The 1,153,433-nt window shown below is 45.6% G+C and overlaps 4 protein-coding genes, 3 non-coding genes and 1 pseudogene across 12 annotated transcripts in view; 3 read left to right on the forward strand and 5 right to left on the reverse strand.

Annotated features, from left to right (window-relative positions):
* METAP2 (methionyl aminopeptidase 2) overlaps nucleotides 1-46,805 on the reverse strand; it is a 163,311-nt gene extending 116,506 nt beyond the window's left edge. Inside the window, exons 1-4 of the mRNA XM_085653380.1 lie at nucleotides 46,496-46,805; nucleotides 32,250-32,348; nucleotides 2,780-2,845; nucleotides 508-610 (exon numbers count right to left, since the gene is read on the reverse strand). Coding sequence (XP_085509506.1) covers nucleotides 508-610; nucleotides 2,780-2,845; nucleotides 32,250-32,348; nucleotides 46,496-46,646 — 419 coding nt within the window. The 5' untranslated portion in view covers nucleotides 46,647-46,805. The remainder of the gene's footprint in view (nucleotides 1-507; nucleotides 611-2,779; nucleotides 2,846-32,249; nucleotides 32,349-46,495) is intronic.
* A 66,587-nt stretch (nucleotides 46,806-113,392) lies between these two features.
* LOC146855554 (uncharacterized) lies at nucleotides 113,393-534,962 on the forward strand. Its single transcript, XM_085653381.1, has 20 exons — nucleotides 113,393-113,576; nucleotides 130,039-130,126; nucleotides 130,215-130,318; nucleotides 134,924-135,504; nucleotides 196,997-197,056; nucleotides 208,989-209,069; nucleotides 216,347-216,446; nucleotides 230,882-231,109; nucleotides 252,453-252,602; nucleotides 303,797-303,917; nucleotides 334,288-334,419; nucleotides 351,749-351,859; nucleotides 391,333-391,486; nucleotides 406,831-407,068; nucleotides 449,441-449,527; nucleotides 452,096-452,420; nucleotides 466,448-466,564; nucleotides 501,219-501,361; nucleotides 526,432-526,533; nucleotides 531,167-534,962. Exons 2-20 carry the CDS (start codon nucleotides 130,079-130,081, stop codon nucleotides 531,219-531,221), a joined length of 2,937 nt encoding a protein of 978 aa, XP_085509507.1. The 5' UTR covers nucleotides 113,393-113,576; nucleotides 130,039-130,078; the 3' UTR covers nucleotides 531,222-534,962.
* LOC146855555 (small nucleolar RNA SNORD2) lies at nucleotides 195,029-195,100 on the reverse strand. The gene has a single exon (XR_014959018.1). It is a non-coding gene; the product is annotated as a small nucleolar RNA SNORD2 (small nucleolar RNA).
* LOC146855556 (small nucleolar RNA SNORD2) lies at nucleotides 195,337-195,407 on the reverse strand. The gene has a single exon (XR_014959016.1). It is a non-coding gene; the product is annotated as a small nucleolar RNA SNORD2 (small nucleolar RNA).
* On the forward strand, nucleotides 416,240-421,375 carry LOC146855557 (serine/threonine-protein kinase Nek2 pseudogene; annotated as a pseudogene).
* A 2,153-nt stretch (nucleotides 534,963-537,115) lies between the features above and the next one.
* VEZT (vezatin, adherens junctions transmembrane protein) lies at nucleotides 537,116-759,464 on the reverse strand. Of its 5 annotated transcripts, none has more exons than XM_085653385.1 (12): nucleotides 759,292-759,464; nucleotides 664,212-664,346; nucleotides 652,622-652,711; nucleotides 642,711-642,889; nucleotides 633,374-633,655; nucleotides 615,841-615,978; nucleotides 610,419-610,566; nucleotides 601,477-601,808; nucleotides 598,907-599,100; nucleotides 591,686-591,786; nucleotides 547,605-547,812; nucleotides 537,116-538,269 (listed from the first exon to the last, which is right to left on the reverse strand). In XM_085653385.1, exons 1-12 carry the CDS (start codon nucleotides 759,325-759,327, stop codon nucleotides 537,689-537,691), a joined length of 2,424 nt encoding a protein of 807 aa, XP_085509511.1. In that variant the 5' UTR covers nucleotides 759,328-759,464; the 3' UTR covers nucleotides 537,116-537,688. The 5 variants fall into 5 exon arrangements, with proteins under 5 accessions (XP_085509511.1, XP_085509510.1, XP_085509509.1 ...); XM_085653384.1 differs by having other exon boundaries at nucleotides 615,841-615,990; XM_085653383.1 differs by lacking the exon at nucleotides 759,292-759,464 and adding an exon at nucleotides 759,186-759,278.
* LOC146855559 (U6atac minor spliceosomal RNA) lies at nucleotides 672,047-672,168 on the reverse strand. The gene has a single exon (XR_014959015.1). It is a non-coding gene; the product is annotated as a U6atac minor spliceosomal RNA (small nuclear RNA).
* Nucleotides 759,465-893,465: 134,001 nt separating the features above from the next.
* FGD6 (FYVE, RhoGEF and PH domain containing 6) lies at nucleotides 893,466-1,114,483 on the forward strand. Of its 2 annotated transcripts, none has more exons than XM_085653387.1 (21): nucleotides 893,466-893,692; nucleotides 931,309-933,727; nucleotides 1,021,838-1,021,976; nucleotides 1,026,082-1,026,149; nucleotides 1,026,250-1,026,280; nucleotides 1,037,650-1,037,801; nucleotides 1,038,590-1,038,746; nucleotides 1,040,621-1,040,708; nucleotides 1,089,463-1,089,513; nucleotides 1,089,979-1,090,037; nucleotides 1,090,341-1,090,412; nucleotides 1,091,885-1,091,953; nucleotides 1,092,685-1,092,768; nucleotides 1,094,470-1,094,549; nucleotides 1,096,007-1,096,109; nucleotides 1,100,289-1,100,435; nucleotides 1,100,838-1,100,940; nucleotides 1,101,774-1,101,901; nucleotides 1,106,232-1,106,360; nucleotides 1,108,050-1,108,198; nucleotides 1,112,370-1,114,483. In XM_085653387.1, the coding sequence occupies exons 1-21, from the start codon at nucleotides 893,683-893,685 to the stop codon at nucleotides 1,112,404-1,112,406; spliced, it is 4,275 nt and encodes a 1,424-aa protein (XP_085509513.1). In that variant the 5' UTR covers nucleotides 893,466-893,682; the 3' UTR covers nucleotides 1,112,407-1,114,483. The 2 variants fall into 2 exon arrangements, with proteins under 2 accessions (XP_085509513.1, XP_085509514.1); XM_085653388.1 differs by having other exon boundaries at nucleotides 893,501-894,030.
* Nucleotides 1,114,484-1,153,433: the final 38,950 nt, after the last annotated feature.

Genomic DNA, 1,153,433 nt, shown 5'->3' on the forward strand with positions numbered 1-1,153,433 from the left:
TGCAACTTATTTGTCCTTTTTTCCGTCCCTTTTATACTATGCACCTCAAAGTATCAGGTTCATACACTATTTTGTAAAATGCTTTAACATTATTATTCGATTATATCAATGATTTGAAAAAAGTCTAAATAAATAAGAGAAATACATTCACAGACAAGGAATATCCTAAGGACTGACAGTAGTATATCAGCAATCTAGAAGGTGCACATCAAGGTGACAAAATGTGGAGGAAGAGTATGGTTTTCAAACATTTGGTAAACACATGAGGAGGAACAGATTTTTACGAAATAGAAAAAGTGCTGGTAGTCAACTCTTGGAAAAGATGGGATACAAGGAGACATCACATTGTGCTTGAATGCAGGAGTGAATTGACAAACTATACAAACTCCTTGACCTTCGACCATAAAAAAAGTTATTAAATGTCATTTCCCAAACCTGCCTCATCTGATTTTCCTACCTGCATGAAAGTTATTTACTATATTTTCTGTCACAAAATTAACACTTTACCCGTCTTGTGTTGCCGGATACTCGGATTCCTGTCCTCTTGGAAAAATGCCACTGGGATATAGATCGCAAATAGGTACAGATGGGGGATCAGTCTGATTTTTTGCTGTGGAGTACAAAATAAGGAACTACTTATAGGAATAGTTACTATAGTATCTAACAAATTAATGAAAACAAACATTTGCATCGCTGAGCAAAAGAAAGCTATTTTTGTTTTCTTTTAAGAGCAAAAAAGACAACAAAGCACTTCTAAGCCAAACAGCAACTAAACTAGCTCCTGCAATATTAAGCTGTCACCATCATTTCCAACTATACTGGCCACACAAAGTAACCATGAAAATAAGACTAATTAAATAGACATTGATCGAACGCAGTATTTTTTTAAAACCAAATATTTTTTAGATTTCCAATTAAAACAAGTAACTAAATATTCCTCCTGCAATGAGAACTATGATACAGATCACACCCCTACCCAGCCCACCTTTCAAGTTAAATAGCGTTGCCACTACAAGTATTTTTGCTAAAAAGCAGCCATCATTGTTAGATATTTTACATTCTCACAACGCAGCTTCATGACTAATTTTCTCCTGGCCAGAGAGAAAGAAAGGACAAGAAGAGCTACTATATTGCCATTTAAATTGTATTCAAATTACCAGTTTACAAAACGAGCGGTGTAATGTGAAAACAGCACTGCTGTGGCTTCTCAGCAAGATCAATAAAATAATGTACGCTTTAAAAAATGGTTGATATACTGAAGAGGACATTTTTGCATAAGTGCCTGTACTGTTAATGAAAAGTATTCAATATACAAAATTACAAAATGTACAAAAATAGACAGCGCAGCCATGTGGGGGATTATCATAAGTAAATACCAGTGGTAATTAAGTACCAGTGCGGAGCACTAGAAAATTCCTACACAAATTAAGACCTTATTTAGCAGAGCTTACTTTTAGCCACATTTCTGTACAAGCACTGTAAATCCACCAGGCACTACGGTTTAAAATTGTAGTCAGACTCCGAACAAATAATTTGAATTTACAGTGGACTCTTACGGAAGGCTAGAAAAATTTCATATGACTCTCCAAAACCCCAATTTTGGCCATGACAAAAGCACATTAAAAATCCCAAAGAAAAAAAAAACAGATTGGTGGGACGAGATGTTAATGAAATAAAAATACCATGCTCAAAAAGGTAAGTTTGTCTTTTAATACAAATCAATTTAGCTGGAGGATTAAATGCATAACAGTTTTGAGTAATCTGGAAAATATCTGATACATTTCTGCGGTAAATCTAAGCAAGATTTAAAAGAAAAGTGGGGGAGCATTTTATGTAGACATTGGTGCCACTTTATTTACTGAACTACCAAAGACAAGCATGCACTCGGGAAGATACTACCAAGAAAACCTTGCATTGGTGTTTAACAGGCTCAATGATTTTTTTCTCTTTGCCTACTTTCAAAGAATCCTAGTGCGTATTCAATTATTTTTTTCTCAACCAGTAAGAGTCATGGTTGGGTCCTCAACGTGAGGAGACACAGGAGACTGCAGTAGAAAGATCCAAGCATCCAGGAACTCCTAAGTGCAATTAACTATTTTCAGTTGACAAGTAATAGTGTTTTCGTTCTATTTAGCAAGATTAACCTCTTCAGTGCCCATGACGAGATAGTCTTGTCATGGAGCACGGTTGCGCTGTGCCCATGACGAGACTATCTCGTCATGAACCCCGCCCGCTAATGTAACGCCTGGCACAGGGCGGGGAAAGGGCGTGGCACTGAAGGGGTTAAGTAATCAGAAAATTCTTAATGGAAAACAAAACAATCAATTTAGTTTGAGCAGTGACCCCTGCATCAGACGTGAACCCAACACAAATCAACACGATCAAAACTGCTTTCAAATTTAGCAGCCACATCTATCATTTTTTCCGACAATGTTAAAGGTAGAGCGGTAGGCAGTTGCTACAGCTCTATGGTACCTTATCGGATGCAAAAAAATACATGGTCTTTTGACTGGTGGGGTTTGAGAAGCATGCTTGAGCCACAGACGGCCCATTGTTCCCCTAAGACTACAACAGCACAGTGTATATACACTTGAACTCCACTTGATTATAGTAACTTTCTTCTTGTGGTATCAAAACTTAATAATAATTAGTACATTTATAGAGAATACATATTCCTCCTACAAGGATGGCGATGAAACATATTGCTCCAAAGAATAATTACTTGTCAGAATAGACAGGTATAATGAACTAGTTAAAGCTCTGTGGTCTTGGCACTTACAGCCTTTTTTCTTCTTTTTCTTTTTCTTCTTTTTTCCAGCTGCTCCATCGCCGTCTACTTCGCCCTCTAGTAAAATAGACATGATTAAGTTAGAAAAAACACTTTACTAAAAACGGTATCTAAATAAGAAATACCTTATTTGATTTATTTACATTTCAAAATACATCAGTAAATCTGCTTTGTTCCAGAGTTCACCGGCTCTACACAATGCAGCCTTATACAGTTTAATTTCAGAGTACCAAACAAAGAAATATCAACCATTAGATCCACCAACCAAATTCACACTGGCTCCCTACTGTTGATTCTATTGCACCACATCATCTTAAGATTCTCACTCTTAAAATGGCTATTTTCATAAGGCACTGAAGTACTTTTGGAGCTCTAGTACTTTTCACTAGCTACAATGAAGCATTTATAAACAAGCATAGGTAAAGCCAATAGGTCTCGCTTGTGATAAGGTGTACAGTGGCACAGAGTAGAGTGGCAGGCTGGCGTCCAGGGGAGGGGAGCGCAGCAGGCTGGCATCAAGGGGAGCGCAGCAGGCTGGCATCAAGGAGAGCGCAGCAGGCTGGCATCAAGGGGAGTGGAGTAGAGCGCAGCAGGCTGGCGCCCAGGGGAGAGGAGCAGAGCGCAGCAGGCTGGCGTCCAGGGGAGCGGAGCAGGCTGGCGTCCAAGTGAGCAGAGCCACAAAAACGAACAAATCCATTAAAATAAACCCTGACTAAGTGATGCACATCATTTAAAAAATGTGATCTGGCGGGGCGCCTGGCCCAAACGGCATCCCGCCTATGGTGTTTAAAGGGATGGCACAAAAATGGGCAAAAATCATGGCAACTTTATTTTGGGAGCATTCCTGAATCATGGGGGGGGGGCTCCCTCCTAGTCCCATTACACAACAAGCATTGGCATAGCCAATAGGTCTCGCTTTTGGGACCTTATAAGTATTTAGTTATGCAGCACAATATCCTTGGTGCAACAACATCAACTGTTGCATGGCTAAACACTTATAAGGTCCCAAAGGCGAGACCTATTGGTCTTTTTAAATGTAGTTACATTACAGACCCTTGAACAGGCTATGAGGATTCCTTTTATGGATATGTTTCAATGGAATCCATACAAATTTAGTTTTAATTAAGCCTGGGCAAAGCACTACGCTACGCTCGCGTAGTTTGCGAAGTTCGCGCTACTTCGCACTACGCTAACTGCACGTAGCACAGTGCGAACACGCGTAGCGTAGTGTTGCGTAGTGCTGCGGTCATTTTTTGCTTGCTCGCGGTCCTCAACGTCAAGTTGGCGACCGCGAGCAAGCAAAATGACATCCCGGCGAGACTTTTCTTGTTCGCGATCAGCAACATCAAGTTGGCGATCGCGAGCATGGAAAATAAACCTCCTGGCGAGATTCCCAACGCGAGGCGGTCAGGTTTCTCATTGCGAGTGGTTGCGTATGCTCGCGACCGCTCGCGATGAGAAAGTACCAGTTCGCGTTGAGAAAACTGCCGCTCGAGTAAAAATCTACTTGAGCAGCAGAAAACTACAGCTCGCACTGTGCAAGATGCCATTTTCAATGATTGCACAGTGCCGGTTGCTTGTCCGCACTATGCAATCATTGAAAACGACATCTGGCACAGTGCGAACAAGGTACTACGCAGTTCGCAAAGTGCTACGCGTAGTGCGAAGTGCACTTTGCGTAGCTTCGCAAAGTGCTACTTCGCGAACTACGCCCAGGGTTAGTTTAAATTATAGTTAAAAAAAATTATTGGTCTAAAAGCAATTTACCAAATGGATTCAATCCTACTTTGGTAATCGGCCTCGGGTGATATTTCAGATTTGGTATCGGGGAGGGACACAGGCTCAGGGAAATAAAGGGTCCCAGAGAAAAACGGAAGCACGGAAGACAGATGGGTGGAGAGAAAGACAGAGAGGGTGACAGAGTGAGAGAGAGAGGGGAACTGCAGGGACAAAGAGGGTTAGGAAAGGAGAGAGAATGAAATAGAGAGACTCAGAATTAGGGACACAGAAAAAGGTTAGGACGAGAGAGAAACAGAGAGCAAGAAAGAAATCCAGTGAGATTGAGAGGAGGGTGGGAGAGAGAGAAAGACAGAAAGAAACAGCGAGAGCGCACACAGAAGCACCTAAACAGGCGCTGGGCTTTCTCTATAGTCCACTACACATCTCGGTGTTTTTACTTTGAGAAGAGCACATGTAAAAGTGTTGCATTACAAATAAGCTAAAACACGACAACACACCGTGAAAGCAAACCAACATCTCATAACGGCTCATGCAATTTCTCTCAACGCACCCGGATTTTTACGACAAAAAGTGATTTTGTATGTGCAATCACAAGAAGCCAATAATATACACACCGACGCTGCAGAGGGGAGAGGCCAGGCGGGCCGCTTTATTAATCAGCTGCCATTGTGCCGTAAAAGCGAAAGATCGCGATCACTATGAAAGCGAAAGTGATCGCGATGACGAACTAAAGCAGCAGGGGGAGGGGCATGGTGTTGAAGGCTGGCGCAGGAAAGGCAGATGGCTGGGCGAGAAGGGATGGGGGAATGCGGGAAGCAGCTGTGCGCGTGCACGCCATCGTGCACGGACGCTTGTAGCCAGCAGAAAAATGTGGGTAGCACTTTTGAAACTCACCTACTAAATGTCTCGCCAGACCAGCGCATGCACTGGGTCAGGCGAGACCTAAAAAAGGGTCTCGATCCAACCCTGAAAACTATCGGATGATCACGCTTTTAAGAAGTAGAAGGGAAGTGCTATGCCAGTATACTATTACAAGAATTGACGGCTTGGGTAGAATATCGAAAATTGATCCCTTACACGCAAACAGGCTTTCCAAAGGGCTGCCACATCGAAGATAAATTGGTCTGTATGTCCCACTTGATTGAGGCCACGCTAGCAAAACAAGCATTTGCAATGCAATAGGTCTCGCATTAGGAAAGTTTGAGCTATTGGTATTGTAAATCCCAAATTTTGTATTTGTGTGTTGGTTTTGAAAATAGCTAAATTAACAACTTTGTCATTTACAATTCCAATAGTTTTAACTTTCGCACCAAATACATAGCACCGACAAACATTGACCGAAAACAACAAAAAAAATGCTTAGAATGCGTTTTGGAAAAGTTTTGTTCCTGTAACGTTTGTGACTTTTTAAAAAAAAAGTGAAAATGCACCTACTGACCTCGTACAAAATAGGGGGCAGTGTGTGAGGGGGCATTGTATGAGGGCAAAGTGTGTGTGTAAGGGTGCGGGCTGTGTGTGTGTGTGCGCGGGGTGTAAGGGTGCAGTGTGTGTGGCCTAAAGTAGTGTAAGTGGGTAATGTGTGAGGGTGCAGAGTGTATAGGGGCAGTGTGAGGGGGGTGCAGAGTGTGAGAGGGGGTGCGCAGAGTGTGAGAGGGGGTGCGCAGAGTGTGAGAGGGGGTGCGCAGAGTGTGAGAGGGGGTGCGCAGAGTGTGAGAGGGGGTGCGCAGAGTGTGAGAGGGGGTGCGCAGAGTGTGAGAGGGGGTGCGCAGAGTGTGAGAGGGGGTGCGCAGAGTGTGAGAGGGGGTGCGCAGAGTGTGAGAGGGGGTGCGCAGAGTGTGAGGGGGGGTGCGCAGAGTGTGAGGGGGGTGCGCAGAGTGTGAGGGGGTGCGCAGAGTGTGAGGGGGGTGCGCAGAGTGTGAGGGGGGTGCGCAGAGTGTGAGGGGGGGTGCGCAGAGTGTGAGGGGGGGTGCGCAGAGTGTGAGGGGGGGTGCGCAGAGTGTGAGGGGGGGTGCGCAGAGTGTGAGGGGGGGTGCGCAGAGTGTGAGGGGGGGTGCGCAGAGTGTGAGGGGGGTGCGCAGAGTGTGAGGGGGGGTGCGCAGAGTGTGAGGGGGGGTGCGCAGAGTGTGAGGGGGGTGCGCAGAGTGTGAGGGGGGGTGCGCAGAGTGTGAGGGGGGTGCGCAGAGTGTGAGGGGGGTGCGCAGAGTGTGAGGGGGGGTGCGCAGAGTGTGAGGGGGGTGCGCAGAGTGTGAGGGGGGTGCGCAGAGTGTGAGGGGGGTGCGCAGTGTGAGGGGGGTGCGCAGAGTGTGAGGGGGTGCGCAGAGTGTGAGGGGGTGCGCAGAGTGTGAGGGGGTGCGCAGAGTGTGAGGGGGTGCGCAGAGTGTGAGGGGGTGCGCAGAGTGTGAGGGGGTGCGCAGAGTGTGAGGGGGTGCGCAGAGTGTGAGGGGGTGCGCAGAGTGTGAGGGGGTGCGCAGAGTGTGAGGGGGTGCGCAGAGTGTGAGGGGGTGCGCAGAGTGTGAGGGGGTGCGCAGAGTGTGAGGGGGTGCGCAGAGTGTGAGGGGGTGCGCAGAGTGTGAGGGGGTGCGCAGAGTGTGAGGGGGCGCGCAGAGTGTGAGGGTGCGCGCAGAGTGTGAGGGTGCGCAGAGTGTGAGGGTGCGCAGAGTGTGAGGGTGCGCAGAGTGTGAGGGTGCGCAGAGTGTGAGGGGGTGCAGAGTGTGAGGGGGTGCAGAGTGTGAGGGGGTGCAGAGTGTGAGGGGGTGCAGAGTGTGAGGGGGGTGCAGAGTGTGAGGGGGGTGCAGAGTGTGAGGGGGGTGCAGAGTGTGAGGGGGTGCAGACTGAGGGGGCAGTGTGTGTGGTCTGTGTGAGAGTGGGGCAGTATGTGTGGTCTGTGTGAGAGGGGGCAGTGTGTGTGGTCTGTGTGAGAGGGGGGCAGTGTGTGTGGTCTGCGTGAGAGGGGGCAGTGTGTGAGCTGTGTACGAGGGGGGCAGTGTGTGCGGTCTGTGTGCGAGGGGCCAGTGTATGTGAAGGACCAGTGCAGACGACTTGCAAGGGCAGACCTCAAGACACAGCGAGGCGCAACAGAATAAAAGTGCTGTTAGTGGAGAGAGTGATCTTCATCAGAATGTAAGCAGGAAAGCAAAGAATGAAAGTCATACAAAAGCATACGGGTTTGGGTGCGTAAAGTAAAATAATGAAACACATTCAAAAGTAAATAAATATAAGAGATAAATGCAAAGCACAGTGGCAGGAGGTCAAGTAATAAGTCACACAGAGCCGAGATTCCGGAAAAGTTGCGAGAAAGAGAAAGCGGGGCGGAACTACACAGAAGGGGAGAGACGCGTGAGCGGAGAGGAGCCTGTGAGAACGCGCTGCGGAGATCAAAGAAAAGGTTTGCGACCATATGGAGAGTGAGGTGGTGTGCAGCCTGGTGAGCTGAATGCGTGTGGCAACAGAGGGAGAGCACGGCGCGCGCCACAACATTTTCAGACCGCAACGTCCACGTGAACTTTGTCCATTTGTTAAATAAAGTTAAACAAGAATTCTAATTGAAGCACAAAACACCTAGCACCAATAGACATAAACCGACGAAAAAACCCAAAAATCTACTGATGCGTTTTAGAAACGCTTTGATCCTGTAACGTTTTTGTTTCTGTTAAAATTTAGAAAGGGCACCTACTGACATCGTACGAACTAGGGGGCAGTGTTTAAGAGGGCAGTGTGTGTGGGGTAATTGTATGAGGGCACAGTGTGAGTGTGTAAGGGTGCATGCTGTGTGTGTGTGCGGGGTGTAAGGGTGCAGGGTGTGTGACCTAAAGTACTGTGAGTGGGTAATGTGTGAGCAGTGTGTCAAGGGGTCAGTGTGTGAGGAGGGGTCAGTGTGTGTGGTTTGTGTGAGAGGGGGCAGTGTGTGTGGTCTGTGTGAGAGGGGGGCAGTGTGTGTGGTCTGTGTGAGGGGGGCAGTGTTTGTGGTCTGTGTGAGGGGGCATTGTGTGTGGTCTGTGTGAGAGGGGGCAGTGTTGGTTAGTGACTTGTCAGTAAACTGTATTTCTATTTTCTTTAAAGGTTGTATTAGTATTGAAAAAAAATACACAATCTGACACTGGCTCACGTAAATGACTGCAGTGCCTTGGAAGTAAACTGTATTCTTATTTATTTGAAGGTGAGGGGGTGCAGAGTGTGAGGGGGCTAATGTGTGTAGGGCAGTGTGTGAGTTGGCATTTTGTGGGGTCTAATGTGTGTAGGGTAGTGTGTGAGGTGGCAGTTTGGGGGGTCTAATGTGTGTAGGGCATTGTGTGAGGCAAAACAGAATAAAAGTGCTGTTTGTAGAGAGACTGTTTTTTTGTTTGTTTTGCATGAGAATGTAAGCAGGAAACTCAGACAAAAGCATACGTGTTTGGATGCGTAAAGCAGAACACAGAGGCTGGAAATTATTGAAGACGAGGGCAGACAGCAAAACACAGAGGCGAGATAGGATAAAAGTGCTGTTTGTGGAGAGAGTTTTTTTTCGCATAAGAATGTAAGAAGGAAAGGAAACAATTAACGTGTTTGGGTGCGTAAAGTGAAATAAAAAAACATTCAAAGTAAATAAATATAATAGACGCATGCAAAACTCATAGGCACGAGGTCAAGTAGTCACTCACACAAAGTCCCAAAAAAAGAAAATGCGAGAAAGAGAAGGCGGGGCGGAACTACACGGAAGGGGAGAGACGCGTGGGCGGAGAGGAGCCTGTGAGAACGCGCGGCGGAGATCAAAGAAAAGGTGTGTGACCATATGGAGAGAGGGTGTGTGCAGTCTGGTGAGCTGAATGCGTGTGGCAACAGGGGGAGAGCGCGGTGCGCGCGCACGAACTGTCTGGTAGAAAATGGAAGCTGTAAAGAATGCGCGTGGTTGTGGCAGTTGTTGACAATGCGCGCGATTGTGTTCACATGAACTGCACGCAATCCGCAGCTAGGTAGACTTTTCGGACTGCTTACTATAATCTCGCCTACCCATCCCTGCGGGATAGAATAGGCGAGACCTAAAAAAGGGAGGGCTTTGTACATAGCATACATCATTTTCAAACAGCATTCGATAGTGTGGCCCTTCCGAAATTGTGGAAAAAACAAAAAAACTGGGGCATTGATCAAACAATATTAAAAACACTTATTGCCTTGTATTCAGAAACTTTGGTTAAGATAAGTGTTTCCTCTGGATGGTCTACAACTGAAAAAATAACAAGCATTGGCATAGCCAATAGGTCTCGCTTTTGGGACCTTATAAGTGTTTAGCCATGCAACAGTTGCATAACTAAATACTTATAAGGTCCCAAAAGCGAGACCTATTGGCTATGCCAAGCGGCCGCGAAAGTGAAAGTATTCGCGGTAAAGCGCGCGCCCGTGCACATGCACTGTAGCTCTAGGCTGGCCTGGTAGCACTTTTTGGAGCCCTCTCAATAAGTCTCACCAGACCAGCGCATGCGCTGGGTCAGGTGAGACCTAAAAATCTGACTTAGTGGTTTGCGTCATGCATGTACCACATTGCGTGGTGTGAACATAACGCAATGGTTTCATAAATATGCCCCATAGTGTCTAAAGTAGAAGTAAAATGTAGTAAGTGCTATTCAGCGATGCAACTGAACCCCTATCTTCATACTATGGAAAAAGTCCAGGGGATTCATTACTTACTCCTCAAGAAAGACAACGAAAACACCCTTAAACTGTACTTGCCATAACGGGGCTTTGATATGTTGGCAAAACCTGCCACCTGCTGGCGATATTTGCAAACTGCTATGTAAGGGATGGGATTACATAGGTTTATCGTTCATTGTTTGTAGTAGGACTTGTGTGCTTATCTACTGTTAAATTGTCCGACTTTGTACTGCTTTGTGTACTTATTAGACACAGAACCCCATAGAAATGAACGCTTTATATCCACCTACCTTTCAAAACTCTAACGACCTTAAGATGTATTACAAACAGGAGCTCCATTCTTCATGTCTCTGTTTACTGTTAGCAGTTTGTTCGGTGGCTGTTATTTGTGGTATGTCTGAGGTCTGCTGATTAGATGTCAGTGTTTGTGTAGTGCGTTATTCAAAGGTGTGGCCGCCGGGGCGTTTATAACTCGAAGTAGGAAGGTTTTTCGATTTTTCTTGATATAAATGGGGTTGTGCGGGACAGTATGGTCTGTGACCATCTGATGCATTTGAAGATCTTTTTCTTTAATAAGAAACGAAAGCTTAATATAGTCCCTGACGAAGCCAGTTTCCCCTTTCCCCCACATACAAGGTAGTCCTCAAAACGAGTGTGGGCAGCAGTCGTCCAAGACTAGCCTGCCTGCCCTTCATTACCTCTGTTAAACTGTGGTTTGAGCAGCCTTTGTGAAATTGGACAATCCATCAGCCATCTTTTCATATGATCTGCTTCAAATCCTTATGTAAAAAGCTAGAATGTTAATAATTAATTTGCAGCTAAATTAACAGGTCATTAAGCAAGCATTGCAATGCCACCCAGACTTGCTTTTAGAAAGCAATGCCAGGCCTACTGGCTTAGCTTATGCTTTTTGCCAGTACTGCTCCGCGTCGGGAAAAAGAAAATAAAAGTGTTCGTTTCTCAATGCTGAACAATAACAGAGAAAAATAAAAAGTGTAATTGTGTGTATGCAGCCGTGCGTCATGCCTCTGCAGTGGCCCAGCCAATGACGTACGAAGCAGCAGCCATGTTGTTTTATTAACTTACTATTCAAAGACGCAGAATGCCTCGCTTAGAGAGGTACATTAAAAAATGAGTACAATGTGTACAAAATTACCTGTTAAGGGAACAGCTGTGTAGCAAATTACCGCTTCCGGGCACTAAAAAGTAATTAAAACAAGCATTTGCAATGCAATAGGTCTCGCATTTGCGAGAGTTTAAGCTATTCGCATTGTAAATGACAACGCCTTTTATTTCTCTGTTTTGATAATTAACACATAAAGAGAATAAATTGTCATTTACAATGCCAATAGCTTAAACTCTTGTAAATGTGAGACCTATTTCATTTCCAAGAAGCGGCCGCCATTGTTCTGGGCTGCTTGGAAAGTGAAAGCGTGCTTGGCGTGATTAATGTTGCAGGAATGCAAGTTATGAGTGTAGTAGGAGAAACTCATTAAAGAAGATAGTGCTTACAGACTTAAGACATACTGTGTAACAACAGAAGTAAAAGGGCCAGTCCTCATGGGAGGTTACAAATGAAGACAAGGCGGTACTAAGGAGGGACTAACAAGCCTATTAACGAATCAGAAGCCAGCATTTACAAAGGACAATGATACAAGCCAATAATAAATATGGGCGGGGAGTCGTTGGAGCTTCAAATCCATAATTGTACACAGCATGCATTGCAGAGCAGCGCATAAGCTGCCCAGGCTCGACCTAACAACATCAATCAGCAGCCCAGCGAAAAAGGCACCAGTAGACTTCTGGTGACATGGCAGGCAGAGACCCACAGTCATTGCTATGGCACTAGAAAACAGGGTTGCTTAAGCCAGAAACACAATAGTCAGAGGTCAAATTAGGCCAGAACATGGAAGCATAAGGCCCATGTCACCTCACAGTGGGCTGGAACTAAACCTATATAACATACCTCAGAGCACAGGTTTGGCCCGAAGAAGATTTCTCTGTCGTTAAATTTGAAGGATCTTGGTACATGTAGCAACTGGATTATCGTAAGAAGGACTCCGTAATATTTAAGCCCTTTAGAAGCTGTAAGTTTAACGTGAAGGCTGTGGCTGTATTGCATATGATGGACTTGTTTTTAATAACTTATGTTTTTTGATCCTTGAACTTTAAAAGATTGGACTGTATAAGGAAAACATACGTGAACGACTAAAAGTGATTATGTAAAAGAGTTTATAAATGCGGACTATATGTCTTTGGAAAGTAACGAACAAAAAGTGTTTCAGGTATTTTTTCAATAACAGCCATTAAAAATGAAAAAATGATGAATGCTCTATAAATAGTGATTGTTGATGAATAGAGGTTGGCTCCCTACCAACAAATGACGTTGTGTTTCCTCATTAGAGACACAAGCTATATGATTAGCATTTGCAAAAATCATGGTAGTAAAACGATAATTAGCTTGCCAAAATGCATTTCTCTTTCGAACTCAAAGGCTGCACCAGTGTCACTCAGGTAAAGGACCAATGTGCCTGTACAGAAATGAGGATGGCCAATAATTGTACTTAAGTAGCCTATTGTTCAACCTGTACATAAAGCTTACAATTATATAGTTAAGAGCAGTACACCTCCTTGTTGCTTTAGTAATGATCCAAGCCTCTCCAATGAATGTACTCTACACTCATTTGGGAGAATGTGCGAATTGTGTCTCATCTCCCTCAATTGTGGCTCCTAGCTCCGGTACAGAGACATTTTGCTATCCTCTGTGGGTCGGTCTTAAACACTTGTTGTGTGCCCCAACTCACAGACCATCAAAGTTGGCTTGCACAAAACAGATTGTTGAAGTAAACCAAGATGGCCGTCATCAAGAGGCCCAGAACTCCAACTCCCACTTGAGGGGCAGGTGGTACAGTGCACTGCTATGGTCATGTAGGCAGGGTATCATTGGGCACTGGCTGACATCTCCACTGTTAAGAAAGTATAGTTTACTGACCTGTCACTCGTTTAGTGCTTTTACCTATCGCTAATAAAAATGAATGCATCTTGTAATTATTTCTTTGTCTTTCAACAAATTAAAGAAATAAGAAATTGGCTCCAAAGCGAAAACTCTGCCCACTTTCGTGATCTTCAACAGTTAATTTCCTGTTTTTTCCGACCATACCTAAATGCTTTGTTGAAACTGACTGGGTGAGTTTTGATTTACACATTGCTGCTTTGGTGGTGATGCTTGTCGGCTCCATACGATGGTGACCTTGTACTGGTAAAGGTGTATATGTTACTGGATCATCAACTGACATCGAGTTGGCGGGAAGGAAGCTATTTACAGGTCTTTTCTTCCCCCTTACTGTAGCATCCCTTTACATATATGATTCTGCAAGTGCAGCGTGGAACTGCAGTACATCACTCAGTAACACAGATTACTCAAGTGAATAGTAACATCTGGCTTAAGCTGTTGAGGGTAGTATGTTGAACTGTGCTGCCTCTGTGATATGTGCAACCCCCCCCTGAAACCATGTAACTGGTAGATGTGAAAAGAAAGTGTTCTGAGCCAAAGCTAGCATCTCCCCGGTAGGCAAGCAATGCCATCACACCACAGCCATTCAATGTTGCTTTTCATGTCTGTAATGTATACTGCGTGCAAAGTCAGCAATACGACTCTGCCGCCTCTGGCTCCCCCCTCCACTCTAGACACGCTCACCATCACTCTTTGGGACACACAACACGCCGAGTGACACAGCATCTTAAATGCACAGTTGTGAGCCTTCTCAAAAGACGCCAACCCACTAAAACAGCGTCACCCGCCAGTAGCAAGAAGAAAGGTAAGGCTGCGTGTGACTGTTGGTGTAATCACTTACGGGGCATAGATGACGGGTTCAGTCAAGCAGCCATGTGCAATGGTGAATTCGAATGTATCAGTACTGTCTTCAGATGCTGGCGTGGTAAATTATGGTGTATGCACAACGCATTTCTGGCACTGACTGACTGAAATGAGAGCAAATCGTATCTTTGGGCAGTACCGAATATCTCTTTGGCAGGTCTGCAATGTGTCATACAATATGCCGCCACAAGGTGGTGAAGAAGGGCAAAGCAAGATGCGTGCTTTATTTTCCCAAGCCTTAAACCAGCAATTACACTGGAGTTACCACTAGCCAGAGCAAACCTCATGTATACCGGTGGCACAGTAAGCCACTGTGGCACAACCTCCTTCAGTATCCCCATACAGCAAGCCCCTTGCCTTGCCATAAAAGCCTTGCACAAATAAATTAGGGGTGTGTGAAACTCATAAATTACTTTTGCTTAATTGTGGAAAATTTCGTTAAAATTATGCAAGACAAAAAATATTATAGGGAACATGCATTCTCGCCTCAAGCACTTTGCGCAAAAATGAAAAATAAAAAGCACAAAAAACGCAACGGATGTTAACAAGAGTCGTAAACATTCTGTCATTTTTGAGGAGGGATTTTTATTTGCGCAACCCCTATTTACACGAAATTGCGTGTAATTTGGCATAATTTCTCAGATTACACCGGTGTATTTGAAATTTCGGCCAGGCCTAAAATAAAACTGCTTCTCAAATGGCAAGTGCTTTTCACTAAAGCATCTTCTGCTATAACTGAGATTCAGCCATAAGGGTAAAGTTAGTGCTAGTGACTTCTCAGTCGTGGCTGTACCAAATTCGTAAAATTAAACCCAAACTGTAACTGGATGTGAAACGCTCCCATTACAGCTAATGTGGCATTAACAGCTATGCTTGGTATCGACCCTTCCTCAACTTTTGGCCGAGCTGTCAGTGTCTTTCTTGATTTCGCAAGGCACTGCATGGATTATAGTGATAACCACTATATTTTCTGGGGTGATGGGATGTATTTTGCATGCTCGGTGATTGCTTCTTAATTAAACAAGCATTGGCCGCGCGGCCCTGAAATCAGAAGTGATCGTGATAGCGAGGACTGCAGACGCGCTCTACGCGCGCAGCAGTGATCGCGCTGGGAGGCAGATGGCCGCGAAAGTGAAAGTGATGGCGTTGGCGATCAAGCGTGGCGAGCGATGCGCTTAATGAGCATGAGGAAGAAAGCCTCTGCTCGTAAGCGCGCGCCCGCGCACATGCACTGTAGCTCTAGGCCAGCGGTAGCATTTTTTGGAGCCCTCACAAAAGTCTTGCCAGACCAGCGCATGCGCTGGGTCAGGCGAGACCTAAAAACCAACAAGGGACTAAAGCAGGGATGTATACTGGTCCCGATGCTTTTTAACTTGTACTTGGCAGATTTACCAGAATGTTTGGTAGATGCTCGAGCTTTTCCCCCCAAACTTGCTGGAACTAAAATTCAATCAATGCACAACGCGGATAATAACACTGCTCCACCAAACCCTGGTGGGGCTCCAGCAGCTTCTGACTGCATTGACACTATATTGTCAAGCAAACAATTTGAAAATAAATACAGCAAAATCAAAGACGATGATCATCACTAGACAAATAATGAACAAGGGGAGGGGAAGAGGTGTGGCGCAGCGGCCAGGGCGACTGACGTTGGATGCTAGGGATCACGGTTCAATCCCCGTCACCAGTGGCAGGTCAGCTCAGCACCATGTGACTCTGGGCAATAGCTCACTTAATCTTCCAGAGGGCCCCCAGCGCCGGGATGCCTACAGGTAGCTGTGCGCTTTACAAATACTGGATTTACATTTTTTTTTTTTTAAGGGCTCAGGCATGTCAATGGAAAACCCATTGAGATAGTCCCGCATACAAGTATTTGGGAGTTTGAATTGATCATAAAGGAAGACAGGCTACTCATATCACCACAATGCAAGGGCTGGCACACTTGCTAGAAGGTAAGGAAATCCATGAGTACACCTGATCCAACTCCCTTAATTCGAGCAATGGGGGCAACATTTTTACCATCAGTGACCTATGGTGCAATAGCCTTTAAAGACAAAATGTCGACATGGGTAGACAGAGCTCAGTCAGCTTGCTTCCACAAAGTATTTTTTATACCATTTCTACCTCCCATGAGCAAATCCGTACGGAATTTAACTTGACATCTCAGAAGTGGCTATTAAAAGCTAGGTTTATAGCCTACTGCTTGAAAGCCAAAGAAGCCCAGGATTGTACGCTAAAGAGGTATATTTGGTCAATGATATATAACCAAGGGTCAAACTGGGACGAATTTCTAACACACTACATAGAAGCATTGGAAGCTCACGAAATATTGTCTGCCTCCATACCTGCAGCTGCAGCAGCTAAACTACTAACTAAACACTAATGGTGATGGCCTGTCCTTGAAATATCTGAGCCATGGCAGTTGGGCGTCAAATCTTTATAACAACGGGGGCTTGCCATACTACCAGTCATCTCCTTTAAAGGGAATAATGAAGCGCCAACTAATGAGACTACGGTTCGGATTAATTCCTCTGCTGGCATATAAGAAAGGCCGCAGGTGTAAGGAAGATATAGCCACACAGTGTCGACTCTGCAGGAAAGAGGAGGAAACACTAATTCATGTACTGTGTATCTGTGAGAAACTGCGCACCCTGAGAGTTTACTGGCTTCGCCCCATTTGGTGTCTAAACGTACAGACATGTCAAGAAGCTTCGGTAGAGTGTATGAAAGGTAACTCAGTGCAACTGGCCGCATGTTTTAAGAAATTCCTGACAGCTGTAAAATCCACGCCTTATTTTTCTCTCCTTTAAAGCTCATAAAATGGTGAACCAAATTTTTATTTTAACAGGATTATAAATTGCTATAAGTTTTTTATATAATGTTGGAAAAGTATGGGTCCTCAACTTGATTTTAACTAATCAATTACAATGATTTTAAGTAATTGTGCAATAAAACTCTCGCTCTAATCTCAATGTGTGGAACTCAACAGCATCACCTGTGTGCAGATGTTTCGATCATATTAAAGTATTTGTTTCCACCACACTTCAAATTACAAAATGTGTTCCATTTGTGAATTTTTCTAATTCTGATATATTATGCAATATTTGTGCAGTTAATTTACTGGCATTTAAATTTTGTTGTGTGCTGAGAAATTGCCGCATAAGCCCCTTTTAGTTCGAGCCTGGGCATACACTGGTCTGGGAGCCATGATGTATTGAAGTATGGAATAGAAAGTCCCGCCCACATTTGTCATTGTCCTTTGTAAATGCTGGCTTCTGATTCGTGAATAGGCTTGTTAGTCCCTCCTCAGTGCCGCCTGGTCTTCATTCATAACCTCCCTTGAGGACTGGCCTTTTTACTTCGGTTGTTACACAGCGAGTCTTTTTTTAGGTCTCGCCTGAGCCAGCGCATGTTCTGCACACTCTGGCGAGACATTTAGTGAGTGGGCTTTAAAAATCCAGACCACAGCTTTTTGGCTGGCATAGAGCGTGCGGTTACGCGCACAATGACGAGCGGAGGCGCCATCTGCCTTTCCTCTCTCGTCATGGTGCGCGCACACCACTCGCCAGACGTGCCTTTTTAAAAAAAAATATGTTTAACTTGCAGCGCGAGCGTATGCTTGTTTCATATGTCTACTGTTTGCCTGCTGCATATCTTGCTCTTCTGCCCTTGTGTCTACACCCTTCAGCATGTATCAGTGTCTGGATGTTTTTATCAGTATAATTGGCAGCCCGTTATCTGCCTTACAATGCCTGTCAGTCTGTCTCTGTTTATGTTTCACTATCTTCTTATCTTGCATATTTCGAACTCTTGCTGCTGCGGCTTTCTGATTCTCTCCTTTACCGTTCTATGTGTCACATTGTGTTAGTGATTGTTCCTTTCTCTCTTCTTCCTTCTCTCCTCTCAATTGACAGTTATCTGCCTGATCTCTCCCCGTTTGCCCTTCTCTGCCCTTTGTGTGCCTGTTTATTGCCTTCTTGGATGTATCTCTGTCTCTATACAGCATCGCTCTTGCGCAGCCCCCATTTTAGCCGGTGGAGGCCAAGAATATTGCTAAGTACATTATGTCAACAGACGCGAGGGAAGGCAATGAAGTTTGACAATTTACAGCTTTACCTTCGGTCAAGACTTGTCTTTTTCATGTCTTCCCAGGATGCTCCTCCGCATTCCAGCATCTGACTTCAAGCTTCAAAGTGACAGTTCTCCTTGTCCAATGCTTCTCCCCTGACAACCCAGACCCCCTGTGGCTCGCACCAGATGTGCTGCTGCAGACCCTCCACATGCCTCTCCTCACTGGCTGTAGGAAACTCTGCCCCATTCCCAGCAGCTTGTCAGAGGACCACAAAGTGTTCTGTGGTGCAGTGGGTTTACATCGCGTCTTTCCTGCTGACTCACGCACATCCTCTGAAGCACGTGCAGTTCTTCGCAGGCACCAGGATACCCTCACATTGACTTCTACCCCTTGGCTGTTCTCGATTTTCGAACTGTAGGTGATTGGGCATTAATTAACAGCCCTCAATTAAATGTATTCCACAGACTCGTTCTGAGAAAAAGGCGACTGATCAAAGTTGTGCAGATATGTTTCTTCTTGACCTGCTGTCAAAAGAATGACCACAAGCTTGCTCCAGTAAAATTCACAGACAACACAGGTACATGCGCAACACAAGCACTGTGGTGCTTTTAGCATGAGCAACAATTAAGGGTCGTCGGGGTGGCAGCTACTTCTCGTGGCTTACACTGTTACCCAGAGACGGCCTTGGGCGAGCTGGGCCCAGACCTGGGGCGGCATTAATCCGAGGGGCGTAGAAGGCAGCTGCCTGACTTCATGTCATGCAAACAGCAGCTTATTATTCCTCTCGGTCTCAATCAAGCCCCGTTAAAAACTTTTTAATCAGCTATTAATGTACTTCATCAGAATTGTTAGCACCCATCAACCCCTTGCCCTCCACACATTTTCCTCACACCTTCTGCCGTTACACCAAAATACCCCCTGCTCCCATAACAAACACCATGCTTTCTTTCTGCCCAGTGCACTATCCCAGTAAATCCAATTTTTCTGTTGCTACCCATCCCAATGTGTTACCCACGGACTCGGGGGCCCTGAACTGATCTGGGAAAACTTTAAATGACTTCCAGGATTTTTTTATAAGCAATAAAAAAGGTCACAATACTTATCTCACTCATCATTCTAGTACTATATATCTTCTCTGATTTTGCATTGCAACAAAAAGGCCAAATTCTACATTTTCAATCATGGTGAAATAGTTGAATGGCTAAAAATTACAAACAAAAGGGATCCTATCGAGACGCTTTGTGAATGTCCAGTGTGTCATTGTGGTCTCTCCCATTTTCCTGCGTGCCAAATTTGACTTATTCACAAATCACATTCTCCCTGATATGAAGAGATGTGTTCAATGTTTCGCTTAGATAACTGACAATTAATTTAATGCGTCATTTAATCTCTTACGTGACGCTTCGTCATTAGCGTGGATGAACTATTTTCCACTAAGTCCAAAATTGAAGGGAAAAAAACAGCACTGGCAAAACTGAAAGATTTGGGACTGGGAAAACATGCGATGGCTGTTATTTATTTGTTCTAAAAGCGCAGAAGTGACATGAATTACAAATGCCAATGCTTAAAGTTGCCGTGTGTATGCTGGCAAAATAAATCAGTAAACAATGATCCATCACAAACAATAAAATAAACTTTAGCACAGTCAATCCATGTGGTCTTGACAAGCTGTTCTGTTTTAGTTTATTTATTGTTTATTGAAAACATATGCCACAAAAATAAAAAGGAAAAAAGCCTGGCCATGTGGCCCACTCCACGCTGCACACAGCCTTCAGCTGCGTGTGGTGCGAGGTTGACTGTCTGCGGTTGTGGAAGGGTGACTTTGCATATAGTAACAAAATATTACTATACTTTTTTTTTTTTTTTTAAATACAAGAAATTCACTGAAAACCCAAAAGGTTTAAGTAACATTATTGTTAGGTGAGAATTTTAGTAACAAAGGTAACATTTAAAACAAGCATTGGCATAGCCAATAGGTCTCGCCTTTGTGACCTTATAAGTGTTTAGCCATGCAACGATTAATGTTGTTGCACCAAGTATATTGTGCTGCATAACTAAATACTTATAAGGCCCCAAAAGCGAGACCAATGCTTGTTTAGTCTGTAAGTACTATTTTCTTTAAGTAGTTTCTCCTTCTGCACGCACAACATGCTTTCCTGCAACATTCAGGGCGCCATGCGGGCTTTCACTTTCTAAGCAGCCCGGGACAATGGCAGATACTTCTTTGCATAAGTATCGCATTTACAAGAGTTTGAGCTATTGGCATTGTACATGACAATGCCTTTTATTTATGTGTTAATTATCCACGCATATAAATAAAAGGCATTGTCATTTACAATGTCAATAGCTTAAACTCCCAGGAATGTGAGACCTATTGAATTGCAAATGCTTGTTCACTTTACAGTCAGAGAAGGAAAAGTAAACACCCACCTCCATCGGAAGATAGAGCATAACATTTGGCCTCCGTCTTTGAATGCATAGCAAATGTGGCAAGATTAAAACAATATTTAAATGACTGTTTATTGCTCATGCACTTCGGAACTCCAGCATGGATATTTCAGGGGTGCTTCAGCACCCCTACTCCCCAGCTTCCAAGGCCTATGGCATGGGTGTGAAATGGAGGAAGAGGATTGTTTAAGTTACGCAGTTAGTAAAGAGCACTGAACGAATAAACAAGCTCCTCTACAGAAAATTGTTCCTCAAAGGCATGCTAGAGAGATGAATTGGGTAGTGGTGGCAAAGATAGGTAGAATCATTTAAGGAGAAAGATAGGAGTCAGGAAACATCTTTCAAGAAATTCAGGAGGCTTACGGATTCCTGAACTAGCTTTCAAAGGAGACAACTGATTAACATTTTATTTCCAAACACAAACTCTGGCCACCTGACTTGGTACGGTTCTGGTCTAAGCGCTTCTTTTTGCCCTTATACCAGCGATATGCATTGAAGACAATTTGTGGACACGGAGTCTGGCCAAAGTTGTGGAAGATGGGGGATGGACTACAACATGCACTACCTGGGTATAGCAAAATGATACTAAACAGACATATACAAATAAACCCACATTGGCATTAGCCTGGTGCACCACTACTTTCCACCTCACAGGTGGCGAATCATAAGCTCCCAAAAGATTTCCTTTTAGGATTAGTAAAGTGGTAGGGTCATTACCACAATACCCAGATTACAGCAGTAAATGCCATCCCCATAGAACAGGGATATCAGTTTTGGAAATCACGAACCAAGATTCTGATTTTGTTGACAGAGAGATGCAAACTGGTGGAAATAAGGTAACACGGTAAAATACAGAAGTGCATGCATTTGGGGTTGCGGTTCATCATGATCTTGATACCACACAAAAACTACCATGCAGAGGACACATTTAGAACTGATACTTCTTAGACTAGGTCACTAATATGAATGGTTTTTCGCATAGTTTGGGGATGGCCACGTTGTGTATGAATACCATACAGAGCAGTGATCAGCCAGACAACAAGCCTCAAACAATTGGATCATTCATATAAAATGTAAATATTAAAGAGCTGAGGATGGGGGTCTGGTGGGTAAGCTTGGAATTTAATTGCCATTAATTCTTAAAAACAAAGATCTCTCAAGACTGTTTCCACTCTTACCTAAATCTGTTTCACTCGGATAACGTTGGAATAAATGGAGGGTAAATGCAAGGTGACCAGGGACATCCTGAGAACAAGCATGGGCATAGCCAATAGGTCTCGCCTTTGGAACCTTATAAGTATTTAGTTATGCAGTACAATATCCTTGGTGCAACAACATCAAGTGTTGCATGTCTAAACACTTATAAGGTCCCAAAGGCAAGACCTACTGGCTAGGCCAATGCTTGTTCTAAAAGGCTTTGTAATTTGCTCACTGCTGGGTCCTGGTGGCCCACAACTCTTAAATTGCTTCACAATCTGTCAAGGTTGACATAGATGCTAGCAGCAGGGCTTGATCAAATCTCTGCTTTGCTTATATCTATCTCTAAAACAGGCACCATAGGACTTAATGAGGATGTGAAGCCACAAAGCCTATTTCAGAGGGCTTCGTGATAACTGTTGCGGAATCAAAGAAGACAAAGATGGTTTGACTTAAGGAGCCAGATATAACTCTGAATTTTACCAATAAAATAATTGATGAACAAAAAAAAGGAGCCATACATAGAATCTCCAGGAAGACAGACTATCCGGTGAGCTGAGTTCAAGAATGGAGGAGCTCAGAATTATAAACTGTAATAAGTGACAGAGAAGGAAATGAATGAAGAAGTCCTGAAGAATCCATAGAAATCCTGAAACAGTGGTCTGAACATGAGGAAAATCCAAACAATGGAGATTCTAGGATACTGGAGGCACAGGACCCACTGCTGAGAAGCAAGGGGAGAGGTCGTGAAGCTCCTTTTAGAGTGGCTGTCATCATAAAACACGCACGTCACCATTGGAAGACACTGTTTCCTGGTGTATGTCCAGATGAGAGCAAGACAGCATTTCACTGTCCTTGGCAGCCTTGTCCTGAGAAGAAACCTCCTCCTCCTGCTGAAAACCAAGTGGTTAGTCGATATTTGTAGTGGGTACTGTTATCGGGTGTTAGTAAACAACAAGGTAGGCACAGACATTGAATCTGAAATTTGTTCCAATAGGGACTCCTGATGAGAAAGCTGATTTTTTTATCGGTTATAGAAAGACGTGATCCTGACACTGGGTGTCCACTCATCTTGAAGATGTCAAGGCCATGGGAAGACTGGCGGTACCAATTGTCTCGTAAATGAAAATTGGGAGGTGACAGGGTGGCTGCAGCTGCGAGGAGTTGGAAGTTTCCAGGGAGATGGAGGCTCGAATCCAGTGCTTGATTTGTTAAAAACATAAGTGTGGGGCCTTTCTCAGAGGCCACTGCAGCTTGCACCACCCATTACACCTGCCAGCACTTCCAATGACAGGACCGACATAACTACTAACCATTGCACTCTTACATGTATGACAATTCAGACTATTTCAGGTCACTCAAAGCAATAAGAACGGAATGATCAGCAGGTATTATTCGTTTTTAATGTATATTAAGGTATTACAAACTGTTGTTGTGCTCATCTGAAAATTAGACAGACAGCGCCACCATGTGATGCACTGTAATTAGTGCCGGTGTTGACAATTGAGTGCTGGTGCTGAACACAGGAAACAACTGGCTCAAATTTAGTACTGGTCGAATCATAATATTACAAACAGATAAAGAGAGGGGCAGGCAGCCAGGCGTATGCGGGAGAATGGCAAGAATGAAGAGGAGTGCTGCCATCGAAAAGGAGTGGGAAAGGGAAGAGAAGATACAGATAAGACAGGGAGATTAGATATGCAACTAGTCATGGGAAGAGCCACTTCATAACAAAATACTGGAGAATTGGATGGCAGAGGGTGGTGGGCACGTAAATGGACAGGTGAGAGAGGCAATGGGTGAAGAAGATGTGAAAACCATTCAGGCCACAGGAACAGGAAGGCCTCCATCACAGGAGTGGGCAGAATAAGGGAAAGGACTACTGGTTTTGGGTGATTATGCCTAATAGGGTTCAACAAAAGTAGCAGGAAATGGCAAGAGAAAAAAGTGGGCTTCATAGAGCAAGCTATTGGGTGTGCAAAAGAAGAGGATAGTTGGGGAGAGAGAGAGAGAAGGTAAAAAAAGAGGGCATAAAGGAAGGAATCCCCAGTAGCCACCTGGGAGAGTGACCAAACTTCTGACTTTACATCCTGGGTTATAACCTCCGTTTTGGCACATCATAGTTCTTGGAAAAGCATGGTGTGCCGGGCTTAGTGGACTAGTGCAGCCCATGTAGGTGCCTCCGTTTGGCCTCATGGTCACAGGTTCGAATCCCTGCGGGACCTCAGAAGGCCTTTCGTTCAACTGAGGTCAATAAAATGAGTAACATTAGGTTGAGTAACAATAAATATCTGTCATTCAGCAGCTAAGATACGCTTGGGTGAACGTGCGCTTTACAAATACATATGTTATCTCCCTGTGCCACTGATTATAGATATGCCGCTGTAAAAATACCAAGTAAATTGGTGTTATGTAAAACACCAGCGAGGCAGTGTGCGGGCGCATTCAATTTTTTCACACCGGTTCCTCCCCTTATTTCTGTAATCTTGACTCCGGCACACCCTGGACCACAATCACATGCTATGTGCACGCGAGCGATTATCCTGCTACAAGGAAAAAGCATTTTGTAAAGAACAAACGAAGACCGCTCTATATGAAATTCCTAAAATGAAATAAACGTGCAACTAAACCAGAGAGTGGGGGGGGGGGGTCTCTTCTCTCTCTCTCTCTCTCTCTCTCAAAGTTGCTTAGCACCCAGTGAGACAGGAGAATGGAGGCAAGACAGCCTATAGGGGCCTGGAGGGCAGAGCACAGCAAAAGATTTTCCAGAGGGAGGGTGTGCTGATACGAGCCGGGGCTTCAGAAGGCCACAAGAACGAATGAGGCCTGCCATGGATGGGAAAGGAAGCAACAGCGCCTTCATTTTACGGGTGTTACCCTAATTTCTACAATATACACCCTCTTAAAAAGCAAAATTCCTCCATGATCTGTCTCAATGCGCTTTGGTGGGCTCACCCTGTTTGAGACCATCTGGCTGACAGCTATGCCGACGAGGCCACTCAGACAGCACGTGCCCTGCACAGACTGATAGATGGAGGGCAGGGGGGAACGTGCCTGTGTGCGCGCTCACGAATTTGCCTATACTTGCCTTGTTGCTGGGGGAAGGCAAGGAAACAAGTTATGCCACACGCAAGCAGCATCGCGATCGGCGGTCTTCACTTTTGAAGCACTGCACTCGTGCTTGTGACGGCATCCACCTTACAGTTCTACATCCCTCTATACACTTGTTCTCTGTCGTCCAGCAAATCCTTTAGCAAATCATAATCCGGATTTAAAAAGGGGCGGTGATGGCATGCTCACACCAGATCGTGCACGGTGCAGGTGGGAATGAACAATAACAATAAAAAACTAGCTGCTCTCGAACGCACGAGAGGTGCGCGCGCCATTGCGACCCATGTGTCTGGGCACGATAATTGAAACCACATGGCCTATTGGTGTCTATTACGCGCACCAAGGGCTTAATAGACACCAATAGGCCATGGGCGGAGCAATGCGCCCGCCTTAGGCCTATTGCGCGCTGGCTTTCAAAAAAGCACGCACGCAAAGGCCAATAACGTGCAACAGAAGGAAAGGCACACGCTCATGCGTGTGCCATTCCTAGGTCAGCTCCAAATCCCCGTTTTTCATCTACTAAATGTCTTTTGCAGTGCAATGCTAGTCGCGAGACCTAAAAATGAGGAATAATTATTATTGGCTGTAATCCGGTTCAGACGACGGCAATGAATTGGGAGAGCTGGTGAGTTTATAGTAAAATTAGTGCATGTTTAACGTTATAAAGAAGATAAGGTGAAGTGAGAGGGAAAAGGGAGGGTGGACAGGTTGTGGTAGGAAGTGCCTATGTGTTGACTAAGCGAGTAAAGCTATTGCTCATTCTATACTTTATCTAATGCTGGTGACCATCTGTGTTTTGTTGTTTGTCATTTGAAAGATACTAAAAAATAGTTTAAAAAACACTGTTTCAGGACTTACAACAAAGAAATTCTGGCCAAAATATGGCTATTATCGCAAATAAACATCCAAACATTAGCATGAAATAAGGACTTTCGGAAATAGCATGAGATGGTACAATGGCAACTTCCAAAAAAATGCTGGTATTGATCTGAGATTTCTCCCATCATGCTATATTTTTTAGAGCAAACTATTTTTCTACGAACTTTTCAAATATTACAAATATGCATTTCTAATAAAGCAAATGGAATTTTCTCAGCAGGCAATTTCACAGCTAAATATTCAATGTGCACAAAGGACACTTTAGTGGTGTGGGACTCTAGTGTTAATGGAACATATAATGCAAGATGGGGGGGGGGGGTGCAAAGTGAGTGTCCTTGGCTATCAGCCATACATTGGAATTCGACCTCTTTGCAAAGAAACATGCTTTTTATCATGGAATAATAATAATAAACATGTGACTTTTGAATATTGACATGCTTAGAAGTCACCACACATTGCATAAAATTATGGCCTTAAATTATGAATTAGAAAAATCGAAATTGGTGCCGTACAAAACTGTTTAAGTCAGAATTTGTTTAATTTTTCTTTTGTTGATAGCATTAGACAGCATTGTAAAAATATTCCAAAATGACTTCTTAGCATGAGGTGGACAGAGGACTTTTGTAAAAATTAATTACGACTAAGACTGTTCCAAATAGTTGAGAATTATTTCACAAAACGAGCCTAAGGTAAAATCTTTAAGTCTCATCACACAGTGACAACACCACCACGGTTTCTCATCCAGGAAAGTCGCTATCACAAGCGCAAGCAACATGAAGCATAAAACAGCAATAGCCCTCCTTCACACAGGAGAGCTAGTTGAAAATATTCATAAAGACCTAAAAAAAAAAAAAAGATATAGATATATATGATATAAAAAATAAAAGCATGCATATATGTGAGAAAGTGGGTTTCTGTTGCAGTAAACCCCCCCCCCCCCCCCACCCCCCCTTTTTAGGTCTCGGCTAGCGAAGGCTGCGCTTGCGCAGTCTCGCTCGCGAGATTTAATGACTTAGAGAAGAGGGGCTTGAACCCGCCCCTCTTCTCCATTGGCTGGCCTTTTAAATGCTGGCCAGCCATTGGAGAAGAGGTTTGTCACTCCGAACAGGCCCAGTCCTTTTCGGATTCGGGGGCGTGTTTTTTCGTTGCTTTTAGCTGGGCGTGTTTTTCTCTCCTCCAGCCAATGGCAAGAGGAGAGAAAAAGAAACACGCCCCCGAATCCGAAAACGCCACTGCGTTTCTCCGAGGCATTTCTGCTTCACCTCGGAGAAAGGCGGTGGTGTCCCGGCGTCCGGACGCATTTGTTAATTTCCAATACTTAGTTGCTCCCTCACCTGATCTCCTTGTTCGTAAAAAGACCGACTCTCTCCAGCTGCTCTAGCTTGGTCCTCGATTTGCTGCTGCACTACTTCAGCCATGCCGGGGTATTACTCTGTACACCAAAGGGCTTTTTTGTGAGTATCCCAATGGAGACAGGAAAACAGGAAGATGCTTCGCTGGTGTGTCGGCTCTGCACCGTGTGCGAGTTGCAGGGTGTGGTTTCTTGTATTTCCTTTGGTTGTTCTGCTCCGGGTGTGTCATACATGAAGTTTCCCTTGCATTCAATCTCTTTAGGGTGATTGACAGGCGTTGCTGGGCTCAGCCTGTAGAGGCGAGGTGACATTATAAGATATTAGGATTACGGTTATTAATGCACGGGTGTTTCTTGTGTCTTGTACAGCGCCTCGCATAGCACCGCACCTCTAGGCGCTCTCCACGGCTCGGGACGCGAGACCAGGTGACTGGCCCGATGCCCACGGGAAGCAGCGGAGACACGGATTCACTGCACAACCCGCACGTGGGTCACACTTTGCACATTTACACAACGTGTGTCCTTCTCGCCGCGCAGAACTGGATCTACAGTTACCAGGAAGGCAGCGTGCTGAAGGTGACACAACGTGTGACCCTGCACAAAAGTGAAATGCGCTGTACCCGAGCAACAGGGGGCATTACCCAAGCGGATCTCACCAGATGCAACAGCAGAGATATCTCTCAGACAGACGGCAGGAACAGAAGCGCCCACCCCAGGCTTAGATGGAGGCCTTGAGCAGTACAATTACCCCCAGGGTAACTGTGGAAATGGGGAGAGGATGTGGTCCGTCGGCTGCGCTGCCGACTTTGGTGCTGGAAACCAGGGTTCGAGCCTCGAGGTCGCGTCCACATCCTGTGATTCTGGGCAAATCACTTAATCTCCCGGTGCATGAATGTGTAATGTAAATACGCTGCTCATGTACAGCGCTCCAATACCTTCGGGTCGAGTTCGCGCTATATAAAAGATGCAAAATAAAATTTTTAAAAACACGGGTTTTTACGCCTAACAGGAGAGAGTGCAGAGATGTTCATAGACTCGCGCAGCAGAGCTATCCCTCACATTACACGGATTGCACACAACGGGACAGCGGAGCAATCCCTCGCATTACACGGATTGCACATAACTGAACAGCGGAGCTATCCCTCGCATTACACGGATTGCAGCGGCACGAGGGGGTGCGCGTGGCAGCAGGACAATACAGCTGCAGTGCAAAGGCCAATTAGACGCTCCACCCACATTGTTTTTCAAGGCCCAAGAGTTTGGCAAATTATCGGGGTAAATAAAATTACCAACCTGATTTCACCGTGTGAAAAAACACAAGGAATTAGACAGGGACCTTGGGAGGTTATATATTACAGGAAACAATGGTCCCTGAAAGCAGAAAGATAAGTAATACAATGAATATAGCCAAAGTTGGTACTATATTGCAGCCAGTGTCCAGCCGGACAGAGGCACCTTTAATAAGTTGAAATGTTTAACAATAATCCAGGGAATGCAAGTACAATCTTAGTGAGATACAAGCCTGTATCCTAAGACTTACATATCGTAAGGACAACATGTGAAAGACGTTCAGGCAATTTCAAGGATGTTTCCATCTGAAAAATATATAGAGTAGCGAAACATCTGGTACATATACTGTCACCTTCACAGTACGTTATATACAAAGAATAGAATGTGTAAGGTAGACAACTGTGTCGACGGCGTTTCGATCCATATCATTCCGTCATGAGCCACGATCGCCGTGTGCTCATGACGGAGTGGTTCCGTCATGCCGCGGCCGTTGGCGGCCGCTCCTCCCACGCTGCGCTGATTCCCCGCCTGTGCGGGCGATTAGCGCAGTGGGCGGAGTCATGACGGAACCACTCCGTCATGAGCACAGCTCAACCGTGGCTCATGATGGAGTGGCTCCGTCATGAGCACAGCGCCACCGCGCTGCTCCCCAACCCCCCCCCAGCGCTGCGGCGGGATGTTTAAAAAATAAAAACAAACAAAAAAAATGTCATGAGCAGTGACAATAGCTCTAACTTTAACAATGCCGAGCGCATTGCATTGTAAATGCTTGTTTGTGTTGTTGCCAGACTACTGATGCTCTTTGACTTGATGTGCTCTGGGGCCCTGCCAATCAGGACCCCAGGGACTGTGTTCTTTCCCCAAAACAAATCCCAATTGGCAACTCTGGCTACAGGTAGGTCCCTGGTAAATGGTACCCCATGTACCCAGGGCACTGTGACCAGAGAAAGCTTCTAAGGGCTGCAGCACCAATTGTGTCACCCTTAGGGGCCCTGTACCTTTTCACAAACACTGCCTTGCAGGTGCAGATCAAAAGTGAAGAGTCGACATGGCACACATCCCCGTGTGCCATGCTTACCAATCACTGCCCTGGCCTAGGTCAGTCACCCCTCTAGCTGGAAACACAATGCCAGTGGTGAGGACAAAGAGGCATGAGCCCTGTGCCCCTACGGTGTCTGAGTCCATTCTCAGACATTGTAAGTGCGTGTACCATTAAAGAGTATATGGTGCTGGGAGTTTGTCATTGCGAACTCCACAGTACCATGATGGATACACTGATGTCTGGGAAGTTTGGTATCAAACCTCCCAGCACATTGTACCCACACTGATGCCAGTGTGGGTTTCAATGTAAAACGCATGACAGAGGGCATTTTAGAAATGCCCCCTGAACTCGACCCACAACCAGTGTCCTGACTGAGTGGCTGCTTAGGCTGCCACCCACCAGACAGGTTGCTGGAGCACTGGGTCGAGAGCCATCCGCTCTAGAGGGCCTGCAACAATGCACATCCTGGGACGAGGTGCTAGGTCCCCTCCCCCAGGATTCTCCCGCCCACTTGTATTCAGCAACTGGTCCCCACTGGTTCTACCCCCCACTTTGGGTGGGAGAACCGGCGAGTAAAACAAGTGAGGAAGAGAGGTGTGCCCACCTCTGCCAACTCCACCCCTAAGGTGGGGGAGGCAAGGTGAAGCACAACCTAGAGTCCCCGCCATCTTGAGGATGGGGGACCCAGCCAACCAGGGACAGGCTCCTGCCGCCCTCCCACTGGAGAGTGGCAGAATAGGGGGTGTACCCACCCCAGGGAAAGGACCCATTGGTCCCTGCCCTTAACCTACCTGCAACGCCCCTAAATTTAGTATTCAGGGGCACCCTGAACCTTCCTTCCTCAGATCCAGCAACAACAAGAAAAAGATAAGAAGGACGAAAAGCTGTGCAGAGCTAACAAGGACGACGCCCACTGACTTGGCCCCAGCCCTACAGACCTGTCTCCCCTCGAACCTGCTCCCCCAAAACCCCGGCATGTCCAGCGGCCAGCAACCTCAAAAACCCCGGAGGACCTGCTTGCATTCACTTTCCAAGCTGTTTCTCCCGTGAACACTGGACGTGTTTGAACTACAGCTTCTGGTGCCAGCCAGAAACTGCGAATCCAGCCCACTCTGTACCCATCAAACTCGGCCCGAGTTTGTGTGGAAAAACACCACGAGGAGGCCCCCCCGGCGATCCTGACCAGATATCTGGTGACCCCTGACCTGCCTCAAGCCTGAGTTGGCCTAACGGTTAGGGCGCTCGAACTCGGACCTGGGGGAACTGGGTTTGAGTCTCGGTAACGACTTTAAAACATCCTGGGATTCTGGGCAAATCACTTAATCTTCCCGTGCCGAATAAAAAAAAAAAAAAAAGAAATTGAAACGAATGTGTGTCCTCATGTAACGTAACTGGTACTATGTAAAGCGCTCTGATACCTGATTGGATTCGGGTCAAGTTTGCGCTATATAAAACTCAGCTACGTCCCAAGGCACCACTGCACTCGACGCCCCACGGCCCGAGTGCCCAACCCAGCGGTGCCTAACCAACCCTCAACATCCCAAATTACCCCTCAAAGGGAAAGTGGCGGTCACTCCTGGAAGATCCTCGTCCCAGAGCCTGCAGGGTTTCTTTGTCCCGGAGAATCCCCATTGAAATCAACAGGGCACCCGACCTCAAAACAGTACCCTACACCCGGCAGCCATAGTGCCGCTGAGGGAGCTCCTTTGGTGCTAACCTGGTCCCCAACTTGCCCTGAGCTAAACCCTAGGAGCTTTGCTCCCACAACCCCGTGGCCTGCTTGCCAGCAGCCACCAACTGGAGTCCCCCTATCCTCCATAGGATAACATTGGGCCTCAACACTGTGCACCCGGCCGCCCGAGTGCCGCTGAGGGTGTAACAGTGCATCACGGACCCTGGGAGACCCGAGTCTAACCCCAGGACCCTAACTCAAAAGACCGATTACCTACCTGGAAACCGATAACCTCTTTTTCCTCATAGAGTAACATTGACACTTTTTCTCCGTGTCGACTTTTGAAAACTACAAATATTCCTTAAAAATCAGCTGAATAACCAAAACGCATTTTTCAACTGTTTTCAGGAAATGTCCCAGTGCTGAATCTAGGTATCAAGCACTGAGTAAGAAAAAGTATCGTTAACATAACTTACCTGCTAAGTGAATTTCCTCCTATTGTGTCAACTTTTGAAATGCAATAATATTCTTTAAAAATTGTACCTCTAACTAAAACGCATTTACTCACCTGTTCTCAGGATATGTCACAGGGCTGAATCTAGGATCCAACCCTGCTTTAGTAAAAGTAATCTGAAAAGTAACTAACTGCATTTTCCTTAAAAAGCTCATTTATTTGAATGTACTATACCTGCAATGAGGTGCAAACTGCTTACTTAAAACTGTAACCAAAACCAGTACAAGTTACACTGCAATTTTGAACTGTGTTCATACAAGTAGTTTACTACTGAAAAGTATTTTTATGCTTACCTGTACCAAGCTTGCTTGGTTCCAAAAATAAAACAGTATATTTTTTATACAAACAATTGGCCTAGAGTTCAGTTCTTGGGTGTGTTAATTCATTTGCTGACTGTTTACATCAAATGCTTAACACTGTCCTCTGATACTGCCTTACTGCTCGACCAAGCTACCACTTTAGAGAGTAAGGTTCTATCTAACGTTAACCTCTGCCAAACCTCTGAAGACCCTTGGACTCCATACACACTGTACCTCACTTTGGTGCGGTATATATAGAGTCAGTGCCTTACAATATAAAAATATGCACATGTTGTACAGCATGCTTCTCTTGGTTTTCAACAAAACATTTACTCAGCACTTGCCTTCATCATCGTCATCTTTTTCCTTATCCTCCAAGGCCTGCTTCTCCAGCTGTTTTGTCACATCATCAACCGTGCCGGCTCCCCCTTCTTTCTCTGCATCTGGTTAATTAAAAAAAACTTTTTTTAATTTTCTGTTTTAGTCAAAAAACAATTCACATTTCACAAAAAGAGTCTCCTAGGTTTGCAATGTGCAATTGTGTCCACAGCAGTATTTGTGTTCTTGAACAGATTTCCCAACCATCTGGGCTAACACATTTCTTTATTCTTAGTCGTGTAGGCAATGGGTCCAGAAATCCACTCGATTAGCTCCCTAATATCAGTATAAACAGTCCCTTACTAGAGAGCACTTCTATTTGGTTTCTGACACCCCTTCCCCTGTATTCCGTAAAGCTTGCTACTGCTAGTGGACCCTCTCAATGTGGTCTGCTATCAGAGGATATGACAACTTGTGTTTCATTGCAATCAATTCTCCCTGATCCTCCACTCGCCTTTCATCATTTCTTGTCAGCTTCATTGATCCCTCCTCAGCTACTGTCCATTCAATATACCACTCGCCGAGGCGCTTGTGGTCCGGGTGACCTTAGTCAACGTACTGCTTTGCGTGGTTTAACAAGCAATGACCCTAACACTTCAAATGTATTTACTGCGTTTTGGGACCCCCCCACCTACCCCTCAGAAGGCACTGTTTAATCATCAAGTGTGGCTATACCACCCACCCGTTATTGGGTGCAATCTGTTCATCACCCCTAGCCAAATTCTTTGGACTACTTGATAGGCCTATACCATATGGAAGTTTGCCTCTGCTGCCCTTCACCTCAGGTGTGCAGATCTCGCTCCACCTCCCAAATTTACAGGAGGGGGGGGGGGGGGGGGGAACGACAATAAAGTTCTATGAATGTAATTAAACTGGACTAACATGACCTGGGCATTGCTTGAGATTCTCTTAACTTGTGAATATGCAGCCTCCTACTCTTTATCTGTGAATGGATCTGGGCAGTCTGCCTCCCAATGGGTTCTGACTTAGAAGGCCACTACCGTTGTCAGCGTTCAGTACCCTACAAATTAGACACCAACACCCCTCATTGTGCTTAAGTCAACAGGGTTACTAGTGCAAAGTCCAACCTTAGAGGAAAAGGAGCGTGTCAAAATCAATCTGTAATTTTTCTTTCCAAGATTCCAAGAATAGTAATTTTCACTCCATAACTCCCCACTCGACTCGGAGTCTTGTGTTTCTTTTTTTGTATCCAAATTTTTATTTAATCAATGCTTTTCATCAGAAGCAGTCAGCGCAGCCCAGCCAACACGTTTCGTCCATAAGGAAATCATCAGGGCTCAAGATCACGATTAAGTCAAAAGGAGACTAGATGAGCTGTAGTCACGAGGTCTTGACGGACAAGTTGTGTGGATTTACAGCACAAGAACAATGAGAACAGGAGGCCATGCATTAACTTGAATTGTGCTGCACACTGACATACATAGCTGAAGAAAGAATAGTCTTCTGACTTGATCTTGAACCCCGATGATGTCCTTATGGACGAAACGCATTGGCTGGAGTGTGCCGACTGGTTCTGATGAAAAGCATTGATTGAATAAAAATTTGGATCCAAAAAAAGAAACACAAGACTCAGAAGTGACTATTTTTGAGGGGGGACTTATATGAGTTATGGAATGAAATTACTATTCTTGGAATCTATGAAAGAAAAATTACAGATTGATTTTGACACGCTTCTTTTCTTCCAAAGTTGTATTAACGTGGTCCAGGGGCAGTGGGACATCATAACGTTGAGCATTGAGGTGCGATAATAGAACTGTCTTGATTATACACCACTGCGTCCTTGTTCTGAGCCCACACTGCCAGTGTGTCTATTTTAGGGTTACTAGTGCGCCTGTCACCTGTGAGGCATCCAGCAACTTAGTCCACATCTCCTTCACTGCTTGTGTTCACTTAACTTATTGAGAATTGCCCAGATCTCACACCAAGGCTTTCCTGTGTTTCAGCAAATGTGAGGAAATTACATCGTGATAAAAGACCTCTTTGGTCCAACCTCCTGCCACTGCCAAATTTTTGCAGATCCACTCGAATGGTTGTAACCTCCATAGGTTTATACCTTACCGTTCTCTCTCTCTCTCTCATGTTCTTCCACCTGCAAAATTATGCAAGGGAATGGTGCTGGTACACTGCATCCTACTATGAGCAGTTCTCCAAGTGTGGCCTGTGTTCTCTACAGTAGCTGGCTCACTAAATTCACCTCAGTCTCTAACCGCATGTTAAAGCTGTGCAGCTATTTAATATACTTCAAAACCTTGAAAACCCAGGCTCTTTCTCCTCCCAAGCTGCAGTGTCTCCAATTTGAGCATGCTGCACTTCCCTGACCGTATAAGAGAGATAAGCAATGTGTCGAACTCCCTGGATGTCCTCACCAGCAGGGGCGACATCAAGTTCAGAATTGCAGGTAAGCATCTCAGCAGAAAGACCACTGCTGCAAGCGATACCTTCCCCGTAAGAGTGTTTCAGAATTGCACTGAACCTTTCAAGCCTGTCAATGTACACGTACGGTTTACCCACACTGTGTGAGAATTGTGTTTCCAGATATCTGAAAACGCTCTACTTTCCACTGTATCCTCACTTTCGGGTATTTGTCATACGAGATCTTAATGAGCCCCCCCCCCTTCCCTGTACCTTCCCTAGGAGGAACAATACCCTCTTATCTCTGCTGTTGTATAATCGGGGTACTATCCCAAATCGCACCAAAACAGTCACAAAGTGCTCTGACCTCGCAAGTATGTTAGTGTGTTGCATGAGTACATGTACACTGTGGGTGGTCAATCTTACGGTGATCCCCAAACCCTAATGTATTGCCCTCAGCATGCATTCAATGCAAACAATTGAGAAGAGAGAAGGCAACCTTGTCTTGTCTCCTCTCAAACAACCAATATTTTGTTATTACCAATCGCCTTTTCCACCTTGCCGTTGGCTCACTGCACAATAATTGCATCAAGCCAACAAAATCAATGACAAATCTCATCTTCTTGCAAACTCATAACATGTAAATCAACCCTTGTATTGAATGTTTTTTTCTATACCTAGCCGCAATGTATCAAGGTATCCAACACCTTCACCAAACTGTTTGAAAAGCCCATACTTAATATCTTTACAGTATGATCCGCATTCCGTCTAGCTCCTCTTCCAGGCCGATTTCGAAACCATTGTGATTACAGCGACCCTCAGTGTGGAAAATGTAGGAAGGTGGCTCTTTATATACTGGACCAAAAAACAAGGCACACTGTTTAAAGAGCCCAGGAAACCCTTATTGGTTTACAGAGGCAAACATTATAACACTAAATGCTCTCTTTTGTGGTAGTGTCGGCGAGCAGTTTAGGCTTATCAGAGGGTAGTGCTAAGCATTTGATGTACTTACAGCATCAATGAATGAGAGAGACTTAATAAATCAGACTAATTTAGAAAGATACATCATATTTTTATATATAGTTTGATACCAAGACCTTCGTTATCAAGTAAGTAATTTTACATTTATTAATTTTTACAGGTAAGCAAATAGTTCAATTCAGTGCCTCTTTACACAGCAATGCTTCAATGCTGAAGAAAAGGCATATGTTGCATACAGTTATTTGCAATCAGTTTCTGGAGGCCACCTTCGGGACTTAGGGTTGTAGGGGGCCAAGGTTCAAAGTACCACCAGCAGTTACTCATTACCTGCCCTGGGGCGACCGGGTGCAGAGGTGCTGGTCGAGTTGGTAGCTGTGTGTGCTATGCTGCTATGAAGAAGGGGGGTCACCTAGAAACAGGCTGCAGGGGGTGGGGGGGGGGGGGCAAATTGGGGACAAGTTCAGGAGCTCCCAATAGGGGGCTCGATTACAAGGGTCCGGGGGACAAGGTGGCACAGCCGGTTAATTGGTAGCCGGACTGGGGTGCTCAGTGTAGAATGGAAAGGTTGGCTTGGCTCTATGCGTCCTGGAGCCTTGCGGTTGTTGGTCTCACCGGTTGAGAGTGCAAAAATCAGGACTCCTGGGCCACTCTGGAAGTGGGTTTCTGTGGTGCCGATGTTCCTTGATGGCTGCTCGGTCTCAGTTCAGTGTGAGTCCAGATTGGATTCTCACAGGCTGTGCTTGGTGCCAGGGGTCCGGTACCCCCTGTATTGGCCCTGTGCAGCTCTGGTCGGTCCTGGTGTCCTCTCACTTGGTGGGGAGGCAGATCTGAGCTTCAGGAGCACAGGTTCCGCTCCCTGGATGGCTGCTGCATCAGGCTGGCCGGGTAGCGGCAACCTGGTAGATCAGACGTTTCAGTGCCTGCGGACTGCTCCTCTACTCCAATAGATTAGGTGGTCATTTGTGAGGGGCTGGCAGTCTCCTAGGGTTTTTGGGAGCTAGTTAGTTGCAGGACAAGTCCAGAGTGTCGAAACTGGTGCGGGGAGGCAAGGTTTGGGGCAAAAAGTCCATATCAAGTCTTCAGTTCTCTCTCCTCGCGTCTCTTCTTTGCCCTCTCATCATGATCCGTCGCATCTAAGCTCCTGGTGTCAGAGGTGCCATCTAAACACTCACTTTAGGTCTGTTACAGGGAGTGACAGGTAGTAGCCAACAGGCTACTTACCTTAAAGGTGTCTACACGCTCTATATGACCACTTTGTGTGGGAAGTAGACATAACCCTGACCTAGAGACCCTAATTCCGCCAAAACTAAGATGGTGGAATCCTAAAAGTCATGTTCACATAAGGTAGCCAACCTTAGGGGGTGGAACTAGTCTGAGAGGGGAACACGCCTAATAACTAGCTAATTTTCCCACGCCTGTCAGGGTGCCAATATTGGCCCAGGACAGGGGGCGGCATTGCCACTGTCCTGGAAAACCTTGTGTTGTGTATCAAAGGCGGCAGAGGCCTTTGGAGCCTCCTGACTGGATATGCTGATCGCTGAGCCATTCTCCTTGTAGTAGGTGACAACACCTCCGGCTGGAGCAAGCACAGTTTCTGTCCTCAGGGAGTGCAGGCTCTCACCTGCAGGGGGTCAGAAACCGGTCTGTGGTGGCAGGCTGGTGTACACCAGTCAGCCTGCAGACTAGGTTGAGTGAAGCCATTTTGTTGCTGGGTAATTCGTAAACACCAGTGTCCAGCACATGGTCTCAAAATGGCTTTTCTGTTCACTTGCAATATTTAAGAATCGACTTAGACATCGCAGGGGCATATCTGCTCATGCAGAGATGTCCACACATGTAATACAGTGCACCTTGCCTTAGGGCTGTAAGGCCTACTGCAGGGGTCACAACTATATTACATGTGGTACTAGAGGCATGGCATACAGGAGGTGTGCCATTCGTATCTTCACTTTTCTCTGCACCAAGGCACTTTTTCTGCACCAAGGCAAGCAACCTGCAATGGCAGTTTGCATGTTGGTGCCAAAGTGCCCCTCACAGTGGCACAATACATGCTGCAGCCCTTAGGGACCCTCTTTAGCCTCCTTGTCCTAGGTATCAGAGGTACCATTTACGAGGGACTTACAAGAGGTGCTAAAGGTATTGCCAATTGTGGAAACAGTTTTAGGGAAAGAGATCTGGCACTGCGGACCTGGGTAGCAGAAACCCAGTGCACTTCTGGCAAAACTGCATCAGATACAAGGCAAAAAGTGTGGGTGTCCATGTCAAAAAGGGGCACTTTCCAACATAAAATATTGTAGTATTTTGTGCCTCTAAAGACTTCAAGATGTCTGAGAGCATACTGTGTAATTTATGGTATAGGTCCACTTCGCAGCACCTGCCCCTACGAATGCCCTTTATTGTTGCCACCAGGTCCTCTTTGGCTAATGGGCCCCTCAGAAGTTTGGGCGGGTCAGCCCATTCCACAAAGACGTCAAGTAATTGAAAAACGTTATTAACAAGTAAGTGTACAGTGTGAATGGCCCAAAGGAATGCAGTACTTCCCACTTATGGTGCAAATGATTTTTCCATGAAAGAACCGTCAAAATTAAATTAAATACGGATGTTGGATTTTGAGATGAAGAAATAACACTAAATTGCCCACTATGCATGCTTGGTCTCGACTTGTGTAATACAGATATCGCCATGCAGACATCCAGAGGCTGCCTTACTTTAGACCGTTATCCTATTGAACACATTCTTTATATCATGAATTGATTTTGAATGACGTTCTAGAAATTTCAAGACAAAATTACACAAACAGATGCATGGTCTCTTACGCCCTGAAGAAGTCCCAAGTTGGACGAAACGCGTCGGCTGCTTTGGCTGTTCTTAAATGTCATTTTAACAAATGAATAATAAAGAAGATCAATTTGAAAAAGAAAATATCTCATGTACATGGACTAATTTGATATTATTTAAATTTGTGGATGTGGTGCGCCTTTTGCTGTTTATGTCTCATTTTGCCCCAGTATTTGGGGAGGTATTGTGTTAGCGGGTACTACTCAAGAGCGCACACACAGGGTGAATTTGAATTTGTCACCAACTAATACAAGGGGTAATTGATAATCCGGTGCTGTCCTAGAGGGTTACCGCTGACTTTGCTCCTCCTGCTGCCTTACTGATGTTGGCAAAGTCTCTAAAATTTAAAGGAGATAAAACATGAGTTGATTCTTTGTTGTTCGGTCTCCACATGGTCTTCTGGTTGCTGGCCTGATGAGCTAGGATAACCTGCTATTTCTGTTGATTAGGTTAAAAGTCTTGGGGTAATTTTCAATAGCAAGTTCTATTTTTAGACTCAAAACAAAACATGTTTTATTTTCTACACTTCCTGTGTAAGATTCTGCTTTTCCTGCCTTTGGAACAACATAGGACTATACAGGCAGTGATTACGTCCAGTATGGATTAATGCAACTCTTTAGATGCAAGTCTTCCCGCAACTCTTATGAACAGTCTTTAATTAACTCAGACAAATGATGCTAGACTTTTTTGGGGGAGGAAAATGTTTGTATTCATTCTCTACATACCATTTGATACTGCTGACCACAGGATCCCTTTGAAGAGTCAATGAGGGAGTATGTTATCTGGCATAGTTTTACAAACCATTGATTCTTCATTCTTAACGGAACCAGTAACTACAAATCTGAACAGAAGCATCAGTACAAAGACCAGCATGTGGTGTCCCACAGGGATTCTCATGCGCACCACTACTTTTCAACATTTACTTGCACTTGTTAGTACACATGCTAGACCATACTTGTCCAACATGAGGCCCATGGGCCATCATGGCACGCCCTAAAGCAACATTATGCTGCGCTTTTTCCACATAGAAGGATATGTGAGCTGCTTTGTAAAGTGTATAGTGAGAGACGCATATGCACACACAAAGCCAGACTGGGCAGCAGCATAGCACAGAATGATGATCAGCATAATGGACCATTTTTCGGAGCAAGCAGGTTTGTATAGGAAGTAAACCCTAGGTCATTGAAAAATTACCAGTTGTGTCTCCCCTTATATTTTGTCCATTTATCCTTCTACCATTGCTCAATCCGGTGTTGTTTTCTATAGACAACCAAGGATAGAGATAGATATATCCATCTAACATTACCTACTGGTGATGGCCAGTGGGTAGTTATAGTGAAGAGCAAAATTTATATAGGAAAAGCATTTTTTATTTTGCCAATATCTTTGGCGCTGCTTGGCGAATCTTCACAATGTTTTCAAAAATGTCCCCTTTTTAGGTCTCGCCTGGCTATCGCGTAAGCGATCGCTCAGCAAGACTTATGTAGGGGCTTCAGAAAATGCTCCCAAAGGCTTCCCAGGCGGATCGGGTGCCGGTTACGCGCACAACCACGCGCATTCCATTTGCCACCAGCTACTTCCTACGCGTGCGCCGCCTCACGCATTCAGAGAGATTTAGTAAGGGGCACAAGACCTTAGGAATGCGGTTTATGGCCAGTGCATGTGAGGCATTCAAGCGCGAAGCTGGCATCTGACTTGAAAGCAGCAGACTGCTTTCGCCAGCGCGCGCTCGGCCTCACTTCCTGCATCACCTCTAACAACAATTAACTTTCGTTATAACTCACACCCCATATGCTCGTTCCCTCCCACCCTTCCATTGATGTCCGCTTTCTTGTTGTTTACAAACCACGGCACACACTGCTGCACGCCGCACACTGCTGCATGCCGCACACTGCCGCCGCACTGCTGCACGCCGCACACTGCCACACGCCGCACACTGCCACACGCCGCACACTGCCACACGCCGCTGCACGCCACACACTGCTGCACGCTGCTGCATTACTCACTGCTGCATGCTGCACGACACTGCTGCACGCCGCACACTGCTGCACGCCAGTGCTGCATGCCTCACACTGCTACACGAAACACTGCCGCACGCCACACACTGCCGCACGCCACACCCTGCCGCACGCCACACCCTGCTTTTATGCGAGTTTATGCTACTGACATTGTAAATGACAATGCCTTTTATTTGTTTTAAAACCAAAACATAAATAAAAGGCATTGTAATTTTACAATGCCAATAGCTCAAACTCTTATAAATGCGAGACCTATTGCATTGCAAATGCTTGTTGGTTCAGCTGCGGTATTGAAAGTTTCAGGGTGATCTTTCAAGGGGGGATATGGGGGGGGGGGGGGGGGGGGGGGGAAGGGGAGTGGCTCGAGAAAAAAAAGAGGGTCCAAAAGGTCTATGGGGATTTTTCATTTTTTGAACAGGACTACAGCTTGAACCGCTGAACGATATTACACCAAATTTGGCAGAAAGCTAGATGTTGGTCCAGAAAGCATGCTTTTAGTGACCATGTCATGAGTTATGTAATATGTGAGGTCATAAGCAATGCATTCTGGAGGAGGGGGGCACAGGGGGGCACAAGTTATAGTTAGCTCAGCTAACTAGAACTGATGAATTTCACTGGGTTTGTACAAGTAAAACCTGAGTCTAACTATAACATCCCTGTAACCTTTGATTTTATTCAATTAATTTCTAAGGTTTTTTTATTCCATATCCGAACTATAACGTTGCTGTGACTTTTGTTTTTTTTCAGAGTATATATATATATATATATATATATATATATATATATATTTTCCAGCACAATCTTTCTTGATTTAGAGCCCTGGCCATCCATTTTGGAGATTACTTGCCAGTCTCAGGTGCAGTTCTTCTGCAGTCAGAATTAAGGCATATATCAGCAGTACAGACACATCTTGGCTGAGGGGATTCTCTGTCAGTAGCTCTACTATGCCCTCAGCCTTCTGTGTACCGTAATGAAGAATCCTAAGGTGGCATACAATAATTAGGATCTCTAATTGCCGGCCTTCCTAATTTTGGGGTGCAGTCATTAGAAAGGCAAGACCTACTAACTTTGTCAATGCTTGTTTCTATATATTCTTATTCCTGTTTAAAGCAATTAAATCAATCCTATTTCATGTGAAGTTTCTCACAATTTCACAACAAGCAACCCACGGATCAATGCTCTAAGCGTTTTAAGAAATTTATAAGCTTCATAATCTCAAGCGGAGTTGTAACCTACAATTATATGAACATCACATTTCTTAACACTTTTCACAAACAAACATGGCATTTTAAGAAATTTTAAGCAACAGCATGAGCTGACAGGACTCTTAGTTTGAATAGAAAATACAAATATAATAATAAAGGCAGGGCATCGGTCACCCAAAATAGATCAATGAGCCATTTTCCATTATGTGTTCATATCCTTATTTCACAAACAGATGGGGTCTCACTTATACTTCATCACGTTTTTTTTTCCAGTATTATCATTTTACAAAAATGACGACAACCAACGGTGTTCATTTAAATCCTTTACAGCAGCATTTTGTAACCAATCAGTCCACAAGTCCTTTCTTTGGTGTCTTTTCCAATTTGTATCACATTGATATTCTTTAATGAATAAATCAAATTATCTGTGGCACAAGTTGCATAATCCTATAACATAATTCCTATAAAATAATTATTTTCCCCAAAAAATGAATGTTCTAAATAGAGTCCTCTGCTGACACGGTTACAATTCTTGCACAGCGGACATTGAAACGTACCCATTTTTTATTTCAACACACTTTATTTCTTAGGAGTTGAAATATATTTCACCAACATACAAAGATGGTTTTCTTGTGAAAACGGTCAGTTTACTTCTACCAAAACGGATTAATGCTGAGCTGTTTTCAATGATTTCCCAGGGCTTGAACAATTTTAACCACTTTATTTGATTATCTTGTGTACAGTAAAATAGCCACATACAGGTCACATTCACATCTATAATGTCACTTTGACCATCAAATAACCTATCCTCACTAACACCACTTGCCACATTCATATGCACTCTCTGCCACTTACTGGCAACAGTTGTTAGCGCTGTTGAACAGTCTACATCTTGGGTGTCAAACATAGGCTTATGACAGACATTCAGATTGCACTCGGTTTTCTCCTGAAAACAAATTAAGTGTAGCACGTTGAAAAAAAGCCGAGTGGTTTGCATTAGAATCTGAAAATTCCTTCAGGAATTAGGAGTGGTTTCAAACTGGGCAGGGAAGGGGGACTTGTGGGACATAGGCTGATTTTTATAATGTATTCTTTAACGTTCCTAGGTCACCCCATCCCAAAAGGAAAAAGTTACCTTTACTCTTAGCCCAAAGGGGCTTTCCATTAAGAACTTGTGGATTTTGCTGCAATTTAGCGGTAGGACCGAAAACTAATTCGAGTGATTGGAATGCTGGCATCCTGTGCACAATATTCACTACATGCATCATGCCTCACATCCTTGCGACCCTCAACAGGTCTCTTCAGTTGGACAAAAGAGACAATCGGTGTGGTTTTTCAGACCAGTTGCAGAGGGTTCAGCATGAGGGTGATAATAGCATTTGGAATGGGAGCAACTGAGAAACCCTAATTTAGCTTTATCATACTCTGATGTACCGGTTCTTTCTCAATTGAACTTGTAGGTACATCTGCCACAGCAGAGAGTGAGACTAGAACAAATCAGGACTGAAACAAGAAAAAAAGTCAAAACATGCCTATACAATGAGGTTTTGTTGAATATCCGGGCAAAATGTCTCCATCAAGGCACATGCCCGGAAAATGCCACAGACAGTCTTAACTCTGGGAGAGTGTTCTAGGACACTGAATGGAGGTTGAGCTCCATAAAGAGCGTAGCAATGGATATATTTGTGAAATATTATAAAGGGATCGGAGATGTGATGGGCTTGAAACTCACTTATGCCAATGCTACTAAGGAAACAGTATTCACTACTGACAGTAGTTTTAGATCACAGAGTGCCATATGCCTAAACAGCTTGGGCATGACCCGCATGGGAACCCAATTATGGACCGCAGAGCTTGAGGGATGGCATAATGTAGGAGCTAGATGAATGAACTTCTAGGTGTCAGCAAGGCTGTGGTAAAGGATTCCCCAAGCCGTGCCTGGTGAGTCCAATAGAATGTCCTGTAGATATCTACATGCACGTCTATCTCAGTCATGTGACGTGAGAAGCATATTACGGAGTGAACGTGAAAGCATACTGATGTTCTTCACCAGTGTCTAGTGACAGAACCATGGGCATTTGTTCGTGTGGAGGATTTCCTGGAAGGCACAAGGATCTTCAAGGTTCCTAATAAGAGGCAAAGATATTGAAACATCAACACCCTGGGTTCCATGTATCCAGGTTGAGAGATTGTCAGGACGGATGTAGCACTCACCCTTCTCCATGGAGGAGGTCCATCTTCTGGAGGCAGACCTAGTTTTTCTGCAGAAGGTGGAATGAATAAGTAAGAAATCTGGGGAGGCCAGGCCAGTTGAAAGCCATCAGAATCAATACACAGCCAGGACTCTCCAGGATCATCTTGAGAACTCTCAGAATCCAAAGGTCAGGAGTAAGATATATAGAAACATCCCTATCAGTCCAATCTCGAACTGTCGCCAACCCATCAGGAGCCTGGTCACTTGCTGAACAAGAGGTGTACTAATCGCACTTGGAATTAACATGGATTGCAAACACAGAGGTGGGAGGTCAATCATAGCATCAAAGATGGGAAGGAGAACTTCTTGGAGGATCTCCTATTCGTGTGTGGAGTAGAAACAACTGCTGAGGCTGTCCAATCAGGTTTTGTCTGACCCCTACAGCATGAGAGACTAGCAGTAACATATCTTGTTGCAGAGCCCACTGCCAATTAGATAGCCAGCTAACATAGCTATTGAGAGTGTGTCTACCTTGTTACCTGATAAAGGTGGCCACCCTGGGGCTGTCTGTATAGACATTCACCAAACTGGATCACCGCACAGGTGAGAATGCCTTCAACTCAAGCAAAATTTGCTGTCAGAACCAACAAGTTTATGTAAAAGGGGAAATGTGCTTTGTTTCAAAAGGAACATATGAAGAGTTCCCAACAATAGACCCCCCCCAGCCTGTCCTCTGTAAGTCAGAGGTAACTGTAAACAAGGCATGCTGATGAGGCATCCCTCCAAGAAGTTGGAAGAAAGTCCACATTATTCCAATATTGGAACAGTGAGAGGTGGACTGCGAGGAGCATCAACTGCTCTTCTCACACCTAGTCCCACAGACCAGCTGTTAGAAACTGTTGCACAAACATACCTGTGGCACACTACAAAATGGCACATTTTGTTTTTGTCCCTGTTTATTCTGCCCCACACAAATATTAAAATTACAAAAAATCCACTGCACAATAAGCAAGCCTTAGTAACAGTTTTCCCCGACATACGTTTTAAATATTCTTTGCCACAGAATCCTACTTGCATAGAAAGCTCGCAATTGCAGCTTCCTCTGCATTTGTCACTTTGCTTATTGCAGTTCTAAAGGGCTTGCATAGCTAATCTTCCTGTAAGTGGTGGATTAAAGCTTCATCTTGCTTGCATGTACTTTTTGTGCTTGTTTTGCTCACAGCTGTCTTTCAGAAGATGGCAGCACAACTACTGACATTGTGTGGCTTCATCTGTTCGCCACACTGTATGTGTTCTCACACGTTCCGCTTCCTTGCGCCAGTAAAGTCGCTTGAACCAGGCGATGCTTGGCTGCATCCCATTTCTTCATTTACCATCACGTTCTCTACTGCCACTTCGCATCTACCCCCGAAGTTGTTCACAGCTCCTGCAGTAGTCTCCTATCACAATGCCATCAAAAAATGCAACCGTTTCACCTGTAACATGCTTCTTACAGTGGCAAATGCAAGTATAATGGATTGTCGGCAATGTAATGGAGATATGGCAGAAGAGAAAATAAAAGATGACTTTTTGGGAGACTCTTTAGTAACATCTATTGACAGGCTGCCTCAACGAGCTTAATGCTAGTCAGTGTAACCTGCAATGATCAGTGAGCCATACGATGTAATCCCAGTAAAGTCCAGTCAGCCTTCCATCCTTCCCAAAATGGTAAAATGAGTGCAGTTACACTGGGCAACAGTATAACAGACTACTTGCAGTGCTTAGAAACAGCTGAAATGCTGCCTAAAGCCATACATAATTAACGACTTTTAGTTATTTGGTCGAAATTGACTCACAAACTTCGGCCCCGTTCTACTGGCCACATTCACAAACCAAAGCAGCAAGTTTATACACACACACACACACACACACACTGGCAAAGTCAACAAACAGGTCAGGCGTTGATTTAGAGCTCTTTAGCTTTCTCAATTACTGTTTTGTCATGATTTTTGCAAAAGTTTATTGTTGACAAAGATGCTGGGCCCTTGCAACCAGCAAAAATAAAAAAAAATACTGGCAAAACTAAAAACATTTTTGGTGGTCTCAAAAAGCATACACTGCCATAGTGGTCCCTGGCATTTTAGGGAACTAACTGATTTGTGCGTGGCTGTAAAAGTGAAGTTAGCCAATGGCTGAAGTGGGCTGACCCCGTGACCAAAGTTGTGTACTGTAGCGGAAGAAAAATGTGAATGAAAAACAGACCAATGGATGTAGAGGGCCGGCAAAAATAAGAATTTTACACTAACCCTCATCACTTCTTCTAAGCCCCCCATCTCGAAGCCATCGCTCTTTTCCTATCCCCTTTCCCGGTGCTCTCGTTGCTCCTTCCTCTTCCAACTCCCACCTCTCACACCCTTCCTACTCAACAATTGTGAGACACTTACTTTTGTTTGTTTCTCCTCATGCCCCTGCTAGCCCATTCAGCGCCTGACTTGTCGGAACTACGTGAGCTACTTTTTAAATGTTTTATTCCTCTTCTTTCCTTCAACCATGATCTCACTCCTCCTACAACACCCCGCCTATCCTTACTGCTCTCTCCCACCTCCACTTATTTTACTCCTCACCCCCAGGAGCCTTGCTCTTCTTCTTCTTCCTCTTCTTCTTCTTGCCAGGCTCTTCTGACGTATCGGCCTCATCCTTGTCCTCTAGTTCCAACACTCCATTGAGGTGCGGAGGTTCTTCAAGCAGCGATTGCTGCTGTTTCACTGCCGCCATGTTCAAGAGAGAGAGACTAGAAATCTAACCGGAACACTGTGGTGCCTAAAACAACTCTATGATTCAGGGGGCCCGGGTTTCCGCTCTAACATCACTCTATGATTCGGCCATCACCAGTCAAGGGGGATGCCGGGACAGCTGCACACAACATTCCGGAGTACTCATCTATAAACATAGAAAACGGACTCGACCACTTTTTTCCACGGAGGGCTCCGTATAGAAACACATAAAAAATACCCAATTACATACAAATGACAGCATATTTTTAACTGCAGCTTTTGAGAACCCATTTCAAAATGAGCTTTAAGTTTTCGCGAATAACATTTTTGGTTTGACAATTACATTGGAATATAGAGGTAAAGTAGCTCAGATCGTAATAACCATTCACGTATTCTGAAGCTTTTAGGTAGTTAAAAACATATTTTCACAAACACTTCGTAAGCTCATAGTATTCGGTTCTCAGAAACTCATTCGGGTCACATTTTGAAAATGGCCGACAGACTGGAAGACCGTACTGTCTGGAAGGCTGGTTATTACTGTGCCTGAATAATAGATCAACGATGTAAACAAATTTAACCTCTTGACTGCTTGGGCTTATTTTAGCAAAATGTATCCATGCCAAATGTGTGTCCTTGTTTCCCAACATTCCAGGAATTCTAAAGGTTTCTATTTTATGTTGTTGCAGTTTTATGTAAATTCATTGCCGTCTGTATTTATCTGTAAAAATGAGCAGAAATGAAAAGCTGGGAGACTTAAATATAAAGAATGAAAAATGGGTATGAATAAACCTATCTGTTACTGAAATGTACACAAACTACTGAGTTTAGGGACCACGAATATTTGTACACCTCTGAATTTGCACTTACCTATATTATCTTGTGATTCAGAGGGCATTTTTCCCAAGGTCTTCTTCCCTGCACACTGGATTATATTTGGAAGCCACAAATGCAAAGAAATCTAATTGTTAGTGACAAATGTTCTACTATTCTGTGTTCCCACGTTTCCCAATAAAAATGGTACCCCACTTGTGTGTCCGGACCTAGCGCCTGCAACAAAAAAACAAGCATTTGCAATGCAATAGGTCTCGCATCTAGCTAGACCTATTGCATTGCAAATGGTAGGCATCACGGACAACGGGAGGGAAGGTGGGGGGATGGCACGACAAGGGGAGGAGTAAAGAAGGCACCAAAGCATGTCGTGCCTGCAGTAGGAGAACCTCATTAAGGAAAATAGTGCTCACAGTTTAAATAATACGTACAGTGTAACAACCAAAGTAAAGGGGCCAGTCACCATGGGAGGTGACAAATGAAGAAGAGGCGGTAATAAGGAGGGATTAGCATGCCAATTGACGAATCAAAAGCCAGCATTTAGGACTGACAATGACACAAGCCAATGGCAAATATGGGCGGAGAGTGGGCGAGGCTTCTATTCCCTACTACTCTACAATAAGTCTTGCAGAGCAGCGCATGCACGCTGACACTAGGCTCTACCACACCCAGAAACGCAACCTGAAGACATCACATTTCACCCAGAAAAATCATAGCTGGCAAGTTTTCGGATTGCTTATGTGTGACATTTTCAAGAATCATGTGCACTTATGAGTGACATTGCATTCCATTGTATTGTAATTGCATTTTTATAGCGCTGACTACCCCTGACGTGTAGTGCCAAATGTGTGACATTTTGAGTGACACTTTCTCACATGTGAAAATAAGGTCCATTTAAATAGATAAATATCTGAAAGTACCGCCTTCTGAGCAGTGAGAAGCCCTACAGAAGACCTAGAACCTGCTGTAAACCTTCTGAGATGGAGAGTCACTAACTCATTTTGCATTTCTAAAGTGATCTTACTGTAGTGATTTCTACCTAGTGATGACTGCTGCCTGATCACTTTTGGGGAGAACTGATCGGACCCTTATTCTGTAGTGACTACTATGGTATGCAGGACAAACCTCTCATTGGTTAGTGAGAAAAAGGTACATCACTAAGTCATCATTAGGGTTGAGACCTGACCAACATTTTACCAGAGTTTCGCCAGCATGGTGAGCATTTTTATGCCAATGCAGGTAAACAATGGGGAAAACCCTTCAGAATTCCTATTTTCCTTTTGAAATATAAACCTGCAGCTCCAAATACATCAACAATGTTTTTGAGTTGTCTAAAATTACCATAAATGAGTTTCAAAACAAGCCACCTCGGCAGAAGCACTATGTTTACAAAAACCTAAATAATACAGAATGACTCAGTATATTATTGAAACTGTACACTGTTACAAATGGCTGTTATTTTTCTTTGCGAAAAATAGTGTTCACTGATAGCCAAATATACCTCAAGCAGGCCATAAATATGAGTGTTTGGGGGCTGGACTGTCCCTCAAGCCAATTTTGCCTGCTGCGCCAGCGGTCATTTCTGATCTCGAATCAAGTCTGTAAAACATTAGATGATGGTATAGGAGGCAGGAATGGCTCAGCACACAGCTATAGTTATGTATAGTATGATAATCAACAATTATATGTGTCAGTAACAGATGGTAGTAAGTACATGAACAATAACATAATGTCTCCCAAAGGATTTACAACGGACTTCAGTTTCTTAATGATGTGATTTCCCTTTATTCTTTTTCCAAATTTTCTGATCTTTTTTTTAAAAGCACAGCACACCCTTTCAATGTCTCTCCTGACCCACTCACTGTCCGTGCAAGATGCATGACTCGTGGATCTTGAGCGGACAGTGAGTGGGTCAGGAGAGACATTGAAAGGGTCTTGGTCACCAAACCTTTGTTTACCTATTTTCGACAACATAATACAGTTGTACGTCTTCTTCAATACAGAGATTTATGATTATCAAACACTCGTCTATACAGTATTTTGTGTTACATTGGATTTTGCACGCACTGCTTTTGTTGAGCCTTGAAGAAGTCCCGTTGGGACGAAACGCGCCGCGTCGGCTATGAACTGTATGCTGTGCTTTTAAAAAAAAGATCAGAAAATTTGGGAGATATTATGTTATTGTTCATGTACTTACTACCATCTGTTACTGACGCATATAATTGTTGATTATCATACTATACATAACTATAGCTGTGTGCTGAGCCATTCCTGCCTCTTGTATTTTTGGCTTTGCCAAATAATGGGGACGTAAGGAGGCCACGCCCCTGGCTCTCTGCACCGCACTCTTGCAAAACAACTATCAAAAACTAGACTGACTGGTGCAGACCCCTAGTGCCCTGACCTTCTGTTCTTTGCTTTATTAGATGATGGTATGTAGCTTTGATTATAAGGTCACTCAGGACTGGTAGATCAGGTGCCAGTTCCCAGGAGCATTGCGTCTACAAAATTGTGTGTTGTGTAGGAACTGGATGAGTACCTCAAAGGGTCGGTTATACTAACATTTTGAGCTACAGATTAGGGAATTAAAGTCTTTACTAGGTTGTGTCTCTTACTTTTCCTTCTTCCCAATTGGATAGTTAGGCAGCCTGGCATTGGGTTTGCTTTCCAATTTAATGTTGGAAAATAAAATATGAATGTGTGCCAGTATAATGTAAATGGTACTCATGCAAAGTGCTCCAATATCTTTGGGGCAAGTTTGCGCTATATACAATTGCAAAAAAAATGTTACTCAGCAAATGTTTTTTCCTGATTCCTCTGCACTGGGCTGAGTGCTGCTAAGAGTGAAGGGTGGCCGGTGTCTCTAAAATTAGAGAGCTGAGAGGCTGTTACTATTGATACAATTTAATAACAGTAAAATAGTTTATAAAATTTGGCCAACTCGCAAACCATATTTTTACAACAATTTTAATCCATATTTGAGGAATTAAATGCTTTATTTGAGCATTCACCATGACCTAATACTGTGCCCGGAACATAAGTCAGTGCTTTTGTAATGGGTTCAAGGCACCTGACAACCTGCCTTGAGACTGTGAGTGTACTCCTGGCTCGGCCCACCCGCGCCATCCAGAAGAGAGAGACAGGAATAACTGGCAAAACCACGATGCATGGGGGCTAGTGCAGCAGCAGGGGGGCGGTCCAGAGTGCACAGCGATGTGATTGGAGGTGGCGGTATCATGGGCAAACATATACTACAGTGCTTCGCCCCGTGCACTGAGCTGCATTTTAACCACCATAGGTCCCACGCAGTGGCAGGCTAAGGGAAAAAAAGGTTGAATCCAGGCTTGACCATCCGCCTGAGCTTTTAAGTGTGGTGTGTGCACCCTATTGCCTGAAAAACCAAAGAATGCAAGTGTTGGCTGGGCCAAGCCCACGTGGATCCGGCAGCACCTGTTTTTGAGATTAAACATGGGAGATCATATCCACATGACTGTTTTTTTTCTTTCAGCTCACTGCAGGGGAAACAGTGTATGCAAAGACTTGGTCATCGTACAACAGTGGTGAGCGTTTACCGTGGCTAAGTAAATTTCCTGGGGCCCTGCAGGCAACAGCATGGCCAACGCCCAAAGCGCTTTTGTTGTTAATTATTCTGTAGCATCTCCTTGCATATTCATCGTAGGAGCTGAAAATGCATGAGTAATGCCTTTTAGTGAGGTGATGCGGGCCACCACACTAAAATGTGTTGGTCTAACCCCTGATGCATGGTATTTCACAGGGTTGGAAAATCAATGTTTTTCTTTTTTTAACAATGCTGGTACCTGTGGATTTTGGGTCCTAGCCACCACCTAGGGAAACCTACAGTACCCAGATACTTTTTTTAACTAAACACCAGGGGGAGTCCAGAGAGGTGTCACATATATGATTCTGAGAAGGTTGTCTTCCCTAGAAGCCATTGCAAAACTCAAAGTTTGGCTAGAAACACACATTTTCCACACATTTCTGTGAAGTAATGTTCCACAATCTGTGGGGATCCTCAAATGTCCTACCACTCAGCAGCCTGTCTCAGCATGTCTTGTGATAAAAAGTTTAGCCCTCTTGTGTGGGTGGGCTTAGCACCTGTGACAGGAATATGCCCAAAACACAACGTAGACAGATCAAATATTTCTACTCAAAACTGACCCTTTTTAACAATATTGCGGAATTTGGGTGCTAGCTCAGCTGGTACCCATGGAACTATCAATTCTCATCTCTGGTGAGACTTAATCTGGATTCCCCACTGGGATTGCTCAAAATTGATATTTTCTTAGCTGTAGTGAAATAAAGTCTTGATTTTCTATGGAGTGACTACCTATGTGGAATAGACTTGCCAAAAGCTTGCTTGATGGGGGTCGAGAAAGTGGGAGTCCTCTAGGAAGGAGCATAAGCATCTAGCAAAATGTGCTACTAGAACCTTTGCTAGGTATGGTAGTAAGGATGTGGGACAGTAGTTCTTCAGAACATGAGGGTCATCACCAGTTTTCTTTAATAATGTGACTAGTTTGTTCCTTTGCGCACACGCCTGAGGGACTAAATTGTGATAATTTTGTTCTCCCATTCCCTTTCCCTGTTTAAGGGAGGTTTGAATTTCTGTCTACGTTCAATGGACGGACATTTTGGTTCTGTCCTATAGATGCAATATTCATCAGTCCTTTTACAGTCAAGGTCTTTTCTCCCCCATCTCACTACAATTGACAATATGCTCATCGACAAACACGGTCCACACTCTGGCCCCAGTGGCTTCTAACACAGTTATCCCTTGGGACAATGTTACATGAAGTTCGCTGCCACTACTAATTTGATTACCTGGACTGTCAGAGGCATGAATTCACTACAAAATCACTATAAAGTGCATGAAGTGTTGCTAAGATGGCAAGAGCTAATAGTCGTCTGTGAGAAAGTGCCATCTTTCTTGCATGGTATGCCCCCACTGTTTGCTGAATTGCTGAATATACTTTGACTGAGTGTGCCCTGGACTCCTGCCAATCAGGTGCCCAGGGCCTATGTTCCTTTTCTAAAACCTAAAACCCATATTGGCAAACCCTGGCCACATGTCAGCCCCTGGTAAATGGTACCATAGGTACCCAGGGCCTTGTGACCAGGGAAGGCCTCTAAGGGCTGCAGCACTATTTATGCCACCCTTAGAGGCCCTGAACCCTAACACACACACACTGCCCTTGCAGGCTGAGTGTCTGGGTACAAGACAAAACAAAGAGTCAACATGGCACACATCCCTGTGTGCCATGCCCACAACCTACACTGCCCTGGCATACATCAGCCACCCCTCTAGCTGGGTGCCCTATGCCAGTGGTGTGGGCACAGGAGCATGCGACATGTGCCCCTACAGTACCCAGGTCCATTCCTGGGCACTGTAAGTACAGTGCTGCCATTTAAGAGTATATGGTGCTGGGAGCTCGTCAAACACGAACTCCACAGCACCATAATGGCAACACTAAAGACTGAGAAGTTTGGTATCAAACTTATCAGTACATTAAACCCGCACTGATGCCAGTGTGGAATTTAATGTTCAAAGCACTACAGAGGGCATCTTAGAGATGCCTCCTGAAACCTAACCTACAATACACGTCTTGTCTGAGAGGCTGCCTAGGCTGCCACACAGCAGACATGTTGCTGGACCCCTGGGTGGAGAGCCCCCGCTCTCCTGGGCCTGCAACAATGCACATGATGGGCGAGGTGCTAGGTCTCCTCCCCCAGGATGGGCAGGGGGAAGCTTCAAAGGCGTGCTGCCTTTGTGAGCTTCTCCAGGCCACTTGCTGTACTCAGCAACTGGCCCCCACCGGTTCTGACCCCCACTCTGGCTGGAAGACTGGCTGGAAACTCCAAGTAAGGACAGGGGATGTGCCAGCCCTGCCAACCCCGCCCCTCAGGTGGGGGAGGCGAGGTGAAGCACATCTCTGGGCTCTCGCCATCTTGAAGATGGGGAGCCCTACCCAATCAGTACTAGGCCACTGCCCCCTCCCACAGGAGAGTGGCAGGATAGGGGGTGTACCCACCCCAGAACAGAGACCTAGTTGTTCCTGCCCTCTACCTACCTGTAACGCCCATAAATTTAGTATTATTTAGGGGCACCCTAAACCTTCCTTCCTCAGATTCCAGATCCTAAACTAACAAAGAAGAACAAGAAGAGAGAAGACTTGCCGTGCAGCTGCTAAGAAGAGGAAGACACCAACTGCTTTGGCCCCAGCCCTACCGGCCTGTCGACCCTCGAACCTGCTCCTGCTAAATCCCGGCACCTCCTGCGGCCAGCAACCTCACAAACCCCGGAGTACCTGGCTACCTTATGAACTCTGAGCACCTGGGTCTCCCATGAACAGTGGCTCTGCTCAAAGCAAGTTTCCAACCCCTGGCATCAGCCCGGAACCGTGAACCCTGCACACTCTGCACCCGCCAAGCCTGGCCTGTGCCGGAGTGGACAAAGACCCCGAGGACATACCCCCGGTGACTGTGACCCCGAATCCGGCACCCAAGGACCCACCTCGACGCTCCTGACGACGCCTGCAACCTCAGAGCCAGGGACCCCCCAACCGCGATCAACAGAGGGTAAGATTTCCCGACATCAAAAGGCACCCCTGCACCCGGCACCCTGCGGCCCCCTGTGCCCGACTCCTGGGTACCTACCTATCCTCCAACTACCCAACTTACCTCTCAAAGTGGTGGTGGCACCTGAAGAATCTTCGTCCCCTAGCTTGCAGCCTTTGTTCGTCCTTGAGCTTTCCCATTGAAATCCATTGAGCGCCCGAAGGCTCAAAGGCACCCTGCACCCAGCCGCCCGACTGGCCCTGGCAGTGCAACTTCTACTCCTACCTACTTCCCCATTTGCCCTGAGCAAGTGACCAGGAGCTCAGCTCCCACAGCCGCGTGGCCTGCTAGTCAGCAGCCACCAACCAAGGCCTCCCTGCCTCCCATAGGATAACATTGGGCCTAACTCACTCTGCACCCGGCTGCCCCTGTGCCGCTGAGGGTGTAACAATTGTACTTACCTGACCCTTGGAGACCCCTGAGTCTGTGCCCAGAACCTTAACTTTGCCAGTCGAGTACTTACCAAAAAGCCTATAACTCACTTTTCTTCCATAGGGTAACATTGACTGGCTTCTTCTGAAATTTCTTCTGTGTGCAGTTTCTAAACTTTAAAATATTCACCTAAAATCAACCGAGTAACGAAAACGGAAATACTCACCTGCTATTAGGAGAGTTCCCAGTGCTGTATCTTGGTGCCCAGCACTGACACTGAAAAGTACTTACAACCGTACTTACCACTAACTCAATTTTCTCCCATAGGAAACCATTGACTGTTTTTCTGTGAAATGTCTTCTGTCGATTTTTGCAAACTACAAATATTCTTTAAAAACTCGTGCCAACTGTGAAAACGTAATTACTTATCTGTTTTAGATAGATGCCCCAGTACTGAGCCTAGGAGCCCAGCACTGGATTACAAATGCTTTGAGAACATACTTTAACCGTAACTTGAATTTTCTCCCATAGGAAACCATTGACTGTTTTTCTATGAAATTTCTTCTGTCGATTTTGCAAACTTATAAATATTCCTTAAAAATCGCCTGTGTAACTTAAACGTAGTTTCTCAACTGCTTACAGGTGGTACACTAGTGCTGGATCTAGGATCCAACACTGACCTAGGAAAAGTAACCATATCCCCACTTACCTGCTAAGTGAATTTCCTCCCATAGGATAACATTGGTAATTTGATTAGCAAAAGTTTCTAAGTGTCAACTTTAAAAAAAATCCCAACAGTAACTAAAACGAATTTACTCACTTGTTTCCAAGAACTGTCCCAGGACTGAATCTAGGATCCAGTCCTGGAGTTAGAAAAGTAATCATGAAAGTAATCAATTGCACATAACTTAAAATTCCCATTGCGCTCAATGTATTATTGTGTTTGAAATTGTGTTGCCTATTGTAACAAAACTGTATATATTATCTGCAAAAGTCAATTGCCTATTGCAAATTATTTAACTAAAGCATCTCATTCTGAGAAAGTTTATTTTGATACCTATTGTTGGTTCTAAAATAAAACAACCATATATTTTTTATACAAACCATTGGCCTAGAGTTCAGTTCTTGAGTGTGTGAGACCATTTGCTGACTGAGTGTGTACAACAAATGCTTTACACTGTTCTCTGATACTGCCTTACTGCTCGACCAAGCTACCACTTTAGAGAGTAAGGTTATATCTAACTTTAACCTCTGCCAAACCTCTGGGGACTGTGGACTCTGTACACACTGTACCTATTTGGGAACAGTATATACAGAGCCACTTTCTCACATTGGTGGATCAGCGGTGGGATACAAATTTGCAGTTGTTGGACTAATTGTTTACCATCTGATCACACCACAGAACTCTTAAAATTGACTTTAGAATTCTGATTGGTCTTTTCCAAAATACTAAAAGTCTTGTCAGGGTCTTGCTTAAGTCCCATTAGAATTTTAGAAAAATAAAAGTCACTATAGTCAAGGTAGAGGATTAGAGCTGTCAGGTTAGAATGACTCAAACAAACCCAGCTATTAGTGAAGATGATAACATGCAGGACCTGGCGGAGGAGCTCGACCTCACACCTTAATTACACTAGTCTTTCAAGGAATTGAGGTCCCTATGCAAACTTAAAACTTTACCAATGGGCCTGCATCCAACCAAACTAGAGCTCCAGGAGCTCTTGGCTGAGTATGCTAAGGACCACCCATCTGAACATGGTGTTGGCCAGTCAGATGAGGAAAGGGAAGAGGAGGAGGAGGATAATAGCCCCCTACACTATTCCCAGGGAGGAAAGGGCCCCCATACCCCATACCAAAGCTGGGCAAAAGGTTGGATCTAGAGTCCAGGCTCCTGGCTCTAGAAAAAGATATAAAAGCAATAATAAAAACAAGGATACTTCTGATCCTAAAATCCCCAAAGGGATTGTCCCTAAATTTGAGGAAGGTGATGCTATCACCAAATAGTTCACAGCCTTTGAGAGGGCTTGTGAAATAAGAAGAGTAAAGAAACCTCTCTGGGGGGCACTCCTGTGGGAACTGTTCTCTGGTAACTGCAGAGACAGGCTTCTGACCCTCTCTGGGCCAGATGCAGGATCCTATGACCTCATGAGGAAGACTCTGATTGAGGGATTTGGATTCACTACTGAGGAGTATAGAATTAGATTCAGGGGGGGCTCACAAAACCCAGACCCAGTCCTGGATTGACTTCGTAGACTTCTCAGTAAAGACACTGGATGGTTGGTTAGCTGGACATGGTGTGCATGATTTTACTGGATTGTACAATTTGTTCATGAAGGAACATATATTAAGTAACTGCACAAATGAAAAGTTGCATTAGCATTTGGTAGACCTAGGTCTAATTTCTCCCCAAGAATTGGGAAAGAAGGCAGACCACTGGGTCAAGACCAGGGTGACAAGGGAATAGAACTAGGGTAGAAGCTCTGAGGGATACAGGTGCCAGCGTCACTATGGTGAAGGCCACACTGGTTTCCCCTGAGCAACATTTGATTGGGAAAACTTACTCAGTCACCAATGCTGACAGTGTCGCCATGGCGACATTAGGCTGGGGGGGGGAGGGGTTATCGGCCTGAAACAGGTAGTGGTCTCTCCAAAGTCGCCTGCTGCATGTCTGCTGGTAAATGATCTGGAAACCTCAGCCTGACCTGAGGTTGAGCTAAAGGCCCATGCAGCCATGCTGGGCATCCCTGAATTGGTGTGTGTACAAACCAGACCACAGAGCAAGAGGAATGGTGAAAAAGTAGGTCTGGAGCCTGAAATAATGGCCCAACTAACCAAGAGAAAATGTAAGAAGACTGGGGAACCAGCTTGCTTCTGTACAGCAGAACACTCAGGACCCCTCTCCACAGGGAGAGGACTTGGATACCCCTGAGGGAATTGAGCCCATGGAGCTTGACCCTTACCAGGTTGAACTCTTGGGCCCAGGGGGACCCTCTAGGGAAGAGCTGTGCAAGGGTCAGCAAGACTGTCCCACTCTTGAAAGCCTGAGGCAGCAAGCTACTTCAGAAGCAAAGGGAGATGTCAGTGGTACCCACAGGGCTTATTGGGAAGAGGGATTACTGTAGGCTGAGGCAAGAGACCCCACTCCTGGAACCACCAGGAGGGTGGTAGTGCCACAGAAGTACAGGGAGTTCCTCCTAACTTTGGCTCATGACATCCCCCTAGCTGGACATCTGGGGCAATCCAAAACTTGGGAAAGGCTAGTTAGTCACTTTTACTGGCCCCAGATGCACCAAAAGGTGGAGGAGTTTGTCAGCTCCTGTGTTACCTGTCAAGCCAGTGGCAAGACAGGTGGCCACTGAAAGGTCCCCCTAATCTCACTTCCAGTGGTGGGGGTGCCCTTTGAAAGGATAGGTGTGTACATTGTGGGTCGACTTGAACCTCCCACAGCCTCAGGGAACAAATTCATTCTTGTAGTAGTGGATCATGCTACTAGGTACCCTGAAGCAATTCCATTTTGGACTACTACAGCTCCTGCAGTAGCCAAGGCCCTCCTGGGTGTTTTCACCAGGGTAGGGTTCCCTAAGGAGGTGGTTTCAGACAGAGGTTCCAACTTCATGTCTGCTTACCTGACACACTTGTGGAAGGAGTGTGGAGTGCAGTATAAGTTTATTACACCCTACCATCCACAGACCAATGGCCTTGTTGAGAGATTCAACAAGACATTGAAAGGCATGATCATGGGACTCCCTGAAAAACTCAAAAGGAGATGGGATGCCCTGTTGCCATGCCTGCTTTTCGCTTACAGAGAAGTGCCACAGAAGGGAGTAGGTTTCTCACTCTTTGAACTTCTGTTTGGTCATCCTGTGAGGGGACCACTTTGTCTTGTAAAAGAAGACTGGGAGAGGCCTCTCCAAGAGCCCAAACAAGACATAGTGGACTATGTGCTTGGCCTAAGGTCCAGAATGGCTGAGTACATGGAAAAAGCATCCATAAATCTAGAGGCCAGCCAGGAGCTACAGAAGCATTGGTACCACCAAAATGCTGCACTGATTGAATTTCAACCTGGGCAACAGGAGTGGGGTTTGGAGCCTGTGGCACCAAGGGCACTCCAAGATAGATGGAGTGGCCCTTACCCTATCCTAGAAAGAAAGAGTGAGGTCACCTACTCAGTTAACCTGGACACCCAAAAGAGTTATCCATGTGAACCGCCTTAAACTCTACAATGACAGGGCTGACATCACCATGCCGATGGTGACTGATGAGGGACAGGAAGCAGAGAATGAACCTCTCCCTGATCTCCTCTCCTACAGCCCACAAGATGGGTCAGTGGATGGTGTAGTCTTTTCAGACACCCTCTCTGCCCAACAGCAGACTGACTGCAAGCAAGTCTTGCAACAGTATGCTAGCCTCTTTTCCCTGACCCCTGGTCTGACAAACTGGTGTACCCATGGGGTGGACACTGGTGACAGTGCAACTGTCAAAAACAAGATCTATTGTCAGTCAGACCAAGTCAAGGAAAGCATCAATGCTGAAGTCAACCAGATGCTGGAGTTAGGGGTCATTGAACCCTCTGAGAGCCCCTGGGCTAGACCAGTGGTTCTGGTCCCCAAACCTCATCAACAGGGTGGAAAGAAAGAGATGGGGTTCTGTGTGGACTATAGAGGGCTCAACTCTGTCACCAAGACAGATGCTCACCCTATTCCAAGAGCAGATGAGCTGATAGATAAATTGGGGGCAGCCAAATTCCTCAGCACCTTTGACTTAACTGCAGGGTGCAGTACCTTTGACTTAACTGCAGGGAACTGGCAGATTGGCATGGCCCCAGGAGCAAAAGAGAAAACGGCATTCTCCACACCTGATGGGCATTATCAGTTTACTGTGATGCCTTTTGGGTTAAAGAATGCCCCCGCCACCTTCCAAAGGTTGGTGAACCATGTCCTGGCTGGGCTAGAATCCTTTAGTGCAGCTTATCTTGATGATATTGCTGTCTTTAGCTCCACCTGGCAGGATCACCTGATCCACCTTGGGAAGGCTTTAGAGGCTCTGCAAAATGCAGGCCTCACTATCAAGGCATCCAAATGCCAGATAGGGCCGGGCACTGTGGTATGCATGGGCCACCTTGTAGGTGGAGGCCAGGTACAACCCTTACAACCCAAGATCCAGGCCATCCAGGACTGGGTAGCTCCATCCACCCAGACCCTAGTCAGGGCATTCCTTGGCTTGACTGTGTACTACAGGAGGTTTGTGAAGGGATATGGGTCCATTGTGACTCCCCTCACAGAGCTCACCTCCAAGAAGATGCCCAAGAAGGTTCACTGGACAGTTAGTTACCAAAAGGCTTTTGACACCCTGAAAGAAGCATTGTGCTCAGCACAAATTCTAAAAGCTCCAGATTATGCCAAGCAGTTCATAGTGCAGACTGAAGTTTCTGAGCTAGGGATAGGAGTGGTCCTATCCCAGACCAATGATTAAAGCCAAGACCAACCTGTTGCTTTTATAAGCAGGAGGCTACTCCCCAGAGAGCAGCGTTGGAGTGCCATTGAGAGGGAGGCCTTTGCTGTGGTTTGGTCCCTGAAGAAGTTGAGGCCATACTTGTTTGGTACTCACTTCCTGGTTTGAACTGACCACAGACCTCTCAGATGGCTAATGCAGATGAAAGGGGAAAATCCAAAACTACTAAGGTGGTCCATCCCCCTACAGGGAATGGACTTTGAAGTGGAACATAGACCAGGGACTGCCAATGCCAACGCAGATGGACTTTCCAGGTTCTTCCACTTAGACAATGAAGACTCCATAGGGCAAGGTTAGTCTCCTCACCTTTCGTTTGGGGGGGGGGGGGGTTGTGTGAGAAAGTGCCATCTTTCTTGCATGGTATGCCCCCACTTTTTGCTGAATTGCTGAATGTACTTTGACTGAGTGTGCCCTGGACTCCTGCCAATCAGGTGCCCAGGGCCTATGTTCCGGCCCTAAAACCTAAAACCCAAATTGGCAAACCCTGGCCACATGTCAGCCCCTGGTAAATGGTACCATAGGTATCCAGGGGCTTGTGACCAGGGAAGGCCTCCACGGGTTACAGCACTATTTGTGCCACCCTTAGAGGCCCTGTACCCTAACACACACACTGCCCTTGCAGCAGGGGTTGCTGGTGACATTTGAAAGTGGCGTGGCGTAAAATGATTGCAAAGGAAGCAAACGAACGTGTGAGCAGTCGCCGGGGGGGGGTCACGCGCGGGGGGGTGGTGGGGGTCGCACGGGAGAAAAAGCAAACGAACGTGTGAGCAGTCGCGAGGGCGGGGGTCACGCGCGGGGGGGTCGCACGGGTGAATACAATGAAAATTAATAGGAAAACTTACCTGACCGCCTCTGCTCCTGGTCCGCGTTGGCGCCTCTGCCCTCTTCAAACTGGATGGAACAGCATGTCACATCAGCACTGCAGTGGCAACCCCTCAGCCAATCCTGGCGCTGCGGCAGCGCCAGGATTGGCTGAGGGCACAGCCTACTCCTCACCCGCTGCCTGCCCATTAGGAGACCGAAGGGCTCCTAATGGGCATGCACAAATCCGTGTAAAACACAAGTGCGCATGACTGGGCACGGGCTAAAAACGAGCTCACCATTCCCACTCATGCGCACTTGTGCTGCAGTGCTGCCTGGTCTGACAATGCATGTCAGTCAACATGACGCCGGACCGCACACGGTCCGATGTCATGCTGACTGACATGCATTGTCAGTTCTCCCCACCCTCGGCGTCTCTGAACTTAAGTAAACTAAGTTCAGAGACACCGAGGGAGCTTCGGGCGCGGGTGGGTGCGCGGGGGCGGGGGGGCAACGCCCCCATGCCCCAATGGACGCACCGCGCCTGCCTTGCAGGCTGAGTGTCTGGGTACAAGACAAAACAAAGAGTCGACATGGCACACATCCCTGTGTGCCATGCCCACAACCTACACTGCCCTGCCATACATCAGCCACACCTCTAGCTGGGTGCCCTATGCCAGTGGTGTGAGCACAGGAGCATGAGCCCTGTGCCCCTACAGTACCCAGGTCCATTTCTGGGCACTGTAAGTGCAGTGCTGCCATTTAAGAGTATATGGTGCTGGGGGCTCATCAAACATGAACTCCACAGCACCATAATGGCAACACTAAAGACTGAAAAGTTTGGTATCAAACTTCTCAGCACATTAAACCCGCACTGATGCCAGTGTGGGATTTAATGTTCAAAGCACTACAGAGGGCATCTTAGAGATGCTCCCTGAAACCTAACCTACAATCCACGTCTTGTCTGAGAGGCTGCCTAGGCTGCCACACAGCAGACATGTTGCTGGACCCCTGGGTGGACAGCCCCCCACTCTCCTGGGCCTGCAACAATGCACATCCTGGGCGAGGTGCTAGGTCTCCTCCCCCAGGATGGGCAGGAGGAAGCTTCAGAGGCATGACGCCTTGTGAACTTCTCCAGGCCACTTGCTGTTCTCAGCAACTGGCTCCCACCGGTTCTGACCCCCACTCTGGTGGGAAGACTGGCCGGAAACTCCAAGTAAGGACAGGGGATGCGCCAACCCTGCCAACTCCACCCCTCAGGTGGGGGAGGCGAGGTGAAGCACATCTCCGGGCTCTCCCCATCTTGAAGATGGGGAGCCCTACCCAATCAGGACTAGGCCACTGCCCCCCTCCCACAGGAGAGTGGCAGGATAGGGGGTGTACCCACCCCAGGACAGGGAACCAGTGGTCCCTGGCCTTCACCTACCTGCAGCTGCTAAGAAGAGGAAGACACCAACTGCTTTGGCCCCAGCCCTAAAGGCCTGTCGACCCTATAACCTGCTCCTGCTAAATCGCGGCACCTCCTACGGCCAGCAACCTCACAAACCCCAGAGGACCTGGCTACCTTGTGACTCTGAGCACCTGGGACTCCCATGAGCAGTGGCTCTGCTCAAAGCAAATTTCTAACCCCTGGCATCAGCCCGGAACCGCAAACCCTGCACACTCTGCACCCGCTAAGCCTGGCCTGTGCCGGAGTAGACCAAGACCCTGAGGACTGTCCCCTAGTGACTGTGATCACAAATCCGGCACCCAAGGACCCACCTCGATTCTCCTGACGATGCCTGCAGCCTCAGAACCAGGGACCCCCCCAACCGCGATCAACAGAGGGTAAGATTTCCCGACATCAAAAGGCACCCCTGCACCCGGCGCCCTGCGGCCCCCTGTGCCCGACTCCTGAGTACATACCTATCCTCCAACTACCCAACTTACCTCTCGAAATGGTGGTGGCACCTGAAGAATCTTCGTCCCCTAGCTTGCAGCCTTTGTTCGTCCTTGAGCTTTCCCATTGAAATTCATTGAGCGCCCGAAGGCTCAAAAGCACCCTGCACCCAGCCGCCCGAGTGGCCCTGGCAGTGCAACTTCTACTCCTACCTACTTCCCCATTTGCCCTGAGCAAGTGACCAGGAGCTCAGCTCCCACAGCCGCGTGGCCTGCTAGTCAGCAGCCACCAACCAAGGACCCCCTGTCTCCCATAGGATAACATTGGGCCTAACTCACTCTGCACCCGGGTGCCCCTGTGCCGCTGAGGGTGTAACAACTGTACTTACCTGACCCTTGGAGACCCCTGAGTCTATGCCCAGAACCTTAACTCTGCCAGTCGAGTACTTACCCAAAAGCCGATAACTCACTTTTCTTCCATAGGGTAACATTGACTGGCTTCTTCTGAAATTTCTTCTGTGTGGAGTTTCTAAACTTTAAAATATTCACCTAAAATCAACCGAGTAACGAAAACGGAAATACTCACCTGCTATTAGGAGAGTTCCCAGTGCTGGACCTTGGTGCCCAGCACTGACCCTGAAAAGTACTTACAACCGTACTTACCACTAACTCAATTTTCTCCCATAGGAAACCATTGACTGTTTTTCTGTGAAATGTCTTCTGTCGATTTTTGCAAACTACAAATATTTTTTAAAAATCGTGCCAACTGTGAAAACGTAATTACTTACCTGTTTTAGATAGATGCCCCAGTACTGAGCCTAGGAGCCCAGCACTGGATTACAAACGTTTTGAGAACATACTTTAACCGTAACTTGAATTTTCTCCCATAGGAAACCATTGACTGTTTTTTTATGAAATTTCTTCTGTCAATTTTGCAAACGTATAAATATTCCTTAAAAATCGCCTGTGTAACTTAAACGTAGTTTCTCAACTGCTTACAGGTGGTACACTAGTGCTGGAGCTAGGATCCAACACTGATCTAGGAAAAGTAACCATATCCCCACTTACCTGCTAAGTGAATTTCCTTCCATAGGATAACATTGGTAATTTGATTAGCAAAAGTTTCTAAGTGTCAACTTTAAAAACAATTCACAACAGTAACTGAAACGAATGTACTCACTTGTTTCCAAGAACTGTCCCAGGACTGAATCTAGGATCCAGTCCTGGAGTTAGAAAAGTAATCAATTGCACATAACTTAAAATTCCCATTGAGCTCAATGTATTATTGTGTTTGAAATTGTGTTGCCTATTGTAACAAACCTGTAACTATTATCTGCAAAAGTCAATTGCCTATTGCAAAGTATTTAACTAAAGCATCTCATTCTGAGAAAGTATATTTTGATACCTATTGTTGGTTCTAAAATAAAACAACCATATATTTTTTAAACAAACCATTGGCCTAGAGTTCAGTTCTTGAGTGTGTGAGACCATTTGCTGACTGAGTGTGTACAACAAATGCTTTACACTGTCCTCTGATACTGCCTTACTGCTCAACCAAGCTACCACTTTAGAGAGTAAAGTTATATCTAAATTTAACCTCTGCCAAACCTCTGGGGACTGTGGACTCTGTACATACTGTACCTATTTGGGAACAGTATATACAGAGCCACTTTCTCACATTGGTGGATCAGCGGTGGGATACAAACTTGCATTTTTTGGAATACTTGGTTACCATCTGATCACACCACAGAACTCTTAAAATTGCCTTTAGAATTCTGATTGGTCTTTTCCAAAATACTAAAAGTCTTGTCAGGGTCTTGCTTAAGTCCCATTAGAATTTTAGAAAAATAAAAGTCACTATAGTCAAGGTAGAGAATTAGAGCAGTCAGGTTAGAATGACTCAAACAAACCCAGCTATTAGTGAAGATAATAACATGCAGGACCTGGTGGAGGAGCTCGACCTCACACCTTAATTACACTAGTCTTTCAAGGAATTGAGGTCCCTATGCAAACTTAAAAATGTACCAATGGGCCTGCATCCAACCAAACTAGGGCTCCAGGAGCTCTTGGCTAAGTATGCTAAGGACCACCCATCTGAACATGGTGATGGCCAGTCAGATGAGGAAAGGGAAGAGGAGGAGGAGGATAATAACCCCCCTACACTATTCCCTAGGGAGGAAAGGGCCCCCATACCCCTGAATCCAAGAATAAGCGTCTGGGAACCTATAGTTCACACAGGTGAACCAGGTACCAGAGAGATCACTGGGGGACCCACCAGTAAAGAGGACAGCTTTTTAGCAAAGCTGGACAAAAGGTTGGATCTAGAGTGCAGGCTCCTGGCTCTAGAAAAAGAAAAGAGAGAGATGGGTTTAGCACCCATCAATGGTGGCAGCAATAATAAAAACAAGGATAGGCAGGAAACTTCTGATCCTAAAATCCCCAAAGGGATTGTACCTAAATTTGAGGAAGGTGATGATATCACCAAATAGTTCACAGCCTTTGAGAGGGCTTGTGAAATAGAAGAGTAAAGAAACCTCTCTGGGGGCACTCCTGTGGGAACTGTTCTCTGGTAACTGCAGAGACAGGCTTCTGACCCTCTCTGGGCCAGATGCAGGATCCTATGACCTCATGAGGAAGACTTTGATTGAGGGATTTGGATTCACTACTGAGGAGTATAGAATTAGATTCAGGGGGGCTCACAAAACCCAGACCCAGTCCTGGATTGACTTCGTAGACTTCTCAGTAAAGACACTGGATGGTTGGGTAGCTGGACATGGTGTGCATGATTCTACTGGATTGTATAATTTGTTCATGAAGGAACATATATTAAGTAACTGCACAAATGAAAAGTTGCATTAGCATTTGGTAGACCTAGGTCTAATTTCTCCCCAAGAATTGGGAAAGAAGGCAGACCACTGGGTCAAGACCAGGGTGACAAGGACAGCCACTGGGGGTAACCAGAAGAAGGTGGTCACAAAACCTCCCCAGGGGAAAGGTGGTGAGAATCCCCAAGATAAAAAGGTCTGAGTCTTACGAATGGCCCCAAAAACCTGTTCAGGGGGTGGGACCCAAACTACTCCCTATGTGCCCCAACCCTATAGGGGGAAGTACTTTGATCCCTTAAAGGCCTGGTGTAATAACTGTAAGAGGTCAGGACACCTAACTGTAGATAAATATTGCCCCCACAACAAAGCCCCTAAGGCACCCAGTACAGCTACTCCTGGGGCAGCAAGTTTACAGATGGGATCAGAAGTGTACCCTGATGTGAGAAAGTGGCTCTGTATATACTGTTCCTTAATAGGTACAGGGTGTACAGAGTCCACAGACCCCAAGGGTTTAACAGAGGTTAAAGTTAGATATAACCTTACTCTCCAAAGTGGTAGCCTGGTCGAGCAGTAAGGCAGTATCAGAGGACAGTGTAAAGCATTTGTTGTACACACTCTGTCAGCAAATAGTTCCACACACTCAATAACTGAACTCTAGGCCAATGGTTTGTATATAAAAAATATATGCTTGTTTTATTTTAGAAGCAACACTTGGAATTAAAATATACTTTCTCGACAGGAGATGTTTCATAAAAATACTTTTGTATATGCAATAGACTTTTTAGTAAACAGTTACAAGTAGTTGCAAAAAGCAACTCTATTTCTAAACACAATACATTGAGCTCAATGATAAATTCAAATTATATGCAACAGATTACTTTTTAGATTACTTTTGTAATTCCAGGCCTGGATCCTAGATCCAGTCCTGGGTCAGTTCTCAGAATCAGTTGTTGAAAGTCGACTTTGGTACAGTGATGATTTTTAACTAATATTTAGCTATTTTAAAAGTCAGCACTTAGAAAATATTTCAGAGCAAACAATCAATGATTCCCTAAGGAAGAAAAGTTAGGTTACGGGTACAGTAGGTTATCGTTACTTTTGTAATCCAGTACTGGGTGCCTAGACTCAGTACTGGGACCTTTATCCAAAACAGGTAAGCAATTACGTTTTCAGATGTTATACGATTTTTGAAGAATATTTACAAATTGCAGAAATCAACACTTCGAAGAAATTTCACAGAAAAACAGTCAATGGTTTCCTATGGAAGAAAAATGAGTTAAAGGTAAGTATAGTTGTGGGTACTTTTCAGAGTCAGTGCTGGGCACCAAGATCCAGCACTGGGAGATCACCTAAGAGCAGGTGAGTAAATTCGTTTTTGTCACTCGGCTGATTTTTGGTGATTATTTGAAGATTTGAAAAGTCCACACTTAGAAGAAATTTTAGGAAAAAGCCAGTCAATGTCACCCTATGAGGAAAATAGAGTTTGCGGTTTAAGGGTAAGTACTCGACTGGCAGAGTTGAGGTTCTGGGCACAGACACAGGGGTCTCCCAGGGTCAGGTAGGTATAGTTGTTTCACCCTCAGCGACTCTAGGGCGGCCGGGTGCAGAGAGAGTTAGGCCCAATGTTATCCTACGAGGGATAGGGGGGCCTGGTTTGGTGGCTGCTGTCTGGCAAGCCACGCGGCTGTGGGAGCTGGGCTCCTGGTCACTTACTCAGGGCAAGTGGGGAAGTAGGTTAGAGTAGAGTTTTCACGGCCAGGGCCACTCGGGCGGCTGGGTGCAGGGTGCTTTTGAGCCGTCGGGCGCTCAATTGATTTCTATGGGAAATCTCCGGTTTGGAAAAAGACTGCAGGCTCGGGGACGAGGACTCTTCAGGTGCCACCACCACTTCGAGAGGTAAGTTGGGTAGTTGGAGGATAGGTAGGTACCCCGGGATTGGACACAGAGGGCCGTGGGGCGCCGGGTGCAGGGGTGCCTTTTGGTGTCGGGAAATCTTACCCTCTGTGGATCGCGGTTGGGGTGGCACTCTGTTCTGAGGCTGCAGGCTTCTTCAGGATTGTCGAGGGGGGTCCTTGGGTGCCGGACTCGGGGTCACAGTCGCCGTGGGGTCGTCCTCGTGGGTTTAGTTCACTCCGGTACCGGCCAGGCTTGGCGGGTGCAGAGTGGGCTGGGATCGCGGTTCCGGGCTGCTGCCAGGGGTGAAAGGTAGGTTCTGAGTAGAGCCTCTACTCATGGGAGTCCCAGGGGATCAGAGTTCAAAGGTAGCCAGGTCCTCCGGGGTTTCTGAGGTTTCTGGCCACAAGAGATGCCGGGTTTGGAGCAGGAGCAGGTCCGAGGTCGACAGGCCGGTAGGGCTGGGGCCAAAGCAGTTGGTGTCTCCCTCTCCTTCGCAGCTGCAAGGCAGGGCAGGTCTTCTTTTCTTCTCGCTCTTCTTGTAGTTTCGGAATCTAGAATCTGGGGAAGGAAGGTTCAGGGTGCCCCTAAATACTAGATTTAGGGGCGTTACAGGTAGGTGAAGGCCAGGGACCAATGGGTCCTTGTCCTGGGGTGGGTACACCCCCTATCCTGCCTCTCTCCTGTGGGAGGGGGGCAGTAGCCTAATCCTGCTAGGGTAGGGCCTCCCATCTTCAAGATGGCGAGAGCCCAGAGATGTGTTTCACCTCGCCTCCCCCACCTGAGGGGTGGGGTGGGCAGGCTGGCCCATCCCCTGTCCTTGTATGGGGTTTCCGGCCAAGCTTCCCGCCAGAGTGGTGGGTTGCAGTGGCCTGGGGAAACTCCTAGAGGCGGCAGGCCCTTGAAGCTTCCCTTTGCTCATCCTGGGGGAGGAGATTTATCACCTCACCCAGGATGTGCATTGTTGCAGGCCCGGGAGAGCAGGGGCTCTCCCACCCAGGGGTCCAGCAGCCTGGGCAGCCTCAGAGCAGACGTGGATTGTAGGTTAGCTGTAAGGGGGCATCTTTAAGATGCCCTCTGGGGTGCTTGGTACATTAAATCCCACACTGGCATCAGTGTGGGTTTAATGTGCTGAGAAGTTTGATACCAAACTTCCCAGTCTTCAGTGTTGCCATTATGGTGCTGTGGAGCTCGTGTTTGACGACCTCTCAGCACCATGTACTCTTAAATGGCAGCACTGCACTTACAGTGCCCAGGAATGGACCTGGGTACTGTAGGGGCACAGGGCTCCTGCTCCTGTGCCCACACCATGGGCATAAGGCACCTAGCCAGAGGGGTGGCTGACATATGCCTTGGCAGTGTAGGTGATGGGCATGGCACTCAGAGATGTGTGACAACAAAGAAAGATGTGCAGTTCCTACAAAGTGGAAGGTCTGGGGGAGAAGGGTTATCCAAAACCAGACTCTCACCAATGGAATGTAAGTGCACAAGGGATGGGGGTCCCTTAAGGGTGGAACTGAAATCCTCACACACCCAGCAAGCTAGGTGTCATGCTTCATCATCTGGGTTTGCTCCTCGTCGGGTCGGCGGTGCAATACCCGACGGGCACCCATAAAGGGGCTCTTTACCGGAGATCTTTTGTTCCCTGCCGTTTGGTGCGTGCGTGTGAGGGCCCGTGCGTGTAGATGTGTGTGAGTGAGTAAAAAAGGTTGGTTAGTCTGAAATACGACTTTATTGACTCAGTAAACCACCTTATTAAAAAGCTTGAGTGGCGTTAAAGCTAAAGTGCTCACAAAGGGAGGAGTGGCTAGCTACGCTCTACTCTTCTGGTCAACATGTTTCGCGCCCAAATGGGTCAGGAGGATCCCATGGCGCTTCGTCAGGACCGGTGATACAATAGTGATATGTGCAAGAACTATCTACAGTGTGGTGTACTAGGGTGGGTGTAAATTGACTACCCACCCACTACTGGTTCCCCTATTTGTTTGTATTCTGATATCAAGGGGGTAACCTAATCCTAATATAAAAACCTTATCATCTGGTACATGGCGCATCGTCAAGGGGAGAAACACATTCGTTTCAGTTTGTAGTCCCCCTGGAGGTCCGTTAACCTGCCCACGTCGCCGAAACCGGAAGATGATGAGGCGACGTGGGCAGGTTAACGGACCTCCAGGGGGACTACAAACTGAAACGAATGTGTTTCTCCCCTTGACGACGCGCCATGTACCAGATGATGAGGTTTTTATATTAGGATTAGGTTACCCCCTTGATATCAGAATACAGACAAATAGGGGAACCAGTAGTGGGTGGGTAGTCAATTTACACCCACCCTAGTACACCACACTGTAGATAGTTCTTGCACATATCACTATTGTATCACCGGTCCTGACGAAGCGCCAAGGGATCCTCCTGACCCATTTGGGCGCGAAACATGTTGACCAGAAGAGTAGAGCGTAGCGAGCCACTCCTCCCTTTGTGAGCACTTTAGCTTTAACGCCACTCAACCTTTTTAATAAGGTGGTTTACTGAGTCAATAAAGTTGTATTTCAGACTAACCAACCTTTTTTACTCACTCACACACATCTACACGCACGGGCCCTCACACGCACGCACCAAACGGCAGGGAACAAAAGATCTCCGGTAAAGAGCCCCTTTATGGGTGCCCATCGGGTATTGCACCGCCGACCCGACGAGGAGCAAACCCAGATGATGAAGCATGACACCTAGCTTGCTGGGTGTGTGAGGGTTTCAGTTCCACCCTTAAGGGACCCCCATACCTTGTGCACTCACATTCCATTGGTGATAGTCTGGTTTTGGATAACCCTTCTCCCCCAGACCTTCCACTTTGTAGGAACTGCACATCTTTCTTTGTTGTCATAGCTTAGGGCCTATGTGCAGGACCTCAATAAAAATAGCCCACCCCTTTCTCTCCTCCCTTTTGTTGACACACAGAGATGTGTGCCATGTCGACTCTTCATTTTGTCCTGCACCCAGACACTCAGCCTGCAAAGGCAGTGTGTGTGTGTAAGGGTTCAGGGCCTCTAAGGGTGGCACAATGAGTGCTGCAGCCCTTATTGGCCATCCCTGGTCACAAGGACCTGGGTACCTAGGGTACCATTTACCAGGGGCTGACATGTGGCCAGGGTTTGCCAATTTGGAGTTTGTGTGTTTTAAGGAAGGAACATAGGCCCTGGGCACCTGATTGGCAGGAGTCCAGGGTACACTCAGTCAAAGTACATTCAGCAATTTAGCAAAAAGTGGGGGCATACCATGCAAGAAAAATGGCACTTTCTCACACAACCCCCCCCCCCCCAAACGAAAGGTGATGACACTAACCTTGTCCTATGGAGTCTTCATTGTCTGAGTGGAAGAACCTGGAAAGTCCATCTGCATTGGCATGGGCAGTCCCTGGTCTATGTTCCACTTCAAAGTCCATTCCCTGTAGCGAGATGGACCACCTTAATAGCTTTGGCTTTTCCCCTTTCATCTGCATTAGCCATCTGAGAGGTCTGTGGTCAGTTTGAACCAGGAAGTGAGTACCAAACAGGTATGGCCTCAACTTCTTCAGGGACCAAACCACAGCAAAGGCCTCCCTCTCAATGGCACTCCAACGCTGCTCTCTGGGGAGTAGCCTCCTGCTTATAAAAGCAACAGGTTGGTCTTGGCCTTCATCATTGGTCTGGGATAGGACCGCTTCTATCCCTAGCTCAGAGGCATCAGTCTGCACTATGAACTGCTTGCCATAATCTGGAGCATTTAGAATTGGTGCTGAGCACATTGCTTCTTTCAGGGTGTCAAAAGCCTTTTGGCAACTAACTGTCCAGTTCACTTTCTTGGGCATTTTCTTGGAGCTGAGTTCTGTGAGGGGGGTCACAATGGACCCATACCCCTTCACAAACCTCCTGTAGTTGTCAGGCTTCTCTGCTACGCTGGCGTTCGCTGCAACTGGGACGCTATTCGCGCCGCAACTGGGACGCTATTCGCGTCGCTAGGGAGGTGGTGGGTATGAGACTACAATACCCATCACCCCTAGCGAACGCGCGAGCGCACTTCTTGAGGCGTACAAAAGCCTCGCACACGGAAGAACCAGGGCTTGTCAATCAAGTCCCTACTGACGTACCTCGAGGTATCGGACCTCGCTCGACCTTTTCCCGTTAGTATCTTGCTGCGTGAGCCGTGACCAGGCTCATCCCCACGGATCCCGTACCAAACGACCTTCACGCTCGTAAGTGCCCCACACGAACCAGAGACAGCATGATACATATGTGGTGGTGCTTATCGCCTAGGATTACGGCCGCGCTCCTGCCCGTGTCCTCGAAGCGACTGGAGACCTGGCCAGTGTCTCTACGCTTCGTGAACTACAGATTCTTCACCTGTCCTCACCCTCGCTTGGCACCAGTCCTCACCCTCGCTTGGCACCTGTCCTCACCCTCGCTTGGAGCCGACTGAAAGGCTCGGAGAGCTCTTGGACGACGCGGCAGAAACCTCCTTGGTGCTGTTCCTGCGCTTGGAGCCGACTGAAAGGCTCGGAGAGCGTCCGCTCCTCATCTCCTGTGCCTACTGAGGCGTGAGTAACTCTGTTCCGAGAGCGACTGCCTGTGCGATACGGGGAACAACCTGTGTGAGTGTATTGGGGAAGTCACCCTTTCTGCCACTGGTGTCTTTACTTACCGTGTGGGTAGGGGTTCCTGTGTCTCATGCCTGTTCCTTCTCTCTCAACAGGAGTGGGGTTCCAGAGTGCAGGTCCCGTTAAGTCGCCACAGCCCTTCCCCAGTTATCCCCTTTCCCCGGGGGTGGTGTTGCTTATAGAGGGGTTCTAGCTTCCTCGTAGGTAATACTGTTCTCGGGGAGAGAGGACTCTAGCGTCGTGGATCGCCCCTGCTGTATCCGGCTTATAAGGTTAGTGAGCCAGGTTGCCCGCTGACAGATTGACAAGCCCACGGATAACTACAGCCCGGGCGATGGATACCACTAACGTCCTAGCCACTATGTTGGACACCGTGAACGCGCTTAGAGCGGAGGTGGACGCCTTTAGGGTGGAGAATCTTGAGCTTAAGAACGAGATGGGTACCATGCGAAGAGAGGTAGCCTGTCTGTCCCGTCACCCTCCCGCTGGAACAAAAGGGGGTTCTTATATTCGAGACTGGACCCTGCCTCCCCCAGTGAAATCCCAAACGCAAGTAGCGGAAGGGGGTACTCAGGCTTCAGGCGGGGGGTCACCAAGCCCTGGGGTCTTCCCGCATCACTCTTTCTCTACGCCTCTCCATTTCGGTTCTCCCCCGGTTCAGATTATTCAGCCCATGCAGCTGCCCCTTGCCCCTCCTGAAAGGTTCTTTGGGGATCTAAAGAAGTATGGCATCTTTATGGGTCAATGTAGGCTCCATTTCTTGTGCAAACCAACTGTCTTCCCAACGGACCAGGCAAAAACGGCTTTTGTCATGTCGTATTTAGGAGGTAATGCGGCTAGTTGGTCCTTCCCGTTGATCGAACGAGATGACCCTGTTCTGTACAACTTCCCCGCCTTTTGTATGGAAATGCGACGGCTGTTCGATCGCAAGGCGCATCAGTTGTCATTGGATAAAGAACTCCTTACCGTGAAACAGGGTTCGCAGGACCTGCTGACCTACATCACCTCCTTCAACAGACTCTTGGTAGAAACAGACTGGCCAATGGAAAAAAGAACATCCCTATTCTATCAAGGGTTGAGAAGCGAGCTCAAGGATGTTCTGGCCCAAGTGGTACACATGCCGGCCACTTGTGAAGAATTAATTGATTTAACCGTCCAATTGGATCACCGGCTTCTAGAGCGAAAAGGGGACAAGACCTGCAGCGACACCCGGTTCCTTCTCAGTCGGCCCGATCAGTTCCAGAGGAAAGGCCTTCCCAAGGGGATGGGACAGAGCCCATGCAGATCAGTGGCATCCGAGTCCCCCTGAGTCAAGTAGAAAGAGAAAAAAGGAGAACTCAGAAACTCTGCTTATATTGTGGCAAGCCGGGCCACTTCATCAAAGATTGCAGAAGCCGACCCAAGAACACAACCCCAGGAAGCCCTGGACCTAAGGCTGTGTCTGTAGTGGATTACACGACCGAGGACCAGGGAAACTGACGTGCCCGAATAAGACGAGGACCGCTTGTTTGAGGCCTAGACGCATTGAGGTCTTCCCTGCTGTAGCCAATCTATACAGCCCTCCGTCGCTCACATGAATGTGTGTGTCTTGTTGAACTTGCCTCATGACATATCTGTGGTTGTCCACGCCCTGCTGGATTCCGGGGCCACCGGTAATTTTATGGACCAACAGTACGCCAAGGAGTTAAGTATCCCTTTGGATCAAAAGGATACACCCGAGAAGGTGAAGGCAGTGGACGGCTCGGCTCTGACCTCGGGTCCAGTGTGTTATCACACGAAGCCCCTAGTAATGCAAATAGGGTTGAACCACTTCGAGCTGATACGATTTGACATAATCGATGCCCCCCATTTCAAGCTCATACTAGGAATGCCTTGGCTGACTCTCCATGATCCCTTAGTGAGATGGGCAGCACGCACTGTGACTTTAAATTCTTCTTTTTGCCAAGAAAACTGTACTGCAGAACAAGTCACCGCTTCGTCCCAGGGGGGAAGTCCAGCGGGGTTCCTTGCCAGCACATGCATCCCGCAACACGCAAGTCCAGTCACAGAGTTACCCAGCATATATGAAAGGTTTAGAACGGTCTTCGACACACAAGAAGCAAAAAGATTACCCCCACACAGGGACCATGATTGCGTCATAGAGCTATAATCAGGAGCCAGTATACCCTGCAGCAGAATCTACGCCCTTACCGAAGCCGAAACCTCGTACCTCCGGAACTACCTTGACGACATGCTTTCCACTGGTTTCATACGGCCTTCTTCCTCGCCTGCCTCCTCTCCGATCTTTTTCATTCCGAAGAAAGAAGGCGGATTAAGGGCCTGCATTGACTACAGGGCGATCAACAAGGTCACCGTAAAGAACAGATATCCCCTGCCATTGATCCCTGTTCTTTTAGACCAACTGAAAACCGCGAAAGTATTCACCAAACTGGACCTCAGGGGAGCCTATCATTTGGTGCGGGTACGCCGCGGCGATGAGTGGAAGACAGCCTTCCGGACCAAATTCGGCTTGTTCGAATACACGGTCATGCCCTTTGGCCTGTGCAACGCCCCCGCCGCGTTCCAGTACTTCATGAATGAAGTACTGAGGGGCCTCTTAGACGTATCGTGCATCGTGTACATAGATGACATCTTGGTGTACTCCGCATTCTTGGAAGAACATGTGAAGCACGTGGCGGCGGTGCTAGAGCGCCTACAAAAATACGCGCTGTACGCCAAACTGGAGAAGTGTTTGTTCCACGTTTCTGAAGTGGAATTTTTGGGTTACATCATCGGTCCCGACGGATTGGTTATGGATGATAAGAAAACGCAGGCTATCACCCAGTGGGAATCACCTACCCACGTGAAATCCCTACAAAGCTTCTTGGGCTTCGCGAATTTCTATCGCCGCTTTATAAAGAATTTTTCCGGTATTATACAATCGTTAACACTCCTCCTGAGGAAAGGAGCCTCCTTCGAGTGGACCGCCGCTGCGGAAATGGCCTTTCAGACCTTAAAGAACTGCTTCATGACAGCCCCCGTGCTTCGCCATCCGGACGCCACACGTCCGTTCGTGGTGGAAACCGACGCCTCCCAATATGCAATAGGGGGAATTCTATCACAGAGACACCCGGACATGGGACAGTTACATCCCGTTGCATTCCTTTCCAAGAAATTGGCTCCCTGTGAAGTAAACTACAGCATTATGGAGAAGGAGCTTCTGGCCATAAAAAGAGGGTGTAAAGAATGGCGACATCATTTACTCAGCGCCAGACACACCGTAGAGATCTATACGGATCATCGGAATCTCTTATTCCTAAAGACCGCCAGAGCCCTGACCCCGAGACAACTCCGTTGGTCGTTGTTTTTCTCCGATTACGACTTCGTAATCAAATATCGTCCAGGGCCACAAAATGGAAAGGCCGATGCTCTGTCCCGGCCCCAACCACCCTGCATTACGAGCCTTGTACCCGTTTCAGACACCCCCTTGATCCTAGACTCTGCAACATTCCCTGATGAACTGACGGCAGCCGCCACTACACCCGACTTCGTAGAAGAAGTACGAAACCAAACCTCAGCGACTGAGGAAGTAACTTGGGTAGCCAAAGACCCACTACACCGGTCCTCCATGCAGCGTCTATTATTCCAGGATACACGCTTGTATCTACCGACCCCTTCCCTACAACAACAAGTCTTGAGATGGGTTCACGATTCCACCTTGGGTGGACACCTGGGAGTACATAAAACCACAATAGCAATGAAGCGCCATTTCTGGTGGCCTACATTAACCCCAGATACAGCGGCCTACATCGCGGGGTGTGCCATTTGCACACAAGGGAAGCCTCAGCAGAAGCGACCTTGCGGTCTGCTCCACCCTATTCCAATCCCTCTAGCTCTGTGGCACACTCTGTCTATGGATTTTATAGTAGATATGCCTTCTAGTAGAGGAATGACTACCATCCTGGTCGTCATAGATCACTTGACGAAGGTGGGCCATTTTATTGCCATGGAGAAACTCCCCTCAGCAGCAGGCCTAGCCCAGCAGTTTTTACAACATATCGTAAGGAGTCATGGAATCCCAGCGGTTCTCATTACAGACAGAGGCACGCAGTTCACGTCGCGATTTTGGAAGGCTTTGTGTCAAGTCATGAAGGTGGATGCACGTCTCTCCACCAGCTACCACCCTCAAACAGATGGCAAGACGGAAAGACTGAACCAGACGCTAGAGCAATACCTCAGATGCTTTACGTTGCTCTACGAAGAAGAATGGAGTACGCTACTATGGATGGCTGAATTCGCCTACAATAATGCCGAACACTCCTCGCTGGGATGCTCCCCCTTCTTCTGTTTAACGGGATACCATCCAAACATGTTGCCCTTTGAATGGCCTGCACAAACCAAACACCCTTCTATCCAAGAACACCACTTGCACCTGAAAAAGGTATTACAGTCAGCAAAGAAACAACTGGAAACAGCCCAAGAAAGAGACAAACACTACGCGGACAAAAGAAGAACACCTGAGCTGGCCTACAAAGTAGGAGACAAAGTGTGGTTGGATACAAGACATCTACGCATAAAGGGGAACACGCGCCTGAAACCAAAATGCGTGGGCCCATACCCCATTGTCAAAGTGGTGAACTCTGTAGCTATGAAATTATCTCTCCCGCCCACGTGGAACATTCACCCAGTGTTTCACGTCTCTCTGCTGCGACCATGTCTCCCTCTCACTAGACTACCCCCAAAACCTCAGCCACTACTTGTAGATAGCGGGGAGGAGTACGAAGTCAAAGGGGTACTAGATTCCAGATACATCAGGGGCAGGCTGCACTACTTAATCGATTGGAAGGGGTATGGTCCCGAGGAGAGGTCCTGGGAACCTCTGGCCAATTTACATTGCCCTGCATTGCTTCGCCGCTTCCACGCGGCTCATCCTACAAAACCCAGGGGGCCGTCGAGACGCCGGCCCTAGTCGGGGGGTTCTGTCAGGCTTCTCTGCTATGCTGGCGTTCGCCGCAACTGGGACGCTATTCGCGCCGCAACTGGGACGCTATTCGCGTCGCTAGGGAGGTGGTGGGTATGAGACTACAATACCCATCACCCCTAGCGAACGCGCGAGCGCACTTCTTGAGGCGTACAAAAGCCTTGCACACGGAAGAACCAGGGCTTGTCAATCAAGTCCCTACTGACGTACCTCGAGGTAACGGACCTCGCTCGACCTTTTCCCGAGAGTATCTTGCTGCGTGAGCCGTGACCAGGCTCATCCCCACGGATCCCGTACCAAACGACCTTCACGCTCGTAAGTGCCCCACACGAACCAGAGACAGCGTGATACATATGTGGTTGTGCTTATCGCCTAGGATTACCGCCGCGCTCCTGCCCGTGTCCTCGAAGCGACTGGAGACCTGGCCAGTGTCTCTACGCTTCGTGAACTACAGATTCTTCACCTGTCCTCACCCTCGCTTGGCACCAGTCCTCACCCTCGCTTGGCACCTGTCCTCACCCTCGCTTGGAGCCGACTGAAAGGCTCGGAGAGCTCTTGGACGACGCGGCAGAAACCTCCTTGGTGCTGTTCCTGCGCTTGGAGCCGACTGAAAGGCTCGGAGAGCGTCCGCTCCTCATCTCCTGTGCCTACTGAGGCGTGAGTAACTCTGTTCCGAGAGCGACTGCCTGTGCGATACGGGGAACAACCTGTGTGAGTGTATTGGGGAAGTCACCCTTTCTGCCACTGGTGTCTTTACTTACCGTGTGGGTAGGGGTTACTGTGTCTCATGCCTGTTCCTTCTCTCTCAACAGGAGTGGTGTTCCAGAGTGCAGGTCCCGTTAAGTCGCCACAGCCCTTCCCCAGTTATCCCCTTTCCCCGGGGGTGGTGTTGCTTATAGAGGGGTTCTAGCTTCCTCGTAGGTAATACTGTTCTCGGGGAGAGAGGACTCTAGCGTCGTGGATCGCCCCTGCTGTATCTGGCTTATAAGGTTAGTGAGCCAGTTTGCCCGCTGACAGATTGACAAGCCCATGGATAACTACAGCCCGGGCGATGGATACCACTAACGTCCTAGCCACTATGTTGGACACCTTGAACGCGCTTAGAGCGGAGGTGGACGCCTTTAGGGTGGAGAATCTTGAGCTTAAGAACGAGATGGGTACCATGCGAAGAGAGGTAGCCTGTCTGTCCCGTCACCCTCCCGCTGGAACAAAAGGGGGTTCTTATATTCGAGACTGGACCCTGCCTCCCCCAGTGAAATCCCAAACGCAAGTAGCGGAAGGGGGTACTCAGGCTTCAGGCGGGGGGTCACCAAGCCCTGGGGTCTTCCCGCATCACTCTTTCTCTACGCCTCTCCATTCCGGTTCTCCCCCGGTTCAGATTATTCAGCCCATGCAGCTGCCCCTTGCCCCTCCTGAAAGGTTCTTTGGGGATCTAAAGAAGTATGGCATCTTTATGGGTCAATGTAGGCTCCATTTCTTGTGCAAACCAACTGTCTTCCCAACGGACCAGGCAAAAACGGCTTTTGTCATGTCGTATTTAGGAGGCAATGCGGCTAGTTGGTCCTTCCCGTTGATCGAACGAGATGACCCTGTTCTGTACAACTTCCCCGCCTTTTGTATGGAAATGCGACGGCTGTTCGATCGCAAGGCGCATCAGTTGTCATTGGATAAAGAACTCCTTACCCTGAAACAGGGTTCGCAGGACCTGCTGACCTACATCACCTCCTTCAACAGACTCTTGGTAGAAACAGACTGGCCAATGGAAAAAAGAACATCCCTATTCTATCAAGGGTTGAGAAGCGAGCTCAAGGATGTTCTGGCCCAAGTGGTACACATGCCGGCCACTTGGGAAGAATTAATTGATTTAACCATCCAATTAGATCACCGGCTTCTAGAGCGAAAAGGGGACAAGACCCGCAGCGACACCCGGTTCCTTCTCAGTCGGCCCGATCAGTTCCAGAGGAAAGGCCTTCCCAAGGGGATGGGACAGAGCCCATGCAGATCGGTGGCATCCGAGGCCCCCTGAGTCAAGTAGAAAGAGAAAAAAGGAGAACTCAGAAACTCTGCTTATATTGTGGCAAGCCGGGCCACTTCATCAAAGATTGCAGAAGCCGACCAAAGAACACAACCCCAGGAAGCCCTGGACCTAAGGCTGTGTCTGTAGTGGATTACACGACCGAGGACCAGGGAAACTGACATGCCCGAATAAGACGAGGACCGCTTGTTTGAGGCCTAGACGCATTGAGGTCTTCCCTGCTGTAGCCAATACTATACAGCCCTCCGTCGCTCATATGAATGTGTGTGTCTTGTTGAACTTGCCTCATGACATATCTGTGGTTGTCCACGCCCTGCTGGATTCCGGGGCCACCGGTAATTTTATGGACCAACAGTACGCCAAGGAGTTGAGTATCCCTTTGGATCAAAAGGATACACCTGAGAAGGTGAAGGCAGTGGACGGCTCGGCTCTGACCTCGGGTCCAGTGTGTTATCACACGAAGCCCCTAGTAATGCAAATAGGGTTGAACCACTTCGAGCTGATACGATTTGACCTAATCGATGCCCCCCATTTCAAGCTCATACTAGGAATGCCTTGGCTGACTCTCCATGATCCCTTAGTGAGATGGGCAGCACGCACTGTGACTTTAAATTCTTCTTTTTGCCAAGAAAACTGTACCGCAGAACAAGTCACCGCTTCGTCCCAGGGGGGAAGTCCAGCGGGGTTCCTAGCCAGCACATGCATCCCGCAACACGCAAGTCCAGTCACCGAGTTACCCAGCATATATGAAAGGTTTAGAACGGTCTTCGACACACAAGAAGCAAAAAGATTACTCCCACACAGGGACTATGATTGCGTCATAGAGCTAGAAGCAGGAGCCAGTATACCCTGCAGCAGAATCTACGCCCTTACCGAAGCCGAAACCTCGTACCTCCGGAACTACCTTGACGACATGCTTTCCACTGGTTTCATACGGCCTTCTTCCTCGCCTGCCTCCTCTCCGATCTTTTTCATTCCGAAGAAAGAAGGCGGATTAAGGGCCCGCATTGACTACAGGGCGATCAACAAGGTCACCGTAAAGAACAGATATTCCCTGCCATTGATCCCTGTTCTTTTAGACCAACTGAAAACCGCGAAAGTATTCACCAAACTGGACCTCAGGGGAGCCTATCATTTGGTGCGGGTACGCCGCGGCGATGAGTGGAAGACAGCCTTCCGGACCAAATTCGGCTTGTTCGAATACACGGTCATGCCCTTTGGCTTGTGCAACGCCCCCGCCGAGTTCCAGTACTTCATGGATGAAGTACTGAGGGGCCTCTTAGACGTATCGTGCATCGTGTACATAGATGACATCTTGGTGTACTCCGCATTTTTGGAAGAACATGTGAAGCACGTGGCGGCGGTGCTAGAGCGCCTACAAAAATACGCGCTGTACGCCAAACTGGAGAAGTGTTTGTTCCACGTTTCTGAAGTGGAATTTTTGGGTTACATCATCGGTCCCGACGGATTGGTTATGGATGATAAGAAAACGCAGGCTATCACCCAGTGGGAATCACCTACCCACGTGAAATCCCTACAAAGCTTCTTGGGCTTCGTGAATTTCTATTGCCGCTTTATAAAGAACTTTTCCGGTATTATACAACCGTTAACACTCCTCCTGAGGAAAGGAGCCTCCTCCGAGTGGACCGCCGCTGCGGAAATGGCCTTTCAGACCTTAAAGAACTGCTTCATGACAGCCCCCGTGCTTCGCCATCCGGACGCCACACGTCCGTTCGTGGTGGAAACCGACGCCTCCCAATATGCAATAGGGGGAATTCTATCACAGAGACACCCGGACACGGGACAGTTACATCCCGTTGCATTCTTTCCCAAGAAATTGGCTCCCTGTGAAGTAAACTACAGCATTATGGATAAGGAGCTTCCGGCCATAAAAAGAGGGTGTGAAGAGTGGCGACATCATTTACTCGGCGCCAGAAACACCGTAGAGATCTATACGGATCATCGGAATCTCTTATTCCTAAAGACCGCCAGAGCCCTGACCCCGAGACAACTCCGTTGGTCGTTGTTTTTCTCCGATTACGACTTCGTAATCAAATATCGTCCAGGGCCACAAAATGGAAAGGCCGATGCTCTGTCCCGGCCCCAACCACCCTGCATTACAATTCCTGTACCCGTTTCAGACACCCCCTTGATCCTAGACTCTGCAACATTCCCTGATGAACTGACGGCAGCCGCCACTACACCCGACTTCGTAGAAGAAGTACGAAACCAAACCTCAGCGACTGAGGAAGTAACTTGGGTAGCCAAAGACCCACTACACCGGTCCTCCATGCAGCGTCTATTATTCCAGGATAAACGCTTGTATCTACCGACCCCTTCCCTACAACAACAAGCCTTGAGATGGGTTCACGATTCCACCTTGGGTGGACACCTGGGAGTACATAAAACCACAATAGCAATGAAGCGCCATTTCTGGTGGCCTACATTAACCCCAGATACAGTGGCCTACATCGCGGGGTGTGCCATTTGCACGCAAGGGAAGCCTCAGCACAAGCGACCTTGCGGTCTGCTCCACCCTATTCCAATCCCTCCAGCTCGGTGGCACACTCTGTCTATGGATTTTATAGTAGATATGCCCTCTAGTAGAGGAATGACTACCATCCTGGTCGTCATAGATCACTTGACGAAGATGGGCCATTTTATTGCCATGGAGAAACTCCCCTCAGCAGCAGGCCTAGCCCAGCAGTTTTTACAACATATCGTAAGGAGTCATGGAATCCCAGCGGTTCTCATTACAGACAGAGGAACGCAGTTCACGTCGCGATTTTGGAAGGCTTTGTGTGAAGTCATGAAGGTGGATGCACGTCTCTCCACCAGCTACCACCCTCAAACAGATGGCAAGACGGAAAGACTGAACCAGACGTTAGAGCAATACCTCAGATGCTTTACGTTGCTCTACGAAGAAGAATGGAGTACGCTACTATGGATGGCTGAATTTGCCTACAATAATGCCGAACACTCCTTGCTGGGATGCTCCCCCTTCTTCTGTTTAACGGGATACCATCCAAACATGTTGCCCTTTGAATGGCCTGCACAAACCAAACACCCTTCTATCCAAGAACACCACTCGCACCTGAAAAAGGTATTACAGTCAGCAAAGAAACAACTGGAAACAGCCCAAGAAAGAGACAAACACTACGCGGACAAAAGAAGAACACCTGAGCCGGCCTACAAAGTAGGAGACAAAGTGTGGTTGGATACAAGACATCTACGCATAAAGGGGAACACGCGCCTGAAACCAAAATGCGTGGGCCCATACCCCATTGTCAAAGTGGTGAACTCTGTAGCTATGAAATTATCTCTCCCGCCCATGTGGAACATTCACCCAGTGTTTCACGTCTCTCTGCTGCGACCATGTCTCCCTCTCACTAGACTCCCCCCAAAACCTCAGCCACTACTTGTAGATAGCGGGGAGGAGTACGAAGTCAATGGGGTACTAGATTCTAGATACATCAGGGGCAGGCTGCACTACTTAATCGATTGGAAGGGGTATGGTCCCGAGGAGAGGTCCTGGGAACCTCTGGCCAATTTACATTGCCCTGCATTGCTTCGCCGCTTCCACGCGGCTCATCCTACAAAACCCAGGGGGCCGTCGAGACGCCGGCCCTAGTCGGGGGGTTCTGTCAGGCTTCTCTGCTATGCTGGCGTTCGCCGCAACTGGGACGCTATTCGCGCCGCAACTGGGACGCTATTTGCGTCGCTAGGGAGGTGGTGGGTATGAGACTACAATACCCATCACCCCTAGCGAACGCGCGAGCGCACTTCTTGAGGCGTACAAAAGCCTCGCACACGGAAGAACCAGGGCTTGTCAATCAAGTCCCTACTGACGTACCTCGAGGTAACGGACCTCGCTCGACCTTTTCCCGAGAGTATCTTGATGCGTGAGCCGTGACCAGGCTCATCCCCACGGATCCCGTACCAAACGACCTTCACGCTCGTAAGTGCCCCACACGAACCAGAGACAGTGTGATACATATGTGGTTGTGCTTATCGCCTAGGATTACCGCCGCGCTCCTGCCCGTGTCCTCGAAGCGACTGGAGACCTGGCCAGTGTCTCTACGCTTCGTGAACTACAGATTCTTCACCTGTCCTCACCCTCGCTTGGCACCTGTCCTCACCCTCGCTTGGCACCTGTCCTCACCCTCGCTTGGAGCCGACTGAAAGGCTCAGAGAGCTCTTGGACGACGCGGCAGAAACCTCCTTGGTGCTGTTCCTGCGCTTGGAGCCGACTGAAAGGCTCGGAGAGCGTCCGCTCCTCATCTCCTGTGCCTACCGAGGCGTGAGTAACTCTGTTCCGAGAGCGACTGCCTGTGCGATACGGGGAACAACCTGTGTGAGTGTATTGGGGAAGTCACCCTTTCTGCCACTGGTGTCTTTACTTACCGTGTGGGTAGGGGTTCCTGTGTCTCATGCCTGTTCCTTCTCTCTCAACAGGAGTGGGGTTCCAGAGTGCAGGTCCCGTTAAGTCGCCACAGCCCTTCCCCAGTTATCCCCTTTCCCCGGGGGTGGTGTTGCTTATAGAGGGGTTCTAGCTTCCTCGTAGGTAATACTGTTCTCGGGGAGAGAGGACACTAGCGTCGTGGATCGCCCCTGCTGTATCCGGCTTATAAGGTTAGTGAGCCAGGTTGCCCGCTGACAGTAGTATCCAGTCAAGCCAAGGAATGCCCTGACTTGGGTCTGGGTCGTTGGAGCTATCCAGTCCATGATGCCCTGGATCTTAGGTTGTAAGGGTTGTACCTGGCCTCCACCTACAAGGTGGCCCAGGTACACCACAGTGCCCTGCCCTATCTGGCATTTGGATGGCTTGATAGTGAGGCCTGCATTGTGCAGAGCCTCTAAAACTTTCCCAAGGTGGATCAGGTGATCCTGCCAGGTGGAGCTAAAGACAGCAATATCATCAAGATAAGCTGCACTAAAGGACTCCAGCCCAGCCAGGACATGGTTCACCAGCCTCTGGAAAGTGGCAGGGGCATTCTTTAACCCAAAGGGCATCACAGTAAACTGATAATGTCCATCAGGGGTGGAGAATGCTGTCTTTTCTTTTGCTCCTGGGGCCATGCCAATCTGCCAGTACCCTGCAGTTAAATCAAAGGTACTGGGGAATTGGGCAGCCCCTAATTTATCTATCAGTTCATCTGCTCTTGGGATAGGGTGAGCATCTGTCTTAGTGACAGAGTTGAGCCCTCTATAGTCCACACAGAACTTCATCTCTCTCTTTTCACCCTGTTGATGAGGTTTGGGGACTAGAACCACTGGGCTGGCCCAGGGGCTCTCAGAGGGTTCAATGACCCCTAACTCCAGCATCTTGCTGACCCCAGCTTTGATGCTCTCCTTGACTTGGTCTGACTGTCGATAGATTTTGTTTTTGACAGGTGTATTGTCACCAGTGTCCACATCATGGGTACACCAGTTTGTCAGACCAGGGGTCAGGGAGAAGAGGCTAGCATACTGCTGCAAGACTTGCTTGCAGTCAGTTTGCTGTTGGGCAGACAGGGTGTCTGAAAAGATCACACCATCTACTGACCCATCCTTTGGGCTGTAGGAGAGGAGGTCAGGGAGAGGTTCACTCTCTGCTTCCTGCTCCTCATCAGTCACCATCAGCATGGTGATGTCAGCCCTGTCATTGTAGAGCTTGAGGCGGTTCACATGGATGACCCTTTTGGGTGTCCTGCTAGTGCCCAGGTCAACTAGATAGGTGACCTCACTCTTTCTTTCTAGGATAGGGTAAGGGCCACTCCATTTATCTTGGAGAGCCCTTGGTGCCACTGGCTCCAAAACCCACACCTGTTGCCCAGGTTGAAATTCAACCAGTGCAGCTTTTTGGTCATACCAGTGCTTCTGGAGCTCCTGGCTGACCTCAAGGTTCTTGGATGCTTTTTCCATGTACTCATCCATTCTGGACCTTAGGCCAAGCACATAGTCCACTATGTCTTGTTTGGGTTCTTGAAGAGGCCTCTCCCAGCCCTCCTTTACAAGACAGAGTGGTCCCCTTACAGGATGACCAAACAGAAGTTCAAAGGGTGAGAAACCTACTCCCTTCTGTGGCACTTCTCTGTAAGCGAAAAGCAGGCATGGTAACAGGACATCCCATCTCCTTTTGAGTTTGTCAGGGAGCCCCATGATCATACCTTTCAATGTCTTGTTGAATCTCTCAACAAGGCCATTGGTTTGTGGGTGGTAGGGGGTAGTAAACTTATACTGCACCCCACACTCCTTCCACATGTGTGTTAGGTAAGCAGACATGAAGTTGGAACCTCTGTCTGAAACCACCTCCTTAGGAAAACCCACCCTGGTGAAGACACCCAGGAGGGCCTTGGCTACTGCAGGAGCTGTAGTAGTCCTAAGGGGAATTGCTTCAGGTTACCTAGTGGCATTATCCACTACCACTAGAATAAATTTGTTCCCTGAGGCTGTGGGTGGCTCAAGTGGACCCACAATGTCCACTCCTACCCTTTCAAAGGGGACCCCCACCACTGGTAGTGGGATGAGGGGGGGCTTTGGGTGGCCACCTGTCTTGCCACTGGCTTGACAGGTGACACAGGAGCTGACAAACTCCTTCACCTTTTGGTGCATCTGGGGCCAGTAGAAGTGACTCACTAGCCTTTCCCAAGTTTTGGATTGCCCCAGATGTCCAGCTAGGGGGATGTCATGACCCCAAGTTAGGAGGAACTCCCTGTACTTCTGTGGCACTACCACCCTCCTGGTGGCTCCAGGAGTGGGGTTTCTTGCCTCAGCATACAGTAATCCCTTTTCCCAATAAGCTCTGTGAGTACCACTGACATCTCCCCTTGCTTCTGAAACAGCTTGCTGCCTCAGGCTTTCAAGAGTGGGACAGTCTCGCTGACCCTGGCACAGCTCTTCCCTAGAGGGTCCCCCTGGGCCCAAGAGTTCAACCTGGTAAGGGTCAAGCTCTATGGACTCAGTTCCCTCAGGGGTATCCAAATCCTCTCTCTGGGGAGAGGGGTCCTGAATGGTTTGCTGTGTAGAAGCTGGTTCCCCAGTCTTCTTTCCTTTTCTCTTGGTTGGCTGGGCCATTATTTCAGGCTCCAGACCTACTTTTTCACCCTTCCTCTTGCTCTGTGCTCTGGTTTGCACACACATCAATTCAGGGATGCCCAGCATGGCTGCATGGGCCTTTAGTTCAACCTCAGCCCAGGCTGAGGTTTCCAGATCATTTCCAAGCAGACAGGCAGCTGGCAACTTTGGAGAGACCACTACCTGTTTCAGGCCAGTAACCCCCCCCCAGCCTAATGTTACCATGGCCATGGGATGACTAGTGGTGACACTGTCAGCGTTGGTGACTGGGTAAGACTTCCCAATCAAGTATTGCTCAGGGGAAACCAGTGTGTCTTTCACCATAGTGACACTGGCACCTGTATCCCTCAGAGCTTCTACCCTAGTTCCATTCACCCAGGGGTACTGTAAGTATTTCTTTAAGTTGGGTGGCCACACAGCTACAGTGGCAAACTCCACTTCTCCCAAGGAGACTAGACTTGCTTCAGTGTGTTCCCAGATTTGCTCAGGGTACACCTCTGATCCCATTTGTATGCTTGCTGCCCCAGGAGTAGCTGTACTGGGTGCCTTAGGGGCTTTGTTTTGGGGGCAAGCTACAGTTAGGTGTCCTTGCTTCTTGCAGGTATTACACCAGGCCTTTAAGGGATCAAAGTTCTTCCCCCTATATGGTTGGGGCACATAGGGAGTAGTTTGGGTCCCACCCACCTGATCAGGTTTTTGGGGCCCTTTGGAAGACTCAAACTTTTTATCTTGGGGATTCTCATCACCTTTCCCCTGGGGAGGTTTTGGGACCACTTTCTTTTGGTCACCCCCAGTGGTTGTCTTTGTCACCCTAGTCTTGACCCAGTGGTCTGCCTTCTTTCCCAATTCTTGGGGAGAAATTAGACCTAGGTCTACCAAATGCTGATGCAACTTTTCATTTGTGCAGTTACTCAAAATATGTTCCTTCATGAATAAATTGTACAATCCAGTACAATCCTGCACACCATGTCCAGCTAACCAACCATCCAATGTCTTCACTGAGAAATCTACAAAATCAATCCAGGACTGGGTCTGGGTTTTGTGAGCCCCCCTGAATCTAATTCTATACTCCTCAGTGGTGAATCCAAATCCTTCAATCAGAGCTTTCTTCATGAGGTCATAGGATCCTGCCTCTGGCCCAGAAAGGGTCAGAAGCCTGTCTCTGCAGTTACCAGAGAACAGTTCCCACAGGAGTGCCCCCCAGAGAGGTTTCTTTACTTTTCTGATATCACAAGCCCTCTCAAAGGCTGTGAACCATTTGGTGATATCATCACCTTCCTCAAATTTAGGGACAATCCCTTTGGGGATTTTAAGGTCAGAAGTTTCCTCCCTATCCTTATTTTAATATTGCTGCCACCATTGATGTGTGCTAAACCCATCTCTCTCCTTTCTTTTTCTAGAGCCAGGAGCCTGGACTCTAGCTCTAATCTTTTGGCCAGCCTCACAAGGCTGTCCTCTTCACTGGGGGGTCCCCCAGTGTTCTCTCTGGGACCAGAGCCACCTGTGTAGTCTCTAGGTGCTCAGATGCTAATCCTTGGATTGGAGGGTATGGTTGCCCTCTCCTCCCTAGGGAATAGCATGGGGGGTTGTTGTCAACCTCCTCTGCTTCTCTTTCCTCATCTGACTGGCCATCACCATGGTCAGATGGGTGGTCCTTAGCATACTCAGCCAAGAGCTCCTGGAGCTCTAGTTTGGTTGGATGCAGGCCCATTTGTAAATTTTTAAGTTTGCCTAAGGACCTCAATTCCTTGAAAGACAAGTGTAAGTAAGGAGTGAGGTCAAGCTCCTCCACCAGGTCCATGTTATTATTATCACTAATAGCTGGGTTTGTTTGAGACATTCTAACCTGACAGTTCTAACCCTCTACCCTGACTATAGTGACTTTTATTTTTCTAAAATTCTAATGGGACTTAAGCAAGGCCCTAGCAAAAGATTTAGTATGTTTGGAAAGACAAATCAGAATTCTAAAGGCAATTTTTAAGAGTTCTGTTGTGTGGTCAGATTGAAACCAAGTAGTCCAACAAATGCAAGTTTGTATCCCACCGCTGATCCACCAATGTGAGAAAGTGGCTCTGTATATACTGTTCCTTAATAGGTACAGGGTGTACAGAGTCCACAGACCCCAAGGGTTTAACAGAGGTTAAAGTTAGATATAACCTTACTCTCCAAAGTGGTAGCCTGGTCAAGCAGTTAGGCAGTATCAGAGGACAGTGTAAAGCATTTGTTGTACACACTCAGTCAGCAAATAGTTCCACACACTCAATAACTGAACTCTAGGCCAATGGTTTGTATATAAAAAATATATGCTTGTTTTATTTTAGAAGCAACACTTGGAATTAAAATATACTTTCTCGACAGGAGATGTTTCATAAAAATACTTTTGTATATGCAATAGACTTTTTAGTAAACAGTTACAAGTAGTTGCAATAAGCAACTCTATTTCTAAACACAATACATTGAGCTCAATGATAAATTCAAATTATATGCAACAGATTACTTTTTAGATTACTTTTGTAATTCCAGGCCTGGATCCTAGATCCAGTCCTGGGTCAGTTCTCAGAATCAGTTGTTGAAAGTCGACTTTGGTACAGTGATAATTTTTAACTAATATTTAGCTATTTTAAAAGTCAGCACTTAGAAAATATTTCAGAGCAAACAATCAATGATTCCCTAAGGAAGAAAAGTTAGGTTACAGGTACAGTAGGTTATCGTTACTTTTGAAATCCAGTACTGGGTGCCTAGACTCAGTACTGGGACCTTTATCCAAAACAGGTAAGCAATTACGTTTTCAGATGTTATACGATTTTTGAAGAATATTTACAAATTGCAGAAATCAACACTTCGAAGAAATTTCACAGAAAAACAGTCAATGGTTTCCTACGGAAGAAAAATGAGTTAAAGGTAAGTATAGTTGTGGGTACTTTTCAGAGTCAGTGCTGGGCAACAAGATCCAGCACTGGGAGATCACCTAAGAGCAGGTGAGTAAATTCGTTTTTGTCACTCGGCTGATTTTTGGTGATTATTTGAAGATTTGAAAAGTCCACACTTAGAAGAAATTTCAGGAAAAAGCCAGTCAATGTCACCCTATGAGGAAAATAGAGTTTGCGGTTTAAGGGTAAGTACTCGACTGGCAGAGTTGAGGTTCTGGGCACAGACTCAGGGGTCTCCCAGGGTCAGGTAGGTATAGTTGTTTCACCCTCAGCGACTCTAGGGCAGCCGGGTGCAGAGAGAGTTAGGCCCAATGTTATCCTATGAGGGATAGGGGGGCCTGGTTTGGTGGCTGCTGCCTGGCAAGCCACGCGGCTGTGGGATCTTGGCTCCTGGTCACTTACTCAGGGCAAGTGGGGAAGTAGGTTAGAGTAGAGTTTTCACGGCCAGGGCCACTCGGGCGGCTGGGTGCAGGGTGCTTTTGAGCCGTCGGGCGCTCAATTGATTTCTATGGGAAATCTCCGGTTTGGAAAAAGACTGCAGGCTCGGGGACGAGGACTCTTCAGGTGCCACCACCACTTCGAGAGGTAAGTTGGGTAGTTGGAGGATAGGTAGGTACCCCGGGATTTGACACAGAGGGCCGTGGGACGCCGGGTGCAGGGGTGCCTTTTGGTGTCGGGAAATCTTACCCTCTGTTGATCGCGGTTGGGGTGGCACTCTGTTCTGAGGCTGCAGGCTTCTTCAGCATTGTCGAGGGGGGTCCTTGGGTGCCGGACTCGGGGTCACAGTGGCCGTGGGGTCGTCCTCGTGGGTTTAGTTCACTCCGGCACCGGCCAGGCTTGGCGGGTGCAGAGTGGGCTTGGATCGCGGTTCCGGGCTGCTGCCAGGGGTGAAAGGTAGGTTCTGAGTAGAGCCTCTACTCATGGGAGTCCCAGGGGATCAGAGTTCAAAGGCAGCCAGGTCCTCTGGGGTTTCTGAGGTTTCTGGCAACAAGAGATGCCGGGTTTGGAGCAGGAGCAGGTCCGAGGTCGACAGGCCGGTAGGGCTGGGGCCAAAGCAGTTGGTGTCTCCCTCTCCTTCGCAGCTGCAGGGCAGGTCTTCTTTTCTTCTCGCTCTTCTTGTAGTTTCGGAATCTGGAATCTGGGGAAGGAAGGTTCAGGGTGCCCCTAAATACTAGATTTAGGGGCGTTACAGGTAGGTGAAGGCCAGGGACCAATGGGTCCTTGTTCTGGGGTGGGTACACCCCCTATCCTGCCTCTCTCCTGTGGGAGGGGGCAGTAGCCTAATCCTGATAGGGTAGGGCCTCCCGTCTTCAAGATGGCGAGAGCCCGGAGATGTGCTTCACCTCGCCTCCCCCACCTGAGGGGTGGGGTGGGCAGGCTGGCACATCCCCTGTCCTTGTATGGGGTTTCCGGCCAAGCTTCCCGCCAGAGTGGGGGGTTGCAGTGGCCTGGGGAAACTCCTACAGGCGGCAGGCCTTTGAAGCTTCCCTTTGCTCATCCTGGGGGAGGAGATTTATCACCTCACCCAGGATGTGCATTGTTGCAGGCCTGGGAGAGCAGGGGCTCTCCCACCCAGGGGTCCAGCAACGTGTCTGCTGTGTGGCAGCCTGGGCAGCCTCAGAGCAGACGTGGATTGTAGGTTAGCTGTAAGGGGGCATCTCTAAGATGCCCTCTGGGGTGCTTGGTACATTAAATCCCACACTGGCATCAGTGTGGGTTTAATGTGCTGAGAAGTTTGATACCAAACTTCCCAGTCTTCAGTGTTGCCATTATGGTGCTGTGGAGCTCGTGTTTGACGAGCTCTCAGCACCATGTACTCTTAAATGGCAGCACTGCACTTACAGTGCCCGGGAATGGACCTGGGTACTGTAGGGGCACAGGGCTCCTGCTCCTGTGCCCACACCATGGGCATAAGGCACCCAGCCAGAGGGGTGGCTGACATATGCCTTGGCAGTGTAGGTGATGGGCATGGCACACAGAGATGTGTGCCATCTCGACTCTTCATTTTGTCCTGCACCCAGACACTCAGCCTGCAAAGGCAGTGTGTGTGTGTAAGGGTACAGGGCCTCTAAGGGTGGCACAATGAGTGCTGCAGCCCTTTGGGGCCTTCCCTGGTCACAAGGCCCTGGGTACCTAGGGTACCATTTACCAGGGGCTGACATGTGGCCAGGGTTTGCCAATTTGGAGTTTGTGTGTTTTAAGGAAGGAACATAGGCCCTGGGCACCTGATTGGCAGGAGTCCAGGGTACACTCAGTCAAAGTACATTCAGCAATTTAGCAAAAAGTGGGGGCATACCATGCAAGAAAGATGGCACTTTCTCACACCTGAGCAAATCTGGGAACACACTGAGGCAAGTATAGTCTAACTGGGGGAAGTGGAGTTTGCCACTGTAGCTGTGTGACCACCCAACCTAAAGAAATATTCGCAGTACCCCTGGGTGAATGGAACTAGGGAAGAAGCTCTGAGGGATACAGGTGCCAGTGTCACTACGGTGAAGGCCACACTGGTTTCCCCTGAGCAACATTTGATTGGGAAAACCTACTCAGTCACCAATGCTGACAGTGTCACCATGGCCATGGTGACATTAGGCTTGGGCGGGGGGGGGGGGGGGTTGCTGGCCTGAAACAGGTAGTGGTCTCTCCAAAGTTACCTGCTGCATGTCTGCTGGGAAATGATCTGGAAACCTCAGCCTGGGCTGCGGTTGAGCTAAAGGCCCATGCAGCCATGCTGGGCATCCCTGAATTGGTGTGTGTACAAACCAGAGCACAGAGCACAGAGCAAGAGGAAGGGTGAAAAAGAAGGTCTGGAGCCTGAAATAATGGCCCAACCAACCAAGAGAAAATGTAAGAAGACTGGGGAACCAGCTTCTGTACAGCAGAACACTCAGGACCCCTCTCCACAGGGAGAGGACTTGGATACCCTTGAGGGAACTGAGCCCATGGAGCTTGACCCTTACCAGGTTGAACTCTTGGGCCCAGGGGGGCCCTCTAGGGAAGAGCTGTGCCAGGGTCAGCAAGACTGTCCCACTCTTGAAAGCCTGAGGAAGCAAGCTACTTCAGAAGCAAAGGGAGATGTCAGTGGTATCCACAGGGCTTATTGGAGCGAATTAATTCTGAGGCCAACCGATCGCCCCCGGCTTCGCCAGGCTTGACGCTGGGTGTATTTCCACCTATTTCTGCGCCCGCCTCTTTAGCACTTTTGGGCAACTTGAAATCGGGCTCGCCCCTGGACCCATGCCCTGCTAAAATTCAGGCGAAATTGGCCGAGGTGGTTAATCCATTGGCCAACCCGCTACTGAATCTCTCGCTGAGCCAGGGAGTGGTTCCGCAGGCTTGGAAGCAGGCAATGGTCATCCCGCTGCTCAAGAAGCCTGGTCTGGATCCAAAGGCCCCAGTCAACTACCGGCCTATCTCTCTGCTGCCGGCTCTCACGAAAGTTGTTGAAAAGCACGTGCAGACGGTGCTGTCCAATTTTCTAGAGTCGAATGAGATTCTGCATGCCACCCAGTCGGGTTTTCGCCCAAATCTCAGCACGGAGACTGCGCTCCTCGAGGTCTCAGAAACTATTAAAGGGGTTCTGGATACTGGGGGCAAAGCCATGCTGGTGATGCTGGACTTGTCGGCGGCTTTCGACACCGTCCCCCATGACGGTCTTCTCACAAGACTCTATGAGATTGGACTACGGGGGACGGTGTTCAGCTGGTTTTCCTCCTTTCTAGCGGGCCGCCGGCAAACTGCCTCTTACACCTCGGGGAGCCACCAGCTTACTAGCTTTTAGAAAGGACCTCAAAACCTGGTTGTTCACCCAGTAGGTCTCTTTTTGCTCGTTGTTTTCTTTCTGTCTGTGACACTTTCTCTTTTAATGTGTTATGTTAGTATACTGCAGCCTACCCTAAATAAAAGCGCCGGGACACTCTTTTTGAGTAGCCATGCGCTTTATAAAAGCCATTTTAACATAACATAACATAACATTACTGTATGCTGAGGCAAGAGACCCCACTCCTGGAACCACCAGGAGGGTGGTAGTGCCACAGAAGTACAGGGAGTTCCTCCTAACTTTGGCTCATGACATCCCCCTAGCTGGACATCTGGGGCAATCCAAAACTTGGGAAGGGCTAGTTAGTCACTTTTACTGGCCCCAGATGCACCAAAAGGTGAAGGAGTTTGTCATCTCCTGTGTTACCTGTCAAGCCAGCGGCAAGACAGGTGGCCACCCAAAGGCCCCCCTAATCCCACTTCCAGTAGTGGGGGAGCCCTTTGAAAGGATAGGTGTGGACATTGTGGGTCGACTTGAACCTCCCACAGCCTCAGGGATCATGCTACTAGGTACCCTGAAGCAATTCCATGTAGGACTTCTATAGCTCATGCAGTAGCCAAGGCCCTCCTGAGTGTCTTCACCAGGGTAGGGTTTCCTAACGAGGTGGTTTCAGACAGAGGTTCCAACTTCATGTCTGCTTACCTGACACACATGTGGAAGGAGTGTGGAGTGCAGTATAAGTTTACTACACCCTACCATCCACAGACCAATGGCCTTGTTGAGAGATTCAACAAGACATTGAAAGGCATGATCATGGGACTCCCTGAAAAACTCAAAAGGAGATGGGATGTCCTGTTGCCATGCCCGCTTTTCGCTTACAGAGAAGTGCCACAGAAGGGAGTAGGTTTCTCACTCTTTCTCAGCGCCTTGAGATCCTCACGGGTGAGTAGCGCGCTCTGTAAATGTCACTGATTGATTGATTGATTGATAGGAGCGGTCCTATCCCAGACCAATGATGAAAGCCAAGACCAACCTGTTGCTTTTATAATCAGGAGGCTACTCCCCAGAGAGCAGCGTTGGAGTGCCATTGAAAGGGAGGCCTTTGCTGTGGTTTGGTCCCTGAAGAAGTTGAGGCCATACTTGTTTGGTACTCACTTCCTGGTTCAAACTGACCACAGACCTCTCAGATAGCCAATGCAGATGAAAGGGAAAAATCCAAAACTACTAAGGTGGTCCATCCCCCTACAGGGAATGGACTTTGAAGTGGAACACAGACCAGGGACTGCCCATGCCAACGCATATGGACTTTCCAGGTTCTTCCACTTAGACAATGAAGACTCCATAGGGCAAGGTTAGTCTCATCACCTTTCGTTTGGGGGGGGGGGTTGTGTGAGAAAGTGCCATCTTTCTTGCATGGTATGCCCCCACTTTTTTCTGAATTGCTGAATGTACTTTGACTGAGTGTGCCCTGGACTCCTGCCAATCAGGTGCCCAGGGCCTATGTTCCTGGCGGAATCTGGCCTCGCCAGATTCCGCCGTGATGCCGCCTCTGGGAGTCGGGGTCCCTCAGGGCTCTATTTTGAGCCCGACCCTCTTTAATATCTTCATGACCCCTTTGGCGGCGTTGGCGGAGTCGTTTGGGGCCCGGATCGTATCTTATGCAGACGACACCCAGCTCCTCTTCTCGTGTAAGAGAGGAGGAGACTTTGATGGGGAGAGCATCCGGGATTGCCTTGGGGCTGTGTTTCAATGGTTTCAACTGAACAGCCTCAAGTGCAATTCCGATAAGTCCGAGGTACTTTTCTTTGGGTGTGACACGGAGCCAGACTGGCAGGCTTGGTGGCCTACCTATATGTTCCCCCCAACTTGTTCATCCCAAATGGCTAAGAACTTGGGGGTCAAGATGGACAAGGGGTTGACTATGAAGTCCCAGATCCTGGGGGTGTCGGGCACTTGCTTCGGCCTCCTTAGGATGTTACGGAGGTTTCTTCCCCTCTTATCGGAGGAGCACAGGAAGCTGACTGTGCAGGCCCTGATAGGCTCTAGGCTAGATTATTCAAACGTTCTGTACCTGGGCCTGCCAGAGTACCTGCTACAGCGGCTCTAAATTGTGCAGAATGCTGCGGCGAGAGCGATTTTTGGATTGAATAGACGCGTTAGTGCTGCGGGCTTGCTCCAGACCCTGCACTGGCTCCCAATCCGCAAGCGGATCACCTTTAAGGCTTTGACCCTGACATTCAAGGCCCTCCATGCGACGGGAGCTAAGTACCTCCAAAGGAGACTTGCCTTCTACCGACCGGCTCGCTCTCTGAGATCAGAATCCCTGTTTTTGGCGATCGTCCCGCGAGTGAAGAGAGTGCGCTTGGGAGGTCGCTCCTTTGGACTACTGGCGCCACAGCTGTGGAACTCTCTGCCTCTTACACTTCGGGGAGCCACCAGCTTACTAGCTTTTAGAAAGGACCTCAAAACCTGGTTGTTTACCCCGTAGGTCTCTTTTTGCTCGTTGTTTTCTTTCTGTCTGTGACACTTTCTCTTTTAATGTGTTATGTTAGTATACTGCAGCCTACCCTAAATAAAAGCGCCGGGACACTCTTTTTGAGTAGCCGTGCGCTTTATAAAAGCCATTTTAACATAACATAACATAACATTACTGTATGCTGAGGCAAGAGACCCCACTCCTGGAACCACCAGGAGGGTGGTAGTGCCACAGAAGTACAGGGAGTTCCTCCTAACTTTGGCTCATGACATCCCCCTAGCTGGACATCTGGGGCAATCCAAAACTTGGGAAGGGCTAGTTAGTCACTTTTACTGGCCCCAGATGCACCAAAAGGTGAAGGAGTTTGTCATCTCCTGTGTTACCTGTCAAGCCAGTGGCAAGACAGGTGGCCACCCAAAGGCCCCCCTAATCCCACTTCCAGTAGTGGGGGAGCCCTTTGAAAGGATAGGTGTGGACATTGTGGGTCGACTTGAACCTCCCACAGCCTCAGGGATCATGCTACTAGGTACCCTGAAGCAATTCCATGTAGGACTACTATAGCTCCTGCAGTAGCCAAGGCCCTCCTGGGTGTCTTCACCAGGGTAGGGTTTCCTAACGAGGTGGTTTCAGACAGAGGTTCCAACTTCATGTCTGCTTACCTGACACACATGTGGAAGGAGTGTGGAGTGCAGTATAAGTTTACTACACCCTACCATCCACAGACCAATGGCCTTGTTGAGAGATTCAACAAGACATTGAAAGGCATGATCATGGGACTCCCTGAAAAACTCAAAAGGAGATGGGATGTCCTGTTGCCATGCCCGCTTTTCGCTTACAGAGAAGTGCCACAGAAGGGAGTAGGTTTCTCACTCTTTCTCAGCGCCTTGAGATCCTCACGGGTGAGTAGCGCGCTCTGTAAATGTCACTGATTGATTGATTGATTGATAGGAGCGGTCCTATCCCAGACCAATGATGAAAGCCAAGACCAACCTGTTGCTTTTATAAGCAGGAGGCTACTCCCCAGAGAGCAGCGTTGGAGTGCCATTGAAAGGGAGGCCTTTGCTGTGGTTTGGTCCCTGAAGAAGTTGAGGCCATACTTGTTTGGTACTCACTTCCTGGTTCAAACTGACCACAGACCTCTCAGATAGCTAATGCAGATGAAAGGGAAAAATCCAAAACTACTAAGGTGGTCCATCCCCCTACAGGGAATGGACTTTGAAGTGGAACACAGACCAGGGACTGCCCATGCCAACGCATATGGACTTTCCAGGTTCTTCCACTTAGACAATGAAGACTTCATATGGCAAGGTTAGTCTCATCACCTTTCGTTTGGGGGGGGGGGGGTTGTGTGAGAAAGTGCCATCTTTCTTGCATGGTATGCCCCCACTTTTTTCTGAATTGCTGAATGTACTTTGACTGAGTGTGCCCTGGACTCCTGCCAATCAGGTGCCCAGGGCCTATGTTCCTTCCCTAAAACCTAATCCCTAATTGGCAAACCCTGGCCACATGTCAGCCTCTGGTAAATGGTACCATAGATATCCAGGGGCTTGTGACCAGGGAAGGCCTTTAAGGGCTGCAGCACTATTTATGCCACCCTTAGAGGCCCTGTACCCTAACACACACACTGCCCTTGCAGGCTGAGTGTCTGGGTACAAGACAAAACAAAGAGTTGACATGGCACACATCCCTGTGTGCCATGCCCACAACCTACACTGCCCTGGCATACATCAGCCACCCCTCTAGCTGGGTGCCCTATGCCAGTGGTGTGGGCACAGGAGCATGAGCCCTGTGCCCCTAGAGTACCCAGGTCCATTCCTGGGCACTGTAAGTGCAGTGCTGCCATTTAAGAGTATATGGTGCTGGGGGCTCGTCAAACACGAACTCCACAGCACCATAATGGCAACACTAAAGACTGAGAAGTTTGGTATCAAACTTCTCAGCATATTAAACCCGCACAGAGGCCAGTGTGGGATTTAATGTTCAAAGGACTACAGAGGGCATCTTAGAGATGCCCCCTGAAACCTAACCTACAATCCACGCCTTGTCTGACAGGCTGCCTAGGCTGCCACACAGCAGACATGTTGCTGGACCCCTGGGTGGACATCCCCCCGCTCTCCTGGGCCTGCAACAATGCACATCCTGGGCGAGGTGCTAGGTCTCCTCCCCCAGGATGGGCAGGGGGAAGCTTCAAAGGCATGCCGCCTTTGTGAGCTTCTCCAGGCCACTTGCTGTACTCAGCAACTGGCTCCCACCGGTTCTGACCCCCACTCTGGCGGGAAGACTGGTCGGAAACTTAGTATTTAGGGGCACCCTGAACCTTCCTTCCTCAGATTCCAGATCCTAAACTAGCAAAGAAGAACAAGAAGAAAGAAGACTTGCCGTGCAGCTGCTAAGAAGAGGAAGACACCAACTGCTTTGGCCCTAGCCCTAAAGACCTGTCGACCCTCGAAACTGCTAAATCCTGGCACCTCCTACGGCCAGCAACCTCACAAACCCCGGAGGACCTGGCTACCTTGTGACTCTGAGCACCTGGGACTCCCATGAGCAGTGGCTCTGCTCAAAGCAAGTTTCTAACCCCTGGCATCAGCCCGGAACTGCAAACCCTGCACACTCTGCACCCGCCAAGCCTGGCCTGTGCCGGAGTGGACCAAGACCCCGAGGACGTTCCCCCAGTGACTGTGACCCCGAATCCGGCACCCAAGGACCCACCTTGATGCTCCTGACGACGCCTGCAGCCTCAGAACCAGGGACCCCCCCAACCGCGATCAACAGAGGATAAGATTTCCCGACATCAAAAGGCACCCCTGCACCCGGCGCCCTGCGGCCCCCTGTGCCCGACTCCTGAGTACCTACCTATCCTCCAACTACCCAATTTACCTCTCGAAGTGGTGGTGGCACCTGAAGAATCTTCGTCCCCTAGCTTGCAGCCTTTGTTCGTCCTTGAGCTTTCCCATTGAAATCCATTGAGCGCCCGAAGGCTCAAAAGCACCCTGCACCCAGCCGCCCGAGTGGCCCTGGCAGTGCAACTTCTACTCCTACCTACTTCCCCATTTGCCCTGAGCAAGTGACCAGGAGCTCAGCTCCCACAGCCGCGTGGTCTGCTAGTCAGCAGCCACCAACCAAGGCCCCTCTGTCTCCCATAGGATAACATTAGGCCTAACTCACTCTGCACCCGGCTGCCCCTGTGCCGCTGAGGGTGTAACAACTGTACTTACCTGACCCTTGGAGACCCCTGAGTCTATGCCCAGAACCTTAACTCTGTCAGTCGAGTACTTACCCAAAAACGGATAACTCACTTTTCTTCCATAGGGTAACATTGACTGGCTTCTTCTGAAATTTCTTCTGTGTGGAGTTTCTAAACTTTAAAATATTCACCTAAAATCAACCGAGTAACGAAAACGGAAATACTCACCTGCTATTAGGAGAGTTCCCAGTGCTGGATCTTGGTGCCCAGCACTGACTCTGAAAAGTACTTACAAAGTTTTTAAGTGTCAACTTTTAAAATAGCTAAATATTGCTTAAAAATCACAACAGTAACTAAAACGAATTTACTCACTTGTTTCCAAGAACTGTCCCTGGACTGAATCTAGGATCCAGTCCTGGAGTTAGAAAAGTATTCCTGAAAGTAATCAATTGCACATAACTTAAAATTCCCAATGAGTTCAATGTATTATTATGTTTGAAATTGTGTTGCATATTGCAACAAAACTGTAACTATTATCTGCAAAAGTCAATTGCCTGTTACAAGTATTTAACTAAAGCATCTCATTCTGAGAAAGTATATTTTGATACCTATTGTTGGTTCTAAAATAAAACAACCATATATTTTTTATACAAGCCATTGTCCTAGAGTTCAGTTGTTGAGTGTGTGAGACCATTTGCTGACTGAGTGTGTACAACATATGCTTCACACTGTCCTCTGATACTGCCTTACTGCTCGACCAAGCTACCACTTTAGAGAGTAAGGTTAGATCTGCCAAACCTCTGGGGACTGGGGACTCTGTACACACAGTACCTATTTGGGAACAGTATATACAGAGCCACTTTCTCACATCGTCCCACAGGAGACACACTTGACAACTGGTGAGGGCTCCAGACTGAAAACGAAATGGCCAGGCCAGGTATTCGGCACATGGTTGTCTACCTACCCGAGGGGGCGGCTCTATACATACGAGTGGGTGTCCCTTTCCAAGTAGATCAATTTCAACTAGACCTGGATGGCCTGTTTCTGCTAGTCAAAGGCACACTCAATGGTCAACCCATGGATCTGGGCATCATATATGCCCCCACACATAGATCAGCTGCCCTTCTGGACCCAACTGACACCTCTTCTTGCTGACTGCCTGGGACCTCCATGGATTATTGGAGGGGATTTTATTTGTGTTCTGGAAGTGCACGAGATAGAATGATGGCCCGCCCCCACATTCCCCGGTTCTCCTCAACGCAGCACAACTCTGGCACTAGTTAACCCACTGTGACTTGGATGACGCATGGCACCTTGAACATTCTGCCCAACGTAACTATTCTTTTTATTCTCCACTCTACAAAATGCACTCATTAATGTACAGATTTGTTTGCCCCAGAGCCTTTCATATGACTGTAATTTCTGTGCATTACTGGCCTCGGCCGTTGTCAGACCACAATCCCTTGGTCATGAACATGACCTGGGGCAGGTTGCTGTCCCCCATTCCTACGTGTACACTGGAACCCACAATGTTGGAGGACATCGTCTTCCGCCAGACATTGTCTGAGCATATAGAAACCTTCTTCAATAAAATGCGGGGGCTTCCTCTTCCCCTTTCCTGGAGTGGGAGGCCTTCATGGTAGTGGCAAGGGGCTTATGTATTAAAACATCAGTGGGAGTATGAAGGGTGCTGTCTAGAGACATTGCAAATGCAGAATCCTCCCTAATCAATCTTGAGCAAGCCATATAGACCTCCCCTGGTAAACTGGAGGATTGAGCAAGTCTTTCTGATAAAAACAGAATTGCTCCGCTATCATGACTTCTCCAGCTACCTCACCTCAGTACATTATGAAGGAGATAAACCCAGCCATCTCTAAGCACAAATGGTAGTGCCTCGACCGGCCAGCTCCACCCCACTAACTATTACTCTATCAATGGGAGAGACTGCCCACACCTAGTCGGACATTAACGATGCCTTCTACACCTATTACAGGGCCAAAGCCCAACTGCCAATCACAGACCCTATGTTTAACATTTTTGTGGCTCCTATTCAACTTAAGCATTTGTCCTTGGAACTCGGAACGCTCTTGAACGCCCCCTCATGAACAAGATATTACATCAGTGCTAAAGATGGCTTACCAGCGGAATTTATACCCAATTTTCTCACGCCTTAGTGCCTCAACTGGCTAAATTGTATGAGACTGTCTTTATCACCGGCTCCTTTCCTTCGACCCTCACTGAAGCCTTAAGTTCCACACTAGGCCTGGGCGGTGAACTCTACTCCATTTGCAGAGTTTGCAGAGTTTCTGCACTTCGCGCTCGGTGGAGCACGCGGAGTTCTGAAAAACTCAGTTTGGTGCAGCGGAGAGGAGTTTTTCCCGCTCATGCGCACCAACGATAAATTGGCAAGCCAGAGCAAGGAAAATCCAATGCTAGACCACCTCCTAGCGAGATTTCTCAACATGGGCAGTCGCGTATCATTGAGACACCATCCGTTCGCGTTGAGGAAGCGGTTGCTCAAGTAGAAAATCTACTCGAGCGGCAAAAAGAAACAGCACCCTCTTGTGCTGCACATGGTCCCGCTCACTGCAACATTTCCAGCGGGGGACAAACATCCGGTGCTAAAAATCAGCGCGAACGGTGCCACCTAATGCACTCCTCCGCTTTGCGGAAATCCGCGTAGTGCAGGAGAGTGTTTTGGTCACTTCACGGAGTTCTGCACTCCGCGGACTCTGCCAAGCCTTATCACTGACATTTAATAGTGCTGGCGAAGTTTCTAAGCAGAGTTCTGAGCACCGGCTCTAATTCGTTTACAAATTAAGCACTGGCTAAACCGATTGTGCTAAATGTGTAAGTGATCGTAGAATCTGGACAGTAAACATAAGATTAGTTTGCTGATAGTTACATAGCACCACGCTATGTAGAATAAAGTGTAGTAACCAGCTAGGTGGACTGTGATCAGAATAAATACTATAAAGGGACATGCAGAGCTCCTCAAAGCTATTAGTTTACTGAAAATCATAAGCTGCACACCTCTCTCCCACACATCTTTATTCATCACACTGCTAAGTGCTGCGTCCCATAACACGATAATACCAACTATTTAGGAGCATAGTACTACACACGTGGCTAGAATTTGTCAGGCTTTGCCTCTCTTATCACACCATATTTTAGGAATATTTTAGGAATTTGTTGGATAGAATTTAGGAGTTTTAGGAGATTTTTATGTTGCAATGATTTTTCTGGAGACTTCACATTTTTAGGCATACAAACAATGCTTGCAATAACACCCGACCATAGTGTCCGGTAATGACCCCCACCCCATACCCTTAGTGTGGACATTAAAGCACTACAAACTACAGATCAGAATCTGTCAGGAAGGCCATGCCATAGCATGGTGACTGTGTTGTGTCCTAGGATATTTTTTAATATAAACAAGGTCCAGTAAAACGCACTCTATTCCAAATCTCTTTCTAAATATTATCACTCTCAAAAAGTGTTTTTCCATGTAATGTTCCTTTGATGGGAAGAGGAGGTTTCTGAGGTGGGAGTATCAGGCAAGTGACACTTCTCGGGCTCCCTCTGTGCGAGTCTTCAGGGAGAATCCCTCTTCATTACTACCTCCACCTGACCCCGGACTCTGCAACGCACTCCCTTACAGGCTTGATTATCCACTACTCCTCTCCAGTGCACCTTATCTCACAGCTGACCTTGGGCCCCAACCCCATATCAGGCACCATCGAGCTCCACTTTCATTTTTCCCGGTAAAAACATTAGTAAATTCACCTTAACGCAGTAATTGTTGATCACGCATGTGCTGCGTGTCTGGAGGCCCTTCTTTTTCATGTTAAACTAAACCATCTCAGTTCCGGCGTCTCTTTCAAATAATGTGTGAAGATCTGCAGGTCTGGGCATTCTGGCAAGATCGTAGGTCAGTCGTGTGTTGCTTCAATACTGGGGACAGCTGTGAGAATAAGGTGTCGGTCACACTTTGCTGATTGAAAGATACCGTATTCCGGGGAGCAGTGCATGCACAGGGGTTACATCACGTGGCCCTATCTATTATTGGCCCTTTCCATCAGAAACTCAGCATGCATTCAGCGTTTCCAGGAGCGGCTTTAGCGCTGTGGTGCCCGGTGAGACCATTTTTGGCCCCCCACCCCCATGACCTCCTCCTCCGATTCTTTCACTACCACCGGGCAAAAGTGACCCTCATCGCTCCAATCAGAAGTTAGTGCTAAACACAGCACATTTCCTGACGTCAGCACCCCCTTCCACGTGTCAGAGCCCAGTGCGGCTGCACCAGTCGCACTACCCTAAAGCCGGCCATGAGCGTCTCTATCCACATGATTACGACCAGAACTGGTGGTGGACAAGCCATGATGTACCAGCCCGACTTCCAGAAGTCCATGAATCGCCAATCACTTCTAAAGGAAATAATCGTCAAGTTATTTAAAAATCAGTAGGTTGCACGAGCAATGACCTGATGGGCCAAAGGGGGTGAAGTCATGGACATCAAACCTACGTGAGTTTTTGTAATTGAGAGACCTGTTAAATAAGTCAAGGCAGAACGACAGAGTTGATATATTTTTTATTTTGAACAAATTGATTCATCAATAGATTTGAACAGGACAGAAATAAGAAAAGAATCACATCAAGGAGCTTTCTAGCTACAAAGAGTGTGCACACATGGAATTATGAAAGAGGAATCTCTTTGGGTTAGTGTTTGGGGTAGTGATGTGCACTATATGGAAAAGCCTGTGGCATCCGTGGTGCCCGAGACTCATTACTGAGCAAGTGTCATTGTAAAGGAGCTGGAAGAAAACAAGTACTAGCAAAGCCAATAGGTCTTGCCTTTCAATGGTTTTACCTATCTTTTTAATTTGCCACTGTTTTCGCCGATGCTGTTCCACCTCAGCAAAAACAAAAATGCTTATTTGTTGACGCTGACCAGCATCAGCAAAAAGAAAAAGCTGTCTCAGGGTAAAGACATTTTTTTCGTAAGGGAAGAGAATGCAACCGGAAGGGATTGCAGTGGAGGAGAAAGTGGTGTGTTTCAAGTCAATGGTGAGATGGGAGTAACGTGTAGTGGGGAAGCAGGGGAGCAAAGGCAGGGGCTAGTGGAGGGGTTAAAAAAAAATACAGGGTCTAGTAAGTCATGGACGAATTGGGGGAATAACACGGACAGTATGGGATGGACAGTGATGTGAGGGAAAAGCTACACAAGGAGGAGAGAGCAAGAAAACATATATCCAGTTGAAAGGATGGTAAGAAAAATATGCTTCAGCGGAGGGATGAACACAAGAAGAAGGAAAGACATTGAGTAAGATGCACGCAAATGAAATTGACAAGAAAGCCAACCAAAGGTAAGCAATGGACTGACCCGGAGCTCACTGTAAATATTAGTATTGTTCTCAATTGGTCTTCCATAGCAGACAACTAAAAATGGGTTAAGGTGACCTTTCTGACATGCCTCATTGCTTGTGGTTTAGCAAGGGTATCATGGCCCCAGTGCAAGCAAAGAAAATAAGCTCCAGTATTGCCACTTAGGAAGTAAAAGGCAAATGGTGCAATGAAACTCTTCGTCCCCTGGGATCTGGTGCTGCTGCACCCGATGCACCAATGATACTATCTAGGCCCCATTTTGTGGATAGGGTTCTACCGCCCTGAAAATCTCGGCACCCCAAAAGTGAAAAACTAGGGGGAAAACGCTAGATATTTAGCAGGCACCAGGGTCAAATTTATAGTAGGCACTTCTTGACTTGTGATCAGCTCCACTTTGCCCCATGGCCCGACCATGTGACAGAGGTGTATGTCATTATTGTAGTATCACTAGGTACCCTGGCTATTCACACTATATAACAATCTTTTTTTTTTGTTTTTTTTGTTTTTTTTGTTTTTTAAAGAAACCTTTATTGGACTTCAAGGAGTTACAAACATGGGCCTACAACCCATTGGGCCGGCCGCTAGGTAGCATGAGACGTAGCATTCACCGTTATACAGATTGGTCAATCCGGGGAGCCCGTCAGTCCATCATCGCACCCAATGAAGGCAGAAGCGACAGTTGAATGACAATATTAGATACGGTTTCAGTTTTCAATTTAAAATTAAGAAACATTACACACAAACAAGGCAATAGACATTGTAAATAGCAGGACGCGCTCCCCAGGGTAGGGAACCAATGATCAGCGGCAGAGAAGGGAGGGGGGCACGGGAGTAGAGGAAAAAGCAAACTGTAACACACTCGTAACTTAACAGACGAGGAATGCTCGGCTAGGGGGACGAAGAGGCATCCAGTACCACAGCCAGTGGAGGGGCACAGATGTCTCCGCGATAAGCGTTCCACGGACCCCACACCCCAGTCCATTTCCGCGGCTTGCCTCTCGCTACATACACCGTCTTTTCTCTAAACATGCACCAATCCATATTCTCCTTCCACACCGAGACCGTGGGCGGCCTCTGGGAACCCCATAACTGGGCAATGTTACGTTTGGCCACCATATTTCCCAAAGTCGCCCACCGCGTCTGTGCCACATTATAATCGTTCGGCTCCCACACGTTCAGCAGGCATCTCCTAGCCTCTGGAAGCAGCGCAACGTGAGTGACTTCCTCCATTACCGCATGCACCCGACGCCAAAAGAGCGCCACCTCAGGGCATTCCCATATAACGTGAAGGAAAGTACCCAGCGAACCACAGCCACGCTTACACATCCCATCCACGGAGAGACCCATGCGCATCAGGCGGGGACCAGTGACGTACACTCTATGGAGTATCTTTAGTTGTACGAACCGAAGGCGGGCCGGAATTGCCACCTCCCGTGGGGAGGCTATTGCCGAGACCCAGTCCTCATCATCTAATTCCAAACCGTCAGCCACCCAGATCTCCCTCAAGCGGGTCAACAGATCCGCCCGATCGTTGGTAAGCTTTTTATAGATCAAGGAGATTGTGCTGTCAGGCACGTAGCCATCGAGCACCCTATCCTCCAGCGGGGAATTTTCCGGGATAGCGGTGGCATCAGGGAAAACCGAGCACAACGCATGACGGACCTGGGCATATCGGAAATACACCCTATCGTTTAGCTTATATTCCGCTTTCAGCATTTCAAACGTTTTAAACTCCCCTTTCACCCAGAGGTCACTCACCTTACATATGCCAATCATATCCCATTTCTCAAACCCTTTGGTTTTCCACAAACAGCCCAGCCTTTCCGAAGCATACAGTGGAGTTGCTCGAGTCAGGCGGTCCTTCCAACCCATCGCAGCATTAGCAGCATGCCACACCCGTACCGCTATCTTTGTTGGGCCTGTCAACTGCACACCAGGAGACTTCGAATAGAGTGCTCTATTATAGTCCCCCCCAGGCAATAGCATTTTATCCATCTCAAACGCCGGGTTCAGGGCCGGCCCGTACATCCCGTGGTTCACCGCCGCCAATTGGGACGCCCAATAATAACGCTTGATATCGGGGAGTGCGATACCTCCATCATACCAAGGGAGTGTCAATTTTGTGAGACCGATTCGGGGTCGCCCGTCCCAGAACAACCGCCTCTGCAGGCTCTCCACCTCACGGAAATAGCGGGCCGGAATGACGTTGAGTGTATTTTGCAGTGCATACAGGAATCGTGGCAGCGACATCATTTTAAACAACGCCGTGCGCCCGAGCGGCGAAAGCGGAAGCCGTCGCCACCTCGGGACGTCGGCCCTCAGTCGTTGGAGTGGGGGGAGTAAGTTCCGCTCATAACGGGCCACAGGGTCCAGAGTTATGAACACTCCCAGGTATGTAAACCCTGACAGCGCAATCTGGATAGGGCAGCCACGCGGAAGGAGAGGAGCGTCCCCAGAGAGAACATAGACGCATGACTTGGCCCAGTTAATGACCAGGCCGGAGTTGCGACCAAATGAGTTCAGAACATCGACCAGTACTATCAAAGACTGCCGGGGAGATGTGAGGTACAGGAGTATGTCGTCCGCATAAAGAGAAATGCGGTCTTCAAATTCAGGCGTCCACCTAATGCCGCGCAATGAGGGCTCCCATCGTAACCAGGCAGCCAGAGGTTCCAAGGCAAGCGCAAAAAGGAGGGGTGACAGTGGGCAACCCTGCCGCGTGCCTCTTCCCAACCCGAAGGGCGCCGACACTCTGCCATTCACAACTACCTGAGCCAACGGTTCCTCATACAGCAACCGCACACAACCGATAAACCCGGGGCCAAAACCAAATTTCGCAAGCGCCGCCCAAAGATATGGCCATTCTAGGGTATCGAACGCCATAGTGGCATCCAAGAACGCCAAAACGGCCGGTTCACGTATGTACTCCGCTCTGGCGAGCACTCCATGAAGACGCCTCAGGTTCAGGGCCGTATTACGGTGAGGTATGAAACCGGACTGGTCCGGCAGGATCAAGTGGCCGACGACCCCAACCAGACGGTTAGCTAAAACCTTAGCAAGAATTTTAGGCTCAGCATTTAATAAGGAGATGGGCCTGTAAGAAATACACCGATCCCGCGGCTTCCCCTCCTTGTGAATCACGACTATGGTAGCGAGACGCTGATCATAGGGGAGGGAGCCCACGTCACGTGCCTCAAGAAACATGTCACGGAGATGAGGCGCCATCTTGTCCGGGCGCAGTTTATAGAGTTCAATGGGAAGGCCATTGGGACCCATGGCCTTGCCAGAAGCGATCGAGCGAATGGCCAAAGCAATCTCGTCAGGCGACAACGTCGCATCCATCAGTGCCCTATCCGCCTCTGACAAAGACGGCAACACTATATCTCTCAGCAACAGATGAGAGTCATCCTCAAGATCATTCGAGACTGGGGAATATACGTCACGGAAATAAGTCGCAAAACATTCAACAATTTCCACAGAGTCAGTTACACGCACGCCATCCGCTCTCTCAATAACCGGCACCACTCGACTCGCTCTCTCCTTCTTGTCCAACCATGCAATCAATTTACCAGCCTTGTCCCCCACATCGTATAAGCGCCCCTGTTGCTCTCTACTCATCACTTTTGGCTGCGTCAGTAACCAACGCTCTATAGTCAAGCTGCTTAAGACTGAGAACATGCAACGTATCTTTCGTAACACCTAATTCCAGGTCCCCCTCCAACTTGGCTATGTCGTTTTCAAGGCGGACCACCTCTTCAGTCTTGCTTTTCTTGGAGTGGGAAATGAGAGAAAGAGCCTGCCCACGGAGCACTGTTTTGAAGGCTTCCCATAACGAGACAGCAGAGGACACTGACCCCACGTTTTCAGTGAAATAGCGGTCAATAGACTTGACCAGGTCCGCCCGGATTTTAGGATCACGCAGGTACCAGGGGTTTATCGGTGCCACCCTCCCCTCAGCCCCGTGGGTGACCTCAACGCGCAACAGTAGTGGGGAGTGATCGGAAATAACCCGGGCCAGATGTCTTACTTCTCTAATCATCACAGCTTGGGCCGCCGGCATAAGGACATAATCAAGTCTCGACAAACTCCCATGGGCTCCTGAGTGAAAAGTGTATTGCGCCTGCCCCGGGTGCATTAGCCTCCAGCAGTCTATCAGTCCGAGGGTATCTAGAAACTCACTCAGCCAGGCCTGTGCCCCCGGGAGATCCCTGGGAGGGTGACGATCCGCCCCGCCAGAGACGACAGAGTTAAAATCGCCCCCCACCACCAGAACCCCCCCCGGGAGTCCCAGGACCATTCGCCCCAAATCAGCGAAAGTTACGGTCTGTAATCCTGGTGGGACATAAACAGAAACGAGCGAGATGGTTCTGCCCTCCCATCGGCCTACAAGTGCCGCATACCGCCCTCTATCATCAAGGATCACATCGTCCACCTCCAACGGGAGAGAGGCTCTAATCAGGATGCCCACCCCGCGTGAGCCAGAAGTGAAACCATAGTGCGCAACGAGACGATATCCCCTCCTATTCATAGCATGGCAAGAATTCCCAATTAGATGCGTTTCCTGCAGAAAGACAATATCTGGCGACAGCCGTTTCAGAAACTGCAGCACTACTCCGCGTTTAATCCTATCCCCCAAGCCATTCACATTCCACGAGAGTACTCTCAATCCCCTACCCCCATCCCATCCCAGCGCACAACCCCCCCCCCCCCAGAGAACACGATCCCGACCACCAATCGTATGGCGTGACGTTGCCTTGTAGAACATTCAAACATTCCCCAACTCCCCCCCTCCCCCCGACCTTCCCGTTACAACTCCCCCCACCCTGCACCCCTGCGTGAGCCCATGTAGCCCCCCCAACTTGCAGTGTGTCTGTCGCCCTAACATTAACTACGCTACAAAAGAGACCCCAGAGGAGGAAAGAGCCTCACTGAGCACCCCACAACCCCCGGGCATTGAATAAAAACACCAAACCAAAATATGGAAGTGTCATCACAGTAGTCAGTCACCGGGAACCGAAAGTCTATTCCTGTCCATCCAAGCCCACTCCGTTCCCTTCGATCTGTCCCTCTCGACGTCGTTGCTGAGGCAGGGTATCAAGCCAATCTCCAACCTCCTCCGGCCGATCAAAGAAGTGCGTCCGATCCTCAAACTCAACACGCAACCTGGCCGGAAAGAGCATCGCATATTTCAGGTCCATGTCTCTCAGCCGCCGTTTGACACCCATGAACTCCTGTCGCTGCTTTTGGACCAATTGTGTGAAGTCCGGGTAGAAACTGATATGAGTGTTCTCGAACTTCGTCGGCCCACTCACCCTCGAGGCCTGCAGTATGGCATCCCTGTCCCTGAAATGAAAAATTCTGGCGATGATGGGCCGTGGGGGAGCGCCCGGTTTGGGCTTACCACCCGGAACTCTATGGGCCCGCTCAACCGCAAAGAATTTACTCAAGCCTTTGGGTGCGAGATGGTTGATCACAAGGTCTTCCACGAAGAGGTCAGCCGCAGGGACCTCCGATTTCTCCGGCACCCCGATTATGCGCACATTATTTCGCCGAGCCCTACTTTCAAAATCCTCCAGTCGACGGACAGACAAAGCAGTGGATGTCCGCAGATTACGGACCTCGGCTTGCAGGTCAGACACGTCCGTTACCAGACTCGACGTCGTCAGACCCAAGGATTTGACCTTTTCATTTGTTTGTGAAAGGTCCGCTCTGACTCGTTTAACGTCGATCAAAACCGCGTCCAATTTATGGGCCAATGTATCGAATTGCTGGCCGACCGCCACTTTCATCTCATCGACGGCACCCATGACGTCCTGCAATGTTAACTCCGTTGACGATCCCGGGCCATCCTTGAGTCTCTCCGGTGACTTATGAGGGCCACCAGGGGAACCTCTCGGCTGGGTAGAGCGATCCATGTTGTTAGCTTGAGTATGAGCTCCCCGCCTAGTCGTCTTGGATTTTTGCTTATCTCCGTCCGATCTAGCCGCCATTGTCTGATGTTCGCCAAGGGTGTCGGCCACCAACACGATGAGCAATCCCCGGAGAGCCAATCTAGGGAGCCTCGGTGATCCCGAAAGGTAGTCCAGGCTAATGTCCAAGAGCAGGCAGGATACCCAGTCGTCCCACCATAAATCTGTGCTGACAATCCAAGGCCCCTCAGTTTCAGCGAGGATACCCGAAACCGAAAGTGAAAGTAGGGGGTGCGCACCGGTCCAAGTCCCGCATGCCGTTGTTGTTCACTTTCTGCCCGGGCACCATGCCAACTTGAGTCCGGGGCAAGGTCCGGAGTAGGCCGCCAACTTGGAATCGATGCTATTCCGGTTCCCGATGTCCGATTCGAATTTGGACAACAGGTATCACCTCCACGTAGGTTCACCCGTAGAAGCCTGTCGATAGAATCAGGATGAATTCAGGATAGACGTGGGAAGTTGTGGAGGCCCTCGGGAGCCCTGTGCCTACGCAGCCATCTTGGTTGCGCGCTAGGCTCCTCCTCTATATAACGATCTTGATGACTAATGAACATGCATTTTTTCGATACAATCCTGCAATGAAAGCTACAGAGCATATCTAATTACTTAAGGTTAAGAAATGCTTGCAAACAAATCAGTGATCGTGGTCACTGACAGACTGTGATCAGTTCACTATGACATGGAGGGATTGCATTCCTTCCTAAACTGAGTTAGTATGTCACGAGTCTGTACCGTGTACGGTTCGTGATCCCATAACAGCCACGTTTCCTGGGTCCATGTGTAACTGGTTAGACCAGCCCTGGTTAGGTCTCGTCTAGCGACGCAGCGCAATGTGCTGCTCTCTATCGGTGAGATCTATTGTTGTCGACTTGAAGTCAGAAGCGGGACAGGACCTGTGCACGTGCGTACTGCAAGACATGAGCTGTGCACGCGTACGGCTCGCAGCGTTATTACAACTCCTGCTGGCACTACAAGCGTGCACATCTCCTGTCTGTGCGCGCCGCACTTACGTAAACACGTGTGGCCAGCGTGTAATTAAATCTACAATCCCCAGCTACCCTTGCATGCCCTCCAGTGTCAGCCAGCCATGCGTTGGAAGGGAGAACCAAAGGATTTCAATTGTGAACGCATTCGTGAACGCGTATTACGGCGTTAGATTAACTTGCAGGAGAAAAAACAAACAGACTCACGTTTTATTTTCTAAAAGCTTTCATGTCAATTGCAAGCAAACCTACCACACCCTGCACGTTCTAGCTCGCTAGAAGCATTCCGTATAGCTGCTTTTAAAAACCCTGTCCTTATCTCATCCCCCGCACGCTGCTGGTTGGGCCCGTACCTCAGTTGTTGCTCTGTTCACAGCCGGCAGCTCCACAATCTCCACAGCCCACTCACAGCTGCCTCTGCCTCACCTTCGTCTATGGCATGGTGGTGCAGCAGTCATCCCCTGCCAAGTCCCAGTTTGTGGCTAGGCTTCGCAATCGCGTCGCATCACCATTGCCCAGCGCGCCCGGACAGCCAATGTGCACGCTCACGGCGTGTCTTCTCTGGCCATCTCAGCGTGCCCGGACAGGCAATGTGCGCGTACAACTTGTGGCGTTTGACCACAGCGCGCGCATGGCACGCGTTCACTTCCCTCCCTCGCGCACAGCAGATGGAGCGGCCATAAGAGCAATGTCGTTTTACCTCCTTGCAGGAGCAGATTGTGACAAGCGATGTCCACGCTTCTGCTTTGTAGCAAGGGATCGGTTCTTCCTGCAGGTATGAATGCAAGCGTAACATATAGACTTGAACTTGCGATGTTGCCTTGTTTTCTCCAGCAGTGGCGTCGCCGGGACATTTCTATCCGCACACGGCGCTATTGGAGCAAGGTGATGTGCCAGTAACCATGGCTCTCTGCCATGGCATATTATTGGGTAGAGGAAGGCGCTAAAAAATCAGCATTTACCGAGCATGGATGACTGCACCACCTATATTTGTAAAGCGCACATTAACAAGCATGGGGGCACTTAAAAGAACTTCTCAATAGTTTACACGATGTCTCAACCAGAGTTATTATTTAAATTAGTCTAGTTGTTCAGTTTGTGGTGTTAGGCAAGCAAAATACTTTTGATTTAAAAGGGTGTGGGACAACTATCTTTCATGAAAAGGTTTGTTTTGCGCTGCACATCAGCTAAGTCACTTCAAAGTATTGGAACAGAAACAAAAAAAGCATTTGCAATGCAATGTATCTCGCATTTGTGAGAGTTTGAGCTATAGGCATTGTAAATGACAATGACTTTTATTTATGTGTTGGTTTTTAAAACATATAAATAAAAGGCATTGTCATTTACAATGCCAATAGCTCAAACTCTCGTAAATGCGAGACCTATTGCCTTGCAAATGCTTGTTTTTTCCCCCTTATAAATCTGGGAGTAGCTGTCTTATCTGACCCAGGATAAAACAGTGACAGGTGGCAGCTATGTGACCTTAGGGGGTCACAAACACCTAAAGCACTGCAGACCAAAGCAAAAGCAATGACAAACAATTGACAGTGCAGCTCATGACCCTCAAATGAAGGGGCAGTATTTCGAAGCGTCCAGAGTGTGTTTCCTGGCTCTGGCACGGCAAGCCCCTGTGCCCGAGAGTGGTCCTGGCCACCCGTCCTGTTGCTGCACGCGTGGCTCCTTCGTATTAATGTCACCTGATGACTACCTGTCAGGAAGGACGCCATATTTTAGTTTACTTCTCTTACTACGGAGTGAGGCCCATTGTAATCGAGGCATGGTGTCCAGTTTTTGCAAATTGATGTGAACAAGGACAACTTTTAGAACGCAGTGGGCTGTGAATGAAGGCACAGCACTGGAAAGTGGTGCCCCAGATGACATACATGTATCGGGTGGCTTTATTTAGTTACCATTGCCCTTCACTCCATCTTTTCATTCAAATATAGTCCTTCCCTCCCCACCCCATCGTCAACATCATGCACCTGACGGCCAATCACGGATCAGCATATCAGACCAAGGGACACACGAGTTACAGAGTGGATCTTAGTAGACTAGGGGGACCAGGGGTCCCGCATTTGCCGGGACAGACCCTGTTTTCCACCTGCTGTCCCCGCAGATTTCGGCAATTTTGGCTCATGTCCCAGTTTTTAGAGGACGTCGACTGAAAACAGTGAAAGACACTGTTTAGGTGTTCTAAAGCTGTGCTAGTTAGTAGCTGTTATAAATAATCAATTGATGATGGTTTTAAAAATTACATTTTGCTTATTTTCTTAGTGCCTCTTCTGTATTCCTGTGTTGATGAGAGCTGGCCTCTGCGCCTCTCAGTTAATGTAAAATTGCAAAATGTAGCGGTTTTTGGTTCTCAAGATCTGGTCCCCCTATAGTAGACAACCATCATTTGGAGAGCAAACGTTTTTAAATGTCTGTGTGCATGTTTCTACATATTCGTTACGTTCACTGTGCACCTCTGGTGGAGTTGCACTTAAGCAGAAAAATAATTGATTTAACTGAAAATATGCACGCGCCGACACTCCGTGATCTTAGGGGTCCTCGCCGGCGGTCACCTGCAGAAATCACAAACGAAAGAATACAAAATAGCCCAGCTTGCATTCGTGAGTGTCAGACAAAAAGGCAGCATTTCAAAGCCTGGGACGGGTAACCAGGCAACGAGGCTCGACCTCAAACTCCGAGCACAGAAACACTGGCGGCGACCGGCGCGTGAGAGAGGCTCTCAGCTCTCCGGCTGCGTGAGGAGACCGTCACTGGGGGGGCATTGCAGCGACCATTCCCACCACGGGACACAGGAAGAGCCTTTCCAGGTACCTGCTGTATGTACACTTCTGTATTTTCCGAGCGCCTCAAACAGAAATGCTCTACAGACATTGAACATGGGAACTGCACCGTGAATGACTCAGTGCAGTTTTCACAGAGCTCACAGGAAGACCATGCCCCATGTGAGCAGATCGTCCGGTTGTGAATCATGATTCGTGCATTCTGGGAAGTGTGGTCTTGCATGGATAACCCGCTCGCTATCCCATTTTCTCCAGTAGCTGAAGTTTAACGCTCGCGTTAGATTTGAGTGGTCTTCCGGGCCCGGTTGGTTACTCACTTGCATCGGGTTGTAATTGTACAACTGTTTGAGTATGGCCGGGCGGTGTTTGTCGTGCGTGGTTGGTATAGTGTGTGGTATAATGCAGCGTGCGTGATGGAAGAGTCTGTTTGTCGTACTTGGGATAGGCACCCGACAATCACGTCGTGACCTTTCACTGCATACCGACACAATTGTAGTTTTGCTTTTCACATCATGTATACATGTTTACTTACATTCTGAAGGATACCCTCGCCTTGCCGAACTCTTCCTTCCCCTGTGGGCCTCTGCCAAAGTTGGAGTCACCTAGGCATTTACCAATGGAATCATCATTTGTCTGTGACTTTCTTCTTCTGGTGATACCTGGGCCCTTCCATTCTGGACATAATAGTAATTACAAGGTCCAGTGGATTTATTTATTTGTTTATTTATATACAACTGTGGACATCACCCAAAGGTGTTGGAGAGCTTTATAATAAACAGGTTTCTTTACAAGAGATACAAAGTTACAACCAGCTGCTAGTTATTATCATTACAAGAGGCACATAGTATCTGGTCGCAACATACAGATAGTTTCTAGTTTCCATCATTCCAAAGGCACGGACTTACAGATTGTAAGAGGGGGTACGTATTGTATGTAATAGCAGCAATGCTAGATTAGGTGAGACAGGAGTAGTGCATTTAGTCTCAGTCTTGGGAGAGCAAATTATCTTGGTGGGGGGGGGGGTTTGGTCTAGGGGACAGCTGGGCAAAATGTCCTTGTAGGAGAAGCAGGGCACGAGTCAGGGGTACACGCGGATAAACGGCGCCCACCCACTATTTTCACCGGGTGGACACTGTCTCCCCTGCTAAGAAGTTGGGCCCCACAGAAATATGTTGAACTTGTCCAAGTGTCATTTTCAGACACCGGGACACGTTCAGCAGCTCCTGCACGTTGTCTGCTTTTCATTCTCAGCAGCAACGTGGGGGGCTTTTTTTACACCTCCAGCTGTGCGAAAGATAAAGGCAGAAGTTAAGGGGCCATCAAGCCTTCTTTTGATCGAGTATGGACGGGAGGAGGCCTGACAGGAGAGGAAACAGAAGCACACAGCTTCTTATCTCGTCACAGATAATTGAGAGATGCATGCTTTTTACTTTTTTCAGTCCCTGTATATAAGTGCATGCACTGTAAGAATGTCAGATGGTCTGTCCCAGTATTTACACAAATAACAATACAAATAGCACTATTTTATTTCTTTTATAGTGCTACTCATCCTAATGCAGAGTTTTCCAGTGAGGTCACTTCCTGTGATGCCATGTGGCATGCCACGCATCATGAAGTCATGCGCTGTGTTGGCACGTGTCATGATGTCACTTGCATACTGCCAAACTTGGTCAGTCTCGCCACTTCTTTTTATAGGACCTGCGCCCTGAGGAGAAGGGCTTTCAGCGCTGTTTTGAAGATCGACAATGAGGTAGTGGTGCGGAGTTTCGGGGACAAGAAGTTCCATATCCTAGTTGCACTACTCGAGAAAGATTGTGACCTGAGTTGTGCCTTTGTAAAGGTCGGAGGTTCTAACAACATTGCTTGAGCATTTCACAACAGTCTGGAGCCTCCTGAAAGCCTCAGTTTGTTTATTTGGTAGCGAGGAGTACATGTATGCAAGGTCTTCTGAGTGAAAAAGGCAGTCTTATGAATCGCCCTAGCTTCTATGGTGAGACAGAGAAGAGTGACAAGCATCAGTAAGATATGGTTGTTTCATTTCTCCCCATAGACGAAGCATGTTACTTAATGTAGAACTGAATTCAAAGGGGTGAGGTAGGTCTTGGGGAGACCTGTTAAAAGAGAATTACAATAGTCGATTCTGGAATGAACCAGTGGTTGAGCAAGATATTTCAGATCTTGTTCAGGAATATAGTGGCAGATTCCTAGTTGATATCGCGCACTCCTGGCCATGGTGCTGATTTGGGTTTGAAGGATAAACCTTTTATCCAGAGTGACTCCCAGAGATTTGGCACTGTCAACGATGATGGGTTTGCTGTTGAGTGAATCCTTCCAGGATTGTACAGACGGTGATGAGTTCGAAGAGGAAATGAGGAGCAATTCAGTTTTGGAAGGGTTCAGTTTTAGGTTGTGGGAATTCATCCGATCTTGAACTAAGTTTAAGGTGTTAGCAAGATGAGAGTTGCCATTTGTGGATGAGACCTTTAAGTAGAGCTGGGTGTCATCAGTATGATGGTAGAGGATCCCGACCTTTCTTAATAGAACTCCCAGAGGTTCGATATAGAGGTTGAACAGGGTAGGAGCATGGATAGAACCCTGTGGAACTTCTTGATCGGCGGCCTTTGGTAAAAGAGAGACAGTTGTCAATATTGATTCTCTGTGATCTTCCCATGAGGAAGGATTCATACCATTTTAGGCATTGTCGGTGTGGTCCTAACTAATTTTGTTTTAGTGTGTCTAAAAGCCTGCGATGATTTACTGTATCCAGTGGCGTCACACGGGTTGGTGTCACCCAGTGCGGGTAACTCATGGTGTCACTACCTCACGACTTACCGCATGGACCTCCTCCGCTCCGAGTCCGCCAGTGGACACAGTTGGCAAATAACGGGACCATACAGAAGCCTTAGTAACATTTGTAAATGTAGGTCCTATATTTACAAAATGTGCCTGTTAATAACAGTGTGATAATGACTCATTAATCAGGTTGTACAGTGGGCTACCTGCTAGTCAACAGTTTATTGGAATTTATAATATCATAGGTATGGTACTTTGTACTGGTGTGGTGTTCCCACTATCCAGCAACACGATATATCAGTGGTCGAAGTGGGGAAAAAAAAGTAGGGGAACTGTGGGCGGAGAATCAGAGGGCGGGAATAACCCAAGGATTGGATCAGTGGGCGGAGTTAGAGGTGTGGCCAGAATGCGCAAACATCCCCATTTTTTCTATTTGTTTGGTTTCACTGCCCAGTTATATCAACCAATGGATACACATGATTTAAGGTTATAATGAGTTATTGACAGTAAAATGTATTCACAAAGTGGGATATGCTTCTAATCACAGAATGTCCCCAAATACGATAAAATGTGGAAGCACAAGCCATTTGTCTCCAAGCCATGGAGTTTCTGTCATCAGCACTTCCCCCTCTTCCAAAACAGCAGTTCAAACATGAATGGCTAAAAATCCTAGTTTTCAAATGCTTTCTAAATAATAATGGCTCTGCCATATTTGCCTCATAATGCAAGATCTGCAGCATGATCTGACCATTTAAATTAATACATTGTTTGTAGCTCAAACGTATCAAAAGTTAATTAAAAATGTGACTTGTGTTGCTGCGGAGTAGATGACAGTTAATAGCTCACTGTTCTATGTTAGGATTTTAACTTATAAACTGCAAGTAACAAAAGGATCTCTCTGACAAAAGCAGTAGCCCACTGGCCTATTTACATTATGTGCACTTTGTGATATGCATGGTACATGTTCTTTGCAGCAGGTACACTAACCTTCTGAGCTACCTTTCCATGAGTCAAATCTTCCATTAGACAAAATTCCGATCTCTATCTAGGAAGATCATCATTAGGCTTTATTTCGATATGACAAATATCTTAAAAAGCAGTACAAGACATAAGAACAATAAAACAATAAAAGGAGCCAATACATAGAAAATAACCATACAATTCATACAACGCATGGCCCCAATAAGTTAGGTAAAAATACTTTAAAAAGCGAATTAAACAAGATACGAAAGCCTAACTGATCTAATGCGCCAAGCCCATCCTAGGAACTTGGCTAAACCGCAAGCAAAGAGAGGCCGAGGGTCGTTTTTCAGTATACGTAGGGCCTCCTTGTGATATCTTGTTCCAAGTTCTCTACAGAGTGGTTTAAGCCATCTGTTACGGGGAGCTACGTAGGCCGGACATACAAAGAACAAATGCGGGACTGACTCTATCCTGTCTTCACAGAACAGACAAGAAGAAATTGTTTGGGCCGGGGCCTTCCATCTAGAGGTTAGATCCCCGACGGGGAGTAGTCCTATCCTAAATTGGAAGTACAAAGCCCTGTCCCTACGCTTTGTAATAATATCCAGATATGGTTCACCAAAGGGCATGTCTTTTACCAAAAGGACATCCAAGGTGGTCCTGCACAAGTTAGCATTTCTACTCCTGCCATCAGCTACCCAACTCCAGTAAATTTTCTTCAGGACGGACTTTGGGGGAGCAGTTCTATTGTCCCAAGCATCACCAAGGCCCAAGTTGATAAGAAGACGCTTTACTTCCCTCAACCAATGGATCTTGGACCAGCCGGGTGACCCCAACACATCGGTTAGGCCATCTGCGTAGCTAGACATTTCTGGAACTCTCCAAATTCTCGCCCATAAAAGAAGGGGGCGAAGCCTAGCCTGATCACTAATTGATCGAGTACCCATGTCTAAAAGCAGTGGGAGGGTTGGGGTACTATAGGGGAGCCCCATTAAATCTTTGAAAAATTTGCTCTCTGAGCGGGATAACTGATCAGCCTTGTGTACCCCCCAGAGTTCGGCCCCATATAGTGCTGCATTAACACCCCTTGCCCTGTAGATGTCTAATAAGGGTGCAATAGGTTTTAGGGATGATGCACGTTGTTCCTTAAGAAGGACGCCCACCACCCTCTTGTGAGTCAGCAACATCTTTTGGAGGTGGCATTTCCAACTCATCGAATCACAGAGGCGAATGCCAAGGTAGTCGAACTCGGTGACCCTCTCGAGGGAGACAGAATCTAGGGTCGGTGAATTGGCTAACTTTTTCGGTGGGTTAAGAACCAGATACTTAGTTTTCTCTGTATTAATAACTAACCCCCTTGCATCACAGAAGGATTTGAAGTTAGTTAGCAGGCTCTGCAGGCCGACCGGGGTTTTAGAGATCAGGAGGGTATCATCTGCAAATAGGAGGGTAGGTATTCTACTGCCAGCCAGGGAAGGTGCGTCTGCTGAAACTTTCAGCAGATGCTCCACCACTCCATTTACATACAATGAAAACAGAGTGGGGGCTAGGACATATCCCTGGCGTACCCCTCTATTACAGGTATTCAAGCTGTTTTTTGTCCCTGATTACCCCACCTGATCTGTGCAAAGTTGTCGGCATGCAATTTTACCAAAATGTTTAGAAGGTATGGTGGGATGCCCAAGTCATTAAGCACACTCCAAAGTTGGCTACGTGGGACCAGGTCAAAGGCAGTCCGCAGATCTATAAAGGCAAGATACAGGCTGCCTTTGCCCAGTGCAACCACTTTCCAGTACAGCATCAAAAGACGGAAAGATTGCTCTATCGTCCCCATACCTGATCTAAATCCGGCCTGAAAGTCAGAGAGAATGCCTTTTTCCTCGACCCAGTGTAGTATCCTACCCAGAACCACTTTTCCCGCCACTTTCTGCGAGGAGTCTAAAAGGCTTATGGGTCGGTAATTAGCTGGGTCGGTCCGGCTCCCTTTTTTGAAAATTGGAACGACTTCAGCGCCTTTCCATGAGTCCGGGAAAGTTGCCCCATCAAAACTAGCGTTCAATAGGGCAGCAATGAGTTTTCCCCACTCCACCGGATTGATGCATAGCAAATCCCCTGGTATGCCATCCGGGCCTGCTGCTTTGTTGGGGACTAGACATTTAATCGCCCCTATCACTTCCTTAGCTGTGAACAGGTGCTCATCGTTAGGTTCACAGGATACTGAGGGGTACTGTTCTAGGGAACTTGGCCCCCTACCCGGGACCACTGTATAGAGCTGGGAAAAGTGGTCAAACCACGCGCCCTCTGGTATATTACATGTAATTAATGAGTTCACAGGTTTATCCCTAGCTCTTAGTAGGTCCCAAAAACCCTTCGAGTCCTTCCTTAGGCTAGCGGCCTTCAGGTCGTACCAAAACTGGTTCTCCCATTCTTGCCCCTTGCGACACTGAACAGGGCTCTATTCTTGGATTTCACCGCCTTAATTAGTTCCCTTTTAGCGTCTCGACAAGCAGGTGAGAACCACCCAGCATTACCCTGCGTGCCACCTCTTTTGTTAAGCTTTTTCCCCGCATTGTGGGCTAGAAACAATTCGCCTAAGGTGCACGTGGTTTGGGCAAACAGGGTAGAGACCTCCTGCGCACTGATAGAGGGAGAGTCTAAACGTGGAGGGATATTTGCCATTATAGAATTTATCTCCAAGATCTTTCCTTCTTTACCAACAATATTATTCCATTTCAGGCGCCTTCCACAATTAGAGGGACACACTTCGTGTGTAGTTCTCCACACGTGTGGAATTAGGGATGGGGAATGTCCCAGCCACAGAGGGGACAAGGACAGGGACAGCGGGTTGTGGTCACTGTCAATGGACGGCAAGACCGCCATGTCCAGCAAGTGAGGCCACAAACAATAGTTCAGCAGAATATAGTCAATCCGTGAGGAATGCCCTACTCTGTTGAACGAGTGGGCCCCCAATTGGTCTGAATTAGACCTACCATTGGTTGCTCTGAGGCAATGCTCCAACCAAAGGGCATTAAGATCGATGGCACTTTGATTCCATCTCCTGATTGGCGTTAATTGCAGCGATGGAATACCTCTCCTAACGTCATCATCTCTATTGCCCAACACATCGTCCACAGCAAGGGATTCGAACGTGCAGTTAAGGTCTCCAGCTAACATAACAAAGGAATCAGCTTTAACATTTCTTAGTTCCTCGTCAATGCCAGTTGATGGCAAAGTGGACGAACCGCCCCGTGCACCTCTGACATAGATGTTAAAAATTTTGAGCACTCTCCCTCCACATGATCCTCTCACTGTTAGTCTCTGGAGATCAGGAGACTTCATAGCTATAGATTTAATGGAGTACCGCAAGGAGATGCTTACCCAGATTATCAACCCTCCCGAGGGACGCCCCTTCCCTCCATTTGGACGTATGGCGGGGACAAAGTAGGTGGTGTAACCCATCTTGTGTTGTGGTTCCAGGCACCAAGTTTCCTGGAACAAGCAAATCCCAAACGATTCTATCAAAACATTCCAATCTGGTATGCCTATATTTCGAGCAAGGCCGGCTATATTCCAACCAACTACCTTCAATGGGACACTAACACCCCCTTCCTGCCCCATTGCTAATTCTCTTGCAAGAGGGGCACTGGCGGAGGTCATAGCCACCTCGGTGATTGACAACGCCACAGCCTCTATAGATAGAATGTCCCCCTCCAGTGACTCCCTACTAGGCAGAGACGGCTCAAGTGCTTCGGAGCAGGCCAACAATGTTTGCCCCCTAGAGGTAGTAGGTAAGGAAAGGGTACTAATGGGGGACCCCCCCGGCTCCACTCCAAATGTTAGGCTATCACTTGGTGTCTCCCCATGTACCTCGACATGCATCTCCCGTGTTGGGCAGATTGCATGTCAATAACTTTGCAAAAACCGACTGCGCGGCTGGCATGGGGTATTACCAAGTAAACTAGGTTGGGAGAGACTTCCGCAAGTCTGCCTGCCGCCTCTAGCCTCCCACATAAGGGGTCCAACTGACATTAATCACCAGAGTCATCATGACATTTTTATTGTTACCGAAAATTGCTGGAGGCCAGGAAGGAGGCAGCAAGAGCTTTTAAAACCATAATATACTTGCAAAAATGATGCCTCCACCTAAAGTCAGCACCTGGTGCGGTCACACCGGTTGCACCGCCCTAGAGCTGGCCCTTCTCAAGGGCCCTCCGATCTCAGTGACAGGGTCACTGTTGTTCTAGGGTGTGCCGCTTAATAGGCCTGCCCGCAAGACTGGAGGTGAACTTCAGTATGAATAGTGGTGGACAAGCCTTGAAGGTTAACCTACACTTGTCATGCTAGGGTCCACCTGCTGGTGCTACGACACCGGGGATTCTAATGTCTTGCGAAGCCTTCTAAGGTCTAGCATGAGATAGTGCTCTCTCAGGAGAGTGGTCTGGCGGACTGGTTATTAAGGCTGAACCTGGTTCCCCAGTTCCAAATTCAGCAGCTCTGGCCATAATGCCACATCCTCTCCCCCACTGAACACCATACTGCCCCACTGAGAAAAACTCAGACTGCCTTCAACTACAACCCAATTGTTGCCAGCTATAAACACCTGGATGCGGCTCAATATAAATTACGCACTGGGCAAGAGCAATATGTGGCCTACAAAAAAAAAGTGACAGCATCCTGGAAAAAGCAAACAATCATAGGGAATGAAAATTTTTGCAAACCATGTGAAATGTAAGCAGGAGCAACATGGTTACCTTAACGCTTTTACACTCACTGTTCAGAAATCAGTAAGTGCTTTTGCCTGAAAAGTTAAGGACATGACAACAGGGCCCTGAATGGGCCCATTTCAATGGCCATTGCTTATATCCTTACAAAACGTAAGCAGTATTGTAAAAAGAGACAACATCCCTAGATGCAGAGCATTAGTACACATTTTGTTTTTCAATCCTCACATTGCAGTACCTCCAGGATTGGTGCACTAGTTCCAAGCCTAGGGAAAACAAAGCCAAGACACCAAAAATAGCGCTTCACTGGCAAACTCTGTAAAAGTGGCGCTAATGTGTTTGGGTGTGAATAAAATCAATCTGGCCAGTTTGTTACCACTCTGTCTTACTTTATTTAGTTATTTATTTTTCATATTTTTAAACTTTTATTCCCGATGCTGCACTTTGGAATTAATTGTCAGAAAAATACGACATTGATTTCCAGCAAAAGTGATTTTCTTTTTTGGATCCATTTCACAGGGGAGCAAATAAAAGAAAGAGAGGAAAGAGAGTGAGAACCCCGTCTTGCAGTCACTGTTTTCAGTAAGAGAAGAACTGCCTCGCTAGCAGGCGAGAGTCCTCAGCATGTACACAGAGCTGCTGTGCCTGAAAGTCGTCTTTGCAGGCCTCCCGACAGCTCAGAAGATGGGCCCACAACTCGTAGAAGACGTCATCAGTGATCAGAGGCAGGCAACCTCGCTCCACACTGCCTCCACGCTCCGCCCTGCGCCCTGCTCAAGAAGTCCCAAAAGTCACTCACTCACAACAACACAGAGCACAGGCAGCATAACCGCTTGACCACCACCCATGATCATTAATCCATTGGTGCCGGAGAAACTCATCTGCTGTGTTGGTGGCAGACAGGGGGGATTAAGTCGGCGGCTAGTTTAGGAATAAAATTAAATTATGGTGGCCCAGAAACCGGTGGTCAAGACAGTGCCACTGCTCCTCGTCACTCGTGATGCTGCTGCAGGCCAGTCATGCGCACTTTTAGGGCCCAATGCGCATGCAGGAATGACACCAGCCGCCTGCACCTGGGCCTAGAGAGGCGCGCAGGCGCGGCCGAGGAGGAGACAGTGCGCACTGCGCACAGGCACCTCCTCCTCCTGAAAGGTTAGGTTGCTCTGCACACACCGGCCCTGTTGGTGTCACCCCATGTGAGGGTGTAACCCGGTGCAGTCCGCACCCCCCGCACCCCCATAGTGACGCCTCTGACTGTATCAAATGCTGCCGACAAGTTGAGAAGAATAAGAGGGCTGGAGATCCACAAGTCTAGGACTCAAATAGCATCATCGACAACCTGAAGTAGTACTGTTTCAGCACTGCTTCCTTGATGGAAGCCAGATTGGAATTTGTCCAGAAGGTTATTGTCTTTGATATGTTGAGTGAGTTCTTCATCTACACATCTTAAGAAAAGGTGACGCTTCCTATGTGCTTTCTTGTCTGTGGTTTGCCAAGTTTGTTATTGCCCATAATTCAAGCAAAGAAAACGAGCTGCAGTGTTCTAGTTTGGGAAGTAAAAGACAGCATAACTGGGGTACAGTGGACCCCCTTTCCCATGAGCTCTGGCGCCACTACGCCTGATGCACCAATGATAACCGCTAGGTGCTGCTTTGGCATAGGCTTACCTGGCCTAAGAATCTCACTCTGAATCACAGGAAGTGCAAGCCCATGACAAATTGGGAGCTTGGATGACAGATGGGCGTGCAGGGTCACTTTTTAGATCGAAGTCTACCAGACAGTGCAGCTGTCTGATTGCTAAGGACTTCTTGGGGACATTCTGAAAGCTGACCTAAGAATGCATTCCGACCATTACTTACCATTGACTTTGTGGTTTGTAACTCACATTAGCTTGCTTTCTTTTTGATGTCTTTATTTGTTTTAGGCTGTCTAGTATGTCTTTGTCCCTCCTGTGAAGCACAGCCTTTTTACTGTATTTTACCATAAGTGATCTCTTTCTGTAAACAGGCCTTTAAATTTTGTTCTTGTCATATTTTCTGTGCATTCAAAGACAGAGGTCAAATGTCAGGCTCTGTATTCCGAGGGAGCTTGGTGTTGACTTTTCTTTCTCTGACTTCGAAGTGAAAGGATTTATCTCACAATCTGGAGGTGTGGAAGGAAATGGTTTTTTTCTAGCACACAACAAAATGTAAATGTCTGTAATTGAACTGTGCAAATATTTCAGAATATATACAAATTAGCAAAGCATAAGTTAAGCACGTTTTTTGTAATTCTGAAGTGTGCTGAAAACAAAGATTTTGATACGTTCAAAACAAATCAGTATTCTAGGTGATGTCATTTCCACACATTATCTTTTGTGCACTGTATAATTGTATCAGTAAAACTGTATGTCTGTGAAAATGTAATTGTGATTTCAGTTGAAAATGTGTTGTCTGTAATGGCAGTGCCCTTCCATACCATGCCTACCCCACTCTACGCCACTCCACTCTAGGACACAGTAATCCACTCTGTGCAACTCTACACCCCTCCACTCTATGTGCATCACCCCATGCCACTCTAATCTATGCCACTCTATTCCACTCTACACCACGCCTTTTGAGGACACTCTACTTCATTCTGCGCCACAGCTCTCTATGACACTCTAGGTCCTTCCACTCTAGGTCCTTCCACTCTAGGTCCTTCCCCTCTAGTTCCTCCATTCTAGGCCACTCTACTCCACGCCACTCTATTCTATTCCACTCAATGCCACTCCACTCTACGCCACTCCACCCTACTCTTCTTCACTTCACTGTACGCCACTACACCACCCTACTCTACTGTACCCTACTTTACTCCACTCTATGCCACTCTACCCCATTCCACTCTATTCCACTCCATAACACTCCACTCTGACCCCTACATTATGACCCTTCACTCTACTCTCCACTCTACGACACTATACTCCCCTCCAGCCCCTCCACTCTACAACACTCTACTCCACTCTATGCCACTCCACTGTACTCCAAGACACTCCACTCTACTCCTCGAGATTACATAACACTCCACTCTGTGACACTCCATTCAACTACAATCCACTCTACAATACTCCTCTCTATCTAAGTCACTCCACAACCCTTCACTTTATGCTTCTCCTTAACATGTTACACCACTCACTCCACTCTACGCCACTCCACTACACTCCACTCCTCGCCATTCTCCTCTATGCCTCTAACATTTAGCCCTGCTGAACAGCAGCCACGCTGGTGCACAACATGACTAAAACACATTGCAAAGGCAAGACCTATAGTCTTTGCCAATGCTTGTTTCCTCAGACAGCACCACCATGCCCCTTTAAGAAACACCTCTCCATTGGCACATCGCATTCCCCTGCAGTCAACACTACTCCGCCTTTAAAAAAACCTTCCAGGCTTCCCTCCGTGTGACTGTCACAGCACCACAAGCATTTTATATGTTACAGATCCACACCTTTCAGAAAGTAGTCCAGGATTGGACTGAAAAGTAAATAATTATGTCGCAAATCCACTGACCATTCACAGTGACCTCACACCTGTTGAGAAATAGCCCAGACTCCACTTGACTTCTCGGCTTGCCCAGACTCGCCTGGCTTTTTCAGCCCGAGGGATACTCTGCCTGATTTGTATATCTACTTGCCTGTTACTGGCTCTGCTTCATCTATCCGGAGGTGAGAACCCCCACAGGCATCCCTGAGTGACAGGTGTCCAGTATGCCCCAGTCCTGGGCTTTTTAAAGGAATTGCTTGTATCCCGTAGGCCAGTCTGCTACTGGATGATATAAACTGTATCTTTTTGATTATAATTTTGTTCTCTGTATTTTGGAAGACATGTAGCACACAGCCCAGTATTCTGCTAAATCCAGAAAGCAGGGCATCTTTCTTCTGGTTTGAAGCTCTTTAGTGGTTCCATTCAGGGCCAGCTTTAGCACTGGTGGTGCCCAGTGTGACAATCTTTGTTGGCACCCATCCCTCTGTTGTATTCTATCTATTGCATATTTCTATGTTTGCTTTTACCCACTCAATGCCCTTCTAGTGGAATGCTTCTGCACTATGATGTACTACGGAATGTTGGGTGCTGGTTGAAGATAAGCCACAGTTATGATGGGGCTGAGCTGCCTGCTGGCTGCTCCTGGTGGGGCTTATTCCAGGATACTTAACATCTTACAATAAATCCTCTTGAAATACTTCAACCTGTCTGGACTACATTACTACATCTTTTTGGCGACGAGTTGATCTTACCTACGTGCTCAACCAAAGAAGTCAAGTTTCAAAAAGGCAACTAAAGATGCTGTTTCAAGAAGGTAACTAAATAGTCAAGTTTCAAGAAGGCAAGTTATTTTAAATCTACTTCAATTCATCTACACGTCAATTCAAGAACTCTATATTTCAAGAAGGCAAGATTTTCAACATTCATCAAACATCAAGCAAAGACTCTGGCTTCAGAGCCCCACCAGTGACCATCACACCGGTCGCCCTTACCTGTTCAAGCCAGATTCTGTTTCAACATTTCATCGACTCCTGTGTTTTCTCAACACTTTCAACGAAAATCTACATTATTTCAATCTCAAGTAATTGGTTCCAGCGCAAAACGAAATATAAATATACAAATAACTGTGCTTCACCAACTTTAATATCTACCATCCAAGAAATACAGTAAGGATTTGCCTAGATATTACAGAGTAAAGAAAGCTGTCTACAAAGTAACGCGATAATTAATTCAAGAACAGATGAAACTTGTTCAGATTATGTCTTTACGAAAAGATGTAAGTCATTATTCAAGCTCCTGCCATAAATGTATGAAGCTCAAAAAAATCATAGCCAGCCCAACTGATGCCATCCAGTGTTTCCGAGTTCTTGTTATGAAGAAAATCGGCAATTAAGAACTCTTGTACTCGATTTCATCCAATCTAACCGTGAGTCTATTGCTGGTGTGCCTGTATTTGTATGCGCGTACCCTGACTCACCGTTTGTCAGCGGAGGGATCCTTCTTTGATGCAGGCATTTTTAGACTGATGACGTTGTCGAACTTCCATGTGTCCCAGCGTAGTATCAACGCGTCATCGTCACTCAGCGTCTTTTTAGTTCCTTTATTCTCTAACTCTGGGAGGACTTTGAGGACGTCATTGCGCAAGTTTGCACAGCGTCAAGCAGCCATTTTGTGGTGGTGTTCCCATGGTTAGGGGAACACAACCGAGCGCTAGAAATACGTTCTTTGGAGGTCTGCTTTACACAACGGAGCTCAAGTAAAACGTTCATAGGAGGTCGGCTTTTTATTTAAGCCGCTGTGCATGCGGTTCTACCTTATGGCATCCAGTGCAGTGTTTTCTTGTGACGTCTCCCCTCCGTGGGATCGTCTTCTCAACAGTGAGGTTTTCGACTGCTCAGTGACAGTGAGTACCGACGCGCCGTCAGCCACCCGGCGGGACGCAAATAGCGTGCTGCCATTTTGAAGTTCTTCATGGTGTCCATTTCTTTTGCCAATCACACTACTTTGTTAATCACTATTTATGCGCTTGCATGGATGTGCAATGTGAGGCGTTTAGAACGCAGAACAGGTTCTGTCAACGGGACGACGTTGTAGACTCTACAAGGTTCATCGATGAAGGTGGCTATAGTGGACTGTGGGTACCAGTTCGTGTTACTTTGGTGAGTGGCGTTTTGTCTGCCTTTGGACATTATAGAAACATTCCTTCATTACAGGTGTTCCAATGACTCAAAAGGTGCACACTCTGCATATTTCTGTTGCCTACGAGGGAGTCATTGTCATCAAGTTTAATTTGTGTGATATACATTTCGACAAACATTACTATACTATTATTGTATTTTACCTTGTTTTATTTCATCTAGTGTCCACAAGTTTCGGTGTTGGAAATTTCAATTTATCTCTATGATAGTTGTTTGAACCTGGTTATGGGGTTATGCCCTTTCAAAATTTCAATTTTCAATTTCAATTTCAAATTTCAATCTACTGGCATGTACACTGTGATATTTAAACGCACGGTTTTACATCTTTCTGTTTTACAGGTTTGCAGGTTTTCAAAATTCAATTTCTCAATTTTTCTCTACTTTTCAATTTTGTGCATGGAAAGTTCCTTGTACAGAGTTTGCATGGTAAACGTTAACATGCGTGCAGCATTCTCTGTAGGGATTGCACATATCGATTTGTGTACTCAATTATCAATGTACAGTTTGCATAGTAAACATTTACATGCGTGCAGTATTCTCTGTAGGAATTGCACATATCAATTTATGTACTCAATTATCAAGGTATATGCATGCGTCCAGTATTTCTTGGTAAGAAATGTGTATCTATATCGATTTATCAATTTGCATGTATTCTAGTTGTAAAAGGTCAATATTTCAATGTTTTTCAATTTGTGACCTTTTGAGGTTGTCAATTTGGGTTGTTTCTTTTCAACTATTCAATGTTTTTCAATGTTTTCAAGGTTGTCGATTTGGGGTTTATCCCTCTCAAGGTTTCAATGGAATTTCTATCGAGCCGTGCTTTTTCAATGTGTTTCCATTTTATTAGGTTTTCTCTGTATGGGTTATATCTCTTTCAAATGTTCAATAATATTCAATTTAATTTTTTAATGCTGTTTTACAGGGCGGTGTGAAGGATCTTTTGTTTATTCCTCTGCCTCTCTGTTTGATATCTTTCTATTCTCTTTCTCGTTGTTTAATGAAGAAGGGAATAAGAGTACTTATTTGTGTTTCTACATTCTGGTGGTTTTCTCTTAGTCTTTCTATCTTCCTGTTCCTTTTGTGTATTCGTTGGAGAAGGGAAGAACAGTACCTATCCTTCCAGTCTAACTATTCCTTTTGTTCCTTTTATGTGTTGGTTTGATGATGGACTAATAGTGCCTATTTTTGTGTTTGTACTTTTCGGTTTATTTCTCAAGTCTTATTGTTCTATTTTCTGCATTTTATATTGCATTGTGTTCTCAGAGAAGGAATGTGTCTGATTTTTTTCTATCATTTCTTTTCTGTATTTTCTGCATGCTGTGCATTGGCTTCTGTCACATCTGTCTGGCCAGTAGGTGTGATAGAGGGTAATGATTGGTACGCTTTTTCCTTTGGGTGTTTCTATGTTTCTATGTTTAGTTTTTCTGTTGTGGAAGAAAAGGAGGTATGTTGTATTCTATCTATTGCATATTTCTATGTTTGCTTTTACCCACTCAATGCCCTTCTAGTGGAATGCTTCTGCACTATGATGTACTACGGAATGTTGGGTGCTGGTTGAAGATAAGCCACAGTTATGATGGGGCTGAGCTGCCTGCTGGCTGCTCCTGGTGGGGCTTATTCCAGGATACTTAACATCTTACAATAAATCCTCTTGAAATACTTCAACCTGTCTGGACTACATTACTACACCCTCCCAAAAACCTCCTCCACAAATTCCCTCTCTACCACGCTCCACCAGTGCTCCTCATCTCTCCATAGCCTCTTTCTCACATGCATTTCATGTGTTTTATAGCACTACTAATACCAGTGTAAGGTGTCAGAGAACTTTAGATCACACATACATAATACACCTTTTTCTCCCTACACAGACTTGCTGACACATACACACAGATAGTGGGATTGTGGGAAATTAGGCACAATGTTAGTGTTAAAAGCTACATGTACAGATTATTTTGTGCCAATTCCTGCCCCCACCCCAACTCCTCAATCCAAAATTATGTCATCAGTAGCTCTCCACAGACCCTCATTTAAAGACTGCTTAGGTTACTGTATAGTCAAACGGATAAACTAAACTATGTGATATGCTCACGGTCAGATCTTTTATCTGGTCTAATTTAAATGATTTTGGTTCTAGTTTACCAAAGGGCTTTACCTATTCAGTGTCTTTGGGGAAATGTGTTGATACATAAGGGCACTGGTTCATCAGAAAGCTGAATGAATGCCTTTCCTTCAGGTGTTCCCTATATTTCCTCCCATTGCCCAAATAAGGCACAACATAACTTGCTTAACATGCGATTCTAATATTGGTTGTTTTCAATTTCAGATTATCTAGTAGTTATTTGGGACTCAAAGATATTTACACAATGCATTCTGTTCTAATCAGCACGGGGCCCGTCTTTTTCTACGACCAGGTATTTATTTCAAACCAAAGCAAATATTGAAATGTCTTTTTCGAATGTACATTGATTCCTAATTAGAAATTTCTGTTTTATAATTCAGCCGAAAACGAAAGCAAGTAAACGAGCCAAGAAAATGCCGGAGGAGCTTCCTGCTGACGTGAAGTTCCTGAGCGTGAACCCTCGGATTGCCGGGTTTTTAAACAGGTGAGGGGGAGGAGGGTGGAAGTGTGGGGCGGGGCCGTCTGCTTTGGGTATGGAGTAGCCTGTGTACATTAGTGCAATCATCTACCTAGCACCGAAAATCTTAGATTGTCTTTCTATGAGTCTGTCCATTTTTCTTCCTAAACCCAAACTTGAGGCCTTATGCATGCATATACGTCAGTATGTCTCATGCAGTTGTCAGCAGGTAGGGGCACCCAACACTGTTTTTTGCTCGGGAGTCTGATTTGTGCATTGCTTGGTTTCTACTGGGAATGTACAACTGCAAACCCCAGACTACAAATTAAAACCCGGATTAGGTGTGCTACTCACACATGAAAGGGGAATGAAGGAGATCTCAGCTATAGACAGCAAGGCATTCTTTGTTTGCTGACTCCTAAAGTGGGCTTAGGACATGCCAAATAACCTTTTAGCGCTTGCAAACCGTTTTACTGTGGGAATCCAGAGGGTTTGCGACCGCTAAAACGTTCAGCTGTATGGCCTTGCATGCCACCTTCATTTTGCTGTTGAGTAGGCGCCTTGGCCTCACGGTGTGGCCCAGCATCCTGCTGGATGAAGTGAACACTTTTGTGGATAGCTGAGTGTTTTTGATACTGTGGGAGATGAGTACCTCTGGAACACTGCGCCCAACTTTTACACATTTACTTATTTATTTATAGTGTTTTATAAAGCATGAACATGACCAACATGGTATCGGAGCCCTGTACAAAGAGAGAGCTGATGAGGGTTGAAGTAGACTGAAGCACCTATCTCTTATGATACGCTGTACATAGAAGTAGAAGAGCAAGGCACAAGAACAATAGGATGAAATATAAATAGGGTGAATTACAGTATCAAAGAGTTCTTTTATGACACGTTTTTCTAGTGGTAAGGCTTTAACTTCCTTTTTGAAAAGCCTGAATGAAGCAATAATTCTCTGTGAGGGTGGTAAGGCATTCCATATTTTTGCAAAAGATCCGGCAGAAGTGTGCCCATGTGTTTTCCTTTTTTTAATCTGGCTGGTTCTAGTGTGAGGGATTTTGCACTTCTAGAAACCCTTCCACCTCCTGATAGCTTAATCCTATTCGCCATCTATTTAGGACCAGAATTGTATAGCGCTTTGTGTGTTATGCATGCAACCTTAAGTTAAATCATAGCTTCAACTAGGAGCCAGTTGAGGGCTCTTAGTGATGGGGAAATGCGATCATAAAGACGTACTGGTTAAAAGTATTGTCGCAGCATTTATTGTCGCTTTCATAGGGGCTCAGCTCGCTTTAGGTAGACCTATGAGGGGAAACGACCTTTACATCGCAGTGATTACACCACTATGCCATTACAACACAGTCGTTACAACGACCGCGTTGCTAGCACGCAATGCCATTACTACGCAAATCATTACATCGACTTGCAGTAGATGTCGCGCTAACATTAGGAATAGTATATTGTACTATTTCAACACCTTCCCTACTGTTGCGTAGGCTGGAGTTGTAATAGTAAATTATATATTTCTAATGTCAGCGCGCCATCTACTGCAAGTCGATATAATGACTTGCGGACTTGCGTAGTAATGGCATTGCGTGGTAACAACGCGGTCATTGTAATAACCGCGCTGTAATGCCACATGATGTAATGACTTGCGTAGTAGCGAGTTATAGCCACCTATGAGTGTGGCATTTCATAGTCCAGTGATGAGAGCATTAGAGATTGACCTGCCGTTTTGAGGTCCCCTAGCGGTAAAAAGAGCTTTAGCTTTCTTTGAAGGTTCAGCTGTAGGTCAGTGCTTCTGGTTGAAGCTTGTATGTGAGCTTGCATGTTTAGATTTGAGTCTAGTGTGATGCCTAGTGATTTTATGGAGTCACAGATGGTTGAGGTGCAGTTTAGTGATTTGAGGTTATGGGTTCATAGTTGAGGTTGTTGGGCTCTAAGGAGTGTACAGAAAAGAATGAATTTGTTTTTCAGCGAATTTAGTTTTAGAGGTTTGTGTGCAAGCCAGTCCTGTGTTTTCCTCAGGATATCATCCAATCTCCGGATATTCTTTTGAGCGGAGAGTTTGATGTAGAGTTGAGTATCATCAGCATACATGTGATACAAGATTTTCAATTGTTTAAGGATTTCTGTGAGTGGGTCCATGTATTGTTTGAAGTATGTTGGTGAAATTGTTGATCCTTGTGGGACGTCCCTGTCAATGTCTGCTACCTCAGGCTAGCGTGTTATCAATTTTACCTCTTTGTTGTTGGTTCTGCAAGAAGGAGGTGAACTAGTTAAGGATGGCTCCTGATAGGCCCATTCTGAAGACAGTATCAAACACCGCTGATAACTTTAAATGTGTTAGGAGACAGGATTCATTTTGGTCTAGTGATGTTTGTATATCATCTAGGATGTTTAGAATGGTGGCCTCAAAATTGTGTCCAGGCCTGAAACATGATTGGTGTCTGTCTAACAATTCAACATTTTTTATGTGTTTATGTAGCTGATTGTGTGTGCATTTGTCTACCAATTTATCTACGAAAGGCAGATTGGACACAGGTCCGAAGTTGTTTAAGTCTTTCTGGCAAGCGTCCATGTGTTTTTTAGTAGGAGAGATACTTTCCCCATCTTCAGGCATACTGGGAGGGATCCTTGTTGGAAAGATACGTTTACAATTTTCGTGCATAGGGGAGTGACAGATTGGTGGCTATCTTTCTGTAGGTGGGAGAGAATGGGATCATTAAAGTGCGTGGTAGGTTTAATTGACAGAATGGTTTCCTGAATTTCTCCCTCAGACAGAGATCTGAAACTGTTCCAGAAGGCTCCACTTTTCCTTGGGAGTGTTGGGGTGTGTTGATCAGTATTCTTGCTATGTGCTGTGAGAGCGGGGTTGATGGAGTCACTAGGTTGGGCACTATCTTGGCTAGGAATAGAGTTGTGTAGTTTAAAGCATTTGCATTGAATTTATCTTAGAATAACATCTTGAAGATGTGTTTGGTACTCTGAGGCTTTGTAAAATGTCTGAGGGAAGTTATTTAATGGGGAATGAAAAAGTGTTAATTTGTGAACAGTCAAGTCTCATAGTTCAATCTCCAGAGTCCGAATCCTAAATTCATCATAAAGATTGTCTTTCAGTGAAGACAATCGCACAAACAAAAGAATCAGAAAGTTATAGTCACAATCCTATCAAAGGAATGGACTTTTATCTTCAGTGTCTTTTCTTAAAGATAAATGGGTTCTCCTGTATCCCAACGGATGGATGCACTAAGGACAAATGGTTATTATCCCACTTTCCATTGAAGGAATGGCAAGCTCCCATAGACCAGTGCAGGGTCCTTTATCCTGTAAGGGAGAAGAGGAGCACTCAGTGATGACTCCAGTTCTCCAGCGGATGTGCACCATGGATCTGAATATACTGACACATACGGGTATGAAGGGCCCGCCCGCCCCCCCATACTCTCCTCTGTTCTGCCACTCTGTTGGTCGACAGCATGGTTGTCCTTAGCCTTGTTTTTTGGGTCTATAAGGATTGGTGAGTGGGAGGTCCACCCCTCTTGCAATAAAGTGGCTTCGCCGTCCTCTCTACTGTGTGTTTGGGCATGGTGTTTGGTGTCCTGATGCAGCCCCAAACATTATGTCGTATTCCTTTCAAATACCTTGTCTGAACTCAAACGCTAGTATATATGGGAAGCAAGGATTTCCTTGCGTGCTGCACACAGGTAAGGAAATGTGGGAAATTGAGGAAGATAGGCAGACGAACCTCATTTTTTTGTTTGAATCTTTTTATGACTTTTTTTATACATATAATGCATATTACAGTCATGCAGCAAATGTGTGATGCGTATGTTATACAATAGTAGCAATGAGTAGCACTAATGCAACACCCAAAAGATTAAATGATTATCATATATAATGAATACAATTTAAAGAAAAAGAAACAAAACAGAAGGGTGGTGGATAGGGGAAAACAACAACAGAGAAGCCAAGATAAGGACCAACGGGGGTTTGTTTCCTCCCCCTCATAGGAGGGGATCAACAGAGGGGTCCATGCCATAATTTGACACGAAAAAAAGGAAAAATGTGCATCAATACAGAGGAACAGTTTACAAGAGTAATGTGGCAACAGGTACTATAGTAGGGGGAATGCATTCAGGCAGGATGTCGGCGTTCTAGTCTTCCCTGTGCAGGGTGACACCTAGGCAGGCGACATAGTGACCACACCGTCATCCGCTCCACTCAATACGCATGCACAGACGTCACCCAAAGATTACACTGACACATTCGCCCAGCCCCGCGGCACGCCTGCCCAAACCAAACCCATTGGGGGCCTCCCCTCCCCGAGGCGCGGCCTCACGAGAGAGGCGGAGCAGGGGGGGGGGGGGGAGGCTCCGACGGGTGGCCACTAGAGGGCTGCCCTGCTGATGTCCCCCTGCGTGGGACGCGGGCAGCGGCACTCATATGTCACCAAAGCTTGGCAAGGCTAAGTTGTCCGGGATAAATAAGCTTTTATCATACATGTGCATGATACATTTCACCCCTCAATACAGATAACAACTGAAAGAATAACATCGTCCACTTAAAATGTTATATCATGTACAGGTGCTCTGAAACAAAGTGAAATGTTCATGTTCTCTGTTTTATCAGCCTTGGCAAAAGAAGAAAGTCTATCAGCGTAGGCGCAAACGTGGAAAAAGGTGAGGTGACGCAAGGGAAAGAGGATGGAGTGCGAAGGGAGAAATACTCAGTTCTTCCTGAAATAGTTAACTCTACCACCTTAAGGCATGCCGCTGAGGACTGTCACCCCAGGCCTGTTCCCGCGGCACCACTCATCCCAGGGGACGACGATCTGCAGATGAACCCCTTCGATGAGTATAAATACGCCGCGCCCTCCATCCTCTACGAACTGAGCAAGATGCTGCTTCTCTTTGCACGCTTCGAGCTGGTGTTCCCCCAGGGGCTAGTGAACGTGCTGAGCTACAGCTGGAGAGAGCTCACCGAGGGCACCGTGTACACCAAACGACACTGGCAGTCCTTGGCCTACCAAGGAGTCAAGCCAGGCATGCCCCAACTCTCAGAGGATGTCGAGGTCAAGCAGGCTGAGGTGGAGGCTCCTGAAAACACCGAGCACAGTAGGATTAAGAACAGGAAGAGCATGATGCCAGGAGAGGCTTCAAAGGATCGAGGGACTCAGGATGCTGCTCAGAGCAAGCCCGCTGGAAGCAAAAGTGAGTACCTAAGAAGATGTAAAGTATATTGAGAAACAGAACCTTTTTTGCATACTTGGTTATTTGGATTTTTGCACCTCCTAAAAACTAGAGCTATGCATGTGCCATTAAAGATATTACCGAATGTTAAAGGTACAATCGAACCATGTCAGTTCTTGATGAAACAGCAGCTTTTCTCTAAGTTTTATTGTCATATATATCCATTTACTCCATTTTGTTTCTGTTTATTGTATGTACTTGAGGGCGGATTGGATTTGTTTGAAGTATATACATGCATCCAAATGGTAGTACAGTCAGTCTCTAAAGACACAAGCCTTAACTGACTCTTTGGTTTCTTAAAATGCAAATCTTTCTGGTCATTTCATGCTTTTCATATTGTTGGCCTTAGGTTGAAATGCAATCATCTGATAAGTGTTTTTTTTTCTGATAACCTACTTTATTGGCATTTCGTAATCAAAAACAAGACAGTTATAGAAAACACTTGTAGCACTGTGATGTATTTGACAGTTCAGTATATATCCACTTATTATCTCCCTGGCAATAAATTTAAGATTGAATAAGAAAAAGTCTGATAAGTGGTGTCACAGCAAAGGTTAAGGGATGAACTCATAGAAAGTCACCCCCTTCCAATATATATATGTCCCCTCATGTTGATTCCACCCTGCTTCTGTAAACTCCACTTCTAGTGGAAGTCTTGCTATTATGGAAAGTTCACTCCCCACCCCAAGGCTGCCATTTTGAGGGAGTCTGCACCCTATCCTTAGGCTGTCATTTTGGGAGTCCACACCTTGTCCCATCTAGGCAGTTTTGGGAGACCCCGCCTGAATGTTTATTGACTAGCGAATTATCTATGAAGCTATGACTTTCTCAAACGTTCAGTGAACTTGCCAAATCCCATAGTGAATAGCCCTACAATTTAGTACCAGCAGATTATAAGAACCAACCTGCTTCATTCATTAATTCACTCATCTGTTTATTTCTGTGTGCTTGTAAACGCAGCAAATACGGTCTAAATGGCATAGAGTGTGGACTCCCCTAAAAATCAGCATCAAGCCCTCAATGGCAGCCTGGGGGCTCATTCCGACTTTCCAAAATGGTGCCATAGGACATCCATGGCAAGGGTTGTGAACAGAAGCAGTGAAGACATCTACTGAAAGAGGTGGGATACAGTATGGCCACTTGTCACTTTTGCTGTGACATTATTTGATGGACAATAACAATTCCCGGGCATTTTTCTGAATGTACTATCTGTCAACATGAATATTCCAAGATTGTTTTTTAAAATTGTTTATTGACCTTAGTATTTCCAGTTCTTTAGGTGTGCTATTCAAATGTCTTAGGGCCAGGCTAGAAAAGATCTTGTCTCTTTTTCACTAGCTTCAGTGAATGAACACAGAAATGCCTTGTCCATGCTGGCTTTTATTGCTTTTACATTAGCGCGGGGTGAGTCTGGCTGATGCACCCTTCTGGTCTCCCTAAATTTTGTAGGCCAACATGCATATTTTGTTTATTAGATATTGGGGTGCATCTCAGACAGCTGTTGCCTGCGCAGGTTTCTGTGCGTTCTTGATTAGGGGCCTTTCCGAGTTCTGAAACACCTACTGTACAGCCATTGCATTTAGCAGTTTGGTGACCCAGCGTTGAGTGTACTTGTATGACCCAAACAAGAGGCGAAAATAGCCTTTGCTTACTGAGATCTGCAGGGTGGCCAACCTCGGCCCAAGGCCTTTATGTATATGACAGGCAGACGGACTGAATGAAATTATAAAATGGACTTCACCTGCCTTTGCAAGGGAATGTCGCCATTTTGTGCCATGCCACTAGATATACCAGATCAAAGTCTATACTTGTTCCAACATGACTATTTATTTATTATTATTGTTTTGCATTAAAAAGACCAGGTCATGGCTGGAGCCTGTAAATGTTATGGCTATATCAGTATACATTGTCAGTGATTCTTAGGAAAATAGAATAACCGTTTGTGAGTCTTACACAGGGCTCAGCTCAAATGCTTCAGTGCAGTTTCATTGTTAACGTTCGCCATTTATGCATGGTCACAGACAGAGACAAAGTGAACAAAATACACAAGCAGCCTTGAATTATGTTCGGCTCATGCACAAATTAAAACATTTCCTGCCGGAACAGCTGACTCTGGAGCGCGAGGCTCACGGTTCGATCTGCTCAGCTCAGGATCATGTGACTCCCCGACGACCCCCAGCGCCTGGATACCCCTTGGGGGGATAAGGTTGTGCTCTACAAAAGTGGAATTATTATTATAAGTAGTTGCCAGTGCTACTCCATTGCCAAAGCTGTTCTTTCACACACATGAACTGGGTAGGATGCTGCTAATCCGCTCTGGCTTCACCGAATGCTTTGCTCCTTGCATCTGTCTGACTATCCACGGACCATGGAAATGTCAGTCACTTCACCACCATAGTGACCACACCGTCATCCGCTCCACTCAACACGCATGCACAGCCGTCACCCAAAGATTACACTGACACTTTCATTGTGGGTGAAGAACTGCTGCAGGTTTATTTCATACAACATAAGTATGACGATAAGTGGGTTATCTTACGGGCGATCCAGGGCAAGCAGCCCCTCGCTGCTCCGCCCGCCTGGCGAGCCAGCACGCACGGTGGGTCGATGCCCTGCAGTGCGGCACATATTTTCAGATCATCCTTTGGATCACGTGATCTGTCGCATACTCCCGCCCCTTTTGACGGGGGCGGAGCGTGTTGTGGCACACCCCCGGTTGGTCAGGCCCCCCAACCGCCCGAAGGACTAACGGGGCGCCGTCGCGGTCTTCACAGAACCTCCTTCGGCTCCCGGACCTTGGCTCGGGCACCCTTACTGTGCCGGACAGGGGTACCCTTACTGTACCGCCTGTCGCAGAGGTACCCTTACTGTACCCTTCTGCCTCCAGATCGCCCTGTAACTCCGCCACAGCTCTGGGGAGGCTCCCGTCGCTGCCAGAGCCCCCCCTTCCTCCCTTCGCTGTTATGGGTGCCCTGCCCCTGCGAGCTAGTTTTAGTGGGCTAGATTATGGAACCTGTTCTGTGACCCGCAAATAACATCCATAATTTGCAACTTTATTCAGAACACCAGTGCAGACTAACAACGGGGATTTCCACCAAAAGCGAATTGACGCAAGGATGTCTCTTGGCCCCACTACTGTTCAGCTTATACGTGACAGATGTTCCTAACTTCTTTGCGATGCAACTGCAGATCATCCTAACGTAATTGTGTGACGATCTAATTAGGGTCCTTTGTCGCTTAGAAGTGTGTTTCCAACAGCTACAGCACAATAAAGCAAGATGAAGGTAACGTGTGAGTGACTGCCTTCCCTACGTTTATCAACACAAGCTGACGTCACAGGTATCTAATGATGGGATGGGTGCTTAACAACTGTGAACATCAGACAGTAGGGGGGCAACAGCCTCTGTCTTTGTACTCACACCCAGCACACGGGCAATATATGCTCACTGTCCCTGGCTGCTTCATGACACTGTCTCTGAAAACTTAATGCCACCCTTGGCTAGTGACCGCATTCTTGGCAAGTGATTCGTTGAGACAATCTCACCTTCCTACAGCCCGCAATAAAATAGATAAAACTGCTAACTCTGCCGTATTCACCTTTACGGCCACGCTCCCTATTTTTGTTTCCTTTCACATTCCATTATTATCCTATTGTTTACTTCCAATGACCAATATCACAGCAACATCTCCTGGTTTTGGCCTCCCTACTGCCAATAATGACCTGGCATTCTCCGGATCCACCTTAACTAATCAGATAATACGAGTTCTATTGCATATTCTTGCAAATTAAGTTACATTACTTGGATGGTGGAGTCTTATTCCAGCCTTGTTCTTCAATCGTTCATATAAAATCAAAGTACGATAAATATTATGAATAGGAACAACAGACAGTATGGGGGCAACAGCCTCTGTCTTTGTACTCTCACCCAGCACACGGAAAACATATGCTCACTGTCCCCGGCCGCTGCATGTCATTGTCTCTGAATGGTTAATGCCACAACCTTAGCTGGTGACAGCATCATTGGCAAATGATTCGTTGGGACAATCTCACCTTCCTTTAGCATGCCAAGACAAATGAATGAAAAATCGACAAAAAACTGCTGACACTGCCGTATTTGCCTTTTCGGCCATTGACTCCCTACTTTTGCTTCCCTTCACAGTGAATTACTTTCCTATTGCTTACTGCAAATTGACCAATATCTCATCAACATCTCCTTGTTTTAGCCTTTCTGCTGCCAATAATGACCTAGCATTCTTGGGATCTATCGTAACTAACCAGATAATACAGGCTTAGTGAATATTTTTGCAAATTAAGTTACAGTAAATTAGGTGATGAAGTCTTATTCTAGCTTTGTTGTTCAATGGTTCATATAAACTCAAACTAAGATAAATATTATTGAAATATTTCGGTTCATTCCTACTTTTTAATTTACTTATAATTAAAGTTTATCACCTGAAAACGATACCCACAACCGCCCTGGCTAAAGCGCAGGGGATAGGTCTTATTGAGGCAACCCGGCCTGCTTTTGGTTGCAGGGGCTTGCCCCCCCAGTGTATATCTGGACCTGTTTCTATATGTTACCTTCAGCTGATCCTCCTGCAGGCCTAACCCTGGGCTTTGGTGACCGGCTCAGTGTGCTGATGGCTGGTGTTTGATCAAAAGCTTGATCAACCATAAAATTCTATGCCTGTGTAATATGTACCTTTCACGCACAGATAGTGCCAATAAATTGTAACATGGATTAACAAAAAAGGGGGGGCCAAGTACTCTTGGAGCTGAATAACAGATGGTTATTGCTCTCCAACTCAATGGTACTCATTTTATCCATCTCCGAATGATACCAGGCTGGAAGGACCCATAGGGATCAGAAAATGTGGCCATGAGGTCAAACCCAGGCCATTATAATCCCCTAGGCCACCAGGCCCCGACTCTACAATTTAGCACACTTATGGCACCCTTTGCTGTACACGTTGCACAAATGAAATCAGTATTTAAAGTGGGAGCGCTTAGCATAGAGCCAGCCTAACTACTTGAGGAACCTTGAACCCTGGAGAAAAATTCTTGTGACAAACCAGGTGAAATCCTTTTTTTTTTTTTTCCTACGCGGTAACCCCCACGTGGAAATCCTCTCTTCAGCAATGCAGGCGTCTACACGTAACTGGGATTCAACCCCCCCCCCCAAGCGATAAACTAACCTTTCAATGTACCTAGATGAGCTGCTAGCAAATGGGAACCAGACATTATGTAATAACCATAACGGTTGACCTTTGCGCTCAGAATAGCCACTACTGTGGTATGAAGAGCTACGTGCAAAGATTCATTCTTCGCGGCTGCCCACTGCTATGGTATGACAAGCTGCACTCAATACATTAGCATTCCTTATGGCAACTTGACTATTCACGAGGTGCACATAATACATCAATACTATTTCCCAACTACACCGCTCCTTACCAAAGGGCAGAAAGTTCATAAACAGCCCATTTCTTTCTGATCGTCCCAATGATGCGGCAGGTGATTACAACTATAATTAACGGACTGCTCTGACCTTTTCCGAAATTACTTTATGTTCCCCACTTCTAGCCACAACCCATTTGTTAGAAATGTTTTACGTTTTCATGATGCAAAATTGGCAGCTATATGACTTGCATTTTTTTTTTCATGCCCCTCACATATAGTGGTGGGTGCTCTACTTCGGGTTCAGCGCTGTTATCGTGGACGGTAATGACTACACTACTATGAAGACGCGTGGTTTAGGATGCATTATTTGCCAAGGAAACCGTGCAGCCAAAGGCACGTTTGTCACTTGCAGGAATCAACGGACCAAACGTTAGCCAGTGATGGATTTTGGAACTCACATATAAATTCGTATTCATGCTTCATCTGGTGCTGAGAAGATCGGACAGTGTTTTATCGTGTTCCCATCACAGAGTCAAGTAAGTGTGCCCGGCTGGTAGACCGTTTCATTTCGGTATTTAGTTGGGAAGAAAGGTTCATCATTTGCATCATTACAAACTATATAGTGTGCGAGAAGGCCGGGTGTATTCGAGGAAGTAAGCGTGAGTCTAATACGTGCCCACATCCTGGTTTCATCCTTCCTAACTAATACTGGGCGGCAGTGGTAAGACGTCTTTAGTTGCTGGCATTGGCACCTGGAACAGGGAAGGTACTGGTGAGGTCAGTTTGTTCTAGTGGTAAATAATGAATTGATTTGCTTAAAACGTGTCCGAGTGGTAATGGGGGGAGGGGGGGTGTTAAATTCGCTTATGGTATTTAATATTCGCGGTAGAAAGGGTATTTGCTGCAAATCACTAAACGCAGTGCTTGAATGTTAACAACTTACGCTATTGTGAATGTTAACGCATATTAAACTGGAAACCAGTATAAACGTGAAGTGTCTGCTCAGGTTACAGATTTCTATGTGTGGCAAGTTTCATAGCAGGGATGCATCATTAGACAATCGTGGCATGTTTTAAAAAACAGTAAAGCACCACCTCACTTCCACCTCTATCTCATACAAACTGATCATGTGAAGGTGGAAAGACACTGACGGCGGCCCACCCCATCAAGCACACGAGCGAGCTTCCCGAGCAGGAGCAAGCCCCCAATCTGCGGCTAAGCAAACAATGCACAGGAAACCAGTGCGCCATGGGCCCGAAGCGCTTTACATATCGCCGCATTTGCACTTACACTCATAGGCGAGGAGGAATATAGTTGCCCCTAACAATCTTTCGCCCCACATAGTTACAACATAACAGCATCAAACACACTCCGCTGCGCATTGTGCTTGCTGTGTGCGGAATGACTCAAGTGTTGTAGGACTCACGCGCGGTAAGCGGTGATGCCGGCCTTGGCGAAGTTGGCACCCTGTGCAACAATGTTCGTTGGCGCCCCCCCCCCAAAGCCGCCTCCACCACAGATTCTCTCCCTGTCCCCCTCTAACAGTGACCATGTCTTCATAACCACACTCTCAGATGCATTGAATTCGTTATATAGTGCCACTCTTCGCCGAGCCAATCAATCATATGCATGGGAAGCAATGTATAGGACTGTTCCCTGAGCCAAAGGACTCAAAGTGTAGGAGTCACATGTCATCCCTACTGGCAGGCAGTGTATTTTAAGGTTGCTTGGTGTGGAGAAGCACAAGCTCAGTCGATTTCTAGCCAAATTAACCCGTTGTGCAACATTATCAATGTTCTAATAATGTATCCTTAACGGCGTGTATGCAGCTCTAGGATGACCGTTCATTGCTCACAGTTGACTATTAGGGCTTTAAGATCTACGTTGCAAGTCCCAAAAGGATGCCTCTTTTGAACCCAGTAACCTGCTGGGCCATTTACGTCATACGCACTCTGTAATCTACTTGGCACACGTTCTTTGCAGCAGGCCTATTAACCCTCTGCCCTAACTGCACCGAGGTCAAAACCTCAACTATACAAAATCCGATTCTCAGAGCTGCGCCAACCAGCGAGCAACACTCTTTGACTGTTTAGCCAGTACCTCAACCGCCGTAAAACCCCTTGTGACCGAAATGTAAGCACCGATCGGCAGCCGTATCGCTGATAACGTGCTAAGTCATACCCAACGCTGGCGCTACCCATATCGAGCCGTGAGCCCCCAGGCCGCCCTGGCCGTAATACGCTGCCCCTCCGGCCAGTCCCGAGCCACTGAACTTGCAGGCAGGACCATCCTGCACTCCACCCTGGCCCAAACGACACAATTAACCATGTACACACCTGAGCGCCCTCCGTGAACTCCAACTGCGCTCCAGAAGGGCACAACACGTGGAATACCGTGGTTTCAATGACCGCAACATGTCGCGCTCTCCCACCGACGCCCTAAGCTCGCTCGTCAACCTCCCGGCCAAAACAACTGCCCCTAAATTGCGTGTCGGGGTCAATGGCCCCACCTGCCTCGCATTACCCGGTATCACCGATAGATAACTATCAACCGACCCGAGCGACCCTAGCGCCCTATTACAGTGGTGGCCAACAGCACGTTCCCCTCCTTGCGCACGTTGGCACCACCACAAATACCGTCCTAGGCTGCCGACCCGACAGCACCCCGCAACGTGTACGGCGCCCTCCATGGACTGGGAGCAACTCCTTAATGAGCGGTGCCAATATACCCTGTGTCTCCCGCCCTGCCTGCTGAGCTATCTTGTCTCCTAATACACTGCGGTGGGCGGTCAGCCCGCCTTGTAGTCCCGCACCGCCACTTTCACGACACCAAAGTGCCAAACGATCTCGCTTCAGGGCCCACATGGCTCGCGAGAGGGACAAACCACCCTGCTGCGCCGCGGAAGTTTCCCGCGCTAAAACAGCTACCAAATGGCAAAGAGCATCCTTAAAGACCGAAGTCCAACCAGCAACATTCAAAGAACTCGCAGCGTTTCAAACAGTCAGGGTAGACAACTGACCAGAGTCCCCCAAGGGCATTACAAATCCCGACCTACAAATGCCCAGGAGTACAACGCATCACATATATCCTAAACATAAGGCGCTTAACGATCGCCCCTAAGTAAACAACATTCTCTAAACAGGGTGCCCGGTATTTATCAGAGACCCCGACACGTGGAGGGAGAAGACGTTCTTGGCTATGCCAGTTTAGGAAAACATAAGCACTCCACTGCAATTGATATTTCCAATAGGTTCGAATCTGTGCTACTTTTCAATCAAAATGATGAGACCCCGAACGGAGCCGCCCCCTGTTAATTGGATCAGGGGCACATCTGCAAGATCCAGCGCCTAAATCCCCAACGCACTCTCGGCAATCGGCGAGATAAAACCCAGGGAGTGCCGGTACCACAACCATCACTTCCCCTTCGCGGTACGCTTCGTTAACTTTAACAAAGGATTACTTGTCGCCCAACGATCAGGTATTCATCATGTACAGGTTAAAGGATTACCGGGAAACTAGAGACTACCAATGCGTACCACGTCTAAGGCACGTCATTCCACTCTCCGAACCGAGCCGCCGCAGGGAAACAGGGGGGGGAGGAAGGCGCAAGGGGGCACCGTGTTACAGCTCCCCTTTGTCTTAACTTATTTAAACACACCTCCCCCGCCCCTGCTCACCACAAAGACCAAGGACCCCCAACCTTTACCTCCATGTGCTACAACGCACCACCACCGAAAGCATCTGAGCGGGGAATCCCACCGCAACTAAAGATCACCACGAGATGCTCTACTCCCGAGGCCCTGCTCTCTCCACTCTGCAAAGCTCACGATTCAGACCAGCTGTCCTACGACCATCGGCGGTCCCAGATCGTCAACAACACCGTTGCAAATAAAGCCGGACCCGACGACGACACACCGCAAGGCAAACGAGAGGACATCACGCGTGGCCAGGAGGAGCGGCGCAGGAAGCAGAGGAAGATCTGAGGGGGGTGAGGTGCCTAAAAAGGGGGTCTAGCCTCGCCCACCCTAGTGGCACGCCTCCCAAGACAAACCCATTGGGGGCCTCCCCTCCCCGAGGCGAGGTCTCACCAGCGAGGTGGAGCAGGGGGGGGGGGGGGGAGGCTCCGACTTGCGGCCACTAGAAGGCTGCCCTGCTGATGTCCCCCTGCGTGGGACGCGGGCAGCGGCACTCTTATAGAACAGCTCTGCTCCACTTTATGTCTATCTAAAGATAGGGAATTAGTGCATAATTACAGGGCACATGATTCCCAGCTTTCAACCTATCCTGCAAATAAGCCACCTCATTCTGGTTACCAAAGGTCACTGTCCGACTCGAGATCCAGAAATTGAAAAAGGACAAAAACTTGCAACAACCATTGCCCTGCTACACTCTCAGGCTCCAGCATGACCTTCCCATCACCAAGACTCTTCCCTCCTTCCTCTACTTTAGGAAAGAACTTAAGAGCCACGTGTTTCTGCAGTACCTTACTCCCCCTTTTCCTTTTTTTTGGAACCCTGTGATCTAACCGGCAGCCCATTCTGCCATCTCACCGGTGTTTGTATTGTTTGCTCACCACGCTTGACATAACCCCTCCTCATCTAGTCGAGCAAAGATCATCCTCAAGCCACTGCCTCAATTAATAAATTTGAATCAAGTGGGATTTTTCTCCCCCAGCATATTGATGGATGTTAGCTTAGATTTGCTCAATAATCAGTCCTAAAATAGGTTGTATTTGTCTTGCAGTCCTTCTCCCTCTACTCTCGTTGCTGTGTAGAGCACTTTCTTGGCTCCTCCATGGCCAGGTCTGTACTTTAAAACTAAAAAAAATAAAAAAATGTAAATAAGACCACTCGTGAAAAGGGGAGATTTGCAGTAAAACTTTTAACGGTCACCAAATGAAATCATCAAAGCAATTTCACAACCCCCCCCCCCCCCCCCCCCCCCCGCACACACTTCCTTGGTATCCCTCCCTGTATTCCCCTGACACGTTAATTTCAAGCTAATTTTGATGCTGGAAGCTCTCTCCCCCATGAGCTGGAGCAGGGTGACAAAGAATGCGTTTCATATCTTGAATCCTAATCAAGGAGTTGGACCGCTCTCATCCTAGAGAGTGTAAAGCAAAGATCTTCCAGTCGGGATATATGTGTAAGCAAAGGTTTTCAGAACTTGGACACTGGCCTCTCAGAATGAATAAGATCATGATTGAGCTTCTTGTTCATCAGCAGTTTCCAGTTTCGAAATCCATTGTGTTGGTGTTGCCTTTTTTAATGTGTGATTTTAAGTATCAAATAAATTGTACTTATTAATGATTTTCATGATGAATACAGTTGTAACCGAATAATTCACGTTATTCCACTTGAAACGATTTATATATAAGATTTAGAAGTGTGTTTATTAATATAGTTTAGTTATGCCACATTTTCATAGAGACACCATTTTTATAAGATGGATGCAACTTCTTGTGTTTTGTTCAACTAGCTCCTACTCATTCCCCCCTCCCAATCAATGACCCCTCTGCGTGTCTTCTCGCCCCACAGTATTTACGAGCACAGTACACTGTGACGTAGTTGGTTATTTTCCTTAGAGAGCATGTATTGTGAATGAGTTTTTCATTGTGTTCCTGATGTATCTTTCTGAAGGACACTTCCGCTGGAAGTTCCGATGCAGGTTTACTAGCCCACTAGCGGGTCTTTGTTTGAGAATCTTTCATACTGTATTTTACAATAGAATATAATCCAGACTACTGTTTCTGTGGAAGCTAATTCAAAATTCCTGAGAACAATAGAAATGGGTTGGAGTTATAATACTTTTAATGACGATCTCAATTCTGATTTGTCTTTATGTGCTATCGCTAGTCATGCCATGCCGATTCTGTAGTTTTGCTCTTTGATTATGTATACAATTGTAAAATGTGTAAAAGAAACTCGTGGTTTTGGTGTAAGTGTGGATACTGTCCCTTTCCTAGTAGACATGCTGTCAGTATTCCTTGAGAATATGACAAAACTTACTGAGACTTTTATTTTCCCCACGGGATTCTGTCTGATTATTGGGCGACTTCCTATTTCCATTAGGGGTCCTGTTTTTATGATGTTTTGCTGCTTATTGGACTTGATTTAATTTATGATTTCTGACCATGGACTCTGTACATGAGAGTTCGTGGCATTTTCCGTTTTGCTTATATTGATATTTTCTTAAATAAGGCTATTTAACTTTAACTCTAAAATGATCTAGAACTCCGTTATTAAGAAGTCCCAGTCACTATTTGATTTACTGTGCTAAATTTGTTGGACCTGATGTGGTGGAGGGTGGTGACTCTTATCACAAGATCAAGGGTACTGGAGACAAGCTGCCAGAGGTAAATATTGGGGTGACTGAAATATTGGGGTTCAATAAATATTGGGACTCAGGCTGCCACAATTTAGATGCAAAAAAAACAATTGATGGACAGAATGTAGAACAATGTCATACATTCACCCCAGTACAGAGATCTGGGCCAAAATCCATCGTTTTTTTGCTCACCATGCCATTCCAGTTTGAACCCAGGCATATGCAAATCAGTCTTGACCCTGTGCCTCATGGGAACAGTCCAGACCGAACTGCCAAGCCAGGTCCTCCCTGGACTGGAAACAAGCATCCTAGGACCGGTTTCTGGCATTTCAGCCGTCTTCACCCAGGCTTGCTTGATTTTCAGTGGCATGGAGAGCAAGGGACCCACGTCTGGGCATACCCTTTCCACTCGGGGTGACAAATGCAAAAAAAACAATTGATGGACAGAATGTAGAACAATGTCATACATTCACCCCAGTACAGAGATCTGGGCCAAAATCCATCGTTTTTTTGCTCACCATGCCGTTCCAGTTTGAACCCAGCCATATGCAAATCAGTCTTGACCCTGTGCCTCATGGGAACAGTCCAGACCGAACTGCCAAGCCAGGTCCTCCCTGGACTGGAAACAAGCATCCTAGGACCGGTTTCTGGCATTTCAGCCGTCTTCAGCCAGGCTTGCTTGATTTTCAGTGGCATGGAGAGCAAGGCACCCACGTCTGGGCATACCCTTTCCACTCGGGGTGACAAATGCAAAAAAAAAAAAAAAAATTGATGGACAGAATGTAGAACAATGTCATACATTCACCCCAGTACAGAGATCTGGGCCAAAATCCATCGTTATTTTGCTCACCATGCCGTTCCAGTTTGAACCCAGCCATATGCAAATCACTCTTGACCCTGTGCCTCATGGGAACAGTCCAGACCGAACTGCCAAGCCAGGTCCTCCCTGGACTGGAATCAAGCATCCTGGGACCGGTTTCTGGCTATCAGCCGTCATCAGCCAGGATAGCTTGACTCCAGTGGCGCAGTGAGCACGGGTCCCACGTCTGGGAATACCCATCCCACTTAGGGCGAAAAGCGTTACAACAAACAAATGATGGACGGAATGCTGACAATGCAGACATTCTCCCCCAGTCAAGAGATCTGGGTTAAATCCATCGTTCTTTTGCCCACTACGCCACCCCAGTTTAGACATGGCCATATGCAAATCAGTCTTGACCCTGTGCCTCATGGGAACAGTCCAGCCCGAACTGCCAAGCCATGTCTTCCCTGGACCGGAATCAAGCATCCTGGGACCGGTTTCTGGCTATCAGCCGTCATCAGCCAGGATAGCTTGACTCCAGTGGCGCAGTGAGCACGGGTCCCACGTCTGGGAATACCCATCCCACTTAGGGCGAAAAGCGTTACAACAAACAAATGATGGACGGAATGCTGACAATGCAGACATTCTCCCCCAGTCAAGAGATCTGGGTTAAATCCATCGTTCTTTTGCCCACTACGCCACCCCAGTTTAGACATGGCCATATGCAAATCAGTCTTGACCCTGTGCCTCATGGGAACAGTCCAGCCCGAACTGCCAAGACATGTCTTCCCTGGACCGGAATCAAGCATCCTGGGACCGGTTTCTGGCTATCAGCCGTCATCAGCCAGGATAGCTTGACTCCAGTGGCGCAGTGAGCACGGGTCCCACGTCTGGGAATACCCATCCCACTTAGGGCGAAAAGGGTTACAACAAACAAATGATGGACGGAATGCTGACAATGCAGACATTCTCCCCCAGTCAAGAGATCTGGGTTAAATCCATCGTTCTTTTGCCCACTACGCCACCCCAGTTTAGACATGGCCAGGTCCTCCCTGGACTGGAAACAAGCATCCTAGGACCGGTTTCTGGCATTTCAGCCGTCTTCAGCCAGGCTTGCTTGATTTTCAGTGGCATGGAGAGCAAGGGACCCACGTCTGGGCATACCCTTTCCACTCGGGGTGACAAATGCAAAAAAAACAATTGATGGACAGAATGTAGAACAATGTCATACATTCACCCCAGTACAGAGATCTGGGCCAAAATCCATCGTTTTTTTGCTCACCATGCCGTTCCAGTTTGAACCCAGCCATATGCAAATCAGTCTTGACCCTGTGCCTCATGGGAACAGTCCAGACCGTACTGCCAAGCCAGGTCCTCCCTGGACTGGAAACAAGCATCCTAGGACCGGTTTCTGGCATTTGTTTGTTGTAACGCTTTTCGCACTAAGTGGGATGGGTATTCCCAGATGTGGGACCCGTGCTCACTGCGCCACTGGAGTCAAGCTATCCTGGCTGATGACGGCTGATAGCCAGAAACCGGTCCCAGGATGCTTGATTCCGGTCCAGGGAAGACATGGCTTGGCAGTTCGGGCTGGACTGTTCCCATGAGGCACAGGGTCAAGACTGATTTGCATATGGCCATGTCTAAACTGGGGTGGCGTAGTGGGCAAAAGAACGATGGATTTAACCCAGATCTCTTGACTGGGGGAGAATGTCTGCATTGTCAGCATTCCGTCCATCATTTGTTTGTTGTAACGCTTTTCGCCCTAAGTGGGATGGGTATTCCCAGACGTGGGACCCGTGCTCACTGCGCCACTGGAGTCAAGCTATCCTGGCTGATGACGGCTGATAGCCAGAAACCGGTCCCAGGATGCTTGATTCCGGTCCAGGGAAGACATGGCTTGGCAGTTCGGGCTGGACTGTTCCCATGAGGCACAGGGTCAAGACTGATTTGCATATGGCCATGTCTAAACTGGGGTGGCGTAGTGGGCAAAAGAACGATGGATTTAACCCAGATCTCTTGACTGGGGGAGAATGTCTGCATTGTCAGCATTCCGTCCATCATTTGTTTGTTGTAACGCTTTTCGCCCTAAGTGGGATGGGTATTCCCAGACGTGGGACCCGTGCTCACTGCGCCACTGGAGTCAAGCTATCCTGGCTGATGACGGCTGATAGCCAGAAACCGGTCCCAGGATGCTTGATTCCGGTCCAGGGAAGACATGGCTTGGCAGTTCGGGCTGGACTGTTCCCATGAGGCACAGGGTCAAGACTGATTTGCATACGGCCATGTCTAAACTGGGGTGGCGTAGTGGGCAAAAGAACGATGGATTTAACCCAGATCTCTTGACTGGGGGAGAATGTCTGCATTGTCAGCATTCCGTCCATCGTTTGTTTGTTGTAACGCTTTTCGCCCTAAGTGGGATGGGTATTCCCAGACGTGGGACCCGTGCTCACTGCGCCACTGGAGTCAAGCTATCCTGGCTAATGACGGCTGATAGCCAGAAACCGGTCCCAGGATGCTTGATTCCGGTCCAGGGAAGACATGTCTTGGCAGTTCGGGCTGGACTGTTCCCATGAGGCACAGGGTCAAGACTGATTTGCATATGGCCATGTCTAAACTGGGGTGGCGTAGTGGGCAAAAGAACGATGGATTTAACCCAGATCTCTTGACTGGGGGAGAATGTCTGCATTGTCAGCATTCCGTCCATCATTTGTTTGTTGTAACGCTTTTCGCCCTAAGTGGGATGGGTATTCCCAGACGTGGGACCCGTGCTCACTGCGCCACTGGAGTCAAGCTATCCTGGCTGATGACGGCTGATAGCCAGAAACCGGTCCCAGGATGCTTGATTCCGGTCCAGGGAAGACATGGCTTGGCAGTTCGGGCTGGACTGTTCCCATGAGGCCCAGGGTCAAGACTGATTTGCATATGGCCATGTCTAAACTGGGGTGGCGTAGTGGGCAAAAGAACGATGGATTTAACCCAGATCTCTTGACTGGGGGAGAATGTCTGCATTGTCAGCATTCCGTCCATCATTTGTTTGTTGTAACGCTTTTCTCCCTAAGTGGGATGGGTATTCCCAGACGTGGGACCCGTGCTCACTGCGCCACTGGAGTCAAGCTATCCTGGCTGATGACGGCTGATAGCCAGAAACCGGTCCCAGGATGCTTGATTCCGGTCCAGGGAAGACATGGCTTGGCAGTTCGGGCTGGACTGTTCCCATGAGGCACAGGGTCAAGACTGATTTGCATATGGCCATGTCTAAACTGGGGTGGCGTAGTGGGCAAAAGAACGATGGATTTAACCCAGATCTCTTGACTGGGGGAGAATGTCTGCATTGTCAGCATTCCGTCCATCATTTGTTTGTTGTAACGCCACAATTTGGATAGCACAGGATTGTTGCATAAGAGCACCGCCTTTTTAGAAGGTTCCCCCAAAGTGTTTTCCCATGATTTCTGAGGTTTTTAATGTCCAGTCTGTGGAAAAAAGGAGTATTATTAGGGAGAATTGATTTTGTGAGTGTACATTCAAGTATGAGATCATGAGATATATTTCTGTTTCTGTTCTGAGTTGTTTGGTTATGCATCAAAGATTGTGGGTTCAATTGGTGGATTGAACACTGCTGTGCTGATGTATTCATATTTGTAAACACATTTGATGTTCTATTGGTTGGTTTGGTTATCAAATTATATTTATTATACGTGTCTGTAATTGTGGTGTGTAGAGCGAGGCATATTGATAAGATACTGAACTAGCAAATTTATTTTTCTAAGTTTTGTGTTCAATTTGAGTTGGTGTACTTTGCTCCCTAGCACAGAGCAAGCGCACTGGCTAGGGTAGATTTCCAAAGGATGGGAGTCTGCTTAGTGTGGATCGAAGTACTTTGTGGATCGTTTCCGTACTTGATTTGGTTTTCCGTGTTTAATTTAGAATTTTTGTTCTTCTTTCATGGTTTGTGATTTAATTATTTAATTTGTTTACTGACTTTTCCTTCCTTTAAAACGACAAGGGTTTATTCAGCTATTTGATTTTGAAGAGGTTTTGTAATTGTTTTCCTGTTTATGGATAACCCATGCTGTAATTGGTTGCTCATCCAGGGAGCCATTCCGGGATTGGTGATATGTCATCACAAAGCAGTGCTCTGATTGGTTGGTTGCTGACAAAGTCGCACTGTGATAAGTTGACCTTTGACAGAGCCGCACTATAAGTGGTTGTTATTTGCTAATTCATTTGCTGTCATTTTGAGTTCATTTTTGAGTTTGTTTTGAGCAGAAATAATGGGTAAATTTGTTAGTGGAGCCTATGGTTACACTGGTGCCTAGGGAGGGTCAGACAATGCCAGCAAAAGAAACACCAGTCTATGAGGTGATGAAGGAGACTGGGTAGTATACGTGCACCTCGATTTCAGATTGGAATAAATATACTGCACCTAATGAAGTTTTACAGTTTCCATTGGAGTGTACTTTTAATACCAGAAAACTATATTTCTTGAGGCAAAGTATGTAAGACATTAAGGCTATGCCCAGACCTAAACATTTTGAGGCACTTAATACATGGGATCATATGGTCAGAGAGAAAGAAAGCAGCAAAGCAGGTGAAGAGTTCATTCAGACATTGGTATAAGAATAAAAGGGATCATTATGAGAAAAGTTGGAGAGAGGAAATGATTGAATGTATAAAAACATTCCCTGCTATTCCCTGCTATAGTCACTGAGAAATGGCAACAGGATAAAGACAAAACAAAAGTGAAAGGCAAACCAGCAGATAAGTCTGATGATGATACATTTATAAGTGAGCTTTTGAGTTCTAGACCTCCTCCATATACAGACAGAGCTGCAGATGCAACTTCTACTACTGCGGGAGTGGACACAGATGCTCGGGGAGATAGTGTGGTGTAGCAAATTCCTACTTGGGTGGTACCCAGTGCACCAACAGAGTTGGCAATCACAGCAGTGCCTAGTATGAGTAGAGATGAACCATCTGAAATCCAGACTCAGACTGTTGCTCCTGAAAGGACAGTGGTGGTTGAGGAGCCTCCTTTGGTGAAATACTTTAGGCAATATGGATTTGAATAGACTATTGACTTATAATGCTGATGAAATGAGATATTTGATTAAGGAATCAGCCAGATAAGCAAATAAGTCACATGATAAATGTGAGAAATTAGCTGATGAATTAGCGGTTGATATCATCAGGATGAAAAATTAGAAACAAAATTATAAAAAGGATTTAACACATGATGAAATTAAGGAAATCAGCTTAATTACCCTAAGAGATTATATTAAAGATTTAATTGAAAAGACCCAAGATTGGAGTGATTTGAAGAAATACAGAGAAAGATGGAAGAAAGGGACAGCAAATAAAAATAGAATCAAAGGAGAGGTTTCACAAGTGAGTCGGACGTAGGAGCAGGAACGTTTTTGGAATTTGATTGAGGTTCCTGGAAGGAATCCTGTACCGAGAACTCAAGCTGATTTATATGCATTTACAGATCATATTCCAAAGTTGCGAGAAGATCCAGCAAAGTGGTATGATAAAGTACCCAAGTTTACACATATTTCTCAGATGCCGTGGAAGGATTTGAATTAATTGTTTGAGATTATGGTTCCTGGACAATTATAAATTGTCTTAAGATGTTGAGAACTTCAGAGGAGCCAAAGGAGTCAGTGCATTCTTTTTACGAGATGTAATGCATATTTATAAGAAATATAGTGGAGTCGAACATTCCGAGAAAGATTAGTGGGGCTAACGGTTTCCTATCTGCTTTCACAAATGGATTAAGGCCAGAAGATAGGAATCACATTCAACAGAGTGAGTTGTGCTGTTAGATAAATGGCATAGATGATATTTTGATATTAGCAAGAAATGGCAGTGATTAGTTTGAGACCTAGCAGAAAAAGCTCAAAGAAAAGCCGATGATTGCTCAGACATAGCAATTTGAGAAAGGGTCACAAAATCAAATGGGTTCAAATATGAATTTTATGCAAACTGCATGACTGGAATGAAGGGAATATATCAGGTGCCGTTGCAAAGTGGTGGTAGAGGTGATGAAATGGACGTGAGTCTTGAAATGATGAAAAAGAATAGAGCTTGTCACTTCTGTGGGAGGGTCAGCCATTGAAAGAGGAAGTGTCATCAGGATCCCAACAGGGTTCAGGGGAATGCAGAACAAAATTCACAGATACAGAGAGATAATATGATGGTTCCAAGTAGGCAGGATTTGGGGCTGGGTGTGCAGAGTCAGAAGTCATTTCGAATGTGGATGTCAGCAGCTCCAGTCATTCAGCAAAACATAAGATACAAGATGCCCGAAGTGCGGGGTACTAGCAGAATCCATTGATTTTGAGTGATTAGTTGTCAGGGAGTAATTCACAATGACGGTGCCTTAGGGGGGAAGAGGATTGCATGCTTGAAGCAGTTCTAGAGGCAGACCAGATTGGTACATATGTTGACAGAAAAGTCAATAGCGCTCCCGTCTCATTTGCAATTGATATATATTCTGTAGAAGTCTCAAACCTACCCGTCTCGAGAAGAGAAGTCTAAGTACTACAACTTCAGTAATATTCAAATTGTCAATTAGGTTACGTTACAGCAGATGTTCCAGTTAGAACCGGTCAGATGGAAAATAAACACCAACTTATTTTGTATGACTCAAGTTCTATGAACTTATTAGGAAGGGACATGCTTTGCAAAATGAATGGAGTGAATTATTGTACACCGGATGGTGTTGCAATAGAGACCCAAGATGAGGATTTGATGTTTAAAATAAATTTACCAGATTCCAGCATTGCGTTGTTTTTGGTTTTAACCAAAGAAGACCTACCTCTAGATTTAAGACATACTGTCAAAGATGAGGTATTGGATTTTTCTGGTAAAGAGATTGGATTGATTGAACAAATGAAACTAGTAAAAATAGAGATCAAACCTGATGCAGTATTTCTCAGAACAAGACAATACAGACTTACGAAAGAGGCAGTGGAAGGAATGAAGCCAACGATGAAAAAAAATTATTGAGCAGGGAATTCTGCGAGAGGTAGACGGTAGTCCTTGTAACTCTCCAGTGAAGGAAAAAGCTGAAGGGCAAGTGGAGAATCATACAAGATTTCCATACGTTTACTAGAATTGTTGTTCCATGTTGTCCAGCGGTACTGAAACCAGCACTGATTTTGTTTCAAATTCAATCAAAAGCAGAATGGTGTACAGTCATAGGCTTATGCCAAGTGCTCCCCTTGATACTTTTTCACGAGGAGTCACAATTCTTTTTTGTGTTCCAATTTTTTAATGATGTTCTCATGTGGTGTAGTATCCCACAAGGGTATACTGAAAGCCCTTCCATTTTCTCTCAAATACTGAAGAAAGATCTAGAGAATTTGAAGTTGCCATGCAATTCAATCTTGAATGTGACCAGTAGGTCATCAATATATTGCACTAAGACAAAAAAGGACTGTAAACTTGACATAATTGCCTTGTTAAATCACCTAGATAACATCATATTGAAAATTATGTGAGAAAAGTCTTCAAAGAATGCATTTCCTCAATTCTGAAATTGAGCCAGCCAAACTCCCGGGAGAGGTTTGGATGTTTCTTGGAATTGTTGGATACTATCGTCAGTGAATTCAAACTTTTCCCTGATTGCAAAGACTTTAGTAAGGTTAAAATGCAGTGATCCGGTGCCATTTGATTATGAATACATTAATGCATTTAAAAAACTGAAAAACAAATTGTGTCATGCACCCGCACTCGGAATGCCTAATAACAATTTAATGTTTTTCTGGTTTTGTCATGAGAGAAATAAAGGTGTGCTTTCGATTCTTACACAACAACATGGAGGGTTGATGTGCTTGGTGGAACGTCTTTCTTCTGTATTGGATACTATAGCAGTAAGTCTTGCAGGTTGTTTGAAATCAGTTGCAGTAGTTTGCTTAGCCATTGAACAAAATAGAGGAATAGTGATGGGCTATACTTTAAATGTCTATGTCCCACATTTGGTTGAGTTTCTCTTGGCAAGAACGAGAATCTAGCACCTGACACACAGTAGACTGAATCATTATGAGAAAATCACACTCACAGCAGAGAACATCTTTATTAGGAGGTGCAATGCCTTGAACCCAGAAACTCTGTTTCCTATTTCAGACGAGAATTGTGAAGACAGGTAGAAAGATGATGAAATTAATGGCGAATTGGACTATGATCATTGAGGTGACTGAGCTACGCACAAAAACAAGACCTGATATCAAAGAAATACCTTTGGAAATTGCTGATTTGACAATTTTTAAATAAACAATCAATCAGACAGCATTTGTAGAGCGCAACACTGTCACCCCTAGGGGTATCCGAGTGCTGTGTTTCCGTTGAAGAGGCAGGTCATGAGTCTGTTTCTGAAGTCTGCCAGTGAGGAGGCTGTACAGAGCTGGAGGGGAAGGTCATTCCAGGTCTTGCCAGTGATGTAGTAGCGGCCACCGCTGTGGCTGCAACAGATGCAGGAGGTGTGTGAAGGTAAGTGAAGAGGAGCGCTGGTGTTTAACCCCTTCGCTGCTAGGCCTTTTCCCCTCCTGTGCTAAGCCTTTTTTGGGCTATTTGGGGTAGTGCGCGCTTAGGCCCCTGTAACTTTTTGACCACATTAGGTATCCACGCCAAATTTGCGTCCTTTTCTTCCAACATCATGGGGATTCTAAAGGTACCCAGGGTTTGTGGATTCTCCTAGAGGGTTCCCAGAAATTAGTCAAAATACAGCAAAATTTAGTTTTTTTTGTGAAAAATCGGGAAAAGTGGCTGCAAATGAAAGCGTCTGGGTTTTTCTCTGCAAATGATATCAAAAAAGGGTTTGTGGGGCTGAAATCACAATGTTTTCAGCTTTTAGGGAATGACAGATTTTTGTCAGAAATCCAACATTTTTGACACAGTTTTGACATTTTTCTGGGACATACCCTATTTTTGCTATTTTTTGTGCGTTGAACCTCCTTCCAGATAATGGTAAAAATGGGTAGAAAAGCAATAATGGATCCTAGAAAGCTATACATTTTGGAAAAGTAGACAAAATTCTGAATTCAGCAAGGGGTCATTTGTGTAGATCCATCAAGGTTTCTTTATAGAAACTAACAGATAAATATAAGAAAAATTAAACATTTGTTGAAAAAAGCAGCCTTTTGAGTCAACGTTTTCACCTGTAACTTCTTCGAATTATGACATCTCTTTGAAAGCAATGTACCGTTACATCCGGTGGACCTTCCTGGTTGTGGGGATATATAAGACTTGTAGGTTCACCAAGAGCCCAACGAACCCAGAGTAAAAAACTGAGCAGCATTTTGTAATGGTTTTTTTTTTTGTCCGGGTATATAGCAATTATTGTGGGAAAATGTATACATGGAAAAATCGGTATGAAAGACACCTATGTATTTCTGAAATGGGAACAAATTACAGAGTTTAGAAACAGTGCATATTTGCACATTTTCGAAATTGGGAATACTCATACTTGCATGACAATTATTGGTCATTTTTCAAAATGACTTTTTTTTTACACAATGTCTTTCATTTGGAAGGGAGAAATGCATCAAAAATCAATAGGTAATAACAGTTGCTTTACAAATCTGAACTACCCTAAGTCTCCCGATAAAAATGGTACCTCACTTGTGTGGGTAGGCATAGTGCCCACCACAGGATGTGGCTCAAAACCTAAGGTGCACGCACCACATTTTCACACTGAAAATTTACACTTTTTTTGCGAAGAGTCTAGCTGTGGTTTTTGAACCCTAGCCCTGCCGGCACCTAGGGAAACCTAGCAAACCTATACATTTTTTAAAACTAGACACCCAGGGGAATCCAGGATGGGGTGACTTGACTGCCTCCCACCATGGTCTGTTACCCAGAATCCCTTGCAAACGTAAAAAAATGACAAAAAAACCACATTTTCCCCACATTTCTGGGATGGAAAGTTCTGGAATCTGCGTGGATCCACAAATTTCCACCCACCCCGCGTTCCCCAAAGTCCTACGAGAAAAATGGTACCTCACTTGTGCGGGTCGGCCTAGTGCCCGCGACAGGAAACGGCGCAAAACGCAACGTGGTCACACCTCAATTTTGCAGTGAAAAATGACCCTTTTTTGGCAAAGTGACTAGCTGTAGTTTTTGAACCCTAGCCCTGCCGGCACCTAGGGAAACCTAGCAAACCTATACATTTTTGAAAACTAGACACCCAGGGGAATCCAGGATGGGGTGACTTGACTGCCTCCCACCATGGTCTGTTACCCAGAATCCCTTGCAAACGTAAAAAAATGACAAAAAAACCACATTTTCCCCACATTTCTGGGATGGAAAGTTCTAGAATCTGCGTGGATCCACAAATTTCCACCCACCCCGCGTTCCCCAAAGTCCTACGAGAAAAATGGTACCTCACTTGTGCGGGTCGGCCTAGTGCCCGCGACAGGAAACGGCGCAAAACGCAACGTGGTCACACCTCAATTTTGCAGTGAAAAATGACCCTTTTTTGGCAAAGTGACTAGCTGTAGTTTTTGAACCCTAACCCTGCCGGCACCTAGGGAAACCCAGCAAACCTATACATTTTTTAAAACTAGACACCCAGGGGAATCCAGGATGGGGTGACTTGACTGCCTCCCACCATGGTCTGTTACCCAGAATCCCTTGCAAACGTAAAAAAATGACAAAAAAAACACATTTCCCCCACATTTCTGGGATGGAAAGTTCTGGAATCTGCGTGGATCCACAAATTTCCACCCACCCCGCGTTCCCCAAAGTCCTACGAGAAAAATGGTACTTTACTTGTGCGGGTCGGCCTAGTGCCCGCGACAGGAAACGGCGCAAAACGCAACGTGGTCACACCTCAATTTTGCAGTGAAAAATGACCCTTTTTTGGCAAAGTGACTAGCTGTAGTTTTTGAACCCTAGCCGTGCCGGCACCTAGGGAAACCTAGCAAACCTATACATGTTTGAAAACTAGACACCCAGGGGAATCCAGGATGGGGTGACTTGACTGCCTCCCACCATGGTCTGTTACCCAGAATCCCTTGCAAACGTAAAACAATGACAAAAAAAACACATTTTCCCCACATTTCTGGGATGGAAAGTTCTGGAATCTGCGTGGATCCACAAATTTCCACCCACCCCGCGTTCCCCAAAGTCCTACGAGAAAAATGGTACTTTACTTGTGCGGGTCGGCCTAGTGCCCGCGACAGGAAACGGCGCAAAACGCAACGTGGTCACACCTCAATTTTGCAGTGAAAAATGACCCTTTTTTGGCAAAGTGACTAGCTGTAGTTTTTGAACCCTAGCCCTGCCGACACCTAGGGAAACCTAGCAAACCTATACATTTTTGAAAACTAGACACCCAGGGGAATCCAGGATGGCGTGACTTGACTGCCTCCCACCATGGTCTGTTACCCAGAATCCCTTGCAAACGTAACAAAATGACAAAAAAAACACATTTTCCCACATTTCTGGGATGGAAAGTTCTGGAATCTGCGTGGATCCACAAATTTCCACCCACCCCGCGTTCCCCAAAGTCCTACGAGAAAAATGGTACCTCACTTGTGCGGGTCGGCCTAGTGCTCGCGACAGGAAACGGCGCAAAACGCAACGTGGTCACACCTCAATTTTGCAGTGAAAAATTACCCTTTTTTGGCAAAGTGACTAGCTGTAGTTTTTGAACCCTAGCTCTGCCGGCACCTAGGGAAACCTACCAAACCCATGCATTTCTGAAAACTAGACACACGGCGGCTTCCAGGGAGGTATGGCTTGCCTGGATCCCCCAACATTTCCTTACCCAGAATCCCCTGCAAACCTCAATTTTTGCTGAAAAAATCACTTTTTTCACACATTTTGGGGTGGGACAGTTATGGCATCACCGGGCTCACACAAATTTACCACCACCCAGCGTTCCCCCAGGTCTCCCGGTAAAAATGGTGCCTGACTTGTGTGGGAGGCCCAAGTACCCGCGGCAGGCAAGGGCCCAAAACGTAGTGATGCGACATCAAAATGGCCTATCGCAAAACCACCTGGTTTTGCAAGGGGGGTCACTTTGGTTTTTGACCCGGTGCTCAGCGGCCATCTGGGGAAACCTACCAAACCCATGCATTTCTGAAAACTAGACACCCGGCGGCCTCCAGGGAGGTATGGCTTGCGTGGCTCCCCCAACGTTTTCTTACCCAGAATCCCCTGCAAACCTCAATTTTTGCTGAAAAAATCACTTTTTTCACACATTTTGGGGTGGGAAAGTTGTGGCATCACCGGGCTCACACAAATTTACCACCACCCAGCGTTCCCCCAGGTCTCCCGGTAAAAATGGTGCCTCACTTGTGTGGGAGGCCCAAGTACCTGCGGCAGGCAAGGGCCCAAAACGTACTGAGGTGACATCAAAATGGCCTATCGCAAAACCACCTGGTTTTGCAAGGGGGGTCACTTTGGTTTTTGACCCGGTGCTCGGCGGCCATCTAGGGAAACCTACCAAACCCATGCATTTCTGAAAACTAGACACCCGGCGGCTTCCAGGGAGGTATGGCTTGCGTGGATCCCCCAACGTTTCCTTACCCAGAATCCCCTGCAAACCTCAATTTTAGCTGAAAAAATCACTTTTTTCACACATTTTGGGGTGGGAAAGTTGTGGCATCACCGGGCTCACACAAATTTACCACCACCCAGCGTTCCCCCAGGTCTCCCGGTAAAAATGGTGCCTCACTTGTGTGGGAGGCCCAAGTACCCGCGGCAGGCAAGGGCCCAAAACGTAGTGAGGTGACATCAAAATGGCCTATCGCAAAACCACCTGTTGTTGCAAGGGGGGTCTCTTTGGTTTTTGACCTGGTGCTCGGCGGCCATCTAGGGAAACCTACCAAACCCATGCATTTCTGAAAACTAGACACCCGGCGGCTTCCAGGGAGGTATGGCTTGCGTGGATCCCCCACCGTTTCCTTACCCAGAATCCCCTGCAAACCTCAATTTTAGCTGAAAAAATCACTTTTTTCACACATTTTGGGGTGGGAAAGTTGTGGCATCACGGGGCTCACACAAATTTACCACCACCCAGCGTTCCCCCAGGTCTCCCGGTAAAAATGGTGCCTCACTTGTGTGGGAGGCCCAAGTACCCGCGGCAGGCAAGGGCCCAAAACGTAGTGAGGCGACATCAAAATGGCCTATCGCAAAACCACCTGGTTTTGCAAGGGGGGTCACTTTGGTTTTTGACCCGGTGCTCGGCGGCCATCTAGGGAAACCTACCAAACACACGCATTTATGAAAACTAGACACCCGGCGGCTTCCAGGGAGGTATGGCTTGCGCGGATCCCCCAACGTTTCCTTACCCAGAATCCCCTGCAAACCTCAATTCTAGCTGAAAAAATAACTTTTTTCACACAGTTTGGGGTGGGAAAGTTGTGGCATCACCGGGCTCACAAAAATATACCACCACCCAGCATTCCCCCAGGTCTCCCGGTAAAAATGGTGCCTCACTTGTGTGAGAGGCCCAAGTACCCGCGGCAGGCAAGGGCCCAAAACGTAGTGAGGTGACATCAAAATGGCCTATCGCAAAACCACCTGGTGTTGCAAGGGGGGTCACTTTGGTTCTTGACCTGGTGCTCGGCGGCCATCTAGGGAAACCTACCAAACCCACGCATTTCTGAAAACTAGACACCCGGCGGCTTCCAGGGAGGTATGGCTTGCGTGGATCCCCCAACGTTTCCTTACCCAGAATCCCCTGCAAACCTCAATTTTAGCTGAAAAAATCACTTTTTTCACGCATTTTGGGGTGGGAAAGTTGTGGCATCACCGGGCTCACACAAATTTACCACCACCCAGCGTTCCCCCAGGTCTCCCGGTAAAAATGGTGCCTCACTTGTGTGGGAGGCCCAAGTACCCGCGGCAGGCAAGGGCCCAAAACGTAGTGAGGCGACATCAAAATGGCCTATCGCAAAACCACCTGGTTTTGCAAGGGGGGTCACTTTGGTTTTTGACCCGGTGCTCGGCGGCCATCTAGGGAAACCTACCAAACCCACGCATTTCTGAAAACTAGACACCCGGCGGCTTCCAGGGAGGTATGGCTTGCGTGGATCCCCCAACGTTTCCTTACCCAGAATCCCCTGCAAACCTCAATTTTTGCTGAAAAAATCACTTTTTTTTCACACATTTTGGGGTGGGAAAGTTGTGGCATCACCGGACTCACACAAATTTACCACCACCCAGCATTCCCCCAGGTCTCCCGGTAAAAATGGTGCCTCACTTGTGTGGGAGGCCCAAGTACCCGCGGCAGGCAAGGGCCCAAAACGTAGTGAGGTGACATCAAAATGGCCTATCGCAAAACCACCTGGTGTTGCAAGGGGGGTCTCTTTGGTTTTTGACCTGGTGCTCGGCGGCCATCTAGGGAAACTGAAGTGACCTGGTTCCATAGGTTGATGTGACACAGCAGACGTAGCCAGGATAGATCTTAAGCCTATTTATTAAGTTAGTAAAGTTCATAGAATAGCCCCACCAGGAGCAGCCTGCTAGCTGCTCAGTCCATCCTCTCAACTGTCTTACACCACCCCCACCTCCAACATTCCAGTCACGTCAACATTCCACATGGAACTCTCACACTGGCTGAGCAGCTAGTTAGAAGATACAGGAGAACAGTATTAACTTTACATGAAGATACTACAATATCTCCCTTCTTTACAATTGAAAATACAACACACAATACTAAAAGTTAAAGAAACTATACACAAAATATAAACAACAGATAAATAGTCCAAAGCCCAAGGGTAAGATGAATAATATATACCACGAAAGGGACCCAGACTATAAACAACAGAAAAAGAATAAGAAAAGGATGAAAAGATGAGAATAAACTATCACCATCCTCCTCTTATAATAAGCCAGAAAAGAAAACATTAAACTCATTCACTAACACCAACCTCCTCTTTTAATAAAACACGAAAAAAAAAACGGTAAATCCCAAACAGACATTGAGAAGACACCACAAAAGATACATATATAAAAACGCAGAGAATCACAATAGGAAACAACTACAATTACTCTAGAAATTGAAGAAACATACAGGAAGAATCCCTCCCAGAACAAATGTACAATGGGTGGATCTCACCCCTCACTAAAACGTAGGTGGGACTAACACCCCCTAAACTCTGAGTAAATGGGTCTAACACCCAAATATACTGAAAACAGAAATGGGACTAACACCCATTACAAATTACATAGGAGGGACTAACACCCCCTATACACAGAGTAACTGGGACTAACACCCATTACCAATAACGTAGGTGGGACAAACACCCCCTAAACACTAAGTATATGGGAATAACACCCATTACTTATTTAATAGGTGGGACTAACAACCCCTAAACACTAAATATATGGGACTAAATCCCATAAACAATTACGTAGGTGGGACTAATACCCCCTAAAAACTGAGTAAATAGGACTAACACCCATTACTACTGACATAGGTGGGACAATAACCCCCTATAAACTGCGCAAATAAGAGACATGGGACAATTGTATGTGTGGAATGCCATTTTTTGACACATAGCAATAACAAAACACACTGTAAATTCAACAATGTTAACATGTAGCTTTAACATAGCACACAGTAAACCTATAAATGTTCTTTTCCTTTTGAAATAAAACATTTTTGCGTTGAATCTTATAAAACTACACAAGAAACTTGTATTTCGAAAATGACAATGGTGTGCCTGTCACCGCGATAAGGAACAGGCGTTCAACAATCCGAAGAGACGTGCCACCAGAAAGTACCTCAAAGACTTGCCACCCGACAATGTTGCTGACTTCATGACAGAACATCCGCATATCTTCACATGACCCTGAGGAGAAAGTAAGAGTACATGCACTGCAGCTCGCAGACCGTTCAGAAGACGTGCAACAGTAAAACAGCCGGCACTAACGAGACATGTCCCTCAGCACAGCGCCATACCAAACTGAGTCAAAAGTTGCTGTCGTTTAACTCCTCCACCGATGACGGACTGTGTCATCCACCAAATCAGAGGCTACACATTAGGCACAGAAGCAGTATTGCAAAGTACTCACAGACAAACGGTCAGGACACCCAGCAGTCCCTCACATACGAAATAACTGTAATGGCTCACGCAGCTTGGTAGTATACATCTTGGCAGCTCCTCCAATGTTGCAGTTGCGGCCGGGCATCACGTGCAAGTCATACTGGAGGGCACTTTCAACCACCAATACACAGCATGCAGGAAGCCTGGATCCGCCAACTCCAAGATGGCGGGACGCACAGGAGACGCAAGCCGAGAGCCTCACGGCACGCTCCTGCTTCAAAACATCCTTTGGCAGCCTCGACGACCGTGAAGTTAGGAGACGTCATGGAAGGTTGATGAAAAGCCCCACGCGGCATGGTGGTTAAGGTGAGTTGCGCGAGCCAATATTAAATTTGAAAACATAGCGCAACAGTCATTTTTACTTGCCATGTAGTAGAAACCAACACCAAAAACAAATTTGAATATACACTTTCCTCACTGTGTAGTTCTCACACTGAAAGCAGGCAAAGTGCCCGAATTTCAAAAATTAAATCATCATACCCAGCGGTGCAACGCTGGCAGGAGCAACGTTAAAGATGTCACGAATCCAATCCCTCAGCAAAGGCAAAATATAACACCATAAAACAGACACAAATGAGCCTTACTGTCACTAGAAACGCTCCACTTCGCACTGGATACAAAAACTGAAGGCAGCAACAGGTTAACTTTCTCCCTGAAGCACTGTAGATATTTCACGTAGCATAAGATGTCTATTAAACATGTAAACAGCCTTAGTAACACATATCCAGGAGATGAAAGAAACAGCATCAATTTACCATGCTTCTTCAGATAAAAAAAAAATCCGCTTTCTGTGGCACAGTCGCTGTTTGATGCCCTGGAGATATTTGTTGTGGCACAAGACCATCTGAAAGATGTAGGTAGCCTTTCTTAACGTATGTAAAAATGTATAGGATACCAAGATGAAGACACAGCACGCCTTGGCTGAAATTACAAATATCGCCAGACCCCACTTCCGGTGACAGCTCCCAAACGCTCACCTCATGACCGTCAAGTGGTCCTCCACAGTCCAACACAAAGAGACAGCTAGCACTTCTCTTACGCGACTGTCACAGGGGCCAGCATCCTTCCAAAGACACCGATCTTGGTAGCGAAGACATCCAGCAAACGGCTCAGGGACACAACACCTCGAAGTAGACACAGGACTAAGGACTGAGGAAAGCCTCTGTGCTGCACTGGGGAACAACTTGCAGCTCCACTCCTCACTCCACCTGGCACACAGAGGTTTGGGCGACCGGTGTTGTGGTCACTGGTGGGGCTCACGTTGCCAGGTAGAATCGCCAAATGAGGAGTTTCTTTTCTTTAAGTCAAATTTCTTCAAGTCACTCCAATTTAGTTACACACCAGTCTGTTCAGGTTACACGCACGGTTTCTTTAATCCCATCCTCGTCGCCAATTGAAGTGACCTGGTTCCATAGGTTGATGTGACACAGCAGACATAGCCAGGATAGATCTTAAGCGTATTTATTAAGTTAGTAAAGTCCATAGAATAGCCCCACCAGGAGCAGCCTGCTAGCTTCTCAGCGCATCCTCTCAACTGTCTTACACCACCCCCACCTCCAACATTCCAGTCACGTCAACATTCCACATGGAACTCTCACACTGGCTGAGCAGCTAGTTAGAAGATACAGGAGAACAGTATTAACTGTACATGAAGATACTACAATACTACAGAAACCTACCAAACCCACGCATTTCTAAAAACTAGACACCCGGCGGCTTCCAGGGAGGTATGGCTTGCGTGGATCCCCCAACGTTTCCTTACCCAGAATCCCCTGCAAACCTCAATTTTAGCTGAAAAAATCACTTTTTTCACACATTTTGGGGTGGGAAAGTTGTGGCATCACCGGGCTCACACAAATTTACCACCACCCAGCGTTCCCCCAGGTCTCCCGGTAAAAATGGTGCCTCACTTGTGTGGGAGGCCCAAGTACCCGCGGCAGGCAAGGGCCCAAAACGTAGTGAGGCGACATCAAAATGGCCTACCCGCGGTACTTGGGCCTCCCACACAAGTGAGGCACCATTTTTACCGGGAGACCGGAGGGAACGCTGGGTGGTGGTAAATTTGTGTGAGCCCGGTGATGCCACAACTTTCCCACCCCAAAATGTGTGAAAAAAGTGATTTCTTTCAGCAAAAATTGAGGTTTGCAGGGGATTCTGGGTAAGGAAACGTTGGGGGATCCACGCAAGCCATACCTCCCTGGAAGCCGACGGGTGTCTAGTTTTCAGAAATGCATGGGTTTGGTAGGTTTCCCTAGATGGCCGCCGAGCACCGGGTCAAAAGCCAAAGTGACCCCCCTTGCAAAACCAGGTGGTTTTGCGATAGGCCAGTTTAATGTCACCTGACTACGTTTTGGGCCCTTGCCTGCCGCGGGTACTTGGGCCTCCCACACAAGTGAGGCACCATTTTTACCGGGAGACCTGGGGAAACGCTGGGTGGTGGTAAATTTGTGTGAGCCCGGTGATGCCACAACTTTCCCACCCCAAAATGTGTGAAAAAAGTGATTTTTTCAGCTAAAATTGAGGTTTGCAGGGGATTCTGGGTAAGGAAACGTTGGGGGATCCACGCAAGCCATACCTCCCTGGAAGCCGCCGGGTGTCTAGTTTTCAGAAATGTGTGGGTTTGGTAGGTTTCCCTAGATGGCCGCCGAGCACCGGGTCAAAAACCAAAGTGACCCCCCTTGCAAAACCAGGTGGTTTTGCGATAGGCCATTTTGATGTCATCTCACTACGTTTTGGGCCCTTGCCTGCCGCGGGTACTTGGGCCTCCCACACAAGTGAAGCACCATTTTTACCGGGAGACCTGGGGGAACACTGGGTGGTGGTAAATTTGTGTGAGCCCGGTGATGCCACAACTTTCCCACCCCAAAATGTGTGAAAAAAGTGATTTTTTCAGCTAAAATTGAGGTTTGCAGGGGATTCTGGATAAGGAAACGTTGGGGGATCCACACAAGCCATACCTCCCTGGAAGCCGCCGGGTGTCTAGTTTTCAGAAATGCGTGGGTTTGGTAGGTTTCCCTAGATGGCCACCGAGCACCGGGTCAAAAACCAAAGTGACCCCTTTTGCAAAACCAGGTGGTTTTGCGATAGGCCATTTTGATGTCGCCTCACTACGTTTTGGGCCCTTGGCTGCCGCGGGTACTTGGGCCTCCCACACAAGTGAGGCACCATTTTTACCGGGAGACCTGGGGGAACGCTGGGTGGTGGTAAATTTGTGTGAGACCGGTGATGCCACAACTTTCCCACCCCAAAATGTGTGAAAAAAGTGATCTTTTCAGCTAAAATTGAGGTTTGCAGGGGATTCTGGGTAAGGAAACGTTGGGGGATCCACGCAAGCCATACCTCCCTGGAAGCCGCCGGGTATCTAGTTTTCAGAAATGCATGGGTTTGGTAGGTTTCCCTAGATGGCCGCCGAGCACCGGGACCAAAACCAAAGTGACCCCCCTTGCAAAACCAGGTGATTTTGCGATAGGCCATTTTGATGTCACCTCACTACGTTTTGGGCCCTTGCCTGCCGCGGATACTTGGGCCTCCCACACAAGTGAGACACCATTTTTACCGGGAGACCTGGGGGAACGCTGGGTGGTGGTAAATTTGTGTGAGCCCGGTGATGCCACAACTTTCCCACCCCAAAATGTGTGAAAAAAGTGATTTTTTCAGCTAAAATTGAGGTTTGCAGGGGATTCTGGGTAAGGAAACGTTGGGGGATCCACGCAAGCCATACCTCCCTGGAAGCCGCCGGGTGTCTAGTTGTCAGAAATGCGTGGGTTTGGTAGGTTTCCCTAGATGGCCGCCAAGCACCGGGTCAAAAACCAAAGTGACCCCCCTTGCAAAACCAGGTGGTTTTGCGATAGGCCATTTTGATGTCATCTCACTACGTTTTGGGCCCTTGCCTGCCGCGGGTACTTGGGCCTCCCACACAAGTGAAGCACCATTTTTACCGGGAGACCTGGGGGAACGCTGGGTGGTGGTAAATTTGTGTGAGCCCGGTGATGCCACAACTTTCCCACTCCAAAATGTGTTGAAAAAGTGATTTTTTTCAGCTAAAATTGAGGTTTGCAGGGGATTCTGGGTAAGGAAACGTTGGGGGATCCACGCAAGCCATACCTCCCTGGAAGCCGCCGGGTGTCTAGTTTTCAGAAATGCATGGGTTTGGTAGGTTTCCCTAGATGGCCGCCGAGCACCGGGTCAAAAACCAAAGTGACCCCCCTTGCAAAACCAGGTGGTTTTGCGATAGGCCATTTTGATGTCACCTCACTACGTTTTGGGCCCTTGCCTGCCGCAGGTACTTGGGCCTCCCACACAAGTGAGGCACCATTTTTACCGGGAGACCTGGGGGAACGCTGGGTGATGGTAAATTTGTGTGAGCCCGGTGATGCCACAACTTTCCCACCCCAAAATGTGTGAAAAAAAGTGATTTTGTCAGCAAAAATTGAGGTTTGCAAGGGATTCTGGGTAAGGAAACGTTGGGGGATCCACGCAAGCCATACCTCCCTGGAAGCCGCCGGGTGTCTAGTTTTCAGAAATGCGTGGGTTTGGTAGGTTTCCCTAGATGGCCGCCGAGCACCGGGTCAAAAACCAAAGTGACCCCCCTTGCAAAACCAGGTGGTTTTGCGATAGGCCATTTTGATGTCGCCTCACTACGTTTTGGGCCCTTGCCTGCCGCGGGTACTTGGGCCTCCCACACAAGTGAGGCACCATTTTTACCGGGAGACCTGGGGGAACGCTGGGTGGTGGTAAATTTGTGTGAGCCCGGTGATGCCACAACTTTCCCACCCCAAAATGTGTGAAAAAAGTGATTTTTTCAGCTAAAATTGAGGTTTGCAGGGGATTCTGGGTAAGGAAACGTTGGGGGATCCACGCAAGCCATACCTCCCTGGAAGCCGCCGGGTGTCTAGTTTTCAGAAATGCATGGGTTTGGTAGGTTTCCCTAGATGGCCGCCGAGCACCGGGTCAAAAACCAAAGTGACCCCTTTTGCAAAACCAGGTGGTTTTGCGATTGGCCATTTTGATGTCGCCTCACTACGTTTTGGGCCCTTGCCTGCCGCGGGTACTTGGGCCTCCCACACAAGTGAGGCACCATTTTTACCGGGAGACCTGGGGAAACGCTGGGTGGTGGTAAATTTGTGTGAGCCCGGTGATGCCACAACTTTCCCACCCCAAAATGTGTGAAAAAAGTGATTTTTTCAGCTAAAATTGAGGTTTGCAGGGGATTCTGGGTAAGGAAACGTTGGGGGATCCATGCAAGCCATACCTCCCTGGAAGCCGACGGGTGTCTAGTTTTCAGAAATGCATGGGTTTGGTAGGTTTCCCTAGATGGCCGCCGAGCACCGGGTCAAAAGCCAAAGTGACCCCCCTTGCAAAACCAGGTGGTTTTGCGATAGGCCAGTTTAATGTCACCTGACTACGTTTTGGGCCCTTGCCTGCCGCGGGTACTTGGGCCTCCCACACAAGTGAGGCACCATTTTTACCGGGAGACCTGGGGAAACGCTGGGTGGTGGTAAATTTGTGTGAGCCCGGTGATGCAACAACTTTCCCACCCCAAAATGTGTGAAAAAAGTGATTTTTTCAGCTAAAATTGAGGTTTGCAGGGGATTCTGGGTAAGGAAACGTTGGGGGATCCACGCAAGCCATACCTCCCTGGAAGCCGCCGGGTGTCTAGTTTTCAGAAATGTGTGGGTTTGGTAGGTTTCCCTAGATGGCCGCCGAGCACCGGGTCAAAAACCAAAGTGACCCCCCTTGCAAAACCAGGTGGTTTTGCGATAGGCCATTTTGATGTCATCTCACTACGTTTTGGGCCCTTGCCTGCCGCGGGTACTTGGGCCTCCCACACAAGTGAAGCACCATTTTTACCGGGAGACCTGGGGGAACGCTGGGTGGTGGTAAATTTGTGTGAGCCCGGTGATGCCACAACTTTCCCACCCCAAAATGTGTGAAAAAAGTGATTTTTTCAGCTAAAATTGAGGTTTGCAGGGGATTCTGGATAAGGAAACGTTGGGGGATCCACACAAGCCATACCTCCCTGGAAGCCGCCGGGTGTCTAGTTTTCAGAAATGCGTGGGTTTGGTAGGTTTCCCTAGATGGCCACCGAGCACCGGGTCAAAAACCAAAGTGACCCCTTTTGCAAAACCAGGTGGTTTTGCGATAGGCCATTTTGATGTCGCCTCACTACGTTTTGGGCCCTTGCCTGCCGCGGGTACTTGGGCCTCCCACACAAGTGAGGCACCATTTTTACCGGGAGACCTGGGGGAACGCTGGGTGGTGGTAAATTTGTGTGAGCCCGGTGATGCCACAACTTTCCCACCCCAAAATGTGTGAAAAAAGTGATCTTTTCAGCTAAAATTGAGGTTTGCAGGGGATTCTGGGTAAGGAAACGTTGGGGGATCCACGCAAGCCATACCTCCCTGGAAGCCGCCGGGTATCTAGTTTTCAGAAATGCATGGGTTTGGTAGGTTTCCCTAGATGGCCGCCGAGCACCGGGACCAAAACCAAAGTGACCCCCCTTGCAAAACCAGGTGATTTTGCGATAGGCCATTTTGATGTCACCTCACTACGTTTTGGGCCCTTGCCTGCCGCGGATACTTGGGCCTCACACACAAGTGAGACACCATTTTTACCGGGAGACCTGTGGGAACGCTGGGTGGTGGTAAATTTGTGTGAACCCGGTGATGCCACAACTTTCCCACCCCAAAATGTGTGAAAAAAGTGATTTTTTCAGCTAAAATTGAGGTTTGCAGGGGATTCTGGGTAAGGAAACGTTGGGGGATCCACGCAAGCCATACCTCCCTGGAAGCCGCCGGGTGTCTAGTTTTCAGAAATGCGTGGGTTTGGTAGGTTTCCCTAGATGGCCGCCGAGCACCGGGTCAAAAACCAAAGTGACCCCCCTTGCAAAACCAGGTGGTTTTGCGATAGGCCATTTTGATGTCATCTCACTACGTTTTGGGCCCTTGCCTGCCGCGGGTACTTGGGCCTCCCACACAAGTGAAGCACCATTTTTACCGGGAGACCTGGGGGAACGCTGGGTGGTGGTAAATTTGTGTGAGCCCGGTGCTGCCACAACTTTCCCACCCCAAAATGTGTTGAAAAAGTGATTTTTTTCAGCTAAAATTGAGGTTTGCAGGGGATTCTGGGTAAGGAAACGTTGGGGGATCCACGCAAGCCATACCTCCCTGGAAGCCGCCGGGTGTCTAGTTTTCAGAAATGCATGGGTTTGGTAGGTTTCCCTAGATGGCCGCCGAGTACCGGGTCAAAAACCAAAGTGACCCCCCTTGCAAAACCGGGTGGTTTTGCGATAGGCCATTTTGATGTCACCTCACTACGTTTTGGGCCCTTGCCTGTCGCAGGTACTTAGGCCTCCCACACAAGTGAGGCACCATTTTTACCGGGAGACCTGGGGGAACGCTGGGTGATGGTAAATTTGTGTGAGCCCGGTGATGCCACAACTTTCCCACCCCAAAATGTGTGAAAAAAGTGATTTTTTCAGCAAAAATTGAGGTTTGCAAGGGATTCTGGGTAAGGAAACGTTGGGGGATCCACGCAAGCCATACCTCCCTGGAAGCCGCCGGGTGTCTAGTTTTCAGAAATGCGTGGGTTTGGTAGGTTTCCCTAGATGGCCGCCGAGCACCGGGTCAAAAACCAAAGTGACCCCCCTTGCAAAACCAGGTGGTTTTGCGATAGGCCATTTTGATGTCGCCTCACTACGTTTTGGGCCCTTGCCTCCCGCGGGTACTTGGGCCTCCCACACAAGTGAGGCACCATTTTTACCGGGAGACCTGGGGGAACGCTGGGTGGTGGTAAATTTGTGTGAGCCCGGTGATGCCACAACTTTCCCACCCCAAAATGTGTGAAAAAAGTGATTTTTTCAGCTAAAATTGAGGTTTGCAGGGGATTCTGGGTAAGGAAACGTTGGGGGATCCACGCAAGCCATACCTCCCTGGAAGCCGCCGGGTGTCTAGTTTTCAGAAATGCATGGGTTTGGTAGGTTTCCCTAGATGGCCGCCGAGCACCGGGTCAAAAACCAAAGTGACCCCTTTTGCAAAACCAGGTGGTTTTGCGATTGGCCAGTTTGATGTCGCCTCACTACGTTTTGGGCCCTTGCCTGCCGCGGGTACTTGGGCCTCCCACACAAGTGAGGCACCATTTTTACCGGGAGACCTGGGGAAACGCTGGGTGGTGGTAAATTTGTGTGAGCCCGGTGATGCCACAACTTTCCCACCCCAAAATGTGTGAAAAAAGTGATTTTTTCAGCTAAAATTGAGGTTTGCAGGGGATTCTGGGTAAGGAAACGTTGGGGGATCCATGCAAGCCATACCTCCCTGGAAGCCGCCGGGTGTCTAGTTTTCAGAAATATGTGGGTTTGGTAGGTTTCCCTAGATGGCCGCCGAGCACCGGGTCAAAAACCAAAGTGACCCCCCTTGCAAAACCAGGTGGTTTTCCGATAGGCCATTTTGATGTCACCTCACTACGTTTTGGGCCATTGCCTGCCGCGGGTACTTGGGCCTCCCACACAAGTGAGGCACCATGTTTACCGGGAGACCTGGGGGAACGCTGGGTGGTGGTAAATTTGTGTGAGCCCGGTGATGCCACAACTTTCCCACCCCAAAATGTGTGAAAAAAGTGATTTTTTCAGCTAAAATTGAGGTTTGCAGGGGATTCTGGGTAAGGAAACGTTGGGGGATCCACGCAAGCCATACCTCCCTGTAAGCCGCCGGGTGTCTAGTTTTCAGAAATGCATGGGTTTGGTAGGTTTCCCTAGATGGCCGCCGAGCACCGGGTCAAAAACCAAAGTGACCTCCTTTGCAAAACCAGATTAACTATTGTTCCTACAGCGTGAGAATTTTGGAGTAAAATTGCAAAGAAAATGTGGCAGACATTTTGAGGTTTGCAGGACATTGGGGATAAAAAAATTTTTTTGAATTCACAAGAGAGACATCACCATGAACTCCCATGGGTTTTAGACAATATCTACAGTTGGTGGGTTATTCTTACATGGAAAGTGTACCTTGGCAGAGAAACTAAAGACAAAGATTGCTGCACAACCATCTATTCCTCAAACACACACACATACTGGTTGGATTTGGCACGAGGGCGAGTCATGGTTCAGTGTATTAAATTTTATTAACTAGAGATTTTACAAAAATGAAATGCACTGTCAATAATTAAATTCACAAAAAACCAAACCAATGACTCGCAGCTCGTGAGCTGTAAAGCCACGTCAAGGCACCAACCACTTTACAGGCCATTCGCACCACCAGGTACAAAAGCAACACAGTACAAAATTCACCAAAAAGGGACAAGGTACACCCTGCTTCAGAAAGACAAATATTACTGCACAGCCATCTAATCCGCAAGCACACACACATACTGGTTGGATTTGGCACGAGGGTGAGTGATGGTTCAGTAGATACAATTGTATTACCAAGTGATTTCACTAAACATGAAATGCACTGGTAATAATTGAAAGGGCGAGAAACTGAACCATTGACTCACAGCTCGTGAGCTCTAAAGCCACGACAAGGCACCAACCTCTTTACAGGCCATTCATACACCTTTCATACGTGTGAGACATACAAAACCATTCACACCGCCAGCCGCGGGCCCATCACATAACAAAACTCACACCAGCACACAGCGCCATTCAAGGGCCCATCACTTTCACACGCCCACAATCCAGACACAGCAACTACACATGCTGATGGATTGCGTGGAGTGGCACTCAGCTAGCAGTGTGTGTAGTGACCAGCAGAAAGTCACTACTCACACACAGCCAGCCGAGCTCCAGTCCACACACACCGCTAGCAGAGCGCCAGTCCACACACACCGCTAGCAGAGCGCCAGTCCACGCACACCGCTAGCCAAGCGCCAGTCCAGGCACACCACCAGCCAAGCGCCAGTCCAGGCACACCGCCAGCCAATCGCCAGTCCAGGCACACCGGCAGCCAATCGCCAATCCACGCACACCGCCAGCCAAGCTCCAGTCCACTGACACATCCAGCCAAGCACCAGTCCGCACACACCACCAGTCCACGCACACCGCCAGCCAAGTACCAGTCCACACACACCGCCAGCCAAGCACCATTCCACGCACACCACCTGCCAAGCTCCAGTCCACGCACACCAACAGCCAAGCAACAGTCCGCACACACCACCAGCCAAGCACCAGTCCGCACACACCACCAGTCCACACACACCACCTGCCAAGTACCAGTCCACGCACACCGCCAGCCAAGCACCATTCCACGCACACTGCCAGCCAAGCTCCAGTCCACGCACACCACCAGCCACGCACCAGTCCACGTACACCGCCAATCCATGCACACCGCCAGTCCACGCTCACCGCCAGCCAAGCACCATTCCACGCACACCACCAACCAAGTGCCAGTCCACACACACCAACAGCCAAGCGCAAGCCTACACACACTGCCATCACATTTAGGATTTTTTTAGAAAAAAATAAAAACACAAACAAATCGCAAATAGATACAAATCTTCTAACAGAAAATCAGCAACTAAATACATTGCACTAACACCAACCTTGAAACAGAATCAAATTATCCAAAGAATACAGACCAGGCAGTTCACTTTACCACTCATGAATGCTCCCAATAATTCTTTCGCGTGTGGTACGCTCTAAAACAAGCAGGAAGACACAGTGCAGGATGAGAAGGACAGTCAGGGCAGTACCTACGACTCTCCTTCCGCGTACCTCTTCGCCAACAGACTCTACATCTCCTACTGGGAAAATCTTTTTTAGGGTGTGGGAGGAATGTGATCTGGAAAGTGGCGTTCTTTCAATCTAGCAACATCCTCCACCACTCCAACTCTAGGAACACTTGCCTGTTTCACTACAACAAGGCTGCCTATTACAGACTCCTGAAACTTAGCAAAAGTCATCTTTGACTCAGGGCAAGAATCCTGGAACACAACAAAAGCATTAAACATTGCCAAGTGGAAAAGATGGATAGCCAACTTCTTGTACCAAATGTAAGCCTTACGAAGAGCAGTGTAAGGTTCCAACCTCTGATCTACTCTGTCAACACCACCCATGTGCCTATTATAGTCTAAAATGCACACAGGTTTGCGCGCTTCAGCGACCTGACCCCAAACAGTCACAGGTGCAGTGCTTTCATCATGGATGGTAGTCAGCATGTAGACATCTCTCCTGTCTGAAAACTTCACAGCAAGAAGCTCCTGGCAACGCAACGCACTGCACTGTCCCCACACAAGCTTTTGACAAACAAGTTCTTTCGGGAAACCTTTACGGTTAGAGCGGATTGTGCCACAAGAAAAAGTGTCCACTTTGGCCAATTCCCTGAACAACCGCACACCAGTGTAGAAGTTATCTACATATAAATGGTGGCCTTTGTTGAAAAATCCTCTACCGAGTTCCCAAACAAGTTTCTCAGTTACTCCAAAAGTGGACGGACAACCAGGGAGGTTAATCCTAGATTCCTTACCGGTGTACACCCTGAAATTAGACACATGTCCAGTCCTACTGTCACACAGCATATACAGCTTTATTCCATAGCGTGCCCTCTTACTAGGAATGTATTGCCTAAAAACCAAGCGGCCCTTGAACAACACCAAAGACTCATCCACTGCAATTTCTTTCCCAGGGGCATAAATCTCAGAAAATCGATCCACAAAGTGATCAAGGACAGGCCTAATCTTAAAAAGACGGTCAAAATCAGGGTGATCTCGTGGCAACGCTAAACCATTATCAACAAAATGCATCATCCGAAGCAGAAGCAAATACATGTCACGACTCATGACTGCCGGAAAAATAGACGTTGCCATCAAGGGACTGCTAGACCAATATGAAGACATTGATGGCTTCCTTAGCAAGCCCATCAAAAAAGTTAAACCCAAGAACTTCTTCATCTCTTCAACATTTGTGGGAGTCCACCGGGTAGCTCTAGAGTAGGGCCTAAGTCTGGCACTGTTGTCCCTCAAAAACTGTTCGGCATACAAATTAGTCTGCTCAACAATCTCTGCCAAAAACACATCGTCCATAAACAACTGAAAAAAATTTACCGGCAAAATGTTTTCAGTATTCACTCTAGACCCTTGAACACCAGTAAACTCTGGCAATGCCGGCTGCACCATGCCAGGGGCAACCCAGAGATCATCACTTTCAAGGGGAAGCCTTGCAGCCCCAGCCTGCAGCCCAGATGCCTCTTGCCGCACTACACCAACGGGAAGCCTTGCAGCCCCAGGCTGCAGCCCAGATGCCTCTTGCCGCACTATCGGCACATCAGTCTCCTCCTCTAACACAGGCACTTCATCCGCACTAAGAGTATCTTCATCATCCGATGACTCCATACGGAGAGACAACTCACTGCCAGAATCGTCCCCTGCCTCCTCTCCCTCAGATGCAGAGTCAGTCTCTGAACCATGGTCAGAGGAAGACTCAAACAGCAAACCAACAACCTGCTGAGCAGTAATCCTGCGGCTAGCCATTATCCTTACTAAGATAGAAGACTGCACAAACAAGTCAACAGCAACCAACAATGTGCAAACCAAGTAAGTAAAGAAATGTGTACCTTTATCACAAAGATCAATGTACTCAAAAATTATACAATCCAATTACAAGAGACAGCTGCACTCACCAGAAACCAACTCTGCAGTGACACAGCAAAAACCAACGATATGCAACGAGAAAGAAGAAAAAAAAACAAATTACTCACAGGACAACAAAATGCACATCGAGCACCAATGCAAAAAGTTTTTGACACTCAAAAACCTAACATACTACTATTATTACACCATTTGCAAAAAAAAACAGGCAGAGAAATCAAACACATTTACATTGTACAAAAAAAAGTCTCTTACCAAACAAATCAAACAGCAGAACAAAACGGCAAACTGAAAATAGCAAAAGCCTTCACCTAGAACAAAAAAGTAAAAAAAAAAAACATTACAATTGCAATTCACAAAAAATATAACAATAAACATTATAACATGCTATGTCACTACCCAAATGGTCAATCGGGTTGTGTGCCAGGTGGGGCAGAAAACAGCAGGATAAAAAAGGCTACTCAGTCCCGGGGCGGGTGAGCCAAATACATATTATAAAAAATTGCACCCTGGAAGCGAGGGGTCACTTCTATTTTTATTTCAACTAATTCCCTGGTGTCTAGTGGGCTTTTCTGCCCCCCCTGGGAGCAGAAACAGCAAAAAAATTAAACCGATCTGCCCCCAGAGGGGGCAGAAAAGTCTTCAAAAAAAATTGGGGGCCCAGGAAGCGACCCTTGCCCAAGGGCTCGCTTCCTACAATAATAATCAGATCCCTGGTGTCTAGTGGGCTTTTCTGCCCCCCCTGGGAGCAGAAACGGCGAAAAAATAAAACCGATCAGCCCCCAGAGGGAGCAGAAAAGTCTTCAAATAAATTAGGGGCCCAGGAAGCGACCCTTGCCTAAGGGGTCACTTCCTACAATGATAATCAGATCCCTGGTGTCTAGTGGGCTTTTCTGCCCCCCCTGGGAGCAGAAACGGCGAAACAATAAAACCGATCTGCCCCCAGAGGGGGCAGAAAAGTCTTCAAAAAAATTAGGGGGCCTAGGAAGCGACCCTTGCCCAAGGGGTCACTTCCTACAATAATAATTAGATCCCTGGTGTCTAGTGGGCTTTTCTGCCCCCCCTGGGAGCAGAAACGGCAAAAAAATAAAACCGATCTGCCCCCAGAGGGGGCAGAAAAGTCTTCAAATAAATTTAGGGGCCCAAGGAAGCGACCCTTCCCCAAGGGGTCGCTTCCTACAATAATAATAATATCCCTGGTGTCTAGTGGGCTTTTCTGCACCCCCTGGGAGCAGAAACGGCGAAAAAATAAAACCGATCTGCCCCCAGATGGGGCAGAAAAGTCTTCAAATAAATGTAGGGGCCCAAGGAAGCGACCCTTCCCCAAGGGGTCGCTTCCTACAATAATAATAATATCCCTGGTGTCTAGTGGGCTTTTCTTCCCCCCCCTGGGAGCAGAAACGGCAAAAAAATTAAACCGATCTGCCCCCAGAGGGGGCAGAAAAGTCTTCAAAAAAAATTGGGGGCCCAGGAAGCGACCCTTGCCCAAGGGGTCGCTTCCTACAATAATAATCAGATCCCTGGTGTCTAGTGGGCTTTTCTGCCCCCCCTGGGAGCAGAAACGGCGAAAAAATAAAACCGATCAGCCCCCAGAGGGAGCAGAAAAGTCTTCAAATAAATTAGGGGGCCCAGGAAGCGACCCTTGCCCAAGGGGTCACTTCCTACAATGATAATCAGATCCCTGGTGTCTAGTGGGCTTTTCTGCCCCCCCTGGGAGCAGAAACGGCGAAACAATAAAACCGATCTGCCCCCAGAGGGGGCAGAAAAGTCTTCAAAAAAATTAGGGGGCCTAGGAAGCGACCCTTGCCCAAGGGGTCACTTCCTACAATAATAATTAGATCCCTGGTGTCTAGTGGGCTTTTCTGCCCCCCCCTGGGAGCAGAAACGGCGAAAAAATAAAACCGATCTGCCCCCAGAGGGGGCAGAAAAGTCTTCAAATAAATTTAGGGGCCCAAGGAAGCGACCCTTCCCCAAGGGGTCGCTTCCTACAATAATAATAATATCCCTGGTGTCTAGTGGGCTTTTCTGCCCCCCCTGGGAGCAGAAACGGCGAAAAAATAAAACCGATCTGCCCCCAGAGGGGGCAGAAAAGTCTTCAAATAAATGTAGGGGCCCAAGGAAGCGACCCTTCCCCAAGGGGTCGCTTCCTACAATAATAATAATATCCCTGGTGTCTAGTGGGCTTTTCTGCCCCCCCCCCTGGGAGCAGAAACGGCGAAAAAATAAACCGATCTGCCCCCAGAGGGGGCAGAAAAGTCTTGAAAGTATTATGGGTCCCCAGGAAGCGACCCTGGCCCAAGGGGTCGCTTCCTTTTCATCATCAAAGCATCCCTGGTGCCTAGTGGTGGCATTCCTACAGCACGATCGCGACGCTGTGCGCGATCGTGCTGCAGGAATGCCCTGTATTGAGACATCAGGGGAGAGGAAATACTCTTTCCTCTCCCCCGATGCCTCAATACTTAGAAAATACCCCCCGCGGCCCCACCGGAGCACAAAACTTACCTGCTCCTTGCCTGGACGCCTGGAAGCAAATGGCTTCCAGGCGTCCCAGCGATTCCTGATGACGCCGGCACGCGCTGTGCGCGCTGACGTCATGGGGAAGCGTGGGGGGGCTCGGGGGTGGCAGCGGAAACTCTTCCGCTGCCATCCCCCTCTGTGGGGGCACGATCGATGCCCCAGGGGGGGAGCGCCAGCGCTTCCCCCGGGGGCTGTGCTCATGACGGAGCGGTTCTGTCATGAGCACAGCCCAACCGATGCTCATGACGGAACCGCTCCGTCATGAGCATCGAAGGGGTTAAAGAGTTTATTTGTTTGTTTGTTGATGGGTCTTGTCTGAGAGACTACATTTTCTGAGACATTGGAAGCATCTCTTTTGCCAAATGTAATAGCGCAGCTGGCAGAAATGGTTGCCTTAATGAGAGCTTGCAGCCTATCAGAGAATTTGAAAGTAACGATTTACACCGACAGCCAGTAAGGTTTTGGTGTTATTCCTGATTATGGACAGCTATGGTCACAAAGAGGATTGATGACATCTTCAGGAGCTCCTATAAAAAAGTGTTGTACATATTGAATTTGTTAAAAGCTATGTAAAAGCCATAAGATATTGCCGTTGTAAAGTGCATAGCCCATAAGCATGGTAAAGATATGATTGTTCTTGGAAATAGAAATGCGAATCAAGTGGCACTATAATGTGCACTACAAGAAGAGTTCTTTATACAAGAAAATGAAAACAGAGAATTGGGGACTAATACAAAGTATGTTCAATGTGAATTGTTTATTGATTCAGTGCAGATGTCATTGAATGAATTTAGGGATTTGTAGGAAGATGCTCAAAATAAGAAAGTGAGAGAGACTAGGCTACACAACGAATTATAAAGATTTGTATGTCAATGTAGAAAGCAAGTATGTGCTTCCTGACTCATGCTACATCCTGTGTGCGAGTACCAGCATAACCAAACGCATACTGGTTTAGATAGTCTAGTTGGGATTTTCAAAAAGTATTGGGAGAATACAGGATTTCGAAATGTTGCTGAGGATGTTTTCAGCTGATGTTTGATGTCATTTAAATAATTAAGGCAAAAGAACAATTAGTGTCATGAATCATGTTGGCCAATCTGAAGTCACATTTACAAGACCCCAAGCAAATTTTATCGAGCCTACAAACTGTAATGGCCTGAAGTATGTCTTAGTAATTCTCTGCTTGTTTTCTAAAGCACTGGTCTGGTGGCTTAGTAGACTAATGTAGGGGCCTGTGTTTTACCTTATGGTCACATGTTCAAACCCAGGTGGGTCCAACCAGCCTTTTATCCTTTTGAGGTCGATAAAATGAGCATCAATGAGTTGGGTAACAAGAAACATCCCTTATTCAGCGCCAAGATACTCTTCTGGGTAAATGTGCGGGTTACAAATTTATGTAAATGGGTGGAAGCATTTCACACAAGGAGAGCAGATAGCCTTACAGTTGTCAAATTGTTTTTAAGGGAGTTAATTCCGTGATTTGGCCTTACAACGTCTATTGAGACTTGATCGTGGTGCACATTTCATTTTTTTTTTTTTTTTAATTTCTTTATTGCCAACATGAAAGAAAAAGAAAAATTAATACATATTATACAATTCGATACATTTTAAGCAAATAAATACAAACATTGGAACAGGTAAGTATATCAGTTCTATAAATATCTTGTTCTTCATATCTACATATATATCTATTAGCCCTCATTGCAGAAGAGAAAGGGAGAAAGGAGAAAGATAAAAAAAAAGAAGAAAAAACAAAAAAACAAAAAAAAAACCCTTTCAGAATAGTACACCCCATATCTTATTTACTTTACAGAGTGCCTTCGTCCCTCTCGTTTTTGCCAGTGCTAGTTCCATATCGTATGTTTCTTTAACTAATCCCCACCATTCTATGGTCGATGGAGGTGTGGGTGGGATCCATGCACGAGCAATTGTTAATCTTGCACTAACCAATAGTATTGAAATTAGATCTGCATAGATGCTTGTAATACTCTGGGCTCCAACTAATACCTCTGTTACTGAGACCGTCACTGCACTCCCTAATTTTTGAGAAATCAGATCAGTTATCGTTGACCAAAAATTCTCTAGTGCAGGACATAAAAAAAACATATGTTTTAGATCAGCAGACTGTAGATTGCATTTTGGGCATTTTGTGCGCTCGCTAAAAAAACCATGGGGAGACCATTTTGATATCCTTTCTTGGATATAATATAATTGACAAATTGTTTTGAATTGTTGTATCCTAAGGTTAGAAGAGTATACAGAATTGTTAAGCCTAGAGAAAGCACGTGATATGGTGTTAGCTGTCACTGATGCCCCTGCGCTATGTCCCAAGCGCTCAGCTAATCTGTGACAGTCATCTGGCTTAAATGTGCATAAGATTTTATAGCCAGCGCTAATTATTGATTTTAAGTTATCCTTATGCATATAATCCCATATAAGCGAACCTGAAATATTTGTCAATTGCATGCTGCGAATAAAATAATCTCGAATTTGAAAATATTTAAATTGCATGCCTAACGTTGTTTTATATATAGTCTGTATTTTCTCAAAAGTCATAAACCCATTTTGATCATATATATCACCCAAGTGTTTTATGCCCAGGCTAGCCCATCGTTTACCCTCCATATCCTGAAAAATTTCTGGCAAACCTGGGTTGCCCCATATGGGCAACTTATCGTGGTAAAATGATGTATTACAGTTAGAAATAATTGCAAGCCATATATTAACAACATCTCGTGCAACCTTGAATCTGACTCTCTTGAAATAGTTTGGATCATTGATTCTGAACAGAAACATTTCATATTCCTTGCCAAGCATAAACTTAAAGAAAAAGGGTACGTTACATCCTACGGGGTGTATTAAACTTCGTAGCCGTTTAAAAAAGGCTGCCCAAAAGTATAGTTTGAAATCCGGAAAATCCAGACCCCCTTGATTATATGGGAGTTTAAGTAATCGAATAGCCCTGCGAGCCTTTTTATAACCCCATATGAAACTGCCGCAGATACCATCTAATCGTTTAAAGAAGGACATATTTAATCTTAGCGGAATAGACCGAAATAAATAAATAAATTTAGGCAGTATTTTCATTTTAATTATGTTTATACGGCCCCCAATACCTATAGGAATCTTATGCCATTTTTTGAGCAATGTTGCAGTCTCCTTAAGAAGAGTCTCATAATTTATTTCTATTATTTTATCTATTCTAGTGGTTAGCTTAACCCCTAGGTAAGTAGCCCGTGTTACATATCCCTGTTGTTATTCCAGCGTCTTTATAGTTCATTAATATTTGAGTTTTGTTAATATTGAGTCTATAGCCAGAGACCAAACCATATCTTTCCGCTTCCTTGACCACCTCATATAATGCGGTTTTAACATCCGTTGAAAATACAGCTATGTCATCAGCGTATGCCGTAATTTTTAGTTCATTTGAGCTATGTATAAAAGGTATAATCCGAGTTTGCATTTGTAATGCTAATATAAATGGCTCTATTGATAATGCAAATAAAAGAGGTGAAAGAGGGCACCCCTGACGGGTACCCCGTGATATTGGAAACACATCAGATTGTAAACCTGCATAAGCTAACCTAGCTGTGGGATAGTGGTATAAAGATTTAATCATATGTAAAAATTTACCCTTGATGCCAAATGTAGATAATGCTACCCAAAGAAAATCCCACCCCACTCGGTCAAATGCTTTCTCTGCATCTAGTAATATCATACTGAGTGGGGTGGTTTTAACCTTGGCAACATCAAATGCTGCTATAGCCGTATTCACATGGGATGTAGTATCCCGTCCTACGATAAACCCATGTTGTTGAGGTGAAACGAGTTTCGGCATTATTAGTGCTAGGCGAGTTGCCAGGATTTTAGCGTAGATTTTTGCATCCGTATTTATAAGTGATATCGGCCTATAAGACCCACATTCTTCTGGAGGCTTATTCTTTTAAAAAAAAAATTATCCGAGTCATATTCCAAGAGTCTGGAGCGTTCCCCCCTGCTTCAATATGTTTAATAAGTTGGGAGAAAGTTGGCAGTAGCTCATCTAAGCATCTTTTATATAATTCTAAGGGGATTGAATCATCTCCAGATGCTTTTCCTGATGGCAAAGAAGAGATGGCGGCTCTAATCTCGTCATACGCGATATCATCCAGCAATATTGCTGATACTTCATTAGCTACCGATGTTTTTTTAATATACCTCTGAACATATTTTATAATATCAAACATTTGTGGCTGAGCCCCTGGTGTGTATAAATTTTGATAGTATGTGACAAACTGCGCTAATATCTGGCTCGGTTGTTCGTGTATCTCGCTGTTTAAGCCTTTAATTTTCTTTATTTGTGTCTTAGCTTGTTCGTCGGCTACTTTAAAGGCTAGAAATTTCCCAATTTTTTCCCCACTTTCGTATTGAGTTAATTTGTGTTTATTAATTTTAACCGCTATTTTCTCCCTGAAAGTTTGTTTTAATGTTGATTTTAAGTTTATTAGTTCGTATCCTATAGTTTCTGAATTTAGAGAACCGTTTAGTAATGCTTCTGCATGTTGATTCTCCATGATCTTTACATCTTTAAGGATCTCAGCTATCTCTATCTTACGCGGACTATTCTGTGTCCAAATATATTGCTGTGTGAACCCCCTGATGCTGGCCTTGCACGAATCCCAGACTATTGTTGGTATTGCAGAGCCATTATTAATTTCTAGATATTCCCTCAGATGTTGCTTAATGTTAGATAAATAAGTTTCGTCTGTTAAGAGATATCTAGGAAATGAGAAGCCCCTAATCTGTTTCCTTGCTGTAGATGTCTTAAAGCTCAGAAGGATGGGGTTGTGGTCTGAAGTTTGGTGCACATTTCAAGAATGAATTTTTGTATATAATCTGTACAGCATTCAATACCAACCAGAGAGTCCATTGCAGTTTTCGACCACAATCCTCTGGTCCTGTGGAAAGGGCAAATGGCACTCTTAAGAATAAGCTAGCAATGGTGTTTGGTTTGACTGGTTTAAAATGGCCTGATGCTTTTCCTCTTGTTTTGAGGAGCATGAGAAGAACTCCTGACAGAAAAACTGGTTTATCACCCTATGACCTTGTCCTAGTTAGAGCAATGAAGCTTGCATTTGTACCTTCAGCTGCACCAGTTTCAATAACTGATTATATCATGCTAGATTATTGCAAGAGACTAGCCGATATGGTGAAATCTGTCTCTCATCATGTGACTGTGGCAACAAAAGATAATAGGATATTCCATGTCATGGATTAAGCCTGGTGAGTGAATTGTAATCCAAAAGCGTATCCAGAAGGGATGCATGGATGAGTGCTGGAAAGGGCCATATCAGGTGATTTTAACGACAAATACTTTGGTAAAATGCTCTGGTGTGCTGCAGTGGATCCACCTTTCCATACAAAGAGATTGAGAGTAGCTGAAGCAGTGGATGAGTCAAGAGATCCAGTAAAGGGTACACACACTGACACACAGTCTACTGAAGTCCAGTTTCAAAACAATGATCAGAATGTAGAGCTCAGCAGTGCAAAAGACAGAAGCAGCAGCAACAAGTAATAGTCTCTGATCTAAGCAGTGAAAAGGAAAGACGAAGTTTACTGTATATTGAGCAGACAGAGATAAAGTTGATCAAATTGAAAATTCTAATTTAAGTTCAAGCCCAGGCTCAAGTAAAAGTTTCTTGAATAACAGACAAAGACTGTTGCAGAGAGAAAAAGGGCTGAAGATTTTCCAAGAACGAGAACTTGTAAAAGAAAGCATTGTGAGCCAGAAAGAAAACAAGCGTTGACACAATTAAATTCAGAAACTAGTGGGACTTAGTCACCATTTGCTAAAAGGTCAACAAGGAAGAGCGTTCCGAATGAAAAATGTGCCTAGCCTGATGAGTGTATTTAGCCACAGTTTTTGAAGAAGAAAAAGATGAAATCTAAGGTGACAATTCATTGGTGAATCTGTGCCAGTGCAAGTTTGAAAGTGAATTCGTGATGGAGTTGGAAACAGAAGAACTACCTTGAATGTGAAATAGAGACATATGAATAAAAGTGTGATAGAGCTCGATGCTGTTTTCCCATTTATGGGGGTGCATTACAATCACGTGTGAACTGCACCTACATGTAATCTGTTGTCGTATTTACATTAGGTCATTAGATTGTGCACTGTATAAAGTGTGAGAATAATAGCACAACAAATTAATGTTATGCTTATTCATTTAGATGAAATCATGAGTGTAAAAGCATGTTCATGATTAACAAGTGTTTTATATTAATGTTCCTGTAATGTGTGGATATTAACAACATATACGCATATGTATTCTTGTTCATACATTGTCTTATGTTATCCGAACTTATTAAGCCTAACTATTGTTTCTCCCTGTCCGTTCTCAATTTGAAGGTTAATTAGAATTTGTGTCAGTGGAATGTTCTCTCTTTTCTTCCTTCCATGTATCTGGTGTAGGTGCAAGTTTTTGACCTTGTTAGTTAAAATAACCTCCTTGTTTTAGGAGTAAGTGAATGGTAGGGAGGAGAGGATGCCTTTGAAAGAGCGGAGCTGAAAATAAGGGAGGATGTCTTTTGTGTCTGGAAGGGCCTGGGAACCAAGGTCATTGGACTGGAGCTTGGACGTGCTATTACTTCATGGAAGACTACCTACAATGAGGTGTTCAATTAAATCAGGAGATCATGTGGTGTAATTGTGGGTGTGTTTTTCCTATTTTATATTTTGAGACTCAGGGAAAGAATTGTCAGACAGATTTTTCCTGGGGAGAAGAGAGCATCTTAGAACGAGTTCTGTAGCTTCACTCTACTTGACCCAAATAACGTGAGTGTGCTTCTTAGGAAGTCTTCACATGCTGGTACCTTTGGGGTCTTGCCTGGGATAATGCTAAGTAGGGATGTCACTCTAGTGATAGTGTAGGGACCGACTACAGTTTAATCTTCATTTTAATTTGTCAATGGAGAAGGCTCCTGATGTAATATCAATAATTGGCTGTGTCTTGATTTTGGACTTTGTGATCTTGTGCATCCTACAGCACCTTAATGTTATTAGAAGATTTGGTTTTGTATTAGTGGCCATGTATTTTTACACTTTCGTTATAAGGTGTCTGTGTGTTCTACTTTACTTGGCTTTATAATAAATACAAAAAGAACAATTGATAGACAGAATGCTGAACAATGTCATACATTCACCCCAGTACAGAGATCTGGGCCTAAAACGACTGTTTGTTTGCTCACCATGCCATTCCAGTTTGAACCCAGTCATATGCAAATCAGTCTTGACCCTGTGCCCAATCGAAACAGTCCAGCCCTAAATGCCAGGCCAGGTCCTCCCTGGCCTGCAACTAAGCATCCAGGACCGGTTTAGGGGTTTCACCCCACATCACCCAGAATAGCCATCTGAAATGAGGGGTGTTCCTAAATTTACAACTGCATTCTGGAAGTGTGTTCAACAGTTTTTACTGAAAAATAAAAATATTTGAGGTGATCTCTGGTAAAATGGCGAACCTTTTCCTTACTTGTATCATGGAAAGCAGGTTTTATCTGGACTGTTAAAAAAATCTTGGCTCTAATTTGTAGAGGACAAGATGCGCAATGCAGAGTCCATGAGTGAATTTCAGCGGGATACCTGCAGCCAGTGAAGTTCTTGTAAGTTCAGTGTTATGTTCTCTCAAGCATGTAGATGGAGTAGCTGAGTTCTAAATCACTTTCATCAAAATAGAGTCCATTTGCATGAGTGACACAATGGTGGCTTGATCCAGTTGTACAAATCCTAAGAAGGGGAATATTAATCTGAGAAGTCTGAGGATATGGAATGATGGTTTTTCACCTAAACTTGGCTGTGGTGCCAAGGCTTTGTGTGGATGTTGTAGGTACAGGCAGAATGTGTATCCCTGGATGAGACATCCTGGAGCAAGAAATGGAAAGACAAAGGCTGCAGTGGTCCACCCTCCCACGATCACTGGTATGCTCGGAGGAGGGCAGCCATAACAGTGATGGGTAGTGGGTGAAGGCAGGTGTGTGAACCAGGCAGCCTTTGGTGGTGGGCGGGCAGGGTGCAGCAAAGCAGCAAAAACAGTGTGTGGGTTTTGGGCAAGCGTTCTTAATGGCCACTGATTCTGTCTGCAACTCCTGTGGCTTTCATCATGGGTTGTGTGTGACAGTTGCCAAGCGATGCAGGCCTCTTTCCTGGCCTCCTTCCCCTGTTGCCCTTACCAATCCCTAAGTATTGTTTTTTTAACTATGAATAGCTACGTACTAGGTTTAGCTACAAAATAAATGACATGTAGTTTCAAGCAGAGAGGCTATTCAACTCTGAACACCCCCAGTCACAATATCGGTTTTGCTAATGTTTAGCTTCAGATAGTTAGGAACATCTAATATGCGACTGCGAGAAGACCTGTGGTTCTAGCATATATGGGCCAAAGTTGGAAGACTGTTTATGTTTGAAGATGATCTGGGTGATATTTACATAGCTATATCATGCACGACCAAAGCAATTGATCATGGAGTGAAGAGGGCTGAAATAGAGCTTTAATAAGAGTGTAGCAAAGATGGATCGATGAGGGACACTGAAAAGAACACATCAGGGGATAAAATAAATCGGTACCAAAAGAAAGAAGTTGGACACAGTCTGACAGAACTGAGGAGAGGACCTTGTCGAAGTTGTTTTTGGGAGATGGCAGAGTTGGGTGAGGTCATGAACCATGTCAAAACCAAATGGATGAACCATGTCTAAGCTACCATTCATCAATGATCAGAAATAATTCAGTTCTGTGATGAGTATGGAGTCCACTTTGGGTGTCAGCCAGGAGGGTGTTGGTCTCAATGTAGTGACATGCTGCTGTAAAAATGTGTTTTGCACAGAAACACAAATTCACAATTGGTATATATTTTTCTGTCGTCTAGATGTTTAGTCCACACTTCTTCACGGGGGCTTACTGTATGAACCATGAAGGTTGGAAGGTTAATAGCTTCAAAGAAAGCCTTGAGGATGGTTCTGGTCAAGGGAGCGGCAGATATGGAACTTTAGATACTGGAGAAATCTCTGTGAGTTAATGCTCCCTGGCATCTGCAGTCACTGACATTCGCAGTGATTTCAAGGTGATATGTGCGAATCCCAACAAAGCAGATCAGCCCTCCCTCCTTCTGTACAATTAAACTAGAGAATAGTGACATATTATATTTAAGGAAGTAATTTCCTAAATTATTGATTTATTCTATTTCTGTAGCCCAGACAATCAACAGTGCTCACTATTTCACAGTTGTGTCTGGCCTATTAGTTAAGGTACATGGGATGGGAAGTGAATCCATTCCACTGACAGAAGGTATCACCTGAGCATTTGAGATTATGTGTAGGAAGCACTCATGACAGTATCTACCTGAGTAAAATTACCGAAAGAAACACTGCATTTTTTACACTGTGGGACAAATATTCTTGGATGAGCCTGCTATTAGTATTCCAGGGTTAGCCAGGTGTAGAAAAGATGCAGACTCCAGTAAAGGCCAAGTAGGTTCTTTATTCAAGAGCTTCCCACCCACAAGTCAGGTAAGTTCCAGGTCCAGCATCAACTGACAACAATGGAATTATAGTCAGATGACATCACTAGCCTGGAATGTCCCTACACTCTATTTTCCCAACATTCCAGTCACCATATTCTTAGGATACCAAACACCCTCCTCCTTTATAATAAAGGGGAGAAAACAAACTAAATAATATACATAAGAAAATTAAACATAACATGAATACATATAATACAAACTGAAAAAATGTATGAGTAAAAGGGGAAAACCACTTCTACACCGAGACATTTCCCTTGTATGCCACCAGTCTGTTGAGATTCCAAAATCTGTCATCTTTTGCCTTAGCAGCATTCCAGAAAAGTTTCACAATTCTTTTAGGATCTAGAAACTTGCAAACTATCTCTTGATCTCACAGGTTTTTTATGATAGCGAAATCTCCAAAAGAGAACTCAAACTGCATCACACCCTTCCTGACATCATAGTTCAATTTCCGATTCCCCACACATCTCCTCAACTCTCCCTCCAATAACTCCCATTGCACACTGTTGTATTTACCCCATTGCAACCATCTAGGGGATAGCTCAGTGTTAGCTTTCCTTCCACTGAACAATTCAAAGGTACTTTTCCTGTTGTTGAGTGCGGAAAAAATCTGTAAGCATACAAAATGTTCTTCAAGCTATCTTTTCAATTCCTTCCTGCACTCAACTACAACTGGATACATTCTTGTTCAGCTCTATTAAAACTTTCTACTGTGCCATTTTCTTTGGGGTGATAGAGAAAACATTTTCTATGCGTAATACCCTTCTGAAGCAAAAACTCTCTCATCTCAACCGAGACAAAATGTAGTCCATTATCAGTTAGAATTGTATTAGGCACACATTCACAATTGAAAATCTCATTCAAGAAGACGGATTCTTCAGGTCTCTATTTCACTCTCAATTCCAATGTCAACCCAATGAGAGAAATGGTACACCAACACCAGAAGATAATTAGCTATTCCTCTGCAATGTAACAGTCCACAAATATCAGCATCCACTACCTCCCATGGCTTAGTGGATATGTCCCTATAAACCATTGGGAGACTCCCGACTTTGTACACTTTGTCATTCTTCATACAATCCAAACATTCTCTGATAGCCATTCCAGGCCACCAGTAATCTTGCTTTGGTTTTGCTCATGGCCTGATGCTTCTCATGTCCAGTTTTACAATCTTCTTTCTCAAATGTGCAGGAACAACCAACCTCAAACCACACAAAATTATACCATCCTCACAGTACAATTCATCCCTCACCTTCCAATATCCAATATAGATTTTTTTTTTATTCTGACCTCCACTATTCTGCATGCCATCCAAAACTTTCTGTAATATGGGGTCCCTACCCATGGCATTCAACCAGTCTTCATGTGACACACTGGCTTCCAAAACTCAGCACACTCTCATGCTTCCATCTTCATCAGAGTCTTCCTCTTCTACTATAGAACTAAGTCTTGAAAGAAAATCTGCAACTTTGTTTCCTGATCCTGTAACATAGCAAACTTGAAAATTGAACTCTTGTAATCCAACAATCTATTTGCAAATCTGCATGAAGATCATATCCAATCCCTTTTTAGTCAAAACCTCAAATAAGACTTCTGGTCCGTTAAAATGGTGAATTGTTTCCCCCACACAAAATATATACACTTTCTCACAGCCCAAACAATACTCAGAGCCTCCCTTTCAATTGTGGAGTAGTTAGTTTATGCACCTCAGAAAGACCCAGAGATATGCGCAATGGGTATTAAGTCATCCTCTGCATCCTGCTTCTGCATCAGTACAGCTCCCAGACCCTTAGTACTGGAATCTGTCACAATGTAACATTGTTTGGAATGATCAAAACATCTCAAATAATAGACATTTATTTTCAAGTTCTTTTTTCATATTTACACATCCCTTCTCACATTCTTCATTCCACCTAAATGCTGTTCCTTTCTTGAGTAATTGCCTTATGTTAAGTGTTTTAGCCGCTGAATCAGGTATGGAACTTGGCATGGAATTGCAACATGCCTAGGAAGGACATTAATTCTTATTTTTTTCCTGGGCTACACAAACGCAAAAGGTGAGCCACAAATTCTTTCTTTGAAAATACCTCTTTACAGTTAACACAATGTTAGAGGTATTCAATCTCTTGTTTACCAATAGCACACTTGCTTAATTCCCGCGTTAGTCCATTTCCTGCAATACATTTAGCACTTGCTTCACCCTGAAATCATGAAGTTGTAAAGACTCACTGTAGATCAAGATGTCATCTTGAATGCACTTCACCACACTGAGGCCCCCAACCAATTTGTACATCACACGTTAAAAGAGAGCTGCCACTGACACTAACCTGAAAGGCATACACACAAACCGGTTTGTCCCAAAAGGGGTTATATACGTGGTAAGATCCTTTGAGTCCAGATGTAACCTTATTTAGTGTATGCTGCCGTTAGGTCTAGTGTATTAAAAACATTTTCTCCATGCAACAATGAGACCATCTCTGTGGTTTTTGACAGAGGAATTTGGTGAACAACTTCACACTTATTTACGGAATGAATGAATGAGTATTTTATTGTATAATTACTTAAAATCTTTACAAGCTTATACAATTCACAATAAAACATATTATAAAATGCAGCATTACTTAAAGACATCTTATCAATCAATCAATCAATATTTATTCGGATATTAGTATATCCATAAAAGCGCAAGTGCATGATACTGACGCAAATCCAATAGTCATAAAAACAGTAGAATAAAATCGTACATACCAAAACATGTTAAGACAGATAAAAATTATTAACAATAAGTGCCCGATAAATCATTTAAAGTACTGTGAGGTGGTTAAAAACGAATCTATAGACAATATACATTAAATGTGTTTAAGACATGACTGCAATATATCAAATTAATTAAATAAAACCAGCTTCATAAAGTGCACATTGAGTTTCGGGCACAAACTGCAATTTTTCGAAAAGTGCCTACACGAACAGTTCATTCATCAGCTTTCAACTTGTGAATTTCCATATAGGCTGCATCTAAATGGATTGGTGACATTTTTTTTTTAAGAATGGGAGCAGGAACTGTTTTGTATAATCTTTGTAGAACTTACAGAAAAATAGGAAATGGAGTGTTGTTTGCCTACTCCTATCATCACATGGGCATGGTAATTGATCTAAGTTAGCAGTGTACCCCAGAGGGAAACACAATAAAATCTTTATAGTACCAGCCCTTAAACGAAAGAGGAGTCCTCTCTCCCAACGACCCATTGGTTTTAAAAGATAGCTAGATGGTATATTTGATACATCCGCAATGGACATATAGATTGCAACAAACGCTTTCTGGGCCTCCCTATCGTGTCTTAAAGTTCTATAATGATCATAAAGGGCACCCCGGAGGACTTTTTTATTCATACTGTCCATTTTGGTGGGATTTGTAAAAACCGATACATGGTTAATGCTACTTAAGCTCTGCCTCACTGTGGCAAGCCATGGTATTTCTCTTCCCTTGTCGCACTTGAGGCAATCACTTATTATATCTCTAGTCAGGGACGCCTTGGGATTTTTCCTGATAGCAAGCCAAAAAAGGGCAGGGCTGTCCTTTATTTAATCTTCAACATAGTGCAGTTTTAATTTGGCATGGCAGATATATTGCGAAGTGGACATTGGTGCTCCCACAATTTTCGTCAGAATCTATTTTCTTCGAGCTGGATGCTATTACTCTTTGTGGAGCCCCATTCCTCCGCGCCAAATGTTGCTGTTGGAATGCACTGTTTTATTATAAATTTCCAAGAGAGCTAACAATATCCCTGTCCTTTTAGGCAGCGGTAGACCTAGAATTGAGTTAATTGCTTTGGAGAACTTATTCCTGCTATATACCACATGATCAACCCAGGAACTACTGGCAGAAACAACTAGCCCCAAATAGGGAAAGGTGCTGGTGCATTGTAATTTTTGATTGTCTACAGTAATAGTATTCAAAGATACTTTTTTGGACCACAAGACATCATCAATGATTTTTTAAAAATTGGTATGGAGATCTAAGCTACCCATAAAATCCACAAAGCCTGCACTAAAATGCGTAAGGCATTAGGTGTTCCGCCCATTAATTCTGGGGACATCATAAGGGAGTACGATCATAGATTTGTGTAAGTCATTAATATATAAAATAAAAAGCTGTGGGGCTAAGACACACCTCTGCCTTACCCCTCTGTCAACTTAATCCAATCAATGGGCAACCCATCAGTGCCTGTGGCTTTATTACCTCTACTTTGATCAATAGCTTCTTCAACTTTCTGTAATGATATTGACATTGAAATTCCTGGTGCGGCCTGATACTCTATAGATACCTCACTCTGTGTTGGTATTGAGTAAATCATAGAAAAGTGGGCTACCCATGCCTCACTAGTTATATTGCAGCATATTGAGGACAATGGTTGACCGCGGGATCTCATGTTTTTGACCACAGTCCAGAAAGCATTTCCATTATTTAGTGTGGCTGTCTGTGCTAATGCGTCCCAGCCCTCATTCACGAGTTCTTCTTTTCTTTGTAAAACAGCAACCGTATACTTTTTTCTTAATGATTTAACAACGGAAGGATTTCTGGGGTTTATTGAGAGTGCCCTACGATTCTGAAGCTGTCTATTAATTAGTGAGCATTCACCATGAAACCACCTTGGTCCATGTTGTAATCCCGGGACTGGTTTAGATAGTATAGATTTGATACCCTCACATAATTTTGAGAAGGCACCAATTACCTTCGGGTTGAAGTCATGTAATGACAAACATGAATCAATAAGACTCAGGTAGTTCCTAACCATCTTAGAAAAAAGATCTGTGTAGTTAACTCCACGCCATACAAATCTTAGGTTATCTGTGGAGACATATTATAAAGTGCAGCATTACTTAAAATCATTACAAAATTGTGCAATTCATGATTGATACGTGTAATAAAGTGCAAGCAACTATTAAAATCAGTTAATACATAATAGCAATGAGAGGCAGCAACATGTTTCCCTTGTAAACACTAGATGATTCGGGACATTAAGGTTTCCATTGAAGATTGGCACATGGGTCAGTTTATGACCCCCGGTTTATAGGGATCGAGATGGCTGATGTTATCGGGCAGGTATGAAATAAAGAAGTTGTTAAAATCAATGAATTCATGCTAATTGTTGAGCAATCGGCTGCTCTATGTTAGAAGCTGGACAATGGCAGGTAGTTGGGGTTTTTTCGGCATTCTGTCCTTTGGCAGTGGGCGAGCATGACATACAGGATGTTGCTTAACAGCAAGAATGGCCGACTTTGAATCTGGGGAGCCAGGTTTGAGTCTGGCGGGAGGCTCAATCATCCTGTGATTCTGGGCAAATCACTTAATCTCTCCGTGCCTCAAAAATTAATGCGTGAGTCTCTAATAAAACTGGTGCTCATGTAAGGTGCTCTGATACTTTCGGGTCGAGTTCATGCTATATAAACAAGCATTTGCAATGCAATAGGTCTCGCACTTACACGAGTTTAAGGTATTGGCATTTTAAATGACAATTCCTATTTTTTGTTTTTTAAAACATAAATAAAAGGCATTGTCATTTACAATGCCAATAGCTTAAACTCGAATAAATGCGAGACCTATTGCATTGCAAATGCTTGTTTACTCTAGGTGTAAAAACTACGGATGGAATTCAATTTAAGAAACCATGCTTCTGGCTGCTGCAGATCTGGGATCAACAGTTATTCTGCACTTGTACCATTAAGCAACTACTTAACATTAGGCTCAGTTCACCTGCGGAAACTAACACTCCATAATTTAATGCCGATCAATTTCACACTCTGCCATGAATTATTAACTTTGGAGGCTTGCCACTAAAGCCACAGGCCATTGCTATCCGCGTTTGGATCAATATAGGGCACAGTAACTGTTGTAGTTAGAGAATACTATATTCATCAGAAGTGTTAAATACCGACAACGCCAAATTTACGAACCACTGAGGCATGCGCCAGAGAAGTCCATGGTGATCTTCATTAGACACCCGTTTGCCCCCACCACCCTCTGTTCCAAGGGAAACATACGACAGAGTACAGCTCATTTCTTCGCTGAAGTATTGTGTGCAGACTGACCGTGTGCTCAGTAAAAACAAAATAGGAAAACCACTGTAGTTGTTCACACTAAAATATTCACTCAGCATGCATTGCTCATGTGAAATGCCCTAGAAATACCTACTTCACCGCCACTCAATTACAACATGCACAGCATGATGGGTTACCTGGACCCCGGGCGCAAAGTGATCAGCGTTATGTTTTGTCACCATTTGGTTGTCTGTCCCGAAAGATGTTTAAGCCATCATTTCACTTTGCCCTGCTTCCATACGCGTTGTACCACCCTTCACTGCCCCGGGTCATCACAGGCCACGTTTTCCGTTAGGGCAGGCAACCCTCTCACCCCCACAATCAAGAGCTAGGAATTACCTGCATTTCGGCTTTCACTGATCTTGTCTTCCACTTCGTCCGATAGTCTACCCTGGTAGGGGACAATAAGCCGCCATTAAATCCGTCTTTTTACAGAGACACGAGCAACACAAGACAGTTGAAAGTGATCATCGTAAGGTTTTGTCATCATTTCGTTGCAGTCCCGAAAGATGTTAAAGCCATCATTTCACTTAACCCTGCTGGCGGAACGCAGCATTTATCGAGTCACCACATAATAGAAGGAGAACTATGTTTACATGCACCAATTAAAGGCTGCATTCAAAAGCAGCATTTTTTTAGCTTTTAGAAGTTCCGCAAGTGAGCTCTGTTTAAATAAAATGGACCGTCTTAAAGTTTCCAGACACTACGGCTAAGTCGAATAAACTTTAGTTCAGACTGCCAAAAGAGGCGTACTTACGAGAGCCTGCGCATGTCGATAGGCTGCTTCATGATCCATACAAGTTACTCTGCAACACTTCCTTCAAGAAACAACAAGCCCGCGAGTGGTGCGCGCGCACCACAGCGAGACATGTGTTTTCAATTATCGCGCCCGTGTCTGGGCACCGATAATTGAAAACACATGTCAGCAATGCGCGTAATAGACACCAATAGGCCATGGGCGGAGCAATGCGACCACCTTTGGCCAATTGCGAGCTGTCTTTCATAAAAAGACGCATGCAAAGGCCAATAGCGTGGGCCAAAAGGAAAAGCACACGCACGAGCGTGTGCGATTCCTAGGTCCATTTCCAAACCCCCTACAAAAAGTCTCTCGCTGCGCGAGACCTAAAAACTGCAAAAAAATAAATAAAAAATATATAAATAATCTGCACTCGCTAGGAGAAGCTCTTCATGGCCACAGCAAGAAGGATACAGAATATGAGACCTCCCTAGACCTGGCTGTGTGTCTCCACCAAGGTGAACAAAGTTAAGGAGGGTCACGGGTCAGAAGAATACCAAACTCTCTAGGAGAAGCTGTTCATGGCCACAGCACGAAGAATACAGATTATGGGATCTCCCTAGGCCTGGCTCTGTTACTCCACCAAGGTGACCATTAAAAGAGGGTCACGAGTCAGAAGAGGACTGATCTCACTAGGAGAAGCTCTTCGTGGCCACAGCAGGGAGGATAAAGATTAAGGGACCTCCCTAGACCTGGATCTGTTACTCTACCAAGGTGAACATTAAAAGATGGTCACAGGTCAGAGGAAGACCGAAGTGCGATATCTTGTCTGAATTAGGTTGGATGCTTCTTATCCCCCCTCATGCACCTGGCCTCACCTGCACTTCCAGAGCTTCATGTAACGTCAACAATGAGACACCAGTCCACAGAGGAGTAGGACGGCCCACAGAAGAGCTTCTGCTAAATAATTGAAACCCTTGCGGGCACTATGGCTCATTTGTGCAAAGAATGGGGCCATCTATGGTTTTACCACCTGATCTCTTCCTCTCCTGCCTTATAAAACAGAATCGGATTAGTTACATCATTTTTAATGTGAAACAAATGGACATCACGAATGTCCCAATTATCAGAGTTTTTCGATCTCAAAAATGGACAAAATGTGATGGGAGGCTGCTTGCAATAAGTCTAACCACTGGCAATTTCTCGGCCTTGCATTCCAAACCATCGTTCTTTTGCCCACCATGTCAACTGAGTATTGTTTGTAGTGTTTTGATCTCATTCCATAAGCAGCTATATTCTTTGTGAACGTTTTGTAGAGTTTCTGTGTCTCTGGTGTAGTTATGTCTACGTAAAACAGCATTAATAATTGTGTTGCTTGATACTAGGTGAGAAGAAGTCAAAGAAGACTGATAATGTCGGATCTGAGGACATCCATCCAGAGACAGGTACCTGCCATGGACACACTGCTTCCCTGTATTTTGTTTATTTGATCTAAAGAGCAAAGTCATAATACATATTTTATCCAAATTTAAAAGGGAAGATTTTCAAATTAGACAGTCACCTGGTATGTAATGTGTGGTTATGATGTAACAAAACATAAGTAAAACAGATTAAATAAAGCCTCCTGACACTGTTTCCGGTTGGTAATTTCATGTTTAGAGGATGGGATCGCCATATATCTCTCAGGCACATCTCCTTTAACCATTTCTTTCTTTCAACTGAAATTGCCTCAGCTTGTCCCACTCTCTGCCCAAGATGTGCTAATCATACTATTGAAGTTTTCACACACAAGAATTTCTCTATATTCTGATAATATTTCAGTTTTATTGCCATTTATGTACCTATCCTGCCCATTGTTAGGCAACTGTAAACATCTGCCCCCCCTCCCCAGGCCAGTCTCAGAGCCAGAAGTCTTCCTGCCTCCTGCATCATTGTCCCCAATATCTAACTTTAACCGACCTGTTCTTGCACCACGCCTCACACCAGTAGCACTTCTACACCTCACTAATGGGAATGCTTAAATATTGAGTTTAAAAGCTGAGGCTTGAACGTGCCAGCTAATCAAATGGCAGGTTTTTTCTGCACTTGAGGACACGTCATGCGATGTTGGTCTCCTACAGGAAACACACCTATTTAAAAGGGATTGCCGAAGACTGTGATCTAGATGGTTCTCAATACAATTTCTGTTCTCAGGCCCGGACAAGAAAGGAGAAGTTGCAAGTCCCCTGCCCAGCACCTTCACACATTAGATATTGGGGACAAAAGTGCAGGAGGCGGGAAGAGGCTCTGAGACTGGCCTGGTGTGGGGTGAGGGGGGAACAGACATTTACAGTAGCCCAACAATGGCCAGGATAAATCCATAAATGGCATAAAACAAAAATATTATCATCAGAATATAGAGAAATTCTTGTGGGTGAGGACTTCAATAGCATGGTTTTTGTGTGACCCTATTACTGTAAAGGCGTCCTGCCTGGTCAACATTTTACCCAGTCCAGTCTTTTGCAACCCAGGTGGGAGGTACCAGGATGCCAGGGTCAGGGGGAGCCCATTCCAGATGTCCGCTACTGCGGCTCCGCAGCTATCTGGTGTAACCCATGTCTGTGTAACCTGGAAGGGAGCATTTTTACGCACCAAGATACCAACCTCCCTGGGGTCTAACTGTCACGATTCAAAGCGTGATACTATTGCCTAGGCGAGTGACATTTCATGAGAGAATCTAGAGGTTCATACCCCCATGCTTGGGGACCCATTGTGATCTATCTTTGGAGTTGTGCCTTTAAATGCTTATGTTCAGTCCTCTCCCGGACTCGCTCGCTCTCAGCCTGCGTTTTCGTGGCGGTTGCACCTCATCTGTTTCTGCACCCTCGCTTTGGTCTCTGCCTTCTCCAGTTAGCATCTCAATGGGCATCAGGAGGTCCGGGTATCTGGGGGCCCTTGGCCTTAAGTAATTTCTGTGCCTCAGCCATGATTTCAAAGAAGTGGGATCCCTGGCTATTCAGTATGCGTAGTTTGGCGGGAAATGGCAGCGTATATATTTAAGTTTCAGATTCTCAAGAGTCACTTGACTTCAATATATGTCTCTCCCTGTTTCTGGAACTTCATGGTGTAGTCAGGATAAATGTTTACGGTCCAGCCCTCCACAGAAGTTGAGGAGCTGCATCACCATCGCTCTTGGTGGTGCCACCAGAGGGGGAGGCCCATCTGGAACCTGATATGCCCGCTCTACGGCAAATAATTTACCATCCCTCCAGCACCTTAGCACCTAGCCAGTCCTATATATATAGCTCAGGTGATGGACCCTTCGCCTGTTCAGGGATTCCCACTATCAGGACATTGTTACGGCATGATTGGCCCTCCAAGTCAACCAATCAATCAATCAATCAAATAATTTGTAAAGCGCACTACTTACCCCCAAGTGCTGTTGCTACTGGTCGAACAGCCAGGTCTTGAGTCGTCTCCTGAAGGTTAGAAGGTCTTCGGTTTGTCATAGGTTGAGGGGGAGGGTGTTACAGGTCTTGGCGGCACGGTGGGAGAAGGGTCTGCCTCTGGCTGTGGTTCTACGGATGCGTGGGATGGTAGCCAGGGAGAGGTCTGCGGAGCGGAGTTTCCTGTTGGGTACGTAGAAGGAGAGTCGACTGTTGAGATAGGCTGGGCCGGTCTTGTGGAGTGCCTTATGTGCGTGGATCAGGAGCTTGAAGGAGTTTCTTTTGTTGACGGGGAGCCAGTGCAGGTTCCTCAGGTGGGGGGTGATGTGGTCGCGGTGAGGGACGTCGAGGATCAGGCGTGCAGAGTCATTCTGGATTCTTTGCAGTCTGTTGATGAGCTTGGTCGGGGCTCCGGCATAGAGGGTGTTTCTGTAGTTGAGTCTGCTGCTGACTAGGGCCTGGGTGACTGTTTTCCTTGTGTCTGTCGGGATCCATCTGTAGATCTTGCGGAGTATACGGAAGTTGTTGAAGCAGGTGGAGGAGACAGCGTTGACTTGTTTGGTCATGGTGAGTTTCGAGTCGAGGATGACTCCCAGGTTGCGTGCGTGGTTGGTAGGTGTGGGGGGGGGGGTGTCCCCAGTGATGCGGGCCACCAGGAGTCGTCCCATGCTGAGGGGTTGGTCCCGAGGATGAGGATCTCCGTCTTGTCTGTGTTCAGCTTAAGGCGGCTATCCTCCATCCAGTCGGTGACGGCCTTCATTCCCTGGTGGAGGTTGGATTTGGCGGTGAGGGGGTCCTTGGTGAGGGAGAGGATCAGTTGCATGTCGTCGGCGTAGGAGATTATGTTGAGGTCGTGATGTTGGGCGATGCGTGCGAGAGGTGCCATGTAGACATTGAACAGCGTCGGGCTGAGGGAGGATCCATGTGGGACGCCGCATATGATCTTGGAGGCTTCGGATCAAAACGGGGGGAGGCGGACTCTCTGGGTTCTGCCGGAGAGGAAGGAGGAGGTCCAGTCCAGGGCCTTGTCTCGGATCCCTGTGTCGTGGAGTCATGTGCATAGTGTGCGGTGGCAGACGGTGTCGAAGGCGGCGGAGAGGTCCAGAAGGATGAGGGCCGCCGTCTCGCCGTTGTCCAGTAGGATCCTGATGTCGTCTGTGGCAGCGATGAGGGCGGTCTCGGTGCTGTGGTTGCTGCGGAATCCTGACTGGGAGGGGTCCAGGATGCTGTTGTCTTCAAGGTAGCGGGTGAGCTGGATGTTGACTATCTTCTCAATGACCTTAGCTGGGAACGAAAGCAGGGAGATGGGCCGGACGTTTTTGAGTTTGCTCGGGTCCGCCTTGGGTTTCTTCAGTAGGGCGTTGATCTCGGTGTGCTTTCAGCTCTCAGGGAAGGTCGCGGTCTCAAAGGAGAGGTTGATGATGTTGCGCAGGTGGGGTGCGATGGAGCTGCCAGTTTTGTTGAAGATGTGGTGAGGAAAAGGGTCAGACGGCGAGCCGGAGTGGATTGTGCCCAAGGTCTTGATTGTGTCTTCGATGCTCACGTTGGCCCAGGTTGTCAGGGGGTCGTGGTCGGTGGGGTGTGGTGGGTCCGGCGTGTTTGGCCTGTTAGGGTCATCTGGGGGTTGAAGCTGTCGTGGATGTTGGCTATCTTGCGGTGGAAGAAGGTGGCAAGGGAGTCGCACAGGGCTTGCGACGGCGGGATGTCATTGGCGTTGGAGCTGGGGTTGGAGAGTTCCTTCACGACGTTGAAGAGCTCCTTGCTGTTATATGCGTTGTTTTCGAGGCGGTCTTTGAAGGAGGTCCTCTTGGCGGTCCTGATGAGGTGGTGGTGGTTGCGGATGGCGTCTGTTTGGGCTGCGCGGCTGCCCGGAGACTTCTCGCTGTGCCATATGTTCTCCAACTTCCGGCAGGTGCGCTTTGAACCAGTTGGCTCTCCTGCTGGTGCCTTTGAGGGTTTGTTTTTTCAGCGGGGCATAGGTGTTGGTGCAGTCGTCCATCCATCGCCTGAGGGTGCGCGCACCATCGTCAGGGTTGGTCGGGGGGTTGAGTGCGAGGTTTGTCTGTAGTTGTACTTCGGTGATTTTGCCCCAGCAGCGACGGGGAATCTGTAGGGTGCGGTGATGTGCGACGGGTTTCCGGAAGGTGAAGTGGATGCAGTGGTGGTCGGTCTAGGTGGGTTCGTAGACGTGGCTGAAGGAGACGTGGGGGCTTGAGGAGAAGATGGCATTGAGCGTGTGTCCGGCGATGTGGGTCGGCGTCGTGACGAGCTGTTCCTGTCTGAGGTTGGCGAGGTTGTCTATCAGGGTGGAGGAGTTGCTGTCGTTGTTGTTCTCCAGATGGAAGTTCAGGTCTCCGAGAAGGATGTAGTCGGTGGAGGTCAGTGCGTGCGTGCTGATGAAGTCGGCGATGGTGTTGCAGAATTGTGGTCGGGCCGGGTGGTCTGTTTTCGCAGTTTACCAATTTCGCAGCCAGCGCCACCCGGCCTGCTTCCAATTTCTCAAGGCGGCTCAGGACACCCATAACCATGGGTTTTAGTTGCCTGATTGTCCGCTCCGTGGCTCCAACCCTCTTAACCAGTTTTTTTATGGTTCACCCGCAGCAGACCCACCTCTTGTGTCGCTGTCTCTATCTTATGCTCCGGAGCGCTCTTGGTGTCCTGTATGGCAGCTAGTATTGCCCTGGTATGGGCCTCGAGGGTATGTTCCCTAGTCCATAACTAGCAGGCCGGCTAGTCCTCCCTCTGCCGTGGGGATTGGTCTCAGCCTGCTTGCTGAGCACCTTTTACACGATCTATTGTTATAGTGCAGCTTGCTGTACCTTCTGTGTGGTACCGGTTGGCCCAATCCTTCTCTAGGCCTTTGCACGGAACTCGGGCTGCCCCCCCATCACTGGCCACCTCTCCATCACGCCGCGCTCATGCCTCGTCATCTTCTGCGGTTGGGGTACGGGGCCACCCGCAGCAGACACACAACCCCCCCCTCCCCCGGTGAAGAGCGCTCTGCCCGCTCCATCCCCTGGCAGCCTACAGCACCCCGGCTGTGGCCTGGAGAGCAAACATGCATGAGATAGGGACCGGCTTCCCGCAGAGCGATCTGGTTGTTGCCACAGGGCACGAGTACCCTGCCATCCCTCCTGTGGCAGTCACCAGGAGGATCGTGACTGCCCAATCTTGCACTTTTCTCCCCCGGCAGCTCCTCCAATGCCTTGCCCACCACTGTTTCTCAGGGGCAGCTCCTCCATTATGGTGGAGGAGCATCGCTCGAACCCCCTGCGGAAAGTCAGAAGAGGCTAAGGACAAAAATAAAATTATAATGAAACATTTTTATTATCATTTTCTTTTTAGCCCTGCAGGCTGCGAGCCGAGGGAGGGGCGTGCTCTACCATCCTGATGCTGCAGCTGCAGCACTAGGGAGAAGGGGGGAAGTGGTGGGCACTGCCAAGTGCTCATGGCGGTTCGCCGGTCCGGTGGGGCCAGCCAAACCGTCATGCGCTCTTAGCTTTTCTCCACCTAGCTGCATTGTACAGCTGGGTGGAGAAACCAACACAAGCTACCAATCTATGTTTGAGCGCAAAACGAGCTGCTCAGACCAATGCCAACGCTGCTCACATGCTGGGAATAGCATTCCCAGCATGTGAGCAGCGCTGGAATTGGGATATGGGAGCCTGTGCAGTGTGCAGCAGACTCCTGAGTAGAGCATGAGGATCAAGAGCAAGGCGGCGGCCATAGGAGCAGGTGAGTTTTATTTTGTTATTTATACTTGTTTTGTTTTTGTTTTTTTGTGTTCCCCCTCTCCCCACCACTTCATAGTACAAGTGGCCCCTACTGGTGTTGCTTCCCTCCTGGCTCTCCGCAGGGTCCCAGGCAATCGCGTTCTCAGGTCTCATGCACTCCAGCTACCCCACTCTTGTCTGGGGAGACCTCCCCGAGGCCTGCGGCTCCCGAGCTGGATACTCCAACTGGATCACCTTTCTCTACAGCCGTAACCAGGCTTGTTTACAAGGCCTGGACGGGTCGCTACCATTTTGGTGTGAGACCGCTCTGCTCTATCCGCTGCTCCCGGTCTGAGGCGTCCCCTCCTGGCATTGGGTTGGGCACTCTTGTTGGTCTAATCTGGGTGTTGGTGCCTCTGCCGCTTTGGTGGGGGGGCGTGGATCCCCCCCTGTTGTCAGGATAGTTGCTTCTGCGGGCTGGTGTCACCGGAGCTCTCGCTCAGCGAGTCCCTTTTTGTTAGTCACCTTACCAGTCCATAGCTGGGACTGTAGATTGTAGAGCTACTTATCTAATCACTTCCCCAGCATGCTTAGGTGAGTCTATCAGTGCTTGTTCCACTTGTACCATTGTTTCGGCTGAGGATATGGGTCCTCTTTTGTTGCTTGTCACCTTTTCCCCACTGACAATATCGTTGCGTTTTGCTGCTCCGCTGGGGGCGGGCTGGTCTACATTTTCTTGACCATCTTGGGGATCACCAAGGCCCAGTAGCTGCGGAGCTTCAGGGAGATATCTTGTTTGGTGTAGGGGCAGGCTGCCCCTATTAGAAAACCAATTGGAAGGTGTGTCCGCATCTCTATTTATTGTTCTTTTGGAATCCCATTAGCGGGCAGAATGCCCTGCATTTCTGCAATGTGATGGGTGACAGATCTTGCTAAATTCCCTCTTTGGCACCCTGAAAAGAGATTGTACCTTGTTGTCTTGCTGCAGACATAATGGCTTCTTTTTGTTCAAAGTAATGGATGCACATCAGTATGTGCAGATTATCGGTGGAGCACACTCGTCCAGAGTCCACTTGGTGTGTTCTATACAGAGTGGTATCTCCTTCTCTCTGGCTCGGGACAGTTTGACTGAATTGGTTCTGGAAGAGTCCCTCAATTTATTTCCGTCTGCCTTTCTAGGCAGTCCTCGATCGCAAAGTTCTGCCTTCAGGAGCAGTTCTCCAAATCTCCCAGATGGTTTTTAAGGGTCTAGGTTTTGATCCCTAACAGTAAACACTTCTAGGCGAAACTTGTCCATGTCCTCTTCTCATATATATTCCAATTCTGTCAGGGTTGAGACCCTATTTTCCAGGTCTGTCAAATCTTGTTTTAATTCATAGAGCTCACTGATTGCATCGCCCCTCAGTGATGCTATGCTCTCCTTCAAACTGCACAAAAGATCTTCCATAAAGGAATGAGTGATGGAGGCCTGAAGTTCTGCCAATTGTGAAGACGACCATGCTGGCCTCTTGTGCTGGGCTGATATTTGTTTCATCTGACATCTCTGCTCTCTTCACTGCAGGTTTGGTGAGTACCTCTTTCAAGGTAGAGTCCTTCTTCCCCATCATTAAACACCATATTTTGGGAATTAGGCCAGCTAAAATGCATGGTAGTGTCAAGGGCTTTAATGAGCCCCATGAGTGACTCATATGGTTGTGACTTTATACAGCCACACACCACCAAAGAGGTGTTTGTTGATATTGATTGTAGGGATCTCAAGCTGCCACACTCTTCCGGCCACTGTGCTGCATGGGGTGTGCGTTGCAGCACGGCAATCCCAATGCAGGCTTGGTTAATAGTGTTTTTGCTCAGCTCAAAGTAGAGCCGAAGAAGGTTTGAGGGCCTTTGTCACTCCTGGTGTGCTACCAGTGTGGGCACTAGACTGTCCCTGTACTGTCAGCAGTCTTGGAATTATTCTGGGTGTTGTATCTATTGGATTCCTCCAGTTGGTGGCTTGTTGTGTTTGATGTTCTGAACTATTTATACAGTGGTTTTAATTACTGTTCTGTGGGCCAGGACACACACTTGTTCCTGTTGGGCTTAACCGATGTGTCGCTTTCATCAAATGGCAGTGCGGTAATGGGGTAACCAATCTGTCAGTCTCCTATCTCTGCTTCTCCCTCAAAGCATTGCAGCAGGGGCTAGTCACTAGGCAATAAACTTACCATGTGCACAACTTGAATAATGTGGTTAGTGTACCTTCTCTCAACTAAGGTCTTCAAGCGCAGCTTCCTTCCTTTAGTGCACCAGGGGCCCTATTATGTAAAGGGCTCACTTTACCTGTTTGAGCACGGCGCACCTTAAAACAGGTGTGCCGGGAGCAGACAGGGAAAGTGCCCCCCATTACATAGAATGCGCTGCCCGCAGGGCAGCCATGCAAGTGAAATATGGAGCTGCTTTAAAGCAGCCGCTCCGTGTTTCACAGTGCAGGCGGCAACCCACCTAACAGAGGACTGCAATCAGGGGGTGCACTGACAGTGAGCCACCTTTGAGATGGCGCACTGTCAGTGCGCCTCCTGAGAGCCTCTTTGCCTCTGCACCCACGTCTGTAATATGGTACGGACGTGGAGGCAAAGGGATTCCCTCATTGCATGGGGCCACACCCCCATGCAAATGAGGGAACGCCCTCTTGAGAAGGTGCTGACGCTGTATGGGAGGCAGCGCTTTCAGTATTACAGAAGGGTCCTCTGAAGTGTCTGTGGCCTTTTCTTGTAATACCAAATTGCCCTGGGGGGCACGCAAAGTGGGCGCAAACGCACGGTGCGCCCCAAGGGTACCTTTTATAATACAGCCCCCAAGGGAGGGCGAACCTGCTGAGCCCAATTAAGTTGAGGGTAGGATCCGAGCCCCTTGTGGCAGCCACACGATGTCCTGCATGACGGGAGTTGCCACGCTGGGGCAGAAAGCAGTTGTCTCTGATAATCAAAGCTATTTTCAGCACCGCACAGGGACCTTGGGTGGTCTGCAGAAGGTCCTGCGGTATCCCAGTTGTCACCGGGTGTGGCAGGATGGCTGGGGTATCTCTTTGAACTGAGTTCGGGTGGAGGCAGGCAGGGGATATTCTACACCACTGCAATGTTCGCTCATACCCGTCTTATCATTTTAATATAAAGATGTATATCTGACCGTAGAAATATTTAGAATAGAGATCTCAAACAATGGCAGTATTGACCTTAGCCTATCAAGTGAGACAAGACAACATTCTCAGGAAAACACACTGGTACCAGCAAAAAAACACCTGTCTACATAGTACGGATATAGATAAGCCCAAAACGTTGGGTCAGGATTCAAAAGGTGGACACACACCGGGACTGACAGAAAAAAGATAATACAAAAGAAGAATAAGATACACAATATCAATTTATTAAAGTACAAAAAGTCAAAGAATTAATCAATAAGATACAGTATTTCATCAGCTAAAACTACAAAGGTCCCATACTAACTCCACATTCATACTAGCATTCATTCCCACAACATACTCAGAGAATCCAACAAAGCAATAACCAACATAAGTCAATTTATAAATGATTTAGGATAAATAGGCTTCCAAAAATGATGATTCCAAAGGGTAATGGTTCCAACAATGGTGTGCTCCCAGTCTTGGGGGAAGGCTGGGTGTCCAGATAAACACAGGACAGAGAGGCCTGAAAAAGAACACAATTTATATGACATAAACATTTTATGAATACTAAGATATTTCGCTCGTCGTGATCTAATAGTTCAAAAAATGATAGCATTAAAACGTAGGAGATCCAGAAAGAGATATATAATTTTAACTAAAACAAAGTCAGTGGCGGTGTGGTCCAATGCCATAAGGATTAAAAGAAATATATATATAAGAAAATATTTAATACAACGCGGTGCACCAAAGATGGCTTACATAAAGAGAAGAAGCCAGAGAAATAGATGAAAAAATAGAGTGCCGAATAACATCAGTGATGTCAGAGCAGAAAAAGAGAAATAAAGGAATTATTGAGAAAGGTTACTGAGAGAGTGCCGAAAAAACCAGTGGGAGGTAAGGAGTGATAATAGGAAGGTTATTAGTAGTTTAAAACGAAGAATGGATTCAATACCATATTAGAGAAACTTAGGTCTGGCTTTCAACCTCTAAAGATGGAGGGGGTCAGGATGTCTGGGTACATTCAAAGGCAATGCTACAGGATATAAACAAAACACGGGAAACAAGATGAAGATCATTGAGTGGCCAATGTATGGTATCTCATAAGATATTAGACGGGGAGAAGCTTACCCAAAAGGATGACTGGCATGACTAAAAAACAGGGCTCATTCAGCATATAGCAATCCAGGCCATACGTCGGGATAAAGAGGGGGTGAGGGAAGACCCAGTCAGAATTACGGAACGAAGTTCCAAAGGGCGTATCGCAAACGCCGAAGGATGCAGGTTTTGGTAAATTCCTAAAAACAGGGATGGAGGCGCAAAATAACACATGGTGAGCACGAAGCATAGAACCAGGAAGGACAGGGTAATCCAGATTTATAACAGAAAGAACCAAAGGTATACTAAGGTCAGACAGTCCAAGATACATAAAGCACAGGAGGAAAATAAAAAACGCTAAGTGGTGACTGGGACATACAGGGTAATAATAAAAGAGCGTGAGTATATATGTTTTACTCGCAGGGGGTTCACCGGGATAGACAGATGGAAAAACTAGATATTAAGCCAATTACAGCTAAGATCGGTTAGCACAGCAAGTTCAAGATATACTTTCAAAAAGGAGTGCGCCTCCTGAGAGCTTCTTTGCCTCTGCACCCACGTCTGTAATATGGTACGGGCGTGGAGGCAAAGGGATTCCCTCATTGCATGGGGCCACACCCCCATGCAAATGAGGGAACGCCCTCTTGAGAAGGTGCTGACGCTGTATGGGAGGCAGCGCTTTCAGTATTACAGAAGGGTCCTCGGAAGTGTCTGCGGCCTTTTCTTGCAATACCAAAGTGCCCTGGGGGGCACGCAAAGTGGGCGCAAACGCCCGTTGCGCCCCAAGGGTACCTTTTATAATACAGCCCCCAAGGGAGGGCCAACCTGCTGAGCCCAATTAAGTTGAGGGTAGGATGTCCTGCATGACGGGAGTTGCCACGCTGGGGCAGAAAGCAGTTGTCTCTGATAATCAAAGCTATTTTCGTCACCGCACAGGGACCTTGGGTGTTCTGCAGAAGGTCATGCGTATCCCAGTTGTCACCGGGTGTGGCAGGGTGGCTGGGGTATCTCTTGGAACTGAGTTCGTGTGGAGGCAGGCAGGGGATATTCTACACCACTGCAATGTTCGCTCATACCCGTCTTATCATTTTAATATAAAGATGTAAATCTGACCGTAGAAATATTTAGAATAGAGATCTCAAACAATGGCAGTATTGACCTTAGCCTATGAAGTGAGACAAGACAACATTCTCAGGAAAAGTCTAGGTCTAGAGAATCGATGCTCCGTGGTGGTTCTCGAGTACCAAACCCATTCTGCATTCAAGATGTCAGGATTCATAAGAAATATTGATGTTCAGTGGACGTGAAAGGGGGTCTTTTGCATATTTTTAGACTGAAAACCTAATTTATTGTGGCCCTTGAGGAGTGTTGTCGAGTAAACACGAGCTTCGAATATGAATGTAGTCTGTGAATGGGATTTGTAGATGCCCATGGGAACGTTTCTCCTCTAATACTGTTTTTACTCACATTATTATATGGAACGTAGGGTGCAAATCTAAAACATCCTCAGAGATCCATGTGCCAGGTGCCTCTTAACGGCTAAAATATACTGAAATAGTCAAAAGCTGCAATCGTTCCAAATACGTTTTTAAAAAACTTAGATGGTGGTAAAAGCAATCAAATGCTATAAAGTGTTGATTTTTTTAGAGTTATATTTTGAACAAATCTAAGCTAAGGACACTCCTACTAACCTCTGGCTTTTTGTTTCTTATTAGAATGGAGTGATTGTCCCTGAATGATCATCAAATGATATTAACAATTAAGAGTGAATTAGAGGGAATAAAAGGTACATGTATGTTATTCCTGAAAATGTCTACATTTATAAAAAGGAAAAGAATTTGGACGAAAAAGATTATTTTGCAGGAAAATGAATCTGGGAACTACATAGTCTTGACATGTTATAAGAATGGAGACGCTCAAATATTATTTTCATTTTTGAATGTTTTTAATAGTAGGTAACATGTTTTTCTATTGCCCTTGTTAGGCCCAGCCACACAAGCAAATGTGCCCTATTCTTCAGTCACCATCAGTTTCTCAATGGCATCAAGAGCATCTGAACAGAGAGGTGAGATGCTTGTCTTTAAGGATTTTAAATTAGGATTTTTGCTTGGATGGGCAAGAGGAGATTGTGAGGATGAGTGGTTTTTTCTGAGACTTAAATCAAAATGCATAGATCTTTGAAAGTAAGGCACTGCTTTCACAAACATTGTCTGATGTTACTTTACTACTGAGTTCTAACTATCTGCCGAAGGCAGGGGAAATCGCTTGGGCAGCGCGGAGGCAAAAAAAAAAAAAAAACTTACCTGCAGCCTGACGTCCGCCCTTCACCATTTCTTCAGCTCCGAGGCTTACACAGGCTCCCAGATTGCCCTGAGCCAATCCAGACGCTCCTCTCAGCTGACTCATTGAAACATGCTGAATTTGTCTTGGTGTAATTTTCCGACACCGGTACACATTTCAGCAGCGCATACATGTCTGCATTCCGTTTGGAGCAGCAACATGCAGGCGACAAGGGTGCTTGCATATTTACTCTTCCAGCTGGGCCCAAGGCAAAGGCCTGATTTAAACAGGGGCGGCTCCTTCACTATGGCAGAGGAGTGTCGACCCGTGACCCCCCCACAACCTCCCTTGCGACCCCCGTGACCCCCCACGAACCTCCCCGCCTATGACCCTGCCTACCCACCCCCCTACCCGCGAGTCATTCCGACCGCTGCTGAATTTAAAGAGGTCCAGTCTTTCTTCTCTGACAGCAGGGCGGTACTCAGGCAGCACGGCAGTCCTCTGGCTACAGGGCATGGGTCCATGAGTGGACAGAAGATTTAGTCTGATGGTCAAATATTTATACTTTTTGCTAGCTTTGGAGTTGGAGAAATGTCTAACCCATTACACCCCCCCACACACACACATCTGGTTTGGGATTTTCCTTTCTCCCTGCCCTGGTCCAGGAATGTCTGAAGTCACAAAAGGCTAGTGTGAAGTTATTTGTGTCTATTTGTGTGAAAGGCAAGTGTCGTAGGTGACAGCTCCCCCCTCCCATTAGTTCAGGATGGCCCATCCTGCCAACACCCACTCCCCCTTGTGGAAGTGGGTGTTGGCAGGATGGGATACACAGAGGCAAACTGCCAACTAAGTTTAGTCATGTGACCCAGGATACATGCTTCAGGCACCAAATGGTTAGGACAAGTAAAATGCCAACTTTCTGTAAGTGGCAGATTCAGAATTGTGACTTAAAATCCGACTTTACCCTTAAAGAGTGTTTTAAATTACAATTCATTAATGACCAAACTTGACTTTCCTACCTGTTCCCAATTAAAGGTTAGCACTGTAAAAGGTAATTGAAGTGACCTGGTTCCATAGGTTGATGTGACACAGCAGACGTAGCCAGGATAGATCTTTAGTATATTTATTAAGTTAGTAAAGTCCATAGAATAGCGCCACCAGGAACAGCCTGCTAGCTGCTCAGCCCATCCTCTCAACTGTCTCACACCACACCAACATTCCAGTCACGTCAACATTCCACATGGAACACTCACACTGGCTGAGCAGCTAGTTACAAGATACAGGAGAACAGTAATAACCTTGCATGAAGATACTACAATAATCCAATGTTATCCTGTGGGAGAGGTGGGCCTTGTAGTACTGAAAAACGAATTTAATATTTTTTCTCTACCAGGACATATAAAACTTAAAAGTACATGCCCATATTAATTACACTCCACCCTGCCCCGTAGGCTGGTTAGGGCCTACCCTAGGGATGACTTACATATATTAAAATGGAATGTTTAGACCTGTGAAAGTATTATGTTGCCAGGTCGAAATGGCAGTTTAACGCTGCACACAGACTGCAATGGCAGACTTGAAACATGTTTAAAAAGGCTACTTAAGTGGGTGGCATAATAAGTGCTTCATGCCCGCTAGCAGCATTACATTTACAGGCCCTTGGTATATGTACTACCACCAGGGCCGGACTGGGAAACAAAACCGGCCCTGGCAAAGTGCTTGGCCAGCCCCCCAGGGGGTTGGGGGTGCGGCCGAGCAGTTTGCCAGGGCCAGTTTCAGCCGATTTCGTTACAGCGGCCGATAGTGCAGCTATGCTGCAAAAACGGCCCTGTGACAAAATCGGCCCCCCAGAGGCCCAAAACCAGCCCCAGCCCTGGCGGCCCACTGGGGAAATGCCCGGTGCCCGCTGTGGCTAGTCCGGCCCTGACTACCACTTTACTAAGGACTTATAAATAAATTAAATGTGCCAATTGGGTGTAAGCCAATTTTACCAGGTTTAGAGGAGAGAGCCTGGGCTCAAGACAGAATAGAACAGCTGCTAGTCACCGACACTGGGCACTGGACATTGGACATTGGCCCTGACCTATTAAAAGCTACTGTTTTACCTCACCAAGCTTGGGTGTACCTTTTGTTGATTTGGGCAGGCTGTGCCTGTCCTATTGTTGTCTATATGGATTAATAGCAGGTGCGTAGAAACCTTTTAACATTCAAGCATCAGCACCTGAAACCAAAATAGTCAATACTTCAATAGTCCAGTGGTTAACGTTGCAGAAGGTTGTACTGCATCTAGCTCCTTGAAGACCAAGCGGTGGTTAAAGAGTTTAATATAATCCAGGAGGCTGCACACTAAAGATTCTATTTAGTCACTCAAAGAGCTAGAGATGGAAATAGCTGGCAAAGGGAGGGTGACGCTGGTGACCATGTTGTAAAAAAGTGCCCATTCCTGAGAACTGTAGTGAAACCTCACAGCCTCAACCAATAACCCAGAAGACCGAAATCAGAGGAAAAAAACATTCTATTGAAGATGGAGGTCCCTGCCTCCACGAGAAGACCACGTTTCACTTTGTGTTCCCAGACTAGATTGATGGTGGAATGAGCAGCAAATTTGAATCTAACCACATAACACTGATAAGATCAAAGCCTTTTGTAAAAGCCAGCGTCTGAAAATCCTCAAAAAGCAATTGTTTTTAGAATACAACATCAAACATTGCTTGCCTAGAAAGATCTCACATTGTGTCATTGTCTAGGATGTTTAAAGCAACCTTAAAATGACAACCGGACCTAATGACTCCGAAAAGGGTGGGAAAAGGCAGTTTATGTAAACCTGCCTGTTAGAAATGGAATTTCTGGTTGGCTAGGGCTTGCGCCAAAGCCAGGCAGAAACCACCACTCTAGTCAGGGCTGGGGAGTTACACGCCAAAGATAACCCCTGCTCACCGCCTTGGTAGCTTGGCACGAGCAGTCAGGCTTATCCTGGAGGCAATGTGTAAAGCGTTTGCGCGCGCACCCAGCAACAACACCCAAGGCCCACCACAAAAGAAACTCCACACAAGGTATTATATAAAAATAGCCTTTGTATTATACCAAACACATTAGATAAAAACACACACTTTACAATGTGCCAACCGGCACGGGTAGAATTTACAAGGGATTATATGTACAGGGGACAGGGCCACATGGACCACTGTCAGGAATTAGCACTTTGTAGAAATTAGCACTTAGAACATAGGATATAAAATTACTGTAGCACAAAATTAGAAGATATAGCACCCAACCAGTAACCACTGGTAACAGGTAAGTCCCACCTACGCAACCCTAACCACCTTAGGAAAATGTCACCACAATACCTGTAGGGGTAAACGCACATTACACATGATGCATCACAACACATTCAGAGGTGTAAACACAAGACACATGACGCATAAAAGCACAACCTACACTAGGAAAGACCTTCCCCTACGCATAGGTACAGCTAGCAATCAGCATAGCATAAAGGCATTGCGCAGGCGCAAAAGTACATATGTAAACATCAACAGGTACCCTAGGTGAGGGCACGACACAGCAAAACTGTCCCCAGGCCAACCTGGCCTTTCAGGGGCTCAAACGCCCTTCGTCCACAAAGTCAGGGCTGGACTGCGCAGGCTGCGCAAGCCAATGAGCGCAGAGGCACAACCTAAACGTGGCAGCTGCCCACTAAGTGCTGGGCAGCTGTAGGGACTGGGGCTGGGGCACCTCTGGGCCCTTAGCACAATTATGGCATACGTTGGAGCCTCTCTGGGCTCTGAATCAAGAATATGGCCCAAGATAACGCTGGAGCGGCCGGCTGCCTTCCGGGGCCGCTCTGATGATGAACAAAATGCCCCCGTTACCGTGGGACTCCTGCTCAGGGACTCAGCACAGTGAAATGCCGCCTTGGAGCCTCGCAGGCTCTATACACTGCCCGTGTCCTCGTACGGTGGAGCGGCCCGCTGCCTTCCGGGGCCGCTCTGGACATCAAGAGACTGCCCCCGTATGGGTTGGAGTCCCGCTCGGGACTCTGAAACAACAATGGCCCCAACCGTTGGAGTCCCGCTCGGGGGACTCAGCAAGATAGCAGGCACCAGCGTGGGAGCGACCCCCCCCTTACTCACCGGGGCTTCGTCGGGGCAAACTCCTGCTGGTTCTCTGCTTCGGTCCCTCGCAGCGGGGCGGCGGAGCTTCTTCTCTGCGGGGGGAGGCTCCGGCGGCAGTACGTCTTCCTCAGCAGTGGGGGCAGGCACCGGCAATGTGCCTCGGGCCCCCTCCGCTTCTGCTAGCCGGCTGGTGCACTTGAGGGGCTCTCCTCAGGGCATGGGAGACCCGCGATCCCCTGCATGTCCGGAGTTGGCCCCGCCCACATCCGGGTCCTTACGATTTCCGGGTTGCCGCGGGCAGCGGCGGTGAGCTCCTCAGTACGGCGGCAATGCGGGGTGGGCTCCCGGAGTGAAAAATAATTAATTAAGCGGGGTAGGCTCCCGCTCGAGCCAATAAGAAAAACGGCAAGGTCCCTGGCGGGGTGGGCACCCGCTAGGGATATCAATCTCCTTAATAAGCGGGGTAGGCACCCGCCAGCGAGCAAAGTTATTCCCTGAGGCGGCAATAACGCGGGGTAGGCTCCCGCCAGTCGTTTACAGATAAAATACACGGAAATAAGCGGGGTGGGCACCCGCCAACGAACACGGCAATGTCCCTGGCAGGGTGGGCACCTGCCAGGGGACTTCAGGATCAGCACAGCCTACACGCTGCAAATGCCGGGTGGGCACCGGCTTCCAGAAATAAAGCGCTCCTAGCGCTAGGGATAAAAAGTGAAAGCGCTCTCAGCGCTAAAGGCCAATAAAAGCTCCCAGGCGCTTTAAGGATGAATAAGCACAAAGTCCAGCAAAGTTTTTAGGAAGGTAGGCAGGGGGGCAAGGCTGGGCCAGGGGCCAGCTCACTGGGCCCTCCAGGGCAGGAAGGCAGTCCCAAGTGGCGGTTCCTCCTGGCCTCCAGCAGCAGCAGCAGCCCCCCTCAGATAGGATCCTGGAAGAGAACAGATTCTGTGGGGACACAGCCTCATTTTTATACATAGCTTTCCTTTGTCTCAAGGTGCAGGGAAGGGGCGAACCAGTTACAACTGGTTCCTGAGCACTTTGTTTTGCTCAGCCCCTCTCCCTATTCAGAGTGCAGGCCAGGGTCGTCAGTCGCACCACAGGGGGCGGAGCCAGCATTGTGTGGGGAAAGCCCAGCCCTATTCAGGACCCAGGTGTACTCCTCCCACCCATCTAGCTGCTGATCTCCCTATTCACCACTGGGTGACTCCTCCTGACTCTGGGGATTCCCTAGCCAGTCACATGACCTCAGCCAGCCAATCACGCGACAGGCAGTCACTGCACATTTTACACTAATATGCCAACTCCTAGAAGTGGCACTTCCGCACATGACATAATCACGCATTATATATCATTGCGAAGCATTCGATCACACGAGTCTGCACATACCAAACTCGAGCCTGCACACCCCACGCATCAGGAACTACCAGGGACACATACATTCCCCATGCATTCCTATGGGAGGGCAGGCCTATCTCACCACATGCACTCAGAGTGCGCACGCACTTTACTCTGGGACACAGGGAAAGTGCGCAGAAACCAAAAATCACTACCACCAGGTCACCAATAAAAGCAAAAAGTCCAGGGGTGAACCTGCCAGAAGGGCCAAGTCCAACACTGCCTCAACGTCCCAACGCACCCACATGACGAATAGCCCTGAACTGACACAGTATATAATTTTTCTACCCATAGACAGCTGCCTGGATGATCAAATAAGGAGCCAGGTCATGTATTACTGGGTATCCGATGAGGGCACAATCTCTACAGCCACGCTGCTTCCGGGTCAGGCCTCCAAAGAGCCAGGGATCTGTGTCTGATTCTTCTGACAGACCAAGGACTTTATGCAAAACACCAGAACCACATAAGGCCCGCCTGCCATAAACCTAAAACCATGACAGTTCCCATCAATAAAAAAAACACTTTTAGCTCAAAAAGACAAACGAGAAATTCTCAGAATTTACATTTAGATTTTCTATAGATTGCAACACGATTCAATAAGCAGGTTCTTTTAACTTGGTGGATGAAACCCTCAACTTTGATTGTATAAATAATCCTTTGGTAGAACATGCAGAGTATATTGATCACATTCATTCTTTGGTACATATTTATGTATTCATTTGTGCGTGAATGAGTTGGTTCAGTGAGCAATGGGGATTTCTTTTAGCAGCACTGCTTAGATTATTGCCACATCAGAGTATCGGGGCCTGCTTTTCCGGGTGTGTGCTATCACTTCCACGTGTTGTCCATTCATCATACATACTGTTTGAGGACACATGTGTTGGTCAAAGAATATTGAGTAAGCCCATGAAGTATGCAAGTTAACATTACATTATAATGCTTCTTAAAGGCTGCACCAAAGGAGCACCAGGGCGCTTACAAAGGCCCGAGGGTTGTGAATCTTTTATTTTTTGTCATCATGTAATGTTGGATCTAGCAGAAGAACTCCTGTTGAAAGCCATTCATTACTAATAAGTATGTTTGTTTCTGGGGTGCGGTTGATTTGTTTTGAGAGAGAAGTACAGGCATAATTTTTTTTAATGTAAATTGCTAAATTATGCAAACTTGAAATTCTCAGAAGTTAACAATAAAAAATTAATAAAGAACCTAGAAAAGTACATGAAGGTTGGATTGATAAAAATGCATTTTTTTAAAGTACCTAAAATGATTTAATGTTGTTTTTCTGTTTCCTACTCTGTGAATGCAACTGATTTTTCAAATGTAGCCGTCATAAATAAACTGCATAAAACGTAATATTTAAAAAAAGTTTGCAACAATGTGTTGAATATACCCGGTGGCAAATTTGACTGCATCTCTCTCTGATAACCTTGGTAATGAGTACCAATTTTGTGACTTTGAAATGTGTATGGCCTTCCAGGTGCTGAAGTAAAATGGCATGGAGGTCTCCTGTGCTGTGCACGGGTGAGAGCCTCACTCGACCTTCTTTCTTCCCTTGCAGGCTGGATAGCCCAGGAGTTTGCACCGCCGTCTGAAGACCTTCAATGGAACGCACTGTACAGATGGGCTGTGGAGCGACTGCAGCTTGCTCAGATACAAATGTAAGTTACACATTACAAACTCGCATTTGATGTGGGCATCTTTTAAACTGCACCGAACAAAAGCAGTCCTAAGGCATTGATTACAAGAGGTTTGCGATCCCCAGCCTCAGTTTCCAGACAGGAGTCCGCATGGAATGTGTTCCATCCGCATAGCCTGTGTCACTGCACTGCCTCACACATTATTAATCCGAGTTCCATGCCTGCATGGCTGGTGCCATCTCGTTACATCAACACTGTCTGTCCGTGGAGGCCCATTCGGATAACATCGCAGGCAGGGTGAAAGGGAACTGCGGACTTTAAAATTACATCTCTGAAAATTAGGACGGGCAGAAGCAAGTGAGCTAATACTGGTAATAAAAGTGAATTTCCAAACTGCTCCAACGTTTAGCAAAAAAACACAAAAGAAGGCTGAAATGAATCTCAGCCTCTGGTATTTACTTTATTCACATTGCTAATATTCTCTTGTTCACTGTGCCACTAGACACAGAGAACAACCATATGCAAGTGAGTCTTGGTCCCCCCCAAAAGGGACAGTCCAGTGTGAACTGGTAGGCCACACCCCTATTCACTGGAATACTAGAAATCACAGGCATGTTTTGACCTTTTAGTGACTCATCGATTAGGTATGTCGATGGGCACAGCAAGGGGCATGCCTCGTCTGGGAATATCCATTGTACGACGAGTGTCTCGCTGAGAAAACCAACAAGCATTAAAAATGCAATAGGTCTCGCCTTTTATTAAGTTAAAGCCATTTGCTTTGCGATACAATACCATTAGCAAAGCAAATGGCTTCAACTTAATCAAAGGCGAGACCTATTTCATTTTCAATGCTAGTTTGAATATTCAAGAGCCAGGATTTCTATTAATCTGTCTGCTGGACACTCCGCCAGGTCACTTCGTAGACGCACACATGGCCCTGAAATGCGAGCTGGCCAATAACACATCTGGCCTCGCATTCCTACAGAGTGACCTTAGAAAACCCCATCAAATACAGAATCCTCCAAGCTATGCTAAATTCGGCCTCAGAAATGGCGGGCCAGGGGCGTCACACAATTCCGCTCTCCACATAGGAAATCCCTCCAGCCATCAAGTAATTAACACCGCCTCTGAATCACACAGTCGAGGACTATAGACAACCTGTGGCCTGAGTAAACAAGACACCTTAGAAATATGTTAACATTAGAAGAATGCTTTTCCATTGAAAGTGTGTAGAATACCTGCGACACCAAAACTATGACGTGGAATAAGCCAGGCGTGGGGCGTTGGCCTTAACTACCCCATATTTTACAGATCTGTAACGTCTCTGGCGTAGCAACATTACTTGACAAAAATGCCCCTAGAGCTCCATTTTCCTGCTATAATGGGGAGTCGGTGGAGGGGACGCAAGGAGGCACAGAGTACACACAGGGCAGGCGCGGCGGCTGCCAGTGCCCACGCTTTCATGGCGGGCTCGGTGTTACTCAAGCGCGTGGCCCCGCCCTGTCCCACGCACGGCTCGCAGGGTGGAGCAACTAAAAAGGGGCAGAAAGCCCCAGCTTCTCAAAGGGAAATCGCCAAATAAATACACATTTCAGGCAGAATCTTGCCAGGTGATTTAGATGCGGAGAATCCGGTTGTGCCACATTCTTTGCCCGCAGTAATCAAAGCTCTGTGGACCGTGGACGCACCAGCGGGCTCATGCGCCTGCAACTGAGGACAATGGCAGCCTGTTTGAGGGGACCGGGGTAGCAAAGGAGGGGGAATAACGCAAATACCGGAGAGTGAGAGAGACACCGCCAGGTGATGAGAACACGCCACAGTGCCTTCTGCCATATTTAACATTAACACTAACTCTGGCCTCACCCATCAATCTCCCCCAGGGGCCGACGTGGCCTATACTTCCCACAAGAACAGAAAGACAACCTTCCCCTTCCTCATAGGGGCGCAAGGACATGAAACAAACCCAGGCCGATACCGAGCCAAGGGTCAAAAGGTCCCGACCACCACTACTGTCAAACGAGTTTTCGCCCCTTCACCTCTGCTCTAGGATCCGATCATTTTTTCACACGCCCCATGGGTTGGCAGAGACCCACCGGCACGCCCCATGGGTTGGCAGAGACCCACCGGCACCCAAGGGCAAACCAGAGTCCCACAATACTCAAGCGGCACACCTAGGTGGCAGACGCTCTGCTGGCAAACATGCCACACCCCTTGCAGTCGCAAGTGCTTGAACCACACGGGCAGACATGGTTTCCACTGGCGCTAAGGGAAGCACTGCGCCCCCATGGGCACACTAAGGTTTCGTCTGTACCAGGAGGAGATGGGGGGTCTACTGACCTCTCCTTTAGTGGCATACCGCGGTTTCGCTTACTCCAGACGCAATCGTAGATTCCAGCTGAGACGTAAGGAGGGCGTATATGAGCCCAGCACAGGCATTCTAAGCACATTAAACAGGCCCACCAGTAACAGGCATTCAAGGTGCAAGCTACCCCCATCAGCAGCCAAGCTCAGCCATAACCCAGTGCAGCGCTGAAGTTCTCAACCAGCCAACAACAGACAACCCCCTGGCTGGCACCACCTCCCACGAGGCCAGCAGATTAAAAACAAGAGCTTGCCATGACGTATTTGCTTGGCTTTCTCGCCTGCTAAAAGGTTTCTTGTCTTTATGGGGCCATGTGTTTGGCCCCATAAAGATAAGAAACCTTTTGCGACGAACGCAAAGCAGGCGAGGCCGTCCAAATGGGACGGCCGAAAAAGCCGAGCGAATACGTCACAAGGAGCTCTTTTCCAATGGCTGGCCACCGTTTACCATAAACGGTGACGCCAGCCAATGGAAAAGAGGGGCGGGGCTTAATGCCCCTTACAGAAAATACCCCCTTTCATTAAATCTCGCCAGCGAGACTGCGCATGCGTGCAGCCTACGCCAGGCGAGACCTAAAAAGGCGATGGATGGAATGCTTAGTAATTACCTTGAGCTGTGTTACTGTCCATTGTTTGTTTTCTTCATAGTGCCTCTTCTGACAGGGACCAACCAGAGGCCAATCAGTGTTAGCCCTGCTTCAAAAGAGATGGTCCTCTCTCAAATGGCAAGACCACACTGCACAGGAAAGCACTCTAGTAGAACTGGTGAATTACGTTACAGAGATGGGTGGAAATGCTGTAAAACCACACGTCCCATAAATGATCAAGAAATACACATGTGAGATTCACTGAAGGATCTTTAGAGATCCCAAAAATAACTTTGCATTACATTCTGTTAATGTAGGGAATTGAGTTACTGGTTGAGAGGAGTGAAACCGTACTCAAGAACCAACCAGAATTCCTGTCAGGTTGAAACACAGGCAACCCTCGGGTAGCTTGGCACAAAGCAGTTCAGCTTAATTTAGAGGCAATGTGTAGGGTATTTATGTAGCACTTCAAAAAGTAATAAAGTGAAAACACAAGGCAAGAAATGTCCCACACCACTTTCAGAAGTATAGAATAAAATGTAATAAATTATTTGAGACCAAAACAACAAAAATCCAATCAGTAGAAATGGAGATATGCAATTGTAAAGATTTAAGTGAAACTAGGGGCATATTTACAGGGAAATGTCAGATCACGAGGCAGAGGCAAATTTGGTAGCGATGCGCTCCGACATTTCCAAAATGCAGGGATGTGCTATATTTACAACAATACGGGGTATCCAAGTTTTCACTAGCGCTGGCGCTAAAATCATCGGCATTAGTGCAAGGGTGCCTGTGTTGCAGTGTATGATTGTTTATGTGCAGGCAGGTGACCCCTCCTGAACATAAACAATCAATAATGATGTTTTGCTCTTTATATGTGTGCTGCAGAATACAGCACACATAGAAAAAGCAAAAAATTAGAAGAAACAAAAGTATTTCTCCTCGTTGCACCATTCAAATGTCTACTATTGCATGGTGTTAGTTTTTGGCACTGCCTCAGATTCACACATCCGTGCAAATCTGCTGCAGCGCCAAAATGCAATGGGTGTTTCAGTAAAACACCCACAGCAACACCCATTGCACACCCTTGCACGCAAAGTGATGCTTTTCAAGGGGCCGTATTTACAAGGTGGCGTTAGGCCACTCAAAGTGGCTTAGCGCCGCTTTGTAAATATAGAAAAGGCGATCACGCCACCAGAACACCACTAATCTGGTGGCGCGATCCCCTTGTAAAAACACCCATAGTGTCTAAAAGTACAAAGTGCCAACTTTGTTTATCTGGTCATGTCAGACAGGGACAAAGTCACAAGTTCAGGCCGACCGAGATGGAGCGCGGGTTGGATAAAGGGACCAAATTAGACCTACTTAACAAAGTACCTTAAACCCGGGGTGTGGAGGGTTGCGAGCTCCAGCATCGAGGATGTGTCACGCAGCGGTGGCTGCGAGGAATTGCATTGAGGATGTGTTGTGCTGAGGGGCTGCGGGCTCGTACGCTGGGGATGCGTCTCACAGTGGCGGTAACAATGTGAGGCTGCAAGGTGATATGTCATGCTGCGTCGGTTCTGCCCAAGGGACCACGGTTGGGCTGGCACCTTCAGGCCCACTTCCAAGGGTCCAGGACTGGGGTGGAACCACTTTGGGAGCAAGACTCACAGCAGGCAGAGTTCAGGTGCTGCGTTCAAGGTTGTTGGATCCTTTTCATTCTCCCAGGCTCTGATCAGGAGGCCATCCAACTAGTTCTTGGAGTCATTCTGGTGGTCCTGGTTTCAAGATGCAGGTCCAGTCCTTCTCACATAGGCTGCACGGTAGCAGGGCAACTGGGCAGTAGACTAGCAGTCCCACATGCAGGGCAGCAGTCCTTTTGAGACTTCCACAGGTCCAGACATGTACTGAATAATTGGGTCTGAGGATCCAATATTTAAACTTGGTGCTAGTTTTGAATTAGGGGAAGGTTCTGGAGGTTTTCCCCCTCCGAGCTGTATGGAATTTCTTGACTCTTTGCCCTGGCCTCAGCTTGTCTGGGAGCACAAAAGGCTAGGGTCAAACCCTTTGTTAGTGTACTCAGAGTCTTTGTGATGTGCAAATGTGGTAAGTTACAGCTCCTCCCCCTCATCAAGTTAGAGATAGCCCATCATGCTAACACCTATTCCCCCTTTGTCTCACTGTCTTGTAGAAATAAACAAAGGCCAACTGCCAGCTACACCCAGTCATGTGACCCAGGATCTATGCTGCAGCCACCAAATGGTTAGGACAAGAAAATGCCAACTTTCTAAAAGTGTCATTTTTTAGAATTGTGATTTAAAATCCAACATTACCATTAAATAGAGTTTTAAAAAAATGTTGTTGGTTTTATGAATCTGCCCATATGAGCAGCACATATGTGCGATAACACCAGTATAATCATAAATAGGGCTCCCGGTTTTATGGTATTTATCTTTTTGCCATTTCCGTCTGTATTTATCCATATTTATTTTTTGGGCTTTTTTTCTGTATTTATCCATATTTATTTTTGCCACAAGCAAAAGGCGACGCTACAGCTAGTATTTTTCCACATTTATTTACATTGACAAGGCACACCTGCGCCCGGTTGTTATTGGGCAACACAATACATTCAGCTGAAAACTTTGCCATTGTAGTACAAGCACATCTGTTTTTACCCACGTACTTTCCCAAATCAATCTTGCCGCACAACAGTGTTGTATTGATTCAAAACATTCACAACAAAAAGTATGAAGATACTTCACACATATTTTGGGGTTCATTGACGAGCCCCTATTTAAATGTGGCATTAAAAAAGCGAATAAAACATTTTCCGCTTCAACTCTTTGGGTACTGTGCACAAACATGTAAAGAAAACATTGAGGGGGTGAGGACGTCTGGTGACTTTTGGAGCTGAGGAACTGGGTTCGAGCGAACCTGGGCGTCGGCTCAGCATCCTGTGATACTACATGGCATGTTAAAAGAAAGAAATACCCTTTTTGCATTTTGACCCACGACCAGCCCCTACGTGGATGCTTGTGCTGGCTAGTTCACGCCGGCTTCCCAGAGGAATCCATCCAGGAGTTGTCAAGATGCAAAGGCTATTATTTCTTTCTTTAAACATGACAAGTGTAATCGCTTCACCTTATGTACTAAGGTGAGCGATTCTGCGTGTCATGTTCTAAGAAAGAAACACCTGGGCCTCTTGTGCATTTTGACTTCCACCCCGGCGCCCGCTCACACTTGTGGTGCCCAGAAGGAAAGGAGAAGAGCCTATGCAAAGGGGGCGGGAGGGGCAGGAGAAGAACCAATACGATGGGGCCGTGCCCGCACCACAATAAAGCAAATACAGCAAAGCACAAGGATAATATTCCATAAAAATGAATATAGTATGGTACTCACTGTAATGCTACATACATGAATGAAAACATCTCATCTATTTAATCTCTATGATATACAGTTAAATTACAGTGTTTCCACTGTGCGGTTGCCACTTATGACTTGGCAGTAATAACAGACCATTAACAAACTTGATGACAGAATCAATTCTCCCAGAGCAGAAATAAGCAATTAACCATCTTTCGCCTATTACGTTTTGTTTGAGCCTGCTGCAGCTTTTCTATGTAGGGCTTATTAATTAATCTTTAAGGCAGCACGTATAGCGTTTCACTTCCCAGCATTTTATTTAAAAAAGGGCATTCCTAAATAGATGCAAGCAATAGATATTGCATCTATAAATAAATTATGCAGAGCTGAGAGCAGAGATGGGGGTTACACATTATCATTGTCAGCCTGCCCTGTAAAGGCTGAGGCGGGAGTGCAGCTGTTGGCTTTGTGATTGGGGGCTTCTGCGTGTTCCATTGTTCGTGTTTAGGGCTGGGGGGCAGGGCGAAATGTTGTGTATGTGTGCGTGTGTGCATGGATAACATTTGGCAGCATCAACGATTGCACTGATAGACTCTGCGTGGCTGTGTTATCAGTCCTCAGGGGACGGGACAGTCTGTCTGTCGAGGGTCCTAGCTCCCAGCTCCCTCCCTGACTCAGCAGTTCTGCCGACCACGAGCAACGTGTCACCGTCAGCGCGCGCCAGCTGGACCCTGCCCAGATACGTCCACATACACTAGAACGTGTCAACAGATGGCGAAAAGGGACAAAAAGGGCACTTTCTCAAAACCGAATAAGTTATGTTAAAAACGTGTTGAGGCACGGCAGCGCGGCAACATTTACTCGTATTTTACCATTTATAAATATAAATACAGACAAAGGAAATATCGATTTCCGTCTGTATTTATATGTATAAATCGGTAAATACGGAAAACCGGGAGCCCTAATCATAAACCTGTTTCCATCCACCCACCCACTCTCTGCTGCAGTCATCATTATAAAGAGGGTTTTACATCACAGTTCTTTACACACCAAACTCAACATTCCTACATTCTCCCAAGGGGAGGTAGGTCTTACAGTTATTAATTTCTCCCTATTCGAGTGGAGGCAAAAGTTGATTGTGTTTTGATTGTTTTATAGGGTGGGCTTTATGGGAGTTGGTAATGATTGGGGAGGACTGTGTTCATTTTCTGTGCTTACCTGGTGGGTGGAGGGGGTTTGTTTACGGTTCCTTGAGCTATTTGGCAGCGGCACCAGTGGGGTTTTTGGGTGGGTGATCCAGCTTGAGAAGGGGGAGTAATGAAATGGAATGATGGCTATAAATATATGACATGGAATGTTTGTGGGATCAACTCATATGTGAAATTCTATAGGATGCAGACTTGCCTTCATAGGTATGGTGTGCACATTGCAATGTTGCAGGAGACACATTTATTGGAAAATGAGGTCCATAAGTTCATAAGAAGTTGAGGGGTCAGATGTTTACTGCCACGTACTCTACCTATGCCCTTGGGGTGAATATTTGGGTGGCTCTGCAGGTTCCCTTCCGGGTTCGCTGCTTTAAAGCAGACATAGAGGGACGGTATATCCTAGTGCATGGCCTGCCAGACGGCATGGAAGTATATCTGCTGAATGTCTATGCCCCGGATGTGGATGATGGTGGTTTACACCTGAAGTTGGGGCGGGAATTAATCCTGTATGTGGCCAGGGCCAGACTGGCCATAGCGGGCACCGGGCGTTTCCCCGGTGGGCCGCTAGGTTGGGGGCCTTTTTTGTTACAGGGCCGTTTTTGCAGCATCGCTGCAAAATCAGACCCTGTAACATAATCGGCCAAAACCGGCCTTGGCAAACAGCTCGGCTGCTCCCGGGGTCAGTTTTGGTTCCCAGTCCGGCCCTGTATGTGGGTGTACCTCTATTATTGGCTGGAGACTTTAATAGCGTGCTTGATGGCAATTTAGATAGACACCCTCCCAAGCCACACATGACGGACGGTTAATGCGCAATAATGGGCCGTCACTACATAGATTTGTGGCGTGCAACACACCCCAGGATGCTGGACTATACATATTACGCCCCTGCCTGGGAGGCTTATAGCCGGCTCGACAGGTTCCTGGTCTCTGGCGAGGTGGCGGCTGACAGGACCCGAATCCTGGGTCGCTTCCTTTCAGACCATGCTCGAGTGCTGCTGGAATGTGGGTGGGTGGAGTCCGACCGAGGGTTCCCCTTTGGTGTCTTCGGCTGGAGAAGCTGAGAGACACTTTGTTCCTGTAAGAACTCTGTGAGATGACTACCAGGTACTTCGATACCAACTGTTTGTCCACTGCTAAAAGAGGGCTGCAATGGGACACTTTTAAATTGTTGATATGTGTAGCGTGCCTGTCCACGGTTTGCGGTATGAGGCAGCAAAGAGAGAGGGAGCTGATGGAGGCAGAAGAGGTCCTGGTCGACCTTCAGTGCCCTGGTCCCAGGATCGATGCGGGTTCTGGACCCTTGGTATACTTTTTTCTTGTTTTTTGATTGAATCAGTTGTGAGTATAATTTTTACTCCCTAAGTGATAGATGTACTAAATTGAATAAGTTCCTTGTGGACATTTTCTTGTTTAATACAAATACCCAGTTCACAAGGACTTATGGGTGGCTCTTGTTTCTTATAAATATTGTTTACAACAGGACGGACACCGATCTTTCCAGATGGCTGACATAAATTAACATGTTGTCCACATAAAGGTAGACGATATGAGTGCGACCCCTGACTAGGATGCCCCACCAGTCAATATTACGTCACAGCTGTATTGCCAGGGGCTCCATTGCCAGGGCAAAGAAGAGTGAGAACAAAGAACATCCCTGCCTCGAACCTCACTCAGTAGGTATACCTTCGGAGACCACAGCCCCATTACGGACATGCACCATCGGTCAGTTGTAAAGCAGGCGGACCCACAAGATGAATCCTGGGTACAGCCCCCTCCACCCCGAGTGTTTCCCAGAGGTAGTCCCAACCAAGGGTATCAAAAGCCTTATTGATATCCAGCATGACTACAGCCGCCGACGTTGGTGCCTGCCACCGAATAAAGCACATGAGAGAGCCTCCGCAAATCCATTTGCGTATCTCTACCTGGCATAAAGCCACATTGGGCCTCATGAACAAGATAGGTCACCACACGTTCCAAGAGCATCGCCAAGGTCTAAGTCAATATGTTAGTGTCAAATCCCAGCATGGACAGGGGACGATAGGAGCTGAAGTCCATTTGATCATTGCCCGGTTTCAGAAGCATGACAGTTTGGGCTTCCGCATGGATGGTGGTAGAGAACTAGTACACCTGGGTACTTGAAGGGTCTCCAGTAAACAAAGCAATAAGAGCCCAGCAAACACCTGTTAATTTTCCACAGGAAGCCTGTCCAGGTCCAGGACTCAGCAGCGTGCCATGTCCTCAATAGCTTCCTGCAATTCCTCAATGAGGAGGGCCTCCTCACGACCCCTACCCTGCGCCTCCGTGAGGCGTGGGAGTTACAAATCATCCAAGAATCTCCCAGGCTCAGCTGGGGTGACCAGTGGGCCTGCACCATACATCGTCGCTTCCGCTTCAAGAGCCATCCCAAAAGTCTCCCAGATGTATCCGTCTACCAGTGAACAGCTGCCAATACCCACATCTGGTCAGGCAATCCAGCCTGTAGCAAATGGTCCATTGCGGCTGTCTATGTGAGTAACTCGTACGATTAAAGTGATTAAACTGGCATACTTTATTAAGAAATATTCCAGCTTGTCGTATCGATTTAATCCTCGCCTTACATCTTTCGCAGAATCCTTATACAGATATCGCACCCGTTTTTATCTATCGACGTGTCTTTAAATTGGGAATCAAGCTGAGAGTACGGACACAGCGGACCAAATAGATGTTCAAGTGAGTGACTCTTAGATGGATAGAACTGTAGCAACTGATGTCTTGCTTCAGTACATAGCACTGAGTTAATATACGGTTCCTTGCTATGTGTATCACGCTAGGGCTCGCCGCTATTAGAGTGGTAATCGACCATTAGGTCGTTTTAAACAAGCTGAGATTTTAACCACTAGTCATGTGTGCCCCGTATTAAGATAATATTTAAGATACAATTTAAATGATGGCCCCTTATGAGAGAGGTCATTACTAATTGACCATTACAATAGCTCGTTAATTCTGAGATAGGCATAGTAATTTAGAGATGTGATTGCACTTTGGCTATGTACCACAAGTCTGTTATATACTACAAGATCGCCTATGATTTTCTCATTATAGGCTATATTGGATACGATCAAGCGCAATCAGTCGCCTTATCCCTATTCCTTGTCGTGAATACCAATAGGTAAGCCAACCATTAACCTGGAATCTTTACATTAACCACTAGTGGGTCCAATTTATTATCGGCACTTACAATTCACCCGTTTTCAGTCCCCAGATAATTGTCCTGAAGAGACCCCATATCCAGAGTGGGTTGAAACGTCGTCGACACCAACCAAGGGAGAGCAAAAAAGATTCGTTATATTGTCATATGCCTCTCATTGTTGTTTTTAAGACCTTCTAAATATTATGTTCACCTTGTAGGCTATGATCACTTCACTGGGTTTTATTATTATTTTTCACCTTTTCACTTTTTTCATTTGTGCCTGAAAAAATATAAATTGCTTGTGATACAATTGTGATTTATGGAATAAATTACATTTACTTCGGCTGAAGTAAATAAGCTCTCCAGGCTATTTAAGTAGTTGCATTTATTGTATTTTCCTTTGGCAAAGTTGAATAATCCTTGGTATACTTTTTTCTTGTTTTTTTATTGAATCAGTTGTGAGTATAATTTTTACTCCCTAAGTGATAGATGTACTAAATTGAATAAGTTCCTTGTGGACATTTTCTGTTGTAAACAATGGCCTCCTTCGGGAAGGTCTCTGACTTACACATCAACCGCCAGAGGTTGGATCTCTTCCCGTTGGTGGGACTGATCGGGTTAGATGCTGCTGCCCTCCCTGTGACGGAGCTCCATTGTAAGTGTGACCACTTCAGCTACCTGGGCATACAGGTGGACACAGCTGAAACCAACTATGCCCTAATCATGGGGACAGTCTTCACTAGACTTGAGGTTTCTATCCACTTCAGGAATCACCTTCCATTATTGGGAGAGTGGCATAGAGAAGGATGGTTCTGTTCCCACACTGTCTCTGTCTTGCAAAACTCCCTCTGCTGTATGCCACGGGCTACTTGTTAGACTGACCAGCCTTCTGATAACCCTGGTGTGGGCTGGCGGGCAAAGCAGGGTGAAGTTGGAGGTGCTAAAGCTGGATGTGGAGCTTGTGGACCTGGGTCTTCTGGACCTACGATTGTATTATTTTGCAGGATTATGCCATGGTGCACAAAGAGCCTGAATGGTGATAAGGCCTTGCTAGCCGAATGGGGCGAGGTAGCAGAGCTACCGGGGTGTCTGATGGAGATTCTGGAGTCCCATCCAGCTGTCCGTTTATAGGCTGTCAGGTTGCAGAGGTGTGGGAGCAGGCGGTCACTCTGGTGTTTCGCGGGCCCCATACGCTAGACTGTTGCCCCTTATTTGGTTACCTTGTTTTCGATGGCTACAAGAGGTGATGGATCTTAAGCAATGGTATGCTGCGAGTGCTCCACAACTAGAGACCTATGTCATAATGGCACCTTCCTCATGATAGAAGAAGCGCAGGACTGCTATCAGCTACAACCTGGTCAGTATCTACAGTCTGCTAAGATTTCACACACGGACCTTCGAATATATGGTTACTTTAACCGGCGGAACAAGAAAAGTCGCAGACACTACAGATTCTGGTACACCCAGATGCCATCAGGGGGGGTGATCTAACGCATATGCCAGGAGCTGAAAGCTGGATGTGGGGTGGACGTGATGAGGATTTGTGACAGGTGGTCGGCAGACCCCCAATACACCTCAGGGATGGTGAGTGGCAACAGATCCGCAAGATTGCCAGCAATGCACGCTGCAAACTCATGCTGTTCCACAACTTGCACCGTACAATATCTGTTGCCTCAGCAATTGCATAGTTTTAATGTGGCGCACTCCCCAGCATGTTCTCGTTGCAGGCTGGAGCCGGCGATGTTCCTTCATATGACTTGAGACGGTGCGAGGCTGCAGGTTTATAGGCATGGGATGTTGCCCGAGCTGTGGGAGGTCGTGTGGGTCCAGATCGAGTCCTCAATCAAGCACTGCCTGCTGGGCGTAGTACTGACCCCAACAACTGTGACACAAATGCATCATAAGTTTGTCTTGCTGGGACTGGTGCTAGCCATGCATAGCTTTGCAATACATTGGACGCGACCCTGCCCTCCCAAAAGTTGGTCAGATGGAGAGCAGGCTTGCGTGAGTGGAGTACGGTGGAGGAGCTACAGCTAAATTGGTCCACACTGATGAGAGCATGTAGAAGCACCTGGAGATATGGGTGAGATGCTGGAAGGACTGGTAGCCGAGGAGACACAGCAAGCTACACCCTCTGAGCATTCATAGCTCGCAGAGTAGGCAGTGCACCCAGGGGCCTCAAGGGCAGATTCCCCAGATCGCTGAACTGTGTGTAGCTGAGTCTGAGTGTTTGGGGTTGTGTGGATGGGTGAATGGACAGATGAAGGAGGATTGTGTGAGTGTCTAGAATTGTATATCCATAGGCGGAGTCTGATTGGGAATAGGCCTATCTCTGTAGTTGCTGCAGCAGCTGTGTGTCAGTGGGAGTAAGGTAGTTTTCAGTGGGTGGTCTCTGAATCTCCTTGACCATCTGGCTCCTGCCTCCCAGAGAGCCTCCCCCCCCCAGACCCCTGTGTCCCTGATTCTGCCCTCCCCTCCATTATGTACGACTGCCCTGGGAGGACGGACACTCGTTGGTCTGCTACTGCCACTGCTGGTAGGTATTGCATTATTGTTTGGAGGGGTTTCGTCTTTAAATTTGTGCATTTCTTGCTTCCTATCCTGCTACGGCATCATATTCTCGCACTACTGTGCACCTGCGCTGCACCAGCTGTAATTTTATTGCATATGGTTTGGGTTCCCCAAGACTGCCTGATGAAGAGAGCCATGGTCTACAACGCTGGATCACCAGAATGTATGCTTCTTGTATAATTCTGGCTGTATCAGGTTATAATGTTCTGCCTTTTGTGCTACTACTTACTGTATGTGCCATTCTGTGGCATTTTACACTGTGCGATTACTGAATTAATACAAGTTAAAAAAAAAATACTCTTAAGCCTAGGACTTATGTTACCAAATTGTCAGTGAGCCCAATTTGAGTAGAAATACAAATTTCCACCCAATTCGTCTTATGGGAAATGTCGCAAGACTTTACCCTCACAGACACATATTGGCCAATGAACACCTAGTGGAATCTGTCTATTCAAAACAAGTGCCCAGAATATGGTAAAACATCCAGGAAGCGATGCAGTTTCTGCACTAGTTTTTCATAGTCAAACCATCTGTAATGGTAATTCTGGGAGCAGTTTTACTGCTTCAGTATTACAGCAGATCTCGTAATGCTGGCCTTAATACAGTCCTGGGGGACTGAACTCTCCATTGAAATGCCCCCAAAAAGTACCTGGTGCCATACTGCATTAACTTTGCACTGCTGTAATAAAAAGTTACTTCTGTCAGTTGGAGCTGACAGCTAAAAACATGTAAAATACACCTGATATATTTACACAGTTTCTCTCAATACAAGTCAACGTAACATGACCATGTGACAGAAATTTACTATTCTTAGCGAATATTTATTCAATGTGCAAGTGTCGGGGTCTTCCCCTCAAGGATATGCCGGATGGCCATAGAGTGGAGATATCATTCATGTTCTCATTAAGAAACCCTGCTACAGCTGACTAGGGCTCTAGAGAACCCATACAAATGACAGAAATTGGCAGTGGATCTGGTAAAAGTCAGTTTCTTGGGGTCAATGCTGCTGCATCTAAAAAGAGAATGTGACTATTCAGAACAGCTTTTATTACTTAATCCCAATTAAATGAATGTGTTTGATCCCATAATTTACTTATGTAATGCCATTTTTATCCAGTCGTGGACATCTGTTGGTAACGTTTTAACAAATCGTTTAAACCTATAACATGTTGCAATATGTGCTTAGGTCCTTTTTTTGTTGACCTGTGTTTACAGAAACAAGCAGTTGTCCAAGCTGAAGGAGGAAGGCTTTGATAAACCAGTTATTCTTCATCACTACGGGGAAACCAGGAAAGATGCCTTCTCCAAGTTCAAGAAGACCATGAAAAGCTCCCACGCTCCTGTGCTCGTGGATGGGAAACCCCAGATCCCGCAAATCAAACAAAGCAACCCAGCCTTAAAAAAGCTGCACTACTCGCTGATTGATGGCTCCTCTTTGACATAGTATCCTTTAGCTGGAACCGCTTCTTTTGACGGTGCATTCTTTTGGCTGTCTTTTTTTTTACTTTATTTTTCCAATGTTCTCATTATACATAATGCAGGAATGATGGTTCACTGTTGTACAAGGTTACATATCATCAGTTAATGCTGTCACACGTTATACAAAGTTACATGTCATTTTTCACCGTAGTCTCACGTTCTTACAATGAGCTGTTGATGCAGCGCGGAGTGCAAAATCCCTCCCTACTGCCACGGACTAAAAGATCTCACACACACACACTATCTATACATTCGCTGGTGGGGCCCATAACACCAACGCACTCTTACCATTAGTCCGTGCGAGAGGCGATTTATCCTTCCAAACGCTGAATAATAAGGGAGGAAGATACCACTTTACCCTAATGAGCAACACACCTACAAACCGTTCTCATACTCATTAGGCCCTATATTCCACATTTGGTATTATCCTCCTAACCGGGACGGATCTGTTAGTTGTAGTTTTAGTGAAATCCTAATTCTCTAATTAACCTTTACATTAACACATTTCAATGAATAAACAACCCGACTCATTTCTGAAGATGTTCAAATCCAAATTTATATTAATATTGCAGATTAAATCATTCATTTTATCAAGTTGCCATTCATATTTACCTATTCTGGCTAAAGTAGTCCTCCATGTCAAATCTGGTAGTCTCGCAATTCTATGCCCATCAACTTAGCAGGTTAAGTTCATCAGGAATTTGGGCATTAATTCAGTCCGTCAGAGATTTAGGCTAACAGCTGTCCTGCAGTGTCACCGTCCTCTCCGTCAGCATATCATCAGGAAATCGAAAAGCGCGCTAAACACCTCTCTATTCTATCATAATTTATAGTAAAATCAATATCAGAATGTATCAAAGTTTGGGCATCCGAGTTCGCTGATTGGACAATCAGGGATCATCCTTTTGGTTTCTCACGAAAGTGTCTTTTGGGTTATGACCCTTGTCAGTTCCGGTTCACACAATAGTCTTTGTTTGGAATATTTGGACGGCGTTCCAGACTGTCCTTGAAAGGTACATGTTCATCTGGGGTCAGGTTCAGGCCACAGTTGCTAGCGGTGACGCATGCGCACTTCACCCCGAACTTTGAGCAATGGAGCCGGTTTCATCGGATACAGGAGTCAGCCATTTTGTGGCCACTCGAAATGGTCAACTTAAGCAAAGAAACACAAAAACGTAATTAATACATAGAAATGACTAATTAAATGTTATTCCCTCGCTAATACCCATATGTGTGTATTTATCTTGCAAAAGCAACACTCAATGCGATTTATACTTACAAAATAAAGCACGAATCAGAATTACACCACTAAAGCAACATATATCATGCAACATTCTATTAATCTATCATTAATATGCGTACGGAATTTAGTTCACGTCATTAATTAGGCCATGCAGATGCAAATCCCACGTGTATTTCGGTCATTAATAAGGTTGGTTAGTTATTTTCATATCACTCCAAACCATTAGTACGATTATAATTAATTAATTAATCTGATTAATAAAATGACATGCAAAATGGGGTGGGTATACAAAAATGTGCATAAACCGCTCCAGCAATCCCCCCTTTGGTGATTTTATCACCACACCACCCAAAATTTTGTTCTGTCTTTACGGAATCTTTAAAATGTTTTCTTGCTCATAATCATAATTCAGTTTCACCCATTTCTTCTCTTTTTGCAGGTTTATAAATACTCTCCTTCCATTCTTCTAATGTTATCTCTTCCAAATCTCTATCTTGTTTCTTATCTTTTCTTTTTGAATTTTCTCTTTTTATTCTTTTCTTATTTTTCTTGTTTCTACAGCACATACAACATAATCTTATCATTAAAACTATGCAGATTACACATGTTAATGGAAATAATATTTTACCTATAAGTGTACTACCTATTTTTACTAAGAAATTCTTAATAGCAGCTATTTTCTTTCCAATTCTATCCCAAACACTTTCAATCTCCAGTGGTGCAAGTTCATCATGTAATTCAGTAATATTCTTAAAATAAGTTTTCAGATCTTTGCTCCCGTCAGGAATGTAAGTACAACAATGTTGAACTTTCAGCATTCCACAGACTCCACCCTCTTTTGCCAATAAAATATCAAGGGCAAGTCGATTTTGCATTACCATAGCATGCATGGCAACCATTTCAGTATTAACCAATAAAAATCCTCCAGCGGTGCTTGTTGACAAGCGATCCACTACTGTTGACAATTTTCTAATTTTGTTTGCATTCAGAGTTATTCCCACTGCTGGTATCAATGCCTGAAAAATATCACCTACAATTTCTGACCAAGATTCTCTCTTGGTCCTAGCTAAATGATTACTTAAGCTATGTACACCATCTTCTCCTCTATCCATATGAAAGATTTTTGGAAAGACCAGGCCTATGTAACATGTGCCATACCAATGGTCTGGCAAACGATAATATGCCCTGTTCCCACAAATAAAATATAATCCAGGAAAGACAAGATCTCTTCCACCTTTGAATCCCCATCCACCCATGATTCGATATGTATCATGGCACTCACTATTACCTAAAAAATAATTATCATACGTAGTTTGATTCCTTCGAATGCAAACTTTCCCTTTCTGAGGCCAATCTAAAGCTATAGTTGGACTAGCTTCTCCTTTCCAATGTTTTTCTTTCTCTATATCCCAGATTGTTTTCTCAATTTTCCCTTCTGCTGCTTTCTTTTGCATTTTCAATCTTCTTTCCTCAACCATGTCTAGGAATGTCTTTTCCTCCTTCTTCAAACTGCATGTTAAATTGTTTCTAAAAATATACTCTAATGTTCGTTCATTAGTTTTCAAAAAGAATTCACCTAATACCTTAGCAGGCTTTACTTTGTTCAATTTGTTATAAGAAGGCACTTGTGCAAAAATGTTATATACATCTGAAAAATAATATTCTAATTTTCCTGTCTCATAAAACAAACTAGCTATCACACTACATGTTATACCATACGTTGCTGGAAGGTGATGATATGTCACTCCCTCAGAAACAGATGCAAGTAACTGCATGCATACGTAGCAGTCCCGTACGTCCATTGTCTTTACATATTCATACAATAATTTTGAAAACACATTATTAGAAAAATCTGTTATTGACCTATCTTTATGCAAATAATTTGTATCTATTCTAGTTGGAACTACCATTGAAATCTTCCCTATATCAGTTTTATTCTCACTATGTCCTTCTAAAGTGTCTATAGTAGCCTTAAAGGAAATGACAAGAGCAAGGATGCTCCATAAAAGCATTAATAATCCTGTACAACAACAACACATTTTACACCATCTCTTCATGAATGTACATCTACCTTTACTACTTTCTATGTTAGCCATCTTGTTAAAATAACCCGTGTCTTTTGACTTAGCCTCTTTTACTTCACAACTAGTTTTTCTAACCTAAGGTTCTAACACCTATTTGGTTCTACCAGTCACTATTTTTAATTCAATATCTTGTTTTCTTCATCAATAGTTCTCTTAACTTATTCAGTTTGGCATCTCATCGTTCTTTACTCTCCTCTCGTCTTCCAAATATGGATTTTCCTGAACTTCCGTTTCTTCTTCTCCAATGTCGGACAAGAGAACTCTCAGGATTTCCAATTCTATTTCATCCTCAACCACTTTCAGTACAGCCTCCTCTGGATTTCCTTGACTATCTTCCTCTTCTCCCTGTTCAGGCAGAGCTACGTACGTCCATTCTGGTGACTTATACTTCTGGTTAGGTTTCCTTGTTCTTCTACTCTCTTTGGCTTCAGTTAATTCGTCTTCTTTTGATTTTTCTTGACTTGTCACTTCATTCACCTGTTCAGCTCTTGGTGAATTCACTCTTGTCAATCGATATCTCAGTTTCTTTATTTTATTGGGCCAAACATCATCTCTTGCAACTCTTTTTACTTTACTTCCTTTGTCATTCTTTTCATTCCTCCAAGCTCTCTTTCTTAGAACTTGACCTTCAGGTATTTCATTTTCACTCTCTTCAGACTCTGTCTCAACTTGCTTTGTCTTTTCATCGACTTCTTCTTCCACCACTTGTTTTGTTTTCCCTACTTCTGTCCCTCCTCGGGTCTCCGGCACGCAATCTTCCTGCTGGCTACTTGTCCCTTCACCTAACTCGTTGTTGCAGTTCCCTACACCTCCTCGGGGGTCTTCCGCAGAAATCTGTCCCTCTCTCTCTGTACCTGTCCCTTGTTCACTTAGATTTGTTACTTCAGGTGGAATTTCTCTCAGTCTCTCATCTGGTACTTGCTTTTCACGAATTTCTTTTTTTGCATCTTCAGTACTCTTTCCTCTTTTCTTCCTGTGTTCTTTCTTGGAACCCTGCGCTTCTTGCTCGTTTCCAGAATCACTAGATTCGGAAATCTGCAATCTTCTTCTCAGAGCGACACTTCTGGGGACTAAAGCTGATCTTTGTTCTGTTTCCCCCCTTTCAGAGTTTCCTTGTGTCTTTGACCCTTCGTCATCTGATTCAGTGCTTGATTCTGATTCATCAAAGTATTCTTTTCCTGTGCTGTCCATTGGATTTGGAATTCTCAAGGTATGACTAGCATGGATCCAGTTTTTCAGTCCAGCACACTTCACAGCTGTGGTCGTGGTCAAAATGACTTGTCGTGGTTTTCCCCACCTTGGAACCAGGCAATTTCTTCTTCTGTGGACTTTTATCCTTACCCAGTCACCTGGGCTCAGATCATGGGCTTGCTTCTTTTCAAGTGTGGTGGCATCTGGTCCAAACTGATGAAACACAGAATGAACTGCGTCAGCCAGGCCTTTACAGTATTCCAACACCATGTCATCAGAAATTGTCATCAGCTTGTTGACTGGTATAAACACATGTCTCATTGCACGTCCCATGATTATTTCATGAGGACTCAATCCTGTGGTTCTGTCTGGAATGGCCCTGATTGTCATGAGTACAAGAGGCAAGACATCAGGCCATTTCATACCTGTGGCCAAACACATTTTCCCTATTCTATTTTTGATAGTACCATTCATCTGTTCAACCACACCAGAAGCCTCTGGTCGGTAGGCACAATGTAGTTTTTGTTGTACATTCAATGCTTCACAAATTAATCCTACAGTCTCATTATGGAAATGTCCTCCTCGGTCTGACTCAATTGTCACTGGGAACCCGAACCTGGGGATGAATTCTCTCAACAGTAGCTTGGCTACTGTCAACCCATCATTTCTTCTTGTTGGGAATGCTTCCACCCACCTGGAGAATAGGCAGACTACTACTAAAACATACCTCAATCTGTTACAGGGAGGCATCTCAATGAAATCTACCTGCATTCTGGTGAAAGGCCCTCCTTCTCGACCTATTGTTCCCAGACTCACTACTGTCTTCCTGCCAGGATTGTACTGCTGACATATTAAGCATCTCTGACAAAGACTCTCTGCCACAGGTCTGAATTTTGCATTGTACCAGGTCTGCTTAAATGACCTGATCATAGCATCTCTCCCAATATGTCCCTGGCCATGATACATCCGTGCCATGGTAGACATCATGCTATCAGGCATAACTGGTCTTCCATCTCGATAGACCCACACATGATCCTTTTCCCTTGGGGCACATCCTGCTTTTACCCACTGTCTCATTTCCTCATCTCCTGCCTCATCCTGCAATTGTTTTACCTCTTCCCAAATTCCCACAATGTTAGTGAACATCAATGAGCAAGAAGATATTTCTCTTTCCTTAGCCCGATTGACCGTATTCTGATTTCGTGCACAATACTGCACCATGTCATTGGCGTACCTGTTCCCGGTGGCAATGTAATCACCACCTTGACTATGTGCAGCACACTTTACAACAGCCAATTGTTTAGGCAGCTGTATCGCCTCAAGCAATTTTCCAACCACTTCTGCATTCTTAATGGGAGTTCCACTCGAGGTCAGGAAACCTCTTTGCAGCCATAGTTGGCCAAAGTCGTGGACAACTCCAAAGCCATACTGGCTGTCAGTTATCACAGTCACTCTCACACTCTTCCCAATCTTGCATGCTCTAGTCAAAGCCACAAGTTCAGCTACCTGGGCTGATTTCACTCCTTTCAAATATGAGGCTTCAATTACTGCTGCAACTGTGCATACTGCATACGCTGCACTCAGCACTCCTTCATCTGTTCTCAAACATGACCCATCAACGAACATCACAAAATCACTTTCTGTCAAAGGTACATCTTTTATATCTGGTCGTTGTTTGGTACAGAAATCAAGTACATCCAGACAATCATGATCAACTTCATCTCTTACCTCCACAATCTCATTATCAGGCAACAATGTTGCTGGATTCACATTCACACATCTTGCAAGACTCACATTAGTTGCTCCTAATATGACCTTCTCATACTTAGTCAGCCGACTGTGTGTCATATACTGAGTACGACTCCTTGTTAGCAGAATTGCTACATCATGGGGTACAAACACTTTCAATGGATAACCCATCACAATTCCTTCACTCTGCTCCAAACTTCGACATGTTGCAGCCACCGCTTTTAAACATTCAGGTAAACCTACAGCTACTGGATCTAGCATTGATGAAAAATATGCAATTGGCCTTCTCAATTTTCCATGTTTCTGGGTCAACACAGAAAGTGCACATCCATTTCTCTCACTGCAGTACAACTCAAATTCCTTTTCATAGTCAGGCATGCCTAATGCAGGTGCTTCACACAAACCATCTCTCAATTGTCTTAATGCTGCCAATTCTTCCCTGCTTAATTCAAGGGGGTATTTTACATCACTTCTCGTCAATCGCACCAAAGGCTTTGCAATGAAGGAGAAGTTCCCTATCCACTGACGGCAGTACCCTACCATTCCCCAAAACATTCTACTTCTCTTTGAGTCATGGGAGCTCTCATTCCTTTTATTATTCTGATTCTGTCTATGGTTATTTTCCTTAGTCCTTTCTCAATGTTGTGTCCCAGATACTGCACTTCCTTTTTACAAAACTGTAGTTTTGCAGGTGACACTTTAAGTCCTCCATCTGCCAAATGATTCAGTAAGGCTATTGTATCTACCTCACAGGCTTCACGTGTTTTTGACGCCACCAAAAGGTCGTCAATATATTGTACCAGTACAGAATTTTCTGGCATTTCTAGACTCTCCAAAGATCTCTTTAACAACTGATTGAATATTGAGGGGCCCTCTGTATACCCCTGTGGAATTCGGCACCATGCCAAATTACGCTCACCAAACCGAAATGCAAAAATTTGCTGACTGTCATGGTGCAATGGGATGGAAAAGAAAGCATGACATAGATCAATTACTGTGTACCATTCTGCATCATGGGGAATCTGATACAAAATCACTGATGGATTTGGTACAATGGGACAACATGATACCACCATTTTGTTCACCTTTCTCAAATCTTGCACTATCCTAAATTTCCCATTAGGCTTTTTCAGTCCCATTATTGGTAAATTACATTGACTACTCATTATTTCTCTCAAGATTCCTTGTCTGATCATTTTCTCTATTACAGGAGTTACACCTTCAATTATTTCAGGTGTCAATCTGTACTGTGGAACATTTGGATATGTTACTCCTTCTTTTACAGTTATTTTAACTGGGTCTACATTTCTCATCAATCCTACATCTTCTCCAGTGAAATCCCAAACCTCTGCTTTTACAGAGTTTCTCAGTTCTTTTGGTAATTCATCAGGGTTGAATACAGCATATGTTTCAGTAACTTCACTTTCTCTGTTAGCTCGGGTCATCTTATACAATACATCATCATCTGGCGTTTCAAAAGCTATTCCATCCGGAGTACAAAATATAGTGCAATTCATTTTGCACAACAGGTCCCTACCTAATAAATTCACAGGACTGGTGTTACACACCACAAATCGGTGCATTTCTGAAAATGTCCCTATGCTAACTTTCACTGGTTCTGTAAGATAGGTCTTAATTTGCCTGTTGGACACACCAACTACTTGGATCGTTTCATCCGAGAGAGGAAGATTCTTAACATAGGCTGATCTAACAGTTGATCGAGTAGCACCAGTATCCACTAGGAAAGTAATATTTTCATCATTAACCCTCCCATCTACAAAAGGTCCTGTCTGGTCTACTTCTAGAGTTGCGCCAAGTACGCACTCTTCTTCCTCCCTTCGGCACCGTCAATAGCTCTCTTCTGCGTCACTCTCATCACGTTGCAGCCAATACTGCGAGACAGCGCTAGCGCGCGGCAGTTTATTTACCTGTTCTTCATTGTAGAATCCCGATTCACTACTATACTTCTGTGTGTTTCTGCTCTGTGGAAAAGGCGGCTTTGGCACCTGATTCTGTGGGGGAACAACTTGCTGCTGTTGCTGCAGTTGACCACCCACCTCATGCTGCACCTGTGGGTTCAATGATGGATTTTCATTGTTAGTACTCGGAGGAAACTTACACTCGGATTTCCAATGCCCTATCCTGCCGCAATTATGACACGGAAATTTCTTTTTAGCTTCTTCAATGTTCCCTTTGTACTTCCCATTATTACATTTTGGCTTGGTCCCTGTTTGTTCCACCAATTGTGCTTCCTGTCTCTCCGCTACTTTTACCTGTTCCCACATTGCCTTCTCCTTTAACTTTAGCTGTTTTGCTTCAATTTCATCACTGAAGTATTTAGCATGTCTCAATACTTCATCTATTTTCTTGTTTTGCCAATCTACCGTATGCTGTTTAATCATATCACCAATTTCTGGTCGTAAACCATATACAAATCTGTATACAAAATGGCTCAAATCCTTTTCACTCAGATTCTCGTCTCCGCTAAACTGCTTAAAAGCTTGTATTAGCCTCTCATAGTACGCATGTACTGACTCTTTACTTTCCTGGTGTGTTCAATCAATTTTTTACCCAGTCTGTTTCTTTGGGGGGCACTTTATTTTTCAAAAATACCATAACCTGCTCATACTTCTTCATTACCTCAGGGTCTGATGCTCCTGTTTTAGGATCCCTAGGGCATTCCTTGGTTGGCCAATTTATCATTAATTTACACTCTGACCATAGGTCTGCTGGTACTATTATATCAAACAGACTATTCAAATCAATCCATAGTACTTTAGACAATTTTACAAATCTGTCTACCTGTCTGTACCACTCGACGGGCTTTTCGCGTAGTCGAGGGAAGTCATTCGTAAATGACAAAATATCATGTCTCGTCCATGGGACATGTACATATCCTCCTCCAGGAATCTCTCTCATAGGGCACTCTGTCACTACCTTCTCCTTTTCTCTCACAGGAAAGGCTGAAAATGTCTTATCTGAGGCATCATCGCGTTTTCTATACCACCTGCTTCTCCATTTATCCACGTCTCCCCATTTTCTCAGCAAAATGATTATGTCCTTAATTTGACCTATTCGTCCTGTGGTGTTCATGTTCTCAATGTCCTTTTCAGTGAATTCTACTCGATAAGGTTTCTGTAAAGCTTTTACCTTTTCCATATCAATACCCATTTCATTTGCTACTTCTTCTAACCTTTCATGCAAGTTTTTCGCTCTCCAGGTTGCACTTTTGCACAAAAATAATAATTCTTCATCCTGATAGGTTCTCAATTTTTCTGTCGGGATAGTCCCTACAATTAACTCTTCCAATACCATTCGTAGCTTGGCCACATCAATTGATTGGGATTCTTTGTCTTTTTTCTGCAAGCTTCTTAACCATTCACTTAACTCGTCTGTTGATGGTCCTACTGGTTTTTCTACACTTCCGTGTCCAAAATCATTTTGTGTTTCTGACACTGTCTCTATCATTGTCATACATCTCTCTGTACAATTCTGATCTACAAATGGATTATTTGTAATATTTGGTTCCATTACACTCATAGTTTGCTTCCATGGATTCTCATTATGTCTCACTTTTGGTTGTTCTACAGAGTTGCTATTTCTGTAAGGGACTGTCAAACAATGCTCACTGTCCTTCTGTTTTTCAAAAATGGGCATTACTGGAACTATTGTTACTGGAACAGTTACTGCTTCTAGATTCTTGGTCAATTCTCTTATTTTCTCAGTTAATTCCAGGGTTGTTTTTGCTAATTCTACAGAATTTTCTCCATCTGTTCTTCCTTCTGATCTCTTTTCTACTTCCCCGGTACCACTGTTTTTACTCAAGCTTAGCGATTCTGGTTCCGATTTTATAATTCGCACTGTTTCTCTCATTGGAGCACTTGGAGTTAACATTTCTGGTTCTGATCTATACGGTGGTGGATTTTTATAAAACATATCATCAAGAACATCATCCTCAGACTCATTCGCTCCATACCCTCTCGACTCCAAATTATGCCTCTTTTCCGCACACTTTCGACCTTCATTCTCTCCTACAGTTCTTACAGGGAACACACCCTCAGTCATGCTCGCATCTCGCCATCTTTTCATTCGATCACTATGTGTTTCATGTCCGTATGGTCTTCCAAACCAGTACCTATATCCTCTACCACTTCTGTTTCTTTCTCGTTCATGCATTTCGTCTTCCCATTCGGTCAAAGCCTCAAACTGTGTCGGTCTAGGTCTTGGCTCTAAATTCGTCATTCTTTCCCTTAAGTTTCTTAAAACAGCCAAATTAAATGAACCATGCTCTGGAAAAGCTAGTACTCTGTCGTCCTTGGTGTATCTCACCCAGTTATCCAACCAAATACAAGTATGATACCCATATTTCGCAATCATAAAGGATGCAGGGGTTTTTGGTGGAGGAAGTAACTGTCCTTCCCTAGTCTTAACTGGTTTGTCTTTCTTAAACCACTTCTTAATTCTCCCTAACCAGGTCTTTTTCTCCTTTTCTGGGAGGGTCGTAATACATTTTCTTGTCTTTCGCACAACGCTAGTCCCTCTTACAACTGTACCGCTAATCTATCCAATCACAGCGCGACTTCACACTAACGCACCTATTCAGAGCGTCCACGTCACTGTCACAGTCCTCGAATCCTAGCGCGACTCCCACTAACGCACCAATAAGGAGCGTCTACGTCACCCTGTTTCTTCTCCAATCCTAGTGCGGCGTACACCAACGCACCAATCCGGGGCGTTTCACAGTTCTGACCGACTGTCCAATCCCAGCGCGGTCGTTCTGACGTCAGCAGCCGCTGCAGCAGCTCATGCTCCTGCTTCTGTCTACCCCTCCTTTACAAATCCGCTCAGTAAGTTTTTGTTTCAATTTTCTACACTTCTGTTAGTAACAACATAGAAACATCTCCATTGTCCGCTTCGCTAACCAAAGAACAGCAAAAAGACCTTTCTCACGAGAATTCCGTCTTTCCCGAGAACAGCGCTTACCTCTGCCCTACTATGGAATCGTTACTTCCGTTGATAAAGTAGCACATCCCTCTACTTCACCCTTCTAACAAGCATTAGCTAATTGTTTCTCTAGTATTTAAGTCACATAGTTGGAGACCCAATGCTCCTGAGAAATAAACCCAGAGTTTCGCAATCAACCCAAATGCCTATACATTCACACCCGTTCACACCAGAAAATGTAGTACATTCGCACAGAATCCTGTCTTTCCCGAGAACAGTGAACAGTCTGTCCTACTACAGAATTATGACATACGTTAACAAAGCAGCGCTTACCTCTCCTTTGTCCTTCTAACAAGCTCAGAGAGTACCTATTACCTTTCCAGTGATAAGCGTTATCGGAATGCCAGTTGGATCCCTGGGACCTAAGACCAGAACTTCACAGGTAACCTTCGCTATCATACACACTTCTCTCACACAGAAATTGTCTCTAATGGCAACACACGGCGATGTCACCGAATCGAACCCAGACAATGCGCCGTGCAACTTCAATTGTCACATGTTTCCCCTGTGTACCTACAGGCCAACAACAATTCCATCTTTCCCAAGAGCAGCGCTTACCTCTGTTCTACTACGGAACCGTTACAAACTTCCGACTTCCTACATCCCAGAAGCCGTGCCAACAACATTAAACCCAACGTAACTCAACATAGAGTGTTAGTACATAAATCAATACCAATCAATAACCAAAATCAATATGCAATGTACAAGCACTAATCACTAAACCAAACAATAACAAACCATCATTCTGCTACCAGAAAAACTGATGCAGCGCGGAGTGCAAAATCCCTCCCTACTGCCACGGACTAAAAGATCTCACACACACACACTATCTATATATTCGCTGGTGGGGCCCATAACACCAACGCACTCTTACCATTAGTCCGTGCGAGAGGCGATTTATCCTTCCAAACGCTGAATAATGAGGGAGGAAGATACCACTTTACCCTAGTGAGCAACACACCTACAAACCATTCTCATACTCATTAGGCCCTATATTCCACATTTGGTATTATCCTCCTAACCGGGACGGATCTGTTAGTTGTAGTTTTAGTGAAATCCTAATTCTCTAATTAACCTTTACATTAACACATTTCAATGAATAAACAACCAGACTCATTTCTGTAGATGTTCAAATCCAAATTTATATTAATATTGCAGATTAAATCATTCATTTTATCAAGTTGCCATTCATATTTACCTATTCTGGCTAAAGTCGTCCTCTATGTCAAATCTGGTAGTCTCGCACTTTTATGCCCATTAACTTAGCAGGTTAAGTTCATCAGGAATTTGGGCATTAATTCAGTCCGTCAGAGATTTAGGCTAACAGCTGTCCTGCAGTGTGACCGTCCTCTCCGTCAGCATATCATCAGGAGATCGAAAAGCGCGCTAAACACCTCTCTATTCTATCATAATTTATAGTAAAATCAATATCAGAATGTATCAAAGTTTGGGCATCCGAGTTCGCTGATTGGACAATCGGGGATCTTCCTTTTGGTTTCTCACAAAAGTGTCTTTTGGGTTATGACCCTTGTCAGTTCCGGTTCACACAACAGTCTTTGTTTGGAATATTTGGACGGCGTCCCAGACTGTCCTTGAAAGGTACATGTTCATCTGGGGTCAGGTCCAGGCCACAGTTGCTAGCGGTGACGCATGCGCACTTCACCCCGAACTTTGAGCAATGGAGCCGGTTTCATCGGATACAGGAGTCAGCCTCAGGACACCCCCGTGCCGCACGGCCCTCCAGCTGTGTCTGTGTGCCCCCTCCCTCGCTCGCTGCTGATCATTGCCGTTTTTGATAAGTGCTGTGCCCTGTGTTTTATTTTTTCCACTTGTTGTCTGGATTGCCCCTGTTTTTGTTTTGCTCCGTGTATTCCTGTTGTACTCTAGCCCCTGTTCCCTGTGACCCCCGCTCCCCGCCGCCGTACATCGCGGCCCCGCCCCCTTTTCTTCTGTGCCCTCCCCGCCTCCCAGCTGCCCCTCCCTCCCACTTGTCCTTAAATGGAGACCGCGCGGCGCAGGTGAGTGTGACCTGTCCTCAGGACACCCCCGCGCCGCACGGCCCTCCAGCTGTGTGTGTGTGCCCCCTCCCTCGCTCGCTGCTGATCGTTGCCGTTTTTGATAAGTGCTGTGCCCTGTGTTTTATTTTTCCACTTGTTGTCTGGATTGCCCCTGTTTTTGTTTTGCTCCGTGTATTCCTGTTGTACTCTAGCCCCTGTTCCCTGTGACCCCCGCTCCCCGCTTCCCGCCGCCGTACATCGCGGCCCCGCCCCCTTTTCTTCTGTGCCCTCCCCGCCTCCCAGCTGCCCCTCCCTCCCACTTGTCCTTAAATGGAGACCGCGCGGCGCAGGTGAGTGTGACCTGTCCTCAGGACACCCTCGCGCCGCACGGCCCTCCAGGTGTGTCTGTGTGCCCCCTCCCTCGCTCGCTGATGATCGTTGCCGTTTTTGATAAGTGCTGTGCCCTGTGTTTTATTTTTCCACTTGTTGTCTGGATTGCCCCTGTTTTTGTTTTGCTCCGTGTATTCCTGTTGTACTCTAGCCCCTGTTCCCTGTGACCCCGCTTTCCGCCGCCGTACATCGCGGCCCCGACCCCTTTTCTTCTGTGCCCTCCCCGCTCCTGCCTCCCAGCTGCCCCTCCCTCCCACTTTGCCTTAAATGGAGACCACGCGTGCGCGCAGCGTTCACGCGCAGCGGATGCGCCGATTGTGTGCCGAAGGCGCGCCAAAGGCAAGCCCGTCTGCGCCCGTCCACGCCTGGATCGCGCCCAGTGCCAGGACCCCTGGCCCCCGCAGATTCCAGCCCATCCGCCTAACGTACGACGCCGCCACCCTCAACGCACTCAACGCCGGCCGGAGCCCCGGCTGCTACCAAGCCACCCCGAGACGCACCCACGGACCCTTCACCTGCCGATCCTGCAAGCTCACCTGCCTCCAGACCTGCGCAGCACCCGCCAAGCCAACGCCCAGCAGCAACCATCTGAAGTGCATCCTGCTCAACACCCGCTCCGTCCACAGACACGCCGTGGAACTCTGGAACCTGCTCGACTCTACATCTCCAGACGTCGCCTTCCTCACGGAAACCTGGATGAACACCTCCTCAGCGCCCGACATCGCCATCGCCATCCCAAACGGTTACAAGATCACCCGGAGGGACCGCGTCAACCAGACCGGAGGAGGCATCGCCATCGTCCACAGAAACACCATCCGCATCACGACCAACACAGACGACACCCTCACAGCCACCGAACACCTGCACTTCCAGATCCACACCGACCCCAAGACCTCCCTCAGAGGCACCCTCATCTACAGACCCCCTGGACCCCGCACACACTTCAGTGAAGACATCGCAGACTTCATCAGCCCGCACGCCCTCCCCTCTGCCGACTACATCCTCCTTGGGGACCTCAACTTCCACCTGGAGAACAACAACGACAGCAACACCACCACCCTGCTGGACAACCTCGCCAACCTCGGACTCAAGCAACTGGTGACCACCCCCACCCACTACGCCGGACACACGCTTGACCCCGTCTTCTCATCCAGCAAGTACATCTCCTTCAGCCACGCTACCGGACTTCACTGGACAGACCACAACTGCGTCCACTTCAGCTTCCGAAAGACCACGACCCACCACCACCCACAACAGGTTCCCCGCCGGAGCTGGAACAAGATCACCGACGACCAGCTCACCACATCCCTGACCCTGATCACCCCCGCCAGATCAACAAACCCCAGCCAAGCAGCCGACAACCTCACACAGTGGATCACCATCTGCGCAGATGACCTGGCTCCACTGAAGACCCCCCCCAGCAGACCCGGCAGCAAGAAAGCCCCCTGGTTCACCGACGAACTCAAGAGCTCCAAGAGGAACTGCTGCGCCCTCGAGAAAGCTTGGCGCATCGACCCAACTACAGACAACATGACCACCCTCGAGCACGCCACCCGCAAACACCACCAGCTGATCCACACCACCAAGAAGACAGCATTCAAGGAACGACTAGACAACAACGCCCACAACAGCAAGGAACTCTTCAGCATCATCAAAGAGCTCTCCAACCCCAGCGCCGGAAACAACGACATCACTCCCTCGCAAGACCTCTGCAACTCACTCGCCTTGTTCTTCCACAACAAGATCGCAGACATACACAACAGCTTCAGCACACAGCCCACGCACCCTACCACCGAACCGACGCCCCCCACCAACACCCTCCGCACCTGGACCCCGATCAGCACCGAAGACACCATCCGCACGATGAACACCATCCACTCCGGTTCAACAACCGACCCTTGCCCCCACCACATCTTCAACAAGGCCGACTCCGTCATTGCACCCCATCTCCGGGACATCATCAACTGCTCCTTCAACACCGCCACCTTCCCGGAGAGCTGGAAGCATGCCGAACTCAGCGCTTTGCTGAAGAAATCATCTGCGGACCCCACCGACCTCAAAAACTACTGCCCCATCTCGCTCCTCCCTTTTCCTGCCAAAGTCATTGAGAAGACCGTCAACAGACAGCTGGCCACCTTCCTCGAGACGAACGGATCCCTCGACCACTCGCAATCCGGCTTCCGAGCCAACCACAGCACAGAGACCGCCCTCATCGCAGCCACTGACGACATCCGTGCCCTACTCGACAACGGGGAAACAGCGGCCCTCATCCTCCTGGACCTCTCTGCAGCGTTCGACACTGTCTGCCACCACACCGTAGTGCAGCGCCTCAACAACATCGGAATCCAAGAGAAGGCACTGGAATGGATCATCTCGTTCCTCACCGGAAGAACCCAGAGAGTCCGCCTCCCCCCGTTCAGATCCGAGGCCTCCGAAGTCATCTGCGGCGTACCACAAGGATCATCCCTCAGCCCCACCCTCTTCAACATCTACATGAGCCCCCTCGCGGCCATCGCACGCCAACACAACCTCAACATCATCTCCTACGCCAACGACACCCAGCTGATCCTCTCCCTCACCAACGACCCCGCCACCGCCAGAACCAACCTACACGAAGGCATGAAAGACGTAGCCGAGTGAATGAAGAACAGCCGCCTGAAACTGAATTCAGACAAGACGGAAGTCCTCATCCTGGGATCATCACCCTCCGCCTGGGACGACTCCTGGTGGCCCCCGGCTCTGGGCAGCGCACCCAAACCAAAGGACCACGCACGCAACCTGGACTTCATACTGGACTCCTCCCTCTCGATGACCAGACAAGTCAACGCCGTCTCCTCGTCATGCTTCAACATCCTACGCATGCTCCGAAAGATCTTCCGATGGATCCCCACCGAAACCAGGAAGACGGTCACCCAGGCACTCGTCACCAGCCGACTGGACTACGGAAACACCCTCTACGCCGGAACCACAGCCAAACTGCAGAAAAGACTCCAACGCATCCAGAACGCCTCAGCACGACTCATCCTGGACATCCCCCGACACAGCCACATCTCCGGACACCTGAGAAACCTGCACTGGCTCCCCGTCAGCAAAAGAATCACGTTCCGACTCCTCACCCACGCACACAAAGCCCTCCACAACCTGGGACCCAGGTACCTCAACAACCGCCTGACCTTCTACGCTCCCACTCGCCAGCTACGATCGACCAGCCTCGCCCTCGCCTCCATTCCACGCATCCGAAGAGCCACCACGGGAGGAAGATCCTTCTCCTTCCTGGCAGCCAAGACTTGGAACTCCCTCCCCATCCACCTCCGCCTGACCTCAGACCACCTCTCCTTCAGGAAGCAACTGAAAACCTGGCTGTTCGAGCAGTAGCGGACCCCCCCTACCCCAAGCGCCTTGAGACCCTTCGGGTGAGTAGCGCGCTATACAAATGTCATGATTGATTGATTGATTGACTCGAAATGGTCAACTTAAGCAAAGAAACACAAAAACGTAATTAATACATAGAAATGACTAATTAAATGTTATTCCCTCGCTAATACCCATATGTGTGTGTATTTATCTAGCAAAATCAACACTCAATGCGATTTATACTTACAAAATAAAGCACGAATCACAATTACACCACTAAAGCAAAATATATCATGCAACATTCTATTAATCTATCATTAATATGCGTACGGAATTTAGTTCACGTCATTAATTAGGCCATGCAGATGCAAATCCCACGTGTATTTCGGTCATTAATAAGGTTGGTTAGTTATTTTCATATCACTCCAAACCATTAGTACGATTATAATTAATTAATTAATCTGATTAATAAAATGACATGCAAAATGGGGTGGGTATACAAAAATGTGCATAACCCGCTCCAGCACTGTCATCCCGCCTTAGCCATTGGAGGATCCATTGTCTGCCTTTAGTTGGAGAAGCGCATATCATAAGCACATGGTCATCTCACATACACTGTGTATGTTGACTGGTCATAATACCTAAAGATGCTACGTAACTGCATTTGGAAACTATTCCGTGTTCTCATTTGTTGACTGTCGCCGTAAAGGTTATTGGCTCTCTTCTGAGGGTGTTTTTGGAAGGTAGAACCCACAAAAGAGCTTTCCATGGGGCTCAGCTATCGGTAGCCTTGCTCTGTGGGCAATAACTACTATTACCTGCCTGCCTGCCAAATGTTCTGTAGCTGCAGAGACTGAGTGTGACGTGGGCCACTTGCATCCTTTGCTTCTGCCTCTGGCTCTACCCCCAAGCTCTTCCCTTCGCCCTCCCATTTCCATAGAGTTTATGTTGCTGCACAGCTTCCAGGCTGCTTATGCTGTAGTGGAAGTTGAGGGGGCGTGCAGCTAGTGAAATACATGAAAATGTCAGGTGTATGTTGTGAGAGGTAAGAGAGCTGAGGCCATGGGACAGGAGTCAATGCCTATGAGAACCTGCTAGGCCGAAAGGGGCGCGGCAACCGATGCTGAAGGCCCAGGTCTATGTCAGTCAACTGGAAGGAAGCGTGAGTCAGGGCTGATGCAACAGGGAGAAAGCAGATGCAACCAGGGCGGGTTCTCCTCTGCTTGCTTTAGTAGGTGAGTTGGATGTGGAAAGTTTCTGAGTCATTGAGGAAGACATTGAATTGAAAGGAGGCAGCGTTGGGCAGATCCACGGCAGGGCCCGCAGAACTTAGAGGCAGAACTGGTGGGTTGCTGTTTTGGTTCTCAGGCATGCACCTCAGATATAAGCTGATAAAACTCTTTTAGTAACATATCAAAACATGTGACTTTTGTAAGGTCACAATTATTTTGATGACTTTCCTGGTGCTGTGTAGCAGAAGGTTATCATTAACCACCTTAGTGGCACCACTTTATGGCAGGGTCAGACTGGGACAGAAAATATGCCTGGGTACCAAAATAAAAATGGCCCCCATTGGTAAATTACATAGCTAAGAACTGGCCAATGGTTGCATATTGTGGCACTTTCGAACATGTAAAGACATTTGTATAAAGGTTTGCAAGGTATGGAAGGCTGCATAGATTTGCGCTTGCCGCAGGTTATTTTTGTTTTAATATCAGGGAAATTAGCAGTAAAAATTGGCCCAGCAGGTCACAAAACAAGCCCATAAGCAGCCAAAGAAACCGATTCACACACTCACCTGTCAGACCATCTCATTGGGCACCGCCTAATTGCCCTACAGGCCAGTCTGACCCTACTATATGACATGAGGTGGGTAAAAGAATGAGTGGACCTTTTGGGAATCGAATGTGACCTTTGGGTCAAACATAGACCCTTGCAGTAGATGCATTAGTCTGCTGAGTCATCCGAGCTGGCTTAATGAGCTGTTATTTCATAGAGTCATTGGCCTATAACTACTTCCCACTACCTGATTGGGGGTTGTTATGCTGTCAGTTACATATAGATCCCCACCTGCTGTCCCCATCTGCTTCTTACCTCTGCTGCATCCTTTCACTTCACTTGGAAAGGCTTAGATTGCAGGCAGATCACAGACATTAATGCCTTTGCACACTTCTTGCCACAGGGGATTCTCTTTGGGTTTATTCGCTGACCTTGAATCGAAGCACAGAGTCATTGGGAGATTCTCCTTGCTTTTGCCTGAAAAATGAACTGTATAAAATAAAGTATCCAAACTGCATACCTGTTCTATAATGTGGCTATCCCGATTAATTCCTACAAAATAAAGAGATTGTATTCCCACAAACTATATTGGGAAGTGTGAGAATAAACTTGGAATTATGTGAAAATACTACAAAGATAAGAATCCAAAAATGAACTCCCTTAAGCAGTGAAGAAGAGACTTTATTTGTATTGCACCCTCTGCTTTCCATCTTTAAGAAAAAAAGATTGAAAGTGCAAGTTACCTGTTTGCTTTCCCACCTTCGGCCTATGCTTAGTGCTACATCCCTGAGCATTGATCAGGTTGATGGAGCAAGGACTCGTAGAAAAGAAGCTTGCTCGGAAGCAATCCTCTCATTTAACTCCCTAACATTGTATTAATTATGTATTGTGTAAAACTAATACGCACTACATCAAAAATAAGGGTCAGAGAAGCTTGCATATGTGTTTACTAACATAAGTAACTCGAGCGAAGTTCTAAAATGGCTGCTAACCGGAAATCTTTATTGCGCATGCGTCAACTGCATCTACGCAGTATGACGTGCTGTCACTTGGAGGGAAATTCTTGCACATGAGCAGAAAATACTAAAATGGCAGATTTAAAGCTCACATGCACGGCATCTGCTTTGCTGAAATTAAACCAAGCTATTTTACTAATGCTAATGCGGGGAAAGCATTAGTATGTAAATGGGATTAGAGTAGAGATTGGTGGTATACAGTGAAACCATTTATTCTTGAAAATAATATTTGTCTTTCTGACTTTCTTATTAGTGCGCATTTGGGCCTCTCGCATGAGTCCAGATTTTATTAGACATGTGACCTCTGCGCATGCCTGGTGAGATTGAGGAGGAAGAGTGACGATACACTTGAATGCGATCCAAGGACACAAAAGTTACATACCCTGGGAACAAGCACTGAAGACCTCTGGATGAATGGACGTTCACGACAATTTTAAACAAATGTTTCTAATAAGATGTGACTACAGGTGGGAATAAAGTTTTGGAATAAAAATTAAGGGGTTGGATTTATGAACAGCGGGTTAATAGACTAAGATGACATATAAGCATGGTGTGATGATCTCCCCCCCCCTTAGCCTGTCCAATCAGAGTGAGTATTTTTACGATATTGAAACATTAATGGCTGGTACATGAATATTGAAAGGTATAATTGAGGTGGTCTTAGTTTGTTAGTCAGACGGAGATTTGCTGAATGCTGCATAGCTCGGGATGCTGTCGGAGTGACGAGAGATGCTGGTTGAAGAATCGAATGCAGAACCATCTATCTTAAATTAATTTTAGAAGAAGATCGCGGAAGAATCTCAAGGAGGAAGAGAGTGTCAGAGAGGGGTGCTACGTAAGCGTTGGTGTTAGAAAGGTCATCTATCCTGTCCTGAATCCTGTCCTGAAGCCTTTGTCGCCTGATCCTTTCCGAGGGACCCTTACCAGCCCTTTGGCCAGGGGGTTGGTTTTCACACCATCCTAGGTAAATATTATTTCCGTGAATGTGCAGATGTCTTTTTCTCTCTGTCCTCTCCTTTCTGTGTATAAGTCATTGCAAGTGTAAAGTATGTGTTTGATGATTGATTAATTGAATCTTCTCTCCTATGAGTGACAACGACTGTACTGTACTTTGAGGTGGTTTCACATGCACATTTATTTAGATAAAGATTTAAAATTTTCCCGAGTCTGTGGTTATTTCATTGGTACTAAGAGAAATTGTTAATGTCATTTCACCATCAACTAGTTCAACTAATGGTCCATCGACCAGAGGAAAGAACTTTTTGATCAGTGAAAAGATTAGTTAGGAATGAAAAGAAACAAATTTTGAAGTCAGAAACATTCAACTTTGACTCCAGCAGTGTTACTAGACTGTGTGTATGTGTGTTTATGGGCCCAGGTGGGTATATGGTATTGGAGCATCTGTTGCTGGTACGCCGCTGGATAAAGGTAATACAGTAGGTTCAAAGAGGCGGGTTTGGCACATCTGTCTGCTAGTAAATTCCTTGACTTTCACCCTAGCTATCCATCGGGACGTCTTGCCGTATGCCAGAGCTATTCTGGGCTCGCGTGTGGGGGTCTGTACACCAACATATACGGCAACTCTCCAGAACACCCAATGCTTGGCACCTTCACGCCCTTTGGACTGGGCAGTGTTTGTCTTCCCAACAGGTAAATATAACACCCAGGTGTCTGTGCCTTTAACAACAGTCCTTCTTTTCTGCAGGTCTAAGAATTAAATCAGGACTGCACACTCCACCAAAAACTGACTAAAAGACCTGAAGTGGGGGACCTTAGTTTACTAATCCGAGGAAGAAGAGGAGCCGGAATTGTCAGTTTGGGGTTCTCGGATGACAAGCACTTCTTGAGATGCACAGATGCCTCTGCAGTTGGTTGATGATACACCTCTTCTCTTATTTTCACCTCTTATATTCGGACAGCGGTGACATCTGATGCCTAGTGTGTAATATTCAGTGATTAGCCGGTGGATACATTTTGAGATGAGCTGCCCCATATTCAGATACTCGGTTGAAGGCTCATTTTTGAAGTTTGCTGGGCTTTAGAAGATCTTGTCTGGTGGTCCCTGTCTAAGCTCCCACAGCAGCTCGACGAGCCACAGGTCTGGCATTTAGTTTAGCTGGTGCAGCCGGAGTGGTCGCCTGACCTTGCATTCAGCGTCCAACATCCGAGAGAGGGTATCATACAGCTGCCAGCTTGGGCTATGTTACATGCACAGATATAGGTCCGCGTGACCTACTGTACTGTTGACCGTGCAGTTTTCATCAGGTGATGAATGCTGATTATGACTCATTCCGAAACTGTTAGCATCGCCTGTATTAAAAGAAAGTTGTTGAGGCGCAGCTGAACCTTTCGAGATAGAAAGACAACAGCGAATCAAGAAAATGATTTTCCACATTTGATTAAATAGCTTATGCAATGTTTCAACTTATTGATGATAACTCTAGTACCACTACTAGTGTTACTAGCACTACTAAGTATAATAATATCATTTAAGTTATGTAGCACTTCATACCCCCATACCAAAACGTCATACCATATAAACGGCAGCCCAACAGTATGTGAATGCCTGTATCCTTGTTGAATGTCTCTTCAGGTGCGACTGATAGTGTGATGCATTCATTGGCCATGAACTGTTAGGAACTGATATCTGCTAGTGAGTGTCCATATAACACTGTGGAAAACTTGGCCATATAAACCGGCATCCGAGACTGCATTAATCACTAGCAAGATAACTCAGTGGGTTAATGTACCACCTGCAGAGTACTGTGTACAAACTGTGGGTCTTATTTTTTATAAATCATAGTCGGACCTCAGCCTTTCATCCACCTGAGATGGATGTGATGAGTACCATTCAATTAATTATTGACAACATCTCCTGTTAACTCATTATGGATTGCCTTTTCTTATCCATGTGTGCCTCTTGTTTCTGCCATTATCTTTTTGCGTGGATATTGCAGTATTTAAAGACAATGTTAAGGGAAATAAGCATAAAGATTTTGATCAGTTTCAATAATGATGACGAATTTTAAATGTTATGTTATGGGTTCTTATAAAGCGCAACAAAACTTGCTCCCTTAGGAGTATCCTAGAGCTAGTGCTACATTCCAATGCACAATGTAGCGTTTGATGCCAGGCTTGTGGCTTTAGAGCGCTATGGGTTACATGTGCTACCATGCAATGTCAACTGTTTTGTACTATCATTGTGTTTTTCATACTGCTGGGTGCATTTCATCTTGGTGTGCCGTTGCTTGCACCCACACGTGTGTGATGAGATGAAACTGCCTTGCACAGATTTTAACCCTTGTGCTGAGGAGTTTTGCTAGCTTGTGACTACCCAGCTGTCCCATGTAGGATGGAAGCGTGCAGTTGTGGACATACCCCTATTGGTGAGATAATTTCCTAAATAAGGTCCTAAGGAGAGCAGTGTCTGAGTGAGTAGGCTTGATAGTAGTACTAAGTTGCTCCGCCTTCAGTACTGGGCAGAAGGCACGAGCCTGAATGTCAATTAGAGACTTTCAGAACAGATACAGTGGGCGGCGGTCTGTTGCTATAGCAACGACAAGGAAGCGGAGCGTAAACACATAGCTTCCGTAGGATCACCTCTCCGTTCCTTAAGTATGGGCATGGCCCACAAACTGTTGCATGGTTGCGTGGTGTATTGAGCGGCCCTATAATGTGTACCCTTTGTCTCTAGTGCATATTTTGCGTTCTCTTCATTGCCGTGTAACATTCAACGCAGTGTCATTCTCTGCTAAGCGTTTAACATGTAATCACACATGACAGAGAAGCAATCACAGAAAATAAAGAGAAGTACTAACCATTGTAGGTGGGAAAATCTATAGAGATCTTAATACTGCCCTCACACACTCGAAAGTGTCATGCTTCATCATAGGGCCGCATCATACACCCAGGTGCAGACCAACACCTTGGGTGGAGCGCAGTTTTTTTAGAGGAAAGAAAGGTGGTATATGATGAAGTAGAGTGGTGAGGGTACAGTATAAATGACAAATAGACCGAATAAACACAGAAGTGAGATTCTGACAGAAAGGAAACGAATAGTCTCCTAAAGGAAGGGACCAAAGAAAGGTGCAGAGAAAAGAAAGTATAAAACTGTCTCGAGGTTAACCCTCAATTTTATTCCTGTACACCTCGGGCAGAGTTAAAATAAATGAAATGGGGTATCAAGGGCAGGTAACGACCCCGTAATCCCCACTGCTAAAACCAACATGTTTCTGCCAGTATTCTTTGTGCCCAACTGGGTCACTCTGGCATTCGTCAGGGTGTTGGTCCCTTATTGTCTGGTCTATCCCACTATTTGGGTATATATTACCTTAGTACTCAGGGTATTGCCCCAGCGTTCCTCTCTAATGGGATTTCCAAGAGGATTTATACATCTACAAAAAAAGGGGAAGAGAAAGCAGGGAAAACAAATCGTAATTCACATGCTCGTGCTTCTCAAACTTGAACATAGTTCTCACAGATAATCCCACAAACTCATAAAAGTGAACAATAGTCTTCAGTGCAGCCTAACCTTAAAACACTACCCTCGTCCTTGTACCGGTGGGCACCACCTCTCACCACAACCATAAAACTGTGTGTCACAAGTGTCTGATAAAAGCCTCGTTTTATCTACAGGATTCACACTTAAAAGCAGATGCTAATGGATCATCGTGTAACTACATAAAATCCTTTCATAACAATCAGCCCCAAAATACCTGGTGTCCCAAGTAAAATATGGCCTTGCATACTCACAAGAGTTTACAGTTTAAATTCTGAACCCGGAACGGCGGGGGAAGGTGCTCTTGTCGTCACACTCTGTCGGCAAAGACACACAGTCGTATTAATAAAAAACGTGGTCACTCGATCAATGGAGCCCCCAGCGCGCTCGTTGTGTGGTTATCGCTAATCACACCCCACTCTTATATGCCTCGCATCTGATCGTTACCCAACAACGGGTAACAAAGTTATGGCGTCTATGCTGACTCAACCTTCGGTTCTCACGCATACATCCCCTTGTCACACCACCTATGTCAGACGGGTACTCACTACTCCAAAGAGACACTCTCTCTTGTTGCCCCACAACCGTCCTCCGACGATAAATGTGCCTTGTATTCTGCCCTTATATAAAGAGACACGCTTAATTCCAACGCTGCTCGCTACACGCCATGTCCGTGTGTGTTCAGGACCGCCCTCTCCCCTGCACTATCATAGAGAAAGGACTACAGAACTATCAGTGGCACTTACAAGTACGTGGCGGCCATTTTGCAGTTCCTAATCCCCTCTATGTAAACTGCATAGAGTGAATAGACCCATTATAATTCCAATGGATAGGAGTACGTTGCTCTTATCTCCTTATATGCTTAGTTACAGGAACATCTTTCAACGCATTTTACATAAGGGACTCGTCTCGGCATGACCAAAAAAAAATTTTTTATGTACAAATCATGGGTCAGCCTGAGAGTTCTTCGTCTCTCTCTTGGTAGAACCTATAAAAAATGATGATTCGTGCACAGGATCATTGTTGCATTATACCATATAGTTGGAACCAGGGAATCCCGTCATTTAATCCCAACGTATGGCTCTTCAATCGTTCCACCCATCGCTGTTTACTTATGAGGAGGAGACTCGGAACATCACTAGTGTTAGGTGGTATGAATGGTTTATCTACCACCACCCATCTCAAATCCTTTTCGTTGTGTTGTTTTTCAAGGAAGTGGGCAGTCAGTCTCGTATTAGACTTCCCACAACGTATGGTACTCATATGTTCCAGAATACGGACCTTGATTTTCCGGGTCGTCATGCCAACATATACCAATTGACACGGGCACTTTAATACATAGATCACATTTTCGGTATTACACGTGGTGTGTTGTCTTAATTCCCAGGGGCTATTCAAACCAATATCAATGCTTTTAACATGCCCATAAATATATTTACATGTGCTTTACCATGCGTCTCCCATTTGTAAAAGCTAAAGATGTCCCAGGACGGACCCATGGCTGCCCACACTACTATTTTTTTTTTATTGCATATTTATAAAGCGCGAACTCGACCCGAAGGTATTGGAGCGCTTTACATAGCACCGTATTTACATTACACATTCAGGCACGGGGAGATTAAGTGATTTGCCCAGAATCACATGATGTGGACGCTACCTCGAGGCTCGAACCCTGGTTTCCTGCACCAGAGGCGGCAGCGCTGCCAGTGCCAACAGACCACACGCAATGTACCCGCGAACAGGCGTAGGCGCTGTCTGTTGTCATTGACCAGTGACAGAAGCATCGTACGAAACGAGGGCACAGACCGCGAATATTGGCGCGCTAACCACTAAAAAGCGGCACCTGCTATCTGGATCACTATGGGGCATATTATCAAGAAACAGAGTTAAAATTATCGCCGCTTTAGCGGCAGAAAACTGCCGCTAAAGCGGCAATAATGGGCTTGATAATATGCAGCAGAGAATTCCCATAGAAGCCCATGTTTTGGTGACAATATGGGCTCTATTGGAATTCTCAAGTGCATATTATCAAGCCCATTATCGCTGCTTTAAGGCAGTTTTCTGCTGCTAAAGCGGCGATAATTGTAACTCCATGCTTGATAATATGCCCCTATGTGTCTGCCAGGAAGCCCCGCCCGCTGAGTAGCCCTTTTCTACCTCCCAGCCAGGGAGTTTCCTGCTTGTCGTAACTGCACAGCGCGTGCCTGGTCCTGCACTGAAGGCACGACCATTGCAATAGCGCTGCTGCCTTTACACCCTACCTGCATGACCTGTTTGACCCGAGTGATAGCTCCGCTGGCGTTACACCCTACCTGCATGACCTGTGTGCCCTGAGCGATAGCACTGCTGCCTTTACACTTTACTTGCAAGACCTGACCAACAGCTCTGTTGTCTTTACACCCTACACAGGATTACAACAAAAGCATTACTCTGTCAACCAGGCACTCCCCTCTTGTAGTGTGTTCTCAGTTCGATAATGGACTTTGGCGCCCGCGATGTGGTATGAAGCGCTATATAAAGGTCCAATGCAGCACACGAGAGAGACAAAAGCTCATCTACCCTAGGTCAGGCTGAAGCTCCTGCGTTCAACAGACTCAATCTACACTCTCTGCTGGCTGCGACCAGAAACCAGAGAGGCTGAATCAGGAGTTATCTAAAAAAGGAAATTACACCTGTTTGTCTCCTGTTGTTTTTGGTTCAAAGGCCTCTTGCTGGAGGAGAGAACTGACTTATTAGAGGGATAGAGGACAGAGTGAGAAAGGATTAGGCAGAGGATATCCGAATGAAAGTTAATTTATGGAGATACACCTAGAAGATGAAGTTTACAAGGCTCACAGATCAGGGAGGAGCTGGGCTATGATTGAACAAAATTACATCTCCCAAATCCATGCCATGCTTCTGCCCCAGCAAAAACAGTGCAATCCGGTTAAGTTTTCTTTCACACTGTGTCTCTTTTTGTTTTTCCTGAAATGTCATTCACTGCAAATGCTGAAAGTGGGAACTGTCTGGTAAGAAATTCTAAAAGGGCAGGAAGATGTCTCCACATGTAAACTAGAAAGAGCAAGGGTCTCTTAGATCTAAGAAAAAGTAGTGTGCTTTCATGGAAGGGTGAACACAGAAGGGTAACATGGGTGGGACGGGTGAGGACAGACGGGTGACAGAAGGGTAACATTAGGTGGGATTATTAATTCCTGTGCTGTCAGGGCAGCAACCTACCAAGAGCTTTGTCCTTCACTGCTGCGTGTGCCGGAGGTCTGGCTGGCTAGGTCTTGAGCCGTTGCCTGACTAAGACTTGCCTAACTGCTGCTCACCCACCTTCAGGCCCCTGTGAAGAGCATGAGAGAGGCGTGGGGCATGAATCCCTGCTCAAAATCTTGGCATCCCTTGGCCTAGCAGGCCTAGGAGCAGTAGCGGCCACTCATAATGTGAAGTGGTGAGGCAGGGAGAGGGACGAACACACCAAAAAAAAGTATAAATAAATAAAATAAAACTTACCTGCTCCGACGGCTGCCGCCTTGCTTCCACTCCTCGTGTCCTTGTCAGGAGTCTGCTGCACACTGCGCAGGCTCCCAGCTCCCAATCCCAGCACTGCTCACATGCTGGGAATGCTATTCCCAGCATGTGAGAGGCTGGTCTGGTATATGATGTACACTTATGTAAGTGGACACCTTGCACCAGTCCAGGCAACTCTTATGTGATTTAAGAGGTCTTAGGCAACCTTAGAAAGCTCTCTAAATGGTAGCTGTGGAGAGCAGCCTTCAGGCTTAGCCCAGTAGGAGTGTAATAGCAGCTTGTTTCACCAGAATGCGATCTTATAGGTATATTAAATGAAAAAGAACCACACAATGTATTTATAAAAATATGAATTTATTATATAACACTCTTTAACACATACAGATATCTACTACCCGGAGATATGCCCAATGCACACAATACTTTCCATAGAAATCACGTAAATAGCACAGAATACACAGTGGACTCCAAGGGGAAACCAAACCATATACTAAGAAAGTGGTATAAGAACCACGGCTCATGCCAAGACAATGTCCAGAGGACGTAGCAGTGCCAGGGACCCAAGGAACCACCCAAGGTGAGTGACTAGGAACCCCACGTAGATCGTGTGTCGTGTGGGAACACAACCACGTTCTCCATACAAATCAAGATGTAAGTCGCGGTTGCAAATGTAAAGATTAAGGACCCTTCCCAGTGGACCCTGAAGGAACCCTGTGGAAGACAGAAGGTTGGAGAGCCACCAAACCCATGGATTTCCTAATACCCACGTTACCTACACCAGGGAAGCCAGGTGCATAGGTGAAGTGGTGTCGGAAACCGCCGCCGAAGCCAATGGAGGACTTCAGAAAAATGCCGCCGCTGGAGAAGGAGAAAGAAGTGGTGTCGGAAACCGCCGCCGAACCCATTGGAGGACTTCAGAAAAATGCTGCTACTGTAGAAGGAGAACGTGTCTGGTGAAATCCTAAGGTGGATTCAAATTGAAGAGTACCTGCAAGCAGAGGGTACAGAGTCTATGTCACTCAAGAGTGACCCAGAGACCTGGAAGACGAATGCCCACTGATTGCATGAGAGTTGAGGGTGACCTTGACTCTGCAGCTGTGAGGACCAGGCGGCACTGAGGAAGACCAGGTGCCGTGCACGAGCTGTCCCACGTTGGATGTCGAGAGCTGAGGGGTCGGGGTCCATCGGGAGCAGCAACAAGCCTTGGCAACTGCAAACAATGTAGATGTTGAAGAAGGTGCAATGTCGGGACCAGCAAGGTCCAGGGGACTCACCACAACCAGGAGAGTCAGGGCAGGCCCCGAGCAATCAGGGGAGCCCAAAAGAAACAAAGGAGACCCTCAAAAGAACCCACAGGCCAGAGGCACTGGAGTCGCAAGAGAACCTCAAGCAGCTCACCAAAAGATGCAGGCCACGATACGGTGGTGAACAAAGATTCTGGTCACTGGAGATGCTTGAGGTTGGGGCTACTTGAAGCCTGAAGATCTTGGTGGAAGGAAGCCAACAAGCCTTTGCAACAGTAAGTCGACACAGTGCACAGGGGTTCGGTTCCTGCAGCTCCTACGAGGGATACTGGCCTCAAAGTTGGTGAGAGGGCAGGACAGGCCTCGAGAGCTGTGGAGAACTACCACCTGTGAAGCTGAGCCTTTTGGAATCCGTGGGAGCTCAGGATCAGCAGACCTGTCAGCTTAGTTGCGGTGCCTGCAGATGCAGGAAAGTGACTCCTTCACTCCAAGGGAGATTCCTTCAGGTGTCTTGGATGCCCACAGGCCTTGGAAGGTTTCTGCATGGTGCACAGGCACAGACGATGCAGCAGACTGGAAGGGAGATAAAGTCGAGCCCAAACAAATTCCAGTGAAGTCCAGAGTGCCCAGAAGGTAGAATTTGAAGTGGTGTCCGAATTGAACCGTGTCCCACAACGAATCTAGGGACCTACACCTAGGTAAGCCCTTAAGTACCCTAAGAAAAGGGTTGGGACGATTCAGGTGACGCTCCCAGGGGAGGGTTTGTACAGGGGGAGGTTACTCCCATGTCCTTTGTGCAGTTTCACGCCAGAGCGGGAGCCAACGACTCCCAGAGCTGGTATGAACTGGACTATGCAAGCAGGCAGCAAATGTGCCTCTCATGCAGATTGAGTGGCTCTGGCAAGCGCACCCACCCGGCCCCAAAACACTAAATCCTGTCTGGGAGGTGGTAACATCTCCCTGTGACAGGATACCTATTGTTCTGCTTTCCCCTGTTCGAGCTTGGCTCAGCAGTAGGGGGGCAGAATCATGCCTCTGTTTGACAGCAGCCATGTTGTGCTGTTGGGGTCTAGAAGACTGGTACCAGGAGGTCTGAGAGCTCCTCCAGTGCTTGGAATCACACTCCATCATCATTTACGGTGTGGGGGGTATGATTCCAACATGTTTGATACCAAACATGATAGGATTCGTTGCAGCCAATTTCGAGATGTTCATCGCATAATTACACGGTGCCCCTCTGTATGGTATATGGCTGCTTCACTTACAACCTGAGAGAATGGTCTCCGTAGGCTGTAGGAGTGTCCTGCTCATGCAGGGGCACCCTCACACTTAGAACCAAGCACCCTGCCTTCCGGATTGATAAGGCCTGCTATGGGATGACTTATAGGTTTTAAGTGCAGTGACCCTAGATATAGAAAACCCATATCTTTCGTAAGTGGTGCTAGCACCAGTTTACACAGGCTGCAATGACAGGCCTGTAGTTCCATTTTGAATGGTCTCCCATGGGTGGCATAATATATGCTGCAGCCCATGGGGGACCTCTGGGGTACCTATGCCCTAGGTACCTTAGCACCATATACTAGGGACTGATAAGGGTACCTCGGTATCCAATCTGGGATGTATTTAAGTACTAAACCTAACAATTTAGGGGAGAAAGCGGAGAGACTAGGGTCCTGGTTAGCAGGCGGCATTATTTAACTAAATTGACAGCATCTCTGCTTAGAGCATGCTGCCATATGGATTACAAGGCCTTCTCTGTTTACCCCCTTTTATGATGTACATGCGCACAACACCCGCCATCCCTCTGGCTAGGCTGGTGCTGTGTAGTTGCCTTTATTTTTCCATCTAGATGCCACCAAACTGGACAACCCATAAAGTGGACTATCTCTAATTCCCTGCCGCTTGCCCCTGTATCTTTCCCCCTTCATCCTGCTTCTGCTCGTCTATGTTTCACACCTCCTCTTTTGCACTTTGCTGGATGCTGTGCCCTAAGACAAGAAAGCGTTTATGGTCACTCACACATGACACCAAAACCCTTTCCACACAGGACCACAGCAAATACAACCGCCCTGCTAACCATACACTCCTCCCTGGTGTAGCTGTTTACCTGTCCGATGATGTGCTTCCATGCCCCATAACAAGGTATGAAGTGAAAGATATATATCTTCTACAATACAGTACAATCCAATTCAGTGTGAGCAGTGCAGCTAATTTGCATCCTGTAAAATGAGCCATAAATTAGCTGCCTGCCACCTCTGATATATCATGACAGTCTTTACTACCCTGCCTGCATCTGCATTATAATCTGTGTGGTTGCTGTGAAATAGACAAACATTCGCCTTTACAACTGTTGAAGCTCGTTTAATACGCCCATCGCATCATTCAACAACACGGCTAGCGGCTGACAGACTATGAGCGTACTAACCCATTTCAGATAAGTGAGAGTAGAGAAGCTCTACTAAAGAGTGTGTTGATCAAAATATGCCCATAACAATAATATTTCAGCTCCTTTAGACTAAGAACATGTTTGTGGGCAGCACCCACAAAAGGTTCCTGAGTTTCCATATCTGTGTCTTAGTAAGATGTGGAGGGGTGTGTGTGTCAGCAGATATCCCGTGTTGTACCCACAAAACAGTCAAAGTGCTATGTGCACAAGGGACTTTCTGGTATTGGGTGTTTTGTGGGCTGGAGGGTGTTAGCAGATGTTCCATTGTGAAGTATTGAGATGTTAGCCGGCCGAGGTGTTAATATGATAGTGTGGTTAGTAGTGGGGAGAATGACGATAAGCCACAGAGTTTTCTCTTCTCAGACAAGTGGGGTTAAGTCTTGAAAAAGTGGAGGAGACTAAAAGGAGGGAGGAAGAACTTGTCACAGCAAGGGGAGGTTTAGACATGTCCCATAGTTTTCTCTTCACAGGTAAGGATACTGGCCCCCACCCATGCATAACTGTACAAAAGAAACACATATACATCCATGGAACAAGATAGACTATTAATATACACTGTTCTGAGTCTGGGAATGAGACTTGGGACTATGAAGGAATAATGCACATGTGAGAAAGGGTTCCGCTGTGTTGGGATGGTATGTAGGGGATATGAGGGTTCTTTGTTGTGAACACTGGGAGATCCCTGCGTGGAGCTCTGTGTGTGGAGTATTCTGGGTGGGCAGTTGTTGCCGGGCATCTGACGAGACAGCACGAACAAACGAAGAGCTCACCTGTTTGAACAGTGTGTTTCTCCCTTTCACACTTCCACAGTATAATCTATCAATCATTCTACCAAAGGAAGTCAGTGCTGAACACTTACTTGATTACATTTCTTTCTTTGACTTCAAAGTGAGATGATTTATGTGACAAGGTTGCTGGATACTGGGGGTAGGAAAGAGTGTTTTTCTAGCACATGACAACATTTAAATGAACTGTGTAAGAATTTCAGAATATATAAGAATTAGGAACACAAATGAAGGACATTTTTTGTTATTTCTGAAGTGTGTTAGAAACAAATACTTTAATATGATCGAAACAAATCATTACCCTTGGTGATACAGTTTCGTCTATGCACTATATAGTTTTATAAGCAAAACTTTGTCTGTGCAAATGTAATTGTCATTTCACTTGAAAATGTGTTGTCTGTAATGACAGTGTGCTACCACACCATGAATACTCCACTCTACTCTGCACCACTCCACTTTACGCCACTCAAATCCACACCACTAATCCTTGCACCACTACACTTTACGCCACGGCACTCGACATTATACCTGCATGCCAATGCACTCTTGACCACACTACACCACTGCACTCTTCGCCACGCCAGTCTAGGACACACCAATCTACTGTGCACAGTTCCACTCCACGCCACTGTACTCGACGCCACTCTGCAACACTGCACTCTACGCCACTGCACTCTATGGCAATATACTCTATGCCAATGCACTATACAGTAACACTCAACTCTATGCCCCTGCACTCTATGGAAGTCCACTGTACGCCACTCTAATCTACCCAGCACCACTACACTCTATACCTCTTCACTCTACTCTAAAACAATTTACTCTGCACAACTGCACTCTACACCACTCTACCCCACACTGCTCCACTACACTTTATGCCACTGCACTCTACGACACTCAACTATTAATCACTGCGCTCATTGGCACTGTACTCTACTCTTCACCACTCTATGCTACTCCACTCAACACCACTATGCACCACTACACTCTATGCCACTCGACTCTCCTCTGCGCCACTGCCCTCTGCATCACTCATCCCTACGCCAGGGGTGAGTCCTCAGTTGGAGCAGATGAGCGTCACCCCACTTAAAAAATCCCCCCTAAATCCCATGAAAAATAAAATGGGAATTTCTTACAATTTTATTTTTCATCACAGCCCTGAGCCAACTGTCAGGACGGGGGTGGGGTCGCTTCTGAGTGACAGCAGCAGGGAGGATGAGGGGGCTGTCTATGCGCGTATGTTTAAAGTGTGCATGTCTTTTGACGGCCAGCCACACATGCACACTCTAAACATCTCTAACCCAGCTGTCTTTAGACATCTGAGTTAGTCAGGGCAGGCCTTCAGGGATCTGTGTACCACCAAGTGAGGCCGCTCCCTCAGTCACACCATGAGAGCAACGCCCTCATTGGTCAAGGGAGTTCCGTGCTCCAGTTTCTGCGGAGGTCAGGAGCGGAGGACATCGCGTTCGCCCATTACGTTTAAAAAACATTTTATTTTTTATTTTTGTGCGTGCGCCCACCCCTCTCTCCCCGTTGATGCCAGCCGCTACTGCTTTTCGCCATTCCACTCTGCACCACTCTATGCCACTGCACTCTATGCCTCTACTCTGTGCCACTCCACTCCGCGCCACTGTAAACTACTATGCACCACTTTAATCTGTGCCACTGCATTCCTCGACCCTGCATTGTATGCCACTGAATTTAATGCCACTGTACTGAATTCCACTGCACTCTACACCACTATACTCTGCAACACTCTACACTAATGCAGTCTACACCAGTTCATTCTACTCTGTGCCACACCAGTGCATTCCACTTTATGAGACTCCACACTAAGCAACTCCAATACACGAAACTCTCTGCCACTCCAATCTACAAGACTCTACTCCACTCTTAGCCATTCCACTCTACGACACTCCACACCACTCTCCTTTATGCCACTAACTTTTAGCCATGCTGAACAGCAGCCATGCTGGTGTACAACTTGGCTAAAACACATTCGGCAAAGCCAATAGCATTTGCAGAGGCGCGACCTATTGGTTTTGCCAATGCTTGTTTAAAAATATGAGCAACTGGGAAGAGGATATTATTAGAGGGGCTCTCTGCAATTCATGTTCTTATAAATATTTGGCAACACATAAAAACTCAAGTGAACAGCAAAATTGTCATCAGGAAATATCAAGAACCCTGTCGCCAAACACTCTTTTTAAATACATCGAACACAAATGTGTAGTCATTTATGCAGTCAATGCGTTGAGAGTAAAGGGATTGTTCCCTGGTACCCTCACCCGTAGTTCCCTAACTAGTTTGCCATGTACTAATGAATGTCGAGCAGAAATGGGCAAAAATTGCCATCGATGCTATGATGTAATCTGCTGAAATTGAATGAATACCCCTTTCTAAACCCCACTCCTGCTTTTCCATCCTGACTTGTAACTGCTCGTATGCTTGTAGTTCCCAGGGTCCTGAGTATCTGATGAGGCTAGAAACTGATAAAAAATGGCCTGGGCAGGGTCAGGCTGATCTGAAAGGCTCCACGAAAATGAAGACCTCTCAATAGTTTCATCCTGTCACTCTCACTGTAGGGGCTGAGGAACAATTGAAGATGAAATGGTAAAAGAATCGGCTTGTTGATGCCACTTCCAAAAGAACAGGGAACCAAAACTGAGCTCTCCACTGTGGCGTTACAAGGATCAGCTATGCTTGATATCTTCGATGTGGGCCATGCATCTGGATATCTTGAGAAAAGCATACATGCCAGTAGACCCGATTCAGACAGGAGACTCACGTTTTTTTTACCAAAAAAGATTGCTTTATTTTTGTTGTCTTCTGCCTGAGATGGCCTCTCCTTCAATAGAAGTAAATGAGGAAACACATTCTCCCGCTTCATTTTTTTTAAAATCTCCCACCTTGCTCTTCTAAAATGTTGGCATGTACGGAAAAGGAGGAAAAGCATTAAAAGTGTACAGAAGACTGACTAATAGCGAATTAAGGTGTCTGTAACTAGGGCATCTGGATCTGGCCTCCAGCTGAAGAAAAAAAACCACTCTTCCTATGGAAACGACATCCTAACTATAACTACCTACTGGTGACCGCCAGTAGTCAGTAGTTTCTATAAATATATATATATATATAGTCGGCTGCTTCCGTTCCACGAACCCCCTCCCCGGTAGCAGGCTGGTCGTAATGCAGCCAAGACTGGTGTAGTCTCGTGAAGGAGAAAAGTCACGTCGGCCTCCTGTCAGGACGAATATCTGTAGCGTGCAGTGTCGGCGATTGATCGTGAGTCGGTGGATTCGGTAGACAACGCATCACACGCAGTGAGTCTTAAGCAAAAGACAGGTGGTGAGGTGTATTTTGGTGCGATTCGGACATAGACAAGATTCCAACAGTCCTTGATGTAAATTTGAATATTTTGAAACATGTCTGACGACGCACTACGAGAGAGAGAAGCGACGGTGGAAGAGCTGTTAATTTGCCTACTATTACAGAGAACAGTAGAGTCAAAGTACCTACGAGCCTCACTGGCAGTAAAGATGTCAAAGCGTTGACCAAAGCTTTAGAGAAAAACATAAAGAGTGAAATGACCAAATGGTGGGAAATGAAATCACTGCAAAAATACTGTGAACCTGGTCGGATACTGCGTGGTCTACGCATTATGTTAGCACCCAGCTTTGAAGATCCTAATCCTCTCATGCTGAAGGAGTGGGCAGAGAGCAGCCTGGACCCTTCAATGAAACTGGTATGCATTTTGATTAAATATGCTAAAATTGATAGTGAGGCTAATTTAAGGGAAATTTAGAATATAAACAAAGAGCTAGATAAATTAGAACAAAAAGATTTGATTGCCAAAAGCTGTAGTGAAATCAAGGATCGACTCGAAAAACAGGAAGATATCATCAAGGCAAGAAAAACATACAAATGTGCTAGAGACAAAATGGATTACGAGGTGGTCCAAAGCTTCACCTTTTCTTGGAAATTTGATTCCATTAAGCGACAATTTGGCTCCAATCCCAATACAGTCAAACAGAATGAAAAATCAGCTCACTGCCGAGTGAAACTGATTTGGATGATGGAAGACCCACTACCAGATTTGGGCAATCTAACTATGGCAGAAGGGTTCGATTTTTATTTTTATTGTTTTTTTTTTTTCTTTTACGGCAAGGTCGGGGACAGACATTACGACCACGGAATCAAAACTTCTCTCTAAGCAAAAAAGGAACCAAAGATGGTGAGGTAGGAAGAAGCACCTCAAACACAAAAAACAAGAAGCAACAAAATTACAGATGGAAAAGGAAATAATCAACGATAACACTGTCATCAACTTGGCTGACATTGAGCTTAATAAAGCTGAGACCCAATTTCTAGCACTCTGTCTCACATTTTGCCCAGAGAGCAATTTTAAATATAGTCAGACTAGAATTGATGTGTTTAAATTCATAAGGAAACTTAAGCTTATCAAATATTACAAGATCAAATAATCAGCAAGTCATACTACTAGTGCAACAACTTCTAGCGTCAGCAGTGGTGATAAGCTTCAAGTGGCAGACGCCATGTTATTGCGGACACTTCAAGAGTTATCCAATGACGAAAGTGTTAACAGTGTGGCCATTTTTACCCAAAGCTTATTACATGAGGAAGGAATTAATCCATCAGCTTCCATTAAGAGCCCGTTTAAGCCGTCCTCTACATTCATGCCCATGATGCCTTGAGATGCGGTGGACATCTTTCACGATCAGGTGGTGGATGAAATGAAAAAACAAAATCATCACACGTGGTCCATAACCAAAAAGCACACATTTTGTGAGAGAGAGTATTTCAAATTAATGAAAAAACTACAGAAAAATGCAACAGTGGTCATCAATAAATCAGATAAAGGCAGCAATATAGTGCTCTGGCGTACAACTAAGTATAAACAAGAGCCCTATGGGCATTTCAATGATCCTGTCTGCTATAAAAAATCAGGCATGCAGCAAGTCAAGGCAATGACCAAACGGCTTAAAGATGAACTGGCTGGCTGGAAATGTGAAGGCCTCATATCCAAAGACGAGTTCCTCTTTTTGTATAGTGAATTCCCTGTTCTGCCTGTAATGTATTTCATCCCTAAAATTCCTAAGAGTATGTCTTCAGTTCCGGGCAGGCCGATCATATCGGCGAGGAATGGTCTATTTGAGAATATCTCACAATATGTGGACTTTTCCTTCAAGAGTTTGTGGTTGGAATATCATCTTACATCAGAGACACCAGTGATTTTTTGAGAAAGCTTCTAGATTTACCATGGTCAGATGAAGTTATTCTCATGACTTTGGACATCACCTCCCTTTACACAAGTATTGATCATAGGGATGGTTTGAGGGCGGTGGAGTATTAGTTAACCCCTTCAGTGCCACGCCCTTTCCCCGCCCTGTGCCGGGCGTTACATTAGCGGGCGGGGTTCATGACGAGATAGTCTCGTCATGGGCACAGCGCAATCGTGCTCCATGACGAGACTATCTTGTCATGGGCACTGAAGAGGTTAATGAACAGATCCATTGAATTATTGAATCACAATAAAATGATTTTAAGTATGATCAATTGGTGCCTTAATAATAACTTCTTTGCATTTGGAAATTAGATATTCCAACAGCTTGGTGGTGTTGCCATGGGGGCCTGCTTCTCCCCCAGCTATGCGTGTTTACATGTAGGTTGGTGGGAGGAGCGGGTTCTCAAGGTGGGATAAGCATGTCATCAGTTGGTGGCATTTATAGATGATGTGTTTGTTATTTGGAAAGTTACACATGATGCTGTAGCTTTTGTTGAACGTATGAATGACAATGCCCTGAGCCTGGAATTTTCAGCTTATATTGATAAACAAGCCATAGACTTTTTAGAAGTGCGTGTATATGTTGAGAAAGGCAAATTAGAAACTTGTTTATTTCAGAAAGATACAGCAGGGAACTCAACATTGCATGATTCGAGCTTCCACCCCAAACATTTGATCAACAGTACTCCCTATGGGGAATTTTTAAGAATTCGTAGGGTGTGTAGCTCAGCAAAGGATCTTGCACATTATCAACAAGAAGCTAAAATCAGATCCTACAGCGATGTTATGATGCAAGAGTAATAGATCAAGCTATGATTAAAGCTAACATGAGATCAAGGGAAGAAATGCTCCTCCCTATTGATAATGTAGATTCCCCACAACAGATTGTTAACTCTAAGGATCAAAGAGTTTTGAGCTAGGCTTATTACCACTTACAGCAGACAGGAGAAGAATATCAGAGCCATCATTAACCAACAATGGACCAATGTGCTTACTGATACTATTTTGGGTCAAATGTTACCCAGGAAACCCATTTTTACTTTTCGGAGAGCACATTCAATGAGAAAAGCGTTGGTCAGGAGTAGCCCTGAGCTGGATATGAAGACCAGTTGGCTTTCTCCAAAAAACGGTTTTATAAATGCAGCTCATGTTGGGCCTGTAAATTTGGGGTCAATATGTCCACTTATTTAACAGTTTTTAGTTCCAAACCTATTGAGTTAAAAGGATTTTATAATTGTAGAGCTGAATTTGCAGGGTATTCCTCGAATGCACCTGCTGACTGTGTTATGTGGGCAGCACTAAACTGCAGGTGCATGTGAGGATTTTACAACGTTTGAGATCTACTGTCAATTCAGATCCAACTTACCCAGTAGCACACCACTTCAAAGATACACATGGCAACAATCTTAATTGTATCAAAGGTTTTGTTATTGGAGCAGGTCAGGCTCCAAGGAGAGGTGGCAATAGAGAGAAATTATTACGTCAGCTGCAGTCTAAATTCATTTTGGAACTCGACGCTAAGACACCCAATGGCGTGAACAGAAGCGACGATTTACATAATTTTCAATGAATTTTTTATAAATTCTTTATGTATTTTTTACGATTATGACTCTGTTCCTGACATGACCCACTAACCGCCTTAGATTGTGCATTATGCTTCAGATCTGTTTTTCCAAGCTACAAGCTATGCATCAAACTATGCGAGGCCCTCCCATAAAGAATGATTAATGTGAGGAAGTGGCTATGCAGGCATATATTTATTGTCAAACTATCAGGTAACTCTTTCTACTGCTGTTCTTCTCTCTAGTACTGTAAAGCACCTTGCACTTTTTGTTTATTCTGGCACTTTACTATTTAGGCACTTTCAGATAATTTTGATCTACAAAAAGACAACTGACATGATTATTCAGAGTGGAATTAGCTGTACATTATTAAGCATTTAGGTTGGTATATTTTAAACAGGATGATGAATGACCGACGCACTGTGCAGTTTAATTATTGTAATGCTCATTGCTATATTTGTATTTTTAAACTATAATATTTATATCTATGAACAACACAGTACTGTATAGTAGGCGCATTTGCACAGATTTGTTATTATATATTTCCGTATGAAATTGAGAAAATAAGAAATTGGAGGACATATATTGTTTTGAAGTTTCCATACAATTGGGCATGTGGTGGTGCATTTGCCTCCTGGTGTATCGAGAGGTCAAAATTGAATTTTACCAGTACAAATTGTTACAGTACTTTGATTGAGTACTTATAATGTATTGTTTATAATATGGTAGTGTTTGCAATATGTATATTAGTGCACTTGTGGCACAGGTCTGAAGATACGTTTCACAGATAGTCTGTCCTCAGTTGCTATTTTGTTGTAACTAGGAGTGAATCACGTGACTTTTAGATTTAAATTCAGGACGTTTTTTGCCCGATCATGTGATCAAGTCCATTTGAGATGGCCAAAACGCGTCATGGACAAAATTAATTAACTTTTTTAAAAACTCACAGTTTGGCACCGCAAAATCTGGAGTCCGTGCCCACTTCTTTTTAGAAGTTATCGCAAATGGGATTTTTGGTTGGATATATATATATTTTTCCGGAATTTTATATAGCACCAACTTGACCCGAAGATATTGGGTATCAGAACGCTTTACACGAGCACCAGTTGCGTTTCATGAGGAAACATTAATTTTTGTTAGGCACGGGGGGGATTAAGTGATTTTTCCAGAATCACAGGATGTTGCGTGTCCCTGCTGAGACTCGAATCTGGTTCTCCAGATTTGAGGTCGACCGCCCTAGCCGTTAGGCCAACTACTCACCGGTGGTACTGTGTGTGACAGCGCTTCGCTGCGCGCTGTTAAAGTGCAGAATACGGTTCCAAACAGCAATAAATGGACCCCACAGCACTTCGGTGCAGTTGTACCGATATTTTTATTACACGCTACAACAGAGGCACAAACGCCAACACGTTTTGGTGCAAGGCACGCACCTTGGTCACAAAGCTGACCATGTTCCAACAATGTTTTTTTTATACATTTTGTTAGTCAGTGCATTCAAGAACAATAATAAACATAAACGAAGGACTCATGCCTATACAACATTGGTGGCCATTTTGTTGTGGCCATTTAACATTGATAACTTGTTATTAGACATTTCATTCACAGTTAAACAATGCCATAAATCGCTTCAATTTGTATTATTGTTGCACATTTATGTATGCCAATTTTCCCCACCTGTTTTGTGTGCTTACAAATTTCTTACACATAACCTGCGCTTTTTAACCATGTATCACTGGCTATTGTGACATTACCGGTCACCTCACTACTTGAGGGGACCGTGTTCATGTAGTTTCATAGTATAATCAACAATTGGTGGATGGCACAAAGTAAATCAAAATTAAAAATAAAACATCACCATATTTGCAAGCATTGTGTAAATTCTCTTACTAACTTGAATGGTACATCATTAAGTATGCGACCCCATTATATTGTAACTCATCAAGCCCTTGTGGGCAAACAAATCTTCTCAAAATATATAACGCCCCAATGTGCCTGGTCACATACATTGTTAAGACCTGCAAAAAATAAACTCAAACTTTACTGGGCTTGCTCCCCAGTCTAATCGCTGATTCTCAGTCTTGTGACTTTCTGTCGCTGCTCTCAACTATGGTGAAGACCACTACCAGGTTGCCCCTTACTGCTTCTCTAGCTTGTGAATCCTCCTGTGAACAGACACAAAGAAAACAAATTCCAATCAAATTGTTCTATCAAAAATCCAAACAAAAATTAAAGCAAAAAATATTTAAATACCATTTAGCATACGCTCTCATTCAGGATCAATCCTGCATAAATGCATCCCCTGCCATAGCCCCTTGACCCGGTCCTCAACTGACATAGTTGGCTAACCGATTGGTCAATCTGGATGTAAATGGGCCTACATCCAAAGGACCCAGAAGGTCCTGAATACTCCTGAAGACACAAAACGTCCAGCTTCCAATCGCTAAAATCCATCAGGTTCCTTGAATACCAGTCTGCCACCACATTGTGCATCCCTGAAAAATACTCTGCTCTCAAGACAATCTTGTGCTCTAAGCAGAATTCCCACATTTCTCGTGCTTAAGGTCAGTTTATTTGTGATGTAATTTTGTGTTCTATTGCTGGAACGTTTAAGGTTGCTGGTCTGCAGAGGTAAATAAAAGGTTTATTCATAAATCTAGCCTCCTTGTCTTTAATAAAATCACGATTCTTTATTCAGGAAACCTATAAGAATCAACATTCTACGTACTACAAACTAAGTATAGTAAGCAGCCTTGAGCTAATAGACAGAATGGTCCCAACATGACAATTTCTATTTAACATAGAAGACTGTCTGCAAAAGGTAATGACCTATGTACATGTGCTTCGTTTGCTTCAGAAGACGGACTATCTGTAAAGTTTTCACCTCAGTATGACGGCTGCATGTAGTATAATCTTTAGCACCTTCAGACCTTGGTTATTTTAAGTGAATTGTCGCTCTTTGGACCAGTTTTGTATAGAGTGTACACTGTTCTTATTAGATACTTTTTAATATTCTGTGGTGTATTTCTCATGAGAGTTTCACTGTCTGCAAACAATGTGGCACATAGTAAACTCTCTTCATAGAGTAAACAGTGTCAGCAGTACCCACTGTTCTACTTATATCCACTTCATTTCTTAATGTAGGTTCAATGACGGTCAGGAGTTTGATACAGGTAAAGACTGTCCGTAGTAGAGCATTAGTTATGTAACAGGGCTTTAGTATCTGGAAGAACTTGGTTTTCCCTAAACAGTTGTCTACATATTGAACACCGTGTGCTTGATAGGTTACCTTTTCCTCTGCGAGTCATTGTCAACATGAACTTGGCTACTGATGAAGTGTATGGTATAGGATCAATGTTGCACATAACACAAGCTTGCTTTACCTATGGGGATTCTATGCATGATAGCAGTAATGACGCTTCATATTATTCTGAGCTATTTTGCTCTTACTTTCATAGCTTTAACAGTACATTTATAGAGTAATGTGTACAAAAGAAGCTTGGATGATGTCATTTATTTATTTATTTATTTTATTTATGGGTTTTGTATAGCGCCCGAATCACCCCATACGGGGTATCTCTGCGCTTTAGACTGCTGATTGGCCACTGAGGGAAACTGATTAGAAAAGATGCGTTTTCAGTAATTTCCGGAAGACCCCCAAATTGGCACATTGGCGAAGATGTAATGGGAGGAGATTCCAGTAACGGGGTGCCAAATATGAGAACGCTTTACCACCCATCCGGGATAGTTTGATGCGAGGGATTTGCAGATATGCAAGTTGGCTGGATCTCAGTAATCTAGTCGGAGTGTACCTGACCAGTTTCCGAGCAAAGTAGCCAGGACCCAAGTTGTGCAAGGATTTAAAAACCATGCAGCAGATTTTGAATCTGACCCTCTTTTTTATGGGGAGCCAATGGAGGTCGTGGAGTAAAGGAGCAGAGGGGGTCCTGGGAAGTGCGTTATTTACTAATCGGGCAGCGGTGTTCTGGACCACTTGCAGTTTGCATAGAGATTTTTCTTTTGCTGCAATTAACAGGGCATTGCAGTAGTCCAATCTACTGATAATCAATGCCTGAACCAAAGATTTACGGGTAGATAAAGGGAGGAAGGGACAGACCTTACGCAACATGCGGAGAGTATGAAAGCAGGTGTTGGCGGTACTGTTAACATGTTCTTCTAAAGTAAGATCACTATCCAGGCGTACACCCAGATCTTTTACAACATCTTTGGGGGACGGGGCAGAGCCCAATTCCTCAGGCCACCAACTAGGGGACCATCTCAGTTTTGCCTCTCCAAACAGCATGATTTCTGATTTGTCAGAGTTTAACTGTAAATAATTTTCCCTCATCCACTGCGCAACTCCTTTCATGCCCTCGGAAAACAAGTCTCGGGTAAGCGGACTAGTTTTGTCGAAAGACATCAAAAGTTGCGTGTCATCGGCATAGGATATGGGGTCAAACCCAAGCCGTCTGAGGTATCCTGCCAAGGGGGCTACATAGACATTGAACAATGTAGGGCTCAAACAAGAGCCCTGAGGAACCCCCTTGCTGATCCTGGTGGTGGACGAGCTAAAAGGACCTAGATTGACAGTTTGCGTCCTGTTGGTCAGAAAATCAGTCAGCCAACCAAGCGCTTTACCTCTTACACCCATCTCCTCAAGTCTGGTGATAAGGACCTGATGAGAAATGGTGTCGAAGGCAGCAGATAGGTCAAGCAGGACCAATAACACTGCCTGACCCTTATCTGCTGCCATTCTGATGTTGTCTATGACCTCCACTAATGTGGTCTCCGTACTGTGTTTTGGACGGAAACCGGATTGTGATTCGTCTAAGCATTTGGAAGATTCAATAAACGCGGAAAGATGTTTGTTGATGTGTTTTTCCAGGAGTATTATTCTGATGTCCTTAATTATGTCATTTAAGATGTCATCAGTGATGTCACCCATGATGTCCTTTCAGATTTCATCAGTGATATCATAAATAATGTCATAGAACATGCCATGAGTGATGGCATATGTGAGGTCTTAAGCAGTGCATGGCGGGGGCACAAGTTATTGTTCGCTCTGCTAACTACAACTGATGAATTTCTGTGGTTCTTTTAGTTCAAAATAATAATGTTGTCACTGATATATTCACCTAACTACAACATAACCTTAACCTTAGGTTTTTCAGTGAAATGTGTGTTTATGTTTATAGAAAAATAAATACATATATGTGTGTGTGTGTTTGTATATATATATATATATACACTGAAAAAACCATAGGTTTCACACACGTTATAGTTAGGAATTAGCATTTAAAAAACCTTGCAAATTCACTGAAAAAACCATAGGTTTCACACATGTTATAGTTAGCGGAAATTTTACTGATAAAAAACCAATGAAATTCCCCCGTTATAGTTAGTGCAGGCAACTATAACTCACGCGACCGCAATCCTCTGCTGATGCTAATACTGTATTTAGACACTTATTTGCCCATGTCTTCTTCCATACATTTTTAGCTATACATATATTACAAATATTTTTTTTTCATAAAGACACATATGTCATCAGCAGAAGATTGCGGTCGCGTGAGTTATAGTTGCCTGCACTAACTATAACGGGGGAATTTCATTGGTTTTTTATCAGTAAAATTTCCGCTAACTATAACATGTGTGAAACCTATGGTTTTTTCAGTGAATTTGCAAGGTTTTTTAAATGCTAATTCCTAACTATAACGTGTGTGAAACCTATGGTTTTTTCAGTGAATTTGTACGGTTTTTTAAATGCTAAGTTACTTTACGCCATTCGTGGCGTGCGCGCCCACTTAACGCAGTTCGTTCCGTGCGCGCACGGTGCGCTTCGCGCACCGTGCGCGCACAGTGAGCACGCGGTGCGCTTCGCGCACCGCGCGCCCACTTTACGCAGTTAGTGCCGTGCACGCACGGTGGGCACGCGGTGCGCTACGCGCACCGCGTGCCCACGTTATGCTAGATGGGCCATGTACGCACGAAGCGCTTCGCGCACCGTGCGCACATGGAGGACATATGATGCACTTCGTTTTGAAAGGTAATATTTTAATTTTTCGTATATGTTATAAGCCATGCACAAATGGTGCCCTTCGGGCACTATTTGCACACGGGGTGGAGAGAGTGTGGATAATTTATTTTTTTATTATTTTTTTTTAAATATTTTAGTTTAACTCATCTTTAATAAGCAATGCACAATTGGTGCCCTCCGGGCACCAATTGCACACGGGGTGGGGAGAGTGTGGATAATTTTTTTTTTTTATAATTTTTTACCGTACGCGTACGGTAAGCGTAATCGGCGAAATTAGCGAAAAAATAAAAATTCCGTTTTTGGCCTTGGGGGATCTTTGGGGACTCCCTCAACATTGCTATGTGTGTGGGAGCTGTCTAAACAGCCCCTTTACATGTTTTTGTGCTTTATATTTTAAACATCACTCTCAGTGCGAGAGAGAAAATGGCGGCTGCCGCTTCCTGGTTTCGGCCGATTCGAATGTTTACTAAGATCTAAGAGCCAATCAGAATCGCGCTCGCGCACGCCACCGTACGCGTACGGTAAGCGTACCGTAAGCGCACCGTAAGCTGGCTCAGATATATATATTGATTTAAAGGCTATTTTCTCAGAATCTACTGAACAGATTTACACCAAACCTACAAAAGGCACTTCCTTGACCTGAGGACTACCTCTCTGCCAAATTTCTAGTAATTCTGTTCAGCCGTTCGGGCTGTAGCCCTGTCTAAAGGTCCTATGGAAAAATGCATGGGAAAAACGCGTTTTGGGACCCCCCTTTTATCTCAGCCCCCGCTTGACGAATCCCCCCGAGACTTTCAGGGTAGGAGCGTAGCGCCCCACCTATTTTGAAAAATTCGCGAGGATTCGTCGACCGGCGCCAAATTTATTCAAAATAGAATGTTGCGGATTTCCTATGGAAACGTGGTCCTAACTATAACTACCTACTGGCGACCGCCAGTAGGTAATATATATATATATATATATATATATATATATATATATATATATATATATATATCAAGAAGACTACTCCCAACAGCCTTGAAGGTCCTTCAACTGCCAAAGATGTAAGTACACGAGCCTGGAATTGGTGCTGGTTTCTTTTATTTACCCAGAGCGACGGCCATAACGTTTCGGCTCCGTGGAGCCTTGATCACATGACAGCTATTTGCTCGTGAAGTTACAAATTTAAAGTGAAAAAGTTGGTCACATGGGGGGAATCACTTACGTTTGCGGTCATAGACATAGACAAGGATATAACACCATTGGTAGAAAGAGAAGAAATATCCAATCGCCAATTTACAAGTGATCATAAATCAACAAGTAAAATAATAAATAAGAATACAAGCAAGTAATAATTTACAATGTCGGCATAAATGCTTAGAAAATCTGGAAAGGATAGGAGCAATTGTCCATTGTGAGACCTGGAAATATAGATAACCAGTTGCTCATGATTACTAAAAAAAACCAATCGGTTGAATCACACAGTACTTGTCAGACCGTAATGCCATAAAACTGCATATCACATGTAAATAAATATATAAATATATATTAAAAACATTTCTTGGCATAAAATCATTGATAAATGTGGTTAATCCAAGTTGTCCCATGGACCCCTCTTAATGGAAAAGTGAGTAGTGCAAGAAAAAAATAATAGATAAATAAACTAATAAAATATAAACATACAAATAAGCATGCTATTTAAAGTGCCTGAGTTCTAATGCTAAGGGATACTGCATAACCTAAGTAATTGGAAAAAATAAATGCAGTTCTCATCTGGATGTAGCACAGGGATAGGGTAAATAAATGGGTGAACACAACGTGGGTAGAATGGGTAGCATGAAAGGCAAATTCATGGATAACGGGGACTCCTTATCGAGAGAGTCAAACTAATTCTCAACGGGTTCATTTAACGTGATGGGACCGCGGAGGGTCTCAGTTGTTATGCCAGTATGAATCAGCTATCATGGTCAAATAGACAACATACGGGCGGTAGTGGGTGCGGAGTTGAATATATATATATATATATATATATATATATATATATAATAATTTTGTATATGTATACAGCTCAGCATGGATAGCACTGTGCTAATCCTGTGCTAAAAGACTTTGCTGTAGAAGTGTCAAAAGTCTCTGTCCCTTTCTATCTCGGCATGGATGGCACTGTGCTAATCCTATGCTTAAAGACTTTAATAGAAAAGCGGACATTTGAGGTGAGCAAATTTAGAGTGTTGCCAGTGTTGAGGGTGTTCTATACAGGAGCTGCTTTCCACCTAAACTTGAGAACTACCCAGAGTTCTCTGCTTCTTTTTAGCACATATGTATATGTATATACATATATATATTATCTACTGGTGGTCGCCAGTAGATAGTTATAGTTAGGACCACGTCTCCATAGGAAAGGCAATGTTTCATGTGCTTATAACTTTGGCGTTGTTTGACGAATCTTTACGAAATTTTCCAAAAAGTTTTTCTTTTCTGATCAGCCCCTATCTTGAAAGTTTGGGGATGATTGGTCAAGGGGGGGCTGAGAAAAAAGGGGAGTCCCAAAACATGGTTCTTCAATGCATTTTCCATAGGAAACTTTAGACAAGGCTACAGGTCAAACTGCTGAACGGAATTACTCCAAATTTGGCAGGGAGAAAGGTCTTGGTCCAGAAAGCACGCTTTTGTTGTAATGGTGTAAATCCGTTTTGAGATATTAAAGGAAAAAAATATATATATATCTGGGCGGAGCCTAGCTCCTGAGCACGAGCTTGCCTCTGATTGGCTGCTAACTCTTCAGACCAGAAAGCGTTCTCTGATTGGCTGCTAACACTTCAAACCAGGAAGTGTTAGCAGCCATCTTGTGCCTCACATCGAGTGAAAATATAAAACAAAGGTGCCAGGGGCAATTTAATATACCGGAGCTCTGGCTGTGCGAGATACCCCTTTCACGCTCCCTCTGCCCACATTACCAGCTCGCAGCTATGCCTTTAGAAGGCAGTCCGTCGGCTCGCAGCTCTCTTCCTTTGCGAGCTAGTACGCTGCTGTGCCTCTTTGCGAGCGGACGCGCCACATTTGGCGGGGAGAAAGGTCGAGGTCCAGAAAGCACGCTTTTGTTTATATCCCTTTCACACTCCCTCTGCCCACATCACCAGCTCGCAGCTATGCCTTTAGAAGGCAGTCCGTCGGCTCGCAGCTCTCCACCTTTGCGAGCTAGTATGCTGCTGTGCCTCTAAGCGAGCGGACGCGCCACATTTGGCAGGGAGAAAGGTCTTGGTCCAGAAAGCACGCTTTTTTTTAAATGGGGTAAATTCAATCAGTAGTTTTTGAGAAATATCATATATTTGAGAATTCTGACATCTGATTAGCTGAGGCATTACGAGCACGAGCTTGCGGCTCATTGACTGCGAACTGTTGAGACTATGAAGTGTTGGCAGCCATTTTGTGATTCAGTCTGTTAGCTCGTATCTCTCCGTAGTTCTACTTCTGCGAAGCAATACTGAAAATATACCGTAGCTCTGTCTGTGCGAGATTCCCGTTTTACGCTCCCTCTCCCCACATCACCATTTCGCAGCTATGCCTTTAGAAGCCAGTCCGTCGGCTCGCAGCTCTCTACCTTTGTGAGCTAGTACGCTGCTGTGCCTCTACCTCTGCGAGCTAGTACGCTGCTGTTCCTTTGGGAGCGGACGGCCCGTAGTTCTCCCTCTGCGAGTCGAGTCCATGGACCGCAGCTGTCCCTCTGCGAGCCTGGGTGCAAACTGTTAAGAAGTCACACTATATGAGCATTAAAAAGCCATTTTGTGATTCAGTCCGTCAGATCGCATCTGTCCAAGGCAACTCTGAAAACATACCGGAGCTCTGTCTGTGCGATATACCCCTTTCAAGCTGCCTCTCGCCACATCAGCAGGTAACGCACCCTCTTCCCACATCACCAGCATACCCCCAACAACCTTCTTGGGCCCGCAAGTCTCCCTCTGTGAACTCTCAGCTCTTCGGGTGCGACTTCTCGGGCCCGCAGTTGTATCTGTGAAGCCAAGACTGGAAATATACTGCAGTTCTCTCTCTGCGAGATACCCCCTTCACGCTCCCTCTCCCCACATCACTGTTCCTCAGCTATCCCTTTGGAAGCCGACAGCCCGCACCTTTCAATATACCTGTCGGCCCTCAGCTGTTCCTCTGCGAGCTGGCCTGCAGCCCTCCCTCTGCAAACTGACGGGCCGCGGCTCTCCCTCTACGAGCCAGCCAGTCGGCTCGCAGCTCTTCATCTACGAGCCATCCCGCCGGCTCGCAAGTCTCTGAGAACAGATGCAATGGAGCCAACGATCATGCAGGTCGGACACCCAACACTGCTCCGACACCCCCCAGCAGCTGCTCCTTGTCCGCCATCCCCCGCCAGAGAGAAAGAGTGTGAGAAAGAGGAAGAGAGAAACAGAAGAAGAGTGAGAGAGAAAGAGTGAGCGAGAGAGAGGAAGAGAGAGAGAAAGAGAAAGAGTGTGAGAGGGAGGGAGAGAGAGAGAGAAAGAGTGTGAGGGAGAGAAAGGAAGAGATGAGGAGGGACAGTGAGTGCCCACACTGTGGACAAAACCCTCAAAGCTCACCTTTATGCCACCGCTGTGTCTCCAACCACATGCCGGGACCTAGTGGAGCCCTCAAGCTCCCACATCTGAAACATAGTACAGAATCAGGAATTGCAGAGTATATACGACTGCGCACGCCTAAATCACTGTTCCGCCTTTGTGCATCCAGGCTGCTGAACATCATCCACTTCCACTGCCCAGAGGTGTCTGCCTGCCGCTGCGCACCCAGGCTGCTGCACCCCATCCTCTCCCACTGCCCAGAGGTGTCTTCCCGCCCCTGAGCACCCAGGCCTCACTGCTCACCTTTAAGCGGACAGGGCACCCTCCACATCATGCAGCCCCGCTCCGCAGGCCAACAGGTCTTACATTTGGTGCTGTGTCTTGATTTTGCCATGGCAGAGGACATACCATTGCACCCACCATCATCGCAGGTTGCACACCCGCTCAGCCCTTGCGGTGCCACTAACTCAGTGACCAGTGGCGGTAGGCCCCCGCTGTTCAATGGCTCAGGCCTACACTGCGGTCCAGCAGGGCACACAAAACATGAGCTGTCCGGACCATAGGGACGGGGCATTATCGCAGACTGCACACCCGCTCAGCACTTACAATGCCCCTACCACAGTGGACCGAAATTCACCATCCCGTGGCGGTGTGTCTGTGCCGGCAATTTTTTGGGGCGGGAGCTATTGCTGGAAAACTGGCGATATCGGCTGTTTTAACCAGGTTGAGAATGGAATGATAATTGAAAATCACTGAAAAAACTATAGGTTTAATGAACATTATAATTAGAAATTAACATTTAAAAAACATTTGAAATTCACTGAAAAAAACATAGGTTTTACAGACGTTATAGTTAGAATTTAGCATTTACAAAACCTTTGAAATTCACTGAAAAAACCATAGGTTTCAGGGACGTTATAGTTAGAAATTAGCATTTAAAAAACCTTTGAAATTCACTGAAATAACCATAGCTTTCAGGGACATTATAGTTAGTTGGTCATTTCACTCGTACAAAAACACAGAAATTCGAACTTTATCGTTAGTAGAGCTAACTATAACTCGTGCCCCCGCAATGCACTGCAGATGACGTCACGTATTACATCACTCATGACATGGTCAGTGACATCACTCATGACATGGTCAGTGACATCACTGATGACATCTCAAATGACATCACTGATGACATCACTGATGACATCATCCATGTGATAATTTGATGCACCTCCTCACACCCTGATGTAACCATTGATCCACCCAGTCTAAAATACAAACTACCATTTTCGAAACCATAGTCAAATCAACAGCAGTTACTATATACCCACTGACTAATTCCTAGCTAGACACACACATTCATTAATTCACCGATACGGTTGCTCATACGTGCAGTCACTCATCAATACAGCACTATTATATGTACTCATACACCTATACAAACACTCATACACTGTCACTCATCCATAGAGTTATTGACACACCTAGCTATTCATGTAAAGAATCAATACCACTGCCATTTACGCACCTATACAGTTATACATTCACCATCTAACCTATTCATACAGATACTAACATATACTTACTCTCTTATACAATCACTGACACAAGCACACACTCATTTATACAGCCACTCTCACAATTACTCACTCTCACATATAGTCATTTATATACTCCAACACTCCCATATACTGCCTTTCACATATGTAGTTGCTCACACATATACCAATGAGATATACATTCACTCACCAACACACTGATACACACACTTACTCACCTATACAGCTATTTCCACATGCACTATTGAACCCATGCAACCAGTAAATTATCTACTCACACATGTAGGCAGAAAGGCACACACCGCCCACCCACCCCCACACACAAACATTGAGGCACCCATACAGATACTCATGCAACTAATAAGTAACTCATATAGACAGTCACGTACCTAATCATCAACCCATGCAGCAGCTTACACAACAACTGAGAGACTGATACAGACATTCACACAGTTTAGTCACTAACCCATGCATTCAGTAAGACACATTTAATCACTAACTTATACAATCAGTCACACACGTATTAAATCCTCCACCCACACACTTATACGCCAACTCATTCTTCAATACACCTTGGCATTAACATATATAAAATATATTTAAACTTTACAGAAACACACATTCGCTGGATGATGTCATCAGTGACGTCAGTGATGTAATTTGAGATGTCATTAGTGATGTCACTGACCATGTCATGAGTGATGTAATATGTGACGTCATCAGCAGTGCATTGCGGGGGCGCGAGTTATAGTTAGCTCTACTAACTATAACGTTCAAATTTCTCTGTTTTTGTACGAGTGAAATGACCAACTAACTATAACGTCCCTGAAACCTATGTTTTTTTCAGTGAATATATAAATTTGAACGTTATTGTTAGTAGAGCTAACTATAACTCGTGCCCCCGCAATGCACTGCTGATGACTTCACATATTACATCATTCATGACATGGTCAGTGACATCACTGATGACATCACTGATGACATCATCCACGTGAAAATCTGATGCACCTCGTCACACCTGAATATTACCTTTGATACACCCACTCTAAAATACAGACTAGCATTTTCAAAAAAATAGACACATCAATACCAGTTACTAAAGACGCACTGACTGATTCCTAGGTCTACTCACCCATACAGTCACTCATACATGCAGTCACTCATCAATACAACACTATTATATGCACTCATACACCTATACAGACACTCACACACTGCCACATAGCCAGAGTTACTCACACACCTAGTCAGTCATGCAAAGAATCAATCACTTCCCTTTACTCACCTACACAGTTATACAGATACCACCTCACTTATTCATACAGATACTAACACAAAACTACTCTCTTATAGAATCACTGATACAAATACACACTCATCCATGCAGCCACTCTCACAATTAATGACTCACACATATAGTTATTTATATACACCATCACTCACATATACTGCCTTTTACATTTACTTACTTGCAAATGTATCACTGAGACATCCATTCACTCACCAACATACCCATACACACACTCACCCACCCATACAGCTGTTTCCACATGCACTCTTGAACTCATACACCCAGTGAATCAACCACTCACACATCTATGCACAGAGTCACACACCTCCCACCTACACACACACTCAGGCAGCCATACAAATACTCAGCCACAATCCCGAAATGGATCCCTCTTTGCGGAAAATCAGGTATGGACCACAGCGTATTTTCAAATTCTTCAGTGCTTTATTGCAACATCCACAGCATGACGCGTTTCGACCGGGTCTCCCCGGTCTTGATCACATGACATGCCAGGACCTGTGATGTGATTTTATAGTAACACCCGAGAGAACTGTCCCTCCCTCTCGCACAATAGAGCTCAACAACAGACTGCTCGTAAAGCCATCTCATCAAAACATATTGTGACAATAAATTGATTTTCAAACTGTATAAAAATAAATATAAATACTCATCAGCTATTCCCATGCAAATTTTAAATACACAATAGTACATGTTGTATCCAGAGCAAGTGCCCAAACACTGGTAACAATATTTACCGCTATTGAAGCTTAGCACATTGGGAAAAACTTGTGAATCACCTACTAGTAGTTTTATCATTGTTGAGCAAGTCTAGTACATGACAAATAACTGTGCCAGTAGGTAGTTATAGTTAGGACCTAGTTACCATAGGAAAATGGCAACATTCTATTCCCAATAACTTTGGCGCCGATTGACGAATCTTCGTGAAATTTTCAAAACTAATTCTTTGTTGAGATCAGCTCCTATGTTGAAACTTTGGGGGTGATTCGTGAAGGGGGCCGAGGTAAAAGGGGGGTCCCAAAATGTGTTTTTTCAATGTTAATTAACATAGGAAACTTTGGACAAGGCTACAGGTCGAACGAGTGAACAGAATTACCCCAAATTTGGCAGGGAGAAGGGTATTGGTCTAGAAAGCACGCTTTTGTTTATTTGGTGTAAATCCGCTCAGTAGTTTTTGAGAAATATCAAATTTACAGATATCGATATTTGGGAATTCTGCCATCTGATTGGCTGAGGAGTTACGAGCTTGTTGCTGATTGGCTGCGAGCGGTGCGAGCAGTTGCAACTAGGAAGTGTTGGCCGCCATTTTGTGATTTCGTTGAAGCGAGTAAGGTGAAAAAAGGGGGAAAAAGTGGAAAATAGGAGGGTAGGAGCACTGTAACCTCTGTGGGGTGTTTAGGGTGTGCTATAGAGGGGGTGCGAAGCGAAGTATTTACCCCTACCGGTGTGTAAGTGGTTGGCTACGGAAATTAAGTGAGGTATTGGGTAGAGTCTGATGCGGGTAAGGTGAGCTGGTGCGGGACTCGGGGATTAAAGCGTGAGCCCAAATTGTGTGTCTTATGCTGTGAAACCATGTGCCGTGGCCACTGCACTACAGTTGTGGAAGTAGTGTCCGGATGTGTTAATAACTACTAGGACAAACTACTGTCCCGTACTGGTATGAAAGTCCTGGGGTACGGAATATATGTGAGGTATTGTCCAGAGTCTCATGTTGCTAAGCTGAGCTGCTGCCGGAGTCGGGGATTAAAGCGTGAGCCCAAACTGTGTGTCAAATGCTGTGAAGTCATGTGCTCTGGCCGCTGTGCCACATCTTTGCAAGTAGTGTCAGCATGTAGTTATAGGTGCTTGGATGAACTTTTGTTTAGAACATTGTAGCTTGTGTATGGTGCTTAGGTGGTGTTGTATAGGGAGTGCGAAGGTAAATCAATATGGTATTTGTAGAGCGCAAACTACTCACCCCTATGGGTGAGTAGAGCTGGGGATCAAAGCGAGAGGTCTGTGCTGCAAAGTGAGATGGTCTGGCCGCTGCGCCACAGCTGTGTGGATAATAAATGTTGGCGAGGGTGTGGGAGTTGGCGTTATACGGCCCTAAAATAGGGGGCCCAAGTTGTAAGTTATAGGGTGACTCTAAAAAGAGCCCTTGTGTTCATTAGTTGGAGCTACATATAAGTGCGGATGCACAGCTTCCAGTTATTCAGGAGAACTCGGTTTCCCTGATCTGTGAAGTGTACTCCATCACTTCTGTATATATCCGCCATATCAAAACATATGTTGTTGTTGTATATGGACCCCATTTTGTGGTCTCTGAGGTATGCAGAGACAGCTTTGTTGACTTTTTTCCGAGATTTTTCAATCCGAGGACAAAATAGTTTGGACCATTTCCACCTCTGTCTTTGGCATATATTGGAATATACAAAGACAGTTTGTGGCAAAAGTGACATCAATTGTCCAAAGGTGTCCTTCATAAGCATTTCCAAATCTACCCCAGTCAATGTGCCTCGGTCGTTTCCACCACAGTGCACAATCATGAGGTCAGGGTGTTGGAGATGCAAACAGGTTTTAACCAAAGGCAACAATTGGTGCCACTTCAATCCTCTCTGTCCAAACCATTTAATGTCCACATTTTGTAAACCTAGGTCTAAGTCAATACGTCTCTGTTCTGCATACCAGAAAACATAGCTATGTCCTACGATCGACACTAGCATTTTGAAGGTATGGCTGGAACGTATGGAAAGATGTCTGTAGCTCATGCAGTTCCTTCGGTAGAATAAGAGATATGTTTAAAGATGGGGAACTAGTTTCTTTTCGTATACAAAACGGTACCTGATTGGGAGATATAAAGCATTGTTTTTTAAAAGTAGGGTGTACATTCGTTTTGTGGAAAGTATGTTTGTGATTGGTTAAGAAAAAGCAGTTTGCACGTACATATTATAGTACATATTATAGGATAAAATGTGCTCAACTCAACCACACCTGCTACTTGCATTTGGAAGGCACTGTTCGAACTTAAAACAATCATGAACTTTTAACCTGCACGCGCCGTTAAATTTTCGAGAAAATGTTGCAAAAAAATGTCATTAGGTTTAAAAAAATGTATGAACTTTTAACCTCCACATGTTGTAGAATGTTCTAGAAAATGTGTTGATGGAATACGTTGCATTTCTGACTTCGATGTGTACTTGAATATTAAAAAACTAGTTATATGGAAAAGTAGAAAGACAGTAATAGAGAGAATTTTTGAAATCTAAAAGAATCAAGGAACTATTGTAATTTGTTCTTGATTACCTACTGGCGGTCGGCAGTAGGTAGTTATCACTGTTAACGGTCTGAAAGTGCGGTGTTGCTCAGAGGGTCATGGTGGTGATATGATATGGTGCTACACTCAGGTATGAAACCGAGAGTCTAAACCAAGAGGTCATTGCTGTAAAGTGATGTGGTCTGGTGTTTGTAGCATACGTGTGCAAGTAGTGTTAGTAGGCGTTTATACCATACAGGGAGTGGGAAGCGAACTACTGACCACTACTGTGTGTTGATAGTATACCGGAAGCAGGAAGCGAAGTAGTTACGCCTACCGGTGTGAAGACTTGGGGATGAAACCAAGCTGATTGCTGTAAAGTGATGGGCTCTGGGCGGTGTAGGATACTAGCCGCTGTAGTATAAGTGTGTAAGTAGTGTTAGTATGCGTTTATAGTATTTAGGGAGTGGGAAGCGAACTACTCATCCCTACTGGTATGAAGACTCGGGGATTAAACCGTGAGCCTAAATTGTGAGCTCATTGCTGTAAAGTGATGTGCTCTGGGCGCTGTAGCATACTTGTGAAAGAAGTGTTAGTTTACATTTATACAATATAGGGAGTGGGAAGTGAAAGTCTTACCCCTACCGGAGTCAAGACTTGTGGATGAAACTATGAGCTCATTGCTGTAAAGTCATGTGCTCTGTGTAGTATTCCATTGTAAGTCATAGTAGAATGTTAGTATGTAATTCTACTAGAATCTAAGGGGCATATTATCAAGGAACAGCGTTAAAATTATCGCCGCTTTAGCGGCAGGAAAATGCCGCTAAAAACAGCGATAATGGGCTTGATAATATGCCGTAGAGAATTCCAATAGAAGCCCATGTTAACACGAGAAAATGGGCTTCTATTGGAATTCTCTATGGCATATTATCAAGCCCATTATCGCCGTTTTAGCGGTTCTTTACTGCCGCTAAAGCGCCGATAATTTTAACGCCTTGATAATATGGCCCTCAGTATGTAATGTTAGAATATAGGGCTGTCATGAGGGGAACCATGCGGAGTTTGTACACGGTGCTGGATTAGACGTTTGCTTTGCTGTCTGCTCCTGTTAGTGGTTGTTTCAGGTGTCTTGTTTTCTTGTACTAAATCTACTTATTGGATTCACTGCTGTCTGCCTCTTCACTACATAAATTTGGCGATGAGTGGGAGAAGGCAAAAAGAAGGCACCACTCAGCAATATTTCAAAATTGCTTGCGCTGTGCTGAAGACCCGTTTTGTTCGTGTAGCTGTTTCTCCTCATGCCAGGGTCGTCGGCTCATTGAACTGTCAACCGACTTCAGGTAGGATTTATATTTTTAGATTTTGCACTTCCTCTGCTTCTTCACTACATTCTGGTCGCTGTATTACACGTGTGTAAGTAGTGTTAGTATGCGTTTAAACTAAGAAATGCATCATGGTAGTAGGGAGGGCGACCGCTCAGGCGCAGCTCATACAATGTCCCGGGGTGTGCATTCGCTGGACATTTGTGTTTGCTATTAGAGGGTGGTGCATGGCTTCCACCCTGTGATAGCAAATACTTGTTTGACTACTTGAAGCGAGAGGAGGAAAACCTTGTATCGCTGTAATAGAGGGGATGCGGATGGTAAAAATGTAGAGAAAAGAACAAAAAAAAAAAAGCGGGGTCACACCCGTTCTTTTAAATGAGGCCCATGGTGGGTGGGTGATGTTCCGTGGCCAATCCAATTATTATATTGCGGGGTCTCTGTAGGACTGGGGATCTTAATGTCACATGTAAATTAGGCGCGGAAGGGCACAGAGACGTTTTGCAGTCTAGGGGAGCACCACCTTCCCGGGTATTGTTTACTAAATGTTTGGGGGGTTCGCGGCCAACTGAAGTCCGGGGATCGCCACACTCCGGGTCTTTATTTAAATATGCCGGGTGGGCCTCGGCAGTCCCTGAAGACTCGGTGGTCCTAGGCAGTGCCTTATTTGTTCTGTAATCACACGGGCAGTACTTATGGTGTTATAAAGTGATACACTCATAGAACTCTTGCAGTTGTACAATTACACAGGCTTCATTTGTCTAATAGTCAGTTAGATCATGTTTGCTAGGTGCACTCTAATATTAAATAATGTTGTCCTTAAAATCTCCTATAAACAGATGATTTTCACAATAAACAATTGACAAGTGTCGTCAGAAAAAGAAGACCTATACACTCAGTTATTTATTTGAAAAAATAAGTAACCTTTATTAAAACAGAAATAAATAGAAATGTAACTTTAATAGAACAGTATAATAAAAAAAACGTGGGTTAGACTCCAGTGGAAGCAGCGTAGGAAACCTGCAAGACAAAAATGAAATATAAGTATGTGTGCTATGTGGAAGAGGTAAAGAAAGGTAGTATGAATGAAAGGACTATAGTGAGAATGGAAGGGAGGGGGAGTGGGTGGAAGGGAGGAGGGGAGGGAGAGTCAAAAGAAGAGAGGGAGGAGGAGACAGAGCGTCGGCCTATTGCACCCAGCCGTTAGTGTTTAGCCTCCGTCACCCATTTGTCTAGGACGCTGGGGTCTGCGAGAAAGAGTGTAGTTCAACAAGTCCTTAAAACTAAATACCTGAGGCCAAAGATTATGGGCCATATTATGAAGGAAGGGCGATAACATTATCGCCGCTTTAGCAACAGGAAAGCGGCGATAAGGGGTTGATAATATGCCCTTGTGAATTCCCTTAGAAGCCCAAGTTCTGGTGTGAACCTGAGCTTCTATGGGAATTTACAAGGGCATATTATCAACTCCTTATCGTCGCTTTAGCGGCAGTTTCTTGTCGCTAAAGTGGTGATAATGTTATCGCCGTTGTTTGATAATATAGTCCTACATTATTAGCTACGGGAAAATCGCTTGCATGCACCTGTGCACCCAGGGTGCTGCACCCCAACCCCTTCCCCCGCACTGCGCTCAATTGTAGGTCTTGCACACCGACGCTTCACTGCTCACCTGCCACCACTGGTGTGCCCACGACGTGTTGGTGCAAGCTCCTAGTCCGAGGTATGTTTGTACAATAGACCAGGTCTCCGGTCGGGGACGGTGTCTTGATACCACGATGGAAGGTGTCAGAATGCCAGGGCATCATTGCGGGGTCAGCTCCCGCTCCGCTCTTCTCGTGGCAAACAATGGACTGTCTGAAAAGGGAGAAATAATTTAATGGTGGTAACGTCTGGAGGTAAATGAAGGTTTATTTCAAGCTTGATAGAAAATAGGAGTTGAGTGCATCCTTCGTTTTTGAAGTACGATCTATCAACTGTTAGTGGTAATCGTGGTTCAAAGAGGAGTTGGAGTGCACAAGAATACACAAGGTTAAATAATAATGTTATGCCAACGTTCACATACAAAGGAACGGAGTGCATGCTAGAAGCATAATGTGCGCGTTGTAATGCAGTGGCGGGAGCCTGTGTGCATGTACACTTAGTAGGGAGCTCACTACAGTGTCCTAAAAGCCAACGCCATGTGTCTGTAGGGCAGCGCTGCCCGCTGGCTCTGGCCTACAGTACGTTCCAGCAGGTCCTTAAATTAGACCGATGTGACTGAATGAGGTCAGAGATCACATCATAACGCACGGCAACATCGCTTTTTCGCACGTGCGCACTCAGGGTGATGCACCCCACCCCTCCCGCAGAACCGCCCTCAACAGGTGTCTGTAGGGCAGCGCTGCCCGTAGGTTCAGGCCTACCTTATGTTATAGCAGGTCTCTAAAATGAGACAGAGATGTGACTGAATGAGTTCAAAGATCACATCATAACAAATGGCAATATCGCTTATTCGCACGTGCGCAGTCTGGCTGATGCATCCCATCCCTCCCGCAGCACCGCGCTGAAGAGGTGTCTGTAGGGCAGCACTGCCCGCTGGCTCAGGCCTACAGTACAGTCCAGCAAGTCTTTAAAATGAGACAGAGATGTGACTGAATGAGGTCAAAGATCACATCATAACACATGGCAATATCATTTGTTCGGACCTGCGCAGCTAAGCTGAAGCACCCCACCCCTCTCGCCTCAGCGCGCTCAATTGGAGGACCTGTGCACCCAGGCCGCTCTGCTTACCTGCTGTCATTGTTGTGTGAGCAGTGCTCACAATTCAGATGGAGTGTTGATTGCAGGAGAGTGTACACCTCATGGATACCTTTCGTAGACGACGGGCAGTAGGGCTCACAATTTAGAGCCCGTGTTGATTGCCAGGATGGAGTACACCTCATGGATCCATTTCTTTTTTTTATTGCGCATTGTGACATGCGAGGTGGATGCGGCAAATCATTTGAGGTAGTGTGGAAGAAGAGGGACGTGTGGCGTCGTGGTTATCCCATTTATACGTACGCAAAGTGGGCTGGGCTTGCGTACGCCAGGCCAGCGTAGGGGTGTGAATAATTATTCAGGGGACTTGGGTGTTGTTCAGTTCCTGCCTGGCCAGGAAGTGTACTCATGTGTGTTTCTTTTGTAGTTTTGACCTCGCAGAGTGTGTAATTTAGATTAGTGTAGCATGTGTCGGGAGGGCGGAAATTATCGTTAATGAGATGGCAAGTGATCTAGGATGTGCAGTCTGCCCGTGGCTGATGATGCTCCATAGAGCCAGCAATACCCAGGCCGAAAGGCAGCACCATAATGTGCAGACACACACACCAGGGGCATCGTGTAACACATATTTGTTTTTTGATGGAACGTTTGAGATGAATGGCAATCACACGTGGAAGGCTAATGTACAGAGCATGAATATTGATCAAGATGATCGTTGCATGTTGTGTGTAGTATAAGATATGTGTATACAGGAAAACACTTTTCAAAAAACCTTTCTAAGCAGAAGAGGTGTCTCTCATCAAACGCTGTAGAGATAATGAGTAAAATGGGTGGGCTCGTACAACTGTTACAATGGGAAATGTTATGAACCAATCATATGCTTTTTTTTAAGGTCACATGGCAATCGGGCACCGAGCGCGCAAGGAGGCCGCACCCGACGCGATTTTGACAAAATATGTTTATCATAATATAAGTTTATTACAGTTAGAAATATATAAATGTTTAAAATAATTTAGATTTTTGTGTGCTCACATATACTGTTTAAAGTTATTTAGATATACTTTTGAGACAAAAAAAAAAGGGAATGGTGTACCGGGCGCGATACTATACGTCTGTGACGTAACACAGGGCCTGGCAGCGTGTACTCGTCGAATACGCAACGCGCAGCAGGCGCGATCCCATACGTACATGACGTAACGCGTGGCTTGGTACTGCGTAGCCGTCGGATACCAAAGTAGTACCTGGGGTGACTTCATGCGTGTATGATGTTACGCGGGACGCTGTGCCACAAACTCGTCGGATACGAAATGCGCATCATTTACGAGTTTAGCAATATGGCGGATAGGATTCGTGTGGTGATGGAGCTTGGTACGCTACCGGTATGGGAGTGCAGTTTTCTCCCCCAAAAAAAACATATTTACATATTTTTGGGGGAAGATATAAAACATTATAATAGAGTTCCAAAATATTAAAAAATATAATAGAAAAAAATATAGGTTTTATAAACATTAAAATATGAAATTAACATTTAAAAATCCTTCGAAATTCACTGAAAAAACCATAGGTTTTACAGACGTTTTAGTTAGGAATTAGCATTTAAAAAAACCTTAGAAATTCATTAAAAAAACTATAGGTTTCAGGGACGTTATAGTTAGTTGGACATTTGACTCATATAAAAACAGAGAAATTCGCCTATAATAGTTAGTTGAGCTAACTATAACTTGCGTGCCCGCAATGCACTGCTGATGATGTCACATATTACATCACTCATGACATGGTCACTGACATCACTGATGACATCTCAAATGACATCACTCATGACCACGTGACAATCTGATGCACATACTGATGCTCTAATGTAAACTTTGATACACCCATTCTAAAATGCTGACTACTATTTTTGAAACCATACATAGAAGAATGCCGTATACTACATAGCACTCACTATTCGCTAGGTCTACACACACATCCAGTCACTTATACATGTAATTACTCATCAATAGAGGACTATAATATGCACTCATACATCTATACATGCAGTCACACGCTGCCACTCATCCATAGAGTTACTCACACGCCTAGTCAGTAATGCAAAGAATAAATCACATACCCATTTAATCATGTATACAGTTATACACACCAACTTCGTTATTTTTATACATACCACCTCACTTATTTATATAGATACTAACACATATTTACTGTCTTATACAATCACTGATAGAAGCAGACACTTATTTATACACCCACTCTTGAAATAACTTAGTCTCACGTATACTCATTTATATACTCTAACACTCACATATAGTGGCTTAAAACATATGTAGTTAGTCACAGATATACCACTGAGACATTTATTCACTCACCAACACACTATGGACACACTAACTCACCCATACAACCCTTTCCAGATGCACTTTTTAATCCATACAACCACTGAATCACCCACTCAGACATCTATGCACAGACACTCAGGGACCCATACAGATACTCAGACAACAAATCAATAACCTATATAGACACTCAGCAACCCATGCAGTTGCTTACACACCAATGGAGAGACTAATACAGACTTTTACACAGTTTAGTCACTAACCCATTCATTCAGTAAGATACGTTCAATCACTCACTTATACAGTCAGTCACACACATACAAAATAATTCCTTCAGGCACTTGTAAATGCATTCATTCTTCAATACACCTTGGCATATATATATAAAACATATTTACATTTTATAGAAACACACATTCACTGGATGAGTGATGTCATCAGTGATGTCATTTGAGATGTCATCAGTGATGTCATCAGTGATGTCACTGACCATGCCATGAGTGATGTAATATGTGACATCATCAGCAGTGCATTGCGGTCGCGCGGCTTGTAGTTAGCTCAACTAACTATAACAGGCGAATTTCTCTGGTTTTATATGAGTCAAATGTCCAACTAACTATAAAGTCTCTGAAACATACTTTCAAAACTGTTAAGGAACAGTTATAGTTACAAATTAAAACAAAAAAATCACTGACATTTTTAGTGTATGGTTAGAACTGCAATTCATAACTTACACAACAGCCCTGCAAACCATAAGGCACATACGGCTCCCGACCTCACTTGAAGGGACAGATGCAATTACAAATGCTGTATATAATCTTAAAATGATATTACATACACTATGATAGTTATGACTCTGAATGTACAATTATCTCTTGGTGTGAATATGTGTTGTTATTGTACATTGTGCTTCAAGATTTTGTTATTTATAGGTATACAATTGTGAAATCATAAGCATTGCATTTGGTGTGAGAGTTATGGTTTGCACGGCTGTTGTGATGAATTACAACCTTACCTATAACTCTCGTACTTTCTGTGGTTTTTCATTTTTAATTTGCAATAGTGGCTGTACGTTAATTGTATGTTTATTCAGTGGATTTCTGAGGATTTTTTAGAGCTACGTTAAAGTGTTATAACCAAAGCTAACTGCAACTTCACTTTACCCTTTGCTGTTCGAATTTGTATTCACATTTATAGATCATATATCACATCCAACAGTTTTCCAGCTCACCATTAGGGGGCCAACCCCTGCCACACATGACATTTCAGAGGACATTATCTTGCTATGCGCAGCGAAGTTTGGTTGCAGGGCAAGGCCAAAGGTCAGGGCCTCAACTCAACCTGCTATTGGGTGGCTTATCACCCAATGCGTAAGGCCTTCAGAAGGCAAGGCTCTGCGCCCAAGTCCTTTTGAGCACAAGTAAAGGATGTATGCAGTGTGCCTGTAAGAAGATGGGTGCAGGGCCTGGCCTATGGGAAGGCCCTGCAGCAAACCCCTGTTGCGCTAGGCACCTACCTGTGGGCACCTCTGAGAGCAGTTATCTCCTCCTTGGCGCTCACCACTCCCAGTTGTGTTGCCTGCATCCTGCTTTCTCAATCTACTGTATCAACTTGCTTATTTATTGACCTCATGCCCTCCATCTTGTCAACATTTTTTATGTCTCAAAGCCTTCATTGTCATCCCAGGCTGCTTCTTATTCACCGGATTCCCTCTTCCACCCTCCCTTTCTATGTACAACCCCCTTCAGCTGGAGCTTCAGTTGGCTGTAAGGCTTCTTTGCAGAAACCTGAAGTTCTACTTAACCCGGACAACCCAAACACTGCACATCTACACTTCCCCTTTTTTATAGTGTAATTCCAATCTGCCTGGTGTCAGTTCAATGGGGCAGTCCCTCAGGGTAGCATAGTAGGAAAATGAAAAACTGCCCTTCACTATTCTTCCATATTTCTCTTGTTCACATAGGGGGAGCAAACCCACTGGGTAGCCTTGGGGTCTAGTGTGAATAAATATATCCCCTCCTTTTGCTTGTTGGCAGCCTCCATGGAACCAAGCCTATAGAGTAGCATCGAGGTCAAGTAGCCTCTGTGTTGTCCCAGTCAGCACCGCCACCCTATAGCAATCTGCTTCTTGTCAGCATCCCAAAGAGAGCGCCTTCAGGGTCACGTAATGGAGCAGTATCCCTGCTGCAAACCATCCACTGTACAAACGGATTCTTACAGCCACACCAACCACTCACTCTTCTACCCTTTCTCGCATCTACACACCTGTTTAAGACTCCCTGCAGGGATCTCAAGATCTAATGGGGCTTCTGGGATCAGGAAGAGAGACTGAATACTTCCACGGGGTGGGGTCTCACCTCCTAATAGTGTGCCAACGCCCGCCATCCCGAACCACATAATAAAGAAAAGCACAACAATGACCCATCTTCTTCACGGCTACACCGAAGCACTAGCGGGGTCATTTAGGGTTCTGTAGGTGACCTAATAGCCCACGGCCATGGGTGCAACAGAGGCCACACCTCAAGCATCCTGGTGGAGATCCCCATAATGAGAGGCCCCCTCACTGTTGGTGGGAATAGTTTTGGCGGCTTTGGGGAATGGGGGGGGGGAGGCTGTCAGGTTTGAAATGCTGAAATACAGCAGGGCTTCAACCGCCGCAGTCTAAATGGGGACCTTTTTGGCCTTGATTCCTGAACCTTTACGTTGTCCTTGATTCCTGAATCTATACGTGCCTGGAACTCACTGATCGCATAGTTCCAAGACCATGGATGTCCACCACCAGGCCAGGCCGCTGACATAATACACGGTGGGCTTGCACTTGTACAGGAGACAGACAGCCTGCGTGCTGCGCTGTCTTCTATCTAAACAGTGACCACGGGGCTACAGCCCTCGCCAAGAGGAAGGGTGCAGATGTTAGTATAATAAATCACGTCCAATTAAGTTGTGGCACAGTAATCATTTTTATTATTTCACTTTGATACCCAAAAATGTTTTAAGGAAGGGTATGTGACGTAAAGTTTTATCATTTGATTGGAAGGCGGAAAACTGTCCTGCGCAAAAGTGGATGAACGTTCACGACTTTGATGAGGTGAAGTTAAATTCCCTTAAGTTGAATGTCGAAGTCAGAAGGAAAATATGACATCCGGATGTAGGAAACTGGCTCCCCAGCTTGCCGTGGTATGAAGAATACCTTCGGCCCCTAGTGGTAGCAGAGAAATGTTTCGGAGCCCGGGCACCATTCATTCCCGGCCTCTGGAAGTCCGGCCGGAACAGTGAGATTGCCACTGGAGTTAACAACACGGCCACACATTCAAGAACTGAGAAGGTGAACGGAGACAAGAAGGGAATATGGTGCAGGCGGCCAAGAGTGGCACCGAAAACATTTTCCCGCTCCAGCAAAGAGCCCACTTTTTTGTAAACTTCACCAGCCTCGCATTTAGTGAATTTGGCGAAGTTTTAAACATAACAGTATGTCAAATTGGAAACTGTGCCAAGGCCGTAAATTTCGGCCATTATGTCAGATGTATGGAACAATATCAGAATTTTGATATCGACTTGCAAAGATATTTTATCTGCAGTATCGATTACCAACATATTCTCAAGTTGTTTTTTTCTTTTTTCCAGCTGAAATTCGCGCTGGGTGCGCGAATCTCGCCGTTTAAAAAAAATGCTTTTTTTGGCCTTGGGGGTCTCTGTGGGACACTGAGCAGGCCTAGAGGGTCAGCGTGTTTCTACCCTGCCCCCTTTTGTTATTTCTCACCTTTTTTAGTTCTGTTTTCTTGTGCCTCGGTTACCGAGGAACAAGATGGCTGCCATAACTTCCTGGTTTGGAGTGTTGACAGCCAATTAGAATAAAGCTCATGGTAGGGAGGGTCCGCGGATCCACCGCGCCTCTATATATCGACACTTTTATTTTTTGATTTCCTCAGCAACCACTGAACAGATTTACACCATTTAAAAAAAAGGTCTCTTTCTCTTTCTGATCCAAGGGCTACCTTTTTGCCAAATTTGGTGTAATTCCATTCAACAGTTCGAGCTGTAGCCGTGTCTAAAGTTTCCTATGGGAAATTGAATTTCCGACCTCTTGTTTTTTTTATTTCTCAGGAACTACTGAACAGATTTACACCATTTAACAAAAATGTCTCTTTCTGAACCAAGGGCTACTTTTTTGCCAAATTTGGTATAATTCCGTTCCGCAATTTGAGCTGTAGCTGTGTCTAAAGTTTCCTATGGAAAATAACATGTAGAAAACACGTTTTGGAACCCCCCTATTTTCTAGGCCCCCGCTTGCCGAATCACCCCGAAACTTTCAAGACAGGAGCTGACCGGAGCGCCCCACGAGTTTTGAACATTTCGCGAAGATTCGTCATTCGGTGCCAAAGTTATTGGGAAAAGAAAAAACGCTTTTCCTATGGAAACTAGGTCCTAACTATAACTATCTACTGGCGACCGCCAGTAGATTTTATATATATATATATATATATATATATCACCAACATCCGTAGTTAGGCATCGAAGCATTCACGGACACGGACCAGGTAATCAGTGCAATTGATTTATTTAGTGCGGTATGTCGCCATAACGTTTCGGCTCATCCGAGCCTTGTTCATATGATTCATATGTAAATATATATATATATATATATATATATATATATATATATATATATATATATATATATATATAGATAGAAGCTGGTGTGGTATATGGTGTACACCTATGTAAGTGGGGCCCAATCCAGACAACCCTTATGGTGATTTTAGTGGTCTTGGACAACCTTAGAAAGCTCTCTAAGTGGTAGTTGTGGAGAGCAGCCTTCAGGCTTAGTCCAGAAGCAGTGTAAAACAGCTTGTTTTACCACAGCATAATCTTATTGATATAGATTAAGTGAAAAAGAACCACACAGTGTATTTATAAAAATATGTATTTATTATAAGACACTCACTAACACATACAGATATCTCCTAGCCAGAGATATACACAATGCACACAATACTTTTCAATAGAAACGGGTATGTAGCACAGTTACACAGTGGTCACCAGAGGGAGGCCAAACCATATACTAAAAGAGTGGTATGCGAACCACGACTCAAGTTAAGACTATACCCAGAAGACATAGAAGTGCCGGGGACCCAAGTAACCACCCAAGGTAAGTAACCAGGAACCCCACAGATGCCCTGTGCAGAGTGGGAACACGACCGCGGGCTCAATACAAGTCAATGGGTAAGTCACGTTGCAATTTTAAAGAAAAAGGATCCTTCCTAGTGGACCCTGAAGAAACCCTGTGGAAGACAGAAGGTTGGAGAGCCAAACCACCCATGGATACCTGTGGACACCCTAGGAACCAGGATACCTACACCAGGGAAGCCGGGTGCATAGTTGTGAAGTGGCGTCGGAAACCGCCGTCAAACTCAATGGAGGATTTCAGGAAGATGCCGCTGCTGGAGAAGGTGAAAGTGTCCGGTGGAACCCAGAGGCGAATTTGAGATGAGAAGTACCAGAAAGCAGAGGGGACAGATTCTATGCCACTCAGGAGTGACCAGGAGGCACGAAGGATGAATGCCCACCAGTGTCGGGTGCCGCAGGAGAGCTGAGGATGACCTTGGAGCTGCAGCTGTGGGGACCAGGCGACACTGTGGAAGACCAGGAGCCATTCTAGAGCTGTCTCACGTCAGATTTCGAGAGTTGAGGGATTGTGTCCGTCAGGAGCACCAACAAGCCTTGGCAACTGCAAGCAAAATGGAAAGCAAAGTAGGTGCAGGGTCGGGACCAGCAAAGTCCAGGTGACTCACCACAAACAGGGTAGTCAGGGAAAGCGCCGATCAATTAGAGGAGCCCACAGAAATTAAAGGAGACCCTCAGGAGGACCCACAGGCCGGAGGCACTGGAGTCGCAAGAGCACCTCAAGCAGCTCACCATAGATGCAAGCCCACGATGCAAGTGATGTGGTGAGGACAAAGATCTTGGTCACAGGAGATGCTTGAGGGTGGGGCTACTTGGAGCCTGAAGATCTTGGAGGAAGGAAGCCAACAAGCCTGTGCAACAGTAAGTCGACGCTGTGCACAGGGGTTCGGTTCCTGCTTCTCCTACGAAGGATACTGGCCTAAAACTTGGTGAGAGGACAGGGCGGGCCTTGAGAGATGTGAAGAACTACCACCTGTGTTGCTGAGCCTTTCGCAGTCCGAGGGAGCTCAGGATCAGCAGACCAGTCAGCTTAGTTGCTGTGCCTGCAGATGCAGGGAAGTGGCTCCTTCACTTCAAGGGAGATTCCTTCAGGTGTCTTGGATGCCCAGAAGCCTGGGAAGGTTCCTGTATGGAGCACAGGCACAGACGTTGCAGCAGACGAGCAGGGCAACAAGATCAGGAGCAGCAGGAGTCTTCCCAATTGCAGCCTTGATGCCCAGAGCAAAGTCCAGCGAAGTCCAGAGTGCCCAGACAGTCGAAGAAGAAGTGGTGTCTTGAAATAAATCTTGTCCCAGGATGAATTTAGGGACCCACCCTCTGGTAAGCCCTTAAGTACCCTAAGGAAAGGGTTGGGATGATTGAGGGTTCCCTCCCATGGGAGGGGTCGGACAGTGGAGAGGATACTCCCATGTTCTTTGTTCAGTTCACGCCAGAGCGGGAGCCAACGGTTTCCTGAGCTGGGTTGAACTGAACTATGCAAGGAGGGTTTCTGGTAAAGAGCAAATGGTGACATTCGCTTCTAGGTCACTGAAGCAATATGAAAAACAATACAGTACCATCGAACGTGAGGCATTAGCCTGTGTTTGGGGGGTTCACAAATTCAAGATGCATGTGTGGGGTCGCAAGTTTCAATTATATAGTGATCATAAACCTTTAGTACACATTTCTTCTACAGGTTCTAACAGCAATTTATCAGCAAGACTCACTAGACATGTATCGAAACTTCAGGAGTTTGTCTTTGAAATTAAACATGTGCCAGGCTGTAGAAATTTTCGGGCAGACTGCTTGTTCCGTATGCCAATTGGTGAGTCATACGATGAAGATGCTTTGATTGATTTTATATGTGTAGCCTCAATAGATGAGATCAGTAGTGAATGTGGTGCTAATATTAAAGAATCAGCCTATCTGTCTGCTTCTATAAATGATCCAGTTTTGAACAAAATTAAAAATATATTATTCATGGGTGGCCTGAAAAAGACATTCTGAGTGGTGAAATTAAATGTTTTGAACGGGTAGCCAGTGATCTTTCGGTGGTTAATGATTTACTTTTGAGAGGTGACATATGTGCCTCTGTCTGAATTGCGTGAATACATCATAAAGTGTGCGCATCAAAGCCATCTTGGCACAACTAAAACTTTTATGTGCATCAAAGTCTAGTTACTAATAGATAAATGCCCAGAATATTTACTTTCTGACAAACATTGGAGCACCCACAAGAGTCCTTTACATCCAATTCCCTATCCACAGGCTTCTTGGGAAAAGGTTGGACTTGACTTTTCTGGACCTTATGTAATACTACCAGAAAGTCTGAGGTATACTATTTTAATGGTAGACCACTACTCCAAATGGATGTATTATTATTTTACCAGTTCACCAGACACTGATTCAGTGATAGGTTTTGTAGAAAAAGAGTTTAATTTAGAAGGTGCCCCTAGGGCAGTAGTCACTGACATTGGCACCTATTTCACTTCAGCAAATATGTCCAATTTCATAAACAAATACGGTATTGACCATCTCAAGGTAGCCTTGTATTCTCCTTGTTCAAATGGACTTGTAGAACGAATTAACAAAATCATCAAAAAGAGCGTTCAAACAGCTCTCATTGCTAATGTAGATGTGAAGTTGCTTATTCAACAAAAAGAAAAGTATGGTGTTACAATAATGCACCGCATTGCACCACGGGGGTTACACCATTTTAATTGCACAGAGGCAGGAGGGCTCACACTAAGTTATGTCCCAAATGGCTGGATAAACAAATGAGTTAAAAAGGGTTCCATGCAGTTGTAGATGTCGTTTAAATTCTACAATAAAAGCCAAACAGAACTAAATGAAGAACAAGTTTGATGACAAATACCAGGGCCCGTGCTCTGAGATTAATGAAGATGCATGGGTTCCAATCAAGAGTTCGATTATAGTAAAAGAAGGAGAGTCAATTTATTTTCTCTCTGTTAAAGTAGTTAAGGTTAGTAAAGCTGCTAGTTATTGGAAAAGAAAGGGTGGTCGAACAAGTGTCAATTGGTGAAGGTGCCAGCTCAACAAGCTAACATCATTTTGAAGAAACGTAAACCAGTTTCACAATCTGATTGGGTGCAACCTAGTTCTACGGATTCTCAGTTTTCTAGCAGCTCTCGTAGGCATGTTGCAGAGCCCAGATTTATGCTGGGTTTATTCGTAGTACAAGATAACACAAGAAGCAGGCCTGTATATGATTTTAAGATACCTTCCAGGTTCAAAGATTTTGTCATGTTAATTGCATTTTGTTCACATTTCAGGTGCTCCTTCTTTGTTTTGTTTTAGGGAGGGGGAGGTGATGAAGTGTATTACTTGTATTGTTCGTTATGTACAATTTGTGCAACATGTAATGTTTAATAGGCATAACATGTAATGTGCCTGTTGCGTGTTGTACTATTAAGTTAGCAACAGGCAAGTGTTGTATTGGAGCTGTTGTGTAGCTCCTATAATAATTATACAGGATCTGCGCGTTTAGACAACATACACTGTAGGATTGGTGCCAGACTGATTTTGGACACCCCCAACTGGTATGTTTGCCTCTTGTACCAACTAGCTCACAGTGCCACTAGAATCTCCTCTTACCAAGGAGAGAATAGTTCTTGGCAACCATCGAACATGACAACCCTGATCCCGCAGGACCGTGGAAACAATATACTACATTTCGCTCAGTCACTCGTGCCTACTTCTTCTCAGAGAGATACACAGAATAAATTATTAGCAGTACTATAAAGGGAAATGGATGATATAACTCTTACAATCTTACAACAATCATGAATACATAGGAATATATAAAACACATGATAAAAAGATGCATACTAATACGATGCCTTTCTAACTAGATGTACCTACATGTACTTGCATGTGTATGGGTGTTAAGCCAAGAATCCCTCTAGGATTTACTCATCCCCAATCGCTGAAGTGAGAGACTGTGGGACCCCGTCTTGGTCTCGAGTTAAACACCCCGCGAGGTATGTTAAACCACTGCAAGCTGGAGTGTCTGCAAGCAGGAACCTCAGCGTCTCTGGTCAGTGTGTCTCGGTCTCCTCTCTCTTATCTTAGCAAGATGTGATGTATATATACCCATAGGTCTCCCCAGGGGTCCTACCTCACTGTATCACTGTGTTGGCCTAAGGATGATATTGGGCATGAAATTTATACATAGATATTATACAGGAGATGGTCGTCCTGCTGTGCTTCCAAGAATCCTCATGCATAATGTATGAGATCTCGAACTAGGGAAAACCTGTGTTCTGAATGCAATGTCGTATCGAGGTAAAAGGTCAGTCCCTGTAAACCATTACAAGAGTAATGTAGGGAAGAATATAGGTGAAGGGTAATTAAGTTACCGGGCCTATATTATGGTACCTATATGGAATATAACAGAGCAAGTTGCACGCTCTGTTATCTTTTGATTTGTGTTCTCACCACGCGCTTCGTGGTTGACAGGAGTGGATATTCAAATGGTATTCACTTGCTGGCTGATGTCCATACTGGTCATTTGTGTCGCGCTGTGGGCTTTCTGGATTCTATGATAAATCTTACCTTCAAATCTTCACGTTCTCTGGAGGCATCACTACAGTGATGTAATATAGGAGGCAATTATCAGTGCATGGCAAGGGCAGGAGTTAAAGTTACGTAAGCACTTGAATTATAGTTACTTCTAACTATAACTGGTGAATTTCAGTGGTTTTAATTAAAAATGGTATGTTTAAACTGTCATTGTCACCTAACTATAATGTTACTTTAACCTTTGGTTTCTTTCAGGAAATGTCTAAGTTTAAAACAAATATATGTAAATAACATATAATTACAATTCCTGACTGTAACGTCACTTTACCCTTTGGTTTGTTCAGTGAATTTCCATGTATTTTTAACATGAAGTAAGATGTTTATCACCATGTGTGAGCTAGAAAGAAACAGATATTCGAGGTCAGCAGGTTGAGAGTGTCGCTGGTGTTGTAAGGTGCTCTATACAGGAGCTGCTTTCCACCTAAACTTGGGAACTACCCTGAGTTCCTTGCTCCCTTTTTTAGTATAATCTATGCTCCACTCTAAGCCTGAAAGGGTATTGCTTTGATATATAAATCCATGTTCTTTCTATTACGTGCATATGTAGTGCTAATATACAGAGAGAATATATACATACAAAAATAAATGCATGAATATAGGCTGTGGTTTGATGCACGCAACGCAGATTTCACTCCAATTGTACCCTTGTCTTTTTTTTGTTTCCAGTAGCATAATAGCGCTCATGTTCAATCAAGATGGTGGCATGATGACCGACAAAGAGGGTGAAATAGTGAGAGAATGGACCTGGCCTCGGATAGGAAAGATGAGTGAGCCAGTGGTAATGCAGGTAATTCCTATTGCTTTTATATTATTAGCAGTTCAGAATAATTCAAATGTATTGGAATGTGCTTTGAACCGTGCTGTATTTTGGAGGGCATTTTAAAGCACATTCTCTATACAGAAACAGAACTGTAAGCTACAGGCGGTTTGCATCAAATAACTATATAGTACTAATCACTCTTTGCAGGCAACATTTAGGAGTGAAAGGGAAAACGATATTAGTTGCTAATCTCTCACCCCAGTTTCATACAAAAGCCTCTCATTCGTAGGTGGCTGGTAAACGTCAAAACTGGGCGCCTGCGACTAGATTACAAATTCAGCGCACCCTCAATTTTCCTCTCACATACATGTAACTTTATAACCTAAAAAGTTGCATGGATCAAGCCTGTTCAAAAGGAGGAAAAACAATTAATACAATTGAAACTGTCTCTTTTACCCCTTTCCGAGGTGGGAAACCTACAATCTCTTGCTAAGACTGCCCTACGGGAGTGCTGCATTGTGTAGCACCCGTAGTTCTTCTGGGCGGTTTTACCTGCGATTTACTCGCAATGAGAGGAAGAGAAAAGGTTGAGGAGATGTTTTTATGAAAAAGATAAAGCCAGAAGGCTAGAATGAAAGAAGAATGATGACAGCATGGCAATTTAAACCTGGTCCTTTCAGCGGTCTCTAGCCCTGACCTCAGCACCTCATACACATGTCTACATGAAAGCAAAGTACAGCATGAAAGCGACCACAAAAACACAAAGTGCATTATAGAAGCTGCCTGTACGTACAGCACTAAAGACACCAGGCACCGTCCAATCCATGTCCCCCTAAAGCCCTGTGTAACTACTGCAATGGCCATTGCTTGCTACCACTGTCTGAGATGCTAAGACAAGGTGGAAATCAAGGGACATGGTCAGCAAAGACAGGCCCAGTCCTAACGGTGGCGGGATTACCGTGAAAAGATACTTTGGATGTCATTGTCCGCTGGATCTGTACTCCAAAAGATGTCACGTGCAGGATGACTGCTGCAAAGGGGTAAACTACTCACTGGATTACTACATGCCCCCCACTCAATGACTACTGCAAAAAAGACAAGATGCTGGCCGGATTGTCATGTCACCTGCTGCATGGCTACAGGGAGGCTGGTCATCCACTGGATGTCTATATATGTAACCCAATGGATTGCAAGTACAAGAAGACAGATCTCCCACTATCCCTTCTATCCGAATCCACTCGCCCTGCCTGCATACGTCTGCCACGCCTGCTAAAAACAGCAAGGTACAATAACGCCACTAGCACGTTTTACAGTCGTAGACCAGCCTTACTCCAACATTCCATTCAGTACTTGGCAAAATAAACACATAGCGTGACTAAAAGGTGGGAATGTTGAATGCCCGCAACACCAAAGCCGATAAAATAAGTAAAAGCTCCTGTTAAATTGCCCCCGGTATATCATAGGTCATTAATTACTGTGATAGGCTTGTGTCGTATTTCTTATATTTCATCCTCGGGGCATAAACTTTATTGTTGGTTCAGTTAATCTCTACCCTGCTTCATTTCAGATTCCCACTAATACCACACTAATCATTCATTTTAGCAGTTCATTATATTTCTTAGTTCTTCCTATACCGGTGTACAATGAGTCATTTCTCAATGTACCAGTTTCTCACTTTAAAAACCCTCATACAGTGGTGGTATTCTCACCCTGGTGCACGTGGCCTAGGCTGATGTGACATGGGAGCTCGCATAACCCTCTGTAATAGTCAGGCAGCAGACTACTGCACTTCATTGAGTTTATCCAGTAGAAGACACTTGTGGACTGAGTATGGAGATAAGTACTAATGTATACTTACTGGCGCTTCAGGAGGGCGCGCGGCAGACATTGAGCTGCAACCCCCCCACCCCCATGCCTTTGTTTAGAAAGTGTATCACTGTTGTCATAACAAAGTACAAATATTTAGAACGTATGTGTGCCAGATGCCAAGTGGTGTCCAAGTGGCTGCTCACCTGAAGTGAGCATTGCCACAGAATCTGCCAGCAGTGACTCCTCCCTGAAGATACTTTACATGGCCATCACTTGGCAAATAGAAAACGTTCCACCTGGTCACACATGGCGGATCTTGCTTCAGGCTTCAGACCATCTGAGTTTGTTAAAGGTGGTAGGTGAGAGCATGGAAGGCTCCTCTGCTGGCACTTCCCACTAGATTATGATATGCATACCCACACATGAGGTGCACTAAGACTTGACTGAAAGTGGCTTATTAGTCCATATTGTACTGCGTGAATGAGCAGAGCAAGAGAGTTCAGGCTTCTCAAGAAGGGTCTGTCAAGGTTCAGTGGCAAAGCATTTTTTTAAAGATCGCACCCTACACTTCCAAAATCTGGCTAGTTATGGTTTCCACTGGCTGAAGTGCAGACACTGGATATGTTGTGGTTTAACATGCCCAGATATTGTGTTGCACAGGAGAGTGTACTGTGGAGTGTAGTATGGTGTTGTAAGGAATGTGCTTCGTTTGTGCTTCCCTGATTTTGATATATTCAGACGTATCTGCACACTTCATTTGCAGACATTCACATTTTGTTGTGTGCTAGAAAAAAATAACATACTTCAGACTTCTGTCCAGCACACACACCCAAAAGCCAGCATGTTTGTAACATCAATTCTCTCACTTTGAAGTCAGAGAAAGAAAAGTAGAAACCGAGCTCCCTTGGAAGGCAGAGCCAAACAAATAAAGCCAGAAAGTAGAAAGCAAGCAAATGTGAGTTATAAAACACAAAGTCAATGGTAAGCAATGGGCGGAATGCATTCTCAGGGAAGCTTTTCCAAATGTCCCCGAGATGTTATTTGCAAACTAGACAGCTGTGCTGTTTGGTATGCTTCAAAAATGTGGAGACTCACATTACAGTAGCTCGAGCTGGACTTCTTTTAGTGCTGTGCCTGTCTGGGGTGCTGAGGGGTGAGGGTGGTTTCGGGAGAGGGAAGACAGAGGTTCCAGATGTTAGAAACATATTGTTTATCTGAATGGATGCTATTTGTTACCCCCTCATCCCTGTAACTTCATAACCGCAGTGGCTGGATTCCGTAATTTTATGGTGCACAAATGTTGAATTATCCTGTTATGCTATGCTACACCATATGGTATGCTATGTCAGGTTTTACGTTGTCATGCTTTTGCATGTCATAATATTGTTGTAAGTGTAACCTGAGAGCCTGAGGTGCACCGTCCCAGTGCACTCTTTAAGTTACAGCACTGGTCCTTTAGTGATTGAGTGTAACTTCTACAAGACAACCAGTCACAAGTGTACATGGAGGGGTGGGGGGTGGGGGTTTCCATCATTAAAGTCTCCAGATTCAAAAAGGATCTGCCCTTCACACGGGTTTCCTGTGTGCGGGTGATAAAGGAGAGCTGATTAGGCAGGAGGGACAGCTGCGCCGTGGGCAGTGTTGTTATTACCCAGTTCAATGAAAAACCGTTATCAACATAAGGAGGATGAAAGGTTGCGTTGGCTCCTCTAGGCTTGGAACCAGGTCCTCGGTGTGCAGGTTTCTGTGTAGGTGCTCAACACACTGACGTGTCTTACACGGAGTTATCTTATGTTACCCTTTAAAAATAACTCAAAGAGAGTGTGCGGGAGTAGTATTCCTGCGTCTGGTGTATATATATATATATATATATCCACACCCCCCCACCACGAGTGAGCAAAAAACACAACACCCTATTGGCAGAACCCCACAAGATGAATGCACATAATCAGAGAGCCATCTTTACATTTCATAATTACTGAGCCCATGTCTACAGGAACAGCAATGGGTGTGCTTAAAACCCGTTTTCTCTTCTCTTAACAAACACTTCTCATAAGCGTGCACAAATAAACATCTAGGGGAATATTCTCAAGAGCGTGCGATACTCATCGCCAATATAGGTCAACTCAATGTTTCAAATCGCCGTCTATCGCAGGAAAATAACTGTGTGCATTCTCAACATGGTGGTAGCATACGATAGTTTCCCGATAACGCGTCAAATGACCGCGATAAAATTACCAGGATGACGATAAAAATCGAAACCCGAACGTGAAAAAAGTTGCAATGTGCCCAACTGCGATAAAAAAATCAGCGATAAGCCGCGCCAGGCCTGCAAGTCCCACAGGTCAGGCGGGAAAAATCACTATAAAAGTGGCAGCAAAAAACACAAACAACTGCGAAGCACCATGGAGGTAGCCGGAGCAAGTACAGAGGACAACCAGAACCCCACAGAGGACCAGCCTGGGACCTCGGGGTCAGGGAAGGGCAAGGAGAAGAAGAAGAAGAAGAGGTACCCGTGTTTCAGTCCGCAGGAAAACCAGATCCTCATTACGGGGGTGGTGGCGGTGGGTGTTGTGGTCCTCTTGGGTCTCCGAGCTGCATGATCAGTAGCTCCATGACATGTGTTGGTCTTCAGATGTGGCTCTGGGCTGGGCTCCCTTTCATACTGCAGGTAACACCAGTAAAAGGCAGGTGTTAAATCCCTGCTGCTAACGCACCTTATCGCCAGGTTTTGGATAGCATCGCAGATCTGGCTGGTCGTCGAGAATATCGTGAAGTGGTGTTTTCGTTTGTTTTTGCACGGGAACACCTACTCTGCATATCATTAGTGTTAGTTGTTGCTCTCATCCGTGGCGATGTTTTTTGCGGCGGCTATCGCTGGAAAACTGGCGATATCTGCAGTTTGCACCAGCTTGAGAATGGGACGATAAATCTATTGCCACTTTTGCGGCGCTAAAGTGCCGATAAATCAGCGATAAGTCCTTGAGAATATGCCCCCTAGAGTTTCTTCTGCCTCCTCCAGGTGTGTGCTCCAAGACTGCCAACAAGCACAAGTTCCTAGTGCAACATATCGCCTATATAAGTCTGTATATAAACAAGTCTCTGATAATGGAAGCTGCCACCATGAGTTTGTGCATAGATATCCAAGCAAAACCCCCAAAGAATTAGTTTCACTTGTATTTATTTTTTATTTAAGGTGTGTGCGTTATTTTATATGTAGTTACCTGAATGTGAAAGACCAACAAATTTATAACAATATTTTGTTCTTTTTTGCCACGTCTTTTGACCACACCCCCCGCTCATTAACCCCGCCCCATTGCATTCGGGGTCCTATACCTTTTTATGCACTTCAGCCACTACTTAACATAAGGGCTATTTTTGACGAGATACGCATGTAAGTGCCCTTAAAAAGGGTGTTCAAGTTCATAAGAAATTCCTTATTGACTGCTGAAAAACAAATTGTCATATTTACAGCTGTAAGCTGTAGCTCTAAACAAGCGCTTGTATAACTGGGGGTCATTACCTTCACATGAGACTCCCAACAAGAGAGAATGGATGTTAAATGAAACGGATTTCATTTCATGAGACTTTCCAAACATACCTGTTCAAAAATTGGTCCACCAAACATTTTCAAATGTGAGCCACATCAAGCAGGTAGGTGCGTGCATTGATATTTCTGTTTACGGGGAAAGCCCAGAACTATAGAGTGCATTTTGAGAGGTTCCTACCCACCAGAGAAGCTCATAACACGAGAATTACGGGATCATCTGTCCTTTATTTTTACGGACCGTCCGTGAATTAGCTCTGTGTTCGAAACTGCTCCCCTGACTTTGGTGGGCTTGCTAGCCTGCCAGGTCAGCGAAAAATCTGGCTATAATTAGACATCTCCGCCTGCCTGGCAGGCACCTCTATGACCTCAGAGCAACAGCTGGTGCGTCGGTTGGACTCGAGTAAGTTGCCGAGCAGGTGCCATGTTTGTTTGGCCCAGCTCGGAAAAGTGTTGTTTTGTTGAAAAACACTCCGAAAGCTGAAATTTGTTTCAGGAAATCAAGAAATCATTGGACGTGATGTGCATGGAGTTTTTTCTTTATTTTTCAGGGCCATTGTATGTTTTTTTCCTTCCTAGGTCCACCTTGCATGATGGTGCTAGGCAGGAAATTCAGTTACAGTCATTCCACTCTAATTATGGAAGGGAAACGGTCACTCTGACTTTCTGGCCCATTGTCAGACGGCCGACAGATCAAGGGTTTCGACTGGCAGACACAATGGAGAATCTGCTGGTGGAAACCCTGCAGTTACTTCACTGCTAAATGAGGCAGAAAAAGCGCAAAGTTGGGAGACTGGTCATGTGCAATTTTTGGGTGGATGCTGGGTATCTATCAACTTCTAAGTGAGATGCCTCCCAAAAACTCTTAGATTTCCTTTTAGTTTGACTCATTGAAACTGTCAACCCTGGTAAAAATTAGTTCATATATAATGACAAGTTATTCCCCAAAGATTTTGCTAACCTCAGACAATCCTTTCGGACTGAAATCTAGAGTTCACCTGGTGTGCATTGCCTTCAGAAGACTTTCAGCATGAGATGCTCGTGAATGCAAGTTCTCCAACCTCTCTGAGATACTGCTGAACTTCAGGGCCTAGACCAGAGACATCTACTTCACAGTACTTGTTAAACACAACCAGCGGTAGGGACGACGGTGGCAGCATCTCCCGACCCCGCTTGGCGCCATTACTGATCAAAGTTGCATCGCTGTGTTGATTTTAAATTTAGAAGTCTCTTGAGCTGAAACTCTTTTAAAAAATTTAATCACTTTTTTTTGTATCTTACTTTAATGGTAGTGACCACATGATGTTATAATTTTACTGACACGCTGTAATGTTACCGCATTCTCGCACTCACTGAGGGGCTAGGTGCTTTAGTATTGTTCCAGAGCTTGAACTGTGCCTGCACGCCCGTTACGACCCAGCAGCCAATCCCGGGTGCGGAGGGCGGGGCAGAGCCAGGCCCACACAGGAAGGCGAGCGGTTAGCGCTCTAGCTCTTCTACATTCGAGGGCTATTTAGCCACTCGTCGCCTCTAGCGCGCAGCGTTTGCGCGCAGTGTGGCGCCTACTCCTGTGCCTAAGACGAGCCGAAGACCAGCCCGTCTGCGCCCGTCCGCGACAGGTCGGGGCTAGGGGCAGGGGGCTATGGAGGATTATTCATCCAGCTCAGAGATACCTCCTAGCAGCAGGATAGCATACTCCTCTCAGGTGTTAATAGAGATTGGCACACATGTTCCTAGGGTATGCACACATGAGATGGGAACCAACCTAGAGGGCCCGTTTGCCAGTCGGGGATGTCATGTGCAGTTTAATATTCCCACTGAAGTTAGGCAACACTTGGAGCACCCCCCGGATTTGGCGCTACGAGTACAACATATTACATCGACAAACAATCCTATGTGCAATTTACCATTGGGGAGTAAGAACTTGTTGTGTAACATTCGTTCATTAGCCAAACATGCCACTGAGGTATGGGACCTTATATCATCTGAGGAACCAGATTTATGTTTCCTAACAGAAACATGGCTCAAGCCTTACTCAATCCCGGCCATTACCTTGGGGCTACCGATAGGCTACAAAATAACCAGGCTGGATCGCCCAAATAAAACAGGGGGGGAAGGGGGGGGGGTAGCTATCGTATACAAACAAGAAATGAACGTCATTATTATCGAGGAACTTTGCACACCTCAGATAGAATTATTGATCTTTAAAATCAATTCAGCATCTAAGGAACACAGGAAGGGAGCTTTGGTGTACCGCCCCCCTGGTCCATGCGAAAACTTTTCTGTTCTTCTCATTGAGGCTTTAGCTCCTCATGTGCAAGAGAAACCTGATTTTCTTCTTGTAGGGGACTTTAATGTCCACAGTGAGTTAGGAAACTGTACGGAGGCAAAAACCCTACTTACGGACTTAGACTTACTGGGACTAAAAAAGATCAATCATGGGCCCACTCATCAAGCAGGCCATACTCTGGACTTAGTCATGTCCAATTCGCCCTTGATCAAATGTATGCCACCTACTCAAGTGGACTGGACGGACCCCTTCATCCTTAAATTTTACACCTTTGCTAATTACAAGCCCCGGGCTGGACAGATTGCGCTAGCCTGGCACAAACTCACTTCGGAGGGTTTTAGGAAAATATATAAGGAACCCATAGCTAATAACCCTGCAGATGATATCACAATTGAATTAAATATGTTTGAGGAAGCGGTTGCCGAGGCTATAAATGCTACCATTCCTCTGAGAGTGTTTAAACCTCGTGTAGCACATAAGCAAGAGGTCTGGTTTTCCGATGAATTAAGATCCCTTAAACTAAATACAAGAAAACTAGAAAAGATATGGAGATCATCGCGGAGGACTGAAGACAAGGAACACCATAGGATCTCACTTAAGACATATCACAAGGCCATTCGTGCTGCACGGAAAAACTATATTGCAGCACAATTATCAGCAGCTGGTAAAAACTCGAAAGTGCTATTTCAAATCTTACAAACTTTCATCAAGCCAGCAGCCTGTGAAACGGCAGAAATAGCATCCCAAGTACTATGCGTCGAGATCTCACTATTCTTTACAAGTAAGATAGATGGGATCTATGACAAAATAATGCATTCCAACAGAACTGCCATAGCAGATAACATCCCTCCACTGACTACAGGAGTCCATTCTCAACCGCCCTGTGACTCACTGAATTCCCTCCCATATCTATAGAGGAGGTAATTTCATTAATCATGCAAATAAAGAGTGGTTGTCCTTTGGATACCATCCCTGCACGTATCACGCCTATGTTGGCTAACGATCTAGGTCCGGGAATTCAGTGATTAGTCAATCTGTCCCTGAGTACAGGGGAGGTTCCCCTAGACTGGAAACGGGCGCTGGTAAGACCTTTGAGGAAAAACAATGCCATTCCCTGGACAGAACTGTCTAATTTGAGACCTATCTATCTTCTTCCCTTTTTGGGTAAACTAATTGAGAAGTTTGCAAACCGCCACCTGTCTACTTACATCGAAAAAGCAGGGGGGCTGGATTCTTCCCAGTCAGGGTTTAGGCCTAGACACAGCACTGAGACCACCTTGCTGTCTGTCGCAGACGATCTACATATGTTCCAGGATAGGGGTTATTCCGTTATCCTGGTGCTGTTGGATCTGTCTGTGGCGTTTGACACCGTGTCGCACAACATCCTGACCTCCAGGCTAGCTAACATTGGCCTGGAAGACAAGGCGCTGGCTTGGCTGAGGAGTTTCCTAACAGATCGTACCCAAAGTGTCACCTTGGGTACATATCGGTCAGAGGAGCTGGGGATCTCTAAAGGGGTGCCACAGGGCTCTTGTTTGAGCCCCACGCTCTTTAACATCTATGTGGCCCCCTTGGCCAACATCATGAGATCCCATGGGTTCATCCCGGTGTCATACGTGGATGATACCCAACTCCTCTTTCCATTTAAAACCCTCACTACAGAGATCAGGAACTCTTTTGCTCAGGGAATGAAAGCAGTGGCACACTGGATGGCATCCAACTATTTGCAATGTAATGTTGCTAAAACAGAGGTGATGTTATTCGGTGAGGCCAAACTCCTGTGGACTCCGGACTGGTGGCCTCAAGATCTTGGGCCAGTCCCTGAGCCTAAACTGGTAGTGAAGGACTTGGGTGTCAGGCTGGACCAGGAGCTTTCTTTAAAACAACATGGTAATCAAGTGGTGGGCTCATGCTTTCACATCATTGGGCTGCTTCGGAAAGTGTTTCCTTTACTTCCAGACGCCACAAGAAAGACCTTGGTGCAAGCGCTAGTTTTGAGCAGACTAGACTATTGTAACGGTCTGTTACTATCAGCAAACGAAGGAGTCATCTCAAGATTGCAGGTGGTACAGAACACTGCTGCTCGCCTTGTACTAAACGCACCCCCTCGAACACCTTCCAAACCCCTGTTGGTTAAACTTCATTGGTTACCAGTAAAACAGAGGGTGAAGTTTAAAACATGATGTATCATACAGAAATGCCTGACTGGGAGAGGCCCGGCCTACCTGGCCAACAAATTTACTCCGTATGTCCCCACACGCTCTCTCAGATCTAGTGAACAGGCCTTGCTATGCGTCCCCAGAGCTAGGAAAGCAAGACAGGGGTCCAGAGCTTTATCTGTGGCAGGTCCTATGTTGTGGAACAGCCTCCCCATAGCTATCAGACTGTACAGAGAACATTTTCCTTTCAGGAAACAATTAAAAACCTTCCTTTTTCAGAATTAGGATACCACTTCAATGGTATAATGGTACACGGCTAGTGTCTGTTCTTTTGTTTATTGATGGTGCTAAAGGGCGCGGAGATACTCCTTAGGGAGTCGATTCCAGCGCGGTACAAACATGCAAATAAATAAAATAAATAAACCACAATTTTATTCTTCAAAAAACAAGGGCAGCTAATGTGTAATATAAGCCGCATGAGTTTTTCCTACCTTATTTGTAACTAAGCACTTGAGCAATAAGTCACTATTCACAGATTTAAAACTTGTCTCTGTGCCTTATAGCACTAAAGTCATTCTGAATGCAGGTCCATCATCTCCAACGCACATACCATTTCCAGTCATGATTACTCTAAATCATGGTTCTTAACCTAATGACTTCTGTGAACCCCCACTTAATCATATCTGGAACCCAGGGACCCCCACTGAATCATTATTGGAATCCGGTAGCTCTACTGCATTATTAATGGAAGCCAGGACCCCGGCCTAAGCATTTTCGATGATTTGAACCACAATAAAATACACACAAGTCATAAGCATTTGTCAAACAAGTACACAACTGCTGAAACTTTTTATTTAATTTACAAACAAATGTAAAAAAAATCTCAATTTTCATTTTGAAATGAAAAGAGCTTCTCGAAATTCAATCAAACCACCCAACGTCCATTCTGTATTTTGTTTGGTGTGCTTTTGCTGCTCCCACAAATCAATCCGAGGATATTAACTTAATTTTTAGCCTCCAATTTCAAATTCCTTCATGTTTACAGAACGTTTGAAAGTTTTTTATTGTACATTTTGCTTCTTTATTTATACACATGCTATTGATCTGTTAATATCATTTAATTTGTTACCTAGCTAGTTATGGGCCCCCTGAGTAGGCTTTGCTGACCCCCAGGTGGCCCTGACCACAGGTTAAGAACCCCTGCTCTAAGTAATTATCCTCATCTATTGCCAGTCAGTAAGCGCTAGATTTTTCTTTAAAAGTATAATGCTGCAATCTTAACACTGCGATACCAAAGGGGATGATGGACGGAGCGTTTGAGCAAATCAAACACTCACCCCCAGTCAACTGATCTGGGTTTAATCCATCATCATTCTTTAGCTCACTCCACCACCCCAGTTCAGACATGGCCATATGCAAAACAGTCTGACCCTGTGCCTCATGGGAACAGTCCAGCCCGAACTGCCAAGCCATGTCTTCCCTGGACCGGAAACAAGCATCCTGGGACCTGTTTCGGGTTCATAACCCTCATCAGCCAGGCTATCTTGAATCCGTTGGCAAAGTGAGCAAGGGACCCACGTCTGGGCATACCCTGCCAACTTAGGGCAAACAAAGCGATACCAAAGGGGATGATGGACGGAGCGTTTGAGCAAATCAAACACTCACCCCCAGTCAGCTGATCTGGGTTTAATCCATCATCATTCTTTAGCTCACTCCACCACCCCAGTTCAGACATGGCCATATGCAAATCAGTCTGACCCTGTGCCTCATGGGAACAGTCCAGCCCGAACTGCCAAGCCATGTCTTCCCTGAACAGGAAACAAGCATCCTGGGACCGGTTTCGGGTTCATAACCCTCATCAGCCAGGCAATCTTGAATACAGTGGCAAAGTGAGCAAGGGACCCACGTCTGGGCATACCCTGCCAACTTGGGGCGAACAAAGCGATACCAAAGGGGATGATGGACGGAGCGTTTGAGTAAATCAAACACTCACCCCCAGTCAACTGATCTGGGTTTAATCCATCATCATTCTTTAGCTCACTCCACCACCCCAGTTCAGACATGGCCATATGCAAATCAGTCTGACCCTGTGCCTCATGGGAACAGTCCAGTCCGAACTGCCAAGCCATGTCTTCCCTGGACCGGAAACAAGCATCCTGGGACCTGTTTCGGGTTCATATCCCTCATCAGCCAGGCTATCTTGAATCCGGTGGCAAAGTGAGCAAGGGACCCACGTCTGGGCATACCCTGCCAACTTAGGGCGAACAAAGCGATACCAAAGGGGATGATGGACGGAGCGTTTGAGCAAATCAAACACTCACCCCCAGTCAACTGATCTGGGTTTAATCCATCATCATTCTTTAGCTCACTCCACCACCCCAGTTCAGACATGGCCATATGCAAATCAGTCTGACCCTGTGCCTCATGGGAACAGTCCAGCCCGAACTGCCAAGCCATGTCTTCCCTGGACAGGAAACAAGCATCCTGGGACTGGTTTCGGGTTCATAACCCTCAACAGCCAGGCTATCTTGAATCCAGTGGCAAAGTGAGCAAGGGACCCACGTCTGGGCATACCCTGCCAACTTAGGGCGAACAGAGCGATACCAAAGGGGATGATGGACGGAGCGTTTGAGCAAATCAAACACTCACCCCCAGTTAACTGATCTGGGTTTAATCCATCATCATTCTTTAGCTTACTCCACCACCCCAGTTCAGACATGGCCATGTGCAAATCAGTCTGACCCTGTGCCTCATGGGAACAATCCAGCCCGAACTGCCAAGCCATGTCTTCCCTGGACCGGAAACAAGCATCTTGGGACCGGTTTCGGGTTCATAACCCTCATCAGCCAGGCTATCTTGAATACAGTGGCAAAGTGAGCAAGGGACCCACGTCTGGGCATTCCCTGCCAACTTAGGGCGAACAAAGCGATACCAAAGGGGATGATGGACGGAGCGTTTGAGCAAATCAAACACTCACCCCCAGTCAACTGATCTGGGTTTAATCCATCATCATTCTTTAGCTCACTCCACCACCCCAGTTCAGACATGGCCATATGCAAATCAGTCTGACCCTGTGCCACATGGGAACAGTCCAGCCCGAACTGCCAAGCCATGTCTTCCCTAGACCGGAAACAAGCATCCTGGGACCGGTTTCGGGTTCATAACCCTCATCAGCCAGGCTATCTTGAATCCAGTGGCAAAGTGAGCAAGGGACCCACGTCTGGGCATACCCTGCCAACTTAGGGCGAACAAAACGATACCAAAGGGGATGATGAACAGAGCGTTTGAGCAAATCAAACACTCAACCCCAGTCAACTGATCTGGGTTTAATCCATCATCATTCTTTAGCTCACTCCACCACCCCAGTTCAAAGAAATGATGGATTTTGGGCCAGATCTCTGCACTGGGGTGAATGTATGACATTGTTCTACATTCTGTCCATCAACTGTTGTTTTTGCATTTGTCACCCCGAGTGGGACGGGTATGCTCAGACATGAGTCCCGTGCTCTCCATGCCACTGGAATCAAGCTATCCTGGTTGAAGAGGGGTGAAATCCCGAAACCGGTCCTAGGATGCTTGTTTCCAGTCCAGGGAGGACCTGGCTTGGCAGTTCGGGCTGGACTGTTCCCATGAGGCACAGGGTCAAGACTTATTTGCATATGGCTGGGTCCAAATTGGAATGGCATGGTGAGCAACAAAATGATGGATTTTTGGCCAGAACTCTGTACTGGGGTGAATGTATGACATTGTTCTACATTCTGTCCTTCAACTGTTGTTTTTGCAGCAATCTTAACACTAGCAGGCATCATCTCCTGCAGATCATTCCATTGTCTCACCCATCTCCAACCTACCTTCTGTCAGCAAAACAATGAACACCGATTCCAACCTCATCCTGAGTTACATAGCCTCCTAAATGGCAATTAATCCAGCTTCTGCTTGGGTCATGGGGTTTTCAGGCACTCCTTTTGGAAGCCCTTCTAGAAGGCCGCCAGACTGACTTTGGCCTCCAGTACCTTCAATAATCAAGTTCTCCCGCAGCACTTGAGAGTCGTTATGGAAACCCTTGAACAGACATTCTCAAAAAGTAAATATTCAGTCTAATTAATCATGCTTATGTTGATCATCCAGGAATTTCACCTTCATTTCAGACATGCAGCAACAACACCCCGCTGGCTATGAAGCAGAAAAGAGATTCCAGCAATGCAATCCATCGCTATCACCAGGCGTCTACTCCATTCCTGGATGAAGCACAATTGACTCATCGTAAATAGTGACAGTAACAGAATCCAAGTTATTACATTCCATTTGTCACCATGAATGCCTTTTTACTAGCGTCCCACTTTTGGGGGAACAGCCATGCTGTGCTGCCATAATTCTTGGTTTCATTTTCAAACAAAAAGTCTATTTCAGTGACCAAATCAATCACATCTTCAAAACCTGCACATTTCTCCTCTGTTCTGTGGAAAGTGTCACCCCTTTTCTCCCAGTGATGGACAGTGCTACCGGACGGGGTCGGTGCCTCCCTTTACTCGTATCTGGATACTGAATCGGGTATCTCATTACAGGATATACTCGCCCTTATTATTAGAGGAGTTATCGTATAGATCTATCGTCATACTAATTCTTAAAACTGGTGTCAACGGATTTTGAACCTTTCTAACTCGTATCAAAAAAACTGTTTTTAAAAAAGGACTTGGATTGCTAATCTGGGATATACTACAAATTGAAGTAGTAAGGTTTTTGAAGAAAGTAAAAAAGAACCTCAAGATGTTGACATTCAACCCACTGTTTTTGCCCTGAAGAAGTCCAAAGGTGGACGAAACGCGTCGGCTGCTTTTGCTGTTTTTGGAAGTTTTCAAGATTGCATGATAAACTGCATAATAAAGAAGAAGTTTTTGGAAAAAGAACAACCTTAATGATTTGGACTCATTTAAATTATACAAGCTGAGTGGTGCATTTGGTGCTGTTTTCTTAAGTGCTACATAACTCACTAACATGATCATCATGTCCCAACTGGACTACTGCAGCGATCTTTACCCCAGAGTGCTAGAGGATCCATAAAAATCAGGTGGTTCAAAATTGAGCTACCTGTTACATTCTGAACCCTCAATCTTAAGAACACATTCAGCTTGCACTGAAATACCCAGAATGGCTTGCATTGTCCGCACATTCATTTCTACATGATCTGGATCATTCACAAAGCAATCTAGTAAGAGTCACAGCTTTCTCAATTTATGCTTTTATAGGTATATACTAGCTGAATCTCTCCTATCAATCTCTCCGTTATCCCGTCTGCCAAGAAATCCAAGATTTGTGGAAGAAAAATATATTTGCTGGCACCAGAGTCTCAGAACAATCTACATTAAGGGCAATACATTCTGCCCTTCCCTTAGGAAGAAGCTAATATTCCCCCTTTTTTAATTGCACTTGCCAATGCATAGGGTTGCTGACTGCCTGACACCTTCTGACCCCCCCTCACAGTTTCTCTCTAAAAAAAAGGAGATACATACAGATACACAAGGAGGACAGGACATATGCTTCAGTGGGTATTTGAACTATTCTAGTAGTTATCTTAACCTAAAAGGACACAGGGCATGGGATTTGGAGGACAGTAAGGGATCTCCTACAAGATTTTCTTGTGTCCCAGCTCTAGTAGAAGTGGGAGAGTACAAAGCATAATGAAGGATTCAATTGGTTAATTTGTGGGTTTATTAATTGCAAAATTTCAAGGTTATGTAATCTCAAACTGTATGCAACCACTTTTGGGGTACAACGAGCCCCCTGGTTGGAACTTTGATTAAAAGAAATGTTTTATAGCACAGATTCCTGGCTTAATTGCACACCTTTTTGGTTACCCGAAAACCAGGAAGAATATTGGGAAGTCTTTAACCAATAAAGGGAAGGAGGAAGTCTTTAGCTCAATCTCTAAAGCTTCTTCTTGAGATCAGCAAAGAACTTCACAAAGGCTAGAGCTGATGTGTCTGGGCACTTCCTTCATTAGTTGGGCCCTCTTGATCCGGAACGAGTAGGTCGTAAATACACAACCTTCACCGGCGTTCAATCCCGCGGTGCCATTCCCGGTGCCCTTCTGTGACGCTGAACCCATGGTCATTACCGGCTCCAAAATTGAGTCAGATAGGCATCAGCCAACATTGACTCTGGCGCCCACCAGATCACAGCCATCCGGATTAGAGATAGTGCCTCTTTTTCCTGCCAGGCCCTGTGAGGACTATAGCTGGGGTGAATCTGAGGATCCCTATGACTACCCTAATCCCCTTGAAGATCCCTTGGAAGAAGACCACTAGTGTGAGGTCCTGGCTGATGCCAGTGGTCTGGGCACCTCACCAGATACTGGCCTGGTCTGGTCTCCCCTCTTATTGTGGCTATGGAGGAAGGGGCTTCCTTTGCTACGGTGGTGTTGAGGGCAGCTACCTTTGGTGGAAGTCAAGATCAATGTCTTGATGGAGGTGCTTGAGCCTGGTGTTTCTCACACAGAACCCCTCCTGTGTTTCAGTGAAACCACCTGTGATGCCCTACTTGGGGCCTGGAACAAGCCCTGCATGGGCGCTCCTGTGTACAGGACGATTACACACTGTCACTGTTCTGCTCCTGGGGACCCAGTTTTCCTCACCCAGCTCTCCACCCCTGAGAGCCTGATTCAGATGGCCTCAAACTCAAAGGTTAATCACAGTGCGTTCACTACCACTCCACCGGATAGGAAATTCAAGAGGCTGGATACCTTCAGGAAGAGGGTTTCTCTTCCATCAGCCTTGCACTGTAGTCAGCGAACACCACGTGCCTCTTGGACTGATATAGCCACACAGTGTGGGACTTGGTTGCGCAAATGGTACCCATGGTCTCAGAGGAGGTCCAAACCATCCTGACTCATGCTATCACCGATGACAGGGATTCCGCAAAGTTCACATCCAGATGAGGGCTTGACATGATAGACTCTTTGAGCAGGGCCATTGCTTCATCAGTGTTGCTTCAGCAACACCCATGGCTGAGATCAACTGGCTTCTCAGGGGAAGTTCGGCATCCCTTGTAGACATGCCTTTCGAATGCACTTGCTTGTTCAGCGACAAGGCAAATTTACGCGCTTGAGCACTTCGAGGAGAATAGGGTCACCACCCAGTCGTTGGCGCTCACCATGGCCCCACACCAGCCATACTCTTCTTTTGACTCCTTCCATGGCTACAGTAGAGGCTACCAGCCACGTCCTTTCCAGCCCAGGCACGATGGCCAACAGGCTTCCCAGCCATTTTGTGGTGGCAGATGTGGCTCCCACAAGTCCCATGGGACGGAAGACCAGAGATCTTCCCAGTCTGCCAACTCTCTGGCAGTCGCTGCCCCATAGCTTCTTTAGTATGGCCTTTCACCAACACGGGCACCCTGTTAGTGGCACGAACAAGCACCACCTGCCGCAATGGCAAGCCATGCCTTTTGATAAATGGGTGCTTCAAATTGTCCATTGGGTTTATGCCCTTCTGTTGACAGATACCCAGCTGCCCCTGCCCCCACCCTCATATCAACTGACAGAGGACCACCTCTCTTTATTACGTCAGGAGGTGCAGGCTTTTTTGGCCAAAGTAGCCATCGAGAGGGTGCTGGCATCAAAATAGGCTGTGGTTACTATTCCTTCTACTTTCTGGAGTCAAGGAAGGATGGAGACCTCTGCCCGAACCCGGATCTGCCCCCTCTCAATGCCTTCCTGAGGAAGGAGAAATTCAAGACACTCACACCTTGCTCGGGTCTTGTCTGCACTCAACCCTGGAGATGGTTGGTATCGATGGAACTGAAGGACACCAATTTTAATATCCACGTTCTACAGGCCTGTCAGCATTACCTGCAGTTCACGGTGGGTCAGGAGCATTTTCTTTTTTATTTTTTTTTTATTTTTTATAAAACCTTTATTTCTTCAAGAATCTGGACACAGCTATTCAGCCGACAACCCGGAGGTTCGGCAGCTTCGGTAGGAGAGGACAAAGAAGCGTCCACAGTGCATTGAAGGAGCAGTGAAAAGGTTCCATTTTTAAATAATTACAAACACACAACAAACCCCAGCAAGGCAACAACACTGAATACCCACGGTGTTAGCCCCTCAGGGGGGAGCCGGACCCCAATCGTCTAACAGTTACAGTACTGTGAAAAGAGGAAAACGGGGGGAAAGCAGAGGCCCAAGATGTCAATTAACAATCACATCTGCATACTAAGCTGGAAAGAAGATCAAGAAGAAAGCTGTTCCTCGGGGGGATCCAGATCAGGGGCAAGACATATTCCCCCCCTGTATTGATTCCACCGCCCCCAGATGGCATGCCACTTCCGAGGGCGGCCTCTAGCGCAATAGACTGTCTTCTCCCTGAGCATACTCCAGTCCATATTTTCTTTCCACGCGGTTAACGTGGGGGGCCCCGCGGAACCCCACAAGCGCGCGATGTCCCTCTTAGCAACCATGTTACCCAGAGTCACCCACTGGGTCTGCGCCTCATCATGATCAGTGGGCCCCCAGACATTCAGGAGACAACACCGCGCTTCCGGCTGCATAGCAATGCCCGTCACCTCCCCCATCACCGCATGAACTCGCCTCCAAAATTCCGTGATGACACCACATTCCCAAATGATATGGAGGAAAGTACCCACCATACCACATCCCCTCCTACATAGGCCTTCCTCAGAGAATCCCATATGAACCAGTCGCGGCCCCATCACATACACTCGATGCAATATCTTGAGCTGCACCAACCTCAGACGCGACGGGATCGCAACCTCCTTAGGAGAGGAAACAGCAGACTGCCAGTCCTCATCATCCAACTCGAGTCCGTCCCTGGTCCACTGGTCCCGCAGCCCCAGAAGCATATCAGCCCGAACATTTATCAGTTTCTTGTAGATGAGCGAGACCGTGCTCTCTGGCATATGGCCATCAAGGATCCGGTCCTCCAAAGGAGAGGACTCAGGCACCCTCTCACCCTCCACAAGGACTGACCGCAGGGCATGACGCACCTGAGCATATCGGAAAAACTCGGATGCCCCCAACTCATACTCCTTCTGCAACTCTTCAAAGGACTTCACCCTCCCCTTAATCAGCACATCTCCAACCCTGGAGATGCCGATCAAGTCCCATTTATCAAACCCTTTCGTATGCCAAAGCCTACCCAACCTTTCAGATTCAAACAACGGGGTAGCTAGGGTGAGCCTATCTTTCCAGCCCAGAGAGTCAGTCGCCATCTTCCATACACGCACCGCCACCCCAGTGGGCCCCGTGAGGGACGAGTCGAGGGACCGCGAATACAATGCCCTAAGATAGTTCCCACCGCGCAGCAACCATCTGTCCATGGCATAACCAGGGCTGAGAGCCGGGCCATAAAGACCATGGTTAATCGCGGACAACTGGGTGGCCCAGTAATAGCGTCGGATGTCTGGAAGAGCGATACCCCCGTCATACCATGGAAGCGTCAATTTAGCAATCGCTATCCGCGGCCGCCCATCCCACAACAACGTTCGTTGGAGGCTTTCGACCTCCCGAAAGTGCTTGGCCGGCACCCAATCCAGAGTATTCTGCAATGCGTAGAGGAACCGAGGAAGGGACATCATTTTGAACAAGGCAGCGCGCCCGACGAGGGAGAGCGGCAACCTCTGCCAGCCCTCAACATCCCGCCGCAGGCGCACCAGGGGGGGGAGCAGGTTTCTCTCATACCGCAAAGCGGGGTCCATGGAGATAAAGATCCCCAGATACACGAAGCCCTGCTGAGCAATCTGGATCGAACAAGTTCGCGGGACCGGTGGAACCTCACCACTCAGGACGTATAAATACGATTTACTCCAGTTGATGACGAGACCCGAGTTCCTACCGAAAGATGTAAGAACGTCACAAACCACTATGAATGAATTCTTGGGCGAGGCAAGATACAACAGGATGTCGTCAGCATATAGCAAAATGCGGTCCTCGTGTTCGGGCGACCAGCGAAGGCCACGTATGTCCGGGTGCCAGCGTATCCACGCCGCCAGCGGTTCACGGGCAAGGGCGAACAGCAGAGGCGACAGGGGGCAGCCCTGCCGAGTCCCCCTCCCAAGCCGGAACGGAGTCGATGCCCGGCCATTTACCACCACACTCGCAAGGGGTCCCTCATACAGCAACCTCACCCAACTCACAAAACCAGGGCCAAAGCCGAACTTGGCTAGCACAGCCCACAAATACGCCCATTCCACCGTATCAAAGGCCATCGCGGCATCAAGAGACGCCACAATAGCCGGTTCTCGCAGCGTGCCAGCCCTGGCGATCACACCATGAAGGCGCCGAAGGTTTAACGCGGTGTTGCGATGCGGAATAAAACCGGATTGATCCGGGTGAATCAGTCCCAAGTACCCTGACCAATCGGCCCGCCAGGATTTTAGCCAGAATCTTCGGCTCGGCGTTGAGGAGTGAGATGGGCCTATATGTGGCACACTTATCTCGGGGTTTACCATCTTTGTGTATCACAACAATTGTCGCCAGCCTCTGGTCCAACGGGAGGGTCCCACTCCCCCGCGCCTCCACGAACATGGCGCGCAGGTGAGGGGCTACCCTATCCGGGAACAGCTTATACAGGTCAATCGGCAAGCCATTCGGGCCCGAGGCCTTGCCCGGGTTCAGCGCGCGAATAGCTCCCGCCACCTCATCGACCGTTATGTCTCCATCAAGATCATCTCTATCTACATCAGAGAGACAGGGCAGAGCGATATCCCTCAAGAGGTCACGCGAGTCCTCGGGCGGCCTATCCGACACTGAGGCATAAACCTTACGGAAATAGTCCGAGAAAGACTGTACAATCCCCTCAGGTTCCACAATCACCTCTCCCCCCTCTCCCGTCAACTCCGGCACTACTCTATTAACCCTTTCTTTTTTATCCAGCCAAGCTAGGAGCTTCCCGGCCTTGTCACCAACATCATACAGGCGGCCCTGCTGTTCCCTACTGAGGGTCTTAGCGGCATTTGTCACAAGGTCCTTATACTCGGCTTGCTTCAAGCTCAGCTCATGCAGTGAGGCCGCTGTTACCTCCTCCTCTAACGCTCCCTCCAAAGCCCCGATCTCCTCCTCCACTTGCATAACCTCGCCATCTCTCCGCCGCTTGGCCGCCACTACAAGTGAGAGGGCCTCCCCTCGCAGCACGGTCTTAAATGCTTCCCACAATGACACGGCCGAGTCCACGGACCCCTGATTGTCCTTGAAGAAATTATCCACTGTCTTCACCAGTGCGCTGCGCATCTTGGAATCTCGAAAGTACCAGGGGTTAATAGGAGCCACCCTTCCCCCTCCCTCGCGGCTTATATCCAGCCTGACCCACACTGGCGAATGGTCCGATATGCCACGCGCCATGTGCCTGACCTCAGACACCAGTGGGGCGTGCGCAGCCAAAGTGAGCAGGTAGTCAATCCTAGAGAGGCTACCATGCGCCCCGGAGTGGAAGGTGTATTGACGCTGTGTGGGGTGCCGGAGCCTCCAGCAATCTATCAGGCCGAGTGTGTCTAGTAAGTCTGGGAGCCACTTCTGAGCCCCCCCAGTGTCTCTGGGCGGGTACCTATCCAGCAGCCCAGAGCCGACAGCATTGAAATCCCCCCCCACCACTAGCATACCTCCCGGGAGATCCAGCAAGGCCCTACCCAGATCTGTAAACGTGGAGGCCTGCAGGGCTGGAGGGACATAAACCGAAACCAAAACCAAAGTTCTACCTTCCCACCTCCCCGCCACCGCCACAAACCTCCCCCTATCGTCAACAATTGTGGAGTCCACCTCAAATGGTAGCGAGGCCCTGACTAGGATGCCCACACCCCTGGACCCGGAGGAAAATCCCGAATGAGCTATGAATTTATAACCCTTCCTATTAAGAGCATAACACGTATTACCTATAAGGTGTGTCTCCTGCAGTAGGGCAACATCTGGCATTGACCGTTTCAAATGTTGCAAAACTATCCCGCGCTTAATGCGATCTCCCAAACCATTAACATTCCAGCTAATAACACTTAAACCTCTACCCCCCATCCCCAAACACAAAGAGGCCCACCCCCCACCCGAAGAGCCACCATGGAACAATCCCGAGAATGATCATTACGCCTTGCAGAAACAAACCCCCCAATAACAAACCCAAAATCCCAACCATCCCCCCCACCCTGCACCCCTGCTGCAGCTTACAAAGCACCCCCAACTTGCAGTGTGCCTGTCGCCCTACCAAACCCAAATCTACAAAAAGTACCCTAAGGGAGGAAAGAGCTCCCCTCGTCCTCCCGCAACCCTCCGCATTTACTGCACTCTATTCAAGTCATTAGATAAAGTCAAATCGAGTCAGACCAGCTCTGAAAACATCACCCTTGCCCATCCCGGCCACTGTCCCCATCCGCGGCAGTGTCCTCTCCCGTCCGTCGTCGGGGCAAAGCGTCCAGCCATTCATCGGCCATGGCGGGAGACTCAAAAAAGAATGTCCGGTCTTCGTACACCACACGTAATCTGGCAGGGAAGAGCATGGCATACTTCAGATCCCTCTCCCGAAGGCGCCTCTTCACCCCCAGAAAGCCCTGTCTCTGCCTCTGCACCTGCTGGGTGAAATTAGGATAGAAATTCACCGACGCGTTCTGGTCTTCACCAGTGCGCTGCGCATCTTGGAATCTCGAAAGTACCAGGGGTTAATAGGAGCCACCCTTCCCCCTCCCTCGCGGCTTATATCCAGCCTGACCCACACTGGCGAATGGTCCGATATGCCACGCGCCATGTGCCTGACCTCAGACACCAGTGGGGCGTGCGCAGCCAAAGTGAGCAGGTAGTCAATCCTAGAGAGGCTACCATGCGCCCCGGAGTGGAAGGTGTATTGACGCTGAGTGGGGTGCCGGAGCCTCCAGCAATCTATCAGGCCGAGTGTGTCTAGTAAGTCTGGGAGCCACTTCTGAGCCCCCCCAGTGTCTCTGGGCGGGTACCTATCCAGCAGCCCAGAGCCGACAGCATTGAAATCCCCCCCCACCACTAGCATACCTCCCGGGAGATCCAGCAAGGCCCTACCCAGATCTGTAAACGTGGAGGCCTGCAGGGCTGGAGGGACATAAACCGAAACCAAAACCAAAGTTCTACCTTCCCACCTCCCCGCCACCGCCACAAACCTCCCCCTATCGTCAACAATTGTGGAGTCCACCTCAAATGGTAGCGAGGCCCTGACTAGGATGCCCACACCCCTGGACCCGGAGGAAAATCCCGAATGAGCTATGAATTTATAACCCTTCCTATTAAGAGCATAACACGTATTACCTATAAGGTGTGTCTCCTGCAGTAGGGCAACATCTGGCATTGACCGTTTCAAATGTTGCAAAACTATCCCGCGCTTAATGCGATCTCCCAAACCATTAACATTCCAGCTAATAACACTTAAACCTCTACCCCCCATCCCCAAACACAAAGAGGCCCACCCCCCACCCGAAGAGCCACCATGGAACAATCCCGAGAATGATCATTACGCCTTGCAGAAACAAACCCCCCAATAACAAACCCAAAATCCCAACCATCCCCCCCACCCTGCACCCCTGCTGCAGCTTACAAAGCACCCCCAACTTGCAGTGTGCCTGTCGCCCTACCAAACCCAAATCTACAAAAAGTACCCTAAGGGAGGAAAGAGCTCCCCTCGTCCTCCCGCAACCCTCCGCATTTACTGCACTCTATTCAAGTCATTAGATAAAGTCAAATCGAGTCAGACCAGCTCTGAAAACATCACCCTTGCCCATCCCGGCCACTGTCCCCATCCGCGGCAGTGTCCTCTCCCGTCCGTCGTCGGGGCAAAGCGTCCAGCCATTCATCGGCCATGGCGGGAGACTCAAAAAAGAATGTCCGGTCTTCGTACACCACACGTAATCTGGCAGGGAAGAGCATGGCATACTTCAGATCCCTCTCCCGAAGGCGCCTCTTCACCCCCAGAAAGCCCTGTCTCTGCCTCTGCACCTGCTGGGTGAAATTAGGATAGAAATTCACCGACGCGTTCTGGAAGGGGACCGGGCCCGTTACCCTCGATGCTTGCAGGATAGCGTCCCGATCTCGAAAATGAAAGAGCCGGGCGACGATCGGCCTCGGCGGGGCTCCCACCCTGGGCTTCCCACCCGGCACTCTGTGGGCCCTTTCAATCGTGAAGAACTTCCCAAGACCCTTAGGCTGCAGATGGTTAAGCACCAAGTCCTCCACGAGCAGGTCAACCGAAGCCTCATCCGAGGACTCCGGGACCCCGATAACGAGCACGTTGTTGCGCCTGGCCCGGCTCTCAAAGTCCTCCAGCCGACGGGCGGCGAGATCACTCTCGGTCCTCAGCTTACGAACCTCGATCTGCAGTTCCGAAACCTCCTCGGCGAGGCCCGTGGTCTTGAGGTCCAGGGTTTTAACCCGTTCGTTGGTTTTGCCCAAATCTGCGCGGATCAGGTTAACGTCCACCAAGATGGTATCCACTTTATGCGCCAGGGCCTCAAATTGTCTCCCAATCGAGGTCTGCATCCCCTCGAGCGCCCCCATGACATCCTGCAGCGAAAGCTCCGGGGCCAAGGGCGAGACCTCCTTCTGGGTATCCGGCGACTGGCTCGACCCACTCGGTGACCCCTTCTGCAGAGCATAGCGGTCCATATTATTAGCTTGAGAATAGGCTCCCCGCCTGGTAGACTTAGGCTTCAGCCGATCCACCTCTGCTTTGCCCGACATGGTTGGCACCAAGCAGTTCGGTTCCGATAAGACGGCCCTCTCTCAGCAAGAGGAATCAGGAGTGATCAGGTCTGCAGTGGGCCGCCAGAGCAGCATGTAGAGCGTCCAAAGGAAAATAAAGCCATCAAGGGCTCTCCAGGGGCAGGGCAGACAAAGGGAGAGAAAGTGAAAGTGAAAGGACGGGGACCTCCATCCGACAGTTCACACCTTGCCTGGCCGCTGTTGTTCAACTAGAGGTCGGGCATCCTGCCAACCCCAGCCCCTGGCATCCCTCGGAGATAGGCCGCAATCTTCCGCCATGCATAACTCCGGTTCCCGGTGGGCGATCCGACCTCGGGTAGCATCAATCGCCTCCCTGACAAGTCATCTACACGATGCCATGCATGCAGACAGGATTAGAGACAGGATAATCGACGGAGGGCGCGAGGGTCTCGGGAGCTCAGAACTCACGCGGCCATCTTGGTCAAGTGCTAGGCTCCTCCCCCCCGTCAGGAGCATTTTCAGTTTGCTGTGCTCCCCTTTGACCTAACCAGTGTCCCTCAGGTGCTCACGAAAGTGATGGTGGTACTTGCAGCACATATTCGGAGATCAGGAGTCCCAATCTTCCCCTACCTCGAGGACCGACTGCTGAAGGTGAGCATGCCCCGGGCAGTTCTCACCCTACCCCAGACTACGGCGGACATCCTACATTCATTGGGATTCACTATCAACATGCCAAAGTCATACCTGACTCCTTCTCAGATGCTCTCTTTCACTGGGGCCATGCTGGACACAATGCAGTTCTGTACTTTTCTGCGGATATGGAGAGTCCAGGACATTTGGGCTATGATCCCGATGTTGTAGCCTCAGTCCTGGATCCCAGTGAGACTGATTCTGAGGCTGCTGGATCTGATGGCCTCCTGCATCCTGCTAGTGAAACATACCCGGTGGCACATGTGGGCTGTCTAGTGGGATCTGAAGTCCCAGCGGGAACAGCACAAACGTCCAGAGGTTGGAGGAGACTGCACAAGATCTGCAGTGGTGGCTGCTGAACTGAGATTGGGTTAGTGGCAAACACCTATCCCAATGTCAGCACCACTGTGATTTGGAGTTTCCAAAGCGTCTCTCGCTCAAAAACACTTGTCAAATAGCCTGATGTACGGGACTCCTATATGCCTTTCTTCCAATAACTCTCCTCCCTCGAGTTCTGAAAAAGATCTGAACCGACCAGGACCAAGTCATCTTGGTGGCTCCGGACTGGGCGAAGAGAGTCCAGAACTCCTGAACATGAGCATCTGTCCTCCGATCAGGCTGCCTCTTTGGTGGATCTCCTGACACGGCAACAGAGCAGGGTTCTGCACCTAAACCTACATGCTCTCAACCTTTATGCACGGAGATTGAGTAACGACATTTGAAAGTTTTAGACCTCCCTCTGAAGTATGTGATGTCATTCTGGCAGCCAGGCATCCATCGACAAAGACTGTTTACATCTGTCATTGAGACCCGTTTGTGGCTTGGTGCACTGAAAACATATTGACCCAATATCCGCATCCTTGTCTGAAATGTTGTTGTTTGTTTTGTCATCAGCGTGGCAAGGCCATGCTCTAGGCATGACATATCGACTTTCTTGCAGCTGCTGGATCAACCCTACCTGTTAATGTCACCGGTTGTGACACTATTCCTTAAAGGTCTTCATTACATGTTCCCGCCCTAACTTTTTGTTATGTCCCAATTCGACCTAAATTTGGTTTTTATCTACCTGATGTGTTCTGCCTTCAAACTAATGCACAGTTGTTTACTCCGACTCCTGACATTCAAGATTGTTTTCTTGGTGGCCATAACATCGGCCAGCAAGGTCCTCGAATTACAGGCTCTATTTGCCCAACCTCCGTACATGAGCTTCTTCCCAGACAAATTAGTATTCCGCACCATGCCTCTTTATTACCAAAGGTGGTGGCACCCTTCCATGTCAGGCAGGCAAAGTATCGCACTGCCGGCTTTCTTTGCTGTGCCACATCCCTCCAAGGAGAAATAGAGATGTCATTGGCTGGATGCGAAAAGAGCCCTATCATTCTCGACCACGCCAAAGAAATTCGGGTGGATGATCAGCTTTTTGTGGGTTTTACAGGCACAAAGAAGGGAAAACCAGTGCAGAAGCAGACCATCTCCCGATGGATTGTACTTCGTATTAAGATCTGCTATGCACTGACCAAGAAACATCCCTCTCATGGTTTGCAGGTTCATTCTACCAGAGCCAAAGCTGCAACCACTGCATTGGCTAGCGTAGTCCCAGTCCTGGATATCTGTCTAGCTTCAACTTTGGCAACTCTGAACACATTTACTAAACCCTTCTACATTTACAGTCTGGTCCCTACTGATGGGCACTTTGCCTTTTTAAGTCTGAACCAGTTTGCAGACCCACCTCCAGGGAGAGATTGCTTTGGTATCTATTCTAAGGTAAGGAATCTGTGGCTAGAAGACTCTATCAGATAAACAAGTTACTTACCTTCAGTAGCATCTTTTCTAGTACAGACTAGCAGCAGATTCCTTACCGATCCTCCCCGTTCTGTGTTCTGGAATTCTCCTCCTACAAAGATCCTGGCTGGCCTGTTTCGCACATTGGTCACAACACCTTGGCGTGGCTATGTGCTTCTGGCGTGGAAACAGTCGCATAGAAACTGAAGTAAGCAAGTGGGGTGGCACCTATATAGGCACTGTGCACTTCACATCCAGCGCGGGTGACGCAGACACGGAACCGTTCGGTGCCACCTACAAGCATGCAGAGGTACTGCTCAAGATTTTCTGGTAAGTAATTTGTTCATTAATAAGTGACAAAGTTTGACAGTGTCATAAAAGAATTATGGGTTCTATTCACTTAGATAATTTCAAATGTACCATACGTACATCTATAAAGAATTCACAAGAGCATTCCTGGCAATCAGAAACGAATTTACAAGTCTCCATGAGGGGGAGTTCTCTGTATCCATGAATCCCACTCAAGGGGTGGGAAAGTTGGTATTCCAATGCATGGTTAGCCTTGGAAGTTTGTGAACGCTCACATACATGACTGTTGGCATTCATAAACTTCTGTCCTTTCCGTTTCCTGGAGTTTTGCTCCCGCTAAGGGCTTGCATAAATCCCTTTCTAGAGTGGGATGGGCAATGGATAAACCAATATTTGCGGGGTGTAGAGGAAGGGCTTTCTCCCGGGAAAAAAACATTCTCTGCCGAGAGAACAAAAAGTGCACACAAAAAGTGCGCCCACTGGGGGGGCTAGCATCCTGCTGGGAATGTCACATGATCTTTGCAGAATTATGTCTGGAAACCTGTACCTGGGACAGATTTCCAGGAGTACTCATGACAATATTTGTGAATCCAGAAACTAGGAAAATACATGCAGACAAATTCCCGCCTGTACTTTTCCTACTTTCTTGTGAATCAGGTCCAATAAGTGCTGGTAAGATCAATTGATCAAGCACAACCAAAGATATCTGCCACTGCCACTCCATCCTAATTGTCTCTCAGCCACCAAAAGAATTGATTTAAGAAGACAGCATGCAGGGCTTCAGATCGCACTACATTCTCTCTCCTTCTCTTCGTGTCGGCCAGTCTTGTGCCGCCTCGTGACGAGTGTAGACCAGAATCCCCCGAGCTGATATAATCAAGCTTTTACAGGTATTTACATCCCCACGAGGCTGTGAACTTTGTCTCGCTGCTCCATATTACAAGACTGGGTTCCTATTCATTTTGGGCTTGCTCACTTTTGTATTGATAATGAAAGAGGGTTGTTGATTTTCTCCCTGCTTAAGGATTCAATTCTCTAAATAACACAGCAATTCGGCTGCTTTTGTGATGGGGTTTTGGATACGCCATCATTGGATTATACTATAATACACCGCAATTGTGATGCGGGTAAGTGGGCATTGGTTTTCCTACTCTCATTTATTGACCCCAGTACGGAATGGGTAATCTGATATGCACCTTCATCCCCTTTCCAGACTACCCACCCCCGGGAGCTGTGATCAGGGCCTTCAAACTTCAGGCACCTACAGTTTGTCAGTAACTAAGGCACGTTTAGTTCCCGTTTTTTTTATTAGTTTAGTTACTTTATGGTATTTATATCCTTTTCATGCTTATCACTATAGGTTGCCTCCCGCTCTTCCCCTGTCCTGAGGAAGACCCGCAAGCGGAGGATTAAAATACCCTCTACGCATTAAGTCTGGTCGAAACGTCAACATTCATCCCCCTTTGAAGCCTGTACCATATGTCTCTATTAACCCGTCCAACCAACAGATGATACCTCTCTGCTACTTTTGAAAATTGTTTAAATCAATGAAAATGACAAAAGATGGACAGGCCACAACTGACTGGTGCTGATGTTACTTACAACCAGTTTAGATAAAAATAAGTGTTGTAATTACGTCTTTTAGAATTTTTCTCACTCTGTGTCCTTTTTATTTTCATCTCTTTCACACACGAGCACTGCTCCTTCACTTCCCTTCCCTTGGAGCAACCTCTTGATCACAATATAACTTGGTAATGTGTTTACCTGAGAAAACGGTTCTGTGAATAAAACAGATTCTTTCTTCAAGAATCAGCGGGTGTTTTCTCCTTTCTTTAGGTTTATATTTGAAAGTCTTACATACATTAACTACCATGTGCTGAGCTTATGTAGGCAGAAAATTGTATTTGAATTATAAATGTTTTTGGCCTGATGCACGATAAAAGAGTGTAGGACCATCTGTTTTCTATAATATATTATACCCAGGTCCGCACAGTGATTGGGTTACCCATTAGTTTATAATGGGTAATCCGCATGTGGTTCCCCTGTCCTTGATCTATTCCCATTCCCCTCTTCAGAGTTTGGCTGCTGGTTGGGATCCCCCACTTAAGGAGCACGTGCCGTCACTTTGGATTGCGGGTTGCCTTGCGGGTGTGGTTTTTTGTGTTGTTCTGTTTTGAAAAAAAGGAAACCGTATTGTGGGCTTGGAGTTATGTGGCCTGCGCCATTGATATCTCCTGATTTACCGATCTGCACCGCCAAGAGACTTTTACTGTAGGTATGTCATATGCTTCTGCCACTCTAGCGGCCGGCCGGATGGTTGTAGGCCCATACCTGTAACCTTTTTTAACATGTAATAAACGGTTTCAAAAAAAAAAAAAAAAAAAAAAATATAATGGGTAATCCTTTTAGTAGGCTGATACAAAGTCGCACAATCTCTTTGGACATCAGTGGTGACCAAGTCCTAATCTTTGTATCGGTCAACTGCCCAGAAAAGATTTAATGAGGAGAAACCCAGCATACAGTTCTGCTTCCAGTTAGACTGCTTCAACTTGCTGAGGCACTGTTTCCCACTGGCAGCTTGTGAATTAGTTTACGCCTGCATTATTGAGAGATCACGTCAAACAGATCTGAGGTCACTCAACCGGCTTCAGGCATTGCCTGACACCTGCACCCAAGCAAGTGAAGTGAGTGCTCACAACAAATACTCTCTCCGTTGCATGGTTCAACGTGTTGCACACAAAATAAGCTCTAGCAACTCCCTAAGTGTCGCCCAAGTTGATCCCCAATGAATTATCTGTATGGAAAGAGGTTGAAAGTAAGCGTCTGAATAAATCGTTCCCTCCCCACCTACGCTTGTACAGTGCCTTGTTTGTTTCTCCAAGCTGCATCAGTGCTTTGTAAATACCAATCCATACCTACCCAGATTAAGGGCAAAACGCAGAGAAGGCCTGCTGCATGAGATGCTACATTCAGTAGATTTGACCATTAACTAATAGGATACTTTTGTGTAATGCTTTATGTACGAATGACCATCCTATCCTTTATAAATCCTTCTAAAGCCTTATGCCTCATTGTGGCTCAAACTTGGAGTCCAATACAGGAAGATGGTGTATTTATGTTTCTTTCCTTTATTTCAGGTAAATGAATACATTACTATAAGGATTACTGGCCAGTATTCCCTCTGCCTGTTCTTCAAATGGCAACATGACAGTGTGCGGTTGTCCATCTCACCGCTGTCAGGCGTTACCCCACCAAAGATAGAGGAACTGGTAGGTGAATTATGCGAGCAGTAAGAACAACTAATAATGAAATACGGTTAACATTTAAAGACAGGTGGACCACTGTGCTGTAATCTGAACATGAAGAAGCCATATACACTAGCAGCACTGAAGGTGCCTGCTGTACTTGTTTATATCAGTATGAGTGGTCCTTTCTTTGTGGTGTGTATGCAGGTGTTGGGCATGTTGGAAAGGATGCTCATACCTTGCCTCATGGCGTTCTCTTCGGGTGCCTTTGTACCTACTCTTTCTAACAATGATTGGGCCACATGTGTGCTCTTTAATGTCTCCATACGCCCAGCCTTCTCCACCAGATCTTCCACCGCAACAATAACAATGTGAATTCTAATCTACAGTGTTGTTTAGTATCTCACATGTCAATATTGGAGTTACGTAGCAGGTCGAGGAAAAATTGGCAACCATTTTCACCACAAGTTTTTAACAAAAGAGTCCCTCCCTTCATCGGGGCCAATAGTTTAATTTATATAATTGAAAGCTAGACCCCATTCTTATGGTGTACTGTAGATTTACATAGGCGTGTCTTATGAAACCTTTATGGGAACGCTTTGGATCACTTCTAATGTGACAGCAATGATTTCTTCTTTTTTTCACTTGGTTTTCTCACATACCTTCTGTTGGTTTTCTGGTATTAAGTTGCATCACTTTTATTTCACTTTAAGAAAAAATCATCTGTGACTTTTATTGTAAAAAGCATATGTATTCGGTGCTGCAATGTAATTGGCCAGGTTTGTTTCAAATCATACGCATATACCACATTGCCTTTATATGTTTCAAAACTAGGGTCTTGGCAAGAAGCACTAACCTTTGTGCTACGAATCCCAGTTGCGTAGCTAGGGTGGATGGGGGGGACGGTCCACCCCGGCGGCACGAGTTTTGGTGTTGGCGGCCTCCCCCCGCTATCACCTGCCATCTCGGGTGGCAACAGCCTCCCCCACACTCCTCAATAGGTTTGCCGCGTGGGAGCAGCAAACGGAGAAAATACTCACCAGCACCACCACCCCACTCTTCACTGCAGCCGCCGCAGAGCCCGCCACGGGTGCCCATCCCCCTCTCACCACCTCCACTTGTGACCACATATACAGGGATGTGAGGGGCAGTGGTAGGAATGAGGAATGGAGTGGAATATTGCAGAAAACTAAGCTACAGGACTCCACTGCTTTGACCTGTTACTTCTTCTGATCAGGGATGCCTGTAGGATGTAGGGAAACTCTACAAGACAGAGATACCTTACGTAGCTTGATATAGAAAGCTTTATGCTTAACGGTAATAGTGAGTACACATAGCTTAGAAATATCTCTGTGTCACCAACTCTCTTTTCCATGCTGTGGAACATTTCTGACTCAAAATCACTGAAATGCACCTGTTATGGTTTGCAACGTTCATAATACACACCATAAGACGTGCCACCTGCCATGGTTTCATGTTGTTCTCTTGATCATTTTTTTTGTTTGTTTCTGTACCTTTGCCAAATTGGCGTTTTGAGCATGGTGCGTGGTGTTATGTGCATTGCTAAACATAAGGTGAATTTCAGTTGACTGACAAGTTTACACCACAACCAGGGCGGCTCCTCGCTATGGCTGAGGAGCGTCACCCCACTGCTCTTCGAGCAGTGCAAAAAGAAAAAAGAAAATGATAATAACACAATGTTATCACTTTATTTTTCCTTACTGAGGCAGTTTTACGGGGCAGGGCGGGGCAGGGCTAGGCGAGGCTGGGTGGGGCTGGGCTATCAACACAGCCAGCAGGGGAAGAAGTGGTTGTTACACTTAAGTGCGCATGACAGTTTGGCTGGCCGTCTTGGGCCAGCCAAACAGTCATGTGCACTTAGCATGCACTCTACCCGGCTGTATTGCACAGCCTAGGCGGAGAACATGTACAGGCTCCTACTCCCTGTCTGAGTGCCGAACCATGGCTCCCAGACCAATCACGATGCTGCTGTCATGCTGGTGACAGCAGCGTTGTGATTGGCTTAGGGGAGTTTTGGAACTTGCGTGCGTCAACAGAAGAACAGAAGAGGATGGGGGAGAGGCGGCAGCCAGGTATGTGAAATTTACTTTTTTTTCTACCCCCTGCCCCTGCCCCACCGGTACCATTCCGTGGCAGCTGCCACTAATCACAACCACAACTCACTGTGATTTTAATCATTGTTTTTAATTGACTTGATTTTTCAAACCCTGCTTTGCATAGCCTTTGGCCTGTGGCCCAGTCCTGTTCTCAAACCACCTTTTCCGCCAAACCCACACTACACACAGCCTTTGGTTGTGTTCTGTGGGGCTTGGCTGCAGCTCCAGGCCCAATACCCAAACAACCATGGTGGCAACCTGCAATGCGCCTGCCAGACGTACTCATTCTGCGCTGTGCACAGCTTTTGACGAGGACCTGTGCCCAACCATCCTTGACTGTGTGCTGCGAGGGTTGGCTGCAGGACCTGCCTGGACTTGCACAATGCTTACCGGGCTTAATTTGCTCGCTGCCAAATTTCATACAGATTGCTTTAGCAGCGCCAAAGTTATTAGTGAATGAAACTGTAATTGCCTTCCCAATTCTTTTCCCCCAATGGATCTGTTCAAAACTTGACATAATAGTAAGCTAAAACTGCTAAATATCTGCCAAATTTTGTGTGGATTCATCTAAAACTGCTAAATATATTATCAGATGAACACTACTTCCACCCCTCACCCCCTCAAAGTCTCCTTCCCATTGATAAGCCTTCTTGAAATTGAGAAAGCCAAGGGTAAGTGCACCACGCCATCGCTGCCAAATTACGCACAGATCCATCAGATGGTACCGAAGTTATTAGTAAATACAAATGTGTTGACCTCCTTTAATTCCTTCCCTCAAATGGAACTGCACAAAACCTGAACTATCTACACTGGGTGTAACTTGGGTGTAACTTGTTAACTGCCTGCACATTTGATGTAGATTCGTCAAACAGTTCTAAGGTTATAAGCAACTATAAATATTATTGCCTCCCATTGAACTTTAAATACCAGGGGATTCTGCAGAATATTTGGCAACAACGATGAAGGGATAAGGCACTTTACCGACTCAAGGTACGGGGAGGTTCTAAACAATCTTTTAATTAAGTATACTTTTCTTTTTGCTTCTGATTTTGCCAGCACCATCGAGATGATGTGTCCTTCATTTGTGGGAATGCTAAATGTAGTGCCTCTGGTTTTGTAATGGTGTTACATAACTTAAGTTCTCATGTTAGGATTTTTCAGGTTCTTCCATCAAGTCTAAGTGATCATATGCCCCCCTTATCGTGGACTTTGACATTCGAGCGGGGATGGAAGGGCCGTCATTATTGAGTTAGGAGCTAGTAGCTTGCAGAAGGAATGGGGTTTCCCATTGACATTGAGAAATGTTTATCTGATTTGGTGAGCTCGCATAGGGACCTGGTAGAGACGGGTCTGGATGTTGATGCCTCCAGGTGTATTACATTACAGCCTTTACATCCTTCACCTCACACATATAGGCAGGAGTAATGAGAAGCCCACGCACGGACAGTAATTGGGGCTGGTTTCGTTTTCGAATGTAGTAAAGTACCTAGGACTCTTAGGCAAATACTTTATATGGTTCGGTGGGATAAGGGGGCCTTTAAAGAGTGCAGATCCCATTATATGAAAATGCTTGGGTGAAGGAAACAACAGATTAGGGATGAGACCTGGGATACTCTAATAGAAGCGAGTAAGCAGTCTAACAACGTCCCATTCTGAAAAATTATTAATAATCCTTTTTTTCCGGCAGCGTCAAGTCCATTATTAGAATTGATTATTCCGGCCAAGGGTGGGTGACTCATTTTTCTGCTATTTTCTCTTCAGAGATGGATAGTTTGGCTTGTAGACCAGTAAGGGAAGGTGAGGATTGTGGGGGCGATGGGGAAGGTGTTATTACTGCACTTTACGGTTGTCATAGGGGCAAAGCATTTAGGCCAGATGGTATTTCCCTAGATTTGTTTTTGTATTGTATTGATTTGTGCCCCCCTCCCCCACTTATTAACGTGCTCAATGCTGTTTTAAAAATGGGCTCAACTATGTCTTGGAAAAAGTCAATAATTGTCCCCATATTTAAGAAAGGGAGAAAAGCTGACCCAGTCTGTAAGTATTCTCATAACAAAGAGAAGACATTGTATTTGCCCTTTATGGACCTCTCCTGCACATTTGAGTCTGTTAACCACTCTCTTATGTGGGATAGTTTATCTGAAATGGGAGTGGATGGGGGCATAATTTATTTTCTTGGGCAATTCTATTCTGATACTGCGGCTTCTGTCCGTTAAGGCCACAGAGGTGAATGCTTTAGAGCTAGAAGTGGGGTTAGACAAGGGCGTACTTTTTGCCCCATTCCTTTTTACTTTCTATATGAATGGTGTTGACAAATATTTGGTTGACAGGGCTATAGATGTGCCACACATACGTGTTCGCCCTGCTCCTCCTATATTGCTTTATGTTGATGATGCCGTGCTGAGAGCTCGCACAGGCAATGCATTGTAATTTCTTTAAACAACTTTTTTACATTTATGGAGGATTTGTAGTTAAAGGTTAATAGGGGGAAAATATTCCATGATTTTAGGGTCTAGTAAGAATGAAGGCCCATACGTTTATAATTCAGGGGAAATAAATCTTGGCTACAGATACCTTTTCCTATCGTGATTCGTGATCTATTATTTAACTCTTCTAACTCATGGTCCAAGCATGTGACTAATGAAAAACAGTATTTTGAGAAATCAATACTGGCCGTGGCGAGATTCACTGCAAATTTAGGTCGGAAGCCGATAAATGACATTTTGAACATATATGAGTAAAGCTGTGTCTGGAGCCTGCAATATTGGGATGTGGGGACATACCAATGCTGCCTCCTTATAGGTAGCGGAAAAGAGGTTTCTTAAAAGATTATTAGCTGTCCCCTCAAGCTGTGCAAATTATATTTGCCATTCGAAATTGGTTATGCGGTTTACTGTGGACTCATTTTCTATGGCGCCTTTATAATTATGGCATGCGGTTTGGTCTAAAATCTGCGTCCAAGTTGCATCGCAAAATAATCAGTGATTGATTGATTGTGGATGGCATTAGCAGCATTCCCTGGCAAAGTTATATCAAATGTTTATGGTTAAACATGGGTAAAGCACTTTATTTTACTGACTCTAAAGTACAGCAGAACATTGATGGAAAATATTTTGAGCTGTTGTTAGAGTTCAGGGAGATGAGGGTGCTGATGTAGAATTCAAAAGAGACTGTGATAGCACAGCTAACGCCTGGGATTCAGTCATATTTAGGTCTGGTGTACATCATACATTGTTTTTTGTTGACTACATTTTGTTTCAATACGATTCACTTGCATGTTGCTTTTAGGTATCAGACCAACGACCTGTTACATTTACCTGTTTGTCCATGTGACTATTTTGTGTGAACAATCTACTTTACTTTTGGTATTTATTTTGTTGTAGTTTTTGTTCCACGCCTAGAAGGATATAAATGTCACTTTTTCTGAAGGATTTATCCTTAGTCCTTGGGATGCACTTGCACTTTGCAGTAAACTCTTAAAATCATGTTGTAAAGATAAGTAAATATCTCCCTTTGATTTCCCTGTGTTAATCTGAATTGTGGCGTGCTCGTCTTTTTAGCTTCATGGGTTTATTGAGGCTTTATTCATATTAAATCAAAATCCATATCACGTCCCCGTTTTATGCAGTTCAATTCATGTTACTGTAAACTGTTTGCACGAGATCACCGGGATTTTACTGCTGTATCGTATTTATCGTTTATGGAGTGATATCGGCTCCGAATAAACATTGACTAATTTGCCACATTTGACACAGATTGATCAAAAGGCGCAAACCTTTAAAAGCAAATGAAAATGTTATTGCCCCCGCACCCCCCTTAACTGTGCCCTCTTTATGGATTGGCACAATACTTGACAGAAACATGCTTAAAGGCAATGACATGGTTGGTGGCATTAGTTACTGTGTGTGTTGGGTGCATTGCTAGCCATACCAGGAGATTTTCATTCGTTTTAGGTGCTAGAACTTTAGCTCAATTTTTAATGGTGTTTTTTTCACTGAAATTGTTGTTTTTTATGATTCTTTTTCCAACCCCTTTGGCCAGACTTGCAACCAACCTGCTGAGCAGCCAACGCTTCCTTTGTATGGTCTCCAACATTGCACAGCAGTGTTGGATGCAGGGCCTGGCCATCGGCCAAGCCCTGCACGCTACCTGCCATATTTGGCCAGCCGGCCGTCGGTTGTGCCCAGCGGGTGCTGATCACATAGAATGACCTGCTGGTAGGACACATGGTCAACACCTGCCGCACATTCCCTTGCACAGTGACGGCTGGTCTCAGCAGCCAGGCACTGCAATCAAACAGCTGCAGGCATCCTGACCCTAAAACATATATACACTGATACATGTATACATACATATATAGAATATATGTAGACGTTGGGGTGTTATATGATATTTATTGCCATTGTTGAGTGTGAGGAGGGGCTATGACTTATAATAAGCAACGCCTCAAATGAGAACTGATGCCCCTCTCATCCCTCAACAATGGTAATACATTGTAATATACAACCTGTGAGGCAGCAAACCGTTTTTTGTAAGTCAAGTTTGCTCTACTCTAGTAATAAACTGCAATTTGACCTTTGCACTGTAGTAAATAAATCCATAAGAAGCAATAGATCTTGGCAAGGAAATCCAAGGTACATGTAAGGAGGACCTGGCTGCAGCAACGTGGTAACGTGATTGCCTAGCAAAGGTGCCATGGGCATGAGGGAAGCTACACTTTGAAATCCGAGATGTTCACCATTGCTCCAGAATACACAAGAGTTCATGTCCTGCTGGGAATTATAGTTCATTGTCAGAACACTGCTGCGAAGAACACTCTGTGTGTAAGCGCAGCCGCAGTCCAAACAGCACCAACAGCACATGATGACTGCCAAGGTTTGCTTCCATGAAAGAAATTGAGCATGAGAAGATTTGAAATATCACTCCTGCATGATCAAGCCATGCTAAGTGCCAAGCAAAGTCTCTAGCCCCACTTCCTGACAGGTCTCAGAATTGTGTTTTGTCATGATTCATTTAGTTTTGGGTTTGCAAGTCTAACTGACTGTTCATTTTAATTATTTAAATGTATTTACTAACTAAGATTCCTTTGGGGACTTATTTGTTCATCATGTTCGCAAAGAATGTACAGCAAATTATGGAAGGAGATGGACATTTTTGTCATGATGAAATGCAGCACAATTGCTAACATTCATGCACCAACAGCAATAAACAATTAAAATTTTGCTTTTATAGGACCCTTTGAAATATTTCTGCCAATTAATTTCAATGGAAAGTTCTTGTTGTTACAGGAGAAATAAGCATGGTATCTAATACCTAAAAATAATTCAGTCTAGTTAATGTTAGGTACCATCAATCAATCAATCTGCATTTGTAAAGCACAGCGCTCTCACCCCCAGGGCTGGACTGGGAACCAAAACCGGCCCTGGCAAAGTGTTCAGCTGCCCCTCCCCCCCCCCCCCGGGATTGGGAGTGCGGCCGAGCTCTTTGCCAGGGCCGGTTTCGGACGATTTTGTTACCGGGCCGATTTTGCAGCAATGCTGCAAAAACGGCCCTGTAACAAAAGCGCCCCCCCTGGGGCCCAAAACCGCCCCCCCCCCCACTCATGCGGCCCACCGGGGATAGCCCGGTGTCCGCCACGGCCAGTCCGGCCCTGGTCACCCCTAGCGGGATCTGGGCACTGAGGGTGCCATGTCTCCTTCGAAAAGCAAGGTCTTGAGTTCCTTTCTGAAGTCTGCCAGGGAGGGTGCTGTTAGGAGGTGGAGGGGCAGGTCGTTCCAGGTCTTGGAGGCGATGTAGGAGAAGGATCAGCGCCCGCGACGGCTGCGACGGATGCAATGGATGCAGGCGATATGTGCAAGGGTGAGAGAGGGGAGCGCAGGTGTCTTGCGGGCAGATAAAAGTTGAGTCTATGGTTGATGTAGGACTGTCCTTGATCGTGTTGACCTTTGTAGGTGTGTTTGAGGATCTTTAACTTCTCTTCTGGATGGGGAGCCAGTGGAGCCTTCTGAGGTAGGGGGTGATGTGGGTCTGTTTGGGGAAGTCCATGATAAGTCTGGCAGCAGTAGTCTGTGTGGTCTGCAGACTTCTGAGGAGTTGAGAGGAAATTCCAGCATAGAGAGCGTTGCCATAGTCGAGGTGGCTTATGATGAGATCCTGCGTGACAGTCTTTCTGGTGTTGATTGGGATTATCTGATGATTCTGCAGAGCATGCAGAGGGTATGGAAGCAGGAGGAGTTGACTGCGTTCACTTGATGTTTCATGGTCAGTTGGCTGTCGAGGATGACGCCAAGGTTCAATGCTTGGTCTGTTGGTGTGGGTGTTGGTCCGAGTTCTGCTGGCCACCAGCTGTGGTCCCATACGGAGGAGTTCTTCCCGAAGAGCAGTACTTCTGGTTTGTTGAAGTTCAGTTTGAGGCAGTTGTCTCTCATCCATTTGGCTACATTGGTCATGGCGTTGCAGAGTTGGTTTTGGCTTTGGAGGGGTCCTCGGTGAGTGAGAGAATTTGTTGAGTGTCGTCTGCTTAGGAGAATATTGAGTGCAGGGGATCTGACGATGTCAGCGAGGGAGTTTATGTAGACGTTAAACAGGGTGAGGCTGAGGAATGGTCCTTGGGGTACACTGCATATGATGTCCTTGGGTGTTGAGGTGAAGGGAGGCTGTCAGATGCTCTATTTGAGTCCTGTAAGAAAAGAGGTGATCCTCCAGAGGGCATTTATTCTGTATGCCGATGTTGTGGAGTCTGTCGATGAGGGTGTGGTGGGACACAGTGTTGAATGCAGCAGAGAAATCGAGGAGGATCAAGGCCACAGTTTCTCTGAGGTCAAGGAGAGTTCTGATGTTGTCTGTAGCAGCAATCAGCTCGGTCTCAGTGCTATGGTTGGCAGGGATTCCTGAATGTGAGATGTCAAGTAGGTGGTTTTTTCCAGGTGTTGGGTAAGTTGATGGCTTCTCAAGTACTTTGGCTGCGTTGGGGAGCAGGGAGATCGGTTGATAATTTTAAGATTCCAGGGGTCAGCTGAGGGTTTCATCAGGAGGGGTCTGATCTCTGTGCGTTTCTATCTGTCCGGGAAGGTTTCTGTGGAGATGGAGGTGTTGAGGATGATGGTGAGTTCCTTGCTGATTGAGTTATATTTGGTATCGTAATGTTTATGTAGTATTTGATATTTACTAATTTGCTTGTTGCTGTGGAATCGGCTGTATTTCTACTTTGTAGTTTCATACTCACCCCTGCTGTATGAATATGGCTGAAGGTGCAAGTAAGGGGACTCTTGACGGTTATGTTTTTAAAGTCATGTCCGGAAATGATCGGAATGCCACTCTTGCGGAATTAAGGGCTAGGCGTCGCTGTTCTATCGAGCACATCAAAAATACGCCTCTTCCTGTGGCTCCCCCCCCCTCTTGCAGATATTTCTCCGGTTACGAGTGTGCTGTCTCAAAAAGAGGTTTTATGTACTTTTAGTAATGCAGATTCCCCAACACTATCCCGAAATGTAAATTCCATAATCGAGCAACCTAAGGACATGCTCGCTACTGGATCACTTGTCTCTCTTAATTCATCTCCTGAAGTAGCCTTATCTAAAGGACGACCCTTGCAAGGTACTAAACCCCTACCCCGTAAGGTTAACTCATCCAGGCATGTTAAAAAGTCTGGTCTAATCCCTAGAAAAAGGAGGAAGGTAGATTCCGTCCAGCCAAATAATAAAACAGTAAAAAGCATTCGTAATATCGACTTGGTTTCTAATGACAATAGTTGTATACTCTCTGATGTTAATCCACAGACCAAAGTTATGCTTGCATCTTGTCCTGTAAAAGACTCAGCTACTGTAGAGTTATTGGCTCAGATTGATCGGCTATTGAAATCTCTTATGTCACCTATCATCGAGAGCTTGAAATCCATTAATAGTAGGCTTGACAAAGTTGAGTCGGTAATAGAGAGTAACAGGGAATTAATTAGGAATTTTGTCAAACCAACCATAGTACCCCCCATTATTCCTTCTTCTATTATCTCCTCTCCTGTTACATTACCTCCTCCTGTTGTACCACCAAAGCCTATTTCTTAAAACTACTCAAAAGCTACTAATGTAACTCATAACAATGTAGGAAGAACCAATCTCCCGATTTCAATGCAACCTCTCACTTTAGCTGGAGAAAGAGCCTTATTAGGAGGGATAAAGGCAACATCAAAAGGCATATCGTGTGATAGTAAAGTTAATAATCCAATTTCTATCCCACAGATGCGTAGGTCTTTATGTACCGAACTCCCACCAGAAGCTGTGCCCCTGGTGGTCGTCCTTGCTGGTGTTCCTACTCTAAAGAATGACGTAATTGAGAGTTATCCCCAGTTAAAAAACAAAGTGATTCATTGGCTTGGCCAAAATCGCCCTCTTCCATCATACATAAATTTTACATGTTCGGCGTTTACCTTGGCTGGGCCACACCCCAAAGAACATAAATGGGGACATTATAATAGTTAATTTTAGAGATCCTCGAGCGGTGAATCATATCCTCAATTGGCATGAAAATCATGCTAAGTCTCTTATTACTACTTGGGAGCTGACTTATTTTTATCCTCGCTCCCTTTCAGCTCCCATTCCTAATGCCGGGGCTTCACTTTGCAGTCGGCTTAACCCTCCCATACCCCTCAAAAACCGGTACGAGGCTTTAGCCAACCTCGAAGATGTAGATTGACTTACCTACCCCAAGGGTTCATTATTAACCCCCGTTGAATCATCTTTTCATGTCTCTTCTACACTTTTTAATGAGCCAGGAATCCAAGCTCCTGAAGCCAGTGTTGTTACTTGTACCAATCACCTCATTGCCCCGGACTCTCCATACTTTGCAAGCCTTTCGGCTGACTCTGAGATTATATCGGGGAAGTTATTGTCCCGGAATATTGCAGGGCTGACTTCTAAATTGGAGTACGGTGATTGGTTAGGTTTTATCAACAATTTTGATGTATGTTTATTTCAGGAAACCTGGTCATGTGAACCATCCTTTGTGCAGGGTTATTTAAATTACTTTGTTCCTGCATTAAAGGGCCCAAAGGGGAGGCCTATGGGGGGTTTAACTATCTGGGTTCGCCAGAGTTTAAAGCTCCTTATTAAAGTTATAGACACCAACCATAGAGATATCCAACTCGTTAGGATAAATTTAAATAAATTTGGGAACTTGGATATTTATAACATCTATGTAAGGTCTAATAAGGGAGAGAGGACCGAGGTTTTATCAACCTTGGGTTGTCTTCTTGATACTCATTCCTTAAATCATAATATTGTTATAGCGGGAGACTTTAACAGAACATTCGAACCCTTAATTAGTGATGATGACCTCTTTGGTGATGAAGAGGACCGACAATGGGGAATCCCTAAACTGGAGCTCAACCCGGTCGTGCGGTGGACTGAAGATGTGATTAGCTTAAATGCTCTATGTTATGAAAAGGGTCTAAGAGCCCTAAATGGAAGGACTTGCAGTGATAAGAACGGGACAAGCACATTTGATAATGGGCGATATAATAGCAGGATTGACTACGTCTTATGTAGTCTTAAACTGTGGCCCCTGACTAGCGACATGGAGGTTGCCTGGCGAATAGAGAGTGACCACAACCCCCTGTGCGTAACCCACAAATGGTGGCCCCATACCATCCAGTCCTCTGGTGACACCGAGTTGATCCCCCCCAAGATCATTCCCACCAATGATATGCGAAGATTAAGGTGGGAAAACATAGAGGCTAATCAACAGATCATTGCTAACATCAGCGACCAGGTTGACCAAGCAATATTGGCCATAGAGCACTCTAAATTAATTAGCTCCGGCATGGACAATATATTAGAAATTCATAATTGTCTTTTTTCTACAATCAAAGCTCATTTCCTTATACCAGTGAAAAATAAAGGAGCTAGAGCCCCAAAACTTGCAAAATGGTATAATGATCAGTGTAGGGCTGCACGACTTGCTTTAGGTAAAGCCGTTAAAGGCGGGCAGTTAATTGCAATAAAATCCGCCAGAAAAGATTATAAAACCAGTATTTTAATGGCAAAAAAAAGCCTGGGATGAGCACCACTGGTCTGAGCTAAAGGCTGCCAGTGACAAGAAGGACTCTCGGGTTTTCTGGCATATTGTCAAATGGGGTAGCTCAGGTTTGCCCGACCCCCCATTCAATAATGTTCCACAGGAAGAATGGGTAAAATTTTTCAAAAATCAGTATGCAGAGCCCAACATTGTTGAACTAAGGCCAGACACCAGTGTAAACCAGTTTCAAGATCACTTCTTTAACACTGATGAAATTATGATGGCCATTAACTCAGTAGCCCCGGGCCGTGCTCCCGGTCTTGATGGCGTTCCAGCTGATGTATTTATAAATGACAAAGAACGCTGGTGCAAGTATATCCGTCTTCTTGTAAATGCTATTGCATCGGGTGCTGCGGTACCAACCTCTTGGCAGGGTGCCGTAATCATTCCTATCTACAAGAAAGGTGATCGATCACAGCCGGGCAATTACAGACCGATAAGCCTAATTGATACTATTCAAAAGGTTGTCGGACGTGTGATTGCCAACAGGCTTCTTGACTGGGCGGAGGAGTTTAATGCTCTATCACCCTTCCAGGCAGGTTTTCGAAGGCTCACAAGCACGGTGGACCAGGTTTTTCGCTTTACTATGCTGCAATGGCGGACTGTTGTTTTAGGCGAGGGCAGCTTGTATGCGGCTTTTGTAGACCTGCGGGCTGCCTTCGACCTCTTTCCCCGCTCTAAGCTTTGGCTGGTCCTTAAGAAGCAGGGTCTACCTGATGACCTATTATCTTTGATAATGAGACTCCACGAATTTAATTTTGCAAGAATACAATGGGGAGGATTAGGCTCGGTTACAGTGGACTTCCCAGTTGAGCGGGGAGTCCGACAAGGTTGTTCAATGGCCCCTGTACTTTTCACTTTGTATATTAATGAGGTTGTAGACCGCATGCTTTCTGCTCAAGTGGATGCTCCATTTTTAGCTGGGATCAAGATCCCCATTTTAATGTTTGCAGACGATACGCTTATTTTATCTAAAACCCCTAGTGGCTTGCAGCGTGCTTTATCTATTTTTGACCAATTTTGTGGGGAATATGGATTAGAAATGAATTCAGCTAAAACAAAACTTATGTCCTTTAACCCCCATCGTAATTTTAAAACTAAAATTACTCTAAATGACCGCCCGCTAGAAGTTGTGAATTCTTTCACATACCTAGGCATGCATATTTCTAGCGATAAAAGTTGGCGCCGTCATATCGACATTGCCTCACTTAGACACAGGCAATTGTCTGGTGCTATCTGTGCTGAGCACAGGAAATCCTTAACTAAACCAATCAAACCCGCCCTACAGGTCTATGAAGCAAAGGCCCTAGGCTCCGCCCTTTATGGTGCTGAGCTCTGGGGCTTTGAGAAAGTGGTTGTGCTTCAATCTTCTGAAAATAAATTCTTTAGGGCTATAACGGGTGTTCCTAAAAGCACCCCTCTGCTCCCCCTTAAATATGACCTGGGTAGAAGAGCAGTTTCAGATCTGGTTAAGCTTCGCCCAATCTTATATTGGCGTAGGATATGGACGACTCCTGTGCTCTCTCACTATGCCGAGGGTTTTTTAGACATAATAAGAACTGATGTATTCCACAAAATTGGATGGTTAAAAACGCTTAAGATAACCTTGACTGAGCTTGGTCTGCGCTCACTTTGGGAAGACCCGGAGAGTGCAATTTTCCCCACAAAATGTGTTCTAAAAGATATCTATTGGGAGATGGTCGCCTCTCGGCATTGGAGTAGCTCCAGTGCGGGGTCTATGACTGGAGAATTCTTGGAGGCTAAGTTATACCCCTGTTTAGAACCATTTTGGGACAGCCGGGTGAAAGAAAACTCCTTTTTCAACTTAGAGCAGGCGCTCTTCCCCTTAGATATCTGACAGTTAAGTGGGATGGTGGATCTTGTGGTAGCTGTCCTACTTGTGGCTTTATTAAAGAAACAATTGGCCATTTTTTGTTTTCATGCAAAGCTTATGCTGCTCCAAGGCGCATTTGGTTGTCCCCGATGTGTAAAAATCTAGGGACCACCAGCAGCACTGTTGCTTTGCGCATTATTTGCACTAATACTTTGAGTTGGATATCAGTTGCCACTGCAAAATACCTAGGGTGGGCATGGTCGATAAGACAGAGATTTTTAGCCACTTGAATATTTGCTTGCTCGAAAGAGACTGCTAGTTATTTGACTATTCTCTTGTCTAGACAGAGACTGCTAGTTATTTGACTATTCTCTCGCTTAGATAGAGACTGCTAGTCATCTGACTATTCTCTGATATTTATCTGTCCGCATTTTAATTCATTTTTTAATCCATTTTAACTTTTTTAAATTATATTGTACTCTTAACTCCTGGGATTGATTCACTTCTACTACTTTTGTATAGTATATTATTTAAATAGGACCAGTAACCAAGTTTGTAATTTATATTCAGTATGTTTTTATTCTGGAATCATCGATTGGAATTTAATTCTTTTTTAATTGTATGAACTGCTCTTATAGTATTATTGTTTTTGCTTTTATGAATATTTTTCGAATAAAGCATACTTGACTTGACTTGAGTTGGTTCTGAGGTTGAAGAGATGGCGGGGGCAGGGGTCAGTGGGCACCCCAAAGTAGATAGACGATATGATGCCAACAGTGGTCCGAGTGGTGAGTGGAGACTATGTCATGAACGTTCGGCTGGTGTTCATTGGTTGGTTGAGGTTGTTAAGGCTGAGAGTGGTGAGTCGGGGTCAAAGCTGTCGTAGATGGAGGCAATCTTGCGATGTCTGACACCAATCACGTTGATCTTCTGCTGGATTGCCAGCCAAATACTCCTTTTTTGAGACTCAGGGACGTTCAGAGATCTCTTGCCAAAGAGCTGGTCGTGGTCTTTGACAACTTCCTCTATGAGGACCTCCAACTCCCTCTCACTAAACTTGTGCTTCCTTTTCCTTCCGCCAGCATCCTTCCCCTTCTCCTGTGAGGCCATGGTGCAGTTCCTCTGTGGTAGCTGGGTGGTGGCTGTGCAGCGCCTCTGCTCTTGCTCCTGCTCCCTGTCTCTCCAACAGATACAGGATCAGTGCACCTGCATGGGTGTGGCCACTTCCTGGTTGTGAGGTCATGTGGAAGCACAGGATTGGCTGAATCGACAATTACAGATTTTTTGAAATACCAATTCGCTAATTACCGAATCAGTATTACAGAATCGGTGATACAGATTCGTTAACGGGTGATCGGTAATTTATTTAACGATTTGTAGGAAATCGGTAATTTTTAGCGAATATTACCGATTCGGTATTTTTTACTGATTTTTTACCTCCATGGGAAATACCGAGTCCTTAATAGCGATTCGGTAAAAATCGCTATTAACGACTCGGTATTTTGGAATTACCTACATCTGGCCCCAATCTTTTCACTCTCACCTGATTGGATCGTTTTATGAGAACTATGTGTAGGTGTAGCTAATGTTAGAATTGTGAAATTTAAGCTAGAGTAATATAGATTTAGCAGCAGACCTTTTTCAGATTTTGAATAGTGCAGAGCAGAGTAGGAGATTTAGGGCACTCTCTTAATGGGAGGCCTGATTTTAATTAGCCTTTCCTTTGAAGAAACTCTATGCTAGTTCACCCTTTTGCTTAATACTTGGATTAATTTGAGCTTCATATCAACTAATGCATTCATCTATTGATCAATTGTTGAAACAAATTTGATGGTTTTGCCTTCTGTACACTTTTAAGTTTACATAAACATTTATGGTTTGAAAACTTAATCACTCTCGGTTTTCCTTATTGAGCCAATTGTGCTTCACCTTATTTAAATGTTTTGATTGATTAGCCAGCCTCAGTTGCAAACTTCCATTCATCCGATAGTGCTTTATGGGCCCCACATTTGCACAAAGAAGAGCACTAAGAATGGAAAGGGTCTGATTTTGAATTGCAACATTATCCAGGGGTGGTAGCACCCTTGGTATTTATTGATTGGAGATGGAACAGGATCTTTGCTTTGCCTGAGGCCCTCTCACTCTACCCTTAGTCAGTAATGTATTCAAGTGCCACCCTCTTGAGTTGGGTCTGGTTTTATCTCATTAAGTGAATCCAGCTGCAGACTTATCTATGGGCGAATATGGAACATTCTGTGCAAGTCAATACTTCTAATTCATTGCCATGCACAGGTCAGGCTTTGTCATCAGCCTGTCTGCCTTCCAGTGCCTAGGAGGACTGCAAAATCTTTAAATAGAGAAAATATAACTGTTATATAATCTCAAATCATGCAATGTGATATTTGTTTTTGGTATAGTGCCCTTATGCCACCAATATGGCTTCAATGTACTGTTGGCTGTCTTGAATGTGTGATGTGGTGCAGTCGTGGGGTGGTGTTGCAGACCGGATTGATGTTATGTTTCTTAGAGCATTGGTTCATCTGGTGTCCTTTTCGTATGGGCCAAGATAACCTATATGCTTTATAAATGTATTCAGTCAGTGAATTAGGTGTATTTTGGCCCCTGGTATGTACGTGTGTACGCTAAGAGCAGACTCCATAGAGGGACAGGGTGAAAGTGTGTATAATAATGAAGCATTCTAATGGTATGCTGGATGCTTTTGTCTTGGTCAGGTATAGTAATGTCGATTGGTTGTTGGCATGTATGTTAAGTGACTGCAAAATCACTGCTCTGACCCTCGTGAAGCGAGATCCTAGACAACACAGTCTGACCACTACCTTATCCCCCTATTTATTATGTAATTTGAGCGTTGCGAGGTCTGCCACCATATGTACGTATACCTGTGCTAGCATTATATTAAAATAATATGGAGTAGATGTATTTGATGTGTTCCGTCTCGTGTCATTGTAATATACCTTGTAGAATGAGTAAGTTCTGTCCCAACAAATGGCTACTTGCAGTTTGAGCTTGTCTATGTAACAAAAAGTAGCCGTAACAATGGGTAGAAAGTACTGAAGATCTTGTTGTGACTTTCTCTGAAAACCACTGTCATCTTTAAAATGCTAAAATGTCTCTAGATTAACAAGACATATACTCCTGTTACTTCTGTAATACACACACATACACACTCGGAAAGTACTTTTATCTGTAAATAACTATTTTGTAAAGTCATAATCGACAAGAACACAAAATACATTTTTGTGTTCAATACATAACTGGTTTTCACACAAAGACACATCAGTTTTGTCAATGCTTGTGCTTCCTCTTTTTACAGGGCTTGCTCCTAACCAGTGAAAACTTCACATCGAAAACAGCCAAAGAACTATCAAAAACAAACCGGAAAAAAGGGAAAGAAAAAGACACGAAGAGAGTGTCCAAGAAAACAGTAAGCAAAACAAATGCCTTTTTATTTGATTAAAGGAGGACTTCTAGTCATTAAGTGGGGACGACTGCTTAATTATTGGGGAGGTTTACATCATTTCAGGTATCGAAGGTGGATACCTTGTCAATTAGTGTAAAGATGGGGGGTTTCTATATAACTTTGTTCCTGAAGAAGCACATTAGGACCACGGACAAAGGGTGGGCAAGCAAAGAATTGGTCAAGAAACATGAAATCTATGTCTTCCAAAAAGATGACTTTATTTTTTAGTATAGCATTTGAGGAGACCAAACAGAATAGTTGAGCAGACATTACAAAAGATTTTTAGGGAATGATTCTAGAGGTGTTCCTAGACGTGGCATCCTTTTCGTGGTTCCCCCCTGTATTTTTGCCTCTACCTCCTGTGTTTTTGCTGCGTGCTGGACTTCGTTTTTGCTAGTCTAGATGCTTTAGGCACTTTGCCACTGCTGATCAGTGCCAAAGTTTAAGTGCTCCCTCTGTAAATTGTGAATATACATTGGTGTTTCCATGATTGGCTTGTTTGACTTGCTACAAAGTCCCTAGTCCAGTGCACTGTGTGTGCCCAGGGCCTGTAAGTCAAATGCTGCTAGTAGGCCTGCAGCATTGGTTGTGCCACCCACACAAGCAGTCTTGCAAAAGGTTCTCAGACCCGCCACTGCAGTGTCTGTGTGCGGTCTGGTACTGCCATGTCAACCTGGCAAGTTCACCCACTTGCAAGGCCCTAACCTTCCTTTTTCTTACATGTGAGTCACCCCTAAGGTAGGCCCAGGGTACCCCTGTGGGCAGGGTGCAGTGTATGCGAAAGTTAGGACATGTCCTGGTGTATGTAACATGTCCTGATAGTGAACTAGAGTGAATTTCGTTTTTCACTATTGAAAAGCTATCTGTCTAATAGTGTGGAAATGTGGATTTTCCTGATTCGTTATGTCCCCTATCTTGGACCCCAACGGTTCTATGTGCATGTCACAAGTACATGTATGTTCCCTCCAGTTCCAGTTTCCAAAACGCAAACATATGTGCGTCCACCGTCAACATGTTCTCTGTCAGATCCGCCATCAATGGGCTGGATATTCGATTCCTAAGTATGAAAGGCCACCGACTTTATATGGCTAAGTTACTCCATTTTTACAGTTCAGGCAAGTAGGCCCGATTCTGTCCTCAAAGCCTTCCCTGCTCTCTGTCTCTGACAGCTTCAGCTTGAGCTCGCATCTGTATCCATGAACTTTGTCCTACTCCCTGTGCAGCTAACGGTGCCTGCCTCGGCCAGTTTGGCCTGCCTGCCAAGAAGCTGTATTTCACCTTCGAATTATCTACTTTGCTCTTCAGCCGATGCATTCCTGTCTAGTGATTTAGGTAAACATTTCCTTTAGCTCACAAGCAAAGGACTCGGCCTTTCCGTCCTCCTGCAAGTAATTCATAGCCCTGTTGCCATGGAAAGTTTTCTGCCCCTCGCATCTCATATAGACACTTAGACGCTTGTACACGCACACAGTCAGTATAGAATAGATTCTGTCCGAGAGTCTTTTCTTGTGGATAACATAGTTCTCTAAACATAGGATGTTAGATATGATTTGGGATTAAGTTGACTTGACCCCCCAGACTTCTCGTCTCCACATGTAGAGCTAAATGTCAAGTCCCCGTCACCCCCTAGTTGCACGTCAATCACACGTCATGCTGCTGCGCGCGCATCTATGTTAAGTATTATCTTATAGATCCACCTATGCATGATAATCAGAGCCAATCATGTTTCTTTCTGCTCCTTATTACGCCTAGTTTCGATTACGTACCAATATGTCATTTCTCTTATCAATTGTTACGCCTTTTGCATTCATTTCATTGTAATGTAAGACCTATAAAAGTTACTTCTTGTCAATAAAGTATTGTACTTCACTTCCTGAACCCTCGTGGTGACGGAACCTGAAGGCCGCCACTCGAGTCGGCCATTTTGGAATAAAGCCCATTCAGAAAATCTCTTATACCACGGATTCTGCCTCTTGTTATTCTGAGCTATTTTACTTTATTTTCCGCATGAAATTCAGTCAAGGTAAAAAGAATATTTATTTACCACATAATGGCGCCCGAACAGGGACACTTTCTCATCTCACGCGCCGGCGGTGCGTTGCAGGCCCGGTCTCCTGCCACAGCTGGACGGACCATAAACGCGTACCAGCAGGATTTCCTGTAAGCTCCCTCCGGTCAAGCGGGGGCGACTGAGGCTGCGATCAACCCAGACGAGGCGGTGAGAAGTGCGAAGTATCCCGACCAGAGCCTAGCTGAGAGAGCAAGATCCGAGGTATACAGAGGCCCACCAGGTTTTCGAAATCCCGATGTCCAGAGGGTCCGCTGTCCGCAGTCATCGAGTCCCGTTCATTCTCTAAGGCCTTCCGTTTCAAGGAGCTACCCGGTGAGTACCATCGCCGGGGAGGCGTGTTGACGCGCACATAGGTTGTGCCGGTCAAGACGGATTTGGGTACACAAATCCGGTCTGCACTGTTTAGCAGTGTATATGTACTGTTTAGCAGTATATCAAGTATTCCGAAGTATCTAGTTATTGTCAAGAATTCTGCTTGGTGATTAGTTATGCAGACTGTCATCATTGTTGGTCATTTTTAAAGGTTAAAATGTTTAATGTTTAAATGTTTAAAGTGTTCAAATGTCTTGCATATTGTGGTATGAATGATTGTTCATTGTTCACCGTTCATTATTGTGTTTTTCGTATTAAGTGAATTCAAGAGTAAGTATCAGATCAGTTGTCGAGATGCCGCTTTTCTCGAAGTTAAGACAGATTACTACCAGAAAAGGGGTGCTCGAAGAAGCAGTTCCTATTCCTCCTAGGGACACCCCAGGGCATTTTATGTATCACAAGCATGGCTTAGATGCCATATTGTTTCTTGATCTATGGGTAGATTATACCAAGGGATTGCCGGAAAGTCAAAGGTGGCCCGCAGCGGGAACCTGGGATGCAGAGTGCATCATGAAAGTGGAGGAAGAGTTATGGAAAAGAAAAGTCAGACAGTCACAGAAAGACGCTGTTGAGTTATGGCGTAAAGACTCTCATAGACGTACAGAAAAAGCACGTAGACAAGAAGAGAGGAGTAAAGAGAGTTCAAAGGAAGTTCAAGAAAATATATTAATTGAGGAAGGTATCCGAGTGAAATCAGAACAAGTAGATAGACAAAGAAACGCTCTTATGAGTGGTATGTATCCTCTCCTAGCCGAAGGACTGCCTAAGGCTGTTCCAGAGATGCCAAAAGACTTGCCACCCCCATTATTTCCAATTAAGGTACATCCAAAAGGGCATCCCAGAACCGCAGAAGATGTTTTTCTTTCCTCATATCTAGATGACGCAGCTCCCGAGTATGCTAACCCCACACCACATAGACCGTCTGGCGGAGGGGTTCAACGTCAGGATCAGGTATCTGTCCCCGTGCAACAGCAAGTCCCGACACGAGCTCCGGCAAGCACATCTGTTTCCGCATCTGTCCCCGCAATCGATTCTACAGTGGTATCGACACCTATAGTTGCTGTGTCACGTTCGACGAATCCATTCACACCCGACGCCCCTGAAGGGGCCACGGGAGGTGCAAGCAATACTTTTACGCCACCTAGAATAAATAAACTTGTTTTTCAAGAATCAGCGCATTCACGTACACCCAAATTCGTAAGTGAACGTACGCTTAAGGAACTCCTTATAGATTGTAGATATGACCCGGTGGTCGGTAAAGAGGACGAAATGGTCCTGGCATCATTACGTATCAGACGAGCCGCAGAGTATTTAGCGAGGTTACCAGGAATGACTACGCATCTAGATAACATATATCATTTTGTCCAAACAGGGCGAGACCCAGAATGTATTAACAGAGCTATGGAATTCCAGAAAGTAGAGATACAGGGGGAACTGTTACGTTTCCTCATAAACTGCGTGATCAGAAATCAAGACCGTCCGGGGGTAGACCCGAATACAATGCTTATTCTTACAAAATGGAGCCAGAATATATCAGAAGGGAGACACGATAAGAAAAACTGTATAATAGCCATGTGCCGAAAAATCCGTAGAGAAATAGAACGTATTCACGAAGAAAGATTGGAAACAGGCGAGTTCGAGCAAGATGAAGTATCCGAATCAGGGAATTCCACAAGACAGTCAGAAACCATAGCATACGTAGGCAGAGGAAGATCCTGTGATAATACTAGATGCTTTTCTGATCCCATACACTCAGAATGTCCAAATAATAGCAGAACGTATCCGACGCCTGTAATAAATTTAAAGTCTCCTGAACATTTGTTCCAAGCCGCAGATAAACTACTACGAGAACGAAGGGGTTACCACCTCCTCGATTCCATGGATGAGCAAGAATTGGCCAGATCAGCCGTTCACTGGATTGACAGTCCTGAAAAATACGGTGATAAGACCGTAGCACACACGTTTTTTAACCTTAGTGCAGATGAACAACGTTTAGCTGGAATCTATATGATTCAGCAACTCCTTATACTATATAAGAGCCAACATGCTGACCCTGGTCCTTTACCTGATATATTAACGGAACTACTCACGAACAGATGGAAAGGTTCTAGTAACAAGTTAATTAAAGAAATATTAGTGTCACGTAAACAGTATGTCCTTTTTGTAAGTCCGGATTCTTTCTCGCTGCCCCGCAGAGAAAGAACGCCGTATTATATAGATAGACAAAATCCCTTACGAGAAGTGCACCCAATAAAAGGCGAAGACAATGAGTTTCACCGTGTATTTGTATACACACCCATATCAAAAATTGAATTGTTAGAAATGAAGAAAGTAGTACCAAGTCATGACAAAGACCCAGCGGGTTTCCACCGAGAAATTAAGGACATGTTGCTGATGGGAGAGTATACCTATCCTGATATTATGACGATATTAAAGGTGCTCTTACCTGCTGGCATTTATGAAAAACTGAAAGAAAAAGAGTGGGAAGTGGGAGACCAAAAGATAGATTGGACAGCATTAGAGACGGAAGAAAAGGCCCGAGCTGCAGGTTCAGGGCTCGGGGATAAAGTCAAAGCATTACCAGGTTTACTAGTACAAGTACTGCCACGTTTATTAACTACGAAAAAGGAAGATTGGGGTGCAATCACGGCCTGTAAACAAAAGCATGATGAAGACATAAGTGACTATTATGCCCGATTTGAAAAATGTTTTGGAATAAATAGTGGTATAAAAACAAGTAGTGAGTCGTATCCACATTTATTTGTGACAAAATTAGTAGAAAATGCTTTACCTCCAGTAAAGAATAGAATATTGAAATTCGAGAGTACCTGGCAAAGTAACACTCCGTCACAAATGCTACAAATGTTACAGTATCATCACAATAGAATTAGAGATGAACAAGAACACGAACAAAGACGTATGAAAGATACAAAAATGAAAATGCTAGTGTCTCAGACAGTACCGGCTGAAGGACATAAAAAGGGTATGACACATTCCGATTCAGCAGGACCGGTAAAAGGGACATGCAATTATTGCAAAAAGCCAGGTCATTACGTACACGACTGTCCAGTTTTAAAACATAATATCGCCATAGGTAAAACACAAGAAAGATCACGGCCACTCAGACAAGATCAGAATGAACAAGGAACTATGCCGCATTCCCAGGCCATGCCAGCCGCACAACAGCCAATACAGTTTGTGCCAGCTGCACCACCGTTGCCTGTTACTGCCACACAAACCACAACACGACAAATGTATCAGACTGCACAGTATGAATATCCTGAGTATCAGCGTTACGCATGAACCAGCCTAGAGAGGGAAGTTGACTTACCGCTTATCGAGATTCCTGTAGATCAAGAAGGACCTTATGTACATAGTGAATTATTAGGTCAAGATAGAAAATTCTTACTCGATACAGGGGCAAGTCGAACAACTATAAAACGTAGTGAAGTTCCAGGGGCACCCCTCTCAGGCTCTCAAAATGTTTCCCTTGGTTTTTCAGGAAAACCTATTGTTAATGAAGTATCACAGCCTCTTCCACTTACGATAGGACCTTTGACACGAACTACAGATTTATTGCTTACTAAATCATGCCCAGAAAATCTGTTAGGAATTAAAACTCTGAAAGCCCTAGGAGCCATAATATGTTGTTCTCCGGGAGGAATAAGGTTGTTTTTACGTGATTTTAAAGGTCACTATGTGTCTAGAGACATGGATCCCCGACTACAGACTTTACCAGCACATCTATGGGCACAAGGCCCTACTGATGTTGGTTGCATGAACATCACACCATACCGAGTTACACTCAAGGCAGGAGTGGTATTACCACGAATGCGACAATACAAGTTACCGCAAGATGCTGTAGTGGCTTTGTTGAAAATCATTGATGAGCTAATTGCCCAAGGAGTAGTTGTAGAAACAGACTCCAATGTATGTAATTCGCCGATAATTCCGATTCTTAAACGAACTGACCCTACTGCTCCGCCAGTATACCGATTGGTTATTGATTTGCGTGAACTAAACAAGTGCATTGTGCCACAATTTCCTGTGGTCCCCGATATATCATCATTATTGACAGCAATTGATTCCGAAGCAACATTCTTTACTGTAATTGATCTCAAGAATGCCTTTTTTAGCGTCCCAATAGATCCGGAAAGCCAATATTTGTTCGGATTCAGTTTAAATGGGCGCAGCTTTAAATTCTCACGCGCTCCCCAAGGATTCACAGAAAGCCCCAGCATCTACAGCCAAGCACTGAAACGAGAACTTGACAGTATCCACATGCCAGTCAATACTGCACTGCTTCAATATGTCGATGATCTGCTGATCACCGCGAGAAGCGAACCTGAATGTGAAAAGGCTTCTCTGACAGTTTTACATTTTCTAGCCGACAAGGGGCACAAGGTGTCCCCTTCTAAGCTGCAATTCTGTGTCCAGCGAGTTATTTATCTTGGTCACTCGCTGTCCAAGGAGGGAAGGCAGCTTACACCAGATCGCATCCAGTTAATTGCTAACATGTCAATACCCCAGACACAAAAGGAGGTGCGGGCTTTCATAGGCCTCACTTCATATTGTAGGCAGTGGATCCCTCAGTACGCATTTCTAGCAAAACCACTCATTCAGTTAACCACACAGGAGGCAGCCACATCGACTGTTCTCCCTTGGACTCAGGAACATACACAAGCTTTTGAAAGCCTAAAGGAAGCTTTATGCCAAGCACCTGTTTTAGCAACACCATGTTATAGCAAACATTTTACACTCTTTGTCACAGAACGCGAAGGTACTGCTTTGTCAGTGCTCACTCAGGATCAAGCAGGATCACGCAAGCCATGTGCTTATTTTTCCAGTACATTAGATCCCGTAGCTCAGGCTTTGCCCGCGTGCCTGAAATCAGTGGCAGCAACAGCTTTAGCAATCAGACAAAGCGATGACATAGTGTTAGGACATCCATTGACAGTACAAGTACCACATGCAGTAGAAGTTCTTGTGAACCGAACACAAACACAACACTTGACCATAGCAAGACTTACCGGTTATGAACTGACATTGTTTCAGCCACACATAGAGATCAGACGGTGTAATACATTGAATCCTGCTACACTATTACCTGTAATTGGAACAGACCCACTAGCTCATGATTGTGTTGAAATTATTGAAATAAAGACGAAACCTAGACAAGACTTGACAGACGTTCCATTGTTAGATCCAGACCTGACGTTGTATGTAGATGGATCGTGCATGAGAACAAGTACAGGAGAGTTAGTGGCCGCGTATGCAGTCACAACAGACACTGAAGTTATTGAGACAAATTGTATAGATACTTTGTCAGCCCAAGCAGCAGAACTTATTGCTCTAACACAAGCCTGTATTCAAGCCACAAATAAGAAAGTTAATGTATACACTGACTCACGTTATGCATTCGGAGTTGTACACGACTTCGGCGTGCTGTGGCGAGAGAGAGGTTATTTAACCTCCCATGGTGCCCACATTCAGCACGGAACCCTCATTCATGCCTTGTTAGACGCAATACATCTACCAACTGCCATATCGATTATGAAATGTAAAGCACACACGAAGGTTACTGATATCATTTCTCAAGGCAATGATTTAGCTGACAGAACAGCTAAACAGACTGCTCAGAATCGCACATTAGACATGACAAAGCCAATAGTTCAGACACCAACACAGTGTATGACAATTAAGGATCCCGCACTTGACGTAATTGACATACAGACACATGCTACTGCAGAAGAATTAAAGAAATGGACTGAACTAGGAGGGATCCAGACAGATCAGGGATGGATGACGAAGGAGAAATCTGTATGGTTTCTTCCTGACTCTATGGTCCAAGCCATTATAGCTACAATTCACAGCCCAGCGCATTTAGGAGAGAAAGCTATGCTAGATAGCATTCAACACATTTGGTTCAACAAACATTTACGAGCAGCAGCTAAACAAAAAGTCCGTACCTGTATGATATGTTGTCAGTTCAACCCAGGAAAAAGTGTTCCCGTAGAACAGGGTGGATTCCAGACTCCTGATCATCCTTTTGAAGTGCTCCAAATGGATTATATCCAGATGGAACGATGTCGAGGATTCAAATATGTTCTGGTAGTTGTCTGCGCTCTGTCCCGTTGGACAGAGGCGTACCCGGTTTCAGATTACACGGCCCCGACTACTGCCAAACAGTTAGTTCGAGAATTCTTCCCGCGGTACGGTTTACCACGTGTTGTATATTCAGATAACGGCCAGCCTTTCTCATCCGAATTAATGAAACATGTCTCACTTTTGTTGGGATATCAGTGGAAATTCCACTGTGTCCGACACCCCGAGGCAGCAGGTCTCGTGGAACGACATAATCAAATTTTGAAAATCAGATTGTCTAAAATATGTAAGGAGAAAGGTGTTGACTGGATAGTAGCATTACCAGTTGCACTATTTTACATAAGAATGGTAGCACACTCTCGAACAGGGCTATCCCCGTATGAGGTGATCTTCGGAAGGCCACCAAATATGTGGGGGACGCCTATACCACGTAAAATAACTGATGTTAATTGTAATATGCTGACAGATTACTTGGCTTCCTTGATGTCTGCACTACAATCTTGTCGTTCACAGGTAGCTGCAGCTTTTCCTGACAACACTGAGGTGAAACCCCATGACGTTGCTCCGGGGGATCTGGTGTTTGTGAGGAATTTCGATCGGAAAACCCAATTGGAGCCCAGGTGGAAAACACCGAAGCTAGTCCTGCTGACCACAAGAACAGCCGTGAAAGTGGAGGGCCGCAAAGGATGGATACATTCCAGCCACGTTAAGAAATTTCATGGACTATCCTCGGATATAGACACTGTGCCCTGCACTCCCTCACAGACTGATTCAAAACTTCCTTTTGTTGAACAGAATGACTCTCAGTGCTATAAATTAAAGCTTAGGCCCAAACAGTCGAGCAATTTGATTGTTTAAGTCCTCTCCAAGGTGAAGCGGTTGAATTGTCTCCGACATGTATCCCTTGGACCTGAGTAGAGAAAATACCCGAGAAATGTTGAAACGACAGGCGTATTGTAAATCACTGCGTAGCTACTGTATGAGGACATTATTAATTTTGTTTTTATTGAGTGTTTTAATAATTATTACGAGTGTGATTTTGCACATATATCATCCTACTCCTAGACATGTTTATAATGTTGCTGCTGAACATTCTTTTAGTGACCTACCGCCACATGAATTATCTTATAGACTTGCGCTGCGCAATAACACCTTCATTAGTATGTTACATCATGCCCATCAGACTAGTAATGCCACCAATTGTTGGGTGTGTGGCCGACTCCCTCCCTATCAGAATAACAAAGGAGTTCTGCCTTTCTTTCCACATCCGTTCACACACAATGGCTCCTGTGGAGCATGGTTTAGTTTACTAAATTCCATAGACCCAGACACAGCAGTTTATCAACAACATTGGATATGGGGAAATCTGAATCTAATTTTATTCAAAGTCTGTCATCCTAATAAGGAGGGTCACCCCAGTAGAACAGGAACTGATCTAGAAAATGAAGTGTATAAATTAGGTAATTTTACACCTAATCTTATGATTCTGAATGTCAAATCCGAAGTTGAACTAATTCTGCCCACTATGTCAGTATTTCCAGTTAAGGGTGAATTATGTGTAAGAAAAGTTGGTTCCATACATATGGGCCATAGCCAATGCGTTACTACAGTAGAATATAGTGATCAAGGTAAATCTTCATTTAGAGCTTCTCGCCATTCTTACTTTATATGTGGTCAGACGGCATATATGCGTCTGCCTCTAGATTGGGATGGTACCTGTTACATAGCATTCCTTCTGCCACCTGTTTTCCTAGCTCCACCTGATTATTATCGGAATGTTCATTTAGTACACAATAGAGAGCGAAGAGATCTCCCAGTTGTCGATTATACTGAGACGGCATGGGACAAGTATGTAGATTTCAATAAAGGTATCTTTCCCTATATAGGTACAATATCAAATAGTAAGCTGATACGCAGACTAACCAAGACTCTTGAAGCTGTAGTAAACGAGACTATAGCCGCCCTAGGCAATCTGACAGAAGAACAATCAGTGATGAGAATTGTTGTTCTCCAGAATCGTCTTGTCCTTGACGTCATCCTGGCCGATAGGGGCGGAGCTTGCAGGGTCATCGGATCCAGCTGCTGCATATTCATACCAGAAAATTCGCCATCTGTATATAAAGCTATAACACGCCTTCATAAGATTGTGAGCCAGATACACGAGAATCCAGGCACTTGGACGTGGTCCGGGTGGTTTTGGAGTGTGATATCAGCCTGGGGATGGAGAGTTCTATCCTTCCTAGGTATTGGCCTTCTTATGCTCTTCAGTTGTTGTTTATGCCTGCAATGTGGACCAGCGATTTGTGGTCTGTGTGCCACATCATGCATTCCATATCAAGGTTCTCGTTCAAAATGCCGGAAGAAGAAGGAAGAAGAAATGATGCTCCATGAGCAGATCGATGGAATGATGAAGATTGATATCTCTTGAAGGGCAAGCAGGGGACAAGGAGGGAATGTGGAAATGTGGATTTTCCTGATTCGTTATGTCCCCTATCTTGGACCCCAACGGTTCTATGTGCATGTCACAAGTACATGTATGTTCCCTCCAGTTCCAGTTTCCAAAACGCAAACATATGTGCGTCCACCGTCAACATGTTCTCTGTCAGATCCGCCATCAATGGGCTGGATATTCGATTCCTAAGTATGAAAGGCCACCGACTTTATATGGCTAAGTTACTCCATTTTTACAGTTCAGGCAAGTAGGCCCGATTCTGTCCTCAAAGCCTTCCCTGCTCTCTGTCTCTGACAGCTTCAGCTTGAGCTCGCATCTGTATCCATGAACTTTGTCCTACTCCCTGTGCAGCTAACGGTGCCTGCCTCGGCCAGTTTGGCCTGCCTGCCAAGAAGCTGTATTTCACCTTCGAATTATCTACTTTGCTCTTCAGCCGATGCATTCCTGTCTAGTGATTTAGGTAAACATTTCCTTTAGCTCACAAGCAAAGGACTCGGCCTTTCCGTCCTCCTGCAAGTAATTCATAGCCCTGTTGCCATGGAAAGTTTTCTGCCCCTCGCATCTCATATAGACACTTAGACGCTTGTACACGCACACAGTCAGTATAGAATAGATTCTGTCCGAGAGTCTTTTCTTGTGGATAACATAGTTCTCTAAACATAGGATGTTAGATATGATTTGGGATTAAGTTGACTTGACCCCCCAGACTTCTCGTCTCCACATGTAGAGCTAAATGTCAAGTCCCCGTCACCCCCTAGTTGCACGTCAATCACACGTCATGCTGCTGCGCGCGCATCTATGTTAAGTATTATCTTATAGATCCACCTATGCATGATAATCAGAGCCAATCATGTTTCTTTCTGCTCCTTATTACGCCTAGTTTCGATTACGTACCAATATGTCATTTCTCTTATCAATTGTTACGCCTTTTGCATTCATTTCATTGTAATGTAAGACCTATAAAAGTTACTTCTTGTCAATAAAGTATTGTACTTCACTTCCTGAACCCTCGTGGTGACGGAACCTGAAGGCCGCCACTCGAGTCGGCCATTTTGGAATAAAGCCCATTCAGAAAATCTCTTATACCACGGATTCTGCCTCTTGTTATTCTGAGCTATTTTACTTTATTTTCCGCATGAAATTCAGTCAAGGTAAAAAGAATATTTATTTACCACAATAGGATAGAATTGGAGTTTATTTATAACATCTTATAAATATAATTTACAATTGGGACCAGATAGGAATGTGAAGTTTAGTATGCCTGAACTCAGAATATAAAGATGCATCTTTTAGTGAGGGCGATTTTTACATTTTGTGAAAATATCACTTTTAGAAAGTGTTTTTTTTTCTTGCTTAGCCATCCTGTGTTCCTCTGCTAGTTTGTGGAATGACTGCCTGGCAGTGGAGTGACAGGGGCTGGGGATGTGCATTCACTGTAGACAGCCACTAGGGGGGTTTAGGTGTGTCCTGCCTTTCCTGGATGAGTCAGGGCTGGGCTGAACAGACCTGGGCTGCATTTAGAGTAGGGGAGGAGATTTCCTTTCACCTGAATGGGCCTGGTCTGCCTTACACAATGTTGTCTCCACCTCCTGCCGGGAAGCTGGACCAGAGAGGATAGACTGGTTTTGACTGAGCACAGAGCCTCTCTCCCACAAGAGAACAAAGAGAAATGGAATATAAATATTGGGGCCCAAACCCCAGAACTTAAGATTACTTCTGGACTCAAGCGGAACCCCTGCCAAGAAGAAGAGTTGGGAAAGCTGAATGAGAAGTACCTCCCCTTTGCTGTGTGCTGCCTGGGGTTGGCCTGCAGTGGCTGTTGCTGCCAAGAAGAGGATAAAGACTTTGCTGTGTGCTGTGTATCCTGCTTGAAGAAGATCTCCAAGGGCTTGAAGTAGAGCTTGTCTCCTGTTCTGAAGCCTAAGAGACACAAAGATTTCACCACCAGCCCCCCTGAACTTCCTTGTTGGGAGTTCTGACCTTCCAAGAGGTGTCTGAAAAAAATTATGGATTAAGGCCGGGATCTCTGTAATGGGGTGCATGTATGACATTGTTCTGCATTCTGTCCATCAATTGTTCTTTTTGTATTTGTCACCCTGAGTGGGACGGATATGCCCAGCCGTAGGTACCGTGCTCTCCAATGCACTGGAGTCAAGCTTTCCTGGCTTATGAGGGGTGAAACCCCGAAACCGGGCTTAGGATGCTTATTTCCAGTCCACGGAGGACCTGGCTTGGCAGTTCGGGCTGGACTGTTCCCATGAGACTCAGGGTCAAGACTGATTTGTATATGGCTGGATTCAAACTGGAATGGCATGGTGAACAAAAAAATGATGGATTTAGGCCCAGATCTCTGTACTGGGGTGAATGTATGACATTGTTCTGCATTCTGTCCATCAATTGTTCGTTTTGAAGAAACTGATGCAGCGGCTAGAGAAATTGCCACACCTGAATCCCGTGCACCGATCTCCGAAGTGCGAGATCACCGCACCATTTCAGACGCAGGCCCGTCTGTGTGGCTGCAAGAGCCAACGCATCGCGGGACTGCAGCTGGAGAGACCAATGCAGCGCTGTTGCCGAGTCTGCCGCATCGAGAACCGCGCATCCTCGATCCCCACGCATCGCACCGGGGTGCCAAGTCTACAAGAACGCTGGAGCCACAGTAAGAAACTGTGCATCACCTCCCCGCACAGTAAGAAACTGACGCATCACCACCCCGCACAGTAAGGAACCAATGCATCACCTCCCCTGTATGGCAAAAAGGAGCCGATTTAATACCTCCCCTGGAGTAAGGAACCAATGCATCACCTTCCCTGCGGCTGTTTGTTTATGATTGTGACGCATCCAAGGTACTTTGTGTTGAAAGTGTTGCAGCTATAATTTGCTATGGACAGAACTGTTTTTGCCTTCTAAGGATTACATTTTAATTACTGTATTGTGGACTTTTGTCATTTTGGTCTTGTTTGGTTTAGATAAAGATTACTTATTTTTCTAAACTGGTGTGGTGTCCATTTGTAGTGTTTTCACTGTATTACTGTAAGTGTGCACACATGCTTTACACACTGCCTCTGAAATAAGCCTGCCTGCTTGTGCCAAGCTACCAAGGGGGTGAGCAGGGGTTATTTTAGAAGTGTATCCTCCTTACCCTGGCTAGGAAGAAGGGTCCCTACTTGGACAAAGGTGCAAACTATTGCCAACTAGAGACCCTCATTTCTAACAGGTCTCTTTTAAAAGCAGAGATTGATGTCACCTGTGAGATGTGTGTCAATATAGCATTCCTAATCCTTGGACCCTTTCCAGTTTATGATTGTCTCAGGGTGGAAGACGTTACTATCTGAGGCTGTACAGCTTATCTAGAGCATGGTTTCTTTAAGTTCTGCTTTTATCAGAAAGTAGAAGGTTTGAAATAAGTATTCTGGATTATTCAAATTAATCCACTTGCATATGATGCATGCAGTCTTAACCCCTTTAGTGCCCATGACGAGCTGGACTCGTCATGGGCCGCGGTTGCGCTGTGCCCATGACGAGTCCAGCTCGTCATAGACCCCGCCCGCTAATGCAACGGCCGGCACAGGGCGGGGAAAGGGGCGGGCACTGAAGGGGTTAAAGGTAAAGCAATTGTCAGTGGGAAGCCACTCCACATAGCCATGGAGTAGGGGATTTAACTCTGACAGATGACCATCTTCTATGGGCTACCACATTTAAAACTCATTCCAATTAGGTTTTGATGGGATAGTTATTGGTTTGTGAGTCATCAGGTAATAGACAGTTGTAGAGAGATGGGCTAAGAGCAAAGAATTGTCAATTTAGGAGTAATTCTGTTTAGACCGAGTGGTGGGACTGGCATCGTCATGAGTTAGATAGCCACAAATTCAGACCATGGGACAGGCAAATACACCAAAATATAGATTCAAAGCATTTCCTGCTTTTATATGGATTTAGACACTAATTGGTTGAAGCATATATTCACACATAACTCAAGGACCCTTGTGGTGTCTGGGTGATCAGGATTGTCTGCCCACATTTTGAAGTCTGGCAAAGTAGGGACATTTTAGGCACATACTACAGAAGGTGATATGCAATTGGTGGACTCCATGACAAAGTCAGTTTTAGTACATGGCAGGTGAAACAAGATACCTATGATGTTAGAACATGCATTGGCAGATATATTGAAAAAGTTGTGTTTCAATCTGCACTCTTATCTTCAAGGATATACACAGTCACTCACTCCTGGTGAATGATTGCCAGCCCCACACCCACTTGAATCTTCTAGTCAATGTGGATAATTTTATAATCAGGAGGGGTAGCAACCAATGTCTCAAACAAAAACATATATTTGATACAGGTTTCAGTACCAAGAGAGTGCCCCAGTATGCAATCTAATGTTTAACAGGGTAGGGAATAGTCTGATAGTTTAATAGGTGGGAAAATTAGTACTCTGCTATACACAGAACATGAAAGAGAACACTGTACTAGGATAAGAGTCATGCCTCAAAGACTTTAAGACAGTGGTCTCGTCTTCCAGTGAATTACAGAAAGTGACCTTTGCATGAATAGTCATGAACACTGTGTACAACACCTGGCCTCAAGAAGTTTCTATTTCAAGTCAACAACCACTCCCAAAATATGTTGGAAGCGAGGAACATCCTGGGAAAGGTGACATACTATGAAAGGTTCATCAGTCCTGCTGACCCACTCTGAAACTGCAAGATCACCTAAAGACAAAAGACTAGTACACAGTGGTGGCTCGCCGATGGAGTGCTGTGGGGCGGTGAGGCGGGGTGAGGGAGGGGCAGAGTGGGGGGGTTGTAAACTCTGGCATACGGAGGTACGGAGTTAAGTAAATAAATACAACAATTTACATTGCGCACGCTGCATCGCTGAGTTGCCGAAGCAGCACGCGCAATCTAAATTGTTGTATTTATTTATTTATTTACTTAACTCTGTACCTCCGTATGTCGGAGTTTACTACCCCCCTTCCCCACCCCGCCTCACCGCCCTCCCTCGGCGAGCCGACAGTGCTAGTACACAAAGGGAAGCATTCTATGTCATCATGGCTTGTGATCAACGTAAATCTACAAAGAAAGCCTGAGAGTATGGACGATGCCAGATGATCGACTAGAGCAGCAAGTATTAGTGCATTGCCAAGAAAGCACTCACCACCAGCGAATAAAGGTACTCTGAGATAGAAAAAAAGGACATTACATTTCTCAGGAGTGCCACTTTCAAATCTTTTTGCACAGTCACACTTTTGAACAGACAACTGATCACAAACCCCCTGTTCTTTCAAAGATCGAGAATTGAATCATCAAGCTCTATGAGCTGGTAACCCAGAGGACATTTTCCCAACATCCCAGGCTCATTAAGTCAGCTGAACAGGAGAATTTCAAAAAAGGGCAGAGGAACATGTGTGTCTACTGACAAAAAAGATCTTGCCTACGCCATTTAAACCTAAGTGTTGAATTGCACCACCACTGAAATTACTATTTAGTGAACCATGTAATTTGGAGGTGTTGGACCTGGCATCTGTGGCGTGGTTTTTCCCAACTTTTCACCTTCAATCCTCCTGTTTCTGCTGGCCTTAGGGCTCTGCGCACTTTACCACCGTTAACCAGTACTAAAGTGCTTGTGCTCTCTCCCTAAAACATGGTAACATTGGCTTCCACCCAATTGGCACATTTAATTTACTTGTAAGTCCCTAGTAAAGTGGTACTACATGTGACCTAATGGCTAGGGCGGTCGACCTCAAATCTGGGGTACCAGGTTCGAGTCTCGGCAACGACACTCAACATCCTATGATTATGGGCAAATCACTTAATCTCCCTGTGCCTAACAAAAACAAAATAAATGTGTCCTGTAACAAAACTGGAGCTCATGGAGAGCTCTCTGATACCTGATACCTTTGGGTCAAGTTTGCACTATATAAAACTTTGAAAAAAAAAAACAAAAACAAACAAGGGCATGCAAGTTAAATTGCTACAAGTGGGGCTGCAGCACTAATTGTGGCACCCACTTAAGTAGCCCTTTTAAACATGTCTCAGGCCTGCCACTGCAGCCTGTGAGTGCAGTTTTAAACTGCCATTTTGACCAGCAAAACAAAACATTTTTCCAGGCCTAAACCTTCCTTTTTATTACATATAAACTACCCCTAGGGTGAGCCCTAAAAAGCTAATAGGGCAGGGTGCAGTGTATTTAAAGAGTTGGACATGTATCATTATCTTTTACATGTTCTGGTAGTGAAAAACTTAAATTAGTTTTTCACTATTGCAAGGCCTGCCTCTCCCATAGGATAACATTAGGTTACCTTATTACATTTAATAAATGATAACTTTCAATTTGGAGCAGGGAAAAATATCGAGTTTGGTGTCTAAAGAATTGTAATCTATAACCCTCTTTAATGGTAACTTTGGATTTTAAGTGACAATTCTAAAAATTTCCCTTTTAGAAAGTAAGCATTTTCTTGTCCCAACCATTTGGTGCCTGTATCCTGGGTCACATGACTAGGTGTAGCTGGCAGTTATTCCAAGCACCTCTGTGGGTGGAACCCTCTAGAAACTTCTCCTACTTCAAAGCTGGCACCAAGGATAAATATTGGACACTCAGACCCCCATTCAGTACACTTCTGGACCTGTGAAAGCTGTGCTGCTCTGCTGCAAGGACTGCTACTCTGCTGTCCTGCTGGCTGATAAGGAAGACTGGACATGTACCCTCTATCCAAGGCTGAAACAACTTCAAGGGTCATCTGAGAGACTGCCAGTTTCTGAGCTATAGGTACGTAACAAGCTCGAGAGGTCCCTTACATCTACCCAGCTGACCTGCTGCCTGGACCTGCCTGAGTCCTGCTGGCCTCTTCTGGAATGAGTTCCTGATCACCCAGTTGGTGTCCCCCAGGACCTGGACCTTTGATGTGACATCATTGAGCTCCTTATTTAAGAGAAGAAGAAAGTCTAAACTATTTGGCACTTCGTGACTGCAAATGGATCTGTTCGCACAAAGATCTTGTCTCCCATGCCAACTGCTAATGAGAAGTTCTGGTGAACCCGATGCTTCATGCTACAGTGACCACCAATGACAACCGGCAATGGTAGATCTGCAGTTTGCACTACGGCATAAACAGGCCACAGTGACCACCAGCGTGAATCTCCAGCAACAACCATCCAGATGCCCGACATGATCTTCGTGCTTCAAAGACGACTGCCCACGATGCCCGGCCTGTTCTTCGCCGTACGAGGACCATCCGTGACGCTTACCCTGCTCCTCGTGCCCCTCCCCCTCCACCGCAAATGGACCTCTTCGCGCTGCACTTTAGAAGGTAACTTTTTCAGAGGGACTGTCAGGTGCCCCACAAGACCTACCTGGCTTGTGAAGCGATTCTGCAGAGACGACAGGAGCGCCCGCCCTTGTACCCACCTGACCCCCTTGGACCAGAACCCAACAGGGATGAGATGGACGCAAGGATAGGAGCCAGAAAAGGGGGGTAGAGTTGTGGTGCTTGGAATGGTGCTTGCAGGAGACTCCGAGGGCAACTGGAAAACAGAACAAGATCCTAAGTGGTAAGGAACCCCCAAGTTAGCCCCTTATCAAACGTTCCCTTTATCACACACAAGCGTTATCCTGCCAGGACTCACCGGTGCTTCTGCAGATCACAATCTCCAACCCTTCGTGTAGGTCCACACGTAACAGGATAATCCAGGAGAGTTCCCCTGCGATGTCGCCAAGAAGAAAGGGTCGAATGTTAAACACAGCTCCTCCGCAGGAGCCCCCAGTAAACCATTAGCATACCGCTCCTGCGCTGCCCCAAACAAAGGAATGATGTAGCGCTCCTGCGCTAACCCCAAAGAATGCAAGATTGCGCTTATGCGCTGCCCCCAACAAACAAAGGATGGCGCTCCTGCGCGGCCCTAAAGAAACAAATGATGGCGCTTATGCGCTAACCCCCAACAAACAAAGGATGGCGCTCCTGCGCGGTGGCAAAGAAACAAACGATGGCGCTTATGCGCTAACCCCCAAAAAGAATGAAAGAAGTAGCGCTCCTGCGCGGTGGCAAGAAGACAACAGTGTTAGCGCTCCAGCGCGGTGGCGAGGAAACCCCAGCGTTAGCGCTCCAGCGGAGTGGCGAGGAAACCCCAGTGTTAGCGCTCCAGCGCGGTAGCGAGGAAACCCCAGCGTTAGCGCTCCAGCGCGGTGACGACGAAGCAGACTGGTACTCACCGGAAGGTGGGTCTCTGGAAACTCTCCCAAGTGTGTGAGCCTCGTAAGAATCTGAAGCACAGAGCAGGCGGGAAGCGCAAGCTAAATGCGCTTCCCCCGGAAGTACTTCTGTGCTTCGCAGGGACTAGACCGGGGCTCAGCTTCCAACCGGAAGTGAGTATCCCGGCAGTGTTGTGTGTGGTAACGGGATGTCGGGAAACGGCAACCGCCGCGAACCCGACAGGGACTAACCTGGTCTCTGTATCAGGTACGCGCTCCTTCGCAGTTGGCCTGAACTTGTGACTTTTACCCAGTCTTGCATAACCAGATAACCGTGAGTGGTGCTTTGTGCTTTTAGGTGCTATCCTACACCTGAACTCTTTAAAATTGCATATCTCCAGTTCTAATGATTAGATTTTTGTTTTATAGGTCTCATATAATTTACTACATTTTACTCTATTTTTCTAAATTGGTTCGGGATTTTTCTTGTGTTGTGTTTTCACTTTATTACTGTTTGAAGTACTGCATAAATACTTTACAAATTGCCTCTAAGGTGAGCCTTACTTTGTGCAAAGCTGCCAGAGGGTAAAGCACAGGTTCATTTGGGCTTTGCTTGTGTTTCACATTGACAAGAATTGGGGTTGCTACTTGCGTAGGGTTTCACCCCATACAACCATTACCCAATTTCCTACTGCGGGCTCCTCTGAAGAAGGTGGGTTTTGAATCTCATACATGTAGCATGCATGTTACTCAGTGTACATTAAAAAACAAGATGTGATGACACAGTTGGAATTACCCCCTTGACCTCTATGATGCACCTGCCCTTCTGTAGCTGCATGAGTAGTCCTGTTTACCACACTCACACCAGTTAGAAGCAATAGAAAAATGTTTCAAAACTTAATGTATTTCGAATAGGATAATAGATGAATTGTCCCTAGCTTCGTCATTTAGCTGTGCATCTCTGGAACATACTGCTCCAGTGCTAGGTTTTCAGTTTAGAAACTCAGGTGGTAATGCATCTAATTCCAGTTGCTGAAGGTAATGCCATTTAAGACTGCAAACCTTTTAATGCAGTTGCAAGTTTAATGTGAGCATAAGACTGGGGCATTGGGTTAATGGTAACTTCAATTAATCTGGTAATATTGCAGGATGTATCAAGTTGCGAAATTGCAGTTGGACTGCAAATACAATTGTACCACGTCTTCAAACTGCCAAATGCATCACAATATTGTGTCCAGTACTCATAGCAATTATGGTATTGTTATCACCCTCAAATGTATTCCCTGTGTCACGGCACATAGAGATACGTCAGCTGTGAATGTGTTGCATGAGCTACAAAGTTTCTTACATGAGCCATATCATTAATATCATGATCTGTTTAATTGCTGCAATGATTGAACTATAAAGGGGCTTCCCAAATAATCCTAACGAAACCTGGGTCATAGACAATCATATATAGTTAGTTTCCTGTAGGGATAAATTAATTATCAAAAATGCTCTAATGACTTTTCAATTGCCATTGTGAATGCTATTTAAAAATCAGGTTAACAAATCAATACTTCGTTTATCATGCCCTCATCTACTCATCATCCACTGAGTATCTACACCTTTGCTATCAATATATTAAAAAATCGCAAACTGAAACATATCGTATTTATACAAATTACAAAGACATTTACACAATAATCCTGCCAACAAAAATGTCTTTACACATGCCCAAGGTTTCTCAATTTTACAGTATAGTATACGTTAGAGGTAGTCCATAAATATAAAGTGGCAGGAGGGTCCAAAGTCCTTTTGTCACCCTTTGAGTCACCACTTAAAGAAAATGTATGCACAGTCAAAACTGGACTTCTCTGTCTCATGGCTCAAACACTTTTCAGCCTTCAATAAATTCCAGGCCTCATCAGGACAGAAGTAGCAGGAATAAATCAGTATCTTGGATTCTCGGACTCATACAGTCAGGAGCATGTATAATATATAATGTGATATCCTGAAAATGAATATGTTATGCACTTCCTTGTACGGCAACCAGCGGAATTGCATAATGATATGCAAAAGGCAAAAAAGTTTGTAAAAAAAAAAAAATCTGTATCTTGGATTAACCATAAAGTCCTCCTGTGGCTATTCTCCTTCACCCTGTCCTAGGAGTTAGGTGTGATTTGGACGCGAGGGCACTGTTGATAATTATTTTATCCATATGGGAAACAAACTATTTATTATTGATTAATTCCCACAGTGAGCCAGATATTTGCCTACAAGTCACAAAAGAGCCTACATGAGACATACTTTTGTGAGTATGAGCCATAAAATTAACAGCATGCTGAATATAATTGACATTATGAAATTATCTCTATAAGAACTGATTGTGCAACTGTGATAATGCCTTGAATTGATGCTGCCCACTGGGCAGTGCTTACACAATCTTGTTTTTGACCAATGAACCACGGGCAATGACACCTTTACAAACCAAGAGATTTTCGCTTCTGGACCATACAGTTGCCACACAAACCACAGAATGTCTCAATGCACTTTGAAATTGATAACATGATTGCTGTAATGATTCTTTTGGGATTGGAATACTCCAATATCCATTAGATTGACAAAGTGGTCTTTGTAAGTGTGCTGTAGGCATCACAAAGACTTCCATGGACAGTGTAATTGCACTTTCGAGCTGAAAAATAATCCTACTGAGCCATGGGGCATGCAGACATGCAATCATTGGTCCCTACCTTTATTTATCATTCCTTGACTACAGGAATGGCTCTTCCAGTCTCTGGCCAGCAGGCTCCATATATGTTTGCCTTTATGGTCAAAAAATCTCTGACATACACTGGTCCTCTTTATTTTCAGCCATGTTAGGGTATATATCTGAAGGAAGTAAGGGTTATACGGGTGTGTATGTGATTTCATAGAAGAATTTGAATGGAATTCCATTACTGACAAACCATCTTACCTAAACTATTTAATGGAAATTTGCAGGCTAAATGGCATTTTCCAATTCATAAAAAACTATTTATAAAATGCCTATGTTTTGAAATTAGCTTTTGCTCTTAACGTAATAATGTAGTGGTTGCAGGTCTTACTTTCAGAAACATTTGTGCCATTTCAGTGCTTGACTTCATGAGGCTTTATTGTGGATTTATATCTTTTACATCTTCAAACACTTACTTTAGGTGCTTTTAATTTACTGACCCCTCACCCCCATGAACATCATCCACCCCGACCCCTCAGAACCCCTATCACTATCCATCCCTGCCCCTAAAAGCCCTTCAACATACCTTTGCCCATCCATGGGCCCTAAACTCCTCCTATCTCAGAACCCTAAAAACCCCTTCTAACCCTAAACTCCACCCATGTGTGAACCCCAAAAAAGCCCTCACCATACCTAAACTCTATCCATTTAGGACCCCTAAACTCCACCCATCCCTGAACCCTAAAAACCCTTTCAACCCCCTAAACTCCACCCAGCCCTGAACCGTGAAATCTATCACTAACCCTAAATTATACCTATTCTTGAACCTTAAAAACGTTCTACTCCTAAGCCTCACTCATCCTTAAACCCTGAAAAGCCCTCATGCCCCAAAACACAACCCATCTTGACCCCTAAAAAAACCCTCACCGTCCCTAAACTCCACCAATCCCTGAACCCTAGAAACTCTTCCTACATCTAAACTCACTCCTGAGTCCTAAAAAATTTCTCACCACCCTACATTCCACCCATTGCTGAACACTATAAACCCTTCACCACCCCTAAACTCTACACATCACAGAACCTTAAAAACCCTTACCATCCCTAAACTTTGCCCTTTCGTAAACCATAAAAACCCCTCAACACCCTTAAACTTCACCAGTCCCTGAACACTAAAAATCCCCTCATGCCCCTAAACTCCTTAAAAAAAAGTCCTGTGGTCCGTGAACACTAAAAACCCTCACCAACCCTAAACTCCACCCATACCAGATCCCTAAAAAGAAACTCACTACCCCTAGACTTCACCGTCCCTGAACTTGAGAAGACACTTTCTATACATGAACTTCACCCTTCCCCGACCCCTAAAAACCCATCACCCCTAAACATCACCCATCCTTGAACCCAAAAAACCCTCAGCTCTACTGAAGTTTAATGTAAATTTTTATTTTTCCTGTAAGTTAGCTTTCATTTAAAATGTTTCCTCTAATTTTCAATCTCAAGTCTTTTGAGCGGAATAGCCTTGGCTATCTCCCCCTTTATCAAACCAAACTCCATGTTCACCTCCCCAGTCCAATGAAATGTTTCACTCTTCTTTAATAAAAAACTCTCAGCATTTTTTTCCTTTCTGCACATTATGGTACAAAACGCAAATAAAATTCAAGCATGCCAAAGAAAGACTGCAATTGGTCTTTGTTTTGCGGTGCAGGAAACTCTTTAATTGCCTTCACCAAACTCCTTCGGTTCCACACCCTGCCAGACAATTTATGTCCCAAATACTCCACACTGGTTACTGCAAATCACCATTTACTTGGTTTCAAAGTGACCCCTTATTCCTTCAAAATGGACAACACTAATGCTAGGGTTTTGTCATGTGCATCATCATCAGCACCAAAAACTAGTATGTCATCCTGAAAGCACTTCACATTTTCAATGCCCTAAAACATGACGTTCACCACATGCTGAAACACAGATGAGGCCGAAGCCAATCCAACAGGCATCTGCTTAAACCTGTAAGCACCACCCTGAGTCTTGAACGATGTTAAAATTTGAGAATCTCGATGTAATGCGATTTGATGGTATTGCGGAGGACATATCCAATGTAGTGAAAATCCTTGCCCCCTTAAGAGTGGTAAAATGTTGGGTAGAGGATTCCTATCAACCCATATTCTTTCATTCAGATCCTGCTGGTCGATACACATCCTCAATGATCCATTAGCCTTCCGAAGCTAGTACTACCGGAGAAAGCCATTCTGAGCTCTCTATAGGCTCTAGTAAACCTTGTGGACAAAGTTTCTCCAGTTCCTTATTCAATACTTCCCTCATGGCGATAGAACATATCTTTCCATGTGCACCATCAGCTCACCACCAGCTTTCAAACAAATCTGGTGCATGAACCCCCTTCATTTTTCTAAACTTGTTACCAAACACTTCAGGAAAAGTATCCTCCCACACAAATTTCCCAACAGTCAACACCCCCATTTTCTCACCTCATAACATCACTTGTTCTGGGATGTTGGGATCTAACATGATTCCAAGATTTCTCTGCTCCAACCAACCCAGCAAACATGAGCCTTCCATAACCACATACACCGTTGCTTGGGCCACACGCCCTTTAAAGCTTAGAGTGGCATCAAATTCACCAGGTTCACTTTTGACTTTGTCATCTGCACGTCCAGAAATGTTTTCCACTTGTCCATCCCTAACAATGTGAACAATGACCCTGGATCAGCCCTCATACTAATGGTGATTCTGTTCACATCTACCACACATTGAAGCTTCTTGAAGACAAGAGCACCCAATACTTCTACCTCTCCATTCTCACACGTGGTCTGGCCTTCTTTTTGTTGCTCTTCACCTAGCATCAATGCCACATTTCCTTCATTGGAATCGGATTGACCAGACAGGTTTTGACCATCAGCCAATGTGTTTACACTTTTCAAGGACTTAACCTCTTTCCCCATTTATCTTTACATACTTCCATGAAATGTCCCCTTTTCTTACATTTCCCTCATATCTTATCAGTAGCAGGACAACTGGATGAATTTCCTAAATGAGTCTTACTACCACATCAATAATACTCCTACGGTATTTTCCTTTCCCCATTCTTGGACCACTTATTTTTTGTTTTGCCTTCACGTTGCAGGGCATGCACTTGTGTACTTATGGACATTTGTTCAATAAACTTAGTTGTTGATTCAATCCCACTCGCTATTTCAATTGCCTTATCCAAGGTGAGATTGTCCATTGTCAACAACTTTTCCTGCACTTTCTTGCTATTGGACTTCTCCACAACTTGATCACGTAGGACCTCATGTTCAAACGCCTTGAAGTCACATGTGAAGGCCAATACCCTAAGGTCACTGACAAAAGTTTCTACTTTATCACCAGGCAATTGATGTCTCCTATAAAATTTGTGTTGTTCCATAATGGCATTCCTTTTCTTTTTAAAATGTATGTCTAACACTTTAATAGCTGACGCATACCCATCTACTACATCACCCTCCCCCAACACTGTTGTAGCTGGTAGATGTTTCAATACTTTTCTGCACTTGGTGCCCAAGGAGTGAAGCAGTAATGCAAATTTTTTCTTTTGGGTAAACACATCACCTTCAATAGCTTCCAAATATGCTTCGAATCCTTCTTTCCATTGCTCCCAGTCCACAGGCGGTAAACCAGGACATGACAGAAAAGCAGGTGGGGAATCACACTTTGTTGCATTTTGCACACCCAAAATGCCAGCTAGGGGATAATAAATGTATGTGAAAAATCACTGTGATGATGCTTCCAAGGTGTCCGAAGTCCCAAAAGATATATTTCACCTCACAACACTAGCTGGGATAAATCGTGGGCAGATCACCGGGATCCACACTAAGAGCGCATGAATGAAAAATACAGGTATTATGGGCTTATGAGCTGCAGCGCATCACCTGCCACCAGTGACTAAGCACAACAAAACAGTAGTGTATGCGAAAAGGTGTGTGGTCAAATTAGAAGACTGGAAGGTGGTAGAACAAAGAGAAGGTGTTCGTGCAAAGAATCCCTTCGTTGTTGGAGCTAAGAAGCCCCCAGAGCATCCAGGTGGAAGGTGTTTCCACAAATAGGGTGAACCAAAGCCTTGGAGGGCCTGGGGAAATGAGTCATCCACACACAAGAACTATATGTGCGAGGAAACCATCTGTGTGGGTAGGAGACTACATATGATATTTGGCTGGCAATCCTTTGTTGTGTTCTGAGAAGTGTGTTTAGTTTTGTTTTAAGATGTGTTGGGTTTAGTTGGGTGGAAGATAAGTGAGGGTTGGAATGTGGAAACTGGGATGATGGCATTGTTGGAGGGAATGTGGAATGTATTTCTTCAAACCACATTGACTGTTGGACCTTCCCCTAGCTCCCTGTCGGTTGTGTACTTTATGCTTTAAGTAAAAGGTATTTCTACCATACCTCTTATGGCCCATGTCATACTTTCTGTACACTTTTCACTTGTCTTACCTTAAAATTAGTTTGCCATAATTTGTTTTCCTCCAATGTGGTTTCCCAGTTTTCATGTTTTCATTAATTAACGTATATCAGAGTTATACATCTTGTTTGCAAGTGCACACTTGAGTCTAGCACTGAAGATAAACACGATCTACTACACCCTTCACAGTCAGGTTTTAGAAGCGCTCACTCAACCGAATCGGCATTACTCCATGCCACAGAAGCACTGAGGAAACATACCGACGAAGGTGATACTGCCGCGCTGATCCTTCTTGACCTCAGTGCGGCAGTTGACACCGTATCACATCAGTTGCTCCTACAAAGACTGGAAGCATGTGGCATTAGGTATAAGGCCTTGAGCTGGTTGGTGTCCTTCCTCTCTGGCCGAAGTTTTAGAGTGGCTCAAAATCCCTACATATCTAAGAGTATGCCTCTTACTCAGGGGGTTCCTCAGGGCTCTATACTGAGTCCTACTCTTTTTAATCTATATGTAAGTCCCTTAGCTGAGGATGTGGAACAACATAACGTATCGATTGTTTCATATGCTGATGATACACAGCTAATTGTTCTGCTATCACAAAATGAGGAGCAAGCAGCCACCCGCTTCTCCAAATGCCTATCAGAAGTCGCTAACTGGATGTCCAACCACTGCCTCAAACTAAATGGAAACAAAACAGAGGTAATGGTTGTGGGCAGATCGCCAACCATCTGGTCATCTGCATGGTGGCCAGAATCTTTAGGCCAACTGCCCAACCCGAAAACCGAAGTTAAAAATTTAGGAATCTACTTCGACTCCGAGCTGAACTTCACTAACCAGATTCATAGGGTTGCGGGCAAATGCTATGGAGCGATAAAAATCTTGCGAAAGATCTTGGATCTTCTGCCGTCGAGTGCCAGGAAAACAATTGTCCACGCGACAATAACCTCGCAACTGGATTATGGCAATGTTCTTTATCTCGGAGCCACTAAAGGGAGACTAGCCAAACTACAGCGGGTACCAAATGCCGCTGCCCGACTGGTACTCGGCCTACCTAGAAGAGCAAACTCGAAGAAAGAGCTGCATTGGTTGCCAGTTGAAAAAAGGGTCATCTTTAAGGCATTGTGCTACGGCCATCGAATCCTCAGGAAGTTGGGCCCCAAATACCTTCATACTCTCCTAATGGAATACACACCAGGTCGGAATCTGCGATCCTCAGGTAAGGCCTTGGTAAAGGTACCAAGGATATACAAAGCCAGACTAGGAGCCCGCTCCTTCAGGTATCTGGCAGCAAAAACTTGGAACACTCTGCCGATAGCCCTAAGAACAGAGACATCCGAATAAAAATTCTGCAAACAACTAAAGACATGGCTATATAGCAGGAGCGTAGTCTCATAGATATATAGCTAGCGCCTCTCTTTTCCTGTAACTGCTCTCTCTCTCTTGTGTCTTAGCGCGGGGACACACCGTTAGGTGTAACCATGCGCTCTATAAATGTATAAACTAAACTAAACTAAACCTTGGTTCCTTCTACCTGACCTTCCTGACATTATATCCTCCAAGCCTCTTTTTCTATTTTTCTTTTCCATAGTGAGAGTCTACCACCAGCCCCACACCATTTTCTCTTCATGTTTAATGAAAAGTGCACTGATTAGTCTCTTGGGAAGAGGTGTGGCGCAGCGGCCAGGGCGACTGACGCTGGACGCTGGGGCTCACGGTTCAATCCCCGGCGGCAGGGGTCTGCCCAGCACCATGTGACTCTGGGCAATAGCTCGCTTAATCTTCCCGACGGCCCCCAGCGCCTTGACACCTTCGGGTAATTGTTCGCGCTTTACAAATACTGGACATTTATAGTCAAATATGGCTATGCGATAATCAATGGGTATGATAATGGTTTTACTCTAATGCTTTTTTAATTTCCTCGTAAGAACTAAATTGTGTGTAAAATAGTGTATGTTGCATGCATGGAAAAAGTTCTAGCTTAGTAAACTGGTTGGCGTTATAGCTGGAGAGAAGAATTGTCATCTAAAAGAGTGGTGTACATGAATTGGAGGTAGGCTGGGAAGGTGCAGGTAGTGTACATTGGGGTAGTGGGAGTTTTTTAAATATGGTCGAACATTCAAAGAATTGTTGTCGAGATAGGTAAAAGTAGTAGAAAAAAAGTTCCGTGTGTGGCGAAAACTGTCAGTTTGCTGAACATATGGCTCACGCCAGTGACTGCCTGGTAAGGAAAGTTAGGTGTCATTATTGTAAGATGATGTCTTAAACAAGCATGTGCAAAAATTGTGTGGGCGGGTTGCAATTGGCGTGGAACTGAATCTGAATGCAGAAAGGCATTGGCGAAGACCCGAGCTTGGGAATATAGAAGTCATTGTCCGTATTGTTTCAAACTTACGCTATAATAACATATTGGAGCACATTTAATGGAAATATGGTTAGGTTGACTACGTTTGATATAAGACCTGGATTATAAGTTGAGGACAAGGGTAAATCTCATTTATTTAACTTAAGTGCAGGATCTAGGTATTTACCCCTTTCTTCATGACCCAAAAGAGACGAGGAGTTTCAGAGCGTCCTTTTGATTCCTCTTTTAGATTTCAGAACTGTCCTGATTCTTCTACTCACTTTCCTCTTGTTCTGGGTGCTGCTCTGGCACACTAATATATATATATATATATATATATATATATATATATATATATATGAGAAATATATATGAGAAGTGTACTCGATCTCCCAAAGCTTCCACTTCCTTTGCGGCGGTAAGAGAGACCTGGACTCCAAGATACGTGGCAAAATGGGTTGTTTTTATTCTTTCAAGCCGTTATATGACGCGTTTCGAGCACCTCCGTGCCCTTGATCACATATGGAAAAACTTTAGTCCCCTTTCACTTTTGTATTTTCAAATGCCACCTCCCCAGTCATGAGATGCATCATGTGATGCCATTCAAAAACCATAGACATGAAAAACATTCATAACTGTGTGTACTGTTGGTATTTCTGTTTCCACAACAATCAGAGTATATCATGTAAATAAAATTCATCATGTGGACACATACAATACTATAAATATATAAATAAATAAATAGATATATAAATATAAATATTTTTCTAAACATATGACAAAGACATATACAAAATAGACCCACAATTTTAGTGAGACGTATTGTATCTGCTTGAATGCATTGCTTTGTATAATAGAATCAGATGTGCTAAAATCCAATAAAATTATTATATAAAAAAGAGACATGGCCTATTAGGAAAGTATTGAACTTCGGGATATTGTGTGTGGATATATGTTACCCATTTTGTATCAATATGTCCTGTTTGTATAACTGCGTTAATGCTGTTGGACATAGTCAAAAATTATCCTGAGTTTGGCCAAATGCCACAAGATGAAACTTTTTTATGTTGTAACATGAAATTAAATGTATACAATAATTGTTGCTTCACTCCAAGAAGATATACATGTACACAGAATGATAAAGTGCAAAGGCTATGTGCAAAAAACTGCATAATTGCTACTAATTAAAAATAAAGGGACAGCCGTTCCTAAATTATTTTGTTTAAAGTGCTAGTGCCTAAACCTTAAAGTGCATATGTCTATGGATTTTTTCTTCTCGAATAATAAAATTATCCAAGTGAAAATAGAAGTGAAAGTATAGATAAAAATATATGTTAATATAGCTGCCTGAAGTTGGTTCTGCAATGTGTGTAGGGAAAAGAATGTAAATACACTTATAATATCATCTTAATAAGTGTATATCCCTTCTGCCTAAAATGTACTCTGCACAAATATTGTAGCTGCAAGTAAAATTTATTCGAGATAGAAATTAATTACAAGAAATTATGGAGATCCTCCGTATTATTGAGACCTCTTGGAGCTTTGCAGTCAAGTTCCAGAATCATACGTGATTCTAATTGGCGCAGGAGTTTTTCCCTATTACCTCCCTTCGACAATGGTGGTACTGCTGCGATTACATAGTACCTAAGGCAATTTAAGTTGTTATCGTGGCATGCCTTGAAATGTCTGGCAACTGGGTATGCTGTGTCATTGTTGACAATAGCTCTAAGATGTTGTAGAATTCTGACATGCACCTTCAGCTTGGTGCTACCCACATATTGTAAACCACAGGTGCATGTCAGAACGTAGACAGCATACTCTGTTTTACAATTGTAGTTGTCTTTGATAGTTATCTCATCGTCTTGGAAGGGAGTACTATATTTGGATTTGTTTTGCCCAAATTTGCACGCCCTGCAGCTAGAGCATTTGAAAAATCCCTGTCTAGCTTGTAGCCAAGTCTTTTTCTTTTTCAAATTGGACTCTGGAGTGCTCCTGACTATTTGAGTTCTCATAGATATGCCCTTCCTAAAAGTTATGGTAGGATCCTTAGTTAATGTAGGTGCCAGTACTGCATCAGTGTGCATAATTGGCCAATTCTGTTTGACAATAGATCGTATTTTTCTTTCTTGTCGATTAAAGGTAGTGATTAATCTGGGTGTACTATTTTCAGATCTTTTTTCCTGATTCTTGGAAGTGTCAGAATTCAGCAATGAATCTCTAGGCCTACTAGATATTTTGGTTATCGCTTCTGTGAGAATGGTCTCACTGTAGCCTCTACTCCTAAATCGCATTGCTGAGTCTTTTATGCACACATCCAGATCTTCCTTGGTGCTGCATATTCGTTTGAGGCGAAGAAATTCCCCATAGGGGATACTCTTAATCAGGTGGTGTGGGTGTGCGCTATTCATATATGCCATATGTTCATATGTTAGATTATTTTATTCAGCACATCGTCCACCAAAAGGTTTGTGGGCGCTCAACGGTTTACCAGAATTTTACCATGGTATACCTGTAGCATCTACATTTTGTTAGGGTTTACCCACTACTGTCTCTATAACATAACAGGAGTCCTAGAGCATGTGTAACCCCTTCTGACTGCTACAGATCAGCGTGACCCCTTGACAGAGGTTCATATCCGGGATGCCTCAGTCTGAAAAGGAGTCTGGGTTGCCCATCTACTGCAGAAAAAGCTATTTCCTTTGACCCCAGTAACAAGATTTTCATGCAGACCCTAAAAGCGCCATCCATAATAGCACAGTATTAGCTGCCCTTTCACGTCATCATGTGGTCTGAAGCTTACAACAAGATAACCCTCATGGTACCAAAGTTGCCCCTCCGCTTGCGAAGAACAGTCCTCTGTTATATGATCTCACCACCTGGTCGCCCTGAAGGAAATGGGGTGTTTTTCCTATTTTGCAATTTTTCTTTTAACAATCTGCCCTATTCCCCTTTTAATAAGAACAGCTATGCAATAGGTCACCCAAGGTAATAGATGCATTTGTTTATGAGTAGAGCCAGCGTCTAAAGGCTTGTCAGTAGAACACATAAACAAAAGGTTCTAAGAGAGAGAAGAGGACTCTCTGCCTCTGAACCTCTTACTCGCATGCAATATTAATTCCTCAAATGGTTTTGAAGAATGGTTTTGTGCCTGCGTCGGTCAGGTAATATTACAGCGCTCCAGCGCGCGGCTCATGCATGTTTCATGAAGGTGCTTTGCAGTAATGGCGCGCGGGTCAGATGTCGAACGAGAATAATTCCTGTTAACAAGGAGAGCGATTAAGCTCATTAAAGATCCTCTCTCGTCGGATGAGTAAGGACGAAGACCAAAGATTTACTGAGCTGCTCAATCATAGAGTACTTCAAAGTGCTTTAAGGCTGTCATTCTTAGCCATGCAGTCCTCTCTTTGAATTATTTGATTCTGATGCTGCGCAATGCATCTCTAGATTTTTCCAATATATTTCGACTCCGATTTTTTGTCCACAAATCTAAAAAAGCAAGTATGCAAATATACGCAGATATGCACTGAGGATTAAATACAACACCTGAATTTCCAGATACATATCGGGAAAAATGCAATTTTTTGTAAATACTTGTATACTGAGTATCAGCTTCTGTCAGACTCGTCTTGTCACAAGGATATAAAATGTCAGTTAGTGGTCCAAAAACAAGCCATTCCTACAGCCATTAATTGAGCTGCAGCTTATAACGATTTATCATGTGTATTAACAATGTATTAATTTATACGGTAAAATAGAATTAATTAAAAACAAGCATTGGCATAGCCAATAGGTCTCGCCTTTGGGACCTTATAAGTATTTAGTTATGCAGCGCAATATCCTTACTGCAACAACATCAACTGTTGCATGGCTAAACACTCATAAGGTCCCAAAGGCGAGACCTATTAGCTATTTATTTAGGCTATCTGATAGATCTGCATGTATATAGGATAGATGGATAGATTGTGACTGTCGCAGGGCTTGTAATTACATAAACAATTTTATTATCCGTTTACTGATCTCATTTTTGCAAGGGCCTGCGTCGTCAATAGCTCGGAAAAGGTAAATTGCCAACATTTAAGAACGCTGCATAGAGCCCTTGTAGCAGAAAAAAAAGAGGGGTACATTTTCCACTCTATCTGTACTGTAGAAAGAGATATATAAAAAGCATGCACCCCACATGTAGTGTCTACAGTTATTACAGCAGAAAAAACACATTGCTGAGATGAACGACACAATCAGCCACACATTACAAGAGCACTAAGTAAGAAGGTGTAACCAAACCAATCCATGTTTACGTTTTATGTTCTCTCAGCTCAACACAAAAACCTAAAGGGTTCTGGAGCATTAACAACAAATGTTTTCACACACAGATCTGACCTCGCACGCCAGGCTTTTATTGCATTTGCTGTGACTCGCTGCTTTCCTATTTTTTCGTCATAAAATGCCAAATCCACAAACCCAGAAATATAAATAGCCGCTGCCTTGGAGACGAGAAGGTATTCTCGTTTTTCGCAGTACTGACCCCAGCGTGGTATTTTGGTTAGTGCGACGTTAAGTCGTTGCACGGGAATGCTATTCGACTGCTTGGAAATATTTCTGCGGTTTGTTTTGGTTCTGGCTGGCGGCACCTCGGCCAAAAATGAAAGATAAAGGAAGAGACTGCGGCATGGAGCACGAGGCAGAGGCGGGCTGTAGAGGGGAGAAAGCGTGCGGGGGAGGGAGGTAGGCAGTCAAAGAGAGAGAGAGACCGGCAGCAGACTCAGAGGAGAGAGAGCACACGGGAGGGGTAGAGGAAAGAGAGCACACAGGAGGGGTAGAGGAGGGAGTGAGAGAGAGACAGTCAAAGAGAGAGAGAGAGACAGTCAAAGAGAGGGAGAGAGGCAGTCACAGAGAGAGGCAAGCCAGGCAGTGGTTAGTGAGAGAGGCAGAGACAGGCAGAGGAGTGAGATAAAAGCATAAAGAGAGAGAGAGAGAGAGAGAGAGAGAGAGAGAGGAGCGAGGCCAAGTAGAAAAGACAGGCAGACAGAAAGTCAACGGAAGAGAAAGAGAGACAGGCAGTCAAAGAAAGAAAACGAGAGACATTCAGCGGAAGAAAAAAATGAAACGGGCAGAGAGAGCAAGTCAAAAAGAGAGGGCGGGGCAGAGATAGACCGTGGAAGAGTGAGACTGGCAAGGTAGAAAAGAGAGACAGCGGAACAAAAAGACAGGCAGTCAGAGAGAATCTGGGGCAGACAGTGGAAGAAAGAGGGGCAGAGACAGTCAGGGGAAAAGAAAGGGAAGCAGCAGAGGCAGATAACGGATCAGAGAGGGAGGGAAATACAGGGGAAACGATTGAGTGGCGGTGACAGAAACAGTGCAATGCACAGAGACAGGGAGACTGATACACAGAGCGAGGCAGAGGCGGACTGTGGAGAGATAGACAAGGAGACACAATGGAAAAGACAGACACATTCAGGGGGGGAAGACAGAAGCGGAGAATGACAGTGTGAAAGAGAGGGGAGCAGACTGAATCACAGATAGGCAGATAGCGACAGCTGAAAAAGAGAGAGACAGGCTCACTGGAAAAGTTAGAGAAGCAGAGGCACAGAGAGAGACCACAATAGACAGTGGAAAAGAGGGAACGAGAGAGAAAGATATATTAGAGGAGAAAGAGCGGCAAAAGAGAGACAGAGGAGGAGAGACAGGAACAGTGGAAGATAGAGAGACAGAGACAGAGGGAGGACTAGACAGACGGGCGGTGCAGGAGGATGAAAGCAGAGATAAGAAGCAGGCACTTTAAGAGAAACAAAAAAGGCAAGACAAAAAAAGAAGACCGAGCAGAAATACGCGAGAAACAGAGCGGGGACAGGCGGAATCACATAAATGACACAAAAGATTAAGAGAAAAAAATGTCCAAGAAAGAAAGAGAGTTAACGAGCAGAGAATAAATGTAGAATATATGGGAGAAGGCAAGTAAGAGCCAGCGCTCAGAAATTTGCAGTGCGAATTGTAGGGTCACTGCCTGGAGACGTTCACACCACAAGTTAAATGAAAAATTTCCTAACTAAACAAGCATTGGCCGCGCGCGCCTCGTGCTCAAAGTAAAAAAAAAAACCAAGGGCGTTGAGGAGCATAATTCACGCGCTGGAAGGCTTAATTAGCAAGGATTCACACGCTGCCATAAAGCTTACGAGGAGGGAGGGGGTATGTGCGTGTGCGTCATCGTGATCGCTCTGAAAGCGAAAGTGATCGCGATCGCGATGACGCACGAGTTTTCAAAGTGCTGCTGGCGGCCGGCTGCGCGCGTTCACGATCGCGTGAACGCAAGCGTTAGGCCAGCCAGCAGCACTTTGAAAAGCCCACATACAAAATGTCTCTTCGAGCCTTTGGCTCAGCGAGACCTAAAAAGGTCACAAAGGCAAACTATGCATTACTGGAATGTGCCCAAGAAGCTGACTTTAGCAATAGTGTTTATTCGTATGACTCTGGCTTGGGGTTACCCAAAATAACATGTTTTGCAAAATGCATTTCTTTTTTTAACACTGGTTACCTATGGAAGCAAAAACTGGATTGGAATTCAATAGATAATAGCAAACGTTCTACTACTCTGTGTTTCAACGTTTCTCTCAATTGAAATCGTAGATAAGAAATGTTTTACTACTCTGTTTTCCAAGACTTTTCCCACTTAAAACGGTGCTCCACTTGTGTGAGTGGGCCTATCACCCAAGACAAGAAAGCCCCCACTTCAAATGCAATGTGGAGACATCGAGATTTTCCTTGGCATTTCAATATTTCTGTGGATGTGGGTAGCTGTGGTCTTTGTGCCCAGGATCAGCCAGCACCCAGGGAAACCTACCAACCCCAGACAGTTCTAAAAACTAGATACCAGGGAGAGTCCAGGTTGGTGTGACGTATGTGGATTTCATAAGTTTTTCTTACCCAGAATGCTCTGCAAACATCAAACATTGGCAATAAATAAAAGGTTCTCTCACATTTTTGTGAGGGAAAATTCTGGATTCTGTGATCATTAACAAAAGTCATACATCACAGCATTCCCACACTTCTGATAAAAATGTACCCCACTTGCGTGGCTGACCCTATTGTGCAAGACAGGAACAGGTAAGAACTCTGACCACATAAACGCAATGTACTAAAAATGTGGTCTTTGCATGGGGACTGATTTGGTCTTTTCTTGTCTGTGGATAATAGCCCCACTCATCAGGTGTGGCAGGCACAAGTAAGAGCAGTGGGATGGTGTGGCTAGGGCGGGTGGGGATGAAGTAGACAGACAACAGAATAGGCAAAATGAAATTAAAAATTAAATAAAACCACTTACTTTGCACTCGCCGCATGGCTGAGTCAGCAATGTGGCGAGCGCAAAGTAAGTGTTTTTTAAATTAAATTTTGCCTATCCCATCTACTGTCGACTTTCCCTCCAACCCCCTATCCCCCACCACCCCACCACTGTTACCTGTGCTGGCCACTCCTGCGACTCATACATGTTTTCATCTGGAGAAGAATGGAATTGCAGATTGGTCAGACTTTTGCATTCCATGTATTTTCATGTGTTTTCTGTCACTTAGTCACATAAATGTGTGGAATTTCAATTTTTACATTCATGCTTGGACATTTGCAGTAGTGGAGGTGCGCAAATGTGAATATATCTATGCAAAGCACACTATCCTGGACTCCCCAGAGTGCGTACCTTTCAGAAGTGTCTGGGAATGGTAGGTTTCCCACGGTGCTGGCTGGCAAATTCTCCAGCCACACCCTACTTGAAGTCAACATTGACAGCTCATAGGTGCAGTGTCAGACCTTTCTTCACTCATACAAAAACACATTCATATATGTCAGATATAATTTTAGTCAGGATAAGAAAGATGAATGGTGTAACAGTCCTCATTGACAGTAATACAAGACGTTGAGTACAGATAATTATGGCATTTCCCCACTTCATTGTTGTTTATTGTTTTATTCTGTTGACTATGTGATAGAATTTGTGTAGGTATGTAGACCCTCACCTACATAGTGTGGCATGCTTTATCATCAGATCCGCCCATCTAGCAGTGCAGAAATTCCTTTTATTGTGTTGTCTGGCATTTGTATAGCAAACAAGTGCCAAGACTGCTGGTTGCTTACAGATGGACCTGTATGTAGCTTGAGAATTGTTTTTGTAGTATAACCTATGTGCGTTGTGGTGGATGAAGTGATCTGTGTGTCACTCCTACCTTGGCTATCTGCAGTCCACTTACACTATATTTATATGAAAAATATGTCTGGGCTATGCTTAGACCAAGATAGAGACACAAAGAGATAGTCAAAGACCTGAATAATATTGTGCAGGTGGCCCTTTGTTAACACCTCCCTATGGCAGCCCAGTTTGGCTCAAGAGGACTCGTCTTAATTGTGTTAATCGTCTTACTTGCGCCTTTAGTATGCTCACTGTGTTTTCAGGTGCCCTCCTCAGGATGGAGTTTGGCTCCTGACTGGCTCTGTGACAAAATCCATCTCCTTATGCCTTTCCGAAAATAAAAAACATAGTTCAGACTCTCCCAGTTTTGTCCTTAACTCCACTCATGTACTTGTTATAATCACATATACAGTTGGCTTATGCACTTCTGTCACCTGACCCCAAACTATGACTGTAGAAGTGCTCTCATAATGAATTGTAGTGAGCACATGTCTATAAATTTCGCAATAAGCAATTTGTTGCAGAGCACGGCACTGACCTTTATGTTACTTTTACACCCAAGCTTCTGAGAGCATCCTTTGCAGTAAATCCCACATACCGTAGTGTCAACCTTGTAAAGCTTTCAGAATTGTTGTATTCCTTTACTGAAATTGCAATATAAAGCTTATAACCCTTATGAAAGAATGATTGAACAAGATCCTTCAAAGTATTTTCACTGGTTCCTAATGTGGAAGGGCAAGCAAAAGGAGATATGCTGGAGACCTCTCCAGTATACACTCTCGGATTACACGAATAGCCGGTGCAACTCTGAAACAACAATTAAAGCTTGATGCTGTACTGAGTTCTCTTGCTTTTTATATAATGCCTAAACAGTAGCCACTCTTTATAAAGAACAAAAGACTCATTAATTTTCCACTACTGGGCAAATTTATAATAATCTGTCATAGTCTGTGTGGTTCTCTTGCAATGCTGCAGTTATCATTGTAATGCAGAAAAATGATCGCTGCTTTTGAGAGACGGGAATCTGGGTGTTGCCCAAACTATCATAGAAGACCTGTAAGAAAGTGCTGATGGTTTGTGTAATACTCCCATGGGGAATTTATGGTCCTAACTGTTGTTTTTTAACTCCCCAGGTAAAGTGGGAGTTCATATGTGTGCCTTAAAATAAGCCACCAGATTGACTTCATGCTACCAAACAGAGATTTGCGCTGCTTTGCGTTACTCTAGATGTATCAAGCCCGCAAGGTGGCCACCCGTGGTTTGATAAATCTCATTTATCGCCTTGCATGGCACAAGGGCGATGCAAAACCTTGATAAATAGGGGCCTGGGCCTATAGATACTACTGCCACTACTATTACTAATGGTATCAACAAGTAAGGGCCTTCTATACCTACCTGACGTACCTAGTTCTTTTGCTATTACTAGTATTATAACTTCTCCAATTGTTATTTACTAATAGCAGCAGGATTGCTACTATTTTAAATGCTACTAGCAGTAGTACTATTGCCAAAGGTACTTCTGCAGCTACAAGAAGTGATTTGTCTCTTGTGTCAAATTCCCAAGCACACGTGAATTTCAAGTTAATCACAATGCAATAACAGTAACAAAGTAAACCCAAAAGAACATGTATCCACAACACAGCGTAGGATTCTTAGAATCTTCAGTCTTTATTTCTTAAATGATTCTATCATATTGAGTCAATCATGTGACTGGTCGGAAGCCCAAAGCCAACACTTGTTTCGTCGCGTACATGGGGAGTAAACCCGCGACTTTTTCAAGGCTATTGCTTTTCCGTGGTATAACTTGTATTTGTGGTGATACTTCCAACCCACAAAGGGTGTCTGTCTTTAGCGCGTCCTTAAATACGGTAACTGTACATCCAGAGATCCTGATGCGTCCCAAATACCAAAAAACGAATGCTGCAATTTTTTCACCCTGGACGCTGCCACTCGTGCGTTGCCAAGTACGATAACGTATTTTCTCTTGCTGGCACTGCTGCATGCACTTATGCTATTTTTAGTGCTACAAAAACTATTAATGCTACTAATTCTGCTTGCTAGTACTAATACAAGTAGTACTGTACCAGATGCCACTTTTAACACTACTAACAGCAAGAGACAGTTGTCTTTCAAGCGAGGCACCCCTGTTATTTATTCGATACTGGTAAGAAGACGTGATAGGCTAATTTATAATGAGTGAAGTGCACATTAAAACACTACCCTTTATGACAGATTAAGTGAAATATGATGATGAGCAATACAATACAAAATTATAATGCATTTTTAAGACATTGATTTTGGGCGCTAATTGGTTTGATTGGTAAAGTTGCCTTCGGCAAAAAATGATAATTTGCTCAGAAATTCCCCTTTGTTCTTAAATGTAATGTATTTAGCAGCAGCATAACATGTCAAACAGATGCATGTCTCATTTTCATGTGTTGTTTGATAGTTTTATAGCCTTTGAAACCGGGATTTGAGCAGTTATACTTATTCTCTTATCAGCACTCTTGAGGAAGAAACATTGTTGATTTTAACAAGAAATGCTATAAATAACTAATAACAATATGCAATATTTTCTTTTTTAAATTAATAAGCTATTTTTATCAGAGTTGGTGAAGACCCTAGAAATCCCAGAGGTGGATATAAGTCACGTGAGTGATTTTAATGCTGCTAAAGAACTGAGGAAGCTGCAGAGAAAGATCCGGAACATTCTGGATGACTGGATGGAGCACTATCGCATCGCCACAGGTCAGCTGCAGCCTCAACAGTGACCCTTGGGCTGTTCTGGGGAAAAAGCTTTTGAGCAGAAATTGAATGCACTCCGTAGATTACAGTGTGTGGACATTAGAGCCCTCTAAAGGATATGGAGGGATTGTGTAGAATTTGAGTGAACATTGATTTAAAAAGATCGTTAATATTGTAACTTTTGAATTGTTCAGTTTAGTTCACACACACTTTACTCGGCAGATTGCCATCGAAGTGCATAAAAACACCAGTGCGCAATTGTTAAAATAAGAAATATAAATGGCAATAAATATGATGTACATAGAAAATGTAAAACCATAAACATATACTAAGTGATTAGCTAGAAGTTACTTTAAAGATAGAGGTGCATAAAAGGATAAAAAGCTAGACATAAGCACAAGTAGATATTTGCTTAATAGATCATTATTATCTTACTGCACATGTTGGAGTACTTTTCTTGGCCTGATCCTCCACATGGCCAGCAAGAACTGAGAGACCACAAAGGCTACACATGGTAAACAACCTTTACAACGCAACTATTACAACGCACTACACTTACAACGAAATTTTTACAACGCAACATCCACTACAACGCATTCCATACATAGCATGACACTACAACGCATGTTTAAAAACTACCTTTACAACGCATTCTATTACATCGCATACTACCTTTACAACGCATACCATTACAACGCAATCCAACACTTACCCTACTGTTGCACCCCCTGGAGTTAGAATAGTAATTTTTACCCCTATACTATCCAATACTTACCTTAAATGCAATTTAATATTATGCGTTGTAATGGTATGCGTTGTAAAGGTAGTATGCGATGTAATGGAATGCGTTGTAAAGGTAGTTTTTAAAAATGCGTTGTAGTGTGATGCTATGTAATGGAATGCGTTGTAGTGGATGTTGCGTTGGAAAAAATGCGTTGTAAGTGCATGCGTTGTAAAAGTGTGCGTTGTAACGACATACATCCCTACACATTGGCCAGTGTCAGTTTTTGAAATGAGCCTCTCTAAAATCCCTGACCCCTGTATTACAGCAGTGTGGTAAGATCCATTGTTTCCTGATACTCTGGTATGTATGGCAAAAATGTAAAACATGGTCATCTGATTCTTTTGGGTCATTACAGGATGGGCACTGCCTGCCTCTCGGCCATGATTTATGCCCCCAGCTTGCCTTAATGGAAGAGAGCGGCAGGGTCCTATACCCAAATTGCTGGCAGAGCTTCCCGGCAGTTGTAGGTTCTGTATCATCCAGGAACCCCTCTTCCTCATAACCGTCCTTTACCATTAGGAAGGTCGACATCAGAGGACCCAAGCTAGGCTGATCTTGCATTATGCCCAGTTTGTGCTGCCAGTACGGTCTTTTGATTGATTTTATAGTGATCGCACAGGCCTCCCAGGGAGCGGCCCACATTCTCTCCAGCCCAATTTTAGTGAGAATTGATTTTACGTGCCTGAGCCTGGGTATGTTGCCTGGTATGAGTAGCACCTCAACTAAGCCTGACTGATAAGCACAGAGCTCTGGTGTGGCCCCGAGCCTTCTCCAATACAAGTGGGGCCTTACACTAGCTCTGTCTGCAATGCTTCATAGCCCCAAATCTAACCTTAGGGGGAGCAGCGGTGTGCTGATGGGAAGGCCAGTCAATTGACGCATAAAGCAGCTTTTGCTCCAACCAAGGTAGGCACCTCACTGTTGCCTCATAGCTCTACGTAGTACAGGGTCTTTACTAGGGCCTGGCTGTTACAAATCTGGAGTACTGGTGACTTTGGGCGATATTGAGAGCCCTTATGCATCTTTACTATTCCCCTGACGTTTGCTCTAGTTTGAGTCTGCACTTTGCAATATGGGTTTGCCAGTCAGAATGCTCAGTTTAGGTGACTCTCAAGTAGTTGAAGGTGTGTACGCACTCTGAAGGAGACCCTCTCAACATGGGATTAGGGTGGGTAGAATGGCATGGGTTAAAAAACATATATTTAGTTTTCCCAATATTAATGTATAGTCCCCTTAACTTGCAAAAGTGGTCGAATCCATCAAGGAATCTTTGCAACCCTATTGGTGTTGTTGTTTTTAATAAATTCTGTTTATTAAACATCAGTAACAGGGTCATTCGGGCTGGGCCCGGTCTTCCTTCAAATGATAGGAGTGCTGTATAGTGGCCCCAAGGCGAGAATACGATTGGGCGATCGAGTCACGGAACCGATAACAATCTCGAGAGGCACGAGGCAGGGCTGCCCCCTGTCGCCCCTTTTGTACGCCTTGGTGGCAGAACCGCTGGCGTGCGCTATGCGTGAATACCACAGCCTACGAGGCATTAATTTTCCAACTTACAAGATAACGGTATCCGCGTACGCAGATGATACCCTGCTGTATGTCAGGGACCCGGCTGTGGCGTTGTTGGGGCATTCCAGGGTGGTGCCGAAGGCGGCCCGACGCCTGGTGGATATGGGGATGCTGGTTGCGAAACGACGAGTTGCAATGTGCTGGATGCGAGGTCCCTTGCCCACGGTGGAGCAGTGGAAGCGCGATGTGCTATACTGCTGCACCCATGCGGAGAGGTTCAGTGAGTTGTTGCCACCGCGTAGCCGGCCAAAAAACTTCTGGGAACTGTACGTAGATTATCTGGGCAGGCGGGAGACTGCAGCGGGGGGCCCTGATGGGGGTCCCGTCTCGGAGATGGCAGAAGAGGAAGCTCCCGGGGGGGGTGTTTGTGTGGGGGACGCAAGATGACCCATCGGTGGTGATCAGGGAGGAGGCGACGGAATGTGCTGGGGTGCCACTCGGGCGGAAGATGAGTGAAGGCTGAGTGCGGGAAGCGAATGGGGCTGCGACTGACTTAGGACCTCAATTGTTTAGCTGGGGTGGGTGGGTAGGGGGAGTTAGGGGGAACCGTGGGAGGGGGGAGGGGGTTTGGAGTTTACGGCCACAAACACGTGACTGTGCCCTACGTTCTGAGGGAGGAACACACTAGAGCCTGGCCGCCGACAGGGGGACTGCCCCACAGACGAGCGTCGATGTGGAGGGACACTTGGTAAGCAGTGGGTATTGAACCAGTTATGCACGGCGATGCCCGACCTCTGGGATGTGGGATAGCCGATACAGTTGGCTGGATATATGAGAAAAGGTGGCGAGCCCCTGGTTGGTGGCGCACGGATATGTACATTACTGTGCCTTGTTTGCAGTCAATAAATACATTTAAAAAAAAAAAAAAAAACAGGGTCATTCGATACAAATAATCAATTTGCGTATTACGGGGAACAGTGTCATTACAAGCGTTGGTGTTTCGCCTCATGTTATCAAGGTTGCAAAAATATCACATGCAGTTGGTTTCAGATCGTCAAGTGTTCGTCAGGGGAGGGAACAATAGGGGGTTTGCAGCTATTGGTGTTGTTGAAAGTAACAGCATATCATCTGTAAACATCAGGGCGGGCACCCTGATGTTTGCAAGACGTGGCGCATCCAACTCAAATTGGTCCACATAGGCAACTAGATCATTAATAAATAGCATAAATAGGGTCGGTGCGAGTACCTATCTCTGCCTAACCCCTCAATTAACTGAAAATGGATTGGTCATTTCTCCTAATTGCCCACATCTTACTTGGATGTAATTATTGTCATGGAGACTCATGATCATATCCAAGAGGTGTCGTGGGACCCATATGTCAGCCAGGATCTGCCAGAGAGTAGGGCGGGGTATAAGGTCAAACACAGTGCTTAGATCTATGGAGACTATGTAGAGGCGACAGCCCCCTAAACGGCCAGTCTTCCAGTACAACAAAAGGAGACAAAACACCTGGCAAATTGTACTGGTGCATTCTCTAAATCCAGCTTGTAGAGGGGTCAATATCTAATTAGCGGTCATCCATTCTTGCGGTCTGCCCAAGAATACCCTCACAAAAAGCTTTTGGAAATTGTCAAAGAAGCTTATGGGCCTGTAGTTAGAGGGGAGGTTGCGGGAGCCCTTCTTAAAGATGGGACGGATCTCTGTCCCAGGCCCTGTTGGTGGAATGGGGCACCTTTAATTATGGCACTGAAAATAAGAGAAAAATAGGGGCTCCTGACATTAATCCCAACCACGAAGAGGTCCCCGGTACTTTGTCGAGCCCTGGTCCTTTGTGAGGAACGATTTTGCATATGGCTTGTCTAATTTCCTCGAAGCTGAAGCCTATGTCTTCCAGTTGGTCACTTTGAAGTGCAAGTGGGTCTGTCATGGGTTGGGCCTCAGTGGGACTACCAGAGAGTATGTTAATTAATGCCCTCACAGGAACTTCACTCTGTTTAGCGGTAGAATACAGGTTTGAGAAGTGGGGGACCCAGTCAGATATCGTGATGTTGTTTTTGATGGGACAAAAACCTTTGGCGCTGCCTGTTGAGACTATGTTTCAAAACGAACAGTGGTCACCCTTTTTTTACCACGGGCAGCAAGCCCTCCCATTTCCTGTGTTCCCGCTCTCTCTTTGATTCCTGGAGGGCATTTCTATATGCCCTCCTGGTTGCTTGGATCAACAACCTATCTTGCTGTTTGATGGCTCCAGTGAGCGCTGCTCTTGCTCCGTTACACGGACTGTTATACCAGGTGAGGGGACCATGTCTCCTGACTGACAGGCTGATTTCCACATACAAGAGCTGTCTTAGTTTTAAAAACAGCTGATTATGGAGAGTGCTAATGTTGGTCAAACCTCCCCCTTCTCCAATGGCAGTTCTAGTAATGGCAAAAACCCCCTATACCATCAGCAACTAATTTGTATAATTCTTCAACGGATTCCTTGGATTGAGACAATTCACTCCATTTAAGCCTGCATCTATCAGTGGCCATGGTTAGCATTCTATCAAAAAGCTCATCATGATTTACCGGAGCAATGGGGACCAATATGCTCAGATCAAGGGCTAGCGCATTATGATCGCTATCTTAGCGGGGTATTACAGCCATGTCAATTAATTTGAGCTAAAGCCGAACATCAAGCAAGATGTAGTCTATAAGACTTGTGCTCTATGGGTTATAGTGTGGTTGCCTTCTCTATCCGAGTTTGACCTCATTGCAGGCTCTTAAGCCCTGATTCAACATGAATGCATTAAGTTATATGGCTAGTGGAGACCATTGTTTTACAAGTGGGATCACTAGCTCCAGAATGGACCAGAGGAGATCTTTCTCAGTTAAATAAGGCTCAATGCTTTGTTAAGTGGTTCAAATAGGTAATTGAAATCACCACCCACAATTTTTACAACCTCGGCTGGGAGTGCTGCTAGATGCGAGGACAGCAGCTCAATTGCCCCAACTCTATTTTTTGACCCACAGGTCTGCAATATACATTATAGATGTTACAGATTACATTATGCTAAAGAATCAAGTTAACACCCAGCAAGTCAGGCGAGCCTTACTTAATTTCCTTGATCTTATGTGATAGGGTGGTTTTAACCCAAATTGTGACACTCTCTGATGGTCTACCCTCCAAGATGTAAAAGCCTCCTGGCAGTATGTGGTGAATCCTACACAATGCCAAGGTCTAAGCGACAAAGTTTCTTAAAATAGACACATATCATAAGTATCAATAAATGTGCATCACTCTGGGCAGGTCAACTTGGACAAAAGCCCTGCTACGTTCCAAGAAATTAATTTGAAGGTGTGGCAGAAGGATCATTATCTGGGCACCCACCCACACTTGTGATATCACAGTGAGACTCTGTCCCAAAAGCCTTATCAAATCAATCTATATCTGCCAGTACTTAAAGCGGTTAAAGGTCTAAATCCCTGGTGAATCAACAGTGCTTGTATCAATGATGTACGTATGCTTGGTGCTGTTAACATGGTGCCTTGCTGCACCCAGTTACAGGCTTGCAAGGCACGGGAGCCTGGTTTATAGGAATTACCTGGTTTTGTAAAGCATGGGCTTCCTGGCTTGAGAATGCAGAAAATACAGAAAGCTGGTCACTGGAAAAGGACCAGGTCTTCATCTGTTTCCTAAATGCCATGTGGTTGGCTGATGCTTGTCAAAAGATAGTTCGAAGCTTGAGCTTTCAAGTATGAAAAAGAATGACCACCCATATGTGCTCTCCTGATTTTGCATATATTGTGAAAACAAAGAGGACTGAAAATCAAGCATATGATAGCAAAAGGAAAATGGAGCCCAAATTAACCCAAAGTCTTGATTATGCACTACTTTGTGAGAGATACATAAGCTTTTAAACATAGCTCATTTCCGAATAGGAAGTAAATGCAGTTTCTTCAATTGATTGGAAATAGGGGCAAGGGCAGAAGATCAAGCAACAGCCATACCCCAGGTGAAGGGAATTAAAATAGGCCAACAGTGCCTAGGATCACAAGAAAATTAGCATACTTTATAACACAGAGAAGACTCTTCATAATCGTGCTCAGACTAAGAAAGGAGGTAGATGAACCTTGAGAAGTTTGGGGAATCAGCCTTTATCCTTATAAAAAAGGAGGCCTGGATTCTGGACCAGGGATATTGGCTGTAGAGTCATAAGCAGAATGGCCATTAAACAAGATGGAAGAATCCCCTCCAATACAAGTACCTCTGTGTTATCCGAATTGAACGTCACAGTTGTTTTTTTATTCACCTAGCTACAGAAGAAAGGCAGTCCATAAAGTGTTTCTGAGCTATTGCAGGCTTCTGTCCAGCTGTAGTTGTAAAACACATAAATTGAACAATCTGGTACAAATTAAGAATTGTTTGTGTGCTTGTCAATAGGGGTATGTTTTAGGACCTTTCTGGTGCTTGCTTATGTCCACCTCAGAGAGGTGGGCAGAATTAGGGTATACCTGGATTTTTATGTCAATGCAGGGGAGCACCACAGCAATGACAAGGGTAGTCCACTGATGCGCCAACAAAAAAATGGAGATTTCATGATGAAGATGGTAGAGCATTTTCATAATCACATCTTCTACCTGTTGGATGGATGACCGCTCAAAATTGGAAATGACTCCCAGAGTGCAAAACAAACATGTAGGCCTTAAGGTGGAGAGAATACATTTGTACGTTGTTGCTATGGGGTGTCCTGGACATACTAGTGTCATCTCTATTTGTTATCCATTGACTCTGGGACACTTGAGACCAAACAAATATAGCACATGAATGAGGCAATCCTAACAGTATGATAGCCCAAGTATTTTCTTCATTTAATGTAATTGTGCTGTGCGTTATTGGTAGAAAATTCTCATAAACTGCTATAATGCACTGAGGCTCCTTTTGTCACAGTAACATGAGCACAACATAAGCAGGTGTGCTCAGCCTGTACGGAATGCGGCCCTTAAATTAGGTCTCCTGTGGGAGGGCAGTATCAATGTTGTGCCATTTAAATAGGCCACGACCTGCTGGGTCTTTTGTGGAATGTTGTGGCTTCTTATGGTCCAACTTAGGGATCTAAGAGTTCGTATTGTCAGTTATATAGCAGAGGCCCGCTTGAGTGTAACCAAGAGACCTTACTGCAACTTGCAAAGGCATCTTGGCCATCTAGTTATAATGAAGTAGTGTGGAGTTAGTAAGAACATTATAATAATGTAATGCATAGGAATTAAACCCATCCCTACATGAGGTGACCTAGATGAGAATGATCCTAGATCATTGGGAAACTTAAAAGACAGAAGGAAACAGCACTGCGGGGGGAGTATAGTAAAGTAGGAGTGTAGAACTAGGGGTATCATTGAGTCGTCAAGGTGCAGAGCTAAGCACCCCATCTTAAGTAAGAGAGGGTGGCCCAAGAAACCAGGTTATATGATACCCACTAACTATCTGGTGTGTAGATACATTAGAAAAGATGATCAACCCTTATCAACAATCTTATGCGGCGGGAAACACAGCTGAGGTTTTAGAATTCTTATTGACTGCCAACTCCATGTCCATGGGGACATTGTTTACATCCAAAGAAATGTAGTTCTACGTCACTTGCATATAGAGCTGGGCAGGGATGAGGTTTAGAGCAGCGACTTAACAGATGGTTGGCAGATTGTATCCTGGTTAGCACAATTTGAAACGTATAGAGCAAACAGAGGCCATTCCATGTTTCTGAGGTAGTCTCGATGTATCTTTCTCATGGCCCTTATCATCCAGATGATGTATGCCGATTCTTCTAACAGAATTCAGTTGCCTGCTTGGGGTTGTTACATTTCTGTGGCCTGCTGTTCATGATGATGCCAAGTTTGGCTGTATATAGTAAAGCCTACCATATGCCCTGCTTTCTGTAGGTCTCTTTTAATTGGAAGAAATTATTTTCTTGCAATTTGAACTGCAATGATGAAGTTTGTGTAGATCAACAGTTTATTTCCTTCTAATGCAATATTGTGGCATTCTCTAGCAAGACTTAACGCTGTGTGCTAGTCTTTTGAATATAGCAACTTAGTTGTAATGGGGCGGGCAGGTGGACACAGCCATCTGTGTGCATGCTCAACCAAGAACGTGGATGTAGAGGTAGATCTCTCAGACATTTTCCAGCATTTTTCCACATAATCTTCTATTATGCTCATGGTAGTGGACTCTGGTATTCCAAGGATTTGCAGGTTGTGTTGACCAGAGTGTGCCTCCAGATCTTCGTTATTTTGCCTTGATCAGTACACGAATATGTTTCATGCATAACATATTCTTGCTGTGACCCATAGCGCTATCTTCTGCACCCGACACTCTCGGTCAATCCTATCATCATGTTTATCAATGCTCTTTTTCATGCTATCAAGTCTGTCCATTACAGTGCCAATCTTTTTCAGGCTGTGTTCCATTTCAGCTAGCAGGATGCAAATTTCCTGTTCCAGCGGGCCTTACAGACATGGTTGAGGCGAGTTATCCTACTCATAGTCAAAGGTTTTTGCGCGATGTTTGTTGTCTTGCTGCTCTATATTAACCCTGATGGGAGGGCAGCATTCCAACAGACTGTCGTAGTCATCCTGAGTGGTCAAACTTGGCCTTCTTTAAATGCAAATCATCTAGGCAAGAAGCTGCGTGACTTTCCCAGTCGCGCCCCAGCAACTTTCCCAGGGATTAAGGAGGCTCGTAGGTGTATGTGCTGCTCTGCTACAGTGCACCCAATGGTCTAGCCTCTCCCCACTGGAGCAGTGTTGTTGCAGACACCCCAATGGGTGTATGAAATAGGGGCAAGCAGACACAATTTAAGTAAACATCCTCAGCATTTGACTTCCAGGACGGGAGCAGAGCCCCACGACTGTAATCCACGTTCCTGATTATCACCTCCATGGACCACACATAATTTGAACGAGGCGGATGCAGCCCTCTAATGCCCCTGACATATTATCTAGCACAGGGGGGCAGTATGGTGAAGGGAGTCAGGTGGGTATGGTTCCAGCCTCTGCACCCATGACCTTCCTTGTCATCTATGGGTGGGACTCCAGGGCCAAGCAGGTGCACCCCTTGCAGCCGTGAACACGACCCTCTCAAGTAAAGGGACCACTGTGTACCCCACACAGCAGCAGGCCGCTCTGGCAATGCACAATGTTGCAATCAGGCAGACCTTGCAGTGCACAATCTTACAATCAGGCAGACCATGTATCTACACAGCTGCTAAAGACAATCCTGCAGACGGGCAGTGGTCTGCTGGTTGCCAATGCAAGAGGGACTGACCATGCTACACCAGCCACAGGTAACAGACCTCAGAAGCTTGCAGCTGTTGTGGCCTTACCTGCTCAGTAAATGGTGGGAATCAGGAGCAAGTGTCCACTCACCCCACACTCAGTTACGGCACATATTTGGACAGGTTTTCTAATGTTATGTGGCTCAATGGCTCCAGATTATGGCAGATTGGTGGCAGATTATGCCTTTGGCATCTGGAGCTCCACTAGAACGTTGCTGCCTTCCGGCCAGGCACTCTGGTGCCCTCCAGCATTTTGGGCCTAATAACAGTCTGAGTTGTGGACCAACATCAGGACAGATAAAGCGAGATATCATTAAAACATAACTGATTCAAGAATGGTTCACCCATAGTGGCAAGTCAGAAGTACCAACATAGAATGGAAATGTTATGCAGAAAACTATCCAGTACAGTGCTGGATCCATTTGGAGGCTAACTTGACGGGCAGAATGCACAACAGTGCATATAAAAATGTACACCGACGTTCAGATGAGCTATGTTCTGTACTTATTTTCCATGCTCCGCAGTACATACACAACCCTCGCACAGTTGGTGGAGGTAACGACACATAGAGACACACACTATAGACATGTTGTTCATAAGTTACACACATGTCCGCGAAAGTGTTCATTCCTTGTTGATCTCCTTTGTTTTGTTCATGAGAAACCATGTACAAACATGTTTTTTCTCTCTTGTTGTGACTGGTGTAGCTGCATGGCAGTCACCTGAGCCAATCTAGGGTCTCTCTCCATCTCCTCTTTAGACTGTCAAACCTGTGACTTGGTACAGATGTTTTCTAGTCTCAGCTGATAGTGATTGCATTGGAGTTACATGCCGCTGTCGGACACTTTCAGCCCAAAGGCCATTCTGTAACACAATTCTCTTAATATGTACTCCAGCTTATAGTCAAGCAGTGATTGTTCTTAAACTCTGTAATAGAATTGCTGAGGGTTGACGTGCTGCCTTATCTCATTACAGTGGGGATTCACAGTAAACAGTGGAACCTGCAATGAAAAGAACATTCCCTCCACATTTTCATCACTGCCTCGTTACCCTCTTTCTCCTGCATCTACAAGAGACTTCTGTTTTTTGTTTCCACAGGACCAAAAGGCCATAAGATTGGCAGTGTCTCCAACATAGTCCCAAACCTTCAAAAATATGTTACTAAAAATGCATTTTTAAAAAAGCTACCACTCCCTCAAAGCTAGTATTTTAATCATGACCTCTCAAACGCAGTCACCACAGTAGCCCGCTCACCATTTTCTGTCAAGTGGCATAGAATAAATGAAGAGAGGCTAATTTCATGTCAGGTCAGTCTCATTAATTCTGATCATTCAAAAGCAGTCACCACAGTAGTCTGCTCACCATTTTCTGCTCACCATGTTCTTTCAAAAGGCATAGAATGAACAAATGGCGAGAAGCTAATTTCATGTCACACTAGTCACACAGTCTCATTTATCCTGACCACTCAAACGTGGTGACCACAATTGGCTGCTCGCCATTTTCTGTCAAAGGGTGTAGAAATGAATAAAAGGGTAGGAGCTTGGTTCACGCACAGTTATTTGCATATCCTAGATGCCCTTCTTCCCACAGGCAACAGCATACATTGTGTTGACCCTGCCAAGCTCTTTGCCAGGGCCGGTTTTCAGACGATTTTGTTACAGGGCTAATTTTGCAGCTATGCTGCAAAAACGGCCCTTTAAGAAAAACGGCCCCAAGGGGCCCAAGACCGACCCCCACCCGTGCGGCCCACCGGGGGATTGCCCGGTGCCCGCTACGGACAGTCCGGCCCTGGCTGAACTCTTGACATTGTTAGGGTTCAATATAAACAATCCTAAGTCTCCCCTCATTCTTTCACTGAGGCTTCCATTCATAGGGGCAGTCCTGGATAAGATGGAGTTCAGGATGTTTCATCCACAGAAGCATTCAGGCTACGATCTTGATGTTTCAGGCTTAGTCCTGGAGAACAGTGAGTGTGACTTTGAGGCTTCTGTTGCAGGGATTCTGCACATACACCGAACTATGCGCAGGAATATGATACCTCGTGTATATGGCTAACCCTTCCCACCATTTAAGTGCCCACGAACCAAGGACCAACTAGCTATAGTGTCTCACTCGCTCTACTACACACTTATGAAGAAGCAAGTGATTAGACACCCCAGAACGCAACACTCCTGGATCTCTCAGGAATCGCGGTAACAAGAAACACCTTTTCGCTCACACTCTCGTACCGGTCCACAATAAGAACTGACCGAACCACGAATATAGTTTAAAATGTTTATTTCAAATATCATGTTCTAAAACGCAGTATACGAGCCACAACGAGCAGCAAAATGCATAAAATCAACACAGTTAGCATTGCAGCAAGGCCATATATCATAAAGGGAGATGTCATCATATAAAGACAGTGGAGGAAGGACTATAAGGCCTAACCACCCTCCCCTTGGTAAGAAGAAGTATTATTATATAATAGAAGATCTCTGGGTTTTGTCAGCAGACCCCATACCTTAGTGCCTAAATGGTATATCTACATCATAGGAACCGCATTGCTCTTCTCCCTGGAAAGCTCCCTCTCTAAGTGTGTGTTACCTAAACATGCATCCCCATAATATCGAAACACGAGTTTCAAGCAGCAGCTGTATTAGCATGTTTTGTTTAGGTGGTAGGGACTGACCAGAACAGAATAACAAGGGGCATTGTTTATCGACCTTGCTCACAGTGTTCAGACTACACTTCGCCAACAGGCAGAGAACGAACCAAGCAGACAGTTCTCAGTGAAAGGCATAAACAGAGTTTTGCAAAAATAAAGCCATGTAGTAACGCATGCAAAAGCAGCATTATGACTGCTGGGCTCATGCTAACTTAGTGATGCTGTGACACATGACACTTCTTGGCCTCATGTATCCTCTTCGTTACCTATCCTAGGTGGTACATACATGCTCTAAAATGGAACTTGAAGTTCCAGTGGGGTCAGCATCAAGGCAGCCTTTCTGATACCAACCAGATCTCAGAGCGGACAGCTCAAGATCTGCAGTGGTGACGATTGAGCGCAAGCCTCTTTCCTTCCCCATTCAGAGCTGATGGTGGTAATGAACATTTCACTGTTGTGCTGGGAAGGTCATCTAGGAGAGGTAGAAATAAGAGGACTCTTGTCTCCAGCAGAGAACCTGCTCCACGTCAGTCTGCTGGAGCTGCAGACCATTCATCTAGGTCTGATGAGCTTCCTGCCATTCATCAAGAGGAGGCTGGTGAAGGTTCTCATAGACAACACTACCGCCATGTGGTACTGTAACAAGCAGGGGTTGAGTGTGGTCCTAGGTCTTATGCCAACAGGGCTTGGCATCTCTGAAGGTGGTTGGAGTGCTAGGTCACCTTCTTGATTGCAAATCACCTGGCTGGGATCCTGAATGCCATAGCTGGAAAACTGAGCAGACATTATCTGGCACATCACAAGATATTCTGGTTCATTGTTGAGAACGTGCAATATGAACAATTCTACCCTTTGTAGTTACTGCAAGACAACTCGTTAGGTGATGAATTGCAGTTGGAATGGACCAAGGGTCTCCTATACACCTTCCCACCTCTATCTCTCCTGCCCAGAGTGCTAAAGAAAGTCAACCATGTCTAAGTCATCCTAGTGGCCGTGTATTAGGTGGGTCAGGAGAGTGTGGTACCTGGAACTCCTGGGAATGAGCATCTGTCCTTCAATCAGGCTGCCACTACGTGAATACCTCCTGTCTCAGTAACCGAGCTGGGTCCTCTAGCTAAATCTACACAATCTACACCTGAGATTGAGCAGTGGCAATTGATTTCTTTTGATTTGCTGCTTGAAGTGGCAAATGTCTCCCCAAAATCTATTGATGCCAGCCACTGGGACACAGACATAACATGGTGTGTTGCTTGCAACACTGACCCCTTACAGGCAACGCTTTCAATGTCCTTTTGTTTGTTTTGTCCTTATCCCAGCAAGGCCTTGCAGTGGGCACTATAAAAGATTAATTGTCAGCCCTTTTGATCGCTGGACCAACTGTCTTTGTTCAAATCAACTGTCGTAATGAGGTGTCTTAAAGGTTTGACACACGTTTCTTCCCGCACCATTTGTGACGCCACAGTGAGACCTTCGCTCTGCCCTGACATTCCTCGTGTGTACATCCTTCAAGCCCAAGTATAGCTGCTTACTGCATTTCCTGGCCTTGAGTGCTGTCTTCTCATTTTAATTATGTCAGCTGATTGTGCGAGTGAGCTACAGGCATGTTGAGTGCAACCCCCGTATATTATCTTTTTTCCTGACAAATTGTTGCTGAGGACTCAAGTGGCCCTCTTACCAAAAGTTGCAACTGCCTTCCATGTTAGCCTGTCCATCACTCTCAAAGTGATCTATGCTCCCACTCACCCATTGAAGAATAAGGTCCGGAGGCTCCATGAGGAGGAGGAGAGGCTCCATCAGTTGGACCTCAAAATGGCTTTAAGATTTTACATTGATCATATCAAGGGGAAGTGGAGAATAGGCTATTTGTGGGATTCTCTGGTGCAAAGCAAGGGCACGCTGTGCATAAGAGGACCTTGTTGAGGTGGATAGTCCTCTGCATTCAAATCCGCTACACCGTGTCCAAGAGGAAGTCCCTGAATGGTCTGAGAACCCATTCCACCAAAGCGAAGGCTGCTGACACTCCATTGGCACATGGAGGCCTGTCCTTGACATCTACCAGAATACAATGTGGGCATCAGTACATACACTAAAAAGCACTACTGCTTTAACAGCCAAATCCAGTGTGAACGACATTTTGCTTATTCAGTCCTAGAAGACTTTTGGGTTCCAGCCCATCTATGGGGGGTACTGCTTTGGTATCTATTCTAAGGTGAAGAATCTGCAGTTAGAAGTATCCATCAGAAGAACAAGTTACTTCCCTTTGGTAACACTCTTTCTGGTGGATACTCTACCCATCAACAGGTTCATCACAACCCTCCTACCTCCTCATTGTGATGAGTGGCCTCTTTTTAACCTCTAAAAATGTTCCAAGGTAGTATTCAGCTCACTGATACCAACAGTTGTTCACGCTCTACATTTGAGGGCACAGAAAGTGTAAAGAGAAGAAACTGACCTCACTGCAAAGGGGTGGAGTTCATATGGGGCTCCTCTCCATCTTCTGGGGCACTGTGAAACCAACACAGAGCTGTACGGCACCACCTACTGGTGTGCAGGAGCACTGCTATGAAAAATTCTCCTGATGCAGTCTGGTGACTTGGGACTATTTTGAGGCACTGAGGATCCATCAACAAAGGTAAGTAACGTATTCGTTTTGCATATTGTACTGAATCAAGAGTATTCCAGCACTTAAAATTGCCAGAAAAGCAGTGTCAGAGACTCCATAGGAAACAATGGTGGGATCAGAAGAAATTGAGGTAGCTGGGGTTTCATGAATGGGCAGGGATTGTGCCCTGATGGGAACCCACTCCAGTGACATCCATTTGCATTCCAACTTCCATTGCTTTTGCTTATTGAAAATGGCAAACTGCAGCTGCAACAGGGTATTGGGACAAAATATAAAATGCAAGTAATTTATGTTTGCACTTTCATGAAGCATTGGTAAAAGAAGAATCCTACTGGTCAAAGCCTGTTAATGTATTAGACAGATGACTAAAGATTTTCCATACAAGCACTTCATCCTTTCTGTCTGGTTTCATCACTGTTCCCACAAAACACTTAACAATATTTGTTTTGGTAATGCTGGTTTTTGAATTTCAGGAATTGACTCACCACACTTTCATGGGATGTCCAGCGGGCCACTGAAAACTCAAAGAAGCCGCAAGGTTCGGTCCGCAGCACCTCCCGCTGCCAGCACGGCCTCTCAAGAATCGCAGAAGGTAAAGGAGAAAGTGGAGGGTGTGGATCAATGGATTGAAGCCTATACTCTGCATGGCCGCTTCCCATCGGCTCCTGCTCGCACCTTCCACTGGGATCTGCTGAAGAGCTCATCACCAAGGTAAATGATCACAAGTGCTTCATTTGAAAAAAAACAATGGGGGCATATTATCAAGGAAGGTGTTAAAAATTATCGCCGGTTTAGCAGCAGGAAACTGCCGCTAAAGCGGCGATAATGGGCTTGATAATATGCCCTTGTGAATTCCCATAGAAGTCCAGGTTCTGGTGTGAACCTTGGCTTCTATTGGAATTCTCCAGTGCATATTATCAAGCCCATTTTCGCCGCTTTAGCGGCAGTTTTCTGCCGCTAAACCGGCGATAAATTTAACGCCGCCCTTGATAATATGCCCCTAAATGAGCTCCGGTGCCCAAAGATCGGCTCCGGAGGAGCTATTAAAAATCGTCCCCAAAATACCAATGCTTTAAAGTGTTGAATTAAGCTCCGGCCTCTTTAATCCACTACCAGATGCTGCTGTCCCATTACCGCACATTTGCGGGTTCCTGCATTCTCCCTTAGTGCCAGACTTTCCATCTTTCTAGTCCTCCTTTTTTTTCGTTTGTGTGTTTTTCACTCTCTTGCTCGTGGTCAATATCTGATGAGGAAAAATAAATACCAGTCCCCAAAAATGAGTGCCGGTGGCCTCCACCAGCAACCACTGGCTCAAATGTAGCACTGTAGTCAGCCCTCATATTAACACGTGATGAGGGCAGTGGTGTCGCAAAGATGCCAAGGAGCCCAGCGCAAGCAAAGGAAATGGTCCGACTGTTGTTTAGGTAGTAAAATATAGCATTAATCAGGAGCCAGTGGGCCCCTCGGTCTCTAGGCCGTGGTGCCAGAGCACCTGCTGCACCACTGATTGAGGGATGGCACATCCTAGCAGACTAAAGGGAACAACCGAGGGGAAACGGAGTGTGTGCGCCACATATGAGAAAAAAGCACTTTTGGAAGAGCTGGCAGAAAGTATACTTCACCATTGCTGCTCCTAATCTCATTTCTAACTAATATTCCATGTATTTATTAAATATCTCATGTAACAGTGTGTTTTTTACTCAAGAGGCAACACCATGCATTGTTAATGATTAATTGATTAAAGCAGCGGGTGAAGTGGGCGGGATCTGAGGGGCACGACGTGCCCATACTTTTTTAATTTTAGAAAAACAGTTCCCCTACTTTTTGTGAAAAGACCGCCATCCTGAGACGGTTAATTCCGAGTGCTAAAAATGCTACAGCTGAAGTGTAAAGCAGAGATTCTTCTGTGCTGTGAAACCGAGGGAGGTGCAAACAGCTAATCAAGCCGTCTTGCCCGGGTGCCTGCTTCACTGAAAGAAATGTAAATGTGTGCAACTGGTCAATCTGCAAATGTAGAGGGTGCTTGGAAGCCGGTATTGGCTTTAATTGATGGTTTCCCTTGAAGTTTCCTGATGACACACATTTATTCTTTTTGAGAGGTATTATAGAATAGAGCTACCAGTAAAGCTGTGAAGTGTGTGCTTTTAACATACAGTTATAAAAAAAACCTAATTGCACTACTTAAATTCTGCAAAAAATCTATATTTTGGAAATGCTTTTTTTTTTATCTTAAACCATTTTGTGTATACTGTGGCAGCCTACCCTATTCTGTGTGTAATGCTAGTTTAAAATAATGACTTAAATGTTCATAGTGCTTTCTGTCGCAGACTGGGACCTCATAGTATAAACCATACACAAGTCACTATTGCCCACTGCACCAACCTGGATTCAATTCTTGGGCTCTCTGGTTACAGACACAGATCTCTGCAGTGCATTATCTAATAGAGCGTTCATAATGTACGATAGTACATTTACCACTGATTAACTTAACTTGCACATAATCTTCATTTAAGCTGTGTGTTATTTTATATGTAGTTACCTGAAGGTGGAAGACCAAGAAAAGTTACAAAATATTTTTTTTGCCATGTCTTTGACCCAGCCCCCATGCTCACCACCCCCCCCCCCCTCCATTGTGTGCAGCATTACAGTTCCCATTGTTTTAATGCACTTTGACCACTGTGCAGCATTAAACATACACAAGTCACTATACTCCACTGCACCCACCAGGATTCAATTCTGTGGCACTCTGGTGCAGTGCATTAACTGACAGAGGTTTCATAATGTACACTAGTGCTTTTTCCACTGATTAACATAACTTGCATGTTATTTTCATCTAAGCTGTGTGTTATTTTATATGTAGTTACCTGAAGGTGAAAGATGGAAAAAAAGATACAAAATATTTGGGGTTTTTAAACCCACGCCTGGACCACGCCCACATGCTCGCTCACATCGCCGCACTTGCACGCAGCTTCACAGTACCCATACATTTTTTAATGCACTTTGAGTGCTTGGATTAAAGTATGCTGAAAACACATCCACTGCAATGCACAGTAGAACCCTCAAATTCCCTATGGCATATCTGCACACTAGACGTCCTCATTAGAGGAATCACACCATAGAAATAAACAGACAAGCAACCAGGCACTTTTCAGTTTCTGAGAATGTATACCTTGACCTGAGAGAACGGTAACTTTGTGAAAAAAAATGGATTTGGTACGTGCACAACCTAATAGTTCAGTGGTGGTTTGTTGTTTGTGGCGTGCTCCGGGGTTCGTCCTCCGAAATAGGGCGTTTTACACAGCTATTTTCAACACAGCAACGAGTGGTACCAACAATTAACCGGTACATCCATGGGGAATTGTGCCGCCCCAGCGTATGCCGTTACAACAAACAAATGATGGACGGAATGCCAACATCTTCATGAATCAATTTGAAGAAGACCATATCCTTAACACACCAGCATGGACCAACCATTTAAAATTATATCTCAGATTCATAGACGACATCTTCATGATATGGAACGGCCCTATTCACATTCTCAAAGACCAACTCAACAATCTCAATCAAATTGATCAACGTTTACAATTCACCTTCAACATTGATGCAGACACCATCAACTTCTTGGACGTTACAATTACCAAAACATCCACAGGATTCGAAACTGATCTCTACAGGAAAAGCACCGACACGAATAATACTCTTCATTTTCAAAGCTTTCATCCTCCACCTCTCAAGCAACACCTTCCTTATTCGCAAATGCTTCGAATAAAGAGAATCGTATCCAACCCTAACAAATCCATCAACCAACTTAACTCTCTTACACAAAGATTCAAATCCCGTGGTTACCCTGATCAAGCACTACAAAAGGCTCAAGAAAGATCAACTACTAAAAATCGTGATGAACTTCTTGCCATTCAACCCAAACCCATCAAAAATCAAATCACGGTAGTATCTAAATACTCTACCATCAGCACTAACTACAAACGAATCATAAAAAAGCATTGGCAACTACTCAAACTGGAGCAGGATTTTAACCACATCTTCGATCAAGAACCAATCTTTGCCTACACAAGAAACAAAAACATAGGCGAAATACTCAATCAACCAAATCAACCACTTTCAAGTTTATCATTCAAAGGAACTATTCCTTGCTTAAACTGTAACAGTTGCAACAATGTTATGAAAGGCGATCACATCACACATCCAATGAAAGGACACAAAATCAAAATCAAAACCACGGCTACCTGTGACACCTCTAATGTCGTATATATGCATAAATGCCCTTGCGGCAAAGTATACGTTGGGCAGACCGAAAGGAAGATTAAAATCAGACTGAATGAACACAAGTCTAACATCAGAACCAAACAACAAAAATCATCAGTCGCACAGCATTTTTTGGAAGCCGGGCATAACATCAGCCAATTGAAATTTTGTATCCTAGAGACCGTCGCTAAAAGTGAAGGAAGAGACAATCACAACTTTCTCCTTAAAAGAGAGAACCACTGGATATATTTGTTAAACTCCATGAAACCAGATGGTTTAAATGACCGCACAGAATTCTTATGTTATTTGTAATTTTTCTAAGTACTTTTTGATCTTTAATGCTCTATACTTTTTGTACAGTTACCAATCGCTTTGTCTCCAAAACCACACCGAAAAATGCAGTTTTTCATTTCATTTACCTTCCTTAATATTGTATATAGAACCATCCATAACATTGCTTATATTGATGTTTCTGTTCTCGTGTGTTACATTGCCTTAATACAGTGATACCACGCATTCTAAAATAACATTCAAGGTCCCTTAGATCTGCGTTAACTTATTCTTTACGGTGATAACACAACCCTTTTTTTCATACTATCAGGTTAGTCCTTTCTCGTTTGTTCCGTAATTTAACACTCGTCCTATTTCTATGTGCACTATGTTTTAGCACGTCACACGCCTTTAGCATTTTTTTAACTTCCGCATCCGAATCCCGATTCACAACCACCATTACGTTCGTGATCGAATGCGAGAGCACACGACAACGCTTTTCACATTGGGTAAGTGCAATTTCTATCACCATTCTTGAATGCTTTCACGCTTTATCATTAACCTATCACCCTTTGTAAACCTTGATTCATTTACATCGCCCGTTACGGGAAAGTTCACTTCGATACTAAATCACGTTCAAACTTTCTAATAGCTGCAATATAACGTCGGTTTAATCGTTGTCATCCGCCTCTGGATTCAAGGCAGTTTCTCATAACCCTCACGAGTAATTCACCATTCTCGCATCAACCTTTTTCACTTTTACCACATCGTTTATGCGTCACAACTTACCCGTTTCAAGTCACTCCTTTTTTCCGCTTTTTAACGCATGAGTAATCACCAGACCTCATACATAGTGCTTATTGTTCTCTTTATCGTTTTTTAGAGTTCCCCCGATGAAGGCTTATGCCGAAATGCATTGGGAATATACAACTAATGTCATGATCTCCGTAATGCGTTTGAAGTGAAAAACGCTCATGATGAATTTGAATTACAAATAAAGTTTTTCAACATATTGAAGAATCAAGTATAATCCTTTTGACAAATATTTGAAACCCATTTTGGAGGACTATTTTCGCGCCTGGGGGACACACCCCAAGAACGGTAACTTTAACACTAACTCGTTTTCGAGTTCTGGAGTTTGCCTAGTGTAGAGTGCCGGCGGCCTCCACGATGATGCTGTGAGAATAGAACAGGAGAGTGCTCTGCATTGTGTAGCTGAAGATCAGAGCCCATGCAATAATGTACAAACCGCCCAGTCTACTCTCAGCCTCTTTTGGAAGAAAAATTCCCCAAATATGTCAACGATGCATATGCCATGTAGCATCGCGCTACAAATAATCACAGACACTACTTGTAGTTACAACTGGAGCTTTATTCTCCGCATCCAGCCTCAGCCCTGTCCCTACTCTAACTGCTCTCATCCTGTCCTGACCCCTCCTCTTCCCCTCCACCCAACTCGCTCCACCCCCCAACTACTAGACTGCTAACTTCATTACATCTCCCCTTTTCTTAATAAAACAAACAAACAGTGCTTCAGTCCATCTCTACAATGAGTCTCTTTGGTGGCTGGATATCACGACGTGGCCGCAATGACATGTTCCCAGTGGACACACTCGGCACGGGCTCACTCTGCTGACCTCTGCCTTCTGTATCACCAAGGTCAGGTTCTTCAAGTGCGGGAGTGCCAGTCGGGCTCATCCCAGGTCCTTTTATGTCTCGCGGACACCTCTTGAAGTGGGAGATGTTCCTGGTGATTCTGCGTTGTTCAGATTCCGCCGTCAACATAGTGCCCTTCTGTTGGGTAACTAACAGTGGCTCGTCACGGAATCGGGAATCAGTCTTTCTCTGCTGCTCCCGTTTGATGAAGACATGATCCCCTTCATGCAAGGATGGAGACCTCGCTCTCCTTTTGGCATCGGCATACGATTTCATTCTGTCCTTGTTATGCTTGTCAGTCACAGCCATTTCCTGGTGAATGTGATTTGGCGATACCGCTTGCAAGGCACCTTCCCATGTCGGGATGCGATTTCTCATTGGCCGCCCTAGCATGAGGGTTGCAGGGCATTGTCCGGTGGTTGAGTGGGGAGTTGTCCTGTAAGCTCTGAGAACTTCATTCAGAGCTGCCTGCAATTCTCTCTTCTCAGCAGTGGCTTGCTGAAATGTCTTTTTGATCGTAGCCATAAATCTTTCAATGGTGCCATTTGCTTGTGGCCAGAGTGGTGTAACTTTTCTGTGCTTGAAGTCCATGTGTTTCGCAAAGGCACTGAATTCGTGTCCATTGAATGGGGGCCCATTGTCCGTTTTGACTTCTTTGGGGACACCCCATGTTGCAAATACCTCATCTAGCACCTTGAGAGTGCAGGAGGCGCTTGTAGACGATATTATTTGTGCGATGGGGAATCGTGAATATTCGTCAATTATGGCAACCACATATTTTCCAGACTGCAGCGGTCCATAAAAGTCCATGGCAATTTTCTGCCACACTCCACCGGGTAGGGTGGTCATTTGTAGTGGTGCCGGTGGATTGCTTTTGCTGGTCAACTGACAGAGGTGGTAATCCTTTAGTGTAGACTCCACCATTTGATCCAGAAAGGGGAACCAGACGCGTTCCCGTAGAGCTCGCTTCGTTGATACTACTCCTCTGTGGCCTTCATGGGCCAGATTGATAACTCCCTGCCGTAGTTGACTGGGGATGACAAGTCGTTGACCTCTTAGGATGACTCCATCGGTGGTGACCGACAGTTCATCGCAGACGTGCCGGAATGCTTGTATCTCTTTCCAGATTGTAGAGTCTGTGTCTTCTTCTTGCGGGTTATACCTCCATCTATTCGTTTGGATCCGGTGGAGTACCATTTGCAAGATAGTGTCTTGGGCGGTGACCTCCCGAATGACGTCCATGGGAATGGCAGGTGGCAATGCTTGGTCAGCCACGAAGTGGATATACTCCTCAGCAATCGATGGTTTGGATTCTGAAGATGGCTGAGGGTGGCGGGACATGTAGTCAGCCGGGTTCTCCGCCTTCCCCGGTTTATGAACAATAGTGAAAGTGTACTCCTGAAGTCTGAGACCCCATCTTTCAATTCTCGGAGGCATCTTGGATTTCGGGTTGCCGTAGATGGTGATCAACGCCTGATGATCAGTGATCAGGGTAAAGTGCTTGCCATATATGAAGACATGGAAGTGTTCGCATGCCCAGACTACAGCAAGACTTTCCTTCTCTGGCTGCGAGTACTTCTTCTTGGGATCAGACAGGCTGCGGCTGGCATAGGCAACGATCCGCCTCTGGTCAGAGTCATTATCATATTGAGCCAAGATGGCCCCCAATCCAACGGGGCTGGCGTCGGCGTTGATCTCAGTCTTCCGTTGAGGGTTGAAGTATGAGAGGCTGTCGGCCGACTCTACAGCGCGCTTGATGTCCTTGAACGCCCGCTCACACTCAGGGGTCCAGTCAAACGGTTGACCAAGCTTGGTAAGAATCCGAAGGGGGTGACTGATGGTCGCATAGTCACGGATGTAGCGGGCACAGTAGCTGGCCATCCCTAAGAAGGACCTCAAGTCATTGACATCCTGCGGGCCCTCGGTATTATTCAAGGTCGCGATCTTGTCCGGGTCAGGCTTCATACCCTCGTCTGAGAAAATGTGGCCAAAGAATTTCAAAGTGGCCTGGTGAAACTCACATTTCTCCCTGTTCAGCGTGAGGTTCCGTGTGAGACAGAACGACACTTTTTGAGTGGTGACGAATATGGATGAGTTTGGTGTCTACGAACCGCAAATGACGAGTATAGTGGGTGTACGCAGTTTCGTTACGCAACCACGTATGGTTCGTCTCATTTTTGGGTTTGTTCATCCGAACCCTCGGGTTCCATTTTAGATACGGCATCCATTTTGTTTCTTGCCCTCAAGTAGCCAGCGAACGGACGTTGTCCGCTTCGTGACCCTGGGACTCCCAAGCTTACATGAGGGACACGTGTTTCTTTGAGGGTGACTTTTACGATAAGGGAAATGACACGGCGAAGGCAGATGGCCCCGCTCGAGACTCATCTTGCCGTGCTAGCCTATTGTTTCAGTCATGCATGCATTGGACACGAGGTCTTTGATCCTGTCATCAAGTTTCCTTTATTACTCCCGACACTCTTTTTTAACCTGTTGTGCATCCTTGTCCTTTCTTTGCATCTGTTTTTGTCCCCTCTCCTAATGTGTTTACGGTCAGAATGGAATGTGTTTTATTGCGGGGTAGATATGTTTTTACAGTTGGGAACCGGCAATGCTGCTGTAATTATGTTCCGGCCTCCTGAAACATGAACACGACTCTTTTGAAGTTTATTGTGGGAACTGAGTTGTAACCTTTGTTCGCCATACTGTGCAATGGCAAAAACGTGTATAAAAGGAGCGATCCACTTTTGCAATTTGAAGCAGTCTCCGAGAACCTACACGTTGTGTACTTCTTGTGATTTCTGTATCCCTGCAGTAAATAAACGCTGATCTCTGACGTCGCTGGAAGTGTCCCGTGTCTCTGTGTTTTGTACGCCAGAACAGGTAACCCACGAAGGTTTCAGGTGTTGTCCCCTGGCACCGCTGGGTCTTAGAATAACCCAGTCCTTCAAGCGTCAAATTCGCATCCAACAGGGCATGGCAAACGCGATCAAGAGCGATGTCGTGCTCACGAACATCAGACCCATAGACCAGGATGTCGTCGCTGTAGTTTAAGGTGTTGGGGATGTGTTGAATTATTTGACGGATTGCCTCCTGAAAGATTTCCGCGGCAGACGAGGCACCAAAGCTCAGCCGCTTGTACCTAAAAAGTCCTAGGTGAGTTGCAAACGTGGTGATGTAGTGAGATTTCGTGTCTAATTCTAGCTGGTGATAACCTTTGTTCAGGTCTAGCTTCGAGAAGACCCTTGCGCCATTCAGTGCAGCAATCATATCGTTCAGATGCGGTCCAGGGTGTCGCTCCCTTTCAATTGCGGTGTTGGGTAGGCGCATGTCAACGCACAGTCTCACCTTGTTGGGAGTCCCTTTTTTAGGTACGATGACCACCGGCGACACCCAAGGGGTCGGGCCATCCGTTCGCTCAATGATGTCTGCGGATAGAAGTTCCTGAAGTTCGTCCTCGACGGCACTTTGAAGATGAAATGGAACACGTCGTGGGTGCTGCGCAACGGGTTTGATCTGTTCGTTAATGTGCAGCCGAATTTGACAACCTTTCAGCTTGCCTAAGCCTCGAAATAATTTGGGAAATTTGCTGACACAGTTCTGATTGTCGTTGACTTTGAATAAGATTTCCACCAGACGAAGACGCTCTGCAGTGGGGAGGCTAAGTAGGCAGTCGGCTTCAGGCCCTTTGATGACATGTATGACCGCCTGTATGGTGATGTCATCATGGGTGAGTGTTGTGTGGAATTTACCCAGGCAGAGGAGTGGTTTTTTGGCCATCCACGTGAAGACGCGGACCGGTGCAAAAGTTAGTGGGGGTTTCGGGACCATTTTCTCGTGTTCCGTAACTGGAATATAGTTCAGCTAGGCTCCGCTGTCCATTACAAATTTGGTGTCGTGATTCCCCACTCTAATGTCTAGGCGTGGATACTTTTTCAGTTGATCAGGGTCTGCAATCATGTTCAAGTATTCCACAGTGTAGGTCGAGTCTTTGGAGGAAGATGATCTCGAGCCCGAGATGGGGATCTGCGTTCCCATCGTGACCTGCGTGATTCCCGGCTGGAATGTGATGGCCTGGGGACCGCATGAACTCTCCTTGAACAGCTCGTATGTGATGTTTCCTTGTGTCTGAGCGGGACGATCTCGTTGTTTCACTTCGCCTTTCCTTGTGATAGTCCCCGCACATTGCTTCGAAGTGGTTGGATCGCCCACATTTCCTGCATCGCTGACCCATGGCCGGACAGGTGTCTATATGAGGATAGTCATATCCACACCGATAACATCATTTAGTCCTTTCTGGCTTTCGGTCCCTTCGCCCTGGTTCTCTTCTCCTGTACTCCGGGCGTCGTTGGCAAGACGACGGACTAGGTCTCCATTTATTCTCCTGCGAATACTTCCTTCTGCTACGAGGTTGTTCTTGAACGCGGTGTGCTTGCTCATGGCTGACGTTGTGTCCTGTTTCAATGGTGGCGGCGTGTTCCTCCGCTTGGCCGTATATACGAGTCATTTCTTCAATCTCTTCCAATTCGTGGGGTTTCCTCAGTAACCGTCTCCTGAGTGTTTCTGAGTGACAGCCGGCTATGATTTGCGATTTGATGGCAGCGTCAGGCGAGAAGGTTTCAAACTCACAGTGTCTCGACAGCCGTCGTAACCGGGTGATGAATGCACTCATTGCTTCCTCTTTCCCTTGACGCGCTTGGTGAAATGCGTGGTGCTCATAGTCCACGTTTCTTTTATGGAGAAACTTCTTGTTCAGTGCCTCACGCACTTTGTCATAGGTTCCAGTATCTGCAGGCGAGAGATCCTTGATGATTTTGCTTACTTCCCGGCCTGCTAGGTTGCGGAGGGCAATTAACTTCTCTTTGTCTTCCGTCACTTTGGATCCCTCGATATAATCTTCGAAGTCTTCTAACCATTCTTGCCACTCTGGGCCACGGTCAAAGGTTCCGGAGCTCGCAGGTGTGATCCTCCCGCGACAAGGGGCTTCCGCTGTGGTGAGGTGGTGGGGGTCACCATTGCGTCGTTGTTTTCTTTTCACCCTTTTGTTGGTGCCTGTTTCTTTATTTATTCTCGCCAATGCTTGTTTATGTACACTTGACAATGCTTGTTTATTTCTTCTCGCCAATGCTTGTTTATTTGCTCTTGTCAATGCTTGTTTCTGTTGCTGTATGCCTGACTTCAAAATGGCCGCTCTACAACAATCAAGGGGTCTGTCTTGAAAAGTGCCTGACTCCAAGATGGCCGCTGTCACTGCATGCACACGAGGCTTTCTCTCATGGCTCACTTGGTCCTCTTTCACTCTGGACTCACCGGCGGGCAGCTTCAGAGGGTAGCACACATCAGTACCTGCTTCTCCCCAACGGCGGCTACTACCAGGTGAGGTTGGGGTGGGCTCCCGCCTTATTCGGCAGATTCCCGCGTTTCTTCTTGCGACAGCGTGCCAAGACTCACGCATCAGGCGTGAGATCTTTCGACATCGACGGGCACTCAAGCCCGGACTTCAAGGCGCTCGGCGGCGCTCGCCAGCGGGCCTTCAGGGACGGCGTCCTCTACGCTGGGGCACTTCTCTTTCGCTCTCGGGTGCGAGGCAGGGTCGGGGTGGGCTCCCGACTTCTGCGCTTACCAGCCTCACCCAAGGCACATGCTTCTGGCGTGAGTCGCGCTTCGGCGTGATCGGCTTGATTCTTTTCGAGCGAGTCAGCGCTTGTTCTTGCGGCCGCTCTCGGCTCCCTCACGGTCTCTGGGGGGGTCAAGGTCCCCTGCTGCTGGCCTCTTCTCCTCAGGCGGCAGCTTAACTTTACTTGGCAGCGTTCTCCTCGACGTTGCCTGGGACAGGGTGTCTTCGTGGGGTTCTGTGAGCAGTGGGGCTTGGTCATCCCACCCTCGTCGCCAGTTGTAGCATCGCGCTACAAATAATCACAGACACTACTTGTAGTTACAACTGGAGCTTTATTCTCCGCATCCAGCCTCAGCCCTGTCCCTACTCTAACTGCTCTCATTCTGTCCTGACCCCTCCTCTTCCCCTCCACCCAACTCGCTCCGCCCCCCAACTACTAGACTGCTAACTTCATTACATGCCAAAAATCGTTGACCTTTTCCAGAAAAACTGCAGAATTTCAATATACCGAATAGAACTCTTTATTTGCTGTAAATCTTTCTAGATACTTTTAATCTTATGCAGCACTGTTAAAAGAATGTGCACAAACTTTGAAACAAATGCACACACGTTTAAAATAAGTGCACATATTTTCACCGAGGACGACTACATTCCGTAACAATATGTGATGATGTAAGCCTTCTCTGCTGTTTTCGGCGAAATTTTCTCTTCGTTTTGAATTACTACAGCAATTTTGTAATTTAGAAAATGAAGCAATTTTGTGAATTAGTTATTTTATACGCTCATTTTAGGATTAGCTGCACATTAATACTTTTTTAATCCGTGACTGCAAAGTGGCCAGGAGAATGTAATACAGTATATTTTGTGGGTGGTGTTGTTTATAAATCACTTGAGTAAATTATGCAGCATGTGCTCATTTTACGCTAGTTCATGCACAAAATTTGAGTGAGAAACTTGGACCTGGTGTAGTTGGTGTTGAAGTAGGTGTATCCCTCGTTCACTACGGCGGATGCCTGTTTCTGCGCCAACCCTGCTCTCCCTTCTCTGGTGTAAGCTCAGACCTGGCACAGACGAAGGCACTGTGGTACCAATGTAAATGGCAGGCATAGTACTTCCTATGAAAAGCGTGAACCTAGTATGTATGATCTCGGTTCTATCCTTCACTTAAGGTAGTGGCATAACACAGGATGTGATGGGCCCTAACGCTACCAACAAAAATGGCCCCACCCAAAATGGTACTGGGTAGTAAATTACAGGGGGCACGATTCATAGAACTAACTTAAGACAAAATCCATAACATACTACCATTTTGGTACATCCAAATGATTTACATATCCTAGATCATTTCCATGAAATGCTTCCCAGCCCATGTGGAGATGCAATTCATGAGCTGAAGAACAGAAAGTCCCTATGTCGTAATGAATAAAAGAGAAGATGCCTCTATCTAAACCAAAGAATCAGATGCTAAAAGATCTAGCAGTGTTCATTGCCCACTATGTGCCTCTATCAAAGAGAAACTTTATAGATCTTTATAAAGACCTACTAATCACAGTAACGCAGTACAGCATACGTTTGCACGAAATAACTCATTCAATATGATCATGTGTATATTCCAAAAACAATTTTATTCTAAAAAGAGATATTGCATATTTAATCAAAAATCAATGGTAATCTTCCTCCCAATATAGGTTACAATCTAAGCATATCGAAAGCCTAAGAACATTAAAAATCAAAAATCTTAAAAACATTAAAAGTCGACGCAGCGTTTCGGTGCTTGTTCGAAATTTTCACCTTCTTCAGGACAATAAAACTTTCAATCTGGAATTTGCGATGGATTATGTTTGCTCAATTACATAATATGTGGAAGTAGAAATATAACTCGCCACCGCTAGGACCTCACTAGGAGAGCCTCTATAGATGTATGGATCCTTTTCTTGTATCCGTTAAAGCCACCGTATTGTATAAGGTGGAATATATTATTAATATAGATTTCTTTATATGGGAAAACCTATATTGTAACAGGACCATTAGCGTAGATATTTATAATCTTTGCCTCATTCGTTGAATTGACTGATCCTGACTCGTGTGCGTGTGGGTAAAACCACCAAATTTGAGGTCTGTTGGTTGGCTATCGGCCTCACTGCTCTGACGGATACTCCGGATATGGTCGTGTCGTGAGATGAAATTCATATCACACGTTCAGGCACGCTTAAAGCACTATGTTATCCAGGAAGGGTCTTACTGTGCAGCATGTCTGTTACCAGAGTGGCCATGCTGCAACATGGAGTTGTTGTTGGAGAATATGGGAATCTGGTGTGTGCGGGCCAGCCACACTTCTGTGATGCGCGTGTAGCACATTGTATGTGTTCACCCAGCCCATGGTGAACTGGTCCTTAAGCAGGTAACTTGAGACACTAGTGCGCTAACACCAGGCTTTGGACTATTTCAATTTCAAAACAAATAATTGCCAAGTCCTGAGGTCACAACAAGGCATTTCAAGGTTCAAGTTAAAAGACTGTCATTGATGACATTTTGGAGGCCACACTGTACTTCACCGTGATTTGAAACCAGATAATATTTTTCTGGATACTAAACAAAATGTGAAACTTGGAGATTTTGGATTTGCTAGGATCTTGCACCATGACTACAGTTTTGCAAAAACATTTGTCTCCTGAACAAATGAGTTCTGAACTCTACAACAAGAATTAGTATATCTGGTCCCTAGGAGTTGTGGTGTATCAGTTATGTGCACTGTTGCGGCCTTTCAGTGCTCCTCACTTTTTGGTCTTGGCAGAAAAGATAAAGGAAGGACGTGTCTCCCCAATGCCCAATATTTCCTCAACTGAGTTAAATAGAGTAATTGGGAGAATGCTTAATTTGAAGGCTTACCAACGACCTTCAGTTCCTGACCTTCTACAGAACCCACTCCTGTCCCGTTGGACTTCTACTGAAGGACAGTGAGTCCAGAGAAAAAGAAGCCCAAATGTACTGTACATGGCCACGGCTCATGCCCATCCACTGATTCTTTGCCATAGAGGACAACTATGACTTTCTCAAGGGTACCTCCACCTGTACACTGTGTGGTGAAGAAACCTGTTCATGAATTTCCAAGAGTAGCCTCTGAACTGAAGTGTACTCCCATCAAGAAACCCTGTTGCTGTGGAACTCCAAGGTGCTGCACACAAGCTCTCAGAGCAGAGCGGGTCAAACATTGATCTCCTCTTATTTAAGGACCCCTTCTTCAAACGCTTTGAGCAAAGTCATCACTGGATATTTAACGAGAATAATTAGAAAAAAAGGACTGCGATTTGATTTGATTGGTATATTTGTAAAGCACACGAATGCCCGGGGGCGTCTTGGCGCTGGAGTCAGTAGAGCAGAATGATTGCTGATATGGTAAATATGCTGAATTAACAAGCAAAAAGCCAGGTTGTTAAGGCTTTTCTAAAAGACATAAGCGAAGTGCTGCTTTTTATTGTGATAGGAAGAAGATTCCATGTTTGTACTTTTTTTTATCGTATTTAACTCCTATTGACACCCAATTATGTATCTAACATGCTCAGCATCAACAATGTTATATGTACTGTAATTTTAATGTTTGTACATAAAGTTATATTTTACTAGTGTGTAGCCTGAATTTTTAAAGCTCTGGCCTAATTTTGAAATGTAATTTATATAATATTTCAATAAAGTAATTAACATTGAGTTTTTAATAGTTTACGTAAAGCCGTCTCATTTGACATATTTCTAAATTGAATGGGGAGAAGGTTACAGACCTTGGCCAAATGGACCGAGAAGGATGAGCCACTGTGCCTCGCTCTTTTAAAGTGAGGAACCATAACCAGGCGAGCCGTTCCAGAGCAAAAGTCCCTGCCAGGATGATCATTCTGGATTCTCAAATTCAAATCTTGTGGTCCTATACCGTGGAGAGCACAGTGGATAAGCCCTAAGTTTTTGAACATAATTCTCTTGTTGACTGGTAGCCAGTGAAACTGTTTGAGATAAGAAGACTACACTTAGGAAGATTAAAGAGAAGGCGAGCTGCCGTATTCTGCACTACCTGAAGGTGTATAAAACATTGGAATAATCCAGTCTGGATAGAATGGAAGCATGGACTACAGTTTTTTGGACTTTCCAAGGAAGAAAGTTTAAGAATTCTTTGATTGTCTTCATGCTCGAGAAGCAACTTTACACTACAGAGAGAATTTGAGACTTAAATGAGAGTTGGTTGTCAAAAATTACCTCAAGATTTATAGTCGCTTCAGTGGGCGAGGCTGGGCCATCATTTCGCCAGAATCTTGTCCAGCTCACGACCAGATTAGGACCAAAAAGTAGGATTTCTGTCTTGTCAGGATTACACTGCAAATGATTTTCTCTAAACCAGCCGAAGACAGCTCTCATACAGGCAATGAAAGCTTCCTTAGCAGTATCCAGGACACCCTCGAATGGAAACAGTAGCTGAGTATCAACATACAGATAATATTGGTGCCGAATAATTCCAACAGGGATGCGAGCGGGGACATGTAGATGTTAAGCAGCGTCCCTGGGGCACTCCACATTTGAGGGTTTTTGTGTTCGAAAATTGTGGCTTCATCCACACTGACTGTTTCCTAGCTGGTAAAAAGGAACTAAGCCGTTTCAGAGCCAGTCCACCTAATTCGATATCTGCCAAATGTTGAAACAGAATATTGTGAGAGACGGTATTGAATGCCCCAAAAGATCTAATAGGATAAGGGTGGTACTTTGACCCTGATCCAGTGTAACTTTTTGGTGTAAGCTGTATTTTCCACAAAGGCGGTTTCAGTGCTATGACGTGCATGGGAACCAGATTGGGATGGATGGAGATGGGTGTGAGTTTCCACAAACTCAAAGAATTGACTATTAACAATAGATTCCAAGATTTTTCAGTCGGCAGGCAGAAGAGAGATCAGTCCAAAATCAGACAAGATTTTTCAGTCAGTTGTAGGCTTTTTAAGAGGAGAATTACACTTGCCTTTTTCCATGTGTCAGGGACAGTGCTTATCTGCAGGGAAGAGCTCAACCCCCTTAGTTACTTAGTTTACTGGTACCCCTTTAGCCCAAGTATATTTTTAGCTTGGACTGCATCACTGGTTTTCAACCATTGCAAGGAAACACCACGCTCTGAGTTGATGCTTTTACCATATTGTTCACTTCACTTCCCTTAATTATGTATTTCTGCAGCATGTGTTTAGCTGCTCTCATAGGTCTACATGGCCTTACAAACATTGATTGAGTTATTCCGTTTTTGGTCAGATTTCTAAAAGAGCTGAAAAAAATAACAGCAGATGTTTTTGTCATCAGTATATCATCTGCAAAGTGATGGCCAGATCAAATAAACCAATCTGACCTTTGAACAATAGATCCCAATACCATTAAACCTCCAGTAGAACCTGGCACTGAAACCTGCCAAATATCCCTGTGGGAGAAAACTCTCATGGCGAGGGAGGCATTGATATTTTTATTTTCCAAAACAAAATCCCACTTTGGGTTTTTGTTTAGGATAATAAAAAAGCTTTGTAAGATTCCTGTGAGGCTCCATCATGTTGATGAAGCCGCCCGTCAAACCTACAATGCGCGTTGAGAGAAACTGCCATGGCAGCGGTTCCTGCCAATGCCACGGATGAAGTCCTGATGGAGTAAACACCTGTCTGCCAACACCTAAATCAGGCCCGAAGTCTCAGTGTTATATTATTGCTGATTTTGTTCTTTTTTTAGGTCAGTTTGTTTCTACTTAGTGTGCAAGAGAACAGTTAGAGACAATGTCTGAGGGATAATATTTGTGAAGAGAAGAGATGCATGTTATTTTGGTCTTCATTTCTAAATTGTACATTGATACTTGTATAGCACACTACTCACCCGCAAGGGTCTCAAGGCGCTTGTACGAATACCGCTGTGGAACCCATCCTGGCTTTCCCTGTGAGGCGTGCACTCCTGGGCACCCCCAAGGTGGAGGCCAGGCATCCTTAGCGTTGTGGGGGCCATTGTGGAGATTAAGCAAGCTATTGCCCAGAGTTGCAGAGTGGGACTCCATGATTGGAATAGGCACCGAGGCGAGAATTATCATGTCCGTGGAATTTTTTGAGCCCAAGACCCGCCGAGGCGGGGAATTGAACCCTGGTCCCGGGCTAGACCTCTGCATCAGGGTCTGCCGCTCTAATCATTGAGCCACTTCTCCACTTCTCCACTCCATTTCTATGAGTCTTTACCTTTCTTGTTGCTTCAACTATGTGGTTTAAGCATGGTTTAGTTGCAAACTATATATTCAGACTGTTTTATATAACTCTCTTAGAACCCGTAATTATAAAAATACATACATCACAATTATTTTTTTTAACTGTAATGTGCCAATGCACATGAAATTGCCACTTGCCATGGTGAATTGCCACCCTATTCAGACTCAGAAGTGTTTACATTTGGTAGGTTTCCCTGAGTAGCAGCTGTACCTGGGCCCAAATCATGCTTCCCACAATGCCAAAATTGATCAATTTCCATGGCAAAAATATGATGTTTCTCACATTGCGTTTTAGGCCTTTCCTGTTGTGGGTGATAGGCAAATCTATACAAGTGGGGTACTGTTTTTATCAGGAGATGTTTGGGAACATAGCATAGTATCAAAAGTGTTATTCTTAATTGATTTTTCACACTTTTTTGGTTTCCAAATGTAACAGCCAGCAAGGTACATGCCCCACTTAAACAAATTAGATTAACCCGTCATCATGAGGTGCAGAGATGATTTTCCCCTGAACTAAAACTACAAAAACTCACTCTGCGCCAATCAGAAAGGAAGTGGAGGCAGAATTATTCACATGCAGGAAAAATCACCTACCTAATGGCCTTGAAGGAATATAAAAAGGCAACCTCCACAGCTAAGGCAGCACATTTCTCCTCTAGAATCCTAACCTCAAACATCCAAGCTAAAGAAATATTTGCAATAGTAGACAAACTGTCCAACCCAGAGAGAGACTAAGCAAATCCATGCCATCGCATTCCCTCTGCGACTCTCTGAACAACTTTTTTATTGATAAAATCGTCTCCATCAAAGCCAGTATTCCCACCCATACGTCTCCAGAAATCTCCACTCCTACGCCCAGGAATCCCCACTCCCCCGATTCTTCTCCGCCCATTGACACCAAGACCTTGCGCGACCTACTGTCAAAGGTCAGATCTGGCACCCCTTTGGACCACTGCCCCCCTCATGTCCTAAAAGCGGCCTTCACCGCCTCCCCGGACCCTGTTCTCGCCCTCCTAAACAACTCTCTGTCCCAGGGCTGTGTCCCTAATGCCTTCAAGGAGGCTATAGTGCTCCCCCTCTTAAAGAAACCAGGGGCCGATCCCCAGACGCTGGCAAACTACCGCCCCATCTCCTTGCTCCCTTATCTGGCCAAGGTATTGGAATCCCATGTTGCAAAATGCCTGTCCAATTTCATGAAACAGACTGAGTTCCTTGACCCACGCCAAGCGGTTATTCATCCAGCTCACTCCACGGAAACGGTGATACTGGCGGTACTGGATGCCCTACGAGAAAAGGCTGACAGACCCCAGGCCCTGGTGCTGTTAGATCTCTTGTCCGCATTTGACACGGTCGACCATTATATATTGGCAGAACGTGTCAGTAAGGCAGGCATCCAGGGCCCATCCCTTAGATGGATCAACTCCTTCCTGAAAGACCGCACTCAGGCAGTCCATATTGGCCAGTTCACAGCCCCAAAACTCAAAACCACATGCGGGGTTCCACAGGGTTCCTCGCTCTCCCCGCACCTGTTCAACCTCTACCTTCTCCCACTGATCAGATCCTTGAAGGAAAGAAGAGTGGTCACTTTCAACTATGCCAATGACCTCCAACTAATGTTCACAATTGATAACTCCCCCCAGTAAATATTTGACTTTCAGTCCACCATGAAATTAATTTGTCACTGGATGGACCACAATCACTCAAAATTAAACCCAGGCAAAACCGAACTGGTTCTGACAGGTGGTGGCCACAATCAGTGGGGCCCACATTACTGGCCAAACAAATTAGGTCCCCCTCCCCGTCCCCTCCCCCTCAGTGAAAAGCTTAGGGGTTACCATAGGCAACGACCTCTCCCTAAAATCTCATGTAGGCTCGGTGATTTCCACCTGCTTCCTCCAGTTGCGAAAAATTAGAAAGATAAGCAGGCTACTGACCCAAGCAGCTCTGGTACAGGTCCTGATAGCCATGGTCCTATCACGTCTAGACAACGCCAAAGCAATATACCTTGGTCTACCACTTGGCCTTACAAAACGGCTACAGATGGTACAGAACCAAGCGGCTAGATTGATATACAAACAGCCCAGGTGGCAACACGCTTCCCCCCTTCTTAGGAAGCTGCACTGGCTCCCTATCCCCCAACGCGGCCTGGTGTTTAAATCCCTGAATGACCTGAGTCCTAAATTCATAGATAGCCTCATTTCTCACTACACTCCTTCACGAAACCTCTGCTCGGCCCAGCTCCAACTTCTGACTTTCCCTACCTTCAAGCTGAAGCGCCAAGGGGGATGCAGGTTTACAACTCTGGCCCCCCGTCTGTGGAACTCCATCCCCCTGGAAATCGGGTCAAGCTTTGACCTACTGAGATTCAGAAAATCTCTCAAAACCTGGCTATACATCCAAGCATACGAATGAACTGCTTCCGGGTCGGCACCCCCCTAGTACTCGGCACCATGAAACCAACCGGTGTACGAGCACTTTATAAATCATTTTTAACATAACATAACAAACAAGAATGCAAGAAAGAATACATTTGGTAAAATGCCGTCTGAATCACATGGTAGTATAGGTAACCTCAACTTCAAAGTTATATAAATAACCACTATTCTTACACTCATGTATCTTAGGCATTTTTCAGAAATGCATAGATTTTCTTCCTAACCATCTTCATTCATTAAACTTTACCATATGAACCCCCTCCCCTCCCCTCAGCGCCTTGAGACCCTCACGGGTGAGTAGCGCGCTCTATAAATGTATTGATTGATTGATATGAACTGAAGCATGGTCGGTGCACAATGAAAAATCATTATAAGTTGCAGCTCAGTTGTTGTCTCTGGGTATCGCATGTTTTTGGACAACCAACAAACACCATATATCCCTGCAACCATAAGGGTCTAACAGAAATAACAGTATATTAGATTTGTAAAGCAGCCATCGGCTCAAAAAATTGCAGATAAAAAGCCAATGATTCGTTTCTCTGGGAAAACCATGAGTGATTCACACAACTGACAACTTGCTGAATTCAGAATTGTATTTAGTTTTCAGAAATGCACAGCTTTTTGGGTTCACCCATGGCTTTTCTCACCTGTTTCCACCACAAACTGCAAGTACATGGAAACTTCAAAAATAGTAAAACTAGACTACCACTTACAAATGTGCAAAAACTGTAATAAAAACTGTTGATTTTTCTACAACTCCTAAAAGGTAGGATAATGGTGATCTGAGCACACGCTGCAAAACTTTTTTTTGATGCTTATTTTTTAAAAACAGGCATTCCTGCACAGCACTTATTTCTATTTTTTTTTTTTATCCACATTTTGCTATATTTTGGTTAGAGGGCCATGCAGCTGGCGACAGACATTTTCCCTTCTCAGTGCTATCCCATTCTGGATGTGTGTTTACACAGTAAACTATCAGCATTTTCCCACTCATCTTGCCAGACACTCCAGATACCAAAGGGCTGTCCTGTGGCTTGATCCAAAATCTGACTGTCACTTCAAACACAGCAATGGTTGAAGGGGACATGTGCATTGTCCTACTACACGTATGGTGTCTGTGGGATAAACCAACAATTGACTAACACTCTATCAAAGCAGTGGCTGATTTGAGAAGGCTGACCCAAAGACCCTTCATGTATGTATGCCTGCATGATTTGTTATGTATTATTTATCTTTATTACAAGAAATGTATCTAAATACAATTGAGAGCACCAGCAGTGTCACATGAAACCACTTTAGACTTACTGTAATTATGGTATTGTACAACCCGCTACCTTTCTCTTCCAAATCACTGGCTTGTGGTGCAGCTATCTCTAAATCACTTACATACTAATCTCTCCTGTACCCTCAGTACTAGTCTCACATTATACCCTTAGTACAGTGTTTCTGATTGAAACACTGCCCAAAGATAAGCTGTTACACACAGCCTCTTCAGAATCCGGTGTCTGCAATATTTAATGTACATTGCTGTCACATTCCCAGTGCTTAATTTGTAAACGAATAAGTGCAGGGACTCTTGTCAGGAGGCCATTGCAGCTTGCCTCACACATTAGCCCTGCCATGCTGCCAGTGATAGTAAAAACACAACTCATAACCATCACTCTCCTATAAGTGTGACAATTAGGACTATTTCAGGCCTTCAAAGCTATAAGAATGGCTTGGATGGCAGATAATAGTAATTTTTAATGTATAATGAATTAATAATTAACTGTGTTGTGGTCATCTCTAAATTAAGCAGACAGCACCACCTGTGGCAGACTGTCACAAGCACCAGTGTTGAAAATTAAGTGCCAGTGCCGAGCACTGGAAACCACCATCTCAAGTTCAGCACTTGGGGAACACAAGCACTTCTTGAGCTCCATCAAAGATCATTATTTGTTTGAAAGGATTTGTTAAGTAGTCAAATATCTATATTTGATTCAAAGAATCATCAAAGCATTTCTTAAAACTATAAAAAGGTTTTAAAAATGCATAAAACATAGATTTCACTTGTTAATACATTAAAAATAATCCTCTTCAGTGCAAGTGCAATATGAATCAGCGAGATGGCATTTCCGATTTTCCATTCCCTATAAGAGAGTTTGTTCATTTACATAAAAGTGCAAGTGCATACTAGATTGACCCTTCTCAGAAGTAAAATGGATAAGGATATACCTTTACCTTTAATATATCTTTATTTCGACTACAGTGAGTCATAAAAGAAAAACACAGAATAAACAGAAAATACAACTAGTAGAATCAAAAATTGAAAATATATACCAGAATACACTTTATAGCCGGAAAATGAATACTGTCAAGTTAGCAGTGCACATAAGATGACAATACGACCAGTCACCCAAGACAAACAGAAAAAAGTGAAACTAAGTGATCTCAAAATTACAAAGACTTTCTTCTGGTTTTCCACATTGCGTCTAGAAATTTGCTAACAACAAAAACGGTTAGAGGTGATAATCCGTTTTTAGTATTCGATATGCTTCCAAGTGTTTCCTAAAGCCCCATTATTTACATAGGGGGACAATCCACTTTTTCCTAGATGCTGCGTACAAAGGACAAAAGAGGATTACATGGAGATCATTTTCGGGCTGGTCAGTGCAAAAGGGACAATTAACAATAGATGGAGGGTGCCATCTGCTTGTCAGAGCGCGGATTGGAAGCGAATTATATCTCCATTGGAGATATAATTTTCTAGGGGTAGAAGGATAAATATCATTCAGCACTATCTCAAACTTGTAGTAATCTTTTATTAAGATGAATGAACTTGTCATGGAACCCAATTTATCAGAGGCCAGCCAAGCCGACCGGTTACTTTCGTGGTACATTTTAGCCAAAGCTTTACGTGTTATAATCTTAGAAGCGTGTTCTGGAGAACTCCACAGAGAAGGGCAACCCAACCTATCAAACTCTTCCTTAATATATTTTAACCAGGGAAGGTTTTGTATAGTTTGGTACTTCAATAAATCCAAAAATTCTAGTCTATAGGTATTAAGTTCAGGGGTTGCCCAAAGACGCCGCCAAAAAGTTAATGGCTTTAGGCCTAATTCTTCCTTGATGGATCTAATTCCTAGATCTAGCCTAAGAGGAAGAAGGGGAGTACTGGTAGGAAGGGATGACAGTTGGCGAAGAAATTTATTTTCAATGGCCACCATTTCTTGCGGGTATTTGTGACCCCACAGTTCCGCGCCATAAATTACTTCCCCTCTGGCCTGCACTTTGTAGATCTCTAGTGGGGGGCCAATAGGTTTTATGTAGGAATTATTCCAGAGTTTAATAATCCCCCCAGTTTTCTGTGTTAATTTTAGTTGGGATTTGGTCTGGTGTTGAGTCCATAGGAAGTTTTCATTTATGGTCACTCCTAAGTACTCAAACATCCGAACTCTCTCCAAACTAACACCGTCGATGGTCGGATTTGGGCGGGATTTTTTAGGGGGATTCAAAATCATAAACTTAGTTTTGGTCGTATTAATTTCCAGCCCCCTATCTTGACAAAAAGAAACGAAACCGTCCAAGACTCGTTGGATGCCCATGGGGGACTTGGCGAGTAGCAAGGTGTCATCAGCAAACATAATCGCCGAAATCCCCACACCCGCGAGCTTGGGCGCGTCTCTATTAGGAACCACACTTAGGTAGGGGATAACTCCATTAACATACAGGCAGAAGAGGGTAGGTGCCAGGACGCAGCCCTGGCGAACGCCCCTGTTGACAGGGAAGCTAGATGATAAGTTTCCCTCTCTCCCACATCTAACCTTGGCAAAATTATCAGTGTGTAGTCGAATTATAATGTCAAGAAGGGGGGGTGGAATTACTAAATCGCGAAGGACAGCCCATAGCTTGGTGCGTGGGACCAAGTCGAATGCTGATCGGAGATCTACAAAAACAGTATATAGGGATCCGCCCTCAACCATGACCGTCTTCCAAAAGAGCATATTAAACCTGAAGATCTGATCAATGGTAGATACACATTTCCTAAAGCCAGCCTGGTAGTGGCTCAGGATCTCAAACTCATCAATCCAATCCATTAGGCGATCCAAAGTCAGCCTGACAAAAAGTTTTTGGGCTACATCAATTAAACTAATAGGCCGATAGTTGGCTGGGAGAAGAGGCGATCCCTTCTTAAAAATTGGGACCACCTCCGCACCCAGCCAAGTAGAAGGAATCTTCATACCCCTAGCAATTCCATTAAAAATAGTTAAAGATAGGGAGCCCAGACTCTTGGTTCATGTTTATAAAGATCACCGGGCACCTTATCGAGGCCAGGGGCCTTTCCGACAGGGAGTGCCGAAATGGCAGCCTGGACTTCGACAAGAGTAAAACTAATTGAATCAAGCGCACAGTTATCACTTTGCGACATTTCAAACAAAGGGGGAACCGTACTAAGGGGCTGGCACTTGTATAAAAGACTGAAATGCTCCTCCCAAACTTGTGGGGCAATATTCGGGCTGATTGCAGAGGCTATCTCGGTCGAACCCGTAGTCACGATCTTCCAAAATCTGCAGGAGTCGCAATCCGACAAAGCAGATGTTAGATAGGCCCAGTTCTGACTACTCCACTCAAGCTTAGCATGGTGGATTAAATAACGATAAGCACGTCGTTTAGAATTAATAAGGTCTCTACTGTCATTTGCCTTTAGTGCTGTCATTAATTCTGCTTTTGCCAGTCTACAGGCCCTATTGAACCATGGATGCTTTCTAGGTTTCTGTTTCTTCAAGGGAGCTAGGGGATTCAAAATATTTGATAAGCTTATGTAAAGTGCATTATTAAGTGCAGCAATTTCCCTGTTGATATCTGGAGATGGTTCAGAGTCAGTGAGGCCAACCAATTCATCCAAAGTTGAGCTGACACTCACGTAAACTCTGGAAATATCCTCTGGATTGCTAACCAGTTTGGGCCATTTCACCCTTCGTCTGTTATTAGAGAGGGCAAGAGTGTCTATTCTATCCAAGTACGACACAGGTTCAATCAGACCCAAATCTGGAAGAGCGAAGTCCAAGATCAGGGGGTTATGATCACTTTCACTCCTAGAAAGCACCTCAAAATCCTGGACTCGCTTCCATTCCTTGCACTGGACGAAGATATAGTCAAGTTGAGCCTCTCTACCAGATATATTAAAGGTAGTCTTCGGGGGGTTATCAGATTTGGATCGCCCATTGCATGCTCTAATAGAATGAGCGAGCGATAAGGAAGTAATTTGAAGAGCCAGGGGGGTCCAAGATCTTACAGTGGGGCCAACCACCTGTGGAATTTCCCAAAAGTCATCCTCCTCCTGGTTTATAGCGTCTAGTAGACCCTCAAGAGGTTCAAAGTGGGGGTTAAAGTCCCCACCTACCACTAAAAGGATACCCTCAGGTAATTCCGACAATACCGTAGATAGCACATCCACAGCCCTTGATTCAGCCGATAAACTAATCGGTCTAGAATAAATATTAATCAGGGCCATTTGTGTCTTAGCCTGCCATTTCAGTATTAAGCCCTGGACATCATCAGACTCTGTATCCTGGACAGTAGCAGTACAGCCCAAATGGGTTGCAACCCAGATAGAAAGGCCACCGGAGGGTCGGCCCTTACCTCCCCAGGTAGCCGGAAGAGAAAAGGAAGTGAAGCCCGCTCGATGGTAGTCAACCCTGGCCCATGTTTCCTGAAAGTAACATATGTCGTGCAGATCTATAAAAGAGCCCCATTCTGGACAATTAAGCTTGTTATGGAGGCCCGCAATATTCCAGGAGAGAATCTTTAGTGATGGGCGGACACAGGGTATAGATATGACATCATTGTCTAAAGTGGGTAAAGGGTCATTATAAATGATGTCATTAGTTGGAGTCGCCACAGTCTGGGCTGGACCAGGGGATTCGCGCTTATCTCCGTTAGATGTAATTTCGACTCGCAGTCAATCCACCTCTTCAAGAGGACTAAACCTGTTTTGGCAAGGAAAATCATGCACTACAGACTGGTTAAACCAAGAATTATCGTAATTTCGGCTGCGAGAGGATGGACCCACCCTTGTCCAGTCATCAACATTCTTGGTGTGTACATGGTTATTGGCTGGGGGATAAAAAAAGGAGAGTGCAAGAGGTTGAATAGATGTCTCTCCCTGCTTCCCCTTCCAAGCAAGAATATATGACACAATCTTGGGGTTTCTAAAGTTCACCACAACGCAATCACCCTTATAATGTTTAATTGAGTTGCCCAGCCAATTGATCCTCCTAACCATCAGAATACCAGCAGTTACAAATGGTGGAAGTGGCCTATGAGTATTTAACCAACTGATGACTTTATTTTTGAGGGAGTCATAAGTTTCTGAATCAGGATTAGTGCACTTAGGGACTCCAGCCAAGACTATTACATAGGGAGCCGCCTCAGGAGGTAAGTTCACTACATCCTTCCAACTTGACTTCCCCTGTTCATTATTGTTGGTTACCCCGTTAATACTAAGAATATTCGGTTCGCTAACAGTTTCCGTAGGCCTGGGTTGGTCAGATGGGTAATTCTGTATTGACAGAGGGACAACAACATTGGGCTGGGGTGTATTCGAAGATCGTGGCATATCATCTGTCGCCATTTCTCCCCTTGTTCTTGTGAGTTTGGAAGGGCCACCTAAATTAACAGTAGACAAAGACAGGGGATCTGGGGGTTGTAATTGCTGCACATTATCAATTTTAAGGATAGAGCTATATTTGTTTGTTAAGCAATCAGTAATAATCCCTGTAGCTTTTTCTATTTCTTTTAATGTATCATTAATAGAATCAAATCTAGCCAATAGAGGATCGAAAAAAGTCTTCAGCGCATTTACTAAAGAGCTAATTAACATATCTGTCTCTCGGCCTGGTCCCTCAGCGGTAGTGGAAGGGGAAGGATGATGGGATATTTGATCGCATCTTGGGATGGGTAGTGGAGTAAGGATTTCAGTAGGGCCAGACGGTGCCTTAGATGGAACCTCAGTTGGTGGTTTACAAGTAACATCAATTCTGGCCTTTTTCCCACCCTTCATCTTCCTCACACATTTCCTTTTAGATACCGCCCCCTCCCGTTAACTGTGGGCTGGTCTCAAAACTATTTCCTCCCCCAGATTCGGTGCAGCAGCGGATATCAGAACAGTAGAGCTCTCGGGAATAAGTTGGAGGGATTCACGCCGAGAAGCTGTACTAGTTCTTAGGTCCTGGAGAACTGACTCGATCGTTTGGTCGATGCTGTTCATTAGGGCAGTATGCGAATTATTCAATGTCTCCGGAGACCTGACAGAAGCGAGTAAACCAAGGGAAGATCTTCTAGTGTTTTCAATGCCATCCGAGAGTCTCTGTTCTAGCATATACAGCTCATTGTTGACCACCGAATTGGCCCTGATAAGAAAATTATCCAGTGTACCTGGTAGCATCGGGGTTAGTGGCTGTATTTTCTTCCGTGTAGCCATTAGATTCCTCTGTGGACGATGAGGGGCAAAGAGGGGGGGCCCGGTCCGTTCTTGACCGGGCTTGAACGTGCTTAAACGGGCCCGCCCTTTGCCCGGGCTTCGCCCCGGACCGCGCCCCGCACGCGTCCCGCTAGCGCGTAAGTGAGTGGTGACTAATGTAGAGGGAGTAGGAGGAGACGGGAAGAGGAACCAGGTGCGGTGGAAAGCAAGTCAGGCAAGGCACACTGGTCCTCGCAGTCCCGGTAACAGGAGAAGCCCCAGAAGCAATTCAGCGCCGTGAAAGTTTGTCAGCCAGCAGCTCCGTGGCAGGTGAGGTTTAAAAAAGCACTTTTAAAAATGAAGAAATTCCCGCGCCTACGAGCGGCCCCCGCGAAGCGGGGGCCGCAAGGCTTAATGTAGTAGTGCTGGGAGGAGCCGGGAAGAGGAACCAGGTGCGGTGGAAAGCAAGTCAGGCAAGGCACACTGGTCCTCGCAGTCCCGGTAACAGGAGAAGCCCCAGAAGCAATTCAGCGCCGTGAAAGTTTGTCAGCCAGCAGCTCCGTGGCAGGTGAGGTTTAAAAAAGCACTTTTAAAAATGAAGAAATTCCCGTGCCTACGAGCGGCGCCCGCGAAGCGGGGGCCGCGAGGCTTAATGTAGTAGTGCTGGGAGGAGCCGGGAAGAGGAACCAGGTGCGGTGGAAAGCAAGTCAGGCAAGGCACACTGGTCCTCGCAGTCCCGGTAACAGGAGAAGCCCCAGAAGCAATTCAGCGCCGTGAAAGTTTGTCAGCCAGCAGCTCAGTGGCAGCTGAGGTTTAAAAAAGCACTTTTAAAAATGAAGAAATTCCCGCGCCTAAGAGCGGCACCCGCGAAGTGGGGGCCGCGAGGCTTAATGTAGTAGTGCTGGGAGGAGCCGGGAAGAGTAACCAGGTGCGGTGGAAAGCAAGTCAGGCAAGGCACACTGGTCCTCGCAGTCCCGGTAACAGGAGAAGCCCCAGAAGCAATTCAGCGCCGTGAAAGTTTGTCAGCCAGCAGCTCCGTGGCAGGTGAGGTTTAAAAAAGCACTTTTAAAAATGAAGAAATTCCCGCGCCTACGAGCGGCACCCCGAACTGGTTCTGACAGGTGGTCGCCACAATCAGTGGGGCCCACATTACTGGCCAAACAAATGAGGTCCCCCTCCCCGTCCCCTCCCCCTCAGTGAAAAGCTTAGGGGTTACCATAGGCAACGACCTCTCCCTAAAATCTCATGTAGGCTCGGTGATTTCCACCTGCTTCCTCCAGTTGCGAAAAATTAGAAAGATAAGCAGGCTACTGACCCAAGCAGCTCTGGTACAGGTCCTGATAGCCATGGTCCTATCACGTCTAGACTACGCCAAAGCAATATACCTTGGTCTACCACTTGGCCTTACAAAACGGCTACAGATGGTACAGAACCAAGCGGCTAGATTGATATACAAACAGCCCAGGTGGCAACACGCTTCCCCCCTTCTTAGGAAGCTGCACTGGCTCCCTATCCCCCAACGCGGCCTGGTGTTTAAATCCCTGAATGACCTGAGTCCTAAATTCATAGATAGCCTCATTTCTCACTACACTCCTTCACGAAACCTCTGCTCGGCCCAGCTCCAACTTCTGACTTTCCCTACCTTCAAGCTGAAGCGCCAAGGGGGATGCAGGTTTACAACTCTGGCCCCCCGTCTGTGGAACTCCATCCCCCTGGAAATCAGGTCAAGCTTTGACCTACTGAGATTCAGAAAATCTTTCAAAACCTGGCTATACATCCAAGCATACGAATGAACTGCTTCCGGGTCGGCACCCCCCTAGTACTCGGCACCATGAAACCAACCGGTGTACGAGCACTTTATAAATCATTTTTAACATAACATAACAAACAAGAATGCAAGAAAGAATACATTTGGTAAAATGCCGTCTGAATCACATGGTAGTATAGGTAACCTCAACTTCAAAGTTATATAAATAACCACTATTCTTACACTCATGTATCTTAGGCATTTTTCAGAAATGCATAGATTTTCTTCCTAACCATCTTCATTCATTAAACTTTACCATATGAACCCCCTCCCCTCCCCTCAGCGCCTTGAGACCCTCACGGGTGAGTAGCGCGCTCTATAAATGTATTGATTGATTGATATGAACTGAAGCATGGTCGGTGCACAATGAAAAATCATTATAAGTTGCAGCTCAGTTGTTGTCTCTGGGTATCGCATGTTTTTGGACAACCAACAAACACCATATATCCCTGCAACCATAAGGGTCTAACAGAAATAACAGTATATTAGATTTGTAAAGCAGCCATCGGCTCAAAAAATTGCAGATAAAAAGCCAATGATTCGTTTCTCTGGGAAAACCATGAGTGATTCACACAACTGACAACTTGCTGAATTCAGAATTGTATTTAGTTTTCAGAAATGCACAGCTTTTTGGGTTCACCCATGGCTTTTCTCACCTGTTTCCACCACAAACTGCAAGTACATGGAAACTTCAAAAATAGTAAAACTAGACTACCACTTACAAATGTGCAAAAACTGTAATAAAAACTGTTGATTTTTCTACAACTCCTAAAAGGTAGGATAATGGTGATCTGAGCACACGCTGCAAAACTTTTTTTTGATGCTTATTTTTTAAAAACAGGCATTCCTGCACAGCACTTATTTCTATTTTTTTTTTTAATCCACATTTTGCTATATTTTGGTTAGAGGGCCATGCAGCTGGCGACAGACATTTTCCCTTCTCAGTGCTATCCCATTCTGGATGTGTGTTTACACAGTAAACTATCAGCATTTTCCCACTCATCTTGCCAGACACTCCAGATACCAAAGGGCTGTCCTGTGGCTTGATCCAAAATCTGACTGTCACTTCAAACACAGCAATGGTTGAAGGGGACATGTGCATTGTCCCACTACACGTATGGTGTCTGTGGGATAAACCAACAATTGACTAACACTCTATCAAAGCAGTGGCTGATTTGAGAAGGCTGACCCAAAGACCCTTCATGTATGTATGCCTGCATGATTTGTTATGTATTATTTATCTTTATTACAAGAAATGTATCTAAATACAATTGAGAGCACCAGCAGTGTCACATGAAACCACTTTAGACTTACTGTAATGATGGTATTGTACAACCCGCTACCTTTCTCTTCCAAATCACTGGCTTGTGGTGCAGCTATCTCTAAATCACTTACATACTAATCTCTCCTGTACCCTCAGTACTAGTCTCACATTATACCCTTAGTACAGTGTTTCTGATTGAAACACTGCCCAAAGATAAGCTGTTACACACAGCCTCTTCAGAATCCGGTGTCTGCAATATTTAATGTACATTGCTGTCACATTCCCAGTGCTTAATTTGTAAACGAATAAGTGCAGGGACTCTTGTCAGGAGGCCATTGCAGCTTGCCTCACACATTAGCCCTGCCATGCTGCCAGTGATAGTAAAAACACAACTCATAACCATCACTCTCCTATAAGTGTGACAATTAGGACTATTTCAGGCCTTCAAAGCTATAAGAATGGCTTGGATGGCAGATAATAGTAATTTTTAATGTATAATGAATTAATAATTAACTGTGTTGTGGTCATCTCTAAATTAAGCAGACAGCACCACCTGTGGCAGACTGTCACAAGCACCAGTGTTGAAAATTAAGTGCCAGTGCCGAGCACTGGAAACCACCATCTCAAGTTCAGCACTTGGGGAACACAAGCACTTCTTGAGCTCCATCAAAGATCATTATTTGTTTGAAAGGATTTGTTAAGTAGTCAAATATCTATATTTGATTCAAAGAATCATCAAAGCATTTCTTAAAACTATAAAAAGGTTTTAAAAATGCATAAAACATAGATTTCACTTGTTAATACATTAAAAATAATCCTCTTCAGTGCAAGTGCAATATGAATCAGCGAGATGGCATTTCCGATTTTCCATTCCCTATAAGAGAGTTTGTTCATTTACATAAAAGTGCAAGTGCATACTAGATTGACCCTTCTCAGAAGTAAAATGGATAAGGATATACCTTTACCTTTAATATATCTTTATTTCGACTACAGTGAGTCATAAAAGAAAAACACAGAATAAACAGAAAATACAACTAGTAGAATCAAAAATTGAAAATATATACCAGAATACACTTTATAGCCGGAAAATGAATACTGTCAAGTTAGCAGTGCACATAAGATGACAATACGACCAGTCACCCAAGACAAACAGAAAAAAGTGAAACTAAGTGATCTCAAAATTACAAAGACTTTCTTCTGGTTTTCCACATTGCGTCTAGAAATTTGCTAACAACAAAAACGGTTAGAGGTGATAATCCGTTTTTAGTATTCGATATGCTTCCAAGTGTTTCCTAAAGCCCCATTATTTACATAGGGGGACAATCCACTTTTTCCTAGATGCTGCGTACAAAGGACAAAAGAGGATTACATGGAGATCATTTTCGGGCTGGTCAGTGCAAAAGGGACAATTAACAATAGATGGAGGGTGCCATCTGCTTGTCAGAGCGCGGATTGGAAGCGAATTATATCTCCATTGGAGATATAATTTTCTAGGGGTAGAAGGATAAATATCATTCAGCACTATCTCAAACTTGTAGTAATCTTTTATTAAGATGAATGAACTTGTCATGGAACCCAATTTATCAGAGGCCAGCCAAGCCGACCGGTTACTTTCGTGGTACATTTTAGCCAAAGCTTTACGTGTTATAATCTTAGAAGCGTGTTCTGGAGAACTCCACAGAGAAGGGCAACCCAACCTATCAAAATCTTCCTTAATATATTTTAACCAGGGAAGGTTTTGTATAGTTTGGTACTTCAATAAATCCAAAAATTCTAGTCTATAGGTATTAAGTTCAGGGGTTGCCCAAAGACGCCGCCAAAAAGTTAATGGCTTTAGGCCTAATTCTTCCTTGATGGATCTAATTCCTAGATCTAGCCTAAGAGGAAGAAGGGGAGTACTGGTAGGAAGGGATGACAGTTGGCGAAGAAATTTATTTTCAATGGCCACCATTTCTTGCGGGTATTTGTGACCCCACAGTTCCGCGCCATAAATTACTGCCCCTCTGGCCTGCACTTTGTAGATCTCTAGTGGGGGGCCAATAGGTTTTATGTAGGAATTATTCCAGAGTTTAATAATCCCCCCAGTTTTCTGTGTTAATTTTAGTTGGGATTTGGTCTGGTGTTGAGTCCATAGGAAGTTTTCATTTATGGTCACTCCTAAGTACTCAAACATCCGAACTCTCTCCAAACTAACACCGTCGATGGTCGGATTTGGGCGGGATTTTTTAGGGGATTCAAAATCATAAACTTAGTTTTGGTCGTATTAATTTCCAGCCCCCTATCTTGACAAAAGAAACGAAACCGTCCAAGACTCGTTGGATGCCCATGGGGGACTTGGCGAGTAGCAAGGTGTCATCAGCAAACATAATCGCCGAAATCCCCACACCCGCGAGCTTGGGCGCGTCTCTATTAGGAACCACACTTAGGTAGGGGATAACTCCATTAACATACAGGCAGAAGAGGGTAGGTGCCAGGACGCAGCCCTGGCGAACGCCCCTGTTGACAGGGAAGCTAGATGATAAGTTTCCCTCTCTCCCACATCTAACCTTGGCAAAATTATCAGTGTGTAGTCGAATTATAATGTCAAGAAGGGGGGGTGGAATTACTAAATCGCGAAGGACAGCCCATAGCTTGGTGCGTGGGACCAAGTCGAATGCTGATCGGAGATCTACAAAAACAGTATATAGGGATCCGCCCTCAACCATGACCGTCTTCCAAAAGAGCATATTAAACCTGAAGATCTGATCAATGGTAGATACACATTTCCTAAAGCCAGCCTGGTAGTGGCTCAGGATCTCAAACTCATCAATCCAATCCATTAGGCGATCCAAAGTCAGCCTGGCAAAAAGTTTTTGGGCTACATCAATTAAACTAATAGGCCGATAGTTGGCTGGGAGAAGAGGCGATCCCTTCTTAAAAATTGGGACCACCTCCGCACCCAGCCAAGTAGAAGGAATCTTCATACCCCTAGCAATTCCATTAAAAATAGTTAAAAGATAGGGAGCCCAGACTCTTGGTTCATGTTTATAAAGATCACCGGGCACCTTATCGAGGCCAGGGGCCTTTCCGACAGGGAGTGCCGAAATGGCAGCCTGGACTTCGACAAGAGTAAAACTAATTGAATCAAGCGCACAGTTATCACTTTGCGACATTTCAAACAAAGGGGGAACCGTACTAAGGGGCTGGCACTTGTATAAAAGACTGAAATGCTCCTCCCAAACTTGTGGGGCAATATTCGGGCTGATTGCAGAGGCTATCTCGGTCGAACCCGTAGTCACGATCTTCCAAAATCTGCAGGAGTCGCAATCCGACAAAGCAGATGTTAGATAGGCCCAGTTCTGACTACTCCACTCAAGCTTAGCATGGTGGATTAAATAACGATAAGCACGTCGTTTAGAATTAATAAGGTCTCTACTGTCATTTGCCTTTAGTGCTGTCATTAATTCTGCTTTTGCCAGTCTACAGGCCCTATTGAACCATGGATGCTTTCTAGGTTTCTGTTTCTTCAAGGGAGCTAGGGGATTCAAAATATTTGATAAGCTTATGTAAAGTGCATTATTAAGTGCAGCAATTTCCCTGTTGATATCTGGAGATGGTTCAGAGTCAGTGAGGCCAACCAATTCATCCAAAGTTGAGCTGACACTCACGTAAACTCTGGAAATATCCTCTGGATTGCTAACCAGTTTGGGCCATTTCACCCTTCGTCTGTTATTAGAGAGGGCAAGAGTGTCTATTCTATCCAAGTACGACACAGGTTCAATCAGACCCAAATCTGGAAGAGCGAAGTCCAAGATCAGGGGGTTATGATCACTTTCACTCCTAGAAAGCACCTCAAAATCCTGGACTCGCTTCCATTCCTTGCACTGGACGAAGATATAGTCAAGTTGAGCCTCTCTACCAGATATATTAAAGGTTAGTCTTCGGGGGGTTATCAGATTTGGATCGCCCATTGCATGCTCTAATAGAATGAGCGAGCGATAAGGAAGTAATTTGAAGAGCCAGGGGGGTCCAAGATCTTACAGTGGGGCCAACCACCTGTGGAATTTCCCAAAAGTCATCCTCCTCCTGGTTTATAGCGTCTAGTAGACCCTCAAGAGGTTCAAAGTGGGGGTTAAAGTCCCCACCTACCACTAAAAGGATACCCTCAGGTAATTCCGACAATACCGTAGATAGCACATCCACAGCCCTTGATTCAGCCGATAAACTAATCGGTCTAGAATAAATATTAATCAGGGCCATTTGTGTCTTAGCCTGCCATTTCAGTATTAAGCCCTGGACATCATCAGACCCTGTATCCAGGACAGTAGCAGTACAGCCCAAATGGGTTGCAACCCAGATAGAAAGGCCACCGGAGGGTCGGCCCTTACCTCCCCAGGTAGCCGGAAGAGAAAAGGAAGTGAAGCCCGCTCGATGGTAGTCAACCCTGGCCCATGTTTCCTGAAAGTAACATATGTCGTGCAGATCTATAAAAGAGCCCCATTCTGGACAATTAAGCTTGTTATGGAGGCCCGCAATATTCCAGGAGAGAATCTTTAGTGATGGGCGGACACAGGGTATAGATATGACATCATTGTCTAAAGTGGGTAAAGGGTCATTATAAATGATGTCATTAGTTGGAGTCGCCACAGTCTGGGCTGGACCAGGGGATTCGCGCTTATCTCCGTTAGATGTAATTTCGACTCGCAGTCAATCCACCTCTTCAAGAGGACTAAACCTGTTTTGGCAAGGAAAATCATGCACTACAGACTGGTTAAACCAAGAATTATCGTAATTTCGGCTGCGAGAGGATGGACCCACCCTTGTCCAGTCATCAACATTCTTGGTGTGTACATGGTTATTGGCTGGGGGATAAAAAAAGGAGAGTGCAAGAGGTTGAATAGATGTCTCTCCCTGCTTCCCCTTCCAAGCAAGAATATATGACACAATCTTGGGGTTTCTAAAGTTCACCACAACGCAATCACCCTTATAATGTTTAATTGAGTTGCCCAGCCAATTGATCCTCCTAACCATCAGAATACCAGCAGTTACAAATGGTGGAAGTGGCCTATGAGTATTTAACCAACTGATGACTTTATTTTTGAGGGAGTCATAAGTTTCTGAATCAGGATTAGTGCACTTAGGGACTCCAGCCAAGACTATTACATAGGGAGCCGCCTCAGGAGGTAAGTTCACTACATCCTTCCAACTTGACTTCCCCTGTTCATTATTGTTGGTTACCCCGTTAATACTAAGAATATTCGGTTCGCTAACAGTTTCCGTAGGCCTGGGTTGGTCAGATGGGTAATTCTGTATTGACAGAGGGACAACAACATTGGGCTGGGGTGTATTCGAAGATCGTGGCATATCATCTGTCGCCATTTCTCCCCTTGTTCTTGTGAGTTTGGAAGGGCCACCTAAATTAACAGTAGACAAAGACAGGGGATCTGGGGGTTGTAATTGCTGCACATTATCAATTTTAAGGATAGAGCTATATTTGTTTGTTAAGCAATCAGTAATAATCCCTGTAGCTTTTTCTATTTCTTTTAATGTATCATTAATAGAATCAAATCTAGCCAATAGAGGATCGAAAAAAGTCTTCAGCGCATTTACTAAAGAGCTAATTAACATATCTGTCTCTCGGCCTGGTCCCTCAGCGGTAGTGGAAGGGGAAGGATGATGGGATATTTGATCGCATCTTGGGATGGGTAGTGGAGTAAGGATTTCAGTAGGGCCAGACGGTGCCTTAGATGGAACCTCAGTTGGTGGTTTACAAGTAACATCAATTCTGGCCTTTTTCCCACCCTTCATCTTCCTCACACATTTCCTTTTAGATACCGCCCCCTCCCGTTAACTGTGGGCTGGTCTCAAAACTATTTCCTCCCCCAGATTCGGAGCAGCAGCGGATATCAGAACAGTAGAGCTCTCGGGAATAAGTTGGAGGGATTCACGCCGAGAAGCTGTACTAGTTCTTAGGTCCTGGAGAACTGACTCGATCGTTTGGTCGATGCTGTTCATTAGGGCAGTATGCGAATTATTCAATGTCTCCGGAGACCTGACAGATGCGAGTAAACCAAGGGAAGATCTTCTAGTGTTTTCAATGCCATCCGAGAGTCTCTGTTCTAGCATATACAGCTCATTGTTGACCACCGAATTGGCCCTGATAAGAAAATTATCCAGTGTACCTGGTAGCATCGGGGTTTGTGGCTGTATTTTCTTCCGTGTAGCCATTAGATTCCTCTGTGGACGATGAGGGGCAAAGAGGGGGGGCCCGGTCCGGTCTTGACCGGGCTTGAACGTGCTTAAACGGGCCCGCCCTTTGCCCGGGCTTCGCCCCGGACCGCGCCCCGCACGCGTCCCGCTAGCGCGTAAGTGAGTGGTGACTAATGTAGAGGGAGTAGGAGGAGACGGGAAGAGGAACCAGGTGCGGTGGAAAGCAAGTCAGGCAAGGCACACTGGTCCTCGCAGTCCCGGTAACAGGAGAAGCCCCAGAAGCAATTCAGCGCCGTGAAAGTTTGTCAGCCAGCAGCTCCGTGGCAGGTGAGGTTTAAAAAAGCACTTTTAAAAATGAAGAAATTCCCGCGCCTACGAGCGGCCCCCGCGAAGCGGGGGCCGCGAGGCTTAATGTAGTAGTGCTGGGAGGAGCCGGGAAGAGGGACAAGGTGCGGTGGAAAGCAAGTCAGGCAAGGCACACTGGTCCTCGCAGTCCCGGTAACAGGAGAAGCCCCAGAAGCAATTCAGCGCCGTGAAAGTTTGTCAGCCAGCAGCTCCGTGGCAGGTGAGGTTTAAAAAAGCACTTTTAAAAATGAAGAAATTCCCGTGCCTACGAGCGGCTCCCGCGAAGCGGGGGCCGCGAGGCTTAATGTAGTAGTGCTGGGAGGAGCCGGGAAGAGGAACCAGGTGCGGTGGAAAGCAAGTCAGGCAAGGCACACTGGTCCTCGCAGTCCCAGTAACAGGAGAAGCCCCAGAAGCAATTCAGCGCCGTGAAAGTTTGTCAGCCAGCAGCTCAGTGGCAGCTGAGGTTTAAAAAAGCACTTTTAAAAATGAAGAAATTCCCGCGCCTAAGAGCGGCACCCGCGAAGTGGGGGCCGCGAGGCTTAATGTAGTAGTGCTGGGAGGAGCCGGGAAGAGGAACCAGGTGCGGTGGAAAGTAAGTCAGGCAAGGCACACTGGTCCTCGCAGTCCCGGTAACAGGAGAAGCCCCAGAAGCAATTCAGCGCCGTGAAAGTTTGTCAGCCAGCAGCTCCGTGGCAGGTGAGGTTTAAAAAAGCACTTTTAAAAATGAAGAAATTCCCGCGCCTACGAGCGGCACCCCGAACTGGTTCTGACAGGTGGTGGCCACAATCAGTGGGGCCCACATTACTGGCCAAACAAATGAGGTCCCCCTCCCCGTCCCCTCCCCCTCAGTGAAAAGCTTAGGGGTTACCATAGGCAACGACCTCTCCCTAAAATCTCATGTAGGCTCGGTGATTTCTACCTGCTTCCTCCAGTTGCGAAAAATTAGAAAGATAAGCAGGCTACTGACCCAAGCAGCTCTGGTACAGGTCCTGATAGCCATGGTCCTATCACGTCTAGACTACGCCAAAGCAATATACCTTGGTCTACCACTTGGCCTTACAAAACGGCTACAGATGGTACAGAACCAAGCGGCTAGATTGATATACAAACAGCCCAGGTGGCAACACGCTTCCCCCCTTCTTAGGAAGCTGCACTGGCTCCCTATCCCCCAACGCGGCCTGGTGTTTAAATCCCTGAATGACCTGAGTCCTAAATTCATAGATAGCCTCCTTTCTCACTACACTCCTTCACGAAACCTCTGCTCGGCCCAGCTCCAACTTCTGACTTTCCCTACCTTCAAGCTGAAGCGCCAAGGGGGATGCAGGTTTACAACTCTGGCCCCCCGTCTGTGGAACTCCATCCCCCTGGAAATCAGGTCAAGCTTTGACCTACTGAGATTCAGAAAATCTCTCAAAACCTGGGTATACATCCAAGCATACGAATGAACTGCTTCCGGGTCGGCACCCCCCTAGTACTCGGCACCATGAAACCAACCGGTGTACGAGCACTTTATAAATCATTTTTAACATAACATAACAAACAAGAATGCAAGAAAGAATACATTTGGTAAAATGCCGTCTGAATCACATGGTAGTATAGGTAACCTCAACTTCAAAGTTATATAAATAACCACTATTCTTACACTCATGTATCTTAGGCATTTTTCAGAAATGCATAGATTTTCTTCCTAACCATCTTCATTCATTAAACTTTACCATATGAACCCCCCCCCCCCCCCTCCCCTCAGCGCCTTGAGACCCTCACGGGTGAGTAGCACGCTCTATAAATGTATTGATTGATTGATATGAACTGAAGCATGGTCGGTGCACAATGAAAAATCATTATAAGTTGCAGCTCAGTTGTTGTCTCTGGGTATCGCATGTTTTTGGACAACCAACAAACACCATATATCCCTGCAACCATAAGGGTCTAACAGAAATAACAGTATATTAGATTTGTAAAGCAGCCATCGGCTCAAAAAATTGCAGATAAAAAGCCAATGATTCGTTTCTCTGGGAAAACCATGAGTGATTCACACAACTGACAACTTGCTGAATTCAGAATTGTATTTAGTTTTCAGAAATGCACAGCTTTTTGGGTTCACCCATGGCTTTTCTCACCTGTTTCCACCACAAACTGCAAGTACATGGAAACTTCAAAAATAGTAAAACTAGACTACCACTTAGAAATGTGCAAAAACTGTAATAAAAACTGTTGATTTTTCTACAACTCCTAAAAGGTAGGATAATGGTGATCTGAGCACACGCTGCAAAACTTTTTTTTGATGCTTTTTTTTTAAAAACAGGCATTCCTGCACAGCACTTATTTCTATTTTTTTTTTTAATCCACATTTTGCTATATTTTGGTTAGAGGGCCATGCAGCTGGCGACAGACATTTTCCCTTCTCAGTGCTATCCCATTCTGGATGTGTGTTTACACAGTAAACTATCAGCATTTTCCCACTCATCTTGCCAGACACTCCAGATACCAAAGGGCTGTCCTGTGGCTTGATCCAAAATCTGACTGTCACTTCAAACACAGCAATGGTTGAAGGGGACATGTGCATTGTCCCACTACACGTATGGTGTCTGTGGGATAAACCAACAATTGACTAACACTCTATCAAAGCAGTGGCTGATTTGAGAAGGCTGACCCAAAGACCCTTCATGTATGTATGCCTGCATGATTTGTTATGTATTATTTATCTTTATTACAAGAAATGTATCTAAATACTATTGAGAGCACCAGCAGTGTCATATGAAACCACTTTAGACTTACTGTAATTATGGTATTGTACAACCCGCTACCTTTCTCTTCCAAATCACTGGCTTGTGGTGCAGCTATCTCTAAATCACTTACATACTAATCTCTCCTGTACCCTCAGTACTAGTCTCACATTATACCCTTAGTACAGTGTTTCTGATTGAAACACTGCCCAAAGATAAGCTGTTACACACAGCCTCTTCAGAATCCGGTGTCTGCAATATTTAATGTACATTGCTGTCACATTCCCAGTGCTTAATTTGTAAACGAATAAGTGCAGGGACTCTTGTCAGGAGGCCATTGCAGCTTGCCTCACACATTAGCCCTGCCATGCTGCCAGTGATAGTAAAAACACAACTCATAACCATCACTCTCCTATAAGTGTGACAATTAGGACTATTTCATGCCTTCAAAGCTATAAGAATGGCTTGGATGGCAGATAATAGTAATTTTTAATGTATAATGAATTAATAATTAACTGTGTTGTGGTCATCTCTAAATTAAGCAGACAGCACCACCAGTGGCAGACTGTCACAAGCACCGGTGTTGAAAATTAAGTGCCAGTGCAGAGCAATGGAAACCACCATCTCAAGTTCAGCACTTGGGGAACACAAGCACTTCTTGAGCTCCATCAAAGATCATGATTTGTTTGAAAGGATTTGTTAAGTAGTCAAATATCTATATTTGATTCAAAGAATCATCAAAGCATTTCTTAAAACTATAAAAAAGGTTTTAAAAATACATAAAACATAGATTTCACTTGTTAATACATTAAAAATAATCCTCTTCAGTGCAAGTGCAATATGAATCAACGAGATGGCATTTCCGATTTTCCATACCCTATAAGAGAGTTTGTTCGTTTACATAAAAGTGCAAGTGCATACTAGATTGACCCTTCTCAGAAGTAAAATGGATAAGGATATACATAAAAGTGCAATATGCATACTAAGTTGACCCTTTCCAGAAGCACATAATTATCAAGCATTGTACTAAGATGGTTCATGGGCACCAATGTTTTACAATTTGGTGGAAAAGTGCTCAACTAGATCTTATTTTAGCCGACCCAGTTAGTAATTTCTAAAAGTACTATAATAGTCTTGTGCAAATATTAAACCTGGTCATCTTGTTTACAATTGTAGCCTTCTTTATTTCTTATAAAACCAATAGCCAGTAAAAATCTGCTAAGATCAAAAACAATGAGTTGCAAGTTGTCAGTTTTTTGTATTCGTAACATCTCCTTGTACTTCCTAACGTTCAGGCTCCTGCCTATTGGTTTTATCCATTTCTTTCTGGGCATTTCATATGCAGAGCAAAAAAATAGAATGTGTGCAACATCCACCTCCACTCCTGATTGGCATAGGTTACAGTTGGGGTCCCCTCCCCTATGTTTTAGTGGTGCCCATTTGGAAGTAAAAGAGTTTATCTGCAACATGTTGTATCTAAATTTCAGGTACAGTGATTTTGCTAACTGCGGTTCATTTCCGTCCAGGAAGGGTTCAAAACAAGGAGTCATTTTGAAATAAGCCAGCCAGCGAAAAATTACATGAGAATCCAGTTCCACCAGCTCGCTCACGGTTTCTCTATAGGCTCCTAGCTCCTCTGTTGTTCAGATTCTGACCCAATACGATAGTGTTCTCCAAATAGCTAAGTGCTCAAGTCGTTTTAAGCCTATATCGTATGTCAGAGGAATCAGTGGGGTATGTTGGGGCAGGGCCCGTAAGCATTCTCAATATTTTATTTTCCCCAACTATTAATGGTTTTAAAACTTCACCACCCCATATCTCTGAATCGTACACGGCAGCGGTTTGTGCCCTGGACTAAAATACTTCCAGAGCAGGGGTAATAGCTTTTGACACCGTTGTAGATTGTTTTTTTACGATGAGGATAGAATTTTGGATTAAAATGACCTTTGATTTCTCAATTTGGGGGTTCCAAGAAAGTTTAGAATCGATGGTAACCCCCAGATATACAAACTTGGATACACACTCCATTGTTGCCCCATTCGAGGTTATTTTATTTTTCAGGCGTTTGTGTGGTCTCAAAATCATGTATTTGGTTTTGATTGGGTTGATTTCTAAGCCTTTTACTTTGCAGTATTTGTTAAGGCTGTCAAGTAGGTTTTGTAGACGCCTGGGAGTTTGGGACAAGATTGTGTCTTCCTCAAATGTTAGGGCACAGATGTGGTTCCCTCCAAGTTTGGGTGAGTCATGGGAAGATTTTCGCAAGTATTCGGCCAGGTCGTTTACATATAGAAGAAACAAGGTTGGCGCCAGGACACAGCCCTAGCAGATACCCCTCCTGACTGGGATCTCATTGGTGAGCTCACCTCCTTTGCCCCAACATACCTTGGTAAAATTGCCTTCATGTAACCTTATAATTTGGTTTAGGATTTCTTCTGGTACCCCCAGTTGTTGTAGGTTTTTTTCCACAGCTGCGCCCTTGGGATTGAATCAAATGCTTCTTTTAAATCAATAAAAGCAACATATAAGTGACTATCTCTCAGCTTTGTGTACTTCAAGGCTAGAATTTGAAGTCTAAAGACCTGGTCGATTTTACATGTTTTCCTTCTAAACCCCACCTGGCAAGGCGAGAGTATATCATTCCCTATGATCCAGTCAGTTAGTTTGAATACAATTTGCTTTGCATACACTTTCTGCAATATATCTATCAGGCTTATAGGCCTGTAGTTTTCAGGGTCTTCTCTACTGGATTTGTTAAATACAGGAGTGTTGGTCTGGTTTGCAGTGGAACATGATTTCACCACCGTCCTTTTTCTTTCACAGGCCCTCCTCCGTACAGAACAGCATTCGCAAACCGTACCATCTGAATACTGAGTCCGGGATCAACAAAAGTGACCCCAACAAATCAGGGTAAGCAAAGTATCCAACAGCAGGTGTCAGAGTGCAGTGAAGCGACAAAAAAGGAGTTCTGGAAGAGTTTACTAAAGTATTGTAGAGAAGCTTTATTTATTTATTAAGTGGAACCAAAGAAGTCTGTGGAGACGAGTAACTTGGAGCTTTTCTACTAAGTGAAGAGCGTATAAAACTCTCCACTTAGCTGGTAAAACGGACCGTTTTTAAATGGCAGCTTTCAAAGAGATGTTTAAACATCTGGTGGGAGAAGGTTTCAGGCCGCCACAGCTGCTTCGGCAAAACAAAGGGACATATTTACAAGTTTTGTGGTGCAGCGCAGGAAGTCACCTTGCTATGCTGCCCTGCATCACAGGGAAAGGGCAGGAATGCGCTATGTATATCCAATATAGCACATCCCAGTCCTTTCCCCATGCACTGGCACCGTTTTGGCAGACTAGCGCCAACGCAGGCACCCTTATACCACAGTGCAAGGGTGCTTGTGTTGTTGGCAGGAATGTTTTTGTGCAGGAAAGAGCATCTTCCTGCAGAAAAACAATCCTGAGATCTGTGTGTGCTGCAGAATTCAGCACACATAAGAGGAAAAAATGAAGAGAAATAAACATATTTCTCCTCTTTGTGCCTCTCTTGGGAGGCCTATCTTTTTGGTGTATTCCTAGGTTAACCAGGTTTGGTAAATCTGGGAATGTATCAAAAACCATGAGTTGGGTGGAACACCCATTGCAACGCCCATGGAATGCCTCCCTTGCGCAGAGTAATGCAACGCAGCAATTTGCTCTGCGGGGCATTACTCCATATTTTTTAAGCCATTCAAAGCCACGCAAAGTGGGTTGATGGGACTTCAAAAATATGTCTTTGAGGTTTGTGTCACGTATGTACCACGTTGTGTGGTGCATGCATGGCACAACCATCTCATAAATATGGCCCGAAGTTCTAATGATTTTCAGAGCTGAAGGCCTTCCAGACAGTCTTCTGCTGTGGTGGTGGCGCAGTCAACACAGTCTTCCACTAATATTACTTTCTCTTAATTGATCGCTTGTCTGTGATACAAGCTACCTTGCCCTGATGATGGCTGCAGCTGTCTCTAGTCACCATCAGTTTCAATGGCAAGCAAAATGTAAATGAATTATAGCCACTTTTCTAAAAGAATATGCAATAATTATTATGTTTTAAATTGTTTAATATGATTAGATAGAACTGGGTTACTCGATTGTTAGCATTTAATTTGTAAAGCCTTGCTACTTCAGTAAATAGGTCTTGTTCTCAAAGTGTGGCACTCCTTCTGCTCTCCTCAATCAATGCAAACAACTATTGCTTTTCTGGTCACTTTACTAACATCATGACCCTCAAGCAAATAGGCAGCAGAAGTGTATTTACTCTATTGTAGTCTTGGTCCACATTATATTGAGCACAGATCAAACCTGAAGAGATGAAAGTGCTTTAGAAGGAATTCTGAGACCAATCTAGTAAAATTACACAAGATGGAACCAAAGAAATTAAAAAGCAGCACAACCCTAATACAATAGAAAATAAAACGTGCCATACATATTACCAAATAAATAAAACGCAATGTTGTTTTTTTAAAGAACAACAGTAAGCCATTGATAGCAGGGGAGTGGGACAGAGCCTGAGATAACTTTCTTAAATTCCAAGAAGTGGGTAGTTTCTAGCCCCAATATCAACATACACGTAAAACAAATCACAAGTATGATGATATTACTACTTTTTCCGGTCGTATGGAGGGGTTGTGAAATGTACAGCTTGTTGGGCTTTGCAAACATTTTTAAACAGGTACAGCTCAAGGGATAATTATCAAAGATCCAGACAGGAGGAGTGATGTGGTCGAATTGCACCTTGGTCAGAAGTTACTTTGAAGTTAAATTGTTAAAATAGGTGTTTGTCCAAAGATTGTTGCCTAAAATATTATGCTTCAAGTTGCATTAGCGAACGCCCCCTGCAACGTTCATTCTTTCTCCAGCCTTTCCGGGGCATCCTCTGTAATTCCCTTTACCTTCCCTTGGATCACCGCCCTCACCTACCCACCTTCACCTGTATGGTTTGAGCACCAGACTATGAAAGGCTTTCCGCTCACCCGCTCCTTGTACCCGCATCCTTGACAGGCCATGCCTCTCAGACCCATGCTGTGCATTCCCGTAACAGACCACCTGCACCAGGTCTACTCCTGCCCATTTGTGGCACCTCCTCCGTAGGGCTGGTCGTATGTCCTAGTCACAAGGTATAACCATGTTTAAAGATAAATTGTTCTATCATTCTGTTACGCTATGTTTGAAATACACAGGAATGCCCAATGTTTATGTTTCCTACAGGAACAATTTCAATTCATGGAATATAAGAATAATTGAGAAAGGACTAAGGGTCTGTTGGGTTACCAAGTGAAAAGGATCAGTAGTATTATAATGCGTTATGTAGTGATAGGACTCCTCCACTCAGTGCTTGAGTTCAGTAGAAAATGCTTCGTTAAGGTATGATTAAATATAATATACAATTACAATTTATGGGATCCATTCTGTGTGGCAAACATGATTTTAATTGTGGGTTTCTCAGTAGTCAGGATGCTGCTCTGGTGCCCGGGCTGTCTCTTCTTCACAGCCAGCACCACCCTTGGTCTGCTTCCCATAACACCTGTCCTGCTGTCCTTCGGAGAGCTGCGATGGGTGAAGAAGGCAGGACATGCAGGTGCAGCAATCACCAGATCCCATACGTGACCGACCTGGAGTATGATCAGTTGATCAACAGCCATTTGTCTGCCCTGGAGCAAATCATCGTTGTGTGCATTGTGTCCTCGAGTGACCCGGAAGATCAATGGGAGGACGTGTTGTTGGAACAGCTGTATGAGAAGAAGAACCAGTATAGGTGCATGCCGTGCATGCAGGTGAGTTATTTCACTGTCCTTTAATAAAATTCATGTTTCTCTTTTTTTAAACATTTCTTTATTGTTTTTTCTGAAATACATAACTAAGTGGACACCGTTCGCACAGACAATGCTGAATAAAACGCAATCTAAAATAGACAAAGAGTGGCATTGCGGTACTTATCTTTCCCTGCCAGGGGGTCATCCCAGTTAACCTCATTCATCTCATGATAACTCGGTCGTGCACACAGAAAATAGTACTACAGTGTTGTCTTTTGCGAGAAGAGTCCCAAACCATGCAACTTCATCCATCCCATTTCCGTATCTGTCCAGTTCAGCTCTCTACGGTTCAAAGCAGGCCAGGGTAGTTCAGTTCAGTGCATCACGGCCCCCCCACCAAGGTAATAAGCCACCTTCCTTGCATCGTCTGGGCCCACTAATGCTGAGGAGTATGTTTCACCATTCCATGTCCCCCACTGTCACCCCTCCCCATCCTGACCCACCCACCCCAGGGTCCTCTTCGGCCATCGACAGGAGATACAAAGTGACAGAATCCTGAGTCTACCACAGCCCCGGAGGGCATGCAGCCAGGATCTGGGTAATCAGCCCTCATGCGGGCCATCATTGGACCTCCCCCCTCTGTTGTGTCGAATGGTTCTGAAGCAATGTTGGGATATAACACTGTACAAGGAGCCGGTGAGAGGACAGCCTTCCACTGGAGGCTGCCCCCCACTCTTTAAGGTCCACTCCCTGTAGGGTGTAATCTCGTCATCCAGATCATGGACTACTCATTCTCCAGAGTCCAGACCTCCCCCTGCATCTAACTGAAGGTATAGACATCTAACCAGTGTGATGAGGGAAAAATAGGAGGGGGTGATGGGGAAGCGGAGGTCACAGTGTTGGGGTAATGACCTATGGGACGATGATGTGTATGAATGGTCCCCAGACCTCCTCAAATTTCTTGAGTGGGTTTTGTAGTTTGTAAATGCTTCTCCCATAAGTAACTAATCTAAAAAGTTCTGCCATGCATTCTATCTATGTTGGCACTGTGGGGGTGCGCCAGTGTTGGAGGATGCATATTTCCGCTACCATCAAGGCCATCAGCATCCAGTTTTTCCAATGGGATGTGGTGTTGTCAATGTCCAGCAAATCGTGGGAAAGGACTAGCATCGCTGTTTCAATGAAGTGGAACAGGCTTGTATTGTGCAACATGGGCCACACATCAGGCCAGTAATTGTGAAGCTTTCACCATAGCATAAACATTCAAGGTTCAACATTAACACAAGTCCTCACAAACAACATGTAAGGCTATATTTCCAAAGTGCCTGCTGGTCAAGGTGAGGCGTTGCCACCTTTAGGTGGAATGGGTGCCTGCTCCTGAATGCTAGTATTTCTTTATTTGGTATGCATCTGCTACTGAGCACAAGCATCTGTTCTGACTCTTGCTTCATTTTCATCTATTGAACTTTGTATAGCGGAAAGTGTTCATTGCCCCTCCACTTTCTTCGTAAGATCCCGCCCACTTTAGTTTTTTTTTAATTCAGAAATAGGACTCTGTATTTCAAGAGGCCATCACGTCTTTGTTACTTCAGTGAATTTCTGGTGTTCGTTGTTATGTAGTTATCAAGTAGTAGATGACAGCTTCGCTCTTCTCTTCCTTTGTTCAAATCATGCAGGTTTCAATCTCGGGGAATTGCTTGGACTCTCAAAATATATATACAAACTGCATACTTTAGGGCATGCTTACCCTCAGGGCGGCTGAGCCTCAACACTCATGTGTCTCCCCAGAGGTGGATGAGGTGACTTTAGTGTTTTGTCAATGTCTCTGCTACTTGCCATGATACAGCATTTTGGAGCCAAGAGTGGCTCTTACTTTTAATAATTATTTTTTGCAGCTATTTTTTGTGCCTTTGCTAAAAAGTCCACTTCTAATGTATTTAAGGTCAAGAAGTCTTCCTGTATCTGCAACACAGCCATTTCGAGTATTCATTCAAGACACACTACATTCAATTTGCATTCTGCGCCAGTTCAAGTGGCTCCCAAGATGGCACACTGTAAGGATTCACGATCAGACTTGCCAAAGATACAGGTCTACAGAACTACTGAGGATTTACTGGATGGGAATCTAAATAGAGCCATCAGCTCGCTTCATTCACAAATACGCTACCTAATTTGGTGGTGGGCTGTCTGGCATTGTCCAAAATGGTTATGCTAACCGGTCTGTTGTATTTTATGTTAATTTGCCCGTAGTAGTCCCCGCATTTTGTTTCTACTGCTTAATTCAATATTAATAGATCTGATAAGGGGTACAGGACGACTAAGAGTGAGTCTCCCAAAAATGCATTTACCCCCTGAGGAAGGAGGGCGGGGTGCTCCGTATTTAAAAGCCTACTGTATTGTGGGGCAACTACAATGGTTTTCCTATTGGCTGGTACGCCTTCACTTAACTGAAAATGGCTATACACCTCAAAAACTGCGATTTGGCACACTGCACACACTACTCCTGCTGGGAGCAGCACGACCCCTCACCTGCCATTGTTGCTCAGCAATGTGCTCACATACTGGACACACGCTCTTCAATACATCAATGCCCCTCCTCCAGCATTATGCCCCTAACATACCATTATGGGGTGTACCCATGCCTGTTGGTCTGCTAACATTGGTCAGACTGAGATTTTATTCTTGCCCCAAAATTTCTAAAACTATGATGCGATTTGTGGACCTGGCAATCCTTTTAGCCAATTGTCAGATCACCAGACACTGGAGGTTCCCTCGTGCTCTCCTCATATCCAGCTGGTGAGATGAGGTCATCCGTTGGGGTACGGCTGAGGGTTGTGTCCTACACAGAGAAGAATACCGTGATCTCTGGAAACAGCCTATTGCTTTAGTGTGGGGTGATCTGCTCGAAACCTTCAAGTTCCAAAGCGATGGCAGTTGCAGCACCAAACACCTAATTGGCACATTTCATTTGTGTGTAAGACCTTAGTAAATGGTACTACATGTATTCAGGGCTTGTAAGTTAAATGCTACTAGTGGGCTTGCAGCACTAATTGGGTAACCTACTGATGTAGCCTTTTAAAACATGTTTCAGGCCTGCCACTGCAACCTGTAGTGCAGTGTTATACTGCCATTCTGACCTGGCAAATTAAACCTTTTGTCAGGTTTAAATCTTCCATTTTTAATACTTATAAGTCAACCCTATGTGAGGCCCTAAAGGCTTATAGGGCAGGGTGCATTGCATTTAAAAATCAGGACATGTGGGTTTAAGTTTTAGATGTCCTGGTAGTGAAAAACCCCTAAAGTCATTTTCCACTATTGCAAGGCCTATCTCTCCCATAGAATCACATTGGGTTACATTATTACACAAAATAAATGGTAACTGGGGGGCGGAGCTTGGCTCGCGACGAACATGGCCGCCTGAGCCCGGAGCTCCTCCGCGCCGGCCTACTATCCTGTATTTATCCGACACCCCCTCAGGCAAAAATCATCTTTGGACGACTGCTTTTGGGTCCGGGGGCCTCGACGTCCCAGATCTGGCCTTTCGACTCTTGGTGGCCCCCCCCGTTTCGGAGCTGTGAGGCGAGGCCTCTGGCGCGTTGCTGGGCCTCGCATCCCCGGGGCCTGGTAGACAGGGGGCGTGGCTGCGTCGCCTTGCGTGCGGCCGGGCTCTGTTGGGACGGGCCGGTCCCCGGAGCGACCTGTGGCAGGACTCGAGGGCCCTCGGCGGACTCGCGCCTGGGCGAAGACGGGGTGCTGATCTGGCCCCGCGGAACGATCTGGCCCCGCGGATCGATCGTGTGAGCTGAGCCACCTGCGGCGCCTCCTTGAGTGATACCCTGGTACAGCCGCCGTCCATCTCCGTGCCTAGAGGGACCTGGGCAGCGGCCCGCGCCTCGAGGCAACCAGCATTGAGGAGGAGCAGGGGTGGACTCGCCGGCTACAGGGAGGTTAGTGGAGATCGGACTTTGGGATTGACCTACGCGGGGCTGGCGGCGCCCTGCCGCTCTGGACTGCGGCCTTCTGAGGGGACTGTGAGCGCCTGACCCGGGTGGTGCCCTCCCGCAGACTGCCGGCCAGCACGTGTAGTCCTGGGATACAGTGCATCGCCCCAGTGCCTGCGGCCATACTCTGACCTTTTGCTGTGGTGACCGTCGCTTTGCCTGTGGCTTGCCGGCGCTGGGGCGCCTCGGATATCGGCGGCCGCGCCGTGGGGGCGACCTGGAGATATCTCGGCCCGCTGCGGCACTCGTGGTCGGGCGGCGCCGCCCTTGGGCCTGCCCTGCACGTGGGTCGGTCGCTCCTGCGGTAGCCCTGTGCCTGCACCGGCAGGGAGTGATCGCGGAGACGGCCTGGCACCATGGGGGGGAAGGGCCACCGCAGTGGGGCACAGGCGAAGCTTGAAAAGTACGCGTTTTGTCAGGATCAGAAACGGTCCCCCCCGGACGGGCCTGCGGAGTACACGCTGGCGGACGTCATGGCCACGCTGACACAGATGCAGGCCTCAATTGGCACTATCTCCACAGATGTTGCGCTCCTCCGGGCGGATGTCGCCAAAATCAACTCCAGACTGACTGAGGTCGAGGCCACCACGGAGACCCTCACGCGGGGCACGGCAGACCACCACAAGCGCATACAAGCCCTTGAACTGGTGCAAAAGCAGCTGCTGGCCAAGCTGGACGACCAGGAGGGCCGGTCTCGGCGGAACAACGTGCGGGTCGTGGGTGTGCCTGAGAGTGAACGCGGCCCTGCCTTAGACCTCTTTGTTGAAAAACTGATCACCGAACAGCTGCAGCCCCGCGGGCTCTCCAAGTTCTTCTCGGTCGAGAGGGCGCACCGGGTGCCGGGTGGGAGGCCTAAGCCTGGGGCCCCCCCGCGCCCGATCCTGGCCCGCATTTTCAACTTCCGAGACCGGGATGCGATCCTCCAGGCGGCGCGTGCCGCCCCACCATTGCGGGTGGACAACGCTAAGGTCACCCTCTATCCGGACTACACCGCTACAGTAGTGCGGCAACGTAAGGACTTCATGGCAGTTAAGGCAGACCTCCGCTCTCGAGAGCTAAAATACTCAATGCTGTACCCTGCAAAGCTGCGAGTGGAGGCGGAGGGGCGCACATGGTTCTTCACATCGCCGGCGGAGGCCTCGGAATGGCTCGAGGGGTGGCGTCCAGCAAGAGCGAGGGGCAGGGGAGAGCGCGCCCTGGGCGGCCTTCCCGACTCTCGCCAAACCCTGAACGTTGAGGACTCAGGCGCGGGTGACGAAGTGCCCTGAGGCATGGTGCTGTGATGTGACCGAACTATTGGACGCTTGCCGACCTGGGACCTTGCAGTGGCCGCCGGCCCCTGGGGCCTTGAACCTACAAGGAACGGATGACCCCGGATCCCCCTTTTTCCTTTTCTCTCATCTGACAGTCTGCTGCTTGAGGGGACAAACTTACGGTATGGGGAGTGGCGGCTGTGTGCGGAGCGGCTTTCCCCCGTACGCACGTACCAAGTTTATGGGAACTAAGCACTCTGCTGTGTTGGGGTGGCGGGTAGTTGTAAATCCGCTGGGCAGGGAGGCAGGGAGGGGGGTGGGGGGATGGGGAGTTCGTTTAAATGTTGATTTTTGTTTTGTTTTAGGTTCACCAACCACTCAGGGGTACATACGGCAGATTGGGCAGGTACAGGTGCACAGGGGTGGCACAGGGCAGGACGCGACTAACACACCCTCCCCTGGAGACGACGTCACATAGCTTGCCTCGAGCGGCCTCTGACTCACTGCCAGACGCCCCTGCTCAGCAGCGTTCTCCTTCCTTTGCGGTCCTCTCCTGGAACGTTAACGGCCTGGGAGACAAGATTAAGAGGGGGCTAGTGCTTCAATATCTCAAGCGCAAGGGGCCCGGGGTGGCGCTCTTGCAAGAAACACACCTAGTGGGTACGTCCACCAAAGCCCTGGATAGGTGGGGGTTTAAGATGGCAACACATTCAGAGTTTACGACAGGGTCCCGGGGGGTGGGCATACTGGTGAACAAGCGTGTCCCCCTGATTCTTCTTGATTCCCGTAGGGACGAATATGGCCGCTTCGCGGCACTCACTTGTCAATGGGAGGGGAGGATTTATAATCTGGTTTCTGTCTACATCCCCCCGACACTACACCAAGCCTCCCTCAGGGCACTGGGCGAATTCCTTTTGGCGCTCCCTTCTGGGGAGCTCATCATGGGCGGAGACTTCAATGCAGCCATGGACCCGGCACTGGACAGGTCTGCACACAGGACTCTTGGGGCCGACGCCTCCACGCTCGCAGACTTTGCTACCGCGCTTGGCTTAGTAGACACATGGAGGGCATACTGGCCTGATGAGAGACAATACACCTTCCTCTCCGGGGTACACCACACCCTCTCCCGTATCGACTACATCTTCACCTCACCGGCCGGGTACAAAGGGGTGACGGAGGTGTCGCACCTACCCAGGGGCATCTCGGATCACTCGCCGGTGGTCATCACGTTTGCGTCCGGTGACCCAGGAAGGCGCACATTGTTCCCGATCCGCCCCGGATATCTTAAAATCCCTAAAATTGCTAAGACCCTCAAAAAGGCGACCAAGAACTATTTTACCGAGAATGCTGAGTCGGTCGAGAGCGCAGCAACCCTCTGGGAGGCCTTTAAAACCGTCCTCCGTGGCCAGGCCATCTCCATCATTACGGACCATACTAAGACCCAGCGGCTCGCTGTACTGGAGCTGGAGCGGGCGATAGTGGAGGCGGAAGCATCCCATACACTGCGGGGGGACGGAGATTCGGCGCACACCCTTCATATGGCGCAGCAAGAATATAGGTCCCATCTTTGGGAGGGGGCCCGAGCTCGACAAGTAGCCACCCAGCACACCATCTATGAACTCGGTGATAAGGCTGGCAAACTCCTGGCCTGGCTGGAGAAGGGGGACCGTGCGTCGCGGTGGGTGGCGCGGATTCGCCTGGGCGAAGGAGACTTTACCTCGGAGCCCCAGCGCATAGCCGGGGCCTTCGCGGCCCATTATCAACACATCTATACCCCGGAGGCCTCGGCCACCGTGGCGGACAATGAGCTCTTCCTCAGGGACATCGCAATGCCTCGGCTGGCCGCTTCGGGGGCTGAGGCCCTGGAGGCTGATCTGACGGCGGAGGAGATCACGCTGGCGATTTTGGCCCTCCGCAGTGGTAAGGCAATGGGGCCCAACGGAATCCCAATCGAATACTACAAGCAAAATTCCGCACTTGTGGTCCCTCACCTATTAGCCATGTATGAGGACGGTCTATCGACGGGGATGCTCCCCCGTGATCAGAGGATGGCTACAATAGTGGTGATCCCTAAACCCAACAAGCCGTCCCACGAGTGCTCCTCTTATCGCCCGATCTCGCTGCTCAATGCCGAGGCGAAGATCCTGGCCAAGGTGATAGCAACGCGGCTGCAGCCCTACCTTTCGACCCTAATACACCCGGACCAGTCCGGATTTATGCCCCACCGGAACACCGCTTTGAATCTGCGGCGTCTCCATGGCATCATTGCCGGCCGCTCCTCGATCGAGGAAGATGCGGCCATACTGTCGTTGGATGCGCGGATGGCGTTTGACAGAGTGGAGTGGCCTTTCCTCTTTGCCGTCCTCCGCCATATGGGGCTCGGCCCCAGGATTTGCGCGTGGATCCAGCTGCTTTACACTAAGCCACTTGCACAGGTGGTGGTCAATGGCCGCGTCTCTGACGCCTTTCCGCTGGGTCGAGGGACTAGGCAGGGTTGCCCCCTCTCCCCGCTCCTATTTGCTATGGCTCTCGAGCCATTGGCGGCGTGGGTGCGACAGGATCCGATGATCCGTGGCCTTAGGTGGACGTTGGAATGGGAGGATCGCATATCCCTCTATGCGGACGATGTGCTCCTCTATCTCGCCTCGCCGGCGCGCTCTATCGCCTGTCTCCTCAACATATGTGAATCATATGGTAGTAGGTCTGGATACGATATAAACTGGGAGAAATCCATCTTATATATGCTCCGAGGCTCCCCACCGCGGCTTCCGTCAGGCTGTAACATTCTACTAGCTACCGACGGGTTCAAATATCTTGGCATATACGTCACGGCCGACCGGGACAAATTTGTCGCGGAAAATCTAATGAGGCCCCTCCAACGGCTTCGCGCCGACGTTAAACACTGGCGCACATTGCCGCTGACATTGCTTGGGCGGGCTTCGCTCTTTAAGATGCTCGCCCTCCCGAGATTCCTCTATGCGCTGCAAAATACCCCCTTCCCCATTGCACCCTCCTACTTCACGGCGATCAACGCTGAGATCACTCGTCTCCTCTGGGAGGACAAGTCGCCTCGCATTGCCCTCCATAAGCTTACCAGTGGCTGGTATGATGGAGGTATAGCCCTCCCCGACATGAAGACCTATTACTGGGCGTCGCACCTCATGGTTATTAACCAGTGGCTCCATGTGCCGGGGGATGACCCCGCATACCGTATGGACCGTCAACTACTCGGCCCCGGAGGGGTTATGGGAGCCCTTTACAACCCAAAAAGGGGTCGCGTTCCGGCGGGGCCCGCAGCCCATACCCTCCGGATATGGCACGCGGCGCAACGGGCGATGGGATGGGCTGGAAAGATTACCCAGGCAACGCCGCTTTGGGACACCAGGCAGCTCGGGGTACTTCGCACTACCAAGGGGTTCCACCAGTGGGATCTTATTGGTATCTCCAGGGTGGGAGACCTCTGGCGCAAGGGAGAGGTGATCACTTTTGCCCAACTGCAAGCGGACTACGACCTGGCGGACACCGAGCACTTCCGATATTTACAAGTTCAACACGCTCTTCAGGCGGCGATACCACGTGGGACTCGGCTCCCTGAGTCATCGCCCTTAGAGGACCGGCTCCTCATGGAGCATCCGCTCCAGAGGGCGACGTCCCTAACGTACCGGAAGATACTAAATAACCGCCCCGACCCTTTTTCCGCCCTCAAGGGGAAGTGGGAGGCAGAACTTGGAGAATTTGATGAGACGGACTGGAATTCCGCGCTTTCATCCCCCAGGGAGGTGGGCATATCTTCCAAGCTCAGACTGGTCCAACTCAAAATTTTGCACCGCACATACTACACCCGCACCCTCCTATTCAGACTCCACCGGGTGGAGTCCCCGCTGTGTCTCAGGAACTGTGGCCACGAGGGGACCTTCTTGCATACCCTCTGGGAGTGCCCTGTCGTGGCGACGTATTGGAAAGGGGTGTTGCGTATTCTCTCCCAGGTAACAAAAATTCCCACGCTGCCTGAACCTCGGCTGTGCCTCCTTAATGTCTGGGAACAGACGGACCACAAGAAGGTGACCCAGCTTTGGGTGACTTTGGGACTCATGCTCGCAAAGCGTAACATAGCCCAGAAATGGGGATCGGGGCTGGGGCCTACCCTGACGCAGTGGATCCGAGATATGGACCTTGTAATGGTGACCGAAAAAACTGTGTATGTCCATAGAGGGTGCCCCAAGAAGTGGTCCCAGGTCTGGGGTGGATGGAATGTATACCGGGGAAATATCTGTGAGCCCCCACCGGATGCAGCGGACTCGGATCTCAGTGACCAGGATTAATGGCTCCACTGCTGGAGATGGGCGGGGAAGGGAGCGATGGTGTGTTGTCATTGGGCTGTTTATTTCTCTCTGTGACACCGGTACTGTCATTGCTCCAGTACCTTGTAACCCCTGTATGCCATGCCTTGCACTATACGAGTGGTGTTTGTTTTCTGTTTTGTTGATAAACCCAATAAAAATATTTCAAAAAAAAAAAAAAAAAAATGATAACTTACATTTTGGAGAGGATAGGAAAAGTATGTTTACACTTAAATGAGATGTAATTTAAACCCCTATTTAATGGTAAAGTTAGATTTAAAGTCACAATTCTGAAACTGCCACTTTTAGAAACCACTTTTAGAAAGTTGACATTTTCTTGTCTTAACTATTTGTGTCTTCTGCCAGTATTCTGAGTCACATAGCTGGAATAAGCTTAGCTGTTGCCCTTTGTGTATTTCTCTCGGACAGTGAGACAAAGTGTGTTGGCAGGATGGGCCATCCAGCAAGGATGGTTGGGGTGGAGCTGTTACTTGCCTCACTTACATTTCAAAGGGCTGCCTCCAGCACACATTCAAAGGAACTCGACACCAGTCTTTTGCCACCCTACACTACGTGTAGCCTTGTCAGCGGAAGAAAAGAAATTTCCAGACTCAGAGGTGGGGCTTGTAGAAGATGTCACCCAACTTCAAAGGCTGGCACCAGGTATAAATATTGAACCTCATGAACCAATCATCAGATCACTTCTGGACCTGCGGAAGTCCTAGAAGAAGGACTGTCTTGTTGGCCGAAAGACTGCCCTGCTGCCATCCTACTTGAAGGACTGCCCTGCTGCCCTTCTGCCTGAGGAAGGAAGCCTGGACCTGCGCCTTGAACCCAGGACCACCAGAGTGACTCCAAGGGCTTGATGGCTGGCCTCCTGTGTGGACATGTGAGGGACATAAAAAGCTCCAGAGACCTGTCCTGCATCTGCCCAGCTGACCGGACCTAACTGGGCCTGCCTGTACCCTGGTGCTGGCCTTCACTGGAGTAATTCCTGATTCACAAGGGGTGCCCCAGGTTCTGAGCTCATGGGTGGGATCAGAGTGCACTTCTCATGGCCCAAATGATGGTTCTGTAACAAATGCCTCTGCATGACGCAACTTAATAAAGGCTCTTGCATTTCAACACTAATTAGTGGCCTCATCGGAACCTATGCAGCATGATGCAACTCGATGCAGCACCTCTCAGCTCCCAATCGGCAAACTCATTGGAACGAATGCAGTGAGATGCAGGACCTCGCATCTCTGGCCAAGTACAACCAGGTACTCTGTCCTGAACCTGGTTCGCACTCCATCACAGTCAGCCTAAACTTGTGACTTTGTTCAGGTCAGCCGCAACCAAAGAACTACAATTGGTGCTTTGCGTTTGTTTTAGTGCTACTTTTAATTAAGACTTTGAAACTGCAAATCTCCAGTTCTACTAATTGGATTTTTGCCATTCTGGTATAATTGTAGTAAAGTTTACTCTATTGTTCTAGTTTGGTGTGGGATTTTTCTTGTGTTTTCACTTTATTAAAGTTTGTTTGCTACATAAATACTTTACACAAGCCTGTTTGCTTCTGTACCAAGCTACCAGAGGGTTAAGCACAGGTTAATTTAGTGACATTTTGAGGTTCATACCGACAAGGATAGTGGTTGTTGCTTGAAAAGGGTTTCACCCCCCTCAACCAATAACCCAATTTCTCACACAGATATAAACATACCACTACACTTTCATCGTGTGAACCCTCTCATCTGAGTGCATTACTATTACTGTATTGTGCCAGCATACTGAATACCTCCTTTGTATGATAGTTTTCCTCCAATTTGAATGGCAGAGTATTAGGCACTGAATCTAAATAACTCAATATTCTTGGGTCCTAATTTTATTTTCAATATTCTTGGGTCCTAATTTTATTTTCCTTTTAGATGTCATGTCTTGCTTTCTTTTTCTATCTGTTTTTAAAATAAAAAAAATTGTTCAAGGTCTTTGCTCAGTTGCTCTGTGGGTTGAGAGATCCCTATAAATAACTAATGAACATTGACCACAAGGATGAGCCTCAGAATATGGTTCATGCCTTGAGCTGATGTCTTAACCTGCTTGTAATGTTAAGTGCATTAGTGTATTTATAAAATCACAGTCTTGTGCAGATCAATGAAATGCAGAACGTTCACCTTCACATTAGTAATAACCATCAGTGATTGTTGATGGTTGGGATGCTTGGTTGGTGACTTTGAGTCTAATATTGCGACACTGTGGATTGTGTGCACTGCTTTTATAGTGTATTGATTTAGATATTTGACGTTTCCTGCCTGGGCCGGGTTTAGCGCTGGTGGCGCCCGGTGCAACAATCTTTTTGGCACCCACCCCCATGGCCTCTTTCTTCACAGATTCCCGCTCTATCACCCTTCAACAGTGCTTTTTCCTCTCCATATCTCCCCTCTCTCACATGCATTTAATTTGGTTTATAGCACTGCTTATACCAGTGTAGGCTGTCAGAGCACTTTACATCACACACACATTATACCGAGACAATGAATCATACATGTGTAAATCAGTCTATAGGAAATGTTACATAGGAAATGAGGAATACAAGCTGTTTGGTTTGAAGAAGAACAAACCCCTGGATTTAAAATGTGCCACAGTGGTTGCAGTTGGCTTCACAAATAAGAAAGTATGTCTAACCAAACCAACCCTTTTAAGCAACATTAGGTTAATGAAAGACTAGGAAAAAACATAACATTCTAGCCTCTACCATGCAGTTTGCATGCAGCTGTTTGATGAAAGTTCATAGTTCTGTGCTATATTAGGATTGTAACTTATGAACAGCAACTAACAGAATGATCTATGTGAGAAAATCAATAACCCACTGAGTTATCCACATAAAATACAGTTCTGTGACCTGCATGGAACATGTTCTTTGCAGCAGGCACATTTTCCTGCGCTACTTTATTATGAGTCAAAACTGTGATAAGCCCTTAGCAAAGCAGGACATGGCATAGGAGTGGAAGGCTACGACTCTCCCGGCCTTAGCGGTGTGGAAGAAAGGTAGGGACCATTGTATGGGTTTTGAAGTGGCAGCATACAAGGCAAGAGGTTGCCCCCAGAAGCACCCCAAGATATGTCAGGTGTGGGTGGACAACCGGGGCATACAATTGGAACCTGTTCGCCCAGTGGGTCAGTTGAATGATGATGAAATCCAGGAATTTGTGGGTTGAGGGTGACCAGGGTGGAAGTGAGACACTGACCGCTACATGTGGATTTTCATTATGTTTCATTGACTGATGTCAAGTTGGGGGGGGTGGAGGGAAACATACATGCATTTGATAAATGTTGGCCTCATTGGCCTTTGTTTTTTACTTAATTTGCAAAAAAAAAAAATATGTTTGAAAAAGAAACTGCCACTAGGCAAAACACCAAATCTCTACAGCAAGTACATTAATCACTAGGGTTAGCGTGACATTTTTATTGTTGACTGAAAACTGCTGGACACACAAGGACCTCTTCAGCTGGTACTTTTAAATCCATAAGTTATTTCTTAAATCCATAAGTTATTTCTACCAACAGCACACCGTGAGGTCAGCGCAAAATGTGACTGCACCTGTCAAACTGCCCTAAAGCCAGCCCTGGCCCTGCAGCACCATAACAATCCCCAAATCACTCAAAAGTAAGCGTTCATTGTTGCATTTTTGTAAAGTAGCCTAGCTGTTACAACTTAATTCTTTGAAAGCTGTCATGAAAGATGACATAATTATCTTATACATTTTTAAGTCTGCTCTAGCGAGAACTTTAGAGGTCTTGCCAACTTCAAGTAATAAGGAATAGTAATCTATAAAAAAAAATACATATATACTTACATAGAGGGACTTTGGGTGAGCTCTCTTCGTCCATTGGTCTGTTTAACTGTCATTCAGATTTTTACCCACCACCGGAAACAGCATGAGGAATTGAGTCAACACACTTTTGACATTGGCTCTCTTGCGTTGCAGAGCCACCTAAAAAAAAGTACATTTCAGTGCCAGGGCTAGTGGGCCTATAGTTTACTATAATAAGACTTTGATTTTGCATTCTTAATCATTTTTATGCTTTTTTACTTAGACATTCCTTGTGTATGTAAGATATGTCTTTAGGTCACAGTAATTCAAGGCAAATAGTAACAAATGTTGAGCTAGTTAGGATCATATTTTCTTTTAATGTATATTAAAACTAAAACTAAAAAAGGGGGGTTGCAATTCTTCTCCCTGCTATGAAGCATTTGTACTGTTTTTATTTTAAAACTTCTTATGCAAGCATACGCCTGCGACGCTTAGTTTGCAGCATGCTTTTTTCATGTTTTAACTATTGTGGAATACACTTGCAATGAAAAGAAATGCACGTATTTACCATGACCTAACCTGTTGGCTTTGTCAGTGCTTGTTTAAAATAGCTTTGTCAATGCAAAAATATAAAACAAAATTTCTCTTTTGTTGCTGAAGAGCCGTCTGGATTCGTTCCGCCTACTGAAGTATAACATTGACAGCGCGGATGAGTTCACAGGCCGGGGAGGGTGCCTGCTGGTGGAAAGGCACATTGTTGCTCCTGGCATGTTTCTGGTGAGTTTTGTATCAAACTTGTTTGTACATCAGACATGTTATTTGCATGGGGGTTTCCAGAACTGACCAAAAGGGGGCATGCTGACAGAGACACTACTGCATCTCCTGTATGATAGATTACCCTGAAAGAGAAGGTGTCTCCCAACTGCTCCCTCAGGTCCAAAATTAGGTGAAAAGAGCGGGGCAAGCGATGGATGCCAGATAGACAATACTAGCTGGAGAAGCAGCACTGGAACCAGTGATCCCTGCTTGGCGCGAGTCCACCCATCCTCTCTCAATATCCATCAAGCAGTCCACCTTGAAGAAGGCAATCACACCTGGGTATGACTGTGTAAGGAAGTACAAAAACTCAATATGAGATCACTTTTTATCTAAGCTCAAACTTTTATTATAGTGCTTTTGTTTATTTTTATTACAGTATAAACTACAAATTTCTTCAATTTCTAATTAGGCTTGTGGTCATGTACTAATCATATAGAAAAAGCAGCCACTTCTGCATAGTTGCAAAGAATATGTAGAGCGAGTCGAATTTCCACACAATTTATTTCAGTGGAGATTATTAACATATTCTGTAGAACTTATTTTTTTTAGCAGAAAGTAAATCAATCTCATTAGCTCATTAGCACAGTGAATCCCACTGCAATTGAACTTGTTAATAGCAATGTGTGCAGAATGCAGTTTGTTCATATCATAACTATTTATTTACAATTGATTCACTATGAGATTACAAAACAAATAAGAAAAACAAATAACCTTTAAATACAGCAGCATTTGAAAGTCTCAGTTTATTAATACCTTCCTTATACATACATACCTTCCATTTATATTTATTACTTTGTTTCTAATTCAGCACCTCCAATGCACTACCCTATATCTCACCCTATACCTCTCTCAATATATCCTCTACCTCCACTCTCTCACTCATCCCAAACCCCATTCTACTACTATGATCCCCAAAATAACCCTTTCTAGACGTTTCCCTCCCCTACTCCTCCTTGCATCATCTCATACCTCTTTTACTATTTAATCTCCCAAACAAGCCTTTCTAAACACTCCTCTCTGACTCTTTCCCCTCCCCTTTCCTCATCCCAAACCTTCTCTTACTGTTATGAGCTCCCAAAAAATATCTAAAATCCTTCCCTCTTCTATCCCTCCACTATCCCTTTCAATCCAAATAACAGACTAACATGTCCACCACTCAAATTTATTTCATATTTCCCAAGACTAATACCACACCAATCCTGTTTGGGTTCCGAAGTAGCGGGCTACCCACCGAAAAGCACTTCGACACCTCATCAGGGGTAGCAAGCCCTATATAAATGCAAACCCTTCCCTCTTCTATCCTTTCACTATCTTTTTTCAATCCAAAAAATCTATTTTTTTTTTTAGTTTTATATAGTGCCAAATAGACCCGAGACATCAGGCATCAGAGCGCTTTATATGAGCACCAGTTTCTTTACATGAGGACACATTCATTTTTGTTAGGCATGGGGAGATTAAGTGATTTGCCGAGATTCACAGGATGTTGAGCGTCGTTGCCAAGACTCAAACCCGGTTCCCCAGCTTCAAGGTCGACCGCTCTAGCCGTACATCCTCTCCCTTTGATTTGTAAAGCATCACAGACCTCCTTGTACTCGGTTTACAGGGCAAAAGGCAGCAAAGAACAAGCTCCAATGCAGTTGGAGTCCTGAAGCGTACAAGGACGATTCATAATATAACATTCTTCATGCGCTGTCCTGAGTCAGTCCTTTAGTCTAATGATCTTTGGAACTGTTCCTTCTTGAGAAGTTCTTAAAATAGATGCAGTTTGGTCCACCCCTTGGCAGAGGGTCCGGGGCGTTCCAGAGTTTTGGTCCTTGAACTCCTGTCTGAAAATATTACTGTTGGGCCAGGTGAAAATTGGCTGAGGGGAAATGCCGCTAGGTATTGTGGATGGGTAGCAGTTTCAGCAGGTGACTCCAAACTTCCTCCCAGTAGCCCTTTATATTGAAATCTAAATAGCGTATTTCTGTGTACGAAGAAACAGAGCTCTGTGCCGAGCAACAGGACAAGGGACTATTGACTATCTTGTACAAAAGGTACGTGGGGTGCAGTGTGGGATGGGGATCGGTCACTCTTTGGCTGAAGGAGATAAGGCATCCTTAACTTTGGGGAACCTAAGGCTCCTGAAGAGATTGACATCAGGGGTGGTTCCTCCTTTGTTGCGTTAGAGTATCACCCTCCTACTGCGAGCCATCACATACATTCAAATATTAATTACTAAATAAATAAAATAAAAATGCCTTGCCCGAGTATTTTTTAGGACGGGGCGTGGCCATTCCTGACGATTGACAGGAGGGATGAGTAATGTCCTAAAGCTTGTAGGGTGCATGTCAGATTGGTCAGCTGGCTTGCGATGCCCAGCCTGACATGCGCACTTGAAGCCTCTTCAATCTGTGCTGTGTTGAGTAATCGGGAGGAATGCAGACACAGCTCCTCAGTCCCCTTATACAGGGCCGGACTGGGAACCACAACCGGCCCTGGCAAAGTGCTCAGCCACCCCCTCCCGGGGGGTTGGGGTGCCGCCGAGCTCTTTGCCAGGGCCGGTTTTCAACCGATTTTGTTACAGGGACGTTTTTGCAGCTATGCTGCACAAACGGCCCTGTAACAAAAACGGCCCCCAGGGGCCCAAAACCGGCCCCCACCCGTGCTGCCCACAGGGGGATTGCCCTGTGCCTGCTACGGCCAGTCCAGCCCTGCCCTTATGAGCGGTGGGTTTGGCTGCTCCAGCGAACCCAGGCGCTGCTCTCATGCTGTTTACTATTATAAACAGCATGAGAGCAGGGTCTGGATTGGTTAGATAAGTTGGGTGCAGTGTGTTTACGGCCCACGCAGATGAAGCAGCCCATGGGCAGGGCGAGTAGAACACGACCAATAACTGTGTGGCTTTCCGTTAAAGCGATTGTGATTGGTCATGTTTCTGTGAGTGACTGACTGTGAATACCTTCCCACAGTACAACAGATGGCATTATGTGCAAGCATGTTTAAGTGTGAGCAGAGTGCCTTGCTGGAGTTTTCTCAGCAGCATCTGCCTCCACTCGCACTCTGCTATATTGCTTGGCCTCACTAATTCCCCACAGAACAGAGCACTTGTATGTACACTTCTGGCACATGCAAAATATTGGAAGTAGGTAATGTGTCTTTAAGCGTGTCATTTTCCCTATGAGTCTTGCTTCAATAAATTCGATGGAAGGGACGTTATGGAGGGGGCTGATTTGAGCTAGTCCGTTCTGACAGTGTGACTGATGATGGCTGTCAGGAGCAATGTATTGCATTCCGAGATAGGGTGTGTGCACTCATATCATTGACCGTGCACCCTGCACTTTTATCTGCTGTCGTGGTTTGCTTTGAAATGATGACACTTTCGTAAAAAGCGCATGCCTTCAATAACCACGGAGCACGAGCGCACCAGTGTGCAGTCTAATTGTGAAACACCTGTTGCTGCTGCGTTGAACAGAAGGGTAGATAGAACCCGGCCTTGCACGAACCTATCCAAAACCACAGTCCCTGGAGCTTGCCTTGGCGCCTTGCTACTGCATTACTTCAAGCAACGGCGCCTCACCTGCGGTTTACTGGCAAAACACTGATGCTTTCTGAACAGTGAATATTAAAAATGTTTAGGTATTTCATGTTAACTAACGATTTGTTCCTGTTTACATTTCACACGCATACTTAATTTTGCGACCCCTTAAGAGCATTCCATGTTTTCTGTTTAGTGTGTTTGTGGTTTTTGGGTGTGGCATATTACTCTTATTTAATGAATAGTTTGAACTGAGTCGCCCCCAAGGGGCATATTAACAAGGCGGCGCTATAAAATTATCGCCGCTTTTGCAGCCGTTTTCGGCCGAAAAGCAGCGATAATTTTATCGCCTTATCAGCAAAGACACGCTATTGCGTGTTTTGCTGACTTAGCGCCCGTTTCCAGCACGCCTAACTTTGCATCGCTAATGAGATGCAAAGTAGGCGTGGCTGTGAAACCAACCAGGGAAAATATCACGAATTCAGGAAGGGTAGTGATTATTTAAATCGCGTTAAGTATGCCTTAACGCAGGAATTTAACGTCTGTTAAATTCCTGACTAAGGCATATTTAACATGGGGGGTGGATTCTCTGGCTAAGACCACAGGCCCTATCATCTAGGATATCGCCGTTTTCCACCATGGAAAACGGCGATATCCACACTTTCTCTGGAATTTTTATCGCCTGGGCGATGCGCGTTGTTGATAACGCGCTAACCAGGCGATAAATTCCAGAGATAGCCGGCGATAAATATGCAAGCACGCTTTGCGATATTTATCGCCGGCCCTTGTTAATATGCCCCCAAGTCTTTATAAAGGCCATTATCGAGATCTGTAGAGTTGAGGCTGAAGGCAGTTCGAGTTTCTCATAGCGCCTGTCCAGTGGTTCAAATAGGTGTTCAGAATACATGGTCATCCAATCCTTGGCCTCTCTGCAGAGGGAACAGAGCAATGGACACATATTCCAGTGGAAATTGCGATTCTGTGTAAATACGTGTGAACAAGGTACACAGTTGTCAACATTTTGATGCGATGGAAGTAAAAGAAAATGCAGAACTTGGAAGTGAGCAGGTGTGTTGTGTGTTTGTCGGGCTGATGAAGTGAGTGACCAGTATGCAAAGAAGTGCTTTCCAACGAGTGAAAAGACGGTGCTTAAGTGTAAAGTGATGAGGTGTAAGATATGCCGATGGATGAGGTGTGGAGAGAAAGAGGGCAGACATGTCTAACATACAGTGCACATTACGGGTGTGACTAAGACATTCTGAAGATCAATACTCCTTCCACAGACCTCAGAAACATTTAATTCACAGTCTCACAATTTCAGAATTGAAACATTTTCCATCTTAATTATTTTCATAAAAACCATTGTTGTTACTCATTTATCTTAAACAGTTATCACTTATTGACAAAGCCAAAGGTCCTGTGGCTGGTTTTAAGTGTATATCCGTTGTTGCTTTATATATCTGGATCAGTGCTTGAAATATAGAAGTGCAGGTACTCTGTAAGCAGAGTACCTGCTTGTTTATGAGAAGTGCCGGTACTCTCCAATTAAAAGTGTAGCATTTTTCTTGAGAAGTGCTGGTACTTTCCCTCTCAAAATAAAAAAGTGCCGTCCCTCCGTACTGGACAGTACTGGCCCATGTAAAGCACTGTCTCTGCTGCAAGAATGTTTTGATTTGCGTCCATTCCAGATGTATAAGTGATTAATAGCTGAGGCCCGGGGAGACGGTGAGCCAGTGTGGGAGAGTTCCTTGACATCAGGGAGTCCGCCTCTCTGTTAATGGGTTGCCTCGGTCGTGCTCGGCCTGCTGTCCCTTCCTCGGCCTGCTCCCCCTTCCTCGGCCTGCTCCCGTGGCTTAGTGGTTTCTCCGCTCCGAGTGTTGGCGTTCGGCGCTTCTTGCGCGCGCTCGGAGTGCTCGCGTTCAGTTCCGGATTTATGGGTGCATTAGATGTCCGGAGGTAGGCAGTGCTTTAAATGGGGAAAAAAAGTGCAGGTACTGATCAAATTGAGCTGTGACCTGGGGGCGTGGCAAGAAGGCGTTGCTAGGTGGCGGGACAATGGGTGGGGCTAATGACACTTTAAATAGCGCAATAATTTTTTGGGGTGCGAATAATGACAAATTGCTTTAATCTGTAATATATTTTTGATACCCTTGCATGTATTAAATATACTTTTAACATTCTCTTTCAAATGTTGCATATGAAATTGCCGGTGCACAAATGGCACATGAATCACATTTATTATGCACAGATTCAGCGACAATCACCATTGAATATCCAACTAAAAAGGAGATGCGGTGGACAAGGGTATTAATTTAAAGGGCATACAGATGAAACCAGGGTGGGGTGGGGCGTGGCGAAATGGTTGAAGATGCCAATCCCAAGCCAAGAAACCCCATTCCTTGCACTATAGTAAATGGACCCTGATCTAGTAGCAAAACAAGTGGAGGAGGTCTGAATTAAAGAAAGGGGTTCCAATATGATCAGTGGCAATTGGCAGTAGAATCTCAATCTCTCTCCCTCAATCTCTCTCCCTCTCTCTCTCTCTCTCTCCCTCCCTCCCTCTCTCTCCCGCTCTCTCCCTCTTTCTGCCTCCCTCCCTCCCCCTCCCTCCCTCCCTACCTCTCTCTCTCTCTCCCTCCCTCCCCGTATTTTGGTGCTTTCTGAAAGATGTTTATTACCCAAATCCATATTACTCATTTTATCGACCTCAGAAGAATGAAAGGCTGAGTGAACCTCCTATGATTTAAAGCTGAGACCAAGAGGTCAAACACACATTTTTTAAGTGGATGCATTAGGCCCTGAGTAACCACAACACTAACCCCCACGCTACTCCTTGAACATCTACCAAGTACCAGCTAAACCTGGGGCAGGCCTGCTTTCATTGCTCTGCCCTGCTCCTAACAGTGCTGCTCTAATAGCCACAGTTGCCCATTCGGGTGGTGGGGGCGGGTAGAGGAGAATCAGTGTAGCTATGAAGCACATTTAACCTAACTTGTTTGACCCTGACGATCTCTGCCTGCATCAGTGTCTTTCCTGAGTCCGGACACGAGAAGCACCACTGTGAAAAGAGTCTGCTACCTGCACAGCTCTAACAGTGTGAGGAGAAGCATGGGCCTAAGGCACATGACTGACTCACAAAAGAGTTTGCTGTAGGCTAAACATTCCAAGTTTAGGGCCACCAGTATCACCGTCTTTAGTATGCTTTATCTTTCAGGTTATGGACTAACAGAATGCTATACAGCACGGACCTTGACGTGCGGCCCCAGATCAACAGCAGCACTAGGCTGCACCCTACTCGACTAAGGACTGACATCAAAAAGATGTTAAATAAATATGCAAGCATTTATTTAAAGGTTAAGTGAAGTTAAACAATAAAAGTAACTAGGGTGTCTTGCACCTCTTAACTTTACCAACACTCGTTTTTAAACACATCTTGCAACAAGATTGAAAACAATATATAAAGTCTCTCCCCAATTAAAAAAAGTGTTATTTTATCAACATGCAGAACCGATTATCCTCATTACATCAGATTATACAATTGCGTTGATAAGCATTTTTTCGTTTAAAGTGATAGTTTTCAAACGTGAATTTAAAAACATGAATTCTTCCCTCCACCCTGACAACAATGCCAATATTGAACTTATGTTCATCCTCTTGACCAGCCTGGGCTCCTATTATACATGATCACTATAATTTATCAATCAAACACAGAGGAGGATTTTGTAAAGCGTATATCCTGAAGTAATATTGCGAGGTTCTCCTATATGTGATAATGAAGTAAAAGGAGGGGAAGTAAAAGGAGGGGAAGTATAAACAATTGCATAGAATCACACAATTTGTTAAAGTGGGGAAGCCAGGATTAAGCCCGGATTTTCTGATTTCTGGTCATCTGCACAATGTGAAATCAGAAAACCTGGGATTAAGCCTGGCTTCCCCACTTTACCAAATTTTGTGAGCCTAGGCAAACAAAAATGTTGGCGAGAACCCATGATATTCACTAATCCGCTTGTTAGGTACAAATTTAAACACCACTTCTGGTGTAAATTGGAGAGTTGTATAAAGGACAACAGCCATAAAAACGGAAAAAAAGAAGACCAGAACAGTGTATAGCACTCCAGGGGCCATCAAAAAGGAAAACTCCACGTCTGTGTGTTTTTTTAAAGGCCTGCTAGCCCAGATACCAGTTGCTGCTGCCCACACATTTTAATTGTACCAACTAACTGGCCTAAATAAATGCCATAGAACATGTACAAAGTATAATTGGGTTGGGGGGGGGGGAGGGGGTTATCCCAAACAAACCCACCTGAAGATCCGCCCTTGGAGAGAGGAGCCGGGCCAGCAGCAAGGACCAGAGTGAAACACAGCAGGAGAGGCAGAAACAGCAGGAAAGGAATTTATTAGATTCCTTTCATTTTGTTCCTGCCTCTGCTGGAACGCAGGATTTTATGGGCCCCTTGGAGAGATGTAATGCAGGGCACCGGTGTGAAGCGCTGCAGCCGCCCCTGCATTACACAAGCAGTCTAATTAATTAGTGTGCTTGTGTAATGCAGGGGCGGCTGCAGTGCTTCACACCGGTGCCCTGCATTACATCTCTCCAAGGGGCCCATAAAATCCTGCGTTCCAGCAGAGGCAGGAACAATACAAAAGGCGTGCAAGGTACTAACCTATGTACTGGAGGAGTTGATGAAGAGGGTTCCTCGCAGGGTCTGACTGGCGATGGCAAATCCCTTCACGATAGTGCTCTTCTGTGCTGGAAAGTGGTGATCTTGTGGCTCTGCTTGCCGTCCTGCGCTGGGAAACCGAAACAGGAAAACCAGCCTAAACTGGCCTTTTCAAAGGGCTTCCTAACCTTCCAACCGAACAACTACCTGGCGGGTGACGTCAGATGTTGCTTGGCTGTGCCACGTCACTACCGGTGTGAAACCGGTGTGCAATGCCCATCGTGTGAGCATGTGTCACAGTGTAAAAATGTGACGCATGCTCACTAGACCTGAAACGCCGACCTGCTTGAATGAGTACCGGTACTCTCCTTTGAAAGGAAAAAGTGCTGGTACTCTTGGAGGGAAAAAAAAGAAGTGCCCGTGAGTACCGGCCCATTTAAAGCACTGGCAATAACAGAAAGCTCAGAGAGGAACCAAAATACTAGTATGGTGGCGCACTATGGCAATCACAGAAAGATTATTTAGATTTTTAGGTCACACTCATTTTCCAGACTCACACTTTTTCATCCCCCCTAAAAGCCCTATGTGCACATATTTCTATGTGACTGCTTGCAGCCAGCAGCACTACCTTCCCAAGCTTGGGTAGAGCATTTTCTTCAAAGTTCATGCCGCACACAGTGCTAGACATGACAAGCACACACTTTAAACAGCTTAAAGGTCTCTTACTGTACAATTCGCAAACTACTGTAAATGATGAACATATTTATTGCAGGATATGGGGTAGTTTTGTATGTGTTTACATATTTTAAGATTTTTTATAAACATTCTTGCTTTCTCTCTAAAACGTGCTGTAAAATGCCCTATTTGTCACTCCTTTTTCGCTCACTATGTAAAATTCGGCCCCAACTTCTACGCCCCATAACTTAAATTTCACTAGCCGCCACAGCTATATGCCATTTTTGGCTGCCTTGTCCTACTTTTTTCTTCCTATTATAACATCCTAATGCTTCCTATAGGGTGCCCATTTCCGTCCGATTCGCTCCACTCCATTGTTGGCAGGAAATTAATGACTTGCATCCTATAGAACAGTAGATGAATGCAGGGCTCGCCGTAAAAATAGAAAGTCTAGACATGTTTGTCCACTGGGTGGCAGTATAGACTTTCTAACATGAGTAAAATAGAAACGCAGACCTATAATGGCTCGAACTATAGATCTGCAATTCTAAACTCTTCAGGCATCGTTATGCGTGGCTCGATGTTAGGAGCCAGCGTACCACACCCAGTGTTATGCTGGTTCATGGTAATTTTAGGAGGAAAAAATAACAGGAATTGATTTTACCTGCTCGACCGACATTGCCGGTTTTCCTCGAGAACTTACTTGCAGCAGGTGAACATCTCTGGATTGAATTTCGCTCACCGGCAGTGTTCGCATTCAGTGTATAATTCCAATGGGCCTGGTGGAAACCTCTGTTACCTGGACCGTCAGATATAACAGGCCTGTAGTGATGGGGCAAAGTCCTCCAGGTTTGACCGATGTGTCGTGATCCTTGTAAAACATGCAGTATTCCCACGCCTGGGAACACCGGGTCTTTAAATACTGAGGCACTTGTAAACCCAAAGCGTGATTAATGGGCACTCATTACTGAGGTGATGCAACTGTAAACGTACCAGACCAGTGATGCCAAATCTATTGCAAACACCGCGCTGCCATTTAGCAGGTTTCAATGCCTGCACCGGCAGAACTGGCAAATGACATTCATATCCCCAGCCATCCAACATCAATGCTTCTTTCTTTTCTTCCAGATCCCTTCATATGATACATTTTAATTAATTCATAATTAATCATGGGGAACGTTTAATCGGCCTCAAACTAATGTAAACTGAATTTAATTTTCCCTGTCTAGAACCTGCAGCTTGTAAACGTGTAGGTGCAAAATCATGACAGCTACGCCACTGCTAAGTGCAGAAACTGAAAATACTGGCATTAAAATAAAAACGGGACTTCCTTAGGTCCGCAAGTAAATCCATGCATCTGTCAGTAAGTACATTTTCAGAGATGAAATAGACTACTGAAGACAGACCTTTTTCATAACACCCATTATGGGCAAATCTCAGTTTTGCAAAAAGCAAAAAATAGCACTGATTCAAGAGGTTAGGACATCAAATATTTCCAGAGATTGCATTGTGTTTACATGAAGATTCTGACACTTTGACATTTGGAACAGTGGGCTTATTAGGATTGGTATTGTTACAAATCCCACTGGCTTTTCTACCTTCTGTTGCGCTCTCAAATTCGAACCTTCAAATGAGAAGGATTGCGTCTAACATCTCACTTCACTATTGACTGCCATGTTGTCCGTGGTGGTAGTCATTCAATCCCGAAACTTTAGTCACGGGGGTATTTAGACTTCCAAAAATGTGGAATGACTTCATGACCACGAAAGAGCATGGCAATGACGTCTGACCACCACTCCTCCGTTATCAAGGTGTGAAAGTCTACTGGGCACGTGGGTACCACTCAGAAGTGTGATGCTGGCACAACAAAGCTCAAAGTTATTTTGGATCACAGGCAGTGTACATGCTAAGAGATTCAGCTTTCATGGATCCAGGCAGATAGAAGGGCAAGCAAATGATGTTGCTTATGCACGCCTCTAAACACTAGCTAGCACTTCTGAGTTAGAAGACATGGCTACAGAGGTTTGAGGACTAATCATCCAATAGTGTTTCTAAAGTGCAACAACAAATAGTTTGCAAGCCGAAGCTCTCACTAATGTGCATCCAGAACGTGGTGCAGGCAAACTATCGGGTGCACTCTGAAGTGGTCACTATGAGAGTTGGTTTAAGAAGCTGGCACCAAATGTTGGTCCACCACTGGGTGATGGAGAGCATAGTATGCCCAAAAATGACATGACACACCTAATCCTAGGAGCTCCTGTCATCTGCTGGTGTCAGAGGGGACAAATGTGACAACTGTTGGGGATTTGACTCCCAAGATGCATTTTGTGCATCAGACATGGTAACATTAAAATGTTACCCTGATGTGCATGGTGGCAAGCTCACTGTGACGAGCTTTGCATGCTTTAGATTTACTCAGAGAGTACACAGACAAATGCTGGAAAAAGTTTCAGAAAACCAGCTGGAGGGGCGGGGCGAAGAGATGGAGAAGAAGAGGATGCTTTGCTTATCTTCATTTTCTTTTAAAGACCACAGTGGGGGGAAGAGAGGCTGCGGTCATGGAGGTGCGTTCCATGGGAGACACTGGTAAATCACTTAATATAACGGCAGAGGCACAATTCACTAATCTGAAATTGAAATGCAGAGTGAAAGCCACAACAGCAATGATCTAAACTTAGGGAGGCAATGTTGCTGTTCTATCTGTCCCTCACCTATGTCACTTGTGCTGTAGAAGATACCAGGACATTGTAGAAGAGACTAGAACAGTGGAACCTTGCGACCAGAAAGTTCTAGAGTGAGAAGCTTGCACGCTACTGAACTTGCAGTTGGTATGCTGTGCCCAAGGTGTATGAAATCAATGTAATGCTTCTCTTCACTCTCTGGTCTGCTTATTGCATAATCCTTTTATCTTGCATTGGACACTGGTGACAAGGACGGGATACGTCCAGGTACACCCCAACACACACTCAATGCAGCAGGAAGACGGAGTGTGGCCACTCTCAGGAAAGGAAGGGTATTCAGGGAAGTACCCTGGTTACACTGCTGACTCCAGGATTGTTGTGTCATACTTACTCCGGTATAAAGTGAGTCATTTATGCGAATGGTCACTGGCTGACCGGCAGAGTAAGGGGTAGGTCAACCATACGCGGACAGTATCTAAAAACAACACTGCACCTTACAGTGTCTACACCTGCCGGTACATGTTGCTATGTATTGCTGACCCGAATTGGGTAATGTTGTAGATCTACAGGTACCACTTTTTAGGGTGCTGCATGGGTGGTCACCTATTGTTTCACTAAACAGACCACCACCAAAAAGTTTAGCTAGATCTCACATCGGTCCTGAAGAATTGCAGTCGAATTGACATTAGGCAATAAACATGTTGGCCTGATTTTGTTGCGCAAAACCCTGCAACCTTAGAGCAGGTGTATACACACCATCGTTTTTTAATCAGGATACTGACCACATTCATTAAAGTAGTTTTGGGTGGATCACCAACTCCTGTTTTAGTTTAACACATTTTTCACTTAGACATCTACACTCACTAGGGCCCTTACACGCACTGCACCCAACGGCTAGAAAAAAGATCCCCGCCAAGAAGGCCCCTTCACGGGTGCCGATCGGGTATTGCAGCGCCGACCCGATAAGGAGCAGACCCAGTGATGAAGCAAGACACCTAGCTGGCTGGGTGTTTGAGGGTCTTTTTCTGAAAAGAGAGAAATTTCTCTCTGGTCTCGAGTAATCACTATGGTGCTCTCTGTACACACATTGACCTGTAACACACAGTAGGAACAGCATTCCATTTTGTTTTTCACTGGTTAGGGCCTGTATGCTGGACCTAGATTAATTGGCCCCTAGACCTTCCCCCCCTTTTGTAATAGTGCCTGAGGTGTATGAAATAAACGTAATGCTTCTCTTCACTCTCTGGTCTGCTTATTGCATAATCCTTTTATCTTGCATTAGACACTGGCGACGAGGACGGGATACGTCCAGGTACACCTCAACACACACTCAATGCAGCAGGAAGACGGAGTGTGGCCACTCTCAGGAGATGAAGGGTATTCAGGGAAGTACCCTGGTTACACTGCTGACTCCAGGATTGTTGTGTCATACTTACTCCGGTATAAAGTGAGTAGTTTATGCGAATGGTCACTGGCTGTACGCCTGAGCAGTGAGAAATTGGTTACTGGCAGCAGTCACTGTGGTGACTTAATGGTCATCCCGACATTACCTCTGTTCACCGCTTAAGTTATTGACTAGGGAAATAACTGTGTGCCACAGGGATGTGGTGATTTCAACCTCCGTCGAGCGTGTAAACAATTAGAAAGAGAGATGACTATCTGACGCTGCTCACTGCTTACGGCATCATTGTGAAGGGTGTGTGGCTTACTGATGAGGGTGCACACTGTACAAGAAAAATCCCCTCCTTTTGTACCATCGAACTTAAGCGTCTGCGAACTGGTGGAGCATGTTTGACAGGGGAACAGCCATTACAACGCGGTTTTTACCACGCGCAGCTTTTACATCGCATGCGTTACAACGCATGCGATGTTACAACGCAATGCCATTACACCGCAAGTCTTTACATCGACTTGCGCTAGATGGCGTGCTAACATTACAAATAGTGTAGTTTACTATCCCAACTCCTTCCCTACTGTTAAGTGGACTGGAGTTGGAATAGTAAATTACACTTTTCTAATGTTAGCACGCCATCTAGCGCAAGTCGATGTACAGACTTGCATTGTAATGGCATAGTGTTGTAACATCGCATGCGTTGTAACGCATGCGATGTAACTGCATGCGTTGTAATGACACGCGTTGTAATGTCATACATCCTGTTTGACAATATGTACACACAGCAACTAACTGTTGTGAGCGAGGGGTGTGTGCTGAGCATGAGAATTCTCTGCCATTGGTGTTCCTTGCTCACTGAGGGTGCGAGATGAGCATTAGAATTTGATCACATAAGCGGCTGTGAACTGATGTGAGCATGAATGATGCCGCACACAAACAGCTATGAACTGTTGTGAGTGTGAAGGGTGTGCGCTCAACACGAGGATTCACCACCGTTAACTCACCTCACTCACAAGCACAATGAGGAGAATTTGACACCCACAAACCCGAATTAGGGTCTCACTCCAGTAGGACCGCTCACCTTCCTTAAGTCTGCCTTACCGGGTGCAAGCGGCATCCTTGTTTTCGTGGTGTTCTGTGGGAGCCCGGAGGGAGGTGCATCTGCGGTGAGTCTTGTGAAGTCTACTGTAGTATGCCACCTACTGCCTGGCATTTGCCACATTTTGTCCTAGGGCTGCAATGTGTACGTGCCTCATTTATTCCAGGTTTTAGAGTCTTTTCCTGTCTAAATAGAGCCAGCACCTACTGGAGGCAGTTGAGGAAAACCATACTAATGTTGGCAATGATGGAAAGGGAACAGAAACTATGGGGCATATTCACAAGAAACTATTGCCGAACTAACGTCACTTTATCGCAGTCAAAGTCGTGATAAAAATACCTTCCCATTCACAAGCCTGTGTAAACAGCCCACAGCACCAGTTTATCCGCGATAGTAGCTGCAAAAAACATCGCCACAGAGGCACACCGCAACTATCGCTAATGAGATGCAGAGTGGGCGTTCCCGTGCCAAAACCCGCAACAACATCACACCTCAACATTCTCAACGACCAGACAGAACCGCGATAAAAACACAAAACAGGCGATAAGGCACGTTAGCACCAGGAAATCTACACCTGCTCTGACCTGGTGTAAAGCTGGACGGCAGCCTGCACCACAAAAGGGAGACCAGCCCAGGGCCACATCAGAAGGGCAACAGATGCCTTGGAGCCACCCATCATGCGGCCCGGACACCCATGAGGGCCACAACACCTACCCACACCACCCCAGGACCACAACCAACACCCGGAACACCCCCTTCCCCTGGACCACTACAGACGCAGCGCAGACAAAGACAGCGGACCCCCAGGAAGTGTGCCAGCCTCACAGACCCAACCCCTGACAATGTCACTGTCCACCACAGGCTGAAAGGGACAACCATCCCACGCATCTCGACCATCATCACCCAACAGGCCTACGGCACCAACACAGCGGACAACCAACATCCCACCCCACACCAGGCTGCTGGCTTGGCTGCACCTGTTGGCCCCTGGCACCCCCCAACCAACACCCACCAGAGTCGGAGGAGTCTTACTGCCAGCCACATCCAAGTCCCTCACACCTGTCCTGGACATCACCATCACCCTGGTACCCCATTCCCCATACATCCAACACAATGTGCAGGTCACGCATTGAGACCAAGCAAGGATCATACGCCATAGCAGGATGCACTCACGTGTGTGGGGGGCAATCCACAGCACAAATGTCCCACTTGTGCTCCCTGGTGACACAGCACACAATCACCGCAACAGAAAGCACACGTCCCACCCCAATGTGCAGGCAACAACAGAACACCGTGGAACCTCCAACAATGTCTCCTTCAAATACACAGCCAGTGTGCATGATTCCTTCATCCTCCGAACGTCCATCACCAACCAGCGTACCCAGGATGGCAACAAGGGAAATGCACAGCCCCTTGGCGAGTTCCAAATGAACACCCCACTCACCTCAACTCCACAACCATGCAAATCACAACTCTGGAAATGCACACGTCACAAAATCACAACCAACATGCACAACAACATGCCCACCCACCAGACAAGACAGAACAACTCACAATGGTTACCTGGCCCAGCCGTGAACATGAGCCGTCAACGGCATGGCACCTCAGCCACACAACAGTCGAATGTGGGGAGAGGTGGCAAACAGGCATGTGTGAAGGATGCAGTAGTTTATAACAACAAAAGAGCGAGAAAAGAGGGAACTACCAGGGCAGCATGAGGAGAAACCTCTTTATTTAAAAGAACCCTCACTCACCAACCTAGTTGGTGACATGCTTCATCATTGAGTTCCCACCAGAGGGACCGAATGTTCCCCTGGTTTGCTACGACGCCTGAATTACAGCGGAGCAGGATTTTTTGGGGGTGGTGTAAGTGTAAGGGTAGTGCAGGTTAAAAGATCACTGGTTTTATCCCAAAGTAATTTTAATGGTGGAAAACCAGTGATCGTTTAAAACAAGTGAGACGGACGTGAGCTGGCTGGTTAGGTTTACCAGGATAGTCCGATTTAATCAATGAAGTGAAGTGAAAGTTGGTCAACATGTTTCTGCTTATGGATGCACTTTTAGCTAAGCATTCTTCAGGACCAGGATCCCCACGGCGGTATACGCACACTAAGGCGTATCCTAACCTATGGGGGTTGTGTGAAAGGCAAAACTCACGGTTTTGCCATTGCGGCCTTGTGGGATTTTCAAAAAGCCGCTGTACTCTGAAAAAGAGAGAACAAACATAATAAACACACGACTACTGCATGACAACTGTGATATTCCTCATCAGATGCAACAGAGGATTAAAGTGCTAAAACACCTTGTGCTTGAAGTAGTATGGGTTCATTGTGCAACCCAAAACACGTGTGGCCTTAACTAAGGCAACGTGTCACACAAACATCCACTCAGTATAATTTCGTTGACGGAAGGGTCAAAACACGGGTGACCTTCACTCAGGCAAACGTGTCACACAAGCTGCCACTCCGTGTAATTGCGTCGACGGAGTGGTCCTAAGTACGGGTCATTACCAGTACAAATTCGACACCATTCAGATGCAGTGTAGTTAAAGCCATTGCTTATTTGAAAGTAAGTTGCTCAGTGATAGTGCCCTGTCACAGCGCTGAACGCACGCGCTGTGAAATGGTGGATTAAAAGAATCGTAAAAGCATGGAGAACTCGGCGCTTACGTGAAGGCGTTATTGGCTTCACGTCATGGGTCCCGGGAGGGTTAAAGCTACCTGTAAAAACTGTGTAAAGACAGAATAAGCGTCAAAACTAGCGTGCACATAATGGCAGAGGTAGCCACCCACACAGCAAACCAATTCACTTACTGTTTGTATGGTACTCTCCCTCACAAGACCTGCCTGTTGCCTGCCACGGACCTGAATGTTACCGCTACACCGCGGCATCGGTCAAGAAATACCAAAACCCTGTCACGTGACCCGGACGTGGGTTGACTCACGTAACTTGCTCCGGTCACGTGACAGGTAGCGCTAGACCGCTAACCAATGTCCTTATGAAAAGTAAGCCTGGCCGATGACGTCTGATTAGCCAGAAACCGGTCCCAGGAAGCTTGTTTCCGGTCCAGGGAAGACATGGCTTGGCAGTTCGGGCTGGACTGTTCCCATGAGGCACAGGGTTAGACTGATTTGCATATGGCCATGTCTGAACTGGGGTGGCGGAGTGAGCTAAAGAATGGTGATGGATTAAACCCAGATCAGTTGACTGGGGGTTTGTGCTTGCAATGTTCAACACTCCGTCCATCATCCCCTTTGGTTTTGCTTATGAAAAGTAAACCTTTATTGATAAGTCGGTTCGACAATGTGTGTTTATTTAATTCAAAATGGAACACAATTGGGCCATGCTTGACTACTATATCGGGGTGGCATAATGAAACCCTCACACTCAAATGTAAATTTGTGTTTCATAGTGTACGCTAATTGTACCGAGTCAGCAAATGTTTGCTACCCTGTGGCGACAGTGTGCCCATTGAAGTAAGTCGCTACCATCTGAAATGAATCAGTGCCCTTGGGAAGTGGTGCCAGAACCCCTAACCTATCATTGGCTTAGATAGGGGGAGTTATGAGTTTTGGCAGCTGTCAATAGTGCTAGCCAATAGGCGCTGGGAGGCAGGAGGTCTAGCCGCTATAGTGAGGAGTAAGGAATAACTGGCTGTATCCCATAAATGTGTGTAGCCAGGGACCCTCATTATATCATGCTCAGATTGGGGCATTCATTGTGTGTAGAGTACCAGCAAAAAGCAGAGCTGGGCACTAAGAGTTGGGATGGATGGTGTCTAACCCATGCAAAGTGAGGCAAAATAGTAAAAGGTCATCACTAGTTGGACCCATAGGCCAGTGCATGTGACTCAAGTGTCACCGTTTCATCACTGTACCCCACGGGATGTTGTCATTCAGTCCTTGCTTGTGGGTGGACAAACGGTAGATCCAACGCTGCTCTTTTTCAAACAGTACTTGGTGTATGTTCAGACCTAATTTTAATTGTTCAATCATAGTCCAGCTCAAGTCATTAGTAATGTGCTATTTGTGTGTGCTGTAGTGTACCAAGGGGATCGGGCCCATGGACCTGGGTGATTGTGGGTGTGCAGTGTGCTACACCTCATTGTGCATGTGTGCCAGTGTGCAAAAAGAACTATTGATGGACAGAATGCAGAACAATGTCCTACATTCACCCCAGTACAGAGATCTGGGCCTAAATCCATCGTTTTTTTGCTCACCATGTCATTCCAGTTTGGACCCAGCCATATGCAAATCAGTCTTGACCCTGTTCCCAATGGGAACAGTCCAGCCTGAACTGCCAGGCCAGGTCCTCCCTGGACTGGAAACAAGCATCCTAGGACCGCTTTCGGGGTTTCACCCCTCTTCAGCCAGGATAGCTTGATTCCAGTGGAATGGAGAGCACGGGACTCACGTCTGAGCATTCCCATCCCACTCGGGGTGACAAATGCAAAAAGAACTATTGATGGACAGAATGCAGAACAATGTCATACATTCACCCCAGTACAGAGATCTGGGCCTAAATCCATCGTTTTTTTGTTCCCTATGCCATTCCAGTTTGGACCCAGCCATATGCAAATCAGTCTTGACTCTGCGCCCAATGGGAAAAGTCCAGCCCGAACTGCCAGGCCAGGTCCTCCCTGGACTGGAAACAAGCATCCTAGGACCGGTTTTGGGGTTTCACCCCTCTTCAGCCAGGATAGCTTGATTCCTTGCCCATCTCAACCCGTACCATCAGTCCTGGTTCATTGCACTCCCTGTTGATGTGTGTCGGGTCCTCTCGAGCTGTGTCCGTACTCCCTACTCCTTGCACCTTCTCCTCACTGATGACTGTGGCCTGGGTTTCCTTCAGCTCCTCAGGTGGCGCTGGACTGCCACCTCCTGTCACCGTTACTGCCTTCCTGTTGGCAGCGGGTTTGTGCCTGGTTTAGGTAGTCACGTCACGCTGGTGGCCTATTGGCCTCCTGGATTGGCCTCCTGGGCACTCCGACTGCAATCCAGGTGGTCTACTAGTGGGTCAGTTGCTGGTAGTGTTCTGTCACCTCCGTGACGCTGGTCTTGTTTTCCTGCGGTCTGCGCCCCGTTTTCCTCTCCCTCTTCTCCTTGTCCTTTCCCGACCCCGTTGTTCCTTGCTAGTAGTCTGTGGGGGTTGTGGGGTTCGAGTTGGCCCCTGCGCTCTGTCAGGGTGCATCCATGTTGCTACGCGCTTTGGATTGTTTTTGGTGTGTTTTTTCTGTGGTTTTTATGGTCCATTGTTCCCCCAGACGCGTGAGATTTGCAGGCCTATGGCAGGTTTTCGCTACTTTTTGTACCGCGGTTGGCCTCATTGCATTTTTTTTTTAGTTCACGTATCGCATTTATGGCGTGGCGTTGATTTTCACGCGGAGATTTGGCAGGTTATCTGGTGACTAGCGCATGGTACCGCCTTGTTGTGAGTTCCACGTTGGCACAGGGTTATTTTCCCGCGATAGGCTACGATATTGAAAGTTGCGTTACGCTACTCTTGTGGTAGTTATCACACGTTCTTGTGAATATACCCCTCAGTGCGTGGATACATTTTGCTATGCCATATACTGCAAGATCTAAACCCCAATTTGGTTGTGAAAGTAGAGGAGTTATAAAAAAAAGTAGGGTGGGGGATATTTACTTTGACATCAAAAAGACAAAATGAGTATGCAGTGTTACTCCGCCCCCATTCTTTTTAATGTCCCCTTGAGAACCCACATTGAAGAGGAACAAATGGGAAAAAAATTCACAATTAGTCCATAGTTTGTGGGCCCAATTTGGGTCTAGAGAGGAAGATAGCACTACTACAATGTTCTTTAGGAGCAGAGGGACAAGAAATCCAGGAGCATCTACCTGATCTGAGTGCTAATGAATCCAGTTAAATGAATATGAAATAAGCATAAACAAATTAGATAACCATTTCCTTCCTAGGATCAGTGCAATCATGGGGCACAACAGGAAGGAGAAACAGTAGAGGAATTAATGTCCGAGTTGCATAAATTGGCAGCCTCGTGTAAGTTTGAAGCAACAATTGACGAACGTATCTTGGACCAATTTTAGTTCAATTGTAAAATTGAAAGGATATGGGAGGAACTTTGGCTAAAATATGATCCTCCCTTGGGGGATGTGTTGATTGTGCCCAAACAAGTAGAGCACATGATGAGATGTATGAAAGAAATTGTTCAAGACACCGATAGTAAGAAAATTGTACCAATAGTTGGGGATGAGAAAAATGAGGTGCAAATAGTTAAGGGCACTCCAATAAAAAAGGACAAGAGGAGTGTAGGCACCTTCAAGGGGCAATGCTACAGATGTGGGAGGGTTGGGCACATGGCGAACAGGAAAAAATGCCCAGCAATGAAAGCCGTATGTTATAAGTGTGGGAGGAAAGGACATTTCATGGTGTTCTGTAGAAGTAGTTCCGGTAGCAAGAAACCTGAGAAACAAGGTGTGTCTGAGGTGTGCGAAGAAATTGTACTGCGAATGGCTGAAGGAGGGTTTAGCTACCCCAAAGATGTGGTAGGGATAGAAGACCTTGAGGTTGGGGTCATATTTGATTCATGCTCTAGACTAACAATTTCAGAGGAGGTATTTAAAAAAACTGTTCAAGAAACAGAAGAAACTACACAAAATTGATGTACACCCGGGAGGGTATGGTGGTCAGCCAATAAAGATGATAGGATACTTTGTAGGAAAGATTGAGAATAAAAACAGATATTCAATATGCAAAGTTTATGGTTCATATAAAGAAGATAACATTTTAGGATGACCAGCACAAAAAGGCATAGGAGTTTATCTGAATCCCTATGCTGAATCTCAAATACTGATCCAGAATGTTAAGAAGAATGTAGAGGTAGGATCTGATTTGGAGAAAGAATATTCTGAAGTATTCACAGAAAAGTTTGAATGCCTCAAACAATATGTGCACAAGATAAAATTAAAAGAGAAAACAGTTCCAGTGCCAGTTAAAGTATGTAGTCTTCCCTTGAGTGTACAGAACACAGTGAGAGAAGTGTTAGAAATATTGTGCAAGCTGGATGTAATTGAACCTGTAGAAGCAACTGAATGGTTATCGCTCGTTGTGCTGGCAAGAAAAGCAGACAGCAAGATTTGCCTGTGTGTCGACCTTAGGGCCCTCAACAAAGAGGTAGTTGTTGAAAAGTCCCCTTTGCCAAACATAAGAGCAACTGTAGCAGAAGAAAACTATTTTCAACATTAGATCTAACATCCACCTTTTATGACATCCATCTCACCCTGACTCTCAAGAGCTCACTGCTTTCATCATGCCCAGGGGGGCATACAAATTTAAATGCACGCAGTTCAGTCTCGTAACTGTGGCTTCTGTCTGTTAGAGAGCCACGTCTAATATGCTGTCTGGAATCCAGGGTGTGTTCTGTTATCAGGACGATGTGCTAGTATTTGAGAACTCTCAGGCACAACATAATGAAAGACTGACAAGTTTTGGACAAATTCAAAGGGTATAGCTTTACAGTAAGAAAAGAAAATTTAAACTTAAATCTACTGAAATGAACTATCTTGGGCATACATTAACTTCTGAAGGGTTACAACCCAAAGCAGATCTGGTGAGCACCATAATGAAATTAGTGACACCCAAACCCACAGAGGAGCTGAGATCTTTTTTGGGGATGATAGTATTTTATAGTAAATTGATCAGCAACTCTGCCAGTCAAACTGCACAAATTGTTGAAAAATAGGGTAACCTTTGAGTGGTATGAGCATTGCGAGAAAGAATTTAAAGATGTTGAGAATGCTCTGACCACTGCACAAGACTTGAAAGCATTTGTTACAGGAATCATTACAACAGATGCCAGGTTCAAAAGGGCTAGGGGCTGTACTTCTATACGAAAGTGGAAAAGGTGACAAAACCACTGCATTTGCCTCAAGAGAACATAGGCAATCGGAGGTCAGCTATTCTACAAGCAAAAAAGAAGCATCAGCAGTGTACTGGCTACTAATAAAAAGAATTCCAGTGCTTTAATTGGAGGACTGTGTTCAAGTTAAGAACAGACAACATGCCACTTAAGGAGGTGCAAAAAAGGACTGGAGGCAATTTGTATTCATATTAAAAGATGGGTCATTAATCTACACGAGAAACGCATTTGACGTAGAATATATCCCTGGTACACGTAAATTTGCAGCAGATTGCTTGGTTAATGACACGGAAAAGGAAGAGAAAGTCCATGATAAACAAAGTGAGGATATAAAATTGCACAAAGAAAATGTGTGTGTGATCACCAGAGGGGTGGTTGAGGAGGAAAATTGGGAAAAAAAAGAGTTAGAAACAGATTCCATTCTAAGAAAAGTATGAGATTTGTTAATCCAGGGGTGGGATAGTGTAGAAAAGAGTGAAGAGCGGTTGAGGCCACATTGGATGGTCAGAGAAGAATTATCAGATGTAGATGGATACCTTTTCAGAGGTACAAAATTGATTCATCCTGAAACCGTCAGAAAAAAAATGATTGGCATAGCACACAGAGGCCATCTGGGAACACCAAAACCAAGGTTCAGGTTAGACTTTTGATGGCCAGGGATGTATGTACTGGTTGAGAGAAAGATAAGGAATTGCATAGCCTATTCCACCAGTGATAAGGTAGCAAAGTGGCACACAGCATCCATGCAGTGTCACACCCTACCTGAAGGTCCGTGGATGGCTGTAGCAATCAATATCATTGTGCCACTGATGAGAGAAATGAATTCCTCATACAATCTAGTTTTATTTGACTTGTATTCAAGATAGCGAGAAATCAGATTGGTCTATGATATCAGCTCGATCTCAGGGCTTATTTTTTACGAGAGGGACTACCCAATACCCGTTAAACTGACAATGGAGTTCAGTTTTGCTCAAGAGAAATGAAGGAATTTTTGCAATGGAATGGAATAACATACAAATGTAATGCCCTGTACCACCCAGAAACCAATGGGGCAGTAGAAAGATTTAACAAAACACTCAAAGAGGGCATTCAGCTGGCAAGATCAAATGATTTGAGCTGGAAAGAGGAGGTTTGGAGGCAAATAGAGGCTTATCGCTTGATCATCAATCAACAGGTATGACTACCTCCGAGTTGCTAAAAGAGTAGGAAGGCCAATTCTAGACTGATACCTGGGTGAATGAAGTAGCACAAAGTTTGGGGGAGGGTTGATGTAGGCCAACAGTTGAGGGAAAGAGAGTTGGAGTTGCAGGCAGCCCAGAAAGAGAGGATTGACAAATTGCGCAAAGACCAAATTTATCGAGTTTAAAGTGGGTGATTGGGAAAGAGCGAAAGCTCCAACTGGCAACAAACAATGGTCAAAATTTACTGAGTAAACACAAGGAGATGATGGACGGAGTGCTGAAACTTTTCAGACACTCAACCTCAGTCATAGATCTGGGTTGAATCCATCATCATTCTTTAGCTCACTTCGCCACCCCAGTTCAGACCCGGCCATATGCAAATCAGTCTTGACCCTGTTCCTCATGAGAACAGTCCAGCCCGAACTGCCAAGCCAGGTCTTCCCTGGACCAGAAAAAAGCATCCAAATTTACTGAGCCCATGAAAATCATAAAACTCCTTCGCAATGCGGTCAAGACACAGGATGGTAGAATATGGAATCTGGCGTGGATGGTGAAACATTACTGCCCTGGATATAAAGGGGAGATACTTGAAAACAACAATGATGCAAGGTCAGAAAGTGGACATACAAATGACAGTCCTGTGTAACATAAGGAGGAAAACACTGCGGTTTGAGTCTGATCAAGTGGACGGGTGATTCGCCCTCTGAGTTTCTTAAAAAATTAGTTAGACATGTATACCAGCGAGAGTTATTACATTGTTAACTTTCTCTTATCTTTGGAAGTGTAATGTGATACTCATGTCTAATTTTAACTATGTGAAGCCATGAATAAAAATGCTTACTTTATATATTTGTCCTTCACCTATGTCACTTGATCTGTAGAAGATACCAACACAGTGAAGAAGAGACTAGACTAGTGAAATCGTGTGGTCACGAAGTTCTAGGATGTAGAGAGAGGAGCCTGCATGCTCCTGAATTGGCAGTTGATATACTGTGGCAGAGGTTTATGGAATAAACTCTGGTCTGCTTATTGCGTATTCCTTTTATCTTGCATTGGACAGTTGTCATCCAGCTTCTGGATCGGATTGCTGCAGTGTATCCTTTACCAGTGCAATTGTTCTGGTTTCACACTTTCTTCTCCCACTTTGCTCATCTTTCCTTCTATTCCTTTCTCTTATCCATTCTATACTCCCTTCATTTTTCACTCTTATCGATTCACCTGTCTCTTCCCCTATTGCGGTTTCAACCTGACTGCTTTTACATTTATCCCCTTCCCCTTTATCATTCCCTCCTTTACTTTAATCCCCTTCCTACTTCTCTATCTTCTATTTAAATTCTGCCACTGGGAGCTGACCTGTGGAGGGGGCGCAGACCTCAGGGGGGGCACTGTGTTTAGCAAAAACGTATGATTGGAGAGATGAGGGGCACTTATGCCCGGTGGTAGTGAGAGAATCTGAGGAGGCTTTTATGGGGTCTGGGGGCACCAAAATTGATTGTCGCACCAGGCGCCTCCAGCGCTAAAGCCGGCCCTGGAACCCAATGGTGCTCATACATATGTACCCAGTGTCATCTCAAGGATTTTTGGAGCCCCGGGCAACATCTATTTTAGGGGTCCCAATATGGAACAGCGCTGACATTTTTTTTTCTCATTTTCTGCTAGTTCAAGGTGGCTGGACTGTACCCATGAGGCACAGGGTCAGACTGATTTGCATATGGCCATGTCTGAACTGGGGTGGCAGAGTGGGCTAAAGAACGGTGATGGATCAAACCCAGATCTGTTGACTGGCTGTGAGTGTTTGATTGGTTCTGATGCTCCGTCCATCACCACCCTCTTTTGTACCGCTTTGTTCGCCATAAGTTGGCAGGGTATGCTCAGACGTGAGTCCCTTGCTCACTTTGCCACTGGATTCAAGCAAGCCTGGCTGAAGACGGCTGAAATGCCAGAAACCGGTCCTAGGAAGCATGTTTCCGGTCCAGGGAAGGAATGGCTTGGCAGTTCGGGCTGGACTGTTCCCATGAGGCACAGGGTCAGACTGATTTGCATATGGCCATGTCTGAACTGGGGTGGCAGAGTGGGCTAAAAAACGGTGATGGATCAAACCCAGATCTGTTGACTCGCTGTGAGTGTTTGATTGGTTCTGATGCTCCGTCCATCACCACCCTCTTTTGTACCGCTTTGTTCGCCATAAGTTGGCAGGGTATGCTCAGACGTGAGTCCCTTGCTCACTTTGCCACTGGATTCAAGCAAGCCTGGCTGAAGACGGCTGAAATGCCAGAAACCGGTCCTAGGAAGCTTGTTTCCGGTCCAGGGAAGGAATGGCTTGGCAGTTCGGGCTGGACTGTTCCCAGGAGGCACAGGGTCAGACTGATTTGCATATGGCCATGTCTGAACTGGGGTGGCAGAGTGGGCTAAAGAACGGTGATGGATCAAACCCAGATCTGTTGACTGGCTGTGAGTGTTTGATTGGTTCTGATGCTCCGTCCATCACCACCCTCTTTTGTACCGCTTTGTTCGCCATAAGTTGGCAGGGTATGCTCAGACGTGAGTCCCTTGCTCACTTTGCCACTGGATTCAAGCAAGCCTGGCTGAAGACGGCTGAAATGCCAGAAACCGGTCCTAGGAAGCTTGTTTCCGGTCCAGGGAAGGAATGGCTTGGCAGTTCGGGCTGGACTGTTCCCATGAGGCACAGGGTCAGACTGATTTGCATATGGCCATGTCTGAACTGGGGTGGCAGAGTGGGCTAAAGAACGGTGATGGATCAAACCCAGATCTGTTGACTGGCTGTGAGTGTTTGATTGGTTCTGATGCTCCGTCCATCACCACCCTCTTTTGTACCGCTTTGTTCGCCATAAGTTGGCAGGGTATGCTCAGACGTGAGTCCCTTGCTCACTTTGCCACTGGATTCAAGCAAGCCTGGCTGAAGACGGCTGAAATGCCAGAAACCGGTCCTAGGAAGCTTGTTTCCGGTCCAGGGAAGGAATGGCTTGGCAGTTCGGGCTGGACTGTTCCCATGAGGCACAGGGTCAGACTGATTTGCATATGGCCATGTCTGAACTGGGGTGGCAGAGTGGGCTAAAGAACGGTGATGGATCAAACCCAGATCTGTTGACTGGCTGTGAGTGTTTGATTGGTTCTGATGCTCCGTCCATCACCACCCACTTTTGTACCGCTTTGTTCGCTATAAGTTGGCAGGGTATGCTCAGACGTGAGTCCCTTGCTCACTTTGCCACTGGATTCAAGCAAGCCTGGCTGAAGACGGCTGAAATGCCAGAAACCGGTCCTAGGAAGCTTGTTTCCGGTCCAGGGAAGGAATGGCTTGGCAGTTCGGGCTGGACCGTTCCCATGAGGCACAGGGTCAGACTGATTTGCATATGGCCGTGTCTGAACTGGGGTGGCAGAGTGGGCTAAAGAACGGTGATGGATCAAACCCAGATCTGTTGACTGGCTGTGAGTGTTTGATTGGTTCTGATGCTCCGTCCATCACCACCCTCTTTTGAACCGCTTTGTTCGCCATAAGTTGGCAGGGTATGCTCAGACGTGAGTCCCTTGCTCACTTTGCCACTGGATTCAAGCAAGCCTGGCTGAAGACGGCTGAAATGCCAGAAACCGGTCCTAGGAAGCTTGTTTCCGGTCCAGGGAAGGCATGGCTTGGCAGTTCGGGCTGGACTGTTCCCATGAGGCACAGGGTCAGACTGATTTGCATATGGCCATGTCTGAACTGGGGTGGCAGAGTGGGCTAAAGAACGGTGATGGATCAAACCCAGATCTGTTGACTGGCTGTGAGTGTTTGATTGGTTCTGATGCTCCGTCCATCACCACCCTCTTTTGTACCGCTTTGTTCGCCATAAGTTGGCAGGGTATGCTCAGACGTGAGTCCCTTGCTCACTTTGCCACTGGATTCAAGCAAGCCTGGCTGAAGACGGCTGAAATGCCAGAAACCGGTCCTAGGAAGCTTGTTTCCGGTCCAGGGAAGGAATGGCTTGGCAATTCGGGCTGGACTGTTCCTAGGAGGCACAGGGTCAGACTGATTTGCATATGGCCATGTCTGAATTGGGGTGGCAGAGTGGGCTAAAGAACGGTGATGGATCAAACCCAGATCTGTTGACTGGCTGTGAGTGTTTGATTGGTTCTGATGCTCCGTCCATCACCACCCTCTTTTGTACCGCTTTGTTCGCCATAAGTTGGCAGGGTATGCTCAGACGTGAGTCCCTTGCTCACTTTGCCACTGGATTCAAGCAAGCCTGGCTGAAGACGGCTGAAATGCCAGAAACCGGTCCTAGGAAGCTTGTTTCCGGTCCAGGGAAGGAATGGCTTGGCAATTCGGGCTGGACTGTTCCCAGGAGGCACAGGGTCAGACTGATTTGCATATGGCCATGTCTGAACTGGGGTGGCAGAGTGGGCTAAAGAACGGTGATGGATCAAACTCAGATCTGTTGACTGGCTGTGAGTGTTTGATTGGTTCTGATGCTCCGTCCATCATCACCCTCTTTTGTACTGTGAAACAAACGTAGTCAAACAAAAACAGATGAAATATGTCTTTTGAGTGGCTCTAAACATCCTTAACATGCCACTGGACAAAGAGAGGGAAGGTCAGAGATATCGAGGGGTGAAATAGAGAGACATTTCACTTTCTAATGGGACCTCTTTAAAGTCAGGGGCCCTGGGCAACTGCCCACTTTGATCATGCCTTAAAGCGCCTCTGCATGTACCTACACGATCTCTGAAAATCCAGCAGTGCTTGTCAGATGCTCCAAGGCAATATTTTGCATCAAACAACTCTTTTCATATGTTTGAAATGTATAGAACATCCATTGTGTCCTAATAGCTCTGCAAGGCAGAGAAGTAGCAAATAGTATTTTACAATCGCTTCACTTTTTACCCACCACTGAAACGGTGCTCTGGCTATTGTGAAACACGAGGGGTTGCTGACCAGCAACAAGGATCACTTACACGCAAGTACAACCAGTATTTTGGAAGTGGCAACACCGGCCTAAAAAGGGAAAGTTAAATTGAAGCATTCCTACACCGCATGTGACCCGAAGTAATCCATTCAAACTGTGTTCAAAGTGTGTCTGTAACCAAATTGGTGCTGACAACATAAGAAATTAAGCTCCTAAAACTAAAACGTATGAAAGTAGGGCAAAGCGCGACTCTTTCAAAACATTTCTTCGGGTTTTGGCGCAGGCAGGCAACACTTGGCAGAAGATTGTGTGCATGTTTAGCTTGTGGTTTTCCTGCATCGGTCCTCTCGAGCTTGTGAAAAGCTTGGAGGACAATGCGGCCTTGTTTCAGCCCGTGGTGCACATGACATACAGTAGCTCGGCAGGACCGGGCCGAGATGCTGGCCAGCCCCAGTGAAAGGACGGCCTTGTGCCCCGCCGCGGATCTCCACGCGGAAGTGCTCAGACTCAATGCGGAAGAATCTGGAACACGACGAAGGAGTTCATGGCGGCTGGCGCAAATCCGAAATACTCGAAGATGTGCCTGGCCGATCTGGAAAACAAGCTAACAAAATGCCAGTAGCTATGTTATTAAAATAAAACTTCAATTGGTGTAAGAATGAGAAGTCACGTTCTGTGAGGTGTTTCCCGCCAATTCAAAAGGCGTGCAGTGTGGGGGAATTCTCCGGCTTCCAGTTACAATGACTTTATCGGGTGGTTTCCATGGAGGGCTGCATTCCTCACCGCAGAGCAGTCCTGGGCGAAATGTGACGGAAACAGCCCCCTCTGGAGCTTGATTAGGCCATGTTCAATGCTCCCCCTCTGCACCCCATGCTTAGCATCTAAGAACTCATTTCTGCGCGGAAGACAACAAGAGCATGGGGAAAGAGGACCTGATGGGGATGAAACCCGTAAGGACAGTAGCCCAACTAAAATGTGCAATAGCCACGTGCTCTGTTGCATTGCTTTTTTGACACAAGTGTGCATTTCAGCATGTGCATCCCTGGGTAAGAGTCTTCAATGCCTTTATGTGGGGTGAATACAGGGCACAAGTCCTACAAAAGGAAGTGGGGGGACTGGCCAAGTAAGACCATATGCAAATGACGTCACGTGCTGAACGTGTCTCAGTGTCTGAAAATTACACCGGGACACGGTCAGCATATTTCTGTGGGGCCCAACTTCTTGTCCGGGGGGACGGCGTCCATCCTGTGAAAAGAGTGGGGGGACGCCGTGTACCTGAGTGTACCCCCAATTTGAGCCCTGGGTGAATATCTTATTAGCCTGTTACTACTTCTCAAAAAGTAGACTTCGAATTCACTCATTCAATCCCAGTTTTGCAGAAATTATGCTCAGTCCTGGGCGGTTTGCACTCACAACTTCCTCCAGACTCCAGTATAATTAAGTACTATACGGTGCAATGTCACAGAATGCCATGGATCAAAAATGGTCACATAGACCCTTTTGCACGTTATTACCAATTTCGCAACATAAATGTTAGAATTGGATGCACAATCCTAAGCGGTGCAGTGGAAATAGCTTTCCTTGTGCACCCGGTTCTAGCACCCCATTTGAAATGAGCCTGTAAGTCTTTTCTCACCTCAAGTGACTATGTTCCCAGACAACAAAGGTTAAATCGAGTGATGTCATGGTTGGCGAAACCTAAGATGAGTCTCTCCCAGCCAAGCATGGTACAAAAATCCACGCCAAACCCACTTGTCGAACAAAGAGTAAATCAAGAAAACAGGAATCCTATTCCAGATTACATAGTCTTCGTCAGCCCAAATCGAAGGCTAAATCTGTGAAGAAAAACACATTTGCCTGACTATGTCCACCAAGAAAAGGAAAGACTGCTGAAATGGCCTCCATCCAGTGTTAATCATCTTGCTCACTCACACCTTCAATCAATGCCATCCCAACTCTATTCGGTTTGCCACTTGTTCCCAAGTACTTCTTGCTAATGGGACAACATGGAAACTGATGCACGTCCAGGTCACCCATGCAGCCATCGGATTAGCTCAGGATGGGGTGGCGACTTGTTTCCCTACTACACCAGAGGCTTCCATGGCATGCTGTGAGGGATACATAGCTGGTGGCAAGTTACAATAGGTACAGTAGTAGTAGCTAGAGTAAAACGTCCACTCCAGCAGCTTCATGGTGTTGCGTTATGAAGTGCCTGCCAATTGTCCACTATACTAGAGGAAGTGTCTGCAGGTGGAGGAGAGCGACTGTCATGGCCACCAGGCGTATCGACACTCCACAACAGAGGCACTCATATTGATCAGACTTAACATCACAATGTGTGCAAAGAACAGGTATGAACACTGGAAAGAGCCCTGTGTGAGCTACAATTGAAAACTGCTGTGTTACGCAGATTGGGCAGGGCTTGTGAATCAGAGACAATGTAATACGTAAGCACAGTTTAGTGTTAGGGTTGGGCTCAGAGACAGCTGGTCAACAAGCTTTCACCGTAACTGTGTGAAATCTTCCAATACTCTTGATATTCCCATGAAAGCAGAAATTTTTGTGGATATTTTAGGGCAGACGCTATTAAAGGCATGCCAGAATGCCGAAGACCTGCTTATACCTGCTATACAGGCTGATCCATCAGCGTTGAAAAACAGCAGTTTAAAACCGGAGGAAAACCTTAATTTTCACCCCAGAAATCAACAGAGCCCTGATGTACAAAGTGCCACTCCTGAAGAGTGGGTAGTGTCTCATGTACAGGGATGGAGACATCCAGTGCTTGGATGTTGTCACCTTGCTGCTTGTAGATGCTGCCTTCCCTAGTCGCAGCACTTCATCTCAGCGATGGTGCCGGGGCCTGCATTGTTAAACACGTACAGTGAGAGACTTTATCTAAGGCACCCCTTTCCATGCCAAGTAAGCGCAGTGACAGACCACAAAACGTTCTCCCCAACTAACCTGTATACTGAACCACCAGAGACACAGCCGGCATGGTGGGGAAATCAGTGGAACTTCCCCGAAAATCAGCGTACTGAACAGTGCAACACAGGGCAAAATATAGGAAGTAGTATATAAAATCTTAACCCACCCGTGTCCTGCCTTCCGATTCCGTGTGAATCCTTCCTTTAGCCTGGAGGCGGGCTCTTGAAATATTGGTCATCTTCCTCTGTGCAGTCTGACTCCACCAAGTAGTCAATGGTAAGTGGCGCTGGTTCCAGAATCGGTGGCAAGCCAGAGACGCATACTGGCTACTCATGCCAGGAAAGAAGCCAGACTCCACTGACCCAAGGCCAATATTGGTCTCAAGCGCTGCTGCTTTGATGTATGAATGAGCCCTGGAGCGGCTCACTATATCACTGCTCCAGTCAATCTGTAGTGCTTTACGCCATTCAACAGGCCCAACCGTGCTTCAGGTCAGGTGGTGACAGGCGGCGCAGACAGTAGTCCAAAGAACCTGGCAGGAATTGTAACACACCTGCAGGGTGACGGCGCCTGAAAATGAAGCAGTCAGTAGTGTCTTGGGTCAGGCCAGACTGCATTGACTCTCTGCTTCTCTGGGGTCTTCTTCCTTTGGACTAGGTTGTTCTGCTGTATGATGATGAAAGCAAACATCGCATCTTGGAGAGACTGACCAATCTTATCTGCTTGGCATTATGGCTGTTCATGTTTGACACAGTGTCGTGTATCGCCTCCTTGAGGTCCCATTAAGTAAGATAAGGAAACTAAGGTGCAACGAGTCAGTGATTTTGTCCTGGACTGCACAAAGTAATTCAGTGGGGAAGCTGGGATTCAAAGCAGGTCTCCTCAAGGTGAGTCTGTGACGTGGTCTCCAGGATGCATTACATTCTCCTTCCCAACATCACTATGGGCATGATCACGATCTTGGCGGACAGGGTTACTCATCACAAACATATAGTGTATCCCACTCGCCCGTATTACAATTCCATTATATCCTATGTAACTTGAAAAACGGCGTACAGGATATCTGTCATGTTTGTGACGGAGTATCCCAAATGCCAAGATTGTAATTGGGTCCTATGTTTCAGCGCGCAAAGTCATTTCTAATGCACGCAAATGGGGATATTTTGTTTGTTGTTAGATATTTTTAAAGGCAGTATCTGCTGCGCCTCCAGAACTCTATAATATGTATAATTTAATCACCAATATAGTTCACAAATGTGCCTTTAAACTCAAATGATTTTGTAATCCAGCTCTTGACTCTATTGCTGGATCCTGATTTTGGAATCCAGTTTATAGTTACCAAACATTTTGGCGTTTAAGGAATGGTCACGGCTACAGGTTTTTTTTACTTGCTTACTTCGGTGCCAGATATAGTATTACATTTAGGGGCATATTACCAACGGAATGCGATAACTATCGCAAAGCGTGCTTAACGCGTCTTTTACTATTGCCGGCTATCGCTGGATTACATCGCCTTGTCAGCGGCGTATTAGCAACGCTTTGCTCAGAGGCGATGTAAAATCCAGCGATAGCGGTGAAATCCAGCAATAATATTTTGACTGCGCTAATGTAAAGCTTGCTAATAGGCAGGTGTGGACTCAGCCTAACAAACCACCTCCCATTGACAAGATGGCTAAGTCAGGTTTTAATCAGGTGATCAATACCAGCAATAATCGCGGTTAGCGCGACTTTTATTATGGCTTCGCGGGTCCGGGGCCGCATTGGTAATAGAGGGAAGTTGTGTTTGCGACTGTTTCCATGTTGTTTTAGTGAGGAACACCTACTTTGCATATCATTAGCGATAAATATCGCTGAGATGCAAAGCGACAAAAAAAACGGCTGCTATCGCACGGAAACAAGTGCTAACGCATGTTAGCGAGTCCTTGTTGATAGTGCAATAGGAAAATCGCCGCTTTTCCGGCGATATGTGACAGAAAAGCGGCAAACTTTCTCTGATAATATGCCCCTAGGTCTTTACTTTTGTAGCAAAATGTAATTAATATGTTATTTGGTAATTACTAACTGCAGCAGAAATTTACAGTGGCATGCAATGGCAATTGTTTCGTGTGCAAAAGTGGGTCAACAGCCAAGAGTTGATGCAAACGTGCCACCGGCTTTCGCATTATACAATATAGGTTCCACCTAAAAACCTCCCAACGAAAATATAATGAACAGTGTAAAAACAAAGGCGAGGTGCCAACACCCAGTATTCACCATAACGCACCAAACACACCTAGCTCATGAGGTGATATCTCTGAACATTAACCGAAGCACAAAAAGCCACAATTGGGTAGATTCAAGAGGTCCTGCAGCAGAGGGGGTTCTTTCAGAGGTACCACCCCTCTTCTGTCAAATTCATTCCCACCATTCACCCGTACGAAACCTACTAGGATTCCAAAAAATTATACGCAAATGCAAACTGTGTCTGCCAGTCTTCCAGGCCTTCATACACCCTCCTGCCACCTCCACTCCATAAAGATTGGGACATGCTTACCTAGGCCAAATAAAGAGCTTGACGACAATTTCTTTACATTTTCTGTACACATTCTTTACAGGTGTGTGAAGGACTTCTAAAGCACTTGTAAAGTTAATTTGCTGCCTCAGGGAACTGTTGCAAATTAAACGGTGGTGAACTAACCAAGCAAAGACTTGGGAGGAGTCCAGTTGGCAGCGCTGCAACAGCCTCCTACGCAGGCTGGTTATTTTCGCAAGGAGGCAGCTTTTCAAACTGTGTTTACATTTTAGGTTGCAGGTTGAGGCAGAGTTTCTCCACTTAATGCTGAAATTCAACCTTGCCAACCCTCTAGCTTGGGTGGGTCTGTTCTTTCACCAGTGTAGCTCTTAATTTGTGTTTTTAATGTATTTGTTATTTCTTTATTTTGAGTATTTTTGAGCTGCAAAACATCGCTGGAGCCTTGGAAAAGGTGCTATAGAGCTCCATTTGCTTCTCATTTGCCCTGCTTTCTTTAACCTCCACCAGTTCCCAATGGGGTACATTATTTAATGTATTTAAGATCATTTGAGTACAGCTGAAAAGTATAAATGTCCTGGCTGGCAAAGGTTCCTCTTCCCCATCCCACCCTTATGAACAGTGTGCAGGTTCCTGTGGCTCTGTATTGGCCCTGCTCCTGAGCAGGGGGTGTGTGCTTACAGCCATGAAGCCTGCTTGTGTGAATCTCTACCACCCTGTTGCAGTTGTGTTTAATCCTGCTTTCTGGTGAGGCGCTCCATGCAGAGGACCCCTTGAGGGCTGTGCCAAGAGGCCAAAGAAAAGAGATCACCGATGGAGTGCAAAAAAACAGACACTGGTTTGGGGTTGCTTGCTGCAGAGTCTCTGTGTTACTATTTTCAGTTGATTTTACACTGTTGCAATCTAATGGAAGTGTTTAAACAGAGCAAGGAGCTCGGTGCCATCAAATTGCAGATCTGTAAGCAAACCTTCCGTGGGTGTGCAATGCTTGGCCAAACACATCTTTCCAATCACTCCAAACATAAAATACAAAGGAATCTATAGCATTTCGTCTGCGATTCTATACTAGAAGTGGTAGGTGATATTTAGGGTTTGGTAACCGAGAGAAACCCAGGAAGAAAAATGATGTTATTGTATGTAACTATCTTTTCTTTCTCTCCTGCTCAATGCCAGATGTACATCAAAGGAAAACTCATGTTTGCCAACTACATTTTCAACGGCTACAGCAAGTCAATTAAAGACCTCCACAAACAAATTGTGAAAACCAGGAACGACTACCACATGGGCTTCTGCTTGCCCAGTGATTTTAAATTCAGGTATTGTTGTTCTGGCGACATTTGCTCCTGCTACGGAGATTAATTTGTTTTTTGTCTGTAAAATGTTTTGAGAATATTTGAAGCTGCCCTCTATCCACTGGATGATTTTATTACATCAAACTGTCCATGGAGATGTTTTTCCTTGTCTGCCAGGCAACACATAATGCCTACAGTACCCTAAATTAAGAAAGTATAAACAAACATTGGCAAAGCCAACAGGTCTTGCCTATGCAAGAGCCATTGGCTTTGCCAATGTCTTTTGGCCATGTTGCACAGCGGTTGGGCTTGCCGTGTAGTTTGTGCTGAGTATGGACCCCACCAAAAAGAGGCTTTATGTCTAAAATGGACATACTAATGGAGGCACATCAGTCAATTGAAAAGACTACATGTTTCATGCTGCTTGATGGACACTGTCAAACAGGTCTCTGAGCACCAAGGCGGCAGGTAACACATCATGAAATCGAACAAGGTGGACAATCAGCTATGCAGTGGTGTGTTCAGTATGATCTAGATGGTACTGGTCATTGGGGCTTGCAACACTGTCCAACAGCGTAACGTTATTAAAAATCTTAGCTGTTGTGCCAGTTTGTGAAGTTATGGCCTGCCCAATCCTCACTCTGTTCTCATTGTGAAGCAACATGCAGGTCAGGCAACTGGGCAGCCCAAAGACTGTGCACGTGCAAGGTCACCCAGAAGTACCGCCATCTTGGGTGACACACCAAGAAATGATAAGTAGCTGCTTCCTCAAAGTAGCAAAGAAAAAAGAATATAATAAAACAAGGACGTAAAAGAAAAATTGTAATCCACAACTAAATATGCATAACCGCTCAAGCTGCAAGTGACAGATGAAGATATGTGGCAAGTGGAACCAGAACTTGTTAAACTGGCTACACTTCTTGGTTGCATCACTCGTCTTATTTAGAGGTCATCACATAGGTACCAGCACCAGTGAAACCATTGAGGTTGTAAGTCATCCACCATTTCTAGCAATGCCCAACAAGCCACCATTGAATTGGATGCAGTGCAAGGAAGGTTATGAGAGTTTTTAGAAGCAATTAATGGTGGTGCGTTTACTGCAGTAAATAAGGTTGTTTTCTCAAACATTATTTAGGTCCTGAAGGATGCAGTATTTTAAAACCACTTGCTAGGGGATCGGGTAGCTTTGGACAAATATGCCACTGAGATAAAACCAGAAGTTAAGAAATGTTGTCTCAAGAAGAACAAAGTACTAGATAAGCACAACTTTTTCAAAGGCATGCAAATGCTAGGTGGACAATTACGTGGCTGCCCTTAGACCCCTAGTAGCTACATGTCGGTATGGATTTCTTACATAAGTGATCATCCGGGACCACTTGGTTGTAAAAACTATCAGTAGGAAAATCCAAGAGGAATTATTGTCCACAGAAGAACAAGTGTTAGAAGAAGCAGTATTTATAGCAAGGATGTTGGAAAATACTGATGACTAAATGAAGGATTTACAGAATCTTAGATCCAAATCATCCTAAATAGGTAATTTGAAAGAGTGAGATTAGGTATATGTTTGCAGAGAAGTGGGAGCATTGTCATACCAAGATGTTTTCTGACAGATAAGGAAAATTGAAGGGCATTATTTATCAAATAAGACTCAAGCATAATGTATCTCCATGTGTGCACAAAGTAAGGAGGAACTCAGTTAGGTTGCAAGAGAGTACTAGGCAGCAGCTGGATCAGTTGATGCAGTTGGATATCACAGAGGAAATTGAAAGCAGTGAGTGGTTAGTCCCTAGTGTCCTGGTGCGCACGTTCAGAGGAGAGTTGATAATGTGTGTGGAGTTCTGCAAGCTCAACAAGAATATTTGGGTAGATTGCAATTCTTTTGCGAATCTAAGTTAAATTATTGAAGAGGGCTACAGTGTTTTCAACATTGGATATGTCATCAACATACCAATAAGTTAAATTATATCAGACTAATGTCCTTCTTGACTCCAGAAGAAGCCTTTCTTTTCAAGAGGATGCCATTCAGTCTTGCATGAGTTACCACTGCATTTTAAGATTGATGGATTTACCATTGAAAGGAATGGTTCGGGGTATCACATATTTTCTGCATGACATATTAGTTTTCGGCAGGAATATGATTAGAAATTGAAAAGGGGGTTTTGAGATGCAAGGAATGACCTGAGGAGAGAAACTATTGAAATTAGAGTGGAGACAGTAGCCTCTTTGAGTCACCAGGTTTCTGGAACTGGGACCGAGGCAAAAGAAGCGGTACGTCGCCCCTCACACGTTATGTTTGATGTGCGCATTGTCCCTTGCTTAACTTTGTTTGTTCGCAATTTATCGCTGTTGTAGTGCGTTACTAAGATGGCGGCGCCCAGCCGAAAGTTTCAGTTTCACTCGGGCAGATTTGGAGCGTTAGGCGCACCTCCGATCTTTAACTAGGCTTCGGTGCACAGTAATGTCACAGTTTATGATATGAGCCCTCTCCTATATGCTAGACTTCTTCCTCTCTCCCCCGCCGTCTGTGCAAGTCTTAGGTTGTTGTTCACCGTGTCTATCTCGTTGTTGTTGATTCCCTAAAATGGCGGCCTCCATCTGCCAGTGTCTGTTTCAGTTTCGGTTTTGCCTGTTATTTTTATCGGACCTCCGTTTGTCCCTAAGTTAGCGCTGTCAATACCGCGATATCGCATGAAGTTCTCAGCAGCACGGACCTTGCGTACGATTAAACGGGTTGGTTGCAGGGAAACACTGTGTGCGTGGCGGAACTCTGGATTCTGCCTCGGGGTAGTTCAGCTTGCGGCCACCATCTTGGATCCTCTTCTCTTCTCCTCTCCGATCTTGTGTTTCTTCCTCCCTCGTGGCTTGCCCGGTTGATTTGCTCAGCCCAGCCGGTTCACTGCTTGTTCCGACATCCTCTGGTGTCACCGCCTTCCTGTTTCTCACAGCCCATATAAGTTCTTTTGTGGTGCTCGCTCCCAGGGTCAACGGAGCTATGGAGTCAGGCGCCTGCACCCATTGCTGTCCAAGCCACGCCCAAAGCCCAGTGTAAGATCGGCAGGGGAACGCAGCCCAAGTGATTCCAGGAGAGACCCATGTCGTAGCCCAGGAGAGCACAGATCAAACCCATAACGAAGGATCAATACACCACAGCACCACAGCACCAAATGGACACTGCAGAACTTATAACTAGCATACAGCCTACATACATAAACCAATTGGTCATAATCGCCATTCAGAGCACAATACCGGTCAGCGAGTCAAAAACAGAGAATCAAACAAGCTAAAGACACTCATAATCAAAGAGGACCTATAAGAGAACCAATCATAGAGTGGAAGGTCAGAGGAAAGCTCACCCTACAACAGGAGAAGAGGGGGACAAGCAGCGATGGCTGGTAACGATGGGAAGCCCATGCAACAAGCAAAAAAAAATAAGAGTGAGAATCTGGATTCCCCGATCAAAAAAAGACCAGACATTAACAGCACGTTAGACATGATCTTAAAAAAATTGGCAGATGTACATGATCTAGCGAAATCGACAAAGCAAACTACAGATGCTATCCAGCTGGATCTGGCTGCAGTTAGAGCAGGCATACACGCAGCAAATAATAGACTAGCGGAAGTAGAGCAGAGGGTAAGCGTTGTGGAAGATAAAGAACTAAAATCCAACAAAGCTCTGCAAGAACTCTCAAAAACAACAGCAATACTACTAAAACAAACAGCTGAGCTGGATGACCGCAACAGAAGGGGGAACATCAGGATTCTAGGCATCGCAGAAGGAGCAGAAGAGAAAAACGGTTCTTGCATGGCCTTCCTACAGGATATAATACCTAAACTCACCAACCTGAAGTTCGATGTGCCTCTGGAGATAGACAAAGCCTACAGAGTTCCGGCCTACAGAGCAACAAATATGATTGCGCCACGGCCCATTATATACAAATCGTTGAGACTCCAGCATACGGAAGCCATATTTGCTTTGGCCAGGAAAAAACAGAACTTGATGTGGAACAGTCAAAAATTAATCCTGACTCAGGACTACTCGAAACACACAGTGGACATAAGAAAACGGTTCCTTGTTCAAAGAGAAAAGCTGAGAAAGGAAAACATCCTCTTCTCTTTCATAGGTCCAACGAAATTCAAAATCACAGACGGGCAAAATGCACATCTTCGAGGACCCCAATGACCTAACCAACTACCTACGAGGGCCGTCTACACAAGAAATGGAGTTATCGCAAACAAACGCGAACAAGAGAAGAGCCTCACCAGAACTGGGAGTGAACGTATGAAACTACTTTCACCTTTATAAACGTGAACACAAATATATTCAACAATCTACCTGTCACAACTCGGACCTTCAGCGCGGCGCGAGTGAAGCAAGCGCGGGGCGAGGGACTACATCTCCCAGCATGCGGAGCGGTAGGCACGCCCACGGGACCTATTTAGGCCCCGCCTTCCTTCGCTCCGGTGCTTGTCAATCAGAACTCGAATCCCAACGAGCCCAGAACGCTGCTAGCGTTCTTCCTTCGTGCCGAGAACTATTCCAAGCTGCGCGACTACCTTCGGCAGATAACCACCACGGGGGACGAGGAGCCCCGACGCGAAGTACATTCCCAACTCGCCGAAGACACTTATACACCTGCCTGTCAACCAGAGAGTCCTCTACGGAGTTCCCGCGCCCAGCCCACCGGGGCTTCACCTGTGCTGCAACACCGCAAGTCTCCCGACTTCTACCCGACACTTCACGCCCGTTTGACCTAGGAGCTACCACATCCCTATCCTCCCGGGCAAGAACGCAGGGACGCCTTATCCGGACGCCGCGTTCGCCCTCCAAGGGTTGTGGTACCGCTCCCTTTATTCTTTGTTGTTTCCTTCCGGTGTACCTTTCCCGTTTACCGGATTCTGCACGGTGCGTCAGGAACTACCTGCGTCTACTTGCAGAACACTCCCTCCGTCCCGCTTGGAGCCGATTGAAAGGCTCGGAGAGCGACCAAGACTTCTTCTTCCTTATGCGCTTGAAGCCGCTTGAAAGGCTTGGAGAGCGGCATAACCCACAGCATCATTCCGAGGTCATCACGCTGGACTTGTGAGTACGGTTTCGATCTTGGGGCTCTCTGTAATCTCTCCTGTGCTGTGGTCCAGTCCTGATCTCAGTAGCTCACTCTGTTCTTTCTTTCCAGGGTTACCCGGGATCACGGTTCCTTTCGGAAGATCACCTCACCCCCAGGAAGTCTTACCTGTCCCCTTTCCGGGGTTCCCTTCCATTCCTTCTCCCCCTTTAGGTGGTGTGTCACGCTAGACGTATCATTCAGGGTTAGGCGGGCAACACCACATAGGGGGAGGGGAGTATCAGCATCGCTCCCGCTGTATCCGGCGTACAAGGTGAGTGGTTCTCAACCTTGTATCTCAGATCCTGACAGGTTGACAAGCCCACGAATACGTACAGCCTGAGCGATGGATGCGGATACTACCCTGACCGCTATATTGGACACCTTAACTGCCTTGCGAGGAGAGGTGGATGCCTCTCTGCCAGAAACCTCCGCTCTTAAACAAGAGATGGGCACCATGCGAAGAGAAGTGGCAGGCCTCTCCCGCCAAAAGGGTACAGGGGCAGGAGGAAGCTCTTATATCGGAGGCTGGACGCTGCCACCCCCCTTTTCGCAAACGCCCGCTATGGATGGGGGAGCTACCGCGGCAGTGGGGGGACAGGGCACAGGGGTCTTCCCACATACCTCCTTTGCTTCAGTGCCGCAGACGGGTTCCACACCTATACACGTCATACAGCCCATGCATCTGCCCCTCGCCCCTCCTGAAAGGTTCTTTGGGGACCCAAAGAAGTTTGGAGTATTCATGGGGCAGTGTAGACTGCATTTCTTGTGCAAACCTGCTGTCTTTCCAACAGATCAAGCTAAAACTGCCTTTGTGCTGTCTTACCTCGGAGGCAACGCAGCGAATTGGTCTTTTCCCTTGATAGAACGTGACGACCCGGTGTTATACCACTTCCCGAATTTCTGTGTAGAAATGCGACGGCTGTTTGATCGGAAGGGTCATCAACTGTCCCTGGATAAAGAACTCCTCACTCTCAAGCAAGGTACTCAGGACTTGCTTACGTACATTACCACTTTCAATAGGTTGATTGTGGAAACTGAGTGGCCCGAAGAAAAGAGGACGTCGCTATTTTATCAAGGACTAAGAGGGGAGTTGAAGGACGTCCTGGCCCAAGTGGTTCAGCTACCTTCTACGTGTGATGATCTCATTGACCTAACCGTCCAGTTAGACCACCGTCTTCTGGAACGAAAAGGAGATAAGCTACGAGTAGAACCACGATTCATCCCTTCGAGGCCCCGTGTTAGTCCCGAGGACCGAATCTCTCCAAGCGACGGCTCCGAGCCTATGCAGATCGGGGGTATTCGAGGCCCCCTGAGTCCAGCAGAAAGAGAGAAGAGGAGAAGTCAGAAGTTGTGCTTATACTGCGGGAAACCCGGGCATTTCATCAAAGAATGCAAGAGCCGGATGAAAACGGCCAGCCCAGGAGGACCAGTGCACAAAACTCTGTCGGTGGTTAACACAGAGGCAGAATATCCGGAAAACCAACATCCTCAAACAGGTTGGAGACCCCCTGTTTGAGGCCTACGGACACGAAGGTCTCACCCGCAGTCGCTAACACCTTGCAATCATCCGTAGCCCACATGAACATTTGTGCGGTTCTGGACTTACCCTCGGAGATATCAGTGGTTGTCCATGCCTTACTGGACTCGGGGGCAACTGGAAATTTTATAGACCAACAGTACGCCAGAGAGCTGCATCTGCCTTGCGATCAGAAGGAGGCGCCTGAGATGGTGAAGGCGGTGGACGGATCTGCTCTGACGTCGGGTCCTGTGCGGTTTCACACACACCCACTCCGGATGCAGATTGGAGAAAACCATGTAGAACGTATACGTTTTGATCTGATCGATGCTCCCCAGTTTAAACTGATTTTAGGAATGCCGTGGTTGACCTTACACGACCCGCTGGTAAGATGGGCCGCGCGCACCGTGTCGCTGAACTCTCCTTTTTGTCGAGAGCACTGTACCAGGGAAGTAGAGAACAACGCCTTACCTAAGCCGAGTCCAGCAGCGATGCTCGCGAGTGCAGGCGTGGAACAGCAGGTGTGCTGTCTATCGACCCTACCGGCAATATATGATGAGTTCAAGACAGTGTTTGACAAAAAGGAAGCCAGTCAGCTGCCCCCCCACAGGGAGTACGATTGTGTTATCGAATTGGAAGCCGGAGCTAGCATTCCCTGCAGCAGGGTCTATGCCCTCACCGAAGCCGAAACAACTTACCTGCAGCAATATCTAGCAGACATGCTGGCATCGGGATTCATACGCGCATCTTCCTCTCCCGCGTCCTCGCCGATCTTCTTTATACCGAAGAAGGAAGGGGGATTGAGAGCCTGTATTGACTTTCGTGCCATTAACAAGGTGACCATAAAGAATCGGTACCCGCTCCCCTTGATTCCCGTGCTGCTGGACCAGTTAAAAACGGCCAAGGTCTTTACTAAGCTCGATCTTAGGGGGGCTTATCATCTGGTCAGGGTAAGGCGGGGGGATGAGTGGAAGACGGCGTTCCGAACGAAGTTCGGGCTCTACGAGTACCGAGTAATGCCCTTCGGTCTCTGCAACGCCCCCGCCGCCTTCCAATTCTTTATGGACGAAGTGCTGAGAGGACTCTTGGATGTCTCCTGCATCGTCTATATAGACAACATCCTTGTCTATTCTGCCACCATGGAAGAGCACGTGCATCATGTCTCAGCGGTACTAGAGCGACTAAAACAATACTCTCTTTACGCAAAACTGGAAAAGTGCCTATTCCACGTCCCTGAGGTAGACTTCCTGGGCTATGTCATCGGTCCGGGTGGAGTGTGCATGGATGACAAGAAGACAAGCCATTATCCAATGGAAAACTCCCGCCTCGGTGAAATCCTTGCAAAGTTTCATAGGCTTCGCAAATTTTTATCGAAGATTTATACAGGGCTTCTCTCATATCATCCAGCCACTTACCAAATTGCTGCGAAAGGGAGCTACTTTCGAGTGGTCGGAAGAAGCGGAACAAGCGTTTCAGGCCCTGAAACAATGCTTCACTACCGCACCGGTGTTGCGGCATCCAGATGCGGCGCAGCCCTTCGTATTGAAAACTGATGCATCGCATTTTGCAGTTGGAGGCATACTGTCGCAACGCCATCCAGATACGGGCCAACTCCATCCCATCGCCTTCTTTTCCAGGAAACTGTCAGCGTGTGAAATCAACTATAGTACCACGGACAAGGAGCTGCTGGCGATTAAGAAAGGATGTGAAGAGTGGAGACACTATCTACTGGGAGCTCGACACACGGTGGAGATATTCACGGACCACCGGAATCTCCTGTTTCTGAAGACAGCCAGGGCTCTCACTCCCAGACAACTCCGCTGGTCATTATTTTTTTCCGACTATGATTTTGTGATTCGGTATCGCCCAGGACCACAAAACGGCAAAGCAGATGCCTTATCCCGAATTCAGCACCCTCATGAACCCAGTGACATACCCCTCGAGGAACCCCCCATCATCCTGCAGAAAGCCTCCTTTCCAGAGGATCTCCTTGCCGCAACCAGCATTGACGACTTTCTAGCGGATGTACGAGCTCAGACCGAGAAGATGGACTCGCCTGCCTGGGTAGCAGAAAACCCCTCCCGTCGTTCCGCCTCTCAGAGCCTCTTGTATCATGAGAAAAAACTATTTCTTCCTGCCGAGGAGTTACGGCAGCTGGCTCTGCACTGGGTACATGATACTCCGTTAGGGGGGCATTTGGGAGCCCGCAAAACTACGCAAGCCCTGCAAAGATACTTCTGGTGGAATACCTTGGGACCAGATACCATAAACTACGTCTCGGGGTGTGCTGTGTGCGCTCAAGGTAAAGCGCAGCATAGGAAGCCCTGTGGAATGCTGCGTTCGATCCCGATTCCTCCGTATCCCTGGCACACGGTGTCCATGGACTTCATCGTGGACATGCCCCCTAGTCTGGGCCTAACTACCATCTTGGTAGTAGTTGACCACCTTACTAAAATGGGTCACTTTCTAGCCCTCGACAAACTGCCTTCGTCCTCCGAGCTGGCCCTCATTTTTCTGCAACAGATTGTGCGGTTACATGGAATACCGGCTGTTCTCATCACGGACCGAGGGACGCAATTCACCTCTCGCTTCTGGAAGGCCTTGTGCGTGGCGATGAGCATTGACGCACGCCTGTCCACAAGCTATCACCCACAGACAGACGGAAAAACGGAGAGGTTAAATCAAACCTTAGAACAATACCTCCGGTGCTTCACGATCTCGCATGAGGGGGAGTGGGGCAGACTGCTGTGGCTAGCGGAGTTCGCATATAACAACGCCGAGCATTCCTCGTTGGGGTGCTCGCCTTTCTATTGTCTATCAGGTCACCACCCTAACATGCTACCCTTCGAATGGCCAGTGCAAACACTACATCCCACCATACAAGAACATCACTCACACCTTCGCTCCGTTCTCCAGGCAGCCAAGGCAAGATTAGCAGCAGCCCAGAAGCACGACAAACAGTACGCGGACAAACGAAGATCTCCTGAGCCAGCGTATGGGGTGGGGGACAGGGTATGGCTTAACACTAAGTACCTAAGATTCAAGGGCAACACCCGTCTGCAGCCACGATACGTAGGGCCGTATGCCATAGAGAGAGTGATAAATCCGGTAGCCATGAAGCTAGGCCTCCCCGCGTCGTGGAGTATCCACCCTGTATTCCACGTATCGCTGTTAAAACCTTGCCTCCCTCATACCAGGCTCCATCAAAAACCCCTGCCTCTATTGGTAGATGAGGGAGAGGAATATGAGGTCAAGAGGATTCTAGACGTGAAACGGGTGAGGGGGAGACTCCTCTACCTTATTGACTGGAAAGGATACGGACCAGAGGAGAGATCGTGGGAACCCATAGCTAATTTACACTGCCCTGCTCTACTGAAGAGATTTCACGCAACCCATCCTTCCAAACCTGGAGGCCCGTCGAGACGCCGGGCGCGAAAGGGGGGTTCTGTCACAACTCGGACCTTCAGCGCGGCGCGAGTGAAGCAAGCGCGGGGCGAGGGACTACATCTCCCAGCATGCGGAGCGGTAGGCACGCCCACGGGACCTATATAGGCCCCGCCTTCCTTCGCTCCGGTGCTTGTCAATCAGAACTCGAATCCCAACGAGCCCAGAACGCTGCTAGCGTTCTTCCTTCGTGCCGAGAACTATTCCAAGCTGCGCGACTACCTTCGGCAGATAACCACCACGGGGGACGAGGAGCCCCGACGCGAAGTACATTCCCAACTCGCCGAAGACACTTATACACCTGCCTGTCAACCAGAGAGTCCTCTACGGAGTTCCCGCGCCCAGCCCACCGGGGCTTCACCTGTGCTGCAACACCGCAAGTCTCCCGACTTCTACCCGACACTTCACGCCCGTTTGACCTAGGAGCTACCACATCCCTATCCTCCCGGGCAAGAACGCAGGGACGCCTTATCCGGACGCCGCGTTCGCCCTCCAAGGGTTGTGGTACCGCTCCCTTTATTCTTTGTTGTTTCCTTCCGGTGTACCTTTCCCGTTTACCGGATTCTGCATGGTGCGTCAGGAACTACCTGCGTCTACTTGCAGAACACTCCCTCCGTCCCGCTTGGAGCCGATTGAAAGGCTCGGAGAGCGACCAAGACTTCTTCTTCCTTATGCGCTTGAAGCCGCTTGAAAGGCTTGGAGAGCGGCATAACCCACAGCATCATTCCGAGGTCATCACGCTGGACTTGTGAGTACGGTCTCGATCTTGGGGCTCTCTGTAATCTCTCCTGTGCTGTGGTCCAGTCCTGATCTCAGTAGCTCACTCTGTTCTTTCTTTCCAGGGTTACCCGGGATCACGGTTCCTTTCGGAAGATCACCTCACCCCCAGGAAGTCTTACCTGTCCCCTTTCCGGGGTTCCCTTCCATTCCTTCTCCCCCTTTAGGTGGTGTGTCACGCTAGACGTATCATTCAGGGTTAGGCGGGCAACACCACATAGGGGGAGGGGAGTATCAGCATCGCTCCCGCTGTATCCGGCGTACAAGGTGAGTGGTTCTCAACCTTGTATCTCAGATCCTGACACTACCTCATCCTTAACATCTACCTCAATCAGAGTATTATTTCTAATCAATCTTCTACCTCAATAACCATAGTCCGGGACCGACCTTCAAGAAAGACTGTGAACTGGGAGCTGGTATGCACTTTGAAGGTACAACCTCTCGAACTCACCGACGCAGTCACACGCTTTTTCTTTTTTAAAGATTTGAAGCGAGAAGAAAGATCAACAATATCCTTCTATTTTTTTAAGACAATGTTATAGCACAGACCTGCAGCCAATTATGTTGCTAATAGAGTAAATAAGATGCAAGTAACTTGTGGCGCGAAGGTGATAAGCATTATACTAATAACACCCCAGGGGAAATGGAGCGGGAGCTTTGCTGTAACACGTCCAAAATTCAAGATGTAGGACGCGGGGAGTGGGAGGAGGGTATCGGTTTTGTATGTCAGTCTAGTACTAGCACTGTTTTGTCAAGCACTCGTATGTAGCATCTACACCATGTGCCCTCTTGTTTCCCATTTTTTCCACTGACGCAATCACTCACAGGGTGAGAGCGATCAGAGCACGGGTAAAGGCGGATATAAGCACAGAGAGAGATCTGAAATAAGGACAACACTCAAGAAACACCAGGAGCCAACGTGAATACTAACACAAGAAAAGGGATCAGGGCCCGATCTTTACAACCTCAACTTAACCTCACATAATGACCCCCAAACAAGGTAATGCATTATCACTCTCATCCAACCTGAAGATAGTATCCCTAAATGTTAAAGGCCTTAACCACCCAGTCAAAAGGAAAAAAGTACTAGACTACTTAGCTAAAACTAAAGCAGACGTATTTCTCCTCCAGGAAACTAGGCTATCACAAGATGATGCAGGAAGGATTAGGGCTAGATGGGTAGGGCAAATGGTGTGCTCACAGGCTATAGGGAAAAAGCGGGGAGTGATCACCTTGATAAATAAGAACTCCAAGATAAACATAGAAGACCACAAATGCGACCTAGAAGGAAGAATCCTATTGACACACCTGAAAAGGGGGGACGAAAAATTTCATATACTCAATATATATGGTCCTAACACGGACAATACCACCTTCCGGGAGAACGTACCAGAGAGAATGGATGCACTCCCACAAAATGAGCTAATAGTGCTGGCAGGCGACTTTAATATGGCACTAGACTACACCTTAGATAGACAATCACAATGCCACACACTACCTCCGGGGGGACAACAATTACTTAAAAATGTATGTATCAAGTACAACTTGAAAGACACCTGGAGACTTCAACACCCAGACACGAGAGATTAAACCTTCTACTCAAACCCACACAACTCATATAGCAGAATTGACTATATACTGATCTCGAGCTCTCACACCCATCTAATAGAGAACACAGATATAGCCACGAGAACACTCTCAGATCATTCCTGTATCAGCCTACTACTAAATGGCCGCTATAATGAAGACCATCCCCGTAGATGGAGATTCAACAGTGATGTTTTAAAAGATCAAAGTAATAGAACCAGAATAGAACAGGCCATAAATGAATACATCAACTTTAACGAAACACCAGATTCGGACCCCAAAATCGTTTGGGACACCCTGAAAACCACAATTAGGGGAACGATCATGGACATCAAAGGCAGGATGAACAAGAATGCCAAGGCCCAATTATACAAACTAGAGCAAGATATTAAAAAACTAGAGTCATCGCACATCTCAGACACAAAGAACGTAGGGGTACTCACAGAACTCGCAAGGAAGAAATACGAATTCAACAGAATTCTAAGCGAGAGAGCAGGTCTGTGGGTAAACAAATACAAGGCAATTAACCTGTGCGAAGCCAACAAATGGGGGAAAATCCTGTCTTCCTACCTAAAACACAAACCAAGATAACACACCATCTCCGCGATCACAGATTCCCATAACATCACACACACACAACATAAAGAAATCCTACGCACATTTAGTGGTTTTTACCAGGAGCTCTATAACAAGGACCAACCACTAGATGAAAATGGCAGGTTCAAATACCTTAACAACCTGAACCTCCCAAAAATAACACCAGAAGACGCACTTAGTTTGGAGAAAGAGATTAGCACAGCGGAGATAGAAATGGCAGTTAAGTCTCTTAAAACTAATAAGGCTCCCGGACCAGATGGGTATACAGCCACCTTCTATAAAACATTTATCACGCTACTACAGCCAATGTTGAAAAAAGCTTTCAACCATTGCGAAGGGACAGGGACCATCTCGCAAACAATGTCCGAAGCGAATATTATAGTCATACCCAAAGAGGGCAAAAACACCCAACTCCCACAAAATTGTAGGCCTATATCCCTGATTAACGTGGATTGCAAGATATATGCAAAAGTTCTGGCAGTGAGGCTGAATGAGGTACTCCCAAAACTGATAAGGAACACACAAGTGGCCTTCCTCAAATCACGCATGTCACACGACAACACCAGACTCTTATGCCATATTATCGACAGGGCAGCCAGGCACACCAATCCAGCAGTGGCTATCGCACTAGACGCAGAGAAGGCTTTCAACAGGGTTTCATGGCATTTTCTAGAACACTGCATGTGAAGTTTCAATCTAGGCAATGCTTTCATAAAGAAAGTTATGGCACTATATGACAAACCCACGGCCCACATAGTGATCAACGGGGCCATCTCCGAACCTTTTAGACTCCACAGAGGTACAAGACAAGGATGCCCATTGTCCCCCTCACTATTCTTACTCGCACTAGAACCACTAACCAGGGATATTGAGTCAAACAACGGTTTTGCCATTAAAGACACTTCAACGAAACTAGCTGCATATGCGGACGACATTCTTGTCGTCACTGAAAGCCCTGAAACCTCCATCTTGGCCCTCATGGACTCCATAAACAGATACTCGGTGTACTCCGGCTATAAACTCAACAGAGATAAGTCGGAATGTAATCCTCTCAACATACACACCACCAGAGACATATTGGGAGACTCTGGCCTCACTTGGCAAACCGGGTTCAGCAAATATCTCGGCGTCTATTTCGACAAAGATCTTAAAAACACGCTAGAATACAATGAGAAAGTGCTTTTGATCAAGATTAAGAAACTGCTTGAGGGGTGGTCACCGAAATTTATCACATGGTGGGGGAGGATTGAAACAATTAAAATGATGGTCACACCTATGATCAACTACATTACTAACATGCTCCCTCTAACCCTCAGTGTTGACTTCCACCGCAAAATAGACAAGATGCTAAATAACTTTATCTGGCGAGACAAAAAACCAAGGATGAACCTTAAAAAATTAAGATTGACGAAAACTCTAGGGGGGTTAAACCTGGCAGATTAAGACTTTTCAAACAGCCTTCCTAGCAAAACAGGGTAGCTACTGGATTCTACCAGACCAGGAGTACACACCGGCGTGGCTGAAAGTAGAACGAGCCATGATAAACAACCTAGAGCCAGTAGCACTTCTAACAACCAACAGACACAACACTCTAATGAACACCATACTTACAAACATCAGAAACGCCCTACTGAAAGTTGATCAAAAGTTAGAAAATAGAATAACAAACTCGAGATGGGAGTCATTATGGTCAAATAACAAAATAAAGTACAAAGGCAAAACACTATATATGAAGACATGGGTGGAAGCAGGAATATCCCTTCCCATCCAACTCGAGGATGAAGGGAGACCCTTCACTTTCAGCTCGCTTAAAAACAAACACACCCTACCCGATATTGAACTATATAACTTTCTAAAGATAAAAGCAGCACTGTCTAGAGCGAGACTGTCTAATGCCATGCCCTCAATCTTCCAGTACATGTCTAGCCTCAACAAAACGGGACACCAAGTGTCACACATCTATAGATTACTGCGCCCAAACACTTCAAGACAACACTAAATCACAAACTTACTAGGAGTCACAGCGAGGCAACACTCTAAGCGAAAAGGAAAGCCAAATACTATGGTCCTCCCACACACACAGTAAAGTAACCCCGGTACTAGCTCAGACAAAATTCTGGATCTTACACAAACTACACTGGACTCCCGCTCATCTGGCGAAACTGGGCATACACACAAATGACCTATGCTGGAACTGTAATAGCGAGAAGGGAGATCTGGCACACCTCATCTTTTACTGCCCTAAAGTTAAAACCTACTGGGGAAAATGTTTTACCTTTCTAACAGATATGCTAGGGTGTTCCCTTAATCCAGAGTTCGCAACCCTTGTAACTACACCTATCTCGACAGACCCAATGTCACAAAGAGATAGAGATCTACTTGACCTTTTGCTAACTGCCGGGATTAAATTGATTCTAAACAAGCAGAAGGACACATCCAAGGCATCACTCAAGGGGTGGCTCAACTGGGTAACATACCTTACAGGGCAGACGCAATGTCCCTACGAGACTCACCGTGGAGACAGCCTAACAGAGGGATGTGGACATCTATGGATAAGTACCTAGGCCTATATGAACCCCCATGAAAAAGGCAAGACTGACACCTACCACCTAGCTTTTAGAACAATCCACCAAGCTCCCTCTCGCGCTCTCTGTGCTCCTATACACTTACCGCAAATCAGGCACCTTTCTCCCTCCTACATACCTGAGACCCTTTATTAGAACAGAGGGGAAAGGCAGACTATAAAGAAAACAGAGGGAAGCGAAAGGTACTGTAGATCTTAGAAACCGCAGACTTTGTGCATGTTCTATGTTTTTGTATGACTAAATGTTTAGTTTTGTGTGCTTATGTTTTGTGTTTTTTTTAATGCAAAAATCTCAATAAAAACCTTATTGAAATTAAAAAAGAATGTGTGGGAAAAAGTGTGGGCATCCCTTACAGAAAATAAAAAAGCACATCATATGTGCCAAACCATTAAAGACCTTTGACACGTCATGCAAGAGCATTATTATGATGGATGCTAGTGGATACAATTTGGGTGTGAACAGGTGGTTGGCTTTACCTATAGGGGTTTGAGAGGTGCCAAGAATACCTATACCACCACTGAAAGCTTGGCTTTGGCATGTTGTTGGGGAGTGCACCATTTTAGGATGAAACTCAGGGAACAGAGTTTGTGCTTAGAACAGATCACAAACCACTGGTATTCTTCAGTATGAAAGGTGGTACTCTAACTACTCATGTAGCCAAAAGGAGGTACTATTTCCAGGAGTACATGTTTATGTAAAATATGTTTCTTGATGTAAGAACATGACGGCTGACATTTCTGACCCTTTGTCCCAGTTCCCATTACCAGCGGTGGAAGACAGTGAAGTGAGAAGGGATAGGTGCCCAGCAACGTGACAAGTTTATCATAAGGGTCTTTGACAGAAGAGTGGTTGGAATAAAATGATAATTATTTTGTTTTGTGTATACTAGAAAGGTACATGGCTTACTCATGTGCAGCTTACTATGTAAGTGGGTGCGTACAAGCATGTGGCTGATAAATAGTATTGAGTGGTCTGGGTTTACTGGTTGTACTTTGGGCGTGAGAAAGAAAGTATTGGAACTGGCTTCATGAGTGCCACAGACCATGAAAAGAGTTCGTGAGAATTTTAGGTGGCCATCTTTGGATAAGTCTGTGGAACATCATGTTTGAGATTTTGTTGTGTGCATTGTATTTAAGAAATCTTAACAGTGCCTTTGCTGGTGAAGCCGATTGAGGTGTTGGAGTGCCCATGGCACAAATTACACTTGGATATATCAGCACGTACTAAATATGGTTTGGTAATAGACCATTTTGATACAAAGTGGCCTGAAATAAGGTTTATGAATAATGTAACAGCTGAAGTTGTAATAGATTTCATGTCAGATGATTTTAATAGGAATGGTTACCCAGAAGAGCTAGTTACGGACTATGGGCCTCATTTGGTGATACCCACATTGGGGTAGTAAGTCCTATATAAATACTGCAATACAATACTGCAATGAGATGGCGACGTATTTTTAGTCACGTTGGTCATCACGCATGTTAGGACTTCATTATACCATTCTCAGTCCAAAGTCCAGTGGCTTTGTAGAGTACTTTAAAAAAGTGATATAACAACATTTCCAGTTATCAATTGTGAATAATGTTTGTTAGAAGGAGTGTCTTAGGAAGATGCTGTGGATGATGAGAACCAACCCTCATTGCAGCACAGATGTAAGTCTCTTCATGTAGCTTAGAGGTAAAGTTGCTGGTAGTCTGCCCAACAAGGAGTCTATGAAAAGGAAATAATTGACTGAATAGAAGTTGAAGTAATGAGTGTTATCAGGATGAAAGCACAAGATAAGTAAAGATGAGAAGAGTGTGTGTTGAGTGAAAGTTTGGTGATTATGTGAAAATGAAATGCAGTGTTTGCTGTGGTAAGAAGGCTAGCAAGTTTTCCAAGCTGGTTTGGGTGAAGGACATCTGTGGTTGTGTGGTAGTGTTGGATAATGGTGAAGCGTGGAATAAAGATAAAGTAGCTGTTGCGCCAGAAGGTGTGAGAAGGGAATTATGTGACGTGAGTGAGAAGGAAGTGGTTGATTATATGAGAGCAGAAGGCAGTGAAGGGACCATCTTATTTATCTATGGGTAGTCCCCTTTCCTCATGGTGCATTTTGGTAAGACTACCCGGTTGGCATGTACCTCTTGGCTACAGGTACATGTCACATTTTTGGGGTGTATTTTATGAGAAGTTTATATGGATATTTCTTAGTTGGGTTGGTTCTCTTGTAAATAGTTTGATTTCATTGTTGGAGAAGGAAAGGGGGAAATGCTGGGCTGTGGTATTTTATAAAATCCAGAATATGTGAATATCATGAAAGTTTTATGTTGCAACCTTGACAATTGGAAGATGCTGCTTGATAGGAAGCTGCAGGCCCACATTCATCTGTACTTCAAGAAAGAATATAAATCTCTCCTTACTGTGTGGGATTCTTTAGAGTAATGGCAGAGCAGTTATCGCTTTTTATAGGTGACCTCTGTAATACTAATGTGTGTTTCCCATGTTGCAGTTTAGGAACCTGTCACAATCGAAAAATTCTCGAACCACAGAACATATTCCTATGATGAGTTAGCTGCCTATACTCAGGAATGCAATATAGTTCAAAATACTCTGTATACACTATATAGATTTGTGGGCTGGAAGGTAACACCGGAGAGTGACTCGGGGTTTCAAGTGTTTTTATTGCTCGGTGTAAACGTTTACGTATGGGGGTAGGTCGGTAATAGGGTAATGGTGTCTCTAAAGTAGTCTCTCGAGAGCCCCTCCTTCCCGCCGTGCTCCTTCTTCCTTGTCTTCGGTCCAGTTCGGCTTGCCTCGGTCCGCGTGTGGCGGCGTAGTGCAGATGGGCCCGGGAACAAAAACAGAAAGGGATCCAGGTATGAGTTGTCTATTTTTTTTAACGTGAGATGGTGAGGGAAGGGTGTGAGGGACCACTCTTGTGCACAACACAACAACAACCGTGTGGTTTGGTGCTCGGGGTGGGGTGTTACCGGGACATCACCAGCGCACCAAAAGTAAATACCCAGACGTTCCCTTATGCGTCTACAGACGCCCTCCCTTTCTTTCCCACCCAGCCCGTGAAACGCTCGCGTACCTGCGAGAGCCACGCTCCTCCGGGAACGTGGCTGGGCAGCTCACGGTATCGTTGGCCTCCTGGCTCTCGTGGCTCGTAGGCAGCTCCCCCTCGAGATTCCGTCCGCTTCCCTTTCTCTCTCGGTCCTCCGTTCTGTACCGCTTCCGCTTCCTCCGCTCCTCCGTCTCGCTCTCGTCCTCCGGTGTAAGCACACACCCTCGATAGCGTCCTTCCTGGTATTTCAGTCCAACCCTCCTCGTCGTCACTGCTGGGGGCGAGGCTATGCGATAGATCTTCCCACTTAAAGGAACGGCGTCCTTTTTCCTCAGCCGTGAAGGGGAACTGTGCCCCCGAATGGGTCCACTCCGTTTGCTGGTGAAAGATAAGAGGGGAAAGGGTGTCGATCACCTTTGGTGTCCTGATGGGACTCTCCTCAGTAAGCTTCCCCTTGTTACAAGATTCAAACTATGTTTCAGCTGTAAGAAGATAGCGTTTCATCAGATCATTGAGAGCCTGAAATACAGAGATTGTTAAAAGGTATATCATATGCAATAGGAAGATCTAGGTTATTCAGAAAGACTTTCTCTTGTTTTTAGATAGCAACACTCCTGTAGCGTAGAATACTCTGCGATCAGTCAGAAGGAGGATGTCGTGCCTCCATCTCTCTCACCCAATTCTCCTTTCCCCGGCTCTACTTCTAACTAGCATATTGTCATTGGTTTCAGATAAAGGCTGAAGCAAACATTGCTCTAGTTGGATATGGATTGCAAGCTTAGTGCATTCTGACATATAGCAGTGGCATAACAAACGTAAGGGGGGCCCCCTGCAAAGTACATGGAGGGGCTCGCCACACCGAGGGGCTGTGGGGGTATTGTTATGCCACTGACGTACAGCACACAGCACCTTCTACCTCCAGTACCTCATTAAAACATTTCACAAACGTAACCATTCTTGCTGTGCTCAAATTGAAAGTCCCATGATAAGGGTCTCCATCAATCACCCATAATCCCTAGAACATTATTCCCCTTCATTAACCACCACATATCACCTCCCCCAACCCACATTCCCCCCTTGACACCTTAATTCCCCCATCTCACCCCCAATAGCACTATCCATTTATCAGTTGCCTGTGGTGCCTAATGTCAGCTCCTTCCACATGAATCTCTACAGTCCCAACATTAGGTCAAAAAGAGAAATAAATTGGAACTCCTTTGTGAAATATGCTAAGCAGAAGACACCTGTAATAAGTGAAAATAAAAATGCAGGAAACGAGAATGAGCTGTCCCTCCATAAGTGGGGCCTTTAGAAGGTGTGCACCATGTGTCATGTAGTGGAACATCCTTCCACACGCAATATACTCTGAAAAATGTCTCTTTTCCCAAATTGGCTATGAATTTTGCATCACATATTATGTAATGATGATTATCCTTGTTTTAATATTTCCCATAAATCCCCGGGCTTCTACACTATCCATCTTGAGACCTTGAATTGGTAATTTCTGTATTTTTCTTGTTTGCTTGAAGGCATCTTCTCAAAGAACGCAAATATGGCGTTGAGCATAAACACGATTGTGCCTCAGGGCGTAGGTAAAGCAATCTGTCCACAGACAGAACTTGTGGGATCTCGAGGAACACAGTTGCAGCTCCTCTGTATCTATCCTGCTCTGGGTACATGCCAAAACAGCTCTGTGGACAGTTTGTGATTTTGGTGAATGAGACAATCAGATTGGCTGAATCTGAAAACTGACAAAATGCTTTTTCAGCCGACTTTGGAGATTCAGCCCAGTGCTGGAGGCTGAAACTTTGAGAGGAGGGTGGTAGATTTGGTCTTCGATTCTGCTGTTGCCGAACTGAGTTAGCGGTTTGTGTGCGGCATTTGTGCAGCGGCCACTGAATAAAACATCCAATCCAAACCTTCGAGCATATCCCTATTTCTGATACTAAAGATCCCCCGTCAAACCTTTTAATGCCGGGAGATCATTTTGGGTAGAGGAGGAGTCTTTGTTTTTTGTTGTGGTCTAAGCAGGTCTCTGCTAAATGTTGTTTTGAATGACGGCTAATTAGGACAGACTTTATTTGGGTTACATTTATGTTGCCTTACGACGAAACCACAATTCAAAGTTTTGTCAGCTATATATTGTAAACATTGAAAATGTTGAGCAAAGCCTGAAGATAACACAAGCATTGACAAAGCCAATAAGTCTCTGCAATGCCCGAGCTGGTGGCCCTGTCAATGTGAGCGTCTTTTAGCCATGTTGTCTAGCAGCACATCTGCTGTTCAGCATGGCTGAAAGTCACTGAAAACCCCAAATCACAGGATGTTGAGCCAATGCCAAGTCTCTTCACCCCATGTTTAGTTTATTCTCCTGCCCCTCCTAACAAAGAAAGTGCTATGACATGGCCTGCATCATAGCGCTTTTTTTTCAGTGACTTTCAGCTATGCTGAACAGTTGGTGTGCTGCTAGACAACATGGCTAAAAGACATTCACATTGACAAGGCCAATAGCTCAGGCACTGCCGAGATCTCTTGGCTTTTCCAGTGCTTATTCGGTGTTGACCGGGTCTTGCTAAACAAATGTGGAAGTGAAAGTGAGAAACAGTTCATGAGCTTTGAAGTGAAATGAGGATGTGGCTTAATGGGCAGAGCTGCCGATAGGAAAACTGGGGATTCAATTTTAAATCTCGGGGTTGGCTGAACAATATGTGATTCTGGGCAAATCACTGACGCTTCCCCCTGACTATGATAATGAATGTGTCATTGTGTAATATAACTGATGAGCACTCAGTACTCTAAAACCATCGGCTGGTGTTAGCACTATGGCAAGATGGAGGATGGGACAAGCAGGAGGGGAAGGGGACAAGGGCAAGCAGCGAGGGGGTGGGGGGAGGCAAAAACCTTAATTGAAGCAGGATCAGCAACAAAAATGTATGTGTCATTGTGTAATGTAACTGGTGAGCACTTAAAGTGCTCCAATACCATCAGCTTGTGTTTGCGCTATGGCAAGGGGATGTTGCAGCGACCGCCCCAATACCAGCGAATCATGCAACAACAACAAAAAACTAGTTCTGTCTGTGTGTTGACAACTTTTAAGAAATACATTTGTTTATGTACACATGCATGCATTTTAGTGGTATGTGTTTATGTGTACAAGGGAGACGGACTCAAAAAACTCATATGGAGTGCTTTCAAACAAATTAATAAATAGCACCGCAAACCAGGAGCAGTGTAAGGAGACACATACTTGGTCCATGAGGTATGGGAGGGTCAAACACAAGAAGAGGGCATGCCATGACTAATATCAAAGAAAATGAGTGACGCTGAAGTTTACTAATGGTAGTAGATGGGTGGCCTGTAGACCCTCAGATAAAACACAACACGTCTCTTCAAGACAGCTCATGCGTTGTCTAGTCATGTCCTGAAAACTGAACACGCAGTGACATAGCCAATACTTTTGGCTTTTCTATACTTTAACAGAACACAAGAAAAAACTGCAAGTTAATGCTGTATTATTTGATACACAATGTTTTATTGGTGCACATGACAAAAATGTTTAGGAACATTACTTGGCCCATGATACAGAGCACAGTAGTGAATGAAGTTACATAATTTGGCTTTATTAAAGATTAGATCTGTTTTACCATGCATATATACCAAGCACTATATTATGAGTGCATGCCAACATTGCCGAAAATCATAATGTATTGTGGAGAGCTCGGATATTAAAAGGCTAGTTTGCACTATATCTAACATTGAACCAAATGAAATGCAACACAAACATGTGGCATTTATATAATTAAAAAAAAATAACATTTTGACATTTGAATTTATCACCCTTTGATTTTCGTTAGACCTTCTTACCCCAATTCAAGTTAAAGTTATTTTCTGCACAGAAACAAGGTGTTTCTGTGTCACGGTTGACATCGCAGGAAATATGTGCCTTTTGTCTGCTGAGAGCTGGAAATAGCACATAGGGGTGAAGTCAGCCAAACATCCAAAGAGGAGCAATTGCTAAGGTGCAAATGTCCAGGTGTTCAACATTTGCTCGGAGATCAATGGGTGTGTTGAGTGAAATGCCAAAGCATTCTAGGTCCTTGTGATGCATGAAGGATTTCTGGCACAACATACTGAAAGAGGAAACTCACATTGGCAGACAGGAGATGACTTTCTGTAAGGCATGCTAACGATATCACTCAACACTTTTTCCTAACAAGGGTGAAGACATTTTGACAATAGTCGAGATCCTGATGAGTTTCCCTGCCAGGTCAGCTGGAAGTCAATTACTCATTCTGATGCACTCTTAATAAACAACATCATAAAGGAGGCAGGGAACAGCAGGGTTAGAACAATGACGATGGTGGTCCGTGATGCTAAGAGGGATGTAGGTGGAAAGTGCACGAGCGTGGTGAGATAGAGGAGGGACAGGATACTGACAGGGGTGGGGCTGGGAGATGGACCAAGCACCATTGTGGATCAGAGGATGTGGGCCCAAGATACATAAGCCAGAGTGGATGAGGATTTACGGTCAGGGTTATAACAGGAGATAGGCCGCTGACCGTGATTGGGTTAGGGCAGGGGAGTGATGGACTGAGCACCATGGTGGAATGGGATTAAGACAGGGACCGGGCATGTGAACCACACAACAGAATGATGGGACTGAGTGAGTGAGAGAGAAATGAAGGGAAGCAGGAAGGATTAAAGGGTTTGGGGTGGGTATCTGGACAAATGCAATGAGCTACTGGTGCAAACTGCTGAAGTGTTGCTTGAACTCCAGTTGAGAGATCAAGTGGCTGCTGTTCAGCATGTCGGAAGGATTGATTCGCGTATAATGGCCACCGTGAGTACACAATGTGCACTGCTGCATGATGCACAGCAATGGATGGAGGAACTAAATGTGAAGTTCTGTGTTATTTCCTGACCAGCCCCCTCCCCATTCTTGTAATACTAATTTAATAGTGTGTTCAAAGAAAACAAAAGGCCCCTATATAGCACAACCACAAATCTATGCTAGATGCCTCTGCCACCCGCTCTATCCTCAAATAATCCGTATTTGGATCTCATTGAAAACGTTTTTTGTTTTTAGTAGGTATTCCTGGTAAAAGTACTAGCTGATTAAATTATTTGAGCCTTACATTGGTTACAAATTCGTGACAGTGGATTTCGCAAATAGTAACTGACTCACTGACTCAACTTTGGACACCTGGAGTTCTCAGTGGTAATTCATAGAAATAGATGAAAACCAATCCGCTAGTGTCATCTTGGGATGCTTATGCAGTAGAACATGGATTTAGCAAAACACAGGGAGGAAAGACATGGACCAAGGTTGGAAGAGATGATTCTTAGGTCAGCGAGGACCCATATTTTTCACCTAGAGCTGTCAGGGCAAGGGCCACCTCTGCCCCTATTTTTTGTTACCCAACAACATTGCTGAGTGGATTGAGTGTCTGCTGGGAAATCCATATGTGTAACGTGCAGATCTCTGCCTTGAAGTGTACCTAACCAACAGGGAGCTGCGGAGTGACACAAGGGTGCCGGGAAAGGGATAGACAACTATGCATTAGCAGAACAAGAGTGCGTCTCTTGAATTGTGTTTAACGTTGTTCCTTTTAGTGGTAACCTATCGCAGTTTAGATGCCTACTATAAGTGAACTAATTAGCCGCAAAGAAGGTACTAAAGATAATTGTCAAAGAAGGAGGAGTATTCTGCAAGTACAATAGGAAAAGTGTCAGAACTATGAAAATTTCAGCAAAGAGTAATGGAACTATTTAACAGGAAACTCAGAACATTGTAATTCAGATCCTGTCAGTCACCACTCCTTCAACCCCTTAATCTGAGCGCAGTGTCTCATCTCAATTCTTGAAAACCACTTAGCTTCACTTTAACCCCACTGCTCTGATGTCTTCATATAGCCAGAAGGGAGAGGGAAGAGTTAGTAGCCCCTCCATTGCACATAATTCTGACAACACACCGCTCTAAGCCTGTTCCCAAGACAGTGAAAACTGGCAAGTGAGATCATGGCAAATGCAGCACCCACATTGTAGTATTTTTATAAAATCTCTTTAGGCACCTCACCGCGTCTCAATAAAATTAAATAAATATCGCCATCAAGCAGGCCACTGCGAAATGAACTTTCTGAATTAAAAATAATGCCTGAATTTGTTAGTTAATTACACTGTTTTAGTCTTCAGTTTGCTTTTGTTCTTCGGGTTTGGAAAGACTTAGGCCTTATTTAGAGTTTGGCAGAGGGGATGCTCCATCACAATGTGTACTTACTATAAGTTCATTATAGCCTGTGGAACTTATAATACAGCGGCCAAGATACCCTTCACGTTTTGACGGAGTATCCCATCCTCCAAGCTTTAATTATGGCCCACGGTGTCTAAAGCAGTCTGTGTTTTCACCTCTGGTCTAAAGTTTCTCTTTTGTGTTTCAGTCCAGGGATCAATCTTCCATCTTCACTGGCCACAGATACCAAGATAACTCAACTGGAAGAGTCCGCACCAGAAGGCGAGCTTACTGCAATGACTACTGACAGGTAGCAAAGACGCTCTCTTAAAAGTGAACTGGGCCAGGTCAAGCACAGTGTAGATGTCCTTTGAGGATAAAGGATTCTGGCAGGGCTTAAAAAAAGGCAACATTTTCTATTACAGACTGAAACATTTTTAAGCAACTTGTGCCCGAGACCTGAAAGACGTTTTGATAGGATGTGCCCTTTAACTCAACAGAATATACCACATATAATCCCAGTGGGAGGGAAGTCAAGCAAATCATGAGGAAAATACCATATTTATATAGAACTATATCTGTCACTATATTGGATAACATGTTATGTAGTTATCCTATTTGTATTAATGCATTCTTTAAACACAGAGCAAATCTTGTAGAGAGTATTTTCTGGATAGGTGTTATTTATACTATTTGATTAATGTGAGGAAATGATAATTCAGCAGTTATTATTATGCATTAAAAAATGGGTAGCTAGTCCTGCAATATTTGACACCAAGTGTGTGGTGTTCTCCTTTAACACCCTCCAAAAACTTTAGAAAAAAAGACTGATCGAGGTCCTTTGATTCAGTGATTTAGAAGTTCACTTTAAGCCACATAAAAACATCTGAAGTGCAAACATTTCTTAGGAGTTGTTTTATTGGTCACAATCTCATGGTTAGTTTCCAATCAAAACTTCAATGCAAAGGTGTGCTCAATGAGTCGCAGAAAAGGTGCAATTTATGGCACCCGATAAAATGCGAAGTGCGACTCATGGGGTGTGGAATTTATCAGATGCAATAAATTGCCCCTTTTCTGCATTGGGGGCGGGGGGAGGGCGGAGGGAAGAATAGGATTTTGGTGCTTAGTACACCAAACTCCACTCGCAGAGAATACAGTTCACTTTCCTCCTTTTCAGACCCAGCAGGTCTGACTTGCTGAAAATAAACGTTTGAGGACTTTAGCGCATCTAGTAATTACAGGGTCCACATAACTGAATTCAAATCCCTGCAGAAAAAAGGGGTGGTGCATGGGTCATCAAATTCTAATCCTTTCATAATCAAAAAAATATAATTGGGAGGTGGCGGTCAGAGGGGGAGAGAAACAAGCAAACAGAGTAATCAGGTTTATTGTTTCAGTAATGCACATTAATAATTGCAGCACTATATTTAATACACCATCATAATCCCTATCAATTATATTTAATACATTTTTTCATACCGGTCTTTAATATTGTAATGGCAGGTTCCCTACTTATAAGTTTAATTCTTAAGTAACAATGTAATTTTTAAATTCATAAACATTGTTTTGTGAGTAGTGTCTCTTAAAGATGGGTTTAAATCTGTTAGCCAAGACCGATTGGTTCTTCGAAACCTATTTGTTAAAAGTCCTGTTTTGTCATTTATGTTTATCTACCTCAGTGACAGGCAAGTGATCCACACATCGATATTTAAACATTTTAGATTTCATTAAACATTCAGGGGCTTTTTTAATAATAATATTTTGTGCAAGGAAGTGCAGCAAGAGAAGTTGTAAAAGGGAGAGGGCAGAACTGTGACATATTTACACAGATCTGGTGCAGTTCTGCTCTCTCTTAGTGCTGGAGCACTTTTGGCTGCCTAGAGTCAACGCAGGCACCCTCATGCTGCACGGGTGCCTGCATAAGGTCAGATAGTTTGTGCAGAATGCAGCACACATGCAAATAAATCAGGAGAAATTAAGATATTTATCCTTGTTACAGCAACTTCGGGTAGGTGCACCATTTTGCCGCAAACCTGCAATTACAAGTTTTTTAAATATGAGTTTGTGTCAAAATGGGTGAATGCACAGGACCATCCATGTGATGCAAGTAAATATATACATCTTTTTACAAATCCACTTTGCAAATCCCAACACCAATTTTGTGTCTGGGCTACACCAAAATTGTGACAAACCAGATGATCAATTTTAGTAAAACTTGGCCCAGATCTTGAGCCTAATTCATTAATGGGGATTTACTAATGACAAAGCCTGTTATCTCAGGAATGTTTTCCTCAAAACATGCCTTGGGGCTCTCTGAAAACAAAACTCTTTAAGGAAGCCTTGGAGCGCACCTACACAACCTTGGGAATCATTCACCTTTGTCAGCAGGCTCTTTCTCCCCCACTTGCAAGATGGACCTGCTACCCTTACCTTTCCCTCCACTACATTACACTACGAAGTTCTCATGTTGGCACTTTATAAATCATATAAATTAAATAATAGTAATTGAGTTGTGCTACTCACCTGAAAGAAATATTGTTTTAAATACTTCTATAAAGGGAGCTCACCTGCATTATTATTGAATGTAGTTGATCCAATTGTATGAGAAAAGCACAATATACTAAGAAATGAATATGTTGACTTTTGGAGTTTTCTCCTCCCCAATTTATTATGGATAATGGGGCGGTCACATACTTCACCTATTTTATTGTATTGTGTAAAGCCTCTCCCCGATGTCTCATCTTAAACACTTTCACACTTGCTGTGGCAGGATCTTAAGAAAGAAAGCAATACCCTGCAACTCCCAGGATTCCCCCATCAGATAGGTCTGCAGCAGGCTCTCCGCATGAGGTTTCCCCAGTTTGTAACACTCACACAGTGCATAATTTGCCAGCGGGTACAAACATTGGTATATGTCAAATTGTCCCCTTTAAGAAGCACACTATTCCACCTTACTGCTTCTCTTCGCTATTTGAAGGACCAGTCGAGAGCCCACTCTCATCTACATTTCACATCAACAATGTCTGTGGCCATCAATGTATGGTCAGTAGTACCAGCCCTGCATAGGTTTGGCCTTTCTATCTACCTAGCTCTACAGTGAATGAAAAGGTAACTGCCCAGCAGAGAAATCAAAATTCAAGTGAAGTGCTTGGGTTCATGCATCTCAATAATCAGGCTCTAGTAACAGTTGTATCTGGAGGCTACTCGTAAACAAGTTTGTATTTTTGCCTGAGACATGCAAGTGAATCTCCCTTTATAATAATAAACAAAACTAGGATAGCATTTTAGTCAATAGTTAAAAAGAACTTCTCTGACTGAAACATTTGAAGAGTACATATGCCACCATGTATTTTGCCATGGTTTATTTTACATGTTGCACACAGGTGGCACACACAAGGGACTCAGTTTGTTGTCACTTGAGCGACTGTGGCAGAATGGAAGCACGATATCCATGAACGAACACAAACTAGTGGCTCCCTCTCACAACTCGAGCGACAATCTCCATCATGAACTCCATGCACTCGGGAGCACCCACTAACCCCTGTCCCCACCACATCTTCAGCCTCGGGAGCAAGACAATTGGCGACGAGCTCAAGAAAGTCCTGAACACCTCCATCACCTCGGCCTCCTTCCCTGAGGACTGGAAACATGCAGAAAGGAGGCTCCTCCTAAAGAAACCATCTGCAGACCCAGCAGAACTGAAAAACTACCAGCCCAGCTCCCTGCTCCCCTTTCCGGTGAAGGTTCTCAAGAAGGAAATCAACCAGCAACTCACTGAACACCTGGAACACAACAACCTCCTGCACCCCTATCATTCCAGATTCTGAGCCAAAGACAGCACCGAGACAGCTCTAATCACAGCCACCGATGACATCAGGGTCCTCCTGATCTGTGGTGAAACAGCAGCTCTCATCCTCCTGGACCTGTCAGCTGCCTTCGACACAGTCTCCCATCACATCCTGATCAACAGACTTCACCACATCGGAATCCAGGGAAATGCCCTCCAATGGATCACCTCATACCTCGCCAGAAGAATCCAGAGTCTGTCTCCCACCGTTGACCTGTGGCGTTCCCCAAGGATTGTCCCTTAACCCCACCCTCTTCCACACGTACATGATCCCCCTGGGTGTTCGAATGACCATATCACCAGGAAGCAGTTAGCTATTCCAGCGCCTCGAGACCCTCATGAGTGATTTGCCGCACTTTATAAAGCTCTGATTGATTGATATTCAGTATAGTACCCAGATAGGATGGGTATCGCTAGGAAGAAGATCAGTTATCTGGCTGCCCATTTAAGCTCCCAAAACATCTCTACTGTTTGCCTTTATTAAGAGTATATTTTGTCAGTAAGAGGCGACACTCCAAGAACATGTACAGTCCAGAATCTTAACAGTACAGTGCTCTAACAAAAAGACACATCTCTTCCACATCATTTGACTACGTATATTGCATTACTTGACAACTGAGGAGCTTTCAGGTGTTCCTAAAAGCAGAAGGAATGATTCTCTCAGTAAGCTAATGTTACCATATAAAAGGTTTCACCAATAAGTAGTCCCTAATCTTTACAGTAGCAGACAGTGCCACGGAGCATGTATTGCTGCGTGGGGGCCCCTTTCTAAAGAAATGTCTGAAATGGCCTTAAACCGGCACTGGCCACAGCTCTACTTGGTGTTGACACACTAGAGTAATCGAGACAAATGCTTTGATAATTGTGCTTCCACTCAATTTAATTGATCATGTACCCATTCAGTTTTTTTAAAAAAAATTATTTTTTTGCATTGTGGGTCTACGCGCAAAGCAATCCTTGACCAAATAAGCTAGAGAACTTCGGAGTCTAGAGACCTAATTAAATGTTTTCTTTTCGAATTAAATTCATGTTGTGCATACCCTTCTACGAAGAATGTCCAATACCTGTATAACATGATGAGTTCTTTATATTGCAGATCTGCAGGTGTTCAAGTATTTGAGACATACACTGCAACGATGAGAAGTCCCTGAAAATTGAATCCAAACAAGTCTATGGATTTGGAAATTGGTTTTAAGAATCTACTCCAATAGAAAACAGTGCCAGTCTAGTCATTCATTCTGGATTATCTACTCCAAGCGACTGTTAGATCATCACCCTAGGACCAAAAGGCATTCTTCTTTGAAGAGATTACAAACAAACCATGGTCGAAGGAGCATCAGTGCAACATGCATTGCAAATCAGAAATTGAAATGGGACATGAGGCACCAATTATAAGAGGACTATAGGTTCTACGGCCTTCCACTTTTACTATCTGTCACCATGTCACCAAAAGAACATTCCAAAACTGGTTTCACACAACAGGCACACAAGGATGTTGTCATCTACTGTTTGGCTAAGTATGGTCAATCACACAGATGCACTGAAAGCAATCTGCAATCCTTCAAGTAAATATCATGCGATCCATTGTGAAAGGCTCTATCATGACTGTGTACATGAGTGACCGAGACTGCAGATTGCTTGGCCAGGAGCATCAAAATACCCAAGAAAAACTATACTTAGTTATCATGTCCAGATACTCCCCTGCCCTCTTGGCCCACGTCGAATGATTAGCCACAATGGGATCCCACATGCATGTACATGTTTCCATGGAAATAAATCAGTAACTCAAGTATAAGCTAAACATAGTCCCCCATCATTATTCCTTTGCTGGAGGCATATAATAAGGAAGGTACATGCACTTCTCAGGACTATAAACAGAAGTGAAATACAAATTCACAAGGAGGGATACTGAAGGAGGAGAGACTATGAAGACAGGTTATAGTTCACAGATCTATGGTTGCTAACTTGTCTGATCAACCATCCATAGTTTATTCCAGCACTGCTCCAAAACTATTAACAATGTTCGTGTTACTAGCTGGATGTGATTAAGCTAAACACAATAACGACTATTGGAACCTTCTCCAGTTAATGGGGCAAACCAGTGAGTAAGACTGCTGATGTGGGGGAATGAGGGTAGGTTTATTCATGCAAGTAAAATGAGCATCACTGACTGGAGAACAATAACACTACTCCCCATGAAACAACTACACTGCTAATTAATTTCCAGGTTCATCTACAAAAATACTTGTGGTTGTGTTGGTTTGTTCTAGACAATTTTTATTAATTTTGATGAGTGCACAGAACTCCTCTAATACGGTGCTGATTAGACTACATAAGTGGGATCCTGCTTATAAGTATTAATTTCCAAGCACCATAAAAGTTGACCTTTCTTTGCTTTCCCCTTTATTATTGTGTAACATTATTTAGCACTGCAGTATCAGAGATCTAACGTTGCCCCAAGTAACTTGTAAATGGTTGTACCTCTAATCCTGTGTTTATGCCTTCTGGTATGTACATGCTAGCTCTATGGTGCAAACTTAATCAAATGAGCGCCACACTGGATCGAAGGCAATGATTAAAGAATAACCGGGTCCTGAGAGCTGAAGCATACTGTTACAGCATAAAGATGGAGTAGTCTATAAAGAAGCATATCTTCAACTCTTTCCCAAACCGGAGCGGGTTTTCTGCTGTCCTTATAAAGACACAGTTCTGCATTATACGTGCAAGACTATAAATGACACAATACAAAGAAAAAAACGAAGTAGTTGCTACTACTTAATACTACTGGAGTAGAAGGATAAGACCATCTAAAGAACTGGAACTTCTTGGAGGTTGGAGCAATAGTGTTCAAACCATGGAAGAGCAGAGATGGACCAGTGCCTCACATATTAGCGCAATTCATATCACATTTACTACAGGTTCATTTGGTGGTTGCGAGTCACAGAGACCGGATGAGGAAACTCAGTGAAGTTCCTGCAAAATTTACACATTTTGAAACATTTTATTGGTACCTAAGGATTTAATTCTGAAACCAGTTAATAATTCTGTTGAAGATGTACATTAAAGACTTCCAAAAATAATTGAAAAAAGTGTCCGGCCTACTTTGGTACGAGTCTCTGACCAGGAGTACTTTGATGCACCTCCTTTGTCAGAAGTAAAGGACAAGGAGTTATTTTGGCCCAGCAGTATTCGCATAACATAATTTGTTTCCCATAATGCACCTTCCCATCACCACTTCCTTCCTATGTAACTTTTTTCTTGATGAGTTAACTTGCTAAATTTGTCATGGGATGAGGTTTATATCTCAACATTCTTAACTAAATCTAATTTGACAAGAGAAACTGGTCACTTATTGTGGTAACAAACTAATAATGAGAGTCAGTCCTGCTCCTTGCCACTCTAGAGCTTTCATTGAATCTTGCATCACGGTGTAATATACTTCAAAACATGAATGTTCGTTCTACCAACCTCAAATATCAATCATCTAGACTTTGAGAACTTTGTGGACTATTTCCCAAAACTTTTAGGTCAAGAAGACGTGTTGCGGTATGAGTACTATTTAAACACATTGAAGTGTTTGTGCCAAAGACACTGTACTCACCTTTTTTGTGGACTATATGATTCTGTAACCACCTATACCTTATTCCTCATAGATTGATGCATAACCATTTTTAAATGACAATCCTCCAGAAGAATGCTCTACTTGAATTTTACTTTAAACTTTCTTTACCTACCATGCCTTAGGCAAACACTGAACAGGTCTGACAACATGTCTAGAGGCGCTCCAACTTGAGGACCAGCGAGGTCCCAAGGAAAGCAAACGCTTACTAATGGAAACTTTGAAAGAGCTCTAGTTGGCCCGGAGCACCAGGAAAGGTATTTGAAACTTTTAAGGCTGGTCCCACCTCAACTGACATGCTTTTACAACTAATCCACCTTTCAAAACCATCCATTTCAACTCTGAATAAACCCTTATGAGTGAAGACTTTTTGCCAGAGCATTGTACAATATCATTTTATTACACAAAAACCTGACATGGAGAAGACTGCTAGACCGCACCTGCCATGGCAACAAGGAATCCATGAAAAGCTTCTGGCACTTCGTTTTGATCTGGCCATGTAATGCTACATCACGACTGTCACTATTATTCCATGTCTGAAGTTGAAAGATTTGTGACAAGACATTCAAAATGACCTTCTTACAGTGACTAAGTTATTCTATTAGGCGGGCTTTTTCCAGCAGTCACATTGAACATTGTAGCCGAAGGCCCTTTGTTGGAAACCGTAAATAAAGAATGATTCACCCGCTCAAGGCACCGCCCTTCCTATGATGACGTCTTATGGTGGACAACTCAGGGTAAAGTAGATCTAATGTAAAAGAATACATAATCACTGGGTGAGAAAATGGCAATGCATGATGCAGAGCTTGTAGGGTTGTCCTAAAACTGAAGACATGGCCATCATCCAGAGCACTATACTGGATCGTTTACCCTACTGGAAGAAACTGAGCACAAAGTGAGGTACACTTGTCAATATAATGTAATGGGCTGTGAAACTTGCAAGAAGCAAAATGCAAACAAATGTGGGCATCCAAACTCTCCATTGGATGGTACAAGGCGGATGGTCTATCACAGGGAGACCCTTTTCATGGGCTTCTGGAAGATAACAAGCGGCAAAATCCTTTCATCCTTATTGCCAGGGATGGTGGTTTCTCATAGAACATGTGCAAAGCTTGCTATTGTGAAAACCGTAAATGTTTCTTAAGAAATCTTCATCTTGCTGTCACTGAGTAAATCAAATGCTCTGTTGGAACTTTTTTTTTTTTTTTTAACAAAAAAAGGCAATAGTTTTGATTTTCATGTCTCACTCTCAAAACACAAAAAGTAATCAAGAAACAAACACATTATATTTTGGTTTACAATGTTTTTACTTTGAGTGAGTTCTAAGCTTTCTAATTCTTTTAGATGTGATGTACAATAGATTAGAATGGAAATAAATTTGCTTGTGTGCCTAAAGCAGCAAACTACTTACGCCTGTCATGAGAAGCGCCACTTTTGATAATTAGCTCTGGCGGGAAACTCACCAAAATCCATCACTGTAGGCAGAATTTCTGCCAGCCGATGTGGGTACTAGAACCATACCGCATAAATGGAGGTAAATTGGCAGAGTCCACATATTTGGTCTTCTTAACATTCGTATAAGGAGTATTCCAACATTTTGTGCACAACATGCTCACTATTTACTGCATATCTGCTGTCCTTTCTAGGACAGTCGTTCACAGAGATAACTGTGCCATACACACAAGCTTCTCCGGCTGATCTGCCACCATCTATGGACGTAGGTGGACACAGTGGCTAAAGGAGGAGACGCTGGAGGAGTCTCCACCAGTGGGATAGCCACCATCTAGGAAACGAAATATCGGACATTTAAATTACTGGTGAGCCAATCAGAAAAACCATAACTTTTTGGTTAAAATTCCTGTTACTGCCTTTTTCTAAATCAGGTTGTTAGCTTATGACAAGTGAAAAATATTTAGTGAGAAAATATACTGTACTCTAGAATTAAAGAGGGAGACGGGGCTTCTTATTTATTTAGACGGTCAGATTTACGGACACCCCAATGTGAGTGAGACAAGACATAACTCATCAGAGAGCCAAATAAACAAGTGAAAAAAGAGGGGTAAAGGAATTAGGCCGAATACATTCTAGTAAGGAAGAGAGAAGAAAATAATAATAGAGGCGATGGAGGATACAGTAATATTCATGTGTGGCAGACAAAACCGAGTGAAAGAAAAAAAAAAAGAAGGTTTTATGTGAAGGGGAAGGCAATCTGTTTCTGAGGAGGGATGTCCTAGAATGCAACACAAGCACACCCTACTTTTAACAGTACCAGACAAAGCCATAAATTGCCTAAACAAGATCATTATATTAGGTAGCACAACATCCAAACAAGTATTTTTCATGAGGGTATGTGGGAAGAAAATTCTGTTGTCCAAAGAAGACTCTTAAGCCAGTAAAGGACCAAAGACTAAGCCCTTTTGCTGTAACGTTCCTGAGGTTTCTGCAAACCGGCTAATTAGTTAAGAACAGCTTACAATGATTCATCAGAAGAAAAGGTTTGGTCTCAATTCTGTGAACAGATTTAGCAGATAGAAAATTAATTCAGATTTACCCAGGGGGAAAACAGAAATAAGAACTTGCAACATCTCCTACCCAACCACCTTTAAAATCAAGACAGCAGACCATGGTGCTAATGCACGTGAGAGGTATAGATTTTCGGTAATCCGGTTACCACTGCAACATGTAATCACTGCGCTGCTTACGGCGACTCCTCTTTTCCAGCAAGGATTATTGGCAGCTAAAGGCTAGCAGTAAATACACAGTAAATATTCGGAATTGGGCAGTAGTAGTTTGCCAATTTTTTCCATTGGTCTCTCAGTGGTGGCTGGCATCTATGGGAGGGGGGGCACGCGCTCAAATAATATTTTTTAAAACGTGCACGCAAATAATAAATTTAAAAAACCACTTACTGTACACAAACACTACATCCTCCGGTCCGGACCTCTTCTTTCGCAGAAGCAGGATGCAGCAACTCCTTTGGCCAATCATGGCGCTGCTCTCTCCAGCATGAGAGCAGCGCTAGGATTAGTGGGAGCGGCCTCACTTGGCGCTCCTCCACAGCGCTCTGGAGAATTTGGCTTGCTCTAACCCAGCTATCTTCAGACAGCTGGGTTAGAGTGGTTTAAAGTGCGCATGTGTGGCTGGCTGTCGCAAGACAGCCGGCCAAAAAGAAATGCGCACTTTAAACAGTGCACAGCCAGTCCACCCTTCCCCCTGCTGATTGACATGCTGCTGTCACTCAGCAGCAGCCCTGCCCCCATCCTGACGCTTTGTTAGGGATGGAGGATGAAAAATAAAATTGCAATAAATTACCATTTTATTTTTCATCTCTGGGGCTTTGGGGGGCTTTTTGAGTGGGATGACGCTGCTTAAGCCATACTTGTTTGGAGACCAAAAGCTAGCCCATCAAAACTGAGTAAACAAGAGTTTATTTAAATCTTTTAATTGAAAATCTACTTTTTAGCATCAGTGAGAATAGGTCAACAACAAATATAGTTACAAATGACCACAGTCATTAAGCAATATACACTGAATATGGAAGAACATGTGACTGCGGCATAAGGACCATACAATGCTGCTGTTCTCATTCATGGAACCCAACCTTTTTGCTCCAAATTAATTTAACATTGTTAACTGCAAACAAAATTTAAAAAAAGAAAGTGTGAGTTGAAGACAAAGTTGTTGATAAAATAGTATAAATAAATAAATGGGACAAACATTAAATAAGTTAAAACAAACAACATCAGGAGAAAACAAGTCACATTTCTTTGTTCTGTTATTTTCCTCTTTAGTTTGTCAATGTTACCAAAAAGCAACACTGGAAAAATGCAGGCCATACAAGTTTTTATAAATACGTCTTTGCTTTTTTTTTTTTTTTAACCAAGACCTTTAGTTCGCCATCCTTCTTTCAAAGTCAGTCACTGTATTATTACACTGAAGTCTTGGTGTTGAGCAGGCAGCCATCTTGTATTTTACAGACAAGTCTATATAAACAAAACATTACAATATCCCATCGTTCGTAGATCTCTGTTCTTCGCTATTCCCCCCTTCAACAAAATGTACATTTTGCTCTGGCCCAATGCCCCCTGTGTCTTCCACTTCCTCGTCCTCATCCTCATCATCCCCAAAGGTCTGCTGCTCATCCATGAAGGTGAACGCGATCGACCTTGCAGCGACCTGAGCCGCTAGCCCCGAGGTGAAGCTGAAGTCCGTGGATAGGTGGAGTCGCGCAAGTCTGTCTTTGATGGAGGACTGCACGGTTTCTTTAGGTGCTAGCTCAGATGTTTCCATTTCTACCTTGCCAGTCTGTGAAGCCTCTGCTTTACCGTCACACTGGTAACATGATTTCTCTTTCTCTGGCCGGACACCATGCTCTGCACACATTTCTGGGCTCCCCCTGGTCACCCTTTCTTCAGAAATGTATTCAGTCCTCGGTTTCTCATTGGCAGCGTCATGGATTCTGTCACTGTGAACACTGTTGCGTATGTCATCATGATGGGTCTCTGTATCACAGGATGCGCGCGGTGCTCCATTACTTACAGGTTCCATTGGTTCTAGCAGAGATAATGGCGTCACCGCAGCTAAAATGGAAAATAAATGAAACACATTGGGTCAATAACATTTTTACTTCGCTCCAATATTCCATAATTGTTTATTTTCCGAATGTCAGCAACAAACACTGTACGTTTACTTATGGATTCACTTCTTCACTTAAGAATACCATCATCCTATTTAAGACTTTATATCTCACTCTACGTTAAACAATTACTCATATTTTACCCTTTCTCAATGAAATCCTGTAACAAACACACGTATAGAGAAACACCATTTATATAATGAAGTATGGTAATTATATTTGCATCTGCCCAATAATACAGACTGAGCAGCCCAGGATTTTTGCTGGCAGAACGCCAATATCTTAGAAGTATGCTGACATTATGCACATAATATTGGGGAAATTGCCATAAACTTACATGGTTCATTGCTTTGGGTCTTGAGTGGACAAACGTCAGAGTACTGGCTCCCACCCAGTCAGGTACCACCCAAAAAAATAGGAGTCCCATCAATTTGTGATTTAAGTCTCATGAAAGTGAAAAAAATCTATCTACAGAGAGATGTTGATGGGAAGCGTTCTAAACTGAAATGATGATAATAAGAGACTACTAAAGTCGCTCAACATTCGAGGCAAATTAAAACATCAAATATCCTACACAGATCAGTTGGCAGTACAACAGATGTATTTACCAATATACATTTTAAATGTAGTCCCAATATTTTGGGTTTTGGCAACTTGAACAACCTGTAGTACAAGGGCGTGAGCAAGTTAAGGCCAATCTGAAGAAGATGAAGGGGCAGCCCTCAGTAGGCTACTTGGTGACTGCATCCTGTAGTTTCCATTAACAGTTGAAAGTTAGGTTGTTCAGATATCTTTGCACAAGATTAATGAAGGCATGGCTGTGCTCTCAAGGGTTAATCAAGATGTTCCAGATGCTAAGGCCCGGTACACGGAGGAATCAGTGTTTGCGCAATTTCATCTTCTGTTTGCAGATTATCAACATGCTGCACCACTTTAAGTACTGATTCACTTTCTACTAGGAGACAAACAATTGCAGGTATTCCAGTCGATGCACTGAAAGGCTTTATGTTTGCTTTAGCGTAGCATTCGCGTTATTCCAAGGCTACTGACAGCCAATCGAGAGCTATCATAGCTGAGGCATTAGAAGGGGGACAAGGAGCAAAACAACTATTGTGGTGTCAGAATGTTTGCAGAGATGTTTAGAAGCATCACAGTCCAGACCAACCAAGAGACAGCAAAAGATTCAGCTGAACCATGCAGTCAGAAGTGCAGATGTTCAAAAACTCTTGACACTTCATTTGCTACAGATGTTGATTTTATTTCATCAAACTCCTTTGCTGAATGGCTGAGAAGCTAAATCTGTACTATAAAACAAAATGACAAAAGGGAATGCAGGAGAGATCAAGGAATGGAACACCCCTGTCCTAAGTTAGACATGTTGTCTAACAATAAGAATGTCCAGACAGGAGACAGGAAGAGTGTAAAAACGTTGCTGCTGCTAGAGCCAAAACCTATTTGTACAATACCGCATAAGACTTTGTTGGACCCATATTAGTGATCACCATCTTAATCAGGCAATAGCTTAACAGTGGCTTCATAGACTTCACAGGAATCAATTCCACCATTAATCCATTTTACCGAAGGCATCTGAATTATCTACCTAAGGAGCTTGGATTCTGTCTGAATTAGGATTGGAGTAGTGAGCCCCAACATTACTCGCTTGGGAGAAGCAAGCAAAACTAGGCTCTTCCTAACACCGGGGAAGAACTGAAGTGAGTTCTGAGTTTCTACAAGGAACACTAATGGCCCAGTGAAGGAGTCCACATAGTAATCCATGACCAACATCAATGCCCTGACTGGTTCCAAGAAACTACTGCTCTCACTAGCTCGCTGTACTTTGAGACTATGAATACTAGTTGACATTTTACTACTGACAGCCATGCTTTAGGTACCCCCACTCTATACATGCCTTCAGGTGCAGGTGTTGGTTTTTCAGACACAGATCAGTCTGGCCTTCTGCATATACAGTCAAGAGCAGATAGACTTGAGGATGTCCAGGAAAGGCCTGTAGCACCAGCCGGAGGTTGCGGGCACTGGATAGATGTTGGCTCTATGATTTAGAATTTGATGGTTTTAACTGAGATAGTTACGTGGAAATGTCATGATGATCTCCTTAGGCAAAACTCGACAACTGATGCATTCCAATCAGCTCACTTCAATTTCAACATATGATATTTAGCTACAGAGCCATTAACATTGGTGCTGATCTCAAGCTCATTAGACTTGTCCAGGAAACAAAGAACCAAGTTGCGCTCACTGCTAAACGAATACACCAGTCTATGCAAGGTTCTTTAAACTTGGCCTTTTCACGTAACTGAGAGCTTGACATGAAGCTGCTCCAGCAACATACGACAACATCACCAATGTAGACATTCATGACCAAGACTACATATACAAGGCATCAATCAAGCTCAGATGAATGCCCCTAGCATAGCTGAAAGCAAACATACTAAGCAGCATCAACCAAAAGCTGTGCTCATATCCTGGAGAGATCTGAATTAGAATGGCGTGAAAAAAAATAATTTTGATACATGGTAATCCATCTACTCGTGTTCTTGGAATGAGTGGACACACATTTATATTTAAAAAAATATAAACATTTCAGAAAAGAGTCATCCCTAACCACAACTATCAAAGACCACAAAAGTTCAGGGGAATTTCATAAAGTCTCAAATTGATAAAAGTGCACATGTAAAGTAGGGAAAGACTTTTGGGATGGAGCAGAGATATTTCTTCTGGCGCAGGGAAGCAAATTAAGCTGACACCTTGGGCATGAACTGCACCCACTGAACTGCTAGAAAGCAAAAGCCACGGTCAGTGGCACTAACATGCCATTTTCAAAGCACTGAAAAACAGATACGAAGAATAGATTCTTTATGAGCTACAAATGGCGCATTAGAACAGGGAGATACTTTCAAAGTTCCCTGTAAAAAATATATTTGCTGTTTTGGGAGGGTTGGGAGGAATGCAAAAACCTCTTTTAACGAGTCACAAAGCGATGCAAAAACATTCATAAAGGTTTTGCTGCATGTTGGGCGCCATAAGACCTAACAAAAAGCAGAAACAGAACTGAAATATAGAACATTTATGCCCGATTACAGTGGTAATTCAACCTAAATGTTCCATGTTGTTTGATGTGCAGATGAAATGCAAAACATCCCGTAAACATCTGTTTCTGAAATAGTAGTGATCGAGGTAGCCAAGTCCCTTACGTTGTTTACAAAAACTCAAACAGGCTGTGCATTAGCCACCAAGGTTGATGTATAAATTGTAGAGAGATGCAAGACAAAATACAAGCAGATGTGAGAACACAACTTTTACTTATTCATTTATTTGGTATAGGCGAGTGCCAATAAATATATTGGGGGCAAAAATAAGAAAGATGATGGAGTGCAAAAAGAGTCCTCTACCATGCCAATCACCTTCCGCCCTCTGGATAACGTGTGTACTTTAATCAACAAAACTAAATAAACCGGAGATTTACTTTGCATAAGGCTTACCAAATTCCATCAGAAAAATAAGCTATTCCTGTACCAATTCATGTGTATTCTAGCAGAGATTCAAAGTTTGGAGGCTAGGCTCCTAAGAGAGGATTAGAGCCAGATGCATCAGCCCCTTTTTTTTTCTCCATTTTGTAATTTTCCCTCGTTTAGCCTCTTTCTTAGTTTCACGAAGATAGGGCATGTATAACCAAAGTGGGGTGTACTTTAGTACTTTTTATGCAAAGGGGTGAGAGGTTTAATAAAAGGGTAAGACGTACGCTTAAGGAATCTTTATATTTAAAAATGTGTCTTATGTATTCATCATTTTCTAATAATACACTGCCCCGTTGGTGCTTTGTGAGATGCAGCTGTGCCTAGCACAGGGAGAAGAAGGGGTGACAAATAGGAGGTCACTCTTACCTGAGCCTTTTTAAGACTGAAGTTGTGTAGCGACGTCACAACAATATAAACACAAACAGTGCAGTGCACCTATATGAGAAGAACTTGGAGCCAATCATGTGCACAGCATGTTGTGACTAAGCTAGTCTTTGTTTCTTAATTACACTTTAAAGTTATTTTTTCTGATGGATATTTTTAACTCACCTTTAGACTATCACCAGTTGCAAGCCTGGATCTGAAAATGTTCTCAGCAGTGCTCCTGCAAGCCGCTAGGTGGTGCCATGCGGCTCCGCGTGGGCTTCGTTCCACCCCGGAAGTGCTAATGCGTAGCCAAATAAGCTCCACCCCTGCAGGCGAACATCAGTTTCTTTCTTTTGAGCCTCTGAATGCAGATCAGGAGCTTTGCTCCAGTTTTTGGTTTGACAACTTTTCAAAATTGAATCCAGTGGAAAAGAGAACGATGTCCCAACCAAACACTTCAGAGTTCAGACATGCCCTGACTGTTGGAAACCGATATAAGTAAAGGATTCACATGAGGTGTGCCTTTGGTGTCTGGACTCAGGACATTGCTCCAAGTAATCCAGTGAGTGTGCCCTCATACACCCAAAGGTGATTCAGAATCATGAAGCAAAGCTGCACGTCGCCAAACATCGGAAGATGTCACGAACCTCATGTAGGTTCTGCGCTTAGTTCAGGGCGTGTACCAGTCCTGATACAGATCCTCTTTGCGGTTGAAATCATCAGGTATGTCAAAGTTTAAGTAGAAGAGGAAATGAAAGTGAAGCGGGACTCAACTACATCCCATCGCTCTCTATCAAAAGAGTAGTCACGGGAGGGTCAAGGTACCAACCACTCTTGCTACCGTTTCTCACATGAAGAGCAGATTGCACACATGGTTCTTATGCACCCCAAGTTCAACGGGCCGTCAGCGATGCCACAGCAGGTCGAGGCCTTCGGGGAGGCCATGCTGTGCATATTTGGCACTCATCCAGGTCCCTCTAGCATGCCTTTTGGTACCAAGTGTTCGCTGGGGCCTCCAGTCAAGTTACCACCAGCGAATCTGTTCTCTACGCTATCTCAGCCCATGGAAATAGTTACAACAGTGCCCACAATCAACACCTATTCACCTTTTTTTTTTAAGTCAGTGGAGACATTCACCAATATAGGTGGTTAAATAGTGAATTTTGATTGCAAGAGTTACTTTTCTTCCCAGTAATCTAGAAAGGGCTGTTCAAGAGGAACAAAAAATAATGAGCATGCTAAAGGAGTGGAAGGGTGGTGTTTCGAGATGCACATCTATTCTTAATATATAGACTATTAGTAAGCCCTGCAAATTGAAGCATATGTGACGTGTGACATAAGAAAGACGTGCCAGGATCACTCATTGTGGGTAAGTGTGGAAGCAGAGATTTGAACTCAGAACTTGTGTTTTATTAGGCAATAACCTAATCACTATACCACACCTTCAGCAACTTTGCGGGACTAAGATTTCAAAATAATTGTCTTCGCGTTTATAAGGCAATGGGTGCACAAAATAACCCGTTAACAGCTAGACACAGAAACTAAATCAGTTTAAAAGACTTGAAACAAAAATTAACAATAGTAGTCAGAAAGCCAAGGACAACACTAGAAATCATTTAGGATGTGTGCTTAGGAAGTGGGGATGTGACAAACAGAAAGGATGAGTCTTGTGGTTCTTATGCAGTGCCAAATTCTACTTTTCTATTTCCCTCCAGTACCTCACCCCCACCCACCTGTTACAGACTGCTGCAGAGCTTTTTCAACGTCCCTTTCATCCAACCTTTAGAAAATAACTTGTATGCTACCCTGCATCCACTCATCCAAACAGAGATTTTGTAGGAATCTATAAGTAGAGGACACATAACGTAGCCAAGTAATATGGTCCTCTACTGACAGGTTTTGGTGACATAATAAATCATGAGGCCAAAGGAGCAGGAATTTAGAGCCCGGAGAAGGCAGTATAGAACGATATTACTTGTTAAGCTTCATGCTTTCTTTCTTTTGTAATATAGTACAAATGTTTGACCACATTTTGTCAGAAAGTTTAAAATGTGTTAACATATCCTTTCAATTTATTCATAAAAGGAAACGTCAAAGTGCATTTTGGGTGTTTGGTTTGAGGAGTTGTGTAAACGAGCCATTTTGTTTTTCAAATAAGTGGCAAAAATCTGTGTTTTTTTTAGCACTTAACAATCTAATTTTACCATGCTAAGTTGAGTGCCATGGCTCACCTTCTAAATAGTTATTTATTCCCAATACTATGACCGACAGTAAGAAGGGGCGATGCAGTTTTACTATTGCCTCTGTTCCTACAGCAGCTGGGGAGAATAAGCGACGCTACCATTGCAGCCTGTCAACTAATGCAGCAGAAGGAGGATAAGGAGGAGTCAGCCTATCTTGAGGAGAACAAATTCCTAGACCCCTCTTAATCAGGGTTTAGGCCTTCCCACAGTACTGAGACTGCACTATTAGCAATCACGGATTAATTAAGACTCGCGCTCGATGCAGGATCTCCAACTATGGTAGTGCTGCTGGACTTGTCCACAGCTTTTGATACTGTGCCTCATACGAGGATATCACAGGGACTGCATGAGAGACATTTATGGGACAGCTCTTACGTGGTTACATTTTTTGGGGGAGAAATAGAACTCAAACTATCTCTCTTGGCCCATATAAATCCTGTGCCATGAGAATTAACAAGGATGTTCTGCAGGGCTCGTGTCTGAGCCCTACCCTGTTTAACATATATACATGCCCCCCCTTGCCAAGATGGCAGTGTCTTTTGACTTTAAAATAATATCATATGCTGATGACACACAGCTGGTCATCTCTTTTGACAAAGATCTAGACAAACCAAAAGACTGTTTTGCCAATTGAATGATAGTGATCTCGGTATGGTTGACAACAAACTGCCTACAGCTGAATGTGGAAAAAACAGACTATGCTGTTTGGTAAGGCCCAACCTCTCTGGTTGGACGACTGGTGGCCACTAGAATTAGGTGCTGTACCCACTCCTAGGCTGGCAGTAAAGAATCTTGGAGTGAAAATATATCAAGCTTTATCTAACAAAGAACAAGTTCCATCTAGCATGAGCATTTGTTTCAATACAATGCGCCTACTGAGGAAACTCTTCCCATTTCTTCCAATCGAAGCAAGAAACATTAGTTCAGGCACTGATAATTAGCAGACTGGACTATAGCAATGCTCTATTGGCATCAGCAAATGAGACACTTATGTCCAAATTACAAGTGGTACAAAACACGATTGCTAGGCTTAGCCGTTATCTCCCCTTGGGCTCTGCCTCTACACCACTGCTGAACGCCCTTCACTGGGTACCGGTAAAACAAGGAAGCATTTTAAAAATTTCCTGCTTGACACACAATGTCTTGATGTGTAAAGGACCGAGTTACCAGAAACTGAAACTCAGATGTTACTCCCCAGCCAGAAACTTAAGATCTATGCAGAAAGGTCTGGACCATACCTTGTATTCAACTGACGAGATGTGGTGGCAGAGCAGTTTCCTACCTGGCCTCTGAATACTGGAATAACGTACCCCTTCATATTTGTCTCTGCACAGATTATAATAAATTCTGAAAAATACTCTCGACTCTTCTATTCTAATGGAGCTCCATTAGTGTTGCCTGTGACCGTTTTCAGCGCTGAGATGCACCTCCTGGGGCGATTTGTGCACTATATTAAATTAACATAACGTAGCTTACATGGCCTCACCCTGGATCTGCGTTTCAGGGGTGCAGTAGAAAAAACCCACTAGCTTTAAGGGTCTTTCTTTATATTTTGTATTGCTATGTGCAGTGGTGACCTAAGGACTTGTTCTTGGCTTAAGCTGTTTGTAGCTAGAAAAAACAGGGAGAGCTGTACAAGCCATGCGGCCTCTCAAACTCCAACTAGTGAGTGAGAGAGGGCTCTAGAACTCAGACAGCCTTCTTTTTAAGTTCAGAAAGAAGTTTATCGAAGGAAATGTAAATCTCAATACAAAAAGCAAAATAACAATACATAGTCACATGAATCAATTCCTAAATACAAAGAGATAGTAGGTATATATATATAATTAAAGTTGGTCTGTTTAAAAGAAAAGGATTAATACAAATAAATAAGTGCATCAGTAACAAAGCAGGAAGATATCAATTCACGGAATACAGAAACTTATGTTGCGAAATGAGAATAATCCTGCAAATAAAAAGTACAATGAAAAGAGAGTCATGGGGGTTTAGAAACTTCTTGTTGTACGGGAGTTAAAGAAGAAGAGTGTTTAGCACCAGCTTCAATGAATGATGTAGTAGGTAACCATAAATGCAGACGTTTCGTTGCCATGGTAATAGGGTAAACAAGAGCTGTATCTAATATATGATTATAACAAATAGCATACCACCAGGCTTGATAGGATAATTTGGTAAAGTCTTTCCAATTTTTAGTAATCTGCTGAAAGGCAACCACCAGTAATAGGTCTACATTTTTTGTGTTAGAAGTGTGTTCTGACCATACCGGAGATAAACTGCCCAAAAATATATTATAAACAGAGAAAGGATATTTAGAGAGAAAAATTATATTGATTTGGGCCCACACCTTTTTCCAAAAATCGCAGACAAGTGGGCATGTAAAAAGTAAGTGATTTAGGTCCAAATGTAGGGAAGAGAATGACCAACAATCATCCAAAACATAAGCATGTCGTTTATGTAAAGCAACTGGAGATAGTAAAAGCCTATTATATATAAAAAAAAAAAGAGTGCCTTTGTAGTATTAGCAGCTCTCGAAGACTTTCTGATTTTACTCCATATCTTATTCCCTGTGCTAATGGACCAACTAACATCCAGATCTCGTTCCCAAGAGAGTTCTGTCTTAGTTTTTTCTCGTGTAGTGCAAGAAAATTGTAAATAATTGTAAATAACAGAAGTCTTGGAATTGATTTGTAATAGGGAATGCAGTTTATCAATTCAAGGGGTGATAGGATCACTCAGACAGCCTTCTAACAGGAGCTGTCTCTCAGGAGAAGTGGAAGGAGGGAGAGCTGCCCTGACATGGCAATATCCCAGCACAAGCCGTGCTGATGAAGAGCAACAGGCTGAGGAGATATGCAATGAAGCACCATGAAGAGGATGTTGTTTGTCACAGAAAAGATGTAATTCCTAAAATATACAGGATTTCAAACCACACCTAAACGAGCAAAAAAAGGTGCCCCCAATCAGGAAATATAGTTATATATCTTCTTACACCTAACCATAAATCCCAATACAACAAGCTAGAAAGTTCCTGGAAAATACCATGTTGCAAGGAGCAGAGCTTGTGCCTGCTCAAAAATAATATAGTAAGTCCTGCCTGAGGCTACCACTACTACCTGCCTGGTGCAACCACTACTCACCATGGTCACTGAAGAGCAGCTGCTTCCATTTCAGCCTCTCAGCCTCTGAAGCTTTCAGCCCCAGCACAGATTTCAACTCCTGTAGGACTCGCTTGGATTCTTCCCGTTCACGCTTTTGCCGCTCTCTCTCCTCCTGTGACAGACAATAATAATCTTCTCTTCGATACTCGTCATCTGCGTCTGCTTCCTCCACAATTGCTTCAAATTCCTGGAAAACAAAGATAAACACCCATCAAAATAGGGATTTAACTGAACTGCATGAGTGATGCTTCGTGTACAACAAGCAGTTGGAGGCAAGGGTGCACTTTGCGTCCTAGAAGGTGCATGGCAACCAGAACAAGACTAGGAGTTTAGAATGATGGCTCTACACTTGTTGCTCCCAAGCGGGGTTTGTTTTGGTGCAGGAGAGTTATGGGCAAGGGCACCAGCGTGCAGCAAGGATTGCAGAGTTACTTCAATAAGCAGCAAACATTGTGCATGTACCAGAAATAGCCAAATTGTCTATAACATCAAACTTTTTTGCACTGAATGCTATCCAATCTTTTACATGTTAAAAACACTTTAAAGAGCTGCCAGCGACAGTCTCACTCCTTTCAGTCTATGCAGGTTACATTCGTTCATGTGGAGCAGACCACAAAAAAACTATTAATTGTCTCCATTAGTTACTACTGAGACGATTGGCAGGGTGCTTAGAAGAAGACGCACCTCAGCAACTTGGGAAAAAAAACCCATAGAAACAAAATAAAAAAACTTGCTCCCTGAATATGCCAAAGTGCTCCATAGAATAAGGATAGAGATCTACCTATAACATCATGAAATAAACCCCTAACTCAAGAAAATATCTGGCTTGCTGAAAAGACTTCTGCCTAAAACATGTGGTATATAAAGAAAGCCCACCCACTGAGTCAAATGCCCACTCTGTACATCAAAGAGATGATGCTCTGAATAAACACATACAGATAACATTACAGACTACTAGAAACTCCTGCCAGCACAGGGTGGTAATTTACCAGAGTACCATAGTCGGTGTAAGACATCCTGTTCTCCAGTATGGTTAAGTCAACCAGTCCTGATGATGACCCACTTAAATAAATAGAAGCATTGAAATACCTCAATAGTATAAAATGGGTGTGGACATAACTCTAAACTAAAGAACTGTATCATACAGGAGCAGACAGTGTTAAGTAATTGCTTTGAGCTGTAAATCCCAGATCCACTTTTATAAACAACTTCTGACCATTTTTGGAACTTTGCCTGGTATTTAAATGAAACCGGTTTTATCTTGGGCCTCTACAGGGTGAGCACATGATACTTTATGTTCTGATGGATACTTCTATGAGCAGATCCCTCACCTTTTGGATATCTCATGCATCAGACGGATTATAGAAACTTTCAATAGATCTCCAAGCTGGCAGCAGCGATAGTTCCAGCTTGAAGTCAGAAACTGCACCTTTATGATGTCACTGGAACCATAAATTACCCCGGCACCCAGTCACCAGTTACCTTTTCGCCTCATTACCGACCTGGGTCCGGAGCTTAGCTCTCCTCAAGGAATTCCACAAAGCATCTGGTCTTTCTCAAACAATTGTAAGGTGCATTACGGATTTCACCTCCCAATCATTCAGGTTAAACCTTGCAGGAACTGTGATGAGCAAATTTGCATCACGAACCAGAACAACATCTGTCTCTGGTGCCTGAAGTTGGACCATGATGCAATGTCCTGTGAATCATACAGGAGAATGCAGACTAAGGCCATAGAAGAAAGGGAAGGCAAACTCTTCAAGCTTGAGACAATCATCAAGTAAAGTGAAAATCAAGAAGTCGCTACCTAAGCCCTCCTGAAGAAAGCACAAGGAGAAGCGACATCACGACTCTGATTTCACGTAGTTCATAGATAGGTAACTCAACAAGGCACCCCCCCTCTTGCTACAGGATTTCTCGTCTGAACTGGAGCATATTTATATTCCTCCAGAGGTTACAACTCTCATCGGTACTTCGATTGCAGGGTTGGTCCCTGATCCGCGGATGCCTATGGCATTGCCACCCGTGCCTCAACCCAGTCAGTAATATGCTGAACGTCCGGCTCCTAGAACAAGCTGGGCTTTATTCATGAGTGCCACATAGGACTTATTTCATCAGGCCATGGTCCCTTCTGGAGCGCTTTCAAGTTCCATGGGTCCTACGGGATTCACCTTTAGTGTGATGCCAGTGGCTCTACCCTATCTCCTTTTGCCTCATTTCTCCAATAATTCCTGCTCCGATGCTGGTTCCCATCTCAGCTCATGCGCCACGAATGACACAGCACTCCTCAATATTCAAACCGGCTCTTCTCCATCAGCTCCAGATCACACTTCACCAGCTCCACCACAGACCTCAGCCTTAAATCTGTTGCCTTTAACAGTATTCCAAGCTCCTGTTCATAGATCAAGAAGAGAGGCTCAATGCCTCATGGAAGAAGACCATGGATTCTTTGGGGAGTTGGACCAACTTGAGGAACCAGATGGGTATAACGTACATTTTGTCACCATGCGCCCGGACGATGCTTCACAAAAATGTTAGTGGTCTTGAAATTTGACCCGAGTGGGTACTATACTTTCCCACAGTGGGCAGAAGATATGGGCTGGCAGCTGGTTACCCAGCCTTCTCATCTACAAATGTCCAAACTTCCTGCTCCTCAAAGCTTCCCCATGTGCTTTAGTCTAAAAGGATTGAGCAATTTGCCAATAAATCACTTTTGGCAGAAAGAATGGCTCTCAAATCCCTCAATGCCACATGCCTTATGGTTAATTATATCCACACCCTGTGGTTTATGGCACAAGTGGTAGTCCCATACCTGAGCACTTGTGACCACGTTTCACAGAGTTAATGAGGGACGGACAAACTGTGGCACAGCAAGTCATACAGTCGGGCATAGACATGGTAGACTCCACAGCTCAAGCCATGAGGAGATCTATTTCTCTTTGTCGCCATTCTGGTCAATGAAACTCAGGCTACTCAACAAATGTGCAGTCTATCTTGACGGATCTCCCAGTTGATGGGTCTCATCTCTTTTGTGCGAAAGAAGGATTTAGCTCTTGAGAGCTTCGAAAAGAGTAAGACCAAATTCAGGTCGCTTGGCTTACAAGTACAACAGCTGGACTACCCATCAGTACAAGAAATGTCAGGACTTTTAGAAAGGGTTCTCCTTTCAAGGGAAGAACAAGCACAGACCGGCCAACAACAAACAACAGCACAATCCACTGTACAAATAATACAGAGGCTGTAGCAAAGGTAGGAACCTTGCCTTGCCTCCCCCTCCCCTCACTTCCTCTTCCCTAGCCACCGTAGGGAAGCAGCCTAGTTCCCTTTTGACAGACCACAGGGTGCTAGTTGGAGAACGGCTATCGTATTTTCCACATGACTAAAGGGTATACCTTTGGACCAGCAGGTCTTGCAGATTGTGTAAAGGGCTTATGCCATACCCTTCCATGGTCTTGCAGATTGTAGAAAGACCCTCCATCCATTCTCCCCTGCCACACCAGCATCTCTACTTTCCCATCCTTCAGCACGAGGCAGAGATAGGCATGCAAAAAGTGGTGGTGGTGGTGGATCAGGTGCCAGGGCTGCTACTCCTGGTACTTTCAGGTTCTGAAGAAGGACGTCAGACTTTGTCTGATCCTCGATTTCAGGATCTTCAATTGGTTTTTGCAAAGGGAGAAGTTCAAAATGCTGTCCCTGGCACAGGTATTACATACGCTGGAAACAGAAGACTGGATGGTGTCTGTTGATCTGTAGGATGTGGTTTTCAAATACCAGTTCTGCAGTCACACAGGAAGTATTTACGCTTCATGGTAGGATCGTTAATGCCCATCTCAGGTGCTCAGAAATATCAGTGTTTCCATACCTGGACAACTGGATCCTCAGAGCAGAGTCCTGGTGCCCTCGCAATGCATCCTGTTTATAGGGGAAATGCTGGACACTATGCCCAATCAAACATTTCACCATCCTCAGAGGATAAAGAATGTTCAGTCTATGAATCTGATGTTTCAGAAGAGAACACACATTCCAGTAATGATGTTCTTGCACTTACTAATTCAGCTAGCGTCTTGCATTCTCCTGGTCACTGACGCTTCTCAGCACAAAAGTGCCCTCACGTGGTGCCTTCGCAGGCAGTGGTCCCAACAGGACAGAGATCTGTTCAATTCTGTAACAATGTGGCAGACTTGATGTGGTGGAGTTTGGAGGACAACCTGGTGCAAGGAGGCCTTTCTAATCGCCACCAGCAGTGGCCACGGTTGTTAAGGATGCTTCCACCCTATGGTGGGGAGCACTTTTGGAGGACCTGGAGATCACAAGCCTTTGGTCTCCAGAGGAGCAGATGTTGTTTATCAATCTACCAAAGCTTCAGGCGATTTGGCTGCCACTCAAGGCCCATCTCCCCATCTATCGCAGTCTGTCCAGATCTTGATGGACAACGCAACCATGATGTGGGACATCAACGAGGAGGGAGGAGTCTGGTTATATCTCGGGAAGCAATAGGGATCTTTTCCTGGTTGCAAGAGCACAAAATCTGGTTGGTTGTCCATCATCTGACTGGAGTTCTAAATGCATAAGTAAGTAGATAGTGAGTCAGTGTCACCTTATCGACCACAAGTGGAAGCTACACCAGAAGTGGTTCAATACATCTTCAAACCCTGGAGCCAATGCCAGGTGTACCAATTTGCAACTCACAACACCACCCAATACTAGACATTCTGTGCCCTCAAGTATCTATTGCAAAGAGCTTTGAGGGAGACATTTAGGTGGCAGTGTAACGTTCTGCTTCACTAAGCATTTCTCCCATACCCTTGTTGAAGGGGATGAAAAATATTTGCTTGAACCAGGCACAAGCCATCTCAATATCCCCGACCGGCTGAGAAGGGTATGGTATGTGAGCCTTTCCATCTGCCCTTTGTTCCATCTACATCACAGGGTAGACATCCTTTGCAATCGCAGAGACAGATGCTGCACCCCAACCGCCAGAGCATCGAACGTTCATGCCTGGAGATTGAGAGGGGAAGCCTGATTTCTTTTCCCTCTACCCCCAAAAGTGGTGGATGTCATAGTCAGTGCCCTCGGGCCTTTCACCAAAACAGTATGTTCTAGTTTCATCAAATGGTGGTGTAAACAGACAATTCAGTAGAGCCTGTTAGGGCTCACTTGTCAGAAATCTTATGCCTTGATCTGTCACTAGCTCAACAAAGTTGTGCAATGGGTACAGCAAAGGGCATTCCTCTGGTGTTCCAGACCAACCCTCCTTGTTCAAATCACCCATAGTCATGAGGTTTCTGAAGGGCCTCAACGACACATTTACTCCCTCGCCTTTCATAATGGGTCAATGAGATCTTAATCTCGTTCTCTCAGCTTTAATGTGTTTTCCATTCAAACCCTTGCACAGTTGCAACTGATTTTTAAGACTGTTTTTAGGGCTTGCCAGAGACAGCGCAAGCTCTGATGCTTGTGAGATCTTTTGTTAATCTAAACTTAAAGGAGGCTTAGATCCCACCCATTCCTTACCATTGGTTGGCTTCATGGTTACTCTCATTTCCATGTTTTTCATTGGTCAACACATGCCGGTTTCACTTTCTCTCTTCTTGAGTTTGTCTCTTTGATGGAGCATGGTCCAAGTACAGATAATTGTCTTTAGAATAAGGCACTTTGTCAACAGGCGTATTTATTGTTTAAAAGCTCTAGGGCGATACTGTAGCAATAAACTTATTTAACCCCTTCCATGCGCACGACGGCCGGGAGCCGTCATGGCACATGGCCCAAGAAATCCCTCTGGTGCAGGCACCAGAGGGATTTCTATTTCTCCCCTGTGACCTCGGGAGCTGGGGAAGAGCTTCCCCAACTCCCGAGGCCCCCCCCTCCCCCTGTTTCAGTGAAATGACGATCAGCGCGCACGTTGCGCTGACGTCGGATGTATGTCGTTACAACCCACACTTTTACAACGCATGCACTTACAACGCATTTTTTACAACGCAAAATCCATTACAACGCATTCCATTACATAGCATGACACTACAACGCATTTTTAAAAACTACCTTTACAACACATTCCATTACAACGCATACTACCTTTACAACGCATACCATTACAACGCATAATATTAAATTGCATTTAAGGTAAGTATTAGATAGTATAGGGGTAAAAATTACTTTTCTAACTCCAGGGGGTGCAACAGTAGGGTAAGTGTTGGATAGTATAGGGGTAAAAATTACTATTCTAACTCCAGGGGGTGCAACAGTAGGGTAAGTGTTGGATAGTATAGGGGTAAAAATTGCTATTCTAACTCCAGGGGGTGCAACAGTAGGGTAAGTGTTGGATAGTATAGGGGTAAAAATTACTCTTCTAACTCCAGGGGGTGCAACAGTAGGGAAAGTGTTGGATAGTATAGGGGTAAAAATTACTATTCTAACACCAGGGGGTGCAACAGTAGGGTAAGTGTTGGATAGCATAGGGGTAAAAATTACTATTCTAACTCCAGGGGGTGCAACAGTAGGGTAAGTGTTGGATAGTATAGGGGTAAAAATTACTATTCTAACTCCAGGGGGTGCAACAGTAGGGTAAGTGTTGTGTAGTGTAATATTATGCGTTGTAATGGTATGCGTTGTAAAGGTAGTATGCGATGTAATGGAATGCGTTGTAAAGGTAGTTTTTAAAAATGCGTTGTAGTGTCATGCTATGTAATGGAATGTGTTGTAATGGATGTTGCGTTGTAAAAAATGCGTTGTAAGTGTAGTGCGTTGTAAAAGTTGCGTTGTAAAGGTTGTTACCCGCTGACGTCATTTCACTGGACCCGAAACTGAAATGAGCCTTTAGGCTCATTTCAGTTTCAGTTTCTACGTGCTCAGGGGGCTATCTCAGCCCCTGAGCACGTAGAAAGACGGGGCAGGTATCATTGGAAAGGGGGTACCCCTCCCCAGTGGATCCCTGCTTGGGGATCGCCCCAGGAGGGCGATCCCCAAGCAAGGATCAACAACTAGACACCAGGGTGGGGGGAGCGGCCCCTTGGGCAAGGGCCTTTGCTCCCCCCCCAAACCATGTTGGGCATATTCAGTCTTTCTGCCCCCAATCTGCCCCCCGGACACCAGGGATTTTTTTGGCATGAAATTTCAATGAGGGTGGGGGCTGCCCAAAACGGCCACGGCAATGCCCCCACCCCCCACCACAACTACAGCCTTTCTGCCCCCCCTGGGGGGCAGATGGGGGCAGTAGCTCCCAATCTGCCCCCCTGGGGGGGTAGAAAGCCCATAGACACCAGGGATTTTTTGGGGGGTAATTGTTTTGGTTTAAACATAGATTTTATTTTTGAGAAAATGTAACCAAGTACAAGCAATCAAACAGGCTATCAAATGACAAGTAGAAGCATTAAGTGAATTAAAACATATGCAATATGGAAGCAAAAAAAAATGAATCGAAAATGGTTGCATATAGAACATTTGTTATAGGACGTATGAGAGAAAAGAGAGGGAAGAAGGGGGAGGGGGAAAAGGAGAAACAAGGGCAAAGGAATCACTAATACTGTAATTAATATAAATACATATAAAGGTAGAAGAGCTGAGTAAAATTTTAAACAGTAACGAACAATCGAAGGAAAAAATTGCTGAAAAACAGAGTATAACATCAATTTAAATCGGAAGAAATATGAGAATATATATATCCATATGGACACACCTCGTGCAACACTTACCTGGCCAATGAACTCTGGGGCTTGTAGTTCCCATGAACTACAAACAGTGAGCAATTATTTCAATGAGGGGGTGTGGCGATTTCCACCCAATGGAACTGTGGCAGGGTGATTTTAAACGTGGGAAGGAGTCTCCAGAAATATTGATGGCATCTGAGGAAGGCCGAATTACGGCCGAAATGCATTATGCCTTGCTTCTAATAAACCGCTTCCTCCAGTTTCCCTGCTGTGGCCTCTGCTTCTTTACTTGGTGGAGGAGTTGCTGCTATAATTTGCGCGGTGTCCAGAAACGCGCTACAGGGGCCCCGTTCTTCGAAGTGGCACAGGCTCATCTGGTTTCTGCTTCGGCGGCTTGTTTTCTCATCCAAGGTATTGGAATTGCCTGGTGCCCGCCTCTCCTCACAACGGAATCCGAGGCGGCTGCTACGTGGTCCGTGATTTCATGGAGGACCGGAGAGCATTGTCCTCTTGATCCCTGCCCGGCTGACGATGATGTTTGGGAGGTTGGAACGCTCGGGGACTGGAGGAGGCAAGTTGTGATTCCAACAAGCTGGATATTGACTTTTATTTCACCGTTACTTTGCCGCATATCGCAAAATCCATATGGACACACCTCGTGCAACACTTACCTGGGCAATGAACTCTGGGGCTTGTAGTTCCCATGAACTACAAACAGTGAGCAATTATTTCAATGAGGGGGTGTGGCGATTTCCACCCAATGGAACTGTGGCAGGGTGATTTTAAACGTGGGAAGGAGTCTCCAGAAATATTGATGGCATCTGAGGAAGGCCGAATTACGGCCGAAATGCATTATGCCTTGCTTCTAATAAACCGCTTCCTCCAGTTTCCCCGCTGTGGCCTCTGCTTCTTTACTTGGTGGAGGAGTTGCTGCTATAATTTGCGCTGTGTCCAGAAACGCGCTACAGGGGCCCCGTTCTTTGAAGTGGCACAGGCTCATCTGGTTTCTGCTTCGGCGGCTTGTTTTCTCATCCAAGGTATTGGAATTGCCTGGTGCCCGCCTCTCCTCACAACGGAATCCGAGGCGGCTGCTACGTGGTCCGTGATTTCACGGAGGACCGGAGAGCATTGTCCGCTTGATCCCTGCCCGGCTGACGATGATGTTTGGGAGGTTGGAACGCTCGGGGACTGGAGGAGGCAAGTTGTGATTCCAACAAGCTGGATATTGACTTTTATTTCACCGTTACTTTGCCGCATATCGCAGAATCCATATGGACACACCTCGTGCAACACTTACCTGGGCAATGAACTCTGGGGCTTGTAGGTCCCATGAACTACAAACAGTGAGCAATTATTTCAATGAGGGGGTGTGGCGATTTCCACCCAATGGAACTGTGGCAGGGTGATTTTAAACGTTGGAAGGAGTCTCCAGAAATATTGATGGCATCTGAGGAAGGCCGAATTACGGCCGAAATGCATTATGCCTTGCTTCTAATAAACCGCTTCCTCCAGTTTCCCCGCTGTGGCCTCTGCTTCTTGACTTGGTGGAGGAGTTGCTGCTATAATTTGCGCGGTGTCCAGAAACGCGCTACAGGGGCCCCGTTCTTCGAAGTGGCACAGGCTCATCTGGTTTCTGCTTCGGCGGCTTGTTTTCTCATCCAAGGTATTGGAATTGCCTGGTGCCCGCCTCTCCTCACAACGGAATCCGAGGCGGCGGCTACGTGGTCCGTGATTTCATGGAGGACCGGAGAGCATTGTCCTCTTGATCCCTGCCCGGCTGACGATGATGTTTGGGAGGTTGGAACGCTCGGGGACTGGAGGAGGCAAGTTGTGATTCCAACAAGCTGGATATTGACTTTTATTTCACCGTTACTTTGCCGCATATCGCAAAATCCATATGGACACACCTCGTGCAACACTTACCTGGGCAATGAACTCTGGGGCTTGTAGTTCCCATGAACTACAAACAGTGAGCAATTATTTCAATGAGGGGGTGTGGCGATTTCCACCCAATGGAACTGTGGCAGGGTGATTTTAAACGTGGGAAGGAGTCTCCAGAAATATTGATGGCATCTGAGGAAGGCCGAATTACGGCCGAAATGCATTATGCCTTGCTTCTAATAAACCGCTTCCTCCAGTTTCCCCGCTGTGGCCTCTGCTTCTTTACTTGGTGGAGGAGTTGCTGCTATAATTTGCGTGGTGTCCAGAAACGCGCTACAGGGGCCCCGTTCTTCGAAGTGGCACAGGCTCATCTGGTTTCTGCTTCGGCGGCTTGTTTTCTCATCCAAGGTATTGGAATTGCCTGGTGCCCGCCTCTCCTCACAACGGAATCCGAGGCGGCTGCTACGTGGTCCATGATTTCACGGAGGACCGGAGAGCATTGTCCTCTTGATCCCTGCCCGGCTGACGATGATGTTTGGGAGGTTGGAACGCTCGGGGACTGGAGGAGGCAAGTTGTGATTCCAACAAGCTGGATATTGACTTTTATTTCACCGTTACTTTGCCGCATATCGCAGAATCCATATGGACACACCTCGTGCAACACTTACCTGGGCAATGAACTCTGGGGCTTGTAGTTCCCATGAACTACAAACAGTGAGCAATTATTTCAATGAGGGGGTGTGGCGATTTCCACCCAATGGAACTGTGGCAGGGTGATTTTAAACGTGGGAAGGAGTCTCCAGAAATATTGATGACATCTGAGGAAGGCCGAATTACGGCCGAAATGCATTATGCCTTGCTTCTAATAAACCGCTTCCTCCAGTTTCCCTGCTGTGGCCTCTGCTTCTTTACTTGGTGGAGGAGTTGCTGCTATAATTTGCGCGGTGTCCAGAAACGCGCTACAGGGGCCCCGTTCTTCGAAGTGGCACAGGCTCATCTGGTTTCTGCTTCGGCGGCTTGTTTTCTCATCCAAGGTAATGGAATTGCCTGGTGCCCGCCTCTCCTCACAACGGAATCCGAGGCGGCTGCTACGTGGTCCGTGATTTCACGGAGGACCGGAGAGCATTGTCCTCTTGATCCCTGCCCGGCTGACGATGATGTTTGGGAGGTTGGAACGCTCGGGGACTGGAGGAGGCAAGTTGTGATTCCAACAAGCTGGATATTGACTTTTATTTCACCGTTACTTTGCCGCATATCGCAGAATCCATATGGACACACCTCGTGCAACACTTACCTGGGCAATGAACTCTGGGGCTTGTAGTTCCCATGAACTACAAACAGTGAGCAATTATTTCAATGAGGGGGTGTGGCGATTTCCACCCAATGGAACTGTGGCAGGGTGATTTTAAACGTGGGAAGGAGTCTCCAGAAATATTGATGGCATCTGAGGAAGGCCGAATTACGGCCGAAATGCATTATGCCTTGCTTCTAATAAACCGCTTCCTCCAGTTTCCCCGCTGTGGCCTCTGCTTCTTTACTTGGTGGAGGAGTTGCTGCTATAATTTGCGCGGTGTCCAGAAACGCGCTACAGGGGCCCCGTTCTTCGAAGTGGCACAGGCTCATCTGGTTTCTGCTTCGGCGGCTTGTTTTCTCATCCAAGGTATTGGAATTGCCTGGTGCCCGCCTCTCCTCACAACGGAATCCGAGGCGGCTGCTACGTGGTCCATGATTTCACGGAGGACCGGAGAGCATTGTCCTCTTGATCCCTGCCCGGCTGACGATGATGTTTGGGAGGTTGGAACGCTCGGGGACTGGAGGAGGCAAGTTGTGATTCCAACAAGCTGGATATTGACTTTTATTTCACCGTTACTTTGCCGCATATCGCAGAATCCATATGGACACACCTCGTGCAACACTTACCTGGGCAATGAACTCTGGGGCTTGTAGTTCCCATGAACTACAAACAGTGAGCAATTATTTCAATGAGGGGGTGTGGCGATTTCCACCCAATGGAACTGTGGCAGGGTGATTTTAAACGTGGGAAGGAGTCTCCAGAAATATTGATGACATCTGAGGAAGGCCGAATTACGGCCGAAATGCATTATGCCTTGCTTCTAATAAACCGCTTCCTCCAGTTTCCCCGCTGTGGCCTCTGCTTCTTTACTTGGTGGAGGAGTTGCTGCTATAATTTGCGTGGTGTCCAGAAACGCGCTACAGGGGCCCCGTTCTTCGAAGTGGCACAGGCTCATCTGGTTTCTGCTTCGGCGGCTTGTTTTCTCATCCAAGGTATTGGAATTGCCTGGTGCCCGCCTCTCCTCACAACGGAATCCGAGGCGGCTGCTACGTGGTCCATGATTTCACGGAGGACCGGAGAGCATTGTCCTCTTGATCCCTGCCCGGCTGACGATGATGTTTGGGAGGTTGGAACGCTCGGGGACTGGAGGAGGCAAGTTGTGATTCCAACAAGCTGGATATTGACTTTTATTTCACCGTTACTTTGCCGCATATCGCAGAATCCATATGGACACACCTCGTGCAACACTTACCTGGGCAATGAACTCTGGGGCTTGTAGTTCCCATGAACTACAAACAGTGAGCAATTATTTCAATGAGGGGGTGTGGCGATTTCCACCCAATGGAACTGTGGCAGGGTGATTTTAAACGTGGGAAGGAGTCTCCAGAAATATTGATGACATCTGAGGAAGGCCGAATTACGGCCGAAATGCATTATGCCTTGCTTCTAATAAACCGCTTCCTCCAGTTTCCCTGCTGTGGCCTCTGCTTCTTTACTTGGTGGAGGAGTTGCTGCTATAATTTGAGCGGTGTCCAGAAACGCGCTACAGGGGCCCCGTTCTTCGAAGTGGCACAGGCTCATCTGGTTTCTGCTTCGGCGGCTTGTTTTCTCATCCAAGGTATTGGAATTGCCTGGTGCCCGCCTCTCCTCACAACGGAATCCGAGGCGGCTGCTACGTGGTCCGTGATTTCACGGAGGACCGGAGAGCATTGTCCTCTTGATCCCTGCCCGGCTGACGATGATGTTTGGGAGGTTGGAACGCTCGGGGACTGGAGGAGGCAAGTTGTGATTCCAACAAGCTGGATATTGACTTTTATTTCACCGTTACTTTGCCGCATATCGCAGAATCCATATGGACACACCTCGTGCAACACTTACCTGGGCAATGAACTCTGGGGCTTGTAGTTCCCATGAACTACAAACAGTGAGCAATTATTTCAATGAGGGGGTGTGGCGATTTCCACCCAATGGAACTGTGGCAGGGTGATTTTAAACGTGGGAAGGAGTCTCCAGAAATATTGATGGCATCTGAGGAAGGCCGAATTACGGCCGAAATGCATTATGCCTTGCTTCTAATAAACCGCTTCCTCCAGTTTCCCCGCTGTGGCCTCTGCTTCTTTACTTGGTGGAGGAGTTGCTGATAAATATATATATATATATATATATATATATATATATATATATATATATATTACCTACTGGCGGTCGCCAGTAGGTAGTTATAGTTAGGACCACGTTTCCATAGGAAATCCGCAACATTCTATTTTGAATAACTTTGGCGCCGGTCGACGAATCCTCGCGAATGTTTCAAAATAGGTGGGGCGCTACGCTCCGCTCCTACCCTGAAAGTCTCGGGGGGATTCGTCAAGCGGGGGCTGAGATAAAAGGGGGGTCCCAAAACGCGTTTTTCCCATGCATTTTTCCATAGGACCTTTAGACACAGCTACAGCCCGAACGGCTGAACAGAATTTAATGAAATTTGGCAGAGAAGTAGTCCTCAGGTCAAGGAAGTGTCTTTTGTAGGTTAGGTGTAAATCTGTTCTGTAGATTCTGAGAAAATAGCCTTTAAATCAATATATATATATCTGAGCCAGCTTACGGTGCGCTTACGGTGCGCTTACCGTACGCGTACGGTGACGTGCGCGAGCGCGATTCTGATTGGCTCTTAGATCTTAGTAAACATTCGAATCGGTCGAAACCATGAAGCGGCGGCCGCCATTTTGTGTATTTCACTCCGGTAAAAAAGGGTGATATCTTGAAAAGGGGGCAAGGAAGAGAGTTACAGACCCCCTAACATTTGTAAGGGGGTCAAAGAAGGACAGAAAAGTACAAAGAAAACATTTATTGATTTTTAAAAAAATCGCGGGGTACGCGTACGGTAAGCTCACCGTACGCGTACGGTAAAAAAAATTTAAAAAAGAAATGAAATGCAGATTTAAGTGTTTAGATATTAGGGGGCTCTAAAAAGAGCCGTTGTGTTTATGAAGTGATTTTTTATTGGTACCTACAAGTAAGTACCGATGCAGTGTCTAAGGTTCAAGAGGAAGACTCTGTTGCCTTCATCAGTGAAGTGTACACCATCTCCTCTATAAATGTCTTGCATGTCGTAACGCAAGTTGTTGTGGTAAATGGAACCCATACCATAGTCACGGAGGAAAGCAGAAACAGATTTGTTGACGTGCTTTCTTGCTTTGTCAATCTGCGGACAAAAATGATTGGACCAGTTCCATTTTTGCCTTTGGCATATGTTAGAAAACACAAAGGCAGTTTTTGGGAAAAGTGAAAACAGTTGTGCAAAGGTGTCCTTCATAAGCATTTCCAGACCTACCCCAGTCAAAGTGCCTAGGTCATTGCCACCACAGTGCACTATTATGAGGTCAGGGTGTTGGATTTGCATGAAGGATTTCACCAATGGCATCAATTGGTGCCACTTTAACCCTCTCTGACCAATCCATTTAATGTCTACATTTGGCAAAGCAAGGTCTCTCACCATATCTGTTTACTCTGCATACTTTTCACTCCAGAAGACATAGCTGTGCCCTACAATCCACACTGTGAACATCTTCAAAGGAGAACTGGATGCACTCAGGAGGTGTAATTCAGTAGAATGGTAAAAAGAAATGAAAGACAGTTTGGAAATGGAGGCATACATATTTTTTTTTTATAAAAAAAAGAACTGATTGGCTGTTTCATACCATTCTAGAATAAAAACTAGGCTGTATGTGTAAATTTATAGAAGCATGTTTTGTATTGGTACAGAAAAATTTGTTACTAAAGAACAGTACTATGGATTTGCTGTTAGGTTTGAAAAGTCAAGCACTCCTGCTCTTTGGAATTGAAACATTGTTTGGTGAACTTCTGACCTAACTCTGCACAGCAGTGTTTCAAGAGCTGTTGCTATGGTAGCAGGCAGAAGTCAAGTTGGGGGAAGGGTACTAGGCAGAAGTCAAGTTGGGGGAAGGGTACTTTTGGAAAAGGGTTGGTTTTCAACCAATAGAAATGTGTGATTACATTTGAAAAAAAGGGGGAAGCACTGAGATTTGAAATTAACATGTATATGTGTGGAAAAAGAGAGGGAAAGTTTGCCATTATCTGGTTCTGCTTAGAGGAGAGAGGTGTACAGAAGAGAGATCCTGGCTCTGATAATCTGCTGTTTGAGTGCCACATTTATTTCACAACTAACTAATTTTAAAGGTGAGTTTAGAGTTTGAGAGGGGATGTATATGGTAAATTAAGAAATGAATAATAGAATTGGAATTCCTTTTGTTGAAGTTGTGTTTATTATTTTCTGTTTTGGGAGAAATTTAAATGTGAGGAACATGTAAAATAATATGGACTAAGTTTTCACGAAAATTTAAGGTGTACTGGTAAAAATAAGGAATACTTTAAGGGTTTGAGGTTGCACTCAGTAATGCAAATACATTCAGCATCAGTGAGGCTGGTTGCCCTTGCTGGAGTGTAGTGAGTCACCCAGGTTACACATGTTGCTGGTCTCAGAAAGCTGTTTGGTATTGCTCTGGTGATTTTACATTTGCATTAGATGGAAAGGGGGACGTTTTTTTTATGCAGAAGCAGACTCTTAGCACACAGCCAGCTGCTTATCCTGTGGAATCATGCACAGTATTCACAACCGAGTGGGGTTTGAGGTTTCAGTCAGAAATGCAAATACATTCAGCATCACTAAGGCTGGTTGCCCTTGCTGGAGTGTAGTCAGTCACCCAGGTTACACATGGTGCTGGTCTGAAAAAAGCAGTTTGGACATGTGCTTTTATCAGAATCTGAAAAGTGGATTCATAATGTGTCAGTCTGTAAAAGTGTTTATCCCTTGCCAAAAAAAAGAGTAGTAAGTGTGCTTTCAAATTGGCAAAGAAATTTCGTTTTGTGACTAATGTGAAAACATGACTCTGTGTGCAAATAGGAATTACAGGCAGAGATTTATTGCGTATTGCTCTGGTGATTTTACATTTGCATTAGATGGAAAGGGGGAGCCATTTTTTTGTATGCAGAAGCAGACTCTTAGCACACAGCCAGCTGCTTATCTTGTGGAATCATGCACAGTATTCACAACCGAGTGGGGTTTGAGGTTTCAGTCAGTAATGCAAATACATTCAGCATCACTAAGGCTGGTTGCCCTTGCTGGAGTGTAGTCAGTCACCCAGGTTACACATGGTGCTGGTCTGAAAAAAGCAGTTTGGACATGTGATGTTTTCAGAATCTGAAAAGTGGATTTAAAATGTGTCAGACTGTAAAAGTACTTATCACTTGCCAAAAAAGTAGTAGAAAGTATGCTTTGCAATTGGCAAAGAAATTTCGTTTTCTGCCTAATTTCAAACCATGACTCTGTGTGCACACAGGAATTGTTTTTAGGTATTTAATTTGTGATGGTGTTATTGTGATTTTCACTTGTAGGAAAGGGGTACATAGTATTTTAAGATTTGAAAAGATCATAAAAAATGTAGTAATATATTTAAATAAAATAAAGGAATTTTTTTTAGTTTTTTTCAGGTATTGCTGAAGAGCAGTGAACAAAATTTAAGATGCCTACAAAATCCAGACTAAAGAAAGACCACAAAAAAAACCTATATTTGAAGACAACTGGAGGACCTAAGTTAGTTGGAGATGCTCATGTTGGGAAAAAGAACAAGTCTTCTGGTAAGCAGACAAAAGATTTTTTAAAGAACATCTTCAAAAAAAGGAAAAATGTACAAAATGTCTGTACTGGAAAGAATGTTTTCAATAGAAAAAAACAGGAAAAAATTGAGAATTTAGTTAATGCAAATATACCTTCTGCAACAACAAAGATTAACTTAAACAGAAAAACAGCGTTTAAAGAGATACGTAGAAAAATGTTTCAGAGAAGAGTTATGTCCAATTTGATAAAGGATGTGAAGAAATATAAGCAAAAGGCAAAATATTACAAGAGAAAAAAAGAAATTGAAGCCATTGCAGCAAAGGCATTAGAATTAAAAAGGAAACTATTAATTTTAATTTTGAATAGGATGCGTACATTAGATAAAATGGTTAATGTACTGAAATCACAAAGCAAAAGGAAAAGAGTAGTGAACAGAACAAACTTTTGTAAAGTGTTTTTAGGAAAATGGATGCATAGTTCAAGTAGTGAACCTTTTTTTAATGAAGAGAGTTATTTTCAAAGTAATAGTTTGCTGCATGCAGTTGACACCAGAGGTCGTGCTTATGAAGTGAAAAATGGTTGCATAATGGAGAAGGAGATAATGGTTCCAAGAGATGAGGTACAAGTGATGGCGGATGAGACGTCCTAAAGCCCCAGTGTACACTTGGAATTATAGTAGTATTTGCACTGTGCGTCAGGAATCTATTGATAAATTTCGTGAGTTTCTAAGAGAATATAGTAAAAAAAGTGTAAAACAGAAGATTAAGGTGCTTCAAAGTCTAGATCCATGCAGAGTGAGAGAGAATACTGGTTTGCAGGGTCATTCTCTGGCTTGTCTATCTAGAAAAGTGTGTAATAGTGTTTTCCATCATTTTAGGATGCTGGCTGTTCATCATACTGAAATGAGAAAGTTTGTGAGACGGTTGTATTTTGCTAAAAGTCCAGCAATAAAGTTAGATGAATTGAATAGGGCTCTGTTCCGTGGATCGGTATCAGATGTAGAGAAGGTTGTTGATGAAATTCAGTTTTGTTACTTTGGTCCTGAACAAAACAGTGCAGAAAAGGACACAGTAAATGAGGAAGAAGTGGAAGAGAATGTAGAACCCTCTGTAAGTAAGACATTTAATGATCACATAACAAAATTTGAAAAAATCTCTAATGAAAGACCAAATATTACTTGTATTTGTTGCCGCAGAACTCATTATAGAAAACAAACTAGGAATGTTGATCTCTACAGAAAGAGTGAAAATGAAGATAATTATAAGTGGAAAGATTTTGTCACATATATATTTCTAGAAAATTGTTTTGAATTGGGTGAAGATCAGCGTATTTGTAAATACTGTTACAACAAGTTAGAGGAAAATAGAATGCCGACCAGAGCTGTACATAATAATTTAGAATTGGATGTTATTCCTGCCGAACTTTCTGAATTAAATACATATGAGTCTATACTTATTCAATGTGTTCATCCGTTCCAGACCATAGTACGTATGGAGCCCAAAACTGGTAAATTACCTCCTTCAGATTTACTGAGAGGTTTAAAAGGTAGAGTGGTGTATTTGCCCTTGGATTTGAAAAAAAATATGGAAACTATTGATGCAGATACTTTGGAAACTGAACCATTAGTTATTCTGGTTAATGGTGTACCTACAAAGAATAAGAAGATTTGGCAGGAGCTGGTAGATGTACGGAAAGTACAAAGAGCAAATTTGTATTTGAAAAGGAATAACAAATGGTATGAATCAATTTATATAGAAGAATAAGAAGAAGATTTACAAGAAGACACAGAAACACCAACTGGACAAATTGAAAAAGTGGACAAGTCAAAGGAAGAAGAAATTTATGAACATTTTAGCATACATCCTCTACATTCAAAAGAAGCTATGGGAGACAATATTGATCTGTTTCAGATGAAGAAAGCAAAAGGAACTCCCGTGAGTGTATGGGAGGAGAGCTTGGAAGCTCGATGTTTTCCCCAGCTGTTTCCTAAAGGAAAAGGAGGACGATACGATGAACGTCCAGAACAGATTCCAGCTTCTGAGTATCGGACTACAAGACTATATGCAGAAGATCCCAGATTTCGACAAAGTATTCCTTATTTGTTCCATCTTTTATTTGAAAGCGACTGGTCTGCATTATCATATGCAGTAAATCACATTTTAAAAAGTGGAGTACATTTACAAAATGTGTCTGCTAAGGATTTTATGGAGAAAGTGCAGCACCGAGATGATCATTTGGAAACACAACTGATCAATCTGATGGCTTGTCAGCGTGGGACAAATGAATATTGGTACCGACGCCATGGTGAATTAAAATGCATGTTACGGAATTTAGGAACACCAACATGGTTCCTTACCCTAAGCTGTGCCGAGTACGCTTGGGATGATTTACTGGATTTTCTACGAGAGGCAAATTCAAACATTAAAAACATCGAATACAAGACAGCAGGAGAACTGTGCTCATTGGATCCGGTTAATGTTTGCAGATATTTCAATCATAGATTTGAGGCTATGATGTCCTTCATCTGCAATAAAAAAAATCCACCTCTTGGAGAAGTAGTGGATTTCTTTTGGAGAAAAGAGTACCAGGCAAGAGGTGCTCCTCATATTCATATGCTGTTGTGGATCAAGGATGCCCCAAAGTTTGGAACAGATACTGATACTGATGAAGCAGTGTTATCTTACATTGAGAAAAAGTTAAAGGAGCATGTTTTACGTTTCCAAAGTCATCGGTGTGGAAAATACTGTCGACGGAAATACAAGAGCAAAGAAAAATACTACACTAAATGTGGATTTGGATTTCCTAGACCTGTTCTTTCAAATGGAAGAGTAAACAGTTTTATGTCATCTGTGAGACATACTATTACAAGAAAATCACCTAAGAATACCTACAACCTAAAAAGAAAAGAAGAATCAAAAAATATAAATGACTACAACCCAGTCATTTTATCCATGTGGAATGCTAACATGGATATACAGTATGTAGCTGACAATTCCATTGCTGTTGCTCGATATGTAACGTCTTACATTACTAAATCTGAGAAAACGGAATTGAAGGAAATGTGGGAAGAGATTTCTCACGAGAAGACTGTCAGTAAGAAGCTGTACAGTTTCAGTTTAAAGATGTTATCGCATCGAGAAATTGGATCCTACGAATGTTCAGATAGGTTATCTTCTGCAAGTCTCTACTCGAAATCAAGAAGAATAATTTGGGCAAGTTTAGGCCTTGCAGCAATGAGAAATCGGGTACTGAAATCTGTTGGAGAAATTGAATATTTGGCCGAGAATGACCCAGAAAGTACAGATATTTTGAAATCAAACATGTTGGACACATATTATCCCAAGAGAAGTCAACATCTGGAGAACATGTGTCTCTATGAAGTGCTGCAGAACTACATTTATTCACGGAAAGCCGCAGAAGACATCAAAAATGGAAAATATAAAGTCATTGGTGAGGAAGGATGTTTGGTGAAGCAAACAAAAGGAAGTTTGATAAATCACCGGAAGCTGAGTTGCGACACTACTGACAAAAAGGAATTTTACTACTTGGCTCTTTTACAGCTGTTTAAACCATGGCGTACAGAGGATGAACTACTGGGAGAATTTCAAAGCTATGAAGATTCATTTAATGCTTGCAAAGACAGCATACAATGCAATACATTCACAACTTATCTGCAAATGTTAAATGAAGAAATTGAACAGGAAACTACAATTGCAGCAGAAGTAGCTAGAGACAGTTCTCAGGACAGCCAAAGTTCAGGAACACTCAGTCAAGATCCCCTAGGACAACCAATCGTTGAAAATGAAGCATCAATAGCCATGAATGAAGTGGAAACGGCTATGAATCAAGCTCAAGAAGAATTTATAGACTTACAAAATTTGGAAAGACAACTGAACGAAGAGCAGCAACAAATTTATGAAGAGATCAGAAACAAAATTGATCACGGATTTCTACATGAAAAAAAAGAGTGCTCATGCACATCATTTCATCCAATCAGGATGTATGTAAGCGGACAAGCTGGAACTGGTAAAAGTTTCCTAATAAAAGTCATCAGAAGCTACCTACAGCAAAAAACGGATTCTACTTTGTCTTGTGTGGTTACTGCTCCAACTGGGTTAGCAGCATATAACATAAAAGGAATCACCTTACATCGTTTGCTAATGTTACCAGTGGAGCATGAGAACAAAATACAATACAACAAGCTAACTGGAGAAGCATGCTTGGAAGTTTCAAGAGTATTGAAGAAGATGCAAGTTCTCATTATTGATGAGGTGAGCATGGTATCAAACTTAATGCTTGCCTTTGTGCATTTAAGAATGCAGCAAATTCTAAGGACAGACTATGACGTGTTATTTGGTGGAAAACATGTCATTGTATTTGGGGATCTTCTACAGCTTACTCCAGTTAAAGGACAACCAGTGTTTAATACTGTGACACAAGAAGACACAAAGAAGTCATTGGGAAGCATTGGTAATGCAAATATTTGGTCCTTCTTTGAGTACAAGGAACTTACTACTAATATGAGGCAAGCAAACGATGAAGAATATGGAAGTATTCTGAAAGATATCAGGATTGGACTACTCACAGAAGTTGGCAAAAAAGCATTACAGAGTCGGCTGCTACATAATTTATTTCCAAAAGAAGAAATAGTTGCAGAGAAGATATACAAGAACATTGCAGAAAAGAAAAGTGTCATCTGCTTAATGCCAACTCTACGTGAATGGTCAATATTCAATGAGGAGCTTTTAAAATTGGAAAAGGAAGATATCAGGAAATTGGAAGCAGTGGACAAAATTGAAGATGGAAGAATTACTATCACATTAACAGGCACACTGAAAAATAAATTGGATTCACTAGAGAAGAACATTTCCAAAACAGCTGGATTAGAAAAAAATCTATATGTTTGCATGAACTGTAGAGTATTTTTAAGGAGAAATTTGGATGTTGAAAAGGGTTTAGTTAATGGAGCTATGGGAAGAGTTGTGGGTTTTATTAATTATCAGAAAAAAGATGGAATTGAATGTTTAAAAATAAAATGTGATCAGATAGAAGAAGTTAAAGATATTTGTCGTTGTTCAGGTCGTTTCATGCTTGTGAAAGACTTATATGTACGTAGGAAGCAGTTTCCGTTTTCTCTAGCATATGCTGTAACTATTCACAAGTCTCAAGGATTGACTGTAGATTGTGCTTTTGTGAACATTGGTTCAACTGTGTTCAAAGAAGGTATGGCTTATGTAGCTTTGTCACGAGTGAAAACATTATCTGGTTTATTCATGATAGACTTTGATGACTCTAAAGTTAGTGCTGATACAAATTGTGTAAAGGAGTATAATAGATTAAGAAGAAGCTATGCTCCTCATTTAGGTCAGTATCCTGTGTTGGAGAAACGTGTAGTTTCTCGTAAAAGGAGAAATGAGAATATCTGTAATGAAGATGTAGAGAGGAGGAAAAAAAAGAGGAGTGATGTAATTGCAAGCAAAAAGAAAAAGGAAAATGAAGAACAGGTTGTAGGATGTCATTTTGAAAATAGCTCTGGTGTCAACTGCTACGCTAATGTAGTGCTGAATGTTGCTTTTTATCTGGAAAGTGTGCAAGAGCAGATAATAGTAAATCAGGGAAAAAGATTCTGTTCTGAGTTGAGTCTCCTTTTTCAAAAGCTGAGTAATGATAAAACTCAAATAGAAAGTGCTACTGAAATTAGAAAACTTTTAGATGTATGTTCAGGACGAACACCGTTTTCTCAAAATGTACAGCAAGACGCACAGGAATTCTTGATGTTTTTTCTTCAGGTACTGGAAGAAGAAGGGGTTCCCATTGATAATTTGTTTGGTCTCTCTAATAAATGGGAACATAGTTGTGAAAACGGTTACAATATATGTGGCTCTAATGTTGATTCTGAAAGGTTTATTTATTTAACATTGCCAGAAAGTAAAACAGTCACTTTTGCTAAATTAGTTAAAGATGCTAATCATAGCATGGAATGCAGTGAGTGTAAATCTGAAATGTTTTCAACGTTAATTTTAAAGGAATACGGACAATATGTAATTTTAATGATGCAACGATGTAAAGCTGATGGTTCAAAATTAGATACTTTAATAAAGAAGTTTACAGGACAGCAATTATCAATTTCAGGAAAAACTTTTGTAACAGTTGCAATAATTTTCCATGAAGGACCTACTGTTACTTCTGGACATTACACAGTTTATCTTAAATGTGAAAAAGGCTGGACACTGTGTAATGATTCCCAATTGATTTTCAAGCAACGTTTGCCTTTTGATTTAGCAAATTCCTATCTAATCTTCCTGAAACCAAAATTTTAGAGAGAATTGGCAAGATGTGTACAAAACAATTTTACCATTTTATTGGATTACCATTGGAATTTTCTTAAAAAATGATTTTACAAATTATCATTTGGCCTAATGGATAGGTAACCAATTGTAATGTGGACTTTTTAAATTTTTTATGAAACTTTGGAAAACCAAAACTTTAGACAAAATCGGTAACATCTGTACAATTAAAAATTTTGGAATGTTATTGGATTGCCATTGGAAATTTATTCAAAAAAGATTTTTAAAATTACTATTTGGCCATGAGGAAAGGTAAACAATTGTATTGTGGACTTATTTAATTATTAATTTATCTTTCGGAAACCAAAATGTTACAGACAATCGGTGAGATCTGTACAATTTAAACTTTAGATTTTTATTGGATTACCATTGGAAATTTAATCAAAAAAGAATTTTAAAATTACTATTTGGCCTAAAGGAAATGGAACCAGATGTATTGTGGAGTTATTTGAGATATATTTTTGGTGATAATACTTCTGAAACAAAAATGTCAGACGGTATTTTAAAGAAATAAGTATTGATATTAGATGATATTTTTTAAGAATATTATGGATTTCTATAATGTTACGTTTAAGTGAGAAGAGATTCTGGGCTTTTTTAAAACAATCTTTGAGATTGTTATTTTTTTTTGCCCGCTGTTAAATGATGAATGCAATTGCTTTCACAATTTATAGTGAAATGCAATATATTCTGAAAACAGCAAAAAAAAGGCAAAACATTTTTTGGGGAAAATATGTAAATATGTGTACTGTATTATAAAATGTTTTATTAAATATTAATACTTTTTTCTTTTTTTTCAGATTGAGATAGAAAATTTTCGAAAACTTGAACCATTTTTAAAGCAATAAAAATTAAATTTTAATTAATAAATAATTTTTTGAGTGGGTATGGTAAGTCAACAATTTCATGTTCCCTTTTTTCCACTTCTCCACAATCACATTTTCAGTTTATCATTGTAGTCTCTCAAGGACCTTGTAATGTGATAATTGATTTTTAGTGTTTTTAAAAAAATAAAAAAAAATTACCCGTACCGTACGCGTACGGTAAAAAAAAATAAAAAAACGTTTTAAAAAATATATAAAAAAAAAGTTAAAAGGTAAGGTTGGCTCTTAAAAGAGCCGTTGTGTTCATGCAGGGACAGAGGAAAGAAAGAGTGGGAATATTAGTCTCTACGACAAATGTGCTGATCTATTAAATTGTTCACTAGGGCAACACTGGTCTCCCTATGAGCAATTAGATCATGACAAGTGGCGCACCGAACTAAAACCCTCGAAAACCGATGGTTGATTTCCAGAGGACGAGCAAAAGGAGATGCTCCCCCCACAGATGAAGGGCTCAGCTGACCTGCCGAAGATGGACTCGGCACTGCAGATGATGGACCAGGCTGAGCTGCTGTGGATGTGCTTGGTTGACTTACTGAAGGGTTACCTTCAGTATGTCGAGCAAATGTCCTACCGTGTACATCTTGAAGGTGTCTCAACATGGTGTGATTCCCGAAGGAATACTTCTTGTTGGGATTCCCTCTTGAAAGTACACGGCCACAAAGCTTACAAGTCACTAAGGGTGCATTTACCTTTTTCTTGTCCTCTGGAAAAGAAAAATACTCCCATATGAAAGAGCTCTTCTGTTTCCTCCTTCTCTGCCTCAAGGTAGTGCTGCTAGCCTCACTCTCAGAAGAGTTCTGCTGTTCTGCCATCGTATCACAAAGACAACTCAGCTCCTTCTCCTAAGGGATCACAAGCAGAAATGAGGGGAATGGGTGTGGTGTAGGAGTGTTCTAGAACTGAAAGTAGTTTCAACCAATCAAAAGTTGTGTTTCATGATCACATGACCCACCGTGCGCGTACGTTACGCTTACGGTAAAAGTACGCATGCGCGTAAAAAAGACACGCGCTCGCGCGCATGCGCAAAACAGGCACGCCCCTTCACTTCCGCGTAACAAGCGCGTGCAGCGTACGCGTTACGCGCTGCGCGCGCGACGTACGTCTACGCAAATTGCGTAAATGAACGCAAACAGCGTAGAAATTTAACGTAATGAAAGGAAGACGTGAGCTTACCGTACGCGCACGTTAAAAAAAAAAAGAAAAAAAAAAACGAAAAAAAAAAACAATATGTTATACTAATAAATCTTACCTGTTTATTTTATAAAAATGGTTAAAAAAAAACATTGTAGAATTTATAAAATTTAACCATAGTCTTTAAAAAAGGATAGAAAATTATAATAAAAATATGTAAAAAATAAATGAAAAAAAAAAATTTGCATTTAAAAAACCTTGCAAATTCACTGAAAAAACCATGGGTTTCACACACGTTATAGTTAGGAATTAGCATTTAAAAAACCTTAGAAATTCAATGAAAAAACCAAAGGTTTCACACATGTTATAGTTAGCTGGACATTTCACTCGTAAAAAACCAATGAAATTTCCCCGTTATAGTTAGTTCAGCTAACTATAACTCGCGCGCCCGCAATGCACTGCTGATGACGTCACATATTACATCACTCATGACATGGTCACTGACATCACTCATGACATCACTGATGACATCTCAAATGACATCACTGATGACATCACTGATGACATCATCCTTGTGATAGAGTGGCAGACCTCCTCTCACCCTAATATAACCTTTGATACACACATACAAAAATACAAACTAAAATTTTCAAAAAAATGGACATACCAATATCAGTTACAACAACCTATTCAGTAATTCTTAGAACCACATACACATCCACTCATTCACCAACAGTCCTATACAGTCATTCATACATGCACTCACTCTTCATATGTACTCATACACCTATACATCCTGTGACACAATGCCACTCATCCATAGAGTTACTCACACATAGTCACTCATGCTAATAAAGAAACAAACATACATTTATTAGCTTATACAGTTATACACACACCACCACACTTACTTCTACGGAAACTTACACATAGTTAGTCTAAAAAACAAACACTTATAGAAACACATACAGGAACTCTTTCAATCTCTCACTGTCACATATACTCACTTATATACACCAATATTCACATATACTAGTTTAATAGATATGTAGTTACTCATAAAGACACTATTGAGACAGTCATTCACTCAATAACACACCCATACACACACTCATCCACCCATACAGTCCTGCACACATGTTGTCTTCAACACATACAAAGAGTGAATCACTCATTCATGCACCAATGCACTACATAATACCCCCCACCGAACCATACAGACACTCAGACTGATACTTAAAAAAAAAACTATTTACCTATATAGATACCCATGAAGCTACTCACCAACCCATGCAGCCACTTATACACAAAGTGAGAGACTGATACAGATATTTTCATATTTAAACATTACTCAGTAAGTCATGTATTCACTATAATACCCTTAATCAGTCAGTTACACAATTTTTTTTTTTTAAAAAAGCATCCATTTAAACAATTATATACCCATTTATTCTTCCATTAACCTTGAGATATACATAAATATAAAACATATTTAATTTTCAGAAAAACAAACATTCACTGGATGATGTCATCAGTGATGTCATCAGTGATGTCATTTGAGATGTCATCAGTGATGTCATGAGTGATGTCAGTGACCATGTCATGAGTGATGTAATATGTGACGTCATCAGCAGTGCATTGCGGGCGCGCGAGTTATAGTTAGCTGAACTAACTATAACGGGGAAATTTCATTGGTTTTTTACGAGTGAAATGTCCAGCTAACTATAACATGTGTGAAACCTTTGGTTTTTTCATTGAATATATATATATATATATATATATATATATATATATATATATATATATTTATATTATCTACTGGCGGTCGCCAGTAGATAGTTATAGTTAGGACCCTGTTTCCATAGGAAATCCGCAACATTCTATTTGGAATAACTTTGGCGCCGGTCGACGAATCCTCGCGAAATTTTCAAAATAGGTGGGGCGCTACGCTCCGCTCCTACCCTGAAAGTCTCGGGGGGATTCGTCAAGCGGGGGCTGAGAAAAAAGGGGGGTCCCAAAACGCGTTTTTCCCATGCATTTTTCCATAGGACCTTTAGACACAGCTACAGCCCGAACGGCTGAACAGAGTTACTTGAAATTTGGCAGAGAGGTAGTCCTCAGGTCAAGGAAGTGCCTTTTGTAGGTCTGGTGTAAATCTGTTCAGTAGTTCCTGAGAAAATAGCATTTAAATCAATATATATATGTGGGCGGAGCCTAACCACACATCTCATCCTGAGATCTGATTGGCTGTAAGCACTTCATCCAAGAAGTGTTGGCAGCCATCTTGGGACCAATATACATGATAGCACCTCATTAAAAAGCATTGCAGTTAATAGAAGGTTTTAAGACTTTAGTTACATTATAAATCATTTGTTGATGGTACCATACTCATTTTAGGAATTGTGGTATGTTCTAAGGTGATTTCACCATGTGAAAAAGCCTTCTGCTGGGATATCATGATTGAGAGAAAAATATTTTCTCATGCTTTTACCACAGAGGTTTGGAAGGTGATCTATAAGCTAAACTGAGAGCTTATTTTCTGTAAATTCACATTATCTTTCTCAGTCATGTGAGAATGAAGTCTGACATTCTCAGTAAAACATGTACATCCAACAAGGGCAGAGACTGTCAGTTGATTCCTTTGTGTTCTACTGCAGCTTTCCAGAGTGTTCCAAAGAACTACTAGAGCGCTAACCGTCCTACTTATGATAAATGTATGGCACACCTGAAGCCATCTTGCTTGGATTAAAGTGGTAACTCTTAAAACATTTAATTTAAAAAGGAACAAAATGAGGGGGTTCATTTTTCCATAAAAAGTATGATTAGTGCTGCAGAAAGAAAAATTAGGGCACATTTTGAGTGACTTCTCAAATCCTCTTCTATTTCATTAAAAAATTCTGACATGCAGACTGAAACATGCACTTTCAATACCAGCAGCAGTTTTCCCTGGTGAGCAGTAGCTTTACTACAGTGATCTAATGAGCAAAAAGAGTGCTAACATTCTGATTTCATGGCAAATGTGTGACACATTTGAATGCCTTCTTGATGGAATCAAAGTAAAAAACTGAAAGTATTTCCTACTGAGGAGACTGCAGTAAATGAGGAAATTAGGAAACTTCATAACAAATAAGTCTCCCAAGATGGCCACCAGAGACAAAAGAGCCCAAATGTAGCCCAAATATCACCCAGATGTAGCCCAAGTATAGCCCAATGACAGAATATCCAAGAATGTTCTTAAAAACAACTAGAGCACTTACTGTCTTCATTATGACAAAAGTATGGCACACCTGAAACCATCTTGATTGGAATAAACTGGTAACACTTAAAACATTTAATTTAAAAAGGAACACAATGAGGGGGGTTCATTTTGCCATAGAAATTATGATTAATGCTGAAGAAAGAAAATGAGGGCACATTTTGAGTGACTTCTCAAATCCTCTTCTATTTCATTAAAAAATTCTGACATGCAGACTGAAACACGCACTTTTAATACCAGGAGCAGACTTCCATGGTGAACAGTAGTTTTACTACAGTGATCTAATGAGCAACTAGAGTGCTAACATTCAGAATTTATGGCAAATGTGTGACATATCTGAATACCTTCATGATGGAATCAAAGTAAAAAACTGAAAGCATTTCCGACTGAGGAGACTGCAGTACATGAGGAAATTAGGAAACTTCATAACAAATAAATCTCCCAAGATGGCCACCGGAGACAAAAGAGCCCAAATGTAGCCCAAAATCACCCAGATATAGCCCAAATATAGCCCAATGACAGAAGTGTGCAAAACACTTATTATTTTGTGTTTTTGCAGTGTTATATAGTGCAGACTTGTCAGGTATTGGAGTGCTTTACATGAGCATTGGTTACATCACACAAGAACAAATTCATTTTGGTTGTAGACATGGGGAGACTAAGTGATTTGACCAGAATCACAGAATGTCGAGCTGAAGCAGAAACTTCAACCTGGTTCCCCAGTTGCAAAGTCTGCAGTTCTGGAAGTAACACCACATCCTCTCCCCTAAGTGCAACATTTAATCAAGTTGTCAACTAGATAAAAAAACATAAAGATAACAAATAATTTAAAAGTGCTTTGTCGCTATTTGAAAACTCAGAAAATATGTCCTTATTTTAGTCTTTTAGAGCACTAACCATAATTTTGATGCCAATAAGACCCTCTCATATATGTAATTTCTAAAGGAATGCTCTAGGTATTACAGTTTTGATTACATCAAGATGATGTCAGGCGTTCCACACTTTTGTAATAAATATAGAATGTTAGCAATCTAGTTGTTCATTAGGATACTGTTGAGAGGCAGAGGCCAGGGGCACGGACTCTGAAAATTGAAGCCAGGTAGGAGTGTGCAAAGGCAACAATTTAACCACACTGAGCAGGCAGGAAGGGCCGTGGAAGCACAACAGACTATGGAGGGCAGTGGAAAGGGGGGCAGGGGCAACAAACCAACAATACAGGACTTGCAAGAGAGGCTGTTGGAGGGAAGATCTATTACGGGTCAAGGAAGCTAGGGGCGGTCCCCAGAGCCCCGGGAGCCACCACAGAACTGAGCAGGAGAGTGAGTCAGGGACAAAAGGGGCACCTTAATTTGAGCCGGGGTGCCTAGGAACGCTTGCTCCAAAAATGAAGAAAACAGACATATGAGACATGGAATTGGAGGCAGAATACAATGGCAGTTTAATGAGAAGATGCAACTTCAAAGAAACCGCAGAATAGAGACATAAAGTACAAAATACAGAATCCAGATAATCATACAGCTGTCATGATATTCTCTGTATCTCAATTAATGGACTGACAGAGAGAGAGAGAAAACACATCTATAAATGCATCATGAGAAACAAGTTACACCAAGGAAAATGTTACCTAGGAACACTCACATTTACTCTTAGAGCAAGCATTCCTGCAATTACAATACAACATCTTTTAAATGCAAAAGTAAAGAGAACAATGGTTAAACATAACATGACATTTCATATAGGTAAAATAGAATAAGATACTTCAAGCAAAGCAGAGCAAGACATTTTAAGCAAAGGAAGACAAGAGGTCCCAGTTCTTGGGGAAAACCTGCACAGCCTGTTAACCTACATACAGACGGCGAGGTTGTCCGTTGATATCTGTGGGTGATCCCTTTTTATATCATTTTGTGGGCTCCTTTGCACGCTACATCTACCTACGTATGCTACCCAAAAGCTTCGTCTGCAGATTTTACCAGACATTTCGTCATTTACCCACTTAATGCTGACAATGGACTGGGTGAAAAGGTCAGTCTCTCAGGCCAATCGCTTATCGTAAGTTCCATAGAGCAAGCAGAAAATAATGGGTATTGTACAGGAATTCAATATATTCATGTATAAAATCTCCTCAGTTCTCCTAACTTGATGCTCTGCGGTTGCCACTTCCTTAAAAGCGGGAAACCTGCCCAGGAAGCAAGTACCAGTCCAGGATGCAGCCTACTGTATGTCGACAGCTTCAGGGGGATGTTGAACTTTGATACCGAGCACGGAGCACTCGGGTAGGGTGGGGGCTACTAGTTTGGAGCAGAAGGCCTCGCAGACCTGCCTTCAGACTGCTATACACTAAAATTGCAGAGCTATGGTCAATTTAACAAAGAGGCCTACATATTGAACAGAAGGGCCTACACAGGGGTTTTATGCTGGCTGAGTGGTAAGGATGTCTCAGGATAATTATATAGCAACACAGGACCCGCTGGTCAATTTAATACGGCCTACAAATGCGGCTGGCAGGGCAAGGACAAGGGTCTCATACTTCAGGTGTGGACAGAACGGGCCAGGGGCCCCCTGTGATACAAAATCTACCCTCCTTCAAGGCTGTGGCAATGTAATAGACCATTGTGGGCAGAAGGAAGAGGCAATGGTAGTACAACCATACATGCCAACAGACCCGATTCAGCCAGGAAACGTCCAATGTTTTTAAGCTCAAATGGGCTTTATTTGATCTGTCTCCTGTCTACAATATCCTCTTTTTCAATGTAACTCAAAGGGGAAAATCAATACCCCAGTTTTTTTTCAAAATCTCCCTCTTACCAAGTTCAAAATGTTCGCAAGTATGGTACATTGGATCATGGAAGGAAATGGGATAGGGACATGGACTTGGATAACAGAGGACAGGAGAGACATGGAGAGGTGCACCAAACTGACCCTGCAGGGCAGGCATCAGGGTTTGCAGCAGCACAATACACCACACAGGGCATGCAGGACGGGAGTGCAGCACAACAATCCATAGAAAGCAAGAGGGAGGGGACAGGACCATGCACATGGACAACAGAGAACAGAGGGGCAAGAGGCAATGGTAGCTAGCTGACCATAATGGACAGACAGGAGAGAAGGCTGCAGCATAACAGACCATAAAGGGCAGGAGGGATGGATCAGGGGCATTACAATGGAACAGACAAGCCAGGAGGGAGGGAGTAGGGGTCTGCACATGTAAACAGAGGGCTGGGGGCAAGGGGGCAGGGCAGGAGCAGCAGGATAGCCATGGAGGTCAGGCAGGATGGGCACTAGAAGCAAGACACAACATGAAGAGCAACAGTGAGACTGTGATGGCATACACACAGACCATGGAGGGAAGGTGGGAGGGGGTCAGGGGCAGCTAACTGACCACACAGGGAAGGTGGGAGGGGCCATGGCAGCACAGAAGACCATGCATGGCAAGTGGGAGGGTTAGTGGCAGCACAATGGCTATGATGGGCAAGGAGGAGGGTGCAGGGGCATGCACAAAGGACGATGGAGGATAGAAGGGAGGGTTAGGACCTGTGCACAGACAAGAAAGTTCAGGGGAAGGGGCCTCACAACAGACCACACGGGGCAGGCAGGAGGAGCAGTTGCAGCACAACAGACCAGGGAGGGCAGAAGGGTGTGGCAGTACAATGGACCATGTAGGACAGGAGGAAGAGGATAGAGGCATGGCGTGTGGACAGGCAGGGTGGAGGTGGCAGGGACAGGTTACAGTCATCTGACAATGCTAGGCAGGTGGGAGGGGAGTGGCAGCTCAACAGAACACTCAGAGTAGATAGGAGTGGCAGGTCCATGGGACATGGTGGGCAAAAAGGATGGAGCAGGGGCATGCACAAAGACATCGGAGGGCAGGGGGAAGGAGAATAGGGGCAGCAAGCTAAGCACAGAGTTTAAGCAGGAGGTCAATGATGGGGCATAGAATTGGGCAATGGAGGGCAGGAGGAGTGGACTGGTACATCATACTAAATTGAGGGCAGTGGCAGCACATCAGACCATGCATGGCAGGAGGGAGGAGGCTAGTCCATGGATTCACACAACAGAGGATAGGGAGGAGGGGGATGGGGCAGCAAGCTAACTGTTCAGAGAAGGCGGGTATTAGAAACGTTATTGTTTTTAAAACATTTTGTCTGTGCAAACTACTTAAAATATGAACAAGTATGCAGCATAATCTCACTTTTATTCAGGAAGAAGAAGACGTTAGTGACTGTGACTCCGGGCTCACTTGGCAAAAACACCCCCTGACCCTCCACCCCCTATCGCAAAATGTAATGCCCGTGAAAAGGGTAGGTGAACACAGTGTTATATAGAACATAGTCCTGAGAGCACGATTGAAAATGAAAACTAGATATAGTGTATGGTATAAACTATGCACCAAAAAGTGTGATATAAGATGAACCAGGCGTGAAATATAATATGCAATACATTGTGCGCAATGACAGATTCATTGGAGAGCGCGAGATAGCACAGGCACTAGCGCGTGCTATGCGATATGCGCCTTGGAGTGTAATATGCACAGGGCAGTGTTGTGTAACCTAACTAGTCTCTAAAGTTGTAATATAAAATATGTGCTGGGGAGTGTAACGTTGCACATGCACTGTGACAAAGATATGGATCCCAAATTGTAATATGTATGGCATAGCACTGTGCGTTATAACATAGGCATCGAGGAAGGCACGTTTGATGGGGCAATATAACCCGTGCGAAGACAAGTGTGGCATGACATATTCACGGGGTGGTGTTACAGTGCACATGGGCTAGAGAGTGTCATAGCATATGCACTAGCTAGTGGAATACAACACAGAGGTGTGTGGCACTCGGCAGGCAATGGTGGGTGTAACACAGCATTGGGCTCTGTCAGGAGCGCGCTGTGACTCGCAAGTGATGTTCGTCCCCTTTCCAGAGAGTAAAATAAAAAGTATTACACATCCGGCAGTGGATGTGTGTTTTATTAACCGTGAGGGGGGTTTCTTGCATAGTTTTGGTCGAATTTTTGTCGAATCCCCTTTGAATGGCTTGGTGTGCATGTGTATTAAATGTGCCCGTCAATAGCTACCCATGTTTGTATAAATAAACGACAAGGGTGTCTACCGGGATTAGGCACGGTAGAGCATCAGACATGTCAGAGCTTCACTAGTGGTGGAAATACATTCCACGTGGATTAATTGCATGCATAGTCGCCTTTTAATGAATATCACGCAAATCGTCATGGTGATAGGTACGTACGGTTTGTCCAGCATGTCCTAGGTGTGTCTATAAATATATATTTTTTAAAAATAATAAAAAACAGTGGCCGGCCCTGGGGATTGGGGTCAAAAAAATATAATTAGGAGACAGGCCCTGGGGGATGGGGTCATCAGGGCCAATAAATTAGAATAAGAAGGGGAACCACACAGCCCCCCTTCTTAAAAAAATAAAATAAATAAAAGACTGGCATCGTGCCGGAGGCCATGCCCCCTCCGTGCAGCACTCTGCAAACGCGCCCCCAACAGGCATCTCCAGTATGCGCCAGGGAGCTGCGCTGCAGACAGGTGTTCTGAGGCCAAGCCCCTTTTTACACCTCTCTGCAACGCAGCTCTGTGGCGCTTACTGGACGTACCTAGTGGTCTAGTGTGACCCTAGGGACCCTTAGGATTCAAGGGGACTTAATCTCTCAACTTAGAACAGCCACAGGGCGCGTTTACACAGTGGTGAAGGGAGGGGACGGGGCCTGAGGTGACGTGTGCAAACACGCACCATGGCACGTTTTAAATTGGGGATATAATTTCCCTTCAATACCGAGGGCCCCTGGGGGCTAACTAGCCCACCAAGTGCTTCCAGTAAGCGCCACTGAGCTGCATTGCAGAGAAGTGGTCCAGGCTGTGCCACTTTTTACACCTCTCTGCAACGCAGCTCTGTGGCACTTACTGGAGGTACCTAGTGGGCTAGTTGGACCCTAGGGACCCTCAGGATTCAAATGAACTTAATCTCCCAACTAAAAACGGACACAGGGCGTGTTTACACAATGGTGAAAGGAGGGGACGGGGCCCGAGTTAACGTGTGCAAAAACGCCCCGTGGCCTGTTTTAAGAGGTAGTTTTAATCCCCATGCCCTATTATATACTAGGGGCTTATAGAGGAGGTAAGGCTAATCACAGGGGGACCCCAACGCATAATGTTCCCTAGTGTATGTAGGTGTTTCACTGTATTCTAAGTGTCTTTTAACATAGCACTGGCTCTAGGACTGGTTAGTCAGACTCAGTTACCACCAGTATCCGTCTGAAAAAGTTGAGGGTACAGGATGATTTTGCAACAAGGCTTCTTTCTGCTCTTCTTTTTGTTCTTTCTGCACGTTATCCTTCTTCCTGCACTTATCTTCGTATTTGAGGACTTCTGTTGCTTCTTTCTGCACTTCTTTTGTTTCTTTCTGTGCATTTTTTCTTCTTTCTTCACATGTCCTATCTCTGTAGGCATAGTTAGAAATTAGCATTTAAAAAACCTTTGAAATTAACAGAAAAAACCATAGGTTTCAGGCACGTTATAGTTAGGAATTAGCATTTAAAAAACCTCAGAAATTCACTGAAAAAACCATAGGTTTCAGGGGTGTTATAGTTAGCTGGACTTTTCACTTGTACAAAACCATTGAAATTCCCCCGTTATAGTTAGTTCAGCTAACTATAACTCGCGCGCCCGCAATGCACTGCTGATGATGTCACATATTACATCACTCATGACATGGTCAGTGACATCACTCATGACATCACTGATGACATCTCAAATGACATCACTGATGACATCACTGATGACATCATCCTTGTGATAGAGTGGCAGACCTCCTCTCACCCTAATATAACCTTTGATACACACATTCAAAAATAGAGACTAAAATTTTCAAAACAATGGACATACCAATACCAGTTACAACAACCTCTTCAGTAATTCTAAGATCCACATACACATCCACTCATTCACCAACAGTCCAATACAGTCACTCATACATGTACTCACTCATCATATGTACTCATACACCTATACATCCTGTTACACAATGCCACTCATCCATAGAGTTACTCACACACATAGTCACTCATGCTAATAAAGAATCAAACATACATTTACTTGCATATACAGTTATACACACACCACCACACTTACTTCTACGGAAACTTACACATACTTAGTCTTTTAAACAATCACTTATAGAAACACATACTTATTCATACAGGAACTCTTTCAATCTCTCACTCTCACATATACTCACATATATACACCAATAGTCACATATACTAGTTTAAAACATATGTAGTTACTCATAAAGACACTATTGAGACAGTCATTCACTCACTAACACACCCATACACACACTCATCCACCCATACAGTCCTGCACACATACTGTGTTCAACACATACAAACAGTGAGTCACTCATTCATGCACCTATGCACTACGTAATACCCCCCACCGAACCATGCAGACACTCAGACTGATACTCAAAAAACCAACTAATAACCTATATAGACACCCATGTAGCTACTCACCAACCCATGCAGCCACTTATACACAAAGTGAGAGACTGATACAGATATTTACATATTTAAACATTACTCACTAAGCCATGTATTCACTATGATACACTTAATCAGTCAGTTACACAATCAATTTTTCAAAAACAAATCATCCATTTAGACACTTATATACCCATTTATTCTTCCATCGACCTTGAGATATACATATATAAAACATATTTAATTTTCAGAATAACACACATTCACTGGATGATGTCATCAGTGATGTCATTTGAGATGTCATCAGTGATGTCATGAGTGATGTCACTGACCATGTCATGAGTGATGTAATATGTGACGTCATCAGCAGTGCATTGCGGGCGCGCGAGTTATAGTTAGCTGAACTAACTATAACGGGGGAATTTCAATGGTTTTGTACAAGTGAAAAGTCCAGCTAACTATAACACCCCTGAAACCTATGGTTTTTTCAGTGAATTTCTGAGGTTTTTTAAATGCTAATTCCTAACTATAACGTGCCTGAAACCTATGGTTTTTTCTGTTATATATATATATATATATATAATTACAAATATAAAACAATAGTCTATCATTAATAATAAGTCATGGTGGTTTGGGGATCTCTTCCGATGAAGGATGACGACGGGTAGAACTTTGTTTCGGGGGTAATTTTAATTGGGTGGGGGCTGCCAAAAACGGGCAAGCCAATGCCCCCCGCCACAATTAGCCAATGCCCCCCCGCCTAAATTACAGCCTTTCTGCTCCCCCTGCGGGGCAGATGGGGGCAGTAGCCATACCTCCCTGGAATGCCCCGGGTGTCTAGTTTTCTGAAATGTGCAGGCTTGATAGGTTTCCCAAGGTGGCCGGTGAGCCCAGGGCCAAAAACCCAGGTGACCCCCGCTTGCAAAACCAGGTCGTTATGCGATAGGCAACTTTGAGGTTGCCTCAATACGTTTTGGGCCCTTGCCTGTCGCGGGTACTTGGGACTCCCACACGAGTGAGGCACCATTTTTATCGGGAGACCTGGGGGAATGCTGGGTGGTAGGACATTTGTGTCAGCCCGGTGATGCCACAACTTCCCCACACAAAAATGTGTGGAAAAAGTGATTTTTTCAGCTAAATTTGAGGTTTACAGGGGATTCGACATAAGAAAACTTTGGGGTATCCACGCAAGCCATACCTCCCTAGCATCCCCTGGGTGTCTAGTTTTTAAAAATGTATAGGTTTGCTAGGTTTCCATAGGAGCCGGCAGAGCTAGGGTTCACAAACTTCAGCTAGGCACTTTGCAAAAAAAGGGTCATTTTTCACTCTGAAAATGTGGTGTGTCCACCTTGTGTTTCGGGCCGTTTTTTGTGTCGCGGGCACTAGGCCCACCCACACAAGTGAGGTACCATTTTTCTCGGAAGACTTTGGGGAACACGAGGTGGGTGGAATTTTGTGGATCCACGCAGATTCCAGAACGTTCCACCACAGAAATGTGAGGAAAATGTGTTTTTTTGGACAATTTTTTAGGTTTGCAAGGGATTTTGGGTAACAGAACCTCGTGAGAGCCAATCAAGTCACCCCATCCTTGATTCCCCTGGGTGTCTAGTTTTCAAAAATGTATAAAGTTTGCTAGGTTTTCCTATGTCCCGGCAGAGCTAGGGTTAAAAACTACAGCTAGGCACTTTGCAAAAAAGGGTAACTTTTCAGTGTGAAAATGTGGTGTGCCCACGTTGCATTTTGGGCCGTTTCCTGTCGCGGGCACTAGGCCTACCCACACAAGTGAGGTACCATTTTTCTCGGGAGACTTAGGGCAACACAGAATTGTAGAGCAACTGTTATTACCTATTGACTTTCGATGCATTTCTCCCTTCCAAAAGAAAGACAATGTGTAAAAAATAAGTCATTTTAAAAAATGACCTATAATTCTCATGCTAGTATGGGTACTACCAATTTTGGAAATGTGCAAATATCTACTGTTTCTAAACTCTATATTTTGTTCCCATTTCAGAAATACATAGGTGTCTTTTATACCAATTTTTCCATGTGTACATTTTCCCAAAATAATTGCTATATACCCGGTAGATAATAAAAAACCATTGCAAGATGCTACTCAGTTATTGGCTCTGGGTTCGTCGGGTTATTGGTGAACCTACAAGTCCTATATATCCCAACAACCAGAAAAGTCCAGCAAATGTAACAGTATATTGCTTTCATACAGCTGTCATAATTAGAAGAAGTTACAGGTGAAAACGTTGAAACAAATGGCTGTTTTTTTCAAACAATTCTCAATTTTTCCTATATTTAACTGTTAGTTTCTATGAAGAAACCTTGAAAGATCTACACAAATGACCCCTTGCTGAATTCAGAAGTTCGTCTACTTTCCTAAAATGTATAGCTCTCCAGGATCCATTATTGCTTTCATACCCATTTCTACCATTAACTGGAAGGAAGTTGAAAGCACAAAAAATAGCAAAAATAGGCTATGTCCTAGAAAAATGCCAAAACTGTGTAAAATAGTTTGGTTTTCCGAGAAAAGTCTGCTTGTCCCTGAAAGCTGGGAAGATGGTGATTTCAGCACCACAACCCCTTTCTGGATACCATTTTCAGGGGAAAAACTAGACGCTTTCATCTGGAGCCCTTTATTCACATTTTTCCTAAAAAAAAAATATATATTTGCTGTATTTTGGCTAATTTCTGGGTCCCGTCCAGGGGAATCCACAAACCCTGGGTACCTTTAGAATCCCCATGATGTTGGAAAAAAAGGACGCAAATTTGGCATGGATACCTTATGTGGTCAAAAAGTTACAGGGGCCTAAGCGCGGACTACCACAAATAGCCAAATAGGCTTAGCACGGGGGGGGGGAAAAGGCCTAGCAGCGATGGGGTTAATTTTCAAAAGCACTTTATTTGTTTACCAAATGCAATCTTTATTACAACGTTGTTCTTATATTCTAAAAGCGCCACTGAGGCTATGGAGTTTATTGTTTAAAAGAATTTTCCTTCTTTTCAACATGCAATTTTACTTTTTAATTAAAGAAGTTTGTGGGACTACATGTTTATCTCTTCTGTGCCTCTTCTCTGCGTTAACAATGTAGCCACAGAAAGCAGTTTGTGAAACTGCATGTTTTTGTCTTCTGGGCCTCTTCTCTGCGCTTACACTGTAGCCATGGACTTATTTAATGTTTGAAAGCTCCATGGCGATACTGTGGGAACAGATTTATTTAAATGCTTAAATATACTTAGTTTGTTTTCCTAGTGCAATTTTTACTACAACATTGCTTTCAGATCCTTCAGGATGATCTTGTACCCACGGACTTGTTTAATGCTTAAAAGCATTTCCTTTTTTTCAACAAGCAATTTTAGCTTTTCACTAAAGCAGTCTGTGCAACTGCATGTATTTCTCCAATGTTTATCTTCTTTGCGCACACTGTAGCCACAAAAGTAGTTCTTGCCACTGCATGTTTTATATAATCGCAGCATGTACCTTACCATACTAGGCAATAACAGTGCATACCATACCATACAATGACAAGCCATTCCATACCATACTATACAATGACACGCCAAACCATACCATACTAATCAATGACAGGCAATACTATACAATTAATTCTAATGCTGGGTATCCATATATTTATTCAAAACAGCCAAATGGTACCACCTATAAGGTTAACTAATCCTAGACATTTGCATAACTGAAAGATTTGTATCAAAACCTAACCTAATAAAGATACTTGCTATGTAAACTGATACACTCTTTTTTGGGAGTTAGCAACTTAGAGTCTACCTCTGAGTAGACGCAGATGAGCACACAACACTTAAGGACCTAACTTCGAAGATGGGATCAGTGGAATTTTGTCTTATGCTTCCATTGTTGGTTATGGGCGGAGACGCTTTGAGCAAGACAGTGATCCTTCCTAGATTTCCCTTGGTGTTTCAATTAGTTCCTAAAGTAGATGTGTTTCTAAGAAGTTGTCAGAATGAAAATGTTACTTGCTTCCGGAAACTTTATCTTTTTTGTGGATACTAGATCTGCCTGCTGATTCCTCACCATCTGAATAGCTCCAGTGTATTAGAGACCTTACTCCAATGCTGCTTTGTGCACCAAGATGGAGCCAGCACCACTTACAGGTGCGTGAGAGCTATTTCAGAGTTTTGGATCCATGCAAGCCACATCTTGGTGCAAAAAGCAGCATTGGAGTAAGGTCACTAGATCCATATAGTGCTATCCCAGATTCCAGATATCCTGCTCTCCATAGTCCACACCCTTCGACGTGGATCCAAAGCTGCGCTCTGTGAATTTTCACATTTTCCAAAGTGATGTTCACTATCTCCATCGCTCCAAATCTGGTGTGAGAGCAGTTCACTCGAACCTACAATAACTAAATGAATAGTTAAATGCTGGCAATGTGCTCCCTGCCCTCACCTTGACCACCTGGTTTGGAAAGACCACAATGTGAAAATACCACTTTGTGGTGCAGTACTCGCATCAGAAATAGATGCCTCTATTTGGAGCAAGACTGGGTTTATGTGACAGGACAGCAGTCAGTTTAGAAACCCAAAAATGTGTACTTTCTTTGAAGGCAGATACTCACTGTAATACCACCCTCTCATATCACCCAAAAGCCTGATCTATTGTAATGACTCTTCCCCAGTGGACAAAGCACCATAGGATTACACTGGGTTTTCTTATTACATTTAATAATTGATAACTTTTAATTGAGAGCAGGTAGGAATGTCGAGTTTGATGTCTAAAGACTTGTATTTAAAACCATCTTTAATGGTAAAGTCAGATTTTAAATTACAATTCTGAAAGTGGCACTTTGATACAGTTGGCATTTTCTTATCCTAACCATCTGATGCCTGTGGCCTGTATCCTGGGACACATGAATAGGTGTAGCTGGCAGTTGGTCTTTGTGTATTGCTGTCAGACAGCGATACAAACTTGATAGGAGGGCAGAGCTGTCACCTACCCCACTTGTATATTACAAAGTCTGAGCCTCAGCACACTCACAGAGGGTTTCACAGTAGTCTTTTGTGCCCCTAGACAAGCTGGCGGGAAATTCCAAACACCTTTGGGGGTAGAAACCTCCCGAACCTCCTCCTACTCCAAAACGGGCACCAGGCATAAAAAGTGGACCCTCAGACCCAATTCAGTACACATCTGGACCTTTGGGAGACTCAGAGGGACTGCTATGCTGCAAGAAGGACTGCTTCTCTGATGCTCTGCTGCCTGAGTAAAAAGGACAGGACCTGAATCCTGAACCTGGGACCACCAGTTACTTCAAGGGCTAGTTGACTAGCCTCCTGGTCAGAGCCTCAGAGACCGAAAAGGCTCCAACTACCTTGAACCTAGCACCTGGACCCGGTTTGCTGTGAGGTAGCCCCCCGAAGTGGGGTCCAAGTCAGTCCTAGACACTTGGAAATGGGCCTGAAGGTGTTCTGCCAGCCCAGCTGTGGTCTCTTGGGCAAAAACGCTGCTGCGCAACGCATCCCTGGCTCGGGACCTTGCATCGTAGACCACAGCTACTCAGAACTGCTGCTATGCGACACATCCAAGATGGAGAATTTTACATTGCAAGTCTCGTTCCACGGCATCCTCGATGATGACGCAGGACCTCGCAACATAAGCATTGTTGATGGCTTCATCAGAACAACCGCTGCGCTAGACATACTCGACGCTGGACCATACATTGCCACCCGAAGCCCATAGGAACCGCGGCTGAGCAACGAACCTTGATGTGGGATCTTGCAACGCTTCACAACCAAGATTTAAAGTACTTTGTTGAGCAGGCCTAACTTAGTCCCACACTCAATTGTAGTTGGTCTGAACTTGTGACTTTGTCGGAGTCTGGCGAGACCAGACAACCACAGTTGGCGCCTTGTGCTGTTGGGCAATATTTTCACTTAAATCTTTAAAATTGCATATCTCCGGATCTACTCACTGGATTTTTGTCATTTGGGTCTCAATTAATGTATTACATTTGACTTTATTTTTCTAAATTGGTGTGGGATTTTTTCTTGTGTTGTGTTTTCACTTTATTTGTGGTTATGTACTGCATAAATACTCTACACTCTTGCTTTTTTGGGGGGTATCCCCAAACGTTTTGCTTCTTCCTCCTATTTTTTCCTGACCTGTTTTTGTTGGCTTTAGCACTCTGGGCACTTTACTACTGCTAATCAGTGCTAAAGTGCATACGCTGTCAGTATAAATGTTTTATACGATTGGTTATTCCTAATTGGCATATTTGATTGACTGGTAAGTCCCCAGTGAAGTGCACTGAGTGTGCCAGGGCCTGTAAATCAAATGCTACTATTGGGCCTGTAGCACTGCTTGTGACACCCAGGTAGCCCTGTAAATCTATCTTAGACCTACCACTGTAGTGTCTGCGCATGCAGTTTTAAACTGCCATGTCGACCTGGCAAGTGCACCCACTTGCCAGGCCTCAACCTTCCCTTTTCTTACATGTAAGGCGCCCCTCAGGTAGGCCCAAGGTACTATGGGAAGGGTGCAGTGTATGTAAAAGGTAGGACATGTGCTGGTGTGTTTTACATGTCCTGGTAATGAAATACTGTCAAATTCGTTTTTCACTATTGAAAGGATATCAGTCCCTTAGGCTAACATGGAAGTTGCTTTGTAACATCCAACAAGTAGAACTTTCCATTGGGAAGAGATAGAGATATGGAGTTTAGGCTCTCTGAACTCAGAATTTAATAACACATCTTTTTAAGGAGATGGTTTTTAAATTGTGTGTTTTAAACTGCCACTTTTAGAAAGTAGGCATTTTCTTGTTTAACCATTCTGTGTGCCTCAGCTGTTTTTGCATTCACTTTCTGGTTTTGGAGTGACAGAAGCTGGGGATGTGCATTCACTGTAGAAAGAGCCACAAGAGGGGTTGAGTCACAAATGGGTCCTGCCTTTCCTGGGTAACTCACAGCTGGACTGAATAGACCATGGCTGCATTTAGAGTGGTGGGAGGAGTTTCACTTGCACCTGAATAGGCTGTGTCTCATTTGCGCAATGCTGTCCCCACCTCCTGTTGTCGTGCTGCACCAGAGACGGCAGAACTGGTTTGGACTGGACTCAGAGTCCCTTGCAACAAAAAGGACAAAGAGAAAATGGGGTATAAGTATTGGACCATAAACCCCAGGAAATTAGATCACTTCTGGGCTCAAGAGGAACCTCTTCAAGGAGAAGAACTGGAGAACTGTAAGGAGGCGTACTGCCCCTTTGCTGTGTGTGCTTTGCTGGGTTGGCCTAAAGATGCTGCTTCTGCCAAGGAGCGGACAGGGACTGCAACTTTGCTGTGAACCTGCTTGAAGAAGAATCTCCAAGGGCCTGTGTGTGCTGGCCTCCTGTTCTGAAGTCTCAGGGCCACAAAGACTTCACCTGCACCCACTGACCAGCACCGGGACTCCTCTGTGGGCTCCTGTATTAAAAAGAGCACCAATTCCAGTTCCTGGGCCCTGCAAATTGTGTGGTTGGTGCTGCAAAGCAAGAAAAACAACTAACACCATCAGCGCCGCCGCCATTTATGCCACGACCTGCAACAAAGCCGGGGGCACCGCTCATAAAGTGCACCACGCACCGTCCTGCCTGCACCGCAGTTCTGATACCCTTTGACACCTGGAGTCATCGGCCTTCCCGACGCCAGCGCTTACACCGACGCCGTCACCACCAGCGCCTGCATCGCAAAGCCTATAACCGACGAGGGTGACTTTTTGACCTCTTCAACTTTGTATCGCCTCACAGGAACCGACGCAACCTAACTTCCCCAGTCCTAGACTCAATGACTCACCTCCCCCATGGCAACCGGCTTCGCCTCAGCACCGACGCCTAACCTCCATGACACTGTGATCGTCTGTTGACTTAGTTTCCAAGGTACTGTTGTTTAGGGGGTCCGTCTGACTCCATGCACAACCCGCGCACCTCGCGGTCAGCGTCGTACTTTGGATTTATACCTGTCACGATGTCATAATAGCCCCAGGTGGAGCTATTTTGTTTCTACAAGGTCTATTTTTGAAGTAACCATTCTAAAAGTATATCTTGGTACATGTATGTTGAATTTTTGTTGTTTTGGTCTTGTTTGGTTTAGATAAAGATACTTTATTTTTCTAAACTGGTGTGGTGTCCATTTGTGGTGTCTTCCCTGTGTTACTGTGTGTTTGGGTACAAATACTTTACACATTGCCTGTGGGATAAGCCTGTCTGCTCGTGCCAAGGAGGTGAGCAGGAGGTAATCTAACGTCTGTAACTCCCTTACTCTGACTAGAAGGAAGAGTCCCTACTTGGACATAGGTGCATACCTCTGCCAATTAGAGAACCCCATTTCTAACACTTGGGTTTCATCCTGACAAGAATTGTGGTTGTTGCTCGAGTAGGGTTTCACCCCCCTCAACCAGTAACCCAAGTTGGGAGCTGCATACCGGGATTGACCTAAATATTCTAGACAGTCCGGATATGTGGAATAGTTGCCTCAAATGTTCTTACCTGTTCTTCTGGAATGGGATCCTTGTCCTCTATGTGGAGGGGAGGGGAGGTCACAGGTACTGGTGTACAATGGGAATTCTCACATGGACCTGTGAAGTTGTCTTAATAAAGTAAAAACAAGTGGTAAGAGATTGTTTGAGATAAAAATGAATGATTAACTTTAATATTGACATCTCACGTAAGCAATGGATCAGCTTGATTTGTTATTTTTGAAAAGATCAAGACAATACTATTTGTTTTAAAAAATTATTATTTTTGGTTTCTTAGCTAACTCCACAACTTTTTAGCCACATCTTAAACAAAAACCAGATCATTCCATCCTCTGCCTACTTCAAATGCACCAACTTAGCCTTTTACTTCCTAAAACAAACTGACATTTTAGCTATGTGTTTAAAATGATTATGGCATTAAACTTGAGGGTTAATTATTAAAGGAAGAAACAAGAAGATCTATCCTTCAAAGTGGATTGGTGTTATCCAAATCTGTCTCTTGAAGCACGTTAAATATATAAAGGACATCTTTTAGAAAGGTTTGCTCCAATCTGTCACTACACTTCCATTTACATTAGAACATATTTGGTCTTTATCACCAGCCCGTCACAGAACTGTGTATCTGTGAAAAGCTGAAACCTCACGGTTGCCGTCTGTTGTGCTAGGCAATACACTATATATGTATACACACACAAACAGCTAGGTTGCGCATTAATTGGGACCGTAGATAGCAGAAAGATCATATTAGATAGTTAAGCACATTTTGTGATAAGCGCTAACACAGAATTCTTAGTAGAAGCCACTGAAAATTCAGTAGATGGTAATATAAATGCGCCTATTTACACAGCGCACACTACAACCTAAATTGTCTCTAGTTTGTGGTATGTGCAAATCAATAGTTTAATAGTCAATTGTTTAACATTCCTACATTATCAGAAATAATTGATCATTACAAGAACATTTTCCTCATTGGAAATGCAAAGTAGCCGCTGCAGAACAAAACACAGCGTAAATGAATTGATTACTAACACTTGTATAATGCACATTTGACAGGAGAGCGGCCTCCAAGTGCTGGAAAAGACACATGAATAAATGGCTTGATGTACAATGAACAATTTATCAACAATTTTCAAGGTTGTCCGTATACAATTGCAAATGTCAGCATCCATAATGCAGCATCTCACTAAATGTTATGTTTTACTGTTTCTTCTTTTTCGTTAAGGAGGAGGTTTACTTGTCAACAAATTTAAACTACAGGGATAATAATTTCAAAGCACTTATCGTGTTGGTGCTTATAAAAAAAAAAAAAAAAAAAAACACACACGCCACACTGGTGACTGCCATACACTAACACGAACATTAGCATAACTAAATGAACTCACTTAAAAAAAAGGGGGCTATGTCTTTATAACGCATGACATTACCATGCATGTAACACCACAAGTTGTCCTGTACAATACGTGGCATTGCATTGTGAACCTTTACCGCACATTTTTTTTTATATATGTATTTATATATGTGTATGTGTGTATGTGCATATAAATGTGTGTGCGTTTGTCTATCCACTTACACACACATATAGACATAAATTCTTTTTTTTATAATTCCAACACGCCTTTGTACCTCTACCCACCCTTGTATACTAAAATCACTATTACCTCCCTTTACCTCTCCCCGCACCTAAACGATTTTTAAATAACATGAAAATTATGTTATTTAGGGGGTAAAAGGGACCGGTCTGGCAAGGTACTGATCTGTAAAGGTACAAAAGGTTACCTGTGTGTTAAAGGCCTACATAGTAAAGGTTGTCTCCCAAAAAGAAGGAGTAGTGACCTACCTAAAGTAACCAAAGTGTAAAACTAAGTAAGGATGTCGAAGATATATTAAAAGAAACTCTCCCCAAAATTGCGTTTGCCCAAACAGACTTTTACGCAGGCCTCAACAATGGAAAAGTCAGAAAGGAGTTCTGCCACTGTCTGATTGCTGCTCTGAAACCCCAAAACATCTACGGAAACTTAAAATCGCTTTAGCCAATTCAAGATTCAAGAATTGTTGCAGCTTAAGCACAAGATATTTGCTCAGTCTAGCTGATATAACAAAATATAAATGCGCTGTTTCAATGGTCACATAGTGCAAATATCTTTTAACTAAGTCCAAATTTCGGAGCCATACAACCACTGATCTCGTCGTGCCTATGGTCAGTATGAAAGACACAGACGCAACCTACCCACCACAAACGTAGCTCATGTCTAACTTAACTCACCTAACAGCAAATTATCCAGCCTTCCTAAAAGAGCACATCTGTTACTCTGTGATGTAAAGCATGCAGGGCACAAGCGCAGGTGCCACTGATAGTGCTTAACTGCACCCAGCACGACCAGGTAATAGATTATTGAAACAGAGGCCTTCAATCAATCAATCAATCAGTGGTTTATAGAGTGCGCTACTCACCCGTGAGGGTCTCAAGGCGCGGGGGGGGGGGTGAGAACAGCTCCGGGTCAGTCGAAGAGCCAGGTCTTGAGGTCCTTCCTGAATGTGTGGAGGGTTGGGGAGCGTCTGATGTTGACCGGGAGCTTGTTCCAGGTTTTGGCTGCGATGTAGGAGAAAGCTCTCCCGCCCGTTCTGCTTCTGAGGATGTGGGGGACCTCTGCCAGGGCGAGGTCAGCGGAGCAGAGGTTCCTCTTAGGTACGTGGAAACATACTCAGTCGTTGAGGTATCTAGGTATGATGTTGTTGAGGGATTTGTAGGCACGAGTGAGGAGTTTGTAGGTGACCCTCTTCTCGATGGGGAGCCACTGGAGGTTTCGCAGGTGTTGGGTCATATGTTCGTAGCGCGGTGTCCCTAGGACGAGCCTGGCGGCAGCATTCTGGTTCGTTTGGAGCTTGCTTAGAAGAGTTTTGTTGATTCCGGCGTAGAGGGCGTTGCTGTAGTCGAGTCTGCTGGTGATGAGTGCGTGGGTGACGGTCTTTCTGCAGTCGGGGGGATCCATTTGAAAGTCTTACGGAGGATGCGGAGGCAGTTGAAACTGGTGGAGACGGCGTTGATCTGACGGTTCATGGAGAGGGAGGAGTCGAGGATTATGCCGAGGTTCCGAGCGTGGTCTGTTTGGGTGGGTGGGCTCCCGAGGGCGGGGGGACACCAGGTGTTGTCCCAGGCAGAGGTGCAGGGTCCGAGGATGAGGACCTCGGTCTTCTCGGAGTTGAGCTTTAGGCAGTTGTCCTTCATCCAGGCTGCTACGCTTCTCATTCCTTCGTGGAAGCCGAGTCTGGTGATTTCTGGGTTCTTGGTGAGGGAGAGGATAAGTTGGGTGTCGTCGGCGTAGGATACGATGCTAAGCCTGTGCTGTCTGACGTTGGCGGCGATGGGGGCCATGTAGATGTTGAAGAGCGTCGGGCTTAGTAAAGATCCTTGGGGTACTCCCAGGAGGCGTTGTCAGTGGGGTCGGAGAGGAAGAGGGGTGGAGGTCTGATCCTCTGGGTTCTGCCAGGAGGAAGGATTGGATCCAGTCGAGGGCGGATCCCTGTATTCCTGAAATGTGGAGTCTGGCAGCTAGTGTGCGATGGCGTCGAAGGCTGCGGAGAGGTCTAGGAGGATGAGGGCTGCGGTGTGTCCCTGGTCTAGCAGCATGCGGATGTGGTCGGTGGCTGTGAGGAGGGCAGTCTCGGTGCTGTGGTTGCTGTTGAAGCTAGACTGGGAACCATCTAGGATGCAGTTTTCTTCGATGAAGGCAGTCAGCTGGGCATTCACGAGTCTTTCAGTGACTTTGGCTGCGAAAGGGAGGAGAGAGATGGGCCGGTAGTTCTTCAGGTCAGTTGGGTCGGCCGTTAGTTTCTTGAGGAGGGGTTTAACCTCTGCGCGTTTCCAGTCGTCAGGGCAGGTGCCGGATATGTGGGAGGAGTTGATTGTATGTCCTAGTTCGGGTGCGATGACAGTGGTGGCCGTGTGGAAGATGTGAGGCCTTCACAAGCACACCTGCAATACCGGCTGTATGGCAACTGCATGGCCATCCTTACAGGATAAATGAGAGAAGAGCCCTGGGACATGTGGAAATATGGCCATGCGAGAGTGAAAGCAATGACTGCGGTGGCCTCCAATCGTATTGCCGTAAGGAAGGCCTTATGACTAGGGCCCTGAGGGTGTCTTGACCAGCCCGTATGCATCTGTCCTTTAAAAGGGAACAACAAACCCTTCATAAAGACATTGGGGGCAGCTTGCTCAGCACACGCTTTCAGAAAGGCAGGCAGAAGCACTGTGGTTGTGTGCACCATAGACAGACACTCAGTGAAGGACTGTTGACTGTCCTTTGTGGAGGCAAAAGCGACTGATGAACAAGTGCAGTTTGCTCACCCATCTATCTGTGGGCAATTCAGACACTAAGGAATAAAGCATGTAGGTGCAAAAGCTTGCGTAATGCCGCCTTTCTTCTTCATGTGTGATTCTACATGAGCCACGTAGCTTGATTCTGAGAGTGAACGCTCCACCTCTCACCTCGGATTAGATGGGTTTTGGGCTGACTGAAAAGAGGCGTTTGACTCCCCCATGGAAGCACAGCTTTTCGGCCGTAGGGAGTCCCTGGGGTTGTTTTATCTAAAAACGCGGCAATGGTCAGTCTGCAAAACTCCACGCAGGAGCCACGAGTGCCGCGATGATGGTACACTATGCGCGGACAAACAGGGCTGCAATCGGAATAGAAAATATTTCCATATTAAGTATGAATTATGAATAAATAAGGACAGAAGACGTGAATGTGACAGAAACAAACTAAATTAGTAAAGCAATCAGTAAAGCGGCTGTCGTAGCTTGAATCACGAAGTCAAGCTAATGCAAGCGGAAGCAAAAGTCAATCTTAATTTGTTTTTTCTGTTGCTTGTAAACACATTTGGATGTGTGAATTTGTAGGCAAGCTGTAGACTTGGAGCGCACTCCGTGTCTAGGTCTTGCATTCTGCATACATTGTAAATGTTTGTAATTGTTTCCTGGTTATCTGGAAACGATTTAACCAAGTCCGTCTCCGTTCCCCGGCCGCCGGATTCCGGAGGCAGGTCCGGGTCTGTAGACGCAGTCCTGCATCGGACGAGCCCGGGCAATGCAGGTGCCACTCCGGAATCAAAGCAGCCAGGGCACAACCCTGTTGTAGGATTACATTCAGTGGGTAGAGACGGGTGTCTGATCGCTCGCTCTTGTTTTTCTGCCGGGAAGCAGAATCGGAAAAGCTTCAGCGAGTCTCTGCTTGTGGCTAATCCCGCCTCCACGGGCCATGCACACTCCAGCTGGTTCCACATGCACCGGAGTTGGAAAATGCGGGCTCTGACTCAGACGTGATGAAGACCGCCATCCCGCTGCCCGCATCCTCTGGGTCCCTTCTTTGGCCCCCATGCGTTGCGCAGCAGCCGTGGCACGCGCTACTGAGCATCGCGTGGTATGTGACAGGCGCCGCCAGGCTGCGAGGGAGGATACCGCACTCTTAGAAGACACCAACCTTCACGGGCGAGATTCATTACATCGATGCCACAAACACTGCATTACAATACACTGTAGTCTCCGAGTGCAGCTATACCGCAAATTAAAAGTAAGTTAAAATGGCATTGAGCTAGGGGGTTCAGGTCAGTGGCACAGGACTAAGAGTAGAGGGCAATGGGTACAAGATCAAGAGTAAAGGACTAACTGAACAGGGTACAGAGTTACAGGAACAGATTAGAGAGCTAAGGGAGCAGGGTTAAAAGTATATGATACACGGTAAAGGATGCAGGGTCATGGATGGGAGTACAGGCTAAAGGATGAAGTGTACAGGATTAAGCACACAACATTAGAGATACATGGTTTAGAGTCCAGAGTCAAGGGGACATCGTGCAAGGCTAAAGACACAAAGACATAGGATTAAGAGTGCGTTTTTAATAGTAAAGAGTACAGGGTTACAGGTACAGGATGCACTGTGAAAGGTAAGGGTGATGGTTATAAGGGTACAGGTTATAGGTTTAAGAGTAGAGCCGAAAGGATACAGGGAGCAAGAGTAAAGCGGGTTAAGACTACAGGGTCATAGGTATAAAGTTAATGTTAAAGGGTACAGGGTCAAGTATAAAAGGTGAAGGGTCACCTGCGAAGGTGTGGGCATACGCCTTAGCTAAGCCCAAGGCCAAACCCTGCTGTGCATGGCCGTTGGCACACTATTAGAGGAGCGCAGACTAGTCAACTCAAAATTGAGTTCAAAAGAAAGTGTTACTGACCTAGGTTCATGTAACTAATACTTTACCCATCATGTGTTTTGGTCTCTTTTTTGTCACCAGTTGTTCCAATCACAGATTCCGCTGTGTTTATGGATCCTTGCAATATTCATTGTTGTATCTCTTGTTCCAGATGAACGCTTTTTGTAATTAACTGTGCCTGAGCCGAAACTCCGTCAACATATTACACAAGCCAACATTTGGCACAATAGCTGAAGTGCTAGAACTGATCAATTGTTCCTTAACCATTCCTTCATGTCTACGTACATATATTCCAGGAAGGGCTTCCTCTTTGCCAATGTACAGGCACCAGGTTTGGAGATCAGCCCATCTCTCACCACATCCGATGTCCCCAGCAGAGGCCTGACATTCCATTCTAGTGAGAGTGGTGCGTCATACTCAAGGAACATCACCGCAAAACAAGGAAAAAGCCAGGCACCACAGAGGAGTGTTATCAGTTGTGAAAAATTATAATAATGACAACTTAACAAATCGAAAAAAAGGTTGCTCGACAAATGGAATTCCAATAAAGAAAAATATTTTTTTCTGGATTTCCCCAATCCGCTTAACTGAAAATTGAGGCAGGACTATTGTTAAGAAAATGGGGAGATTTACCAAAATGGTGCAGCATCAAAAAAGTCAACAGTGTTAGGACTTTAATCACGCCAGGCAACTGCAAGTACATAGGACGGACTTTTGCCAGCTATGCTGGCGATTCAGAGGCACCAACATTTCACCAAATTGTTCACTTTTCTCATGGCCTGGCCCATCGAGACTCCAAATTGATGATAACTTGACAACACCTCGCTCCATTTACCACACAAACATCAAAGGCACTGGAGACCTACATTAAAGCCATGATCATCAGTAAATGCAAGTGAATGGGGTCTTTCACAACTGAAATGTGTATACAACTGAAGCACCATATTTTTAAAACACAGCAACAAAGCATGGTCTCCACAGATACTAAAAAAGTTAGGGAGCTGGAGTAAAAGCTTTTTGTGGGTACCTTTTTTCTCGGGTCGTCTTCGAATCATTCTTTCCACCTGGTAGCTGGCCTCCTCCCAGCAGCTGTTACTTGCCTGCATGTGCGGGTGGATCACCTTCAGCTTCTGTTCTAGCACGTGGTAAGCTTCCGCTTCTGGCTCTGGTGTCTCTTTGGAGCCAGCAAGTTTTTCAACGTCATCTTCCAGAATTATCACTCTGGATAAAGGAGCAGAAAAGATATTTCACACACGTGGGTGGTCATGGATTCAATTTGACACATTAATTTTGTGACTTTGTATAAACTGCGTAAGAGATAACTGGTCCAATTCAGATTCTATCTTTTAAACAAATGCTATCTTTTGTATTCTACTGAAGATTGGAAAACGTCTTCTTATGGTTTTGAAATCTGCAGAAGGGAGGCATGAGATGTAATTCCCAGAGCCTTGCATATAACAACTATTCCTTGAATAGGTAGACTGGTTTTGATTCTGCAAAAGCTAAACTACAAAGAGAACATATGTGTGAGTAATACTAAAAACTGAATGGAAGTTATTGCTGGTACAGTTCATAAAAGGGCCAGAGCTTTGGGGCAATACTGTGCTGAGACTGGGTGTGATTTAGATTTGAATAATAGTAAATGGCGCTAGCACATTGGATCCAAATATTCCCTCAGATGATGCAGGCATGTGACTACAGAATGTGCTTGCCACAGGTAAGGGATTCGTTTCCAAGATTGGAAGGCTAGACAGAATATATTAACTAGACGGGTGAGAAGCTGAAGTCATAAATTTGGCAAGTAGGGATAAATTAATGATAAGGGTGTGAGTTCGAGAAGAGTATTTATTCTCTAAACTTGTGAGACAGATAGACGAAAACATATAATAATATATGATTAGTAATGTGGTTTATATATTGTTTTGTATTCATACCGGAATCTAATCTGAGAAGTTGAGAGAACGAAAGAGTTCAAAACAGAGTATATTAAATAAAAAATTATTTATAGTGCATTTTGAAATTGTAATAAATATATTGAATAAAAATAATCTCAAGGTCTTTGGACCGGTGCGTATCCCTTCTTTTGTTTCCTCACATGATGCACATCTGAGCAATTTTAGGCACTGTTGGCATCTGGGACAAGCAATTGCTCTGTGAAACTATCGCACCCAAGTTGCTCTGTGATAAACTTTGAAGTGGAAGCACATCAAACTAGAAACAGAGGAAAATCATTTTTGCACCATGATCCTGAACTGTAGAAAAACAGGGCACATTGACAGGACTAAGGAAGAATACATGTTTTCCTGCTGAAGTGTGCTTGAGGCATTGTATAATGTAAGGGAAGTCCATCTGTGATGAATAAGCAATGCCTTATGTCACATGATGGAAGATGGCTGTTTTGTTTTTGGATTGTTTACTTGTACTGCAATTGTTGACACTGAAACGCAATAAAATAATGTCTATGAAACAAAAGTGTGGTTGAGGCAGGATGCGAAGAGAGAAAGCAAATCTAACCAACAAAATGGCATGCATGGGAGCAGGGTGATTTTTGCTCTAGGCTCAAAGACATTGTAAGGTAATGAGAAACAGGACACAGTGGAATCGTTAAACTGGACATAAGGAAAAGCAAAATAATTAGTGAAAAATCAATTTCACAACCTTTAAGTTTTGCAACTCAGATGTTAAAGATTCAGTTTCTTTACATACATTTTTGACAAAAGTGGCTCACATTTTTCATCTAGACTTTCGTGCCAAGACAGTAATAATTTTCTATGGCACAAAAGTAAATAAAATACCTGAAGCCCGGGTACAGAGGCAGCTAAGCTGAGACATGCTTCTAGCCACCGGCCTTCAGACCTTAGTTCCTACTTGAGATTGGGAAGTCCATTCAACGCATCTTCATCAGAAACAGCTTGCCATTTTGACTCTCCCGGAGACCAGGAGTACACCCCCACACTAAATAATATAGGGGTAACCACCACCCCCTGCATGACATGCTTAGTCTACCAGTAAATTAAGCCTGAAGAAGGCGGAAGATGCTAGCACCTAGAACCGCTGCTCGAATCCATTTCTGGACAGGTAGAAACAACTTGGTCACTGCTTCTCCTCCACCAAAACAACCAAAGACTGTATGCAGGTCTGCAGCTGCAGTCGGGAGCAGGCTTTGGCAAACGCCCAGAGCGAACGGACCAACACAGATTCGGTGGGGTATGTCGGCTAGCAAGTCACACTGCTCCTCAAGTAGTCCAATTAAATAGTTTCCGTTTTTACAAGGGATTGATGAAAAAAAATACATGACAAATTGTCACCGATTGGTCTAGAACTCTGCGCTCTCTTGTCAAAAAGAACATCTGAAAGGTATGTTGTAGCTACATAACATATACGGGGGAGATTCATTACATCCATGCCACAAACACTGCATTACAATACACTGTTGTCTCCGAGTGCAGCTATATCGCAAATTAAAAGTAAGTTAAAATGGCATTGAGCTAGGGGGTTCAGATCAGTGGCACAGGACTAAGAGTAGAGGGCACAGATTAAGCTTGCCTACAGCCACAGCACACAAGCAACATTTTCTGTGGTCTCTGGTGTACTTACTCGCTAAGCAAAGCCTTGAGATGAAGCTGTAGGCTGCGGATGGCGCGGTGGAGGTTGTCCAGTTCCCCCATCTTCTGCTTGGCTTTGGTAGAGCGTTCTGAACTGGACTGGTGCTGGGTTTCGAAGTACCGGTAAAATTCATAACTTCGCTTCAGTTCGGCTAAGCATGTGGCCTGAGAGTGAGGAAAGTCCATTGCCACATCAGACCAAATACAGTGTGGCAAACTTTCCAGAGTTGTTAGTGGCTCAGGAGACTCATTCTCTGGAGAGAGCAACAATGCCAAACGCCGGTAGAATTCTGAGCTCTGCCCAATCCACAGCTGGAACAAGACCTTAAAAAGAGAACCATTATTTAGATTATTTATTTTGTTTATTAGCATTCTATATAGATTTTCGAGACACATTGGGAAGTGTTTTGGTGCTTTAAAAGAAATCTGTCCAGAAACACAACAATCTCAAGATACTGGCAGTGTAGAGGATGTGATGCAATGCAGTGGGATCCTGGTTGAGACTTAGAAGGTGTGGAGGGTTTTTCAGGCTGAATAGAATGGAAGAGTATTTTTGCTGAAGGTTTTATCCACAAAGCATGAGTAGCTGAAGCAAGCACAGAAGGAGATACACAGTACTTATTTGAATGTTGGCAAAATGTGTTTCCTGTTTCTCAGCTTTGTTACCGATCTTGATGCCACGTTTTGGACCCCCTGAAGTGTGTGTAAGTCAAAGTTTAATAGGCCGAGGAACCAGCGGTTACATAGGCAAAGACATCTACAATTGCTTTGGAGCAGTGGTAAAAGGTTCACCAGTTTCAATATGCCTTAGTAGGAACCTGTGGTTCTAGTGTTGCGGTTCAAACGGACTCAGAGGGTGCCAGACTGAGACCGACATCAGAGGTATATGCAAAGTGTAGGCAATTGGCAAAAAAGGCCTGCTTAATGTTCTGCATGCCTTGACTACAAATTACTGATTTGAAAACTACACAGGTCAGTAGAGACCATGGGGCATATGTATCAAGCCTTTTTCCCGTTTGCAAACGGGCTGATTCTCAGAATCAGGCCGTTTGCAAGCGGGAAAAGGACTTTTGGGATGTATCATCCCAAAAGACCATCGCAAAATAGGGAATCTCAAAATTTGCGATTCCCTATTTTGAAATTGCATTTAAGGAATCGCAAATTGCGATTCCTTAAATGTGATGCAGGAAGCACCCAAGTTGTGCGATTTTGGCTTAAGAAATCGCAACTTCAAGTTTGTGGTAATTTGCGATTTCTTTGAAAAATGCACTTTTTGCATTTTTCAAAGTGCCATGTGGCACACATACATGCCCTTAGGGCATGTATGTGTGCCACATGTGCACACATACCTATTTCAGGGGTGCAACAGGGTGTCCTTTTGACACCCATGCACCCTTAAATTTGCATTCGCAATTTGCGAGTACCTAATGGGTACTCGCAAATTGCGAATGTCTTCCCATTCATTCCTATGGGCCTAGAGGCCCATAGGAATGAATGGGAAAGAATTTCTTAATTGTGAATCACAATTTGCGATTCACAATTAATATTGAGATTCCAAAGCGATTCCTACATACATTCCATTTTGCGAGTCCTTAATCTTAATAGCCATTTGCAAAAAATCACTATTAAGGACTCGCAAAACGAGTTTTTCATACATATGCCCCCAAAATTCTATAACTTTACAAACATAGTTGACACCGGAAAACTATCCCCAAAACTGTCACACAAACTAGTCTCTTAAAGACGGATATAGAGGAGTCAGGGCAACTCTGTCTCTAGGCCTGGGCAGGGTTGTTGCATTTACAGTGGCAGCAGCAAGGGGAATCGGGCACTGATGTGGAAGACTCAATTATTCCCCACAAGAACAGCTGGCAGGCACCATCCTGATGCTTATACTGCAGAGTGTAGTAATGTTGGATTACATTTACTAGTATATCTTGATCCTCTGTCTCGTCCTAAGGAGGATTTAGTAGTCACCGGTGTGCAATACTTTGCAATTATATCCTTATTTACGGTTTTCCCTTTTACAAGCAGGTCTGCTTTTCTATCTCATGCTGATACTAGAGACAGTCCCTTACATGGTCATAACCATCACGTGCTGTAATTCTTTCTAGCTTGATAAGTGTGTCTGGAAACAGAGCGGTGTGCAAATTCTCTGCTTTAAAACTCTCACACTCTGTGAACAAATGTGCAACTGTATCTAGATTGGTATTAGAAACTGCTCTTCTGATTTACAAAATGTACGATTTATCAAGCACTGGTAAACTGACCACTATTGCAGGTATTGGTGATCTACAAGTAATTTTTCATTTTTTATTTCAATTCTCTGTTTTCAACTGTTGTGGTAGTCCCGGAGTCACAAGTCATGCTGTTTGATTCCTTGCATTGTCTGATATATGTGGCGTCTTTTTAATCGTTTTTCATAAAACTATTCAATTTGTTGTCTTTCAGCTTCTATTGCTTATTTATATTGGTAGAGCTAATGTCCCACCTTCAATCCCAATGATGAGAATAATAATGTTTCATATAGTGTTGGCTAACACAGCTTTGCAGCATGATAAATAAAAGTTCTTATTAACACACTGCTCAATACCCTGACTGCATGGACCGTGGAAAGATGTAAGCCGTGCAGCAATATAACCCGGCCCCTTAGGTGGGATACAGGCAGATCTCAGAAGTGAGCGCCTTGACTGGCTTTGCTTGCACAGCGACACTCAAATCAAATGATGTCAACAGGATGGAGTCTTTGCTTCGTATTAGAGACCCCTCTGCACAGTCAAATCCTTGATGTCTTCAAGTATGTCTTTACAACTATTCCCGTTTACCTGCTTTTGTTGTGAATTTCTAAAAGGCCTAAGAGTCTAAGGATAATTAATCGGATTATAAATTAGTTTATTTTATATAACTGTTAAGCATGAAGCCTTTGCATGCTCCAAAATCGAACTGCGTTAACTGCGTTGTTGAGTGCTGTTAATGGTCTTTTTAAGTCCAATTTTATTAATTTTTGTCTGTTTCTCCGAAGTGTATCATCGCAAACCAACTCCTGATACTGGCAGAAAAACCAATGAGTTGCAGTAAGAGAACTGACAAGGCTCAGTATGGACAGGGCGCGCAGCCGACTAACATCGGCAGGTAAAGCCTGGCAACAGAACCAGCACCTCAAGAATAAAGAATCGCCAACAAAAAGTACCTAGAAGTGGACGGTGGACTGCAAGAATGCAACATCTGCCTCGCGTTTGATGTGTTTCAATTCGGCACACTTAAGCACTTGACTAATGAATTGAAAACAAAGTGACTGAAACCACTTTGGACACTGTAGCTGCTGGCCTGCAGAGCTCAGCTGTGAAATAGAATTTGCTCACAATGCACAACACTGATTATCCGAATCGGTCTATTGCTCACCGGAGAGACGGTAAGCACAGTTCTGGCAAAGGTGACCATTACAATTCATAAATATCAGCTGCAAACAGCTTATCCAGTCATTTAGAAGTGCTGATGGCATCTATCATATATGAAGGAGGACAACCAGGCACGCCATGTAAGCCAGTCCTAAAACAGCTACTATAGAATACAGAGGTATGTGAGAATTATAGGTGTTCAGAATCTATTGAAAGCAGCGGTACGACTGAACATGGCCAACAGATGCATGTTTTGTATTCTCTGCACCTCAAAAGGTCAGTCTTGGGTTGCCTCGCTTGTGGGCTGCAGTGGATTTGCTGACCGTGTCCATCAACACATTCTACCTTCCAGTAGCGAGTTTTGAAGCAGAAGTGATATCAGCTGAGGGCAGCTACCGTACTCATCGTGCACACCAGCCTCACTTGCATCGGAGTAGAGATCGGACAATGCCTTTCTCCGTCATATCAATAAAGCTAAAGGTATAGATGTCTAAGCACTCGTTTGCTTACCAGAAATCAGTGCTTTAAGGTCCACCAGCTAACTCCAAGATGTCTATTTGTGGTCTACAAAGCTTGAGAAATGAACAAGAGCCCGACAAGGATTAATTTATCAAGAAATGAGACTTGAACTGACCCCAGCAAATGTGTCAACCTAGTTGATGTGTTAAGTTGTTAAGTCACATGTCATAGCAACTCAGTGCGACTCAACACACTGTGAAAGGATTGGCACCCTAAATCGAATACCTGAAAACCCAAAAATCCCGTCCACCCTGCCATGGCCCCCGGCATGCGGCTCGTAGCAGCTCGCAGCCTATGCCTGTAGCCCGTACACTGCACGTTGCTCGGGCTATTCAGGCAGCTCGGCCTGATATCAATACAACAAATACTAAAACAATGACCATCAGCAATCAACGCGGGCCCCCAGTCAAAATCTATTGGATGAGATAACTCTGAAGGAGGTCAACAGCTATAAATACTTGGGAGCATATATAGACAACAGAGCAAACTTCACTGAGTAAAAACAGTATATGTCAAAGAAATGGAATGCGTGGATTGTTGCTTTCCGCACTCTTGCAAAGAAGTTGGATGGTCTCTCTTTTAAGCAACTACTCACAGTAATAGTGGCTAAACTGTTACTGACCATGGCATACGCTAATGTTGCCGTGCGAGGTCAGGATGCAGCTCGCTTGGAGAGCCTGCAGGTTAGCGCTTTTAAGTGGGTGTCCCGTCTTCGCCAAAGCACATCCCCAGCACAAGTTCGACTAGAGTTCGGGTTTACAAATAGAGCATTTGGGAGAATGTACTTCACAATAAAGAGCTGGTATAAAATAAGATCAGATAGAGAAAGTTTACTAAACATCTCATTATAGACAGCCTTGGAAAAAGATCCTCAATCCATTTATCATACATACCGTTATACTTCACTGAAATCGACAAATCTAATAGAACTCTGGAATAAGAACCTGCCCTTTCTGACTTTCAAACAAGCGGCAAATAAAGCTGCAAAAATGCACAAGTATTTGGAAAAAAAAAAATAGTTTCAATCATTAATCTCATGCTTGGCTTGGATAGTGCTTAAATTCTATTACAGCATGAAACCAGCCCTATTCTTAAGTCTTACACTTCCGGCACAAATTAAGCGAAGATTGACGCCCATTCAATTTGGCAAATTACCAGCGCTGGGTTTTCAACCCGACTTGGAAATATAAAGGTCCAACAACATGTAGACATTGTGGTGCTGAGAAAGATTACTTTATACACTTGGTTTGTACATGTCCCTTTTTATACAAACCACGCGCCTTTCTATTAAAACAGAGTTTTAATGCCAAAGGCATTTGTACATGCAGAGAAGCGATAATAGAAAGTTGAATTGCAAACGGATTAGATTTTGGTCACTGCATGAAAAGGCCGTACTGCTTCAATCCTTAACAATGTACAAGTGCCTGCAAGTGCATTTAAAATCCTATCTTGCACTTATCTAAACTCTCTTGGAATATCAGATGCACTGCATGATGATAGCACATATGGAACACTGAAGGGATGTAACAGGCTGCTAGCTGAGAACAAAACTGGGTAAATCTCGGCTATCCAGTCAATGGTCTGGTACAAAATTAGATAGAGATTTAATTTGATACAGAGATTTATAAAGCACACAGATACTCCATTGAGTGTCTTGGCGCTGGCTTCAAGGCTGTCTGCACAAGCAACAGTAGCACTATTCCTGTTGAAACATTCAGGTTTAAAATGTTTCTTAAAGATTGGTGTCTCAGTTGTTGTACGTAACTCCAAAGAAAGTTTGGTCTGGGCAACTGACCTGAGATAGGAGAAAGACCTGCCTCCAATTCTCGCTTGATGAATCTTTGGGATCTTAGCCAAACGACTGTAGGAAGAGCGGAGACTTCTAGAAGGAGAATAATCTTTAATCTTTTCCCTGTGGTAGCTTGCCCCGTTGGCCTGCAGTGCTTTGTGAGCAAAGAAGTGCTTTGAAAAGAATCCTATTTTTTAATTGGAAGCTAATGAAGAGCCTTCAAGTGAGACATTGGGGGGAGATTAAGGAGAATTCAAGATGTCATGTTCCGGACAACCTGCAGTTTATTAAGACGACAGTCTGGAAGATCCAAGTATAGAGCATTTCCATAGTCCAATCTGAACGTAATCATAGCTTGAATGACTGTTTTTTTTGCAGGGAAGGAGATTAAAGGGAGGAGCTTTTTCAGAATGCATAGCATCCCTAAACAGGCTCCTACCACCAAATGAATCTGTGGTTGAAAAGACAGCGTCCTATCAAATTTGATGCCTAAGTTCTTAACTGTATCCTGTTGATAGTCCGGGGGTGGGGCGCCATTTGGCCAGCCCAGTTTCTCCATACTAGTATGAATAGTTGTGTCCTGCTAAGGTAGTGGTTTCAGTGGCATGTTGTCAGCACTGTTGCATTTTATGGAGCTTTTTACTTGTTGTCTTATTTATTAATCTGAACTGTTCAATTTCATACGAACAACCAGATCTCTTTAAACATGCCATCGGTAAATGATTTTATGAATCGACACCACACAGCGCTGTTGCGATTTAACAATATGCACATTATTTGATAAGGCAGTTAATTAGATCTGTGTGTTTTAATAGTAACATTGCTATGGTTTTAATTAACCAACAAAATAAAGATTTTTGGGCTTTAGTGGCTGTGGTATGAGAGGGCACCTGTACCACATGGAAATCACCCACTCAACCTAGATAAGACTGGATGAATGGCAGTTGTGCCGTGTGGAAGAAACTCATTTTCGTAATATGCTTTCTCACCATAGCAAAATGAAACACTCCGAAATGAGCTGTTAAAATTGTGATGTGCAAACTCCAGGCTTACCCCATCCTCTAGGGGTGCAGCCAAAAGAATGTATAATAGTAATCAATCTGAACCAATCGCACACTTCAAACTGGAATCAGAAATTACTACTGGGGCAAATAAAATGTGTTACAATCAATCAAGACAATGGTATTTTCTTTTTTCAACCTTGGAATGGTGAAAGATAGAGTTAGTCACGGGGACTTGAACATTTGAACTTCAGGTTACAAACAAATCTTTGGAGAAGGCACATTAAGTTGTTGAGTAGCCAATACTTTTCTGGAGCCTGCAAATAAGTACTTCAAATTGGATTAAGTGGACGCCAGAAAAGATAACTGCTTACAGAGTTTCAACAAAGCCCAAAAGTAGTAATATGACAATGTAATGGCAAAGTTCTTCAACGTATAAGTCTGGAAGTGTTAAACATTACTGAAGAATTATGGGTGGACTTTGGGCAGTGATAAAACAATACAGCAGCAAACTTATCCTTTTAGAGGGTTACCATTATGGGCAGGATGGCCTTCAGAAAAACCTCCAAGTTATTTGTCATTAAGGAAGTTTCCTATTCTTTGGCAAAGAGCTGCATGAATTCGGTCAGGCTGAAGCTGTCCGAAATGGAGTGTGAAGAGTCTGGAATACAGCAGCGCCCACCGACACCAAGAGCAGGGACCCAGGCACCTCAGGATAAACTAACATGAAAGTTCCAATCTGGGATAATAAGTTAGGGCACCAGGAATAACAATATTTAGAGAGGAGCAACCAGAGTAAAAAGACAGTGTGCAGTTTAATATTAATAAAGAAAAAACCTAAGCCTTCGCTGTAGATGAAGTGATTAGTAAGGGTCTCTGGCACCGTAGGAAAATGAGAGCACAGAATGCTCCAAACAACCTGGTCTTACAGCCACCAAACTTAGACTCTATCGTCAAGGTGAGACCTTAAACTTTAGAGAGCCTGCAAATCACTTGGAAAGGTTCTAATTTATTACTATAAAATTAATTAATTCTCCATGTGACACGGCTTGTGGTTGAGTCTTCTTAACCACAGCAGGATCCTTCATGTAGAAATACTCCACATCCAACTTATGATGGACAGTTTACAACATGAAGGGGCAAGTAGGATCACTCAAGGAACCAGAACTTTAGGCTCCTGTCAGAAATACAAAACAGTAATAAATTAATAGATTGTCTAAATAGAGGTTGTAGCCTAAGGCAGCTTCAGGCCAACGCTTGTTAAAGCCCTAGTAAAACAGATATTTTGGTGTTTGAATACTTCCCTTCCAATAGCAACGAAGACATTGTTATGACAGCTGTTGCAATCTAGTACCATTTTGAAGTAATTTGTGGTGGTTCTATACTGCGGCTGCCTACAACAGCCTAAGCATTACACTGGCTCAGGATCAAAAAAGAATGGAACTTTGGTCTAAATCCTCTCTCTATTGACCTTTGATTGCTTTGAAGGCCTTAGTAGAGTCCCATAGAAGTTCCCACATACTTTGCTCACATCTTCTAAGCCTAACTGAGAACTGCGCCTATCTTTATGTCGTGCTCCATGACCCTTTAAAATGTCATACCCACCTAAAGAACAGAAAAGAGAAGAAACACCATCAAGTGAACAGAATCAGTAATAAGCATTTGCATTCATGTACTGCATATATGCCAGTATACAAGCCGATTGAAAAAGATTAACATCAACAGAACTACCAGAAAAAAACAGGGGAGTGAAATTACAAAGTGCAGGCACACAAGCCAGAAGAGGGGTGTAAACAGTTTCTCAAGAAGACCTAAAAACGTTTCTCAAACAAGGCCCAGGGCCCTAGTCACAGCCAATAGTTACAGTAAAAGGCTTGCCACACAGAAGGTGAGGTATTTATAACAAGCTGAAAATCAGAAGATGGTAGGACACAAAGGGAACTCAAGATATCATTTAATTTCCTGCTAGTGGAGTGAACCATGTGGGACTGCATGCTCAGGTGGACCACCTATGATGCAAACAGAGATACATCCTTCGTAAATAAACATGCTATGTACAAATCTCATCTAACAGATTGTGAGCTCATGGTTCCCATAAATGTGGCAACATTCGGGAATTGAATTCACAAAGCCTAAAAATGCTGGAAACTGACTACATGTGGGATTGGCATGACCACTATCACTGCCACAGAGCCAGCTGTCTGATTCATTGGATGATGTGGATTACCTTTAATGCTGGCAGGCTGAAGCCGTCTGTCAGGTTGTGCGCCTCCTCCTCCGACACTTGCACCTTGCTCAGCCCCAGACGCAGGTCTTTCAAAGGCACCACGCAGATGTAGTTGGTCACATTGTCAATCTCAGAGTTCAGTGGATAGGTTCACACAGAGTTAAGGCAATCACTAGAAGTATTACTTATCCAACACAACAACAAATCACTCTGTGATTAACAAGTGCCACACACAATCATCAACTTGAACTCCTTACATAAAAAAAAAATCTATATTAGATTTACGTTTTTCAGATGCTACAACCAAATGAATCAATACACGTTTGGCATCAAAAAGCACAAACACAGTTAGAAGATATCAGTTCAGAAGACTTAACCATTCTTCGTCACAAATCGGAAACCATACAAATAAATCTATCTTAGCGTCATCACTTAGTACCCTACAGTCACTGTAGATGGCACCACCTCAGGAGTTTCCTTTGATCGCTCAACACTCCTCCCAACTCCCCCATAGTTTTTTTGTGGCTGTTAGGGCACACTCTAGACTCGTATATGAGGATTTCCAGTATTCGACTTCTGGTCATACGTTTTTTCAAGCAAATCAAGATAGGGGCAGTTTTAAAAAAAATATATATTTTTTTTAAATAAGCAAATCTTGTTTTCCAACAATTACAACAGGTCACATTAAAACCGACAGTCGGCTCCCGGGGGAGGTCAATATCAGTACAGTAATAAACATTACCAAGAGTAATCATGCACACCAAGAAAATGACATCAATCTCATCACATCATCCTCACAATGAACCCGTGCCCACCACCCCAAGCCATTTCCCCCATACTTTGGCGTGTTTAGCAGGTGTCATGGTCACGGCTAGTGGCTCTAGGGGCCTGACACGCGAGTCGCCTTTCTGCCTTCGTTCCCGGTGTCACACATCACTGTGTGGCAGACTTCATGGACCCTTTGCTGCAGCCAAGTATTGGTGGCATTGTCAGCATGTTGCCCGCCTATGACTGGTACCTGCCTTGGTGTTACATGGTGCCTTCCTTGGTGTTACATACCACTTTTGTAATCTGTTTTGTGTGCTGTTATTCTGATACTATTGGTATACCTATGGATATTATGGCAGTTGATAGTCAGCCCTGCTTTGTGGACTGGGTTTTACAATGCTTTCCTTCTACAGAAGAGCATCCTCGCCCTCCCTGCCAAGGAAACTACATTACCCAGACTCGCAAATCGCGGCCATAGTGGCAGGGGGTCTGGTATAAAACGAGCCCTGCCCTTGACCGTGTGGTATTAATCTGCTGGTGCAAATAACTTCATATTGTGGAGAAAACCACAAATCAGCCAGTGTTTCCAAACCAAATAAAACAATGCATGAAAAAATACAAAATCTTATAATTGGGATGAAAGATATGTAAAGGGAACCATTTCTTTTATTGGGAACACGTTTTTATTATATTGAAAACTCAATAAATAAATCAACAGCAAGGTATATTACTAAGAACACACAATAAAAGTATATTCTTACATATCCTATCCATTCTCAGGATAACTGGAGTAGGTCCCATTTTGCCTATCACTCTGTGGTGTACAAATGCTAATTAACAATGACCTTTTCCCAATAAGAATACATTAAATCTACACTGATTTCTTGTTTTTTGCGATCACAAAAGGAAAGCCTGGCAAGAAAAGAGAAGGAGAAATACAAAACACCAAACATTATGCACTCAGATGCTTTACCATGAACACCCTGAAATAAATCATGTTTATTTCCTTGCCCTAAACAGCCCTCTTATCTGGCTTAGTATCAATTTTAATGTAACAAAAATAAAAGTTGCATGTAGGAATATTATTACTACACATACATTATTTAGAAATACTGTGTCCTAAATATAGTTTACCAAAATATTGCGCCAATAGGTGTAGATTGTTTTGGTACCATGCCCAAAAATTGAGCAAAAGCAAATTAATCTTAGCCATTGGCAACTGCCCAGGGCTGCATTCCAGTATATCATTTTTCACCAACTGTGCCAGTAGATGATCCAGCCCAAAATGTCAGATTGGTTTCAACCTACTTAGGCCTTAATCAGTGATGTGCAACTAGAGACTTTCGGCTGAGTTATTACCAGTGGCAGAGGTAAATTCAAGCATTCTTCTCTTATTACTCACTTACTTTATGCTCGTCATTGACCTTGTACAATGCTCCGCTGACTTCTGGTTAAGCCTGCACTATAGAAATATCACAAACATACATACCAAACATCTCTTTTTTGTTTTTCTCTGTGCGGAGCCTTAAGTCCAACATGGTATACGAAGATGTGGGTCCTTGAGTACTGTACCACTCGACTCAAGCTGCACCTTCCCAACAAGGCCGAAACTGGTCTGAGATTGCTCGCGTTCCCTTATAGGCAGGAGCTTGGTCTGGCAGTTTGGGCTGGGTTGTTCCTATAGTAGCACGACCAAGAGTGATTTGCATTTGGCTGGTCTCTGTCTAGACTAGCATAGTGAGCAAAACAACGTAGGACAAGTATATGGTCCTGGGAAACTACCAGAGCCTGAGATTAATTCACGCTTTAAACCAAACAAGTTATGTTTCTAAGACAGACACCCATAGTTTTAATTTAAGTCCCCTCATCTCATTTTATTCTGACCAAATTTGACACTTTTCCGGGTTGCAGGAGGCATGTACATCTTTTTGGAGGAACAACCTTTACATCAAAGCCATTTAACTACGGTCCAAGAGGGCTGGATTCATGCCAGATTTTCAGGATATCCAAATGAGATCAATTTACTTATAAAGAAGGTAAATGGCAATCACAAACTTAGTCAATATTTATCCTGAAAACAAGGCATGGCTACAGCCCTTGTGAGCCACTGTGGGGTATCCCTGCTCTTGGATGTAATGGCAGCCATGGTGGCATTTCAAACTGGATGGATAATGCGTTTGACTAGAATCGAACAAGAGAGATCGACAGAGGAGAACAACCCCAAAAAATGATGACTTTTAAAAAAAATACTGAAAAGTCAAGATGAGTCATTTGATAAGATGCTCACATGTGTTCCTAACGTTTAACGGCAGATGAGAACCGTCAAACGTAGACAGTTTACGGTTTTCACCGCCTACTCTTGACAACATAGACCACTGTCTAATAAACACCCTAAAATTTCTAAAGCATATCATGATTTGGTAAAGGCAGAGCTCTGCAAGAACAAAATTCTACAATTAATTCAGTATTTTGCCGATAGTATTTGATGCAAATAAACTGAACTCTATCAATTTTTTGTCCTGATAATCCCGGTTTGCACCTTCTAAACTATTTGTAATGCGTTATTCAGTTTCAAAAGTGGTCTATTTTTGTATTGTGTGGATTTAGTTGTTGCGACTTTCCACGCGTTTATGTTTAATGTTGCCTCTACCGACCAAAAGCCCCTGAAGAAACCTTAAGGAGTGCGTACATATCTTTGTAAGACTTATTAATTATATTGCAAAAATTAAATTGTTTTGAGAAAATTTTTGTTAATTAAAAAAAGCATCTTTCAAATCCTGATTTTTTTACTTGTTGAAAGCATTGGTTTTTTTTCTCGGGGCCTCAACACCTCTTACAGCACAGTTTATACTCCTTCACCTAAGTAGTGCCAGTGTGATACTTAGTGTGGAAGTCATACCTGCTAAACATGGCTGGAAAAACACAAAGATACAGCAAAAATGCTGCAGTGGCCCTCGCTACAGAAAAATGCAGAATAAAATATGCAAGTAAAGAGTGTTGAAAAAATGTTTTTTAAGTTAACACACCCACACACACGCGCTCGTGCTCTCTATTGTTTTAAACTTGCAAAAGAAAAGCAATATGATTAAATAGGTAGTACAAATAGATCAGTGTTTACTTAAGAAAACTAATTTTATAATATTTTATCCTGGCTTCCTCTAAACCAACCATAGCGGTCCAATTTCTTCAACAGGATATTTTTCAAGGCTCAAGCCATCTTGGCGTTTCCGCGATAGAGATTTACAGGCTTGCTTACAACACACATCTGCTCCTCTGTTAAATGCCTAGTTGGCCTGTCAAGTTCACTACTATATTAATGACGTCACTTTTCTATGTAGTGTTATCACTCCAGGGCTTCTTAACTGTTCTTTTTCTGAAAGACACATAAATAAAGGTCTTCTTAAACTACCAATAAATAAGGATTCCAAAAAAGGATCTTAAAGAACATATCTTAACATTTACAAACTGATTTAAGATCTTCTGTGTTTTCTTGGCCTTAAGCCACAATGGGTATGAAATTTACACTCATTCAGATATTAGCATGTCATTTACACCTAAGCGATGATTGGACTGATTCCAACCAATGAGGGTGCTCTGCAACATTTGATACTTTTGAGCCTTCGAGTGCCTGGAAACCTGGATGGGAATTTGCAGCACTGGATCTGACCAGTCCATACCATGTGGGATCAGTACATCATTAAAAAGCATAGTCAGAGAGAAACCTAAGGGTATAGCTTATTGTTATGACACTGTTTCCTAAAAGTCACATGCGTGTATAGGGCCATACACAATCACTGACTAAGTTCTCTAGTAAAAAAAATATACGATCTAGCCAAAGCAAACCCCCAATGTTTTCAATGTTTTGATGAATTCAAAGGAGACCTTGACGGCCGTCTATTTCCAGTTGCCATGTCAACACAAACCCTCCTCGTCTTCTCAAGTGTCCTCGGGTTCAAATTACGAATGCCAAACAACACAGAGAGGCAGGACAGAGGAAAGCGAGCATCTTACCCACCAACTGCACAGCAACACACCATCACAGTCCTCAGCTGCACTGTTTGAAGTGCGTGAAACAAAATACACATGAAACTCACAAGAACTCCTGAACTTGACAAGGGCATAAGTAGAGCAGCAACAATCCTAGGAGACGAATGGTGACTGAGCAAACGTACACGGCGTTAGCGGTAACGGCTCTCTCGTTTACTGTGCAGGCTTCACCCGTTCCCAGTCTCACCTTCAGGTTCAGAGGATATACCCCTGTCTCAGCAGAAGAAAACGGTGCTGCTTATGCAACCATTTCTCAGCAGGAAAAAAAAGCACAGCACCTTACAATGGTCATTCTGCTGCCCTTCATGTTTAATTTAAAAGAAGTATACATAAGTGTTGAATTTATAAAAAGGGCAACACTAATGCCCTCCTTGCAGTCAGACGTGAAAGCAAATTCTTAGAGTCCCTGTTAAGTTGCTCCTTCTAAATTAAAAGTGAAACAAGAGGTGTCATTCAGCTGCTTTGCACCTTCGAGAAGGGTTTCGTAAATTACATGATAAATTACAACTTTTACATTGTGTTGCTCGTGCGAAAGAGCAGCAAGTAGTAGGGTCTCCCAAGTGCATCTCGGAAAGACCCCATAGCTCGAGGGCATAAAAAAGGATATTTTTTCAGCATGTAGAGGGTGGCCAGTCTTGACAGGCGGAAGTTGGCTCGGACGGACCGGTAGACAGCTTTTCGCAGGCCAATGAGGTGCTGGTTGGGGTGCTGACTGGCTTTGTCGAAGGGGCAAGCAGCACTGACCCTGTCAAGCAAACTTGAAGAGTAAAATGTGATACATCTGTACAGGTGTCCTCGCGCATCCCAAAGCACAGCATCAACAGCAGCATTGACGTCAATCACTTACGAGGCACACCCATTGGATAAAGAAAATGAGGGAGGAGGCAGCATGCACGGAGACTGCCCGTCCTAAGGAACCACAAGACTACAGCATCAATATCTATCGGTCACGAGGGGTGGTCTGTTTACAAACTGTAATGAACAAAGGAACGTGTCACGCCGCTTATGGGGTAGAGTGACCAGACAAGTGCTGGACCAACTAGTGTCATGTCTTTCTCCAACGATGGATTAGCGACAGTCATAGGACAAGTTTTCTAAAACTGTCCCGCCAACCTTAGTGCGATACTTCTCAACATAATACCGTCAGAACAAGTGTATGCATATGTTAAGCTTTACTGCGTGCCGGTTTGATATCAACATTTACATTTTGTAAGAGAAAGTGGTAAATAAAAAATTATAAATATGAACGCCTGACCTTCAGTCCACACAAATGGACGCAGACTCTAGAAATGAAAGCAATCGCAGCTATTCTGTTAGAGTCTCAGCTCTCACGAAAGGGCATAATCATGTTCACTCAACAGCCCATGCGAGGGGCAAATTAAAACAATGTCACCATGACCCTGAAACAGAAAAGGATACCTGTATCTCTTATTCTGTTCTTCTATTCAAATCCAGTCAATATTTTGAGAGTTTCAATTTATTCCTCGTTGGGGTTGGAGGCCTTTATATCACTAATGTGGTCACCTTTAGTTAATTCTACATTGTGTTTTGCTGGTCTACTTGTTTGTTTTTATGTTTTGCCATATTGATCTTATCTTTGTATCTATATTGTATTAAAATGTTATCATACAATTTGGCAAGTTATTTATAGTGTTAATGTTCAGACTATGAACCAAATTGTCCCAGAACATAACAAGCAAGTGCTAAATGACTGGCACAGAAACCCGCAGGCATGCGTCTTAAAAGAGGCGAAAGAATGGTTTTAGGGAAAGGGTTACATAATATATCTGTACAGTAATCAAAAGCATAAAGACCAGATTGTTAAGTACATCCCATGTAGGGAAAGAGCTATGTATTTATGATTTCTGGAAGGCTAGGTCTAAATCTAGCCAACAGTGAGGATGGACAACAGAAGTGTCTGGGGGCTCTTAAGGTGAATCGCTTATTGAATCATCCGCTGTATTTGGATTTTTAGGTGGAGTATAAATTGAAAAGTTGAAGCTGGCTTACTGGCTTGATCTCTTGGAAGTAAAGAGTTGATACTTTCAGAGAGGTGCAGGGACACTTCCTGTGAAGCGCATGGACGAGGCTGAGGCTTGTTCATGTTTTTTCTAACTCGGATAGCGAGGCAGAGAGTTGTGGCAGTGAGGATGGTGTTCAGTCTCTTCTTCTTTTGGCCCATTTTCTGCTTTGCATCTGTCTAGCTGGTCCTCTGGTATAGAGGGCATGAGTATAGACTGGGATGGGAACAATATATTCGATGTAAAGGTTTGAGGTAATGCACAGGATCTTTTTAAGTAACTGCAATATGTTGAACTTGTACTAGTTTAAAGCACCTATCTCGGAGGCCATACAGAGAGTCACATCCAGGTGGAATCTTTGAGGTGGAGATACCTGGCATGGGAGGCAAGGGTGATGGGTGAACTCAAATACAGGGATGGAGTGGAAGCAGATTGTAGACTGCTCCCAGGGGTGTGACAGCTGGGGTCTGATTTGGGAGAAGAGTTGATTGTTGTCTGTGCAGAAGTAAAAAGGTAGGCAAAGGGCTCTTAGCAGGAACAAGAGAAGAAGCATTAAGATGTTCAAGGGGATGGGAACACGTAAAGCCACACAGGACACTGTGGGTAATGGCTATTGTTCTGAGAAGATGACCTCAATTTGACCTATTGGGAGAAGTCAACATCACAAGCAGGAGAAGCAGACTAATGCATCATACATCACCTGAATTCAGAATATTGGCGTTGTTGGCAGCGATGCTGAATGCGACAGAAAGACAGAGAAGGATGTCGGAGTCTGAAAAAGCCTCAGCCTAGACTTCATCAATGACGGAGATCTTGCAATACCTACTGACTAGAGTCTAGGGTGTTGTGTGTCCTCAAAAAGCATTGCAGCCGAGAAGGAATGGCCCTCATGCATTGTGCTCTACCATGGTAGAATACAGTTCCTTCAGTAACTGGCAAGGAAGAAGTGTTAAATGTCTGACCTCGTGGGGACAGGAGTTAAAGACACCATGCTGGAAGGCTGAGAAATAAGAGGAGTTGGTTTAAGAGGTTAGTTGTGGAAAAGGCAAGGATTGGGGTACACTCATTGGCTAGGGAGGCAGGATGGTGTCACTGGAAGGACCTAGGGGTGAAGCGAGAGATACCCTTCGGTCCGCAGTGGGAAGAGTACAGACTCCAATAAATCAGGTACATACTTGTCCCTTTGAGAACACTGATTAAGCCTGTTCCGTGTAGGGAACACTCTGAAGGTGGGCGTTGCGACTGCCACATAGTAACGTACTTCGATGCACTATGCCACTGCCGTTTATTCCTTGGTTTGGCAGCCGGTCTTTGGTACAATGCCAGCTAAAGACATGTGGTTATCCTGTATTTGGTCCAGCGCATAATTATACTAAGGGGCGTTAGATTAATACAGTGTCGGTGACAGAATTGTATTACTTTTTGTATGACAATAAGTGTGTGGAAACAGGAATGATGAGAATAATGAGAATAGTAAGCTAATAGTGGTTTTGATGACCTAGAGACAAACTAGCAGTCATTTTACACTCAATGGATGATACGCTGCTAGATACAAGTTTATTTGAAGCACAATTGTTTGTAGTATTAAGCACTGTGACACTTATGTGAAGCAAGGTCCTGTAATTTTCATTTTGAACCATCATTTTACTATTATTATTATTGTTTATACATTTTAAATATTGGTGACCTATCAGTGAAAGGACCTCAAGAAGAAGGTGGTACATTAATAGTACTATAGTGGTGAGATCGCCTAGAATCATTATTTCATCACGTGTGTTGTGAGGTGGAGGACACAATGGTGTGTATGTGCACACACATAACAAGATGTATATGCCTAATGTTTAATGCAGATGAATATATGTTTTGCAGATTGTGGACCATACTGCAGCTGGTACCACTTTGACGGATGCCATTATTAATAAGTATGGTATTTCCTTGCTGTATATGATTTTTACACTTGGATAGCAGAGTGACAAGAAGTGTGTCCTGATGAAGGCCATGAACCGATAGGTCATCTAAGGCAGAAACATGTTGACCTTACTCCAATAGGGAACATCCATACCCCTATTCACAAAGCTTTTTTAATCCTAACCATCGGAGACACTAATAAAAGTAGATTTTGTCTTCCATGAGCTAGTTTTAACACACTTTTTCACTTCACTTTATTTGCACTCTGCCCCTCACTCCATAATTTCCATGGGATGATTTAAGATCAAAACACCTCGCGCTCCTCTTCTTACAGGAGAGTTGAAGCCCACACTGTGAACCTTGCGGTCACAGTGTGCGAGAGGGAACCCAATGATGAAGCATGTCACCTTTGGGTGAGGGAGGGTTCTCGTCTTTAAAAGACATATATATGCCCTGTCACTTCCATTCACCGACACCATAACAACAGAACACATCCCGATATTTTTTGTGAGTTCAGGACCTAGGGGTGCACAGGAGGGATTTTATTTCTTCTAGTAACAGAGATGAATTAAAAGAACTCGTTCATCAAGCCACTGAAGAAAGGTAGTGGAGGCTGTCGTGAGTGAGCACTTCAACAATGCTGCTTCAGTCTGGATCTATATTCCACCATGCACGTGACATTAATGGACATCACTCATTCTGTAAGCTATTAAATATCTGGCTGCTGAGCACTGTAAAACCAAATGTACCCTCTTTACCATTTGTTCTTTAGTTTTAACTGCACCAAAAATAGGTTTGCTCCAATAATTTGTTCATAAAACATGGAAAGGGAAGGTTGGGTGGATCTGAACTGTGAATCCCGGGAAGGCTCTAGTTTCTTGGCTTTGAAATACCTTCCTTAGCATTAAGAGGCATATAAAAGCATATAGCTGATGTTTGTGAAGTGGGGAATGTCAGACCACACACACACCAACAGAAACATTTAAGGACATTTCTTGCTAGATATTATTATATGTTGTAGATGTCTCTCACATTGCTCGTTGTTCAGTGAAAATGAGAATCTGATTAAAAGGGTTTGGATGCATGCAGTGAAAATAAATCTCATTAAACAACTGTGCCTCTAGGCGCATTGCAGCAGACTCTAGTCACATCATTATGTAAGCAGGTCACTCTTTTATAGGCGTCAAAATAAAACCAACATCGTATCGTACTCCCTCCCTGAGGGATAAAATCTATCTCCCTCCTGCATGCCCCTGCTTGAACCTGCATGTGAAGCAGCCTGGGAGTTTCCAGATATTCACCAAACTACTGTTCATTAGAATTCTTTATCTCTCAATAAAACTGCTTTCAGAGGAGAGCTTAATAATTAGGTCGACACTTGATTTGTATTCATCACTTCTGCTGGTAGCCGCGCAGGTCGTCCTTGGGCAACATAGAATGAGGACCTCAGATGGCAATACAAATCAGCAGGGGGGAAGCAAACCTCAGCAGACCCCACAAGGTTATCTGAGGTAAAGCTATTCATTGTAACTGGAGTGGGAAATCTCTAAGAATCGGTCATGGTGCAGGACAACAGGGTTTGTGCAGTATCTGTGTCCTGACCCCACCTCCATCCAAAAGAGTAGCTCAATGCCAAATTGTGCATTTTTTCTCTTTTAAATAAAGGCAATGCACTGAGTACACATTTACACTTGTTCATGTTAGGTCAGTGTTTCTTCTTTTCAATAACAGAGAAAACCAAAAACAGTACAAATGAGCAGCAAAGCTACTGTTACAAGTTACTCCACAAGAATTATCATTAATTGCTGATACCAAAATGGTGGCCAATTTGAGCCCTAAGTTTTAACAAGGTGGCCCTGAACAATGTAACTATCCGGACTGAAACAAAGTTGGGCATGATGGCAAAAAGGCAGCCATTCCACTTTTTTAAAGGGATACGGAACACAAACAACTTTTTTTTTCTTCAACAGCTAGAATCAGAAATAGTGGTGCGATATTGGAGGGAGGAATCATACAGACCGGGAAGTAGAAACCGTAGTGCAAGCCTGAATCGTCCCCTGAAGAAGAGCGAGAGAAAAAACAATAAATGGATGAACTGGTGCATGGGCAGTGGAATGGGCATTGGACTCCATGTTTATTTTATATTGTGCTTTGTTGGCTTCAGCCTCTGGGAGTTTGATGGAAGATCTACGACTATTACTTGCATGAGGGTCTTCTGGGAGTCTCACACAATAGTCTTTTTTCTAGAAGACAATGGCCTCTCAGAATGAAGTCCATTCCATAGACGGCCTCCCTGATGAGGACAGCCCCATCGCTGCAGTGACTTTCATTTCAAGTGCTGGCCTCTTACAACACTGGTTTGCATTCAGACCCCTTTGAGGGCATTTTCCATGCAGTATTTTTGGTCAATAGGTTCTTTTGCAACAGGTGTAAGAATTTACTTATTTGCATTTGTACTGCGCATCGGCTACCCAAAAGGGTTTCCCGGCGCATTTTATCTGTTGCAGGTGGAGAGAAAAAAAAAGTTTTTTATTTATCGAATAACCAGGTTTTTAACAACTTTCGGAAACTGAAATAGTTAGGCTCATTTCTCAATGAATTGGGGAGAGAGTTCCAGTGAGACGGGCCTAAGTAAGCAAAGGATTTACCTCCTATGCGAGTGCGTTTAAATTTAGGAATCCTGAAACGGCCCTGGGTGGCTAATCTGAGGTTCCTGGATGGAATATATGTGTTTACCAGTGAGCAAAGGTACTTCGGTGCTGTGTTGGCTTTTATTTTATACATGTAGGTGAGAGCTTTAAATTTCACTCGATTTTCAATATTAAGCCAGTGAAGTTTGCGTCGGAATGCAGAGACTGATTCCCTTTTAGGTACATTGCATAGTAATCTGACTGCCGCATTTTGAGCCATTTGTAGACGATGGAGGTTAGCCTTGTTTGATCCTAAATAGAGGACATTTCCATAATCTAAACGGGATGTTATTAAGGCGTTCACCACCGTTTTCCTGGTTGACTCAGGGAGCATCCAGCAGATTTTCCTCAGCCATCGTAAGATGGAGAAACAGGTGGCTGCTACTCTAACTGATTGTGCATGCATGCTCAGAGTATCATCCAGGAGTACACCCAGATTACGTACTTGCGAAACTGGGTTTGGGAGGTTGCCCATTTTCTCTGGCCAATGTTGATGGCTCCATAGATGTTACTGTTTTCCTAGAATGATCACCTCTGTTTTTTCACCGTTTAGTTTTAGGAAATTTTCCTTCATCCAGGTTGCGATGTTGTTCAGTCCAGTTTTAAGCGTAGAGATGTCATTTACGTTTTGGGCAGCCAATGAAAAAATAATTTGTGAATCATCTGCATATGAAAAGATCGTGAGTCCCGACTCCTCAACTAACTCAGCTAAAGGCTTAACATAAATGTTGAAGAGAAGTGGACTCAGGATGGATCCCTGTGGTACACCATGACTGAATGAATGGATTTTGGAACATGTATTTTGAGAGAAAACTTGAAATGTCCTGTTTGAGAGAAAGTCCTGGATCCATTTCAGAGCATCCCCACTGATTCCTACGTTACTCAGAGTGTTTAAGAGCACCTTGTGAGAAATGGTATCGAAAGCAGCGCTCAAATCCAAAAGGATGAGCGCTACTGTTTCTTCTTTATCCAATTTCTGGCGGATTGTCTCAGTGACACCCAGCAGCGTAGTTTCCGTTGAAAAACCTGCCCTAAATCCAGACTGTGACTGGTGAAGAAGTTGGTGAGTGTTCACATATTGTGTCAACTGAAGGTGGATGTGTTTTTCCAAAATTTTAGATGGGATTGGGAGTAAGGAGATGGGACGGTAGTTTTTCGTATCCGTTGCATCAGCATTTGGTTTTTTCAGCAGAGGGTGGATCATAGCATGCTTCCAAAGGGGAGGAACTTTGGCCTCTTTCATTGACATGTTGAGTACCTGCGTTATAGTAGGTATCACAGATAGATTGAACTGCTTAAGGATGTTAGCTGGAACAGGATCTCTTGGTGACCCCGATTTGATTGAATTTAATAGATCTTGAACAGTATTCGTAGTTAATAAGGGCCAATCTTTTAGTTCATGCTCGATCTCTCTTCGATTGGAAAACTGTATACCCTCTGATGCAATAACCTTTAGCCTTGGAGCTTCCGTATCCTGTGAGATGATATCTAGATAGATACCTTCCACTTTATTTATAAAGACGTTTTTTTTTTTTTTTTTGCCACGTTCGGATGTACATTAAACAACATTCTTCATTGTTTCCACTAACAATAAATAACATGTTGAACAGCCAATAGTACTCTAGGTACGTGAGCGAGACAGTAAAGACATATGTACTGCTGTGCCCCGCACTCTGTATGCCAAGCTGAACGCCCAACCGAGGCTCAGGTGCTGCTCAAAGGAATTTAGATTAACAAGGCCTTTAGTTTCTCTATAGAGAGGAATACACGAAGTGGGAGCCCGAAACAACTCCAGACGGAGGGCGCTCCATTTTGTGATCACACAGCAGTACCTTCCCTCTGGCTTTTCTGCCTAGGGCAGGCTCTAGGGCGGTGCGTCCGGTGCCACCGCACCGGGTGCAGACTTCGCGTGTGGGCGCCTGTTTGCTACTTTACATTGTTTTTAAAGCACACGCGGCCACGTTCTGAAATGCAGACTTCAAGTACAGATTAGAGCGTATTGATTTTTTACCCCACACTTTCATTACCCTAATGTTTCACAAAGGGTTCAATTGGGTGGAAATAATTTGATTATTAAAGAGAACCCCCAACCATGGTATTACGTTTCAAATTCTGAGTTGGTGCTTCTCCAGACCAAGCCCCCCTAAACTATACTCCCTACCTGTATGGATGACATTTAAATCCTACCCCTTGTAGTCCTCCATCTTATGCAACGTTTCCTATACATTGATTTACACATATATGATTGATTGTCTCTGTAATGGGTGTGCAATGTAAAGTGCTCCGACACCCTTCACTTTTATGAGTGACACTATAAAACTAATTAAATGCAGCTGAGAGAGAGTGGTTATGGAGACCGTTAAAGGGTGGGAGTGCGGGAATCCATTGCGGAGGTGGTCATTGGGCAGGGGCGCCAAAAATCATTGTCGCACAGGGCCCCACCAGTGCTATAGCCGGCCCGGTTTCTGCCAGTCACAGGACGTTCACCCTGATAACTGAAATCGTGGCCACTTCGGTATTTTCGGAGACTACAGATTACGCTGTGAAAATGCGGCCTTCAAATAGGGGTTTCATTTTTGCTACTTCTGAAGGTAACAACCGGAGTGAGTCCACACTCCTAGTCAAAGAAAAGAAACTACCACAGAAATACACAAAGACCAACATTAGACAGGCGGCGACGGTGCCTCAGTTAATGGTGAGCCTCTCTTACAGCAAGTGAGAAAACAAATGTGCCTGAGCGATGGCCAATAAATACTGGTTGCTTCATAGGACCCATTGGGCATACAAAAAGACGCGGATGTAAAACTCAAAGGAAGGATGCATGAAGCAAAGAGCCTAATACATGCACACCCACCTACAACCATAGTCAGGACTAAGAAGGACGAGAGGACAACTATGGATGCAGCTTAATAGAAGCAGTAAGAGACGAGAACATGAGTGAGAAAGGCAGACAGCGCAAGAAGATGACCAAGATAACTACAGAAGAGAGAGACAGAAAGAGGCAGACACGAAAAGAGCTAGAAGGCAAGAGAGAAAGGAGCTGTCAGGCACACAGCTATAGCCACACAAACATGAAAGACAACTGTGCAAAACGACAATGAGATAGCTCAGTTAAATTGAGTATTTGCTAATGAAATTTATATGGAACCTCCAAATCACAGATTTGAGCACTGGTTAATTTGTGCCGGTTTTCAGGGAACTTCGCTACCTTCTGCACTAATCCAGTTATGGTCTGAGCACTTCAAGACAGCAGATTTCCAATACGCACAGAAATAAATGAAGGACAGCCAATAAAGCCACCCTTCGAAAGGTCAGCATATATTGGTAGTAAGGCGGACACAAAGATCAAACGGGACAGAGAAAGATACCGAGAGGTTAAGTAAGATAATGACATACAAACAGCCAGAGACTGACCAGAATGAACTAAAAGCACATCGGCTAAAAGACCATGTGCTTTTAGTTGGGAGAGGACGTAGCCTTACGGCTACAGCGGTCGACCTTGAAGCTGGGGACCCGGGTTCGAGTTTCAGCAAGTCTCAGCAACAACGCTCAATATCCTGTGATACTGGGCAAATCACTCAATCTCCCCATGCCCAACAAAATTTAATGTGTCCTTCTGTAACGAAACTGGTGCTCATGTAAAGCACTCCGATAACCTATATCTTCGGGTCTAGTTCGAGCTATAAAAAAACTATTTAAAAAAAAAGAAAAAAAGAGGAGATTATAAAACAGGTAAAAAGAAATTAAAAGAGAAAATGGTAGGAGGACTGAGAGGTACCCCAAGCATGACAGAGAAATGTTCACATTTATGAGACAAATAATCCTACCTGGAATTACTTCCTTAATTACCACAATCATTTTGCTCCCAAGCTTTCAAAAGAATTGAGTACAATGTTGCTACCTTCCAACCTAATCTGAAGAACTGTCAAGTGAAGTACTTTTGTTGCTATGGCATTTTTAGTTTTTCTAATAGTCCGTGGCGTGGGGTCTGAATACGGCTCAGGGCCACTTGGATAAAAGCTTCCTGAGGGTCCACGGTCACTGCAATGTTTTGTGGCTCCGAAGGCAAAGCAATATGTTGCCACACAGCACTTCCCCTCTGCTAAAATGGGACCACGGTCAATATGGCGACTAGTTGCTGGTCACACTTTAGGTAGCTGATCAGCACTGTCTTGATGTATTTCTGGCCCTACGAGTGACAGTGTCTTTGTCCCCTGTGTATCCATTTTGGTTACCCTGAGACAGTTGTTATGCTCTGTCAAAATTTTAACCATGGAGTCTTTGCTTGAGGCATTCGCTTGACTTTCACCCTATGCTGTCTAATGACAGGATGGCCCCATCATTCAAAGATTCCCTCATTTACTCACAAAACACTCAAACTTACTTTCCAAAGTTTCCACCTGATGGGACCGGAATGTCCCCTGCATGGTAAATGGGCATGTGGGCCGCCCTCAGTGCCCGTCTGAAAGTAAAACTGGTATCCATACTTCTATTTTGGCCCTGGCGTCACACTAGAGTGTGCAAAGAGGCCTGGCATGCCCCAGATAATGGGAGCTCCAGGACCTGCCCTGTGAACTGGAGATGCATTTATAGTAGGCAATGGACTACTGTCCATTGTATGGGTGTAACACAGTGGGCCGTGGTGGTAGCATATTGTGTTTTGAATTTTTAGTGTGACCAGATCTTCTTCCTGCGTCACTGAGTGCATTCCACGGACCCTGCTCGTTCAAAGTTGTACAGTGATGTGAAACACAGAACCTTGTGCCGACATGTGTGCATGTCGAGTGCATGTGTGTATGCAGTGCATGTGTAGCACATGTATGATAGTAGGACTCTGTATTGTGTGAATCTGGCTACTGTGGCCAGTGGGATCCATTTTGGATGGGCTGGCATGATACAAAACGAAGGAAAAGAACAGCTTCCACCGGACAGAACAGAGCAATCCAGGAGGTACCAGTCCTGCTAAGGGGTCACCTGGTCTCTCAGCACAGTTTACAAGTGAGCTATATCAATATTGTACCCCAGCATGCATTCCTGTGACACCAGGCAATCAACCTCGGTCTTGAAAGTCTGGTGCCGCCACTGCTGATGAGGAGAGGAAATCTGCACCATTGGCATGCGATCTCCATCACCTCAGCTGGGGCACCCAATAGCCCTGTGGCCACCCGAACAGGATATGACACCAACCAAGAGTGCACAGAAAAGCAAACGGAATCGGTCTCACGCATAACCACTTCATAACATAGGAGAACGAGGGTCACCCACACTAGCTGAAGTCTACCTTTCTGTGTTTCATGGTAAACCGTCTGCCTTTTGTCTGTTGTATAAGCCACTTTGCATTGTTTCCACGCAAACTGGTAAACTTGTAAAAGTTGCTGCAGGGACGCCAATGATTTATGAGCATTGAGTGCGTAGGTTTACGCTGCAGTGCCTAGGTGGGATTATTGGGGTCTCTGAAGAAGCCGGAACAGTGGAGGGTGCTAATTTCAAGTGCTCCAAATCGTGCTCCTTTCTAGCGAATGAAATCTACATCCAAAATGTACTCCCGAGTTAGTCTGCATAATCATTTATAAAAAGAAAAACACACTCACAATATTTATGATATGCCTCAGATTATCTGATGTCATGCCAGTGACCACGAGCGGAACAGCATGGGCCTCTGGTTTACAATCGAGCAACCAAGGAGGAAACTCTGCTTCCTTTTAGACCGCATGGTTAGTTGGTGTCTCATTGTGACAGTGATGTCTTACCATGCTCGGCTGTGTCAGAGCATGCCCACACCATCCCCAGAGGATATGAGCAGAAGACTGACACACAATCAGCAAGTCTTCATATTGCCCCACACTAAAAAAGACCCGACATTGCACAATTTGCACTTCTCCAGAATGAGAGTCGCAGCTTTCTTGAAGCAGAGGAGTGAAATCCACAGCAACACGTTATACCTGGGTTACCTGGCTAATTCAGACATTCTGTAACATGCAGCACATTTTGGCATCATTATGCATGATTTATGGGTCATAACAGGGTCCCTACTGTATTTAAAAAATGTATTAAGTAATTTAATCTTAGACCTTGTCCACTCCTGAAACACACGGTGTTCTAAAGACAGCTTTTATAGTTTTTTGGACTTGAATATGAGCAACAATCAAGTCATCTGAAATACTGACAACTGCTGAAATTCTGCCCATTTGGAGATAAAAAAACAAAAGAGAACTAGGACGGTACAAAAAATGATGTTGACAAAAGAAAAGGAAACCCTGTGTATCGATTCCTTTTAGGCATCTTTACTATTGAGAAACTACTCAATGTTTAGCCTTTTTATTTGATTACATAAGTCAATGTTTTGATACACAAAATGCCCACTCTCCAGCCAGCACATTCACAGAGGAAGTAATGGACAAGACCCACCACCAAAGCCTGCTCGACAACACTGCAAGGACTCCTTCACCACGACAATCCGCAAACAAAACCCACCCCCTGCACTTGCTGACAACTGTGAGTCAATGACCTTCAAGTTGGAGCTCCCAGGTTCCTAGAGCTCATGACAAAGCTCGTTAGTACATCACACTCTGCTGGGAAGGCTCGTATGAATTTCAAGAATGCTCCGAGCGGCCACTTTCAACCGTGGCTACGATCCTCAGATCTATTTAGTCTTCAACAAATTCCAGTCTGGTTTCGATCCTGGACATCGAACCAAGCCCACCCGAAGCACTACCTACATCGTGAGATCAGAAACAAAACTGAGCCTCCATCTTCCCTGTGATTTCTGTCGCCACATCCGGCACTGTGGACAAGCGTGTCCTGCTTGGCCCTCTGAGCCGTGAAGCACAGCGGTGGTTCTGTGGTTCTACTGTGGCTGATGGGATGAACTGAAACTAAGCAAAGGTAACTTTCCCTCAGCCGCAGGATGAAGAGTGGACAACTCTAAAACCACACACGATATCGGACTTTCCCAAAGGAAAACACAAGAATCCATTCAAAATGCTATTTAACCAGAGCATTTTGTGATGGGAAACAACGGCTGTTACAGATCTGTGGGTAAAACGAGGGCCACTTGCTCCTTTATTAGCACTGCGCAGATGGCTTTCTGGGTCACCACATGGTGTTATCTTTTTCATCGTGTCAGATGTGTCATGAGTACAGTCTCCAAGAAGCTAGCGAAAGTCTAGCCTAAAGAGGTGTAGGGCGCTATGCAGGGTATCAAAGTAGTTCTAATTAGCTTGGCTTTTTGCATATAAGTATCAGTCATCCGTGCTCATCAGATAATGAACCCACCCACAATATAGCTGCAACTCTCCGAGTAAACCACGCTAATAACTTGTTCCCTTGTTTACTGACTCATGGATCTGCCTTTTTTCCCCCCAGGAGTGTAATTTAGTTGCTTCGGGAGCCAATTCCCTATAGTCATCCTGTAAACGGTGTAGTATTTTATTTATTACTAGGGACGGGTGCTTCTATAGACCTTTACAGCTGAATATCTCACCCACCGTCCATTACCTTGATAGCCCAACTATCTGCCTACTTTTTATATGACCCCAACGACATGGGTTGACTCTGAATTACTGATTTAAAACCTTCTTCCAAGGTGACCCGGGTTGAAATTATCGATTATTTTCCAAAAAGTATAATTGGGTTATTATGATTGGTTGTTTATCTAAAGATTTGTCATTAAGCTCTGATGCATTCAATCCCCATATGTTTTTCTCGTCTCTTTTTATGACTCCCAAATGTCAATACCAATGGTGAGTGGTCAGGTATATCTCTTGCTAGGAAGTCTACCGAATGCACAACATACAACATAGGAGCATACAAGTGTGGTAAAAAAAAGCAGTGGATCTTTGATATGGCACTAAGTACCCCTGAGAAGAAGGAGTACAGCCCTTTGACCACATTATAGAGTCTTCAGGCATCCAAGAGACCCACAGACCTCAGACTAATCTGGCCAGATTAGTCAATGGGACTGACCCGTGGGGATGGGACTCTGATCCATCTCTAGAGGGACCCATATTATCTCTGAAGTCATCTTTTAGTAGCAGGTTCATCTTGGCGCCACCAAGAGCAATGAAATATTCCTGTTAGAATTCTGTTTTGAAGATTCGGGGGCAGTGACATTCAGGGCTGTGACCTGTGTGTGCACACTGTGGCTCAAGCCATAATGTACTATTCATCAGTCTCCCTATTTGTGGGTCAATATAAACATAGAGAATTACGGGAGTAAATTGTCACCTCCTGGGGCCCTCAGAACGGACATTCAGCGCCAACCAAGTGGGTGTCTTGGAATAACACCAGGAAGGGCTTATGCCTTTGTCAAAAGTGGATGTCTCTGCCACATTTAATTTTATTCCTCAGCTTGTTAACATTGCACGAGAGCACTTTTGCGAGACCCTGAAGCCCATATCCCATTTCATCCATCAACGATCAATTCAGTCTTCTTGATCAATTACAATCCGGTTTCCGCGTGGGGCACAGCACCAAATCAGTAATTACACATATAGTGAACGATGCGCTAAAAATGTTGGATCAAAAGGAATCATGTCTCCTTATTCTCCTTGACCTATCTTCAGCATTCGATATGGTTAAGTACGACTAACTACTAGACCTATTGGAATGTAGGAAGGGACTCTCAGGGACCGTCTTAAACTGATTCACCTGGTTTCTCCAAAACAGAACTAAAAAAATCAAGGTTAATCAGTCTCTGTCAGTCCGCACCTGTCAGAATAGGCGTCCCACAGGGTTCCTCCCTCTCACCCATCCTCTTTAACCTGTTCATGGATCCGCTAACTTCAATTCTGAGCTCATCCAATATCCACTATCACATGTATGCTGATGACACCCAATTATACCTGAAAGTCTCCTCCCTTGAAGATATCAAAGACCTCAACTTAACCCTACAAAAACCAAAAACTGTCTGACATGCAATCACCTCCAACTAAATCTTAAAACGTTATTCCTCCTAATCGCCCCACACAAACAGTCACCCGTCATTAACGAATGGATGATGCAACTAACAGGCTTCAACTGCCTGCCTCAGGGCAAGAACATGCAGAAGCACGTTAGTGCTGCCACCAAAGGAGCGAACCTCCAAATGAACATCTTAAGAAAATTCAAAATATTCCTGCCAAAATACTTCTAATCTGCTATCGAAGCTCTAGTGATCCCCAGGCTGGACTATGGAGCCTAACCCTAGGCGGCATGCCCAAATCTCAAACGGCTCCCTTAAGGGCCTCCCTCAACTCTGCGGCACGGCTCATCACTGGATCGAAAAGAAACAACCACATCACTGCTGATTTGAAATCCTTCAAATGGCTCCCCTACGAAGCAAGAATTCAGCTGAAAATTGCATGCATGACCCACAAAGCCCCACACTTCAATACCCTAAGTTATCTTGCTAAACTTGAACTCTCTGGGGGCTCCAGATCTTCTAGAAGCTCTGGTACTTTACTGCTGAAACCACGGAGATTCTCTAAAAAGAAAACCTACAAGAGAGCCTTCTCTGACATCACCCCGAAAATTTGAAACCCCCGACTGAATCTCTCAACAGCATCTTTCAAGAAAGAATTTAAACTACTACTCATGAACACATTTCTGCCCTAGATCCTTGAAACTCTTCTCTCTGAGCTTATAAGGACTCGTCAACTTTGCTCAGGATTACGGCTCGCTTGTTATATTACCGTTTGATCTATCTGTCCTATTATTGAGGTGATCCCTCCCTCTTCGGGGATCTGTCATATCCTGTCCTTTTTCTCAACTATTATAATTTCGATTGTATATGTCTCTGTTCTTTAAAATGTGTAGTACGCTCCGATACCCGCAGGGGTCTTGTTCGCGCTATATAAAACCTTCAAATAAATAAATAATAAACATTCCAAAGTGAATCTCTATTTACTGAGGATCGTATCATACAATGAGGCCTAATGATTGATCTCCCATAATCCAATGAGACAGTGTGTATCAACTTTGAAATCTTTATTAATTTCTAATAGTTGTACACCACATCACTCCACAAAGATACCAAAGCGATGTTCATCTAACCTCAAGATAACATCAATTTTAAAGATTTCATATGCACAAAAGAGAGGGGAAAAAACTAGAAGCCTCAAGAGTATACAATTACAATTTAGCACTATTGTCAAGATAACCACAGCTTCACAAAACATTTCACCATGGCAGTGACATGCATCAAGTGTAATGGCAATATCCTTTAAATGCCCATTCCCACATTCAGGAATTCAACAATCACAAACATCTTGATGACACAATAAAACGTGCTGCAGTGTTAACATTGATTCATTCATTGTTCTCAACAAGGAGAATTAGGATAATTGCAAAAACTAGTGAATACACTCTAAACAGACTATGCACACAAATATATATACACACGCACACATTTTTTTTACACAGTGGAGGTCAACAATATGCAGTTATAATGAAGGATGAGTTTCCATAGGAATAGCTTTTTTTTGTTTTGTTAATACCTTTGGGGCTATTTGATGAATCTATGTATCTGCACAAAACTTTCCAAAAAACAACTTCATCCACCTCAGCTCCTTCCTGGAAAGTTTTACATCTTTTGACAAAGCCACACATAACTTGGTTTTGCATTGACTGCAGATCCATCCAAGCGATGGGGTTGTGAGTAAAGTGGTGTGGGTCAAAAAACAGTATTTCCCATTTTAACTCCCTTAGGAAACTTTGCTCTATGCTACAAAAAACACTGAACAGAACTGCACCACACTTGGCATGAAACTAGAACTTTACTAAGGGTAGTTAGTGTCTTTGCATTATTTGGTGTAAATCTACACAGCAATTTGAAATGAGTGTTACAAAAGTGAGTCAGGTGGACTTAAAAGAGTAAGTTGTAGAGCTATCTGGACCATTAGTTTGCAAACTGACCTTGTACACAAGTTCATGGACAGTTTGCAGGCCTAACTTAAAAAAAATAGTCTCTCCCAAACCCTCCAGTGAACAAGGAAGCTTTTTCTCCAAGGTCTGTAAAACCAAAACGGATTGTCTGGCTGTGAGAGAAAAGTTTCTCTTGAAGCCGGCATTACAGGATGTGGGGCACAGTCTCTGCATACTGAAAAAAGAAAGAAACAAAATGCCACATAAGGGGCAGTGTGGGCACACCCTGACCCCCAGACCTAGGTGTGAGGGGTCCCCAAAAGCTCCTTCTTAAAAGTTTAAAAAATGATTATTTTTTAAATCGGAGTTAGGGTTTGCATTGCTGTTGTGGAACTTATGTTTTGCAGAGCTAACAATAACAGGTTAATTTCAGTGGCTTTAGGGCTTTAATCCATAATATACTCACTTGATAATATGTACATCTGTGGGCATGTACACATAAAAGTACCAATTCTTTTAACGCAACACTTCACTCCAAAAGATTCTGTTACAACATGAAAACGTCATGTTCCCTCACGTTTCAATGTTGATGGACACCACTATATAAAGAGAATGTGCTAAAAGGTTCTTTTACTATTAAAACAGTTCATGTTAATTTGTTACGAAGAGAAATACTCACAGAGTAAACCCTCTGGAAATGACCTCCGTCTCTTGAATAAGTCTTAAGGCTTTCCTCACTAGGTTGGTGAATGCGCGGCTGTCAGTGACAGTCTTTTCCAGCTGTGTCCGGTATTTTTTCAGGCTTATTTGCAGCTTGGCCAGTCGCCACTTGCTGACCAGGCGCACATATAAAAAGGCAGCAAATGCAGAGAGACCAGGACCCCACATCAACCATGAGGAGGCATCCCACGTGTGAAGTGCAAACAGAGCACTGGCAAAGGCAAGCAGCACAGACATGTCCCTGTAAGGAAAACAATATCGGAAAAAATCAGCAATGATACCGTGCATTATAAATAAGACTCCCCGTTTTCCGTTTTTTCTGATGTTTACAGATAATTACTATATAATTTATAAAAGATCCAAAAAGACAACATAAGTACATTTATTAGAGTGGTGAGAAGAATAGCCACTCAGTCTGCATATTTACTTATCCAACCACTTGCCATTTTGCTCTTACAATGTAATTAATTTCCAGTATCTAGCCTAATGAGAAGCCCATGATTTTGCCTTCTGTGTGACAGAAAACCTTTGAATATGGGTTTTCTTTTTAACGCAGGGTTTGTACTACTTCATAAGTAATAGTTTCTGCTAAAAGTAACCAGTTCGAATCCTAACCAAAACTTTTCTGAAATGGGGAATGCCCAAATGTCACATAGATTTAAAACCTTTCCCAAAATGTTCCAAAAAATGGGTGTATAGGAAAGAACGTGAGAGAAATAACAAATGTCTTGCCCATTGGGTTTTTTTTCTCCTTTTTTTTTTTTTACTTTGAGTAGAGTTCATTACATAAGTAGAATGTAATGCTTGTTGCTAGGATAGAATGTTGATGTTTGAAGGGGGAGGTTAGTATTGCAAAGCTGGAAGAGCAAGCTGGAGGTATCTATCCTGTGTATCTACAAATAAAGATTATCAACTACAATCCCTGTGTTGGGGAAGATCTTTACATTGGCGACGAGGATGGGATTACATCTTTCTGGAAACGCTTCGGGGCTGTCTGCATAGCGCATGCGCACGTACTGTGACAAAGAAGTGTTCTAAACATGCCCAATCGACTGTAGAAAAACGACGCATTGCACGCACGGCGGCCATTTTAACAAGTTGGGATTACATTTCAACACTGCTTCGACTGCCTGCTCTTAAACGATTCATTGGAAGTGTTCTTCTTAACAAGCCCAATCGACTATAGAAAAACGACGCATTACACGCATGGCAGCCATTTTAACAGATTGGGACAACATTTAAGTGCTGCTTCAACTACCTGCTCTTAAAAGCTTATTAGAGTCCTTCATTAACTGATAATTCACAATTTATTGACATGTACATTCCTTTAGCGTACTAACCATTTTCTTTCAGGTCATCTATACATTTATTGTGATTGATTTCATTTCTTGAGGTATAAATTAGTATGGTGATTATTTAACCAGTACTACTATGGCAGATCAGGGTTTAGCAGCGCCTCCTTCATTTCTTCCAACACCTGGTGACCCTCCCATTCCTTGGAAGGAATGGAAGAAGTTATTCTTAACATACATATTAGCAACTGGGGCTGACAAATATGGACCCATACGCAGACAAGCCATTTTACTCCATCATTTAGGCGTTGAGGGGAGGCGTTTGTAAGAAAATCTTCCTGAAATTTCCCTGGGAATGGGTGATGGGCAACCTAATAACGTTTATGAGATGAGCATGCAAATGTTAGAAGTGAGGTTTATTACAAAAATTAATGTTGTGTTAGAGAGACATGAATTCTTCTGTCGTGTACAAAAGCCAGATGAAGACATCGCAAGTTATGTAGCTGCGTTAAGGGGACTTTCCCTAACTTGTTGTTTTGAGGGTTTGAGTGATTCACTCATACGTGATCAAATTGTCAGATGCGCTAATAATAAGAGGGTACGTGAGAAGCTCCTTATTAAAGGTTGTAAGTTAGAAGAGGCGATACAAATAGCTAAGGGACTTGAACATTCTGACTTATGGATAAGAGAAATGGACAAATGTAGTAACTCAATAATACCAAAACAAGTACTGTCAAAAGATTCAGGGTCAAAAGATTTAAATCCTAAGGGATCAGAGATCCAAGCTTATGTTGATGAAACTAAAACAGTGAAATATTTGGGGAAAACTCAGTCCAAACCAATTATTAAGTCCGCAGAAAGTCCTCGTACCGGAAGTAATGCACCAGCAGCCACCGCGCGATCAGGGAATATAACACATACAACTACTATGCCCAGTTTTAAATGTTATCGGTGTGGTGCTCCTGGCCATATTGCCTCGAGTCCTAGGTGCATGGCTAGAAATGCTATTTGCAGAGCATGTGGTAGGAGGGGACACCTTGCCAAAGTGTGCAATTCCAAAACCCAGTATGTACAAGAAATAGACGACACTTGTGAGAGTGTTCATGAGTTAATGCTCTGTGTGGATGGTTCGCCCATCCCCAGTGAAACAAGGTGTAATGTAGTCAATAGTAATGATATTGCTATGGAAAGCACTGATAAGTAGAAAAACCTCACTCAATGATCAGTTTGGACGGGAATGGTGTGAAAATGTGGATTGATTCCGGAAGCCTGTACACACTGTTGTCCAAGGATATGTATTTCAAAGTATGGAAAGAAGCGAGTAAGATGGATGATTGGGATGTTCCTGATATAAAGGCAGTAGGTTATAGTGGTAAGACTATAGATATACTAGGCTTTAAGTGGATGGTAATTGGCTTTGCAAGCGAACGAATTTACGGTCGGGTATACCTGACAAAGCAAGGATGTAATTTACTGGGGTGGCGTCACCAGAAGGACCTTAGAATAATGCTAAATCCAAATGCTGATCAACCGGTCAAATCTGCTGTGTTTCATGACATTGGGGATTATGAAACAAGTGTGATGGAGAAAATTTCTAATGTTTTTTCAGACAAATTAGGGAAACTTGTAAACTTTTCTCACAAAATTGTTCTAAAACATAATGCTGTGCCAGTTGTCCATAAAGTTAGGAACGTTCCCCATCTAATGAGAGGTCCTCTTCAAGACGAGTTGAATAAATTGTTGAACCAAAGGATTATTGAGCCGATTGAGGCCTCAGAATGGTTGGCACCCATTGTAGTTGCCCCCAAGGAGGGAAATAAAATTTGTTTGTGTGTGGACTTGCGCGACCTGAATAGGAACATATGGGTAGATAGGCAGCCGCTATCTAACATCTCTGAAATGTTGACTGCTATGGGTGGTGGAGTGCTTTTCAGTGTTATTGATATGTCGTCAGCTTATCACCAAATTGACCTCAGTGAGGAATCTAGGCACCTCACTTCGTTTGTAACCCCATTAGGTGCTTTCCGCTATTGCAGGATGCCATTCGGCCTGGCATCCGCTTCAGCGGTGTTCCAAAGAGTCATGCAACAAGTATTTGCAGGAGTTGAGAATGTTCTATTCTTTCAAGATGACGTGTTAGTTATAGGGAGAAGTGGTGAACATCATGATGCAGTAATGGAAGAAGTTTTAAAACGTATGGAAAGGCATGGGCTGACTATAAAAAGAGAAAAGTGTCAGTTGAGGAAAAGTAGTGTGACGTATTTGGGTCATGAGATATCCGAGGCAGGAATCAAACCTAAGAAAAGCATTGTGTCCGCCATTAATGATGCTCCTATCCCAATCAATAAAGAACAACTGAAGTCCTTTCTAGGACTAGCGGAATATTGCTCCAAATTTGTAAGTGGATTTACAGAAATAGTGGAACCCTTAAGGCAATTAATGAAGAATGGCGTAGTATTTGATTGGAATGAGGGGTGTGACAGAGAATTCAAGCGTATAAAGTACTGTATACTCCATGCTCCTACTTTGGGACACTTCAACGTAAATGCCAAGACGTTTGTCACCACAGATGCTAGTGCTGTTGGCATTGGAGCAGTTTTAACCCAAGTGTATAACGGTGACGAAAGGATTATTGGGTTTGCATCAAGGAGACTTCAAGGGGCAGAGCTATCTTATTCAGTCATTGAAAAGGAGGCCTTGGTATGTTGCTGGGGCATAAAACATTTTCGTTATTTTGTTTGGGGGTTGCCTTTTAAGGTCCGTACGGATCACAAACCCTTAGTGCATTTGTTGAAGGGTGGTAGGGGATTGGAAGGAAATGTCACTCAGAGGATTTCTAGGTGGATTCTATCTGTGATCGAATATAATTTTGAAATGGAGTACGTGAGAGGTTTGAAGAATGTTGTGGCGGATTACCTATCCAGAATGCCAGTGGATGCCATTGAAGGAGATTTGGAGGACGGTGTAAATGGGATTAAGTGTAATGAAGAGCAAGCATTTGATAAAGAACAATGGGAAGGTGCAATGTTAGATGATAAGGTGTTACAAGAAGTAATGGTATGCGTGTCAGCAGGATGGAAGGAGAGTTATAGTCAAGGCACTTGTTTCAGAAGTTATTGGAATGTAGTGGTGGAACGGAGTGTAAGTGAGGGGAAGTTGTGAAGGAGAAATAAATTGGTACCGCCAGACAGTCTTAGACGCAAGATAATAAATATAGCTCATGAAGGTCACTTAGGTAGGAATATGACCAAAAGACGTGTCCGGCAGTCGTTTTGGTGGCCGGGCATGGATAATGAGTATGAAGAACTTGTCAAGGATTGTTATGCGTGTGCCAGAAGTGACAAGACGAAAATTGTGAGGCAACCGCCACTGGTGTGTCCAGAATTTCCTAGTCGTCCGTGGGAAAGAGCGGCAATTGATTTTCTGGGTCCCATTTGGAGCTTGGCTCTCGGAGCAAATTCTTAATGGTTCTAGTAGATTACCACTCTAAGTGGTTTGTTGTTGAGAGTACGGACTGCATCGAAACTGAGAGGGTAATTGGTTTTATAGAAAGAGTGTTCATAAATGAAGGTATGCCAAAAACACTTGTATCAGACAATGGAGTTCAGTTAGTTTCCAACAAAATGAAAGAATTCCTCTCCAAAATGAGGATCAATCACGAGAAGGTTGCACTATTCAGACCCCAAGCCAATGGTTTAGTAGAAAGAATCAATAGATTGATAATGGAGAACATCCAACTCTCTATTTCCAATGGCTTGTCGTGGTCGGAAGAACTGAAGAAATTAGTGTGGTCGTATAGAGTAACGCCACACTCAGTGACAGGTGTTTCTCCTTTTATCTCTCTTAAAGGGCGAGAACCGGGTGTGAAAGAGATTCCAGGTTGGCTTAAGAATAAGGAGTGTGTATGGGTTGATCGTAGTGCAGTCAAGAAGGATGTTGCGGAACAACAGAAAACTGCAGCGTGGTATTATAATACCCGAAAGGGTGTTAAAGATCATGACATAAAAGTTGGAGATTGGGTGGCTATTAAGCGTGGGGGAATTGTTATCAAAGGGGAGAGCAAATTTTCACAGCCTATGCAGGTTAGGGCGGTGAAGAAGAACATTCTTATTTTGATGGATGGTTCCGCTTGGAGTACAGGAAATGTTTCCAAATGTCGCGCTCCTGATCAGAATGTGCATGATTAATTTCATTTCTTGATGCATAAATTGTATTTTCTTATTCATTTTATTTATGTAATATATGTAAGGGGGAAGATGTGTAGAGTTCATTACATAAGTAGAATGTAATGCTTGTTGCTAGGATAGAATGTTGATGTTTGAAGGGGGAGGTTAGTATTGCAGAGCTGGAAGAGCAAGCTGGAGGTATCTATCCTGTGTAACTACAAATAAAGATTATCAACTACAATCCCTGTGTTGGGGAAGATCTTTACACTTTGACAGACACTTTTTAAGATTTGGTCTTTGAAGCCAATTTGCTATACTTTGTTCTTTTTCTTTTAAATAAGTCCATAAGGAGCCTGATTTACTAATCTTGGGTCACATGGCAGATGCAAAGATGCAGGAATTGCGCAGTATCTACGATGCGACCCAATATTCATTTCTCCACTGCAGTGGATCTAGTAATCCACCAGAGAGTAAAAACGGCATTCAGTAGGTTTTCAGAATATCTGCCCTGTTAATGTTAATGGGATATGTGTTTAGATCGCAAACGACTATGAATCCCTGCGAATGCAGGGATGGCAGCCTGTAAGAAACATACTCCTATCCCTTCATTCACGTTCACCAAATGCCAACATTTTTTCAATGCATTTTGGAATGAGGGTGGGGAAGAGTGCCAGGGTCACCTGGACCGCTATCTGCCCCCCCAATGCAGACAGCCCACATTCACAAAGTTAGAGCAGTTCCACTTCCTGAGGATGAGAGATCACGTCACAAAATGGACGCCACTCCTTTTCAGGTGTCAGTATCCTATCAATGGTTTGTGACCATAGCAGCTTTGGCAAACCGATGATACACTGCATTGCATTTCTGGAAGCAAGGTACACCCCTTCCGCACACTCTCATCCTAATAAGTTACAAAGTGCCCACTGTATGCTGGAAGGCCATCTCAGCATCGCAAAAACCCATTGCCATGTTGTTCAATGGCAGGCTTCGCAACTGCAAAAAATGGCAAAGTAAGCTCATAGTGGCAAGTAACATTATTTCTATAATATATATATATATATATATATATATATATATAACTACCGCCAGGTCCTTTGGAGAAACCGGACACAGACACTGCTGCCTCAGGTTACTGCAATTTTATTTCATTGAAATATTGTGCGGTTTGTGTGTGTGTATATATATATATATATATATATATATATATATATATATATATATATATATATATATATATATGTATATCAGATGTCAGGTTACTTAACAACTGAACTTCACTGAATCAGGTTACAGCTGTATCACGCCACAGTAACCAGAGTGCATTCAGCCACCAGATAATCAATGGCTGGGAAGCAGTCACTGGTGGAACTCTGGGAGGACTATGAGGCAAAATTCCACATGCTAATATCAAACACTGACTTGGTCAGTCTCATCCCATGATCCTACATTGATGGAGGTTCTACTGAAAGAGGTCTAACACAGGTTTAAACAGGCACCCTCTGACAGGGGGTAACCTTTACATGAACTTAGATCAATATCTTCACTTGAGTGAATGCCAACAGATGTCACTACTTTTAATAAATATATGAGCAACCATTCATTATTTCTTGGTATTGATGTATGAATGAGTGCACTTTGGTTGAGGTTCTCCCACTGGGTCCACCTTAGATGAACACCTAGCAGTTCATTACCACTGGTTGAGGTGTTTAGCATGGGCCCCTTGAATCATTGTTTCCCAGTAACGCAACCAATTCATTCACAATTTGGTTGAGGGACTGCCTAGGTTTTCAGTCAAGGTAGAGGTCTAGGATTAGTGCAGTTTAGGTTCAGATCCACCTTGAAATTCCTGCCTAGCACCCTCTTTAGGCTACACTTGCAAGTAGGTTGAAGGAGAGGTAGAAGCGTTGGCTCCACTCCGACCACACCTTCTTGGGATCACTTCCTCTGTGGCTGCCCTTCCTTTCTACGTTAATAGGTTCTGTACGGATTGAGATTCCAGTGGCTGCTCCCTTCTTTCTACTTCATGAGGACTCATCAGACAGACCACCTTAGAAGCCCCTCCTCAGTCTGCTTTCTTTCAAATGTAGACCCAAATGGTTTCCCACTGGTCTCTACACTATTTCCGGTCTCCTTTAGTTGCAGAGCTCTGTGGCTGCACTCTTCCTGGCTAGGTTCCACAAATGAGATGCATGTGATTGTCTCTCTTGGCCTTTCACAGATGTAGACCTAAATGATGGACTCACTTCCACCAATCCACCACATCTACACATTGAGATCCTCATGGTAAGCCCTACTATATCCTTCCTGAGCTTTACATATGGAGAGCTCTGTGGCTGTCCCTTCCTCCTTCTAAACAAGCTGCAGGCCGTGATCCCTGTATTATACCCTTTCCCCCTGATTTCCTCATGCCCTGTGTGTGGGGGGGTCTGGGGGGTGGATGAGAGTGTGTCCGACACCCACCATCCCCATGCGCCACCATCACAATACCAGATTTTCATAGTAAACAATTTCATATTGAAGTAGAGGCGACTGGCCTTGTCTCAGTGATGTCAGCACCAATCCATTCTACAAAGAACACACAAAACCACCTTACAAGATCCAAAAATGTATTACTCCAGATTTATTTAAACACTCCAGTCCACACAAAATAAACAACTAATTTATCTATCTACTGTGACATTATTCACCATTAATTGACCCTTTGATGCAAGGGAGTCTTTAAAATGTGCTATCTGACTACGCCAAACCACTCCAGCCCAAGGAGAAAGTATAAAGAACTGTTTGGTGACTCAATATGACCTAAATTATTGCTACTTTAGCACAGGCAAATCTTCACTAAAAAAACATGCAGATTTCCAAATAATTGCTTTCGTTAAAGAAGTTAAGTAGAACAACAATGGCCTTGTTGCTCTGTACAGCCAACAAACACTGGCTACTCCAGGTCAATGAAAATACCCCAAGCTCACATCAGCGTCTGACAGATCATCTATGATCGGATGACTAGTTTGAGGGGAACCAAAGGTGTAAAGTGTTTGTGAGCCCATGCCGGCGGAAATACAAAATACAGAGTATATGTTGATGTAAAAAAAGCATGGAAAACAGGAATTAATGGATAGGCAGGAAAGCAATGAAGAGAAATTATGCTTTCATGGGGGCAGGTCCTGCTAGTTAAACTTCTCCCATCAAAAAGGAGTAAACAAAACAGCTTATGGCTATATAACTAATGAATTGAATTTCCTACTAGACTTTAAAAAGTGGAAAATAGCTCAATTGTTTTGTAACATAAAGCATTTGATATCATATTGGATGTGAGACAGCACCCTGATGTTAGCGATGCAAGCTACAATGTTTCTCGATAACCTTTAGTGGAAAGGATGAAGCATGAAGCAGCAAGGTTTATATCCAAGTTCACAACACTCTCCCTTCTTCTTGGACACATGCACTTAGCTGCAGAAATTAGATATGAATTTGGCATCGCTCAAATCGAAAAAGCACTGTATTCTTGAGTGGTATCAGCCAAAGTAGATCCAGACTTTTTCTTTCACACTGAAGCCCAAGCTTAGCACATTTACAAAATGGTATCCAGCAATCTAATATCTGGTCATGAAAGGAATGAGTAGATCATTCAGGTCCGCTATTTTCATTGCACTTAGATACTTGTAGTCTTACATATCCACTAATAAGAGCACATCTGAAAGACAAGGAGCAACTCACATCCGACAAGAAGCTCTATGAGATTTCTGACTACCTTTGTGGCAAAAACAGTCTTTTAGGGAATCACAATGCAGCAACAGTGTTGCACAGGACAGGACGCGCAAGTCTGCTAGTTGTAAATTACCAAATATTAGGAGTTGCTAGGGAGCGCAGCTTGGGGAGGTGTCGTCTAGTTTCCGGTTGCTCTGGCTGTCCCGCAGACAGGATACCGGGGTCGAGAAGCTCGATCAACTCCACATCCTCCTGCAGCAGAACTTCCTGTCGCAGGATGGTACACAGGGAGTCTAGGCGAAATCCCACATCCTTACATCAGGAAAGAGTGCGGTGGAGGAAAAGAAAAAAGGTGAGGCGTACTATGGAGCGAGCGGCAAAATGCACAGTTTTCACCCTCCTTCTTCCCCTAATGTGACAATGCTACGAAAGAAAAGTTGATTATACAAAAGCGGAACAGTGAATATTAAAAGTTTTGTTATTACTAAAATAAAGACACTGGCAGTGGGTATCAACTACCAGGTCAACTAATCTTCTGATAGTCCTACAGAACAAATTCCCTATTCTCCAGCTATTCCATTATTTTCCTAATGAAAGCTTCCCCTTGTTCCAATTTATTTTTAGGTCTCGAGATAAACAGCTCTAATTGTCTAGGATACCTCAGACTTTAAAAATTTACTTATAAGAATAATAAAAGAGGGAGTAGGCTTTTGGTAAGCCCATTTCAGTCATTCGTTTCATGGGTTTTTCACGGTTTGTCATTGTTTGGTGCTCTCCATCAAGGCCAGAGCATTTAGTGGAAAGCTACATTGTGCCATTTGTGTTCCCACTCTGTTTTGGCGATTGGCTCAAGAAAAAATTCAGAAGAAATAGGAATAGAACTTTTAATTCAGTGACAGTTTGTGTACTTTGCTGCATTTTACTTACTGACATCATGACATTTTAGTTCTTGGTTTATGGCTTTTTTGTTTAGTAAGTGTGTTCTGTTTGTTTCTACAATATGCTAAAGCTGTGAACTTCTCAACATTGCACATTTCTTTTTTTTTACTTTAGGGTTATGAAAATATGTTGTGGATTCACAGCTAATTTTGTTCACAAATTCAGGACCTGTACGCACATAGGCTTTATTAAAGATGTACCGAAAATACTTTCCATTGTCAGAAGTATCTCCAACAGGATATTTTGCTGGTTAGACCTTTCAAATTTCACACACACACACAACAAAAACGTCATCTTCTGACTTTTTTTTATAGCACGCTTCTTTGAGGGTGCGGCTTAGCTCTCTAAACGCAGTCTGCTCAACGAAGACCCCCTGTTCCCGGCTTCCATATTATTAACGCCCAAAAGTTGTATTATGTTGATATTTTCTTTAAAGGACTGCAGGGAACATGCACACAAGATCACCCAACTATTACCAAACACTTCTGCTAACAAAAATGCCAGACCTACTGGCTTTGCCGTTGCATGTTTAAAAAAAGAAAAAAAGTGTGCGTTAAGGGCTTTGCCAATGCTTTTTTGGGATGTCACTGGTTTTGTAGTCATCGGCACATCACTGGGAGGAAACTGTATAGAATACCTATACCTGTGGAGTAAACCTTTGCTTTGCTAACAAACGTAACCCTTTTCTGATTCCTCATTAACTCAGTGTGGTACAGCATCTTTTTCTATATTGACCCATTGATCTATACGTTTGTAAAGCACCATGCATTACTTTGTGGATACTTCAAATCACTTGGTTGTACAGAGCAGTCTGAGGAGAAGCTTGTGGTCTTAATGACCCAGATCTGATATTCCTTAGTTGCTAACTCTTACACAAAGGCATTCTGAACACTTCTTTTCTCTAGTCTCCAGTGAGGGTGGTTTAGGTTTGCCCTCAGGCTCGGCTTTAGGTTACTCCACAGTCTGGGACCCTGAAATACCAAGGGCCTTACACCAGGTTTGTAAACAATTTTAAAATTTACACAGCATTAGCGGCCCAGTCACGTTTACCCTTTTTGGGTCAAACCTACCAGGCAGCTCAAGACCCTGGCGCCCACCCTCTGTTGTCAGCTTGCTTCCCCAGCTCCTCCCGTCCATCCTCCATGGTTATCTTGCTTCCGCTCTCGGCCAGCCTCCGCTGTCATCTTGTTGCCCCCTCCTCTCTCACCCACACTCTGTTGTCCGCGTGTTGCCACTGTCCCTACTGCCCACCCTCCGTTGTCATCTTGCTTTCCCAGCCCCTACTGCCCACTCCCCATTGCCCCCCCCCCAGTATTTCTTGCACGCCCTCCGTTGTCTGTATGCTTTCTATTGTCTTTAGCGCGTCCTCTTCCTCCAACTGCGTCCTTCTCTTCTGCCCGCCCTCCCTTCCTCGGTGTTGCCGCATCCCCTAGTCCAATGTCTGTCTTTTTGTTATTGAAAAGAAGTGCATTTGCGCTGGTCATGTCGTACCCTTTTTATTTTTATCCATGCCGCACAGCTGCCGCACTGTTGTACAGTTTGGCTAAAAATAATTGCCAAGGCCAATAGCTCACATAGGCGAGACATACTGGGTTTCCCAAAGCTTAATTTTCTGCCAATGCTTAACAGCATCGATTGAAAGCGTTACTTTTTACCGATGCTGTTCAGCATCGTGTTAAAGAAACAGCAAAGCCATTAGGTCCCAAAGGCGAGACCTATTAGCTTTGCAAATGCTTGTTTGAGAAAACACTAGATTTTTTAAGTTCAGCTTACTACTTTAGCTACTTTTGTGGACAAACACAGCAAAGAGCTATAATGTCGAGCTATCAAGGAGTATCTTCAAAGGGTAGTGCTGTGCACCTCAAACTAATTAAAATTGCAACTATAAAGTAGTAATGGAGCACTATGGGTTAATACATCTTTTGCAGAGATCTATGTGCATTCAGCAAGGCACAGGCTTAAATGCTGGGTAAAGCACATGTAAGTTTCGATCTTTATAAGTTCTAACCCAAACAGATGCTATTTGGATAATAGTAAACACGCCATTTTAATAGCGCTATGTAGACAACACTAAATCGATGTGTGCCATATAAACCATATTATAAAAGAGATTAGTACTGCTTCACACCCCTGTATGATGATTTAATGTTTCCATCAGTTACACAGGACATAATGTACTGAAATCTGCAAGAATTAGCACCTATATAAGCACTGACATCAAGCTCACTGAGCAAACTTTAATCTAAAATACAAATCAGATAAAAAGTTATTTATCTAGAACAACAAATAAGGTACCATCGTGAATATCCTTAAAGAATGCTCATCTCTCCAGCGTGTGTAATCACAGAACGCCCTTACAACGGGAATGAGCTCTTTCTGCAGTTATAAAAATGGAATGCTCATCTGAAGTAACACCGTCTTTCCAATGTTTGTCTTTTAATAAAATGTAACTCTACAGATTAATAACTGGCTGGAAATTTTAAATCCTGCACAGAGTGTGGCACTGTTTGCTAAAAGTACAAGTTACTTACCTTCGGTAACGATGTATCTGGTAGAGACGATTCTAGCCGCAGATTCCTTAATGTAGAATTATCCCCAGGTGTGAGACTGGACAAGGAAAAATTTCTTGCCCAGCATCTCTGCGTGCCGGGAGGGGGGGGGGGGGAAGATACCACACGACTCCGCCCCGACGTCCTCCGCGGACGTGACGTCAGCGAGGTCACATAAGCCCTACCCCAGCACGCTGACGTCAGTTTGCTTCGGAGAACTTTTCTGTGCCACAACACGGAGCCATCACACAAAACTGAAGAGAGCATGGGAACAATGTGCAAAAAACCCAGAGAAACAAAATAGAGAGAAACAAAAAGATGAGAAACATCACCAGGTGGCACCAAGGCACCAGAAGGCGACAACAGAAGGCTAGAGCAGGAAAATAGCAGAGCACTACTCGGAGGAACAACTGTGCAAGCCAAGGCGAAAGCACCAGATGGCAGTAAAGCACCATAGCAGCGAAGCCATAGCAAGAAAAGCGCAAAGCACCACTCCGTGGAACCACCGTACACGCCAAAGCAAGAGCCCTCATGGAAGCAAAAGCATGTGAAAGCACCATGACAGAACGAGAGAGAGAGAGACTGCAACCTCAAACACAAGGGGAAGGGCCACAAGCCCGGAACAGAGGAGCAACAGCAATCCATCCCCAGACTACACTGCCAAGAATGGCCATAACTCCTGAAAGGAGTAGGAGGTCAAAGGACAGGTAATCCATCCGCAGACTACAGTGCCAAGGAGGGCCATAACCACTGAAAGGAGTAGGAAGTCAAAGGACAGGTAAAAGAACCCCTAACAAAGAAGACCGGTTGGGGATCAGAAACTGTAACAGAGGGAAAGAGCAAAAGTAGGCCCTCACGCTGGAGAGGAACCAGCTGGAGGGATGCCTGACCAGAAGAAAACGAAGAGGACACCCACAGAACACAAGTCACCCAGAGGAAGGCGACGGCAGAAACCCAGGCAGAGGGTCCTCGCAGAACAGGGAGGAAGGGCGGGTCGTGAAGGAATCTGTGGCTAGAATCGTCTCTACCAGATACATCGTTACCGAAGGTAAGTAACTTGTACATATGATAGAGACTACTAGCCGCAGATTCCTTAACGTAGAATAGATACCAGAGCCATACCCAGAAGAGAGGAGGGCCTGCGAGAGAGCCTCCCCACCAGGAGAGACACAGGGCTCCAGCCAGAGACACGTCACAGGGACAAGAAGGGAAAGGCCAGGAAAACCTAAGCCCAACCAAGGGAGAACTGCCCAACACCCCGTAGGGGCAGACAGCGCCCAAAAACCTCAAGGAACACAAGGACCACCTCAACCCCAAGGGAGAAGAGGTAGAACCGGAGGCAGGGCCCACCTGAAGAAACACATACACAGTGACAGAAAGAGCTGTACACACTCCAGCCGCACGCAGCGGACAAGGCAGGAGGGATGCACCTCCAAAAGTGCCGACCGAGAAGAAAGGCACCAGAGAATAGAGCAAAGGCCACAGCGGTGTAGTAGAACAACAGACCTGCAACAGACAACACCACGGAACGGTGCACCCAGGACAAGCTAGATGCCAGCCGCAGACAGAGGCCAGGAAGGGCCAAGAAGGGCCAGGACACGCCCCAAGGGAGGGGCCGACACACACTGACCCACGAAAGAAAGCGGAACCAGGCAGAAAGAAAGAAAGACGGGGACGGACCACGCCGTCCACCAGAACACAAAAACCAGGGAAACCAGTCCCCCCCGGAACACCAGACAGGGGACCAAGGCTGACAGAAGTGCAAAACCTCTACAATGCAATGCCGCAGACAGCAGGCCGGACTAGGCTAGCGACACAGCGATCCATGAGAAGGACGGACCGGGGCACAACGCAAGCCACTCCAAAACCATCAGCAAAAAGATCGCACCTGAGACATACCGTGACGCCACGGAGAGCAGAAGCCCAAAGGACGACCCAGCACATGATAAAGCTATATAATAGCTACCATTACCCCACATAGGGCAGGTTACGTCCCAGAACATGGGAACCTTCTTAGGAAAAAGTTTCCACACCAGAGGACAAACAGAAAGACCTGAGGAGAAAACCGCAGACGGCTTGCCAATCAGCCAATAAAGAATACACAGAAGACCTCATCTCAGGACCTACACAGCTTACCAACAGCCAAAACCACAAGTCAAACAAGCTTTGGCATAGCCAATAGGTCTCGCCTTTGGGAGCTTATAAGTGTTAAGCCATGCAACAGTTGCATAAAATAAATACTTATAAGGTCCCAAAAGCGAGACCTATTGGCTATGCAAAAGCGGCCATGCGGCCGCGAAAGTGATCGCGATCACGATCAAACATCAAAGCGGCCATGCGGCCGCGAAACCGAAAGTATTCGCGGTAAAGCGTGGCGCGCGCGCCCGCGCACATGCACTGTAGTTCTAGGCAGGCCTGGTTGCACTTTTTGGAGCCCTCTCAATAAGTCTCCCCAGACCAGCGCATGCGCTGGGTCAGGCGAGACCTAAAAAGGGGTTGGACCAGCAGCCAACAGCACCAAAGTCATAACCTAAGGACCTGAAGGCACATCAATCACACAGAACACACAACCGGGGCTAGACGCTACGATGCCCCAGGAAAACAACGGAAGAACACCTCACAGAACGACTTACAGGTCACTGAGGGGGAGGAGGAGGACGAAGCCCCGCAAGAAACCGCAGAATGGCAGAATCCGCAGGGGCGTGGAACAAAAGAGTGCCATCAAAGTGAAGGTCCACCAGCCGTTCCCTAACGTTCTCCGGGAACACACTAGCCCGTAGCCAGGCAAGTCGACGAAGGGCCACCGAAGAAGCCATGGTACGACCTAGCACCTCCAAAATGTCCAGAGCAGAGCGAAGAATAAATGTCGCCTGCTCCCAGCCATCTAACACATGGTGCCTCAGATCAACACAGGCACCCTCCTGAGAAGCGGCAGACATAAGGGACTCCGCCGAGTCGCACAAGCAAGAAGTGGCCCTAGCCAATACACAAAGAATGTTAAGGGCCCGCAAAGCCGCACTGATGGAGGCGAAGATATTGCGCCCCCAAGAATCTAACCAGCGGGCCTCCCGTGACGGGGAAGACAACACTGATGGCAGGGAGGGAAAGGCAGTCTGTAAAAGAGGGCCCCTGGTAGAGGGGTGGAGGGAAAGACCGACAGGATAATGTGGCGCAGGACGGTGGCGGTGCAGAAGTTGCTGGGGCACCGGGTACGCCATGGCGGGCCGCCCCCAAAAGAGAAGTGTGGAGTGAAGCCTCGAAGGGAAGAAGCAGCTCCCGACCACCAGAACCCTGATGGAGGACCTCCAGAAGATGATCTGTGGGGAAATGGGCAGCTGGATCGCCCATGCGCAAGATTCCCGCCGCCGTGGAAACAGCCTAAGCGAAGGCAGCACTCGCCTCCGGAGGGCCCCGCGGCGGGGAAAGCAGTTCCTCTGTGGGCGACGGCTTCAAGCTAAGGCGGCCGTCCCCCAGCCCAATCGGAGGAAGGAAAAGCCAAGCCCGGAAAGGGGGGGGAAGGTGGACAGAGGAATGGGGAACCTGAGGCGCCTCCGGCACAGACTGCAGGCGTGGCGACTGGCGAAGAGCCATCCTTAGAAGACGCCGGGGAAAAAGCCACGACACCACAGGGACCCCCGCGGGGGTTTGCGGCGAGGCAGAGGCGCCGTGGTCCAAAGGAGGGAACCCCGAAGGGCCGCACCCCGACGGCACCACATCCGGCACCAGAGCCGCCGGCGACGCCGCAGTAGTCCCCGCACGCAGCATGGGATCCGCAGATGTCCCAGGAAGAGAAGGAGAAGAAGGAAGAGCCAACGAGGCCTTCAAGGCCACCGCATAGGCCTCCATCTGGGCTCTGGTCGCCCCGCGCCGGGAAACGGCGGATAGGGTGGCAACGCATGGGGCCGCACCACCCACGGAGAACCCACGCCCCCAACAGGCCGGGGGCCGGGCCTCTGGGACAAACTGCAACACTTACCAACAGGTGAGCGACACCATTGCGGCCTGGGGGAAGGACGATGCCGGATACGGAGGCGGCGGTTCTTGAAGCCGTCCGCAGGGGACGGACGCGGCGACGATGCGGACCTGGACATGCGTGCCGAAAGGCGCTTCATCCGGCGCTCCCGCCGGGACTTCGGCTTCATTTGCTGACACGCCTCACTGTCTGTGGAGTCGTGGTGCTCCCCCAAGCACCACATGCAGATGGGGTGAGGATCCGTCGCCGACATCTGGCGCGCGCAAGACGAGCACGTCTTGAAGCCCGAAGGCATTCACACACTGTTCCCAAGAAAAAACGCTCAAAAGAGGGTATGAAACAGGCCAGGAACACGATCCGGATCCGCGTTGCACGCGGAAAAGAAGAAAACTGACGTCAGCGCGCTGGGGTGGGGCTTATGTGACCTCGCTGATGTCACGCCCACGGAGGACGTCGGGCGGAGTCGCATGGTAGATCCGCCCCCACTCCCCTCTTCCCCCCGGCGTGCAGAGATGCTGGGCAAGAAAGTTTCCGGGTCCTGTCTCACGCCTGGGGATAATTCTACGTTAAGGAATCTGCAGCTAGTAGTCTCTATCAGGTCTCTCTTTCACAGAGAAAACCTGAAATGAAAACTGTTCCAATAGGCCTAATTAGTGTCTCCAACAAGGAAAAGCCACACTGATGCTTTAAGGCAGTCACGTAGCTTTAACACCCAAGAAAGCAGAACACTGGCAACTGGTCCCTTAGGGGTTTCCCTGAGCAATATCCTTACACACAAAGCTCTGCACTTTTCCTAACAAAAGTCTTGTTTAGGAGGAGTTTTGTCACTTCTCATGAGAAGTGTGAGCGGGATACAGGCCAATGGGTCATGTGCAGGAGGAGTGTAAACAAAGGATTGGGTCGGAAAGGATATGAGCAGAGATAATAAGGGTGAATTCTCGGTTTGGCCTTGTTCAGGCCCCGCATCTCTGCAGTTTGCTGCATGTCTGGAATCTTATACTCACATTTGTAGCCTTGAGCTATGCATGTAATATTTCTGATTTCTACCGATCTAAACTATGCTCCTCAGTCCGGTACTGTCCTACACTGCACCCCTACTCTGTCACACCTGGATGAACGCTTGACTTGCCTTCCTTTACTCCAAACTATGCGTCTCTGGACTCTGCACACTAAACCATACTCCTGTCCAGGCCCGGCTCCAGGAATTTTCATCTGGATGGGCCACAGGTGCCTTTGGGTGGGCCACAGTGGGCCCACTGTAGCACCGAAGAAGTATGCAGTTCCTGTAGGGTGAGGAAAGAAGAAGGAGGCTAGGTTGGTCAACACCATTACTCAGTAGTGGAGTGTGGGTGTCTCCCAATTTGGGAAGTGGGGCCCTCACACACCCATTTGGGTGTCATGCTTCATCATAGGACTTGCTCCTCGTCAGGCTGGCACTGCAATGCCTGACGGGCACCCTATGAGGGGCTCTTTGTCGAAGATCTGTTTCCCAAGCCGTATAGGTGAGGTGCGTGTGAGGGGCCTAGTGGTGTAGATATGAGGTGATGTGAGGACAAATAAAATGAGGCTCGGTTGTGCTCCAAAATGAAATTTTATCTGCGAGCCCACTCGTCTCAATTAAAACCAGAATAGGGATACCACCGATTATAATGGTCGGAGGTGTCTATATGTGCGTAGTCATGGTCAACATGTTTCTTGCCCTATGTGTGTAAATCACTCGGCAATTCTTCAGGACCTATCTTGATGCACTGTCTACACAGGTGGTTGGTTATGGAAAATTAACCGATCACTCTAATGACCTTTCAATGAGGTACCTTAATAATACAAATCATGGGACCAACCCAATTCGGGTTCAAGTCACGCCTCATCAATAGTTAGGCAGAGCAAAGATCATTACAAAAGTTAACGTCATGAGTTTTCCTGAAAAACAGGTGCCAGGAACCTACCCCTCTCGATCTGCGTTGTTGCGGGGGCCACAAACGCACATCCAATGCCCCCCCCCAAGATTAAGATTAAAATAACATTTTCAGTTCAGGCAGCCAGTACAGTGGTACTCCCCGGCCCTCGCATGAGGTGCAGCAGTAGCCACTGTACAAGCTTCCACCACATGATACAATTCAAGCTTCCCCGTTACCCCCACTACGCACTGCCAAAGGGACACCCCTTCGTAGTTTGGTAAAATACACTACATGCATTCCCGAGATGAGTACAAAGGCCTACAATGTTAGAGCCATGCTTAAAACTCCAGTATGAGATACACTCTATAAGTGGAACACCCCTACATTCTACATGATTCAAAAATCTGCAATGCCTCAAAATTTTCAGTTAAGTTGCGGGAATAAATATCCACACCTTTTACTATTTCAGAAACTGGTGAAATATTGGCTCTTCGTTAGTAAGGACCACACACCTGTTCGAAGAAATTTTATTTGTTTTTGCTGGTCGTTCTGGTTCATACAGGAGTTACTTAATCACTGTACTGAACTTGCTCCGGCTCAGGAGTGCAGGAAGAATGTCTGCATAAACAAGCACCTACAAACTAGCCCATGTACAAGACAGCAAAGGTGTGGTTTGTATACTTACCAACTGGTGTAAGGTGTAATCTTTCCTTCTATCCAACGGAAATGGCAACCAGCTCTTCAAAGTGTCAACGAGGCCTGAAAAGATGTGTAGCTGAACAAAAAAGAAATAAAATGTCATAATATGAAACAGTCATTCCCTTTGTAATAAACTACAGTTGATCAGGGAGTAGTTGTGACGGAGTATCCCACTGTGGCCCCACCACTAGTAAGAGAATAAAGCAGGGAGTATTCCCATTATAGGACTTCTCAAGTGCACAGACTGGCTACAACTCAACTTACCATTCTCACCAAATAAACAGAATGCATTAGCACTTTTATTGAGACTGGAGTCTAGGCTACTAACAGATAGCCTGTATCAGCAAACTTGATTAAGGAAAAAAGTTTATAGTAAAACTAAATCGGATTCCAGACCATCACACAAAAGAACTCATAAAAACAGTCAAAGAAGAGAGACTCCCCAATAGTCAAATTAGAAATAATGCATTAGCCCACCATCCAGGCTTGATTACAAGAAAAGGACCGTATAGTAAGACTGGCTTCTGAGTCTAGTGCAGTAGGTTTCTCGCTTATTACCACGTCTTAACTTCTGCAGTTGAGAGGGAGAAATAGAAGCTTATTGTCACTCTGTCACCAGTCTCGAGCAGGAGAAGAGTTTACAAAAAAGTCACCCTAAAGGAATACATACCCCTATCTCTCCAGTCCTACCATTAATCTGCATTGACCATTTTATTTAATCTGTCATGAATATTAAAATTTCCATTACATTAAACTATCTCCTCATTTTACGTTTACAGCATCTCTAACGCCTAACTGTATCTTTTGCCAATAATAAATATTCAGTCATTCATTTTAGTATTAAATCATTTTTGATTAAATAATGTATCTTACTGTATTCAAAACCTCACTGCAATGTTTGATTTAAATACAAATAGAATTAGAATGTAATTATATACACTTTATTTAAAATTAAAGTTCATTCTCTTTTCCTCAAGTCTAATCTCTACACTGTCCTTTGCCAAAAATATTTTTACGTATGTTAAACCAGTGTAAGTTAATTAAATAATGAACACTTACCTTAACTCTAATGGCCAATTCACAACGTTCCTAAATACATCAAACTACATTCAAACCAACTGTTGTAAAATGTGCTTCCTTTACAGCATAGCCAGCATGCTAATCCGAACCTCATCAACTGCCAACGTTTATTATTTATTTTGACTATTTGAATGAACTTGAATAGATTTTTAAAAACAATGATACTTACACAAACTTCGATAACCCTAACCTAAACCCTAAATCTCAACCTCAAAAAATGATAAATATTTATTTCGTAATTGTATTTTAATCATTAATTTCAAATTACCACATAGTTTCTTGCTCAACACCTCCAGGTCATTATACAAGCAATAAAAATAAATGTGAAGGCAGTAGAGCTTTTGTTATCACAACTAAATAGAAAGAAATGGTTAGACAAAGTAATGACTAGATTATCCTTATGGTCCCTGTAATTGCTAACCAGAGTCCAAGGGGTGTTTAGAGCCAGATTGCCCTGCAGGCATCACAGATGATCAACCTAGGGTGTAGCTATCAATCTCATGCATCATTGGAAAGAATGTTATATTTCACGTTTCTCTTCATACACGGTTTAAAGTTCCTCTTCACAGGGTGAGAACAACATTTACTTACACCTAATGACTGGATCTTTCACAAAAAGAACACCCTGATAACCTTAGGCCTCCTAAGAGACTACAGTTTTTCCGATTTCTGCCTGTGAGCTGCTCAGGAAGGTAGGTAGATAGGTAGAAAATGTTTATTTAGACGATTGTAAATAAAACATTCTAAAAAGCACAATTAACAATTAAAATCAATAAAAAGGTCCCGTCCTACTACCCAACAACTCCTCACATTATAATTCATCATAAAACTCTATTTAACTGACTATAACAAAACGAGCAATTCCAACTGCCACATCTAAATAGCGCATTTCTGATAACTCCACAGCTTTCCCCCTATGGAGAGTTCCATGTTTAAAAAACATAGGTCTTAAAAACTTAATTCTATTTGCGGAATAAAAACACAGCCCATTAGTATATGCAGCAAGGAACATTTTACATTCAAGGGGCAGGGACAGAGACCACTATTGTCCTGGACCCAGGCCCGGTTTGGGAAGGATGAGTAAATTGGATTATATCCCACCCTGACCCTTAATATTTCATTTCTTAACCCTGGATCTGGTAACTGTAACAAATAGGGAAAGGCATTCCCTGACCCAAAGCAGAAAGTTAAAAGCTGATAGATTGTTTCTTGCTCAGGTAAGATAAGTAGTTGGATTCGGACACCAAAGCAACAGACTCTTAATACCGGCTTGCCTGGGAAGGGGGTACCAGATGGAATTGTCCTACTGTTTGTATGGAGGTTCCCAAGGGCAATTAATCTGGTTCTTACATCTTTAGCCCACCTTCTTTCACAACCTAGAGTCTCTTCCCAACACAATTTGGAAACTTTGGACCCTTCATCATCATCATCATCATCATCAGAGAGTGTATTAAAATATCTTAGGGCCCGAATAAAGGCCATCAGGTTCCAGGAAACCGACTTGCACCCTCTCCATACGGCTTGTAACATGGTGCCCTGGGGGAGAGATAAAAGCCTTCTAAGCACTGCCCCTTCTAATCTATCCCATTTATATGTCGGATCAAGGGAAAAGACCTTTCCCCCATACAGACCCAACAGGGGAATCTTCCCTTTATAAGCCTTTAGTAGTGGGGTATGAGAAAGCCCCCCAAAACTATTAAATCTTAATAGACAACAGGCTTGCAATAGGGGCTTCTGCTTAATATCATCCTGATGCGTGTCCCAGTTCAGGTTCCTCCTAAAGGTCAGACCAAAATATTTATATTGGTCACCTTGCTCCACCTCCTGTGTATCTAAGTGCCAAATGAAATTCTTTACTTTTTTCCCAAAAAGCAAAATGTTGGTCTTTTCCAGGATGATGCAAAGCTGGTTCTGCTTACTATAAGTTGCTAAAGCATCTCATTTCCTCTGCAGACCAATTGGAGTACAATCCAGTAATACCAAATCGTCTGCATATAGCAGGCAGTCAATATGATGTTACCCACCTTTTGGGGAAAAAGACTTGAATTGGTAGATAAAGGCGCGGAGGTCAGCTAAAAATAACCTAAAAACCTGGGGTGGAAAACGCATCCTTGCCGAAAGCCATTCTTGATGGAGATTCTTTGGGATAACCAACCTGACATGTCTAGCTCAACCTGAGCCCAATTACCAGAATGCAAGGACTGGAGTACACTCAGGAGGTTTAACAGAAGCCCCCAGTCAAAAAGTTTCCCCCAAAGGTTATCCCTATCCACAGAGTCAAAAACTGTCCTGAAGTCTACAAAACAACAGCACAGCCTTTGATTTAACTCAAGTGACTTCCGGATAATGGCAAATAAAGTGAACGGTGATCTGTAGTGGATTGACCACCCCCCCGCCCCTTGGAAAAAACGGTTCAATTGGTATTCTCTTGGTTTCAAGGGCCCAGTCTTCCAGTTTGGATAAAATAATCTTCAAGAAGATCTATAGTGAGATACGCAGGAGGCTAATAAGCCTAGAATGTTTGTGATCTGTACCACTCCCTTTAAAAAAAATAGGTTTTACTATAGACCCTTTCCAAGAAAAAGGATAAAAGCTGGACGTGGCAATCCAACTAAACTGGGAGGAATAAACCATGGCCCACCAAATACCATTTGTCTTAATTATTACTGCCGGGATATTATCGGGCCAGCAGCTCAGAGAGCTTTACTCTCTCTATGGCAGCTTTTACTTCCTTAACTAAAAACCAAGTGATGGGGAGTTTTGCCTAGGAATTCTCTGGGATCTATCGAACCAGAAGACCCCCTATACAGGTCTGTCAAATAAGTAGCCTACTGTTCTTCTGGGATCACACAAACGAGGGTACCCCTATTTGAAGCACTAAATTGGTTTTGCCCAAATCTTTTGCTGATCCTTGGAGAGGATAATTCCCTGCATCTCCTCCCACTTATTATAGTAGAAGGTGGCTTTTTTCACCTGCACAAGAGATTTATATTGGAGTTTAAGCTTAGCCAGCTCCTGGGAGGCTAGAGAGCCTGGCTGGTGCCTAGCGCTCCTGACTCTCCGTCTCACCAATCGCTTCAGCTCTTGGCAGGTGGAATCAAACCAGCCCCTCTCTTGGGATGAGGGTCTTTTGCATACCCTTCCCACTTATGTTTACAGTGATACAACCCAAAACTTGGCATACAATTCTATTGTACCGCACAATGAATTCATCAAAATATTGGGGGGATATCAATCTTCTCCTCTATTTGGAGGGCGGCTAACTGTTGGAGATTAATAGAGTCCAAGCTTGTTGAGAGCCTACGCGGATAGGACATTCCTAAAAGGTAATACCCTGTCAGCGGACCCTGGCTCACACAAGTCAAGAACTGCAGTAGTTGCCCAATGATCACTACCCTCAAAATTTGCCACCTCAAAAATCTGAAAAAGATGGAATTGCCAAAAGGACATACATATTTAGTCAATGGGGCCAGAGGACTGGCCCTGCAGTAAAGTTGCTGTTGCTGGCAAATCATTTTTTAATCGTCCGCTTAAATAAATCAGACCATGATTCGCCAACCATTGACTCAGAACTTTGGCCTCCTTTTTGTTGACACCAGGACGAAATTGCGCTGGGGGAAGGTTATAAAACTTCCTCCAGCTGCAGGTCCAACTGTTCGGGAAAGAGACAAGCATGGACATTTTCAGCCATTAATATGACTGCTTCCGGGTATTTTGCTATAAAGTGCTGGAAAGGAATTTCGAATAGTTCCAGCAACCCTTTCATTTGTCTATGACCTTCTTGTGGATATAGACATGTATGAGAAGGAAGTTTTTAAGAGTGTTATTGCTCAAGCTCAATTCAGCCACTGAAAATTGCACGCCACTTGACACATTTATAACCTCCACTGATCTCTTAATCACCCAAGTAGAAACTAGTGTCAGGACACCTGACACTATTCAGTACCACAAAGCCTCTTCCCTCCTTTCTTGCATAATTCCCAGGGCCCGGTTCAAAGAGATTTTGTTGTGACTTACTGATGTAGTACTCCCGGCTTGCACAACTGGTTGGTTTACTCCTGAATTACTGGAGTTAGTCAAGGGTAAGCCATGATTACTCTACTGGCTTACCATTCCTGAAACTCAGTGGTAAACCAAGAGTACTACAATAGTAGGTCACACATTCTAAAAGCAAAAGCAGAACGATTCTTTCATCGAAATAATTTGTCTGTTAGCTCGAGAATGTATCATTACCATTAAAAGTCCATAGCCATGTTACGCTACTGAAGAGTGTTGCCCGTGTGCTCTGGCTAGGGAAAAGCTGTGTGACTATAGATGCCTCTGGTCAAGAAAACAAACTAAGTCTTGACATCATACAATTATGGTACTGTAACTGAATTTTTTTCATAATTTTGTAAGAAAGTGAACCGGTTTTGGGTGTGTCTGACTCTTTACACTGAAATTTGAAAATCTTTGCTGACACACAGCGCATTGATGATATTGCAAAGTTGTAATATTAAAATTAGAATCTCTAGCTGTAAAATAAGTATTTTCTTTAATTATATGGATTTGATAGAGATTTACAACCGAAGTGTGGAATGTCCCCCCATCCCCATCCAGACAGAGGTTAAGAACTTCCAATGCAATAGTCCATGTCACAGAGGTGACGAGCACTGTTGTGGACAACAGCTTAAACAAAGAACCCCATGGGAATGGAGAGAGCCAGGAAGGATGGAGGAGGAAGGAGATAAGAGGTCACTAAATGGTGGGAGACAAAAGGGAGTGAATGTGCCTGGAGACCCTTCAGGTGCTATACAACTCAGTGCCAATGAATACATTAGTTATGAGCAGCGGTCATTCGTGAGCCGCATTCGTGACATCTCAGCAACCTGAGACTGCAGATCAGAAGGGCTTTGCTGAGCGGACGTGGTGGAAGATAGGCAGATACAGGTTCCAGCCGTGAGCTCTGTTTGCCTTTAACCTGCGACTGCCTCAAAAATAATTCCTGTTTTCGACTTACGAGTCACCATTCATTGTTTTTTAAGAAAGTGAGAAAAAGCACAAATGGAGTGAGCTCCAAGGTAGGGAATCGCCCAATCTGTTTGATAGAAGGGCACTGGAGCATCATCAGTCCTCAGTGAAGCGCAGCCTGGAGAAGGCGACCATTACAGTTCAGGGACTATCCATTGTGGACCCTTAACAGACACTGAGTTCCTGGGGGTGCAAGCCGAAGTCCGGGCTAGTCTGCTATGACGATCCATGTAAGAATAATCATACTACAGACAAACTGTAGCATATTCAGCGACTGGAACTTTAATTTCAAGGCCACCTAAGCCCGGCTCGGTAAGGAGATCTTGGAGGCTCTGGCAGAACCTTCATCTAGACATCTCCACTGGGCAGCGTCTACTTAAGGAATTTATTTTTAATTGGTGGCCCGAAATTAAATCAAAAGAAACGGAAGGACTGCGGGTTCTACATTACCAGTGGCCCTATTCTACTGGTCACACAGTTGCTGGACACATTTTAAGAGCAGCACCTCCTTTTCACAGAACATACCAGAATCTTCAGTAACCTACACTGTAGTGGTCTGACCACTAGAATTATTTACTTCAGATTTCAGTTGTAAATTCTGAATTTCAGAACACTGTAAAATAACACCAGTACTTTATATTGTTATTTACCGCAAACACCTGTTCAACTTATGTAGTATACATTCTAATTTTTACGTTTGAGCTATGCAGAGTGTTTTTAGAAGTACAATTATCTGCATATTTCAGTGACTGCACATTTTGGAACGAACTGATTTCTAGGTGAGTTGCTTTATTTTATATTCAAACGCAATTACTGAAAGGGAAATGCATGCATTTTATTTAGTAGTGAGCTTTCACCCAAACTGATTGCATTTCAATACACAACTGCTACACCACGAACTTTGCGCTGAAGGCTGTATGTTAATAAAATAAATATGGTTGCCATAAAACGTGCGACATTTGCCAGTACAGCACCTAGAGCAAAATGATGCATTTAAAGAGCGTGCAAAATTAAAAGCAGGGAGTTTGGAAGAAACCATTCCCTTAATCTTAGATCAATTTTCATTGAACTTCTTGGCACTGCTATCTCTTGTTCTTGCTCCTTTATAAAGAGCATTCAAATGACAAGACTCTTGACTGGGATCCCATCATTCCGAGATGCAGAAAATGGCTCCTCTTAACATGAGCAGAATATTAATGTCATTGATTTCAAAACCTCAAACTGTTCAGTGCAAGATTTTCAAACACAGGAAGCTTCCCTCTTTTTAAGTGAGGGCGAGGCAGGGCACTAAGTGCTACCAGGCAGGAGGAAGGGCTATCCCGATGAAGACAAGAACACCGCATTTTGTGCGGTTTGGGGAAACTGTGCATTGAAATACTAAAGAAATCTAGAATAAATTAAGTCCTGGAGAAGCAAAGGCACAATGGGCTGAGTTGGCGAACACATTTTGAGGTCGCTGCTAGGGGAGAAGTGTTAACAAAGACCCTTCCGACCTTCTGTTCTTTTTTTCGGACAGAAGAGGAGATTCCAAGTGGCTGGTCCAATGTTTATTAGCGAGCTCAATTAAAGGCACAGATGAACGATTTCACACCAGATCACAAGCAACACCAACGCAAAGGCGCGCATCTCAGGACTGTCACAAACATCCACTCTATGCATTCACACATTCATACACCGTTCCACACCAAATGGCGAGCATAGAACACAGAACCACTCAAAACAAAAGGTGGACTTTATGTGGCTCAGCGAGGAGCGCTTCTGGATGAACCGAACGCCCACAGGCTTTATGGGCACTTAAGGACGAAAAGCATGATGGGAATCTAATAAGGAAGTGAGGCTCCCGTGTAATGGACTGCACCATAGACTGCAAAGTCATCATTCTTAATGACTGAGCTTCCTGGGCGGTGTCTGGGCCTGAAAGAAAGGCAGGGTTTGGCCTGACCGAAGCACACCACCAGTACGCGTTATAGCCAGCGGGTGGTGGTAACCTGAATTATTCATGCATCCTGGAAGGATGACTCTGCCTTGTCATGCAGCGGGAGAGCGAACAAGTGAAGCACGGTGTGCGCATGCACACTGGCTCGCGCATGGTCTCTCTAATGGCCGAACCATATGAAGGTGTTACTCCCATCAAAGAAACTCCTATCGGGTCTGATCTTTGACTCATGGGACACCCCATCAAAGCTTTGTGTGTTACCTGCAGATGTTAGTGGCAGGAGCTACACACACGACCGCAGAGCTCCAGCAATAATACTGGTTATCACTAGGCAGCAGAACAGAACTCAAGCAAACGTGAACCATAGCACATGGATGGTATATAGTTGTATTAGTAAAATTAGAATCTCAGCTGTCAAATAAGAATTTATAACTTATCTGGTTTTCATAGAGATTTAAAATCGGAATTCGGAGTGCACACCTCCATCCAGACAGATAAAGAACTTCCAATGCAACAGTCTATGTCACTCAAACCATTCATGGAAATACTTTTCACACAGTCCCCTTCCTTAAAAGTGCAGTGTTTAAGTGTATCAACACATAACTGGTAGGGTCTCTAAAAAACATCAACTATTTCAAGCTAACCTCCGAGTTGACGTCACTAGACTCTACCATTGGGTCACTGCAACATCCACATGAACCTCTTCAAAGAAAATCTTTGACTGACCACAGCTGGTTCAAAGGAAGGTGGCCAGACGATATCTGAATACTGAAAAAACACCTTGTCTGAAAGCACTCCATAGCATCCAGTGGAGTGAGTGCAAGTTACTCACAGTGGTACTGATAGCCTCGAGTCCTCCATCCTTGGCACTCACCAGAGATCCCGCCCGTGGACCGGGACTCACGACTGTTGAAAATGTGCACCACTGTATCCACCACTAGGACTCTGATGTGTACACACATTGAAGTTCCTTCATTAAAGTCTTAAGAGATCAGAGAAGGGGAAGGGGCCCTTAGGACTGGCAGTAGAAAAGTAGGGTTGAGAGTGTTTGACTCCGCTATCCTGGGGTCCATCCTAACATAGCTCTGCAAACTGGACCAAGTATAATCCTTTCGATGCTTGACTCAATGGTAGTGATGGCAGGTAGTCACAGGCTTCTCAGGGCGGTAATGTGGTGGTGCTAGAGCACACTCAAACACACATGAGTGCAATAAAGGATTGTCCATCCTAGTACTTTACTTTTAAGAAGGAAAGAACTTTAATGCACACTAGAACTAAAAGCTACGCATACAACATGAACAAAACGCAATTTAGTATCTTGGGTGCTCAATTTTGTTGGGGTCATTTCTCGCTCTTGGCCCCAGTCTCCTCTTTTAGTCCAGGCGGTTTCCTCCCTGGATCGGTCATGTGTGACTAGGCTCAGGGGGGAAGATTACTGCTTTACTGTCTTACTGTGCAGTGTCTCTCACAGATCACTTAATCTTACCAAGCGAAGTTCTCAATCCATATTTGGATCAGTGCACTTGTGCAGTCGACCAGTTCCACCTCCACTCACCTGGTCTCCAGTTTATGAGAGAGCATGAGCTGCCAATTCTGGTCAGGGATTCCTCAGGTAGTCATGTACTTCACAGAGGCAACTGCTCTGTGTTATGGGGACTGAGGTGGCTCGTCGCAGGCAGAGGTGGATGTTCTGGGAGACTCTGTATCACACATGAGCAAGGTTAGCAAGCGCAAAAAGATCAGTGCATGCCACTTAGGTCGGATGGGTCTGGGCAGGTGCCGCCCCACATCAGCCAGGGATACTGCAACTTCTTTGCTAGCACAGCAGCTCAGGTACATGCCACTGAGGATCACAGCACCGACTGGGCTCCAGCGATCTTTGGTCACGTTGCATGGTTCCCGCCAAGAACCTCTAGGGGGAGTCTGCTGCTTGCCGACTCTGGCACATGGAGATCGCTTTCTGCTGTCGTCTTCTGGTAAAGCCTACCACTCTGCAGTCACACTGCATCTTGATCTTCCTGGACAGTCACTCCTCCTGCAGGGTGAGCAGGCTCCTTCCCACTCTCAGCAGGCAGGCTGCATGACAGGTGAACAGCTTTAACTATTTTATCAACTCTGGAAAGCTAGCTGTCAGACAGACACCAGCTCTGGTTGCACAACAACCTTACGAGTATTTTGCAGAGAACTCTCATCCGTTGACACAGAGAACGTGGACCAGGAACAACAAGTTTGTCAGTGGGTCCCACTTTATATAGTAAAAGCAGAAGGAGATCTTGATGCGTTTTCTCCACTTTTGGAACCAGTTTGAAGTAGCTCTCGCTTGAAGTGCCTTTTCCAGGCTACTCTCCAGACACAGCCTTTGTGGAGAATGATGCTCCACATAGCAGGATTGTCTTCAGCCTGGAGCACCCACAGCAGAGACACAGAGATGAGAGATTCTGCACCGGGCTGTCATCAGCCAGACTGAAGAGTGTAATCAGGGAAAGACAAAAGGCTGGGTCTCATCTAAGGGGTTCCCTTCAACTTGCACAATAGAGTCTGCAGTCCCACCCCTCACACCCACCAGCAACAAAGTGATAGTGCTTCAGGAAGACCAATCAGCTTCTTCCTGCTCAGCAAAAGGTCTAACTGAACTTCTAAAAGGAGCCTGGTCTCCTTATTCCTCACTTCAGTGTCTATGTCTCCTCATTCCAGCCTTAGCAATGTAAGCAAACTGACTGTGAAAACAACTCCACCTTGTACAGCAAGTCAGGTGTGCAGCATCCAAAATGGATCCCACAGGCCTCTATTACTCTGGCTCACTTACACACACTATAAATGTACTGTTCGCCACATACACAAAACATACACACATATACTTGGGATGTTAGCGCTAGGATCTGGGTAGCTGCATAAAGGCAGAACTTTATATATGAGTAGCCTGTACATGTCGAGCTAGATACATTAACAAGGAGTACATATTTTCTTTTTTTTTTTAAACTGATGGTAACAAAAACCCTTTCTGATAAATGCGAAACCGGAAGCACTCTCCTTTTGAAATGTTTACGAGTCAGTGTGCTGCCTATTGATGTTCCTACTGGTTATATATATAGAATTACAAGGAAGCTTAACACATACATATTCATCTTTCTTGTCTATTCATAGTTTAACATCCTTCATGGGAAGTTTATAATTTTGACTGATTTTTCTCTCTCTGATGCTCTCTACACCACACCCTCAACACTATATTTTGCAATGTGATGTGGATGTTCCTTTGTCATCTTTCACTTCCGTCTCTTTCTAATCCTCTCTCTGCCCTCTGTCCTGGTCTATTTGCTTTTGCAAACTGGCAGGGAGTAAAACAATGCACACTTAAAACACCAATCACTGCCACGAGCTTCATATTTTTGTCATTCTATGCAATGCTTCTGATATTTTCAACATGAATTAGTATAAAATGTGGTCAAAATGTAAAAAAAAAAGAAAAATAAGTCTTCCCAAGAAGGATTGGTTAGGCAGCTGCATTAGCCACATAGACAGAAATACAGGAACAGGCGGCGTAAAAACTCACTGCGGGCAGGGTGAAGGGCTCTTGAGTCAGCTGACCATCCTCTGCTGCACATTGATCGGACTCCTGGGGCAGTGCCTGGCATATTTCAAAGTCAGTGTGGCCTAGATCCTGCAAGTACTGGTATAGGGGAGAGTTCTGAAACAGAAGGAGGACACACAGTGAAGAAGACGAAACTCTGCCAGCCTACCTAATCGTTGCTTCTAGAAACAGTAGCCTAAGTTCAACTATGGTACCAGATTACTAAGCACTGTATCCCATGATGCTAGCTTTCTTTAATAGACCAACAGGCCACTGTTTTCACAAACTGTATTCTAACATGGTGCAAGGAGTTTTAAGCTTTTGGTTCATTTTTACAAAGGTGCCAAATGCTTGGCCATACTATATGTACATGCAAACACATATATGTTTCCAAATCTAAAGATCATATAGTAAAACCTTTCCACCCATCAGCTTTATAAAGTTTAGTGTGCTATGGTGCAATCATATGCTTTAATGCAGGACATCAATTCCTCAACAGTATTCTTCTTGAGTTAGTATTTCAACCTGACAGATTGTGTTGCTATATTTGCAGTGTTACCATTATTGGGTCGAGACTACCAGGCAATGTGGGCTCTCTGGTTGCAAAAGACCTAGTGTGGGCTTACCATGTACATACAGGGATTTTTATCCTGCACATTGCTGATCATTGTCTGACTTTACTGTGACTCATTTGCTTACTTCTAATTTAGTGGTTCCATCGTGTCCATTGTGTTTGTACCTCCCCTGGAGCATAGCTTTTTTTATCATCTCTCTGATTGGCTGGACTATATCCTTCTGCTGCTCACTTTTGAGGATTTTTTTTTCTTTTAGTTCATGGTCGATAAGAGTGCGTGTGTTTCCAGCTCTCTCCTTCTGTTCCTCAGGTGCTCCCCCCCAAATGCCCACCCTCCCAGTGCTCTGTGTTCCTCTCTCTTTTACTTCACCCCTCCCTCACACTCCGGAGTCATTCTCACGCTGTTGTGCTTCTCTTCCACACCCAGTGCTGCTGTCACTTGTGTATGGTTCACAATCTCTCATGTTCTCCTCTTTCAATACCTTGCGGATCATGTTCTTCTCTCGCCCAACCACCCATGCACTGTGTTCTTCTCTCCACGCGGCTCCTCTCCCTGCTCCTCCGAGGTCTCTTCCTAGTGCAATGCTTTTCCTCCCCACGCCCCACTTACCACCCGACCCCTGTGGTCACTTTTTTTTTTTTTTTTTTTACTTTGAGCTTAAAAAAGATAAGTTATTTTTGTTTATATACCGACCCAAGTGGCGTCTGCCATCTTGAATTGGCAAATAAAAAATGAAAGTAAATGGCGCCTGAGTCAATCCCATGGGGTGCGCATGCGTTCTGATGCATACATGTGCATGTCATGCAAGCACCAGTGGAATGAGGTGACCACCAGCAGCAGTCATATCACCCCCCCTTTATTTACTTAGTTTTTGACATTGCAACATAGCGTCAGGGAAAATGTCTGACTCTACAGAGCATCGCACCAAAGCATTGGCAAAGCCAGCTTAGTAGGGTTTCAACATGAAACACACATACACCACCACCTAAAAACATTCTGTAGTCTCTCATTTACAATGGCAAAACTTTGTGAGCCCGATCTGTTTTTTTTTTTAACAAACACCAAATTCCAACTCAAAGACTGTAGAATGTTATAATGACAGACTAGCTTTGTAAGACAGACTCGTTTTCTAACTATTTGTAGACCTACTTTTTTGCAGTGGAGATGTGTGATCAATAATGAAGTGCCTGAGAAATCAGAATTCTCACAAGTTGTATCTGGCCGGGTGCTGTAGTTCTTCAATACCACCTGTAGGTATATAGTGGAGTGGAGTGGCATAGAGTAGAATAGCGCAGTGTCATGGAGTAGAATGGTGAAGAGTACAGTGGAGGGGCGTATGGTAGAGTGGGGTGACGCAGAATAGAGTGGCGCATAGCAGAGTGGAGTGAACGGACTGGAATGGTGTAGAATAGAGTGGCACGGAGTAGTACAGTTGTGGAAGTAAATAAAACGTCGATAGAGATGGCAGATATGGTGAAAGCAACATAAATAAGAAGCCATATGCCTGTGTTATAAGTAGGAAAGCATACTGCATGTACAGGAAAAATACTAAAACGCTTATAAACAAAAACATTTTGGAAAAAGATGAAGAAAAAGAGATGAGGAAGAACAAAGACAAGGAAAAACACTTATTTGGTCCACGCTCCAAGGAGGGGATAAAAAGAAATAATGAAATGCCTAAGGGAGCTAAGCAATCAAAAGACTGTGAATGAGAGTGATAACGAAAACAACGAATAGTAGGCTGTTGGCGGGTTTTAAGCCCACTGAATAGTAAACAATATGCCTCACGGTGCATGCACTGCATAGGCGAGGCCTAAAAGCACTTCTCCCAAATATCATTACTTCTTAGCATGTAAGGTAAGAGGAGGCTGCGGAGTCACATTCTTTTATAGCACAAGCTGTCAGGGGCAAAGTGATCAAGGGGCACATGAAAGAAACAATAGAGATGCTGGATGTTCCGGATAAGTCGAATTTTTCAATTAAATACATATAGGACCACCAACTCCTGTAAGCAGGAACTTCTCAAGAACATGAGAATACTTCTATACTGTGGAAGCTGGGCCAATCATCACAGACTCATTACAGCTTTTGAACCACGCTATGCACCCCCTGCTCAGTTACACCCTTCACCAAAGGCATCGAATGGTAATCTACACTCTTGCGGGTCTCCTGTAGGTCCTTGCAGCACCACCACACTATAGGGCAATGACTGGAGGTTTCTCAGGCTAGACTTTCAAAACATGATCAACTCTCCCGATAACCAGGTAAAGAGATGATGTCCTGAATACTCGCCAACTTCTTTGGCATTTCTCTCCACAATCGCAAGCATAGACCCAGTTTCCTTTGCAATATTTAACAATTGGCAACTAATACAAAGCGCCTTGTACAATCATCATCTTTACAAAAATGTTTACACAGCGAGTTAAACATGTAAGAATAGCTGTTCCTGTAGGAAAGTGGACGAAACATGGATATATAGGTCCAAACTGGCCCTCAGGCAGACTATAATGGAACACCTTTCGACCGGAGAAACAATATTTTAGGACTTCGCCAATAAGGCACAAAGACGGCTTCATTGCTGAGTAGCCTTGAAGTCTTTACAAACATCTGGACCCCAATTCCCAGGCTTGGAACTTCAGTTTAAGAGGACACTAAGCACTTCACACCCCTGCCCCACCGAACCTTTTCAACCTCCTAAAACCACATCAGTGCTTTCCACTTCTTTCACTATCACAACCACTTCTTTGTGGTCAATAACAAGTTAATTCCATAAACGTACTACCATTAATAGAATGTGTGCTGTCTAATCTTACGACAAACATTTAGTGGTTTTAAACTTAATTAACCTCTCTCATCGCTTTAATTCATTTAGTTAATGTAACCTGACCTATATACAGCGTTAATAAAATATTAATGGAGGCATGAAGTTCAAACGAACTAAAAATGTTGTTCGAGACAGCATGAACTTCAAACGCTGTTTGTGAATCAATGTTATTGCCCATTTTATAGTGCACACTACAGGAGGTCTGATCAGTTGCACAGGGCACTCACTGTACGTGCTGTTAGGCAACTCATTGATTATTATTTCATCAATCTAAAAAATATAAAATGTCTGTATTACCGTAGCTCAAACTGATGAGCTGCAAGACAGACAGACATGCATACATGCAGTCAGACAGACAGGGCTGGATACCTAGGTAGGCTCATATATATGCAATCATAAATTCATACCCAAGTTGGTTCATATGCGGGTAATCAGGCCCTCGAGGATGAGGACGTATCAGGAACTAGAAACATTCCACATTCCTCAGACCTACTTTCTTTTCTGAACAGTGTTACCAGAGAGAGGAGGGAGGGATTCAATGATGTCTTCCAGATAGTACCACTACCTACTCTACAAATGCCTTTCAATTGGATGCACGAACAGCACAAGCAGATCTGTGAGGGCAAGCAGAGGACCCTCTGTTGTCGCGATACGGATGCCTTTTTTCGTATAAGCGTCCACTGCCCTGTAACAGGTGGATGGCAGGCATGTGATGGAAACAGGCAACACCTAAATGCTGCAGGTTAGATGGCATCCCTGGGTACCCAATATAGCAATTGTGGATAAATGCTTAATCGAGGGGCTAACATAGTTCATTCATGCACAGGTGCAACTGCACATGACAAGTGTTGCATTAGAGCGTGTGTGTGCAAATTTAACTTCCTTAATGGAACATGAAGAAAGACATAACACCATTTGTGCTGGAAATTTGACAGTTGTACACAGTCACCCTGAATTCTTTTTGCTGAACCCTGTTTTTGCTGGCTATAGAACTCTGTGCACTCTGCCACTGCTACCCGGTGGTAAGGTGCTTGCGCTCCTTCAATAAATATGGCAAAAATCGTATAGACCCGATTGGTTTATTTAACTTACCGATGAGTCGCTAGCACATGGCACAAAGGTATACCCCGGGCCTGCAAGTTAAATGTCACAAGTGGACTGCAGCAGCCATTGTGCCATCCACTAAAGTGACAATGTAAATATGACTGAAGGCTTCCCAGTTGTATCGTGGCTGTGCAGGTGTTAACTGCATATTCAACCTGTCGAAAGTGACAGCCCAAAACAATCCTTTTAAATATGAAAACGTCACGCCTAAATAGGCCTTATTGTCCTTAAGGCAGGGTACATGGTATTTAAAAGCAGGACAGAGAAAAGCTTAATGTTAAACATGTTCTTACAGTGAAAAATCTCTAAACTGATGCAGGAGGCACTTTAGAAATTTCTGCATTTACAACACATATTGCTCAGATGTAATGTTAAATCCGCCATGTTATACGCAGCCCGGGTGAAAGTAGAACTAGAGGGAAAGTCTCATCTGTTCTCAACTGTGTAAGGCTGCCCGGGGGGGGGGTTGCGCAGCGGCCCGCCCCTTTGAGGGCGGCCGCCTTAGTGCCACAGGAAGGCACAGGGGTGGGAGGTCGTGTCCCTGGGATAGACCAAGGGAGACCCCAGCAGATAGCTGCTTCCGGCGGGGAGGAGCCAGGGGGGGTACATATTCTGTCTCCGCCCCCTCCTCGCCCTCTTGTCCGCTCGTTCGCCTTCCGGTCGCCCGAGCCCCTCGCCGCCGTCTGCGTTGGGGACAGCGAGGTTACTGTGAATTGTATCGCGCCAAGCGCCTGGATGACGTACTCCGGCGCTGCGCTGTGGCATCGGGCTGCACTAGTGGATGCGGGAGCCAGTGTTGGTGCCTCGGGGGCGCGTCCACATCGGTGAGTCTGTTCGCGACTTGTGTAGCACCCCCTACAAATGTATTTGTCTCGCGCTGCTCGTTGGTCATAATGCGAAGGGGTGTAGCTCAGTTGGTAGAGCTCTTCGATTGCGTGTGGGAGGCCCCGGCAGGGCCGGATTTAAGGTCATCGCACCGAGTGCTGGCTTCTTGGGGGCTCCGAGTTTGTAAGTTATTATGCCTTTTGAAGCACCGGATGCTGCGTTTCTTTCCTTCCGCGGCAATTAGCAAGCCTCACATAATTGTCAAGATATCTGGTGTGATTAATTATCTTCCGGGAGAACGAGCAGGAATTTTGTATAGTGCATTGTGCTCTGGTCGTGGGCTCGATTCCCACCTTCGTTGGTGTCTTTTCGATTGGTGCAGTGTTTGGGGGGGGGGGGGGGCGAGATGATTGCCCTGCGGGGTTTCTCCCCTCCCCCAGTCTTGATGCCGTTCGTTCTGCCTGGTCTGGCGTCGGGTTTTCGTGATCCCGGTGAGTGTTGGTGGTGACGAGAGCGAGAGTCGGGGGCATGCAGCTCAGTGTTAGAGCTCATGCTTTGCAGGTACGAGGCCCCGAGATCAGTTTCCGTTCAGTTTTTTTTTCTTGCCATGCTTGTCTTGGGTTTTTGGGCAGAGAGCTAGGCTGGTATCACGAGGAAGGAAGAGATATGTCCTCCATATGGGTGGAGGACCCCGCTTAATCTGTCAGACGTTCGCCTTGAAAAATCCTTCGAATTGGGGTTTTTCTCATTTAAAGTTATCTGCCCACTCGTGCCGCCTGCAGTCTATAATTAGGCACCAGTCCGACCTTACGGCTCGAGGAGTCTGGCCCGAACTGCACGGGTGTCAAGAATTCCTGTCATACGAGGGGAGGAAAACGGTAACCAGCGAAAACGGACTACATCTCCCAGGATGCTTAGCGGTTGAGAGGTTATGTAAACAGGAGAGCTGTTACATAACTCAAGGGAAACACGCCCTTATGTAAACAGGAGAGCTGTTACATAACTCAAGGGAAACACGCCCTTATGTAAACAGGAGAGCTGTTACATAACTCAAGGGAAACACGCCCTTATGTAAACAGGAGAGCTGTTACATAACTCAAGGAAAACACGCCCTATAAAGGGAGGAACTGGGAGGTACAAGGCTGTCGGATATTGTGTTTACACCGACGTACCTGCGTCGTGAAGAGCAGTGTTCCGGAGTGGTGCTCCAGTAAGGCAAGAACGGAGGTAGGTCGAGTCGTTACTCCCTGGGCCGTGTCTTGCCCCATCGTCACCTGTGAAGGACCCGGAAGCTCTACCGGTCAACCATTGAGCTTCGCTTTTTGACTCGGCTGAGTCCAAGCGCAGTGGCGCTTTTGCTGGTTGGAGTCGTAACTCCCAGCCCGACCAGAGACACAGGGACTGCCAGCTGTAACGCACACCAGGAGGTGTTTGCCGCGTTACAGACTCGGAAGTCCACAGGATCGATCGAGCGGCTGCTCTCGGTTCAGTCTTCTTGCTTGTGATTGGGGTATCGGTGACGCATCACCAGGAGGTGACTCCGCGTCCCGGTGCAGTCTGAGGAAGAGGTTGAGCGGCTGCTCCCTTCAGGTAGAGACCCCGGCTGGGTGTTTCCCTGACTCCTCGATTCTCCCCAACACTCTTCGTGCCCCTCACAGCCTACCGATTGGCATTGTCGGCCATTTCATTTCTGCCCTCTGTTGGCATACGCCGGGATCGGCGTATATGCAGAGGACGGTTAGGACCATCTGTGCTGTGGGCTGGTAACGTACTTAGCCTGGAGGATTCCAATGACTATAACTTTTGTTTGTTCTTTGTATTTTATTTGCCTTCATTAAAAGAACTAACCCTTCACAAGTGGTTGCGTCCTCATTGTCGTGTCTGTTAAACGATCCTGAGACGTTCAGGGCGTTACAACGGGGTCCGGAGAGTACATCCGGAATCTCATGCTTTGGTGGGCTGTGGAGTTGTAAAAGTACCTGTAAATTGGGTGTCCACACTTTATATCACGCATAGCATTATTTTTTCGGAACGCAACTCACCTGCCACTCCCACCCCCAGAGCAACAGCCCAAAACGTTAGTGGGGGCTCGCACAGGAACCAGGCTGCAGTCCGGAGGGTTTGACCCTAGCCCCGGTTCACACCCCAAGTAAAACCCAGCTCAGGGATTTCGTGGAGGAGGCCCCGGCAGGGCTGGATTTAGGACGGTGCGACCGTGGTGCTAACTACTTGTGGCCGCCGGGTTTGGGAGTTCATTAGCCCTTTGAAGCTCCGGAGGCAGCGCCGCTTTCCGCGGCGATTACCAGGTCTCACATGTGGGTCAAGATAACTCGTGATTAATTTTCTTCCGGGAGAGAGATCAGCATTTTGTGGAGTGGAGGTTTCGACTAAGGGGAAGTTAGTGCAGAGGGTCGATGTCCCTGATAAGAACGTATGCCAAGTAGATTACAGAGTGCATTTGATGTAAATAGGTCAGCAGGTTACTGTTTTCAAAGGAGGCGCCCCTTGTTACTTGCAAGTTATAACTTAAGTCCGTATATGTGTTGTAAAGGCCACTAGGACCTCTTCCATCCTTGTGACGGGGAATGCTACCTCCCCTTTCATACAACTCTATGCGTACATACCAGCATGAGAGGTAACTGGTGCTAAGAAAGCGCTTGCTGCCCGATCCGGGTCAAGCTCGCGCTATGCAAACTCCCGCCTCCCAAAATTAACCTTTATCCAACAGTAATCCATGTTCTATTAATGTATGGTTAGCGGTGTGTATGCTGTTATAGGATGAACGTTTATAGTTCACGGTTGAATATACGGACTTTTAGGCATGGTCACTTACTACGTGGCGTCTAACCATGTTTTTATGCACAGCAGGCATGATGCGCGCTTTTATTAATTCCACTGTGGGCTAGAGAGGCCGGGTCAGGGGCCCCCTCCTTTCTGGGTCAGCACAGTAGGTGCTGGGTCAAGGGGCACTGAAGCGAATTATGCGGTGTGTTCCACAGCTCCAGGGTTGAGTCCACATCCGGGTGAGGGGGGGAATTTACGCATTTCCCACTCGTTCGGGAGTTGTCTACATTTGACGCTGTGTGGGAGGGGTCCCGCGGTTCGTGGTTAGCGCCTAGGCAGTAAGGGAGATGCCATCTTGGTTTGTACATTTATGTTATGCATTCGATCGATGTGAAATAACTTTAGCCAGGCGGTCGATGCCCATAGCTCTGCTTCCTAGTCACGCCGGGGCACTCTTAGTAGTGCCCCTTTTGGCCTCCAGGCATGAGTTCCTCATGTGCACGTGACCGGCGGGGGTGAGGGGGGGGCTACTACAGCTCGGCAGGTTTGAGTTGGACGCGCCTCGGGGACGTGGCTGTGGTGCTTGTCCCCGGGGCCGAGTATTGGGTTATCGCGGCCATGCGGTCCAAGGCGCTGGCTTCGGCTCAAGTCTCTCTGGAGCTGTAGGTTCGACCCCACCGCCGCCATTTGCGGGCATTTATTTATACGCCTTCAGTCAGTACTCTCTGGTGGGCCCACATAATATTTCATTAGTTGTTCCCCCGGAGGCGGGCCTAGTGGGTGGGGGGCTACCTCGGCACGGGACGCTCCCCCACGCGACGCGCCTTTGACTCATTGCCTCGCGTGCTTATGCCCTGCATCAGCACACCCGCAGCCCGGTCTCCGGGGCGAGCTTTTACCCCCCCCCCCCCCCCCCCTGCCCGAAAATGTAGGTCCATACGGCGCTCAGGCACAGTGCTCCGACTTCTTTCGGGGCGGGTTCGTGCGGTGATTCAATTTCTCCCAGTGCGCGAATTGTACTTAATACGGCGCTCAGGCTCAGCGCGCCTACTCAGTTCGGGTCGCGTTCGTGCGGTGTATACTCTCTCCCTGCGCCCGTACTTGTGCGGAATTTGGTGCTCATTTACTGCGCTCCAGTATCTTCGGGTCGTGTTCGCGCTGTGTCTCAAGGGCAAATCACCTATCTCCCCGCGGCAGATATTCATGTACAGACGGTGCTTATGTATAGCGCTCCAACACCTTCGGTTCGAGTCGTGCAGTGTCCCTGGGCAAATCACTTTAACCCAGTGCCCGAATATGCATGTAAGTATGGTGCTTTTGTACAGCGCTCCAACACCTTCGCATTCGCGCTGTGTCCCTGGGCAAATCACTCTGTCTCCCCGGGCCCGCACTTGCCAGCACTAGGTGCACACCGCCAGCTGGCTGCTGCTTTCCATTATCGGATCTAAAAAAAAACAAAAAAAAAAACCTGTTTTAACCTCTCGCTTCTCTCTTGGATCGTGCCAGGTGTCCGGCAGACCGGTGGGTCTCGCTCGGTACTGGACGGATATCTTAAGCGTTTCTTAATCTTTGCACATTTCACTCTAGCATTGGACACTACCATGCTAGGTGTAGCTATCCCCCTGTAGGGCATGCTGGGAGTGTAACGTCACTATGTCTAGCTAGTAGAGTGCTTTAATAAAGGCAGCACGGCGGGAGTATGTATGGCGCAAGATCAGGGGCCGCCTAGTGTCAGCCCTGACAGAGTTTTATACGAGTTAAGCCTTTACGCGCTGAATTGTGAGGTCTTTTGGACACAGCTGGGCCGGTGTCAGGGCAAGGAGATTGGGGCGGTCACAGTCCTTCATGCCCGGGTCTCGAAGTATGGGCGCAGTCACATGGGCAGAGCTCCTGGTTGATGCAGTTCTTGAACTTATTGCCAGTTGGGACGGCACGACGTAGTGGGAGACATACAATATTCGTACATCCTCCAGTCACCTTCAGTAGACCTGCCGCCCAATTCTCGCGCGCGCCGTTCCCCCCTAGCCACTCATTTCTCATGCTTTCATTACCTCCCCCAGGTGCCGCACCACTAGATGTGCGGTACCCTTCCTTAAGGTTGGGGTCCCTTAGGGACAGAATTTGGCAAGCAACTAATTTTGTGACCTATAATCGGGTAGTTATGTTGCATGACCAGATCCAAATTGCCACCCGTTACTTTTATCCTTCAACGGATGTGCTTGTTCGCAGCAATGGCCGCCCCGCACGTGAGGTGCATTTACGGGGAATCGAGCGTGGCGCTTGCGGGCAACACGAGCAAAGGTATATGGCTTCGCGCTTTACCAGGAGCTATTGCTCAATGGTACGTCTTGTACTGGTGGTTGTAACGGGCCACACAGGACAAGGGTTTGAGTTCCGCAAAAGCTGTCAAAGTGTCATAAATTGGCAAAATTTCTAACTCTTCTTTATAGTCTAAGTAACGCTGCAATAATCTCGGCGGGCCGGTGCCCGGCCCCGCGCAGGCCTGGGAGGCAGAGTGATTTGAGGAAACAATTTCAGCCGAGGTACTTTGCTGTATGTGTGGGAACGAGTGTCCGCCTCTAACTGCAAGGGAAAATGCCCTGGGTCTCACACAGAATCGGCTTTCATTCGGTTTAAGGAGAGGAGTATTGATAATGCGTAGGGATTGTTGGCCCAATTCTGAGCTTTTAGATGTGCTGCGATACTGGCACAATTGAGAGATGAGTTTGTGTCTCTTGTGAGGATAATTTTCCAGTTACAGTTGCAGCTTCATTAAAGGTGTGATTAAAATGGTATCTAAAAGGAATGTCGTGCCATGCGGCTGATCACATACCACAGTCAGTCTGCCCTTTCAAACAGCAAACTTTTCGCACCAAGGGCCCTCCTGCTTCTGGTGCCTTGCGGCAGGGGTGCGATCCTCTAGGGGTTTTTGTTTCTCAAACTGATGCAAGTGCTGAGAATTTTTCGCCGTCGTCTGGTTTGGATTACGCTCGCGATAAAGTGTCACTCATAGGTGCATTCTCACGAATTACACTGACTTAGGGAACGGTCACACATAGCAGTCTAAACTTTGGCTGCTTTGTTCAATGTGTTTTTGAACCCAGATCATCTGTGTAGGTTTGGCTGATGCGGCCATTGCATAGCACCCAATCTTTGCCTACTGGTCATACAGCAGTATAATTGTTCTATCTGCAGCAGTCTGTGGGGAATGTCTGAGAAGTTTTGCAGAAATGGTGAGGGAGGTCAGGTTCGGGAACTGGTCCCCGGGACATGGTTTGGGCCATTAATCACGTTGATGGTTTCTTATTTACGGGCACATTACAGCCTTGGGTACAGTAGCCACACGTACCTCCGCTTTACTGCTATATTTAATAACGCACAGACGGTAGGTGCATTATGTGGTGTGCAGTTGATAGGCGGGATGCATTAGTGTTGGAGCAAATGTTTGGTCTCACGTCCCCTTCCCTTCCACAGAGGTCCCAATTCTGTCGTAATGCCTTGCTCCAAGCTGAGTTCACTAATTTCAGAATTCATCAGGTCAGACTTCCACAGTTGACAAAGAGTAACTGAGCAGAACCTCAACCACTTTGCGCTGCAGGTCACGGTTCGTTGCTGAAGATAGATGATAGCTCTAGCTCACTGAAGGTACCACATACTGGTCCAGTGGCTACCGGGCTGACCATTGCCCATGATGTTTGTATTAATTGGGGGTTTCTGAAGACCTCGAATAGTCACACGTACACACAGGACTTGGCAGCGTTGGCACTGGGAATAGGTGAAGGAAGCTGGAGTGGTTCTTGACGGGTGCCCTGGCCTGACAGTTATTTTAAAATTATGCACTGCCTAAAGTAAGTGTGGTGTGATACAGTGGAATTTATTTCTGTTGTCGTGTGCTGCACTGTTTGACCAATATTAGGCCATAGATGAGCATGTCCATTGAACAACAGTCCCACAGTGTCGAGGTCAGCACAGGATACGTCACGTGTTTGAGCAGCCACGACATGGGCCATGCTTCGCAGACGCCTCACACAAGCACACAATTTGATTAATTTCATTATAGGACCACTCAATGCAAATACAGTTAGGGGCACAGACTGAGGGAGAGTTCTTTCCCATGATGGGGTTGACTTCTGGAGCCAGCGAGACAATTTGAACTATACCGGCAGTCAGCATCACAGGTCCCGCCGCCCTAACATGTTTCAGTAATGTGCATGGGTAGGTTGGACATGCGCCGTATCATTGACGGATTTCGCTCCCACTGTAGTGTCATTTATAGTCTTGGAATGTCACCCACAGGGGCGCGGTCATTATGAAAATGTCATACATAGCAATATGAAACCTTGGCAGCTAGGGATGTAGGCGGCGGGCCCTCGTTTGGCTTGCTACGTCGCTTTAATTGTGGCCTAGTTACCTTATGGAAATAAAAGTATCGACTGACAATGGTTTGGCTTGTGGTAATCTGGGATTTTCGGTGAATCCTCGGTGTCCTGTCCGGCGCATGGGTGGCGGGCGCCGCGAGAAGTCTTTTTCGTATTTTGCTTTGAGCGAAGATTTCGCTGCTTGGCCAACAAGGCCTTTGGCCACCAGGAGGTATGCAGGTGGCCCTTATCAATGTCTTATTGAGGCATGTTCTACTGTTGACATATGGTAAAATGGTTGTCAGTTTTGGCCTGGGGTCGGCAAGTATGGTTTCATCTTTCACCTACCACTTGTGCATTATTGGCCTACAAGCCAAGAAATACTTCACAGGGATCTGCTCACACCAATGTGGGCCAAGATCACACAAAGCACAGGATGAGTGATTGGTGTCTGACAGATAGGCGAATCATGAGATAGATCCCTGAGGTAGCGCATACATATCTCAGACTAGATCAGTGATATTATTCTGTCTGGTTGCGTTTGGTTGCTTGGACAGGTACCCGTGCACCTGTCCAAGTGGACATGTACACGGCGATAAGTGGTTCAGTTGCTCCAGTTATTCGGTTAACGGGCAGGTGAAGCAGCAGAACTTCGATGGGCTTGGGTCTGACCACTATTTCAAGGGCAGAGCCTGGTAAGCCCACTTAGCAGCCCGTCCTTGAGTTAGACGAAACAGGTACCATTGATGGGAGTAACGGTAAAGGGCAACTTCTTCCGCCCTCCAGCACTGGCTGGCAGCTATGCAGTTTGTGGAAGTGGCCTTCCAACAAGGGCGTTGGTCCATAGGATTGGGGGAAACTCCTGGGAAACATTTTGGGCTACTAAGTAGCAGGAGAACTACGGGCATTCCCAGTATTCAACAGAGAGAGGTATTTACGCTCTGGTTCCCCCCTGGGTCACGCTGTCCTGTCTGCTCCCTGGTATGCGAGCAGAAGTTTGGGAGGGCAAGGCTTCACTTAGGGTGGTGACTGTCGGAAGGTGATGGTTGTACTCCGACTAGTGCTAGATTCAGCCATGTGAGGTAAGAGGAGGTAGAGCGGGCTTGTCAACTCTTAACTACACTCGCATGGGCACTTCCTGGCTGGAGGAGCTTGGAATAGGTCTTGTTCTTCAGCCAGGCAAATGTATCATTGGACCGTCGCCTATCTTTAGGCAGGTCTATTCAGTCATAAATCCATGGGGAGTTTAGAATGGATGGGGGCACATGTCGTGTTGGGGCATGATGGCCTCTGGTAGGGTATTGGTTAAGACTTGTTTTGGCTGGACCTGGGAGAAGCCCGGCAATAAGTGGTTTCTGGCTTCATCAGGCATGGTCTTATACACGCCGAGTCCACAGGGTGTTTGGAGGGAGATGGGGTGCACCTCTCTAGTTTAGGCATGGATCCTTTACTGTGGACCGAGGGGAAGCTTTGGCTGCAGCAGGTTGTAAGGAAATAGGCTACCTTGGTGGGCGGCCCTGGTAGTGACGGTGGCCACTCCCAAGGCTGTGGAGGAGTTACAGGGCGATCCAGGGTCTGCACATACCAAGGGGTATAGCATGCAGCAGCACCGCGTGGTGCTAAGCCAGGATACCCAGGGATGTTTAGCGTGTCCACTGGAAGACCGACGGCGCCCCGCTATCCGACAGGCGGTTGTGGGTCTGAGCAACCGGGGGCTGCCATGTATGCTCCGCCCACCCATCACGGGGGGGCGTGTGAAGCAAGTGGACTGGTGGTCCACGGGTGGGAGGGGGGGACCCTCCCAACATTAGGTATACACCAATTGGCGTTGCCATGGTGACTCTAGGCTTATCAGACGGGCAGGCGGCATAGGGGCTGGCCTGCCCTGGGATCGCCCGTAAGATAACCCACCATGTTTGCATATTGCTTATGCTAATAAACCTGCAGCAATATTTCTCCACTTACATTCAGTGTCGTGTGTTTTTATTTATGTACTTATGTGTGTTGTGATAACTGTTGCCGATATTGGCACTATGTAAGGCTGCCCGGGGGGGGGGGGTTGCGCAGCGGCCCGCCCCTTTGAGGGCGGCCGCCTTAGTGCCACAGGAAGGCACAGGGGTGGGAGGTCGTGTCCCTGGGATAGACCAAGGGAGACCCCAGCAGATAGCTGCTTCCGGCGGGGAGGAGCCAGGGGGGGTACATATTCTGTCTCCGCCCCCTCCTCGCCCTCTTGTCCGCTCGTTCGCCTTGCCCGCCCATCCGCTTACCCGGCGTCCGGAGGGACAAAGGGGGGGGGCAGGTTTTCTAACAATTCTCACTTTGTGTTGCAGGAGGAGTTACAGGGCGATCCAGGGTCTGCACATACCAAGGGGTATAGCATGCAGCAGCACCGCGTGGTGCTAAGCCAGGATACCCAGGGATGTTTAGCGTGTCCACTGGAAGACCGACGGCGCCCCGCTATCCGACAGGCGGTTGTGGGTCTGAGCAACCGGGGGCTGCCATGTATGCTCCGCCCACCCATCACGGGGGGCGTGTGAAGCAAGTGGACTGGTGGTCCACGGGTGGGAGGGGGGGACCCTCCCAACATTAGGTATACACCAATTGGCGTTGCCATGGTGACTCTAGGCTTATCAGACGGGCAGGCGGCATAGGGGCTGGCCTGCCCTGGGATCGCCCGTAAGATAACCCACCATGTTTGCATATTGCTTATGCTAATAAACCTGCAGCAATATTTCTCCACTTACATTCAGTGTCGTGTGTTTTTATTTATGTACTTATGTGTGTTGTGATAACTGTTGCCGATATTGGCACTATGAATGATGATGCCAAATTCGAAAATCACTCAGGAGTTCCAAAGGTTACTTGATCCCACAATCCCGATCATCAACTCGATCTACGTCCCACAGAGCAAAACAAGACTCTAGGAAGGATGACTATCTGCTCAAAAAAGGCGGAATCCTGACTTTCGACTCTTGTGCCCCTGCTGGGTCAATGCCATCGTGGAGTGGTGGAGGTGAAGGCAGGTACTTTATATGGCGCATATTGCAACCGGGTGGGTTGTGATACATGTTTTCTGCCCAGGGACCAATTGACTGCATTATATAACAACCAAACAATTATACGACATGGATATGCCACTGGAAGATGTCATGCCCCATGGTGTGCATCATCTTTGGCCATTTGTTTTGTTTTCCCCTTTCTTTACCTTATTAGTTGGAGTAGTTAAGGGAGCATTGGATTTTTTGAAAATGTACCCGATGGGTGGGGCTATCTGTATGGGAGGGAGAGGGTTTCGGTGCAAATGTTGTTTAACATATGGTATCCTCGCTCTTTACAATTCAGGCGCACTATGGCACTGTAGACTCTTAGAACAGGACTACTGCAGATCATGATCTTTCAGCCGAGTGTCCTCCCTTACAAAAGAAATTGTGCTGCTCATTTTGTACATAAGAGGCCTTAATGATCACCGTAAAGCAAAAGTAATAGCCTATTTTGACAGCCATCCTATAGATGTAGCCCCAAGAGATGCATATGGTTTTGCTATTAAATTGGGGCCCCAATAGTTTCTTTTTTTCATCATATAGCTCTTTTCCTGGGTCATATGTATTTTATTGCGCTCACAGACGATTTTCAACTAATTAGCAACATGTGGACACTGAAGGCCGATATATTGTCCTGATATAAATACTGGGGAATGTGGAGTTAGCATTGAAAAATGTATATGCGTCCCATATACACTCTCCAACTCTTTCTAGATATCACTATGGTCAGAAATTCTGATGTGGATACCATGCTCTGCGCAGTGGCGGTTCGTCCATTGGGGGCGTTGGGGCGTTGCCCCCCCGCCCGCGCCCCGTGCCCGCAGCTTCCTCGGCGTCTCTGAACTTAAATAAACTCTCAGTTTACTTACGTTCAGAGACGGTCGCTGAGGGAGAACTGTCAGTCAGTATGACGTTGGACCGCCCACCCCCTTATGAGTCTGAAGGGGGTGGGCGGTCTGGCGTCATGTTGACTGACAGGCAGCCAGCAGCACACAAGTGCGCATGAGTGGGCACGGAGGGCGATTTTTGCACCGTGCCCAGTCATGCGCACTAGTGTTTACAAAGGCTGGCGCATGCCCATTAGGAGAGCAAGGGTTGAGCCAAGGCTCAAACCTCGGTCTCCTAATGGGTAGGCGGGCGGAGCGTAAGCCTGCTCTAAGCCAATCCTGGTGCTGCTCCAGCACCAGAATTGGCTGAGAGGGAGGGTCTTGCAATGCCAGCACTGATAGGCTGTTAAAGTGAGTAGGCGCCAGAAGTAACGGACCCGAGGCGGCACGGACGGTGGACCCGGACCTGCTCAGGACAGGTAGGATTTAATTAAAAAACCGTCCCCACCCCCGCGCGACCCCCCCCATTTATACCTCCTGCTGCTGTTCATCTGTATCATAGATATGGGCGTATTTTGATCTTTCACCGAATTAAGTTGACGGCGTCAACTTGACGGTGTTGTTGGTACCATGTTTCGGAATTGAGCGTTTAGTGTTTATGCAGCTGGATATGATGTTCCATATCACTGTTGAGAATGAGTTTTTGCTGTAGCACTAATGGCATCACCAAACTCTTATGCTATGTTTGTTTTGCACTATTTGTGCTGCAGTCTGTTTTGCATTCTCTGTCTCGGCTTGCAGTTCACCTAGAAGCCTATTTCTCCTTTGCAATGGGGGTGGCGTTATATCGGATTTGCATCCTATTTCTGCAACATTATTCAGATTTTGTTGTTTGTTGTTGGGCAGCACTAAATTACCGAAGCTATTTCGGTTGCATTATTCGACCCTACTTTATGTAATGAGACATTCGTTATTGATGCTCAGCTCACGGAAAGAGTTGCACATTAAATTGTATCTGAAACGGAGTATAAAATATTGGGTTATCGGGAGCTAATTCAATGTGGGATGCTCACGTGCGTGGCTTCCGTATTGTGAAATGTAAAATAAAATGCAGAGGCCGACTGCGCAGTGCCCCCCAGAGAGCGCGATGCTAATGCTTCACTACCCTCATAGTCTACTCTGGGCGACGATAGTATCAAATACAGAGCCGTTATCAGGGGAATCAATCAGAAATGGTTGTCCTCAGAAGACTTTCAGCAGATACAAACACTTATAATGAATCTGGAAACTTGGGGCCTTTTAGGCGGGAGTTGATTAATTATCATGTCAGAGTTTTCTTCTTAGGCTAACATTTGTTTTTGTGCCATTTATCACTCCCTCAATGGACTTGTTGCAGCTATTGAAGAACCGAGTTGCTTCGTGTAAACAGACTTTGAGACCTCTCGTGCACAAACAGTTTGTGTGTGGTGTGACAAACAACAGTCAGTTTCTCACAGCTGCACCACACTAGCCCATAATTTGGCGCGCGCCATCTTGTCTGCTTAGAATCGCATTCTGAACTTTCTGACCCTGGTGTATGGTGTGATATAAGTTGCCGGAGGTGACTGCAGATCACGGAGAGTGCCAGGGTGTCTAATTTAAACAAAGGACGTAGTTATAGGCGATTAAATCAATGTGGTCATTAATTACTGCAGACACCACCACATTGTGATTCGGCTAGCATCAAACCAAACATATTTGTTATTTGTACATGAGTGAGGGCAGATGAATGTACGGCACTTTCGAGGAATTTTGGGCTCATGCTGAAACCTTATTTTATTACTCAGCACCCATTGGCCAGTTTACATACTCTTTATTGACTGTCAATTATGTAATGTATGTCTTTACGCTTCTACCCAAGATTAGAGTCGGAACGAGTTTTGGAAAAATGTCCCAGCCGTTGTTTACTTTCATGCAACGCTTTTTTGACTATAGCTTTGGCTGTTTCCTGATCTGTTCCGTAAGACCGATGTGGCACACTCTGCAAATGAAATGCATTTTAAGTCTCATTCCTTTGATGTATGGCAGCATTAATAAGTTAACCGTGAGGATGAATTCATAACCCCTGGGACACCTGCTGGGGGGAAAGAATGCATGTATTTTAACGAGCGCTAAAAATAGGCGAAGTTGCAGCCTCCTGCAAGTCCCCAGTGCCATGGCTCTGTGTTTCTATGGAAATGTTTCACATATATGCATGTGAGTAGGTCTAATGAGTGTTGTGTTTCCTGCACGGGTGCAGACATGGGACAATTAGCCATGGTGTGTACAGCTCAAGGCAGCTCGCTGCAGCTGGGAAGCAACCAGGCAGAAGGGATGGGCCACTGTGTTCCCCCGTCAAATCGGGTATTGAAGAGTATCTCAAACAGAAATACAGTGCAGTTATGTGATTTCAGAATATAGCAATCACTGGGGATTGATGGCAAAACTAACTGGTGACCAAAGTGCAATACAAAAGCTCTGTAGCATGATTTAACACTTAACGGCATTTAGAAAATTACTGCAAAATGCACCATTTCTCCACTCTTTTTTTCAAATTTTTCTCGGGGTAAGAGCCTCCCCATAACCCTCATGGGTTGTTCGGGCTCGCTCGCTAAAGTGCAGTATGACAATAATTTTACGCCTCACCACTTTCAAATGTCACCAGCCGCCACTGGCTCTGCGGGTGAGGTTTTAATTTAGTTCTCAACTCCACACTGAACTGTTCGTGTGTGCAACACTCACCTCACACAATCAGTTAAGGTACTGGAGGACATAATGTACCTTTTTGAGTTACGTGATTGATGGTAGAGTGTGTGCATTGACATGCACATGCAACATGTCAGTCTCACCATTCCAAATGAAGAATACGTCGTCAATGAAGCGTTTCCAAGATAACACGTTCTCAAAATTAAAATTCATGGTCTGTACTCTCCAGGTACCCCTTGGTTGGTTGTAACAAACCACTCTATTTGGCATGGTCCTGAGGAAGGTGGTATCCAACTGTTTCTAACCCACCGAAACGCGCGTCGACCTTCTGGCCAAAACCTGTTGTATCAGCTTACCCGACAGGGTTGTAGAGACTAATCAGTTCTAAAGTCTCCCCATGATACAAATATGATTATTGGTTTTGAATAATGTATGAATGCGTGTGGTTGCAATTGAATGAGTTTGTGAATTGGGTTTTACCATTTTTATTCAGGGGTCTGGAGTAACATGTTATATTCAGTCTACCATGTGTTGGTAGTGAGTAACTATGTTAAAAAAGATTATACGTAAATGAAAATGTGTGTCTTTATTGTCTTATAAATATATATTTTTTTTTTTAAAGGAGAAAATAAATTACATGTATTTTGATATAACTATTTTTGAATAATAAAACTATGATAAATAAATTATACTGTTGAAGTGTCAAACTTTGAATACCACAATGTTTAGCCCATACTAGATGTTTACGAATAGTTAAAGAAATAGAGATCGTGAGGGAGTTTGTTCTATATCATTTCTCAGTTGTGTTACCCTCTTCTCCCTGACCTTAGTTTCCTCAGAGGGGGTCCCCCCCTTTGCTAGTAATAGCATCCCAGACTACTCCCTCTCCCCGCAAGCTCATAATGCAGCTACAAATTGGGATGCAGTCTTTAGCTCTCAAACGCATGTCAACGAGTAGGAGCGCGTGGAACATAGAAATAAATCGCCCCCTCACAGATGAGCAATGCCACTATTTCTGTGCCCAGGCACGAACGCTACCGCCCCCCCCCCCCGCTATAGTCTTTGCCTTATTCATTTTAAGCATATTCATCGACTTTACCACACTCCTGAGCGGCTGTTCAGGATGGGTTTAAGGACCGACACTCAATGTAAATGCTTCTCCAATTCCACGGCTGGGTTCTTACACCTTGAATGGGACTGTCTGGGAATCTCCAAATACTGGGCTGCAGTACTCACAATGACAGATGATATAATCAGGCATCCCCTTGAGCGCACCCCAAAATGTGCGATATTGAGGGAGGTGCCGGCCAAGATGTGCAGATTGATGGCGATCCTCCACTTGCTCACCAAGCTTAGGGCTGCGATGAGATGGGGTCAAAGCGCACTGCCACTACCGACCGATTGGCTCAATGGCGCAGCGTACTGGCAACAACAGCTTAATGCTTTCTGGGAACTCATGCCTATATGCTGCCGCCCTAAAGATATCTGACTTCTCCTTGAATGGCATCTATGTGCCCAAGCTGCTGAGGTAGAGGCTGAACAAACTAATGCGGAGTCTGTGCCTGCAGGTCCATTGGATACTAAGTAATAAAAACTCGCCTCAAACTGCCTGATAACTGTGTGCTGGGTATTTCATTGCATGCCATGGGCGTTCTGCCCAACCACCTTAATCTCAAATGTTGTACCCTGCCACTGCTGAGTGACTTTTTTTTCTCCTTGTTCCCTGTTTTCTCCCCACCCCACCAATCTGTCTATATACAGTGGACTATTAAGAATACTATCTATAGATACATTTGCTGTGTTGTCCATCACTTCCAATAACGTACCTCACGATCACTGTATACTGCATACCTTTGTTTTGTAAGAAAATTTAAAAAGAATTTAAAAAAAAGAAGTCGGGCCTAGAATTTAGAGATGGGTGTTCAATAAGTGTTATTTAGATGATGAGAATTGGATTGGGTTTTGTAAAATGGAGATAGATAGGTTTTTTAACAGAATAAGGGAACTGCTTCAATTGATATGGTTTGGGATGCCATGAAAGCATCCCTGCGTGTTTTCACAATCTTTAGAGATGTAGCTCGGTTTACATCTTTAAGGGAAGAAGAAATCAGATTGGAGAACCAGGTCAATCGTGAACACAGAAGGTTTCTCCAAAACTGCTAAGACACCAATTGAGTGAAGCGAAAGAGGCCCTGTGAGATTATTATGTAAACAACTATGTGCAAAACTCAATTTACTGGCAAAAGATTTACCAAGAAAGTAATATCGCGGGGAAGCTTTTTGCCTGGCACGTGCATGAGCAGGCTACCTGCAATACAACTGAAGCAGTTAAGTGTCCTAGAATGGGGAGATATTGCACAACAGATGAGATTAATGTGATTTTTCTATGAAATTTTAATAACATTTACAATACTTCGCACAATTTTAATTCGCCTAAACTGAATCCCTTTTTTGATTCTCTTCCAATACCGGTTCTTTTAGATACAGATAGAAGATTTATAGATAGTTCCTTTTCGTTGGTTCAGTTGGATTCCCTGCAAAATGTTAGAAGACCTTTGCAGCGGTTTAAAATCCTTATTTTCTGGGGGTGGCTAAGTTTTTTTTTTTTTTAAATGGGACTCAACATTCCCTATCCTAAAGGACGGAGGGGATGTTAGCTTTCTCCAAAAGGGTAAGGACTCAGCTGATCCTAATTCCTATCACCCGATTACCCTTTTAACCCCTTCGATGCTCATGACGGAACGGTTCCGTCATGAGCATCGGTTGAGCTGTGCTCATGACGGAACCGTTCCGTCATGGCCCCGCCCGCGCTAGAACCCTTCAGCACCGCGGGGGAATCCGCGCAGCGCTGAAGGGGTTAAATAAAAATAAAAAATGGTACATCATCACTAAAAGGCTTTTGGCAGGCGGGAGCGACCCAGATTTAAAGGGGAAGGAGTCTCCTTTTGTGTATTTGTGCGGCGAAAACAGGGAAATTGTCGAGCGGCACGTGGGAACAGCCGGCCGCTCAGAGCCCGGAGTTAAAGAGAAAGGAGCTCCTGTTGTGTGCTTGTGCTGGGAGAGCAGGTGTGATCGGCGAGCGGCAGACGGGAACAGCCGGCCACTTCAGAGCCCAGATTTAAAGGGGAAGGAGCCCCGTTTGTGCACTCGTGCTGGTGAGAGCGGGGGAAGAGCAGGAACAGCTGACGGACGAGTGTTTCTTCCGCTCAAACGTTACACAAGCGAAGCCTCTGCCTGGTAACTTCACCTTTTGGAAGGGAGCAAGGACAACCTTCAGCCTCTTGTGTGTTGGGCAGAGGCCACAGTGCTACACGAAGGAGGAGCATGGCTGGGAAACGTGGGATACCGGTCAGAACCAAGAAGATGCCGGCACGATTCAGGAGAGCACCGGAGAACCGCGAACCCCCAGTGAAGCACCAAAAGAGGCCCCTGGGTAACTCTGGGCCGGAATTGGATGATGATTTAGAAGATCTGTTGCAGAGAGCAAGGGCATTGGTGGCCTTAAAGGAGAAAGCAGTAATGGATGCCCAAACAAAGGACGGCCCAACCAAGAAGTGTTACAGATCATCGCAGGTACCAGTACCAGTGCCCCCCACGCGGCCAGGCAGGACAGGGCTTGCATCCAACACGGCGGCCCCGTCTAAGCCAGGCGCCAAGGGGTGGCAGAAAGCACCGTCGCAGACACCGGCGCCCCAGGACGGAAGGGGTGAGCCCCGAACGCACGTGATGGAGGCAGGGGCAGGAACAGGGCAAGCACACAGCCAGATGTGGTGATCGACTCCGAAACCGAGATGGAGGAAAGCGAGGAGGAGGGGTCTATGGCCAGCACGGCGGCCCCTGCAAAAGGTCACAATAAACTGCAAGCTGGTGAGCAACAAGCGTGAAACGCATGGAGAAGGCGTCGAGCTAGGGGATGGGGTCAAGCTGGCACAGGTGGGGGAGAGCCTGGGCTAATAATGAATTATGGCACGCAGTGGGGGGTCAGCAACTACGCTGCGCGTGGTCTATGGCCCTTTCAGCCCCCCTCTCCGGAAAACCCGAGGGAAGCCCAGACTGAATATCAGGGGGAGGCATGGGGCCCAATGCAACCATACTCAGCCCCTTGGATGCCCCGGTGGCAATGGCCGGGGCAGGGACAACCATACGGGGGAGCACGGGGTTCTCACGCACAGAGAGAAAAGGCAGAAGGCAGCCCCAGAAACCCACAGAGTGAAGGGGACAAGGTGGACGAGGGGCCAAATAGTGCCCCGAAGGATGCACAGGCTGATACGACAACACCTGAGGGGAACCTGCAAGCCAAAGCCGGGGAGGCAGGGGGAGAGCCAGAACCCCGGGGGTAAACCAGCAAGCAAATACATCTGCCTGTTCCCAAGCGATTCACCCACCACCACAAAACTTCTAGGCCTAGCGAATCTCATCCCACTAGCCGTGAAGGAGAGGATCTGGTGCAAGGAATACATAGATATATATTTTCTGTGCTAGAGGTGCGCCAGGCGGGTTTAGACCTCACAGCACAGGATAACAAGCATTGGCATAGCCAATAGGTCTCGCCTTTGGGACCTTATAAGTGTTTAGCAGGAGATATTGACTTTGCCTGTGTTGTCAGAAGTCTGCATCATGCTGAAAAGTTATAATAAAGAAGTGTCAAAAGCATTTTAGTTACCTTGATTATGACCAAGAAAGCATTATGTACAACTGAATGACCATATTACAAAAGTATTAACAATAAATAATGTCTTGAGGTTGTTTTTTGTCCGGTCAATGCTGGCAACTTCTATCTGCCTGTCCCAGTGGTGGAATGTCTACATTTAAAAAGTTTGTGATCGGGTGAGCAGGCAAAAACATGTCACATAATGTACGGGCAACCTTTACATTTGTACGTGACACTAAGATGAGTAGACGAGCCTTCTCAGGGTAATGCCAACACCGAGTTAAAGGCAATGCAGTGGAAAAGGGTGAGTGAGACACATTTGTGGCTATTCACAAACATCCGGCCTGCTTTTCCAGCACTTACCTGCACTTATACGGGTATACCTTTACAATCCAGGCAAGAGTAATAATATTCAATACTGCCACAAGGTGGCAGCAGGAAGGGAAAACATTTAAATAAGAGTATATGAAGAGAAAAGGGAATACAAATGTGAAATATATTTTACTAATTACGGACATAGAACGTTTACAATTAGAACACTGCATAAGCGAGCAAAGTGAATTTTAGTTTTCTCACAATAGTCACTAGTGTGTGCATCAAATCATCACAAGTGATTAAAAAGGCAGCCTCACCAGATTATTCCATGTCAGGGGCCTTTACCGAATAAGCAATGCATTCTGGGAGTGAGACGCACCTTTCTTGACTTGTTACACATAGTGTTCTGCACCTGACAGCCAGTTTATCCAAGGAGTTAAACGCTCACTGCTGACATCGGCGTATCATGAGTTCCAGTCTTGGCAAGACACTCTCAGCCTTCCAAGGATGGCAAACCCAGAGTTAGTTACGAATCAGCAACCCACAGCTGAACAGCCCAGCTACCCTTGGCTGAACCCTCGTGCACTGAATACCATGAATTCTGAAATAACCTGAGATTTGTGCACGAGGTGGAAAACTGTCTGCTGCTGTGCGATTAGCAGCTTGTGAACAGTGAGAGCTAATTACACAGAATGTCAGAAAAAGAAGCCTGTAACTAGAAATCAATTTTTTTCAAGCCATAAAAAGTCGCTCTCATAATTCTGTTTTTATAACATACTTTGAAAAAGCTCGGCACTGCAGTTGGATTTGTGTTTATGCATTCTTGCAATGTTTTCTAAGCTGTCCATACCTGACCTCTGCAGTGGCCTAGCAGCCTACTTTCACTTCAAAGGCTTCAAGACTACCAAAATACCATAACTGGACATGTACAAAACATGCATTCATATACAGCGGAGTTTGACGCTGAAGAGCATGGCAGCATCGTGTTATAGCTCCTTTGCAGCCAGCAGGCTACCTGTGGATAACTGGACCGGAGAATGGTTCAAACAAACAGTAGAAGTAAAAACAGGAGTCAGAAACAGGCGCAGAGGTCCTCACACGCCAAGGCATTGTTATGAAGAAGACTGTGCGTAATGATCTACCGACACCCACTGCGTCTGTGTATGTTTGGAAGCATTTCTTAAGTAATATTACACTAGCAAAACACAACGCTCCGCTTAATGCTCAACACACACATGTTTTTCGCGACGAGTACAAACTCGTACTTCAGTAATTGTCAGTGGTTCTTGCAGCTGACTCAGCAGCACTAAGCACAGTATATATTCATTTTAACATGCAACACAAAAGTTTTGGCAAGGAATTCCGAAATGGTTGAAGGAGGTATAATATGCATTTGTGTGACAATATTGATTTGTCAACCTCTAATATACAGTTTATAAAGTTTTATATAGCACGAACATGATCCTAGAGGGTATCAGAGTGCTTTGCATTACACCGTTCAGAAACGTTAGATGGTTGGGGGGTAATATACATACATTCAATAATCGACATTCAATACAAAAGAGGTAGACAGTGGTAGATAGGATTATGTTGCTAACAGTCACGTATGATTTAAAGTCTTAGGATGTGAACTTGTTAATTAGATGCATTTTTACTTCTTTTTTGAAGGAGGCTCATGTCTGGGCTTCAAGTTGTATGCAGGATGGATAGATAGACTTGCATCGCCTAATTGCTAATTTAGGAGGTTGCGGTGGACGTTTCGTGCACGTCACCTCGTGCAGGGCTGACAGAGCGGCTCTGGTGATTGGTGACTTTATCAGGGACAGGAGGAAGAGTTAAGTGGTTGCCTTGAGTCCCAGACAGGCCTGCTATACAAGGTGTCCTGGCTGCAGACTGCGCACAGCTCTTGTCTGTTCCTCCCGCTGCTCTGCAGCAGAGGCCTGTAAATACCACAAGGCCTGCAGCAGCCATGTAACCTCCACATATTGTGATGCGCATGTACCCTTCAAGCATGCCTCAGAGCCAACAGTGAATACTTTACGTTTGTACTTCGAGATGATTGTGGTCTTAAAACACACACATGTGGTGCCAACGTAACTTAACCGCATAATCTTACACCAGTGGGCCTGCCACATACTCCGGAACGTCCATGGTCTTTATGCACTTTTGTTTTCCGTGGTCTCTTACAAGCACACGCCCGCCCCTCCCCCTTACACGGTGGCGACCAGCCACTGACTTCTATTAAGGGCTAATTTACTGTTCGATCTCCAAGTTTACTTGGATCAGCACAAAAGTTATAAAATTAGAGCAAAATAAATGTTCCTGCCTTTAAGCACAAGTCGTCATCCACTCGAATATCTGGAGTTTCTTCGTTCCACTAGTAGAACCTGTAATTTGGTATCCGACTCTGACCTGATGGCGAATCCAAGCCATTCTCGCTCACATTGAAGACAGTATCAAGCACAGGACTTCGTTGTAAGTTCTCGCTTATAACCTTTGTGAGAGGGCCCTGTCCCATCAGGACTGAGACCCCCATGGAAAAACAGCAAAGCTTTTCGAACTGGTCACATTTTGTCATTTATTTTTTCTGCATCTTTTATATAGCGCGAACTCGACCCGAAGGTATTGGAGCGCTGTACATGAGCACCGTATTTAGATTACACATTCAGGCACGGGGAGATGAAGTGATTTGCCCAGGATCACAGGATGTGGACGCGACCTCGAGGCTCGAACCCTGGTTTCCTGCACCAAAGTCGGCAGCGCAGCCGGGAGCGTTCCGGCCCAGGCAGAAGACCAATTAATAGTGATTTACATGCTAATGGAACCTCAGTCCTTGCGAGGTAGGTAAAAAGTGGGTCATAAATATACCCAGTATTTACAGTGCCTAGAAAGCGTAGTAGTGTCCTAATAAGCGGTAAACAAAATCCCGCTATTATAAGTAGCAGCGAATGAGTAATTATGTGGTCTCAAAAAGCTAAGGTAAGGACGTGCGCTCTCCTCGGCGGTTCAAAAAAATATATGTTTAAGACGTGCAGAAAAGCTATGCGCGCAAAGCAAACACAGTTAAAACTATGGTATTTTTTTAGCGTCTCCTTTCTAACCTGGACCTGGCGATAGCGGCGGGTCTTGATATAAAGTCACCGTGAAGACAAATTTAAACCTGATTATATTTTTTTGTCGGTGAGGCGAAGCCCATATGTTCTTATGCTCTATTCCACGACTCGGTGAAGGAGAGGGAAGCAGACAATAGCACTACCACTGGAGCCAGAATTGAAAGTGTGCCGGAGCCTAGTGCGCCCCGCAAAGTACGTCAGGCGAGGCGCCGTGGAGGGCAGGGGCCCACTGATGGGGGGGGGGGGGGGGGGGATGGGGAACTCGACTCCCAGTGGTTAAGGAATTGGCTCGCAGCCAGCGGTGCAGAATTTCCCAGTACGTGTTACATGAAACAGAATGAACAAGCATTTGCCGCGCAAAACGCGATGGGGGGGCGGGGAGAATGAAGAAGCATTGGACGCGGAGACGCGATGGTGGGGGGTGGGCGAGAGAAGCGGGAGTTCTGATGAAAACTGGTGTGAAATAGCAGCAGGGAAGGGGGCGGAGAGGGGCTACGAGGGAGAGCGACGTCAAGCCATATGGCTGCTTTGCGCGCGTGCACGCCTCGTGCACTGTAGCTCTATGCCAGGGGAAGCACTTTGAAAACCCACTTACAAAATGTCTCAAAGAGACAGCTTTCGCTGTCTCAGCGAGACCTAAAAAGGATGAGGACAGGAGGGACAGATGCAAACCCAGGGCAGAGAAGACAATAGAAAATTGGCTGAAAGCGTTTAGGACCCTGGCATGCGTGTTTATAGAGAAGTTCCCCCAGAGTGCAGCAGCACTGATACCATATGAACAAAACGTCCATGAGGCGCAACCGAAGTACCAGGGGGAGGCCTGGTTGAGATACGACGAAGGTTTCAGGGAGAAAATGCAGACCTAGCCAGTAAAAGAATCGGATTGCCAGGATATGGAGGGTTTCACGACTCACATGGTGAGGGCAAGGGAAGGTATAGATACACGGGAAACCACTTCTTGTCCCTCAGGGTTCAAAGGGAAATTTGAAGGGCAGGGACCGAGTTTCAGGATCAAGGGCCAGTCGGGTGGCAAAGGCAGGAGCGCAGGGAAACCAAAATGGCACCCTGTTGAAAATATGACAAAGGCGAATGCAAATGGGGGCATGCATGCCGGTTCAAACATATCTGTGGTAACTGCGGGGGGAGTCACCCCGCAGTCCAATGCGGGCAAACAAAATGAGTGAATTCCAACAAAGAGAAGGGAAAAACTAAGAAATGATGAACAAGGTGGGGCAACACAGGAAGGGGGTGAGGCATTGAACAGGGGCAGTCATTGCCCACCCCCATAGACACAAGGAGATTGCTAACATTATTGCATATGTACCCAAAGAAAGCAGACAGACAACAATTGGCAGAAGGGTTTACGGCAAGGTTTTCCATCCCTTACAAGGGACCAGTGGCCCCGCAGGACAGCCGAAGCTTAAAATCAGTACATGACAACCCTGAGGTGGATAAACAGAAGATGGGCAAGGACGTCCAGCTGGGTAGAATGGCAGGCCTTTTCCCGCACCCCCCAATACCAAACATGATAGTCTCACCTTCGGGAGCAGTGCCAAAAAAAAGATAGGCAAATTCAGACTAATACACCAAATGCCAAACCCACAAGGGTATTTAGTTAATGATTGGTTGGAGCAGGGCAGCTGCGCAGTGGCATATGCTTCTCTGGAAGACGCAATAGACCAAATCAGGCAGGCGGGTGAGGCACTACTGGCCAAAACAGACAGAGTCTGCCTTTCGTTTGCTACCACTGCACCCAGACAGCTACCACCTCCTCTGTTTCCAACTAAAAGGGGAATATTACTACGACAGATGCCTACCCATGGGATGTTCCATATCCTGCGCTTACTTTGAATTATTTAGCGGTTTCCTGGAATGGGAGCTGGGAACACGCCACCCTGCAAGATGATTTCCTATTCATAGGGGCGGCTGGAACATTGGAATGCTCCGACCTCCTGCGCAAGTTTGTGGACATGGCAAAGGAATTGGGAGTACCACTAGCAAAGGACAAATCAGAGGGCCCAACCACCAGATTTTCTTTCCTGGGGATAGTGCAAGACTCCGAGGCAGGGACTTGCAGACTACCACAGGAAAAGGTCACAGAGTTGCTGCAAATCATAAAAAACCTACGGTAGCAGAAAAAGGCGACACTAGGCGAGGTACAACAACTGCTAGGAGAACTGAACTTCACCACCAGGGTAATATTGGCAGGGCGTCCCTTCGCGAGATGCTTGGCCTGGCTGACCAAGGGTTTATTTATTTATTTATTTATAAAGGTTTTATATAGCGCGAACGTTACCCACGACGGTATCAGAGCGCTTTACAGTATAAGAACAAAAATGGTTGAGGTAGTATACATACATTCAAAAGTGTAAATTCGTACAAAAGGAATAGAAGATATATGATTAACAAACATAGAGGACCGTGATACTGCAGGACGTAGCACAATATACAGTTATTATAACCACGATCGAATCCCAGTTCTTTATCACCGAAGAACCACAGGGTCCGGTCCGCCTTAAGGCGTGAGGGAGGACCTGGGACAATGGGAACAGTTCCTGACCAATTTTAACGGCACTCTTATATGGCGGGAACCATGGGTCCGGGCTGACCAACTAGAACTCTACATGGATGCTGCAAGGGGCCATGGCTTTGGGGCTATCCTAGGGTCGGCATAGACAGCAGCAGCCTGGCTGGCCAGGTGGTCCCAAAATGGGACCACCAGCAACATCACCCTGTTGAAACTTTTCCCAATTATAGTGGCATTTACCATATGGGCCCCCAAACTGGCAAACAGGCAGATAATACTATGGTCAGACAACCACGTGATGGTGCAAGCCATCAACCTAGGTACAGCGAAATGCCAGGCCGTGGTCAAACTATTGCGAAAGTAGTGCCAGCTCACAGCAAACATAGCGGTTAGGGCAAGGCACATTGCAGGGCTGGACAACTCAGTGGATGATTCCATTTCTCGTTTCCAGTGGGCCAGGTTCAGGGAGCTCGTGCCGGAGGCAGACCAAGCCATGACACCAGTGCCAGAGGGACTATGGGAATTGGTGGACATGGGATGAGAACATTGTTGGACAACGCGCTAGCCCCCAAGACGGAAAAACGCTATCGAAAGTGTTGTGTCACCTTTGCCACCGTGACAGGCAGCAAAGGGTTACAAAGAGTAGGGCCAGACGAGGTAACCAGATTTATCAAATGGGCGTTCCAGGAAGCAAAAACCAGATCCTGGGCCCAGACGCATCTGAAGGCAGTTGCTTACTACAGCAAGGTGGTGACAGGAAAGGATCCCACGGGGTCCTTTTGCTGCAGGATGGCCATGAAATGTTGGAGTAGACTGCAACCTAGAGCAGGGGACAGCAGGAGGCCCACTGATTTTCAAGTTTTTAAAAGGGTAATCCGCGCACTAGAGGAGGTGTGCTAAGGGGAGCAAGAGACAAAGCTATTCAAGGCAGCTTTCGCGCTCGCCTTCTTTAGGGCGTACAGGGTCAGCGAGATAGTGGCCCTGGCTAGGCAAACCCCGTGGACCGCATGCTTACACAAAGCAGACGTGGTGATAGGGGCAGGACACATGGTAATCCGCCTGCGACGAACAAAGACTGATCAGGCTGGCAAGGGGAAGTACACCAGGATCGATTGCATAAGGGACAAGTCGTGTTGCCCAGTGTGCCTGGTGCTAGAGTTTGGGCCGGAAGGTGGGCCAGCTCAGGCCCACCTGTTCACGCATGGGGATGGGTCATGTCTGAGCAGTTTTCAGTTCATAGCGGTCATGCGCAAAGCCGGGTTTCCCATCGAAGGAGTTCGGGTCTCACTCCTTGCACATAGGGGCGGCAACCACGGCAGCAGGGCTGGGGCTGGTATCGGAACAAAACGAAGCGGTAGGGAGTTGGGCATCGAACGCTTTTAAACAGTACATACAACGCCTGGTTTACTAAGCTGGACTCTCTTGGGGCACTTCTACATCACCCGAGCGCAACAATGGGCGGCGGCGCATCGGGAGTTCAAAGGGATCTGGCTCCGGAACACGGAGGTGACCTGGCAGGGACGATCTGGGATGAAATGGGACCAACTACTCCCGACAGTACAAAGGGCGCTGCAGCAGAGTCACGGGCCGGGTGCGGTAGTGGTCCACCTCGGGGCAATGACCTAGGGGCAATGACCTAGCGGCAATGGGGAGGAGCGGCCTGCTGGAAAAAATAATGACGGATTTAGCATTGCTCGGCAGGTTAATCTGCCCGGCAGAAGTAATTTGGTCATAAATAGTGGTGCGCATGGCATGGAGGGGGGCTCGGGAGCAAGGAGTAGTCGAAAAGTACAGACGAAAATTGAACATTACCATGGCGAGAATATGCAGAGCCAACAACTGGGGCTTTGTAAGGCATGGGTTCATTAAACTAGGGTCCTTGGGGTACCACCTAGAAGAAGGGGTACACCTGACAGGGGTGGGGATGGACATGTTCATACTTAACATAGTGGGCGTCTTGGAACAGCTGGGTTTCTCGTGAGCAGGACAGGAGGAAAGGGGAACTGCCTCCGATCGGGGAACCGTAAGCAGCGTGGCGGTAGAAACCCAAGAAAATACCCTGAAGAAAACAGTTACGTTAGGTAGACGAGCTGCTCACACAAGGGTCCTTGGGAAGCCACATGGCAGGGGCACTGAGGAGCAGGCGAGTGGCCAGCAAGGGTCCAGAGCAAGCGGAACGGCACTTGCAGCCCGGGCAGGTGAGGACCCGGGCCGGGAAGGCGAAGCCGGACCAGATGCGGGCCCAACGCCCTCCGGAGGCGGGAGCACTCACCCCGCCCCCTATTAGCATTCTGGCTATGCCGGCGGGGGCCAGGATTGGCCCAGTCAACAAAGAGACGCCCCCCCTCCCAATCAGGGGGCGAGTAGGGTAGCGGGGGGGGGGGATAAGAAGGGGCCAAAGGCCAGAAACAGGTACTTCCATCCCCCCCATCCCCATTGCAGGAAGAAGAAAGGAATCCCACCCACCCACACCTAAGAACATGGGCGTCGCAGTGTGAGGGAAAGAGGGTAGCGGAACAAACACAAGGAAGCTAGTAGAAAGAGAAAATTACTAGAAGGTAGATGGAAGGCTCTCACAGTGTCCTTGGGATGCCTCACGGCAGGGGCACTGAGGGAGCCAAGGGGCGGCGTGCCGCCATAGAAAGAGTAGATGTGATGCTCCCGCAGGACCCTTGGAATTCCTCATGGCAGGAGTTACCGAGGGAGAAGATGGCAAGGACTCAGCCTCAGGAAAGGTAGAGCAGATGCTCAAATAAGGTCCTTGGGATGCCACAGGGCAGGGGCCCCTGGGAGAAGGGAAGGCCAACGAAAGGGTCACAGGGCCAGCGGGAAGGCACTTGCAGCCCGGGCAGGTCCAGACGGACACCCTCCAAATCGGTAGCAAGCTGAAGCAGAGACCTGTGAATCGGAGGCCCAAAAATAGGGGCCCCTCCCCTCTCAGGAAAGTGAGGAGGCTGAGTCCATAATGCAAGAGAAAGTATTGCAATGAGCAATAGATGAAAAATTAGAACATGGACATCGAATGTGTGTAGGAACATGAACGTTGGAAATGTATAAAATGTTATGTATTAAATTTTTATGGGATGAATAAACTGCGGTCTAGAAAAAAGATTAATGCTGTTCCTTTGAAGAGAGAGTCAGATAAAAGGGAATATAAACCAACCTGGCCAGAATGGTTCAAAGTTGGGAATCCATTTTGTTGGATTATAATGCTTTTACCCCAGTACATGAGGAACTCCTCGTGTTGAAACCTACCAGGTACTGTGATGCCTGGTTAGTTCACAACTTAGGGTGAGTACACGTGCTCTCTCTGCTAAGCTGCTGTGTGGCACGATGAGTGAAGTTCACTATAGTTCACCTTGTGCACTCACCGTGTGGCACTTTGCTTTTAAATGGTTGTATGCACACCACGATAGATTGAGAGTCAGTATTCACAGGGAATACAAGAGAATACGCATACCTACAACCGTAACGTACTAACCTATGTGTTCTCTTTCTGTAGGTAGTTCCAGGTATCTGACTAGTGAGTCGTATGGTTGTGGTGAGTGCAACCACACACCATTTGATTTTTTAGTTGTAGATAGTTTAAAACCGCTTTTTGGTCCTGACGAAATCGCCCGCACATTCGTCATATGTCGAGAAACATGTTGACCTTTCACCTATAAGAGCGCCATAACTAGAGACATAATCCTCAGCTGAGCGCCTTATATCACTTCTTTTACTTAGGGTAGGAGGCCTATTGATTAAAAAGTTACCGTCACTGGTACTCCCAACCCTATTTTAGATTCACTACAAACACACATTCATCTACACACAATAGATGCCTCACCCCGACATGACCTTTCGACTGTTGGTAAAAGATCTCCGTTAAAGTGCCCCTACTATAGGGAGCCTGTGAGAAGTTGGCCTGGTATATGCTGTTCACTAGTTCTAGTGACCACCTTGTACCATGCCAAGCAACCCTTATGGTGTGGTTGTAAGTCAACCTTTTTGGACTAGCTGCCCTAGTGGTAGCGTAGGCTAAGCAGTCTTTGAGGCTAAACTCGTGATGCGTGTTAAGCAAGCTGTTTTACCAATAGCAACCCCCTTTTATACCAATGAAAGGACACCACACAGATATATATTCAAAATATATATGTATTTATTTCTCAAAGTAACCCCTAGCCTCTTTATGAGCACAGGAGCACAAATCGTCAAACAAGATTATCACAGAATACACAGAAGTTGCACTTTATATGGATAGGCCCTGGTGGCCACTCAAACCATATACTAAAATAGTGGTATAAGTACCACGAACAGAAAAGGGAAAAGGCCTAGGGCCTCTAGAATCGCTGGGCCTACAAGGAGCTAACGTCAGTTAGTGACCAGGAGGTCCACGGGTGGCGTGTGCAGAGCAAATAGTCACACGCGTGCTCCCATAGGTTTCAATGGGTGCGTAAAAAGTACAAAGTTACTGCAAAAGGAATCTTCCGGATGACCTAGGAACTTAAGATTTGGAACACAGGCACTAGAGATGTAATACTACACTTGGGCACAGGAGTGCCAGCTTTACCTCACCCACAGGAAGCGGGTGCATAGGCCTCGAAGTGCGTCGGGTTTCTTCTATCGGTTCCGTGGGGCCTGTAGACAAAAGTGCTGCAGGCGGTCGGTCGGGAAGAGATGCAGTGGATCCAAGAGTGGATCGGAGATGTTGAAGACCTGTAAGCAGAGGGGACAGTGTTCACAGTCACTAGCCAGTGACCAGCGTGGCACCAGGTGGGTACCAGGCGATGTCGGGTGCAAACAGGAAGGAAGGTGTAGCTTGACTCTGCAGCCACGTGGTCCCTGAAGGTCGACGACGTCCAGGAGTCGAGTCACGAGCTGTCCCACGCAGGCTCTCGCTGTCGGCGGTGTCGGCGACTTGATCGAAGCAAACAAGCCTTGGCAAAAGCAATTGTTGTAGGCAAGGAGTTTAAGCTGATGGTTCTGACCAGCAAGGTCAGAGGAACTGCTCCTTTGGAGGGGAGCAAGGGCCAGTCTGGAGCAACCAGACCAGCGGTGTTTGTCGTAGATTTCGTCGCCAAGATGGCCACTAGCCAGCGGGCCAGCAACCGGTTAGGCGCGTCGAGTGGCAAAATGCAGAAGGGCCCCACGCAGATCGTGGAGATGCTGGAGGGCTCACCTTTGGTGCAGATGCTGCTCGAGGGTTGGGCTTCTCAGGACCCAAAGCACAACTTGGAGGGAGCCTCGGTTGTTGCACTGGTCAGCTTGTCGTAGTCGTTTCAAGATGGCTGGCTCCACGTGTCTCGGTGCCTCCACGGGTCTCCTCTTTGCAGGGACTGTGGATCGGGCGGTGAGAGGTCTGGAGGTCCAGGTCTTGTCAGTCTCTGGGCTCGGGCTCCGGCGGGAGGCGGCGGCAAAGCAGACGTTGATTCGCTGGATGGTGCTTGCGTTAGCAAGGTGGTCACTCCCTGACCACAGGGGAGATTGGCTTCAGTCCTCTGTGCAGCAGAGCGTCGAAGTTCCCGTCTTCTTCTTAGTTTTAAGTTGATTCCAGGATGTCTGAAGTCTTAGGACACAGCTCCTACCTTTAAGCGGATTCTAGGGGCCGGACTACCTGCTAGGTCCCTCCCTATGGGTGGGACCAGGAAGGGGGGTGGTTACACCCCCAATCCTTTGTCCAGCTCGCCCCAGGCCCGGGACTGGTGTGCCCCAGGACCGGTTTGAACTGGCATATGCACCGAGGCTCCTTGTGAGCCACAGGCATGTCTGGTTTCTTTCAAGCCCTACCTGACCAATACACAAAATCCTGTCTGGGGTGGTGCACGCACCTCCCCTGGCAGGAAACCCTTTGTCCACACCTCCCAAGCTGGAAGGACTCCCAGCAGCAGGAGGGCAGACTTGTGTCTGTGGTGGCAGCATCCATTTTGTGGAGCTGAGGCTATGTCTGATTTTACCCGGGTTTCAGGTACTGTACATGTCGTGTCCCTCTAGAAGGGTGGAATGCTAACCCCGTCGCCAGAATTGGCGAGGGGTTAGTATTCCAATTCGTATGACACCTTACTCGACATGTTTTGATAAAGCCAAACCAAAGATAGCATTTAACCGCGAGGTTCATAATGCACTTAAGAGTATATGGTATGACGATATCTGGAAACAGTAGAAGGAAGCTGTTCCGACCACTGCAGACAGGCTCAGCTCATGCCAGAGCACCATCTCACATGGAACCAAGCACTCTGCCTTCAGGATTGTTAAGGCCTGCCATAGGAGTGACTTATAGGTTACCAGGTGTCCCATTTAAGGTTAGGTATAGGTATACTACACCTAAGTAAGAGGTGATTACACCAACTTACCCCAGCTGAGTGATCAGCCAGTTGTGTCAAATTGTTAGGCCAAGCCTGGGGCGGCATAATACATGCTGCAGCCCTTGGCAGGCCTTGGGTACACCAATGCCCTGGGTACCTAGTGTACACTGGTACAGGGGCTGACAGGGTGATCCAACCAATTGGGTATGTACCTAGGGTACATGGAGTCCATTTTAAAGAGAGAACAGCCAGGCTGAGATCCTGAATAGCAGGATCTCAGGCCAACTAAGTCGAAAAACCAGCTAGACACTATGCAAAAATTTGGGGGTAACCATAGTCAGATATCCACCTTCCTACAGAGCCCGTCGGGTATTTCACCGCCGACCCGACGAGGAGCAGCCAGATGATGAAGCATGACACCCTACCAGGTGTGTGAGGGCATTATAATCCAACAAAATGAATTCCCAACTTTGAACCATTCTGGTCAGGTTGGTTTATATTCCCTTGTATATGACTCTCTCTTCAAAGCAACAGCATTCATCTTTTTTCTAGACTTCTGTTAGAGCATTTATGCGGGACCTTCCCAAAAGCCCTGTTGTCCTCTCTTTGATTACATAAATAAACTGCAACCTTTTCAGGCACCAAAGAATGTGGTCAGTGGTGATTTAAGGTAAAAGCGCGCAGTTGGTGGAAACAATGGAGCGGGGCAGGGCGGGAGGATTCGCCGCCTGGAGGGGGGGTTCTAAAGAATGCCCACTAAATCGGTAGCAAGGGAAGCCTGGAACCGTGAGCACAGGGATCTTGCTTAAAGGGGCACCTCAAACAAGGACAGAGATGTCTTTAAAATGGGAACAGCAACAAATGCTAGAGGACAATGCACGCTGTTAAAGTAACTTGATGTTTATGAATGACCAAACATAAGTTGCGATATGTACAAACCAAGTAACAGCTGTCTTTCTATGCACCAAATCATGTTGTGAAGATGATGATTACTGGTTAAAGGGAAGCAGTGCGTTTTGGAACCAATGGGTGAAAAGGGAAGTCGCCTCTGGGAGGTGTTTGGTTACTAGATGAAAGAAGCTTAACCCCTTCGCCGCGGGGGTAATTCCCCCACGGCGCGGGGGGGCCGCGGCGCTGCGGTGCTCGTGACGAGCCCAACTCGTCATGAATCACAGTGGAGCTGTGCTCATGACGAGCTGGGCTCATCACGACTCCGCCCACTGATTAATTCGCCCGCACAAGCGGGGAATCAATCGCGCGTGAACAGACCGCGGCCGTTATGACAAGCCCAGCTCGTCATGAGCACAGCTCCACTGTGACTCATGACGAGCTGGGCTAGCCATAAGCATGGAAGGGGTTAAAAGTGTTAGGTGTTTCTATGTTTATGCAAAAGTTCCCCTTTAATAAAAAGTAACTTTCATGATAAGTAACAGTGGCAATGCATTGGCCTCAGTGCAAAATCTTCAGCTCTCTGGAACTACGTCCAGGAACAGCAGGCTGCTGTTTGCAGCTCCCTTGGCCCAGGCTGGGACGCTAATGCTGGTCACGTGCAGCGCATATTAAATGGTATCGCCGAGCTACAGTCCCGCCCCTTTTCTGTCCAAACAAACAAACGCCTACGTAAACTGTAAATTACCAGCGCGAGAGGACTGCGCGGCAGCACATACCGGCGCTGATAGAGGCATGAACAAAGAAAAACTACAAAATAATCAAGGCCGTCTGAGGATTTAAGTGAGCAGCATGGTGAAGAGACAGACAGACGTTTAGTTTCTTTCAAGAATTTCAATGAAATACGTCTAATTTCCTTCTAATTAAAGTTACAGTCACCAGCAACGTAGACTGAGGTTTGAAGACCAACAATTGTTTCTGACCGATAAAGCAAGGCCCAGGAATCTCAGTGAATTTTAAGTAAACTGTGGGACGAAGTGTATAGCTCGAGTCAGTCAAGCGTGATACACAGAGGCTGTGCCAACACCCCCAGCTCCTCTTTATGTGCCCAGTCAGTCCTCATCTACGAAAACAAAATTGCACCTCTTTCTAAAAAAGCACTGGCAAAACCAGTAGGTCCGGCGCTTGCAATCTGGAGCGATGTTTAAACTTTGTTTTATTACAAGTGTATGCACAAAAATAGAAAAGAAGAAAAAACGTGCCTCTGCCTAAATGGGGTAGATATAAGCTTGCGGAAAAAATTTACAATTAATATGAAACCATTGCAAATCATTTTTAAATAGTGCAGTACAGGTGCTTCCTAGATGGAAGGTACACTTAGAAGAGGTATGGAAACGTTTTTCAGTTTTAATGAGCACAGCAAAAGAAGATTATATCTGCAAAGAAAGGGTACTGGCTTTAAATTTCTGAAATCATAGAGTGTTAAGGATTACTTAAAAAATGTAAAAAAGAAAATAAAAAAAAAAAAAGATATACAGTTGAAATGAAAAACTATCGGCAAAGTAAAGCATTTGCCCACCAGCTCTGGCGCTGAAGCACACTCTTTTAAAGTGGATGTGGGCATGTAATCAGAAAAATGCGTCACTCAGTTCTAGACAGCCAGTGGCTGAAGTGGGGTGACCCGCTGCCCCACAGTGTGTGCCACTAGGAGTAGAAGCAAAACGTGAATGACAGCAGGGGTGTAGATTTTGTACAATATCTATCAACCCAAGAGACTAAATGCTTCAGAAATCCATTTACACTTTAAAAAAAAAAATCTATTTGGAGCAAAGCAAGGCGGTGACAAAATATTGCAGCTTTTTCATATTTGAGCTACGATTACACCCTCTCTGCTTATGGCATCGCTCATATTAGGTCAGGGTTGGATTCAACAAAGGCTCCGATTATACACCTTTATGAATATACCAGCCTGGGAACATACAAGGACTGGGTGTATCTCAAATCTTTGGATGTTCCCAGGCTCTGCTTATGCAGGGGCTCAGTTTACGCTAGCTTTCAGATTATGGTAGGACTCTGAATATGCCAGCCATTTCATTATGCCAGAGTTCAGATTATAGTAGAGTTCATGACATAGCACTGCTCGCATTCTTTCTTTAGTTTCTCAGGAAGCGTCTTGTGATCTGCTCTGGCAAGTGTACTTTTAACCCCATGGGTGCAGATGACATGCTGGAGTTGTCCACAGACCTGGCCCTCAGGGTGCAGAGGACGGCTTCTGTAAGTCCTAACACCCACCCGTGCCAGAAGTGCTGGCGGTCTCCTTCACCACATGCCCTTACCAAGGATAGCAGCAGAAGTGCTTGTCACCCCCTCCCCCCGGTGATCTTATGAGGTGCCAATGCCATCAAGAGGCATCGGGGACACGCTGGAAGCTAACTTCTTCCAGCTCGGATCATGGTCCAGCAAGAGGACGTGCCAGAAGGTAAGTCCTCTGCTGGGTGGGTTGAGTCAAGTTGGAAGAGAGACACTGGGCGCAAGGGAAGAGTTTTTTCCTTTCCCTCAGTGTCTCTCTTCATTGTATTCCTGCTATAGGATTGCGGGTGGGAGTGCGATTGCGCAGCAGGAATGCACCCACTAGACACTAGGGACATCCTTTTGCTGCGAGTAGTGGCCCCTTAGGCAAGGGTCGCTCCACAATTTTGGTGAATATGTTTGGCCCATTTGCCATCCACCCTGCAGGCTGATCGCTCATTTTTTAGGCCAATCTGCCCCTGGGTGGTACCACTGGACTCCAGGGAGATTACCGATGTATGTTGGGGAGAGGACCTTTGGGCGAGGGTTACTCCCCATTTGGAAATTGCCATCTCCTTATTTTCCTGTTTCACTGGTTTTCCCCAGTGGAGCTGGAAAACCATTAGACACCAGGGATTGGTGGTGGAGGAGAGATGTGGTGGTGTTGGGGGTGGGGGGGGGATGTGTGTGTGTCTGGCAGTGTGTCAACTGGCCTTTGGCTGGTGGGGTGTGTAGACAAGCATATGGCAGGCCCTCTGGGGGTGCCAATTTTCTGCCTATGCTTTATGCCCCCTTGGGGGCAGATCGTACATTTGTGATGCCAATCTGTTGCTATATTTTCTTGACCCCTACAGGGAAATCCACTGGATTTATAATACACGGAATGGTGGAAAAAGGAAACTAATTTGGCATGGATACCTTAAGTGGAAAAAAAATAATTACGGAGTCATACGTGCGAACTACCCCAATAGCCAGAAAAGGGCTTAGCATTCTAGGCAGACTCAAGGGCAGACTTCATTGTATTTTATAATGTTATCTGTTTTATTTCTTTTCATCATTTGCATTTGTGAATGTAACGTTTTACTTTCCTTTTCTTTGTAGTGCAAGGCTTTAGATTTCCTTGGTGGAGACTCCTGCTTGCGGTTTAGTCATTGGTAAATCTGCAATTAGTGAGTTGCATCTGTTAGGTAACTATTGCCCAGCATGAATGTTTTTTTTTAACTGTTGTAATAACGGTAGCATATTTAGCTTATGTTTCATTGTGTTTCAAATACACGTTTGGATTTGAGCAAGATCTGTATTGGGTTGTCTTGTGTGTAATTCTTTTTTGCTTTTCCTTTCTAGTGGGATACTTTTTGTGCTTGCTGTGGCTGTGCAGAGCAGGTGCAGTTGATCTCCAGTCCAGCTGTCAGTAACAAGGGAGAGGTATCTTTTTGGAGCATAAAGTTAATTGTGTGGTTTTTATTAACAGTTTTTTCCAGATAATTATATGTCAATAAATATATATATTGTTTGATACAGCCACAGTTTGTGGAGTTCTAATCTGACACAGTGTGGTCTATTGTTGTCTTGTTCGTTGGGTTGGTTTCATTAATGCTGATGAAGTGCCTCTTTTAGAGGAGGACATTGATATGCCGGTAGTGCAACAAGAGCAAACTGGATTGCAGCCAGGACCTGGAAGGCTTCCCACTGGAAGTGCTGAACCCGGGGTCGCCCTTCACATAGAGCAGCCTGCTTTGCATGGCACTGCAGGGTGTAGAGTAAATACAGAGAACTTTTTGCCTATCAATTTCTTCCAACGGTTTATTATTGCATTTTTGAACGATGATGTTAAGCAGACGAATTTATATGCAGAACATTGCCACACTTAAGATCCACTCTAGAGCTACCCGGTGGACACCCAGAAGTCTCCAGGACATTAAGCAGTTCTGGGATTTAACTTTGTTCATGGGATTGGTAAGGAAACCACTAATGTCTTTATATTGGTCTACTAGCCCCTTGATGGCCACTGCTAGATTTCCAGCATCCACGAGTCAAGATCGGTATTTGCTGATGCTGCATTTATTGGGATAATGCTACAACATTGCCACAAGAACACCCTGACTCCATGAAAAGACATATCTGTAGATGAGTCTCTGGTCCTGTACAAGGGCCGTTTGGTTTACAAACAATATATTTCCAGCAAGAGAGCATGCTATGGTATTAAGCTGTACATGCTGTTTGACAGTACCATTGTATATGCGTATAATTTCAGGTCGTACACTGGTAGGGACTCTTCAATCAACCCCTCCCCCTTTCCAGTGCTGCTCGAAAGTCATACATCTAGTACAAGAAGTTAGCTGTTTGTTTCACTTGGCATCTTTCAATGCTTCTGATGTTGTCAAAGAATGTTCTCCAGATTCCAAGATGGGTTTTGAACAGTTTCAGCAGTCTGGCATACGCAGCCCTGTTGCAATTGACCAGGCGGGCGCTCCTAGAATAGGAGTGGTGGAGGATGTGGCTACGTTGAAAGATATCCACTTTCCTGAATACAATCTTCCAACACCCAAAAAAGACTTTCCTTGTTGGAGATGGAGTGTTTGTCCGAAGAGGAGTATGAAAGGAGAGTCTTATGTACTGACCCAAGTGTCCTTCTAATCCTGGCCTATGTGTGCCAACATGTTTTAAAAATTGTACAATATGCAACTCAAGCATTGGAAGCAACCATGAAAGGAAAGGGAACGGACTGTGGTCAGTATTGCTATATATTTTCTGTTTAGGTACCTGGTTGGCATTAGTTTGATGTGTTTCATTACACCTGTTGTGTATACAGCCATAATCCGTATTTTACGTTCTTCCAAAAGGTTTTTTTTTCCATTTGAATAAAAAGTGCTGTTTTCAGTTGGATGTTTTATTTTTCTTCTGTCTGTGCTTTGTGTGTATAACCTGTTCATTGTGGAAGTGCTTCAGAAATGAAAGTGGTGTGGAGCTTTATGGTGATGTCGGAGTGGCATTTGGCAGCCAGTGTGTGTGGACTGGTGTATGGCTGGTGCTGAGAGTGTACTGGTGTTTGGCTGGCAGAGTGCATGAACTTGTGTTTGGCTGGCACTGTGTGAGGACTGGTTTTTGGCTGGCTGTCTGACGTGTGTGGCCAGGCATTTGGCTGGCGGTATGTGTGGTTGGTGTTTGGCTGGCTGGGGGTGAGGACTGGTGTATGGCCGGCAGGGTGTGCTAACTAGCAGTTGACTGATAATGTGTGCTTGTAGTGACTTGCTGCTGGTCACCACACACACACACACACAAGTAGTCAAATGCCAGTCCAGACATACCACCAGCCAAATGCACTCTGCCAGCCACCAGGTGGTGTGACTGGTAGGTCAGTCCTGTAGCTCAATTGATGGTCCTGGGTACCTCAGGTTCTTGGAGAATCTATAAACCCTTTAATATCCCTGTGACTTGAAGTGTCTATAGCAGCTGTTCTTAAACTTGTGTCTTCAGTGCCCCCGACCCCCCCCCCCCCCCCCGACTCCTTATTGGAATCCGTGGACCCCCGCCGAGTCACTATTGGAATATGCGGTACACAAAAATAGGTATAAACCAAACAAATGCTCAAATATTTTATTTCATTCACAAAACAAATATAGAAAAGGTTTTCACCTTTTCAACTTTGCTTCTCTATTTGTATATCTTTTCTTCAGTTTAGTTTATTAATTTTATTATTTTTTAATTTTGTAAAATATTTGCGGGCCCCATGAGTAAGCCTCGCGGACCCCAGATGTCCGCGGACCATAGGTTTAGAACTAATGGTATAGCAGACGTAACAGTGTATTGCTTTCTTTTTTTTTTTTAATTGCCCACAGTGACAAGCATTTACAGATAAAAACATTGTCACAAACAACTACTCAATTTTTAAAATATTTTTTTAGTTCAACGGGTCGTTTATTTGGAAAAACGTAAGGTATCTACACAAATGACCAGTTACTGAATTTAGAGTTTTATCTTCTTTTCAGAAATTTATAGCTTTCTGGGGTCTCCCATGGATTTCACACCAGTTTCCACCACAAACTGGAAGTAGGATGAAGGCACAAAAATGAGAAATGGGCTACTTCTTTGAAAAAGACCCAAAAATATATTGATTTTTATTCAACTCTGGATGTTCCTGAAAGCTGGGAAGATGGTGACTTTAGCATAGTCAACTTTTCGTTTAAGTCATTTTAGGGGGAAAAACCAGACACTTTATATGCACAGCACTTTTTTTTTCATTTTCCCCACCAAAAACTAAAATGTTGCTATATTTTCGCTATTTTCTTTACCACTACAGGGAAATTCACTGGATTTAGAATACACGGAGTGGTGGGAAAAGGAAACTAATTTGGCATGGATACCTTAAGTGGGAAAAAAATAATTACGGAGTCATACGTGCGAACTACCCCAATAGCCAGAAAAGGGCTTAGCATTCTAGGGGTAAAATGCGCAGCAGTTAAGCAGCCTCTCGAGATCCCAAAAGGTTATGGTGTTAAAAAAAAAAAAAAAAAAAATCTAATTCTACTTGCAGCCCCGTGGCTAAATTGACAGCTGAGGAAAAAGTAGATTCACCCGCCCCGGCCCCGTCCGACATTCACAACTTGACCACATTGAGTAATTCATCTCACTGTGCCATAATACCCATGTCTGATATATATGTAGGGACGTACTAATTGCGATATCAATGAATGGACATTTACATTTTACTACACGGCAAACCACACAACACTAAAAATCCATCATGTACATATAGTGTAATCTAATTTAATACACAGATAAAATTAAACTTTTATTTCACGCTGGGTGAGACTGACCTGGAGTCAGTTTCTCTCTCCATCCCCACCCTTCCTCCCCCCCTCGCGGGTCTAGCTGCCTGGACTGGAAGAGGCCTGAAATATGTATCACTAACAGCGGGCGATGGTTTTTACCATTAAGTGGATTTATGAAGGCGGGAACGGTAGAGCACCTTCGGTCTGGGCAGAACTCAGGGTGTGGGTAAACATACCGCCCTGGGTGGCGCCGAGCTGCAAGCTCCGCAGGGCACCAACCTCAGCCTAGCACGCCATGGAGACAACAGCATGTAAAAGCAATACATTACTACAACACTATTTAAATCAAAAGGAGCGGTTACGGAATAATTACGCAAATATTCAGCTATGGCCCCGGAGGGTCAGCCCTGAAGAAAACAGTGAGTAGAGAAGAACGTAAATCTCGACGAGCTGAGAAAAACAATCCTTCCAGGTGTGCGAGGCAGGAAGTAGGAAAAGCCCAATTTTTAGTCAGATGACAGATGATGCAATAAGGAATTTCCCTGGCCAGGTTCAAGTCTAATTACTTTTGCGAGTGGAGGCATGTAAGAGCGATGCCTCAAATACAGACCAGGGGTGAAATATCAACATTGGTTCATGCGTGCCAAAGTACAGACCAGCATTCTGAGGAAAATCAGTAATATTCACAGAGACCGCAGACAAGGTGGAAGGGAGAGTACACGTCAGGCATAGGGTTGGGACTTGAAGGTCCCATTGACAAAGGTAAAGGGCCATCCAAGGCTCTTGAGGAGGGGACTTCCTACTGTCCTACCCAAGCCTCTGCCAGCAGCCTGGCTTTCAAATGTGCTCCGGTACTTCCCATCTCCAGTATCTGCACCCACCGCCAAGTAAAATACTTCATATATCCCCTAGCAAAGCCCGGACCACACGCCATTAATTACCCATCTACCCTCTCTCAATGATCATGCCCAATCCCCGACCATCTATTGCCCAAAACTCAAGCACTGCTTGCGTGTGCGCACTCTCCAGCCCCTGGTGCCGCGGGGCTCCTAACAGCTGGTGTACAGGAAGCAGTCTGTCAACTCAGACACCAGGGCACAAGTCTCATCAGATCCCATTGGTTTAAATCCTTTTACACCACCTATATGTTCTCCAGAGTCCCAAAAACTGCCCATAAGGAGGACACTCTCCGGGGTAAACGCACCTAAAGGCAGCCTGTTGTTTATCACCAACATTCACTATGACTTTGTAACTTTCACAAATTGATGGTCATTCATCATGCACGTTCATGTGGTAGAGGCACATTGGGGTAACGAGGGCATCAAGTTTCTTCAAGAGATCAATGCTCAGCCAACACCTTTTAATGGAACAGTAGATGTGCACTGACAAGAACAAAGCACATGATTAATTCGGCAAATGCAAGAGGTGGACTTCAAAGCCAGTGGCTTAGTATGGCCCCGTACAGTGATCTCACACGTAGCTTATGACTGAATGTTACTACAGCACCATGAAGCCAAACCTAGAACACAGAGCTCTAAACAATGTTTTTTTAAGACCCCGCAAGCTCAGGTTGCAATATTCTGCCTATACATGAGCAGACCCTTCTACCATCGGAAGCATAACTAAACTTCTGATGGGTGCCACCCCCAGGTCGGCCGAATAAGCTAGGGAATAAAGCTCCAGAGTTGGCAAAGGCGTTGCAGGACTGTGAACATTCCTGGATGCCCCATCCCACATCAACCTAGTAAATTAAACAAGTGAAACATGAATCCTGTTCAAAGTTATGAACATTGGTATAGGACTGGAATCTAAGGAACTAAACAAACAATCCAGCACTCACTAGGAAAGTTCAACAATAATACTTCAAAAGTATCAGACAGAGAATCGATTCACCATCGCCATTAAGGTCAAGATAATACGGTTAAAATATGAAGTGAACTGGGTAGGTAGGACCAGGCAATTTGGGAAAAACCAATACAACTCCTCAAGAGATCCTCACGAGAAACTGAACACACAGGTATAATTGCACCACCAAGAGACTGGTAAAGAGCATTGACAAATTACCTATCAGGCAACTTATGCACAGGAGGATACCAGAGGTCCACACATTTTCTGAGGCTTCACGTTATTTTCGGTGTTAAAGAAAACAGCACCAGAACTACAACCTCTGAAGTGATTGGAAATTGCTTACTTGCAGGTGACATGCAGCTAGTTGAAGAGAGAGACCGAGTGGAACCAAAGTGACCTATGAGCATGGAGAAAAGTGGAAACACAGATGTGGGTAGAGCGGCAGAATTCAAAGAACAAACAAACTCAGGAGACAAAAGTATAAGCCAGTCTTGCCATCTCAGGCTGTTGCCATTTCCTGCGCCCATTCTTGGGCATTCAATGAATGCAGTGACAAAGAGATGAGCATGCAGACCTGGCGGGTCACCCAAAGAGACCCGAAGGAATATTGTAAACAAGCATTTGCAATGCAATAGGTCTCGCATTTGTAAGAGTTTGAGCTATTGGCATTGTAAAATTACAATGCCTTTTATTTATGTTTTGGTTTTAAAACAAATAAAAGGCATTGTCATTTACAATGTCAGTAGCATAAACTCGCATAAAAGCAGTGTGTGGAGTGCAGCAGTGTTCGACGTGCAGCAGTGTGCGGCGTGCAGCAGTGTGCGGCGTGCAGCAGTGTGCGGCGTGCAGCAGTGTGCGGCGTGCAGCAGTGTGAGGCATGCAGCAGTGTGAGGCATGCAGCACTGTGACGTGCAGCAACGTGCAGCAGTGTGCTGCGTGCAGCAGCGTGCAGCAGTGTGCAGCGTGCAGCAGTGTGAGGCATACAGCACTGTGGCGTGCAGCGGTGTGCAGCAGTGTGCGGCGTGCAGCAGTGTGCTGCGTGCAGCAGTGGGCTGCGTGCAGCAGTGTCGTGCAGCATGCAGCAGTGAGCAATGCATCAGTGTGCAGCAGTGTGTGGCATGCAGCAGTGTGCCGGTTGCATCAGTGTGTGCCATGCAGCAGTGTGTGGCGTGCAGCAATGTTTCGTGTAGCAGTGTGTGGCGTGCAGCAGTGTGCGGCGTGCAGCAGTGTGCGGCGTGCAGCAGTGTGCGGCGTGCAGCAGTGTGCGGCGTGCAGCAGTGTGCGGCGTGCAGCAGTGTGTGGCGTGCAGCGGCATGCAGCAGTGTGAGGCGTGCAGCAGTGTGAGGCGTGCAGCAGTGTGAGGCGTGCAGCAGTGTGAGGCGTGCAGCAGTGTGAGGCGTGCAGCAGTGTGTGGCGTGCAGCAGTGTGTGGCGTGCAGCAGTGTGTGGCGTGCAGCAGAGACACGTGGAGAGTGAGGAGAGACGTGGAGGGTGAGGAGAGACACGTGTAGGGTGAGGAGAGACACGTGTGGAGGGTGAGGAGAGACACGTGTGGAGGGTGAAGAGAGACACATGAGGAGCGTGAGGAGGAGACACCTGCGGAGGGTGAGGAGGAGACACGTGTGGAGGGTGAGGAGGAGACACGTGTGGAGGGTGAGGAGGAGACACGTGTGGAGGGTGAGGAGGAGACACGTGTGGAGGGTGAGGAGGAGACACGTGTGGAGGGTGAGGAGGAGACACGTGTGGAGGGTGAGGAGGAGACACGTGTGGAGGGTGAGGAGAGACACGTGTGGAGGGTGAGGCGGAGGGTGAGGAGAGACACGTGTGGAGGGTGAGGAGAGACACGTGTGGAGGGTGAGGAGAGACACGTGTGGAGGGTGAGGAGAGACACGTGTGGAGGAGGAGAGACACGTGTGGAGGAGGAGAGACACGTGTGGAGGAGGAGAGACACGTGTGGAGGGTGAGGAGAGACGTGGAGGGTGAGGAGAGACGTGGAGGGTGAGGAGAGACATGGAGAGTGAGGAGAGACATGGAGAGTGAGGAGAGACACGTGTGGAGAGTGAGGAGAGACACGTGTGGAGAGTGAGGAGAGACACGTGTGGAGAGTGAGGAGAGACACGTGTGGAGAGTGAGGAGAGACACGTGTGGAGAGTGAGGAGAGACACACGTGGAGGGTGAGGAGAGACACACGTGGAGGGTGAGGAGAGACACACGTGGAGGGTGAGGAGAGACACACGTGGAGGGTGAGGAGAGACACACGTGGAGGGTGAGGAGAGACACACGTGGAGGGTGAGGAGAGACACGTGGAGGGTGAGGAGAGACACGTGGAGGGTGAGGAGAGACACAGAGGGTGAGGAGAGACACAGAGGGTGAGGAGAGACACAGAGGGTGAGGAGAGACACAGAGGGTGAGGAGAGACACAGAGGGTGAGGAGAGACACAGAGGGTGAGGAGAGACACGTGTGGAGGGTGAGGAGAGACACGTGTGGAGGGTGAGGTGGAGGGTGAGGAGAGAGACGTGTGGAGGGTGAGGAGAGACGTGGAGGGTGAGGAGAGACATGGAGAGTGAGGAGAGACATGGAGAGTGAGGAGAGACATGGAGAGTGAGGAGAGACACGTGTGGAGAGTGAGGAGAGACACGTGTGGAGGGTGAGCAGAGACACGTGTGGAGGGTGAGCAGAGACACGTGTGGAGGGTGAGCAGAGACACGTGTGGAGGGTGAGGAGAGACATGGAGAGTGAGGAGAGACACGTGTGGAGAGTGAGGAGAGACACGTGTGGAGAGTGAGGAGAGACACGTGTGGAGAGTGAGGAGAGACACGTGTGGAGAGTGAGGAGAGACACGTGTGGAGAGTGAGGAGAGACACGTGTGGAGGGTGAGGAGAGACACGTGTGGAGGGTGAGGAGAGACACACGTGGAGGGTGAGGAGAGACACACGTGGAGGGTGAGGAGAGACACACGTGGAGGGTGAGGAGAGACACACGTGGAGGGTGAGGAGAGACACAGAGGGTGAGGAGAGACACAGAGGGTGAGGAGAGACACAGAGGGTGAGGAGAGACACAGAGGGTGAGGAGAGACACAGAGGGTGAGGAGAGACACAGAGGGTGAGGAGAGACACAGAGGGTGAGGAGAGACACAGAGGGTGAGGAGAGACACAGAGGGTGAGGAGAGACACAGAGGGTGAGGAGAGACACAGAGGGTGAGGAGAGACACGTGTGGAGGGTGAGGAGAGACACGTGTGGAGGGTGAGGTGGAGGGTGAGGAGAGAGACGTGTGGAGGGTGAGGAGAGACGTGGAGGGTGAGGAGAGACATGGAGAGTGAGGAGAGACATGGAGAGTGAGGAGAGACACGTGTGGAGAGTGAGGAGAGACACGTGTAGAGGGTGAGGAGAGACACGTGTGGAGGGTGAGCAGAGACACGTGTGGAGGGTGAGCAGAGACACGTGTGGAGGGTGAGCAGAGACACGTGTGGAGGGTGAGGAGAGACACGTGTGGAGGGTGAGGAGAGACGTGTGGAGGGTGAGGAGAGACACGTGTGGAGGGTGAGGAGAGACACGTGTGGAGGGTGAGGAGAGACCGAGGTGGAGGGTCAGGAGAGACCGAGGTGGAGGGTGAGGAGAGACCGAGGTGGAGGGTGAGGAGAGACCGAGGTGGAGGGTGAGGAGAGACCGAGGTGGAGGGTGAGGAGAGACCGAGGTGGAGGGTGAGGAGAGACCGAGGTGGAGGGTGAGGAGAGACCGAGGTGGAGGGTGAGGAGAGACCGAGGTGGAGGGTGAGGAGAGACCGAGGTGGAGGGTGAGGAGAGACCGAGGTGGAGGGTGAGGAGAGACCGAGGTGGAGGGTGAGGAGAGACCGAGGTGGAGAGTGAGGAGAGACCGAGGTGGAGAGTGAGGAGAGACCGAGGTGGAGAGTGAGGAGAGACCGAGGTGGAGAGTGAGGAGAGACCGAGGTGGAGGGTAAGGAGAGACCGAGGTGGAGGGTAAGGAGAGACAGAGGTGGAGGGTAAGGAGAGACAGAGGTGGAGGGTAAGGAGAGACAGAGGTGGAGGGTAAGGAGAGACCGAGTTGGAAGGGAATCAGAAGTGGAGGAGAGAGAGAGGTGGAGGGTGAGGAGAGACAGTGGTGGAGTGGGGGGGGGATGGGAGGATATCACTTTTACTTCCTCTCCTAGTGTAAGGTAACGCCCCCACCCCACAGGCCCTGCCGGGGCCGAGAGCAGATCACTGTTCGCATCAGCCGTCACCCGAGACCGCTCCGTACTTGTTGGTAAATAGAGGTTCATTATCTGTTGATAATGGGATTCACTTAGGGGGGCTGACTTACCTCCTCCACCCCCAGGGCCAACACTGAGAAGGCATCAGAGACCTGGTGCTGCCTATGCTGCAGTACTGCGAGAGAGAGGGATGGGGGGGCGGGAAGAGGAAGAGGAGTGGGGTTAGAGAAGGGACAGGTGGGGAGAGAAAGAGGAGAGAAGGGACAGAGACAGAAAAGGAGCAAAAAAAGAATTAGAGAGAGTAAAGAGGAGAGTTGGGGAAAATGAAAACATTACGAGAGAACATGTAGCAAAGAGGTGGAGAGAGAAGATGGGAGAGAGTAAGGACGCAGCCAAGAGATAGGGCAGAGACAAAAAAAAATCGAAACAATACAAAAGTATTTTCCAAACTCGTAAATAACCACGGGCCAAACAACTGATCTGCAATGAAGCATCCGAATCCGGTATATCATGACGTTAACCATGCAATAAAAAAAAAAATTAAAAAAACACCCAAAAACATGTATACACCATGTTGACCCTTTTCCATGCAACGTATTCTAAAACGCCATTCTCATTCATACATTCACAGCAAACCTGTTCACAAGAGTGACAGAAAATGTGGTATTAGTGTTACATTTTTGTTTACATCCATACCCGCTCACTTATGCAATTAAAGGATTCATGACCACACGGTTAAACAAAACGTACTGATTGGCCTTGCCGTGAAGGAGAAACACGTGTTGACACACACTCCCGATCTGTGAAACGTTCACCCCACTTTCTCGAAACTGAAACCAGTGCATGTGTCCGACGAACTTCCTGCCGCTTATCTGAATGCACCAGTGGCAGAAGATTGTCACCATCTTGCAACAACACAATTAAAGGGAGGCATGTCTGTCTCTCCCCACCGCCACATGTCTCTGAGTCTTACTGTCTTATGCGAGATTTCCCTCTAGGAGACAGCTGACACCGACTCTTCCCCTGAGACAGTACGGGAGATGCGTGTGTGTGTGTCTATATGTATATATCTGTGTGTGTATGCATGTGTGTGTGTTTGTATGTGTATATGTTTGTGTATGCATGTGTGTGTTGGTGTGCAAGTATGGGTGTGTCATTGTGTTCATTTGTCTTCATGGATGTGTACACATATGTTTGTGTGTATACCTATGTCTGTGTATGCATGTTTGTGTGTATGTATATGTGTTTGAGTATGTTGGTGTGCGTGCTTGTTTATATGTGTATGTGGGGTTGGTGTGTTGGTGTGCATGTATATGCATATGTTTATGCATGTCTGTGTGTGTTTGTATATGTTCATATGTGTGTGTAAATGCATGTGTGTGTTTGTATGTGTGCATAGTTGTGTATGCATGTGATCAGAGGGAAGAGTGCACTTGAGGGCAAAGAGGAAAACATTCAGGGAAGAGTATGTGAGGGCAGAGAGAAAAATACAAAGGGAAAAGCACGTGAGGGCAGAGAGAAAATACAGAGGGAAGAGTCCATGTGAGGGAGGAGAGAAAAATAGAGAGGGAAGAGCTCATGTGAGAGCAAAGTGAAAAATACAGAGGGTAGGGCGCATGTTAGACCGGAGATAAAAACATAGAGGGAAGAGAGCATGTGAGAGCAGAGAGAAAAATATAGAGAGAAGAACACATGCGAGGGCAGAGAAAAAAATACAGAGCGAAGAGCACATGTGAGAGCATAGAGAAAAAATGCAGAGGGAAGAGTACATGTGAGGGAAGAGAGACAAATACAGAGGGAATAGCATGTGTGAGGAAAGAGAGAAAAATGGAGAGGGAAAAGCACATGTGAGGGCAGAGTGAAAATACAGAGGGAATAGCACATGTGAGACCAGAGAGAAAAACATAGAGGGAAGAGCATATGTGAGGACAAAGAGAACAAGTACAGGCTATGCCAAGCGGAAGTGATTGCGTTTGCGATCAAACATCAAAGCGCGAAAGTGAAAGTAATCGAGCAGAGCATCAAAGGGCTGGGTGAGAAGGGAGGGGGGAATGCAAGGGTCAAAGCGGCTAAAGTGAAAGTAATCGAGCAGAGCATCAAAGGGCTGGGTGAGAAGGGAGGGGGGAATGCAGGGGTCAAAACGGCTAAAGTGAAAGTAATCGAGCAGAGCATCAAAGGGCTGGGTGAGAAGGGAGGGGGGAATGCAGGGGTCAAAACGGCTAAAGTGAAAGTAATCGAGCAGAGCATCAAAGGGCTGGGTGAGAAGGGAGGGGGGAATGCAAGGAGCAGAGGAGCAGCTGTGCACATGCACGCCATCGTGCACTCAAGCCCTAGGCCAGCAAAACCATGTGGGTAGCACTTTTGAAAGCCCACTTACAAAATGTCTCAAAGAGACAGCTTTCGCTGTCTCAGCGAGACCTAAAAACATGGGGCATCACAGCAGCCCTATGAAGGAAGACAAAATGCATATACTGGTATAAGTATCTATATAGAAGATAGTGCTTCACTTAGGAATCACTTCAAAATATTAACGCAAGTTGTATGGTAATTTAATTACCAGCACAATCAATGCTAGAATAATAACTAGCCTGTATAAGGATTCTCATAAAAAAAATCATAACACACAACTTGGATTCCAAAACACAGCGAAAAAGGTGACCACTGTCCCAAGTGATCACACTGTGAAAGAATAATGAAGGTGATTCCAAGCGTGTATAGACCTAGTGTGAGAAGTTGGCCTGGTATATGCTGTCCACTAGTTATAGTGGGCACCTTGCACCAGTCCAAACAACCCTTATTGATGATAGGTTTAAAGACAACCTTTATTGAAAGCTATCCTGTCGGCAGCTATGGAGAGCAGCCGTCAGGCTAAGTCTTGAAGGAGTGTAAAGCAGCTTGGTTTACCAGTTTATAACCGCTTGAATCACTAAATGAAAGGAGAACCACACAAGGTATATATAAAATATATGTATTTATTTCTAAACACTCACTACTAATCTTTTTATGACTTTAGAGTCCAAGATATACAATAATACAGTTCTATAACGACAGTAAATAGCACAATATGCAATGGGCCCGAGGGGCAGACCAAACCATATATTAAGAAAGTGGTATAAGGACCACAACTTGACTAGACACAGTGCCTAGAGCATGTAGAATCGCTGGGACCCCAAGGAACCACCCAAGGTAGTGACACAGGAGACCCACGGGGGACGTGAGCAGTGTGAGAATACAGCCGCGAGCCCCGTACTGTTCAATGGGAAAGTCGCGGTTGGAATTTTAGAAGTTAAGGGCACTTAGGAGAGAACTTTGAGAAAACCCCTTTAGACTTAGGGGGTTCTAGGGCCAGCAACCACGGGAGCACCGGAGTACTCGAGTTAACTCACCCAGGGAAGCCGGGTGCATAGGAGTCAAATGGTGTCGGGAATCGTAGTTGATTTCGATGGCGATCGGCTGCAAAGTGCTGCTGCCAGGAAGGGGAAAAGTGTCCGATGTGATCCAAGCCTGGATCGAAGATCAGAAGAACCTGAAAGCAGAGGGGACAGAGTCTGGGTCACTTGCCAGTGACCAGGGGCACGACAGACGAATGCCCACCGATGTCGGGTGTTTCAGGTGCGAAGCGGTGAAGCTTGACTCTGCAGCGACGACAACCAGGAGCTGGATTTGAGCTGTCCTACGAAGGATGTCGAGTGCTGCGGTGTCGGTGCCTGGATTGGACCCAACAAGCCTTGGCAACAGCAACCCAGGCAGGAAGAGAAAAGATGCTTTGGTGCGGACCAGCAAGGTCCCGGGGACTACCCAAGCGATGGAGAGTCAGGGCACATCTGGAGCAACCAGGTAAGCCCAATTAGAGTTAGAGTTGCCTTCACAGGGACCCCCCAGTCAACGGACTAGGGATCGCGAAGGGACTTCGAGAGAAAACACAAAGGGCCAGCTCACAGAACACTTGTGGAGTGTAAGCGGGCAATCTTCGGTTCAAATGTTGCTCGGGTCAGGGCTACAAGTAACCAAAAGCTCAGCTGCAGGAGTCGTTGGAACGCTGATGCTTCTACAAAGTAACACGATGTCCAGGGGTTCAGGTTGCACGGTCGCCACGAGCGATACGGGCCTCAGACTTGCTGCGGGCACTGATCGACCTCTAAGACCATGGAAACCCACCTACTGTGTTGCAAAATTCTTCGGAGTCCGGCGGGAGCTTCAGAGATGCAAACCGGTCAAATGCGTCTTTGGTGCCTGCCTTGCAGGGGAGTAACTCCTTCACTCCAAGGGAGATTCTTCAGTCATCTAGTTCAATGTAGATTGTCGAAGTTCCAGGATTCAGTATCGGAGTTTGATCCAGGTGTAATCTAAAGTCCTGTTGCCAGGGGTTCCTATCTTATACCCAAGGAAGGGGTGAGACAAACTCTAGGGACCCACCTATGGGAAGGTCAGGAAAGAAGGGCGGCTACACCCATTTCCTTTGTCCAGTTTCGCACCAGAGCAGGGGCTGGTACCCCCTGCAACCGGTTTGAGCTGGACTATGCACAGGGACACCAAATGTGCCCCCAGTGCTGGCTTCAAAGCACTCTTGGAGTGCACCCACCCAGCCCCAATACACTAAAACCTGCCTGGGAGGTGGTGACACCTCCCTGTGACAGGAAACCTATTGTCCAGGCCTCCCCTGCCGGAGTTTCGTCCAGCAGCAGGAGGGCAGACTCGTGTCTGTGGCTGGCAGCATCCACTTTGTGATGCCAGGGCTCTGTTAGATGGTACCTGGTATACCGGTGCTGTCATGTCTCTCCCTCTAGAAGGGTGGGATCATACCCCCACACCAGTTACTGGTGTGGGGGTATGATTCCAAGGTGTTTGACACAACATGTTTCCGTGCAGCCATCCCAAAGTTAGCATTTACCATTTGGTTATAATGCACTTAAGGGTATATGGTTTGGCTGCATCACAAACAACCACGGAATAAAGGTTCCGAAGGCTGCGGAGGGGCTCTGCTCATACATGGGCACCCTCTCACATAAAACCCAGCACCCTGCCGTCAGGATTAGTAAGGCCTGCCATAGGGGTGACTGATAGGTTTATATGCGATATGGAGAGATATAGTGAACCTATATCTCAGTAAAGGGTGCATGCACCACCTTACCAAGGCTGCAGTAACAGTCCTGTGGTGTCATTTTGGAAGGCTTCCCAGGGGTGGCATAATACATGCTGCAGCCCCTGGTAGGCCTCTGGGGTACCTATGCCCTGGGTACATAGTATACCATATACTAGGGACTTAAACGGGTACCCCAGTATAAAATCTGGAGTGTACCTAAAGTACTTGTAATCAATTTAAAGGGGAAGGCAGATAGGCTGGGGTCCTGAATAGCAGGATCCCAGCCAAACTAAGTCGAAAACCAGCAAAACACCAGGAAAAAAGTGGGTGCAACCATGCAGTCGGATTCCACCTTCCTACACCTAACTGTGTCTAGGTGACAAACCTAGGAACACAATAGATATAACACAGTATGTCTCGTGAAGGTTTAGGAACGCGATTGTGTGCTCTAAATACTTCTGACATTTCAACCTTATATGTTAATTGTACGGTCAACATCTGGACAAATACTTTAAAGAAGCACCTTGGTATCAGGTTCTGTAAGAAGGGCTGAAAAGTCCCAGCGGATGTGCCAGAGTAATCAGGCAGGGCCAGTCTAAATGACAGCTAGAAAAATACGTTAAAGTAGAGTTCAACGCACAGAGAAGAAAGCACAAACAAGCTGGAAGGACCCTCAAGCAGATAGTCTGCATGCTCAAAGAGGATATGAAGATCAACAAAAACAGCAACTTCTGATAGGAAACATAAGGGAGATTCCACAAAAAAGATCCTTTTATAACAGTGTGTGGCAAAATGAAATCAGAACCCCAGGCCTACCAGTGGGAGTCGTGATGAACAACAGTCCAAAGTAGGTCACAGCAAAGTGTACTCTTTAATTGCTTGATCTAAATGTAGATGGTCCTTGATGTGCAAAGATATTTACACACACACCACTGCACAGCACAAGCTCCTCCAAAGAGTAGCTCGTGAGGTCCTGGTAGCTGCCTGTATGTAGCTGCCCTGCGTACATCAATATTGATGGTGTGTATTCTAGATGAAAATGTGTCTATTTTCAAGACCGATAAGTTGATTCTTGGAGAAAAAAACTGCTGAATTTCCAATGTATATTTTTAGTTGATTTTTAAGTGATAAATCATGTGGTGCTGGGAAAACTAATTACTAATTTCATTACTTTGGTGCCAGGGGAATTGACTGGCCTGTGTTCGAGGCATTCCAAATTGACAAAAAAGTTTCTACATTACCGGTAGCAACCTGCCTGACGCACTGAGGTGAACACTGCGGGTAATTTTGCATATGGTGGCCTCTAATGTCATCTTGCCTGATGCGCTCACTTACAAAACTCAAAATATTAGCAACTCGGGATGATTTTCACTCAACATAAGTAGTTCTTATTACAGAAAAGGTTGAAGACCTAGGGACTAGCCCGAGAGAAAGGAACTAGGGCCAATGGTGTAGCAAGGGGGCGATCGGCTTCGGGCGGCACGAGTTTTGGGGGCGGCGGCTCCCCCCCTTTCTTACATGAGTTTGCCACGGGGCCACAGCTACACTGGAACCCAGGTGGGGCAAGATTTCAAAGACTTTGGCCAGAGTTTTGGGAGAGCAGAGGTGGCCCTGCATTCTATCCTAAGGCTTAGGTGTCAGGGATGTTTAGGAATGGTCCTTGGAATGCAGTGATCTGCATGCCCAAAATGCACACTGTCACTGCAGGATTTCACAAATTTGCTCTGTTGACCAGCACCAAGTTGCCGTGATAAGATAAGGATTCAACACATTATCTGTCCTCCACTGAGGTCAGGTCGATTTGTGGCTGACATAATGCCACGAAAAGATGCAACACTTCATTACTGACCCAAATTTCACATGTTAAGTTATTGCTATTAGACTGAGAGTTACATTGTTTTCAAGTTTTGATGTTTGTGATCTGTTGGGTAAAGTGGACATGGGACTTTGCCATTGCTTTCGCAGATGGTTATTGTAAAACTCACTCACAGATGACACTTCAACCAACATTCTTCTCACATCCATGCAGAACAGAAGAAACAAATGCTCACATTGCTCTATAGAAATCACTTTTTGGCATTGATAATAAGTAGGGAAACGCTACAGGAATGGTACTAAACAACTGTGGCGCAATAGCCTTGGCACTCCTTTAGGTCTACTTAAGGGAAATATAAAGTACTGTAAAAATGTAGCCACAAAAGAAGAAAGGTTATTCTTAAGAAAGTTATTTATTCTGGGTAAGTGTTCAGAATTGAATCTATTATCAAAACACATAGCAGTCTTTCTCAGTTGAAGTTCCAGGGTCTGCTTTCCTTCACAGACCTCGCTAAATTTTAGGAGTCCGAACACAAAGATCTTTTCCTTATCCCTGGATTTCTCCAAGGTCTGCGACTTCACCCGTCTGGGGCACTCCTTTTAAGCATTACCTGAAGGCTCAGCTTCGTTCCTTTATCAACATGGAGCTTCCATGGCTCTACAAAGGGGATGGTGGAAGGTCATGAACTGAACAAAGAGTATCAGCTCCTGGCCACTCCATCATCCAGCCTGTCTATCCCCTCGCCCCCCAACTTAGCCCATGTGCCTGTAATGACAACTGAGTGGCTAGAAGCAGATATTTCACCCCCTCCCATCCAGCCTGTCTGACACCTAGACCACAAACAACCTTTTTATTAGGAGGAGAAACTCACCCCCTTCCCTCCCTTCTCATAGGAGTTCCCAGATTGGCTGAAAGGTTTACAGCTATTCTCACCATTCCCATAACCTTGGATCAGTTCGGTTCCGGTTGTGTCCCAGTCCCTTTTGAGGGTATTCACCTGGCATTTTCTCTTTACCCGAAGGACTCTTGCATCCTGCTTAACCAGACTTTGTTGTCCCATGAACCCGCTTCAAACTAACAAACCTATATTGAGGTCCCATGCCATCTGTATGATAGGCAGGTTTAGATGGGAGACATCATGGGCATCTGGAACACCAGTACCTCACTCTGCAGCGTGCAGAATGGGTTTTGGATGAATGAGTTGGTAACGTCCTAGCCACCCACAAATTGGTACCCTACCACCTTTTCGCGAGAAAGGTATTGGTTGACGACTCCATCTTAGTCTCCCACCTCATATCAGAGTAGCCAGAAAAGGGTGCCTCTTCACAATTAGTCAAGAAATGGCAATACTTATCCATTCCCCAGCTTGTAAATTTGGGGGCCTGGCTCCCCTTTAACCTGTGGGGAATGTAAGATCCTGTGAGGTGAGCTACATTCGCTATGTCAGAGAAGACACCAGGATTTGTATGCTGCAAAGGGGTCCTTAAGCCATTCCAAATAATCCTGAGGCAGTCATGGGTTTATGTGTCGGTTGCACCCCGCACCGATGACCTTCCTTGGTGCTCCGCCTCAAATGCAGGTAGATGCTGGTGCCACAAATACATCCAGTTCTGAGCCCAGGTTGAATTTGGGCAATCTGAGATTTGAGAGAAGCACAGCAGCTTCTTAGACTGCTTGGTACAAGCACGCCACCACTGAAGCTGAGCAGGTCTCTGGTAGTCCCAAAGAAAGGTGAACGATAGAGACATTTTGGGCTCCAGTGTGCAGGAAGGCATCGTGCAGGTGTAGGTCAGGGAGGCACCCACTTAACTTATCCGAATCCCCAGAGGCACATGGGTTACACAATGGTCATCAGTATCATGCAGTGGATCACACGCCATGACAAAACTGGATCTGATAACAGGGGCGTGGTTATCTAAGGACGCGCCCTTCTCCAGAACAGACAGATTTTCCTGCCAGTAGGGACTGCCTTCTCTTTTACCCCACCACCCCTCTGAATCGGAGGTTCGGTCAAGATCAGGAAAGTGGGGACAGGAAAACCGAGCCCATCCTCTTACTTATATAATTACAGTTTCCAGTGAAAGCAAAAGAACAAGGATGGAACATTTCAGAATTATACTAACTGCTGCAAACAAACACCCCCTTTCCCAAGATGTGCCAATGACTTTGAGGAGGGTTGGGGGGAGGGGAGACTAGAAGACTGAGCAAGTAAGAAGGAAAGGGCAAAGGGAAAAGCAAACTGATAAGGAGCATTCCAGAAGCGTCCGGACTACTGGTTTCTCTTCATTTTTAGGGACAACAAGAATACTTGGATCTGGGTTAAAACACATCGTGACCTTGAAATTGAATGACCCATCCTCCTCTAAAAAACAAAAAAAAAAGAGAATTGTATATGTAATTGACTAATGTATTGACTAATACCTTTGGGATCTTTCCATACTAACTCTAACGAACATAACCTTCCATGGTGAAGATGTAATCTGTTCGAAATCATCAAGTCCACCGCCACCGCGAGAATTATTTTATCTGTTTCATTTTACAATGTGTGTTCTACCAAACTATAAAATCTTTTCCAAACACCAACATGGACTACCTCAAAGCACAGTCAAACATATTAGGTTGATACATTTATGGTGTTGGCTCACCCAAACAAAGAGCGATGATCCTTTTGTTTTTTATAATAACTTGTGTGACATGACAAAAATAATACAAACTAAACAAAATATAAAAATGAGGTGTGTGCAATGATCTAATATGTGTGCATTGCGCACATCATATTTACATTTGAGAGTAGGCCTTGGCTGTTAGCATTTTAAGCCAGTGAATCAGATCTTAATTTATGGGAAACAGACACAATTTCCGTTGTTCACAGGGAATCGTGTGGCAGCATGTTTAAAAAAACACAGCAAACTCAGCATTTTTCCAATGCTCTCAGGGGCTCTGGTTATCACTTTCGAAATTAATTTAACATTGAAAACATAACCTGAGGTCAAGAAATGGTGATAAAAAACGAAAAAAATTGAACTGTACAAGTTTATAAAATGGATTTCAAATATTCATTTAGATTGCAAGTTTTGAGAACAGCCGCATTCATTCTAAAAGAACATAACAGTAAACGATCACACAACTTGCAATCGGCTCGGTAAAAAACAGCGAAAATATAGTCCTACTAAAATCATAAATACGAATTTTACAACAAGCTAATGAGAGCAGCGATGTGAAATGTGAACAGAGAACAAAGGAGAAACAAAATCTATCCAAAAGTGCAGAATACGTACAAAGCAGACAGCTAGCAGTCGGTATACAAGCTCGGTGCTATGTCAGACAGGAGGATAGCAACCCGAAAGCTTCAAGCACTGAGGTACCATGCTCTGGATGGCAAAGACCGCCCTGGCGGATTATACTGCACTTATAAATCATATGAAAAATCGTTGGGAAAACAAATTTGGCAGCGCGAGCCGTACATGTGAAATGTTATCATTTGGCCCACACAACATGGATCCCAAGAAAGGCGTTGCAAAGATCATCTTAGTGATTTGTTACAGGCATTTGTATTCAGTCAGGTACTGGGTGCTGTGAAAACCTCTCCAGTTTCCATCTGACTGCCAAGGAAAGGGCGTCTCCTGCTAGCAGCCATGGTGCCCCTCTGCACTTAATGTACACGTAACAGCATTTGCAATTCAATAGGTCTTGCCTTTGCGAGAGTTTAAGCTATTGGCATTGTAAATGACAATTCCTTTTATTTATCTGTTTTGATCATTAACACATAGAAAAAAGGCATTGTCATTTACAGTGCCAATAGCTCAAACTCTTGTAAATGCGAGACCTATTGCATTTCAAAGAAGCGGCCGGCATTGCCCCGGGCTGCTTGGAAAGTGAAAGCATGCAAGGCGCGATGAATGCTGCAGGAAAGAATGTTGTGCCTGCAGTAGAAGAAACTCATTAAAGAAAATAGTTCTTACAGACTAAATAAGGACATACCTTGTAGCAACAGAAGTAAAAGTCCAGTCCTCATAGGAGATTACAAATGAAGACATGGTGGTACTGAGGAGGGACTAACAAGCCTATTAACGAATCAGAAGGCAGCTTTTACGAAGGACAATGACACAAGCCAATGAAAAATATGGGTGGAGAGTGGGCCAGGTTCAAGTCCATACTCTAATACAGCCTGCCTCACAGAGCAGCGCATGCGCTGCACAGTCTCAACCTAAAAAGGATACGTTTATCCTTAAGAGGGTTCCAGTGAGGAGGAAAAGGACACAAAAAACTGAAAAAAACGCCAAGGCAATAGTGGTAAATTGTGGTCTATTCATGATGAATGGTACAAGAGCTCATAAACCAGACACCAACACTACCCTAAAACACTGTTGAGAAAGAGACCAGAAAATAGGTTTCCAAGCAAGAGATTGCAACAAGGAATACTGCTGCGGAAAAGGGAGCAAACACTCAAGGACAAAACAGTATCTAAAATAAAGATGAGCACAACGAAAACAGAGAAATAGAGGCACTGCGATGCATGCTACACTGAGTAAAGCCACCGCATAAATATAGACTAGGCAGGGAATAACATAAGAGGAAAGGGGTTGGCACAATCTTAGACTGGGACACTTTTAAAATAAAACACTAGTAACACGACTATCTTGCATGAAAATAGATTTAAGGCTAGCCATGCCTACTTCTTCAGGAGAATTGCATTGCCAGCAGGTATTAGAAGAACTTAAAGTTTAACATTCTTCCTTTATGCTATTCTGTAGCACGTTGCCAGTCGCACTGGAGGAGCCCAACACCGGTGAGGACCCTTCCATGCAGCCACAGAGCAGCAAACGCTTGTTGGGCGTAGCTGTGGCAGAATCATTATGGCATGCCAAGTAAAGACGCCACAAACACACTGTCTTCCCCACTGTAGATGAAAGGTTAAAAAACAATAGTGCCACCTCTGGCATGTCTCTTTTTCAGGTACAACGAATACAAAAATAAAACTAGAATAATCTTCTGAGTGACATGCTCAAGCTAGATAGCAATAAATACCACCATGACTGGCCTTCAATGGACCAAAATACCTCAACAACAGAATAAACTTCCACGTACCCAAAAGAAACCTGCCATAGTCCAACCTCGCACTGGCTGAAACCCCGCGCAGCCACAGAGCCAGAGCAGGCGGAAGATCGTTCTCTCACATTGCAGCCAAGACCTGGAACAAGCTACCGGCAAACATCAGACGTGCTCCCTCATAGAACACCTCCAGGAAGACTCTCAAGACTTGGCTCTTCGGCTGAACGGAGTTGCGTATCCTCCCCACCCCACTCGCCCCCTCATGCGCCTTGAGACCCTCATGGGTGAGTAGCATACTTATAATTGCCTGATTGTTTAATTGTAGTGGTAGCAAGAATTGTCAAAGCCGATAGATCTCGCCTTTTGGGATGTGTTGGCTTTGCCAATGGTTCTAGCCATGCTGTACAGTATGCTTTTAAAAAAGAAAACCAAAAAACATAAGCAGCAGCATCATCATTTTGTAGACATGTGCCTACTTAAAGACACAATTGCATTTTTTCCTGTTTGCTGATCCGAGGTAAACTCATTAGAAAAAGAAAAGAAAAAAAAAAATATATATAATATATATATATATATATATATATATATATATATATATATATATATATATATATATATATATATATATATATATTTATTTTTTTCACTGAAAAAACCATAGGTTTCAGGCACGTTATAGTTAGGAATTAACATTTAAAAAACCGTAGAAATTCACTGAAAAAACCATAGGTTTCAGGGGTGTTATAGTTAGCTGGACTTTTCACTCGTATAAAACCATTGAAATTCCCCCATTATAGTTAGTTCAGCTAACTATAACTTGCGCGCCCGCAATGCACTGCTGATGACGTCACATATTACATCACTCATGACATGGTCAGTGACATCACTCATGACATCACTGATGACATCTCAAATGACATCACTGATGACATCATCCAGTGAATGTGTGTTTTTCTGAAAATTACATAGGTTTTATATATGTATATCTCAAGGTCGATGGAAGAATAAATGGGTATATAAGTGTCTAAATGGATGATTTGTTTTTGAAAAATTGATTGTATAACTGACTGATTAAGTGTATCTTAGTGAATACATGGCTTAGTGAGTAATGTTTAAATATGTAAATATCTGTATCAGTCTTTCACTTTGTGCATAAGTGGCTGCATGGGTTGGTGAGTAGCTACATGGGTGGCTATATAGGTTATTAGTTGGTTTTTTGAGTATCAGTCTGAGTGTCTGTATGGTTTGGTGGGGGGGGGTATTACGTAGTGCATAGGTGCATGAATGAGTGACTCACTGTATCTGTTGAAGACAGCATGTGTGCAGGACTGTATGGGTGAATGAGTGTGTGCATGGGTGTGTTAGTGAGTGAATGTCTCAATAGTGTCTTTATGAGTAACTACATATGTTTTAAACTAGTATATGTGACTATTGGTGTATATAAGTGAGTATATGTGAGAGTGAGAGATTGAAAGAGTTCCTGTATGAATAAGTATGTGTTTCTATAAGTGATTGTTTAAAAGACTAAGTATGTGTAAGTTTCCGTAGAAGTAAGTGTGGTGGTGTGTGTATAACTGTACATGCAAGTAAATGGATGTTTGATTCTTTATTAGCATGAGTGACTATGTGTGTGAGTAACTCTATGGATGAGTGGCATTGTGTAACAGGATGTATAGGTATGAGTACATATGATGAGGGAGTACATGTATGAGAGACTGTATAGGACTGTTGGTGAATGATTGGATGTGTATGTGGATCTTAGAATTACTAAATAGGTTGTTGTATGTCCATTGTTTTGAACATTTTAGTTTCTATTTTTGAATGTGTGTATCAAAGGTTATATTAGGAGGAGAGGAGGTCTGCCACTATCACAAGGATGAGGTCATCAGTGATGTCATCAGTGATGTCATTTGAGATGTCATCAGTGATGTCATGAGTGATGTCACTGACCATGTCATGAGTGATGTAATATGTGATGCCATCAGCAGTGCATTGCGGGCGTGCGAGTTATGGTTAGCTGACCTAACTATAACGGGGGAATTTCAATGGTTTTGTACGAGTGAAAAGTCCAGCTAACTATAACACCCCTGAAACCTATGGTTTTTTCAGTGAATTTCTAAGGTTTTTTAAATGCTAATTCCTAACTATAACGTGCCTGAAACCTATGGTTTTTTCAGTGACTATATATATATATATATATATATATATATATATATATATACATACACTGAAAAAACCATAGGTTTCAGGGGCGTTATAGTTAGCTGGACATTTCCCTCGTACAAAACCCCAGAAATTCCCCTGTTATAGTTAGTTCAGCTAACTATAACTCGCGCCCCCGCAATGCTGATGACGTCACATATTACATCACTCATGACATGGTCAGTGACATCACTGATGACATCTCAAATGACATCACTGATGATGTCATCCATGTGATAAATTACCGCATCTTCTCACACCCTAATATAACCTTTGATACACCGACTCAAAATTTCAGACTTCCATTCTCAAAACCATAGATACTCAAAAACCAATATCTACATACCCACTCATTAACTCTAAGGTCTACATACACCCCCACTCATTCACCTGTTCAGTCACTCATACTTACAGTCACTCCGTACAAGACTATCATATGCATTTATACACCTACATAGACACTCACACACCACCAATCATCCATAGAGGTACTCTCACACCTAGTCAGTCATGCAAATAATTAATTACACCCCATTTACTCACCTATGCAGTCATACACACTCAAGTTCCCTTACTCATCAAAATAGTACCACATTCTTACGCTCTTATACAATCATTGATACAAGCACACACTTATCCATACAGCCACTCTCACAATCACACACTCTCACATATACCCACTTATATACTCTTACACGCATATATACTGCCTTTAACATATGTAGTTAGTCACAAATGTACCACTGAGATATACATTCAATCCCTAACACACCCATACATATACTCACTCAACTATACAGTTCATCACAGATGCACTCTTAAAACCATGCACCCATAGAATCACCCACTCACACATCTATGCACAGAGTCACACACAGCCTACGCACACAAACACTCAGGCACCCATACAGATACTCAGACAACCAATAAATAACCCATATAGACACTCATATAGCTATTCACAAAACCATGCATCCACGTATACACCAACACACAGACACATACAGACATTCACACAGTTTAGTCACTAGTCTGCAGTAAGTTACATTTAATGACTCACTTATAGAGTCAGTTACGCACCTAGAAAATCATCCATTCACAAACTTGTACACCCACTCATTCTTCAACAGGCCTTTCAATATATATATTAAACATATTAAATCTTTACAGAAACAAAGACTCACTGGATGACGTCATCAGTGATGTCATTTCAGATGACATCAGTGATGTCACTGACCATGTCATGAGTGATGTAATATGTGACGTCATCAGCAGTGCATTGCGGGGGCGCGAGTTATAGTTAGCTGAACTAACTATAACAGGGGAATTTCTAGGGTTTTGTACGAGGGAAATGTCCAGCTAACTATAACGCCCCTGAATCCTATGGTTTTTTCAGTGAATTTCTAAGGTTTTTTAAATGCCAATTCCTAACTATAACGCCCCTGAAACCTATCGTTTTTTCAGTGAATATATATATATATATTCACTGAAAAAACCATAGGTTTTACAGACGTTATAGTTAGGAATTAGCATTTAAAAAACCTTAGAAATTCACTGAAAAAAACCATAGGTTTCAGGGACGTTATAGTTAGTTGGACATTTATTAGTCACTAACCCATGCATTTAGTAAGACACGTTCAATAACTCACTTATACAGTCAGTCATGTGCCTACTAAATAATCCCTTCAGGCACTTGTAAATCCCCTCATTCTTCAATACACCTTGACATAGATATATATGAAAAATATTTAAAGTTTAGAGAAACACACATTCACTGGATGATGTCATCAGTGATGTCATTTGAGATATCATCAGTGATGTCATCAGTGATGTCACTGACCATGTCATGAGTGATGTAATATGTGACGTCATCAGCAGTGCATTGCGGGGGCGCGAGTTATAGTTAGCTGAACTAACTATAACAGGGGAATTTCTAGGGTTTTGTACGAGGGAAATGTCCAGCTAACTATAACGCCCCTGAATCCTATGGTTTTTTCAGTGAATTTCTAAGGTTTTTTAAATGCCAATTCCTAACTATAATGCCCCTGAAACCTATCGTTTTTTCAGTGAATATATATATATATATTCACTGAAAAAACCATAGGTTTTACAGACGTTATAGTTAGGAATTAGCATTTAAAAAACCTTAGAAATTCACTGAAAAAAACCATAGGTTTCAGGGACGTTATAGTTAGTTGGACATTTATTAGTCACTAACCCATGCATTTAGTAAGACACGTTCAATAACTCACTTATACAGTCAGTCATGTGCCTACTAAATAATCCCTTCAGGCACTTGTAAATCCCCTCATTCTTCAATACACCTTGACATAGATATATATGAAAAATATTTAAAGTTTAGAGAAACACACATTCACTGGATGATGTCATCAGTGATGTCATTTGAGATATCATCAGTGATGTCATCAGTAATGTCACTGACCATGTCATGAGTGATGTAATATGTGACTTCATCAGCAGTGCATTGCGGGCACGTGAGTTATAGTTAGCTCAACTAACTATCACTGGCGAATTTCTCTGGTTTTATACGAGTCAAATGTCCAACTAACTACAACGTCCCGGAAACCTATGGTTTTTTCAGTAAATTTCTAAGGTTTTTTAAATGCTAATTCCTAACTATAACGTCTGTAAAACCTAAGGTTTTTTCAGTGAATATTTATATATATATATATATATATATATATATATATATATATATATATATATGCAAAACACAAGGTAGTCCCAATTGAGCAGCACTCGAAGAAACGACGGAGGTTACCAGCCTCAGTTACAGGTATGGGCAAAGTTCATGCAGCAGGTAGGTTGAAAGCAGCCTTGCGCGATGCCTGACGCGTTTCGCTGATTAGCTTTCTCAAAGGCTTTTGGCGGAAGGTAAACGTGCTGCGGTGCGCCTACTCCCTCATATGTTGACCAACAATGACACGCCCCTGGATGGGGCAGCTGCAATCAGACTGTGCTGTAGGCATTATGGGGGATGTAGTGCGATTTATTTTCACCTTTAAAATTGAGATGCACATAATAACTGCTCAGGATAAAGTCCTCAGTGAACCCCCGCTACAGCGACCTGTCCTTAATCCTGCGCCGCTCCTCCGTATCAAGGCCAGTGTATCCGACCTCACGGCCCCCTTCGATCTGGGGTGGTGCTTCCTCGACGGCCGGGCCGCCGTCTTTAGATGCAAAACACAAGGTAGTCCCAATTGAGCAGCACTCGAAGAAACGACGGAGGTTACCAGCCTCAGTTACAGGTATGGGCAAAGTTCATGCAGCAGGTAGGTTGAAAGCAGCCATGCGCGATGCCTGACGCGTTTCGCTGATTAGCTTTCTCAAAGGCTTTTGGCGGAAGGTAAACGTGCTGCGGTGCGCCTACTCCCTCATATGTTGACCAACAATGACACGCCCCTGGATGGGGCAGCTGCAATCAGACTGTGCTGTAGGCATTATGGGGGATGTAGTGCGATTTATTTTCACCTTTAAAATTGAGATGCACAAAGGCTGCTTTCAACCTACCTGCTGCATGAACTTTGCCCATACCTGTAACTGAGGCTGGTAACCTCCGTCGTTTCTTCGAGTGCTGCTCAATTGGGACTACCTTGTGTTTTGCATCTAAAGACGGCGGCCCGGCCGTCGAGGAAGCACCACCCCAGATCGAAGGGGGCCGTGAGGTCGGATACACTGGCCTTGATACGGAGGAGCGGCGCAGGATTAAGGACAGGTCGCTGTAGCGGGGGTTCACTGAGGACTTTATCCTGAGCAGTTATTATGTGCATCTCAATTTTAAAGGTGAAAATAAATCGCACTACATCCCCCATAATGCCTACAGCACAGTCTGATTGCAGCTGCCCCATCCAGGGGCGTGTCATTGTTGGTCAACATATGAGGGAGTAGGCGCACCGCAGCACGTTTACCTTCCGCCAAAAGCCTTTGAGAAAGCTAATCAGCGAAACGCGTCAGGCATCGCGCAAGGCTGCTTTCAACCTACCTGCTGCATGAACTTTGCCCATACCTGTAACTGAGGCTGGTAACCTCCGTCGTTTCTTCGAGTGCTGCTCAATTGGGACTACCTTGTGTTTTGCATATATATATATATATATATATATATATATATATATATATATATATATATATATATATTTTCACAGAAAAAAACCATAGGTTTCAGGCACGTTATAGTTAGGAATTAGCATTTAAAAAACCTCAGAACATCAGTGAAGAAAACCATAGGTTTCAGGGGTGTTATAGTTAGCTGGACTTTTCACTTGTACAAAACCATTGAAATTCCCCCGTTATAGTTAGTTCAGCTAACTATAACTCGCGCGCCCGCAATGCACTGCTGATGACGTCACATATTACATCACTCATGACATGGTCAGTGACATCACTGATGACATCACTGCTGACATCTCAAATGACATCACTGATGACATCACTGATGACATCACTGATGACATCACTGATGACATCATCCAGTGAATGTGTGTTTTTCTGAAAATTAAATATGTTTTATATATGTATATCTCAAGGTCGATGGAAGAATAAATGGGTATATAAGTGTCTAAATGGATGATTTGTTTTTGAAAAATTGATTGTGTAACTGACTGATTAAGTGTATCATAGTGAATACACGGCTTAGTGAGTAATGTTTAAATATGTAATTATCTGTATCAGTCTCTCACTTTGTGTATAAGTGGCTGCATGGGTTGGTGAGTAGCTACATGGGGGTCTATATAGGTTATTAGTTGGTTTTTTGAGTATCAGTCCGAGTGTCTGCATGGTTCGGTGGGGGGTATTACGTAGTGCATAGTTGCATGAATGAGTGACTCAATGTTTGTATGTGTTGTAGACAGCATGCGTGCAGGACTGTATGGGTGGATGAGTGTGTGTATGGGTGTGTTAGTGAGTGAATGACTGTCTCAATAGTGTCTTTATGAGTAACTACATATGTTTTAAACTAGTATATGTGACTATTGGTGTATATAAGTGAGTATATGTGAGAGTGAGAGATTGAAAGAGTTCCTGTATGAATAAGTATGTGTTTCTATAAGTGATTGTTTAAAAGACTAAGTATGTGTAAGTTTCCGTAGAAGTAAGTGTGGTGGTGTGTGTATAACTGTATATGCAAGTAAATGGATGTTTGATTCTTTATTAGCATGAGTGACTATGTGTGTGAGTAACTCTATGGATGAGTGGCATTGTGTAACAGGATGTATAGGTGTATGAGTACATATGATGAGGGAGTACATGTATGAGTGACTGTATAGGACTGTTGGTGAATGATTGGATGTGTATGTGGATCTTAGAATTACTGAATAGGTTGTTGTAACTGGTATTGGTATGTCCATTGTTTTGAAAATTGCAGTCTCTATTTTTGAATGTGTGTATCAAAGGTTATATTAGGGTGAGAGGAGGTCTGCCACTCTATCACAAGGATGATGTCATCAGTGATGTCATTTGAGATGTCATCAGTGATGTCATTTGAGAGGTCACTGACCATGTCATGAGTGATGTAATATGTGACGTCATCAGCAGTGCATTGTGGGCGCGCGAGTTATAGTTAGTTTAGCTAACTATAACGGGGGAATTTAAATGGTTTTGTACAAGTGAAAAGTCCAGCTAACTATAACACCCCTGAAACCTATGGTTTTTTCACTGAATTTCTGAGTTTTTTTAAATGCTAATTCCTAACTATAACGTGCCTGAAACCTATGGTTTTTTCTGTGAATTTCAAAGGTTTTTTAAATGCTAATTTCTAACTATGCCTACAGAAATAGGACATGTGAAGAAAGAAGTAAAAATGCACAGAAAGAAAAAAAAGAAGTGCAGAAAGAAGCAACAGAAGTCCTCAAAGATGAAGAAAAGTGCAGGAAGAAGGATAACGTGCAGAAAGAACAAAAAGAAGAGCAGAAAGAAGCCTTGTTGCAAAATCATCCTGTACCCTCAACTTTTTCAGACGGATACTGGTGGTAACCGAGTCTGACTAACCAGTCCTAGAGCCAGTGCTATGTTAAAAGACACTTAGAATACAGTGAAAACACCTACATACACTACGGAACATTATGCGTTGGGGTCCCCTGTGATTAGCATGACCTCCTCTGTAAGCCCCCAGTATATAATAGGGCAGGGGGATTAAAACTACCTCTTAAAACAGGCCACAGGGCGTTTTTGCACACGTTAACTCAGGCCCCGTCCCTTCCCTTCACCACTGTGTAAACACGCCCTGTGTCCGTTTTTAGTTGGGAGATTAAGTTCATTTGAATCCTGAGGGTCTCTAGGGTCCAACTAGCCCACTAGGTACCTCCAGTAAATGCCACAGAGCTGCGTTGCAGAGAGGTGTAAAAAGTGGCACGGCCTGGACCACCTCTCTGCAATGCAGCTCAGTGGCGCTTACTGGAAGCACTTGGTGGGCTAGTTAGCCCCCAGGGGCCCTCAGTATTGAAGGGAAATTATATCCCCAATTTAAAACGTGCCATAGTGCGTGTTTGCACACGTCACCTCAGGCCCCGTCCCCTCCCTTCACCACTGTGTAAACGCACCCTGTGGCTGTTCTAAGTTGAGAGATTAAGTCCCCTTGAATCCTAAGGGTCCCTAGGGTCAAACTAGACCACTAGGTACCTCCAGTAAGCGCCACAGAGCTGCGTTGCAGAGAGGTGTAAAAAGGGGCTTGGCCTCAGAACACCTGTCTGCAGCGCAGCTCCCTGGCGCATACTGGAGATGCCTGTTGGGCTAGTTGGCCCTCAGGGACCCTCAGTATTGAAGAGGAATTAATTCCCCAACTTACAACTCACCAGGGGGTGCGTTTGCAGAGTGCTGCAAGGAAGGGGCGTCGCCTCCGTCACGATGCCAGTCTTCCCCTTCTTATTCTAATTTATTGGCCCTGATGACCCCATCCCCCAGGGCCTGTCTCCTAATTATATTTTTTTGACCCCAATCCCCAGGGCCGGCCACTGTTTTTTATTATTTTTAAAAAATATATATTTATAGACACACCTAGGACATGCTGGACAAACCGTACGTACCTATCACCATGACGATTTGCGTGATATTCATTAAAAGGCGACTATGCATACAATGAATCCACGTGGAATGTATTTACACCACTAGTGAAGCTCTGACATGTCTGATGCCCTACCGTGCCTAATCCCGGTAGACACCCTTGTCGTTTATTTATGCAAACATGGGTAGCTATTGACGGGCACATTTAATACACATGCACACCAAGCCATTCAAAGGGGATTCGACAAAAATTCGACCAAAACTATGCAAGAAACCCCCCTCACGATTAATAAAACACACATCCACTGCCGGATGTGTAATACTTTTTATTTTACTCTCTGGAAAGGTGACGAACATCACTTGAGAGTCACAGCGCGCTCCTGGCAGAGCCCAATGCTGTGTTACACCCACCATTGCCTGCTGAGTGCCACACACCTCTGTGTTGTATTCCACTAGCTAGTGCATATGCTATGACACTCTCTAGCCCATGTGCACTGTAACACCACCCCGTGAATATGTCATGCCACACTTGCCTTCGCACGGGTTATATTGCCCCATCTAACGTGCCTTCCTCGATGCCTATGTTATAACGCACAGCGCTATGCCATACATATTACAATCTGGGATCCATATCTTTGTCACAGTGCATATGCAACGTTACACTCCCCAGCACATATTTTATATTACAACTTTAGAGACTAGTTACGTTACACAACACTGCCCTGTGCATATTAGACTCCAAGGCGCATATCGCATAGCACGCGCTAGTGCCTGTGCTATCTCGCGCTCTCCAATGAATCTGTCATTGTGCACAATGTATTGCATATTATATTTCACGCCCGGTTCATCTTATATCACACTTTTTGGTGCATAGTTTATACCATACACTATATCTACTTTTCATTTTCAATCGTGCTCTCAGGACTATGTTCTATATAACACTGTGTTCACCTACCCTTTTCAGGGGCATTACATTTTGCGATAGGGGGTGGAGGGTCAGGGGGTGTTTCTGCCAAGTGAGCCTGGAGTCACAGTCACAAACGTTTTAAAAACAATAAAGTTCCTAATACCCGCCTTCTCTGAACAGTTAGCTTGCTGCCCCATCCCCCTCCTCCCTATCCTCTGTTGTGTGAATCCATGGACTAGCCTCCTCCCTCCTGCCATGCATGCCCTCAATTTAGTATGATGTACCAGTCCACTCCTCCTGCCCTCCATTGCCCAATTCCATGTCCCATCATTGACCTCCTGCTTAAACTCTGTGCTTAGCTTGCTGCCCCTATTCTCCTTCCCCATGCCCTCCGATGTCTTTGTGCATGCCCCTGCTCCATCCTTTTTGCCCACCATGTTCCATGGACCTGCCACTCCTATCTACTCTGAGTGTTCTGTTGAACTGCCACTCCCCTCCCACCTGCCTAGCATTGTCAGATGACTGTAACCTGTCCCTGCCACCTCCACCCTGCCTGTCCACATGCCATGCCCCTATCCTCCTGTCCACATGGTCCATTGTACTGCCACACCCTTCTGCCCTCCCTGGTCTGTTGTGCTGCAACTGCTCCTCCTGCCTGCCCCGTGCGGTCTGTTGGGAGGCCCCTTCCCCTGAACTTTCTTGTCTGTGCACAGGTCCTGACCCTCCCTTCTATCCTCCATCGTCCTTTGTGCATGCCCCTGCACCCTCCTTCTTGCCCATCATGGCCATTGTGCTGCCACTAACCCTCCCACTTGCCATGCATGGTCTTCTGTGCTGCCATGGCCCCTCCCACCTTCCCTGTGTGGTCAGTTAGCTGCCCCTGACCCCCTCCCACCTTCCCTCCATGGTCTGTGTGTATGCCATCACAGTCTCACTGTTGCTCTTCATGGTGTGTCTTGCTTCTAGTGCCCATCCTGCCTGACCTCCATGGCTATCTTGCTGCTCCTGCCCTGCCCCCTTGCCCCCAGCCCTCTGTTTCCATGTGCAGACCCCTACTCCCTCCCTCCTGGCTTGTCTGTTCCATTGTAATGCCCCTGATCCGTCCCTCCTGCCCTTTATGGTCTGTTATGCTGCAGCTTTCTCTCCTGTCTGTCCATTATGGTCAGCTAGCTACCATTGCCTCTTGGCCCTCGGTTCTCTGCTGTCCATGTGCATGGTCCTGTCCCCTCCCTCTTGCTTTCGATGGATTGTTGTGCTGCACTCCCGTCCAGCATGCCCTGTGTGGTGTATTGTGCTACTGCAAACCCTGATGCCTGCCCTGCAGTGTCATTTTGGTGCACCTCTCCATGTCCCTCCTGTCCTCTGTTATCCGAGTACATGTCCCTACCCCAATTCCTCCTGCCTACCATGATCCAATGTACCATACTTGCGAACATTTTGAACTTGGTAAGAGGGAGATTTTGAAAAAAAACTGGGGTATTGATTTTCCCCTTTGAGTTACATTGAAAAAGAGGAGATTGTAGACAGGAGACAGATCAAATAAAGCCCATTTGAGCTTAAAAACATTGGACGTTTCCTGGCTGAATCCGGTCTGTTGGCATGTATGGTTGTACTACCATTGCCTCTTCCTTCTGCCCACAATGGTCTATTACATTGCCACAGTCCTGTATTGTTGGTTTGTTGCCCCTGCCCCCCTTTCCACTGCCCTCCATAGTCTGTTGTGCTGCCACGGCCCTTCCTGCCTGCTCAGTGTGGTTAAATTGTTGCCTTTGCACCCTCCTACCTGCCTCCAATTTTCAGAGTCCGTGCCCCTGCCCTCTGCCTCTCAACAGTATCCTAATGAACAACTAGATTGCTAACATTCTATATTTATTACAAAAGTGTGGAACGCCTGACGTCATCTTGATGTAATCAAAACTGTAATACCTAGAGCATTTCCTTTAGAAATTACATTTATGAGAGGGTCTTATTGGCATCAAAATTATGGTTAGTGCTCTAAAAGACTAAAATAAGGACATATTTTCTGAGTTTTCAAATAGCGACAAAGCACTTTTAAATTATTTGTTATCTTTATGTTTTTTTATCTAGTTGACCACTTGATTAAATGTTGCACTTAGGGGAGAGGATGTGGTGTTACTTCCAGAACTGCAGACTTTGCAACTGGGGACCAGGTTGGAATATCTGCTTCAGCTCGACATTCTGTGATTCTGTCAAATCACTTAGTCTCCCCATGTCTACAACCAAAATGAATTTGTTCTTGTGTGATGTAACCAATGCTCATGTAAAGCACTCCAATACCTGACAAGTCTGCACTATATAACACTGCAAAAACACAAAATAATAAGTGTTTTGCACACTTCTGTCATTGGGCTATATTTGGGCTATATTTGGGCTACATCTGGGTGATTTTGGGCTACATTTGGGCTCCTTTGTCTCCGGTGGCCATTTTGGGAGATTTATTTGTTATGAAGTTTCCTAATTTCCTCATGTACTGCAGTCTCCTCAGTAGGAAATGCTTTCAGTTTTTTACTTTGATTCCATCATGAAGGTATTCAGATATGTCACACATTTGCCATAAATTCTGAATGTTAGCACTCTAGTTGCTCATTAGATCACTGTAGTAAAACTACTGTTCACCATGGAAGTCTGCTCCTGGTATTAAAAGTGCATGGTCCAGTCTGCATGTCAGAATTTTTTAATGAAATAGAAGAGGATTTGAGAAGTCACTCAAAATGTGCCTTCATTTTCTTTCTTCAGCATTAATCATAATTTCTATGGCAAAATGAACCCCCCATTGTGTTCCTTTTTAAATTAAATGTTTTAAGTGTTACCAGTTTATTCCAATCAAGATGGCTTCAGGTGTGCCATACTTTTGTCATAAGTAAGACAGTAAGCGCTCTAGTTGTTTTTAAGAACACTCTGGGACATTCTGTCATTGGGCTATACTTGGGCTACATCTGGGTGATATTTGGGCTACATTTGGGCTCTTTTATCTCTGGTGGCCATCTTGGGAGACTTATTTGTTATGAAGTTTCCTAATTTCCTCATTTACTGCAGTCTCCTCATTAGGAAATACTTTCAGTTTTTTACTTTGGTACCATCAAGAAGGCATTCAGATGTGTCACACATTTGCCATAAATTCAGAATGTTAGCACTCTTTTTGCTCATTAGATTACTGTAGTAAAGCTACTGCTCACCAGGGAAAACTGCTGCTGGTATTGAAAGTGCATGTTTCAGTCTGCATGTCAGAATTCTTTTATGAAATAAAAGAGGATTTGAGAAGTCACTCAAAATGTGCCCTAATTTTTCTTTCTGCAGCACTAATCATACTTTTTATGGAAAAATTAACCCCCTCATTTTGTTCCTTTTTAAATTAAATGTTTTAAGAGTTACCACTTTAATCCAAGCAAGATGGCTTCAGGTGTGCCATACGTTTATCATAAGTAGGACTGTTAGCGCTCTAGTTGTTCTTTGGAACACTCTGGGAAGCTGCAGTAGAACACAAAGGAATCAACTGACAGTCTCTGCCCTTGTTGGATGTACATGTTTTACTGAGAATGTCAGACTTCATTCTCACATGACTGAGAAAGATAATGTGAATTTACCGAAAATATGCTCTCAGTTTAGCTTATAGATCACCTTCCAAACCTCTGTGGGAAAAGCATGAGAAAATATTTTTCTCTCAATCATGATATCCCAGCAGAAGGCTTTTTCACATGGTGAAATCACCTTAGAACATACCACAATTCCTAAAATGAGTATGGTACCATCAACAAATGATTTATAATGTAACTAAAGTCTTAAAACCTTCTATTAACTGCAATGCTTTTTAATGAGGTGCTATCATGTATATTGGTCCCAAGATGGCTGCCAACACTTCTTGGATGAAGTGCTGACAGCCAATCAGATCTCAGGATGAGATGTGTGGTTAGGCTCCGCCCACATATATATATGATTTTACTTTTGATTTTCTCAGGAACTACTGAACAGATTGACACCAGACCTGCAAAAGGCACTTCCCTGACCTGAGGACTACCTCTCTGCCAAATTTCAAGTAATTCTGTTCAGCCGTTCGGGCTGTACCTTGGACTAAAGGTCCCTATGGAAAAATGCATGGGGAAAACGTGTTTTGGGACCCCCCTTTTTTCTCGGCACCCGCTTGACGAATCACCCCGAGACTTTCAGGGTAGGAGCGGAGCGCCCCATCTATTTTGAAAATTTTGCGAGGATTCCTCAACCGGCGCCAAAGTTATTCCAAATAGAATGTTGCGGATTTCCTATGGAAACACGGTCCTAACTAGAACTATCTACTGGCGGCCGCCAGTAGATATAGATATATATATTTTTTTTTTCCTAATGAGTTTACCTCGGATCAGCAAACAGGAAAAAATGCAATTGCGTCTTTAAGTAGGCACATGTCTACAAAATGATGATGCTGCTGTTTATGTTTTTTGGTTTTCTTTTTTAAAAGCATACTGTACGAGTGAAAAGTCCAGCTAACTATAACACCCCTGAAACCTATGGTTTTTTCAGTGAATTTCTAAGGTTTTTTTAAATGCTAATTCCTAACTATAACGTGCCTGAAACCTATGGTTTTTTCAGTGAATTTCAAAGGTTTTTTTAAATGCTAATTTCTAACTATGCCTACAGAGATAGGACATGTGAAGAAAGAAGAACAAGCATTTGCAATGCAACAGGTCTCGCATTTACGTGAGTTTGAGCTGTTGGCATTGTAAATGACAATGCCTTTTATTTATGTTTTGGTTTTGAAACATAAATAAAACACATTGTCATTTATAATGGCAATAGCTCAAACTGCTTTGCGAGACCTATTGCTTTGCAAATTCCTGTTTGCGTTTGCAAACAGGAGATGGGTACGTTTGCAACCACAAAAAATCCAAACGTCTTGGAACAGCCATGGACTTTAGCAGCAAATGCGTGATTTCTGTGGGATGTCTGGTAAATGTGGAGAGCAAAGCGCAATATAGCAGATACAAAGGCGCCCATCAGCATGGAGAAGAACCATACTATAACGTTTATTTGTAAAGCGCACGCTCACTAAAGGATATTTTGGCACTGGATAACCAATGTTTATCGTTACCTTGCTCAATGTCACTCATTTTATCGACCTCAGAAAGATGAAAGGCTAAGTGAACCCCCTGTGATTTGAACCTGTGACCAAGAAGTCGAACACAGGCCCCCTACCATGGATGCATTTGTCCACCTAGCCACCAGACCCGTTGTGAAGGAGCCATTCACATGTTCGTACAGGCATGAAGTTACAAATTGCACATCAAAGGATCTCTAAATAATGGGTACAAAAGTCAGGATGGACTTCCGTTTACTGAGTATTAACTAGCAAGAGTTTAGTTAGCTTCAAAGGAATAGTAAGTCTGGCAAATAGTGAAAGCAAAAGTAATTTAAAGAAACAGAATATTAAACTACGTGATTATAATAATGTGGTTAATATCTTTCGGTTTAATAGATGTAAAGCCAATAGATTTGACTATGTTCACTTGAGAGCTAAGGTATTGTTAGGGCTTCTAGAATTATGTGGCTGAGGAGGGCAAAAATATGTGGCAGGGTTGAGGAAAATATGCAGCGGGAAAAGGCAAATTATGCGGCATAATGCACCACATTTTGTAATAGTATTACTTCATGATTTTGTCATTTTTATTAAACTTGGTAATTCTGTTTGGGCATTAGTTGCACTTCATTAGTAACAGTTTAATACTTAAATATAGCAATAAGCAACAGAAAGGTGACCAGTTCAACTTTGCAAAGGGCCGTCCAATGCGCAGCAACATGCATCACTGCATTTTTAGTAACTTGTGAACTGTTTGGGCTAGAAACAAATTTAGTTTTTCTTAAAATAAGCATATTATGTTGCAAATTATGGATTATGTGGCACATCTATAGTAATGCGGAAAATCTATTGACTTTGTTAATGTTCATATGCTAAATATACAATTCAGCAGGCGGCTTCTACTCATAAACCGTTTATTGTGTTATTATTGAGGTTGCTGTGTGGCATGTAGGAGAGAGTCGGTTTCCCAGACAATAAATTATTTCTTTTCAGCTGGTTGGCTGTTTTACACAACTCGGGTGACCGCTGCGGGCCTTGCTAGATAAAATGTTTATTTTTACTACAGCGCTGAGTGCATTGTGTTATCTCTGTCCCGGGCCATAAAAGCTTCCTGTGCTCACGTTCCGCTTTCCTAGTTTTCCGAAGCTCTGCTCAGGAGCCGGCGGCCAGAGCAATAAATGCAACAGCATTGACATAGACACTAGGTCTCACCTTTGGGAATTTATAAGTATTTAGTCATGCATCACATTATACTGGGTGCTACAACAGCTACTACAGATGCAGTATTTTTCCATTCCCGGTTGATGTAGTCCCATTAATAGTGGATCTGGTAGAGGATGGTAGTTGGTGACTGCGCTTAAAACAATGTTTAAACAAATGTGCTCCTGGACAGACACAGAGACAGATGCAAGTGTGCACACGGACAGACATAGCGACAGAAGAAAGCGTACGCAGACACTGCGATAGCCGCAAATGTGCACACTGACACAGACAGGGCGACAGCTGCAAGCACGCAACCCTACAGATTCAAGTGTGCGCACACACTGACACGGTGACAGTCTTAAATGTACACAAAATACAAACCGCCCCACTAATTCAAAGCAAAGGACTGTAAAGAGCATCACACATATGGAGACATGCCAACTGCAGATAGTCACAGAGTAAGACGGACAAACCAATACGGACAGATTGATAGTCACAGAGGATCATTAACCATCACACAGACAAGTAAAGGTTAACACATCTAGAGAGGCACACATAGCACGCCGGGTTGTATGCAAACAAAGGAAGTTAGAAACACACACTGTTTGCGAACAGACGTACACAGAGACATACATGCGCGAAGACATGCCGAGGCAAACATACACGCCCTGCAGACTGCTACGAGGATAAGGGGATATGCACACAAAACATAATGATAATGCAGAGCACATGAGACATACCGACAAGTACGCACACATGCAAAGAGGCACATCCGCAGATAAACAATGGGGGAAAGGGTCAGCATGCGGACACATAGAAGCAGGGTGTGCGTTAAACAAAACCTATACAAAAAGAGAGCCATGGAGATTCCTACTTTAATACGTGTGCACAAGCACAACACAGTCGAGTTAGTATGTTCAGCACTGCTCGGTGGTTTTTGGTATCACTGATGCTACCTTGCGGGGGCTGCAGGCAGAAGAAACACATGGAAAACAACCAACAGATGAGCATGCATATCAATTTGTAAGAAAAGGTAGGGGTGAATAAGAAAGACTGCAGAGACATGCAGTAAAAAAGAGTGCATGTAAAAAATGAAACATGCAGAAGCTCCATTTCTCCCTTCTTCAAAAAACATGCCTTGAACATTATGGGGGTGGCAAAGATATCGGAGGGCGGTGATGTTAATCACAGGGAGTGGGAGGAGGGTGCGGGGATGTTAAACGCAGCTTGTTCTGAAACTTCTGAACAGAATATAAACACGAACAGAGGCAGATTAGTGAGGCCACGAGTGCAATAGAGCCTCTGCATGTGCACGTAAAAGCGGCAAATAATCCATTTGACAATAAAGACTCAAGTAAGTTGCCGTGGACCTTAGCAAATTGGTGTTAGATTTTCTGGCATTCATGGAGGGAGGAAGGGAGGCGGCCGTGCGGCCGCGAATGTGAAAGTTATCGCGATCGCGATCAAACATCAAAGCGGCCGTGCGGCCGCGAAAGTGAAAGAAAACGAATGCTTTCAGGCTGCCAAATGGTGCGCGCGCCCGGCACACATGCACTGTAGTTGGCGGCCTGAAATGCACTCGTTTCCACTTCCAAAAGTCGCTTACTATAAGTCTCGCCAGAGCAGCGCTAAAGCGCTGTCTCAGGCGAGACCTCAAAAGCGCACAGAAAGAAAAAAAAGAGATGCAGAAAGAAGCAACAGAAGTCCTCAAAGACGAAGAAAAGTACAGGAAGAAGGATAACGTGCAGAAAGAACAAACAGAAGAGCAGAAAGAAGTCTTGCTGCAAAATCATCCTGTACCCTCAACTTTTTCAGACGGATACTGGTGGTAACTGAGTCTGACTAACCAGTCCTAGAGCCAGTGCTATGTTAAAAGACACTCAGAATACAGTGAAAACACCTACATACACTAGGGAACACTATGCGTTGGGGTCCCCCTGTAATTAGCATGACCTGCTCTGTAAGCCCCTAGTATATAATAGGGCAGGGGGATTAAAACTACCTCTTAAAACACGCCACAGGAAGTGTTTGCACACGTCACCTCAGGCCCGTCCCCTTCCTTCCCCACTGTGTAAACACGCCCTGTGGCCGTTTTTAGTTGGGAGATTAAGTCCCCTTGAATCCTGAGGGTCCCTAGGGTCCAACTAGCCCACTAGGTACCTCTAGTAAGCGCCACAGAGCTGCGTTGCAGAGAGGTGTAAAAAGTGGCACAGCCTGGACCACCTCTCTGCAATGCAGCTCAGTGGCGCTTACTGGAAGCACCTGGTGAGCTAGTTAGCCCACAGGGGCCCTCAGGATTGAAGGGGAATTATTTCTTAAAACGCGCCATAGGGCGTGTTTGCACAAGTCACCTCAGGCCCCGTCCCCTCCCTTCCCCACTGTGTAAACACGCCCTGTGGCCGTTTTTTAAGTTGGCAGATTAAGTCACCTTGAATCCGGAGGGTCCCTAGGGGCAAAATAGCCCACTAGGTACGTCCAGTAAGCGCCATTGCAGAGAGGAGTAAAAAGGGGCACGGCCTGCACCACTGCTCTGCAACGCAGAGCAGTGGCGCCTACTGGAAGCACCTGGTGGGCTAGTTGTCCCCCAGGGTCCCTCAGGATTGATAGGGAATTATTTCCCCAACTTAAAACGTGCCACAGGGCGTGTTTGCACACGTGTCCTCAGGCCCCGTCCCCTCCCTTCACCACTGTGTAAACCTGCCCTGTGCCGTTCTAAGTTGAGAGATTAAGTCCCCTTGAATCCTAAGGGTCCCTAGGGTCAAACTAGCCCACTAGGTACCTCCAGTAAGCGCCACAGGGCTGCATTGCATAGAGGGACGTGGCCTCAGAACACCTGTATACAACGCAGCTCCCTGGCGCATATTGGAGATACCTGTTGGGCTAGTTGGCCCTCAGGGACCCTCAGTATTGAAGGGGAATTAAATCCCCAACTTACAACTGGCCGCGTTTGCAGAGTGCTGCAAGGAGGGGGCGTGGCCTCCGGTGCGATGCCGGTCTTTTATTGATTTAATTTTTTTAAGAAGGAGGGCTGTGTGGCCACCATCTTTCTCTAATTTATTGGCCCAGGGCCTACACCCTAATTCTTTGTTGTTGAAATTAATTTGGCCCTCCCAAGGCCTTAATCGGCCCCGGGGACCCCAACCCCCGGGGCCGGCCTTTGTTTTTTTTTTTTTTTTTAATATATATTTATAGAAACACCTAGGACATGCTGGACAAACCGTATGTACCCATCACCATGACGATTTGCGTGATATTAATTAAAAGGCGACTATGCATACAATGAATCCACGTGGAATGTATTTACACCGCTAGTGAAGCTCTGACGTGTCTGATGCCCTACCGTGCCTAATCCCGGCGCCCCCGCCGGTGGATACTCTCCAAGTAGACACCCTTGTCGTTTATTTATACAAACATGGGTAGCTATTGACGGGCACATTTAATACACACGCACACCAAGCCATTCAAAGGGGATTCGACAAAAATGCGACCAAACTATGCAAGAAACCCCCCTCACGGTTAATAAAACACATATCTACCGCCGGATGTGTAATACATTTTATTTTACTCTGTGGAAAGGAGACGAACATCACTTGAGAGTCACAGCGTGCTCCTGGCTGAGCCCAATGCTGTGTTACACCCACGAGTGCCCGCCGAGTGCCACACACCTCTGTGTTGTATTCCACCAGCTAGTGCATATGCTATGACACTCTCTAGCCCATGTGCACTGTAACACCACCCCGTGAATATGTCATGCCACACTTGCCTTCGCACGGGTTATATTGCCCCATCTAACGTGCCTTCCTCGATGCCTATGTTATAACGCACAGCGCTATGCCATACATATTACAATCTGGGATCCATATCTTTGTCACAGTGCATATGCAACGTTACACTCCCCAGCACATATTGTGAAATTACAGAAAATATGCTCTCAGTTTAGCTTATAGATTACCTTCCAAACCTCTGTGGGAAAAGCGTGAGAAAATAGTTCTCTCAAACATGATTCATGATATCACAGCAGAAGGCTTTTTCACATGGTAAAATCACCTTAGAACACACCACAATTCCTAAAATGAGTAGGGTACCATCAGCAAATGATTTATAATGTAACTAAAGTCTTAAAACCTTCTATTAACTGCAATGCTTTTTAATGAGGTGCTATCATGTATATTGGTCCCAAGATGGCTGCCAACACTTCTTGGATGAAGTACTGACATCCAATCGGATCTCACGATGAGATGTGTGGTTAGGCTCCGCCCAGATATATCTATCTTTTTAACTCTAATTTTCTCAGGAACTACTTAACAGATTTACACCATTTAAGCAAAAGGCACGAGTCTGAACTGAGGACTACCTCTTTGCCAAATTTGGTGTAATTCCGTTCAGCAGTTCGGGCTGTAGCTGCGTCAACAGGTACAATGGGAAAATGCATGGGGAAAACGCGTTTTGGGACCCCCGTTTTTTCTCGGCCCCCGCTTGACGAATCACCGTGATATTTTCAGGATAGGAGCGGACCGGAGCTGGCCAAAAATTTGGAAAATTTCGCGAAGATTCGTCAATCGGGGCCAACGTTATTCCAAATAGAATGTTGCAGATTTCCTATGGAAAATAGGTCCTAACTATAACTACCTACTGGCGACTGCCAGTAGGTAATACACACACACATACATATACACATATAAACCTTCCCACTCAGAGAAACGGCTCTTTGGGATGGAAGGGAATCTAACCTGTTTATTCCATCAGGCCACTCTGGACAGACAGACACACATACATATATGAACGCCACATCCGATTCTCCACACAATGAACCGGACACCGACAGGTTTCTGGAAACAAGGTGTTTATTCCACAATTACGCTGATATACACACAAGCACACACACACACACAAACGTGTATTCAAATATATACACACACCCACACATATATATACACACACACACATACAAATACACACACACATATACACACACACCTATATACAAATATACACACACACATATATATATATATACACACGCACACACACACACATACATAAATGCAGGTGGGGGCACCACGAGAGAGAGGGGAAAGCAACAAGATGGGTAACACCGAAGGAGGAAATTAACACATGGTGGTGGGGGAAGTTATAGAGGGTGAGTATCACGCAGGCAAAAAAGCAACACAGAGTGAGAGAAGTACACAAGAGCAGGGGCATATACACAGACAGCGAGCATGGTGGATCGGGAGAAGCACGAGTTAGACAGCAGGAAAACATGTGCACTAGAGTGCTTAAATAAAAAAGAAAAAAATTTACCATTTGAAAACGGAGCTGTCAAAGGACAAAAGCAATGGGATAGGAAAAGTGGGGGCAGGAAAACGGGGATAATTGTGGAAAAGCAGCCAGTTACTGTCGAACGCCCAGGCTGTTGGCGCAAGGACGCCTCTAATTTCCCATAGCAAATAGTTACCAAATAAAGAGACAGGCGCTGGAAGCTGGAACGCAAGAACAGGGTTTATTTCTCATGAGGAGAGCCTGTAATTTCGGACACGCACACAGAATGTCTTCGGGAGGTGCTCTAACCACATCTCTGAGGCCTGGCCTCTTATACACAGGTTTATTGCTTTATTACACGTGACACATTCTTGTTGAGACTTTGATGTACGGAAAGACATCCTTGGAATCCCCACTTCAAGCTCGTTCCCACACATATCTACAGTAAGTGATGGCTATTCCACAGCAGGATACTCTGTCGATTCCCGGAACGGGGTATCTGATCGGATCGCACGGGGTGGGAGGCCTTTGATTAGTCGGAGATCCTTTGAATCGGGGCAACTGCTTACAGGAAGGGGGCCAATAAATGGCAGCTGCAGGACCAGGTGGTGGCTTGGGAGCGGGGCAGGGCAGAGGAAGGGGGTTCATCAAAGGACGGGGAGGTGCTGGCCCCGGGGTTTTTTTTTTCGCTTCCGAGGTAGGGTCGCGCTGGGGAGGGGTGTATGGTCAATGCACGAGAGAGCGGGGGGGGGGGGTGTTCGCAGCACCAAGGGAACGCGCTGGTGATCGGCGAGGGGCAGAGGGGCCATGGCGCTTTCAAAATGGCTACTGCTTAAGTGAGCGTACGGGCCTGAGAGGGGACAAGGTGGCGCCGATTATGTTGACATCGCAAACCAGATTTTAACATAATGGCCTGCTGGGGGTCAGTAGACCACCCAGTCTGTGACTGCTTTAAACAAAGCTATCTTTTTTTTATTTATTTAATGCAGTCCGTTTTCGTTAAGGAAAAGCCGGATTTGTGTAAAAAAAAAAAAAAAAATAATACACAAACATTTTTTAAGAAGATAGGATCACCGACTACTCTTAAAAAATGTTTTAGGTCAACATTCACAAGAGGAAGCGGTTCCTTTGGGACATTAATACATCCCATTCTGAGTTGCAATTTGGAAGCGATGCCCTGAACACGCACCTTCCAAATACCAATTTGGTATGTAGTCGCAACCTCAATTTGCGATTTGGTAATGTGTTGTTGAAACGCAATTTGGATTTGATAAATAGAAAAAGGCTATTTCGGAAGCAGAAATGGTCCGATTTTGTTATTACCCTTTGCAATCGCAAAAAGCCTTAGTACATGTGACCCCAAATTTCTTAACAAAAAACTTTCCATATCCAAAGACACAAACATACTCAGCAACAAGAACCCATTAGCCCGAGAAACCCTGCAATTCAAAAACCAACAAATTTCAGAAAAGTGTATACAGCTGTACTGCTGGAACCAGATATTCCCTAATGTGAGAGCTACGCAACATCCAAATGTAGACTGCTCGGGAAAGAGCCAACCACATTCTGGTCAGGAGGAACCCAGCCAATATCATGTAGCCATATTCTGACCTCTTACAACTGTAGAGGAGGTGACAGGGTATGTACCTTTTAACCAGACATTTAAAAAAGTTATGGCTTTCGGTTCTCACAAACCTCTCCGAATCAAACACTACATAGGTAGGTCTCCTCACATGCTTTCTCAAGACTTATATATTAAATATTTGTTGCTCAGGACCTGCCGAACACCTGTACCTCTATGAAGAGAGCAGTTTAATGCCTGGCTCTTTCCTTGATGCTTTAATAACCGAAGATCCACTGTGCAGGACCAAGAACTTGTAGACCTAACAATGTAAGGTACAATCTAACAAGGCCTCTGACTGGAACATTAATTCCGTACGTCAGCGGAAAGCATATGACGAGCCTCCAGTAGCTGGTACGGTACCCATACAGCAAACTGGAACGGGTCCTCAAAAACAGCCAATACTAACCTTTTAGCATAAAGAAAATGAGACTTGGAGTTGTGAGATGGAGGGATTTTGACTGTAAAATTCAGTTCCATTCAGAACTGTGTGTGTGGGTGGGGGGGGGGGAAGAGTAGTATTAATTCTGCAACCACAGACCTTTCTGCTTCAGATTTTGGAAGAATTTCAGGACCAAGTGAAGCGATGGAAAGGCATTGTAATATTCCCGTTCAAGGAAAGACGCTCAACATTACAGTAATGAGATTTTGATTGCCAAGAGAGATACCGACCTGTGCTCAGTGGTATCGTCTGTGCAGCGCTTACGCTCTAACCTGGACTGCGATTAATAATTACAGCCTGCTGTATGCTCTTATTGCCGCTGCGTGCTGGAACTGCCGCTTTGCCCATTTTTGATTGCTGAATTTACCGATTTGCAGTGCGATACTGCTAGCGTGACTCTGTTGCATATTTGGTTTTCATCTCGCCGCTTTAACTCATTTGCATTTTGTTCCGTAGCGTGACCCTGTTGTAGTATTTGCGTTTCCCCCCTAGCGCTCCTGCCGCCCTGACCCCTCCACCTCCATTTTGTTGTTGTTGTCGTCCTCCTTTGCCCGCCCCGCCTCCCAGCTGAAGCGCCCTCGCCCCTCCCCCCCACCATCCATTTATGGCCAATGCCCCCACGCGCAGCGTCCACGCGCTACGTACACGCCGAAGGTGCGCCAAAGGTAAGCCCGTCTACGCCCGTCCGCGCCTGGACCGCGCCCAGCGCCAGACCCCCTGCCCCTCGCGCTACCCAGCCCTCCCGCATTACCTACGATGCCACCACCCTCCTAGCCCTTAACCCCGGTCGCGCCCCCAACTGCGTCCAAGCCGCTCCTGGACACACCCATGGCCCTTTCTCATGCCACTCCTGCAAATTCATCGGTACCGACAACATCTCTGCTACGACCACACCACAGATTCCCGACCCCAACCACCTACAATGCATCCTTCTCAACACCCGATCGGTCCACAGGCATGCCATTGACCTTTGGAATCTACTAGACACCATTTCTCCGGACATCGCCTTCCTTACGGAAACATGGATGAATGCTTCCTCCGCACCAGACATCACCATTGCCATCCCTGAAGACTATAAGATCACCCGCAAAGACCGTACCAGCCACACAGGAGGAGGAATCGCTATCGTCCACAAGAAATCTATCCGCATCTCAACCAGCTCTGACGTCAATCTCGCCAACTCCGAACATCTTCACTTCCAGATCCACATCGACCCCAAAACAACACTCAGAGGCACTCTCCTCTACAGACCTCCAGGACCTCACGCAAAATTCAGTGAAGACATCACGGACTTCATCACCCCACACGCGCTCCCCTCCAAAGATTACATCCTTCTGGGAGACCTCAACTTTCACCTTGAAAAGACCAACGACCGCAACACCACCACCCTCTTGGACAACCTCGCCAACCTCGGACTTAAACAACTAGTCACTTCCCCCACCCACATCGCAGGTCACACACTCGACCCCATCTTCACATCCAGCAATCATGTCTCCTTCAGCCACACTACGGATCTCCTCTGGACCGACCACAGCTGCGTTCACTTCATCTACAACAAGCCGAAACCCTTCAACCACTCCCAACCTACCCTGCAAAGAAACTGGAACAAAATCACCACAGACCAAATCTCCGCATCGCTCCTTCGAAACTCCCCAGCCCTCTCTTCTAACGCCAACGAAGCCGCCGCCAACCTCACCCTATGGTTATCCAACACCGCCGACACCTTAGCTCCACTGAAAAAACGTCAAAGCAAACCTGGCAGCAAGAAAGCCTCATGGTTCAACGATGATCTCAAGAAGTCCAAGAAACTCTGCCGCTCCCTTGAAAAGGCCTGGAAAAAAGACCCAACCACCAGCACCAAGGACGCCTTCAAAAGCGCCACCCGCACTCACCACCAACTGATCCGAAAAGCCAAGAAAACAGCATTCAAGGATCGACTTGACAACAACGCCCACAACAGCAAGGAACTTTTCAACATCGTCAAGGAATTTTCCAATCCGTCGGCCAACTCCAACGACATCACCCCCTCTCAAACCCTCTGCGACTCCCTAGCCTCTTTTTTCCACAACAAGATTGCAGACATCCACAACAGCTTTGACAACCAACCCGGAAACCAACCCACCCTACCATCTGCTGACCATCTTCCCCCCGTGAACACCCTCAACGCTTGGAACCCAATCTCCACTGATGACACCATCCGCCTGATGAATTCCATCCACTCAGGATCCCCCACAGACCCATGCCCTCACCACATCTTCAACAAAGCAGACTCCGTCATAGCACCGCACCTCCAAAACGTCATCAACTGCTCCTTCAACTCTGCTACCTTCCCAGAAGACTGGAAACACGCTGAACTCACCGCCCTCCTGAAAAAACCAACAGCGGACCCCACCGAACTCAAAAATTACCGCCCCATCTCGCTTCTTCCATTCCCGGCCAAAGTCATCGAGAAAGCCGTCAACAACCAGCTCGCCGCTTTCCTCGAAGCCAACAAATCCCTCGACCCCTCACAATCTGGCTTCCGAGCAAAACACAGCACTGAGACCGCCCTCATCGCAGCAACAGACGACATTCGAACTCTACTGGACAATGGAGACACAGTCGCCCTCATCCTCCTCGACCTCTCTGCAGCATTCGATACAGTCTGCCACAGCACCCTTCTACAACGCCTCAATAACATCGGAATCCAAGGAAAAGCACTTGAATGGATCACCTCGTTCCTCACCGGAAGAACCCAGAGAGTCCGCCTTCCTCCATTCAAGTCCGAGGCCTCTGAAGTCATCTGCGGCGTACCTCAAGGATCCTCACTCAGTCCCACCCTCTTCAACGTATACATGAGCCCCCTCGCGGCCATCGCACGCCAACACAACCTCAACATCATCTCCTACGCGGACGACACTCAACTAATCCTCTCTCTCACCAATGACCCCAGCACCGCCAAAACTAACCTACACGATGGAATGAAAGAAGTTGCCGAATGGATGAAACAAAGCCGTCTGAAACTGAACTCAGACAAAACAGAAGTCCTCATCTTAGGTACTTCCCCCTCTGCATGGGACGACTCCTGGTGGCCGGAAGCCCTCGGAAAAGCACCCATCCCGACAGACCACGCACGGAACCTTGGCGTCATCCTGGATTCTTCACTCTCAATGAACAGACAAGTCAGCGCCGTATCCTCTTCCTGCTTCAACATTCTTCGCATGCTCAGAAAAACATTTCGCTGGATCCCCTCCGAAACCAGGAAAACAGTCACCCACGCTCTGGTCACGAGCCGACTGGACTACGGAAACACCCTCTACGCGGGTACTACCGCAAAACTCCAGAAGAAACTCCAACGAATCCAAAACGCATCAGCCAGGCTCATATTAGACATCCCACGCAACGAACACATCTCTGGTCACCTTAAAGACCTCCACTGGCTACCCGTCAATAAGAGGATCACTTTCCGACTGCTTACCCACGCACACAAATCACTCTACGACATCGGACCAGATTGCCTCAACTCTCGACTGTCCTTCTACACCCCCTCCCGCCAACTACGGTCTTCCAGCCAAGCCCTCGCCACTGTACCTCGCATCAACAAGACCACCATGGGAGGCAGATCCTTTTCATACCTGGCTGCTAAAACATGGAACTCACTCCCCGCTTACCTTCGCCTCACCCAGAACCACCTAGCGTTCAGAAAGCAGCTTAAAACGTGGATATTTGACAAATAATCCTCCTCCCCTTCCTAAGCGCCTTGAAACCCTCTGGGTATGTAGTGCGCTATACAAATTTTATGACTTGACTTGACTTGACTCAGCTCGCTAAGGAGTCAAACGGAGCACAAGAGCCTGTAAAGGAGTAGACTTAAAAGGAGGCACCTATCTGAGCAAAAGTATTCCAAGAAGATGTCCATGTTCCAAGAAATACTGCATATTCTGGCCCAAAACAGGATGATGCTATATGAACACAGGGATATAGCTCGACATTTCCACACACCAAGAAAATACAGAAAACAATCCGCACAGAAATCCAGGAGTCACTAGCAAATTCATCTGCTATGAAAAAACTAAATACTCAAAGAGAGATACCTAGAAACCCAAAGATCTACAAGCACTGGCAAAGCTAACAGGATGCATCTATGAGCAATGTTGACTTTGCCAGGGATATTTAGCCACGCTGCACAGCATTTTTTTAAAAAGAGATTTGATGCAGCCGTTACATCATTTTGTAGACGCACTTCAACACAAGTATGAGCAAATGCGAAATGAGGCTGGCATTTTTTCTATTTATTGACCAATCAGAGATGGATTGATAAATAAATAAAAAAGTAGTTCCAAAAGTGTTTTTAATTTTTACGCACAAGCGCTTTTATAAAAAAAAATATATAATAAAAAAAAACAGAGGAGCTGGCAGGAGATAAAGCACCAGGACAGGTGGGGGAGTAAAGCACTGATGAGAAGACAAGTAGCAGCACTGGCTGCAGGGAGAGACGATCGCAATGAGACAACAACATGGAGCACTGTCTGCAGGGAGAGAAGAACACAAGAGAGTTCAACGTGGAACGCTGGGTGCTGGGAGAAAACACAGCGAGGGAGAAAAAGGAGAAGCACTGGGGGTGAACAGAGAAGCACAAGAGGGAAACAGCTGGAAAACACATGCTCTTCCTTGGAGTTATTTACAATAATTAAAAAATAGCTCCAGGAAAGCAAACACATTAGGAGGTATAGATGGCTGCAATCACAGGTGTCAAACGAGTTATGCTCCACAAGAAGGATCAAGACATGAAGGCAAGGCTAAAAACAAATAAACGATCATAAGGAAGGGAAGAGAGGATTTGGGTTGGTCCAGTAACCATCTCTTGTACATTGTATCAAAAATATCTAGGGTGTACAGTTGCAAAGAAAAGGGGCCCTGGTTGTCTCTAATGACAGGAGGACTCAAATGGACTTCAGCAATCTCACAGTAAATGATATTACTTAACACAACAGGGATAATGATCAGCAGGTCTGTGGTTGATGTCTGATTGAATATGTTCAAAACAAACTCCTGCTGGTGTATACCCGTCATAGCATGATGATACAAAGGTGAATGCTGGAATGGGCAGCCTGTGATTGGAGTCCTAGTGATAAAGTGCTGGATGCACTGGGTCATAATTAGGGCTCCCGGTTTTATGGTATTTATTTTTTAAGATTTCCGTCTGTATTTACCCATATTTATTTTTTGGCCAACTCATTGATATTTATCCATATTTATTTTGTGTTTTGAGAATAAATGGAGCTGTAAAATGGTATATTTCTATAACTCTTGGACATGCACTCATACATGCATGCCTGTCATGATTTAGCGAATTAAGCAGCCACTTATAACAAAAGAGTACACTCACAGGTATATTTTAGTGTTATACTACAAATATGTGTTAGCATATGCCTGTATTTAAGGAAATCTCATCCTGTTTTTCAACTCTCCATTCTGTCTATCTGCTCAGCTGTTGTCTGGAATTCATGAAAGACAGCATGGAGAGTCTCTCTAAAGAAGCAACATTTTCAGAATTTTTCCACTTTTAAAATAAATACAGACAGGAAACACATTGTTTAATGTCTGTATTTATCTGTAAAAATCTGTAAAAGCAAAAAAACGGAAGCCTTAGTCCTAATCAGAAAAAGCAACAGAAAGGCAACAGTTGTTATATATGAATGTAGTTCTTGAACAAATAAGAGACAGTAATATTTTGGCGTTTCAACCCAAAGGTCTAAATTGGATCATCATCTGAGCAGGTAAAAGTGTAGAAGTGTTAGCTTGACCATTGTTATCAGGGAAGGTTTAGCAGGGGGCAATTAACACCAAACCAAAAGAAATAGGTGAGATTCACCTTGTATGCTGAATGAATAAGGAATCTGAAGAAGGATTGGGCAAATTTAATGTCACAAATACCAGCTAGGAGTCTTCCTGTTAATGAGTATTGCATAGAACACTAAAGCAACAAAGCAGACTTTACATCTCCAATGAGTACAGGAGACTGTCATACAGCACAGCTACAACTCTATACACCGTAACGTAGCCCTTAGCAGACTGCATGCCAACCAACACATTTTAAATCCACCAAGTAGTTTTGAAAGACTGAAAGGAAAAATGTAAATGATTTATTAAAAAGACTTATGAATTAGTAAATATTTTTGAGTGCATTTGCCATTTTGCCAATGACAGATTCTATGCTGATACTGCAAGCGGCAATGTGCTCATTTGTTGTCCTAAATTTCTAAAACATTCCCTTTCACACACCCTTAATAGCAAAAACACCTGAGTCAAATGACATTACTAAGGGTTTTTGTGGCAATCACTTGATTTAATTCCGTTTTTTTTTTTTAATCATAGAAAACTTTTCTTACAATGTATTATTGTTTTAGTTCCGTACAGTTGTGGATGCTCCTGGTAAGAATGTAAGCAGAATTAACTTTGTAGGGAATAGGGTTCATTCTAAAAAATATTTTACTTCAAATGTGCAAATCCATTCTCAAAGTCCTGACTCTCTACCGATAATGTTAACCTAACATCACCTTACAGAATATGATGCGTCTTATAATATAATCTCTCTCTTTATGTATGCCTTCTGGCGTTCTACTGGGACAGCACCATGCCAGAGAGACATTATATTGCAAGCCTCCACGGCACCTGCCACCCAGCTATTCATGACCTAGAGTCATGTGTCACACAATAAACTTATACACCTCATGAGCGATTTTACAAAGGTCTCCGCCCACCACATCATGCAGGTACCAGCTGTCAGGTCACACAATAGCAGCTGTGGGAGAATGATATATTGTCAAACAACCCCATGTCATGGAGTAAGCACCACAAAGTCATCTGGGGAAAGCACAGTCTCATGGACCTGGACAACCCCTGGGGACAACTGTCCTTAACTGGCAACCCCTGCTCTCTTACCCTCCCCGCCCCCAACTTTGCAGCCACTGCACATCAACGCCTAGTTTAGCAGGTCCTTCAAATCGTGTCCCCCAAGTGATTCTCGAACCAGCTGCCCCTGCCTGCAACCACAGCTCTGCAACCCTCGGCTCCGCTGCCCCTGCCTGCAACCCTCGGCTCCGCTGCCCCTGCCTGCAACCCTCGGCTCCGCTGCCCCTGCCTGCAACCCTCGGCTCCGCTGCCCCTGCCTGCAACCCTCGGCTCCGCTGCCCCTGCCTGCAACCCTCGGCTCCGCTGCCCCTGCCTGCAACCCTCGGCTCCGCTGCCCCTGCCTGCAACCCTCGGCTCCGCTGCCCTTGCTTGCAAAACCTCAGCTCCTCTGCTCAGACCTGCCAACCCTCGGCTCCGCTGCCCTTACATGCAAAAGGTCAGCTCCTCTGCCCCTACCTGCAAAATATCCCACAAAGCACAAGCGTTGCAAGTGAGCCACACCCATTCAGCAGGAGTGTGTTAAGATTGTAATAAGTAGCTGTTGCATTTCGGAGAATGGGGTCATAAATATATTACTCAAGCATGGTGTGGTAGCACACTTATTACGGACATCAAATGTTCCATTGAAAGGACCACTAAATTGGCACAGGCATACAGTGTTACTGATAAAACTATATAGAGTACAAACAAGATTGGGTTTTAGCGAATATTTGTCATTTGCACATAAACAAGTGACTTTATTTATTTTGATCCTACGAAAACCTTTATTTCTATCACACATTAGAATTTGAAAAAAACACTTCTTTTGTGCTTCCTGATTTATTGTGACATATCTGTACAGTTCAGGTATATGTATTTAAATGTTATGTTAGAAGTCAACAATATCCTAAAACCTTTGGGAAGCATTGTTATAGAACCACGACCCAAATTTTATAATGACAAACTTTTGCAACCTAACTAGGTGTAATGGATATGTGGTGGGCAATTTTATAATGTAACTAAAGCATCGGGCAGTAGCGCACGGTCATTTAGATGCAGCACATTTTCCATTGAAATGGCCACTAAATTTGCACAGACATACAGTTTGACAAAATGAACTATATTGTACAGAAATGATGTGTGGAAATTGGGTTTCAGTGAATATTTATCATTTGTGCATCACCAAATAGAGTGTCTTGATTTTTTTCATCCTAATAAAACCTTTGTTTCCATCACACTACAGAATTACAAAAAATGTGATACATTTTTGCTTTCCTGACTGCAGCATTGTACAGTTCATATACAGGTATCTATATTTGGTTGTGTGTTACAAAATAAATTACACCCCACAGCTTTTCGTTTATCACTCCCAAAACACCAGCTAGATTGTCACACAATTCACTTTATTTTTCTTACAATGCAAAAATGAGAAGAGTTTGTAAACACCAATCCCCAAGATAAAAGAAATGTCAGAAGAAATATCCTAACTCTTGACTTCTGTCTTTGCAGCATGGTAAATGTGGCAAGATAAAAAACGAATTTCAATGAATCTTTATTTATTGCTTGCGCTTTCTGGACCCACCAAAAAATCGGCTTGCAACAGATCCACAGTTTGATAAACAACAGTCTACAGCCTTTCTACTCACATTGTATTGTATTGTATTGTAATTGCATTTATATAGCGCTTACTACCCCTGACGAGGTGTCGAAGTGGTTTTTCGGCGAGTAGCGAGCTACTCCGGAACCCATAAAGGATTAGCGTTGAGTTAGTATAGTGGAATATGAAAGTAATTTGAGTGGTGGATATTGGTCAGTTAGTTGGATTAAGAAGGCTAGAAGAGGGGAAAAAAGGTTTGCATTTATGTAGCGCTTGTTACCCCAGCAAGATTGTCATATAGTAAATTCACATTTTACAGAAAGATAAAGGAAAATAAACACCAGTTAAAAGAATAAGCAGTCATGTGTCAGAATACTAGACTGAATGACAAGATACAACACAAAATTCCCTGTCATCTTTAATGCTCATTCACTTTAGGAACTCCAGCAGCACCTGCGCCTCTATCCAAGCGTATATGCATGCTTTGCTACTCTTGACTGAAAGCACAGCTGTGCATCCCTCCGCTTTGCTACCCCCGTCTGCACCTCTCAGTTCCACGCCCCCCAGGGATCCCCGACTCTGCTATCCCGGAATGAACCCTCAGCTCTAGCAGGGTTAAATTACCTTCAGCGCTGCTGCCTATGTACGAGCTGCTGCCCCTGGCACTGATACCAATGACACCTGTGCAGACCCAATTTTACAGATTAGGACTCATGCCCCTTCCCCGTTGCAGCGCCTCACGCCTCATCCCCCTGCAAACCGATTACCATTTCCTCTGCTATCCTAGCGCCTTAGGTTTACAGGCTGCACCATCCTTCCCATGCACGCCAGCCCTACAACACCTGGATCATTCCCCTTGATGGCCAGGTTTGTCCCAGGCCGGCGCCTGCTCTGCTGTCCGTTTTCACTGCAGCGTGCCAGTGCATTAAATATGGAGCTGTCACCCACCTCAAACACCACTTCTTCGTCAAACTCCGCAGTCATTGCTCTCCGCCATGCCAATCCGCTGCACTCCGGGAAATGTAGTCGTGCAGAGCCCGGAAGCTGAGCAGCTACAAACCCTGTACGCTATCCAGCTGAAACTATATCTCCCAGAAGCTCGCCGGTAACATCTGGTATCCCCTTGGGATCGTCTATTCCCTGCTCTTCGGCAGCCTTCAAAGGGAAACTCTATTGGCCAGCTCGGACGCCCCGCCCACTGAAGGATAGACGTAGGTTGGCCGTAGGTTGGCCCTGCTCCGGCTTCAGCAGGCAAAAGCAGCAGCGCTCCGAGCAGAGCTACGATTACTCAATAAATACACCTGTCAAATGTATATAACGTCTGTCAGTAAGGGCCTCTGGAAGCGCAGAAAAGGTTCGGTTTGTTTACCTTGCCATCAGCACTAATACGGTGTAACGATGGACTCAGGAGAGAGTATAATAAAAGCATATTGTGAATTGGAAAATAATTGATTCCCTTAAAAGACGAAAAAAAAAACGAGCGTAACGAGATAGGAACAAAAGAGGAACAAACTGGCAGCGATTGAAAGGATAAATGCACGAAGAGAGGGTCTCAACGACAGGATGCAGGAATAAAAAGAGAATGCGTAAAAACGCACAAGAAAAAAACAGAGAGTTAACGCGTTCCTGCTTATCAACAGTAAAACGTTCTCAAAGGTTAAGACAGAGCAGGCGTTCAGCGTGGCTAGGAATATCGCACAATTCCTATATTTGCAGACGTGTTAGGTTACCCCTGTTTTGTGGCACACGTTTCCTTTTAGCGTACCTCAGCTGCATTGAGGGGACGGGTAGTTTTCTCTTTTAAGCAGCGCTTGAATCCTGAGAATGGAAACAAACTCCAGGAGCCCATACATTGAGAGTCAAGTTGGGGCAGTGTGGAATCTGACAGTTAACGTACATTTTTTTTTAAAACGCTGTCACGAAGAAATTGTCAATAATGCAAAGGTAGGGAGGAGCCTAGCGCGTAACCAAGATGGCCGCGTAGGCTCAAGGCTCCCGAGGGCCTCCGCAACCTCTCACGTCTATCCTGAATTAATCCTGGTTTTGTCAACGGGCTTTTGTTGATGAGCTTGAGCTGAGGTGCCATCCGTTCTCCAAATTCAAATCGGGCTCGGGGAACCGGAATGGTTGCGATCTGAAGTTTACGGCCTGCTCCTGCCTTGGTCCCGAACTCGAGTTGGTGAGGTGCCCGGGTACGAAGTGAACAACAGCGGCATGCAGGGCCTGGCCTGTCACGTACCCCGGACTTTCACTTTCGTTTTCGAACCTGTTTGCTGACATCGGCTGAGGGACCTTGATGTTCCAGAGGAGCGTGGATGGTGGAGTGTTTGGCCTGGATCTCGGACTATACACAGGCTACATTCCGTGACGGCTGTGGTCCCTTGAATTAGCTGTCTGGTCCCTACTCCTGTGCTGGCAGGTGCCGATCTCAGTGGTCACCGGACGATGGCGGCGAGGCTGGACGGAGATAAGCAGAAACCCAAGAATACCCGGCGGGGAGTTTACACCCAGGCTAATAACATGGACCGCTATGCGCAGACAAAGGGATCCCCTGGTGGGTCGCATAAATCACCGGAAAGATCCAAGGATGTCTCGGGCCTATCTGCTGACTTGACTTTGATAGACGTCATGGGCGCCATTGAGGAGATGAAGGCTGCAGTGGGTCAGCAGTTTGATACCCTGGCTCGTAAATTGGATGCGGTCCTGAGCGATGTAAATCTGGTCAGGGCGGATCTGTCTAAAACGAACGAGCGGGTCGATGCTTTGAACCACACAGCGTCGAGCCTAACTGTGGACGTGGCCGCCCTGCAAACGGAGGTTCGTAGGTTACGGCTGGCCAGTGACCTAACTGACCGTCGACTTGAGGATTCCGAAAGCAGGGCCAGGCGGAACAATGTTCGTATAATTGGGGTACCGGAACGATCGGAGAACCCTGCTGCTGACCTTTTTGTGGAGGATCTGGTGGTCAACCATCTCGCACTCAAGGGGCTGAGCAAATTCTTTGCGGTGGAGCGGGCTCACAGAATTCCGGGTGGTGCGCCGAAAGTGGGTGCTCCCCCGCGGCCTATAATTGCCGACTTTTTAACTTTCGGGACAGAGATGCTATCCTTCAGGCGTCGAGGGTGAATGGGCCGCTGAAATTTGACAACTCTCACGTCAGCTTCTATCCAGACTTTACGCAAGCGGCCCAAAAACAATGACTGGGATTCTTGGGCGTCAAACGGCGCTTGAGGGACATGGAGCTGAAGTATGCGATGCTATTTCCGGCCAGGTTGCGGGTTGAGTTCGAGGATCGCTCGCACTCCTTCGACCGGCCGGAGGCGGTTGGAGACTGGTTGGATACCCTGCCTCGGAGTTGAGATCGGGATGGTCAGACGGCGGAGAGTGGCGAGGGTTCGGCGGAACAGGACTAGAACTTTGGTTCCTGGTGATGGACTAGGCTGGTGACGTTTTGTACCTTAGCTCTATGGGACTCAAGTTTGGTGCAATATGCCCTTCAAATGCTCGGAGTTTGTGGAGAGCATATGGGGGCCCTTTCCTCCTTCAGGGGTTCTTTTTGTGGTTCAGTATATGTTAGGGCGACAGGCACACTGCAAGTTGGGGGGGGCTGTTTGGGCTCAAGCAGGGGTGCAGGGAGGGGGGAGTTGTGGTTAGGATATTGTGGGGGAGGGGGGGTGTTGGGGACTGTTTGTTTCACAAGGCAATGTGAGGTTAGCTGCTGATTTGTCCTGGTTGTGTTCTCCGGGATGTGGGCATCATGCACGGGAGCGGGGTGGGGGGTAAGGGTTTGAAAATACTTTCGTGGAATGTGAACGGACTGGGGGATAGGATCAAGCGCGGGGTGGTGTTGCAGTTTTTGAAACGGATCTCGCCTGACATTGTTTTCCTGCTGGCGACACATCTGATTGGGAACTCCTTCCATGCCCTGAATAGGCGGGGCTATCGCCTTGCTGTTCACTCTGGTTTCACTTCTGGCTCTAGGGGAGTGGGTATCTTGGTCAGGGCCTCTCTCCCGTTGGAGGTGGACGAGGTGCTCCACGATGATAGAGGGCCATATGCAGCATTGGTGGGGAGATGGGAGGGTAGAACTGTTTTGCTCGTTGCTGTCTATGTGCCACCGGGATTGCAGACGGCTACATTTGCTGATTTGGGGCGTTTGGTCCTGGGACTCCCTGGGGGGGTTCTGGTGTTAGGGGGTGATTTTAACGCTGTTGTATCCGGTATAGAGGACCGTCACCCCCCCAGGGATCTCCCTAGAGCCCAGGCCTGGCTGGGTGGCTTTCTAGATACTTTAGGACTTATAGATTGCTGGAGACTGATGCACCCGGGGCAGGCACAATACACCTTCCACTCGGGGGCCCACGGGAGTCTCTCGAGACTTGATTATATACTTATGCCGGCGTTCCAGGCTGGAATGATCGGGGAGGTGCGTCATTTGGCCCGAGGTATTTCTGACCATTCCCCTCTATTGTTGCAGATGGAGGTTGTTCCTGGGGCAGAAAGAAGAGTAGCGCCAATTAACCCCTGGTATTTACGTAACCCTAATATTCGCGCGGACCTGGTTAAGTCCATTGATCACTACTTCGACGATAATGTAGGGTCAGTGTCGTCTGCTGTCTCCCTATGGGAAGGTTATAAAACGGTGATCCGGGGGCATGCCTTGTCTCTTATTTCCTATGCTAGGAGGTGCAGGAGGGAAGAGGTGGTTCGCCTGGAAACTGACATCGCTGAGATGGAGGGGGATTTGGAGCAGGGTGTTACGGATGAGAAATTGCACGTTCTCAGCCTTAAACAGTCAGATTATAGAGCGCTGGTCACGGATACTGCTAAAAGGATGAGTAGAGAGCAACAAGGACAACTGTATGATGTGGGAGATAAGGCCGGAAAGTTGATTGCTTGGTTGGACAAGAAGGAGAGAGCGAGTAGAGTGGTGCCGGTTGTGGAGAGAGTGGATGGCGTGTGTGTGACTGACCCGGTAGAAATTGTTAACTGCTTCGCGGATTACTTCCGTGGGGTATACTCTCCGGTCTCTGGGCGTTCGGAGGAGGACTCTCATCTGTTGCTTAGAGATATTGCATTGCCGTCCCTCTCGGAGGCTGATAGCATATTGATGGAGGCGAAGTTGTCGCCGGATGAGATTGCTTTGGCCATTCGCTCGATCGCTTCTGGTAAGGCCATGGGTCCCAATGGTCTCCCCATTGAACTATATAAGTTGCGTCCAGATAAGATAGCACCGTATCTCCGTGACATGTTCCTCGCTGCACGGCTCCCTCCCCCTTGACCAACGTCTTGACACCATAGTTGTGATACATAAAGAGGGGAAGCCGCGAGACCGCTGTGCCTCCTAGAGGCCTATCTTGTTGTTGAACGCGGAACCCAAAATTCTGGCTAAGGTATTGGCCAATCGTCTGGTTCGGGTCGTGGGCGACTTGATTCATCAGGATCAGTCCGGTTTTATACCTCATCGTAATACCGCCCTGAACCTGAGGCGGTTGCATGGCGTGCTTGCTAGAGCGGAGTTTATGCGTGAGCCGGCCATCTTGGCGTCTTTGGACGCTACCATGGCGTTCGATACTTTAGAGTGGCCGTATATTTGGGCTGCGTTAGCGAAGTTCGGGTTTGGCCCTGAATTCATTGGGTGGGTAAAATTACTATACGCTGACCCATTGGCGCAGGTTGTGGTGAATGGTAGGGTGTCGGCTCCCCTCGCTCTGGGGAGAGGTACGCGACAAGGCTGTCCGTTGTCGCCCCTCCTCTTTGCACTTTCTTTAGAACCTCTCGCTGCCTGGTTGCGTCGGGAGCCGTTGTTGCGGGGCATTAGATGGACGCCGGAATTTGAGGACCGTGTCTCCCTTTATGCGGATGACATCCTTTTGTATCTCACCTCTCCTCGAAAGTCGCTAATTGTATTGGTGGACGTATTGAATTCCTTCGGTCGTAATTCTGGCCTGGTTATCAACTGGGCCAAGTCATGTGTTTACGTCCTCTCGTGCGAGGCCCCCCTCCTGCCGCGGGGATGCCCTATTTAGATTGCTACATTGGGGTTCAAATATTTGGGAATCTTCATATCACTGGACCCCGCGGTCCGCTATGAGCGAAACCTTCTCCCTCCACTCCAGCGATTGAAGGCCGAAGTCGCGAGGTGGCGACGGCTTCCGCTCTCGCCGCTCGGACGGGCGGCATTGTTTAAAATGATGTCGCTGCCTCGCTTCTTGTACGCTTTACAAAATACGCTAGATGTCCTGCCGGCCCGTTACTTCCGTGAGGTGGAGGGTCTTCAGCGCCAACTGTTTTGGTACGGGCGACCGAGGATCGCTCTCGCCAAGTTGAAACTCCCTTGGTATGATGGGGGTGTTGCCCTCCCCGATATTAAAAGATACTATTGGGCGTCTCAGTTGGCGGCGGTGAACCACGGGATATACGGTCCTGCTTTGAATCCGGCCTTCGAGATGGATAAGTTATTACTTCCGGGCGGGGATTACAATAGGGCACTGTATTCGGCGACTCCGGATGCACGGTTGACAGGACCAACGCAAGTTGCGGTACGCGTGTGGCATGCGGCGAATGCTGCGATGGGGTGGAGGGATCGCTTGACTCGAGCGACGCCGTTGTATACCTCCCAGCGCTTGGGTTGTCTGTGGAAAACGAAAGGCTTTGAGAAATGGGATATGATTGGTATAAGTAAGGTGGGTGACCTCTGGGCGAAAGGGTCCTTTAAAACGTTTGAAATGCTCAAAACTGAATACAAATTAAATGATAGGGAGTACTTCCGATATGCACAGGTCTACCATGCGCTGTGTTCGGTTTTTCCGGATGTTGCTGCTATCCCAGAATATTCCCCGTTGGAAGATAGGGTGTTAGATGGCTATGTGCCCGACAGCACTATTTCTCTGATCTATAAAAAACTTATTAATGATCGTACGGACTTGCTGACCCATCTGCGGGAGGCGTGGACGGCCGACGGATTGGAACTGGACGATGAGGATTGGGTATCGGCGGTGGCCTCCCCGAAAGAGGTGGCGATCCCGGCCCGCCTTAGATTTGTGCAGCTGAAGATACTCCATAGAGTGTATGTCACAGGGCCTGGTTTGATACGTATGGGTTATTCGAGGGATGGAATGTGTAAGCGTGGCTGTGGCTTGTTGGGTACCTTTCTTCATATCCTATGGGAATGTTCGGCGGTCGTACGATTTTGGAATGGGGTACATACTGTAATGGAGGAGGTCACGCATGTCGCTTTGTTACCTGAGGCCAGGAGGTGTTTGCTGAATGTCTGGGAACCAAATGACTATAATGCGGCGCAGACGCAGTGGGTGACTTTGGGGTACATGGTGGCTAAGCGTAATATCGCACAGTTGTGGGGTTCCCCGAGGCCGCCTACGATTTCGGTATGGAAGGAGAATATGGATTGGTGTATGTTCAGGGAAAAGACGGTGTATGTGGCGAGAGGCAAGCCTGGGAGGTGGACTAAGGTGTGGGGTCCATGGAATTCCTATCGTGGAAATATCTGCGCTCCGCCTCTGCCGCGAGAGGTCGACGTCGCTTTGTCCCCCTAGCCGCACATTCTACATAATTGTATATGCTTTGTCCTCTTCTCCGTCGCCCCCCACTACCACCTCCTGTCAAGAGTTATTCCAGATAACGTGGATCTTCCCCCGTCCTGGGGAGCGCACGCTGCTATTTCGGACTCTCATTGCCTTGTTTGTGTGTTATTGTTTGTTTTTTAATTGAAAATATGAAACCGTCCTTTTTGATCGCCCTTGGACTGTGGCCGCGGCCTGTTATATGTGCTTACGAACTTTCGGGAGCATTTGCTTCTGGCTCATTTGAATGTATGGCGTTGCCTTGCTGGCTCCCGAGCTTTCTAGCGGCCGGCCCTTGTGGTTGTAGGCCCTTGTTTGTATCTTCTGAATGTGTAATAAAGGTTTCTTTAAAAATAAATAAATAAATAAATAAATAAATAATGCAAAGGTACAAAGTTGATGGGAAACCTATGTAGCTTAATTGGTGACATAAAGGTAGTATTTAAAAGAACTTTATGTGGTTAAAACACCTGCTGCGCAAATCTTTGTGTAAACAGAAAGCTCCAGTGTATCATTACGGTAAGATAACTCTGGCAGCTAATGCACTTGCTGGAGAGAATTGTGTGCAGTCTAGTCATAGGCACGACTCATTCTAAAATAAAACAGAGGACTAATGTGCATACACAGTGTGTAACATGCAACTTTTTTATATTACTGATTTCTAATACATGTAAACAACTCAAATGTGTTCTGTTTTTGTTGCAGAGATTCTTGTGTTAATTTCAGGTCAAAAGTTACAGTCTTTGTAATATAGCTTAATGAATTATGAACCTGCATCAAGAAGCTGTATGCAAACCGGAAGGCGCATGTTTAGGACTCTAGTGTTTTTTCTCAATCCTTTGTTATTTTAAGGTTGCTAAAAGGAGTTCATTTGGTTAGTGATAAACATGTATTAAAGTGCTATGTTATAATCACTAATATCGACAAATATATCTAACACTCATACAGTACATTCATATCCATTTTATAAAGGCCACACAAAAGTTAAAACCCTTAGTCCAAATCATAACTGATGGAAATACCACGTTTTGTGTTGTATTTGCCTAAATTTTAGCCTTGACTGTTTTTGTTGGCTTAGAATGCAGTGTGCTTTACTGCTGCTGAACAGCAGTAAAGAGCCGGTGCTCCTCCTTTCAACATTGTGAAACTGGTATACACCTGTAAGCTCCTAGTTTATGATACCATGGGTACCCAGGGCTTGTACGTAAAGGGTGCCTGGTGGACTGCACCACCCCGTGTGCCACCCACTACATTAGGGCTTCCCACACTTTTTAGAACCACGACCCAATTTTAGCACGACAAATCTTCACTACATACATAGCTTCATTCAATGTGAGCCATATCACATCGAGGAGTGCATTATGGGTGAAGAAATGACCTTCCTCCAATTCTCATGATTCTACCAGAGTATCATAGACATGAAGGGTGACAGAGTACAGATCTCTTATTGGCTGTATTGCAGCCACAGTCAAAGGCTGATGTTATGTGTTCTGGTTATGTGCTTTGAATTCTGGGAGGCACCACAGCATTATGTCAGGTGTGTAAATCTACTTGACTTTCTAGGCACAGCATTGCCTGCTGATATTAAGACACCCTGGGCATCTCTTGGGTCAGGGGCGTATTCCCTAATGCCACCTCACACTGTCAAGAATTCCTGTCATGCGAGGGGAGGAAAACGGTAACCAGCGAAAACGGACTACATCTCCCAGGATGCTTAGCGGTTGAGAGGTTATGTAAACAGGAGAGCTGTTACATAACTCAAGGAAAACACGCCCTTATGTAAACAGGAGAGCTGTTACATAACTCAAGGAAAACACGCCCTTATGTAAACAGGAGAGCTGTTACATAACTCAAGGAAAACACGCCCTTATGTAAACAGGAGAGCTGTTACATAACTCAAGGACAACACGCCCTATAAAGGGAGGAACCGGGAGGTACAACGCTGTCGGATATTGTGTTTACACCGACGTACCTGCTTAGTGAAGAGCAGTGTTCCGGAGTGGTGCTCCAGTAAGGCAAGAACGGAGGTAGGTCGAGTCGTTACTCCCTGGGCCGTGTCTTGCCCCATCGTCACCTGTGAAGGACCCGGAAGCTCTACCGGATAACCATTGAGCTTCGCTTTTTGACTCGGCTGAGTCAAAGCGCAGTGGCGCTTTTGCTGGTTGGAGTCGTAACTCCCAGCCCGACCAGAGATACAGGGACTGCCAGCTGTAACGCACACCAGGAGGTGTTTGCCGCGTTACAGACTCGGAAGTCCACAGGATCGATCGAGCGGCTGCTCTCGGTTCAGTCTTCTTTGCTTGTGATTGGGGTATCGGTGACGCATCACCAGGAGGTGACTCCGCGTCCCGGTGCAGTCTGAGGAAGAGGTTGAGCGGCTGCTCCCTTCAGGTAGAGACCCCGGCTGGGTGTTTCCCTGACTCCTCGATTCTCCCCAACACTCTTCGTGCTCCTCACAGCCTACCGATTGGCATTGTCGGCCATTTCATTTCTGCCCTCTGTTGGCATACGCCGGGATCGGCGTATATGCAGAGGACGGTTAGGACCATCCGTGCTGTGGGCTGGTAACGTACTTAGCCTGGAGGATTCCAGTGACTATAACCTTTGTTTATTCCTTGTATTATTTTTGCCTTCATTAAAATAACTAAACCTTCACAAGTGGTTGCGTTCTCATTATCGTGTCTGTTAAACGATCCTGAGACGTTCAGGGCGTTACAAAATATCCGACCTTAATAACACTAACTGTCTCCCGGTCGATAACAGACATGGCAACACTTGATGATGTGCTGGCTGCTTTAGCGACCGTGCAAATTGAATTGGCTGCCTCCAGGCAAGAAACAGCCGATGTAAAAGCCAGACTGGATGCTATCAAATTGGACCCGCTCACGCCCAGCACCTCCCTCACGAACCAGACCCCTGCGGTAGTAGTGGAAATGCCGGTAGCCGTCCCCTTGGCAACACCAGAGAGGTACAGTGGGGATCCTAACACAGTGCAGGTATTCCTCACACAAGTGGCGCTACATTTATCGTGCAAACCAAGGGCGTTCCCCACGAGTCAGGCTCGTGTGGCTTTCCTTATCTCCTATTTGGCTGGAAACGCGGCACAATGGGCCGTACCTCTGGTGAGCAGGGACGACCCCATCTTATGTGATTGGGGTGCTTTTCGCGAGGAATTCCTGAAGGTCTTCGACAGAAGGGCTGACTCGTACACGGCGGACCGTGAAATGCTTGAGTTGAGACAGGGATCCAACGACCTGGTGCAGTATCTCAACGCGTTCCGAAGGCTGGTTGCGGAAACCAAGTGGCCTGTTGCTAAACAGACGGCGCTCTTCCATCACGGGCTGTGCGATGAGCTCAAGGACGCCGTGGCTCATATTGACCCACAACCCAAGACATGTGAGGGCCTTATCAACCTGGTATTACGGCTGGAACATAGGCTAAGTGAAAGAAAGGGGGATCATGGGAGAAAAGGAAAATCCCTTCCATCCTATGTGACAGTGGGAAGTCCTGAAACTTCCACCGCATCCAAGGGAGAACCCATGGACATCGGCGCAATACGAGCGAGCCTCACAGCCACGGAGAAAGAGTCACGCCGTAAACAAGGATTGTGCCTATATTGTGGCAAAAAAGGCCACTACGTACGTGAATGCCCTGCCAAACCGAAGACGTCACGTTATCGGGCCAACCGGTCGGTAACAGCCGTGGTGGACGTACCGGCGGAAAACTAGAGGACTCCCAGACCAAAGAAGGGGCATCTCGGAGTCACTCATCCATCCCTTCACTTTCCAACTCGGTCACTAAGGGACAACGACACCTGTTTCTCACGGTGCACGTGGGAGTGCATGACCAGTGGATACCCGTTGTGGCCATGGTGGATTCAGGGGCCACTGGCATGTTTATGGACCACAACGAGGCATGCAGGCTAGGGCTAGTGCTTCTTCCCAAAGCTGTACCCGAAGACGTCTATGCTGTAGACGGAAGGCGATTGGTGACGGGGCCCATCGGGCAGCACACGGGGGTCCTTCCGATGAGATGTGGGAGGAACCATTTGGAACAAATCGATTTTAACATCATCCGAGCGCCCCAATATGGCGTCATATTGGGATTGCCGTGGCTACAGAAACACAACCCCTCTGTGGATTGGCCAACACATCGCATCGAACTGACGTCACCGTATTGCATCCTGCATTGTGGAATAAGAACGGAATCCCTTGACGCAGATGAGAGCGGGAGTCAGACGGTGGCTACAGCGGCAGAAAAAGATGTGGCTCTCCCCCAGGCTTATCACAGTTTTGAGGATGTATTTGATGAGGTGAAGGCGGAAGTGCTACCACCACATAGACAGTTTGACTGCCAGATCAACCTGGTGCCAGGGGCCAGCGTTCCCAGCGGCAGGCTGTATGCCCTGACGGAGCCTGAAAACGTGCATCTCCGGGGGTACCTGGATAAACTCCTCAAGCTAGGATTCATCCGCCCGTCCAAGTCTCCGGCCGCCTCGCCACTCTTCTTCATCCCGAAGGCTAATGGGGAGCTGAGAGCCTGTGTGGACTTTAGGGCATTGAATGCGATAACCGTAAAGAATCGGTACCCCTTGCCTCTCATCAGTGTACTTCTGGAACAGGTCAAGAAAGCTCGTATCTACACCAAGTTGGATTTGAAAGGGGCATACCATCTGGTGCGCATGAGGGACGGAGACGAGTGGAAGACCGCCTTTAAGACCAGGTTCGGCCTTTTTGAGTACCTCGTCATGCCGTTCGGTCTGTGCAACGCCCCGGCAGCCTTTCAGTACTTTTTGAATGAGGTATTCAGAGAGGAGTTGGATATCTACGTGGTCGTATATATCGACGACATCCTCATCTATTCGTCCAGTGTGGAGGAGCACGTACACCACGTCAAAGCTGTGCTCCAAAAGCTGAGGGAAAACATGCTGTTTTGTAAACTCAGCAAGTGTGACTTCCACGTCACATCCGTGGAATTCCTCGGAGTGATGCTGAGTCCAGAGGGACAGGAGATGGCAGAACGAAAGATCAAGGCGGTGAAAGAATGGCCGGTGCCCCAAAGCGTGAAGGACGTCCAAAGTTTCATTGGCTTCGCCAACTTTTACAGGCGGTTTATAGATGGATTTTCAGGATTGGTGGCCCCAATCACACAGCTACTGAGGAAGTCCAAGGAGTTTGTCTGGTCCCCTGAAGCGAACAAAGCCTTTGAGGCCCTGAAAAGCGCCTTTGGTAAGGCGCCGGTGTTGGCTCACCCCGATCCGGATCTCCCCTACGTGGTGGAAGCGGACGCATCGGATGTGGCGCTGGGGGCTATCTTGTCCCAACGCAACCACGACACAGGGGTGCTTCATCCCGTTGCGTACATGTCCCGCAAACTCAACGACGCCGAACGCAACTACCATATTGCGGAGAAGGAGCTTCTCGCAATCAAGGACGCCTTCACCGAATGGAGGCATTGGTTGATGGGGGCAAGACATGTGGTATCGGTGTACACGGACCATCGGAACCTACAGTTCATGACGGCCACAAGACACCTTTCTCCCAGACAGCTGCGGTGGATGATCTTCTTTGCGGGGTTCAACTTCCGCATCACATATCGGCCGGGGACGGAAAACCGGAAGGCGGACGCCCTGTCCCGTCAATCTGCAGTTAAGGAACCATTGCCTGCGACCGAGCATTCCATCATTTCCCCGAGGATGGTATTGGGGGTTATCCAACCGGATACTTTCATGAGGGGAATAATGAGAGGGATCAGGTCATTCGCATGGCGGAGGTGGCTCCTCAGTCACAGAGAATGGCAGCTGAAGGACGGGATACCCCTGAAGGGCAGGTGCCTATTGATACCCACGCCTAGGCTAAGGAAACAAGCATTCATCTGGTGCCATGACTCTCCATGCGCAGGTCATTTGGGCTTTGAAAAAACGGTGGCTAGCATGGGACGGCATTTCTGGTGGCCAACCATGAGAGTGGATGTCAGGAGGTGGGGACAGGAGTGTCCTACGTGTGCTACCATGAAGGCCGACCATGGCCGAACCCAAGGGCTCTTACATCCACTTCCGACCCCGGATAGACCATGGGATAGCATATCACTGGACTTCGTGGTGGGCCTACCGGTAGACCAGGGGATGACGGCAATACTGGTGGTGGTGGATTACTTGACGAAAATGGGGCACTTCATCCCCTGCAAGAGAGTCCCTACGGCCGGGGAATTGGCGTCATTACTCCTAAAGAATGTGGTACGACTGCATGGATTACCTGGGGTGATCGTGTCGGACCGGGGATCACAGTTTACTGCGCAATTCTGGAAGACTTGGTGCACTGCGCTGCATGTTAAGACCGCCCTGTCCACCAGCTACCACCCTCAAACGGACGGCCAAACCGAGCGCCTGAACCAAACGCTCAAACAGTATCTGCGATGTTTTGTGGACCAGGGCAGGGAAGAATGGGTCGACTTGCTATGTGTTGCAGAGATAGCCTATAACAACGCCACTCACAGCTCCACACAGTCATCTCCGTTCTATAGCAACTATGGCCAACATCCCAGGTTCTTGCCATTTCTACATCCGTTCAGAGAGGACAGGATTCCCGCCACAGCGGACAGGGTGGCACACATAAAAGACACGTTGATGCGCTCAAGGGCTGTCCTAATAGAGGCCAAGAGAAGATACAAGGCTGGATATCCACAAGAAACATGAGGTTTCGAAAGAACAGTGTGTTCCATCCCAAGTACATGGGCCCCTATCGAATTACCAAGTGTATGGGTCCCGTGAACGTAAAGGTGTGCTTGCCCCAGTCATTGCGGATACACCCTGTCTTTCATGTATCATTGCTCAAACCAGCACCCTCCAAGCCGTCTGGGACACCTAGGCCGGTATGCGTGGAGTCGGAGGTGGAGTATGAAGTGTCGGGCATACGGGCGTCCAAATGGCGCAGGGGGAAGCTGTGGTACCTGGTTGCGTGGAAAGGCTATGGCCCGGAGGAGCAGTCATGGGAACCGGCTGAAGGGGTTCATGCTCCGCGCTTGGTCTCCTTGTTCCATCGGCGTTTTCCTTCCAGCGCTGGACCCGTGGGGAGCCGCTGAGAGGGAGGATGTACTGTCAAGAATTCCTGTCATGCGAGGGGAGGAAAACGGTAACCAGCGAAAACGGACTACATCTCCCAGGATGCTTAGCGGTTGAGAGGTTATGTAAACAGGAGAGCTGTTACATAACTCAAGGAAAACACGCCCTTATGTAAACAGGAGAGCTGTTACATAACTCAAGGAAAACACGCCCTTATGTAAACAGGAGAGCTGTTACATAACTCAAGGACAACACGCCCTATAAAGGGAGGAACCGGGAGGTACAACGCTGTCGGATATTGTGTTTACACCGACGTACCTGCTTAGTGAAGAGCAGTGTTCCAGAGTGGTGCTCCAGTAAGGCAAGAACGGAGGTAGGTCGAGTCGTTACTCCCTGGGCCGTGTCTTGCCCCATCGTCACCTGTGAAGGACCCGGAAGCTCTACCGGATAACCATTGAGCTTCGCTTTTTGACTCGGCTGAGTCAAAGCGCAGTGGCGCTTTTGCTGGTTGGAGTCGTAACTCCCAGCCCGACCAGAGATACAGGGACTGCCAGCTGTAACGCACACCAGGAGGTGTTTGCCGCGTTACAGACTCGGAAGTCCACGGGATCGATCGAGCGGCTGCTCTCGGTTCAGTCTTCTTTGCTTGTGATTGGGGTATCGGTGACGCATCACCAGGAGGTGACTCCGCGTCCCGGTGCAGTCTGAGGAAGAGGTTGAGCGGCTGCTCCCTTCAGGTAGAGACCCCGGCTGGGTGTTTCCCTGATTCCTCGATTCTCCCCAACACTCTTCGTGCCCCTCACAGCCTACCGATTGGCATTGTCGGCCATTTCATTTCTGCCCTCTGTTGGCATACGCCGGGATCGGCGTATATGCAGAGGACGGTTAGGACCATCCGTGCTGTGGGCTGGTAACGTACTTAGCCTGGAGGATTCCAGTGACTATAACCTTTGTTTATTCCTTGTATTATTTTTGCCTTCATTAAAATAACTAAACCTTCACAAGTGGTTGCGTTCTCATTATCGTGTCTGTTAAACGATCCTGAGACGTTCAGGGCGTTACACACTCATTATATGAACACCCAGCATTGCATCAAGCTCAAGTCGTTCTAGATCATCCACAGCTGACAACCATGTGCCACAGCAGCTGGGCGGCTAGGTAATACACCTCATATTTCGCACCCTCATTCCACCCTCTTCCAGTGGTCACATGATGTTGTTCAGAAGCGCTTGCCTACATCCTCCACCCCATATAGTTGAATCAACAGAGAGTTTAGTTCAGCAAAGAATTTCCTGGGCAGCAATGTGGAAGCCTTGCAAAATAATACAGTAGCCAGAATATAAGTAGCATTTTTGCTATGGCTGTGCATCTCTTAGGAGACAGCAAGAGGGTGCCCCAGAAGGCCAATCATTGTTTAGCATTGGTCATCACGCGGTTTGTGTTACCATTGACCAGACGTGCAGTCTCATGATATATTTGAGCCACCAAATATCTAAATGTGTCTGTCTCCCAGACTAAGAGATACCACTGTGCTTCCAGCCAATCTGGATGTGCTGCTGGTCTCACCTGGAGAAGACAGGACTTGTCCCATTTGACCTGAGCCCGGATATGTGGTTGAAGTCAGTTAGCAGTTTCACCTCCTCTGGTTAAGCAGTCTTGGGGTCACGTAAGTATAACAACGAGTCATCAGCTTATAGGGAGATAATGTGATTTTTGTGTGATACTCTAATACCCCAGCTACTCTCTCTATAACATAATAAACATGATAACCTTCTTGGTTTGTTCAAGTAATAGTTGCAGCAAGGAGCACCCTTGCCTCGTACCCAACGGGATGGGCCATTGTGTGGCTATCGTGCACCCTGTATGGACTCTAGCTAGGGGCTGTATGTATAGGAGTCAGATCCAATTTAATCTGTGGCACTGCTGCATCACTGTGAGAACAGCAAATAATTATGGCGACAATAAAGTGTCAAACACCTTTTCTATATCCATAGAGACTATTGTAGGCGCTGTGTCACCTGGTGATAACTGGTCTATAACATGAAACAAACACCTAAGGTTAAAAGGAGTGATCTGTCCAAGGATAAAACCACATGAATCAGTGTGCACCAGATGCTTGATTAGGCGCTGCACTCTGTTGGCTCAGTGGCATAACAATAGCCCCCTTAGCCCCTGTGGTGCGGGGGGACCTCAGAGCTCCCGGGGTCCCCGCCGGCACTGTTCACAGGCGAGCCTGAGTGTCCCTCACTGGATCTGGAGCATGAGGGGGCCCTTCCTGCACTTTGCAGGCCCCACCCCCAAGCCTCGTTATGCCACTGTGTTGGCTAAAGGTTTGCCCAGTATTTTACCGTCAGTGTTAATGAGGGATAGTTGTCTGTACAACCGCACATCTGTGGGGTCTCGTCCTTACTTAGGCAGTGCTACTATACCTGCCTGTGTCTATCATAACTGCCAATTTACCCAGTGCCACAGTGTAACTCACAATATCGGCACCCATCACACGGTAACCCAGTGAGGAGCTGATATCACACAGTGGCAGGGAAAACGAGCTGAAAACCACTGTAAATAGTGGTTTTCAAGCTTGTTTTCCGAGGCTTTGCATTTCCGACGTCCATTAAGGTGTGTGAAAACACCACAGACATTGGCACCAGCCTCAGCAAGCTTTGTTTTTTTTTTGGGAGAAGGGGGCTTGTGGGCAGGGTGGGACTCAAAAGTGCCACGTAGGTACTTTTCAGCACGAGTCCCTGCCCCCTCCTCACACATTGAGATCGTTCTTCAAGTTGGCAGGTATGGTCTATGTTTTGGTACAATTCTGTTCATGTATATTCTATTTCATGTATGAGAGCAAATACATTAAAAGCGCTCGGGGGCATATCATCAAGGGTTGGCGATATAATTATCGCCGCTTTAGCGTCCATTTTTGGGCGAAAAGCGGCGATAATTATATCGCATTATTTACAAGGACACGCTATCGCGTGTTTCTTTGATTTAGCTCACGTTTTGTTCATGCCTCGCTTTGCATCTCTAATGAGATGCAAAGTAGGCGTTCCCAGCGAAAACTAATGGAAAATGATCGCTAACTGTCCATCTCCGTATTTACAATACGTCCCAGGACACACATAGCGATATTAAAAACAGCGGTAACCGCTGTTATCGCCGGTATTATACGTCTGCTTTTTTCATGACTACCCTATCTTTGACATGGGAGGTGGATTCAGTGGCTGAATCCACATCTCCCTATAATCAAGATTTCCCCTATTTCTGCAGGAATATCGCTGGATTTCCAGCGATATTCCCGCATAACGCCGCTTTTGCTGGATTATTTATGGCCCTGGAGAAACGCGTTGTTGATAACGTGTTATCTGGGCGATAAATTCCAGCGATAGGCGGCGATAAATATGAAGGCGTCTGTTGCTGATATTCCCCTCAGATTGTACGATACTTAACTCCGAATTCCAAAGAAAAAATGATACAACTGTTACCCAATTGTGATATAACTGTTTTTAGGTCTCGCCTACGCAGCACGCATGCGCTACATAGGAGGACCTTTAGCCGTCGCTCTGGTCATTTTCAAGCACACACTCGTGCTTGTGGCAGCATCCACCTTGCGGGAGCATGGAGCGGTGCCCCACAAGCACGAGTGCAGTGCTTGAAAATGAGCAGACTGCTCTCCGAAGCGTGCGCGCGCGCTCCACTTGCGGGCTCTCCTCTCTCACAACAATTAACTTTCACGGCCACGGGGCTGCGCTTGTGTTTCAGCGCTTATTCCTATTTGATCTTGAAATGTTTGACATATTTGCACCCGTGTTTGCCGTTTCGATTTATACACTTCCCATTCAGTGTCTTCCTTTTTCGTCTTTTACCTATTTAGCCCTTTCCTTAGGTTGTCTGTTAGTGTTGATTTTTGCTCTGGGTTAGTGCCTGTAATTTTTTCTCATAAGCAGATTTGGCTTTGTAATCGTTATGTCACATAAACTGTTCGCTACCTTGATACTAGGTAAAGGGACGCGCTTGAAAGTTGTTTCTCCTGGGTTGCAGTTTAGGTTTATCTGCTCATGTGATAGTCGAGAACATCATCATCTTGTGCTAATTTCATCACACAGTCCTCTGACTGGTTTCAATATATTTGTAACTTTATTTCTCAGACTTTTGATGAATTGCAGCTCATTCCCGAAATTGGGTGTGCGCACGCTTCATATGTAACCCTTCACATGCAGCACCAGGGAGAACAGAAGCCGCTCTGCCAGTGAGGAGTCACTGCCCCAAGCATGCTTTTGCCCTCTGCCCAAAATCTACTCCCTGTACCATACGCCAGTCCATCCTGGCATTGGGCTGCTATCTCCCTGCTTGTGCTTTTTGCCCTGCGTATCTTCAGCCTCCCCGCCCATCCTCCACCCTGCATCGTGTCATCCTCACATCCTCTCCCTGCAGCGCTCCCTCCTCCAGGCCCGTCCTTCCCGCATCCTTTGCCATCTCTCGCTACTAATTCTATCCCTGGTCATGGCTTCTCCTCACTACACATCCTACCCACATCTCCACTGCTTCCCCGCTGCTCTTTTCTGCCCTCTTCACTGTCTCTCACTGCCCGTTCTCTTCCCTGATACGTGCACACACCGTGCTTGTGTATCTAATCACGTACAAAGTAAACCCAGACTTATTTGCTTTGTCAGTGCTTGTTGCAGTGTGGTTATAAATGTCTTTGATCTGTTGGAATGAGAAGCCGCTTGTCTGGGAAAAACCACCTTACCCGGACTTTTCAAGGGTTGTCAACTCTGATTCTTCACTGGGCAACGTTTAAACTGTATTCAATGTTTTGCTAGACTGTTACTAACTTGTCTTACTTCAACCAGTAAAGTGAATCTATCCTACAATAGACACAAGAAAGGCCAACCTTTGTCATCACTTATGACTTAATCTTGGGATAGGTTGCTTGTTAAGTTATGCCTTCATAAGGACAATCTCACTTCCACAAGTCCGCTCAAAACATGTCTTCTGTACAATTCTCAGATCAGCAGTGAAAATCGGGAATAACATTCTTTGAGCACCAGGGCAGCTTAAAGGCAACAGAGCGCTGTAGACACTGATTCATTCATACATACATACATTCATTCACGCATTCATTGATTTATATGTTATCGTAGTTGAACTGTAGGACTGCTTCCCTTGTCTTGTAAAGCTTGCTGGGTTGGTGACAGCAATGTGGCTTGGAAAAGCCAGCTACACTTAAGTCATTGTACAAGGAAACGGTGACATAGCTCTGGAGATGGCATGTGGCCAAGGTCTGAGGATGTGTGCAGGGCATTTGGAAAGTGACTCGATACTGCTTCCGGCAATGACGTTTGTGTTGGTGAAAAAATATAGCATACAAGATGTTAAACCTTCTGTTGAGTCACTTAGAGCTTATATTTGTTCCTCAGGAAATAAAATTGATCTTAATAATGGACCCAGGCGAAAATTTCGTTAGGCCAGTCCAATCCTGCAAACATTCTATGTTATGTTTATTAAATGGAATTCCCCAAATTATGCCATTCCTCCACATCATGTAATTTTTCCATCTGCTAAAAGAAAGAAAATCCTTTCAGGGGAGCAGCACGAATGAACAGAACACGAATGACAGATGTTTGCGACATTTATGATTTAGTACTTTTTTTTTAGCACTCCAATTTGTTGCAGAAAATGTGTCCACACGTCTAAAAAAACAAGCATTGTCATAGTCAATAGGTCTCGCCTTTGGTACCTTATAAGTGTTTAGCCATGCAACAGTTGATGTTGTTGCACCAAGGATATTGTGCTGCATAACTGATTACTTATAAGGTCTCAAAAGTGAGACCTATTGGCTATGCCAATGCTTGTTATTGTTTGATGTGAATGTCTTCGTAGAGTATGATTGGGTGTGAGTGTTATTTGAAACACGCTATGTTGTATTTTTTTATTCTTTTTTCTTCATGTATGTTTTGAACTTGTGTTTGAGGTCACAATATTTATGTACATATTGTAAAAAAAAACATTACTATTGCTCGGAGCGCAATAACCACGTGAGCAAGCATCCCGCTTTAACTCCCTTGTCATGCTGTTTAGCCACGTATTACTGATAATCAATTTTTCTCATTCTACGTAACAGTACGTCATATTGTTGCTGTACAAATAACAACTTTTTGATTTAGAACTAACACAAAACATTTTTCCATTCCTGAAACTGAAGCTCCTAGCCCAGAAATGTCCTCAAATATCAACTTCTTTACCCCAAAGGAAGCATTGATGCTGTAGTATTTTAGAAGCATCCCCCACTCAGTCCCCTGACAGTCAGTAGTACCGTTGATTTCCCGAAAGTTTTTGTCTATATGCTCGCTGATGTGAGTACGAAAAGGCGTGTCTTGAAGGGCTGCCACTTGAAGGCGCCTTGTGGGAATCTTTAGGACAGGACTTGTTCAGTTCAATATTAGCAGAGTTATGACCCAAAGCTACCAGGCCCAGACATTCCACTCTTTCTACCCTAAGGGCCGTCCCATTGTCACCCTAAAAACGGTCTATTCTTGTATATACTTTATGTACCGAGTAGTAGAATAAGTACACCTTGTCTCCTGTGTGCAGCTTATGCTATATATCTGAGAGCTGCCATTGTTGTATTCATCTTTTAAATTTGGAAGCAAGATACATCAGATATGGCCTCTGATCCTACCACCAGCTGGTGAGATCTATCTTTTTCAGAGTCAATCAATGCCCCATAAACTCTGTGTAAACTAATATTGTAGATAAATTGAGTTTATGGTATAAAGAAAAGCAGCCTGGTGTAGATTTGGCTTCTAGACACTCGGAAATAAAACAGTCAAACCATCTATTGCCCCCATAAGGAGTGTGTATTGCCAATCATTATCCGTGTGACAGTCATGCACTGCACAAGGTCCACCTGGAGCAATCCAGATCGGAGTGTGTCTAGAACAGATAGAATATGGCACAATATCATTAGTTTTGTCACTTTTCATTAGGTTAGGTCACTTCTGAGAGGTCATGTGTGTTGCTAGTAAGCAAAAGACAAAAACAAAGAAGCATTAAAAATGCAATAGGTCTCGCATTTACAAGAGTTTGAGCTATTAACATTACAAATGGCAATGCCTTTTATTTTTGTTTTTAAAAGATAAATAAATGGCATTGTTATTTACAATGCCAATAGTTTAAACTCATGTAAATGCGAGGCCCTTTACATTGCAAATGCTTGTCTCGTGCTGGAACCGTAATCCTGCCTTCCTGTCCCTGCCAAGAGGGCATCTAAGGAATGAGTTTCCCGGAGATAAGACCTGATTTATTATGAGGTCTTTGAGCTTGACATGAAGGCCCCTTGATGTTTACAATCTCCAGGGGTCGGGGGGTTATGGCCTTCACAGATGCCTGCCAGAAGCTTTTTAAATGTTAGCTGTATCTGGGTCCGTGCGCACTCATCATAGGGCCTAAACACCACAAGAGTGTGGGATTCCACATCATTGCTCTTCCATCACTTTCACAGCAGATTCCTCATAATCCTCTAGTGACTCTTTGAACCTCCCCATGTTAGACAACAAGTCACGATATAGCTGCATGCCCATTGTGCTGTCACCAAGGCATATTTGTTCACGTGACTGTGTGAATGTGTTTTAAATCACGCAGAGTTCGAATAATTGACTGCCCATTCACACCCAACATTGTGCTCCATAACTTCACAGTACAATGCCCCCCCAGCAGGAACACTGGAAGCCCCCAACCACTGCCCTCTCACTCGGGACTTAAGTCAGAATCAAACAGCACCTTGAAGGTGAGGCCATGAGCAGACCTATGGAGTTATAACATCCAGAGATACATTTCATCAGCTCCCCAACTCAGCGGGCTACTTCACGTGACATGTCTGTGTCAGAAAGAATATTGACATAGATACAGAGTAGACATGGCATCCATGAGCATGTTGCTGAACCAAGGATAATAGGAATAAATGCACAAAACGCACCCTGAGATGGGGCACAAACCCCCAATGTCTAGATGTGCTTCTTAAAGAAGGAAAGGTTCGCCTCCTCCCCCACCCCAGGACTGCATCAACCTCCCAGTGTGTTCTTCCTATCACCCGCCCCCGAGGGACCTCTGCATAACCCGAAGACATTGCTCTCTGTATAGCGCCTCCTCATCCCTCCCCAGACAGTGCTTCACCCCTAGTCACCCGGGGCCTAAACGATGCACTCCCCAGCCGTGGGTGTAGCGCCCACCAGTGCCTGGCACTGCAAACCCCCATACTCCTCCACTTCCAGATGTGGCAGGAATGCCGAGGGATTCCTCGGAAGCCCACCCCACCCCTTCCACCTGAGGCCGAAGAGAAATGAGGATAGCGGGAGGGGAGAAACCCAGATGCAATTAGCCTCCAGGTGCTGTACACCTTGTCTGTGTCCATGGCACCTCCCTTCAACATGTAATGAGACCCGACGCTACCTCTCCCCAGTGCCCCCTGCCCCCACCCCTCCCCCGGCGTGCCTTCGTCCCCCCTCCAACCCCAATCAATGTGCGTCAGTCTGTCCCAGGACCACCCGCTGCGCCACACCCGGACAAAGTCCGCCTCCCCGGACATCTAACAACCTGCCCTGGACCACCGGCTGCCTGTCCACACCGAAAACCGCACCCCATCCCACCGGCCGAAAGTCGACAGTCCCGCCCACAAGGCCCGTCGCCCCCCCTGGGGTCCCGATCCCGCCTATTATTGCCTGCTTAATAACATTCCGATTCTCCTTTCGCAACCTCCATAGTGAGACTGCAGCCCTCCGAGAAACAGTCCCCCCTCCCAACCGTTACTCCTACAACCAAACCCCCAGGTGCCATGCGACTTTCACACATAACCCACCCATCCAAACCAGCGCCGACACTCCGGCCGTCCCACATCAAATCCTCCGTTCTGCCCCTTATCCTCCACAGCTAGCCACATGCCAGCAGGCCGAGCCCAGCCAGGCAAAAACAGCCATCCTCTCTGAATGGTGCTCAAACCGCCGCCAAGTCTCCTCCCAGCCTTTGCGCATACCCGACCTGCCGAGGAACGCCCACCTCCCCTTCACGCCCCATCCCGCACCCTCCCACGCAGCACTCCGACCCCCAAAACCCACAACGCCCCCCTCCTATGCTCAGCTGATTGCCCCTGCTTCCTTCACCCAACCATCCCACTCCGCCCACACCCCAGAACAACACCTTTGCCACTCCGTCCGATGGCACCCTGACCCCTTCGGGTAAAGTCCGCGTTATATAAAAACGCATAAAATAAACTTCCGTGTCACCCTCCCTTCCCCTCAAACTCCGCCCGTTCCCACAGTTACCCCCCCCCCCGAATTTTGCTTTAATTTCTTGCATCCATCATGAAAGTCTAGGCAACCACAACGCCAGTCACCACGGGCATTCCAACACCGCATCAACCCTAGATCGGCAACCAAGCAGCCCACGCTGACCTCCACAGACCCCAGCCACCTGGTGGCTCCATCACCCACCCTCGGGCGGGGACCTCGCCAGACGAGCCACAATCGGTGAAAGGTGAGCTAGGCGAATACACCAATACTCAGAAATATCCTGCAACTATTTCCCTTAGCACTTTATTAGTGCCCCATAACGTTCTTGCCGTTTATTACCATTTCAGTTGGTAATATTAACCCCGCCAGCTGCCCCACATATCTCTCCCACCCTCTCCCCTGGGCAACGGCACCTCATCCCTCCCAAGGCCCACTGCTCCCTGCCCCCCCTCACCTGACACTCTGTAGCAGCAGCACGTGTGGTAAACTATACGATTCTCAACCTGGAATGTAGAATGCACAGCATGGCGCGAGCGCATATAAACACAAGCGCTCGCTATGCCGTTTTCGTTTGGCTTTTTCTGCCGTGACCTCGCCTGCCAAAAGGTTTCTTGTCTTTATGGGGCCATGTGTTTGGCCCCATAAAGATAAGAAACCTTTTGCGACCAACGCAAAGCAGGCGAGGCCGTCCAAATGGGACGGCTCAAAAAGCCAAGCGAAAACGTCACTGGCACCTCTTTCGCAATGGCTGGCCGCTGTTTACCATAAACGGTGACGCCGGCCAATGGGAAAGAGGGGCGGGGCTTAATGCCCCTTACTGACAATACCCTGTTAACACTAAATCTCACCAGCGAGACTGCGCATGCGCGCAGCCTTACGCTAGCGAGACCTAAAAAAGTAAACATCAAAACAGCGTGGACCGGAGGGTATAAATAAACGTGATGTCAACACTCGAGCTGTCGCCACTGAGATAGCAAGCTGTGTGTGTCGTGATTGTGTGGCACGAATAATTTAGGCCCCAATTGTACCACCCCCCCTTGGCTTCACTGTCCCCGGCAGGCGCCCCCGCTACATTGGCGACGAGGCAAAGCAGATCCACGCCGTGTGCAGGGCCACGAAACCAGGTGCGGTGAGTGGAAGTGGCAATCTGGAGGCGCCGAAGATAATAAGGTCGGGAGGTGACAGGTCGCGAAGTGGAGGCGGCGTGGTGCTGAGACCGCAATGCCATACCAGTACTGTAAGAGAGCGTGTGCGGCTGCATGCGAGTGAGGGGGCGTGGCCCACAGACGCTGGAGCGCACAGCAGGCCCAACGAGCGAAAAGGCTGGGCTGTGCACGGCGGTGCTGTGTAAAAGCCCGCCGGACAGCGGTGTGAGCAGCAAAAGGAAAGGAGGCTGAACCCGGCACCACACGCGGCTCAGGAGAGGAGACGTGTGCAAGCGTCAGTGAAGTGCAAGGGAGCGCAGGAGAGGCGGATCCCAGAGAGAGGATGTTAGGCCTGGAGGCTGGACAGCACATCATGCAGGGAGAGCAGAACACTTAAAAGGTGCAGAGGTGAAAAAAAATGATAAAAATATAAACACAACAAAGGCAGTTGCAAAAAGGACAATCACACACTGAAGGAAAGTCAGAGCAGCCCGAGAGAGCAGGGCCAAAACAACAGTAACAAGAGGAGAGATAGGAGAACAGGCTGCTAGAAGCTAAAGATTGCTGCGCAAAGGCACACAACCTCAGGACATCAGAAGTTCACATAACATATCAAGGCAGGCAGAAGGCGGTGAAGAAGGGGCTGCGGAGCAAGATGCTCGTACCACATTAGCGATGTTACCACCTTTCAGCCTGCTACAGCCACCCCAAGATGCCGCAAATGGATAGGACAACTAGAAAACAATTTTGTAGCAGCACGTGAAACTAATGAAACAAATGGGGCAGTTAAGCGATCTACTATGGGAGGTGACAAGCTATATGAACTGTTCCAAGACTTGCCTGACACTGGTGATAGAAATGACTATGAGAAGGCGGTAAGACCCCTGGACTGCTATTTCGACCCACAGGTGAACCCTGATTTTGAGCACTTCAAGCTGCGACAGGCTAAGCAAGGGAGGAAAATCAGTAGACATGTTGTTCGCAAGATTGAGGAAGCTAGCAAGCTCCTGCACTGGAATTGACAAGCAGCTGAAGATCAGGGTGCAGCTGATCCAGGGTTGCAAGTCGTCAGATCTCAGGTAGTTGATTCTGTGCCAGTCAGGCATCTCGCTGGATGACATTTTGGTGCTAGGAAGATCACACAAACAAGCAGATGTAAGGGCAGAAGAAATGGAGTGCGCTTTGGCAAGGAGAGTGGCGGGCCCACTACAGGCACACCCCGTCACGATCAAGGAAGAGAGGGTGAAAGCCCTCCGGAAGGGTTCCGGCAGAGGGAGTGGAGCAGGAAGTGCGCGCCCAGGTGGGAGAGGATGTGGTAGCTGTGAGCTAGACAATCACCCACCATAGGGATGTCCTGTCCAAGGAGAAACCATGCCTGAGGTGCGGGTAAATAGGACATTTCGCCAAAGTGTGCAGGAGTGCAGCAAAGACGCCCACGTCAAAGGGCGTGACAGGGAAACCCGGATCCAACAGGCAGGTGTAGTAGTGTGCTACTCACCAAAAAAAGCACTTCACCAAAAAAAAGCACTTCAACACCCCATTAGGGGTAGCAAGCCCTAAAAAATGCAAACCTTTCTCCCTTCTCTATTACTTCTCTATCCTTCTCAACTTAAATAACTGACTAACATATCCACCACTCAAATCACTTGCATACTTTCACTATACTAATTCACCACTAGTCCTTTATGGGTTCCTAAGTAGCGTGCTACTCGCTGAAAAAGCGCTTCAACACTCCACCAAGGGTAGCAAGCGCTATATAAGTGCAAACTTTTTTCCCTCTTTTATCCCTTCACTATCTTCTCAATCCAAACAATTGACTAACATCTCCACCACTCAAATTACTTCATATTTTCACTATTCTAATTCATCACTAATCCTTTATGGATTCCGGAGTAGCGTGCTACTCGTAGTAAAGCAGTTAGGAGCCTCGCCAGGGGCAGTAAGCGCTATATAAATGCAATTACAATCACATTGAAGGCTGTCATGCAGCTGCGTCAGCAAAGACACAGCCCCATCATTCTTCAATGGAGCATTGTGCTTGCATGCCCCAGCCAATCCTAGCACTGCTCCCATGCTGCTTAGTATTATATGCAGCATAAGAGCAGTGCTTGGATTGGCTGGGGAGAGCGCAGGCTTATTTTTCCCCTGGTCAGAAGGAAAGAGAGATAGTGTCCTGACTCCTGAAGTGTGAAAACCCATTACAGAGTGTGCACTTTTTAAAATATACTGTGATCTCAAACGGAAGCTATTGGAGAGTTTTAAACGCACACCAGTGAGCATCTGTTCTCAGACAATGCGGCACATTGTTGAAGCTGCTGCTCAGAGTACATTGCACGAGAGGAACAAACACAGGTGGGTGAGTCTTTTTCCTCATCAATCATGACCCGTCAAAAAGCTGGTTACTTGAGTTAGGCCTGGTTTTATTAAGCGGTATGCCAAAGCCCTATCGGTTCACTTGAGAAGGGAAGCCAATGCGCCTCGTAAACAAACGAATGCATGAAATGCGTGCCAACCAAGTCACAAATGCAGCGGTAAAAGCAGGTGGCTTGTAATGCCCACAAAAAATAAACCAATCAACTAATTGACAGCAAAAGTTGTTTGATCTGCTGGACTTGTCACGTTGACAAACGCCTGTTTGTAATTAAGTACCAGGGGGAGCTCCCGGGCACTGACATTATTGCCCAAAGTCCTCTCTTTATATGCAATCCAGATGAATGAACATGCTTTAAAATAGTGCCACCCCGATTCAGGGTGCAGCTTACAGTAATAAAACGCACCTGCGGTGAATATAAGCCCCCTTAGGCCATGTGGTGCATGAGGACCAGCTCACTACGGGTTCTTGGAAAGCTACATGCTGTAGGAGTATTAGGGCCTCCACATCTCCACGCCATATTTTGTGGAGAGGCAGGGTGGCAGGGGAGTGAATTGCGTTACACCTACCAATAATGTTGCAAAGATTTCAAAGGCAAACTTGCACTTTGCCTCTGTAAACTTCCGTGTGCACCATTAACTCACAATTGTCCGGCCTTATGTTGTAATTTGATTCTCTCTGGTGCTTTTAAGCTACATCCATAACTCGCCCATAGACGAACTGGACCTGGTGCCCCTGATCAGCACAAGTCATTTCAGAAAGAGTGCTGTGGACACCCAGGACTGGAGGGGGCAAGAGTCTTGGCCTGGTTAGGTTACCGCCTGCTGCTCCGCAGCAGAGCACAGCAATTACAATACACAGGGTTACACTTGTTTTTTAGACAGTGAGATTGTGGTTTGGCCAGAATCACAGGATGGTTAGCCCGTGCCAAGGCTCAAACCCAGTTTCCCAGTTGCAAAGTCAGCAGCTCTGCCCTTAACGCCACAGACATCAGAGCGGGTTTGTGTCTGTGGCGTTAGATGGAACACTGCACTGGACAGACACCTCAAAATGCATGCCCATAGCCGGGACCCTGTGTGTGGGATGGGTGGTGCTGTGCATGTTTCAGAAGGTGTACATCTCCTGGAAGGCAGCTTCTCCTCGAACCAGCTACCCAAGTGATGGGGAGGATCTGCCCGCTACCTCCCCTGAAAGAACAGAGGCAGATACGCTGGATGACCCAGTGCGCTGCCGCTCGCTCACAATGAGAACCAGCAACTACTGGGGCACAACCAACTCTCATCAGCTCTTTGGTCTGAATCCGGAATGGGCAGTGGGCACCCTACTGCAGCCTGAGGCATCTTGAAGAGCCATGAGATTTAATTTTTAGGAATGCTTGGGAAGGCGCCTGGTACTGGCATTTGTCTGAACCCCATCTGTTTTGTCACATCTGAAAGCCCTGTAAATGACTGGTTTTATTGTTGTGAAGACATACATTTTAAGCTGAAATGTTTTTTTTCTGGTCACTGTAGCGAAAGAAAACACCAATAATGCCACACAGTCTTGAAGTAGGGAAAGCTGGTCAGAGTTGTAGACAGTAAGCAATTGACTTTGCCTTCTGTATTTTTTTATTTGTTAATTGACAGTTATGTCCAGCGTTGATGGCGATGTTTATATTTGAAGCAATTGAATTTGCCTTCTGTAGGTTTTCCAATTGTTTATGTGCGACATTTCCATAGTTTCAAGGTACTGTACAATTTGCCCACTACAGTAACTGTTGAACATATTAAATGCAGTAAGATATAGGGCAGTTTTTAATGTGTTTAAAGAGCTCACGACTGCACGTTCACAATTGCTTTATAAACCTCCTTCCTTTCTCAAATGTGCTGTGAAGTGCACCATTTTCCACTGTATTCCTCAAAAAATGTTCTGGGGGAGAACCCCCAAACACCCTTTCTGATGGTCATGATTGCACGCTTGCGATGTAAGATTCATACCCAGCTTTTAGTCTCACCACTTTCAAATGTCTGCACCAGCCGCTACTGCTCTTGAAGCTCACTCTGTCGGTGTTTCTTCCTCCCTCTGTGTTGCTTCACCCCTCCGACAGCTCCTTCATTAAAACTGTAGAAGTAAAATGCAACAATGTGGCCGGCTCCGTCACGTTATGACCCATGTGTATAAAATGGTGACGTGGTCCCTTACCCGTGCCTTTCTAAAAATCTTTTCCTCATGTGCTACAGCACTGGCACTGTACCGCAAAACAAAGATTATTGGCAGAGCCAATAGGTCTCAAACGGGGGACTTATTGGCTATATCTAAAGGTATCACACATGGCATAGGAAAAAGAAAATACGTGACGGGTGGAATCTTGAATTAATATCAGACACCGGTAATTTCTCGGACTCCTATGTGAGGCTGAGGATGACCAAGAGATCAGTAAGGCGTCCCACTGAAAATAAATGGATGCAAGGCGGGCAAATTTTGCTTAAAAATGCAATATATGTTGCACATCAGACAACATAGATAGAAATTGACTAATATAAAGAGGCATTGGGAAATGACACAAACAGCAAGCACATGGAGGAAGGAGAAGGAAACAACAGACGCTGAGGAATGTCAGGTGTGGGCAGAGTGCTGTGCTGGATAATGGCAGTGTGAGCTGGCTATTTACTCCCCTAAATCAAGTGAAGATACAACATAATCTGGCATGCCTCCGGTTTTTTTTTTTACACACCAACTAAGATGATTCGCCCCAGTGGTACCGCTGAAAGAGACATGAGAGCGGAATGTGAAATGACAACATCCAGGCGAGCAAAGAGTGAGCTGGCCGTGGGAGGACCTTCACTGGGCTGAGGGCCGGCCATCCCCAGCCTGATACAAATTCACTTGTGAGCCCCAGAAGTGCCGGAATGGTGGGTTGTCTGTCGCTCTCTTCTGCAGCCGACTTTCTCCCCCTCCCTAGGCAGTGAACACAAGCAAAACAAAAAAAGTATGTGTCCACATATAGAGATGTAGCACTAAATTTATGTAATCATGAGGATAACGTTACCCTTAGGTTACTGTTATCTTCATGATTAAATAAATATGAATTGAACGCCAGTCTTTGGAGTGACGCGACTCTTTGCACCTAACGGATATGGGGGTTTGGTCTGATCTCTTTGCGACCACCAGCATTTTGGAGCACACCGCGATACGGGCCGAATTGTGGAAAACGATATATACAGATACTACATTACTACAGCCCCTTCTGTAGGCCCACAGCAGCAAAATGTGAAGTGGAAAAGACTCTAGCAATTATCAGGGCTAAGAAGAAGGACTTTGAAGGACTCTCCAGGCACAACATTCATATTATAGGCCTGCTAGTGACAAACAAAACTATCCCAATGGAGGAAAAAGTGGATAAACTTATGATAAGCCAATTTAGAATGGAAAGAACTGTTTCAAATATATACTGTGGAGCAGATTCATCAAGTCCTGATGGCAAAACCGGCGCCTGGACACCAAGGCCGGTCAAAGCACCCACCACCCAACTCCACAAGAGAGATCGTCATTGAAGACAGTGGCCCGAGAATGGATTGTGGGGCCCTCCATCACATTATTTACTCAACCCCATGCCCTAGTGAAATAACAATGTCTTTGGGGTTCCTGTGTGTAAAATCAGAGCCAGGCTCCACTGCATCCATCACCATTTGATTGTAGAATATGCGGTTTCAAATACTCAATAACAGGGACAACATCAATCCCTCACTTTAGAAAATACTCACTATACAGAACAACCAAATTTGCTATAACCAGGGAACCAAAGGTGACTCTAGAATAAGGGGATAAACCAGACGAATGAATAGTCACATTTGTAATGTTGCCACTTTTCACCAAGTTTAGGGTGTCAATCTCCATAAAGGAATTTAGGATAGAGCTTCTGTTTCTCAGGGGAGACTCGTTTTCAAATAACAGAATAAAATCCAGAACATATGACATAGTGCTCTGCTCCTCACAAGCCCTTTGTGACAGGCCTATTGGGGGCATCCATGGAGATTCCCCAACCATCGGGCAAAAGGTCTTTGCCCCATAGTTGAGTGGAGACAGGGGTACGAGACAGAGGCTACAGAAGTGCCATGATGTACATTTCTCGTACTTGGTAGGTAAGACACCTGGTACCCCTTATTTGACCCTCCTAAGTGGGAACTTTCCCCTCGAGACCGCCCAACCTGATCACTAGAACCTGTCTCTGGCAAGGAAAGCGAGACCCCACTCCCTATTCCCCCTCTACTCCCAGAGGTTCAAGTGGAACATTTGATGTGGGAATCAAGGCCCCCTGAGAGCGGGCTGAGGGCACAGTGGAACCGGCCAGCAATGCTCAGTTCTTGCCTCTACCCCAACAGGACCATCATACAGAATACTCTGCTTAGTAGGCGCAGTCAAAGTACTGCCTTCAAGAAGGCACTTCGTCACCCCCCAGCCACCTCGCCACACTCAGACTCTTCATATCATAATGCTTAGGGAAATGCAATTGTTTTGTTTTCCTTTAAGGGATTCTTATATTTTTTATTTTTCCTTGTCTTAATCATCCCCTTCTGACTCCTTGCAGAAGGCTCAACCTTACCCTCCATTGTAACCCTGCTTAGCATACCACTGGGCTCTGGCTCGATATGATACAATGCTGTTGATGTACTAACAATTGACAGCTCCTCTTTCAACCCCATACCTAACTGTGATGTTGGTCCATTGACCTTCCTGACTTTTTTGGTGCCTTTTTTTGACCCCTTTTTAGGTCTCGCCTGAGCCAGCGCATGCGCTGCTCTGGCGAGACTTTTAGTAAGTGGGCTTTAAAAAGCTCACCACACGCTTTTGCTTGTGGCCTAAAGCTTGCGGTGACGCGCAAAGTTACGCGCAGAGGCACCATCTGGCTTTCCTCTCTCGTCATGGCTCATTAAGCGCATCGCTCACCACTCACCAGACGTGCCTACTCTTTTTTTTTTTTACTTTTAGCGCGAGGCGCACAAACTACTCTCATGCTTGTTTTCTTTTTGTCCACTCTCCCGATTTCCTTTCCTTTAATTCCTCTTGTTTTAGGATTTGTGCCCTGCTTACTACTATTCTTATATGGGTTTAGAGTGTACTTGTTTCGTATAATTTATATTATTCATGTACTCTTAAGTCCTTATGTTATGTTACTCGTTCTATTGTAAAGCGCTCTGACACCTTCGGGTAGAGTTCGCGCTACATAAAAACGCAGAAATAAATGTCCCGATGTGCAGAGACGAGCAGAATGCACAGTCCTCGAACTAGTGAGCTTGTACGCAGCTTCTCGACTTCCCCGCATTTACACTGTCAAGCAGAAACACAATTAAAATAAACAATGTCCTTCAAAATAGTTGTGCCAAATAGACAGCCTCTCAACTTCCTCGAATTTAGACGGCATCACAATAATACTGATAAAACGAAAATAATCCAGCACGAAAAAGTACTCCCCACTCATCTGTCACGCAAAGCTTGAAGTTTAACCTACAGCGCATTAACTAACATGACAACCCATCAACTGTAACTTACACGGTTCGTCCGTGAATCAGTCTAGTGTCCGTTGTTGGTCGTTCAACTAGTGACATTAACCCCCAATTTTAGAGCTTCCGGATCACAAAAAAACCAATACTGTCTATAAACTCTCTCTGTGAGCAGTCTGTGTGTGGGGAAGTACTACTGAGGCGTAAAGTGACCTAGGATTGGAGCATATTTGTCACCTCAGCTAAGCCAATCACATTGCTCTTCATAGAATGACAAAAGCGGTGATTGATTGTGGATCCCATTCTCCTTCAACAGTTGCTTGGTGCTGTCCAATTTTGTTGTGGTCTGTGCCTTTTTTCGTCAGGGGGGTCCCTATGATACAAGTTATTAGCGTACTGGATGGCATTCTGGATCTTAAAGTAGGGGGGAGTGGTTGTTGGTAGCCATTTAAACTAGTCTGATCCGCGGTGGCCAGCGAGAGCGAGGGTTGTGCCCGGTCACTCTTTCTCAGCACGGTTTCGAACCAAGTCTGTTAAGTACTCTCTAGCGGTCCGCAACATTTGGAACTGGAGGTTTAGAGAGCACGGCGGTTTGTGCGCACGCACTTGAAACATATTTTGTATTTGTATAGCGCTTACTACACCTGACGAGGCGTCAAAGCGTTTTATATTAGAAGAGGTTGACAATTGTGTCCCTGTCAAGTGCGCAGGCTGCTCCAAATAACAGCAATCTAATAGGTAACAGATACTTCTCAATACGTGAAAATCAACAGAAATGACCCCATAGTTTAATTTAAATTTTTCTCCAATTTTCCTTATACATGTCCATGTTTTATCATGAAATGATTTTCTGTGTTGATTTAAGTCCAGAATCCAGTTTAGGATTTTCTCTTAACACCTCATCATTGGGTGCTGTAAAATCAATACTGCCAAATCGTGGAACACAGCCTTTCACCAGTGTAGTTTTATAAAATCATTGGCAAAACTAATACGTTTCGCTTATGGGCTGTGGCAATCTGGTGGGAGTGGAGAACAGGAGAGTAAAAAAAAACAAGCATTTGCAATGCAATAGGTCTCGCAATAGCAAGATTTTGACCTATTGGCATTGCAAATGGCAATGCTTTTTATAATATTAAAAGGCATTGTCATTTACAATACCAATAAGTCAAATTGTAGCAAAAGCAAGACCTATTGTATTGTAGAGCGCAGTGTCCATGAAATATCCATGAAACGGGCAGCAGGCTCACCAATAAAGTAGAAACAAGCATTGGCATAGCCAATAGGTCTCGCCTTTGGAACCTTATAAGTATTTAGTTATGCCGCACAATATCCTTACTGCGACAACATTATCTGTTGCATGGCTAAACACTTATAAGGTCCCAGAGGCGAGACCTATTGGCTATGCCAATGCTTGTTAAACATTGGAAATATCTCTATCTTAGCTGTGCCCAAAGAGAATCACTGATATAGGTCCACAAACAACATACTTAAACATAGCTCTTCATGAATGTAATCATTTTTTGGGGACACCGCATAATGCCGTGGTGTACAAGCCTGAACAGGATCATCTCTTACCACTCCCAAGGGCACAATCATTTTAGACTTTTGTTTCACAATCTTATCTTAAAAGGATTTTCAACTAACTTTGATTTGGAAGAGTCCGACTTGTGTGCATTCTGTACTTCAAACAAAATTGTGGAAATCATTTCCAATACATGATCAGAGCTTAGCATTTTTTCCAATAAATACAAAATAGAAATTAAGATATTTTCAATACATAATACAATATCAGAAGAAGCACCCTCTCCTCCACTTTCTGTGTTCAATTGAGAACTCGGGAGGAAGACATCATGGTCTAGTTCTGAAAGGGACCCCCCATCCCAAAAGGGAAGCTTTACAGTAGAGTGGAGGTAGTGATAGACGTTGAGAGCAAGAGGAAGGAATTGAGTTAAGGAGACTATCTTCATCCGCCAAATTCTGGGCGGACCACAAACAGGAGAACCCCCCCCCCCCACACTTCCACATGCAGATCAATGTACATATCAAGAAGGGTAAAATCTTCTCTAAGCATTGCCTCTTTGCTGGCAACTGTATCGGTTTCATCACAAAATCCACTTCATAGCTAGAATCTTGAATTATAGAGGCAGAAACTGTATACCACTACTGGCAAGAATTAAGGGCCCTGTACAACATGATGGGTCAACTGTGTGCTTTTACCATGTTTTCAAACAAGCAGTGCAGTAAGCTAGAAGGACCTTTGTTGACATCTAAAAAGTCTGTGCAAGCTAGAAATGAAATATGCAATGATGTATCCAATGAAATTACGGGGAGAGTCCGAAAGAAAAGCATATTCATTTTCATCACCAAATGAAGCCATGGTGTTTCTCGACCTGCATGCCAGGGCCCAAAATGGACGTTTACTGTTGCTCTGAAACTAGAAGGGACTAATGTTGGAGTATAACTCTTGCATGCCTAAAATGGCCACTTTGAAACTAACCTGCTGTAATTACTAATTGAAAGGTGCTATAGTTTATATTGTTATCCACTGATGATGAAGCCTCAGTGGTAAGTCAACAGAAATGTAATGTGATATATATTGCTTAACGGTTTTTGAAGAACTTTCAAACTGGAGAACATGCTTCTCGACAGATCGTAACCTTCTATTTAGGATTGAGACAGGGGGCTATGATACAAGAGCTTATTGTTGGTGCAATATTAGAGTATATTAACAGACAGAAATTTCGGTCAAAGTGGTTATGGCGTGCCTCTTGACCCTCGGTGCATAAAGAGCATTTGTAAAAGGGTTGACATATCGTTGAGACCATGTTATACAGTCTCTATGGTTATGGGGTTTGGACATCATTGACGATTGGGGTCAACCGGTAAGGAGGAATGGTGGGCAGGAAGGAGACAGTTCAATCACTACTATTGCACAGCAGAGTAAATGTCCATTTAGTACCATGAAGGCACGCAATATAGCCAATAGGGTACCTGCAGTGGTACATCAGGTACATCACCAGTACAATGATATGTGGGGTTAATATATGCACAATGAAAGAATTATTAAAATGATAATTTGGAATGTTAGAGGGCTAAACAATCATAGGATCATCATAAAATGGACATAACTATGATACAAGAAATACACCAGAGCCCTGGTTTGTGATATGCTTTTGCCTTGAGATGCGGAAAACACAGATGTTATGAGGCCCATGCTCTGGATGTGTGACGTTACAATGCAAACTATTACAACTCATACTTTTACAATGCGTTTTTTACAACGCAACTTCCATTACAAGCCATTACAACGCATACACCATTACAACGTAATTTAGTATTTTAACACCGCTGGGTGCTTACCTCAGGGAAGGTGCTGGTCAGTGAGGCATATACGTTGTACTGGCATGCGTTGTAATGGAACTTGTGTTGTATTGGATGCGTTGTAAACGCATTTCATTGTAATGCCTGCATTGAAATGGATGTTTCCCCCACATGGCTTTATGATGTTACATGCGAACGATTACAACGCATACTTTTACAACGCATTTTTTACAACGCAACTTCCATTACAATGCAAGCCATTACAGCGCATGCACCATTACAGCGAAATTCAATATTCTAACACCGCCAGGTGCTTACCTTAGGAAAGGTGCTGGTCAGTGAGGCATATGCATTGTAATGGCATGCGCTGTAATAGAATGCGTTGTAATGGAACTTGCATTGTATTGGCTGTGTTGTAAAGGCATTGCATTGTAATGTCTGCGTTGTAATGGATGTTTCCCAATATAAGACCATGTCAAATTGAATACTCTTAAATCCTAACTGTAGAAACATAGGGATACCAAAAATGTTTGCCCATATAGGCCATTACATTCGGTACGTCACACAGAAATAGAATGTGAAAGCTTGTGGAATGATATAAAATGTGAAAAGATACTGTAGTCTGCTATCAAATAAAAGGCAGTTGCAATAGTTCAATGGCTAAAAGGTAACCATTGAAAAGTAGAGGATATAAGATATTACAGCAGGGGCGTGGCTAGGCGCCCAAGGAAGATGGCGGCGCCGGCGTAGGAGCTCCGTTCGTGCCAGAGCTCACGGGCGGTTCGCGCTTCCTACACGAACAATGGAAGGAAGTCTTCGATGTCGGAAGGTGCCGTGCGTGTACTGAGCCCGCTTCTGGCGTTGTGGCGGACTTGCCTTCAACTCTGCTGCCCTTTTTGATCCCGGTCGCGGCTCTGCATTGGCCGCGGCCGCCATTTTGTCTATGACTGCTTGAAATCCCCTCAGCAGCGCGTTTCATCGCGTAGTGGATTCTCGGCTCCCTCGTTGAACCTGCAATGTCTCCAGCTTTCCCAACGACACAGATGTTACAAACCTACATCTCCAGGTGACTCTTCATCAATCAATATGGCTTTTTCATGGATTTAACTGATATTTTTTGCTCTCTTCAATTCCGGCAGCCATTTTAGGTCCTCAATCTGAGTTTCCTGGTTCTTTGACGTTCTTGTCTCTTGTTGTTTTTTTTTTTACTCTGGCCTAGCATTTTTTCTCGCCAACTCCTTTTACTTGCTCCTTTTTTGCTCTCCACATTCTTTGGATCCCGCAAAGTACTTGTTTTTGTTCTCAGTCTGGCAGAGTGTTCTCTGTGAACCTGCACTTCATAGACACGTTGATGGCTGACTGTTCCAGCAAGATCCAAAAGCGCAATTATATTAAAAACTCCAAGCTTTTCACGGAGCTGGCTCATTTAGAAGCATCTCAGTCTCTCCCTACCAGTGAGACGACGTCGAACATGGAAGCCTCTTCACAGTCTTCAGTAAAAATGACGCCTAAGAGGTTTAAAAAAAGATCCACCTTCGCCTCCTAAGTCCTCTTCAACCATTTCAATGGAATTACTCCTTGAACAGATACGGGCCCTGCGTCCTTTCATGGAAGAAACCAACGCTAAGTTGCAGGTCCTAACTGACAATTGGGCTTCGATGGATGAAAGAATGACGTCGGTGGAGCGTGATGTCTCCTCACTTCAGGACTCGGCTGCTCATATGCAGATTTCCTCTCTCCAGAAGCAGGTGGAGGACCTGGAAAATCTAAACAGACGCAACAACCTTCGCCTTTACGGCCTGGTCGAGGGCTGCGGGGGAGCGATCCCATCAATTTTTTCAAATCTTTTCTTCCTAAGCTTTTGCATTTGCCCGAGGATACCCCGCTCAATATCCAGCGTGCCCACAGGCTTGGTCGAGCTTCCTCCTCTTTATCCACGTCAGTGAAGCCCAGGGGTGTAATAATGTATTTTCTGGAATACACAGATCTGCTGAAGGTTCTTTCAGCAGCTAGAGCCTCTCCTCGTCTCACATGGTCGGGTTCCACTTTGTTCTTTGCGCAGGATTATGCCAGAGCCACTGCAAATCGTCGTAAGGCCTTCTTGGACATGAGACCTGACCTCCGCTCCATTGGTGCCAGATATGGTCTCTTCCACCCTTGCTTATTCAAAGTCACCTACAATAATAAGACTACGACATATGAGGAGCCTACGCGACTTCGGAGTTTCCTGAACTCTTGTGGCCAGGCTGACATGGAGCTTTCTGGGCCTTCCTCTTCTATCCCACCGTGACTTTTTCTGTTGCTGTACTATGATGTTCCAATTTCTTATGTCTGCTGATTTCTCTAATTCAACTGTTCTTAATCTTGCATATTCTCTTGATGAGTTTATGCTTTCCATTGTAGTATTGGTTACTGTTGTTGTGGTTCTTTGGTTCGTCCCTTTCATTACTTGTTTTGTACCCCTGTCTTTTGCCGTCGCCTAACCTTGTTACCTTTCTTCCTTCACAGATCAATGTTCCGCGTTCCGTCCTGTTCCTCTGGTTGGACGTCTCACTGACCCCGAGTGTCCTGCCTTCTCCAGTTGGCCCTACCTACCTTCCCCCGCCTCCACGTATGTCCTTGCTTGTCCTTGTTCCTGATCGTATCTTCCCTAAGTTACCCCTTGTAAGTATTCCTTATCCCTTTTTTGACATGTTTGCTCTCGTTTTGTTTCTCCTCACCTTCATATTTTCAGATTTATTGGTGTCAGTACCTTTTTCGCGACCTTTTTCTTCTTTTCTCTTTCGCTTCTTCTTTCTCCTCATCGCTTATTGGCTCCCTTGGTCATGCTTCTTTCTCTTTATATATTTCATCCCCCTGTTACTTCACTTCTCTTTTGGCTCATACTTACACTCTTCTCCCTTTGACCTCCTTCTCTCTTGTCTTGCTTGTTCATTGGTCTTTTTGCGCATGTTCTTTTTTCTCTTTTACTGGACCTTACTTATCAGTATCTCTGGACTTCATTTTATCTTTTCACCGATCTCAGTAACACCTTGGCTTCTCTTTATCTTTATGACATCTCTTAGTCTTCTCTTACTCTTCTTTCTCTTGTTCATTTCATCTCTTCTCTACTCTTATTTCTTCTCTTCTTTCTCCTACGTTCTTATTTCTCGCGAGGCTTTTTCTCGATGTTTTAATTTTTCTTTGCATTACTCTTTTAATAATCCTTAATGTCAATACGTATTGTTTCTTGGAATGTTAAAGGTCTTCATTCTCCTATTTAGAGGCAAAAAATTCTCTCTCATCTAGCCAAGTTGAATGTAGATATTGCCTTCTTACAAGAAACCCATTTGTCTGATATTGAAGCTGCTAAGCTCAAGAGGGGTTGGGTAGGTGATGTGTTCTCTGCTCCTGGTGATGGTAAAAGAAATGGTGTGGCTGTGTTAATTCGCAAATCTCTCTCTCATTCGCTCTTGACCTCTGAGTCAGACCCTGAAGGTAGATGGTTGTACGTCAAACTTTCCTCGAAGGGTATTCCCATCTCCCTTTTCGATATTTTTATTATATAATATATAATATTTAATATTTGCTTTTTGGCGCACAATGGCTCCCCGTATCTCTGAATACGTTGATGACAATTTTATTATGGCAGGAGATTGCAATTTACCCCTTGATCCCTTTTTAGATAGGCACTCCAAAGCATCTTATATCCCTAATAAGTCTCATAAACTGTTTGTTCAAGCAATATCCCAGCACAAACTCATTGATGCCTGGCGTTTATGTAACCCTACTACTAAAGAGTTTACCTTTTACTCCCCTTCCCACCAATCACAGTCCCGTATTGATTACATCTTTCTTTCCCAAACATATCTCTCAGTCCCTCACTCGTGCCGATATTGGCCCCATCTTGTTCTCTGATCACGCCCCTGTACTGGTTAACTTTGATGTCTTACCCAAGTCCAATGGGCCAAAACGTTGGCGCTTTAATAATACTCTACTCCTTGATCCCAAATTCACCACCTCCTTTGTTGAATTTACTACAGAATTTTTTGCCATTAACGACACACCCACTCTGCCCAAGCATGCCATTTGGGACGCTTATAAGGCTGCAGCCAGGGGTTTCATCATTGATCATGTGGCTAGAAAACGTAAGATTGCTCGTAAACGTGCTAATGATCTTCTCCTCACGATTAAAAAACTGGAGCATTCTTTCTATGCTTCCCACTCACAGGAAAGTTTGCCTACTCTTATTGAAGCTAAGATGCAATTTAATAAACAATCCACTGATGATGCTTCGTTATATTTGCTGCAATCTAGTTCAAAATTCTATGGGGGTAAGAATAAAGCGGGGAAGGTTTTAGCCAACTATTTAAAAGTCAAGCAACATAAATTGAACATTGAGTCTGTCTATGATGTTAATTCTGTTTTAAGGCACACTGATGTTGATATTTTAGAGGAATTTTCCCGTTTTTACTCCACACTTTATTCTTCTGAAACTCGCCCCACTGCCCATTCACTTGCTACCTTTTTCTCCAGCATTCAGGCACCTCCCAATTTTCCTGTTGACTTATCCATTCTTGAACTGCCCATCTCTAGTTCCGAACTACACACTGCACTTCAGTCACTCAAGAAGGATAAAGCCCCGGGTCCGGATGGATTTACAGTTGAATTTTACTTGCATTTTTCTAAATTACTACTACCCAGACTACACTCTCTTATTGATTCTTTTATTCTTAGTGGTACTTCCTCAGGTACTTTCTCAGACGCCCACATATGTATTATACCCAAAGAAGGAAAAGACACCCAGCATTGCAAGAATTATAGACCAATCTCCTTGGTTAACATTGATTATAAGATATACGCTAAATCCCTTGCCTTAAGACTAGACCCCTTTCTTCCTGAACTGTTGGGCCCGGAACAATCTGGATTTGTCAAATGTCGTTTTATCACAGATAATACTAGACTTTTGTTTAATGTCCTGTCCAAATCCTCACGGTTCCAGGATTCGCTAGCGGCAATCGCTTTGGACGCAGAAAAAGCGTTTGATAGAGTAGAGTGGACTTTCCTTTTTTCCGCCCTCAGATGGTTTGGGTTTGGTCCTAATTTTATTTCCTTTATCTCTTTCCTATATTCCAGTCCCAGAGTGGCGGTTTGTGCTAATGGCCTAGTCTCTTCTTTCTTCAACTTAGGTAGAGGAGTCCGTCAGGGCTGTCCCCTTTCCCCCTTCCTTTTTAATTTGGCCTTAGAACCCTTTCTCTCAAAACTCCGCCAAAATCCTAATTTGCATGGATTCCAAATCTCCCAAACAAACATCAAACTTGCTGCTTATGCAGATGATATCCTACTTTTTATGTCCAATCCTACCATCTCTATTCCCGCATTTCTAACTGAAGTCCATGAATATTCCCAAATTTCTGGTTATAAGTTGAATAACGACAAATGTGAAATTCTACCCCTTACAAAATTCACTTTCAAACTTGATTTTGCTGCGTCCAATTTTACTTGGAGTCCCTCACACATCAAATATCTTGGTTTATACATTACCCCTTCTCTTCCCGATACTGTCTCGTTGTGCCTTAATAAATGTACCCAGAAATTGTCCGACCTCACTTCTAGGTGGCACCCGCTTTACCTTTCCTGGTGGGGTCGCCTTGACACGATTAAAATGATGCTCTCCCCAATAGTTCTTTACACTATCTCCAATATTCCAGTTCCTATTCCAGCTAAATTTTTTAGGAAAATCAATACTATTCTCTCTTCTTTCCTCTGGTCCGGCAAAAAAGCGCGTATGTCTTTGTTCAGACTACGATTTCCCAAATCAGAGGGTGGGGTCAACTTTCCGGATTTTCCCACTTATCATAAAGCATTCCTATTGCGGCAAGCTTCCCTTTGGTTGCGGGATCCTGCTGAATCTTCCCCTTATGGCTTATTATTGAGCGTCTTTCTTTATCCCCCTTTACTTTCGCTGAGTATCTCTCATTTTCTCTTAAGCCCCAGTTTATTTCCACTCCCATTCATAAGTTCACCACCAAACTTCTTCTTTCCACTTCCCCAAGCCCTCCTTCCTCTGTAGCCGAATTTCTCAAAACCACCATTTGGTACAATAATAGTATCCTCATTAATCACAAGCCCCTTTATTGGAAATCTTGGAGACAAAAGGGTATGATCTGGGTATCCCACCTCTTTTCTGGCTCTGATTTTTTACCTTTCTCCGTTCTTAGCCAAAATTTTAATCTCCCTCATTCCTTTGCCCGTAAGTATTGCACGCTTAAGAACGCAGTTATGTCCACCTTTGCCCAACTCTCTACCTCTCCCACCCAATCTGACCCTTCTAATCCTACTCTGCACCTCCATTCCTTGTTGCGTACTCATCCCACAGCCTCCTCAATTTACAACTCATTTCACAAGACTCTCACACCTAGGCCAAAATCCACGGTAGAGGAACAATGGGAGTCTGATTTAGACATCTCTTGGCCCACTTCTCTTTGGGATAAACTGTGGACCAAACTCCGCAAATCGTCCAGGGCTGCTTCTCTCACACAAACCCTCTTTTTTATCTATAACAGACTTCTCTTTTCACCTCATATGCTGAATAAGAGGTTCCCTTCAATCCCTGACCTTTGCTGGTCCTGCTCGACACCTAAGGCTACTCTTTTTCACATGCTTTTTTCCTGTACTGCTACGCACAATTTTTGGAAACAAGTTTGGGCTCAAATTAATGCCATATTTCACACTGCATTTCCCTTCTCCCTCGTTAATATTTTCTTAGGGAGTCTCTCTCCCTGCTGGGCAGATATTGATTTTAATGTGCAAATTGTTGACTTGTTGCTAGCTGTTGCATTCCAACAAATTACTGTTAATTGGAAAAATGTTGCTAACATTTCTTTCAGAGCATGGTGGTACAACGTATGTCATAATCACAGGCTAGATACAGTTTTTGTTTACCCCCTCAGTCTAGCCAAAAAGCGACATGATCTTTGGCTTCCTGTTGTTGTAAATAAAAACAACGATGTGATTAAGCATTTACTAAAGACATTAATTCCCCTTTTATAGAGCATGTTTTCTCCGTTATGTTGACCGAAGTTCGGACTCCATTTTGTATTGTCATGCTTCCACGTGTTCCCCACGAGAAGAGTCCAACCTCTGTGTTAGTTGCTCTTGTAATCTGCCTAGTAACAGTCTATAAATAGCTTCTTTGTCCATCTGGCACATGCCCAGACTTGACCACATCTGTTATCAGTTAGCCTTGCTTGACCATGTTTTCGCGGGCTCAAGGAGTGTGTCAGCTCCGCCTACATATTGATCTTGTATCGAAAATGTCCATAAAAGGTAACATTCCTTGCCTCATGTTGTACCCGCCCACTTATGAGCCCCTCTGTTGTGTATAAAAGGGGACCGTGTACGCAAGTTCTTTGTGCTACTCTATGCAATACTGAAGAGTGTTGTGTGGATTGTAGGACCACCCTTAAGGGTTAATAAATGCTGTCCTTGTACTTTGCAGTTTCCGTGCCAACTTCCTTATAGATTCCATTACAGGAGAGCGAACCCTTGCGTCCTGCGGGCCTAGCTGGGGCCTGTATTCATCAATTGGCGCCCGTCACGTGGGGCTCATCGGCGACTCGGATGCTCGAAGGACTGGTCGCGACGAAGGTGAGGAACTTGGCCGGGGACGTGATCACTGCCAGCGGCGTCTTAGCCCTGGCATCCCGAGGTTTTTCTTCCTTCCCTTCCGAGCTGACCGTCTGGGTGGCGCCGGTCCCCGACTGAGACCTCTTCTGTCGGTCCTGCCGTGAAAGCCGTTTGGGCGATTGTGGAGCTTGGCAGTTGGAATCTGGACTCTTGATTGGTAAGAACCGGTGTACGGTACTTGCTCCGAGTTTTGAAGCCTGGTCCGGCTATTTGAGTTTGATTTGTGATGACTAGTCATATTTTGTATTTGTCTTTGTGAAAATATATGCGTTGCAACACATATAGGCAGGTAATGTGGAGAGATTTCTCCGGAGCTGTGTAACTTTGAACGGCGCAACGATTAAGTGCCATTTTTCTATAATATTGCATATTTTGCATTATTCCTGAGCATGCCTGCTTTTAGCGCACTCCGTAAGTGGTGTTGCTGTTTTAGAAACCGGTTGAACCTCGAGGAATCTGCTCCAGCTCCCCCAGAGGGGACTCCTAATAGGGATATGTACGTGAAGCATGGTCTTTCTTCCATAATGTACAGCACAGTATGGAGGAAATATACAAAAAAAGATCCTGAGTTGCGATGGCCTTTGTATGGATCGTTTGATATACGTAAGATTGAGTATGTGGAACAGTGTATGTGTAAGCGACGTGCTAGTCAGGATATGTTTGAGTGTGTACGGTTGTGGGTGAAGGAGGTGCGTGAGCGAGAGAAGCGCGAGAAAGCGCTGTTTGATAAGGAACAACGGAAGAATGATCATATGCGAGCCCAGGAAGCGAAGCGTCGGGAAGACAGAGAACAGACAGAGAGACAAGAGAAAGAGCGTAGGCTGCAAGTTTCGGGTCAATATGCTGTTCGGCAGCCACTCTATCCTGTCCTTAATAATCTTGATGATGATTTTTATTTACTAGATCGCTCTCCGCCCCCTTATGTTGGCGCATCTGCTCCGAGGCCGCAAGATTCTGTCCCGGGTCCGGGTAAGGTAGATACGCGGTCCATGTTATCGGCTGAGCATATGGCTGAGCTTCGGCAAATCTCTTTCCGTGCACTTAAGGGTAAGGTGTCCGTGGATGAATTGTTCCATACTTGGGGGTCGTGGCAGGATAGAGAGAGATTGTATTTTTTGAGTCATTTCGCTGAGGAAGTGATTGCTGCTTTTCGGAAATATTCTAGTGTCTTTGAGCCTGAAGAAGTGACATCGGATGCTAAAGCATTACATGATGGTGTTTTTTCTCCCTCTAAGGCTTCTGATACGGCTCGGCGGCTATTCGCCTTGCGGGACGCGGTGCTGGCCCATAGAGAAAAAGCGCGCCAACGAGCAGGGGAGGAGACGCAGTCGGATTCGTGTACTACAGGAGGCCACTCATCCACCTCTCAATCAGATAAGAGCGATCTAGTGCATGCTAAGCCAATGCGCGAGGCGGCGCCTTTGTATGTTCCTCCTAAAGGAGCGGGGACTAGCTCGGACATTACCTCCGCCGATGCTAAGGGATATTTTGTGTATAATTGGGTTTATACTCCGTGGCATAGAGCTGATGTGATGGCATTAAAGAATGCGTTGCCTGATCCCCGCAAGAATCCAGCGGCCTTCTACGAAGAAGTCGAGGGGGCCTTGAATTCTTGCGTTATGACTTTAGCAGATATAGACCTGTTCTTTGGCCTTATTCTACCACCGGATATGTGGCGATCTGTCCGAAAAGTAGATGATACAGTTGCCTTTAAGGCCCGGTGGTCTGACCTTGAGGATGAGGATAGGGAACGGAAGCCCGCGCAGAAACCGCCCCAGAGTATTTTAGATCTCCCTGCTGCTATTGTGGCTAAGCTGAAGACAATTATTCCCCCTAAAAAGATTGACTGGAATATGTTAGCTGCATGTAAACAGAAAGCTGACGAGTCAGTTGCGGACTTCTTTACGCGCTTTGAGGAGACGTTTCATGATTTTAGTGGCCAGTCGCTTACTGACGATACGGGCCGCCACCTTTTTGCGGATAAATATGTGGCTAATCTGCTGCCGGCAGTTGCGGCCCGTCTAAAAGCGAGTGAAAGTTCTTGGTCTACCGCTACACCGACGGCCCTCCTGACTATCGCCCAGTATTATGAGCGTCAGGAGCAAGAAGCAAAGGGCCAGGAGGAAAAGAAATCGAAAGATTTGAAAACAAAGGTGATGTTGGCACAAGTCTATGGCCCGCCCCGGCAGGGTAGTAATAGAGGTAGGGGAGGATCTTATGGTCCTCCCTCGGGCCGATCTGATTTAAATAGGAACCAATGTGCGTATTGTAAGCAATCGGGTCATTGGGCTAGGGACTGCCCGGTGTTGCATGCATCGCGTCAGGGGCATACCTATGGTGGCCCGCGAGGTAGAGGGGGTTTCTCGAACTTTCGAGGGAAGTCTAACGAACAGGCTCGTTTTGACTCTGCTGGGCAGCACCGCGATAGATCAAACGTTTTTGATCGCCAGCATCAGTACCAAGCGTCGGGGATTGACCGGTCGGGGTACTATGACTCTCAGCATGCATAGGAATGCGTTGGATGGGGGTTAGAATCAGTTGAGGTGCCGGTCGATCAGAAGGGCCCTTATGTATCGGCTGAGATTTTGGGCTCTACTGATCAGTTCCTAGTGGATACAGGAGCGACACGTAGTGCACTGTCTAAGCAATTGGTTCCGGGGGCTCCCCCATCCGGCTTAATGGTCACATCGGTAGGGTTTGACGGAACACTCTCCCGAAGCCCTCTTTCGCAGCCCCTCATGTTTAAAGTTGACTCTTTTTCTGCACCCTGTCCGTTTCTGCTTGCCCCGTACACACCGGACAACATTATGGGTCTTGATATGTTAAAGCATTTTAGGGCTACGATCCGTTGCTCCCCTGCTGGTGTACGGGTAATATTGAATGACAATTACCCCCGATCAGAACGGATGTGTACGATGTCTGAGGATGCGCTGTTAGCTACCCTCCCTCGTGCTTTGTGGGCAACTTCGGATACTGATGTGGGACAAATGGTGATTCCACCGGTCCACATTAGCGTCAAGGAGGGGGCGGTGTTACCACGCCTCCCACAGTACCGTATTTCCCAGGAGGGCGAGGTGGCTCTCATACGGATAGTGCAGGATTTGATGGCGGTAGGGGTAGTGGAGGAAGTCCCCTACAACATTTGTAACAGTCCGATTCTTCCCATACTGAAAAAGGATACGGATGCCAGAGTTTATCGGTTTATAATTGATTTGAGAGAAGTGAACAAGATCGTGATACCTCAGTACCCAGTGGTTTCCGATATCACGACGTTGCTTACTTTGGTCCCGCCTACGGCAACCATGTTCTCAGTGATTGATTTGAAGAATGCCTTCTTTTCCATTCCTATTCACCCTGATAGCCGATATCTTTTTGGGTTTACATTAAATAATAGATCTTATCGTTTTTGTAGGATTCCCCAGGGCTACACAGAAAGCCCTAGCATTTACAGTCAGGCTTTGAAACGACAATTGGATTCCTTTGCTCTGCTCGAGGGTGTCGCCCTCATTCAATATGTCGATGACATCTTGCTGGCGGCTGACACCCTGGAGTTGTGTGAAAAAAGTATGTTATCCTTACTTTCCTTTTTAGCATCCCCCAATCATAAGGTATCTAGGAAGAAATTGCAATTCTGTAGACCAAAGGTGACTTATTTGGGTCACCTTTTGTCTAAGGAGGGACGTGCACTCACACCGGATCGTATCCAAGTAATTCTGGATACACCGAGACCGTCCACACAGAAGGATGTGCGTGCATTTCTGGGCCTTGTTTCTTTTTGTAGACAGTGGATTTAGGGGTTTTCGCATATAGCTAAGCCATTGTTAGCCCTCTTGACAAAGGACACGCCTATCCCAATCCCTTGGTCAGATGAGTGTGATACTGCTTTTCAGCAACTACGGCAGGCCCTTTGTTCAGCACCAGTGTTAGGGACCCCTGATTATGCAAAACCCTTTTCGTTGTATGTGCATGAGAAAGATGGATGTGCATTGTCAGTTTTAGTGCAGATGCACGGCGATAAGCAGCGCCCTAGTGCATATTTTTCGGCTGTACTTGATCCTGTCGCCCGAGCATTACCGGGGTGTTTTCGCTCGGTTGCGGCGACAGCTGTGTCAATACGCCAAAGCGAGGGAATTGTGTTATCCCATAAGCTGTTGGTATTAGTCCCCCATGCTGTCGATGCCCTGCTCAATCAAACGAAGACGCAGCATTTGACCAGCGCCCGTTTAACGGGATATGAGTTGACGCTTTTGGCTCCTCATATTACGATAAAAAGGTGCGTAACGTTAAACCCGGCAACATTGTTGCCATACCCCGAAACCCAGCCTGAGGCGCGGAAAGCGCATGATTGTATTCTCGTGACTGAGGAACAAACAAAGGGTCGTATTGATCTCCAGGATACGCCCTTTCCAGATGTAGATGGAGAACTGTGGGTGGACGGATCATGTCTGAAGCTACCAGATGGTACGACTTCAGCAGCGTATGCGATTACCACATTGCAAACGATAGTGGAGACAGCACGCATACCACAGAAATCAGCTCAAGCAGCGGAACTGATAGCATTAACACGAGCATGTGAGCTCAGTACAGGACTATGTGTGAATGTTTATACAGATAGCCGCTATGCCTTCGGAGTAGCGCATGACTTCGGCCTACTCTGGAAGGAGAGAGGGTTTTTAACGTCACATGGAGTACAGATAATGCATGGAGAGTTAGTTCATAATCTTTTAACCGCATTGACATACCCAAAGTAAATTGCCATCGTTAAGTGTAGCGCCCATAGGAAAGTAGTTGATAAAGTTGGAGAAGGGAATGCGTTGGCAGATCGAGTAGCACGGGAGACTGCGATGCAGCCCGGTGCTACTGCCATGTATGTAGTAAAGTCACAGGTGGAAAGATGGCATGATGCGAAGGAGGAAGTGCGGGAAATGCAGAGGACCGCTTCTGACAAAGAGCGGGAACAATGGGCTAGCGAGGGAGAACTGGATGATGAAGGTTGTTGGAGAAATAAGCAGATGGATAGATGGAAATTACCCACGGCCTTTGTACAGCCTATGGTTCAGATGGCACATGGGCTAGCACATGTTGGAGCTTCCGCAATTGTGAAATTGCTTACCCAAGTCTGGGAGCATCCAAGGATTGCTAGCGCAGCGAAGAGGGTGGTGCAGACCTGTATGATCTGCCTGAGGTATAACCCAGGAAAGGGCACTCGAACTCCAGCAGGAGGGTTTGTGACACCTACTGCACCCTTCGAGGTTTTGCAGATGGATTACATCCAGCTTGAGCGCTGTAACAATCTGAAGTATGTTCTAGTAGTGGTCTGCGCTTTCAGCAAATGGGTTGAAGCGTACCCTACGAAAGACAATACTGCAATGACTACTGCGAAGTTGCTGCTGAAAGAGTTCTTCCCTCGATATGGCGTCTGTAGACTTCTGTGGAGTGATAACGGCCCTCACTTTGTAGCGGATGTTATAAAGTATGTCTTGAAGGGCCTAGGCATCACTCAGAAGTTCCACGCCGTGTTTCACCCTCAGTCTGCAGGCCTAGTTGAGAAGTATAATGGTACACTGAAGCTTAAGATTGCTAAAATTCAAGCTTCAACGTCTTTGACTTGGCCAGACGCTCTGCCACTGGCGTTATTGTCAATTAGATCGGTACCACACTCTCGAACTGGCCTTACACCTTATGAAATTGTTTTTGGACGCCCAATGAATATTTGGGGTCCACCAAGACCTAAGGCTATGTATGATGTACCTTGTGTAATGATGAGCGATTATCTGGCACAGTTAACGGATAACTTGGTTTCTATCCATCAACAGGTCCGAGAGGCGCTCCCTGATCGGTCTACCGGTGAAGGACATGGTCTCCGGCCTGGGGACCACGTGATGGTGAAAGTTTTCGACAGGACGAACAGCTTGGAACCGAGATGGGTGGGTCCTGAGCAGGTCCTCCTCGCAACGAGGACGGCTGTGCGAGTCTCCAACAGAAAGAATTGGATCCATTCCCTGCACTGTAGGAAGGTGCCGCCCGGATTGGTGGAACCTGCCGTGCTGACCGATCAACGAGAAATCTTGGCTGCAGAGACAGGCCGTGCTGCGGAGCCAAACGTCACCGAGGAGCTCTTTCCGGACCACGCGACTCCTGGAGGAAGGCGATATCATCTTCGACCAAGGAAGTGAGTTTTCCAGTACCGGGACATACTGTCAGAACGGCCCTTGGGTTAGTGAAACGGAGAGCCGATGAGGCAAGGGGGGGGGATCAGCCCTGCATTAGTGTAGCGACACCCGTCTTGGCCCGCTGGTGAAGAAATCAACCGCTGCCCAAGGGGAAGAGTTCTGACAGACTTTTAGTTTCAGGAAGATATTGGGTTTCATTTTTTACCTTGACATGGAGAAAAAGAAAATCCTTTGTGCATTAGGGTTCATGTTGACAGTAGCCATTGTTGGGATAACCACATGGTTCGTGGAGGATGTAACTCCTGCTCGGAAGATTCTTGTGTTGACAACTCCGGTGCCTGAGGAGCAGTTGAAGCATCGACAGTCTTACTTGAATAACACTTTCATCCAGATGCTGCATCATACCCACGTTGCTACGAATGCTACGAACTGTTGGATATGTGGGATGATGCCAGCTCATCAGAAGAAAGGAGGAACGCCATTTATACCACTTCCTTTCTCTCATAATGGCTCTTGTAGAGCATGGTATACTTTGCTTTTTGCTACTCGGAAACCGACAGTGGGACGATTGCTCTTCAGACTCAATAAAGAATGCCATCAAGACAAAAATGGGTATCCACAAGCGAATGGGACAATTTGGGAGTGGGAAGAGTACCGACCAGACAATGAATCCATTCCCTACATCTTCACGAACACAAGGGACACTGTGGGAAAGGACAAATTTGTGATTCAAGTAGCGCAAGCTCAAGCGGACCTATGTGTCCAGAGTGTGGGTTTCATTCCTGTTGGTGTTAGTGACTGTATTACTGTTCTGAATATTGATGGGTTGAACAATAGTACCTTTTTAGCCTCCCATAATACGTACTTCGTGTGTGGAAATAAAGGTTATTACCGTCTGCCGGCTGGGTGGTCTGGGGTATGCTATGTATCATTTCTATTACCTCCTGTATTCCTAGCTCCCGCATCTTATCATAAGGATCTGAAATTATTGAATAATGTGACTGTAAATAGGTATAAACGTACTTTATCACTTGACGATGTAGATCAGACTGATACCAGTCTGCAGCAGTATATTGATTTTAACTTAGGATTGTTTTTCTTTGTTGGAGCTGCCCTGAACAGTAGAAAGATCCGAAGATTAACAAGAGTGGTAGAAGCGGTGACAAATCAGACCGCTGCTGCACTTGGGAATCTTACGGAGGAATTGCAAATTACTAGAATTGTTGCGTTGCAGAATCGTATGGTATTAGACGTTATGCTAGCTGACAGAGGAGGAGCATGTAAAATTATTGGAAGTAGCTGTTGTGTGTTTATCCCTGATCATACGCCATCAGTTTATAATGCCATCAATAAACTGCATAAAATTGCAGCTGAGATCCATACAGAAAACGGCACTTGGTCCTTTTCTGGATGGTTTTGGGCGTTAATTACTGCCTGGGGATGGAAGGTTCTAACTGGTCTCTGCATTATTGTAGCGGTTCTGTTTTCATGCTGTATCTGCGTTCAATGTGGTCCCTCACTCTGCTCATTATGTGTATCATTTTGTATCCCCGATAAGAAAACTATTGCCAATGTTGCTCACCAGAAACGTTTAGCTAAAGAAGTTGAGGAAATGATGACAATTGACATACATGATGATTATCCTAGCAAGCCGGATGTCTTCAGTAAATGCTGAAAGGGTCGTCTGTTGTAAATAAAAACAACGATGTGATTAAGCATTTACTAAAGACATTAATTCCCCTTTTATAGAGCATGTTTTCTCCGTTATGTTGACCGAAGTTCGGACTCCATTTTGTATTGTCATGCTTCCACGTGTTCCCCATGAGAAGAGTCCAACCTCTGTGTTAGTTGCTCTTGTAATCTGCCTAGTAACAGTCTATAAATAGCTTCTTTGTCCATCTGGCACATGCCCAGACTTGACCACATCTGTTATCAGTTAGCCTTGCTTGACCATGTTTTCGCGGGCTCAAGGAGTGTGTCAGCTCCGCCCACATATTGATCTTGTATCGAAAATGTCCATAAAAGGTAACATTCCTTGCCTCATGTTGTACCCGCCCACTTATGAGCCCCTCTGTTGTGTATAAAAGGGGACCGTGTACGCAAGTTCTTTGTGCTACTCTATGCAATACTGAAGAGTGTTGTGTGGATTGTAGGACCACCCTTAAGGGTTAATAAATGCTGTCCTTGTACTTTGCAGTTTCCGTGCCAACTTCCTTATAGATTCCATTACAGGAGAGCGAACCCTTGCGTCCTGCGGGCCTAGCTGGGGCCTGTATTCATCACTGTGACCCTGTACCTTGATATTTGTGCTAAGCGCTCATCTCATTTACCTCCTTTTCAGCAGGAGGTCTCTAAGCCACCTTGATTGACCTTTGTTTTCCTTTGCATTTTTTATAATTCATTTTACTACATGTTATCTCTAGTACTGCTTCTGTTATATAGCCTCAATTATTTGTTATCTCTTAATCTCATGTTTATTTTCATAGTCATGTTTTTTATTCCTCCTCTTATATTGCTGTTATGTTTTAGGTTTTCTTATGTATCGACACCTTTATTTATCTAATAAAAATCTTTTGAACTTAAAAAAGATATTACAGCAATATATGAGCCATAATATTTTGCATCCCTATTGTAAAAGGTGTTGGAATGGTTGATATTTGGTAAAAAAATACTGTGTTCAGCCAACCAACATAAGACCATGTCAAATTGAATCATGGTAAGTTCTAACCCTAAAAGCATAGGGGATGCCAAATATCATAGCCCATATGTGGCTTTATATCTGATATTCTGTAAAGGAATCGGATGTAAAAGCTTGTGGAAGAAAATCAAAAATGCAAAAAGATACTGTAATTTGTTATCAAATAAAAGGGAACTTCCGTTCGTCAATGGCTAAAGGTTAACCCATGAAAATTAGGGGTTATGAGAAATTACAGCAAAGCATGAGTTGTAATATTTGATATCTTCATAGTAAAAGATATTGAAAAACACAAGGAAGGGTGGAAGTTGGTGGACAAATACTGCGCTGACCCAGCCAACATAAAACTATGTCAAATTGTTTTTTAGTAAGCTCTAACCCTTGAGACACAGGGGATACTAATTAGTGTACGCAGTTTAAGCCATCATATTTGGCATTCCTCAAAGGAACTGGATGTGAAAGCTTGTAGAATTATATAAAAATGTGAAAAGATACTGTTAAAATGTAAGGTCAATTAGTTAATGGCTAAAAGGTAACCCTTGAAAAGCAGGGGATACAAATTATTACAGCAATGCATGAGCCATAATATTTGGTATTCGCATAATAAAAGATGTTGAAAAACACAGGGAAAGTGCCAGTTGGCAAGAAAATACAGGTCTTACTCAGCCAACATAAGACCATGTCAACTAGTATACTAATGAGTTCTAACCCTAGAAAAATCAGGAATACAAAACATTATAGGCCATATCGGGCATTATATTGGCGTTGCCCAGAGAAACAGCATGTGAAAGCTTGTGGAATGATATACTGGCCCTTTTCCTTACGGGGATCTTAAATCAGATGTTTTCTGCTGGATATTTCCCGACTGCTTGGAAGAAGACATCCATTCTTCCGTTACTGACAAAACCTAACTTGGATTGTCAAGACGCGAACAGCTATTGGCCTATCTTGCGGCTTCCCCAGCCCACTAAGATTGTTGAGAAGGCCATGAATACAGAACTCACCAAGTTCTTGGAGGACAACAAGCTATTGGATTGAGTGCAGTATGGCTTTAAAAGTCAACATGGCACCGAGTTGGCCCTGATGAGTGTGTCTGAGGAAATCAGAGAGATTCTGGATAAAGGCGGGAAGTCAGCGCTGATCCTATTGGACCTCTCGGCGGCCTTCGACACGGTTGACTACAACCAGCTTGTTAGTCGCCTTTTCTCCATGGGAGTCAGGGGCAAGGCTCTGGCCCTTCTAAAGTCCTTTCTCACTGACAGAGAACAGCGGGAGGAGCTCGACGGGCATAGCTCAGCTTGGTTCACTCTGCCCTGTGGGGTGCCACAGGGCTCCTCATTGAGCCCAACACTTTTCAACTTATATGTTACCCCCCTCTGCTAGCTCATAAAATCTTTTGGCTTCAAAACAGTGTCATATGCCGATGACTCACAAATCATGGCGTCTTTTTCTGGAGACCACACGGACACCACTTGAAAATTTCAAGAATGACCTCAGAGTCATTTTTGAGTCTCAACTATCTTTTGAGGGGCAAATTAATGCAATCACTTCCTCTTGCTTCTTTTTGATTAAAACCATCAGAAAGATCCTTCCTTTCATTCCTCTAGAGCTCCAGAAAGTGGTGGTGACAGCGCTCATAATGTCCAGACTGAACGATTGCAACAGGCTGTTCCTCAACATACGTACGCATCTCCTCAATAAAATGCAGGTCCTACAAAATGCAGCAGCCCGTCTGCTGCTCAATATCCCTAAACAGCAATCTGTAGCACATGCCTTACCCTCCTTGCACTGGCTACCGGTAAAAAGAAGGATCGAATTCAAGGCCCTCTGTACTGCCTTTAAGGCACTCCATGGACTTGGCCCGGATTTCCTGGCAAACAAATTTCAGTGGTATCTCTCTGGTAGGGAGCTTTGCTCTGCAACTTCCGCAAGTCTTGCAGTCCCAAAAGTCAAAATGGCAATTTGGTGGGGGGGGGGAACCTTCGTGGCAGGGACAGTGAAGTTGTAGAACTCACTCCGAATAGGACTGAAGACAGAAAACAACCTCCTGGCTTTCAGCAAATCCCTAAAAACCCTGCTGTTTAACAAGTAGTGGTCCATCCTCTCGTCTCCCCCGCGCAGGCTCACACTTCAGATTTGAGCCACTGCGTCTAGACACCTACGGGTATTAGCGAGCGTTATAAATCCTAATTTCATTTCATTTCATATCAAAAAATGTCAAAGTATACTGTAATCTGCTATCAAATAAAAGACAACTTCAACTGGTCAATGGCTAAATGGAAACCCTTGAAAGGCAGGAAATGCCAGGTATTGCAGCACTGCATGAACAGTAAAATTTGGTATCTCCATAGTAAAACAATGTTGAAAAACTCAAGAAAAAGTGCTACTTGGCAGACAGATATTGTGTTCACCCACCCAACGAATGACCATGTCAAATTTTACCACGGTACGTTCTAATCCTAAAACCATAGGGGATACACAATAGTGTACACCATTTGGGTCTATATGTTTGGTATCCCCCATAGGAATCAGATGTGAAAGCTTGTGGAATGAAATTAACCCCTTCCCCGCTCATGACGGAACCGTTCCGTCATGAGCCACGGTTGCCGTGTGCTCATGACGGAACGGTTCCGTCATGACAATCCTGTTGGCGGCCGCTCCGCCTGCGCGGCGCTGTTTCCCCGCCTGTGCGGGGCGACAACGCAAATGGGCGGAGTCATGACGGAACCGTTCCGTCATGAGCACAGCTCAACTGTGGCTCATGACGGAGCGGCTCCGTCATGAGCACAGGCCCACCGCGCTGCCCCCCCCAGCGCTGCAGCGGAATGTCCGCGGCAGCGAAGGGGTTAAGAATGCAAAAAAAAAATAATAATAATAATAAAACCATTTCTAAAGCGCCTGGATACACTAGCATAGTGTGTCCCCGCGCTAACAAGTGCCACTCCTCCCTGAAGGCCAAAGTCCAGGGCAAGCCTGGGTCCTGAAAAAAAAAGGTTATCATTTACGTGGAAATAAATAAGTTTTCAATTTTAATCTGAATCTTGCTTCAGAGGGTTCCATGCGTAGATCAAGAGGAAGCCTATTCCAATATTTGCTGGCTAGAAATCTAATGGAGGCGCCTCCAGTCTTGGCCTTGCGAACGCGGGGAAGTTGGAACAGCATAGCTCCAGCAGATCTGAGGTTGCGGATGGGACGGTGGAGCATTAGAAGGTTGCGCAAATATCCAGGGCCTTTTTCATGGGCGATACGATGAGCAAAACAGAGAGCCTTAAACCTGATTCGCTCCTCAATAGGGAGCCAGTGGAGTTCATACAGTGCCATTTTACCTGATGCTCTACGTGGGAGGTTTAACACCATGCGTGCAGCAGTATTTTGCACACATTGAAGTTGGTGAATACCTTTTTTACTGAGACCCAGAAGGAGAGCATTTCCATAGTCCAGATGTGGAGTAACTAAGGCATGAATGAGTGTTTTTCTGGCACTGATGGGAAGAAGATCGAGAACTTTACGGAGTGTTTTGAGTATTCCAAAGCATTTGCTCGTGATCTTGCTAATCTGATGCTTAAAGGAAAACTCCGAATCCAGCATAATCCCTAGGTTTCTAACAGACTCCACCGGAAGGGGAGCTACCCCTAGTTCCGTAGGCCACCAGGCGTGCGACCAAGCGGAGGGGGATTTACCAATCACTAAAACTTCAGTTTTGTCGCCATTAAGGCGCAGACAGTTGTCATTCATCCATCCTGCCACGGAAAGCATGTAATTAGAGAAGTTGGTGGCCGCCTCTGCCTGATTGTGGGTGAGTTTGATTATTAATTGGGTATCGTCAGCATATGTGACGATATCCACTCCAAAGGGTTCCACAATATGAGCTAACGGCTCCATGTAAAGATTGAACAATGTAGGGCTCAGACTGGAACCCTGAGGAACTCCATGTCTGAGCTTTCTGAGGGACGATTTATAAGGGGGGCAGTACACCTGGAAGCTCCTGTTTTCCAAAAAGGATTCAATCCATTCCAATGCAGATCCCTTCACTCCCATGTCTGAGAGGCGAGACAGCAGCGTTGAGTGCAGCACAGTGTCGAAGGCTGCACTAAGATCTAATAAAACCAACGCTGCCGTCTGCCCCTCATCAACTAGTTGTCTCAGACACTCAGTGGAAAAAAGAACCGCTGATTCTGTGGAGTGGCCTGCTCTAAAACCTGACTGTGTTGGATGGAGAAGAGAATTTTCCTCAACAAATTTCATGATTTGTATGTTTACTACCTTCTCCACCACTTTCGCACAGAACGGGAGAAGAGAAATAGGGCGGAGATTCTGCAGTTGGGAAATGGGCATTGCAGCTTTTTTCTTCAGGGAAATTACTTGACCCCTTTTCCATACATCTGGCACATAGCACTCCTGAAGAGAAAGTGTGATAAGGTGTTGGATCTGCTTAATCATGCTGAGACGGGGTAGGGGATAGCGGTGCCAAACACACCCCTGACTGTCGCTGTCCGGCACTTGATTGCGCTAAAAACCCTTCTCTCACCACGCAGGCATCTGAGGGACCTTCCCGGCTGGACAACTGGGCTCCGTACAATCGCCTCGATTGGACGATAGAGGATGAGCACCATACCTTTAAGACGGAGTTTCCCTGCGTGGAAGCCCCTCCCCCGGATGACGTCTTCATCGGCGGGACTTCAAAGGAGAGTCCGAGAAGAGAGACGACGGACGGCGTTTCCCCGGAGGTCGAGAGAGAGCGAAGGAGACTGGAGGAGCGGGAGTCGGAGAGAAGGAGACTGGAGGAGCGGGAGTCGGAGAGAAGGAGAGCGGAGGAGCGTGAGACGGACTTCGGAACATCGGAGGAGCACGAGCCCGAGCGGAAGGGAGCGGAAACGACGGAGCTGGAGTGGAGGAGACGGGCTGACCTCGGAGGCCGGACGGAAGGCGGAAGAACCCACCTCGACGTGACAACTACGAGGGGAGAAACCTACAAGCCAGGAGGCCAACGTATCCGTGAGGCGCCCTGCCACGTTCCCGGGGGAGGAGCGTGGCTGGAGCAGGTATGAGGGAAAGTTGCGGGGTGGGTGGGGAAGGGAAAATGCTTCTGAATAAAGCCGCCTGTAGACTGTTCAGCCCCGATCAGACCACAGCACCTTCCCCTGAGCACTTAGGCACGCAACGACTATTCCCCAACACGGTGTCCCTCACTCCCGGCCCTAACGTCACCACAGTACCCAGCGTTTGTCTGACACCTGCTTTCCTTTATCTTTTGGGGCGGATACACCGGAGAGACCAGACCAGGACCACCCTTCCGAGCCACCGCCAAGAGAAAGAGGGAATACCCGGGAAGACATCCAACGAAGCAACACCTACCCCAGGCAGCTGTCCCGAAGTGGGAACGAATTACTGTGTAAACTGTTGAATAAAAACTCACTAGAACCTCCTAAAGCCTGAGCCTGCGTATCTGTCACCTGAACCCACTACACATGCCTTCTAGGGCACCCTTACATCGCTTGGGAGAAATCACATCAAGTGGTGAACCCGACTGGATACTATTTATAATAGTGAGCAAATCCTGCCTTTCAGGGACTTTAAAACTTGTCAAGAGGGGTTGTGAGGCATAATCAGTTCTCATTGTTATGTGTTTATTAGGCAAGTTGTTAGTGAATGTGGTATGTATTAAGTCTACCTTCTTCACAAAAAAGTCTGCAATATTATCACATAACTCATTGGAGTAGGTATCTTGGGCCACTAATCTGATGGGAACAGTAAGTTCTTTATAGATGGAGAAAAGTTCTTTAGTGGGGTTTTTTGCCAGTTCAATCCGTTTCTTAAAGTGAGCGCTTTTGGCTGCTCTTATTAATTTATGGTATATCTTTAATTCTCTTTTATAGTTCAGCATGTCTTCTAGAGAATAATTTTTCCTCCAGCTACGTTCCAAATTTTTACATTTGGCCTTTGCTACTATCAGATCTTTAGAGAACCAGGGGGCAGTTTTGATTTTTCTAGTTGGTGGCTTGGATGTCCATGGTGCTACAGAATCAAGAGCCCTAGACATCCATGTCTCATAGTCCTTCCATGCCTTAAGCAAAGTATTACTGAGCGGAGGAGGATCATTTAATAGGGCGGCTTTAAAATCATCCGGCGTAAACTTTCTCCAATCTCTGCGTTTTTGGAACTTAGGTTTGATAGGTCTATCTTTCTGATGGGCAATTGCTACCTCAATAGGGATGATGAAGTGATCTGACCATGTTATTTGAATCGGTTTTGCAACTATAATCCCCTCCCAGTTAGCAAAAACAGGATCCAGAAGATGTCCTAGTTGGTGTGACGGAGATGTAGATTGAAGTTTCAGTGCTAAACATTTCAATCTATCTACTACTCCTTGTGCCTCCTTACAATTGGGGTCCTCAAAGTGAAAGTTGAGGTCCCCCAAAATGAGGAATTTCTTGTACCGCAGTGCCTGCTGAGTTACTAGTTCTGCAAGTTGATTACTAAATTGTGAGGACTTGCCAGGAGGTCGATACACGAGAAGTCCATTAATAGTGGTATGAGGATTAGCTACAATAGTGAAAAAGCCGCCTTCACAGTAGGATAGTGTGGCCTTCTCTAAACAGCAATTAAGATTATTTTTATAAATTATAGCCAATCCCCCCCCTTTCTGCTTTTCTCTGTCAAGTCTGAGCAAATGGTAGTTAGCAGGAACAGCATCCAAAGTCTCTGGGGTAGAGGCGTCATCTAGCCATGTCTCCGTTAAAAAGAGCACATCAAGATCCCTGTCTAATACTAGATCATGTATCTCCTGTTTGTGTTTCTTCATAGTTCTACAATTTAGTAATATGAGTTTCATGTTACACAGCATCAACCCCTCTTCACCCCAACCAAGGGTGGAAAAATGGCAGTTAGCGCAGTGAGGGGAGAATGTGTCAGAGTCTAAGGACATAGTGTGGCGGCAACTATCTTCAACCTTGGGGCGGAGGGCTAACAGATCATTGGTGGTATAATGAATGAATCTGCTTTCATTACTGGGGGTGTAAGTAGCTGAGGCAAAGGTCCTGGCCCCGGTCGGCCGCGGGCGGGCGCAGACGGGCTTGCCTTTGGCGCGCCTTCGGCGCGCCGCTGGCGCGCCCGCTGCGCCCACCCGCTGCGCGGACGGGGTAGTCCGTGATTTTTATACATGTAGGAGGAGGCCGGGAGGGAGGAGCCACTAGACCGGCAGCCTTACCCTGCTTAAGATGTCGGCTGAGGAAAATCGAGCAGGAAGCAGCCAGCGGCCGGTAACAGCAGCGCAGTGCCAGTGCAGCCAAAACGAACAGCCTCAGAGCAGAACGCCAATCTTACAGCAGGTAAAAGGGAGAATTAAAAATGGCAAGCTAAAATATTTTACAATCTCTAAAACGACTTTATTAAATGTGTAGCACGCAAGTAACACGTTAAAATATTCAGGGAAAGCAAAGAACCCCCGGCTTCCGCCTCAGGGGAGAGCAAACAAATGCAGCGCGAGATAGCGAGCACGTCCTAAAGTATCCTGGGAGGGCGGGAGGGAGGAGCCACTAGACCGGCAGCCTTACCCTGCTTAAGATGTCGGCTGAGGAAAATCGAGCAGGAAGCAGCCAGCGGCCGGTAACAGCAGCGCAGTGCCAGTGCAGCCAAAACGAACAGCCTCAGAGCAGAACGCCAATCTTACAGCAGGTAAAAGGGAGAATTAAAAATGGCAAGCTAAAATATTTTACAATCTCTAAAACCACTTTATTAAATGTGTAGCACGCAAGTAACACGTTAAAATATTCAGGGAAAGCAAAGAACCCCCGGCTTCCGCCTCAGGGGAGAGCAAACAAATGCCCTCTGTACTGTACTGTAAACTTCTATCAAATAAAAGGAACTTCGACTGGCTAGTCAGTGGCTAAAAGGAAACCCTTAAAAAGTGGGGACTAGCATATTGATGCGTGAAAATATATTGAAAATCACAAAGGTGGGGGCACGTTGAATGAACAAATATTGCGTTCACTTAAACAATATGGCCATGTTATGTTACATGCCCAGTGTGAATTTTTGCCAAATGTGAAATACAGAATGCTGTACAACAAGGGGAGTGTGTGTTGTAACCAGTGGTGCCCTAGATTAGCGGCTGGTAACTAGTACCCTAACCAAATCAAGTACAGGATTCATCCACCACCAAAACCCAATTATTTCGAGGCTAAGTATAATGTTTTTGTTTCCGTTTTTTGAAATTTGAACGTTTTACCTTGAATTTGGCATGCACTTCACTTGGCACCCGAAGCAACCATCTAGTACCCCTAAGCTTATAACTATAAATCCTGACAGTAGCTATTATGTGAGTGAATTTGCAATGCAGGTAGCAGGAAGTCCTGATTCTCTGCAAGTTTACAATTCACAGTTGATGCCCGCACAACACTTTTAGAGTTGCCAAGCCAACTAGTTGTCTCTTTTTAGCAACAAAAGCATTTTACTTGCTACAACTGTCAATCTTAAAAAAGAAACCACAAGTCACAGAATATATGATGTAGATTAAAAACTAAAGACTGACATTTCTCATATTATAGACATTCTTGACACTGGAATTGCACCAGAAAAAAAGTATCATATGTTTATGTTTACCATTCTAGAACGGCCAAGAGCTGGCACGTGAAAAGGTATTTGTGTAAAATGATTAGTATTTATTCTACACAATCAAGCTTCCTTTTAATAATCATTGTAGGAAATGGCCATCTTTTGTGTGATGCCGCTCCAGATTTTTTCCATATCTGCTTTGCTGGATTTAAAATTCTTTGCAATTTACTCCTGCTAGTAGGTTGCTTTTCACCCTTTAGATTTGGTGATATTGGCTTATTCTTAGCTGGTACATTTAACTTGCCTGCAACTTCCTAGTACATGGTGTGGAAAGTTAACACAGAGCTTGGAAATTAAATGCCATTAGAGGACTGCTGCACCTATTGTGTCATAAACTACAACAGCAGTGCAAGCAAGGCTTCAGGAAAACCCTGTGTATCCTGACTGTACAGTGTAAAACCTACAGTCCAACCTTTCAAAGTAACCATTTTTGACAGGTTAAAAACATTCATTTTAAATATTAAAAAGTCACCTCTCTGTAGGCCTTGTAGCACACAAGGCAGGGTAAATACTATTTAAAAGTGGAACAGTAAACATTTAAAGCTAACATGCTCTTACAGAGACAAGCACCCAAAAGCTTTTTCTGCAGTATGAAGGCTCTTGCTAGCTCATAGAGAAACACTGGGAAGCGATAGTAAAAACATTGTATCTCCAGTTAGGGACCTACTAGAAAAATTACTAACAAACTATTTGTATTAGTCATTAAAAGCCCAACTCAATGGTGTGAAGTTGGATATTTAATAAATATTAAGGAAAAGTATGTTTTTGAAAGTTACCTTTTCCCTGCTTGAAGCTCCTGGATGCTAATTTGCATTAACCCAGTCAGGAATTAGCCATAATGAATGGTATGAAAACTGATCCCAGAGCAGAGACAATGGGTTGTGTGGGAGGAGGTGTTTTTATCTTCCTCTAGAAGGAAGACCAGTGGGATGGGCCCAAGAGTTTAATCTACTTTGAAGGGATGTCCCCTGTAACATGCAAATGTTTGTTGACACTTGGAAAGATCTTGGTCCTCCCAATCAAGCTGACACCAAACCCAATGGCCAGAAAAGCTACCTCTGGTTTAAAGTGACCTCAAAGAAGGAGAGTGCTCATTAATCTGGCCACACGTTTGGTGAGAACACAGGCTCTGAACAAAGAGAGAATGGATTCTCGATGTTTGATTTTGAGAGTGAGGGGCACTGTGGAGTGTTTTACAGCAGGAACAACAGCAAAAGCTGGTAAGATAACTCCTGGGAACTTGCAGCTCATGTGGACATTTTGTCTTTGATATGCATTTATATTCCTTATAAGTGATTTAATGTTTGTTTTTGTCTTTGCACAAATGTATATAGGATTTTGTCATGATGGTGGAGTTGCAGTCAGTTGTTTTTTGATTATTCCCTATGTATGAAAATAATGTAGATGATCTTTATTGTAAATATTGTATATATGTAACAAATATTTGATCAACTTTATTGTATATGTTTTAATTTTCTAAGCCCTGATGAAGTCCAAAAGGATGAAACAAACGCGTTGGCTGAGCTGATTGCTTGTTTACTTCTACAAAAGAATAGAAATAAATCAAGCATTTTTGCATCAAGATCACGCGACTCCTGTGTGTCACTAATGTACATTCCCGTAATTTGGGATTGGATAACTCGTATACTTGGCTAATATCAATCATGATGTTTTGTTGATGATGAAAATATGATATACCAAACTGATTAAGGCTACTATGATCAATGATAAACATATCTTTAGATAATAGACACTCCTGTCTTGTATGTATTAATACATTTTGTTGGGTGATTCTTTGGCGGCAGGATCACAAACAGTTGAGTGTCTTGATCTCGCTAATGAACAATACTGATAAATACTAGTGTGACTGTCCTATAGCCTTACTGCCTTTTCTTGTCTTTGAAAGCATTCTGGAGCATAGTTACGCATGGGAACTGTGAGGGCAAAGCTAGCATAGAGCACAATATTTCAGCTGACATTTGAAAATTGCACTAGCGGTCCCTGTATGACGACTCGGAGGGACAAGGTGAACACATGACTGGTATTATTGGCAAGGATTTGCCAAATAAGAAGTCGTCCTCCCATGGTCAGACGGACTACCCTCCGATAATCATGGCGGAAGTGCTCCGGCCATTTGAAGGATCGCCCATTGTAAGGCACCTGCCGTTGACAAAATACTATCTATCTTTCGGAACCCGAAGCCTGGGGCCCATATTTTTGGGTGATCTTTAATGCTATCATGAACGGGATGCCTATACCATTCTCCTGGGCAGGGCAGAAATCATCCCCATTTATAAGAAAAGTTCCCAATTGTTGCCAGGTAACCATAGACCTATCAGTTTGATAGACACGATGCAAAAAGTATTTTCCCTAGTGATCCTAGAAGGATTACAGGTTTGTATGGAAGAAAATAATGTTCTCAGCCCCTTTCAAGCAGGCTTCAGGCAGCGCACCTCCACAATACACCAAGTTTTCAGATTACAACTCCTATATTGGAAAACCATTGTCTTTTAGGGTGGCAGCCTCTATTTGATTTTTGTAGATCTATAGTCAGCGTTTGACTTCGTACCGAGGGATCAACTTTGGTACATTTTGGCCGACCTGGGGGTCCCCCCTCACCTGTGTCATATAATTAAGAGACTCCATGAGAAGAATTTTGTACAGGTCTGCTGAGGTAAATGGGGGGAACTTTCTGAACTCTTTGCTGTTAGCAGAGGAGTCTGACAAAGATGTGTGCTTGCCCCAACACAATTTCGTTTGTACATTAATGGCATGATAGACTCCCTGAACACCACCAATAATGATGCACCTAGGATTGCCTCTACCAAGGTGGCCGCGTTGATGTTTGCTGATGATATCCTCCTTCTTTTAAAAAAAACAATGGATATTCAGAGGGTATAGGATAACTTTAATGCCTTTTGTAAGCTAAGGGGTCTAGAAATCAATATCACCAACACTAAATTTATGCTCCTTAATCCATCCCATTCCACCTGACCAAATCCTTGTTTGAATGGAACTTCTTTAGAGAGGGTCCCTACGCTTGATTACCTTGGGCTAACCCTTAGCGAGCATATGGATTGGTCATTCCAGGGTGTATAGGGGGTCCTTCTTCAAACCCATTTGTTCAACCATTCAGATCTATAAAACACAAGCCCTAGGTGCCACTGTGTATGGGGCTGAGCTTTGGGGATATAAACCTGTAAGAGACATCCTGTAGATAGAGAAAAGTCTCATCAGGCCTTTTTTTTAACCTAACCCCCCATATCCCATTAGCCCCCCATAGACTAGGTTCAGATCATTAGTGGAGGGAATTGGACTTAGACCTCTTCTCTTTTGGAGAAGAATCTGGGTTAATCCCGAAAGATCTCCCACTCTTTATTTTCATGCCTAGGTTATAAGAAACTTGGGTCCAAATGGCTAGTCCAGCTCTGTCGAAATTGAGGAACCTCTCACTGCTCCGAGACACTTAGAATTTTGAAAACTCATACTTATCAACGTATTGTTTTTGCCATCTCTAGATACTTATTCTCAATTTGTTGCCTGTGAAAAAGGTACTTGTGACTATTAGTTTATTCTTTGTTTGGTTTCTGATAGCTACTTGTGCTTGGCAACTGACTAAAAAGCTATGAGATATAGCACCGTAGACAGTATGTGCACTAACCGTTGCCCAATTTCCAGTCCCTCTACGCTCAATCTGGAATAATGGATAAACGTTGGGCGATTTATTTCATTCCTAGGGTGGTTTTTAATGTCTAGTGGTTTTAGAGTTTTTTTATGCACTACGCACTTTATGTCTACCTACCTTAGGTAGTGCCTGAGTATCCCCCAATCAGTGCATTCTGCTAGACATCAGGGTTGGCATAGCGGACTCTTCTAGAGCTCATTCTTAGGTTCTTTCTGAGGTTTTGGCCTTTCTGGATTCTGTTTAACAGAGAAGTACTCTTGGGTGCTCTATTGTTAACAGATACAATAAGCCTGTAACTATTTCCTTTTTTAATTACTTTTTGTACAGTATCGAGTATTTGTTAATCTGGATTTGTCCTATTGTGGAGGTCCATATTGTGCTTGTTAGACTTGGCCCTTTTTGCAGGGTCATCCCTGAACTTTTTGCCTTCCTCCTGTATTTTTTCTGACCTGTTGGTGGTTTTATGACTCTGGGCACTTTACCACTGCTGATCAGTGCTAAAGTGTATATGCTCTCTTTTGTAAATTGTGTTATGGATTAGTGTTTCCATGATTGGCTATTTGATTTACTTGTCAGACCCTAGTACAGTGCACTATGTGTGTCCAGGGCCTCTATATCAAATGCTGCTGGTGGGCTTGTAGCACTAATTGTGCCACCAAAAGAAGCTGCTTGTAAAATGTGACTCAGGCCTACCATTACAGAGCCAGTGTGCAGTCTGGGACTGCCATGTCGACTTGGCAAGTGCACACACTTACCAGTCCCCAAACCTTCCCTTTTCTGCATGTTAGTCACCCCTAACGTAGGCCCAAGGTACCCCTGTGGGCAGGGTGCATTGTATGTAAAAGGTAGGACATGCCCTGATGTGTGTGGCATGTCCTGATAGTGAAATACTGCCAATTTCATTTTTCACTATTGCAAGGCTATCTGTTCCCATAGGCCAGAATGGGGAGATAGTTTATAACATTGTATAAACATAACTGACATAACTGACCCTATGGACAAGATAGGAAAATAAAGTTTAGTATGCCTGAACACAGAATGTTAAGATGCATCTTTTAGTGAGGGTGATTTTTACACTGTTTGAAAAAAACACTTTTAGAAAGTAGGTATTTTCTTGTCTAACCATCCAGTGTGCCTCTGCTAGGTTTGTTTATTGCATTTCTGGCTTTTGGGTGACAGGGGCTGGAGGAGGGCTGTGGCTCCAGATGTCTGATGAGTCATGGCTGGGCTGAATAGGCTTGAAGTGGTGGGTGGAGTAGCATCTTCACCTGAATAGGGCTGTGCCTGCCTTCCACAATGACGGCTCCGCCCCCCTGTGGTGTGTCTGAAGCCAGGGCTCACACTGACAAAGGAGGTTGTTGTGCACTTGCAAAGTGCCCCACAGAACTGGTTTTGGCTGGGTACAGACACACTCTGCATTCAGAGAACAAAAGATTTTTGTGTATAAAAAGAGAGGCCTGGACCCCAGACTTTTAGATCACATCTGGGAAATCAAGAGGAAACCTTTGCCAAGGAAAAGAGCAGTAAAAAGCTGAGGAGGAATACTGCCCCTGTGCTGTTTGCTGTCTGGGGTTGGCCTGCTGTGGCTGCTTGCTGCCAAGGAAAGGAGAAGAAGGACTTTGCTGTTTTGCTTTGTCACCTGCTTGAAGAAAAGAACCCCAAGGGCTTGAAACTGAGCTTGCCTTCTGTTCTGAAGTCTCAGGAACACAAAGACTTCACCCCTTCTGTCTGCCTCCATCTGGAACTATTGTTTCAGCTGCTACAGAAGGAAATTGCAACACCGACGCCGGCGATCGACGCCCTAACCTGCACCGAAGCCGTGAGCGCTGCTCCATCTTGCGACGTAGGCCCGACGGCCACTGACGTGCCGCATCGACTCCGAAGCCGACTTCATCATCGGGGAGCCGATCCTCGACGTGGATGACCGCGAATCCATCGACATCGCGACATCTTAATGAACAGTGGTTTCGGCGCCATCGTGACGTCATCTCACCGACGCAGTAAGGAACAGTTGTCTCAACTCCCCTGCACTGCAGTAAGGAACAGAGTCTACACCTCCCCTGGGGTCGTAAGGAACAGACGCCACGCAGCGCTAACGAAGCCGCATCTCCCAGACGCCGTGAACGGTCTTTGCTTTCATCAATTCCAAGGTACTGTTCTTTGTGGGTCTCCTTGACTCTGGGCCCGATGCCGCGCAATTCGTGGTCGGCGCCGTTCTTTGGGATTTTCACCTGTCACGACGTCGTTATAACTCCAAGTGGAGTTATTTGCTGCTACAAGCTTCATTTAAGTGAATAACCTATTTTTGAAGATAACTTGATAACTGTACTGTGGATTTTTGTTGTTTGGTCTTGTTTAGTTAAAGATTATTTATTTTTCTAAACTGGTGTGGTGTCCATTTGTAATGTTTTCACTGTGTTACTGTATGTGTTCACAAATGCTTTACACACTGCCTCTGAGATGAGCCTGTCTGCTCATGCCAAGCTACCAAGGGGGTGAGCAGGGGTTATTTTAGGAGTGTATCCCTCTTACCCTCACTAGAAGCGAGGGCCCCTATTTGGACAAAGGTACCTACCCTCATTTCTAACATTGCTCTATTTTGTACATAGATGCTGTATGAAATCAATTTTTACTGCTGAGATTTGTTTTATCGAACAGAGTATTTGTTTTATTTGTTATGTATTTTATCAAGATCTTTGTTATTGTGCACTTTTATTGTCTTTGAACAGAAATAAAGTTGGTTGATGATGATAATTTATTTTGGGATTCTTATTGCTTAGTATTTTTACTTTACCTCCAAAGAACTCTTTAAGACAGTTTCTAATCTATCCCATTTTGGCAATAGCAAACAGTTCAGTTCAACTAGGCAGTTCTGCGACAAACTCGCAGATTTCTTTTATGATAAAGTAGTCAAAGTTTACAACGAGTTTTCAAGCAGCAAAACTGGAAAAGAATCTTACTGACTTAATGACGACAAGGAAACTACACAGGTCTTCCTACAGGAATTTCATACTCTAACATTGGACAGAGTAGAGAAGTTAATACTGTCGACAAAGTCGGGATCCCCTTTGGACCCCTGTCCTGCCATGGTTTTTCATATGGCACCCAGTATACTTGCAAACAAATTAACACCTCTTCTTAATAACATTCTGCTCGCAGGATATTTTCCCTACACCTGGAAAAAATCTCTGGTTAGACTGATCTTAAAAAAGCCAACCCTAGATCCCATGGATGTCAGCAATTATCTGCCCATCTCCTGTCTACCATTTCCCTCTAAAATCTAGGAAAAACGCTCTAAACGAGGAATTACTAGCTTTAATAGAGGCAAATGACAAACTTGATTCAGCGCAACATGGTTTTCGTCCCCGCCATAGCACGGAATCCGCACTGATTGCTGCTACAGAGGCATACGTGTCGAACGTAATGGGGGGGGCCATATTGATTTTACTTTGCCTATCGGGCGAATTTGATACGGTTGATCACCATACTCTCTTTCAGCAACTGGCAGAGATCGGAATTGAAGATAACGCCTCTGATATTCTCCGATCATACTTAACTGGTAGAGAGCAATCCATTATGATGGAAGAACATAAATTGTATCCCTATGCCTTGCCTTGTGGGGTCCCTCAGGGATCGTCACTTTCTCCTACCTAGTTCAACGTTTACGTCACCCCACTAGCCAAACTCATACGCTCCCATAGTCTTAAAGTTGTATGTTATGTCAGATTATTACATGGATGCTGGACAATTGTCTGAAATTAAACACAGTAAAAACAGAAGTGGTCATGTTCGGAAGAGATTCTTCCATCTGGAACTCCACCTGGTGGCCGGAAGCAGCAGGGCCTTGTCCTCAGCCTGTCAAACAAGTTAAAAACCTCAGTGTCAAGTTAGACAACCAGCTCACCCTATCTGACTGGGTAAATAACATCACCTCCTCATGCTTTTTTACTCTGAAAGTTCTTTGAAAGATTTTACCTTTTATTCCCATGACCCTCAGAAAGACAGGCACTACGGCTTTGGTACTTTCCAAAGTTGATTACTGCAATGTTCGGTACTTGGGCGCAAGGAGGAGCATAATATGCAAGCTGCAGACCCTACAGAATGCGGCGGCACGTTTACTCCTCAAAATTCCAAAATTCAGCCCATTAAGCCAAGCTATTGGAGACTTGCACTGGCTGCCAGTCCAGGCAAGGATTCATTTTAAATCCATGTGCATTTTTCAGAAAACTCTGCATGGAGCGGGGTCAGCCTACCTCAACCAACATGTTAGGTGATATACACCACAGCGAGAGCTTAGATCAGCATCAGCCTCTGCTGGTGGTCCCAAGGATAAAGACGTTAAAGTGGGGTGGCAGAAGTTTTCTACACTTGACCCCGAAATTATGGAACACGATGCCCATTAGTCTTAGGGAACAAACCAATTTGCTGCTGTTCAGGAAGGCATTGAAAACCTGGTTATTCACTCATAAATCGTAGCCGACCAGTACAGTCCCTGCATAGAGTAAGGACAGCTAGCGCTAAGACGCCATGGGAAACACGCGCACTATAAAAACCATCATTTAATTTTCATTTCATTTAATTTCATTACTTTATTGCTTGTGTGACACTCCATAAATATTTCACACCTTGCCCAAAGTTAAACCTGGCTGCTCTGCACCATTGCTATAAAGTGGTAGTGCTCAGCTTAATGTCTTTTTTTTAATTTTTATAGAGTTTATGGTGCAAACTCGACCCGAAGATATCAGAGCGCTTTACATGATCACCAGTTGCCTTACAGACGGACACAATTTATTAGGCACAGGGTGATTTAATGATTTGTCCACAATCACAGGATGTTGAGTAACTTTGAGGGTTCACCTAAACTTGAGGTGTGATTATTCCTTGTGGTGTCATTACAAAACAATGGGGCAAGGCAGCATGCCGTAGCACCTGGGTGATAATTGGTGCAGAACACAGTAGGTCCAAACGGAAAATATTCAAATCATATATCACTTTGTACCCAATATTATGAATAACAAAACACTTTAACCATTTGGGTGCTCATGATGGAATGGTTCCGGCATGAGCACCAGTCTTTCTGTGCTCATGACGGAACACATTTTGTTTTGGCCTGGGGAGGTGGGGAAGAGCTTCACCAACCTCCTCAGGCCTAGTTTTGTATTTCCTTGCAATGACGATTGCGCGCATGGGGCGCTATCGTCATTGCAATGAAAACAAAACTGAAATTTAGTTTCAGTTTCTCCGTTTCGGTGCTTGTGGGGTTATCTCAGCCCGCCGAGCACCGAAACAGATGGGAGAGGTATTGTTGGAAAGGGGAGAATCTCTCCTTTCCAATTATACCCTTCGCTTGTGGATCCCTGCTTGGGGATCACCCCAGGAGGGCGATCCCCAATCAGGGATCCACCCACTAGCACCAGGGAGGGGGGAGCAGCCCCTTGGAGCGGGGGGGGGGGTAGATGGGGGCAGTAACCCCCAATCTGCCCCCCCCGGGCGGGGCAAAAAGCCCACTACAAACCAGGGATTTTTTTTAATTGATGTTGGGGTGGGGGCTGCCCAAAAAGGACATGGTAATGCCACCCCCAGAGAACTGTCTGTCTTTCTGACCCCCAGGGGGCAGATGGGGGCTGTAGCCCCCAATCTGCATCCCCGGGAGGGGCAGAAAGCCCACTAGAAGCCAGAGATTTTTTTTTATTGATGTTGGGGTGGGGGCTGCCCAAAGAGGGCATAGCAATGCCCCCCCAGAGAAATGTCAGTCTTTCTGCCCCCTCCCCCCAGGGGGCAGACGGGGGCAGCAGCCCCCAATCTGCCCCCGGGGGGGCAGAAAGTCCACTGGAAACCAGGGATTATTTTTTATTGATGTTGGGATAAGGGCTGCCCAACATGGGCATAAAAATGCCCCCACCCCCAGTGCAATTCCAGTATTTTTGCCCCCCCGGGGTGCTGATGGGGGCAGTAGCCCCCAATCTTCCCCCCGAGGGGGCAGAAAGCCCATTAGAAACCAGGGATTTTTTGTTATTGATGTGGGGTGGGGACTGGCCAAGATGGACAGGCATATGCCCACACCCCCCCAAAAAAATGCAACAGTCTTTCTGCTTCCCCCAGGGGCAGGGGGGAAGAAAGCCCACTAGACACCAGGGATTTCTTTTTTTATGATGTAGGGGTGAGGGCTGCCCAGAATAGGCATGATAATGCCCCCACCCCAAAAACAATTACCACAGTCTTTCTGCCCCTCCCCGGAGGCATATTGGGGCAATAGCCCCTTATCTGTCACCTGGGAGGCAGAAAGCCCACTAGGCCTCAGGAATTATGTTTTTTAATTCAGGGGCGAGGTCAGCCCAGAATGGGCATGTCAATGCTCACACCTGCCCCCAAAAATGCCACAGTCTTTCTGCCCCCACGGGCGTGGATGGGGACAGTGGCCCCTGATCAGCACCCAGGGGGGGGCAGATAGCCCACGAGGCGCCAGCGATTACGCTGGCTTTTTTATGTGTGGGGATGGAGGCTGCCCAGAATGGGCATACCAATGCCCCCACCCCCCCCCCCAAAAAATAGCCACAGTCTTTCTGCCCCCCCTTGGGGGCATATCAGGGCAACCCCCCCCCCCCTTTTTTCCCCCCAGGGCGATAGAAACCCCATAGGCACAGACTTGTTTTTAGCAATGTGCCTACCTGTGGAATTTGGGCCCTAGTGCAGCCGGGACATAGGGAAACCTGCAAACCTGTACATTTTTTTAAACTAGACACCAAGGGTAATCCAAGATGGGGTGACTTGTGTGCCTCTCACCAGGTTCGGTTACCCAGAATCCCTTGCAAACCTCAAACTTAAAAACACATTTTCCTCACATTTCTGTAATGGAAAGTTCTGGGTTCTGCGTGGATCCACAAAATTCCACCCACCCCGCATTCCCCAAAGTCCTCTGATAAAAATGGTACCTCACTGATGTGGGTAGGCCTTGTGCCCGCGACAGTATATGGCCCAAAACGCAACGTGGACACATCACATTTTCACAGTGAAAACAGGCCCTTTTTTTGCAAAGTGCCTAGCTGTAGATTTTGAACTCTAGCTCTGCCAGCACCTAGGGAAACCCAGCAAACCTATACATTTTTAAAAACTAGACACCCAGGGGAATACAGGATGGAGTGACTTGTCTGGCTCTCACCAGGTTATGTTACCCAGAATCCCTTGCAAACCTCAAACTTTGTTAAAAAAAACAAAACACATTTTCCTCACATTTTTGTTGTGCTAAGTTCTGGAATCTGTGTGGATCCACACAATTCCACCCACCCCGCATTTTCCAAAGCCTTCCAAGAAAAATGGTACCTCACTTGTGTGGGTAGCCTTAGTGCCCGTGACAGGAAATGGCCCAAAACGCAACGTGGACACACCACATTTTCACAGTGAAAACTGACCCTTTTCTTGCAAATCGCCTAGCTGTAGATTTTGAACCCTAGCTCTGCTGGCACCTAGGGAAACCTAGCATACCTATACATTTTTTTAAACTAGACACCCAGGGGAATCCAGGATGGGGTGACTTGTCTGGCTTTCACCAGGTCCTGCTAACCAGAATCCCTTGCAAACTTCAAAATGTGATCCACGCAGATTCCAGGACTTTCCACCACAGAAATGTGAGTTAAATGTGTTTTTTTGACAGGTTTTTAGGTTTGCAAGGGATTCTGGGTAACAGAACCTGGTGAGAGCCAGACAAGTCATCCCGTCCTGGATTCCCCTGGGTGTCTAGATTTAAAAATGTATAGGTTTGCTAGGTTTCCCTAGGTGCCAGCAGAGCTAGGCTTCAAAATCTACAGCTAGGCACTTTGCAAAAAAAGGGTCCGTTTTCACTGTGAAAATGTGGTGTGTCCACGTTGCCTTTTGGATCGCTTCCTGTCGTGGGCACTAGGCCTACCCACACAAATGAGGGACCATTATTCTTGGAAGACTTTGGGCAATGCGGGGTGGGTGGAATTTTGTGGATCCACTCAGATTCCAGAAGTTTCCACCACAGAAATGTGAGGAAAATGTGTTGTTTTGTTATAAATGTTGAGGTTTGCAAGGGATTCTGGGTAACAGAACATGGTGAGAGCCAGACAAGTCACCCCATCCTCAATTTCCCTGGATGTATAGGCTTGCTAGGTTTCCCTAAGTGCCGGCAGAGCTAGGGTTCGCAATCTACAGCTAGGCACTTTGCAAAAAAAAGGTCAGTTTTCACTGAAAATGTGGTGTGTCCACGTTGCGTTTTGGGCTAATTCCTGTCGCGGGCACTAGGCCTACCCACACAAGTGAGGTACCATTTTTCTTGAAAGACTTTGGGGAATGCGGGGTGGGTATAATTTTGTGGACTTTTCTAAAATGTATAGCTTTCCAGGATCCATTATGCTTTCATACCCATTTCTACCATTAATTGGAAGGTTGAATGCACAAAAAATTGCAAAAATAGGCTATGTCCCAGTAAAATGCCAAAACTGTGTAAAAAATGTTGGGTTTCTGACAAACGTCTGTCAGTCCCTAAAAGCTGGGGAAGTGGTGACTTCAGCCCCACAAACCCTTTGTTGATACCATTTGCAGGGAAAAAAACAGACCTTTCATTTGCAGCACTTTTTTCCCATTTTTAAAAAAAAGAAAAAATATTTGCTGTATTTTGGCTAATTTCTGGGTCCTTATGTGGTCAAAAAGTTACTGGGGCCTAAGCGCGAACTACCCCAAGTAGCCAAATAGCCAAAAAAAGGCTTAGCATATGGGGGGGGAGGCCTAGCAGCAGAGGGGTTAAGACATTGGTATCAAGTTTGTTTATATAGAATATTAATTGTGGGGTCAGCTAACTGGCTGAAAGGGGGCAGAGGGGTGATGGAGGCATGCGTGTATGGCGCAGGGGCGCCAGGCATGGTGGTGGCGGGTCTCCCATGATGCGGTGTATGAGTGGGCTAATCTCTTTTTAATTATCGTATTTCCTTTTGCTTTCAGGTTTTTTTCACTTTTGGCAGCCTAACCAGGCAAGACCCCCACCCTGTCTGGGTGAAATGGGCAGTCTCTTGCAAATAGGGGGCAAGCAGGAAGTACAGAACAAACCACGCTCCAAGGCCACAATACCTTTCGCATGAGGGTATCTTCAAGCACCAACCATGTGCTGCTGGGTTACGTCAATCAATCAATCAGGTATTGGTGAAGCACGCTACTTACCCGTGAGGGTCTCAAGGCGCTGGGGGGGGGAGGGAGGTGTGCAGCTCCGTCTCACAAAAAGAGCCAGGTCCTGAGGCTCTTCCTGAAGGCTTGCAGAGTGGGTGAACGTCTGATGCTGAGCGGGAGTTTGTTCCCTGTCCTTGCTGCATTGTAGGAGTAGGCTCTTGCATCCGTTCTGGCTCAGATGTGGGGGGTTTTGGCAAGGGTGAGATCGGCGGAGCATAGAAGGAGACTCTTTTGTTGAGGTATTGGGGTCCGGTGTTGTGGAGGAATTTGTAGGAGTGAGTGAGTAGCTTGAAGGTCACTCTCTTCTCGACGGGTAGCCAGTGGAGGTCTTGTAGGTGCTAGGTGATGTGGTCTTGTCGCTGGATGCTAAGGAGGAGTCCGGCATCGGTGTTCTGGATGGTCTGGAGTTTTCAGAGCAGGCATTTATTGATTCTGGCGTAGAGGGCGTTTCTGTAGTCCAATCTGCTGGTTATGAGTGCATGAGTGACAGTCTTTCTGGATTCGGGGGGATCCATTTGAAGGTCTTGCGGAGGGTGTTGAAGCACGTGGAGGAGACAGCGTTGATCTGTCGGGACATGGTGACGGAGGAGTTGAGTATGATGCTGAGGTTATGGGTGTGGTTCGTGGGTGTGGGGGGTTCCCAAGGACAGACCACCAGGTGTTGTCCCATGTGGAGGGGGTGGGTCCGAGGATGAGGACTCTTAATTTAGTTTAGTTTATAATTTATAAAGTGCCTGAATCACCCCCAAGAGGTATCTCTGCGCTAATAAACTGCTTCTGTCGGCCTGAGAAAAGGAATAGATTAGAACTATACAGTCTTAAGGAGCCTACGGAACTGCAGGTGATCGGAACACTCCTGCAGATGGATAGGTAGTTGGTTCCAATAGGTAGGGGCTCTGTCTTCTCAGAGTTGAGCTTTAGGCTGCTGCTCATCCAGGATGCAACGTCTTTCATTCCTTCCTGGAAGCTGAGTCTGGTCATGTCGGGTTCCTTTGTGAGGGAGAGGGTGAGCTGGGTGTCGTCGGCGTAGGAAACTATGCTGAGTCCATACTGTCTGACGGTGGCGGTGAGTGGGGCCATGTAGATTTTGAAGACCATGGGGCTGAGCGATGATCCTTGAGGTACTCTGCAGCTGATCTCTGTGGGTTCGGAGAGGAAGGGCTGGAGTCTGATTCTTTGGGTTCAGCCAGTGAGGAAAGAGTAGATCCAGTCGAGGGTGGTTCCCTGTATGTCGGCTTCGTAGAGTCTGGTGGTGAGTGTGCGGTGGGAGACGGTGTCGTAGGCTGCAGAGAGTTCTAGTAGGAGCTGCCGTGTGGCCCTGGTCGAGGACAGTGCGGATGTCGTCTTGTGGAAATGAGCCTTTTTAGGGGCCCACCGGTGCAGGGGTTCACCCTTATCTGTCCACGGGTCCTTAAACCAACAAAGAAGAGATTGCACTGAAGCTGGAATTCAAAGAACAAGTTTATTCACTCGTGAGTGAGACTGCGTCCATACAACATCCTCAAGTGTTCCAGGAGGTAGTACATGGAGTACAGAAACCATGGGTCTTTTATACTGAGTTTACTGCACTGGTAAGCATGGAAACTCAAAATAGAAGGCAGAAGCATACACAGGAATAGCTATCGACTAACATGGGCAGATAAATATCACTTAGTCAGCAAATTGGGAGGGGAGACAGAACTGCTTACATCAGTAGCAAATGCTAGACAGTTACATTCTTGAACAGGTGCATTCTAGCAGCTACAGGCCTTTCCGAGCTCATACATAGCTCTGGCTCAGTACTGAAGGAGTTAACTACAGTTGATGACTCAAGCAAAATAGAAAGGCAAGCAACAGTGAAGACAGGAGAATCACATGGCTAACAAAATGGATACCACAACCAAAATGGCTTCAGCTCATGCTAACTGCAATTTCTGTCGATTCCCACAGACGACCCTTTTAGCATCAGCTGAAGACATCTCTATGATTTTGAAGGAGCATGGAAGATATCTTGCACCTCTATTCTCATTAATTCATTAATCTCCTGGTCTATTACTAGTCGGGCATTTATATTCTTGGCATTTTGTTTGGCTGGTATACATGAGGTACAGGTAGAAGCACAAAGGGAACAGAGCATCGGGCCACATTGTATACATAAACAGTAGGAAAAAAGGATCGCAACAAATGTACATAGGGCTGATAATAACTTCCAGCCCCAAGCAGTAAATATAATCCTTAGCCATCCAGTCAAAGTCCATGTTCCTGAATTCTGATGGATTTCAGTGGCTATTTTGTGCAACTTGGAAATTGCCTCAAAAACTGAAGGGGCGTGGTCAGGGATATAGACACAGCAACTGCTTCCGATGATGCGGCATGCTCCACCACGGACCGCAAGGACCACGTCGAGGACCATCCGGTTTTGGAGTCCCACAATTCTCTCAATTTGTAGATCTTCTGTCATATTTCCAAGTGCCATAGCTGTCTGATTGGTTACAGCCTCTACAACACGTGCCAGGCACCTTATCTTTCTGCTGTTTAAGGCCGCAACAACAAAGAAGAACAGTCCCAAATTAAAGTCAACATATTGCTGCAGTGCAGTATCAGTCTGATCCACCTGATCATGACTTATTGTTCTCTTTGATCGGCTCTTAGAAATGTCATTGTACAGTTTATAGTCTTTCGATCACAGAGTCTTACGGCAGTTGATTTCTCCTCAATAGGCATGTTCATCTCGATGTTGAACAACGAAACAGATAACACACTAAGGTCCTGGGCAGACGTTGGTTTCTTCATTGAGGTTGAGACGAGTAACTACTAAAAAGAATACCCCCCTTTGTAGCTCAGGCTTTCACTACCCAGGACAGTGACTCAACCAGTCTTTTTCAGCAATGAAGTGTCTTTCTTCCGGGGTTGCAGCTGATATCGCGATGTACCAGGGATCGTATGGTCCAAGAAGACTTCCTCAGGTTCTTCAGGTGAAGCAGCTCGGCCTCTCTTGGTGTTCAGGATATCGCAGTGATCTTTCAGCGGAGCAGGTTTCACCAAGGCGGACGGCACCCTTTTGTAGTGGGTGGAATGGACCCAGTTCTTCCGATTGGTCACTCGGACTGCAGTTCTGGTTGCTAGAAGAACTTGCTCGGGTCCCCGCCACGGAGGTTCCAGACTGCTCGACCTCTGGAACACCTTCACCATCACCTGGTCACCGGGCCGCAGATCATGACCGTCACCTTGCGACCTGTCAGGAAGAGATTCTCAAACCTGTTGATGAATAGAAAGCAAGCCGTCAGTCAACTGAGACAAGTAGTCACTTCAACACATAAGGTACATCATGTCTAGGGTGTGGCTTAGGAATCCCCCAAATATTCATTGGTCTCCCGAAAACCGCCTTATACGGTGTGAGGCCAGATCGTGTATGTGGTATTGATCTAATGGATAGCAATGCCAAAGGCAGTGCATCAGGCCATTTCAGAGATATGGAAGCTTGTATTTTGGCCAACTTAAGTTTGAGGGTAGAGTTGTGTCGTGGTACACCTCGGGTTTGCTCCTCGGGATGACGCTGATGCTATAGAGGGGTCCCCCTCCCATCCGTCCCCAACCCGGATTCGTATAACAGACCCTCGGGCTCGGGAGACAGGTGGGCGAGGGAAGGAAGGGAGGAGACAGCGGGGAGAGATACCTGAAATGAGAGAAGGAAAAGAATTAGGGACGCTTCTTTCTTTCCCTTGGCTAGAGTAAGGTATTGCGGTGCTTTCCTAATGTACCTGTCTCTCTCTTCCCTTGACGGTGGAATTGGTTTCAGTTGCTTCTTTGTCCGAAAGGATCTGTTACCTAGCCTCCTTTCGCAGGGGTTGCAGAAGCGGCTTACTTCCCCGGCTTCAAGTGTGTTTCGCCCCAATACGTCTTTGGAGCGGGGCTCTAGTCAGTGCTGCTCCAGGCCCAGGAATCCGTGGGGCCTGAGAGCGCCAAGATGGGAGGCGGTTTACCAGTATGGTACAGAGATCCGGGGTTCCTGTTACAGCCCACAGCGCTTCTACTCAAGCCCAGGTATCCGTGGGGCTGAGGAGCGCGGATGTAGCGGTTTTCCCACGGAGGAAGGTGAAGTAAACCAGAAGGGGTTCTGGGGCCGCTTACAGCGTTTCTCCTCCAAGCCCAGGCATCCGTGGGGCTGAGGAGCGCTGATGTAGCGGTTTTCACACGGAGAAAGGTAAATTAAACTAGAAGAGGTTCTGGGGCCGCTTACTGCGTTTCTCCTCCAAGCCCAGGCATCCGTGGGGCTGAGGAGCCTTGCTGCAACGGGTCTGGAGAGCGAGCAAAGCGGGAGTAAACCGTTGGTCACCGAGCTACTTCCTGTAACTCGGGACGGTGTTGAAGACTCTCCGCAGCAGCGACGGGTATGGTGAGAGGCAGCCGGGGAATGAGGGCGGACCCTCCGGAGACCGGAACCCGGCACACCGCGGGCGTCGCTGGCAGGAGAGGGGGGTTCGCGGTTTCACTCACCCGGTTCGCCGCCGTCAGCTGTAGCCGTGGATATGATCGTCTTCCGATTTCGGGGTGATTCTTGCAGGGTTCCCGGGCAGGGAGCACGGGCAGATATCGCTGGACGAAGGCTTCAATGGATTTCCCCGCGGAGGACCTCGCGGAGCAGACGGGAGCCGTTGACAGTCAACCTGGCAGTTTCGTAATCATTGGCACCGCCCATAGCTTGGGTACGTCTTTTATGTCGGCAGTTCCTGGCACCCGGTGGGAACACGGTCGCGGTGCCTTCTGGGACGTGTAGTTTGTTCCGCTTTTGGTTTGCTGCCGGATTGTGCGTGGCTTCTCCAGCCCGTCTGCGCGATCATGACAGCACATCCCCCTTCACTCCGCGTCCCGCGGCGAGAGAAGGACTGGGCCTGTCCGGGCAGCGGCGGTGGAAGGCTGCCACTAGGCGATCCGCATGGACCGCCGACGCAGGTTCCCAGGAGTTCTCCTCCGGGCCATAACCCTTCCATGCAAGAAGGTACCACAGTTTGCCTCGAGACCACTTGGAGTCCAGCACCCGACGTACCACGTACTCTTGTTCGTGTTAGACCCAGACGGGGGCCGTCACCTTACGGACCGGACAGAAGGAAGGTTTTAGCAGAGAGACGTGGAACACCGGGTGTATCTTCATGGTCTTGGGCAGTTGTAGCTGCACTGCCACCGGGTTCACATGTCGAACCACAGGATATGGCCCGATGAACTTCGGGTTGAACACGCTAGGTCTACGAAATCGGATGTTTTTTGTTGATAACCACACCTTGTCTCCTTTGTGGTACTCCGGAGGAGCTCGGCGTCGTTTATCGGCTTGCGTTTTGTAGCGTGTTTTGGCCAGGGTCAGGTTGTTTTGGGCTTTCTTGATCGTATCGCGAATACTCTTTACCCTGGTTTGGACTTCGGGAAGCTTACTGTTTGTGTGTGGTAGGAGAAACGGGAGGAATCGGGGGTGATGACCGGAAGCAAGAAAGAAGGGTGAGAAGTGCGTGGAGGAGTGTATAGAGTTGTTGTAGGCTATCTCGGCCACCCAGAGCCAGTCCACCCAAGCGTTTGCTGCCTGATCAACATAACAACGGAGGTACTGTTTTAGGGTCTGGTTTAGTCTTTCGGTTTGACCGTCCGTTTGGGGGTGGAAGCTGGTGGAGAGGGAGGATTGGATGCCGAGTTCCTCACACCAAACCTTCCAAAAACGGGCTGTGAATTGCGACCCCCTGTCCGATACAATCTCCAAGGGAAGGCCATGGAGCCGCACTACGTGTATCAATAGGAGTTTAGCCAGGGCCCCTGCTGTGGGTACTTGTTTGCACGCGATAAAATGTCCCATCTTTGTCAGGTAATCGACGACAACAATAATCGCCGAGCAGCCCTGATCCGGAGGCAAACCAACGATAAAATCGACAGAGATTTTTTCCCACGGTTGCGTTGGGGTCGGCATCGGCATGAGGAGGCCTTGTTCTTTTTGTCGATCAGCTTTCATTTGGGCGCAGACAGGACAGCGTTTCACCCATAGCAGTACATCGGGACGCACCGAAGGCCACCAGCATTGTCTCAACACCAGTTCTAGCGTCTTGGTTCCTCCCATATGCCCTGCGCTCGGAGTGTTGTGACACCAGGTGAAGACGAGTTTGCGGAGTCGAAGAGTAGGGAGCAACACCCGAGAACCGCACATGGGAAGGCCGCTGCGTATTCGCCATTCTTTATGTCGCTTCAGCCAAGTCCTCCAGGCAAACGTCTGCACCCCTTTTTTCACCTCCTGCAAGAATGACGTGGTCTGTATGCTTCCCACCACTTGACTTGGTGACAGGATGGGCTGGTCGATGGGCTCTGCTGGTGGGCCTTGAAGGTCCTGACGGGACAAGGCATCGGCCTTCTTGTTTTGGGCTCCTGGCCGGTAGGTAACTAGAAAATCGTACTCGGCAAAAAAGAGCATCCATCTCTTTTGACGGGGCGAGAGGTGTCTGGCTGATCTGAGGAACTGTAGATTACGGTGGTCGGTAAACACCGTCACCTGGTGTTGCGTGCCCATCAACCAATGTCGCCACTCCAGGAACGCTTCTCTGATGGCGAGTAGCTCTTTTTCTGAGATGGTGTAATTTAGTTCGGCCGGGCACAGCTTCCGGGACATAAATGCAACCAGATGGAGTTGTCCGGTCTCTGGTTGTTTTTGTGACAAAATGGCTCCGACAGCCACATCGGAGGCATCTGCTTCGACGATGAAGGGAAGGTCTGGTTTGGCATGTCGTAGGATGGGCGCGGAGGTAAACGCTTTCTTAAGTCGGTCGAAAGCCGTTTGGGCCTCCGGAGACCAGACGAAGGGTACTCCTTTTCTTGTCAGCCTGGTGAGAGGGGTTACCAGCTGGGAGAAGTGGTGGATGAACCTCCTATAAAAGTTCGAAAAGCCCAGGAAGCTCTGGACCTCTTTCACGGATCTGGGTTGAGGCCACTCAACCACAGCTTGTACCTTCCTGTTAGCCATAACTTGCCCAGTGGGGGTTAACAGGACACCAAGGAATTCCACGGTTGTGACATGGAACTCACACTTTGTGAGTTTACAAAACAACTGATGTTCTTGCAGGGCTTGCAGCACGGTTTTTACGTGGTGTATATGGTCGTGTAATGTAGATGAAAAGATTAAAATGTCATCTATATACACCACGACGTATTTGTCTAGAAAGTCCCTCAACACTTCGTTGAGAAAAAACTGAAAAGAGGCCGGGGCATTACATAGCCCAAAGGGCATGACAAGATACTCGAACAGGCCGAACCTGGTTTTGAATGCGGTTTTCCATTCGTCCCCTCTTCTTATGCGTACTAAGTGGTATGCCCCTCGGAGATCCAACCTGGTGTAGATGTTGGCTTCCCGTACTTGTTCCAGGAGCACCGGGCTCAGTGGGAGCGGGTATTGATTTTTGATCGTCAGGGCATTTAGCGCACGGTAGTCGATGCAGCAGCGGAGCTCGCCGTTGGCCTTCGGGATAAAGAAGAGGGGGGACGCCGCCGGGGACCTGGAAGGACGAATGAAGCCCAATTTCAGGAATTCATCTAAGTACGCACGAAGATGCTGGGTTTCTGGACCCGTGAGGGCGTATATTCTGCTACACGGAACTACGGCTCCCGGGATCAAGTCTATACGGCAATCGTACTGCCGGTGCGGTGATAAGGCTTCAGCTCTTCGTTTATCGAAGACTTCTGTGTAATCGGAGTACCAGTGTGGGAGTGTGACATCCTTCTCGGCTGCTGTGGCCACGTGCTGGTGGTGGCGGTCGTCAAGGTCTTTCGGCCGTGGTGGGTTATGGCAATGCAGGTGACAGAAGACGAATTGTATCGTGTTATTCTTCCACGTGATGTGTGGTTCGTGCGCGCTCAACCAGGGCAACCCTAGTATGAGGTTGCAACGCGGAGCCTGGATGACGTTAAACGTGTGCCACTCGCCATGGTTCTCCCCGATGGTGACCCATAGAGAAGGGGTTTGATACGTAATGGGACCGGAGTCAAGCTCTTTGCCGTCCACCGCATAGACGAGTTCAGGCCTTTCTTTGAGCTTTAGGGGAATTCCAAGTCGTTCGGCCTCCGTTTTATCGATGAAACACCCTGTGGCTCCGGAGTCAATCATGGCGCGAACGGGTCGGGGACACCGGTTTACTACCACAGTTACGGAAATAAAGAAGTGTTTGGGTTCCGTGGTGAGGTCGGCTTCAGTCGAAGGGATGGAGTGGTAGCTTGAAGATGTCCCTTCCTGAACCCTCAAGCTCTTGGGTTTCCCGCCGGTTCGTCCTGGATAACCACTGCGGCTTGTCCGCCACGGAAGCGACCTGTCTTGGGACGCACAGGACATTCTCGTAGGAAGTGGCCCTTCTTGCCGCAGTATAAGCAGAGACCCTGCTTCCGACGATGATCTCGTTCACTGAGGGTTAGAGACGCTCTGACGGTCCCTATTTCCATAGGGTCGGAACGGGTCTGCCTAGGCTCCACAGCGCGTGGGAGGTCGTAAGGCCCCGCAGTCTTCTCTTTTCGTTTATGATCCCCTTTACGTTCTCTCAAACGATACTCTAGGCGGGACGCCAATTCGATCATCGCCGCACAGGTGCGGGGTTGGGGATCTATTTGGGCGATAACGTCTTTGAGTTCCTCCGTTAGTCCTCGATAGAAAATCGCCGCTTGCTTGGATTCCGGCCAGTCCGTCTCGGCCACCAACCTTCGGAAGCTGTTGATATAGCCTATGAAGTCATTTGGGTTGTGACGAAGGTCAAGAAGGTCGCTGTCGGCTGAGAAGGTGTCCGCCCGGCGATCAAAGGTTTTTTCAAACTCCGTCCGAAAGGAGTCCCAATCATACAGGAGGGCGTCGTCTCTCCTGACGATGGGAACAGCCCATTGCGCGGCATCTCCAGCCAGGTAGGAGATGAGGAACGCTACCCTGGCTTGGTTGGTTACGAACAGTTTAGGTTTGCAATGGAAGTGCAACATTATTTGCGTCATGAATACCTGCACTTTTTGTATCTCCCCATGATAACGTTCTGGAGGAGCTAAAGGTACGTGGGACGGCATTTCCACTACCACTTGGGGAGAGGGGGCTGGGAATACATTCCCGGCATCAAAGGGATTTTTCTGAAGGCGGTCCAAGCGCGTATGCAACACCGCTGTTTCCGCTCTAGATGTGGCCAGCTCGACCTGGACCTGCGCCAGTGCGGCTAACACGTCCTCTAACGTGGCCATCCCTATATCAGCGTGATCAGGAGGAGGGTAATCCGTGGGCCAATGATTCTGTCGTGGTACACCTCGGGTTTGCTCCTCGGGATGACGCTGATGCTATAGAGGGGTCCCCCTCCCATCCGTCCCCAACCCGGATTCGTATAACAGACCCTCGGGCTCGGGAGACAGGTGGGCGAGGGAAGGAAGGGAGGAGACAGCGGGGAGAGATACCTGAAATGAGAGAAGGAAAAGAATTAGGGACGCTTCTTTCTTTCCCTTGGCTAGAGTAAGGTATTGCGGTGCTTTCCTAATGTACCTGTCTCTCTCTTCCCTTGACGGTGGAATTGGTTTCAGTTGCTTCTTTGTCCGAAAGGATCTGTTACCTAGCCTCCTTTCGCAGGGGTTGCAGAAGCGGCTTACTTCCCCGGCTTCAAGTGTGTTTCGCCCCAATACGTCTTTGGAGCGGGGCTCTAGTCAGTGCTGCTCCAGGCCCAGGAATCCGTGGGGCCTGAGAGCGCCAAGATGGGAGGCGGTTTACCAGTATGGTACAGAGATCCGGGGTTCCTGTTACAGCCCACAGCGCTTCTACTCAAGCCTAGGTATCCGTGGGGCTGAGGAGCGCGGATGTAGCGGTTTTCCCACGGAGGAAGGTGAAGTAAATCAGAAGGGGTTCTGGGGCCGCTTAAAGCGTTTCTCCTCCAAGCCCAGGCATCCGTGGGGCTGAGGAGCGCTGATGTAGCGGTTTTCACACGGAGAAAGGTAAATTAAACTAGAAGAGGTTCTGGGGCCGCTTACTGCGTTTCTCCTCCAAGCCCAGGCATCCGTGGGGCTGAGGAGCGTTGCTGCAACGGGTCTGGAGAGCGAGCAAAGCGGGAGTAAACTGTTGGTCACCGAGCTACTTCCTGTAACTCGGGACGGTGTTGAAGACTCTCCGCAGCAGCGACGGGTATGGTGAGAGGCAGCCGGGGAATGAGGGCGGACCCTCCGGAGACCGGAACCCGGCACACCGCGGGCATCGCTGGCAGGAGAGGGGGGTTCGCGGTTTCACTCACCCGGTTCGCCGCCGTCAGCTGTAGCCGTGGATATGATCGTCTTCTGATTTCGAGGTGATTCTTGCAGGGTTCCCGGGCAGGGAGCATGGGCAGATATCGCTGGACGAAGGCTTCTATGGATTTCCCCGCGGAGGACCTCGCGGAGCAGACGGGAGCCGTTGACAGTCAACCTGGCAGTTTCGTAATCATTGGCCCCGCCCATAGCTTGGGTACGTCTTTTATGTCGGCAGTTCCTGGCACCCGGTGGGAACACGGTCGCGGTGCCTTCTGGGACGTGTAGTTTGTTCCGCTTTTGGTTTGCTGCCGGATTGTGCGTGGCTTCTCCAGCCCGTCTGCGCGATCATGACAAGTTGTATCGTTCAACTAGCCCTACTGATTGTGGGTGAAACGTGGCATGGAACTTCTGCTTAGTTCCCAATCCTTTCATGAGGTAATCAACAACTTGCCCAATGAAATGGGGTCCGTTGTCATTCCACAAAACTCGGCAAATGCCAAATCTGGGGGAAAACTCCTTTAGGAGCACCTTTGCTATAGTAAGAGCTGTATTATCTTTCATAGTGTATGCCTCTATCCATTTACTGAAGGCACATACCACCACTAAGACATATTTTAGATTATTGCAGTGTTCAAGCTGGATATAATCCATTTGCAGAACCTCAAAAGGTGCTGTAGGTATTGCAAACCCTCCTGTTGGAGTTCGTGTTCCCTTTCCAGGATTATACTGGAGACAAATCAGACAAGACTGGACTATCTTTTTAGCTGTGCCGCCAATATCTGGATGATCCCAAACTTGCATAAGTAGTTTTGCTATTGAGGATACTCCAACATGTGCCGGCCCATGTGCCATGTGAATCATGGGATGTAAATAGGCTGTGGGCAATGTCCACTTGGTCATTTCTTTATTCCTCCAACAGCCCTCATCATCCAATGTTCCCTTCTTAGACCATTGCTCTAATTCATCAGCAGAGGCAGATCGTTGCATGTCCAGCACCTCTTGCCTGGCATCATGCCAACGTCCAGCCTGTGACTTGACTACATACATAGATGTAGTACTTCGCTGCATTGCAGTCTCACGGGCTGTGTGATCCGCAAAGGCATTGTCCTGTCCTATTTTATCAGTCACTCTCTTGTGTGCGCTACACTTAACAATCGCTACTTTCTTAGGATATGTCAAGGCAGTAAGGAGATTATGTACTAATTCCCCATGCACTATTTGTGTCCCGTGTGATGTATGGAAGCATCTTTCCTTCCAGAGTTGCCCAAAATCATGAGCCACTCCAAAAGCATATCGGCTGTCGGTGTAGATGTTAACGAACAGATCAGTCCTAAGCTCACATGCTCTTGTTAGCGCTATCAACTCAGCTGCCTGAGCTGACTTCTGTGGGATGCGAGCTGTCTCAACCACAGTCTGAAGTGTTGTAATCGCATAAGCGTTACAACAAACAAATGATGGACGGAATGCTGACAATGCAGACATTCTCCCCCAGTCAAGAGATCTGGGTTAAATCCATCGTTCTTTTGCCCACTACACCACCCCAGTTTAGACATGGCCATATGCAAATCAGTCTTGACCCTGTGCCTCATGGGAACAGTCCAGCCCGAACTGCCAAGCCATGTCTTCCCTGGACCGGAATCAAGCATCCTAGGACCGGTTTCTGGCTATCAGCCGTCATCAGCCAGGATAGCTTGACTCCAGTGGCGTAGTGAGCACGGGTCCCACGTCTGGGAATACCCATCCCACTTAGGGCGAAAAGCGTTACAACAAACAAATGATGGACGGAATGCTGACAATGCAGACATTCTCCCCCAGTCAAGAGATCTGGGTTAAATCCATCGTTCTTTTGCCCACTACACCACCCCAGTTTAGACATGGCCATATGCAAATCAGTCTTGACCCTGTGCCTCATGGGAACAGTCCAGCCCGAACTGCCAAGCCATGTCTTCCCTGGACCGGAAACAAGCATCCTGGGAACTGAAAGCTAAAACCCATCATCCTCTAACCCAGGTTTCTCCAACAAGTAGCTCAGGAGCGACAAGTATGCTTGTTTCCAGTCCAGGGAGGACCTGGCTTGGCAGTTCGGGCTGGACTGTTCCCATGAGGCACAGGGTCAAGACTGATTTGCATATGGCTGGGTTCAAACTGGAACGGCATGGTGAGCAAAAAAACGATGGATTTAGGCCCAGATCTCTGTACTGGAGTGAATGTATGATATTGTTCTGCATTCTGTCCATCAACTGTTGTTTTTTGCATTTGTCACCCCGAGTGGGAAGGGTATGCCCAGACGTGTGTCCCTTGCTCTCCATGCCACTGGAATCAAGCTATCCTGGCTGAAGAGGGGTGAAACCCCGAAACTGGTCCTAGGATGCTTGTTTCCAGTCCAGGGAGGACCTGGCTTGGCAGTTCGGGCTGGACTGTTCCCATGAGGCACAGGGTCAAGACTGATTTGCATATGGCTGGGTTCAAACTGGAACGGCATGGTGAGCAAAAAAACGATGGATTTAGGCCCAGATCTCTGTACTGGGGTGAATGTATGATATTGTTTTGCATTCTGTCCATCAACTGTTGTTTTTTGCATTTGTCACCCTGAGTGGGAAGGGCATGCCCAGACGTGGGTCCCTTGCTCTCCATGCCACTGGAATCAAGCTATCCTGGCTGAAGAGGGGTGAAACCCCGAAACCGGTCCTAGGATGCTTGTTTCCAGTCCAGGGAGGACCTGGCTTGGCAGTTCGGGCTGGACTGTTCCCATGAGGCACAGGGTCAAGACTGATTTGCATATGGCTGGGTTCAAACTGGAACGGCATGGTGAGCAGAAAAACGATGGATTTAGGCCCAGATCTCTGTACTGGGGTGAATGTATGATATTGTTCTGCATTCTGTCCATCAACTGTTGTTTTTTGCATTTGTCACCCCAAGTGGGAAGGGTATGCCCAGACGTGGGTCCCTTGCTCTCCATGCCACTGGAATCAAGCTATCCTGGCTGAAGAGGGGTGAAACCCCGAAACCGGTCCTAGGATGCTTGTTTCCAGTCCAGGGAGGATCTGGCTTGGCAGTTCGGGCTGGACTGTTCCCATGAGGCACAGGGTCAAGACTGATTTGCATATGGCTGGGTTCAAACTGGAACGGCATGGTGAGCAAAAAAACGATGGATTTAGGCCCAGATCTCTGTACTGGGCTGAATGTATGATATTGTTCTGCATTCTGTCCATCAACTGTTGTTTTTTGCATTTGTCACCCCGAGTGGGAAGGGTATGCCCAGACGTGGGTCCCTTGCTCTCCATGCCACTGGAATCAAGCTATCCTGGCTGAAGAGGGGTGAAACCCCGAAACCGGTCCTAGGATGCTTGTTTCCAGTCCAGGGAGGACCTGGCTTGGCAGTTCGGGCTGGACTGTTCCCATGAGGCACAGGGTCAAGACTGATTTGCATATGGCTGGGTTCAAACTGGAACGGCATGGTGAGCAAAAAAACGATGGATTTAGGCCCAGATCTCTGTACTGGGGTGAATGTATGATATTGTTCTGCATTCTGTCCATCAACTGTTGTTTTTTGCATTTGTCACCCGAGTGGGAAGGGTATGCCCAGACGTGGGTCCCTTGCTCTCCATGCCACTGGAATCAAGCTATCCTGGCTGAAGAGGGGTGAAACCCCGAAACCGGTCCTAGGATGCTTGTTTCCAGTCCAGGGAGGACCTGGCTTGGCAGTTCGGGCTGGACTGTTCCCATGAGGCACAGGGTCAAGACTGATTTGCATATGGCTGGGTTCAAACTGGAATGGCATGGTGAGAGAAAAAAAACGATGGATTTAGGCCCAGATCTCTGTACTGGGGTGAATGTATGATATTGTTCTGCATTCTGCCCATCAACTGTTGTTTTTTAGGTCTCGCCTGCGAACGCAGCGCGAAGCGCTGCTATCGCAAGCGAGATCTATTGTTGCTGACTTGCCTCGGAAGTGGGACAGGAGATGTGCACGTGCAGGCTTTCGGCGGATTTGAGTTGGTGTACGCGCCTACAGCCACGCGGCGTGCACATCTCCTGTTCCCCTTCCCTCGCAAGCCAGCATGCAGTTTCACTTTCGTCAACACGCACGTCCTAGGCAGCCTCATGCTATTTAATATTTTTTTTTTAATTCGGACGCGCTGAGCAACAATAGCCCACACGGAGCCCCCCCAGCCCTTCTTCACTCACCGGGCTGCTCTTCTGGGGGGTCTCCTCCTCGCGGCTGCAGCACTTCTGTTGCGGGGCTTCCCTGCACTCCTGGGAGCCCCGCGCTGCTGTGGTCATCCTCGGCCGCCGCATTCTTCACCCGGGCCCCCTCCTGGGACCCGGGGCTTCTCTTCACTCCGGCCGCCACCGCGGGGCTCTCCCTTCAGCATGGGAGCCCCGCGTTAGCACGGCACGCCGGTTTCTGTTTTTGCCGGAGCAGGCCCCGCCCATGTCCCGGGCAAGGGCGCCTGACTTCCGGCTTGAAGACTAGTTGGCTCGAGCTGTTGCCATATTGCCGGGTGCGCGCTGTGGAAGGCTATGTAGGGCTTCAAGTCTCAGCTCTGGCACGGCAGACGCAGTCGAGTCCAGACCAGTCTGTTTTCGGGTCGGGTCGGGTCAAGGCTGGTCCTGCGTAGGTCCGACTCTAGGTATTTGTATGCCCCCCTCGAGAGTCTGATCCTCCGTTGCTGTCAGTGCGTGCTATGCTGCAGGGCCGGCTACTGTACTTCCTTTGGCTCAGTGGGAGGTCTGAAATACACCTGGCAGGTTGCGTAGCCGCAGGGTCCCCCCAGGACCTCCGAAGTGTGTTATAACTGTGGCCGGTATGTAGTTCCTATTTCGCTGCAGACCAGAGGCGTAACGTAGAGGCCTACCCCAGGCAAATCCTTGGGACCAGAGCACTGTGCCCGTTTACTGGGAGAGTGCCCAGTCGCGCCAGCGGTGAGGCCCAGTTCCCCTCTGTCGGGCTACTCATTCGGGGATAGCTCCTACTACGGGCCGAATCAGTGGAGTCCCTTATGCAATGTCCGGGCATTTACACACTCTCAATCCACACCCCCCAGGTGCTGGTGGCCGTCCACTGGTGCTGTGAATGGGCCTGCTTCCAGGAGCCAGGCCGGGCTCTTTAGTGCTCTCCGCCCTCAGTTGCGTCTAGCTTGCAGCCTATGCTAGTCATTCGTGGGCCTCTCCTCCCCCGCCGCCTGCCCCATGCACCTGCTCCACCTATTGCATAGGCCCCTCTTTCTCTGGTGGCGGTGGCAGACGGGTGTTCGCATCTTCTACCTCGGGGTCAGCGCAGCACGCCCCCTCAGTGCAGGCACACGCTTTTGCTTTAAGAAATCTCCTTGTGGGCCGCCAGGCCACAGCGATCTCTCCAGGCCCGGCCCGATCAGTGAATCCGATCTCTCGCTGTTCCAGCGGGAGGGAGAACCAAGGGTGCTCTCAATAGGCGGAGGGAGTCACTCGGCCGCCCGGGACTCCAGGTGCTGACCGTGGGTCACCGCCGCAGGTCGGATCTCGCCTCTGATGCGTCACACGTCCTGAGGCCGGGTTGGACACCGCAGCTCAAAGTACTCCAGCACTGGCACTCCACCTTCGGTCGATCCACGGAGGGGCTCGGTTTCACAGGTTCAGCGGTGCTCAGCTGCTCCCTTCTACGCCCCGTTGAGGTGTGTATTGGGTCCCCAGGAGTCTCCACTGGTACAATGCGGTGGGGAGGCAGCTAGAGTACAGGCTTATGTCGGCAGAGTCGGAGAGACACAGAAATAAGTCTCATCCGACCGCCATCTTAGCCATGCACTCATTTTAGAAAAGGTAAGTGGCAGAATTAAAAAATAAAATAGTCGGGAGAATGTTAGGGTGACCAACTGGCATGGGTGCAAATTCAGGACGATCAGTGTACAAATTCAGGACAAAGGGTCAAAATTCAGGACAAAGGGTCAAAATTCAGGACAGGAGGTCAAAATTCAGGACAAAACTTCGGGACAAAAGGTACGTTTTACAGACACATCAGAGGAGGTCGCGCAATAGTTTATGATTAAGCCCATCCATATGCAAACATATTCAACCATTTGCAAACCTATCTATCATGTATCCTTCCATTCATCATTTCACTCATCCATCCACCCTTTCACTCATCCATCCATTATCTATCCATCAGTACACTCATCCATTCACTCTTCCACCCATCCATTCACTCATCCATCCGTTTTTTTAGCCTTTCAACCATTCAGCCATCTGTTTATTTACTCTTCTATCCACCAAGTCACTCATCCTTCCACCCATTCACCCTTTCAGTCATCCATCCATCTTCCCTTTCTCTCTCAATCGACCCTTTCACTTACCCAGCCTTCCACCCATCCATCTGCACATCCGCTCATGAATCCATACATTGATCCTATGACTCATCCTTTCACTCCTTCACTAATCTATCCATCCTTTTGTCCATCTACCCCCCTTTCACTCACTCATCCATCCTTACATCCACCCTTTCACTCTTCCGTGCATCCACTCACCCTTTCACTTATCCATTCATCAATCCATCCATCATTTCACTCATCCATCCACTAATTCAGTCACCCATCCATCCACTCATCCAGCCAGCCACCCTTTTACCCATCCATCTACCCTTCTGCCCATATATCCATCTATTTACCTTTTCTCTCATCCATCCTTCCACTTACTCATCCATCCAACCTTTCTCATTATCCATCCATTCACCCTTTCACTAATCTATCCAGCCATCCACCTATACCTTTACTTACTCACTCGCCCACCTTTTCATATTAATTATGAGCTGAGCCTTTGTCGGCAGAGTTGCAGACAGAAGAGGCCCATCAAGAATTTAACCCTTGCTGTAGTTCCTAAAGCAAGGGGTGGGGGTAGGGTTCACTATGCCCCTGCACATAGGCAATCTGAAAAAGTGGAAATGAGTCATGCATGATGCACAGTGCCAGGCCATGAGGTGACAGTGACATGTTGTTTCCAGGGCTTTAAGTGGGATGAAAAAACTGGGGGGGGGGGGTCTCTCCAAAGGGGGTGTTTGATGTAATTAAGGGCGTGGCTTAGAACACCTAAGCTAAAAACCTGTGCTTAGTATAGTGTACCGCACGACTGGTATTTTGCCTCTTCTGTAAATGTATCCAGATATATGATACAACAAGTAATGTTACACCTGCAACAAGCCAGAACTATTGGCTTTGTTAATGGTTGTTAGTTGCATAAAATAAAAAAGCAGCAATCATGGCTTCAAAGAATATAATATTGAAAATGCATCAGTTCTAAAATGACGAGACTGTGAAAGAACTTTAGCCCCTTCTTTTTAACTACTTTCACCTGCTTCTTTTCTTGAACTGGATTCTCATGTAGCAGCATTGGCCTTTTTGCGCATTTCTTTCATCTGACAGACTGCCCTGCCCTAGACAGAGGCTGGGGAATCCCAACACACGCTTTAACAGCCCAGACTGGGCCATTGTCATTCTGTATGTGGCAATCAGCTACATACAGAATGACAAAGGGCAGGATGGGGCTGCTCTTGTGCTCCGAGGAGGAGTGCTAGGCGGCCCCATCAGGGAGTTGTGGCGTCATGTAGCGGAACAGTGCTGTTCCCTGGAATGCCCAAAATTGCGGACAAAAGGCATCCGTAAAAGGGATCCTCACGGACTACGGACTACATGAGGTCCAAATTACGGACGGTCCGTGAAATTTATAGACGGTTGGTCACCCTAAAGAATGTATTTTCCCCCATTGACTTTACTTGAAGCAGAGGCAGTTTCAGGCGGGAGATAGTCCAAAATGAATCCATTTTTGGCTTAAACAGCCGGGAGTCTCTCACCTGAATCGGGTCTATTGGCATGTATCTAGTAGTGAGCAGGGATTAACAACCTAATGCACAGGAGCAGAGGCAGGTAACAGAACCTGTACCCTGCCTTTAGAACTACCTGCACTCCCTGGCACCTGATCCCTTGGACAACTGCTCTGGAGCTGAATAGACTGGCACCTCCTTTTCATACAATAGAAAATGGTAGAGCACATTTAATTACCCTCTCCTCAATTATTATTATTCTTGCTGAATATATCAAAACATATGTCACATACATGTGCAATGACACCTAATCAATGAAAAAAACACAAAAAGGACATATATCACAACATCTGTACATAACCAAAAACAAAAATTACATGACACATTAACCCTAAAAAATATATAATAATTCTTACTAGTGTCCCCCTTACAGTTCTGGGCAAACCACTTAGAGGCAGTCAAGATGACACACAAAAGGCTAGTGGACCAGTTGACCTAGTTCTAGTGTGACACCCTACAATTCCACAGATTACTATAATTTCCAGGACTCCTCGTGTTGCCTTACTTCTAATTTCTCAAAAGTTACAAATGAATAAAAACAGAAACAGACTGTACTGTCTGGAAATGGATACATTTCACCAAGATAAGGAGCCTCTGAAAGACTTGGTTGAGCTGTGAAAGGCTCCACTGTGCCTCCCCAGCATTGTTCGCCTTTCTGTCGCACCACTTTTTAGGTTGCATTTTTTAAAGTTTAATAATCTCTTTCGATTTTGTAGGAAGCGGCACTGCTGGGTTCTTCTCTATCTTGCCTTTAGAAATTAGGTATTTTATTAAAAGCATGACGGCCTGACATGCACGTATTTCACATAATTTACTGAATATGAAAAAAAGAGCTTAGTCAATAAAGGACATGATAATTCACACCGCATGTCTGGCAGGCTATGGTCTCTGGTTGCCACAATGGAGTAGTTCAAAAATGCCTACTGCGAAAGAACAAGAAGTTCTCATGGGGTTTGCCATTTGCAATCAAACTGAAATGAACCTTTAAAAAGAAGCATCTGCAATGCAATAGGTCTCGCATTTGTGAGAGTTTGAGCTATTGACATTGTAAATGACAATGCCTTTTATTTATGTGTTCTGAAAACCTGCAAGCAGTGCGTAAACACGCACTTTGTACTTCTAGTCCTTGCTTACGAGAAGCAAGGCTGGCAGTAAAAGAGGTGGTTACTGCCAGCCTTGCTTCTCGTAAGCAAGGACTAGAAGTACAAAGTGCGTGTTTACGCACTGCTTGCAGGTTTTCAGAACACATAAATAAAAGGCATTGTCATTTACAATGTCAATAGCTCAAACTCTCACAAATGCGAGACCTATTGCATTGCAAATGCTTGTTGCATTTGTCACCCCGAGTGGGAAGGGTATGCCCAGACGTGGGTCCCTTGCTCTCCATGCCACTGGAATCAAGCTATCCTGGCTGAAGAGGGGTGAAACCCCGAAACCGGTCCTAGGATGCTTGTTTCCAGTCCAGGGAGGACCTGGCTTGGCAGTTCGGGCTGGACTGTTCCCATGAGGCACAGGGTCAAGACTGATTTGCATATGGCTGGGTTCAAACTGGAACGGCATAGTGAGCAAAAAAACGATGGATTTAGGCCCAGATCTCTGTACTGGGGTGAATGTATGATATTGTTCTGCATTCTGTCCATCAACTGTTGTTTTTTGCATTTGTCACCCCGAGTGGGAAGGGTATGCCCAGACGTGGGTCCCTTGCTCTCCATGCCACTGGAACCAAGCTATCCTGGCTGAAGAGGGGTGAAACCACGAAACCGGTCCTAGGATGCTTGTTTCCAGTCCAGGGAGGACCTGGCTTGGCAGTTCGGGCTGGACTGTTCCCATGAGGCACAGGGTCAAGACTGATTTGCATATGGCTGGGTTCAAACTGGAACGGCATGGTGAGCAAAAAAACGATGGATTTAGGCCCAGATCTCTGTACTGGGGTGAATGTATGATATTGTTCTGCATTCTGCCCATCAACTGTTGTTTTTTGCATTTGTCACCCCGAGTGGGAAGGGTATGCCCAGACGTGGGTCCCTTGCTCTCCATGCCACTGGAATCAAGCTATCCTGGCTGAAGAGGGGTGAAACCCCGAAACCGGTCCTAGGATGCTTGTTTCCAGTCCAGGGAGGACCTGGCTTGGCAGTTCGGGCTGGACTGTTCCCATAAGGCACAGGGTCAAGACTGATTTGCATATGGCTGGGTTCAAACTGGAACGGCATGGTGAGCAAAAAAACGATGGATTTAGGCCCAGATCTCTGTACTGGGGTGAATGTATGATATTGTTCTACATTCTGTCCATCAACTGTTGTTTTTTGCATTTGTCACCCCGAGTGGGAAGGGTATGCCCAGACATGGGTCCCTTGCTCTCCATACCACTGGAATCAAGCTATCCTGGCTGAAGAGGGGTGAAACCCCGAAACCGGTCCTAGGATGCTTGTTTCCAGTCCAGGGAGGACCTGGCTTGGCAGTTCGGGCTGGACTGTTCCCATGAGGCACAGGGTCAAGACTGATTTGCATATGTGTAACGCCCTGAACGTCTCAGGATCGTTTAACAGACACGATAATGAGAACGCAACCACTTGTGAAGGTTTAGTTATTTTAATGAAGGCAAAAAGAATACAAGGAATAAACAAAGGTTATAGTCACTGGAATCCTCCAGGCTAAGTACGTTACCAGCCCACAGCACGGATGGTCCTAACCGTCCTCTGCATATACGCCAATCCCGGCGTATGCCAACAGAGGGCAGAAATGAAATGGCCGACAATGCCAATCGGTAGGCTGTGAGGGGCACGAAGAGTGTTGGGGAGAATCGAGGAGTCAGGGAAACACCCAGCCGGGGTCTCTACCTGAAGGGAGCAGCCGCTCAACCTCTTCCTCAGACTGCACCGGGACGCGAAGTCACCTCCTGGTGATGCGTCACCGATACCCCAATCACAAGCAAAGAAGACTGAACCGAGAGCAGCCGCTCGATCGATCCCGTGGACTTCCGAGTCTGTAACGCGGCAAACACCTCCTGGTGTGCGTTACAGCTGGCAGTCCCTGTATCTCTGGTCGGGCTGGGAGTTACGACTCCAACCAGCAAAAGCGCCACTGCGCTTGGACTCAGCCGAGTCAAAAAGCGAAGCTCAATGGTTATCCGGTAGAGCTTCCGGGTCCTTCACAGGTGACGATGGGGCAAGACACGGCCCAGGGAGTAACGACTCGACCTACCTCCGTTCTTGCCTTACTGGAGCACCACTCCGGAACACTGCTCTTCACGAAGCAGGTACGTCGGTGTAAACACAATATCCGACAGCGTTGTACCTCCCGGTTCCTCCCTTTATAGGGCGTGTTTTCCTTGAGTTATGTAACAGCTCTCCTGTTTACATAAGGGCGTGTTTTCCTTGAGTGATGTAACAGCTCTCCTGTTTACATAAGGGCGTGTTTTCCTTGAGTTATGTAACAGCTCTCCTGTTTACATAACCTCTCAACCGCTAAGCATCCTGGGGGATGTAGTCCGTTTTCGCTGGTTACCGTTTTCCTCCCCTCGCATGACAGGAATTCTTGACAGTACATCCTCCCTCTCAGCGGCTCCCCCCGGGTCCAGCGCTGGCAGGAAAACGCCGATGGAACAAGGAGACCAAGCGTGGAGCATGAACCCCTTCAGCCGGTTCCCATGACTGCTCCTCCGGGCCATAGCCTTTCCACGCAACCAGGTACCACAGCTTCCCCCTGCGCCATTTGGACGCCCGTATGCCCGACACTTCATACTCCACCTCCGACTCCACGCATACCGGCCTAGGTGTCCCAGACGGCTTGGAGGGTGCTGGTTTGAGCAATGATACATGAAAGACAGGGTGTATCCGCAATGACTGGGGCAAGCACACCTTCACGTTCACGGGACCCATACACTTGGTAATTCGATAGGGGCCCATGTACTTGGGATGGAACACACTGTTCTTTCGAAACCTCATGTTTCTTGTGGATATCCAGACGTAGTCTCCAGTGCGGTACAGTGGCCCGGGCCTTCTCTTCCTGTCTGCCGCAGCCTTGTATCTTCTCTTGGCCTCTATTAGGACAGCCCTTGAGCGCATCAACGTGTCTTTTATGTGTGCCACCCTGTCCGCTGTGGCGGGAATCCTGTCCTCTCTGAACGGATGTAGAAATGGCAAGAACCTGGGATGTTGGCCATAGTTGCTATAGAACGGAGATGACTGTGTGGAGCTGTGAGTGGCGCTGTTATAGGCTATCTCTGCAACCCATAGCAAGTCGACCCATTCTTCCCTGCCCTGGTCCACAAAACATCGCAGATACTGTTTGAGCGTTTGGTTCAGACGCTCGGTTTGGCCGTCCGTTTGAGGGTGGTAGCTGGTGGACAGGGCGGTCTTAACATGCAGCGCAGTGCACCAAGTCTTTCAGAATTGCGCAGTAAACTGCGACCCCCGGTCCGACACGATCACCCCAGGTAATCCATGCAGTCGTACCACATTCTTTAGGAGTAGTGACGCCAATTCCCCGGCCGTAGGGACTCTCTTGCAGGGGATGAAGTGCCCCATTTTCGTCAAGTAATCCACCACCACCAGTATTGCCGTCATCCCCTGGTCTACCGGTAGGCCCACCACGAAGTCCAGTGATATGCTATCCCATGGTCTATCCGGGGTCGGAAGTGGATGTAAGAGCCCTTGGGTTCGGCCATGGTCGGCCTTCATGGTAGCACATGTAGGACACTCCTGTCCCCACCTCCTGACATCCACTCTCATGGTTGGCCACCAGAAATGCCGTCCCATGCTAGCCACCGTTTTTTCAAAGCCCAAATGACCTGCGCATGGAGAGTCATGGCACCAGATGAATGCTTGTTTCCTTAGCCTAGGCGTGGGTATCAATAGGCACCTGCCCTTCAGGGGTATCCCGTCCTTCAGCTGCCATTCTCTGTGACTGAGGAGCCACCTCCGCCATGCGAATGACCTGATCCCTCTTTTTATTCCCCTCAGGAAAGTATCCGGTTGGATAACCCCCAATACCATCCTCGGGGAAATGATGGAATGCTCGGTCGCAGGCAATGGTTCCTTAACTGCAGATCGACGGGACAGGGCGTCCGCCTTCCGGTTTTCCGTCCCCGGCCGATATGTGATGCGGAAGTTGAACCCCGCAAAGAAGATCATCCACCGCAGCTGTCTGGGAGAAAGGTGTCTTGTGGCCGTCATGAACTGTAGGTTCCGATGGTCCGTGTACACCGATACCACATGTCTTGCCCCCATCAACCAATGCCTCCATTCGGTGAAGGCGTCCTTGATTGCGAGAAGCTCCTTCTCCGCAATATGGTAGTTGCGTTCGGCGTCGTTGAGTTTGCGGGACATGTACGCAACGGGATGAAGCACCCCTGTGTCGTGGTTGCGTTGGGACAAGATAGCCCCCAGCGCCACATCCGATGCGTCCGCTTCCACCACGTAGGGGAGATCCGGATCGGGGTGAGCCAACACCGGCGCCTTACCAAAGGCGCTTTTCAGGGCCTCAAAGGCTTTGTTCGCTTCAGGGGACCAGACAAACTCCTTGGACTTCCTCAGTAGCTGTGTGATTGGGGCCACCAATCCTGAAAATCCATCTATAAACCGCCTGTAAAAGTTGGCGAAGCCAATGAAACTTTGGACGTCCTTCACGCTTTGGGGCACCGGCCATTCTTTCACCGCCTTGATCTTTCGTTCTGCCATCTCCTGTCCCTCTGGACTCAGCATCACTCCGAGGAATTCCACGGATGTGACGTGGAAGTCACACTTGCTGAGTTTACAAAACAGCATGTTTTCCCTCAGCTTTTGGAGCACAGCTTTGACGTGGTGTACGTGCTCCTCCACACTGGACGAATAGATGAGGATGTCGTCGATATATACGACCACGTAGATATCCAACTCCTCTCTGAATACCTCATTCAAAAAGTACTGAAAGGCTGCCGGGGCGTTGCACAGACCGAACGGCATGACGAGGTACTCAAAAAGGCCGAACCTGGTCTTAAAGGCGGTCTTCCACTCGTCTCCGTCCCTCATGCGCACCAGATGGTATGCCCCTTTCAAATCCAACTTGGTGTAGATACGAGCTTTCTTGACCTGTTCCAGAAGTACACTGATGAGAGGCAAGGGGTACCGATTCTTTACGGTTATCGCATTCAATGCCCTAAAGTCCACACAAGCTCTCAGCTCCCCATTAGCCTTCGGGATGAAGAAGAGAGGCGAGGCGGCCGGAGACTTGGACGGGCGGATGAATCCTAGCTTGAGGAGTTTATCCAGGTACCCCCGGAGATGCACGTTTTCAGGCTCCGTCAGGGCATACAGCCTGCCGCTGGGAACGCTGGCCCCTGGCACCAGGTTGATCTGGCAGTCAAACTGTCTATGTGGTGGTAGCACTTCCGCCTTCACCTCATCAAATACATCCTCAAAACTGTGATAAGCCTGGGGGAGAGCCACATCTTTTTCTGCCGCTGTAGCCACCGTCTGACTCCCGCTCTCATCTGCGTCAAGGGATTCCGTTCTTATTCCACAATGCAGGATGCAATACGGTGACGTCAGTTCGATGCGATGTGTTGGCCAATCCACAGAGGGGTTGTGTTTCTGTAGCCACGGCAATCCCAATATGACGCCATATTGGGGCGCTCGGATGATGTTAAAATCGATTTGTTCCAAATGGGTCCTCCCACATCTCATCGGAAGGACCCCCGTGTGCTGCCCGATGGGCCCCGTCACCAATCGCCTTCCGTCTACAGCATAGACGTCTTCGGGTACAGCTTTGGGAAGAAGCACTAGCCCTAGCCTGCATGCCTCGTTGTGGTCCATAAACATGCCAGTGGCCCCTGAATCCACCATGGCCACAACGGGTATCCACTGGTCATGCACTCCCACGTGCACCGTGAGAAGCAGGTGTCGTTGTCCCTTAGTGACCGAGTTGGAAAGTGAAGGGATGGATGAGTGACTCCGAGATGCCCCTTCTTTGGTCTGGGAGTCCTCTAGTTTTCCGCCGGTACGTCCACCACGGCTGTTACCGACCGGTTGGCCCGATAACGTGACGTCTTCGGTTTGGCAGGGCATTCACGTACGTAGTGGCCTTTTTTGCCACAATATAGGCACAATCCTTGTTTACGGCGTGACTCTTTCTCCGTGGCTGTGAGGCTCGCTCGTATTGCACCGATGTCCATGGGTTCTCCCTTGGATGCGGTGGAAGTTTCAGGACTTCCCACTGTCACATAGGATGGAAGGGATTTTCCTTTTCTCCCATGATCCCCCTTTCTTTCACTTAGCCTATGTTCCAGCCGTAATACCAGGTTGATAAGGCCCTCACATGTCTTGGGTTGTGGGTCAATATGAGCCTTGGCGTCCTTGAGCTCATCGCACAGCCCGTGATGGAAGAGCGCCGTCTGTTTAGCAACAGGCCACTTGGTTTCCGCAACCAGCCTTCGGAACGCGTTGAGATACTGCACCAGGTCGTTGGATCCCTGTCTCAACTCAAGCATTTCACGGTCCACCGTGTACGAGTCAGCCCTTCTGTCGAAGACCTTCAGGAATTCCTCGCGAAAAGTACCCCAATCACATAAGACGGGGTCGTCCCTGCTCACCAGAGGTACGGCCCATTGTGCCGCGTTTCCAGCCAAATAGGATATAAGGAAGGCCACACGAGCCTGACTCGTGGGGAACGCCCTTGGTTTGCACGATAAATGTAGCGCCACTTGTGTGAGGAATACCTGCACTGTGTTAGGATCCCCACTGTACCTCTCTGGTGTTGCCAAGGGGACGGCTACCGGCATTTCCACTACTACCGCAGGGGTCTGGTTCGTGAGGGAGGTGCTGGGCGTGAGCGGGTCCAATTGGATAGCATCCAGTCTGGCTTTTACATCGGCTGTTTCTTGCCTGGAGGCAGCCAATTCAATTTGCACGGTCGCCAAAGCAGCCAGCACATCATCAAGTGTTGCCATGTCTGTTATCGACCGGGAGACAGTTAGTGTTATTAAGGTCGGATATTTTGTAACGCCCTGAACGTCTCAGGATCGTTTAACAGACACGATAATGAGAACTTGTGAAGGTTTAGTTATTTTAATGAAGGCAAAAAGAATACAAGGAATAAACAAAGGTTATAGTCACTGGAATCCTCCAGGCTAAGTACGTTACCAGCCCACAGCACGGATGGTCCTAACCGTCCTCTGCATATACGCCGATCCCGGCGTATGCCAACAGAGGGCAGAAATGAAATGGCCGACAATGCCAATCGGTAGGCTGTGAGGGGCACGAAGAGTGTTGGGGAGAATCGAGGAGTCAGGGAAACACCCAGCCGGGGTCTCTACCTGAAGGGAGCAGCCGCTCAACCTCTTCCTCAGACTGCACCGGGACGCGGAGTCACCTCCTGGTGATGCGTCACCGATACCCCAATCACAAGCAAAGAAGACTGAACCGAGAGCAGCCGCTCGATCGATCCAGTGGACTTCCGAGTCTGTAACGCGGCAAACACCTCCTGGTGTGCGTTACAGCTGGCAGTCCCTGTATCTCTGGTCGGGCTGGGAGTTACGACTCCAACCAGCAAAAGCGCCACTGCGCTTGGACTCAGCCGAGTCAAAAAGCGAAGCTCAATGGTTATCCGGTAGAGCTTCCGGGTCCTTCACAGGTGACGATGGGGCAAGACACGGCCCAGGGAGTAACGACTCGACCTACCTCCGTTCTTGCCTTACTGGAGCACCACTCCGGAACACTGCTCTTCACGAAGCAGGTACGTCGGTGTAAACACAATATCCGACAGCGTTGTACCTCCCGGTTCCTCCCTTTATAGGGCGTGTTTTCCTTGAGTTATGTAACAGCTCTCCTGTTTACATAAGGGCGTGTTTTCCTTGAGTGATGTAACAGCTCTCCTGTTTACATAAGGGCGTGTTTTCCTTGAGTTATGTAACAGCTCTCCTGTTTACATAACCTCTCAACCGCTAAGCATCCTGGGAGATGTAGTCCGTTTTCGCTGGTTACCGTTTTCCTCCCCTCGCATGACAGGAATTCTTGACAATATGGCTGGGTTCAAACTGGAATGGCATGGTGAGCAAAAAAACGATGGATTTAGGCCCAGATCTCTGTACTGGGGTGAATGTATGATATTGTTCTGCATTCTGTCCATCAACTGTTGTTTTTTGCATTTGTCACCCCGAGTGGGAAGGGTATGCCCAGACGTGGGTCCCTTGCTCTCCATGCCACTGGAATCAAGCTATCCTGGCTGAAGAGGGGTGAAACCCCGAAACCGGTCCTAGGATGCTTGTTTCCAGTCCAGGGAGGACCTGGCTTGGCAGTTCGGGCTGGACTGTTCCCATGAGGCACAGGGTCAAGACTGATTTGCATATGGCTGGGTTCAAACTGGAACGGCATGGTGAGCAAAAAAATGATGGATTTAGGGCCAGATCTCTGTACTGGGGTGAATGTATGATATTGTTCTGCATTCTGTCCATCAACTGTTGTTTTTGCATTTGTCACCCCGAGTGGGAAGGGTATGCCCAGACGTGGGTCCCTTGCTCTCCATGCCACTGGAATCAAGCTATCCTGGCTGAAGAGGGGTGAAACCCCGAAACCGGTCCTAGGATGCTTGTTTCCAGTCCAGGGAGGACCTGGCTTGGCAGTTCGGGCTGGACTGTTCCCATGAGGCACAGGGTCAAGACTGATTTGCATATGGCTGGGTTCAAACTAGAACGGCATGGTGAGCAAAAAAACGATGGATTTAGGCCCAGATCTCTGTACTGGGGTGAATGTATGATATTGTTCTGCATTCTGTCTATCAACTGTTGTTTTTTGCATTTGTCACCCCGAGTGGGAAGGGTATGCCCAGACGTGGGTCCCTTGCTCTCCATGCCACTGGAATCAAGCTATCCTGGCTGAAGAGGGGTGAAACCCCGAAACCGGTCCTAGGATGCTTGTTTCCAGTCCAGGGAGGACCTGGCTTGGCAGTTCGGGCTGGACTGTTCCCATGAGGCACAGGGTCAAGACTGATTTGCATATGGCTGGGTTCAAACTGGAACGGCATGGTGAGCAAAACAACGATGGATTTAGGCCCAGATCTCTGTACTGGGGTGAATATATGATATTGTTCTGCATTCTGTCCATCAACTGTTGTTTTTGCATTTGTCACCCCGAGTGGGAAGGGTATGCCCAGACGTGGGTCCCTTGCTCTCCATGCCACTGGAATCAAGCTATCCTGGCTGAAGAGGGGTGAAACCCCGAAACCGGTCCTAGGATGCTTGTTTCCAGTCCAGGGAGGACCTGGCTTGGCAGTTCGGGCTGGACTGTTCCCATGAGGCACAGGGTCAAGACTGATTTGCATATGGCTGGGTTCAAACTGGAACGGTATGGTGAGCAAAAAAACGATGGATTTAGGCCCAGATCTCTGTACTGGGGTGAATGTATGATATTGTTCTGCATTCTGTCCATCAACTGTTGTTTTTTGCATTTGTCACCCCGAGTGGGAAGGGTATGCCCAGACGTGGGTCCCTTGCTCTCCATGCCACTGGAATCAAGCTACCCTGGCTGAAGAGGGATGAAACCCCGAAACCGGTCCTAGGATGCTTGTTTCCAGTCGAGGGAGGACCTGGCTTGGCAGTTCGGGCTGGACTCTTCCCATGAGGCACAGGGTCAAGACTGATTTGCATATGGCTGGGTTTAAACTGGAACGGCATGGTGAGCAAAAAAACGATGGATTTAGGCCCAGATCTCTGTACTGGGGTGAATGTATGATATTGTTCTGCATTCTGTCCATCAACTGTTGTTTTTTGCATTTGTCACCCCGAGTGGGAAGGGTATGCCCAGACGTGGGTCCCTTGCTCTCCATGCCACTGGAATCAAGCTATCCTGGCTTAAGAGGGGTGAAACCCCGAAACCGGTCCTAGGATGCTTGTTTCCAGTCCAGGGAGGACCTGGCTTGGCAGTTCGAGCTGGACTGTTCCCATGAGGCACAGGGTCAAGACTGATTTGCATATGGCTGGGTTCAAACTGGAACGGCATGGTGAGCAAAAAAACGATGGATTTAGGCCCAGATCTCTGTACTGGGGTGAATGTATGATATTGTTCTGCATTCTGTCTATCAACTGTTGTTTTTTGCATTTGTCACCCCGAGTGGGAAGGGTATGCCCAGACGTGGGTCCCTTGCTCTCCATGCCACTGGAATCAAGCTATCCTGGCTGAAGAGGGGTGAAACCCCGAAACCGGTCCTAGGATGCTTGTTTCCAGTCCAGGGAGGACCTGGCTTGGCAGTTCGGGCTGGACTGTTCCCATGAGGCACAGGGTCAAGACTGATTTGCATATGGCTGGGTTCAAACTGGAACGGCATGGTGAGCAAAAAAACGATGGATTTAGGCCCAGATCTCTGTACTGGGGTGAATGTATGATATTGTTCTGCATTCTGTCCATCAACCGTTGTTTTTTGCATTTGTCACCCCGAGTGGGAAGGGTATGCCCAGACGTGGGTCCCTTGCTCTCCATGCCACTGGAATCAAGCTATCCTGGCTGAAGAGGGGTGAAACCCCGAAACCGGTCCTAGGATGCTTGTTTCCAGTCCAGGGAGGACCTGGCTTGGCAGTTCGGGCTGGACTGTTTCCATGAGGCACAGTGTCAAGACTGATTTGCATATGGCTGGGTTCAAACTGGAACGGCATGGTGAGCAAAAAAACGATGGATTTAGGCCCAGATCTCTGTACTGGGGTGAATGTATGATATTGTTCTGCATTCTGTCCATCAACTGTTGTTTTTTGCATTTGTCACCCCGAGTGGGAAGGGTATGCCCAGACGTGGGTCCCTTGCTCTCCATGCCACTGGAATCAAGCTACCCTGGCTGAAGAGGGATGAAACCCCGAAACCGGTCCTAGGATGCTTGTTTCCAGTCCAGGGAGGACCTGGCTTGGCAGTTCGGGCTGGACTGTTCCCATGAGGCACAGGGTCAAGACTGATTTGCATATGGCTGGGTTCAAACTGGAACGGCATGGTGAGCAAAAAAACGATGGATTTAGGCCCAGATCTCTGTACTGGGATGAATGTATGATATTGTTCTGCATTCTGTCCATCAACTGTTGTTTTTTGCATTTGTCACCCCGAGTGGGAAGGGTATGCCCAGACGTGGGTCCCTTGCTCTCCATGCCACTGGAATCAAGCTATCCTGGCTTAAGAGGGGTGAAACCCCGAAACCGGTCCTAGGATGCTTGTTTCCAGTCCAGGGAGGATCTGGCTTGGCAGTTCGGGCTGGACTGTTCCCATGAGGCACAGGGTCAAGACTGATTTGCATATGGCTGGGTTCAAACTAGAACGGCATGGTGAGCAAAAAAACGATGGATTTAGGCCCAGATCTCTGTACTGGGGTGAATGTATGATATTGCTCTGCATTCTGTCTATCAACTGTTGTTTTTTGCATTTGTCACCCCGAGTGGGAAGGGTATGCCCAGACGTGGGTCCCTTGCTCTCCATGCCACTGGAATCAAGCTATCCTGGCTGAAGAGGGGTGAAACCCCGAAACCGGTCCTAGGATGCTTGTTTCCAGTCCAGGGAGGACCTGGCTTGGCAGTTCGGGCTGGACTGTTCCCATGAGGCACAGGGTCAAGACTGATTTGCATATGGCTGGGTTCAAACTGGAACGGCATGGTGAGCAAAAAAACGATGGATTTAGGCCCAGATCTCTGTACTGGGGTGAATGTATGATATTGTTCTGCATTCTGTCCATCAACTGTTGTTTTTTGCATTTGTCACCCCGAGTGGGAAGGGTATGCCCAGACGTGGGTCCCTTGCTCTCCATGCCACTGGAATCAAGCTATCCTGGCTTAAGAGGGGTGAAACCCCGAAACCGGTCCTAGGATGCTTGTTTCCAGTCCAGGGAGGACCTGGCTTGGCAGTTCGAGCTGGACTGTTCCCATGAGGCACAGGGTCAAGACTGATTTGCATATGGCTGGGTTCAAACTGGAACGGCATGGTGAGCAAAAAAACGATGGATTTAGGCCCAGATCTCTGTACTGGGGTGAATGTATGATATTGTTCTGCATTCTGTCCATCAACTGTTGTTTTTTGCATTTGTCACCCCGAGTGGGAAGGGTATGCCCAGACGTGGGTCCCTTGCTCTCCATGCCACTGGAATCAAGCTATCCTGGCTGAAGAGGGGTGAAACCCCGAAACCGGTCCTAGGATGCTTGTTTCCAGTCCAGGGAGGACCTGGCTTGGCAGTTCGGGCTGGACTGTTCCCATGAGGCACAGGGTCAAGACTGATTTGCATATGGCTGGGTTCAAACTGGAACGGCATGGTGAGCAAAAAAACGATGGATTTAGGCCCAGATCTCTGTACTGGGCTGAATGTATGATATTGTTCTGCATTCTGTCCATCAACTGTTGTTTTTTGCATTTGTCACCCCGAGTGGGAAGGGTATGCCCAGACGTGGGTCCCTTGCTCTCCATGCCACTGGAATCAAGCTATCCTGGCTGGAGAGGGGTGAAACCCCGAAACCGGTCCTAGGATGCTTGTTTCCAGTCCAGGGAGGACCTGGCTTGGCAGTTCGGGCTGGACTGTTCCCATGAGGCACAGGGTCAAGACTGATTTGCATATGGCTGGGTTCAAACTGGAACGGCATGGTGAGCAAAAAAACGATGGATTTAGGCCCAGATCTCTGTACTGGGGTGAATGTATGATATTGTTCTGCATTCTGTCCATCAACTGTTGTTTTTGCATTTGTCACCCCGAGTGGGAAGGGTATGCCCAGACGTGGGTCCCTTGCTCTCCATGCCACTGGAATCAAGCTATCCTGGCTGAAGAGGGGTAAAACCCCGAAACCGGTCCTAGGATGCTTGTTTCCAGTCCAGGGAGGACCTGGCTTGGCAGTTCGGGCTGGACTGTTCCCATGAGGGACAGGGTCAAGACAGATTTGCATATGGCTGGTTTCAAACTGGAACGGCATGGTGAGCAAAAAAACGATGGATTTAGGCCCAGATCTCTGTACTGGGGTAAATGTATGATATTGTTCTGCATTCTGTCCATCAACTGTTGTTTTTTGCATTTGTCACCCCGAGTGGGAAGGGTATGCCCAGACGTGGGTCCCTTGCTCTCCATGCCACTGGAATCAAGCTACCCTGGCTGAAGAGGGATGAAACCCCGAAACCGGTCCTAGGATGCTTGTTTCCAGTCCAGGGAGGACCTGGCTTGGCAGTTCGAGCTGGACTGTTCCCATGAGGCACAGGGTCAAGACTGATTTGCATATGGCTGGGTTCAAACTGGAACGGCATGGTGAGCAAAAAAACGATGGATTTAGGCCCAGATCTCTGTACTGGGGTGAATGTATGATATTGTTCTGCATTCTGTCCATCAACTGTTGTTTTTTGCATTTGTCACCCCGAGTGGGAAGGGTATGCCCAGACGTGGGTCCCTTGCTCTCCATGCCACTGGAATCAAGCTATCCTGGCTGAAGAGGGGTGAAACCCCGAAACCGGTCCTAGGATGCTTGTTTCCAGTTCAGGGAGGACCTGGCTTGGCAGTTCGGGCTGGACTGTTCCCATGAGGCACAGGGTCAAGACTGATTTGCATATGGCTGGGTTCAAACTGGAACGGCATGGTGAGCAAAAAAACGATGGATTTAGGCCCAGATCTCTGTACTGGGGTGAATGTATGATATTGTTCTGCATTCTGTCCATCAACTGTTGTTTTTTGCATTTGTCACCCCGAGTGGGAAGGGTATGCCCAGACGTGGGTCCCTTGCTCTCCATGCCACTGGAATCAAGCTATCCTGGCTGAAGAGGGGTGAAACCCCGAAACCGGTCCTAGGATGCTTGTTTCCAGTCCAGGGAGGACCTGGCTTGGCAGTTCGGGCTGGACTGTTCCCATGAGGCACAGGGTCAAGACTGATTTGCATATGGCTGGGTTCAAACTGGAACGGCATGGTGAGCAAAAAAACGATGGATTTAGGCCCAGATCTCTGTACTGGGGTGAATGTATGATATTGTTCTGCATTCTGTCCATCAACTGTTGTTTTTTGCAGTAATCGCATGAGCAGCAGACGTCGTGCCATCAGGCAATTTCAAGCAGGACCCATCAACCCACAATTCCCCATCAAAACTAGAAAGGGGCGTATCCTGTAGGTCAACACGACCCTTTGTTTGTTCTTCAGTAAGGGATATACCATGATATGACTCTTGTGACTGAGGCTGAGTAGCTGGGAATGGCAATAGTGTAGCAGGATTAAGAGTTGAACATCTTTTCAGTGTGATATGAGGGGCCAAAAGTGTCAATTCATAGCCTGTCAAGCGAGCACTAGTCAAATGCTGTGTTTTCGTTTGATTTAAGAGGGCGTCAACTGAATGGGGCACTAACACAAGCAATCTATGTGACAAGACTATTTCCTCACTTTGACGTATGGACACAGCTGTCGCTGCCACCGCTCGAAAACACCCAGGCAACGCACGAGCGACTGGATCAAGGACAGCTGAAAAATAGGCACAAGGACGCTGCTTATCACCTTGTATCTGGGTTAAAACCGAAAGAGCGCAACTGTACCTCTCGTGTACATAGAGTGTGAAGGCCTTAGTGTAGTCTGGAGTTCCTAGCACTGGTGCAGAACAAAGAGCTTGACGTAACTCTTAAAAAGCATTATGGCATTCAGTAGTCCATGGGAGAGGCATCGGAGTGTCTTTAGTCAAAAGAGACAACAAGGGCTTAACAATGTAGGAAAAGCTAGGGATCCACTGCCTACAAAAAGAAGTAAGACCAATCAGTGCCAAACATCCTTCCGAGTATGGGGCACAGGCGTGTCTAAAATAGCTTGAATGCGGTCTGGTGTGAGTGTAAGTCCCACCTTAGACAGGAGGTGACCTAAGTAGGTAACCTGCTGTCTACAATACTGCAATTTTTTCCGAGAGACCTTGTGATGATGAGATGCTAGAAATGATAGTAATAACAGTGTTCCTTCTTCACACTGTTCAGGGGTATCAGCAGCCAACAAGATGTCATCGACATATTGAATAAGAGCCACCCCTTTTGGCACAGTTAAAGATTCAAACTGCCTTTTCAATGCCTGGCTGTAAATTCTAGGACTCTCTGTATACCCTTGTGGAGCTCTACAAAATCTGAATGAGCGATTATTCAAAGTGAAGCCGAACATATAACGGCTGTCAGGATGAATAGGTATTGGAAAAAATGCATTCTTCAAATCAATCACACTGAATATAGTTGCAGTAGGAGGAACCATAGTAAGAAGTGTCGTGATGTCAGAAACTACCGGATATTGGGGCACTACAATCTTGTTTACCTCTCTCAAGTCAATGATAAATCTATAAACTTTAGAATCAGTGTCTTTTTTCAAAATGGGAAGAATAGGGCTATTACTGGTATTGTAAGGAACTTCTTCCACAACCCCCACTCTGATCATATCCTGAACAATATGTATCAATGCTTCTTCACCTTCTTGAGAGATTTTATATTGGGGCAATTGAGGCAACGAAGCACCTTCCTTCACTTGAATATGCACTGGTGGGATAACCATTTGACCCACATTGGTGTCTGATGTAGCCCACAAGGTACTAGGTAGTGATGCCAAAGCAATATCCTCTTTAATAAGGCAAGACCTCTCAACCATTGAATAGTTATCATTTAAAATGACACGCACACCTTCTGGGAAACAACGTATTGTGGCACAAAAATGTTTAAGCATATCGATACCCACAATGTTATCCAGCGTGTTAGGGGAAAGCAGAAATGGCATGTAGCAGTGAATTTATCAAGACTAAATGCAAGTGGTTGTGACAGTGGGCTCAGGGAAGGTGTCCCATCAAATCCTATCGGTGTTATCATTGTGCCAGACAGGGGTGCCCTAGGAACCAATTGTTTAGACAGAGCACTACGAGTAGTTCCTGTATCAACCAGAAAGCGATCAGTAGAACCCAAGACGTTTGCATCGACATAGGGACCCCTCTGATCTACTGGGATCTCAACAGGTTCCTTACCCCATCCTATGCATTCCTATGCATAATCAGAATCCTTAGGACCATCAGCCAAGTAATCAGACATTTGGTATTGGTTGCGCCTATCAAAGGTATTAAACGAATTAGGAGTGTGTTCAACTGCCTCAATTCTGGGATGATTATCCATGCCTCCCCTATTTCCTATGTTCCCTGGGCGGCCTCTCATACGTCCTCTATCCCGCTGAGACTGCAGACCTTGCAAATGGGGGCACTCAGAACGCCAATATCCAATCTCTTTACAATACGCACATTGATCGGAAGACAAAGTTGCTCGAGGAAAAGGGGGCACACCAGGGCGATACATCGCACGTCCATCTCTACCACCGCCTCTAAATGAGGGACCATAGACTTGAGCCAACATTACTTTCATTTTTAAATCCTTAACCTTTTTATCCTCCTTGCCTTTTGCTTCCAATTCCTGTCGCTCATAATACTGGGCCATAGTCAAAAGAGAGACAGGGGAAGACGTAGTCCATGAACTCTCACTAGCCTTTAGACGACTAGGTATTTCAGGCAAATTGTTAATGATAAATTTGTCGACGAACAGATGCTTACCCGTGTCATCTGTCAACGACTGCCCACTAAAGTCATGGAATATCTCTTCGAACCATGTAAAGAAATCAGAAACTGACTCATCCACTTTCTGCTAACAAGACTCTAATGTAGTTCAATCTATTTTCTTAGGGGGTATAAGAATTTTCAACTTAATTACAATGGCTTTGGGAAGATCTAATATCACCTGTTGTGGTTTGTGCGCAGTCTCTCTATCAGCATATATTTCCTCTAAATGCACCCAAGTCTCACCATAAGCTACATTATCATCTACCTTCTGAATTGATCTCCACAATCCAATCAGGGGGTAAAATAAGGCCAAAAAATTTGCCGGATCTGCTGACACTGCACAACACTTGCTGCTGTGCTGCAGTCTGAGAGTTTATTTTCTTTGGTTTTGTATATTGTATAATGTTTTTGAAATACCAATAAAAACAAATAAAAAAATAAAAAATTAGGCCAAAAAAACATGTCAATATCAGGCAATGTCATAGTGCAGGAGCTAATAGCTCCTTCTACTTCTTCATAAAAAGCGGTTGAATTTTTGCGCGGATCAGGCAAAGCAGCTTTGAGCCATAACCTCTGCTCTACTCCAAGGGGTATAGACACAATTATAAATAAAATATCCCATTGCATTATCTGAAGTTTTATCGTCACTTGTTCCCACTCCCTTTGGAGGAACATACAAAGGCTCAGCTTCACGCATCGGTTTTACAGTAACTACAGGATTACTAGCGTCTTTATCTGTCCCTGTAGCTTCTTCTTATAACGCTGGGATCTGAACTGTTTGCTCAGCTGTAGCTTTACCAACTGCTTTTTTCTCTTCTCGTAGACGGAATGCGTCAACTCACAATTTAATTGCCTAATTAGATCGGACACCTGTGAAAAAAGAAAGGTGCCATCACTTAACTGTTTACAATCAGAATTTATATCAGAGGGCTCTAGAGCACCGGAATGTTGTCTAAAACCAAGTATTACTTCCCAAGTGAACATCTCTACAAAATATAACTGCTCTCAATCTGACCATTGCTGAACCATTGCTATAATTTCTAGAGCTGAAGCACTCCCACGAGCTGCTTTACGAGCAGTGGATCTAAGAGGGGCCTTATGTTCAGTAGTTAAAGTAGAGCGAGTCGTTCGCCCAGCTTGCTTATCTTCATCTTTTTCGTCTGAAGAAAAATGCTCTTCATCAGAACCTTCATTCTCAGGGGCACTAGGGAATTTATACGGGGGCGGAGGTCTATCTAACAAAATAGATTCATCTTGAGGTTTAGTAAGTATGGGATAAATGGGGCGCCTAACCGGGTACTGGCCAGTTACCTCTAAATGACGCTCCCTATCTTCTTTCTCTTTCATCTCCATCATCTCTTTATTTTTCAATTCCAATGCTTTTTGATAAATCGATTTGCGCTGTTCTTTTTCTGCTATAGCTTCCTCTCTCCTCACTCTATCATTCACCTCTTTCTCCCACATTCGTACACAATCAAACATATCTTGTTTAAACAGACACTGCTCAACATACTGAATCTTCTTAAAATCAAATGACCCATTTACTGGCCATCGTAGATCAGGATCCTTTTTCGTATATTTGTTCCACAGTGTACTATACATTATGGAAGAACTACCATATTTAATATACATAAACCTATTAGGGGTCCCCTCTAGGGGAGCCGGCTGACAACTTTCTAGATCCATATTGGTACCTCCAAGACAGCAACACATACTACGAAGTGTGCTAAGAGCAGGCATGCAAAAAAATATTATAGTAAAATATAATATTACAGTCAAAAAGTATTTATCCCAAATATATCAAAAGTAGAGAAAAATCTCCTCATTACCTTCGTTTATTGCAACCAACAAACAAACAAAACCAGAATCTTGGCCAAGCAAATCCAAAACAAGAGTGCCACTTCAGCGACCTTACCAAACCAAAGTCTCCAACCTCCACCTGCCAAGCTCTGGGTCGACCTAATGGTCACTGCCATACTTACGCCAAAGGAGATCTCAGTCGGGACCGGCCACCACCTGAAAGATCAGATTGGGAAAACCGGATGTAGGAAGGTGGAATCTGAATATATGGTTGCCCCCAACTTTTTGCCAGGTATTTGAATGGTTTTTGACTAGTCTGGCTGGGATCCTGCTATCCAGGACCCCAGCCTATTTGCTTCCTCCCTAAAACTGATGTGAGTACCCTAGGTACCTACCAATTGGATACTGAGGACACCCTGTCAGCCCCTTGTAGATGGTACCCTAGGTACCCAGGGCATGGGTCCCTTAGAGGCCTACCACGGGCTGCAGCACTTATTGTGCCACCCCTGGGACAGCTGTACAAACTGACACCACCAGACCACTACTGTAGTCTGGGTAAGGTGGTGCTTGCACCCCTTACAGGGATATAAGTATCCTGTATCCCACTTAATACAACACATATATCCTCATAGGTCACCCCTAAGGCAGGCCTTGCTAATCCTACAAGGCAGGGTCTTGAGATATATGTGAGGTGAAACCCCTACCTGAGTAGGGCCCCTCTGCAACCTTCATCAAAACTAGTGCAAGGTTGTTTGTAGTGCAGCCTGTAAACCGGGCAACACGGAGGACGTGACTTCCGCGTTTTCCAAGATGGCGGCGCCCCGATCCGAGGAGGAGGTCAGCAGTCTAGTCACGCCTCCGGCCGACGCAGGGACGACGTCACACGCTGGAACAAGAGAGGAGCGAGAGAAGGGAGAGGGTGTCCGTGGAGCGAGGGAGACAGCGGAGGACAGCGAAACAATGGAAGATCAAGACAGGAAGACATCGGGAGAGCCAGGTGGAGAAAGAGATCAGCAGAGCAGAAGAGAGAAGGGAAAAAAGGCAATTGGCCCCCAACTTGCATCACTTTTGTGTCCAGACGTCCCCAGGAGAACCAGGACGCCGAGACACCCCACGCTACGGTCCTGGAGGACCGTAGCTTCAGGTCAGTGCCTTTCCTGCACTATTTAAAACGGCTAACCGGGAGGGGAGAGCAGGGAGGACGGCTAACCGGGAGGGGCGAACAGGGAGGACGACCTAAGACGGGCACCATTTAGAACCTTCTTTTCTCCCCCCCCTCACAAACCCTGGTGGTAGTCCGTTTAGGTGGAGGGTCAGCACCATAGCCCCAAAAGCAAGCTGGGTTACTGACAGGTGGCTATGTTGTGTTTTCTTGTTTCCCTGGGAACGCCAAGACAAGCAGGGAGTCAACACAAGAGCTGAAGAGAAGCCGTGCGAAGAAGGGGGGAACCTGTGGAAGCACCCATCGAACACATTTTGTCGAACTTTCCTTCCGGACAGACTCCTAACCCAGACTGTATCTTTGCGTCACCTGTGTTCTTTTTCCGTTTTCCTTTAATAAACGGCTACATAAGTACCAACTCTGTAAAGATAACCAACCCCCGAGTCCGTCCTGACTATCTTAAGAGGGGAGTAGGTGCAGGGCCTGGGAAGACGGTCTAGGACAGTGGTGTCAGAAGTGGGATTTCGTCTTCTGAGGCATAAAGATGACCCAACCCATGACCCTCCAAGACATTATCACCCAGTTAGCTGAGGGACAGCGACATTTACAGTTGGTCATGGAACAACAGAAGCAGAATGCCCAGCAGGAAAGGGAATCCTTTCATAAGGCTCTAACAGAACAGGCGGCCCTGCTTACCAAGAATCAACAAGTCCAAGATACGGCCATACTAAGACTCACGGATGTTATATCCACAACGCGGGTACATCCGACCGTCCCTGGGAGTGTACTACAGAAATTTCAAGAGGGAGATGACCCAGATTATTTCTTCACGAATTTTGAAAGAGTGGCTACCACCGCCACATGGCCTCCTGAGAGGTGGGGTCAGTACATCGCCCCGCTCTTGTCAAGGGAGTTACAGGCCGCATACCAAGCCGCCAACCCTGCAGGCGTCACACCCTATCAGGACATTAAGAAAGCTATTCTAGAAAGACTTGGGTGTGACCAGGAATATTACAAGGCTAGGTTTCGCAAGGAGAAATGGGGGTCTGGAGAAAATCCCAGAGCCTTGTTTTACCGAATTAAAGATTTAGGAACCCGCTGGCTTCAACCCAGTACGTCCTCAACGGAGGAGGTGGTGGAAAAGGTATTCTTGGAGCAGTACTTATAAGCCCTACCGAGTAACACTAGAGCCTGGGTGAAACAGCACCCAGGCCTGACTCAACAGTCCGCCATAGAATTGGCCTGTGCCAATCACAGGTCTCTGGACTTAAAGCGCCGTCGGCAAGAGCTCTGACGTCTTCCCTTAAACCCCTCTCCCGTCCCTCCACCGAAGAAGATCGACGACCCTTTTCCACTACGAAATCCGTGCCCAAATCACTTACAAAATCATCTCCAACACACATGGGGCCTCAGTGTTTTTGTTGCGCCGAGTGGAGGCACATAGCTAGGAATTGTCCCTTGAATACCGACAGCACAGAACCCATGGAGGTCGGGTGGTCCAGAGGAAGGGTGTTAACGACAGGAGGCTGTAGACTGAGGTGCGAGAAAGCAATCAGGATAAACGGGAGACCGATAGACGCTTTACTGGATACAGGGTGTCACCATACAGTTGTAGCAAGGGAGGTACTTCCTGGGGCAAAAGAGTGTGAAGGGGAGACGGTACTAGTGTCCTGTGTACATGGGGATGTCAGGTCCTACCCTTTAGCGGAGGTCTTGTTAGAGATGGATGGATATCCACAAGTTAGGAAGGTAGGGCTGGTGCCTAGACTACCCGAAACTGTGTTACTAGGTACCGATCTTCCCGTCTTTCATGAATATTTAACTGGGCTTACACAGCAAAGTGATGAAGAGGATTGGCTACAAGAGGCTCCATATTGCACCGAATCCATAGACAGGCCCAGAGACAAGGAAAAGAAATCACGAAATGAGAAGAGGAAAGATAGAGAAAAATACGCACAAGCCTACCCTGGTGTATCCTCATGTCTGCTTTCTTCCCCAGACGATGGCACCACTCCTGCTCGGAGCTTTCGAGCGGCTCAGAAAGACGATAGCACTTTGTCACAGGCTTGGAAGCAAGTACAAGAAATCGACCCAGAAAAGGTAGGCCCTTATTTTTTCATAAAAAGAGGTCTATTGTATAGAGCTACTGGGAGTCCTGGGAGGAGGTCTGAACAATTGCTTATCCCGATTGCATTCCGCGAACAGGCCTTACAGTTAGCACACAGCCAGACGGGGGGGAGGTCACTATGGACAAGAGCACACATTAAAATATCTGTTGGAACGGTTTTATGGTTTTATTGGCCTGGAGTGTACTGAGAGACGGCCCGATTCTGTGCGGCCTGCCCCAAGTGTCAGTTGATAAATCCCTCCAAGGACCGAAGGGTACCACTGTATCCTTTGCCCATCATTGACATTCCCTTCCAGAGGGTGGGTATGGATTTAGTAGGGCCACTAGTAAAATCCGCAAGGGGACACCAGTATATTTTGGTTCTGGTAGATTACGCCACCCGTTATCCGGAGGCCATTCCTCTCACCAGCATGACTACGGTAACAGTAGCCCAGGCTATGATCTCTTTTTTTTCACAGGTTGGATTCCCTTTAGAAATCTTAACAGAACAGGGACTTCTTTCATGGCCAAACTAATGAAAGAAATCTGTAAGATCCTAGGAATAGACCACATTAGGACAGCGGTGTACCATCCCCAGACAGATGGGCTGGTGGAGAGGTATAACCGAACCATTAAAACCATCCGTAAAAAACGAATAGGAGAGACAGGGAAAGACTGGGACCGAAAACTACCCCTGGTGCTCTTTGCCATCAGAACACATGAGCAAAAATCCACGGGGTTCAGTTCTTTTGAACACCTGTTTGGACGCACCCCTAGCACCTTACTAGAAATGGCCGCTGAACAGTGGACTGACGAGGAAGACGAAGGGAAATCCCTCTTGGGACAGGTTCAAACACTGAAAGAGACCTTAGCTACTTTATGGGATACGGTGCATCAGAATATGGAAAAAACCACAAGCTACCCAGAAAGAGCAGTATGACCGCACAGCTCGTATGAGGGAGTTGCAGATAGGGGAGAAAGTACTGATTCTCTTGCCCTCTTCGGAAAAGAAGTTGTTGGCTACGTGGCAAGGACCGTATACTGTGATACAGAGGGTCTCTCCGGTCTCATATCGAGTTGCGGTACCCCATACCAATAGTCGTGGACAAAGTTACCATATAAATCTTCTGAAGAAGTGGGAAGAGAGAGAGACCCGCGTAGGGGATGGGAGAAGAATACGGCCCATATATCAAGTAACCAACAATAAACCCCTAGACATATATATCGAAATCAAGGGAGGGTCCACAGAGGAGAGACCACTGCTGGGATCTCAGTTCTCCCCAGAACAACAGGCACAGTTAGAAAGTCTATTGGGTCAATACCCAGGGCTAAGCTCTAGCAACCCAGGCCGCACCTCTTTAGTGGCTCATGACATTGTCACTCAAGAAGGTCAAATAGTGAACCTGAAACCGAATAGAATACCAGAGGCTAGAAGACAAGCCGTAGAAAGAGAGGTGGAATCTATGCTCAAGGCTGACATAATTGAACTGTCTCACAGCCAATGGCGTTCACCCATCGTATTAGTGCCCAAACCGGATGGAAGCCTTCGGTTTTGCATACATTTCCGCCAGGTGAACGCTCACTCCAAATTCGACAACTATCCAATGCCCCGTGTAGACGAATTGATAGAAAGGCTAGGTGACGCTAGAGTCATGTCCACCATTGATTTGACAAAAGGATATTGGCAAATCCCCTTAACATCCTCAGCCAAAGAAAAAACAGCATTTTCCACCCCGTCAGGCTTATACCAATTCAAGGTAATGCCGTTTGGTCTACACGGAGCACCGGCAACCTTTCAGAGACTTATGGACGTTCTATTACGCGCATACCAGGGATATGCTGTCGCCTACTTGGACGACATAGTGGTATATAGTCCAAATTGGGAAACACACTTAGCCCACCTCAATAGTCCTTTTGATACCTTACGACAAACGGGTCTCACGCTAAACCCAAAGAAGACCATCCTTGGAACACACCAGATAGACTACCTGGGCTACACCATCAGGGGAGGTACACTGCTACCACAACACAACAAACTAGAGGCCATACAAAAGATTCCCAGACCGTTTACCCGGAAAGAAGTCCGAGCCTTCCTGGGATTAGTGGGGTACTACCGCCGATTTATTCCACAGTTTTCTGAGCTTGCTAGTCCCCTCACAGACTTGCTGAGACACAAAACTACAAAGGCCAGGATAGAATGGGGGGGAAAGACAAGAAGACAGTTTTGGTTCCCTAAAGGCCACACTATGTAACGCTCTTGTTCTAAACTGTCCTGACTACAAAAAATCATTTGTATTACAAACAGACGCTTCCGATAGAGGCTTAGGAGCTGTATTATCCCAACCCGATGCACAGGGCCTTCTACGACCCGTGTTGTTCTTGAGTCGGAAATTGTTCCCGAGGGAAACCCAGTATGCCACCATGGAGAAAGAATGCCTGGCTATTAAGTGGGCCATGGAGTCTTTGCAATATTACCTGTTGGGGCGACATTTCTTTCTGCTAACGGACCATGCTCCCTTGACTTGGTTAGCCACCAATAAGGATACTAACTTCAAAATACTGAGATGGTTCTTAGCATTGCAGCCCTTTTCATTTCAGACTCTACACATTCCAGGACGACTACAAGGCAACGCGGATTACCTCTCCCGCTTTCCTGTATCTGAATGGCCCGATCGTCCATCCTGAGGAGAAAAGCAGTGTAAACCGGGCAACACGGAGGACGCGCCTTCCGCGTTTTCCAAGATGGCGGCGCCCCGATCCGAGGAGGAGGTCAGCAGTCTAGTCATGCCGCCGGCTGACGCAGGGACGACGTCACACGCCGGAACAATAGAGGAGCGCGAGAATGGAGAGGGTGTCCGAGGAGTGAGGGAGACAGCGGAGGACAGCGAAACAACAGAATATCAAGACAGGAAGACATCGGGAGAGCCAGGTGGAGAAAGAGATCAGCAGAGCAGAAGAGAGGAGGAGAAAAAGGGCAAGGGGCCCCCAACTTGCATCGCTTTTGTGTCCAGATGTCCCCAGGAGAACCAGGACGCCGAGACATCCCACGCTACGGTCCTGGAGGACCGTAGCTTCAGGTCAATGCCTTTCCTGCACTATTTAAAATGGCTAACCGGGAGGGGAGAGCAGGGAGGACGGCTAACCGGGAGGGGCGAACAGGGAGGACGACCTAAGACGGGTACCATTTAGAACCTTCTTTTCTCCCCCCCCCCTCACAAACCCTGGTGGTAGTCCGTTTAGGTGGAGGGTCAGCACCATAGCCCCAAAAGCAAGCTGGGTTACTGACAGGTGGCTGTGTTGTGTTTTCTTGTTTCCCTGGGAACGCCAAGACAAGCAGGGAGTCAACACAAGAGCTGAAGAGAAGCCGTGCGAAGAAGGGGGGAACCTGTGGAAGCGCCCATCGAACCCATTTTGTCGAACTTTCCTTCCGGACAGACTCCTAACCCAGACTGTATCTTTGCGTCACCTGTGTTCTTTTTCTATTTTCCTTTAATAAACGGCTACATAAGTACCAACTCTGTAAAGATAACCAACCCCCGAGTCCGTCCTGACTATCTTAAGAGGGGAGTAGGTGCAGGGCCTGGGAAGACAGACTAGGACACAGCCATACCATATACTCTTAACCGCATTATAAGTAATCGCGATAGCGTGATAACTTGAGAGTGGCTGCACAGAACCATGTCGTGTTTGGTGTCAAACATGTAGGAATCATACCCCTAGTCCAGCCATGGGCATGAGGGCATGATTCCCCCCTGCTAGAGGGGCGATATGATAAAAGCGGCAGAATTTAGACACCCACATGACTCTGGCTGCCTGTTGCTGGGCAGAACTCCAGCCACGGCAGCTGGACAATAGGGATCCTGTTGCAGGGAGGTGTTCCCACCTCCCCAGACAGACTATGTGGATTGGAACTGGGTGGGTGCACCATAGGATGCCTTTCAGAGTTGCACGTAGCTTCCCCAGTGCCTACATTCTGCATACACCGCCTGGAACCGGTTCAGGGGCATCCTGTCCCCTGCCCTGGTGGGAAACACACAAAGGGGAGAGGGTGTAGCCACCCTTTTCCCGCCTGACCTCTCATTGGTGGGCTCTGATCTGGACACTCCCCTAATCTTTGGATAAAGGTGAATACTGGCTCCCCAGAGCCTCAGATTATTCTTGAACTTCACAGTCTTGAACTTCGACTTGCTGCCACACAGCTAAAGGAAGAAATCTCCCTTGGGGTAAAGGAGTTACCCCCCTGCTTGGCAGGCACCTGAAATGCTGCAAGTGACCCGGTTGGAACCTCGCTGCTTCTTCGGACATCGACGACTCTTTCCTACCTTGAGGTGGGTTTCCAAGCATCCCAGAGGCCAGTGAGTGTGCACAGCAAAGCTCAGCACCGTGGACCCCGTGGGTGCCGAGATCCCTAATACCCCAGGATACCGGCCACCTCTTATATAGCACCCGACCCCGACAAGTGGGGAAGTTGTGCTTTGGCCCATTATTGAGCCAACCTCTCAGCATCATCTGTGCCAAAGATCGATGCCCTAGCCCGCTCCGGCGACCCGTGGGCGCATCTTTACGCACGTCAAATTGCTGCCTCCCGCGGTCCCTTGTCTCTCAACTGGTGGGCCCTAGCAGAGGTCAATCTTCGATTTCAAGAGTTCCCCTGGTTGCTCCAGGCCTGCTCTTCAGTCTCCTTGCTGGAGGCCTTGCTCAGACCTTGTGGGTCTGCACCAGTAGCTGCTTTGTGGTTCTTGCGTGGGTTGCGGTTGCCAAGGCTTAGTGGATCCAATCCGGACACTAACACCGCAGCGACCCTCATAGTTCATGGGACAGTCGCCCTCTAGAAGCTGGCTTTCCTTGACGTCTCCTGGACCCCGTGGCTGACAATCCAAGCTACACCTCTTCTACCTGGAAGCACTCGACATTGAAGGGCTCCTTCTCTTGAGCCCCCTGGTCACTGTGCCGTGACCCAGACTCTATCCCCTCTGCTTTCAGGTCCTTCTCTTCAAGATCTACATTTTCATTCTTCACGACATCGACAACGCTTCTTGCTAGCAGCAGTTCTTCACGTTTTGCCATTGAAAATCAGCCCGCGACCCGATATCGAAAACGACCTATGCACCCGGCTTCCCTGGGGCAGGTAACATTGGTACCTCGGTACTCCCGTGGGTGTGGGCCCTTCAAAAGCTTAACTCTAAAGTATTGAACTTGAACTCCTGCTAGAAGTGCTTTTAATATTGTAAAATTCAACTGCGACATTCTCCATAGGCTTTAATGGAGATCCTGACAGTAGCTTTAGCCACTGCACGCGTCTCCCGTGGGTCCCCTTCCTCACTACCTTGGGTGGTTTCGCAAGGGGCCAGCGACCCTAAATGCCCTAGGCATTGTCTGTAGAATTGTCGTGGTTCTTATACCACTTTTTTGATATATGGTTTGGTCCCCCCCTGGGGCCCTATGATTCCAGTGCTATTTATTGTAACTATCAATGCTTGTTTGAATTGTATCTTTACCTCTAGCCTCATAAAGAGACTAGTGGGGTTATTCTTAGAATAAATACATATATTTTATATATATACCTGTGTGGACTACTCTTTCATTTGGTCATTCAAGAGGTTATCTATGGTAAAACAATAAGCTTAACACTCCTTGATCACTTGGAATTGTCTACGGATGTATCGGGTCAGTGTGGTCAAGCACCTAGGGGAGGGGCAGGAGGGTGGTCAGTGACCTCTTCTGCCTGGGACGAACAGAACTCTCCTAATTATGCTGCCTCCGCCTCTGCCGTATCGGCTGGAATTACCCCACAGGATCAACCAGTGCGGAGTGCTGACTTAGCACCAGTAGTGGCACCAGCCCCAGAGGAGATCACGCTCGCCACAATTTACGACCTGATTATGACTCACAGAGCGGAGACACAGGCTGGTCTTTTACGCACCCAAAATGCATGTAAGCGACTACAGAACACTGTGAGACGGGTGGCCAAAACCTGTTCTGAGGTGGTCACAAGGATGGATGAGGCCGAAACAAGGATTTCCACACTGGAAGATGAACTATGTGCTCAGAAGGAGACTACAGGCTCACTCAAAACTTATAGGGATGAGCTTCATTGGAAAATTACCGACCTTGAAAATAGGTCAAGACGTAACAATCTAAGAGTTCTGGGTGTGCCAGAGGGGAAAGAGGGAGCAGACCCATTACGGTTTATGGTGGAGCTGCTCTCAGAGGCATTCCCGGAGCTGGGGCACTGGGAGTGGCAAAAGGAAGTCCAAAGGGCACATAGATTTCCGTTCGTGCAAAAAAGGGGCCAGAGCTCGGAATTTCCCAGGGCTATCTTGATATCACTTTGTAATTTTAGAGCGAGAGAGGAGCTCTATGATTTAGCACGGCCAAACAAAAAGCGAAGTGCTAAGGGGTGTGAGTTCTTTGTCCGCCCGGATTTTTGCCAGGAGACGGTTGGGCAGCGATGGAGGCTTAGGCAGCTTATTCCAGAGTTCCAGGCTAAGGGTGCTCAGGTATTTCTGCAGAATCCGGCTAAACTCAAGGTTGTGAAGGCTGGCCAGACCCAGTTTTTTACATCGGAGATAAAAGCGAAAGAGTATCTTCAGTCAATGTGAGTAATTGATAGGGATAGCTCTCATGGCTGTATGCCATTAGGGATTGTGAGAGGTAGCTCCTTTAGGGTCACCAGTATAGCTTGGAGGCTATGTTTGAAGGGTTAGTGAGTAGAGTAGGGTAGCCGGAAAAAAGGGGGGAAAAAAAAGTAAAATTAAAAAAAAAAAATGGGGATATTGAGCTCCTCTTTTTCATTTTGTACCCCTGGGCTATAGGGCTTTGGTGGCTGGTCGGACAAGGTTGTGTTGTTTTCCTGTTGAAGGTGACAGGTGGGAGGTGGTGGTTGGGCACCGAGCTTTGTCATCACTAAGGGAAGGAATTCCCAATGCTCCATATGGGTGGTGGTGGGTGGAGGGGGGATGGAGGGTGGGGGAGAGGGGGGGGAGGGGGGGGGGGTTAACGGGTTCAGCAGCAAGTGTAAACATTATTCTGTATAGTCTTTATCAGACCGTCTCAGTTAAAATGTATAGGTTTACATATGTCAGGATTAAACACAGACTTGCTTTGTAAAAGGAGATTTGCTGTATCAAATGTATTAATTATGTTGGAAGTTGGAAGTACTAGGTATTGTATGCCATGTAGGAAAAAATCTTTTGCTTGGTGGGGCAGATTGTATAATGGTAGGGTTTTTTTTTTTTTTTTTTTTTTCCTGGGCATTGAAATCGATAAGGATATGAGATGAGGAAACTAATCTGCTGCTCACTTAACATCTGTGGGTTAAATGACCCTGGGAAAAGAAGGGTGTTGTCCAGAATTATATATTCAAGCTCATGGGACCTTTTATTCTTGCAGGAGACACATATAGCATGGGCAAACAGGGTATGGCTCAGCTCCTTGGGGATGGAGCTTTTGGCCTGCACCACGCAGACGGTTAATGTTAAGGGAGTTGCGGTTCTTGCTAAAAAAGGATTAATTGAAATAAAGAAGTATAAAGTTGATAATTTGGGACGTTGGGTAATGATAGAGGCGCAGGTTTCGCAGCAAGTTATTACATTATGTTCTGTATATGCTCCAAATATGGATGACCCAGACGTTTTTCAATTGATAAATACAGAATTATCTTTTTTTCCACATCCCATGATCGTATGTGGCGACTTAAATATTCATCTCCCTTCACAGGTGAATTTAAGGGTAGCCGAGGTGTATACTGGCAGGAAGCCGCGAGGATTTAAGAGTCTGCAGGCGCTGGTCCAGGATCAAGGGTTATATGATGTATGGGCAGAACTCAATGCGGGTCAGGATGGTTTTACGTATTTCTCTGCCCCACATGTGAAAATGGCACGGTTAGATTATTTCTTGGTTTCTAGTGATGTTTTACAGAGGGCTTCAATTAGGATACTTCCTAAAATTATATCAGATCACAATCCGGTAGTCTTGGAGTTTGAACTTTCGGGTCTAGTGGTCAGGTCTAAAAAATGGACATTTGATAGAAAGCTCCTGTTTAGTGAGGATTACTGTATCTGGATGGCAAAATAGATTCCCGAATTTGTCCAGACGAACCTAGGGTCGGCAAGGATTGATATTGTATGGGATGCGCTGAAGGCAGGGATAAGAGGTGAGACTTTAAGATTTGCTGCAAGGAAGCGTAAGGTGGAGCGCCTAAAGGCTTTAGATGACTTAGCGACTCTTTCTCGCCTGGAGCAAAAATTGGTGCAACAGATAAAGACTGGTGGGGGGGTAAAGGAGGTTCAAGCAGAGGTGGCAGCCTGTCGGGCGAAAATCTATCAGGGCTATGCAGATGTGGCAGCTGCTAGCTATCAAATACATAGGAGAGAGCTTTATGAGTATGGGGAAAAGGTTGGTAAGGTTCTTGCCAATAGATTACGCCAAAGGGAGGTGGAATCTAGGATTGATAAGATTAAGGATCCTGAGGGAAATATGGTGGAGACTCCTTCCCTTGTCCAGGACGCTTTCAAAAAGTATTATGAAAAACTATATACATCCGAATCAGTCGCAAGTGCTGAGAGGTACTTAGCAGGACTGGCCTGTGTGGGGGTAAAGGAACAGGATAGAGGAGCACTAACGGAGGAGCTCTCTGCAGAGGAGATCGAAAAGGCAATGAGGTCATTAGCAGTAGGGAAGGCTATGGGATCAGATTCAATCCCCTTGGAGTTTTACGTAAAATTTAAGAGGGAATTAGAGAGGATAATGACTTTAGTTTTTCAATTAGCATTTGCTGGGATTCCTCCGGCCTCTTGGTCACAAACTATAATAGTAGTTTTTAAAAAAAAGGGAAAGGATCCTCAGGAGCTATCATCGTATAGACCGATTTCATTAATCAATGCTGATAATAAGATCTACTCGAAGTGTCTGGCAACGAGATTGGGAGACGTGGTTAGCCCCCTTGTCTCGTTACAACAACACGGTTTTATAGCTGGGAGGGGGACCACGGACCATGTTAGGCGACTCATTACGATATTTGACTGGGCTCAGGCAACGAATGCCTCCGTGGGGGTGGCCCTGTTGGATGCTGAAAAAGCATTTGACAGGGTCTCCTGGGAGTTCTTATGGGCCGTAATGAGATGGAAGCTGTTTCCTAGTAGATATATAAGGGCAATACAGTCAATGTATTTAACTCCGAGTGCAAGGGTTCGATTGGGAGGGGAGGAGACACAGACTTTTTCGATCAGTAGAGGCACACGGCAGGGTTGCCCCTGTTCACCGCTTCTGTTTGCTCTGTTTATCGATCCCCTCATTGCAATGCTAGAGTCGGACCCGGCAATCTCACCGGTAATTTCAGGCCTATACTCAGTTAAAGTTCTAGCATATGCCGACGATCTTGCGGTATTGTCATCTGATATAAGCGGTGCTATGCCTAGAATTGAGACTATTACTCGAGATTTCGGAATAGTATCCGGCTATAAATTAAACTTGGGGAAGACTCAAGTATTACACTCAGAAGTTGGTTATCCAGTGGACCTAGGGGTGGGCGTGGCCACAGAGGCTACGTATTTGGGAATAATTGTTTCATCTAAAATTCAAAATATTCCGGGTATGAATGTAGAGCCGATACTGGCTTCCTCTGATAAAATCCTGGAGAGAATTAATCGATTGCATCTTTCCCTATATGGAAGGGCTAATGTCCTGAAAATGTCTATTTTTCCAAAATTGTTGTATCTGTTTAGGGCTATCCCTATCCTCTTCCCAAAAGAATTATTTGACAGAATAGAACGGATGTGTTCACGATTTCTCTGGGGATACCACCGCTCTAGAAGGGCAATGAAGTGGTTATATTTGCCATTGGAACGAGGAGGTTTGGCTATCCCACATTTTTATTTGTATTATTCAGCCTCGCTGTTTCAATTAATGGGTGTTTTGATTTGGGGTAGGATGATGGTGTTGGACTCTGCCTTCTCTCCATCTATCTATGAGTGGTGTTTGGGTAATTCAGCACAAGGGTTACTCTTAAAAGTATTAGAGCCAAGCTACTATAAAAAGACTAGGTTTAAAATTATTCAGGCGGCCTATGCAGTTTGGAAGAGATTTCGAAAATTGTTCTCTATTCCTTGTATTATATGGTATACACCATTAGATTCTTCAGTCTTATCTTATGTGGTGTTTCAGGACTCCGTTATGCGTAGGTGGTTACACCTGGGTATCAGGCTAGTTGGTGATTTGCTGGAGCAGGGCAAGATCGTATCTTTTTCAACTCTACAATGTAGATGTGGGGTTGGAAAAGCGGATTTCTTTAAGTATCTGCAATTAAGAAGTGCTCTACAGGTAGCAATTGCGGGGGGAAAATGTTACCCATTACAAATTCATGTCTTGGATTTAATAAAAGGAAAATGCAAAATAGGGCAATTATATGCAGAGCTTATGTTAAAACAAACTGACGACCTAGGAAGACAGGAGGCAATATGGGAGGAGAAAGTGTCGATAGTCAATTTGGACTTACAACTAGTAATGCGAACGGCTAGCTCTATCTTGCTTTCTGGTAGTCTTCGAAGTCAATCGTATATGGCCACGTTTAATTTATATTATACGCCAGGAAGGATAGCAAAATGGAAGGCTGGTAAGGGAGCTAATTGTTCAAGGTGTGGACTCTACGCAGCAGACTCATTACATATGTTTTACTCCTGTCCTGCCTTACAGCCACTACTGTTGGATATTGAACGGTTCCTGTTGCAATCTCTGGGAATACCAATATCTATTACACCCTCTCTGGTTCTGTTTGGAATAGAATTCAGTCCTGATATGGGTAGGCAGTCGATATCGGATAGAGGATTTAAATTTATCTGTATGTCAGTTTTGCGGTCTTGTATAACATCTCAGTGGTTGGATTCAGAGCCACCTGTCTTCACAAGCTGGAGAGCAAAACTTATCGCTATATATAATATGGAATGGGCATTATACAAATTGAAAGGGATTACAAAGAAAAAGTTGGGGGCTGCCATTTGGGAACCGATTAGAACCTGGATACAGCAATGATATGATACGATGAATTTAATAATGCTTTTTTTTTTTTTGGTTTTAGTGTATTGTTGTATTTCATTTTTATGTATGCTTATGTTTATTTTTAGTTTTTTCTGCTAAAAACAATGGTCTGTAAATAATGAATTGTGCTGCTGAATCGAGAAAAAAAAAAAGAAAAAAAAAAAAAAAAAAAAAAAAAGGAAAAACAGAAACCTCTACAAACTACGGGTAAATCAATAAATAAAAATTACACTAGTCTGTGAAAAAAAAAAAAAAAAAAAAAAACACTCCTTCAAGACTTACAGCTACCACTAGGATAGCTTTCTTTAAAGGTTGTCTTTAACCTATCACCATAAGAGTCAAATTGGACTGGTGCAACGTGTCCCCTATAACTAGAGGACAGCATATGCCAGGCCAACTTCTCACACCGGAAAAGCACTTCGGTCTGCAAAGACAAAGGGTCTCCTCGTGCAGGGTACCTCCTGAGTAAAATTCCTGTTCTCCGTCAAGACCACTCCTTTGGATGGCTGCGTCTCTGATGAGCCCCACGACTCAGGCGCCAAACTGTGGAAATGAGCCTTTTTAGGGGCCCACCGGTGTAGGGGTTCACCCTTATCTGTCCACGGGTCCTTAAACCAACAAAGAAGAGATTGGCACTGAAGCTGGAATTCAAAGAACAAGTTTATTCACTCATGAGTGAGATCACGTCTATACAACACCCTCAAGTGTTCCAGGAGGTAGTACATGGAATACAGAAACCATGGGTCTTTTATACTGAGTTTTCTGCACTGGTAAGCAAGGAGACGCAAAATAGAAGGCAAAAGCATACACGAGAATAGCTATCGACTAACATAGGCAGATAGATATCACTTAGTCAGCAGAGTGGGAGGGGAGGCAGAACTGCTTACATCAGTAGCAAATGCTAGACAGTTACATTCTTGAACAGGCGCATTCTAGCAGCTACAGGCCTTTCCGAGCTCATACATAGCTCTGGCTCAGTACTGAAGGAGTTAACTACAGTTGATGACTCAAGCAAAATAGAAAACCAAACAACAGTGAAGACAGGAGAATCACATGGCTATAAAAATGGATGCCACAACCAAAATGGCTTCAGCTCATGCTAACGGCAATTTCTGTTGATTCCCACAGTCTGTGGCGCCTAGGAGGGTGGTCTTGTTGCTGTAGTAGCTGCGGAATCCGCATTGGGAGGAGTTGAGGATGGAGTTAGGTTTGATGAAGTTTGTGAGCTGGATGTTGACGATCTTCTTGGTGACTTTGGCCGCGAAGGGGAGGAGAGAGATGGGTCTGTAGTTTTTTAGGTCCGTCGGATCTGCGGAAGGCATCTTGAGGGGAGGCTTGACATCTGCGTGTTTCCAGTAATCGTAGAATGTGCCGGTTTCAAAGGTGGAGTTGATGGTGCATCGTAGTTGAGATGCTATGGCGGCTCTGTGGAAGATGTGCAATGGACAGGGGACCAGGGGGGTTCCTGAGTGAATGCTCTTCAGGGTTGTGGCGATGTCTTCTGTAGTGACCGGGGTCCAGGCAGAGATGGTAGGATAGTTGGTGTTGGTGGAGGTAGGTGTGCTTTGGTGTCTAGTATCTGTTCATTGAAGTTGACCGTAGAGGGACTTGATCTAGAGATGGAAGTAGGAACTGAGTTTGTTGCAGAGTTCCTGGGAGGGCGTGACGTCTGAGGCTTCGCTGGGGGGGGGGGGTAAATTCCTGCATGATGCTGAGGAGCTCCTTTGAGTTGCTGGAGTTGGCAAGGATGTTGTCCTGGATGAAGTTCATTTTAGTGAATCTGATGCGATGGTGGTGTTCTGTCATGGCATCCTTGTAGCTGGTCCATGCTTCCGGGGTTTTGCTGCTTCTCCATACTTTCTCGAGACGTCTGCAGGTGCGTCTAGATTCTCGGAGGTCAGTGGTGAACCAGGTGGCTTTCGTGGAGTGCTGTCTGTCGGAGTTCTGGAAGGGGGCAAGCCGGTGGGTGTGGTGACGAGTTGCTTCAGTCCGATGTTTGTGAGGTTGTCCAGGAGGGCGGTGGAGTTGGGGGTCGCTGAAGTTGTTGAGATGGAAATTCAGGACTCCGAGCAGTACGTAGTCCATGGAGGCGATGGTGTGGAGCGTGATGAGGTCAGGGATGGTATGTCCCTCCCCTGTGAGCTTTTCCCTGGGCTAGCATAGGAGGAGCAGTAGGCCCACCCAGCCACAGCAGGCAGAACTCACTGCGGGGCTGGGGTGTGTGGGGGCAAGAGGATATGCCTGGCTGTTGAGGCTGATCCAGGCGAAGGCCACACCTCCCGGTGCAGCACGGCATGGCCTGGATGAGGATGTTGCCATATGGCCAGAGCTGTCGATTTTGGAGTTGGATAACCAGGTTCGAGCCTTGGCGTTTGCTCGGCATCCTGTGATTCTGGGCAAATCACTTAATCTCCCTGTGCCTACCAGAAAAAAAATTAATGTGCCCTTGTTTAACTTAACTGGTGCTCTTGTAAAGTGCTTCAATACCTTTGGGTCGAGATTGCGCTATATAAATATGCTAAAAGAAAAGAAAGAAGAAGAAAGACCACTGCGACCGTACAAAGGACCACCGCTCACCAAGGAACACTGGCCCGATGCACCCGGAGCATGGTGCAGGCAAGCAAACGGCGTGTGGCGGCCGTGAACAGCAGGCGGGTCCGGTGAGGGAACCGGAGGTAGGAGCTGCGGTGGCAGCACGGTTGTCGGCACCAGCAAGCAGCAGTAAAGGAGCGATGGCTGCAGCAGGCTTGAGGCGAGGGGTCGTTCTTCCTCGTCACCAGTGTAAAGTGGCCTTGTTGACGGGCCATCTAGGCATCTCTGGGCCATGGAATGACTGGTGCCAGTGCTTTAAATGGGCCGGTACTCACAGCTACTGAGTACCGGTACTTCTCATTTTTATCGCTCTGAGTATCGGCACTTCTCTGCTGCCAAGGAGAGTACCGGTACTCATCAAAGGTAGGCTCATCGTTGCTAGTGCTCACGAGCACGAACGAGGCTGTCTGACAGCCAAAGCGTCTCTAGCCCAAGCTGAGACATCTCTAAACAATTTAGCGGGACCACATTTGCATAAAGTCCGGTGTTCACCACCACCTGTGTTTGACAGAGCAGGGTCTATTCAGGCCCTGTGCTGTCAATCTCAATCACACCATGGTGTATTTGTGCACACACTCCAATCCAGGCATCCCGCTGACAGCAGCAACAGCAGCAATTTAGAAAGACGCGGGAGATAAGGAGTGCAAAATGGCCTTTATCCCACCTGAGTCTTTTGTGTGAGTGTCTGTCTGCTTGTGTCTGGGTGTTTGCCTGCTTGTGTGCACGTTTGTGTGTGTGTGTGTGAGAGAAAAGCGAGTGAAGGAGGGAGAGAATCCAGACACTAGGGAGGTATTTTAAAGGACATTCTTGGAATGCTTTGTGTGAGCATTGCTGCTTGTTTCTGTGAGTGCGCACTCAAGAATATATAAGTAATCGACCACATAGTAGAAGTGTCTTATATGTCTTGTCCTTAGCCCCGCCCCTAGCCCCGCCTACTTGCTACACTCATAGCTCATTTTAAGAGTATGCGCACTTATTTTTACCCATTTAAAGCACTGCTGGTAACACACACACTGCTATTTATTTCACGGCTAAGGCCACGAGCGACCTTACGCCCTTATATTTATACCCCTCGGCCCGAGCCTGGTCCCGAGGTTGAAGTGGATTCATTTGGGCGTAGAGGCCGGGTGGCTCTCTACACCACCCTTCAATCCCCCTCACGTTTTCCTTCATCAATAATTTTCCTTGCTTTCACTATAATAAATACATTAATTTAATTGACCTTTATTTCACGCTTTGTTCTTTGCATTAAGCGAGCTTTCCTGCCGTCTCTTCCAGTGCATCAATGGCCGCTGCAGTATTTGACAAGTTTCAGGTAATTTATAACCTGTGTGAGTTAGGCATCTCCTTGAATCCTGTATACCTCAGCTCGGCCCTCGGAGACATCCGCTGCTTCTGTCTGACGCTGCCCGGGCACAGCTTCCTTTCCGAAAAACACCGGACTCCGGACTGCAGCAGAACATCTATGGGCGGGGCGCACAAATAAATGCAGGCAGCTCATTGGAAAATGATCGCATCTGTTCTTTTGTTAGTGTGGCGTCATCACGGATTCTCCCCTCCTTAGACCGGGTCTTCTCTCAGGTCGGGGGGCGGCAGATCCTTTTATTGTGGAAAAAAAGCATTTTCGCTCCTCATCTGCTTTCCAATTGGCGATTCCTTTGACTACGCTATAATTAAAGCTGTACATTGTCACATCCCCAGCAGTTTCCCTGTGTATAGGGGGCGACTACTTTTTGACGCCCCGGAGTCCCCTCTGTCGCGTTCCCTCTCCACTCCATTAGCACTGCGTTGTAACAAGGGCAGTGGCGGCCGCGGGACCGCGGCATAACTAGCAGCAAAATAGGCACACGAGTAAAACTGCTGTAATGAAGGTGTAATGTTCCCTCAGACTCCTGAGGTTCGGTGCCACTAGACTCGCCGCACTATTGTTCACGTTTTCTTCTGTCCAAAAAGCAGACCAGATGTCTGTAAGACCCACTCATTAGTTTCTTCTTTCCCTGGGACGGGGCATCTTATTGAGTCTTCAAAAAAGGGACGCCAGGTGTTGCATACTCTGTAGTATATGTCTCACTGTGAAGTCACACAGGACAAGGGCTAGTCCTCGCACGTTTGCCTTATGTCCTTAGACGAGCCCCTCGTCATATCGTACGACAAGGACGGTTTCTGGCAGGCTGCCTTCTGAATTTAGAGCCTATCGCAGAGGTCTTCACACTTTGTTGCACTGAGCCCCCCTAAGCTAAATATTTTGAAGTCAGGCCCCCCTCCAAAACTTTATGGCAAGGACAGGAAAAGCTGGAGGAGCAGGGCTGAGCCAGAGGTTTGAGCATGTGACACCATTTCAGGGGTACTTTTTCTGCAGCTCATAACCCACAGTAATGTGAAACTTATGAAAGAGTAAATGCTCGAAACAAAAACAGAAATTGACCAACAAACACTACTCCCCATAGTTGGGGGAGTTGTGAGCCCCTCACACTCCTGGTCCCCAGTACAGCACCAAATGCTTCACTAATGATATATGCATTCCTTAGTAGCAGGCGGTCACATGTTCCTCTTTCAGCCCTTTCCCCACCGCGCCTGGCCATCACTCCAGTCTTGACACAGGCTCTCTCTACCTTTCAGAAAAAATACCTCCCACACGGTGTCCCTTCTGCAGCAAGGGTTCCCTATGCACTAATGCTAGCAAGGAATATGAGCCCTGATGTCTCTTTTGCAAAGACACCCATGCGCTACCCATGAAATGAACCCTTGATGCAAAGTAATTCAAGGCAGCATGTAGTAAGACTTTCTGTTACTTTGGGAAACTATCCAATGCAAATCCTGACTTGCTTTGGATAGCAAATCCCAAGAAAACACTTTGCATCAGGTTTGCATCCCAAAAGTAACACAAACCTGTTGCAAAGCATTAGTAAATCTTGTCCCTACAGTGGCGCTGCGCAGCCTTGTATTACATTTGGGTACAATCCAGTGCAAATTGTGATTTGCACTGGATTGTTAATACCAATACACTTTGCGTTAGGTTTGTTTAAAAAAAGGAACACAAACTTTATGCAAAGTCTTTGTAAATCTGAGCCTAAGTCATTGCTGCAGCCTGTCTTAAGCTGTGTAGTAAAAATATAAAATTTAAAATAATGACACTCGCAGTGCTTCCTGCCAAAAACAGGGACCTTGTAGCATTATCAAACAAAATCACTATTCCCTACTGCACCAAGCAGGATTTAATTCTGACTCTCTTACACACACACACACACATCTGCAGCAATTGCATTAACCAACTGAGATTTCATCCTTTGAGTGCCTTTCCCACTAATTAATTTGTGTGTATTATTTTAAATGCAGTTAACGTAAAGTTGAAAAAAAAACATTTAAAACAAGCTACTGAATATTTAGTTGTTGTTTGTAGGCCTGTAATTGACCCTGGCAACACACCGATTAACCTCTGCTCCATGCCAATTAAAATCACAGTTCCCATGCTTTTTCTATAGCCCTTTTCTGTCTGTAAATGAAGATAGCCTTGAAACGGGACAAATAAATGAAGAAGTTCGCGCTTCCAGACGATCTTCTGTGGACGGTTCGGACAGACGACTCAGGACACGGCGTCTAGTAAGTGAGGGTTTTATTTGCGGAAGTACGATTCTGTGCTTTCTATCCAGGTTCTGGCGTCTCTTCCCCAAGGGGTCTTGTTTCCAGTTCGTCTCGGAGTGGATTGGCCAAAGGACGGGTCCCGGTTGTGGACGTCAGAGGACTCCCGATGCCGGCCTCACCAATATAGGGGAGACAAAAGCAACAAAGGCTGTGATCAGTATGATGATTACGATAAGGAAATGACCAGGGCCAAGGACGTGAAGGGTACACTCCGGTGCTCTCGTGTCAACCTCCTATCCTCTCTAAACGACCGGTGTGCTCAGGAAAGGTAGTGCAAGTGAAGGGGGGGGGCAGAAAGGATCAAGTGCTCTGAGTATTTACAAGTGCGGCGGCGAGAGGCATTTAGGTTCTTTCTCAGCCTTCTCCCTCCTCCCGACCCAGCCCGTGAAACGTTCACGCACCTGGGTCAGCCACGCTCCTCCGTGGGCGCGGCTCGGCGAAACGTAGGTGCGGAGTCCTCCCTTCTCCGACTTCTTCTTCGACGTAGTCTCTCCCGTCTCCGACCTCTCCGTCGCTGTAGTCCCTCTCGTCTCCACCCTCTCCGTCGCTGTAGTCTCTCCCGTCTCCGTTCTCCTTCGCTCTCCTTCTTCCGCTCCGGTGTAGCCACACACCACGGTTCTGTCTGCCTCCGCTCTTATTGGGTGTTCGTCATCCACGTCATAGTTGTGGGCGTGAGTACCAGGGAGCTGATTCCAGTTAAAGGGGAAGACGTCCGTGGATGTTTCTTCTGTTGCTGTCACTCTCCAGTCGACTTCCTGCAAATCACAAATGACACTGTCCGTGACCTCCGGCACCTCCCACCAGTCCGCCCCATGTAGTCCGGCGTCCCAGCTCGCCTTGTGACATCTTCATTTACACTTCTTTTCTGAGACATTTGCGCCCCCCTGAGAATTTCGCCACGGACCCCCAGGGGGGCGTGCCCCCACAGTTTGAAGACGTCTGGCCTATTGTCTAATTGTGACATTACAAGATAAGGGCTACCCCGTTCACAGCTGTCCATGGACGGGTCAGCTCCCCGTGACATCACAAGGTCTGGTCGTCTCTGGCTGTCTCTTCATGGGGTGGATCATGTAAACGTGACGTCACAAGCACAGGGGGGAGCTATCCCTCCTGCCCCGGCACCCACTAACCACGCACGCAATCTGGGATTCATCCTGGACTCAATGCTCTCTATGACCCAGCAAGTCAACGCTGTCTCCTCCTCCGGCTTCAACACCCTCCGCATGCTCTGCAAGATCTACAGATGGATCCCCACCAGGCTGGACTACGGCAATGCCCTCTACGCAGGAACCACAGCTACACTCCAGAAGAGACTCCAACGCATAGAAAACTCCTCCGCACGCCTCATCCTCGGACTCCCTCGCCACAACCACATCACCGCCCACCTTAGAGATCTGCACTGGCTCCCGGTCAACAAGAGGATCACCTTCAAACTCCTCACGCACGCTCACAAAGCACTCAACAACGTCGGACCAGCATACCTCAACAAACGACTGTTCTTTTACACCTCGAACCGCCAGCTTCGCTCCGCCGACCTCGCCCTCGCCACCGTCCCACGCATCCGCCGAACAACCACAGGGGAAGATCCTTCTCCCACCTCGCCGCAAAGACCTGGAACACCCTCCCCGCCCACCTGCGGCAGACCCAGGACCTGCTGACCTTCAGGACACTCCTCAAGACCTGGCTGTAGCAAAGTGAGCAAGGGACTCACGTCTGAACTGGGGTGGCAGAGTGGGCTAAAGAATGGTGATGGATCAAACCCAGATCTGTTGACTGGGTGTGAGTGTTTGATTGATTCTGATGCTCCGTCCATCACCACCCCCTTTTGTACCGCTTTGTTCGCCATAAGTTGGCAGGGTATGCTCAGACGTGAGTCCCTTGCTCACTTTGCCACTGGATTCAAGCAAGCCTGGCTGAAGACGGCTGAAATGCCAGAAACCGGTCCTAGGAAGCTTGTTTCCGGTCCAGGGAATGCATGGCTTGGCAGTTCGGGCTGGACTGTTCCCATGAGGCACAGGGTCAGACTGATTTGCATATGGCCATGTCGGAACTGGGGTGGCAGAGTGGGCTAAAGAACGGTGATGGATCAAACCCAGATCTGTTGACTGGGTGTGAGTGTTTGATTGGTTCTGATGCTCCGTCCATCACCACCACCCCCTTTTGTACCGCTTTGTTCGCCATAAGTTGGCAGGGAATGCTCAGACGTAAGTCCCCTGCTCACTTTGCCACTGGATTCAAGCAAGCCTGGCTGAAGACGGCTGAAATGCCAGAAACCGGTCCTAGGAAGCTTGTTTCCGGTCCAGGGAATGCATGGCTTGGCAGTTCGGGCTGGACTGTTACCATGAGGCACAGGGTCAGACTGATTTGCAGATGGCCATGTCGGAACTGGGGTGGCAGAGTGGGATAAAGAACGGTGATGGATCAAACCCAGATCTGTTGACTGGGTGTGAGTGTTTGATTGGTTCTGATGCTCCGTCCATCACCACCCCCTTTTGTACCGCTCGTGTCCACGAGGGGCACTATGTTTTAGTAATGTCAAAAAAATGTTTTCTCTCAAAATGCCCTCTCTCATTGCAGATCGGAGATGATCATTTCATTGTGACCTCGCAAATGCACGAGTTACCCTCCCCCACCACACCACCTGCTATGTGACTGAGGCTGAGCATGTCGCTGTGACGTCACAGGGGCTATTCTTTGTCTTCTGTCGATGGGGCAGATCATCTCGTCATGACATCACAAAAGCATGGGCTGTTCCCCACGCGGTTATCTTGTGTCCGCGGGGCGGATCATCTTGTGGAAGCACTGATGGCTCAGCCTGTTACCTCTAACTTCTCAGTGGGGTGGACCTCTCATTATGACGTTAAACATCAGTGCCCCGCCCATTCTTCTCTTGGCCTACCCCAGGAGGATTGGCAGCTGCTGCAGCGTGTTAGTTCTTTCTACTGTTGTTCGCCAGCAGGCGGAACCTGACTGCTAGGGAGACGCTGGGAGTGCCTGCAGCTGATCGCGGGCAGACAAGGAGCGTCACTGGGGATCGGGATATAGGTGCCCTGGAGAGGATCAGAGGGTGCCCCCACCAGTACCGAGCTCACCATGGACTGTCCCTGGGTTTGCGAGCGGGATCGGGAGTAGAGTGGATCGGAGAACGCGTGGGAACCATGAGTGCTGGTGAGTTACAGGCAGAAAAGTTTGGAGGAAACGGCGCATCCGGACCAAGGCATTTGGGCAGAAGAATAACAGCAGGCTCGGATGCTCCGCCAGCGCCCCCTCTGAATCCCCCATCTGCGGCTGGACCGAGCCGTCCTTTCCTCGGTAGCCCCTTCCAGCGGTAGTTTATTTACGGGTGGGTCGTTCTGTATCCGGCAAATGCCGAGACTGGAGCCCATCTGCCTGCGACGAGTGTGTTTATTTCCTTTCTACTGTGGCGATTGCGGGATGCTTGGATTTCCCTTTACTGCTGTCGGTGTTATAGGTTTCAGGACAATTTCGGGAAAGTTAGTACCGGGGTGAGTTTTGATTACCAGCTGCACTGCAATTGGTAGGGGCTATTTTAGTAGGAGGAAAGAAGAAATAAGAACTGAACATAAGTCATAAACTATTCATACACTGTAATGCGTACGCAGTTTTACTTGGAACATAACGCCGAAATGTAACGCCCACAATGCATAAATAAGAGATGAAAACAAATGTAATAATAAACCAACACTAAAGACCAGCCTAATGTTCCCCTACAGCCAGTGCTAACCTTAAAGCTAGCCGTAGGTCTGTCTTCTGACCCTAAACTTCTGTTAACCCTAAGCCCTGAATGTAAATAAAGACTCCCCTTATGCCTGCCTCCCTCCACACTAAATGCTAAGCATTATGCCCAACTCTCGGTGTTGTCGTGAGTCCACTGCTAACACTGACCCCATACTTCATGATTACATTCATTTTTAATTATGGTAAGTCTTCAATTGCAACCAATGTAAGAAACTTCATTATGTATGATGTAGCCGATTTCTACTATCGTAGCATACATTTAACGAGCAGGTGGCTGGATGAGGCTACGGTTGCAAACTTTTTTTTCTGCAGCAGATGGTTGTTTGTGGGTTTGGTTGCATACATTTCATGCAGCACGTGGTTGGATGTGGCTATGGTTGCATACATTTCACACAGCAGGTGGTTGGTTGTGTTTATGGTTGCATGCATTTCACGCAGCAGGTGGTTGGATGAGGCTATGGTTGCATACATTTCACACAGCAGGTGGTTGAATGTGGCTATGGTTTCATACATTTCACGAGGCTATGGTTGCATACATTTCACACAGCAGGTGGATGAGGCTATGGGTGCACAGAGCAGGTGGTTGGATGAGGCTATGGTTTCATACATTTCACGAGGCTATGGTTGCATACATTTCACACAGCAGGTGGATGAGGCTATGGTTGCACAGAGCAGGTGGTTGGATGAGGCCATGGTTGCATACATTTCACACAGCAGGTGGTTGAATGTGGCTATGGTTTCATACATTTCACGAGGCTATGGTTGCATACATTTCACACAGCAGGTGGATGAGGCTATGGTTGCACAGAGCAGGTGGTTGGATGAGGCCATGGTTGCATACATTTCACACAGCAGGTGGTTGAATGTGGCTATGGTTTCATACATTTCATGCAGCACATGGCTGGATGTGGCTATGGTTGCATACATTTCATGCAGCAGGTGGTTGAATGTAGCTGCTAGCTCCATTTCTGCTGCGAGTCTGCCACTGATTTCTTGTGTTAGATGCAGTGGTGGTTAGTGTGTGTAAAAAAGGGAACTAGTATCCACGAAACAGCTGCCACGCTGTATCTTTGTCCCTATTGCACTTTTTATTTGGGAGGGAATCTCCCTCTCGCCTCAATTCTCACATGTATCGGTAATGTTAGCAGTTCACCCGCCCCAAAAATTGGTCGTTGTAGTTTTCTTGGTAAGGATTTTGAGATTATGTATTTTGTGGCTATTAGGCAGGGTTTTTTAGACGATACAATGACATAAATAGTTGGTGGTTATCGAGGTGAAACCTCTTCTTTCTGCCAAAGATACTGCAGCCCCGCTTCCTGTGGGCACCTCCCCTCCTGCAGCGTCCTCCCTGCAGTACACGGCTGGTGCAGTTGTCTTTTAGTCTGTGCCAGCTGTCTCTGAAGATCCGGAATCATGCAGCTTCTCAGGAAGATAAATGCGCATCCCCTGAATCACCAGCGGGTGGCAGAAGTGAGTAATGCTTGCTTCAGAAACCCTGCCTCTTTGACACTCTACAGCTCAGTGGAAGGAGAGGCCTCGCTCACTTTAGTTTCTTTCTTCTGTTCGCTGCACAGGGCATACATTTGTCCGGCTTGCTTCTTACTCTGTGTCTGACCCTGTGGGCCACCCCTGACCTTCGCAGGAGGAGCCTGTTCACCAGTGCGAGCCAGTGACGTGTTTGTACCTAGAAGGTTGTGTTCTTTGATGTGCCGTGGTGATGTAACACTGCTTCGTTCTGGTCATTGCGTTACTTAAGTGTGAAAGGTACTACTACGTACCTGGACGTACCCCATTGTACTTAGTTTACCCCCACTCGAGATCCTCACAGTTAGGCTGTTCGATAGAGGTCATGTAGTGTGAGGAGATGGCCCTTTCATCACTGCCCGCTTCAGGGTGCACTCATTGTAGGAAGAGCCTAATTTTACAGGCCTTGTCTTGTTTTACATGTTAGCGTGTGCCTTCTTTTACATGTCATGTTTTATGTGTTTTCTCTATTTTGCACGTCTTGTTCTTTGTCTTGAACGTCTTTTGCTTTTATTATATCTCATTTTATATGCATTTGGCGTGTACTCTTTATGTTGCCTTTTTTCGTGTCTGTTGTTTGCCTTGTTTCCAGCGTGTTTTTGATATTACTACTTTTACAGTTGTATTTGTCTTGCTTTACATGTTGGTGTTTCTTGTACTGGTTGTTGGTGTGTCTTGACGTTCTCGTTGTTGTGTGTGTTTTATTTTTGCTCCCTCCCCGACGGTGCTGTTCTCTCTGCTTCTGTTTAGGGTGTATCTGTATTACAGAGCTGGCACGTTGTTTCCTTCCTGCAGACACACCTGCTAATATGGGTCACGACTAAAAGTGAAATGACAGGTCTGCAGTTTTGTGCCACATTTCCTGCCATTCCCTGTTTCCCACCCATGTCTTAAAGAGTTTTACTGCTGTACCAATGAATTGTGCCTCTCTGCTATTTCTAGGATTCTGTTTGTTGGAGACTAGTCACTTGTAGGGCGTGGGAGTTCTGTGGCTTCATTCACAAACCATATTTCACATCGAAGTTTAACATTTGCGGGTACAAGCACTGTTTGCGAGGGTACATTCTGAGTGCTGACTCGTAGGAACAGTATCTGATGAATTTAGCTCCAGAAAGTGCATTTGTGAATGCAGAGGTAAACACTGACCAATTCGTACATTTGTGGATATTGTCTGGGGGTGGGCGCTTTACACCCCCAGCCCCCCCCCCCCCCCCCCCCCCCCAAAAAAAAGTTCATCCCGAAGTCTGAAATCTTCTCTCTTGGTAAAGGTGGTAAAATATTCTAGACTTTTTGAGCGAGGTGGCCTCCTGCAAGTTGGGTGCATGGTTACAGCCGCACACCATTTCACCTTCTGAAGCCAGATATCTAGCTTGGAAAGGACAGGACTTCCTCCTGTTGGATTCACTCAGTGTGAGGCTATTTTGTGTAGTAAGGTGACATTGTCTGACACAGCCTTCAGTGGTCGTAGGTAAGCGACCACTGCTTGGAAACCACCCCCTTGTGATTCTCTGCAACCAAATGTGCTGCCTAAAAGTGGTCACGACTTCTGGCTGCGGTGAAACAGTGTGGCTTCTCAGGAATATTTTTCTCACTCGGACCTGATGAGCTACCCCTTTTTCTTATCTGTCTTGTCCCCATCTCTCCACCTCTCCTTTTTTAGGTCGAAGCCTATCAGACAGCACAGCTGTCTCGTTTGCTAAAGACATCTTGGGGATATTCAGAAAGCTTCCCTGGGAATGCATTCTTCCCATGGCTTACCATTGGCGTTGTGGTTTGTGGCTCACATTTGCATGCTTTCTGTTTGCTGCCTTTATTTGTTTTAGTCTGTCCAGCTTGAGCTCATTCCTTCCCTTGCCCAACCTATATTTACTGTATTCTTCCACCAGTACTGAATTTCTGCAAACAGGCCTTTAAATCTTGTTCTCATCTTGTCACATTTGAGGTGCATTCAAAGATGGAGATCAAATGCCAGGCTCCGTCTTCCTGGGAGCTTGGTGTTTACTTTTCTTTCTCTGACTTCAAACCGGTAGGATTTATGTGACAATCATTCTTGTGTACAATGTTATTTGTTTTTGTAGCCCAAAACAAAATTAAAATGCATGTAAATGAATTATGCAGATATTTCAGAATATGTAAAGTACAAATGAAGCATGTTTTTGGTAATTCTGACAATACAATCAAAGCAAATCAATGCACTAGGTGGTGACATTTCCATACATTATTATTTGTGCGCTGTATACTTTTATCAGTAAAATTGTATGTCTGTGCAAATGTAATGGTCATTTCAATTGAAGATGTGTTGTCTGTAATGGCAGTGCACTACCACACCATGCGTACTCCACTTTACCCCAGTCCTCTCTACTCTGCACCACTCCACACTATGCCACTCCATACTGTGTCACTGCACTCTACACTGCACCACTCCACTCTATGCCTCTTCACTCAATGCCTCTCTACTTTACACCACTCTACTCTAAGCCAATGCACTTTACCCAACACCACTGTACTATGCACCACTGCTCTAATTGCCACTGCACTCTACAATGCTTTACTCTATGCTACTACACCCTTCGCCGCTCTATTTCACTCTGCGCCATTCCACTCTACGCCACTCCACTTTACACCCCTGCATTCTGCACTGCACCCTGAGCCACTCTATTCTACACTGCTGCACTCCACTCCACTGACCTCTACGCCAATGTACTCTACGCCAATGTACTCTACACCACTGCACTCAATGCTGATCTACGCTGCACCACTGTACTCCAGTATACGCTACCCTACTCTACACCATTGCACTCTGTCACTTTACTCTGCACCACTCTATGCCACTGAAACCCTACACTAATGCACTCTACTGTACACCACTGCATTCTGTCACACTCTGCTCTGCAACACTGCACTCTCTGCCACTGCACTCTTTGCCACTCTACTCTGAGGCACTGTACTGTATGCCACTGCACTCTGCAAGACTGCACGCTTCGCCACTGTACTTAATGCCACCCTACTCTGCACCCTACAGCACTGCGCTTTACTCTGCACCGCTCAATTTTACTGCACTCTACGCCAATGCACTCTATGCTAATACGCTCTGTCACTCTACCCTAAATCACTCCACACAATCTACTGTGCACCGTTGTACTTTACGCCACTACACTGTAGTCCACTCAGCAACACTCCACGATACTCCATTCTATGACACTCTACTCCAATCTAATACACTCTACTCCACTCTGCCAGTCCACTCCACAACTCCACGCAACTCCCTCTACACCACTCCACGCAACTCCCTCTACACCTCTCCATGCCATTTTACTCTACTGTATTCTCCAACACACTACTCCACTGCTCCACTCTATGCCATTCCACTCTCCTACACCACTCCACTCTGACGCTTCACTCTGCTACAATCTACTCCATTCTATGTCACTGTACTCTAGAACACTATACTCCACTCTATGCAACACCCTCTACACCACTCCATTCTGCTCTACACCACTCAACGACACTCTATACCACTCCACTCTATACCACTCCACTCTGCAACACTCTACTCCAATCGGACACCCTACTCCACTCAACGCTACACCCCCACTCTACGACACTCTACTCCGTCCGTGACACTCTAACAACTTCATTTTATGCTACTTCATGACACTCCACTCAACTCTTCTCCACTGTACGCCACTCCACTTTACGCCACTCCACTCGCATTTACCCCCATACATTTTAGCCTTGCTGAACAGCAGCCTCTCTGCTGTACAACATGGTTAAAACATATTGGCAAAGACAATAGCTCTTGCATTGGCGAGATCTATTGATTTTGCCAATGCGTGTTTGTTTTTTGTTCTTAACTTTGCTTGCTTTGCGTTTAATGACGCTTTTTAATTTTGAAACTAACCATGCAACTCCACAAACGCCTAATATTCAATCACCTTCTACAGGCAGTTTCCTACCCTAAAAAACACATTCTAGTTTGCAACTGTGAAAAATGTGAGTAGGGTCTTAGAACAGGTATTGGGAGGGTTATATACTATATTTAATGGGGATGTTGTGGGTGGGGTGGATATTCTCCCCATTTAGAAGAAAATGAGATGTGGAAATGTACTCCTTTCCCCATTTTGTGTTTCTCTTTCTGTCTTGATCTGGGTCAAATTCTGATGAAGAAAATTTAGTACCAGTCCCGAAAAATGAGTGCCAGTGGGCCCCACCTGCTCAAATTAAGTACCGCATGTGTCCAACATAAGCTAAAAGTTAAAAAATGAAAATTTCAATCCAAAATGTCATAGAAATATCTCTGTTATATCGATTAAACTCAATCTTATTATCACACACACTGTATTCTGCCTTACATTAGCCGATAATAATCAATGCAAGACTAACTAATCTTCATAACTAGAACTACTTCTTTAAAATGGCAAAACTTGAAAGAATTTTCTTATCAAAATGGGTCCCTTCAACTAGAAAGGGTCACGAGTCTTAGTGCGGTCGAGTTTGCATTTCAGCTTAAATCTGATTTACGCCGGCCACCCTCATGACATGTTTGATAAAATAATGTACTTCCATCAATCGAGCACATAGGATTTATCAGTACATAGGAGAAATTCCCAGGCAACATGTTTTAGCAGAATCAGCTCTATGCAGCTAATTTTTCTTGTCTTTTCTTCAGAACTCGATAACCAGGAATTTATTTAAACTATTTTCCCAGTATGATAGATAAATAGATCCTTTTCACCACTGCTGTTATTTGGATTCGTAGATCTCAGACTTCATATTGGATCAAATCAACTTATTATCAAAGACAGGAAAGATGAGATTGCCTCAAGAGACTAAAGCTCATGAATTTGAAGCAAAAATCACCTATTAACTGGTACTCACCATTGTCACAAATACTGTATGTGGAAATTACTTTGCAAAATAAGTCATCCTGCCCCAAATGGGACATACTATCAAGTGCTGGAATTGTCCTAGAGTACAGCATTTCTATTATTGATGCTTTGGCTACCAATTAATGAACAAATATAAATCTATACTACAGGAACCCAGCAACGACCTGCACTAGAGGTTATCGTCGCCTTTGCTTTGCCTGCCTCCCTGTATTCGAATTGGAGAGTCATACACTTGGCGCGTCTAGTTTAAATTCAGTTTCACACAGTACATAAGTGTGTAATTTAGAGCAGCTACTACCATGCAATTTAGCCAATGAAAATTACCAACCATTTATCACCTACCTGCTCAACTCCCTCCATTTCTTCTCATGAATATAAGTCGACTCCCCATCACATCTTTTGGGACTACTGTAATTCTTACCATCTCCATCCACCATATATTTTGGCCCGGTCTTCCATAATAGCCTTGAGGAAGTCTGATGGGTCGAAACACATGTTGGCTGCATTGATGTTGTGATTCTCATCAATTTATTAGGAATATATACCAAATGTTTGACTATAAAATGTCTGTTGATTGTTATTATGTACCAGTTGCTTTAAGCGCTGCGATGCAAAACTCCCTGTTTTCATTATAAGTTAGTTTTAAACACACGGCCTGGAGCAGTAGTGACACCCTCAGGTAGCAAAGTGCCTGACATCATTGTAGCACCATTTGTTTTTTAATTATACATGTAAATATCAAACTTACCCTTACTGTCCAGTTGGCTGTGCAGCCCGCTTGCATTCCACAGCTACCTGAGCGTGACTATAATCTGAAACACCCCGATAATCAGGGACCCTTCCAAATGCACAATCCTGATGGCAGTGATGCTAGAACAACAGTCATGCACTGCTGGGCTACTGGTATTAATGCGGGGTTCAACCCACCCTGACATATATTGCCTAAATGCTAATCTCACAGCATGATGAAAATGTGGTGGCTTCCATTTTACTGAGTATATGGTGTATTGTATTGCATTATTTGTATAGCTCTTACTACCCCTATGTGGAGACTGAAGCGCTTGCCTTCATGAGTAAGGCACTACACCTGGTAGGGTGTGTGGCAGGGGCGTAACACAGGCCCCCGCATCCCCCGCAGTGCGGGGGGGGCCCCTCGGCACTGCACTTCGGCCGGGGAGCCCCTGATAAGAGTCCGAAGGGTGCCCCTCCACGTACCTTGCAGGGGCCCCCCCCTCAATTATCGTTACCCCACTGGTGTGTGGTTGGAAGTGTGCTGTCTTTGCTTTGATTCTGTGTGGGAAGTGTTGTCATGTCGCGGGTGATGACCATCGAGGTGGGGTTGTCGTGCTATGGGACGCAGCGCTCAGCAGTGTGATGGATGAGGAAGTGTGAGGTGTGCAGTTTATGGTCTCCAGTACGCTGGCAGCGTTGAACAGCTCTGCAGGTCCCTTTATGGTATTTCTATGTCCGTCGTCGACTCAGCTGGTTACTGCACTGGGATCTCTATTCTGAGATATTTCCTTTTGAAGGTTATGGTCCTGAGCAGACATAGGTTTATGGAAGAAATGGTGGGGAGATCTGCTGAAATGGACTTTGTTAATATCATCCCATATCTGATTGGCGTTGTGACATGTCAGGAAGCTGCCATAGTATGTAGCTACTTGGGACCTGCAGTGGTGGACTAAATAAAAAATCCTCCATTGGCCAGCAGCTTGTAGCCGGTCTTTTCAGGTATTCCATGCCTGATCAGTTGGTGATGAGAGGTTTATTTGCTGTGGCCTAGTACAGTGCTGGGCGATGGCTTGGTCCTTAGCAGTTGTATTGAATGTGAGTGTACTTGTAGTGCCAAGCAGTAAATGGGAATTATTATGCACACAGTGTCAACTACAAACTGCTGCTCATCCACTGAAACGTATGGTATTACTATTAGTGTGTGTGTTATATATTGTCTTTGTATCGTAATTACATACATATGGCACTTTCTACTCCTGACATGTTGTGATGTTATCCTTTATGCCGGGCAGTTCACTGCTACGGATCTCGGGGTTCGTTTTTGTTTTTTGGGGGGGGAGGTGTGGTTGGGTTATTGGGATCAGTCTGGCATTATTAAGGAAACCATGTCATGCATTTGCTCAAGTTTGTATATGGTAGATACAATGATTAGGAGTGAGCTGTGATCTTCAGTGGCGGGGCGGGCGGGGGATGTGGATTCATGCACTGGTGGGCGCTTTTATTAGATTTGCTATCGGAGATGAGGTATTGTTAGGATGGGTGGTACGACTTTTAAGACCAAGGATATGATGTTTGAAATGAGGTGTGGGCAATTTGCACAGATACAATAATGATGTTTAAAGTAAACATACATGTGACTTAGTAGGCTGTGTTCAGAGAGAAGAGGCATGCAGAGTGAGAAGGGAGTCATTTGAAAGGAAGAGATTTTAAGGCAAAGGTCGATTACTGTGGCAGCTTTTGAGATAGCATGCAAAACAGTAGAAAGAAAACATTTACATGTGTTGCAATATCACTGTAGGCCATGGGAACACCAGCACACGCCCTCCCCATCACCCTCGGGGTAAATACAATTAAATAAAATGCCTTCTTGCGGCAGTAATCGGAGGCCCAAAAGGAGAGGCCCTGCCTAGAAACTTCCTCACCTGAATAATGAAACTAAGCCTCACTCCTCCCAATTTTATCTACCAAACTTGCAGAAATCAAGTAATCCGCAGCCCCTTCCTAACAAGACTCTAATTAGGGGGAGCCTCTCCCTTAGGCGTGCGGTCTCCACAGAATGCTAGCAATACACCACCACTGTCTGGGAAGGTCTGCATTCGAATTTGTACACCCTGGGGAGAATCCTTGTTAATGCTGCTCCTTTTCATTCCAGCGTGCAGTATTCTAGCCTGAGGAAGATGGAAACAGGGAACCGGGAAGGGCAGGCGGGGGCATTATTTAGCTGAATCATAGGGTTTACTAACTTTATGGAGCGCTAACCTAGCTCCAAAGGGCTGTCGCGCGCTTTATAGAGATCATTATATTGTAACCTGAGCATCTCCGCCTTGAGAGGCCGAGGATACAGAACTGCTATCCGAGGTCAGGGTGAGAGCAGATGCCAAAGGGAGTGATGAGGGGGAAGTGAGGGGAGAGACAGTCAGGGCACACGTTAGCACCTGCACGGTTTCTTCTGTCATCATCAATTCAAAGCGCCGGGTGGTCAGATAATTTGACCAGAATCATAGGGTTGCTGAAAATGAGAAACCCCAAATTAGAAGCCAGCTCTCACTGTGCTGAGGCCATTAGCTCAGTCGCCACTGCCCACTTCCTTTACCCACAGAAGTGGGGGGTAAAGCAGCAGGCGCAAAAGCTCCACTGGAATTAGACAAAATGACAACTTCTTGTTTAAAAAAAAAAAACATAACCCAAGGATGGCATTACTATAAGAGAGATACAATAGATGACACCATGTCCTACTGCTTTAAAACTATGGTAATGGTATCACTGACCAGGGTTGGATTGCGATTAAAAATCCGCCCGGGCTTCTCCATCCTGATGTTCTTGTATTTGCGCCATTGACCGAATAGATTGCTGTAAATCGCTAACGTTCTTTACTCTGCATATCCGTGATCGTTGTTTTCAAATTGCTTGTCACCTGATCCTTCTGCCTTGTTTCATCATAAAATGAAAACCTCTTTCTCCTGGTGCCCTACTTACGCTGTCCACAGTATAAGCAGTACGATTTTGCTCCCCGAAGTGCTGCCTGTGTTTATACTTGTCGTTCTTGCTCTGATTGCTTAGCGGCCGGCCCTGGGGGGTTGTAGGCCCATACTTGTTCTTCTTGAACTGTCAATAAAGGTTTTCAAAAAAAAAAAAAAAAGAAAAAAAAAAATCCGCCCGGGCACGCTAAAAAAAGTGGCCCACGTGTGCGTATTGCCTTTCCGCAAAACACTGCTTAGGCGAGGTTTTATTATAGGAAGCAGGGCGGGGGTTCTCTGACAGACATGTTTTCTTAATTTTACTTAGATTAAAAAAAAATGTTCACACTGGCATAACACACCTGAAAACAAGCAAGTCCACTTCTGCTCAGCTCCCCCCCCCCCCCCCGCTCAATATGCATACATGAATGCGCCTTACCAATCCGACCCTGCCTCTGACCCATGTGTTTCAATGACTGTCAGCCTCCACCGCAACTCCCAGAATGCAACAGACTAAAATGAAAACTCCAAATTAGACCTGGCTATTCCATGTCCAGCAGACCTGATGGGGCTGCCCTGTTCCCCTTGCACTTTCGTGTGACCTGAACCATCATCCCATGCGTTGGGTCATTGTAATTACTTTTCTGGCTGCCCCCAGGTGGCGCAGCCAGGAAATGACGTCTTGGGTTTTTACCTGGTAGTCTGCTCGCTGGCAGATCGCACCATGCCCTGCATTTCTTGTGCGGTGAAGAGGGAATGCTCCGCGCCAGCAGGTCTCTTCTTGCACAGTAATTGTGGCGGGCGCGCTTTCTGCTTCGCTGGCGGTTCGCCTTCCCCTCTGGAATGGGACACCTTGGAAGGCGTCCAGCTCCGCCTGGGCCAGGTTATGCAGCTGTTCAAACATACAGAGGATGTGTCTCCGCTCAGCAAGGTTGGAGTCTTGGGATCATGCTGTGATACGGCTTTTGTAGCTGGATGGTGTCCAAGTGCTGACTAGGCCTGAACATTTGAGTGTCCCTACAGCCAGGGGCACCTGATGAATGTGGGATGAGGTAGAGATTGCAACATTTTTATAGGAGGTTCACGAGATGGTACACACTTTGGCTGGCAAGTGCAGCGCCACAACTGACACTTTACCGGGGGTGGGGGGTCAGGGTTTGAGTGCTTCTGACCTTGTGGCTTGCAGCATTGTTGTTTTCGCGTATATTAAGGACAGTGCCCTTTGGTTAAAATACACTTCCAAGAGTAGTTTTTGTGAATAGCTTCAAATATTTTAGGTAATTTCTTTGCAATTGAAAAATAAGAGTCAGATGTGCTAAGAAGCTGGTCGTAAATCATTGTTGTAAAATACTCACAAATATTTACAAAATGTCTCTGATTGTTAGATGCGCACTTGGCACTTATGGGTTGTATTGCAAAATCTCCATTCGCAGCAGGTCGCAGAAAAACCTGCTTAATGAAAATTGATTGGGCAGATCATTATTTGTGACTTCTTGCAATTGGCTATAAGCACAGATATTGTGGCCTGCAAGGAACAGCAGTCAACCACCCCCTCCGCAACTGAGATTTTTTTTTTTTAAGTGGCCTATGTTTCTTAAAGTAACTGGTTCTGCTATTGATACAAATACAGTTAAGGAAAGCAGGCACTCACGCCCTACCACTTTTTTAACCTCCTGTTGTCCGAGTTCCTTCTTATCCCGTTGTCCATGTTGGGTCCCCCTCCACCCACAATAATAAGAAAAAAAGAGCTATGATGAGGTCACTGCTTGGCACCTGTCTGCGCTTTGTTTTTAACCCATGCTGCACAGCCATGCTGCCGTACAACACGGCTAAAATACATTGTCGAAGCCAATAGCTGTCACATAGGTGCAACCTAATGGTTTTTCCAATGCCTGTTTGTTGCTTGTCTATTTTCGGGGGAGACGGCTAACCGATGCACATATTGGGAATAGTACACATTGGGTTGTGCCATGTCAAGGTGTGATTTATGGCTCCATTTTCTTAGCAGCCTCTGTTATATTGTCCATTTCACTACTGTGGTTACTTGCACATTCATGGGTAGTTTTTCTGTGAAGTCGATGCACAGACTTTAAACCGTGTTGGTGTTGCTTGTATGTGTCAGTCTTTAATGCGATTAGTGGACAGTCCAGATTGGCGTGGTGTGCACGGTCTGCTTTTGATATCTGTGTATGTATAATATTTCTGTCTTGTCTCCCTCATTTGTATGGCCTTCCTGTAGATGCTTAGGAGTTTTTCCTGTCTTGTGGGGTTGATTGATTTGATTGGGCGTTTTATATTCGTTGCCTCCCATCACACAAGTGTTGCATGACAAACTGATCTTATGAGTTCATTAAAAAGTCGGTGGAATTGCATTTCACAATGTTTGCTATATTGAGTTGCTGTGTATTCCTTTTAAGGGTTTGTATGTTTATCATCAGATCCAAGAAGTCTCCTGTTATTATAAAAATTGCTCTTTGCAGTGGCAGTCTTGTGTGTAGCACCAGAAGAATCCTATATCCTGGAGAATGGTCCATGTTAGGAATTGTGTCTCTAGTTGGCAGAGGTATGCACCCTGTTCAAGTAGGAACCGCAATCCTAGTCAGGGTAAGTCACAACACAATCCTAAATTATCATGTGATCACCCTCTGGTAGCTTGGTACTGAAAAGGCAGGCTTAACGTAGGAGGCAAGTTGTAAAGTATTTGTGCAATAACCCATGCAACGACACAGTAAATACATCACAAAAAGACTCCACAACAGTTTAGAAAAATAAAGTATAATTATCTGAGTTAAACCAGACCAAAACTATAAAAATCCATCAAGTAGAAGTCGGGATATTGAATTTTGTAGAAATAAATGCAATTAAGCACTTAGAAGCAGGTAACACTAAAAAGGTTACTTCAGGTCGTGAGGGACCGGTGTAAATCCAAAGTTCAGGCTGACAGCGATGGAGCGCAGGCCGGCTACAGTGACCCATTTGGGCCTGCTTAACACAGTACCTTAGATCCTGAGGTGCAGACCGCATGAGGCTTTGCACCATCCGGCGTCTGTTCTGAGAAGCTGTGTGGTGAGGGTTTGCGAGACTCTGTGTCATCCGACAACGGTTCTGAGGGCTGTCAGATGTGCGGCGAGGTTTTGCGTTGCCTCATGTCAAATTTGGCAGAAAGTCAGCTGCAGAACCCACTTCTGAGGCCCAGAACTTGGAGGGGGCACCTCAGGCAAGGGTAGGTCTCGGGAGGCAGAGTCCAGCAGAACTGCAGGAAATCTTTTGTGTCCCTGAGTCTTCAGGAACAGGAGGAAAACTAATAAATCCTTGGAGATCACTTTGAAGGGAAAATAAGAGTTCAGCTCTCATTCCAGCTGAGTCAGGGAGCAGTAGGCAGCAGGGCAACAGGCAGGAAAGCAGTTCTTCCAGAAAAGCAGTCCAGTTGAGTCCGTTGGGCAGCACCGCAGTCCACTGACAGAGGTTCAGTTCAAGATCCAGAAGTGTCAGGTTTGATGGTGTCCAAGATCCAATACTTATACTCAAATGTTCCTCTGGTGTGAGGGAAACTTCAAAGAGTTATTTTTAAGTGCACCAGTATCCTTTTCAACCCAGCCCTCGCACCAGACTACCAGTGGGGGGTTATCAGTCCTTACTGTGGGGTCAGGCCACTAACCTTTGAAGTGTGAGAGTGAGCTCCTTCTTCCCTTCTGCCCAGGAAGACCCATCGGAATGCAGATGAATGCAAATGGGTGCTAAATCACACCCTGCCAGTCCTGTGTCTATGGCTGTCTAGAACGAATGCACAAAGGGAACTGTCACCTAGCCCAGACGTGTATAAGAGACTGTGTAAGGCACACAGAGCAGTAAGAGCAGAGAAATGCCCACTTTCTAAAAGGGCCAATTCTAAAATAGTGATGTTAAATCTGACTTTACCAGTAAAGAGGATTTATCATTACCATTCCAAAGATATGTAACATGAAAAAGCTACTCCTTTCTTATCAGGAATTGCAGCTTGAAGGTATTTAAAGGAATTCCCAATGCTAGTCTATGAGATGAGTAGGCCTCACAGCAGACAAAACAAATTTAGCTGTTGGTCACCACTAGGAAAGGTAAAACATAAAAGTACATGTCCTACTTTTTACTTGCATAGCACCCTATCCTTTGGATTACCAAGGGCCTTCCCCGGGGGTGACTTGTATGTAATAAAAGGGGAATTTAAGGCTTGGTATTTAGTTTTAAATGCCAAGTCGAAGTAACAGTAAATTGCATACTCGGGCCCTGCATTGGCAGCCTGAGACATGTTTAAGCAGCTACTTCCATTGGTGACGTAATCAGTGCTGCAGGCCCACTAGTAGCATTTAATTATGAGCCAATGTTACTTTTGTTTAGGGGAGAGAGCACAAGCCCTTGAGCACTGGTGAGGAGTAGCAAAGTGCGGCGAGTCCTGAAGCCAGCAAAAACAAGTAGAGAAAAATGGCGATAGGCATTCAAAAAGTTGGGGGAAGACCACCCAAGGCTTTCAGGTCTAACAGTCTGCATATCACTGTAGATACATACATTCTGTTAGGCCCAAGGTGGCCTCTGCTTGGGTTCGTACAGCAGTGATGTAACTCCATTGCATGAAATGGATTCCCGGCAGTTGCTGTTTTCCCAGCTGTAAGAACTTTGGCTTGTTCTGATAATTGCTCATTTCCTGTGCTTTAAATGCACTTGTGTAAATATGTGAATAGTATACTGCTTGCCTGATGCCAGGAGATTATTTGTGTCTACGGAAGAGCACGTATCCGTTTCCAGCTGAAACCTCCACACCATGTACATTAAACACTAAATAGCACAATTTGACGATCTGGTTTACGTGCTATCAATATGGTTAAGATCAGAAAGATTGATGGCCATTCTCCTCTCATTCTAATAGCCCTAATCTGGATACTTTCAAATCTGTTTTAAATATCTGCCTTTTAGGGTCCAGATTGGGAGTGGTTGAGGGTTTATGCACACATTTTAACACATTTAGGGGTTTTCAGTAGTGTGTTGCCCTATTGCTGTCCTTCCTCTTAATTCACACATGTCCCGATTAACAAAGAAATCAGAAATGGACTCCTGAAGGTCTCCTTCTACATTTGGAGTAAAATTCCGATGCTTGATCCTTGTGCTTCTTTTCTAGCGGGAGTTCAGAAAGGACTTCAAGAGTATGCTTGGAAGATGCAATAAATGCGGGTTCCGAGGAGTGCTTCTGCAAGCTTTTGAGAATTCACATTTACTCGGGTATAATTTAGTGGCGGCTCCTCCTCCAAGGCAGGGGGAGCGTCGCCCCAGTGTTTTTTTGCCGTGAAATAAAGGGAAAATAAAATGCTAATAACTCGGGTTATCATTTTATTTTCTCCTTCTTTGGCAGCTTTGTGTGAGGAGGTGGGGGCAGGGTAGGAGTGGTAGCACCCTCCTAAGTGCGCAATGACTGCTTGGCCGACCCTCTCTGGCCACCCAAAACAGTCATGCGCACTTCACGTGTTCTCCATGCAGGCTGCATTACAGCCTGCGTAGAGAACATGCCCAGGCCCCCATTCAGCTGAAACATGTCTCAGACCAATCACAACGCTGCAAAGGCAGCATTGTGATTGGCTTACTGGACCCTTTCGTGTGCTTCCTATTGAGGCTGAACGAGTGAGGACTGTGGAGAAAAGACGCAGCGAGAAAGTACATTTTTTTAATTTTATTTTATTTTTTATTTATTTTTTATACCCGCTTGCCTCTGCATCCTCCCGCCCTCCTATCCTCGCTTCCCCACCTCCAATCCGTGCCGGCCTCCACTGGTGTAATTGTAAGTAAGGTGCAAATGCAATGATCAATCTGAAAATATCTTTGTGAGTGCATTTGCAGTTCAAAACATTTTCTTCTCCACGTGTAACACCATGTCTTTGTGGAGAAACCCCACTTGAATCCACTCCCACCAGCCTTTTTTATGTTTTGAGGGGGCGGGGGGGGGGGCAGGAGTAAACCTCTGACTTTTTCCAGGACGAGAATGCTTATAAAAAGTGTACGAATGCCCCCATTTCGTCTGGGGGTGTTCCCAGTCTTTCTGGATATTGCCTTGTACTTGAACAGGCACTCAGCACTCCAGGGAGTGGATTTACTCACGCAAAGGGATGTGTGAGTAAATAATTTACCAAGTGTAAACCCATGATTTGTTAATAGTGGTAAGTGGCCTTACAGCTGTATGTGTAAGTTGAACGCACTTATACACATACATCGCCCTGAATCTGACCTTTGGAGAGGACTGGCAATGTAACGTTGGCCCACTATGGCATGCATTTTACTCCACTCTTCCCTTTATTTTATACATGGGTGTGCCTGGTATATGTTTCACACTGTCAAAGGTCAGCTTTTGCTGCCAAAGCTCTCCTTGTGTTTTAGATGAATGTTTATAGTGCTTTTTACCCCTGACGAGGAGCCGAAAGCGTTTGCAGATGGGTAGCACGCTACTTCATGTGCTTGCTTTGATGATAGAATGCATTATGTCTCTACCCTACATTGTAGGGGTGTGGCTGAGCTGCGAGGTGTGCTTTTAATTACATACTAGTAAGCCAAACTGGGATTTGTGTATTTCATTAGGAACCCTGCTACTTCACCCTCAGCAGCATAATATTGCTGCCAAGCTTTTAACTGCTTCTACCGCATAGTCGTCCATTAATAAAAAAAAAACTTCAATATTGTTGTTGGAAGTTCATATTCCTGCTTCTCGACTTGACCGTTCTGTCTAAAACCTGCCCCAGGCACATTCACTAAGGTCATACAGACCAAATTGGTAAATCTGAGGTCAAGGGGCACAGCTTCAACCTCTTGGAGTAGAGAGAGAGGGGTTGGCTCTATTCAATAGCTGTCTGCTTCCCTTGAATTTCAGGGCCTTTCTGAGCAAGAGCTTCATGTAAGACCTCGATTGCTAGAAAAGAACAACACAACCTCTGGGAATCGCAAGGATTCCCCAGCCCTATCCACGAGGGTAATCTAAGATTGCACCCATAATGACCTTTTATTTACAACTGGCAAGAACCCACAAACCGCTTCCTGGCAGACGTAGATGTATTTAGCGTTGTGGATGTCTCCATGCAGGAGTGACTCTTGGGATGGTAAGTGGGAGTTACAAGGCATAGTTTACCTTCTTTGCGGCCTTTCACCAACTCTTGTCCAGCTGCTTTCCGCCATAGAAATGGTTGGAAGAGTCACATTCCAGGATGGAAATGGAAAGAGATCACCCTCTGATTTACTGGGGCTGGAGGGTAAGGGCTTTCTCCACTGGGAGAGAAAAGTTCTCAATGCAGAGGAGAAAAATGTTCCTCTGCACAGGATGCTCCATCCTTCGGTCAGAGTTCACAGCTGTTGATGGGTGGACTAGGAGCCTTTAGGGAAAATCCCTTTACATTCCAAGATGTACTCTAAGAGTCCAGCGCCTCGCGCAGTCCTTCTCCGCCATACAGTTGCAGGTTTTTTTCAGGAATATATTTTGTCCTCTTGTTGCACCACATTAGTTTCACTTTTTCGCCTGCAAATGAAATCTCTTCTGCCACCTTGCTTTTACCAGTGGTACTAGAAGGTAGCAACTTAATCTAAATTTCTTGCAGTGCCATAAAAACATAACCTGGTCCCCGCCAGTGTGTTCTGAAAAGATAATGGGCGGGGTGAGGGGAGTTGCACTTCCAATATTCTTGAGAAGGTGATGACTGAGCTCTCTTGGAGCCAATAAGGACAGCCATTTGGATCCCGTTCATGGTTTGGCATTTTGGCTGTGTTTGTTGCTCCTTACTTTTCTTTGAAGAGATTGACATCTTTCTGATGTCTGACGATAGATGCGTCATCCTGGCGTGAAGGTCCAGGCAGGCAGTGGGCCTCCAGTCATCCAAGTGTCCCTGGCCCGGCCCGGTTACTTTGTGAGCTCCAAGTTGATTCGATGTTCAAACCTTGGAATGTTTGTATGGTGCTCGCTCTGAGACTTGGCGTTGAGGGATTGATTGATTTTAAAGATAATTGTGCGCACTCTTGACAGACTGAGAAGAAAGGTTATTTCACCTCCCAAAATGGTACAATAAACTACAATCGTATAGGTTAATAAATTGTACAATTGTAAATTGTTCTCTCTTGCTGGCTGGTATAAATGCAGTGTTTTTATGAGTTTTTAAAGGAGTGACCTTCAGACAGTTCTGTCTTGAAGTGTCCAGGCCTGTCCTTGTTGTTTGTAATGTCCTGCTTGGTCTGACATTCTGTTCTCACTATTCTAGCCTGACTCGGTGCCAATGAAAAGGTGCATTGCAGGCTTCGAGGAGGGTTCAACCATTGGAGAGTTCATGAGCCGGTGTTCTCCAAGGGCAGTGGTTTACTCCTCTGTGCCACTCCCCGGTAATGTGCCCCGTCCTCCATCCATTCGAGCCTTAGGTGACTGGGATATCCTGGTGCGTGTGTGACGTGCACAGGGAACTGTGCATTCACTCACTGGTAAGAGAGACCGTGGTCCCTTCGCAGTGAGCGCAAATCCTTCCTCCCTTGTGTTTCATGGTCAGTCCATTGCCCTTCATCAGTCTGAGGATACAGTGAGCTGGCGTTTCCTCCGTCGGCTTCACATGGGGGAAGTTGTGAGGCAGGAGATTCCACTACAGGCTTCTGTAGTGAATTGACGATCCAAGCATCAGAATTACCAACTAAAACGAATTGGAATTTCTCTCTCCTAATCCACCCCTATACACCACGAGGCCTGCGAACTGTGGGACTCCTGTTCCTTGAAAGTCTTTTGAATCATTCCCCCTGAGCAGGTGTGGGACGGAGTTCTTCAGAGTGAGACTCCACCCCAGTGACAGGCCCTCGGTGTTTGCTGAGTGAGAGATCGGGTCCCTGAAGGAACCTGCTTTCTAAGCAGCGCGATGCCCAGCTGTTGTTGCTGAACAAACCTCATGTTTGAATACACCCTAACATGCACACGTGCATCACTGCTGTGTGACTGCGAATTCAACACAAACATTGCAAGTTGTAAATGATTGTTGGAGATGGAGCCCAATTTGGGTGCGTGTGTGCGTGGCGCCTGCAGTAGGGGCCCCAGTCTGACTCTTCGGAGACAGCTGGTCTGCAGTGCTGTCCTAGGCTAGAGAGTAAATACATGACAGTTGCGTGCTGTGGAGGGCCCTGAGATTAAGAAAGCACAACACAGGAAACAAAGCTCGTGTCTGTGTCGAGAAATGTCTGACATTCTGCTGCTTGGAGTTCAGGGCTTGAGCCTGCTGGTATAGCTCTTCACCCGCTATCGTCGGCCTCTCTCCCGACTGTTATTTTTCTCGGAAATCTCATCTCCTCTTCTGAGATCGTAAGAATAATACACGAGTTTTTTTAAACGTCCCCTCCCGTTTTCACGTCGCGAAGTCCCCTCTACCCCAGTTGTGTACTTATTCCATTTTGTACAGTAAGCACTTGGGTGTTAAAAACTGTTGTTTATAAATAGGTTGTCAAAAATGAAGAAAAAAGATCTATAAAGTAGAGATCGAGACTTCGTGTCCAGCTGATTCCCTATTTTGCGTCGTTCTTCACCTCTGCCGAACCGTTTCGCCTAAATCTTAAGTGGATCTTCTCCCCCACGCCTCCCCCCCCCCCCCCCCCCCACCCCCCACTCCCATTGTGTCTCTGACAAGATTTATCCTCGGGCTTTTCATTCTCATCTCTGCTTTCCTACTGATTGCGTTTTCTCCGGCACTTTCCTTTCCCCCCCTGCACTCTAAGCTCGCTCTTTTCTTCTCTGCGTCCCTTTCTTTTACTGCTCTGTTTTCTCCCACACTTCTTCTCATACTTCTTACTCTTCCTTCAGTTGGGCAGCGATGGTGCTGTAGTACCAGCCACGCCTAAACCATTGTATAATGTCCTCAAATGGGGCAAGATAGGCCATCGGCTGTGGGAGGCCACATGGCTGTTGCCAAGGGGAATCTAACCTGGTTGCTGTGTGCGTGGTCTGAGTGCCTGTGTACCTTTGCTGCAGATTAGGGGAAGCAGAGATAAGTCCGAGACACTTTGTGTCCTCCAGGCCCTGCTGCCACAACTTCATATTCTGTCTGCAGCTAGACAGGCATCAAGCGCTTCTATAGCGCTGCAACAGTACAAGTAAAACACTAGAACGTGTGATTTCTCAATCCCACAGAATGCTAGGCCCATATTTCATACTAGGGCACGCTGCCCTTGTCTGTACTACAGCGCACCTTCAGCTGGGTGCGCTAAGCCCAGCTGGGACAGTGGGGCCTATTACAGTAAATGCGCTTTTCCCAGTGCATGTGCGAACCTACACTAGGAACAGTGCATTAGTCAAAGGTGGACTGGCCACCGTTCACTGCCGGCAGCATCACTGCCAGTGTTTCAAAGGGGAGCAGTGAATGACTGCACCTGTCTGCAGGGAGGTGCCTGTGGGATCCCTGGGGCCCTTGTGCACTCCTCACAAGGGGTGCCCTCGGGGGAGATTGCATACTGACTGTCCGCCACACTTGTGTGACGCAGTCGGTATGCTTCCTGATGGTCTATTTGCCTCTGCTCCTGTGCCAGTAGTAGTGCATTGCAGGCACAAATGTAAGAGGTCACGCCCCCATGCAAATAAGGACGCCTTAGGGCTCATGCTTGTGCACATTTGGCACCAGCACGAAATGTATTATATAAGGAGATGTGCAAGAGTCTGCTTCCACCTCTGTAAGCGAAGAGCCCCAGTGACGCACAAACCCGGTGCACCTGCCTGTTGCAACACCGGGGCACTTTGTTCTACGACTTCTGATACTTAGTATTTATTCCAGGCCATAGGCACACACAGACATGCGTAGTAGCGCTGTAACAAAGTCAAATGTATTACCTGTATCATTGCTGATCTTCTCTGGGGAATCTTCCCTGTCACCCGCTTTCAGTTTACGAGACCACACAACTGTGCATAGGACCTATTTTTGCCAATTCTTTAACATTTACGTAGTGGGGTTTTGGCACTGCCATAAAGGAGTGTAATCCTCTCACCTCATTCTATTGGCTGTGTGATGGATCATTCAGACTCCATTGGAGTGCTTGTGTGGCATTGCCTAGTTCATATCCCATAATTACACTGAATCATAAACTATATTATTTATCTCCTACTGAGGGCTCATAATAGAAACCAGACATTTTGCATTTTTGAAAGCTTGTTTTTCTCTTATAACTGTTACTTTTCTCCTTTTGTTTATCTTCTGTGTTCCTCTCCCAGGCTTTTTTTATTTCTATTCCCTTACTTCGCTTTCTTTTTCTTCATGGGGGGGATACGCCATCTCTCCCTTTTTCCTCTAATGCTTCCCTGGATCTTATACTTTGTAACACCTGGGCTCTTCAGTTGCTGTATCCCTTTCTCCTCTGTAGTTCTTCCCTTGTGTCTTTTTTTTAACTTCTCAGCTTTCACCCCTTCTTCTTATTTTCCTTAAGCTTGTAGCTAGTCATTTTCCTCCTCTGTGTCTGTTCTTAGCTCCTACTTTTGTCTTCTGTGACTCTTTCTTCTGCTCCTCTTTCTCCTTCTGCAGCTCTTCTCTTAGTCTTCCTTTTTCTCTCGTAGGGGCTCTCCCCTCATCTTCTCTCCTATGAGGGCTACCACTCCTACTTTGTCTCCTGCAACTTTTTCCTCGCCCCTTGTTGTACTACTTGGTGGTTCCATCTTTGCTTTTCCTTAATCTCCTCTAACTTGAATCTTAAATCTCCATTACCCTTCCACTGACCTCATTATATAGAAAGGAGCGATGGCCGCCTGTTACGATGTTACATTGTTAACTATAGAACCAGGACCCCGGAAGTCCTCATTTTTCTGTTTGACCACATTGTGTGATCCTGAAAAAATGAATCTCAAAAATTCTGCGTGCGTTCTATGCTCGTACAAAAATGCAGTGTTTTATGAATTGGCTGAGCTGCAATTAAGGGATTTATAAAAATGCTAGTAAATTTGTGTTTGCATTTAACTCGCCATTCGATGGTCATTTAAGTTGCCTTCTTCTCTTCTTTCATTGCCCTTGTTGTCTTTTCAGGCTTTAAACGTTCTGGTACTAATTGTTAGAGAGATGCAAGCGGGGTGCTTTCTGTCCCACCCACGTGAATATTACTCTTTCACCGCATACTGTTTGGGGTGGGGTATCCTTCTGCCTCCTATGCAGTGCTTGCTATGCATCAGGGACTGTTTTACATTTAAAAAGTGCACTTATTCATCAAACATACAATCATTGAATCCTTTCTTGGTTATTTTTCACCACAGCAGCCTTTTAATGCCTTTACCAGCACTTGACTGTGAGACTGATCTAAATATGACCATCCTGCATTCTCCCTTTGCAGATTGGGATATTTGACCCCAATGGAGTTGCCCAAAGCCTTGAGATGCGTGAGACTTTGGTCCTCAACCTTTGATTTGGGAAACTGCACTTTTCTGCTTTCTTCACCCCCTGATCTAAGGTGCAACTCACTCCTCTCTGCCCTTGTCCCCTCCTTCTCTTGCCGATCCTTCCTCCTCTCTTCTGCTTTGCTGAAGGTCTGCCACTGGTCCCTCCCAACCTCGGCCTCTCTTCTCCTCTCACCACCAGGACACACAAGGTCCGTCTTCCTCTGTCTTGGCAGCCAGGGTCTCCACTCTGCTTCTTCCTCCATCTTCCCCGGGGCTCTCGTCAGGAGGAAGGTTTCACCAGCCCATTTCTCCTGTTAGTCACCTAAAACAGAACCAACCACTAACCATGAAAGTGGGCAGAGGACATGGTGTAATGGGCGATTTCGGAGCTGGGCAATCAAGCTCGAGCCTCGGGTCCTATCCTGTAATTCTGGGCAAATCACTTAATCATCCCCCTGTCTACCATGAATGAACGTGTCCTTAACTGGTGCTCATGAAAAGCGCTGGTGTTGATTAACTGCTGAGCACAGGAAAGCACCGGCTCAAATTAAGCACTGCGCTGCAATTATTGAGTTGCCCCACTCCCTGTGGATGGATATGCATATATCGTGCGCAGAGACTTCGATTCTTGTCTACAAGAGATCTGCATAATAGCAGTCCTTTTGAAAAATCACTCTTGCATTCTTGGGGAGTAAGAAAGCGCACCTACACTGTGCCTGTACAAAAACATGTAACCCATTTGTTTAAAGATTAATGAATGTGTCCTTGTGTAACGTAACTGGGGCTCATGTAAAGAGCTCCAATAACTTCAGGTCGAGTTTGCGCTATATAAATCTGCAAAAAAAATAAAAAACTTAGAATTTGATTTGGCAAAGCCAATAGATCTACAATTAAATTGCTGCTGCATGCAAAAATATTTTTTTTATGCACGCCTCTCATTGTATCAATTAGCACATTAAAACTAGATGCATTGGCTTTGCCAATGCTTTGTTGTTTTTTCTGGGCGTTATGTTATGTTATGTTAGTAAAACTTATATAGCGCACGGTTACCCAAAGGTGTCCTGGCACTTACTACAGTCCTCCTAATTGAGGTTCCGGCCAGAAGAATTAAAACAGCCATGTTTTGAGCGCTTTCCTAAAAGCAAATAGATCATTGCAGTTTCTTAGGCTAAAAGGAAGATCATTCCAGGCCTTAGCTGCCCCAACGGAAACACTTCTGCCTCCCCATCTAGCTCTTTGTGGTGGGTACTACAGTAAGTTTTGCTCCTAATGAGCGTAACGATCTTCTGGGCACATACCACTGGAATTGTTGCTTCAGATGAAATGGGCCTGTGTCCTGAAGCGCTCGAAAAACTAAACCAAGGGATTTAAAAAGTATTTGCTTTTTTACGGGCAGCCAATGAAGGTTTTTTTATTGAGCTCGAGATAGAAGCGAATTTTGGGGTCCCTGTGAGCAGCCTGGCAGCTGAATTCTGGAGCATCTGAAGTTTTTGTAGACTGCGCTGATGGATATTTAAGTAAAGACTGTTACAATAGTCAAGTCTTGACATAATCAAGGCCGTAACCACTGTACGCTTGCAGTCAGCCGGCAGAAGAGGCAACATTTTCCTCGTGGTCCTGAGGATGTAGGAAGTAGCAGAGACCACTGCATTTACTTGATCACGCATGTCAAGGTGTTCATCCAACACCACCCCCAGGTTCTTGACTTTTCTGGAGGGTACTGGAAGAGTCCCCATGGCCTCTGGCCACCAACTAGGAGTCCAGAGATTAGCGTTATTCCCAAACCGTATCACCTCTGTTTTGCCAGCCTTCAACTTTAAGCAATTTTGCAACATCCAGCCTCCCACTGCTCCCATACAGTCATGAAGACTCTCGCCCGTTGCCTTCTCCTGACCTGGTTGCAGGGAGATCACAATTTAGGTATCATCGGCGTAAGATGTTAAGCAGAAGCCGAAGGATTCAATCAAAGGGGCCAAAGAGGAAACATAGACATTAAAGAGCATAGGGCTCAAGGAAGACCCCTGAGGAACCCCACAAGGGAGCGAAAAAGGTTTGGAAACAAACTCACCTAGTGAGACTGTCTGGCATCTGTCTGAGAGGAAAGATTTAAGGAGAGACCCGGCTTTATCTCTGACTCCGCAATCCCATAAACGATCCATCTATACTCCATGATGGACCGTATCGAAGGCAGCGGAGAGGTCAAGCAAGATCAACACCGCCTTTCCTCCCTGGTCCAGCCCTCTCCTAATCTCTTCCGTGGATTTAAGAAGGGCAGTTCCTTCTCTAAACCCAAATTGGGTGGGGTCCAAAACCTTGGCTTCACATAGGTAAGAGCTCAATTTAGTGTTCATGTATTTCTCCACCAGTTTGGAGGGCAGAGGGAGGCGTGAGATGGGGCGGAAGCTGCTTGGGTCTTTACTATCTAAGCTAGGTTTTTTAAAAGCGGCAGGACAGAAGCAGTTTTCCATAGTTTAGGGAAAATCCCTTCGGAAAACATAGCATTAAAAGGGGAGTAAGGGTCCCGGCTAAAGGTTCTGAGGCCAATTTTGCAATTGCTACTGGACACGGATCGTAGGGTTAGCCTGATTTGGCAGATACAAGAAGCTTGAGTGTGTCTTGGTAGGATATTGGAGAAAAACAATCCATACTAAATTTTAGTCCAGGCCCTACCTCGGCGTCATGAGTCCGATCAGCTGGTATACTGGCGACAGTGTCCTTAAAAGTGCTAAAAATAGCTTCCACTTTGGATTGAAAAAAAGTAGCAATTTCTTCACAGAATTCCTGGCTGGTAGAGATAGATGCAGGCGGTGGATGTGCAAGCCTAGTAACTACTTTGTATAATTCCTTAGAAGAGTTGCTAGCTAATTTAATCTGTCCGGCAAAAAATTCACGTTTAGTTTCCAAAAGCATCTGTTTATAGTATAGGAGGCCTTGTTTATATAAAGCTCTTTCAGCTGGATGATAGTCCTTCCTCCAGGACCGTTCCAGTTGTTTACATTTCAATTTTTGGGTCCTTAGTTGCTGAGAGTACCAAGGAGCCGTGTGGGCTGTGTCCTTTTGGGAGTAATTACTTTCTTAGGAGCTAGAATGTGGCAGGCGTCCTCTACCCAAGCAGTATACACAACAGAAGCTTCCTCCACCTCCGAGGGCAGAGAAACCTGCGTTGAAAGTAGCAGCTCAATTAATTCTTTCCCTCCTACCTTATTCCAGGCTCTAATTTCCTTTTTTTTCCTAGAAGAGGGGTCCCTACCCTGGCCTTCCTGGATGGCCAGCTCAAACATAATGGCCGCATGATCCGACCAGGATAGAGGAAGTACATTTGTAACAGAAAGGAATGGGGAATTTGAAAAAATCCCATCCAGTGTGTGCCCTGCCAAGTGAGTAGGTCCCTTCACCAGTTGTTTTAACTCGACACTATTCATTAAATCTAAAAAGTTAACCGTGTCTTTATCAGCGTCAGCCTCCAAATAAAAGTTAAAATCTCCCAATATTGTGTGCGAGTCAAGACTCAAGCCAGCTTCCAAAAGTGTGCCGACGTCTGCTAAAAACGGATTCCTAGGACCAGGGGGTCTGTACACTAGGATACCCCTAAACATGTGATGATAAGAAAGGCTAAACGAGAAGGATAACGCTTCATAAAAAGAGTTAAACATTGTGTCGAAACTAGCTTTGATGGAACTATGATAAATAACTGGCAGTCCTCCTCCTTTTTTTAAAGGTCTATTTGCAGTGTAGCATAAAAATCCAGGAGGAGTTGCTTTCACAAGGTCTGGGCCAGACGCCTCATCAGTCCATGTTTCTGTTATAAAAGCTATTTTGACATTACTACCCTCTATTAGGGTTGCGCATTCAACACTATGTTTCACCAAAGAGCGTGCGTTTACCAGTAAACAATTAAGTGCGGAATCAGCCTTTTCGTTCGAACCCATCTTCAGAGACTCCCTGGATAAATATGTAATGCCTAACCCTGGGATGGTTGTTTGACACACCGTACAGGACCGTATTATTGGTCCAGACTCTGTACTAGGCTCGAAACAAACACAGCCAGGTGTCCTTGTGCACCTATTTAGTGCCAATAACTGCTCGCTAGAGTAAATACGGGAAGGTATCTTACCTATGATTGTACGACCAGGGGTTTTAGCGCAGAGCGCGTTCCGAGCGCGGACTGGCGCAGACGGGCTTGCCTTAGGCGCGCCCGCTGCGCGCGTCTGCTGCGCGCTTGCATCATGTAAGTCTAAATGATGTCAGGGCCAAAGAGACTGAACCGCCGACTGCGATTCCCCCAAGATGGCGGCCCCCGCCCCTACAGTAAAGTATAGCTCCCCGGGACTCAGGTAAGATTAAGTGCAAGTTAAAACTATTCCTGCCCCAGATTAAAACCAAATTTTAAAAGTTGTTAAAACAAAATAGCAGCAATAGTACCTCAGAGCAACGGAAATGTGCAAAGTAACTAGCGCGAGTAAACAGCCAGCCAGCCTGCCATCTCCCGGCTCAAGCCTCAGGAGAGGCGTGGCCCTTCTGTTCTCCTAGGTTGTTTTAGGTTAATGAGCTTTAGCATATGTTTTTAGTAAACTCTGTGACGTTGATGCCCAGTCTATTAGGCGCCCTGTTACTGCTCCGTGACCTACTTTGGGGTTTGGTAGAAGCTTTAACTTGGTCTTGCACGGAACATCCCATGTCCCGCATGCCGCGCTTCACCCAGCGCCCACACATTTCATTTGTGTTGTAATAATGTGTTATTGTGCATTCATGTATATGTACATATTTCAACAAACGTGCACACATGCTGATGCACGCACTTTTACATTTGAATAAACTGAAGTACAGGTTCCAGCAGTCCGGTGTATTTTGAGGCTGCCTGTTTCCTTTTGACACAGTTTGTACACCCCTTCCACCCCCATCTCGTCACTGTACTGCTACTACTTCGCATCAAAGATTGAAATCATTCCTGTTACTCCAGCATGGACGAGCCTCAATATGATAAGTACCCTAAGTAACCTTTTGCATCTTTCAAGAGCTAACTATGCCATGTGCGCTCTGAATCCTCTTCCTCCGTCATCAGAACTTCTGCCCTCTAGTCGAAGACTGAAATCTGCTACTAGCCTTGGAACTGGTATTCCAACCTCTGGCCACCCTCTATTTTGGGATCCTAGCAAGGGAAGTGTTCCAAGCAGACTGACTGTATGTACCTCCCAGTTGTGGGTCGACTGGTCACTTTCAGAATCTCATTCAAGTGCACAATCTGTTCTGACCCCATCACAAAGTCTACCTACTTTAACTACTTGATAAAGATTTTAAAGAACAAATACTCTATTTGATCTGTCATGTAGCACTTCTTATTAGATTGTTAACTAGTCTGTGACCAGCCGGTCTCTTGAACAATAGATGTTAGAGTAGAAGTCCCACCTAAACAACAATGTTGGTGTGACATATTAATTTCTTGGCGTGTAGACCTAGAGTTGTGAGGAAGGGGGTTTCCTGTATCCGTTTCTTCCAAATTCAGTTTGGGCCCCGTATGCTTTTGCCTCCGTGAAGCTTATAATGACCGTCTTGGGATTCTTCTGCTGGTTTATTGCTATGAATGCACCAGTTGGGCTCCGACGGGATCCTTTTCTGGGAAGTGAGGGTAGTTACTTGCCTGTAATCCAAGGGAACTCTGTTGTATGTGCTTAAGCAGGTATCTTAAATTCCCATTAAATGTAGCAGTCGCTTACTTAAACCTAGTCGTATTGTATGTGACGCAAGAGGCAAGCTTTATTGCTTTCAGGGTGTGTGCAACAAGTGACCCACTCTGGCTTGGTAAGTTTTAGGATGTTTCCCTTAAGCACGTTATTTCAGCCCCCGCAGACATTCAGTGGAGGGCGGTAGCCTCCCCTGTGTTGGTCCAGCTTGTCATCACTGTGGTTGCCTGAGAGAAGCTGTGCATGGCCGCGGTGTGAGGTATCCACAAGGACACCAGCTTTGCTCTCCTTGGAATGGGATACAGCTAAGAGCATCCCATGTCTATTTCGCCTGGGAGTGGGAGGCTTCCTATAATCGTGCATGCGGTCCTTGCTATATACGCATTGTTTACGCTGAGGAGTGAGGACGAAGCGGGTAAACGCACAAAATAGATCACTCAAAATACCCGCTGCACAAATGAGCTCAACTTCAAAGTAGCAAAAATGTGCCTATGTTATTCTGAAGTGGCGCCTTCTTTACGTACACCGTGCTTCCCCTACTCATTTTGTACATTAAATACTCTGTGACGTGATGCAGTACGATTCAGTGTGAACCAAAGACACTCTGTTGGTGGTGTAGACCAGCCATAAAGATCTTGATCATATATACAGTATACACCCCAAAGTGGATTGTCTAGGAAGGGTTAATAATCACCTCACCCCTGCTGGATGGTTAACTTACTTTAGCCTGATGTGATGAGATTTGTGATTTCTCTTGGCCCCCAGAATGAAAAGAGATACCCACCGGTCTTGAGTCATGGAGCACCTGTCCGCTTCCTCCGCTCAGCCTTGGAGAGTTCTTGACTTTTTATTTAATGTTACTGCTCCCTGATGCGTTCATTTTAACATTCCTAAAGCACTCCAATGACACCCCAGAGAATGACACCCCAGAGAATGACGCCCCAGAGAATGACGCCCCAGAGAATGACACCCCAGAGAATGACACCCCAGAGAATGACACCCCAGAGAATGACACCCCAGAGAATGACGCCCCAGAGAATGACGCCCCAGAGAATGACGCCCCAGAGAATGACGCCCCAGAGAATGACACCCCAGAGAATGACACCCCAGAGAATGACACCCCAGAGAATGACGCCCCAGAGAATGACACCCTCTTTGTGTCAGATCTGAAATTCACGCTGTGGTCTGTTCTGAAGCCCAGCTGTATGGGCCAGTTTCTTTCCATTGGCCATTGCCCCCTGCGCCAACCAGATCACACGGGGACGAACAAACCCGGCTTGTGTGATACTCGGCAGGTTATTGATCAGTGAGCTCCCTTCAGCCAACCCCCCAGGGTAGCAGACACACCAGATGTATAGATCGATATGCCATCGATCTATTTTATGACCCAATCTAGCGCAGAAAATATGTAGCAAAAATCACAATTCTGCATAATGCTGCCAATAGCAACTATGTGCCCTCTTTGCATAATGAAAAAGTGCACGAGAAGGGTGAAAATTCGCGAGTGGAGTGTACTTACTTTTATGGTTTACTGATTTATTGTATTTGTCTCATGTAGATTATAAAACGGAAGGCCATACTATACATGAAACATAAGCACACTGGTGAAAATACAAACTAATAATCGCATTACATCATCACAAATGACAATATGCAAAAGAACAAAGAACGTATGACCAAGGTCAGGGTCACAGGACCAGTATTAAGAGTTACTCGGGCTTAATACAGTAAGACATAATGATGTACACAAGACGGGTTCAGGGCAGAGTTGGACCTCCTGGAAGTCAAATCTGTGACCTTTTGGTGGCACGCACTTCTAACTCAGGCACTTAACCCACTGAGCAATCTAGCGCTTACCGGTGCTGTTCTTGTCCTTGTCATAAATGTGCACTGTTGTTATGGTGCATGATCACAGTGCTGCTGGACACGAGGGTGCACTAACACACTATGCTTAAAAGCACCGCTTGCCTTTGCACTGCGGCAGAGGATGCGCTGTGTTTTTATTGGATCGGCCCCCTACGCCCACTGCCAGGCTTTCCATGGGCTCTGGAGTCCTGATCCTTGAATCTCAGCCCAGGATCCGAGGGCCGTGAACAGGAAGGAACTCCAGGGCGGAAGTGACGGTGAGCACCGTGTGCAGTGGCCAGGATTGGGAATAATGTGCACGCCCTCTCATGGGTTCTTGTCTTCAGTGGATAGTTAGTAAATACAAAATAAAAAAAGTCATGTGCCGCATGTAAAAACGACTATGAAATGATAAATCCAAAGGAAAATAACCATGTCAAAATTCGAAATCTGTCTTTGTGAAATAATGTAACCAGCTATTTCTGTTTAGGCTATGGAGAATTCTTGACTTCTTATTTAATGTTACATACTCCTTTTTCTTTAATTTTAACGTTCCTAAAGCACTTCAGTGACACCCCATTTGTGTTAGATCTGAAATTCATGCTGAGGTCTGCTCTGAATCCCACTCGTTATAGACCAGGTTTTTCCATATTGATATTGGAGAGTTGTGTCTCGGTGTCTCCTCCGGGCTTCGGAGAGGAACGGCAGGCTCCGTTTTTAGGGTGACTGAGATCCGCAAAACGTTTTATCAGGACAGTGGTTACCGTTCCTGTTTTTCTGTTTCAGTCTGTTGGGGAATTAATTCAGTTTGTTTCAGAGACATCACTCGATCATCATTTGTGGAGCGCGGCACGGTCACACCTGGGGTAACGGGGTGCGGGGGTGCGGGGTCTCCATCGAAAGCCAAGTCTTGAGGAAACGGCAGAAAGAGGGAAGGAACCAGCAGAAAAAAGCAAAACAGAGGGTAGAAAAACGAGTAGAAAAGGAAAAGCAGAGGGCAGAAAAACTAGCAGAAAAGGCCAGACAGAGAGCAGACAAGCATTTACAATGCAATGGTCTCGGCATTGGTAAAGTTAGAGCTATTGGCATTGCTCATGACATTATTTTTGTTTATGTTTTTGTTTTTAAAACATTTAAAGAAACGGCATTGTCATGAGCAATGCCAATAGCTCTAACTTTAACAATGCCGAGACCGTTGCATTGTAAATGCTTGTTTTATTAACAATCAATAAAATGTGGTTTGGTGGTCGCTTTCATGTTGTAAAGTTTAGCCAATGCGATAAGAGCCGAGGCCACATAAAGAGCCACGTTCACCCCTTGGTATCCACTGTGGAAGAAACCACTGGGATGACAGGCCACTGAGATGCAATAGGCCACAAACATCAGTACGTTGCTGCCATGAAAAACGCTAAGACCAAAAACAGGAGAGCAAAAACTGCAAATAATGGGACAGGGAACAGGGGCTCAGCTGGCTGCCAGACTTGGTACAGGAGAGAATAACCCTCTGCAAACTTCAGGATGGAGGTGAAACCGAATAGGGTAGCAGTCAGGGAGTCGAAGGAGCGGTATGACAAGATGCAAACCCCAACCTGAAAGAATCCAGCCATCCAGAGCCAGGGCACCTGCCCCACACAGAAACTGGTGGTTAGGCCAAGGATCTTGCAGCCAAAGACGCTAGCCGAGGCGCAGTTCACGATCAGTCCGATCACCACCACGTCATTTCTGCTGGAGTCTATGAGGAGGGAAGCCATCTTAGCTTTAGCGTTCGGCAATTCCGCACCAGGGAGGGCGATTCTCTTCCGGCTTAAGAAATGAAGAGACCTTGCTCCCACCAGGTACAGGCTGACAATGGTGACAATTAGGTAGTTACAAGCATACATGCCAACATTTCAGAAGAGCAAAGTGGGAGATTTAACAAAAAAAAAAAAAAATTCGGGAGAATGGGGCCTTCAATCGGGTTTCTGTCATGTATGGACTTTGGAAGTGTGCTCCTGCAGGATCGGACATTTGAAAGCAAATTCACGTGTTTTTTTATCACCTTTCAGAAGCATGGAGCGCAATGGCAGGCAGAGAAAGAGGGGATGCAAGAGTTGTGCACTGGCCTGGCAGGTTGCGGTCAGTGCATACACCCTCCCCCCTCCCCCGTCAGACTCCGGGCACACACACAGCCACCTCCCCCCCCAGTATTTCACAGGTGTTTAAAAGACCATTCGGTTGTTAATGGGGGTTTGTTGGTTTTTCACCCCTTCTAGAGCCCCTGCATCGCCTTTCTGACTATTGCTGGAAGAATTAGCACATTACACAATACACAAGCCCTGTCAGCTGAAACCCCGAGGAATCGGGTTTTTGCTTCCAGGAATCGGGAGGCGGGAGACTAGCCTTCAAATCGGTAGTCTCCCGCCTGAATCGGGAGTGTTGGCATGTATGTTACAAGCGACGGCGGAGGAGCCGAAGGTGCTGTCACAGTACATGGCAATCCCATGCATGCTGGCATAGGAAATGGCAAACGCCATCAAAGCAATCGGAACATCGTCATAAAGCACTCCGACGACTCCAATGATAAAAAAGCCCAAAGTGAAGGCGGCGAACCCAGGCACCATGGCATTGCGTAGATCGTCAGCTCCTTTTAGGACCCCCTAGCCAACCAAGACTTGGATCAGTCCGACACCCCACCACAGCGCGGAGACCGAGAGGCTGAAGGAGGCTCTGATTACAGTCTAAAAATGTCGGTGCCATTTAAATGGGAAGACAAACTCTGGCACATCAGCGCCACTGAAGCCCCTCCAGCTGCATAGGTTCTCTGTATGGCATGACCAGCCCACTAACTTTTTTCACAGATAATCAGTGCAAAACCTTGGTAGGGGTCAGTCACAATATCGGTACTTAGTTATTAGACAGTCGACCATGACTGTCTCGAACTATTCCAAAAACCCACAATGAAGCTGCGCGCCCTTCCCTCATTCCTACCCACTCCTAGTCAACTGCCCGGAATTGCGGATGGCACCAGAAGGGCATGTTAAAAACAAGAACGGCTATCGCCGCTAGACTGAAGTCACGATCAGGTCTACGACTGACTCACCGCATGTCACTAAACAGCCGAGACCAGCCTCCAGCAAACCGCAAGAAACCCCGACTGACAGAGAAGAGCTTAGGGTGATGTTTAAACACCATAGAGGCACGTGCACGTCGGAATTCTGTATAGCACAAGGTAATTGGCTGAGGTGATGCCAATGCTCCAATCCTACGGTATTTTACACGCTACGAGTCCTAGACAATTTCCCAAAAACATATGCAGCCATTGGATTGGTTGTCACGTGACCCGGAAGTGCTGACATGCCATTTCTTAAAGTAATCCGTAATGTACATGGGGAGATAATTCACGAGTGAATGCAGTTTTCAAAGTTTTATTGGCTGCTGTTTGTTTCGCTGGCAAGCTTGAGAAGCGTCTTCTGAGCCTCCCGTCCTGATTGAATTCACCGGTGCCAGTCAGTGCCAAACAGGACAGCAAAAGCACACCACCGGAGAAAGGCAGCGTCCTTTTCGGATCGGGGGGCGTGTTTTGCTGTTGTCTCCTCCCTGAGACTTTTCGCAAAAAACACGCCCCCCGATCCGAAAAGGACGGGGCATAATCGGAGTGACTGGACCTCTTCTCCAGTGGCTGGCCAGCATTTAAGAGGCCAGCCAATGGAGAACAGGAGAGAAGAGGGGCGGGTGCAAGCCCCTCTTCTCAAAGACATTAAATCTCCGGACTTCCGGTCTGCCGACCGGATGGTCCCGAGACCTAAAAATGAGGAGAAAAAGGCAAAACAGAGGGCAGAAAACTGAGCACAAAAGGCAAAACAGAGCACCAAGAGGGCAAAACATAGGGCAGTAAAGGCAAAACAGAGGACAGAAAAACTAGCAGAAAAGGCAAAACAGAACAAGGAACGAGCAGAAGAAGCACAAAGAGGGCAGCAGGTAGACGGGCAGCAGAGAGTAGCGGACTGCGGGCAAGCTGGACAGGAGAACTGTTGCAGGGGGAGCTGGCACGATGACCTGCTGATGGTGTTAAGCTATCCCAGTTTGTAATAACAATTTCAATGGGCGACTATTTCACCGCCCGAGTAGTTTACGCTGCCTGTGTACTCCCAGGGCTGGGCTCTCCTGCCTCATCACAGAAATAACTGCACAGCGAGGAGTTGACCGGAGGCCGGTTGAGAGTTTGCTTGTCTTATCTGTTGGGCTAATGAGTTTGACAGCACTGCTTCAAGGAAAGGATGAACAGATAAATAAAGGTTTGCAAGTTATTTTTTCCCCCGAGTTTAGGCTCGAAATGCAATCTTAATAATTTGTAGGTCATTTTCATTTCCCATTGCAATGAGGTTTGAAGTACTCAGGGCGGGATGTTGCAAGAGCAAGGAGACCGTTTCTAACCAGATAAGTCGCCATCACAGAAATTCTGCTCACATTGGGGAGTCAGTGGGCGTAACTTAGGGCTGAGCAGATGATCACATCTGCTAAGTCCTCACATCATTCTGACAGCTGCCTTCTCACCCACTTGCAGGTGAGGGAACGTTGTCATGCTGGCACAAAGACTTGCAGTAATCCATGTGAGAACTTCTCAGAGCATTCTTTAAGAATCTTTTATATTTCCAGGCGAGCAATTGGAGAATATTTTTCAGATTGAAACACTGAAAATGAATTAACTTTTATTGTACTGCCATTTTCTCACCCAATACCAGTATGAAATTGTAATGATCTAGTGCTTTCTATCCCTGACAAGGCGTCTAAGCTCTTTTCAGTAAGTAGCTCGCTACTCCGGAATCCAAAAGGATTAGTGGTTGATTAGTATTCGAAAATTAGTTTATTTGAGCAGTGGACACGTGAGTTTGTTAGTTGGATTGAATAGGATAAACGAATAGGATAGAAGAGGGAAGAGTCTAGAAAGTGTTATTTGGGAGATCATAGTAGTACGATGAGGTTTGGGATGAGTCAAAGGAGATATAGATGAGGGAAATATTTAGAAAGGGCTGTTTGGGAGATCATAGTGGTAAAATGAGGTTTGGGGTGAGCCAGGTGGGATAGAGATCACCAACGCCCAGAGAAGCTAAATCTAATGTAATCTACCACTATTCTGTAAGACCCTAAACAACCATCATTTCAAATTGCACATAGCAATCTAGATGCTTCAATGCCTGGAAATCTTGTTCTCTACTTGATTTACAGTACACTATATAACAGTTTGTAATAGCTAAGTAATTCAAATGCATTTCATGGGTACCTATGTGCTTCCTAATCTTATGTGTACATAATTTACGCATTGTAGGAAATATACTTTGCTGGTATTTTTCCACAAGAAACTTTCTCCACATTCATTATTTGAAGAACCCTTCAGCTTTCCTTCTCTTTGATCCAAATAACAATTCCACACTATTCTGAGCTGTGAGATGTATGTCTAGAGTCACTTTATGCAGAGAACCTGTGAGGAGTAACTCTGGAACTGGTCACTTTTCCAGGAAGTACTTCCTCCCCTGCCTTTAGGGAGCTCCTTTGACAACAATCCGCCAGGAACCTTATTATACATAGTGCCACAGAAGCGCAACAGCCGTATGCCCCCATGTCATTGTGATTTTACAGAAGGGGCCGCGGACTCTTGTGTGACCCATTCTGTATCACTGATAGCGCTGGTGGAATGTAGTGCTAGCACTATCTTGAGAAGACATTCCCTCGTTATTAAGCTCTTTTACATGGGGATGTGCCCCACGTAAATGAGGGAATCACTTTGCCTCTTCTCCCGTTCCCTATTATGGACCCGGGCACAGAGGCAAACAGGCCCTTGGGAGGTGTACTGACAGTGAGCCACAAATAGGTGGTGCATGTTATTTCGCCCCCGAGGACAGCCCTCTCAAGGGACAGAAGGGGGTCCAGTGGACCGCTCAAACTTTCCCCTGCAGGCGGTTGCAGTCACTCGCAGCACCAGCCTACAAGGGGGATCTCTGTCCTTTCTCTAAAGTGCTGGTAGGTTGCCGTCTACACTGTGAAACACAGAGCAGTCTGAAAGCAGCCACTCTGTATTTCACATAATGCATGGCAGTAAGGGTCAGGATTATATCTTTCATGGTTTTACAGACGTGCACTCCTACCCTGAGTTACTCAACTGCCGTTTTCTAGGGTACCCAGTGCATATGACAATAATCATGGATACATTAAGGGTCTACATGCATAGTGTATCATTTGCTCAGAGAGGTCATGGTAAGATCGATCACATGCATTGGATGTGTCTGATCAGTTAAGTTTTAGCCTACAATACTTGCTTCTTGGTCCTGCAACAGGTGGTAATACCAGACCGCTAAAAGTGGAACCTTCTAGTATAATACATACCAATGTTTAGCCAATTACTGAACTCTCGGGTGTTTCTGTAGAGAGTGTTTGAGACAGAAGGAAGTGGACTGATTTGGTCAGAACCTCATATTTTGATCAAGTAGAGAAGCTAGGACTAGGTTCGGGCCTTTATGTTCCTTATCAAAGTTAACCAATAGGTAAGCAGCCCCTTGTGCTGAAAAAAATTCTACAAACAAGATTTCTAGTTTAAGATGACAAATGTATCTTTTAAAGACCTCCTACTACTGCTGGGCAGGGTATTCTATTAGATAGGAGCCTTCATCCTCCACCAGGGTACACAAAAATAGTTGGTTACAAACCTGCTTTATATGGAATGAAAAGTTTAAAGAACCGCCCTTGACATCTGTGTTCAGTTTGTAGCCTCTTTGAATTTGAGGCTTTGGCTAAGAAAGTGTCTAAATCATTTCCTTACTCAGCACACTAGCTGATGGTGACCATCCATTTAGATAGCTTGAACCTAGAACGTGGGTCGGTAGCCTGTACAAAGTATAATGAATTTAATGAAAGAATTGTATGTGAAGTCCTACTATGTTTGTGATCCGTATCGCAGCAAGGATCCTGGCATTAATAATTTCATGAGATGTTGCTAAAACATAGAAAATGATGTTCATGTAAAATATTTTCCTTCTGTTTTTTTTTTTTTTAGATCTCAAAAAGCCTCCTGTGGCTCCTAAACCCAAGTTTGCTGTCCATCCTCCATTGGCGCCCAAGCCAGAGTCATTGATCACCAATGTTCTGCAAGCTTCGAAGAAGTCCAAACCGGTAATAGCACCAAAGCCAAAAGTTCTGAAAAGCTCCTCTTTTCGTGAGCAGAGGACGCCATCAGCCTTCAATAAAAATACCAGTTTGGAGGAGCTCAAAAGTAACCGCTCTGAGAGCCTGGACTTCTTAAATTGCAAGAATGGCACATCAGGCAACGACACCGAGGATCGTTCTTACATCATCTCCATGTGTTCCTGTAACTTCAAGTGTAACCACAAGCTGGGGAATGGGGGGAACTTGTATAACACCCAGACTGTCTTTGAACAGCTTGAAAAACTCACTTTGCAAAATAGTGAAATATGTAGGCAGCCAACACCATATGCCAAAACAAGGTGGAAAAAGGATAACCTGGGTGAAAAAGGAACAAGCACAAATCAGATAGTATTCAACACCTGTGTTCTAGAAGCTAATGTTAAAAATGATTTTTGTAGAAATATGTTTTCCAAGAACTGCTGTTTCAAGCACAAAGACTCCAATAATGATCTTCAAGGAAAAGGCAGCAAATGCAAAAATGAGGAGATGGAAGGTGTCAGCTCTGGCTTACCTGTATCCAGCTCTGAAGAATGTATAGTGAAACCAACCATCATCATGTCAAATGACAGAGTGTGTGAAGCTAATAAATCTTGCCATAGTCCGAAAAGAGGCAAGAAAAATGTGTCTCCAATGGACCAAGAAAATGTTCTAAATTGCAAAACAGACAATGCAAATACAGTAGTTGGAAATGTACATGAGACCAGTGTTAAAGAAACCTCTTTAGGGCCACCAGCAAAAGTACTACCAGTCCCAAAGCCAAGAACAGTACGTGTTGCCTGTCTCGTCCGCCAAGACTGTGTAGATTCTCCAGGCGATGAGACGCTTGAGCCGAGCTGCTCAGAGGCTCCTGCCCTCCAATCTGTTGAATCTGCGTTGAAGAAATTGACAAAAATCAATGTACTTTGTGAGAGCGTTTCCTATCAGGAAGAGCAGCTGGGAAATGTGAACCATATGAACGAGAAAACAAGTTCTTTGTGTGAGAGCATGGACTTGTCCTTGCTAGAGGTGCCTCCTGATACAGAGTGCTTGGAAAGTCAGAACGTTGGCACTGTGACTGCACAGGATTCCTCCGTTGTGGAAGAAATGCTCGACCACACACTGGATAGCGATCTGGGATTCACACCAAACCTTGTTGACAAAGATGAAGATTCCATTGAACCTGGTACTGTGGAGAAAAGGTCAAGTTTCATAAGATGTTGTTCTCTCTCCATGAGCTTACCAAAGCAGCTCAAAATAACGTGCAGTCAGCATGTATCTTCAACCAATGGCCCGGTCTCTTCTTCACCAAAGAAGGACAAAGGGCTTCAGTTGAAAGCTGAAAGTTCCCCAAGGGTTGTGCCGAAGAAACCCCAAAGACACAGTTTGCCAGCAGCCGGACAGCTTAAGAAAGCTGCGTCTGAGGAGACAGTTGAAAAAAGTTGTTTTGTTTCTAATGCCGAAAAACATTCTGAAGGGGTTGTGAATGAAATTAGACTACGACATGCATTGGGCAAAGAATGTTGTGTTCCACCGTCAGAGGACCTGACAAAGCAGACTTCTGAGAAACCAGTCTGGAAACTACATCGGCCCATTCTTCCATTTTCAGGCAGCCCGGAATCCTTAAAGTTGTCTTCCAACCATGCTCAGTCTACAGTTACAACAAAGCCTAGAGCAAAGTCCTTATCATCCGTTGACATGGAACGAATTGACAAGTCTCCCAAGGACTCTCCAAAGAAAAGTACTTTCAAAAAGCTCCTCAACATGAAACTGTCGGTCTGCATAATAAAAAGCGATTTCCAACGTTTCTTGTGTAAAGGGAGCCAGTCTGGAGACAGCACCACACCTGGTTTTTCTTCTGGGGAAGGAAACAGGGTTGGCCACAATTTCATCTCGACTCCCTCATTTGGAGATAGGAAAATCAAACCTAGCAAAGCACAATCTGTCGACTCTTGTAGTCCAGAGTCGCAAAAGAAAAGACTGAAGGATGAGAGTCAGGCGGACATGTCCACCCGTCACCGTTCTGGATCATTAGGGGATCCATGTACACTTTCAGTGCAAAACCCATCCGATCAGCTTTTGGATTTTGAGACCAGCCTTTCCCAAGCGGAATATGAAAATGTCCGTCACTATGAAGAAATTCCAGAGTATGAGAACCTGCCATTCGCCTTGCACTCGGATAAAGATGCATCTTATGAATGGCAGAATTCTAGCAGCGTGGAAGACTATGATGCTAACGTGTATGAGGTGCAAGATCCATATGAAAGGGGAGAACGAAGATATCTGTGTAACAGGTAATGACCACTGATATTGTGGAGCTATTTATCGGCTGCCTCCGAAATGCCAATGCTATGTTCTATGGCTTGGTCAATATTTGTGGATTGTTCCCCATTTGTGTGTTGGGTAATGCAGTCAAATGCTGAGGGTGTGTAAAGTGTTTGAAATGACAAAACAAAAAAGTATACGTTTGTAAACACGTGATTGTATGCTGATGGATCATTGAATCGATCAACAGAAAGTTGTTCAATACAAACACAAAATGGGAGAGTTTTGAGGATTACTGTGAATGAAGCAGTGATATATCCCAACATGAAATAAAATATCTTTGCCAGCAAACTTGATATTCTATTTCCTCTTCATACTTGTGCAAGTTAGACTTGTCTAGTCAAATGGTATTTCATTCATGATTTAGGGTTGAGTCTAATTTTGATGTTGATTTACAAGCCCCGTTTTAGTCCAGCATTATATGATTGTTTATTTTAGCTCCAGGGTATTGCTTGTTGGCCAGCTAATACATTGAGGACAAATGATGAATGTGGCAGAAAAACACATTTTACATTTTAACGCATTATAATGTCTTAGTGTTGCCTAGAACATAACTTTATTGGACTGTGAACTCCTATGCTGCGCCAGACCTGGTGTGTTAAGCGCTATATGTAAATTGCAGTATGTTTGCATGGCTTTATGTGATTGAGCGCTATATGAAACAAAGCAAGGTTCCAGTGAACACATATCATCGATATATCCTAATAGAGTGTTGGATACGGATTTCTTGTAATGCATAACTTTTGTCCTTTGAGAGTGAGGAATTTTTCTGTCTCAAGGTGTTTTGAACTGGGAAGGTATGCGTCTGTCCAGGTTTTTCTATCATGATATACCAGCTTATAAAGCTCAACCCTGATCCTATTGTATTAGAATCCCACAGTTTATGCATCTTCCTATCTTAACATGTCTTAATGTAATTTTTAAGCATCACCACATTCTGGGTTCCGTGAAGCCAGGAGAACCTTCTTTCCAGGCCAGTACTGGTCTGTAAATTTCCTCTACTGGTGCATTTCTCATCTAGTTATCACAACAGTTTGTCTTTCATTGTTTTACCGAATACACACGATTATAAACCATACCATTGCTACAGGCATGTACCAACTCCCATTTAATTTTGCCACCATGATTCATAGTTAGTACTTTGAGTTTTGTCGCCTCACGGATGTGCGTTGGTGGTTATGCATTTACTGTCCCTGTGGCAAGACTGCACTTTGCTGCTGCTGTCCTTTCTTAGAGGTTGCATAGTTGGGGGTGACAGGATTGTGGGAGTATTGTTGCCGTAGCGTTTGGAACTAGAGAATGGAGCTGTTTTCCTGGATCGACAATGGGTAAACATCCATGAATAAATTAACACCAGTGAAATCCTCTTTGTCCACACGGCCTTGAGGTATATAGCGGTATATTTAGGAGTTGTGGGTGATTTATATTTGTGCACTTGTCACAGTTGGAATTTGTGCATCATTTTGTCGACCACATAAGGAGGTTATTTATGTACATGGCCTCCATTGCCCATTGTTTCAGGGTCAGTATACCATGTAGCTACCTGATATCATTTGCAACCATGCGGGCTTCTGATGACTTCACTGATAGATTCTGGAGACCAGAAATCACCCTTCCAGCTAAGATGTACTTTTTGCGGTTTGTGCATGTGCACCGCAGCTAAAGGAGCAGCATTTTCCTCCACACTCCACCCAGAACAGGTTACCCCTGTCTTGATACCATGTTTGTGGGGAAATTGAAATCTTTTGTGATGTGTAGAAAACAAGCCTCTATTTTGGTATAGTCACTGTTAGAGTTTAATAAATAAAACAAGAACAAAACAACAAAAATCCAATTAGTAGAACTGGAAATATAAAATTTGAAACCTTTTAAAGAAAATAGTGGCAAAAGGCATAAAGCACCAACTGTGGGTATCTTGTCGCGTTGAACCAGTACAAAATCACAAGTTCAGGCCGACCACAATCCAGCACGGGTTAGCTACAGAGACCCAGTTATGCCCACTGAACAGAGTACCTTAAGTTCTGGTTTGCCTTGCGTGGATTTGTGTTGAAGATGCATCGCGCAGCCGAGGTGATAATTCTGTTCCGTGGTGCGAGGTCCTGTTGCATCGACGTTGCTGATCCCTTCGACAGGGTTTGCGATGTGAAGTCTGGAGTCCGGGATATGTCTTTCAGTCGAAGCGATATGTTGGTTCAGAGGATTTGTGAAGCTGCGTTCCGGAGCCATCAAGGCTGCCATCGATTGAGAGATGTGAGACCCAGCACCAAGGATGCATCGCGCAGTGGTGGTTCTGAAGGCGTTGCGGGCTTTGGCAGTCATGTAAGTCTTTGCAACCGGTCTAATCCACACATCAGCGGAGATGCATCAGTTCTGCTTGGGGTTGTGCCACACAACAGAGGAGATGTGTCTGTTCTGCTGGATCCACGGAGGCTAGCAAAATACCTTAAGCTCAATTCCAAGGTTCCAGGACTGTGGTGGCACCACTTGGCAGGGTACACTTACAGATGGTAGAGAGTCCAGGTGCAGATGTAAGGTTGTTGGAAGCCTCTTATGTTCCTGAGGCTTCAGGTCAAGTGGCCAGCCAACCAGCCCTTTTAGTCACTCTGGGTTCAAGAGATGTAGGTCCAGTCCTTCTCACTCAAGCAAGAGGGCAGAAGGTCCGCACAGCAAAGCAGTCCAGCAGAGTAGCAGTTCTTTAGCATCACAGCGGTCCTTCTTCCTGGCTGAGTATCCTGAAGTGTACTGAGCTGGTGGTATCTGAGGTCCTTTTATACACAGCTGTGCCTTTGAAGTGGGGAGAAGCTTCTGAGGGCATGCTTTTGAAGTGCACAGGTGTCCTGCCTTCTCTGCCCTGGCTCCAGACTAACTACAGGAGGAGTGCAGCCCTTTGTGTGGCGGCAGGGCACAGGCTATTCAAGTGTAAGCAGGGCTGTTCCAATCTCCTCCCTCCCGTCCTGCCAGTGATGGCCCATCCAGTCACATCTAAACTCCCATTGTGTGTGGCTCTCTAGGAGGGATACACAAAGCCCAACTGCCAACTGTCACCCACACCCAGTTATGTGACCCAGAGACAGGCTGCAGGCACCAAATGGCTAAGGCAAAAAAAAATTCAACTTTCTAAACGTTTCATTTTCAGAATTGTAATTTAAAATCCAACTTCACCATAAATTAGGATTTTAGATTAGGATTCCAGAAACACCAAACATGAACTGGTTATCTCTTCCCATTTGCCAATTACATTTATAAAATGTAATAAGGTAACTCCAATGTTATCCTGTTGGAGGGATGGGCCTTGCAGTAGTGAAAAACGAATTTGAGTTTTTCACTACCAGGACACGGAAAACTTAAAAGTACATGTCCTCCTTTTTAAATACATTGCACCCTGCCTTCTGAGTGCCTTATATGAATTAAAAAGGATAGTCTGGGCCTGGCAAACGGTTTACTCTGCAAGGTTGAAATGGCAGTTTATACTGCACACAAAGGCTCTGCAATGGCAGGCCTGAGACATGTCGAAAGGGCTACTTAAGTGGGTAGCACAATCAGTGCTGCAGTCACACTAGTAGCCTTTATTTAAAGGCCCTGGGCTCATGTAGTGCCACTTTAATAAGGACTTGCAAGTCAATTAATTATGTCAATTGAGTACAAACCAATTCGACCATGTTTTAAGGAGAGCACAAGAACTTTAGCACTGGTTAGCAGTGGTAAAGTGCACGGAGTCCTAAGACAAACAAAAATGAAGTTTGCAAAAAGTGGAGGGCAAAGACAAAAAGGTTTGGGGGTGACCCTGCAGAAAGTGCCAAGTCCAACACACATTATGAGAAATGGGCTATATTTTGTTTATCAAAAATCATTTTGTAACTCAAGTTTAGCTTTGCTGCCCTCCACTCAGAGACTCTATCATGCATGCTATCTAAGTGATATCGCAGCTTCCTCAGTCATCTGATGAAGAGCCTAATTGTCTGTATGTGAAGTTGAGGGATGATGTGACTATGAGAGGGAGGAAACACTACAGTGGTCTCTTGGCCACGCCTGATATTTCTACATTGTTGTGAAAGAGGTGATAACTTTGACCATGACAGGAAGTATGAGGACTGTGTGACTCAGAGAGTCAATGGAGGGATAGGGAACAGTAGGAGAACTCAAACCAGTGGCCAAAATCGTGTAGTTACTAAGTGACTCTTTCAAAGGATCGTGTTTGCTTTCTGCTTGTCGTTTACAATGTGACTAAAAGGGTTCTGGACCACGGAGGTTTACTCGAAGGGAGAAGGGACAAAAACAGCCCCAGTTGCTTGATATTTTTGTCTAGTGAGAATGGTGAAAGGGTACTAATGCACAGTGTCCTGGAACAGCTGGACATTCTTCTCCTCGATGACAATCACAAAGCCCAGATTCTTCATTGAGCCACTAGGTCTCCTTCCATTCTTTGTTAGGACCTTGCATGTGCACTACTATCTAGATTATTTGAGTATTATCTTCAGTGTTTTCCCATTCTGCAGGCCTTCTCCTGGAAATCCTTTGTATGGGGTATAATTTTGGCTTTCGTGCGCTCCATTGCCTTCCCTCGACCTATGATTTAATTAGTTTCTAAAAATCTGCTGCTCGAAGCTTATTAAATATATACACAACTTAAAATGTGACTAGATTCTTTTGAATTACATGGTGTGGAGTGGAAATTTGCTTTAAGCGGCTTCTGAGTATTGTGACCGCGCTGATGCATCATTCAACCCAGTGTTGATGGCTGCTTCAAATATGAGCTTGTAGAACTTGTGTATAATAAAGAGTGCCCTTATTATTCCATGTAGACTTGTGAAAAATTAGCGTCCTTATCACACGAGTTAAACATCTTTCCCAGTAGGTAGGGCTCATAGGGTAATGGGCTGTGAATGTGCTCAAAGACCTGTCCCTTGAAAATAAAATCCATACTCTTACTGTGCTCGGACATTAATTTTTATGCCAGTATTATTTTTTCTGGCGTCCAAGGCCGCCTACTTCACCAAGGGGGAATGTTTCTTCCTGATCTTCTGAGAAGTGCTTAATGATGGCGCATTTGGGATAGGGGTTGAAGAAGAAAAGATGAGCCTAAATGCTGCAAATAATGAGACAAATAATGACCCTTCAGGATCCAGGGTATGGAATGAGAAAGTCCTGTCGGTACCGCCCTTCAATCTGAAGGAGTAGTCGTGTGGATTGCATTCATGTGGTTCTTTGTAGTTCCGTTTTTGTGGTCTATAAATCGTTCTGGGCTTTGCAAGTGCTGAGCTAAGAGGCCTGTTGCTTTGTGCTGGGTGGCACTCTCTCTTGAAGAGTATATGTGAGTCTCTTTTTTCAGTTCTGGCATGTGGGGATTGAGTGCGATCCTTTCCATGAGGATAGCCGTCTCTGCATCAACTCAATTCATTTCCGGGACTGATCTCTCCTGTCTCCTTCAACAGCTCGCCGGTGGCCACATCGGTATTGGATCTGCGATGCCAGGAGTCAAAGATACTTTCCAAGGTTCAGCCGTCGCTATCCCTCTCACTCAAGCTTGCTTTGGTGTTCAAGCATCATATTTCGGTGTGTTCAAGCGTTTGATATATATATATATATATATATATAAATAATTTTTTGGAAGGCGTAGCCGAAACGCATCTGTCCATTTATTCGTGTAACCTAATAAATCCTTAAAACTTACTTTGTCAGTGTGCGCCTCGAACCGTGACTTTGGAATAGGTCACATGCTGGGAATATATATATATGATATAAAAAAAATTGTGTGGAAAAGGATACAACCTTTGATGCACCACAATATTGCAGTCAAAATATCGACCTACAGGTTTGGTATACCGTCTCCCAAAGTATTGTCATTGCAGATTTAATAATAGTAGATCAATAATTGCCTTGATATATATCGGAGCTCGATATAATAGTCCTGACTTGAACTGCTGGTCCCAGTTACTAATGTCCTCCAGCAGCTTTGGAGTTTTCCACAACGCCTCGCGACTCTGGACCATCGTGGGACGCTCAGAGGAAACAAAGATACGGCTGAGCACGGATGAAGAAACAGTCATATTGCTCCACAACAGCCTCTTCCTGTGGATTATTTTAGGCAGCAGCTCAGGAAATATCCAGCCCTCGCTCAGCTCGGTATCGCAAACCATTTGCTGCTCAAACTTTAATCACTCAGTCGCCGCAATGTGTTCTCCAAGATCCATGAAATGGTTGTCCTTGGGCGGCCTACACAGACTTGCATGACTCTTTAGGAGCTACTCTTACTCCTCTCCTCACAAAGACAGTAATGTATTGTCACAGCACCAAAGACCCAACTGCATAACTGCTGCATGCAGGTTTTTATATGTTGACGCCTCAGATAAGAAATACGACCAGCTCTTACATTTGTTATGCATGACAATGCGAACGATCATATGCTACTATTCCCCTCCTGTATGAGACTTGCCGTTAAAGAAAAGTCAAGGTTCCAATCAGCACTTATTGTTCGAATAACTTTGATTTTAATACATCTGGCCGGGTGCTAAAAAGATGGGTGCAGTGGTGCAATCTACACACTGTGTGTCTCTTTCTTCAACAGTGTTGGTGCAGACATGACCGATGCCCATGTATGTCATCTGCGACATAAACACGTGACAAAAGTTCCAGAACATAATCCATTGTGTGCTGTGCCTTGTCACATGTTGAAGGGTGCACTGATATCTGATGGTGCTCTGGCCCATTCTCCCTCCGTTCTGCATTTCTCTTCTCGATAGTGCCCTTGCAATCGGATGGAGCACTATTCACCGCTGGGCCCCAGGTGAAGTAGTTGGCTGGATGCCTTAAGAATGACTTCACTGCTTCTCAGTGCTTAATGTGTGCTGTTAGTTACCACCTGAACTTCTTCTTATGGGGACCTGGACGCTCTACTATCGTCCACATTGTCCCCTTCCAGTTTGGTGCTGCCTTAATAAGACACGCGGAGGCAGAGAGCAGAGCAGGCCTTGTTTAGGACAGCCAAGACAGTTCTACTTTACCATGTGTCATATTAGCAGCCCTTCTTCTATTGCCACAATTCATGATGGAAATAAAAGAAGCACTTTGGTGTGCCTTCTGGCTCTTATGCATGCTGCTGTCCGACCAGACCTAGAATAGAGCTGAAGAACCGGGGAGAGGTCCTTCCTTCCCTGAACCATGCCCTCTCCTCACTCAGCCTCCTGAGCCTTCAGAAAAGGTTTGGTAACTGGCACTTATTTTTATTACAGATCAAGCACTGCTGCTACCAAAGAGCAGGATGGCACAGTGAATTACTTATTTCACAAAGGACACCTACTGCACATTTGTGCCACTTTTTGAACATGGTGTTTCAGCCTTCAGGGAGCAGAATAGAGGCTGGGTGAACGAATGGATGCTTTTCATTCAAATTTCCATCACCATCCAAGCGCCAGCAAGTTTCTGGACATTTACTGGAAAGCTAGGGGACTTCATCATTCAGAGTTGTTGCTGCACTAACACTGTAGCAGTGGAAGCCGCTGCCGAATGCGCTGGTGATGCCGTGACCGTCTGCAGTGTCAGTGGTGAGCCTCAGTGGTAGCTTAGGGTGGCTTTGTCGCGCCTGAGCATTCAGATGTGGATTCCTGAGGCCTTGATTAGCTGTTATGGTAACAACAGGTTGGGGGAGTTCTGTGATGAGAAGTGGTCTCAAAATATCTAATTTGCTTGAGGATTGGAAGATTGAACCATTTTCCTGCATTTCCATTCAATCTAAGATGGATGCAGGAGGTACCCTGGTTCCATCCATTATAGAGGTGACTTGAGATTGCAACGAAAGAAGATAGTGAGGATCTCTTCGTGATCCCCACAGTGCTGTCCAAAACTGGCTAATGTAACCGAGACAGGGAGCAGATAAGCAGGACATGCATAGATCTATAATAGACCCTAGGGCAGCAGAGAACCTGATGGCAAGAACGCAATCTGCAAACGTGGCTGAAGGTTCACACCCCCTCTGTGCTAATACCTGATTGTGGAGGTGCGGCTCGGTCGTCTGCTCTGTGTGGTCATTACCCTGATCTTGCACCAGAAAAATGCTGTGGAAAACCTATTCTTGCTGTTGATGGAGGAGTAAGCTGCTCCTTAGCATCGAAAGCAGTGAAACTGAGCCTGATAACTGTCGCCTTCCACACACCTGGGATATATAAGCCCAGTACATGCCCGCTGTTCGATCTCCCTGCCGAATCTTGCATTGCACTTCAGGAGAGTCCGCTCCGCTGCAGTGTATGAATTGTTCTGTACTCACTCTTGAGCTCTTCCAAGGATCCTGCTCTAGCATGTTTGGGTTTTATAGTGAGCACAATACAGTTATTGTTTGTTTACCGAACACTAAACTTTGTTACTTTTCATGAAGCTATCTTTGAAGTTCAACACCCCACTGCAAATCCAAGATGGCTTGTTACAAATGTGCTTTACTGGAGGCAGTGGTTTTGGACATCCGTTGACCTGTTGGAGAGGAAATTTCAGTTTCTTGCCAATTCCATCTTGGAACGTGTTGTTGATGTATGAAGCTGCTTATGGATTTTAGTTATTGCTTTAATTTATATTGTTCAAATTTCCTTGTGTGGTTTTTTCGCCTGGCCATGTGCAGCACAGTGTCCAGCTAATCCAAATGATTAGCTGGAATGTCAGCCAGCCTCTTCTGTGTTATCTGCGTTTCTTTAAAGTTCGACCAGCACATGACCGGGGATCATTTTTAATCCAGAATAGTTTAGAAGGCGTGGAAGCAGGAGGATGCTTAGCAAAGTTATTTGTGGAAACCACACTCGCCATCCTTTGTGGTATTCAGGATCAGCAGCAGCCGTAGAGTGGGGCATCCTGAGATCTGCCCGTGAGAAGGATACAGCGGGTTGGATTATGACCCATTGGCATGAAAAGTCCCTCAAACATTCTGACTTGGTTTTATACAGTCTGGACGGCCAGGGGAGAAGACCACTCTGCAGATGTCCAGGCCTTTGACTCAGCAGTGGTGTAATGCTGTTGGGTGGAGCACCATAAACCTGATGTTTTGCTTTCTTAGAATTAATTGTGGTTTGGGGTAAAGCTGTCGGAGCGGCCTCAAAAGAGTCCAGCATCCCACTACACTGAATCTAGAGTTAAGAAACAAAAACGTATTGGACCTGGGACCATGTGACCCTGGGGCTGCCTGTATTTAACATGAAGTTTAGCCAGATTTCCTGACTTTCAATAGAAAAAAGTCTGAGTGAATAACTGATGGTCATAGTCCTTGAAACTGGGGTTAAAATATGATGCTTTAAATGGAAGTTGCTCTACAAGCTTAGTAAATCCTGGCAGATCAACTTCTGTCGCACAATGACCAAAGATGCCGACATGCTCAGTCTGCGGCCCGAAGTAGGCCTTACTGCTGCAGCTCCCTTGCCCTCACTGCATCATTTTCAGCTATATTATGTGCAAAAACGGAGGCACTCGCTTAAAACTTCCCTAATTGAATACGTTCGACAGTCCTGTTAAGTTTTGAATCTGTGGTGCGATTTTTCCATGCGACACGACGTAGACCGAGTGTGCGCACCTTTCGTTCTCAGTTGAGTAATACAAAAAAACAATCCATCCATATCCTCGGCTTTAAAAAAAAAAAAAAAAAAAAAAAGGTCTCCTTTGATTATAAAATATTACAACTGTTATGAAAACAAACCAGGACTTGCAGCCGAGTCCTAATTGGAGCTTAAGAGGGGGAAAGGATGCCAGGACATTTGCAGGTTTGTATTGGGAAGTTGGCACAGGAGTTTGTGATGGGTTGCTCTGAGTTAAGACTTGTATTTGTGGGGGCCAAGCAGTGCATTTGCTCTGTTGTGACTTGAATCTGAGCTGCAGAGCACAGACTGTTTGTCTTCTGGGTAATCCTGCTCCTCGGGGCAAACTATACTTTTATCATCTCCCCGCTCAGCAATAAGGTAGAGCATCGCCGTGTTTGCAAACCACTAAAAACCACCAGCGGCGTCCTGGAACTGGCGTGATAACTGCCGCTGTGTGGTTTATTGATGTTTGATAATTATATACAACATGAAACTCTAATTAATTCTATAACCTATGGAAAGATGTTCTTTTTTCAGAAACAACAGATTTCTGGCCTTTTGCTGTAACCGAATAGAAACGATTTTAACAACTCTAGCAAATTTGGTTCTCTCAGTGTTATAGAACCCATTAGACCCAAAGCATATCATTGTCTGGTGAGTTGATGCAGCATCCACATGAAGGCATTCCTGTGACTTCTCTTCCATCCCCTCAGCTGTTTATCCTTTTCTGTCATCCATCTACTAGTTCCACTCTACAGAAAAACATGAGGTCTTCGCCTTGGGAATTACCCTAACATTGGGGAGCCCTGGAGTCCCTGTAAGTACTTTAACATGATTAGGACTAAAATCAAAACGCAAAAGAAGTTGAACGGAATGTCCCCAATGCCCCTCCACCCCGGGTGTCATGCTTCATCATTGGCCATGCTTGCTCGTCAAATAATCCTCTATTGACAGGCCAGCTTCCTGTATTTAGCAGGAAGTGCGCCCCATTTTCAGTAATAACCCCACCCCCACCCCAATTTTCTCATTGTCATCTTGCCTCCTGTATTCTTTTTTTCCTCCAGTCTCTCTCCAGTCATTTGTAGTTTCTTCGACCATGTTCCTCAATGTGTCTCCACTCCCTTTTCGCTTTACTCCCAATGTCTAATATGCTCACTCTCCTTCCTTAGTGTGTTATTTCCTCATCCTCCTACCCATCCATCATACATATATATGATTTTTTTTTTAGCCTCCCTTTCTTCAGGTGTCTGATTGTCTTGACTTTCTAAGCTACAACATCATTTAGCCTCTTCTGCACTTTTCTGAATTCCTCTTTCCTCCCAGTTCCTCAGTTCCTGATTTACTCAATCTCCACTTCTCCTCATGCAAATTTCCTACACGTCTTTCCTCATAATATTTTATTTCCCTTATTGTTTTCTATGCATTGCATCATCTATCCTCAAACGTCTCCCGTGTTTTACCACCCCTTTAAGTGTGTCTCGTTTCCATGACTCCTTGCTTCATATCTCCCTCTTTCGATTACTTGTGTTATGTTCTGATCTCTCCTTTCTTGTCATTATACATGGCTATACCTAAAACCGCAAAAAATGTTCAATTGCAAATCCATTGAACTCCTTTTAGTTCTTATTCACGGCGAAATGAATGAAAACCAAAATGAGGGAAACTGACAAATACACCACGGTGGTGATTTTTCATTTTCTGTTGATTGGTTTTGAGAATATTATCTAGAAAATAAATCCTAATGCAAATTGTGTTGACATAAATTCAGGATTTTAAGAAGACCATTACAAATGGTTAATTAAGTTTGTGACTTGTGGGCTGTAATAATTATGACAGAGGCAACCATAAAGGCAAGAAAAAGGAGAATAAAGTAGGTAACTGGATAGAAGGTATTTTACCTCCGTACAGCTCGTGGATACTGGGGATGGTCTGCTTCAGGCCTCCTAAGGAAGGATAAAACTCCCAACTAGAAAAGAAACACTGTTCCAAAGTAGGATACCATGCATTTTAGAATTGTTTCTGTTTACAGTGAAGAACGTAACTTAGTCCACACAATTTTACATTTCTGATGGGTTCCAAGTGTAAGTTGTACAACTTGACTGATTCAGGGGTGTGTATGAGTTTGTGCATGCTGTTGTGTGTCATTGTGTCTTTTTGGTGAACTGATTACCAATCCAATCTTTCTTTATTTCTGTCAGTGGACCAGAAAAGAACGGGTTACTAATATTTACCTTCCTCAGGACACTTTTTGCCAAACAGGAGGCCCTTAGCTTGGGTTCAGTATATATGAGCTATGCAGATCAGCTCTATGCACACATCGGCGTAGTGTAATTTTAGACATCCCATAGCACGGATGCTGGGGATCCGGAGACCCAAAATTGATAATACTAGGACAAGTCACTGACTGGTAAGATGTACAAAATGCCATCAGTTATTTAGAACCAGTTGGGTAATCGACAAAGGTTTTGTTGTCTCCTTCACTAACTAGCAAAGACACAGTCAACGTGAAGACTGAGCCGAAAGCTTTCTCATTACCGTACAGCACCTAATAATTCAATCCATTGTTGTCTGTTTCGATAAACTCCCAGTGGCTCTCAGTCAGATGGATTAGGAGACCATACGTAACCGAATGACTTATTAAGGGAAAGTTAGCAAAAGCTCTTAGGCTACAGCCTTGGTCCAGTTTGTTTCCATGGTAGGTAGACAGTAGACAGTGCTCGCATTTTCTGATCTGGCACCACCTTTGGCAATAAACAGGTTTTTGGAATAAATAAAAGAATGTGGATCACAGTGTTGTAATGTACTCGGAGATCTGTATCTAAAGTGAATTGTGAAACTAACTTGAGAACAAGATGTTATTAGATGACCTTAACCTGGCAGAGCAATGGCTGGGCAGAAAGAGGTAATTCAGTCCCTGGGGGAGATGGCTTTGTTTAATGTCAAAAAATGTAGGTAGACCAATAGCGTATGCTGTTAACAAGCCAAATATTGCACAGTACCAAACGACTGTGATGTGAGGCTGGTAGGTGTGTATCAAATGCCTTATTTGACTGATGCAGGTGACACAACATACAGAAAGAAGCAAGCCTTCTAGATGGAAACAAATGTATTGATGCATATGAAGTGCTCTAGGCCCATTCAGCAGAATTTGTTTTGAATCTGGAGTGCTTAGCCCATCTGACTCTTGTTCCCCTGGTATTGTTTAAACCATGTCATGGTGCTGTCCGCCTTCTTGGATTGGACAGTAATCCTCATGCCCCATACTCTGCACGTGTTGTGCTAGGATTGATGAAAAATACGAGCAGGAGATTATTCATGCCTAGTGGCCCAAGAGCGACAATAACCCATTGAACAGACCCGCCAGCTTTTCGCAATTTTGCAAATCGGGAATTCAGCACAATTGTGCAATGCCGGCGAAAAGAGCCTCTGTTTTGCAGGGCTTTCCACTCCTGCATTCCTATTGGCTTTCATGCTGCACGTTATGTCGTGCATGTGCGTGCTGCCACCGTTTTAGATTCCTCAGAAAAGAAGCCAAGGGGACGAATGTGCACTCCCAGTGAGAGCACCCGGTCCATCCAGCCTGCCCGTGCTTTACTCTCTTCCCGTGTACGGTGGTCTCCATCTTTACCCTTGGTTAGTCAGTGCCATTGTTTCCTTGTATTATTAATCCGGGACTTAATTAATTTAGTATGCTTTTGCCTTAATCAGTTCTTATGGGACAAGCTGTCCTGCATTCACCACATTTCACAAGAAAATACTATTCCCAGAACACACTTCGCTGCAAGGCGAAAATAAGTAAAGCACTGTTTGGAACTGGTACACGTATTATCTGCAGCGCTTGAAATCGACATTGGAATCCATTACTATTGGTTCTTTGCGCAGTGATAAATCCCCTCTATGAAGTGCATTTTCATTCTGTGCGTCACAAATTGTGGCACGCTCCTTTTTAAACCGCTCACCCCTACAAAGGCTCCCCATAGGCCGAACTTGGGTTTTCATTCAAGTAGTTATGGACCTCTCTTTCCTGTACCTGGAGTGGTCCATCTCTGCGTTCCATCTGCTATGACCTATGATGGAGCGCTGAGATATTCCGGTAACATGCCAGGACATGCTGAGCAGAAAAACACACATCTAGTTTGTGTACACATCTAGTTTGTGTACACATCTAGTTTGTGTTCTTTATTTAGGCAGCAGATTCTGTACACAGAAAATAAACTTTAAAAATAATAGGTATTTGCATTTTGTCACTGTCCCGTTCACAAGAAAGCATACAAACATACAGAACACACTAAAGCTATTTTGGCTGTTACCGCTTTAAAAAGTATTTCCAAAGCAGCAAAGTGCAAGTTATTACAAAATGACTATTTTTGGTAACATTATTGGAAGGGTTTAAACACAAAGTAGCCCATTGACATGTGAGTGAAAAGGAGAGGGTTTCTGATGATGAAATACATATTTTACTTAGCATCCGCGTGCGAGAGTAAGGAAGCCGCCCACACAATAGAGTAAGAAAGCTTCTTCACAGGTCAAATGTACTCTGACAAAAAGCATTGATGCTGTGTTGTTAATTCTCATTTGTTTCTAGATAACAGTAATAAGCTTGCTATTCTATCATTTGCAGCATCAAAATTAAGGTCATTTTACCAAATAAAGTGCAGCAAAGATGCGGCAAAAAATGCAGGTGTGTGCCGGAAATGTTTTCTTTTTGTGCCGGAACATTTGCTAATCCATGCCGCAAAATCCTGGGCCATCTGATTGAAGAGCCCCTCTACTCCCCACTGTCCTGCAGCATTACTGACTTTAAAATGACAATATTCAGTCAGTCTTGCTCATCGGTGGTCGGGAGAGGCCATCATATCTGAATGTGACTAGTGTTGCTTCCTCTCATTTTCTGCAATATGAGACTTCCTGGCCATCTATGGAGGTGAGAAGTCGGCTGTCTCATGGACCTATCTTCTGTGCCGTCTTGATCGTGATATATATTATCAAGGTCAGAGGAGATATGCCACTTCTACATATTCTTGTAGCATTGATGACAATCCATATTGTCTTCTTTGAAACATTTAACATTAAAGCTTTCAATGAAGGCACGCCCTGTCTTTCTTCTTTGGATAATATGTTGTATGAAGCCCTTATCACTGAAGTAACTCTGTCCCCCGCGTGACAACTTGACCACATCCTTGTCATTGGCTTCCTTTTCCCAGTCTAGTGACAGGGAGGATCCTTCTGCGGGCTATATCTTCAAATGACATGTCCCTCTCAGACTTGACCCTGGGCTGGATGACTTTTTATGGCTCCGCAGAAACTTCAAACATTGTGATGGTGTCCGGTGTTTGCAGCCAGTCCTCAAAGTTCAGTACCTTTTCAAGGATTGTTCCCAGCTCATGATGTGCTGAGATTTGTCCCAGATTTTCCAGATCCGTTTTTGTGATTCTGAACATACCGGACTATTCCCCTCTCTGGTGTTTTGTCATGGAATCCTACATGCAATTGTGTGCTCTCATTGGAGTATTGGTACACTCTATCGACATTTACTTTCTGGACTTTTGTCAGGTGGAATCACCATATTTGTGGGTAAAAGGAGAAATAGTCTTTTAATTTCCAAAAATACCCTCTTACTCAAAATGACTTTTCCTGAGGATAAATCATTAAGAAAAGCCCTAGAAATAAATCTTACTTTTTTGGCTTTCAGATATTTTAGACTTGGATTGCCTGCCAGTGGCGCCCCTACCAAAAAAAATACACCCACAATATTTGTGGAAGGTGATCTCTCTTTGGTATGGAAATGGAACTGTTGACGCCCCTTCACGGTGTTTATTGAACTGACTGTTGTGACAACGTAGCACTGCTTTTGACCCTTGAGGACATCATAACCAAATTTATGAACAACGAATAAAATAAGTGGTTAGTTACATTGATGAAAGTTCTTTAAAATTACACTGAAATGAATGTCAAAACCATAATTCTTGCAAATGCCCCAAAACTAGAGGAAGCAACCCGTTTTAATGCCAAATGTACCCGAAGTCCCCTCAGTGCAACCCAAATTTCTTTCCGTGAATGCAAATCTAGTAGGACTCTGTAATGTACAGAAATCAAGTAAGGCTTGCCAAAATCTTCTAGAAATGGACCGGGCCGCAGACCCCCTGGTAGACGCCAGCGAGAGGCTAACACTCCATTGTGCCAAGATAGCTGTCCTCCCAGCTGTATGTTGAGCCACATAAGTAGGCATTGCTTGTGTAGGGGGTGACCAGTCCGCTAAGCAGTGGCTTTTGCTTTATTCATCGAGTGGCCACATGTGCAGCAGGTGCACCGGCGCATCTTGACCCCGCCGCCTCCCATCCATGCCCTGCCTGATGATCTGTGTGTGGCGGCAAGTCGGCCCTGGCAGATGGCGACCCGCCCACCGTGCACATCTGTGCTCTGCCCCCCTCTAGTGCAGAATAGGGCCTGCCTTCGCCATTGTTGTCCAGGATTTACGGCAGAAAGAAAGCCTTTTGTGTCAGACCGACACGAGGCCGTCAGCCGCCTCCGCGTGCATCTGTACCCCTCTCCCTGCCACGTGGAAGCACACACTTGTAAGAAACCTCCACTGAACTTTTTGTTTTGCAGTTCATACATTACTATCTATAGCACTGGCCTGCTGCTTAATAATGAGTCTCTCCCCGCCCCCGTAACCCCGATTGACACCGGGGTCACTGACCTGAGAGGCGTTTCAGGGCAGTGGCAGAGCGGGGCTCCGAGTCATTTGAATAACCTTTCGATATTTTACCTTGGACAAAGTGTCTGTAAACGTGTAACTGCTGCGCCCTTTCTACTTCCGCCCACCTGCGTAATACTCTTTACAATACATGTTATCACTGCTGTGCCTCACAGTCCTTGCAGACCCTTTAAGAGGGGATTTTACACCAAAAATAAGGCCCAGGCACGGGCTGCGGGTAAGCACGCATCCACGGAGGACTGACGACTCTTTAGTTTCAGTGACTCGAAGCAAAATCGAATAACGTTGTCGGGAACCGTCTGTGCCACCATTAATCTGACTGTCAGCCGCAGATGGACAGTTATGAAACATTTTAAGGAACCACAGGGTTTGACCATAAATATACTGTAGTTGGGGAGTATACCAAATAAACTAGAACATTTTTCCGGGACACAGTTTTTAATGGTCAGGGCTGTTGATGTTTGGGAAGTCTGCTTCTGCGTCTTTGTAAATTTATGTTGATGAAAGCAATAAAGCTTGGGCCTCTGGTGGGAACAGAAGATGGCCCTAGAAGGATGCTTAATTATTGTTCCTTTCTCACTTTAAAGGGCTTTATGCCCTAGAAATCTAAATTGGGACCCCCCCCTACAGGATTTTGGCTGATACTGTGATTTAGGAGTGGTTTAGAAACGCCACTTGTAGTGTGGACCAGTGGTGTGTGCGTACAAGGATTTTGGGAGTCATAGAACGTTCTATGGGGACATCTAGCCAAGCACTTTATCTTTAGCACAGTTTATAAAATATTAGACGTGTTACAGTGTATTCAGCATGGCTGTTCCATCCTTGATTCTACGCAAGACAGGGCAGGCTGGAAAGGGGCACGGGTGTGTCCTGGGCCGTGTGTTGCCGTGGGAGTGAACGGTTGAACCTTGGCCAGTTGGACCGTTGAGATTTGTTCGAATGTCGTTCAGGAAGTGGTGTTGGCAGATTCATCAATGCAGGCAACGTCCTTTGGCGTGGCTAGGCCACAGCATACGCATGTACGCTCCCCAGATCTTCTGTTTCCCGGCATTATGTCCCTGTTAGCCTCTTTAGGCTGGCTGGTTCTTGTGGTATTTGTGCCTGCAAATGATGGGTTGCAAATCTTTACATGGTTTCCTGGTGCAGGAAGTTTGGATCCTGACCAGACACTATTTAAAGCGTCTGCATTGCCCTAATTACTGAATAAGTTGTCTGTTTCATTCTCCCTCCCACTGTGGTCCCCATCAGTTCTTTTTTTTTATTAGATTCTTTTGTTGATGTGTATTTGATCAGATAGATTTTTGCAAGAAGTGACAATCTATAATTCTTCCCCTCCCCGAGACCTTTTGGCGGTGATCTGGACTTCTGAAAAGCCAGTATGGTGGGGGCCGCCAGACCTTTGGTTGATATGAGACTGACTGCCTCCACTCTACCGGCCATCAGAAGCCTGGGCTTGCTGGAGGGAAGCTCCTGAAATGCAACCAGTCCATTGCGGTTGTGCTCCCTGCGTATCCAGTATTTATGTTGGAAACCGTTCACACTTTTTATTTGTATCCAGATGTGGAGTGGTGGACGAGGTGCACTGTATGCTGCAGCAGCTGTACATCAAGTCTGTTCTCTCTACGAGGTCAGTTCGAACCTTGATCCTTGGGACCACTGTAAATGTGACTGTGATCGGAATTACTTTCGTTTTGTTGACCTGCATATTAAGGGCTGCTTCTGGTGCCTCAGATTACAACCAAGTCGTCTTTTATTCATTCCTATCAACAAGAGATTTTTGCCTTCCTTAATTTTTAGAGTTCTGTCATTTACATTTACAGTATTTCATCTCTAATTTATCTAACCTTACTGTGGCACGTGCAATGTAGAAGTGAAACCGCCGGCTCCATAGACCAGAGATCAAGCTGCCACCTGGGTGATGTTTGGCTTGGCACAACCAGACTTGGATTTAGACCCTTGGCCAAACATTGTGGAAGGCTTGGAAAGCCTGCCAATGCTTCAGCTTTTCACTGGACTAGAACTTCTGTGCTGCAGGATTTGGGCTTTTTCACCAAATGTCTTTCTTCTTCCGCCTTTTGTGTTACTCAAATCGGGACAAATGTGTACGAGTCGTGCAAGTGATACTCAAAATGCAGCCGTTATGAAAATGAATCCCTGTAAAACCAGCTTGTGTAAGGGTGTGGAGGGCTAGAGGGAACAGAAATGCAAATCCACCTTTTCATTTACCACGGAAAAAAAATTCTGCTCTGATCCACCCACTTCAGCGTGTTGCGGGTAGCATCGACAGTGGAGAGGCACAGCCAAGACAGTTGTACCTGGATGCATGTCTTATATATTTATAGGAACCGTTTCATACATACCATAGAATTTCTTTGACACCTGTAAAGTACAGTATATATGCAGATGGGCAGAGCCTTATGTCAATGTCAGCGGTTTTTGTAGAGCGCACATATCACCGGGGAGGTCTCATGGCGCTGGGCAACAACAGCAGCAGATGGACAGTGAAAGTCTGCTTACTGGGAGAAGAGCCAGGTTTTTAGTTCTCTGCGGAAACGTCTATGATCAACTATGGATAGGTGGTGAGTTGGTAACTTATTCCAGAGCTTGGGGGCCAGATAAGAGAATGATCGGCCACCATTTCGGGAGGTTCGGATGCGTGGCTGGACAAGGTGCAATTTGGTACCCGACCTTAAGGGTCTGCCAGGCATTTACCATTGAAGTTTCTTAGCTAAGTATCTTATTTGCTATTTATTGACATTGGTGAGCGTGGGAGGGACTGCGCTCATGAGAGGCGCAAAGTCTTCAATTGTAATGCATCTACACATATAAGCCCCTGTTCTGTTATGTTAATTAGTAATACAAATAGAAATGTATGCAGGCCTAGCGCACAGTCTCATTGCATAAGCACATGGTGTAAGCTGTGACGATCAAGGGAAGGAGCCCGACCGTCGTCATAGGAATGTCCGCTCTGTGGTATAAACGTGGGATTTGAGCTTTGCACTGTAGTAATCAATCTCTAAGTCTGCATGGCTTACTACCCTATCACCGAATAACATGTCATTGGGTTAAACTTATTTTCAATGGCATGGAGTATGCGTGTGTAAATGGTACAATAGTGCTGGAAAGTGCAGAAAAGAGTGATTTAGAAATGTGTTCTGGGATCTGCCCATCATGTATCAACAGTGCAGACAGCACAGCTATGTCTGTCCTTCCCCATCTCGCCTCCTTTGGGTCATAGTAAACTCCAAAATTACACACTTACCCATAGGATCTCTGGGTACCAGCAAGAAAGCGGCAAAGACCTGGCTTTGATGAGAAAAATGACTTCATGGTGGAAAATAGGAGGTTCTCGGTTGTTTTTCAAAATGGGGAAAGGTTAGCAGTTTCCTCAATTTAGCAAGTTTATTTTTCCCAAAAGAACCCCTCCTCTTTTCTTTTTTTGCGCCCGCTTTGAACCTTCCACTCCTTGCTCAGTGAGCCATTTTGTTTTACATACACAAAGAAGCCGAATTCCATCTGCCTTAGTACTTAATATGTAAACAAATGGAAGAACATGTACACCTATGTGGCAGGCAGCTGGAAACTTGTATGTTTCTGTCAGTCGTGCGTCTTTCCCTTCCATCGCTTTCCCTGAAGAGATAACATAACAACATATGTATTTGTAAAGCATACGTTCACCCGTGGGCATCTTGGCGCTGAATAACAAATGTTTATTGTTTACCCAACTCAATGGTACTCGTTTTATCGACCTCCGATGAATGAAAGGCTGAGTGGACCCACCGGGATTTGAACCTGTGACGAACACAGGCCCCTGCAGTGGATGCATTAGTCCACTGAGCCTCTGGACCCAGCTACCGATATGACTGTCGGGGTACTTGTATGCTTTGTAATGAAGCAAGGCTGATGGCCATGTATTCTTCATGCGCATGTACCATGTGTGTAGCTATTGGAAGATTACGACTTGCAAGAGGCCTCATTTTCATTATCAGTCTTTGTCCCAGACCAAGAGAAAGACAGGCGTACAAAGGAGGAAGATGTAACAGCATTTGCAATGCAATAGGTCTCGCAATTGCGAGAGTTTTAGCTATTGGCATTGAAAATGACAATGCCTTTTCTCAGTTTTGAAAACGAACACATAAATAAAAGGCATTGTCATCTACAATGCCAATAGTTCAAACTATAGCATTGCAAATGTTTTTTTTTTTGTAGGCACTGGAGATTAAGTGATTAAGTCGTTACCCAGCTCTAAAGTCGTCAGCTTTGGCTAGATTTATCCTTCACTCTGCCGGCGAGCAAGACGACAATGGAAGTCAGTCGTGAGCACTCTACATTTTGAGTCCTCAATAAAGACTCCTTGGTTGGTGTATCCTCTGATGTCTCGCCATGTTATTTCTGGGGTGAGCATACACGTTTTTCGTAATAAAGCGATTTACTGATTAATGGTGAGGAGTGAATTTTCTTAATTTTTAGCTTATGCTAGTAACTAAGCACTGTTAGTTTAGAATTATGTTAATGTTTGTATTTAATATTACAATGAAAAAACGAATTAAATTGTGTTATTTACGAGCCTCAGATTCCGAGTCCTGCAGAACGGCAACCAATAGAAAGAAGTAAAAACGTTCTGTGCATCGGCAGCCTACACTCAGGGGTCAACAGGAGAAGCGACGGGCGTGTGCCCGAATCGGCTCACGTTTTTACCAACAACCAATGGGAGTCAACATACAGTGAGCCAATCTGAGCCTGTGCAGCCATGTCACCACCCCCACCCCAGCTTCCTTCTCTAGACGCTAATCCGGATTAAAAAAATCGAGCGGCTGGCATGATTGAAAGTAAAAAACTAAAAAACAACGATTTGGGTGAGTTGCGCTCAAGATGACACGCGGCCGCCAATTATTTAATGTGAAAGAAAAAAACAAAGAGTTGGGCGAGCGGGCACCGCTCATGTTTTTACCAGCAACCAATGGGAGTTAACATACAGTCAGCCACTTCGAGCCTGTGCTGCAGCCATATTGCCACCCCCACGCCCCATTTCCTTCTCTAGACGCTAATCAGGATTTATAAAAATTGAGCGGCTGGCATGATTGAAAGTTAAAAAGGGAACTATTTGAAAAGTGCAAGGTGACATACCAGTATTTTATGAAACGAGGAGAAGCGACCAAAACATAAGTCGCCGCACAGCGCATTGCCTTTCACCGCACTTACTGTGTGCAAAATGAGCGAGCAGCAGAGTCCAATCTTCAGTCCCCTGTAGGGCAGGCTGAGTGTGATTCACACACAGGGCTGCGTTCCCACTAGCACACGAGAAAGGAAATAAAGCGCAATGGTCTCCGGGCCTCGCTCCAAATTAATTAAATTAATAAACCAAGCGCGGACGCTAAAGTCAGCGGACCGCGCTCCAAATTAAATAAATAAATAAACAAGCGCGAGGACCGCGCTACAAATAACAAACCAAGCTATCGCTATTGCGCGAATGAGGAAAAGTGGTCACAGAGTAATTGAAGGAGACTGTATAACGCCGCAAGTAAAAAATCCAGTACGGATGGGCCGTCGAAGAAGGAGACGAGGCGGTAACAAAAAAGCCTCATTCTCAATCAAAACACAGCGTTTAACATAAACGATGAAGCCAGCCAATAAGATTGATGGGCGGGGGTACAAGTCCCCTTCTGAAATCTTATCGATTACAATAAGTCCCGCAGAGCGAGGAGTGCATGCGCGCTCCAGCGCAAAGTCTGCGAGACCTAAAAACAGCAACAAAGGGAGAAAACAAGGACAAAAAGCATTAGCAAAGCCAATACGTCTTGCCTACGCGAGAGCTTTGTGAATGTCCTTTAGCCATGATGTAGCAATCCTCGTGTAAGAGGGAGGGTGGGAGGGACACGAAGGGGGTAGAGATGTACACATGGAAGCCAACTGAAAAAGATGCACCATAGTAAGTTACTTAAATACAAAGAAAAAGTAGCACTTAAAAAATGAGCAGTAGAAGTAGACCAGTCCATGCTCAAGAAAAGGGACAAACACACACATAGGAAGGAAGCCTACTGCAGCTGACCAATAAGAGAGTGATTCTGAAGTTAAACAGTGGTAAGTAATGCACGGATCTAAATCCATTGTTGGAAAACAAAGGTTCTTGCACATGCGCTCTCTATGCAAGACCTAAAAAGGACCCCAAAATGAGATAAAGTGGCAGAAATTCTAGGGAGCTGAAAGCAAGAGGTATGAAGTGGAATCAAAATTAGGCATCCTTGGTATTTGGCAGCCCTGGCATTGGCAGCACCAGCAGAGAGCTCCTAAGAAAAACTTTGGGCCCTGCACTTATTGTTATTAATATTTTTTCAAATTAAGCGCTTGGTTACATTTCAGCTGCTCAGTCGATGATGGCAAGCATTATGTTCCGTGGCCAGTATGTTATGGTGAGAGTGTGGTTGTGCCGCAAAAGAGTATTTTTGAAGTGACAAATTATGGAGTGTAAACCTTACATCCTATTGAAGCGTGGAAAAATGGCTAATACTGCTAAAAATCTGATTAACTGTAATGAATACAGCCATAACACCCAAATGTAATGGATGCTACATTTAACTTTTTCATATGAAATGTTATCTAGAACTCTTTAAAGACACCATACAGCTCTTCGCAGCTTTGTTAGCTTCGAGGGCCTAGCTTAGTCATCGAAGAGCTCTGCGTTTGCATATGATTTACTCCTCGGCTCCTTGTCTCACCCAAAGTAAACCGTGCAATTATATAACTTGTAATTACAGACTACTCAAAGCCACTCGAGGAGCGTTCATCGAGGTCACTGCTACAATGATGGTCTGGTCTCATTTTTGCTGAGAATATGCTGTCTCAGAGGAGGCTGGGTCCACTTCTAAAAGTTTATCCAATGTCTTGTGAAGAAAGAGTTTATCCAATGTCTTGTGAAGAAAGAGTTTATCCAATCGCTTCGTACTTGTTGATGGTACTAAGCTCTGAGGGTAGGATGTTACATAAATTAGCCGTTTAAAACAAGAAAGCGATCCCCTAGTGTATCTTTTCAATCCTAGGTATTGCCAGGAGGTGAGCGGCTGAAGAGCTAGAATAGTATGTTGGTCTGTTTCAAACAAAACCTGATGTATTAAAGATGTCGTTTGCCATGCAGCTGTTTAAAGCAAATAGATCTTTAGTACCTCACCGCTTCAGGACAGGTAGACGACAGGTAGACTATGCAAACGTCTCAAGTAACTGGAGATGGAGGATCTCTTACATAATGGACAGAGGTGTTTTAAACCAACTGATGTTTGTATGATTTAGTCCATGACCGCCCTAAATAAAGATAATTAACTTAATCAAGTAGGGACCCTACCACTGCATGCACACCCTTAAGTTGAGATCCGAGTGGCAGAAGGGGAGGGATCTTGTTTTAGGCGGTTTTATTTAAGAAACAGGATGCCGAGGCCTTTTTGATCTGTGTAATAAAAAACAGTCTACCAGCAATATGAACTCCAAGACTTTTGGTAACTCTGATAGGGTTGGGCCATTCTCCCAACCTCTCCAGCAACCGGAGTTTTGACCAAACAGGGAGATCCACCCAGAACTGTCACCTCATTTTTCTCAGTGTTTCGTTTTAGACAATTGAGCATCGTCCGTTCCATGACTGCAATCATCGCACAATGAAAGTTATTTAGACCCAATTCCATATTGCCCTACAGCTTCAAACTGAGTTGCATTTCATCCGTAAAACACATACAGTTCCGACCAAACTAGCTAGCAAGTATGGCATGGTGTACAGCACAAAGATTGCACGATGGAGGGCTCAGAGTGAAGGCTTGTGGGAAGACCGTACAAAGTCCACCATAAACAACTAGTAGAGCCACTTCTGTTTCACGAACCGCTCTAAAATTGGCTTAAACAATCAATCTACCATGGCCTCATAGCGCTCATCTGCGTTTCCGCAGACTGGAGTCTGGATCACACTAAACTGTTGTGACAAGTGTGTTTTTAACTTTGTGAGTTTGCTCTAGAGGGTGAGGCCCAGACGAGCCTCACAAATGGGAACTGGATCTGATACTCCTCTCTGTAGCTTAGGCCATGTGCTGGTTGCCTGATCTTCTGGTGCTGGTGGGTGTCTGTCCTGTAGTGACTCTTGACACAAACCCACCACTGAGGGTTTCTTGTTGGGCCTCTAATTAAGACCATACTTTCATACTTGGCGTGGTTGGAGGGCGTCTCCTTCCATGTATGTGCCTTTTGGTGCTGTTGATTGGATGAAAGGTGGTCATTACAGTGTGCTCTTTTAAATTCCAATTGGGGTTCCGCTTATGCGTCTGGTACTCCGTGTTAGCGTGTAAACGGCATTGTGGGCTGATGGGTCGGTCGTTGCTGTTTTGTAGATGTGTGTGCATTCTTTTTGTGTAAAGTTCACGTTGTAGAACACCGCGTTGCAGTCCACATGGTCCTAAATGGTGTGTTTTGTTCTGTGACCAACTGCTTTATAGGCCACAGATTCACGGTAGAGATGAAACATCACTGTTCTCCAACTCTCAAGAAAAAGTGCTACATAAATTAGTGAGCGCGTGTAAAGTCTGCAATAATTACAGCGGTGGTACACTGAGCGCTGGTAGTCTCCTAATTACAGCGGTTGTGCAGTGAGCGCGGAGAGTTTGTAATAATTACAGCGGTAGTCCGTGTAACGTTTGCAATAGAGATCGGTAGTGCAGTGTGAGCTTGTGTAACGCTGGAGCTCGTGTGTGGTGTGTATTACAGCAGCGGTGCAGTGTGAGCTTGAGGAACGCTGGAGCCCGTGTAAGGTGTGCATTACAGCGGTAGTGCAGAGCGAGCTTGGGGAACGCTGGAGCGCCCCCTGTAAGGTGTGCATTACAGCGGTAGTGCAGTGTGAGCTTGGGTAACGCTGGAGCCCGTGTAAAGTGTGCATTACAGCGGTAGTGCAGTGTGAGCTTGATTAACGCTGCCTGGAGCTCGTGTAAGGTTTGTATTGCAACAGTAGTGCAGTGTGGGCTTGGGTAACGCTGGAGCCCCTGTAAGGTTTGTATTGCAGCGGTAGTGCAGTGTGAGCTTGGGTAACGCTGGAGCCCGTGTAAAGTGTGCATTACAGCGGTAGTGCAGTGTGAGCTTGATTAACGCTGCCTGGAGCTCGTGTAAGGTTTGTATTGCAACAGTAGTGCAGTGTGGGCTTGGGTAACGCTGGAGCCCCTGTAAGGTTTGTATTGCAGCGGTAGTGCAGTGTGAGCTTGGGTAACGCTGGAGCTCGTGTAAGGTTTGCCGCTGACCGCGGCCCCCGCAGGGGGCCACTCGGCGGTCGGCGCCTTAGTGGCCCCGGGGCCCCGGTCACCCCTCCCCACTCCATACTTCGGGGGGGGCGGGGGCAGGGTTCCTGATTGTGCCCCCCTCCGTGTCAGGGGCCGGAAGTGACGCGAAAGGCGCGTCACTTCCGGGCCCCAGGTGTGAGGGGAAGGCTATTTAGCCTTCCCCCACCCTCACTGGCGACCTCTTTGTCGCCCACCTCGCCTTTTGTCGGACGCCGAGCCGTCTCGCGGAGATCGTCGTCGCCGTCGCCTACCGTGCAGGAACTGCGGAATACTCGGTGAGTTGCCGTCTTGCCCTCTCGCCCCGGCCCTGTCCCTGGGCAGTACCAGGATACGGGGCCCTGTGGTCGGAGTACCACGGGCGGGGGGGGGGAGCGTGCACAGAGCAAGGCTCGGGTAGATTTCGCTTCAAGAGCGTGCGATCGTTGAGGAAATGCTGTGTTTGTCGTGTTTCCCGCTGCCACTGTTGGTTCAGCGCAGGTGGGGACGCAACCGTGCCGGCTACCCGGCGTCCATCGGCATACTGGCCGCCATCTTGGGTGTGGGGCTTAGCGTTTCTCCTTTGGCGCAGGGGTCAGTGAGAGCCCCGGTCCGGCCCCGTCCTGTTTTCACTTGAATCTCCCCGTGCCTATAGGTATATATTAATACGGTGCGACAAAATCCGATACATTCGGGTCGAGTCTCGCGCTAGAGGAAGGATTATGCGTAAGAGCGAAAGTATATTGCAGGTCCGCACTCCCAAATGGTTTGGTGTTCCCAGGGTGGTCCTTCAGCGCGTCTCGGGGCCGCGGTCGCTTTTGTGACGCGGGATATGTAACTCAATCCCCCAGTGCCTATCTGTATGTAAAGGCGGTGCGAATTCGGGGTGATCATTTAAATCTCCCCGGGCCGATGTATGTAGTTAAATGCGGTGCTACGCGCTCCTATACCTTCGGGTCGATCTCGCGCCTTATAAATATGTAACACATAGACAAATCCGCATTTAATATGTGTAAGCCGTTACTGAGCCTAGCCTTGCAGAGTGTCACCGTGTCACAGGGGCTTGCGGTGCTCCCCGGGTTTAGGCAGGGGGGCCAGGCTTGAGATCCGTCCAGGGTTTTCAGGAGTAAACCCACCTTCATGACCCCCGGCCCGGGGGGGGTCGGGTCGCCTTTCCGACTGTTCTTCTGCGCCTCTGTCGCCGCTTCGATCGCGGAGCAGCGGGCGTCGTAACGCGGTGAGTCAGGGGAGAGGTGGGGGTTTTTTGTGCAGGCAGGTTTGCCGTCTAGGGGCAGGACATCAGTAACTTTGATCCTCCGGGTTGCGTCTGCACCGGCGATTCTGGGCAAACGTTTTATCTCCCCGGGTTTGAATTTGCGATGTGTCACGTCGGCCCCGGGGATTCTGGGGCTAAAACGAGTATTACCTCTCGGGGCCGGAACGTACAAGGTGTTGCGCCCGCTCCGGGATTTCGGGCTGAATCAAGTATCTCCCCGGGCCTGACTGGCCCAAATCGATTACTACCCCTGACTGTGCAATGTAAATGTGGTGCCCACATGTAAGCGCTGATTACACACGGTTCGCGCCACATGAAATGGGCAATGTATTCCTCTGTGGCCTGGCTCGGCCCTGTTTGGTTTGTTTGGTGGGGTCTGGGGGGGGGAGACGGCACCCAGCAAGCATAGCGAAGGCCCGGTCCCACAGTAGGCTGGTTCGGGTGTCCCAGCAGAGAGCGGGTAGCCGCCCTCCCTCCGCTTTGCCCGAGAGTTTGCGGGTAGTTAGTAGCAAGGGGCCGATCCAGGGGGCCAATGCATGGCGTCCGAGAGTGGCCTGAGCAGTGAAGGGGGATCGCGGAGTTGCGTTGTAGTGGCCCGGAATTGGTAACGATCATCCTGGGTCGGGGAGGCGGGCTGCGCTTTGTGGTCGCGTCTCCCCTTTTGGGCAGCGCGGGTACTACCAGGAGCTATAGCTCAATGGTAAGTCTTGTGCCTGTGGTTATAAAGGATCTCACAGGACAAGGGTTCGAGTCCCGCAAACGCGGTCAAAGTGTCATAAGTTGGCACAATTTCAAATTCTTGTACAATTAATTTTGGTGAGGACAGTGAGTTGGCCCCCGTGCCTGAATATGTAATGTAAAGTGTGCCAATAATTTGTACGCACGCTACAATAAAGGCAAGATTGTAGTGTGGAAGGTAGTGTGGGGGGGGGGCGCAAGCGAGTACCATGTTGCTTGCCAGGTTCAAGGTGGGGATGAGGGCAGACGCGAACAGGGTGTGCATGGTTAAACGTGATGTGTATGAGCACCTGTGTCCTCCCCCCCACCCTCCAATCACCCCCCCCCCCACCGTTTATCTTGCGGTACAGCCACGCCTTTTTTCGTGTTTGCATTTCTTGCGCTTATGCTGGTTTCTCTTGCAGTACATTCGTCCGCTTTCACGGACCGGAGGATTATTAATTGGCGACAGAGAGACGTGAGACAAATACCATCCGTATTCTGGGCTCAGACGGGAGTAAGTACGGGCAGTTGGGGGATGGGGGTACCTCTCGGAGTAGCATGTGGCGCTCAGGAGCGAAGAACTAACCTCAAAGGGGGTGAATAGGCGGTTAACTTTCTCTCTTTCCCAATTGCAGATAAGAGAGAACAACTGCTAAGTGATGGACAGCCAAGGATTATCCCCCCCCCTTTTCACACCAGGGACACAGGTTGAGGAGTCCGTGCCGGACACTTCGGAGGAATCACGGATTGCCGCTTTCTTGGAGCTGACGAGGGCCAAGGGTTTAGCTTGGGCGACGGAACTGTTGAAAGCCAGTACCCCCCCAGATTCTGGGATAGCGATGGACGGTCCAGCTACGGATAAGGATGTAGGGGAGGTTGCGGGCCCGTCACGGTCGAAAAGAATCCGCCGCCCCACGAGCAAAGACTTTCCGGTTGAACAACCACCGGCTCGGAATAGAGCGGCCCCTCCTCACAGGGCCTCAGCGCCCCCCCAGGCGGCGGTTAGTTTGGGGACGGGGGCGCTCAACGGACTGCCTGGCCCGCCCCAGGCGACATTTGCCTCAGCAGAGGATGTGGGTAAGCTTTCAGACACTTTAAAAGACTTCATGGCTGAGGTCAGAGCCGGCCTGCTGCTTGCCAGGTCACCCCTAGGGGTTGGTCCGCCCGCCCCACCGCCGCCGACTGTCCTCCAGGCGCCGGGGGGCTTCACGCAGGTGTGGTGTCAGCCGCCGGCTGCGTTGGAACCTCCTCCGCGGCCCACACCCCCAGCTGCTGCTGTGGCCGAGAGCGCGGCAAGTGCGGTCGATAGTGCAGTAGTAGTGGTACCGACGCCGGCACCGACGCTAGCAGTAGCACCTAAGCCTCTAGTTACCACGGCCCGCTAGTATCGGGCCGCTGTTCACTCGCTTGGATGGTCCCTCTTGTGGCCAAAGAAGGGATTTGGCGCAGGGAATTTATTGATATCTTCACCCTTCTCATGCATGGGGCGGAGGGAGTAGATACCAGGAGGATGGGCAACAAGGAAGAGGACAAGCGGGTGCGGTACCATGTATATCCCACCAAAAATATTGTGACTTGGGGCCAGGCCTTTGCCATTTTTGCAGCAGTAATAGTGGAGAAATTCCCAGATGAAGGGCCTGGTCTCTTCCACTATGCAAGCCTGATTACTGAAGAGGCTGCTAAGGGTGGGGGCATGGGATGGTACCACTACGACTGTGACTTCCGCAGACAGAGAGCAATCTGCCCAGATCTTGAATGGGACCAGTTGGAGGTCCGTTTATGGGTAAAGCACATGGGCAAGCATACTGAGGGGTCTACGACGAAGTCAGGTACAGAGAGCGGTGTAAAGAGCAAAGAGAAAGAGGATAAAAAGGAGAAGAAATAGGAGAGCAGGAAGTCCTTTCGGGGTGGGCGTGGGGGGGGTCGCAGGCCTGGCTTTCGGGCACGGTCTTCTGGAACTTGCAGGCTCTTCAATGCAGGTTTCTGCTCCTGGGACAAATCATGCCGTTTCTCCCACAACTGCAGCGTGTGCGGGGCACCCCATGCCGCTACCACATGCTCCAAGCGCGACTCCCCCGACAAGCCTTCATCGAGCAAGTAGCCCGGGGGGTTTTCCCCCTCCTGCGCTTTGGCCCCCTGCGTACACAGCTGCCAGCGCGCATGTCCTAGCCCCTCACGATCATGTGAAAGGGCCCTCTCCCATCTGCGTAAAGAACCTCCTCAGCGCACTCCGCGGTTACACTGGCAAGGAAGGGTCCATCATTTCTGAGGGTTTCTTAGACGGTTTCCGCATTCCTTATCAAGGCCCCTTAGTGAGCAGGGATGCGGAAAATCAGAAATCAGCTAGGGAACACCCGGAGGTAGTGCGGGATAAAATAGCGAAGGAGGTATCTTTGGGCAGGGTGGCGGGCCCATTTGCCTCACCCCCCATGCCCCACTTTGTGATTTCTCCCCTGGGGGTGGTACCAAAAAAGGAGCCAGGGGCTTTCCGACTTATCCACAACCTATCACACCCAGAAGGGGATTCCGTGAATTCCTGGTTGGACGAGGGTCAATGCTCAGTGTCTTACTGCTCCCTAGACCTGGCAGTCGACATGATCAGGAGGGCAGGGAAGGGAGCCTGGTTGGCCAAGTCTGATATCGAATCGGCCTTCCGGCTCTTGCCAGTACACCCGGACAGCCAACACCTTCTGGGCTTCAAGTGGGGGGACCAGGTCTTTTATGATAGGTGTATGCCCATGGGATGCTCGGTGTCTTGTGCGTACTTTGAGGCGTTCAGCTCCTTCCTACAGTGGGCCTTAACAAACAGGTATGGCATTGAGGGAGTGACCCACTACCTGGATGATTTCCTGTTCATCGGGGGAGCTGACTCGCAGGAATGTGCGCGGGCACTGCAATGTTTCAAGGAATTGGCAGGACACTTGGGCGTACCTTTAGCTCCTGGTAAGACCGAGGGTCCGGCGCAGGTTTTGGTATTCTTGGGCATCGAGTTGGACACGGTAAAGGGCGTGTCCCGACTCCCTGCGGATAAGGTACAGGCCTTGCGTCAGGAGATCTGCGATCTACTGGGTAGGGACAAGGCTACTCTAGGCGAAATCCAATGCCTGCTAGGGACCCTGAATTTTGCGCTAAAAGTCATACCCATGGGGAGGGTCTTTGCACGCAGGCTAGCTAGGGCGACCGCTGGTATAAAAAAGAAACATCACTGGGTCAAGCTGGGGACAGGGCTGAAGCAGGATCTGGTGGTATGGAGCGAATTCCTCGCCTGCTTTAACGGGACGGTGATTTGGAAGCAGCCCTGGATTGGCAGTCAGGAACTTTGTCTTTTCACAGATGCCTCAGGCAGGGAAGGTTTTGGGGCTATCCTGGGCGAAGAATGGTGCGCGCAGGGATGGCCCAATGTTTGGCGCAGGCGTAGGATCACCAAAAATATTACGGTGTTGGAGCTCTTCCCGATTGTTGTTGCATTACACCTATGGCCGGCGGCATTGTCAGACAGAAAGGTGGTGTTCTGGTCTGATAACATGGCGGTCGTTCAGGCAATTAACAACCAGTCCGCCAGGTGCCGGCTGGTGCTGTGCTTACTAAGGGAGTTGGTCCGGGCTTGCCTGCGCATCAATGTGGAGTTTAAAGCCAGGCACATTGAGGGGATTCAAAATGTGGCAGCTGACGCTCTTTCTCGTTTTCAGTGGCTCCGATTCAGGGAGGCCTGGCCGCGGGCGAGAGCGCAGATGACCCCATTCCCGGACCATCTATGGAGGATCCTGCAGTGGGACTGAGCCTGAAAGCGATGGGAGAAAGAGCTCTGGCCCCAGGTACCAGAAAGCGTTACAGCGCCCACATGGCAACATTCAGAGCAACTTCTGTAGCACTGGGTACTTCAGGGGCTGCGATGGTGTCCCAAGTCCGAGCATTTCTGGTGTGGGCTAGGGGACAAGGGAAGAGCCGTTCATGGGTGGGCAGTCACTTGGCAGCCGTAAGCCACGACACTTGGTTGTCTGGCGGGGCGGATCCCACTAACTCCTATCCCATACGGGCCGCTTTGAAGGGTTGGGCTAGGGAGGAGCCCAGGGCCCCTGATAATCGAGCGCCCATTGATTTTGAAATCCTGAAAGGCATGCTAGGGGCTCTCGAGTTAGTCACCTACTCTCATTACGAGGCCACGCTGTTTTCAGCCACATTCTGCTTAGCATTCTTCGGGGCTTTCAGAGTCAGTGAGTTAGTGGCTAGGTCCAAGGTCGACTGTTCAGGGGATGCGCTGGCAATTTCAGATGTGTCTATCTCCGGGGCATTGACCATTCTGTTACGCAAGTCCAAGACTGATCAGGCGGGGCGGGGGATCAGGGTGGTTCTCCAGCCCCTAGGTGATCCCAGGTTCTGCCCAGTACAATGGGTAAAGGCGTTTTTGGAGCACAGACCGCCCGGCCCTGGTTATCTCCTGTTACATTCAAATGGTACCCCTGTAACTAGATACCAGTTCGAGCAGGTAATCCGGGCTAGTTTAGCCAGGGCGGGGCTCGCCCGGCCGGACAGAAGGTATTCCAGCCACTCCTTCCGCATCGGCGCTGCCACCGCCGCTCACCTGGCGGGTTTAGAGGCCGCTCAGGTGAAGAAACTGGGGCGTTGGGAATCTGACTGCTATAAGGTATATGTTCGCCCGTGAGGCAGCTTTTGGTAATGTGTTGTGATTTATGGTGTGTATCGTTGAAATCACCCTTTCTGATTAAATAACTTGTGTGTACACCATGTCTCCTCTTTTATTTAGGACGAGTGGTGTGGGTGATCGGGCATTCATTTGTCGCCCGGGCGGCCCAATGGGCATTGCACCGAAATTGGATGCGACACTTCCCTCAGACCAAAGTGGAATGGATGGGGGTGCCGGGGATGAGATGGTTCGAACTCAGGAATAAGATCGAGCAGAGACTAAGAGCACACGGGTCCACCTTGCCCCACCTGTTGGTGATACACCTGGGCGGTAACGACCTTGTTACCCTGGGGAGACGATTGCTGTTATTAGCCATGAAAAGAGACTTAGGGGAAATCTGCAAACGTCTGGGCGAGTGTGAGATCGTGTGGTCAGAGATCATCCCCCGCAGGTCCTGGCGGGGAGCTAAATCCTTAGAAGCGGTTGAGCACTCCAGGAGGCGCATTAATGGAGCAATGCGTAAGTTCACAGCCCAAAGGGGTTTGGGCTTTATTCGACATGAGATGATTCGGGGGAACGTAAAGGGGTACTTCGACTTGGATGGAGTACACCTCTCCCAAATAGGCATGGACCTGTTTTTATTGGATTTAAGCGAAGCATTGGTGAATAGAGGGTGCAGGTAAAGAGCTAGGTTGGTGGGGGGCCCTGGCTGCGACGGTTAGCCGCCTCCAGGGCTGTGGCGGAGTTACAGGGCTATCTGGAAGCAGGCCGGTACAAAGGGTACCTCTGCGCGGCACCACGTGGTGCCTGAGCCAAAACGAGGAGCCTCCAGAGAGGTCCCGGAAGCCGGTCGGCGCCCCGCTAGGCCTGTGGGCGGTTGTGGGCCTGAACAACCGGGGGTTTGCTATGCGACGCTCCGCCCCGAGAGGGGGGGTGTGAGTAGAATCTCTACGGCACGTGATCGAAAAAAGACTCACTTGGGGGGCAGCACTCGCGGGTCGTTCCCGTGCTGCCCGGCTCATCAGGCGGGGCAGGTGTAGTAGATGGCCGCCTGCCCTTGGATCGCCCGTAAGATAACCCACCTATTACATATCCTGGAATTATGTAATAAATCCTGCAGCATTTGTTACCCAACTACAACTGTTTCTTGTGTCTTCTTTGGGTAACCTAATTTGGGGGAGGGGGGTAAGCGGGGTGCCCCTGGGGGTACTATGCCGCTGACCGCGGCCCCCGCAGGGGGCCACTCGGCGGTCGGCGCCTTAGTGGCCCCGGGGCCCCGGTCACCCCTCCCCACTCCATACTTCGGGGGGGGCGGGGGCAGGGTTCCTGATTGTGCCCCCCTCCGTGTCAGGGGCCGGAAGTGACGCGAAAGGCGCGTCACTTCCGGGCCCCAGGTGTGAGGGGAAGGCTATTTAGCCTTCCCCCACCCTCACTGGCGACCTCTTTGTCGCCCACCTCGCCTTTTTACCCTCCCTACCGCTTACCCGGCGTGGTGTGGTGGGGTGGGGTTTTTGGCTGAACGTTTTAATGTTCTTCTTTTCGTTGCAGGCGGAGTTACAGGGCGATCTGGAAGCAGGCCGGTACAAAGGGTACCTCTGCGCGGCACCACGTGGTGCCTGAGCCAAAACGAGGAGCCTCCAGAGAGGTCCCGGAAGCCGGTCGGCGCCCCGCTAGGCCTGTGGGCGGTTGTGGGCCTGAACAACCGGGGGTTTGCTATGCGACGCTCCGCCCCGAGAGGGGGGGTGTGAGTAGAATCTCTACGGCACGTGATCGAAAAAAGACTCACTTGGGGGGCAGCACTCGCGGGTCGTTCCCGTGCTGCCCGGCTCATCAGGCGGGGCAGGTGTAGTAGATGGCCGCCTGCCCTTGGATCGCCCGTAAGATAACCCACCTATTACATATCCTGGAATTATGTAATAAATCCTGCAGCATTTGTTACCCAACTACAACTGTTTCTTGTGTCTTCTTTGGGTAACCTAATTTGGGGGAGGGGGGTAAGCGGGGTGCCCCTGGGGGTACTATGTGTTACAGCAGTAGTGCAGTGTGGTCTTGGGTAACGCTGGAGCCCGTGTAAGGTGTGCATTACAGCGGTAGTGCCGTTGGAGCTTGGGTAACGCTGGAGCCCCTGTAAGGTTTGTATTACAGCAGGGGTGCAGTGTGAGCGCTGGTAAACCCGGAGACCGTGGCACATTTGTAATAATTACAGCGGCCGTTCTTGGCTGACCCGAGTTGTGATTTGCATAACGTGGGGTTTACAAGCACGTGATCAAACTACCGCCTGCTCAGTAAATCCGGATTTAAGAATTACTGGGGAGGCCGCCTGCCTGGGATCAGAAGCCGCCCCCGGGGACCCCATTATTCAGGCATCTGTGGTCTCCGGGGGCTGCAGGCCTGTGTTCTCTGAGGCAGCTGGCAGGCACGCCGGCGAAGAGCTATTGTGGCTTCTGGGCGGAGTGTGGCAGGACAGCTGTGATAGGGGTAGTACAATAGGGGAGGGGAGCTGCCTCTCAGTTTGGGGTCAGCCATTCCAGCTGTGACTGAAATAGGCCTTATATGCCCTGCCTCGCGGAGTGTTCCCTTCAGGCATGGGTGCACCGAGCCAGCTCTTTCATGTGGGTAAAAGAAGCCGTCACGTGCCAGACAATGGCTCCGGGTTTGTGTTTCGAGTGAAAGGCCTGCGCGTGCCCAGGGCGGAGATGCGCAGTGTCCCTTCTTGTGCACGTGCAGGTGTCTGTTGTCTAAGAGCTGGGCTGCCTCGTCGGTTGTGAGAGTGTCACGGAGGTGCTAGGGCCCGTGTCTTGTCTCTGCTGTCGCACCGCCGGAAAATGTTAAGACCTCTATTTCTGAAATGGCCATTGCTTCTTCCTCTGAGGTGTGCAATTAATGTTTACCCCCCCCCCCCCCCCCCTCGTGAAATGTTCTGCTTTCGAATTTGTAACGTTTCTAAATGTTTCTTAAACTTATATTGACCTTTTTAGGAGAATTAAGTTTTAAAATGTTAATGTCTCTGTTTCATAACTTAATGAATTTATGGCTTCTTTTGAAGATAATTATATTTTATGTCCTTTGCTATTTTAAAATTGTTCTGTTGAATTTGTTTACTCTTATGTCGACCTCCTTTGGAGTTCCAAAGCGCGAAAATCAACTTGAGTTGACTTGGCCTGTGTTTTGTATTAAGGGTGTGACATAAGTGCGTTGTTTTGGTAACACATATTTGATTTGCGCTTTATTACCATTAATTTGGCTTCATGGCGCTGTAGGCTGGGGATCCCTTCATGGCCTGGTCTGAGACCGACTGCTCTGTAAGGTCTCCGTGTCCGAGCTGAGTTACCTCTGGTAGAGCGTCCATTGGTTACAGCCACCGCAAAAAAGAACACGCCCACCCTTGAAATACATTTGCGATATTTTTAGTGTAGAAGGGAAGGGATGGGGGCGAAACAGTGTGGAGCATAGCTGTCAAGTGCCCTCATGCCAGGTGCAGCACCTCAAGCCAGTCCTGGCGCATTAGACCACACCAACTTTGCATTCTAGAACCTGTAGCTTTATTTTTCTTTGAAAGCATTGACTTAAGACTCCCAGCATGCAAGGGGATGTTCCATCTTAACCCGGGACTGGCAGAAAGAGTTATTTCTGGCATTGGGGTACTTAGCAGCCATGCTACAGTGTTGTTGCGTGCAGGAAATTGGCATCTTACATGACATGAACAAGATCTTATTTTTATTTTATCAATATATGTACAATAGTAGTTTTGAATAGTCTGAACCAGACCCAGTGGGTGCCAAAGTGCTTCAAATAGGAACAGTTCCGTTCAAACCATCGAAGTTCTAATCTATTCACATCTATGTTAAATATATTGATACAATACAATAAAGCATAAGTTGCTCGGGGTGAATATAATAGGTAGAGTAGAGTGAGTCAATCAATCAATCAATCAATCAAAAGACCTTTATTCGAATTACTAGAATTCATAAAAGTACAAACATAAAAACAATTCATTAATACAATATACAAGATACAATATTTTTTAAAAAAAATTTAAAATGGAACTAAGACAGCAATCTTTCAAGGGTTTTCCATCATATTGCGTACACGAATTATTAATCTTAAAAAGGCGCTAGTACGAAAGGTCAGTTCCTCTGTGTCCAGAGAGAGTAACTTCAAGCGGGACTCCTCCAGGGAGAGGGGTCTGTGTTTCCTAAAATAGGGTGTTAAGAACCAATTAATATATTTTAAATAAAACTTGCAAAAGAATAAAAAGTGCAGATCATTCTGTTTACTGGTACCATCACAGGGGCAGGGGTTACATTCTGTAGTGTGATTATAACCCAAAGGAAAGCCCAGCGAAATTTTTATAGAACCTGCCCTTAATCGAAATAACAAAGACCTCTCCCAACTAGACATTGGCAAAGTAAGATAGAGTGGGAGGGGTTGCCTGGACAGGTCATCCTCCATGTATCTGACAACAGTTGATTTGGATATTTCCCTTTCCATCCTTTCAGTTTCAAAGAGTGCGTATAATGCTTGTTTAACCACAGCCTTATCTTGACAACTGATTCTGGAGGGATCTGAAAAGAGATCTCCTTTGTTCGCGGCGCTTAATAATTTTAGGACCCCAGCAAGCCATGGAATTAAGAGGCCGTGATCACATTTAAGACAATCTTTAATTATGTCTTGTGTTAAGGAGGCAGCATTATTCCTCCAGATCCTCAGCCAAAATAGGGCTGGTCGACATCTGATAAAGTCGCTAATATAAGGCAGGTTCAACTCTTTGTGACAAATAAATTCAGAGGACGAGATTGGGGCACCCAATACTTTCCTACAGAAACGTGTCTCTTCTCGTTGGATACCGGGATTTTTAGCAGGGCCCCAGACTTCCGCCCCATAGGTGGCAACAGGGATACACTGCAATCTAAAAATTTTTAAAATAGCACTGGTTGCTCCTAATTTTTTAGGGCGTGGGAGACTCAGTATTGAGTTGATGGCCTTCGAGAACTTGCTCGTGCGAGTGAGTCACATATAGTGCACTTCAGTATTTTGAAATAAAGTATTTTGAGAGAACTAATGCATGCAACAAGATATTTCAATGTGTGGCATGTATTAGGATCCTACATTTTCAAATACGTATTCCTTCTGTGGCTACTGTAAAGAGCAAATGGTGCATCATATCATCGCTATGGAAATTCAAAGCTTTCAGTTTGGTATTAAAGCCTTATAGTGCGAAGTTGGCTCATGTCTGGTGGTATGGAATGCTCTACCTTGGCCGCACTTCCTGAGAAGGATTGTTTTTGCCTTCATAAATCTTAGTGTTTCGAGAAGACTGTCCCTTTTCTGAAAGAAGCATTGTTTTTTAGGTCTCGCCTGAGACAGCGCTTTAGCGCTGTCTGGCGAGACTTCTAGTAAGCGAGTTTTGGAAGTGCAAACAGTGGCTTTTCAGGCCTCCAAATACAGTGCATGTGCGTCGGCCGGGCGCGCGCACCATTTGGAGGCCTGAAAGCACTCGTTTGCTTTCACTTTCGCGGGCCGCACGGCCGCTTTGATGTGATCCCGATCGCGCTTACTTTTCCCTCTGTTCACTCTTGTTTCTTTCACTATTAGATTTGTCCTTTATATCTTTCTTCTTTTTATTCGCTTTAGCTTCATGTTCATGCTTCATCCTTTCCTTACCCTCTTTCATTTCAACCATCCTTTTCACAGTTACCCCCTTTTCTCTACAAATATATTTCTCCATCTCTTGCTCTCTCCTTTTCCCCATGTTTATTTTCGCTCTCTCTGTCTTGCTTGCTGTATTTGTCTTGATTAGAATGTTTGAGCCACACCATTATGAAGTTTTCTTTGAAAACAAAAGCGTCCCATAGAAACTCCTCTAAGTGTGTTTGGCCCTGTGACAACCTACTCCCCCTTCCTTCTCCCTCTTTCCAGCTGCTAGAATGGGGGTTTGTGACGCCTCTGCCCTCTGGGATGGCCAGAAGCAGCCCCTGCGTTCTACAAAGCCACAAACTGCAGCAGCCAGCCCCATATAAAACCAGCTAGTTGTTTACGGGCCACAGTGCGCCCTCTTCTCTGCCCCCGCCCCACACCCCTCCTCCCCCATTCCCTACGTGTTTATTAACCACATGTGCCTTGAAGCTGTGAAGATAGTTCTTCTTCTTTACTATAGAGTTTCTAAGTTTAATGAACTGGCCACATCCCCCCCTCAATGCCTGTGCAGTGAATCTGGAAGCCTGAATATCACAAAAGTGCCTGGCAATCAGGCCGTCGAGTGATGGATAAATGCCTCTCTCCTGAGTGCCTTCCATTTCCGGCCAGCACACATCCGCACACGCCCTCCATAATACATCGAGAGCCCCATTCATATCGGCGCGAGACTTCATTTCAAAGCGGGCACTTCACTCCCAGCTCCGGCGGCTTAATCAAAGCACATCTGTTAATGAATTCCCCCTCCTACTGCCCCCTGGTGCCCTGGGCAGGCCCAAGACTGTCCACTTTCCCCCAGCTGTTACTTTATTGAACCTCTTCTGTTTATTTCACAAACACTCTCTACCGTGTTTATTTAGTGTATTAATTTGGATGTTTATATAGCGCGTTGAAGTCCCATAGGGTGAGAGTATACACTTGCAGCAACATAAAATGTGACTAGAACACATATTTAAAGAAATAGGACTGAAAGCACTCGTTTGCTTTCACTTTCGCGGGCCGCACGGCCGCTTTGATGTGATCGTGATCGCGATTACTTTCACACACGCACATACCCTACCGCGGTCAGTGAATTTAGCAGAGTGCACTTCAACCAGCTTGCTACTGCATTTGCTCTTGCAGCTTTAAACAAGCATTTGCAATGCAATAGGTCTCGCAGTTACACGAGTTAAAGCTATTGGCATTGTAAATGACAATGCCAATAGGCATTGTTATTTGCAATGTCAATAGCTCAAACTCGTGTAAATGCGAGACCTAATGCATTGCAAATGCTTGTTTTATTTACCATTATCCATCTGTACAGAAAGTGACATCACTGAAGTGACATCATTCCTCCACCTCCCAGGACCTCCTTAATGCCGGCCGCAGCGTGGATGCGCCACTGATGTGCTGATGGCAAGCCTGTCTGCGCTGAGCGGCAGGAACCCTGGTCCTCTCCTCTTCCACCGCTACCCCGTTCCGACTCTCCACTCCTTCATGCCCACCTGCCGCTCTACACAGTACTGCCTTTCCACATCACACCACACCACACAGAGGGAGCATTCTCCTGCAATTTCTGCATGTTTTTATGCACATACCCACACTCAACCGCATCCACAGAGACTGCACCCAACTCACTATTCTCACACGCTCACACAGTCCTGCGAACCCACACAACACACTGCACTTGCATGCATGTTCCTCAACACCCACTAACCCACCAAACCCTGCAGAGATCTGGGACCTGCTGCATGTCGACACCCCAATCTTTTTTTCCTCAACGAAACCTGGCTGAACCCGAATCTGCACCTGACATCAATACAGCGATCCTCCTGGCTGTAAGATCACTAGGCAAGGCAGACTTCACAAGCTTAGAGGTGGAATTGCCATCATCCACAAGAACACCATCAGCTGTACCACCTCCATGTACACATCCTCATCAAACATGTAACATCAGTCATTCAAGCTTCACATCACAGCCAACTTCATCCAAAGCGGCACTCTCATCTACAGACCACCGGGACTGCGCATCAACTTCAGGGACACCATCACAGACTTCATTGCACCACATACCCTCAGCGCTAGCAGCTGCATCCTGCTCGGAGACCTGAACATCCACCTGGAATACCAGGACGACCGCAGCTGAAAAGCACTTAATGAAGACCTTGTAAGCCTGGTCCAAACCCAGAGAGTAAAGTGACCTACCCACACTGCCAGACACCTCCTGGACCCTAATTTCATCACCTCTGACAACATTTGAGTCAACAAGCCCCCACCACTCTCCTGGACAGACCACTCTCCATCCTGGTCAAACACCCAAGCACCAATGCCAGACCAGTCTGCCAAATCTGGAACAGCATCACTGACGAGGACTGGAATGCCTCTCTCAACACACACCAACTCGAACACAGCAACACCATCACCAAAACCATGAAGAATTTCAGCAATTAGATCACACTCATCGCCGACTCCCTGGCCCTCCTCAAACATAGTAATATGCCAAGATCTAGACCCTAAGCGAGTTGGTACACGGAGGACCTCATAATGATGAAACAGCACTGCAAACACCTAAAGCGCTAATGGAGAATAAGCCAAGACACTGCAGACAGGAGCACATTCAAATCCGCCCTGAGACACTACCATCAAATGATATGGACCACCAAGCATGCCGTTCTGGCGGACCGCATTAAAGCGAGCACCAGCAGAAGAAAAAAATCTTTGCCATTGTAAAGGATTTCACCTTACTAACGGCCGTTTCCAACTTACTTATCCCCTCGCAGGGCCTCTGCAACAACCTCTCTCAATTCTTCAGCAACAGGATCACAGCCATTTACAGCAATTTCAACCCACAACCGGACCGACCGACCTCGCCAAACGCCGTCCTATATTATCCAAAGAACCAATGCTAACCACATGGCCTGTTATCACCTCAGAAGTAACTTTTCCATCATGAAGTCCGTCCACTTAGGGACTGCCACTCATCAGTGCCTTGCTCACACCCATTCTGAACCCCTCCATCTTTTCCATGACTTTGCCTGATACTTGGAAACGCAGAACTGCCCTCTGATTGCTAAAGAAACCCTCCACTGATCCTTCAGTGCTTGACAACTACAGCCGATATCCCTGTTACCATTCCCGGACAAGCTCTTAGAGAACATCATCAACAGATGCCCCACTGAAGAACTCGGTGACCACCAACTCCTCAACACCTCTGTCTGGTTTCAGACCCAACTGCAGCATGGAAACTGCCTTCATCATAACCAGGGATGACATATGCATGACTCTGCACGGTGGAGGTACGGCATCCCTCATCCACCTGGACCCCTCCACAGCATTTGACATGTGTTCCTACCCTATCCTCATCCAACTCCTACACGATACTGGAATCCAAGGACACAGTTTGGTGGGTCTGCTTCTTCTTGACTGGAAGGACCCAGTTTTGCCAGCCCGGCACAGTATACCTCGGATGCCCCAACTTCATCTGCGGAGTTCCGCAAGCATCTTCCCTGAGCCCGACCCTCTTCGGTGCATACATAATCCCTCTAGCATTATTTACTCTGACAACATCAGCGTCCTCTCCTTCACCTCTCCTACTCTCCATGCAACTAATACTCTCCCTCACTGACAAGACACTCAGTACCTGGCTCATGTTCAAAGCTTGCATGACTGAAACTACCCTACAGATGAAGACCACCAAAACCGTGATCTTCAAGAAGAGCACTTCACTGTGGGACCACGTGATGGCCAACAGAGCTAGGACCGACTCCCTCCACCCATGTCAAGAACCTCTGGATCGTCATCAACAGCAAACTATACATGACCACCTAAATCAACGCCATCACTGCCTCATGCTTCCATACTATGAAGATGCTGAGGGATATTTTCAAATGTCTTCCGATCTGCACCTGGAAAATTACACTTGCCCTTGTCACAAGCAAGCTGGACTACATAATACACCCTCTATACCGGGATCAACAAAAAAAAAAACCTCACCAGAAGGCTGCAGACCATTCAGAACTCGGTGGCGAGAATCACTCTTAACCTCCCACGCTGCACTCGCATCACACCACACCTGAAGGAACTCCAGTTGCTCCCCATACACAGACGGGCACATTTCAAGCTTTTCACCCACACTTTCGAGCCACTTCATAACACTGGCTCAGCGTACCTCAACTATCGCATCTGCTTTCACAAACCTTCCAGAAACCACAGTTTATCCGAACTCCTACTTTGTTACATCCCACGAATACGGAAAGCCAGATCCAGCAGCAGTCCCTTCTCCTACATTTCTCATAAAGCGTGGAACGAGCTACCACACACACAGAAAAGCCTTCTCCCCACTTCATGAATCCTGCAAAAAGCTGGGGACCTGGCTTTCAAGTAGTCCCACTAGCCTCTACAGTTGGCTAGGCTCGCACCTGCACAGCGCCTAGATACCCTAGATCTGTAGAGATGCGCTCTGCAGATCTGCGTAATGTAACATTGTACATGTTCTAGAATATTAAGTCTCAAATACTCCTAAATATCAGAAGTAATATTACTAAGAGCGTCATCCTCGAGCTTACCAATTTTTAATACTAATTGTACATTTGACTAACAAACATGACCAGTCAATGTTGTGATTCTTAGAACAATATCTGTGACGAACCATCAGGATAGAGCCTACAAACCCATTTTTTGAAGACATCAACCAGATTTTGGGGCCTGATGTATCAAATGGGTTTGCTTATTCTGTTTGTATGGCGAAATGCGTTGATGCATAATGACCATAGTTTTATGTCCCCTTTTTTCCAGATACCACTACGAGGTTGATTGACTTTTAGAATATCCCTGATTATATTATTGCTCTTGTGTAATCATCCCCCAAATGTCCACTTAAAAACTTAAACAAGTGATGACCATCGTTCACACAACAGGCATGCTCACTGCATTTATCTGAGGTCAGCACCTATTTTAATTTTTAAAATCTTTTTCTTGAAGGCCGAATGCGCCTGCGCTCTGTTTCTGCGGTTATTATTTACTCTTTCTTAGCCCGCATGCCAGGCGGGCAGTGATTGTTTTCTGAGGACAAGGAGTGAGTCATTCAGTGGATCGAAAGATTCAGGGCATGTAGGGGCCTTGCGCCGAGTCGTCTTCTGGTATTCATATATTAACACAAGGTCTTAGTATCTGGGCAGTGAAGTTTTTGAGAAACTCTAAAGGCTGGTGAAATAAAATTTCAGTCGGAGAAGCTAGACTGCCTTGGGAAAAGTTGGGGGAGGGGGGCTACGTGATGAAGAATTAGAGAACGATATTTACCTTAATGGTTGCAGACTTGCAGTTTCTGACCTTGGAAAATAGGCAAGCGTGTTCCAATCCCGGCTTTCACTCAACATTGTGATTTTTGGCAAATCTGTGCCCGAAAAAGAAAAAATGTGCAAGGCAGTCTGGTCCTTTAATAAAGCAAAGTAATGACTCGCGCTTTGAAAAACTGCAAAACAAAAACACAAAAGTTGTGTCTTGTACATAAACCTGGACCGACCAAGCCCCCTCGCAGGTGTGGGACGGACAGAAAACTTCTGTTCCCGTGGGTTGAGCGCGCGTATCCGGCGGTCCCAGCGCAGTGAATGTTAGGGCCTCGCTGGACTTTCATTTACACAAAGTAAATTAAGTTATGGCGAGCGGCGCCATTTCCTTTATTGGATAATGGCGAAGGGCTTCCGGGGATGGCATTGATTCGATGCGCTTAACTTGATTATCCTGCAGCCCTCATGGGTCGGGTGGGGAGTGAGTGACCTGCGGGAGCGGGGTCATGGGTGCCTCTTACTCTAAGTAAACGTGATACGGAGGAACTTTCACCTCCATTCAGCATGGTGCCCAAGGTACACTGTAGTCTAGCAGGATCACAAGGCTCGGGGTAACCGATACCCATCTCTGTGGTTATGAGCCTTCCTTAACATACTGTTGAACTATAGAACCTAAATACAGGTATTTCATTCAGACTAAAACAAGCATTGGCAAATCCAGTGGGTCTGGCCTTGACTGGCAGACTTTTGGCTTTCTCAGCACTTGTTTGTTTTGCCATTGTTGCAACAGAAATTCCTCTGCATGGCAAAAGACGTGTACCCCTGCCCTACGTGCCCAACTGTACTGCTATCTGGATCCCTAACACTAAATTTTGTTTTCCTAGGCAAGCACAGATCATGCATGTGCGCCATGATGACATAGGCCTGTCTCACAGATCGCGGTCTTATTGGACCGGATGGAGCACCCAAAGCGTTACCCTGATGGTGGTAGTTAAGTAGGACAGTGATGGCAGCAAACCGTGTACTGATCAGTAGGCGTGTGTAGGTCCATGTTATGCTGTGTCCCTGGAGAGAGGCCAACTGGCTCACTCGCCTTTTCAACGTCCTGCTGCTGTGTGCTTCACTCACCCTAGGCCTACATCCAGTAGATGTAGAGTGCTGCACACTACAGTAGTGGTTACTCTGTGCTGGATGTATTTGTGCCTGGGAAGGGTACAGGGATAGAGCAGTGCTGTGCAGTGCATGTATGTTTAGGGCAAGTACTGAATGTATGAATGCCTGCAAGGAATACACTGCATGAGATGCAGTGCTGTACATTGCATGTGCAATGAAGAGCATGTGCTTGGTGTATGTGTGCGTGCAAGAAGTATAATAAGGATGGGTGAAGTGTTGTGTAGCACACACATGGTGAGTGTGTGTGCGCTGGCAGTGTGTTTGCAAATGGCACACCCTGGTAGAATACAGAAAGGTTACAGTATTAAACATTGTGTGCAGATGGAATGTGTGTGCGGAATGTATGTGTCTTTGGTGGCACAATGCATGGAGGTAACCGTGCTGGACAGTAAGTGTGCACTGCAGACACACTTGCACTCAGCGTACATTCAATGGTAAGACCCTGAGTTCAATATTTCGGAATGCCAGGCCTGCCTTGTGAACACACGAGGAATAGAGGAATCGCCCCACCCCCCCAAAAAAAGACTTGTGTATTGCTGCATTCCTGTGAGCTAGGTGGGAGACACTGAAGGAGACTCCCCCTTTACACTTCAAAAGACTGTCCTTTGATTCCATGGGGGATCACAAGGAAGGGGCCAGGGCACATCTCGGGAAGGAGATGGGGCTGATAAGAGAATCGTATAGAGGATCCCTTTGATGCACATATCACTGTAGCAGACATCCGGGTGTGAACTCTAGTCGCTCCCATGGCCTTTGTTGTGGGACTATAATCTTCAGAGTCTTTACTTCTGTGACAGATGGCTTTCGAAAGGAAAGAAGAGAGAAAAATGTTCACTCCAAAAGAAGCAGAACCCCAACATTAAACTTCAAAAGACACCGAACCTAAATCACATTTCGTTTTTAGAAAGGCCTACAAAAGGGTAGGTTGAGACCCCAAATGTTGTAATCTACCAAGCAGCCAGACAGGCTGTGTGAGAAGGGAAAGCTTTACAAGACTTCTGCCTGTGGCCAGGACTGGGGGGGCAAAAGCCTGCTAGACTTCCTGCCGGTGAGGGGACATCACCCAGGGAAACCAAGACCACCAGCCCTGGAGCCTGAAGCACCAGCGCATGCCTGCTTGACAAGACCGGTGATTCCCTGTAAGGAAGAGGAGAGCATTGAAGGGAGCGAGGTCCAGTGAGGAACCTTACCAAGAGGACATCCCAGCGAGGTGTGAGAAAACCGCTGTGGCCCGTATGCAGGATTGATCCAGCGACCCCCCCCACCCTCCCCCCCTCCCCATATGCCAGGAGCAGGCAGCCGTAGACTAAGCAGTTCATTGAGCACTGTACAGAAAGTGCCAAACCTATACCACCTTGTTGCTGTGACTCTGTATGCCAGAGGGGTCCACTTTTGAAGTGATTGTTGTAAGGGCACTGAGACTTGTGACCGTTTTAGCGTAGACCTTGTCTGCCAGGAGGGGCCACCCTGGTGTGGGCATTTGCACTGGAGGAGTCTGTGCTTAGGCCTTAAAGTACCACAGCAGCCCATATGCCGTGAGGGGCTGCCGGTACCAACACTGCCTGGAAGTTTTGGGCCGTTGGCCGGGAAACGTCGGAGACTTCCACCAGCAGGTCGTGCCCGCACATTAAGACCTGCCCCTGACTGACCCCCAAGGACTGTTAAGGTCACTGTGGAAGACATCACACCCATGCTCTGCTCCAGTCAGAAGCTGGAGGATCAAATACCCCCTCCTCTGTGTGGGGAAGATTGACTTACTGCACAGTTGCAGGCTGAGAACCTCTCCGGTCTCTGGGAAAAGACGGAAATGCTCTTTGGGAGAGAGAGCCTGCACCTGCCAGGTGTTGCAGCTTGTACCGTGAGGGGAGTGTGTTGTTGCTTACAAATGTCATTTTTTTTTTTTTGATTGTGTGGAGTTAGAAATAAAATACTTATTTTTCTTCCTAAAGCAAGTAATTTTGGACATTGATTTACTGACAGTACTGTGTGTACTTTGAGTTGAGTCTGATTCTGTGACCTGTATTTGCATCCCCGCCCCCACCGAAGGAGCCTGACTGCTCATCCACAGCTACCACCGAGAGTCAAGTGCAGAAGGGGTACTTGGCCCAGTTTCTTGGAATCCATGGTAGTTCGGGCCCTGGGACATCAGGAGTAAAAGGCCTCAACCACAACGATTGGGACCAGTAATCCCTGCGTGACGTGTAACCCTCCGAAAGGCATTCTAACACGCATGGTTTTGTAAAACTTTATTTTTGAGGTAGCTGCGAGGCCCACATTAATCTAAAAATAGAAATCAGTTTTGATCTAAAAGAACAGGCGTTGCCACAGTAGTCCCTTGACTTAAGGGAACTACTTTGTGTATGGATTTGCCGCTTGTGAAAGAGCATAATGGCGCAGCTCATAGTGAGGTTAGCCAGTAGCTATAGTGGGCTGACCCACTGCCCCGTGCTCTGTGTTGCAGTTGGCAGAAGAAGAATGTGAATGGCACAGTACCAGACCGATGGATGAAGAGGGATTGCTGAAAGCCAATGTAGGTATATTATACCTAGCATTTTTGTAAAAACAAAGATCTTAGCTAATGCCAGACCTAAAAAGAACCCGTGAGTTGCAGCCCAGGGAAGCGAACATGGTTCTTGAGCATCGTGATCAACATTTAGTACTCCTGACAAGCCAGAGGTTTGAGAGAACCAGAGCCCTTCAGTTGGAGTTGGCATCTGATCCTACCATACTTGAGATTCCCACAAACAAACATTTGACAGTGACAGTTGTTTTGGCTTTAACACGGGGAAATGGGTTTAACCAACCTTTCTTAAACCGCGCACAGACAACAGGCAGAGGACAAGTGGTGCATCTTGAGCCACAGCAGTACAAGCTCCTCTTGCACTTGACATCATCCAATCGAGAACTCAAAGAGGATCAAAATGAGTATACAATATGACAAGGTCCCTGGGATGCATAGGGATTGTTAGGATGCAGAGAGAAGAAAATTGGAGTTGTCTGTAAATGTACAGTGTACACACTGCCCATCTGAAGTAACTTGTCCATTTGTGAAGCGCTCGCTTGGAATATTCTGCCTAGTTCACAATGTCTCCCCTGTTTGGACTTGTGTAACATGACCCTAGCTGGCGAGCAATCAAGCCTTGTACTTTGTAGAAGCCGAGAGCCGCTTCAGACCCGGGTACAATGGATAGGCGGTTGTCTTTTGTTGTTGTTGAGCAGTGAGGTGATTTTTGAAGAGATGTGTTTTTAGCTCCTTTATAAAATGGAAAGGAGAATACTTCAGGGTCTTCTAGAGGGAGTTGTTGTTGCATCGCTTTGGAAGTGCCCGTTTCCTGATGTTTTCCTTTTTGCCCATCTTCATTTGAAGTCTGTTGATACCATGGCTTTGTGTGTTGTGTTTGCATTTCAAGAAGATTAGTTTTCCGACTGGGTAGGATTGATACTGGGATGCTGGCGAGTGAGGTGTTGCATCTGCAGAAGTGAGAGACGACCAGGTATTGGGTGGTGGGTCTGAAATCTACCTCCAGGAGTTCAGGCTTGAATTTTTGCAGGAGCGGCTGCAAATATTCAGCAGTGAGTGTTAGTTTTGTGTGAAGTTTCTCTTGACGCAAAAGCATGGTCTGTGATGAAGAACAGGCACCCTGCTTTGATCAATGAATCTCTCTCTCTTCCTCACTCAGGGAGGGGCACTATCAGCCTTACATTTATTTAGCTTTTACATTGTTTGCAGCAGTTCTGTTCAGCAGGATATGGTCCACCAATATCCCTTCACCCTTTCGTGGTACCACGAAAAAAATGACGCAGCCTCGATGGAAAACTGCTCCGCCTCTAAAGTGCCCGTGTTGATAAGTTATTCTTGTGAGACCTTCAATGAATGGGGAAGTTGAGGACGGGGTAGAAGGGTGAGTGGTTAGATGCATGAACGGACGGAAGGGTGGTGGATAAGTGGGATGATGAAGGAATGGGTGGAAGGTAGGAAATATGCATGTATGGGTGAGATAATGTAGTGGATATGTGGGTGGTCGAATGTATGAGTGGAGGACTAGGTGAGCTGTTGGGTGGCGGGTTGAATGTGTGTATTCTCGCCTGCCTAGTTCCGCACTGCGGGACCACCCACAGCAGCGAAGGACCAGATTTGGTACAGCACTCTGAAGCTCATTACGATAAAGAAATCTTTTGCTTTGGAAGCAAGCGGCAGAACCCCAACAAGCAGTCGAAACATGTCTTCAAGCCCTCTAGGGTTACATTCCGCGGTTACAGGGGTCCACACAGATACACCACAATCGTACACCCTACATTTGTAAACTATAGTGGCTGTCTGGCACCAGTCCTAGAAATAAAAAGGTGGAGTGAAACAGTATTAAAAGCAAAACTGCAAGTTCATATTGCAATGTACTGTGGTCCGGAAGGAGTGGAGTGTCAGGTGTGGCACGAGGCCCCTAGCGGCCATGCTGGGTGAGGAGACCGCATTCTCTGGACCACAGCGGCCACGGTGGGCTGCAGCGGGCCACCCACCTCGTTCTTTCACCTCACACTCCGTGCTCCTCATATTTCCATAGCCATGGCACTTACCAACACATTCAAATGTATACTTATTTTAACTGAAGTTTTCCAGTGGAAAGCAGAAGAACGGTGTGACAGATCCTTTAAAACAGAAGGAAAATTCTAATGGAATCCAGAGCTTGACGTACTAAGCGACGGGGCGCACCAAGTGGTCGCAAATTGCTTATGGACTTTTTGCGACCTGTCTCTGATTTTGCTATGCAACCGGTGTACTATTGGGTCATGTCACAGACTCCAGTCACAGGGGGGTCTCAGAATGAGATGCCTAATGAATCTTAATTAGGCAGGTCGCCAGTGCAGATTAAACCCTGTGGAAACCCCAAGGCATTCAAAATTTCGGGGGGCCCCTCACAAATGATCTCCTAATACGTTTTTAATGTTACCAAACAACATTTTTAATAAACCAATTTTATTACAAAAAACGAAACATTTACAATTATTAATGTGATTAAACAAAAATTATTTAGTAGCAATTTAAGAAAGCTGGATTGTAATTTTCATTCAAGATCAAATCAATATTATTTTGATCCTTTGTTGTGGGGCCCCGGAAAGGAGTGGGGCCATAGGCCGGTGCCTGCTTTGCCTATGTGGTAATCCGGAACTTCAGGTCGTTATTTGCAAGTCCCTGTGATTAGCTACACACACAGGTACAAACAAAGATGGTTTCCAAGGAAAGTTGACTAACTTCCATGTTGTCTGCATTCCCAAATCAGGAACGTATGTTAAAAAAACACAAAAACGGCCAATGTTGCCTGAGGTTCACAAAGGGCATGGTGTTCCAAGGGAACACCATCCCTTTTATGAATAGCCCTCGCCTCCTTTGAGGTGTAGGTAACCGATACATGTTTTTTAACGCAACTTTGATTACAAACCATTAAAATATAACATTGTGACTCCCAATTAGGAGGGGGTTCGCCTTTCACTCCCCTTCTAATTGCAATTCGGAATGGATAGCCAAACACATCGTGCAGGCCAGAAAGCCTTTTCAGTCTGGCACAACGGGTTTAGTACATCCCGTACAGAACTTTTGCATGTGCAAACCCTGTGATTTTGTAAATTGCAGGGTTTGCCAAACCAGAAATGTTTACTACATCGGACCTCAAGAGTAGTAAAATATATTTAGAATGGAACCTGTTTATGATCAAATGATGTAAGGATAAATAGTAGTATTTTGTCTTCTATATCTCTGCACCTGACAACAGTACAGACGAGTACAAACAAGTCCCTTTTCACCTACAAGAATGCGCTTTCTTTATAGGAAAATGAAGCCTCTGGCATATGTGACAGAGGTCAGAGTTCTAGTTATTTAATATAAATTCTGTGATTTTAGCAGGAGGAGAAACATCACATTAGAGCATGGCCGTGCTTCTCACCAGAAGAGTGGGCAGGGCTGCGTGTAATATGTGTGACGTCAGAGAGGGTCAGGGCTTAGAAGGGCAAAGGGCAGGGTCTGAGGGGTCATTAAGAATAGCTTCCGACTGCCATCACCCAGCTGCCCTCGGACTAGTGTGCGGTGCCCCTGATGGACTGAGACTCCGCCATAGCTCCGGAGTGTGAGGAAGAACTTAATACAGTCTGCAGTGACAGGCCAGGAGCTGTGTGGGGACATCTGGGGCACTTGGGGCTGAGAGGGGGAAACAACAGGGACACATGGAGCTGGGGGCGGCAGTGGTATCGGGAGCAGGGACATGGGTGCCCAGTATGCTTTTCAGAAGTACTTCTCAGCCAGTGAGCCGAGTTCAGCCGTCACATAGCTGCCCTGAAACACCAGTGCCGTAGAAAAGGCACTCGAGTGAGATAATGGTTTTAGCTCCCTTTGCAAGGAACAAGGCTCCTGCTGTTACATCGCTGCTTCAATTTTCTTAAACCAGGCACCTGCATAATTTCAGCCCTTATGCGCACTGTAGCATAGCTCAGGCAATGGAAGTGCTGCTTTACAGAGCATGGAAATGCGAAGCCTCCGCACATTTCACACTTTGGGAGCAGTGTTCTTGTTAATGCCTTTGCATCAACTTCCCTCTTAAACACCACTATGCCAAAATTCAAAAGCTGCAGTGTAAAGATCCTGGTAACTATGCATGTTCTACTAAATACAATAAATAGGTATGTATGGCGCAAACTTAGCCAAGAGGATTGGAGCCCTGTACTAAGTTTAAGACCAGCATAAGGTCAATGAGTGGTACCGCTGGATTGTGGACGGTTGATGTGTTGTGATGTGCTGACCTTTGAAGAGGTGAATCTTCAACTCTCTTCTAATTTGCAACAGCCTTGGGGCAGTCCTGATGGATGCAGGGATGTTGTTGCATATCCTGGGTGTGTTGATGGAAAAGGCCCTCTGCCTTGTTTTTTCCTTTGTACACTCTTAGTCTGCAGGCTGATAGTGTGGCTGCGTGTGTTTTGAGACCACCAGGAATGGTGAGCGTATCTGCAACATAAGCTGGTGTGCTGGTCGTGATGTCTTTGTAAAGGATGGTTTTGAAGATATGCGGGCCGGCAAAAGAAGCCGATGGAGGTTCCTCAGGTTGGGAATTGTTGTGATCATACGTATTCAGGGTCTGGATGAGACGTGCTGAGACTGGGAAGCCATGGAGCAGGGCATGACCATCATCTAGACATTTATTTACTAGAGTTATGGGAATGGATTTGATGGGCATGCCATTACCACAGTCATTTTGCCCTGGCTTTGTTCCTAAAAATCTGTGCCTGTTATAGTCAAACCAGAATCTTTAAAATAATTTTTTTCCCTATTTTTTGATATCGGACCAAGTTAATTGAAAAGATTTTAGGTTTGCCGAGGTTTCACCTTTGGAGCAACAGCAGTCCTAATAATGAAACTAATTTATGGACAAGGAATTTTGCTTGGATTTCGTTTTTGTGTGGAAGGGAGGAGTTAATCCAATCAAGATGTGAATTATAGAAATGCACATGGGTATATTTTTTTATTATACATAGGGATTTTAGGTCTCACCTACATTTCGCGTATTGTTTACAAACTGGTGGTTTACAACCTATCACCCACCGAAGTGGCATGCTTCATCATCTGGGACCTCCCATAACCACACCTGGTGTGGTTATAGAGCTACAACTCCTTAGGTTACTGTAACAAGGAGGAGCTCAGGGATGTTTTAATTCCTATAATCGGGAGGATAAATTATCTCAGGGTGAGAAAGACTGCCATAAGTGTGGTGAGTCTAAATGCAGTGTGTGAGTTAGAAAAGTGATTTAAAATTGATTAACATTGGAAAATTATTTTATTCAGTATCCAATGGCATCGAGCTAAAAACAGCAGGAATCATACAGGGAAACGTGTCCACAAATGTTATAGGAACACGTCCTCATGGGTCAACATGTTTCAGCCAACCTGTGTCTACCAAATGACAGTGGCTTTCGTCAGGACCATATGGTAACACTACTGCAAAATGTGAATAAGTGATAAGTGAAAAAAGGAACAATACAACCTACCAAAGTACCTACTTATCTGTAGATATGTGGCACCGTAGGAATGTAACTTAATCACCTAAAAACAGAAACACAATTATAGTACAAGGAAATGAATGATATGTGCTGAAAAATGTCATCTAAGTTTTTTGACCTAATACAAATGTGTCATACATAAACATTTGTCATGCGTGCAAACTGCATTATCTTCTTACCCGCACTAAATCGGGGATGCGACCTACACTCCTGGTTACAACTCAGGGCGTGAGGCAACGCTCTAGAAGACAAAAAAGAACTAACTAATGCCAAAGAAAACAGAAGATTGTTTGTTCATCTGTTTAAGCATAAAGTTGTTTAACCATAAAAACAGTATACAAATACAGGTGTGTCGAATGACTCCAGACAGCAAAGAACATGCTGCCATTCTTCTGGATAACGAATATTGGAATACACAGATTAACCAGGTCAGTATGCGAGCATGTCAATCCCGTGAATGCCAATATAATGATAGAAAACAAGCGATAATCACAACGCGCATGTTTATTCAGCCATCAGTGATTAAAAGCCGAATATCTAGCATGTGGTTAAACTAAAAGTCCATTTGATCGTATGTCACCACGCAGAGAGCAGGCTTACCTGTCCGTCGTTACCCCGGACCTTCTTCCCGGTTGTATTGAGTAGTAACCGGAACAGTGTGAGCCTGCCCCTCTTAAAGGTTATCTGTGTAACTCAAAGGGCATTGGACAGATCGTCACGTGATAGCACGATGACACGTACTGAGCGTCAAAAGACGTGCAACACGCAAGGGATGCTGGAGAGTGTAGTCCTGACGGTCACGTTTCAAGCACTCAATCGGAACTACATGTTTGTTTATGTAAAGATGAATCTTGTCAATAAAGCATTCATACAATGCACCCATATAGTGTATATAAAAAAGCTATTTTGACAGGTCGTGTGTCAAGCAAGAAATGCCGAGTAAAGTGATGTTTTGAGAAACGTTACTGGGATTAGGTTGAATCTGCGCGTTTAGGTGAACGCGTCTTTAAGTGGAGGTATTTTAGCGGCGAGCTCACACCCTACATTGAACAACTATGTTGAACACAAGACGAGGGGGTTTTATTGCGCTCTGATTAACTACCATGCCAACATACTGGACGTACGTCCTACTATGCACGTCCTGGTTAGAAGTCGTGTATCTAACAAGCCTCACTGAGGATGAGAAGGTATATCTCAGGCTACCAGGTAAAATCAGAATGTTGGATAAAGCCATGTGGATATTGTTTACATAGAAATCCTGTCCGGGACAGAATGCCAGGAAACTTCACAGCTCTATAGTTGTTAACTATGGGAGAAATAAACCAGATGTTAATGTGCAACAATCGTGGCACAGCAGCTAATGAGTACACTGCCTAACGCATCAGTTAAAGTGCCCCAGAGGCCCCTTCCTCAGATAGACCGGAAAGAGATTACCAATTCGTGCAGCAGGGGCTCCATGTATATGGGGATGTAGTTCATAGCAGTAATACAGGACGCTGAAGCGGGGGACAGGACAAAAGCCATGAGTCAAAAAGAACCCCCTCTATCAAGTGGACGATTCTTGAACAACCTTTTATTCCGTCCCATGTCACTGACATTTCCACATTTTTGTTCAGAAAGGAACAACGCTGGATTTTTAAACTCAAAAGCGATATAGTGGGGCTCAATGAGGCAATTCCTTGGACCTCGTTGTGATACTGTTGGGTCTCTGTTTTTCCATTTGATAGAGGGGGTTCTTTTTGACTCATGGCTTTTGTCCTGTCCCCCGCTCCAGCGTCCTGTATTATTGCTATGAACATGTAGTTCCGATTGAGTGCTTGAAACGTGACCGTCAGGACTACACTCTCCAGCATCCCTTGCGTGTTACACGTCTTTTGACGCTCAGTACGTGTCATCGCGCTATCACGTGACGATCTGTCCAATGCCCTTTGAGTTACACAGATAACCTTTAAGAAGGGCAGGCTCACACTGTTCCGGTTACTACTCGGTACAACCGGGAAGAAGGTCCGGGGTAACGACAGACAGGTAAGCCTGCTCTCTGCGTGGTGACATACGATCAAATGGACTTTTAGTTTAACCACATGCTAGATATTCGGCTTTTAATCACTGATGGCTGAATAAACATGCGCGTTGTGATTATCGCTTGTTTTCTGTCATTATATTGGCATTCACAGGATTGACATGCTCGCATACTGACCTGGTTAATCTGTGTATTCCAATATTCGTTATCCAGAAGAATGGCAGCATGTTCTTTGCTGTCTGGAGTCATTCGACACACCTGTATTTGTATACTGTTTTTATGGTTAAACAACTTTATGCTTAAACAGATGAACAAACAATCTTCTGTTTTCTTTGGCATTAGTTAGTTCTTTTTTGTCTTCTAGAGCGTTGCCTCACGCCCTGAGTTGTAACCAGGAGTGTAGGTCGCATCCCCGATTTATTGCGGGTAAGAAGATAATGCAGTTTGCACGCATGACAAATGTTTATGTATGACACATTTGTATTATGTCAAAAAACTTAGATGACATTTTTCAGCACATATCATTCATTTCCTTGTACTATAATTGTGTTTCTGTTTTTAGGTGATTAAGTTACATTCCTACGGTGCCACATATCTACAGATAAGTAGGTACTTTGGTAGGTTGTATAGTTCCTTTTTTCACTTCTCACTTATTCACATTTTGCAGTAGTGTTACCATATGGTCCTGACGAAAGCCACTGTCATTTGGTAGACACAGGTTGGCTGAAACATGTTGACCCATGAGGATGTGTTCCTATAACATTTGTGGACACGTTTCCCTGTATGATTCCTGCTGTTTTTAGCTTGATGCCATTGGATACTGAATAAAATAATTTTCCAATGTTAATCAATTTTAAATCACTTTTCTAACTCACACACTGCATTTAGACTCACCACACTTATGGCAGTCTTTCTCACCCTGAGATAATTTATCCTCCCGATTATAGGAATTAAAACATCCCTGAGCTCCTCCTTGTTACAGTAACCTAAGGAGTTGTAGCTCTATAACCACACCAGGTGTGGTTATGGGAGGTCCCAGATGATGAAGCATGCCACTTCGGTGGGTGATGGGACTTGGCCCTCTTTATGAGGACTTTTTCATGTTTGAACGTGCTGTTGTGTCACTTTTGTTCTTTTGACAGACTGGTTTAGACCCGTGGACTCTATCTGTTGTTTCAGTTCGAGTGATTTGGGGATTTGTCTGCGCAGGTCTTTAAAATTCCCTGAGACCCCATAACCAATTGTTTTTCTCCGGGTTTACAACCTACCCAGAGAGTACCATTAGTTGTTTTTGTTGTCACTCTCATTTGCAATCTTTTGATTGCTAAGCCCCCGTATGCTTCCCTTCCTGGTTTGTGTTAACTCCTCTCTGGATCATAGACCAAGTACATGTGTTCTTCCTCATCTTTGTTCTTCCTTGCCTTTTGCAATGCACTATTTATTTTAAGTTTTTTAAGCATTTCTGTATGTCTAATGTACCTTCCTACATTTAACACTGGCATATGGCTTCTTATTTATGTTGCTTTCACCCTGTCTGCCATCTCTAGTGACACTTTAGTTACTTATGCCCTCAACTCCACTACTCTATGCTACTCCACTCTATGCCACTTTACACTACTCCACTTTATGGCACTCTACTTTAAGCCAATCTATGCCACTCTCCTCTACGCTACTCCACTCAACGCCACTTCCCTCTCTCTTTGCCACTCTACACCACCCTACTGTATACTATTTTACTCCCCACAACGCCACTCTACTCTACGCCACTTTACTCTACTCTACGCCACTCTACTCTACACCACTCTACTCTACGCCACTCTACTCAGCCTCCCTGCCTGAACTGTTATTGTCTGGAGCTTGGGCCCCCGGCTCTGTGCCTTTAGTGGTCAAGAACGTATGCATGGCCTGGGAATGTGTGGTATGGAAGGTGTTGGGTTTAGCCCCATATGCACCGTCTTGAACGTATGGATTTCTGCAGGTTTCCTGCCAAATGAGGATGGATAGATGGAGAACAGAGGGTTGCGAGATACTACAGGATTTGTATCCCACTGATTGATTTATTTCTTTGACTGAGGCGATGGATACTTTTGACTTTGGGTTGGGGGCGTGGGAGGAGAGGGGGACTCAATTCTTGCAGTATGCAAAGATGGTTGCCACGGAGCAAGGTATCTTGCCTCATTCCCAGATATGTCTCGAGTTCTTGTGGAGGTCCTGTGTCTCGCGGGTGGGAGGCATTTGGTCTCTCAGCTCTGCAGACCGTTGCACGAGGATGCCCCTGCTCTTTTGATGGCTATTTAGGGCTAATTGCATGAAGTCCTGGGAGAACAACTCACTGAAGCAGAATGGCATATGGTACGTGAGGGGGTGGCTAAGACCTCAACAAATGCTCAATTCAAGATGATGGAATATAATTTAATACACCAAGTTTATTTGTCACTTAAATTATTGGGTATTATTTATGCGGGCTGAACACTAGCGTGTCCTCGTTGTGGCGAGGGTGAAGTGGACTTCTTGCACATGGTGTGGGGGTGTCCCCGACTAAAGGAGTACTGGCAAGAGGTGGGGGCAGCGCTGCAGCGTGCATCTGGTTGGGCAACTGATCTGAGTACAAGGGTGTGCCTGCTTGGACTGGCTCCTAACACAAGTGGCGGCAGCTCAGTTGGCATTTTTTGCTTCTGGGGCTGGTTCTGGCAAAACGTAGAATTTCAATTCAGGGGATTTCTCTGGTTCTGCCTTTGATCTCTGATTGGCAGCGAGATATGGCCGGGTGGGCCGTAGCGGAAGAGAAGCATATGCGCAAGACTCGCAGAGATAAAGTAACGGGCAATATGAGAGCCTGGGAGGCGATGCTGAATGACTTATTGGAGCCCCGGGATGCTAGGCCCCCATGAAGTGGGAGGGTGTGTTGTTGGGAGGGAACCCTGGGATGGAAGCACACAAGAGAGCAATTTACTATGCGGCTACTGGTCTGGTGCTACAATTGACCTTGACATGTTCTATGTGCAGGTTCTGGTCAAGTGGATCGAGATGCCAGAAAATTGTCATTGTGGTGCTTCTGTAATGGCAGTAGAGCAGGGGATGATCATTGATGTCATTTTGTATTAATATTGGGTGGACCGATTTTGAAAACATGCTGTTAGTGAATATTATTTCATTAAATATATACCAGAAAAAAACTTCACAGTCCCACTTTTGTGTTACTTATGTTAGGTCCCCAATTTGCAAGCATTTACTATGTAGCGAATACTCGGACCGTTTAACCGTGATGTTCCATGATGGTCACTCTTTTTGGCGTGACGGGTTAGTATTTCCTAAATTCTACTTTATTGTTGTATTTTTGTATTTGAAGCATGTCCCAGCTCTCTAAAGGAGGGGAAAAAATGCAACGTTGTTACTTCGTGAAACAAAATAAATTCAAAGGTTGCAGGTAAGATGAGGGTGATCTTCAGCAAGGCAGGGGGGGGGGGGGGAGGGAGCTCCCCTATACACCATTGTACAAGCAGGACCCCTAGCAGGCTTGATTGTCTTCAAGACACAACGTGCCCTTCACATTTTGCAGGGACGTGGACAGGTCCCTGCGGCCATGCCGCCCTAAACTGCAAGACACCCTGTAATCCCTCGTGAGCCTGCCTTGTCCTCTCCCTATGCCTTCTCAAGGGCAAAACCAGCCTCACTGCACACCTGTTGCTAGAATGACCCATGACCTATTGCCTTCGAACTTTGAACCGTAACATTTTCATAGTCATTTACAGGTCTTCCTGCGTAAGATTTAGACGTGGGCGGGGCGACAGCACTGGCACCAGCCCTGGGCACCACCCTCTTCTGTGCTGGAATACTGCGAGGCACTGCTTCATCTAAAAGTAGAAGGGTGGCTGGCAGCACGCGCACCCCAACAGGGAAGAAGGGAACCTGGCTCGGCAGGGTCTGCATGATGCAGGCATGATGACGCCACAGAGCCGCAGTCACTCTCCAGTGTCGTGACACAAATACCTGGCATTGTGATATCGACATCGATAAACCGACTTACTACAGTCCTCATCAATACAAGGCGAGGTAGCGCCTAGTGAGTTTACAGCGGTAATAGTTCAGTTTGTGAGTGGTGCAAAGGGAGCCGTGGCCCCAAGAAAAGTGCAATAAATATGCCCACAGAAAGCGCCTTACTTGTCAGGCGTTAGAGAGATGGCGACAGCTGGTGGTCAGATACTTCTGTATGCAGGTTGTCTCGTGTCTAAAAATGCCACGTGTGACATTTTGCATTGCTTGGTGTACTCTCGGCCCGTACGTCTTCCGCGTTCCTTGAAGTGCTAGTTGGTGCACTTTTTTCACCGCAATAAGTCAGGAACTCTGAATCCGGTCACACGTTTGTGAACAGTCATCGTTCTCGCATGACGCAGTTGGGGACAAGGGCTGAGTCAGTGGCAAGCGGCCGACCTCACGAGAATCCAATTGCAGAAGTATCTCCCGAAAAAGCAATCTATGCGTATGCGAGTTCAGCTGGTGTAAACCAGCGCTGACTAAACCAGTAGGCCTTGCTTTGTGTTTAAAGTGAAAAGTTTTGGGTTGAGAGGCGATAGGCGTCTTACTTTTTGTTAAGGACTGTGATTGTATGTAGTGTTGTAGATGTGTAGGTAATACTAGAATGTAACGGAGAGCATGTTGTACTGAGATACTTTTTTATCCTTCAAAGCAGGCCGGTTTCCCAAGGACAGTCTTAGTATGTATAGTGTATGTGCAAATGTGCAAATACAGCCTGATGTGAAAGAGCCTCCCAGTGCAGCACTCGGGGAAATGGGCACTCTAAATGGTGTCTTAATATGTTGTCAATGTATGTTTTGCTTCGTGTGTGTGTATATATATATATATTTTATTTGATATATATATCTATATCCACTAAACAAACACACCGCTACTCATGCGGTGTGGTTATACATGAAAACCTAAAACCCGTTGAAATGTGTGACTTATGGTCTGATGCACAAAATATAACTCATGCCTCTACCATAACTAACACATTTCAGGGTTTTGGGGGGCTTTAATTCAGAACCATCACTGCACTTAAACTGTTATTTAAAAAAAAAGTGGATTTCTGCTTTTTTATTCAGTATATATACAAAAGTAACATAACCTCACTTTAAACTTGTGGGTTTTTTCTAGTGACTGGCTTGGGTTATTTGATTATATACTGCATCCAACTTCTATGAAAGTATACCCTACCTGCTGCACATAGCATTTGGACAGCCAAGCAGTGGCAGTTTTTTTTAGTAGGGATTGTGAGAGGCGTATGGATTTGCGCAGATCCCACATTGGCTTTGTGAACTCGCACTGGTTTCTGGTGCCATGTTGGACCTATCAAGGGAAGGATTTTGTTTTAGGATGTCCAGCATCTCTTTGTCCCTCCCGTGGAGCATAACCTGTTTACCACCTCTCTGACTCACTCCTTGTATTCTTCCAGGAGTGCTCGTTTTCTGTAAACAGGCCTTTACATTTTGTTCTCATCTCGTCACATTTTCTATGTATTTAACGACAGGGGTTAAATGTCAGGCTGACTTCAAAGTGAGAGAATTTCGATGACAATCTTGCTGGCTACTGGGTGTGGGAAAGAAACGTTTTTGTTTTCTTTTTTATATTACAATATAAAATTTAAACGGCTGTATATGAACTGCAAATATTTCAGAATATATTAGAATTAGGAAAGCACAAATATAGCTATTTATTTGTAAATCTGAAGTGTGGTGGAAACAAATATTTTTATGCTATCAAAACAAATCAAATGTAAAGGAGAAGGCCCCCTACTACTTAGATACGGGTTCCTTAAGGTAGGGAAAAATTCAATCAATGTACATGTGTAAGGCAACCTACTAATAATAACAATGGAGTTTGATAATGAGACAATGATAAACAGAAAGAACCAAGGCAACACAAATATTTATCAAAGGTACAAAAAACATTTATTTAATTATTATTACCAAAAAACGACCTAAAATATTCATACTCACATTCGTATCCATCAATCTTACTCTCATTCAGACAAAAAGTTTAAAACTTTGCAATGTGTGCAATAATAAATAAGCACATGAATGTTTATAAATTGGTCAGATCAAAACAATGTGGCGCAAGTTCAGAAGACTGGTGGTGGTGTTTCAATTTATACACATTCATGTGCCACTCTACTCTACTGTACTCTACTCTGCGCCACTCTGCGCCACTCTGCGCCACTCTGCGCCACTCTGCGCCACTCTGCACCACTCTGCACCACTCTGCACCACTCTACAACACTATACTCCACTCTGGGACACTCTACGCCACTCTCTGCCACTCCATTCTATGCCACGCCACCCTACGCCACTCCACTCTACACCACTACGTTACTCCATGACCTTCCACTCTATGCCACTCTACTGTATGCCACTCTACTCCACTCTACTCTTCAACACTGTACATGACCATATGCCACTCCACAATACTCTGCTCTGTACCACTCTGTCACTCTTCTCCACTCTGTCATATGCCACACTACTCCACTCTGTGGCATATGCACCGCTACTCCACTCTGTGCCACTGTATACCACTTACTACCCTGAACACCACTCTACTCTATGGCACTCCACGACACTCCACTCTACGAAACTTTACTTCAATCTACACCTCTACACTGCTGCACTCTACAACCCTGCACTCTATGCCTCTCCACTCTACAACACTCTACTCCTCTCTATGCCACTCTACGACACTCTGCTCCACTCCACTCTTTTCTAGGCCACTCAACTCTGTTCTCCATTCAATTCTCTCTATGCCACTTCCTACCACTTTACTCCACTCTGCGATACTCCAATCTGACACGCCACTCCACAACACACTACTTCACTCCTCAACATTCTACGACAATCCACTGTACGACACTTTACTGCACTCTACGCCCCTGTAACCCAACGCCCCAAGTGAGAGAGGTGTGGTGCAGCGGCAAGAGTGGCTTACTACGCTGCTCAGGGCTCACGGTTCGATTCTCGGTGCCAGTGGCAACCCAGCTTTACACCAAATGACTGGGCAATAGCTCACTTAATCTCCCCGACATCCCCCAGCGCCTTGAAACCTTAAGGGGTGATCTGTTGCTTTACATATAGGAATTATTGTTGTAATGCCCCTGCTCTCTACGCCCCTCCACTATACAACACTCTACTCTATTCTTTACCACTGTACTCTACTTCACTCTACTCTGAGACACTCTACTCCACACTACACCACTGAACTCTGACACTCTACACTCCATGCAATTCCCTGTACGCCACTTTACACCACGTTATGACCCTCCACTCTGTGCCGCTCCATGCTACTCTCTACTCTACTCCACAACACTGTGCTCCACTCTATGCCACTCCACAGCACTCTACTTGACTTCATGCCACTCTGCTCCTCTCTATGCCACACTACTACACTCTGTGCCACTCTATGCGACCCTATGACACTCCACTCTACGACACTCCATGACACTTTACTCCAATTTACACCACTCCACTCCACTTTACAACTCTACTCCACTCTATGCCACTCCACGACAATCCACTCTACAACCCTTTACTCCACTCTAGGCCCCTTCATTCTATGCCCCTCCACTTTTCATCACTCTACTCTTCTCTGCCACTCTACAATACTCTACTCCACTTTATGCAACTCTACTACATTCCACACCACTCTACTCTATGCCACTCCACTAAACTCTGACAATCTCCGCAATTCACTCTACGCCACTTCACACCACTTTACATCACTCTATGACATTCCACTCTGACACTCCACTCTACTCTACGACTCTCCACAAAACTCCACACTATGACACTTTACTCCACTCTACACCGATCCACTTTACGACACTAAGCAACACTCTGCGGCCCTCCACTCTATGACCCTCCACTCTACTCTATGATACTGTACTGCCCTCTATGCCACTTTACACCACTCTATTCCACTCTGTGCCACTCTACACGACTCTACTCCATTCTATGCCATTTTATTCCCCTCTACTTCACTCTATGCCACTCTCCAACATTCTACTCCACTCTACAACACTCTGCGCCACTCTACAACACTCTACACTACTCTGCCACTCTACGACACTCCACTCTACGCGATGCCACTCTACAACACTGTCCTCCAGTCTACACCACTTATCTCTGACACTCTACACTCCATGCAGTTCCGTCTACGCCACTTCAAACCACTTTACTCCACTCTGTGGAGTTAAACTTCACTCTGACACTCCACTCTACAACACTCCATGAAACTCTCTACGACTGTCCACTCATGACACTTCACTTACGACTCTCCACTTTATTGCACTCTGACACGCCACTCTACTCCACTCTGCTTCACGCTACGACATTCCACTCTACTCTGACACTCTACTCCACTCTTCACCACTCCAAAACACTCTCTTCTACTCTTCACCACTCCGTTCTGTGCCACTCTACTCCATGCCTCTCCACTGTCTTCTGCGCCACTAATTTTCAGCCATGCTGAACAGCGGCCACGCTGGTGTACAACACGACTAAAACACATTCGCAAAGCCAGTAGCTCTTGCATAGGTGAGATCCATTGGCTTTGCCAATGCTTGTTCATTTTAAATTTTGATTGAAGGGTAAATGAGCTGTGGAAGAAGGCAGGAGAATCGACGGTGAAAAACCAGCAGAAACAGAACTACTGAGAAAACCAAAGGCTTTCTGGAGCTACAGAAGCACTGAAAGCAATCATGAAGTGAAGTAGAGGCCAATTAACTCCCTTTTAGGGAGAACCTGGCACAGAATATAGTGTCTCCTGATGGAGCATGTGCAGATGGTTCTACATTTCTGAGCATGCAAAATAATGAAGTAGTACTCTATTGCTTATGAGCAATCCTCAGGTCAATGTTGTGGGAGAAGGCAGTGTTCTCCTTCACCACCATTACCCATGTGGATCTCTGCGTACACGGCTTCCACTAAGATTGCTACCATTCTATCTTGAGTCTTGGTAAGTTGCCCTGTAGGAAAATGACCGCACACTCTTCTGACCCGTGTTTGTCTGCATTGTAAATCTAGGGGTTAGGTACCTGACACAAGCCCATCCAAAATGTTTTTAAACAATAATTTCTAAAACTATTGAACAGATTTACACTAAACTAAGCAAAAGTACCCCTTACGTTAAGTTTTACTTTCATGTGAAGTTTGTGTTATTCCATTCAGTGTTTTACTTTATTTTTTTGGTATCAGAAAGCAATGATATGTATGGGAAATTAAATGTAACTTTTTTTACACCACCTTATTCGTCTACCCCTTTGTCAGCCCTCTCTCACTATCACCTCTCTCAGCACTTTAATTCTCTTTTTACATCTCAACTCTTTGATTCTCTCCTACATCTACTTTACCTATCTCAAGCTCAACTCTTTATTTCACCTATATTTCCATTTCTTTATACCACACCTCTCTCTATCTCATCCCCTCATTTCACATATCTCTACCTCCACTCTCTCTCCTCAACTCTCTAACTAATTTCTCTTGCAGCCACACATTTCTTATTCCGTCATCTCTCTCTTTCCCAACATGCTCTTTTTCTTTTGCTGTTAATACTTTCAGTTCACTTCACCATTCATTCACCACCTCACTTCTCAGTCTTCCTCCTCTCTGACTGTATTTACTCTGTTACCCTACTTTATTCCTTTCTCACTACTGGACCTCTAGTTTTTTCTTCATGATAAACCTCCTCTCTCATCTCCCTCTGCACTGCCATCTTTTTTTAAGCACACCTTCTCTCCTTCATCTCTCTACTCTTCTCCCCTTTCTCCTTGCCTCTTACTCTGTGCCTGACGTGTTCCTTTAATTATTCTCATTTTGCAGGCTATTTCACATTTTTCTTTTTTACCATGTGTCCCTTCCTACCTTACCTAACTATCTCATTTACATATCTACCTTCCTTCTTCCTCTACTTCACATCTTTCAGTATAACTTTGTGTTACCCCTCTATCCTTATCCTGTCTCTTCCTACCTCAACTTTCTGTTACTCAGCAGAGCCAAAGTTCACTATGTAGCCAGAGAAGTGCACACATAGAGGAGTAAGAGGAGATGATAGATTAGGTGTGGGAGGAAAATACAAGATAAAATTAAGATTTCACCTAGTGGAATTGTGAAAATCCTCTGATTAGTGCTTTGATTTCTGCTTTTGCAGCAAGCATTCCATCTGTGAGTGAGAATTTATTCATGATTACAAATATCTGCAATTGAAGCTACATTTGCAAGTGTTAAGTGCATATGTTTTATTTTAATGTCACGCAGTAGTTTACTACAAAATAAATGTGTTGCACCGGGCCGCAAATATCCTTTAGATGGCACTGCAACTAATGGGAGCTTGGTAGCTGTTCTAAAAGAAACCACTGCAAACATCCTTCACAACTCCCTACTTTATCCACCTCCCTGGCCTCGCAGTCACTGCCTTTGCTCAGTATGCTATCTGAAAATGAGCTTTGACATAGCCAGTCAGTCTTGACTTTTTAGGTCTTGCCTAGGCAGCGCATGCGCTGTCTCTTCAAGACATGCTGTATCTAGAAAATGGGGTTCAACAACCTCCCATCTTTTTCATTGGTTCCTCTTACTGTCCTGTGTAAATGCTGGCTTTTGATTCGTGAATACACTTAGTAGTCCCTCCTTTAGGATTTTTGTAACCTCCCATTAGAACTCCCCTTGTTACTTTTGCCTTTACTCTTCATTTTATTTAGGATACCTTGTGGGCACTCTTTTTGGGGGTTTTTTGTTCACTTTTCCCTTTCAAGCAAACCTACACATGGCTTTCGCATTTCTTTGTTTCCTGCTCATCAGATGCGTTCCAAGGGTGCCTGTTCCATGCACTTCCCTCTCCTGCGTTGGCTTTCGAGCTAACAAACAAACACACACAGCATTTGCATTTCTTTGTTTTCTGCTCATCAGATGTGTTCCGAGGACACCTGTTCTGTGCACTTTCCCCTCCCACTTGTTTTCTTTTGCTCCCGCACTGTTTGTTCACCCCATCCTGTAACTGTACATGTTCAACTATTGTTTAATTATAATTGTTATGAGTTTAAATGTGCTACCATCTGCATGTTTTTTGTAGAGACAATTCTGAGACTCTAACCCAGTTACCCAGGCCCAAAGTTTGTTACACCAAATCGCTAACTTGAAAAGCAAACTGCTTTTGTTAGGCAGAGGAATGTTAAGGTATTTGCCACAATCGTGTAATGTTGAGCTGATGCCGGGACTTTAGCCAGGTTCCCCACTTCCAAAGTTAGCAGTACCAGGAACGGACCCTCGTCCTCTCAATAAAGTAAACTTATGTGAAGTATTTATGGATTGTAAAGAATACAGTGTTTTCTAACCTAATTATGCAGCACACTAGTATGGATTAATTCTCAACAACACATCTAGGGAAGCCTGCCACGCCTTTATTTAGCTACTTGCGAGTATGATGGATATCTTGGAAAAGTAGTGTTTACGTTAAACTGTGGTGACTGTAATCAGTAAGTCCTTTACAACCAAGCGGACATTTTGGATTGTGTCACAAAACATTATCGGGGTGTGAAGTGGAAATTATTTGTGTCTCCATACGACATTATAAAGATGTATGTAACAAGACGTTATACATTCTTGACATTGACGTAATTTATGTTAAAATGTGCTACAATTGTGGATTCTTCTCTTGTCGTCTCTGAAAGGTTCCGAGTATATCAATGTATCGGGCGACAGTGTTTCATTTTGCTTTTTGCCGAAGGATTAACATTGGCACTCAGAAATTCTATGGCATACATCTGGAAAAAGGTGTAGATTTTTACACTCCACAAATATAAAACAACTTTTCAAAACAGCATTGCAAACCATCAGTATTAAGAAATGTTTATGTCCACCGGACTGTGACTAATTGTTGATAGTACATGGGCTTTCCAATAATAATAAAAAAGATTAGGAAAGGGTTCAGTGCTGGGGTCTCTCGTTGCTTTTCTCCTCTTGTTATTATTTATGGCTCTTTTCTGGTAGGCACGGGGAGATTAAGTGATTTGGCCAGAATCGCAGGATGTTGAGCCCACGCTGGGAATCAAACCTGGTTCCCCAGTTCCAAAGTCAGCAGCTCTGGCTGTTGAGCCACATCCTCTCCCTATTATTATGTCATCTCGCCTTTACTTTAGACGACTTAATGTTGCAGGATTTACATAGTTTTTGGGCATGATCAGCCTTAGAAGAAGCTTGTCCAACTAGAAAGGCAAATGTTTTATCTCTGGGGCCATATTAAAGAAACTTTGCCTTTCTGCAAAAACAGGATACCTCATTGGTACGATTTATTTTGCTTGTGTTTTAAGGGATTTGCACCATGGAGCAAATTTATGTCATACAATTGTTACTGTTTACGTATTTATAAGTGAAAGCAATATACCTTCTCTACGTTGCATAACAGAGGCTTTTGAAGCGGAATAGTTTTTTTTTATTATATAAAGAGGAAACCTTGTGAAAAATGAAGTAACTCTATATTTTTAAAGTTCTTTGTGGATGTGTGTGTGTGTGTGTGTGTGTGTGTGTACGTACACACACACACACATCTGTTTCCATGGACACCTATGGGTTTGTGGCTGAGGAGATTTTTCTCCATGACGTTTGTTTCAACATAGTTTTATTAGCAAATATTGACAAAACCTGCAGTACGGGGATTGGCAATTGTGTTTTTTTGTATTTATTTATGCAATAGAAATTAAAAGAATAAAATATGGTTTGAAAAAATAAAGAAATAAACAAAAGGAGAGATTGCCCCAACAGCCTTTGCACTAAAGTGCTCTACTTTCTAGGTGCATGTGCACGCGTTAATAGGAAATTCTATCACAGGCAAAACAGCCAGCCGCTGAAGTGGGCTGACCCATTTTGTCTGCAGTGGTGGGCATCCCACACCAGAGAAAAACACATCATGCCACAAAATTCTACTGCACACCACATACATTCCAATACAAACCACTCTACAACACAAAATAGCATTTCACATAATTACACTCCATAACACACAGTTCCACACCACATAATTCCAGTATACTAAATACCACATACTTACTATCCACATATTTCCACTGCACACCATGCTACATTATTCCACTCCACAAATCCACTCCACAACACGCAATTCCACGCCTCACAAATCCATAACTGAGAATTCCAATCCAACCCACATAATTCCACTACACACCACATACCACAGCACATGGGTAAAATACATTGTCATTTACAACACCAGTAGCTTTAACTCGAGTAAATGCTGTGTTTAAACATGCAGTGGAAAAGCCAATATGTCCGGCTTTGTTGGTGGGGGAAGAGTGTGATAATAGCTGAGTGATTTTGTGTGTTTTGCGCATCGCAGAAAATACAATAATGAAGCATCCTCTTGGGCTTCAACAATATGGAAGATGGGAATACGGCCCCTTGTTGATTATATTACATTAGCAGAATTAAGCTGTACCCTCAATAGAAGAATGTTAAGAACATTCAGGCAGTCTTTAGAGTTTGTGTTGTGCGTGGTGAACTTAAAAGGCATAAACAGCAGAATATTGCATAGTAGATACTTTTGACAAAAGGCCAATATTTTCAGTGCACCTGCATAAAAACCTAGGTGTTTGTACACCTTTATTTTTTTAATAAGATGATGCTGTACATCCAACATGTTATCAAGATGGCAACATTTTAAAACTAATTTTGAAAGGCAATTGATGAATGGTCTTAGCCTTTCGTAAAAACGTAAATGCCTCGCTTCCTAACCACATGATGTCCTGGCCTTGATGTACAGCTCATCCAAGCAGTAGTAAACCATGGAAAAACCCATGAAAGGCAGTGCTGATGTGGGGTAACCCAAAGCCTAATTTTTCTGTACAACTTCTTCCATGTACATTTTAAAAGTATTAATAGCAGGACATCACCCACATAGCTAAAGCTGTGTTTAACGAGACATAATGAACACTTTTATGACCGAGGAATGAATCTAATAACCAGGAGTAACACATTTATCATATTATTTAAAACATATGTGTCTTCTGAAGACTTGTTAAGGATGCCACATGCATGCAGGTTCTGTGGTGGGAGAGGTGCTAAATATGTTAGAGCTGTGGCCTCCTACCTTTTTATTAAAAAAAGCTACTTCTATTCAATGAAATTCATGTTAAATTACTAAAATTATTAGTGTTGTAATAGTGACCACATCAGTCAAGATTACATTAGTGACCACCGTATGCAAGATTAGAAGCAGTGATCACCTCGGTACATCAGGCATGGTTAATAGCAGTAATGTAAAACAAGCTTTATCATTGTGGACTGCATCTACATATGTGTTACTTGACAACCATAGCTGCAAAGCCCCTGGTACTAAGGTACTAATATTAGTAACAGGTCTCTCCAATGCTGAATGATGTCACTCAAATATCCGCTTTAGATATATTTTAGAAATTCATCAATCTGTCTCCAAACATCAGCTTATGAATTCTGAAAATACACACATTTTTGTCTTAACTAACTACTTTTTATTTTCGCTATAGTTTATTAATTCAAACAAGCAAAACCTTCTTCTTTAGTAGGCTGGGCTTCTCATAGGAGAGCTACTTACAGGTAGATGGAGAGCTACTTGTCGCTCCTGAGCTACTTGTTGGAGAAGCCTGGGTTAGAGGATGATGGGTTTTAGCTTTTTAGAAAGACCAGAAATGTGGTGCTGTACCCTCCTGGACATACATGGGAAAATGGCTTCTACGTTTGGCGCTTTGTACTTCAAAGCTCCGGTCTTTGCTTCGGATGTGTTCTGGATGGAAGTAGTTTGTTCAAGTCTTAGCTATGTGGAAGAGTGCCTGAGGTGCACCTGTAGGTGAGACAGAATCTTGCTTTTAGTTCTAACCCTTACCTGGTGCTGTATAGGTTGCAGGGTGCGGAGTCCTCTAGCTGTGTCTTAGTCCTGTTATCAAAGGGTATGATGGATGGAGCGTTTGAGCAAATCAAACACTCACCCCTAGTCAACTGATCTGGGTTTAATCCATCATCATTCTTTAGCTCACTCCACCACCCCAGTTCAGACATGGCCATATGCAAATCAGTCTGACCCTGTGCCTCATGGGAACAGTCCAGCCCGAACTGCCAAGCCATGTCTTCTCTGGACCGGAAACAAGCATGCTGGGACCGGTTTCAGGTTCATACGCTTCGTCCATCATCCCCTTTGGTATCGCTTTGTTCACCCTAAGTTGGCAGGGTATGCCCAGACGTGGGTCCCTTGCTCACTTTGCCACTAGATTCAGGATAGCCTGGATGATAAGGCTTATGAACCCGAAACTGGTCCCAGGATGCTTGTTTCCGGTCCAGTGAAGACATGGCTTGGCAGTTCGGGCTGGACTGTTCCCATGAGGCACAGGGTCAGACTGATTTGCATATGGCCATGTCTGAATTGGGGTGGTGGAGTGAGCTAAAGAATGATGTTAGCGTCCAGTTGTATTAACTTTCTCCACCCCTGCTTAGCTGTTTTCACACTAGTTGCCCTGTCTACTGTTGGGGTTTCCGTTTGGACTACATACAGATGGGACGAGTTTGTGGGGTAACATTGTGCGTCATCCTGTCCATGCAAGCCACTGTGCTTTACCTATGGGATTCCCTTAACCAGCACTGCGCCATAATCCCTATCTTTCATTGAGATCGCACTCGCATCTCATTGTCTTTATGGTGTTTAGCTCCCACGCTTGTCAGACTTTAATGCGAACATAGGCTAGTTCACGCGTCTCCTTCAAATTTGTATTCCCCCACTGCGCCGCCACTCATTTCTTTACTTCTTTTACTGTCCTCGGAACCTCTCCCGTTTCGGCATCGGATATCTATCCACGATTTGGGGCATTGTCGTGATTGTGCATGTCATGCTCTGTAGCAAAATTACAGTTAATCAGTTTGCACTGTCATTATATTTCATGTTCACCGTAAAACACACGCATCTCGTGACTCCTAACGTAATGCAACTCAGTTACCTGCCTATAAAGTTGCTACTTGCATGTAGCCTGGTCTGTGCCCATGTCTTCTTTGCTGCCTGCAACCACTACGGGACTTGCTGATGACATATATTTCCCCACATTTCTTGATTTTCATAGTGACGTGGCAAAGATTGCAAGCTTTCATGAAACTGCAACAAATTTCATAGACTTTTGCAAAGTATACCTTTCTGTGCAATTTGTATGGCCTCTTTCAAAATATAGAACCATCTTTATAGTCAGTGAAGAGGGTGGCCTCAGCAGAACAGGAATATATGTTTGCTATATATGAATGCACACATGTATAATCAGATCAGACTCTTTATTTCCAAGAAATGCATTCTTACAGAAATATTGCACATTATTCAATTCATGGACATAAGCAATTACAAATATCATAAAAATCTACAATAAATAGCAATTAATTAAATCAATACAGCAAACACAGAACACCAACCTAAAACAAATATAAAATGGTATATAAATTAAAATATCTTTAAAATTAATTGAGCGATCTGCTGACCATTATCCCACACGTATCAAAATGTTTGAAAGCGCAACAGTTTAACCAACACATGCAAAGCTCATTCCATCAGTTAAGGCTACAAGAGAGCATTATACCTGCCTACATAACATAAACTGGCAGAGAGACAATCCATTTAAAACAAACATTGGCATTGCCAATAGGTTTTGGGACCTTGTAAGTATTTAGTTATGCAGCACAATATCCTTGGTGTAACAACATCAACTGTTGCATTGCTAAACACTTATAAGGTCCCAAAGGCGAGACCTATTGGCTATGCCAATGCTTGTTTTACCAGAGAATGGTCCACTTTTTATATCTGAGGTTAAGCAGAAGTGATAGGATGTGCAGGCTGTGTGGATGAGTGGAACTTCATTAGTGGCTGAGAACTAAGGACCAGATGTACAAAGCATTTTTCTGGTCGTAAACGGACGATTTGCAGAATCAGGCCATTTGCGACCGGAAAAATGCCTTTTCATCTGCTCAAAATGCAATTCGAAAACTTGTTGCTGAATCACAATTTGTATTTGCGATTCAGTATTAGGAATGGGCGTTCCTTCCAAATACCGAATTGGTATGGCATGTTTACTGTTTTGCAAAAAAATTCCGGTCACAAAACAGTAATAATTTACCACCTTTTTAAAAGTGGTGGTAACCCATTCGCAAATGGGAAGAGGTCCCTTTGAGATCTCTTCCCCTTTGAGAATGTTGAAAAATATTTTTTCAAGAGCAAGCAGTGGTTTAATGAACCACTGTCTACTCTCTTAAAATGAAGCTTCAAAGTTTAATTCATTTTCTTTCTAAAAAGATCCTGTTTTCCTTTAATGGAAATTGGGCTGCATTTAAAAAAATTAAAAAAAAATTGATATATAAATATCTGTTATCACAAACTATGCGTGGGTAAAGACCTATGATGTAACACAACGTGTTGGAAAGATGCAATGTATTGCATGCGTAGTATATGCATGTGTCGTAACAATTAAACTCTGCGACCTTTTAAGGAACTAACATCAGCAGCTTTGCTGAAACGTCAGCAGGACATCCTTCAGGAACGGAAAAGACAAGCACAGCCCACAGAATCATGTGTGTAGAAAAAAATGGGGGGGGGGGGGGTGGAGGGTGGTGATGGAGGTATGCCCATGGCGGTGCACACAGCATAATTTGCAACAGCTGCATGAGTTTATATGTGGGGGAGGGGGGTAGAAAAGTACCAACAGACATGGAGAAGTCTCTTTGCATCCCACACAAATCATATTTAAAAAAAAAAGTAAAACTGGCCAATGTGTCTTGGAAAAGGAGGGACAAGGAACCAAAGAGTAGTAGCAAGTCAACAGTAGTAGCCGGATTATGGGACAGATAGAAGAAGAAAGCAAAAAGGAGGTGGGGGGGAGATAATGGGTTGGTGCCACACCATCTCTGTGAGAGATAGTTAAACAAATGATGGGTATCTCTTGCAGAGGGGGTTGGGTTGAGACGGAAAATCAAAGGCATAGCCAAGAATAATTATTAAAAAAAAAAAAAAAAAAGCGAGTCACAGAAATGTCCCCTTTTGAAAACAGTAGCAAAAATAAAATGAGTCTCGTCCTTAAAGAAAGATCCGCTGGATCAAAACCGGCGGTGTCTTGAACGCCTCATCAAAAGCTTGGAGCCAGAGGCAGTTGGGGCTCCTTAACCCTGTCCAGCAAGGTTCATGGTCTTGTGGTGCACAGTGCGGGCACTGCTGTGAGGCTGGTAGAGGTCGTGGATAGAGTCGGTGCATAGGTAGGAGGTGGAGCCAGCAGGGTGTTTTGTAAGTGTTTGGAGACCTGTGAGCAGTCAGTGGTAATTGCTGGGGCATTGGGATGGCACATGTGTTTTTTAAATAGAAAATCGAGGATGCCTGTCTGAGCAATGTGGGAACTACGCCTGTCACTAGTAGGAGGTTGAAGATCTCATTCGGTGACGGAAGTGATCAAGGAGGTACACTGCATCCTTGGCGAGAGAGCCAGAGCAGGCATCCCCCTGGATTTGTGTAGGGCGCCAGTCAGGTTTTCCTATTGGAAAGTGTCTGGTTGTGTAGGCTTAGTATTGGCTTTTGAGGTATTGAAAGAGTGGGCCAGGGTTTGGAGGCTAGCTAGTGGGGTACTGATATCTACTACTTGTCAACAAAGGCGTTAATGCTGTTGGAGCAGAGATCTTGATGGGTGGGGGAGGGGGTGGGGGGGGGGGCAAGGGTGCCCGTGTGGTGGCAGTTGTGATGTTTGCCCAGTCTGTAGATGAAGCCTTGGATTTTGTAAGAGAAGTCGGAATTTTTGGTTGTGAGGATTGGCTTGTGTTATGAATTTTGTAATTGTTTTTGATGGCTTGGACTAAGGTGTAACCTGTTCACCTTGAGCATGTTTCCTGTTGTCTTCAGGTACATTTGTGTTGGTATTCTGTGTTGTAATAGGCGAGGTTGATGTTAAGCGGGTTCCTAGATCAGCATTGGTGTAATGTGCCCACGCTTGGTTTAGGGCTGTGTTGTGTCTGTTATTGGGTGGTCCGAGGTAGCAGGGTGGAGACTAGTTGTTTTGTGGTAGCTCTGAGTCGAATTAGGCTGGTTATCTACTCTAATTTGGATAATGCGAAGTGGGCGGTGGTGGTGAGAAAATGAAGAAAGGTATGAGAGCTGGGTCACTGTGGGCAGCAATGAAATATGGGGTCTGCTAAGCGGCACATGTTACAGTGGAGCCAGTGTCAAGTCATAATTGGTTGTATAAATGTGAGCTCGGCTGTTCCTCTTTATTTGTGGCTTCTGTAGAGATGCTGTTTTATTTTGTCCACTCAGCCCCCTTAGACAATTCGTTTGAAGCCAGCAAAGACCGCACTTATGCAAAAAAAAACTGCCCCTTTCCCCGATATTGAGGGTTTTAGAAACCGGTACAGCACCGAGTTCGAAGTTGGTCAGGAGCCCTGCGGGTTTGTTGTAGGAATGACTCTTGGTGCTGCTTCCCGCGCTGGCCGCGATGGAAGTGGGAGCTCAGTGAAATGATGACCCCGAAATCAGTGTAAGTGGCATCTATATATGGTAATTGTTAAGTCTTCCTACAGTGAATATGTTCGACTGCGTTTACTCTCTATGGCCTTAGCTCACTACCAGCTTTATTCTTGTCAACATAATGAACATAGAAGTGAACACATTAACCTTAGCATTGCAAACAGAACAAGCATTGGCAAATCCAAAAGGCTTCGCCTTTACGATGCAACACGTATGCTATTGGCTTTATGAATGCTCGAACAGACCCATTTAGAAATACATGCTACTAACTCTGTGTTGGTTGTCACTCTTTCCTTTTTCTTGGGTAGGGAATCTCCTGACCTGAAGTAGATCTAAGAACCCAGACAGTAGTGGTGTGTGTGTTTGTTGATTCACTCTAGCTAAATAAATACACACCATTGCTTGGAGTTTTACTTATTTCAGGTCAGGAAGTTCCATACACCCAGAGAAAAGGGGAGTGAGTTAAAGGTGTTTTAAACGGGGCTCATGAATTAATGTATTGTGGGTGAAAGGTAAACCATCTATATTTTTCTCTAGACTCCCATATGTTGCTGAACTTATATTGGCTTTGCTGATGTTTGCTTGTAACTCATTGTTTAAGAAATAGTTAAAAGAAAATCAAATACTATAGGAAAAGTGAATGCACAGCTTAAATGATCTCAAAACTTTACTTTGAATTTCATATTTTCAATATTTATAAATGGCATGGTTTTGTGTCATGCTAAGTTCATTTTCTGTCTCAAACGCCAGCTCAGTGAGAGCAGGACCTGCCCCCTCAACCAACACCATAAACACCTTTAAGTGCCAAGGCCTGGGGCTTTCAAGCAATATGATGAATGCGACTGCAAGTGATTAAAAAAAGACCCCTAAAATCTGCTCTATAGTCATATCTGGGCACAATGTTCCTGTTGCTATGCTTTTACAGACAAGCTGGGAGAGATGGGTAGCAATACTGAGGGCCTGGGGCGAGTGTGTGAGTGCGGATTGCAGAGTTGCAGATATGGCTTTGGAAGGCTTAAGCAGGGAGGGCAGTATTGGATTTTGGAACAGAATTCGGATACATCATTGACCTGTAACTAGAAATTAGTTATGCGGTCACTGACCCCATGGGTTTTAAGGTGTTCTGGTATGTGGTGGCATGTTTCCTTCTATACCTTTCCCTTCCACTGCAATTCCGCATCGGACAAGTATCACTTGGCTCAAGTGATGAATGAACATGCATTGGCAAAGTCAATAGGTCTTGCATATGGGAGAGCTATTGGCTTTGTCACTTTCTTTTTGTCATGTTGTACTACAGGGCGAGATGCTGTGCCGCATGGCTGAAAGTTGGAAATAAAAAAAAGTGCAATGCCCGGGCCTGCACTGACTGCCAATGGCAGTGATATGTTTTCTTAATATGGGATTATTCTCTGCCTTCACCTAAAATGTTTAATTATCTTGCGTCCACGATGAAGTTAGACATTTTGGCTCTGCACGAAGGTTCAGGGAGTGCAATATTGTTTGCATCTTTGTAGCATCTTGACACCGTTGGTGTGACTTTTAGGCACTTTCTTCCTGCTGGAGAGAAGGAGGCAAGCAACGAAGAGAAAGGAATGGGGGTGGACAGGGCAAGCAGCGACAGGGAAAGGGCAGACCAGACAAGCAACAAAGTTATCTCGGGTGAGACCTCAAGTAAAGGGTGTTGGAGACGAGGGATGGGAAGGAGGGGCCAAAGAGGGGAAGCTGCCTGTCAAACATACTGAAAGGCATAAAACAACCAACAGTGAACCCAAAATATTTGTGTCTTCCTGCCTGAGGGGAAACAGACTTTACCACTTAGTATTTACCACGCATTAAATACCAGGCAGGTGAGTCTTGGTGGCTTTACCATGCAGATAAGTATTTTCAAAGTACGTTTAAAGTTATTTTAATAAGGGATTTTAGGTTTTAGTGATGGGTACAGGTCAGGGGGACTTCAGTGTTCAGCGGGTGAGTAGAAATAATGAGAGGTGAGGGTAACTTGGGGATCCAGGGGTAGGCAGAGGTCAAAGGAGGTGAGCATGAATTGAGGGTTGAGTGGTGGGTAGCGCTAAAGGAAAGTGGGGGTAATTTTAGGGTTCCAGGATGGACAAGGATAAAGGAGGTAAGGGTGACTTGAAGACTCGGGGTGGGCAAATGTAAAGGGAGGTGAGAGTCACATGAGAACTCAGGGGTGGGTACAGATATAGAGAGATGAGGATGACTTGAGGCTTCAGGGTGGGTAGAGCTGAGGTGAGGGTTCCTGGAGGTTTCATGAGGTGGGTTGTGGTATAGGAAGGTGAGGGTGACTTGTGGATTTAGGGGTATGCAGGGGCGCAGCTTGGTCAGTAAGATTGGGGGGGGGGGGGGGGGGGTGAGCATCAGATTTCCAGACCATCAATCTGGCATATAATGTTAAAATACATTATATGACTAGCAGGGTGCATAAGTGGGGCTTAGTAGACAGTGAAAAGGGAGAGGAATATTGATTAATATGAGTACTAAATGAGAGAAACACAACATCTTGTTAAATAAACATTTTTAGGGCTTTCAAAACAGAGATGGGTGAGAGTGTGTGTGTTTTGTCAATGTGAGTATACATAAATCCCAGGTGAAATCTGAACGACTCCTCACCATACCCGACTGAATGCACCGGTACCCAACTATTCATCTAAAAATAAATGTATGGGGGGGTATAAATCCCAAACACCCCCCCTTAAGGTACACCCCTGGGGGTGGGTAGAGGTAAAGAGAGGTGAGGGTGACTTGAGGACTCGGGTGGTTAGGGGTAAGGGGAAATGAGGATGGCTTGATTGGTTAGTATGATATGGTACGGTCTGTCATTGTACAGTGTAGTATGGTATGTTATGGTATGGCCTGTTTTGGAAAGTGTGCTATAATATGGATGGACTGTCATTTTATAGTATAGTATTGACTGTTATTGTATAGTATAGTAGGGTATATTATGGTATGGTTTGTTATTGTAGAAGATATGTTACGATATGTTATTGTATAGTATGAGAATGGTATTACATGTCATTGAGACCTGTAACCAATGGGCTGCTATCAGCATGCATACACTTGTAATTAGGCAAGCACTGATATCACCAGTTTGTGCAATTTTAAAACCTGTGACGTACGAGAGAATGCAACCAAAACGAGGGTCAGGCATAAACAGATGCACCCTTAGTGAATGCTGCAACTTTTAAACTTTATTAAAATTTAATAAATGCTGTTACGCGGTTTGAAAAAGACTGTCTGGAGAAAAACTGTTTTCTGAGAAGTGAAGCTTCGAAAAATCTGGAAAGCAAACCATAGATCGTCACACGTGACAACATAATCACTCAGTCTCAGGCGTAATGGCAACAAAAGCGAGTTTTCACAGCCCTTGCAAAGCAAGACTGTAGGCGAAAAGGCCGTTTGGTGTGCATTGGACCCAGATATGTGGGTCTCTGGCAAACATTTTTCTATTGAATTACATCTTGGATCTAAGTAATATTTTTGTTCGAACACCTTGAAGTTATATCAAGTCAGAAGGCGACCTCAAGCAGTAAACACAAAACTGGACGTGTGTGTGTGTGTGCGTGCGTGCGTGTGTGTGTGTGTCTCCTTTAAATTATGATGTAAGAAACAGTATTTTGGGGCCTTCAAGCATGGTTTGTGCATGTGACCATGCAACTGTTGCATGTTGCCTTTAATTTCAAGCCCAGTTTAGCTTTTACTGTGTGATTGAGCTCAAGATGGCGTTGTTATTGTGCGGCTGTACTGCCCACAAGCATTTTAGGCTACGCTTCAGTAATTGATCTTCTCTCTGCTCTAAAAGTGATTGATTGGCAGTCTGGGCATTGTCCTGGTGCTGTGACACACGCTGTAGAACGCCCCAGGGACAAGGCCAGTTCACTGATTATCTTAGCTCACCGTCTTCAGCTGTGTGCAATCATCTTCGAGAAAATTGACCCAGAGGCCTTATGATCTCCCCTTCCCCGCCTTTCGCCTGTTGCTTTGCACCATGTCACATCAGTCTTCCCATTACTTTCAAGCATGGCTAAGTAATTTTCTGTGGTCGTTCATATTTCAGACAGTACGTGGGTGATTGCTTGTAGCCACCCGGGGTCCATACTAGATATGTGTATCCATGTTACATGACACCAGAGATTGCCTTTCAAATATAGCTTTGGAAACCATGAACTATCCAGCATTATTGACTTTGGTCTCGTTTCTGAAACCCCAAAGAAAATGGATAGTTAACTTTTCATGCCGACACAATCTAATCAATCTATCATTGTAAAGCACATTCCCTCGGATGACCAAAGAATCCGTCAGCTCCAAGGGTGCACTGGAATGAATGTCTTCTGGAAATGATTGTTGAACTCCAGCAGCGCTTGCTTCGATGTATGTACAGCAAGCGCCTTGGGGGACACTGTTTTTATACAGTTTGTTGTAATAAAAAAAAAAACACTTTGATGAGGACCCTGGGTTTTTAGGTGCTATTTTTGATCTCTCAGCCCTCCACAGGGCTTGGTCGCCCCACTCACTGCTGCCGCTCCTGCCTGCCTTTGCCGCCTCCTGCCTGCAGATTCCTTCGCTCGCTGCCCGCTGCTCCTGGGAATTTCCCGCTGCTCCTGGGAATTTCCCGCTGCCCGCTGCTTCTTGGAATTTCCCGCCGCTGCCTCCCTGCGGCCCCGCCCCCCTGTGATTCCATTCGCCGCCCCGCTCCCGCCACCCAGCTGCTCCTCCCTCCCGGCTCCTTACTTAAGGGGACCGTAGGGGACCACAGAGTGTGACCGCTCAGCCCTCCACAGGGCTTGGTCGCCCCACTCACTGCTGCCGCTCCTGCCTGCCTTTGCCGCCTCCTGCCTGCAGATTCCTTCGCTCGCTGCCCGCTGCTCCTGGGAATTTCCCGCTGCTCCTGGGAATTTCCCGCTGCCCGCTGCTTCTTGGAATTTCCCGCCGCTGTCTCCCTGCGGCCCCGCCCCCCTGTGATTCCATTCGCCGCCCCGCTCCCGCCACCCAGCTGCTCCTCCCTCCCGGCTCCTTACTTAAGGGGACCACAGAGTGTGACCGCTCAGCCCTCCACAGGGCATGGTCACCCCACTCACTGCTACCGCTCCTGCCTGCCTTTGCCGCCTCCTGCCTGCAGATTCCTTCGCTCGCTGCCCGCTGCTCCTGGGAATTTCCCGCTGCTCCTGGGAATTGCCCGCTGCTTCTTGGAATTTCCCGCCGCTGCCTCACTGCGGCCCCACCCCCCTGTGATTCCATTCGCCGCCCCGCTCCCGCCACCCAGCTGCTCCACCCTCCCGGCTCCTTACTTATGACGCCCCCAGAGCGATCGCGCAGCGGACGCGCGCAGCGGGAGCGCCAAAGGTGCGCCAAAGGTAAGCCCGTCTGCGCCTGGACCGCGCCCAGCGCCAGACCCCCTGGTCCTCGCCAGCACACCCTGCACATCTACGACGCCAAAACCCTCCACGCACTCAATGCCGGCCGAAACACCGCCTACTACCGAGCCACCCCGAGACGCACCCACCTTCCTGACCTGCCGCTTCACCGGCCTCCGACCCAACACCGCACCTGCTAAACCGAGCCCCAGCAACAAACACCTGATGTGCATCCTGCTCATCACCCTCTCCGTTCACAGGCATGCCGTCGAACTCTGGAACCTCCTCGACTCGACATCGCCTTCCTGACGGAAACCTGGATGAACGCCTCCTCAGCGCCCGACGTCGCCATCCCCGTCCCGGAAGGCTACAAAATCACCAGGAAGGACCGCGTCAACCAGACAGGAGGAGGCATCGCCATCATCCACAAGAACACCATCCGCATCACGACCAACTCCGATGAAACCTTCACCTCCGCCGAACACCTCCACTTCCAGATACACACCGACCCCAAGACCACGCTCAGAGGCACCCTCGTCTACAGACCACCGGGACCACGCACACAGTTCAGCGAAGACATCACAGACTTAGTCAGCCCGCACGCCATCAATTCCACCGACTACATCCTCCTGGGGGACCTCAACTTCCACCTGGAGAACAACCAGGACCGCAACACCACTGCTCTGCTGGACAACCTGGCCAACCTCGGACTCAAGCAACTGGTAACCACCCCCACCCACTACGCCGGCCACACGCTTGACCCAGTCTTCTCATCCAGCAAATACGTCACCTTCAGCCACTCCACCAATCTCCAGTGGACTGACCACAGCTGCGTCCACTTCAGCTTCAGTAAAACGACGACCCACCACCACCCTCAACAAGCCCCCCACAGGAGCTGGAACAAGATCACCGGCGACCAGCTCACCACCTTCCTCAGCCAGAACCCCCCCCACCAGCTCAACGGACCCCAACGAAGCCGCCAACAACCTCACACAGTGGATCACCAACTGCGCAGACGCCCTCGCACCACTGAAGAAGAACCCCCCCAGCAGACGCGGCAGCAAGAAAGCCTCCTGGTTCACCGACGAGCTCATCACTTCCAAGAAGAACTGCCGCTCCCTGGAGAACACCTGGCGCACCAACCAGACCACAGACAACATGACGGCCCTCAAACACGCCACCCGCAAACACCACCAACTGATCCGCGCCACAAAGAAGACAGCCTTCAAGGAATGACTGGACAACAACACCCACAACAGCAAGGAACTCTGCAGCATCGTCAAAGAGCTCTCCAACCCCGACGCCGGAAACAATGACATCACTCCCTCGCAAGACCTCTGCGACTCCCTTGCAGCCTTCCTCCATGACAAGATCGCCAACATTCACAACAGCTTCGGCCCACCAACCACAAACCCCCCACCGAACTGATGCCCCCCACCGCCACCCTCCGTACCTGGACCTCAGTCAGCACCGAAGACACAACACGCACAATGAACACCATCCACTCCGGATCCCCTACGGACCCCTGCCCACACCACATCTTCAACATGGCCGACCACATCATTGCACCCCACCTCCGCGACATCATCAACGCCTCCTTCAACACCGCCACCTTCCCGGAGTGCTGGAAACACGCCGAGATCAGTGCCCTGCTGAAGAAACCAACTGCAGACCCCTCCGACCTCAAGAACTACCGCCCCATCTCGCTCCTCCCGTTTCCTGCCAAAGTCATCGAGAAGACCGTCAACAGACAGCTAGCCGCCTTCCTCGAGACCAACGGATCCCTCGACCACTCGCAATCCGGCTTCCGACCCAACCACAGCACGGAGACCGCCCTCATCGCAGCCACAGACGACATCAGATCCCTAATGGACAACGGGGAAACTGCGGCCCTCATCCTCCTGGACCTCTCCGCAGCGTTCGACACTGTCTGCCACCGCACCCTGGTACAGCGCCTGAACAACAACGGCATCCAGGAGAAGGCCCTGGAGTGGATCACCTCATTCCTCGCCGGAAGAACCCAGAGAGTCAGCCTCCCCCCGTTCCGGTCAGCGGCCACCGAAGTCATCTGCGGCGTTCCACAAGGATCATCGCTCAGCCCCACCCTCTTCAACGTCTACATGAGCCCCCTCGCAACCATCGCACGTCAACACAACCTCAAGATCATCACCTATGCCGACGACACCCAGCTGATCCTCTCCCTCACCAGCGACCCGGACGCCGCCAGAGCCAGCCTACACGAAGGGATGAAAGACGTCGCCGAATGGATGAAGAACAGCCGCCTGAAACTGAACTCCGACAAGACGGAGGTCCTCATCCTGGGATCATCACCCTCCGCCTGGGACGACTCCTGGTGGCCCCCCGCCCTGGGAGCCACCCCCAAGCCAACGGACCACGCACGCAACCTAGGCTTCATCCTGGACTCCTCCCTCTCGATGACCAGACAAGTCAACGCCGTCTTGTCTTCATGCTTCAACACCCTGCGCATGCTTCAAAAGATCTTCCGGTGGATCCCCACCGAGACCAGGAAGACGGTCACCCAGGCCCTCGTCACCAGTCGGCTGGACTACGGGAACACCCTCTACGCCGGCACCGCCGCCAAACTCCAGAAGAAACTCCAACGGATCCAGAACGCCTCAGCACGACTCATCCTGGACATCCCCCGACACAGCCACATCTCCGGACACCTGAGAGACCTGCACTGGCTCCCCATCAACAAAAGAATCACGTTCCGACTCCTCACCCACGCACACAAGGCCCTCCACGACCTGGGCCCCAAGTTCCTCAACAGCCGCCTGACCTTCCACAAGCCCACCCGCCAGCTCCACTCCGCCAGCCTCGCTACCGTCACCGTCCCCCCGCATCCGCAGAGCCACCGCCGGAGGAAGATCCTTCTCCTACCTGGCAGCCAAGACATGGAACTCCCTCCCCATCCACCTCCGGACAACGCAAGACCATCTCGCCTTCAGGAAGCAACTCAAGACCTGGCTGTTCGAGCAGTAGCGTTCCCCCCCCCCCCCCCCCCAGCGCCTTGAGAGCCTCCGGGTGAGCAGTGCGCTATACAAATGCCTATGATTGATTGATTGATTGATTGATCTCATGAGTTTTTCTTTTTAAAATTTTTTTTTTTACTGTTAATAAAAATTTGCTCTCCGTTTTAACATGGTTTCTGCCACGCTGCTTCTTCAGGGCAGTGCTAGAATTTGGTTCATATTCGCTCATTTTGTGCGCAGTACCAGAAGGTGGTGGTGTATTGGATACAAGTTTGTGTTGGCATTGCACATCAGGGCTCTTTTCAAACGCCTGAAGGGAAAATTCTTGCGTTTTGAGGAATATGTTGAATAAACTGCGACTATATTTACGCCAACCGGTGTTGACATGAGTTACTCTTCAAGTAGTTGGAGTGTTAAGCTGGGGTATGGCAATGGCCTGAGTGCAAAAGTTAACGCTGTCAAATTGAAATAGTGCAGAAGGGAAGTCTGTGAGCAACTCTTCCAGCTGGTTACTTACCAGTAATGTTAGTTTCTTCCACTCTGAACAGTCAAACTCCTATCGTTTTTTACAGTCCATTGTTCTGACTCTAGAGCCTTTTGAAACAATGAGGCAAGTACACAGGCCCGTATCTGGGGCCACGTCTTCTCTAGCATGAAACCCTACAGCTGGCCATGTGGTTCCACTCTGTCACCACACCATCTTCTTTTGTGCCAGAAGAGGATTGGCCACTGTGCCCAGGGGCATAGTATTGGATGTTTGAATCCTCGCACACTGTTTATGTAGTGAAGTATTGCAGGATGACCTACACGTCTTCTTTCCCTGTTGCCCAAACCCACCCACCATGACCAGGTTGATTCTGAACCCAGACACTGCATGCGGTCCAGGCGATTCTACTTCAATGGACTGTTTTATGGTGGCATGTCACCATAGAAAACAGTTTCAAATATTATTTATTTTAATCTTGGTTGGCCTTCATGTCCGCATAAAAGTCCTCAGCTATTTACACCAGCTGTTCCACCCTGATGTTTTATTTTCTACTTCCTTGGTCCTCGAACCCTTTTATTTTTGTCTTCATGAGTGGGCGCAGAAGACACCACAACCACCTGACCATGACTCGAGGGCTCATATCAGAGCCATTAGCTGTGGTGGTGAAAATGTGGAACGCCCTGGGCCCCCTGCAAATAATCTTTGAGGCGGCACCACCTTCGACCACCTTACTAAGAGCTAATTGGTTGGTGGTAGTGGATATATAGTTTTTAAAGTTACAGAATGGTTGGAGTATGCGGGTAAGACTATGAACACCACAAAGTAAAGTGCAGTGACATCACACTTTCATAGGAATACTTTTCACAAGTACTTGGTGTGCGGGGTGTTGTCTGTGATGTGTATGGGCCCCATGCAAGTAACTGAACCATGTGACATGAAATGGTGGCTGAATGCCTGGTGGGGAACTAGGCATTCAGTCACCACTCAGGAGTTAGCCTCCTTTCTTTGGACTGTTTCACTGTGTGGGTGAAAACACAAAACCTCTAATCCAGGCAGCGCATTTATGACATTGTAGGATGGAGTCTTATAAATCTGATTAGCAACTACATGCATCTTCTTGAGAGATTGGCCAGTGAATATATAATCTACATTTAACTCTCCAGAGGCGGCAGAAGGAGTGCAGTGGTGCAAACCAGTCTGATTGACTAAAAATATTGTAATACTATAGCTCACCTAGGCTACTACCTATCTAATGCAAACGTTTAAGAAAAGCTTGGGCTCCACACCAGAAGTATGAACCTACAACTCTACCCTTGAGGATCTGTGGTCCATCCTGAAGGGAAAGGTCCATACTTTGTCTGTGGCCCAGCTGGGGGCTGTTCTGTGGCTTTGCTCCTCTGTCTGATCGTTTAGAAGTGATACCTGAGAGGAGATCATCCACTACCAAGAGGGAACCAAAGTAGAAAACCAACTTTCCCAGAGGCCTTCAAGAGACTTCTCAAAAGAGGTGACCGAGAGCTGCTTAAAATGATGATGACATGTAGGGGAAATGACTAGCAGGTGCCTTGACTGTCCTGAGAGAGTATGCTCCTCTGCTCTCCCAAGTGACCTTTTCCTAAGTGTAGGGACTTCATTCATGTTACAAACCCTCCCACAGCCTCCCCTGGCTCACCTAGCCAGTGTCGGATGTGGCATGAGTACAGGTCCCACCAGTTTTTAACAAGAGTGTAGAAAGGATGTTACATACCCACCCTGTGCATACCCACATGAGGCTTCACATGACCCAATGTGGGATTTGCAGAAGTCCATCAAGAATGCAAGTCTACTTGACCTTTGTCCCATTCAAACTTGGATTAGTGTTTTTTGGCATTTGAGTCTGCCCTAACCAACACCATTCTCAAGAGGGGCTCTCGCTGATTCCGGGGCTGTTGAGATCCATGTAGTTAGCACATGCAGAGCTGCATCATCCCAAAGTCCAGGAAGTCCTCAACAGGGTGAATGCCTGGTCGCATTGTAAAGTGCCATTAAGGGGTCTTCTAAAACAAACTGTGAAGCTGGCTATAAAACCAAGACATGTCATGTCAATGGCATTGATAGCCTGTGGGAGATCTCCGCTGAAGAAGGTACATGGTAATATTGTTGAATCTCAGCCAGATTTGATAAAGTGTCCGATAAGCTGGTCAATTGTTGACATCCTTAGTTAGTGAGAGGATGCAATTGTCAAGTTGGCTTTATTTGTTTCTTCTACATCACATCACTTGTGGCCTTTGCCAAGGATTTCATTTTTCTCCTGTGTTGTTCAGTATACATTAGGCCCCTGATGGCAATCATTCAGAAACTTCAATAACACGTTGGTTAACTTCATTACGGTTTCCCTAACCATTTTATTTTCGGGTATCATTAGACCGTAAATTGGGTATGACATATATTCTTTGGCATTAGTGAGATCGATAGCATAATGCATGGCCCTTTTACTCATAAGTGGTATCTGATTTTGAACGTTTTTTATGCAGTTTCACTGAGCAGTACTTAAGATTGTTCGCAAGCCAGGAGCAACAAAGTTTTTGGGCATTTCCAGCTTGGGCGCTGCCCATAAGATTTAAAGTAAGATCCCCGTGGCGGGCCGTCTTGATGACGGTATCTCGTAGAAGTGGAAGCATGAGAAACAAATGGGCGAGTTTGTGCTCAGTAAGTGAGAAGTGTAAAAACCGTTGTTACGGACGGACATCTTTCTATAGCAATTTCTTATATCGATTTAGACATAAGCAAACAAAGATTGTACTAACACCCACTGAGCATTTGGATATAGGTAAGATATACGGCGTATGTTTTAGTTCACTAAATCCTAATGGTGGACTGAGTATTAAGTAACTACAGGTTCCCCACGATACAGGAACAAGCATTAGAGAGTTTTGTTTTTCGGCTAGTTGGTGCAACATCGGTCTGTCGTATGATGGTGGAGTTCAAGCGCTTGCATCATCTAAAGGAGGTAGCAGTTACAGTTAATATGTCAGTGCATGGAGTGGTCGTACTCAAAAGGAGGTCGAATACATGGGTGTTGCATGTCAGACAAGTCTTTGAGTTATAATTTCAGCCCATGGCACTATATTTAGGATTACTGCACGAGTATGAACATTGTTTCCGTCACGTTTTTTATTTAGCGATGCATGTTGGGATTTTGCACAGTACACCTGAAGGTTTCGGTTCTTAACTTTGTTTTTACGTCTGGGTTGGTTAGCATTTTGGCAAATAACGATATGGTCCTTTGTAAACTGTAGCGATAGTCGTATGACATTCAATTGATTTTGTGTCTTGTGTTTTGGCAGGAGGCCCGTGTACATTTTCTTGTATTAATGATATGCATCCCCTGAAGAAGGGTTCAAGTAACCCGAAATGCATTGGAGTCGTTGAAAGACACCTCATTGAAGAGATCGATTGATTTGTTTGACAGTGTTTTGAATTTTACAGACCTGTTTTAATTTGAAATGAATTTTCAATGATGTACTGATTTGTTCTGCAATATCTAAATGAAAATATACTTAAAGGTCAAATTTCACATTTTGTTTCAGTTGTATATTTGAGTGTCTGATTCTGGCCAAGTGAGCAACTTTTGTGTTGAACCCCTAGGGGTAATTATGCAGTGCGCTTCATTAGTGTACTGAGTTTCTTCGCACCTAGTTCAGAATCATTCAGAAACCTCATTTTCCCTTCAATACTTACACCAATGACACTGAATTGATTATTAGGATGGAGGGGGATTCGTGGGATCAGGATACACCGTGAGCTTGCTTAAAAGTGGATCCTGGATTAGTAAGAGATTCTTTAATACATAAAGGGGTGAAATGATGTGATCCTTGTAAACATCCGAGCAAATGTCATGGCGGTGAAGGCACTCATGGAAGAGCTCTCCCAAATGCATAGTTGATTAGGATCCGATCCTAAAAAAAAACAATCTAGGATACACATTGGAGGAGTCCTTGTCAGCAGTGGCATAGGAAGAGTGCGGTGGGTGCGGGCCACCCCGGGTGTCATCACTGAGGGGGATGACAAAATGGCAAAAATGTGTTTTCAAAATACATTTTTTTCCTCCTTTTAATAATTTCAATATGGGGGGGGGGGTGTGACATTTCAATGTTGGGGGGGGGGGTGACAAGAAATTTTCCGCACCAGGTACCACCTGAACTTGCTACGCCACTGATTGTCAGTGGACTGAAAAATTAACTCAGTTGTGAAAACCTGTATAGTTTATTTGGTGCAGTTAAAGAGACTAATCAATCTGATCTTCAAATCACCAGATCTCAGTTTGGGGTTGTGGTGGTATAATAAATTCTGGAATTACTTTAACAGTGCCCTCTACTTGGACGTCCCAAAGACATTAATCAGCTGGTTGCAAGAGAGGACAGTCAAAGGCATCCAACTCTTGTTCAACTTTAGAATATTGTGTTGTATCTTTGAGACTTAATGACAATCTCAGTTGCTGCCATCGCTATCTAGAATAGATTTCAAGGTGCAGCCTAGCTGTTCTTGCAGGTATCTTCAGGAAAAAGTTAGTCTTTATGTGCAGTGAAGATCCTCTAAGATCCCATGTTCTTAATCTGTCTTCAAGCACACCCACCAAGCTTTGCTTTATGGTAGACATCTGGGTTCTTTAGGTTTTACCTTATGGAGCAGGATTTTAGTAAAGTTGCGAATAAATAGGTTTACATATTTGAACAAAATAATAAAGTTTCTTTGAAGGTATGAACAAATTTCAGGCTAACTCAAAACGTTAATTTTTTTTTTGCGGTCCATTACTTTTTCTCCCATTGGGGCTATGTCCGGATCTCATTGGTAGTTTACCACATACAATCAGTTGTGCTGTGTGCTAGGTAAAGGTTAAATTCAAACTGTAGAGGAGACAAGTTTAAGGTAATGTACCAATTTGTTTACTGAAGGGGTGGAGTGTCCGGCATCGGAGGAATCCGTGCCCCTAACTACTGATCAGATTGATGCATTCAAAGTAAATTTTGTGCCACAAAGGAGTAAACCTAAAAGTATTTATGGTTGTGACAGCTGCTCCTGTCTGATCATTCTTTTTGTACACCTGTTTGTCATTGCTATGGCCTTGCCCGGAGACCTGTGAAACAGAAATGCACTAAATGTAATTGATCCAACAAAGTCGTTCAAAACATACTATAGGATGTCCATATGTAGTAAGCCTTTTCCCTGGGAACGATCTTGAACAGGTTTAACGAGTTGAATGCATGCTCGGAATAGTCTTTGCACTATGAGGAAATCCCCTTACTCTATATTTGTCTTTGCCTTAACAGTAGGTCATCTGAAGAGGATCCCAACGGAGAGCTCGACATAATTCATTCCGATGAGGAAGAGGTCGTCAACAGCTCGGATGAAGAAGGTGCCAGCTCTGACTCCAGCAAAGGAGAGCTTGATCATCTAGAAAATAAGCAGGTGGGATTTTTGTCAAAATAACTGCTGTAGTGAATTTTATAAAGTTTGTGTAGCTGCAAATAAGAATTCTTGTAAGTAATTGTAAGTAAACAGTAAAAGCAACCTGTAAAGAAAATCACAACAAATATGAAGTCCTAGGCTAACGTTGGGCACTTGGCATCAATAAGTTCAAAGGAACTTGTTTTATTTACATATATATATATATATATATATATATATATATATATATATATGTGTGTGTCTTGTACCTGCTCATAGTGTCCCCAAGTCGGATTACTTCTACTGCCTTTGTGGCATTGTTTGCTGTAGAATAATTTTACTTCGGTTTGTGCTCCTGTGGCATACCTTTGTTCTCATTTATTAAAGAATGCCTCCTCCCTTATCTGATGTTACTGTGCAGCTTTGCAGAATAAGAGGTTTTCGTCTTTTTCTGTGTGCTTTTAGTAGCGTTATTATCAGCTGTGATGATATCCTGGTGACATGGAGTCAACCTGTAACACTGTGGAAGCCTGGATAGATGTGTTTGGAGAGCTCTGTAGATGTCTCTGTTCTGGCAAAGTGGTACAGATGAATACAGAGATGCTGTCCAAAATTTCAGTGCAAAGTGTCTGTTGGTAGAGCTTTGCAAGGCCCAGGTCTAAGTATAGGTACATTCTTGTAAACCAAAACATTCTGAACTGATTCCACTGTAGGCAGTGCCATGCATCCTCCCCCCCCCACAGATGATAACCGGTAACAATACTGGCTCTGAGGGATTCTGGTGACATTATAAAACATGGATCTAAATTCCGAGTAAATGCAACCAGAACCCTGAGACACGATATCCCTTATGTTTTTTTTATAACAAAATGTTTATTTTGGGGTTTTTAAGTATATCTAACAGTGGTCACTGATTAGAAATGGAATGTTAGGTTTTGTTTACCTTTCATGAATGCATTGTTTTTGAAACAATGGAAAACAGTGAGCGTCCGAGGGTTTATGAAATGTTGTGACCTTAGTGTTTACTACATATTTATGGATTGATTGCAATTGACTTGTAATTTGCTAATGTCATCAAAAATGTTGTTTGTAGCTAAAAGTGATGAAAATAAAACTTCCATGGATTGTGTTACATAACTTACATTTTTTGCTGCATAATTTAGATAACCTTTGTGCTTAATTGTGTTCTCCATGCCTCATAATCCTACTAGCCCCAACAGTAGTAGAGCTTTGCAGAATAGTTTGGAGCTGCCATTATAATGAAGATATTTTCCATATTTCACAGTCCCTGCGAAATAAGAGTTTTCATATCATGGCATTTTGTTCATTATCTTCAATAAAAGCATCTAAACATGCCATATATGCTTAAAACTCCTGACATGAATAGCCCCACACAACCTATTTTTGAATATGTAGTTATAAAAACTGGGTCTGCTCCACAAATCCTTCTTTCATCCCTTCTTCAGTGGTGCATATATATAGACTATTGCATTATTCTTTTTTAATATAGGTTCTTCTATCTCATTTACTACTTTCCAGTGGTAGAGATGTATACATGAATGGTATGATGGCATGAATATATATTATCTACTGGCGGTCGCCAGTAGATAGTTATAGTTAGGACCGAGTTTCCATAGGAAATCTGAAAATTCGATTTTGAATAACTTTGGCGCCGGTTGACGAATCCTCGTGAAATTTTCAAAACTAATGGGGTGCTCCGCTCAGCTCCTACCCTGAAAGTCTCGGGGTGATTCGTCAAGCAGGGGCTGAGAAAAAAGGGGGGTCCCAAAACACGTTTTCCCCATGCATTTTCCCATAGGACCTTTAGTCGAAGGTACAGCCCGAACGGCTGAACAGAATTACTTGAAATTTGCCAAAGAGGTAGTCCTCAGGTCAGGGATGTGCCTTTTGCATATATGGAGTCAATCTGTTCAGTAGTTCCTGAGATAATTGCAGTTAAAAGTACATAAATATCTATAGGTGCGCACCGTGCGCGCACCTTAACGTGCCCGAGCGTAATTCTGATTGGTGGTTACATGTCAGTCAACGTCCGAATCGGTCGAAATCAGGAAGTGTCGGCCGCCATTTTGTGTGTTTTGTGTGTGACAGTGAAAAAGAAAGGTGGAGAACGTGAAAAGGGGGCAGGGTAGAGAGTTCCTGACCCCCTAGTCTTTGTCAGGGGGTCCCTGAAGGACCCCGAAGGGTGAAAAAAACATTTTATTTATCTTTCAAAAAATCGCACGGTGAAAAACCTTAAAAAAAAAAATATATATATATATATATATATATATATATATATATATATATATATATATATATATATATATATATATATAATAAAACATACATAACTTAGCATTTAAAAAACCTTACAAATTCACTTAAAAAAACATAGGTTTCACACACGTTATAGTTGGGAATTAGCATTTAAAAAACCTTGCAAATTAATTTAAAAAACCATAGGTTTCACACATGTTATAGTTAGCTGGACATTTCACTCGTAAAAAACCATTGAAATTCCCCCGTTATAGTTACTTCAGATAACTATAACTCGCGCGACTGCCACTCTATCACAAGGATGATGTCATCAGTGATGTCATGAGTAATGCCACTGACCATGTCATGAGTGATGTAATATGTGACGTCATGAGCAGTGGATTGCGGGCGCGCGAGTTATAGTTATCTGAAGTAACTATAACGGGGGAATTTCAATGGTTTTTTACGAGTGAAATGTCCAGCTAACTATAACATGTGTGAAACCTATGGTTTTTTAAGTGTGTGTGTATATATATATATATATATATATATATATATATGTATATATATGTATATATAAATACACACACACATATATATACACACACATACATTAATTAGTTACAAACTTCCCCCAGGTGCCTGATCGGAGACAATGCTTGGCCACTCCAAGTTTCACCTCTCTCGATAATAACACCACTAACTCCTCTCCGTGGGTATGAAGAAGGGCACACCGGCACACTCCCAGACGTGCAAGGTCTTTATTAGATTGCGCAACAATTGAAGCTCAACTCATTTTGTCTAGCATGTAATAGGCTTGGTCACAATAGTGAGCGCCATATTGGAGACTTATTTTATAACACACCATGTAATACCACCACAACAAACATAGACAAAATACTATAATATTCCACAATTCTCATGAGCCAGTGTACTCTTGTAATGACCACTGGTTACATTAAACCTATACCAAAAAACAGAATCATAATAAAATAATGAAAAAAATTGTATAATCTGACAAAAATGATAGATTTTCACTGCAAATCGAGCATAATTCATTTTTGACACAGATTGATAAACTCTCTGTGCTTGAATCATAAACTATCAAGGTCTTTGCAAAGTGAGATTAATTGCAGAATTACACCCTAGAGACCTAAATCTCATAGCTCCAATCAATCAGTTAATTTTTCCGTAAAATGTATGGCACCTAGGGACAATAGACACATGTGCTTATCTTAATTTTCAGTGTTGTTTTATAAGATGTTTCTTGCTAGTGATTTCTGACTTCTCGATTCTAATCTTCGATTTCCGTGAAAACTGAAAACAAAGGTTGAAAACATCAAAACACCTGCAATATACTTTGAGTACCACTTCAACTTCGTTCATCTGGCTGAAATTAACCTTGGAATAATTCATAAATGAACAAACATATCTTCGCCTGCATTTAATGCATTTGGCTCCTTTGTATCGAATTTGAAAATATACCTGCTCTCCACTCTCCTGAGAACTTTTTCCCTATCTCTTTCTCCAATAGTAAACAGTATACTATCTGTGACACTTTACTCCAGTTGTGAGCTATTACCCTCTTATCCTCATCTTCATACCTGTGAAAAAGAGTTGGTGATGTCTGCAAAATAGGGTAGTATAAGATTGTGACTAAGCAAAGATGTAATTACATCGTAAAAAGGGCTCTTAGTCAATGCAAACAAATCCCCAGACTATTTTTTGTCTATTCCCTGCTTTCTAGAGTCAAGTGAGAACTTGTACAAGAAACTTATATTTCTATATGTTAGTAGATTTTCCACTATTGCCAGTCTTGAATAAATATTGCGTGTGCACCAATGCTCAGTGGATCTTTTTTTGTCTGCAGGGTAAAAGAACTGGGAAGAAGACAAAAGTTTACCACATCGCTAAGGAGATCATGAGCTCTGAAAAAGTGTAGGTCTCCATGACTGTTAAAAGTTCTCTTTTTTGATTGTGTGGCATGTTTCATGACTGGATTTACAGTTGCTGTTTCTGCTTGTTCTTCCTCACACAGTTTTGTGGATGTTCTGAAGCTCTTGCACATTGTAAGTACCTAACGCTAGTGGTCGTGTTGATCGAGCATTTTATTTCATTGTTATAAATTTGTTTTACCATTGCAGTTTATAGTTCAAAAGTTAAATTTAAGACTGGAACATTTTTTCACACTTGTATTGAAAATAAAAACGATTTGTAATATATCTCAGGCACACAAGTTAGCTAAAAGGTTATAGTTACTACTGATGGAAAGATTGGTGTTCAATGTACCAGTCGTAGGTTTAACTTCCTTCCAGATCCATTACTCTTCCCAAACTTCTGAGGTTTATATAAGGGGGAGACTAAATGGTGGTCAGCTGAGCAAAAGGAATAAATCCCCACAAACGAGCCAGCTTTAGCTCCAAACATTCAGTCACAGATAACATTGCAATTGTTCAAACTTTGATTGAAAAATGCGTAGTATCAAAATAGCAAATCCTGTACACTGTTTTTGTTGGCTTTTCAACAGCATTTGATAGAATGGACAGACCAACTCTTTAGAGGATACTGGTCATGATGGGTATTCCCTCAAATATTTTAAGGCTGATGATTGTTCTACACTCCTCTACTTGGTGTAAAATCCTGATGGGTGGGAACAAAGGCTTAACCCTCATAAAGTACACACTGTTTGAAACAAGGTTGCATAGTGGCTCCTCTTCTTTCTTCCGTCTTTCTTTATGATTCACAGGCTCAAATTGTAAATGTTAAGAATTTTCCACCAAGTTTTGCATCTTATGTTTGCATGTATTGATATATACAGATGATGTTGTAATTTTTCATCTTACTCCAATTGGCCTTCAACACAATTTGAATGCATTAAGTGCATATGCCGGGGGAAAAAAATTGAAAATGAATATTGCCAAAACTAAAATTTTGGCCTTTAAATGAAGAAAGCTTTGCTATTCCTTTTTCTGGAACCACGGTGTAATTTGCGTAGAAAAGGTGAAATCACATACTTATTTGGGCAGAGTGTTCTCTCAGAACTTAGATAATAAGCTACATTTCTCACATTTAGTAAACCAAGCTTTTGCACTCATCGGAGCATTAAATAAATGTTATAATTCTTCTGTAAGGAAACACTTCATTCAATGTCTATGCAGTAAAAATATTCCACCTACTCTCACATATGCACTTAAGAACATTTCTCTTGAAAAATGGTGATTCTTGAACCTATATGAAGTGAAGATTCTTCGTAAATTATCAACAGTAAGCCAAGCAATCCCTGTACAAGCACTACACCTGGAATTTGCACTTACCAGCTCTTTTACTTTAGCAGTGGCAAAAATTGTTCTGTGGGCGTATAGTTTACTCCATGCATCAGATGGTACCTTGAGAGATTTGCCGAATCAGGAAAAAATGTGTTGCATTTAAGAAAGATTAGACTTTTAACTTAAATCTTAGGCTTGTTTTAAAACAACTTGAATGTAATATAGAATATTTACAGACAGTCCCCTGCTCAAATCACGTTAATTTTAAAAAATGCAGTCCTAGATTAAGTTACTCATGCAACATTTCTCATTACTCAAACATAAAATTGTACTAAACTTTCAAAGATATTGTAGCTTTTAAGCCACTTCAAAAGTACTTATTGTTGAATCTGAAAGACAGTGTATATGGCAAGTAATACTCATGCTCAGACTGGTTATTCTGCCATTAAATACTTATAAAAGGCATTGCTCTAGTTTCAGAAAGGATGACAGTATATGTGACCTTTGCCACGATGGGCCACGTGATTTAAGACGCGCATTTTATATTTGTCCATCTATTAGAGTAGTAGAAGCATGGAAACATTATTTAACTCCTTTGTATTTTAAATTCAATATAACAGAGGTAGATGAAGTGATTTATTTAATGTTTCCTACAAAGGAGTTTGTATGCTATAATCTTTTTACATTTTTTAAATCTTTAGTGACACTTTTTTAATTATGATATTGTGTAGTCTTAAAAATGACACAAAGTATTTTACTGTTTTATATTGATCTTGATTGAGGTCTAAATCTATAAACCCGGACAAAGGGTGGGGAGCCTTATATGTGGTTGTGTGTGTATGCATGCATAAAAGATACAGTTCAATAGATTAGCTATTTGAATAGGATTAAGTTAGAGGACTCTGTTACATCTTTGTCATAGTCTTCATCTGTGTAACAGTTCACCCGAGAACGATGCAGGATGTACTTGCTGGTTGGTATTTTAGTGTTGCAACTTATTTATTGAGATGGCTACCTTTATTTTGAATAATATTGATGCACTATTTTAAGGTATTTTTTGTATACAACAGGGTACCACTATGGGTATGGCATTCACTCCATCATATACCAACCTCATGATGTGGTTTCTTTGAAAAGAACCATCCCTGGTCCTAAGATCTGGAAGAGTACAGTTGTGATAGCCAGATCTAGATCAGATATATAGATTATCTATTTGTAGTATGGAGCTTATTACAAGATACTATTGGAATTCATACAGATATGTAATCAAAATCCATGGGGTCTGAAATTGACCTATGATATATAAAATGAGAGTTTAGAGTTCTGTGATAATATGGGATGATAATTTGCCAAAGTACTTTTTATTTTTTTCTTTCTAGAAAACCTACATCTTTAAATCTGATACTTACAGCTCAGGGTAGCCATCCACATTGTACTAGTGCATCAGTCTCCTGTTGTGTGCTCATCAAGGAAAAAAGAAACTGTACTGACCGCTAAGATTATATGCAGACAGTGGGTTATATGATGTAGAGATTTAGAAGAAGGGGTTACTCATCGGATATCATTACAAACGCAAGAAAGCGAGTGAATGCCAAGGATGAGAATGAACATGTAACAGTATAGAATAAAGGTATGAGGCAGTATGAACAGGACGCAGAATAGAGGCGTTTCTTAAACCGGTTTTACTGACAAAGCTGCAAATACCCTATTATTATTAATAAATGCGGACATCCATAAGAATCTGACCCAATTTCGAAAAGATATGGAGGCAAAATAACCTTCCTTAGAGTTGAAAGTTTAAAGGATACATTTACTAGTAACATTTGTAAACCCCTTAGCCCACAAGTCTATTTGTTACCTAACAAAATGTTTTTTGGGCTGGTGTAGCAAGTATAATATGTGATCCTTTACCTTAATAAATGCAGAGAATGATGTGAAAGCATTGTAATTGTTTTTAGTGTCAGAATAGTTCTTAACTGAAAATGTTAATTTGTAGCGTATGCGTTACAATGCCTTTATAGCTTCCCATATTTGGATAGTACCATTTGACAAATTAAAATCAGACTAACTGAACATGCTGGAAAGAATCAAGAAAAAATATCCCTTGGCATTATACTATAAAGCAAATCATATTAGTAATATCTCATTATTTAAATTTGTGTGAGTTTGTACCCAAAAAAAGAACACAGGAGGAGGAGGAGAGTGGGATTTAAAATTGGACCGCAGTTTTAAATCTAGATGGATAAACTAACTTTATTAAAAATAAAAAATAAACTATGTTGAATACATAACAAGGATTGAGCATGGTTGAAGTATGTTAATATGGGCTAGATGTCCAAAGTTTAGAAATATTTTATGATATTGTACATTTGATAATGAAACTTACATGTAATTAGCTTCAGGTTGAATTTTATGTTGTGATGGTTTGTGCTATACTACTGCAAATGAGTTCCATACGGGGATAAGATTATTGAGTAAGCTATTTGTAGCATCATAATTGATTTAGAAGTACTAACCATCGTGTATAATTACATATTTGATCTATGTGGAGACTTTATACCGCTATTCTATATAATATTCAAATATGATGCCATTTGTAGTTTTGGTATATACAAGAACACAAATTATATATAATTGGTTATCATATTACTAGTTTATAAATTTTTCCTCATGAATTATATTCAATATTGCAGTTATGATGTTAGAAAATGATATCCTTGCCATATGATATGAAAATTACAAAGCACTATGGAGATGTAGTTATCAGCCATGATTTCCACTATATGCTATGATAAACAGATGTACTCAGCAGGGTCGGACTGGGAACCAAAAACTGACTTGTAAAACTTTTCACCTTAGCCCCCATACTGCATAGATTGACCAAACAAAACGAGAGAACCCAGACACTACAGTAAGGGTTTGAATGGCCCTACATTTTATTGTTTTTTAAGTGGAAATAATGGTGCATTTTCCAGCGCATTTTTCATAAAATACTACCTTTTGTCTGCATCTTTTTCTCCTGCTGACTACTCGTTTCTTCTGCCCCCTCATTCTTTAACTCTCTCTCTCTCTTCTCCTATTGTCCAGCCATAAGACCTCATTATTCTGCTCCTTCCTTCTTTTATCACACTCTTTCTTCCCCTCTTGTTATTCTGTTGGTCTCCCTTCCCCTCCTCTTACACACCTCCTTTTTCGTGCTCCCCACAGCTTCTTCCCTCATTTCCTTCCCTCTTGAATCCTCTCTCCAGCTTTACTTCTTTTTCATCCTTGCTCCTCTTCCATCCTGCTCCTTTCTCCTGCTACTTTTCCTTCGATTCTTTATCACTTATGCTCTCTCTTCTCGCTTAACCTCTCTTTCTCGCATCTCCTTACTCCGTTACTGCTGTATTCTTTCTCTCTTTCTTACTCTTAAAGGCCCCACCACATAAGCAGTCTGTGGACAATGACAGTAGGGAAGAGTTTGCAACAAGCACCAGGAGAGTAAAGTTATTCAGCCAGGTGCAAGGTATTTTTTGTCCGGATGTTGTGGTCCAGAATCTGACGTATGAAAGCCTTGAAATGTTGGCTGCAGCTAGGCAGTCCGATCTGATTTCGCTGCGTGGACCTGTCGGTGACAATGCAAAGCTTTTCCTCCTCGTGCTGAGCGGATATCCCGGGCAGCGCCGGAAACTGGGCATTATTTATGAAGCCACCTGCGCGTCAACTGCTCCGCGCTTGGATGTTTTTCCAGACCCACACACTACAAGTTCGTACCCTAATGTTATTGCTGACTTCACAAGCCTGTCTCCTGCTGTGTGTGGGGACGGCTCCAGAGGGAAGTTATATGTTCCAGAAGCCCACACAGACCTGAAACTGGGGCCGAGACAGCTCTGACTGTTAATGTCCTCTGGTCTCTTCTTGAATACTGTGTCCAGCTCTGGTGGCCACCTGTGAAGCTTGTGTCTAGCCCGAAGGACGCATCTTGCGTGTGGTGTTTCGGTCTTAAAGCTACCCTGCTGCAGCATTGTGGTCAGGCCTAGCTACCTTATCAGGATTGTTCTCTGGTGTTGCCCAAAGCTGGCTGCGCTCTCTGGCAGAAGTTGAAGATAGATTTTTGAGGTAAAAATAGCCTTGCCTTAAATCGTGTGGCTGATGGATTCTTGTTTTTTGTCGTCGGCCTGCCGAGGTGCTGTGGAAGTAACCCTTTGTCTGCTATTTAAGGAGCCCCGTGTGAGTTTCAGGGCGGCCTGCGCACCTGTTGTTTGTCATTTGCTGCTGACAGACCTGTCACTTTACCAGTCTTGCGTCATTGTCACTGTGGGGATCGGAGCCCTCCTGCTTGTCCTCTGCCGGAGGCGAGGGCGGCTCTCCTAGTGCCGAGCCCGGCCCGGCAGCTGTCGGGTTCAGGGAGAGGCAGGTGGGCCTCGTCAATGGGACTCACAGACTGTAACGTAAACACTTAAAATAGCTCCCACTGCCTCGAGCTACGTGAAGGCGCACAGGCCTAAGAAGGGGCGTTTCCTGAAAAGTGAAAGTCGCGAAGATGTGAAGCTAGGGGAGGAGGCCCAAAAACGGCCGGACTCTCAACCAAAATAAAGCCGTACTCAGTTAGAGCTGTATGTTGTGTCCTGCTGGACACATTCAAGTGTCTCAGCAGGCACTTGTACTTCCAGCCACTCCCTCGAGGGCTGGACACACATGCACCTGACACCCACCCATCCCAGGCGTCACGAGTGATGTGAGCCTGTTAATAAAAGGGCCCGGGTGCAGGTGCTCGTGGCCAGTTAACCAGTGTACTACCAGACTCTGCCGTTCATTTGACTAGCATGTGGGCCCTGGGTCCACTACACGACATTGGCAACGAGTGGGTCTGACCCCTGCGCACACCGCGGCTGATGCTCAACTGTTTCTTGGTGGGGAGATGAGTTGGCCCAACAGGAGGCAGCCCCGCGCCAGCAATGGCCCGTGAAGCCGACCGGCCCTGAGGTGGGTGACCAAAGACTGTACTTCCCTGCACAGCAGCCCAACCCTGCTGACACCTGCCTGCGCGACACCGTGCATGCCCTGGAGGTGTTGCGGTCCCATGCAAGGTTTGCTGCCGCATGCACTGACGGCCGAGAGTCGGTGCCCCATTGAGGAAGAGTGTCCCGTCAGCACCGCTGCAAAGCGCTAGTGAAGCCACCCCTGTGGCAAGGCCACGGACTCAAGTGAGAAGAGTGGGGCAGTAAACGGAACCACAGGCAAGTGTCCAACAGGCAGTGCCCGTGACTAGGGCAAGACACTACACGCTGCGCCTGCCGTGTACGCCCCCACCGCCATCCAGCTAGACACGGCCCGCAGCAGTGAGACTTCAGGGCGCCGATCGCGCCTGACTGGGCCCCAGATAATGCCAGCCTGAAGAATGCCCCCATATGGTGCTGTCTAATATACCCCGTACCTGGCCAGGAGGTAGCTGCTGTCCTGCCGGTTGCTACATGTTCCGGGGAGTGGTGAGCCAGTGACAAAACTTCACCCGTTTAAAGGCATAGGTGGTGAGAGAGGAGTCTGCTGGCTCAAGAAGGGGCTGCCGGCCAGCACAAGACTTCACGTGGACTGAGCAGAAGTCCGGCAAAGGGGTGCGGCATTCCCCAGTGAGCATAGAAGCCCACAGCTAGTGGAAATACTATTGCAGCGTAATAGCATTGCCACAAAACCCCCAGCTGAGAGAGACGAGGGTCGAGCAGTTAAAAAGAAAAAAGAAAAAAAATAAGAGCACAGTGCAAGCGCCGCTTCACCGTACAGGCACAGTGTCCCCCTGCAGTTCCAGCACCTTCCTGCACCGCAACTGCCTGAGCCACGAGTCCCACAGCATGAAGGAAAGCTGTGGCGGCCTTCAATAATGCCTACTGCGCTCAAGAGAGCCAAGCGGACCCGCAGAGCGAGGAAAACTGCCGCAGATTCCCAGAATATTCCTACAGCACCACCTAGCATCTGCCCAGTGCAAAGCAACCAATAAGAGACAGCCTTCAGTGCTCATAGCTATCGTGTGCACCCTGCTGGGAGAGGCAACCGAATGTCACAGCACTGAAGAGGAGGTGTACATTCAAACACACTTCCATCCCATGCCCCCAACAAGTGAAGGGCGAGCTAACCTTTCAATACAACTGGCACTAGAGACTTCCGGGTGCCTAAGCACTAGACATTAAAAGGAACTACAGTGCTCTGAGCTCACAGCAGCAATGAGCCAAGGGGGCAGCCTCTTGGTAGAAAAGGGAAGAGCAAGCAAGTGAGCAAAGAAAAGCCTCAACGAAGCAGATGTTTGTTCAAAGTACTGCGAACCATGCGCTCATCTGAGAGCCTGCAGTGCATAGTCAATTGTTGAACAGTAAAGAGACCCAACAAGTTCTCAGCTGCCACCAACCTTAAAAGCGGCCAAGAGTCCAGCCACACACTAGGTAGTGACACCTCAAGCAGCCAAGTCCCGCTAGTCAGCCAGCAAGCCCACGGAAGGCACAAGAAGCACCGTCTGCTGCGCCCCTCACCAGTACCCATCTGTCAACCACAATTAAGACCGGGCTGCATACCCCTGTTGGTGAACAACCGCAAGAGAAAGTACATGCCTGAAAGGCGCTAGCCCTCTAAGGTGCATCCTGGCAAAAGCAAGGTGCAGAGACACTGCAAGAGCCCCATGAAGCCCAAAGCTGCACCAGTCCAGACAAGTGTCAAGTGGTCAAGCAAAGCCCAGCTAAGACAATGGATTTGGTAACAACCGAGCAATCCCCACCTAAAGCACAAGAAAGGCAAGTGCAGACTGCGCAAACTCCAGTGGATGCCACCACACGCAAGGAAAGTGCGCCACACGCCCAAGTGGTGACCAGAGAACATTTCAAGCTAGCAAAGGGACACCCCAAGTGCCGGAAGAGGGCAGTCAGGAAGAGGACGAAGCGCGCGATGTCAGAGGTGTGTGGCGCATGCACCTACAGGTATGTCAGCACAGGCGAGCGCCCAGGAGAGAGACATCTCCAAAGAGAAGACGCAATTGGTGAAGGCAGCAAGGAGAACATCCACATCTCTCCTGCTCCAGTGAAGCTCCACAGTGGGCCAAAGACAGCACAGTGTCCTCCCTCACACTGCCTCAGGATGGAGTTTCCGGTGACCCAATACAGGCAAGAGGAGATTCGCACACTCCAAGTGGCCAGCCACTACCACAGCTCCCTACTGCCCGTGGAAGTCATTCCCAGAAGAGGGAACACCCGGAGTAGGAGCTTCAAGAAGCTGCCTGAAGAGGGAGCAGATGAGACAAGTGGCTGTTTACCACCCAACAGAGAAGATCGACGGAAGTCTCGCCCGCATGGTCCAGAGACCATTGAAGTTGATGGGCCCTGTTGGCCTTTTTGGAACATGGTGCATGCCACTGCACCCAAAAGGAAGAAGCGAAAAGAAGGGTGACAATCTTGTCACCAGGAAGAGCTGGACAAACACAGGTGCGCTAAGGAAAATAAGAGGAGAAGCACAAGGACTTGTAGCACCACAAGCCAAGAGCATACCCAGAGACACCAGACAGCTACCAAGGTGGAACAACGTCACAGCCCCCTGGGAGAACCAAACATAAGCCGCAGCAAACGCGAACCGCGTCTCTTCCCAACGCTTCCCAGTGCGACCGTCCATCCCAGAGTGTCAGCAGTCGAAGTTGGACGGCATCCCTGCTCCTGACCGCAGATGCTAGAGGTGAAAGAACAGCTTCAGCAGGGCAGAGACATGTAGCTGCGAAGTCCCTACAGAAACCTCCTCTCCTAGAAGATCGTCACCACCTATCGTCCAGGCCCAATGGCAACTGCATCATCATTGCCATGTGCATGACACCGCACCCAACATGAGGTGTGGAAGTGTGACCGGAGGGTCCACACTAAGAATCTGACAACCGACCAAGTTATGGAGGGGGAAGTCATGAGTGGCTGGGCCGGACATTGAAGAGAACTCGAGCTGCTAAAGGAGCGCATCCTGGCACACCAACAGCAAGGGAAGTGGGTGATAACCAGAGAATGACCTGGTGACCACACAGTGGGAGACTGAGAGTAAGCCGCAAGCCTGCGCGAATAGAGTCTAATGCCTCACATCTCCTCAGCGTATCCATCACGCTACTGTCATCTACGTCCTCCTAGCTCAAGAAGTCCAAGTGCACGGATGCAGATGTCTCCCTAAAGGAAATGGAAGCACCTGGCCACCCCCGCTCCAGGTGATCGACTCAAGACTGAAGGCCTGCAACCATCAAGGCATGTCATTACCAACTGGTGTCTAGATTCACCACACTGCTGGCAATGCCATCACGCCAGTCCTTGTCAAATGCATCAAACACTACTATCTCGAGTACCAATGGGCTGGAGTCCTACACTGTTGCTAAACCAGCCGACAAGCAAAACCAGAGGCCACCTGCTGACCTGGCTTACACCTGAACTGCGGTAGCGAGAGCATGTCTTGACCAAGACTCATCCACCCCTGTTGTTTGTGCGAGCAACTGAGTACTGGCTCCTCGGTGGTCTTGCAGCTGCCCCACGTCAGCACACATGCAGCCCCAGCACAGCTCACAAGCAGTCCCGTGGCAAACCCGAAAAAGGGCCTCCCCAGGCGGGAGAGTTGGAAGACACTTTGCCCCACCGACCAGTTACCAGATACAACAAAATACTCTCACAGAGACTTCAGTCGATCCAGCAACACTTTTGTGAACTTTCACCATGGACTCCAACCATGCTCTTGACGCACCCTGTTTAATGGACTGTTAGTACCCACCACATGCCATCCTCTAAGTCAGCGAAGGGGAGTCACCTCAGACCAAAAAACATGTTCCCAATGGCATGGTACGAGAGTGCAGCTTTTGTCTCCAAGCCAGCGTTCGTGTCCTGAACCACTCAGGTTAAATTATGAGTGCCTGCCGAGATCGACCTTCTGCACTCTGATTCACCAGCCCCTGTTTGCTGTCTTCCTGCTGCCAGACACGAGAAGCTGATGGACCCTGTGGTGTAGAGTTAATTGTTTTTGACCCCTACAGGTTGGACTATTGTTTGTTTTTTGTCTTCATTAAAATTTGCGAGGAATGTTGTGTCCTGCTGGACACATTCAAGTGTCTCAGCAGGCACTTGTACTTCCAGCCACTCCCTCGAGGGCTGGACACACATGCACCTGACACCCATCCATCACAGGCGTCACAAGTGACGTGAGCCTGTTAATAAAAGGCCCGGGTGCACGTGCTCGTGGCCAGTTAACCAGTGTACTACCAGACTGTGTCATTCAGTTGACTAGCATGTGGGCCCTGGGCCCACTACACAACACTGTAGAAGGCTCATCTCCTTTGGGAAAATCCAGAGATATGGCAGTGCTGAAGCCCAGTCACAGAAACAAACCCTATAACCGGGCACTTAACATTCGCAGATACCACTACTGGGTATGTTACCCCATCTTAGACGTTAGAGAGCAGCTGTCACAAGCTTCGCTATTAGAGGGCTACACGTTTAGAACCTGCTCCATGGGAAATATGGCTGGATTCACCTCTTAGCCAAAACCTCAAATGCTGCTATACCAGCAACAGAAAGATCAACCAACCTTTAAAAAAGGCCCTCGATGGTGGGTTTGCACTTAGTACAGGACTTCGAAAAGTTTTATTTGCACTATTGTGAATTAGATTGTTTCCCCCCTAAATAATAAAACACTGAGCATTTTATACTGAACATGTTACACGTTATATTGGTTTTTGGATTTGAGTAGTAGATATTGATCATCTCAGTATAGGGTGATGCAAGATTAGAGGAACGGTAGGCACTATCAGTAGAGGTCACCAGAGTGCAACAAATTGCCTAAACAATAGCCTCTTTAGTATGGATGGAGGAGCACCCAAGCAGCAACCTATAATTTACCTGGGGTTTCGAAAATCCTGCTCCCCAAACTGACTCGTATTACGGTTTTAAAAACACACAGTAGCTGGTAAAAAAAATATTATAATATATATATATATATATATATATATATATATATATATATATATATATATATATATATATATATATATATATATATATATATATATATATACACACACAAAATTAATGTGGATTCGCTCCATGGCGCTTGCTCTGTTCAGAAGTATTTTTGGCGAAGGAAGTGATTTGTCTGTGTGTGATTGTCCATTGTTTATTTGTTATCTTGTTGCGGATGCTCGCCAGGACTTTCGGAATGCCGTCGCCCACGCATCCAGGCAGCAGGGGAAGCCGGTGATCGAGGACAAGATTTTGAACCAAATCCTCTACTACCTGCCCCAGCTCTACGAACTCAACCGGGATGTACTTCGAGAACTTAAAGACAGGATGGCCCACTGGTAAGAACACGCAGAATAAATTGCTTATAAGTTTGCGTCTGCCAATGATGCTTAGCACTTCTCAAATTAGAAGTGTAAACATCCCACCCCATCCTCCCAGTGGAGTGCTGCTTTTATGCATTTTTGTTTAAAAAAAAAAAAAATCCAGAAAAGTTATGTGACTTTCCATCTCAGGGATGCTTTACTCCATATATCTTAATTTATAGGACATGCACCATACACGCCTCTGTATTGTAGTCAGTTAGTCATGTCTCTCGCTGAAAAGTTTTTCAGTAAAACATAATGTTATATGTACTGTCTATTAACTTTGTCACTTTACAAAACATACCACTAGATTATTTTGCCGGCATCACATCACACAACTACTATTTAGATAAATGCTAGCTTTTTCCTTAACGAAACTGATAAAGGGCCCCACAAAGACATTTACATTTGTGATCTCTGGTCCTGTAATCCTACAATCACACTAACCTGTTGTTGTTTCTTCATTATACCACTTTAAGTCTTGTAGCGGAACTGCAGTTTTAATTTTAAGCGTTGCGATCTCTCATTGACATTCACACATTTTTCTTTGTGTTTAAGAACGTTTTCTTTCCAGGATCTTCAGACTATCACAATAAATGTTTTTGTGCAAAATACAGTTCTATATTTTTAGTTATTTCAAGTCTTGTGACAGGAGAAACGTATTCTATGTGACTGCTGGCGTCGAGGGGTGTTTTCAGGAGGGAATTGAGCAAATGTTTTTATACAAGCAGAGATTCACAACATTTTCTCTCCTCCGTTTTTAGGAGTGAACATCAGAAAATTGCAGATATTTTTGTGACAAAAGGCCCTTATCTGAAAATGTATTCGACATACATTAGAGAATTTGAGAGGAACATTGCCCTGCTAGATGAACACTGTAAAAGGAACCCGGGGTTTGCCGCAGTGGTGAAGGAGTTTGAGGTAATGTCTGGATTCTCGCTCTTTGCACTGTTTGTTTCTTGAGGCAGTGGTGTAACACAAAGATAGTCCCACCCCCTTCAGAATGTGGTCAGGGGCCTGCTGACTAGAGGACATCCTAAAGGTAGGGCCTCCCTGCTCCACAGGGGCTGCAGTGGCCTGTGTTGCACCCCAATCTTGCAGATGGTTGTGCCTGTGAGGGGAGAGTTAAGGTGGTCTGGGACTGAGGTTATTAAGATGATTAACATTTTGGCAGGTACAGCTCTATTTTCAGGTTAGTTGTTTACCTTTAGTTCTCTGCAGTAAACATAACACTTGTTAGAGCGAGAGACTCAATTGCCCCAGGTTAAGTACCTGTTAGCTGCCTTCTTTGTATGAATTATAAGAAACTAAGGGTTACACATTGCAGTAGTGAAGGGAAATTCAATCTATCATCTGTCCATCATGTATGTAGTAAAGTCCAATTGTTCAAGAATAGTACTCCCTGTTCCCACTTGCTTCCTTTTGTACTCCTGCTTTATTTTGCACCCCTGCCTCCTTTGCACACCCATCTCCATTTTCTCACCGGTTTCTTGTTGCACACCTGCTTCTTGTTGACCACCTGTTGAACGTGACGCGGCCTAGACACAACCACCCTTTCACAGGCATTGTTCTTCTGGAGTATCTCCTTATTTCTGTAGGTCGGCTTGCGCCTGTTACATCCAGTGTAGAAATGTCAGCTGAGCTCTTTGGATTTAAAGCAGCTACACACCTATTTTTTTTTTTACTCAACACTCGCAACGGTGGAACCTTGGGCCCGCACCTCCACACAGTTCCCTTCAATTTCAAAGTGTAGTGCACTGCAACCAAAATGTCAGCCGTTGCTTGACACATCTGTTAAACAGAAATATTTAAGAACAAATCACTGGAGGGTGCATTCAAAGAAAAGTCTCTATTCACAACCGGCAAAATCATTTTTTTTTTTTTTTGCGGGTCGTGGATAGAGAGGTTGCCGACCAGAGTGATATTAGGTCACGGATTCAGGTGTCTGGGGTGGGGTGATATTCTGACCCCAGCCTACATAAATGATCATTTTGCTGCAATAACATTGAAATATTAGACCTTTTGTGAGGACATATACAAAGGAGCACAAATGATATAAAGCTCTGATGAAGTTCAACTTGGTCTGAAAGAAAAACATTGGTTGTAATCCTTGGCTGTTTTTATGGAAAAGAAATAAATAATTTGGGAATAAAGGAGAAAATTTACCTACAACAAAGACCTATGGACTTTTTTCTGGTGTGCCTTCCAGCTTTACACCTATGTGAATGTGCCTTTGGATGAATTTTGCTAGTAATTTATGGCCCAAGCATGGGTTTTCTATGTAAAGTGAAAACGTACTAACCGTTGGGACATTGAATGCGTAAGCAGCAGTTTGAGGCAAACTACAGCTACATAGTGCATCGTGAGACTTCAAGACCCCACTCCAGTGTGGTTTATAAATCCAGTAAGTAAGCCAGACTGCTGCAATAACACTGAATTCAACTTCATCCCCATACTTAAAATAGAAGAATGGAAGACTAAGAAGTTGGGGACATAATTGTTTGACTGAGGGTTCTCCTGAGTTGACTGCCTTAGATCTTGAGATGGTATCCTTGTAAATAAACTACACTTTGAGTAGTAGGCCTAGGGGACTGATCGACCATTTGTCATCTCTAGTATTTTTGGGTGTTTCCAATGTATGTGATTGTTGTCTGTGCAAAAATAACCTTGGAATGAGGTACTGAGTACAACAATGCAGTCTACGGGGTGGCCTTGCCTTGACTGTTGAATGGCTGAACATAAAATGACTTATTCGTCTGGCTTGTTACAATTCTTTTTCGATGTTTGCCTTTCAGCTGAGCCCTCGTTGTGCTAATCTGGCACTGAAACACTACCTGCTCAAGCCTGTTCAGCGGATACCCCAGTACCGACTGCTGTTGACAGGTACCTACATCGTACGTTTTTACAAATCCACAGGCTACTGGTTTGTGAGCCTCTGTTGTGTTAGTTTTGTCTGCTGTTAGTATTTCCTGTAGTGCTCCTAGATAATCCAAGTACTTGCTAGCAGGTTTCTTACAAACAACTATAAAATAGACAGAAATCTCCTGGCAGGTTGTTGTTTGAGTACGTTACATGTGAGTTGTGAATATTACCAATATACAACAAGACATTTGCAGGTGAGTAACCACTTTTCTAGTAATGAGGGAAGTAGTAGAGAGGAGTCACTAGGTAGAGTAAAAAACTATTTAATGCAGTTGTTGGAGGTTGGATTCTGCATATATACAGATGACAAGAAGATTAACCTATAGTAGGGGGTGATCTGAGTGCCACCATAGACGGTTTCAGATGGTGTCTTCGGCTGTGGAATTTCTACAACAGACTAGAACTAAATGGAAGCAGAACATAAATATTGCAACCTCGTTATCGAGACCCCACTGTGAACTATCAGGTTTTGTCCAGCATTATTGGGTTTCCTTACCCCACTCGCTATAACAGAAAAGAAGAAATTTGGGGTCAAGAATCTCAAAGTTGACTCTGGTTATGTAAGTCAACATCCTCACTCAGGCTTGGTTGTTCTCATCATTCATGATGTTTATAATTTCACCAGAAGGGTTCTTAATATAACTGTTCCTCAAGATTAGAGTGCACTTGTGCAATCCTTGTTTGGCTTTCCAAGGTGCTAATTTGAAGACTTAAGTCTGTCTATTGTTCTCCCACGTGGAGCCTCTTGAAATTGAAAGAGTGCAATGGCCTTGGTCAAGCTCTGTCTGCTATGCAGTGGGTGTCAGTTCAGCAGCACCCTCTATTGAGCAGAACTATCCCTGATGGCAAATTAGCAGGAAATCATCCAGCTGGTTCTCTTCGTTCTGCAGACAAAAAGCCTTCTCTTTGCAGATAGGGTAATTCAGGCATATGTCACCAACAGACGTGTCCCATCAGCCAAATAACCTAAAGTTCAGAAGATCTTTAAACACTTTGCTGCATTTGCATTAATATCCTGTCACTTGCCCTTTTTTGTAGTATGAATTCTACAGCGCCATTAATGGCCAGTGTGCATAGTGGACTTAGTAATTTACTAACCATAAACAGAGTTGTTAACCTATTGAGAGTAGTTATAGATGGAGGGTCTAAGAAAACTGATTCCCACCATAAACCCACCTTTTTAACTACTGTAGTTTCCAGGGCAACTCCAAATTAACGAGGCTTGAGGAACGTTTTATTGTAGTAAAAGTTCTGAACTTTTCCCTTGCACTAAATGTCCCAATCCACAGTCAATTTGAAATGGGTGCTTCCGACAATGGATGTTTCTGGGATCAGCTGTCAGGCAATTTCTGCAGTGCTCCTTGAGATGAATTTGTGTGTGTGTGTGCGCATATCGAGAGATATAATATCTACTGGCCAGTAGTTAGTTATAGTTCGGATGTAGTTTTCATAGGAAGAGCGCTTTTTCATTTGCCAATTAATTATTCAAAACTAGTTTGACGCTCACTTCAGCTGCTGTCTTGACAATTTTGGGGTGATCCATCAAGCGGCGGCCGAGGGAAAAAAAGGGGGTCCCAGAACGCTTTCCCTCCATTTTAATTTCTATAGGAAACTTTAGACACGACTACAACCTGAACTGCTGAACGGAATTACACCAAATTTGGCAGAAAGCTACCTCTTGGTCCAGAAAGCAATTTATTTGCTAAATGGTGTAAATCCATTCAGTAGTTGCTGAGAAATGTATAGAAATCCCCATTTGTATATATAGGGATGTGGGGGAGCCTCGATCTCTCCTGGTCTTGTGCTGAGATCTGATTGGCTAACAACACTTCAAACCAAGAAAGTGTTGGCAGCCATCTTGTGACTCGGTTGAACAGAGTCACAAGAAAAAACGTTAAAAGAAAAGGGGGCAGAGTTGAAACACCCTGACCCACTAGGCCTCGGGGGGGGGGGGGGGGCACATGGACCTCCCAGGGCCACAATAGCATTTTTCTAAAAAAAAGATATTAGGTGGAAGTCGTGCTGAATCTGCGACTCCTGCCAAATTTTTTTCTGAAACAAAGCACGGTTCCTGCGCTTTGTTAATTCTAGGCCGCCGGGTGGGTTAGGTCCTGGGGGCATTATGAAAATATAGGAGGGAGGCACACGGGGCCTCCCTCCTCAGGCTGTTCAAAGCCCCGGGGACTGCTACCTCCTCCCAGGGGCAGTCAGATAAGTATATGCGGGGGAGCTGCGCAGCTCCCCCGCTACCTTGGGGACCGCCACCTCCCTGGGGTTTCAATTACAAATAATGTGGGTGGCCACACGGCCCACTGCAGGCCCGGGACTGCCACCTCCGCAGGGCGTCAATGACTAATAAATGCAGATGGGCCTCATTGCCCCCCACAGCCATAGGGATCGCCACCTCCCTGGGGCTGCAATGGTAGATAATGGGGGCGGGGTGACGCAGGCATATATCCTCTTGGAGTGGGTGTGCGAAAAGTTATATGGGGGTGTGAGTGGGTGCGTTCGATTCTGTGGATGATGTCATCAGGGATGTCATTTGTGATGTCATCAGTGATGTCACTGACCATGTCATGAGTGATGTAATATGTGAGGTCATAAGCAGTGCATTGCGGGTGTGCAAGTTGTAGTTAGCTCAGCTATAACGGCTGCTTTTCACTGATTTTGTACGAGTGAAATTTGACCCGAACTATAACGCCCAGTAACCTTTGTCTTTTTTTGTAAATATATATAGTTGTTCAGTTGCAGAATATTACTGCTGGTATCCTTGTTACGCACTCCTGCTCAAAACTGATTAAAAGTTGTTGCAGTGCATTCTGCTCTGTTTAAGCCATGCATGAGGATGTGTCATCCAAAACTGTAATTGGTTGGTAATGCCAGACTGTGACTGTTTGCTACCCTGTCTTGTTTTGTTCTGTATGGCTGAGTGCACATTCTATCCTCCCATAGAAGCAAGAGGTAGGGTGCAGCTGTCCCTGGCTCAGTGCATCTTTGCGACTGGATATTGGTGTTGATGATTGGTGCATGCAGATTCTATACCCTGGATTTCTATCAGGTATTGTCTCTTCCTTGTGAAGAGTAATAAATAAATACCAGTATGGGGAACATAGAATATGGTGTGGTTCACTCTGCCCATGGGTGGCTACAGCACATATTACTGCTCATTCAAGACACGTATGTCCGGCTTCTGGTCCATCCACCCAGAAAGGGTATGACTGTGCAGTCGAGGGCAAAACGTCAGTGGCCAAGGTCTGTCTATTCCAGGGGTCTCCAGCCTTTTCTGTACTGAGAGCTACTTAAGTTCAATTAAACGCATTGAGAGGTACTAATATTACTAGTGTTGTATAATCTCGATTTTTTTATATTGATAATAATCCAACCAAACAAATGTTTTTTAATTTAATAAGCTGGGCTGCATACAGGTGAGCTACTCTGAGGTCGCTGGAGAGATACAGTAGCTCACAAGCTACTGGGTGAAGCCCCTGGTATTCCTTCCCCGATCAGCTCTTTGACACCAGAAGGCTGTCTGGTCTTTGAGGGGACTGAGGCAGGGTAAGGCAGTCAGTGGTAAACATCTGGGGGTGTGAAGAGAGCACTGGTGCTTCTAAACGCAAACTTTACACTGACGTGCCCTCTCAATCACTCTGCACATCTATCTTACTAGTATGAACGTTCATCTACTGGCTTCTTCTAGTTCTATCTGTTGGTAGTGACTTGGGTTCAGCAGTTCTTCCCTCGCTTCACCCAGACAGGACTGCTACACCTTTTCAGCTACAATAGGCTGCAGGGCTTTCTGTATCCCACTATAGGATATGGGGCTACACAAGCAGCAGCTCACACTGAGGCCTTCCCTGCCTATTGAAAAGACTCAATTAACATTATTGTTGATGTCATCTTCAGAAGGCAGAGTAGACACTAATCTAAGTATGCGTCTATCTCAACTTTCAATTAATCCGGTAAATTAAGTTTTAGGGAGCAATTTAACTCTGAGGTCGAACCACTGCCAGCATCGGTGTGCACTCCTCGACTCCAAGAAGGAGCGGTTCCACCATAATGTTGCCTTGTTCCTTTGGGACAAAATGGTCTTCTTGACAGGATAAAGAGCAGTTTTGATGCCAAGGATTTTGTTCTCGTCTGGTGGCCATCACAGAGTAATCATTCTTTTCCTGAATGTGAAATATAACCAGATATGTGTGTTCCTAGGTTTTTGGCTGGTGGTGGCGATCTCCTCTACAAAGTGCCCAGGAGAGCTAGAAATGTGCGGCATTATCTTGCTGTTAAATGGCAGTCCTCTCAGAATTAGAGTTTTGATTTTTGTCACTGGACATGGGCAAGCTTCTGATCGGAATTTGCTCCAGAGCTCTGTCTCACACCCAAATGTCACTGTAGAATCCCGGCAAGTCAATTCTGCTTGTAATCCTACCAGGTCTGTTGGGCATCGGTTGCCCTGTTTCTATACTCTGAAGCCAAACCGCATGCTATAAACGCCACCTTTATTCTATTCTGTGTACTAGATTGCTGGAGGTAGCTTGAAAAGAAGGCTTGGGTGAGACAGTATGGCGTCGCAGTGACTGCGTTTATGATCACATACAGGAGACGAGGATTTTTATTCTCTGAGAGATCATTACTGGAAGTACATACTTGAGATACGTTCTGCCTTGTAAAACTGGTTTTTATCGTCGTCTTGGCTTTTTCATTTACATGCTTCAGCATTTTATTATCGTATAATAAGAGGATGAGTTGGTCACAGCGGTGGCTGATGCCCTCCGCTTCCACCTAGTGTGGCATAAATCCCTGTACTGAATTGCGCCATGCAAGAGCAGCAAACTCCTTTTCATCCTCCTCTTGCGCCGGTTGTTGAGGGTGTGGTAGCTTTTTCTAAATGCACAATTTTGGGTGAAAGATTATTTTTGGACACTAATGATTTTTATCATGAATATATTTGTAACCAATGAATTATTAATGTTGCACTTGAACGTTTTATTAGGTGCTTAGAAGTGGGTTTCTTAATATAGTTTATTTGAGCCACATTTTTGCAGACACCATTTTACAAATCTGGATGGTGTTTTGTTCATCTTGCTTTGGCTCATTACTCCCTATCAATGTCCCGGTGCGTGTCTTCTCTCCACACAGTCTTCGCAGGACACTGCAGCGCAACTGGTTATTTTCATTAGAGAGCACGTGTTTTGAAGGAAACTTTGTTCTTTTGCTAAATGAATCCAACTGAAGGACACTTCCGCTTGACGTTCCGATGTAGGCCTTCTAGCACACACTAGTATATGAGTCTTTGTTGTTAAATGTTTCATATTGTGTTGTACATGTCCAGACTGTGCTGTCGCTTTTGAAGCTGATGGAGTTTTTCCTTAGAAATGGGTTAATGTTAATACATTTGTTATGGCCTATATGGTCTATATTTTGATTTGCTCAATATGTGCAATCACTATTCATGCCATACTAAATTAGCAGCTTTTGCTTGTTAGCTATTCATAACATTTGTTTAAAAACCCTTGGTTCTGAGGGTGAATTTCCTTGTCCTACTGGGGATATTGTCCATTTATTGACAGACTTTTTGTTTTCCTCACAGGACCCTGTCCATTTAGTGAGAGCATTTCCTTATCATTAGCTATGCTGTCTTTATGACATTTTTTTTTTTATTTATTAGGATTTAGAATAATTCAGATTTGTGACTATGTACTCTGTGTCTGGGCCTTCATGGCAGATACTTTGCTTTTCATCGTAATGTCCATTTTACTTTTTTTTTTTGTCGTAAAACTCCAACATTTCATTGATCTAGAACTCAGTTAATTGAGTAGTCCCAGTTGCTATTTTTAATACTTTGCTAATTTGTTGGCACTGAAATCCAGGAGGGTGGTGACTCGTATCTCAAGATCAAGAGTGCAGGAGCCTAGCCGCCAGAGGTAAATTTGGGGGGGGGGATAAAAATATTAGGGTGCAGTAAAACAATGGGGTTCGGCTCCCACATGGATGTTTTTCTTACAAATTTGGGGATATTAAGCCTAGTTGTACTTTTTACAGCAAACATTCAAAAGGTGAGGGGAGAAATGTTTGCAATAAGCCTAACCACTCTGTGTGGCACTCCAACCAATCTTACTTTTGTCCACCCTGTCATCTCAGGTGGGGCTCAGCCCAGTGGCGGCTCCTCATGGGAGTGCGGTAGGGGCGGGGGAGGGGCAGGGTGGGGGTTTGTAAACTCCGGCATACGGCCGAAGGGAGTTCAGTTAATAAACTAATTTCATTGTGCGCACTGCATTGCATCACTGCATTGCAGCATGCGCAATGAAATTCATTTTATTTATTTATTTATTTATTAACTGAACTCCATTCGACCTTATGCCGGAGTTTACTACCCCTTGCCCTGCCCCTCCCTCCGCCCCGCAGCACTCGCACGAGGAGCCGCAACTGGCCCAGCCTTGTACAAATCAGCCTGGAACCTGCTCCACAGGAACAGTCAAAACAAAACTGCCACCAGATTCAAGCTAGCCTGGCTGATGAGGGGTGATACCCCGAAACTGGTCTCAAAATGCTTGTTTCGATCCAGGGAGGACCTGGCCTGGTAGTTCTGGCTGGACTGTTCCTGTAGAATGGCGTGGCGAGCAACAAAAAGAAATGATGGGTTCAACTCAGATCTGTAACGGGGGGTGTATGTTTTATTTGTTTAGCATTCCATCCATCATCGGTTATTTTTGCATTTGTTGCCCTAAATGGAGAGGATTTGCCCAGACGTGGGTCCCGTACTCACTATGCCACCAGATTCAAGATAGCCTGGCTGCTGAGGGATGATACCCCAAAACCGGTCCCAGGATTCTTGTTTCTGGTCCAGGGAGGACCTGGCCTGGCAGCCATGGGGAGCAGGGTCGACTGATTTGCATATGGCTGGTTCTGAACTAGAATGGCGTGGTGAGCAAACAAATAAATAAAAAATTATGCATTTAACCCAGATCCGTGACTGGGGAGTGAATGTTTGATTTGTTCTGCATTCCATCCATCATCTGTTCTTTTTTCAGACGTAACTGCCAGGCCAGCTCCTCCCTGAACCAGACCACAACCAACCCAAGACTGGTTTCACCCTGATTGAGGCTCTTCGGTCGGGTGTAGCTTGGTTCCAGTGGCACAGTGAGCATAGGACCAACGTACCCTTGCCACTTAGGGCGTTACAGCAACAGACAAAAGGTGACTGCCAGTGGTTAGACTGATTTCCAGCATTGCTCCAGTCACCTTTTGTCTGTTGCTGTAACGCCCTAAGTGGCAAGGGTACGTTGGTCCTATGCTCACTGTGTCACTGGAACCAAGCTACACCCGACCGAAGAGCCTCAATCAGGGTGAAACCAGTCTTGGGTTGGTTGTGGTCTGGTCCAGGGAGGACCTGGCCTGGCAGCCATGGGGAGCAGGGTCGACTGATTTGCATATGGCTGGTTCTGAACTAGAATGGCGTGGTGAGCAAACAAATAAATAAATTATGCATTTAACCCAGATCCGTGACTGGGGAGTGAATGTTTGATTTGTTCTGCATTCCATCCATCATCTGTTCTTTTTTCAGACGTAACTGCCAGGCCAGCTCCTCCCTGAACCAGACCACAACCAACCCAAGACTGGTTTCACCCTGATTGAGGATCTTCGGTCGGGTGTAGCTTGGTTCCAGTGGCACAGTGAGCATAGGACCAACGTACCCTTGCCACTTAGGGCGTTACAGCAACAGACAAAAGGTGACTGGAGGAATGCTGGAAATCAGTGTAACCACTGGCAAACACTCTGGGTAGCATTTCAACCCATAGTTCTTTTGTCCGCCATGCCACCTCAGTTACGACCCAGCCATATGCATATGGCAGAAGAACGATGGGTTGGAATGCTACCTGAGCAATTGCCAGTGGTCATACTGACTGCAAGTATTTCTCCCATCACCTTTTGTGTGTTTGATGTATCTTTTTCATCACAAGTCAAAAATTGGATAAAAGCCTTTGATTTACAAGCAGACAGAGCTGAAGTGGCAACTCTGCCGTATAGCATTCCTTTATAGGTGAGCCTGACCCTCCCGTGGGATGTTCTGAGTGGATTCTCCCCTATGAAATATTTGAAAACTAGCTGGTGAAATAGTACAGTGAAAAACTGTATGTTTTACATCGTTATCCATTCCTAGAAGTTGTAGAAATAAAAGTTTTAACTTTATTTTTTTCAGAGGGTCCTGCAGCTGCCATGTCCTGCTAGGCCACTCAACATTCCAAAAATGGCCTTCAAGCGAATGAAATGTTATTGTTTTTATTTACCAATCCAAGAGGCATATGCAAGTTCTTGTATTGGTTAAAAAAGAAAAGAAAACTGGCGGCATTCCGTAGGCATGCACATGCGTAGTGATATGGCCCTCCTCAGTGGCTGAGCCAAAAAGCCAGTGCTGCACAGCTTCATCATAGAGCATTGTCAGACAATAGATTAACAATGCGAGTCCTGTTAGCTTTATCAAAGTTTGTTACTTACTCTTCTCTTCCTCACTTTGCATCACTGCAGACTGGGACTAGTGATGGCTGGCTCCTCCCATAGTCCTGCGGTGGCGGGCCAAAGATCACTGCATCCTGAGCTGGGAAGACCAGTGCAAGCACCAGTAAAGATAAGAATGGGAAAGGCAGGGGATTACAGTGCAGATGGTTGAAGGACAGGGCACAGGGACAGGGCAGAGAAAGATGCTGGCTGTTCTCCAGCACCAGTGACCAGGCCCATCCTTGTTTCGAACCTGCCATACACAGCAAATGTGTGCTCATTGGGGCTGTGCCATTCACTGTCTATATTTGGCAGAGTGTCCCTCTAAGCACTGATAAAAACTGCTTTCCTTGGAATTGGGCCCTGCCGTCACCCCGACTTCAAACACATCCACCACTTGTGTGTTTTTGCGGCTTCGAAGATGCCGTATTATCTCATGATTAGTGGATTTATTGAGGTGAGGCCAGAATAAATTCTACTGGGCAAGGGTTTAGGCAGTTTAATGGTGGCTATTCGAAGAAATGGAGAAGGGGAAGCCCATCCAACCTGTTGGCCACCCACAACTGCTTACATACCACAAAGAGGACGTTGTCTGCTGCAGTGCATGAAAGCTAGGCCTTGGAGGTTTTATATTACATCAGTGAAATGTGCAAAACTTTAGATTTTTGGCTTGAATGATATTTCTAGAATGTGTGCATCAGATTTATTTGTTTCACTTTTTTTCAGTCACGATTTTATTGCAAGTTTAAGTGTCTCGTAAAATACCAGCAACAGAAAGATTCGCACAGAAAATGCTTCAAAGAGGGACATTTTCTGCGTGAAGCACTCTCCTGCTGGTATCTTGCAAGACACTTCTACTCGAAGTGTGCACTCACTTTAAAAAAACCACATATCACTTTAAAATGTAATTTTGCAAAAATTTCATGCAAGTTTGGGAAATTTCCCAGGAAACAAATTGTGAGATTTCACACACACCTAAGCAAAGCCCCAAATTGTGTACCCCATTGACGCCCTCCCCATTATTTTACTCATAAAAATACATGCATTTAAATTTTGGTTTGGTTTGCAAACAATATACAGCTGGGGTAGCTCTAAAATATTGTTGAGACAAACTCCAATTTATCTATTTAGTACTGATAGCTTCTTAACAATAAATCATGCTAACAGATAAGCAAGTTTAGAGATACCGCGGGATCTCAGATGATGGGAGTGGATAGGTGTACGGAGGCACATTTGTGAAACCCGTGCATACTTGGAGCCCCCAGAGCCTAAATGTGCCCCAGAGAGTGGCCAGACCCTGCACTTGCAACGACTGCGCTGATTGCTTGGGGCCTGCTGATCAAGCGCTAAAAAATCAATGACACAATTCGCTTTCTGTTTAATCAAAGTAAGTAATTAAGCACATGCCTGATTCTATCATTTCCTTTTTTATTGCTGTTGGCCAAACTGTTCAATGAATTTTCTGAAGTCCTCCCTGGCCTTATGCCCACCGTTGCATCCTCCCTGCGCCCCTGGCACACAGCGGGCACATATAATCTAGGAAAGCACTGGTTACACTGGAGAGTAACTGAAGAAGCCTGCCTCCCTCCTTCCTTCCTTCTTGTGGTCCTCGGAAATGGCTGTGCCTCATTTTGGTCGTTCAATCTTGAGTAACCTGTGTTATTTTGGCATTCTTCCAAGGTCTCTGTGTCTGCTCTGGGAATGTGATGTGCAACATGAAAGCTGACGCTTCTGCACTGTGCTGATGTGCTCCAGATGTGCCCCCTCCCAAATCTCATAACAGATTGAGGAATGCCATGTAAGGCATGATTCCATCACATACCGCGCGCCGCAGGGGGTTTGTGCCATGTGCACGACCCCTTGCATCGTAGTCGCGAAGCATATGTGTGCAGCAAGCTTAGTACCCATGTCTACTGTGGGGCAGGTCTCCCAGGGTTCGCTCTGTAGACGAGGATGTGGTTGAGTCCATGGGCCCTTTCTGAAGCCCTGCAGGTGGAGCTGAGCGCCTAGCTCTTCGGGCTGGTCTCTGCAGATGTCAAGGTACTGGAAACTTTCCTGTCCTGCCGAGTGTTCCAAGATGCAAGGTATTTGAGGGAAAGTTTTTGTTAGAGCTGCAGCCAGGCACTTTGCTCCAGACATGGCACGGTTACCTTGGTGCCTGTAAGCACAAGACAAGCAGTGGGAGGTTCCTGGGCCCTTGACAGACACTGCCATGTCGACCAGGAGTCTTCTGCCCTTGGAGAGCCGAAGAGTGCTTTGCTTCAGCTGCAGCAGATAGTCAGTTTGTGAATGATTCGTTTTTGACCTCTCTGGCACCATAGTGACCCTCTACCTGGAGTTCAGTGGTTTCCATATCATAAAAAAATACAAGCATTGGCATAGCCAATAGGTCTCGCCTTTAGGACCTTATAAGTGTTTAGCTATGCATCAGTTGCATAACTAAATTCTTATAAGGTCCCAAAAGCGAGACCTATTGGCTATGCAAAGCGGCCGTGCGGCCGCGAAAGTGATCGCAATCACGATCACACATCATAGTGACCACACCGTCATCCGCTTCAGTCAACACGCATACACAGACGTCACCCAAAGATTACACTGACACTTTATTTGTGGGTGAAGAACTGCTGCAGGTTTATTTCATACAACACAGTATGATAATAAAATTGGGTTATCTTACGGGCGATCCAGGGCAGGCAGCCCCTTGCTGCTCCGCCCGCCTGGTGAGCCAGCACACACGGTGGGTCGATGCCCGGCAGTGTGGCACATAATTATTTACAGATCATCCACTGGGTCACGTGATCTGTCTCCTACTCCCGCCCCTTCCGACAGGGGCGGAGCGTGTTGTGGCACACCCCCGGTTGGTCAGGCCCCCCAACCGCCCGAAGGACTAACGGGGCGCCGTCGCGGTCTTCCCAGAACCCCCTTCGGCTCCTGGACCTTGGCTCGGGCACCCTTACTGTGCCGGACAGGGGTACCCTTACTGTACCGCCTGTCGCAGAGGTACCCTTACTGTACCCGTCTGCATCCAGATCGCCCTGTAACTCCGCCACAGCTCTGGGGAGGCTACCGTCGCTGCCAGAGCCCCCCTTCCTCCCTTTGCTGTTATCTGTGCCCTACCCCTACGAGCCAGCTTATAATGGGCTAAATTAGGGGACCTGTTCTGTAACCCGTAACAGACTGCATTAATTTGCAACATTACTCAGAAGCCCAGGGCAGTCGAACAAAGGATGTAAACTTAGACGTGCCTGGTTTTCCTAACCTTCTAAGCGAAGCCACAGCAGATCATCCTAATGTATTTCTGAAGATCTAGCACCTGCATATGGAGCCAGAACTGAACCATAGCTGAATTCCTCAATCCATCGCTTCCCTTCATATCCTGGCATGAAGGTTTAATTTCCACTCTATCTACAAAGGTGATGATGGATAGCGTCATGGGTCCTGAGTTGCTGCTGTTACTGCGGGGGATGCATGAGTTCTTGGCTGGGCAAAACATTGATAACGCCACTGCTAATCGGACGCCGTTTGTCATGACTCCCGATAAAGCCAATATGACTGACTGAGCTGCCGAAGAATACATCTCTCAGCTCGGGGACCCAAATATGTGAATGATTCCCAACTCCCTGGCTCCAAGAAAGGCATGAGCGGGAAGAGCAACACCTAAATCTGTTTCTCAGGCTGGGAGATACGGCATTGGTAACAAGGCATGGGTGAATTCGGCCCTATAGACCTGCAATCCTATTGAGATTCTTCCATTGGCCAAATTAAGTGCCTTCCCGGCTTGTAATTGTGTTCCCAACAGCTACATCCCAACCAGCAGGGTGAAGGTAGCGTGTGAGTCAGCCACTTTACCTACGTATATAAACACAAGCTGACATCACGGGTATATAAATTTGCTTCCTCTCACATGGTATTATCCTATTGTTTACTGCAAACTGACCCATATCTTAGCAACATCTCCTCGTTTTAGCCTTTCTACTTGCAAATTAAGTTACATTAACTTGGACGATAGAGTCTTATACTAGTCCCGCTGTCCATCCCAATCCTTTCTTGCTCTCCACTGGGCACCGTATCAATTGCCTCGCTTGATAAATAGAAGCTAGCTTCGGACTTTATTGCTGCTGGAGGGTCAATAGGTGTGCCTACAGTCCTTGTTATACCGGTGTTGCTGTGCTATAGGTAATTTGTGGTGCCGCCATAGTGGCTTGAAAAATGAAACGTCTTATTTTATCAAATGATTTGTTGTGAGCCCCAGTTCTGATTTCGTTCATATCTTCATAGTTGACAGTGTCTCTATCTTGCCAATACCTGGGGCACGTCCGCCTTAAATGATGACATTACATCTGGCTTTTCCGCTAGCCTTGCCCATTAACCTGTCAAATGCCTGTGGAGAGCAGCACGTCTCTGGTCATGCTCATGGTCGCTCTCTGCTCTCTCAATTATTACTATGTAGCTGGGGGCATGCCATACACGGGTGTCTGGTTGAAGTATGCACAGGTCATTGACACTCTCCCACGTGCAGTGCTGTGAACCGTTTGAAGTAGTTCATCAGAATCAGCCAGCCACCCCCTAGGTGGAGGCTTGCACTCCCAAACTTCTGCTCGTGTACCACCAAGCCCACCTCCAGTTCAGTGAAATTTCGTAATTCCCGACACTGACAACCCCAGGGGCCAAGTACTGGGCTGTGAAAATGCGGCCGAATACCACCATGCCCAATTAGCTTGGAGTAGATGGGTGTTAACCTAGGTTGGCTGAAGGCAAAAACTTTTGACAATCACTCCTGGCAAGATGTGCCAACGCAAGTGGAATAAAGAGTTATCCAGCCCTCCTTACTTCCTGTCCCAGTTCGCCGCAGGTCGAAGAAGAATGCCCCTTCCAGAAAGGTCATGGCCTTATCCCTGAAGCCCATCCATACCGCATTCTACCGGAAATCACAGCATTGCTTCGTGAAGCTTTTCTGGTTCCACAATTATTTGTGGTCGATATGCTCTCCCCCAGTTTGAACAAAATCGTAGCTAATCGTACGCCTGCCTAATTCCCAGGGCTGACTGGCTTAATGCTTTACGCCTGGAAATGCCCCACCAAATGCGGCCTTGCACTGCAACTTAACTTGGTTGTCTCAACTTTCCTTTTGGAGCTGGGAACGCCCCCCGTGCTACTTGTACTTACTAAATGGACCCGCTCCTTAGTTTCCAGCACACAAGCACTTAAACGTCATCCGGCCCTGGTGCCTATCAAACAGCAGTGACAGCCTCTGTCACCTTCATACAATACATAAGCCATTTCTCCTCGTTTTAGCCTTTCTACTTGCAAATTAAGTTACATTAACTTGGACGGTAAGAGTCTTATACTAGTCCCGCTGTTCATCCCAATCTTTTCCTGCTCTCCACTGGGACAGCGTATCCAATTTCCTTGCTCGTTAAATAGAAGCTAGCTTTTAGATTTTACTGCTGCTGCAAGGAGCACACTGTGGCCAGGAGCACTTCTGCTTCCTTTCCCGTTGTATTACTATCCTGCGATTACTTCAAATTGAGCAATATCTCAGCAACATCTCCTTCTATCAGCCTTTCTACTGCCAATAATGGCCAGGCATTCTGGTGATCTATCTTAACTAACCAGGTAATACACGTTTTATTGAATATTTTCAAATTGAGTTATATTTAATTATTTAATGTAGGTGATTGAGTCTTATTCCAGCCTTGGCGTTCCACCGTTCATATAAACTCAAACTAAGGTATATATTATTGAAACATCGAGTCAATCCCATTTTTTAATTTACTTACAATTAACGTCTTATCTCCTGAATATGACCTGGACGCGGAACTGACGCGTATAGCATCAAATCAGTCCCAATAATTAAATTCGCTCAGCACCTCCTTCCCTGATTAAAACATAATGCTAACCACAGCAATCATGAACCTATGTGCAAATGTACAGGCACTGAAATTGTCCAACGTTTGTTTATTGTTTGTTATACCGTGTTGTTAGTGAACGTTATTAACTGATACAACCGGAACTACAATTACTTAAAATTGATTTTGTAAAACGAGGTTACCTCATCTCACCTTTAACCATGACTATTAGTCCAAACTATCGTTAAACTTGTATGCTTTTATTTAAATAATTCCACAATAGTGTAACTTCTTATTATTCATTGTTTATTCCTACAAGTATGGCTTGCTGTCACCTTGTGACACGTCCTGTGTGGTTCCACAAGCTCCGTTATTGAGTCTCTCAGTTTGTGCATAAGCACATTCTGTTCTGCTCCTAAAAGATTATGCAATCCAATCCAACATCTGTTCTGTTATACAAATTTTGTAGGGCAGGCGTACCAGGTTGGTTTCTTGACGCTGCTCTGAAACCTGTGGGGGTGGTATGTTACACCTATACCTGTCTAACTAACCTGAGCCTAGTGTGATAAACCTTGTTACACTACAGTGTTTCCATTTAAAGGATCCCTGGGGAACACTACATGCAGCTTTATTCTTGGGGGGTCGTGCCGTGGCCAAGGCGAACATTTCACGTCAACACCTTTATATAGTATAATGGATAAAAGAGAGCAGTATACCTTTTTTTTTTTTTTGATTTCAAAACAATTACGTTCGAGATATTTCGCCATAACCACCTGCTGTGCCATTGACTTGATTATTTGGCAATGTCCTTTTCGAAGGAATACAGCTCTCGGATATCATTCCCCAATACAGTGCATCTATGAGCAGCACCAAATATTTACAGCTCCTTGTGCTTGCCAAAATGGACCCGCTCCTTAGTTTCCAGCACACAATGCACTTTAATGTCATCTGGCCCTGGTACTCATCAAAAACTCAGGCCCTCTGCATGTCTCAAAACAGCACAGGCTGCTGACTTTCCTGTCTAGCCTAAGCTGCAACTATGGCTGTGAGTTGCAGAAAACATTGCACCAGCTGTTTTGGTGAAAGACAGCCGCATCTCTTGGCCTAAGCGTGTAACTCACGCTAATAGATACCTTCAAGATGTTAAGTACGACACACAAGCCCAGGCCCTCAGTTTGTCTAAAAACAGCTCAGGCTGCTGATTTTTCTGTATAGACTAAGCTGCCACTATGACTGTGATTTGAAAGAAACATTACACCAGCGGTTATCGAATACCAAGGCAAAGATGAAAGACAGTAGCATCTCTAGGCTCAAGCGTGGAACTCACAATAATAACCTTGGTAGATCAATTTCCGTGTTACACCTGTCTACAAGCTGACCCTTGCCTTAGGTGGAGACTGGGTTTCAGGCTGAACCTGTGACATATTTGTACTCCCGCTACCAAGAGATATAGATATAGATATACCCTCCCTTATCCCGTTGCACCACTCGGGACACATAACTTCGTCACTTCGTACCTACAGGCACGGAACTACTGCCAAAGACATTCCCCCCTGGTTCCGGATAACCCTAATAAATGCTGGATTTTGGGACAAAGATACCAAAGAAACTATGAAAGGGGCCTTCCAGTGCGTGTGAACCCATGTCCTTGCGACTAGTACTGTTGCTCTGTTTGACTAAAAACATGCTACTTTCTTCATTTAATCCGCAAAACATGCTGGAGATGAAGGTATATGTGGCCGGCCCAAGGATATACCAAATGAGCCACGGCATTGCATGGTTCCAGAGACATGGCTGGGTGAAGCGGCCTCACGACTTTCGTGACCGTGCAGTGCAGGTACGACTGCCCCTTAATTTAATCTAAGTGACAACACAAAGATGAAGCCCTACATGTGTACATACGAAAAGCTGCGTATTGCCAGCGGCCAAACTAATACTAGTAAATGGACCCATTGTGGTTCCCATTGCTTGTCATGCCTAAATTGTAACAGCGGAGGTTAGAAATCAGCCGCCAGGCACTGTATAATTATGCGAGAGCCCCACCCCATTGTCTGAATATTCACGGTCGCCCCACAAGAAAGAATTGCACAGGAGATGTACATTGGAAATGCTCTGGGACGAAGGAATGCTGTCTGCCTGCAGCCTTAGCTAGCCATCTGTTTCCCAAAACGCTCAAACGCTTACCATAAACCATAATGAGTACAGACTCATCAGAGATCACACTGGCCCCCCAAACCTTCACAGGGAACTGGGGAGAAATGAACTCATTTGCGCAGGGCAAGAAATACCAAAAGTTAATACTGACCAAGTTGAACTTTGCATCTCACACAAAATCGCCGAGCCAATCGTATGCATGTGACTCAGTGTATAGGAAATGTTACCTGAGCCAAAGGACTCACAGTGAAGGAGACACATGCCCTCCCTACTGGCAGGCAGTATAGTGTAAGGTTGCTTGGTGTGGAGAAGCACAAGCTTGGTCGCTTCCTAGCCAAATTAACCCTCTTTGCCACATTAATCTATGTTCTAAAATGTATGTTTCGCGGGTGAATGCAGCTCTGGGATGAGCGTTCGTGGCTCACTGTTGACTCTTAGGGCTTTAAGATATACATTTGCAAGTAACAAAAGGATGCCTCTTTTGAACATGGTGACCTGCTGACCTATTTACATCACACACTCAGCACTCTACTTGGCCCACGGTCTTTGCGGCGGGCATATTAACCCTCTGCATTAACTAACCGAATTCAAAAACTCCACTATACACAATGCTGATCTCCCTCCATGAAGATAACTAATCAGACGAGTTGTCTTGACATTTATGGGAGGCCTGGAATTGCCGTGGACAGAGACGCCGCATCCGGTGCTTCCACGCATGATAAACTTCAAAAACCCGGCAGGTGGAGACGGCAGGGAACCGTGACAGAAGACAGGACATTGGAACGCAGCATCCGGGGCTTCAAAGCATGATAGACTTCTGCAGCGGCTGACAGCGTGTGGCCAGAGACTGCCGCCACCTGGGGCCTGCCGAATGCGCCTCCTGCTTCCGGAACCGCAACAGAGGACAAGAAAGCGCTGCTTTCGTCCTGGTCCCTCCCGTGACCCGAGAACCCCTTAAATTCCCAGACCCCACCATGGCGAGGTGACCCGCACCCGCCCACCGTCCCCAGAGCTGCTCCTGTGCAGGCCAAATTCAAGAGTCGTGCGTGTGCACACCCCGGGGCATCCCAAGGACTGCTGCTCTACTACAAATTACCAGACCGAGAAGTGAGTGCTTCCTGGCAGTGGGGCCCGTTCCGACCCCAGTATACGGGCCTTTGAGACTCCCGCCACATAGTCAGGGTGCTCCCCTCCCGCTCTGACCCCGGGGAGACCACGAGGTTCTCGACTTACCACCCCTCTGTAGTTGCTAGAATTATCGGCGGACGCCTGCAATCGCGCACACCGTAAGACAAAGCCAAAAACCCCGCTGTGCTCCCGCTTCCAATTCCCAAAGAAAATCAAGCGCAGCCACGTCACTCACCCGTGTGCCTAGTAGCGAATCAATACCCATAATTTTTCATCAAGGCAAATCGCCGCCGCCCTCGCATACAGCAAGTAAAGCGAGCCGCACCTCTCCTATGCATTGTCCCGTGCGGTATCGCTCTAACAGGCGTGGGCCTCCCGCAGAGGACTCAGTAACAGCACACAGCGACGAACACAAAGTCAATTCCAGAAACCACTGATCACCGAAATCGTATATCAGCAAGAATATGCACGTAGCAGTAAGAAACTGTTCCCGAAGCACCAGCGCAGTCCAATCTCCCATAGTGCCGCCCCCATTGTGTACGCTGCCAGGAATAGGGGACCACGTGACCTCCCACGGAAGAAGGTGTTGCGAACACCATGACGGGGGACTCCTGCTCATCAGCCCTCCAGGTCACAACTCAAGGATCCACATGACAATTGCCCAAAACGCGAATGTAGAACAGTACGTTCTCGCGTGCCAGTCACTTCTACAAACGAAAGTGTGGCGTTCAAGCCAATTAGCGGACTAAAAACACCCCTTCTTCCGGCAAAGGGACACTTCCTGAACCGAGGAAAGCATACAGACGCTTTCAGAACGCGGCGTGAATGCTGGCTGCAAGTAACGAGCCTGATCCACCGCCACTCTTTATGACCTGCGCCTCTTTGTCCCCCCGCCCCGCCGGATTTGCCAATGCCATACTCAATGCCCGCGGTAAACAAACGTGCACTCAAACCGCCTGAAAGGTTCACGGACCCGCCATAACCTCGGGGGTCACCACCGGGGACTCTCACACCACGCCACCAATGGCTAATAAACGGTAGAGCCTAAAACCACAACCGCCAGAGGTACTCCGGGCAAGAGACCGGGACGACACACTAAAACCCTGGCTCACCTTAATAACCCCGACGGACAAAGACAGCGCGACGACGACCCCCGGCATGACTGGACATCGTGTCCCGATCGCGATGCGCGCGGCCAGAAGGAGCGGCGCAGGAAGAAACGCGTGTCCAGGCTGGAGCGGCGCGCAGGAAACGGAGGAGGAACTGGGCGAGAGGGCCTCCTAAGTAGGGGGGCAAGCCGCGCCCCCCGCCCCCAATGGCCCGCCTCCAGCTCCACACGATAGGGGGTCATAACCCTAGTGGGCGTAGGCCTCGCGCGCGAGGCAGCAAGGGGGAAGGCTCCGACGGGCGGCCACTAAAATGCTGCCCTGCTGATGTCCCACTGCTTGGGACGCGGGCAGCGGCAAAGTGGCCGTGCGGCCGCTAAAGTGAAAGTAATCACGGTAAAGCGCGGCACGCGCGCCCGCGCACATGCACTGTAGCTCTAGGCTGGCCTGGTAGCACTTTTTGGAGCCCTCTCAATAAGTCTCGCCAGACCAGCGCATGCACTGGGTCAGGCGAGACCTAAAAAGAAACTGACACCATTGGTGCCGTTGTCCCCTGCCCAGCTGAGGGGCCAAGTAACCAATGGTGCAGGCTGCTGACGCGCCGCGCCACGCCCCGTGCGGTTCAGCGTTGTTGGAAAAAGACGAGCTCGCGTTGTGGTCTCGTCGCTGTGGCATGACCCCGTGGACAGGCAGCAGCACGGGCCGATCCCCCGTTACACTGGTTGTTGTAATGTAAGCAGAGTACCTGCTTGTTTCTGAGAAGTGCCGGTACTCTCCAATTAAAAAGTATAGCATTTCTCTTGAGAAGTGCCGGTACTTTCCCTCTCGAAATAAAAAAGTGCCGTTCCTCCATACCGGACAGTACCGGCCCATTTAAAGCACTGTCTCTGCTGCAAAAATTTATTGATTTGCGTCCATTCCAGATGTATAAGTGATTAATAGCCGAGGCCCGGGGAGACGGTGAGCCTGTGTGGGAGAGTTCCTCGACATCAGGGAGTCCGCCTCTCTGTTAATGGGTTGCCTCGGTCGTGTTCGGCCTGCTCCCCCTTCCTCGGCCTGCTCCCGTGGCTTAGTGGTTTCTCCGCTCCGAGTGTTGGCGTTCGGCGCTTCCTGCGCGCGCTCGGAGTGCTCGCGTTTAGTTCCGGATTTATGGCTGCATTAGATGTCCGGATGTAGGTGATTGGAATACTTCCCCCAGGGGTCATGCGGCTCCAGGACGGCGGTGGCAGGGCTTCTGCGATCTGCCTCCAGTCTCGGAGTTTGATTTTCTGCATGAGCAGTGAGCAGTGAGTGAAATACGATTTCTAGAGGCGCACATCAGCCGTAGTGCTCTGGCTGCTCCCGGGGGGCAGCTTTTACTGATAAACACTGGAGGATTCAACGGGACCTCTGGTGCGATCCCTTTAAGCAGGCTTTCTGAAGGGAAGGCGTGCTGTGGCAAAGACTTGTTTGCACCTGAACAGAGCTTGCTTTTTGTATTGCCAGTTCCTGGAACTGATAATAAAACGCCTACTTTTAACAAATCCAGTTAAGCCCGTTTAATTCACCACAGGATGGTGAGTGGCCAGAGTGGTTGAGTTGTCCCCACAGTGAATCAAGCCGGTCTCTCGTGCATTGTGTACAGATTTCTGCAGCAGGACACATTATCCCAGTGAGCCATTCTTGCAACCTTTCTTCCAGCTGCTAAAATCCAGTAGGTTGCAGTTCTAGTGTGATTATCCAAGGGCTCTTTGTTGTTTTAGACGGTCTGTAAACAGACAGTTTCTAAAGTACCTTCAAAGCCACTGAGTCCTGTACCCTGGGAGGTCTTCGCGATGAAATTCTGGGACCAGGAGTGTAATGTATGCTACACGCTTGTGGTGTTTGGTTACTGCACCAGAATCGTTCTGTACCAATATCTACTAATTTTATTGGCAAACTTCAAGCCTTCTCTTCAGCTATTTTTCTCATTTCCTGAGACACCTACTCCCTAAATAGACCTGTTTGCTCTACCACAGTGGTTTTTAAACTTTTGACTTCTGTGTACCCCCACTTAATCATTACTGGAACAAGGGTACCCCCATTGAATCATTACTAGAAGCCTGGGACCCCCGCATACGCATTTTCAATTATTTGAACCGCAAAACAATGCAAAATGTATTCAGAAACAAACTTTCATCAAACAAATAGACACATCAACAAATACTTAATTTAATTCACAAGCAAATATAAAAAAATAACATTTTAATAGAAAGGTTGGAGCTTTTCCAAATTCAATTGATACCACTCATTGTTCGTGCTGTATTCGTTTTGATGCTCTTGCACTGATCACACGAATCAGTCTGAGGATGCCAACCTAATTTTTAGCCTCCAATTTCAGATGCCTTCACATTTACAATACGTTTTAAAATTTCCCACTGTTCATTTTGCTTCTTCATTTATATACACTTTAATTACTTGTTAATATTATTGAATTTCCTAAGCAGTCTTAGACCCCCAGTGTAGGCTTCTGGGTCCCCATACCACAGGTTAAGATTCACTGCTCTACCATTTCTGGGTGTGTATTGAGGAGCATTCACTGCTGCAGAGCTTAACTTGTAAAAAAAAAAAAAAAAATGTGTGCCAGGCCCTAAGGTATTTTTCCAAGAGGCCACTGGAGTTTGCACCAGTCACTGCGGCTGCCAGCGCTGCTAAATTACAGTACCAACACAACTACTGATCATCACGGTCCTACAGTCAGTGATGTAACGTAAAATGATTGCCCCTCCCATCCATACCCAAAGAATGTGAAAAGGGGGCCCCTGAGTCTCCCATATTTCACTAATATTTATTGGCCTTGAGAAGTATGTGGCCCCTCTGAAGGTTGTGGAGCCTCTGAAGGATTGGGGGGCTCACCAGCACCGCAGGGGCTGCAGGGGCCTGAGTTATGTCCTTGCCTACAATTGCTACAATTTAGACTACTCTAGACCAACCAAGGCTGCAAGAACAATCTTGGCGCGGTGATAGCAATAATTTTTTATGTAGATTTGTTAACCACTCTTCTGATGTGTTCACTTCGAAAATAGACAAACCGTGCCACCAAGTGGGGAATTGTCATACATGCTGGTGTTGAGAATCAAGTGTCGGTGCTGAGCACCAGCAAAGAGCGGCTCATGTTAAGCGCCACACTACTGAAACAACTTGGTAAAAATGTGTGTTCTTATTTGTTCTACAGTGGTCCGTTGTGTGTCCTTTATTTATTTCTGCAGACATGCTAGTTGCTGAACATGTGCCTGCCAGCCTTTGAAAGGGCATTGCAAGTCTAAGCTGGGCTGGGTCTATGGCTTGCTCACAATTGTACCACACTCAGAATGCTTGTTTTCAAAGTCCCTTAACCATTTGTTACTTCCTTTGCCCACCTTCTTTCACTGTCTTGGGTCCCATACCAACACAGCTTGGACACCTTTGAGGCTTCGCAATCCACTTAAAACGTATTGAGAAATCCTAAGACCTGGAAAAATGCCAACAGGTTCCAGGAAGTTAAATTCAGGTCCCTCCTAATTCCCTTGACCATGGTACCTGGTGTCAGAGACAGGAGCGTTAACAGAACCGCCCCTTCCAACCGTTCCCAATCGCAGGAAGGGTCAAGGGCAAAAACCTCAGCTCCATAAAGCGCCATGGGCGTATTTTTACTTCGCAAGCCTTCATTAAGGGAGTAAGGACCAGATCTCCGTATTTCCAATTGAATGTAATCAGGCAACTGGCTTGCAACATGTACCTCTGCTTGATGCAACTCATATGTGTGTCCCATTTTAAATACCTGTTGAAAGACAGGTCTAGGTATTTATAGTAATTTACTACTTCCACCTCTCCAGTATACAGGTACTATTTAAAACATTTTACCCTTTTCCCAAAGACCAACACCTTGGTCTTCTCCAGATTAATTTTCAACAAGTTCTGTTTACTGTAAGCGTCAAGGAAGTCTAATGTTCTCTGCACTCCGATTGCGGTGTAATCCAGCAGAACCAGATCGTCTGCATAAAGCAGCCAGCAGATATGCTCCTTCCCAACTTTAGGGGAAAATGACTTCACTTGAATTATGGATGTAGAAAGATCAGCTAGAAATAAGCAGAAAAGCAAGGGGGCGAAGACACACCCCTGCCGATGGCCATTCTTGATGTAGATTTTTTTTAGATAGCCTGATGTTTTATCTAGCTTGACCTGTGCCCAGTTATCTGTGTGTCAAGCGTGTAATACACTAAGGAGGTCGGTAGGGAGTTTCCGGCGGCAAGTTTTCTCCATGGGAGTTCCCTGTCTACCGAATAGAAGGCTGTCCGGAAGTAAATGGTAATAGTTCATTTCCAGGGCCTTCTGAATAATGGCCCTGAGAGCAAAGCAATGGTCAATGGTTGAATGGCCTTTCCCACATCCTCCTTGCTCAATATGTATAATTTTATGTTCGGAGGCCCAGTTTTCCATCCTTGATAAAATAATTTTTGAGAGCACCTTGACCGAGATGTCCATGAGGCTAATCGGTCTGTAATCAGAGGGATCCGAACGATTCCCCTTTTTAATATTTTTTTTATCATTGACCCCTTCCATGACTGGGTAGAGACCCATTGAGGCTATCCAGAAGAACAGGATATAAAACACCCTAGCCCACCAGTCGCTTTTGGATTTAATTATCACTGCCGGAATATTGTCAGGGTCTGCGGCTCTTGAGAGCTTAATCCGATCAATAACTGCCCTTTACCTCTTTTACTGAGATCCAGGTAGGGGGAAGATTCGTATCGGCAGTACGCTTAAAGTACTTAAGAGCATTTTAAAATTTAGTTTCTATTGAGTTCGAATATTTTTTTAGACTACGTGTTAAAGTGGTTTTGTTTTAAATGCTCGGGCCCTTTCCGCCTGGTCAACAATCCTATAGATCAAAGTCCCTCTAGCTTCTCAGATGCCCATGTTTTTCACAAGAATATTACATTACAGACCCCGCCCTACCCATAGGCTAATAATGAGGAGAGATGGACGAGCCACTGAAAGCTTGAGCCTTGCGCTGTGCGAGGTTCTCTTAGACCCTTGAGCCCCAAATGAGCCGAGCTTTCATGTGGCTTTTGAGTTCCACCTATGCTGTAATCTCATCCACAAATAATTAATTAAAGACAAAGTAGTGAGCACTGACATAAGATGTGAGATAGAAGGATATGCTGACCCAGTGGCTGAACTGCACAGGGTAAAATTAAAAAACCTGGGATTAATCCTGGCTTCCCCACTTGACCAAATTGTGTGATCATAGGCAAATATTTTATTTCACCAACCCTCCTTTTTCTTCATTATCACATATGAGAGCACCTTCAAAGACTGGAGTTCAGGATGTGTGCTGTACAAAAACCTATGTGTGTTTTTTTTTTTAAAAAAAGACTATAACGTTTCTCTGTGTAAAATAAGAATGTAGGCACATATAGGGTACACAAGACAGCTGACTTGCCTCTTGTTCACCAGTGATATTGTCATCAGTGCGAAGTGGGTAGCGGGATGTTTCTAAGTTCATGTTTTAAAACTATTACTTTACATTTATAGCTCTCAGTGCAGTGATATAATCTGATGTAGTAGTGCAAAACGCCTGGGTGCGGTAAATACTTTTTTGAAGTTTTGTTCCATGATGCACCTGCCATAGAGATCCGTGGCTTGGAGCCCAGCCACACTCTTAGCTGAGCTGAGCTCTGGCTCGGCTTGTCCATCTCTTCTAATGAGTAATTATGAATCTTTAGGATATGGTTCGGCCCCAGTGTTAAACTGGCCTTTCAGGAGGTCTGGCGCCACTAGAGTGGTCTGCTTGAAAAAATCACTGGGTGGACCTTTCTTTTTAATTCTTTTTTTTGATGGGAGGAAAATCAACCACCCCCACACTGGCACTTTGAGGCTGGTCTATCTGATAGTGCCAAACTGTCTGAAAAGCCGCGCAGTCGGCCCTTTTACGAGACATTTCATAGTTGGAGAGGTAGAAATGGCCATTTCTTTAAGTGATATTTTTCTTTGTCTCTCAAATGGATGTGTTTGACTGGAGTAGCTTCAGTTGGGTGTTTCGACCTGTCCTCCCTCTCTTGCACCCACACTATCCCATGCTTGAGCCTTCTGCAGGGCAAGGTTACGTCGCCACACCTGCTATGTTGTGCTTTGCTGATGGATGAACCTTTCTTGCTAAGGATGTCCAGGGGGGTTGTAAATGAGCCCCTTCCCTTGCCCAACCAGGTTTAAAGAGGGCCTGAAATGTCAGGAATAACTCCTTGTGGTAAAAGTAGCAGCGCTTTCCTGAAGACTTGGAGGGATTTGGAGGCGGCCTCGGGGTTGCTTTTGATTCCTGTCTTCGCTCTTGAGCGAGAGATGTCTCTACAAAGACTCCCCTCTTGGTGCCTCTTGACTTAGTCGCATCGCTCAGAATTCATTTCAATCTAACGTTTTATCCAGCTGTAAGCCCCCCGATATTGTCATAAGAAAGAGCCTCGGTCTAGCCAGTTGAAATGAATAAAAATGCCATCGATCTCACATTTTCAGTCCAGTGTGAAAGCTGCAATTGTGACACAAGTTCCTTTCCACAGTACCCAAGGTGGCCAGGAGGCCGCCTGATGGACTTTGCTGTACACAATGAGCTCTTCTTGCCTGTGCCTCTCCGTGGAAGTCGAAAGAAGAAGAGTAACAACCAGTCTTGGCTCTGCCAGCACTCGCCAGATGGGCTGCACCCCAGGAACTGCACATGTAGGCAAGATAGTAGTGCAGAAGCCTGAAAACATACTCCTCATTCACTTCAACAGCCCACAGATAGTTATAGAAAGAGCCTCCTTCAGAAACCACAATTATAACTCGCTCTTGCATGGCCATTAGAGCCCGTTGGCAGGGTGGCGCGGGGTGGCCTATCGAGTGGTAGGCATGGAACCGAGCCAGGCCTTACCTCCGCATGGAAGGCTCCTCGCCCCAGGTTGTTTGGGCTCTCTCTGGCTTTCACTCGCACTGCTTGTTTGATCTTGCAGAGGTGAATTCCTGTTCCATTGTTGGCGATGTCAGCAGAAACAAAATAGCGAGCTGCTGTACATGTCCGCTCTCTCCAGAGCTAAGAGGTGGCTAGGGAAAGGTGGGTTTACTTTCACAACATTCGTAGCCTGGATTTAAGGAAAAGCTGTGTGTTCAAATACTACTTTAAATGTATGTATTTTACTCTGAAGAAAGATGAAGGCATGGGTTTGGACAGAAAGCAATCCTACAGATATTAAAGGGATTTACTGCCCTCTCGTATGTTAGTACCTCCCTCTCCCCCCTCCTTCCCACCACATGTTTGGCATCTCACTGCAATTTTGGGATTGTAAGGACCCATAAGTATCAAATATATTTTCTGCGTGTGACTCTTGGCAGGGTTGGTAAATTGTGAAAAGCCCAACCCGCGGTAAGAATGTGCCCTTCATCTAAGGAGGGTGGCGTCGGATGCTCGTGGCGGATAATCCAAGTGAAGTCAGTGGAGGGGACAGTCTGTTGGAGGGTTGCAGAGCAGGTGACCGCATTGAAGTCCATCAGAAATAGCTAGCATGCTGGGAGGGTGACGTTTGGTACAGAAGACGTGGGTAATTGGAAAGGTAGGCAGCAAAATCTCCCTCCGCGTCACCCGGAACAAGTCACCTCAGCACTCGAGTTTCTGACATCATGTTCTACTTCAAACTGAGTATAGAACAGCTGGCCCATCCAGTACACATGTAGTTATCACCATGTTCCCAAGAACTTATTTTTTTCAGTCTGAAGCATGCCTGCTGCATAGTAACAGGGCTGCTGTAGCTCCCCGTCCTCCTGTGTCTACCACTGAGCTCCCCTTAGCTCAGTCCACAGGTAGTCTGGTCAGTAGAAACATTTGGAGACATCCCAACATTACTGGGACCTGTAAAAAGCCAGCAGGGGTTGTGGGTCAGATGAACTGTGAATTTTGCCTGACGTGTGACTGACTCTGCTCCATTCCTGCCAGCAGTTTGATTCCCTTGCTCATCTTCTTTGTAGGTACGTCACCATCTTAGTTTTTATGTTTAAATTGAATGTCTGGATTGACTGCAGTGCATCATGGTTACTTCAAGGAGCTGTGTGTATAGTGGGTTTAAGTACAAAAGGTTGCCTTGCATATCCGCAAAGGGTCTGCATGTTCTCTGTAACACCATCAGTCAGTCCTGGCTTGTTATCAAACACCCGTCCTCATCCTGAGAATTGAGAGCACAAACTTGTGATGGTAAAAGGGAACTTCACGTCCAAAATGATGATTGCTGTTTGATAATTAAAAAGCCGGGACTGTTTGAACGTGTCACACATGGCGTCACTAGCCCTGCTAAGAACAATCATCTTCATACATTTTGGGTAGCTCTAGCTCAGGGGTTCTTAACCTTTTGACTTGTATAGACCCCCACTTAATCATTACTGGAACCCGGGGACCTCCCCATTGAATCATTATTGGAATGAGGGGGCCCGTACTGAGTCACGTTTGGAGTCCGGGGACCCCCCACTGAGTCTGTATTGGGAATCCGGGGACCCCAACCTAAGCAATTTTAAGCATTTGAACCGCAAAACAATACACAAAAATACGGAAACAAGCATTCACCAAACACATAAACAAAGGATAAAATATTTCTTTTAATTTACAAACACTAAAATAATCTACATTTTAATTTCAATCGGAAGGGTGGGAGCTTTTCTAAATTCAATTAATTGAGGCCACCCATCGCCCATACTATCCTTTGTTTGGTGCACTTGCACTTCTCCCATGAATCAATCCGAGGAAACCAACTTAATTTTTAGCACCCAATTTTCAAGTCCTTCACGTTTTCAGAGTGTTTTAAAATTGTCCACTTTCCTTCTTTAGTTACTTTCACTTTGTTTAATGTGATATTATTTGATTTTCTATGCTGTCGCGGTCCTCTTGAGTAGACCTAGCAGATGCCCACAGGTCCCTGTACCACAGGTTAAGAGCCACTGCGCTAGAAGAAGCAGCGTAACCCTCTCCAGAACTCGGACATATTCCAGGACCGGTAGCTGATAAGGCACATGTAACTTTATAGAGTACAGGACCTATACCCTGGTATCTCGGAAGCCTAAGCACAGCATTTCCAGTGTTGTCTTCCTTTTGGTACCTTTGGCTTCCTCCGTCCGTGCCCTTCTGAAGGAAGAACCTGTGCACCAATAGAGAAGTGGTCTAACTGGCATGCACCGAACTGACAGACCAACTGCATTCTTTCTACTGTACAGATTTCTTCAGCATTAAAAACTATTCGTGATTACTTAGACAAGCGCCAACAGACATTGGGTGCCATTGTTATATTGACCAGTGAGCAGACATGAAAGAGCTGTGGTCTGTTTGCTAAGTTGTTGGCTTGTACAACACAGAGACCTGATCCTGGGCAAATCACTCTATCTTCCAGTTTATTTTTCTCATTATCTGCCAACATTGCCTAGAAATGGACTTACGGTTCAAAGTGATATGTGTAATACAACTTCAGACATTGTTTCATTTATACTTTGGTCAAAGCCATGGCGAAATGTTGTGGCCCACAAGACACTGGCTTGTAGTTGCCTATTTAGTTTTTTTGAGTGGCTCTTCTAACTAAAGCGCTGTACAAAGCAGTGTACTGGTTCTTGAATTCATATCAGGTGGTCTGTAGCACCAAAAGAGGCGGCGGAGCAGTGGTGATGAGGTTGTGGACAGAGGTAAGAGCACCATACGGCAAGTGTAGTTCTGTTATGAGGATACCACCTGAATCTGGAGTATTGAATGTAAGGCTATGTTGTGGTTTGTGGACTGGGTTGACACCTGGATCCAAATGAAGAGGTTGCTTGGATGCCTTCTCGTGGCTGAAGATGTGCTCCTTGAGGTGCGTTTGATTGAATTATATGCGGTGTTTTCCCGCCATAGACCCTACAGATACCCTATTAGGTGCCATTCTTTTTTTTAATTGAGACCCATACGTTTCACAGCGGGAGGCTTAAATTATGAATTTAGTTAACATGTTTGCAAGCACGTCTGCACCACAAGGAGCATTAGGACGCTTTACAAGAAACGTCTATGAAGTGCATCTAGGTTTACATCCACAGGCTGTATGCTATCGCAAAACGAACTCCAACTGCTATATTCCTAAAACCCAGCATGAAAAATTCACCTGGCCTGGATTTAAACTTTACATTTTAACTCCTCCCTTATTTTCTGAGTCCACCTCTCCTTCCCTTCTACCTCCGGCATGCCTCTTGTTTATATGGACAACTCTAAATTGCAAGCCTGTCTTAATCTCTCTTTCTTTGAAACTAACTCCCAGCTACCTAACAATGTCTCTAAAGTGCAGATGCGATTTGCTTCTCACATAGCCCCCTCTAATGATCCCGACCCCCCCTAAGTCATGAATGTACCACAATCAAACTGGAATCCATGTTTGGAATAGTTTCTTTGAGAGCACAGGACTAATACCAAAAACCAATGGACTGACCACTAACACTGGCTTCGCGGATAGCCTGCTCTCTGCCCAAAGTGCTCCAGGACTTCATCAGGGGTAGATGCAGTTTCAGTGCAATTGCAATTCAATAAAAACGAGATGCTTCACACAGCAGTTCTTACAGCATGTTAGCAAACAGCCAATCACTAGGAAAGGATTGGGCTAGTCGGTGAGCGGCTTGCTCTGATGCAGAGAGTGCAAATGGCTGGAGGACCGAGTCTGCTGCAGACCAGTGGCAGGATGGCAATGCCTTGCAGCAGCTACAGGCGTAAACGGGCTCACGGGTGCACCTGATGCTGGTGCGATATCCCCCATTGCACTAAAGTGTGTACTGACATTACATCCCTGGGCCAAGTGAGATATCTGCTGAGTCCACAGAGAGTGGTGGGAACTCTACTGCAGGCAGTCTTCTGCTTCCAACAAATGTGTGGAGGCAGAAACAATGTGCTGGTCTGACTGGAACTGGCAGCAGCCAAACAGGCAGCCATTTAGAGACCACGTAAACCTTTTTGTCGAATGTAACATCAGTTCTGAAAAGGCGGCAAATAAATTTGCATAATTCAGCGTTAACTTTGCACATTTCCTGTGAGATGTCATGCTTAGTTGTTCTGTTGATGTCAGTTTGTTTTCTTCTTTGATTAATAAAAATACTTAAACATTAATTTAAGAAAAAGGAAACCAATCTTGTGAAATTGCTCTGTACGTTTCACAACCCTCCAATCACATCCAACAGGCAGAGTATAAGGGACTGGGCGAGATAGGCAGCTTGTAAAGGAAGGCCTAGTCCTTGAAATGGACTCGGAGACTATCCGTACAGCTGCATGGACGGCCAAGTCACGTAGATGCTGGTGATGAGCGCTAATAGACGCGACTGACGATTAGAGTCTTAATAAATTCAAGCCACATTGATCAACCTAGATCTACCATTGAATTAGCATGTGTTTTTTTCTGGATGAATTTACAGTTTCACAAAATGTCGCACTCAGTTCTGTGTTTTCTGAAAGAGGCGGAGTGCTAAGTTTGACCTTGTCCTCAAGGACATATCCAGCTTTGGAAACAACTGTTCTGGCAAGTGTGAAGGGGACTCACTCACATGGCTTTAAAGGCTACCCACTCGCTCTGCTGGTGGAAGATCCTTCATCCTGAGCCGCTGTTTGCGAGGTAGCAGCATATTTTTTGATTGCAGAGCGTTGCAGACTAGGCCCTATTGCGCCAGTATGCACTTGAAAGCCTTTACGGACTGGGCACGTGTTGTTCAATGTGTGCTGCTCTCTTACTTTCTAAGGTGTGAAAGCTTCACTGCGTTAAGCGCTCTGCTGTTCAAAAGTCATGTTAGAGCATTACATGTATGTGCAGAGTTTACTAAGGATGAGCCTGACCATGGGTTGCCCGTGTTGGTCGAGTTTCCACAAACCCCTAGGTATAGTGCCGACGATGGCTAAACCTCCCCACACTTCTCAGATTTCCGGCTGTACACTGTTCCCAATGTTCCTTACCATCAGATGGGGAGGTAGCCAGCCTGCCATGGTGCAGGTGCTGTTCGGTCAGCTTTTCTTGCATCTACTTTTCCTTAGCACTGCCAATATCCGCTTTTAACATGCCCCAATGTAATGCTGTACTGTTAACTTACTTTACTAGGATTCATATTCATAGCCTGCACCTCGCGGCATATGTCTGTGCCAAGCAGTAACTCGCTGAGCCATCTCTTCAGCTTTGGTACATCTCTTAATGTGTTCATGTTTTCCTTTTCTAACCTCTCACAATTTTGACATTTTCTCTCCCGCCTTCCTAATTACCCAACGTTTTAAGAACCTTTGAGGTGTTACATTAGCGGGTGTTTAAACTTAAGACGAAATTGGCAAACAAAGCCATACATACATTTCGGCTCTGGGGTTACATGGACTCTCTGTCTTGGTTTCCGTGATGTATCAGGATTTTTTGTTCGATGATCAGTTTCTTAGAATGTTCAGCAAGTAGCGGGTTGCTGTAGTCCAGAATTGATTCGGCTGTTGCACAGACGATTGCCCTGACGTGATTATTGAATATTAATATTAATGCCTGGAGAAGTGTTTCTGGTGGTTGTTTCGAGACAATCAGTAGTAGTTTTTACTCCCTTTGAGGTTCAGGCGTTTGTCGTGATTTTACATAGATGCTGATCAGAGCTGGTGAGAGTGTGGATGTTGACTGGCTTGACATGGAAGTTGACAAGAGATTCGTGAGGGATAAATGGAGTGATTTACGTGGTTATAGAAGAGGCTGAAGAGGGTTGAGGTCTGTAGTACATTCCATATTAATGGTTCAGTCTTGGCTATGGCATTGTGTTTCAAAGTAGCGTCCCTGCCAGGGATAGCTTGAGAGAGTTGATTATGTTTTGTCGATATTTGATATTCTGTTGGAAGGGACTGGACAATCTTTGTTGTTACAAACTGCAGATCCTTCAGGGAGGATGAGCAATTGTGAGTTTTCACCAACATTTGGACACATTCCACCGAAGGGCTTTGAATGATAGCAGAGACTAGAAGCGTCTTATAGGTCACCTGGAAATCCTATGTGAAGAACAATCCCAGCATTGACTGGAGGCCACCTATGACTTCATACATCAGAGGCACCTTCTAATTCCTAAGCACCATACTAATAGAATTCACAGACCCTTGGAATAATTACCCAACACCTAAATGTACCCGCAGTGTTCCCTGACACCAGCCTGGCAGATAGTAGAAGCATCGATTTAATTTAAAACCGGTTTTATTTCATCTGACACAGTGCATCATGTAAACGCTGCTTCGCCTGTGCCACAAATGTTTGCACACACCATTTGATTTGCTGTTGAGAAATATTACTCACGGGTACGTGGCAGATCATCAGACACTGGACCATCACATGAGTGCCCCCTCAGAACTGCATGGAAGAAAAGTAAAGCCTCATTCCTGTGTGTTATTTCCCAAAATCTAATGTTCTGGATTATTTTCCACCCAACTTTCAGAGTTAACAATGTTGCCGGAATCAGTAACTGTGGGGGATTGAAAAACCTGGCGTCAAAACACCTGACTTGTAATGGGCCCTTCAAATGGGAAAGGATGTGGCGTAATGGCCAGAGCTTCAGAGTTTGGAACTGGGGAACCAGGTTTGAGTCTCTGCGTCGGCTGTAAAGCCTGTGATTCTGGACACATCGCCCAATCTCCCCTTGCCTACAAAAATGAATGTGTCCTTGTGTAATGTAACCTGTGCCCATGTGAAGCATACAATACCGTCGGTCGAGATCGCACTATATATAAAAAAAAAACTACCAAAAAATGAGAAAAGATGGGCCACTAAATGTGAAAAATGGCGCTGTAAATTGAAACGATAGGTTATGTTGCAGGGCACAAACCTCTGAAGAGGCCGGGCTCGCCTGGTATGAAGGCTGCTCAGTGGAAGAAAAAATTCCAGCCACTCTCTAATGCTTAGCTGAGAGGTCACCTTCGGGTCACCTCCCAGACAAGATAAGCAGCTGTGAAAACTAGGAGGTGATCAAGGCAGAGTTGACTCAGGAGCCTGACTAGGGCGGTGGCCAACTAACACGGCGGCGTCCACGTCCAGCTTGTAATCTCATAACAGACAGGACAACAAATTCCACACTTAAAATGAATGTGAAAAATTAGGTGCCTAAAATATGCATAGTCTAAAGTGACATTAACACGACTAACAGTATAGTGAGCAATACAAAAGTTCAACGGAGATGTTTCTGTGGTCTGAGCACGGCCGATGTGGTGCTCAAATTATCCCAAGTGACGCTGCTGGTTATTGACGCCTAATTTCAAAACGCCGAGAGGCAATTCAGCATGAAATAATCACTCCCCATTCCATGATGAAGTGTAAAAGGCCGCTTTATTAGGACAGATTTTGCAATATAATTTTTTTCAATACAACTTTAACATAACATCGCCTTCTTCAGTACATCAAAATACTTTCTGTGTACTAACCATTCACACAACCCCAAGTCTCCATACCCCGCCCTCATACTTTCCCTTGTCATTCCCTGCCTTCCTTGCATCCAGCAGTCTCTCTCACTTACCCTACCAAAGATCCTCCAAATGTAGCTTCCTTGTCCTTTTCCAAAGCCCCACTCCATCTTCCCCTCCACTGTGCTTCCCCCACCCCCCTGAAGGGTGGATACCCCTGATCTGACGCTCCACCCCCCAAACTACCACAACGTACTGCACTCAAACCATGTCCTACTGTGGCATAATTGAACAAGAGCCTCACTCCTACCTCTAAAACATGCAGGGTGGTAAGTGGGTGGCTCAACGCAGATTTCCCCCCCCCCAAGCTGAAGGAGTCACTGAGAGGCTGACTCTTCACCGCCCCCTTACTTAGATACTTTACCTAGCGCCCGCCCCCTCCCCTCCCCTAACCTATCACCTGTCCCGACCCGCTCCATCCCACGAAGTAGCTGGGAGGGAGACTGGCTGTCGCTCCCCCGGGCCTCTTCAGTGTGCACAGCATAAATGTCATCATGCACTAATGCACCTGGGGGAGTGTCAGGCTGAAGTAAGGTGAGCCGTAAACAAATCACCAAGGCACAAACTTAACAGTTTCTTACTGATTGTACAATAGCTCTTGTTATACAGTGTATATGACAGCATGTACCCTATGGAAGCTTCAACCCTACTGGCATTCACTATTGTGGCCCGCAGGTTACACACCGTTTTCTGCAGTGACCTCTTTAATACACAAAGTGCCTTTGGCGGTGCAGGAGCGACGCACAACGCCAGCGCCCTGTGCCTGCACCACCAAAGCCATAATTAGACCACTCGCCGGATTCAGAGTGGAATCCAGGTCGGGCGGTCCTGTGGCGGCTGGCCCATGGCAGTGCCTGTTTAAAGGCTCAAAGGATGGCCATACAGGCACTGCAATGGGAACGCCATTGCAGGTTCCTGCAAGGCATGGACTGTTAAGTCCATGCCCTGCAGGAACTGGGGCTGCATGCAGACAAGGAGGCACACCATATGCCCCCTTGAATGCATCCCCGTGCAGGGACAATGGCCCCATTTGTTTCCTCTCTGCCACACTTTTCATGGCGGGCTCACCCCCATAAAAAACAGTGGCGGAGAGGAAACTCGTAATATGCTTGGTAGGGCTGCTGCGGCCCCCCCCAAGTATATTGTGGCCTCAAGACCTCCTCAACACCGCCAGGGATCTCTGATCCCCGCAGTTGCAGTGGTGCCAATGCGGTCTGATCGCCCAAGTTGTAGTGGAGCAGTTGGACCGCTGGTGCCCGCACCGCCACCGTGGCTACGGTGGTCGCATTGTAAGGGCCTAAGCTATCTAACTTTGCTTGAAGCCGCTGACCTGTAAAGTAGGTCAAATATATCTCTGCCTTAGGCACAAGAGTGTGCAGTGAATTTGAGTTTAAATTGTTTTCACCATTGGCATCGCCCTAGTCTGAATTACCCACTCTTCATAGGGTTGCTGAAGCTGCACTCCGTCTAAAGACCGATGAAAGACTGCAGGAAACATGAGCCATTAACACTCTAACCTTAATGTGGTGTGGCACTTGAATGCTCAACTATCACAGGCCTACATGGAAGAAGGCTCCTGCCGCGCTTTCCTGATTTATAACTCAACCCTGCCATCTAGCGGTGAAAGATCAGAATTTTCATGGCTATATCTAATTAAGACAAATCGAGTTTTATCATGTAATATGAATACGTTACATTAATTATTTAGTTATATTTGACTTCGCTGCTGCATATATTCGTTTTATTGATTAAACAAGCACTTGACGCAGAAAGTTGCTTTAACTGTAGCAGTAAGAAAATTAGAGAGTTACCCAGGTAAGACCAAAAGGGACCGGGTCATATCCAGTGGTCGAAGTGGGGAAAAAAAAGTAGGGGAACTGTGGGCGGAGACTCAGGGGGCGGGAATAACCCAAGGATTGGATTAGTGGGCGGAGTCGGAGGTGTGGCTAGAAATAGCAAAACATACTAATTTTTGAACGTTTGGCATTTCACTGACCAGTTACAGCTTATAACGTTATTTAATTCAAAGAATCAATAAACATGTTTATTTGAGGTTTAATATATAAGTTGTTTATATTTAATTCATTTACAATGTGGGACATGTTTCCAATCACAGAATATTCCAAATACGCTTATAAGTGGAATCATAAGCCATTTGTCTCCGAGCCATGCAGTTTCTTTCATCTGTACTTCTCCTCCCTTTTTCTAACCATTTCTGAACATAAAATTCAGGTTTAAATTCTATGACAGGTGGCCCCACGATATTTATGAACATTGTAGAAGACAGACGATTGATTGATATTCTGTTCCGCAGTGGTGTGAGCACATCATTCATTACACTAAAGCCCCGTTCACATTCAGCAGTTGAGGTACAAAAGGTGTTTATAATGTGCATTAATGGTTTCAGGCTTTCAGAGATGCAATTTTTATTTTGTTTGTACTCTCTGAAACCAAGGATGTACTACCTGGTATCAAATACATGCAACCTGCTACAAAGGTTTTGTAATTCTCCCTCACCGTACAAGATGTCTACTGGATCTGGCCAATAAACTGGTTGTAGGAGTTTCATTCTATGTACTAACTCTTTGTATTCTATTTCATCATTGTTTGTGGTTGTGCATCTAGAAACATTTGATGCATTAGACATTGTCATCCTTTTTCGCAGGTTATTTGCTAAGCTCCTAAAGAACTGTGCCCTATTGATGCTAACACAGCCTTTGTTCTGTTGCAGTCCTACACCAGCAAACTGCATCCGTTCAGCAGCATCTAATGCAGTTGTAGCAAACAAAGGGCCTAGGTGCATCAGCCATTGATTCAAACACTAAAATCTGCATCTGTATTGAACGATCGGCCTCATATATGGTCATATCACGCCGCTGCAGCCTTCTGGATAAGTCACCCAATTCTGTGAGAACATCATATAAAATGCCCATATTTTCAACAAACACCAGGGAGGTTAATAAACTGTTTAAATCAGCATATTTCCTCTGCTCAATGTCACTCCTCGTTGAGTCTTCGGAAGATTCCATGAAATGTTTAATAAGTCCTTTGTAGTTATTCCAAACAGCTCTCACAGATCTTTCACTTGAGGACACCCAACGTACATCTAGCACCTTTCCAATTGCTAGAAGTCTTACTTCTACCTCCAGAGCACATTCCCCAAGCTCTCTCTGATTTTTCGGAGAGGCATGGTAGGTGGTATATAGTTTATCAAAAAAAAATTTGAGCTGATTAATGCCTGCGACTTCTTTACAAACATCACCCACAGCAAGCTCCAGCTTGTGGTTAGCACAGTGCCATACACTCAACTGTGGATATTTCAGTTTCAGAAGAGTTGCCACACCGGATTTCCTACCTATCATATTTGAAGCACCATCTGTTACAAGCTGAACCAAATGACTTTTTAAATACTCATCAGTAAAACCGTGTCTCTCTAAGCATGCAAGTAAGGTATCTAAGATTAGATCTGCTGCTGTGCTTGGCAACTCAACAAGGTCCAAGAAAAAGGTCAGTGGCTCATTGTGTTTATCAATACATGCTCTTACACAGATAATTAGTGTGGTCAATTTACTATTTGTGAGCTTAGGGACATATTTATGGGAATGGTGGCGCAGGGCAGCACAGCAAGTTACTTTGCTGCGCTGCCCTGCGTCACAGGGAAAGGGCGGGAATGTGCCGTATTTATCCAATATGGTGCATTCCGGTCTTTTCCCCCTGCACTGGCGCCATTTCGACAGCCTAGCTTCAACGCAGGCACACTTGCCCCATGGTGCAAGGGTGCCTCCTTTGCATGCAGGATTGTTTTTGTGCAGGAAGGGGCACCTTCCTGTACAAAAACAATCTTGAGAGGCTTTTTCATCTTTCTATGTGGGCTGCAGAATAAAGCACAGTTTGAAAGAGGAAAAAGCAAGGAGAAATAAAGATATTTCTCCTAGTAATGCATCTTCTGGGGCAGCGCAAGATTTTGCCGCATTCCCAGGATTACAAGTCCTTGTAAATCTATGAATGCGTCAAAAACTGTGGGGGTTGTGTGGGAGACTTTTATTATTGCAGGAAAACTACTGCGTGACAAAGCCACTGCTGCTCTAGGGTGTGCTGCTTTGTAGACCTGCCCGCAAGACTGGTGGTGAACCTGGGTATGAATTGTGGTGGACAGGGCTTCAAGTTTACCCAACTGGCCACCGGTAGGGTTCACCTGCTGGTGCTAAGAGACCAGGGCTTCTAAGGTCTAGTGGGGCCTTCTAAAGTCTATCATGGGTGCTCCCTCAGGAGTGGTCTGATGGACAAGGCATGAAGGCTGAACCAGGTTCCCCAGTTCCAAATTTGGTAGCTCTGGCCATAATGCCACATCCTATCCCCACCGAACACCCTTGTGCCCCACTGAGTGAAACTCGCACTGTCTTCACCTACAACCCAATTCTGCCCCATTATAAGCACCTGGATGTGACTCATTTCAAATTATGCAGTGCCTGAAAAAAAGTAACAACATTCTGGGAAAAGCAAATACTCATAGGGAATGCAGGATTATGTAAAGCATGCAAAATATAAGCAGGAACGACATGTTACCTTAACGCTTTTACTCTCGTTCAGGAATCAATGAGTATTTTTTGTCTCAAACATTGAGGACATGAATACAGGGCTCCTCCTGTACACATGTGTTAAGCAGGGCTCAGAGACAAAGGAACTCAAGAGAATCTGATCTGACTCACGGAAACCCACAAGGGCTCCTTCTTATCCACAAATTGTGCACTCTTGATTGTCAGCGCCAGGATGCCTGTTAGGTGAGAGTGCGCTTTACAAGTGAGATAAATAAATAATTCTTATTCATGTCAGCCAGCTAGCTGCTCAAACATAGTATAGCACATATGTATTCAAGTGTCCTGCAAAGAAGAATGAGTGCGAGTAAGTAAATGTGGGTGTGAATGATTGAGTGCCTGAATGTAACTGAGCATGAGTGAAAGAGTGTATGTCGATGATAGTGAGAGAAAGTGAGTGAGAAGGAGTCACGTAGAGTAAGTGAAACTGTAAGTTAGAATGAGGTAATCAGAGTAGGAAAAAGTGGTGAGACTGAGTGAGTGAGAATGTGATACCGAATGTTGAAGAGTGAGTGCAAGTGAGCAATTTTGAGTAAAAGGGAAAGTGAATGAGAATGAATAATGGGGGTAGTGAGCCTGAGTGAGATAACATGTGAGCAAGCAGGAAAAAACACAGGCCTTGGCAAAGTGGAGGTAAATATTTACTTATGGGAGGAACATATTGTGCATCTTGAAAAAAAATGTGGTCAACTCCTGGGGATGTTGTCTTGGCACAGTAATGGCTTTGGAGAGAATTTGTGTAAAAATGGGGTGTTGAAAATAAAATGCAGTATTTGACCCTATAGTTTTTTTTTTCAAAATTATCTTGGGAGTAGCAACACCCAGACTGCAAATCCTCCGGGCCCTCCTTTATCTCTTCTTAGTCTTACAAGGCCCAGTAAATCGCACTCTTTTCCAAATCTCTTTCTAAATATTATCACTCTCAAAAACAGTTTTTTCTATGTAATTTTCCTTTGATGGGAAGAGGAGGTTTCTGAGGTGGTAGTATCAGGCAAGTGACACTACTTGGGCTCCCTCTGTTCGAGCCTTCATGGAGGATCCCTCTTCATTGCTACCTCCACCTGACCCCAGACTCCGCAACGCACTCCCTTACAGGCTTGATTATCCACTACTCCTCTCCAGTGCACCTTATCTCACAGCTGACCTTGGGCCCCAGCCCCATATCAGGCACCATCGGGCTCCACTTTAATTTTTCCCGGTAAAAACATTAGTAAAATCACCTTCAAACTTAAAACATTGAATATAGCAGTAAATATAATTAGCACACACTTTAAAGTATGTTCCACAGTAGCCCTTATGACCCGACTGCTAATTAAATAAACAAAAACAGAAAGGCGAAAGGCCATGACAAGGCCGGCTTTAGCGCTGATGCGAAAGTCTTTTTTGGCGCCACACCAATAATCACTGCCATACGCCACAAGTGCTCCTCATCTCCCCATAGCCCCTCCCCCTCATGACCTCCTCCTCGGATTCCCTCACTGCCACCCTCCACCAGTGCCCCTCATTTCGCTGTAGCCCCTCCCCCTCATGATTTTCTCCTCAGAATCCCTCACTACCATCCTCCAGCAGTGCCCCATATCTCTCCCTAGCTCCCCCTCCCCCCCATGACCTCTTCCTCAGATTCCCTCACTGCCACCCTCCAACAGTGCCCCTCATCGCTCCATAGCCACTCCCACTACCTCCTCCTCGGATTCCCTCACTGCCACCCTCCAACAGTGCCCCTCATCTTTATGTAGCCCCTCTCTCATATGCATTTCATTTGTTGTGTAGCGGTACTCATATCAGTGAGTGTGTGTCCGTACTTTACACCACGCACACATTATACAGAGACAACGAATCATACAAGTATGTAAATCAGCCTACAGGGAATGTCACATAAGCCAATGAGGATTACAAGGTGTATGAATCACATGTCATCCATACTGGTGGGCAGTATATTTAAGAGGGTTTGGTCTGGAGAAGCACAAACTCAGGATTTAAAGAGTACTCCAGTGGTTAGGGGTTGGCTTTACTGATAAAAATGTATATCTGCCCAAAGATACTCATTTTAGCAACATTAGAATAATGAAAGCCTGGGGAAGTTCTAACTATATCACAAAACAAAAAAACGCGAAGTTCTAACTATACCATTCAGGTTTGCATACAGCTCTTTGGTGACAGTTCATTGGTCACTGTCCTATGTTAGGATTGTAACTTCTGAACTGCAAGTAACACAAGGATCATTGTCACAATGACAGTAACCCACTGAGCTTCCACATAAAATACAGTTCATCTGCACTTAACTACTAACAGAGAAATGATTGCTCTCCAGCAGGATCATTAATAGCCAGCGTTATCTGGGCATTTTTTTATTGTCCTATTGTTGTCCTGCATCAGCCATGATAATGATAAAAACGGATTAAATGAAGCACACACGAAGTACATGTCCTGCTGCGCCTGTGCAGAATTTAAAAAGAAAAACAAATAGTGACACATTCTCCTACCTACTCCATTAGTCAATCTTAGTGTCGCAGCCTGAAGTGATAAGCAACTGCAGGGGTTGGGAAAGGTGAATCAAAATAAACAAACTTCTTTTCTCCTGCGCTGCATAGAAAAAGAATATCCCCGCAGCAGGACAGTAGGCAAAGGTTACCGCGGCCAAAGAAAGGATGTGTCGCCTTCGCCATGCCCCTGTTGGAGATGAAGGGGTGAAAAAATAAACAAAGCCTCGTTAACATGTAAATGGTCTTTTAAAGACCTGTGAAGTACTCAGGTACGGCTGCGATAATCTCTGAAACTGTCTGTGTGTGCGCGCCCGGGCTTTGAAGCACTTTGAGCCCCATGGCGTTTCGCGCCTGCCTTCAAGCCCTTACTAGAACCGGGCCTGAATTAGGGCAGTCCCGGGACGCTTTTTTTAAATCAAGAAGTAGGGGAACGGACTAGCATAATTTTTGAAAGTAGGGGCACGCCGTGCCCTTCCGTTCCCCCCCACTTCTAACACTGGTCATATCACATTAAAGAAAAACAAAAGTTCAGTGTAAACTAATATAAACTTCTGCATTAGAAATATATCACGACACAGAAGGGAATTTTGTTTTTCTTTAACTGTAGCAGTGCCTAAAAAAGTTTATTTTCTTGATCTATAAAAAAAAAAAACAGAGTCCAGGCTTGTAGAGGATGGCGTTGATTATTGCAACAGTACTGAAGTTATTTAGTTGCATTTACAAAATATTTTAAAATAATTGTTCGGGTTAGGATTCTTCTATATAAAGCTCATTGAAGTCAATAATGGGCTAGAAAAAGGAAACGGATTGAACAAACACCATTTAATGCTATGCCTTACAACGCATCTCTGCTAATCTACTGGACCCAGGCGCGCAACGCCCATTGGGCTCAAAGGGCTTCAGCCCCCCACCGTCATGTGGGTCAGCCCAGGTGAGACCGCTTCCCAGGCGCACACACAGACAGTTTTTGAGCTTATCGCAGCCGCACCCGAGAACTTCACATGTCTTTAAAAGACCATTTACGTGTTGAGGCTTTGTTGTGAGGCGTTGTTGTGTTTTTCACCCCTTCATCTCCACTCTGCCTATTGCTGGAAGAATTAGCCCCCCACCTCCCCGAAATTTATAGTATTCCACCCCCCCCCGAAATGTGGCTCTAGTTGCGCCTCTGACTGGACCTACTTGTGTCTGAAAAAGTCCTCACAATGCACCCTCTCATTTCACCAAGATATAGGAAAACAAACCCAGTAACCACAAGGCAGTAGTGCAAGACCACTGCAGGACTCTTGAGCAGAACAATTGAGCATGTTAAAATGGCTGCCACAGCCTGCAGGATCCATAGCTACTGAGTGGTCTTGTCATGCGGCCCCTTTATCCAGCCCGGGTTTTTTGGGCAACACCACTTCGCATGCTAGCTTTTTTGAGGCATATTATATTAAAAAACGAAACTGCGTGTCCTGGATTGCTATATACTGAGAAGACACCCCTTGGCTGCTGGGCAGCATCACTTGAAAATTCTGAAATATATGTGTATATGTCAGTGCTTAAAGTGGGGGGGGGGGAAATGTAGGGGAACTGTGGGCGGAAAATCAGAGGGCAGGAATAACCCAAGGATTGTGTCAGTGGGCGGAGTCAGAGGTGTGGCCAGAAAGAGCAAAACATCTCAATTTTTGTATTTGTTCAGTATTTCACTGACTAGCTGCAGCTTAGTCCCAGATAGCATACCAGTGGAATCACAAGCCATTTTTCTCCGAGCCATTCAGTTTCTGTCATTAGCACTTTTTCAGCAGTTCAGATATGAATGACAAAATAGCCTAGTTTTCAAATATTTTCCACATAATTATGCCATATTTGTGGCATAATACATCATCTGCTGCATAATCTGCCATTTTAACAAAGAAGTTGTTTTTTGCTCAAACGGATCAAAAGTTACAAAAAAATGTGACTTATGTTGCTGAGAAGTGGAGCGCCCTTTGCAAAGGTTGCTTGGTCACCTTTCTCATTGCTACATTTGTATGTTACACTGGTACTAATGAGGCACAATCTACAGAGGCTGTTAATATGTGTAAAAATGTCAAAATAATAAAGCATCAGAAAATGTACCGCATTACGCTGCAGCCTTTTTTTTCTGCATAATTTAGTCAACAATGCAACATAGTTTTGTCCTCCATTGCTGCATAATTCCTGTGCCCCCAAAGCAGGCAGCACATGTTAATAGTGCATGTGCATGAAGCAGAGAGACCATGAAGTTTGCAAACTTAGTTTGGTGTGCGTGCAAATCATGCATTGCTGATCCCTGATGAGTTGCACTGCTACTGCTGAAACGAGGCCAATGGAGGTACCAATGGTTGAGGCGGACTGGCCTCAGTGGTCCTGTGACCTCAATGACAGTCACTGTTGTTCTAGGGTGTGCTGCTACGTAAGCCTGCCTGCAAGACTGGAGGTGAACTTCAGTATGGATTGTGGTGGACAGGCCTTTAAGGTTAACCCACACTTCCCACCGCTAGGGTCCACCGCCTGCTGCGGCTAAGACACCAGGGCTTCTAAGGTCTACCGGGGGCTTCAAAGGACTAGTATGAGAATGTGCTCCCTCAGGAGAGTGGTCTGGTGGGCTGGTAATGAAGGCTGAACCTGATCCCCCCCCCCAGTTCCAAATTCAGCAGCTCTGACCATAGTGCCACATCCTCTCCCCCATTGAACATCATAGTGCCCCACTGAGAGAAAGTCACACTGCCTTCAGCTACAACCCAATTGTGCCCCACTATAAACACCTGGATGCAACTCTATTCAAATTATGCGCTAACCAGAGTAATATGCTGCCTGAAAAAAAAGAAACAACATCCTGGAAAAAGCAAACAATCATAGGGAATGCAAAATTAAGTTAAGCATGTGTAATGTAAGCAGGAATAACAAGGTTACCTTAAAGCTTTTACACTCATTTATTCAGAAGTCAATGAGTGTTTTGGCCTGAAAAGTTATGGACATGACTACAGGGCCCAGAAGGAACCTGTTTCAATGCACTTATATCCTTACAGAACGTAAGCAGTATAGTTTAAAAAGACCACATCCCTGAACACAGAGCCACAGTACACATTTTATAAACTAAAAGAAGGAAAACAGCTGATTAGGATCACATTAAACATTTTCCACTCTTTGCATCAACCAGGTATTGCAGTACCTCCAGGAATTGTGCACTTCCCCACCCGGGGAAAACAATGCTGTTCATCAAAAGATAAGAAAATGAAAGTAGCTTAGCGATTCACGGGTAAACTCTGTGAAGTGGTGTTAATGTGTTTGGATGTGAATAAAACCAATCTGGCCACTTTAGGACCACTCTGTCTTGCTTTATTTAGTTATATTTATATTTTCGTATTTTGAACCTTTTTTTTCTCTTCATCCTAAGACTGGACTTTGAAATAGAAAAATGTCAAAGAAATACGACATTTCCAGCAAAAGCGTTTTTCATTTTTTAATCCATTTCACTGGCGAACGAATAAAAGAAAAGAGAGGGTAAGAGGCATTGGTTCAAATCATGGTCATCAGCAAGTGAGGAGGAGCGAGACAGAGACAGAAAAAGAGGGAAGAAAGAGAGAGAGAAAAGGGGGGGGGGAGTGGTAGCTGTCAGCGCCAGAGCAGGAGAAGTGGACATTGTCCTTGTCTTCTCTGAGTAAGAAAGAAAAAACAGATTCCTATTCCTTCTCTGACCACCCCGCCCGGTCCCATAAAAAACAACCAAGCCTTATCTATAGGTCTTGGCTATTTCTGCCATTCTGGGATGCATTTTTCTAATAAAAAGTAGGGGAACAGACTTTTAAAGTAGAAATGTAGGGGCACGCCATGCCCTACCGATCCCGCCCAATTCGACCACTGGTATGTATTTATTTATATAAAGTTTTAAATAGCACGGACATGACCCAAGCGAGTATCCGAGCGCTTTACAGTGGAGCAAGGACACAAAGAGTTGGGCTCAAAGGTCAGTAACAACAACAGTGATAAGCCAGATACTGGAATAGAAAGAGGAACAAGTTATCATGCCATCACAAAGGAAACAGAAGACCTATCGAGCAACAGAAACCAACAAATATAGATGTTGAGAACGGTCATAAGTCATAGACAAAGTCATAGGATCAAATGCGAAATACATTGTAGCAGTGTCACTCAGGGCGAGGCAGTCCATGGAGGGGTAGCGAAACCCGCATGTAGCGGAACCAAGCACAAATGGTACCTGGTGGGGTAGGTGCAGTCAGTCAAGGGCGTTCATCAATAGAGCTTTCGTTTATTTTTCGAAAGTTGCCGTAGAAGGAATCCGTCTGATTTCCGGAGGCAAGGAGTTCCAGATTCTCAGGGCAATACCCGAGAATGCCTGATCATAGGTTTTCTTCCTTTGGAATTTTTGAGGTTTTAGAAGCAGGGTGCTGGAGCTCCTGGAAGATCTGCTACCACCAGAGAGTTCCAGTTTGTGGGCTAGGTACAGAGGTATGTTAAAGTGAAGGGCCTTGTGTGTCATGCATGCAATTTTAAGATGAATCCTAGCATCAAAAGGCAGCCAGTTTAGGGAATTCAGGTCCGGTGTGATGTGGCTATTTCTTCTGGATCCCGTGATGAGCCTTGCAGCTGAATCCAAGGATGCCCTGAGCTGTGCCAACTTGTAGCTGGGTAGCCCACAGAGTGTTGCGCTACCATAATCCAAACTGGAAATTACTTGTGCTTGAACATCAGACTTGAAGTCGTTCGGGGGGAGGAAGTGTTTTATCTTTCTTAGGATACTTATGTGGAAGTTGGCTCCTTTGGTGGCTGAGCTAATGTGTTCCTGCATACTCAATGTCTTATTGTGTATTATTCCAAGAGACCTTGTGGAATCAATGATGTGTGGGGTACAGTTGAGAGTTGTTAGGGGTTTCAAGTACTCAACGATGACGGTAATCTGTTTGGTTGGCGTGATAAGGAGGAATTCTGTTTTGGAGGAATTTAGCTTGAGATTTGGGAAGTCAGCCAGTGTTGTGTTTTGAGTAGGGAGGAGTTGAGTGAACTGATGTCATCCAGTGAGGAGATTTTCAGGTACAGTTGGGTGGCATCCTCATACATGTGATAGCGAATGTTAGATGAACTGAGCATTTCCGTTAGAGGCTCCATGAACATGTTGAAGAGCGTGGATGAGCGTGCAGATCCCTGAGGGACCCCAAGTGTGGATGACATAGAGTTGGAGAGGGATTGTTTGACTTTAAATCATTGTGTTATGTTATTAAGAAAAATGAGGCAAGCCAGTTTACCACTGCACCTGAGAGATCCACCCTTCATTCCAGTTAGTCCAGGAGGTTGTCATGTTTGACCGTATCAAAATCTGAAGATAGGTCAAGGAGGATTAGAAGGCAGGCTTCATTCCGATCTAGCATTCTTAGAGCTTCATCGACTATGTGCGTAATAGGCGATTCAGCACTATGGCCCTTGCAAAAACCTGGCTGGAATTGATCTAAAATCTGGAATTGGTCAATGTGGTTACATAGTTGGACATGAACACATTTATCTAGGAGCTTCGGTATAGTTGGAATGCTAGTGATGGGACGAAAGTTATTAAAGTACTCTTGATCCGCGTTGGGTTTTTATGTATATATCGAGAACATTTTTATCAACCACTTGTAGGCCATAAAAGTCCCAATAGATATAACCACAATCGCCTTTAAAAAATGATAAATTAAATTTTAAAGCTAACATTTCATGTTTATAAAAAAAGAATCCTGCATTAAAATGCAATTAGTGCTAGAATTCAAGAAAGCACAAATCCCTCAATCATAAACGTTTCCCTGCGCTGTCCTACTAAAGCGCATAAAATCGAAAATAAACAGTATTAGCCCAACCCAAATGCTATCGCTATTAACACTTAATATAACTTTCTTAAACAGCACAAATGTAAAGTCTAGACTAATTCATATATATTATCAACGGTGACTCAACCCATTTTATGCTCTGTTTAATTAAACTCTCCGATATAAAACATGAGCAAATTTCACAGAGGTTTTCTCTCAATAAAGTGCAAATAGTGCCGAAATATATACATTAAAATAAACTCTTATCGAAAAAATGTCCTTGAATTTTCATACTGAGTGCTTAAATAGAACTTAATTATAAAAACCCGGCCCATTTGCTTTCTCCATTTAACTGAGCATTCAATATAGCTTACTATACAAAGACTGGACATATAGCAGGGCTTGCTTACAGAACCTGAAGTAAAATGTAGCCTGTGGAAATGTGATCACATGGGCAGACGCCAAGGTGGCTAAAATGGCCTACCGGCTCTGGCACGGCTACCAAAAATGTATCGTTATCAGCCTCAGCCTAGTTAACAGATATCTATGATTACTTTTTGTTATCCACAAGAGATACTGCTGCCTTCCTAACATGCATTTGATGTGTCTATAATATAAAACAGTGTGTTTACTACCCTCTGTGATGTCTCATTCCTTTCTGCACATCCTTAAAAAGCAAGCTTTCAAAACTGGTTTAAAAGATAGAAAGACTGTCTCAGGGTTGCTAAATAAATCCGGTGGGTTTAACTTATGACTAATCATTTTCATATAAGCGATCCATGGGATCTTTGTGGCATTAGCAAGCCTTAAACAATCCGATAGAATCAAAGGTTTGACAGATCTTTTCCTTGACCCAGATAGACTGCTTTAGGAGAAATGTCACAATCTAATATAGTCGGAGAGATATTCTAAACCCAACCCTGATTCGACTATATATGTCGAGGTGTCCTGTGAGACAATCAACAATTGTCTCAAGAAACCATTTTCTATCAGTTAAATTGAGTTGTAATCATTGATTCCCCATAACCTTGCTCCATTTTGAGCGATTGGTAAGCTTTTTGCCTCATATACCTCAATTAATTCCTTCAGAGGCTTTGCGCCTAATTTCGTGGCAAATGGTATATATATATATATATATATATATATATATATATATGATCAATCAGCCTGTACAAAGCATTTGTCAGCTGGCTCCAAGAAGGGCACTATTAAGTGATTCCGCGCAGTACTTCTCAACAAGGGAAACCAAGCGCTTTGTGAGCGAGGTAATTGTTTGTGAGCACATTTGCCGAAAGGCATCTTGGTGCTACGACTCAAAGTAAGGTTGAGATAGCCGACTGCTAATCTAGCAAAACTAATGGGCCCGAAGAGCCTTAAAGGTACTGTGACTAGTAATTTGGCAGAGCAATCTGTGCGGTGAGTCCACAGTGATGTGCGGTTACAACAGAAAAGGCTCTCACTCATAGACATATCTACTTGAATGAGGTAATCACCAGAAGAAGGGCTTCTGTATGAGGATGACAAAGTGGGCCGTGACAATGAAGTCTGAAACATACGCAACTGGGCCCATGCCCTCAGAAGGCCTGTGTATTCAACAGAATAACTTGAATGGAATTCATTGAGCGACAGGGAACCGGAGGAGACCCCAGGAGCATCTGTGCATGGTGAAATGTACACAGACCTGAGACAAATTGGACTGCCAAATTCTGACTCGACTACAGTGTCTGTGCCTGCCCCCACCCCCTGAAGCCAGATAACGAGCAGTTTCATAGCCCAATCTTTTGGGGTCTACCACATTCATATCATGGAAGCAGATACACCTTTGCTTGTTCCTGAAGGCCCTTCCGTTGGGCTCTTCACAGCACTCCCGGGGAGCCTAAGCCACATGGCAAGGTCAGAAGAAGCCAAGAGTCTCCCCTCTGCACAGGGTTGTTGTACTGAACTCATTTTTAATATGGTTTTTAATTCACATACAATTGGGATACTACAATACACAAAAAGGTGAGCGTTAACATGTGAATAAGAAAAATAAGGAATTATTATGCATACCAAAATAAGAGATCAGAACCAACACACGGACATCATCACCTAAAAATTCCTAAAATAGGACATAATTTTAAAATAGCAATGCAAAAACAGCCTGCGAGAGCGACCACATGCTGCAATTCCCCAGTTTTTTTGTTTGTTTTATTAATCTCTAATTAGGATCCAGAGTTCACAGGACCTTAATGAGATGCCCACTGAAGAGTACTCACCTGAACATCAAATTCATCAGACCACACTCCACATCTGGACAGTGTGAAGGAAGCGTGGAACAGAATGTGATCCTTGACATTGTGCATGGGCGTAGCATTGATGGCATAGTGTGACTTTAACCCAGCCTGGCCTTCTGGAACCACAGGTTCCCAAGAGTACAGCTGTCTAGATAGAGAATCCCAATTGAAAATCAAAATAGCACATGCCAGAGTCACCGGCGCTTGGCAAATTTGAAATATTCTAGACAGGTAATTAAGCACTTTACTTTGACAGTGCCACATTAAAGCTATTTTTATTCAATGAGAAATAATCAACCATTTGAAGGGAAAAAAAACTGAAGACCACCTGTTGTGCTACCTTTGATCTTGTGTCATTTTGTTTTCTTGCAGACTATTTAAAGAACATTTTGGAAGACTCTTCTGACTATAGGGACACCCAAGGTAAATGTGTACTTGGAAGATCTGATTAAATTCCCCTCCCCTTTATTTCATATTAGCCTGATTTTTTGCTTCCATGCTATCTTTGGTGCATTGTTTGCTGTGCGTAGGCAGATGATTACTCTTCATCGGCTTAAAGCAAGAGGGGAACTCAGTAGCCGCTTGCGAGCTTGGCTCTTTAAATGGTGAGGTAAACGGCTGACAAGAGGATCATTCAAACAAGAATGACAAAAGTTTCAAAATAAATTGTATGTCCAATAAGTGACAAGGAGAATCAAACTAAGTCATTTCATATCACGATTTTAGAATGAACCAAACTAAAGGGATGTGAAATGATACACGACAGGCACATACAGTGATTCAATTGTAAAAAAACACAAACATTATATTGTCCATATACTAGGAAGGGGTTCAATACAGGTGATACTTTTCACACTGGCTCTGACCTGTCCTCTGTTTCTCTTTTAGCTGCACTTGCTGTCGTCATCGAAGTCGCCAACCACGCCAACGACATCATGAAGCAAGGAGTGAGTACAGGGTCTACGTCATAAACCAGGGAACTGGAATTATTCCATGTCTGTATCAGTAGTTTATCCAGTCCTGTGTTTTGTTTTATTCTGGTGCTTGTTGTCCAGATATTATACTGAGAATCATGAAACTTCATGTGCCAAAAAGCAATGAAGAACCGCTCGGGCAATCCTTTCACATCTGATGTGCGGCAAATTGAGACCTCTGCATGAACTAAACTGTTGTACACTCCAGATTAACTGTCGAATTACTGTAAATAACTAACCGGACTGGCTTTTTACTCATGTTTGTTCTTGCCCTAGGATAACTTCCAGAAGCTCATGCAGATCCAGTACAGTCTGAATGGACACCACGAAATTGTGCAGCCGGGACGGGTAAGTCCTTAGCAGCTGAGACACCAAAGTCCTGGCTGGACTGTTCTGGGCAAGGCAACATTATACAGACACCACCAGGAGAGGTGACCAGAGAGCTCCAATCAGCAGCACATATGTGCCCAAGGTCAAAAGCGGGGAATTACCACTTTACTGATGTCATCAGTAACACTTGCTGTGGACCCAGAGTCCCCTGCAATGGAGGAAGTGTTCATTTCACTACTTCTAATTACATATTTTATTTGAGTTCAGCCTCATTTACGCTTTTCACTCTGCATAACTTGTGATTTCAGTAGTGAGACCGTACATATGTGGGGTTTATTATGTTTTTATTTTTTGTTGTCTTGGTTACAACACTAGGAGAAATAACACTTTCTAGGCAAATACTAACTCATGGACACACATATGGTGCTGCTCAGATGCATGAACAATTTAGATATAATAGGCATAATAATGTGTGCCCGTACCTTCGGATTCCGGGGTGGTCGCCAACGCTTGGCACCCGTCTGCAGTCCCATGGAGGTTGCAACACTCTGTTGCTCTCCCAGCCAGCTGACGAGCAATGCTTTGTAGCGGCATTCCCGCTCAGGAAGGAGTGATTTGCTTCTGCTTCTTTTGTGTGTAGAAGAGTGAGCTTCTGAGGGCCTCTAGTGAGGATCCTGCCTGAGGTGGGGGCTGAAGGGAGGATTCTGCACTTGAGCATTGGTGTGGGCACTGCACCATTGCTGTTGGTGGAAAGATCCTACTTGGCAGAGGTCTATTGAGAATGCTAACCTACTCTGGCAAGGATCTAGTTAAGACATCTCACACTATGCAGAGATAGTAGAGTTCCTCCAATAAGTGACGCGTAGACTATGTGCATTCTTCAAAATAGTCAGTGTCAATACGTGTAGCTGAAGATTGCAGCGTTAAGCAGATACTCGACAGTACCACCACCAAGGCTTTGTCATCACCTAATTAGAGGTCATTGCGTGGTCACATCCTCGAGGATTTTCCTTTGCCATCTTCAGGTGATGCCGATGGCATTTACATACAGGTGTGCAGTGGTTGCCCCTTTTAGAGGAAGATGCCAACTGCTACTCTTTGTGTGCGCATTCGCATATGCAGAGCTGGAAAGGCTTTTGGGAGGTTTGGGCCTTCCCAAGTGTCTGACCTCTGCTGTACAGAGTTTAACATTGCATGTTGGCCACAGCTGAAAGTGTGTTTCACTCTCCCTCTCAAACCTTAACATTGAGACTCAGTGCCTCTGTGATTGGTACCTCGTGTTGTTGTGCTTGAAGCACACTAAGCCTTCAGTGGACAATGTGTTCAGTGCAGTGGGACTGCTTTGCCTGCTGTGCAGACCCCTTCTGCATTGTAAAGGTTTTCAGACCATGTTAGATCCATAGGTTGATTGTGGTGAGGACTGCCCGTCGGTGCTGTTGCCACTCTTGCTGCGTCTAACCCTTCTGTCCATGTTCTCTTGATTTTGGCAGGTGTTCCTGAAAGAGGGGACGTTGATGAAGCTGTCAAGGAAGGTCATGCAGCCGCGAATGTTTTTCCTGGTAAGTTGCCTTGCGGCGCGCAGTCTGTGTCCCTGACACTGGCTTCCTTGCTCTGCAGGGGTGGAAGCTATCCCACAGCCACCATGTGGGGACCGGGGAAGGCTCCTTCGCTCTCCCTTCACACTCCTGCAAAGGAATCTATCCCACAGTATCTTTATGGTTAGTCTTTTTAGCAAAACTGACTTCTAACGCTATGCAAGTCAAATGTATTCTGAGTACTGTACAAACTACTCTTCTTGAGTATTTTCCTGAGTTTCAGGGACATTGTAAAGCAGAAAAATCACATTAGAGAGGCCCTAGATCGATGGTGGGGCAAATTATGTCTGAATGGTCCAGTGGCGCAATCCTGAGAGGCAAACCGTGCGGAAGAGTATGGCTGTAGGATAGTTCAGGGAACTGAGCATCAGCTCAGACATTTCCTGGTTAAATGATGGTCACAAGTTTGTCTTAAATTGGTGGCATCATCTCCATTGAGTTTAATCAGTAACAAAATCTATTAGGATGGACCAATTTCAATTTGTGTTGAGCAATATATGAATGGATACTACACTTCCAATCTGGAAAAAACGAGGAGCATTCAAAAGCTAAATCCTCTTGTCACAGCACATCAATGATTCGCCCGTAACAGCAAAGATGTGCCCTTTATTACAGCAGATTGGAAGTCCTTGCCATTCCTTATGTTTCATTGATCACAATGAGCCATGACGGACATGTACGTTTTCTTTTTGCAGTTCAATGATGCCCTTTTGTACTCCACGCCATTGCAGTCTGGAATGTACAAACTCAACAACATGCTGTCGCTGGCCGGCATGAAGGTAGGGAGACTTTACCTGTGGTCTGAATGCTTTTTTGAGAGGTTTGTTTTCGAGAAAGTTTATGTTGCCTTAAATGAGGGAGCGGGTGAGAACAATGTCTAGTTCTGGATGATTGTGCAGTGATAGTTCTGGGGGTCTGTGCTGTGTATTTTCACCAGGTGTTTCCCCAAACTTTCCTATGCTGCTAACGTGGCTTTGATCTGACATGCCCAGAGTGACTCCGAGCTTAGTTTTTCGTAATCCACTGGAAGGCTGTAGCGTGGAGGACAAACAGTCTCGCTTGGTCTTACCATAACATCTTGCTCTCCCACCTGGGGAAGTGGGCGAAAGTCTAGTGGAACTCGCACCTTGTAGGACCATTCAAACTGGATTTGGAAATGCGGGGTAGATGAGTCCATGTATATTGATTTAAGGTTTACAATCTGTGGTGCCAGCTTCAAACCTATCTGTTCACACTTTGCAGAGCAATCAATAGACTAATATTGGGAACACAGAAACGAAACCTCATGCCCCTCAGTATGAAGACTCTACACAGTTTTATGGTTTGTGAAGGCATACTTAAACATGTCTAACTGCTGGATCAAATGGAAAAGCTATAATATTGCATATCATACTACAACTAATGGATGGCATACCTCCCAACTATTCCTGATGGCTGAACCGTGTTGATTTTAGAATCTGTCTGTTATGGTTTTCTTTATGTATTTCAATAGGATGTGCAAGGAGGACACTTTTAAAACGTTTATTTCCGCTGTGATCATTATAGTGTTGGAACGCGTGCTACTGCGTGTCCTGCACTTAACTGCAGTGAGGTGGCAACGGCTAGCAGAAAATATTATGAGTGTCTACAAATGTTAAAGAGTGAATGAGGAGTCATAAGCTTTGTGGTGCCAGTGACATGGAACCATTGTTATTGTTGTGATTATTGTCGTCGTGATGTTTCATGGTCCACTTAGTGCTAATCCAGATTAATTTCTCAGATCCGGGGTATAAAGTAGGCAATGCTCCAATAACATAATAATAACATCCCCTGGTAACGAAGTGCTGCTGTTTTTATTCTTTCCTTGGATTTCATAATGACTGTTATACGTTGACTTGCATGAAGTAGCCTTTTTTAGGCATCTTGTATGGAATTATCTCATAAATATCCATTGCTGGCAATGACAGCCTCTGTGGAGGTTTCGTTTACCCACACTCAGGGCCGGCTTTAAGGCAGTGCGACTGGTGCGGCTGCTCTGGGCTCTGGCCTGTGGAGGGGGCGCTGTGACATCAGGGGGTGGGGCGCTGTGTTTAGCAATATCTTATGATAGGGGAGATGAGGAGCACTTTTGCAGGGGTAGTGAGAGAATCCGAGGAGGCGGTCATGTGAAGTGGGGGCGCCCAAAGTGTTTGTCGCACCAGGTGCCACCAGTGCGAAAGCCAGCTCTGCCCACACTAAACAAAGGGGGCTTTAAAGTATGTGATGCAGCGCATTGTAGATAACATATAATTGAAGGCTTGTATCATGCACCGATTTTGTCCTAACTTAATGTTTAGACACTGCCACAGCAAAGCACTTTACTTTATTTAAATCCAGAAAATCCTGTGGAAGAAGAATGCACTGCGTTCTGTCTGTAGTTTCACATTCTGTTGAGTCCTCTGAGCTGGCAGCCATTTTATACACAACCGTCTTCATTAAGAGTTTCATCCTTTCTGCTGTAGGTTCGGAAACCGACGCAGGAGGCCTATCAGAACGAGCTCAACATAGAGAGCGTCCAGAGATCCTTCATTCTCTCCGCAAGGTAAGGGGAATTGGTCACCAAACAAACTAGCCCCGTCAATGCAGTGTTCTGTCAGCCACAGCTACATTCAGGAGTTTGTTTCCAGTTTGTTGCCAATTCAAAGAGGCTCACTTTGCAAAGGTGAAAGGAGGATTGATTTTATTTGAACGAGTAGGCCACCATTTTCACACATCAAAGCAAAAGTATTTCTGGAAAGGGGAACTGCTTTTTTTGATTGAAAGTACACGTGGAATGGTGGAGCCCAACCTCCTATCCACTTACTTATTGATAACTGAGTTCAACTGGAGTTCTATATCAGTGGTGAAAGAAGGCAGCTATGAGCTCACCCACGCTTATTCCGGAACATCCGGAACTGGCACTATGTTGGGAAGACCCTGACTGAGCTATGAAAGGAGAGCATAAGCTGCGGTTTGTCAGTCTGTTTTTGAAAGAGGGGGCTAGGAAGTGGGCAAAGAAAGCCCCTAGGAAGGCATAGCGAGGACTTTCGTTCACACCAGTGGTTAATTTGTAACAAAAATAAGGGGCTCTTGTCAGGAGGCAGCTTGCACCAGCCCATTTCACCTGTTAGCACCGCCTAAAACAGAACCAAGACAGTAGTGAGAGTGTGTGGTGTAATGGCCAGAGCTGCCGACTTCAGGGCTTGGGAACTGGGTTAAAGTCTCTGCGTCGGCTGAACATATGTGATTCTGGGCAAATCAATGAATCCGCTTCCTGCCTAAAGTGCCGTTGCTGAGCACCGCAAACCACCAGCTCAAATTAATCACTGGTTCACACTTCTATTGTGTTGCATGTACTAATAAAGGGCCTCCTTAAAGAAACCGCAGGTCCAGAGGTAGTGCTCCAGATTGATCCTACTCCCATTTTTTGAGAAATTAATGTGCCGTCGGAGTATTCTAAGCCATCTACATTTACAGACAGGCCAGCATTCTGTGCTGCTGAATTCTCTTTTACTGTCTCGTATTAACTTCTTTGCAGAAATGACAAAGAGCAGAATCCCCCATTTAGATCATCGTTCAACACAATTTCGTCCACCTGCACTAAACTACCTGATGGCATTGTTTAAGGAAACAACTCAACCAGTTCTCCATTTTTGTGTGGAATACACGAGTTCATAGTAAATAGTGTCCAACAACCTTAACAGTCATTGATTCCATCATTCTTACTATGGTGCAACACTGGAAAAAGGTGTCCCAAATCAAAAGAAGAACTTACAAAAATTATACATTTCTGCACCCAAATTAAAAAAGTACAGAGAGGATAGATGTATGATTTTCCTTAAATTACCTTTCAAAAAGCGAATGCAGTGTGTAGGTGCTATCAAATGCCTACCATATAATACCAATATAACTATTTGTGTGTGTCTGTGTCCACATGTAAACCGCATGCATGTTGTGTACCAGTCATAACAACACTTCTGACAATTTGTAAAACGACACTATTTTCCTGTAATCCCACAGTTCTGCTAGTGAACGGGATGGATGGTTGGAGGCCATTTCACGGGCAATAGAAGAATATACGAAGAAAAGAATTACATTCAATCCAAGCAAAAGCCTTGAAGAGGTACTTGTATGTTTTCATATTGGGAGGATTGATATTTCATCTTATGAATTGATAGCTTGGAGAAGGAAGGGGATGCTGTGTTGAAAATAAATATTAGAATGTGGAGAATTCTTAGCTAATCTGTTTTAGTTAAAGGTTAAATCCGATAGTTAAAGATATAAAGGTCAATCATAGTTTATGTCTCCAATATATTTATAGGTACACAGTTTGATGAAGTCAATGAATACAAGCAGTTTGTTTTCTAATAATAATGAAATATTGCACGGTTTTGTAACTATACCTCTGTTTAACCATAAATGAACCGGAAATGCTCTTGTTAGGCTGCCTCCCTGTACAGGCAGCTCTGTTCAAATGACTTTTGACTCATTGCTTTCCTGTAAAGACCTGTGTTGAGGATGCCAAGTTATGCTCGTGGCTCTACAAGTGAGTGCAACACTCTTAATTTGGGCAGAATCTAAAATGGAGATCTGAGGTGCAAAAGTAGGGCTTATGTCGTGTCGGTATCATCTCAAATTGGACTAAGGGGACAGAGGCACTTGCCTGCTTGGTCCAACTTTAATTCACACCCTTCTTGTGCAACAGACACTAGATAGTCCAAACAGCACATTCCAACCAGATGGCTGCCAGTAGCATATAGACTTCTTCAAGGATCCTTCCTTTCCTTTGGTACCTTCAACCTCCACATGGAAAAGCTAGGGGCCCTCTGGGCAGTCACATAAACCACTTACATCAATAAGTCAACAACACACCGCTCTGAAATGTAGTCATTTCGTAACCACCTGAAGTCATTCCTCACTCTTATCCAGTCCTCTGTAGAGGTGGGCGAGCCACTGGAAGCCTGAGCCAGGGTCGACCCGAAGCCTGGCTCTGGGTCAGCTCAAATTACTTTTGGAACCTCGGGCCCATAACAAGCCGAGCTTTAATGTGCCTTCTACCTGCCTCTCTTCCTCCACCCAAGATATGGCATTATGGTCAGAGCTGCTGACTATGGAACTGGGGAAACAGATTCAGGTCTCGGTGTTGGCTCTACCTCCTGTGATTCTGGGCAAGTCACTTCACCGCCCGTGCCTATAAACTATGCATGTGTCCTTGTGTACTCTAACTGGTGCTAATGCAGAGAGCTCCAATAGTTTTTGGTCGAAATTGTGCTATATGTTAAAAAGTGCACTAAGTGGTAAAAACAAAGCCTTAACATAAGGAACAACAAATAGATACCATTTACTGGCTGATTTGTACTAAGTGAAACCAGAAAACCTGCATAAATTGTGGTTTCCACACTTCAATAGTGTGATCTTATGCAAATATTTTATTTCACGAAAACATTTTTTTCACATATGAAGTTGTGAATTCAGATTACTAGTTGTACAAAAGTATCACTTTTAATAAGTACTGCTCAGTGCAATTCTATAATGTGCCTTATAAATGTCAAAGCTTCCATATGTTAAATAAATGTACTTTTTAAAATTTTGAATAGACTTTATTATATTTTACGTGATGTGTGTTGTATATTTTCCATAGCAAATATTTTCAGGGCTTTGCTCGCACACAGGCTTTAAGATTCGAGTCAGACCCTTGGCTCGACTCTGGCTCATCTCTCCCTGTTAATTTGTTTGCTCGCCCACTTCTAGTCCTTCGAATGGCAACATTTCCTCTACAAAGATGGATTTGTGATGGTCTTCACAACTTGAAAGCAAGTTCTCCTTCAATCTCCACATTGCTAAAACAAATCAGAACCATATGGCGTCTGCTTTCGCTGCTGTGCAACATAATGCTATAACTTCCAGAAACTCGCAAATATCCAAACCCTGGTCCTCGGCTTACCACGTGCAGCAGCTCACTTCATCAAAGATGACAAAAGTTTAATCACATCATACCTTCCCTATTGAAAACAAATATATATATATTATTCGAACCAATGCAACATTTTTCAATATAAACAACCCACTGTCATTCCTTTAATTGCGAAATTGCCTTTTCTTTCTAAAATAAATAGAAGTAGTAACATTTAAAACTCTTTGTTTGAAAGTTTCATATACAAACCCTCCAAGGGGCCCTCCATATATTTTTGCAGGGTTGAGCTCCCACTGGATCATGGTATGGTATTTCTCTCTCCTATGACCCCATATTCTTTCTCCAGTCCATGGAAGCTTTGCCAGGATCCCCATATCATCTTAACATTTCAAGAACATCCAGTCTTTTCTGGTTCCACACACCAACCCTATTTGGCCTACCTTGGCTGTCTTTACCAGTCTGTTTGTATCCTCTTCAAAACATGCTGCACCACTAATGAATCTGTGATGACAGAATCACCAGCGTACCTAGAAAAGAAGTTGGACATCTTCAACAGACAATGTATTATTGGGAACAAGAAACCTATCAGACATGAGCTTCAAAAATGCAAGCTGCATAAGTAATAGTCCACTCTACAAAACGAGGCCTTGGAACATTACCCCATCCTCTAATCAGAATGACCCACAATGCTCTTGCAATACAGAAAATAACTCAAACCCCACCTCTTCATAGAGCACCCCCACCATTTCTCCATAAATGCATCCAACTTGGTCATCGATCTTCCAATGGCTCACAGTGCTTCATGCCCATCCTTCCATCATGGACTTAGTCCCTCATTTGACTTTTTAGCCTGATTCATCTCTATTAACTTTCACTGTGTGTCTTTGCTACTCTACCCAGTTTTGCACTATGAATATGTGTCTAATGCTATGATAAATATGGGATAATAAACCCCGTGCCGTACATTAAAAGGATACTTCAAGTCACCAAGAAGTTCCATGACCATATAGTGGAACAAGGCCAAAGGTCGAGTTCCTTTAGAAGGTCATGGAACTCCGAGTTGACTTGCAATATATCCCTATAATGTATGGCAGGGGGTACTTTATCCCTTAATAATCCATGGTCAAACCATCACCTTTTCACACAAACCCCTTAAATCCTTGGTGCATAGCCCTTTCATATGAAAGAAAGCACATTTTTGAAAATATGAAGATTAAAAATGGAATATCTAATGCAAAATGAAACCCAACAAAAGCTGAAGGTATTTGTTGCAAAAATGTTTAAGAATCAGTTTAATGCAAGTCTTTTTTTTTTTTAAGGCGCAGTAGCTCAGCCTATGTAGAAACATGCAGAAAGATTCTAACTTTTCTATAATTACTTAATAAGTAGAAAAAATAAATTTGTTGCCATAAATATCTCCTTTCTAAATGTCACTGTACAGCTAGAAAAACAGAGCAAAAGAAAAGTCATTTTCGTTTTAATTCTTCAAACAGCTGCTTTAGTTATGCTTCGTGACCTGACCTGCATTTCCCCTCGATTGCTTGCATTGTAACGTTAGAACTCAACTGTAATGAGTTAAAACAGAGGGGCTGAGTCATTTCTTTATAACAGGAGGCTGGGTGCATCACAAACCGCTTATTCTAAAGAATTAGAGACTAGTTCATATACAGGGATGTCAGAATGCTGTGTATTCTATTGCTATTTTAGATTTGTAACAAAACATAGACATTTCTTAAATTATGGCTATAAGCAGTTTCAAAATACTCGTAAGAGACTAGGGGCTCCAAAATAGGTGGAAAATAATCAATCACAGAAAGTACAGCACCGGAAGAAGCAATATCCAAAATAAAAAAACATGATCAGTAGTGGATATGTAGGATCTCCACAAATAGGACTGTCAAGTATTTGCATTGGTGGAGGTTTGTAAATGTAGGATTTTTAAATTGCATTCATTTGAGTGAGCGTGAAGTTGGAGCTAAGCATACAGATATATGCACGTGGACCTTTAACTGTTGCTCTGATGAAATGATAATTTCATAGAAAGAGTAAATGTAAACCTGTAGAGATTTTACAGTGGGGACGGATGCTAAAAAAAGGAAAGAGTCTCTGGAGTGAACAGAATACCACAGACCATCTATATTTGGTGCTGCCTTTCTGGCTAGTGGCACCCGCTAAATTCCAAGTGGGAATGTAATGCGAGTAGCAAGACTCCAAAATAAAGGGATCTATTTCCTAGGCATGTGTACCGGTTTTGCTAAACTTATTTGTTGTTTCATTGTCTTTGAGAGCGGCCTGGCTTGATTAGATTTTTTGGAGCAGGGTGTGGTCATGGTCCATTTTTGAAGAATAGTCTTCTAAACTCCTACTAAGTCAAATGTTTTATCCTAGGCTGAGCAAGAGAAGGAAAAGGAAGACAGTCCCCTGGGCTCCAAAGCTCCCATCTGGATCCCCGACACCCGAGCTACCATGTGCATGATATGCACAAGTGAATTCACATTGACGTGGCGGAGGCACCACTGCAGGGCATGTGGAAAGGTAGGTGCCATGAGAATGTCTTTTTCTGAAAAGTTTTGCACACATAGGGAGTGACTTGAATAATCCCCCAAGTCACTTGCTTCAAACTTTGTGCCACTTAAGGTTCATTTCAGTGAAGGGGAATGCATTAATTTGTTCATTAACAGAGAGTGCTAATGGGAAATAGATACTCCAAGGAAGGAACTATTCTGTGCATAAAACTCCCATGTCCAAGCCTGCTCTATCTTCAGAGGAGCTTGTCATAGCACAGACTTGTTGTTGGAACTGACGTGCCAATCAGACGGGGTTGGTATTTACAGTATTATGTTCACGTTTTGAGGGTAGTAGGTGGATGCAGCACTTCACAACTACTCTTTACTTCATCTGTGGGATGATACATGATAATTGAATGTGTCCTTTTAGATTGTCTGCCAGGCCTGTTCTGGGAACAAGCACAGCTTGGAGTACTTGAAGAATCGCCCCGAGCGCGTGTGCGATCACTGCTTCGCAGAGCTGCAGAAACAAGGTAAGATAGCGCTTTTATTAATTGTTCAGACGGATGTGCCCCAATTTGCACAAGTATGCATTGGTTGTTGGACTAGGCCTGGGGACTTAATGAGCTGATTTTCTGTCTTAGAGATTTTTCACTGCCTTTTTATATGCATCCGATTGTTTGGTCTGTCTTTAATTTCTATTGTGCCTGATGCATTTATAAAGTGCTTTACATCTCTTAAAGTCTGTTGTCCCAGTGATTTGGTCCGTCTTTAAAAACTGGTCTACTCTGTGCATTCATTACTGATGTTTCAAGTCTTTTCTGCATGTTGTGCCATTCTTAACGTTCTTTCATGCATGTGGCAAATGCATTGTGTAATTTGTTAAACACTCCATAGTAATATACATCTTGCATGACCTTAGTATTGTTTTTTTCTTTTCTTAGCAAGTAGATACATTACTCTCATAATATTACAGAAACAATCTTCGTGCTCAACTCACATACGCTTTTCACCAAAACACAATGCAAAATGTCTTTGGGTTTGTGTCTGTTTTTAATTGGTCTCTCATTCCTGCTGGATATTGTCAGCCCAATGTGATGAAATGATGCTGCGGGTTCAGTTTTGATTGGGCTCCTAGCTGAAGAAATTTATCACAGATATATAATACAATAATAATAATAATAATAATACAATAAATAAATTAGTGCTCAAATTAACATGGTACGGAAATCCCGTAAAGAGCCTTGTGTCAAATTCTAGAGGGCGCAGTCTTTTCCAAGTCATTGTTTGATATGCAGCTGGGTAACTGCCCCAGGCTAAAACGACGAATCGACTCATGTTTCCATTTTGTGACTGTCTACAACAGATCATCAACAAGCTCTTAAAAATGGCTCCCCTGGAAATCACAAATCACAATCCAGTGCCTTATCGACTGTGCTGCAGAACATTCCATCCGTTCGAAAAATGAAAAAAATTCCAGCTGCTCTGAAGGAGGTAATGTATTTCTTTTATTCGCCACACTAAATGTTCTTGAAAGTTTACAATGAGTAGGGGGTCTTTCTAAAAGTTGAACCTGTTCTTTTAAAATGAACTTACCTAAAAGCCCCTTATGGTGGGGAAAACACTACAGCTATTTCTTGAGTTGAAGAGGAACTTCAGCATGGACTTCAAAGCACATTTGTTCACAGTACAGAACGCTTCATTCTGTTTACCCTTCACCTGGTCTCGTCTTGGTTCTCATTGAGAAAGGACCTGCACAGGTTTCAGTGATCACCATTGGAAGAGGGGGCGCAATTCTTCCTGATACCACTGTTCTAAAGACTCCGTCAGAAATGGGTATAACACGAGATATCATCAAAATAGAACAATAAAAAATAAAGAAAGGTCTGAAGTTGTTTCCTTTATAAATTACACAGAACATACAATACCAAGCACTTAGGAAGAAAAACTTAACAATACAGACATAAACTGATACGAGGATAGTTCATTACAATTTTGTCAATCATTCAACATTTATAAAGTGCAGCAAATCACCCGTGAGGGTCTCGAGGCGCTGGAGATGTTGGTTGCTGCTTTGTGGTTTGTTCATTCGAACATTCAGGTCTTGAGTTCTTTCCTGAATTGCTGGAGTGACCGTGCAGTCCTGAGGGGCAGGGGAAGATTGTTCCATGCCTAGACCGGCAGGTGCATGAATGAGCATCTTCTGCTGTTGGTTCGGCAGAACAGTGTGGTATGTGCGAGGGAGAGGGAAGCGGATCAAATGTATGTGGTAGGTTGGTTGAAGGTGTGGCATTTGTTGATGTATGCTTGTCCTTTGTTGTGCTAGGCCTTCTAATCGGGGAACTGGCATTTCTTCTGGCTAGGGAGCCAGGGTTGTTTCTTAAGGTAAGGGTGTGATGTGGAAACTTCTGGGGAGTCCGTGAATGAGTCTTGCTGCTGTGTTTTGTATTGTCTCTTCAGGAGGCGTGCAGTAATTCTTAAGTAGAGAAAATACTTCCTTAGTGCAAGGCCTTGTAAGCGTGGAACTGGCATCTCTTCTGGATCGGGAACCAGTGTAGTTTCTTGAGGTGGAGTGTGATATGGGACTTTCTGGGGAGGTAAAGGATGAGTCTTGCTGCTGATTTTTGTATTGTCTCATCAGGAGGCGTGCAGTGATTCCTACGTAGAGAGTGTTTCTGTAGTCCGGTCTGCTGGTGATGAAGGCCTGTGTAACGGTCCTTCTGGTGTTGACTGGTAGCCACCCGAAGATCTAGTGGCACATGCGAGGTGTATGGAAGCAGGCGGATGAGACCACATGGACTTGTTTCTTCATGGATAGCTTGCTGTCTAGGATGATGCAAAAGTTGCGGGCATGGTCTTTCGGGGCGTGGAGTGGGTCGAGTTTCACATGCATCATTCTATGGCGAGGAAGATGAGGAGTTCCGTGAGTTTGAGGCAGTTGTCCTTCATCCAGAGATGTTCATTGTGCATCTGTGGAAGCTAGTTTTGGTGGTGGAGGGGACTTCGGATATTGAGAGGATGACCTGGGTGTCGCTGGCGTAGGAAATGATGTGGAGTCCATGCGATCTGATGGTGTTAGTGAGGGGGGGTCATGTAGGTGTTAAAGAGGGTGGTACTGAGGGCGATCCTGGGGTGACTCTGCAAGTGATCTTCTTGGGCTCTGAGATGAACGATGTAGACTGATCCTCTGAATTCTACCGGTGAGGTATACAATTGGTGCTGACCTCCACCAGTAGGAAGGCCAATCCCAGTGGAGTCCTTACAATTTATTTATTGGAGGTAATGGAACATGTCTTTTACCTTACTGATCTTAGCCACACATTGTGACTCACCATGGTCTTGAACTCAGCTTGTGTGACTTGAGGACACTGAGTCAGAAACTAAGTTGAGGACAATCGGGAGAGCCCTGAAAAATTAGAAGACTAGACATAATAAACAACACTAAATAAAATAGTATTTTTGTTTTTGGAAATGGAGGCCAATTGAGAGCTTGGCTAAGAAGTGAGCTCACAATCAGTTTGTGTATTTTCCCCACATTGATTCCTTCTTTCTAAGCACTTTAAAATTCCCTACGTTGTTTTTTTGAATCACTGAAGTTGTGAACATAGAAGCTGGAGCTATGTCTGAATGCTGTGCCTGTGCCTGTGCCAATATATAGGGTTGGCAACAGTGACCACAGAATGCACTCCTCCTTCCCAATGGACTGCAGTGGTGTGCTGAAAACTGAGAGCATCATCACATTTTTTTGACTGATACAATCCTGGCCTGGATTTTTCAGCCTCTTGCTTCTTTTTCTCCTTCTGTTCGCAATTTCTAATATTCCCCTCAGTGAAAACAGTGTGCCTTTTCCTAAAAATCAATTTGAGGGGATAGATTCCTGGCCCTAAAGTTATTTCTATGTTTTATGGGGTAAAGTCATGTGCTAAGGAAGCTCATAAATCTATATATACTGTGTGCAAGCATTCAAGTTACAAAAGTATAATAAACCATTCATATTCTATCATTTAAATGGCGCACAAAGGAAGCGGGGAGATAGAAGACGCTGAAAGCACCGAGACTTTAAATACACGCCATTGAAATGAAAGGAAATCCCTTGGTGTTTACTTACCTGCCACTAGCTGCATTTTCTCAGTTGTGGAGAACTTTGAGTCAATTCGAAAATGTGTTCTTCCTTTCTGGGTAAAAGTGATGACTTCCCCCAAACCTCTTAACCCTGGGTCAGTTACATGGAACAAATTTGCATGCCGAACACAAAATGGAGTCTCTCATCTATATGGCATCCCTTCTTAGATGTGTACACTGTAACAACGACCTTATTTTGTAGAAAGCGATTTGGATGTCTGTCAGCAGTCTTCAAGTTGCCTTTGCTTATGGGATCATGTGGGCTTGGAGTCTTTTTTAGTTTGAAAATGAGCATCAGATGAGCAGATGTAATGGCAAATGGTAAATGTAGTGATATATAGAATCATGCTCAAACTACACAACACAAATGCTTGTGGCTCAAACATATTCATCAGGCCTAACCAACACCAAGCACTATTTTAAACAAACCTTTCCTAATTTAGCAACCACACGACAAAGTATCAGAACTACTGAATTCAACGAATAATTCCAGATTTACCCATAAATGCCACTCAGGTTCCATACTGCTGTGATATAATACAACTGATAGATCATGCAATACAAATGCATGCGACACAACATAATTTAGTTGAACCCGTTGGATTATTTCACCTGAAAACAATGACTTGTAAAAAAGGAAAGCAGAAATAAGAAAGGAGGTGTCCCATGAAATAGTCACGTGGCAGCCCTTGGTTGTGCAAAAAAAAGCAATTGAAAAGGGGTCCCAGTCAAAAAGCGGAATTACTTACTTGTGCTAGTTAATTTTGAAATATCTTCTTTAAGATGTGATTTATCTCTTCAGTGCTTTAAAGCTGGAATTCTCCCCTCTTCATTTCAGAAAGGAAACACATTTTCCTTCCTTTTGAAACAGTCTAAATGTTCTTCATTCACTTCAGAGCCGGGTTTTAGAGTCTTTTCCCCTGCCTCGGGGATATTCCGTGGAAACAGTGTTTGCAGGTCATCAGTGCCATGCAGTGAGCTATAGAAAGCTACTTGTATCCCTGTCTCCTGGATGTCTCACAATAGGTGCAGCCTTGGTGTGCATTTGCTTTCTGCATGCTTGCCGAGTCTCCTTTGTTCCCTGCATTGGGGTTTGATGAGCACTTTTCAACACAAACACCGACAGTGCCTTTCTCCATACACTAAGTAAATCACATACTTTTCTGTACGTTTATGGTACAGTTAAAAATAACTACATGTCCTCCCATCTGAATCTGGTGGGCGGCTGTCAGAGACTTTTGGACACGGCGGAGACAGAGTAGTCTGCTCCGTGGTCCAACTTAATGTCTGCCTGCAATTAAATTTGGTAGCGGACCACTATATGGGCGGGGAGGGAACTTCATTGCCGTTGCGACAGAGTACCCTCTCTGCCAATATACAATTCAGGCCCTTATTCTGTAGAGGTCTTTAACACCAAATTTTCTTTTATAATTACAGTTCAGTTGTGTTCATTGAGAGATAATGGAATTCTTTTTTAAACCACCCAAATAATAATAAAATCACAAATAAATCCAATCTCATTCTGGTGTTATGGGGCTATCAAAATGATAATTGAAAATGTGCTGTAAAATGTGGCAATTCACTGCGTTTAAAAATGATAGTAGTTCCACAAATAGGTTACATTCAAAGGTTTTGCTCTTATTCCCTCAGTATTGTGGGTGTCTAAATAAAAATAGTCTTAATTGCTCTATTCTTTATTAAGGTTTCTGCAAGCACAGAAGACTCCTCAATGAGCGGCTATCTCTACAGGTCAAAGGGTATAAAGAAACCTTGGAAACACCTATGGTTCGTGATCAAAAACAAGGTGCTGTACACCTATGCTGCCAGTGAGGTAAGAACACAAAATGAAAGATTATAATTGATTATATTTGCTATTTTCGGATGAGGGCCATCATCAATTACGCTATTGGAATGCCAAAGGCCTTTTTTAAGTACAGCTAGCCTTTTTCTGCTAGATAGGTGCCCCATGGACGGTACAGATTTAAACTACTGCACACATTGACCTGTTTTAGGATGCACAGATGCAGGGCCTTTGGGCGTCCACGAGGACAAATGACGTGCATATCCTAGCCTTGAATCATATGCAGGGAGGCTCAGAAGGACCATAGCTCAGAGCGGCTTACAAAGAATCCCTTACCACCTCTGCAACTTCCATGTGATGACCTGGGTAGCTTTTGGCAATGCGGCAGGCTTCCTATTGGCCCTTTCTTCACCTGCGCATGCGAGCAGTCACCTGGCCCTATGCAGATCATCGGACTGCTGAGTTGGGCATTCTCCAGACCAGCGAAGACTTTGATGCCGCTGTGCTGGTCTGCTGCGGTGGGAGAAGAGTGAGGCCGCTGGTGGGCAAGGTGCACTCATTCGGATGGCAGCAGCAACAGTCCCTGGAAGTTTGGTTGTGGCACTTGAGCCACTATTCTGTAATTGTTGTTTTAATCTCAATATGTTTCTTGTGTTTCTGTAAGAGCACTGCGCCTCGTTGTGGGAGGTGGCAATAGGATGCTCCCTCCGAAAGTCTGTCTGTCCCTTGCTTTGGCATCTCGTTAATTAATCTTGCACTGTTTCTGCAGTAACATCTACTCCCATGGCCCTTCCCCTCACCTACTCTCTTGCCCATTTCTCACTGTAATTCACCACAATTTTACACTATTTCTGTTAAATTGTTCTCAGAACAGATCTGCACCCATCTCCTTATTTGTGAAGCTCAGGGAAAAGCCCGCCCCTTCTGCGAGTGAGAGAAGTGTGTTTGATGCACTGAAGGGTGAAGACAGCAGTGAAATGATGGGGTCTTTACGTGATGTTGCTGATTGCATCCACATGACTTTGTGCAACTCTAATGTTTTTGTGTTTATGCTAGTGGCTGACAAACAGACCTCTATAAGAACAATGCCCTACTTTAAGTATTTATTTAAACCATAGTCGTTTCAATGTCTGTTTTTCTATTTCATAGAGGTCTGCAGCAGTTATGTCTAGTTCAAGACACTTTGATGCATTTGTACTTATTGTGTCACTTAATGCAAACAGTTGTTACCTAATCGGGCGAGACCTCCTAGTAGTCCAGAAGACAGGGAGTACCTGCTAATTCACCCTTTCTTTGGGTGCCATTCACCTAATGCATCGTCTGATCCTATTGTCTAATATACTGGCTAAGTGAGAACTTGGACACTGGTGCTGTGCTTTCTCCAGTCCCTTCTTAGCTGAGTGTTAACGAGGCATTTGCCTCTCCGGGGACCAAAATTCCCCAGGAGATTTGGTCTTGTGGTCAGCCGCCCTGCCTGCTGGCAAGTAGTGGGGAAACCCTTTAACAATGAAGGACTTTGGCATCCACTAATTTTCAGCAGCCGAACCCCCAGTCAATAGAGAAAGTATCTCTTCGTGGTTTATGTTGTATATCCTTTTCCATACATGATGTAAAACTGTTTGCTGAAATAAAACAATGGCTGGGCGAATACAATAGAGCAGAAGCTAGTGATCAATTAATCTGAATTAGTATTAAAACTGTCCATTTTTTCCCGACTAGGATGTGGCTGCTCTAGAAAGCCAGCCTTTACTGGGATTCACGGTGACAGAAGTAAAGGACGAGAGTTCAGAGTCGAAAGTCTTCCAGCTTTTGCACAAAAACACTTTATTTTATGTCTTCAAAGCAGATGATCAACATAGTTCCCAGAGGTGAGTGAAAGAGCGAGAGAAATAGAACATTGTCATTCTCCATGTATTCCCACATCTTCAAGTGGAACCCGATGGCCATCCCTCACTCAACTAAGAGTTAATTCCATATTGCATCTACTACTGGACACATATATTGTTTGTGCCAGATTGTCCTTAAAAGTGCTGTTGAATGTTTATCTACTCTTGTCTTAACTTGAGGTTTTTAAAAGAACAGGAGGAGCACTGGAAAGCAACCCAACTGTAATTTAGCATGTGAGTTGAGAATGTAAAAATAATGCATCGTGTTCGGATCAGACTTTGTGGAGTGAATGACTTGGTTAAGAGGGTTTTTGTAACAAGAAATAAATTGCAATACTGATTTTATGACAACATAGATAAGTGGGGATTGATAAAAGATTGCTCAACACTGCATAGCTGGTAGGGATAAAAGGGGTGTGCATGCAGGGTGTTCCTCCGTGTCTTGTTAGATGTAGGGCCTAGGTAAGGGTGGAGATGGAAACCAAACTTACTTCCAGGCACTTTTCCGCTGTATTCCAGAGGTGCTTCACAACACTTCTATCAACATCAGGGCGAGCGAATGGTAAACCAAAAACCTTTGTATGCCTTGAAAGTAAAACACTAGTGCTACAGCAAGTTTGAGAATTGAGGGAATGTGAGCCTCACAGTTCATTGCTGTAGGCCTGACGCCTCCGACTCAACTGAAATTGCTTTGAGTGATTGCCCAACACTCCATAAGCTTGTGTCTTTTTGTGTTACTATTTCGGACGTGGTTTTTGAGACCTGTCTGAAGAAATATGCATTAGTGTTCTGGTACTCAGGAGCAAGTACCCATGGACCCAGTCCTCTGGCCGGTTCCTCCAGTACAGGGTTTGTATCCAAGGTGTCTAGGTGACCTTACGCTGGGCTTCATGTCGCAAAACTCTATCCTCTTTGTTCTCCTGGAGAAGTCTCCAAACCCCCTTTGTTCCCGTTTACCTTGGCTAACATTGAGGTATCGTACATGCGTCTTTACAATGCAGCCCATTGTAAGAAACCAGGATACCAAACTTGTACCACCTGTTGCTCCAAGGTACTATATATGCTGTCACCTAACACGGAGCCACCAAGCTCCCTTTAGAATCTTTCTATGTGATTTGGCCAAGGTTCTCTGGTCACTTTGACCTCACCAGACCTCATCTGGCTAACCCAATGCTATTTGACGTGAGACCTATAAACTTCAGCAAGCATTCTTTGGTGACACATGCTAAAAAGAACCCACAATCTTGAATGGATAGGCTTGAAGATAAACTGTTAACAATAAAACCAGCCCCTTTTATGAAGAAGCTAAGGATCTGGTGACGGAGACTGTCTCCATCCTGTGCTTTTTCACCTCGTGGCTGGAGGCTGAACACAAGATTTAGCTTCATGGAGCTGCAATGACCTGACATACACTGAGGGTTCCCCCAAGAACTCTGTTCTTTCCTGTTTGTTGGGGAGTAGGGTGTGGGATGATGGAGAAAACTCAGTTTTGAGTCTTGCTCCAATAGCTGCAGTAAAGTTCTGTGGTTGGACTAACGTCTGTTACCGATGTCTACCAAGGAACCATGACAAAAGAGCCTGTTTGGCTTGTCAGACCTTTCAAACTAAAAATACCATTCAAGACCGAAGGGACAGCAGGTGCCCTATGCCATCATGCAGTACCACAACTCTGCCACTGATGCCAAAGACGTCAAGGGTTTCAAGTCTTACAACAATGAGGGGAAACCATCCGGTTGCCCACAAGGTCTACAGTAGCAGACTACATATTTTATCTCCGATTAATACACCGCTGGAGTTAAATCTGCTGGGACACTACTAGAGCCTGTACACAGGACCAAAACTTCACCTCATCACCTCAGGTTTCCACACTTGACAATCGAATATCCGCTCCAATAGGACCGCCCCATCACAGTGGACAGTCCCAGACTAATTAGTCCTGGAAGGAGTTTTGAATCCTACAAAGGAACAGTCTCAAAAGCAACACCATGCCTTACTGAAAAAGGCTCAAGCTTTGCAGTCTTAAGTTGATGACCCTCATGCCCCATGAAGAGGTTTGGTATCAAAAAGCCCCTTCTGCATCAGAGGTGGCTTGAGATCGAGGCAAGTCTCAAACTCTAAATGAATCTCAGCTCAAAGATGAACCAAAAAACGTCTATGGTGCTAAAAAACGTCTAACTGAAACTATACATGAAGAGGTAGCATTAGAGCCACTGGTACCAAACTTGCTCACTATCAGACCATTTATATTGATCTGGATATTTTGTGGCACGAGATTCTCACGCTCATCGGCCACTCCAATTGAAAAAAGCATAAGCTTAGTTTTATAAGACTTCTTTTCCCATTTCTTAAAAACAAAACACAACTGCTGTACCAGAACCTTTTTCTCCATTGCCAGCTCTTCCCACAGAGGATGTTGTGTCCACTGATCCAAAGACTCTCTACCAAGAGACAGTAGAAGGCGGAAATGGGGATGATGCACGGCATTGTTATAGGGTCGATCTCATGGATGAGGAACTGCTGGTAGCGCATCCTATCCAGGTTTCTCCACCTGATGAAATGTCAAAATATGCGGTTTTCCTCATGATGACACATAAACACAAAATTCTGGTGCAAACTGATGAAGAAGAGGAGGATTCTCTTATAGAGACTCCGGAACCTGAAAAAATAACCAATACTTGCCTCTCATTATGACAGTAGTGACAAACTTTACAGCGAGGTTTAAATATACCGTTGTGACATAGATTTTCTCTCCTCAAGAGGATGTTCAAGCCTGCTCCAATGGACCCATTCTTCACAGAAGCCATGTTCCTCCTGACTCTAGCTGTCAAATCTTTTCCCTGTTGGCAAGATATGACAAACACCAAATGGAGGAGGATGAAATGTGGCAACATAAGCCAGATATCCACCGTAAACATGCTCATGAGATTGTCCAGGAGCGCAAAGTGATCTTAATTCATTTCAGTCTAGAAATTATAAAGATCTTCAAAAACGCATATATACATGTTTATTGTAGCCACCACCAGTGTGCAAAAGCTACGCTCAAGAGGTAAACTGATTACAAAATGGGATAGATCTGGATGTTTCACAACTTTGTATCATGAAAAGAATGTTGTGTGTACATGGAATATGTCTTTCCATATTGGGCAAGGCGTTAATGCCCTTTCTCAAGCACCACTCCCATCGGAAGAATGGAAAAAGGGCTGAGGTTGTTATACAAAGAACGTCCATTCCTGTGTGTAGCTCATGAATTGTGTATGAAGTGTGATAGAGCTCGTTGTCTGGTTCTGTTCCTCCAGCATTTCTCTTTCTTAAGTGAAGTGCATTATAGGGCAGTATAAATTAAGCCGAATTATACTTTGAGAATATGAGAGGATGAACAGGAGAGTGATTAACGGATTTGATCCACATATTGTGGAATCAAATTGTGTATGCTTTATTTATTAACAAAAATAAATTTGAGAGATAGTGGCCAACCAAATAGGCAACCAAAGTAGTGTTTTCCAGTAGTGTGCAATGCCCCTTTTCCAGACATACTACCATAAGCCAGAGCTCCTTCAACCCTGTAGAAAAAATGCCTTTATTTTATTTTACTATAGCTTTTGCAGTGAACAGAAGCATACAGTTTGACAGATAAGGAACAGCACAACAAAATGATCGCATCATGTAGATGGTGCTGCCTGCAATGAGGCAAAACAGAGGTGGTTTGCTTTTGCCTACTTCTGGTAAATATGGTTAGTAGGTTCAGCAAGTTTTAAATTTAGGGAATGGATCATGGTTGAAGGAGCTTACTGGTGGTACTCTAGTGAAATCTAGCAGGCTTTGTGGTTTCAACAGCATGTGTTTAACTTCCTTTCAGAAGACTGCAACACAAGTCAGCAATGGAATAAAATCAGATAGATGCAATTTTTTAGTTAAGAGGCGGAACCACTTTGAGAAAACGACATCAACTAATATTCTTTACGGCAATGTCACCTGCTGCAAAAAATTATTGTTTACAATAAATGGTGTTCATTACTTTTGAAAAGATTTAGAAGGCGCTTTGTATCAATACATTTTGGATGGGTTGGTGGACGAGGAGGCTTGTGCTCCCTTTATAGGGTCTTGAACCAGATCTTCATGCCAAACAACATCTTAATCATGTTTTCTTTCACAGGTGGCTGGAAGCTTTTCAAGAAGGCACAGTTTTGTAGTACTCCATTCCACCACTGTTTAATGCCTGTTTCATGACTCTGAAGGAAGGTTCGAGCCGTGTGAAAGAGGCAATCTTCTCCTGCCTTGTTGGATCTGTTGATATGCTGTTGAGTCCATCTGTCGTTTTGCCTGTGTGCAAATTCCCATCTTCTCTCCAAACTGAGGGACTCCAGAGAATTCCGGGATTACTCGGGAGGAAGAAACCATGTACAGAGGAAGCATGCTACCTTCCTTCAAAAGTACCCTTCAGAATACTTTAGGTTTGCGACTGAGAAGGGGACAGAGGAAGATCGCTGTGTTGAACAGAAAAATGAAACGTAAGAATTAGTGCACGTGGAGATGACTTTTGCTCTGTTTCAGGAGGACTTTGGCCTCAAATAAATGGGGCATGGAAATGACTGACAATTCGCTGACTAGACCAATCTCATGGAAACCACGCAGTTCTGTCAATCAGCACTGACTAAACCTGTTTAAATCCTATAGAAAAAACAAATAGGGCTGGAATCTTATGTTTTTGTAGGTAATATATGTATATTTTTAAAAGAAATGATCTGTTATGTCTAATTTTTATTTATTAAAAGCCAACATTTTCCTTTTAAATAGTGTATTTTTTAATGTAAGAGACGATCAAAGTGCCTTCCTCGATAACGTACAACCTTGTAATTTCTTTTTCCTCACTGCACTCTTGACCACTGGTATCAAACACACTGTGATGCATCGTGGGGTAGTTCATAAAACCTATGTCTTTGAGGATACATCCATTTTAAATGTTAGGATATGTTGATAAGCATTTTTCATGATAAAGTAGGCACTGGACTGTTTCAAATCAAAAAGTAGAGGTCAGTGAAAAGGTCTGCCCCGTGATACTAAAATGCCCCTTGTTCCTGTTTACGGTAGTGCACCTTTTTGTTTTTAGAAGAGGCCTGGTCTGGCACCAAGCTATAATGCACTATTCTATTTTAATCCAAAATACCAAAGTTCACTTTACATTTTAGGCACATGCGGTCTTAAGAATTCATGACGCTTTGTTGATGTTTGTTGTTCTTGTTGAGAGCATTCTTATATAGGATTAGGGAAATGCAGGTTAACTAATTGTTAGAAATAAAATAGGTTTATTCCCTCTGTGTGCAGCTTTGCCCCCTCCACCATTTACCGTCTAACAAACAATACATGACACCTATGGGTTGGAACATGGCGCACCACCGTGACCGATTTTGCGAAGTAGAGGCGGTGATGCAACCAGTTGTACTTGTTAGGATTAAGAAGTAGGGAAGGAAGTCGTATAACACAACTCGGGTTCTGATTGAAAGCATAGCATTACTCACACCTGATGAGTGTTGGCGCTACCATATAGAAAAAAACCTAATTAGGGCTGGGGAATAACCAAAGTGTTCACAGGAAAGACAATGAACGCATAAAGACAGCCTAGGGTGGGTGGTCAGTTAAGAAAGGACTGCAAGGCCTTGGATCTAGAAATACTGAAGACTATCGTTCTAGGACAACCCAACTCTAGTAATCTACAAAATTGGTGTCCAAAGTTGGCCCATGAGGGTTTGAGCAATGATACATTTTTATTATATCTACAAGATCAATTTGCATATATTGAATTTAACGATCTACTATGCAGTTTATAATTGACATGATTATCTGGATTTGCAAAAGTAGTTCTGGTCCAAAGGTGGATACTTAATGATTCTACAAAGACACTGTAAGACCATAAAAAGAAGATAAGGTCGTACATCTAGAGAGAGAATGGTAGAACTGGAAGGACAATGAAAATTAGACTTAGAACTAAGGAAAACTTAAGACTATAGCTCAAAAAAGACAAGTTAACGCCATAGATTTGGAAGGGGAATATTAGCAAAACCACTTGCATATGGGTGTATGTGTGCCCTACAACTGTGAATTGACGTGCAAGTTGTGTACAATGGAAGCTACAGTGAAACAACTCAAATATCACTCTCTTATTGTATATACAGCAGCCCTGTAGGTTTAACATGTACACCCTGATGTTTGTATGCATGCATGTAAATGGGCTTTGCTCCTGCACACAGTTATTATAGATCGATATATTTAGTTCTTGTGTTTTTTAAATGGAAACTAATGTTTATTTAATAATGTATAATTGTTTTGTTGAGAACGGTGGTTCTGGCTTTATTTTTTTATCTTTCAGAATTATAGGTGTGTGTGTATATATACACACATACATATATATTTATGTGCATATTCACATTCTTTTAAATGTTTACCTGTTTATTTGTACAGAGGAATGTCTGTGTTCTCCAGGATAGCTCACAAAATTTGTCAGAGTTCATCCAAGTCCCCCTCATTCTTCCAAACAGGCATTTCAACAAAGTTAAAAAGAAAAGAAAGAGCCTTACTATTTGAGTTAAAGAACAGGAGTTGATAACAGGCAAGTTTGCATGCATAGTTTCCTCCTGCTCGAATATATATATATATATATATATATATATATATATATATATATATATATATATATATATATATATATATATATATATATGTATATATATATATAACACAGAACTTCCTCGCAAGAAAAGGCAGAGGCCGCAGTAGGGAAATCAATGAAGGCATCTTTATTCCAAATGTACAACAAGGCTAATGCATTTCGCCTAGGTTTAGCCTTCTTCAGCGCCAGGAATTATCAGGAGTTGTAAACGCCATCGTGAATTTAAATGTCCTGCCACAAGTTAATTGGTTGTGGCCCGCTCCGCCCCAAAGTCAATGCTTTCGCTCACCAATTGCTGCTCACTTAATGTGTGTGAACTACAAGTCCCAAAATGCAGTATTTCTTCAGGTGGGTAATGCGGGGGTGGCCAAATGAATATGCGGTATACAGGCCACTGCGATGACATAAAAACCACTGTCCTGTACTGTACTAGAACTCCAGCGCCCCCTTGGGTCCCCAGACCGCACCAACCCCCAAAGTTCTGGAATCCAATTGGCTGGGGCAAGCCTGGAAATCCATCTCGCCCAGCGTGGAGTTGATAACTCCAACACCGCCCCATCTCCTCCTGAACCCAGTGGTGGGCCTTGGTCCATCCAATCACTTGGAAAAAAAACAAGAATCTTCCGCAACAGGTACCAGTGACGACCAGGCCAACTTAGCGATGCGGGGGGCCTCTGTATGCGCGTCTCTGGCTGACGTACTGAAATATCGCACAGAACCTCCTTGCAAGAAAAGGCAGGGGCCGCAGTAGGGGAATCAATGGAGGCATCTTTATTCCAAATGTACAACAAGGCGAATGCATTTCGGCTAGGTTTAGCCTTCTATATAAAAGCACAGAACTGTCCAATTTCCTCGCTCTCCACAGTACGGGTGCGCAGATCGCGTAGACTGCAACTCAATAAATATTTCAGTCCACCAAGTCTCCACCACAGAAACCACGCTGCGCTCTCCGGCTCTAATATGCAAATTTCTTTATTCCGGCACCCTGGCCTTCGTCACTGAAAGAAATTTGCATATTAGAGCCGGAGTGCGCAGCGTGGTTTCTGTGGTGGAGACTTGGTGGACTGAAATATTTTTCGTGTTGCAGTCTACGCGATCTGCGCACCCGTACTGTGGAGAGTGTGTGGGTCTGTGTATATATTATATTATATAAATATATATATATACTCATACTCCCAAGACTCTGAGCCCACACAGCTTCATCACAGTGAATAAACCTTCCTTCCACAGGAGCAAAAACCATGGTCTAAGGCAATTCAGAATGCAGCAATTTTTATTACAAACGGCTTACAACGCGTATAGACCGGAAACCCAGTCGTGGTCACACTCGTGGCATTATAGAAAGGTGTGTGTATAGGGTACATAACCTAAACAAGCGATTCATAAAAAACACTACCACAGTGACACAATCTTAGAATGGTACATCAATAGCAGGTTATAAATGAAAACATTCACAAATGTGGCAGAATCTTAAGCAACTTAACAACAAACTCTTGTCTACTGCTTCACTGGTATTTTGATGTAGTTGAAGACTTATGGAACCATGGTTTCCATTTTGTTTCTCTACATTTTTTTTTAACTGATTAAAAATTAGTGACCGGTTTTTATAGTTTGTCTGATTTACCCTGCTGCTTCTAAAAGGGTGTGGTGCCCAAAGCGGTAAGATTTCCAGCTGTCTATATTGACTAATTTAGGTTCTTATTCAGTTTTTGCTGGTTTTTAGCAGAATTCTCAAAATAACAAAAGGCGTTACCAGCACTTTAGAGACCCTGACCACAGCATGAGAGGCAGTGTCCTAGGAAGGCGTCCATCCCAGAATTGTAAGACTGTCCAAGTACATTGATGTCAGATGTTCAAAGCTGTGTCCAGGGTATTTATTGGAATGAGTTAGACAACATTGATAATTTACAGAAGGCCGTGAACAATTGTTTTACATCTAATTGAAAAAATGTCAGACCTTCGATGTGGAGTTCACTGCCATCTATGCAAATGAATTTTAACCATTTTGGAGGCTTACCACTTAGTCCTTTCGGGGCTTTGAATAAGAGAAACTGGTTTATTTGAAAAAGAAAGGCTGAAGAGATGAGATGCAAATGGTTTTTCTCCTTGTTGAACTCTTAAGGTTTTTAGTTTCAGTGTGTTTTAAGAGGTACTTAACAGTCTTTGGTTATATCTCTTTATGTGACACTATATTCCATAGCCGAATGTATGACATTGCAATGTATGCCTTTACCACGCATGGTATGTATATTTAGGTATTCACAATATATCGTCAGTCCTCTCTTCGACAACCTTTCGGTGGCACCCTATCGGAGTTTAAGGCGCAAATTCCACTTGGGAAGGAAGGGAAAAGTTTCTTAATACATCAAATATATTTATTCAATTACAATATGTAATGCCATTAAGGCTGACATGTTTCGGCATGATGCCTTCCACTGGGCCTGTGATGCATACTTAGACCTCCCTTATATACATTCTTAGTGTCCCTTTTCAGTTTAATTGGCTCAAAAACAACTAAACTGGCAGCCCTATTACAATTTCGGATCCTCACATCCTCCATTTTCCCACATGTGGCATCAGAATATTTACATGCAGTGTACTGTCTTATTTACCATGCAGCATTATAATCACACTGGAGAAGCACATATTATTTCAAGCATGAATCACAAAATGTGAACTCACAACGAATTCCACTGGAGTCATGTACTCCAAAACATTGCACATAATCTGATACATTATATAGGCCAAACTCAAGCACTATGCATTTACAACTCCAATACTTCTGAATATTGCGCAGAATCTGAATACTCCTAAGTATTTGCACATAATACAGTATGTCTACAATGTGATTCTGATTTATTTTGACTGCATCTGGAACAATCGTGCAGCTGATGCATTTTTATTTAAAAATCATCAATATAAATGTATTAACAACTCCAATTGTGTTAAAATATTGAACTAAATATAATAGCTAACATATATTTGATATTACATTTAATTTTTTTTCTCTTTGGGTGAGGTAATGTTTCCCCTTTTTTAATGTACTTCTAACCTTCCTTTAGCACTACCAACCCTTAAATCTAAAATTACCTGTACCTCCCTTTTTCACTACTCCTCATTAAACCCTAAAATTTCCCATACCACCCTTTACTATCCCCACCATAAACTATCAAAATTACCCTGACCTCCCTTTACCCTTACCCACCCCTAAACTATAAAAAAATTACTCTTACCTCCCTTTGCCACTACCCACCCTTAAGCCCTAAAATTACAAATTGCCTCCCTGTCCCTGTCCCACTACCCAACCCTAAACCTTAAATTTATTAGAAATGTGTATGCATGTATGTATGTATATATGTATATGTATATATATATATATGTGTGTGTGTGTGTGTGTGTGTGTGTGTGTGTACAGATAGACCTACCTATACTTACTGCACGTGTTAAAGGCACAAATATTTACCTGCGTGTTAAAGACATTTTTGTAAGGGGTGTTTCCCTCCATACCGTTTTGTTGTCTGTACTCTTCTTGTTGAGGGAATCTCTCTACTTTGTTACACAAACATTGTAATATTTCTTTACTTTGTCAGCTAAAATAACCCTCACGTTTCTTTTCAAGGGTTGGCATATATGACATTGCATCACAGTATGGGTCAGTGTTATTAAATCTTTAAAGAGACAGAAAAACAATTAATGGAGAGCAGCCAGCTGATGCCATGCCACAGCCAAAATAGCCTTTTTCAGTTATAAATGTGGCCTCCAATCCGAGAGTATAAACTGCAGTTGACTTAAAAGCCAGAACTAGATGAAAGTGCTCCTGGTGAAATGGGCCAAGGGACATTTCTGTTATCAACCCTGGTAGACTGCTAAGTCACTCTAGATTCCTCTGCAACCAGGCATTCAGTAATTGTGACTGAAAAAGAACACAGTCGGTGTTGAACCATAAACAGACACACCTCCATATTTTTCACCTCACTAAGTCTGCACACACTTGTACATTTAGCTTTTATGTTTAGCTCAATCTTTTAACTCTTTAAAAATGTGTACATAACTGTATAGACGGTTGGCCAAATGTTTCTTCAATTGCACAGGCGCAGAGCCAGACTTTTATGTATGTTGTAAAGTTTTTTAATTACACTGTAAAAAATACCTTTGTGTGGAAAGTATTAGTCCTGTTTCTATGAGGGTTTCTCTCACAAGCACAAAACTGTGTAACATCTTTATAAAATCTGATGTAAACTAACATCTATTGAATTCTAATGTAATTATAAGGTGAGAGTTACACTTTCCCATGTCTTTTTAATAAACAAGACATAAAACATAGTGTGTTCATGGTTGATTGTTCCGAATAATGAGATTCGATTCTGCTACAATAACTGAGTGACCTTGAGGTTATAAATCTTCTGTTTGTAATATTTCACCTCTGCATCTATTATATTAAAAAAAGACCCAGCATCATAGGGCTAGAAATCCTACATTCTGTAGAAGCTGTAGAGGCTAATTTTATGTGGACCTCTACTCTTTGGAAGTTATGAAAATGTCCTTAAGTTTGTAAAACCATGCTCCCTATCGTTAGTGGAGACCTCACAGCCTTTCTTTTATAGGTCTTGCCTGAAACAGAGCATGCGCTGTTACTTGCGATCATCTATTGTTTCTAAAAAAACGAACTCTAAAAAGTGGCTTTTAGCCCACCCATTATTTACAATTGGTTGCCTTCACTGTCCATCTTATTTTCTTCCTTTTCATCGGTGAATGCGTGTTTGCGCCCATCGGCTTCACTTTGTCTTCGTATGTTTTTTTTTTTCCATCCATGGAGCATGGACCAGATACTGATTGATTTCTTCTGTATTGGTTGCGCTAGATTTGTGGTACTTCTTTTTTTTTTTTTTTTTTGCTTTTGCTTTTGCTTTTGCTTTTGTTTGCAAAACAACTTGTTTTGGTAGTAGTTGGGAAATTTCTGTTCCAGTACAGGCACTGTGAGCTCTTACAAGGCAGGAATCCCTAGAAGGTATACCATGCAGAAAAATGGGGCATACTTAGGTTTGTCTATGATTTCTTGGAACTTGGCAGGGATCCACTCTAAACTCTCTGTTCCAGGTTGGTTTGCTTTTGTAGAGAGAAATTATATTTGCATTTTTTAGGAGACATGGGCCGTGGACAGGGTGTATATTAATGGTTAAACAACCTACAGCGTTGAAGGAATTGCGCCAACGAAATCAGGTAGAGCTAGCGGTTGAACAGGTAATCTTTGTGAAGAATACTATTGCCTGTAAATACAAAAGGCTACCAAACAACTCTGCTGACATACTAGGGATTCTGCTTACCTTTCCTACAAGTTTAATCTTGACGGTGCTTAATGTTTATGCTAGGTCTGTATCCCCATGTAATGAGACTTTGGTGCTATCCCTGCTGGAGGATCCAATTGGTGTATATCAAACCAATTCTAAAGTTTTGGTGGCTGAGGATTTTAACATTTCTTTTGAACCTTGAGATTTGGGGTATACCAAACTTAGCATTGAATACTGGTAACTATCGTTCTACAACTGTAACCCTTCAGCTTGCATCCTTAGTTATGGGGAGCAGCCTAAGGGCTTGTAACGGGAGGACCCACTCAGACTTGAATCGGCAGCCTACTTTTAAATGGGGCCCCGGCTTCAGTGTTCTTGATTACATCCTAGTAGATGTTAGAATTTGGTCAGTAATAGAGGACATGATGATTGTCCCGAGGTCTGATAGTGATCATAACCCCCTGCTTCGAAATATGGAGGGTGTTCACCATAAAAGAAACCTACTTAACCACTTTCAATGGAATAGGAGTCTCTTGTAGCTAATAATTGTAGAAGAGTAACCTGGCCCAGAGTCCCTGCCGATAGTGATTTGTATTAGAAGACCTAAGAGGCATTTGTGTATTTTCTGTCTGGCCTAGATAGTTCCCACCCATCACCAGGGACAACATTGTCAATTCATAGGGATTTCTATGAGGCTTTGGTATGTTTTTTTCTAAAAAGATGGTCGGTAAGAAACCTATTGGTATACCTCTGAGTGCAAATCAGCTAAAAGGGCCCTAAAGAGAGCAGTTAGTGAGTGTAGTCAACCTGGGATGGCTCTGGCACGACGCAGATAAAAATCTGCGCCTGCTAACGGCAAGCGAGACTTTGCTGATAAAAATTGGCAAGACTTACTACTAGCAGCAAGGTGCAGCAATAATCACTTCTTCTGGCATATCATCGCACATGGAAGCCTGGATAGTATTACGATCCCCTTTCACCATATCAAGCCAGGGGAATGGGTTAGCCACTTTTCTACTCTATATGGTAGGGTCGAGGATACTATCTCCACAGAAATTGCTGGTACCAATCTTAATACTCTAGACACTTCTTTTTCTTCTAATATTACTGGTACTGAGCTGTTTTTTAGCCTGAATGATACTACATCAGCGATTAACAGATTGAAAGCAGCAAAGGCTCCTGGACCAGATCAGATACCAGGTGACCTGTCTAAATCTGAACCTGTGGTATGGGCTCCTTATATAAATCTTTTGTCAAATTGTATATTAGCCGGAGAAGATATTCCACCAACCTGGAAAGGGTCTGAGATAATTACTATATATAAGAATGGTGCTTCAATCCCTTCTAATTGCAGACCGATCAGTTTGATCGATAATCTGCAAAAGGTTTTTGCAAGGCAAGTTTTAGATAAACTCCAAGCCTGGATAGATGAAAATGCAATTTAGTCCCCCTGCCAGGTGGGCTTCCGAACCAAGATAAGTACATGGGATCAGGCCTTTAGATTCACATTACTCACGTGGAAGTACGTGTTGTTAAAGAAACAAAATTTATAAGTAACATTTGTTGATCTGAGGGCTGCGTTTGATCTTGTGCCCCGTTAAAAGCTATGGAGAGTCATGCTAGGCATGGGTGTTCCGACAAATTTGATAAACTTGATAGCAAGAATGCATGAGGATAACTATGCCCAGGTATGATGGGGTAACCACAGTAAACTAGCTAACAAGAGCCCAATACACTGTGGGGTGCGTCAGGGGTGCGTACTTGCTCCTACTTTGTTTTCCCTGTTTATTAATTAAGTGGCCAATAGGCTCATGGACTGTAGAAATGATTCCCCCTTCCTGAATGGTAAGAAAATACCGATCCTGCTCTTTGCAGATGACTCCCTATTCATTTCCACAACACCAATGGGCCTACAAAATCTAGTAGACAAAGTTTTGGTCTTCTGCAAGCAAAGGGGTCTGGAACTTAATGTTGCAAAAACAAAATTCATGGTCTTCGGAAAGGGAAAGGGAAAATCACGAGCAGTCAGGATCGCAACTGAACCACTTGAGAGGGTAAAAAGCTTTGACTAGGGATAAGGTTGACTGACTCGCTCGGATGGGAGCGGCAACTTGAGCAAAGTTATCTTACCTTATGTCATAGGTCAAAGTCAATATTGAGATTCTATAGACAGTCAAGAATTCTGCTGCTGACCCCAGCATTGGAGGTTTACCATGCTAAAGCCCAAAGTGGCACATTGTACGGCGCTGCGATCTGGGGCTATGTAAATACCCACAAACTGACGGTGTGTGAACATATTTTTATCAGATCACTCATTCCTGGTACCAGTTACTAACACTTTGACTCCATTATCTTTTGATTTGGGAAAGAATCGGGGATGTGGCTTCGCTCAAACCCTTAACATACTGGTTCCAGTTAAATGATTACAACAAGTCATTATGGGAGATCCTAAAGATTAGTGGCGCAAAAAAATTACCATGGCTTAAACACATTGCAAATTGGTGTAGATTATTGGAAATGCCGAGTCTGTGGGATTGTCCAGAGAGGGCTAGGAAATATTTGATCAGAATGAAGACCAAGTACTGGGCATATGTGGCAGAGCATTGTGCAGTGAGAATGACCAACGGTCACCTAAAAACCCAGTTTTTAAGTTTTAAGCCCTGTCCCAAGTTTGAACCCTTTTTGGGTTTGATCTCACCACCTCTAGCTAAAAGCCTGTTTGTTAGGTTTCGGGCCTGCAGCTTACTTTTAAAGACGCCTAACAACCAGGTCATTGATCTAGCAATAGAAGTATGTCCTGCATGCTGCCTAGCACAAGAATCTGAGGAACATGTTTTTTTGTTGTATCAAGTACCATTTGATCCGCAGGAGATGGATATGGCCAAATGCTTGAATTTAGAAATCGGACAATATCGGGTTTTCTGTAGAACTTTGACGACCGAAACATGTGATCCAACAGTTTTAGCAGTAAGCCGTTTCCTATTTAACGTCTGGATTAGGCTCCAGATGTTTGTAACCCAGGCTGGTTAGGATGGTTATGTGCCTGGTGTATTAGTAGATCTTGTTATTACGATCATGGCGCCAAAGGATATTTGAGGAAGATTGTGCTTAGGGAAAATGGTGAACTGTCTTTTGAATTCTAAATTGTACTCTTTCTTACTTCTATATGGCTGGGAATTCTTTTAATGGATGTTTGGCTTCTTTAGTGTTTTATCCCTTTTTTTATATATATATCTATGATGTTATTTATATGGATTTAATTTCTTTTTTAATGCAAATTTTAATGAGGTTGTTCAAATGTAAGGAGTTTGTACACTTGGTTTTTATTGATTGAATTGACCTTGTTTTGAGATGGAAAAGAAGTCTCTTTTGGGAATAGGGAAGCAGAGAGTAATCCTTAAAACAAATCTCTTCAGCATATATTACTAGTGCCCTAGCACTAATCAGCATGCAGGGACATGCAAGCAGTGATTCTGTTAGTTCCCCATTATTGAGGTTGTTTAATTAGAAAGGTCAATTGAGAGGTGAATCTCGGTAAAGTTGTACGTTCGCACCCGCGGCATGTCCTTGACTCCGCTCTGTCCCAGATGTGTTAAGACGGGCTTGCTTTTGGCACAAAACTGGGGAGCCAGATGGGTGCATCCACTATGCTTATGTGCTGAAACCATTTTAAATAGGTTGTGTTAAACACGCCGAAAATGATTGGATCATCCCTTCCATGTGGATCCAGCACCCTCCCAGCACCTAGGAGTTCTGCCACCTGAAGAAGGAAGCTGCCTATGTGTTTGCCTCAGAGATTTCTGTTGGTACCGGACTACTGATTGTTCAAGTTGTAGGCAATTAGTAGTGGCTAATCACACCATTAAATCGGGATCTGTTTGGGGTAGTTTGTTTTTTGGGGTCCATTCAAATATGGCTCTGCAAACCAGTCCAAGTACATCCCTTTGTCACTTGACTCGCATGGTAGGATGGGTGAACCTTCAACTGCTTCTCAGGGAGGTAGTGTGCGGAGTAGAGACTCCGAACCTAAGCAGTCAAACAGCAGATACAATAACTAGCTGTTCAGCTCTGTGCGTGTCTTATTAAACCAAGAAGTACTTTAATCTCAGAGCAAAACGCAATCCTACACTTTATGGGGGGTTCAGCTACAGGGTTCTAACAAAACACATCTATGGAGCTCTAGCCCAGTTCTGCAGTAGTCTAACACCAGACTTAAGTATTCTTGCAGCAATGACAAAAGATCATAGGCAAGAAAGGGGCACAGGTGTGAGCTCACAACTGGACTGTGCAATCAAGTACTCTGTTCAAAAACCCTTTGGTTAGTTTGCATTCTATCTTGATCAAAAGGACTTCTCAATATGGGAAACTGTGCGACTCGAAGGTTGCAATGATGCCAATGTAATTGTATTTGCTGAAACATCGCAAATGAAGAAAAACAATATTTAAAATACATAATTCTCAAAGACATTCATTCGTTTCTCTAATGTGCTGAATTAGCTTTGTGAGTCCAAAGTAGCCTATTAGTTTCCGTCCTTGTGTTACCTGTTACTTGGATGAGGTCCAGCTTAGGAGTTTGTGGCACTCCTTTTGTGGTTGCACAGTCAGCGACGTAGCCAGCAGGCATGGGATTGTGGGCCTGTCCCACATTCTTGACAGGTTGCAGGCCAGCATGGCATGCGATACAGTGGTCACTCCTCTTTCGCAGTCATTGCCCTCAGGTCAGTGAGGGGGGGGGTCCTCTATGGCGGTGTTTTAATAAGTCACCGCACATTAAGGACTCAATGACAACAGAGCCTTCTGGTCACACCACGGTGATGCCAGACGGCACCCTTTCACTTGGGAACAATGATGCTTCACATAGTTTAGAACTTAAACCACACAGGACAGGTTGTAGATCCCTTCTAGCTCAGGTCAACTTCTGTTATACTTTTTTAGCATGTCTGCTCTTCCGGTTGTACTACGCTCCAGGAACACAGCTGGGCTTCTCCGTCTGTACAGTCGCTCCTCCTGCAGGGCTAGGCACGCTCCTTCCTTTCTATGCAGGCAGGCTTCCAGGGCTGGGCTGAACCTCAGCTGCCCAGCAAGTTGTGCAGACTTCAGGAGATGTCCCCTCACTTCTGGGAGACTAGTTGTCAGACATACTCCAGCCCTGGATCACAGTAGCTTTTGGAATACTTTGCAGAATATTTCCCTTCCTTGGTGAAGAAGAACACGGAACTGGAACCAAGCAGGATGGTTTCAGTGCCACATTCTTGCTAATTTTCCAGACAAAGGATGTTGATCCACTGTTCAAAGTCCAGGAACCAGTTTGCGGTAGTTGTTTTTAAAATTTCATTTTCTGGCTGCAGTGAAGTGTTTGTGCAAGATGGTGGCTGTCATTGCAAACAGTAGTGAGACTGGCTTCAAGCTGGAGTATTCAAAATACACGCAGAATGGAGTGTGAAACCTCTGCAGGTCCTGCCTTGAACTTTGCCACCCTCTACCTACAGAATCTTCCGCTTCACCCCACCCCCTACCATTAACCAACTGGCACTGTGCAGGAAGATCCAATCGGCAAATCCCTGCTCAAAGGTCCTTATAGACATTTTAAAGGCAGCCCTGTCACCCTCCTTCCACACAACTGTGTCTGGGACTCCTTTCAAGAATACAGATAATACACGTCCGCTACCAATGGGAACTGTTACAACCTCCACCTTGTGCCATGTAAAATCAGGAGCAATTAAAAAAGGAAACAGCTGGTCTCAGCAACCATACACTCACAACAGGAAGTCTTGCTACCAGCTACATGTCACTCTCTCTCACTCACACACTCTCTCTCCTCTTGTACATAGGATGTCAGCACACGTTTCTGGGTGTCAATTATAAGCAGAATTTTACTCAAGTAGGGCCTTTTACTCAAGTAGGGCCTGTACCACACAGAAAAAGGTCTGTTGAATACTATAATCCAAGATGGTATGCAGCCACCGCTGCTCTACGTTAGCAACCCAGGACATGGACAGTAGTCCCGTGTTGAGTTAGAGGGTACATTTGGTGTGTCCCGCCAGGTCACAGAACATATTCTGGACCTCAGAATCATCATTCATCAGTGTGTTAGTTGGGCCAAAGAAAAGCCACAATATCAGATTCACATACATATAGGTCAGTCAGGGCTGGAGTAAACACCTTTCCACTAGGCTATTGCACCAGTGTCAATCATCTTCTACCTGAGCAACAATTCCTTCAAACTCCCTATGTAATCTCTCACTTCCCCTTTCCCAATGATGTCCTAATCTTTGGCTGGCGATTTGGGCAAGTAATATTCCACTACATTTACATGACTAGCTATGTTCCACTAGCTATGTACTCCAGCACCAAATATCTTCCTTGGATATTTGTTAATCTCTTAAAGATGCAAACGTTTGCCTGGACCAAATCTTTTCTTCATTAGTGAATGAATTAACAATTAATAAACGGAATGACTCTTAAAAGTCACCACACACAAAGTTCCTAAAATGATTAAAACTACACACACACGCACACGCACACACACACACACTCTCTCTCTCTCTCTCTCTCTCTCTCTTTATCTAATCATATCTGTTAAACCTTTCATAGTAGCATCAGCCTTCAACATCATCTGATTCCTTACATCAAACATGTGGTGTCTTGAGACTGCTATGTCTGTATTAAGTAAGCAGTTACATATTTCCATAACACTCTTGACTCAGTTCGAACACTTCATCCTTTCTTCAGTAATTCTCTCCTAAATTTGTTTTTCTAAATAACGCTCAAACCACCTGCAAAGACCATCTTGCTTTGTTTTTGTTCCTTTTTTAGTGTCATAAATGTGTTACATTTGGTACTTTTATTTGACAGTTTCCAACTGGAGTTTTTTTCCCCTCAGAATCTCACGTACCAACCTCAACAGTCTATTGTGGTCCAACTCTGCAGCTGCTAAAACCAAACCATTATCCTGAAAATAAATTACTCATGAAATTACTCTAATCATCCATCATTGTTTGGCATATATAAATAGCACATGCATCACAAGGCGTGACAAATTATGCCACGTACTCTGAAGTTGGATGCAAGGCTACCTGCTGATTGGCAGAAAATAAGTCTAAAGGGGGTGAACCATTCTCTTTTTCCAAATTGCCAAACACACCCCCACTATGAGGTGGATGATGCCTCCCTGTGCAAATATTACCATAAAGTCCTCTCAGGTCTGCACAATGGCTTATGTATCCACTGGGATGAAACTGATGGATGGGTATCTCTGAGACTCCTCTTGACATATTATGAGAATATGGAGAGGAAGGATAAACGCAGTTGGACTACCCTCCACCCAGTCCTATGGCATCTGCAAAAATGGTTAGATATGCCTTGCAGTCCACGGTCTCAATAGCACCAATAGATCTAGCAACATAAAGAAACATATGTCTCCACTAACAGCTGCCAATATCCTATCACGCCCCATCTGAGAAAGGGGTCGAACAACAGATTAGTCGGCTTTTGAGAGGTTTAGATCAATCTTAGCCAGCAGTTCAGAAGCTACAGTGTTCTCCATTATTTTATCTACAAAGTGCAAATGTGTAATTACACTCTACTCTCTGAGACACTGTTCATTCACTCTATGCCTTACCATTTCATAATGCATTACCACCTGCAGGCTGCCCTGCTTACTCGCGCCTTCATGGAAATTTGCAATGTATTTGTCCCTTCCTGCTGTTTCCCACAATGTAGTTGTTACAGCTTCCTCTCGGTCTGCCTCTGTCCTTTGCTGGCATTCTATTATGGCACATTATGGAGGTGTTTCAAGGCTGTCACCCCTAATTTTAGTTACCAGGCTACGCCCCTGACTAGCTTGTCAGAGCCCACCCCTCTCTTAATTCAGACTCCGCTCTTCGTCCCGAGGATAAATCTTTCATGGCGACTGGCCAGGTGGCTTTAAGGGCGTTCAGCTCCTGTATCTTCGTGGGATTCATGCCACCACCCCACACTCCCCCAAAAAACTCTGACACCGAACCTGCCCTGAAAGTCCCATGGAATGCAGAGCCATCCTCGGCTTCCACTGTGGTCGTGGTACCTCTTTGGACTGCTGACTTTGAGCGTCTGTACTCTGATTCCCTGAAGTGCTACATGTGAAGTGTGTCTCTAAAGGAGAACAAGGGACCTTAAATCTAATGCTGTATTCCTCTCTATGTATTGTGTGTCTCCTTCAAACACATTTGGTGTAGGAACTGAGGCATCTTCAAACTTATTATGGCAGGTTACGGGTAAATAGCTCTACAATAGTAAACGGGAGTAGGTTGGAGTTACATGCCCAAGAAACAGGGAAGCTGGCCTGGGGCATTGCCACAGCCTTGAAATACTAGGGAGTAATTTGATTTCGTTTTTTTCATTAAAAGTTCCTTTAGGGCCCCAAGACCAGAGTTACTAGATGAACAAGGCGGCGGGCAAAGACTCAAGGCCAGATGTACAAACATTAGGATTACCGATTTCCTAATTGTGAATCCTTCCCAATCAAAAATAGGATATCGGTATTCCTAATGTATTAAAGTGATTGAATTTCACTTGGGGATTACTTGAGGGTCACAAATCGACTTGCCGCATGAATATTAATGAGGTAGGTCGCAGCTTGCAACCCATTAGAAATCACAGCCATTACAATAATGGTGGCCTGCTGAGCAATCTTTTTTTTTTTTTTAAATAAATTTAGCACATTTTCCTTGAAGGAAAATGGGATGCATTTGAAAATAAGTACCATTTTTTAAGAGTTGGCAGTGGTCCGTGGGACCACTGCTTGATCATTAAAAAGATTTTTATTTACATTCTCAAAGAGGAAGGGGTCCCTTGGTGACCCCTTCCCCTTTGCAAACGGGCTACCACCAGTTTTAAACTGGTGCTAAAGTAATACTGTATTGTGACTGGAATTCGGTCGCAAAACAGTAATACATTCCATACCAATTCGGTATTTGGAAGGAACGCCCTAAACACACCCCTTCCAAAAACCAAATCACAAATGTAAAATGTGATTCAGCAACAAGTTACCAAATTGCATTTTGCATTTTATACATTTGAGAAAGTATTTTTACCAGTCTGCGAATTGGGTCATTTGCAAAATGAAACAATGCTTTGTACGTCTGGCCTTCAGTTCTCTCAGGGCTGACGTAAACTGCAGTGTGCAAGCAACAAACTTTGCTAGCTAGATCTGTCATTCAGAGATGTTTAAATGGGAGTTGTCCAGAACAGAAAACAACACCTATTGGGTTGGAAAAGGTTTGCGACAGTCGCGGCTGCTGCCAATTAAAAGTAGTGTGGCGGGAAGGCAGCAAAGGCGAGGGGGTTGAATTAATAATAAAAAAAAGACTTACCTGATGCTGCCAGCCGCCTCGGTGATCCTCTGCTCTCCTGCTTTCAACAGTCCCTATGACACCATTACAGACTTCCCATCCAATCCCCGTGCTGCTCTCATGCTATACCAAACATAACAGCAGTGCGGGGAATGGCCTGAGCGGGCTGGGTCAACACTTGCTCAGGCACCGGGAGTCTGTGCCGTTCCTCTACCCGGCTGTGGAACACAGCTGGGTTGGAGAAGCCTAACTACGATGTCTTTTTGGCCGGGCTAAGATGGCCGGCCTAACTGTCAAGCGCACTTAGAACTGCACTCCACTCCACTCCTCCTCCCTGCAATGGCCCAGCCCTGCCCCTCCTTGCACACACTTGGCTCAGGTAGTTGCCGAAAAATAAAATGATAATAAAAAATAAATGTAATTTTTCAGCTGCTTGCTCTGAGCCAATGGTGCGACACTCCTCCTCCATAGCAGAGGAACTGCCGCTAATTTGCTGCAAGGATATGGAGAGTGCAGACCCTTGTCTTGATTTCAATACAGTGTGTTTCTATTGTTTGTTTCAAATTTGCCGCAGCACACATTGAGTGTCACATGCATGCATTGTAACAGAAAATGAGACTTACAGCTGGGATTTGTGGTCTAGAAGGATACACAAAGTCTGATCTCCTTTTATAAGGGTGACTACTCTCAGCTCACCAGATTGTAGAAGACTGACATCGTTGGCAGCAACATATTATAGAGGCAAAACAGGCCTTTTCACCTGTCACCTGTCGGGCAGAGTGGCCAGTAGGCGCTTCCTGTATTGTAAATTAGTCTGGCAGTAACTTGCAACTGGGTCCTTAACTCTATCCATGTATGATACGTGTGTAGTTTATGAAGGTTCAGTTGAATGTGATTGAAGGGTTTGCTGTGTATGATTTTGGAAATTTTTAATCTATTTTCATTTCCTGGGCCAGAATGGTACATGCGATGGAGGTTGTAGAGTGCCTCAGACATCAATGGGAATTTCAGGGATGCTTCGAAGCATTCCTGAGAGCCTTTGTTGTGTATCAGACTCTGGGGTGTTGAGGGTAGGGGACAGAGACTGCCTCTGAAATTTAGGAAATATACACTGCCCTCTTTCTGCACAACTATTCCCTGTAACAGTTATCGCCAACCGGTTTTGTTTTGTGTCCTACCACATGGGACAGAAACTATCAGACAGGGTGCTACAACTTCTCTACCATTGACCCACACCAGTGGCCACAGAAAAAAACATTTGTGCTCCAAGGTTGGGGGTTCACTGACTGCCAACTCCTTTTAACCAGATTCAGGATCAGGAACCAAGACATCCGGCAACCTGTCGGGAGGAACTAATTTGAGGGAAGGTCCTGGGTGACTGCTGAGAAGGGGGTTCTGGAGAGGTCCTTGCATGAGGAAGACACTAGGAGAATGTGTGGAGCTAAGGAGTTAGGTGAGGGTTTGAGACCCTGTTGCCCCAGCAGTGTGCCAAGAAGCTAAAGGGGCACATGTGCAACCGTTTTTATCGGTCGCAAACGTAGATTCGCCCGTTTACAACAGCTAAAACGGCTTGAACAGCGTATCAACCCTATTTTGTGAGTCAGTCACCTATTACTGACTTGCAAAATAGGGTTTGCAAGTCGCTATTAGGAAGGTGCATGCCAAGGGCATCACTTCCTAATAGTGAGTGGCAAGGGCATGTACAATTGTTTTGCGACCAGAATGCAGTTGCAAAACAATTGCAGATTACAGCTTACTTCAAGTAGGAGGTAAGCCAGTTGCAAACGAGAAGGGGTGCCAAGGGGACCCCTTCCCCTTTGTGACTGGCAGCGAAAACGTTTTTCAAGAGCAGGCAGTAGTGCGACGGACCACTGCCTACTGTTCAAAAATGAAACAAACTTTCATTTTTCTTTTTGAAATGGGATGTTTTCCTTTAAGGAAAACAGGCTGCATTTCAAAAATGAAAGTTGCTTTATTTAAAAGCAAACACAAACCTGGTGGTCTGCTGTCCCCAGCAGTCCACCATCCCTGCGTTATTGCCCATTCCCAAATTGTTGCAAATTGCGACCTGCCTCGTGAATAATGATGAGACAGCCATTGTGACTCCATTGGGAATTGCTAATGTGTATGAGACACATTAGTACATTTTGTTTTGCGAGTCTGTAATTGCGAGTCACAAAAATTCACAAATAGAGACTTGCAAAATGAAATGGTAGTACACGTGGTCCCGAGTGTCTATGGTGGCTTAGTGCTCCTAAAAGATCTTAACTACATGCCACTGATTTCTCAAAATGAGACAAAGATCCTGTGACTGTATGGTGCCCAAAGTTCAACACTATAATCAGACCCTCCAGGATTTCGCGATTTGCAAAATAATCACAAAATCAGCACTTATGTAAAAAGGCTGTGCCTTTTTACAAAAGTGCCCGCGAAATCAGGTGTTGCAAGTTCCTCAGGGCTGATTAGTGGTAATCGGCGTCAATTGTTAACATACCTCAGCACCTACAGTTCACATCAACGAGATAGAGTGCAGTGATAGGAGGACATGCGGGATTCACCTGGAGCAGGAAGGATTTTGAAACTAATAGTTTTAAACCACTCTTAAATGGCATGTGGCATTGTGGACATAATACGGGCACGTGGTAGGGGCCCATCCAGTCCTTTTTAGGTCTGGTTGGGTGCAGTTTTCATAATATTCAGAGATAAGAAAGTGGTGTTCTTCTTTCAATTGAAAATTCTGCATAGGATCTATGTCTCAGGGCCAGGCCTGTTAGCATGGGAAGAGCCTCTGATGAGTTGTGTAGGAGGCAATGTGGCCAAGAGGGTACTTTTATGCACATAATAAGGGAATGTGCAATTATCCAGCGATACTGGAAGGGAACACACAAATGTATAAATGAGGTGTTCGAGGTGGATCTCCAGCCTGAAGCCAAATGATGTCTGTTAAACGTCTGGGTGCCTACGGATTTGAACAGTAGGGGGAAAACCTGGGTCATATTGGGCCTGATGGTGGCCAAGAGTAATATTGCCCGGTTATGGAGGTCTGGATAGTCGCCTACACTGTCTTCCTGGAAGACAGACATGGACTGGTGCATTCTTAGGGAGAAAACAGTGTATGTTGCTCAAGGTTGCCCCAAAGAGTGGACAGCAATCTGGGACAAATGGAATGTGTACAGAGGGAATATTTGTGTTCCACCCACCGCCCCTCCTTTGGAGGAACCCCTCGCCCCATGAGCTCCTATTTCCCTGCCCTGTCGTTTCGATTTAACAACTGCAATAATATATATGTGTACCTGAGATATTATATGTCCTCTGTAACAAGAAATGCTATTTTCTCTTTCGTGTAGTAAAAATAATTATTAAAAAAAAGAGAAAGTTGTGTTCTTGACATTTCTCTAGGTTTTTTTGTGTGCTTCTTGCCATGTGTCTGTTTTCATTGTGGCGCTGTTACAAAGACATTCAGTCTTTACAGAAATCATTTGAGTTTAGCAGTGCATTCAGCAAATCAACCCTCTTTTGCCCACTCAGCAGTGATTTACAGCACCGAAAGCTTGGTGCCAACACGGAGATTAAGATACTCTCCCTCTCAGCAGACGGCGTGTTGTTACAGCGTGGAGTGGTCCTTTTGCATCCGTTATGAACGGGTAAGTTTATGCCCCCACATTTCTAGCAAGCACAGTATGGACCTATATACTTGTTTAGTTAAGTAATATTAGGGATTATTCATTTTTATGCAGATGTACTTACTTCGTGGTTCCGTTCTGGACACTTGGCGCATTTGACACCAAGCAAGTGACTCCTTCAGTGTGGAATGATGGAAGGGCCGGTGAGCTTTCACATGGTTGCATCTAATTCACTCTGAATTATTTTTTTTGCAACGGTTAGCAGTCATCTCTCTCAGAATTATGTATGCTCTTGTTGACTCATTGACCTCCTTTCCGACTTTATATAAATTCAATCAGTTTACCTTCCTGTTTTCTTTGATATCATTTCCATCTCCACGCTGTTATTGAGAATAATGGGCATCTGGGATATTCCTTCAAATACCAGACATTATAGACAATTTAACACTAGGAAGTGCCGCGCGTCATTTGTTCCCTTCTGAGTGGCAATTTTGTTGTTGAGCCAGCGAGTCTTTTTTTTGGCTTTAGATAAATGTATTTAGTCTGCCCTCTCATATTTCGTCCTATTCATATAATGTTCATGTTACCAGGCATTCTGCTGGCATCCCGTTATTCATTACAGTGGGCATTTGGAACATTACCAGACATCGATTTAAAGTGGCTTATGTCTGCTACGGTAAATTATTAAAAGAGACAATTGATGGATAATGCAGAAGAAATCAAAATATTCACCCCCAGTCAAGAGATTCTTTTGCTCACCGTGCCACCCCAGTTTAGACCTGGCCATATGCAAATCAGTCTTGACCCTGTGCCTCATGGGAACAGTCCAGCCCGAACTGCCAAGCCATGTCCTCCCTGGACCGGAAACCAGCATCCTAGGACCGGTTTCGGGGTTTCACCCCTCTTCAGCCAGGATAGCTTCATTCCAGTGGCGCAGTGAGCCCAGGACCCATATCTGGGCATACCTGGCGCACTTAGGGCGAGAAAGCAAAAGACACACAATTGATGGACGGAATGCAGAACAAACGGTAAATTATTAGCCAGCAGCTCACTTCTGCAGGGCCACTCTTATTGTTTCTTAACACGCCGAGTGCACTTGGCACAACATGGGCTTGCTCCCTTTTGTGCTGATTGTCTCTTTCATCAGTAATCTGTTGTTATAGTTGGGCTACTTGCTCCTTACCAGTGTACAAGAGCTTTATTTAGCTCAATTTGTTTCCATTGCCACAAGGCACTCCTATTACCACTAGGATGGCCACTAATGTTCGCTCTCTGTCATCCTTGGCAATCCCAGCCTGATACAGGGTCTTTCACTATTTATCTTTTTTACTCTTTGAGGCACTTAAGGTATTAGGGCACATGGCATAACTTGGATGTTTGCATGTCTCTCTTTGTGGTAGCTATACCTGCCTTGGATTCTTGTCTGTTTTTGGTGCTGCGATCCGTTTAAGCCGCTGATCTATTAGGGGCTACTCAGTGCCAGTATCTGCATCGCTCTGCAGTGGACCCAGGGCAGTCGCCGATCAGGAGCTGAGGGGTACTGAGATGCAAGGCTTTGTGTCGGATCTGGTGAAGCTGCCAATGAGGTGCAGCGCGGTGATGTGATTAGTGGCTCTGCGTTGATCTTCTGCAGATCTGGTGAAACCCTCCGGTCAGCCGGGAGAGTACACTCTGACTCCAGTCAAGGGTCCACGACTTTGAGGACAGCCCTTGGGGGTCAGGACTCACTCCCACAGGGACAGCATGATGAACAGCAACCCTGTGCATTGTGCTTGGATTAAATTATGCTCCAAAATGTTACCACAAAGGAGAATATAGCAAACAAACACTCCCAGACACTTTAAACATGCCTATTTCAAATTGGAATACTCTGCTAAACCGTTTTTATTGATTCAAGGCTGAAAAGGAATGATTATGAGTAAAATAAAGTGCCACAATAATCCTGCAAAAGTTCCATTTTTGTGCCGCAAAATTTCCATTTTTGTGCCACTAAATTTGCAAATCTATGCTGCAATATCCTGGGGGGGTCTGTATAATGAAATAGCATACCTCAATTCATAGTTTTTTTTATTGACCTCTGTTGGATCACCACTGTGACCAAGGGTGGGCTAGCCATCTCCTTTGTGTGTGTGCTGCCCCACCTCCTTAGCCAGAGCAAAAGCCTGCACACTGGACATGAGGCCAGAGATTCTAACTGTGTTATCTGGGACAAGTCAGAGCAGCTGTTCCTGCTGACCCATGTGGAACACACACCCCCTGTAGCTGTGCAAACTTCACTCTTAGCAACCTGAAGCAGGGTGATCTGCTGAAATCTGAACAGCAAGATACTATGCAAGCATAAAGCATTGCAGGGAGCAGCCCCGGACTGGCCGTAGCGGGCACCGGGCAATCCCCCGGTGCGCCGCACGGGTGGGGGCCGGTTTTGGGCCCCTGGGGGCCATTTTTGTTACAGGGCCGTTTTTGCAGCATAGCTGCAAAATCGGCCTTGTAACAAAAACGGCCGAAAACCGGCCCTGGCAAAGAGCTCGGCGGCACCCCCAACCCCCTGGGTGGGCCGGCCGAGGACTTTGCCAGGGCCGGTTTTGGTTCCCAGTCCGGTCCTGGCAGGGAGGACTGGAAACTTTGGGGAATTAAGTTTATGTACTACCAGGAACTAACCCAGGATAAACTTTGGGAAGGGCTATGCAGAAACCCAGAAGGTTCTCAAGAAAGCCAGAGCAACAGCTTCGCCAAGAGGAAAATACCTTGCGTTCACTATATTTTGCTACATGACATGCTCATTGGGAAATAGCCCAAGCTACTACCGACTAGCCCCCACATATAGTGATTGCTACTTTAACCAATGTACACCATATGTCTGCCCTCTGAATTGTATCTGTTCAGTATTAAGTTGTGTTTGAAGTGAAGAACTTGTTCATAAATGCAAAAGTGCTGTCTGACATGAATTTATTGACTACTGTTACATGTTTCACTGAGTTCTGGGTTTCTACCTCACACTGCTTCCCGCGATTATATACCTTGGACTGCTCGACTTTGCTACCCTGAGGGTTAAGTGCTAAAGGGGTGTACTTGCTGCTCAGTTTTGGGTTCAACAGTAAGGTAAAGTCCGAAAACACCAGTGATAAATGGCCCTGATTGTTATAATTTGTGCTTAGTAACCCCTGTCTGCTCGGGGGCTCCAGAAAAGGTGTATCTTCTATTGTTTGGATCAAAGGCCTCTTGCTAGAGGTGATAACGGAGTTCATTGCGGGAAGAGGGGAGGGAGTGGTCAGGTATCAGGCAGAGGAGATCAGAGTGAAAGGTAACTTGTGTAGATATATACAAAAGCTGTTTTTGTAAGGGGCGCAGAGCAGGGAAGAGCTGTGCTAAAAGCTGAACTATCCAATCCTCTTTCTCTAGAATTTCTCTTTTTTACTCTGATATGTTATTCCCTATCAACAATGAAAGTGGACGTTGTCTGGGAGGAAATTATGGGAGGGCAGGAGGGTGCCTCTATGCTGACATGCCGCTATGTCATACGACCTCTGAAATCTCACCAAAAGAACACAAGATTTTGGTATTCAAGTATTTGGATAAGCCATAGTTTGAATCTGTAACTGTTATTGAAGATTCCTAACCCTAAGCAGTATTAGAGTCAAAAAGACACATGCGGTAACCATATCATAGGATGGGTGGCAGAATACAGAACATGGAGTTTCTCCAGTTTCACAGATGTTTTGAAAGGACTGATGGAGCAGGGTATGAGCAGATGGAGTAGATTGCAAAAAAGAACACTTGAGGAAGGCTGTGGTGGTGTAGTGAAGATTGCTATCTATATACGTACAATGCTAAGTTAGCACAACCGCGTTAGATGTTAGAAAGCCATCTTGCCGCTTTTGTTGCTTTTGCACACGACACTGTAGTCACATGTTATTAATTGAGAAATGCTTGCTCGACTTTGCTTCACATGAGAACTGTCTGTTGTTCACATCGCTAACACTGAGTAGCGACCTTGGTCTGAACATTGTGTAAAGAAACAGTCTGGGTCGCTAGACGGTGCATGTTGTTGGGTTCAGGTTGATCGGCCCACTATTTAGCCATAACACGCACGCAGCTGCAAATACCTGAAAGCCGAGTGCTTTTAATATTGCAGGCTACATGTTTTAGACACATTCGGAAGAAGAGCTTTCCCAGGAGCAGAGTCTAAGCTGATCCTGTGATGTGATTCCACTAAGCTGATCTTTACGGTATGGGGTTCCCCATTCAAGCCTAGAGACCTTTTATTAGTCTAATAATAATAATAATATTAGTTTACTAGCGAAAGGAAGGTGGCTGAAATCCACTGTCATTTTATTATGATTACTCCTTTCATTTTCTATGGTATTGTAACTATGCTGATGGTTTTGATTTTAATCATTTGTCTGCTTATGTTAGCCAAAGTACTGCATCTTAGGACACGAGGTTTATAAAATAAACTCTTTAAACTTTACCGTGTCTGTTTATTCTGTTGTGGACTGATATGAGAATAATTACGAACAGGTATTTCTGATTCCCACCATTCCTGAGACTACCCTAAGTCGCTTGTTCTGGGTTGTCTATACATTGGGACCGCTGAGATAAAACTCGGATAACGAATGGGACACTGATGCTGGTCGGATAAGGGGTTCTGGGTTCTGAGGTGAGTTTTTGGTACACCACAATTCACTGAGGTCCTGGTTTCCTGTGCATAAGCAGAATCCCTGCAACATGGCGCACCTAACGTTTGGTCAATTGATTTGAAACGCCTTAGTAGTGCTTGTATTAGTCCACAACACCCTCACTCTGGTTTCCGGTTAACGGGAGTGGCGGGTTTAACCTACCTGTGTTTTGACTAATAGGTTCTTTCAAGCTTGATCATTAAAAAGGTTATTTCTACTGAACCCCAGTGCTACTGTTGATATCGTTGATACTCTTTAGTGTGTCCCTATGGTGGTTGATATAGCCGCGCATAGTCGTACACCTCTGTGCCGTCATTTGACGACGTATGGGGTGCCGGATAATGGCATGGCTGTTATTTTTGTGGTGAGCGCTGATGCGTCTTACCCATATGAGTTGTTTTACTCTTGGGTGACTTTTCCGGCGGTGGATGTGGTCGATGATACGTTTCATTCCTTTACTCCCACGCAGCTACCTGCAGTCTATACGCAGTATAGGACACAAGAAATTCCAATCTCTGCCTGGCAGCATACCATTTGGTTTAATGGCGCCCTTTCCCATGCGGTTGCACCGGCTAGAATGGGCCCGATGTCTATTGCAGGGGCAACATGGCCAGCCAGTGCTAGCCGGATTTACGCCTCATCCCCGCTATCTCACGGTGGCGGTGGCTGAGTTGCGGGTACTACACACGGCCCTGATTACAGTTCATAGGGCTTTAGTGCAGTACGTGTCACGCAACGTACAGGTGGGGGCACCTGTGGTTGCGGGACAACCAACGGACCACCATGCGGTGGTTATTAGTCCTGTTATGGTTAATTCGGTAATGGGCAAGCGCCCCCCAAATAAGGATGATTTTCCTTATTGGCTTGCTGAGAAATTTGACCAACTGGAGGCGGTTTTTCCGCATACCACTCCTGTGGAGAAACACAGGATTCTCACCATTAGTTTGCCGAAAGACTTGGTCCCAGATATGGCCGATTGCACAAACTGGGGCAAGGTCTTTGCGGCGACCTACTTGAAGTGCTTTGGCACTCCATCTATGTCTGTACTACCCTCCGTCATTAAACGTGTTCAAGATAATCACGGAGCGGAGGCTGCTGTTGAATTAGGAATGAGGCTAGTAGGGGTGTTCGATGTGGTGGCTTCCAAGGTAATGGGCAACCTCAAAGGCGATGCCATGCAGTTCCAAGTGGCTAATAAGCTGGACCGCATGGATGAACTCGACAGGCCTAAGGAGTTCGCTAAAATAATTGCGCAAGCCTATAGGACCGTGGGCCGTAGTGCCTTGGGTGTTAAACCAACTGTGGTAGTTCCTGATGTAGTACAGCAAACTAAGGTGAGCTCGTCTACTAAAGACGAACGCCCAAATTTTCCTAAACAAAGTTGGCGAACAAAGAAACAGGGGAAGCAGCAACAGAAACAGGGGTCTCGTCCTGCCTCGCCCGTTCAGTCATCTAGCGAACGCTCTTCTCGTTCTTCACAGGAAACATCGGTTTCACAATCCGGTGGCGGAGACCGTGGGAAAGGAAGTGGTGCTCAAAGTCGTGAGCAACCCTGTCAGACTGACGGCAAAGGCAAGCAGGACGAGTCTGCACGTCAAAGACCCCCATTTCAGAAGAAGAAAGTTGCTGCGCTAGCAGCGAGGTATGCCACAGATGTAGCGGACGCAGCTTCAGAACCTGACATGGGCACTAACGCTGCTCGACAGCGCGGCGGAAGTTACAGTAGTGCGACAAGCACTGCGTCCATATCTGGTGGCGACAGCAACTGATACGTTCATAACTGTAGAAACTGCTGACACTAGAGTGGCTCCCCCTGATAGACTGTATAATATAGTCCTTTTAATTGAAGGTGACATACAACGCACAATTAAAGGGATTTTTTGGGATAATCTAACCTCTTCCTATGTTATTCTATTGGCAGAGGCTGATTGGCCCCTGGCTTTCGTTTTAGATGCTCCTAGAGGGGAGGAGGTGATCCTCCCGTCCTGTGCGCACACAGTGCCAAAGGACCAAGCTAAGAAGTTAGCCGAGGAGTGGGCTCTGGTGCTTGCACCTGCGTTGTATCGTAATCAGGTAGGCTGGGATAAACTGTCCCCCAGCCATGAAATTCCGTTGCGGTCCACGCCCCAGCCACAACCCCAATATCCCATGCGTCGCGAAGCAAGACCTCACGTCGCAGCTATCCTTGAACAATTGCAATATCAAGGTGTAATTGAAATATATGTGTCGCCAATGAATAATCCTTTATTCACTGTGACGAAGCCTGACTGGTCGTACCGCCTGGTTTTGGATTACCGGCATTTAAACTCACATTGCCGGACATGCGGAGTTCAAAATACCCACAGTTCGGCTCTCGTCGATAGTCTCGTGAGAAAACGGTTTAAAACCACACTTGACATTTCCAATGGTTTTTATAGCCATAACCTGTCCTCTCTTAGTAGTGAATGGACGGCGTATACCTCGGGTGGCAAACAAAAACATTTCAAAAGATTACCAATGGGCTATAAAAATAGCCCTGGTGTCTTCTCCGCTCACGTTGTCTCTCTGTTAGAGAGCATAGACCCTGATGCGTACTCGTATGTGGATGATATTTATCTCACAGATGACGAGTTGTGGCCGCATCTGTGTCGCGTTGATCGCATTATTGTTTTGTTTGCAGACTTCGGTTACAAATTCAACTTTGCGAAGTCTCACATTGCGGAATATACAGTGTTGTTTTTGGGATACAAACTCAACAATGAAGGTCGAGGATTGGCTCCGCACTTCCTAGAGAAATGCGCATGCCTATCTTGCTCCTACGACACTGAAGAAATTACAATCTCTGCTGGGCTTTCTGAATTTCGGTCGAACGTACATTCCTGACTATGCCCAGCGTATCAAGTCGCTTTATGCCTTGGTACAACCTACTTTTTCCAAATCATGTTGGCTGCCGAAGCATTCAGCTATATTGCAATCATTGCAAGCTGACCTTCTTGCTTCAAAATACTTACTGACGCGTGATAACCACACTAACCTGGTCATAAGAATTGTGCCGGGCGCAGTGGGTTTCACATACTTAACGTTCAATGAGGGCGACACAGTCCCCATTGCCTACAAATCACACCTGTACACTTCGGCTGAACTGCGATTTTCCGCTGTCGAGAAAGTTCTGACGGCAGTGCAGATGACGATTCTGAAAGAACGATGCTATAGCAAGGTAAACGCATGTTGGTGGTAAGACCATATCCTGCCCTTGAGGCGGTGACGAAAGCAAGTGTACCTAATTCTAAGGCTTTGTATCCAAGGTGTATACAATGGGCCACTTCCTTGACATCGCCCTCCGTCACATATATCTTTGACGCGGCTCTACAGACTCAGGAGTTCTTACAGTATGAATTCGTTCATCCAGCTCCTCTGTCTTTGCGCCCACTCGAGGATTACCATTGTGTCATTTACACTGACAGTTCTGCGCAACCGGCTACTGGATCGAAGCATGCCTATTCAGCGGCCTGCGCAATTGTGGTCGGTTCTTTCGTGAATGGTGAATTCCAATCCGATGTCGTGCATACGCAGTCATTGGGTGATTGTACCGCACAGTTGGCGGAGCTTCGTGCTCTGGTGCTTGCACTGGAGTTTGCTGATCCTCGAGTCACTACTCTTATAGTGAGTGACTTGTTTTATTGTGTACAATCTTACAACGATAATCTACATTTTTGGTCTCGAAATGACTCGTGATTCCAAAGGTAGCACAATTAAGCATAAAACGCTTTGGGTTCGAGTGGCAGAACTTAAAGAACATCTGCCTCTCGTGAATGTTATTCACACTCTTGGTCACCAACGAGTTGGTGTCCATGCTGTTGGCAACAGCCTAGCTGACGAGGCAGCAAAAACAGCAGTGGCAACATACTTAGTAGCAGCAGTTACATGATCACAAAGTAAGATCGATGATGACATCTTGGCAGCTATTGCTGCTACAGAGAAGGGAACAAAATATCCAAGAGGTTTCCCTTCTCGTTACCATTATCGCTTAAGTCCTGATAACGTCCCATTAGTGAGGATTAACGACGTTGGTGACAGATTGATTCCCAACGCGGACTGCAGACCATCTTTGATATTAGCAGCTCACGAGGGCATGGCGTCAGCGCATGCCGGCGTTGCAGCTACTGTATCTCTGTTACAACAACGTTACTGGTGGTGCGGTTTGTATAAACAAGCTTGTGCTTATGTTCTTAATTGTGACATTTGCCAGCAGATAAAACCTTCAACTGCGGCGCGCCCACCACAAACTCAGTTGTACATATCTAATAAACCACTGGGTAGTGTTTATTTAGATCATTGCGGTCCATTTACCTCTGATACTACGTACAAATACATCTTGGTTGCAGTGGATTCGTGCACACGTTTTCTGTGGGTGTGGCCACAAAGGAGTGCTGATGCCCGTACTGTCATAAAGGATTTGCGTGTCTTTGTTGGAAGTTTTGCATGTGGTACCTTTCATTCTGATCAGGGCCCTGCGTTCGCCTCTAAGGCGTACAAAGAAGCCATGAGAAATTTGGGGGTCCAAGTCAAATTTTCGTCTCCATACCGACCTGAGGGTAATAGTGTGGTGGAGCGAATGAACCGTGACTTCGACAATCTTTGACAGCCAGGGTTTTAGGTACTGGCCGGAACTGGCTAGCCCACTTATATGACGTGCAACGTGCACTTAATAATCTCCCTAGAAGGTCTCTGGGTGGGCGGACCCCATTCATGATGCTCTTTGACATACGAATGTTTGTCCCGGACCTTGATGGTCTAGACATGGCGGCGTCAGCCGCACCCTTTGACGTAGATCATCACTGTGCTGTATTGCAGAATCTACAAAAAGCCAGAGACAGTCTAGCGAAGGAACACGTACCCTCCACATCTGATGCTGCGCTTCAGATTATGGCAGTCGGCTGGCTACCTCGAGTTGGTGATCTGGTCCGTGAGAAGGTGGAGAACAAGAAAGAGTTTGGCCCCTCTTATCGTGCACCAGTTCCTGTGCTTGGAGTACAGGGTAAACGTACAGTCATTTTACCTCCACTTCCTGGTCGAAAGGATAACAGGTACATCTCTATTGACAATGTCAAGCTACAGCGAGTGGCCGATTCTTCTTAGTATAACTCCAGCGGTTTCTTGCCCTTCGATGCTGAGAAATTCTGTTGTGGCCCCAGCTTCTAACACCTTGCCTGATGTTGCCGTCGAGATGCATACAGTTACTGGTCCTTTATTACCACCGACACCTGGTGGTATACCTAAAGATATTGAGTATGCTTATCCTGCGGATGTCCCGTTGCCTGTTTTACAATCCACCACAGTTACCCAGTCGCGCTACTCCTTTGACACTAATTCAATGACTTCCATTGCCCCATCAAACGTTTTGATTTTTGTGCCTGGTTCAAAAGACATTTTTTAATTCCCCCTTGGACTTACATTTGGCTGGTGCTCATATGTATTTTTTTGTTTATGTCCATTGGCTTTGTGGTAGTGTTTTTTAGACTTATAAATGGACTCTACCTGAAAGAAAGATCTACAATTAGACTAATTGATGGAACTTTGGCTCCCCACTCCTCATCACACATCATGAAAAGGGACCAGACTTTTGTGAGCATTACTGCCTGGCCTGTACATGATGGGATCGCTTGGGGTGCTGTAAAATTTCAACTTCATGGCCCCACTGAAGTAATCAATGTGCCAAATGTATTTTGTGTTTCTATGGGTGATGTAGTTAAGCAGAACATCCACTCGGATGATTGGGATGTACAAGCCATAGAAGCACTGTTTTCTGATTTGAAATATTATGCTGCATTTGATGTTGAAGATTTGTATTTGGATACTGCTAATTATGATGAGCAATTCTGCTATCAACATTATGGCAATCATTTCCTTCACAAAGCAAATACGTTTAGAAATTTTGTAAATTACACACAATGGGAACACTGCCCAGCCCCTAGGCTGGGCAGCTCCACCACGTCAGTGGACAAATTCACATATTTTTCAGATTTTAGTGTGTCGAATCCGGCATCCTTTTATTTTAAGGTTGCGGCTGAGTCTGCTTCTAAAGTTAGACTGACACACACCAAATAGTTGAATTCCAAGTCCTTTATGGACGAGTTGGCAATCGGAGGCTATGATCTGTGGAAAGCTACTATCGATCTTAAATCGGTTTGGGGTTCTAAACCGTGGCAGGTGCAGGGAACAGAAGCATTGCATCGTGCCTGCCTCATCCCGAACCACATGTTATTTTTGAATTCGTAAATTTTTCAGACCACCTGTTTTGCATTGGCTACTTCTAAAAAATGTAATTCTCCCTCCACTCCGGGTCTGGGTGTTTATCCTAATTTGGATAATCATACGGATCTGTCCCTTGCTACGTTGCAGTCATACATTTCCAACACATCCTTCAATCTTTCTGAATTGAATCCGGAAGGGTGGCTAGTATGGTAAACAAGCTCAGATTCCTGTCAACATCGGTTTCTGGATATAGCACCGGGGTATACACAAGTTCGTGTAGACCCCCGTTTTGAATCTTCTCACACTGTAACTACCTACTCAGTAGGGAAGTTATGCCAATCTTGGCTGCAACATTCCACCTTAGCATCGGTTAAACTTCATTTATCACAATTGACCGACAAAATAGATTTGAATGATTTTGTTAAGGGTCCTGCGGTTGGCAGGTCCAAAAGATGTGTATATGCTATTTACAACGAAGTTTGGAAGCTATCACAGATTGAAGCTGCATCCAGATTACAAGCTATTGATCAAGCCAATATGGAAAAGGTATTGGCTGTCATAGATAATAGCATTAACACCTTGTCTTCCAGAATTTATACCTTAGATAATATTGTTTCATCTGTGGTAGACATTGTGCAGGATGATTTGTCTGTTTTGTATCATGGTCAAAATCAGTTGCGTTCAATTATGCAGTTTGCATGGACGTTGCAAACGTTAAAGGCTGGGAAAGTCCCTTGGGATTACATGAATACTTCATCTTTGTTCCTTCCTTTTAATTTAACTGCGAAACAACAGTTCATGTCCATGAAAGATGCAACATATTCATTGCTGCACATTGAAAAGTTAGAACCTTTACCTTTCTCTGTTGCCGAATTAAACTCCGCTGTGTAGCTTATCCACGGGTTGATCACATTACCGTTCCCCCTGTTTAAGTTCAGTTCGTGCATGAAACATTATGCCCTTGGCAGATATGAACAACTAGGTACTGCCTTCCTGCACGAAGTTTGGTCCCTCCCATTCACGTATAGATGTATGAGGGACGGAAAAGAGGTTTACTTAAAAGGTGAAGAGTGCACTTCTACTCCAGATCACTCTGTGGTGTGTAGGCACTTTCAATTGGATGGTGCATGTAATGTGCACGCTCCTAATTTAGCTTACATCCTGAAGGGGATCCCAGTGCCGGTTATAACACCGTCTTTTACGCTGCTTGCTAACGGTAGTTATTTACTTTTAAATAATGAAGCTTGCTGTGGGATGTTAGTGGGAATTCCCTACATAGTGACTGTATCACAGAGAGTAGTCTGCTGTAATAACGTCCTTTTCCCACCCCCGCATGGACGGCTCGATGTATCCATCTGGCCTTCCATTCCAACCTTGAAAGCAGAGTTCAACAAGATGAGCAGAATAAGGGCTCTATTGTCTTAAAAAGAAGTCGCGTTGACTGCATCCCGGGAAACATTTGTCCTTCACGTAGCAAACACGCGCACAGAGGTGCAAGCGCTTTTGTATACTGATCTCCCACTTCATTTTGGGGCCCTGATTCAGACTATCTTTAATGCCTCGTCAACAAGTGGCCTGGCACATTTTTTTAAAATTGTGGGCTCCGGCCTCGTGACCTCCTTTCAAACTATTTTTGGTGTGATCCCGGCATTTTTTCATTCTATTTTTTCCAGCGTCTTCGGAGGTCTCCCTTTGATTCTCGCCCTCGTAGCTGGGGTGCTTTTGTTGATCTGCGTACTACGCTATGGATGCACAACTTGCGTCACACAACTGCATGTCCCGACTGCTCCATCTTCGTAACCGGATGCTTGAATACTATGGCACTTTACCACTGGTGACTTTAAGCATAGCCTATGGATTGTCCTTCCGGTTTCCCTACTTTACTTGTGTGCAGCCTGTCTTTCATTGCCTAGATTGTCCGTTCCAATGGGCTCTGGATTTGTGCTTGTCGAACTCGGTGTCTCCTGCCCCGGATTATGATCGGCTAATGTGCCCCTTAGTGGCTCATGAGTTGGACTGTTCTGGCGTCAGGATTATGGCCTGTGGAGCAGCACATGGAGTCCTAGGGAATTGGGACATCGGAACGGCTGCAGCTGAATTCTTAGCGAGAAGTTATCTTGAAGAACACACCAGTTGTCCTCTGATGGTGCTAGAGGCTCCAGTTGTCGAGGAACATATGTGTTCCTTCCCCTTGCTGAATTGGATGGCAGATAATTTTGCAGAACGTTCCAATGATTTCCTCTTGGAAGCTGTTGCAACTTATTGTGCTTAAACCTTGATGGATTAACTTGGAGGTGATCCAGATTTTCTGTGGAATTACTTTGTATTTTTTTTTATCCCCCTTCATTTCGTTGAACATCCATCGATGATATTTTTTTCTCCTTTTAATGGTTTTTTTTCTCTTTTTTTCTTCGAACTTTTCACTTACCTTATATGGACTCTCAATTTATGCCCTTGATTCCGTTATATCAAACTTGAACTCTGCGTTCTTGAAAGTGTGCCCCTACTGGTTAGTGGTCCGATCAAGGGGGGGTGTAGTGAAGATTGCTTTCTATATACGTACAATGCTAAGTTAGCACAACCGCGTTAGATGTTAGAAAGCGATCTTGCCGCTTTTGTTGCTTTTGCACACGACACTGTAGTCACATGTTATTAATTGAGAAATGCTTGCTCGACTTTGCTTCACATGAGAACTGTCTGTTGTTCACATCGCTAACACTGAGTAGCGACCTTGGTCTGAACATTGTGTAAAGAAACAGTCTGGGTCGCTAGACGGTGCATGTTGTTGGGTTCAGGTTGATCGGCCCACTATTTAGCCATAACACGCACGCAGCTGCAAATACCTGAAAGGCGAGTGCTTTTAATATTGCAGGCTACATGTTTTAGACACATTCGGAAGAAGAGCTTTCCCAGGAGCAGAGTCTAAGCTGATCCTGTGATGTGATTCCACTAAGCTGATCTTTACGGTATGGGATTCCCCATTCAAGCCTAGAGACCTTTTATTAGTCTAATAATAATAATATTAGTTTACTAGCGAAAGGAAGGTGGCTGAAATCCACTGTCATTTTATTATGATTACTCCTTTCATTTTCTATGGTATTGTAACTATGCTGATGGTTTTGATTTTAATCATTTGTCTGCTTATGTTAGCCAAAGTACTGCATCTTAGGACACGAGGTTTATAAAATAAACTCTTTAAACTTTACCGTGTCTGTTCATTCTGTTGTGGACTGATATGAGAATAATTACGAACAGGTATTTCTGATTCCCACCATTCCTGAGAATACCCTAAGTCGCTTGTTCTGGGTTGTCTATACATTGGGACCGCCGAGATAAAACTCGGATAACGAATGGGACACTGATGCTGGTCGGATAAGGAGTTCTGGGTTCTGAGGTGAGTTTTTGGTACACCACAATTCACTGAGGTCCTGGTTTCCTGTGCATAGTTCTGTGCATAAGCAGAATCCCTGCAACAGTGGTTCTCTTCCCGCCCCCAAAGGGTGACTTTTTAGCTTGTCAGGATTATTATTATTATTATTAGTTCGATTTATAGCGCGCATGGCTGCCCCAGCAGACAACCAACGACAGACACAGCAAAATACACAATCTATAAAGGCTTAGCAGGACCAGAGAACAACCAAGTCTTTATCGCTTTACGAAAAGGAAAGTGCTGTTGAATAGATCTAATAGAAAGCGGTAAGGAGTTCCAGAGTTTGGCGGCGGAAGATGTAGTGTGAACGGAATGCACAGGTCTAGGAACATGTACACTGTTTTGCAGGTTCCCATCATTCAGCATACAGACCGTAGCATTTGCAGTCAATGAGGTAAAACAGTTTTCGGTTACTTCTCTTCAAGTCCAGGATAGCCCTCTGATATTATTTAATGTTTACTCCCACTACTGTTGGTGTGGTTGGAGAACAGTCTTTTCGAAAAGTAGTGACATGTGAAACATTGGGTGAATTTTAAAATCTTCAGGTAACTGTAGTTTGGAGGTGACTGGATTTATTATATGTGGAATCCGATATGGACCCATGCATCCAGGTTGCAATTTTCATGGACCTTCTAGTCTCCATTTTCTCATTGCAGCCATACTTGATCTCCTGGTTTATATTCAGGTTCCATTTTGCGATGTGTATCAAATTGTTTCTTTATATTTTCCTAATACACTTGCAATTGATCTTTTGTTTATTTTATGATTTTTACTAATTACTCGCGCTGAGTTTTTCCTGACAGAACATGTTCAGGTCATAAATAAGATTACAAAAAACGGTCTTGGGATGCCATCTTGTGAGAGAATGGAAAGGTAAGACACCTGTTGCTGTGTGGATACGATTATTATGTTAAAATTCTACCAAACACAAGGCACTCACCCATTCACTAAAACAAGTGGCCAAAAGGCACCTAAAAAACTCTTCCATGAATTAACATCTTCTGTCCGTCCATCAGTTTGAGGATGGAATGCTGAGAACAGATGGGCAGCGATATCTAGATATGTGCAAAGGGTTTGTCAAAATATGGTCCTCTATCATAAAATATAATCTGTGGTAAACCAAATAAATGTACAATGTGTTGAACAAAACAAATCTTAGCTAGTTCCTTTGCCACAGGAATTAAGGATGCAGCTTAACTAGCGTCAACACTGTAGTATAACCTCTTACTGGCGGCAAGTCAGTAACAAAATTCAGGCCAATGATATGCCGAGGGTGTCTGTGGAATAGACATTGGTTGTATTAGGGCCACAGGACAAGAGTGAGTCTCTTACTTGTGGGCATAAGCAGGACAATGACTGACCTGAAATCCCTCTCTGGAACGTCATCCCAACAGTACCCGAAATAAGAAAAATAATAATTATAAGAGAAAAAGGAATAAGAGGAGAAAAAGAGATTGAAATAAGTTCTATTCTCAGAATAGGAGAAACCGACAGGAATAGAAATAGAAAAAGGGCAGTCGAAGGAGTCATGGCGATGAGTAGAGGAAAAGAACACAGACAGAAGAAAGGAGGAGTAGGAAATGGGAAAAGGGAGGATGCTGAGGGAGAACGAAAATGCTCCTAAGAAGGAGAGGAACTTAACGCCATCAGGAGATACTCATCAGGGCCCAGCTAATTCCATGGACTTGGGAGGGAAATACGCAAGCCGAATACCTCCTGTACAGGAAACCCTCTAGAGAGGCCCTCAGTCCTGCCATGCTCCACGAGGAACATGGTTTTTCCTAGGTATGTAAGCGGATATGAAGGTGGAGGATGCAGGGCGCTACCAAACGGTAGCGGAAAGTGATATTGGTTCACTCCTTCAGGTCTAGAGTGGATAATGTATACAGAATAAGAAAGGAATGTGGCATACAAGGCAGGGAGAAGGAATTGAAAGGTCTGGATGAGATACCATAAAAAGAAGCATTGGCATAGCCAATAGGTCTCGCTTTTGGGACCTTATAAGTATTTAGTTACGCAGCACAATATCTTTGGTGCAACAACATTAGCTGTTGCATGGCTAAACACTTATAAGGTACAAGGTTTAGCCATGCAACAGCTGATGTTGCACCAAGGATATTGTGCTGCAAAACTAAATACTTATAAGGTCCCAAAAGTGAGACCTATTGGCTATGCCAGAATAGATGGAAAGAAAGATAGCGAGGGATAGGAGGTTTGTGCACAAAGTAGTGAATAAACTCTAGAAAGCGGAGCAGGAAAAGTGTGTGAGAAAAAGAGAATGAAGGGGAGAGCAGGCTATAGTCAAATAAATAGAGAGTGCTTGTGTATGCAGAAGAGAGCTTAAGAGGAGGAGGAGAGCATGGCTTTGAGGGACGGAAATGTTGATGAGGCACGGAAAAGAAATTGTGCTTGAAGACCAGAAATGAACTAATATGAGAGAGTGGCAGGAAGAGTGCGTAAGAGAGTGATAGAGATGTGAGAGAGTCTATGAGAGAGAGAGAGAGAGGGAGAGCACCCAGAGCATGGAGGGTGAGAGGTGTACCTTTGCACAGCACAAGGTGGTACAAGAAGGTGGTATGTGTGACCAGGCATTATAGAGAGTACACAGAGAGTGTGAGGGAGGGATGAGATGGGATAGTGGAATTGTGAGATAAGAGTGGGTAGTGGCAGTGCGAGAGAGATGAGGGGTAGTGGGGGTGTAGGGTAGAGACGATAGGGTTGGTGGAAGTGCAAGTTTGATATGTGTTGTTTTGGAATTATTTGTTGTTGTATCGCGGAGTCGAGTAGTGGAAATATGTAGTATGATGTGCTTTGGAAGTATGTGGATAGTAATTAAATGGCATTAATTGTAAAGGAATTATGTATAGTGTGGTTTTGTGTTATGGAGTTGATTATGTGGAAATGTATTGTGTGTGTGAGTGGCATGTTGTGGGCTAGAATTATGTGGTGTTCTGTTGAATTTTGTGGCATACTGTGGGAATTTGTGGTGTGTATTGTAGGTATGTAGTGTGGTGCGGAATTATGTGGTCTAGAAAAAAGCGTAAACATATTGCGAAACTATTGTACCCTCATGTACGATGAAACACAAAAGCCACACTTATTAGCATCCAAAACAATTCCAAAGTATGGCCCAAACAATAACAATTAATGAGAAATGAGAAAAAATGTCAACAGACAGCAAAGTTCCCCGTTTTTTGCAATAACCTTCAGCAAACCAAGAAGCCTCCACCCCAGCAGTGTCTCCAAGACAAGAGCACGCATGAGGTCCAACTCACATGCACGAAGCTCCACAGAATGGACCCCTGTGAAAGTGTGGGTGAAACTATTTGATGGTGTTTGGAAACCAGCGCTCCTGGTTGAGTTTTGGGCTCGTCTGAGCCAACAATTCCACAAAGTGGGACTGCAGCTCATCGCAAAACATGCACAAGCTGCTCTGCAAGCAATCATTCATGGTAGGTAAGAATATTCCAGGCGACCTAGGACAAAACACGTACAAAAACCTCCTACACAATCCTGCATGCACCCAAGGAAAAGTGACAATAAATGCTTCAAGTGCAAAGCCCTACAAACCAGAAAATATACAACAACAAATCTAATAATGGAAGATGAACACCACATATAGGAGATGCACACCACCTAAAGAAGCGAAAAAAACATCAAGCAAAATAATAAATCATTTATTGACCCAAATAAAAATACACCAATATGGACAGTGAACAAGATGAAATGAAATGATACAAGATACTGAGCACAATATGTGATAGTTAAGTAGTGAAGATGCTTCTGGGTTGATAAACAGTCCAGTGTATGGCTCTCTGTGAGGAAGACCTGCTGTGCAGTGGTAAGAAATGCACGGGCGCACGCGTACTACGTCAGTGCTGGGCTCTCGTGTACTTCCTGGGTCCTGCGAGGCCTGCTTGCTCTGCCCCCCAAGTTTAGGACGCACTCACCTGTTCGCGCCGGCGGCCTCCCACCAACACTGTGGACTCCGGTCCACGCACAAAGTGGGCCAAGCAGAGCCACACCAGTGTCCAAAGCAAAGCACACCCCCTCCTCTGCATTAGGGGCAATGTAGGGCAAGGGCAGTGCAACGCGAGGCAAGGTAACACAGAGTGAGTGGACCAACCTGCCGCAGGGGGCGGGAGAGGAAGAGGGCAAGGTTCAACAACTGCACAGGATGGGAGAGGGAGGGAGGAGAAATGGGAAGCACGTGAAATGGAAAGTGAGAGAGAGAAACTGGAGAAGTCGGAGGAGGAAAGAGGAAGTACTGCAGAGGGAAAGGGTAGAAATTTGAGAAGACCGTATGAACTGGATGGGTGAGGGAGAAACGGGAGAGAGACGAGGAATAATTGTAGAGGAGAAAAGGGGGCGGAGTGAAATAAAAGAATAACAACAGGGCAGGGTGAGAGTGAAATAGGTAAACAGCGGACCAGGGCGGAAGAACAAGGACGTAACAGAGGAAAGCCAAACACAGCAGAAACATCTGGACAAAATTTTGAGAGGGGAATGGAATCGTAGTATGAAGGAGCTGAGAAGAGGGGAGAGAATACTAGATGAAAGAAGGAAAGGGGACTGAGCAGGGTCGTTTGGGCAATGGTCCACAACAGCAGCACATCATCATCATATGAAAGTCAGGCGCTGAACCACCATCTTGAGTGGGACATTATGACGCCTCCATGGAAATAAAAGACAAGCGCTAAAACACAAGCGTGGCCCCGCGAGTGGACAAAAAGAAAACAAGCATGCGAGTGGTGCGTGCGTGCAGAAATGTTAAAAAAACCCACAAACCAACGCTATAACACAAGCGCAGCCCCGCAAGTGGAAAAAAGAAAACAAGCATGCGAGTGGTGCATGCATGCGCGCGCACCATGACAAGAGAGGAAAGCCAGATGGCGCCTCTGCTCGTCATTGTGCGCGTAACCGCACACTCCATACCACCCAAAAAGCTGTGGTCGGACTTTTAAAAGCCCACTCACTAAATGTCTCGCCAGTGCAGCGCATGCGCTGGCTCAGGCGAGACGTAAAAAAGGAAACTCTGATATATAGATAGACGCCTAAAACCAACAGGATCTGAACCTTGCATCTTTTCATAAGAAAAGATTAGGCGATAAAAGACCACAACATACTCACCTGGGTTTTCTTTTCTTTCCTTGGGACTCTAGATGAGAAACCCACGACCTAGAAGAGAGAAGGAGAAGGGGAGAATAAAGGTCCCAGAAAAAGCATGACTAAAAAAAATGTACCCTAAAACTCGGACAAAGTAAAGGATGACAAGTTCCTCATTGGTTTTTGCAGACTTTTGTGCTGTCCTACCCAAATGTCTATTTGAAATAAAACCTGATAAAGGAATAGAACCCCATTGGATTCCGAGATCTTATTAGGTAAACAAAACCACACCTACACCCCCTCTTTAGAAAAATGGGTTTTAGTAACTCTTCTCTGACTATTGGGAAGCATAAATGAGATTGAAGATTAACTCTTGATAGTAAGAGCAGAGTATATAATGATACGTTTCTTGCGAAAATGTGCCCCATTGTCTCCTGTATTCCCTGATTGGTAGCGTTGAAATTTCATCCGCATGATGTTATTCCGACAGATACTCTTCATTGTGCTCTTTGAGTATTTTTGGCATGTTGGTGGATCACATTAGTCACATAAAGTCACTGCTTTGCTAGAAAGTCCCATGTTACTAAGGTTATTCATGGTTGAGAGTAATATCAGCTTTTTTTCACCAGAGATTTAATTTGCTGAATTGATTGTTATTTACGTCCACTCTAAGTTTATTTTCAGTGCAGTGATAGGTCTTCCCAATTTTTTGCACCCATGGATTTTTTGGAGGGGTTTTTATCATCAATTACCTTACAGTGGTGGAATCTTATAGTTTCTGCTGTTAATTGTTTAATGTTATGGTACTATTTTAAGAAGGATCCAATATAAGTTAAATATTTTTGTAGGCAAAACTCCAAAAGG

This window comes from Triturus cristatus, chromosome 4_1 (genome assembly GCF_964204655.1).
Source record: "Triturus cristatus chromosome 4_1, aTriCri1.1, whole genome shotgun sequence".
Lineage (NCBI taxonomy): Eukaryota > Metazoa > Chordata > Amphibia > Caudata > Salamandridae > Triturus > Triturus cristatus.

Coding starts and splice junctions, on each gene's coding strand:
- LOC146855554 (XM_085653381.1), top strand. CDS start 130,079: ATGCATTCTGTTCTAATCAGCACGGGGCCCGTCTTTTTCTACGACCAG. Junction 334,420..351,748: donor CACCAAAGATAGAGGAACTG/GTAGGTGAATTA, acceptor CTCTTTTTACAG/GGCTTGCTCCTAACCAGTGA. Junction 526,534..531,166: donor ACTGCAATGACTACTGACAG/GTAGCAAAGACG, acceptor TTTATATTGCAG/ATCTGCAGGTGTTCAAGTAT.
- VEZT (XM_085653382.1), bottom strand. CDS start 759,269: ATGCACTGGCACGCTGCAGTGAAAACGGACAGCAGAGCAGGCGCCGGC. Junction 652,712..664,211: donor AGCCCTTCACCCTGCCCGCA/GTGAGTTTTTAC, acceptor TTTTTTGTTCAG/CTACACATCTTTTCAGGCCT. Junction 591,787..598,906: donor AAGACGACCCGAGAAAAAAG/GTACCCACAAAA, acceptor TACTTTATTAAG/ACAACTTCACAGGTCCATGT.
- FGD6 (XM_085653387.1), top strand. Junction 933,728..1,021,837: donor CGAAGATATCTGTGTAACAG/GTAATGACCACT, acceptor TTGCCTTAACAG/TAGGTCATCTGAAGAGGATC. Junction 1,090,413..1,091,884: donor AAATTGTGCAGCCGGGACGG/GTAAGTCCTTAG, acceptor TGATTTTGGCAG/GTGTTCCTGAAAGAGGGGAC.